Genomic DNA, 1,153,433 nt, shown 5'->3' on the forward strand with positions numbered 1-1,153,433 from the left:
AGAGTTGTGGCAGATTCTCCATCACTGACAATTTTAAAATCAAGATTGGGTGTTTTTTCTAAGATATATGCTTTAGTTCAATCACAGCTATTGGAGCTGACGAAGGAATTAGTTCAGGGAATTCCTATGGCCTATATTATGCAGAAGATCAGACAAGGTGATCACAATGGCCATTACTTGCCTTAATCCCTAATTAATCCCACTGAAGTGATAGAATAAGGTTCATACCACGAGTAAAGGGTATCAGAATCAGGCCCTGATTGAATGAATAAACTCTAGAGGGAGGCTATTTCAATGAGGTGGCAAACAGGTGAACCCACAAAAAAAATGAACAGTTCCTACCTCCCCCAGCTTCTTGCTAAAACAGTGTAGGTGATTAGCACCAAAAGTTGCTGGAAGAGGTGCTTGAAACCAGCTGCTTTCTAGAGGTTTTATGGGGATCAGGTAGGAGGGGCCAGTGCAAGAGAACCATGGAGGTTTTCCAGCAGCAAGGGGGAAGATGGTGTGAGACACTTTTTTGCCAGGAGCAAGTCCTGACCCACTAGAAACCCTGACAAGCCCAAATCTGTGGACTCCCCCCATCAGATACAGAAGTTAATTTGACACACACACACATTTTGTAAATTAACTATTAACACTTCTCTAGTTTTAATAATGCAAGAAAACTCCTTACCAACAAATAAAGCCACTATAGTAGTAGTAATTTAAACAAGTGTTTAATACAAGAAAATGTAGCAATTACTAAGAGCTGGCTTCACTGAATAACAGTCATTACTGACAGATAACTCACATGCGGAGGAGTGTTTTTAGAGAGAGGAAGGTGTTGATATTTCATATAAATAGAAGGGTGGCATTTTTAATGTATTTGAGGAACACATCATGGTCCACAAGACCCTCCAGAGATCAGGAGGGGAAAGAATGGCTTCATTTCATGCAACAGTGCCTCCTTCTGGCCAATGTACAAAATGCTGTTTGTTTGTTTTTTAGTGGAATCCAGAAGGGACATCTTACACAGCCATTCTTATTTAGATGGATGGTGAAATGAATTGAAGGTGACCAGGGTTAAGTCAGAGGTGGGTAAATGTGGATTGTGGGAAAGAACAGAGGGGATCATCAATGAGAATTCAAAAAGGTGGTGGAGGAATGCTGTGGAAATTAGTAGGGTATGTTTTTCCTATACTGAAAGGATTAAGGCTCCTCTGAAAATCCCACTCTAAGAGTTAGGTATCCAACTCCCATTGAATTTGAGTGGGACTCAGGTGCCAAATTCCCATTCTAATTCAATGGGAGTTGGGTTCCTAATTCCCTTAGGCACCTTTGAAAATCCCAGCCTACATGTACTTGCAGCCAGCACTCTCTGTATGCCCAGGAATAGTTTGTAAAGTCCTTTACAAGGAGCATAGGTCAAAGGAATGGGAAGGACTAAAACCAACTCTGATGATTCAGAGGGAGCAGAAAAGCCCCTCCTCCTTGTGCCATCAGCTGTACAGCACCACAGGGTCAGAGAGGAGCTTGTAGTGGATAAGAAAGTAGGGGTAGCACTGGAAGTTGTCAAAGGCCACGTACACCTGGGGCTTGGTCACACTATTGACACAAGAGTCATAGAGTTGCCCACCAGGCCCCTGTTCTGGAGGCCGGCGGTAATGTGCTCTCCCAGCCACAGTCTTGCCCACCAAAACCTTGGCCAGGAACATGTAGCGCATCCCACCTTTCTTTGCACGGGAGTATCGGTTTGAATAATCTGCTCTCAATGAGAAATAAATGCCCTGGCCAAAAATAGGGCTGTGCTGTTCTGGGAGGAACTGGCTGAAGTTTGTCTTGCAAATGGGCTCCACATTTCTGGCTGAGGTTCCAAAGAAGAGGTGCTTCTCCAGGTGTTGTTTCTCAAGCTTTGTTCTTCCCCAAGTCATGATTTTTTTCCGGCTGAATTGGGAGCAAAGAAGAAATAGAAGAAGGTTAGAGTCTCTGCCCTGAGGGGGTGATGCTGAAGGTCCACAGGGAGACCAGGAAGAGTAATCCCTCCCACCCATCCCTCAACTCTTACTTATGCAAAAGATAAGTAGCAGAATCTTGAATTCCAGGGAACTAGGGTTCAGTCTCTTGCTCTCCAGCTGAGAACTCAAAGCACTCAAATAAACATCTACCCACAAAATCCATGCCTTAACACACTAATTACGCCATCATGGATGGAGACATGCAACAATACGCACTCAGATGAGTGCACCATCCAGTAATGCACAACTGTTCACTCATCAAATCAATATGCACAATGTGTATCTACAGCAGGGCACTAGGATTCACCCAGTGCAGAGAGAAGCACACTCTGGTGTAGATGAAGCAACCAATTAATGCACAAGGAAGTGCCTATTAATGAACAAATATGTTTGCTTTCGTGCGCTGTGACCCACAGTTCAAATCAATAGTAGTAAGATTTTTGCTCTCAGTCTCTGAATGTAGCAGGAACCAAGGACTAGAGGACTGATAACAGTATTCCTATTCACACAGAAAGAAAGATGGTCCAGTGCTTAGGGTGCTAGTCTCAGACTGTGGATTTGCTCTGCCACATACTTCCTGTATGATGTTGGAGAAATCATTTAGGCCAAGATCCACAAAGGTAATTAGGCCCCTATCTTCCACTGTAATCAGTGGAAGCTAAGAAACTAAATATCTTTGTGGATCAGGGCCTCAGTTCCTCATCTATAAAATATGAATAATAGCACTTGACTACCTCACAGGGATGTTGTGAGGATAAATACATTAAAAATAGTGATGTGCTCAAATACTGTGGTGATGGGGACCACATAAGTATATAGGAAGCTGGGACACTCGAACACAATAGGTTCTGTGGCGCTAGCGCTGGGATTCACACTCCTATCCTTTGATGGCATTGGCATTTACAGTCCCTGCCTCTGTGTGTAGGAGCCACACCCTATAGCTCCACATTCATATTCCCAACCTCTGAGGATGGTGGGATGCTTAACCCTGGGCACAAGCACTGCAATTCACACTCCAAGGCTGTTGTCTCTAACTACATCCACTTCTCTTTTTACTTGGTATATCTTTGCCAGAGATCTTCGTTCCGGATCCTGTAAATTGCCAGCACCAGGACCTCATCCTCTGGAAGAGATTGGTGGAAGAGAACACAAGTAGAGTGGTATGCAGCTTCTGATGGCATCACCTCCGTTTGCAGGAAAGCCTGATCAACAGTTGGCTGTGGAATCCAAGCAGCAGGGTATGGACCATAGTAACCATCCGTGGGATCTTCCCCAGGGATGTCATGAGTAGGACAGGAGGGTATACTGGCTTTACTTGGGATCATCCTAAGGAGATAACGAGAGGGGAACATTTATTTTCCTACAGGCTGCTGAAATGCCTGTAGGAGCATTGTTGCCAGTAGAGTCACGTACTGCAGGTATGGCATCATACTGAGGAGTGATCGGTAGGAAGGCCGGTGCTGGATGTGGCGAACGTATCCCCGTTCCATGCTATGTTGCACAAACCTCTTCAAATCCACGCTGTACTGCTTGCCCCGGAGCTCGAAGTTGTGCAATTCCTTGTCCTCCTCAAAGGCAGAGAGGAGATCACTGAAGATGGGCTGAGCTCAGAGAGAATAAGAGGTGGGGATATGATGTTAGGATAAACTGGATAAGGGAAAAATCAGGTATGCCTCCACAGTGCTCCCTCAATAGCACTCTAGCATTTCATTGGAGAAATGCCACCCCATAGTTTCTGGGAGTTTGAGGGCAGTAAGTCTGCATACAGATGCTCAGTCTCTCTTCACCCACTTGCTTCTCCTTTAGTCATGGCTCTCTCCTATTATCATCATTCCTTTGCTTTTGCTACATTCCCCAACACTTTCAAATCTGTCTTCATCCATCCCCTTCTTAGGGTATGTCTGCAATACAAGTGCTACAGTGGCACATCTGTGGTGCTGCAGCAACCCCACTGCAGTGTAGACACTTGTTATAGCAAAGAAGGCATTTTCTGTCACTGTAGTAAATCCACCCCCTTGACAGCAGAATTGTTCTGTCAACTATCGGTGTCTACACCTGGGCTCAGGTTGGCTTCACTAAGTGTCTCAGGGGGGTGTATTTTTAACACCTCCTGGGTGATGTAACTAGGTCAACCTACGTTTTAGGCATAGACCAAGACTTACACAACACTCTCTTTGCCCTCACGCTCCAATCTCTGCCCTGTCTCTAACCTTCCCTTTCTTAGCAAACTGCTGAAGAAATCAGCACTCATCTCTCCAACCATCTTTTCAGCCATGCCTACACTACCACTTATGTCGGCAAAACTTATGTTGCTCAGGGGTGTGTAAAAGCATCCCCCTGAGCGACATAAGTTTCGCTGGCATAGTGTGCACAGCGCTATGTTGGCGAAAGAGTTTCTCCCACCAACATAGCTATCCCCCACTCATTGGGGATGATTTAATTATGTCGACGGGAGAGCTCTCTCCTGTTGGCATAGAGCAGCTACACGGGAGATCTTACAGGAGCACAGTTGCAATGGTACAGCTGTGCCGCTGTAAGCTCTCTATGTAGACATGACCTTACTCAAGAACATCTTTGTCTATTTTTTATCTGGGCTTCGCTCTGGCCAGAGCAGAAGAGCAACTCCTCTCTAGGCAGCAAAAAAAACCACCCTCCAAAACACCCTAATTTCTGCTGTCTATGCGTTCATCAGCCATATTGTCAGAGCAACATTTAACACTGTAGAGCTGTATTCTCCTGAACAGTGTTCATAGCTATGCAGACATCTCTGGTTCCCTCCTGTCATGTCCATGGAGCTGTGCTCTTGCTCTCTCACTGACGACAGCTACCCCTTTGTGCAATGGCCCCTCATGCCCGGAATCCCACCAGCCTTAGTTCTCAGCCCACTGCTCTCTCCTATCTGCCGTCGGCTCTTCCAGTCACCCTCTCTACAGCGAGAGGGTTGCTGTATCCCTGACTCTTGCTTTGAAAACAGTGAGGCCATGGTTAGAAATACCCAATATAAATATGATTTAAAAGTAATTGGGGGAGGGAAGATTTAGAGGCTTCTGGAAGCTCTCCTCCACTAGCTAACATAAACCCAGTCCTTGGGTTCTGAGACGGAGCCCCCTTAGGAATTCCTCAGGAAGAGGCCACAGTGAGAAGCTCCTCAGCAGCTCTGGAGAAGGAGGTACCTGTACCAGCCCCTTGCTCCTTGCTCCGAAACAACAGCAGGAGGTAGGGCAGGACAGCATCAAGCACTCCTCACCCTGAATATCCTGCATTAATAAGGTCAGGACCAGCACTAATGTCTCCTCCCCCTGATACTCAGCAAGAAGAGAGGGAGCAGGCAAGCAGTCACTCCCAGAGATTGAGGAGCAGGTAGGGGCTAGCAGGGGCTGGGAACAGCCCTCCTTCACACCATTTATGTGCTAGTCCAGGTGTATGTGGGACACATGGGAGCAGCACCCTTTGTTACAGCTGCTGAAGGGTAAAGGGAAGGAGAAGGAAGTGCAGTAGCTCAATTGGCCGCCTGAGTCTTGGCTTTCCTGCCCATCCTCCCACCCCCCACTGAAGAGGCAGGATCTGCTTGGGCAGCCCTTTGATCTACCAAAGGAGAGATGGGGAACTGAAGGCAATGTCTGCCCAGCCCCTGGCTATGGGGCTTTGTAGGGGTGCATGTAATCTGCGTCTAACAGCAGTCAGTCTGTAGGAGGACAGCTTTGTGTCTCTCTGTTTTGGGTTCTTTTTTGCTATCATTCTGAGTTCTATGAAATAAAGTAGTGTTTGATTGCAACCTTCCAGCAAGAGTATTTATGCTTTTATCTAACTTCTATGTGTATGCCATGAACTCTTGGCCTCTTCAGTCTCACTAGAGTCAACACAACAGCTTTCTCTTCTGCAGCTCCTGGTGGCTGGATGAGCCTTTCTGCAGTTACCCCCCTCACCGATCCTATGTAATTGCATTTATCGCAATGAAGCATTATTTGAGGAGACAGCTTGCATGAAAGACACTAGCCAGTACATCCAGTGATGAGCTGCCAAAATTTTAATAACCGGTTCCCTATAAAAAGTTCTGATTTAAGGGGGGGAGCGGGGGAGGAGCCGGGGCAGGCGGAGACATACTTGTGGGGCCGGAGGCCCCTGCAGGGCCTGGGGCAAATTGCCCCACTTGGCCCCCCAGGAGCCCTAGAGCTTTCAGCCCCCTCCCCCCTTACCTTGCTGGCAGCTCAAAGCAGCAGGATGACTCCGGAGCTCAGCTGAGCTCCCCAGCTGATGCCGGCGGCTGGCCATGCTGCAGCTGGGGGGGAAGCGGGGGAAGGGCTGGGGGAGCCTCAGCCTCCCCAGCTGGGAATCCTGGGAGCAACAGGATGGTCCGGCCCGCAGACCGGAGTTCTTTGCCCACCCCCTGGCCCTTTAACAACCGGTTCTCCATGGAGGTCTAATTTTAGCAACCGGTTCTTGGGAACCTGTGGGAACCTGCTCCAGCTCACCACTGAGTACATCATACCGTGAGGCCTCATTCTCTTTCCCTCACCTCCTCGTATTTTATCCATTTATCACCATTTTTCCAAAACACTGCCCATTGTGTGGGGAAATGGGGGTTCTGCTGTGGATCACAGGTGTTGGAAAGACGCCTCGCTTTGTCATAGGTCTCAGAGGTTATCACTTCCAAGGAAGTCAGGGCAAGTTTCCCAGAAGAATTATTGCTATGAGGAAAAATAAATAAATAAACAGTTACAAGCATGTATACCGCTGGGAGAGTGAGTGATCTCCCTAAGGCAGTACTCCTCCACCATCTCCTATAATTCCCTCCACTGGGAAAGACTGGGACTGGAGAAACTATGCACTCCTCACAGCCAGTGCTACCGGTCTGTTCAGCACCACCAGCTGATAGTGGCTAGCATTGGAGCATAGCTGGGAGCTCACCACTGCCGGAGCTCCTTCACCATTGCCTAGAGTTCCTCCAGTAAGGGAAGACTCAATTTGTGCTAGAACAGCTAGAACATCTGCCCCATTCCCTTCCTTGTCTCCTACTGTACAAGGCTAGGACCTGTGTCGAAGTGATCTCACTGCAGCTAGTTCTCTTGTGCTGTTCTTTACAGCACCTCCTGCTGGGAAATGCTGGGGCTGGAATTTTTCCGTCACTTACTTGTCCAAAAAATGAGCATGACTTTTGTTAACATTGCAGTAAAGATTTTCCAGGTGCCGCTGAGCTGAGTCACTCAAACTCTGCCAGGCTTTGTTGTCACTCCGCCTTAACTGCCAGTGGTAGGGATAGCGAGTGTGGTGGAGTGGGCAGCCAGCTCCTTCAGGACAGTTTCCTAGGAGGAAGTGGTCACAGATTCTGATCCCATCTGCCTGATGGATATGGAACTGGGCCCCATCTTCACTGGCTAGGTGCTCTGGAGACCGCCTCTCATTCTGTAAATCCATTGAGAAGACAGTGTTGTTTGTGTTCTTAGGAACTGGTTTCCCATTAGCTGAAGAAGCTCTGAGATCTCAAGGGAAGTGGAGTTGTAAAGAGCACTTCAGTTCTTTGGAGGAACCCAACTCCTGGAGAAAAATGGGGAAATTTAGTGAGGCAGGAAGCTGCCCTGAATGCAGAGCTTCCTATGTAGGACAACTTTCTTTAGTGCTTCTCAATCCAGGCACATTGGACCATGTCTTCAAAGGTATTTAGATACCATTGAAATCAACGGGACTTAGGCACTTAAATACCTTTGAGGATCTGGGGCAGATCCCCAATAACTGGGCACTTGCCTTTTGCATTTTCTGCCCTCCCCAGCTGTAACCCATACCCCCAGTACTTTCTCCCCAATGGCAAACCTTTCCTACTATGTGAGTCTCATGGAGAACCACTCCTTGCCCTTCCTCACATAGCCATCATCTCCTGCAGAATAAAACCAGCAGCTGGTGCAGTAAAGGGGAGTAAGATACTCCTCTGATTCTCTTGTGCTTGCTCTCTCTAGACTCTCCTGCCACCTAGAGGTTCCTGCTCAGATTTATGTGCAGTGTCTTTGTCTCTAGTTTCTTCTTCTCACTCTGTCCTTTGCTCCAGTGGGAAGTGGATTCCAGACTTTCACAGGAACCCAACTCCTGGAGGCATGAAGCTGCTCTGTGTGCGGATCCCTAGGGCTAGATTCTGGGCTGTGCCTCCAGAGGGGTGTTGTACAGAAAGCATAGTTATAGGGAATGGAATGGCACTCAGCATAAAGTAGAGGAATCCTAGCAGCCGCTGTAATTTACCCCAACAATCCTGGACCCCAGAATCCTCACACCCCTCCCACTTCCAGCACAGCCCCTACATCGAAGCCTGCACTAGGAGAATGCTCCCTGGTCTATCACAGCCCCTATACTCGGCCGTAATGGCATACAGTGATCAGGGTGGGGACCAGAATATGGACCCTAGACCTCAACACCCATACACCTGTTACAGAGCCCCTTCCCCAGGCTTCACGCCCTACAGACAAACACTGCTCTTCTCAAGGGATCATCCTCTCCTGAGCATTACCTCTCGCAGTGGGATCCAAGCTCTACCCTGGCCTGACATCCCCACCCCCACCCCACGTTTCTGAGGGTAAGTGGGAAATTCAGTCCAGGGCAGTGGGGAGTGGGAGGAGAAGTTAGTTTTGTTGGTTTCCAGTCCCTCTCTGAGATTCTTTGATCCTCCTCACTAATTCCTGGGGCCAGCTGGTTTGGGAGAGTTACACGCTGACCAACCCAGGGCTCAGCCCCCTCCTCTCTCTGCCTCTGGAATAAACCAGGCATTAAACCCTCACGGCAGTTGAACTGTCATCCCTGGCATTCCAGGCTCGTCCCCAGGCCAGGGATACTGGTCAATCCAGTTTGCACAGCTGGGTGTAGACCCAGGGGCAGCTCCAGGCCCCAGCACGCCAAGCGCGTGCTTGGGGCGGCATGCCGCGGGGGGCGCTCTGCTGGCGCCGCGAGGGCGGCAGGCGGCTCCGGTGGACCTCCCGCAGACGTGCCTGCGGAGGGTCCGCTGGTCCCGCGGCTCCGGCGACCGGCAGAGCGCCCCCCGTGGCGTGCCGCCGTGCTTGGGGCGGCAAAATGGCTAGAGCCGCCCCTGTGTAGACCACCCCTATGTCTCATGCCACCCCAATCTGCATACAGTGACCGGCAAAGCCCCTATCCACGAGTCAACCTGTTTCCCTCCAACTCACTCAGTCCTTCCACAGTGGCACATCCGCAACTTTGTTATAAGCTCTTTGCAGCAGGGACTGTCTTCCTATGTGCTTTCACAGCACCTCTCACAATACATCCCTAATCCTGATTGGGTCCTTTGGGAATGACAACAATATAACAAGAGAGACAAGATGAGTGAGGTAATATCTTTTCTTGGAACAACTTCTGTTGCTGAAAGAGACAAGCTTTTGAACTTACACAGAGCTTCTTCAGGTCTAAAGAAGCCAGACTTGAAGAAGAGCTCTGTGTAAGACTGAAAGTTTGTCTCTCTCTCCATCAAAAGGTGGTCCTATAAAAGATATGACCTCACCCACTTTGTTTTTCTAATGTCCTGGGACCAACATAGCTACAATCCTGCAGACAGCAATATAACAATGCATGTGACGTGCATCCGACGAAGTGGGTATTCACCCACGAAAGCTCATGCTCCAATACATCTGTTAGTCTATAAGGTACCCCAGGGCTCTTTGGTGCTTTTACAGATCCAGACTGACACGGCTACCCCTCTGATACCTGGAACACCTAGTCCATCCTAATTCTGCCTCATCAGTTATGGGATAGCAGCCCCCAGCTAAAGTCTGCCTCTCTGGAGAAAAGTCAATACAACAAAGAAGAATTTTGCACCCAGTTTGTACCTTGTCGTTCTCTTGTTTCCTTAAGTCCTATTTCATTCTATTGGTTGAATGTTGACTTTATGTTTCACTGGGCTAAACAAAGAGAAGAAAAGACATCTACACGCATTTGAAATGTTCAGGGCCATCCAAAAGGGGAGCTGCTGTAGGAGGAGCAAGATGACAGAGTGTAAGACAGTGGGGCCCAATTCACCAGCCAGGACACTCAATATGGCTCCCAATAGCAGCAGAATTTTCAGTCCGTTTCTTCAGAGGTGGGTTTATTTAATCCAACATAAATTAAAATGACTAGATTATTTCCAGAAACCCACCTGCTCCATTTTAAGTCTCTCTCCTAAATTAATTCCTTTATCCCCAACCCTTCAACCGGGTTAGAGAGTTGAGGCCCCAGATCCTCTCCTCCCTCCCTGGGGTGGATGAAAAGGCTTTTCTGTACCTTCCAGGGTTTCAACAGATTAATATGATAACTCTGCTTTTGCTTAATAGATAATTCTGCTTTTTGTCCAAGCAATACATTTTATAATCTACTGGCCCCACCTGACAGAGTAATATAAGGCATTCTTAAACCAATTTAACAGTATTCACACAAGTTACACTGGTGCACTTTCTGTATGTAGACCAGACCTGAGATGAGAGGGAGTATAGCTCAGTGGTAGAGCATTTGACTGTAGACCAAGAGGTCCCTGGTTCAATTCCAGGTGCTCCCTTAGGAATTGTTTCTTTGTGGGGGATAGCTCAGTGGTTTGAGTATTGGCCTGCTAAACTCAGGGTTGTGAGCTCAATCCTAAAGGGGGCTATTTAGGGAACTGGGGTAGCTGTCTGGGGATAGCTCCTGCTTTGAGCAGATGGTTGGACTAGATGACCTCCTGAGGTCCCTTCCAACCCTGATATTCTAAGAGATGGGAATTAGCTGAACTTTGCTTAAAAGGTTAAACTGGGAGTTGGTTTAGGGGTTCCCATACAATTTTTTTCAGTTCAATGATGACTGAAACCCAGATGCCTGCAGCAGAAGCATCTGGACAAGGGGAGATGGGGATAGGATGGATCGGATGTCCCATGGGCATCAGGTCACAGGGTGGGCAGAGAGGGAAGGGGAGGAAGAAAGGGTGTTACCAGTTTTGGCTGCCTTTCAGTGAAAGCTAGTAAGATTTTAATAATAATAACAAAGATATACATAAATTGGGGAGAAGGGAATTTTCCCCCTTTTATCCTCTGTTATATGTTATATTTAGTCCTTAATTTGTAACGAAAGAGGTGCTAGGACCCAAATAATTTTTTTGCATTCATAATTGATGTAGCAAGCCCAGAGGTGCCAGGGCTATGAACTACTAAGCCTAGAGGTGCCGGGGCTCAGCCCTGGCACAACTTAAGCACTGGTTATATTGGAACAAATCCAAAGACACATAGGTCTTCACAGCTGTAACTTTGCTACTGCACTCCATGGTCACTTGGAATTTCCTGGTGGCTGCAAGGGTAAAACCCACTCTCTTGCTTCGAAAGCAAAAGCTTCTATCACCTGAGTGAAAGGAGGCTCTCCATTAGCTGTTAGCTGTGTAAAACACACAGTCAGGCAGTTTCAGTCCCAAGCAGTAGTGGGGCAGTAGGACACATGCACAGGGATCCTCCTTCCCTGAGCCCCAATCACCTGCTTTCTGCCAAACTGAAAATCATAGTGTGGGTGAATATGATGTATTGAAGGGTGAATGGGTGGTTGGCATGTGTGCAGATAGATGAGAGGTGTGGATGTGTCTGTGGAATGTGGACAGTAGGGCTGCCAGTGTTCCAGGTTTTCCCAGGATCATCCCTTTTCTGAGGTAGCTGTCCTGGGAAATCTGTAAGGATGGTCAGTACACACTGCCAGCTGTCCAACTTTATGGGCTCACAAACATCCTGGACATGCTGGGTTTTCATATCTCAGGGGTGGCAACCCTAGTGGATAGGAATGTGAGTTTGAGATCCTCACCTTGAAAAATGTGGTAGGATCTTGTTCTTGCAATCTGGCCTCTCCTTCAGAAACAGATTCCTGCACAGAGTTCAGTTCTGCTCTGATGCTGCTCAGATTTACCACCTTGTCTCTGAGGAAGACCTCGTCCTCCTGTCTCAGTTGTCAGAGGGACACCTGTTCCCTCTCCCTCAATAACTGGTGGAGTTTGGCAGACTCACAGATGACTTGCTGCAGGCTCATCGCAACTGAGTCCTGGGAGATGGCAAAACAGACTGAAAACACCTGTTTATTTCACACCGTGAAAACAAATAATGCAAAAGTCACAATCTCCTAATAGATTATTTTGCATACACCATACTTTCTCATGCGTGCCTAGGCTTTCTGTTGCTTAGCTGAAGAAACAGACTCAAGGTTTCTTCTGATTTCATAAAATCGTATTCATTACCCATGATAATAATAAAAAAAAAGGTAGCTCAGAATTGCCAACTCCTCTGACTTTATTGAAAGCCTCATGCTTGCCTCTCGCCTGGGGATGCAAGGGTTACAACCATAGAGCACAGCACTCCCCCGTTGCCTACTGAGAAGCAGGAAGTATTTACAGGCAGGGGGACAGGACGGGGGAGGTTGGCGGACTTCAGAAATAAGGGACTTCCTATTCCCAGCAGTCCATTACCCTGGAGCCTGTTGTCTGCTCCTTGGGGCTGGGGGAGCATCTAGTATCCAAAGTGCCTCAATCCCTGCTTCCCATGAGCCCTCCCCGGCCCTTGCCAGAGAGCATAAGGGGATAAAATACACCTCTTTGCTGCCAGTGGGCGAGGTGAGTCAGGGATGGGGGAGCTACCATAATGGGAGAGGGTGGAAATGCAGCTCCAGGGAAGGTGGTGGTGGGGAGAAAACAACAGCTGACAGGCAAGAAATTGGTGCCCGTGGGGCCGGGCTGCGGCAGAAAGGGGCTCGCAAGGCTGGGCGATGATGACTGAGAAAGGAAAGAAAAAGAAACCAACCAGCTCCGAGACAGCGCCTAGGGGTCTGTGCGGCTACAGCCCGGCAGGGTCCCCTTCCGCTGTCACCAAGGCTGGGGCATGTGGGTTGCCCGGGAGCCCCGGGCGGGGGGGTGTTCTTCTTGTAGCCCCACATGCTGTCAGTTAACTGAGAGGGGTCACTGGGGAGGCAGCGGAGAGGGCTAAATGCTGGGTTGTTGCATGTCCCCCTAGCAGGTCTCCTTCCCTGCAGATCTCCGCTAAACTCGATTGTTTCGCATTGGCCTAGGAACGCTGGTGTGAGGATCCCAAAATTCAGCCCCCTCTGCTTTTTCTGTGTCTCTTCCTCCGCTCTCCGTTTCTGCTCTGTGCCCTCAGCAGATCTTGCTCCCGTTTTTTATTGCCTCCGTCTCATCTCTCTACTCTCACCTCCCTCATCTTTGTCTTCACTATTCTGCTTCTCTTCCTTTTCCCTTTCTCACTTCCCTCGCCTTAAAATCTTTATGAGGACAGGCTCAGTGCTTTGTGCAAGTGAAAGGGTGTCGAGGGGGACCGAACACATCCCATGATACCAGCGAGTGGTGAGTTGGGATTTATGAACCGGGGGAACTGTGGGAGTCAGTGTACAGGGTCCATGAAGGGAATTCTTTCCCATTCGTCTCAGAGCAGGAGATAAGAGGTGTCAGGGAAGGCTGCTTCCAGTGTAGCTGCCTAATCACATTGTTTGCAGTCAAGGTGTCTGCTTCATGAGCCTGGATTCTGTGGGACTGATACTTCTCTCATTTACGCCAGTGTAAATCCAGGGCAACTCAGATTAAATCACTGGAATGACACTGGTGTAAATTAGAACAGAATCAGGCTCTTACCCTCTTTCTCTGAGGGGCTGGGCTACTGGAGGAAATATGTGGGGAGTGGAAGAGAGAGAGCGCAGGACAGTCACAGATGCAGATCTGGACTGAGGTGTGGTACCAGAGCTCTGAATCTATAGGAATAGCAAGGGGAGGCATAGGTCAGAAATAAAATGCTTTGGCAGAGCAGTGAAGAGAGGGAGAGCCCAGGACTGGAACAGCAGGGGGTGCTGTATGTCTGGATTCTCATTCTGTTCCAGCAGGTGATGGGAACATGAATGAAAATGAGGAGGAGGATCCTCAGCAGGAAGGTCCCAAGCCAGTGGAAGCCCCTGGGACATTATCAGACTTTTTCATAAGGGAAGCTTTTCCGAGTTCTGACCAGGACAAAGCCTGTGAGAGGCAGGAGATACGTTCTCCGGAGGAGAGACAGGAAAAACCTATTCGTTGTGAAAGAGGCTTCAGGAAACGCAAAGACACCATTGTTCACCAGAAAACTCTCCTGGGCGAGAAGCCTTACATCTGTATTGAATGTGGGCAGAGCTTCAACCGGAGCTCAGACCTCATCCGCCATCAGCGGATCCACACTGGCGAGAAACCCTATGTGTGCACCGAGTGCGGGAAAAGCTTCAGCCGGCGCTCGCACCTTATCCAGCACCAGAGAATCCACACGGGGGAGAGACCCTACCAATGCAAAGACTGTGGGAAGAGCTTCAGCCAGAGCACACATCTCGTGCAGCACCAAAGGAATCACACCGGAGAGAGGCCCTATGTGTGTGCAAAGTGTGGGAGGAACTTCTACCAGAACTCGGGGCTCATCAGACATGCCAACTTCCACACGGGTGAGAAGCCCTACAAATGCCCTGAGTGTGGGAAATGCTTCAGTGACAGCTCCAACCTCATCGCGCACCAGCGGCTGCACACAGGCGAGAAGCCCTACAAATGCACGGACTGTGACAAATGCTTCAGTGAAAGCTCCAAGCTGATCATCCACCGCCGGACCCACACGGGAGAGAAGCCCTACATGTGTCCTGAGTGCGGGAAGAGCTTCAGCCAGAGATCCCACCTTGTCCAGCACCGCAGGACGCACACAGGAGAGAAACCCTACAAGTGCTCTGAGTGTGGGACGAGCTTCAGCGACAACTCCACTCTGATCCGGCACCGCAGGACGCACACTGGGGAGAAGCCCTTCAAATGTGCACAGTGTGGGAAGAGCTTCAGCCGCAACTCGTACTTAGTGTCGCATCAGAGAGTGCACGTATGGTAGGGAGCAGCAGTGGCTCGGTCCCTGGGCAAGTATGGTGCCATGCAGGCACATGAAACATCTGCAGCGATTGGGAGTGTGGGTGACTGAATCAAAGAGGAGGGTGGAACACATTCCTGGGATGACAGGCAATGTTTGGGGTCACAGAGTGGTGGGAGCCAAGGAGCTGTGTGCTGGGACATGGATCAGTCTGGAATCTCAGACCTGGCAGGTGATGAAATGACAGGGTTAATTTTCCTGTTTGTTTTGGTGTTTGTTCCTTTTTAAATTATTTTATTTTGAAGTGAAGGTAAAAATGCCAAGCGGTTATTTGGCTCTGGGTCACATCTGCAGCTTATAAGATTGTGGCACACAACTTGCAGCCTTCTGGTGACACCTCAGTTTTGCAGAATTTAAGTTTTCCTCTCTGTACCTATATTAAGTTTGTAGCCCTTACAGTTGTGAAGAATGACTTCAGAATGTGACCCAACATAGTGCTAATAACTGCCTGCATCTGCAGGCAAATAAGCGGGAAGCCACTCCAAGAGATGCCCTGCTCTTCTGTTTAGGGTGCTAACATTGAAGACTCACCATGAAACATTTAAATTGTAATATATTTGACTGTTTTACTGCTAGTTATTTTAGCAAAAGTATCAAGCTCATGTGTTTATCCAGCGTGGCTGGATATCCTAGAAATTAGGAATAGAGAAGACATATTAGTTCTGTGATGTGCTTATTATTTCTGTAATTGGCTCCATGGCTTCACAATATCTCCAGAAGGGTGGAGTACTGGTGAGAGCCAATGGAGGGTCTGGGGGGCAGGAGAATAAAGAACTCCTGTGTGTGCTAAAGCTACAGAGCAGATCCAGGAGTTTGAGCAGTTGCTAGCCAAGAAAGCTTGTAAAAGGCTCATTCTGTAGCTAGCTCGGCAAAACTTGCCAGTCTCTAAGGGATCAGAACTCTTTGGGAGCCTGAAGCCACTTCTGGACTCTCAACAGATGACAAAATATTATTTTAATGTATTTTGAAATAGTAAACTTTGAGGGGAGCAGGGAACTTGCTTGCAACTCCTGGAGGAGCAGGGACCTTTGTTTCCTGCCGCTCGAGGAAGTGGAGGAACTTTCTGGAGTGGATGCCTTTCTTTGAAGCTGCAGGGGATCTGAGGCTTTTGCTTGCAACTGCAAGTATTTTCCATGGACAACTTCAGACCAATGGGTTTTTGGTTTTGACTTCCCAACAAATGCTCCAGATATCTGACTGAGAGAGTCAGACAGATGCTGGATGGATCCAGAAATTCCAGGTCTCATTTGCTCGACGTACTTTCAAAGGGCATATATGCTTTTCAATTTGCAGACTCAAAGATTAAGCCAAAGTTCAGCTAAAGTTGACTGACTTTTAACGGTCTGCTCTTTTCACATCCAAATTTGATGAAGGAAACATACTGAACCTTGGTAAATGCCTGCTGCATGGCCGATCTGACAGCACTCTAGAATTCAGTGATGGGGACTGCAGTTTGGGGTAGTTCCAGTAAATGGAACTTTTCTGTTATGAATCTAAATAAATCAAAACACTGCAGCCAATTAATGGACTCAAGCCAGCAACTCCTAATGCTCAAGACCAACTCAAAAGAAAACCCTGGCATCAAGAATTTGGTCTCAGAGAAGCAATGGCACTTTCCTCACTAAAAACTCCTTCCCCTGCAGTCCTCCGAGCATATGTTGTCCATGTGCTTTGTACGGTGCTTTGTACATTTAACAGTGCTCTCTAAATTAAAAATAACCGTGTGCATTTATTTCTGATTAAAATCTTTATGTAGACTTATTTAAAATTGTATGCAGATTCGGTGTGGTCTTAGTGCTCGGGGTCCATTGCCAGAGCTGCTAAGGTGGTTCACCACTCTTATGAAGACACTGTAATCGGTGTCTTTGGAATTTCCTTTGTGCCCCATACTGGATTTATTTCCCCTGTTCATTGCCACACAGCTGAAATCATTAGCTTCCCCACATCCTGTCCTTCCCATAGTGATCTAGCTGTCAAAGGGCGATCTGGGCACTGCCATTTCTTTGCTCATGTAGCAGTTACAGTATATGTTCCTCTTCCAGCAGGACTTTAATCTCTACTGGGGGCCCAGAGCCTCACAAGCAGAATGCAGGAGAGAGAGGTATGTGTAAACTTAAGAGGTCACTGAGAGCTGGAAAGCTTGCTCCCAAACTGCTGGATATATGGACTCTTGCAGACAGGAGTGCAGCCTGTCTCTTCCCTAGTAACTTCTTTACAATTTGTCTCCTCTTTCTGGATCATATTTAGCTACTATTGGAAAAACCTTGGTAAATGGTAAATTTTCTCATTTAAACAGAAATTCCATGGAGATTGTTTAAAGTTCTGGCCATACTCCATCCCAGGTATTGGTTCCTATCAGGTGCCCAGGTCCTCCTGTCAGTTTAATGGTGCTTTTTAGAATACTCTAGTTTCCTCTTGTGCTACCGGTGCTTAGAAACCGCAGTGATACCAAGGCACCTTAGAAGTACCTAAAACAGATTGATTAATGGATTAATAATGTCTCTGAAATAAAATCTCTCTTTCCAATACTTTCTGATTTCCCATCTTTCCACCCCACCCCCTCGAGTGAGATCTTGAACTCCCCAGTTTCATGGCCCCAGTAGGGACCAGATTTGGAAATGAATGGGTGTGACCTCTTCTCAGTAAGATGGGTTTTGTCTAGCACAGCTGCCATGTAACCCATATAAAAACCTGGGAGATGATGGGAATTCTTAGGATTTGTCTTCAGTTTCATCTAATCTATCTGTGTGAATCTAAGATAAAAGCCCAGAGCATGAAACAACCTACTCACTCCCTTACAGGAGTGGCCGGGTGGTGTAATCTCATTCTAGAATGATCCACTGTGAGAGGAACGTGGCTACAGCAGAGCTGAGGTCTGGGTAGGAGGGGTTATTCCCACAGTCCTGGCAGCTGGGTGGTTTGTGATCTGTTCTGTAATTCCTCCTTAGAATAGCAAATGTGACAGAGAGTGCTACAGCGAAGGCTGAAATGCAATTTCCATTATAACCCCATCTCTCGTTATAGCTCATAACTTTGGCAAATTCCTGTTGGATTGAAATTTTCTATGCTTGGTCTCGAGCCATCAATGAGATGCGTGCATACAAAAAAACAACCCAACCCACCCCAGTGGAACACACTGGGCCAGATGAATAGCTTCCCCTTTGCACCAACTAGGCTAGCCCAAAGGGGGCCATAAGGCAGCCATAAGCCACACCCAGTGAATGTGCCCAGTGCATGGGGGCTCTGTGCCTCCTCTGCAGGAGTCCTTCTCCCTCCAGGGTAGAGGGCATCCAGGATGTGTCAGGGGCATGTCAGAGGCAGAATGGAGGCGAGATGGAGCAGATCGAAGGTGGAGGGGGATGTAGCCAGGGGAAACTGGCTTTTTCCCTGCTGTCACAAACCCTATAGGGGCTTTTTTTTTAAAAACAAAACACTGAAACAAGAAACTGCACATGCTTCTCCCTCTCGGGAGAGGATGAGGAACAAACACATGACATGTATTAGTCACATTGCTTAATGCACTGCTGGAAGGTGCTCAGATAACACAGTGATGAGTGTGGCATAACAATCTGAATAGAATAGAAGTGCAAATTGGAGCTGCCTTAGCTTACGCTGCGGGGCCTTTTTAAATTGTGTAAATAAAAGTACAGAGGGATTAAGTAATTTGCCTCAAGTCACACAGTCTGGACTCTCAGGATCAGACCTAGTCCGCTAGAGCACAGTGCTAGTGCACCCCCCGGGCCAATGCAGGCAGTCAGTTACAGCAGCCCAAACTGGCCCCGGGGATCAAAAGTGTGTAAAGGGGGTTCACAGTCACCCTGCCCCTACCCCCTTGGATCCTGTGCAAAGCACAGCTCAGCGAGACCGGAGGGGCTGGCTCAATGTGTTCCATGGACCCAGGGCATGTCACTAAATCTCTGTGTTTTAGCCATACCATAGCAATTCTGTGCTTCGCACACCACATAGGGCCCAGTGTCTGAAGCCACAAACGCAGAGCTGGTCAACCTCTCATCAGTCACTTCCTTCATTTTGTGCAGCAGCTTGGAAGCAGTATGTTATTTATAGAAACTGTACATGCACTGTGTAGCGTCTGACTGGGGATGCTGCTGCCGCACTGAGCCGTGCTTCCGGTCCAGGTTTCCTCCCACAAACTTGTCCCATTGGGTGCCCTGAAACATACAGTGTAAGTGGTCTAACCACAGGTACCCTTTTGTGTATCATGTTTAGGAACTACCTTCCCACAAGCCTCCTGTAGTCAATAGTGACAGTTAAACAAATGACAGTTTTGCATTGAGCTAGACAAGCTTCAGGGTACCTCTGTGAATCATTTGTCAGATGGGGAAACTGAGACACAGGGCCACACCCTGGGGCCCAGTACAGCTTTAAGGGCAACTAAAAGGTCAACTGAGGATCCCCCTGCTGTAGAGGAATCTGCAGGTGGCATAGAACCAGTGTAGCTGGTCCTATGTCATCCCTGACATAGGTGGCATGCTGGGAGCATGAGAGCACTATCAGAACATGTTATGCCCCCATTGGCCAATGCAGGCAGTCAGTTATAGCAGCTCAAACTGGCCTCAGGGATCAAGAGCATGTAGAAGGGATTCACAGCCACCTTTGCCCCTACCCCCTTGGGTCCTGTGCAAAGCACGGCTCAGCTGAACCTGAAGTTTGGGGCCACAGTGAAGGTAGGGACTCGTGGATCAGGCATAGGCAGATTACTGTTTTGTACTCCTTGTTGTGCTCTGCTTTGCCATGTAGCCTCTCTCTGCGAAATGGGGGTAATGCTATCTACTTATCTCAAAAGAGGTGTTATGAGGCCTAATTTAATAATGTGCCATTATTCCTCTGGTTGGAAGTCTGGCTGAACTGGAGAGACTACGTGCAGGCAAGGGGCTTCCCCAGGGATTGTAGAGCTGATGTAAGCCTTTCCCCGACAGCTCCTGCATAGAGGGGGATGGGCTGGAAGGCATAGCCTCAGGGAAGAGGATGTGGCCACAGTGCTGCTGCTGCACTCCAGCTATTGGCTGCTGTATTAGTTCCTGAAAGGCTGGTGCAGCACAGCACTGCATAAATTAGAGAAGCCCTGAGGCTGCTCTACCTTACACTGGGAGCCACGCAGACGCCTGGAAGAAATGAGAATAGAAAGAGATACAAAGGTGACTAAAAACAGTTTTATACACATACATACACACACTCACACAGACGTGGCCCCCCTCCCCCATTAGGGTTGCCAATTTTGGTTGAATGTATTCCTGGAGATTTCATCACTTGACATAATCTTTAATTAAAGATTAATCTTTAATTCCTAGAGACTCCAGGCCAATCCTGGAGGGTTGGCAATGCTAACCCCCACCCACTTCTGCATCGAGTGTATCGCGATTGAAATGGAGAATTGAGCCCAAAACATGTACACTATATAAGTGTAGACCAGGGGTCAGCAACCTTTCAGAAGTGGTGTGCCGAGTCTTCATTTATTCACTCTAATTTAAATTTTCGTGTGCCAGTAATACATTTTAACGTTTTTAGAAGGTCTCTTTCTATAAGTCTATAATATATAACTAAACTATTGTTGTATGTAAAGTAAATAAGGTTTTTTAAATGTTTAAGAAGCTTCATTTAAAACTAAATTAAAATGCAGAGCCTCCCGGACCAGTGGCCAGGACCCTGGCAGTGAGAGTGCCACTGAAAATCAGCTTCTGTGCCGCCTTTGGCGCACATGCCATAGGTTGCCTACCCCTGGTGTAGACCATTATTACAGCAAGGCAGTAGCAGAGGTAGGAATAGAATTCATTTTGGGGTTTCCAGCTCTACATCCACTCCTCTGCCAATATTACACTGTAATTGGCATAATGAAATCTTGGTAATGTTTGCTTGGTTTTTAGGGCTTGATTTGTAATGGTGGATACCCAATACTGTATGAAGATGATTTGTGTGCACAAATATCATAAATCCATTATGAGCTATATGAGCAAGGGTCACAAGTGGGGGGAAAAGACTGGGGAAAAGCCCTGAATTCCTTTCCCTTAAGAGAGTAGAGATGCCCCATATCCCTCAATTCTCTAGGGAGTAGAGATGTCCCCAGAAGACATTAGAGAGCCTTGTCTTCCCCAAAGACAACTGCAAGTAGAGGGAACCTGTGGAGGAAGGGGGTTGTTTAGGGATGGAAGATTGCAGGTCTTTGTGAAGGGGATCTCTGTACAGTCAAATAATCAGACAAACTTCTGAACATTCATTTTTTGAGGGCCCAGACTTCTTGAGGGTTTAATAATTAAGAGGATTCTATTAAAGAATAAGCTGAAATCAGCAGGAATGACCACACAACCTTCTGGTCCGGGCCACCCAATATCTGGATAATTGTCCCTAGGAATTATTTTTCTAGATATCATAGTACCTAGGAGCCCTGCTCCTAGAGCAGGACCCCATCGTGCTATGTGCTGTACAAACACAGAACAAAAAGTCAGTCCTCACTGACGCTAGACTAAAGCACTTACAATCTAAGTATAAGACAAGAGACAAATACAGATAGACTGACGGGAGCACATGGAGACAATAGTGGTGGGCATGACAGGCAGTGGTCTCCGCACATCAGCGGCCTAACCATTGTCACAGCCAAGGAGAGTTTTAAGGAGGGTTTTGAAGGAGGCTAATGAGATCATTTTGCAGATGTTTGTGGGGGCAGCATGGGAAAAAGCACTGAGAGGCTTGTTTGACAATTTATCAAGTGGTTGATGGAGGCTGGCATCGTAGGCTGATTGGAGGCGGGAGTCTACCACACTAACCAACATTTTCAAATTAACTTCAGGGAACATCCTGCTCCCTCCCCCCAACTGCTCCCCTCCAGCCCCGCTAATGCCTACTGCCATCCCCTAGCCCCTTCACTACTACCCCCGTTCAATCTCCCCACCCCATGCCTCGTAGTCCATAGAACTCACAGCAAGGAAAGCAGTCTTGCACCCCGCCCCCACACTCCCTCAATGTGGGGCCATAGGCAGCATTCAGGGAGGTGGGGCCACAATTACACCCAAGAAAGCAGAGATGACGTCCATGCTCAGCAGAGCATTTGCAGCAGAACATAACTGTGTTGGCCCTCCTGCAATGAGTCCTGGAAGAGGAGCGGGCATGACCTCATCTGTGATTCCCTCCTCTTGCTGGAGAGAATGGGGGATGAACGTTCCTGCCTGATCCCTAAACCCCACAATTACACTGAGTTCTGGGGTGAGTGGGGCTGTTTTACCCCACCCGAACCTTCATCTACCTCCTCTCTGCTGCAGCCAAGGCCTGGGGGAGAATGGAGCATGACCTCCTCTTTAACACACAGACCAATGTACCCACACATCTGCCTCCACCTTGTGCCACCACCACTGCAGCCCCACACTATCTATCCCACTAACCCACTATCTCCCACATCTAACCCACTGCCCTGCCGTTGGCCATTGAGCCTGGCTGACCCCACCCCTCACACATTTCCATTGGCAGTTACTGAGCAGAGGACACCTATGTTACCCAGACTCTTGTGCATCAGTCTCTCTCACTAACTCAGAGAGAGAGAGGCTGATGCATGTGATTCTGGGTAACACTGTTTTTATGAGGGAGAGAACATTAAATTGGGAGTCGGGAGTTTTTTGGTTGCAAATGGGAATCTCCCTGGCATACCAGGAGCCTTGGTCAGCCTGGAGTCGCCTCCAATAGTATATGAGCATGATAGGTAGTGTGGGGATGGGCCATGAAGGTCCTTGAAAATGAAGACAAGCAGCTTATGTTTGACACAATAGAGAAGAGGGAGCCAATGGAGGGATTCAAAGAGAGGGGTACATCGTCAAAGCGACGGCTGGAAAATGATCTTTGCAACAGCATTCTGCATGGATATTCTGGGGACAGATTTACATAGGTCAAGATCAGAGACAAGGATGTTACAGTAGTATTAATACTAGTAATATGAACTATGTTCTGGAAGGGAGTAGAGAACCAGATCAGTGAAGTTGCTAGAATGTCTATGGAAGAGAGGTGGGGAGCTAATGAAAACCACAAGGGTAATTTTGAGCTGCATTCTGAAATCACTAGGGAAGATGGGAGGTGTTTGGGGAAGGAGGTGATGGGGAGAGGCAGTTCAACACTAAGATTGCAAACATGTTTGGTTTCCAGACAGTTCATGGCTGTTTCTAAAGATCACACAATCAAACCTTGATGCAGCTCCAGTTTTTAAAAGGTAGCACAAGGAAGTGTTCAAGGAGCAGTCATGTGAGACATGACACAGGTGAATGGGAACATGAAGGAAAGAAAATAGCATGTTTCCCTCATGTCTGGAAAGTTAAGGATTGAAAACCACACAGCTTCTAAATCCTCAGTGTCCTAGAGAGGAGTAGGAAGTATGGGTATGGTAAAATGTGCATTTCCTGATCCCAGCTTTCTATCCCTGATACCTATGTAGAAACCTGGCACCAGATCAAGAATGGACAGTGATGGGGCTGGGGTTTCATCCCTTTTGCCAATGGAAAGGCCTGTTCTGGGCTCTGAGGTTGTCTACATTGCAATTAAACACCCACCACTAACACATGTCAGCAGTACCAGGTTTACCATTACACCCAATGGTTCCTTGGCGCAGGGCCCACGCTCAGAAGAGTCCTCTAACGCTGGCCTCCTCCCATCCCGCAGCACTGCAAGAGGCCCTGAGAGAGAGCAAGGAGCAGCACACTGGTTACCAACCTCTCCAGCCCCACTTACTCCCCCACAGACTGGCAGACTGCCAATCACCCCCCTCCCGGGATATACTGTACCAGGGCCCTGCTACATTCTATCACCCACACCAAGCCCAGAGACAGGCAACAACGCTCCAACTCTCATCCTCTGCCTGCAGAGATCCAGCCCAGAAGCCAAGAGCCCAAGAGATCCCAGGAGCTGTAGTTCCTTGGCCAGCTCCCTCCCTAGAGAGTCGGCCCTGGAGCAGCATTCCCTTGGCCACTATCAAGAGGAAAGGGACGGGGAGGGAGTATGGAAGCTGCCAGGGCTAGTGAGACCCGATGCACCAGCTTGCTGTGAATGGGGAGCTGGCTGCTAGAAGAGGGCGGTATTGTGAATGGGGAACATGTATGCATAAGGAGTAGAAGGCTTTGGCCCTGATATCACACTCAGAAGACTTCCCCAGACTGGATTAGGGATGCTGGTGGTCTCAGCTGGCAGCCCCCAAAGAAGGAATTGTGTAGAATGAATGGACAATGTGCCTCTATCTGAAGCCTAGCAATGGAGGAATGTGGACCCCACCAGGAGAAGTTAAAATGACAAGTAAGAGAGGGAAGGCTCTACTAGAGGACCTGGGCAGCTTTAGGAACAGTACCAGGCACACAGGAGGATGTGACTCAATTTCCACTTCTGAGACACAGAAGCAGAAATTGACTTTTCCTTTCCAGATTTATCTAATATTCAGAAAGGGAATCTAGCACCTCCTTTCCAGATTTGAACACCCTCAAAGTTCAGGAGCACTTAAGTTCAATTTGGGCCGCTCTCTGCTATTTCATTTCTCCCAAATCAAATACTGATCCACTGTAATTTGCTGTAGAAAAAGTAGGATAAAATTGAGCAACAAATCCTGGCATCTTCCCAATGCTAACTGGGACCGAAATTGCTATTTTCAGCAACCATTACCATTTTTTTGTTTTGTTTGTTTAAAAAGAAAGTGACAGTAATATTGCATTTGCAAGTTCCCCACAGAAACTAAGAGTGGAACAAAAGAACAGCAAAGGCACCTCAACTTTTCCTCATTATGTGGGACAGTCTTACAAATGGATCCATATATTCTTTATTCACATAAACTGAAAATTGTTCCTCTTTACTGCAGTTCTGTAACCATGCAGGAACTGGTCCTGCATTCTGTGCACATCCAAAATTCCTAATGAATTCAGAAGTGCCTTGCTTTTGTAACCATACCACCTGATATTTTCAAATCTTGTAAGCTAAGCAGGTTTACATTTAGTAATTGTGTGGGAGGCCTCTCAGAAAAAGTTAAGTGCTGCAGGAGGTTCTGATTGTTCACTAGGTAATGTGAGTCCCTCCTGTTTACAATAGTAAACCAGTGCAGCATAGTTTTAGAATGCACTGTACTCCTAGAATCTAGAATTAGTTCCTTTGCTTCTATACACAGCCCATTAAAGACAATGAAAAGACTCCCACTGACTTCAAACAGGCTTTGGGTAGAACTGGTTATGCATGAGGTAACTCCACTGTGTTCATAGGGTCCTGGTCCCACAGCAGAGGAGGGTGGTGTGAGCTTGTTGCAGAACTGCTGCTCAGGAATGGGAATCTCCTGGTGCCCCAGCCTCGGAAATCATCCAGGCTGCACCTTCTTCACTATATGTTGGCTGTTGGGTGCCTAGGAATTGGGGGCCTCTGCTGCAGGTGATGGGCATCTCAGGTACTTAAAGCCTTGGCCTGGAGTAGGGATGCACCTAACTGCAGAATCTACAGCTGCCTAAGTCCAGCACTGAGGATTGAGAGCCCCTAGTGCGGCCATTGCAAGGTTTGAGCATGCTTAGTCTTGGAATTGCCACCCCTCCCGCAGCTAGTAGGTGTACCTGTCTAAGGCTGGCCTCTGGCAATTGCCCCTATGGCTGGAGCCAGAGAAGCTACAAGTGGCTCTGTGATTACTGGGGGCCATTAAAGTAGGAGCAGATAAAGAAACTGGAGTTAACCTCAATGAACAGAGGTCACTGGTAGGAAAGCAGGGAAAGTGGAAGCAGGTCAGGTTTGCAGGGGGAGAATAGGACCAGCTGTCTGGGGAACACGTCCAAGGTAGAAGGGAAACAAGCATGTGGAGAGCTGGTGGTGACTAGGTAGTGGAATAGCACATAGATGGGAGCAGAGGGAAAAAGATGGCTGGTGACTGCAGTTTCCCAGGGTCTAAGTGCTCACTGAGCCAGGGGTGGAGAAATGATGTTTGCAAGTGGCTTGTTCAAACAGCAGGATGGGTGCTGGCGGAGGAATTTGTCAGATTTGATCAGGTATCTGCTGGCTGTGGAACTTTATTGATCTGAGGCCAGCACCACATACAGTGGCTGATGAAATAGGGTGGTACTGGAGACATGGCTATAGAATACCTGAATGAGGAAGGAGATAAATCTGTGGGGAGTTTCGCTGATGATTGTGAAAGTTCTGCTCACTGTGGACACCAGTAAACCCACACGGGTACAGCTCAATGAGAAAAACTGGGGGCTGCAGAAGCTGCAACACACATAGATAAGCAGAGGTGTGTGATCAAAATGAAAAATTTCTCTGAGATTCAGTACGGGGTATACCATGGTGCTGGCACCTCAGGCCCACACTCAGAAGGGGCCCACCAGTATGTTTGGCACCGGGCCCACAAAAAGGTTAATCCAGCCCTGCATGTCAGCTGACAGGGGCTTGGGCTACATGTCGTTAGTTGCAGTGTAGATGTTCTGGTTCAGGCCGGAACCCAGGCTCTGATTCCTGGGGACGGGGGAAGACAGAAATGAGCTGGTCCCAGAGCCAGGCTCGAGCCTGAAGAGCTACACCACAATTAAAGTGCCCCGTAGCCTGAGCCCACAGACATGGGCCAGCCACGAGTATTTGATTGCAGTACTGACAGACCCTAAAGTTTCTGTACCCAGCTCTGACCAACACCATCTCCTCCCAGATTTTGTTAACACACTAATAAAGTGGTTCAGTTATAATCTGTGTGTTCCTGCTTGGAGCACACAGCGCACAAAGGATGAATCCCCATCTCCAGCGATACTCTCCTAATTCTCCCAACAGGATATTTATGGGAAAGGTTTCATTTATTATCAGCCATGCCCAAACAGGGAAGAGATGAATCTGTGAAAAGGGGTGACAGACCCCCACAACAAGCCAGTACTGAGAGCATGCGGAGTCCGTCACTGCTATGCCCGGCTCATGAGACAGCTCGTGGTGTCTGACACCATCAGGTGGTCCAGAGACATCTATATAGAACACATCATGGGACACAGCCAGTACCAGGTCAAGTAACCGAGACCACCAACCAGGGAAATAACCTACTTCCTTCCCTGACGCACCTCACCCACGTACTTATTCGCTACACCAATACTGACTTGGACTCTTAATACATTCCATAGGTGGCATACCCGAGCCCACTTATCTACTGATGCTTTAAAAACTCCCACACCCCAATCTGGGTCTATGCTGGTTGTGTGATATGTATGTAGCTTATGATCCTTGTAACCAATACCTGTAATCCCTCATAACTCATGTATATTTAATTTTAAACATTAACTTTAATAAAAAATTTTACATCTGAAAATAGAAAATCCCAACAATCTTGCTCTTCCTTCCCCATTGGTAGGAGAAATAGCTTGATGAGTTTAGAGTATGTTGTTTGCAGGGCCGGCTCCAGGCACCAGCAAAGGAAGCAGGTGCTTGGGGCGGCATGTCTGGGTCTTTGAAGGCAGGTCTCTCAGTTCCTCTCCGCGCGGGATGAAGGAAGGAGTCACAGCAGTAGCTCTGTTGTGATAGTTGGAGAGGGAGCTGGAGGGTGGGGAAGTTGTATGTGTAGTTCCTGCTCCTTCACTTATTCTCCCCCGCCCCCAAAAAAGCATGTTGTACTTTGTATATTGAGATTGATTCCCTCCCCCAGTTACCCCTAGGGGACCTTGCCCATCCACTCTCCTCTTTTTTGTCTCACTCCCCATTCCTGCACTTCCTACCCCCAGCTGTCCCTCCTCCCCCTCTTATCTTTTGACCCCCAGAGAAAAACACCACATGGGCATTTCACACTCATCTTGTTCTCTTGCTGTGGGATACAGGGTAGCAGTTCCAATGTAGTCCACATCCATAGTGACCAAAAGCCATTACCCAGCTGACCACTTGCTTGGTTGCCCTTATGAGAGGAGTGGGTGGTTTCAAGCCAGATCCAAATGGATGGGTGGCCTCACCATAAACCCACCCAATTACTGCTGGCCCCTTTGTTGGCAGCTTCACTGGAGAAGGCAAGGATAAGTGGGCTATACAGGCCAAACTAACTTCAGTCCTGAAGGTGTTTCCTTCAGGGCAAATGCTGAAGCATATTAGTGGAGAATGGCACAGTAAGTGTGGGAAATGCTCCCCTCCCATGATTTCCCCCCCCCTTTGTCTTCAGATTCCTAGAACAATCAGCAACTGGTTCTGGTCATGCTCCTCTGTACCAGATAAGGACTGGTTACAGAGCTTGCTTATAGACACGCCAGGTGTCTTCATCAAAAGATCCTTTAATGCTCTGCCAATTATCACTCAGGTTAGCTTAGAACAGGAGTCAACAACCTTTCAGAAGTGCTGTGCTGAGTCTTCATTTATTCACTCTAATTTAAGGTTTTACATGCCAGTAACACATTTTAATGTTTTTAGAAGGTCTCTTTGTATAAGTCTATAATATATAACTAAACCATTGTTGTATGTAAATTAAATAAGGTTTTAAAAATGTTTAAGAAGCTTCATTTAAAGTTAAATTAAAATGCAGAGCCCCCCAGACCGGTGCCCAGGACCTGGGCAGTGTGAGTGCCACTGAAAATCAGCTCGCATGCCACCTTCGGCAGGTGTGCCATAGGTTGCCGATCCCTGGCTTAGAATGTTTTGTATACAGTGCCACCTAGTGGTGGAACAGTAGGTTACAGTTTAACATTCCATTAGTTATTAGTCATTTTCACTGCTAGCACTAAATAGGATTTCTTAGTTTACTTTAATACATTGAAATTCATCTGAAAGAGGGGGAATAAATGCTTCTGTCTCTAACTCTCAAGAAAGGTCCAAGTTTTATGGACACATTTTCAAAAGGTATTTCAGCAGGACCAGCCCTAGACTAAATGGCACCCCAGGCAAGGAGCATCTGCAGCATACATGCCCGCACCCCTCATTTGTTAAACTTTTGAATAGCTCATTTTTACTGCATTTGTAGCCCATTTCATGAGTTTGATGTACAATTTTCATGTATGATTTATCCTTGTCAGATAAATTTGCACAGTAGAATTGTTAAATCTGTATTTATTCGTGCCATATATAAACAATTTTAAAAATTTCCTAAGATTAATCCACATACAGAATATTTGAAACATTTTACTTCAAACATTCTATTTTTCCTTTTGTCACTAACAAAAACAGCACCCTGAGCCTGGTGCCTCCCAGTGGTTGCCTGGATCATCTGCTCCTAAATTCAGCCCTGTATTTAGGTACCTAAAGTTGCAGATAGGAATTCAGCACCTAGCTACCTATTGATTTCAGAGGGGGGGGGGGAGAAGGGGAGAGAATGGGAATCAATGGAGTACAATACCTAACTCTTATATAGCAATCTTCATCAGTAAGATGCCAGACCACTTTACAAAGGAAGTCAGTATCATGATCCCCATTTTAACGATGGTGAAACTGAAGCACAGAGCAATTAAAGTGACTTACCCAAGATAATCCAGTGGGCCAGTAGAAGAGCTAGGAATAGAACCCAGGTATTGAGTGTGGTGCTTTATCCACTAGGCAACAGTGCCTCCCTCTCAGTGTCAAGTTAGGTACTGAGACACTTTTGAAAATCCCACTGGTGCCTATCTGTATCTTTAATAATAAGATATCTAGCTCTTAAATAGCTCTCAGTAGAGCTCAAAGTATTTTTGAAAAGGAGGGCAGTGCCATTCCAATTTTACAGATTAGGCACAAAGAGGTGGTGAAGGGAATTGTCTACAGCCACCCAGTGGGTCATACCTTCAGAAGTCTAGCAGCTTGGGAGAAGGGAAACCCTTCTGTCTTGCAGAATCTGGAGAGCAGTGTACTTCTGTTGCGGGCAGACTGTGTGGGAAGTGTCTTGGTTTTGCAAAGAGAAGAGTTGAAACCTTCTGTCTGTTGTAGGCCCTGTGAGAAAGGAAGAAAAGAATCAGGTCCATATGGGTTGATAGCCATGTGGGTTGATAGCCATGCAAAGAGGTTGTGAAAGGCAGCATTCCGATTTGGGAGCACTTTACACAGAATTGAATATATAGGTCTTAGGCCTGGATGCTGCAAGTTACTGCATGCAGATGGACCCTTGTGCTGCTCAGTGGGGTCAGCTCATGTGCAGTAGCTTACAGAATCAGGGCCTGATGTTGCCTTGCCTCCTCACTTTTGTTTGCCTAGCTATAGGTCTGAATCAGCATATTTCCATCTCAGTTTTAACATTGACATTTCACCCTAGAGTCTAGACTTAGCCTGTGGAGACAGAAAATTAGCGTATGATCTGGCCCTTTTGACTGACAAAGAGAAATTGGTAAATATGGTGTCAGTGGACATGTTTGTGAAGACCGTGGATTGAAGGCAAATACAAAGAAAATGAAGTTGCGCTACTAGGGAAGATGGAAGAGCTGTTGACTGAAATTTCAGGAGAGAAGCTGAATCAGAAGAATTAATATGTACTTGGGAAGGACACTTAGTGCCATCGGAAAGATCTGGAGAACTGAAAAGAAGAATCCAACACGTAAGGGTGGCAATGAAAGAGGTGGCAGGAGTACTGTGGGACTAGCAATTAAGTAACATGCTGAAATAAAAAAAAAGTTTGAACTGTGGGTTTGTCCCTGCCTGCTCTATGGTTTGGACTGAAATAAGTTAAAACCACACTTTTATTCTGGAATAGAGCATCCACACATGGAGCTATTCTGGAATAGCTCTAGCAGAATAGTTTAATTCCACAACAGCTATTTTAGTCAATATCCCCATGTAGACAAGCCCCTATTTCAAGAATTTGCATTGAAATAGCAACCAAAAGACTAATCAGGTTCAGGGTCCCATTGTGCCAGTTACTGTACAAACACATAAGACATCTCCTGCCCTGAAGAGCTCCTATCTAAGAATCAATGGTTAGATGATTGCTAGGAGCATGTGTGGCAGTTGCCTAATGGCAAGCTAATTAGAAGTTAAGGGACTGGCTTGAGTATTGGGGAATAGAAGGATTGTAAGAAATTGCGACGCAAATCAGCTCAAAATTTGGCACTTCGTGTTTTAAAGATGACCTGAAAAGGTAGAAAAGAATTGGGTGCTTGTCCTTTTTTGTTTTGATGATGGATAAAGAAAGCCTGAAAAAGTTTAAGAAAGAAAATATCTGCTTATTTTTCTACATTAAAAATTCAAGGGGTTAGATTTTTTTTTAGGGCTGAGAGGGGAGAAGAAAGTGGTGGTGGTACTCTAAACTCTGCTTAGCACAGTCACCAGAGTTAGATGCCTCTAAAGTAGATTGCGTATGCCGCCTGGCTCCCCCTCATTGAGGCTTCACTAGGCCCATGGGCTCTGCTAGGATCTTTGGACTTAGCACCACTTGTAAGTCTCCCAAATACCACTCACAAAATTAGATGTTACTTACAGTAATTTGTGCAAATCTGTGACTGCTTCCCCTTCTCAAATAAGAAATTAGACAAACATCAGTTACTGCTAAGCATCACTAGGCATCTAAAAATCAAGCCCTAATGGTCAATAGGCAGTTATAGCTCTTAACCCTATCGTTCCAGAATCTATGCAGATCCACATAAGTCTTTGCTAGACTAGAGGTATGTCTACACTAGTATTCTTACCCAATGTAGTTAATCTCTTTTATGAAGCCAAGTCTGGACATTCCATAAGTGCTTGTTCCAGGCTACTTTTGTAATCTGGAACAAATGTTCACAAAGCATCCAGTTTACAAATTGTCCGGACTAAAGTGAGGTACCATTTTTCTGCTGAAGTTTTTTTCCTTTGGGGGGGGGGGAGAAGAGGGAGGGGTAAATTCAGCAACACTGAAACTTTGCAAATGTGTGTCCACTTTAGTTTGGCTTTTTAACAGATGCAGTTCAGTAAAGATTCTCAACAAAAGTATTTTTTGTGACTTTTCAAAGTGAAACATTTAAAAAGAAAATTTGAAACACTTATTTCAAACTGAAAATGCAATTTAAAAAAATTAAAATGTTTAAAGAGTCAAAATCAAATAATTTATTTGACCCAGAACTCCTTCCTCCCCCACATCTTCAGAATTCCCAGCCAAAAAACAGCAACCCGTTATGTTGTCCAGATTACCATCTTTGTAAAGGCTAGTTACCTTGGATTAGTTGGCAACCAATAAATTGAAAAAAAAATCTACAGACAAGTCCTAAGAAACAACTCAAGGATTCCATTTGCTTTCAAATGCAAGCAGAAGTTCTGGAGACCAGACAGCATCTGATTATCACATCCAGACCCTAAGAAATTCACACCCTACTTGCCCTAGGACACTCTGACCCAGCCTATACTTGGGAAGATTAATAAGTGTTCTTCTGCTCTGGCATGTCTGTACCATAACAACAACAGTGGGAGATATAATCTGGAATAGGCACCAAGTGATCTAGTCTTGCAGGCTGTCTGCAGCCCCAGCATGGGAGGAGGGGGGTGTCTTATTCCTCAGCTCTAAAGGGGTTTTAAGAATATACTGATCTTTTAAGATCACATTCTCTTGGTCTTCCAGGCCCATATCAGCTACTTTTATCCTTGTATTGCAGTCTCCCTAAGAGCCCAACAACATGGTCCTAAGAAAGTCCAGTCTCACATAGCTATTTCCTGGCACTCTCACCTCATGGCATTTCTGGGTCTGTTCCTTAGGCAGCAGCACCAGCTCCCTGCAGAAGCACTCCCTCAGTATAGTCCCCTCCAACAGCTACCCCTTTCTTCCAAGCTGCAGCCTTTTATCCCAGCTATTGCTCGTCAAATAATTAGCCACAATTGGGGAAGTAGCAGTTCTATCCATTAACCCCTTTATGGCTGTTGCAGCATAGAGTCTATATACCTCATCATAGCTAGGGTTGCCAATTTTGGTTGGATACATTCCTGGAGGTTCCATCACAAGACATAATCTTTTATTTAAAAAATTAAGCTTTAATTCCTGGAGACTCCAGGACAATCCTAGAGGTTTGGCAACTCTACATCACACACAGATAACTGGTTTCTCAAGGTACATGTGAGAGTTCCAGAGCCATGTGTGTTCTAGGATGGTTGTGGCCACAGACAATCAAGCTTTCTTCATTTTAATCCATGGCTCCCTTGTGCTCAGTTAATTTTTTCAAGAATACTGTATTTTGCTAAGAGAGGCTTGAGCAGTGGGCATACAGATTGGTCTGGCTGCCAAATGCAGATATTCATTGGAGCAGTAACAGACTTCAAGCCTGTGCTGATTCACCCCATTGCTTATCTGGGGTGGCTGGAATATGGATCCCAGGATTTATGTCCAATTGTGCTGGGCAGGCAGTGAATTGATTTGGGGAACAGAGTGGATTTGCTATCTGAGAACTTGACTCCCAGGATAAAATAGTAGGATTCAGCTGTCTTTGCTCCTGCAAGGTAGCATTGTCTCGTATAGGTGCTTGCTAGCCTCCCCATAGTCTGCCTAGCCACCTGCAGTTCTCCATGCTTGCTGGCCTATGTGCTTAAGGGCCATGTTTGCTGGATCCTACCTGTCTGCCTTTAGCTCCTTAGTGGGTAGCTATTTGTTTAGTGCCTGTGGTTGCTTGCCTGCCTTCCTTGATATCTCTGCACCTGACAGCTATTTCGTAGGGGCATTTGGACCCAGATCCATAAAGGGGCTTAGGCATTGTGATGCTTACCTTCGCAACACATAACTTTTCAGCACCTTGAAAAGTACGGGAGCAACACTGCAATCCACAAAGCCTGAGTTAGGTGTGTTGACTAATATACGCTGGCTAGCGTACATATATATTGTACTGATAATACCACCTACAATACATATTCCAAACATTTAAGTGTACATATTATTAAGCATTAATATAGCAGCTTGTGATGGGGTATACAAACCCCACACAGGGGCGGAAGGGGTTAAAGGACAGTCCTGGGCCCAGTTAGCCCTGCTGGTCCAACCCTGCAGAGCATGCTCCAACTGGAGACAGGGCTGAAAAGGGAGCAACCTGGCCCAGAAGGCAGGAGAGGAGTAGAGATCTATCTTGCAGGCTTCTGCCAAAGAGGGCTAGAGACACCTCCCTGAAGTACCAGGACCGTATGCTGAGCCTGGTTGGGGCTGATGGCTTGGTTTCTTTTTCCTTATCTGGGACCAGAAGTGGAGGGAGTAGTGGTAGGGAGTGTCCCGGGGAGGGTAACTCAGAGGGTCCCCACCCTTCATGGTCAATGCTACTGACCCTCCTAGGGCTTGGGGTTGGAGGCTGATGGAGTGGGGAGGCCTAGGCTCCCCTACCACTACCCCATGGCTGAGTGGATGCTACCCACTGGGCCACCTAGCCCACTGAGGACCCTACTACACAGCTACATAGCCCAAATTGGCCTGTACCATTATTATATTCCTGACCAGGCCCGGTGCACATATTAGACAGATGAGTGCCTATCTTCCGCCCTTTTTGTGGGTTGCTCTGGGGTTTAGGCCTAGAGTGAGGCAGCAGTGTGCATGCTTAGCGGCAGAAACACGAGCATGCAGGGAACTTTTACTGCAAAAACATATGTGCCTAGCAAATTTAGGCACCTACAGGGACAGGCAGCAGCCGAGTGGGGCGTTTGTGGCTCACAGTGACGCCTAAAAACAGGACTTAAGTGCCTAAGTCCATAAGGGCCTAAGTATCTTTGTGGATCTAGACCTGCGTGCCTAGCTAGACACACTTCTTCCCTGACAAGAGGCTGGCCTGATTACTAAAGTCTGAGCCTGCCTTCCAACCCTCTGAGGTACATGACAGACAGCATATATGGGCATCTGCCTGAGCATAGTCATGAGTTTCTGTATGTCCCTCTGCTTTCTACAGTGCTTGCATGAATGCCTAAGGAGGAAGAATGGCTTTGTGTTTTGTATCTTTGTCAATGTACAGACATGATACGTATCCAGAATTATTCTACTCCCCTCCTACCCCAGTGCCAGACACACGCTCACAATAAGACTGGCTTCATCCTGGAAAGGGAGCACTGGTCTTTTAAGGCTTAGGAAGCCATTCTCCATTCCAATGCGGTGCACTGTTTAGGAACTGGCAGGTGGCATAATAAGTGTGCACCATGAGTCCCTATGTAGGGAAGTTGTGATAGCTTCTAAAAGAGAGGTAACAAATCTCGCCTCATTGAACATCTTCCCATCAGTTTTGAATTACACGTCCAAGCCGACAAAGAACAGGTGTGAGTTTAACCTCACAAGGCCATGTTCTCATTTACTTACTCATGTTGAGTAGTATCTTACTCCACAGATACTCCCTCTGGAGTCAGTAGGACTATTTATGGAGAAAGCTGTAGCCAAATATGGGTAAAGGTGTCAGAATCTGGTCCATGGTCTTCATAAGTACTCAGTGATTTGTTTCCTAAAGAGTGATATCACCTGCTTTTCTTCCTGTGATCAGGAATTATGATTTCCAAACCTGATGTGATCTCCTGTATGGAACAAGGGGAAGAGACTTGTTTTCCAAATCTCCAGGTCTCTGTGGATAGGGTGATCCTGAGAGGTTTCTCTACAGGTGAGGAATGAGCATAAGCAATCTAAAACAATTAGAGTATAAATAAGAAGATGGAATTTCAGAAAAGCCAGCCTGAAACCTTCAGATTCTGTCCTCTCTTGTTCCAATTGGTGTCATATCCTTGTTGCAGATGTCACTGAGGGCTTTCCATCAGTATGAATTGACTTCCTTCCTTGTACTTCTCTTAATATTCGAATGGGATTTATAAGCACAATTTGTCTCCTTCTGACACTCTGATCAAGGATTATAAAGATTTGACTCCTGACTATTAATCTCTCTTATCTTATTCTGATTGGGGGTTGTGATTTTGAAGTTTACCTATTCCACACTTGTATTTGTCCCAAGTACACAGATCATGTGCGTATTTTCTTTTTATTCCAGAAGATGAGGCGTTCCTGATGGAGAGGCTTCTGCTGGATTCTCCTTCTCATAAAGGACCTGAGCCAATGGAAACCCAAGAGACATTGTTGGAAAGATCCAACGATAATATTTCTCAAACTTCTGACTGGGGAAAAGCCTGCAACAGTGAGTGCAAGTCAGAAAGTGAGAGGAAAACCCCTGCATGGAAGAGCCAGGGTAAAACCACTCACCAGGAAATAAGTTTCAAGAACCTCAAAGAAATGAGTCTTTGCCAGAAATCCCCCATAGCAGGGTTCGGCAACCTTTCAGAAGTGGTGTGCCAAGTCTTCATTTATTCACTCTAATTTAAGGTTTCACGTGCCAGAAATACATTTTAACGTTTTTAGAAGGTCTCTTTCTATAAGTCTACAATCTATAACTAAACTATTGTTGTATGTAAAGTAAATAAGGTTTTAAAAATGTTTAAGAAGCTTCATTTAATATTAAATTAAAATGCAGAGCCCCCTGGACCGGTGGCCAGGACCTAGGCAGCGTGAGTGCCACTGAAAATCAGCTCGTGTGCCGCCTTTGGCACACGTGCCATAGGTTGCCTACCCCTGCCCATAGGAAAGAGGCTGGGCACTTGGAGCGAATGTGGGGAAAACATCAGTCAGAGCTCGGAGCTTATTCAACATCAGAGAACCCACATGGGAGAGAGAGCTGTTAAATATACTGAGTGTGGGAAAAGCTTCCAGGAGAGCTCCCCCCTTACATCTCATCAGAGACTCCACAGAGGAGAGACACCCTCCAGAGGTAAGGTGTTTGGGAAAAGCTTCAGTGCCAACACGGACCTCGTTAACCAGAGAACCCATGCAGGAGAGAGATGCTACCAGTGTGCTAAGTGTGGGAAAGGCTTTGGTTGATGTTCTCATTTTATCAAGCACCAGAGAACCCACACAGGGGAGAGACCCTATACATACCCTGAGTATGGGAAGAGCTTCAGCACCAACATGCACCTCATTAACCACCAGCAGATTCACACAGGAGAGAGACCCTACCAGTGTGCTGAGTGCAGGAAAGGCTTCAACTAGTGCTCGCACCTCATTCATCATCAGAGCACCCACTCGGGAGAGAAACCCTACACTTGTAAGGAGTGCAGGAAAAGCTTCATCCAGAGCTCAGACCTCCTGAGACACCAGATAACTCACAAGTGTGAGAGACCCTATAAATGCCCCCAGTGCGGGAAAAGCTTCAGCCAAAGCTCACACCTTGTTAGGTACAGGGGCGGCTCCAGGCCCCAGAACTCCAAGCGCGTGCTTGGGGCAGCAAGCTGCGGGGGGCGCTCTGCCGGGAGGTCCGCCGAAGCCGCAGGACCAGCGGACCCTCTGCAGGCAAGCCGCCGAAGGCAGCCTGCCTGCCATGCTTGGGGAGGCAAAATGCCTAGAGCCGCCCCTGGTTAAGTACCAGAGAATCCACAAGGGGGAAGGCCCCTACAGATGTACACAGCGTGGGGAAAGCCTCCGAAACAAGGCACTTCTGTTATTGTATCAGAGTCTCCACATTGAGTAGAAATCAGGGGGCAGCTGCATTTTTAGGTGCATCAGTCACTCTTCCAATTAACAAAATACATTTTCTGGAGCATTGAGCATTGGAAGGAGAGCAAACATGTTCCTGAGGTTACTGCTCATTTGGGGATTGTGTGTTCTGAAGATTGGCTAGTAAGAACCTGAAGCATGAGGGAGGGTGGAGCTGTCATACTAAAAAACTGGCTGCTTGTACAGGGAGTGGTAAGAAGTAAAGTGAAGAGAAAGCAGAGAACAGACACTGGGTGATCAGTCAAGCTGTGGGGAGTGATTCTGAACAGGAGAATAGCAGGGAGAGGAGTTGTAGGGGGTAATTGACTAGAGACTGGGAGGGGTAAGAGGGATTTTTTTTTCTTCCTTTATGTATTTATATTACTGACAGAGAAGACACAGGAGACAGTCACCTGAAGTCAACCCGTGAAGCATTAAAACCTTTGGGTTTCTTTTTTGTGCAAATTAAGTTACATTGATTCTGGAAGGCAGACTCAGACACTCTGCAAAGTATACAGAGAGAATAGCCTTTTGTAAGCACAGATGTACAAAGACTAATAAAACAACCCAGATGTTATTTAATCACACAGAACACAAATTAAGTCTGCTTATTCCTGCCTGTAGAGGGGCCTAGAAGGTTCTGAAGCTAATAAATGCATTTGAGAGAAGTGTGTCATTTCAATAGTCTATCTGCGGGAGCAAATAGATTCTGAATATTTCACTGGATCACAGTAAAACTCCAGTCTATGCATCCGATGAAGTGGGCTGTAGCCCACGAAAGCTTATGTTCAAATAAATTTGTTAGTCTCTAAGGTGCCACAAGTACTCCTGTTCTTTTTGCGGATACAGACTAACATGGCTGCTACTCTGAAACCAGTAAAACTCCAGCTTGCTTTAACTATGGATTTATCCATTCTCCTGGCAAAGGTTGCTTTAAAATGGGATAAAAGAGGGGATCTATTACAGGACAGCTGAAAGCCTGGGGGGTATGAAATGCAGCAATCTATGGTGTAAAAATATTGTATATTGAATAACACTATCACCTTGCTTTTACATAATGCTTTTCATAAGTAGGTCTCAAAGTGCTTTACAGATGGGAAAACTGAGGCACAGGGAGCTGAAATACATAGAACCATTCACTCCTAAGTGTGTGAATGGGGGAGGGAAGGATTAATAGGCTTTGCTACAGAGAAAGTAAAGGTCCATTTTTCAAAGGTACAGGAGAATTTATGATGCCTAAGTATGACAGGAGATGCAGAAAGGAAGGCTCTCAAACCAATGAGGATGAGAATGTGCAAAGAGAGAGAGGGGGATGGTACTAGAGAAGAATTACCAGGCTCTGCTGTTTTCATAATACAAGAACCCCTTGTTACTGTCCAGCTAATCCGGGGGGAAGGGCAAGCGGGGGTAGCATGGGAGCTTCAGGGCTGGCTGTACAGTGCTTCTAAGCAACACAAGCTAGTGTATCTTCCTCTTCCCTGAATGGCTATGGGAGGCCAGCGGAGGAGAGCAGGAGGAACTACTGCCATCTCTGGGGGGCAGCTCCTGAAGATGAGGGAGAGCCACTTTAAGCAGCAGCAGATGCAGCTGTGTACTGGTTTTTCAAATCTAGGGTCTCAAAGGACAGCTGAAGCAGCAATTTGATTAGATCTTATAAAGAATTACTTCAGAAATACAGTAATGTCAAAATACACATTTTGTGGCCCTACTTGGCATGCAAATTAGGCCCTGCTCCCATTGGAGAACTCTGGCTAGGCCCTGCCCGGGATGGAAGCTGGAGGCATGAAGGTAGGCAAAGCAGTCGGTAGGTTTTCGGTATAGGGTGGTGTTAATGTGTTAATGCCTACCTTCATGCCTCCAGCTTCCATCCCGGGCACACCACAAGATCCATTGTCTACAGCCAAGCACTGAGGTACAACCGTATCTGCTCTAACCCCGCAGACAGAGACCAACACCTAGAAAATCTCCACCAAGCATTCTCAAGACTACTGTACCCACATGAGGAAATAAGGAAACAGATCAACAGAGCCAGATGTGTACCCAGAAGCCTCCTACTGCAAGACAAACACAAGAAAGAAACCAACAGGACTCCACTGGCCATCACATACAGTTCCCAGCTCAAACCCCTCCAACGCATCATCAGGGATCTACAACCCATCCTGGACAATGATCCCACACTTTCACAGGCTTTGGGTGGCAGGCCAGTCCTCGCCCACAGACAACCTGTGCACGTCCACCAATGTAATATATGCCATCATATGCCAGCAATGCCCCTATGCTATGTACATCGGCCAAACTGGACAGTCTCTAAGGAAAATGATAAATGGACACAAATCAGACATTAGGAATGGCAATATACAAAAACCTGTAGGAGAACACTTCAACCTCCCTGGCCACACAATAGCAGATTTTAAGGTGGCCATCCTACAGCAAAAAAACTTTAGGACCAGACTTCAAAGAGAAACTGCTAAACTCCAGTTCATCTGCAAATTTAACACCATCAGCTTAGGACTAAACAAAGACTGTGAATGGCTTGCCAATTACAGTCCTCCCTGATTGATCTAACCTCGTTATCTCTAGCTTGCTTCTTGCTTGCTTATATATACACACCTGCCCCTGGATTTCCACTGACTAACACGGCTACCCCTCTGATACTTGATACCTGCCAGCATCTTCAGACAAAAAAAAAAGGGGGGGGGAGGAGTGGGGGAGGATTGTTAATTTGCATAAATGTTTTTAGGCCCGGCCCAGACTGGTACTTCACTGGGTTGCAGCCATTGTTGTAGCTGTATCAGAGCAAGCACTAGTGCTGACAGGCAAAGTTGCCATTTGCACTGGGGGAGCTAACCTTGAGTTTCAAAGAGGCATAACCTCCCCAGGTGCAAACCATGTCTTTGCCTGTCTCAGCTACAGTAATGACTGGCCACCAATGGCTGAAACTTCACAAATCCCTAGTCTAAGACAAGGCTATAGAGGGGCAGCTGATGGGGCAGGTGCTCTCAATCCATTGAGAGAGGAGCTGCCATGAACTCTCCACAATACTGAGACCCAAACTAAAGAAGAGGAGCTGGAAGCCCCCACTCCATGACCAAGTGCTTTCATTCTAACTATCTCTCCGTGAATTAATCAGCTGCCTGCCCTCTGACACACATGCACACACAAACACACACTCACATGTGAACTTCACACTCTGTCCCCACTCCCCACTTGGAATAACAGTGAAAGAAGGCCCACTTCTCCACCCAGCAAGGCAGTGGCATGGAGCCACTTTCCCCACAAGGGATGGCAACAACCCCATCTCCCCAACCCTTTCAGGAGCAGCATAAACGGCATCAAGGGTTGTCTCTGGCACTCACTCCACAGAGTGGCAAGAGCAGCAGCACAAGGCCCCCTAGTACTTACCAGAAACCCATCCCAGTGGCCGTTTGCTTGGATGGCTAGCCCCAATGTGTTCTTCTCCTGCCACACACAGAGTCCTCTGCTGGGATAACATTGGCAGGGCTCTGAGGGCAAAGAAATCAACATGCCATTGAGATGACTTGGAAAATTCACCCCATTGTTCCCAGTTCTCTGCAGATTCAGGCAGACACCCCCACATCAGTTACACTGGAGTCATGTCTTCAAGTGTCTCTTCACAGCCACAAGCACTAGCAACTTGCATAAAAACGTGAAAAGTGAGATACTGATGTAATCATATCCTTCCCAGGAACTATTCCTCAGTCCAGTCCTGTCCCCCTCACACACACACAAACCACTGCCCAAAAAACTAATCTGCCCCTGCACACATTCACAGAAACACACATCCCCAACTAATCTTGAAACACAGTGAATTACTATGGCTCTCTCCCTGCATACTGAGAACCCACTCCAATGAATTATTTGCCTCAAGAGCCCCTGATATCATTTGGACTCCCTCAATGCACCTCATCAAAGATTGATGCCTCTCTTTTTCCTCTTTTCTTTGCTCTTCAGCTTCAACATCCCTCTCCAAATAACTTGAAAATGCATGGCGCTCGGAGCCCCAGGCATTGGTTGGATTCCCACCTAGTCTGCTGCCAACCATAAGTAGCAGAGACTGCATTATACTGTGTGCTATTTTTACACACACATACATAAACAAAACACCTTAGAACAGTAATGCTTTTCATTCAAGCTAGCTAAAGGAGGCTCTCTTGCAGAAACAAGAACCCCATTAAACAAATACTAATAGAGTTTCAGTTACACAAATTGCACTTCCTGGAGTGACTGCCAAAATCGGGATATTTACTAAGCGCCAGGTGGCTCATCTCTCTCTTACCAAAAATATTTTCAAACATAGGGAAACACCAGAGATGAAATAGCAATCACTTGATTCATTTCAATGATGAATTTTCCCCAAAATAATGTCAAAATGAATATTTCAATCTACTACTTAGTATGCAAATTAGCACTTGTTCCTATTGGAGGACACTGATTATGCCCCCTCCCCTCCCAGGCAGAGATATTGGGTGGGTACCTTGCGAACATGGGTCTGAGCTCCCATAATCAGAATCAGAGACACACTTTCCCAGAAGTACAAGGAATAGAAGGGGATTATGTGTATCTAAAGTCTTCATACCTCTATGCTTCAGATGGCATGAGCTACAGAGGAGGCTCTTTCTTCGTGAACAATGACAGGAATAGGACTGAGGTCACTGGACTGAAGAGGAGCAGTCAGGCTCTCCTGTTTACACTTTGTCAGGAGAACACATGGACATGAAAGGAAACAGAAAACAAACTTCAAAGATGACTAAAGGGAATCCATACATTTTGCGCAATGTATGATTGGCCTGTGAGACTCACTGCCACAAGGTATTATTGAGGCCAAGACTTCAGCAAGATTTTTAAAAGGATGAGGCATTTATATGGACAATTACATTACATTAGATAGAATAAATATGAGTAAGGAGGATAATCCCTGATGCTAGAGGGTAGAGACCAACCCATTAATGCTAGGGGCTAGGAAGAAACTTCCCCCATGCAGGGGTGACACCTCTCACAATTTTATTGGAAGTCTTGTAAATAATTAGTGTTTGTTTTAGGGGCCCAGCTGCTGGAGTTGTCTAACTATATGAGAATCTCAGCTTTCACTGGAAAAAAAAAGTTTCTACCCACTGTGGTTGTCCAGAACAGCTTGAAAAGGTGAGCTGACTGTACCCCAAAGCCTCAAAACCCAGAGGCAAATTAAAAAAACCCACCATAATACATTTTTAAATTATATTTTGTAATAATCTCATGCCTAACTCAATTTTGTAACTTTGGGGGTTAGTGATATAGCACAGGGGCAGGTTATTCCTTATCTGTTCATTACAGGGGTTCTTTGCACTTTCTCTTCACTATCAGGGCTGGGTTGCTGGGCTAGATGATCTGATCTGACCTGGCATGAGAGGGAATTGCTGTTTCTGAGCAAGCTAAGGTGATGGAGAGAAGTGAGAGCGTTTTAGGAAAGAGTTACTTATTTCCCTGAATCTGGGGAGTTAAGGATTAAAACCAGAGAGCAACTGATGCCTCCTTTTCTCAGAGAGGACCAGGAAGTAATGTGAGGGGGAGCGAAATGCACATAGAACATCCTGTGCCAGCCATTCCTTGGAAACTTGGTGTGTCCCTCTGCACTGAGATCGCTCACAGCACCTGGACCCTGAGTGAATGAAACCCCATCTCAGCCCCCGCTCTCTGTGCCCGGGCATACACCATGGATCAAATTAACAACCCCGTCCCTGCTGCCAGCTGAGCCATGAGTCAGGGGGTCTGGGATAACGGGAGAGTGGAGAGAGACGCGGCCTGCAGCAGGGGAGGGGCATGGGACAGAAAACAGCAGAGAGGTCTGGAATTGCTAGCAGCAGGACCTGGTAAGGGCAGGAAGGGGGCTGGCATCTGAGCTGCACCGGGATGGAAATAAGAATCAATCCAGCTAGTTCAGGCACAGCACATGGGTGTGTGCATCCTCAGCACAGATGGTGACAGCTGACCCTCTCTGCCAGGATTTCAGGAAGGGGGTTGGTGAGTAAGAGCTTGACTATAGGAGTAAGTTGTACAGTTCTGACTATAGGGTTGTGGCTAAAGCAGTACAACTCCCCTAGTGCGGATGCACTTGTATTGATAAAAAAGTGTTTATATGGTATTGTTTATTCCTGTTTGGGAAGGGGAATAACTATACCAGTATAAGGCACAATTATACTGGTATAACTGTCCATCCTAGAGGTTGCATCGGTATCACTATATTGGTAAAAACTTACAAACCCTGACTGACTTATACCAATAAAATGTGTACCTGTAGACCAAGCCCAAACATTCCCCAAGAACTAGCTAGTCCTACCAAATGGAAGTTTGGAAAATGCTAGGAAGGTGCTATTTCCTCTGCAGCGATGGTAGAACCAGTAGTGGAAACACCCTGCCCACCGCTCATCTTTGTCTACCACGTTTCCTCCACGGCACTCTCTGTCACAGACTCTGCCCCAAACACCATTCACAAACATTGCCTCCTGTGACGTTGCACTCTATATGAGTTTATAAAAATATGCTAATGAGTATGAATATAATGTAACTGGAATATGCTTCATGCAAAAGGTCTCTTGTAAGGTATCATTACAAAGCTTATAATCTACTGACTGTGGTCATCCTATTTGTATAAATGTACCACTCTTGTATCTGCAACTAGAAATATGAAACATAACTCTGAGGGCCTATTGTAATTATGCAAAGTGTGGGCCATTAATGGTGGTTTGGAATCTTGATGACTCCCATTAACCAGGACAATTGACTGCAGATGGCTCTGTTTTACCTGTAAGTCTCCCTGTGTACCTGTGTGCTGGCAAGTGGGCAATGAAGTCTTACAGTGACATGTGATCATGTCACCTGAACTGGAATCCATCTTTAACCTGGTGCTTTTCCACTGAGAAGTGGGGGGAGAGGGGGAACCCAGAGGGACAAAGGATTCCCGCCTTATGCAAAAGATATGTAAATGGGTGGAACAGAGAAAAGAGGGAGCCATCCTGAGGAATCCCCTAGCTACCACCTGAGCTGGAACAAGGGCTGTATCAGGGGAAAGGATTGTGCCCAGGCTAGGAAGGTGTCCAGTCTGTGAAGAAACTTAGTGAAGCATCTCTAAGGGTGAGGATTTTATCTGTATTCAGTTTGATTAGACATAGACTTGCCTGTTTTATTTTATTTTGCTTGGTAATTCACTCTGTTCTGTCTGTTACTACTTGGAACCACTTAAATCCTACTTTCTGTATTTAATAAAATCACTTTATTTATTAATTAACTCAGAGTATGTGTTAATACTTGGGGGGTAAACAGCTCTGCATATCTCTCTATCAGTGTTATAGAGGGTGAACAATTTATGAGTTTATAACCCTGTATAAGCTTTATACAGAGTAAAACGGATTTATTTGGGTTAAGACCCCATTGAGAGTTGGGCATCTGCGTATTAGAGACAAAAACACTTCTGCTTTCAGTCAAGCCTGCAGCTGTTTAGGGGCAAGTAATTCAGACCCTGGGTCTGTGTTGGAGCAGATGGGCATGTCTGGCTGAGCAAGACAGGGTGCTGGGGTCCCAGGCTGGCAGGGAAAGCAGGGGCAGAAGTAGTCTTGGCACATCGGTTGGCAGTTCCAAGGGGGTTTCTGTGATTCAACCCATCACACCTCCTACCACACCCACCCTTATCTCCTCAACACATCTCAGACCACAGCTACCCTCTTCCAAACAGCACGTATCGCCAAAATCTGCTCCATTGCACCCCCGCGTTTATTCACCACCATCATCAACACCAGACTTCATAAAGGGAGGGTGTGGAATAGCTGTAAGTCTGCAGAGGGTCAACTCTTCCTTAAAAAAACATTGCTTGATGTTGAAGTGCTTAACGCCAAATATTGCCCAGTCTCTACCCTCCCATCTTTTGGGAAGGAGATAGATGGAGAAGCTGGTAGCTATTTATCCAACATTATAGCAGGCTCTAGTCTGGGGGCTGGGCTTCCTATGGTTCTGAGGCCATGCTGATCAGGATCATGCTGTTAATTATAGGACAGGATCAGTTGGTCAATTTGGTCATGCTGCACTTTTTGGTATCTTTTTATATGACTAACCATGGGTAGTTGCTTTGCTGACTAAAGGTCTGATCCAGTGCCTGCTGAAATTAGTTGGGGGCTTTCCTTTGACTTCAGTGGGCTCTGTATCAAGCCATACGAGAAGTTGCTCTCCAGAGGATCAAGTCATACCTAAATGTTAGTAGTCAGTTACTGGGGATGGAAAATTACATCCTCATGGAAAGAGGTGTGGTGTCCTTCTTTGAGCAATCCAGTCTCCCTGGTTGCTATATATGTTAAAAATGTACCAAAATTATATCTCTGTGGAAGAGTATCAGTACTAAGGGGAGGGAAGGATAGCTCAGAGGTTTGAGCATTGGTCTACTAAGCCTAGCATTGTGAGTTCAATCCTCAAGGGAGCCACTTAGGGATCTGGGGCAAAATCAGTACTTGGTCCTGCTAGTGAAGGCAGGGGTTGGACTCAATAACTTTTCAGGGTCCCTTCCAGCTCTATGAGATAAGTATATCTCAAATTATTATATGATACACAGCTTATGATATACATTGTCCTGTGGATCCTGCAGGTTTGGTCTCTCTTCTGGAGAACTTCTTGGATGCTGTCACTAGTTGGATGAACCAGAGCTACCTCATCCTCATTTCTGGGAGAGCGGAAGTCTCAATTCTAAGTAGAGGATCTTTTCTACATGGTGCCTCACTTCTCCTTCTTGTCCCCACTTGCTGAAGGGATTTGTTCAGAAGTAGTGTCAGGTTAAGAATCATTTTGTTGCTTTTGAGCATGCCCTTTCCACAGAAAACTCCCAGTTGGATGTAACGTGACAGTTCATTGGATGTGATGACCATTGCAGCAGTAGCTTCTTGCCTCATGACCATAAGGCTCAGTTAGTGTGCTTGTCTCTTAGCAGGGCTTCCATTTCATTTGCAGCTTGTTCGAACCACAGCAGCATCTGTGCTCACTGCTTTGAGCAACCAGGGCTGCTTTGCATTCTTTACACTTGCTATGTCTAAGATGGTGAATTGACTATAACCTTTTAATGGCAGGTCCTAGCTATATTTGTGACCTCATCCTTGAGTGTCATCCTGCTGCTTATTCATGTTCCACACAATATGGCTTATAGGGATGCTACTATGGCATCTTCATTTGGCAGGCGATCACACTTTTTCTGACAGTATAGAGACATTTCCCCCACAGGAAATCCATCGCACCACACATTTAAAGGTAGCTACTTTTACTCTGGAACTGTTTTTCAGACTGTGTGTTGTTGGCCCCATATTTATTATTTTTTGCTGTCATTTGCCTCCTTTTTTTCTCTTGGATTCCTCGATTACTTCAGTTTGACTTTTTCATTATTATTATATTTCTAAATGTTATGTTCCACAGAGCTCCAGCTGCCTTGGCTGAGGGGGACATATGTGTGTGTGTGTGGGGGGGGAACGGGGACACTTTATATCTAAAATTCTTCTTTTAGTTTAAAATTGATTTGTTTATCACTCTTTCTATCTCCTGTTAGCTGCCCCGGGCTTCCACACCCGGCCCACATCAACCTGCATAAGCACACAGACCTTGTGCAGGTATGTTGCACCAGCTCCGCCCTTATCCCTAGAGCCTGCCTGTGCTGCTGAAAGCTATTCATGCTGCCCCGACACTGCCAGCTCCTTCCCTCTCTGTTCAGAGGTGGAATTATTGCTGGAGCTGTAGGCAGTGACCCGAGAATGGTTGTACTTTCAGGTGGCAGAGACATTCTACATCAAAAACGAGGGAACTCTTTGTGATGAAGAAAAGAGAATTGCCTGGAGGGATATCATGCAGGAGGATTGTGACACCAACCTCTTGCTAGGTAATAGCACCTTTTGTGTCTGTTTAGTGCCTAGTCTGGCTTCTGCTCAGGGTTCTTTCCTGGGTTCCTTATGTTTCCGGGGAAATAATTTATATCCTTCCCAGATCCTGTGTGATAGAGACTGTGTCCTTTCAATGAAATACTAAATTCAGAAACACGTTGGGGGTACTAATCCTAGCAGGCTAAGAGCATTCTATGAAAGGAGAATGCTTGCATTTACATGTACATGCTTGTAGTAATGCAAAATAATTTATTCCCCTTTCTTGGCTCTTGCTTCATTCTCAGAAGGGTCTCTGACTTATCTGCAAGTACAGAAATGATCAAGTGCCAGTAGCTTAATATTTGTGCTGAGTCATCAAGTCCCCGTATGTGTGCATATCTCTGAATCTCCCACTATAAAAGTTTTGCTTTCCCACAAGAGCTCTGTAAACATCCTCCATCTGTTCAGCTAACAGGCACTCCAGCACATAAAGGAGATAGTTTTAAAATAACAGGTAATTGCTCGTAGTAGGTACTCAACAGGTATTTAATAATGTTTGCTATCACTTGTTTTGTTTCCTCATGAGTAGGATTTATGATTTCCAAGCCTGATGTGATCTCCCAGGTGGAACAAGGGGAAGAGTCAGGTGCCCTGACTCTCCAAGTCTCCAAGAAAAGAGAGACCTTTAGAGGCAACTGCACTGGTGAGAGTTTATTTTATGTTCATTATTTATATGCATCTCTAAGGTCTCCCCCATTCATTGTAGAACTGTATATGGTCTCCCTTCCTATAACTTAGATCAAAAGGATATTTTTCCTTGAGAAACACATGCATATACTCAGTGCTCCCACATGGTAGTCAGAACAGTATGAATTAGAACCAGAGGACACTAGCCAGGAGACTGATTGCTGAGGGGAATTCCAACAGTGACAGCTAGACAAAAAGTCCAGTCAAAGAGCCTTAAAAATGCAGGCTTGCATCACACTAGTACAGTAGCTATCTTAGACTTAGATGACATTGATGCATGGAGTTCCAACAAATCCCCAATGGTCTCTCGGGTCTGTCTCATCTCAAGTTAACCAGTATTGTAAAGCACTGTCATCTATCAGTGGTCCCTTTATTCATCTTTTATCTGAGTGCTCGGAAGGGATCTTGTGATCCCCTGTGTGGAAGGGATGCAGAAGATTGAAATCTTGGTTTTCAGTCTTATAAATAATGATAGTTCAATTTATTTTTATTCTAGCAGATGATAGGAGCATCACTGAAGAGGCCACTCCTCAGCAGGAAGATCCTGAAAAGACAGAACCACACTGGTCATTAGTTGGGAGACCAGCAGGGGATATTGCCTGGAATCCTGAGTGTGGAAAAATCTCTGAGAGGCAGGGCAAGTTGGAAAGGAAAGAGGGAAATTCTGTAGGGAAGAACAAAGGTAAATCAGTTCACCATGAAAGAGGTTTTGGGGGACACAGGAGCATCATTGCCCAGGGAGAGAGTCCAAATACATGTATAGGATGTGGGAAAAGCTTCTGTCTGAGATCAAATCTTATTACACACCAGAAACTCCACATGAGAGAAAAACCTTATAAATGTACTGTGTGGGAAAAGCTTCCTTCAGAACTCCAAACTTAGTCAGCACCAGGGAATCTACATGGGAGAGAAACCCTATAAATGTCTGGAATGTGGAAAAGGCTTCACTCTGAGCTCCACACTCATTCGTCACCAGAAAATCCACAGGAGAGGCCCTACAAATGCACTGGATGTGGGAAAAGCTTCAATAAACACTCAACGCTTGCACAGCATCAGAGAATCCACACCGGAGAGAAACCCTTCAGATGTTTAGTACATGGGAAAAGCTTCAGTCGGAGCTCAACGCTCATTCAGCAGGAGAAAATCCACACAGGGAACAAACAGCATAAATGTGCTGAATGCGGGAAGAGATTTAGTCAGAACTCAGATCTGATTGTACATCAGAGAATCCACACGGGCGAGAAACTCTATGCTTGTACTGAGTGTTGGAAAAGTTTTAGCTGCAGGTCAATGCTTATTAAGCATCAGAAGATCCACACAGGACAGAGACCCTGAATGTAAGAAAAGCTTCTCCTGGAGCTCAGACCTTATTCATCACCAGAGGATCCACATGGAGGAGAAACCCTATAAATGCACTAAGTGTGGGAAAAGCTTCAGTCAGAAATCACAACTCATCCAGCTCCAGAAAATGGTGAGTCCTGAGGGTCTGGGCTGACAAAGGGGACATTCTTCTTACCATCCACTTGACATTTAAAGCACACTTAACATTGGAGGAATTTAATTTATGCCACTTTACAATTTAATTATCTCCCTTTTTCCAATTTTTTCCTCCTTCCCTCTTCTTTAAACAAAACAAGCCCACAAACCTCCCTGACTCTCTCCCTCTTCTCTTTTCTTTGCTGCTTCTCACTCTCCTTCACTGCATAAAACAAACCCACAAAGCTTTCAGGGGGACCCTGTGCAGTTATATGCCTTCCTCGTATATCCTGTCTCTTACACTCAGGATGCTTTTCACGCTCCCTAATGCAGCTGCTCTATCCTCTGCTACCCAGCTAGTGACTGACCATTAGGGTTGTCAGCTGAGTAGGGAACGCTTCCTGTTTCAGATACAGATGACATTCGAGGAAGTGGCTGAGTATTTCACCCAGGAAGAGTGGGAACTTTTGGATGAAAAGCAGAGAGAACTCTACAGGGATGTCATGTGGGAGACATTTGAGACTGTGATCTCACTGGGTGAATGATTGTTTTCATTTGCTTAATAAATTTGCCCAAATATTTAACACATCATGACATCAACTGTTTTCTGTCTCATGAATAGGATTTCTGGTTCCCAAACCGGATGTGATCTCCCAGATGGAACGAGATGAGACAGACCCAGGAGACCATTGGGGATTTGTCCCAGATCTCCAGGCCACCAAAAAAAGAGAGGTTCTGAAAGCTACCCAGACAGATGAAGAGTAAGTTGTTGAATCAACTGAGAAACTATCCATGAGTAAAGTATAATGCTGGAATTCCAAGACAGCCATCAGTTAATACAGTAATAATATTTGGTGACCATTATAGTGTTTCACATGTCCAAAGGGCGTTCATTTAGTGAATTGGTGTCAGAGTTACAACTAGGATTTAGGCATTCCTGGATGCTAACTCTGTGCTTAGTCCTTTAGTCCAATGGGTGTTAGGCATCTAAATATCATTAAGGATATGAGCCTTAGGGATTGTCTACATTACCCACTGGATCGACGGGCAGCGATCGATCCAGTGGGGGTCAATTTATCGCATCTAGTCTAGACATGATAAATCTACCGCCTAGTGCTCTCCCATCAATTATGGTACTCCACCAGGGCAAGAGGCACAGGCGGAGTCGACAGGAGAGCATCAGCCGTCGACTTACTGCAGTGAAGACACCGTGGTAAGTAGATCTAAGTACGTTGACTTCAGCTATGTTATTCACGTAGCTGAAGTTGCGTAACTTAAATCAATCCCACCCAACCGCCAGTGTAGACCAGGCCTAGGTCTTCATTACTCTGCTTCAGAATTGGCCCCATCCTTTCTCTAAAGATTTGGTTCCTGATTATCAGTCTCATAAACAGTTTTTAGATTTGGGATAAACCCTTTGCCATTCTTAGTTCTGGGGTTTGAAATTGTTTTCCCCCAAAGAAATCATATATATTTTTATTTCAGCAGATGATGATATCTTCTTGAGTGAAAATAAGGAGGAGAATTCTCTCCTGAGAATACACAAGACAGAGAGACTGAACATGTGTGCAGACCTTATTAAACATCAGAGATCGCAAATGGGAGAGAGGCCATATAGGTGTTCTGAGTGTGAGAAGAGTTTTAGTCGGAAATCAGATCTTACTCGACATCAGCGAATCCACACAGGAGAGAAACCCTATACATGTGCTCAGTGTGGGAAAAGCTTCAGCCAGAATTCATTGCTCACTCGTCACCAGAGAACCCATGGGGGAGTGAAACCCTGTGCCAGACTGAGTGAGCCCACCAATTCCTGTGGAAGATACATTAATAATGCATGAGAGATGGGACAGAAATCAATGAGAGCTGCACTTTATGGGCGTACATGGGCAATATGTGGCACTGACAAAAATAAACAGATTAAAAACTACATCATGTGAGGGAAGTGGGGCGGCAGTGATTAGGAGAGGGAGCATGTGCTAAGGTGATTGATTCTTTGGAGGTCGTTTTGTTGGCAAAATCCTTCCCCAGGAGGAGTGTGTGTTGTGAGAATGGAACACCTGGAATTGTATAAACCAGAAGGTGAGGGAGCTGGATGCTAAGCACAGTGCGCTGAAAGGAGCAGTCATTGTAGAGATCAGGGGATGGATGTGTAGAGCCAGAAGGAGAACAATGTGGGTCGTGGGGGATCAAACATTTAGGGATCATTGGGGTTGTAACAATCTTGGGGTTCATTAAATAAAAAAACAGGGAATGAGAAAGGAATACAATTTCAATAAAACAAACTGGAGAGCTAATGTGGTGAACTGCACACAGCCATACAGTGTACCCAACCCCCTGTATCCAGGGCACATCTCCAAATTCCTATGTTCATAAACCCAATGTGTCACCTACCTAGTAAGGAGAGGTTACCAGCATATCACTCTTGATTGAGTCTCTACCACTCACTTCAAATACACATTCCCCACGCAGATTAGCAAGTCTCTATGGTCTTTCAGGATGTTTAATTTCTCATTCTGGTCTTCTCAGTATCAACCTTTCATTACAGTCTGAGTTGTTCTCTTGTTCGTTGGCAGTTTCTCCTTTGTGCATTGATGATAAAGGATCAGTCAGATGGGAAATGCCGGAGTCCACATCTACTGTCAATGTGTTGGTACTTTCTGTATGTCTACACTACGAAATTAGGTAGAATTTATAGAAGTAGTTTTTTTAGAAATCGTTTTATACAGTCAATTGTGTGTGTCCCCACACAAAATGCTCTAAGTGCATTAAGTCGGTGGACTGCGTCCACAGTACCGAGGCTAGCGTCGACTTCCGGAGCTTTGCACTGTGGGTAGCTATCCCACAGTTCCCACAGTCTCCTCTGCCCATTGGAATTCTGGGTTGAGATCCCAAAGCATGATGGGGCAAAAGCAGTGTCGTGGGTGGTTCTGGGTACATGTCGTCAGGCCCCTCTCTTCCTTCCTTCCTCCGTGAAAGCAATGGCAGACAATTGTTTCACACCTTTTTTCCTGGGTTACCTGAGCAGGCGCCATACCACGGCAAGCATGGAGCCTGCTCAGCTCACCGTCACCGTACGTCTCCTGGGTGCTGACAGACGTGGGACTGCATTGCTACACAGCAGCAGCTCATTGCCTTTTGGCTGCAGATGATGCACTAAGATTGGTAGCCATTGTCGTTGTATTCCTGGGTGCTCTTTTAGCCGACCTCAGTGAGGTCGGTCAGGGGCGCCTGGGCAGACATGGGAGTGACTCAGCCAGGTCATTCCCATCTTCTGCCAAGCACCCAGGAGATGACGATGGCTAGCAGTCATTCTGCACCATCTTCTGATGAGCACCCAGGAGATGACGATAGCTAGCAGTCGTTCTGCGCCATCTGCTGCCAGCCTAAGATGTAAAAGATAGATGGAGTGGATCAAAACAAGAAATTGACCCAATTTGTTTTGTGAAATCAACAGTCTGATAAAACCAGGGTTTTGAGTTCAATCCTTGAGGGGGCCATTCTGTGTGACAGTTGTTTGTGTTTCTCCTTGATGCAAAGCCACCCCTTTTGTTGATTTCCTGTAAACCTTGTCATCAGTCACCCCTCCCTCCATCAGAGCAACGGCAGACAGTTGTTTCACGCAAAACAAGGTGAGGAGGCGATGGCAGCGCGGTGACGAGAGTGATGAGGACATAGACATGGTCATAGACTTCTCACAAAGTACGGGCCGGGCAATGTGCCCCGACAATGTGCACATCATGCTGATGATCTCTGCATGAGCTCTGCATGGTCACCTATGATGATCAGCTCGCCACGCTGGCCAAACAGGAGATGAAATTCAAAAGTTTGTGAGCCCTTTCCTGTCTACCTGGCCAGTGCATCTGAGTTGAGAGCACTGTCCAGAGCGGTCACAATGGAGCACTCTGGGATAGCTTCCGGAGGCCAATATCGTCGAATTGTGTCCACACTACCCCAAATTCAACCTGACAAGGCTGATTTCAGCACTAATCCCCTCGTCGGAGGTGGAGTAAAGAAATTGATTTAAAGAGCCCTTTAAGTAAAAAAAAAGGGCTTTGTCGTGTGGACGGGTCCAGGGTTAAATTGAGGTAATGCTGCTAAATTCGACCTAAAGTCGTAGTGTAGACCAGGCCTGGGATTACTCATAGATCCCTTTGATTATGTCAAAATGTGTCCCCCTGGTCTGTCTGGTCTACATAAGACCTTGGATGCAGCTGTTCTTTAATGGTACCTCTTTGGTCTCAAGTATTAGAGGTGTGATTCCTTGGACACTCTCCATTACCTGGGTTAAGAGATGGGAGATCACGGGCCCTTTGGTCAAAATAATATTTCTTCTTCCACTTCTGATTTTCTTTCATCTTCTGTATGGTTTCATTGTTATGAGATTTCAGTAAATTCTCAGTAATTGGTAAATTATATCTGATCCTTCTTCCCATTAACATCAGAGCTGGAGGAAAGCCATTCTCCAGGGGTGTACTTTGGTAAACCAGTAATCCTTTACACAAATTATCCCCACTGTCAAAAGTCTTTTTCATAAGGTTCTTTACTGTCTGTATAAATCTTTCCACAAATCTATTTGATTGGGAATAATTTGGATTTGATGTTTTGTGATGAATATCCCAATCTATGGCAAATTGCCTAAAATCTGCCCTGGAAAGTTGCAGTCCATTATCGCTAAAGACTTCATCTGGAATTCCATGCTTGGAGAAGATTCCCTTCATGCTAGCTATCACTGACTTAGTATTGTGCAGTGTGCCAATGTCTGGATCCAGAAAATAATAATTTGTAACTCTTAAATAATCCTTTGGTTGCCAGGTAAATAAATCCGTGCCTACCTCCTCATAAATCCTTTGTGGAACTGGATGAGGTCTCAGTGGCTCTGCCTGTTGGCATGGCTTGTATTTCAGCATGAAAAGCAGTTTCCGACCACATGAGTAAAGTCATGATTGATCCGTGGCCCGTACAGCACCTCTCATGCTTGTTGTTTGCACTTCTCAATTCCTAAATGACCCTTGTGGATCTTCTGTAGCATTTCTTTATGGAGGCTCCTTGTAATTGCAACCTTACTGCCCTTGAAAATCACCCCACCTATCACAGTAAGCTCATGTTTGCAGTTCCAATACTCTTTTATACTTGGACAGCAACTGCTTATTTCTTCAGGCTACGCTTTAATTATCACTTCTTTAAGCATTCCCAATGATTCATTTTGCTCCATTTCCTCTCTTATTTGTTGCAGTTTCTTGTTAGCTGTGGGAATTGACTTTACAATCAAATCTACATAGGCTTGCAGCTCTGTCTCTAAAGTGTTCTCTGGTTTCTCCCTTTGTCTCTGCTTTCAGTTGCAAACACAGGAGTTAACTTCAAAATGACTGCAGTTTCCTTCTCATTCAGCACTTCTGACATGATCTTGAAGTTCATTAAATAGCAAACCAGTGAATGAGAAAGAAATAAAACTTTAATAAAATGAACTGGACAACTATTGTGGTGAACTGCTTCACACAGCTCTCCCCACCCCCACTGCCTCCAGAGCACATCTCCAAATTCCTATGTCCATAATACTGTCCATTATGAGGGAGCATCTCTAAAGTATAATATTCTACAAACCTATCTCTACAAGTGTGGTGTTTGTTTTGAAGGGGAAATAGCTGGGTGCTGTGTTGATAATCAGCTTGGGTAGCAGGAGAGTGGAACATAGTGAATTAAAAGGAGGAGACTATTTTAAACAGCTTGATTCCTGTGATTACAGCCTGGAAGGTGTCCATATATCCTGACTATACTCTCTCCTAGGCTTTTGATTGCCATTACATGCTGTGATGCTCTGTACCTCGGGGGAACACCCTACACCCCCATGTTCATCTTTATAAAATGATTGTGTGGTATCCACTGCAAAGTTTGTCATGTTGAGTGTCTTCGGAAGGCTCATGATGCACTGAGCATGGTTGTTATAGTGATGTTATAATAATTGTTACAGTAATATTATAGTGATGTTATAGGTTATAATTTCATGTATATAGTCATGAGGCTGAAAATGTATCCTCGTGCCTTAAGGGAAGCCAGGTAAAAACTCACCAAGAACAGAGAGACAGTTCACACCTCATCAGGGCAGGTATGGGACAAACCCAGCCCAGCCTCACAGGAACAAAGGGTGCTGGCCGAGGCAGCAACAAAAGAATCTGTTAGACTCTCCAGGGAGTCTGCTTGCATCCGAAGAAGTGGGTATTCACCCACGAAAGCTCATGCTGCAAAACTTCTGTTAGTCTATAAGATGCCACAGGGTTCTTTGCTGCTTCTACAGAACCAGACTAACACGGCTACCCCTCTGATACTCTCCAGGGAGTCACCCTCCTTCCTTCGGTCAGTTTGGGACTGCGATGAGGTAATGATCACCTGACTCTGAAGGGCAGAGGGGGTGGGAGAGGCAAAGCCAAGAGGAAGAAAGGAGATGTTAAAAGGGAGAGCCATTTGACTTGCTCTCTCTCTCTCTTCCACCTACATCTACAGACATCGCACTAAGCAACTGAAGCGATGTCCAAAGGGGAGAACCTGGCTGAAAAGCTACCAGCCAGCCTGTGGTGAGAAGCATCTAAGTTTGTAAGGACACTGAAAGTGTTAAGATCAGCTTAGAATGCATTTTGCTTTTATTTCATTTGACCAAATCTGACGTGTTATGCTTTAATTATCTTTATGGTTAATAAATCTGTTTGTTTATTCTACCTGAAGCAGTGCATTTGGTCTGAAGTGTGTCAGATACTCTCCTTGGCCTAACAAGCCTGGTACAGATCAATTTCTTTGTTAAATTGATGAACTCATATAAGCTTGCAGTGTCCAGTGGGCATAGCTGGACACTGCAAGAAGGAGGTTCCTAGATTTGTGTCTGGGACTAGAAATATTGGCTAGTGTCATCCGGTTGCACAATCCAAGGAGCAGCTTACAGGCCGGAGGCTGTGCATGAACAGCCCAGGGCGGGGGTTCTCACAGCAGAGCAGGGTAAGGCTGGCTCCCAGAGTCAAGGATTGGAGTGACCTAGCAGATCACCGGTCCGGATAACACCAGAGGGGAACGTCACAGATGCCCAGATCCTACACCCAATAGTTTGGTATTTTTCATAACACTTTAGTTTGCAGTGTTAAGTTTGCAATGTCTACTCCGATGCAATAAGAACTCTTTCTTCAATATTCTGTGTTGCTTAATCCTTGGTGCTAGGGTCTGATTTCAGATGTTGTGTTTAAAAAGTGCTCTGGAACATCCTCTTAAGGAATCCAAAGGAAAAAGAGTTGCTCTCTGGGTGAATGTCAAATTTCTCTGAGATCTCTTGGGGACAATGAAAGGTTCCATTATTGGAGACGCCTTTCAGGCATAGAATTCCTCTTCATGCCTCTATTAAAATTGACAGTATATCCTCACCTCATGTACTGTGTTTGAATTCTTCATCAGCAAAAAGAGAGCAGCAACAGAAATGTAACGGAGAAGGACAGCAGGACTAATTAGATGCATCAGAGTGGTGATTGGAAGGTAAGGTTTCACAAGTAGATATGAAAAGGACTCAGACTATTAATTTTGGAAGAAGAGTAAGATATATAGTATGAAGGACATACAGGTGCCCTTTTCCCCCACCCCTTTCACATTTGTAAGAAGATGAGGCCGTTTGGATGGGGAAGGATAGCTCAGGGGTTTGAGCATTAGCTTACTAAACCCAGGAGTGTGAGTTCAATCCTTGAGGGGGCCATTTAGGGAACTGAGGTAAAAATCTGTCTGGGGATTGGCCCTGCTTTGAGTAGGGGGTTAGACTAAATGATCTCCTGAGGTCCCTTCTAACCCTGATAGTCTGTGATTACTAGACTCTACTCTCCTGACACCAGCACCTTAGTGTTAAGGAGAGAAACTTCCATATAAGAGCTCTTCATCCAGTTCCTTGTATTATATCAAAAGCTAGAGACACATTCTAGGAGACCCAGACATAAGCCCATGTGTCTCTTTTAAAGTTGGAGCCTCTACTGCTACTGTACTGTAATATACATAATAATGAATATGAGGCTGCAAAGCAGGGAAAATTTTCTGCCCCTATTTCTTGGTTAAAGAATCATAAGAAAAGGATCAGTCCTGAGGCTCCGAGCACTAGGACTATTCAGAAGCCTGAGATGAAGCCCTTTCGTATTCTTCAGAGGTTTTATCTTCCTTAGACAACACAATGAGACTGGGAATGCTATGATAGCACCAGCTGGTTTATCTCAGTCTTATTCCACTTCTCCCCTCCAAAACCCTTGCATCAGGCTAGCAACGAGCGTACATACTCAGGGGGACCGGGCAAGCCTGAACAACATGTGCTGAAGCCCATGCTGCTGCATCTTCACTGCTATTTTTACCCGTGCTAACTAAATTAAACCTTGTGCAGGTATGCCTACATTGCTGCAATCAAATCTCCAATGGCAGTATAGACATATCCATAGAGTCAGCTGGCAAACAAACACTGGGTGACTGCAGAGAAGGGGTCTTAGGCCTGGATCTGAGAGCAGCTGCAGCACATTCACTCCAGTCTTTCAGGTTGATAGATTTGTCCCTTGAGAGGAGAACCCCTGCCCAGCACATGGGCTACAAGGACAGAGACTCATGACCAATAAGACCAGGATGCCTAGGTACAAGATCCCCCAGCAGGCAGGTATCAGTCACCTACACAAAGGGGAGGAGAGATCATTAATCTGGGGCACAGGCTGGAGAGGCAGTTTGGAGGGTGTATCAGCTGAGTTAGAGCTTTCCTGTTGGTTGGGTGTCTGGGGTTTGTTACTTTAGGCTCTCATGGGTCTCCTTTGATGCAATTTACCAGTGGTGGCACCTTTAATGGTCATGTGAATATATCCCTACTCACTAGGTGGGTGGCAAGAGGGCTAGAGTCAATCTGCCTGATGTAATCATTACTGGGGGAATTCCTGTCCCCCAAAGGCTGGAGAAGGGATCAGTGAGGATGCATGTCTGTCATTATATCTGAGGAAAGTCTTGTTAAGTATAAATCTGGTCATTGCTATGGTATCTCTACTGTTATCTCTAGGGTTAAAAATACTGTTTGTAAGAGCGAAAGAAAATCTTGATATTAGCATATATCTTCTACTTTTGGTACAGTTACTGTGGGAAGCATAGTTTGTGTAGTTCAGTGGCTCTCAAACTTTTGTACTGGTGACCCCTTTCACATAGCAAGCCTCTGAGTGCGACCCCTCCCCTTATAAATTAAAAACACTTTTTTATATATTTAACACCATTATAAATGCTGGAGGCAAAGTGGGGTTTGGGATGGAGGTTGACAGCTCGTGACCCCCCATGTAATAACCTCATGACCCCCTGAGGGGTGCTGACCCCCAGTTTGAGAACCCCTGGTGTAGTTAGAGGTCTTTTAATGTTTTTAAAGGGCTTTTTCTGTCAGGATTGGGCCGAGGACTCATGTCCAGATATCTTCATTTGGCTGGTTTGAAAGATGGTTATTGTTGATTTTTCTGTTTCGGCTGTTTAGATGTTTGGTTTAATTTGTATTTGTGAATTATGAAAGGAATGTAATCTGCTCTCTGATTTGCTGTTACTTGGTTACCAAACTTGAATCTGACTAAAGCCTAGGAGTTTTATCTCTAAGGTCTTTCTGATTGTTGTTTGGTGGGGAGTGAGGTGGTAGAGTTAGGAAGAAAAGACAATGTAAGGTCTGTGCTAGTGCAAAAGCCAAAGAAGTAGAGGCAGCATCAGCCTCTGAAGAGATGTCTGGAGACACCCAAATAATGCTGAGTTTTGACTTGTAAGGAGCTAATTAATTCATTGTGGCAGGTGGGCTGTATGTGGCCAGAAAGGCCATTGCTATCTCACTTTTTTTCTTTTCTTTTTAAAGAAAGTTTCTAGAGCTTATGGATCTAAAGAAACCCTTGAAAATGTGACCCTGGTGTAACTGATGCAGACTGCCTGGAACAATAGCTCTGTGAGGGGTGAATTTCCTCAGTTGTCTCAATGGTGTGTGAATTTCTTTGCCCCCTGCCAACACCAGCCCACCTGGAGAAGAGCAGAGCAGGGTAAGTCCTTCTGCCCAGGCAGCCACTGGGATGGATTTGTGGCTTCCTGTGATCTTGCTCCTGTCTTTCTGCAGGATGAGGTCTGAGAGACAGGGCCGGCTCCAGGCACTAGCGAAGGAAGCAGGCGCCTGAGGCGGCGAATAGAAAGGGGTGGCAAACTGTCCGTTGTTGGGGCAGCACGTCCGGGTCGATGGCGGCAGCAGTTTGGTGTCAGCTCAATCGATCTGCTTCAGTTTTTGGCGGCAATTCAGTAGCAGGTCCTTCACCCCTGTCTCCCTCATCAGCGGCACTTCGGCTGCAGCTCAATCAAGTTTTTCTTTTTTTTCCCCTTTTTTTCCTTTTTTTCGCCGCTTGGGGCAGCAAAAAAGCTGGAGCCGGCCGTGCTGAAAGAGGACCCCTGCAACCATTCCTGCTGCTCCTGGAAGGGTGAGATGGGGTCTGTTGCCACTCCTTGGCACAGAAATTTGCCCCATGGCATTGCTGCCTTTCTGGTGGGGAAAAGGGGGATGGTTTCCTTCCAGTTCTGTTCTTTGTGTGAGTACAACCAGAGCACTACAGGGCCCAGGATTGCCTTTATCTGGCCAAGTCTGGGTTTGGGGAGGAGTACGTTAAATCTCTAACACTGTGGATTTGCTCAGTTGCCGCCATTGGTGCTCAGCCGTCAGTGGAGCCGAGACAGGAAAAGACACTATTTGCAATGGGGGAGTTGAGGCATTTTTTTAAAACCTTGAGGTGCAAATAGTACAGTGGTTCTCAAACTTCATTGCACTGCCAACCCCTTCTGATAACAAAAATTACTACATGACCTCAGGGAGGGGGACCAAAGCCTGAGTCCTGCTGCCCTGGGTAGGGGACCAAAGCCAAAGCCTGAGCCCCGCCACCCTGGGCAGAGCCAAAGCCAAAGCCCACGTGGTTCAGCCACGCTGCCCAGGGCTGAAACCAAAGCCTGAGCTCTGCCACCCAGGGCTGCAGCCTTTGGGGTTTGGCCCCAGGCGGTGGGGCTCAGGCTTTGGCCCCATACCCCAGCAAGACTAATGCTTGCCCTGGTGACCCCATTAAAACGGGGTCACGACCCACTTTGGAATCTTGACCCAAAGTTTGAAAACTGCTGAAATAGCAGCTGTGCCTGTTAACACTAGCGTTTGCATTGCTACAGCTACAGCAGTGGCTGCAATCCAGACAATCACCAGCCTAGGCCAGGCCTGAAATCTTTTGTCTAGTTAAAAGCTCCTTTGTCTACCTATTCATGAATGAAAATCCCCAGTTGTAAATGGTTCCCTTCCATTCCTCATACTTTGGTAAAGTTTGTCTCTGATTTTGGAGGTTCATGGTTATGTGTCCAAGGCCCTGCATGAAGCACTTGCATTTGGGAGGAGCTGTGTTTTATTCAAGGTCCTCCTATGGGAGCAAGTGCTAATTTGCATACCACAGGAGACAATTAAATACGCCTTTTGACATTATTTTTGGGGAAATACTTGTTAAGAATGAATCACGTCATTATTTAATTTCCATTATTATCTATCAGTTTGAATTACTGTTGGAGGAAGAGAGAGAGGGAACGATGGAGTTGAGTCACCCTGAACTTAGTAGATATCATCCAAGTTTGGGCAGTCACACCGGGCAGTGTAATTTGTGTTACTATAGCTCTTTGGGGTGGGCTGTTGCTATGTGTGGCTCATGAGATGCCTAATGGTCTCGGACGCTATTCGGTAGTCCAGAGACATTTACACAGAGCACGTCACCGGCCACCGTCAATACCAAGAGTGAGCCGGCGTGACTCCACACACCCGCAAGGGGGAAGAGACCTGTAAACTTCCCCTGTTGGACTTTATCCCCTGAACCAACCAAACTGAGCTCTGCCCTGTGAGGGGCACCCTATCACCATTACCCAGTCCGCTCATTTACTCACGCCCACGACTATCCATAACCTGTTTGTATGAGTGATGTGCCCTCACTGCTTGCTGGTTGTACCTTGAACTCTCCCACCGTATACCCCGCATTGGGGACATGACAGATTGTGTATATGTATATGCTGCCTAACACCAAAATGCTAACATCCCCCCACAACCTGTATGTTACCCCCAATGACACAATAACTGACGCTTCGAACACTTTGTATCGTTTATTTTAAATATTCTCTAATAAAATTTAAATTTGTTTAATAGGGTTTTCTGCTGTTACAGAAGACCTGTATTTGGTTAGTTTGAAAGAAAAGAATTGTTGTTTTGAGAGGGTTTTTGTTTTTTTAGTGCTGTGTATGGTGTTTTTTAAGATGGTCTCCAACTTGAAAGGGCACAAGGGTGTGATGTGATCTATGAGTTAGTACCACCCTTGTGCCCTTTCAAGACTTAATCCAAGTTTTAGAGGTTTTTTAATTCAGGCTTTTGGTTGTGGGGGAAGGAGCAGAGTAAAAAAGAAGGTGGGGAAATACAATAGGGAACAACCTGGAGGAATAGGAGTAGTCTTAATCTCTGGATAGCTGGGGAGAGAGGTCCTTGGAATCTCACCTTTCAGTTTTTTTGATAAGTAAGATTTTAGCATTTGTGATTTTGAAGACAGCTTTGGAGATATGACCCTGGTGTAACTGATGTAATGATACTCTGCAGACTGCCTGAAACAATAGGTATGTGAGGGGTTAAATTCCTCAATTGTCTCAATGGCATGTGAATTTGTTCGCTCTCAAGGCATTGCCAACATGAGCTGGGCCAAGGACTCTGTGTGAGGCAGGAGGAGAGAGGAGCAGGCCAAGTGCTTCTACACCAGCAGTCACTGAGATGGATTTTTGGGAAATACTGTGATGCAGTTCTGCCTTTTGTGAGGTGGGGTCAGAAACGACCCCTGCTGCTACTCCAGCTCAGTATTGCCAACCCCAAATTTTCAAAATCATGAGTCTGGCGGACCAAAAATCATGAGATGGGCTTTAAAATAATGATTATGTAAAAATATTGGATTTTGAGTTCTGATTATTTGCCTTCTGCTGTTTGAGCCTTTAGGGTGCTGCTACTGAAAGGACTGCAGGTGTATAAGTGTGTCTGCTGCCATTCTTTGGTGAGAAAGTGGTTCCATGTCACCATCTCTCTGGGTGGAGGAGAGGACCTCCTTCCAGTATTATTCTAAGTGGGGCCAGAGTGTAAGAGCCAGGGGATGGGGAAGGGCCAAAGTGGGGCCCCAGATTGCCTTAATCGGGTGGTGGGTGTACGGGGAGCAGTGGCAGATTAATTCATTCTGAGATAGAGTCAGGAATGAAAGCACTTGGTGATGGACTGGGGGATTCTAGCTCCTCCTCTCTAGTTTGGGTCCCTATAATGTGTTCATGGCAGTTCCTCTCACTGGACTGAGGTCACTAGCACCATCACCAGCCATTAGAAGGTCTTGTCTAGGCTGGGTATTTGCAAGATTAAGCCTTTTTGAAACCTCAAACTGAGCTCTCCCAATTAAGCGCAGTTAACTCAAGTGATTAATTTAAAACAAATTAACTGAATTTTAAAAAAATTAATCGTGATTAAGCAGTTTTATTTTCACTGTTACACAACAATAGAATACCAATTGAAATGTATTATAAAAAATTTGGATGTTTTTCTACAGTTTCAAATATATTGATTTAAATTACAACACAGAATACAAAGTGCACAGTGCTCACTTTATATTATTATTTTTATTACAAATATTTGTGCTCTAAAAAAGATAATCTCTTTATCGTGAAAGTGCTATTTACAAATGTAGATTTTTTTTGTTACATAACTTCACTGAAAAACAAAACAATGTAAAACTTTTGAGCCTGCAAGTCCACTCAGTCCTACTTCTTATTCAGCCAGTCATTAAGACAAACAAGTTTGTTTACATTTACAGAAGATAATGCTGCCCTCTTCTTATTTACAGTGTCTTCTGAAAATGAGACCAGGCGCTCACATGGCACTTCTGTAGCTGGTGTCGAAAGGTATTTGCTTTCCAGATACACTAAACATCCATATGCCCCTTCATGCTTTGGCCACTATTGAGAGGACATACTGATGGAATCAAAAATAATAATATAAAGTGAGCACTGTACACTTTGTATTCTGTGTTGTAATTGAAATGAAAATATTTGAAAATGTAGAAACATACAAAATATTTAAATAAATGGTATTCTGTTATTGTTTAATAGAGCATTTAAAACTGTGATAAATCATGATAATCAATAATAAAAAGTACAATGAAAAGCTTCTTTGTCTATCTATTTGTGAATGAATGCAGGTATGAAGACCACCGTTGTAAAGGGTACCCTTCTGTTCCTCATTCTTTGTTAAAGTTTGTCTCTGATTTTGGAGGTTCAGGGCCATGTTTCCAAAGCCCCCTACCAAGCACATGTGTTTGGGAGGAACTATGGCTTATTCTGTGTTCTCCCAATGGAAGCAAGTGCTAATTTGCATACCACAGGGGAACATTAAATATGCCTTTTGACATTATTTTTGGGGAAATACTTGTTAAGAATTAATCACATCATTATTTAATGTCCAGTGTTATCCTTTGGTTTGAATTACAGTTGTGGGGGAAAGAGAGGGAAAGCTGGAGTTGAGTCACCCTGATCTTAGTAGATATCATGCAGGTCTGGGTAGTCACATTGGGCAGTATAATTTGTGTTACTATAGCTCTTTTAGTATTTGTTTAACAGGGTTTTCTGCCTTGGTAGAAAACCCTTATTTGGTTAGTTTGAAAGAAAAGAATTCTATTTTGGGGGTGGTATCTTTGTTTTTTAGTGTTATATATGTATTTTTTTTTAAATTGGTCTTTTCTGATGTGAAAGAGGAGTGTAGTGTAATCTGATTTGTAAATTAGTAGTGGTTAATCCAAGTCTTAGAGAATTTTTAGTTCAAGCTTTTGGTTGTGGGGGAAGGAGCAGAGTAAAAAAGGTGGAGAAATACAATAGGGAACAACCTAGAGGAATAGGAGTAATCTCAACCTCTGAAAAGGTGTGTTGGAGGGGAGGGAGGTCCTTGGAATCTCACCTTTCAGTTTTTTTGTAAAGTAAGATTTTAGCATTTGTGATTTTGATTGGGATTCCAGCTCCTCCTCTTTAGTTTGGGTCCCTATAATGTGTTCATGGCATTTCTCACTGGACAGAGGTCACTAGCATCATCACCAGCCATTAGAAGGCCTTCTTTAGGCTGGGTATTTGCTTTTATAAACCTCAACGTGAGCTCTCCCAATTAGGGCTGTAAATTAAGCGCAGTTAACTCAAGCATTAACTTAAATATTAACTCAATTTAAAAAAATTAATCCTGATTAAGCAGAGGTTTTTTTTTTCACTGTTACACAACAATAGAATACCAATTGAAATGTATTATAAACATTTCTGGATGTTTTTCTTATTTTCAAATATATTGATTTTAATTACAACACAAAATACAAAGTGTACAGTGCTCACTTTATATTATTTTTATTACAAATATTTGTACTGCTAAAAAGATAATCTCTTTATCATGAAAGTGCAGTTTACAAATGTCAAATTTTTTTGGTTACATAACTGCACTCAAAACCAAAAGAATGTAAAACTTTTGAGCCTACAAGTCCACTCAATCCTACTTCTTGTTCAGCCAATCGCTAAGACAAGCAAGTTTGTTTACATTTACATGAGATAACGCTGCCCATTTCTTATTTACAATATCACCTGAAAGTGAGAAGAGGCACTCACATGGCACTTGTGTAGATGGCATTGCAAGGTATTTATGTGCCACATGTGCTAAACATTTGTATGTCCCTTCATGCTTTGGCCACCATTCCAGAGGACATACTGATGTAATCAAAAATAATAATATAAAGTGAGCATTGTACACTTTGTATTCTGTGTTATAATTGAAATCAATATATTTGAAAATGTCAAAAATATGCAAAAATATTTAAGTAAATGGTATTTTCTTCTCGTTTAAAAGACCAGTTAAAACTGTGATTAATAGTGCCTATCAACACTAGTGCTTGCACTGTTACAACAATGGCTCTAAAGCAGTGAATGTCTGATTCTGATTATTCGCCAAAGCTACCACCCAGCTGCTTTGCATAAAAGGGGGCACTCCCATGTCCTCCAATGGGAGTAGGTTCTAATTTGCATATCAAATAGGACAATAAAGATGAAAGTTTGCCATTATATCTGAGTAAAGTCTTTTAAGTATAAATCTGGTCATTGCTACTGTTATCTCTAGGGTTGAAAATACTGTTGGTAAGAGAGAAAGAGAAGTCTCCTTGATATTAGCACATATTTTCTAGTTTTGGTGCAGTTACTCTGGGCAGCATCGTTTGTTTAATTACAGCTTCTTTAAAAGTTTTTAAAGGGATTTTTTTGTTGGATTTGTGCTGGGGACTTAGTGTCAGATATCTTCATTTGGCTGGTTTGAAAGATGATTATTGTTGTTTTTTCTGTTTCTGCTGTTTAGATGTTTGGTTTAATTTGTATTGGTGAATTATGAAAGGAATGTAATCTGCTCAGTGATTTGCTGTTTGTTGGTTACCAAAGTTGAGTCTGACTAAAGGCTCGGAGTTTTACCTGTAGGGGAGTGAGGTGGTAAGGTTAAGAAGAAAAGTACAATGTAAGATCTGTGCTAGGGCAAAAGCCAAAGAAATCGAAGCAGTATCAACCTCTGAAGAGGTGTCTGGAGGCACCCCAATAATGCTGAGTTTTGTGTGGAGCAAATTAATTTGTTGTGGCAGGTGGGCTGTATGTGGCCAGAAAGGCCATTGCTATCTCACATTTTTCTTTTCTTTTTGAAGAAAGTTTCTAGAGCGTGTGGACTATTGCTCGGTTGCCACTATTGGTGCTCAGCCTTATAGTTTCTTGGCTCCTCGGAGCTAAGATCAAGTGTAAGTAGTCTCTTGGCTTATCATACACTGAGTGTCTTGATGTTTTTGGTCTTTTGGCCCCAAGATGAAAACCTTGTCTGTGTGTCCTGGACCGTGAAGTACACACATTATCTTTTAAGTTATATTTGTTCAACAGGATATTCTGCTTTTATAGAAGACCCTTATTTGGTTAGTTTGAAAGAAAATAATTGTTGTTTTATGGTGTCTGTTTTAAGTTAGTCTCTGACTCAAAAAATCAGCATGATCTGATTTACTAGTTAGTGATGGTTAATGCAAGTCTCGGAGGTTTTTAGTTTAGGCTTTTGGCTGTGGGGAGGGAGCAGAGCAAAAAAGAAGCTTAAGATGTATAGTAGGGAAGAACCTAGAGGGACAGGAGCAGTCTCAACCTCTGAAAAGGTGTGTTGGACAGGTGGGCTGTATGTGGGGAGAGAGGTCCTTGGAATCTCACCTTTCTGATTTTTTTTTAAAATAAGATTTTAGCACTTGTGATTTTGAAGACAGCTTTGGAGACATGATCCTGGTGTAACTGATGTAATGATAAAACAACAAGGAATCCTTCTGACACCTTAGAGACTAACAAATTTATTTGGGCATAAGCTCACAGGTGGGCTCTATGTGGCCAGAAAATCCATTGCTAGCTCACCTTTTTCTTTTCTTTTCAAGTATGTTTCCAGAGCTCCTGGATCCAAGAAACCCTTGAAAATGTGTCCCTGGTGTAACTGATGCTGATGAGTCTGCAGATTGCCTGGAACAATAGCTCTGTGTGGGGTGAATTTCCTCAATTGTCTCAATGGTGTGTGAATTTCTTTGCCCCGTGCCAACACCAGCCCACTTGGAGAAGAGCAGAGCAGGGTAAGTCCTGCCGCACAGGTGGCCACTGGGATGGATTTGTGGTTAAGTACCGGGGCTCCCTGTGATACTGCTCCTTTCTCTCTGCAGGATGGAGTCTGAGAGGACCCCTGCAACTATTCTTGCTGCTCCTGAAAGAGTGAAGTGGGGTGTGGTGGGGTCTTTTGCTGCTCCTTGGGACAGAAATTTGCCCCATCCCACTGCTTCCTTTCTGGTGCGGAAAAGGGGGGTGGTTTCCTTCCAGTTCTGTTCTTTGTGAGAGTACAGCCCGAGTGTGAAGGCCAAGAAATGGGGCTGGGCTATTACAGGGCCCAGGATTGCCTTTATCTGGCCAAGTCTGTGTCTGGGGAGGAGTACATTAAATCTCTAAAGCTGTGGATTTGCTCAGTTGCCACCATGGATGCTCAGCCTTTAGTGGAGCTGAGACAGGAAAAGACACTATTTGCACTGGGGAAGTTAATGCCTTTTTGAAATCTTGAAGTGCAAATAGCAGCTGTGCCTGTTAACACTAGCAGTTGCACTTCTACAACTACAGCAGTGGCTGTAATCCAGAGAATCACCAGCCTAGGCCAGGCCTGAAGTCTTTTGTCCAATTAAAAGCTCCTTTGTCTATCTACTCATGAATGAATACATGTATGAAGACCACAATTGCAAATGGTTCCCTTCCATTCCTCATACTTTGACAAAATTTGTCTCTGATTTTGGAGGTTCAGTGCCATGTCTCCAAAGCCTCCCACCAAGCACCTGTGCTTGGGAGGAGCTGTGGTTTATTCAGTGTCCTCCAATGGGAGCAAGTGCTAATTTGCATACCACAGGTGACCATTAAATACGCCTTTTGACATTATTTTTTGAGAAATACTTGTTAGGAATGAATCATATCATTATTTAATTTCCACTGTTATCTATCAGTTTGAATTACTGTGGGGAGAAGAGAGAGAGGGAGAGCTGGAGTCCAGTCACCCTGGCCTTAGTGGATATCATGCAGGTTTGGGCAGTCACACTGGGCAGTGTAATTTGTGTAATTATAGTGCCCCCCTCCCCCCCCCCCCCCGGGCTATATAACCCTTATTTGGTTAGTTTGAAAGAAAATAATTGTTGTGCTGAGGTGTATTTGTTTTTTTGTATTGTGGCTCTGTTTTTTTATATTAGTCTCTGTTGGGGAAGTATGTGAGAAGAGAGGTTCTTGGTATCTTGCCATTCATTCTTTTGTAAGGTAAGTTTCTAGTACTTATAGTTGTAAAGAAATCCTGGGATACATGACTCTGGTGTAACTAATGGAATGCTGACTCTGCAGACTGCCTGAAACAATAACTCTGTGAGGGGTTAATTTCCCCAGTAGTCTTAATGGCATATGAATTTCTTTGCTCTCAGGGCATTGCCCACAGCAACCTAGTCAAGGACTCTGTGTGAGGCAGGATGAGAAAAGTGGAGCCAGCCGAGTGCTTCCACACAAGCAGTCACTGGGATGGATTTTTGGTAAGTACTAAGGGTCCTTATTATGCTGCTCCTGCCTTTCTGTGGGGTGGAGTCAGAGACAGCCTCTACAGCTAGAGGCTGAGTAATGGCTGTAATACAGTGAATCACCAGTCTAGACCAAGCCTAAAAACATCCATGCACATTTTTTTTTTTTAAAAAATCTGCCTGAAGATGATCACAGGTTTGAAGACTCAGCTGCACACCATTCCCTACCAGCCCATATAGTTTGGGAAAGTTTGTCTCTGATTCTGATTATTTTCCATGGCTACCATCCAGCTGCTTTGCCTAAAAGGGCATGTGGCTTATTCCATGTCTTCCAATGGGAGCAGGTGCTAATTTGCATAGCCAATAAAATTAGTAAGGATGCATTTTTGCCATTATTGTGGAAATCCTTTTTCAGTGTGACTCCCATCATTGCTATTTCCTCTCTACTGTTATGCCTAGAGTTGAAAATACTGTTAGTGAGTGTGTGTGAGAAAGAAATGAGTCGTAGTAGTAGTATATCTCTTCTAGATTTGGGCATTTACTCTGAGGGTATGCCTACACTACCTGCCGGATCGGCGGATAGTGATCAATCTATCAGGGATCGATTTATCGTGTCTAGTGTAGATGGGATAAAATCGATCCCCGATCGCTCTGCTGTCGACTCCAGAACTCCACTGCGGCGAAAGGCGGAAGCGGAGTCGATGGGGGAGTGGCAGTGGTTGACTCGCTGCCATCCTCACGGCCAGGTAAATCAACCTAAGATACGCCGACTTCAGCTACGCATCTCTTAGGTCGACCCCCGCCCGCCCCCCCCAGTGTAGACCTATCAAGAGAATCATAGTTTGTGTAGCTGTAGCTCTTTGTTGTTGTTGTTGTTGTTCAGTAGTGTTTCTTGTTTTTGACAGAAACTCTTATTAGGCTAGTTGGAAAGAAATTAATTGATTTCTCTGTCTTCTGCTGTGTAAATATGTTTACTTTTATAATTTAGAAATAAAATTTAATATAATGGCTCAGCTATTCTAATTTATTATTTTTTTAACAATCTCAGCTGGATATGCCCATGCTGATGTAACCTAGTCTTACTCCACGTGTTGTCAAATGGAGTAATCCCACATTAAACTCCTTATAACCTTGTTTTGTTTCCTATTGTGGTGTATCCAACCATCTGACCATTTCAACATCGTCATTACCATGGTGGACAGCATACTGATTTCCTTTCTTGCAGCTGGCCAAGTCTCTTTTCCATTGATTAAGATAGGTTGAATTACAGTTTTATATGCTATGCCTTTTAATAATATTGACATCTTTTTGTCATGGAGAAGCGCGGTCAATTCCCACCATTTGTACCAAGCAGCTTTAGTATGATGCCAGGCATCATTCAGGATGGCACCATCATTAGAAACCATTGATCTTAGGCATTTAAATTTTCACTCTTCTGACCTCTCCGACTGTGATATCCTTTATGGTGAGTCCTCCACCCTCAGTTATCTTAGGTTTGTCTTACCAACATCCACTATAAACCCAGCCTGCTTAAAACTATGTTGCCTCTGTTCAGAATTGGTTGGCAGGGCCTCTCAATCGTCTGTTAATAACATAGACATAGCTGAGTCTATATATATGCAAACAGTTCCCTTTGTATATTTTCATTTATCACATCCATGACAAAAAAGGCTCAATACTGATTTCTGATGAGGGCCAATGTGTCCTGGAAATTCTTTATTGTAGCCCCATTTAATTTTGACTACAATATTCACTCTATCATACATATCCTGGAAAGATGGACATATCTTTCCAGCACACCTCTTTGCCACAAACTCCACTAACCTAATTCTCTTGGTACATGATCATGACCTTTTCCAGAGCCACAGAAAACATACCCAGTTGCAGTATCTTTTTTCTCTGAACTAGTGCTGTTGATTAATCTCAGTTAACTCACGTGATTAACTAAAAAAAATTAATTGCTATGAAAAACAATAATCGCCATCATTCACAGTTTTAATTGCACTGTTGAACAATAGAATACCAATTGCAATTTATTAAATATTTTGGATGTTTTTCTACATTTTCAAATATATTGATTTCTGTTACAACACAGAAGTGTACACTGCTCACTTTATATTATTATTTTTATTACAAATATTTGCACTGTAAAAATGATAAACAGTATTTTTCAATTCACCTCATAGAAGTACTGTAGTGCATTCTCTTTGTCATGAAAGTGCAACTTACAAATATTGATGGGTTTTTTGTTACATAACTTCACTCAAAAACAAAACAATGCAAAACTTTAGAGCCTACAAGTCCACTCAGTCCTACTTCTTGTCAGCCAATCGCTAAGACAAACAAGTTTGTTTACATTTATGGGAGATAATGCTGCCCACTTCTTATTTACAATGTCACCAGAAAGTGAGACCAGGCATTTGCATGGGACTTTTGTAGTCAGCATGGCAAAGTATTTGCGTGCCAGATTTGCTAAACATTTGTAGGCCCCTTCATGCTTCAGCCACCATTCCAGAGGACATGCATTAATTAAATTTGTGACTGAACTCCTTGGGGGAGAATTGTATGTCTCCGGCTCTGTTTTACCTGCATTCTGCCATATATTTCATGTTATAATAGTCTCAGATGATGACTCAGCACATGTTCTTCATTTTAAGAACACTTTCACTGCATATGTGACAAAACGCAAAGAAGGTACCTGTGATGTTGCATTCTATATAATTTTATAAAAATATGCTAATGAGTGTGAATATAATGTAACTGGAATATGCTTCATGCAAAAGGTCTCCTGTAAGGTATCATTACAAAGCTTATAATCTACTGAGTGTGGTCATCCTATTTGTATAAATGTATCACTCTTGTATCTAAAACTAGAAATATGAAATATAATTCTGAGGTCCTATTGTTATGCAAAGCGTGGGCCATTAATGGTGGTTTGGAATCTTGATGGATCCCATCAACCAGGACAATTGACTGTGGATGGCTCTGTTTGCTTGCAAGCCTTCCTGTGAGTCAGGCTGGAAGGAATGAGGGCTTGGAGTCTTACAATGACATGTGATCATGTCACCTGAACTGGAATCCATCTTTAACCTGGTGCTTTTCCATTTAGAAGGAGGAGTGGGAACCCAGGGAGGAACAAAGGATTCCCGCCTTGTGCAAAAGCTATATAAGGGAGTGGAACAGAACAAAGGGGGCTGCAATCATGAGAAATCCCCTAGCTACCACCTGAGCTGAAACAAGGGCTGTACCAGGGGAAAGGATTATACCCAGACTAGGAGGGCATCCGGTCTGTGATAGATGCTTATTGAAACATCTGAGGGTGAGATTTTTATCTGTATTCAGCTTTCTTACTGTATTGGTTTAGACTTGCGTGTTTTATTTTGTTTGGTAATTTACTTTGTTCTGTCTGTTATTACTTGGAACCACTTAAATCCTACTTTTTGTATTTAATAAAATCACTTTTAATTTATTAATTAACCCAGACTATGTATTAATACTGGGGGGGGGGGGGCAAACAGCTGTGCATTTCTTTCTATCAGTGTTATAGAGGGTGAACAATTTATGAGTTTACCTTGTATACGCTTTATATGGAGTAAAACGGATATTTGGGTTTGGACCCCATTGGGAACTGGGCATTTGGGTGTTGGAGACAGGAACACTTCTTAATCTGTTTTCAGTTAAGCCTGCAGCTGTTGGGGGACGTGGTTCAGACCTGGGTCTGGGTTTGTAACAGGCTAGTGTTTCTGGCCTAAACCAGCCAAGGCACTGAACCCCCAAGCTGGCAGGAAAAATGGATTAGAAGTAGTCTCAGCACATCAGTTGGCCATTCCCAAGGGGTTTTCTGTGATCCAACCCATCACTGTACCAATGTGAGATTTCTGAAGATAGCTACAGCACTTGACCCAAGGTTTAAGAATCTGAAGTGACTTCCAAAATCTGAGAGGGATGAGGTGTGGAGCATGCTTTCAGAAGTCTTAAATGAGCAGTACTCTAATGCGGAAACTACAGAAACCAAACCACCAAAAAAGAAAATCACACTTCTCCTGGTTACATCTGACTCAGAGGATGAAAATGAACAAGCATCAGTCCGCTCTGCTTTGGATTGTTATCAAGCAGAACCTGTCATCAGCATGGACGCATGTCCTCTGGAATGGTGGTTGAAGCATGAAAGGGCATATGAATCTTTAGCGTATCTGGCATGTAAATATCTTGCAATGCTGGCTACAACAGTGCCATGTGAATGCCTGTTCTCACTTTCAAGTGACATTGTAAATAAGAAGCCAGCAGCATTATCTCCCATAAATGTAAACAAACTTGTTTGTCTGAGCAATTGGCTGAACAAGAAATAGGACTGAGTGGACTTGTAGGCTCTAAAGTTTTACATTGTTTTATTTCTGAATGCAGGGTTTTTTTGTACATAATTCTACATTTGTAAGTTCAACTTTCATGATAAAGAGATTGTGCTACAGTACTTGTATTAGGTGAATTGAAAAATACTATTTCTTTTGTTTTATAGTGCAAATATTTGTAATAAATATTTAAATAAATGGTATTCTATTATTGTTTAACAGTGCAATTAATCACAATTATTTTTTTTAATCACTTGACAGCCCTTCTCTGAACTTCTCCATGAGGATTCTTAGTGCAAACTCATATCCACACTGACCCTTCCAAGTTTCAACCATTATTCGCAGATGCTTTATAATAATCTTCTCCAATACTTTCATAGCACGTGATGTCAGCTTAACTGGGCAATAATTAGCTCACAGTATAATATCTGCTTTATGTTTAAAAATAGGCACCACAAAGCTTTTACACCATTCATCTGGTATTTTCCTTTTCTTAAGGATATCATTGAACAAATTTGCAAGATACTAGATGCCTTCCCTTCCCAGTGACTTCACCGTATCCATTGGTACTTCATCTGGCACAGGTCCTAAGTGCCTCTGCAAACTCTTCCTTGCTTATCAATCTATCATGCCCTGGATTGGCTTCCACATTCTTGATTCTTCCCTTGGGTTGTCCTCATTTATTACTCTTTCAAAATAAAAATTGAGGGTTTGTGTGTTTCAAAAATGATTAGCTGGGGCATTTCTGTGTATCTCTGTGGGGTGGTAGATTAATTTGTTGGCAGGTGGTTTGTATACGAGGAAGGGAGGGCAGGGATGGATTGAGGCCTAGGCACTATTGGCCAATGCCTAGGACAACAGTTGCTCATATTATGTGACTACATCAGTATTTCACCCTTTGGGTTTGCTTTGTTAAAATACATTTCCATCTCTTGTAGTAGTGAAGAAAAGCTTGAAGACATGATCTCAGTGTAACCAATGCAGGAATGTTTGCCTGAGTGTGCTGACAGCCTGAAAAAGCAGCTCTGTGGAGGGTGAATTTCCCCAACTGTCTCAGTGGCATGTTGAGTTCTTTGCCCTCAGAGCCAGGCCAACGCCAACCCTGCCAAGGTGTGTGGCAGGAGGAGAAGAGCGCAGCAGGCCAAGTCCTTCCACGCATGCAGCCACTGCTATGGATTTCTTTTGTCTGCCAAGGGAGCCTCTGCTGCTGCTACTCCTGCCTCTCTGCAGGGTCTATTCCCGCTGCTCCTTAAAGATGGGGAGAGGGGAGGCTGCTACCATTCTTTGCGGGAGAAAGTGGTCCTGTGCCGCTGCTCCTGTCTCTGCAGGTGGGGAAGAGGGCTCCCATGCAATGCTATTCCAAGTGGAGGGGCAGGGAATAAGGTAAGGCCACAATGAGGCCCCTGGTTGTCTTAATCCAGCCATGTGAGTGTTTGTGTTGTGGTGGAGGAGGCAGTACATTAATTCACTGGGAGCTAGAATTAGGAATAACAGCATTTATTGATGGGGGTTACCAGCTTCTCTTCTTTGGGTTGGGTTCCAGTAATACGACAGAGGACCTGCCATGAACTCACCAATGGGTTGAGAACACCTGTGCCATTGGCAATCACTCTACAATCTTGTCTAGACTGGGGATTTGCACACTTGCAGCCATTGGTGTAAACAAGCAATGCCAGTATTTGCACATCTGGACACTGCTGCTTCTTGAAACTCTGGGGTAAGCTCCACTGGTGCAAATAGCAGCTTTGCCTGACAACGTTAAAGCTTGCACTACTACAGCTACACCAACGGCTGAATCAGCAGTCTAGGCTAGGCCTAAAATCAAGTTACTTTTTTTTTGTGCATGTAAATGTTGGCGAGTACAAAGACCCCAGAGGCAAACCTTCCCCCTGCCACTCTTCGTTGTTGGCATCTGAATGTTATCTTGGGGGCTCAGGTACATTTCTCAGAGACCCCTATCCAGGCCATCTGCCTGAGAGGGGCAGGGCCTAGCGAGTGTCCTCCAATGGGAGGAAGGGCTAGTTTGCAAACCAGGTAGGAGTATTAAGTATGCCTTTTGACATTATTTTAGGAGTAATTCCTTGTAAGTACTTGCTGCTTCAACTGTACTTTGAGGCCCTAGATTTGAAAATCCTGTAGATTAGTGGTTCTCAAACTAGGGCCGCCGCTTGTTCAGGGGAAGCCCCTGGCAGGCTGGGCCAGGCTGGTTTGTTTACCTGCCGCGTCCGCAGGTTCGGCTGATTGTGGCTCCCACTGGCCACGGTTCACCGCTCCAGGCCAATGGGGGCTGCAGGAAAGGTGGCCAGCATGTCCCTCGGCCCGCACTGATTCCTGCAGCCCCCATTGGCCTGGAGCGGTGAACCACGGCCAGCGGGAGCCGTGATCAGCTAAACCTGTGGACGCGGCAGGTAAACAAACTGGCCTGGCCTGCCAGGGGCTTTCCCTGAACAAGCGGCAGCCCTAGTTTGAGAACCACTGCTGTAGATAACTGTGAGACATGTTACTCTGAGCTTAGTGAGAACAGGCATTTACATGTCACTCTGAGCTTAGTAATGGTTGTTCGGGGGGTGGGAGGAGGTAAGTAGTCACTCTAAGAAGCATAACTTTTATTAGTCTATTTTTTTAAGTGTTTATTCAATAGGTTTTCTTTTTGTTATAAGGAAGCCATTGGGGGTGGTGGGGGGGAGCGCTGACATAATTACAAGGGTTTTTGTTTTTAATTTTGGGTATTATCAATTTTGGTGTCTTATATTTAAACTCTGAGTTACTTTAAGGTTCGGAACTTTCAAGATGCATTCAGATTAAGATAATTTCCCCTGGTAGAGATAGTTAGTGTCCTAGAATACAGGTAAAGTCTAGGACTGTGAGTACTCTGGGTGTCTGTGTGTTTGTAATGTTGAGGTGGGTCTTTTTCCTCAGACTTTGAATCTCTCTGTAGCTAGAGAGCTGTTTAAAGCACAGGCTGTTCTTTCTGAGATGTTTGGAACTACCTGGTGTGTCTTGGCACCACCATAAACCAACAGTAAATAACAATCAGATCAGCCCAATTTTGGCAGTTTTCTTCTATAGGTGACACTTTTTGCAAATTATGAAATGAGCTAATTTGCATATTTGCCAATTTTTATATATATATATATATAGCCAGAAACTCAAGCTGATAGGCAGAATACCTTATTCAAAGCAGTGGTGCAGTGGGCCATGGAGCTGCACAAAGCTCTGGCTGGGACAAGTGGGTGGGTGTTTGGTGGGAGGGGAAGATGCTGAGTGGGAAGCTGATGTGGGGTGTAGGTAGGTCAGTCCCTGGGACTGTTGGTATTGTTGGCACACAAGGTAGGCAGGGCTAAAGCTCCAGGGAACTTCTGGGAGAGTAGACGGTGCTGGGGCTGCTGGTGGGGAGCAAGTGCATGCGGTGGAGAAAAGGATGCTGGGGTAGGGGGTCTGCTGGATGGGAGGGTAGGTGGGTACTAGGACTCCTGGAGGAGGAGGTGCTGGGACTGCTGAGAGGATAGGGGTCTCTTGCAGTTAGGGGCTGCTGGGGTGAAGGGACTGTTCAGTTACTGTGATTTGTGCTGGAGAAGCCTTCCCCTCCCCACTCCACCCCCCGCCCCCGGTGGTGCTGGTCCTGTTGCTGCTGCAGTCTTCCTCCTATCACCACTACTGCTGCCTCCCAGCTGCAGTGCCCACTCCTGGCTTTGATCCACCAGGGAGAGCTGTTGCACCCCAGCAGTAGCTAGTGGCCACAGGCACAACTGCAGGCAAATGCCTGCTTCCTTCCTGCAGCTGTGCTAACTATGTTGCAAGAAGAGGCCCAATCCCTTGACAGAATCCATCCTGATCAGACTGTCTGTCTGCCAGATGTGCAGAGTGCACTCATCACTAGACTTTACCTTGTCAATCTGAACACCTTTGTTAAATATTGGGGAAGAGTCAATATGGCTTTGGTGAGGCATGACTCTCCTTTACAAATCTATTAGCATTCTCTAAGGATGACAAGAAATATGTAGATAAGGATGATCCAGTTGACATAGTGTGCTTGGATTTTCAGAAAAACTTGACAAGGTCCCATGACTACTTAAGGAAATTAAGTAGTCATGGGATAAAGGAAGGTCCTTTCATGGATCATAACTAAGGCTACGGTTTAGTCACGGGTATTTTTAGTAAAAGTCATGGCCAGGTCATGGGCAGCAAACAAAAATTCATGGCCCGTGACCTGTCCATGATTTTTACTATATATCCCTAACTAAAACTTGGGTGGGGGCTGCGGGTGCTGGGGGAGGGGTGGCCCAGGACCCTCGCTGGTGTTGGGAGAGGGGGCCGGGAGGTGGCGCCTGGCCCGGGACCCCCACTGCTGCTGGGGGAAGGGCAGGCTGTGGAGCACAGCCTGAGACCCCTGCTGGTGCTGGGGGGGGGAGAGTTGTCGGGGCTGGCAGGCTTCCTGCCAATGGGAGCTGTGGGGGGTGGCGCTTGCGCGTGTGGACAGCTCGGAACCCCCTGGTTGCCCCTCCCCTAGGGGCTGCAGGGACATGCCGGTAGCTGCAGGGATCCTGGGACAGCCCCTAAGCCACCACCAACCGGTGACTTCTGTGACCTCCATGACAGACACACAGCCTTAATCATAACTGGTTAAAAGACAGGAAACAAAGGGTAGGGACAAAATGGTCAGCTTTCACAATGGAGAGTGCTACATAGCGATGTCCCCCATGGGTCTGTACTGGGACCGCTACTGTTCAATATATTCATAAATGATCTGGAAAAAGGGGTAAACAGTGTTGTGACAAAATTTGCAGATGATAACTAGCCTGGGTAGTTTTGTAAGTCCAAAGCAGATGCTGAAGAGTTATAAAGGGATCTCACAAAACTGGGTGACTGGGCAACAAAATAGCAGATGAAATTCAATGTTGATAAATGCAAACTAATGCATATTGGAAACCATAATCCCAACCATACATACAAAATGATGGGATTTAAATTAGCTGCTACTACTCAAGAAAGAGATCTTGGTGTCATGGTGGATAGTTCTCTGAAAACATCTGCTCAATATGCGGATTCAAATCCTTCTTCTCCCTGATGTGAAGCAGGGTCTTGAACCCAGGTCTCCATCTCAGTGCCTAACCACAGGGTTATAGAGTCATCCTCTCTGTCTCATTGACCTAGTCATAGGCAGTGCCAGGTTTACAATGGTGCCAGTAGCTCCATGGAGCTGGGCCCATGCTCAGAAGCCCAGTGCACATCTAGCTCCAGTAGGGTGACCAGATGTCCTGGTATTTAGGCATTTGTCCTGCGTCCCAACCGATGTTTGGTCAGGATGCAATTTGTCCCGATATTTTCTTCCTCTCATCTGGTCACCCTAAGCTCCAGGCCTGTGGGGCCCCACCTGTCTGCCCGGAGCTGAGCCGCCTGGGACTGGTGCAGAAGCCTGGCCAGCCTCAGACTGGGGGGAAGGGACAGTGTGGGGGGCTTGTCTGGGCCCTTCCAGGCAAGTGTGTCTTGAGGGAGCCCGGCCGGGGCAGACCTTGGCCTGGCTGATCGCACCACTCCTGAAGGGACAGAGCAATTCCTGGCCCCGGGACCAGCCCTGGTTGCGCTGCCGGCTCAGTCCAGCAGACACAGTCACCTCCCAGCAGGGCTGGTGATTGCAACCGGGAGGCACAGAGTGGGGGAGTGGGTCTCTGGGGAGTCTGGGGGGAGGTGCTGGACTGTAAGGGGGCAGGGAAGATGTGTGTGTTGGGGCAATAGGGAGTGGGGGGTCTGTGGGGGGTGCTGGGAAGTTGTGGTGGGGCTGCGGGCAGGGGAGTGCTGGGCAGGGGGGGAGGTGTGCAGGGCGCTGTGCATTTCTGGGCAAGGTCTGGGGGGGCACTGGGCATAGTGGGTCCTGGGGGCTCTGGCCATAAGGAGTGTGGGGGGGGTGTTGGGCCTGCCCCCCAAGGGGAAGGGGCATGCTGGCATCACAGGGCCACTGTACGTCTGACAACTGCCAGTTTGTAAATAGTGCCCTCGCACTGGGCTGGGCGGAGCAGGGCCGCCCCTGCCATGCCCCTGGCTGGCTCCTCGGTCTGGGGACTGACCTCCCTGTGCCACGCTCCATTGCCTCCATGGGGGCCCACAAATACGTTTGGCGCCAGGCCCACAAAATCCAGCCCTGCCTAACTGTCCCTGTGCAGTGCACAGGGAGCCTGGGCACCTAACTTGGGACTGTGAATTCCACTAGGTGGCAGAACACCTAAAAGTTAGGCACCGCCATGCTGAGCCTTTTTCCTTTGTGGATCTAGTCCCCAACTGTGCCTTTGAAAATCTCCCCCAGTATTAATCAGAGCTAACTGTAGGCTTTGCACCCTGCTATACTGTTACCTCCCCATGCTACCCTTTTCCAAAGGCTGTTAAACACTTGTCATGATCTCTAATTTGCTGATGAACTCGCTGACAAAATGAAAAGTAGAAGTGCCTCATAAACAAACATGTTTCAGTGTCTGGGGTCTCCAGCACTCTGAGGCCAGGGAGGAATTCTAAGGCTTCACCTGTACATGCCACGCTAAGCCAGCATGCCGAGGTCACTGCAACCTCATTATATGTGTCATCGCTTGCAACTGAGTCGGTGCATGCAGCCCTCATAGCTTTCCAGACTCAGCGAGAGAGAGTTGACAAAGAATCAGGAAGGAGCCAATCAGAAAAGGAATTCACTGAGACAGACAACAACTTAATCTAACAAGTAGAATTGCTTCCTCAGCTTCCCCAGAAGGGCTGGCCTAATTCCACACCTATCTACATGCTCTCCTTGCAGTCTGAGTGAGCAAAGGTCTAAAATGTAATAAAGGCCCTTTACCAGATAAAGTCCGGTATTCATTTAAGCAACTCCAAGCAAGCATCTGTGCAGTGGAAGAGAAAATTACATTAAGAGTTATCCTGAGAAAAGCATTTTTAGTTCCCTTTCGCTACACACACAAGCAAAGAGCAACAAATAATTACTCTTCTCTACCTGAAATTCTTCCAGCCTTATCCTGATCGTCCTTATGTTGGTCACGTCCAGAGTGAATCTGTTAAAGACAATGGAATTTCATCAGTGTAAAACTGGTGTTGGTTTGATCATATTTGGGCTCCTTATCTCTATGTTGTTTAGAGCATAGTGTAAAATACAAACTTTGTTTTTTTAATACATCATTGAGTTGCAGGTCAGACAGTTTACTTCAACTTTCATCATCTAATCAGGGAGTTGAAACGCAGTTTCACTAGAGATAAGGTGATCATATTTCCAAAACAACCTCCCCCACACACACTTTGGGGGTGATAGTTGTAGGGTCATGAAAAACTAATATAAAAGATTAAAGTACTTTTTATTTTCTAAACATGTGCTTCTGTCACTCCTGCCAATTGCTGATTCCACAATAACATGTGTGTATCTTTCTTATTAGAGTGGATGATTTTTTTTCATGAAACGTTGAGCAAGTGCTAACATTCACTCTGAGCAGAAGGGCAGCACGGATAGCATTTGCACTCATTTGACTTTTCTCATCACTTCAAACACTGTTCGTCACACTGAGTGCTCCTTGTACTGGACTGACTGCAAACACAAAAGCAAATTGTACTTGGTGTAGCAATATGTGTTGAATAAACATTTATTGTATGAAAAAAACCTAATTGTTTGGGAATGAGATGGAAAAACCCAGATATTTCAAGGGTCACAAAAGTAGTTGCTCAAACTCAGAGACATCGTAAAAGAAACTAGGTCAATTTCACCAGAGATTTATTTAGCATAGTGGCTTCTAATGGATAGTATATCTTTATACATAATGGGCAAAATTAAAAATGGTGTTTAAAAGCTCAATCTCTACACAAAAAGTGATTTGAGTCCCAATAATCTGTAATTGCTCTTTGTTTATAGTTTCATTTTTGCTTCATCTTCTTGTGCTGCTGCTTTTTTTTTTCTTTTTTTCCTTTTATTATATTGTCAGTTGACTCCTGACATTCCCTGATGTAACATTATTATAAAATCTACAGTCTGGTAAAGTTCAGTGTCACTTCTATATGGTGCAACTAAATCCTCAGTTTTATACACATATATATATATGCACACACACACACACACATGAGCATTGATGGAAGTGGCGCTTAATTCTTCCACATCAGTGATATTTTCCATGACAATTGTCTCATGATTTTGCATTTTGGATATTAGTAATTTGACAATAGCACTTATATAGCACTTTTCATCAGTAGTTCTCAAAGCACTATACAAAGGAAGTCAGTATCGTTATCCCCATTTTACAGCGGGAGAAACTGAGGCAAAGGGAAGTGATTTGTACAAAGTCACCCAGGGGCCAAACCAGGAATAGCATCCAAAGTCCCAGTCCAGTGCTATATCCATTAGGCAACACTGACTCCTTTCACAGCAGTAAATCAATGGCAGCTGTGGGCACTCAGTACCTTGTGCAAATTAGACACATAATACTTCAAGTTTGGGAGCCCAACAACTGACACACACAAAATTTGGGCCTGGTCCAAAGCCTGTGGAAATCAGTGGCAAGACTTGGATTGGCTTCAATGAGCTTTGGATTAGGACTTTGCTGAACCCTCCTGAAAACGTGGCTGTAAGTGGCACACCTGTGGCATGGGAAATAAGCCTCTGGACTTTATTTAAAAAAACATAAGCTGATTCCACTAGAACGATGGGCCAAAATGCTAACTTGCCCTTTTACTATGCTTTATATCTTACTTGTGGCTGCCTATCTTCCAGATGGAAATATAGTCACAAAGCACCAGCTCCTGAGACCCTTGCTCAGGCAAACTTCTTTTGAAATGAGATCCTCATTGTCACCAGTTAAGCGCGTACTGAAGGCTGCCATCTTTCACTGGGATAGAATCAGGGTGATCTCACTGAAAGAAGCACCAGCAGGATGGATGTAATGATATGTACCAGTAGCCGCTCTTTTTTCTCTTCTGATCCCAGGACATCAATTGTGAGAGGGACATTATCCAAGAGCTGGAACAAAGGGCAGTTGGGATCCATATTATCTCATTTTCCCCTGCTAACTCTTCACCCTGTGCCATCTCATTATCTCCTCTATTGCTCGGGTTTCCATCCTCCCCCCTTTTTTTTTTCATTGTATTCTCACACTCCACTCCTTTTCTGTCTCAAGTGAAGGAACTTCCTCCAGAATCTCTCGAGGGCTACAGCTAGAATGTGGTGGATAACAGAATTTTTTTTGGTTCACTGGCAATTCTGGAAAAAAAATTGAGTTGGGCAGAAATTTTCGGTGAATCAGAAAGTTGAAAAAATTTCATTTGTGGTAAACAAAACATGCATCTGATTTTTGAGCATACTTTACCTGTAAAAAAAGGAAACTTTGAAACAAAAGGGCATTTTGAATTGAAAAATAAAAACATTTCAATCTGAAGGAGTAAAACCGTTTTGATTGTATTTTTGCCATTTGTTTAAGTTTTGTTTTTTACTGAAACAATTTGACAAAATCAACACTAACTCATTTAAAATTTCAGTGGGGCTGAATCTGCATATTTCACCGAAAAAAGTTTTGGCCAAAATATTTCACCCAGCTCTAGCTGCAACCTGCCTAGCAGAGAGCGATAGCCTCTGCATTTCCTCCACATGTAGCTGATTGCTGTCCACCCTCATCCCACCCCTGTGCACAGGGATATGGGGAAGGGTTCATGAGATGATTCCTCAGGGTATTCAACTGACTCATGTTATGCGTGCATCTGTATATGTGTGCTTGTTGTGGGCTGGGAGTTTCAAATGATCTGAAGGCAGTTAGAGTTCCAAACCCCACTGAATTTCTATGGGGTTAGGGTGCCTAATGCCCTTAGACCTTGTTGAAAATCCCAGTGGTAGTCCTTAGGTTCCCCACAGTCTCCTGCTGCAGAAGTGGAGCCCTGCTGCTTCTTCCTTTTATTTCTGTCATCCGCAATGTTGCCAACTCACACAAGATTTGGTGTTTTCTCTTGAGGTCCAGCTGTTGGGACTTGAGACTTGGCATGAGAATATCTGCTTTTGTTTAAAAATAAAGTCTCTAGCTCTCATGCTTGTAGAGAAATGCTTGAAGACATGACTCAAGTGGGCCCTTAAGGCTCAGAAGCCAGAAAGTACAAATTAACCCCCCTCCCATCTCCACTTCTTATTTAAAAATAAAAAACCCTCATGATTTTTAAGCCATTATTTCTTAGGGCCTGATTGTTGAATGGTTGAGGCTGGCAATACTGGATCCGCTTAGGTTTTTAAGGCGAAATAAAAAAGCAAACCAGTTGTGGTTCAACTTTATATTTCTAGATGATACTGGCCCAAGCACTAGCTTTGCCATGAGAAAAATCCCAGACTCAGACTTTTTAGTTTTTAAAAGTGTGGTGACTTCTTAATGGGTAAATAATCTAAAGTTGTAACCTTCCTTCCTGTCTCTCCTTTCATCCCCTCTTGTCTCCCTGTATTATTCTTTCACTTTTCTTTGTGCTCAGCTTTCTCTCTCTCTCTCTCAACTTGGTCTGTGATTGTGAGTTCTGTATTTCCTTACTAGACTCTGCACTGCAGAGAAGACCAATCAGCCTGTAGCTCTCCTTGCTTCCTGTCTCTCCCAGCTAGAGTAGGTGTGCCCTACTCACCTGAAAAGTTAGACACAAATGAAATACCTTCAGCCTCAGGGAAGACAGAAAAACTTAAACCTGATTCCAATTGCAGGAGCAGCTACCGGAACTGGGCTCAAAGCAAAGCACTGGCCCAAAAATCAAGGATGTGACACCCAGCAGGTAAGAGAACCGGATTCTGTCTCTCTTAGCAGTTCTATGGGAGGGAAAACTTTGCTTTATTGCCACATTCCTGGGGGAAATGGAGCGGGAGAGACATGAGGCCTTGTATAGGAATTCCAGCTGAGCCGTGTCAGAAGATTTAATCAAGAATGTAATGGTATCTGACAGGCAACTTCACCAAAGCAGCCAGGAGAGAGGGAGGAGATCGGCCCACCATTTTAGGATACAGAGTGAAATCTCTAGGGAGTATTCCCTCCTGTGGGATAATAAACAGAGGCCTGGTTCTTACGTGTATTTCCCTCCCTCAAGCATAGTCATCAGGGGGCTGAGTTTAATTCTTAAAGTGGATATCTCCCTGGGGACAATATCCGCAGAGTCTGGATTCAGTCTTCACTGGAAACAGACCCCTCAGGAGAGGGCACCCTGGGAGTTCTGGGTTCACTCATAGGCAGATCTGCGTCCTTAGGGACAGTAACAAAGGGGCCTGGTTCAAATCCCAGTGGGTGGAGCCCTGTGGGCAAAGTAACCAGGGGTTCTGTTCAACCTGCAGTGGTTAGAGTGCCCCTAAGTACAAGAAGCAGAAATCCTGGGTTTAATGCCCAAGGAGTAAATCTCCTTTCTTTCCATCCCCCTCCCGGCTCCATCCTCCTGACAATAACTAGGGCCTGAGATCTAGGTCTAGTCCTGGTTTCAGTTTGCAGCAAAGAGTTTAACAGACCCCCCCCCACACTCTGCCCTCCGAGTCTGGTGTCTGCTAACTGTCGGCCAGAGGCGGCCAGTGACTGGGGGCTCTGGACTGTCTGAACTCTGGACACTTTGTTTTCTTCCTCAGTTTATTTGCTGAGTCTTATGACTTTTATGGCATGAAGGAGTTTGCTGGAAGTCAGGAGAGTGAGTTTCAGGGTACACTTCTCCTCTTGCTCTCCCAACAGTTTGGAAATCCCTGCCTTCAGTGCCTCCTCCAGCAACCTTGATGTGATGAGCAAAGACTGGGGGATCACAACAACCTACCTAAAAGCCTTAACACCCGCATTTCTCACTGCACTGTCGCCTCATCCCCATAACACTCACACTTCTTGTTGTGTTTCTGTCACAGATCCAGAGGTTGTATGGGAGCTGGATCAGATCTGGGAAGGAGGCCTCTGTAGGCCCCATGGAGAATACTGGATTGGGAGTGGGAAGGAGAGATTTGTTGAGATGGACTGGTTGTGAGGAGGAGGCATTTGTGACTGTTCCAGGTGTTATAATGGAGATGTATACAGTCAGGGGAGGAGATGGCTGTATGCCAGTTCCTTAGGATATTGCAGAGCTGGATTGGGTCAGAGAAGAGGTTTCTGTGATGTGTTCCTTAGCCATGTTTTGGAGCTGGAGAGCATCAGAAGAGATGGAGCCGGTGACTTGTTAATTGGATAATCTATTGGAGATGGAGTGGCTTAGGGGAGGATCTCCGATCCCATTCCTGGAGGGTGAATATAAGCTTTACTGGTTCAGGGGAAAAGTATATGTGTGATCCATACTCCATTCAGTGAATCGGAACTGAGTAAGGTCTCAGGGAAGAGACACACGTGACCCAGACCATTAAGTTGAAACTGCATTTCAGGAGAAAAACACTCCTCATCCCTATGGATGGACAAACCTTGCCAGCTCAGATCCAGTCCGTCACGCTGCTAACGTGGGATTGTCCCCTGTAGTTCATGTTAGTAGTTCATACAGCAGTCCAGTCATGTGTTAACTGCCCCAAGCAATGGGGCTTCTGAACTTTCTTTGGGAAGCTATTTCACAGCCTAATCAATCTCACTGACAGAAAGTTATTCCTGATATTCAGGCCTTTCCTAATTTCATCCCACTATTCTGAGTCATAGTCTCTTGCATTGCCCTAATTCCTCTCCTTCTTTGGGGTTCACTCTTTTCAAAGACTTCTAGACTGCTATCTAGGGGTGGGTGCATGTGGCAAAAAGTTTTCTACAAATGTTAATCTGAAAAAAAATAAAATGAACTTTCTCCATTTATGTTCATGCCCCTTTTGTGTTCACTTTGCATGGTTATCCTAGCAAGGCACAGTTTAAGAAGGATTGTAAAATATTTATGGAAAGTGATTTTTGAATTCAGACTTCTGAGCATTCACACTAGACATCTCATCAGGGAACCAAAATTTACCTGGTGACTTACGTATCTAATCAAAATGGCTCAAACTTTGTATGGTGAACAAATCTGAAAAAAAGAGTGGCCTGTTGACAGACAATTTCCAACTAGCAAAATGAAGCAAATAAATTGTTTTGAGTTATTCTCCCAGTTCCATGTTATTATGCCCACCACCTAGTGACTGTTTACCTAAATTAAAAATGCTTAGATAATTTAATAGTCTCTTCCCAGAAGTCAATCCCTCCAGTCGCCCTAGTTGTTTTCATTGTTGTAGCTCTTCTCTGAACTCCCTATTTTCTTTCTGCTAATGAGGTACCCAGAAATGAATTCAGTGATACAGATGTAGTTGTGCCCATGTCTGAGCCATGTAGCGAGGGAGCATTGCCTTCCTACTCCAGGTTGTGAAGCCTCTGCTTATGCAGCCCAAAATTAATAGATTCTGAGGCCAGAATGGACCAATGCAATCATCAAGTGTGACCTCCTGTATACCACAGGCTAAAGAACCTCACCTAATAATTTAGATAGCAAGCTCAAAACTTCTGTTTGAACTTTCTGTCAGAAATACACCCAGTCTCGATTTAAAGACTTAAAGTGATGGAAAATCTGCCACATCCACAGATAAATTGTTCCAAATGGTTAATTACCCTCACTGTTACAAATGTGTGCCTTATTATTTCTTGTCTGAATTTGTTTAGCTTCAGCTTCAGTTTCCAGCCGTTGGATCTTGTCATGCCTTTTCCTGCGAGGTTAAAGAGCCATCTGCTATCAGAATTACACAGGGCATTTTTGCTGGAATATTGCATTGCAAACTCATATCTGTTGTCCGTTGTCCAATACATTGTCCATTACCAGTCCCTAAATTTCATGAAGGCTTATGCTGAAGCCTCAAGTGATGCTGTAATTTATGGGGGCGGGAGGGGAGGGGCAGAATATGTAGTTGGGGCACAAATGTGTATCCAAGTCAGTTTGTCCCTCAGTTTCTGTGCTGGGGATGGGGAGTGGGGTCTTAGCAGGACTTGAAAAATGGGATTCTGGTCCGTGTATTCAGGCTGAGGAGGATATTGTTTAATCCCGCAGGGGTGTATTGAAGCTGGATCATGTGAGGAGGGGTAGTGACCTGGTTATGCTGTATCTGACACTCATCATGCCAAAGTTGCTAGGTAACAATGTTCTGCTCTGTGATGTAGGGCTCTTAACTTGTTTTATGGATTGAGTTGTGTGGGTGCAGGTCTGCGATAACCTGTCTGAACTGGTCTTTTCGGCTCACAGGAGTTTCTGGCTCTCCTGCTCATGTAGTTGAATTAGTCCAGTGGTTTTCAAACTTTTTGTATTGGTGACCCCTTTCACACAGCAAACCTCTGAGTGTGACCCCCCTCCTTATAAAAAATGGGGGGGGGGAATTTAATTTAATTTAATTTAATGAGGGCTTGGCAGCTGTCAGCCCCACGGAGTTGACAGCTTGTGACCCCCACATAATCACCTTGCGACCCCCTTGAAAACCTCCTGAATTACTGTCAATAAAAATATTTCTCCCTCCCCACCTAATTCATCTGTTAAGTTTTAAATATTTGTATCCAAATACAACTATAGGGGAATTACTAGAGGGGAGACAGGAGCTGGATTGGATTGGGGCAGCAGCGCCTGTGACACCAGTGCTGAAGGATGGTTCTGAGCTCAGCCAGGACATGGGAAGAGGGTATGTGACCATAACGCTGGAGGATGTATAGGCTGAATAGGCACAGAGAAGGGCAGGGTCTGTGCCCCCCATTCTGGAAAGTGCATCAGAGCTGCCTAGGGTCAGGGGAGGAAGGTGTTGGCTCTGGAGCTGGACAAGATTTAGAACTGGATCAGGACAGAAAGCAGGTTTCTGTGACTTGGTTCTTAGAGGGTGTTTTGGAGATGGACGAGGCCCGGGTAAGAAGGTGTGTAGGGGTCATCAGTGGAAAGTGTATGGGATATGGATGGAACCGGCGAGGAGACATCTGCAACCTGATCCTCAGAGGGCGTGATGGAGCTGGATTGAGCCAGAGGAGGTGGCTATAAACTAGCTCCCCGATGATGTATTCCAGATAGATTCAGCCAGGGAGAAGTGTTTGGTGACCTGGTCACTAGAGAGTGAATGGAAACCTGACTGCGTCAAGCAGAGGACGCAGACACTGGAGGGTATATTTTGAACTGGATTTGGAGGACAGGTGGAACCATCAGCTACTTAGTTACTGAGAGTGCCTCAGAACTGGATCAGATTAGGAAAGGAGAGTCTGTAACCATGCCTTTGTGGTTGTGTCTAAATTGGACTGGGTCAGCCTCAGCCAGGATGTTTCCAGAGCTGGATCAGGTCAGGAGAGGAAGCCTCTGGAGGCCTCTCAAGGGTTAGGGAATGGCAGCTGAATCATTTCACAGGAAGAAGGGCAGCAGCCCAGTTCTGGAAAGTTTTATCTTGATTGCAATGTAGAGATTAGCAGCCTGCTCACTGAAAGGTGTATGGGCAGGGGTGGCAAGTTATATGGGCCCGTGGTGTCTGGGCTCCAGCAGTATTCAGAGCCCAGGGGCCCGGTTCCACCAATGTTCGGGGCTGGGTCTCTCCCCTGGCCCTGCCTGCTGCCCCCACGTGCCTTCCCTGAGTGTCCCCCGGCCCCCCACTTGCTGCTCCCATGCACCTCCCTCGGGCCTCGAAGAGTCCCTGCCTCAAGCAGGCGGCTGCCCCCTGCAGCTCCCTGCTACCGTTCCCGGCATCAACTGCTGCCGCAGGGTCCTAGCGCCCCCGTCCACTAGTGCCAGGCAGGCTGCCCCTGCCCTTCCACCTTGGACCCTTCCCTTTTCCGGCGGGACCCTCCACCAGCACAGGGCCCCCACGCCACCCGCCCGCAGTCACCACTCCTGCCCATGCTGGGCAAGGGGCAGCCCCACCCCCAGTGGGGGGCAGCAGCAGGGGAGGAGGCGCACACATGATGTCAGCCCCCCCCCGGCGCATACCATAGGGGAGGGTTTCCTGGACCTGAGCGGGGCACTAGGAGCACATGCAGTGACAGTGGTGCGGGGTGAGTGTGCCGCTGAGGGGGAAAGAGGGGCCTCTCCCCCAGAGCTAGCTGCTGCTGGCGGGGAGAGGGCTGGGGGGAGTCCTCCTCTCTGGCCCCAGACCCAGAGCACCCTGCCTGCACCCCAAACTCCTCATCTCCAGCCCTGCCCCATCCCAGAGCCTGCACCCCCTGCACCCCAACCCTCTACCCCAGCCCAGATCCCCCTCCTGCACCCTGAATCCCTCATCCCTGGTCCAACCCCGCAGACCTCACCCCTGCACCCACACCCTCTGCCCCATCCCTGAGCCCCTCCCACACCCCAAGCCCCTCATCCCCAGCCTGAGCCCTCATCCCCCCACATCCTAACCCTCTGCCCTAGCCCTGACCCCTCCCACATCCCAAGCCCCTCATCCCCAGCCCTCATCCTCCTGCACCCTAACCCTCTCCCCCAGCCCTGATTCTCCTCCTGCACCGTGAACTCCTCATCCCTGGCCCCAGTCCACAGCCCTCACTCCCACACACCAACCCTCTGCCTGAGCCCCTCCCACAGCCCAAACCCCTCATCACCAGCCCCACCCCAGAGCCCTCACATTTTTACATTATTTTAAAAAAATCTGTATCGGCTTACAAGGCAGATGTGGTGGGGCGGGACTTGGACCCATCCTGGGCACCACCAAAAATTGTACAAATCTGCCGCCCCTGCGTGTGGGATCTGGTCCAGGTCAAAGAAGGAAGTGTTCTGCCCAGGCCTCCTGAGGGTTCTGTTCAGAGCTGATTCCTGGCAGTGGGGTGATAATTCTATGTCTCAAAAGTGCTGGGATAAGAACAAGATCTTTACAAGATGACCCAGGACACAAGAGCTGAGTCTAGGTTACAGGCAGCTGTACAGCATGTTGGATGTTGCCATTGTTCAGGGCTGCCACAAGGTGGCAGGGTGTCCCTGACTCCAATAGCTACTGTTACATCTTCCATCAATAATCAAATCAAATCTACTCAAATCTGTTTTGTTAATATAAAATTAAAATGTTTAGATATGTATTGTAAAGGGGAGAAAACCTTTAAATAAAAAAGGCAAGTATCAAAATAATTTGAAAAACACATACACACCACTTGGTGTTTTCTTATTTTTTATATATATATTTATATATAAACATTCAAACACACTGTATATATATATAGATATTGCCTTGCATTGTTTGTTTTATTCACTTGTTGCTTTGTGTCTGAAACGATATTGTAAGCTCTTTGGAGCAGGGGCAGTCTCTCACTCTGTGTTTTTATGATGCCTAGCACAATCGAGTTTTGATCCTGTGGGTGCTAGTCGTATATAAATAATTAGTAATAATAACTGCCCCTGTCCACTGCCACCATGTGGCCCCACCTCCCCTGTGCACATTCCATGTCAGACATATCCATGCTTACAGTAAGTATTTCAGTCTTGAGAGCTGTTAGAAAATGGTAGGGAAAAAATGTGGTGGAAGTTTTCAGATCACTAACTTTCCATTTTCCTTAGGAAACCATTTGATGAAGGAGGGAGTGTCAGGATTCAGATACAGGCTAGGAGAGGCCAGGGGGAGGAGGTGAAATGTGTTAGAAACATACATACCAGGGTTTTGGGCTTGGGGGACAGCAATGTGTGGAGGCCGCAGTACAGCACAGAACCAAACTGGGGCTGTACTTCATGATACGATTCAGGGAAAGGAGGCTCTGGGAAAAGGACTGATTCAGAGGACAGGTATTCTACCCTCCTAATGAGCCCTCTTCCTCAAGACACAGGTAATGCAGAGACACCATTTCACCTCTGAAGCCATCCAGTACCAGTGTGATGAGCTGAAGAGACAGCTAGAAATGCCAGGTGCTCTCTGTGGACGTCTGGGGTCAACCTTGCCATTGGGTCCTCTGAAGGCATCGTGACATCCGCCAGCTTAGAAGATCCTCTCTGTGCCTAGAGGATTTCCCTTAGGAAGTTTAGACATTCTCAGCGATCCCCCTCTGATTCACCTTCTCCTCTCCTCTCTGCACAGCAAACAATGTTACTTGTTTCCACTTCTCTAGTCCTCTACATACGCAGGGAATGAGGATAAGAAATCTGGATACACACTGGGGCCATGAAGTTGGCTTATCTAGGAACAAGGCCAGACAAGCCAATTTCATCGGCCTGACGTGTGCAGTACCCAGTCACAAGAGTGGGTCCGGACCCTAAAAGGCAGCCTTAGATTGTGATTATGTGGGAGAATAACGTGGCAGCTGAGTTGTCTTCTGGATGTTTTCAGAGCTAGTGAAAAGTAGCTGCCATCTGTCTATCTCCATGCAAAATAGCATGCACCTCTATGGTGCTGCTCTGTACACAACAAAAATAAGGTCAAGGCGTGAAGATAAGCACCAAAGGTAAACAACAAGCAACAGAGACAAGATTTGTTTGTGGCAGTCAGAGCAAAATGGAAAAAAGTGTCTAGTACAAGGGATGGTGGACATGCATGCAGTACAAGCAGGCATTTGACAGAAGCATGTCTTGCCCAGCACTACTAACAAAGCAATACAAAAGCAAAATATATTCATAAGAATACAATAGGGGAGAAGGTGGGGAAAGAGTTCTCTGTTGTCCCTTGATACATCAATTTAAACAGCAAAGTTCTACAATAGATTGATTGGTGACAGTGGAAATGAACAAAAAGCAAATTCAAAATAGAGGCAGGATCCAACTACAGAACTATTGCAGCAAGTCCATGCAAAAAGACTAGTAACCATTCTGTGCTAAAATCAAAAGCTAAGCTTCTTATGCTGAGAGAAACAACACTGTGGCACAGCATAAATTTTCAGGCCTGCATATTGCAAGGGGAAATGTTACTGAGGTAGTAATAATGGTATCGACCTGATAGAGCAGAGATGGGCAAACTACGGCCTGCGGGCCGGATCTGTCCTGCCTGGCCCTGGAGCTCCCAGCCGGGGAGGCTAGTCCCCAGCCCCTCCCCTGCTGTTCCCCCTCTTCCCCCTGCAGCCACACCGGCAGCGCTCTGGGCGGCGGGGTTGTGCGCTCCTGCCGAGCAGTGCGGCAGTGTGTCTGGCTCTGGCCGGGCAGTGAGGCTCCCAGACATGCTGCTCTGAGTGGCATAGTAAGGGGGCTGGGGGGTTGGGTAAGGGGCAGGGGGTCCCGGGAGACAGTCAGGGGACAGGGAGTAGGGGGTGGTTGGATGGGGTGGAGGTTCTGGGGGGCGGTCAGGAGCCAGGGAGGAGGGTGGGTTTGGATAGGCATGGGAGTCCCGGGGGGGCCTGTCAGGGGGCAGGGGTGTGGATATGAGTCAAGGGATGGGGAATGGGAGGGTTGGATAGGCATGGGGTCCCAGGGGGACTGTCAAGGGGTGGGGGTGTGGATACGGGTCAGGGGACGGGGAACAGGGGGTGTTGGATAGGCGTGGCATCCCGGGGGGCCTGTCAAGGGGCAAGGGTGTGGATAGGGGTCGGAGCAGGGGGGTTGGATAGGGGGTGGGGTTCCGGGGGCAGTTAGGGGTGGGGGGTCCCGGGAGGGGTCGGTTAGGGGACAAGGAGCAGGGGGGGGTCGGATGGGTCCAGGGTTCTGAGGGGGGCAATCAGGGGGTGGGAAGTGGGAGGGGGTGGATAGAGGCAGGGGCCAGGCTGTTTGGGGAGGCACAGCCTTCCTTACCTGGCCCTCCATACAGTTTTGCAACCCCAATGTGGCCCTCAGGCCAAAAAGTTTGTTCACCCCTGTGACAGAGCCTTGATCCCATGGTTGAGTTATACAATAGTCTTCAGACAAGGGTTTAAAAAAATGGGTGCCTAAAGTTAAGTTCCTAAATCCACTCCTAAATGAGTCTGGTGTGATTGAACAATTGCAGCGTTGCCACAGCTTGTGATTTTCTTACAAGTATCACAATATTTGGTGGTGGTCTTAAAGCCACAGCTCCTGCAGCTGAGTGATTATGTGAGAATCTCAGCTTTCATTAAAAATGTCTAGCTCTCATGGTTGCAGAGAAAAGCTTGAATATGGGATCTGAGTGTAATCTAAAAGGTTCAAATCAGAAAGCAAAGAAAAAGAGCCTCCAGTTGATCAATTTTTAAAATTTCACTATTTTAAGATAATCTCATCCTTTTGGGGGGCCTGGGTCATGATTTTTGAACACATGGGGTTGGCAATTCTGCAATTGCATTTGAAAGCCACTTATTTAGGTGCCTCACTATGGACTTAGGAGCCTAACTTCAGGCACTCATTTTTGAAAACCTTGGTTTCACTAGCAATTATTCAAAGAGGTAGGTAACTTGTATACAGAAGAGCTTGCAGAAGAAAATCAATGAGGCATTTAGTAGGCGGGAATGGTATAAGCCTGTACACTATAACACAGTGGTTTTCAACCTTTTTTCATTTGCAGGTCCCTAAAAAATTTGAATGGAGGTGCAAACCCCTTTGGAAATCTTAGACATAGTCTGCAGACCCCCAGGGGTCTGCAGACCACAGGTTGAATGAAAACCACTGCTGTAACACATCCCAGCAATGTTCACCACAGGGAGCCACCAAAATGCAGCTACCATATAAAATCTTATTGACTCTGAGAAATAAAATAGCAGAGGAATGTGAGTGTTTGGTTAAAGAGGAGATTATTGAGGAAGTGAACTCACTGAACAACTGGGTTAACAGTATGATCACTGTGATATAGCCAAATATGCTAAGGAGTTATATGGCCCCAAAAGCCGCAGTGCCCCCAACCCTGGTGCACTTGGCGGCACAGTCTGAGCGCCCGGTGGGCAGCGTGGCTCCAGCACCAGCCACCCCAAGTCCCTGTGGGAGACAGGCCAGCAAGCATCAGCGAGCCTAGGCCAGCCAGGGTAGAGCGCTGGGAACTGCAGGAGGGGGCCTGGCCTGGGGATGGAGCATGGGTGGGGCCACACTAGGCTGTTTGGGGAGAGACAGCCTCCCCCTGCCTATGATAGCCGCCGTCCATGAAAACAGAATAACTGTGTTCTTTTAAAACCGCATGAATGAGGCATCATCTCTGTGGTTATAGCGCTCCGTGATTACGCAAAGACATCTTTCCAACGTGTTGCCATCCATATGGTGTTGCTTGTTTCACAACTTTCCTTTGTTCATTCATTTTGGTTGCCTTTTTTCATTTGTCACTTTGATTACTTAGTGCTGGATTCTGGAGCACCATGAGGAGCTGCATGACCATTCCTTCCTGGGTGTTATCAGTGGAGGATTTTTTGAGGGAATGTTAGAGGAAGGCTTGTCTGGTTGTTAAGCACTGACTGGGACTCAGGAGATCTCAGCTCAAATTCAGACTCTGGCACAGACTTCCTGTGTGGTGTGGGCCAAGTGAAGTGATTTTTCTGCCTCCGTTCCCCAGCTGTAAAATGGGGATAATTTTTCTGCACTTGGTCTGTCTTGTTTAATGAGGCTGTAAGCTTCTCAAGGCAGGGACTGCCTCTGACTACTGTGAGTTCAGCACCTCACACAACTGGGGCCCTGATCTCAATTGTACACTACTGTAATACTGCTACTAATAATGGCAAGTGCAAAATGTGGATGCTATTTCTCTGGAATTGGAGAATCATTCTAAAGGGCTGACAGTATATGGGTAAGTTTCTTTACACTTAAATCAGATGGCTTATGATCATATTCAGCTCTAACATGGTCATGGCATGCTCAGGTTCAGGTGTGAATTTGCTGTTCTTGGTGCTTAATTAGTAGACACTTACTAGCCCCGAGGACTAAGCCTCCTAGTCGGCAGCAGAGGCAAAAGATGCACAGCACCCTGCAGAGAAGTCGAGCGCACTCCCTGCTGGCTGCCAGTGAAATGTCCCTGGGTCTTTAATTCTTTTGGCTCAGCCTTAGGCCCATAGGTGCCTTTAGAACTCTCTGCCCCAACTGCTGAGGGGGGGCTTTGCCCATACACTGTCCTCCCTCTGTCTCCTCCCTGTCTGCTGTGATGTAGGGCCAGATTTAGGGGAAGGAGACCCAGGTGACTGCTGGGGGTATTGAGCTTGGGGGGGCACTGGGCTCAGGGTACTGTTTTTGTTGGTTGCAACAAAAGGAAAAATACAATCTTTGAAGTAAAATGTTTCAGGTATTCCATATGTGAATTCATTTTTCACTAACCACCTAGAATGTTCTGGACCTTTGTAGAATCTCATGGAACCTTGCAGACTTTCTGAGAACTACATTTTCCTTGAACTTCCTAGAAAGCTGTCAGCCAGCCCCCATGGATATATAAGGGGCGGGGCATCTCCAGTCAGTGAGTATAAGAATGAAATGAAGTGAGAGCCCAGCTGCGACATTGTGAACCTTGTTTTATTGTGTAATTGTGAAAGTGTACTTATATTTTAAGACTTGAAGAGTGTAAATAGTGACTAATAAAGGACATATTTAGTGAGACGCCAGAGATATCGATCAAACTCCTATCTACACAACAATGTAAAAGAAATACTGTTACTTCTTTTGCCAAGCTTAACATGCGGTGTTTGATGATTTTCTAAGACTGCGAAAATAGACTTTTGCTCTCCCTAATACTGTCTGTTTTCCCCTGTAGAAAATAAAAGATGCCCCTGAAGAAGCCTTCAGGAGCTCAATATAGGTCGTGAAGAGCTCAGTTGCAATCTAGTTTGCAGCAAGGGGAAAATTCAATGGGAAAATATCTGAAACAGAACAACAAAGTCTGGGCTTTAGGCAGTAGCAATCATCCTAGTGCAGAAGAAATTGTGGAGTGAAGCATAAACGATGGAAGTCCTATTACTAAGGTAAGGAATGGAAATGTGAGGAAAGTGATGAAGAATCATCCAGTTTTCCTGGTGGTGTAAAGGAAAGTGATGTTAAAGAAGAATGTGTCTCACATGAAAATGACTCCATATGAAAAGGAAAGTAATGATAAAGAAGAATCAGCCTCGCATGACAGAAACAGCAGTGAGAAAAATTGCGCACCACAAATCGATACATCAGATTCTGCTTTATGGCCAGCAATCCTAAACTCTGCCGATATTGATTGTCCAATTTTGAATGGGCCAGGCAAAACCAAGGATATGATGTTTCCAGTAAATGAGCAGAAGTGACACTTCTCAAAGTCGCACTGTGAAAGAGTGCTTGAGAATGGTGGAAAAGTGAATCAACATTGGTTAGTTTACTTGAAATCAACTGACAAAGTATTCTGGTTTTGTTGCAAAATATTTGACAAGGATGACGAATCATTGCTTGCACTTTCTGTGCATAATTACTGGCATAATTTAGCTGACGCTCTGAAACAACATGAAAAGTCACCCGGCCATTTTACGGCCTATTCCAAATGGATGGAGGTCGAGTCCAGGCTCAAGCTGAATAAATGCATAGATGCAGAAAACCAGTGCGTTATTAATGTAGAAACCCAGCACTGGTGGAACATGCTCAAGCATCTGATCTCAATTACCCTCTTCTTTGCAAAGAATAATTTGGCTTTCTAGGGCTCGTTGGATAAGTTGTTCACTGAACATAATGGTAATTTCTCAGTTTGGTAGAGCTCCTTGGGAAATACAATGATGTCAGGCATGAGTACCTATGTCAAGTAGTTTGTAAAGAAGCTATGGACCACTCCTGCAGCAAAACAATTCAAAACGAATTGATTGACCTTATGGCAGGGAAGGTGCTTGATAACATACTGATGCAGCTTGGCGAAGCGAAGTACTACACCATAATTAGGGACTGCACTTCTGACATTAGTCACAGTGAAAAGATTCCATTTACAGTAAGATTTGTTGATGATGAGGATGGCTGTATCCAAGTAAAGGAACACTTCATCTGTTTCTGGTCTGTGGATGACTCTACTGGAAAAGGCCTAACAGAACTGTTTATGAATGTTTTGAATGAGATAAAACAAAGCTTCAGGACTGCTGCAGCCAAGGCTATGACAACGGCACTGACATGAAAGGAAGAAACAGTGGTGTGCAGGCAAGGATCCCTGTGCTGAATCCAAGAGCTTTCTTTGTGCCTTATGGCTGCCATTTCCTCAACCTGGTTGTGCCAGATGTAGTGTCATCTTCTTTAGATTCAGTATCTCTTTTTGGAGTACTGCAAAGACTATATACCACCCATTTTCAGCATCAATTATCAGGTGGAAGATCCTCATGGACAGTGTTACAAATCTGACCATGAAGCCGCTAAGTGACACTCTCTGGGAGAGCTGCATTGACAGCGTAAGGCCAGTGAGGTACCAAGTGATTGAGGTTTACGACACCCCGATGGAACTGGCGTAGTCGAGTAAAGGTGAGGCCAGAATCCAACATGAGGCACAAAGCCTGGCAAACCAGATCATTGAAACTTCAAATATCTGGTCTCAACTGCAATTTGGCACGATATCCTGTTCCAAGTAAACATTGTAATCAAGGCATTACAAACTCAGTTGATGAACATCACAACTGTTACTACTGCCTTGGTTTCATTGTGGTCTACAGAGACAACAGATCCGAAGATGCCATCACTGCTACTAAAAAAATGGCAGAAAACTCTGCAGTTGACCCTGTCTTCAAGGAAACTCATATTCATTGGAAGAAAGGATAGTTTGTTAAGAGGGCAAAGATGAGGTGATGAGAAGCTCGGTGCTAGTTGACACTGCTCTAGTATCCATCGAAGGAAGGTTTGGACAAATGAAGCACCGCAAAAAGACCTGGGCGATTGGGGGGTTGTATGACCTTAGTAAGCTGTCAGCAGATAGGAAAACACTCTTGAACAATTGTGTGGACCTTCACCAGACTCTGACATCTGGGGAATGTTCAGACGTCAGTGATAAAGACCTCTATGTTGAATTGGACAACATCCATCACATTTTGCTACATGGGAAGCACTCTCCACTCCAAGTTCTCCAGTTCATTCAGGATGCAGAACTGAAGGACACTTTTCCTAATATGTGGAGAGCTTTGAGGATTCTGCTCACGCTGCCGGTCACAGTCACGAGTGGTGAGTTTTTCAAAGCTCAGGCTCATTAAAACATATCTTCAATTGACTACATCCGACAAGAGACTTACATTGCTTGCTATTCTAGTGCTTGAAAATGATGTTGGCCAGTCTTTGGATCTCTCTGATGCTTTGCTTCAGTTTGTGAGGGCAAAGGCAAGAAAAGCGACCTTTTGAACTAAAGGACTAGGGTTAACATTCTAAGGTTGTCATCTACTGTAACACTGTTTAATACTGTTCCACCCAGTGTTGGTGCACAGTTCAGTTTCTTGATGTTAGTATATTTCAGTTATTCATAAAATTAAAAAGTTTCTATAAGTGTAGGAAGAAACCAATTTATTTGCTTATATATGGCATAAATATTGGCATTCATATAAATTAATAAATGTAAATCTATAGATTTACAGATCCAAGTGTGCAAATTCATTATCTAATATGACAGGGATAAATCATGCATGCAAATCTTGCATCAAAGTTGTGAAATGGGCTATGAATGCAAAAATAATAAGGTATTCAAAAGTTTAATAAATGGCTGGGGGCACTGAAGATGCTCCTTGCCTGGGATACCATTTGGTCTAGGACTGGCCCTGGCCCTGGCTATGAGGGAGGACTGGGAGGAGCTTCGCTCATTATTTCTTCTGCCCCCTGCCTCAGTCACAACTGTGAGTGGGGGACTCCTGACCTCTCCTCTCTTCCCATGGCTCCTACAAAAGATGGGCTGATTTCCTATCAGGAGGTGGGGGCCATCTTCTCCCCTCTCCACTGCTGTAAGAGGGAGACTCTTTTTGTCTCTTCTCTTCCTCCTCTCCCCTTAATGTTGCAAGAGAGAGTCTCTTCTCCATCCCTCCCTGCTCAGTTGCTGTGATAGCTCCTCTCTCTGCTTTTCCCCAATTCCCATCAACTACTGTGTGGAGGGAACCACCCACGGACTCAGCCCCTCTCTCTCTCTCCCCCCACCCCCAATCCCCAGATAGGATAGTGGGTTCTTTCCACTTTCTTCCTTTTTTTTCTGCACCCTCCCCCATGTTTCCCCTGGACAGTTTCCTTCTCTTTCCAAGCTGCTCAAAAACATACCAGCCTCAGTTCTCTGCTGCAGTTGCCTCTAGCATGTTCTGGACTTCTTTACTGAGCTCAGTCTGCCAAGTCTCACTGATTTTTGTGGAGGAATTTGATGAGGGATGACAGCAGCTGTGTGTGGTGGTGGGGTGTGGGGGGAAGGAGGCTGCAGGAGCTGGATGCTCCAGAGGAGCTTATTGAACACATGGAGGAAGTGGTTTTCAGTTTCATTGCTCCTCAAATTGCTCCAAGCCCTGGCAGTGATAATGAGTCAAGGTTGGTAAATCTCACGCTGCTGGTGCCTGTATTCCAGGGGAAGTTTGCAAGCCCCGGCATACACTGTTGTTCACTCCTGGCTGCAGCGCTGTTGAATCCTTTATATCTCCTGCATCTTGTGTTGAAATTTGTTTGGGATGAGATGATGTTGCAAGGCAGGCAAAGGAAACTGTAACTGCCACAGACTACAGTGTGAGTCATGATGACTGTTCAGAGACTTTTACTGCCCCACACCCTGACTTCCAGCCAGCACACTGAAGTAGTGAGCACCAGAGAGTTCAGGCACATAGACCCTGCTTCTCCATTTGGCACAGGCATGGGGTGGAGGAAACGGAGGTGGTTTTAAGCATCCTGCACGAACTCCCATGTTTTTGGCCAAGTCCCTGGCATAAATTACAGCAGCCTCAAAGCTGCTTTAGCTTATGCTCTGACTGCAAGGCCCGCTGCAAGCCCTCTGCTAGCCAAAGACAGCCAGAGTACAGAGCATTTTATCATGCCCTTCCTTCCCCCAGCATGCCCCCTACATTGGCAGCTAAGAAGAGGGGTGGCATAGAGCCATTCCATTAGCTCTGTGCTGTCTCTTGTGAACCCCCTTGCTCAGGGGTGGTCCCTGGGAGTCACTTCTGCCTAATTTATAGGGTCATTACACCACTGGAATGGGGTAAAGAGGCTGTAAGGCAATCAAGAATTGGGGCCTGTGTCTATAAAGGTTGGCAAAGGGTAAGGTGGACTTTTTAATCACTCAGCCAATAAATATCTCAAGGAGCCATTCAGGCTTCAAATTTGTCCACTCGGCACTTCCCTATAACTAGAGTTAACCCACATTGTAGGTTATGTCCTTTTGAGGATTTCTTTGTTTTCATTGGCTCTGGTTCCTTCCTTTGATAATCACAGTGTGTATGTGGTACTCTTCTTGGCAAATGACCGGCAGGGCTGATGAACAGAAGGCACATTCTGTGAATAGCTCAACTCCTTTGCGAGTGGCTGCTTATTCAATCAAAATACCAAGCTTCATATTTTCCAATGGATCAAGAGATAGTAGCACACTTAAAACGTAAATTGATTAGGAGATCATAACTAGTGGTGGTTGAATGATTATAATGTAAAATTAATGCTTCAGCCTTGTTGGCTTATGCCTGCTTTCTAGCTTGCATATGCTTCATAGCCTAAGCAGTCACTGATATCCAGAGAGATGCATGGGAACTGGAGGGATTCATTTGCAGAATTTGCACACTAGTAGGTTTACTTAGGCTCCAGTGTCAAATTGAAATCTAATAATATACAGACCTGATCCTGTGAAGTGCTGGGTGCCTTCTACATGCATTGAAGGCAATGGGAGTTGAGATTGCTGAGCATCTTTGCAGGATTGAACCAGAAGCAAATGGGCCTGACAGGATGTCAGCAAATAGTTTGTGCATGATGGATCTGACTGTTGAGCATTGTTAGCATTGACTGTGATCACAAAATTGTCTGCCACCTGTTGGTTATTCGTATGTGCAGCACAGTAGGCCAGATCAAAATGATTTTGGAAACTGAGTTAGTGAATAGTTTAAATTTGTAGGTAGGGAAGGTGCAAGCAATTTAAAACTGCAAACTAGAGATAAGAGCTATCCAGACAATACTAAAATGGTGAAAGAGAATGTAGTGGTTAGTACAACCCTTCCCCAGCCAGCCTTAGAGAAATGCTTTTCAAAGAAGGAATCCTCCTGTCCAGTGTTGCCAACTCTTTTGATTTTTATCACAAATCTCATAGATTCATAGACTTAAGGTCAGAAGGGACCATTATGGTCATCTAGTCTGACCTCCTGCACAATGCAGGCCACAGAATCTCACCCACCCACTCCTGTAACAAACCCCTGACCTATGTCTGAGTTATTGAAGTCCTCAAATCGTGGTTTAAAGACCTCAAGGTGCAGAGAATCCTCCAGCAAGTGACCCATGTTGCAGAGGAAGGCGAAAAACCTCCAGGGCCTCTGCCAATCTTCCCTGGAGGAAAATTCCTTCCCAACCCCAGTTAAACCTGGTGATCAGTTAAACCCTGAGCATATGGGCAAGACTCACCAGCCAGCACCCAGGAAAGAATTCTCTGTAGTAACTCTCATGCTAGTTGCTGTCTATATTAAAGCCCCAGCTCCCTGAGCCAGGTGATTACATGAGATTGTCACCTTCATTTAAAAAAAAAAAAAGTTTTGATCCCTCATGGCTGAAGAGAAAAGCCTGAAATTTGTGATCTTTAAAGACTCAAAAACAAGAGGGCAAATAAATATAATCCTGTATTAATTTTTTTTTTAAATCTCATGATATTTTTGGGACTGATTCCTGATGTTTTTTTAAACCCTTGGGGTCAGCAATACTGTTACCCAGTGCCTTGCTCAGCTGACCCAATTAGGACAGTTAAGCTGTGAGTACAGAGAACAATCTGTATTCAGCTCTCTTTCGGCTAACCATTACCCGAGACATTGTTGACTGTTGTTTGCCCTTATCTACACCTGCGGCTTAACTGTGCTCAGTACCATTACAGCCAAAGTGATCGTTGACACCTGCACTCAGTAACGGTCAGTAGTTCAGTGCAGACAAGGCCAATCTTTAAAGTGCTTTTACTTTACTGAGGCTTTTTAATGGAATTTGTATCTCACAACCCATGTTTGCTTTAGGTATAACCTATATTTTATATTTACAAAAATAGACCCTTGCTATTCCACACATTGTTAACCTGCAGGATTCTGGTTCTTGCTATGGCCCCTGCCTGCCTTTGTGCCAGTGTATAACTACCATAAAACACTGCTGCCACCAGGAGAGACTTGCCCCAGTGCAGGAACTGACTGGAGACACAATAAGTGATCCTATGTAAATCTCCTTGCAAACACTGACATCATGCTGTGGGTGGAGAGTGGAGCTCAAAGGGGCATGTCAGGAGCACAAAGGGGAGGTGGGGAATTCCCATGACATACATCAGTATGTGGATTTTTGGCTGTTCTGGAGCAGCTTATAGTCAGCTCCCAGAAGAAGGGACTGGTATCAGACCAAGCAGCTCTTGGCTGAGGGCTGCACTGGCACCTGATACAACCCAGGAAGGATGCAAAGGTGACTTTTGTCCCTGCTGCCTCAGAACTCTGTTGTCTTTGCAGTGCTTCCAGGAAGTGCAACACATGGTCACTACCCACTACTCAGCAAAGATTCAACAGCAGATGCTGTTGTGGAGTTTCATAGTATCACAACATAATGATTTTTAAAAAAATGCTGTAGCATAGCATCCAGTAATGGCATCATTTAAACAAAACCGAATTGCTCAGATACAGGAACAAAGTGTAAATGTTGCTTTTTCAAATTAGTGAGTGACCAGATCATTAAAAAGTTCAGTACATCACAATGAGTCTGCTATCCTTTAGTGCAAAATAGTGAGGTGCCACTGTAAGTGGAGTATCTTGGCATCATCTATGCTTGTCTGCTAGGGAAGTCCTCTTCTTTTCAATGAATTTGCAGTAGCAAATAGCTCCGCTTCCCTTTTTCGGGTTTTACTTTCTAGGGGAGCAGATAACATCAGTTCCAAATGTTTTTTGATTCCTTCTTCCCCCACGCTCCCGCCCCCCCCCACACCCCTGTGTGTTTTGGGACAGTGTCAAATTTCCAGTCCACTCTGTGTAGAAAAGTCAGTAATATTAATAGCAGTGTAGCTGGCAGTACATTCTATTTCTGACCCGATGGAATGTTCTGTGTTTTATGCAAATATACCAGAAGGACACAGGTTTCTGGAAGAACTGCTTTGATTTCCAAATGCAAGACTGACATTCACCCAAAGGAAGCCACTCTAGCAGGAGTGGTTGTACACAAACTAGTGAGATAAATGTGAGTGATGACAGCACATTCTGTTACAAATTGGGTCAAGGAGACAGGGTCATGACTAGAGAAATTCCTGTCATCAGTTGCTCCCTTCAAACCAGGGGCAGCTCCAGGCCCCAGCATGCCAAGCGCGTGCTTGGGGCGGCATGCCGTGGGGGGCGCTCTGCCGGTCGCCGGGAGAGCAGCAGGCGGCTCTGGTGGACCTCCTGCAGGCGTGCCTGCGGAGGGTCCTCTGGTCCCACAGCTTCGGTGGAGGCGTGTCTGCAGGAGGTCCACTGGAGCCGCGGGACCGGCGACCAGCAGAGCACCCCCCGCGGCGTGCTGCCGTGGCGAAATGGCTAGAGCCGCCCCTGCTTCAAACCCCACCCAGTTCCGTTCATCAACAAGCTGTGGATACCTACCTCTTCCCTGATGCCATCTTCTGCCACTCTCCTCCCCTCTATGTATATCTAGGGGCTAGCACTGTCCTCTACTGGGCTAATCAAGGAAGCAATGGTAATGAGTTGCTGGCCCCATTGCCAATACAGGGTACGTACTGCATCATGCCATGAGGCAGGGCGGTGGTGCAGTGAGATCAGCAACTTAGTCCAGTTGCTTCTGAAGATTGGGTGGCAGGCCAGCCACACCACCCATTCTCTTGGGACAGCCTCGTAGAGCACAATCAGCCAGCCTGACATGGGGAGAAGCAAGGGGCCATAGGCCACTCCCTAGGAATGGCACCAGGCAAGTGTGTGAGTGTGCACGTGGGAGAGGAAATCAGGGCCTGGGGAGGGAAATGTAGGTTGTAGAGGTAGAAAGGCAGACCCGGAGCCAGCATGGCCCAGCCTTACTCTTTTAGAGTCCTTAGCAAAAGGTACATGTGACTGGCTCAGAGGTTCATTTTCTTACCAAAAGCAGACAAGTTTTTCTTTCCTTTGTGTTTCATTCTAAAAGGTGTGCACAGCTCTTAGTGGGACATTTAAAACTAGCAGATCTGCTGTAGAAGAACCACTGACCCTGGTGAGCTGTGAAGGTTTCCATCTGTCTCTCCCCCACGCTCCTCAGGACTCGAGGATGGTGTTAGGTGTCTGAGAAGCACTGGAAGCAGAGAATGGAATGTGAAGCAGTAAACACAAGACCCCACCCTGAGCTAATGAACTCCTAGAACTGGGCTTGGCTTGGCTTGAGAAGGGGGAGGGACCGGAGAGCAAGCGAAGAGTGAGGTAGGCTCAAAAGCTCCTATGAGGAGGGAGATTTTCATTTCTTAGGTTGCTGCCCCACTGCAAAGGAAGGGCAAATAGACCAGCCATCTCAACCAGCAGTCTGGGTTAGCTCAGCTCTGACACAGAGACATTTTAAGGGTGGAGCAAGGCTTTCCCTGCCAGGTGGTGTGTTTCAACAGCATGGGTGTGTGCGTGTGCAAACTCCACTCTGCCTCAGAGCAGCTGCCAGGTCCTGGGGAACTGGAACAGACAGATAGCACCATGTGTTCCATACACCATGCTAATGTGTGTATGTAGTCGGGGAAAAAGAATCTGGGAGCCTGTTGAATCAAGGTAAAGAGGGCGGAGAAAGTTAGAGCTTTTCTAATTTAAGGAGAGTGAGAATCTTAGGGCTTGCCTACACCTGGAGATATTCCTGATTAACTGCACTTGGGACACTCTTATTCCGGAGTGCCCTGTTCCTGTTTCCTTTAAGGGCTCATCTATACTTGAAACTTGTTGCAGGTTAACTTGGGGATAAATTGCCTTGTATCCACACACAAGTTTTGTTTTTAATCATCTGCCATCTGGCCCTGCATTAGTTAACCCACTTTAGAAGCAAGTTCACTGACACTCGGGATGAATGTTCCCACAATTAAAGTAGGGGTGGAAGCTGTGACAGATATGGTGGTTTCCTGCCATATCCTTGGGAGACCTTATTGATTTAAATGTATGTATAATTGGGAGCCAGGGGTTGTATGTAATTCCATGGGGGAAGGTGACCCACAACTCCTCCAGGAACTAAGATGAGAGAGAAACTGTGAGGGGTGGGGGGGAACAGCAGGCTGTGATTAGGCAAATTCTGTCAGGTTGTACCACCTCCAGGGAAGTGCCAGCATCTGGAGAAGCTCAGGTACTGGTTCAAACTAGATTCTGCAGAGACTGACAGACAAAAAAAGGACTCGGAGAAATATCCTGAGTTTAAAGTGACTCAGGGCCTTCTTTCTGATTAGGTAAAGGGTTGGGACCTCCTGTCCAAAGTGGCCCCAATCCTTCCTGGGAAAGGTCAGGAGGACTTTGGCCAGCTGAGACTACATAAGACTGATTGATGACCTCAGGTAAGCTTTTAGCACATGCATAAGAACATCTATTGTTTTTTATGTTTTCTGTGTAATGCTTTCATCTTAAGAATAAATGTGCTTGCTTATAAAGGGCCGTGTGGTAACGTATAACTGCTGGCAATTATGTTGTTCATAGTCTTCAAGGAGAAAAGAAAGTGAAGACTTCAGAGTATTCTGGCAATCTGAATAACAGCATAAAACTGTGCAGCCTGGAAAAATCCTGATTAGGAAGGAGAGAGATGTGGGTCTCCATCCATGATCTATGCTTCTGTATGGTCCTGTGCTGAGGTCCTGGACTTCCTTGCCCTCTGTGGAGAGGAGTGTGTCCAGGCCCAAGTCAGCAGAATGCCCAGATCTACAAGTGGCTATCAGAACAAATTAAGGAGAAGGCATGCTCCTGGGACCAGGGGCAACAGAATTTTCCTTAAAGCATGGGGGGGAAAATGAGGCCCCACCCCGTAGCAAGCCAGAAGATGGAGTCTCATCAGGGAGCCTGGGCCCTTCCACCTGCCTGGGGTGAGGCGCCTGGGAGCAACCCCTGGCCCATGTCCCCGCTCCCGAAGTTCCCCAGACAGGGCAGGTGGAGGGTCTGCAGCTCCCCACAGCTGCTCACGTGGCTCTTACCACAACCCAGCTCTGGTTTCTGGCCTGGGGCCTTGGGATCTGAAAAGTTGCAGCCGGGCCATGGCAAGAGCCACCTGGGTAGCTGTGGAGAGCCACAGACCCTCCATCTGCCCTGGGCACGGACCTGGGCTGGGGGCTATTCTTGGGCTCCCCGGGCCGCTCTTACCTGGACCAGGCTCCAGCTTCCAGCCTAGCCAGGTGGCAGGGCCTCAGGGGGTAGAAGAGGGGCAGGCCTGTAGTGAAAAGTGGATGGGCCATGGCCCCTTAGCCACCGCTGCCTAAGACTCAGTTAACAAAGGAAAGGAGCTCCTGTAGGGTAATAGAAATGTGAAGAACAATAACAAGACCTTAGGGAGAATTTGCATGGTCTACAACTACTACGAGGAGTAGGACTGCATTTTTGCCAAAGAGGCCACCCCTGAAGCCAGTCATGTTGTTGACATCAACTAAAGAACATCCACCCCCAAGATGCCAAGCAGCAGAGATTGATCCAGACAGCCAGGATCTCTGATCCACTAAACCCACAGGCAGAGAGAGTGGACAAGCCATGCCCCACACCCTGCCGAATCACATGCAGGGAACCAATGTGTCAGTGCTGGGGAGGGGACCTCTTCCCATAAGTATTCTGTGCTATATTACAATCAGGGGCGGCTCTAGGAATTCCGCCACCCGAAGCAGGGCGGCGCGCCGCGGGGCGCGCTGTGGCGGTCGCCAGTCCCGTGGCTCCAGGGGATCTCTTGCAGACGTGCCTGCGGAGGTTCCGCTGGTCCTGCAGCTCCGGTGGAGCATCCGCAGTCATGCCTGCGGGAGGTCCACCCGAGCCGCGGGACCAGCAAACCCTCCGCAGTCATGCCTGCGGGAGGTCCACCCGAGCCGCGGGACCAGCGCACCCTCCGCAGTCATGCCTGCGGGAGGTCCACCAGAGCCGCCTGCCGCCCTGCCGGCAAAATGCTGCCCCAAGCGTGCGCTTGGCGCACTGGGGTCTGGAGCCGGCCCTGATTACAATACAGCTGTGAGGGATTTAAACACCTTTGTTCCAGGTACCATCTGGGTACCACCATGTTTAGCTACTGTCTCACCACACCTCTTTTAGCCAACCCACTTCCCCTTGAGAGTGTAGAAAAGCCCTTACTACCTTCCATTCCTGTATGGGAACACAGATTTTCTTTGACCCTGCTGCTACCCCTGCCCCCGTGAAATGACCTGATTCTGTTATGAGAGACTTCCCTTTCCATATACACTCATGTCCCACTCATGCATCCCAATAATTCCAGCTATAGCCTCGGTACAGACTTCTAACACGATTCTCAATCTCCATGCACATCCCCAGTCCCTCTGATATCTCTCTCTTTACATAGAGAGGGCCCAGCCCTGAATGTTCCTGTGCACCCTTCTTTCTTTGCAATGGCATTGTGAATTCAATTTCCTGACCTTTGATTCAGAAGGGTTTGGCAATATGCAGGGAGGGAAGGGTCATACATTTGCTTATCTGATTTGGGGTCAGGGAGGAAGAAATCCCAGCTCCTTGCTGCTAGAAGGGCTGCTATCCTGATTTTTTTTCACTGGGAGGTGTTATCTGATGGCTCTGGAGACAGGATTGGGTACAGAGGTGAAATAGGTTTTTTACTTGAAGGGATATGGGATGATTGCTGTAGCCAAGAATGGCAGGACTGCTCATTGGCTGTCTGGAGAGTTTGACAGCTGAAAGACAAGCTGGGGAAGGAGGTTGTTACAGTTTTGTTCGGCGATGGACCTGAAAAGACCGAGATGGTTGGGCATTGCAAAGGGGATTGTACTGTGGCTTTGGCATGATGGTATGGTACCCAACACATGATGCATGCAGCGGTTTAAAAGCAGGTCTATCTTCCATTGCTTTCATTAGAGGAGAGGCTGGAATATTAGAAAAAACATTCCAGGGCTAGCAGGAGTATGGGAAACTGCTGCGGCTGGGAAGAAAGATCCATTTCAGGGTGGACAGGGACGGGACAGGTCATGGCCCAGACAAGTAAAGATAGTAGATTAGAATCTTCCTTGTTTTTCACACATGCTCCCCCTACTTCTGTCAGCAGGCTTCTCTGGTGTAAGTGAGGCTGAATTAGACCCATTCCTTTAGACCAGCCTCTCAAGCTGCAGCCCAATACTACACCAGTTTGATTTGTTGCTTTATCACATTACAAACAAAATCTAATTTGTCATCTACCATCACCCCCACCATTACAGTTTCCTGACTCCCTCCCACTCATTGGGTATGTGTTTCACTTCTTTTCCCAGACACATTAGCTTCTGTCCTCAAAGCTCCTTGGGTCAATCCACTCACAGTTTCCAACCTAGCCATTTTATAATATGAAATATGTGTTCTCATTTACAGGATGTCTTACTGATGGAATCTGAAGAAGCCAATGGGGGAGACCCCTTTCCCCCAGCAACCAGCAGCCCTAGTGAGGAAAACCCTGATCCTACACCAGCCAGAAGGGGACATGATGCCACCACTGAGTCTGTAGAGATGAGCACTGAGCTGCCTGGCTCTGCAGAAGGAGCACAGATCTCCATTGCCCAGGATCCTCTGAGGCATCTCTCTGCTGGGGAATCAGCAGAGATGTGTGGCAGATCCTCTAACCCTGTTCTGTCAGGACTGGAACAAGTGGAGAGAGATCTAAGGCACCAGAGAGGACTCTCAGAGTGGGAGAAAGAGCCTGCAGTACAAGAGAGATATTTGGAAAAACAGAGATGGGATCACTCCTCGAACTCTGAACAGGGAAAATTAGCTCATCCTGAAAGCAGTCAGTATTCTTCCTTTCCCAACACAGTCCCACAGGCAACAGCCACTCATGACAAAACCCCACAGGTACAGTCTCCAGTCCTTCAGATTGAATTTCCTCAGGATCAGAAACAGTCCCTGGCATGTCATATTGCTGTCCCCCAGGCACAGCATAAGGAAACCTCAATGACAGACACTATTCCCATCCAGGGGGAACTAGCCACTAAACACTTCATGGTGTGTAAAGACATTTCAGAGGTTCATTGCAAGACTGAGACTTTGCATGATGACACTATTGGAGATCCCCCCTTGCAGGAATTGGATGTAGCAAATGGGACCATCAGAGAGCTCCCGCCAAGTACTGAAGCAGTGGCAGGGACGGACGAGGAGCCATCTCCTGGGATGGATGTAATAGGCAGGATGAATCCCATGCCTTCTGTAGATAATGGTGAAAAAGTGGGAGGCTTACAGGGACGGGGAGAGGATACAGACTCTTCCTCTTCACATCACCCACCCTATCCCTTATCAGATGACAGCCAAGGAAAGTCACAGCTGACAGGAGGAAATGCAGATGGAAAGATGGTCCTGTCATCCCATGAGAGGGGGAACAATGCCTTGGCCACAGACCAGAAAACAGAAGTGGCTGCTTGGCAAAGTCCATCTGGTTCTATAATCCTCCTTCCGGAGGAGGAGAAAGGAGCAGATGATGGAAGAGCAGAAGGCAGCACTGAATGTCCAAGAGTGTGTGTCTTCCACATACTGAATGCTGCAAAAAACACAGAGCAGGAGGAGTGGCAGCATGAGCAGCTAGAATGCGGGGAGGAGCCAGAAGAGGAGGAGCAGTCGGAAGAGAAGCAGCCAGAGCTGGAACAGGAGGAGCCAGAATGGGAGAAGCTAGAGAAGGAAGCGAAACCAGTGCACGAGGAGCAAGTACGGGACAGAGAAGATCAGAAGGAAAAGAGGTGGGATGAGCTGGAACAAGAGCCAGGGAGGGAAGAGTCGGAGCAGGAGGCTCCACCACCAGCACTCAATCCAGCATCACCTTCTCTCTCCAAGCAAAACTGGGACCTCCATGATGAGGGGGAGAGCATTTCCTCGGCTGAGGGAACAGGGCTGGCCTCTCTGCCCCAGGAATCATTCTCCAAAGATCAGCATTCTGGTGAGGATGAACTATTCAGCATAGTGTCGAAGGCCTGCATTGGAGGAGCAAATGAAAGAGCTCAGCCACCTGCTGTGATAAAGTCTGAAAGTCAGAACCCAGTGGGTGGGAGTTCCATGATGCACTCCCCCACTTGCCACATCTCTGAGCACTGGGGAGACATGGGGGTTTCTGACCCTTTCAGCTCCATTTCTTTCAGTGGCCAAGATTGTGAAGAAACCTGTCAGGATAACAGAGCCAGTAATGGTGAGGATGGCCATAGTGATGGAGATGGAAGGACAGTCCAGAGCTTTGATGATAGAGGAGCCATATCTCCATTATGCAGAGAAGTAACCTCATCTGGTGCAGGGAACCCAGACTCCTCTGGGACTCTGGACCCTTCTTCTGGTGCCAGGAACTTGGGATCTTTTGGTCCCGCAGATCCTCATCCTGTTGCAGAAAACCCAGCATTTCCCAGCCATTACGATTTCACTCCAGCCTCACCATCAGAGTTCAACTCGGCAGCATCAGCAGCTGGCCAACCTCAGGAGGATGCTGATGAAAGATCGCAAGCGAGCCCTGTGGGATGTACTGACCTGGACAAAGCACCAGTCTCTGTACAGGACACATCCAGACAGACTTCTTACCTGCAGGAGGCAGCTTCTAGTGAAGGAGCCTCAGTGACCACCAGCACAGAGAGTGTCCAGACTCCTCATGGGCTGCTTACACCTGAGAACGGCCTTAATGAAGACCCTAGTGCCCAGCCTTCCATCTCCAAGGCTTTCAGAAGTCCCCCTTCAAGGCAGAGCCTGCCAACAGCCAAAGATGAAGTAGAATCTACTCCTGCAGCTCCAGCTACAATGCACCTGGAGTCATCCCAAGCACCAAACATGGCTCTCGCTCCCGCAAATTACCTGGAGAAAGTCCAGAGGCACCAAAAGCCCCCGACGAGAAGTTTTGTTTTCCAGGGAAAGGAAATGGAAGCAAACATGGTTCACACAGCACAACAAAACCCTTTACTTGATGAGTCACATTTGAGCTTAGAGGTGGAAGTGCCAGGAACAGGAAGTGCCCTTAATGCTGTACCGCAGCCCCCAGAAGAAGCTGTAGTCCTGGCCCTGGAGCAGCACACACAGCCTACTCCTCCTGAGCCTGACTCCAGCTCGCCCCTGGCTCCTGCACCTGACGCCAACCAGCTCACCTACCCTCTGGCACCTGCGCCCGACTCACCCCTGGCTCCTGTGCCTGATGCCGACCAGCTCACCCACCCTCCAGCGCCTGCGCCCGACTCACCCCTGGCCACCGGGCCTGACGCTGACCAGCTCACCCACCCTCCGGTGCCTGCACTTGGCTCACCTCTGGCCACCGTGCCTGACGCCGAGCAGCTCACCCACCCTCTGGCTCCTGTGCCCAGCTCACCCCTAGCCCCTGCATCTGATGCCGACCAGCTCACCCACCCTCCAGCGCCTGCGCCCGACTCACCCCTGGCCACCGTGCCTGATGCTGACCAGCTCACCCACCCTCCGGCGCCTGCACTCGGCTCACCTCTGGCCACCGTGCCTGACGCCGAGCAGCTCACCCACCCTCCGGCTCCTGCGCCCAGCTCACCTCTGGCCCCTGATGCCACCCAGCTTGCCCACCATCTGGCACTTGCGCTCGGCTCACCTCTGGCCCCCATGCCTGACACCAACCAACTCACCCACCCTCCAGCTGCTGTGCCCAGCTCGCCCCTGGCTCCTGTGTCTGATGCCGACCAGCTCACTCACACTCTGGTTCCTGCACCCAGCTCGCCCCCAGCCCCTGATGCCACCCAGGTCGCCCACCCTCTGGCTCCTGCACCTGATGCCAACCAGCTCAGCCACCCTCTGGCTCCTGTGCCCAGCTTAACCCAGGCTCTTGTGCCTGATGCCGACCAGCTCACCCACCCTCCAGCTCCTGCACCCAGCTCGCCCCCAGTCCCTGTGTATGATACCACCCAGCTCATCCACCCACTGGCTCCTGTGCCCAGCTTGCTCTTGGCACCTGTGCCTATCTTGCTCTTGGCACCTGTGCCTGACGCCGACCAACTCGCCCACTCTCCAGCTCCTGTGCCCGGCTCGCCCCCAGCCCTTGTGCCTGATGCCACCCAGCTTGCCCACTCTTTAGTACCTTTGCCCAGCTTGCCCCTAGCTCCTGCGCCTGATGCCACTCAGCTCACCCACCCTCTGGCTCCTGCACCTGATGCCGACCAGCTCGCCTGCCATCTGGCTCCTGCACCCAGCTCCCCCGTGACTCCTGCACCTGATGCCGACCAGCTCGCCTGCCATCTGGCTGCTGCACCCAGCTCCCCCGTGACTCCTGCACCTGATGCCAATCAGCTTGCCCACCCTCTGGCTCCTGGCTCACTCCTGGTTCTTGTGCCTGATGCCACCCAGCCTCCAGCTTCTGCACCTGGCTCACCCTTGGCTCCTTTGGCTGATGCCACCCAGCTCACCCACCCACCGGCTCCTGTGCCTGGCTCGCCCAGCTCGCCCCTGGCTCTTCTGGCTGATGCCTACCAGCTTCTCCAGTCTCAGTCCCTTGTGCCTGACTCCAACCAGCCTCCAGCCCCTGCACCTGATATTGACCAGCCTCTGCCTCCTGTATCTAACTCCAATCCACCTCTAAACTATGTATCAGATTCTAGTCAGTTACTGGCCACTGCCCCCAATTCCAGCTGCCCTGCCCAGGCTCCAGCCTCTGTGCCTGATGCCGACAGCCTTGCTCATGCTCTGGTCCCTGCCCCTGCTGTGGCAGATGGAGAAGAGAACCCCCTCCTAATGCAGATGACCCACGAGGGAGTGTCTGGTGCCCAGTGGGATCCTGTCACCTCACTTACACTGGATGTGGTGGACACCAGTGACTTAGGGGTCACTTCATTGGCCGAGAGCTCAGATTTTCCCACTTTGGAGAATGAGGCACCCATGGGCCACTCTGGCAGAAGCCCTGAAGCAATGGGTCAGCACCTGGCTACACACTGTGGAAAGTCCGCACCTGATTACACCTCCAGGCCCTCCTTGGGAGGGTGGGGAACATCCACAGACTCTCAGAGTAGAAATTCACCACAGCCACCCCCACTACTAGCTTTCTCCAACCCAATCCACTTCCTGCAGTTCAGCCCTCCATCGCCACCAGCCATCAGAACACTGTACCGACAGGACGCAGTCTTCGAGGAGCCCCAGTGGGACCAGGCACAGGCAGGCCCCACCAGCGTGGATACGAGGAATAGAACAGCCCCTGCAGTGATAATAGAGAAAGCAGAGGGCGCTAGGACATGCAAGCAAAAGATGGAAGGGCAGGGAGAACCACTTCACCTTGTGGCCCAGGTGAAAGAGGAGTTGGCCAGACATGCACCCTTGGAGAAGTCATCAAGTTGGCCAGATAAAAAAGTCATCAGGGTGGACAATTCAGGGAGTCAGGAGAACGTGATCAAACGCCGAGCAAAAAGCAGAGATTGGCACCGGCAGGGCCTGAGGAAGATGTCAGTACTGCCAGACAACTTACAAGGTGAGACCCCTCTCCTCCTAAGATACCAAATCTCAGCATAAAGCAAATGATGGAGGAGTAAGAGAGTGAAAATAGCTATAGCCAGAGAATAGCTAGAAATATTTCCAAAACTATCCACACACAGCTTTGCCAAAGCCCCTCTATCCTGCCCTGCAGGCCCCTTGCTATTCCAGTCCTGGGCTCCCCTCATAGCTCTGCTAATGCCCCTCAGTCCTGCCCTGTGGAAATATATACCCCATTGTCACTAAAATTGAGCTGTATTATTGGGGTTTCCAGAGATAAAAAGCTATTACATCAAGTGAGGCCTGCCTGTTTGCCTGCTTTGGACTGCTATCCCAATCACCACTCTCCAGACTGATTATAATAGCTACCAACAGCACACCCAGCTCCCATTTCACTAAATTAGTCCCTCCTCAACTACTTGCCCAGCATTTCTTCTCACCACCTTCCCCACCTGCTCCTTCAGCCTCCCTTCTCTCCTGCCTTGCCTGCCCACTGAACCCCCATGGGTATGTCTACACAGCATTTTGGAGCAAGCTTCCCAGCGCCGGCCAACAGACTTGGGTTAACAGGGCTCACACTAGGGCTCTAAAAATATCTGTATAGATTGCTCTGAAGTTGTGGCTTGGTCTGGAGCCCGGGTGCTGAAGCTTAGGGAGATAGGGTGGGCTTCAAAGCCCAAGATACCACTTTAAAGCTCTGTCTACACAGCTATTTTTAGAGCACTAGCAGGAGCACAGCTAGCCTATGTCTGCTGAGCTGGGCTTGGAGGCTCACTCCAAAATGCTGTGTAGCCGCACTCTGTCCTTATTCAGAGTTCTAGTCCTTTTCCTCAGCCATGCAGTGGTCCCACTAAATATTCACCTTTTCACAGTAAGCTATTAGCCTTTGAAGGGTAGAGGCCTCTGCTGCCACCCCAAGGCTGTTCCATGTCTGCATCAGATCCAGTGTCCTGTCTTTGGTGGAAGCCAATGATGAATTCTTTAGACAAAGGCATAAATCCCCCACAATGCACCTAGCCAATATTGTACTTTGTGTGTCTGAGCTCTCTATGCCCTTTATCAATACAGATATTGAGCTGGGTGAAATTAGTGACACTTTTGGCATATTTTTGCCTCAATTCCTTTTATGTTTTTCCACACTGCATAAATATTGGCATTTTGGGATACTGGAAGTGTTTTTACATTGAAGCCACTTTGGTTCAAAATATTGCACTTATACATTTTTGGCCCCAAAGTGGAAAAAGTTAGTGATAATAGTGGTCCCCTTCATGGGCTCTGTTCTCATCTCTGTCACCAGCTGGTCTTAATAATCCTTTGCCACATATATAGTTCTTTCCTCAGATTTACTTAGGCCTCTCCCAACACCCTCTATCAAAGGAGGTAAATATTTTCCCCATTCCACAAACGGACCCCTGCTTCAGAGAAAGAAAGAGTGACTTCCCAAAGGGTCACCAGTGACTTAGTGTCAGTATCAGAATCAACAACGAACCCAGTTCTGACATCTAATCCCATGCCTAATTTACTAGACCACAGTGCTCCCAACACAAATATAAAGGGTGATTTTCAGAGGTGTTGAGTACTTACAACTGTGAAGTCAATCGGAGCTTTGGGGTCTGAACATCTCCAAGAATAAGGCTCAGATTTTCAGAAATGACTTTGGGTGCCTCAGGTGGTGGGTGCCCAACTTAAGGCACTTTAAAGGGGCCCCGATTTCTAGAAAATGCTGAGCAAGCCACCCACACCCTGAAAATCAGGCCCCTTTCAGGCATGTCAAATTGGACACCAAAGTCATTGTCGCTTTTGAAAACACAGGCCTCTTCCCATTTGGTGGCTTGGAAAGATGTGTGTATGAAAGACAAGAATTATTGTCTAAATGATGGGTATGAAGTGTTAAGTAAGTGCCAAGTATTGTTCAAGCCACGAAGCTGTAAAGCCTGGAAAAAAAAACCTCAGGGGGGTACTAGTCCCTGTCCCAGGCTACCACCTCTACATAGGGTTTAGGATGTGATATCTGCATTGCATCATGTCCTTACACTTGGCTCCTTGGAATCTCTCTCTCTCTCTCGTGTTTGCTGTCTTATTGGCAGAAAATGGGATAACCTCTCTTGTCCTTTCAGAGGAGGGAGCACACAAGGACCAGCCAACCAGCTTAGACACAGTTATACTTCGGTGAGTCTCCCATTTGCTTCTAATCCCTTTCACCTGAGATACAGAGGCCCAGAACTTTCCAGTGATTCCTTAGTGACCCAAGAAACAGACAACAGAGCAAAATGCTCTCTGAGATAACGACCCCTGCCTAAGCTTCATCCCAGGCTGCCCATGCAATGGGATCCCTTTCCCCAAAGGGCAAGAGGGGAATTCATGTCCCGTTACTTCTGAATATCCATCAGCCTGACAACAGTCCTTTGCAGAAGAAATAAGGAATGCAGACTTTGAACTTGATGGAGAGAGAAGTCCCAGCTGTTCCAGATTAATTACTAAGATCTGGATAAGCTACATCCAGTTCAGCAGTTCTTATTTTCTCCTGTCTCTTTGCTCCCCAAACCTTCTCCTCTCCCCGGACAGGGAGAAGAAATCTGCAGCCACACTGGATAATTTCAAGCGCCGACACTCCAAACTGATCAACTCCTGTAAGTACCTCCCATTTAAGTGCTCTAGAAAACTCCAGCCATTATCCCCCCTGTGGAGAGCTGAAAAAAGAGAGGATCTGCAGCCTCCTGCTACAGTGAAATTAGGTGGGAGTATCAGTGAGAGAGTATAGAGAGGGCCATGTAACCATCAGCATGCAATGTGGTTAGAGATGTGGAGAGCTATGCTGGTGATAGGTGCATTATAAACACTATAGGCTCTGACATGTCCATTTGTCTTAGAGTGATTGTATTGAAACAGTAATGGAGCCCTCTCCACACAGGGAGTTCAGTAGTCACTGCTTTCGAATGAATCTGAATTGCTGGCCTCTCTCCACAGCAGGGTTACTGTATCAGGAATACAGCGACGTGGCTCTGAACAAGGCAATCCAAAGCCAGAAGAGAGCGGATTCTTTGGCAGAGGACTTCGAAGTAAGCTCTCCAAGCTCCCCAAGGTTACGGAGGAAAGTGCTGTCTCAGCAGGACTCGTATCTTCAACGTCTGTCAATCTCGTCCAACGCGTCCCTCTGGCAGGACATCCCCATGATCCGAGGAAGCAGAATGCTGCTGAACATGTCCCGAGATGATCAGAAACTGCAGGAGGTAATGGATGGATGCTGTAGGCAGAGGGATGGGGATTGGCCAGGTGGGACAGCATAGATGAATGTATGATACAGGAATGCAGATGGGTGAAGAGGAAGAGAAATTATCAGCAATGTGTATCCAGGTTAAAGGGAAGCTTGGTACCTGTGATTATGAGCAAATTGAACCCAACATAGTAAGGGAAAGGCATGCAAAGGTAAGGAATGGGGTCATGGAACCCAGCAATACATGTTATGAAAGCAAATTTGGAGGAATTAAGAAGCCTCGTGGAGCAAGGTACAACAGGAAGAAGCATTAGTGACATAAGCCTGGAAGGGACCTCCTGGGTCCAGTCCCCTGCTACTAAAATAGACCAAGTGTGGAAGAAGCTGGAGGACCCTAAAAGACTACATTAATCAAGGCCCAGACTATAATTCCTCTGAAAAAGAATGCAAGGATCAAAAGTTGGCCATTGTGTGCAAAAGAGGCTGTGAGGGAACTGCAGGCAGATTCAGAGAAATGGGGTGGGAAGGACAAGAGGAATCAAGATGAACTGAAGGGGAAGCAGTGGGACAAGAGGATCCAGGGAAGGAGGAGAAAATGAGGACTTGGGGGAAATTTGAGGACCCTGATGTCGGATCTCCTCAGTTCTGCCTTTTATTCCTCCAACTCATGAGAAACGGCAATATGGGGGGGTGCTAAATAAAGAGAAGCCCAGGAAGGATGAATCTCGGGAGAATGAATAGGATACAGGGGTGTTGTGATTATTTCTGTTTTTTTTAAAGGGGGGGGGGCAAAAATGGATACTACAGTTCCCAGTCAAAGTTGATGAATAGCTTCAAATCACACCATAAGCTTCTGAAGAAGTGGGTATTCACCCACGAAAGCTCATGCTGCAAAACGTCTGTTAGTCTATAAGGTGCCACAGGATTCTTTGCTACCATAAGCTTGTCCTTCCATCCCAACAAATGGATAGATGAAGAAAGAATAGACATGGGATTCTCAAACTGGGGGCCGTGACCTCTCATGGGGGGTCATGAGATTATTGCATGGGGGGGTCGCCAGCTGTCAGCCTCCACCACCAACCCCTGCTTCACCTCCAGCATTTATAATAGTGTTAAATATTTTAAGTGTTTTTAATTTATACGGGGGATCACACTCAGAGGCTTGCTGTGTGAAAGGAGTCACCAATATAGAAGTTTGAGAACCACTGGAATAGACTGATGTCCCCATCGATCTCTGCCAACCTGCCTCACCCCAGGCCTCTCACTATCATTAAAGCACCATCTCTTTACACTGCCTGGTTAGAGAGCTTGGCTCTTTTTTCCATTAGGAATCAGCAGCTACACAGCACCTACACTGGAAGCCAGGAAGGTTCCTGGCCTTTGCCCCTTCATTGTCCTTCAGTGCCATCTCGTTTACATCCCTCACAGACATGTCTACTATGCTGATGCTATGTCCCTTTCTCTACAGGCCAAGTTCGAGTTGATCATGTCAGAGGCCTCGTACTTGCGCAGTTTAAATGTGGCAGTGGATCACTTCCAGTGCTCATCAGAACTCCAGACACTCCTCACCAATCAGGAGCGCAAGTGGCTTTTTTCCCGCCTGCAGGAAGTGCGTGATGTCAGTGCCAGGTGAGTCCAGGTCCTTCACTTCAGAGACCACCAGTGTCTGTGAAGTGCAGATACAGCCCAAGGATGGAAAACAAAGATCAGACCAGTCAATAGCCCCCTCACCCCTACTCCACATGTCCATTCAGTCCTGGGACACACATCCCTTCCTCATACCCTGGAATGAACCTCTGTCCTTTGGGTGAGAGAGTGAGTCAGGTAGTCTTGTTCATTCAATGTGGTGCATTTAGAACTGGTGGCACATTTGTACAAACAGAAAATAGCAGGAGAACAAAGAATCTAAAATGCCACCAACAAGACCATAGGCCCCACCAAACCTGGCCTGAACCAAACGAGAATTACCAGGAAGGAGACTTCAGCCCAAATCTAGCACCAAGCAGACATAACCCAGAACCCATCATTCACCTGACCCAGTTTAAGAAAACTAGAGCCACTATCTGGCAGATCCCAACCTGGCTCAGTCCAGCACCATCCATAAGCCTGAACCAGAACCAGTGCCACCACATGCCAGACATTTTGGTTGGTGTACATTCTGTATCTCAGAACCTTTATTTTTCTCCTTTAAGGTTTGACTGATTGCATGTCCTTTTGGTTCTCTACCACTTTTTCCATTTCAACTACAGGGCTGGGTTGTTTCTGTTTTAAACTCTCAGATCCTTGTGACTGTGCCTTAAGCAGCTGTAAACCGGACTTCACAGCAGCTGAAATCCCTTTTGCCTTGATGATGTATTTTGGTGGTATTCAGCTTTCTTTCACACTGGAAACCAAACCACCACCACCAGACCTCTGCTGTCCCCCTAAAGTGGAGAGGAACCTTGTGATTAGTATGTGGGCCTTACACGTAGCACAGCAAGAGAAGGAGTCTGGTGACTGATAGAGACAAAAGGACCTTTTCACTTTGCTTGTACTCTCCAGTCTGTCTGTATCCATCTGCTGTCTCTTGTCTTATAGTCAGAGTTTTAGCTTCTTGAGGTAGGCACCATCTTCTTCTCTGTGTTTGTACAACGTTGAGCACCATGGGGTCCCAGCCTATGACTGTGGTTCCTAGGTGCTATGGTAATGCAAATAATAAATAACAACAGTAACAGCACTTTAGTAACAGTGTTTCTCTCCTTTCATGGCGACATATGGGGCATTACAGTTTCCTCTTCGAGCTGGAGGAGAAGTTTGAGGAGAACATGTTCAACTTCAACGTGTGTGACGTGGCTCTGAGACATGCCCCTGAATTCCGCAAGGTGTATCTACCATACGTGACAAATCAGACCTACCAGGAGCAGATTTTCCAGAAGCTAGTGTAAGAACAATGCTTTGTTCCCGTCTCACCCTCTGCTCTCCTTGATGCACCTCATAAGTGCCATTTATCAGCCAGGATAGAGCTGAGCAACTGCAGGTTGCCCCCTGGTAGTCATGTCCCATCTACAAGCGTGGGTGTATGAGAGCGGTCGAGGCTTCCATCAGTGTTACAGAGACCATCCATTGGGAGGGCAGGGCTGATTCTACCAAGTATCAGAGCCCCTTGTAGGAGAAGGCAGAAACAAATAATTGCAGGTTCATGCCACCCCTTCCTACTGAGGAGGCAGATACGACTGGCTGGAGGATTCAGTTCAGCTTGGCTGTGGAGGGTAGAGTGGAGCAGCTAATGCCCCCAGTGCCACAACACCCCCTGCAGGAGAGAACAAATCAGAGCTGTAGGTCACTTCGATACTGACCCTTTATGGGGAGGGACCCCAACGCAGAATGAGGCTGCCTCAGTAACAACTCTCCCACTGCTATCTCCATACAAGAACCCAGTCCTCCTGGAAGCTGCACACATACTGCCTCCCTTCTTCTCCTAGGGAAGGGCACTACCTAACAGGGCCACCCCTTGTACTCCTTCTCACTGCCACCTAATACTGAGGGAGGCTGCCTTGGTACTGATCCCTCCCTTCTGCCCACCAGCGAAGCCTCAATTCCAAACAGAGAGGGCCTCCAGGATGCTGCCTGTGCTCTGGGGGAAAGGAGGGAGGAGGAGCACATAGGCATTGCCTCTGCCTCTAGGGAAGTGCCCTAACCCATTGAGGGGGAAATTGGAATGTGGCTATTCCCTCTGTAGGGAGAAGTCTCCCTGTTCCAAAGGGCTCTGTCTCACCAGGGAACAGCTTTTCTTGCTCACTGGAAAAGGGAGTGAACAGGGAAGTGGCAAAGTTTGCAGATGATACAAAATTATTCAAGATAGTTAAGTCCAAAGCTGATTGGGAAGAGTTACAAAGGGAGCTCACCAAACTGGGTGACTGGGCAACAAAATGGCAGATGACATTCAGCATTGACAAGTGAAAAGTAATTCACAATGGAACATATTATCCCAACTACACATATATAATATGGGTTCTAAATTTGCTGTTACCACTCAAGATCGATTTTGGACTCACCATGGATAGTTTTCTGAAAACTTCAGCTCAGTGTGCAGCAGCAGTCAAAAAGGCTGACAATGTTAGGAACTATTATGAAAGGAATAGAAAACAAGACAATCTCATAATGTCACTATATATATATATATATATATATCTATGATGCACCCACACCTTCAATACTGAGTTCAGCTCTGGTCACCCCATTTCAAAAAGGATATAGTGGAAGTGAAAAAGGTTCAGAGAAAGGCAACAAAGATTATTAAGGGTATGGAACAGCTTCCATACAAAGAGAGACTAAAAAGATTGGGGCTGATCAGCTTAGAAAAGAGAAGCATAAACAGGATATGATACAAGTCTGTAAAATCATGAATGGTGTGGGAAAAGTGAATAGAGAAATGTAATTTACCCTTTTCCACAATATAACAACTAGGGATCAGCTGATGAAATTAATGGTCAGCAAATTTAATACAAACAAGAGAAAGTACTTTTCCACACCACACACAGCTAACCTCTGGAACTCATTGCTATGGCATGTTGTGAGGGCCAAAAGAATAACTGGGTTTAAAAAAGAATTAGAAAAGTTCATGGAGGATAGATTCATCAAGTGGTATTAGCCAAGATGGTCAGGGATGTAGCTCCATGCCTGGGGCAACCTAAACCTCTGACCGCCAGAAGCCAGGAGGGGAAGACGAGGTGGATCACTCCAGCGGCTATATTCTGTACACACCCCCTACAGCTCTTGTATGGGCCACTGTCAGAGACAGGATACCAGGCCTGTTGGACCACTGGTCTGACCCAGTATGGCTGTTCATCTAAGGAAGGAAGTAGGTCTCTGTGATGCCACCTCAATATTACTTTCTCACTGCTACCCTGCTGAGAGACCCAGTTCCCAAAGGGCCATCCTGCACTCTACCTCTTCCCCAGCAGAAGGGTTCAACTCCATTGAGAGAGACAGGGAACGAGCCTGTTCCAAGGTAATGGGGGCTCTGCTGCTTGGTCATATCAAACTGTGATCCTGCCCCTCCCCTTGTGGAAGGAACCACCACTTTGTTATTCTGTACAACTTCTAGATTTCTCTCTCTCTCTCTCTCTCAGGACTGGGAATGCAAGGTTCCAGCAAGTCCTGGAGAAACTGGAAAGCGCCACCGTGTGCCAGCGCCTCTCCCTCAAATCCTTCCTCATTCTCCCCTTCCAACGCATCACCCGACTCAAACTCCTCCTACAGGTAACAGCGCTGTGGTCGGAGGACCTTGTGGTTCCAGCCAGGGAACCCGCTCTCAGACTTCCAGTCCCCAGCCCATACTATTAACTGCTCCCTCACTGCACACTCAGACACAAGTCACTGCACAGGAATCCTGTCCAAGGCCAGACAGGGAAAGAAAGAGGAGCCGAGGGGAACAGGAGAGAAGTTTGCCTGTTCAGTGGCCTGCATAGCATGGTTGTGATAATCTTTGATAGTTGCTCTGATGCCAATGCTGGCTATGTTATAAATGCTTGCAGGCTCCCCTTCTCGAGTTTAGGAGTTTTTAATGCACAGCCAAAGCTTTAAAAATACCTTGAACTGCACATGGAAGCAAACAGGAGCCAATGTAGTGTGCTCAACGTGCCTTACTGTTGGACAGATAGAAGTATTGAACAAAGAAGAACCACGTTGTTGTACCTAGGCTGTTTTGTGCCACGACTAGTGTTCATTTCACCCCTACAGAAGTTATTGCATATGATATTTGAGTCGTAGTACACTTGCAAAGACAGGAGCTGCATGCAGATTCCTGTTCTCGCTGGTTATCCTGATCCCCTCACGCTCCCCTCCTGTCCTGGCCCTCTGCCCATTTCTCCCTTGCCATTGCTCATCCTGTTGTCTCCCTACACCTGCCTCCCCCATATCCACATGCCCATCTCTTTTGTCCTTGGGGTCCATTCTCTCAGCCTCCGTTCCGAGACACTTTTTGTGGTTGTTCTGCAGAATATATTGAAGAGAACCCCGCCTGAGTCAGATGAAGAAGTGCAGGCCACACAGGCTTATGATGCACTGGAGAAGGTAAGGAGCACCAGCCCCATTCTCCACTAGCAGTGTATTGCCAACCTGCCAGTGCTGCTTTAGGCAGTGAACCAAACAGCTGCAGGGACTCCCACAGCATGGGACTCCCATCAGGAACAGACTGAAATGCTCACATGATCTTGCTGCTCATGTGCTAGTGCCACGTGCTCTTGAAGTGTTAGCAGGGAGCCAAGGGCAAGAGCAGGGGCTGTTGGGCACTAATGATGTCTCACTACTTTCTTTAGTTTTCACTCTAGGCATTCTCTCTCTTGTGCTGATTGGCTGGGTCACTCCCTTTGTCTTTCATTTAGCTCAATGGGTTTAAACAGAAACCTCCATCACAGTTCAGGGCACTTGCACCTATATTTCCCCGTTCTGGTTCCAGCCAGGGCACCCACTCTCAGGCTCCCAGCTCCATAGCCACCAGGTCTCTGAGGTAGAGACCCACAGCTCAGTCCTTCCTGACCATGGTTTTGCCAGGCTGCCTGTAATGAGTTCCCCTGCAAGTCAGGCTGCCTCAGCAGGCCTGCTTTGGTTTCTCTTCAGAGGCTATAAACAGCCTCATTGCCCACAGTTACAAGCTACCCCACAGTCCTTTCTAAACAAGCTCATTTCTTAAGGTGAAAGCATTACAGAGAAAACGTTAAAAACACTAAAGAAACATACCCGCATTGTTAAAAGCTTACCAGAGCTTCACCCCCCTTCTCCCCCCACCAACTCCAGCTGGGGCTGATCAGTCCTTCAAACCCCACTAAGGGGTCTTCCTGTGGTTACAAGTTAATAACTGTTAAATTCATGAGGGAGCTTGTTCTGAACTATAAGTCCCTCCTTTTTGCAGCTTACAGCTTTGATCTTCCTATTCCAAGAATAAGTAATCAGCAGACAATGGGTTTCTCCTAATGGCAGAAGGTTGGGTTCAGAAGTGGGAATTTGCATTCACCTCCTCCCAAGTATTTCTGAGAAAACCCACTCAATTTTGTTTGTCCCAAAGGTTCCTTCTTGTCTGGCATATTGTTTAAAGCTTTGAAGCTTAACACACTTTTCAGGGTTTATGGGGGGGTCACATCTCCCCCCTAGAAAAGTTACATACAATTCTACAATAATACATAAACTTTGCATCTTTAATGCAACAAACTCCAAAGCTACTTCATTCAATAAGGTTTTTCAAGGATATTGCAAGAAACTGCCATATCTGTCCCATCCCCTCCCCCAATATCATGACACTCACATACCACTTGCACAATCATCAATCCGTATGCCGTACCCTGTGTCTATTTAGACTGAAGCTCTCAGGGGCAGGACTGTCAACTACTTTGCGTTGGTACCATGCCTGGCACAATGGGATGCCATTCTTGGTTGGTCACTATGCACTATGGTAATAAACAAGATAAATAGGGCAATAATTTGAGTTCCCTGAAGACTCATGATGCCACTCCCATCGTTGCAGGTATTCTCCACCCCTGCAACCGCTCAGATCATTTTTTGGACATGGTGTGCACGCCCTCCTATGCAATCGACCCCTACTCAAGTCTCATAGGACTGAGTCTCCCCAGCACAGCAGCTATAGAGCATAGGAATTTGGGGCCATTTGGTGTGGGGAAGAATGTCACACACTGAATCCTGCACCTTGCAGCAAAGTGGGTCCTAGACAGTACTTGAGCTAGTCCTGTCCATTGGAGTGTTGCTCCCTTCTTCTGTAAATCCACCTTGCCATGCACTATTAGCAGCTGCTGGGTTTCAAGCACATTAAACAGCTCTGTATTTAAGGCAAAAAAGAATCCCCCTCATGTGGGGATAGGGAACAGATTTAGTGGAGCAGGAGGTGGGTCAGGACCATGCAAAGGTGGGGTCTGTGGTTAAGTATTATCTAATAAACCCCCAGCTTCCTGTATGCTTGAGAGACCCCGTGTAGTAAGTATTGCTCCCAAATGACCAGTGACTTGACCCAATTCCCAGCAGGCAACAGTATTTTGATGCATCTACTGCTCCCCAGAGATCCTGGTATTATTGTAGCACCCAGTAGCCCTTTGTGCCAGGTGCTGTACAAACAGAGGACAAATAGACAGACTGTAAGCTATTTGGGGCTGGAACAAAGTATAAGACAGGAGACAACAGATAGGAGCACAAGGAAACAATAGCATGCTAGGTTGTGATCTTAATGCACCAGCAGCCTAACCATTGTTGAGTTTCTTGTAGGCATCACCAGCAAAGGAGGGACTTGAAGGTGGATAATGAACTAGTTCTGCAAATGTTTACAGAAGTGCCACCCAAGCTTAAAAGGGTTTGTTCGAAAATTTAACAAGTGGGCAATGGAGGTGGACAACCAATCGAAGGCAGGAGTTGACCCTTTGATACTGAATGATAGGTAGTATCATGATGCTAGCTAGGGTGGGGAGAGGCTGTGAAAGGCTTTTAATGTAGAAGACAAGTAGCTTAGGTCTGATGTGAAACAGAAGGGAGAGCCACTACAGCGAGGCAGAGTGACGGGTGTTATGGTCAAAGAAACAGGCTAGGAGAGTGCTCTTTGCAGCAACATTCTTAACAGCTCTGAGCAGGACAAGACTGGATTTGTCAAAACCAGACCTACGGAGGTTGCAGTAATTGAGACATGACGACAGCACTCCTCACTCAGAGCAGAGCTCAATATCAGGGACTAAACCTCCACAGTGAGTAAAAACTGTTTGGCCGAGAAAGCACAGCATCCATCCGCTCTTTGGAAAATAAGGTTCTGGGAGAAAGAACCCTGAGGGTTGTGCCATCTACGCCTACTCTATCCACTCCTAGCGGGCAGCTCCCAACAACCTCTTGCTCCTTCCCCTCTGCAGCTCATAAAGGACTGCAACGAAAACGTCCAGCGCATGAAGAGCACTGAGGAGCTGATCTACCTAAGACAAAAGATTGATTTTGAGTGCAAGGTGAGAACCCACCCGCTCTGATTTCTACTTTAGTCCTACCTACTACCCTGACCCAACGCCACTAACCCATCACTGCACACTCAGTCTGTCGTCTCCCACCCCACCCTCTATTTTCCAATACATGAGGAGCACTGGTGAACTAATATAGAGCACTCAGAAAATAGAGTTGCAGTACAAAGTGAGACACTCCCCCTGGGTTGCTCGGTAACCTGACCCACTCTTGTACATCAGCCCAGCACTTCACTCCTGTACAAGGAGGGGAGCGAGAGCTGATTCTAGTGTCTACTCCCCTGCATTATGCCAGGATGACAAGAGCTGAATCTACCCAATTCATCTACCTCATCCTGGAGTTGGAAGCAGCGGATTCAGGTCACAACTTGCCCACCTACACCAGGGGAGATGAGAGCAATATCAAACCTCATCTTATGCCTTCACAACAAGGGGTTCCAGGTAAACTCCAGCCCTAATGCATCAACTTCCATGGGTATCTGATCATGGCATTCTTCCTGTCTCACAGATATTCCCACTGGTCTCACAGTCAAGGCGGCTGGTGAAGTGTGGTGAGCTGATGGCGTTGCACAACACTCTGAGCACCAAGGGGAAACCTACCACCCGCCCCATCTACCTGCACCTCTTCAATGACTGCCTGCTCCTGTCCCGGCCCAGGGAGTGAGTCTCCCAGACTGCACCTCTCACTGACCTCTATAATCTCGGGTCCAGAAAAGGGTGGGGATGTTGGTGAGGCAGCGTCCCTTCCCCATCAGACTCCAGCCAGCAGATGGCAACCTTTATTGGCTAGACTGCTCAGTTTAGCACTCTCACATCTCATGAACAGCCTGCAAGTTTCATCATGCAGTACCTTCACTTCCAAACTCTTAATTACAGCATTCTTCTGTCGTTCTACATATCTTCCTCCCCTTTGCACCTAGCCCCCTTTATGCTTCACAGCACAACTTAGTTCAGTCTAGTTTTGTTCAAGGCTAATGCATTTCTCCCCCAACCTGTTTTAGCTTAAGGTCTGTATGGATGACCAGAGAACCAGTGGGAATATGAAATGACAAGAACGTGAAACCTGAGTAGTTGAGGGAAAAGGATTCTTTAGTCCAGACTCTCTCTTTAAAGTTGTAAAATATTTAACTAGCATCTGATGAACACTTGTGAGAAAAATGGCCTGTGACAGATTCAAACAATCCTGTCCCTTCCATTGAGGAGTAAGAAAAATACTGTTCCAATTCTCTGGCACTCTAAGAAGACCTCTAGCAAAAGCAGAGATGATGATGAGACTTTATAGGTTTAAGGTGGAACTCCCCCCACCCCCATACCGCTTTTAAACCTTCTTGACCTATCAAAGCAGCAAGAAAGGGCCCAAACCCCAATGTCTTATCCGTGTATGTCACTTTTAAAGCTAACACAGTTTCTCTAATTCCCCTTCTCTTTCCCTTTAGGGGTGGGCGCTTTGTCGTGTTTGATCATGCTGCATTTTCAGATGTACGTGGGGAGAAGTGTGAGATGAAGCTGCATGGGCCAAACAAAAATGTTTTCCGTCTTTTTCTCCTTAAGAACAACCAGGGGAAAAGAGTGGAATTCCTCTTTCGCACAGAGACACAGTAAGAGCCAGAGATTATTCCCACTGAATCCTAACACCACTTATACATACGGTTGCAGCTGCCAAAACTCTGTACCTCTCTCTGCTGCTTAAATGCCCAACACCCCCTGCTGCTTTTGAGACCCAGAGGACACTCTCTTACAATGAAGTTGCAAGCCTCCCACCCCACTTTCCAATTATCCCAAGGTGCTGTCATCTTGATCCCTTAATCCCATCCACTGAGCCATCTTTCTCCACCCTATCCTGTTCCCTACCCGCTTCTCAGTTACTCCATTGAACAACTACCCAGGTAGATATCTCAAGCTCCTATCCCAGACACGGTGTTATCAACTCCCAAAATGTGAGAAATAATTTTTTCAACCCCTTTCTCCTCCCTCTTTCATTTAGGCCCAAATTCTCACTAATCCTTCACTTTTCCCATTTAGCATCCTCTTTCACTTCCCCAAGAGGTGGTGGCAGGCACTTTTTTCTCCAATCCCTCCCTATACAAACACCCGCCCCCCAAATATCCCTGGCTGCTTCACTCTGATCTCTCCAGCATCTGTATTTTGGTATTTTCCAGCAGTGAGAAGCTGCGATGGATCTCCGCTCTGGCGCCACCACGAGGAGAACCAGATCTCTTAGAAAGCCCTGGTGAGACTGCTTAGGCGCTGCCGGGATGGGTGGGAGGACTTGCCTAGGGGGCAGAGTTGTGTCCCAGTGAGGAGGAAGATATAAGGGTAACATGAACGTAGGAGTGAATCTGAAGAGCATTCATCCTCCCCTTTACTTATTTTACAAATGTCAAACTTGACTCTTGTTTTTTTTCCCCTCATCTCCAGACAATGCCCCTGAGTCTCTATTTTCCCCAGCTCCTCCACAGCTTCAGAGACTCATCATAGGTGTCACCCCTAACACAAGCACTCTTCCACCTCCCCACTTTTCAGATGCTGGGCCTCACCCTAAAGGTGTCTCCCTCACCCCTCAGGTGTTGTGCCCGACCCTCATGTTCTTCCTTCCTTAGGGAGAATGCAGTACCCGACACTTGCAATCCCTCTCACTCCTCCAGCTTGCTCACGCTCTCCACTCCTCTTTGTCTCTCAGACTCACCTCAGGTTCAGTGCATACGGACATACAAAGCTCGGGAGAATGACGAGCTGGCTCTGGAGAAAGCAGATATCCTCATGGTCATGCAGAACAGCAACGACGGTGAGTGGAACAAGCGGTGATCTTCTTGGATAAGGGGAGTGAAAACTGAGTCATCCCTTTGATGACAGGGCCATTAGGCTATATAAGGGATGGAGAGGGAAGCTTTCTTCTCAGAAAGCATCTTGCCCCTGCCTATGGGACTGGGAGGAGATTCTCCCTTGCCTGCCTATTATCTGGGGTATCAATTAGACCATTAAACAAATAGACCATGTGGCTTGAAGGTTGCAAGGGGATCTCTTTTTGGCTGGTGTCTTGTTCTAGCTTGTTCAGTTAGGATGGGGGCTTTTTGGGGGTGGGAAAAGGGACATCTCAGTCAGTTTGTCCCATGTTCTCTGTGTCTGCCTCCACCCCTGCAGGCTGGATGGAAGGAGTGAAACTCTCAGATGGAGAGAGAGGCTGGTTTCCCTCAGAGCATGTGGAAGTGATCTCCAGCAAACACGCTCGCCAGATGAACCTGAAGGAGGAACAGCGTGTGAAGAATGCCAAACAGCAGGTCTTCTGCAAGAAATAGGATTCTCCACTTCCTTTTGCACCCTATACAGTCTCTCTGGTTTGGAGAAACCTGACTTAAGAAACCCTCTCTCTACCACATTCTGGAAGAAACAACTCTGCAGAAATAAAAAATGAGCACTTAGTACCGTCAGACAAAGTGCTACTTCTAAAGAAAGCAGGGAATTCAGCCAGGAGTAAATATATTCACTTCTACTTCCTCTGTAGTCATGGTGAGACCAAGGAAGGAAAAGAAGCTGCATATATTGCTTTCTTTTATAGTAGTAGGGAGGGAACATAAGAGAGCAGAGGACTGGGACTCAGGACTCTTGGAAATCTGTGCCTGATTTTGCCACTGACAAGATGTGTGACCTTGGGCAAGTCACTTCAGAACTCTGCCTCAGTTTCTCCATCTGTAAAACGGGGATAACACTTACCTACCTCACGGGATGTTGTGAGGCTAAATTCATTCATATTTGTAAAGCGCTTTGAGTTCCTGAGAAGAAAGGCACTATCGACATGTAAAGCACACTGTAGTTAAGGTCGAGAAGAGCTTTTCATTTCAACCTCTTCTTAGGGTTCTTTAAGTGATTTTAATTTCCACATATTTTCATTTAAGATAATATATTATGGGCCAAATTTTCTGTTGATGTAAGTGGGTACAATTCCATTGACTTCAACGGCGTTCCGCACTTTTATACTAGCTCAGTTTAACCCAGTCTCAGCAAAAGATAAGTTTTAGATAATATGAGAAAAATCCATTAGCTAGGTGAGCATGGGGAAAAGAAATTTTTCCCTCTAAAGTGTTTTTCAGACCTTCTTTTGGAAAAAATTTCAAAAACAATTAGTGATTTTTGGGCGCTCAACCTGAGATACTTTGAAGGAGCCTGATTTTCAGGAAGTTCTGGGCACCTGCCTTTGGAAAACAGTGTCCCTTAATCACTAGTCACTTTTGAAACTCTTGACCAAGGTTATGTTTTACACGTTGGCATACACTCTGTACTTAAATTTAGTTGTTCTTGAATGGCAGGAAAGTGGAACTGCACTGCATAGGCCTAATCTATTATAGCAGATGTGATGCAACATGCAACATTTTGCACAATTATAAAACAAGGAAATCTATAAACTATAGATATTTTTAAACAAAACATGTAACTGCAGTTTGTTATGGTTCTATTTCTGTGCAAAGTCATCAGGTTCTAAATGCCGCTGGAGAACACTGCTTCAAACTGTAAAATATTTTTTCTTCTGTATTAAACAAAGGAGGGTTTTTGCATGTAATTATGCTAAAACAACATCAAGGTTGAGAATTTACACACGGCAAAGTATGAAAGCAACACATGTAACCTTCTTGCTTCTAATGTATTTGAAGAATTATTGACCTTTGTATCTCTGGATCTTTGTAATATCCTTTTGATTTCCCTGGCATAGTTTGTTCCAGACTATTTATGCCAGTCATTTGAACTGGATTTACTTTTTGTTTGTTTGGTTGGTTTTTAAGATTTTTTTTGACCTAATAAACTTATGCACTTCTCCAGTTAGGATATACAAGGATGTACCTCTTCCATTGCAGTTAGCTTATCTTTTCATAGGAACATAAGCTCTGTGCCTGTAATAGTTGCCAACATTTGAACACTCCCCTCCCTCATCCCCTAAAACTAATTTTTCATATATGACTACTCTCCCACAACATTTCAGCTGGATAAAGCTTAGCTTTTTTTCTCTGCATTGACATCTTTCTTCACTTCTACAGCAGCCATGGCATAGAACATTATGTGGTGTAGCTAGAATGAGATGATGCATGTGGTATGGAGGTTACAGGGGCAGTCATTTGTCACCAGTATACCAAGATGACCTGGGAGGATGACCTATTGAGAGAGGACATTTAGTATACACCATACACATACTGAAGGACAAGATGGTTATGAAGTCCTGCTAGCCACAGACTGTACAGTGCCTTCTTAGAGAGAACTAAAACTGATCCTAGGTCCACTTTTAACAGCTGAAATCAGTGCTCAGAAAGGGGGTAAAAGTGAGTCCTAACTTCAAACTGGAGGTAATGACAGACTAACAAAGGTAATCCTCAGCCACCCACCTAAACTTCTATCATAGTCCAAATACAAGATTCCAAACTTCATGCATACATGGTACAAATGAAATCATCTGGGACAAACTCATGAGTTCCTGATTCACCTTTACGGAGTGCATGATGTCATGAGTTCCTGATTCACCTTTACGGAGTGCATGATCTTTGAAGTTACTCAAGAGAATAAGCCTGCATGAAAACTCTCAAGTCAGTGAGGCAGTCTGAGATTCATTCATGCAGCTATTTCAACTTTAACCTTGTCCCAGGAATGCAAAGTTATCAAGTCTGTTTCTGAGGGGGGAAGCTTGTAGGAACATAGGAATTGCCATGTGAGATCAGACCCATGATCCATCTAGTGCAGTATCCTGTCTGACAGTGATTAGTACCAGATACTTCAGAGAAAGATACAAGAAACCCTGCAACAAGAAACTTTGAAACAAATCTGTTCATAGGGACAGTTCATTTGTTACCTCTAGCAGGTAAAGACTGGCATAAACCTCTAAGCATGAGGCTTACCCCTTCTAAAAAAATAAAGTTTAAAAAATTTTCCACGATTGAAATTCTAATATTCTCATGAACTATATAAATTCCAATCCTGGTTATTTGTTTGTTTGGGGGTTTTTCTGGTAGCCTGCTAAACTCAGTCTCAATTCTATTGTAGCATTGAGTTCTGTAGGCTTACTATGCACTGGATTAAAGAGTGTTTCCTTTTATCTATATTAAATTTACTGCCCTTCAAATTGGTTAATATTCCCTTGTTCTTGTATTAGGAGAGACTGGGCACTTGTGTTTATTGTTCAATTTCTACACCAATTGGTTTTGTACATCTAAAATCAGTTGCAGACTATTACAGCTTCTTTCCTAACCATCTCTCAGCACATGCCAAAAAAAAAAAAATCTGTAGAAGTGCTAACACAAGACTTGCTGTATCATTCAGCCCAGTCATAGAAGCAAAGTCAGGGCCTCATCCACAAGCAAATGGATAGCGATCATTTGATTCATCACCAAGTTTGCATTGAACAACATGAACAGAAAGGGCAGGGTCATGGCCAGCCAGTTCCCTATCATACTGAGGAATGATCTCAAACAATACTAGTAAGACATGGGCAAACTGGATCTATGAGAAAGCCTCAGCCCACCCTGCCTTCCCATGTTCATCAATAGGAATCGGAGACACCAATCACCAATGAGCCTACATCACCCTCTCATCATGTAGCTCCTTACCAGTCCCTAGGGTGGGTAAGGATCTAGACTTCCCCAGCAGAGTAAAAGGGTATCACAGACCTTTCGCCACCATGCTGAGGACAAGTTGGCATTTCTATACATTGAAACAGAGGCCACTTTTTCAGGGCTCTCCTTTTATCTCCACCACCTCACTCCATATACAAAGAAACAACCAATCCAATTAAACATCCTAGCCAACACAATAAACCATTCCACCTACTGCCACATACACTAAAAGAGTAGTTACACACAACTGCATACAGTATTCCAGGTGTGGTTGTCTCAGTACTAGAGAAACAGCGCAGGTAGTAGTGGAATTAAAAAAAAAAAAAAAAAAAGGAGGAGTCCGGTGGCACCTTAAAGACTAACCTATTTATTTGGGCATAAGCTTTTGTGGGTAAAAAACCCACTTCTTCAGATGCATGGAGTGAAAATTACAGATGTAAGCATAAATATACTGACACATGAAGAAAAGGGAGTTACTTTACAAGTGGAGAACCAGTGCTGACAGGGCCAACTCAATCAGGGTGGATGTGATCCACTCCTAATAATTGATGAGGAGGTGTCAATACCAAGAGAGGAGAAATTGCTTTTGTAATGAGCCAGCCACTCCCAGTCCCTATTCAAGCCCAAATTAATGGTATTAAATTTGCAAATGAATTGTAGGTCTGCAGTTTCTCTTTGAAGTCTGTTTCTGAAGTTTTTTTGTTGAAGTATGGCTACTTTTAAATCTGTTATAGAATGATAAAATGTCCAGGGAGATTGAAGTGTTCTCCTACTGGCTTTTGTATGTTGCCATTCCTGATGTCTGATTTGCATCCATTTATTCTTTTATGTAGAGACTGTCCGGTTTGGCCAATGTATATGGCAGAGGGGCATTGCTGGCATATATCACATTAGTAGATGTGCAGGTGAATGAGCCCCTGATGGTGTGGCTGATGTGGTTGGGTCCTCTGATGGCATCGCTAGAGTAGAGCTAGGGACAGAGTAGGCAAAGAGGTTTGTTACAGGGATTGGTTCATGGGTTAGTGTTTCCGTGGTGTGGTGTGGTGTGGAGCTGCTGTTGAGTATTTGCTTCAGGTTGGGGGCTGTCTGTAACCGAGGACTGGCCTGCCTCCCAAGGTCTGTAAGAGTGAGAGATCAACGATCTACAACCTGTCCTGGAAAATGATGAGGTGCTGGAGAGGTTTTAGTTGGGGGCTGTACGTGTTGGCCAGTGGTGTTCTGTTATTTTCCTTGTTGGGCTGGTCCTGTAGAAGGTGACTTCTGGGTACCCATCTCACTCTGTCAATCTGCTTCCTCACTTCCCAAGGTGGGTACTGTAGTTTTAAGAATGCTTGATAAAGATCTTGTAGATGTTTGGTCTCTGTCTGAGGAATTGGAGCAAATGCGGTTGTATCTTAGGGCTTGGCTGTAGACAATGGATCGTGTGATGTGGTATGGATGGAAGCTGAAAGCAAGTAGGTAAGTTTAGCGGTCACAAAGTTTCCAGTATAGGGTGGTGTTTATGTGACCATCACTTGTTTGCACTGTAGTGTCCAGGAAGAGAATCTCTTGCATGGACTGGTCCAGGCTGAGGTTGATGGTGGAGTGGAAATTGTTGAAATCCAGGTGGAATTCTTCAAGGGCCTCCATCCTGTGGGTCCATAGGATGATGTCATCAATGTAGTGTAAGTAGAGGAGGGGCACTAGGGGACGAGAGCTGAGGAAGCATTGTTCTAAGTCAGCCATAAAAATGTTGGCATACTGTGGGGCCATGCAGGTATCCATAGCAGTGCTGCTGACTTGAAGTTATAAGTTGTCCCCAAATCTGAAATGGTTGTGGGTGAGGACAAAGTCACAAAATTCAGCCACCAGGTATGCCGTGGCCTCTTCAGGGATACTGTTCCTGACAGCTTGTAGTCCATCCTCATGTGGAATATTGGTGTAAAGAGCTTCTACATCCATGGTGGTCAGGATGGTGTTTTCAGGAAGATCATTGTAGTTTCCCCAGGAAGTCTGTGGTGTCTCGAATATAGCTAGGAGTGCTGGTAGCATACAGACTGAGGAGAGAGTCCAAATAGCCAGTTAATCCTGCTGTAAGAGTGCCAATACCTGAGATGATGGGGCATCCAGGGTTTCCAGATTTATAGATCTTGAGTAGCAGACAGAATACCTCTGGTCGGGGCTCTAGGGGTGTATCTGAGTAGATTTGTTCCTGTGCTATAGCAAGGAGTTTCTTGAGCAGATGGTGTAGTTTCTTTTGGTACTCCTCAGTGGGATCGGAGGATAGTGATCTGTAGAATGTGGTGTTGGAGAGTTGCCTGGCAGCCTCCTGTTCATATTTCGACCTGTTCATGATGACTACAGCACCTCCTTTGTCAGCCCTTTTAATTATAATGTCAGAGTTGTTTCTGAGGCTGTGGATGGTGTTGCGTTCTGCATGGCTAAGGTTATGGGGCAAGCGATGCTGTTTGTTCACAATTTCAGCCTGTGCACATCTGCGGAAGCACTCTATGTAGAAGTCCAGTCTATTACAGTATTTCAACCATCTGGAGGAGTCCACTCAGAATTCTTCTTCTTGTAGTGTTGGTAGGAAGGTTCCTGTGGGTCAGTGAACTGTTCAGTGGTGTGTTGAAAATATTCCTTGAGTAGATGGCAAAAGTAGGCTTCCAGATCACTGCAGAACTGGATCATGTTTGAGAGGGTGGTGGGGCAGAAAGAGAGTCCCTGAGATATGACAGATTTTTCTGCCAGGATAAGTGTGGTTGGATAGACTAACAATATTATTGGGTGAGTTAAGGGTACCACTGTTGTAGCCCCTTGTGGCATGTAGGAGTTTAGATAGTTTACTGTCCTTTTTCCTCTGTAGAAAAGTGGCGTGTGCGTTGTAAATGGCTTGTCTCCTTTTTGTAAAGTTCAGCCACGTGGAAGTTTGTGTGGAACGTTGGTTTTATATGATAGTCTCCAGTTTTAAGAGCTCATTCTTGATCTTCTCCTGTCTGCTGTATAGGATGCTGATCAGGTGGTTCCTCAGTTTCTTTGAGAGTGTGTGGCACAATCTCTCACCATACTCAGTATAGTATGTCGATTGCAATGGATTTTTTTACCTTCAGTCCATCTAGTATGATGTCCATCTGTTTGCACTTGGAGAGGAAGACGATGTCTGTCTGAGGGCTTGGCTACACTTACAAATTTGCAGCGCTGCAGCAGGGTGTGAAAACACACCCTCTGCAGCGCTGCAAATTGTGGCGCTACAAAGCGCCAGTGTAGTCAAAGCCCCAGCGCTGGGAGCCGCGCTCCCAGCGCTGTCCGTTATTCCCCACAGGGAGGTGCAGTACGGACAGTGCTGGGAGAGTTTTCTCCCAGCCCTGGCGCTTTGACTACACTTAGCGCTTGTAATGTACGAAATTACAAATTTCGCTTAGCGAAAATTCGCTTAGCGAAATGTAAGTGTAGCCAAAGCCTGTATCTGTGCGAGTTTTTTGATGAGGTTGATCAATCATTTGCATTGATTCAAAGATAATCAATGCAAATGAGCAAAGGCCTAGGGAGAGTCACTCTATGAGATGAGATGAAAAATTAAGGCCCTTATCCTGCCATCAGCTCTATGGAGACAGGCCTCTACGCCCATGTGGAGCACATTGCAAGACTGGGGCCTAAATTCTGTGTTTTTTCTAAGAGATGACAGTAGGGTTGCCAACCTTCTAATCGGACAAAATCGAACAGCCCTGCCCTGCCCCCGCCCCATTCCCCAAGGACCTGCCCCTTCTCCGAGCCCCCACCCCTGCTCACTCCATCTCCCCTCCCTCTGTCCCTCGCTCTCCCCCACCCTCATTCACTTTCACCGTGCTGGGGCAGAGGATTAGGGTGCGGGGGTGGTAGTGAGGGCTCTGGCTGGGGGTGCGGGCTCTGGGCTGGGGCCAGGGATGAGGGCTCTGGACTGGGGCAGTGGTGCGGGGGAGATGGGCTCTGGGTGGGGCCAAGAAATGAGAAGTTCAGGGTGTAGGAGGGGGCTCTGGACTGGGGCTGGGGCACGGAGGGGGGGTGGGGACTCCGGCTGGGGGTGCAGGATCTGGGGCGGGGCCAGGGATGAGGGTTTGGGGTGCAGGAGTGGGCTCAGGGCTGGGGCAGGGTGTTGGGAGGATGCAGGCTCCAGGAGGGAGTTTGGATGGAGGAGGAGACTCTGGGCTGGGGCAGAGGGTTGGGGTGCAGGGTCCAGGCAGCGCTTGCCCTGGCTCTCAGGAAGCAGCCACCAGATCCCTGCAGCCCCTGGGTGCCCGGGCAACCAGGGTGGCTCTGCCTGCTGCCCTCGTGCCTTCAGACGCTGCCCCTACAGCTCCCATTGGTCATGGTTCCCGGCCAATGGGACCTGTGGAGCTGGCCCTCAGGGCAGGAGCAGTGCATGGAGCCTCCCTAGCTGCCCATGCGTCTAGGGGCTGCAGGGACCTGGCAGCCGCTTCGGGAGCCACACGGAGCTAGGGCAGGCAGGGAGCCTGCCTTAGCCCCGGACCCCCATTGTACCACCAACTGGACTTTTACCGGTGCAGCCGGCAGTGCTGACTGGAGCCACCAGGGTCCCTTTTTGACCAGGCGTTCCAGTCGAAAACCAGACACCTGGCAACCCTAGATGACAGTGAAGATATCATAGTCAAGAGCAAGTATTTGAAGGATATCAACATCATGGAGGAAGAGAAAACATTTAGGGTGATATAAAGAACTGTAACTAGGAGTAATGGAAAGAAAATAAGAAGGGGAAAATGGGAGGAAAAAAGGGAATAGCAAAAAATGCCCTTATGGTAGATCTATTGTGCATGGGACGTGATAAATTCCCCTAAACTTGACTGAATAAAGACACCAGGGAATGTCCAGGGCTCTAGGAGCAATCACACAGCAGGCAAAGAGGAGAAGAAGCAGCTGAAGTAACTGAACTTTTTACACCTTTAGTTTCTCACAGATATCGCACAGAAATATAGGTGACACTGCTTCAGATTGCAGCTATTTCATTTTATGTGGGATGGGCAGCAGCAATGCAGGTCAATTCACTTGAATAGAGAAGTTGCTGACCTCCATAGGAAAAAAGATCAGTTTCTACAGAAGTGTTATAAATAGTCTCTTTAGAATAAAAACCTGAGAAGTTTTAAAGAGATCCTGAAAAGGTCTGAAGCTGCCATCCAAAAATAAAATACCAAAGGTAATGTTCCTTGCTCCAGTAAAAGGAACAAACCACCACCACCTACAGGTCAACAAATAAATACAGCACTACTCACACACAGGAACATTCATAAAAATAGCCACAGAGCAAAGCAAGGAGGATTCTCCTCTACTAGGCCCTGTTCATGCTAACATTCAAAATGGATTTTGTTTGCAATCCTCAGCTGATCCAATTACAAGAGATGCCATTTGAGCTGTGTCCACACTCTAGCCAACTTGTCTCAGCTGTGGTAAAACCATGTTTGAACACTCACGTCTTTAACATGCTGCCTAATTGTGCTCTCAATCCTACATTCATTTAACACAATGGGACTACTCACAACTGAGTACTTGCTGCATCAAGGCATTAAATACTACAGTGATACATGCCATAGAAAATCCAGAGATAGAAAACACATAGGACAATGCACTCTGGGATTGCTGCAGGAGAGGTGGACTGTCCTAACCAGTAATCAAGGCACAGTGGGACTGCTCTTGTCCACACTGCAAAAAATTAAGTGCAGAGCCACTTATAGGAAGACTGGTTATAAGAAAGATGATCCATCTTAGTGGCAAGAGCACTAGAGGCACCATGCTTACTAAACAGATATTGACCATCAGGACCGTCCCTAGACATTGTGGTGCCCTACAAGTCTCCCCCCGTGAGAGGAAGGGCTGGACCCAGGCCTCCACAGGGTGAGGGGACTGCACCCAAGGTCTGTGGGGGGACAGGAAAAGGCTGGGGGGAAAACCGCCTCCCCGTACAAACTGGTGGAGCGGGTTGGGGCTGGGTCGCTCCACTTCCTGCCGCCTGGTGATTGCAGGATTGGCCCGACCCCACACTCATGGGGCAGTGGGAAGTGGAGTGATCCAGCCCACTCCACTCTGCTCCCCTGGTTCCCAGCCTTGGGGGGCAAGGGGTACAACCCCCCAGCACTCACCAGCGGCATGGAGCAGGCTGGGGCCAGACTGCTCCACTTCCTGTTGCCTGGTGAACGCAGGGTGTGCCCAACTCCTGCTGCAGTCCCCCGGAACGTAGCTCAGGGAGGGGATGGGGCAGGGTGGAGCAGGGATGGGAAGAGGCAGGGCAGGGGCAGGGCAAAGCAGGAGCAGGGACTATGGGAAAGGGGCAGAGTGGGCACGGGAGGGGGCGAGGGAAGCTTTCCTGGCAGGCTTAGCTGGCTGGGGGATTGGCTGGCAGCTGGAGTAGCATGCAGCTGTGTAGGGCACCAGGAAATTTGGGGCAATTTGATGCCCCAAATTTCCTGGTGCCCTACACAGCTCCTTGGCTCGTGTATGGGTAAGGACGGCCCTCTTGACCATGTGTGCAGACACCAAGCATGTTTTTTAGAACCAGCCACATTACTGAATGGTTACAATCTTGCTTGTAACAGTTCAAGAGAGAACAGAGAGAGGTCTCAGCTTCTGGTGCCATCTCAGTCAACGCAAACTACTGTGCACCCCTTCCACAGAGCACTAAGACCAGACAGAAGCCAGATATACACACTCAGGACCCAATTCACTGTTGCCCAGCATTTTGTGTAGGCATTTACACAGGTGTGAAGTGGGTTCAAATACCACCAAATCAGAATAGTAGCATTATACACCCACTTTGCACTCATATAAGCAAATACACAAGGTGCAGGGAAACAATGAATTGAACCCCTACCCCGTCCCACTCCTATACTGCATTACCAACAAGCCAATTTACTTATCATACCTTCTTGCTTACTTTTTGCCTTGCAACATATGACTGGCAGGGAAATCCATTTAATTTCTGTTTGTATTGAGTGTCACTTTCAGGCTCAAGAACTGTAATGTTTGGATTTTAAACATTTATGCTTAGGAATGTTTGTTAATAAAAATACAACTATTTTGACTGGCCCTTTAATTTGGGGCCAAATTTTAATATATTATGCCTTTTTAACATCAAAACCAGTGATGCAAACAAACCACCATATTCAAAAAAGAATAGCGTCTAGAGCAGTGGTTCTCAAACTATTGCACTGGTGACCTCTTTCACACAGCAAGCCTCTGAGTGCGACCCCCTTTATAAATTAAAACACTTTTAAAATATATTTAACTCCATTATAAATGCAGGAGGCAAAGCGGGGTTTGGGGTGGAGGCTGACAGCGTGCAACCTCCCATGTAATAACCTTGTGACCCCCTGAGGGGTCCTGACCCCCAGTTTGAGAACCCCTGGTCTAGAGCAACATATCAAACCCTAAAAAGACAGATGCCAAAAGAAACAAAAAGTTCTCAGAAACTGAACACAGAAAAAAAAACCAACATAAGCTAGATGCTATAGACTAATACAGGGAAATTTCACCCTAGCAGATTATCTTGCCCCTGTGATGTTTGTAAAATATAAGCAGGCTTCTACCAAATACAAAATCAGTGCTCAAAATGGAAAGCGAAACTAGGAGGTAGACGACAAACCAGAAAGCCAAGGAGGAACAACTTCATAATCAATGGTCTTTTACAGAAATAAAGTTCAAGAAACACTTCCCAGGCTACCAGAAATAGCCTGAGAGTCCAACTAAAAACGAAGGAAATAAAACTGGAAAATCTTGGGGACAAGACACAGGGCTGTAACCAGGGCAGGGTAAGCGGGGCAACTGCCCAGAGTGCAAGGCCACAGGGGCAGAAAAATGAGGCAACATGGGGGACAGGGCATGTGGGGTCACATGCCCCACAAATTTCTGTCTTCCATTTAGCACAGAGGTTTTCTGGAGCCAGGGCAGTGGTGAGCAAGCTCCTTGGGGAAGCATTTTACGGCAGCTGGACTCAGCAGGCAGGGGCCAGCTCCAGGGGGCATCACCAGCCAGCCCCAGGCTCCTTTGGGGGAGAGGCAAGAGCATGTCAGGAGCACAGCTAAGAGCTGTGCAACCCACCCTGCCTGGGGAGCACCCAGTTGTGCAGAGGCTGCCTGGCTTGAGTAGCAGGGCAGGGAAGGCTGCTGGGAAAGCCAGCCAGGGCCCTGGCTCCCACAGCCCAGAGAACCACGGGCCCAAGTGGCTCCCACCAGCTTCTGATCTGCTAGCTCCTGGTGGGGGCCATGCCCCAAGTTTGAAACCCTTGAAATCTGGGGGAGGAGGGAGCACATGACCCCTCTCCCGGCTGCATCTCCTGTAGTGCTTGCTTGCCCCAGGCACTAAAATGCCTAGTTACAGTTCTGGCAAGACAGGCTCATGGGATGTCAGAGCTTCATGCAGAATCAGCAAAAGGCCAAGAACTCTAAGAAAAAACCTATAGGGAAGCCACACTACTCCAGAACCTGCCCTCGACATAGGAGCCAGACGTACTGTAGTATCTTGGCAAAAGTGAATTGTCAGTCTGATCTCATGTACAGGGCGGGGGGTCTCAGGCTCTCCTCCTCACCCCCTTCCTCTTTTCTGGGACCCAGCAACCAGGGCCAGATTTCCAATTAGGCACAGTAGGCATGTGCCTTGGGGCGCCAGCATTCTAGGGGCACCTTCCCTCTCTAAAACTGCGTGCAGCACCAAGGTCCCCTGTAGGCAGGGGGTGGGGCATAGAGGATGCTGTGCCTAGGGGCATATTCCAGCTCTGCCAGCAACCTGTCTTTCTGGGGCCTCTTCAGGGCCCCAGGGCCCCAGCTCAGTCGCTTTTGCCTTGCCCTGTCTTCGGGGACCAGGAAGGGGATTGGTCACTCTCCCCTGGGGGACCCGGGTTGCTCCAGGGAGGGGGGCTGATCTGTCTCTCCTTGGCCCCTTTGAGGAGCCAGGTGTCTCCTCCTCACTGGCCGGGCGTCTAGCTCCCCCTCGCTGCCCCAGGTGGGTGTGATGAGCCTCCCGGCGCCGGAGCCTCGCTGGGATGCGGGTTTCGCGCCCGCTGCAGCGGCCGGCGGGACATTAACGCGGCGCCCCGCGGCCCCAGCGCACCCCCGCTGGCTGGCGCCGAGAAGCCCGCACAGAGGATGGAGCGGGTGGGGGAGCAGCAGCAGCAGCGGCTCCGGGGCTCGGGTAAGTTTAATGGCTCCGGGGGAGGCGCCCGGCAATGGCCCTAATGAGCGCAGCCCCCGCGGGCACTAACAAGCCCATAACCTGCCCCGCTGCGCGCCATCCCCTCGCTGCACATAACGCCCCCTCCTGCCCTGCCGTGCAGCGCTCGCTGGGGATACTGCCGGGGTGGGGGGCTCGAGCAAGCCGCGGGGCGGGGCAGAGTTACCCCTAGGGGCTGAGCAGGGCTAGGCGGCTGGGAACGGGGGAGGGGACGAGTAATTGCTCATTAGCTTTAGTTCCACCCCTGCAATTGCCACGGGCCCCAATATTCCTGCTGGGTAGCGGCTGTTCCTCACTAGGCAGGGGCCCCTGCAGCTCTGCTGAGCGTCAGCTCCCAGCTCTGGCCTCCTGGGGTCAGCCCCTGGGTGGCAGCGCTTGGGGGGGGCGCTGATGGACCCTGGGACTCACCAGCCAGCATTGGCACTGTCCAACTGTACCTGAAAGGGTTGCTCATAACAGTGAAGTAAAGGACCCGCCCCGGGGGGGGGGAAGAAGTGCTTAAACAGACATTTTGGGGGTGGTTTACAAATTAAGGGCCCAGTTGGGCACTCTGTGAAGTCCACCGGAGCTCTGCCATAGACCTCAATGGGCACATGTCTGGCCCTCACTGGTTACTAAATGCCACTGAACTAAAGCCCAGATCCACAAAGGCATTTAGGCTCCGAACTTCCATTGATTTTAGAACCCTTCATAGTTGTATAGATCTGGGCCTAAATGTCTCAGTGTGCATTGGTATCTTAAGGCTTGTAGAAATGACTGGCTGGTGGACCTGCAGCATCAAAGGCTTGTGACTGTAAGGCATAAAAACACGTTACCCTTTCTCTTGGATTTCTAAGGGGACTGTTTTGCCTCTGTCCATGTGCTCCTGACCCCTTTGCTTTCCTTTTTCCTTTCTCAACCTGGTCGGCTACATCCCTACAGCCCTGATTCTGGCTGTTTGCCAGCCCAGTCTAAGCTGTGCATTCAGGTTATTTGACATCTTATGTTCAAAATAACCTTAGAAAACTCCTATGCCCTTATAGTTGTGGTTACACCAAGGCACAAAACTTTTAGGGAGGTGCGGGGAGCACCTGGCTGAAGGTGAAGCAAAAGAATGCAACACTCCTCCAAGGATCTTTGGTTGACCCCCTATTTGAAGTTCTGTTGCTAGAATAATCCCCTGTCCATCAAAATCTCTTCCAGTTATGGCTCTTCCTCTAGAAGTGGACCAATGCTATGTTCCCTTTGATCTGTCATAACCATTCCCTGTCTCCCTTCCCTGAGAGCAACAGAAATCCATGGGGACTGTTCAGCTCCCTGGGTATCATCAGGGTCCATCTTTCTCCCAGACCCCTATTGTCAATATGGGTCTCTTGTTTAGATCTACCATCCCTGAAGTACAGGGCTCCAGGCCCTTATAATTTTGGGTGAAAGAGCTGGTGATTACCCTTCTCATGATGCTCCTGGAAGTGAGACTCCTGCAGAAGGCAGAGCTTTCTCACTGAAACATCTTGCCTCTTCCCATGAACTTTCCTATCCAGGGACTGCCTTCTTCTAGCATTACTGTGTGTGTTTGCTTTGTAGTATGTGAGGAGGAGGAGGAGGAGCAAGAACAAGGAGAGGAGGCGTCACTGCTGAGCCCTAAGCACTTCATTGAGGATGTGGCGCATGGGCCAGGGAACAGCTTGCTATCTACTTTCCATGCCGTGATTGTAAAAGATGAGTCTGGGAGTATCCTTGAAACAGGAGGTGGTGCTGATCCCTTAAAGGAAGAGGAGGAAGATGGAAACTACTGCATGGTGCAGGTGGGAGGGTCACCCAACCTGCACCCACCAGCCCTAGACTGCCAGCCTGGGAGCATCCTGGAAACAAGAGATGGTGCTGACCCTGTAAAGGATGAAGATGGAGGTGGAAACTACTGCATGGTGCATGTGTCTGAGTCACCCACCCCACACCGACCAGCTCTGGACTGTCAGCTCAACTATGCCACAATGTGTGGGTCATTGCCAGCTTTCTTTGGCAACATGAACTCTGTGCCCCGAGTCCCCGGGGCTGAGTTTACCCAGGAGATCCCAGATCAGTCACAGGAAAGAGCTGAGGGATATTACCCTGAGAGCATAGAAAAGGAGACCAAGAAACAAAAAATCAGTGGCAGCAGTGGAATGTGCTCCCCAAAGACATCCAGTGTTGCTCCCGGGAACTTTTACAGCGTGGCACAGCTCCAGGATGTGAATCTAAATCTTGGCCATGCTACCCGCAGATCAGCCCGATGTGCGGCTGCCAGCACTGCAGGTCGGCAGTCCTACAGGGTGTCATCATTCCAGGAATCTGGAGGCAGTCAGGATGTGGCCAAGGAGAAAAAAGTGCCGCCAGAGAACCCAGAAGAGCAGGGAGCTCTGCTACCTGTCCGAAAGAAAACACGCACCTTCTACAGTGCAGGTAGGAATTGGAAGATACTGAGAGCCACCCTGGCAGATAATGGTATTGGTAGACTAGGGTACAGTGTTACCGAGGGCATATTGAATAGTATATTGGGCTGCAACAAGGAGACACTGGACAGCAGTGGCTGCTAGTGTTTGTATAGTCAGCTCTCCATTGTTAAATGCTCAGGAACATCTCCAGTTGAATTAACCTGGAAGGTTGCTAAGTGTATTGGGTATACAATATCATTAGCAAAATGCACTTTGTTCTGGTGTGGAAGAAGATTTTTGCTTAATGTGGTAATATATTTCTATTTTGAAGATGCCTTTTTATACCATTATTTATTTATTTATTTGTTGAGTATTTTGAAAATCAGGTTTCTCTTCCCCCCTCCCCCACCCCGGTTTCTTTCTTTCACTCTCATGTCACACACACTATCCTGCTCTCTGCTTCATTATTCTCTTCCTCTCTCTCTGTCTTTCAACAATGCCTCCTTTCCAGAGCAGCTAGAGGAATTGGAGAGGATGTTCCAGGAAGACCATTATCCTGACAATGAGAAGAGGCGGGAGATCGCTGCTGCCGTTGGTGTAACACCACAGCGCATCATGGTGAGTCCCTCGTGGTTAATGGGCACTGCATCAGAAGAACAAGAGAAAATGAGAAAGAGAGCCTGGAGGTATGTAGGGAGAGGAGAGGAGTTCATCTGGAAAGGAGAGAGACTGCAGCTGCCAGCAATGTAGGGGGCAGGAAGGTAACTCACAGGGAGGGACAGTGACATGGGCGGCAGGTTATATATTTGTGTGGGGCCCGGGCCCCAGCAATATTCAGGGCTGGGCGCCCTGCTCCAGCAATAGTTGGAGCTGGGTCTCTTCCCGCCCCCCCCCCCCCCCGTCCTGCCTGGATCGGCCCCGGCCACCGCAGGTCTCCCCCCGCCGCCGCGACCCTGCCTGGAGCAGGTCCCAGCCCCCGCCTGCCACCCCCCCTCCGCGTGTTCCCCCCCCTCCGCCGCGTTGTGTTGCGTCCCTGCCTGACAGAACGCAGCGCGCCTCTCCCCTGCCTGCTGCCCGGAGGGCTCCCAGCAGATTTGCTGTCTGCTGCCGCAGGGTCCTAGTGCCTGCCCTCCGCCAGTACTGGCAAGGCAGGCTGCCCTTACCCTGAGCCTCTCCAACCCCAAACCCTCAGCCCCAGCCAGAGCCCTCATTCCCCCTGCACCCTAATCCTCAGCCCCAGCCCTGAGCACCCCCCCAGCATGAACCCCGCATCCCCCTGCACCCTAATCCTCAGCCCCAGCCAGAGCCCTCATCCCCCTGCACCCTAATCCTCAGCCCCAGCCAGAGCCCTCATCCCCCCACACCCTAATCCTCTGCCCCAGCCCTGAGCGCCCCCACATCATGAACCCCTCATCTCCCCGCACCCTAATCCTCTGCCCCAGCCCTGAGCACCCCCACATCATGAACCCCTCATCCACAGCCCTCACCCCACACTCCAAACCTCTGCCCTAGCCCTGAGCCCCCTCCTGCATCATGAACCCCTCATCCACAGCCCTCACCCACAGCCCAACCCTCTTCCCTAGCCCTGAGCCCCCTCCTGCATCATGAACCCCTCATCCCTCACCCACAGCCCAACCCTCTTCCCTAGCCCTGAGCCCTCTCCTGCATCATGTACCCCTCATCCTCAGCCCCACAGTCCTCACCCTGCACTCCCTCCTATCCCCAAACTCCCTCCCCCTTCCCACACACCCCTTCCCAACCACAAACTCCATCCTAAAGCCTGCACCCTTCACCTCCTCCTGCACACCCACCCCCTGCCCCAGCCCAGAGCCTGCACCCAGCACCCTTCCTGCACCCTAATCCCCAGCCCAGGATCTGCACCCCAGACCTCCCCCGCCGAGCCCCCTCCCAGAGCCTTAGGCAGGTGGGGGCGGAGTTGGGGGGGCGGAGTTGGGGGCGGGTTCTGGGCCCCACCAAAATTTTTACAAACTTGCCACCCATGGACAGTGACACAAGAAAATGGCAAGGGAGCCTCTGTTGACTTCTCTCTCTCGCTCTTCCTGACCCTTACTGTGAGGCTGGAGATTGTGAGGGGGAAGGGATGCAGATGACAGTGGGCTCCTTGCTCAGCCTCCTCGTCTTTCTCTTGGGGCTGCTTGAAGAGGAATGGGGGTAAATGGGACCTGGGGGTGATCTTCCTGCTGACATGTCTCCCTTTCCTGAGGGCATTCAGGAGGAGACAGGAGGTTGGGGAGGCTTTTTATAGATTTGTCTCTCTCTTTCTCTCTCTCTCTGTCTCCTGGGATGGGCCATTTGGACACTTGCAGGGGATGAGGTGCAGGGGAGAGGCTTCTTGCTGATTTCTGTTTCTCAGGGTAGACTGTGGGCATGATCTCTGTTGATTTCTGTCTCTGTCCCAAAGGGCTTAAGAAGAAGGGATGCAGATGGTCTCCTCACCGAGTGTTTCTTTCTCTCCATTTATCAGGTTTGGTTTCAGAATCGCAGAGCAAAGTGGCGAAAATTGGAGAAACTCACTGTGAAAGGGAGCAAGAAATGCCCAGCATCAACAACTCTGTCAGTTCCTTCAGGAGCAAGCACTTATGGGTGAGGGACCTACCCCCTCTCTTTTCTCTTTGTTACCAAGCACTTAAGAGTGAGAGTTCCTACCCTTTCCCCTGCCCCATTTCATCTGCATCCCTCCCCCCTCACAATCTCTGGCCTCACATTAAGGGTCAGGAAGAGAGAGGGAGAAGTCAACAGAGGCTCCCTTGCCATGAGACCTTATGGGTAGCTGCAGCTTCTGCATCATGCCAGCTGGTGAGAGACTTGTGCACCCTTTCCCATTTCAAAACCTGACTTGGATTGGTAATGGAGTTTAATGGATAATGCCTTAAGAGTGTGATTTATTAGCCTGTGAGATAGTCTTCAAAGGAAAGTGGTGGAATCTCCATTGCTTACAATGTGCAGGGAGGAGGGGAGGAGATAAAAGAGTGATCTAGTAGATTTTTTCCATCCTCAACTTCTGTGAGCATGTTGGCCAAAGTCCCTTCTGCACCTTATTCTCCTCATAGTTTAAGTGCTTCTGGACCCACAGGGGGATATTTTCCCTCTCTTTCCTCGCCCACTCATGTTTTCCTCACAGAAAATGGGGTTCATTGGCGAAATGGAAGTTGGCATCTTTAGGGGAAAGGGGTTTATGTGTGGGGGCGAAGTGGGAGTATGCAAAGACTTTCCAGGGAGAGGAGGATCCTCCAAAAGAATGGGTGGAAGGAAAGATCTTTCAGAGGCAGAGGCAGGTAGAAGTTAAGGTTTTGCAGAGTGAGGAGGATAATAGGAATTTGGAGTGAGAGTTTCCTGAGGAAAGAAGGGGAACAGTTAGAAGAGTGAGTATTTCCAGGTCAGGGCTTGTCTCACTCTGCCCTCTGTTCCTTCGTTCCCTGCTCATATCTTTTACTTCTTTCTCCAGGCCATCTCTCCTGCCTATGCCTCCACTGCCTGACATCATTCATGACCAGTCTGCTATGCTCAACATGGATACCGCAGTTGGGAACTATCCCAGCATGCTCAGTGGGCATCCTGCACCGCTCGTCTCCTCATCAGGTGAAAGCCATTCATGGTTGTATCTCAGTAAGAATTTGTGTTTCTGTCTGACACGGCGTGGTGGTGTTCTTGCTGCCTCCAGGATTCTGCACACAGCCTAAGGAAAATCACACAGGTCTCCACACCAAGCAGAAACTGTGAAATGGATTTAACACATCCCTGCACGTGCCCTCTCATGGGATTACCCACTATGTTGTGCAGCTTCTCAGCATTGAGAATGTGGTCAAAGACTGAAATCATTAGTAATTCCCTTACCCAGGTCTGACACCTGTAAGGCCAGACCCGATCAGCCTCACTTCCTTTAATCCCAGTTTGCTAGATGTTAGATACTGGCACCATTAATGGTGTTTTCCTGAATGATCGTGTAGGGTTTGTTCTGGTTGCTTATGCTCCTGTGGCAGGTATACACCCTACATATAGGTTTAAACTGTAGCTTTTCAGCTACAGCCCAGCCCACAGTAGAGGAGAGTGTGTGAGGAGGTGAGTCACATTAACAGCAGCTTTTGTATCTGAATGTGAGCCAGGCTCCATGCCACCCTGAGTGCCCAGGGAGCGTAGGCCAGAACAGCCCCTTCTAGCCTATTTTACACATTGCTGTCTTGACCAGAATAGGGACAGAGCCACAGCCTTGCCATTGTTCTACCCCACCCATACCTTCATGTCCCCTGGAAAGTTACTACTACTACTGTTGGCCTCAGACTTCACTGAGGCCTGACATTGTGCAGTCAGTGTGCACTGACAGCCCGAGGACCAGACTTGTGCTTGGTCCAGAGGGGCAGAAATTGGATGAGGGTGAAGGTTCTTATTTAATTTCTGTTGCAGTAACATTGGGAGTCAATAGGGTGTGCTCTTGGACCAGTTTTCTGCCTGAGCTGCAACTAGTCTTTGGAGAATCATAGAAAGCAGAGAGAAGAAATTTGTTAGATTGAATATTTCATGCCTTAGGAGCCTGTAATCTTATGAAGTCAGGATTTTTCCCTAGAGTACATTTCCCAGTATTTACTTCAGATGACGTTTTCACCACTTTTCTAGGGAGAGTAATCCATACTAATAGATCTGATTAGCAAGTGTTTTCCTGATATTTAGCCTAAATTATCCCTTTCATTAATTTCATATGCTTAGTTATAACCCATTGTACCATGCTAAGTGCAGTGACACTTATATTAAGGGAATGACTGAGAGAGCAACAAAAATTGGGTGCTCTGTGGAAATGGTTTTCTAATGAATTTGGAGCATAACTGAACCCAAACAGCTAAAAATGGTAGATTATTAAAGATTAAATAGTATTTATTCAATGCCAAAATAGTTGATGATGCATTAGACCTCAATAAAAATTCATTTATAAGTTTACTCAATTTTCATAAACAGGCACATAAGCTAAGAATAAAGTACTAAAATAAAACACATTACCAATACTATAATATAGTACTTCACTTCTGTCATCTAAATCTGTCTGTGAGAAGTAGTCCAGAAACTAAGACTGCTTATGAATAGATTCTATGAATTTTTTAACCAACATGTCTTTAATTCTATTAGTTGATTCCAACATTTGCACATTTTGTTGCAGCAGTACAAACATTGTCAAGGCATTTGAATAATCCATTGCTTCTCAGAATGATGATGTGACACAGTTGATGAATCCTGCAATTGGTCAAATAAGCTCAAAGACCAAGATGTTGCAAAAATGGCCATTTGTTGGAAGAAAACAAGCAAACATAATATTCAACTATTCCTATAATTGTCTATGGATGAACTACAGGATCCATAGGGGTTTCACAGACACACCGTGCTTTCAGGAGAGGAAACCTCTGCTCTAGTGTCTGAACTGAACCCAGCCATTTCCGCTATCCTTTTTCCATCCAATTGCAGCCAAGTTATCTAGCCTTCTTGAGTGCTTTTCCTCTCAGAATAATGTTCACCTGGACACACTCCCTTTCCCAAGTGTAGATTTCCCTCAGAAAGTGAAATATTCACAAAATAACTTAAAATATACAAGGGCCTACCCAAATTCTTCATATTCTCTGTGGGGAAAAAGGAAGGGGGAATTCCTGCCCAATCAATCATTGGTGTTCCATTCTCAGAGATCCTAAAACCAAAGAACAAATACAGTAGAGTCCCAACTCCCTGCCTGAAACTGAGGGCTCTGGAATTTGCTGTCTACTATCACCATTGCATCTACATTGAGCTGTCATCAAATCAGGCCTTCAGTGACACCTGTGCACGCTCCACTGAAGTCACTGTGCTTACATGTGTAATGATTGGAACTTAGTTAACTGTTTAGTTGCTGGATGTACAAGCTGAAACAGACTCCAGTGTCCCCTCTCTCTAGTTCTGCAGGGCTCACAGGAGCAAAAAGCAGTGAAAACCTATTTTTGTCCACCAAAGACAGCAGATGTTACACCCAGGAAACAAATCTGTTTAGGAAGAAGATGCCATTTTTCACAATGACTCTTTTCAGAAAAGAACCACACTTTGACAATACAACTGTGCAGTGTTTTAAATAAAGCATCACCAGAGCTTACTCTGGTGAATGAGAATAGAAAACAAGTTGAAAGAAATATAAATCATCTGTTTTTTTATATCAGCCTTTTTTACTAAGAAAACAACTTGCCAACAAAATTGGATCAAGTTAAAACTGTGGAGCCACCCCTTGGCGTCATTAGAAGTTTAAAGAAATGGTGGCGGAGATAAATAGAAACTTGAGTAGGATGGAATCCAGAATAATGGAACTGAATGAAAAGATTGAACAAATGAGTGACAGTCAATCAATTACAAGGCAAAAGTGATTTCCAAAGTATAGGCTCTGTGAAAACAACACAGAGAAAGAAAATAAATGTGTTATCTCAGTAAGTGGCAGGCTCCAACAAAAGTAACTACCAACTTGAGCCATTAGAGAATCCAATCTGAAAATATAATATTTGCCTCTCTGATACAGAGGAAGGGTTAGATACATATATAATTGTGTGCCTAATTATTGTGATTATGTGAGCAAAATAGGTACTTGCTTGTGCAAATAATAGATCATTGGTGTGTGTGTAAATGCCTGACTGTGGCAATTCCACAAGAAAATTAGGCATATGAAATTGCAACAGATGGTTTTGCACATGGCCCTAGGCTTCTGGTGGTTGAATATCAGGCCTTTGCTGTGGTGGCCACCAGAGAAAGAGATGAAAAGTTCAAATCTGCATATTTTCTCCACACTGTTTAATTGGTTCCATAACACAAAGACCTCCTTTTCAAGTCTACAATGAGAGAGAACTGTATGATTCTGCAAAATTCTATGTGCATTACCAGGAATGTTCTTGGGGCTCAGTCCTGAAACCCAATGAGACAGCTCAGTGAGGGAATAAAGAACAGCAAGAAAATCAGTGGATATGGTGGGTATTTAAGTTCTGTAGCACCTCAGGGCAACTGAGACCGTGCAAGGAGTTCTGCACTACTCCAAAACAGGGCTATGTTTAAAAGGCACAACTGAGCCCAAAGAATTAATATGTATTCTTGCAGCTGTGTTGTGAAATGAAGAGCTGGAACTAAAGAGAATGTGGTATAAATAACATTATGTTTGGAGCCTTTTCCAAGCTGGCTGTGGGTAACACCCTTTCCTCACAGTGTTCTGGAATCTGTTTCTGATAGCACTGAGAAGCAGCATGTTGACCTGTTCAAGGTTGTCAGTAACGTTTGGAGCAAGAATTTCTGTCCCAGAAAATTCTATGTTTAGTAGCATACATTTTGTGTCAGTGAACGTTCTGCGCCAGCCAGAGTGATATCAACAGGTAGGTTTCCTGTAGCTCAGCCCCAAGAGGCTTGTGCTAGACAGAACTAAGTGCAATAGTGCTTCTGTTTACTGTCTCTATCCTTCTACCGTCTGGCTCTTTTTCACTCCCAACTTCTTCTCCATCCCCTTGCACTCTTTATCCCACACCTCTGCCTTGCCATGCTCACTGCCCTGATTCCCCCAGCTCTGTCACTCACTCTACTTTCTCCATTTGACCTGTGTATGACACAATCTCTTGCTTTTTCCTTCACAGTCTCTTCGGTAACTGGAGTGGTGACGTGTTGTGAGGCAGGTCAGACAAAGGCACTATCCCAGGGCAGCTTCGGTTCCAGCAGGATGGAGTGCTTCCCCACAATTCCCAGCCCTCCACCCATTCGTAGGGCCAGCCTCCCTCTCAATATGACCTTCAACCCAAACAATCATATTGTTCCATTGATGCTGGACACTCCCAACAGTGAATGTAGTCCATCCAGTCAGGAAAGCAGCTCCAGGGAAGTCCTCACTTACAGCTTCCAGAGTCAAGGGTATGGGCAATGAGACATTCTTCATGAAAGAGATGGGGAAAGCAAACTTTAGAGAGGTTGGGGTGGGGGAAACTGAGAGGGACTAGAGAATGCTAGAGGACAGAGCTAGGATTAGGTGTGTTCATGCAAAGGGGGGGATGCTAAGAGGAGAGGAAAGGGAAGGGGGACCCAGATGAGATTATCTGCGTGCATGGTGGGAGGGGGGCCTAAGAATAAGGAAAGGGAGCTCTCTTAAGAGAATGCAGTTGGGATTAAGATGTGTGTGAGAAAGGGGAGCTCCGATGTGCAGAGAGTGGGAATCCTTCAGGGAGGATACAGTGGGGATTGGAGTGTGCATGGAGAGTGGGAAACTTGAGTATAAAGATGCCCCCCATTGCCTCAACTTCACATCTGCTGGCATGTTTTCATCTTCTCTTGCCTTTGCTCTGTGCCTGGGTGTTGGGGAGCCAGAATAGGTGTCAGCTGGGAGTTGGGAGCCAGGGGAGGGTTTAACAATTGTTTTCAGCACATGTTGCTTTAATGGTTCCTCCCCTCCCAACCTGTGAACTGTTTCTCTCCTTGCACTCCACAGTATCAGCTCACCAACCTCATGCAATTACCCTGAACAGCTGGAGCCCACAGCCAACCTAGAGACCCCATATTATCACTACAGTAACCAGCCTGGAACCTACCAGCTGCCCCAATACCCCCTGCAGCACCAGCTCTCCCAATTCCACCACCTTCCAGTCCCCCTTGCCGGCAATGTGCTGCCCAGTGTCCGCCTCACACCTACTACACCCAGCGAATCCAATCCAGCTTTCTTCACCTTGGCTGGCAATAGTGGGGTTGTGACCTACGGAGCGGCAGGTGCCTCACGAGGGTATTTACAGCACCACATAGGGGGACAGATCCTGTTACAGCAGCCTGCTGGGAGCTCAGGTGAGTATCCCCAAATCTATTGGGATCCTATTCACCCCAACTCTCTGGGGTTACTAGCTGGTTTAATGAAGGGCCGAAATGTGCAGCAATTCAACTATAACTATGAAAGGGAAAAGAAGGAAGAAAAACATGTATATAGAAAGTGACACTATAGCTCCCTACCTCCTTACTGCCTGACTCTCTCTTTTTGAAATCACTGAATGATTATTAAGTTTGATCCAAATATTATGAGCTCTTGGGACACACATCTTGGAGTGTACTGTACCTTTAAAAAATACAATGTTGGAAATAGATGGCTAGAGATAGATTGGTGTCTAGATGCCACAGTGGCATAGAGTTAGGGTAGATAAATCAAGGAAAACTGGCTCCTAATCCTATCGGGCCCCTTCTGAAGCCATCTTAAAAGTATGTATATGGTTTGGGGGCACGGGGAATGAGGTGCTTAGAGGTAGAGCTGTCTGGTGGATAGCGCATGGAAAAAGGAGTCAGGACTGTTTTTCCCCCTGGCTTTGATACTGACTTGATTTATGACCCTGGTTAAATTACTTCAGGTAATTGTTCTCTGAAATGTAATTATGTATAAATGGTATCTTTGGGCTCCATGTTTAGTTTGTCCCAATGATTTCCATATCGTGATCAGTTTACAAGTAAAACCAGATGTTTCTTTTTCAGACAGCCAGCCTTGCAAACTCAGCCTGAGATCTGAGAACTAGGTTGGATTCTTACCATCCCACGCATCATCACAAATAATAAAGGTTCTTCAGGCTAAATACTGCCCTTAGTCACATCAGCACAGTCCCGTTGCCTTCAGTGGGTTTGCACAATTGTAAATGATGGGAACCTAAGCCCTGACCGTGAAAATATTTACACCCATGTTTAACTTTAAGCAAGTGAACAGTTCAATTGAATTCACATGCATAAAGTGAAGTATGTGCATAGGTGTTTGCAGAATTAGGACCATTTCTGTTGATGGTGCACAAGAGGGAACAGAAGCCAAACACCAAGTTGGCTCTGCACGGCAAACAGGAGTGCGAACAGTAAAAACCCATTTTTGTCACTTAAGTCACTGAATACACTGGTGGAACAGACCTCTTGGATGAGAGAGTGCCATTTTTACATAGCCACTTCAGATTAGAATCACATTTTAATCATTCTGCCCCTCAGTTTTGCCCTCCTGTAAAGTGTGCACTGCATAAGAACACTTCTTATGCTGCAAACCATGAAGTTAACCTTTCTCTTATTGCAATACATTGGTATTTATTCCTGTAATGTTGTTTTGCATTGAACACACCTTACTGTGGTCCCAGAAATGCTGCATTTTTAGTTTGGGCTCTCTCTCTCTGACAAGGACGGCTTACTCAGTTTTTGCAAGTAAATCCCTTTGAAATCCTCTGATGAAAGGTGCTATCTAGGTAAAGTATATTATCCTGCTTTCCTTGTCTCTGTCTGTCCCTTCCAACTTCTCTGCTTTTTTTTCCAGGAGGTATCGCTGCCTACCAGGCTGTCCCCTGGAATGAATTCTACATGCAGGGACGTCCATTCTCCAATCAGCTTTGCTCTCGAATGCAGTTTTCCAGCACTGCAGCAGGACATTACTCCACAGAGCAGGTTCCCTACGCTCAGAACCCTGGTATAATGCAGCCCACTCCCTGTTTCCTCCAGCTGCCCAAAGGGGCAACATCAGGATCTGTAGTATTTACTGAAAAACAAAGGGCATTGCAAGCACCAGACCAGACTTCATATCAGAACCACCAATTGCAGATCGCACCAGCTGAAAGAGAGGACCCAGAGAGCAGCAGTAGCAGCAGCATCACCAAGGAGGAGGAAAGTGCTGCTGGTAATTGAAAGGCCCCCTGGGCTTTGTGGTGGGGATGAGGAAGGCATTTCTGAGCCTGGCAGATCCCCCTGGATAGACATCTGAGACCAGAGCTGGGGGGTAGTTGGGATGGATTGCCACTGCTGGGTTGCTGTCTCAGAAAGGTCTCTGGAGGCAAGGGGAAATTACACCTTGTGTAGAATCTGTGTTTGTTCCTGTGGCCGGGAATATGGGACAGCTGCTCCTGGGTGATCTCCTAGATGGAAAGTGATGTGAATTTGGTCTCAGGGTATTTAAAGATCAGTCCTGTGTCTCTATTGGCATCCCCTTCTTGGTATTCTCCTGACTGGGATTCTGAAATTAGGAGTGGGGAAGCTTTGTGTCCCACAGACAAGCTTCTCAGATTGGTCTGTTCTCTGAAGATGGTATGTGACTGCACGTGGGTGATAGTCCAGATGGGATTCAGAGGAAGATCAGTCTGAGAGAGTGCAAGGGTGAATCCTCTGTATGACATCTATTCTATTGGGGTGGTCTGGGCAGCCACACTTGGCTGATTACTTCAAAGATACCTACCACGAATAGATCCACGTTTCCTCTGGGGAGAGCTGGTTAAGAGAACAAGTTTGCAAAACTATTATTTTTAAAATTTTACTGTTTAAACATTTTTAAATTAAAAAAAGTGAACTGACTTTATAATTGCTCAAAAATCTAGGGGAAAATATCTTCAAACATTTTCACAGGGGGGTTTTATGTTTTTCATAGGGGTTAGTTTCTAATTTTGAAATGACAAAATTTTGAAATTTTAAAAAGTTTGAAATAGTTCTATCTCTGGGTGACTTCCACAGAGTGTTCTGAGATTGGTCTTTCTTATATATTTCTTCTTTCAGATGACAAAGAAGAGAATCCAAATTGACTCTACATGTTGAAAGAAACAAGGAGGAAAGGATGTTGTTGTTGTTATTATTAAACACTGTACTATGAGAGAGACAGAAGAAAGAAGAATTAATATTATTTGCAATCAAAGTGCTTTTTTGTTTCTTTTGAGTTTTTTGTTCTTGCCACGATTGTTCTCCTGCTGAGGAAAGAAGCAGTGAAGTTTCAATCAATAAAAACTTCTGGTCTGTGCTTTTTGCAAATATCCTGACTTTTGAGTTTTACTAAGAAAGATGATCTTGGTTAGACTAAAGAAGGTAACAAGGACTCAGTGGACAGGAGTAGCTGGAAACCAGGATCCATTGGTTACAGATGGCGCAGAAAGGAGAGTCCTCTGGCTGGAGTAACCAAAGCTTAGAGAACTATACAAAGTGAGGAGAGGGCTCCATTGGGTTCCCAGAATTCAGAAGATACTGAAGATGCTAGAAGATGACTCTAGAGTGGGTAAGATTCTGGGGATACAGATGGGGTAAGGTGAGTTGCAGACTACATAGGAAGGGAGCCCCAGGGAGAAGCTAGTATAAACAGTGCAGATAGAGGAACTCCATGGTTTAACCCAATTTCACAGAGTCAACAGAGCAGGAGGGAGGATGAGGAGCTCAGTGCTATCCTTATGGTGTTTGTTTATATCAACATTTAGAATTTTTAGAAAAGAAACTGGTGCTGTAATCTGATGCCCCTCCATTCATAATTCATTTAGAACTCCTGTGGAGTTAGTTTGATGTGGCTTTGAAAGTCTGTTACTAAACCAAACTAATCAGGGTTAGCAATTAAGGATGGAGGAATTTAAATATGCCCATCTCTGCAGGCACACAATTCCTGAGTGTGACTCAGCAGTTCTTGAGGAAGAATAACTGTGATAAAAGGGGATAGTGGAAGATGATGGGGAAAATCTAAACTGGTTTACATCAATATGCTGTCAGGCTCTGGCTCAGTTTAAACTCTGATAAAACATTCCACAGCCAGGGTCCTATTGCTGTCCTTGCTTTTCCTCTAGAAACTGTGAATCTTGTTCTGGAAATGTCTATCTGCATCATCCCTATGGACTATAGTGGTTTTAGTGAGTTGCAGATTATTATCTTCTGAGATACCTGGCTAGGGTGGGGCAAAGCACTGTGCAAAATCAGACTAGGACTTTGAATTCAGTCCTTAAATGGAAAAGGAGACAGTGGAGGTCATGGAGGTTGAAAACAATGGGTTCAGTTATGCTCAGTAATGAATGGGCAGCTGCATGCTATATGAGTTGTGGTTTCTATTTGAAGTTTTACCTTCAGCTGCAGATGTGTGCCCTAATCTAGCCTGGAGGTGACAACGATGTGTATCACAGTACTAAGGTCCTTGTGAGAAAGGAGTGTGTTACCCTAACAAGCTGAAGATAGCAGAGGAGTGTTCTTTTCCACTGGTACGCTCTGTGTGTCCAGGAGCAACAAGGAGTTTGACCCTGAGGCTTTATATTAGACCGGGGTTTCTCAAACAGGGGCTGCCACTTCTGTAGGGAAAACCGGTGTGTTTACCTGCCCTGTCCGCAGGTCCGGCCGATCGTGGCTCCCACTGGCCGCGGTTCGCTGCTCCGGGCCAATGGGAGTTGCTGGAATAGATACAACAGAACAGCACAGTAAGAAAATCCATAATATGGCAACATCAAAAAATATCTTCATAGATGAATGTTCAGCAGCACATAAACCAGTGTTCTCACCCATGATACATGCATCACTTAGATCAATTATGATTGTCTCTTCAGAATCATGTATAAACTTACAGAGATCACTCCATGGGTACAGCCTGGCACATTGTGAGATTAAGAAGAACACTAATTCACCATTTAGTCTCCAGGAGTGTATGTGACTGGGTCCCCGTGGCACAACCTGGACTGTGGAGCTGCTGAGCCCTCCAAACCCATCAACCTGGGCTGCCTCTCACACTGTGATGCTGATGTTAAGCAACAAACCTCCGATACGCACTGCACTTACACAGACATCCACAGGCAGGGACACACCCAACTGTTACATGCATGATCTTCCAGCCACTCATGAACAATCAATAGAGGGGCTCCAGCCAGTTGCCCCCAGTTTCCCAGCCTTGCACCCCAGAACTGTACCATCTTGCGCTGTTCAGAAGCTTGGCCAGTGTAAGTTCATTACTTTGTTTGCCACTTCTTCATAGGGAAGTAGACATGCACCAGCCTTTGTAATGTAAGCTGATTCCCCAAGCACTTCAACCAAAACACACTCTTTTAGATAAAATACAAAACAGATTTATTAACTACAGAAAGATAGAGTGTAAGTGATTTTAAGTGGTAGGCATAAAGGTCAGAGATAGTTATCTTAAGAAAATTAAAAGTAAACACATTCTACATCTGAAATTTTTAGTCTAAGCAAGAATTGAATCAAACAGCTTTTCTCACCCTGATAGATGTTACAAGCAGGTTACAGTTCCTCAATACACAGGTTGAGACTACCTTCCAGCCTGAGACCAAACTTCCCCAGTTCAAAGCCCTGAGGTGCTTCCAGGTATTGAGAAGGAGGAGGAGGAGGAGAGAGGCCAAGTGATGATATCACTGTATCGCCTTTTATATCTTCTTCCAGCTGCTAGAAAAATCCATATGGTGAGGTGGGGGTCAGGCAGCCCCCATTGGTCAAGCAGTCTCCATTGTGTCTGTGCCTTCTCTGAGATGCCTCTGGGATAGTGGATTGTGTATTGATAGACCATTAACGACCATCTCGCTATTGACGACTACTCCTTTGTTGTAACTGAAAGGCTGGTTGTGGGTGTTCCCAACCTCACAACATATTTCAGTTACACATATAGCAATATTTCATAATGTCACATACAATTCTAGTACATGAAAATCAACAGGATATTAATGTTCAGCAGTTCAAGACTTTTAAAATAATACCTCACAAAGAATACTTTGTACAAAACATATCATAATCTTATCACAGTGATTAATGTAGGGGTTCCAGGGTGCTACTTTGAGGTCACAGGATACATTCATTCTTGCTCTCAGCAGGCTAAAGATGCTGAGCTAGTGAGTTCACAAGGCCTTTATCTTGACATGAGAGGAGTAATCTTGGGTGTTAAGTCAGTAACCGCACAAAGGCCCGGACCTTGAAATCAGCCTGGTAAGCTATCAGTGCTGACCAGTGAGCTTCAGAGAGGCCTGTATCTGGGCATGTAGCCAGTAACCTCACAAAGGCTTGTGCCTTGAGATCTGCACAGCCACCATGCTGAGCACAGGGTAGACTTTCTCTTTACTGTATGCTTTTACAGCACTGTACAGGTGCTTCTATAATAATTTAAGTGCGCAGGTGTTGGAGAGCTGCACCCTTTTTCTGCTCGGTGTAGTGGGAGAGTTTCCCCGCCCCCTTCTTCCAGTCCTGGGCTCAGGGAGCTCAGCTCCCCTAGAACTCCCCCTCTTCCTGCCTCTTCACTGACTGGTGAAATGGAGACCCTGAAGCCGAGGATCTGTGGGAGTAGTAGCCAGGGATGCTGTTGTCTATCTGGGGAGTTAATGTGGTTGCAAGCTTTCCTCCCAGAAAGAGAGAAGAAGAATTATTCAATGAGGAGTCCCCTATCAGCCTCCTCTCTTCTACAGAAAGATCATTCCCCCTTCTGGATCCCATTTCCCTCCTCTGGGGGCAGAGCTTGCTGCTTCCAGCATTCCTTCTCTTCCAGAGTCAAAGGGAGATCCTTCCCCCAGCTCTCCCTGCCCCCGCCAGAATTTGAGGGAAACAGAATGACCTTGTCAGCTCCTCTTGGGGTCACAGGCTCCTTTTAGATACATTTATTCCCTTGTCCCCATTCTCTTTCTTGTACCATGTCCCATCCCAAAAGATGAGGTAATGTCAATGTCACATTGCTGCATGATATCAACACACATGGCGGCATACAACCACCAGAACAGGGGAGATGCCCCACTTATTTTGATTTGCTTTTAACCCCAACAGGAAAAGGAGTGCAGGGGGGAGGAAATAGGGAAGGGAGGTGATTCAGGAGGGACAGAAGAACAGAAGCGGGTATGGGGTTAGACAGGCATGAACAGGTGCATTCTATGACCCCATTTGCACTATAACTAGATTCCTGACTTCGGGAGTATGTTCACCTCAACTGATCACAGCTTATTTTGTGTCTACACAGCAGCTTTTCTGCCACCACAACTGTGCCTGTGCATCTTCACTGAGGCCTGGTCTACACTAGGACTTTAATTCGAATTTAGCAGCGTTAATTCGAACTAACCGCTCAACCATCCACACCAGGAAGCCATTTAATTCGAACTAGAGGGCTCTTTAGTTCGAATTTGGTACTCCACCCCGACAGGTGGAGTAACGCTAAATTCGACATGGCTAGCTCGAATTAGGCTAGGTGTGGATGCAAATCGAACTTAGTAGCTCCGGGAGCTATCCCACAGTGCACCACTCTGTTGACGCTCTGGACAGCAGTCGGAGCTTGGATTCTCTGACCAGCCACACAGGAAATGACCCGGGAAAATTTGAATTCATTTTCCTGTCTGGGCACTTTGAATCTGACGTCCTGGCTGGACATCGGGGCGAGCTCAGCAGCACCTGCAACGATGCAGACCTCTCCAGCAGAGGAGTCCAGCCAATCCAAGAATAGAAAGAGGTCCCCAGCATGGACAGACCGGGAAGTCCTGGATCTGATCGGCGTGTGGGGCGAGGAGTCTGTGCTGTCGGAGCTGCGCTCCAGCAAGCAGAATGCAAAGACCTTCGAGAAGGTCTCCAAAGCAATGATAGAGAAAGGATACAGCCGGGATGCAATGCAGTGCCGCGTGAAAATCAAGGACCGGAGATAAGGCTACCAAAAAGTCAGAGCGGCAAACGGACGCTCCGGAGCCCGGCCCCAGACATGCCGCTTCTACAAGGCAGTGCATGCCATTCTAGGTGGGTCTGCCACCACTGCCCCACCAGTGACCGTGGACTCAGTGGATGGCATAGTGAACCTGGACAGTTCCTCCTCGATGTTCGCCGATGGGGAAGATGAGGAAGGGTCTATGGAGGACGGCGCAGGCGACAGCGAACACAAAACCGCTTTCCCTGACAGCCAGGATCTCTTCATCGCCCTCACAGAGATCCCCTACCAACCCTCCCCGGCCGTTAACCCGGACTCTGAATCAGGGGAAGGATCAGGCGGTAAGTGCTATAAACATGTAAACATTTATTTTTTATAAAACAGGTATAAAAAAATAGAAATGCTATATATAAAATTTTCAATGAAAAACTATATGAAAAGTAGGTCCACACATATAGGGATTGAACAATAATCCTCCAGGGACAATTCAAGAAAGGTCTCATTTAGGTCCTCGAAAAGCCTCCGCAGGAGGTTCCTGGGGAGAGGTGCCTTGTTGGGTGCTCCGTGGAAGCACACTCTTCCGCACCAGGACATCCTTATGTAGATGGGAATCATCGCCTCCACAAGCATGGCCGCATATGGTCCTGGTCTCTGCAGGGCTTCCCTTAGCATCCGCTCTTTGTGACTCTGAGGGACCCGCATCAGGGTGATCTCGTTCATGAAATGCTGCATCTAATTAGGGCAATTAGTGTATTGTTACTGTTGTGAATGGTTGACTTTTACTTTGCATAACAATGACCCTCGCTTAACAGCCACGTGCTGTAGGCCACATAGGAAAAGCATACATTGATCTTTCCCGTGCACTGGCGGGAGTGGCTGGAAAAGGGTCAGAGTATATGATTTCCAGATTGCCTTTAGCGGGAGGGCACAGCTATCCATTAACTGATAAGCAGAATGTACTGTAAGGCTTACCAGGACTGTCTGCTAGACGGATTCAGCTGTCTCTCCCCACTTGTCCGCTCTCCTGTGCAATGCCGCAGCCAATGAGAGCGTATTCCGAAATCTCGAACTTGTCCTGAGATCTCGTGAGACTTGTTGCCCTGTATGGTCTTGTTCAGAGAAACTGACTAGACTGTGTTCACTGTTCGCAAACATGTATCTGTTCAAGGAAATCAGTTACTTTTCCCATCACACAGCTTCGGCTCTTTCCCGGACTGCCCCGGCATCCCCCTCGCAGAGGCTGGCGCAGATTAGGCGGCGAAAGAAAAAGACTAGGGACGAGATGTTTGCGGAACTGATGGCCTGCTCCAGAGCCGAGGCGGCAGAGCAGAGGCAGTGGAGGGAGACCCTATGTCAACAGCATCGCACACACATTGAACGGGAGGATAGCTGGCGGCAGGAAGACCAGCAGGCGACTCAAACGCTGCTTGGCCTAATGAGGGAGCAAACGGACACGCTCCGGCACCTTGTTGATGTTCTGCAGGACCGCAGGCAGGAGGACAGAGCCCCCCTGCAGTGTATCTGCAACCGCCCTCCCCCGCCAAGAAGTCCTGCCCCCCCCCTCACCCAAAAGTACAAGAGGGAGGGGCGGTAGGGGCCGTGAGAACTGTCACTGCACCACTGCATAGCGCTAATGTACCACACACCTCTCACGCTATACATTTGTAGAAGTGCTTCCCTTACAGGCTCACCCAGTCCCAAATCCAAGTTTCATCCCCCCACTGTGTATTAGATTATTAAAAGCTGTTTGCTGTTATTCACTGTTTCGGTCACGTCTTTCGTGTCAGAGGATTTTTTTGTGTGTGGGGGGGGAGGGGATTTATAATTGCACGGTATAGCCTACATTACCAGGGTACAGACTTGGGGGCATGATCAACTGCAGGGCACACACACACTGCAGTCAGTAGGCACCAGGGTCACTCTGTGTGGTGTATGCTGCCCCGGGTCATTCTGTGATGTGTATGCTTGTCCAGGGTCCTAGCGCCTGCCACCCCCTTAATGTTAAGGCACGCTGCCCTTACCATGCACTTCCACCGTAGCACCGAGCCTCTCCGCTGCCCTGAGCCCCAACAAGAGCCCTCATCCACGGACAGATACTCACCCTTCCCCCACACCCCTCACCCTTCCTACGCCCAAACCCGCAGCCCACTGCCGTCATCCAAACCCCTATCCAAAGAAGGCACCACTCGCCCCTTCCTGCAAACCCACCCCTTCCTGCAATCCCTCCCCTTCATGCACAACCACTTGCAACCGTCCCCCACCCCAGAGACTTATGTAGGAGCAGGAGGATGTCATTCCTCTATGGAACAAGCGGTCTGTACATCAGTGCACACCGTGCCCAGCACAGTATGCGTCCATGTTTCAACACCTGAACAGAAATGCAAAGTAAAACAAAGATTTATTAATAATGAGTGTAACAATTAATTTGCTTTAAAACGTGCTTTGGAAGTGGGGGAAACTTGGAGAACGGGGTATGTAACCGCAGATCGAAATCGACACATACAGACACAGGCCCAGGGTCAGTTTCTCTTGAAAGCAAGTGGAGAGTCATAGGTTACCCTGCTCTCCGAGGAAACTTGCTTTCAAAGCCTCCTGGATACACAGCGCTTCCCGCTGGGATATTCTCTCGGCACGGGTGTCTGGCTGAGCGTAAACTGCAGCCAGGCGATTTGCCTCAACCTCCCATCCGGACAAAAAGGTCTCGCCCTTGCTCTCACAGAGATTGTGTAGCACACAGCAAGCAGCAATAACTACGGGGATATTCTTTTCGCTGATGTCCGAGCGAGTCAGTAAGCTCCGCCATCTCCCCTTGAGACGTCCGAAAGCACACTCCACCACCATTCTGCACTTGCTCAGCCGGTAGTTGAAGAGTTCCTTCTCTCTGTCCAAGGCGCCTGTATAGGGCTTCATGAGCCAGGGCATTAGCGGGTAGGCTGGGTCCCCGAGGATCACTGTAGGCATCTGCACATCCCCAACCGTTATTTTGTGGTCCGGGAAGAAAGTACCTGCCTGGAGGCGTTTAAACAGACCAGAGTTCCTGAACACACGCGCGTCATGAACCTTGCCCGCCCACCCAACGAAGATGTTGGTAAAACGTCCCCTATGGTCTACCAGTGCTTGCAGCACCATGGAAAAGTAGCCCTTTCGGTTAATGTACTCGCTGGCCTGGTGGGCCGGTGCCAGGATAGGGATGTGAGTGCCATCTATAGCCCCACCGCAGTTTGGGAATCCCATCGCGGCGAAGCCATCTATGATGTCCTGGACGTTTCCGAGAGTCACTACCTTTGAGAGAAGTTGCTCAACGATTGCGTGGGCTACTTCAATCACAGCAACCCCCATGGTAGATTTGCCCACGCCAAAGTGGTTCGCTACTGACCGGTAGCTGTCTGGCGTTGCAAATTTCCAGAGGGCTATGGCCACTCGCTTCTGCACACTCAGGGCTGCTCGCATCCGGATGTCCTGGCGCTTCAGGGCAGGGGACAGCAAGTCACAGAGTTCAAGGAAAGTGCCCTTACGCATCCTGAAGTTTCGCAGCCACTGTGATTCATCCCAGACCTGCAGCACTATGCGGTCCGACCAGTCCGTGCTTGTTTCCCGGGCCCAGAATCTCCGTTCCACACCATGAACTTGACCCATTGCCACCATGATCTCCACTGCGCGGCGTACCCTGCTTTGTGAGAGGTCTGCGCCACTCTGTGAATTCCTGTCCTCACCGCGCTGCCGGAGCCTCCTCGCCCGATTTCTCAGCAGCTGACTGTGGAAGAGGTGGACGATAAGGTGCGAGGAGTTGACAACGGCCATAAGTGCAGCGATGATCGCAGCGGGCTCCATGCTCGCAGTGCTGTGGCGTCCGCGCTGTAACCGACCAGAGAAGGGCGCGAACAGATTTCCCGCCGGAGCTTTCAGGGAGGGAGGGCGTGATTGACGGTTCAATGACAACAGTTACCCAAAAGCACCCTCGACACATTTTTCCCCCAGGAGGCATTGGGAGCTCTACCCAGCATTCCAATGGGCAGCGGGGACTGCGGGAACTGTGGGATAGCTTCCCACAGTGCACCGCTTCCAAAGTCGACGCCAGCCCCGTTACTGTGGACTCAGAAATTCGAATTAGTGTATTTACTGTGGATACACAAATTCGACTTCATAAGGTCGAATCCACAAATTCGACTTAAGTAGATTCGAAATAGTCTTGTAGTGTAGACAAGGCCTTAGAGTAGCACTCTGCATGTGTATTCTAGCATGCATTCTGAGGATGTCTCCCCTTGTGCCACAACAGCAGCAGCTGCCCACACCAAGGAAGGTGAATATGTGGCAAAGCACTTGACTTTGACAGTTCACGTTGATTAACTGTTTCAGATCTCTTGTTAATAATAATACCTAGCTCTTATATGGTGCTTTGCACAGGTAGATCTGAAAGCACTTTACAATGAAGGACACTAGGCTTTTACAGATGGGGAAACTGAGGCACGGAGCATGGAAGTGACTTGCCCAAGGTCATCCAGCAGCAAAGCTGAGAAGAGAACCCAGATCTCTTAACTCCTAGTCCACCACTCTAGCCACTAGGACACACTGTCTCTCTACAGTATGTGATTTAGGGACTAAGCTTTATATACCCTTCTCTCTGCTTAATTGCTCATTAGCAGGCAGTGCTGTACACCACTGGCTTCTGATCTAAATCCCACTGAAGTCACTGGGAGCCTGCATGGATGGAATAGCATTTGGACCTATAAATTCGTTTTCATTTCAGCCATTGTAGAAAAGAAGAAGCCAAAGTAAGGAACTGTGAGGATACAAAAACCCAGGCCTGGCCAGAGCACACCCCTGTGCAAAGTCCCATGTCTCAAAGTGGAAGTGTTATGGTACCCAGAGCAAATTTCCATAGGGAGCCTGGGATAGCAGCATGAGACATCTCAGTGCTGCAGCCATGTCCAGTGTCCACCTGGCAGATCTGACAGGAAGGATTTTGGCTCTGGAGTGTAGTGAAAGCTGGCATCTAGCAGCAACGGCCACACCTCCTCCCTAGAACTGAGTTGGCACATCAGGAAGCTCTGCCCTCTTGCAGACACAAAGAATTGCTCAGTTTGTGGCACTTGCTCTGTTTGATAACAACAAAGCCAGAGGGCTGAAAATATTTCCTATAACTTCTGGTCTCTGACGAAAGCCAGTGTTTATTTTCACAGCATTCTCACATTTTGAAAGGCACCTTCCTGTTTTGTAACATTCCCCAGCAACAGAAGAGTACAGACCCTTTGAGTCCTCTGAGTAAATGGAAGATACAGTCTTGTGACTGGGCTCTGGAGCAAGGCTATACAATGCATCTGCAGGCATGTTCTCTAGGATGATTCATTTAGTTAATGATTTACAAAGAAAAAGCCCTTTGTACACAGATGGCTGAACAGCAGCCAACTTAGTCATCAAGCAAAAATCTAACTGCCTGCTTTTTCACCAGGCTCCATGCCCTTGTGAGTTCTTAGGAAGTCATTTCATTTGTTTGAAGCATCCTTTGAGTGATTAACAGCAGTTATAACAGAAGCAGGTGAGTCAGGGTAATAGGTAGATTTTTTTCTGCTTGTGTCAATCTGGGGAAAACTTGTCATAAAACCAGGTAGCCACTAATCTCTGCGTGACCAATTTAAAATGTGGTTCTGCTCTGAAAAGTGAACATCACAGAGGCTCCGTGTTTATGGTCTCTTAATCATTTCCATAGCAAATGTGTTTGGTTTACAAGCAAACTACGTCTTTTCTAATTGCCTGTGAATGTTGCTTTGGAGTAACAAGTCAAGCTGGATTCTTTTGTCATTGTGACCAGTAATAAAGGATCTGTAGGCTACATCAGGCTCTCAGTGACACCTGCAAACCCGTCTTACAGAGTTTTACTTATGTGCAACTGTTGGAAACTCAATTCTGTTGATGGTAGACAAGAAAGAATAGGAACCAGCTCCATCTTTCTGAGCTGTAATGTGAACAGGATTTGCTTGGTCAACCTTCATTCAGCCCTCTGTGTGTATGCATTACAAAACAGTCTTTAATTACATGATCAAATACTATTTTTTTTCCAGAGGACCCCTCCCTCATTTAGCTAGTCAGTATTTTTTTAAATCCTTCTCATGCAGTGTGTGGCCCATGCCCTTATTTACTGCACATAATCCAAACCCTGCTCTGAATACACAATCCTTAATTTCTCTGTGGTTGTTTCTATGATGCTCATCATTACAGTACCTGAGTGCTTCACAAACATTAATGAATTTGTCTTCACAACACCCCTGTACGCTTAGGTGGCAGCATTAATATTATCCCCATTTTACAGGTGGGAAAATGAGGCACAGGGAACTTAAAATCAAAAGCGTGCACTAATTTTGGGGGGCCAATTTGAAACACCCCAGGCCTGGTTTTTCCAAGTACTTAGCATTACAAAGCACTTTCTATGTTCAAAGCACAGCTCTCATTGACTTCAATTGCAGCTGTGAGTGCTCAGTACTTCTACAAATCAGTCCCCAGGGTCTCAATTCAGGCACCCAAAAAAGGAGGAACACACTGTGATGGGTTGGGTCACAGAAACTCCCTCAAGACTGTCACTAGATGTGCTGGGATACCACTGAGAACAAGCTCCCCTGCCAGAGAAGGTTTCCCTCCACTCCCGTCTTGCTCAGCTGGACACACCAGTCAGCTATAGCACAGACCAAGAGGTTGGGCCATGCCCCTCTGTAGTTCACAGAACCTTAGGGCATGGCTACACTTGCAGATGTAGAGCGCTGTGAATTAAACCTGCCTTCGGAGAGTGCAGTAGGGAAAGCACTGCAGTCTGTCCACACTCTCAGCTGCAAATGCACTGGCGTGGCCACACTTGAGGCACTTGCAGCGGCATTGGGAGCAGTGCATTATGGCACTGTGGCTTGTGGTAGGGGGGCAGGGGTATGGGGCATTTTGGATCCTGTCCCAACGCCCCGTGATGCATTGGTTCACATGCCAGCATCCCCTGTGCTTCCATCCACATTTGGCACCATCTTTCAACATTTTTTGTACTGCGCACTCTGTCTGAAGGGAAGGGTGAATGATTCACTTAGGCATGGAACTCGGGGGTTCAACACCTGGAGACTGAATTTGAACAGCCAGAGAGCAGGGCTATTAGAGGGGCCCAGCGCAGGGCTGCAAGAATTAGGGATGCCTTGAGGGAGCAATTTGAGGCTGCACGCCACCAGTAATGTCTGGTGCCCTGCACGGGAGTGAAGTGCAGTGGTTCCAACATTAGTAGGAATCTGTGTTTGACTGGCAGTGCCTGTTTCTTTCCTGGGCTAAGGTATCTTTTACTTTATGCAATAATAAATAATGTTTTCAAAGCCAAAAAATCCATTTATTGTAAAGAAAATTCATTTATTGAAAAGAAACACAACTGTTTGGGAAACAGAAAGGGCAAGGGGGTGGGGTGAGGAACAGTACAATCACAGATTTGTGTATGTCCTGTCTGGAGTGCTGTGCAATGAGCGCTGCACTTCAGGATGGCTATACTGCATGGTGATGGGGGTTGAGTGCAGTGGGTAGGGGTCGTAGTTTGCAGGGCTAGTTGGTGAAGCTACAGGTGTTGGAGGCAGCTGGTGGCGGTAAGGACCTGGATGTTGGGGAAAGTGGGCTGGAGGTGAAATGGGGGCACAAGGGAAAGAGTTTTGGGACAAGGGCTGCAGGGTGGGGGCAGGCGCGGTAGTGCTCCGCCTGCATGGCTACGAGCGCCTGGACAGAGTCTTCTTGGCGCTCCATGATGCTTATCAGCTGATCCGTGCTTTGCTGCCAGAGCACTGCGTTTTTGTGCAGGCGCTCCTCATTCTGCTGGCGGATCTTCCTTTCACTCTCCCACCACTCCTGCACTTTTTGATTTTCATTATTTGAATGCTGCATTACTTCATGCAACATGTTTTCCTTGCTTCTACGTGGCCTCTTTCTGATTCTTTGGAGTCTGTCGGGTGGTGATAACACGGACAGCTGAGATCTCAAGGTTGCATCTGTAAAGGCAAAATGCAACACTTAACAGAGGCAGCATTGTTCACACCAGACAGAGCAATGATTCCCCCTTACCTAAGGGTAAGCACAGTCTACACAATAGCATAATTTGCCCATTCCAAAGCAAGTGCACATAACTCACGGGAGCCCCAAAATGGTGAGAAAGCACAGGGTCAAGAGTGACTGATTGTTTCACGTCTGTACTGTCCTCTGGGTTTCTGTGCCATGGGAGAGCCAACAGCAGCAGGGGGCCCCTATACTGAACACTGTCCCCACATTTTCCACAGGCGTTTATTCTGGAAGATATCTCGCTGCTGAGGATGACCTGGGAAGCAAGGGAGGGTCTTCTACTGCAATGTGGCTTCTGCCGTGGCCCATATGCAGCTTGCCTGTGTGCAGCAATGGTCCCCCCGCCCCTCACGGCACAGTGGCGCAGACAAGTTAGTCTTACTGGGACAAGGACCACAGTGGTTCTCCTGAGAAACCTGCGCAAGTGCATTGCCCAGGTTCTGGATGACACCTTTGAAGAAATCACTGAGGCCAATTACCATGATGTGAGAGAGCACATCAATGCCCTATTCCGCATTTAGGCCTGCATGCAGCCCTAATCCTCCTCGCCCCAAGAGCCTGCACCTAATAACTTCCTTCCCAAAATAAAAACCACTTACCAAGAACCTCCTCCGGTGTTTGTCCTTCCCCAAGCACTGGCCACCGTGACTGGCCGTGAACAGCTCCTGGCTGCATGCATCTAGGGATTCTGGGGTGCCTTCCTCTGTCTCAGCACATTTGCTCCCGCTTTGTTCCTCCTTCTCCTCCTGCTGCCTTGTTGAACTGGGCTCTGAGGTGTCCATGGTGGTACTCAGAGTGGAGGTGAAATCGCCCCCAAGTGTCGCATCCAGCTCTTTGTAGAAAGAGCAGGTCACAGGGGCAGCACAGGAGTGGTTGTTTGCTTTGTGGAAGGCATTCTGCAGCTCCTTCATTTTAATCCTGCACTGCAATGCTTCCCGGTTATGGCCCCTTTCCATCATGATATCTGCCTGAAGGTATCGTAATTCCTACGGCTGGAGCACAGCTGGACTGGACAGCTTCCTCCCCCCAAACACTGATGAGGTCTAGCACCTCACCATTGCTCCATACTCTGGATCGCTTGGTGTGTGGAGACATGGGCACCTGGAAAGATTTGCTGAGAGCACTCCACACCTGGCTGAGCAAACATGAAGGGGATTTTCAAAATTCCTAGAGAATTTAAAGGGCGAGTCTGATGGTTGGTCACCTGAGGGCAGGGCAGTAGAGTTCAAAGTGATGACCACAGTGGCTAGAACAGGCATTGTGGAACCAGGGCCAGCTCCAGGCACCAGCGAAGGAAGCAGGTGCTTGGGACAGCCAATGGAAAGGGGCGGCACGTCCAGGTCTTCGGCAGCAATTCAGCGGCGGTCCCTCAGTCCCTCTCGGAGGGAAGGACCATCTGCCGAATTGTCACCGAAGAATGAAGCGGCGCGGTAGAACTGCCACCGAGGTGCTGCCGATAGCAGCTTTACCTTTTTTTTTTTGCTTTGCTGCTTGGGGCAGCAAAAGAGCTGTAGCTGGCCCTGTGTAGGACACTTCTGGAGGCCTATCAGAGCACATTAACAGGACAGGTCATCCACACTGGCACTGCGGTGCTCCAGCGTGGGTGCAGCAAATGTTATTACACTCGCTGAGGTGGAGTACCAGAAGCACCCTAGCCGCTGAGTTAGAGCACTCTATATGCCTTGCCAGTGTGGATGGGGAGTGAGCTAGTGCGCACAAGGCTCCTTTATTGCACATTGACTCGCAAGTGTAGCCAAGCCCTGAGATTCACTTAGCCCAGGGGTTTCTCAGTTAACAGGGACTTTCCCAGCACACATTATTCAGTCTTTCTGGGAGCCTAAACCCCCAAAATGAATCTGTTTTATTCTGTATAAAGTTTATACAGGGTATTATCCACCCTCTATAACACTGATAGAGAGATATGCAGTTTGCTCCCCCAGGTATTAATTACTTACTCTGGGTTAATTAATAAGCAAAAGTGATTTTATTAAGTATAAAAAGTAGGATTTAAGTGGTTCCAAGTAATAACATACAGAACAAAGTAAAAAGAACAGGAGTACTTGTGGCACTTTAGAGACTAACAAATTTATTTCAGCATAAGCTTTTGTGGGCTACAGCTCACTTCTTCGGATGCACAGAATGGAACCACAAGTACTCGTGTTCTTTTTGCGGATACAGACTAACACGGCAGCTACTCTGAAACCTGTCAGAACAAAGTAAGTTACCAAGCAAAATCAAACAAAACATGTAAGTCTAAGCCTAATACAGTAGGAAACTAAATACGGGTAAATCTCACCCTCAGAGATGTTCCACTAAATTTCTTTCACAGACTAGACTCCTTCCTAGTCTGGGCCCAGTCCTTTTCAGACCAATGTTGTGGTTTATGGTCTGGGTCCAGCAATCACTCACATCCCCGTAGTTACAGTCCTTTGTCCCAGTTTCCTTCAGGCATCTCTTTGGGGTAGAGAAGCCATCTCTTGAGCCAGCTAAGGACAAAATGGAGAGGCTTCCAGGGCTTTTATATTCTCTCTCTTGTGGGCGGAAACCCCTTTGTTCTTCTGTGCAAATTCACAGCAACAAGATGGAGTTTGTAGCCACCTGGGCAAGTCACGTGTCCATGAATGATTCAGCTTTTCGCAGGCCACTCCCTTGTTTACATGTTAGTTTGAACATTCCTAGGAAAGCTCAGATGTGGATTGGCATCTCCCAAAGTCTCCATTGTCAGTTAAGTGTTTCTTGATTGGGCACTTACTGAGAATAGTCCTTTTTCAAGAAGCTAACCAAATGCTTCGCTGAGGCTACTTAGAATCAAATACATTGAGATACAAGCACATAGCCAATATTCATAACTTCAAATACAAAAATAATACACACATACAAGCACCATAATCATAACCAGCAAATTACAACCTTTCTATAGATACATTACTTGACCTCATTTGTACAAGATTTGGTCCTATGACCTTGGTTGCAACGATGATCTATATGGTCACAGTTCATGTCAATAATGTCACACACACAATTAGTGACCACCTCTGAAAAGTGTAGTTGAAGTTCCTTGCCCTGCATCACACTGGAACTCTGTGGCAGAGGTGTGGATAGAAACCAGTTCTCTAGGGCAGCATTCAACTGCCTTCTCCATGAGACCCTCCTTTCTCTTCCTGCAGACCTCTGCCTCACACCAAGTGGCAGGATCTGTTGCCATGTCAGGAGGGCGAGGAACCCTGGTGGGTCAGTCGGTACTCCTCTTTGGCTCCATAGGCAGCTCGGGATATTATCTGGCAGCTTCCTCCATGGTGCTGCAATTGTGGGTATGTGCCTAGGGAGGCCATCTCTCTGGTTTTGAGCCAGACAGTCCTCTTTTGGGGTGGTTTGTCCCCTCTTCAGTACTGAGACAAAACTAGTTGTACTTTTATCAGATATTGGGCAGGAGATGCCATTTTTAAGAGCACACCCCTCCGCCTCATTGGGCATGGACCGCAAATGTACCTCAAGCATGTCTGGTCATGCAGCAGGGGCAAGGTCACATAAGAACAGTCATACTGGGTCAGGGATTAATCTAGCCAAGTATCCTGTCTCCTGACAGTGGCCAATGCCAGGTATTTCCAAGGGAATGAACTGATTAGGGCATCTCCATCCTTAGAGGTTTTTAAGGCTCGGCTTGACAAAGCCCTAGCTGGGATAATTTAGTTGGGGATGATTTAGATGATTTAGAGACAGACACCAGCCAATCACCCCCAGCCCTCAGCCTTGCACCCCAGAAATATACTATCTTACACTGCTCAAGATTCCCTTGGACAGTGCTAGCTCCTTAATTAGTTCACCACTTCTTCAAAGGAAAGTAGACATACACCAGCCTTTGTAATCTGAGCTGAGATTCCCCAAGCACTTCAACCAAAAACACACTGTTTTAAATAAAATATAAAACAGATTTATTAACTACAGAAACATAGACTTTAAGTGATTATAAGTAGCAGGCTAGAGCTCAACGTTCAGTACATAAGAAATAAAAATAAATTCTCAGTCTAAGTTCTATAAGCCAAGAAGGATTTGAATCAAGCAGTTTCTCACTCCACTAGATGTTCCAGGCAGTTTACAGTTCTGAATACACAAGCTGGATTCCCTTCCCAGCCTGGGACCAATCTCCCCTGTTCAAAGTTTTTGTCTTCCAGACGATCTTCCACGTGTTGAGATGGGGGCAGAGAGAGGCCAAGTGATGATGTCATTGTCCCTCTTTTATACTTTCTTCCAGCTTCTAGAAAGATCCTTGCTGTGACATGCTGGTTAGGCAGCCCTCACTGTGTACATACCCGCTCTGAGAAGTCTTTGGGAGAGTTGCTTCTTCTTGATGGGCCATCATGGCTTGGTTGGCCAGTGATCGCTGCTCCTTTGTTGCTAGTGAAAGGCCAGCTGTGGGTGTTCCCCCCTTCACAACGTATTTCAGTAACACATATAGCAATACTTCATAACTTCACATACAATGATAGTACATAGAATCCAACAGGATATTAAGGCTGAAGAGATCAAGATTTTAAAATGATACCTCACAAGCATGCATTGTACAAAACATATCATAACCATATGACAGTAGTGAATATGGAGCTTCCAGGGTGCTACTTTGAGGTACAGAGTGCCATACAAAGTCAGTCCTGTGCACTTCCTATGCCCCTTCCTTCTCCGCTCCTAGCCATTCTCCCACTCCAACTCCTGCCTATATTACCCCTACTCCTATCCACCCCCATATCCTAGCTCCTCCCTCTCCCCACTCCACCAGCTCATGCCTTCATCTGATGCCCCACTCTTCCAGCTCCTGTCCCTCCCTTGTCTGATGCTTTCATTTCTGATGCCTGGCATTATAACAGCTAGAAGTAGCAATTACAGGGAAAGTCCTGCTCAGCCTTTGCCGAGTCTGCTCAGTGCACAAAAAATCTTTGGAGCATTTAGGTGCCAAACTTGAACAAGTCTCTACTGAGAATGTACAAAGAGATTTCTCAAAGAAAGGCTTAAAACTTGGCCAGACTTGGGCATTTTTTTCTCAGAAACATCAAGACACCCCATGACACCTCCCTGTCACCAGAGCACTCCCACCCTGGCCATATGTCAAGCCCCTGTGCCAAAGCATGGGGGTGCCAGAGCTTCTCAATGAAACAGCTGTAAGATGTTTTTTTAACATGGGGAAAGCACCATATTTGTCCCAATCTCATTTTTGGAAATGTCTGAAGCATTTTTTCTGAAACTTTCAAAAACAAACCAAGAACAGCCTGAGGCAAACACCCAGCATGGAAAATTTCAGCCCAAACAGTTAAAATGTGGTAAAGTTAAAAGCAACTGAAAATAGTGTCTTATACTGGAAAATGTTGGGAAATCTTATGAATGGTGTCCCTATCTATGCTGTCTTTAATATCGTTACATTTCTCTGCAAAATTAACATGTCCATTGTAAAACAAGTCACTTACCAGGAAAGATTTTTAGACATATCTTTGTACAATAGAAATTCTCCTTTGAGCCAAACAGGGCATTTATCAAAAGCCCTGGGGAGATGACACTCCATGAAAAGAGTAATAAACATTTGATAGAAATGGCTGGTTCTTATCAGTCAAAATCTTGTGGATGAATTTATGTGGTGACAAAGAACAGGAAACCACTGAATAGCATCAAGGCCAAATCATAAGACTACAGGATGGGCGGGACAGCCATACATGAGAGTATGGGAAAGGGAAACCCATGCCTAGGAAGGGCTGGAGAGTGGGACTAATGCCAGTAGCAGGAGCCTTTTTTAATTGTGACATGAAGTGAAGAACAGATCTGAGCTGTCCCTGGAGCAGGGAGAAGCTGAATCTTTGTGGTTGGGTCTGGTGTGTGTAGGTGGCAATCTTGATAGGGAGGAAGAGACCTGGATGTGAACACTAGTGTTGAGATCTTGGAGACCAAGGGAAATGGCACATTATTTTCTGATAGATACATTTCCCCCTCTACTGCCGACCTCTTTCTCACATCAATTTTGTTCTTTTATCACTGGCCATATTTCCCATACAACTGTAAAGTATTTCAGAATAGACCGTGCATCCTTTATGATCCCATTAACTGTGGAAAAGCTACTTAATTGCTTTAGCAAATAGGAGCTAAGGTTGGAATAACTATAACAGATCATAGGAGTTGCAAGGAAGAGAAGACTAGAGACTTGTGGCATATCTACACTGGCAGAGTTACAGCGCCGCTCAGAGAGCGCTGAAGGGAAACCGCTGTTGTGTGTTCACACTGTCAGCTGCCTGCACAATATCATTTTCACACTTGCGGCACTTGCAGCGATATTCAGAGCGGTGCACTCTGAGCAGCTATCGCACAGATCATCTCTTCCTCTTCTGCCGCTAAGAGTTGTGAGAAGGCAGAGGGGGTCACGGGGCATCCTGGGTCCTGTCCCAACGCCCCGTGATGCATTGCTTTACATCCCAGCAATCCCCGTGCTTCTGTCCGTATTTGGTGCCATCTTTCAATGGTTTGTGTACTGCATGCCTTTCGGGCTGCAGGAATGGATCCCAAACTGTTGACCGCCCCGGCCCCGCCCTGACTCCACCCTTTCCCCCTCTCTGCCCTGCCCCCATTCCAACCTCTTCCCCAAAGTTCCTGCTCCAACTCCACCCCCTCCCTCCCCCTATTGGACCTCTTCCCCAAATCCCTGCCCTGGCCCCGCCTCTTCCCTGAGCGCGCCGCGTTCTCCCTCTTCCCCCCTCCCTCCCAACCGTGCAAAACAGCTGTTTCGCAGTGCAAGTGCTGGGAGCTAGGGGGAAAAGGTGGGTACGCTCAGGGGAGGAGGTGAGCGGGGGGGGGGGACAGACAGGGAGCTGTGTCTATGGCCTGGTCATCACTCCTGTCCATACATTTTCCCCAGGCTGTGTTCATTATGGAAGATATCTCACTGCTGATGGTGAGTGGGGATTCAAGGGAGGGTCTTCTCCAAGACTGTGGCTTCCACCCTGGCCCCTATGAGGCTCGCCTGTGTGCAGCAAATGGTCCCCCACACCCTCCGGTGATGGCAGAGTGGAAAATTACCATTAATGGGGCAAGAAACAAAGCAGCTCTGCCAAAGAACCTGCGGCTGCGGATTGCCCAGTATCTCCATGAGAGTTTCCTGGAGATCTCTCAGGCAGATTCCCGTGATGTGAGGGAGTCAATCAACAGTCTGTTCCGCTGTTCAGACTAGGCATGTGGCAGTACACGCATCATACAGACACAAGCCTGCTTTCTGCAACCCTCCTGCTCCCAAAACTCACTTCAGTGATTCCCAAAATCAAATCCACTTACCAGGGGCCTCCTCTCCTGTTTGCGCTTTGCCAACATCTGACTGCTGTGACTGGCTAGCCTCCTCTGGGGTAGAGAAGGGCTCCTGGCTGCATGCATCTCTGACCTCTGAGTCATCCTCTGCCTCTGGGTCCCCCTCTCCCTCCACATCCTCGTCCAAAATTTCCTCCTTCTGCCTAGGTCCACTTTCGACTGGCATGGGAGCTACCGAAGTATCCGCAGTGGAGGTGGGGTCGCCACCGAGTATCATGTCCAGCTCTTTGTACAACTGGCAGCTCGTGGGCGCAGCACCGGAGCAGTGGTTTGCCTCCCACACCTTGTCGTAGGCATTCCACAGCTCCTTCACTTTGACCCTGCACTGCAGTGTGTCCTGGTCATGGCCCTTTTCTGTCATGCATCGTTAAATCTGTCCATAGGTATCATAATTCCTATGGCTGGAGCGCAGCTGGGACTGGACAGCTGCCTCTCCCCAAATGCTAATGAGGTCCAGCAGCTCAGCATTGCTCCAAGTGGGGGATCACCTGGTGTGTGGAGCAGGCATGGCCACCTGGAAAGATGCGCTGAGACCACTGCACACATCACTGAGCAAACAGGAAGAGGACTTTCAAAATTCCAAAGGAATTTACGGGATGGGGGTTTGTCACCTGAGGGCAGGGCAGTAGAGTTCAAACCGATGACCAGACGGGCGAGAACAGGCATTGTGGGACACCTCCTGGAGGCCAATTGCAGTGCTTTAATTGACCAGGGTGTTTACACTGGAATCACAGTGCTGTACCCCCGGTGCAGAAAGCTGTACACCTCTCATCGGGGTGTTTTTTTTAAAAGCACTACAACTGCCCAGTTTCTGCGCACTAAGTGGCTTGGCAGTGTGTACACCTCGGGAGTTCCAGGGCAGAAAGCTGCTTTACTGTGCAGAAACTTGCCAGTGTAGACAGGGCCTTGGTTACAGCCAGTAGCCTCTCTCCTTAAAAAGCAGTTGCATAATAACAGTCATGTCCATGAACTTTCCTGCTCATCAAAGATAAACCACAAAATGAGGAAATAAGGTGGTTGGTGGAACAGGGAGTGCGATGGGGGATGGGGAGTGGATTTTTTTTTCACCAAGGCCATGTATATAGTAGGAGCTCTTTGCTGGCATAGCTACCCTGGTATACTATGCGTTAGTGTGGGTGCAGCTATACTGGGAAAGCTTATTCCACCACATCCCTGAGCAAAACAAGCTGTACTAGTAAAAGGACAGTTTTGCCAGTATATCTGAGTATGCGCTAGGAGCTTCTGACGGCACAGCTATGGCACTCAGCGATCTCACAGCTTCACACCCCTGCCCAACATAGCTAGGCTGGCCAACGGCTGTAGGGTAGACCTGGCCTCCATTTCAATTATTTGCTTCTGTCAGAAATACTCTTTTCCCAAGTTTCAGTTAGTCCATCCCTGTGCTTGGGGCAAGATTCAAGATGGGGGAAAAGGGAAAGTCATTTTAATCTACCTCTGCACTCCCTGTATTCTGGAGAAACTGGTGCTCTGCCCAGTCCCTTGTGTAAATTAGAGGAGCCTTCCAACTGCTCCAACTTATGCTCTGCTTCCCATGTCCCCCAGGAAGCGGAGAACAGCTTTAGTCCAATGCACTTTGGCTAGACCCACTTCCTGCCTCCTCCCTGCCATAAGCTGGGGGCTAGGAGCAGGGTCAGTTTAGAGCTGTTATGCCAGCCCCATGCCAGTCAGGGTGGGCAACTGGGCGGGGGGGGCAAAGTTGTTGTTGAGTGTGAGGGGGTGCACAGTTAAGTGATGGGTGGGGGATGGGCAGAGGTGGGGAAACACACAGTGTTAACTAATTAGAATGGTTTGGTTTGGGGAAAAGCTGGAAGCTCTGGAGCCTGAGGCAGCATTTAATAGAAACTGGTATAATTTGATTTTAATTGGGTCTTCCAGTGACAGCAGAGGCTGGAATCACCTTAGTCTATAAATCTGGAAGCATTGGCAATGCACACACTGGGAGCGGCGGGGGAGTTCAACAATCGAAAGGCAGATCAAAAACCACTGTGTAATTTATTTTTAAGTCTAGCAATTTTACAGCCAGACTCATGACTTTTGGGGTCGGACTCATGAGTTGTGAATTTTTGGGGTTGGCAATCTGGGAATCCTTTCCACCCCTATGAGCTTCCTTTATTCAGTCAGTGTGGTGGAAAGGGGCCCAAGGGGATCTGAGGCTCAGGGCTGAAGTCTTTATTTTAGCAGAGCCATAACATTACATTTTCACCTTCAGCTGCTGGCATGACAAGCAGTGTGCTGGTTTTCACCCTGGCTGTTGCTACAGGGTCAGGGTCCGCTCACCTCACACGGGTGACTAGCCCCACTAAAGTATGCATGTGACCACTGTGAGTGGGATTTGGCTCAGAGTTGTCTTTAGCATCCAAGCCTGGCCATGCCAGGTTGGCTTCTTTTCAACAAACGTTTACTTTTATGCTTCCAAACAAAATTCCCAGCTGCCTATGGAAGGAGTAACCGAGAATTAAAACTGTTGTACATGCCTGAGCTAGATACACTGCTGGGGGGGCGGGAAATTCTTCATGCACCACAAAGAAGGCTGAATCTAGTGGCACATGGGTAATTAAAATAATAGCACACTTTAATCCTGCTAGTTAGATGGTAATTGTGACGTTCCTCTGGTGTTATCTGGAGTGGCGATCTGCTAGGTCACTCCAATCCTCGACTCTGGGAGCCAGCCTTACCCTGCACTGCTGTGAGAACCCCCGCCCTGGGCTGTTCACGCACAGCCTCCGGCATGTAAGCTGCTCCCAGCTATGTGAGTGAGCACTTTTGGCCAGCCGCTGCTTGGATTGTGCAACCGAATGACACTAGTCAATATCTCCGGTCCCAGCCACAACCCTAGGAACCTCCATCTTGCAGTGTCCAGTTATGCCCGCTATGACTGTGACTGTTTTAAATATTCATATGCACGTCTAACTTTTTTGTTTTTAATCCTACTAAGCTACTGGCCTCATTAAAGACTCGTGGCAGTTAGTTCCACAAAAGAAGATACAGAGGGACAACATAGTCCCTGCCTGGGAGAGTTTTCATAAAAAATTAACAACAGAGGGCGGCCCGTAACACACACTCTCCAGTTCCCTGTGAAGTTACGGAGGGTATGTCTACACTATGAAATTAGGTCGATTTTATAGAAGTCGATTTTTAGAAATCGATTTTATACAGTGGATTGTGTATGTCCACACTTAAGCACACTAAGTCGGTGGAGTGCGGCCTCACTACCATGGCTAGCATTGACTTACAGAGCGGTGCATTGTGGGTAGCTATCCCACAGTTCCACTGGAATTCTGGGTTAAGCTCCCAATGCCTGATGGGGCAAAAACATTGTTGCAGGTGGTTTTGGGTACATGTTGTGAGTCGCCTCTCCCGCCGTGAAAGCAACAACAGACAATCATTTTGCTCCAGACACCAGGGCGATTAGAAGAGCACAGCAAGGCACGCTGTGCATCAGAGAGGCTTTGAAAATCAGTTTCATGACTGGCCAGGCTTCGGTGTGACAGTTGTGTGTGTTTCTCCTTGATGCAAACCCGCCTCCTTTATTGATTTTAATTCCCTGTAAGCCAACCACTCTCCCCCGTTTGAAATAAAGTAACTATTGTTTTGAAACCATGCATTCTTTCTTTATTAATTAAAAACAAAATGAGAGAATGGATAAGGTAGCTCAGGTGGAGTTGCGGGGAGGGAAGGACAAGGCCACATTGCTTATTGTAGCCACACTAAAAATCAAACTGTTTGAATGACGGCCTTCTGTTGCTTGGGCCATCCTCTGGAGTGGAGTGGCTGGGTGCCCAGAGCCTCCCCCCTGCACCCGCACGTATTCTTGGGCATCTGGGGGAGGAGGCTATGGAACATGGGGAGGAGGGTAGGCAGTTATACAATGGATGCAGTGGGGGTCTGTGCTCTTGTTAGCTTTCCTGCAGTTCCAACAGACACTTCATCATGTTCATTTGCTCCGCCAACAGATGCTTCATCATGTCCATTTGCTCCCCCATTAGCCTCAGCATTGCATCATTGCCTCTGCTCTTTGCACTCACTTAATTCTTTCCTGGCCTCTACCACTGAATGCCTCCCTGCATTAAGCTGTGCCCTATCATTGCAGGAGGACTGCATGAGCTTGGAAAACATGTCATCGTGAGTGCATTTTTTTTGCCTTCTAATCTGTGATAACCTCAGGGACGGAGATGATAGGGGGCATGTAGAAACATTCTACGCTCTACGATTCTGGAGGGACTGCATGGTCACCAGTGCTGCTGAGTTCGCCACGCTGACCAAACAGGAAATGAAATTCAAAAGTTCCTGGGGCTTTTCCTGTGTATCTGACATCAGAGTTCAAAGTGTTTGTCAGGGTTCCTTCCCCACTCTGAACTCTAGGGTGCAGATGTGGGGACCTGAATGAAAGCCCCCTAAGCTTATTTCTACCATCTTAGGTTAAAACCTGGTATGCTGCCACCACAAAGTGATTTAACAAGAAACAGGGAAAAGATCACTTGGAGTTCCTCTTCCCCCAAAATATCCCCCAAAACCCTTACACCCCCTTTCCTGGGGAGGCTTGAGAATAATATCCTAACCAATTGGTTACCAAGTGATCAAAGACCCAAACTCCTGGGTCTTTGGACAATGGAAAAAATCAATCAGGTTCTTAAAAGAAGGATTTTATTAAAAAGAAAAGGTAAAAATCATCTCTGTAAAATCAGGATGGAAAATAACTGTACAGGGTAATCAGATTCAAAGAGCCCAGAGGAACCCCCTCTAGCCTTAGTTAAGGTGGTAATTTATACCCTCTTAGTCCCCTGCAGGGGCATGTTGGATGAGCAACAATCTTGCCCTAAAATGATATTGCCCCTTTTGTTGAAGTGAACACAAAGAAATGTGATGTTTGATCTCCGATCATTCCTGATCTTCACTGAAGCATGAAGCCTCCGTAGCTCAGGATACATATTGGTGGAATGGAAGGAAGGATGCTCCAGTGCTAGAACAGTAGCCTAGGATGCAGGTGGCCCAGCATCGAGTCCCTGGTTGGTGCAACTTGGACAAGTCTCTCTCTGCCTCAGTCCCTGATCCGTACAATGATGATAACAGCACTACCCGCCCTCGCAGGGGTGTCGAAGGTAAATACATTGAAGCTTGTGAGGTGCTCAGACCCTGTGGCGACGGGGGCCATATAAGTACAGCACATATGACATCTTCATCAGAAATACTTCACAGCCTCATATGGCCTTGAATTTAAATGCAATTTTTATTTAACAAAACAGTCCACTGAGGAGATTAGAGGGGAGATTTGGAACTTCTTGTTGAACACTTGGAAGAAGAGGTGTTCAAAGACAAACTGATGGGCATTTACCAAACTGCACTCATGAAGTCCAAAGGAGGTGGAAGAAACATTGACATGGCGCTTGACTTTTCAACCAGTCACAAGCTTGGATTTTCTTTCTGTGTGTAACAATTTTATAATCTTATAACATCCTCACGCATCCCTGCAATACACATAAATATCTTAATCAAACAGTTCGGCCGCACTTACTGCTGACATACTAGCAAGCGCTGTTTCTGCTATACAACAAAACAACAGGATTGTAGCAACTAGATTTGCTGGAAATTTGTGATAAAGCCAGTGTTAAGAGAAATGCATAAAAGGTCACTACTTAGCCTCAGTTTGAATATCTATTGAACATCGCACAAGCACTTAATACAGTGAAACATTCAGATTCCGTGAATGGCTGCGTTGTGGAGTCATCTTCTACAAGACTAGAATGTAGAAGTCTGTGTCCCACATTGGAAAATCTTACTCATCTATTTTTATCTCGGCTAACGAAGCCTGCAAACATTGCAGATGCTCTAGCATCACTTAAAAGTGACTTTTGCTAGTGCTTGAAGAAGTCCTGAATGCTGCTAGGTTGAAGTAGGTCATTTTCATACAACTGCTGACAAGCAGAAACCAGAGCTGTGGATTAGTATATGATCATAGTAATTATACAGCAGCCCTCAGGCACAAGCCACCTTCTAAACATAGAAACCCAGCAAACTTAGCTCTGGACTGTGCTGAGTTAATGTTCACACTTGTCTGTTTCTTAGTTTTAATAGCAGTTTTTCTGATAAACAGTACCACCCTTATTATTCCCTCCCTGAGGGCCTGGAAACATTTGTGTTACTGCATGGAAGGGAGAAGGCACAGGCATGGGTAACTTCAGGGATTTCTTCACTCTTCTACAGGCCAGCTGACACTATCAGTGTGTGCACTCCTATAAAGCCAGGGCACACTTCCAAAATGGCTGCAGGCTCCCTGCACTCTCCCTGCTGCTCCCTTTCTTAAAGGGACAATGAGCTTTTTGCACTGTCCAATTTTTAAAACCCTTGTGTCACATTTCCAGCTCTTCCCTGGTTACTTACAATACTTGAATGTTTCTATTAGTGTATTCAATTGTTATTTGTGCACATGGCATCACCCCTCACAAGGTGCCTTGAAGGGAACTGCCCACAACAGGATTAAGGGGGAGGAGGGATGCTGTGAAGATGGAGAGAGGCAGACAGAAAACTCCTCCTGGAGGTTCCAAAGGCAAAAGCTACGGAAGCAAGCACCTGGACAGAAGTCCATTGGGCAGCAGGCTAATTTACATTTGAGTGTAGGGGAAGAGATATTCAGTTTGTGTAAGTCAGAGTAGCTCTATGGGAAGTCAATGGAACCCATTTATGCCCATGGAGCTTTACTTCTTGTTTTAATCAACAGGCCATAGCACCACAAAACCGGGATGTCTTAGTATCCTAGTTATATGCCTTTGTACCGATCTTACCAGATCTTGTTGGTGTTTGTGTTGTTCAAATGCCTACTCCTGAAGTGAAGCCCGGGGAGGGGTAGTTTAATACGTTTAGGTCAACACCACTAGAAGAGGAAGAGAAGAATGAACCCAGCTGAAACCAAAGGAAGGTGGTTTAGGTCAGCAGAGCCAGAGCATACTTACAGGTTTTTTCCACTGGCCTAGTTAAAGTCTGGTAGGCCTGTTGTGAAAACTGAAATGGATCCTTCATGTAAACAAGCGTCCAGGTCCTGTTAAATCTCATCTTAAATATGGCACCTCTTACAGCACTGGGCTCCCTGCCTCCATGCTGTGGTACTGGGAGAATACCATGTTTGAAGGAAGGGTGTCACTTCCTGAGTCACCAGTTCCAGCAGCACATTAGGTTTTCCCCTCAGGGAGTTTCCCATTCAAGGAGGGAACTGAGCCTAGCCGTGCTTGCTTTGAAGCCCTTTCTGTCTGTGTAATTTGTAGAGTGAAGCTGGAGGATAAAATGTGCTAGAGAAGTGATGTTATTAGCATCATACTGAATGATGCATGCACAATTTACTTTGCTGGTTTTGAAATAAAGTTAGGAACACTTGAAAAACTGCAGGTTAAGCATGAACAGCACATGACTGTCCTGAAAGTACATGCTGGGGTACAATTATCTGCATAGAATGGAGGCATGGACACATTCAATAGATGCAAATTCAGCTAAGCTTTAAGAGGAGCAGGTGTAGTGCAGGAAATTCAGACTTTACTGAGAAATATATACACCCTCTGGAGTCTACACACATCATGGTGAGCATTACTTAGTATAGCAACAATAAGCACCTTAATGTTTGCTTCTCCACACCTGTGCAGATAACGTAGCGAAGGCATTCTTTATGTTGCAGTAGCATCTAAAGACCCAGGTTGAGATAAGGGCCCCACTGTGCTAGGCACTACACACACACCTAGTGAGAATCTGTTTCAGACCTTACAGTTTAAGTAAGAGACAAATGGTGGGGGGGGGGGAGAAAGGTAAACTGAGGCACGGGGGTGCTGTGACTTGCTCAAGGTCACACTGCAGGCTCAAGCAAAGTAGAAATTAGAGTGCAAGTCTTCTGACTCAATCTAGTGCTCTAGCTAAAACTTCTTTTGTACAGAACCTCTGCCAGCTTTCCCCCCATCCCCCAACCTTAATGCAATGTTCAGAATGTACCTGCAGAAAAGGCTGATAATTCATAATGGCAGGATTCGCTTTTCTCCTTTGCCCAGCCGTAGTATTTCAAATGTCTGTTTCTGTATACTTCAATTACAGTGGCTGCTGGAAGCAGCCACTATAATTAAGACTGAAAAATAGTTTCTATTATAACTTTGTTTTCAGATGGAAACATGAAATTTGGCACACAATAGTCCAAACAATGTTTTGGTAGGTTTGGAGAAAGAACACATAAAATTAAGTCATTGAGAAATTTGAGCATGCTCCGTGAGCATCTGACTGAGAAGTTTAGTGAAGCATTATGACATCAGTGCATGTTCTCTCTGTAAAGCCAGACATTAAGGCTGCTGCTCTGAGGCTACAGCCTGGACAGTTTGAATGAAGCGTCTCACTGACACAGCAGAATCCTTCCCTGCTGCCCTTAAAATGCTAATCATTTTAAAAGGAATTTGTGCAATGTTAAATGTATTTGAGAAATAGTGTGATTAAAAGCTTCACTTTACACATTATGCACAAAAGGTAAAGAGTCAACATTCAGCCTTGACTTGTCATTTCCTAATTTAAATGCTTGGTTTTCCTCACTGTAGATTTGTAAAAAAACAAAGCACTGTATAGATAACGTAGCAGAGTTGACAATAATGGGGAAAGCCAAGTTTTTAGATAAGCATTTTGCTTTTAAGCTCTGATCCTTACTACAGTTGCCAACCCTTCTGGATTGTCCTGGAGCCTCCAGGAATTAAAGATTAATCTTTTTAATTAAAAAGTGTTATGTGATGAAGCCTCCAGGAATATGTCCAACCAAAATTGGCAACCCCATTAAACACAGCCTTCATTTACCTTTTTGCCATTTACAGTAGAACCTTGCTAAACTCATCCCTTCTACCATTTTGGTGTGAGAGTTACAAGTGAACACAGTAGTTGTTACCAATTGAGTTGTGTTCCTTTTGTGATAGATGCCAGCTACTTTTGTTTGTGAATTATTGAATTTTGTTTACCTCAAGTGTTAACTCACTGTTAAGAGGGAAGAGTATGGGCAGAGCTGTTTGCCAAATATAACTCTTCGTGCTTTTAACTCACTGTGTTGAAAGTGAAAATGCTTCATTTTAAAGAGCCACCCCTCGGGTCTAAGAAGTGAAAAAAACACTGGAAAGTCTTTGGGGGAGGGACTGTCTTTTTGTTCTGTTTGTACAGCACCTAGCACATTGGGGTCCTGGCCCATGACGGGGGCTCCTAGGCACTGTAATACAAATAGTAATAGGTTCCACCCAGAGGGTGGCCTTGAGACACTTACATTAAACTGAAAGGTGCTTAGCTTTATGCTACCCATTTAATGTTGATTACTGCAGTGCTGTAATAATGCTAATAGGTCAGATTGCCTCTCACACTGCCAGCTATTCTACCCCCACCATGCTACCCTCATCAAGAAAAGGATGAGGGGAAAAGGGATGAGGTGCAGGTTTCTCCAAGCAGAAACTGGTGCAGGGTCAGTCTCCAAACCTTCTGTGCAGGGTCCTTTCTGTGCGCAGACTGCTGACAACATGGTTTAATGGAGGGCAGGTGCATGTGGGCAAGATTAAGAACCTAATCACTCTGCATTTAAGGTCTTAATCTTTATTAAGTATCAAATTGTCTCCAACATAAATTACATCCTGATTATGATAAGTTTCAAGAAACCAGACAGCCATTTAAGGACAAATTGTTTTATGTACAATATCTTTGACTTTAGTCTAACAAATATAGTACCTTTTACTATTGGATTTTTAAAAAACTTTATAAACAAAAAAGCAGTAAGTAAAACATCGATACCAAATAAAGCATTGAAAAAAAGGTAACAAATATATAATTTTAGAAATGCTTTAAGAATGCTAAAAGTTAATAACAGACATTTGTAGAGTGCAGAGATCTTCTTTGTTAAATCCCTTAGACCATTTCTCTGGTTCTGCGGATAGCGCAGCAGAGGATCATGCTGAAGATCATGCCAAAGATCTGGAAAAGGAGAGCAGACTCATTTAGAATACATTATAGGATTAGCTTTCTGGTGATGCAGCTCTCCCAAAAACATAGGCGTGAGTGCTCTTGCTCTCCCTGGCCTATAGGCCAAGTTACTTCCACTGTGTATGTTCTTTTTCACAGATGATATTTATTCTCTACCACCCCCCACCCCACCCTCAATTATGAAAGCCACCACCATGACCTCTCTTTGATCTTAAGGGCAAGGGAAGGCACAAAAGCACCTCTCTCCTGAGATAACCTGAGGTGCCCTCTGTAAAAAGTTCCCCAGCCCACTCTTGGGAAGAAGTGTGTGGAGGAATATCAGGCTGTGCATTGTCCAGCTATGCTAGGAAGTGCTGATTTTCCACCAGTTTCTTTTGGAGACAGCATGCAGGATTTTAGTGAGTCATTAAAAACAGTTGTTCTTAATACAGCTTAGTCTCATTCTCTGCCTGGCACAAATTTCCAAGTGCCCGAGCACTATATTATTCACGAGAGGAGGCAAGATACTCTAACTTCAAACTGAATTTAAAAAAAAAAAAATTAGTTTCTTAGCCCAGTTTTCATGATGTGACTGGCTGGGTAAACAGCTAGCCAGGAAGAAGGGGAACACGCTAGTATCAATCAGACTTTTCTCTGGGGTGGGGTGGGGTGGGAGAGGAAAAAGATGCAGTTGTATTATAGTCAAAGTGTCAGTCTTCAATTAAACCTCTCAAGTAAAACACAATAAAAGGGGGAAAACACACAATTTTTGCTCTTGGCTCACAAGTCTAGGGTCCCTAACAGAGTATTTAGAGTGAAAACTAAAAAGCACCAAAGCATAGCTGTAAATACCATTTGCTCAGACGGCAGACTACATAATTTAAATCAATACAAAGCACACACTATTGTACTGCAATTGTAGAGGCAGGGTTGTTCTTGGTGACATTTTTGTGTGAAGAAGGATGAGAGGATTAGATCCTCATTGTAAGGTATCAGATCAGTGGAAAAAGCACATCTTAACTTGAGACGGCCATCACAATTTTCCATCAGATTTAATTGACCGAAAGGATCAAGAAACTTACCATTACCACAGCAATACCAATGCCAACTGCTCCAATCACATTCAATTTAGAAGTAAAGACCTCCTCAATGGCTGCAGGGCATGACTGAAAAGAAGGAAAAAAGAAAAGGGTGGAGAGCTTATCTTAAATATTGTTTTACATATATGCAGTTTTGACTTACAAAGTTATGTGGTACTATGAGCAGCACTACACCTTGACCTGATCAGACAGCACATGCTGAACCTGATCCAACCACAACAGAAGCAAATATTTATCTCCTGAAAGTGGCCTGCAAAGAAGGGTGGGAAAGGGGAGGCGGGGTGCCTTTAAAAATGGATGCACAATTTTTTTCCTCCTTGCTTCTATTGTACGCTAAAACTTTCAGGTCTTTTCTACCCTAGAAGAAAAAGGCCTTGTCTAGGGTAGGCTTTTCCCCACACTAGAATTTCCAGCCGCTATTGACAGTGATTTAGCAACAATGGTGGAAGCACTAGTGTGTACACATTACCAGCAACTGCTAACTTTTTAGCTGCTACGTTGCCTAACCCTGCTTGGAGCAGCCCTATACAACATAGTTGTTAATACTCTAGTAGCTGACCTGTGTTAGAACTTGAATTGTTACTACAGTTTTAAAATAAGTGTCTCGTGCACACGACTCATGGTAACTAGAGAATTAGTGAAACTGTGACATCACAAGTTACTGAAAACCAAGCAACTGTGGTCTTATCTGTATTCAGAGTTGCACTAAACTAAATGTTGTTTTAAACTAGTTAAACCAATGCAAAGCCCGATGTGGATCCTATGTAATGAGCTAAAGCACTGTACTATTTCAAAATTTAGGATTCAAAGCTCATTTCCCACAGTGGTTAGTCCTGTTTTAGGCCAGAAGTTTTGCTTAATTAAGGAAGCAGGGTTTCTGTAATGACTTTTAAAACAAACAAACCCACCCACACAGGACTAGGTCATTAGCTTACTCCAAAGGCTCTACTAAGACATCCAATGGACTGCCGTTAGTCTAGCTCAGTGGTTTTCAACCTATTTACCATTGTGGGCCGCATCTAATACTACCCATATGGCCCTGAGAATGTGACATGGGACACAGCTCTGTGCTGATTGAACCGCAAGTGGGCCAGTTTGAGAACCACTGGTTTTGACCTGTTTGGCGCGAGTGACCCTGCCAGGAGTTAAGCTCTCACCAGCATAGCTCTCAGGTTATAGGGAAATCTCACCCTCCAAATTAAACTTCAGATATTTAACACCATTGTAAATTCAGTGTTACAATATGATGCTGTGTCATAGGTCTGACCCTCACTTAGAGGTGTTGGGTTCCAAAATGGGGACCTGCACTGGTTTCCCTCTAAACTAAAAATCCTAGTTTAGATCTGGTAAAAGCTGCCACCACCCAATCAGGTACGTGGATTGGGACACAGTCCTTCCCCAAAATCCTTGGGGATCCCAAGAGCCCCAAATCCATGGAGTTCTTACACCTAGGAGAAATAAACCATTCCCCCCTGCTTCCTCCTCCCTCCCTTTTCCTAGGAGAGATACCGGGATCCACTACAGAGGGATGCTTCCCTCCTCCCCTTTCCCTGAGAATCCACCAAGGAAAGATCAACCAAGTCCAAAGAAAATAATTTATTAAAGAATAAAAAGAAAGTAACTTGTCTCTGTAATCCAAGATGGAACAATACACAGAGTCTAACCTATAAACCTGGAGAGCATTCCCCGTTCCCCTTTCTTTCTCAGTAAAAGCAAAGTAACAGCAAACAGGAATAAAGAATTTCCTTCAGCAAACACACAATTGCAAATGTAGAAATCAAATTATAAGACTAATCTGCCTTTCTAATTAATACTCACTACTGAATAGTAGGAACTACTCCAGGAGAACTTGGAGACATGACTGGCCTCTCTTAGATCCAAAGAGAGCACTCTAACAAAGAACACAGACAAAGGCTTCCCTCCACAGAGATTTGAAATTATCTTGTCTCTGATTGGTCCTCTGGTCAGGTGGTCATCAGGTACTGCATGTTAACCCTTTACAGGTAAAAGAGACCTTAACCCTTAACTATCTGTTTATGACATGCTGAAATCTGGAGACTTAAGACCTTACTAATCTAAACTCCAACTGTTCATAAAAAGCTACCTTAGACAAATCCTCAATATCAGATGGCCAGAAAAATAAAATAAATCCGTCACACATTAAGAACTCTATTAGGAGGACGAAACAGAAATGGATAGGACAGGAAACGACCAAATGAAAATGGAAATGGCTAAGCCATACGTGGAGGTAACACCTAAACATCATAAAAGAGGCGCGTTAGTCTGAAACCCCCAGGACAAGAGTGGGATGAGGTGGGCCATGGATAACATGGAAATGCACAAAAAGAAAGCTACCAAAAATGACAGAGGAAGAAGCTAAGATTGCAGCAGGAGACCAGCAAAGATGGACGTCAGTGGTGAAGGCCCTATGTTCCGCATGGAATACAGAGGCATAAGACAGAGGCCTGAAATTTTAACTCCCATAAAAAAAAATTGGAGGAGGCTGCACTTAGATGCTTTAAAAAATAAAATAAAGAAAATAAAGAAAAATAAACTCTCCCTATTTGAGGTACACCAAAATAACTGTATAAACTACACTATTAGTGGTAGCAGGCATCAGATCACTAGAACATGTGCTAGCACAGTAAGCCGAATGTTTAAAATAAATAAGGTTCAAAATTCTACCATTTATCTGGTTTCTGGTCTCCTCACTCCCTTAACCCCAGCAACCCTTGAACATTCCCCAGTAGCCCTCTGAATTACAACAAGCACCACAGGCTTTTAAGTGGAGATGAGGACACGTGAAGCTGCTAGTCCTTATAGAGCACTCTAAGTTGTGGTTCTGATTAGTATTGCTTCACCTTGTGGGAGATCATATGCTTGTAGTAACCAAAAAAATGGGTGGAATGCAGCAGCACCTAAAGCAGGGGTAGGCAACCTATGGCACGTGTGCCAAAGGCAGCACGCAAGCTGATTTTCAGTGGCACTCACACTGTCCGGGTCCTGGCCACCGGTCCGGGGGGGCTCTGTATTTTAATTTAATTTTAAATGAAGCTTCTTAAACATTTTAAAAACATTATTTACTTTAAGTACAACAATAGTTTAGTTATATATTATAGACTTAGAGAAAGAGACCTTCTAAAAACATTAAAATGTATGGCTGGCACGCGAAACCTTAAATTAGAGTGAATAAATGAAGACTCGGCACACCACTTCTGAAAGGTTGCCGACCCCTGACCTAGAGGATACAAATCAGCAGCACAGTTTTATAGCTGCATCAGCTAAATTGAAGGCGTTGATAGAATTCATGTTAATCATGAAGGAAATGTGGTTGATGTATTATACTGTATCTGTACATCTGAGAGTCTCACGCTGCTTTTACTTGAAAAGTTAATGCATATTAGTGCCCACAAATACATGGATTAAAAGCTGGCAGAAGAAACTTCAACGGCAGTGTACAGAGTAGTTTTGGCTTTTATAAATAAAAGAAGAGAATTTGTTGGAATGATGGGAAGGATAAAAGACTTATTTGTCCAGAAGGAACCTACAGGGATCTGCATTAACCTGCTGTGGCACCTTGACAACAGGATTTCATGGGGTAGCCAGAGCAGAAGAGCACTTGCTCCATATGATGTGCTCACCTAGAGGAAGCGCACCAATTTCCTCCATGGTTAGTGCTGTTTTTTCCCCCCCTCATTAAATTCAGACCTGCAGTTTCATTTTCACATGCTCTGTCCATCCCAGCTGCAGAGCTATGGCTGCAAAGCCATAGCGCAGCATTACTGCAGACCGTTTGAGGAAGGGGCATGGAGCAGGAAGAGGAAAAAGGGTTGTGAAGACATGAACACAAGCATGCAGGCGCTCTGGGTGAAATCATGGCCCACTGAAGTCAGTGGCACAATTCCCGTTGATTTCAATAGATGTGGTGAGGATTTTCTATTAGTCCTTAGGAGGCCATTTCCAGACTGGTAGTAGAGGCCCCCCCAGCTAGATACAAGTGGCTCTGCATCCTGGATATTTTATATTTATATAACTGGGGAGAGGGGAGAAGGAGGGAGTCTTCCTAGGGAAGGGGATTATCTGGCCCATAGTTCATTATTCAGAAGTGTACTTCTCTAGTCTGTTCCCTGTCAAATATAGGTGTAATGGCATGGAACAACTATATGCAATGAGTTCAGTTTTCAGTTACCGTTACTGTAAGTATTTCAAATCCTTCCTTCTTAGGGCAGGTATCTTGTAACAGCAGATCAACAGTTCCCAGCATACCACAACAGTTTAGCTACAAGAGAAAATAGAAAAAGGAAAATCTTTAGGAACCTTGATATTTTAGATTTTTATCTAAAACAAGCAAGACAGGTTACTTCATTCTGGTAAACACAAATATCAAATAGAAGAGTTTCAAAGAGTTTGACTGTGCCATTAATAGTTTTATTTTAAAATAATGGCTGTGTTAGCATTACAGTAAGAGTGAGAATTTGAACAAGTCAGGAAGTAAAGAGTTCTTTTAACTGTAAAAGTGGTTGCATTTGTGTTATGTAGCACATAACAGTTTTGATCACAGTTTATTTTATAAATGACAACATTGCTACAGGAACTTTAGTTTCCAAACTTCTCTTTACATTCTTAAAGATTTCTTTACATCTACCCCACACCTAGAACAGAAGAAGTGTCTGTGACTAAATCCTGTGTACAGTTTGCTACTGATATTATCTAATGAAGTCAGAGGAGTTTGTTCAATAATCTAGCTGGCTTGTGCAGTTCCACATTTGTGCAAAGATGGCATCACACCGTTTACACATGCTGTTTCACAGTGCCACGGGTATGCATCTAATGTATCAGAATTACTACATTCTACCCCAAACTAATAGGCATCTTAAAAGTCAGCAAAAAATGAAGATGTGTGCTGAAAGCTAATCTTGTCATACAAAACTTGGTTTATTTTTTTCCCCAGTTTTAGCAGAGAAACTTCCATTGAGGATCAGTGACAAATGAAGTTTTAGATTAAAGATGTCTGAACATTCTCTTAAATGGGGGATGGCTCAAAACTTAAAAACACCCATGAATTTGGGTCAAGACCATGTATGTGAGACGTCCTAAATTCTGGACCCAAAAGGAAAAAAAGTTTTCAGATGCTCAGGAACTCACAAAAAGTAGGGACTGTTAGAGCAAAGACCTTTTTAAACTTTAATGCTATAGTCTTTGCCACCATGAACACCATTATTAGAGACTTAAAAAAACAAAAACAAAAAAAACCCTCCCACAAACACACACCACCACCATATTGCGTGGGTACTTAATAGTCCCCCCCCCCCAAACTGCCATCTCTCTGTAAATTGCCGAAATTGAAGGCTAGACATCATAATTAAGAGATGATGTTTCACTTCATTCTTAATGTATTATGCCCGGCTTCTTAAAAAACAGACATCTTGTACATTTAAAAGAAATAAGTGTGACCATATACTTACTGCATATTGAAATGCTTTCAGGGTTTCTTTAGCTGCTGGCTGATTCCTCTTATCATAGGTTTCCTTGTAAAATTTCTTTACTTCGTCAATAATCTACAAAAATAGCACAAAGCTATAACGCTGTTTTACCTTGACTTATGTTACTTACAGTAAAACTTTTCCAGGACAAAAAGTGATTAAGCCAGCTATTTTACAATTTAAATGTTTCACCCTAGGAAGAGGTAAACATCCTCCATTTCCAAAGAAGTCAGCATGATAGGCCTCTAAAAATATGCATGAGCCTTAGAACAACAAGGAGATAGCAAAAGGAGGAGTTGAAAAGAGAGGTATAGCAAGATAAAGGTTACAACAGTGAAATATGGTTACGGACACATCATACTAGTTCTTCCAATTTGTGTTTTTGGTTCTGCTCTGATACTTGACAATGAGTAAGGAGATACCAGCTTTATCGTGTCCCTCTAAATCTTGAGGGAATCTGATGGGGATGAAAACTAAGACTTCATCCATCAGATACATGAGAGCAAATCTTTACTTATCTAGCCTTGTTTTAGCAATGGACAAGTTTCCCTGTTGTACAAGAGGAGGAAAAACAAGGGAGGCTACCAATTCAGACATCTCCATAGATTCTTAAAGTTTTTGGGCCCCAATCCTGCCACATGTGTTTGCTTAGCTTTGTGCATTTGAGTAGTCGCACTGAAGTTAACTGGACTACTCACATGCCTAAAGGGTGAGGCAGCAAGCCTTTGAGCCTGGGTCAACAGACTTGGGTTTGCAGGGTTAATGCTAGTGTGCTAAAAATAGCCATGTAGCTGTTGCGGCTTGGGCTGGAACTTGGGCTCTGAAGCCTAGGGAGGAGGGATGAACTTCACAGCCTGAACCACAACTTAAAAGCACTGACTACATAGCTACTTTTAGAGTGGCAGCATGAACTTTGCTAGCCAATGTCTGTTGACCTGGTCTGGGAGACTTGATCCTGTAGGTGTACCCTAAGTGTTTGCAGGAATGGGGCTGAAGTCAATTACTATACAGTGCCTTAATTGTAGTAAAACAGAACCTTGCTAATTTGGTCCAATGCCTGGGAATCTCCTCCAGAGTTTTTCAAAGTTTAAAGAGCATGGATAATGCATTAAGATATACTCTGTATATTATAGTATATTGTAGTACATAATAGGGACTTTCAGTACAAAATCTGTGACTGAGTGCTTGTCCACATAGGGAGATTTACCAGCAGAATACAACAGTATGATTATACTTTTACATTTACACTAGTATAGCTGCCTGTGTGGACACACACTTATTCTGGAATATTATTATATATATATAAAAAAGAGTGTCTGCATAGGGAATTATATTTATCAGTATAATGCTACTGATAAATTTCCACATGTAGACATGCCCATAGTCTTTGCTGAGAAGAGGGGAGAGACTGCATTGTTGTGGAGAAGTGTAAGGATTAAGAAAATTCTCCTGTATCACGAGAGAGTTAAAAAGTTTGACCCATTATACCTCTTGCATCCTTGGGAAAGATTTTGTGTTTACATGCCAGTGAAACAATTATTTATCTTTTGCATTGTCCTATTAATTGTGTGATCTTAACATAGCTGAACATGTTTTCAGTTCTTGAGGAAATTTTCAGTGCCAAGAGCTTCCAATAGTCAAAAACCTACCGTCTCTTTATTTGCAAATCCCCAGATGGCAACAGCAACTTCAATGGCAAAAATTACGAGAAGGAAGGTAAAGAACTAGAAGAGAAGAGAGATTTAAGTCATTAAATCAAGGTGTTTATTGTGAGTACTTTGCAAGGAGTAGTTTTTTTTAATTAGTGGACTTAAAATCCTAAATATCATCTCTAAAGTACAAGTACTATAATCCTATCAAATCATGTGATATTTCAATGGATCTACTGTGAAGCATTTCCTGGATTAAAATAAATAAATTAGATGTCATATGTATGGGGGGAGGGGGCGGAGAGAGAGGAGGAAATACAACTAGACTTTGTTCCTAGAGGTTTTTATTTTGGGATGTGGTATTACTTTAAAGCAGGGGTCTCAAACATGCGGCCCACGCGGCCCGCGGAGCTCTTCCCTGCGGCCCGCGGAGCTCCCCCACCAGGGCCAGCTCTAGAGTGGGGAGCCCAGAGCCTTTTAACTCCCAGCCGCGGCTGGGAATCAGAAGGCTCCGAGCTGCCCGCCGCGGCGGGGAGCCCAGAGCCTTTTAAATCCCAGCCGCGGCCGGGAATCAGAGGGGGCTCCGAGCTGCCCGCCGGGGCAGGGAGCCCAGAGCCTTTTAACTCCCAGCCGCGGCTAGGATTTGCTGGGGCGGGGGCGGCGCTCTGGCGGTTGCGGGTCGGCGGCTCCGGTAGACCTCCCGCAGGCATGCCTGAGGGAGGTCCACCGGGGCCATCTGCCGCCCTCCCCAGGATGCTGCCCCAAGCGGGTGCTTGACCCGCTGGTGCCTAGAGCCCGCCCTGTCCCCCACTTACTGCCTGTCACCGCCAAACTCCCCTCACCCCGCCCCCCTCCCCGAGTTATTTTCTGTGCCTAAGCTCCCCGCGCGCTGCTCCCCAATGTTTGGGGCCGGGTCTCTCCCCTGGCCCCACCTGCTGCCCCACGCGCCTCCCCCCAGTGTCTCCTGGCCCCCACTTGCTGCCCCCTCACCGCCCGGGAGCCTGCCCGGGAGCTCAGGCTGACTCCACTCCTCCGCTATGCCGGCTTCCGGCATCACCTGCTGCCGCAGGGTCCTAGCGCCCCCCTGCACTAGGGCCAGGGCAGGCTGCCCTTCCCCTGCCCTTCTGCCCTAGTCCTGAGACTCTCCAATGCCCCGAGCCTCTCCAATGCCTCAAACCCCTCACCCTCAGCCCCACAGCCCTCACCCCTGCACCCCCTCCTATCCCCAAACTCCGTCCCAAAGCCTGCACCCCCACCCCCTGCCGCAGCCTGGAGCCTGCACTGAGCACAGAGCCTGCACTCCAGACCCCCTCCCCCACCCAAACTCCCTCCCAGAGCCTTAGGCAGTAAATCTAAGTGCGTGTTTTGTCCTTTGAGTGAGGTGCATTACTGAGTGTATACATTTATTAAAACTGTAGATTCTACATTAAAGTGTCAACCAACACTGTCACAATGACATAACCAAAATTAGTACAAAATTTGACAAAACGTCAAAATTAGCACTGACGTTTCACATTACAGTTAAAGAAGTTAATAAAAAAGTTAATAAATTGACTTTTAATAGCATACTATATTTTAATACTATACTATATTACTCTTCTTTTTTTTTCTGCCTACCTCCAGGCGCTTCCTGCCGCCAAGCCGCCAAACAGCTGTTGGTGGCGCTTAGCACTTTCCAGGAGGGAGGGGGGAGGAGCGGGGAGCCGCGCACTTAGGGGAGGAGGTGGAGAAGAGACAGGGCAGGGGCGGGGCCTCATGGAAGGGGTGGATTGGGGGTGGGGCCAGGGGCAGCAAGGGGGCGTGTCAGTGATGCGGCCCTCGGGCCAATGCACTAGTCCTCATGCGGCCCTCGGGGTCATTTGAGTTTGAGACCCCTGCTTTAAAGCCAATTCCAGGATCTTTACTTCAGAAATTAAGTGGAGATGGAGTGGTGGATTTAAGTGGTGATGGAGACAGGTTTTACACCTTTAAGCTGGCTCTGCAATATGAATGGAAAAGTAGTAAGGATTATGGCAGAGGGAGACTTTAGAAGCAACACGTGTGTCATGAATGAAAGAAGCCAGTCATATGTTTTGGTCACTCCTGAACTATGGAAACTGAACTAATGGTGTATTGTCACTGCTTTAATTCTACTGTATTGTGGAGCAGCTACAAGAGGCTGAGGTCTGCCAGAAGTGTGAAAAATCCACACCCCAGAGAGAGGTAGTTAAGCCGATATAGCCCTATTTGTAGACAGTGCTACATTGATAGATGAATTCTTCCACTGATTTAGCTACTGCCTGTCAGGGAGGTGGATTAACTACAGCAATGTGAGAACTCCTCCCATAGCTGTAGAATAAATAAATAATAGGAGATATACCAATCTCCTAGAACTGGAAGGGACCTTGCAAGGTCATTGAGTCCAGCCCCCTGCCTTCACTAGCAGGACCAATTTTTGCCCCAGATACCTAAGTGGCCCCCTCAAGGATTGAGCTCACAACCCTGGGTTTAGCAGGCCAATGCTCAAACCATAGAGCTATCCCTTCCCCCCGCCCCTACACTGAAGTGCTAGAGAGGTGCAGCTGCAGTGCTGCATGTGTACTGCTGTAGTGTAGACATAGCCTAAAGGCTGGTCTACACTTTAAACTTATATTGGCATAGCTATATCCACCATGGGTGTGAAAAAAAAAAAACCCCCACACCCAACCCACAGAAGTATGGTGACAAAACCCTCACGCAGATGCAACTATGTCGATAGAAGAGTGCTTCTGTCACTATAAACAGTGTTGTATGGGGAGGTTGTGTCCATACACATTGGCAGCAAAATTCCTGCTCTCGGTGTACATTGCATCTATGCTAGGCGGCTATGCCAGCACAGGCTCTGTAATGTAGGTATCGCCTACATCCTTCTTCTCTCAGAAGTGTTCTTTCCCAATTTCTGTCACCGCTGCTGCTCTAAGTTGCACTATGGGATGTTTAGTGACCTTAAGTAGTCAGAAGCTTTGTACTGCGTCTCACACAAAGGAAGTCTGTGTGTTTAATTAACTACCAGGGAGAATCAAATTGCTGTTAGCATTTAAAAGCATTAAAGGGGTGGAGGGAAGATTTAAGATATCAAAGCCAATACGTATCACTTGAAAGTCTTCTGGAAATGAATTTCTTCCTTGAACACAGCAAATGATGAGTTGTTCTGTCTCCCAGCTGTAATGGTAGTCTGTGTTGATATGCAGTTAATCATGTGAAGATTTACAGAAGACTCTATGCACAGCTATTTAATTGTGAGACATGGAGAGGCTGATAGGATGTACTTGTTTTGTATATAGGTGAGTAATGCTGTCCTCCCATAATTCACTCAGAAAGAGTGGTGCCTACGACTACTGGTAACTATAGCAGTTCTTCCCTTGGCTCATATGGTCGAGGCCTGTGCTTTTGAAGATGAAAACGAAGGTTCTAGTGCCATGTGTGCAATTTATATAACTGTCTATTGTCTACATCACATGTATTGGTTATACTGTATTAAAATAAAATGCATAATAGTGCCATTATTGGCACGGTCTATCAGTTCTGCATTCACGCATCCCTCATCTTGTCTTTTAACTCTTGAATGTTGCAGCACATATCACTATTTAAGCTTGCGTTATCTGAACAGAATATACTTGATGGGGAATAGAGCAAGATTTGACTTCAAATGCTGGTCATTTACATTTAGTATTATGTTAACAAATCTATATTAAGAGAGAAGTAAAGCTTCAAAACAAGTGAAATAGAGCTAGAATCTGCTGCCCATTATCTTTATCACATATGCCTGACATTCCCACTCTCGCCTTATTAAAATGTTTGAAGGTTCCATTTGCAGAACACATCCCAGCCCAAGATCAAATATTACCGTAAACAAAAACACTTACCAAGCCAAGCATGCACTGTGACTCTTGCACTGCACCACAACATCCCAAGAAACCAACTAACATCATGAGTGCGCCAGCTCCAATTAGAATGTAAACCCCTGAGGATAAAGAGAAAACAAAGCTGGTGAAGTACTCACCAATAAGGGATTGTAAGATTGCAGTTATTTTTTAATAGATTCCTCAGGGCAATAACATGTATAAGTAGTTGCCTTTGCCATGGTTTAAGTTCTTAAGGTCGAAATTTTCAAAGCAGTACAGGGGATTCTTTAGAGTGAAAGCATCTGATCATGCAGCAAAAAAGAGAGGAAACAAATGTTTCTGTTCAAAGAAGCAATAAGATGGGTAACTCCTCTGCCTCCCTTTTCACAAGTCATTAAGCCCAGAGTTTGTTTAGGACACATTACTAATAGGTAGGCTTGGCAAGATCCAATGTAAAAATAGACTGATGTCAGTAATATTGATTTCAGCTGACACACCAAAAATAAATGAAAAATATCCATTGGTAACATCTATGAGTGCAGGCTGCCCTTCCTCCTCCATGCACACACACACACACCTTGTTGCTGCAGAGATTGTGTGTCACTGGCCACACAACAGGGCAGAGAGCCCTTGGCAGCTCCACTATCATAGGAGAGAGAGAGAGAGAGGGGCTGTGGCACTGAAGCTGCAGAGGGCTTCCTGCATGTCTACAGGGCCCATGACACTTGTCCCTGCAGGTACAAGATATGGGGACGGCTGCCGCCCTCATGGGGCAGAGCAGAGACCTCCAGCCAGGTTAGTGAGGGGAAGCCACCCCGCTGCTGAATGGCTCCATCCTGGGCAGGAGTCATTCAGCAGTGGGATAGCCTCCTTCACAGCTACGGGCTTGTCGTCCTCCTTCTGACGGCCCTGGCCTAGGGTCTTGGTTCTGCCAAACCAGGATCCACCTTGCATCTATGTGTCTTGGGCTCCTTGGCCACACAGAATGCCCCCATGCAGCCCTGCCCTAACCACCCCCACAACTGTAAAAGTACAAATAAATTTTTATATTATATATATTTATTAATTGCCAAAATTGCAAAACAAAAAAAATCTAATGCTGCCAAGCCTATTATAGGCAAGGGGAAGAGACTGTCTCATCCCAGAACCGTGTCTCCAAACCCATATAGGGAAAACCTGGAATTATGCCAGAACCAAATCCTTCAAGTTATTCTTTGTAGACACATGGGCTGGGCTGCAATTGTTCTGATTGGAGGCAGATGAGGTTTGCAATTTACCTCTAACCTAGGGTTTACTGGCTCCACAAGAATGTGGGTGGAAGGAAAAAGGAGTCATATGCATCTGGTATAGAGCTTAAGAGCTGTTTTTCCCTTTTTAAATGAATGAGTGCCTTTTGGAATCCTCTAGGCACATGAACATAACAAAAACTATAATTTAGCTAGTTAAACCGTCATTCTCTACAACCACAGCAAATTCAGCCTCCTCTGCCTTTTAAAGAGGGAAAGGGAAAGAAAAAATTTCAGCCACACACACTCAAAAAGAATTAAGTGACTGAGTAAATTGACTATGGTGCTCTGTCCAAGTTGGGAAGTGGCTACTTGAAAGGGATGGAGATCAGTCTGTCCTAGAGTAGGGGACCCTCCAGTAAAGACTCCCTACTTCCAGTCCCTGATACACAGTACAAAACCAGGAAACTGTCAGCATGAGTACCATGGCTGATCAACTACTGCAACTTAACATTAATAATCAATGCGCAATTTAAATTGGAGAGAGAGAGAGAGAAAACAGAGAAAACTTTGGAGCTGTCCTACAAGTTTCCTGGATGTGAACTGGCCTAAAGGTGTCAAAATTTTCTGCAAAACAAAAAAAGTTTCCAGAAACTTTTGAAGTTTGACAAAAGTGAAGTGCTTTGTTTTGATTTTTATAATATAAATTATAAAAAAAGTCAAAATGAACCACTTTGACCTTATTGAAGAAAAAAAATATTAAATGTTTTGCATTGACGATTGCAATTAAATTGATGTGTTCCTGTGAAATTTTGATTTTGTCAAATCAGAATTTTACAGTGGAGCGTTTTTCCATCAGAAAGTCTTCAACTGGCTCTATAGACATCGAAGTAGTAGATTTGCGTCATGGACGCAATGAAACAAGTACCAGACAGCTGTTTAGGTATAGTGCTCATGAAGAAACCAGATCTAATTCTAAAAAGCTGTTGCACGCAAGCCCAAGTGGACTTTAGTATTTTATCTAAAGCAGCTTAAGCCCTCAGAGAGCCTGTTTACATGACTTCCACAGCAGGGCCTTGCTGAGATAGATTTCTAGAATGGGGAAAATATGGAAAGGAGGATTAAAGGTGGAAATCTGACACCATCTTTGAGAGGAATTCAGGAAGCAATCATCGGACTAGCATATCCTTGAAGAGATAATGTAATTCCAGTCACTAGGGCAACTGGAGTCACTTCCACCAATAGATTCATAGATTCCAAGGCCAGAAGGGACCACTGTGATCATCTGGTCTGACCTCCTGTGTAACACAGGCCATAGAACTTCCTCAAAATAATTCCTAGAGATCTTTTTTTTTTATTAAAAGGAAAAACAAACCAAACAAAAAACACCACACCACACCACCACCTAATCTTGATTTCAAAATTGGCAGTGATGGAGAATTCATCATGACTCTTGGTAAATTATTTTAAGGGTTGATTACCCTCACTGTCAAAAATGTACACCTTATTTCTAGTCTGAATTTGTCTAGATTGTACTTCCAGCCTTGGATCGTGTTCTCCCTCTCTGCTACACTGAAGAGCTCATTATTAAATATTTGTTCCCTATGTAGATAGTAATCAAGTCATCTTTTACCCTGAATCATTCTTGTTATTCAAAGAGAAGGTTATGGAACAGCTTCCCTATGAGGGGAGATTAATAAGACTGGGCCATTTCAGCTTGGAAAAAAAAAAAAAGACGACTGGGGGGGGGGATAAAGAACTAGGGGTCACCAAATGAAATTAATAGGCAGCAGGTTTAAAACAAACAAAAGAAAGTATTTCACCACACAAGGCACAGTCAGCCAATGGAACTCTTTACTAGAGGATGTTGTGAAGGCCAAGACCATAACAGGGTTCAAAAAGAACTAGACAAGTTCATGGAGGATAGGTACATCAATGGCTATTAGCCAGGATGGGCAGGGATGGAGTTCCTAGCATCTGTTTGCCTGAAGCTGAGAATGGGCAACAGGGGATTGATCACTTGATAGTTACCTGTTTCTGTTCATTCCATGTTAAGCATCTACCTTTGGCTACTGTCGGAAGACAGGATACTGAGCTAGATGGACTTTGGTCTGACTCAGGGGTCTCAAACATGCGGCCTGCGGAGCTCCCCAGGGCCGCCCAGAGGGGGGGGGGGGCAAAGGGGGCAATTTGCCCCAGGCTCCGCAGGGGCCCCCAAGAGAAAAGCGGAGGCTCCCGCCTCCGCCCCTCTCCTGGAGCCTCGGCGCATAGAGCGCCGAGTCTCCGTCCGAGCGCCTGAGCCCCGCCCCGATCCGAGCCGCGTGGGGAGGGGCGGGGCTGGGAGCTCTGGGCTGAGCGCTGCGCTCGGCGTGGAGCTCACAGCCCTGCCCCCTCACCACGCGGCTCTGAGCGGGACGAAGCTCAGGCCTCGCCGGAGACGCGCTCGGGTAAGGGGGGGGGGGGGAAGCGGGAGCCGCCGGGGCCGGGCCAGGGCGGGAAGCGGGACCCGCCGGGGCCGGGGCCGTGGGGGGGGGGAAGGGAAGCGAGACCCGCCGGGCCGGGGGGTGGGGGGGGTGGGGGAAGGGAAGCGAGACCCGCTGGGGCCGGGCCGGGGGAGGGAAGCGGGACCGGCCGGGGCCGGGGTGGGAAGCGGGACCGGCCGGGGTGGGGAAAAGAGGGACCCGCCACCGCCGAAGCGCAGCCCGGTCTTCGGCGGTGGGGGGCCCCTTCTGTTCCGGGACCCGCCGCCTAAGTGCCCCGCCGCCAAGCCACCAAACAGCTGTTGGTGGCGCTTAGCACTTTCCAGGAGGGAGGGGGGAGGAGCGGGGAGCCGTGCACTTAGGGGAGGAGGTGGAGAAGAGACAGGGCAGGGGCGGGGCCTCATGGAAGGGGTGGATTGGGGGTGGGGCCAGGGGCAGCAAGGGGGCGTGTCAGTGATGCGGCCCTCGGGCCAATGCACTAGTCCTCATGCGGCCCTCAGGGTCATTTGAGTTTGAGACCCCTGGTCTGACTGAATATGGCTGTTCTTATGTTGATAAGCTAAGGAGATCGAGCTCTTTGATTCTATCACTATAAGGCAGAGGTTCTCAAACTGTGGGTCAGGACCCCAAAGTGGGTCGCAACTCTTTTGAAAGGGGTCGCCTGGGTTGGCTTAGACTTGCTAGGGCCCAGGGCTGAAGCCTGAACTATACTGCCCGGGGCCGAAGCCAAAGCCCGAGGGCTTCAGTCCTGGGCAGTGGGGCACAGATTGCAGGCCCCCTGCCTGGGGCTGAAGCCCTTGAGCTTTGGCCTCCCTGCCCAGAGTGGTGAGGTTCAGGCTTTGCCCCCTCCCCCCAGGCAGTGGGGCTCGAGCAGGCTCAGGTTTGGTCCCCGCTCCTGGGGTTGTGAAGTAATTTTTGTTGTCAGAAGGGGGTCGTGGTGCAATGAAGTTTGAGAACCCCTGCTATAAGGATAAGATTAGGTCATGGAGGTCTCGGATTCCATGACTTCCAGAGTCCTCTGTGACATTTTCCACCTCACCTCTGCAGGGGGACCCTGGAGCTCTGAGACCTCACAGGATGATGGGTGGTGGCCCCCTCCCCCACCCTCGGGCTTCAGCCATCCCCCATCAGCCCCCCCCCCCCAATTATTTTTAGTAAAAGTCACAGGCAGGTCATGGGCTTCCATGAATTTTTGTTTATTGTCTGCGACCTGTCTGTGACTTTTACTAAAAATAAATGACAAAATCTTAAATCTTAACTATAAGCCATATTTTCCAATCCTTTAATCATTCTGATGACTCTTCTCTGAACCCTCTGGAAATTTATCAACATCCTCCTTGAATTGTGAGCACCAGAACTGGATACAGTAGCAGAAGCCATACCAGTGCCAAATACAGAGGTAAAATAATCTCACTACTCCTACTCAAGATTCCCCCGTTTATGCATCCCAGAACTGCATTAACTCTTTTGCCCTAGCATCTGACTGGGAACTCCTGTTCAGTTGATTATCCACCATGACTCCCAAATCTTTTTCAGAGTCACTGCTTCACAGGGTAGAGTCTCCCTTCATGTAATTTTGGCCTACATCCTTTGTTCCTAGAAGCACATATTTACATTTAGTGGTATTAAAACCTATATTGTTTGTCCCCAGTTTACCAAGCGATCCAAAAGGTTAACCTTATACCTGAGAGAGAAAATGTCAAAGAGTGGTTCAGAAGGAGCTTTCAGCAGACTGAACTCTAACCAGCTCTAGTTCTAGCCCCCATCCCCTTTGTGAATCCACAGGGAATATAATTTTGAATAGAGGAATTTGGGACGCTGCCTACTGGTAGATGCAAGATGGTACTTCAGCTCCCTTCACACCAGTGTGTAAAGGGTAGGATGCAAACTCTTGGAGGAAATGAATCTGTGAGCTTATGAACAAGTCCCTCAGGTTCTATGGAGGCTGCCTCATTTGAATATGTGCCAAGGCTACCAGACATATTACTGCATCAATGAGGCCCAATGTGCACAAGCATGATCCTTGCTGAGACTTTCTGGTTCTGGAGCATCTTCTGTGCCAAATCATGATGTCCTGGGGTTTGAAAGCCAGGTCTACCAAGATTCATATATACTCCTGTTGCCTCCAAGTTCAGACTTTGGGAGTTTAGTAATAACTTTTATTGCACTGTAATTTTTTTCAAGTCACTGCACAAATAGTAACTCGGTTTAGAATGAAGCTCTAGTGACTCTCACACCCTGCTGGAGATATAGGCCAGTTCTTCGATCCCTTCCAAGGGATTGTCCTTCATCAGCAGTCCTCCACACAGGGAAACACGATCTATCTCATCACATTAGAGGGGTCTCTAGGACTGGTAAGCATAGTGTAAACACAGACACACACATCTCTAATGCCAGCCAAAGAGGCAAAACTGATCTATTAGTGCTCTTCTTCTATGAGATATCTTAGATCTCCATTGCATGCTAAACCAGTGTGTATGTGTAGGCATCTGCGCAGTACAAAGCACATAGCTAGCTGTCTCCCTGATACAGGGGTGTGCTTATTCCAGACTCACCATATTTACCTGAACATCTTAAAATCTCAGACAACAATTGAGTATTGCACTTTGACAAGTCTTTGTGAAGGTTAAAGAAGACAGAGTCCATTATCAGAAAGTTCTTGGTTCAAAGGGAATTTATGATACTCAAATTACTTCACTACTTACCAGTATAGAAGTTTGAATTGTTGGATTCCATCTCAAAGATACTTTTTGTCTGCGTATCAAACCGAAGCCATAGTCCAATTGCAAGGACTGCAGTTCCTAAAAGCTGTATGAGTAAAGAGAAATGTTGTTAAAGAAATAAGTATTATGCTGTTACAAATGTAGATGAGGATGATAATTTTACATATTTTTAGACTAATATTATTATTAAGGAGGAGGACATTGCCTTGTCATTTAATTTCCAGAACTAAGATGTTATTTTCATTTTGGCATATTTACATTCCAAGTTGATCCCTGTATTAGTCTCCAGCTTTGTACATATCCAGCAGAGTATTTCACAAGTTTTATTGCACCATAGTTTACAGTTCAAGCTGAATGTCATTCTTGTGCCACACTGAAGACATGTTATGTATTGGACTGTGACAAAGGTAATAATGCCAATCTCCTAGAACTGGAAGGGACCTCGAAAGGTCATCAAGTCCAGCCCCCTGCCTTCACTAGCAGGACCAATTTTTGCCCCAGATCCCTAAGTGGCCTCCTCAAGGATTGAACTCACAACCCTGGGTTTAGCAGGCCAATGCTCAAACCACTGACAACTTGCTGGGTTATATATTTCCACTTATCCCTGAACCACACACTGCTTTAGAGAGGACCTATTGTAATCAGGTTGAATACTGCATCATACTGATGTTTTCACACTGAAGACAACTTTGGAATATGCTGAAGACAATGCTTTGTAGGCAGTTTTATTTCTTTCTATATGAAGACCCACTAGTAATTTCAGTGAATTAAGGGAATAACCAGATTTATGTCATGTGATGTTCAATGTTTCTGGCACAGTGGTAAAAATAACTCTTCATATGTCTGCTGAGCTCATCAGTCCAAGTCTGCCCAGCATAAAGTACGAGTAAGCAAAGGAGATACGTGGGCACATTGTAAGAGGGGTAGAAAATACAGAAGGCAGTGACAGAAACACTGCTCTATCCTAATCTGAAGTTCTGCATCCAAAATTGGACCAAAAAAGGTGATCTGCAAACAAAGAACCAAGTCTGTGTGCCCAAGGATCCTGCCAGCCTGGCTACGTGCGCACACATGTGGCAAAGGACATTTAATATTCACAGACTAACCTCTGGGACAGTTGCCCTGCTTCCAAAACAAGGGGTTATGGATTAGAGTTACAAGAATTAGGGGTTATCTACGTGAACTCTTAGTTTGTGGCAAGCTGAGATTTAAACCTACCCCACGCTTGCCTGCCAGTAACTAAGTGGCTGTGTGTGGATCCTGTTGCCATGCACTGAAAGTCCCCTAGTGTGTTTTCACCTATGCTGCTTTGAAATGGGAGTAGATCAGTGCACAAGCAGCAGCAGCAAGGTGCACAAGGACACTAACTACATGTGAGGTGAGTGTGGAGTAGATTTACACCCCAGCTTGCCACAAACTAAGAGTTCGTGTAGCCAAGCCCTTAGATTTCGCCTTAATATTCTAGGGCAAAGAGAAGTTTGTAACAGATGACTAGAACTGGTAACAGTTAGGCCTAAGGTTTAGGAAATCCCAGGGAAGGGTTAAGCTAGTTAAGTATGAGCTAGGAGAGAACAGAATGGCATTCACAGACTTCTGCACCCAAGAGAGACTGGAAATTGTTACAAAGGCTCAAATTATTGTCCCCTCTGCAGATAGTGCAGACAACCCGCCACCACTGATCTCCATGGGTGCGCATGTTTCCCTCTATGACATTATATCCTGTTCCCCTGGACCCCAGTGAAACCCTACACTGGACACGTGCACAAAGAGAGGGAGCAAAAGACCCCTTTTCTTCTTGTGTATTAGAGTACAGACATGGGGGGGGGTGGAAAAGAGGTGAACTTTTGTTGGCTATATACATATTTCCCCTCTCCCAATCTCTCTCCCCAAAATGATGGAAGTGTGTGGAGTTCCTTGAAGGAACCCTACATGGGGCGAGAGAGAAAAATCACTAGCAGGGGAAAATTTGGGTTTTTATTTGTAATAGTTTAGAGAGGAGTTGCAATTTAAATAGCCTCACCTCAGTGTAGATCGTCCTTAAGGAGGCTTAAAAAAAAATACCTTAGAAGTTTGGGAGGGGGGCGGGGGAGGTGTCAGAGAGAATGACCTAGCCTCTGAACAGCCAAAGACTGGATTTACCTGATCAGAGAAACCACACATACCTGAAAGACCAGCACCATCTTTAAAAGCAAGAATCTGATGACCAACCTATCAAAGAGAAGCCTAAAGGTTTGGCTAGAGCGCACCATTACATATTAGATTGTTCTCTAGGAACCAGTCGCATCTAGAGACTTCCAACCAAATCAAAGATACATTAAAAAAAAAGTCTTGACACTTCAAAACCAAAGTGCAACCAGACAATCTTCTTCAGGTTGTACCTCAACTGAATAAGAGTAAGGCCTGGTCTACACCTAAAGCGTTTTACTGGTGTAACTATGTCAATCCAGGGTGTGATTTTTTTCCACAGATAATTATGCCAGTAAAAATCCTAGTGTGTTATAAAGCACCTTATACTGTTATAACTTTATAACAGTACAGTTTATTCTGCTTTGCTGATGATTGGCAATAAACTATACTGGTATAACTGTAGCCACATGGGATGGGGGAGGGGAGAGAGTTTGCCACTTCATCTATGCTAGATATAATAAAAGCAGTGGAAAATTTTAAAGTGTAAATAGAGGCGAATAAGACTTGACTAGGCTGAAGTTCAAGAAGTTCATAAGGTTATAAAGGAAAGTATGTGCAGTATATAATGCTATTCTGGGATACCCCAGCATGCACAGGCAGCAAGAGTCATAACGAAAGGACTTTCAGCAAGAGCCTTAATCTCTCAGAGTCAGGAAATTCTCTTCTCACCCTTTTGCCCACCATATCCTAAATGGCCAAAGAAGAAGTGTGGGGTTTCTCAAGGAGTGACTCTCATCCATCAACAAGCATTCAGCACTACTCACTCATCTCTGCATATGCAGGGTTCTCACTAAGGTTCCATTTTCAAGTGGCTTATTTGTTAGAGGTTGTAAGCCTGTTACTGACGCAAGTAATGTGTATTTTAGTTAGTTATAAACTTGTCAGTGGATGGTGTATTGTAGTTACAAAACATGATTGTGAGTGACCTATAGACCAGTTGGACTGTAACAAATTAATAAGCAATTGATGTTGTAATAAATGGTTCTTTGTTAGTGTACCCTTAATATGTTTGATCAGATTACGGTTGTTTACCCACAACTCTCCAGCTCCTCAGTACAGTGACACTTACCCTCTTTGCTTCCTAAGGCTAGATATTGCTATTATTTGGTTTTCAGGCAGCCTCAAGCCTTTTGTGAATAAAATGACTGAAAGCATATTGATTCAACTTGCAATGGCCTCCCAAGTTAATGGAGATGAGCCCTTGCCATAGGGTTGCCAACTTTCTGATTGCAGAAAAGTAAACACCCTTGCCCTGCCCCCAGGCCCCACCCCAGCTCACACCATCTCCTCCACCCTCAATCATTTTCTCTGGGCTGGAGCAGGGGATGAGGGCTCTGACTGTGGATGAGAGCTCTGGGTTGGGATTAGGGATGAGGGGTTGGGAGTGTGGGAGAGGGCTCTGGGCTAGGGAAGGGGGTTGAGGTCTGGAAGGGGATGAGGGCTCTGGCTGGGGGTTTGGGCTCCGGGGTGGGCCAAGGGGTTCAGAGTGCAGGAGGGGGCTCCAGGGTGGGGCAGGGCTCCCAGCAGTGCTTACCTCAGGCAGCTTCCGGGAAGCTGTGACATGCAACTCTGGCTCCTAGGCATGGGGTGGCCAGGGGACTCTGCATGCTGCTCCTGTCTGCAAGCACCACCCCTACAGTCCCCATTGGTCACGGAGCTCCCATGGGAGCTGCAGAGCTGGAGCTCCCCCTGGCTGCCCCTCCACCTAGGAGCCAGAGGGACATGCACGCTACTTCCAGGAGTTGACCACTGCTGCCAGCCAGACTTTTAGCAGCCCAGTCAGCTGTGCTGACCCGAGCCGCCAGGGTCCCTTTTCGATCGGACACCTGGCAACCTTACCAGGACCCTCCAATCTACCCACCACCACCCCAAATTTGGGGGTTTTTATAATTCCAATCCAAGATGAGAAATTTGGGCCTCATCTTTCAAATTAGATCTGAGCAGAAAAGTTTGTCTCCATTTTTAGCTTTCTGCCTGGGAAAGGGAAGCTGGACACTGTTGGTTTTAGGCTATAAAGAGCTGACCTATAGAAAATCCAAGGCCAGTTTTTAAAAAGAGAAGGGAGTTTGGTTTTTTGAACCACATTCTTCTCAGATCAAAAGGGTGCTTTTATGCCTTTTGTCTGGCTACCACAACACAACACTGTAAAACTCCAACTGGAAGGAAAACCAGTGATAATCCAAGCTATTTCATGGAGTGGCATATGTTCTACTTTGGAGTACAATTCTACTCTGAAACAACTATAAAAATGGCATTACAGAGCTCTAAGCGTATTACCTCTCAATGACTACATATTAAAAGAGGCTCAATTTATAAGTAAAATGGATCACGAGTAATAAAAATTATACAGTTAGAACATAGTTGAGGATTCTGTTAATAATGTACCAAGAATCTAGCTCCCTCTCCACAGGTGTTGTAGGACAAAAATAAAAAAAACAGATTCGGGGAGGTATTTTGTTGGGGTCAAAAAGTTAAGCAGATATATCTGAAGAAATGAAGGAGACAGATCTCTTGTTTGTGGCATTTTCTGACCATAATTTCCTGTTCTGAACTTGTGACACAGATTACTAAGACTAAACAATAAGCATATAATTTAAGCTTGTTACTTGGTGCGTATAAACAACACAGTCAGTCAGTTCCACTGTTTCCTCTGTATAGTCAGTCAGTCACTTCCCCTTGTTTGTGTGGGTTTTTGCATACAGCAACAGGACAGAGAGAACAAAAAAATTTCTTAAAGGCAAGAACAATGCAACTGTTAACCCGCCCAAAATTGACAGGTTGAATCCAGAGATAGTATAGAAACCCAAAGTTAACTTTTTAAACATAAGTTAATTGAAGAATTAAAGACATTAAGTTGAAATCCACTCTACCTGCAAAACTTGGACAGATCCTGTTATGAGAACAGGCCTGTCATAGACACTGTCTTAAGTCTAAACAAAAAGAGGAGTTAAACTGATATCCAACTTGATGGCTGACAAAGAGTTCTAATCCCTAAAGAGGGCACTAGGAATGGCAGGAACTTGACTTTTTAGACTTCTCTTCTTTGCCATTTGTATTAAGGCCACTAAGCATCCGACTGCTTCCTCCAAAATCCATCCTTAGTCATTCACTTCTTACAACAGCAGCTTCGTCCTCCAGAACTTGCATCACTCCTCAATCCATCTGACTACAGCTAAATTGTTTTCCTTACATGTTACTCTTACTACATCACCCCTCTTCTTAATCCCTACACTGGCTTCCAGTCATTTTCTGTATCAAATGCAAACTCCCCTTTGTTGCTTTCCAGGCTGTGCCCCTGTAGATGTATTCTTGTCTCCTACTGTGGCCCACAACATGTCCTTTCTTCTCCCAACTGCATGCACCTTGCCACTCTTCTAGTCTCCACTTCCTTTCTGCACCTGTGTCCCCATGCAACCTTTGTCTCTGAAGTTCCTCCTCTGAGCTCACCTCTTCCTGTTAGCTTTCCAATGCTGAGCACCACTGTAAGACCCTGCTCCAAAACTTTGTGTTTTGTTTAAATTATTTACACACATACAAGCTATAGTCCACACAAAGGTTATCATGGTATTTACTGTTTTTACTCTAATCCAATCTGACACTCTGCTTTTTCGCTCCCTTACTGTGCATAGCCATCCCGGATTTTCAGCTTCTTTGGACCAGAGTCCCAGACCTGTCTTATTTTTTCTGTAGAAAACCCATGCACCCCTATAATGTTGCAGAGTGGAGTTACTGGATAACTGGGTTGTGACAGAACAGATTATTCTGGATAATCAATCTTGAGGAAGATAAGGGGAGAGTGGGGGGGAGAATAGCTCTGACTGAGCTGGATATTAGATGAAAGTTATAAAGCCGAGATGGCAAACAACCTATTTTCACCTCTCCTTGAAAACACTTATTGAAACTTTGCTAGTGGGGTCTTATGTTTTTAAGGAAAGTGTTATGTTAATTGAACAAGGAGATATCAGGGTATAAAAAAATTACTTATTCCAAGTTTTATTCATTTATCTTGAACAAGAACAAGTATACTATGTTAGGAGGTCAGGCAATTCAGTGATTAACTCCAAAATTGAGTAGTTTGAGCCTCTTGGATCTCCAGGAGATCTCTTCTGAACTTAAATCCTTCATTGCTCTTGAGAAGGGCATGACCTCCAGAGGTACAGGTTGTGAGGGTCAGATAGATACAAGAAACACACACACACACACAGCGGAGCCTGTGAGCTTTTAGACAGAGACAACTCCTTTTCCAGAAGCTCAAAGACATCCTAAAAGTAAGGTCTCAAGGTTGGCAAATGATGCCTAGATGGGTTAGTTAAGTGCAGTTTCTTCCTTAGAGCTTGCAAGGTATACAGAATGTACTTGTGGGCCTTCTGTATTTGCTGCTACAGAACCAAGCTCCATGATGACCATTACCAACCTCCCCATTACCTCAATTGTATGGAGACTATGGAGCTTGTCTCTCCATCAGCACTGCCCGCATAAAATCTATTACACTATGGTTCAAAGAACTTACCAACTCTGAAGAAACCTGTGTAATTAATTTAAAAGTTTTACAAGTCATAACTCCTGTTTAAAAGCTTGCCATATGCTGACAAAGTGGCTAGGTTACATTTCATGGGAGGGATAAGGGAGCGCTCCACTTAACATTGCATCTGAGTACCTTATCGAAGAAAAAGAAAGAAATCTAAGAATAAATCTCTACCTTTTGAGTGTTATAAGTTATTGTACCCTGTGAAGGCAAGGGCAGAGAAGGGGATTTTACTTCTCAAATTTGCAGGTGACAAAAATAAGTTAGTTCTTCCAATCTCTTCAAAACGACAGAGTTCAACAGTTGTGGAACAGCTTCTGAAAAAATCTGTCCGAGGCTATGTTTATGCTACAGAGCCTACCCCAGCATAATTATGTCAGCACAGTTATAGCCCCTATACAAACAGAAAGGGATTGTCTGTCAAGGTAGGAACACCACCTCCCTGAATGATGTTAGCTGTGTTGACAGAAGCCCTCTTCCACCAACACAGCTGACTCTACACTGGGGAATTTGTCAGCATAGCTAGGTCAATCACAGGTGCTATTATTGCACACCCCTCACTGATGCAGTATACCAGTATTACTTTAAGCATAGACCAAGCCTTGTATGTGCAAATCTCCATCTAGAGGTTGAAAGCTCCATTGTTCCAGAGCAGGGGTAGTCAACAGGTGGCGCAGGGGCTAAATCCAAACTGTCAGATGCTTTCATCTTTTTATTTATGTATCATTATTATTATTTTTGTATTTTCTCTGGAGTCTGGATCTTGGCCAAGAAATTTGGACCTTGACAAAAAAAATAAATTGATTACCCCTGTTCCAGAGGGACATAGCTGTTGCATGGGTCATGGACTTGAAATGAAGCAGCATCTCACTTTACCTTTCTGTGCCTCAGTTTCCTCTCCCACCCTTTGTCTGTGGCATCTATTTAGACTGCAAGCTCTTCAGAGCAGGGACTGTCCCTTACTGTGTGTATGTAAAGGTATTAACATAACATGGCCCCACCCTCTGTTGGAGCTACTGTAATACAAATAATAAACTTGCTGGGATTAATCATGTGCAGGGCTTTTGAAGATAAAGGACTAAAACCTTAAATTAGGCCAATCAACAAGGGATGCAGAGAGCAGACTAGGCTGATGTGTGCCAGAACCCTTGTGATTTAAAATGAATGTCAGAGTACAGTGCCCAAGAGAAGACCCATGAGAACTCCTGGTTACTTTCCAATGCCATATGAAAAGTGTGTATGTCTCTGGATAAGTGGGTTTGGGAGGAATGGATCAAGGGAGAGAGGAACCCTTCCACTTTCATTCAGATGGCATTAGAAAGTGGCCATTTACTATGCGCCTAGGCTCCTTTTTCAAAGTTTATTAAAAGCTCACTGCACTTTGGAGTGCAAATCCCTAGAGCTGCTAAAATTTGAAATGAATGCTATTTAGTGATGTATATTTGATTAAAATCAAGTTTGGGAAATTAATTTGGAGGGAAAGGAAGTGAGACTGTGGCAGTGCTTTGCAGTCTGTAAAAACCAGAGTATTTCAACAGCTGTGAGCATCATAGTGCTGCACGGAACAGAATGAGGAGGAGAAAGCTCAGGGGGAGGGGAAGAGTATCAATAATAATTTTTGGCTACTACTTGACTGGTTTTTCCAGGCATCACTAAATGACTATTCCTCATTTAGGGTTATCCAAAAGCAGGCCCTGCCTTCCCCACCTTAAGAATGTGAGTGTAGAGTAAGTCAGTGTGCTCCCTCCTCCCCACCTTCAAAACAAGAAAACTACCAAAACATTTACCTCAAACTTTCCACTGGTACAGAAACCAGAACAACTTCTACCTCCACATATGAATGCCTATATACTGCCTTGGGCCAAGACCAGATGTGATACTGCAAAGCATGTAGAAAAGTTTTGAGATTATTATGAGCAATTTAGGAACATGTCTGATTTTGAACAGACTAAAACTTCTGGCTTACTATAGACAAGAAAAGAAAATCACCAATAAGAAAATCAGATAAGGGTTTTGAATGGACTGAGGTTGAGCCTTAGTAATGGCATGACTATCCACAGACTTTTCAGGCTTCCAAGATGCATAATGCATATCTGGCAATTAGAAAGGAGTCAGCAACTGTTTATTACGATCATGTTTAATCAATCCTATTTTGCTTTGAAAATTTACGGGTTGGAAAAAAGATGTTTTCTCTCTCATTAAGCAAGTTCCAGTTCAAGAGTGTTATTTGCAAAGTTAATGCAATGCCTACTGTACTGCAACAGCGTTTATTGAAATAAAATGGTATAACATTACTGGGAATTCTTGAACCAAAGCCAAGACTAGTGGCCATTTTACACAAGTTACTATTCAGAAGTCAGTCTACTAATTTTACATTTATTTAAATTGCAAATTAAGTTAAAAAACTGCTAGAAATCTAAATATAGATAATTTCACATCAGATTTCTCAGGGCAATATACTGCAATTGTGTTCCTGACTTTCCACATTTTACATGGAATTCAAGTACATACACTGGAAATTAACGTATCAGTTCAATTGAACACAAGTAGTATTTTTGATTCAGGCTCTACAGCCCATGACTAAGTCAACAGCCTTGACCATTACACAAGGCAGAGAGAAAATATTTTATAAAAATGCTTGGTTCCCCCCCCCCCCCCCACTTATTTGAGTGGCTTACGGCAGGGGTTCTCAACCTTTTTCTTTCTGAGCTGCCCCCTTCGCCGCTCCCCCCCAACATGCTATAAAAACCTCCATGGCCCGCCTGTGCCACAACAGCTGTTTTTCTGCATATCCAGTAGATTAAAAACCAGGGCTGGCGTTAGGGGGTAGCAAGCAGGGCAATTGCCTGTGGCCCCACAACACAGGTGGCCCTCCAAAGCCAAGTTGCTTGGAATTTGGCTTTAGCCCCATGGCTTGGGTTCAGCCCTGCTCTGTGGTTTATTTTGGCGCCCCACCCCTGAAACCTGCTCCCGGCCTCCTAGGGGCTCCCGGACCCCTGGTTGAGAACCACTGGCTTAAGGAAGTCTGTTCTACATTTGCCAGTACTTTAAAGAGCCTGGCTGTTTTTCATACAATCATAGAAATGTAGTACTGGAAGGGACCTTGAGAAGTCATCAAATCCAACCCTCCACACTATGGTTCTACAACAAACAGATGAACTAAGTGCTCTGTCACAAAGTGGATCAGCCACACACTGAAGAAAGGAAGAAGCCTCCAAAGTCCAGTCTTACCATTAACCATAGTTTTATTGGAATCATGGCCTCTGTAAACAAGGGTGAGTGAGAGATACAAAATAGTACTTCCAAACAGGGTTCAAAGATTTAAGTCACTTGATTTCTCCCCCCCAAAAAAAATTTAGGTCAGATTGAGGCTTTGTAAAACTAATTTTAGCACATGTGCTATTGCAACTTTAGATAAAAACGAACATGTATATTATAATGAATTATAAATTTTAAACTGCCACTACTAGTAGGGTATTGTCTTTGAATATTGCAAGACTGCTATAAGCAAAAAAACAAAAATATTGAAAATTAAAGCCCTGATGCTGCAAACACGTAAACTTACTGTAAAAACTGACTGTAAATTTACTCACATGAGTAGTTCCATTATCTTCCACAGGACTAGCCAAGTGCTTAAACTTAAGACATGTTTAAGAGCTTGTCTTCACTCTGGTGCTAAATCGGTGCCACTGAGATTGATGCAATGGATTCGATTTAGTGGGTCAGGTGAAGATGCGATAAGTCTATGGGAGAGCGCTCTCCCGTTGACATAATTAATTCACCTCAATAAGAAGTGGAAGCTATGTCGATGGGAAAGCATCTCCCACTGCCTTAACGTGGTGTAAATTGATGTAAGTTACATTGCTTGGGGGAAGGGGTGTTTTTTTACACCCCTGAGCGATGTCACTTATGTCGACTTAAGCGATAGCGCAGACAAGTGTTTACAGCATCAGGCATTAACATTAAAAACTCTTCGTGGCATAAAATCTTTGCTTCCTCCAAACAACATTACTTCAGTGTTAACAATGAAGTTATTTAGACATTCAGTATGTTAAAGTTACTGTGAACATTTTTTATATACAGGCCAAAAATTTAAAGAGCCCCTAAGGGCATCTGAAAATCTCATCTTAAGTTGTTTCCAACTGACTTCAAACTCCGATGAAGGAGTTTAGCCTAGTCAAAACACGTCCGCTTTTCTGATTTGTGGAAGTGCAATACATCAGAAGGTGGTGATTGTTGCAAATATAGCACTCCCTCTCCCAAGTTATTTTTAGCATTGGTTCCCTCTTTTTTATCTCTCTCTCTCCCTCACTTCCTTTCCTCTAACTTCTTTCCTCTCTTCCCCATTCCAGCCGCTATGCTCCCTGGTTCCCCCATCACACCTAAGACAGTTGGTGGCTCCAACTGGTCTGCTCCCAGGTCCTTCCAACACCAGTGCCTGGGCCATGCTGCTCCCCAGCTCCATTCCAAGTAGCCTGTCACTATGCACAAGTGGAATTGCCCAATCCCAGATACAGAATTTCAAGACAAAAAATTGGCTCTGTAAGCTAAGTATTTTTAAGGGGCCACTCATAAGTGTGGTTAAGGCCACACACCCCACTACAGTGATGAGGAACAGGAATCTATAAGGCCTTATTATCTATATTCTGAGTTGCACCAGTTTAACTAAAGGTAGTTTAAAAAACAATTTACAAGCCTAATGTAAACACCAGAATAATGGCAGTAAGAGGTGTGAGCTTCTCAGGGAATTCCCTCACCTGGAGGGAAAAGAGGAGAGTATGGTTGAACCACCATCCTCTTCATACCTTTAAGATTGGGTGGGGAACCCTTGCAAGTTCAATATTCAAAGAGGGAAAGTGCCAGAATGCAACTACACCCTATAATTAGGTGAATAAGCTTAATTAAGTGGTACAGTCATCCTTGAAGTTTGGGGGCGGGGAGGAGGGGGGAATTAAGAGGTATCTGGTTAACTACCATTTTCAGTAGCTAGCCAAACTGATTCTAGTACAGTCTTTATGAGCTTGATCTCTCCTGTGCAAATTTCCTAGGGATTCATAATCCTCTGCCTGGGTCACAATATGCCTGTACACCTGTGCTTAAAAATCAGTCTTTAAAACAGCTTTAAGGCAAGGGCACCTCAGTCCAATTTTAAGATAAATCATATGAAATTGACTGACATGTAACTCTAGACTCCTCATTGGGTAAACTTATTTACAGTGGCTGAGAATTATCACTCACTTTCCCCAGCATGCACTACCCTCTCCCCCGCCAGTTGTGCCCTGTATGAGTGAACCCTCTTTTAAGAGCTAAGGATTATTAGTTAAGGCTTGTGGAGGCATGGGGTTGCTCCTGATTAACTGTTTCTCATTAACTACATGGGTGGACACTCTTTGGACTTGTCTACAGAGGGAGATCCTGGATTAGCTGTTGCAGAATAAGCTATTCTACAATAGAGCCCAGTATGGACAGTCTTATTCCACAATAAGTGACTATGGGCAATTGAGGGCTTGGCTACACCTGCAAGTTAGAGAGCATTAAAGCAGCCACGGGCGCCCTAGCTCACTACCTGTCCACACCGGCAAGGCACGCATTGCGCTTCAACTCCGCAGCTAGAGCACTCGGAATAACGTTTGATGTGCCTTGTCTATAACGCCCGGGCGCCAGATCTAAGTTACGCAACTTTGGCTATGTGAATAATGTAGCTGAAGTTGACGTACTTAGATTGACTTACTGTGGTGAGTCACTGCTGCTGCTCTCCCGTCAACTCTGCCTGCTCCTCTTGCCGAGCTGGAGTACAGGAGTCAATGGGAGAATGCTCGGGGGTCGATTTATCATGTCTACACTAGACGTGATAGATCAACCCCCGCTGGATCGATCACTGCCCACCGATTCGGCGGGTAGTGAAGACCTACCCTCGGGGAACCTGTTTCAGGGCTTGTCTATGCTCAAAAGTTAATGTCACTTTATTCCCCCACCCATCCACAACAGTAATTGTGGATGGATTAGAATTACTCTTATTCCCAGCCCAAAGTGTGTCCGCACATGGAGTTAATCAGGAGCAACTCTTACAGAAAAAGGAAGTATTAAGAGAAAGACATTTAGTTTAACTATTGATGTTAAAGATCTAATTTGTCTTCAGGACCCTCTGGCTATTGGTCATCAGGGAAAGGTGGATGCCTCCTGCAAGTGGCAGTGGGGCCACTCAGGAACAAGAATTCCTTTCCCAAGTCCTCACTTCAGAAACAGTGCTAGTCAGTACTCAGCTGTACGGTGCACCAAGGTATCTCACTCCTCCATGCCACTCTCCCTAAGTGTCTAGCTAATTCCAACCCCTGCCCTCCCACCACCACACACCTTCCCAGAACCCAGAAGATGGACCAGCTGCAAGTGCAGGGAAGTCTCTAAATTTAAACTTTGTTACTCTAAAAGTCAGCTGAATTAAGGACCTTCAGCCTCTTAAGAGTTTTGAGACAAAAAAGCATCCCTTATTTTATTTGCCTTGAGGGCTAAAACAATCTGTCATTTTATCCTAGGACACGTATATGAAAATATGGATTCTCCTCACCAATTTTTTGTACTGCAGTAGCACCTGGAGACCCTGTTCAGATTTCAGAGCCTCATTGTTCTAGGCACTCTATACACAAAATTTGAGATGGTCTTTGCCTCAGAAGTTGAGTCTTCACTGGGGGGGAGTGGAGGGGGGGGGGGAAAGTGTTTTGTTGCCTCCTGAGAGCTAACCAGTAACTTCACAGTGAAGACTAGGCAGTTTGTAGTTTTTTACATGTGTTAGCAGATCAAGGTAAGCACCAGAGGGTTGCTTAGTGTTTACCTCTACCAGCTAACACATCTGAAAACTACACACTGCCTAGTCTTCTCTGGGAAGTTACCTCATGTTAGCTAACAGGAATACAGGTTTTTCCTAGTGAAGACAAGGCCAAAGAGCTTACAGTCTACATACTTTCCTTTCCTTTCCCCATTCCCAGATTCAATGACACTACCCTAACTCTTTATCTTCTACATTTTACCAGGCTTTGTAGATCTAGAAGCTAATCCTAATGGTCAGTAAAGTGGTTCTATGCTGTACCAGAGAATGGCTAAGAGCTCCCTGGCTAAGGGCATTTCACTGTAAATGCCCTGCCAGTCCTCATGGCTAAGCTAAGGAGCTGTAAGTTGAGCATCTCAGCAGATCTCAACTGCTGTGGCACCACATGGAGAGAGAAGTGCTTTCTACCATTTATAGATTAAAACACACACCTTGAATTGCATGCATGAACAGATTATCCATCTGTGCAAATCACAGAGCATACCAGCCCGCTGCTGAGCTAGCAGGATACTGCACTATGAGCTAGTTGAAGTATAGGAGTAGTTTTACACAGTAACTTACATAAGAACAGCCGTACCGGGTCAGACCAAAGGTCCATCTAGCCCAGTATCTGTCTACCGACAGTGGCCAATGCCAGGTGCCCCAAAGAGAGTGAACCTAACAGGCAATGATCAAGTGATCTCTCTCCTGCCATCCATCTCCATCCTCTGACGAACAGAGGCTAGGGACACCATTCCTTACCTATCCTGGCTAATAGCCATTTATGGACTTCACCACCATGAATTTATCCAGTTCTCTTTTAAACAGTTATAGTCCTAACTTAATGTAGAATCATCCATTCTGGTAATCCAGACTTCTGGTAGATACCATTATGTAAATACTAGAATTTAAATTCATAATTTGTTTTCTAGATAAATATTTGTTCCCAGCTTCCCATCCTCCTAATCCAAGTTAATGTTTAGTGAATATCAGATGTGGAATCACATTCTACAGTTGAGATATGCAGAGACTCTGAATCCAAACACTTTCAATCTCTCGGCAGGAGATTATAAATTTAGGTGTTCCCGAAAGTCAAGTGTTTTGATTTGGCTAGTTATAGAGCTAGAATTTTGTAGTTTGTGCCTGATAAAAATCAGAGAATGTATTCAAGGCCATCTCTACATAAACAGATTACTAGTGAGGTATATTTTACTTGAACACATGCAGTTGTCTTTTCCCTTCTAGTACTGCATTTACTCATGGATTTCTCTTTTCCAGGTTTCACTATTACTGCTAGTCTGCATGTCAAAAAGGCATTTCCTGGATTTTTGAGGGTAGCTTTTTTGGTGGGGGGGGGAAGAGGAAGGAAAGAGAAGAGGTGTGAGGTGTTGGTTGAATCTTGATTATTTTTAAATAGTGGATCTTTTCTTATTTTTTGAGAAAAAACACACGAAGTTGTACCCAAACCTGAGTCCCTTTGAGTCACATGACCTTATTTCCCAGACATTTACAATGAACCTACATCAGTGTCTATTACCTTCCCTTAATTTACTCATGTTTGTTCTAGAGTCCAAAACAGAAGATTTGTATTTAGCAAGTGTAAACAGCCAAAATATAAATGTTATCTGACTGTTTATTTCCTTTCCCTGTGGCTTCTATTTAAAGTTTGAAAGGCCACAGCTTCTAAATGACAACTGCAATCTCCTGAGGTATTGCTTTGCAGTCTAGCCTTGCGCTCTGCAGTGCTCCCTGGCTTTCATTTCTGTTATCTTGCTCTGAAGGGATAAAATAACTTTGGACTTCCTGGGCACACAGCACTCTGAGAAAGCACTATTAAGTACATCCTAGACAGAAGCTGCCAGCTTCAGGTGAAGATTCCATCAGCAAGCAGCATGAGTTTAAACTCCAGGGGAAAAAATGTGTCTTAATTGTGTGTCTGTTACCATGGGAACTTACATACACAACTGGTTCCCCTCCCCCATGTTAAAAAGCAGGCTACCTGGTATGCTTCTATTACATTTCTGTAGAACTATGGGTAGAAATTGAAGTGAAATGCCATTAAAAAAAAAAATGAACTGGGGATATTCAATGGGATGAGATGTTTGGAAAGCAGTAATATTCATATGCAACAAGGCTGACAAAACATAATAGGCTAGAGGCAAGTTTGCCATGTGTAATTGTAGCCCCACCCACCCACCTCCCCAAAGGCCAGCTTTGAGCTGCATACAAAACTCTCTCATCAGAGTTACACATGCAGTGTATTTAACACAGCATACATTTTCAAACTAAAGCAATACTGCTTAGATTAGGATTTTCTTCAGCAGATACTGAAGACATCTCTTTAAAAGTATACAATTAAGAAAGGTTAAAGTCTTGTTTGAGCATTACGAATCACTTTCTGCTTGTAATCAAATCCACTAGCCTATGGAAAATTAGTCTCCCAAGGTAAATAAGGAGGAGTCCGGAGCCACCTTAATGACTAACAGATTTATTTGGGCATAAACTTTCATGGGTAAAAAACCCACTTCTTCAGATGCATTAGAAGTGGGTTTTTTACCCACTAAAGCTTATGTCTAAGTAAGTCTGTTAGTCTTTAAAGTGCCACCAGACTTCTTGTTTTTGTGGATACAGACTAACATGGCTACCCCTCTGATACTTGACACCAAGGTAAATGGAACATCAATAGTCTGCACTATAGGAAGCAATTTTAAAATCCACCGCATAGGGTAGATATCCCCTCCTCCTTTTCTATTAGGGTTCCACCATAGTTTGCTAGCGTTCATTTAATATTCAAGTTCTAAGAAGGTCAATTACTTTCTGGGAGTAGACTTATACAATTATGTGAAGTTAGCAAATGTCTATAGAAGTCACTACCTGGCCTCTTCTCAAAGCCAGGCTTGGGAAAATGTGGCTAAATGGAGCTGCCTGGCAGGTATGGGATGTTAAAACGGGACTTGAAGTCCCGCAGGCCTTGGGTGAGCTGCTGCCTGAGTGTTTTGTTTCTCAACTACACTGAACATGGCAGGCTGCCAGCTGCTGGCTACTCCCAGGGAGCGCTGCCACCCAGCAGCCCCACCCTGGATTACTGGCACGGCGTCTAGGGGAGAGGGTGGGGTTGGGGCGGAGAAAGACCCTTTCTAAAACGTCGGGGAGGCACCCCTTGAAGATCCAATACACTCTCCCACTGGAGCATATCGAACGCGCCCCCCAGCAAGTTAACCGGTTTGGCTCCGTTTACAAAGCAACAGGAACTGGGGGCTGACCGTACTCGCACCCTGTGAGACCGGGGGGGGGGGGGGGCGGAAGCTATTCAAGGGCAGGGGATGCAGAGAGGCAAGAGAATCAGGGTCCCGTCTCTCCCCAACGGGAGGGGAGAGGAGTTGGGAGCGGGAACTAAAGGACGCTGCTCGAGAAGGCGACTCCCCTCCACCGCCACACGGAGACGCCCACGCCCGGGGGGGCAGGGCCAAGGTGCGACGCTCCCAACCAGCCACGTTACGGCGGGTGGGGGGTGGGAGAGGCAGGTTTGCCCGAGCGCCCCCCCGGGCGGGGGGTCGGGTCGGGAGTAGGGAGCGGAGGCTTCCCAGGGTGCAGCCCGGGGACCGCGCCAGCCTCGCCCGGGGGCAGCCTGCAAAGAGCCGCCAGCCGAGCGCTCGCCGCGGGGCCGGGGCCGGACGCCGCCCGCTGGGGCGCCCTGCCCAGACAGCAGCGGCCTCTCAGCCCGGGAAGCTCCGGCACCGCTTGGCTCGCTGGCCCCGGCGAGGAAAAGCCAGAATCCCCCCCCCCCCGGGGAGAGATCGACTCCCCTCTTCCTCTAGGGGGACCCACAGCTGGGGGGGGGGCACTGACTCCCCGCTCTGGGGCAGCACCGGGGGGCTCACGCCAGCGTCCTTCCCTCCCGAGCCGCACCTGGCCGGGTTCCTGCCCAGGGGTGGGGCCGCCCCGGTGGCAGAAGGGGGCACACGGCGGGGGGGGGGCGCTGGGCTCTTACCCAGAAAATGAAGTTGAAGCCGAAGAGCAGGTACTTGATGCACTTGGTGCCTCCTTTCACTGGCATCCTGCTGGCGGGTGCGGGCCGGCTGGGGGCACTGGGCAGCTGCTGCGGGGCTCGGCGGACGGAACGGGACGCGGTGAGGAGACTTTCAAAAGTGCCACTCCTTAAATCCGGGTTTCCGTGGAGCAGTTCCGTGCGCCTCCCCCAGGCTGCCCAGCCCGGCCCCCTTTTCCATTCCTCTGACTGCCCTGCCCCTCGCCACACCCTCTAGCCCTGCCCCTCTGTACCTGCCCTGCCCTCTGGCCAGTCATGGCTCTCCTCCCACTATCCCCGCTTTGCCAGTCTCTCTCTCCTCTACCCTTCCCTGCCCTCTGCACCTGCCTCTCTGCCTAGCCATCTCTGCACAACGCTAGGCCACCTTTGTGTGCTCCCCTTGTGCTCTCAGCCCTGCTTCTCTGCCTGTCCCTGCCTCCTTGCCCACTCTTGTAACCCTCTGCATTGCCTCCAGTCACTTCTCTGCCCCTGAGCTCTTAGCCTCTCATCTCCCTCTGCCCCTTCCCTCTCCAACAGCCTCTTGGCCTGCCATTGCTATGGTGTCCACATTCTACCTCGCCCTAGACCCTGGTCCCACCCCCACCTGACACACACAGATCAAACAGCTAACAAACCCCCCAAACATGTCATTGGTTTTCATGCTCGAGGGGAATAGCATCAGCAGTACTGTAGGAACAACAGCTGATCCAGAAACTGAGGGACAGCATCTAAGTGGGGTGCTGTCCCAGAAACACTGGATCCCTTCTAGGATAGAGGGCACTCTGGGAAACGGTTCAGAGGCAATAGGTACCTTGTACTGGAAAAGGGAATTTAGCTAACAGAGAAGTGTAAAGCCTGAGATTGTCTTTTGTTTATTTTCTGTGTAATTTGCATATGTTAGCTTTCCCTTCTTATTTCATCTTTGACTCTATGATTTTTCTATTAAATAAATATTTTGTTTGTTTTTACCCCAAGCAGGTCTGTGGTGTGTAAACTATATGGAGGGTGTTTGCCCAAGTGAACAGATAATTGGGGCAGGTTTCACTCCTTCATAGGTGATGACCCAGAGGAGAAAAATCTAAGTATCTGGTAGTTATAAACTTGGGGAGATGGATTTGGTGGGACTCAGGCCTGGAAGGGGTTGTTGAAATCATCCTGCAAAGAGTAACTAGGTTGCTGGAAGCCATGCTTGAGACCTTTATGCTTGTGGACTGGTTACTTATGTCAGAGTTCTGAACCACAGCACTATAGCATTAAACATAGCAACAGCAGCAACAACCTCTCAGCAATTGAACAACTAGACACATCTTACTATTCATCCAAGAGGAGAATGATGCACAGAGTGAAAGCAAAGATGAGGTGGCTATGTGACACTGTTTGCTCCAGGGGCGTGTCAAGGGCGAGTTCTCTCCTCACCTCTCCCTCCCCAGAGAAAGCAGACTCTTATCACCTGTTTACACTTTTAAGTTATTTCAGATGAAGTTTTTGTGCTTTAATTAATCAAGGGATAGCTATTCTGAAAATGGTGTTTACACTGGTTTGTATCAGCCATATTTAGTTACACCTCTACCCTGATATAACGCGACCCGATATAACACGAATTCGGATATAACGTGGTAAAACAGCGCTACGGGGGGCGGGGCGGGGCTGCGTGCTCCAGCGGATCAAAGCATGTTCGATATAATGCAGTTTCACCTATAACGCGTCAAGATTTTTTGGCTCCCGAGGACAGCGTTATATTGGGGTAGAGGTGTACTTCACTTTTGAATCATTGCATCCACACAGCATTGTGCTTTTTTGAAACAAGTGCATGACATTCTTGGCAGAAATCCCATGGTGCAATGTTCTGCCACTAGGCTTTGTGCATTCTGGGATTTTTCTTGCACATTGTGGGAGCAGTTCTGGAAGGCACTGGAATTCTGGGTTGGGGGGGAGTCAAACTAAAAAATTCCCATAATTCCTTTCCTGTCATCCCATTATTCATCGGGCTTTGCAAACAAGTATAGATGAACTCTCAGATTAGTAAAACTAGAAGTATTCTTTCTTCTTATCAACACAGGAAAAAGACCTCTCAGACTTTGACACCATGTCAGGCAGAGCAATATACACTGCCTTTACTGCAAAGTTCTAGAAAATTAAAAAATAAAAAATCCATTCCTCTGTAGCATTGCTCCCAGGTTCATCAAGCTTCCTCTAAAAACTATTAGTGCTCATTAGTCAACACAAAATCCCAATAAAGTGTTGTAACGCTCACTGAGAATATAAATACAAAATCACAATGAACTAGATTTTCATAGATCCTGGCACAGGAGGATTACTTTAGCAGACTACTTTAGCCTGATGAAATATGCAGAACATTGACAGATCCTTACCAAATGCAGACTTAGACCTTGTCCATACTAGATGAATTCATGTTTCACTAAATTGATTTAGGGCTTGGCTACACTTACAAGTTGCAGCGCTGGTGGAGGCTTTCCAGCGCTGCAACAACACCCCGTCCACACTTGCAGGGCACAACCAGCGCTGCAACTCCCTGGTTGCAGCGCTGGCTGAAAACCCATCCCGGCAGGGGTATAAGGAGTGCAGCGCTGGTGATCCAGCGCTGCTCAGCAGGTGTGGACACTCACCAGCGCTTTACCTGTCCTCCAGGGAATAAGGAGTTATCCCAGAATTCCTGTTCAGCCACTCTGCACATCAGTTTTGCACTCTACTGCTCTTTGCCTCAGGTGACCCGCCCTTTAAATGCCCCGGAAATTTAAAAATCTCCCCCTTCCTGTTTGCTGCAGCCAGGTGTGGAGTGCAATCAGTTTTAAATCAGTTACAGGTGACCATGCCTCCACGTGGCAAAACAAGCCCCAGCATGGAGCACTGGTGAATTGCAGGACCTCATCAGTGTTTGGGGTGAGCATCTGTTCAGGCAGGCACAGCTGCGCTCCGGCTGTAGGAATTACGATATCTTTGAGCAGATATCAAGGGCCATGCTGGATCGGGGCCATGATCGGGACGCAGTACAATGCAGGGTGAAAGTTAAAGAGCTGCGGAGTGCCTATTACAAAGCCCGAGAGGGGAATCGACGATCCGGAGCTGCTCCCACGACCTGCCGTTTTTACAGGGAGATGGATGAGATACTTGGGGGTGACCCCACTGCCAATCCCAGGATAACGATGGACACTTCTGAGCAGGCTGGGGGACAGGAGGAGGAGGGGGTGGTGGCGGCGGGGGGTGGGAGAGGAAACCGCGAGTGAAGCTCCTGGGATGGGGGAAGAAACCGCAGATTCCCTGGAGGCATGCAGCCAGGAGCTCTTCTCAAGCCAGGAGGAAAGTACCCAATCGCAGCAGCCAGCAGTTGCAGAAGGACAAGCAGAGGAGCGTGTTACCGGTAAGCCGGCTTTTATTTTCTGGGTGAAATGTTTCTGGAGAGGAGGGGGGTTATGGATGCATGCATGCCAGCCTCTAGATGTGGAAATAGCCCGTTGATGTGGTCTATCACGTCGCGGTAATCTGCTTCAGTTATCTCAGCAAAAGCTTCATCCAGAGCGTGGGCAATAAGCCTGCGCAGGTTTATAGGCAGAGCCACTGTGTCCCCTTGTCCCAGTGACGGTGACGCGTCCGCGCCACTCTTCTGCCAGTGGTGGGGGGACCATTTCTGAACACAGGCACGCTGCATAGGGTCCCGGGCGGAATCCACATTGCTCTAAAAGAGCCCCCCGCTGTTCCCTAGTGACTCGCAGTAGGGAAACATCTTCCAGGATTAAGTCCTGTGAAAAAATGTTGGGAGACCTCTTTAGTGAAGAGATAGGGAGATAAGATCACCCCTGCATCTGCATCCTCACTCAACCCCTCTAGCACTCCAGATTACCCGAAAGCAACCAGCTCCCCTCTATCACCCAAGCCCCACTTCTCCCACATATAAGTAAGCACTCCTACTTCCTCACTCACCATTTCGTGGCTTCTGTTGTGTTATGCGTGTGGGGAAAAGAATGCTTAAATGAGAACTCACTCCCTCAGTGTAACAATTCATGTCTGGAGATAGTGGATACAATGCTGCCCGTGTTAAATGTTGTCATTTCTGTTTCTACAGTGACCTTGACTACTGGACTGCCCAGATGTTCAACATCACAGAGGCTTCAAAATTTGAGAAAAAATCCCCGAAAGAGCAAGGAGGACATGCTGAAAACTGTTCTTAATCACTCTGCTCGAGAGAGTAAATAATTGAAGGAGTGGCGAGAGACAGAAAGCAAGTTCCGCCACAGGGAAAGCAGGAACCGGCAGAGAAATGCAGTGGCCAAGAGGAAAACCACGGAGCGGCTGCTAAGCATCCTGGAGCGCCAAGCGGAGTCTATAGAGTCACTCGTTGCCATGCAAGCAGAGCACTACCGTGCTACTCCCCCACCCGCCCCGTCCTTTGTGCCTTGTGCCCCAATGTCAGCTCAAACCACCTTTCCCCAGCATCCAGGTTCTTACCACCACCAGCTGCCTCCAACACCTGTATGTTCCCCAACCAGCCCTGATACCTACCACCACCCTTACCCTCTGCATTCAACCCCCATCACCATGCAGTATATGAACCCTGAAGTGCAGGATTCATTAAACAGCAATCCAGACAGGGCATATGCAAACTTGTGACTGTACAGTTCACCAACCCACACCCCTGCCCTCTTGTGTTCATGAAATGTTGTGTGTCTGTCTGTCTGTCAAGGAAGTTTTTTTTCTTTTCAATAAAACAATTCTTGGCTTTGAAAACAGTCTTTATTATAGCAGATAGTGAAAGATACCTTACCTTAGCCCAGTAAAGAAAGAGGCACTAGAAATCATATTATTATTATGGATAATAGAATAACAGTGTAAGCAGTGCAATTCACTCCCAATGCAAGGCAGCAAACATTACTGTTGGCTTTCAGCCTCAAATTCTTCCCTCAAGGCAATCCCTAATCCTTGTAGCCCTGTGCTGGGCCTCTCTATTAGCCCTGCTCTCTGGCTGTGCATATTCAGCCTCCAGGACTTGAACCTCGGTGGTCCATGCCTCACTGAATGTTTCACCCTTCCCTTCACAAATATTATGGAGGGTACAGCAAGCGCTTATAACCGCGGGGATGCTGCTTTCCCCCAAGTCTAGCTTCCCATACAAACATCTCCAGCGAGCTTTTAAATGCCCAAAAGCACACTCCACAGTCATTCTGCACCGGCTCAGCCTGTAGTTGAACCGCTCCATGCTCCTGTCAAGCTTCCCTGTATAGGGTTTCATGAGCCAAGGCAGTAACGGGTACGCGGGGTCTCCAAGGATCACAGTGGGCATTTCGACATCCCCTACTGTGATCTTCCTGTCTGGGAAAAAGTCCCTGCCTGCATCTTCCTGAACAGGCCACTGTTCCGAAAGATGCGTGCATCATGCACCTTTCCAGGCCAGCCTGTGTAAATGTCAATGAAACGCCCGCGGTGATCCAACAAGGCGCCTGGAGAACCATGGAGAAATACCCCTTACGATTTACGTACTCTGATGCCAGTGGGGGGGGGGGGGGGCCAGAATAGGAATATGCGTCCCATCTATCGCCCCTCCACAGTTAGGGAAACCCATTTGTGTAAAGCCATCCACAATGTCCTGCACGCTCCCCAGAGTCACGGTCTTTCTTAGCAGGATGCGATTAATTGCCTTGCAAACTTGCATCAAAACGATTCCCACGGTCGACTTTCCCACACCAAACTGGTTCCCGACCGACCGGTAGCTGTCTGGATTTGCCAGCTTCCAGATTGCAACAGCCACCCGCTTTTCCACCGTCAGGGCAGCTCTCAATCTTGTGTCCTTGCGCCGCAGAGTGGGGGCGAGCTCAGCACACAGTCCCATGAAAGTGGCTTTTCTCATACGAAAGTTCTGCAGCCACTGCTCGTCATCCCAGACTTCCATGACGATGTGATCCCACCACTCAGTGCTTGTTTCCCGAGCCCAAAAGCGGCGTTCAACGGTGCTGAGCATTTCCGTGAATGCCACGAGCACTGTAGTGTCACACGCGGCAGGCAAATCCATATTGATATCATCGTCGGACTCCTCACTGTCACTTTGGAGCTGAAGGAATAGCTCAACTGCCAAACGTGTTTTGTGCTGGTGACACTCATCAGCAGAGGTCCTCAGCAGATCGGGCTCCATTTGCCACAGAAATCGCGATTCACACAGAGAGTAACAGAAAGACACTCACAATGGCGCCAAACGCTGCCGGAAAGAGTGAATGCTGGGATGTGAAGCGATGCACCACGGGGCGCTGGCAAACAGGAAGCGGAATGACCCGCACACTTCCTTCCCCTTCCCACAATACTCAGCGCCAAAACGGTGCCAAAACGGGACGAGGTGCTCTGTGGGATAGCTGCCCACAATGCACCTCTCAATACAGCGCTGGAAAGTGCTGCAAGTGTGGCCACACTGCAGCGCTGGTAGCTGTCAGTGTGGCCACACTCCAGCGCTGGCCCTACACAGCTGCATGACCAGCGCTGTAACTCCCAGCGCTGCAAATTGTAAGTGTAGCCAAGCCCTTAGTTAAATCAATGCAAACTCCTAATGTAGGTGCAGTTACACCAATTTAACCCTTGCTTACACCTTATCTTAAATCAATAGTTTACTAATACACGCTAAACTGATGTAACTAAAAGCTAAACCAGTTTAAGTGCATCTGTATTAGGGGTTTGCATTAGTTTAACTAGGTTGATTTTAAATAAACTTAGTTGAACTGTTGTACTCTTCTATAATGGATAAGACTAGTTACTACAAACTGTTAATAAAAACAGAGGGGCAGATCCTCATCTGGTGTGAATTTGCCCTTGCCAACAGGGCCAGATTAACTTTTTGTGGGCCCAGCGCCAAACATATTTGTGGGCCCTCATTGGGGAAAAAGGGCATGTGATGGTGGGGGTGGCCCGCAGTGTGAGGGACCGGTTGGGGACAATGAGGTGCAGCGCAGCGGGAGTGGCCCCACTCAGCCCAGCACAAGGGCACTGTTTACAAACTCACAACTGATAGGCGCACACTGGCCCGCTCAGCTCTGCGCTGCTAGCATGCCCCTTTCACACTGTCCCCCGCCTAGTGTCCTGCCTTTATGCCCAGCACCCTCTGCCCAGAGACCCCTGCCGCTGATCTCCCATAACTGCACAGCACCCTGCACACCATACCCCCTGCCCAGCTTCCCGACTCACAGATCCCCTCCTGTCCTGTACCCCATTCACAGCCCCACCATCACAGCTGTACAGTGCCCCATATTCCTGAGGGAATTCTGCATCAAATTCTGAGCATAATATTTTAAAATTCTGCAATTTTTTTTTTTTACAATAAATAAATGTGGAAACTCCACCATGGCAGTGGGGAGCACAGGCCACTGAGGTGGGAGAATACCCTGCAGCCTCCCCCACCCCCTGGGACAGGGACTTGGCAGAGAGGCTGAACCTGACCCTGATGCAGCACAAGGGCCATGACTGCCACAGAAACACCCTGGGGCCCTGTCCCTTTTGTGCTAGGCACACCAGATGTGGGCAGGGAGGCTCAGCCTGGCAGCAGGAGGGACTTAGTGTGGGAGGATCCAGATGGGGGCAAGAGGGTTCTGCGTGGGGCAGTCTGGGTGCAGGCAGCTCAGTGGGAGATCTTGAATTACAGGGAGGTTCCAGGTGCAGTGGGAGTCTGCAGGGGGGACCAAGTGAAAGTAGTTGGAGCTCAGCAGGGTAGGGGGTTGATTTGGATGGGGTTCCAGGTGTAGGTGGTTGGGGCTCAGTGGGGAGGATGTCTGGGGGGGCTCATCTGGGTGATACAGATGTCAGGGTGAGGGTTTGATGGGCCTGCTTAACAGGGGAGCCCCAGCTGCTGCCAAGGGGATCTGCATGCTGGGCCCCCACTTCCCCTATCCCCGTCTCTTCCCCATCCCATGCCCCTTCCCCACCAATCCATCTCCTCCCCATCCCACCTACTTCCTTCTCCACTGCCTCTTTTCCCCAGCCCCCGCTTCTTTCATACCCTTCTCTTCCCCATCCCATGCCCCTTCCCCACCGCTCCATCTCCTCCCCAGGCTTGGAGGGCAGGGGGGAAACTGCTCCCCAGCACGAGCCAGCAGAGCGGGCTGGGAACGGATTGCTCCACTTCCTGCTGTCCAGTGATTGCAGGACGGGCCCGACCCTCACGGGGCGGCGGGAAGTGGAGTGACTCGGCTCCAGCCCGCTCCGCTCTACTCCCCTGGCTCCCAGCCTTGGGATTGGGGGGTAGCGGGGAACCGCACCCCAGCACTCACTGGTGGCATGGAGTGGGCTGGGGCTGGGTCGCTCCACTTCCTGCCACCGGTGAGTGCAGGCCGACCCCGCTGCAGCCCTAAGGGGAAGGGCTGGAATGGGAGTGGGGTGGAGCAGGGGCGGGAAGAGTCAGGGCTGGGGCAGAGAAGGGGTAGGAAGGGGGAGGCAGGGGTGGAGCAGGGGTGAGGGCTTTGGGGAAGAGGCAGGACGGGCAGAGCAGGGGCAGGGGCAGCTTTCCTGGCTGGGTGAGTCGGCCAGGGGATCGGGCTGGCCAGGGGCCCTTCTGATTGTGGGCCCGGTGCCATGATGCCACTGGCGCCATGGTAAACCCGGTACTGCTTGCCAAATTGCCATTGGAGCTAAGCCAATTTACACCAGCTGAGGATCTGGTCTGGGAGTCACAAAACAGAGTGGAAACCCAAAGAGGAGTGATTGAAATGCAAATAAGAACTCTTTAGAATAAATGACCCCAAAATTTAAAGGATGGTAAAATTGAATATTTTTCAGAACTGTCCAGGATAAGACTTAACAATGTGAAAATAATGTGACAGAAGAGCGACTGCAATGGAAAGAGATTTCCTATATCAGTTTTCAAATATGAAGAAAAATAAAAATCAGAGAGATTCTCCCATTAGAAAGCAAGAAAGAAAAATGCATAACATGGGGAGAAATTAAAGAGTTGGCAGAAATGATCACCGTAATATATAGCCAGAAATGGACAATGATAGTAAATGGACACATGGGACAGAACTCCACTACTGCAGGACTTGTGATCTTGGGGGTGGAGCATAGGGCTGTAAATCAGAAGACCTGCCTTTTGTTCTTGACTCTGTGGCTGATTCTTTGTGTGTCTTTGGGCAAGCCACTTAACCCCTCTATGCCTCAATTTTCTCATATAGTCAATGTGGATAATATTGACTTTTTACCTTTCTAAAGTGCCTTGAGAACCATAGATGAAAAACACTATATACCATAGATAAAAAAACACTGTATAAGAGCTAAATATTATTACAGTAAAGCCTAAATGTATTTTATGTTAATTTGGACAAAACTTGTATGTTTTGAAATGCCAATAAATATTTAGACTATGGATCCAACTTGCAGAGACTGCTAATGGCTCACTTTTCCTCAGCCACATGTCCCTTTGTACCTCTTCTCCATATGCTCTCCCACACAGAGACACTCACCACTCATGCATGCTTATCTTCCGGTGTCTGTTTCTCTTAAAAATGCTCATCCCTCTTATGTAAACTGCCCAAAGTAGATGATATCTTGTATAGCTTTGATATATGAGGGAGGGTGTTAATTGCAAGGTATTTGAAGTCCTAGAGGTACCAGTCAGCCTGAAATTCAGGCTGGAGAGGAGAGGCTCTGGAATTTCCCAGAGGCATTGCTTTAGGTTATGTCTACACTTAAACCACTACAGGAGCACAGCTGCAGCACAATAGCTGTGGCACTGTAGCGCTTCATTATGGACACTTACTACAGAAACAGGAGGAATTCACCCATTGCTGCAGTTAATTCACCTCCCTGAGTGCTGGTAGCTACGTAGATGGAAGGGGTTAGGTCTGCTTAATTACATCACTCAGGGGTGTGGACTTTTCACATACCTGAGTGATGTAGCTGGGTCTGCCTAACTTTTTAGTGTAGTTCTGGCCTTAGACTTAGGCCTGGTCTACACTGGGGAATCAATCTAAGGGTAGGTCCATACTTACCGTGCAGGTCGACGCGGTGAGTTCGACTTCTTGGAGTTCAAACTATTGCGTCTAATCAAGACGTGATAGTTCGAACTCCCCACGCGCTCCGGTCGACTCCGGAACTCCACCACCGCGAACGGCGGTGGCGGAGTCGACCTTGGAGCCGCGGAGTTCGACCCCGCCACGTCTGGACAGGTAAGTCAGTCGAACTAAGGTAGTTCGACTTCAGCTACGCTATTCGCGTAGCTGAAGTCGCGTACCTTAGTTCGACCCCCCCACCCCGTAGTGTAGACCAGACCTAAGTTATGCAACTTCATATTAATGTAGCTGAAGTCGACGTACTTAGATCTACTTACCATGGTGTCTCCACTGCGGTAAGTTGATGGCTGAGGCTCTCCTGTTGACTCCGCCTGCATCTCTTGCCCTGGTGGAGTACTGGAGTTGATGGGAGAGCACTCGGCGGTCGATTTATCATGTCTAGAATAGACACGATAAATGGACCCCCGCTGGATCGATCACTGCCCATCGATCCAGCAGGTAATGTAGACAAGCTCTTAGTGACATTGAGCCCAATTCTCGCTACACAGCTCCCACTGAAGTCAGTAGGAGTTTTACCTTTTTGATTCAGGGCAGGATTGGGCCTGTTGGGACAAATTCTGCTTTAAGTTCCACCAGTATAAATCAGGACTAACTCCATTGACTCATTAATTTGGATCAAATGCCTCTGTGAGACATTTCATTGATTTCTGCAGTTCTAGGATGAATAGCAAGATATTGCCAGTGAACAGTGTGACTGTACACTCATTTCCTCCGCGTTCTATTCTCTGATCTGATAAATGGCACCAAATTGCAGTTGGTAGGGGCTCAGTGAAAACAGGAAGGAGCCCTGTCTTGCCTCATGATGTAATTCAAAACTGTCAGAATATGTCTTGGTTAAGGGACAGGCTTCTTTGGGGGTTATAGAAGAAAACGTAATTTAGGAAATACATTCATGGCCAAAATTAAATTTCTCAAGGACTTGAAATAACAATGGCAAATGGACAGATTCCTCAGTCAAGAGACACCTTCTTTCACATTGAGGGTGAGGAGAAGGCCTTCAAGTTTCAGCATGGCCTGTGTTATGGTATATTCATACAATTTTGTTTCTTGTTGATCTTTTTAAACTGAATCTGAACTGGTCTGAATGAATGTTTCAAAGTGAGACATTTATAAGGTCTTACTTGAGGATTATGTGCATTTAAGGGTGATATTGGTGGTAATGTTTCCTGCTCTCTGCATTTTTTTTTGTTTTGTTTTCCTTCCCAGAATCACTGTTATGGTCCTATCATAGTGGCTTCAAGGAGGGTTCCTAGGGAGAAAGAATCCCTTACCATCAGGAACTTCCATGGAGAAATCTTGATATTCAGAAATTTACCAAAATCAACTCCATAACCGTCTACACTTGAAGACTTGCTAATTTTCATAGGCTGATTATTTTGTCCTATGTCATTGTTAAACTAAATAAATCAGATATACTCCCATAGGGGTCAATGTTGCATAAGGACAGCGTTGCTGCCTTGCACAGTGAGGTTTTGGTCACATAAACAGGTTCATTTCCTCCTCAGATTGTGCAACCCAGAAGGCCTTCATCCTGGGAATTATAGTGAAGGAGAAAAGGGGCCTACTTTACACCAGGGAGTATCTATGGGACCTCATAATTTTAGTTAAAAAGTTGTGGGACCTAATATTTTAGTTTATATAAAGTTGTTTGTTATGGAAAATTAGGAGAAAAGTCACTTAGAACCCTTTATTTTAAAATAAACCTTTCTTTTGTCTCTGACTGAGGCCTTGTCTATATTGGGAAATTTACTGGCATAGCTATTGCGGAATAAACTATTTTGCTACAGCTATTGCAGAATAGCTCCCCATGTGGACACTCTATTGTGGAATAAATGGGACTTTATTTCAGAATAATTACCCTGCTCACAAAGAGGAGTAATTATTCTGCATTAAATAATTTATATTCCAGAATAGAGTATCCATATGGGGGAGTCATTTCAGAATAGCTAATTTATCACAGAATAGCTATTCTGAAATAGTTCTGTTTGTCAATTTGCCCTGTGTAGACAAGGCCTGCTTTTTCTCAGTCTCTCTTTTTCTAAGGGCCTCATTTTACATACATACACATGCTTAACTTAAAGCCCATGAGTAACCCTACTGAAATCAATGGAACGAAGCCATACATCTCTCATTCTCTTAATTTCCTTTCTCTGTATCTCCCTTCGTTCCTTCTTGTTCCTTCCCCTCTTCTTTCCATTCATTCTCATACTTCTGTTCTCCTTTTCAATCTGTCCTTAGCTCCTTCTCTTCTCCTTCCCCATCCCACTATTTTCTTCATGGATTGGTAGAGAGGTCAATGGTGGAGAAATCTCAGGAGAGATGAGGGAATATGAAAAGAAGTAGAGATGGACAAAGGAAGGTTGTAGGAGAGGGGAAGAAGAAAGAATAGTGTGTGTAGAAGAGGGGATGGTGAAAGAGGGCATAAATATACTGAATGTTACTCCCTGGAAAACTTGTCTGGTGTGGACAAGTCAACACAGTGTGGCTATTGTTTGGAACAGTGGTTCTCAACCAGGGATTCATGTACCCTTGTGGGTACGCAGAGGTCTTCCAGGGGGCACATCAACTCATTTAGATATTTACCTAGTTTTACAACAGGCGACATAAAAAGCCCTAGTGAAGTCAGTACAAACTAAAATTTCGTACAATGACTTGTTTATACTGCTCTATATACTATACACTGACATAAGTACAATAGTTATATTCCAATTGATTTATTTTAGAATTACATTGTAAAAGATGAGAAAGTACGCAATTTTTCAGTAATAGTATGCTGTGACACTTTTGTATTTTTATGTCTGATTTTTGTAAGCAAGTTTTTAAATGAGGTGAAACTTGGGGTATCCATGACAAATCAGACTCCTGAAAGGGTACAGTAATCTGGAAAGGTTGAGAGCCACCGGTTTGGAAAGTGTGCCCCATAATAAACTAAGTCATTGCCCTGAACGTTCCCCATGAGATAATGGAAAGATATTACCATGACTGGGGCTTTCCACATTTGCGGTTATTACAATTGCAAAAGCTCTTACTCTGTGGTCACACAGACTGTAGTGTCAGAGTCTGAGTCTTCAAATTGTTTTTTTCTACTACATGTTATTTCATAATGGAAAGAGCTTCCTATGAATCACTTCCCCTTTCAGCACCTCTCCACCTGAATCTAAAATCATGCATGATGCAGATCATGAAAAAGGGCTCTGGGGTCCACAGCTTAGGAACCACTTTGGAGCACTCAGATCTATTCCTTGGTGTCGGAGTTGGGCAACTAGGTAAAATGAATGACGTAGAAGCTTTTAAAAATCCTACTGCTCAGACCAGAGGCCAGGATGGGACACCACTTCTGACCGCTTAGGACACAATATAATGAGGTTTTAGTTCCTATAGTGATGTCAGGAGGCTGTTTTTCACTTATTCCCTTGTGTAATCAAGGCATCTGCTGATAACTTAGCGGAAGTTCTGCTTGCTCCTTACAATCAGCTGAGTGAGAGCTGAGTGGAGATGGAACATGCGTGTGGTGGACATGTCTATTAAAGTGCAAATGACGTACATTGAGTCTCCAGGATTACCGCTGAGTGTTGCAAGCTGCACAATGTTTATGAGGGCATTTCTTCAGAGAACAGGCTTTGGAAAATGGCACCACAACATATCAGCTGCTTGGCATTCCTATTGTGAAGGATGCAGCCATGGCTTTAAAGGCAAGGCAATCAGCTGTTGTACCTGAGACACTGTGCCAATTTATTTTGCCACTACTGCTGCTGAAGAGCAGAGTCATGGATAGAATCTACCCATGAATTTAACACTTTGGACTATTCATGGCCATTTTCTATTTGCACAATCTTTTATAGAAATGATAGACCTATCCTTTCTCATGATTTGAGATTGAACTAGTCAATACATTATTTCAGAGCATGTACCTACGTGAGATGAACCAATTTTGGATTACACACACACACACACACACACACATACAGATGAAGTCTGTATCTACCTACTTATGTGAGTACCTCCCAAGCATTTAAAAATAGAAATAATCAAAATGTCTCTTCTTCTTCCTTCCCAGTCTGTAGGAGAAATACCTTGATTAGCTTTCTGAAAAGGGTGCTGGAATCAAGAGGGAGAGTGTAAGTGTGGAGTACAGACACAAGAAGCAGAGGACAGATCCTGGTGACCTGCTGTTGAGAGCAGGAGAAAATGAGTCAGAAGACATATAGCTGAGGCCCTGTCTACACTGGCAAGTTTCTGCGCAGTAAAGCAGCTTTCTGCGCTGTAACTCCCAAGGTGTACACACTGCCAAGCCACTTAGTGCGCAGAAACTGTGCAGTTGTAGCGCTTAAAAAACCCCATCACAACGAGAGGCTACAGCTTTCTGTGCTGGGGGTACAGCACTGTGGTGCCAGTGTAGACACCATGGTCAATTACAGCATTGTGATTGGCCTCCAGGAGGTGTCCCCCAAGGCCTATTCTCACCTCTCTGGTCATCGATTTTAACTCTTCTGCCCTGCCCTCAAGTGACCAACCATCATCCCCACCCCACAAATTCCTTTGGAATTTTGAAAGTCTGCGTTAATGTCTGTGAAATGCCCACGGTGATCCACAAGCGCCTGGAGAACCATTGAGAAATACCCCTTGTGATTAATGTACTCGGTGGCTAGCCGGTCTGGTGCCAGAATTGGAATATGCTGCCATCTATAGCCCCTCCGCAGTTAGGGAAGCCCATTTGTGCAAAGCCATCCACAATGTCACGCATGTTGGCCAGAGTCACGGTCTTTCAGAGAAGGATGCAATTAATGGCCCTGCACACTGCCATCAACACAAGTCCAACAGTTGACTTTCCCACTCCGAACTGTTTAGCGACCGATCGGTAGCAGTCTGGAGTAGCCAGCTTCCACAGTGCAATCACCACATGTCATAACTATAAAGGGAAGGGAACAGCCCTCCTGTGTACAATACTATAAAATCCCTCCTGGCCAGATACACCAAAATCCTTTTACCTGTAAAGGATTAAGAAGCTCAGGTAAGCTGGCTGACACCTGACTCAAAGAACCAATACTTTCAAATCTTGGTGGGGGGAAGGCTTTTGTTTGTGTGCTTTGTTTTGTGGTTGTTAGCTGTTGGGACTAAGAAGGACCAGACATCAATCCAGGCTCTCCAAATCTTTCTGAACCAGTCTCTCATATTTCAAACTTGTAAGTAACAGCCAGGCAAGACGTGTTAGTTTTATCTTTGTTTTCTCAACTTGCAAATGTTCCTTTTTGCTAAGAGGATTTACCTGTTTGCTGTAACTTTGAACCTAAGGCTAGAGGGGGTTCCTCTGGGCTCTATGAATCTGATTACTCTGTAAAGTTATTTTCCATCCTGATTTTACAGAGATGGTTTTTACCTTTCCTTCTTTAATTAAAAGCCTTCTTTTTAAGAACCTGATTGATTTTTCCTTGTTTTAAGATCCAAGGGGGTTGGATCTGCACACACCAGGAATTGGTGGGGGGAAAGGAGGGGGAATGGTTAATTTCTCCTTGTTTTTAGATCCAGGGGTTTGGATCTGTGTTCACCAGGAACTTGGTGGAGAAGTCTCTCAAGGCTACTGGGAGGGAGATAGTCTAGGGGGAAGGTAGACAGAGGTTCCCAAATAACTCTTAAAAGATTTGGGTGGTGTCAGTAAAACCAGGTCTAAGCTGGTAATTAAGCTTAGAGGTTCTCATGCAGGACCCTACATCTGTACTCTAGAGTTCAGAGTGGGGGAAGGAACCTTGACACCAAACCCTTCTCCAATGACAGGGCAGCTCTTATTTTCGTGTCCTTGTGCCGCAGGGCTGGGGCGAGCTCATCACACAGTCCCAAGAATGTGGTTTTCCTCATCCAAAAGTTCTGCACCCACTGCTCATCATCCCAGATATGGATCACAATGTGATCCCACCACTCAGTGCTTGTTTCCCGAGCCCAAAAGCAGTGTTCCACTGTGGTCAGCATCTCTGTGAATGCCACAAGCAATCTTGTGTCGTAGCTACTATGTATGGCAAGATCAATGTCACACTCCTCTTGCCTTTGTAGTTTAAGGAATAACTCCACTGCCGCTTGTGACGTGCTGGTCAGAGTGAGCAGCATACTGGTCAGCAGTTCAGGATCCATTCCTGCAGCTCGAAAGAAGCAGGGCGCGCAGTACACAAACCATTGAAAGATGGCGCCAAATGCGGATAGAAGCACAGGGATTGAAGGATGCGAAGCAATGCATCACGGGGCGTTGGGACAGGACCCAGGATGCCCCGTGACCCCCTCCGCCTTCCCACAACTCTTAGCGGCAGAAGAGGGAAGAGATGCTCTGTGGGATAGCTGCCCAGAGTCAGGTCCGGCTCTAGGTTTTTTGCCGCCCCAAGCAAAAAATTTGCCGCCCCAAGCTCAGGTGGGTCTGGGGCTCGCAGGCGGCACTGGAAGCGGAGGGAGTGATGTCACCTTCTCCCAGTGCCTGCAGGGGCTTTACCTCCTCCCCTGCCTGGCCACGCAGAGAAACCCCGATATCAGGGGTGGCACAACAGCCAGTGTGCAGATGAGGCGGCGCAGCTCCCTCTCCTCCCCAGGTAGTGGCTGGGCCCTGGCAGCTCAGAATCCCGGGGCTGGGGCTTCCCCTTCCCGCTGCAGCCGGGGGGTGTGGCGCCCTCGCCTCATCTAAGTGGCGCAGCTCCAAGAGCGCAACTGCCCCCCCCCCAAAAGGATTGCCGGAATGTCGCCCCTGGAAATGTGCCACCCCAAGCACGTGCTTGCTTTGCTGGTGCCTAGAGCCGGCCCTGCCCAGAGTGCACTGCTTCAAAGAGCGCCGCAAGTGTGAACACGCTATTATTGCGCAGGCAGCTGTCAGTGTGAACACACAACAGTGGTTTTCCTTCTTCCCTCTCTGAGTGGCACTGTAACTGCCAACTCTGCCAGTGTAGACATGCCCCGAGTCATATCAGGGTTGAATTTAACACATAATACCTGAATTTCTGCCAGTGAAGGATTTCACAGTCCTGTAGCTGCTATGGTCAGATCCAGTAGTGCAGCAAGATTTTCACTGTGGCTGTGAATGTATTGCAGTGTGCCCTTCATGTCTATTAACAGAGCCTGATCTTTTGTTTCCAGCATGGACATTTTTGCATAATATTCCTGAAATACCACCGTTTACTAGCTTTCCTTGTTCAGCAGTTGTCGCAGCCTACCTGGGGATTTTTTTTATTTTTTTTTGGTCTGTGAATTACTCTTCTGCTTTCTATAGTAATTAAGCAGTTCATATCACGCAGTGACTCTGTGCTTTTTCTTTTATAACCCACAGGAAATATTGCAACGAGGCGTGCTGACAGTGGTTTTCTACAAATTGGTGCTTCTTCTTCTTGTGAGAGAGGAAGAGATTAAAAACAAAAAAGAAGATTCTCAAAAAATCTTAAACCAGAATATTTATGCTCATTCCAAATTTTGCTGGGTAATGTGATTTGTAAGGAATCAGTGGCTTTGACTTCCCTATCTCTTGTTTTCATTTTGCACATTGAGAACAATGAATGGGCAATACCACCATTCAAACTCTCTCAAGCTGTTTCACCCTGGGAAGCTGATTGTAATCAGGGCCAGTGCAAGGATCTTTTGCGTCCTAGGCAAAACTTCCACCTTGTTCCCCCCTCCCCCGGTTCATTGAGGGGCAAATCCCAACGAGCCTTTATAGACCCAAGGGGCCAGCCATGCCCAGGGGCTGCTCCCCAGACCAGGTTCCCCCCTCCCTGCCCCCTGAACTCCCCCGGAGGGTGCACAGCCCCCCTGCGAGCCCTCCCCACCCCACCCAGGTGGCCCCCGCCCCAAGTCCACTGGGGCTTGGGCCGCTGCAGCAGCTCGGCAGGGAGGAGCTGCCTTCTGGGGGCTCCTGCAACAGATGCATGTGGGCAGAGGCCCCCGTGCGCGCCCCCCAGTTGCCCCCTTGCCATGCTCGGGCTCTGTGGCTCCCAGGAGTGTGAGCCGCCACCGCTGCCACTCTCGGAGCAGCCTCAGGGCCCCGTGTCCCGGCGGCAGCTCACATGCCTGGGAGCTGCAGAGCCCGAGCACGGCGAGGGGGGAGCTGGGGGGCGTACGGGGGCCTCTGCCTGCATGCATCTGCTGCAGCCTGGAGGAGGGTGTTGGGGGGGATAGCAGGGACACCATTTCAGATGGGAGGGGCAACTCTAACCGTGATTCCAAAGGCTACTTGGGCACCTGAAATCTCTTGGGTTTTTTTCAGATAATAACCTAGATACAGTGCTCCTGTCAGATCATTTCTGATTCCTATATAAAGAAAGAAAATTAAATAAGTATTAGACCGATTCAGCTCTAATACTTGTTCCGACATCTTGTGTCAATTCACTTAAGGGACACTGGTTAGGTTTAAAAAAGTAATGTATATTCGTACTTTATTACTAACTCTTGAATACAATTGAAACAATTGTACAAAATCCTAGATTACTTTCTATCACTTTTTTGCAGTTCATCAAGTTTGGAATAGACCATTTAATGTTTGGAAACATCCTACTATGGCAAGGCCCCAGGATTTTATACTGCACCTGGCTGGGGCTCTAGGGGTGTTACCCCACTACAAATAATAGACTAGAAAATGACTTTAAACAGGAGTGAAACTGACACTTTCCAGTCACTTTCATAGTATTGCCAAACCCAAATGTTCAAAAATCAAAAATCAGGCTCACCCAAAATCATGAGATTGGCTTTAAGATAATGAGATTATGTAAAAATAATAGATTTCATGGTTTTTTAAATTTACATTCTGCTTTTTGAGCCTTTAAGGTGCACTGGGGTCACATCTTGAAGCTTTCGCCACAGCCACAAGGGCTAGAAACTTCATTTTTCTTTAAGAATGAAGGCTGAAATCATCACATATCACTTGACTCCAGGAGCTGGGGCTTTAAGGAAAACAATAATTATCATGAGACTCAAAACAAAATCATAAGAGTTGGCAACACTGCATTCACTTCTGTTTAGATGGTAGTTACTTTCCAGAAGGCTCTTAAACACAACGCTACAGTGATTGAGTGGCAGTTTTCACAGGAGAATATTTTAAATCAAACACCAAGAAAATTCCATGTTTTAAAGTTGGGGAAAAAACCCTGAGACTGCTGAGGTATATCAGGGCCATGGCAGGCAGGAACGGAAAATAAACAGGCGCAGGAGCTCTGGGCAGCTCTTCCTCTTGAAATAAAGTTGGAGGGTCCAATCTTCTAGTTCTTAATCAAGTAAAATGTTTATTGCCATCACTGCCTCCACTCATAGATATGAACATCACAGTGAACATGTGATAACATGTGTGGTCAATAACTATACACTTCATACTTAACTATCTGAGCTATCTTATAGAATCATAGAAGATTAGGGTTGGAAGAGACCTCAGGAGGTCATCCAACTCCCTGCTCATAGCAGGACCAACTCCTACTAAATCATTAAATTATCCAGAGTTACACATCTTATATGCATTGGCTCAGGGACTACATTTTCTGGCATATTCTGAACAGCGTTGAGCACATAGATTGTGCCCACTGGATAAAGGAAATCAAGACAATAATGATTGATTTTATTGACTCTGTGGATGCAATTTCTGTTCTTTGTTCTGGAATTGGCCTGGATACAGCGGAAACCCTAAGAATTTGAAGCATAGACATATCTGATACTCATACGACACTTTCTCATTCCTTCCTTTTCTCAAACTCAGAACAAAAAATAACAAAACAAAAAGGTTTTCAGTTAAAATCTAAAAATGTACAGCAGCCATTGCTCTACAATCCAGCCTAGGGCAGAACCTGCCACCCCTTGGGAGTTAAGTGCTCTCCTCTCACTGATTCTTGTTCTCCTTATCCTGCCTGACCTCTGTGCTGCTTTTGATACTGTTAACCATTACATCATTCCCAATCATCTGGGACAAGTTGCTGGAGTCTCAGAAAATTGGCCTTCTTGTTGGTTTTGCACCCATCCATCAGAAGCCTCTTTTTTGCAGCATGCAGCAGACAGAAAGGCTGGTCCAGTGGATAGGGAGCTATCACTAAGAGACCTGGGTTCTACTTTGCCTTCCCCCTGAGGGACTTCCTGTATGACCTCAGGTCAGTGCCTTAGGGACAGAGTTTCAAAGGTTTTTAGGCACCCAAAGATGCAGCTAGGCATCTAGTGTGGTTTACAAAGCACCTAACCTTCTAGGCACTTTTGAAAATCCAACTAGGTGCCTAAATACTTTTAAAAATCTGGCTGTTAATCTCTCTGTGCCTCAGTGCCCCATCTGTACAATGGGGATAACAGCACTGCTCTGCCTCATGGAGGGGCTGTGATGTGAAGCGCTCAGATACTATAGTGATGGGGCCACATAAGTACCAGAGGTAGAGTGAAAACTTCTCTATACCACTGCTATGCCTTCCCTGGGTTTTGTCCTTTTCTTTTCTCTTATGCCCCTCACATCTTCCTCTTTTCTGAATGTAACGTTGGCTCAGAAGTCTTCGCTGTATTTCTTCTGAGTCCCCTGCATTCTCTCTTCAACCCCACCCCTCCCACCCGGCCTTGCAGAGGGATTCCTGTTTTACAGGTTTCAGAGTGGTAGCCATGTTAGTCTGTATCAGCAAAAACAATGAGGAGTCCTTGTGGCACCTTAGAGACTAACACATTTATTTGGGCATAAGCTTTCATGGGCTAGAACCAGGACTGGCTCCAGGTTTTTGCCACCCCAAGCCAAAAAAAAAAAATGGAGGGGGGGGCTGAGTGCCGCCGCTGCAGCAAAACAAACAAAAAATGGAATGCCGCCCCTTGAAAAGTGCCACCCCAAGCACATGCTTGGAATGCTGGTGCTTTGAGCCGGCCCTGGCTAGAACCCACTTCATCAGATGCACGGAGTGGAAAATACAGTAGCAGGTATATATACATAGTACATGAAAAGATGGGAGTTGCCTTACCAAGTCGGGGGTCAATTCAACGAGACAATTCAATTAATAATAGAATACCAAGGGGGGAAAATCACGTTTGTAGTGGTAATGAGGGTCATCCATTTCAAATAGTTGACAAGAAGGTGTGAGTAACAGTAGGGAGAAATTAGTATGGTAAAATTAGGTTTTGTACTGACTTCCAGATCCTTAATTTAATTACCAGCCTTTTCTTATCTCAATCACCCTGCCTCTGTTTGTAAACAAAACGCTCACTTTCTGCCCCAGGAACACAAGGTGGAAGAAGCACCTCTCTGCAGAACTCACATTCCACACTAATGTTGAGCAGTTCAGAGCTCCACCTGAGAGCACACCTCTTGTATGAAACTCAGGGGAGGAAGCCCTCCCCCCCCACCTAATTAGTGCCCTTTCCCCCCTACCTAATTAGCGCCCTTGGTTAATGGGAGAGGAAGCATTAACAGTAGAATGAGCACTACAGAGTCTTTCCATTGACTTCAGTGGACTTAGGATCAGGCCCCAAAAGCAATAGTCTCAGTTCACCACCTGCCTGGGTATGGGTCTAGGGGCCTGATGGCACTGTGGCTACACTGTATCCACAGAGCACAAGAGGATCCCAGCTAAACAGCGTTGAAAGAGCTGGTGCCTCTACACATATAGCTCTATGGCTGTATGAAGGCCCCAGGCGTGGATTCGTACACATGTATAATCAGGTTCTGAACGAGGGCATGTCTTCACTAGCAATGTTAAAGCACTGCCATGACCAAATGCACACTCCACAGTCATTCTGCACTTGTTCTGCCTGTTGTTGAACTGCTCCTGGCTGCTGTCAAGTTGCCCCATGTATGGCTTCATAAGCTACGGCATTAAGGGGTAGGCAGGGTCTCCCAGGATTAGCAATGGGCATTTCGACTTTCCTACAGTGATCTTCTGGTCCGGGAAGAAAGTCTCTGCTTGCAGCTTCTTGAACAGGCCAGTGTTCAGAAATATGCGTGCATCATGCACCTTTCCGGACCAGCCTGCGTTAATGTCTGTGAAACGCCCAGGGTGATCCACAAGCGCCTGGAGAACCATTGAGAAATACCCATTGCGCTTAATGTACTCAGTGGCTAGCTGGTGTGGTGCCAGAATTGGAATGTGTGTGCCATCTATCGCCCCTCTGCAGTTAGGGAAGCCCATTTGTGCAAAGCTATCCACAATGTCATGGACATTGCCCAGAGTCACAGTCTTTTGGAGAAGGATGTGATTAATGGCCCTGCACACTTCCATCAATATGACTACAACAGTTGACTTTCCCACTCCGAACTGTTTAGCGACCGATCGGTAGCAGTCTGGAGTAGTCAGCTTCCACAGTGCAATCACCACGTGCTTCTCCGGTAACAGGGCAGCTCTCATTCTTATATCCTTGCGCTGCAGGGCTGGGACCAGCTCATCACACAGTCCCATGAATGTGGCTTTCCTCATGCGAAAGTTCTGCACCCTCTGCTCGTCATCCCAGATGTGCATCATGATGTGATCCCACCACTCAGTGCTTGTTTCCCGAGCCCAAAAGCGGTGTTCCACTGTGGTCAGCCCCTCCGTGAATGCCACAAGCAATCTTGTGTCGTAGCTACTACGTGTGGCGAGATCAATGTCACACTCCTCTTGCCTTTGTAGTTTAAGGAATAACTCCACTGACACTCATGACGTGTTGGGCAGAGTGAGCAGCATATTGGTCAGCAGTTTGGGATCCATTCCTGCAGCCCGAAAGAAGCAGGGTGTGCAGTACACAAACCATTGCAAGATGGCACCAAATGCAGATGGAAACACAAGGATTGCTGGGATGCAAAGCAATGCATCATGGGGCATTGGGACTGGACTCAAGATGCCCCATCCTCCTTCCCTCAACTCTTAACAGCAAAAGAGAAAGAGATGCAGGCTCGAGCCACCACCCAAGTAACTGCTGAACATACAAAGTTCAAATAATGAAGGTAAGAACCGCTAACTTTTATCATGTACAGTGCTGTATTTTTTCAGGCCTGTGCCACTTATTATTTCATTGCAGTAAATAACCCAACACATTTCAAAGACCACTCCACTAGTTACAGTGCAAGGGGTAAACTGGGTGTACATACCCAGCCCAGTAAGTCCACATCCTAAGGGTACATCTACACAGCAGCTGGGAAGTGTAGTTCCCAGCTTGGATAGATGAACATACATTAGCTCTGCTCAAGCTAGCACCCAAAATGGCTGTGTGGCTGTGGGGTTAGCTACCTGAGTGCAAACCCACCCAACATAGAAAACATATCTGACTTTGTGACATACCCAAGTATAAGCAGGGCCTGAATGAGCTCCGCCCTGAGATCTAGTGATGCACTGGGAGAAAAGACTTCAGAACAGACTGTGTTTGCATAGACAAGCCTACTCTGCCTAGGTGTGCAGCATGGTGGAGCTGCTTTGCCAAAATGATCAGTTTTGGGTTACAAATCACTCTAGTATTCGAATGCAGAGGTAGTGAAATGTTATTCTTACTGTACAAGTAAACGGAAGCAGAACGGTACTTAGCCTGTCCTGATTTAGGGTCACCCTAAACTGAGCCTCACTTGTGAAGCGGAGGCTAGGGATGCCAAATCCCAATAAGGGTGGGTTGGTGAGTGTTCCTTCCTAGTGGTGTGGATTTTGCTGAAAGAGTGTAAGGTGCTATTTTCCCTTTCCCTCTCCAGTGTTTGGAGACAGATCTGGTTAGACTCAATTGTGAGTCATTCTTTTTATTTAGTCGTTACTGGAGCTGAATCCCTGCTAAACAGGGGCTATGCCTTAGACCTGGGTAGGGGCAGTGGTGAAATGAAAGTTAGTGCAGAGGCTGTAGTAGAAGTAAGGTTTCCTGCTACCCAGTGAAATCACTAAGAGCTGAAATCTCTGGAGAGCTGGGTTAAGTGGTGGAACCTCAGACCATGTCAATGCAGAAGTGGTAGTATGTGTCCAACAGCGGCAGTCAGGAGAAGCAGCAGCAGCAAGTGACTAGTAGCAGCAGAGAAAAAAAGAGCAGTAGCAGAGGCAGCGGCAAACAGCCAGTTGCAGATGTGCACGGCAACCACAGAGGCATTGCTTCATGTGCTCCCCCATCTTTCTGGGGCGGGACACTTTCTGTGAACACACTCCTCTTTGCTAATCAAGGGCAGCCAACTGTGAGTGGGGCACAGTGGAGGGAGAGGAGAGTGGTGTGTTAGAGGGCTCTTTGCTCTCGCTGCAAGGTGAGAAACTGAGGCAAGGGATGCTACCTGATGCACTGCAGGGTTGGGTTTTTGCTTGTGGTTGTGGTGTTTTCCCAAACTAATACTGGGTTCCCTTTCCCTTTAAATAAAAGTTCTCTTTGGTATACACAGACTCAGTGCTCACAAGTGGGGAAGTATTGCCTCTTAGAGACATTAAAAGGGGGTGTTCAGTTTTCCCAGATTAGTGGGTGGGAGCTCTGTATTGTTAAGAGGACCCCCAAGATATTGAACCCAGCCCTTGCTGCTGTTGACTCCACCTGGCAGACCTTCACCACACAGGCTTGGGGTGGGGGGTGAGTCAGGTGACAAAATGAGAGGGTGGTGAAAATGGCAGAGCACAATACAGTTATTCATCACCCTGAATGAGCTTCTACAATCAGTATAAAGGGAGGGCAGAATTAGGGGACAGAAAAATCAGTTGCAACTTCAGCTCTAATCTGCCTTGTACAGAATGTGAATTGCAAACCAGATATAGATTCTTCCCTTCCCCAGGCCTATCGGTGCAATTTGTGGACATAAGATTTGAGTGAAAGATATTTTACGATTTAAAATAAAATACTTCCCCCTCTACTTTTAACTTCTGCTTCTTTGTTCATTAAAACCCCAATTCTGCAAAGTGCTGCGCATTCTCATTTCCTGTTAACTTCGATAGGAATGAAAGTCTCTAAGCACCAAAGAACTAAGCAAGCTGTACTAATATGTCCTGTTAGTACAGCTGGAATGTCAGCCCCCCCCACCTCTTGACACGACAGAGAGACCACTAAACCAGAGTTAAACCTTCATTGCATAGAGTCATGTATACTGAAGGTTGCTAATTAATGAGTTATTAATGAGGTACAGTTATCTATCCTATCTCAATGTTTAAAAAATAGAACAAATGATTACACTGTATTTCACACCCAAAAGCAATTACTGTACTGTAAATAGAGAACTATAGAACAAACAGACCTAGGCAGATGCTAGGGGAGGACAGCTGCACTTTTCTTTACAGCACATGGTTGTAGGAAAGCTGTGGATCCAAAAGCTATGAAAGTCTGTATGCAGTTCAGCACACCAGCAAAGTATGGTTTTAAAAGCTCTTTTACATCTACCAATCGCTCTTCAACTAAAGAAAGTGGCCGTGGGACAGCATCACCAATATCCTGCAACTTTTATAGTCATTTACGTTAGTGCAGAGTGAGTGTATCATATCACCAAGTGTTGCATTTTACAGCTACTTGGCATTGGTGTAAATAGCTACTGTGACAGACCCAGACCAGTGGGGTACAGGAGTCTGTTAGAGGACAAATATACTGGTCACGGGATGAGTAGTTTTCTGTTCCCTGATCAGAGCAGGGGCTGCACTAGAGTAATTAGGAACCTGCTAGAACCAATTAAGACAGACAGGCTGATTAGAACACCTGCAGCCAATCAAGGCAGGCTAATCAGGGCACCTGGGTTTAAAAAGGAGCTCACTCCAGTCCAATGAGAGGGAGCCAGAGGAAAGGAAGTGTGCTGGGCTGCTGTTTTCAGACACCAGGAGGAAGATCCTGTGATGAGGATAAAGAAGGTGTTTGGAGAAGGCCATGGGGAAGTAGCCCAGGGAGTTGTAGCTGTCGTGCAGCTGTTACAGGAGGCACTATAGACAGCTGCAATCCACAGGTCCCTGGGCTGGAACCCTGAGTAGAGGGCGGGCCTGAGTTCCTCCCAACTCCTGATCAGACACAGGAGGAGTTGACCCAGACTGTGGGTTCCACCAGAGGGGAAGATCACTGAGGTGAGCAAATCTGCCAATAAGTGCAGGACCCACCAAGGTAGAGGAGGAACTTTGTTACACTACACAAGGAGCAGGGCAATTGTTAATCTGGCAGCAGTAAACCCAGAGCAGTGCCACATAAACAAGAAGCTCCCCTACTATCTGATGGATAGTATCATGATAGCAGCATTGCAACAGCCAGCACCTGTCTTGCCATTCTACTTGCCAGAGGAGGAAGCTTTTTAGCAAGGTCTCTGTCAATAAAATCAGGGAAGCTAGTGGGTAGGTAATACTGCTGGGCTACAGTTTCTAGTCTTCCTTAAGGTAGGTTTTAAAAAAACATTTTTTTCCTTATTTTATTCAGGAAAAGGGTCGTCTTAACTCCCTGACTCTCCTGCTGTGTCATGATACAGGGAGCTGGGGACAAGGTGAGGGCATGGTGAGGTGAGCCACAGGGAGTTAAGAATAGGAGGCAAGCAGCCAGTAGGGTTGGGCTAGCAACCATAGCTTGTACCTTGGTCCTAAATAACTGTTTGAGCTGAGATGTTAGCAAAGAATAATTGTGCAACTGACTTGTTAATCTAGACTTGCTCAGCCTACCTATGCTGAGGTGACTATTTCATGGTACACTTTTTATAAGGGTGGCTGAGGGCCATCAGTATGAACTTGGGAAGGGATAAGGAAATTTGGAGCAGGCATTACTTGTGTGAAAGAACAGTAAGAGACAAACTTAGGGTACATCTACATTTGGAGCTGGGGGTGTGACTTCCAGCTCAAGTAGACATACACTAGCTCTGACCAAGCTAGTGTGCTAAAAATAGTAGTGTAACTATAGTACCATGGAGGGCAGCGGGTGGTGGCATAGTCTAGCTCTCCCCAGTACAAACCTGCTCAAACCTGGTGGTACATATTTGGAGCAGCTGGCCTGTGCTGCTGCTGTGGCTACAATAACATTCTGAACATGCTAGCTTGATCAGAGCTTGAGTGAGTTGGTCTGCTCTAGCTGGAAATCATACCCCCAACTCCAGGTGTAGGCTTAGCCTTGGTCAGTTTAGCTGGGGAATGTGAGATGTAACAGGACAGACACAGCAACTGCTCTCAAGTTCACTCTCTCCCATGACTTGGCACCAGTTGAGTTACATTGAAATGAGAGAGCTGTTTTTGGAGTGCGACACCTTCATTTGAAATCGGATGCAAAAAAGTTATACACTGCCCCAACCTTCTGTCAGGTCATTGTACATCAAGTAACTGTGTGGAGAGAGACAGCCTAACAGAGCCTGCTGGATCATTCCTGCCAGGTCGGTTATAATGGTATAAACTAAAGTGTGTATTGAAACCATTATAGTTATGCAGGATAAGAGTGTCCACATGAAGAGTTATACATGTATAAGTGTGGTTTTTGTTTTTAAGCTTATGTTGCTTTGAAAGGGGTTTAAGCTAACCTGGAATGTGCCACTCTTTTATTCTGGAATAAGAGTTTCCACATCGGCAGTTATAACAGTATAACTATAGCTGTTTAACTATACTGGTATAATTAATAAAACTTTTCCATATAGACAGTCCTAAGTTATATGCACAAAGACAGAGGCTCATCCATTCTCAGATCATAGTTGGGTATACTTTATTAGCCACTGACTTTGCACTGAACAAGAGTAGGTTGTCTGTCAACCAATGCCCTTTGCTTCTGTGATGAAATTCCAGATGAAACTAGCGGGGCTGAATACATGGGTTATACCTACAGCCTACATTTGGGAAAAAAAATCTCTTCCCACCTCATCTAGAACTGAGTGAATAATTGACTTTTTTGGTTTTGTGGCCAAACCAAAAAATTGTGGGGGAGAGGAGGGGAGAGAATTATTTTGTGTTGACCCAAATCGAAAGCCTTTAGTTTTTCTTGCCATAATGAAAAACAACAAACAACATTTTTGGGTTTAATGAAACATTTCATTCAAAACAAAAATGAAGCATTCAATTTATTTTTCAGGTGTTTTACTCCCATCCCTTTAAAAAAAAAATTAGCTAAATGTCAAAATGAATAGTTGAAAAGTTTCATTCAGAAAAGCTGAAACAAAACATTGACTTTCATTTTTTCCCCTCATTTTTTATCTTGATTTTTTGACAAATATAGTATTTGTCGACTGTCACCCAGCTCAAGCCTTTTCTTTCTATGCTCATCCAAGCAGAGTGCAGAATCGAAGCCCCCTGAAACAGGCTCCCTCATGTGTCTTTCATATGCCAAGCCTACAGCAGTGCCAGGTGTTCTTCAGTGGTTGTCTAAGAGGCATTTCCTGTAATATAAAGACCGTATATAGTCTATGCAATTCCTTGTACACTCAGACTGGAGGCTTATATTAGAAAACATACTTCCCACTTCTTTAACTCATGTTAAACTCAAGTCATAAGAGCACAAAGATTGGACTTTCTTCTTCTACTAATGGCCAAAGTCCCTTGGATTTCACTTTGGGATGTCCTCTTCTGAGCTAATACTCATTTTATCAGTTTAAATACTTTGGAGTCCAAATCAGTACCATCCATAACTGTAATACTACAGCCATTTGCCCACAAATTATATCAATAGGTTTTGATCATAGTTTATTATTTAGAAACAATAATATAATTAATACTCATTCCTTTCCATGGTGAAAATTAATTTTCATGGGTCAAGATCTGTGACTTTCTAATGTAAAACCCTTGGCCCAGAGTTTCAGAGGTGATTAGTGATTTAGCATGTCCATCCTGAGACATCTTAAAAGGTCCTGATTTTCAAAAAGCTGGTAGTCAGCACCTTCTGAGAATCAAATCCTTTTTTGGGGTGTCAGGTTGGGTAACCACAATTGAATCATCTTTGAAAACCATGGCCCTTCTCCTCTACCTGTAAAGGATACCTAATTCCAGAAGAGTATCATGGCTTCATTAGTAGGCAATTTATGCATTTTCTGTAGGGAAATGTTCAGATGTAGCCAAGGGAAATATTTGATTAACCCCACCTGTGTGGAAAAACTAGTGGGGATCCTCTCTCCTTAATAAACCTTTCATGAGACACCTCCTGAGAAGCCCACACTGCTCCTGATTCATGTTTCTACTCTCTGAAATGTCTTTGGTAGCTTAGTGAAGCCTCAAAAGCCCAGGACTTCTAAGGCTGTGAGATTTTTCTGTGGAGGCCTTGCCCTGTGTCCCAAACATTTGTTTTGTCTGAAGCCTGCCTGGTGACTGGCGAGTGTAGTAACCTCTTTCCCAGACAGCCAGAACCTGGATAGCTATATCTGGATGGATATAAGATAGGAACAAAGAGCTGGTGATCTGGCAGAATGATATCCCAAGTAGAGGGAAGGAGCACAGTGCTATTTAATTTTGACAGGTATCTAAAAGCACACAAATCTTTTTTCTGTAGGGAGGTCCTCATAGTTTATCTTATGTATCCAGGTCTGTGATGCCTTGTACAGATTTTGGTTGGGTAAAATTTGGTTATATGGTTGCATTTGATTTGTATTAAGTCTGCTATTCATACATCAAAATTATTGAAATTCCATAAAATGTGCTGCATGTATTTGTGTTCAGGCCCACATACAGGCACAGCCATATTTGACTGGTATGCTCTTTAAAATCATGAGAAAACAGCTGTAATTGTTAGCTAATGAAAGGAGTAGGCTTGAATCTTGAGTCTTACATGTATCTGCATGCTTTTTAAAAATCTTATTCCACCATTTTCACACAGGATTGCTGGCATGAGATTGACCAGTGTCTGGGGTGACTCATTGCATAAGCTTGGTTAAGATGCTAGATCAGGCTTGTATAAAGTGAAGTTTTTGTTCAATCTTACACTCAACACTTGAGTTGGAGCCTGATTCTTACATGTTCTGAGAACCTTCGGCCCCAAGGGCCTGATTACCTTGTGGCCCCTTTAACAAATCTCTGGCAGTGCAAGGGGGTCTTAAAGTGTAAATTTATGTCCATGTTAAGGTCCCTTTTGCCAGAGCAATATAAAATGGTCTTTGAGTAAATGAGAATACACTCCCTATTGAAGTCAATCAGCATTGTGTGCACGCAGTATTCTTGTTTTAAAAAAACAGCCTTCTTATTTTGCAGCTTAAATATGGATTTAAGTGATTGACTTTAGTCACTACATTTGCATTTTTTGACTAGGATCTTTATTCCATAATTAAATTAGTGGCTATAGAAACTCATCAAAATGGACTGCTTCTATGCTTTCTTATCAATTTGGTGTATGAGTTTAGTACTCACAAAAGGTATTTAGATGTCCCCTAATTTATCCACAAAACAAATACAGCATGAGCTGTAGAAGGTTCCCCACCAACATGCTTGAACTGAGACCTGGAGGGACCACCTACCTAGCCTTGTTTGCATTACAGAATTGTGCTGTTGTGACTGAACTGATGCATGCTGCCACTGTGCCTACATGAGACACCGTGTTTTGGGTACATACAGTGCACTGCTTCCATGCACTGCCCTGCCTGCAGGTGTAGCAGGACCTGTGGAGTGTTTAAGGCCAGATGGGGCCACCAGAGCATGTAGTCTGACTGGGTTTGTACAATTAGACAGTTGGCAACCCTAACACCTTTGCCCTGCTCCATGCCCCTGCCCCACACCTTCTCTGAGGCTCTACCCCCACTCACTCCAGCCCCCCTTTCTTGGTTGCTCACTCTCCCCTACCCTCACTCCCTTTAACTAGGGTAGGGTAGTGGGTTGGGGTTCAGGAGGGGGTGTGGGCACTGGGCTGGGGCTGCAGGGGTCTAAGTGTGGAGGGGGCTCTGGGCTGGGCCTGGGGTTGAGGGTTGATGAGGGGTGCAGGCTCCAGTTGGGAGGTGCTTACCTTGGGCAGCTCCCAGAAGCGGTGGCATGTCTGGCAGTGGCTCCTAGGCTCAGGGATGCCCAGGTGGCTCTGTGCACTGCCCCTGCCCACAGACACCGCCCCCACAGCTCCCAATGCCTGAAGTTCCCCATTCCCGGCTAATGGGAGCTGCAGAGTAGGCGCTTGGGGCGGAGGCAGCACACAGAGACCACCTGAACCCCCCCTTCGCCTTGGGGTTGCAGGGACATGCTGGCTGCTTCCAGGAGCAGCGCAGAACCAGGACAGGTAGGGAGTCTGCCTTATACCTGCTGCACTGCTGTAATTTTAGTGGCCTAAAATCTCCCTGATTGGCTTCAGTAGCCTCTGGGAGATTCCTGGGCAAACCATGAATGTTGGCAACCTTACCTGAACTCCACTCTGAGACCTCCTCACCAAGCCCAACAACCAGAATTACATCAAAGTATTACAGCCCTCAGGAGCAGAGGCAACATGTGGAAGGGACATGCAAGGTCATGTGTGTTGTCCCCCTCCCCCTGAGATTTGCTGCTTGGCTTGTACTGAGCATGCTCACACAGATTGACTGTGCTCAGTAACACTGCTGAAGCCGGCTGCCGTCACTCTGTCCCCCCTTTTCCCCCACCATCAGTGGGCATGGGTTGTCTATGCTCAGGAGACCAAGGCTATGTTTTTATTATGTACCTTCTAGCAACACAGCTGTGCTGCTACAGCCATGCCACTAAATGGTGTGCAGTGTAGCCGCTCTTTCTCGGTAGAAGAGAGCTCTCCCGCTGACAAACTTCTACCCCCAACGAGCAGCAGTAGCTTTGTCGGCAGGAGAGCTTGCTCACGACATAGCGCTGTTCACACCAACGCTTTTCATTGGTAAAACTTGTCGTTCAGGGGTGTCTTTTTTTTTTTTCCACACCACTGAATGACAAAAGTTTTACCAATGAAAGTCCGGTGTAGACAAAGCCTAAACTATTGTGTGTTGTACCTAGCCCACAATTCCTGGACAGCTCTCTGTAGAAGGTGCATAAGTTCTGTGATAAATGATGTCTACTTACACTTGTTTACATTTTAATTAGTTCCCCAAATACTGTGGCTGGTTCTGTCCTGACCAAGGAGCACACATATATCTCGAGTGGTGGGGCTATGCTTTTCTGCACCCTCCCACGCATGCTGCAGTGCTGTGATAGCAGACTGTCAGCTTTTTTCTTAGTCCACTGCTGGACTGACTCTGAATCTGGAGGTGTGGCATTGCTTATGTCATGCACTGTCACTCTGAAGTAGTTCTGCTTGAGGATATAAGGGACTGGCATTTTATTACTGTTTTTTATTTTTTTCCTGCTTGTTTGTTTTGTGTCCTCCATACTAATGTCCACATTTAAAAATATTGCTACCCCAGCCCCTTACGTGCTTCCCATCTAGGCATCATTATCCCCACTAAACTTTCATTGACCTCCCTCTCTGTCCCAGTAAAATTAGCACTGTGGTCTAGCAAGAGAGCTGCTAGCTGGTTTTCTGGAGACAAGAAGACCTGACTGCTTAGTTGACTCCCTGGCTCCAGCTCCTTCATTACTCCCTGGTTATAACGCCTTCAGAACTGACTACTTTCTTCTCCAGGAAAAGGACTAACATCTCAGGCTTCTGTGCTCCCTACCTTGACCTCCCCTACTGGGCCTGAGTGGCTAGTTCTTTTCCTCGAGGGGCAAAAGCTGCAGAGATTGACAAACCTATGGGGCAGTGACCAGGACAATCCCTGCACAGGACACATGTTCAAAACCCCACACTACCGTGGGACAAACTGGAACAGTTGGCAGGTATGCAACATCCAAGGTGCACCAGGTATCATAGCTCAGGAGAAGAGGAATGCATTCTACAAGTCTGAAAGAGTTGAGAACACAACTATCTTCTCTGGTATGAATGTTCATGGACTCTAAGTGAAAGGGAAGTTACCAATGGCTAATATAAGAAGTGAGGTCAGAATTTCACGTGCTTAGCTCCCACATATGGTACCTGATTTTCATAAAAGCTCAGCTCCCTTGTGGGCACCTAAATAAGTGCTTCATTTTTCAGAAGCACTCAGCATCCAGCAGCTCCTACTGTGATACTTATGGACAGATATTCAAAAGAACCCAGCACCCATGATTTGTGGGTACCCAGACTGAGACATCTTACAGGGCCTGAACACCCACAGTTCCAAGTCAACGAGAGCTGAGGGTACTCAATAGGGTCCCAACCCTGCAAAGATTTACCCTAGTGCTTAATTTTATTGTGACTATGAGTATCCCACTGCTGTCAATGGAAATCTCAGTTCCATAAGGGAAATCCCCCAAAAGTCCTTCATGGAAACAAGACTTGATATTCCTGATATTTCTTAGGTTAAAAAGACCAAAAATGAACAAACAAAAGCAAAAAAAGTCACCAAACCAAACAGACTCTGGGTGTGGGGTTTAGTCCTACCTAGGCTGGGGAGGCAGGCTAGCAGCCTTCCTCCCACACTGCTGTTGATGCAGTTATACTTCTATAAGAACCTTTACATGGATATAAGGCACCTTTTTATATAGGTACAACTGTGCCAGCATGAGGGATTATATCCAATTAACTCTTTACATTTTTTTAAAAATAATCTGACAGTTTCTTGATGTGCACAGTAGGCCTCAGTCTGCACTACTGATTGTGGGACTTAATCTGGGCCCTTGCTGTACAGGACTCTCTAGGCTTGCCTCTGTCTCCCTTCTTTCTGCAGATCTATCAAGTTGTTAATAAAGTAAGAAGTGATATGGTGCCAGTCTTGGGGTTGATGTAAATGGTAGTGAAAGCTACACATGGATAAGATTAATTTACAGGTTGAGTGGGTGGCTGGGTGGGATTATAGTAAGAAAAGTGACATTTATGAAGACCTAAGATTAAATACCCCAACATTTAATTTAACACACAGTTAAATTTTCCTAGTGACCTTCTGGAATGTGAGGAAGAGCTAAATGTAAATCTCTGAAAACAAAATTAAAGTAGTTTCCACTCCACAACACAACCTTAATTCTATCTTATGAGTGAGCCCAAGCTCCAGACTGAACCTGAGTGTTTACACCACAGTTTTACAGCCCTGTGACCCTGAGTCAGCTGACACGGACCAGCCACAGGTGTTTAATTGCAGTGTAGACATGCCCACGGGGACAGCTCTGCCAACCTACTTCAGCTAATCCCTCCACCATTCAATACAGCTACACTTAACACAGTGAAGGCAGCTGGAGTCCACACAGATAGATAAATGCTGGAATTCAAACACAAATAATAGAACTTTCTCATCATCCTGCATCATATCTACTTATTATATAGTCATGTATTTTTAAGGTCCAAAGGGACCATTATATCATTTAGTCTGAACTCCTGTGTAACACAAGCCAGCAACAGATTTTAAACTCATTAATCCTTTATTGGTCCTACTAATTTGTTTTTCTAAAGTATATCTTCCAGAAAGGCATCCAGTCTAGATTTGAAGATTTAATACATACTTTGGGTTAATTAATAAAGTGATTTTATTAAATACAGAAAGTAGGATTTAAGTGGTTCCAAGTAGTGACAGACAGAACAAAGTGAACTATCAAGTAAAATAAAATAGAACATGCAAATCTATGTCTAGGAAACTGAATACAAATAAAACCTTACCAGGTCCAGTAAGCTTCCTTTTACAGACTAGTCTCCTGCTAGTCTGGGTCCAGCAATAACTCTCACCCCCTGTAGTTACTGTCCATCCCCCAAGGATACCTGAAAGAAACTGGAGAGACTATTTCTTTAACCAGCTGAAGACAAAATGGAGAGGTCTCCCAGGGGTTTACATAGACTTTCTTTTGTAGGTGGAGACCCCCTTCTCACTCCTATGCAAAGTCCAGCTCCAAGATGGAGTTTTGGAGTCACATGGGCAATTCACATGTCCATGCATGACTCAGTTTTTACCAGCCAAACCACATTCCTGAGAAGGCTCAGATGTGGATTAGCATCTTTAAATTCATTGTTGGCTTAAGTGGTTTTTGATTAGACACTTAATTTGCACTTTTCTCAAGAAGCTGACCAAATGCTCTACTAGGCTAGTTAAAATCAAGCTAGTACACAGCCAATATTCATAATCCATACAAATAGGATGGATACATTCAGTAGATCATAACCTTTACACAGATATGTTACATGGCATATGTAGCCTAAAACATATTCCAGTTATGTCACATACATTCATAAGCATATTCCATAAAGCCTTATGGGGGGCACTGTCACAAGAGAATCCACCACTTCCCTTGGAAACTGAGCAACTGGGAATGGTTCAAAGGTTACTGCCAGCTCCAGGGGTGCAGTGTTAAGATTACATTGTGAGGGTGGTATGTACCTTAATTTAGTATTCCTGGACTTCAGAGGCTCAAAGTTAGCCACTTTCTGCACTTTGGAAGAGCCCAAGGTATCCCTGGGTAACATTAACACTGAGTTCATTAAGTTTTGGTGCATTTAATCTTTATTTAGTTAGTTATTTCTTGGCACCTCCATTTGCCACAATGCAGCTCTCCCCTTCACTGCTTCTGGCTCTTTGGCAGTGGTTATCCTATCCTTAGAAGGTTATGGCTGCATGTTCATCCATTCAGTTCTCATGCATCATCTTGCCTTCCACTTCTTTGCTTGTCCAGCACCGCTCAGTTCTCTCTCTTTCGCCATGGAAAGGTGGGCTTTGCTGTAGAGGGTATAGGTGTGAGGGACTCTTAAGGGGCAATGCTGAAGCTCTCCAACATCCCCTACTGCAGTGTCCTATCAGAGATAAATGCTGAGGGTGTTATCTTGAGGAGGATCAGAGTGATAAGCCCTAGGTGTATGCATGCTGGGGGGGGGGGGGGAGGAAGTAGAAAAACCTGGTGATTTTGTGAACAGCTGACTTTCTTGGGAATCTCCTGGCCAAATGATCCCAAATTTGGCTCACAACACTACCCTGCACCCCTATGAGACAATAAATTTCAAGGTAGTCTGAGCCAGCATGTTGACTTTTGAGCACTTTGAGTCTTTCAGATTATCTCTTAAAATCACAAGCAACCCTCACCATTAACTATAGCAGAGCTGGTGCTCTACACTAATAAAACAGCCTCCAGTTACTTTTCCTTGTTAAAGCCTTTTTCCTTCTTTCCCCCTCAGTTGTAAGACTTTGTCTAGATTAGGATTTAAAGGTGTGTGGTTGAAAAGTCTAGTGTAGACAAGGCAGTGTATGTTTTAACACACGCTAAAGCAGTCTGACTTGGCCAATTCAGCATATGCAAGAGTGCAATTGCTTTGTACTTTCTAAAGTTTTAGAAGGTGTTGCTCATATTGTGCTAGTGCTGCAGAACCCCAGTAATGGGTGCTGGCTGGTGAGTCTTGCCCACATGCTCAGGGTTTAACTGATCACCATATTTGGGGTCAGGAAGGAATTTTCCTCAAGGGCAGATTGGTAGAGGCCCTGGAAGTTTTTTGCCTTCCTCTGAAGCGTGGGGCACGGGTCACTTACTGGAGGATTCTCTGCACCTTGAAGTCTTTAAACCATGATTTGAGGACTTCAGTAACTCAGACATAGGTTAGGGTTTGTTACAGGAGTGGGTGGGTGAGATTCTGTGGCCTGCATTGTGCAGGAGGTCAGACTAGATGACCATAATGGTCCCTTCTGACCTTAAGTCTATGAGTCTATAATGGCCAGGACTCCATTGTGCTATGTGCTGCACAAACAGAACAAAATGATGGTCACTGCCTGGAAGAGCTTTCAATCTAAATATAAGGCAAGAGACAGCAGGTAGATACAGAGAGATAGGACAAGCACAAAGAGATACTATTGGTAAGCCTGCCAGGCAGTAGTCTCAGCACATGAGCAACTTAGAGAATCTTTCCCTGCAGAATTGCGCTTCTTTGCTCTCCCATAATCTGAGCCATGGTACCAACTTCTCTAGGCCTGTGGGAAGTTGGAACTAGGAAGTAGGAATTGGAGGACTGTGTGAAACCAGGGTCTAAATAGCCAATGGGGTAGCATCAGAAGGAATCATTGTGGTTGGTCTTTCATTATTTTGATGAAACCTGAGAAAAATAAAATCAGGTACGTTTATGGGGACGTGCCCACTGGAGTAAGAATGCCTCCGCTCCTGCTGCAGTCCTGCATGAGAATCTAGCCTCCCAGATGTTCACAGATGACAGAGAGGAACCCTTCCTTGATCATTTGCTTTTGGATAGGACATCTTCTGCTATACTCTCTGCCTCCAAAGGGAGTTCTTCCTGTTCTGTCACAAATTCTAGATTCTTATGGCACATTAACCATTCCGGCCTGATTAGCTCCCAGCTTGGCTAGGTAGGCAGTGACAATACCGTTGTCTAACAGGCACTGTAAGTGCAGGCCCTGGTGGGCTGCCAGGGAGGTGGGGACTGGAATTTTTCCAAAAATCCCATATCAGTTTTTCCAAAACAGAATTACTTGAAACTTTCCATCCTGGAGAAACCATGCATTTCCAACTCTGATCTGCAGAAGGGAAATTCCAGTTCCTTCCCACCTCTAGTTATCAGTAACCTGCTGAGAGCATTTCAGACTGAAAGCAAACTCTAGTTTTCTCATGTGTAAGGGAGACTCCAAAAGTGACTCATGTATACAGTGTTGCTCTCCTAAGACCTTGTCTACGCTGTGGGCTCTACAGTGGCACAAATGCTGCTGTGTGGTGTAGATGCTTCCTACCATGAAAGAAAGCATTTTCCCATCACTATAATTAATTTTTCCTCTGTTAATGGTGGTAGCTAGCTCTAAGTAAGAACTATTCCACCAACCTAGCTGCTTCTACAGTAGTTGTTAGGTTGGCATAGCTATGGTGTTCAGGGGGGTGAATTTGAAGCTATGTTGATCTAACTTTAAAGTTTGTAGACCTGGCCTAAACTGCAGTGTATTGGACAATTATTATAGAAGACTATATAGTCCTTTCCTTTTTTCCCTAAGGGAAGTGATTACCCTATATTAAGATGATGATAATGTGACACTGTTGCCTAATGGATAGATAAATCATCCTCTTTGCAAGTACCTTGTGCAGTAATAACTTAGTAATTCATAGTAACTTATATTAGTTAAAAAGAAGCAAGTCACTTACTCACAGTTCTTAAAATATTTAGTTGGTTTAATGAAAGTATTTAGTAACTTATGGCTATTTAGTTCATTGGTGAAGTGAAGCCTTATACTCAATTTGACTTTTCCCTTTGTCTGTCTACAACAGGGGTCAGCAACCTTTCAGAAGTGCTGTGCCAAGTCTTCATTTATTCAGTCTAATTTAAGGTTTCATGTGCTGGTAATACATTTTAACGTTTTTAGAAGGTCTCTCTCTATAAGTCTATACACTATTGTTGTATGTAAAGTAAACAAGTTTTTTTAAATGTTTAAGAAGCTTCATTTAAAATTAAATTAAAATGCAGATCTTATCAGTTTAGTGCAGTGGTTCTTAACTTGGGGGACCCGCATCCCCTGGGGCAAGGCCGGTGCAAGGATATTTTGCACCCTAGGCGAAACTTCAACCTTGCGCCAGCACCCCCCCCCCAACCCCTTGCACATCGGTTCATTGAGGGGCAAATCCCAACGAGCCTTTATAGACCCCAGGGGCCAGCCATGCCCAGGGGCTGCTCCCCAGACCAGGTTCCCCCTCCCTGCCCCCTGAACTCCCCTGGAGGGTGCACAGCTACCCCACGAGCCCTCCCCCACCACCCCACCCAGGTGGCCCCCACCCCGAGTTCACTCACTGGCTTTGCCAGGCTTGGGCTGCTGCAGCAGCTCGGCAGGGAGGAGCCACCTTCCGGATGCACTGGAGAGCCAGAGCGTCCCGCTTGCGGCAGCAGCGAGCCCCAGGCATGGAGGAGCCGGCGTGGTGCAGGGGGGCAGCAGCTCTGCAAAGCTGGCAGTGCCGCTAGCGGGGAACAGCCGTGACCCCCCCGCCCCTCCTGCCCAGGCTGCGGCCCAGTGCCCCCCCGGGGGGTTCCTGCAGGCTGCAGTGGATGTATGTGGGCGCCAGCCTCCATGCGCCCCCAGCTTTCCCCTTGCCTAGGGTTACCATATTTCAAAAATCAAAAGAGAGGGGAGATCCCTGTCCTAGTTCTGCCCCCATCCACTCCCTCCCACTTCCCACCCTGATTGCCCTGGTCAGAACCCCCAACCTCCCCTGCTCCTTGTCCCCTGACTGCCCCCTCCTGGGATCCCTGCCCCAACTGCCCCCCTAGGACCTCACCCCCCTACCTGTACCCTGACTGCCCCAACCCTTATCCACCCCCCCACCCCCAGACAGACCACCGGGGACTCCCCCCCCATTCAACCACTCCCTGTCCTCTGACAGGACCCCCAGAACTCCCAACCCATCCAACTCTCCCCCTGCTCCCTGACTGTGCCCTGGCACTCCCCTTACCATGCCCATGCCGGTCAGACGCTGCTCCACATGGAGGCAAAACTCCACGTGGAGTGCTGAGGCTGCAGGAGGGGCAGCGGCAGTGGTGGCTCGCACTCCCAGGAGCTGCAGAACCTGAGTGCAGTGAGGGGGGAGCTAGGGGGCGCGCCTGGTGCCGGTCTGGGGTCCTGGCTGCTGGCCCCGATCAGCCTCCTGCCAGCCTGGGGTTGGTTCCATTCACTCAGCGGGCTGAGTGGGGCCAGCGGCTGGGATCCCGACTGGCAGCTGTGTGCCAGGCAAAATTGGCTCACGTGCCAAAGGTGACACACGTGCCATAGGTTGCCAACTCCTGGTCTACAACCAATAACTTTTGAATGCCACATCCGATCAGGGACGCCTTGAATCTGGTTAGCCAACAGTTTCAAGCACTTCTATAATTTGTCTGTCGATTAAGGAACTGGTTGACTGCAACCATTAATACATTCCAGCATAACAATACCTCCCATCTCAACTCTGATGATCCTCCCAATACAGTTTTAAAATGTTGACACTAGAGCTAGCCAAAAATTTTCAGTGAATAGTAAATTAACTGAGAAATATGTTTTTTGGGGGCATCAAAACCACTTGTGAGCTTGCAAGTAGTTTTAGCTGGAAAAAAAGGGAATTTTTTTTCCTGAAAAGGTCAAAAAGGTTCATCCTAACCATCTTGAAATGAAATGTTTGGACTGTTTGTTTCTCAGTGACATTTCATGTTGATATTTATTTAACTGTGTTTTACAAAAATACAAAATGAAAAAAACTAAAATGAAATGAAAATCCCAATTTTTCTTTCCCTCTTTTGTTTGGTTTAGGATCTTTCTTGATTTGAATCAGCTTTTGCTGAACCTGCTCCATCCCCCACAAAAAATCAGTTTGGGGTTGAAATGAACTAATTTTTTGGTGGCTTTTTGGGTAGGCCCCCAAACTAAAAAATCAGTGATTTACTCAGCTTTAGTTGATGCCCTGAATAATTTATCTCCCACACAGAATGAAAAGAAATAAGAATGGTGTGTATGTGTGGGGGAAGCACACAGAGTGCCCTGGCATGGAAGGGAGAATGGGGGACAACACTATGGGAAGAGGGGGATATGAAGGAAACAGTTCCTGGTATGCAGCGGAGAAGGAATGAGGGAAGGGAGCATATTGAACTCTTGCCATGGTGGGAAATAGGGGCACGCAGAGCCCTAATGTGGGAGGAAGAAAGGAGGGTTCTCTCCTGAAGGAGGGGATGGGGAAGTTGCAGGCAGTCCTTGAAATATAAGGGGGTGGGAAGGTGGAACCTGGGGAACTTGTGGTGGAGGGAGGAATAGAGGAATGCAAGGAGCCCCTCCTATGCTCCTTGTTTAAACAGTAATGTATTTGCTGAGCTGTTACAAGGCCAGCAGACCTATATTGGTATAACTATGTCATTCAGGGGTGTGAAAAATCCACACTCCTGAGCAACATAGTTACACTGACTCAGCTCCCCCCAGTGCTATGTTGAATGGAGAGCTTCTCCTGTCACCATAGCTACTGCCTCTCGGGGAGGTGGACTAACTACACCGATTGGGGGAAACTCTCCCATTGGCATAGTAGCATCTTCACTAAAGAGCTACCGTGGCACAGCTGTAGTGCTGTACATGAAGACAGGCCCTATGTAATCTTGAGTTAAATGATTTAAGGTTCTTAGGGCTCATGTAAATTGTTCCTTCCAGCACAGAATTTATATAGTAATTATCACAATAATTTTCAAAGTATAGTCCCACCCATATTTCTACTCCAACTGCGTAGATATGCCAGAATCCACTACAGTGATACACCTCATCTCCTAAGTCTGATCTATGTTCAGCTTTTGTACCCACTGAACTATTTGACTATTAACCCTTTTGAGCCAAGTTCCCAGTCAAAGTTTGGGGCCATGTGGGAATTCCTGTTCGGAGTAGGAATTGGCAGTAGTCAGGAATTCCTTTGATGCAAATATAAGGGGACTGTTTACCCCTTACTAACATTCAGTGGGGGTGTTTTGGTTGGCTAGCTCCCAGCACTAAAAGACTGGGGAGAGGCTAATGCTCCAGGTCAGCCTGATTGACAGAGCAGGCAGGCTAATCAGGGAGTCAGGAGGCCAGCGTGGGTTCCGTTCTTTATGTGAGCTGGAATTGCCTGGGTCAGACAGAGTGGGGCTAAGCTAAGGAGAAAGCACGGGCCCAAGCTGAGCTGGGGAGCAGAGCTGTGCTAGATCCAGAGGGACCAGAAAAGCAGCCACAGAGCCCTTAGTGCCTGTCTCAGCTGACCTGGTGTGCGTGCTACAGGGCTCAAAATAGCAGTGTATATGTTCCTGGCTCTGAGACCCTCCTCCTTAGCTAAATTTCAGAGCCCAGGCTCCGGCCCAAGTGGGAAGATCCACACTGCTTTCTTTAGCCCCATAGTGTGAGCCTGAGTCAGCTGACCCAGAATCTGAGACTTGCTGCTCCGGGTGGGTTGGCTGGTTTGTTTTTGCTGCATAGATGTGCCCTAAATGTCCTGATTTTGAGGCATTTAAATTCTCATATTTGGTGTTACATTAGTTTAGAGTGAGACCATGATTTTCAAAAATGACTAATGAGTTGGTTGCGTCTACTTTTGGGTGCCTTATTTGAGACACCTTAAAGGGGCCTGATTACAGAGGGCAGATGGTCAGCACTTTCTGAAAATTGGGCTCCTTTAAAGTGTCTCAAGTTGGGAACCCAAAATTGCAAGTCACCTTTGAAAATCTTGGCTGCTTTTTTGCATTGAATGATAAGTGATGGATTGGTTTGTATGTGTTTATATTCTATATCTATCTCTTATATTATCCCTGAAACTTTCTTGAGACATAATGATGGCTGAAAGGGATACAAGAGTATTAGCCTAGTAGCTGCGTGTATGAACCTGATGTATTTTCACAAGATGTTACCACTGGCAGTGAGGATACTGAGCCTGTGTTGAAAAAGAAAACAGAAGGAAAAAGGAAGTGTGTGTGTGTTTAACTCCATTACTGGATAGATCTTCATTTGCTTGTGCAAAATACATGACATTTAGAAGCACAAATAGATGTATGACACAAAGCATGTTACCAGTACTTTGAAGATTTCAGAGTTATTTCTGAGCTATGTGAATGGGAACATCATTATTGTGTCAGGCCATTATCAAATAAGCAAGGTGTGGTAAACTATATTTAATTTAATACTAAATATATACTTATTTGGAAATGTGGCATGAATCAAAAATCCAGATCCAAACAGTACTGAACTTTAGGGTTATTCAAAAGCCAAACCTGGATCCAAATATGAAATTTGCAAAGTGCCCCATCCAGATCCAGCCCCCTGAAGATTGGGAATGTGGTTTTGGTGGTGTGTGTTTGTTAAAATACTGTATCCAAATATTATTTGGTTTTTAAATGCTGTACCCAATCTGAACTTTAGGGGAGTTTGAAATCAGAAGTCGACCTTGGAGTCAAATTTCACAAGTTTGGACCCGATGGTCTGAAAAAACCCACCCTTGCATCTGAACATCAGGGTTGCCAACTCATGCTTTTAGCGTGAGTCTTAGAGAATATTTGGTGTTTTTTCTTTAAGTCCTGGTTTCTGGAATCAGGTGATTATCTGAGAATCTCAGCTTTCAGTTTTCTTAAAAGTAAGTTTCTGTCCATCATGGATGTGAAGAAAAGCTTGAGAACGTGAATCCTAAAGGTTGAAACAGCAAAAGGCAAAGAAAAAAACCCCTAAAATTATTCATAAACTCTCATATCTTTAAATTCAATTTCATGATTTCAAGCATAGTTTTGCAATCTGAACCTGTTGCTGTACTTGTTTAAGATATTGCAGAACAAGGAACAAAAAATGCTTGTAAAGAAAGATTTGATGACAGCATAATGGTGTCAATTGTTCTCTGTGACCAGCAAATGTTTCTGGGACTTAATTGTCTTCCACAATGAGTAACATGCTCTGTCTTGTACTAGGATAAATTGGCATTTCAGAACAAGAAACACGTGATTTCTGCTGGGGAGTCTGTTTATTTATAAAGCATGCTGGTGCTCCTGTATCAGTATTAAGGAAATGAGCTGAACAGAAAGGTTGTGTTTGGATGGGATTCTTCTCTATCAAAAGAGAGGTATTTCCATACCTCTATGGAAATAAGGGTGAAATCCACTTGGAGTGAAATCCTGATTCTGCTGTCAATGCCCAAACTCCCAGTGACTTCAGTGGAGCCAGAATTTCACCTTTGGTGCACATTCCTGCTATTGTATCAGAGGGGTAGCCGTGTTAGTCTGGTTCTGTAGAAGCAGCAAAGAATCCTGTGGCACCTTATAGACTAACAGACGTTTTGCAGCATGAGCTTTCGTGGGTGAATACCCACTTCTTCGGATGCAAGCAGTGGAAATTTCCAGGGGCAGGTGTGTATATATAAGCAAGCAAGAAGCAAGCTAGAGATAACGAGGTTAGATCAATCAGGGAGGATGAGGCCCTGTTCCAGCAGCTGAGGTGTGAAAACCAAGGGAGGAGAAACTGGTTCTGTAATTGGCAAGCCATTCACAGTCTTTGTTTAGTCCTAAGCTGATGGTGTTAAATTTGCAGATGAACTGGAGCTCAGCAGTTTCTCTTTGAAGTCTGGTCCTAAAGTCCTGCTATTGGAGATCTCTAAAACACCCATTCATCCCTGTAAGCAGGAGTCTTTACGCTTGGTTGTAAATCCTAGAAGTGCTGTATATCTTTTATAATGCTTGCTCCTGTATGGAAAGCCCATGATCGTAGAAATGGTTCAGTAGTACTCTGACTACAGAAGTCTTCCTAATTCAGGAAAGCATTACATCAATTGGGGCTTAAGCACATGCTTACAATTGGTTTCCTGAATCAAGGCCTACATGATGTATTGTAGTACCTGAAAGAGACTTCAGAGGTGAAATCCTGCCTGGATTGAAGTTGGTGGCAAAACTCCCCTTGACTTCAGTGGGGCTGAGATTTCACCCAAGGTTTCTGGCCCTCTTTGGCAAAACTTAACTTGTCATGACATTAATAAATTATTCTGAATAAAGACATTTTTCACAGAGGAAGAGAGTGAAGAATACGCAGATATGATCTGTGAGGAGTCCTCTTGCTTTATTTCAATAGCAAAGTCACTTAATTGGACTGTGGGGAGATGCTTTACAATCCCAACCAGAGAAATCTGCTGAATGATCCAACCTACTGCTCATGTAACATCATCCCAGAAGGCCTTTTATTAATAATCCCTTATACCTCTCTAGCACCTCCATTTTACTGAAGTGAGGGTTAGGGGAAAATTAGACAGACAAGTAATTCGCACACAGTAAATCTGTGGCGGAGGTGGGAAGAGAACCCAGATATCTTGAGATTTGTGCTCTAACCATAGGCCCATCCTTCCATCACTTACAAAAAGACAAAGAATCCAAAGTATGGCTATTTATCCTAAATTCTTGTGGGCTTATTCATATCCTGAGGCTTTTAAAATTCAATACCTTTTGGCACCAAGAGGTACTTCATTCAACAGCTCCTTTCCCATAATATGCTTTTCATAACCACCCTGCCCTCCACTTGCTCTTCCCCCTTCTCCTTTTTCCTACCACTAAATTATACTGGGCATTTGACTTATACTATTGTTACCTCCCTATTTTTTGGGGATAGAGTTGTGTGGCTTAAAAGTAGCATAAATCTTACAATTCCCACCCCTCAAAATAGATTTGTTTTGGTTCAGTAAGATGAGCTGTGGAACGCACGTTGACAAACGAGCTCACATAATATTTGTATCTGGATGATATTTAGACTCCCACGTATTATCCCAAAGTCTATTGTTTTCTCCTACCCTCAGGCAGGGCACTCTCACATGGGATCCCCTCTCTCTAAGAAGTAGACTGAGCGGCTCATGCTCTCTATTCTGATCTCAATGAGGGAAATGAAGACACACTCTGCTGTGTCATTTCCTTGAACTGGTCCCAAGCTTCCTGTTTACCCAAGATTGTTTTCTGGGGATACCTCCAGTCCAGACCTTGTCCTTCCACCTAGACTCTGGAGTCTTCAGGCATTAGATTTCCCAGGTGTGTCTGCATAGCCTCTAAATCCATTGAATGATGACTATTATTGTAACAGGAGTTACAAGATTTACAGGGTGTTGCTTGTTGAATTTACAGGGTTTTCAGGCTCAGTCAGTGGTCTGTAGGCTCAGTTGTTTAAGAATAATGAAGGGTCTGTACCGGTCAATATGCAGTTCACAGCCTTAAGCTCCTGTTAACTCCATATAAGCATCAGCTGTGGGTCCTGTAAGTGCCACAACAATAAACCTTTACAATTCCCAAAGAGAATCTTCTTGGCCTGCAGAGCTGATAAACTCTTCAGGCCTACTGCAGAGTTTCTAATGTGTGAGGAAAAACTGTTCAGCTCATGGAGCTTAGAAACTACCCAAAGTGTTTTTACTAAGCAATAAGGTCCAGGTTCAGATACAACTCATGAGCAAGGTTACCTTATTCCATGAGGGTTACCTTGACTTCAGTGGAACTACTCGCAGTGAAAGGTACTGTGATGGATATGACAATATCGTACAATATCCTAGACAAACCTCTTGGAATTAAGATAAAATATATTGAATTAAGTTAAATCTTTTTGAATTAGGTTTAATACCTTTGGGGTCAATTGTATTAAAAATGCAATTGTTCACGTGGAATTGCCTCTAGGAGGAAGGGAAAGCTAATATAATTCCTTTGGTTATCAGCCCTTTGAAGCTACCTGCTGTTGTAGGAGCACCAGTGATTTGTATGTTATGTATAACCTGTATGCTCAAAAGATCTGTTACACTTTCTCCCCTGCTTTTGTCTCCTCTCCATCTCTGAATACCTGTGAAGTGGCTTTTCCTCTCCCCCTCCCTTCTGGAATGCTTGTGGAATGAATGGGCTGGTTGAACAGCTGGAAGATCAGAAGAGCTCCCAGGTAGATAAGGAGTCTGGGACTTTAATTAGGCAGCACTCACACACCCAATGCATGGACACTGCATGGACACTGGCTGAGGTGGAGTGTGACCAACCAGACATGGCCAAGTCATCTCTAGTCACAGGCCATGAGGAGCAGGTCCTTAAAAGGGGAAGGGGCCATGTGCTCAGGAATGCACTCACAAACTTGTACCTCCCATGAAGGCCCTTTGCCCGGACCGCCTGGCCAGTGTTTTGCCACGTTGCATTCCATCTTGCCTCGGGAAGACTTACCTTCATCACACAATCCATCGCTGTGCTGTGGGACACTTACCTTGACGGATCCTGACATCTCTAATGCCGTGCCTGTCCTGGGAGCATGAGTATGCGAGTGTGAGTGTGACCCCCACCCCCCACACTCCTCTTTTGAGGTTAGCTATAATATACGTATAATAAACGTTCTTCTTTCTGCCAAACCCTGGTGGGTCATTAGCCCTCCCTAAGCTTACTAGCTGGCACAATTTCGGGTAACACCTGCTGGGGAGGTTTGCGTATAATAGTTCAAACTGGATTCTCCGGGGACCAACAGACTAAGAGGCTATTTGGATAAACAGGCTCTGGGCCTTCTTTCTGAACCAGCAAATGGACATGACCCCTGGTCCTTGGAGGTCCCCAATCCTTAGGAAAGGGTTGGAAGGACTGGGCCTTCTGAGCTTGTGTGCTTGTCCTGGGCAGAAGCTCTGAGGAACTTGAAACCACAAAGAAACTCAGATTGATAAATTAAACAGTTATAAGTCACCAGGACCAGATGGTATTCTCCCAAGAGTTCTGAAGGAACTCACATATGAAATTGCAGAACTACTAACTGTGGTAGGTAACCTATCATTTAAATCAGCTTCAGTACCAGATGATAGAGGATAGCTAATGTGACATCATTTTTTAAAAAAGTCTCTGGAGGTGATCCTAGCAATTACAGGCTGGAAAGCTTAACTTTAGTACCAGGCTAATTTGGCTGAAACTATAGTAAAGTACAGAATTATCAGACACATAGGTGAACATGATTTGTTGTGGAAGAGTCAACATGGTTTTTGTAAAGGGAAATCATGCCTCACCAATCTATTAAAATTCTCTGAGTGAGTCAACAAATGTGGATAAGGGTGAGCCAGTGAATATAGTTTATTTGGACTTTCAGAAAGCCTTTGACAAAGTCCCTCACCACAGGCTCTTAAGCACCATAAGCAATCCTGGGACAAGAGGGAAGGTCCTCTTATTGATCAATAACAGATTAAAAGACACAAAACGAAGGGTAGGAATAAATGGTCAGTTTTCAGAATAGAGGGGGTAAACTGGCTACACTAGAGAGTTTACAGTGGTGCAGTTGCACTGATGCAGCTGCACCTTTGTACATTTTGTAGTGTAGCTGCTCTCCCATCGACGGAATTAATCCACCCACAACCGACGGCAGTAGCTATGTTGGTGGAAGAAGCTCTCCTGCTGACATAACATTGTCCACACTGAAACTTAGGTCCGTGTAACTTATGTCACTCAGGGGTGGTTTATTCACACCCCTGAGCAATATAAGTTTATACTGACATAACTGATAGTGTAGATATAGCCTGGGACTGTTCAGCTTGGAAAACAGCTGACTAAGAGGGGATATGGTCTATAAAAGCATGACTGGTGTGGAGAAAGGGACTATGGAAGTGTTATTTACCCCTTCACATAACACAAGAACCAGTGGTCACCCAATGAAATCGATAGGCAGTAGGTTTAAAACAAACAAAATAAAGTATTTCTTCACAAAGTGTACCATCAACCTGTGGAACTCATTGCCAGGAGGTGTTGGGAAGCCCAAAACTATAACAGGGTTAAAAAAAGAACTAGATAAGTTCATGGAGGATAGGCCCATCAATGGCTATTAGCCAAGATGGTCAGGGATGCAGCCCCATGCTCTGCGTGTTCCTAAGCCTCTGATTGCCAGATGCTGGGCCTGGATGACAGAGATCACTTGATCGCTCAATGATTGCCCTGTTCTGTTCATTCCCTCTGAAGCCCCTGGCACTGGGCACTGGCAGAAGACAGGATACTGGGCTAGATGGAACATTGGTCTGACCCACTGTGGCCATTCTTATGCTCTTAAACCCCTTGGGTGAGGTTTTGAAGGACTGCTTCTGCCAGATCCCATGTTAGATCTGGGGTGATCTCCGGTAAACTTGTTAGCATGTGTGTAAGTTCTCTCATTGTTTTTAGTATATTTTCTCTGTAATGCTTTTCTTGGGTATAAAATAGGCTTGCATAGGAAGTGCTGTGTGTGGTACCTTTTAATGGTAGGTAAATACTTTGTTATTAGTCTCTGAAGAGAATGTAAGCAGGCCTACTTAGGCAGAGTCTCTTGCTGGGATATCACTGTGCAGCCAGGAAATAGCTGGGTCAGAAGGGATAGAGACACAAGCCTCCACTCAAAACAGGGGATGGCCAAGGGAGCTGGACACCTAGACGGAGTGCCCTTGCTGGATCACAGAGGGGAATACAGGTACAGTTGCCCTAAACTATGGCAGAGGCTACTAAAAATGAGTGGGGATATCACAATCTGACCCTAATCTCTTTGCATTAAACTACTTGCTTGTGGAGTTTAATCGCTCTCAACCTACATTTGTTAGCTATTTAGTTTATAGCAGTGCAAACTACCCAGGCTGGCGCTACTGAGCACGTAAAGCCTGCCAGGCCAATCCTGAAGTTTATAAACACCTCAGAGAGCCCAGGGGTTTAAATATTTATAGTGAACTGCTCCAAAAATAAAACTTAACCCTACTCAAATATAGTCCTAGGCTTTAGACCTCGTTGCCCAAATTTTTTGCTAGTGTAATTCCTCTGAAGTCAATAGAGTTATGCCAACAGAAGATCTGGCTCCATGTCGGGAACAAATGCATAGACAGCCTTAGTGCTCCTAAATCAAGTCACTTGTGAGATAGGAGGTTCCAAAATCAATCAAGCAGTTAACCAGAAGTTTAACAAAACTAAACGCAACCACCACCAAACAACACAGCCGCACTTTCTTTTCAAACTTTCATATATTAAAAACAAATGACCAGATTAACGGAAGAAGTGAGGTTTTTTTTACCCATGAAAGCTTATGCCGAAATAAATCTATTAGTCTTTAAGGTGCCACCACATTCCTTGTTGTTTTTGTGGATACAGACTAACACGGCTACCCCCTGATACTTTACAGATTAACTTCAGACTTCCCTGGAACAGTCTCCTCTGGCAACAGACCACACACACACAACATCAGGCAGAAAGGAGACTTTTTTAGAGGATGTCAGAATTGGGTGTTGATTAGACTGTTTTACGTCTTTAAATATGGACTCTCTGCATTGGCTTCAAAATTATTTGCTTTTCTAATTGCTGTTCCTGCACCCACCCTGTCCAGTGCTCACCCCAGGTGTGTGTCTGCCACAACTCTATCATATGCAGACCTTTCACTGAATAGCTTTTTAGGTCAGAAGAGACCGCTATGATCACTTCATCGAACTTCCTACATAATGTGGGCCATATAATTTCAGACTGACTGAAATGACTTTGATAGATACCCATAATAAAAAAAGGGAAAATCCTAGTGTTCTTCCCTGCTTTCTCTTGAACTGGCGCTTCCTATCTTCCAGCCATTCCCTAATGCTACTGCCTTGCTGTGTTTATACTCATCTGCCCATCCACTGAGATGCTGATGCCCATGTTCCAGCCATTCTCATTTGCTCCTGCTGATGCTTCTGTCTCTGTAGATTCTAGGTCTTGTGATCACAGATGTGACTGTTATACGTGGCTGTGACATAGCGACTGTGAAGGGCATAAATCAGTAACTGAAACCAACCTCACACCATTGGGCCCCATCTGAGTGCCTGATCTAATGTTCATTGAAATCAGTGGCTCCTGATTGCATGAATGGGACCTGCAAGGTTTGGGACATTCTGTTTGATGGCCGTTCAAAATAAATCTCAGATCTCCTGGCCTCTCTACCTGCTTTGGTGATACTGTTGCTATCCCCACTCCTTTCCCCATCAGAGTGCACGTTTTACACTGGTTAATTCCTATTATAAATTTACCCAAATATTCCTAAATATCATCTGAAAAACAGCACTAGCCTCCCTGAATATGAATATAATCCGCATCTTACTATTTGGGAATTCGCCAACCCACTCATTAATTACCCTGCAAATCTGCCGGTAAGTAAGCAGCAGGCCAGAGCTTCCCCTTACTTGTACCCATGGCAGCAGATACCGCAACATCTATGGAATGCCACAACATTGTGCATCCTGTTTTGCTCCATGGCTAGAATTTGCCCCTGTGCAGGCTAACGGTATCAGGCCTATGGAGCATAGTCCCACTTAAACCACCCAAGTGGGACTTGTATGTTGCATTGGTCTTGTGTGGGCCCCTCTGCATAGGGGTGAATTTCACCCCATGTAAGGACTTGCGAGCTCAGGACCTAATCATAAACATTTTCAGGCCACAAACAAGAAGTTTTGGGAGCTGGTGCATGGGTAGGGTTTGGTCAAATTTAGAAAAGAGTTAAATAGGGTTTATGATGATTGGCTGCTGCTCCATCCTTCTTTGTGCGGCCACGACTCAGAAATGTTCTCTTTGCAGCATAGTCCTAGTCATGCTGTTAGAAATCAGGCTGCTAGGCAAACCTAATGCCACGGGGAGTGATTAACTGCATCTTAAAATCTGTTCTTTAAAATCCACCAAAACCTCATGTAAAAGTGCAGTCTTGCTCTCTCATGCTAATGGAAGCCTCTCCTCTGTTTTGTTGATCTTTTCACCAGCCTAATGGTGACACTGTGTTGGCTGATCTGTCATTCATGAAACTAAAAGGGATGCTCAATCTAGAATAGCCTTGCTGACTTTAAAACACCATAGATAATTGTGGAGCTGGTGGGGTGAATTGTTAGGTATATTTAGGAGAATCTACTTGGAGGGGAATTTTCAGCGGGGATGCGATAGGTGATCTGTGCTGGAACAAAGCCCCCTCTTTATCCTTTGTGGGTTTGAGATCATATTCCCTATGGCCATCCCGGCCTGGGAAGGGAGTCTGACTCCCCCCAGCAGTGCCCACTCCAGCCTTTTTCTGTCTGAATGGGCACATTAGACTTGTTACTGAATGTACTGAGGCCAGAGAGAGAGTGGCATCCACAAGCCTGGATGAGAACAGCTCCATTTTTGGTTCATTCACCCTCTTGGGATGAGGCCATGGGCTTTCTGCCCCTGCATTGCGAAATCAATTGAGGTTTTTGTGGTTTATTCCATGGAAGTGCACAGGGATTGGTGTTTGTGGGAGCTCACTCCCATGTTTACAAAGTTTGGGAGTGTATGAAACATGAGACATGGCTACAAGAAGCCCAGTCTGATCCAGACCGGCAATTCCCATAAACCTGCCACTGAACACATGATGTTATAGCATGAACAATGGGAACTATTTAAAGATTATTTTAAATGGGAGGAGTGAAAGATGGTCCACACTCTGAGACCAGCACTATAGTTTAATGCAGCCCTTGTCCCCTCCGCATCCTGCCCTTATGAATGCCATGCAACCCCATCCCTTTCCCAATACTACCCCCAGTGACCCCTGCACAGCCCCCTTCCCATCCTGCTGCACTTTCCCCGGGGCTGGCTCTAGACCCCAGCGCGCCAAGCGCGCGCTTGGGGCGGCGTCCCAGCGGGAGGGCGGCGGGTGGCAGGCGGCTCCGGCGGACCTCCCACAGACGTGCCTGCGGAGGGGCCGCTGGTCCCACGGCTCCGGTGGAGCATCCGCAGGCATGCCTGCAGGAGATCCCCCGGAGCCGCGGGACCGGCGACCGCTAGAGCGCCCCCTGCGGCGTGCCGCCCTGCTTGGGGTGGCCGAAATCCTAGAGCCGCCCCTGACTTTCCCTTCTGTGGCCCAGTGGCCATGCCTCCCAAAATGTCATTACTTTGAAGGATGTTGCAATGCCTTTCAAATTTGAATCAGCCAGGCAGGTAACCTAAGCAGCATTCTGGGAGGGGAGTGAGGTCTAGGGAGTTAGAGCAAGGAGGGGCTGGGAGCCAGGATACCTAGGGTCTATCCCTGGCTCTGGGAGAGGAGTGGGGTCCCATGGTTAGAGTAGGGGAACTGTGTGCCAGGACTCCTGGATTCTCTCCTCAACTTTGCTGCTGAATTCTGGTGTGTGCCTTAGTGCAGTGGTTTTCAAATTGGGGGTCGTGACCCAGTACTGGCTCGTGGAATGGAAGGCACTGGATCACTGTGGCTCTGGTCAGCACCGCCGACTGGGCCATTAAAAGTCCCGTCAGCGGTGGTGCCCAGCTAAGGCAGGTTAGTGCCTACCTGTTCTGACACCGCGCTGTGTCCCGGAAGCGGCCAGCAGCAGATCTGGATCCTAGGCGGGGGGCCACAGGGCACTGCGCTTCCACCTAGGAACCAGACCTGCTGCTGGCCGCTTCCGGAGCGCAGTGCGGTCTGTGGTCCCAGGACAAGCAGGAAGCCTGTCTCTGGACCCTGTCTGCACCACTGACCAGGAGCCACAGGAGGTAAACCAGGAGCCCCCTCCTGTACCCCAAACCCCTCATCCACAGCCCCACTCCAGAGCCTGCACCCAGAGCCCTGACCCCTTCCTGCACCACAACATCCTGCTCCAGCCCACAGCCCCTCTCACACCCTGAATCCCTCATTCCTGGCCTCAGTCCTCACCCCCACGCCCCAACCCTCTGCCTCAGCCCTGAGCCCCTCCCACACCCCAAACACCTCATCCCCAGCTCTGTTGGGTTCGGTCATCAAGAATTTTCTTCAACTGGGTCATCAGAAAACAATTTTGAAAACCACTGCCACAGGCATTTCTGTGCCTCAGTTTCTCTAACTGTGCACTGAGCAGCATCCCCTTCTGGGAAACCTCTGCTCCTGCCCACTGAGACCATTTGTACAGCCTATCCTCAGCATCAGCTGTCTCTTGATTTCAGTCCCAGCCTCTCGCTGAACACAGCAAATTGCATAAAGGTCCAAAGGTCTCCACTGAGGCTACTGGACAGGTTGGGAACCAAACCCCAAAACTGTGGGTAAAAGCCAGGCCCTGTTGGGAGTTGTCACGGTCACGCGGGACATAGTAGAGAGGAGAATTCCAGCAGCTCAGCTCCTTCTCCTTCCCTTGGTGAGCCACCTCCTGCGGGCAAGGTTGTGGCTTTATGGCAACCACATTGTAAAATCAAGCAGGACATTTAGTTTCCTCCATAGAAATCTGCAGTGTTTAATAGTCATGGGAAAACTCACAGTCCTGTTTGAAAAGCTTTGACACATTTACCAGGCATGCCTGGAGGTGCCTAACCCTTTTCCCAATAATAATACATATCCTTTGGGCTTTTGTCAAAGCGTTAGGCAAGGTTAATTGGTTACAGTGAATAAGAGTGGAAGTCAGGACTCCTGGATTCTATCCCCAACTCTGAGAGGGCAGGTGGGATCCAGTGGGTTAGAGGAGCAGGGGAGGCTGGGACTCAGGACTCCTGGGTTCTGTTCCTGGCTCTGGGAGGCAGGCCCTCTCAGAGGCCTAGAGAGGCCTAGGCCACTTCCAGCGTTTGAGGACCCTAGCCATAATGAAAATAAAAGAGACATGAAAACAAAATAAGGCCTCAAGAAAAGAGTGAGACATAATTTGAATTTTTTTATTTAACAAATGTCTTCTAGCCTTTTTCTGTGCAAATGCACTAATTATTGAGGAAAAATCTAGCTTTCATGAAATGTCACAGTTGATATTAAGCATGGTGAGCCCATTCAAATGCTCTTATCCCATAGCTGAACAGTGATAGTTCTTTACCTGCTTCAACACGTTGAAGTGTGTTCACCTGAAGCCACTGATGCAGGCAAACTGACAAAAAATACACAATGCAATTGTGATATTAGGAAACACCCCAGAGAGTCCAAGTTCGAGTATTTCTTGAAGCAATTCCTTTGGCTTGCAATCCAATTTAAAGTTTGTGGAATATATTCATTTGAGGAAGATGACCTCGTCACTGAGATCTTTTGAGATTTCTCTGTTGCACTGTTGCTGAAATTGTTCAGCGGCAAAAAATAGATCTTCATTACTCAGTCTGTTGAACTGCCAAAGAAACCCCCAAAAGGTACAAATTAATCACAGTGACTCAAATCAACATGTAAGACCTGATTGAATAGAGTCAATGATGACAAGGAAGACACTGACCTTATAATGCTGCTCAGCATCAGATTCAGTAGGTAAGTTGTGATTGGTGGAGAACTCAGATGAAATGCCAATATTCTGTGCTGCTAATTTGGACTCAGTCAGGATCACATCCCATTGTTCATGAATCTGTTGGATGTCATTGTAAGACTTTCAGTGTTATCTCTCTCAACATCAAGTGTAGCATTGTGTGCTTCAATTACCAGATTAGTTTGGTGGATCATTGTAAGTAGCTTCATCCACAAAGATGACATCAGAATGCATTCAGATTTGGACATGGGCTTCTGAATAGACTGAAGTTCAGTTCGAACATGTGCACTGCTATTGAGAGATTTCAAGCTCATTTAAAGCCTCTCTCACTGAATTCAAATGCTGCGCAACTGGTTGAACACCATCAATCCGTGCAGACCATCTAGTTTTGGACATCCCATGCAGCGAAACAGGAAGAGTGTGTGTTACATTTTGGTCCGATAGGGTTGCGCATAAAAACAAGTTGCAAAACTTATCAAATGCTAACTGTGACAAAGTTCCTCCTCTACCTTGGTGGGTCCTACACTTATTGGCATATTTGCTCGCCTCACAGATTCACTCTGTGGGTCGGGAAACAGCCCAGAGACCTTCCTCTCTAGTAGAAGCCACAGTCCAGGTCAATTCCTCCTGTGTTTGATCAGGAGTTGGGAGGTTTGGGGGGAACCCGGGCCTGCCCTCTCCTCCAGGTTCCAGCCCAGGGCCCTGTGCACTGCAGCTGTCTAGAGTGCCTCCTGGTACAGTTGCACGACAACTACAATGCCTTGGGCTACTTCCCCATGGCCTCCTCCCAACACCTTCTTTGTCCTCACCACCGGACCTTCCTCCTGGTGTCTGATAACACTTGCACGTCTCAGTCCTCCAGCAGTATGCCTACTCCCTCTCAGCTTCTTGCACCCCTCTTGCTGCCAGTTCCTTGCACACACTTCCTCTCCTCTGGCTCCCTGGCTTCCTCTTTTATAGCATCAGAGGGGCCTTAATTAGAGTCAGGTGCTTAACTGCCTCACTTGACTCTTAGCAGGTTAATTGGAGTCAGGTATTCTCATTAGCCTGGAGCAGCCCCTGCTCTGGTCACTCAGGGAACAAAAATACTGGCCACTGGATAAGCAGTTATCTCCCTTCTACTACTCTGCTGTTCACCACTGGCCTGGGTCTATCACATAACAAATTAACAAGTGTCTAAATTTGAGGCCCACTTTGAGCTGGAGGCACAGGCCAAATGGCCTTTCTGCCCTCCGATTGGCCCTGCTGGGAGGGGAGTGGGATCGAGTAGTGAGAGGCACTGATTGTCACATCTCCTAGGCTCTATTTCCAGCTGTACTATTGGCTGGTTGACTTAGAACAGGGATGGGTAAACTATGGCCTGTGGACCACATCCGATCCGTCAGACCATTTAATCCAGCCATTTAATTGCCCTGCTCTGTGTGGCTCCCAGGAAGCAGCTGGCATGACCCCCCTCTAGCTCCTATGTAGTATGGTGGCACTGCCAGGTGGCTCTGCATGCTGCCCCGTCTGCAGGCACTGCCCCCGCAGCTCCCATTGGCTGCAGTTCCTGGCCAATGGGAGCTGTATGGGTTGCACCTGCAGACGGGGCAGCACACAGAGCTGCCTGGCCGTGCCTCAGAGCCAGAGGGGACACATGCTTCCAGGAGCTGCTTGTAGTAAGTGCTGCCTGGAGCCTGCACCCCTGACCCCCCGCCCCTCTGTGCCCCAACCCACTGCCACAGCCGTGATCCCTCTTCCACCCTCCAAACCCCTCGATCCCAGCCTAGAGCCCCCTCTTGTACCCCAAGCCCCTCATCCCCAGTCCCACCCCAGAGCCCACACCCCCAGCCAGAGCTCTCACCCCTCTCAGTACCCAGCAACCTGCCCCATCACTGATCCCCCTCCTACCCTCTGAACCCATTGGTCCCAGTCTGGAGCACCCTCCTGCACCTCAAACCTCTCATCCCTGGCCCCACCCCAGGGCCTGCACCCCTAGCTGGAGCTCTCACCCCCTCTCGCACCCCCTGCCCTCAATTTCATGAGCATTTATGGCCCACCATACAATTTCCATAACACGATGTGGCCCTCAGGCCAAAAAGTTTGCCTACCCCTGATTTAGGACTTCGCTACAAAACTCAGAGAAGCTGGCACACATCCAATGTAAATAAATAAGAGCAGAGATGTGGATATTCTGCAGAACAAGAAAAATAAAAATACCTATGTACCTAATGTCTGTATGCAGATACAAATGAATATGGGGAAATAAGCAAGATGAATTGGAAGTGATACTAACTGAACTAGATGAGATGATTCTCATAAATGGAATGTGACTAGTGGGTGGGAAGAGAGAAGAGGGGGGAGTGTTATAGAGGCCTTATACTGGCCCCCATAGAAGTTCAGTACTTTAAGAAAAAATAAAAAAATAAAGAGAACAGAGAAGAAATAAGATGGGCATCTGCTCTGGAATCCATGCCAGGAGAAGACCAAGAATGAAGGAACCCTAGATCGATTCTATAGATACAGCACCCAATCACTAGGATACCATATTCATGTGGATGTTAACTACATTGATGTCTATTGAGTAGTATAATCAAACATACATTATTATTCTAAATTACACAGACAATTTCTCTAGAGGTTAGGAGAGAAGGCATCTCTTTTCCACATTTAACTTGACATCAGTTGCGGCAAGACTGGGCTTGTATTTGGCTTGCCTCAGTTTTGGTACCCCACTGAAGTTCAGAAACCCAAGTTTTAAAATTGTAGCTGCAGTTTTAATGGGTGGACCATTTTGTCATGGGATTCATAGGCTTCCATATGTCTTGCAGTGGTACCATCACTGAGACTCAATGTGACACCAGCAAACTTGCAAATGGGCAGATCCTCAGCTGATGTAGATTTGTGTAGCTCCATTGACTTCAATGGAGGTATGCCAGTTTACCATAGCTGAAGAATTGTCTCTTTAACTGTGATGCACAGCTTTCTATTTGTTGTTATGACATCCTTGTCCCAGGAATGGGACATCTTCTCTATCATTGGGCTTCAGGGACTCCACTTTGCATGTGGATACGAAGGATAGAGGTACAATAGGATAGGCTAGGTAGCTTTCATAAGCAACATCTAGTTTTGAGCAGGCCATCACACTGAGAGCCCATGACACCAGAGTTCTATGAGGTATGCTGGTTACCTGCTGCCCTGTGGAGTTCAAGATACTGGCTTTAACCTATAAAGACCTAAACTATTTAAGGTCAGCTGACCTGAGACATCCTCCCTCCTTGTGCCCTGCTGCCATAGTTGTGCTCAGTGGAGGCACTCCTCCACTCCGGAACCTGAATTTGTTAACCTTCCAGACATGCCATAAGGCCCATCTCTATGAAAATATCGACAAGACGAGAGACAACACTCAGCTATCCACCCCAAACATGTTGCCAGACTCAGCCATTTCAGACTCACCTGTAGCTATTTTTTATTCAGCAGTGCTTTGTCCAAACCATGGGAACAGCCCTGGGTACTAGGATGGCTCCCCAATATGCCAACTTTTTCATTGGCCACCCTGAGGCAGAATTTCTGGACAAATGCACCACAAATCAATGATATACCTGGGATACATCAATGATATTTTTATCCTCTAGACAGATGACCTTAAACTCCCTTAGATTTGCACCACAACTTCAACAACCTCCTCCCATCCATCAAACTCTCTCTAGAACACTCCCATTCCAGTATCAACTTCCTGGACACCACAATCAGCTTCAGCAATGGAACCCTACAGATAACTACATGCAAGAAACCCACACATCACCATACCTACCTTCGCAGATTCAGTAATCACACCAAACACACCAAGAAATCTGTTATCTACAGCCCAGCACTCAGATACCACCGAATATTCTCCGAGGAAAAAGTCCAGCACATACCTTGACACACTTAAAACTGCCTTCATCAAACAAGGATGCTCCGCCAGAGAAGTAGTTTGTATTGTGGAACAGGCCACCCAAATACTCCAAGAGAACCTGCTTCAATATGGGAACCCCCCACCTCTGACTACACACCCCTAGTTGTCACCTACCATCCCACACTGGAATGCAGGGGTGCTGGAACAGTTTGTATAGTGGGGGTGATGAGCCATTGAACCAAACTGTAAATCATGGGTATGATGGAAACCACTTCAAGCCACGGGATGTGGCAGAACCCCAACACCTCTAGTTTCTGCACCTGTGCTGGAATCCATTTTGGTTATTATCAAACAGCCATAACCCATACTTGATGCGGACAACATCCTGAAAGAAATCTTTCCAAAACTCCCTTTTTTGGCCTTCAAACAACCCCGTTAACTTTACAAGGGCCATCATCGAAAGCAACCTCCCCACAAAAGAGGAGACACCAACTCAAAGCAGCACCAGACCCTACCAGAACAACAGATGCAAAACCTGCAGACATATCTCCACTGCTACAATGATCAATACCCGCCCACAACACACCTTTCAAGATCCATGGGTCCTACATGCCTATCACTACATGTGCTATACTTCATCCAGTGGACTAAATGCCCCAATAACAGCTATGGGGGTGAAACCAGACAATCACTACGCTCTCAAATGAACTCACACAGGAAAATGCTAAAAGACAAAAATGCCATATCACCTGTGGGTGAACACTTTTCACAAAGTGATCACTCTATATCTGACCTATCAGTCCTCATCCTCAAGGGAATCCTGCACAACACTTTCAAAAGATGAGTCTGGGAGCTTAAATTCATAACTTTGCTAGAAACTAAAAATCATGGACTGAACAGAGACACTAGATTTATGGCTTATTACAACAATTTAACACCCTCTCACCCCACCTCCTTGTGACTGTTAATGGACCACTTCTCCTTGAAATATGTATTAACTACTTTTGCTAAACAATCTGCTTCATCTTGTATCTAGCTAAAACAACAAGGAGTACTTGTGGCACCTTGGAAACTAACAAATTTATTTGGGCATAAGCTTTCGTGGGCTAAAACCCACTTCATCAGATGTATGGAGTGGGGAAAAAAAAACAGTAGGCAGGTGTGTGTATATATATACACAGTACATGAAAAGATGGGAGTTGCCTTACCACGTGGGGGGTCAATGCTAATGAGACAGTTCAATTAAAGTGGAAGTGAGCTAGTCTCAACAGTAGACTATCAAGGGAGTAAAAATCATTTTTGTAGTGGTAATGAGGCCAATGTAAACAAGGTGGCCCATTTCAAACAATTGACAAGATGTGAGTAACAGTAGGGGAAATTAGTATGGGGAAATTAGTTTTTGTAGTGATCCATCCACTCCCAATCTTTATTCAGGCCTAATTTGATGGTGTCAAGGTTGTAAATTAATTCCAGTTCTGCAGTTTCTTGTTGGAGTCTGTTTTTGAAGTTTTTTGTTGAAGAATGGCCACTTTAAAGTCTGTTATTGAGTGTCCAGGGAGATTGAAGTGTTCTCCAACTGGTTTTTGAATGTTATAATTCTTGATGTCTGATTTGTCTCCGTATATTCTTGTGTAGAGACTGTCCAATTTGGCCAATGTACATGTTGGTGTCCAACAAAAGATATTACCTCTCCCACCTTGTCACACTGGATTTGTAGCTTATTACAATTAGTAACCAACCAGCCACCCTACCCATCTTTTTTATGGCCTGTGACTGCAGAGGTGTGAACAGGTCACTTCACTTTGAATGCTCTTATAATATGTGTAAGCTACTTATGCTAAACTCTTTTCCACCTTGTATTTTGCTGTGACACTTTGAGTACCATTCCCAGACCTGAAGAAGAGCTCTGTGTTAGCTCAAAAGCTTGTCTCTCTCACCAACAGAAGTTGGTCCAAGAAAAGATATTAACTCGCCCACCTTGTCTTTTCAAGATAGTGTGTCATAAACTCCATATCAGGAGAGACAATGGCGTATCAATGGTCTATATTCCACACTTAAGCATCTGCCATGGAGTTTGGGTTGGAGTGGATAGTGGCATTAGACATTACTTATGGAAACTTTCTGGCTACTTCAAGTGCAACTTATTATAGTTCCCCTCCCTCCCACCCCGAAGTATTAACATACATTTATTCAAGATGAATCTCATTTAAGACTTGTCTATATGGGAAAGTCTGACCAGTTTTGTACCTCTAATTATACAGGTATAACTCTGTACACACTTATTCTGCAAATAAGAATGGCTTTTCAATTTAGCTTATATCCCTTTCCAAATGACATAAGCTAAGCATGGGGGATGGGGGATTAGGGGTGTGTGGGAGGGAGACACTTTTACTCTGGAATAAAGGTGTCCACATAGAGGGGTTGTCCCAATGTTACTACATCACTTTAAATTCACACCTGAGATTATACTAGAAAAAAAATCTTTCCTGTGTAGATAAAGGTCTTAGTTATTCCCTGTCCCTGTTCTAACTTCTCTAGGTCCCGTGTGTGGTGTTTCTGCCCTCAGAGGTGTCCCAATGACCCCCAATTTAGTTTAATCATTAGTGTTCCATTACTCTGCTTTCTCTACCAGTCTTCAGCAAAAAGTTAAATAACATCAGCCCTAATGCCAATTGCTGTGGTAACCCACTGATGCACATCTCCCCAGGGTACATTATCTTTTCCATTACTCTTTTTTTATGAGCCTTAAGCTATTATTCAATTCACATATCAGGGCTTTCTTTCTAACCAGTTCTAATACTTTTTAAAAATAAGATTTAACAGAAAGCTCCATTAAGGGCTAGATCCAAAGTACATGGAAGTCCATGGGAAAGACTTCATGAACTATATAATTGCTTTCTAAAATCCAGCTGTATCACATCTATTTCCAGCATTCTCTTCATTCAAAAAGCTGCAGTTATATCTGATTATTCATTGTCACTTTTATCCCACATCTAATCTGTCTATGGGTGTGTGTGTGTGTGTATATATATATACAGATATATATATATATATAATTAATCTGTGAAGGGTCCTTGCTTGCACTCATGCCTGTAACGTGCCTAGAACAGTGTTGTCAATGACTAATTATTTTAATGTTTCAATATAATTAATGATTAGGGCTATTGCTATGTTTGGCTAATTTGTTTGAAAGCACTGAGAGGACTATGGCCATGTGCAGGAAAGTAATTATTAGTGTCCGACACTCTTTCTCAAAGCTTATCCCATTACCACAGAAATTGGCTATTAAATGGCTTTCTAGGCACTCTACATGTCATCTCAGACTTTTTCCTGTTGTATAAAATGAGTTCCTACCATGCTAACATTTATAAACAAACCTTAGGTCTATGGAAACATCACCACGCTTCGCATTGGAACAGTACACAATAACAGTCAATAAATGTGCTCTTTAATTATCACGTCCTTTCTTATGGGAAAATTGAGTCAGAGGCAAAACAAAGGAAGTTTGTCCTTTATGTGTCAAGCTCAGTTAGCTATTTTCTTTGCTGGTGTCTCTTCTTAATGTATCTAGTGCATCTAACAGGTTTCAACATGTGTAGCACACGTTAGCTAATTCAGTTAAAAGTTAGCACTTGGCATCACAAAATGTTCCATTGGTATTGACTGAAGCTCTGATTCTGAACTGAACTAAGAGAGCCCATGGCAGGGCAGCAGTCTGTGTACAATCAACTGCAGGATCAGGGTGAAATTCCTGGCCACAGTGCCTTTTTTTTGTTTATTTCACAAAGAAAAGAGGCTGCCATGTTTTTTGAGCTTCAAGTGGAAAGGGAAGTAGATTATGTCAAAAGAATTTAAAAATACCACCTCAAAAGCTATGAAAGGAAAACTCCAGACATCTTTCACAGTTTCAGGATCACACAATCCTATATCAGGAACAAAATAATTGGGTTTTTTTAAATTTAAAACAAATTATCTATAACAACTTAAGAGCCAAGAAATGGTCCATTTTTAAGAACCTTAAACCGGGTCTTGAGTGAGTGCCAAACAAAAGGATAAATAAAATAATTATATATTAATTGGTTCCTTGGCTGAAAGGTTTGCATATGCTAAGAAATCATCTGAAAGAAAGCATGTCTTCAGGCGTTGAAAGGAATACACCACCTCAGGAGTGAATAGGAGAAGTTGGTGACAACCCTTCACAGTTCCCGATCTCATTGAAGATTCCAGTGCTGGAGAAGCTGCTTCCGCCCCACGTTTCACTAAGGGGTTGGGAACATCTCTCCAGAATCCCCTAAATCTCCATGCCCAAGAATTGTGGCACGTATGCACACACTTCCATGTAGAGCCACTAATAAAAATGTTGAGAAGAGCTAAGGTAGCAACTGTTTCGTTGAGTCCATCTAACACCCTACAACAATGTTATTGTTCTTCCCTTTAAACAAATCCAAACATGAGAGAGACTGGAAATGAACAATTAAGGAATCCAGCCCACTTGTATATAACCCACTACCACTTACTACTGTGGTGATATGAAAACTCTGTTAAAGTTACAAGCTATCACTTTAAATTTGTAAGGGGTTTTCTGGTCCTGCTTGCAGTCTAGGGAGCTCTTCAAGGAAGTGTGTGATCTAGGCTTGAACCAGCCATTCTGCAAAGAACCAGTCTAAAACAAAGTGAGTTGAATTTTGTCTCTCTGCAGAGACAGCAGTCATTTTGTTCTCGGATTTCAGAGTGGTAGCCGTGTTAGTCTGTTTCAGCAAAAAGAACGAGGAGTCCTTGTGGCACCTTTTGTTAGTCTCTAAGGTGCCACAAGGACTCCTCGTTCTTTTTGCTTGTACACAACACACATACATTCTCTGTGCTCTCTCCTGGAGATTTTACTTTTGTTCTTTCATATTGTTATTTTTCAAAGTTCAAAATAAGTTCCTGATCCTGCAAGCTCTTATGCATATGGTTATCTTTACACACACCTGTTGTTCCACTGGGACTGTGCACATAATTAAGGTTAAGTAAATACGTAAAAGTTTGCATGCTCAGCTCACAGTGTAAGTAATTTGGACTACAGGTGTATGGCTGGTATTTTTTGTTTATGAGGAAAAAAGGATCACTAAATAGCATAACTAGCTCTGTACATTATTTTTCCCAACTTGCTTTAATGCATCATATTGGACTTTCATGGTGGCAGGAAAGTACTAGATGGATCAATGATCTATTATGGTATGGCAAATCTGATATTTCTCTGTGTCAGTACTCTTTCAAGTAGTTATGTTACCTTATTTGCTTGAGCAGTGAGGTTTCACACTCACAGATGCAAAACCCATTTCAAAGACTTATCTGTCATGTAAGTATATAATACAATTTCCTCTCATTGTTTCTTTTTGGCAATTAAGGCAACTGATTTACATGATAGCAGTTTAGCACTATTGTGTTGAGAATCAGACGGATGCAAAGGTCATCTGTTATCTTTCCTTTTAAATGAACAAGAGTTCCTGGCTTATATGAAAACAAAAATTTTCAGTTCCAGTCCATTCCAGTCCAGCCTTCTGAAGGAAACAGGAACCATGGGCTCTTAGGCTAAAGCTGACCATCCAAGAAGCTGATTTTTTTCATATGCAATTGAACTTTTGCACAGAAAAAGGTATATTTATTTCTTATGAAACAGATTATAAAATTGCACAGGGTGGGTCATTAGGCTGATATAACTGATATGTATTTCTTTGTTAAAAGTCTGTCAATGTGTTTAATCTAATTAATTCCTATTGATCCCTTTTTTATTCTCTTCTGTTTCAGTTCTTATACTGTGTCCATCATTGTGGTATCTTACAGTGCCTGTATCTTTATAGGCACCAGCCACATCATACACACTACATTTTTCAACAGATCCATCTTTCCTTTTTCTGCAAATATAGTGAGGCAAGTTCTGCACTCAGTTATACAGGTTGACTATCATTGATTTCAATGGGAGTTAGACCAATGTAACTGAAGTCAGTGGAAGTTGTGCCCGTGTAAACAGAGCAGAATTTGGTCCCATGGTAAGCTCCATTATCAAGGGCTTTTCTTATTTATTTTAAAGAAATTTGGGTATGATCTAGTGGAGTCAATATATTGGATATGACCGTATCTAAGGTAGCGCTGGCTAGAAAATGGAAATCCCTTCCCAAGAAAAAAATGTGGCTTTGAATTATTTTTTCCATACTGAATTGGGAGAAAATGTCAATAGTGCAAATTGTTATTGCAGGAAAGGATTACTAGAAAAATTCCATTGTGATTCTCCCAAAAAAGGATTTTTTTCAGCTTGATGGCTGCCACCCTGGAAGACTCTTGTCAATTTCACTTTCTCACCCAGGCAGAACATCATATTGACAAGAGCCTTCCAGCCAGGCTGCTGGGGGGAGCCACTGTTTAAATGTTCCTGACAGAAAATTGGATTTTTTTTTTAACAGATGTGAAATTTTCCCACAGAAAGCTTAATATTTTGGAAAAGGGCATTTTTTGTTAGAATACTTTTCCAACAGGGAATTTACAGTCAGCTGTAATCTGAGGCCCAAAGGGGGCTTGTTTGAAAATTGAATGCATTCAGCTGTATCCTATAGCTAATGTAACCTATCTATGTAGAATTTCAAACTGCTCTCTCATCTAGCACCTGGTAACCTAATGTCGCAGAGTGTCTTCTTAGCTCTTATAGATGCACTCATATATTTTTATCATCTTTATAGCACTGCTAGTGCTACAAAGTTAGTTTATAGACATAGAGGAGACAAAGGGTAAAACACAAAGCAAATGGCAAAACTCCCATTGACTTTGGTGAAGCTAAGATTTCACCTCAGGTCTCTGCCTTGTGCACGCTTATCTCAGTGGGCAGACATCTGTGTGTGTAATGGAGCACAAATGTACTCAGGGGGCTGTGCACGGGGTTGGAAGTGTTTGCCTGCATGGATCAGTTTGCTGGAGCAGGATCTTTATATATACCATTCTCCCCCTAAGGTAATATAATTTATGGTACAATAAAAGATACTACCTGACCCACCTTGTCTTTCTAATATCCTGGGACCTACACATCTACAACAACACTGCAATTCTCCCCCTAAGGCATTAGGGAAAGATGTAGTTCCTTAGGTAGTGGCTGTAGATCGTAACAGGGCCTAGCTGGGTCTTACAGTCTGGTGGGTTAATTTTACTTTTGCTGGGCTGCCCAATAGTTGGGTAATTGAAACTTTGTATTGAATTTTTTTAATGTTTGTAATAATTTTGTAACAATTGTGCATGAGGTGTATGGAGCCCAAGGCAGGCATCAGGTAAATTAGAATAACACAGACATCCCATATCTCCTATGCAGATAGCCCATGTTACCTGCTGAGAAGAGAAGATGCATTATTTCTCAGAGTACATCCTTTTTGTGTGTGTTTGTTTTAAAGCATGGATTTGTAGGGTGATCTTATTGGATTATCATGAAAGACCATTTCAATTTCTGTTTTACAGCAATAAATAGAACCTCAAACTAATACAAAGAAATTCAGGGAGAAAACGGACGCTTGATGTGAATCAAAACGAGTCTGGAAAACTATCCCCCAGTTCTCAGTGTGTTAAATATTGACAATGAATGTTCTAACATCTTTTATTTTAACAGATGATCTGTTTCACAGTCCTGCTAATGCAGTTAGCTCTGTCCATTGTAACAACAGGTAGGAACGCACGTTGTTTCTAATACCTAAGAAAATGGAATTTTTATTCCTTTTTACAATAATTTCTTTATTCCTTCTATAATCCTACAAACCTTACTCAGACAACAATGCCATCAGCGTCAAAGACATAGAGAGGACTGTTACCTATTGCCTGTATTCTGCACTAAGTGTGGTGTGGACAAAACCCTACCCTCACAAGGCCTCCCATTGAAGTCAATGGACTGAAATGGACAGACCCTTGACTATGTGTGGTGCCACATTAACTTTAATGACAGAACAAGGAGTAGTGGTCTCAAGTTGCAGTGGGGGAGGTTTAGGTTGGATATTAGGAAAAACTTTTTCACTAGGAGGGCGGTGAAGCACTGGAATGGGTTATCTAGGGAGGTGGTGGAATCTCCATCCTTAGAGGTTTTTAGGGTCAGGCTTGACAAAGCCCTGGCTGGGATGATTTAGTTGGGGATTGGTCCTGCTTTCAGCAGGGGGTTGGACTAGATGACCTCCTGAGGTCCCTTCCAACCCTGATATTCTATGACTCTATGCCTCTGTGCAGCCATAGAGGTTTGCCTGCATAGAGCTCATTGCCAGATCAGGGCCTGAAGTAGTACTGAAGGGTTTGGCCCAGTAGAAATAAGGAGAAGCAGCAGTTCCAATTTAGATATCAATTAACTTAATGTGTTAGATATGAGAATCCCACTGTTACCTAATTTCTGTAGAATGTCATGTCAGGATTATGCTCTGCATGAAAAATAGAGTCAACATCTTCAAACCTGGGTAATTTCACTAGGTGTTTAAGTTGTTTAGCACTTCCTTAAAATCAAGCCACTGAAGCCTGCATCCTGTAAGTTACAATGCATAGAGGGACCCTTGAATCCATGCAGAGCCATTTAAATCAGGGTGTGTGTGTGTGTGTGGCTCCCTCCCATGTAGTAACTTGCAGGACAGGGTTGCCAGCTTTCTAAGGCACCTCCCGCGCTCATTCCATCCCCCCTCCCTCCGTTGCTTACTCTCCCTCGCCCTCACTCACTTGTGCATTTTCACTGGGCTGGGGCAGGGGATTGGGGCACAGGGGAGGGCTGAGGGCTCCGTCTGGGAGTGCAGGCTCTGGGGTGGGGCTGGGGATGAGGGGTTTGCGGTGCAGGAAGAGGCTCTGGGCTGGGGCCGAGGGGTTCAGAGTGTGGGAGGGGGCTCCAGGATGTGGCAGAGAGTTGGGGTGTGGGAGAAGGCTCCAGGCTGGGAGGTGGAGCTGAGGGGTTTGGAGTGTGGTATGGGAGGGAGCTCCAGGCTGGGGCAGAGGTTTGGGATATGGGAGGGGGTTTGGGGTGTGGGGTCCGGATGGCACTGACCTCAGGCAGCCCCGGCATTTCCCGGGGATGGAGGACGTCCACGCAGCTCCCAGGAAGTGGCGGCATGTGACTCTGACTTCTTGGCGGAGCACCCCTGTCGCTCCTCTGCCTAGGAACTGGAGAGACATGCCAGCTGCTTCCCAGGAGCTGGGCATGGAGCCAGCCTGCCCTACTGTGGCCAACTGGACTTTTAGTGGCCTGGTCAGCTGTGCTGACCAGAGCCACCCAGGTCCCTTTTTGACCGGGTGTTCTGGTAGAAAACCGGATGCCTGGCAACCCTAGGACAGGGGCTTGATTTAATTGCCTAAATGTGGAGTTAGGTGATTAACTCTAAGCACCAAAGTTAGAGAATTTTGAGCTAGCCTAGTAGGTGCTACCCAGTGAAATGTTTCAGGAAAGCATTTACAAAAGGGGCACGCATACAGCCAAAGTAAATTCCTGTTTAAATTGGAACAGATATTCAAGGCAAAACATTTGCATAACTTGGCCAGCTGTGTGCTCATCTGCACAATTTGGTCCAATTAAGTCACATGGAGTGTAACTGAGGCCAGAGATTGGGCCCAAAATGTTTGTAAATGGGACATTCCTAGCACTTATGTTTTCAGTTAGTCTTTGATTATTTTCATTCTCATCAGGTTCCAGTAAGTACTGGGGAAATAAAAAAGATTTATTACAGCTGCATTTCACTGGTTATTAGTCAAACCCTAGAATTTCATTGAGAAAAATGTCCGTGCACCCTGTTGAATAATATGCTCAGACAATTTCTGTAAAAATATGGGCCAGATGTTCAGCCTAGTGTAAACTGATCTTGGAGCGGGCCTTAAATTCTGCTGGTATAAAATGGCATCGTTCCATTGTTGCTGAAGGAGCTTCACTGATTCACACAAGCTGAATAACGGGCACAATGAATGTTAAGAATGTGTGGAACTCGGCTGAACTTCGCTGACTTACACCAGCTGAGAATTTGTCTCATAGTCATGGAGCTCCCAGGTGGTAAAACAATTGCTTGATTTTACGTATTAAATTGTGCTTTGATATCCAGGATCATCAAGCTTTTTGCTTGCAGATGGACAAACAGTGCAGCCATCTCTTTTCCGCTGCAGCCTTTTTGGAGATGATCACATCAAAACATTTGATGAGTCTTTCTATGACTTTGCTGGGGATTGCAGTTACCTCCTGGCTGGGGACTGTCACAAACGTTCCTTCACGCTCATAGGTGAGTTTGAGTAGAATATCAGAGATCAGCAAATGTGGAACATTTTAGGGCTTCAGTATCCACCTATCTTGGATACTTTCACATGGGGGAAGGACACTTGCAGAGTTCCCAATGCTGCCTTCTGCCAGAGGGGAGGGACAGCTAAACCAATGAGTTTTGATGGCTCTATTGAGGCCAGGCCTATCTGCATAGAGGTCCTGTTCCTCCAAACTGGCTTCTGATGTTCTTTGACACCTGGGTTCTTGCATTGATAAGCTACTGGGGAACCAGGATTTCCTCATTAGCCCTTGTGTAAAGAGGAAAAGTGGGTAATCTTTTAAATGTTGCCAGGGTGGTGGAGATTTTTAAAGCTGACTAGGGGATTTAGCCACATGACTCCCATAAAAACTCATGCAGATTGTGTGCTGAATTCTTTGAAAATCTATCTACTCAGCACAGAAGTCCTTGAGGGTACACAGGTATATTTAAGGTCAGCATTTTCCCCTTCATAGCTAGGGTTTGTCTTCCCTTGAGCTGGAGGTGTAATTTCCAGCTGGAGGAAACATTCCTACGCAGGGGCAAAGGAGATGTGGTGGAAGCACAGGGGAATTCTTGTTCTGTCTTCCCCCACTTTCTCTTTCTGCTCCCGTGCAAAGCTAACCACAATCTGACCAATCAATTACTGATGTTCAACACCAATCTGCATCATCAGTGACCCCAGCCCTTGCCTACAGTCAGGAAATGGAAGCAGAGAGTGGGGAAATTCTAAAATTAAACTATTCCTATGAAAAATCAACAAAGCTCCCACTGGAGTTTCCTTTCAACAGAGCTTTCTAGGCATACAAGATGTGTTTGAAGCAGGGGCGATTCCAGGCACCAGCGCAGCAAGCGCATGCCTAGGGCGGGAAGCCGCAGGGGGCGGTGTGCTGGTCGTCGTGAGGGTGGCAGTCAGGCAGCCTTCGGAGGCATGCCTGCGAGAGGTCTGCCGGTCCCATGGCCTCGGCAGCAATTAGGCAGCGAGTATGCCAATGGCGTGGAACCAGCAGATCACCCACAGAAATGCCGCTGAATCCGCGCGCCCAGTGGACCACTCGCAGACATGTCGCCGAAGGCCGCCTGACTGCCATGCTTTGGGTGGAAAAAAACAGAGCTGCCCCTGGTTTGAAGGCTGTAACTCTCATATGAAGAGAGATTGAAAAGACTTGAGTGGAGCAGCACTTTGCCTCCCAGTTGCACAGGATGGTCCAGTGGCTAGGACGCTAGCTCGGGACTTGGATTCAATAACCTGTTCTGCCACAGACTTCTTGTATGACCAGCCATGGTGCAGACATCCCTTGGGACCAACTGGGAGAGGGTGTAGGGGGTGCATAGGGCTTATAGGGATCCCAGGGGTCTGATGTCTACAGAACAGTGCGCTGAAGGGTGGCATGTGAGGTCTCTACCAAGCTCCAGGTACACACTTGTTTTCTTATTGCAAGAGGGATGACCTGTAAGGAGTTACGTATCTATACTGAAAACTATGCTCTTGAGGTATGTGAGTTAAGCCAGGTCGCCTGAAGGTAATTGACAGGTTCTGTTAAGGCAGGGGGCAGGAGACGCTTATCTCCCTGGCTGACCATTATGATGGGGGGAGGAATAGCTCAGTGGTTTGCGCATTGGCCTGCTAAACCCAGCATTGTGAGTTCAGTCCTTGAGGGGGCCATTTGGGGATTGGTCCTGCTTTGAGCAGGGGGTTGGACTAGATGATCTATTGAGGTCCCTTCCAACCCTAATAATCTATGATTCTATGACTGGAATTGTTACCTTAGAATGGAGGTGAATAAGAGGGGACAAGATGAAAGCATATAAAATAGCAAATGGTCTAGAGAAGGTAAGCGGGAGCTCATGTTCTCCCTGTCTCATAACAAAAGAACAAGGGGAGAGACAATGAACTGAAAAGATGGGAAATTAAAAATGGATGAAGGAAAACACCTTTTCACTCAACATGTAATTAGACTGTGGAACTCACTGCCACCGTATTACGTTGAAGCCAAGAACTCATTAAAATTCAAAGAAGGAATGGATGTTTATGTGGATAAAAAGAATATTAAGAGTTACAATAGTCAAGGCAAACAAAGTTTTGGTAACATTAAATACCTCGTGCTTCAGGGTTTAAACCAAACTAACTATTAGGGATTAGGAGGAGATTTTCATGAGGGCCAGATTATCTCACATCTTCCTATTGTGGGGTTCTTGAAACTCCCTCTGTGGCATCTGGTGCTAGCCACTGTCAGATCCAGGATACTTCAGTAGAAAGACCATGGCACCAATCCTGTGTAGTAATTCCTTTGATCCTATATACCTGTGTAGTTGATCAGTGTCCAGGACTGTTGTGTTGAATTATCAGGGTTGAATTAGATGCATATTGAGTATATGCTGTGGTTACTCATTGCTAAAGCTGGACAAATAATTCATAACAAATAATTTAGTCAGTGAATTTTTTCTCTTCTCTCTGTTGGTGAATTTTCTGAGAACAGATTGTGATTTTATCAAATTTTTAAATTCGTTGAAATTATTACCCAAATAACTTTTAATTCCTGTCACAAAGCTTGTTTGCAAACAGTATGTTGTGTGCATTTGAAATGACACTTGTTTTGATTAGGCACATAAGTCACATGGTAAGGTTCTGTTCAATAATTGCTGAACAACTCTTCAAAATTAGTATCTACTGCTAGTAGTCATGACTAGAAATTCAGAATTTCTTTTGTGCAAATATTCTGTGTTATTCATTTTAAATTAACTTTTCCGATGAATATTCTTGCCTATGTTGTCAAATGCAGAAAGTGACCACAAAAAAGATATGAAAAGAGTTGAAGCAAAATTAGTTAAAAATTCAGTTAGCTGCACATGCAGGTTTCAGACAGCACTTGTCAGTACAACCTCAATCCTGTACAAATTTACTTGTCTTTAACTTTACACACTGAGAGTAGTCTTAGGATATGTCTACATTTCACTGCAATTAAAAACCTGTGAGTGGCCCGTGCGGGGCTGTTTCATTGCAGTGTAGACTTCCGGGCTCCAGGACCCTCCCAACTCACAGGGCCCTAAGGGTATGACTACACTGCAACCCCCCCCCCCGCCCCGCCCAAAACCAACCAAACAACCCCCCCCATTCCCCCCCATGGCAGTGAGTCTTAAAGGCCGTGTCTGTTGACTCAGGCTTGCACTTCATGGATAAAATTAGCAGTGTAGCCTGGCTCTGAAATCTTCCTTGCCCCCTGACCAGATCTCAGAGCCCAGGCTCCAGCCTGAGCCTGAACATCTACACTGCTATTTTTAGCCTTGTAGTGCAAGCCTGAGTCAGTTAACCTGGGCTCTGAGACTCACTACCGCATTTGCTTTTTTTTTTTGCAGTGCAGATGTACCCTTATTCACCTGCTGAGTAATGCTTTGTCTCATCTTCAGGAAGTGTAAATTCTTTGTTTGTATTACTGTAGCACTTAGGATCCCCAATCATGGACCAGAACACCATTGTGCTAGGTGCTGTATAAACCCAGAATAACAAAATGGCCCCTGCCACAATGAGTTTTCAATCTAAGTATAGGAAAAGAGACAAGAGATGGATACAGACCGATGTAGGAAACAGTGAGATAGTGCTGATCAGTATGATAGGCAATGATCACAGAACACCAGCAACCTAGCAGATGTCAAGTTTATTGTGGGCATCATGGCAAAGGAGAATTTTCAGGAGGGATTTGAAGGCGGCTGAGAAGTTAGCTTGGCGGATGTTTCTAGGGAACGCTCCCCAAGCATGAGAGGCAGCATGGGAGAAAGCACAAAGATGTGTGTTTGAGAATTTAACAAGTGGGCGATGGAGCCTGGAATCATGAGTCAAGTGGAGACAAACATCAACAGCTTGACTAGTGAATGAGAGATAAGACGTAGGGTGTAGATTGACCTTTAAGTGTCTAGAAAGTGAAGACATGCAGCTTTATGCTTGATATAAAAGAGATGGGGAAGCCAGTGGAGGGATTCCAGGAGTGGGTTGACTATGGTCAAAGTGACAGCCTAGGACTTTGGTTTTCAACCTTTTTCCATTTGTGGATGCCTAAAAAATTTTGAATGGTGGGGCATGCCCCCGGGTCCACGGACCACAGGTTGCAAACACTGAACTAGGAAAATGATTGTTGTAGCAGCATTCTGAATGGGTATGTGTGGGGCAAGATTACATTTGTCAAGGCCCGAGAACAGGATGTAGAAGTCATCAAGACACAAGATGATGAGAGCTTGGATGAAAGTCTAAGCTATGTGGATGGATAGGAAAGGCTGTATTTTAGAGATGTTATACAGAGAGAATCTGCGTGATTTAGACATAGCCTGAATGTGAGGACCTAGAGAGAGGTCTGAATTGAAGATGGCACAGAGGCTTTGGTGCTGAATGACAGGCAGGCTGGTGATGTTGTTCACAGGGCTTAGGAAATGTGGTAGAGGAGAGGGCTTGGGGGGAAGATTAGGAGCTCTTATTTAGCCATTTTGAGCTTGGGTTTGGGACTGTCTCTTACCCTGTGTTTATATTGTGCCTGGCCCAATGGAACCCTGATCTCAGACAGGGCATCCCAGCACTACTATCCTACAAATAATGAACAATAATAATAATGGTCTTTGCAGATTGGGGCCTACATTTGTATAAATAAAGGCAATTTTCTCTAAGTCTGAGTGCATTTGAAAAGAACAGCAATCAAGCTGAAAAAGCTCAATTTCATGAAAAGAAAGAATAATCTCTTGTGTCTTTTCAGGTGACTACCAGAATGGAAGACGAAATGGCTTCTCTGTATATCTGGGAGAATATTTTAACATTCACTTGGCTTTAGATGGAACTGTGACTCAGGGGGACAAAAGGTAGACAGTGCAACAGTGAATGTCAGCTACAAAGTGTAGTATCCATGTTATTTTGTGCATTACATCCTGAGCAACCTTTATTTTTCTTAACAGGGTTTCCATGCCATTTGCCTCCCATGGGATATTTGTAGAGACCGAGGCAGGTTATTATAAGTTATCCAGTGATGAGCATGGCTTTGTGGTGAAGATTGACCTTGATGTGAATATTCAAATACTGTTTACAGACAAGCACTATAATAAAACCTGTGGCCTTTGTGGTAACTTTAATTACTTTGCCGAAGATGACTTCAGAACGCAGGAAGGTAAGGCTCAAAATATTTACCTTAGATTTTGACATACACTCCAGTGGCATTTTTCTTGAGGGCTGATTCCACAACACCTGAATCTCAGTGATTTAGCCATGAGTTTTCTTCACAAAATTTGGCTACAGTATCGCATTCTGATGTGCCAGTAAGTTATGTGATTAAATCCTTCAATCTTCCTCTTTCCTAAAAATGAATTAGCTTCATCTTTTATCCTTGAGTAAAACAGAGGGTTCTAGGGATGCTGTTTTCACAAACTTTTACTCTAGAAGTGGTAATGATGGAACTAAAGTCTATATCACGGACTTTCATGGAAAAACTAGCAGAAAGGGAGGAAACGCTACTACAGTCAACTCTGTTTCCCACATAGGAGGCAACTGGGGATAGGAATGGGGTTTAAATAACCATTGAAGTGACAGAATGTGTGTCTTGAGGGGACATCTGCATAAAAGAATGGCCCTTCAGTGATCCTTTGGGCCTCTCTAACTTAGGCAGCATGCTTCCCTCAGGAGACATGATGCCTGAGGCTCCTGCTCCAAACCAAGGCCTGGTCTTCTGTCTCATACATGAAGGTTTGTAAGTGTGGAGTGGGAACCCCTGGGATTAATGCTGACAGCATCTCTCTGTAGAGGCCCATTTGTGATACAGAGGTTATGTGGAAGGGCATCTGTGTGTTCAGTGAGCAGGAATGATACTGTTTTGGCTCCTCTCCATCCTGTATATGTTTATGCAAATTAGCCCCTTCTAACTCTACCTGGCTTTTTAACATGAACCAAGAGATCTTTCATATAAGCTGATCCAGAAAGCATCAGAATGAACCCTATTAAAATAAGAAATACCATCTGTCTACTCCTGTCCATCATAGATTTACTTGCTGTCTCTTAGTCAAATGAGAAGTGTGTAAGAATCATCCCAACTCAGATTTCAGTAAGAGAGTGACATAGAGATCAGAATGGTCTCTTTCTATGGCTTGATCCTGCAGTCAAAATTCTTATAGGCTCTGTTATTTCCTGTTAACCTTTTGTCCGTGTTTTGACTGTTGGGCTGGGACCCAATGATTGTAATCTCTAGGAATAATTATGGTTTTGATTTTTGTTGATAACTGAAGCAAGATCACTTGAGTTTATGAACTAAAATAATAATTTAAAAAGAAAACATAGGAAAGGACATTGCATAAGGTGTGAGAAGACTGTCAGGTCCTGAAAAACATTGTACTTTGACTTCAGATAAAATAGCAGCTCTCAGGGTCAGACCCAGAGAAAGAGAGACAGACAACTAATACTAGAACCAATTCTTATAGCGCAGCCAAAGAGCACCCAGAATAGCTGAGAGGTGTGTGCAAAGGTGCCATTTGCAACCCTGCAGTCCTGGCCTGTCCAGTCACTGAGCTGGACCTCACTGTAAATTAGAGCAGTCTCAAGACTGCTCTAATTTCTGTTGGCTGTTGATGACCCTAGGGGCCCATTATAACAGCTGGAGATCAGTAGGGCACTGGAGGGATGCCCTCAGTCATGATCCCTTTCCAACCCCCAAAGACCATGACCCATGTGGCATAGAAGCTGCTGTAGTGGTTTTAGATGACTGGAGTGCCCCTCTATACAGGAAGATCCTTCTGTGACTTGGTGATCCATCTTTAGGACAGCCTTGTACCACTGGAGAATAGGGTCTTAATGCTACAATATTCCCAACTTTGGTTTGCAGAACTGAGCACAAGAGTTTGTAGCATTTGGTACCATTTTACATCTGACCAACTGTTGCTTATGTCACAATTTTAACAAAAGGTTTTTTTTTTCTTTTTATGTTGAAAATTATTCCTCCCCCCCATTTTAGATATGAAAACCATCTGTGCTTTAAAAAATTGGCCGCTTTAGCTCAGAAACAGGGCTGGTTTTGCTTTTACATGACTAACTTATGATAACACGAGTCTTCTAGTATCGAATGCCACCATCTATTCATCCATTGGCCCCTCCTGGGAGGACTCAGTGTGTTTTTATCATTGCATATCAGGCCAGAGATGGCAAATGAGGAAGGAGGAAGGCATGAGTGGAGGAAAAGGGAATTTTAAATTTAGTAAACTGTGTATATTCATGTTTATTTGATCATTTCCCTTGTTTGTCTGTACTGTGACCCCTTCCTTTGGTTCTGTACGGAAGCTTAGAGTCAGGCAAAATAATCATACTGGTTCCTTGTGACCTTCAAATCTATGACTCTCACTCTGGAATGAACTTTAAGGAGTAAGTAGTGTGGCAAACCCATGACTTCCCAGGATGTCACTATGCTGCACGTCATGGCGGCTTGACATTTCATAGAATTATAGACATATAGTACTGGAATGGACCTCGAGAGGTCTTCTAGTCCAGTGGTTCTAAGCCAGGGGCATGCACACCCCTGGGGGTACACAGAGGTCTTCCCTGGGCACATCAACTAATCTAGATATTTGCCTAGTTTTTTTAAGTGAGGTGAAACAAAGACAAGTCAGTCTCCTGAAAGCTGTGCAGTAGCCTGGAAAGGTTGAGAGCCACTGTTCTAGTCCAGTCCCCTGCACTCAAGACCATCTAGGTCTAGACCATCCCTGACAGGTGTTTGTCTAATCTGCTCTTAAAAACCTCCAATGATGGAGATTCCACACTGTCCCTAGGCAATTTGTTCCAGTGCTTAACTACCCTGACAGTTGGGAAGTTTTTTTTCTAATATCTAACCCAAGGGTTGGCAACGTTTGGCACATGGCCTGTCAGGGAAATCTGTTGGTGGGCCGGGACGGTTTGTTTACCTGCAGTGTCTGCAGGTTCGGCCAATTGCAACTCCCACGGGCCACAGTTCGCCGTTCCAGGCCAATGGGGGCTGCGGGAAGTGGTGCGGGCCGAGGGATATGCTGGCCGCTGCTTCCCACAGCCCCCATTGGCCTGGAACGGCGAACCGCGACCAGTGGGAGCTGCGATCAGCCGAACCTGCGGACGCTGCAGGTAAACAAACCGTCCCGGCCCGCCAGCGGATTTCCCTGACAGGCCGCATGCCAAAGGTTGCCGATCACTGGTCTAACCTAAACATCCCTTCCTGCAATTGAAGCCCATTACTTCTTGTCCTCTCCTTGGAGGTTAACAAGAACAATTTTTCTCCCTCCTCCTTGTAACTTGAAAACTGTTATCATGTCCCATCTCAGTCTTCTCTTTTCCAGACTAAACAAACCCATTTTTTTTCAATCTTTCCTGATAGATCATGTTTTGTAGCCCTTTAATCATTTTTGTTGCTCCTCTCTGGACTTTCTCCAATTTGTCTACATCTTTCCTGAAATGTGGTGCTCAGAATGGACACAATATTCCAGTTGAGGCCTTATCAGCATGGAGTAAAGTGAGAGAATTATTTCTTGTGTCTTGCTAACAACACTCCTGCTAACATCCCAGAATGATGTTTGCTTTTTTTGCAACAGTGTTACACTGTTGATTCATATTTAGCTTATGATCCATTATGACCCCCAGATCTCTTTCTGCAGTACTCCTTCCTAGGCAGTCATTTCCATTTTGTATGTGTGTAACTGATTGTCCCTTCCTAAATGGATTACTTTGGGTTTATCCTTATTGAATTTCATCCTATTTACTTCAGGCAATTTCTCCAGTTTGTCCAAATCATTTTGAATTTTAATCCAATCCTCCAGAGCACTTGCAACCCCTCCCAGCTTGGTATCGTCCACAAACTTTATAAGTGCACTGTCTGTGCCATTATCTAAATCATTGATGAAAATATTGAACAGAACTGGACCCAGAACTGATCCCCATGGGACTCCACTCGATATTCTCTTCCAGCTTGACTGTTAACCACCAATAACTACTTTCTGGGAATGGTTTTCCAACTAGTTATGCACCCACCTTATAGGAGGTTCATCTAGGTTGTATTTCCCTAGTTTTGTTTTGTTTTTTTAATGAGAAGATCATGTGAGACAGTATCAAAAGCCTCACTAAAGTCAAGATATACCATGCCTACCACTTCCCCCCATCTCCAAGGCTTGTTACTGTGGCAACATCAGGGATACAATCATGCTCCTCCTGCTCCAAAGTCACAGGCCCTTGCTACTGAAGCTATAGGAGCAACTCCAACAGTTGGTAGCAGTAGATGGTCCATCATGCACAGGTACACAGTTCTGATTCCACTCAGTAAGGAGCAGTGGTGCACTGATACTTACAGTGAGCCAGTTCCTGCTATAGAGATGTTTTCAAGTCCTGTCATGGTTTGTAAATGAAATGTAATATGTTCATCTCATCCTGGCCACTTTCTAAGACCCTGCAGCTTTAACTGACAGGCAGTCTTTGCTCAGGTCATTAGTGTACAGCTGCAACCTTGTTTCCCGGTGCTCAGCTATCTATTGAGGTACTTCCTGGTAGCCAAAGCATCTGTACACCTCACAGTGACTGATGAATTTGTATCCTTATGACAGCATTGTGAGATAGGGAAGCACAGTCCCCATTTTACAGATGGGAGACTGGGGAAACTAAATGATTTACACAAGATCATGCAGAAACTATGGGGTAGAACAGGCAATTTGATCCTGCATCTCCTCAGACCTAGGCTAGAGCTGGAATTATGGGACCATCCTGCAGTGATACTTGGTGATGGATGCTGTAGGTCAGGATGAAGGCGCATTTGCAGTGCTTTGTGAAAAAGCTGACTCTACTTAATTCAAGCCAGGCCTATTAGCCCCTCACTTTCAAGAGCATAACTTTATACACAAATATTTATCTTACATGAACCCCGGTGCCCTTATGGATATGGATTCTTTGGTCAGGACAGCAATAGGAAACAGGCAGCTGGGAATCTCTCCCCAGATAATGAATGCACTCGTAATAAAACAACACATGTGGCCACTTTTTCGCCAAGGGCCTGGTATTCTGAGTCTGCTCCAATACTGAGTCTGCAAATTGGCAGGCAACACTCTGCAACCCTTAAGCTCCTGAGATGTGGGCTATAGCATGCCATTGCTTGGTAAGTGTAAGGTAAAGTAGAAAGATATAGCAACTGTGAATGATATGCTCTGAGTAGTGTTGAGAGGTTATCAATATTGTCTTCCCAGATGTTCAGATGCAGCATAAATGTATTTGAATAATAATGCAACTCTGCATCTGTATAGTGGCTCCTATCAAAGGATTTCAAAGTTCATTCCAAACTTCAGTGAAGCAAGACTCCATAAACAACATTCCTGTGAGGCATCCAGTCATTTTACAGATGAGCCATGGAGAGGTTAAGTGACCGACCCAAGATCACACAGGAAGTCTGTAGCAGATCCAGAAACAGAGCTGAGCTCTCTTACTCCTAGTCCTGTACCTTATTAATACCCTACTGCCTGTTGAGGTACAAGGGAAATGAAAGGGAAACCTGCGGAAATTTTCCAAACTGACGAGTGATCTTGAGTCCCCACCTTCAAACATTCTAAAGGGGCCTAATACGCAGACAGCATTGAGCGCCTGCCCTCTAAAAGTCAGTGTTATTCAACTAGAACTAGAAAAACCTTTCTTGCATACAACATGGCAGTATGTTTTTTTCCATAGCAGAGAGAAACATGAGGGCAGCAATGTCAGAGCAATATATGCACTGACCGATAAGCTGAACATTGATAGCAAGAGTTCTAAGGTCATAAAACATTTCAAAGTTGACTCATGGAGCCAGAGAACAAGTTCCAAGTGGAAGTCGCTAAGGCTCCCAGAATGTTTGGAATGATTCTCAGTGGTGCCAGGAAGCAGGTGTGATCTGACCCTCTCCTTGAGATCTATCTTCTGACATGTCTAATAAGCAGCATTGTCAGTAGCCTTGAAAAAGACTATGGGTCCTATTTTCCAACACAGGGACCATAATAATAGGGCATTCAATTCCCATACTTTTATCAACTCATGAACACACAGGGTGGGAATTTTTATGGCACTTCAGTGTTGGTTTAACTCTGCTCCCATTGAAGTCAATGGGAGTTTTACCATTTTCTTCAATGTGAGGTGAGTTAGACCAACACTGAGTGCTTTAGAAAATCCCACCCCTATCGTACAAAGGGCAGTGGATGAGCGATTTTGATGTGCTATTAACTGAACATTGTTCTCCGAAGTGTCTGCCAAAGGTGATGAGACTGCATTAGAGCAGGGAAGAGTGGTTTGAGAAACCTTTAAGTATTAGAAAATGTGCCAGGAATCGATGAAACTTCAGTACTGATTGAAATCAGATTTTCAGCACCTCATTAAATGTCTGAAAAACTACTCAGCTAAACCAAAATACCTTTTAAAAAAGAACTAAATGATACGCTACCAAAAAGTGAAAGGAACTCTGCACAAAGAAGCAGATATGGTGTTCTACAGCTGTATAGATGGGTTCAGAGTAGGAAACTAGCTATCCCTAAAGGTTCAGTTAATTGTCTTATCTATGTGCTTAAGAAGTTCCATGCTTTCCCTTGGCTTCCTTGTTCCCCCTTAATATTATATTTTATTTTCCCCACCACCAGAGTGCCCCCTCTCCTCTGCTCCCTTTACCTCCAAATACGGTTTAGTAGAATGACAATGAGTTTTATGTGGTTAACATGGTAATCTTAGAATTCAATTCTTATCTCAGCGTGAAGCATTCTGTACATACCAGAGATAACTCTGTCACTCATTTTTTGTACTCCTATAAGGTATGTGAAGTATCTGAGAATCATCTAGCTCATTGATATTGATGTGTAAAGGGGAGGATAGTTTGGTGAGTCCTCTCCAAAATATCCATCTGCAGAAACATGTAAAGGTCCATTATCTATATTCTCCAATGTACCTAAATGGCCACGAAGTACATTGAGGTACAATGACTTTACAAGAGGTAATGACTTCACACACATCTCTGTCAGTGCTAGTCAGTGTTGGGAGGTCTTTTGAAAGTCTCCTTCATTTTTTCAGAAGTTATTTTTGAACACAGAAAATGGGACTGGCTCAATATCAAATATTTTAGAAGATAAAACAGACATAATCATCCACTTGACTGTTGGGAGTTAATGATGAGCCAGGTCAGGACAAGAGAGAGCCTGATGTTAGGGCTCATCTGATAACTGCTTACCTCTCAATACCATTATTGCATGCAGTGTCTTGATTTGAGGAACACCTGAGACAAACAGTCTGAAATAAGCCCCCACGTCAACAAAAGGGAGTGGAAGGAGAGGGGTTGAAGCTTCCTCTTTCCAGTAGCAAGCAGCCACAGGGTCTAAATCCCCACAGACTAGCACAACCACACCAATACAAAGTGGGTGTCAAATTCTACCAAATTAAAACGATGTTTTTACATAGGTGGAATTGACTGCAGATTGTACAACACAGCAGTGAGGTCTAATAAATGCATGAATCCTTCAAAGGGCAATGGCCCAAAGAATTATGGGATGTGAAAGGTTAAAAAAAATGGTTGCAGAAAGGGGGGGAAACTGAGCTGCTGTCAAGAACGCTTCTATCTTGGTTGGAAGGTGGATGGTGACTTAATTATTTTGTTTCACTCTCTAATTTCTATTATTTGTATTAAAAAAAATAAACGCAGAAAAAACACCCCAGTGCACTTAGGCTCCAAGCAGAATTTATCTGACCAGCAAATAACATCTAGAATGTAGTTAAATAATTAATCTCTTCCTGTAGAATTGAGCAATGATGGGAACTGCCTCCCACAGCCATTAGCACTCATCTGCCTTGTCTGTTCTTTGTGTGGGGAGGTGATTGTAGCCGGACTCCATGCTGGATTCAGTCCTGATTGCTCTAGGTAGTTTTCCATAAACAATCTGTTACTTGGAAGGGGAATGCTTTAACTTTGTAGATTGATTAAAACACAATTCATGAGTGTCTCAAATTCACAGAGTCAGTGCTGGTCCTTTGTTAATCAAACCCCTAAACATCTGTCTCCTCCCCTTTTTCATGATTCACAGGGACCCTGGTCGAAAGCAGCTATGATTTTGCTAATTCCTGGGCATTGCACAGTGAAGATAAGCGATGCAAAAGAGTGCCTGCTCCAAGCAACACCTGCAATATTTCATCTGAATTTGCTGATAAGGTTGGTGCCATACCAATAGACTGTGAGCCCAGTCCTGCTCCTATTGAAGCCAGTAATAGCTTTATTCCTGGGAACCTACTTGTTAGAGCATGATCCTGCAAAGTCTGGAGTGTCTTCATCTCCCATTAACTTCCAGGGCAGTTTCAGGTGCTTAGCTTCACACACGATTGGCCCTAATAGGGTGAATCAAGCTTCACAAGTAGTATATGCCCAGTACTACAGCACCAGTCTTTATGCAGGTGGAGCTACACAATCACTCAGGCCTTTGTCTAAGGGCAGGGCTATACTACAAATGCTTAGTTACTCCACCTCCCCAAGATGGGGTAGCTCTTTTTTTTTTTTTTTTAAATTGGAGATATACCAATCTCCTAGAACTGGAAGGGACCTTGAAAGGTCATCTAGTCCAGCCCCCTGCCTTCACTAGCAGGACCAATTTTTGCCCCAGATCCCTAAGTGGCCTCCTCAAGGATTGAACTCACAACCCTGGGTTTAGCAGGCCAATGCTCAAACCACTGAGCTATCCCTCCCCCCTTCTGTTGGTGGGAGAAGCTTCCTGCTGACATAGTGCTATCTATAGTGGGGAGGGAGTTAAGGTCAGTTAAACTATACTGAAGTAAGTGTGTAGTGTAGACCTGGCCTAAGAAGAATAGTTCAGTGGCTAAGGGTTTACTCTGGGGTTTGCGACAGCTAGGTTCAATTCCTTACTCTCCCACAATTTTTTCCTATGTGATCTTGGGCAAGTTATCTAATGTCTCTGGATATGTCTACACAGCAACTAGACACCCACAGCTGCCCTGTGCCAACCAACTGAGGCTCACAGGGCTCGGGCTGTGGGGCTGTTTCATGGAGAATCTAAAATCTAAAGGTTTATTCATAAAGGGAAAAAGGTAGAGATGAGAGTTAGAATTGGTTAAATGGAATCAATTACATACAGTAATGGCAAAGTTCTTAGTTCAGGCTTGCAGCAGAGATGGAGTAAACTGCAGGTTCAAATTGAGTCTCTGGAATACACCCCCGCTGGGATGGGTCAGTCAGTCCTTTGTGCAGAGCTTCAGCTTGTAGCAAAATCCCTCCAGAGGTCAGAAGCAGGATTGAAGACCAGATGGAGATGATGCATCAGCCTACTTACAGCAAAAATATGGAGTCTGGAGTCACATGGCAGTCCCTGCATACTTTGCTGAGTCACAAGGCGTGTCTGCCTTCTCTCCATGGGTCAATTGTGTAGCTGATGGCCCTTTAATGGGCCATCAAGCCAGCTATGCCCAGCTAACATCAGCTTTGTCTGGGACACTTCCCAGAGGCAGAGCATAATACAAAATATAGACAGTATGGAGCCAATACTTATACTTAAACTACAAAATGATACACAGACATACAGACAGCATAATCATAACCAGCAACCCAGAACCTGGTCTTAGACACCTTATATGACCCCCTTTACTTAGGATTTGGTGCCACCACAGGACCTTGGTTGCAACCCATGTTCTATATGGTTCCCATTTATATCAATAACGTCACACATGGCTATGTAGCCTTCCAGGCTCAGGCTGAAGCCCTGGCTCTAGGACGGTGTGAGGGTCCCAGAGTTTGGGCTTCAGCCCAAGCCCAGAAGTCTACACTGCAGTGAAACAGCCCCACAGATCCAGCCCTGCGAGCCCGAGTTGGCTGGCACAGGGCAGCCGCGGGTGCTTGGTTGCTGTGTAGACACACTGTCTGTGGCTTAGTTCCCCATTGTAAAATGGGGATGATAGCACTTTCCTACTTCACAGGGGTGTCATGAGGATAAGTCCATTAAAGATAATGAAGCGCTCAGATACTGTGGTGATGATGGGGGACCATGTATGTATCGACTTAACTTTAGTAAGAATAAGCTTTTACAAAACCAGTAGAAATATTTCTGTGGTTTGTTTAAATACCAACGGGAGCAGTTTCTTTTTAAGAAACACCCCCCTGAACTGCTATCAACTCAGTCATTGCAGCAACCCTGTGCTAGCGCCCTGAAGGTGAAATAGGCTAAAACTAATTACAAATAAACATGCAAATTCCTAGGCTAGCTGGTTTTTTTTTTAAAGCAGTGGGAGATGCAAAAAGTAAATAACATGAACTCTGACTCATAAAGGAAGTGTTTTCAATGAACTGCAGTTCAAGAGCCTCTAATGGCCTGCAGAGCAGCTGTGGGTGGTGCAAGGAAAGTCGACTGGCCAATTGGTGCCGGCTCTCCTCTTTTCCCCAGCTGCTAGACTTCATTAAAAGAAACTAAAACTACACGATGATGCACTTTTTTGGATATTACTATTCTACATTGGCAAGGGCCACAGGGCTGTTATGTCGTTATCAATAGGAGGGAAGGTAGGCTGCATGCTCATGACCATGAGGGGAAGTGTCCATGAGACAATCTCTGTAGTACCATGTGGTCTGCACTATGAAAATGTTTCAGAAGGCCTGATCTGAAGTGTAATTTGTAATGCAGGCAAAGAGGTTTGGTCCTGATCTTGTGATGAGATGCATACAAGTAGGTCTGTGTGGAACCAGTGATGTTCCTGCATGGCCCTCATTGCAGGGTCGGGCCCTGGAACTGACAAAAAATGTATTTTTAATATGATGTGTCCCTTTGATCCAGCAACTCCTGTTCACTGATTTAACTAATACCCAGGGGCACCAAACCTTTGTGACAGTGTGAATTGGCAGCTTTTCAGGGGTGACAAGTCTCTACATAATTTCCATCTCAGCGGGTGTGCATTTGATTGATAGCAAATGCACAGTCCCACAAAAGTTACTTCTGCTCAGCAGGGCCGCCCAGAGGGGGGGCAAGAGGGGCAATTTGCCCCAGGTCCCGGGCCACGCAGGGGCCCCACGAGAGTTTTTCGGGGCCCCTGGAGCAGGGTCCTTCACTCGCTCCGGGGGCTCCAGAAAACTCTCTCATGGGGCCCGGGCCCCTGGAGCTTCTTCTGCTCTGGGTCATTGTGGGCAATTTGGCGGCGGCGGGTCCTTCCACCGCTGGACCCGCCGCCGAAGTGCCGGGTCTTCGGCGGCAATTTGGCAGTGGGGGCCCCCCACCGCCAAAGACCCCAGTCCCCCTGAATCCTCTGGGTGGCCCTGCTGCTCAGATCTTCTTTGGAAGAGGAACAGAAATGTTCTATTGTTTGAGCTTCCTACCACTAAAAATCTGCAGCTGATCAATTCTGTCCTTACTGAATAGTTAGGGGATGAGGGCAGCCGGGGCTGCATTTTATGGCTCTTAGTTGCACTTGGGAGTCTGATACAGGTGCAGTGCAAGTCAGTCCAATCGGTCATCAGAGAACTGTCATCAGTGCAATGCATGTGCTGCTTGGGCATGCCATGATCACGCTGTTAACTGGTTTAGTAGTGACATTTGCTGAAGAATACTTTTAGGGCCATTCTGCTGATTGCAGTGCCAGAGGCAAATGGAGACTGACCTCATAGTACCCCCAGATTTTCATATTATCACAGTACTGTTCTGACCAACATCTGGACACTGAGGGGAAAAAAATCCCCTCAGTAATACAACTTATCCCCAGTTAGTGAACATCCTCTTTTTCTCTTGCCATTACCCACCGTAGCAGTCTCCTCTGAAGGCTGCATAAAAATACTCCTGGGCTGTGGCGAAAGAAGCACTGGGCAAGGCTCAGGAGGGCTGTGTGCAAAGGTGCCACTTATATCCTGCCTATGTGCATCCTTGGTTGCCCAATGCTGAAAAGAGCTTGCCTGAAGGCTGCTCTAAACTGCACCAGGTGCCAAGAGCACTTGGGGAATATCCTGGCACCTGGAGATCACCAATGTGTAAGGAGGCCTCAGTCATGCCTCTTTTTTCCACAGCTGCTGCAACAGGTGCTGCCTTAGTAGCTGCTCTGGTGACTGCACCTTCCCCAAGGATTCCCCAAGGCAGGGGATCCTCAAATTAGTCATCATGGGGGTAGAGTTGTTTTTCTGGAGTGATGCAAAGATGCTGTGACTCAGCCAAGGGTCTTTCCCTTGGGCTCCGTCTATCCTTTATTGCCTCTGCTTTGCAGGTATAAATATGCCCTCTGTTTCCATTAGGCATGCAGTAAACACGTACAAATCCTCACTGCTTTAGGAACAAAGCAGTTATTTAAGAATTCACTTACTGTGCATTCAGTATTACAGATTGTGGTGGTTATGGTGAAATCAAATTTTAACCCGTTTAGTGCTAATCTTGTGTACGCTGGTGTGAATTCAGAGTTAGTCGGCTGACTTTGGCATAGCTCTAGATTGACAGTGAAATAACTGTGATCAGAATTTGGCTGAGTAGTTGGAAGCTCGGGGCTAATCTAGATCAATGCTTTTTAAGTTGGGCCTAAGATGATAGAGGAAATACAGTGTAGAAGTTCTTGCTCTGGAGATATTTGATTGTTCATTACTCAGCCACACGGAGGAGGAGATTACTTATGTTCAGAGGAGCTTCTGGCTATTTACACAGACCCCTAAACCTTTTGAGCCTCTGAATAACGGTATTTCTATTAAACATTCTAAAATTCATCGGAATGTACTAGCAACCCCACCCTTGTAGCCCCAGGCCCCTAGAATCTAGGCTGAGAAAATGTGTTGTTAACTATGGGTGCAAGTGGAACCCTGCCTACCCCATCTCGTATGTCTTCACGGCAATCAGAGGTGTCATTGTGGTATGTGGAGACATACCTGAGCTAACTTTCATCTAGAGCTGGCTGAAATTTTTCAGATTAATTATTTATTCACCAAAAAATGCAGTTTTGATTGACCTGGAACAATTCACGAATTTGACAGAAATGTTCCAAAATACAATAGTTTTGGTCAAAATATTTTTGGGGGGACTGGGAAGGAGGCCTTACAATTATTAACCCAGTGATTAGGGAACTCACCTGGGATGTAGCAGAGCTGGATTCAATTCCCGCCTCTGTCTGACGTGGAGAGGGGATTTGAACAGGGGTCCTCCCTCTTCCCTGAAGAGTGCCCTAACCACTGAACGATGAGATATTCTTGATTGAGTCTCCTCTCTCCTGCTTAAGCTGTTCCACTCTTTATAAATAATTAGACCTTGGAGCAGGGACTTACGCTTGGGTCTCCCACATCCTAGGTGAGTGCCCTGACCACTAGACTCCAGAATAATCCTCACTCTTTCTCTGGTCCAATAACTGTTCATTGTCATTCATAGCGGCAGTTAATAGTAATGGATAATGACAGTGAACATCTTTTTCCTAAGCCTGAGTTTAGGTCTATGGAGAGTTTTTACCTTGGTTTTTGAGTTGATTGAAATCTGCCTTATTTATGGTGCTAAGGCTCTGTGAGACTTGCTGGGTTTGGTTTGCTTGACTGCACCAAAATACAAACCCATTCTAAAGCTGGTTGGAACTGCAGTGTGGATGAGGCCCTGGAACAGTTCTTATAACTGGTTGGGGCCACTGGAGCTTTGTCTATCAAAATCAGTTTGAATTTGTTGGAAAATTCTTCCATTGTAGACAAGGCCACAGCAATCACCCAGCCCTGGCCTTGATTCTAAAGCAGAATGAACACAGTTTACAGAGTGGATTAGAATTTACAGTTGCTTCTATATAAATCACTTTAAATATTGCTGCTTTGCAAGACGACATTTGCTCCGCAGGCCAATGAAATGAACTCCTCTATACTGTGAATTCCTGAGCCCACAGCATTTGACAAACATTGATTTAATTTATTCACTGCCATGAATAAACGTTGTACTATTAATAGAAGTCCAGCAAAAGTGAGGGCTTGCTGAAGAATTCTGATCTTTTCAATCAAGAAACAGATTCCTTTGTTTGCTAGCTTCAGCTTCAGGAATGCAAATCTCCCCCGTCTCTCAGCCCCTTTGGATCTGAGGCAGTCAGCTGGTAGGGGAAGAAAACAATAGCTTTGGTTCATGTCATTACTCTCCCCCATCTAGATCTGGAGTTCTTGTCTTTTCTTCCCCCACAAATTGCTGTTTCAGACCATGTCTCTGCAGAGATGCCTCACAATTTAATTTGTTGAATAAATGCTTTGGAAGATGAACAGCTCTATGGGCCTGATCCAAAGGCAAAACTAGAGCTCTTGCATTGACTTCAATACAACGTCTAGCATTAAGTATGACAAACAGTGGAGCCCTGTAAATTGGTTTGAAAAAAAGGAATTGCTTGGATACAGATTACTCATGGCAAGATGAAAACTCTGACAGGGAAACTGTCTGGGTGCAGGGGTAATAGTGAGAGGAGTTGGGGGAGGACAGCTCCCCCTGCTTTCCCCGATTTCCCCTTTTGCTCTGGCTAGTGAGGTGAACACTTCCCAGGCAGGAGAAGCTGAAGTTGCATTAATTCTGGGGCTCCTAACCTTTCCTGCCAGGGTGTGAAACAGCCACTAATGGGGGAAGAAGAGGTATCCTGACTGTGACACCCCTATATACCTCCTCTCCTCTGAAGGAAGGTCAGTCCTGCCTGCTCTCTGCCTTTCTCCTCCACTGGATAAGGGAACAGAAAGAATTCCTGCTGCCTCCCTCTCCGCTCCAGGGAGACAGTCCCCACCCCACCTCACCTCAGTGCACACACCAGCTCTGTTGATTTTTGCATAAAATCTCTGTCTTGCCATGTCTTTAATGCAGTTCCCTGCATTTGACAATGTTCCATTGAAGGATCCCCCTAAACCCCCACCGTTACCTGTTTTGTGCATCTGTACAGATTCTGCACCCTGGCCACATTCTCTATCCTGCTAGGAAATGGGGATGGGAAGCACCAGCAATATGCTTGCTCTACCCGTGCACATGGTTTTGCTTGGATGGCTATGGCCCTGCCTGGAGACTTGAACTCCCTTCAGATGCATGTATTCCCTGGTTCCCATTCTTTTCCTCTTGCTGCAGCACAAGAGGATGCAACACTGCATCATCTCATAAAACCCAGACCACTGATGATGGCTTCTAAACCTGGTTATCTCCCCAGCCTCTCTTCATCTACTTTAACCACTGTGTTGGGGTGATGATCTCAGTCACCGAGAAAATGAAGTATCATCATGTGGTGACGACCTATCAGCTGACTCTAGGGATGGATAAGTAAATGAGATCACGGGCTGAGGTTAATTCATACACTTATGATTTAATCAATTTCCTAACAATTGTTAAGGTTGAGGAAAACATATTGTTTCCCCTCTGATAGTTTTTAGTGTCCAGAAAAGTTTGTCATGTAAGTAATTGTGCTCAGTCATGCAATAGCTGCATAACAAATGCCTGTATAAAGCAAGACTCCCAGATCTAAGCTATGCTACCACTACAATAGATGCAAGGGACAAGGCTTGCCCCTGTACTGCTTGCAGTTTGCAGTGTGCGTACATTTGGCTAATTGTGTTTAACTATGATCTGTAACCATGTTAATGACTTGGTTCATACAGACTGGGTTTTAGCCTGGTTACAGGAATCAGCAGTATTTCTGTCCCGCCGAAAATTTAATTTTGTGGAAATTTTCTGTCTGTCAAAAATTAATTTAGAGAGAAAATTCCCAACCAGCCCTAATAGACAGACCATCACAGGAGAAAATTGTAATTATTATTGTTCATAGTATGAACAATAAGCTCCACACTGTACTGTACAGAACACAAATAGTTCCTGCCTCCTAGAGCTCACTGTTAAAAAAAACCAGACATGTGGAAGACAGGACATGCTGGGAAATCCAGAGTGGGAGTTAACAAAAGTGAATATTTTATTTGTGGTTAAGAGCTCACTGCTTGTGGGCATTGAGGAAAGAGTGGGACTTTAGGAAGGATTAAATGAAGAGGGAATGATGGGTTGGCAACCTGGGTACGGGAGTCATCCCATGGATGGAAGGTGTAAGGAGGGGTTATTGGGAGAAGGAACTGAATGGGGCACTAAGAATGGCATTGCTGGAAGAGTGGAACGTTGTAGGAGACAAGATATGGGAAAGACTGATCCTTGGACGTGAGGTTGGGAAGTTGTACAAGGGATTAGATTTTGACACTACTACTCTGTGTTTGTGCGGTGCCTAGCACGATGGGGCCCCATTCTTATTTGGTCTTTAGGCACTTCTGTACTAAACATTATGATCATAATAGTTGTCTTATGCCTGGCTCACGAAGGTCCTGCCTGCAATTACACAACCAGGAGGTACACAGTTAGAACAAGGTTGTGCCTCAGCTGGATCATAGAGCTTTTTTTTTTTTTTTTCCTTTAAGGAGCTGTAACTCTAGCATGAAATTCAGCCTTAATGTAAGCCAGTAAGAAGTTATATCTACCTTTACACCCATGCTCAGTTTGGGTCCTTTATCTTAAGAGTTGTGTCACAGTTCCTATCACATAGTTACAACAGTTTAGTTCTATGTTCACAGACAAAACCAAACTGTTTTATAATGGAGTGCCCCAACACAGCTGTATTTGTAATACAGATGGACCAAAGAACAGTGTTTGCAGCAATGCTCTTGCAGGAAGAGATCTCTGCTTTTTAGAGTGGTAAAAGGTTTTTATACATTCTTAAATGTGATCCTCACTTTCAAGATTTTACCTTCCCTTAGAAATAGTACTTGGAGGCTATCTTCCATGGTGTCCTTGTCTATTCTTCGAGTATTATAGCTATAAATAAAGTCCTGGTAACCAGATAATTTTGCAGTTGACTTCAATGGGAACAAGGTAAGATGCATAAGGATGAGTATTCTCTGTCTACAACAAAGAGAGCCAGTGCTGACGTGAATCTTGTTTATCTCAAGACCTTGGAAGGCAAATGGAGAGGTGCATAGCTTATGGGCCTGATTTTCCTCTAATTTACAATGGTATAAATCAAGATTAACTCCCACCAAGTCATGGAGTTACAGTGGGAATTCGGAAGTTTCATCAGTACCTGTTTGGGCGAAAATTTACTCTTCTCACAGACCATCGACCTCTGACATCAATTTTTCAAACACCAAGATAGTGCCCACCTACATTCCGGTCACTGTGGAATAGTGCGCATGAAGGAAATTGCACGAAGCTATTTTTGGTGGCCTGGACTGGACAGCGCTATTGAAGAGAAGGCAAAAGCTTGTATGTCATGTCAGGGTGTGAGGAATGCACCCCAGTGGGCACCCCTACACCCATGGGACTGGCCTGAAAACCCGTGGCAACGTATTCACGTTGACTTTGCTGGCCCCCTTGAAGGAAGCATGTTCTTGGTGGCAATAGATGCCCATTCTAAATGGCCAGAAGTCTCTATAATGCAGTCCACTTCTGCAGAGAGTACTATCCAAAAACTACGAGGACTCTTTAGTCGTTTTGGTCTGCCAGAACAACTTGTGAGCGACAACGGACCGCAGTTCGTTTCTCAGGAGTTTCAAAATTTTATGAAAGCAAATGGGATACATCACATCACGTCAGCACCATATCATCCGTCCACCAACGGATTAGCTGAAAGATTTGTGCAGACAATGAAAAACGCTTTGAAATCAGCAAGGGGACAACACTCCATTCAAAAGCGTCTGGATACCTTTTTACTTGCTTTGATCTGCTGAAACCTTCTGAACCCCGACAAATTGTGCAACATCAGCAGCAATATCAAGTCATCAGACGGGCACCCAGAGCAAAAGACCGAACCTTTAGCCCGGGACAGCCAGTTTTGGCTCGGAATTATACTTCCAGAGCTAAATGGGTTCCGGCCACAGTCATCACTCAAACAGGACCTGTTTCCTACACAGTCCGGACTGCAGGGAATCTTACCTGGCGGCGACATGTAGATCACCCATCTGCAGTTGAGGCGAATAGTCACCTGTTCTGACTGCTCCTCCATTACTGCCGGCGGCTGAGATACCCCTTTGCCCAGCACGAGCTGATACCACCTCCTCACCTGTTCGTGCTGCGGACCCTGAGCCCCTAGTGCTTTCGGGTGCAATAACACCAGTAGTTCGCCGTAATCCACCTAGAGACAGAAGGCCTCCTCATCGGCTGGACCTTTAGCTAGGGCGAACCCACGGTTATGGGGCAAAATAATCCCCAGGGTTTAGCCGGGAATGGAGGCAGTCTACCCTCCTTCTCTAGTCTAGTGTGTGTTTTATTTAGGGGATGTTCTTATTAGGGGGGGAGGAATATGTTGTGTATTTGGTTGTCATGGTTTTGTTGCTATGGCAACTGAGTTAGATTATTATGGGTTAGCTCAACCGGTTTCAACCGGCTGAGGTGCTCTCTGTATATATGTAAATAAAATGGAGGTTTTGGTTAGCTGCCTGCTCTCTGGCCTCAAGTGATTGCTTCCTACACCGGCTGCCCCAAGGATATAACACAGTGGCCCCGTATCTCTCTTACCCTGGTGTCTCACACAAGCTCCTGCAGCGTGTGGGAGAAAGCTTGGCTGAGTCAGTGTGGCAAGTTGTGTATTATTTATACCACACCCAAAGATGTAGAAGGCACCTAACATAACACAGAAAGATAGGTGTCTGCTTCAGAGAGCTTATAATCAGCCAGACGTCTTTAACTTTCTTTATTCGATAAGGAAGCTATGAGAAAACCAAATAAAATGAAAGTCCAGAAACATTAGAACCACCCCAAAGCAAATCCCTTCCAGATGATATATAGAACATATTGTCTTTATCTATGCACAATAGATTTCAAACATAAAGGAAATAGAGTTCTTTGTTTTTATGTTAAAATGTTTTACTCTGCCTTAAAGATTTTTTTTTAGTAATATCTATTTAATGGCATTTGTCTTTGTTATGCAATTCAGAGAGCAACAGAAATGCAGTGCAAAAGAAATCAGAAGAATGTATAAAATTCCACTGATGATTTTGTGCAGTGGGATTAGGGGAGAAGAGAAGTTGTGATAAAAAAGAATCATCCATGCCATGGTGCCACCAATTACATTTAAATGACGCTGCCAACTTGAAATCAGATGAATTAAAAAAACCTAAAAATAAACAAAGTAGCATCAGATCCTACATTTGTTCCTAAATATCCCTGTAATTTTTTGTGGGTTTACAATCACAGTTTCCTATATTTTTATTTTCTCCCCTGTTGCTATGTGAAAGAGCCCATAAAAACATCAGGGGGAACTGATTAACGCCAGAATTTTCAAGGGGCATTGATTTGGGTCTCCAAAGTGAGATGCCTTGGACCTGATTTTTCAGAGGTGCTGAGCACCCAAAACTCCAGGTGAAGTTTTGTGGCTCAGTGTTTCTGAAAATCAGGTCTGTGGCATCTCACACTAATCACCCAGAATCAGCGGCCTCCTTTAAAAATATGTCTGAAACAAATTAATGATAGAGTGGAAAACAGTGAAACTGACTATACATGGAGTGCTGTCAAATGTACAAAATAAACTGATCTTTTTGCAAATTGGCAATGTCCTGTTAAACATTTGCAGAGATTCTTTTCCATTAAGGCTTAAACTCCACAATCTTACAGCAATACCCTGTAGCAACAGATCATAGAAATGTAACTTGGTTAAAATTCTGGGATCCAAACTTTTCCAGTCTCGAGGGTTGTTTAGAATCCAAAGTGGGGTCCAGACCTAAATTTTGCAGCTAGCTGAACTATACCGCGGCAACTGAATGTTTCTGAAACTGGAGAAGGGGATTCAAAATCCAGGTCAGAATGTTATGGCTTGATCCCATCTCCAATCACGAGTAATTTACCACACATTAAATCAGTGGCCTTTTAAATTTCTCATGGAATAATACTATCAACTCCTTACATCTTTACACTGATCTACATTAAAAAAGAAAATAATTTATATTATATTAAACTGAGGTTAGGATAGTGATTAAATAATAGTGAACTGCTGGAGGTGGTCAGTGAAAATGTTATGAAATTTCATTTTGGCAAAATGTGCTGTTTTGGGAAGCTGAAATGTTTTGTGGGGACCATATCAGTTTCCATTAAACTTGTCAGGAAGGTTGAAAAGAAAGTGAAGAGATTTTCTATGGCTGGGTGACTATGGCACTGTTGTGAGAGGACAGGTTTAAGCCCCTACTCTGCCTGACTGAGAATGATTTGGGAGGAAAAACTCTACTCTGAATCAGGCTGAGCAGAGACTGAAACCTGGGTCTTGGACACACCGGTTTTTGTGAAAACCTCTGAAAGATTTTAGTTTTGTTCCAGCCAGGCATGAAAACAAATTCTGAAATCTCACAAGTTACCGCCATTGGGAATTGTTGGTGTCTGTCTGCCAGGATTGAGTGCCTTCAGCTGAGTTTGAGGATTAGCCAAGCCCAACCTCCAGGCAGATTAATGAGCTCAGCTGCATTGTGTAGAACTGCCTGATTGGCTGAAGGGAGCCAGCCGGCCTGCTTTTAAACTCAGCAGCAGCAGTTACTGGTTGCTCAGTGCTTCTGCCTAGCAGCTGTTGATCGATCACTCTTGCTCCTACCCTGCTCCTGGTTCCTGACTCCAGCTCTGATACTTGGCATCTGGCCACTACACTGCCAGTTCTAATTACTGCCCTTTACTGAATGGAATCAGAACAGCTTCAGCATGAATATTAGGCTGAATAATGTCCCTCCTGATAGAGAAAAGCAAGTACTAGTTAGCAGAAAAAGGAATGCTTGTCAATCCCCGGTGCTCGCTACTTGTGCAGCACAGTGTAACCACCTCAGTCCTGCAAGTTTCTCCATGCAGGCACATGTCTCCATTCACAAAGAGCAGCTTGTGCCTGTGTAAAACAGACCCTCTGGTGCAACACCTAACTGATATTCTCCTTTAGCTCCAATAGTAGTGGGAAAGGCCTTTGGAGCTAGAGGAATTATTTTCTTATCCTGCTATCATTCTGGACATCTGAGGGATAATGGTGTGCAGCATAGTTACAAGTGAGTGTTCCTAAGTGGCCAAAGATTAGTTACAAACTCACAGTGATTCAGAAAATGGGGCTTTTTGGAATCATTCGCTCCCACATCTGTATTACTTTTCTGCTGGATGCTGCAAATTCTATGCTTATTAATAATAAGAACATAAGAATGGCCATCCTGGGTCAGACCAAAGGTTCATCTAGCCCAGTTTCTTGTCTTCCGACAGTAGCCAATGCCTGGTGCCCCAGAGGGAATGAACAGAACAGGCAATCATCAAGTGATCCATCCCCTGTCGCCCTTCCCAGCATCTGGCAAACAGAGACTAGGGACACTGTCCCTAAACATCCTGGCTAATAGTCCTTCGTGGAGCTATCTTCCATCAGGAGGGAGGGATAGCTCAGTGGTTTGAGCATTGGCCTGCTAAACCCAGGGTTGTGAGTTCAATCCTTGAGGAGGCCATTTGGTGATTGGCCCTGCTTTGAGCAGGGGGTTGGACTAGATGATCTCTTGAGGTCCCTTCCAACCCTAATAATCTATGATTCCATGAATTTGTCTAGTTCTTTTTGAATTCTGTTATAGTCTTGGCCATCCTCTGGCAAAGAGTTCCACTGGCTGACTGTGCATTGTGTGAAAAAATGCTTCCTTTTGTTTATTTTAAACCTGCTGCCTATTAATTTCATTTGGTGACCCCTAGTTCTTGTGTTTTGAGAAGGAGTAAATAACACTTCCTTGTTTACTTTCTCCACACCAGTCATGATTTTATAGTCCTCTGTCATATCCCACCTCAGTTGTCTCTTTTCCAAGCTGAAAAGTCTCAATTTTATTAATCTCCCCTCATCTGGCAGCCGTTCCATACTCCTAATCATTTTTGTTGCCCTTTTCTGAACCTTTTCCAATTCCAATATATCTTTTTTGAGATGGGGCGATCACATCTGAACTCAGTGTTCAAGATGTGGGAGTACCATGGGTTTATATAGAGGCAATATGATATTTTCTGTCTTATTATCTATCCCTTTCTTAATAATTCCTAACATCCTGTTTGCTTTTTTGGCTGCCGCTGCATACTGTGTGGATGTCTTCAGAGAACTATCCACAATGACTCCAAGATCTCTTTCTTGAGTCGTCGCAGCTAATTTAGACCCCACCATTTTATATGTATAGTTGGGATTATGTTTTCCAGTGTGCATTACTTGCATTTACCAACACTGAATTTCATCTGCCATTTTATTCCCCAGTCTCCCAGTTTTGAGAGATCCTTTTGTAGCTCTTCGCAGTCTGCCTGGGACTTAACTATCTTGAGTAGTTTTGTATCATCTACAAATTTTGCACTTCACTGTTTACCCCTTTTTCCAGATCATTTATGAATATGCTGAATAGGACTGGGCCCAGTACAGACCTCTGAGGGCACCACTATTTACCTCTCTCCATTCTGAAAACTGACCATTTATTCCTACCCTTTGTTTCCTATCTTTTAACCAGTTTATAATTGTTTATATTTTCAAATTTAATTATCAGTAATCAATTGTATTGATACATTGACAAGATTCATCAAAAGAAGGAAAAATCAGCTATAATTTGTCAAACAAAGTCCTTGGAACATCTTGGAAAGTTTAAATTATCTCTCTCCTACCACCAGCAGCTAAACATTTAATAGGTCAGACTCAGATTAACTATTTATTTATTGCTTCCCGGCATATACCTATATTTTACTTATATATAAAAGCAGTTAGCTCACAGCCATTATGTCAAATGTTGGTATGGAAATTCAAGGGTCAGAGTAACTCCCATGACTTCTGTGACACTTACTCATCTTCTAATCCTGCAGTGAAAAAACAGGGTCTAGATAAAAATATTAGAATTGGGCAATATAATATTAGACTTTATTGTTGTCATTGATATAATTTATTTGTGTATGTGTGTGTGTCAAGAGGTTAACATAGGTACATTGACGCACACCGGTCTTTTCTGTTCTCTGCCTGTGCCACATAATAGTTTAGTCTCCTGAGGGATGTAATAATTTGGTATAATTCTGATTGTTGGGTTTAGTGTGGAGGTGGCTGGGTGGTGCTTATTGGCCTGTGATGTACAGCAGGTGAGACTAGATGATCTGGTGGTCCCGTCTGGCTCTAAAATTTATGACACTACAACTCTAATAATTGACCTTGAAGAGTAACAGTGTGTGTGGGGTGGAGGAGTGACATTTCTTTTGCTTTAGATTATATTAAAATTTTCAAAGCCCCACAAACCCCCAGATTGTCTTTCATACCATCCCCCCCCCAAATCATGACCCACTGGTTGAGGAACACTGATCTAAACAGTTTGTAACAATATTTTGATTTTTCCCTCTCACTTGTTCTAATTACACAGGACATCATGGAAAGGTGCCAGCTGCTAAGGACATCTTCAGTATTCTCCAAATGCCACCATCGAGTTGATCCAGAGCTATTCATTGGTCTCTGTGAAGAAGACTTGTGCACCTGTGCTCAGGACATGCACTGTCACTGTCCAACTTTCCTTGAGTATGCCAGGAGCTGCGCTCAGCAAGGAGTGATTGTGGATGGCTGGCCCAACGACAGCTCATGTAGTAAGTTTATATCATTACGATTCCAAAGCTTCCCCGTAAGGCTATTATTGCTTAACCCACAAATCTATACATTGCAGTTGAGAGGGTCTGTCAGAAAAAGCTTTTACTCCTCTCCTGGTTTATCTAGCAAGATTATTTTGTTGCCTCATTCTTTACTAGCTTGAATCTACTCTACGGGAGTGTCTATCCATGATGTGGCTCCATTATCAGTAGAGTGCTGCCAGCCATGAGCTTTAGGATGAGGTGGCTTGATTTCTAACTCTGCCAATAAACTTCCAGATAATATGTGACTCAAGACATGATCACCCTATTTTGACCAGGGAAGTACACATTCATTAGGGACAGGTGACAGGGTGTTCATACCCAATACCCAGCAGGTCAAAGAAGCGTCTAAAAGTCTGTGAGGGCAGAGAGTGGGAGGAAGAGATGAGAACGTGCCCTCTTCCAGAACATCTGTTTGAGCTGCCAGTCAGGAGAGATGGGCTAATAAATGGGGCAATCTTACTTCTTTGGGGTATGAGTCTCTCCATTGCCCTGCACTTTGTGTAGTTTTTAACACTAGTACAAAGTGTGTGTACGATGCTACCATTCTGATCTGGTGGTGTGTTACATCCACATTACACTCTCCTTACACTGACAGAAATAACTACACAAGGTGTGAGGCAGGGAAAATCAAGCCCCTGGTTTGCCAGTGGGGAGGGCCAGAACCATTCTCCATCCTGTTGGGAAGGGTGGTTTCTTTTCATTTGTGGTTTTAGTCAAACCCACAGATCAACAGCATTTGTTTTTCCTTGTTTACTCTTTGGGAGAGGAGATAAGTGTCATAGTTTAGGCCACTGCACCTGTACTCGCCATCTCTGGCCCAGCAAGGACACCCACTCTAGTTTCCTGCTCCCCAGCTGTCACGTCTGTTGGGTGGAGACCTCCATCTCTCTCCTTTCTGACCGAGACTGAACAGCTCCCTGATTATACTATGAATTCACCAGCAGTCAGTCTGCCTAAGCAGGCCTGCTTGCTTGCTCTTCAGAGACTAGTAACAGTGTAGCTGGCCACAGTTATGATTTACCAAGCAGTTCTTTCTATGCAAGCACATTTTATTCTTACGGTAAAAGCACTGCTGAGAAAACATATTAAAACTAATAAAAGAACTACACATGCTAATAAGCTTAGCAGAGATCACCTCAACTCGAACAAGGGCTGAGGCAGGTGATTAGTCCTTCAAAGCCCACCAAGGAGTCTCTTCTTGATCACAAGTTCATAACAGCCTCAGCTCAGAACTAGCACACTCATGAAAAGTTTTAGCGTACCCTTTAGGGGTCTTTGATCTGGAGTTTCCAGGAGCAGGTAATTAGTGGACAATGGCACAGCTTCAAAAGGCACAGCTTCAAAAGGATGGACATCACCCCCTCCCCCATGAGTCATTTGCAGTCTAGTCACACCCAGTATTTCCAAGGAAATCCACTTCACATGTATTGTCCTAAAAGTCCTTTGACATTTCTAATCCTTCCCAGAAATTGCATTAGTCAGTCTCATAGAGAAATTATAAACAGTTCTCAATAACAAATACACAATTGCATTTTTAATACAACGGACCCCGAGGGCATTAAATTTAACCCATGCTTTGTCTACGCTGCACTTTCATTGGTAAAACTTTTGTCGGTCAGGGGTGTGAAAAAAACACACACCTGGCTGACAGAAGTTTTACTGACGAAAAGTGCTGGTGTGAACAGCGCTTTGTCGATGGGAGATGCTCTCCTGACCACAAAGCTACCGCCTCCTGTTGGGTGAAGATTTATTTTGTTGGCGGGAGAGCTCACTCCTTACATGGTGGCATGGCTGTAGTGGCACAGCTGTGCTGCTATAAGGTGCACAGTGTAAACATAACCTCAGTAAATTTTATCTTAATTCCACAATGTCCAGGATATTGAAGGAAATTGTCATATCTGTCACGACAAGCTTAGATATATTTTTCTTCTGCTGGTAAGGACCTTATGCTGCTTCCTAGAGACATGAGGCCTGTGTGGCATATGGTCCCCTGGGAAAGAGACTACTCTGTGCCCTAATCCTAATGTGAGGACATTGCTTTCTTTTGTGTTAGCTTTTACGGAAGCATCTTGCCCAGCAAAGAAACTCTGCTTGCGTGGTGTAGTGTTGTCAGTGCAAATCAGTCCATGTGGTTGTCACCAGAAGGCCCTCTGATACAAGCATTCTGAGTAAATTTGTCTCTGCCATGCTATGTGTGTCCCATGAGTAATGTCATTGGGAAATAGAATTAACTGGAAATTTGATGATAGTTCATAAAAAGAAGCTGAGGATGAACCCATGCATGTTAAGGCTGGGCCAGCTCCAGGATATATTTTGGGATTTCTAGGTTCCACACCTGATTCACTTCTCCCTGACAATACAAGACAGCAGTGTGACAAAGTGAATGAGTTTTACAAATGTGAGGGTCTTTAGGAGGTAAATAATCCATTTCTGTATTGGAAGCAGCTAGATATCCTTGCAGGGCTTTTCTCAGTATTGGATCACACAGATTCCACTCAGAATTATTGTCACGTAATTTGCTTTCTTTCCATGGATGATATGTGATTTGTGAAAAAACTTTTTTTTTTAACCTTAAACATGTCTATAGAACAAAGTGGCAAGGCGGGTGAGGTAATATCTTTACTGGACAAACGTCTGTTGATGAAATATATAAGCTTTCAAGCTTTCACAGAGGTCTTGTTCTTGTATAGAACAGAGTGGCAGATGCAACTGTCAAATTAAGCAACAAAATTAACATCTATTAAATATTTTGTTCCCGAAAATGAAATCATTGATCAGTGAGGATCTGACCTCATCTCTGACCCTGGTCATTTGTTCTATGATAATTAAAGAGATTAACAGTTATTAAGGGATATGTATTTCTAATTTTGTTTAATTGTTTCAGGGCCAAGATGTCCAGTTGGCATGGAGTATAAGGAGTGTGTATCTCCTTGTGTCAAAACCTGCCAGAGTCTGAATATCAATGAAGTTTGTCAAGGACAATGTGCTGATGGCTGCAGCTGCCCTGGTAATTTATTTACTGATTTATTTACACAGAGAAACATTTGGCAATGATGTTACCTATTTTACGAGAAGAAGAAAACCAGTGTCTGTCTTCAAATGTTCCTGAAATCAGCACTTCTCTTTGTGTGTGCCCTAGAATAGGTCAGTTTCTATACTGTCTGTATGCTTGCTCTATGAAAGGACTTCTATTTAAGTTCAACTAAAAAAATAAATGTCTTTGTGAACATCAGCACCAGTTAGTGCAGCAGGAATTCCTTCCAGGCCAGGGGTTGCACCATGTGATGCCTACAACTCTACAAATTTCTTCTGAATTACTTCAGGTTAGAGGATCCAACTCTCAGAAGAAGAAGATGAGACGATTCTACTGAGGGGGATTATTAAAGCAAAAAGGGGAGATATTTTACATTTTGTTCAGGAGGATCCTTAGTGGTTTAAATCTATGGGGCAAATTGTTCATACTGCCTTCTTCATACAAATTATCTCATTGGGGCTATTTGCATGGCTAAGCTGAGCAGAGTTTGGTCTATGTGTTTTTTCTCTCTTCCTCTAATATGTCCATCACTGCCATATGAAGAAAGCTTGATCTTTGGCTGTAGAAACCATGTTCTCCCTCCACTTGCTTCTCTAAGAGGGAATAGCCTTGTAGTTCATGTTTATAGTGCTGACTTCACTGGTGTGTACAAAGATGTATGTTTAACTCTGTCTAGTAATTTACCAGATACCTCATGTAACTAAGTAAGCTTTAACATGCGGAAAGCATGTTTCACAGCAGGGGAGTGGCAACAATGCTAGAGGTGTGTGTGTGTGTGTGTGTGTGCGCGCCATCGACATTTCATTCTAAATTGGTCTTTACAGCCATTTATACCTCACTATTGTTCCTATTATATTGCAGTTTCTTTTATATTCTGTCAGTGCAGGACATGGCCTGGGGAGGTGGCAGAGTGGGGGAACTTGAATGTCTCTATGGGCCAGTTAATTAACAGGCAAAGTCCTATGGCCCATATTATACAGGTCTTCTGGTCTTATGAATCTATGAACTCCTACTGCTCAACCTCCCACTGGACAAACGTTGTGTCTGTAAAGCCCCAGTGTAGTTCATTTTGTAAGGCATTAGCCTTTCAGATCTGCACATCTTCCTTGGTGTCCAATAGCAAGTGTATATGCTTTTTGCTGGTACTCAGGGTGAACACTGCTCAGCACCCTTTGCCTGCAGCAGCAATTCTCCTAAACTTTTCATCTTGTTTGCAAAGTGGCTTGTACAATTCTAAAGACAACTGTGTACGAAACTCAAATGATGATGTGCTGCAGCGGGTTATCAAAGCATTCTGGGACCTGGTCTATACTACAGCATTAGATCGACTCCGTCAACCTAACTCTGCCAGCGGCTACACTAAAATGTCATTCCCACCGATGTAACTCACCCGTTATGCTGACTTAACTCCGCCTCTGCGAGAGGCATAGAGCGTAGGTTGACACAGTTAGGTCGATGCAGTGTCAGTGTAGACACTGTGTTGCTTATGTCCACTGTTACTGGCTTTCAGAAGCCTTCGCACAAAGCCCCACACTGACAGTTAAATCAGTGCAAGCGCTCCTGGTGAGGCCACGCGCCGCCGACACAAGGAGCAGTATGGACATGCAAAAGCGATTTAATTACTGCGGTAGCTGTATGTCAATGTAACATAGGTTGACATAATTCTGTAGTGTAGACATGGCTTTGGATGAGAGGTGTTCAGGCTGCAAGTAGAGAAACAGGAGTTGGATGATTGAAAGAACAGGGCACTGAATATGCTTGATCACATCCGGTTATAAACACTAAGCAGGACAGCCTGGATAGTGCTTGGATGGGTTCCTCCAAAGCAGAGTTTGGATTAGACTATTCCTTTTAGAACAACAGGCACTGCTGACTCTATACCCTGCCCTGCTCTGCATCACAAAATAGCCTATACCTGCATAGCGGTGTTAACAAGACAGCTAACTGAAACTAGAACACTGTAGCAAAACTGCTTCAGAGCTAGAGGTGGCTCTAGGCATTTTGCCGCCCCAAGCACGGCAGGCAGGCTGCCTTCGGTGGCTTGCCTGCGGGAGGTCCCCAGTCCCGCGAATTCGGCAGCAGCCTGCAGGAGGTCCACCGAAGCCGCGGGACCAGCAGACCCTCCGCAGGCAGCCTGCCTGCTGCCCTCGCGGCAACCGGCAGAGCGCCCCCCGCGGCTTGCCGCCCCAAGCACACGCTTGGCGTGCTGGTGCCTAGAGCCGTCCCTGTTCAGAGCTGACTGATTTCACAATCTGGACAGCGTAAGGAATAGCCAAGAGAGTGGAATTAATTAGTTGGGAAGTACTGCTGCTACCCTGCTTCACAGCTGGTTGTTTCAATTACAGTAGAACCTCAGAGTTACGAACACTTCGGGAACAGAGGTTGGTTGTAACTCTGAATAAAATGTTATGGTTGATCTTTCAAACATTTACAACTGAACATTGACTGAATACAGCTTTGAAACTTTACTATGCAGAAGAAAAATGCGGCTTTTAACCATCTTAATTTAAATGAAACAAGCATAGAAACAGTTTCCTTAACATGTCAATTTAAAAAAAAAACTTTCTCCTTATTTTTTAGTAGTTTATGTTTAACACAGTACTGTGCTGTACGGTATTTTTTTTTAAGTCTCTGCTGCCTGATTGTGTATGTCCGGTTCCAAATGAAGTGTGTGGTTAACTGCTCAGATTGTAACTCTGGTGTTTGTAAATCTGAGGTTCTACTGTAGCTGCTCTGGTCACCTCAGTTCAGGAGAAGTGTGACGGGAGAGAGCAGAGGAATGGAGCTGTAAGAGGAGGATGGGAAGGGCACTGTAGAAGATGCTATGGAGGGAGGGAATGGCAAAGGGAAGCAAGGAGGTAACTAAATGAGTGTCAGGGAGAGAAAAGGAAGAAATACTTCAAATATGTGTTCTTATTGTTTCAGTGCAATGTTAGTGATGGAGAATTTTACCTGAGTTTCATAACATGCCACATCCAAGAAGGATCTGACCAAGTGAGCGGGGAATCTGCTTACGATGGAACTTGAGGAGATTTTAACCAGCATTTCTCCTCCCTGCTCCAGTCCAGCCTCTGCTCCAAGAGAAAAAGGAGCCAGTTCAACTTGGCCACCACATAGTAGTTTTAATGTTTAGTTGTTTTTGCCAGGAAAATACAGACTTTCCATTTTCTCCTTGGAGAGCCCTGCTGCTTTTAAATGCATAGATCCCAGTTTAAATTCTCACTAGGATGGACTTCTCGGAAGTAAATATAGGAAAGAGGTGTCTTCTAGTTGTGAGCGTGGGTCTCTGAAAGCCAGGAACCCTTTGCTCCATTCCTGGCTATTCCATTGGCCGATTGTGTCACCTGTGACAAAACATTTAACCTATCTGTGCTTCAGTTTATCCATCTGTAATATGGGCACGGTAGTCCTTAAAGGAGTTACTGGAGACATAATCCGCTCATTCCTGATTTCCTGCGTGAGTGAAGGGGGGAATGATTTGACTCAGCAGCTTGACTTTTGTTCCTCTCACAGGCCTGTTTGTGGCATGCAACTTTCTTCTACTGTTTGCTGGCCGAGACAGCTGCAGCTTCCATCTTGGCCAGCCAGCAAAGCTGCAGCTGCTCAAAGCGTACTGGCTGGACAGCCACTATGTAGGATCTCTGTTTTCCTGCTGGTGGCTCCTCCAGCTCCTATCCCACTCATCTCTCCTCAGCTGTCACTACATGCTCTTACCCATCTATTGACTCCTACCCCCACCCCCCACCACTGAAACCCTTTGATACATGTACTTCTGGTAAGGACTTGTGACACTGGTCCTGGGATCTATCCCCCACTGGTGACCATACATATGGGCCCCTGGCCTGTTACATTTTGATTACAATTCCAGACTAGCCTTGATCATGAACATTCAGGTCTAGGTTTGGGCTTGGATTTCAGTCCTCTTCCACATCTCCCACACTCTAACCTTAAGTATCAGAGGGGTAGCCGTGTTAGTCTGGATCTGTAAAAAGCAACAATGAGTCCTGTGGCACCTTAAAGACTAACAGATGTATTAGAGCATAAGCTTTCTGACAAAGTGAGTATTCACCCACAAAACCTTATGCTCCAATACATGTTAGTCTTTAGGGTGCCACAGGACTCATTGTTACTCTAACCTTAAAGATGGCTGGATGTAGGGTTCTGGCTTGAACCCACCCCCAGTGATTGTGCAGAGTGGCTTAAATGGGATGTCTATGGGGCTTCCAGAAATGCACAATTGAGCACGTTCACAGGCAGAAGCGACATCTGAATGAAACTCCTCAATTCACATGAGGTTCTTTGGACAGTCCCAGCTCTTTTCAATTAGCTCTGTGAGTAACCCTGGATAAGAATGCAAATGAAAACTTGTCAAGAGTGGATCTAATGTGTGTTTTCTCTTTTGCCATTGCCTGAACTATCCAGTGGGGAAGCTACTTGATGGCGGTAGCTGCGTTGACAGCTCTGAGTGCTCCTGCATACATTCTGGCACGCGCTATCCTCCCGGCTCTTCCATCTCCCAGGACTGCAACTCATGGTAAATACAACGATGCGGTGCAATTGCTATGATCCAGGCTGCTCTAGATAAGTACTGCTCTTCAGTTTTGTGCACCCCCCCTTTTCTTTTAATTGGCAAATGCCCCAGTTTAAGATTTGGACGAGCCAACCTCTTCCCAGAAGCAAGCTCTTCACAAAGACTCAATCAACTCCATTTTCACAGCGATATTTGATCTAGTAGAATTGTGTAGGGGTCATAGTCTTTCATGCAGTGGAAAAATATTTGTTTCCTGAATAACATAAAATTGCAGACTCCCAGTCCCAGCTAGTTTTGGACGGTGGAGTTTTGTTTTGACTTACTACATTTATTTAACTTCCTTTAAACTTAGTTCAAAATTTCCTTTGAGAAGGCCAGTTAAGGCAAATTCATGCCCCTTCCCTCTTGCAAAGCCATCATGTTGCCCCTCTCCAGCTTTGTAGCCTAAGATTCAATGGCGCAACCTTCTTCTTTCACCTCTACCCTGAATGCCATCCTGAAGGGGCGGGGGGTTGTTACCCAAGCAGAGGGAAGGGAGTGAGCAATGTATCCTGAACTCTGTGTGTTAGGGGAACATCGGGCAGATGTTTCCAGTCAAACAAAAGAGGGAACCTGATATGTGGCCCATGCAGACCCACAGTGCAATAAAGCAGGAGGCTCTGTATATCACCACAGTCAGCAAGAAGCAGCTCAGCCCCCCACGCCCATGTATCAATGATGCATGAGCAGTGACCATCACATTAGCACCTCAACCTCTCCCAGGTGGGATGGAGCCCCCCAACCCTAGGGCCTTCTGCAGCTCTGGGTTTGACAGCGTCATCCAAATCACCCTGCCCTTGGAAGACTAGTCCAGTTTAATAGACTTCATCCTTAGAAAATGCTTCCTGCTATTCAGCCTAAATATTCCCTTGCTGAATGTTGTACCATTAGCCTAGCTTGTATCACCCTAAGTAATTCACCTCGCTCCAGAGGGTGTACAAGAGATGGACTAACTGATCAAATGAGAGCCAGCCAATCCCAATTCATTCTCTTATAAAAAGTTGTGGGGCTTGCAGGTGTTGTGCCCTATAGGACCAAGCGTGATAGCAACAGCCAGTGGTGTGCATTGACTATGCCTTATACTACTACTGCCTCCAGGAGCTGATACTGAATCCATTCTCCCATCCACAGACCTGGAAAGAAATATTATTTCTCTCTCATCCTCTCACACACAAGAAGGGTTATTCATCGTTAAGACTGTACGTGCCAGGGTTTCAGAGGAAACCCTCTGAGGATTTTTTTAAAACTATTTGGTTTTAGAAGAACACACGTTACAGCTAAAATAAACAGGTGGCTTGGGGAAAAAAAAGGAGAAAGAGTTCTGTACTTTTATAACCATGCTGATTCATAGATTCCAGGCCAGAAGGGACCACTGTGATCATCTCACCTGACCTCCTGTATAACACAAGCCGTAGAACTTCGCCAAAATGATTCCTTTTAGAAAAACAATATTACAGTTCAATACTACAGTGTTTCCCAAGGGGCTAGCTGGAAGGAGTGTGTGTATGGAAGATGCATATGTTAAGCTGTATTGGGGCGTGGGGGAGCATGACTGGTTTGATTTTTCTGAAAGGGGAGCTCAGCTTTCAGCTGTTTTGGGACATGCCGCAGTGGATGTGAAATCACGCACTCTAACTTTTCAACAATATATTTCCTAGCATTTGTCGACGTGGCATCTGGATCTGCAGCAACGAGGAGTGCCCAGGTAAGCTGACCCTTGTGCTTATAGCTCCCCAAAAGTATGTAAGCCTTGCCAAGGTCAGTCCCACGCATGGATGAGCGCATAGACAGGGGAGTTGTCTTTGTCCTTGTTTTGAGTTTTTGCTGCAAGTCAGCACCAAGATTATATTTCAAGAGTCCAGGAGTCCACAAGATACATCAGGATGTGCAGACGAGTTTGTGTGTGGCAATGTAAATACTTGTTTAGGGAAAAAAACAACAACACAAGTTCTCTTTCCATTGCTTTTCTTACCATGTCGTAAAAGAGCTGTATATTCAGAGTAGAAGCTTCCAGGTAAAGGAAAATTACTGTGCTAACTTGAGTATCTACAATTTTCTAAGGGTTTATCTACATATGGACAGGAAAATTAATCTGAATTAACTAACAGTATGAATTTAAAGTGGATTAGTTAAATCACATCAAGCCCCCTGTGTGGGCACTCTTATACAGAATTAAATTGACCTTAATTCAGTTTAGCTTGATTCACTTTGAAAGTCAATCAAGCTGAACTGAATTAAGGCCACTTTATTTCAGAATAATGGTATGTCTACACTGCAATTAGACTCTACATGGGGCTTGGGCTAAGGGGTCTTTAATTGTAATGTAGACATTCAGGCCCCTCCCCCATCACAGAGTTCTACAGCCTGGGCTCCAGCCTGAGTCCAAATATCTACACCACAATTATAGAGCCCCTTTGCCCGAGCCCCACAAGTTCAAGTCTGGTGGCATGGGCCAGCCGTGGGTGTCTAATTGTAGTGTAGATACCCTAAGAGTGTCCACACAAGGGTTTAATGCAGTTTAACTAATCCACTTTGAGAATCAATTTGGATTAATTTTTCTGAATGTCCCCATGTAGACAAGCCCTAACTAATGGCCTGATTTAGCAAACACTCTGATGGGACTACTTACAACAGTAAGCCCTACATGTCATAGAAGTAAACTGGACCATGCATGGTACTCTGTTTAGTAGTGTTTGCAAGCTTGGGTCATAAGTGATGTGTTCTGTTCAAGGAGCTAGAGCCATGGCTGGGGAGAGGCAAGTAGGCCAGCTGTGTTCCATTACACAGGGAGATAGCAGGCCACCAGTCTTTTTTCCTCTCCTTCCTAAACTCACCTAGAACAACCTGCTTGCAATGGATAGCTGACACTTACATCCTGGGTACTCATCCATCCTGGAGGGTGTGGAGGGAGGGAGGAGGAGATGATGGAGTGTCATACCTCTTGCCATAAGACTGCTCCAGCAAAGTCCCCATTCCCCCCTTCACTCCATAAACCCATTCCCCTGAATCTGAAATGTACATTTGCTGCTCTGGGCCCTCCTTCAGTTCCAGCACTGCAGTCAGCAGAGAAAGAGGAAGCCTGCACTGGCCTGATGCAGCCCCCAGCACGAGTATGTGTAGGGGGATAGCCACAGGCAGCTGTGACCTACCTAGTGCTGAGTTGTGAGAGAGGAGGAGAACTAAGAGAAGGGGGACTTGGGGGACGTGGGAGATCAGAAAATGGGGAAAACATGTAGCTCTCTGAGGCAAAGACAGAGGTGAGATCAAGAGAGGATCAAAGTGGGAGAATTATACCTACCTGCAAGTGGACATTGAAAAGCCTCTCATTGGACTCTCAGCTGCCTTGCCCCATCCTTCTTGACAATATCCCCTGCTTCAAATGGAAATAGCAGTTGCTCCAAAATTTCAGAGAAAAGCACAATTTGAGAGGTGTGGAATCACTGAAAATGGAAGGGAGACATATTTTATGAGAAATTCCGTGCAGGCCTGCCACACACAGGCCCAATCCAGCCCTATGTTTGTCTAGTTCATTGGTGAGTTCTTCAAGTGCAGCACAACTGTGCAAAGTAACTGCTTAAAAAAAGGAAAAAAGGCCCACAAGGTTCCATGTTTATTGTGTCTCATGACTCTAAATCAAATGCAATCAATTCACAAGTGAAAAACGCTGCTGCTTTTAAGTGCAAATTCAGCCTGAGGTGTAAACCCCAAACCGTGATCTTGATGGCTCATTCCTTGTCATCAGTAAGAAATACGTGGGCCAAAATCTGTTCGTGATTGCAGCCCCTTTGTCTTTATTGGGATTACTGAGGTGAATCGATACATGTGGAGCAAAGGCCTGCAGTTAGAATATAGTTTACAATTCTGCTGCTGCACAGGAGGTAATAGAATCCAGCTCCCTGTCTTTGAGCTGAATTGGCTCTGCCAGGTGAACAGGAACAGGAATAAAAAATCGCTTGCTTTGGTCCCTTCAGCAAGCAGATCTAACTCATTAGTCAACTAATTAAGGCTGAGGGGTAGATAAGTGTAGTAATGTCTATGTGGTCACTTACTTATGTATGTTCAGACTGCACATATTGTGAAGGTAGCCCTCTTCCTTCACCCTTGATATTGGCTTGTCATTTTAGGCCCAGCGCCTTCAATTTGTTCTGTGCAGGCAGATCCCTGCATGGCCCATACAGAGAAATTCTGGCCCTACTACATCATGTTCGCTGGGGCCCCACCCCCTTCCATTTCACTTTCTTTATGCAGATGTTACAGACGTTTTGGGAGCCTGCCTGTATTTGAGGGCCTGGTACAAATATCCCCCTTCTCCTCTCTCCCCTGTCATCCCTACTCTCATTGACTTCACTGGGGCTCCATGTAGGTGTTGGGGCTTGACTGCATGAAATAACTTGATTAAATTGTAAGCTCTTTGGTGCAGAGAACGTGTCTTTCCTATATGTTTGGGCAGTGCCTAATATAATGAGGTCTCAGGTCTAATTGTGGCCTCTGGGCCCTACCACCACAGAAATAATAAGAACAACCTTCTACATACACACTGGGAGCAGATATGTTAAAAAGTCCTATATTTCAGTAGTTCCTTTTCACAGTAGGAGGGACTGCAAGCCGGAATTCAGTTTTATTCTGTAAGAGCTGTGGTTTTAGCTGTTAAACTGTGAATTATTTCTGGTTTAATGATAATTAAATAAACTAAATATAAGAGGAAATACCACCAGAAGTTCTGCCTCTGTAAGAAACACTTAACTATATCTTAGTCTGATTGTCTTTCAGCTCTTTATCCCTTTTGAGCATAGGTGCTGGGGGTGCTGCCACATCCTCGGCTTGAAGTAGTAGTAACAACTCAACTATATGGTTTCTACCTTTAGCACTTCCACTATAAAAAAATTTCCAGCACTCCTGCCTTTGTGATTCATAAAATCAAAGTATTTTTTTTACCTAAATGCTTGAATAAGTCCCAGGAAACCCAGCAAAGGAACTAACCCATTTTTTCCTGTTCTGTTTTAAATAAGGCTATTGTGATACAGGCATTCAGCTACTGGAGCCATGACAAGACCACATTATAATGTTCTAGAGACACAGAGACAGTGTTGTCAACCTGCCAAGACCCAAGGGCGTAACAAAAATCCGGAGTGAGGCACCACCACAAAAGAACATCAGAGCAGGGGTTGAGGAACAAGAAGTGTTCCATTTTTAACTTGTAAAGCGCTCAGTTCTGCAACGTAGGCCTCATCTACACAGTTCTAAAAACTGATTTAGTTAAATTGCAGCATTTGGACCTCTAGGGGCAGTATGGCCTAGTAGATACAGCACTGGATTGGAATTTGGGAGACCTGGGTTAAAATCCTGGCTCTGCCACTGGCTTGTTGGGGTGACCTTGGGCAAGTCACTTCACCCCCTCGTGCCTCAATTTCCTCATTTATAAAATAGAGGTGATGTTTATCTCCTACATAAAGCACTTTGAGTGCTGTTGGTGAGAAATGCTATATGAGAGCTAGCTATTATTAGCTTATCAGATTAAACCTGGGTAGCTGGCATCTGTAAATTTACAGAAAAAACTAATTTTTTTCACACCCCTGAGCAATAGAGTTAAGCCGACTTAATTTTCTAGTGTAGACAAAGCCTAACAGTGTTCACACAGGCTTTTGCACAGTTTAAGTATGCTGATTAAGTAAACTGGTGCAACTCCATGTGTGAACCTGGCCTGAGTAGCACTTGAGTAACCACAGTGATGTCCCTGGTTCTGCTCTTCTAAGTACATATTACTGGGTAAATTTCACTTCCGTGCAGAGAGCCAGAGCAAGGCTTGTACCCCACTTAAAGTCCTATATAAGAGTCATTTTGAAGGGTTCTCTGTGCAAGGGTGAATTTCACTCTGTGTGAGAAAACTTTGCAGCATGGTCTTCCTAACTTTGGCTGGAGTCCTCATTTCTAATGGCGATAACATCCATCAGTGGAATCAGCCACGCTGCCACCACTAGGCAGCCTTTAGGAGCTGTGAGCCTGGCAGGGCCTGCTCTGTTCCCCCCGCCTCTGTCTGTCTCACAAAAAGCAGGAATTTGTTCAATGATCTGACTGTTTTCCCTTGGTATTTCTCAGGAGAATGCTCTGTCACTGGCCAATCCCATTTCAAAAGTTTTGACAACAAGCATTTCACCTTCAGCGGGATTTGTCAATACTTATTTGCCAAAGACTGTGAGGAGAACTCCTTTTCTGTCATCATAGAGACGGTCCAGGTAACAGCAGTGTGTGTGTGTGTGTGTGTGTGTGTGTGTGTGTGTGTGTGTGTGTGTGTGTGTGTGTGTGTGTGTGTGTGTGTGTGTGTGTGTGTGTGTGTGTGTGTGAGAGAGAGATTGGATGTGTGTGAGTGGATGACTAGAGCTTCCTCTGCACATAAATGGCATTTTTCTATAAAATTAGCTAGAATCTCTCTTCTGAATTAACATATGTTTTGCCTCTTCTTGCTGCCACTCCTTTAACCCCAGGCTGTAAATTCACATTCACAGTTGGACTGCATTGTCTCTCTGGAGCTTTGCCAAGTTAGCATATAAATACAAGAGACAGAGGAGGGTGTGCCTCATACACTGAACTGTTTGGGCTGCTGGCTGGGTAATTGCCCTGAGAAGAAGCTATGGGGCATGTAGTAGCATTATTACCTTAATAGTATCTGGAGTTTTTTCTCACAGGGATGCATTGGCTAATAAGTTGCATTACTCCCTAGTATGTCAGCCCCTCTCAACTTGTTTCCTGCGCCCTCTGCCACAGAGAGAATGGCAAGGACCCCGTTGCAGGAAGGAGAGAGAGCCAGAGAGAAATGGGAAGGGTGCCAGAGCATATTGGGACAGGAAGGACACCAGCAGAGTTTCCTCAGGGTGTTTTGCAGAAAGGGCAGTAAAATGGGTATGGGAGTGAGTGAGAGAACTGAGGGATTGGGAAGGAGGGTGGGGAAGGTAAGGGAGTTTGCAGAGGGAGGAGTGAGGGCATAATATTGAGGGAGAGCAGAGAGGTAGGATAGAGAGAAAGGGCCGCCAGCAGTGGGAGTGCAGAGGTTTTGAAAGGAGAGAGGAAGGCACCCGGGCAGGTTGAGGGAGGCAGGCAGGCAGGTAGCAGAAGTAGCAAGCAGCATGAAGAGCACAGTGGCAGGGCAGAGATGAGGAAACTTTTCCAAGGCAGCAGGGACAGGTTAGGGATGGTTAAGACTTAAGAGGACCCAGAGAGAAGGTGAGCAGAAAGCTCACTTGCTTTAGGGAAATGGGTTTTGCCCATCCCCACCCACAACCCCCTTCAGCGCCAGTGATTATTACGTTTGTGCCTATTACATAACAGATCAGAGATCAGAGCTGTGCGTGTGGAACTGGCATAACTGGTTTCCACTGAAACTGTTCTTTCGAAACTGATGAGGGAAGGCGGGAACCAGTGAGTCACCGTTCCCTGTCTGCAGAATGTTCTACCCACAGCTTCGTAACTAGTGACATCAGCGCCCGAAATGATGAGAGTGAGAGCTGCGCGCCTCTAGTTCCCCATTTGAACAGACTTGTGACGTGTCTCATCATCACACCAGACAGAGCAGTCAAGAGGAGAGGCTCTCTCATCACACAGTGCAGCCTGCGTACCAGGGGGCCTGCTGTCATGGCCTCATAGCTCCTTTTCCAGTGCCCTGAGAACAGACCCTGCCCTAGAGTAGCCTGATCTATAGATTGTGTATTAATTACACTGAGTACTTAAGAATTCCCAGTTACCCCTCTGTGGTTTGACAGCTCCTTGTCCCAAGATCAGGCCCGGTATTATTAAAATTACTGTTCAGTTGGGAACCCTGGTGTGCACAGTTGCAACACTCACACTTTAGGTACCTTTCTGTGTTTGTAACAGTTTTATTAATGCATTCAGCAAAGTCACAGACACTCTAACCCAGCAAGGTAGATAGAAATAATACAGAATGTGCATCTGAACATCCATCTACTCTCACATTCCTTGCAGAACAACATGAAATGTTATCCGTTATCTTCCTCATCACTATCACCTTCCTCATCATCACCGGTGGCCATCATCCTGTAACCTCTCTCTCCTCCTGCACACAGGCTGGGCTACAACTTTTATAACATGTTATGCTGACATCCCTATGCCTCATGTATAGTCGCTAGGGATTTCTCTCTTCTTATTTGTATTTCCTCACCCTACTAATGTTCGGGTGCTCTTCTCCTATAGGTTAGGATAGTAATGATCTCATCTTATTATCATATATGTCAATTTGTTGCTATGGCACTCTTGTGACCAGATATCTGCAGTTGTTCCTATCCTAAAATAGCCAAGAGCTAGTGTTGGCTCATAGTCCTGTGGTTTCCTGGTGTCACTATTTACAAACTTCCCCCTTAAACACTCTATTCCCAGTTCCCCAGAACTTAGGGGTGACCATTGGGCCATTTGTCTGTGCAAACATTCATAGGCCGCATGCCTTATGCTAACTGCTGTAGCCAGTGCTTTACAGGATACAGGCCCGTAGGTTCCTTGCATTACTGCCAAATAAAATAAATACTAAACCAAGCTCCATGGGCAACAGATATGACACTAAAATTACAGCCACAGGAGGGCTTCTGGCCCAGCATGCTGGAGGAGCTGACTCATTGATAAAGTGAAATCCTAACAGTCATAGGAAATGTTGCATCTTTTTAGTGTGCTGATGATCTTGATGCAGTGTGCACCCGCTCGGCCTCGGTCCGAATCCAGGACATGGAGAACAGCATCATCAAAATGAAGCATGGGGGCGTCATCTCTCTGAATGGGCAGGATGTACAGATTCCTTTGACACAAGGTATGTTTGTGGCATGTAACAATTCAGACCACACATTACTGTCACATTACACTGAACCCAGGCTTTACTTCAGGTTTGAGTCCAAGCCCTGCTTCTGTCCACACAGAATCAGTCTACCCCAGTCAGCAAGCACTCATGACCCTATCCTAGGATGCTACTAGGGGTGGGTCAGAGACACTGGGACTCAGGTCCAGGCCCTGTCATTTTTACTGTGGACGCAGGTCAAGAAGGTCTGCATAGCATAGTATGGACATGTCAGCACGGCTGTGAGACCAGCATCCAGCAATTCTAAACCTGGGTTTACAACGCAGTGTAGACACTCAAGCACGGGCTTGGAAACACTGAGTCCACAAGGCTGGAGTCCATAGTCCCAGGTATAGTGTGCAGTATAGACATACCCGAAGGTGTCTCCCTTCTCAACTTTATCAGGCAGGCTTTAGCCTAGCCCAAAGAGTGTTTCCTATTCCCAACTCTGAGTCGCATTTTATATAGTTACCATCACCTTTTATTGAATTTGCATCTTGCCGGGTTCTCTTGGACATGTGCCCAGGTCCCCAGTTGGTGTAAATTGGCCCTGCTCCATTGAAATTGGTGGGGTTATGCTGCTGTTGACTATTTGAGGATCTAACCCATGACATTCAAAACCAATGTAAAGTATCCATTTTATCTACCCCAAAACTTAACATTTTAGAAGAGGACTGCAGTGATTTCACCAATAACTCTGGATGATGCTTACATGTGTTGCTTTTGGGGCCTGTGAGGCCCAGATCATGCTAAGGAGAAGTGCAGACATGCACCAGACCAGGGGATACAATACCTGTGGCGTGTCAAAGTGATGCACAGCAACCAGGGGAGCATGGTTGGTGTGTCCCACTTTGTCATTGTGCAGTCTGCACCTCCCCTGCTGTGTGGTGCTAACTCCATTGGCCTGTATCATGGGAGCAGGTGATATTCTACACTTGGCCTATCTCTGCACCTTGTGGGGAGTCTAGGACCAGTAAGCAGCTGTGCTACACTAGCACTGTCTTTGTGCCCCGGTTGGTACTGGGTTTGTATCTGGGGTAAATCAAATGGTACAAATCCATATGTCTACACTAAGGGTTTGCATCATTTCCATTACATTTGTGCAAAGAAAATAGTGTAGACAAACCTTAAGTGTATCTGCTTAGATCCATCTCATGGGCTGATGGGTGATGAGGACATTGTATCCTCCTTGCTGATGACAGAATGCATCCCTTCTTGTCTGAAACTTGCCCGATGTGTTTTTGAGGTGCCCTCCGTATCCAGCGTATTATGATGTCTTCAGTTCGCCTCACCTATGGGGAAGATTTACAGATTGACTGGGATGGCCGTGGTAAACTTCTGGTGAAGGTAGTTTTTTCTCCTCTCATCCCACCCAAACATACACAAAGACTTTCTTGTCTGATGTGAGAAATTGCTTGTGTTGCATGCTAGAAATTCCATTCTCTCTCTCAGCCTTCAGAGCAATATACTGATCCCTTTGTTTTCTAGAAACAAATATTTGCATCGCAGAAACAGCTTGGTTTTTTTTCTCTCTTTCTTTTCTGTGCACTAACAGTAGCCATTAACCGTGAATAGCTTTGCTTTCATTACAGCAGACCCCTATGGGCCAGATTTTGATTTCATTTACTCTTGTCCATTCCCACTGAAGTCAATAGGATTGCATAGGTGAAAATGAGAGATGAATTTGGCCCATAGGATACAATCATTCATATTGACAGGTTTCAGAGTAGCAGCCGTGTTAGTCTGTATCCGCAAAAAGAACAGAAGTACTTGTGGCACCTTAAAGACTAACAAATTTATTTTAGCATGAGCTTTCGTGAGCTACAGCTCACTTCTTCGGATGCATAGAATGGAACATACAGACAGGAGATATTTATACATACAGAGAACATGAAAAGGTGGAAGTATGCATACCAACAGGAAGAGTCTAATCAATTGAGATGAGCTATCATCAGCAGGAGGAAAAAAAACTTTTTGAAGTGATAATTAAGATGGCCCATAGAAGGTCCTCCTGCTGATGATAGCTCATCTCAATTGATTAGACTTTTCCTGTTGTTATGCATACTTCCACCTTTTCATGTTCTCTGTATGTATAAATATCTCCTGTCTGTATGTTCCATTCTATGCATCTGAAGAAGTGAGCTGTAGCTCACGAAAGCCCATGCTAAAATAAATTTGTTAGTCTTTAAGGTGCCACAAGTACTCCTAATCATTCATATGTTCAAGGAAAAACATAATTTAATTGCACAGGATATACAGCATGCTGCTCCTACTAAGAATAATATTTATGGTCATTCCAGGTCAACGTAAAGAGAGAAGTTTGTATTGTGGAGTATAGGGCAACTGATTGTTAATAAAGCTATTATTATTGTTGCGTCCAACAAAAAATAGGGCTAATCAATAATCCTATAATAAATCCTTTTATATTCCCAGCAAAGATGCTTTTATAGTTTGCACTAGACTGATTGAATTTCTCAAGATTCTGCTTCATAAGCACAATGGTGAAGTGTGATTGATAAAGGTAATAGTGTTGATGTAATATACTTAGACATCTTTAAGATGTTTGACTTGATGCCACATGACATGTGGGTTAAGAAACTAGGATGATACAAATTCAACATGGCACACATTAAATGGATCAAAATGAGCTAACAGATAGGTCTCAACATGTAATTGTAAATAGGGAATCATCAGTGAGGTGCTTGTGTTCAGGGGCAGCTCTACGAATTCTGCCGCCCCAAGCAGGGCAGCGCGCTGCGCCACTCGCGCTGACGGGCGCCGGTCCCACGCCTCCGCGGGACCTCCCGTAGACGTGCCACTGGTCCCGCGCCTACGGTGGAGCTTCCGCAGGCATGCCTGCGGGAGGACCAAACGAGCCGCGGGACCAGCGAACCCGCCGCAGTCATGCCTGCGGGAGGTCCGGTCGTCCCGCGGCTCCGTTGGACCTCCCGCAGGCATGACTGCGGAAGGTCCGCCGGACCCATCTGCCGCCCTCCGGTTAAAATGCCGCCCCACGCGCGCGCTTGGCGTGGTGGGGTTTGGAGCCGGCCCTGCTTGTGTTTCTAGTGGGGTCCTGCGAGGATCTGTTGTTGGCCCTACGCTATTTAACGTTTTTATCAGTGGCCAGGAAGAAAACATGAAATTAGATAAACTTTGCAGATGATACAAATATTGGAGGAGTGGTAAATAAGGAAGAGGGCAGGCTATTCACTGATAAAAAGTGATCTGGATTGCTTGGTAAGATGGGTGCAAGCAAACAATATGCATTTAAATACAGCTAAATGTAAATGTATGCAATTAGGACAAAGAATGTAGGTCATACCTACAGGATTGGAGACTCTATCCTGGAAGCAGTGACTCTGAAAAAAGATTTGGGGTATTGTGGTGAATAATCTGCTGAACATGAGGTCCCACTGTGAGATGCTGAGGCTAAAAAGGGCTAATGGGATCCTTGTATACATAAATGGGAAACTTCAGTAGGAATAGGGAGGTTATGTTATCTCTGTATTTGAAACTGGTGTGACTGCTATTAGAATACCATGTCTGTCCACAGTTCAAGAAGGATGTTGATCAATTGGAGAGGTTCAGTGAAGAGCCACAAGAATGAATCAAGGAAAACACGCCTCATAGTGAGAGACTCTATTTAGCTTATCAAAGAGAAGGTTAAGGGGTGACTTGATTACAGTCTATAAGTACCCAGATGGGGAACAAATATTTAATAATTGACTTACCAGTCTAGCGAACAAACATACAACAAGATGGTAGGAGTTGAAGCTAGACAAATCCAGACTTCAAATAAGATGCATATTTTTCACAATGAGAGTAATTAACCATTGGAACAATTTAGCAAGGGCTGTGGTGGATTCTCCATCACTGGAAATTTTAAAATCAAGATTGGATGTTTTTCTAAAAGATCTGCTCTAGTTCAAACAAGAATTAATTCAGGGCAATTCTATGGTTTGTGTTATACTGGAGGTCAGACTAGATGATCAGAGTGGTCTTTTCTGGCTTTACAATCTATTTATGTATGAAAAGTACACACTTGGACAGTATATTGTGCTTATTCTAAGATAGAGCCCTGTGTGGGACTATTCTTTAATCCCACTCCTTCCCGATCTTGCTATTATGGCAGCGAGTCCTGCAAGACCCATGGGATCCCAGTCCCGCTGCAGGGCTCTACACTAGTGCCCCACGGGGCTCTAATTCTAAGGGCCAGAAATATGGCTGCCTTTCCCTGGAGATTAAGATGGGGAGAGAGCCCGGGAACCCCATCATACCACCCTGTAGGCACATGCAGGAGGCTGTCCTCGTGTGATTGTTACATCCTGAGGACCACTGGTGGAGGCTAGTCAGCCCTGACCACAGCTCTTCAATCCTCTCGGGGACATGATGAGGCAGAACGGGGTGCAGGTGTTTTTGTGGCACCGCTCCCGTGCACACTGGCCTTCGGCTGCCCACTGGAGGTGAGCGAGCTACAAGGGTAGAACAGATGTACTGACTGCAGGTCCTAACCATGCTCCCCTGCACCATCGTTATGGGCCTGATGATTGCACATCCCTTTTCTTGCATTGCTGAGCACTTACTCATGTGAGCAGGTCCATTGTTGTCAACAGGAATAGGTGTGTGAATATGAGCTCATCAGTGTAAGAGCTCCATGACTTAACCCTTTATCTGCTCTTTCATGGCACGAGCATAGTGCATCTATACTCTTGCTCTGGCTATATTCTTTTTCCTTGCCTTCCACTGTACCCAGTATGGTTCTGTGTCTCAGAACCATCATGAAGCTCATATGATAAAACAAGCACAGAGTTGTACCCATCTTTGCTATCATGAATTCTGGATAAATGTTGCATAATAGCATAAAAAGTGGGCTTAATATTCTAGTTCAAGGTAAAGGTTCATGACAGCGTCAGCAATTGAAAAAACACTGTAACAGGAGGGAAAGCTCTGGAAGGGTTTAAGAATATGGATTCAGCAATTTGTGTTTTGGTCTAGTCTAGATATATAATACCAAAATACCTAGGGTTTGTTTTAGGGTTGAGGATAATTCAGTTCAATCCACTGGCACCTCTCAGGATTTCCGGCTTTTCTCTGCATCTGTGGTCTCTTCTGCCAAGTCTCAGACTTTTACATCCTGACCATCTCCTTGCCTAGCTGTTAAAAGGTCTAATTTTCTACTTCAACCCCTTTATCATAACAGCAATAACTGTTGCTAATTACTGTCCTAGCTGTTTCTCCCATTGTCTTTTTTTATTATGTTCTGCTATGAATTCCGTCCCATTTAGGTACCTAAGTCAGCATTATTGTTGCCTTTGGAGCACTAATTTATGGTGTAAATGGACTGACCTATTGCCAAACATTTCTGACAATTGGGGGAAGTGATCCACTCCCACTGACTTGTGCAAACACTTCTGGTAAAAGTTACAGTGTTTGCATTTGCCCGCTGCAGTCGTCCAGAAGAACACTCCTCTGGTGACCTCTGAAAGCTTGTGATTTGACCCCTTCAGGCAAGGCCTGCAGTTTCCAAAACATACATTAAACTTTGGATGAATATGAGTCATTAGAATGACAGTGTCCTTGGTTTCAGAAATGTTAGAAACTAACTTTCCTTGGGGCTTTCTGACTTCATTTTTTCTGTGTACCCCTCACCTGCTGCTGTTGTCAGTGAGAACAGGACTGGCTTCCCTTTGGAGCCCTTCACCAATGATCTTTTATTAGCCAGAGGAATAACTGTGAAAGATATTCCACTTTTCAGCCTGCTTTTTTAATCACTGCTTACCTCTGCCAAGCTGGGGTACAAGGGGCAGTCTATGCATACAGGGAGCTACTGTACCACTGGCCATTGGGCCAGGCCCCAAGCGTTGTTTGTAATATTCATTTAGAGACCACATTTTTATGGATGTTGATGGCCACTGGCAATTCCTATTGACCTGCCCCTCTGTCCTCCCGGCATTTTTTGTGATATTACAATCATTCCCCTATATTTAAAAATCCTTTTCCTCTCCACTGTTGCTGTCATAAAGACCAACACAGACAGGGGAACTAAACTACCCAAGGAAAATCGTGAAAGTGACTAGACATTAAGTGCTGTTAAATGCCCAAAGTAAATACATGTGGGGGTCGGGGGGGGTGGGGTGTGGAACCGGAACTTTTTTCTCTACTTAAGTAAAAATAATTCAATTGGTTAAAAAAATTACTACTTGTACATTTTTACTACTTGTTAAAAAAAAGTATGTAAAAACTGTGTGATTTTTAAGTTGATGGTGCCCCTTTAATGTATATTTGAGGAATTTACATAGTTCATTAAAAACACTGCCATTAAACTGTGGAGTAATATTGAAGAATAACCATTCTACCCTTGTTTCTGTGAGCTCTCCCCAATGTACACTGACAGAATCTGTGGTCTGTGTGGAAACTTCAATGGCAATGAAGGGGATGACTTTCTGACACCTTCTGGCCTCGTGGAAGCCCTTGTGGAAGATTTTGGAAATACCTGGAAGCTCAATGGAGATTGCCAAGACTTGTTAAAACAAGACACCGACCCCTGTAGTCTCAACCCTCGCTTAGGTACTGAAACCTGACCTCCACATAACATATGGTACAGTGTAACAACATGTGATCTTCCATCCCATAGAAGTGCAACTGTTTTGTACTGGGAACAGAATCATGATAGCGTCTGTAAAATAAATAAACACCTTTCGTTCCATGCACTGAATGAGGCAGGGGTCCTGTGGAAAAAATTACTATGTGATCATGTAATTAAAAACTGTATCATATTGTGTACACATAAGGAGGCTGAATTCAGGTTACATGGGAAACCTGACTTCTGGCTTTTCCTAACTTCAAAGAGCTTGATTCTGTAACCTTAATAATGTTCTTTTTAATGTAGTTTTTAAATTTAATTTTCTAATTTAAACAAACTGGAAAAAAAAGCATCATGAAACTCCAGAAATTCCATCATATGGAGCCATATTGATGCCAAACTTGGGTCATTGAGAGGGTTTGGGCCATTAGATTTACAGCACAGACTTGAGCTAATTTGTAGAAGTAGTAGGCTATTATGCTTTATGTGGATCAGTCACAAGAGGGGGATGAAAGACATTTTGCAAGAGGGTTTCACAGCTATTTGCTGACAGAAGGGAAATATAGAGACTTGGGACTCCTGGGTTCAATTCCCGGTTCTGATGAGGAAAGTGCTCCAGTGGTTGTAGACCCTTATACCCCTAGCCTGTCTCTGCTCCTGTTTGCCACAGCTTCTGACTCCTCCCTCTCTGCCCCTATCCACCTATGTCACCCAGGCTCCTCCTTTCCTCCTATACACTCCCTCATCTCCTGATACCTGCTTCCCTTCCCTCCTCTTCTATGCCTATCCTTCCTGCTTCCCCACTGGCTCCTGGCTCTGTTCCACCCCAAGTCCTGACCCTTTCTCCCTCAGGCTCCTGCAACCCTGTTGCCCCCCATCTTTTCCTTCCCACTCCATCTCCCCCCCGCCACATTCCAGTATTGCAGCTGCTGCCTTCTCCTCCTCCATAGTGCCTGGGCTGCAGCAGGGGGAAGGATTGAGAGCACAGGAGAGACAGTTTTTTGGCTGTCAGTTCTGGTGCCCCTGGTGTCCAGAAAGACTAATTGTACGGGAAGTTCTGCTCTCAGCCCCTGCAACTCCAGGATGGTGCATGCTCAGTTGATCTGTGGAGATGGCACATGCACAGCCCAGTCACACACACGAGCAGAGAGGGGATGGCACATGAAAAAATTCAGCCTGAACAGTTTAAGTCTGGCATAGTTATAAGCAGCTGAAAACAGGTCTTATGATAGGAAGTGCCAGGCAAACTTATTTACAGGTGTCACTACCAATTCTGCCTGTGATAGAACAGAAAATGGAGGTTTTCCTATGTTTATTTTGCTAATTAAGGGCTGTTATGATTTAATAGGAAATAATCCAGCACTTACAGTCGCTGCTTTTTTAGTGTAAAATGTCTGAATAATATTTTTCTCATTTTAGCCAAGTATGCTGAAGATTCCTGCTCAGTTCTGATGTCGTCCATATTTGAGCCTTGCCACCATGAAGTTAGCCCTTCTCCATACCTGAAGAACTGCCGCTATGACGTTTGCTCCTGTTCTGATGGCAAGGATTGCTTGTGCGCTGCTGTTTCTACCTATGCCACTGCATGTGCTAGGAAAGGCGTTCTGATCAAGTGGCGGGAACCGGACTTCTGCTGTAAGTGAATGCTGCAAAGTACCTTCTTGCATTGACTCTATGGTGTCCTTTGGCAAGGTCAGTGAGGCAGAGGGAGTTAAGGGATCTGATTTCTGCAAGGTGCTGAGTGTCTCCTCCAGGACATGTGGAACACGCTCAATTGTCTTGGACTCCGTTAAGAGTCGAGGGTGCTTGGTTGTTCACAAAAGGTGCTCAGCATCAGGGAAAAGTGGCTCCCATTGAGCAAACCTCAGCTGATTTGGTGGCTTGGTTCAGATAACTTCCCTACTAACTTTGGCTGCCTATCTGAAAATGTTCTGAATATCTTGGGCGGGCAGTATCCAAAGTCTCTCATGAAGTTTATGGTAACAGGTTCTTTCATTGTATTTTGACACTTCCTATCTGGGACCCAATCCTGGGAGGCACTGACCATCTGAACTCCTGTTGTCTTCCAAGAGGGTTGTGAGTATTAACCACAGTATCAGATCTCTGGCCCTAGTGGAAACCCAGCAGACTGTTTAGTTCAGGTTCCAAGGGAAAGGTACAAGCCAGTTCTTATTATGTCCGCACCATTTTTCCGATACGTGAGTACTATTTTGCTGTCATGTTTTGGCCTCTTTGTCTCCACTGTTAATTCTAATATGACCCTGAGGCTGAGACATCTGTGGCAAGACAATGATGATTTATTATTGTTGAAGTAGTGCACAGAGTCCCTCCAGCAGGCTGTGTCTCGACTGTGCTATGCACTGTACAGATATAAAGGGTGGGATTTTCAGAGGTGTCTAAAGGAGTTAGGCCATATCTACACTTAAAGCGATACAGGGGCAGCAGTGCAGCTGTGCCACTGCTGCGCTTCAGTATAGACACTTACTACAGCGACAGGAGGGATTCGCCCGTCACTGTAGTAAATCCATCTCCCAGAGAGGTGGTAGCTAGATCAATTGGAAGAATTCTTCTGTCGACCTAGTGCTGTGTACACAGGGATTTAGGTTGGTTTAACTATGCTGCTCGGGGGCATGGATTTTTCACACCCCTGCCCTGTGTGAGGTAGCTGGATTGATCTAATTTTCTAAACTACACCAGCTCTTAAATGCCTAACTTCCAGTGAAAGCCAGTGGGATCCGAAGGCTGAATTCTCCTTAGTATTGTTTGAAAACCCCACCCATAATAAATGGCAGCCCCTGTCCCACAGAGTTTACAATCTAAAAGGCCAGGCAAAACAAGTGGCTGAAACACACAAGTAGACCCGGAGGGTGGGGGTAGAGATTGATGATGGGGTGACAAAAATAATAGGATGATTATGCACGGACCAACAGTGTGTGTGTGAAGAATCTGGTAAGAGGCTGGAACAGAAAAAACAATCTCCCTTTTTCTCATCTCATTATTAGGCAGAGTTGGTTGGAAAATTTCCATTGAAATGAAATTTTGATACAAAATAGAAATAACTTTCTCCATAAATGTTTGCAAAAGACTTTTCTTCTTTTTCCCCAAACAGCTCTACTCCTAACAACAGTAGCCAATCAGGGATTTTGGGGAAAATCCCATATGCTTGGCTGCACTTCAACCCAGTTCCATTTTTCCTTCCCAAACAGTAGCTGGGTGGGGCAGCCATTTGAAAAACTGAGTTACTGTAGAAGCTAGAGAGGTGAGAGGTCACTGGCGTTCCAGCTGATACAATCTCGACCAGTAAAGTTCAGTGATTCCAACTGTGGAGGCTGGATAATATTTACTGAAAGAGAAAGAACAAGACTGGATTATGTTAAATGGCTGTATGGTTTCATAATATTGACCTAATTTATGTAAATGTTCAGAGAGTGGAACAGTAATTCAATAAAAATCCTTTTAAAAAAAATGCACCGGTCTGGAGGCTGAAAGCGAGAGCAACGATAATGCACCATCGTTCTTGCTGTAATTGAACAAGTCAATTTTCACAATTAATCTTTAATAGTGTAGCACTGCTTCCTCTTCTCTGTACATTACAGAGCACTTTGTGCCTGCACCAAGCGCAGATTTCTCTGACTGCAGATCCATCAGGCCCCATTAGATAATTCTGATGCTCCAGACATCTCCTGTCACACGAAGGAGAACAATCATTCCTTTAATGGGCTTGAGACTTGAATATGCTGTTTGCATAATTTGTGCTGACGGCCAGATGTATTGAACTGGTGGCTGCTCCCCTATTCTCTGGCTGAGATACAGGTTCACAGGCAAATGACTTGACAGAAGCAGTTTGCTTTATCTGAAGTTCAATAGTGGCAGGTGGACTGTGGCCTCTTTGTGTTACACACTGTACAGATATATAGGGTGGGATTTTCAGAAGTGTCTAAAGGGTTTAGGCCTAATTTAAAGCAATATAGTGGCAGCAGTAGATTACTATACTGCTAATGTAGCATGGCATTTCTGGCTGTTTAAATGCTGCATGATAGGCTGTCGTACAAATCCAACATACAGGTATTGAAAATGCTTGTGGCTTCATTCTAATTCATTTGTCTAAGAGGGAAACCCAGGCCCTATAGCCCTCTGTGGATGCAAGAGACCTGATAAGCAGCAGAGCTAGTTGTGCTGCATGGAGTGTGTAGGAAGATGGAGTCCACAATGGGGGTTTGCCTCCCCTGTGTACCACATCTCCCCTACAAGGAGGAGGTATATCAGCCAATGAGTCACCAAGTGCTCCTTCAGGGTCTCGAGCAGATTTCAGGGACCCATTGACCAACCCACCTCCTGCCCTGTAGATTTACTGCAGTAGTGTCCATGTTGCATGACTTATGTGAGGGGATTTCAGTGTGAAAGAATATGTCTGCACTGCAGAGTTAACCCAGGCTCTTACTCAGGTGTTACCCTTACCCCCGTCCTGGCCACACACACAATCCTCTCACAGGAGTTTGCTGGTGTTTTAAACCTGGGCTGGCTGGCTTGGCTGGGGCTATGGGATAGAGCTAGGGCTGTCCTTAGGATTTATGGGGCCCTATGCAGCACAGGCACCAACTTTTTTCTGCGCCGGTGGGTGCTCGCACCCACGGCCCCACCCTGACTCCACCCCTGCTCCAAAATCCCCGCCCTAACTCCGTCCCGTGTCCCTATTGGACTCCTCCCCAAATCCCCACCCCAGCCCCGCCTCCTCCCCCAAACATGCCATGTTCCCCCTCCTCCCCCTCCCTCCTAGGCTTACCGTGCAAAACAGCTGTTTTGCGGCGCAAACACTGGGAGGGAGGGACGGGGGAGAAGCAGGACATGGAGGCACACTTGGGAGGAGGAGGAGGCGGGGGTGAGCTGGGGTGGGGGGGCGGAGCAGGGAGCTGCCGGTGGGTACAGAGCACCCAACAATTTTTCCCCGTGTGTGCTCCAGCCCTGGAACACCCATGGAGTCGGCGCCCATGCTACACAGTATTATTAAACCGGTGCCCCTATGCCCGACTTGCGCTTAGCAATACAAAATGAATATGGCCCCTGTCATCTGCCTAGTAAGGAGTCTGAAGTGCACTCTGGGTGTGTGGGAACCGGCCCACTCTTACCTGCTGTCCCGTTCATAGGCATGGACTCTGTGTGTGGGTGCTCTGGGGCTGGAACACCCAGGGGGAAAAGTTAGTGGGGGTGCGGAGCACCCATCAGCACCAACCTCCCCCCTGTATCCCCCTCCTCCCACGTCTCTCACGCGTCGGCAGCCCCGTGTTTAACAACTCTTCTCCCTCCCTCCCTCCCAGCACTTCTGGAGCACCGCGAACAGCTCATTCGTGGCATTCCAGCTCTGGGAGGGAGTGGGAGGAGCAGGGAAGAGGCAGGAAAGAGGCAGACAGGGATGGAGCAGGGGCAGGAAGAGGCAGGGTGGGGGTGGGAGCGTGGGGGAAGGGGTGGAGTGGGGGCAGGGCCTGGATTGGAGGCGGGGGGTTGAGAACCTCCACAGCAAGATGAGAAGTTGGCACCTATGATCCCGGTGGTGCCTCAAATTTTTGAGTGCCCTATGCAGCAGCGTATACTGCGTATGCCTAAGGATGGCCCTGGCTAGAGCTCAGGTGCCACTTTCACTCAGGCTGATAATGTGCACACTTTGCTGTGAGGACTCTCGCTAAACCAGCTGAGTGCTGATAGTCCTCCAATGCCCTTCCCACAATTCCCCATGTATGTCTTGAAGGACAGACAAGTTCTCTCACAATTCACCAGGAAAAAAATCATAGAGTGGCTCAATTTAATATATGGTGTCACAAAGAACCATGTGATGTGCCCCCCGAAGTGCTAGTGACACGGATAGCTGAGCACAGCACCAGTGAGGACGACACCCGGGTAGGGCTTGTGGTGTGGCTGATCCTATCCAGTGGTCAGGCTAACGCGGGTGTTCAGGCAGGGCTGCTGATCACCCGAGTTAAGTCTGTGGTGAAGACACACCCTAAAGTCAAAATGACAACAGAGAAGCTCCCAAGACGGGGATGGATTTTGATGTAGAGTCACTAGCTCTTGCAGTTTAGAGCAGGCATTTTTAGAGGTCACATATGCCTATCTGTTTCCTTTCAGTTTCCACACCTTTCAGGGTAACAAGGTTTGTTTGTTTGTTTAATTGCATGAATTACAAAGCATAAAGTCAATTTTTTCCTCCCACCCCCATGACCTTAGTTGCTGCTGTTAAAAAGTTTCTTAGGGGAAGAAGGTTGCATTTGTTGGTGCAGCATAGCGGAATTGGAAAGTGCCCATGTCATTGGACAGTTGGGCAGCCACTGTGGAGGACTGAGGATGCTTTTAAATCTTTAGTAAGGGCATGTGCAACTAAGGCATGTAACAGTACCTCAGCTAACATTACGACAAGCTGTGGCATTGTCAGTCACTAGAAACAAGGAGTGTAACTATGTGCTGGATAATTAGAAATGGGGCAAAACTGGAATCATTTATTTAAACCATCGCAAACTCTGAGTCTCAGATAAATGGGTGTCTAGATTCAAACTCCCTGTGGTTTTAGTTTGCCAAACCAATTCCTTTTCCAATGGTAGCTCTACAGTAAATCACAATCATAACCCTCCTACCTTAGTAATGATGAAGGAGACCTTTGAAAGTGCTCCTCAGCTTTGTCTGTCAAATTGTTCAGTGTGGTGTAGCTGTAGCCGTGCCGGTCGCAGGATATTAAGGACAAGGTGGGTGAGGTAATATCTTTTACTGGACTAACTTCTGTTGGTGAGCGAGACGAGCTCTCAAGCCGCACAGTGCTCTTGTTCAGGTCTGGGAAAGGTACTCTGAGTGTCACAGCTAAATGGAAGGTGGGACAGATGGTTTAGCATAAGTAGTTAGCACATATTCTATGATCTCTCTAAACTGTTCAGTGTGATTTAGGCACTTACCCTATTGCTGGAGTCTCACAGCCCCTACCCTAACATATTCTATACTGTCTGAGGCAGTGGAGTAGTTGCTCCCACATAGATCCTTCATGTGTAAATTGGAAGTGCCATGCTGTTAACGGCAGCCAGAGGCCCATGCAACTGGGATAAAAGAGTGTCTTTTATTTTCATTGCTGAATCAGGCCACGCCTCAGAGTATTTGCTCTCCAATAGGTGCCCATTGCTCTGGTGAACTTTGATGGACCCCATAGGGCTCTATTGTGAGAGGAAGGACGGTGGTTAGAGCACTAGCCTAGGAGTTCGGAGACGTGGGTTCTAGTCCCTGCTCTACTACAAACTTCCTGTGTGACCTTGGACAAGTCACGTAGCCTCTCTGTGCCACATCACCTCATCTATTAAAGACTTTGAAGTGGGTAATGGGAACCATATAGGTACCTAACATAGATAGATTGTGACTTTGGGACTGGTAGCATGGGGTGCAGAGAGACAGTTCCCAGTAGTATCATGTCTGAGGTAGGAGCAATACCATGAGAGCGGAATGAGAGGAGCATAAAACAGTGGCCAACCTTGCACTCTTTAACAGAGTGCAGCATGTGCTCTCCTAGCCCCTGTGCTGGCTTACCTCCATTGGCTGGTGTGGAAGAGGGTGGGGCCATGGCCCAACCATTTGCTATTCCTTTTGGGGTTTCTCTGACAGCCAGGAGGGAGCCCTAGAGTCTTCAAGGCCTTGTGCTTGGGGAATACAAGGGCTGGGATTGTCTGGCCCTTCTGCAGGATAGAACGCTGAGAAGGCTCCTGCACCCCCTCGACCTAAGCTTTAGTTGTGATAGAAGCTTGCAAAGTCTGATCTGCAGCTGCTGTCCTCACTCCACTGAGTGTCCTACAGGGCCGGCTCCAGACCCCAGCGCACCAAGCAGGCGCATGGGGCGGCATTGTCCTGGCAGGGTGGCATTTGGCTCCGACGGACCTTCCGCAGTCATGACTGTGGGAGGTCCCCCGGAGCCCCAGGACGAGCGGACCTGCCGCAGGCATGACTGCGGAGGGTCCCCTCTTCCCGCGGCTCCGCTTGAGCTCCCGCAGGCATGACTGTGGCGGGTGTGCTGGTCCTGCGGCTCGGACGGAGCTCCCGCAGGCATGCCTGCGGATGCTCCACCGGAGCCGCGGGACCACGGGACCGTCCGCAGGCACTTCTGCCCCGGCCGCGGGACCGGGGAAGGGCGGTGCGAGCGGCGCCCTGCTTGGGGCGGCGGAATTTCTAGAGCCGCCCCTGGTGTCCTATATCAACTTTGAATCCTACTGTTTCCATTATAAACTTCTTACAAATCCGAATGCTTCTGAAAATCCTAGTTAACAATACAGCCTTTGAGCAGAAATAGTATGACCCCAAAAGCGGCCTGTTCTCGGTCTTGTGGAAAGGAGAGGACTGACATGGCTACAACTACGCTACATGTACATTTGTTGTCATTGCTGCCACCTTGTGTTGGATACAGGTACAAACCAAGAAACATCTCCAAATCAACACTAATAATTACAGAAGTAGACTAAGATATTAGAAGGCAGAGCCCCAGGGCTGCCCGGAGGTGAGGGCGGGCAATTTTCCCCAGGCCCCGCAGGGGCCCCCACAAGAGTTTTTCGGAAACCCTGGAGTGGGGTCCTTCACTCGCTCTGAGGGGCCCGGAAAACTCTCGCGGGCCCGGGCCCCTGGAGCTTCTTCTGCTCCAGGTCTTCGGCGGCAATTCGGTGGCGGGGGGTCCTTCTGCCCCGGGACCTGCAGCCGAAGTGCCGGGTCTTCGGTGGCAGTTCGGCGTCGGGGGCCCCCTGCCGCCGAAGACCCCAGGCCCGCTGAATCCTCTGGGTGGCCCTGCAGAGCCCCAAAGTTAGGCTCTGAAGGTCATAGTTAGGTCCCTGAAGAAGGGGTCTGACTGTAAAAAGTGCTGACTGCTGGGTGCTCAGCACTTTTTGAAAATCATGCCACTTATATATTGATTTAGGAACCTAACCTTAGGTGCCCATTTTTGGCAATCTTGACACTAAACTACCTTGTTTATGAAAACAAAGTAAAAAGAAGGAAAGGTACAGGTAGAACACTGATTTTGTAAACCCACAACTCCCTTTTAGAGCCAAGTAACAGCAGAAACTGGAGGCAGTTTGTATTACCCTTTTCCCCCATTTGTGGGAATCTTTTTCCAACATTCATTATCGGTTCCGCGTGATGCTGTACCTTGCTCACATTGTACAAGTGGTTCCATTGACTTCAGTGGAACTATCTGCATGAGTTACGCCAGCAGGATAATAGCCCTTGATGTGCCACTGCTGGGTTTCCTGTTCTTTTTGAAATAATCTCCTTGTTAGGATAAAAAGATCTAATAGGAAAAGTGAATCAGAAAAACAACAACAACGCTGTAATCAGATCCAAAAATAGGCAGCTATTCATTTACAACCTGGTCCAAAGTCAGCTGAAGCCAGTGGAAGACTTTCCATTAATTTCAATGGGCTTTGGATCAGCCCTTTATAGTATATCTGTTAATGTGAAAATGTTCCCCACTGAGTACATGAATTGTACAGGACAGTGGGTCTTTCCATTGTGGTTTCATTAATGTGTATTATTTAACAGCAATGACTTGTCCAGAAGGCCAAATTTACCAGCAGTGTGGAACTCCGTGCAACCAGACCTGCCGAACTCTATCCTACCCAGATGTAGGCTGCAATGAGTTCTGCATGGAAGGCTGCTATTGTCCACATGGGCAATACATTGATGAGCATGGAGATTGTGTACCAAAGTCCCAGTGCTCTTGCTATTATGATGGTGAGATCTTCCAACCAGATGATGTCTTTTCAGATCATTACACCATGTGGTAAGTGCAGTACTCATAACTGATTTCAGTTGTTTCTTTACATACCATTTAAAGAAGTTTTTGAAAAGCCTCATTAGATAACTAGGCCAAACCGCTGGTGTAAATTTGCATCGCCATACTGAAGTCAAAGGATCTGTGCTGATTTAAACTAGCTGAGGGTTTGCCCATAACTAATCTAAATCTAGGCATCTTCCCAAGATGTATCAAAAGCATCTGCATCAGGAAGTAGAATATAAAACCAAATGTTTCTGCAAAACATTCTGCCAGTTTGAAATGGAGTTTAGTAACTTGCTTACAATAGCCCTTTAAATGCTTTTAAAAATGTCTTTTTAATGCACACTAATACGTTTTTTTAAATGTTTAAAACCTAATTATCTCTATCAAAAAAGCAACTACTGAGTAGCATTTATAATTATTAAATGGCAACTAGGAATTGAATTGATGAACTGTTCCCAACAAGCCCAATTTCTGGCATAATATCCTCTCATTTTCCCCTTAACCAGAGAGGTCACATTGAGAGCAGTAAGAGGCAACTTCTCCTCCACATTGCAGCAAATAGGGCTGTGTCACCACTCTGTTACTCAGTTTTATGCCAGTGTAGCTCCATTCATTTCAGTTGTGTGACACTGGAGTAATGTAATGATGAATAATAATGTGTGCTTAAAGGCAAGTTTGCCTTGGTAGGTTAAGGCAGTGGCTCTCAACCTTTCCAGACTAGTGTACTGCTTCCAGGAGTCTGAGTTGTCATACGTACACTTCACTTACAAACAACTTGCTTACAAAATCAGACATAAAAATAGAAAAGTGTCACTGCACATTATTACTGAAAAATTATTTACTTTCTTATGTTTACCATATAATTATAAAATAAATCCATTGGAATATAACTACTGTACTTACCTGTCAATGTGTAGTATATAGAGCAGTATAAACAAGTCATTGTCCGTATGAAATGTTAGTTTGTACTGACTTTGCAAGTGCTTTTTATATGTAGCCTGTTGTACAATTAGGCAAATATCTAGATGAGTTGATGTACCCCCCTCTGCATACCCCCAGGGGTATGTGTACCCCTGCTTGAGAACCACTGGGTTAAGGGTATACAGTGGGTATGGAACTACGATTGCCCAGTGTATGTACAAATTGCTAGCTACAGCCTTGCATTTCTTGAGCATTTCTTGTAGACTCTTTAAAAACCATAATGCAAGTGAAAGTTAAATGTCAGTTTGTTAAATATAGCCACTGTTTGTTTTTCTTTCATAGCTATTGTGAAAACGGCTTCATGCACTGCTCTACAAACAGAGCCCCTGGTGCCTTCCTGCCAGATGTTTTCTTTGACCATCAGCCATCTGCCAGAAGTTAGTATGCTTTCAAAAATTTATATTTGTTCTTGTTCTTTTCTGCAGTATTTTGCTACATGGTTTGAGGGGAGGGATGCAACAGTAGTGCTTGGGTGGGTGGGAGTGTGTTTATAAAAACAGTGCCTTCTGTGGGATAGAGTTGGATACATTCCCACCTTCAGAAGAATCTGAGAGTGTTCATTACATTGCAGTGGGATGCTGAGCACCACTCATGATTGATTCCTAAAGCAATTACAACTACCATTGCAGTTTCCCTTTAGCTAACGGGATTAAGGATGATGATCACGTAGGGTTGATTTTAGTCCCCTAGTTGCTATTGGACGATCACATTACAGCAGAGATCCAGCCAGCTTTTTATCCTCTTTGTTTGGCAAGGAAGTTGTAATCTTTTCTTTCAGGTGTAGCTCTTGTCTCTGCTATCCAGACTTTTGTAACCTTACAAGTATACTATCACAATGCACTCCACAAGGGCTATACCTTAGAACCATTTGGAGACCAAAGTTGGTGTAAAACACAACAGCTGGCTCACTGAGTGGAGCATTTCACTAGGAGCACATGACTCCAGGAACTGCACTGGCTGCCCATCGGTCTCCTGAGGGTGTCTGAGCTGTTGGTTATGACCTATATAGCCCTGAATGGCCTGGAACCAGCCTACAAGAGGGACCCCCGCTCTCCCCATGCTATGCTAACAGACCTGTGGTCCACAGGGGCATGTAAGCTCGATCCCCCTTGTTATAAAAGAGGAGGGCCAGCTGGCAAGGTGTTCTCTGTGCAGGCTCTGGGACTCTGGAACTTGTTCTAACACTTGTCAGAAAGAGCCCAAATCGAGTGACTTTCTGGGCAAGCTGCAAAAAAAAACCTGTTTAAGAAGGGATTTGGAGAGGGCCAAAGGTATGCTTCCAGGATCATGAAGGGACAGAGTTAGCTGAATTCCAGTTGAACTGATTACTTCAATGCTGCTGAGCTTTACCAGTATTGTGAATGGTGTGTTAGGGCATGCAGGGCCTTGGATAAGGATCTGTTTAGATATTATTTAAATAGAAATAAATACAAATAAATATATTAAGAGCTGGTTGGAAAATGTTGACTCTCCATCAAAAAATGGAAACCTCAAAAGTCTGGTAACTTCATAACTATGTTGGTCCGAGGGGTGTATGATGGGTTTTCCCCCCACCTCCTCCCGGGATGCCACCTGGAACTTGGGTACCACTGAGTGCACCTGACCCACCAGCCTGGGCTCCCTCTCACATTGTGCCAGTGTGACAAGTTGCTAAACTCTCCAAGCTTGCTCTTTCACCAGCATACACACAGGTAGGGACACACCCAGCTGCAGCTGCACACATGAGATCAGCTCTGCATGGGAAGGCTCAGCTAAGGAACTGCCCAGTTACTCAAGTGCACCTCCTGCCCCTTTTGAAGGGTAAACCTAAAATTATACCGTCTTGCACTGCACAGGGAACTGCACAGCTTAAGCTCATGAAATTCACCCCCTCCCTCAATGTGAAGAGGAATATACGCAGCTTTCTGCCCCGAGTATGATTTCCATGCACTGGTTTTAGTTAAGACAGAAACAAGTTTATTAACTACAAGAGATAGATTTTAAGTGATAGCAAACAGATCAAAGCAGATTACCTTAGTAAATAAACAAAACCACAAACTGAACTTAACACACTAGATAGGTAGGATATGAATTAGGAAATTCTCACCCTGAGTGATAAACAGGCTGGCAGATTCTTTAGGCACAAGCTGCCTAGGCTCTGCAGCTTGGGTTTTCCAGGTTTTCATACACAGGCTAGAAATCCCTCTAGCCTGGGACCATCACTTCCCACAGTTCAGTCCTTGTTCCTCGGGTATTTCCAGGGGTGGTGTTGTAGGGAGAATGAGGAACCTTCATGACGTCATTTCCCCCCTTTTATATCTTCTTCCCAATTGCTGGAAGGCTCTTTGCTGTGACCTGGGTCAAACAGTTCCCATTGTATAGTGCTAGTTCTGAGAGGTTTCTATTGTACACAGTTCCTGGGGTAATCTGTGTGCTTGTGAGCATTTCCTCAATAAGCCATTAACCTTGTTTGGCCTTTTTATTGTTATAAGGCTGCTTGTGGGTGTTTTCAATCTCCCAACATCTTTTGGTATCACATACATAGCTAACCTTCATAACTTCACATATGACGATAGCACATACAATTCAACAAGATATTACTGACTAGCAGATCAAGACTTTTAGAATGATACCTCACAAGGCGTACTTTGTACAAAACATATCCTAATTACATGACAGTGGTGAATATTGGAGTGCCAAGGTGTCACCGGGGATTTTCTTTTACTGATCTAGGCTATGTCTATGCTGAACAGCACTGGTGGCGGCACGTAGGGTGTGGGTAGTTACACGCAGCAGTGAAAGACTCCAGTCAGTGGTAAAACAGTGGGGAAAGGCTCCAGCAACGTGGAGCTGCTAGAGACTTTCCCTATTGCCTTTCCTTGATGGAGCATATACCTGCTGCTGGAGTCTTGCTTTCCGGTGAGGATAGGCTCTGCAGCAGGGAGGCAGCAGGACACTACACTGCTACAAATAACAGTGTATAGATGGGAGAGGCACTGCTTGGGCATGTAGAGAGCTGTGTATGGTGCATACCCCAAGGTTATGGCATGTCTTTACTTATCTAAGCAGAGCCTTATTGTCTACACTGCTGTTTATATCCATGCTAGGAGAGTGTGTATTGCGTGTACTTGGCACGCTGCCATAATGGTGTGCACACTGTTGACATGCCTATAGTTGTATCAGCCTAGTAAGGATGCAATTATACTGAGTGCTTTACACGGATATACTTTATTCCCCTTCCTTAAGGGGCATCACCTATACTGGTGCAAGCACCTTTCTCTCAGTATAATGTGCCCACGTTAAGGGATTGTACTGCTTTAACTATACTGGTGTAGTTAAAGCAGTACAACTTTTGTGTTGTCCCATTGACTTTCACTGGGGTTTTTAGAAGTATCACCCTCTAGCCACACAGGCGTCGGAAACTGGGTTTGGAACCTATGTTCTGCTTTAGCCCTTTCACAAAACCAAGCTTCTGATCACAATGCTGACAGATCCCTAGGAGCAGTGCTATCCTAATGAAATTTTCTTCTTAATTACAATTGTTTACATTTTCTTTCTTCAAGTAAAAAGAAGCTTGACATGCAAGCCACCTATGGACAAGTTTGTTTGTCCTCCAAACAACCCAAGAGCTGAAGGGATAGAGTGTACCAAGACCTGCCAGAACTACGACTCAGAGTGTGCTAGCCATAGCTGCATATCTGGATGCCTCTGTCCCAAAGGAATGGTAAGCAAAATGTGAATTGCTATGTTTAGTAACTGACACAAATAAAAGTGGATCATCTGATGTTCTTGCTTTCATTCTTTCCCATCCACAGCTTTCCTGCTGTTCAAAACCATGCGGTTGGTTGCAGTGTATTCTGCAACAGGTAGCATAATAATTGAGTGCTAACGGCCACATTTTGATGCCCCAGAGCAGGTGTATTGGGAAGAGAATATGCACAGAGAACCCCTTCTCCCTACCTACCATTCTTTCATAGAAAGCAGCCAGAATGACTATGCATGAAGACAATGACTATGATTAAATCTCATGCTTCAGGGCGTCAGGATTTTTTTCTCTAATGCCCAATTACCCTGGTGATTTTTGCCTTTCTTTGAAGCATCCGAGATTGGCCACAGCTGGAGATGGAACACCAGACAGGGTGGACCAGTGCTCTGAGGCAGCAGAGGTGCCTACTTTCTGAGTTCCCCAGGGGTGCTCGACCCCTGCTCCGCCCCTGGTCCCGCCCCACTCCACCCCTTTCTCCAAGGCCCCACCCCTGCCCTGCCTCTTCCTGCCCTGTCCCTCCTCTTCCTGCCCCATTCTGCCTCCTCCCCCGAGCACACCCCACCTTAGCGCCTCTTCCTCCCCCCAGCGCTTCCTGCACACTGCTGAACAGCTGATCCCCGGGAGGCAGGAGACACTGGGGGTGGGTGAGGAGCTGATCGGTAGGGCCTGTTGGTGGGTGCTGAGCACCCACTATTTTTTTTCCATGGGTGCACCAGCCCTGGAGCACCCATGAAGTCGGCAACTATGTGAGGCAGTATAGAAAATCCTCCTTCTTAGGGTACATTTAGACTTGGATCTGGGAGTGTTATTCCCAGCTTAAGGAGACATACCTGAGCTAGCTCTCTTTGTGCTAGCATGCTAAAAATAGAATGTAGCCATGGCAACATGAGCAGCACTATGGTCTTGCCATATTAAGTACACACCCATCCGAGGCCATAGGCACGTACTCGGGGCAGCTAGCTCAGCCCACAGCTCATGCTGCTGTGGCTACATTCTATTTTTAGCACTCTAGGACAATGAGAGCTATGATGAATATGTCTACTTGAGCTGGGATTCACACCCCCAGCTCCAAGTGGAGACATAGCTTTTGATTCCTGGGTAGTGTACATTGCTTATTGTGCTCAAGGTCAAACTTAGCTCCAGTTTTGGGGTCAGGATGGACTTTTCCCCCTGGGTCAGATTGGCAGGGATTTAGAGCTTTTGCCTTTCTATTCAGCATGGGCCATGGATCATTTGCTAGCATCATCTAGGTGTATCTCACTAATCAGTTCCCTGGCATTGCAGGGGCCTCAGGTGTTGGTGGCACCTTGGTCTCTTCTGTTCTCTGCCTGTGTGGCTCTCCTACTACACAACAGTTTAGTCCTGAGGACTGATATGCTTTAGTCTAATTTACATCAGCGGACTCAATATAGGAGTATCTGAGTGAGATTTAATAACCTGTGATATACAGGAGGCCAGACTAGATGATCTAATGGTCCCTTCAGGCCTTAATCCCTATCGAATCCAAGACAATGCTGCAGCCGTCATTCTCAGAGCATGGGGTAGGGATGCTTCACAACCTACTGGGGCTTGTCTAGCCAGGTAAGGAGGTGTGGTTAAGGTCTCACTCACTCACACAGCTGCTAGTGCCCAGAGGCCAATGTGGGTGGGTTGCAGTTGGAACTCAGAGTGTAGCTTTTATAAAGCTGCTCTAGGTGGTGCTTCTGTGCCCGCTCCCCCTAGCAGAACTGAACGGAGAATGAAAACATTTATCTGTGAATAATTTATATGTCATATGACGGAAAAAAATTGTTGAACAAATTCTTTTAGGGAAAAAATGCTGGCAAACTAGGGGTTTTGTTGTGTCTTGATTTAAATTCCCTTAAAACTCAGAGACTGTTGTTGGAATTTCATTTACAGTAGTCCAAGGCCTGTTAATACTGTCTTCTAAACTAGATCCTTTATCTGCCTGTCTACAAACCTAGCATAAACCAAAAGGAAAGGTTTTTTGTTAATTATGGAGCTGCAAGTGCTAATTTTTGTTTACAGCTATTTAAGGTTTGAGCTCAAAGTAGTGCAGATTTCCTTGTGTGGAGATTTGCTTTTAGTTAATAAAGGAAAGCATGTGCACTACTAGAAGTTAAGGTCAAGGTTTTATAAAATGAGTGATTATATTTAGCCTCCTAAATTAGTATGTAGGCACCCAAATAAATGCTAGGATAAGTATCCAGTAGTTCCCAGTCATTTCAATAGGAGTTGCTGGGTGCTGAGCACTTTGGAAAAATGAGGCCAATGATGTAAGTTCCTAAATATGAATTTAGAAGGCCAACTTTAGGCACCCATTTTTTAAAAAATTGGTCACTATTTCCACCATGTTTACTAATGCTAGCTTGTATCAGTAGGGGGGAGGGTCTTGGTTAGGGGAGGTGGCGCTCCCGGTATTTCAGTTTGCGGTCAAAATGTTTTGGTTTATGCTTGAAAACAGAAAATGTTTCCATTTGGGACATTTGAATTTTCAATGAAAAATTGTAATTTTCCTCAGAAAGAGACTTTTGGCAAAAAAAGTTCATTTTGACAAAAACCCAATTTTCCCTTGAAAAACCTTTGCTGTGGAAATTCTTTAAACAGCCCTCGAGAATTCACTTTGTTCACTAGTTTTGAATTCTGTCTAAAACAGTTGTTGACTTCATTTGTAGCAACTATGTAGATTTATAGACCTGTGGTGCTTTTTCTCTTGTATGTGAGTATAGTTCTTTTTTTTTTCTCCAGTATTTCTTCCAATATCTTACTAGAAACTATATGGCTTATTAGACAGTAATTTCCAGGATCACGTTCCCTCTTTATTTATTTTTTTTGAAAGATTGGTACCATATTTGCTGATAATCAGACATTTATAGGGGCAGATTCTGCTCCAAAATAGAAATGCTTTCTGATGACAGCAGCTGAGATTGTGAGTTGCAGCTAGGATGAGGAAAGCTCCTTGTACTTCCAGCTGCAGTCTTTTGTGTCAGCAGTGAGCAATGCTAGCAATGGGCTAGTTCCAACAGCACTCTTTTGTGGCAGATACAAAACTGTGATTGAGAGAGATTACACATCAATACTTTCAAGGACAAATTTCAACTACAAGAATAATTCGTTTTCCTCTTTATTAAAACTGTTACTAGTTTTCAGATTTCAAATGCTGAAAATATTCCACCAATTTTCCTTGCTGGGAAGGGAGCAGGGGGAATCTTCTAGCATAGTATATAGTAATGTTAGTAAGTGAGCCTCCCAAAGATTTGCAGTTTGTTTGGGTCCATGCCAAAGTCTATCAGAATTATCTTGATCTGCTCAATGGATATGAGATTTGGGTTTGCTTCCAGGAGTTGGTGAAGGTCCAGGGTAGAGCTATTCATATAATGAAAAAAGTAGTCATAATTATTCAATGGGGGAAAATGCCAATGTTTGTGACTGAGGGCTTGTCTACACTTGAAATGTGTACACTTCAGTGTAGGCACCACCTACGCCAACAGGAGGGGTTTCCCCCATAGGTGCTGACTCTGTGGGTGCTCCAGCCCTGGAGCACTCACAAAAAAAAATTAGCAGATGCTTAGCACCCACTGGCAGCCAGCTTTCCCCCCTCAGCCCCCCAGCGCCTCCTACCTGCTGGCAGCCCCACTACTTAACTCCTCCTCCTTCTTCCCAGCACCTTCTGTCTGCCGCAGTCAGCTGTTTTGTGGCATGCAGGAGGCTCTGGAGGAAGGGGGAGGAGCGAGGACAGGGCATGCTCAGGGAAGGGTGGAACTGGGCTGGAAGAGGTGGGGAAGAGACAGGGTTGGGGTGAGAAGAGGTAAGTGGGGCTGGGGACTTGGGAGAAGGGGTGCAGTGGGGGTGGTGCCTTGGGCAGAGCAGGAGTAGAAAGAGGCAGGAGGAGATGGAGGCTTGGGGAAAGGGGCAGATGGGTGGTGGGACCTGGGGTGGAGCGAGGGGTTGAGCAACTCCTGGGCCTGGAGGAAGCCAGCGCCTATGGTTTCCCCATTGGCGTAGGTAATACACCTTCCAAAGAGCCAGTAGCTAGGTTGATGGAAGAATTCTTTCATCAGCCTAGCACTGTCTATACTAGCTTCAATACGCCACGTGGGTGTGGATATTTCATACCCTGCCCAACATAGTTCAGCCAACCTAATTTTCTAGTGTAGACTAGGCCTAATATCATTCACAGTGGCTTTATTTAACCAGTGCTACTACACAGGTTCTTATTTTTTCTGAGCTGGTTTGATCCATCCTTCAGACTTGGTCTATACTTGAAAGTTATATTGGATCAGCTATGTTGGTTCAGGGTGTGAAAAAAAAACCCACCCCCCTGAAAGATGTAGTTATTCTGACCTAAATCCTACCATAGATGCAGCTATATCAATGGAAAAGTGCTTCTGTTGATGTAGCTAATGTTGTTTGGGCAGGGGGTGTTGCTGCACCAATGGAAAAATCTCCTATGCTATGGGACTATGCCGACATAGCTATGCTGGTGTAGTCTCCATAGTGCGGACATACCCTAAGACTCTTATCAAAAGAGGTAGCTCTTGGAATTTGATACAAACTGCCCCATTGAAGTCGGAGGCTTTGTAGGATTAGGAACATCCCTTGAAACCTGGTAAAATAGGGATAGCCCCTTTTATCCACTAGATGGCAGTATAGTTCAAGCTACTGGTAGAACTCAGTCTCAGAGCAGTTGCTTGCTATCTTGCACACTTCCATTCTGGCAGGTGAGAAAACCCACAAGACCGTCCATTCTGGAAACTTATCTTCAGACTAAGTTAATATCTGAAGGGATACTTATTTCATTGTAGCCTGTGCCATAAAAAGAGAGTATCAGGGCTCAGGTTTTTTTTTGTTTTCCTCTTGCTGGGAACCTGGGTATAAAAAATGGAAAGGTCTGAGATTCACTGGCACTGGGGAACCCCTGAAATGGATTGGGTGGCATATGCTCACTTGATGCTAATGAACAGTCTCCAGAGCAAGACAAAATATGCACCCAACGATTAAATCAAACGAGCCTTGGGGAAGAATCATTCCTGATTCTGCGTTTGGCAACCTGATTAACCTTGTGCTCACAGCAGCCTTCACCACAGGCGACAAGATTTTAATATCAATCAGGTGTGAAATGCTCCTTTTTAGCCATGTAATTTTATTGGATGCCAGTTTCTCCTCCCCAGAGTGTTCCTAAAGATACAGAGATGGAAATTAAATAATGTAATGATCTTGGTATTTTCCAGATTAGCCATGAGTAGAGCTGAGCAAATGCAACAAAAAAAGTAGTTGTGAATATTTTTCGCAAATGAGACTTGCCAATTCACTTTGCTGGTCTCCAGGACCCTTTCAATTCTCAAACTTTCAGGGGAAGAATTGTTGTTTGCAGGAATGTCTGTGGGAAGCAAAAGTATCTTGAATACTAGTATAAATAAATATTTGCACAAGTATTATCATCCGAAGTGCACTTGTGGACATTTTGAAAAGGTCGTTTTATTATTTGCACAATAGATTAATCAGACAATCAGAATGTTTACAAATAATTCATGAACGGAACTGCAAATCCACTTGCTTTTAAAGCCTAAAGCATCCAGTCAAGAAACACAATGCCATATGGTTTATGTGACCAATGATCCAGCACAAGAACAAATGCTTACTGCAACCCGTGATGATAAACATAATGGTGCCCTTAGCATAGACAAAGACACATTTAAAAACACGTTAACTGGATTAACCACAATCCACAGAGCAATCCATAGGTTCTAATGTGTTAACGCAAATTGCTCGTTGAACAGTTGTGAATAACACATTTGAATAATAAAAAAGGGCAGTATGAACAAGGATTCATCATATAAATTGGAACTGTTTGAAATTTTTTGGTGGAAAAAGTGTCCCATCAGAAAATGTGGTTTCATTTAAGTTGAAATTTTCCAGGTGAAAATGTCAATTTAAATAATTTTTAAATTTTTTTCCAATTGCAAAATTCAAAACAAACAAAAAATAATTTTCAGCTGACAATAAAAAAACCCTCAATGTTTTTTTTTTACTTAAAATATTTTGGTTTTGGGGAACAAGAATTTCAGTTTTATTTATGCTTCCCTCCCACCCCCCATCGTTTCATTTTCTATTTGGGGTTTCTGGATTTTTTGTTTCCCTCCTTCCCTTTCTATTTTTTATGTTCCCCCTTTTTCCCCATTGGAATGGGGAAAACCCCACTTTTCTCATAATTTTATATTTTTTCTACCTAACATTGGAAATCAGTAAGTACGTGTGCAAAATTGTGGAAAAAGCCACAAAATTTCATTTTGTTTCAGCATATGTTAATTTCAAAATGCACTTTCTCAGTGTAAACAAGGCCTCTGAAGGCATTTTTCTCCCTTTCCACTGCAGCACAAGGGCTTATGGAGAGGTGGACAGAGAGAATCTGCAGTTCCATGGGCAGGGGGAAAGTGCAAGACAGAGGAGATCACAGTTAAATACAAATAAAGTGGCTGATAGGACTGAGGAACTTTAACATTTTGAAGACTAAAATGTTCTTTTTAATTTTTAAAAACGCCTTGAGAAATCTTCTACCGAGAACAAGGCCAAATGGTGGGTGTTTCTCTCACATCCCCAAACAGCTGGAACCTTCATCAACTAGTCAGCCACATAAATCCTATGCATGCTCTCCCTGAGCACTGCTAATGAGGATGTGAGATGGTGTGAACAGCAGCTATTCTCCTTACAGTCCTCTGACCTTTCTTGAGGTTACCTCCCCATGCAACCATGCCCACGCTACCTTAAGTTGAGAGACTGTTAGATCTCCTGTGCTAAACAGGAGAAGCAACTATTGGATGCAAGACTTCCATGGGAAATTCAACTATTTACAGACAGATGTGGTGACAAGGCAGTATGTAGCATTTTTCTTTCAGTTCTTACAGACCTGTGACTCAGCATGGTGTTGGGGCACTCGGCTGCCAGCTTCAGGATGGGACATAAAAACTGAGCTTCTGATCATGTGATTTTGGGGCCAGAATTATTAATATTCCTGAATCCCTAATTCTCTGCCTACGGTTTCAACTGGATAAGGAATTTGTCACTTCTTGACTTTAACAGCCTACACAATTATTTCATAGCTGCTGCTTTTCTCCCCAGCGATGGCTGCATGTTAGTGCTGGGCAAAATGACACTTATCTATGTAGTCTGTGCTGTCAGGGGTAGATTGTGACTAGCTCTGTATGAGTGTGTGAAGGGCTGAGGGGCCAAGGAGAAGATGCACCAATCTTCCCTTCATTAATCCCTTCACCATTGACCAGTCCCAGTTTTTGTGCCCAAGGAGGTTACCTTGGTCCTACTCAAGCCTAGTGCTGACAGTGGTGCTAAGTTTCACAGAAGAGCTGGGAAGTGGAGGGGTAAGAGTGGGGCCGCAAACACAGTCCTCCTATGCACCACCAGGAGCTCACTTTGAGACAAGGGAAGGAGAGCAAATGCTGCACCTTTTCAAAGTGTATAACTGGGATCTCTTCTGGCCTATTCTCCCTCTGTGCTACTGGAGGTATGGAGATTGAGTCTGAAGCAATGCCTCTAGGACATCACACTGGGGAAGTGCACCTCTGCCCCCACCTGACCTCCATGGCTTGGACTTACATAGCATAATAGTGCCCCTGAAAGGCCATAGAGCACTTTGGGCTGCGTGTGGATAAAAGGCTCTCTGTAACGTAAAATGCTTTGCATTAATATTCCGGGTTAGTTGTTGTACAAAATGTAAGTGCCAAGAAGTGTGTCAGGTTCAGGCTATATAAAACCTTGCTTATGAGCTACGCGTGTTACTGAGTAGCTGTCTCCGGAACTGCCAGGTATTGTCTATTTAAAAGAACAAAACAAAACTGAAAAATCTTTATTCTGGGGCCAACCTACACTACAAAAGTAACATGTGATTTTGAAAACTGTTTGAGAGTAGGTCACTACCTAGTCTTGAGAACAGCTTTCGGAAAGTGTTTTAATCATATCTGGGGAAAATTGTAGGGAAGATAAACTGAACTGTACCAGTTGAAGCCGCTGTTTTAAAAACCATGCTATTTTTTATTGTTGGGATTCTCAAACTTTTTCATACCCTTAACCACATTATGTGGGATATGTTCCTCCCTATTGCCCACATCTCAGCTTCTTTTTCCCTCTGCTGCACTGACTTTATTACAGGACTCTCAAGTATATTATTGATCATTTCTGTTCCACTGGTGTGGACGATACTATATTAAGTGTATTACTACTGTGGCCATTCCCATCCATTTAGCCTTCCTTATATTCAGGAAAATATTCTGTCTTCCAGTCATTTTTCTCAGGTCCATACTCAGGTGGCTAACCTGAGTAGTCACCTGTGTTGCTCCAGCCACACTGCTAGTGCATGTCTGTCTACCGATGCTGGGGAGCACCTTCTCAACTGTTGTGTAGACATATCCCATGTGATCAGCCAACTCTCTGTGGACTTCTAATGGTCCATGGACCACAGTTTCAGAACCTGTGTTTAGTATTGAATAGATGAGGCCAAATACCAAGTTCTAGGACCTTGTATGGAAGTGCAGAGATATTCTGCTGACTCACCCTGGCAGTCAGACTAGATGGGTCTCACTTCCAATTCAGACTTATGAAGGATGCAAAAGTGATTATTTAATTATTATTTAAATAAATAAATTTAAATAAATTATTATTTATTATTTAAAAGTGAGCAGGTGAGAGAAAAGTAACAGAAATAGCTGAAGGGTCTGGAAGGACTCATTTCTCAAGAAAGAGATTAAAAGTTTGGCCAAATGTGCCTGTATTTGAAGACGAAGAAACTTAGTATTGTATAAAAGTGGAGGGGCTATAAATACAAATAATGGGATGATGTTAAGACAGGAAAAAAGTAGGCTGAATATAATGACACATTCCCCAGTCATAAAATCAATTAGTCTGTGGAATACCCTCTCAAGGGAACTGTTCCTTGGGTCATTAATCTGCAGTTGGCAGAGCACTGTCAAATACTCCCAGCATCTGCAAGGCACCATCCTAATCTGTTTGCTTTATCAGAGCTACAAATGGCCTCAGCCATCTTCTTTGCTTCTAGTCACAGTCGGTTTCACCTGATACTGTTTCTTCTGTGGGTTTCTTTTCAATGTTTGTCCTTTGACTGCTAATCAGCCTTAACTCTACTTCTGGCTTCTTCCTGGTGCAATCACCTTCTAGCTTGTCATGTTTGGGATACCTAGTGCTTGTGAATAGCTCACTGAATGCTTCTCCTCTGCTTGTCATGGTAGCCACATTCTTTTTTTTCTTTATCCTCCTTCACCCCATCCTATGTTTAGTCTTTCTCATCAGTAAGTTCTCTTGTGGTCTATTCAATTTTACTGCCCTGGTTTCTCTCAGCAACTTCAGCCAATGCCCAGTCCCTTCCACCTTTTCCTCCAGAGTGGAGATGAGGTTGCATTTCACGCATCTCTGGCTTTGTTCAGGATAGTCTTGGCTCCTTTGCTATTGTATTTGCATTTTCTCATGTTTGTTTTCCTTTAGTGTGCTGGTAATTTATACTAGCAGATACTAAGGGGCCAAATTGCTGATAAAATGTGTGTGTGTGTTTCTTTTATTTTTAGGTACGACATGAAAACAAATGTCTTGTCCCTGAGAGGTGCCCATGTTTCCACAATGGAAGAGAATATGCTAAAGGAGAGACAGTGAACATAGACTGTAACACTTGGTGAGCCATTTGCATTGTATTTCAAGTCTGCAATAATGATTGACGATTTTTAAAATGTTTTATTCTCCCCCCCTCCCCCTTACTGAGGGAAGTAGGGATAGGAAAGAGGATGCATTAAAATGTTGGACTAATGGCAGTGAAAAGTGCTCAGTGTGCTCTTGACCAGCACTGCATGATCACATCTGGTTAGGTCCAGAGTATGATTATTCGTAGATTCATGGCTAAGGGAGGCAGTATGACCTAAAGGATAGAACTTTGGACTGGGACTCAGGAGACCGAGGTTGGATAAGAACAAAGGAAGATAAGAACAGCAATACTGGGTCAGACCAAAGGTTCATCTAGCCCAGTATCCTGTCTACCGACAGTGGCCAATGCCAGGTGCCCCAGAGGGAATGAACAGAACAGGTAATCATCAAGTGATCCATTCCCTGTTGCCCATTCCCATCTTCTGGCAAACAGACACTAGGGACATCATCCCTGCCCATCCTGACTAATAGTCATTGATGGACCTATCCTCCATGAATTTATCTAGTTCTCTTTTGAACTCTGTTATAGTCTTGGAATGTCCTTTCTTTTGGATTGTTGTTCCTGTCTGCACCAGCTAATGGACAGATGTGTACAATAAGTTAAGGACAGGCCTTATGTACATAAGAACATAAGGTTCTATTCTTTGCTCTGCCACTGGCCAGCTGGGTGACCCTGGACAAGTCACATCACCTCTCTGTTCCTCAGTTTCCCCATATGTAAAATGAGGATAATGATACTTAACCATCATTTGTAAAACACTGTGAGACCTACTGGTGAAAAGTGCTGTATAAGAGATAGGTGTTGTTGTTTATTATTATTACAGATTCATAGGTTTTAAGACTGGAAGGCACCATTATGATCATCTATTCTGACCTCATGTATAATACAGGCCATAGATCCTCACCCATTATTGTGATACTCTGGGGACTTGTAGCGTGTCTCCGCAAGGTTCCTCTATAAGAAGTATTATACATCTATATAATAACTGTTCATGTCATATACATAAAATGCATTTTATGTCCTATACAACTATTGTAGACAGATAACATGCAGTTTTGTACACTAGACCACTAGCACGAAGGAGGTCAGTATCATTATTCCTGGATTACATGTGTCATGTTCCTCTCAAGTGGGTAGTCAACATAGGATTAGGTTCTACGGCTGCCATAAGCTAATCGTGTTGCTCTATTAGCTCGTGGCAGAAGTCTGCGCTCTGGTGTAAGAGGTTCTAAGGGTATGTCTACGATACCCGCTGGATCGGCGGGCAGCAATTGATCCAGTGGGGGTCGATTTATCGCTTCTAGTCTAGACACAATAAATCAATCCCTGAGCGCTCTCCCGTTGACTCCTGTACTCCAGCGCTGTGAGAGGTGCAGACAGAATCAACAGGGGAGCGGCAGCAGTCGACTCCACGCAGTGAAGTAGGTGAGTAGGTCTAAGTACATTGACTTCAGCTACGTTATTCACGTAGCTGAAGTTGCGTGACTTAGATCGATCCCCCACCTCACCCCCCAGTGTAGCCCAGGGCTAAGTTCAATTCCTGTGGCTTGTTTGTGGAGGGGAGAGTTACAGCTGCAGCACCAGAAGTGCTGTGTTTGCCACAGGCACAGTAACTTGCTTCTCCCCTTTTCCCAAGCAGAGTTACCCACTCTGCTTCTCCTCACCGTAAGAGGCTTGATTTTCAAAAGTAGTGAGGTCCCAGCTGTTCCTACTGAGGTTAATGGGAGCTTCTGGATGCTTAGCACTTTTGAAAATCAGGCTGCTTACTTAGGTGCTTTATTATGGAATTTGGAGCCTCACTTTAGGCTCCTATTGTTGAAAATCCTGGCCCTGAGTGAGCAGTGCACACCTGCTGCTGTAGCAGAAATAGGCTGGGTGCAGTTTGTATCAATGTGCTGCTACTGACAATCCCTGGCCCGGTGTGCCTTAGCTTTAACCGCACTTTTTGTGGGCCTGGCGTCAAACATATTTGTGGGCCCCCATGGGGCAAGGTGCAGGGGGGTGGGATGGTCAGTCTCCAGAGTGAAGGGCGGGCTCGGGACAATGAGGCACAGCGCGGCGGGAGCAGCCCTGCTCCGTGCAGCCCAGCAGGAGGGCACTGTTTACAAACCTGCAGCTGCCAGACGCACACTGGCCTGCCCAGCCCTGTGCTACCAGCATTCCCCTTCCCCTTGAGGGCGGATCCGCACCACACTGCCCCCCTGCCCAGTGCCCCACCCTTATGCCCAGCTCCCTCGCATAGAGACCTCCACCTCAGATCTCTATGCCCAGCCCCTACCCCTCCCAGAGACCTCCTCCGCTGGCCTCCCATCACAACTGCACAGCACCCTGCACACCACACCGCTCGCCCATCAACCCCCACCCATAGACCTGCCCACCACCTTCCTCCAGTCCCACCATGACAGCTGCACAGGACCCCATATTCCTGAGGGGAATAAAAAATTCTGCACACAATATTTTAAGATTCTGCAAATTTTATTTGTCAATAAATAAATGTGGAGGCTCCAACATGGCAGTGGGGAGCACAGGCCACTGGTTGCATGGAGGTGGGAGATTACCCTGCAGCCTCTCCCCATCTCACCCCAGGACAGGGACTTGGCAGAGAGGCTTCACCTGACCCTGACACAGTGCAAGGGCCAGGCCTTCCCCAGAAACACCCTGGGGCCCTGCCCCTCTGCACCAGGTGCACCAGGTGTGGGTGGGCAGGATCAGCCCGGTAGCAGGATCCAAGTGCAGAGGGACTTAGTGTGGGGGGATCCAGGTGGGGGTAAGAGAGTTCTCTGTGGGACAGTCTGGGTGCGGATGGCTCAGTGGGAGATCTGGATGCACAGAAACTCATTGGGGGGTTCCAGGTGCAGTGGCAATGGGACTCTGCAGGGGGTCCAGGTGAAGGTGTTTGGGGTCACAAGGGGGGGTCTAGGTGGAGGGGAGTGGGGTTCATTTTGGGGGGTCCAGGTGGTTAGGGCTCAGTGGGGAGTGTGTCTGGGGGGGCTTATTGGAGTGGTACAGATGCAGGGGAGGGGGGCTTGTCAGGGTGAGGGTTCAATGGGCCTGCTTAACAGGGGAGCCCCAGCTGCTGCCAAGGGGATGCTGCATGCTGGGCTCCAGCTTCTCCCCTGCCCCCGCTTTCCCCATCCCATGCCCCTTCCCTACTGCCCCATCTCTTCCCCATCCCACCCCCTTCTTTCCCCTCACCCCTGCTTCCCCCCTACCCCCCTTCTCTTCCCCATCCCATGTCCCTTCCCCACCATTCCATCTCCTCCCCAGGCTTCGGGGGCAGGGAGAAACTGCCCCCCAGCATGAGAGGTGAGCAGAGCAGGCTGGGACCAGGTCACTCCACTTCCTGTTGCCCGATGATTGCAGGGCGGGTCCAACCCTGCACTCACGGGGCAGCGGGAAGTGGAGTGGCCCGGCCCCAGCCTGCTCTGCTCTGTTCCCCTGGCTCCCAGCCATGGGACTTGAAGGGCAGGGGGGAACCGCCCCCCAGCACTCACCGGCAGCGCGGCTCGGAGCTGGCGGAGCAGAGCAGGCTGGGGCTGGGTCGCTCCACTTTCTGCCACCCGGTTTATGCAGGGTGTGCCCGACTCCTGCTGCAGTTCCCCGGGAAGTAACTCAGGGGAAGGGGTGGAGTGGAGACGGGGCTGGGGCAGAGCAGGGGTTGGAAGAGGCGGGGCAGGGATGGAGCGGGAGTGGGGGCAGCTTTCCTGGTCAGCTCAGCCAGCCGGAGGATCCAGTTAGCCGGGGCCCCTTCTGGCTCTGGGCCTCGCGCCATGGTAACCCAGTACTGTCTAACTGTACAATGAGAGCTGCAACTACTGCTAGCCCACTTAGGTGGTGTCAGTAGCATGATCAGTGGTGTCAAGGCTCTAGTCTTTGCCTGTGGTCTGCCATTTAGGCAGGCTGGACGTAGACTTGTACTGGATATGCATGTTCCCATGCAGCTCTACCAGTGCATTTCACTCCTCACCCAGAGGAGTTGTTCCAGCCTTGCTATACCTGCACGCACCCGCCCCCACCAGATCAGCTGACTTGCTTACATTCGGACCTACCGCATCCCCTTGCTATTGCAATCCTGAGGGCTTCTATGCCAAGGCAGTAATAATAGCAATATTTCCTAACTCTTATGTAGCATTTTTCATCTGTAGCACTTTTCATTCAGCCCACAGAACCTTGACCTACTGCATCCTCTGCTATTAGTGGTAGGTCTTGTCTGCACTCAAACGTGCATCAAATAAACTACATCAGATTTAATTCACACCTGCTAACTGGTGTGTGCACATGCTTATTTGGAAACATAAGGGTATTATTTTAATTTTCAATTGATAAAAGCTGAATTGGAAAAGGACATTTTAATTCCAAAATAATCGTGTCCACATACTGACTTGCAACAAAATAACAAATAGTGTGGCTTAAAAGCCAATGTAGTTATTTTGCAGCAAACTTGTGTCTAGACTTCCAGTAGAATTCTCACCAATCTCTCAGGGCTTTTTAATGCTAACTCACCTATAATATCATTTCCTTTTCCTGTTCTGGGCCTCTGTTTAATAAGTAGCTGCTATTTTATAATAATCAGGGATTCTAGTTTTCTGTGATTAAAAAAATCAACAACAAAATTTTCTGATAAAATAACATAAAAATCTGCGTTTTTCCCTGATTAAAATGAAATGCTGAACTTCAGTTTCCCGAGCCACAATATATATAGGTATCAGTTGAACACAAAGTTTTATTGATATATTTACAATTTTTACGCATTTGAAGCCTACCAATGCCATCAATCATTACAATAAAATAAATAGAATAATCCAGTCACAGTGCACTGTTTTTTTACTCTTTTCGATGGCCCTGCTGTTTTAACCTCGTTTTCATTTTTTTTCATTCAGTTTATGTTGAGTGCTTTCCATGTGTTCTACAGTTGTCTGCCTTTGAACGTAATATACAGCCTTGCTGCATACAGAACAGAACAGCATATTACCATCAACATGAAATTTGTCCTTGCTAAACTCAGTGACATGGTCTTTAGGGGTGATTTTTAAAGTTTTTGGCATGTTTTCATAACTTTAATTACTCAAGGCTGGAGGCTGAAGTAAAATTCAAGATGCATTAAAACATGAACCCCTATATGCTGTTGAGTAACCTCTATATGCTGGAAGCAGTTTAATGGAGTATGTTTAGCAATGTAAATTTAAAGTGCATTCAAAAATCAACCAGAAGAGGGGGAAGTTGTATGCATTGAATAAGTGACGCTGGTACTTCGAGTAAAATTAAGTTACTAGTTAATACATGTTTTTATTTTTTTATAAAATGTAAAAAACTAAAGATTCTCTGTAACATAACACAAATTCTGTGTTTTTCCATGGCAAACAGATTTCTAGGATAATAAAGCTAAAAAGCTGTGGTTTAGCCTACAGGCCCCTCTACACTGTAATTCCTACAAGGTTGGGGGAGCCAGATGTGGTGTTCCCTGACCCAATTAATAAACAGTTTCATATTGCAGTGAAAACAAGACCAATGCAGACTAAGATGTTACACTTTCAAAAGCAACTAAACGACCAAGTAGCCTAAGTGTCCCATTTACTTTCAACGAGACTTGGCTTTTAAGTGCCCGAGTCACTTTTCAAAACAGGACTTAGGCTCCTAAGTCATATAGTCTCTTTTGTAAATTTTAGCCAAGATCTTTTATTGCCCAGTTCTGTAGCAGCTTCCATGCTTCGTTCTCAACTACACAAGAGAACATCAGCTCCCCAATAAAGATTTTTCTTGTAGGGGCCCTTAAACAACAGTGATTAAACTCTGTTGTTTCTATAATTGGGACATGGTTTTACATTCCTAACGGATACAAGTTAGATCTGAACCTAGTCTCCAGTAGCCTTTTTTTGTGTTATTTATATGGAAATACTAACTTTCCCATAGTGATTCCTAGGGAGCTAGTTCCTACACTGTAGATCTGGAATGTTATGCTTGAGAATGGGGGGAAAGAGAGGATTTTGATTTTCTTTAAAGAGTACAACCTGCTTTCATGCTTCTGTTCTTAGTAATATGAGATGATTTAGGAGGTCAGCTACACTGACAACTTTATTGAGGCAATAATATCACTATGCATGAGCACAGTATTGTGCATTTATTGTTCTTTTGAAAATCTATCGGCAAAATTCCCAGTGCATGGTGATTTCCATAGTCATTTCACTTATTTTCAGTCATTTTTGAATTTTGCAATCATTTTTACAAGATGCCGCATTACTCCATTCTTGCCATTTTTCTTTTTGCTTCTGATGTGGTATTTGCAAAATTGTAGTGATAAAAATGGTCCTCAAATGCACACCCAAACACACACATGCTTTTCTTCTAAAACGGAGGAAGGTGGGAAATGCATAAAATAGCCAGTTTTCCTACTTTTCATGTTTGTATCTCATTTCAATTATTATTTTTAAGCTAAAATTGGAAGCAAGGTCCAATTTTATGAGAAGTAGAGTTTGAACAATACAGTGGGCTTGTAAAGTTGCATGACAGCTCTCAGCAGACATCAAGTTGAGCATCATTTAGGAATCAATGTGAGAAATTACTATCACTCTGAGAATATCCAAGAATAGATAGTCTGCATTTTGGAAGTCAAATCCTCCTCTCTTTTGTTTTCACTTTTTATACTGCTGTTGGAGGAGTTCTCATTCTCAGTTGTTCTTAGCCAGATGTGGACACCTGCAAACACAATATATGAGTCAGAGGTGTCAGATTTGGCATTTACATTCATCCTGACAAGTGGGAGACCCTAGTTCATGAGCAACAGAATGGCTCTAACCCTAAGCCAGTGGCAGACATTTTATTATGCTATGTGCTGGGAATTCAGTACTGTGCTTGAGCTTGGTGCAAAATTTGAAGTCATCTTTATGAAGCATGAGACAGTAGAACCATGCTTATCTGAGTTTGGCTAAGTCACACACTTCATAATCTGTACAAAAATTGTTGGTCTTGCTCCACCTCTAACCAAACATTTAATAGCAGATATTCTGTTGAGGTTTCATATTACTGAGACGTCATTGTTTTCACCAAATGTACTGTAGAATATTTACTGTACTATGAAGCGTTATCCAAATTAAACTACAAATAGTCTCATGTTAAGGCACTAGGCTGGGACGGGAAGGATCTAGGGTCAGTTCCCAGCTCTGCCACAGATTTACCTACATGAGCTTGGGCAAGTGATTCAGTCTCTTTGTGCTTCACTTTTCCCAGCTATAAAGTAGGGATAAAACTCCCTGTACCCTACCCTTTATCTGTCATGTCTATGGAGACTGTACATTCTTTGAGACAGAGGCTGGCTCTTAAAATATGTAGAGTGCTTATCACAATGGGGCCCTAATCTCAAGCAAGGTCTCTAGGCACTGTTCTGAGACAAATAAATAATCATCATCATTGATGAAATAAATGAAAAAAGGCTGTGATGCATCATCCTTGCTTTTTCATGTTGTATATTCCCTCTCTTGTTAATTATCAACATTCAGTAACTCACTGTGGCCCTGATCCACAGTCCTTTGATGGCCGTGGAAAGACTCCAAATGACCTCCAGGGACTTTGGATCAGGACCTCTGGGTCTCCTAGTTACCAATGTGAATTTGCAACGGCCTGCTGGGTGACCTTGGGTAAGTCACTTTCCCAGGCTCTGCCTCAGTTTCCCCACATAAAATGGGGATAATGGATACTGATCTCCTTTATAAAGTGTTTTGAGACCTTCTGATAAGTGCTATATAAGAACTAAGTATTATTACTGTAGTCAGTACAACAAAAGGGTTTAAGCATTATCTAGAAACCCTTAATAATCTCATAACAATAAACATAACTAGCATGGTGGCATGACTGTTAAAAACATACTCTCCCCCCCCCCAAACATACTCCCCCCCCCAAATCACCCTACATGTTTTATTCTCCTCTTACATACAAAGGTGTAGCTCCACTGAAATCAATGAAGTTACACCTGTGTAAAACTGGTGAGCTAAGAGAATTAGGCACTTCTGCATTATAGATGCACAGGAGCAGGCTCCAGGGCTGTGTACAGCTGGCAATAAGGAGAAAAGACAGAAAAGGAATGAGCAAGAAGGAGAAAAGTAAAAAAAGAATATTTCCTGCCTCCTTTTTTTCTAACGTCTGCATTTTTATATGAGATTAGCAGTGCAGTTCAATTATTACAGTAGCAGTGAGGCATGATGATCCCAATCCACTAACTTGACTAGATTTCTCCTTTTTCTGATCAGCTACTCTCAGTGCACAGTGAAAAGGTGGTTCTGCTCCTACTCTGAGGCATGAAAGAGGTTGGCTGGCCTCTTACTATGTGTGACCTGTGGTAGGCCAGATAGTCTGAAGCCCATCTATCTCCTAGTTTGGTTTGACCGCCTCATTAGAATTGACATGGGGCTGTCTTGCCCAATGGCATCCCTCAGAGTATTGTTCTGCCAGACTATGAGGTAATGTCTCAAATTGCTGGGTCAGATAAAATACCATTAAGAATGAAATGCAGTTAAGAACAGGGAGACTTCTTTGGACAGCAATGGTATTATACTTAAGTAATACAATCTGAACAGAAACCGTTGGCAGGCTGAATTACAGGCCTGGTTTCTTGGTCCGCAAACTTGGTCACTAGAGTAAACAGAGTAAACACATGTCCTCTGGCATCAGTCGGATATTAAATCTACTACTATTTTGGCTTCCTATGAGGAAAAAGGGACACTATCGCAAATACAAGAAGGGCCAGTCACATTATGCGTCATATTTAACATATAATGGTCTTGGGAGGATAATAAAAGTGTTTTTGTAAAAGGATATGCTGAGCAGAGCAGGATATCCACAATCAAACACTAACAGCATTATGAAATATTCCAGCACACTCTGCCCAGCCCTCTTCTTGTAATAAGGAAGTTCAGGAGAGCACCTATTTCTATATGCAATCTGTAACTGAAGGGATAACCTATCCATACTGATGCTCATTGTTTTAAAGGTCATGAGTGAGATTCTTACTCCCACTCTGGCCTATTTACGACAGGTAAAAGGGCCTGAATGGTGGAAAGTGGCACTAAAAGTCCTGTATCCACCTGCGGGAGGACTCCCCGAGGATGGGTATGGAGGCAGATGGCTACAGGCTGTTCTTCAGAGGATTTGCTTGTAAACCACAATATAGGGGCCATGCCTGCAATAGGGCTGCCGTGATTCCAGGCAGTACTATGGCCCATAGGGCAGCCTTGGGAGGCTGTTGTAACTTGGATAGGTCTCCGGGGGTATCTCAGTTACACTGGGGGCCCTCTCCAGCCCTTTCAAGAGTTTGGGATTGGGAAGGTGCAAAGCATAGGAGGTGCGGCATAGGGTTTCCCCCCATATCTATTTATTTTCATAAAGGATCCTGTAGTGGATCCCAAAATTAATTGGTTCACGTACCACCTCCTTAAAAAATTTGTTGTGAAGTGGACTGATGGATCATCAAGCTCATGTGCCACTGGGGTACACTTACCACAGTTTGGGGAATGCGGCGTAGGGGGCACAAGGGTAATAGACTTTCTGTTTGCTCAGTCACTCTCTCCAGTATGGCACTGTTAGAATTATGCAGTAATTTAATCAGGCTGCACTGTGTCTGGGTCTAAAACAGCCATGCAGGGGAGTAAGGCCTACTCTCAACCCCTCGTAGATTTCCTCTCATTGTGGAGTTCAGACACAATAAGAACAAAGGTCAAACATAGCCCACAGAGAGCTAGGTGAGTCAATTGGTAGGCCAGGAGTCTGATCCTGAGTAAATCACATGTGAATTTATGCCTGGAGGAATAACACCACCTTCTTTTCACTTTGCTGGATATCACTAGATTTGGGCAAATAATCTGCAGCAAATAATTTACTTGAAACATTCCAATTTGTTTTCTTGCTCTCAGAATATCCAGGAGCAGATGACGATTTTTGCAAATGTACCTGTTGTTAGAATTTACTAGACAAATGATTTTCCAGAGTGTTTTTGTTCTGATTTTTAAACTCTGGATTGATCTCAAGCAGGTCAATGAGACTATTCGGTACACAGTATTTGAAATCTAAACTGTCGGCTGGTTGAGATCGGTCTCATGAGTTGAAAGGTATTGTTGTCATTCACTGACTGGAAGATTGTAACTCTTCAGGTCAGGGAGAGGCCCTGAGGAACCCACTGGTGCTTTGAATGTCTCAGAGAGTGGCAGTAATTTAGGGCCTGCACCAAAGCGCACTGAAGTCGATGGAAAGTCTCATTAACTCCAGTGGGCTCTGGATTGGGACCATAGGAAGGGAGCAGATAGTAGCATTACAGACTTTGAGAAAATGTAAAACTTTCCCCCTGCTTGGCTATGCAAGCCTTAGCCAAGTCGTCATTCCTAGGTAAATTAGGCTACTGTAAGATTTATTGGCTGGGTGAAGAGTTTAAATGTAATTTTCTGTCAGCACACTCATACAGAATTATTGCGTGCCCAACCTGTATTGGAGTCTGTTGGGTCAAAAGAGCAATGGGAGCAGTGCAAGTTGGCTGCTCAGAAGCAGCCTCATGGTGTTTAGAAGGTTGGTTGGTTGGATTGTTCATTTTGATTTGAAATAAGGGGAGCCCAAAACAGCTGCTCTTGGGGTAGCAGCAGCCTGGAGATCTCCAAGGTTTCCAGGGCAGTTGAAGCAGGGTGAGCTTGAGCCCTGTGTCATGTATTTCTGTACTAGCTATGGACTGGTCACAGAGCTTGCCTATGCACACCAAATATGGGCATCCTAAGAGCCTTTAATGCTTTGCCAGGTATGGCTGAGGTTGGTTTAAATAAGGTATTTTATACACAGCACCACCTAGTGGCTGAGCATATAATACAGTTTAGCATTCTATTACACTGGGGACAGTTTTTTTGTGGGGTGGGGAAAGTGGGGGAAAGCAGGCAGCAGCTTCCCCCTGAGAGCACTGCTGCAAGCAGCCCAAACAGGCAAGGTTGAAGTGACTGATGGAGCCTAGAGGGAGACTGCCCAGCATTGTGGGAGAGACTGTAGGACTACACTGCAATTACAAACCTGCGGCTGTGATGTGAGAGGAAAAGTTAAAGGCAGAGGAGTTAAACAAGAGGAAAAATAACTAACGAGTCTCTGAAGCAATCTAAGGAATTATTAGAAAAAAACATTGTTAGAAAACTGTGAGAAAAGTAAAGCAAGAATGAAAAGGGAAAGAAATAAGCTGTAATAAAAAATAAACTGTAATTAAGGAGAAATAGACTTAAGAAATAAAGAGAAAGTGAGCGGTAGTGAAAGTAAGAAAATGACAAGGACTGTAAAATAAAATATTCAGACATCATTTTAAAGTATACAAGGTGTGAAGTGACAGGAATAGAGAAATTGTCAGAGAGCAAGGGACTGGCAGCCAGAAAGGAACAGAGTGAAAATTGTTCAATCAAGGAGCTGACACGTCACATTAAGGAATACATGTCTTTATCTGAGCTGGGACTTAAAATAGTCAACAAAGACTGCACAAGAGGATTGCTCAAGATGTAATTAAACATCCTAACAACTTTTCCTCCAAACTTTGGTCTTACAGGGGCTGAAAACTGAGAAACTGAAAAGGGAACATATAACAGTGGGTTTTATGTTCTAGTGCATTGTATTTTCTAATACCAAACTCTGTTAGTTCATAATATAAATTGTTACCTATAAAGTGAGTTTAATTGAGATAATAGTAGAGAACAGTAATAGTTTACAGTAGTTTATGGTATAGGCCTAAGTAGTAGTTCCTGCTAAAACAACTATTTCTGATTTACTTCTGATTATTCCCCACTTAACTAATTTCTACTTTACCCCAACTTGTTGAGATAAAACATGATCTGGGCTCTAGATTACCTGTGTTTCTCTTTATTGCTCTGATTCAGAATACTCCTCCATTGGGCTTGTTGCACACGTGAGAGACAGTGTTGCCTAATGATTATATTGTAAGTGTAACTTGTTGTTTTTACACATTTATACCAGTCCTGGGACAGAGATGATCAAGCAGTATGCAGGCAATCCTAACCCGGCATTACTGTCTAGGTCCCAGAAAGCAACTCTGCCTCAAGAATTGACTAATCAGGGACCAAAGCAAAGAGCAAACTCTTCTGTTGCTATTACAGCTCCCTTCCTAAAGGCTACTGCCTTTACACAGAGCCTTGTGTAGCCGAAAAACTAGCATCATCACCACAGCATGTCTACCCAAGACTGAACACTTGCTTGAACGCTAAAAAAAATAATTTGAAAGAAAGACCACCTGATCCCTGCCATAGTGGTTTATATATATGATAGATCTGATCTCTTGATATCAGTTTTGGGTATGAGGGAGAGGTCTGCCTTAAATTTATTGAAATTACATCTCTCTGTGGTTTTTCTACTACATACCTAAAATCAACTTTCTTTGTTGAGGATATTAAAGTTCTGCAGAAGCCTTAGTTTTTGATTCCTTGCTCTGGTTCAAACTCAGATAAGCACAGAAGGTAAGTCCTATTCATAGATGACCAGGCATGAGCCTTTTGTGGTGCACAGGCATAGGCGCTGACTTCCCCTCTTTCCCATGGGTGCTCAGTCCCCTCACTGCCCCAAGCACTGCCCCCACTCCACCTCTTTCATGAGGCCCCGCCTCTTCCCACCCCTTCCTCACCCCCATTCCAACCCCTTCCCCAAAGTCCCCACCCCAACTCTGCCCCTCTCCCAGCCAATATTCCAACTCCTTTCCCAAATCCCCGGCCCCGCCTCTTCCCCTGAGCGCACCACATTCCCGCTCCTCCCCCTCCCTCCTGTAGTGTGCTAATGCTGTCAAACAGCTGTTTGGCGGTGGGTGGCCGGGAAGCGCTAGGAGGTAGGTGAAGGAGCGGGGACGCGGTGCGCTCAGGGGAGAAGGAGGAGGTGGGATGAGGGGTGAGTGGAGCTTGGCTGCTGGTGGGTGCAGAGCATCCACTAACTTTTTCCTGTGGGTGCTCCAGCCCCGGAGCACCCACGGAGTCAGCGACTATGTGCACAGGTCTTAGAGCCCTTGCTTGATACTAGCCCTAAAGAGGGGCAATAATAAAGAAAATGAAACTGAAGTACAGTATCATCCTTCCCCACTTAAAACTAAAGCTAATCTCCCTCCCGCCCGCTATCCATCAGTTTGCCTACAGAAATCTGCCCATGTCCCTAAATTACCATATAATTCATTGTCATTCACTGTTCAGAAAATGACCAGAATTAGTATAAAAGGGGAGTTGAGCGGAGGAGCCAGAAGGGTGACTGCTTTTCTGGAAGATATGCTTTAGCCAAACAAAAGTTATTAGGCTCCGTAGAGTGGTAATGGGGTGAAATTCCATGGCCTGTGATATACTGGAGGGCAGATTAGATGAACTAATGTTCCCTTTGGGTCTTAAAATCTATGAATCTGTGAAGTTTTATTGGCCAAAATTTTCACAAGTGATTAATGCTTTTTGATGCCCAACTTGAAGCACCTCAAAGGGTTCTGATGTTCAGAAATTGCTGAACACCCCACTCTGAAAAATCAGCCCCTTTAAGGTGCCTCAAGTTGGGCATCCAAAATCACTGGTGACTTGTGAAAATTCTGGCCAATATATGCCAGTTATGAATAAGAGCTACTGTGCGCTGATAAATATATAAATCACAATTGAATGCTCTGCTTGCTGCTACTTCTCTTCCAGTTTTCTTTGTCTCAGTGTACTGTTTCTTTGGGTTTTATGCTCTTTGACGCAAGAACGTCATCTTTGCAAATAGTATCTGGCACGCATTTGGCACTATATAAATAATAAACAGTAAGAGCTGTCGGTCTTCTGTTCTCTCTCTTGCAGTGTGTGTCGTGGTCGAAAGTGGGACTGCACAGATAATGTATGTGATGCCACCTGCTCAGTTATTGGTTCAGCCCATTACTTGACATTTGATGGACTGAAATATATGTTTCCAGGTTTCTGTCAATATGTGTTGGTTCAGGTAAGAATTAAGACTATTGTTCATTGTTAGAATGACATGTCAGGTTAAAAAAATACTTAAATTTTTTAAGCCATAAACAAAGAAAAAAAACAACATTTAAATGAGTTACTGTAAAACATCCTTCTTTGCTAGGCTGGATATATAACAGAGGTGCTCAGCAGTGGTGAGATGGCTTGGAAAAAATAGGAGCACTGACAACTTCATACCTACTAGTGAATACCCACTATCTGTTTCTGAGAGGCTTCTTTCTCCGAAAGCCCCTTCTCTGATACCCCACCCCCCTTTGCTGATATCCCACAAAGTGAATTGCAGGGTCTCTACAAGACTGGCATTCTCTCAATTAACTACACTCAATTGCAATGCCTCTAGAATTAAAACTTAATTTGTTCACACTTTCATGTCACCAGCTTGTGTCAAGCTGATCTGAAACAACTTATTTTCTGGGGGTTCTGTGTATGTATGTGTGTATGTAAACACACACATCTAAATCTCTCATTGCTCCCACAAATCAGAGACTTAGATATCTAAGTATCAGAGGGGTAGCTGTGTTAGTCTGGATCTGTAAAAGTGGCAAAGAATTCTGTCGCACCTTATAGATTAACAAACGTATTGGAGCATGAGCTTTCGTGGGTGACAAAGTGGGTATTCACCCATGAAAGCTCATGCTCCAATACATTAGTTAGTCTATAAGGTGCCATAGAACTCTTAGATATCTAAGTGGCCTGAAGATTGCAGCTACACATGCAAATAACTGTGGGTATAAATATGTGACTGCAAAAGCAGAGGACAATATATGAAAATCTGGCCAAATATTGAATAGATCCATTCTTAAAAGATAACAATACTTTGCATTTCCATAGTACCATCCCTCCATGAATCTCAGTGTTTACAAATATTACTGAATTAAGCCATGCACCTCCATGTGAAGTAGGTTGGTGTTTTAATTTTAATTGTACAGATGGAGAAACGAAGAAAAGAAAGATCTTGTCTGAGACCACAAAGCAAAAAGCCACTTCATAACCCAGATGTGGCTTCATTTTATTTCATTATATGAATTGTGAAATCTTGCCTTCAACTTGTGTACATAAAACTGATAAACACTGCACCCATTGTATATCCCTGAGATAGCACAGTTAACATTGCTGCAGAAACCCTTATAGTTAAAGGGTCTTTACAAAGTATCTGTACAAATGTTGCATGCTGGCCAAGTGTGTCTTTGTCTCCCCCTATGGTCAGGACAAAATGTATGAGTAGTGGAGAAACTAGCATGTTGACAAATGTCTGAGCAGCCCCACAGTGCCTGAAAGAGTTCAGCTTTTCAGACTTGCATTTTCCCCAGGTGTTTTTCGGTATGTTTAAAATGTCCCTGTTGTTAATGACCCGTTGCATTTGTTTCCCTTTAATAGGATTATTGTGCGGATAAGTCTGGAACCTTTCGGGTTCTCATTTCAAATGATGGATGTGGATTAACTGGAGAGAAGTGCACTAAAAGGCTTACGATTCTGTTTGACAATGGGGAGATAGAGCTGTTCAATGGAAATGTATGTACTCCTCTGCTTCTCTTCCCTCTTTCTCTACAAAGGGTCTGCCAGTATTTTAGGATGGGCTGTAACATGGGGGGATGAACTTTCTACTGTGCTTTGATATTTGAAGAGCTGTGTAATAAGATGAACATGCCAGTGACACAGCGTGTGGGGAATGTAAATCCTACATCAGATAATTGTGGTGAATTGTTCGGGAGTATATGATACAATTCCACTCGTGGGGCTAACTGTGTTTCTTTGCTTTGCTGTAATGAATCTCTGCAAGTCCTGCCTTGCAGGAGGTAGCACCTATAAAGCAAATTTTAGGTGGAGTTCTGTAACTAGCCATCATGGGCCATATAATTAAAGGTATTTTGCTGTTGCCCTTCAGTCCTTTGCCAGGGCTTTTAAATGGAGTGCTGCTGCTGTTGCTTCTTTTGAGTGTCTTATTGGAAAATACTCTATGTAGCCTGGGCCCTCCTGATGGATTCTTCATTTGCAGGAGCTACATTCCGTTAAACAGAAAACTGTGAATGGCACAGAGAAATGGCAGGGAGATCACTTCATTTTACTTTGTTTGCTTTCTCTTTTTTTTTTTTTGAGTGGTCAGTACCAGACTGTAGCTCCCTTGTCTTTCTACATACTTTAAAGGTATAAATCTATTTCAAGCATAGCTATTGCAAGAAATGTCTGTCCCTTACCTAGTAAAACTGTAGTTTAATTTAGTCATGTGAAGGACCAGGCATGTTGCAGGAGCTGATGCAAATGTCAGCTTCCTTCCCCATGCTAAAACAAATGTCAGATGGAAAATCCAGATGACTGGATTCCTCTTCCTCCCCCTTCCCTACACACTGTCAAAAAATGACCAGGAACCGTTCCCACCTTCCACCCCACTCCATGACAGGATATAACCTTTCCAGAGGGCAGGTTTCAGCTATTTGCCTTGGGCGTTGTAACAGCCAGGAATGTCTCTGTGTTCATACATTACAGATCTCCAGTGAGTTATAGAGTTACAATTACCCAAACTTCTGAGGTACTGTACTTTGTCCTGGAATCCGAAGTAGATCTTTGCAAAAATGTTCAGAGAGAAACATGAAACCACACAAAATTTGTCTTGTTTTGGGTTTAATGCACAAAATCGAACCAGCTTTTCACTTGGTTTAAACCTGCAGACTGTTATGTTCCAGGTTATTGGGAGTGGCTTACATCAAAGCACTGAGTACATAACCCATAACCTTTCTTGATCACATCTGTGTATGGTCCATTCAGACACAAGGATTGCTTGCGGGGGATTGTACACAGGACATTTCAGCTCCCAAAGCGGTCCTGTTACTTACTGCAACTAAAGGAAACCTCCCTTGGGTGTGCACAAGTAACAAGCTGTTATTGGCACTGGGGTCAGCCACATGGGCCAGGATTTGCAAGAGGGCTGAGCAATGACAATCAGCACCAGAATTTTTTTTAAAAAAAAGCTTACCTTCCATTTAGGCACCTAAATATATAGCTAGATTTTTTTCAAAAGAGCTAAGCATCCAGCAGCAACTTGTGTGAACAAAGAGAAGGTTCTGGGTTCTTTTGAAAATCTGCCCCCATAAGTATTTCATCTGCATTGCAGATTACCCACACCACACTGACTAAACTCTCAGTCTCAGCTGGGCAAGAAATGTTTTATTCCTGTCGCATGAAAATTTGTAGATATCAAAATATTTTCCTGTCATGAATCTGGAAATTAAAAATTAAATTAAAAAATAAAATTAAAATTAAAATCACAATGTTGAGGAACCCCAAAATTCAGTTTGGGTCAATTGAAATGTTTCATTTTGATTTTGACAATTTTTTATTCATATATATATATATATATTACTATAATTAGCTTCAATTTAAAACAAATAGAAAACTGGAAGTTTGTATTTAGCAAATGTCAAAATGTTTCCATGCTGCATCAAATGTTTGAAGATGTTGTTTTGAAGGCAGCTTCTAGTTTGAAGTGGTCCAAGAACTATGCAAGGTACCTGGGTGTGACTGTCCCAGGAGGTGTTAAACTGCTGCATGAGGTCATTTATATTCCTCTTCTGAAACAATTAATATCTGCCACTTCTCAGGGTCAGAAGTTTACTACTTCATGGCTTGGGCAAGGAGCCTCCATAAACATAGTAAATCTATGACTGAGGTTAACATTCCAATTCTATTTTGACCAGTTCTGGTCCTTGTCTAAATTTTGAAATACAAACACAGACTGATTTTGTGATTATTTAGAAGAGAAAATACCCAAATGTGAGCAGAAAAAAAAAGAATGTGTAGAGCAGTAAGGGAGATGGGGGATTTCCATTTCCTTAAATGACGGGCGGGAGGAAGATTGGCTGAGCCAGGTCCAAATTGTAGTGGGCTGGCAAAGAGAAAACAGAAGTAGAACAAACAGTAGGCAGATTTTGAATGAAAGGATTCCTTTCGGGAAAATTCTGTCCTCCTTGTACTTCACAAATGGATTGACCCTTCTGGCTGTGCATCCATACAAATATTGCATTAAACCTCAGAGAGCTGGGATAGGGCCAATATTACACAATGTTTGTTATGAGAATTCTATATAATAAAAGTAGTAGCATCTGTATATATGTAGATATCTAATCTATGTAGAGTGCCATCTATTTGTGTGTAAGTAGGGGGTGGTATTAATATGTCTGTAGGGTCAATATAGCTATTGTTGTGCATTGCAAATGGCTTTTGTTGTGTAGCCCATTACCTTGAGCTCTTAATAACGAGTGCCCCCTGTGAGGTAGTGGTGAAAGCTCTCAACTCATCGTGAAATCACTGAGAACTGCAGGTACTCGGGACCTTTCAGGAGGTTCTCAGCATACTGGGTCGGTGGTGAGTTCCTTTCAATTCCCTACACGCCGAGTCCACTCCACCCCAGTAAAATGGACTCTGTATTTTTCCTCAGGCAATGCTGCTAAATAATTTGTAGTCAGGGATTTGATTAGAATAACACCAATTGGCCAGTTCTCTTTTAAAAGAGAGCCAGTTCCAGCAATCTGAGGTGCTCTGTGAAGCCATTAGACTGTCTTCAAGGCTCCAGATTCAATGTGTAATATTATTCTACTCTTAACTCCTAACTGCCTCACATTTCTATGCCACAGCAGCTGGGAGGTTTGGACCTGTAGGACATGGGCAAAAAGTTATGTGTCCAGAAGTAGTGTGTGGGAATGCAAAAGGAATAGTAGATGGAGGATTCCTGTTAAACTGAGTAGGTAGAAATCCACTCCATCAAGGACAGCAGTAGAAGGGGAGAAATCCCAGTTTCTTAAAGGCTTCAGGTTAACACTACCTCAGAGCTCTTGGTGAGCACCAAGCAACATAACTTTGCAGTGCTTGTGCAGAACCATCTAACATTGCATAAGTGTTTCAACTCATTCCTGGTATATGGACTCTGCGGCTGGGTCCCTCTGCACCTGCAGGGTTAGCCATATTGGCTCAGCCACCTTGGAAGAGGGTCTGGAAGCAAAGCAACAATATAAAGAGGATTTAAAACTCAAACCATCTCAAATTTCCAATTTTTACAAAGAAAAACACTGTGCAACTCAATCTTCATGAGCTTACATGTTTGAGAAAGCAGAAAAATGTCTGGGAAAAGCAATCCAGAAAGGGTCATCTGAGTGAATAAAAATCTAACTCAAGGAGAAGCATGCAGAAGAGCATGGGAAATGTCAATAGGAAAAGAAATCACCAACATCAAATGAATAAGAATTTCAGGTACGGTAGCCACCTCCTCAAATGGCCTCTGGCACTGAGAAACGCTGTCCATGACCTTTTCACCTTGACCTCGCTGCAGCATTCTTTTAATTGGCTTCAGCTGGGCTGGATTTCTGTCTTTGAAGGGATCCTTGCACCTTGCCATTTAACCATATTTATTCATTTTTCTTGTCTTCATGTTTCCTATTTTGCTTAGGACCCCATGAGACTGTTTTATGGGATGCCTAAGTAGCCTCCTTGCTGACTTTAAGGATTTCAGTGTCCTTGCTTTCAGCTTTAGGGTCTTTGTGACTAGCTTCCTCTTTCTCTCCCCTCCCCCTTTTTAATTTCTTCTTCTAACCCCCTATTTTAAAGTTGAGTGTCACTGAACTAGTTTGTTTTATATGATGCCTCCCTGGAGGATGTTGAAGGCCCTGCTCAGGAGATCCGTAATGGTTGAAGGGATGGTCTAAAGATGAGTGCTCCTTTCTTATAGCTCATAGTTGAAGTAGATTGAAACAGAATGGGGACCTCTCACTGCACCAGCCAAGGAATTGGAGCCCTGGGGAAGCAGTGCTTACCCAAGCTGGGGAGAGGGTGGGGAGCTCTCCCTTTGCTCTTAGGGTTGCTGTGTACTCCTTCTTCTCTCTAACTCTAAGTTGGGGATCAGCAACCTTTGGCGTGCGGCCCGCCAGTGTAAGCACCCTGGCAGGCCGGGCCAGTTCGTTTACCTGCCACATTTGCAGGTTCAGCTGATCGCAGCTCCCACTGGCCGCAGTTCGCCACTCCAGGCCAATGGGGGCTGCAGGAAGCCACGCACATCCCTTGGCCCGCACTGCTTCCTGCAGCCCCCATTGGCCTGGAGCGATGAATCGCGGCCAGTGGGAGCCACGGTCGGCCGAACCTGCGAACGCGGCTGGTAAATAAATTGGCCAGGTCCACCAGGGGGCTTACCCTGGCAGGCTGCATGCTGAAGGTTGCCGATCCCTGCACTGAGTCCTGTTTGTACCCTTTTGGAGGACTCACCCCCTCTCCCCTAATTCAACATTTTGAATTAACACCTTAGCAGTATTTAAATAAACAGCCATTCCAGACCTTCCTCACGACATGTGGCTAATAATCCTGTTAGGGTTCCCACTAAAAAGGAAATATAGTATGAAAGGAAACATTTTAAATTAATCTCTCACCTCATTAGCAGCGGGAGGCTGTGACATTCTAGCCAAATGCAGCCAGAAAGTGGTCCCAAGCATAGAAAACTGGCAAGAGAGGGCAGGGGGAAGTGTTAGTGATGGAAAAGTTAATTGATAAAAAAAGAATCCAGAGACCCGCTGGTGGTGGGGCTGTCCTTTTATATGGCAGTGGAAGCAAATCTTCCACAGCTCTGAGTCAGAACCTGCCCCTTAATTTCAATGTTTAATATGCAAGGAGTTTCATGCACTTTGTGATAAGTAGACCACATTTATTTTTCTTACAGCTGTTGCAGGCGTCATGAATTTGATGATAGTCGTGGTTTCTAAAAAAGGGAAATGGGTACTGATGTCTGTCCTTTACTTGTTAATTGGCCACTAATTGACTTAGTTGAACTTACCTAGTCATTCTTTTCTTAGCAAATCCATCCCCAATGCTATTTCCAATTAAAAGTGATTCCTTTGTGTATCTATCCCAGTGACAAGTGGGAGCTCCGTAGTGAGGGCTCAGGGGGCACTGCTTCACTCAGAACACTGAGAACTTGTAATCAGAATGAAACCAATGGGTTTCCATCCCAATTCCCTGTGCCATTCAAAGTTGTTTCGTTAAAGGAGTAATTCATCCGCAGGAAGGTTTCTGTGCGAGACATCTGAGCCTGTGCTCAACACTGTGTGCTATTGATGTATACGTTCCAGTACAGTGCTCTGCAGCAGCAGCAATAGGATTTCACTGAACAGTCAACTAACTGCACCGTGGCACTTCTCAAAAGTGCCCTTTGTTAGCAAGTACATGGAGCACGGAGGGAAGTTACAATGACCTGTTTAATATGTGGTCTCAGAGCTGCCCTTGCTAGCACACTGTTTTTTTTTCATGTTTAGGTGGATATCAAGCAGCCTCTTAGAGATGAAACCAATTTTGAAGTCCTGAAGTCCGGGCGCTATTACATTCTCTTACTGGGCAAAGGAATCTCTGTAACCTGGGATCTGGCCATGGGTGTGTCAGTTATTTTGAAAGGACATTTCAGAGTAAGTAACTTTGATTTACTTCTCATTCTCACTAGGAAAGTGCTCCTAATGTTCCCTAATGAATACATCTGGACAGATCCTTCTGGGGGAGCAAGGAAGGAATTCAGTATTTCGTATGTAGGCATGTTAATAGATTCATGTGAAACATTGAGCCCTCTCTCAAAAAAACAAAAGGCCTTTCTACTAATACACTATGGACTAATATTTTTCTGTAGTGGTTCAACACTAAGGGTTCAGTTATGGTTCTTGGTAGGTTGAACCATGCTAGGAATGAAGAGGGAGGAGAAGCACTTAGGCATCATGCCCTCAATAAGGGCAATTGAAAGGGACAGTTTCCTCTGGGAGCTGGAGGGAAGGCATTTCTGAGCAGGCTTTGCTAGTGCTCCCCACACCACAGTGACTTTCAAGGGCAGCAGGAGAAGTGGGCCCATCGCTAAATCCCATGACTCATCCAGACACACTCCCAGTAGAGTCAGTCAGAACCAGCAGTGGTAGCCAATGTCCCCTTCTTGATCCCTGGAGTGCTAGGAGACAGATTGCTCCTGCTCCTCTCTGTGTCAGTACGGTGGGAATGGAGGCTAAAGGCCTTTGCACCTGCCAGGGGAAGGCATTATATAGTCTTGCATTTATAGAGCATGAGAATGAAAAGGTTCATTAACAAAACTCCATGTCAGTCTAAAGGTGGAAGATTTATGTGTTTGTGTTTTGGTTTTTTTTTCCTCCTGCAAGGATCAAGTGTGTGGTCTGTGTGGGAATTTTGATGGAATCCAAAACAATGATTTGACCAGCAGCAATAATAATCTTGAAGTGGATCCAATTGACTTTGGGAATTCCTGGAAAGTCAGTCCAGGTTGTGCTGATGTCAGAAAGGTGACTCTGAATGAACTGTGAAAACTGTTTACTAATGGTTACTACCTCAGTTAGGGGTTGCTGAATGGTTGTGGAGGAAACCAAAGAAATAAACTAACCCCTCTCCCAGAATTCACACCAAACTGGAATCTTTTCTGAGATCTGATAAATGTTCAATTAACTTCTTTAAGTTTTCCAAGACCTCTGTGCTGCTTGGGTTTGGACAAATATTTAAACCGCCAAATCATGTGATAGAGGCTGCATGCCGGCCCAGATGCAGGAGATCCAGCTATAACTGGAAATCACATTTGAGAGCCTGATCTCACAGAATTTCTAGCTACATTTCCAGAAAGGAGAAGTTCAGATAAACATCCAATTTCCCATCATCCTAACCTTTACAGGCTGTCCATTATGAACATTTGCTGGCTCTCGGAGTTTTTCTGTATTTTTCTCACCTTTTCTTGAACTGCATGTTCACCCCTAGATTCCTATGATCATTGCAGAGTGTTTTTTGTAAGATGAGCAGGGATGTAAAGTACAAGATTTACTAGGGTACCACAAGTTAAGAAGATTCCTAGTAAATAAAGTGCATGGGGCATGAGGTTCAGAAATAGAGCTATAACACTAGGGGTTGGAGTCAGGAAAACATAACAATCAAAGGATCATGGTAAAATGAAAACTATGATGGAAAAGGGAGAGAAGGCAGAGTCATGGGCCCAGAATTGGTCGTGGCTGCAATTTGCAGATTCTTTGTAAGTCACGGACCTACTCTTGCTCCCATCGAAGTCAATGGAAGTTTCAACATTGTCTAAAATGGGAGCAGGACTGGACTCACAATAGCTTCCTAAGGTAATAGTTGTCTATGTTAAAAATAAGCATTTCTTTTCTTTGCTTCTCTCAGTCTCCCTAGGAAAGCTATCCCATTTGTATGCATCACTAAATGATGCACCTACATAAGGCAAGCAGCATGTATGACACCATAGAAAGAGCAGGGGCACCATCATAATATGTGGATGGTCTTCCAAGCACACTAAAAGGAGGCCCTCTTTAAAGTCTGCCAACTTCAAACTTCAAAGGGGCTCATGCCAGTTTCCTTAGTGAAAAACAGAATGTGGCCGGCAGCGTAAACAGGTGTTGGTACTGATAGGCAGCAGCTTGACTCACAGCTTTGAGCAGAGACACTTAGCTACAAGAAAGAATAAAGAAGTGAGAAGAAACTGAATTAATTCCCTTATTGGTACGCTCAAATGGGAAGACTGCCTTTGACTGCTAATAGTTGCTGGGCATGGGCATGATCTAGCACCATGTTCTCCTCAGTGCTGAATATCCTTTTTCGGGGAGGGAGCAAGAGAAATTTTCTTGCCAGCTGTGCTGAGACTGGCCAGCCATTCACTGTTCCAGCCTAGTAGGTGAGAGAATCCAGCATGTACTCTGCAAAATATCTCTGCAATAAATATTTTGCAGACCACGTGCTTTCCTTTTGCCATGCTGAGCTTGGGGTGGGGGTGGGGAATGTTGCACTCTCTCCAGTCACAGTGATGTTCTGTGTTTCTGCTGAAGGGAGACATACCAATTCCAATGAAAGCCCCCATTAAGTGGTGTCAGCTGTCAGGCTTACTGGAAAGCTACATCTGGCCATTTTGCAATGTGGATATTTGCTCCAGGTTGAACTAAGGTCACCAAAGTGATTTCTGAAGCTTAAACTACAGTTTAAAAGCCATAAAGGGTAGAGACAGAGAAAACCCTGTAGCAGAGTTGTTTGAATAACTGATTTTGTGGTTTTGCTGACAGTTCCAAAAAATCATGAGGAAAAATAATTTTGGATAGATCCCAAAAATTAAATTTTTCAATTTTTTTTGGTGTATTGAAAAGTTAAAAAAATGGTTTGAAGAAAACATATTGTGTAGATTTTGCATTTTTTTTGTTTTTGCATTAAAAAATATAAAATAGAAGGAAATTTCAAAACAAAAGTTTGTTTCAACCTGAAAAACCGAAACATTTAATTTAGAAATGACAGAATGAAATGGTTAGACCTTGTTGGATTTTTTTTTTAAGTGAACTATTTGGGAAAACCGACATGGACTTGCAAAATATTTTGGTGTTGCCAAATCTACATTTGTCACTGACAATTTTCATCCAGCTCTACCTATGAGGTGATCTAGTCTAGTCTATAGTCTGCCATTGCCATAATATTTCCCTGCAGTGTGGTAGGTTAAAGCTTTATCCAATAAGCAAATAGTTTGTTATGAAAAACATCTAGTGTTAAGAGCTGGCCATATATAAACGATTAAGAGGAAATACTGATGTTCTAGGGTCAGGGCTAACATGACAGTCTCTGCTTGTCTCCTATAACATTGAGCTCCCTCAGGGACAGACTATGACTACTTCATTGTGCAATGGCAACTTAATGAAGCAAATGATGGTGGAAACTTCATGCAGCATATTGACCAGTGAGCTCTTCAAAGAATGCAAAAAACTGGTAAGTCTTTTGTCATTCCCTCCATGTCCTCCATTCCTACATGGGCTGTTCTGAGATGCTTACAGCTGTGCAACCTGCCAATCTGCCACTGCTTGAGAGAGCATCCCAGATGCTACCGTGAGAAAGGTGATGCTGGCAGTGATTTCACAGAGGAACTGGCTGAGATCATTTGCCTCTTCTAGTATCCCCTTGCTGAGAGTAGCCAGTACTGGTTGTTTCAGAGGAAGGTGCAAGGGACACCTCTGGTGGACAGTTACTGAATAACAGGCCCATGAAGGAAATTTCATCTTCACCCTCAGACAGTTAGTGGTTGGCATCTGTCATTTAGTATGTGGATTTATGCCTTAAAACAAACATTCCCCGCCCCCACCCTCAAACAAAAAACTGATTTAATTAAACAGTGGATGTTCTTATTACCATATAAGTGTTTATTTTTTCCTGAAACCTACTGAGCTCTCTGCCTTATTGATATATTGTGGCAATGTGTTAATCGTGCACTATGCAAAAAAGGTTTTCCTTTTATCAGTTATGTATCTATTGCCTTTGTTTCACTGAATGTCTTCTCATTCTTATATTATGTGAAAGAATAAATAGGACCACTCCATTTACTATCTCTACCATTCATTATATTCTTATAAGGTAGTCTCCTTTTATTTAGCTCCTCTCTAAATTAAACAGTTCCAGTCAATTTCAATCTCTCCTTATACTGAAGGCTTTCCTGCATCTTATCATTTATTTTGCCAGTCTCTGAATGCTGTCTGTTTCTATTAGATCTTTTCTGAGGTAGGATGATGAAAACTGCACCCAGTATTCCATGGCATGATCATATTTTCACTAGCATACTGTTTAACAAGTTAATACAATATATTTATTGGAAGCTACATTCAAACTTGCCTCCGCAATGTCCTTTTTAATATCATGAATGGCTAAATCCCTTGGGCCTGATCTAAAAGCCCATTGAAATCAACTTTGAATCAGCCCCCTTTTGTCTTCTCTGTTCAGTGTAATAACTAGAAGGATGAAAAAAAAGGAGATCAAGGAATCAAATCTTTTCTGTCGCTTTCATTATTGTGGTATCTAATCTGATAAACAATAGGAACGGCTAAACTTTGTAGATTGAGCATGAAGGGTCCTCATGCAGGCAAGTGCGAGTCACTTGCCAAACTTGTCTGGGTATATCTCATGTAATCATTTCCCTGCCATGGCAGAGACCTTGGGCACTGGTTAGGGTGGCCATATTTCCCAAAGGGAAAGCAGGACACCACATGGAGCTGGGCCAAGCCACGCACCCGTGCCCAGCCCCACTATTCCCCATGCACAGGGCTGACCTGAGTCGCTGGCCCGAGCCCTGCTGCCCCCCCCCCCACATGCGGGGTGGTATTGCAGCTCACCTGAACCCTGCCTGCCTCCCACATGTTGTTCCCCCCCACGTTCCTCTGTACCCCGCTAAGGGTTCACGCCCCACTTTTTTGGCAAAAGTGGGCATTTGTCCCGTTTGCTCTTGCCAACTGATGATCCAATGCCCACTTTTGCCAAAAAAGTCAGGAGGGCCAGGACACAGCTTAAAAAAAGGACTTTTCCCGGCAAAAAAGTGACGTATGATAACCCTAATATTGGTGCAACTTGGTTCCTTCCTATTCTGTGCCTGAAGCACATATGAGTTTAGTCTCCTGAGGGCTGTAATACTTTGGTCTCTTTTAGGTTGTTTGGTTTAGCATGCAGGTGCTGGGTGGTGCTGGTGGCCTGTGATATACAACAGGTCAGATTGGATGATTTGGTGATCCCTTCTGGCTTTAAACTCTGTTGCTCATATTTTAGAAATTAGAACTTATATTTTTCACTAAAGGGCCTGGCTCTCATTTACACTTAGGGCCCTTTACACTTCTGTGACAGCGTGACTGTAATTCACACCTACTTTAAGGCCTTGTTACACTGCTAGGTTAGGTCTACACTAGGCGGGGAATCGACCTAAGATGTGCAACTTCAGCTATGCGAATCTTAGGTTGATTTACCTGGCTGTGAGGACGGCGGCGAGTCGACCGCTGCCGCTCCCCCGTTGACTCCGCTTCCGCCTCTTGCCGCGGTGGAGTTCCAGAGTCGACGGCAGAGCGATTGGGGATCAATTTTAACGTGTCTACACTAGATGCGATAAATAGATCCCCAATTGATTGATCGCTACCCGCCGATCTGGCGGGTAGTGTAGACATACCCCTAGAGAGCTATGAAAGAGGCATAGTATGAAAAAGAATCAGGTCCAACATGGTTAAATATGCTTTTATATTTCCCATAATTTAAGGGTTCCTAGAAACTGTGGAGTTTGCTCGAAGGGTTGGTTACATTTCATGTCCTTGGGCATGACCATACTCTCATTGACATTAATACAATGGCTTCCAGAGACTCCAGTGGAAGTCAGATGGGGCACCAAATGAACAGGAGAATGATATCATGAGCAAGTCCATCTAGAGGCAGGAGGTGCATGAAATGAGTTTATACTGTGTAACTCTCCTTTTAGGTGAATCCTGAGCTGTATATGGATATCTGCATGTATGATACTTGTGCCTGCGAATCAGTTGGGGATTGTGCTTGCTTCTGTGATGCTATCGCAGCCTATGCCCATATCTGTGCACAAAAAGGTGCAGTTGTTCATTGGAGATCATCAACTCTGTGCCGTAAGTACCGGATAGCTGAGTGAAACACCTAGTAATGGTTTGGCAGGAGTTACTGCAGCAAGAAAAACCAAAGACATGCTAGTTTTTAATTAGCTGATGGCTCAGCTAGAACACATTTTAATTAAATCTAGTCCTGCTCCCACTGATGTCAGTAGGAGTCCTGCTATTAATATTATTGGGGACAGGACTTGGCAAGGGTCCCCAGTCCTGGGCATGCAGGGTGATGGCTCCTCAAGAGTAACTCTTTGTCTGCTACATTTCCATGCACACCTTGAAAAAAGATGGAGCTCACTCCTTTCATTAGGGAGACATGATAGACATGGAAATACAAATCTGAACTAAGAAATGGAAATGTTTGCTGTAAATGTTTGCTAAATTGAAAGTGAAAGTTAATTCCTAGCAATTATTTCTAGCAACAGCCAATAATATTGATCACAGCATAGGTTTGGGTGTATGAAAAGAATTGTGTGAATATGTGGCCAGGCTCTGGTGTGCCTAAAATAAACACTTCTCTGGCAAGTATGGCTATATATGTGACTCCAAGCCTTCTGCCTGGGCTCCAAGAGCCATGGTGAATGCAATCTGAGGTGACTTTTTTAACTGATTCTTTTTATTGCATAGCACAAAGTTGTGAGGATCTGAATAAGCATGAATTGGAGTATCAGTGTGAATGGAGATATAACAGCTGTGGACCTGCCTGTCCTATTACATGCCAACACTTTGAACCTGCGGTGTGCCCTCTGCAATGTGTAGAAGGATGCCATGTGCACTGTCCTGAAGGTAAACCCACTGTCTTCTTTACACAGTTAGTTAGCATTTCCTGCTCAGCTCTTATCGCTTACTGGTATCTTTGTACTTTTTTCCCCTGCTGGAACGTTGCATGAAATGTTTTTTTGGTTTTTTTTTTTTAAGACTGGAAATAAGCAGATTTGTAAGATTAATGGCTGTGAAATTTTCATATGCAAAAGTTAAATCTTAACAATCTTACTGGTATGCTTGCATCACTGTTTCCATCAAGGTAAGAAGACGGTGACCAGATGTTCCAGTTTACTAGGCTCATCCTGGTTTTCTGGAGCTGTCTGGAATGATTATATTGAAACCAGGGGTTTGACCAGTTCTCAGTGGAATCCTAGGGCATCTCACCTGGACTTAACTTCCTGTGTCCCATATTGTTCCTATTATCTGTGCTCCACTGGCCACACAGTCAGAAATCTCCCTCTACACCTTTCAGCTGTTCGGAGTCAGGAATAGGAGTGAAACCCACTCTTGGGTTAGAACTTCTGAGAGGCACATAGTGCATTGAGGCCATGGAGGCACTGGATGGACATTAGGGAATGGAGAGAAACATTGTGGGCAGAGACAGCAGAGCTTTTAAAGGAGGATAGAGCAGGGAATGGGAGAGGAAGATAGGAGGAGAGCAAGGAAGGCAGGGGAAGGGAATAGAAATCAAAGGAGGGAAGGGAGACTAAAGAGGAGGAAGAAAGAGATAAAAAGGAAGGGAGAGGGAAAGTGAGAAAGGGTGCAGAGGACAAAATGAGACAAAATTGAGAAGAATAAGTCAGAAGGGCAGAGAGTTGAGGAGAGGAGGAAACTATGTATTGTAGGACCAACAACCACAAAACCAATCCATCCCCCCACCCACCAAGTCCCCTGTGCGCACACAGAGCAGAGCCATTAATCCAGGGAGCAGTGAGAGCAGAATCCACTAGGTACATCTGTACATAGTATGGTGTTTAGCTCTTAAATATCAGGGCAGGTCCACACTACTGCTTAATTTGATCTAACTTGCATCGCTCAGGCCTGTGAAAAAGACACCCGTATGAGCAACACAAGTTACAGTGACCTAAGCACTGTCCACACTGTTCTATGTCAGCGGGAGATGCTCTCCCACCAATATAGCTTCTGCCTTTCACGGGGGTGGATAATTATGCAGATGGGAGTGCGCTCTCCCATTGGCAAACAGCATCTTCACCAGATGCTCTACAGCAGCGCAGGTGCATCAGTGCAGCTGAGCTGATGTAGTGCTTCTAGTGGAGACCTGCCCTTAGAGTGACAGATGCACTAGTAATTCCTAAGATGAATCGTCATAATGGGGAGAAAATGATAAATCACCCTACAAGGATGCAGTAAAAAATGCCCAAAGGGACCAAGAAAAATCAGTAATGTGGATGTAAAAGGGTAAATGCCATTTTCTTCTGGCATACCTGGTTTTTAGTCTAAAAATATATTCACCCTGTGTGTAGAATGAGCTACTGCATATAATATGCACTGGTGTTAGTATTTTGATAGTATCTCAATAAAAATGCCATGGAAGAAAATAAAGATTTACTTGGTGTCAAACTAACAGCTAGTTTAATAAGAAGAGCATGTTCTGAACCTTTGAGCCCAGTCCAAGTATCATTGATCTTGTCATATTTTTAAAGCCGCTAAATACAACGATCAGCTTAATATCTGCTTTGCAACTTATAAAACCCTTCTGTGCTGTTTTAAAACAGGAAAAATACTTGATGAACTATCCCAGTCATGTATGGATCCAGAAAGCTGTCCTGTATGTATATTAGAAGGTGCCAGGATCCCCCATGGAAAGAGGGTTGTTTTGAACAAAGATGATGAACATTGTCTATTATGGTAAGATACAGATTTTTATTCAACACTAGTGTCTTTTATGGTGGCACAAATGAAGTGCATTCTCATGAATATACTGTGGATATAGTTTTGAATATACTATTATGGGCCTGAATATGATGCCCTTTTTCATGCACAACAGAACCTGAAATTTTCAAACAAGACTAAAGGTATTAGGTACCCACATTCTATTGAAATTCAATGGGAATGAGGTATAAAACTCTATAAGGTTGCTTTGAAAAACATAGCCCTATTCCACAAGTGATTCTGTTGACTCCATTTTTGGAATAAGATACTATTCAACATGAGTAAGGTATCAGAATTTGGCCCTATCTCAATACTTTAAAATCCTCTATAAAGTTAAGGATATGAATATGTGATCTCTGTAGAACTCCACCAAGACTAGTAGGTGCTGGAAGGTTATGCTGTGTAACTGGAAAAGTAACTTCCCCAAGATTTACTGAAGGTATTCTAGGGCCCAATCCTGTAAGTACTCGCAACTAGGCTTAATGAAGTCAATGGGATCATGCATGGTAGGGTAAGCACTATGCAAAACCAGGGCCTTACATTGCTTTGAGGGAGGAACTCACTATTTTTGTGTCCTGTACGGTAGCAAGGTGCATAAAAGTATGAATTTAGCTCTTTAGCATCCATAATTTTGGCATTCTTCAGATACCCAGCCCTTTGATGGATGGATATTTCCATTAGTCAGGCATAGTACTGTAAATATAAGAAAGTTTTCCACCACATAATTTGCCCACATTTAATAGAAGTGGATGCAGATCTGCAAAAACTATGGGCTCAGACTAAAACCTTAGATCCAAACACCCTGAACATTTTGAAAGTTCAGACTGGGTATGAACTTTGAATCTCTGGCCTGTAACTGATAGTAACTAACTCTGTTTATAAGCCCCATGGAGTTGGTTCTGTTATGTTGATTAATTAAGTAATGTATTTTCTTTTTAACAGTATAAATTGCAAGCCCTGAATTCCATCAAAAGGTCAAAAATGCATCTACGTAAACCAGTTCCCTAATTTTCACAATACTTAATAATAATTTATCTTTAATGCTGATACACTAACCACCACTCACATAAGGTTTTAGAACATTATGTAAACTTACCTCACTTGGGAAACATCTTTGCACGTAGCTGTCACCTAATTTAGATGCCTACACCATCTGTACAAACAATAGAAAATATTGTACAAAAATGAATTTTATAGCAAATATCCAAAGGAAATTGGAATCTCATTCACAAAATATTGCATTAGGATTAAAATAATAAATCATATATGTTACAATATGCTAAATGCCAAAGGGAGTTGTGTATTCTTCAATTAAGAAACTAAAAGCAACGTGAAAGAACACAGCCTTAGGAGAGCTTGGATTTGGATGTCACATTTAATGTGCTGTTTTGCTCTGAAAAATGGCATCTTCTTACTTAATAGACTGCTCCCTGGGTTGCTTTCGTTAGTGAGGAAAATAAGTGTTTACTGCCCATCATTCTAGTTAACAGTGCAAAGCTGGCATGGCTCAGAGGGAAGAGGTTGCAATCCCTCCCTTCACATGCATATTCAACAGACTTGTTTACTAAGTTCCAAACAGTCATGCTTGTGCAACCACATTGAAGACAGCAAAATTTCAGAGGAGCCATTGAGGAAAGAATTTGGCCAGCCCAAGGGAGCTGGTGGTGATGTGTGAGAAGGAAAGAATTCAGCTTGTCTCTCAGATCCCGGGTTGGAATTTGAAGCTCTGACTGTTAGGAAAAAGGAAATCTTTTACTTATAAACTGTACACATTTGCTTATTGAAATCATTGGAAGATGACAAAGGTAGAACCACATGATTCAATTTTTAGAGCAAAACCATAATTTAAAAAGTATGGATTAGATTCTGATCTCAGTAACTCCACTGTAAATCCCAAGTAACTCCACTGAAGTTATGTTTTGTCCTTGATCCCACACAGTATATAAAGCTCTCATTGCCTAGAGTTATGAGCTAGAAGAGTGTCGCTCCTCTGTTTTAACAGTGGGGAGAAATGCCAGCAGTGTGTCTGTAGTGCTATCTTACATACTGTGGTGATGGGTGCTCTAGAAATAACTTGAGAGAGATTACAAAAGTATTTGAATCCAAAAAGAGCTTTGTTGCTGGTCCTGTTCTATTCTGAGGTTTGGCATACCTCTAATTTTTGCCAGCCTATTTTGTCAATTTCTATTATGAATGATCTGAGTAGTTTTGGAGCACCCATTCAATTGTGCTCTTCATAGTGGAGATTACTGAGGAATCCTGTTCAGTGTATTCTGTGTGTTATCAAATATCCCCAGTGCATCAGATTCAATAGGTAAAGAATTTTGAAAATACCATAGTTATAGCATTAATAAATGTAAAACCAAACCAAGAACTTCCCAGCTGCCCAGATTCTTCAGAAAACCCTGAATTTTCTCCATCTTTTCTAGTATCTCTTGTATTTCTGGAGGGACAAATGCCATTTCACACATTTTTCCCTACTCTGTGTCTCCTACTGTCCAGTAGACTTGGAAAAATGCATTGAGTGGTACTCCACTAGCCTTTGCTTGGGCACAGGAGTGCTCCTTCCTCAGTCAGGCAGAGCGAAGAGCACAGAACAGATGGATTTAGCAATGTAGAAGCTGTTGAAGACATGCTAAGGGAGCACAAGCAATCTCCTGCAAGGCTGTAGATACAGGAGAGGGGCAGTAGATGGAAACACTTATGGGGTGGGGGGAGAGATAGGTGAAGAGAGAAGTAAGGGAGAAATGGAGGCCCATAAAGAAAGTGGAAAAAAGGATGGGAACATTCAGAGGAGGCGAAAGTGGAGGGAAATATTTGGAAGACAAGAGTAGGAAAGAGAGTAGGAGTAAGGAAGAGAGGGCAGCTCCTACTTTTTGTGAGAGAAGGGAAGAAAAAGGGACTGAGAGAGAGAGAGAAGAAAAGAGCTAGAAGAATTTTAGTACAAGGAAGAGGAGAAAAATAAGGTTAAATAAAAAATACAGGCGCAAAATACACATGGGAAAATCTAAAGTCAAGATAATAAGAAAAAGGCATTGTGTGTGTGAGAGAAATAAGAGTAATAATAAGATCTAAAAACACAGGAAGGGGAGCAAAGGGATCCAGGTGAATTTAATTGATTTCATAATGACAATGGCAAAAGGCCAGTAGAATTGGATGGTTTTCTATGTACAAAACTTCAGTTTAAGATTTTAGGTTTGAACAAACCCATGACACGAGGCACAGTCCAGAGGGCTTCACTCTGGAAACAAAGGTGTGTTCTTAATTCAAGTTAGCTAACTTGAGTGAATTAACTTGAGGTATAATCCTCGTGAAGACAAGGCAGTGTGCAGTTTTCACATGAGTTAGCAGGTCAAGGTAAACCCTTGACTCCCTCAAAGTCTTTAACTCAGCATGCTAACATGTCAAATTACAAACTGCCTTGTCTTCAATAGGATTTTACCTCTAATTAGTTCAATCAAGTTAAATAACTCAAGTTAAGAATAAACCTTTTTTCCTAGTGAAGATACAACCAGAGGGTGCAGACCAAATCTACTGGCCATGTTCACCAGAAGTGGTGCCTACAAATCCCAGTGACTTCTATGTAGCCCCCACTTGGTGTCATGTTTCCATGATATGATGAATGTTCAGCCAAAACAGCTTTTCACATGCTTCCTGCATGCATACATTAGTGTATTTCCATAAGTAATTATTTCATTATTGGGTGTCCCAGGATTGCTGCAGTAATAAGGAGATTTTCCCACTATACACAATTTGCCAGGTAGCACCTTTGGTGGCAGTTTTCTTTCCTCTGAAGCAACAGTCATAGAGTAGTGAGCAAGGTAGGATATGGAACTTGAAAGTCAATTGATCCAATCTGGCATGGCAAATTATATGCTCATGCTGACTTGTTTGTTTACTCATTTCTGTATAAGATATAACTGTATTAAATCAGGGGTGGTATATTGTTATCAAAGTTCATTTTACCACTAATTTTTGTGGTTCTTGCAGTCACTGTGAAGGAAAGAACTTAACATGTAGTGCCTGTGAGCCAGGAGACATTAAACCAACACCAGTTGCTACAGAAGAAACAGATATAGACACAGAGCCACGTGTATACTCCTGCAGCAAAATGATGGACCTGGCCTTTCTGATGGATGGCTCCAACAAACTCTCAGAAAAGGACTTCGAACTGTTAAAAGCTTTCATAATCAGTATGATGGAAAAACTCCACATCTCCCAAAAGAAAATCCGAGTGTCAGTTCTGGAATACCGCACTGGCTCCAACATCTATCTTGGGCTCAAAGATATTAAAACACAATCTCAGATGAGGAAAATTGTCCAAAACATAAAATACACTGGTGGAGAAGTTGCTTCTGCCACTGAAGTGCTTAAATATATTGTATTCCATGTGTTTGGAAAGGCACCAAGGACAAATGCTGCCAGAATTGCTCTGTTGTTGACAGCCAGCAAGTCTCCAGGAAATATTCAGCGCATCCTCACTCTTCTGCAAAAGAAGAAAGTCACAGTAATACCAGTAGGAATTGGACCATCTATTAGTATGGAGCAAATAAAGCTAATTGAAAGGCAGTGGCCAGAAAACAAGGCCTTCATAATGAACAACGTACAAGAGTTAATGGAAAACAGGGATGAAATAATCAATTATCTGTGTGATCTTGTGCCTGAAGTAGATGATGTGTTAACAACTACCACCCAAAAACCTATTACAACCCTGCCCCAGGCAACTAAAGTGAGGGTACCTGATCAGAGTTTAGCTACGACACCATTCCCAGATCAAGATATTTACAAAGTGCTTGATATAGCTTTTGTTGTTGAAGGGTCTGAAAAAGTAGGAGAGGAAAACTTCAATATAATCAAGGAGTTCATTGCAAAAGTTATCAGAAAAATGAACATAGGAGAAGAAACCATTCATATTACTATCATACAGTACTCGTACACGGTCACTATTGAGTACTCCTTCAGTAAAGCACAGTCAAAGCAAGACATTATTGAGGTGGTGAGGAAGATTCAGTACCAAGGAGGGAATGCCACCAACACTGGAAATGCCCTCAACTATGTCTCCGAACACACATTTACCACAGACAATGGAGGCAGGGGACAAGTGCCACACTTAGTGTACATGGTAACTGCAAACCCTGCCACTGATGTCATCTCACGTGTTGCGAGTGGCATAAATGTGATCCCTATAGGTATTACCCCCAACGCGAACATTCAAGAGCTTGAGAAGATCAGTCAACGGCACACCCCAATAATCATAGAGGGTTATAACGAACTTATTCGAGAAGCACCTGACTTAGTGTTGAAAACGTGCTGCTCAAATAAATCCAGAATGGCCCCAGGTAAAGTTGGATATATTTTCTACGTATTTTCTTTCTCTCTTTCTCATCAGGGTTTCTCTGGAATCAGGGATGGATTCTGCTTTGCATGTTGCTGTCCAAGTTGATCTGAGTGGGGGTGGAAGGTGAACTTAGGGTCATAGAAATGTAGGACTGGAAGGACCTTGAGAAGTTATCAAGTCCATCTCCCTGTGCTGAGGCAGGACCAAGTAAACCTTGTCCATCCCTGAGAGATGTTTGTCCAACCTGTTTTTAAAAACCTCCAGTGATGGGGATTCCACAACCTTCCTTGGAAGCCTATTCCAGAGCTTAATTACCCTTACAGTTAGAACATTTTTCCTAATATCTAACCTAAATCTCCCTTGCTGCAGATTAGGCCCATTGCTTCTTTTCCTACCTTCAGTGGACATGGAGAACAAATTACCACTGTCCTCTTTATAATAGCCCTTTACTATTTGAAGACTGTTAATAGGTCCCTCCTCAGTCTTTTGTTTCTAAATGTGTCCAGTTTTTTTAACCTTTCATCATAAGTCAAGTTTTCTGAACCTTTTATTACTTTTGTTGCTCTCCTCTGAACTCTCTCCAATTTGTCCATATTTTTCCTAAAGTGTGGTGTTCAGAATTGGACACAGCACTCCAGCTGAGGCCTCACCAATGCAAAATACAGCAGGACAATTAGCTCCTATCTCTTACATACAGTGCTTCTGTTAATACACTCCAGAATTACATTAGTCTTTTTTGCAACTGCATCACATTGCTCATATTCAATTTGTGATCCACTATAACCCTCAGATCCCTTTCAGCAATACCACTACCTAGCTAGTTGTTCTCCATTTTTAGTTGTGGATTTGATTTTTTTTCCTTCCTAAGTAAAGTGCTGTGTCCTTGTCTTTATTGAATTTCATCTTGTTGAATTCAGACCAATTCTCCAATTTGTCAAGGTCAATTCAGAATTCTAATTCTGTCCTCAAAAGTGCTTTCAACCCCACCTGCTTGGTTTTATCCACAAATTATAGAAGCATACTCTGCACTAGATATGCCCTCCCAATTTGACAGTGAACTGTTGTTCAATATGGTCTTTCAACCAGTTGTGCACTCACCTTGTAGTAAATTCATCTAGATCACATTTCCCTAGGTTGCTTATGAGAATGTCATGTGGGACTGTCAAAAGCCTTACTAAAATCAAGATACATCACATCTAATGCTTCTTCCCTATCCAGTCAACCAGTAATCCTGTCAAAGAAGGAAATTAGGTTGCTTTGGCATGATTTGTTCTTGACAGATGCATGCTGGTTATTTCTTTTAACCCTATGGTACAAATTGATTGTTAATAATTTGTTCCAGTATCTTTCTGGGTATCAAAGCTAGGATGACTGCTCTAAAATTCCCCAGGTCCTCTTTGTTCCCCTTTTAAAGATAGGTATTATGTTTGTCCTTCTGTAGTCCTCTGGGATCTCATCTGTTCTTCAGGAGATCTCAAAGATAAGTGTTAATAGTTCCGAGATTGCTTCAACTAGTTCCTTAAGTACCTTAGGAGGAATGTCATCAGGCTCTGCTGACTTGAATATATCTAACTTATCTAAACATTCTTTAACCTATTCTTTCTTGCATTCCTTCACCCTTGTTGTTAATATTAATTGTGTTGTGAATCTGGTCAACATTAACCTTTTTACTGAAGACTGAAACAAAATAGGCATTAAACCCTTCAGTCTTCTTGATGTCATCAGTTATTATCTCTCCTTTCCCGTTAAGTACAGGATCTACATTTTCCTTCATCCTTCTCTTGCACCAAATATATTTTAAGAACCTCTTCTGGTTACTTTTTAAGTCCCTTGCTAACTGTAATCCATTTTGTGCCTTTGCCTGTCTGATTTTTTCCCTTCATGCTTGTGCTGTTCTTTTGTACACCTCCTTAGTAATTTGTCCATGTTTTGACATTTTATAGGATTCCTTTTTGATTTTCAAGTCACTAAAGAACAGCTGATGGAGTCATATTGTTTTCATCTGCCTGCCCATCAGAGGTTAAAATTACTTCCTCCCTCTGCTTCTAGGTTTGATTATTTCACCGTGAAACTTTTGTGAATCATAGAAATGTAGGGCTGGAAGGGACCTCAAGAGTTCATCTACTTCATCCCACACTGAGGCAGGGTTAAATATACCTAGACCATCCCTCATAGGTAACCTGTTGTTAAAAGCCCCCAGTGATAGAGATTCTACAGTCTTCCTAGGTAACTTGTCCACTACTTAACTATCCTTATAGTTAGAAAGTTTTTTTCTAATATTTAACTTACAATCTCTTGTGCTGCAAACTAAACCAATTTCTACTTCTCCTACCCTTAGTGAACATGGAGAACAATTGATCACTGTCCTCTTTACAACAACCTTTTAAATATTTGAAAACTCTTACCATCTTCCCCCTCAGCCTTTTCTTTTCTAGACAAAACATGCCCAGTTCTTTCAACCCTTCTTCATAGGCAGATTTTCTAAACATCTTATAATTTTTGTTGCTGTCCTCTGGACTGTTTCTAGTTTGTCCACATCTCTTCTGAAAGTGTGGTGCTCAAAAATGGACCTGGCATATCAGCTGAGGCCTCATCCCTGCCAAGTAAACCAAAACCTCAAAGTTTTGTTGGGTTCAGGAATGTTCGTGAGATGTCCTACTTGGAGTCTTGGTGGGCAAAGCTCTCATGTTGAACATAAAGCTCAGTTCTGACATAGAGGAAGTTACTGCTTGTATCAACGGAACACTGCCCCGCTGTTTTCTCAAACTCCAGCTGTCTACTGTCCTTTTTCTTCCATCTTCCTTTCCTTATTCAGCAGACGTTTGGTATGGCTATCTTATATAAGAAGCCTTTTTATATTCTTTTCAGAATTTTGCAGCAGACCAATGGATATCATGTTTCTTCTGGATGGAAGTTCCAATGTTGGAGCATCAGAGTTTGAGAAAATGAAAAGTTTTGTAAAAGCATTTATTGAAAACTATGGCATCAGTAAGTAAACAGCCCTTTAATTCTAACACTTAATTTTCTTTTACTCTTACTTTGTTTGTGTAAGGGCCATGACAGTATTGACCCTGATATTTTACACATACACCCTGATTTAAAAAAAAATGTGTTGAAGCTTAAATTTCCATGTGTGAGTGACCCCCCTGGTTTTCAGTTGGCTCCCATTCTACTGACGGTGTCCAAGGAGGATGAGGAACATCCTGGTGTCAGCTGAAATTCAAGCTGTTTCTTTTGTCAAGATACAAGAAGTGGTGCACTTGGTTCCAGTACTGGTGGGTCAGAATCATAGCCATCCTGGCTGATAACTAGTGGGAATGTCCTGACTACATTCTTGAGGGAGGGGGATAATATCTTGTTTCAAGAGTGCAAGTGTCATGAACCCACAGGTCTCAAACCTGGGTCCACAGGATTCCCAGGCAACTGTTGTTGCCTTATTCTCACCCAAGCGGAGAGACCAGGAAACCTGAAGCTACAACAGGGTGGCATTCCTGGGCCCTGAGTGGAGGAGCAGCAAGACCTCTGATTGGTCAGAGTTTCCTATTTAAATCCAAGAAAGGCACAGGAAGTTGTCTGCGCAACTGGGCTCTACCTGGATGCTATATTGGACCTTGCCTTGCCTGACTCCTGAAGCTGGCTTTCTTTCCATGCTTCTGGTTCCTGCTTTCCTGACCTGTTTCTGGTTCCTGTCTTGTTCCTGATCCTTGTCCATGGTCTCCAACTCTGGCTTGAGCCCTTGGCATGGCTCCTGACTCTGATTCCAGCCACTAGATGTGCTGCTTATGTCCCAGTCCTGACAGCATGATTCCCTCCCATGCTTAGATGCATGGATCTATTGCTTTAAAAGTCTAGTCTTGATGTGAACATCTTGGCTAAATACCACCAGTCTCTTTAATCTACCATGGAATCATGGCACAGGAGAGAATGGGACCCAAACTACAACTCCCATATGGTAATGAACTGTTAGGGAAAAGCAGTTTGAACGGATTCAAACAAAACATTTCAGGTTGTTCCGCAAAACAAATTATTCCTGTGTGGGTCAAAGAGACACAATAAAAAATTTCATTTAAATTTTTCTCAATGGAATTTTTTTTTTTATCAACACTGAGATTCTTTTTCCCTGTGGAAAACTTCAATTTTCTGGAAACTGCATTTTCCTTCAGAAAATTATTCTGACGGAAAATTCCCAACCAGCTCTACTTTAATATAAAGTGTGACTTCAGATTTATTTTTAAATGGTTCAGATGGTCTGTCTTTTATTTATATCATTTGTCTTCTGCTTTCCGCTTCAGGCCTCACCTCGACTCAAGTGTCAGTTCTCCAGTATGCAAGGGCAAACACCCTAGAAATTTCATGGAACATGCCACAAGAGAGTGAAAATCTTCTAAATAGGGTGAGCTCAATTCAGCAAAGAGAGCAAGGTCCCAACAAACTAGGTAAGTGATTGTGTGGATGAGGGAGGGGGGAACAATTTTAAATGTAGGTTGATCCTAAACACTATCTTGGACATTAGCGACTCAAGATGGGTGAGGTAATATCTGTTATTGGACCAACTTCTGACCTGAAGAAGAGCTCTGTGTAAGCTCGAAAGCGTGTGACTCTCACCAGTGGAAGTTGGTCCAATAAAAGATATTACCTCACCCAGCTTCTCTTTCTACTATCCTGGGACTGACACAGCTACAACAACACTGCATACTATCTTGGACAGATGGTTCTGTACTAGTGTGGTGCACTAGGAATATATTCTTTCACAATTCATTCAGGTTATATGTTGATTTATGGGCAAGGAGTTTCAGTTTACTCTAAAACGTGTCTGTTTAAGAGTTGCAAAGGTCATAATGTACCATTTTACACTGGAAAGGAGATGATGACTTTCTTTATTCCTTAGAAGAGTTCTCAGTATTCACGTGTTATGTATCTCTCAGGCAAGTGAAGGAAAATGGTAATTTAGGATTTAGATCATCACCAATTTGTCAGCTTCTATCACTTCCACAAAACTGTACCTAGAAACATGTCTATGTTAGTCCTAATATTCCTGGGTAACCCAAATTCCCCTATGGTCCTGGGAAGACTGTGTAAGCTTTCCAGTTGTAGGTTCAGCAAATGCAAATTATATTACAATATATCAGGTCTTTGACCAAATACTCTGAGAATTTCATTCTTCTGGACTGGAACCACATTCTGTCTGGCAGCCATCAAGCATTAGGGTCCTATAAGAGCAGAAAAGTGTACAGATTTTAGGGTCTTTGGCCTACTTCATCCTGTAAAGAGTTATTGCTATAGAAAAGTGAGAAATAAAAACCTGACCTCCATAGTTCGCAGGAGGATTGGCTATGATTGCTTTCTCAGCCTGGAGAAATAAAAATACCAGATGGCTGATGAGACTTCTACAAGCTCTTTGTGGGAGAAATTGTTACATTCAGATAGATAAGTTCCATGAAGTCTCCTGTGTAATGTATAGTAAGCTACAGAGGCTAGCAGGATAAGCAACGAAAACATGGTCCTGTCCTGGGGAGAGGAGATGGACTGGGAGATGCATTACACAGTTGCCAGTAACTTGTTTATTTCTCATTGGAAGGCACTCAGATACCAGAATGAGGGAGGTGATCTGAGACCCTGAATGGAATAGAAGTCACTCCTCCCAAGCAAGTAAAGTCAGTCACTGTGGTCTTGATCCTGCATCCCAGAACATTTAAAAAGCATCCCTGAGTCAGGCTGGTGGAATAGAAGGCTCGGTGCTCTTGGGAAATGCAGGAGCTTTCAGCTCAGTCTGCCAGTGTTCATGCTTCTGGAAACATTCAGGCTGCCTGAAAGATTTGGATGCCCCAATTTGGGTGTTAAAATCCATTAGGTGGCTTTGAAAATCTCATCCTTTGTTCATCCTGGGCATGCTCCAGGATTTAATTAATCAACCAGCATTGTCACTCCAATACCAGCATTGCTTCTTCTTATTTGCATAGTCTCTCCCATACTCAGAACATGATCCTGTGCAATCATTACACCGCCTGTACCATTGTGAGTAGTCCCTTTACAGTCAGTGGGGATATTCATGTCAGGAACAGCTACAGAATTGGTCCCTATGGTAAAACTCTCTTTGCTTAGGCCCTTGCATAGTTCCACGTAGCTTGTTTGCTGACACTCAGGGTGTGAGCTACATGCATGATAACTCTTTAGTGTTCCTACAATTTACAAACAGCTAGCTGTATCAAAGCTGCAGAGCTGGGGGCATGTCGCAGGTTGGCAGGGCCACACTGGCAGAGGTTTCAGCGTATTTGCAGTAAGGGTTCCAATCCCTCATAGAGTGGATGCGGTTTTATTAAAACGGGGAGCTTTGCCACACGCTGGTATTTACCTTTACAGTAATATTTCCTGTTCTAAGAATATGGGAGAAAATAGGAGTGTGGGGTTCATAAGCAGGATACAGGGACAGAGGTAGGAACTAAAAGTCAGGAGCTGGAAGATGGTAAGAGACAGGCAGGAGCAATGGCAGGAGTCAGGGGTACAGGATAGGAGGAAGGCATGTGTGGGGCTCAATATGGTTCTGTGATGTAATTTTTGTTTCAATTTTTAAGTTTTAAAAAAAGTAGGAAATTGCATCAAAAAAACGTACATTGCAATAATGTTAAGGTTGCAAAATCAAGGACTGAAAAGTAAGGAAATGCCAGAATTAATGCTGCCTGTGCAAACTTTATTCACTGTCCTTGGGCATATTCAGTATGATAATCTTTAATTACATGATCACATACTAGTTTTTGCACAGGACCTCTGCCTCATTCAGTGCACAGGATTGACCTGCTCTGGGGATGAATCAGGGCTGTGTAATAAAGGAGGATGTTGTGTGTAGCAGCTCTGCATCATTTGTTGCAGAAGCTAGAAGATGTGCAATGAATGAGGCAGGGGACTGCAAGAAGAGAAAGGACAGTCTCATGGTGCAGGCAGTGGAACGCTACCCTGGAGAATTGGATTTTATCCCCGGCCTCTACTACGGGGTTTCTACATAATGCTGGGCAAGTCACTTAAAACCACACTTTTCAAAGATGATCACTAATTGTGAGTTCCTCATTTTCTGCGAGCCTGACTACAGACCTTGGGGTCTGCATTTCGGAAGTGTTGGGCACTGTCAGCTGCAATGGGAGCTGTGCTTTGAATGTATAAAGTGCTGTCTAATGCTAAGTACTCTGAAAACTCAGGTCCTAGGCGACTCAGGTCGAGGACCCCAAACTAGTGGATATATTTGACTATAATCTCTCCGTACCTCAGCTCCTATTTGTAGAACTGGGATACTAATGCCTCCTTTCCTCGCAATGGTGTTGTGAAGATAAATTAATATTTGTGAAGCACTCAGGTATTACAAGGATGAGCACCATAGAAATGCCTATGAGGAAATTACCAATTCTGTGTCCAGAGCAGGGTTTGAACTGTGTGTAGTAAATGAGCCCTCAGGCTACACATTTAACAATCAGGAGAAAACAAAAAACTGAATTGCTGGTCACCAAGTGAGCACCATCCATCCTGTGCACTGAATGAGGCAAGGATCCTGTGGGGAAAATAGTACGTGATCATGTAATTAAAGACTGTCATAATGCATACACACAAGGGGGCCAAATTAGGCTGCACAGGCAGCCTTAATTCTGGTATTCCCTATCATTTGTTGCTTGACTTTGCAACCTTAATAAGGTTATTTTAATGGAGTTTTCTTTTGTCTGTAATATTCTTATTTCATAGTTGTCAAGGACACCAACAGTGCTTAATTTGTGCCAGGGTTCATCCCCGACATCTCTAGGCTTGGCAGTTCATAGCCCTGGCACCTCTGAGCTTGCTGCATCAGTGACGAATGTAATAACATTGCTTGAGCCCCAGCACGTCTTTCATTACAGATTAAGCACTGGACACTAACATATTTAATGCACAACATTAAATATGCTCCGTCATAATTAAGGTTGCATACACAGTTTTCCGTATAAGCCCTCTGGTTCCTCAGAAGATACAAGTCCTTTCAAATTCACTTGTTCTAACAGATTCATTGCCTCTTTGGATTCTTAAATATTTAACGGTGACCTGTTCATAGACAGTCTAGTAGGCTCACATTAGGACTCAGAGCTGTCAGCTCAAATTTTTCACTTTTATACCACTTAGGTACACTGGTGGCTGACTTGAATCTAGAACAAGAGATTCTGATCCTTTAACATGTTCTACAATCACATTTTTAACCCATGACTGCCTTGCTCAGCAATTCCTACAATAATAGAGGCTGGGGTCCACAGATGGTTTTATTGGCAACCAGAGTTGTCCAGAATAAGTGTCAGGAGCTCTTCAAACTGTCCCTCAGACCTTGCCTACACTGGAAAGGGTTTGCTGGTGGAGCTATCCCAGCAAACCCTTCTTATGGAGACACAGTTACTTTGTTCGGGGAACTGGTATGAAGCTATCTCAGTAAAAGGACTTTTTTGATGGTATCACTGCTTCTACGTTGGTGCTTTTACTGCGCAGTAAGGGACAGTAAGGGATGTCAGTAAGGGACAAGAATTGTTCAAATTTAGATGAAAGGAAATAAATGATCTCGCCAAGTGGTTGGGCTATTTAATCTAAGAGCTTGTCTAAAACAAACATTGTACATTTTGGACTAAGATCTGTTTTTAAATAGTTTCAGTTGTATGGACAGTTGGACAAAGAGTCATATATAGTTTAGTAGTTAAGGCACTTGCCTTTGACTTTGGAGAGCTGGGGTCAGTTTCCTGCTCCACCAGAGACGTCTTAAGTGTGACCTAGAGCAAATCCCTTACTCTCTCTCGGTGCCTTGGGTTTCCATTTGGATAACAGCACTTATCTTCCAGGGGTGTTGTGAGGAGAAACTTGTTTAAAGTTTTGAGGTGTGCAGATACTATGATAATAGGATCTATCTTACAGCTGGCTGATATTAACTTAGCTTCAATTGGTAGTGGCTTATCTACATGTGAGTTATTTCAAAATAGCTAGGAGATTGGAAGTGGATTAAGCTAAACAAGAGAAGGGCACTCTTAGGTTGTCTCTATGCTACAGTGGCACATCCATGGCTCTGCAGTTGTGCTGCCAGAGTGTAGGTGTTTCCTATGTTGACAGAAGGATTTTTTTTGGTCAATTTAGTTAATCCACCTCTCCCAGAGGTGGTAGCTAGGTCGATGGAAGGATCCTTCCACTGACATAGCTGTGTCTACACCAGGGGTTGGGATGACCTAATTATGCTGGTCAGAGCACAAAAGTTTGCAGTCTTGAGCAGCGTACTTAGATTGATCTAAGTTGTAGGTGTAGACCAGGCCTTGTTCTGCAATAAGTGTGTCCTGGCATGGAGTTATTCTGGAATAGATGTTACATTTTAAATTCACAACCTCTGTTATTCTGGAATAACTTTCCTGTATAGACAAGCCTTAAATTAAGATTTAAACACAGATTTAAGGGGTCAGGAATAACTCCACAGGTAGGCAAACCTGATCAGGCCACTGGCTTCTGATTAAATGTCTGTTGCTTTATCCTTCTTGGGTACTTAGGAACCATTTATTTTGACTTCTTTCCCAGGCAGTTTTCAATAGGCATGAGTAATTAAGACTTCTGAAGAACTTTACCTCCTTGGTTAAAACCATTGTGGAGGTGTTAGTGAAACTATTGAGCCCACTGAAGATCATGTTTCATAAGATTTATGCAGGAACCTCCGCCTAGTTGGATTCCCCTGTCTCTCACAACCCTACAGTACTCCAATGGATTTTACATCTTATCCCTCACTTCAGACAAAATTAAAGAAAAGGATCTTTAAGCAATTTCTGCTTTCCTAGTGTCTCCCCATGACACCATTAATGTATTGGAATGTTTTTTCCCTTGGTTGGCTCCTTCCAGGTTGAATCTCATTTTATTATATCCTGCCCATATTTCTAATGTTTCTAGGTCATGTTGTACACTTTCTCTTCATTCACTGGGAATGTTCCTAACTGCTTCCAATCTCATATCTGTGATTCTAATTAACATGCTGCATTCCCCGCCCTCCACCCCTTCCCAGTTCATGAATGAAAGTATTCAATAAGACAAGCTCTAGCGTGGATTCCTGTGGATTCCCATTCAAAAATTCCCACCCAACTCAGCACATTGCCTTTTATCATTGTTTTATAGTGCTCATTTAATCAGCTTTCAGTTCTTGCAATATGCTTGTATACAAGCCAATATAAACCACTCCTTCAACATAAGAATTTGTCCATCACTGTATCAAATGATTTACTAAAAATTAATCCAGCCATTTTGTCTTCACTCTACAATCTTGTTGAGGGAGTGCTGAGAAAGATGGTAGGCCCTGGAAAAGTTTATGCAGGACCTTTCTTGAGAGTCATGGGTTAGAAAGAAGCAACTAAAATCATAGGCAATAAGCACCGTGATGGTATCCTTTTCTTTCCATGATCTAGGCACCACGTCTATTTGGAGACTAATTTTTAATTATTATATTGTATCTGAATTTCTTGTTCTGTACAACTTCAGAAAATCATATGAAGATTTCCACATGGGTTCTCTGAAAGAAGGAGGTGTAGCATCACTGCAGTAGCCCTGGGAAGTACTGGCCAAGTTTTTCAAAAAAATATGTGCCTAAAGTTAGGAGCCCAGGCCCTTATTTTAAGTTCCTAAACTACAATGTGTCTCTGGCTGATGTAAGTGCCCCATCACAGCAACGCAGTAAAACCATCTCCCTGAATGGCATAAGGCCATGGTTGACTTATTGAGGTTGTTGCAGTGCAAGTAAAGGACACTTCTTGACCTTTGTCGACCCTAACAGTCCTCCAGCAGCTGTTCCACAATGTCCTCTTCACTGCAACAGTGACCCAGAGTGGTCACAATTTTATACTCCTCTCCCCATGGGTCACAGAGACCAGAAGCCAGCCCCACTTTAAACCTCTCCATGTGTTTTTTGAAATGGCTTTTCATGATGGCCCACCTTGGTGAACACACCTAGCAGCTCACCCTTGTTGTATGCAGCTGCCCAACTGACCATTCTGGTCCCACACACTAGATGCATTCCTGCCTGGAGTAAACAGGAAGTGTTAGATCTCCTGGGCCTGTGGGGAGAAGACACTGTGCAAGCACAGCTATGGACCAGCTATAGGAAGGTGGACATCTCTGAGCAGATTGCATGGGAGGATTCAAGCAAAGGGGGTACACCAGGGATCAGCAGCAGAGCTGCATGAAAGCAAAGGAACTTCACCAGGGACTCCACGAGACCAGGGAGGTCAAGAATAGATCTGATGCTGTGTCACAGACCTGATGCTTCTACAAGGAACCGCATGCCATACTTGGCAGAGACCTTGCCAGAGCCCCACAGACCACTGTGGATAGCTCGGAGGAGCCTAAGACATTGACCACAACTGTGAACAGGAAGGAGAAGGAGCGTGTGCAGAGGAGGAGACAAAACAGGGGATCCCAGCAATGCCATGAGCCAGGATTTTTGTGAGACTCTGCCACAGTGTAGCCAGTCCCACAGGCAAGCACAAATGAGCCTGATGAAGGGGAAGGGAACTTGGGTAAGTGTGCGCATCCATTTTTCCTTACAGTGCTCACATTTAAAGATGGCATTTGGCCCATCCCCAAGCTAAGGAGACAGAAATATCAACTTTTTACTGTTTTACTCATACAAGGAGAGACAGAGGTACAACAAACAGGCAGAGTTGGCATCACCTTTAAATTCCTCTGTTGGGTTAGGCATATGGAACAGTTTGTTCATGTACTTAGCCATGTCCCTTTTATCTGCTGAGAGATCTCGATGACACTTTCATGGAGACACTGCAGTACTCTCCCAAAGGTTTCTAGGGATGGCAGCTTTATTTCTTTCTCTGCAGTAGGAAACTTTCCCACACCATTCTGCAATGACTTCAGTAAACAGGCTAGCGGCACACAGGCTCAGGCGATTTCAGGATGCCAGCAGCAGCTGTGTTCTCTGTACCTTTGTAACCCTCAGGAGTGAGATCAGCTAAGATCACCACTGCCTGTGGAAAATAGTGCCAATATTCAGTGCCATTGCCCTATAAATGTACCCATGGAATAAGGGCTGAAATTCAATAGCCTCATGCAAGAGAAAATCTTCCCCCATTTGCCCCTGGTGGGTCATACTCAACATGGCTGGGGCTGGAGAGTGGTGTGGTGCAGAAGTGGTTCAAAGCTGAAGTGTCAATAAAAATTTCTTATTATAAGTGTTTATGAGAATAATGGAAGGAATTTTTGAAACTTGTCTTTCACGTTCCATGGTGACAGTAAATCCAGTGGTATATCTATTGGTTTTTGTCAGCAGCTCCTCCTGCTGCAGTCTTGAGGGATGCTCCCTCCATGCCCACAGAACATCCAGCCCACAGAACACCCAGCCGGACAAAGATGGGGAGATACACCTGAACATGATGAGACTTCTCAGGCAGCTAACCCAAATGCCTGGTTGACCTACAGGTCCAAGAATCCCAGAGTCTACCCTTTGCAGTCACTGGTGAACTTCATTGTTGCTGTTCCCTGCACCCTCCAACATACCACATGGTCTCACAAGCCATATCCTTACCTGTGTCACTCCATGCCAGGGACAGCAAGGAAAACCACAGCTTCACATGCACTGACCCGTGAGAACCAGGGCTGGTGTATGCAGAGCCACAGTGGACTATAATTTGTACACTCAAATGCACATAACTGTTTACATCCTTTCTAATTTTAAATTTTCACCCTGTTAATTTAAGTTTGTTTAACATTGCCTGTGGGTAAAGTTCTTTTTTGGAGAATCAAATTATCTTTATTAGGTCACAACAAAAACTGCAGAATGTATAGTCAAAACAAACAGTCCTTGTAAATACACACCAAGCCCTACAGAACGGATAGCTTCAGGAAAATACCCAGTCATATTTATAAATGTACAGCAAGCACTGCACACTTCTTATCAACATCCAAAGTTCCAGGGCCAGACAACACTCCAGCTCTTTTAAAGCCTCCCTCAACCACCTAGCTCCATGTTGGGCTCTTGTATTAACCCTTGTTCAAAGTCAGCAGCCAGCCACTCTACCACCACCCTAGTGGTAGCTTTTCCCCTTTGTCTCATTATGCAGGACAAAATAGGCAGCTATAAGCATTGGGATATTTTTCTCACGAGATCCAATCTAGAATCCTAGCCAGAATCCCTTCAATCAAAAGCACATTCAGCTCTCATTCTGGACCTTCTGAACCAGTAGTTGAATCTTTCCTGGGTACTGTCGTGGTGGCCAGTGTATGGCTTCACAAACAAGGGGAGCAGTAGGTAGGCTGAGTTCCTTAGAATCGCTCTTGCCATTTCAGTATCACCGATGATAATCTGCTGATTGGGAAAGAACAGTCCTCACTTGCAGCTTTCTGAACAATCCTGTGTTCCTAACAATGGGAGCATCATGCACCTTCCCTGACCAGCCCATACTGATCTCTGTGAAGCACTCCCAGTGATCCACCAATGTTTGCATAACCATAAAAAAGTATCCCTTTCTCTTGATGTATTCTAAGGCAAGATGGGCTGCTGCCTAAATGAATATATGCATGCTGTCATCCCATCTCAGTTCAGGAACTCCACTGCTTCAAATCCATCTACTGTAACCTGCACATTGCTAAAAGTAACAGTCCTGCATAGCTAGAGACAAGTAATGGCCCTACGCACTTGCACGACAATGGTCTCCACTGTGAATTTTCCAATTCCAAAATGATTTCCCTCTGACTGGTAGAAATCTGGCATTGCAAGTTTCCACAATGTGATCGCCACTTGCTTCTCTACTGTCAGTACAGCTCTCGTTCTGATGTCGCTTGCACTGGAGGGCTGGGGTGAGCTCAGCGCACAGATCCAGGGATGTGGCCTTTCACAGCTGAAAGTTCCGCAGCCTCTGGTCATCATCCCAAACTTACAACATGATGTGATCCCACCAGTCAGTGCTCATTTCTCAGGCCCACAGGTAGCGCTTGACTGTCTGCAGCTGCTGCGTGAACACCACCAACAACCATGAATTATTTTGTGCTATGTACCTCAACAAACTGTCCTTGAAGAAATCATCATGTCCCCCATTCTTGTGGTACTTCCTGCAGGTCTGCAAATACAGGAGAATCATTGGGCTCCATGCTTCTGTCAGAGATGGCACGGGGGGGTTGGGTTGTGGGATTTTTTTTTTAAAAAGGCATGGAACCTGTGGGTGGCATTATGGAATGGAGAAAGTTGCATTCTGGGAACTTGACCTCTAGCTCCCTGAGATCCCTCTGCAAGTCATTTCTATCCCACAACACTTTGCAAAATGTTCCCAAAACGCATTGTGCTGGATGGCAGCATGTGGTACAGTGGGCTATTTGCTTGTGGTGCACTACACTTTACATTAACACAAGCACTCCTAGTGAACATGTGCAGTGGTCATGCAAGCAGCCAAGCATGCAGGCCCCGTGGGGATTAGCTTACAGCACTGTTTACACTGGCACTTTACAGCACTGTAACTTGCTGCGCTCAGGGGGGTGTTTTTTTCACACCCCTGAGCGAGAAAGTTGCAGCGCTGTAAAGCGCCAGTGTAGCCAAGCCCCTATTCAGCTTAGGGTTTTCTATAGTGCCCATCACTGAAGTGTCTAAGCATTGATTTACCACGGTACTTTGTGTTTGTTATTTTAGTGTGGACATTTAAAATGTCATTCATGGATCTGAAAATCCAGGGTTGTTGCCCCATTCTAATGCAACTTAAAACAACATTCAGAAATGCTGGGTGCTGGTTCAATGGCTGGTATCAACACCAGGTACTATGCAAAAAATCAGTCTTTGATCTCTGGGCTAGCCCACGTGCTTTGTGATTGGTATTTCTCGCTTACATCTACGTGATACCTGGTTCCCTTTTCTAGATGTGGTCCAGAAATAGGGGTGGCGGGGGGGATATTCACAGAAATTTTGGTAAACTGAAAAGGATTTTCTATTGTGTTATATCTTGTAACAATCTAGTTTTTGTTTTCCATTGAAATAAATCTGTGGAAAACTTGATTTTCTTATATATAAAACAAAGGCAACAGAAACCAAAAAGTCTTTCACAGAACAACCAAGAGGTTGGTGGGTGTTCCCCCCCCCTAGTTTATTGTTTCCATCTGCCTGGAAGATGGCTTGCTTTGAGGATGAGTAAAGGAGTGTTTTATCAGAGACAGGTCAAAATAAATGAATCTTCAGGGTTATTAAGCAGCAAGGATGACTCTGGGGGATGGAAACAGAAATGTTCATGTTAATTCTGTCCTTATATTTTGTTATATTCATTAGTTATAAATAGCTTGCCATGTTTTGTTTCTACCACCCTCCTGGCCTACCTATGGTAGTTATTAAAAAGCAAAAGCATGTATGGCAGAGATTGTGGTTAAGCTGGTGCTTCAGATACACACAGGACTCTGGCTCATACTTGGGAACTGGCCAGTTTTCAAGGGTCGGAAGAATGCCAGCGGAGGTAGCTGTGCCAGGAGGATGGAGGTTTCTGGTCGCTTTAAGGCATGGCCACTTTGGAACTCAAGACTGCAGTAAATCTGACTGGATTTGCCTGCCTCCGCTGGTGGGTCTCAGATCTTCTGGCAGGCCATGTACCAATGTGGAGAGGCAGTGCTTGTTGGGTGCCAAGCCTTGGTGGGGAAGGAATAACACATACCTGGTAACATGGGAGAAGAGGGCCAGTAGCTGAGATAAGGGGGGTAGGGAGGCTGTAAGTTGTCTAGGGAGTAGGGGATCTTGGCGAATCAGGTGGGTGGAAGACATCTTGATTGGGGGAGGGAGAAGACCCTCCTGAAGCAGAGCTAGGAGATGAGAGGTGGGAGAGTTCAGCTTCACATCTTAGAACTCTCCAGGCACATATACGAAGCCTGGTACTTCTTAGGACCAAAGACTTTTCGAAAGCATGATTTCCTACTCTGTAGCTCTGCACAGTCTTCACCTGCTGCTGCCAGGCTAGCAATAACCAATATGCTGAGTGGGCTTCCTAGAGGCTGCCCTTGCTTTCAGTAATTTGAGAAAAGGAGCTCTGTCTCCGCTAATGAAACAATTGTGGGGGGCATGATGCAGGGGCCATTAAATCAAAAGAGTTTAAGCATGAGAGCTGTTCCCGTGTCCTCTTGGTGGATTATATGTGACCAGGCTTCCCATATTTTATGAACGTGTTTGTTATTCAAAATTATTCAGTGAATGCTTATGAAAAAATATTTTCTGCCTTGGGGACTGCTCATAAACTATTCCCCGCAACTGTAGTTTCAAGTATTGATTATTCTTAACCCACTATTCACCTTGTATAAATGTTATATAAGTCACATGGTATCATTTCTGCTCTCTAAACTGGTGACTCCCAAACAGGGTAACCAGCTATCCCGATATTAAGGGCTTTGCCTTATACAGTAACTCCTCACTTAACGTCCTCTCACTTAACTTTGTTTCGAACTTACGTCCCTGCTCCATTACAGAATGTGCTCGTTTAAAGTTATTCAATGCTTCACTATAACATTGTTTGGCTGCCTGCTTTGTCCACAGCTGGCAGCCCCCCATCAGCTGCCCTACCCCCCCCCATTGCCTCCCACCTGCTGGTGGACCCCACGGATCAGCACCTCCCCCTGATCCCCCCGCCTCCTGCCTGCAGCAATCAGCTGGTTTGCAGCATTCAGAAGGCAGGGGAGGGAGGGGAGCCTGCGCGCCGCATCCTCGCTCCTCCCCCCTTCCCCCGCCTCCTGAATCCCGCAAACCAGCTGATTGCCGCGGGCAGGAGGCGGTGGGGCGGGGGAGGAGCGAGGACGCGGCGTGCGGAGTAAAGGGGGAGGAGGTGTGGGGAGAGAAGAGGCAGTTTAAGGGTGGGGGCTTGAGGGAAGGGGTGGAGTGGGCCAGCCTAAGGTTGAGTCCCCCGCCCTTGGTGCTTGCACAGTAGGGGAAACTTCCGTTGCTGCTGCGCAACGTGCTTCTCCTAACCTATGGCACCTTTAGCTTCCTTGCCTGCCTCATTGTCTGCAGTGCCAGTGGGCTGTACCTGTGTGGGGTAAGGTGAGAGCATCCAGCAATGATGATTGTAATATTAAATTGCTTGTTTAAAATTGTTTAAAACTTATACCTGTATTAAATTGCTTGCTTAAAATTGTTTAAAATGTATATGATGCCTTTTGTCTGGCAAAAAAAAAAATTCCCTGGAACCTAACCCTCCCTCCTTCCCCCCGATTTACATTAATTCAGGGAAATTGGATTCACTTAACATCGTTTTGTCTAAAGTCACATTTTTCAGGAACATAACTACAACGTTAAGTGACATGTTACTGTATAAGCAACTAGAAAGTCAAAGCGTCCCAATATTTCACACTTGTTCTCTGGTCACTCTACTCCCAAACCCAAAAGAGCTTTCAAGAAAGCTGCATATGATCATTTCCAAAGTGAATACCCCCTGCAGACATATATCTGAGTACAAGTATTTGCAATACTTTCTCTTTCTGAACAAAACTTTGCTTGAGTGAATGTTCATAGATATTGAATAAGAGAAACAATGAATGTTATCTAAGGGCTTGGCTACACTTACAAATTTGCAGCGCTGCAGCAGGGTGTGAAAACACACCCTCTCCAGTGCTGCAAATTGCGGCGCTGCAAAGCGCCAGTGTGGTCAAAGCCCCAGCGCTGGGAGCTCCCAGCGCTGTCCGTTATTCCCCACAGGGAGGTGGAGTACAGACAGCGCTGGGAGAGCTCTCTCCCAGCGCTGGCGCTTTGACTACACTTAGCGCTTCAAAGCGCTGCCGTGGCAGCGCTTTGAAGTGTAAGTGTAGCCAAAGCCTAAGCCAATTTGTGATTTTCATTTGAGCAGAATTCCATGAATCCTTTTTTGCAGCATTTGTTTGGCTATAGTCCAGATTAGTCTGAAACTTCCAGATTTCAGAGAAATTGTAGATAGCAATCAGGCAAAATATACTTCTTTGCAATTATAGCAAAAGTTAAACAAACCAGGAACACACTAGATCTTTTCTGGGAATTGTGCAGGTGACAAATACAGTACAGTTTACCCTGGTGATTATAGTTTTGGTGTATGTAATTGTCCACTGGATGTCACTGTTTCTCCACAGAAAGGAAAAATAGGTGGGTTATAAAAGACATGTTCCTTTTGGGTACCTCCTCTTTCCTTTCTTCTGCCCAACCAATGGCATGGTAATACTCCCAGACAAGATGATCCTCAAGGCAAAAGACATGGCTTTACACCAGTGGTTAAGCCAGGGGATGGTCAGTAAAACACCCATTATTTCAGACTATGGGAAGCTAGGAAAAACCTCCAATATAGGGAGGTATTAGTAGTATCAGTGGAATTCTAAAGCTGACAGAGGCTTTATAGGATGGTAAAAAGAGAGACATTAAAAATGCTTTGGAAAAGAGCATTTCCCCTATCCATCATCCACTACTGAGGCTTTATTTTTTTACAGCCTTTTTGAAAGTGATTTATTGCTTCTTTCATATATCTTTTAATTTGCTTCTAGGTGAAGCAGTAAATTTTGCAGTTCAGCATGCTATGTCTGAAGCCCATGGAGGAAGACCCAGTGCATCAAAGATAGCAGTGATCATTGTATCAGAGAAATCAGAGGATCCAGTGGACTCTGCTGCATATTCTGCAAGCATCAACAGTAAATTTTATCACTTTTCCACTATTTTTACCGATTTGCTTAATTTAAGTAATAAGCTTGGATGGAGAGTAAAGAAATCCAAACATTGGCATGATGTTATGAGTGCGGTGATTCAATGTGATTGTTTACTATTTGGTAGAGATGGGTCTTAACAAAACCCCCAGATCCAGATGCCCCTAAACTTTCGGGAACTGCAAGTACAGACCTGTTATTTGACAGCTTAGCAAACATAGGCCTCACTCCATTTACAGCCTTTCACTCTCTCAGTACCATTGTGGATTCGACTGGATTACAGTGGCAATATTTAAATGTCATAATTTTAGACCCCTTTACATCGAGACAGTTCTTGTAAGACTCATAAACAGAGTAAGAAACAGTAGCTTAAATTCTGCCATAACTTATACGTCCTCTAAGTGTGTCAATATATACTGTATGGGGCTTTATAACTCGTGTGACCATAGGCACTTCACCTCTCTGTATCTGAGGTTCCTCACCTGTAAAATGGAAATAACAACACCCTCCTTTACAAATTACTTTATAATCTACTGATGTAAAACATGATCTAAATGCTCAGTGTCATTATTTTTAATTAAATGAGTTGAAACAAAGAAAACAGCATGTCCCCAATGATCAAAGCTTTAGTTCTTTAAAAAATTTTCTGAATGTCTCCAGCTTCTTCATGTTGCCCTTGCATGATCTTACAGTGGTTATTGTAACCATAAGTCTCATAATAACTGTTACAGTGATTTAGAACATAGTAATATATGTGCTGAATTGCCTTCAGCCTATTGGGAGGGAATAATATGAATAATACTTGAAACTAACTGTTAGAATTCTACACGAAGGTGCAAATCAAAAGCAAGGAGGCTCCCTTCTTTTCCATTACACTTTTAAAACCTGCTTCCTATTTCACAGGGGTGTCCTTGTTCCCAATTGGCATTGGAGATAGATACGATGAAGAGCAGCTGAGGACGTTAGCTGGGCAATTTTCTACTGACAGGATGATTAAGCTAAGACGATTTGAAGACCTTCGCGACATGGTCACCTTCGATGATGCATTTGTCCATAAACTGTGCATGGGTAAGGTTCATGTAGTTTTTTTAACTTGAGCCAGAAAAATAACCACCAGAAATGATGAAGACAATGTACTTTGTACAATATACAGAAGTATTTCCCTACTCCTTTCATTACCTTAATCTTTAGTTAATTTCAGACAAAAGCCCATCAATTTTCTCATTTCCAGATGTCAGCCAAATGATACCTAGTCAGATGGTGTTTCATTGACATTCTACATGAGTTCTCATTTGCACAGCCAGAGTCACTTAGTATGGTGACTGATTCCGAATGTTTCCAGCATAGTACTAATTACTATTCTACTTCATCAGCTTTCAGAGAGCATTTTTAACTTTAGCCCTATCCCTTTAGGCTGTGGATCTTATCAATACACAGGATGGATCACTACTTGGATGAAAGACCACCAAGGAAAGCCATAGCTGTAGCAGTTGGCATTGACGACTCTCCATGGGACATTGGTTCCCTACTGAAGAAAAATACCCCAAGCATGATATTAGGGGGAAGTTTGTTAGTGGGGGTGCCAGCTTTAGGGTGAGATGTAAAACCAAAGTTCTAATCACTTGGGACCATTGAAGATCCCTCAGAACTTTTTGCATTCTTAGCTGTGATCTAAGGGTCAAATCTGACTTACTCATTCTGCCTAATTAAATCCCCCCATTGTTCCAGATTTGGATTTCATTCGTATCACTTTCTGTCCTTAACTATAGTTGTACATTGCCATAACATACATTTAGATGTTAAAGAACTGCTGTGTTATGCCCCTGGGACTGACAAAGTGAAGCCTTTATATACTGGTCACCTTTGAAAACTTTCCAGTTGCCGTAGACAAAATTACCTGAGTACTTGTACTATTCTCTGTGGGTGAAATCATGGCCCCATTGAAGTCAATGGGAGTTTTGCAATTGACTTCACTGGGGCCAGGATTTCACCCACAGAGTGAAATCTGTATTTTCAGTATAGGAAAACTTCACATTATACTGAGGCAACTTGAGTGACATTGGGAAATCACTAACCCTCCCTCCGACTCTGTTTACCATTCTGTAAAATGGGAATTATGACAGTGACCGCCTGTGAATAGTGCTACAAGATCCATGGATGAAAAAACAATATATAAAGCTAGGTAGTAGTAATATTATTAGACAAAATTGGCATAGTAAGGGCAGCCTATGTATGTGGGTGTATGTGTATATATGTGCATGTGTATACACATACTCTTTGCATTTTTAACCCATTTGATTGCTTAAAAATTGGTTTCATGAGGACAGTCAGGTCTGTGTTGTTGTTCTTCTAGACAGATAATAGTACATTCTAGAGGAAAATAGACTTCAGCAGATGTCCTACTTGGCCTTCAAACAGACCAATCAACAAAGCACCTGGGTTTCCTGAGGGTGTGTGTATGCTACGGGGACTATAGTGGCACAGGTACAGTGCCATAGTTATGCCACTAGAACACCACAGTGTAGACCAGACTACAGCAATGGAAGGAATTTTTCCATCCTTGTAGGAACTCCACTTCTCCAAGCAGCAATATCTAGGCTGATGGAAGCATTTTTAATTGACCTTGCTGCACCTATGCCGGGTGTTAGGTCAGCATAGCTGTGGTGCTCTAGGGTGTGGATTTTTCACACCCCTGAATGCCATAGCTATGTCAACCTAAGTTTTAAGTGAAGACCAGGCCTTAGTTTCATGGAAGAGTAAACAGGCTCTATTAATGACTGTCCCCCTACTAAGGGGAAGAGGTGGCTACCTGGTCTGATATCTCCTGCTATGTTGAGCTCTGCCTCTAGCAAGCTGGCAGGGAGCAGGGAGCACTGATGCAGCTAGCTATGTTTGTATACTAAAGTTACAAAGATCAGAACTTCTGTACCTATGGCTTCTGTGCAGAAATCCAAGTGTGTATAATTGTGGGGCCTATTTACACCACCCTTACTCAACTAGAATAATGCCAAGCTGTGTCAGTAATCCCAAAGATGTCAATGGAAGAAATGGCAGAGTGGGATATTATGTAACTTAAAAAAAGGAGGCAGAATCAGGCCCTTTGTGAATGAGGATTCCAGAAAATAAATTTTTCTGCGCAGGTTTATGCACTGAGGCCTATATATCCATAACGATTTCAGATCATTAAACCTGGGCAATAAACCAAATAAGGACTTTATCCAGGAACAAGACCAGAAAAAACATCACCGTGTAAAAATAGTAAATTCATCTGTGTATATTTTGCCACATTCTCAGGAACTGGTTTTATTTCTGGGCAATATTTTACTACTATTGCCCCAAGTCAGTCACTATATAGGACCATATTATTATTGGTATTTATTTGTATTGTGGTAGCACATAAGTGCCCCAGTCATGGACCAGGCCCCAGTTATGCTAGGTGCTGTATAAACATTTGCCAGCTTTGCCCTTGCTGAATAGTACTTTACCACATGAGAAGTCCCATTGAAATTAATGGGACTATTTGCAGAGTAAAGTACTGCTACCTGTAAATCAGGTGTGTTGGGGGAGGGGACAGGATCTGGCATATAGAGATTTAATCAATCTCCACTGAGATGACATCTGGCATTTTAAAATCTCTCAAGTAGCTGCCATTTTCTTGTTAAACAATGAGCTTTCAAAGACGTATTTCCTCCCCCTGCCCCTATAAAATGTGGGATTTCTTTCCCAAAATTGCTTCCCTTCAAGGCGCAGGATGGGAAACAGGAAGCTGAAATCAGTGACCATTTTCTTATTGCAACTTATATGACCTATAAGGACTGGAAACAGGAGGTTTACGCTATTATATAGCTGGTATCTCCCGCTTCCATTGGGTCAAGGCTTTTGGACTAAAGACTCAAGCTTGGATGCCTAAAGTCAGGTACCTAAGTCTGAACAACTTGGCTCTTGCTTGTATCAGCAGTAGATACTGAGATATTAGACCTTAAAAGTATGTCATTGTTCTGAACAGGAAAGTTATCTTGTATCATTTTTTAGAAGTCTCTTAAAGTAAGTAAGTTACCCCTTCCTGGAGTAATTGTACTAAGAGAGCCTGGCATTACAGGTGGAAGCATACCATAAACAATACTGATCAAAAAGATTTAAAGCTTTCTCAAATATTTGCAAAATACAGTACTGCTCCTGTAAAATATGAGACATATAGATGATATATCCTGGAGTAGTGTAGTATGGTATGAAAGGTTTGCTACTTATGAGGAATGGGGACATCCCAAACATATGCCAGCCAAGCCATTATGCCACAGTACCCCATTAATTCACATAAATTAATTCAGGGAATTCCAGTGGCCTGTTTTATATGGGAGGTCAAACTAGATGATCACAGTGTTCCCTTCTGGCCTGGTGATCTAGGAATCCATGAGTCCTATATTAATATATTCCCCTTATTTCATTACGTGTTTGTGTGTGTTTGTACACATGCATGTAGAGGCTCCAGTTCAATAAGGTACTTTAAGAATATCTGTTTTAGGATTTTATATTGCTGCCCATCACCATAGAATCAGAGCAGAGTATGCCTAAATTTAAGCATGTGAGTATTCTCATTGAAATCAGTGCGACTACTTGCATGCTTAAAGTTAGTTGCATGGTTAAGTATTTTGCTGAATTGGGGCCATGCTCTTTACTTGTCTCTATTTGGTAAATATACCATATATTATCACATGTTAATCACTGAGAGTGTGGTCAAGACTATATGAGGTGGAGAAGCCAGCATGGACCCTACCCAAAGGAGCATACAATCTAAGGCCCTGATTTTGTGTTGAATTCCACATAGGCAGACCTTTATGTCAATTCAGTGCTCATTGCAGGAGTGCAGCCTAACTGGTAACTGCTATACATGCAGATTGTTTGTAAAGTGCTTTGGGATTAAAGATACTATGTCAATTTGAGATATGATGCTACTAGTAACCAGCTTTGTCTATTCTGTGATCTCCTCTTGTAAGAACATAATGTAAGAACAGCTATACTGGGTCAGACCAAAGGTCCATCTAGCCCAGTATCCTGTCTTTTGACAGTGGCCAGTGCCAGGTGCTTCTGAGGGAATGAACAGAACAGATAATCATTAAGTGATCCATCCCCTGTTGCTCATTCCCAGCTTCTGGCAAACATTTTGGGCAGATGCATGCGGTCCTCAGGGACGAATTCACAGGGTATAAAACAAGAAAATCTCTTAGTCTGAGTTACATTTTAAAAGATGGAATCGATATTTTAGTGGATTCAACCTAAGATCCTGGACAGCTGAGACGTAAGCCAAATATATGTCTTTTTCTCTTTCAGAGCCTGCTGGAGAATGTATAGATGAGGATGGGAATAAAAGGAGAGTAAGTGTATTTTTTTGTATCCTCCATCTCCCTTTCAAGTAAAATATTGTGGAGTGTCTGCACTGGAACATGAATGTCTCTGTATGTGCTCTGCCCGCACCCCCCGATATGAATTGTTCTACAGTAATGATTGCTGAGAATGCAAATACTAGTTTACTAAGTAGAACAATGGGAGCGCGCTGCACAATTTTTTTTCTCCCCGATGGCACTCGATCCTGTAGTGTGCTGAGCAGTGTTCAAGGAGGTGCACACAGAGCCAAAGCACTAGCACTCAGGGCTCGTCTTCCCTGACAGAAAAGTGTGGTTTTTAGCCTACTGTGAAAATATACAGGAGACAAGACCATTTAGATTTGTCATGAGTTAAACTAGACAATGGGGGCCAGATGGGGAAATATAGCACTGACTTTGCTGAATTACCTTGTAGTAAACACTACAGGTGCCCTGTCTCCACTGAAATTAGTGCATATTTGTTATTTTGCTGTAAAAGGGACTTTTTAAAGCAGTGACGACAAAGCCTCAGTGCTTGAGTGGAGAGGCTTCTGCTAATCCATGTATCATCTAGTAGGGGCCAAGGCCCAGTCTACACTAGAAAATTAGGTTGGCATAATTGCATTGCTCAGGTGCGTGAAAAATCTGCACCCTTGAGTGACATAATTAAGCTGATCTAAGTCCCTGTGTAGACAGGGACTCAGGGAGGTGGACTGCCTACGCTGATGGGAGAACCCCTCATATCGGCATAGGTAGTGTCTACCCTGAAATGCTACAGTGGTGCAGCTGTGCAACCATAGTGTTTTATGTGTAGACAAGCACTGTAGGCTCCATCCTGGGGTTTATCTTGATCAGTTAATGTTTTAAAACTATAATTGCCTTGTCTATGCTAGTTAATGTATTAAAATATACTTTTCTTCCTAGTGTAGGCATAACCTTAGAAAGACAGGATGTGGCCAGAGCATAAGTTCTTTTGAATATGTCTAGATTCAGAAAAAGGTGTGTTTTAAAATCGATGCTGCCTCTTAGTATTGACTCCCATAAGTCAACATCATAACAAAATTGTTAAACTGCATGTTCATTAGGTGCTAAGTGGGGTTAGCTGGCTCAAGGTAAAAAAAAATCATCATTATTCCTAGTCCAAACAAAACTAAATACAAACCTGTTAATATAAACGATGAGCCAAATTTGCAGCCTCCAATATGTCGGGGTAATTTGCACATGAATTTTTTGTATCCATGTTCGAAATCTCCACATTTATACCTCTCCCTACCTAGCCGCAGATGCATATCATGCAGTTAGAAGCTCAGATACTTAGATTTACACCTATAATTCATTTTGTTAGTGAAAAATTGCAGGCAAAAATTATGGGTTCCACATGCCCTGCAAGCAGAAAGGCTGGTGCCTGGCCTAGCTGAAATTGTACCCTGCATTAGAGTCAGGGCCGGCTCTAGGCACCAGCAAACCAAGCACGTGCTTGGGGCGGCACATTTTCAGGGGTGGCATTCCGGCCATCTTTTTTTTGCTTCGGGCGGCAAAAGCCTAGAGCCGGCCCTGGCAGCAGCAGCGCATCTTGTGCCGGGAGCGCCCTGGGGCCGCTTCAGTTCATGCCACCAGCCACGGGGGAGCAGCGCCCGCACCTTGTAGCTGGGCCAGGCAGGCTCCGAGCAGGGGACACTCTGGCTGGGGGCAGCCCCGTGGGATACACGGAGCTGCCTGCAGGTGCCACAGGGCGGCCGCCCTCTAGCCGGGGCTGGGCGAAGCAGCCCGATACACCCAGGGGCTGCAACAGGGTGGCCAGAAGCAGCAGCAGCAGCGGGGCCATAGAGGGCAGGGCGCTGCTGTGCGGGGCCTGCGTCCCGCTCTCTGGGGCTGCCCTGCCCCGGCTCCTCAGCTCCCTGCTGGGGCGATCCCCCCGGCTCTGCCCTCCTGGGTCTCAGCCAGTCCTGGAGGCGGGAGCCCCGGCTGGAGGGACCCTGGGCTGAGGCGCGGCCCGAGAGCCCCACTGCTTATCCCAACCCTGCCAGCGCCGGACCGGCTGGAGGTGATGGAGGAGTGGGCGGAGTCAGCACTGGTGGTGGGGAGCCCAGCGCTGGGGTGCCAGGGACTGTGGGTAGGGTGGGGTGGGGGGAAGAGAGAGACCAGGGCTGGGGCAGCACGGGGTGCGGGTGGGGGAGGGCACTGGTGGGGGTGGTGTGAGACCCCAGGGCTGGAGTAGAGGGGCAGCCAAAAATGTTTTGTTTGGGGGTGGCAAAAGACCTAGAGCTGGCCCTGATTGGAGTGGTGGCCTTTTTAAGGATCTTCTATTATTCCTATTACCAGCCAGGAATAGTGGCTTTTAGAAGACACTGAGAGCAGAGGTAGTTATAGGAGCCAAACACTGCCTCAGAAATGTGTCCATAGGTGCTTGTCATAGAACATACAGACCCCAAGTTGTTCCAGACACTAAAACATTAACAGGGAGACTAGTTACCTCCTCAGGTGGGGCTGATTGGTGGCCCTGCAACAGCTAGGGAAATGAAAAGGCTGCAGGCCAGAATGGAAGGTCAGCTGTCAGAAAGACTGAGGAACCACTGAGTGCAGAGTTGTTTAGTAGTGGACTAGTGGGAAGCTGCCTGGGTAAATGGACCTCCAGAAGACGAGGATCAGAGTGTGCGTCTTGGAAACAGTCAACTAGGGAGGTGTGGTAAGAAGCAGTCCAAGGAAGCAGTAAGGACTTGGTTCCAATTTCTTCATATAGGGTCCCTGGATTGCAACCCAGAGGAGTGGGTGGGACTGGAAACACCTGTCATTCTCAGCAAAGGGGTTATTAAGGCCTGTGGAGCAAAGAGGCCTGAGACTGTTGACTCTTCACGAGGGTTACTTGCCTCCTGACTCAAGAGATTTTTACACGCTGAGGAGGAACATGCTGGGAGAGGGGGGAGGAGACTTAATATTCTGTCTGGAGTAATAATGAGAAAATAAAGACATGGGGCTAAATGGTGATTGGCCAAACAAAGGGGAAACTGAGTCAGACTTGCCATTAAAAACCTAATAGTGGTGTGGGGCACCAGAGGCTGAAAGCAACCCCCTGGGCAGTGCTAATAAAATACTATCCCTCATAGTTAACTTCTCAATGCCTTCTGGTGTGTTTTGGGCATAGAGTTGTTGTTCAACCACCAGTCTACAGCACCTGCTTCCATCTCTCTTCTTTCATCTTATTGGCTCATGAATAACAAAAGCAGCACCTTCTGCAGCTCCATCTCTAGCACGGGACTGCCCTCTCGCAATGCTCATCCACATCCCTGCAGGATCAAGCCCTTATCAATGCAGATTTAGGATCCCTTCATAAATTCTGATAGGATGGGACCTTATGCCTGATCTACAAGGTGCTAAGTGGGTTGCTGCAGGAGGTGCATTAAAATGTGTTAGTCTCTAAGGTGCCACAAGGACTCCTCGTTGTTTTTGCTGATACAGACGAACACAGCTACCACTCTGAAACCTAAGCCATTATAAGACACCTCTAAACCAATATAACTGTATCCAGAGTAGATATAGCTATAATGGTAAGATATCACTCTCCTAACTGATACAGTTATGTCAGGAGGACTTTTCTAGTGTAGATCAACCCTTGATGATAAAACCCTAATAATAATAATAATAAGCTATCTGTTCATGAGTTCAGTGAAGGTGCCAGGCCTTCTGAGCTGAGGGTCCTCAGTTATAGGATGAGTGTATAAATCTAAATAAATAGATATGGAGCTCCCTCTGAGAGGAAGTTTGCCTGGGTCGTCCTCTGGCATTCTGGGAATCACATCTATTCCAGATGATTTATCCTTGACCATTCTGGAGCCTCTGCTATTGGTATATGTGTTTTGTGTGTGTGCACGCACATGCTTTCTATCCCATTTTCCCCCTCCAACATTTCCACATCAGTTGGGAATTAGCCGCTGTTTGTTGCTTTGAGGGTCACTGGGTTTCCCACTGTGCCAGATTCCTTGGCTGTGTCTGGACAGTTCTTTTAATTGAATTTTTTAATGTGTTGTGCTTTGGTTTTATTGTACAGCTCTTAGATGCTTTGTGATAGGTTTCCTGTAAATGGGTTAAATAAAAATAATTAAAGAAATATGAAAACCAAAAAGCCTTTTTTGCCAGATGTGCACAGCTGTCTACGTACCCTTCCAGTTGCTTTACTTCCAGTGGATTGAGAGAGAGAGAGAGAGAGGAGAGTATAATTAAAAAACATGTCATATCTTACTACCTAAATATTTTTTCCATATTTAAAACTCCTCACATTACTTTTATTTATTTTATAGCTTCCCCTAGGCTCTCAAGCCTGAAAAATCTTAGACAACTTTTAAGAGACATTTGCTATAATGAAATCTTTTCAAAGTCCTAAGACCTACAAAGCATGCCTAGGGAAATGCACTCATATTTAATATGTACTACCAATATTTATTACTGCAAATCTGGCAGTTCTCTTTTAGAACTAATGGTATCCCATAGCTCAGAGCTGTAGAAAAATACTTTTAAAGCATTATTCCTGGTTTGCGCACTAGTGCCAAGAATAGAGCATGAATTATGCTGTGTCTAACCCAGATATTTTGTCACCTTGCTATTCACTCTCATGAAGACTAGAGAAGAGCAGAAACGGAGAAGCCTTAAGGTAGCCTATCTAGATAGTCACCATCCTTTCTTCCCCATGCTCTTTATCCTTATGAATCTGGGGTGCTGTCATCCAGCTCTTAGCACCACTGTCTTTATTCCTAGTAGAACTTCTAGGACTGACATTGAAGGATTGTATGCAGTGTTGTGGTAACCATGTTGGTTCCAAGATATTGGAGAGACAAGGTGGGTGAAATAATATCTATTATTGGAAGTTGGTCCAATAAAAGATATTCTCTCACCCACTGAAGGACAATCAGTTAGGGGTGTTGAGTGTTGGAAGCATGCATTTTGGGGATGATATTTCTGGGAATTTAGGGCTCATTCCTGCAAGATGCTGAATGATTTGGCATTCAGGTCAAGAGAACTACTCATGTGCTTAAATGCTTTGCAGGATTGGAGCTGGAGTGCTCAGTGGAGGATTGAACACAGGTTGTGATTGCACCACTTACTCAGAGGTTAAGAGGGTATTGCCATGGAGCCTTAAAATTCCAACTGTCCTGCAGGAAGAGAGTATCTTTTTTTATTTTACATGAACACAGTGGTTATCTAATAACATTCACCCTGCAGGGTAGCAAATCCCCTTCAGGATGGGTGGAATTTTTAAGGGTTCAGGACTGTAGGTAAAATAAGCCAGCGATTCCAAGCCTTCAGAAAAGGGGCTTTTGTTTTACTAGCTTGACACAACTCTCATTAATTCCTGCTGTGCTATGAGCATCTGTGTTCAGAATACTTTCCAAAATAATTTTACACTCATGAAAACCAAAGGCATTGGTATTTAAAGAAAAGCACTGGGAAATTCTTTATTGACTGTGTTGTCCATGTGTGCTGCAGGGCTGCTCTGCTAACAATAGACAAAAGTACCAGATATTTCATGCTCTTCCAGCAGAGCATCCCCCATTATAGACTATTATCCTTTGCATGGAATTTCAGAATCTATTTCTTGCAATGTTTCTGTATTAACTTTCTCATGCCCGTGAACTCCCTAATACATTGCATTCTATTGTTTAATTATCCAAGGCTATTTTGAACAGCACTGCTGGCAGTGTCACTTTACTTGCTAGTTTTAGGTTATGGAACACAGTCTGGTAGCTGCTATGTGGAGGCCTCCAAGTGTTGTTTGAATTTTCTTTTCTTGCATCAAACCCTATTTTAATATCAGCACGTCTTCTTGTATAGCCCGGTGACAAATGGACATTACTGGATAGTTGTCACTTTGTGACATGCTTACCAGGTGGCCAGACGGTTCTGGAGAGTCACCGAATTAATTGTGTGAAGACGCAAAAACCTACATGTCCCAATAATCTCCCTGCTGTTAAAACTGAGGAAACCTGTGGCTGCCGCTGGACATGTCCATGTGAGTAACTTATTTTACATATACGTGTTTTTTCCGCCAGGACTGACAATGTGTCCAGGAAATGTACTGATGAATGGAACACAGAGCTACAACTCGAGGAAGAATCCAAAGTTGCTTGAACTGAGATGAATTTATACTTGTTCTTTATCAAAATCAAAATTCATAGTCTCAAATGATTTAGGGCTGGATTCTGGCCAGATGGTGTACAAGGACACAGGAGGGGTCTTTGGCCAGCCTTTGTATATGAGCACAAGATGAAGGAGGACTAAGAGTCACATGAAGAGATAACCCCTGCCCTAGGTGCTATGGCTGTGCTTCCCTCACTGCCTTCACACTAGGGCATGCGGTTGGCTGGGTGCAAAGAAAGGAGAGCGCTGGCTTTTTTTAAAGGGTGGTTCAGCAGATATACATTGCCTGGAAGCTCCTGCGAGAAATTCTGGCATCTATCTCCTTCTAACATTCCTGAAGGCTCAAAGGGACCTTTCTTAGTTTATGTCTACTCTGCAATGACAGGTGTGATTGCAGCTCAGGTATGCACATCTGCATTACCTTTAATTTATTTACCATGGCTAAAAATAGCAGTGGAGACACAGTGGCACAGACCCTGGTGTGGCCTAGGAAGCTGAGTATGTATCCAGCATTCTAGGCGGGCTGGTATAGCCCACGTGGAAGACTCTGCATGCTGTGGCTTCACTGCTGCTTTTAGCTATGCTGCCTAGATTAAAACTCTCATGGATATGCCTCTGTGTGCTGCAATAACACCTCCAACGGCAACCATTAGTTGTGATAGCATCTCACAAATGTCAGCAAGTGGGAGCTCACACATCTCTATAGAGATTTTGCATGGTGACATGCAAAATATTGAAAGATATAGCTATAGTTTAAAACAGTTTTGATTTTTCCTCATATTTTCAATATCTTTTCCTTTCATTTTTAGTACTAAATACATTGACTTGAAAAAACAAATCTTAAAATTATAATTAAAATATTTAAAATGATAATTAATATGTTTAATATTTAAGCTTTTTTCATAAGAAGACATACATGTCTTTCAAACATACAGATATTTTCAGATGGATTATAAATAAGATTGTGAGTTTGTTATGGCGATCACGGAAGTCACGGATTCTGTGACTTTCTGTCACCTCTGTGATTTCTGCAGCAGCCGGTGCAGCTAGATTTGGGGCTGCTCAGGCAGCCTCTGGGCCAGTCGTACTGGCTGTTGCTGGGGCAGTCTCGAGCCACTCCCCCCATCCAAACAGCAGCGTGGGGGGGGAGGGGGAGGGGGCTAGGATGCGGGAGGGGGTGAGGGCTCTGGGCCATGCTTACCCAGAAGGAGCAACATGTCCCTCCCTCAGCTCCTAGCTCCGCCTCTGCCCACAGGCACGGCCCTCGCAGCTTCCATTGGCAGTGTTTCCCAGCCAATGGGAGCTGTGGAGCTGGCAGTGCGTGGAGCTAGGAGCTTAGAGAGGGACATGTCGCTGCTTCTGAGAAGCCGGGTAGGGAGCCTGCCAGCCTCGCCAACTCCCCCTCCCCATAGCACCTGCGGTGCCCCCCAGGCCACCACCTGCAGCCCCGCCACTGGCATCTGCGGCACTCCCCAGATTTAATCAAGGGTACAGTACAAGTCATGGACATGTGACGGACCGTGAATTTTTGTTTACTGCCCGTGACCTGTCCATGACTTTTACTAAAAGTACCTGTGACTAAAACGTAGCCTTAATTATAAACAGAGTATTGGGCCCCAAATGCATCTTACATATTACAAATATGGTAAACATATAATTGTATACATATATACATCAAACACACATATCTAGAACACAAGCCATATTAAAATAATATTAATTATGCTTGCAAAATCAAGCACTCTAAAGCTAGGAAATACCAGAATTACATATGCCTGGGCAACCTTAATTCAACCCTATTGTGTGTATGTATTATGATGCAGTCTTCAATTACGTGATCATATATTATTTTTTTCTGCAGGACCTTCCTGGCTCCTCATCTAATCTGTTTCTCTCCCCAGCCCTGGTTTCTAGTCATCTACCAATGTTCGTCAGTCCCAGTCTCTCTCCCTCGGAACTTTGTTCCAGTCTCTTTGTCTAGCTAGTCCCAGTTCTCCTCTTACAAACCCATCTCGTTGTCAAATCTGTCTTTCCTCCTCCTGCCCTCCTATTTGTTCACAGTCCCAGTCTCCTTGCTAGCCAGTTTCCATCTTCCCCCCCAAACTCCCAGACCCAGTTTCCCTCTTCTCCCAGGACCACTTCCAGCTTCTACTCCCAGTCTCTTCCCATTAGGTTCCTTATCCTAATCTACTATCCCCTACCCCCTCCACTCAGGTCTGACTCTTACCATTTCTGAATTTGAATCAACCACCTTCTTCTTCCACATTGCCTGGCCCAGCAGAGGGGTCATTCAAAGGAGAGACAGTTGCCCTGCTCTCAGTTCAGATGCCTGGGCTTGGCACCACCTACAGCAGCCAAGAGCTGCAATTTCAGGGAAAGTCCTGCTCAGTCCCTATCTGGAGCATGCCCAGTATGGATGGAATATTGGGAATTTAGTTGCTAAAAACTAAGTCGTTTCTACTGAGCATGTAGAAATTGATTTTTCAAAGGCTTATAACTTGGCCAGATTTGGGCAGATTTTCACAGGGATGGCAGAAGGCTCATTCTTGAAACAGTGGTCACCCTCTGACAAATTTAAGTCCCTGCTCCAAGGTATAGGGGTGCTAGAGCTTTTTAAAGAATAGGTCACCAGATACAGGCAAAACGTATTTTTCCCTAGCCTCATTCTTGTAAATGGCTGAACCTGTTTGGCAGAAATTTTTATGTACCATAAAATGTATATATATACACGCATACATCAGTTGTTATATAATGATAATAACAACTGGTGTGTGCGGCTCTGAATAGCATATCCTTGAAGGAGACCATGCAGAGCGGGCCACGTATCACAGGGTGACTAGCTGCTTTAATGGGAGATGGGGCCAGCCACACCTGTGTCATAATTAATTAGCATCTTCTGAGCTTGAGGGGACAGGACTAAGATGATAGATTAATAGACACTCAGACATTATAAAAGGGCTGAGAGAGATCAGTCTGGGGTGTGCATCCATAAGCAGTGGATAGGTTCCTGTGGAAGGCCCTGAGCCAGGGTCTGCAGAAGGCTGGGTACTTCAAAGGAACTGGCTTGGGGCCCCAGTGATTTATACGAGAACCAGAAAAACTCTCAAAGATACCCAAGAAAGAGGATGGGAAGCAGCCAATTATTTATGGCATGGCTGGCCCCATCTCCCCTTAGGGCCAATCATCCTGTGATCCATGTCACCACAGAAATAGATGGGGTCAAACTGATATACAGGCACTAATCCTGCAAACAGTTATAGGCATGAGCAGTGGGACTCCTTGCCTGCTTAAAGCTCAGAACGGGCATGTTTGCAGGATTGGGGCCATAGCGTGGGACTGTCTGCTGGAAAAAATTGTAACGTTTTACCAGGGAGAGTCCCAGATTGGTTTCCAATTTCCAAACCTTTCTGAACTGGGGAGGAGGGAGTCTGGAAAAATAAGCTGAATCTGAACAAACTCTAGGACATTTAGTCTATTCTCTGGCTAACCTCAAGCTTCTGGGTTGGGTTCTGAGCCCAGGCAGATGTAGAAAAAAAACCTAATACATAACATTTGCTCTTGATTTTGAGTGTGTGAACAGGAACAATTGATATTGTGTGAGCTGTGCCTTGGCTCAGAGAGAGTGAGAGTACTCCCACTCAAACACGCAGAGATGAGGGACCCAGCAGTGGTGCTAGAGTGGCCAGTTGCTGAAAAGAGAGCCTCTGGGAAATGACCCTCCCCTCCACCCACACACAGTAGGGGGAGAAGAAGCTCTGCTGCTTTTTGACTTCACAGCTTTCCCTGTGATTACAGTAGTTAATGCAGGGCTTGCTCTATGATGAGTTTTGCTAGAATGGCACTGTACCTCTTAGGTGTGTGTGTGTGGGGGGGAGGAGAATTGTTTTCATGTGGAAGGAAGATAGGAAAAAATGATGGCCCTTTGATCAAGCGAAATCACTAAGAGCCAAACCCTCCCGCCCAATTCAAAGGCCATGGAAAAGGCACGGAATGCAGTGGAACTGGTACGGCCTTGCTGCATGGGGGAGGGGGCTATGCACATGGTCTTTCTACCCCTACACAGCATGGAGCACCATTCCACAGCAGTCTACAGAGGAGAGGAGTCCAGGCACGGCAGGGATGGGACAAGAGTAAGAACTCTAGATCCACAACAACGTGGATTCACTGACCAAGCCTCACCAATCCACAATAGGGAAGATGCAGTGGCCATAAAAGCTACTGCAGCCAGTATACTTGAGCTCTGCACAAGAAAAGTAACTGATTGATATGCTTATTTTGATTACAAGTGCCTAGAGCCAAGGCGAGGCACTTTCATGCTTTCTAACTGCTGTACAAATATTTGAATGACAAATGCATACATTAGGCTACATTTATAAAGTGCAGTGTTCCATGCCTTTTTAGACAAAATTCACAGTAGCTCCAAAGATCTGAGTTGACGAGTAACATTTTCAAAAGTGCCCAAGTTACTTAAGAGTGTTTGAATCTCATTTTCAAAAGGGACTTAGGCACTTGGGAACCTAAGTCCCATTGACTTTCAGCTCTAAAGTGCCTAACTCTCTTTTGGACTAAATGTGCATAAGTCATGTAGGCACCTTTGAAAATTTTATCCCCAGTCATTTTTTAATAGTAAAATCCCATGACTCCCCAGTTGTAATGTATAATCTCATCCTGGGATAAAAAATGTCCTCCGAGGAACTGCCATATTCAAAGACAAAGTTCCTGAAGGGACTAATGTGCTATTTGAAACGTTCAGGATTTCTAGCTGGACTCAGAGCTTTTATTGTCAGACATGGAAAACTTTCACACCAAGAATTTGCCTTTTTAATGTTCCCTTCAAACCACATTAAATTATCTAGCCATTTTAAATCCAAGATTTCCTTTCTAATGTAAATATTCCCTAAATGTAAAATTATTGCATAGATTTTAGCTGAATCATTTTATTTGTGTCCAAAAGAAGAAACAATTACTCATGTAATTTTTATTTCAGTAGTGTGATATTTCCTATTTAATGAATAAGTGAACAGCAATACAAACCCATTAGTTTTGGCATTCCAAATATGTCTCCCTAAAGGATCTCTTAAGGGATTACATTTAAAATTTCCATTTGTACCATTAGTCACTTGGCACAGAAAAGCCTATATTTGTCTTAAGGTTATTGCCCTTTAGAATGAGATAATGTTTGTTTAGTTCGGTATAAATTTAACACGCCATGATAGCCCAGAAATTCACTTCATTTCCCAAGATGATATGAGTGTGTAAGTCAGACTGCTAACTTTTCACATTTACCAAAATGCACAAGTCATGTGTTTTTGGCTCAGCTAAACCAGTGCAAGTCTGAGTTAGTTATATACAAGTCAATTGGCCAACGAGGGCCTGATCCTGCACATGCTGAAGTCAATGGCAAAACTCCCATTGACATGAATGTGAGCAGCCCTAAGTCCTAAATGAGTGAAGTACTTGGAGCCAACCAGGGCCACCCAGAGGATTCAGGGGGCCTGGGGCAAAGCAATTTCAGAGGCCCCTTCCATAAAAAAAGTTGTAATACTATAGAATACTATATCCTTGGGGGGCCACTTGTGTCCTCCTCCCACCCCCCGCCCCCCGGCAGCCCTGGAGCCAAGAGCCTTAACGGGTATAACTATTCTGGCCGAGCCCACTAGTAGAGACTCAGCTTGAGCTGCCAGAGGAGTTCTTTTGAATGCACAGCTATCTGACTACATTAGCTAAACCAATAGAAGCATGCTTTTGTCAGCATAGCTGTGTCTACTTACGTGGTGGTGGTAAGGTTTGCTGGTGCAGCTATGTTGGCTGGAGGTGGGAGGGTTGCTGATCTTTTCCCCACACTCCTTGCTGTCATAGCTACACCAACAAAACTTCGTAGTGTAGAGCAGGCTGCAATCTACTGCATTTGTTTGTGATTTAATTTAGTAGTGCTTTTGAAAATTTGTTTGCTTAAAACTGAGATTAGAGGTTTTCTGAGAGTGCAGACAAACATCTAATTGTTTATGGTATTTATAAACCAGCAGCCAAACAAATGATAGTATATGCAGAAACATTTTCTTACAAAACTTTATATTTATTAGGCTTGTAAAGATTTTAGTGGTAATCTCTCTACAACTCTTGTATAGGAATAACATAAAAGAAGGGATATTTAACAATATGAGGGTGCTACATTTCCAAGTGTTCCAATGGCTATATATGGCTTTGGTAATTCATAATCTGACAGCACAATATAGAAAGGTTTCCAGACCAGGAAAATAAAATGGAGTTGTCTCTTTTTTGCTGTGTTAGGAATTATAAAAAAAAACAACCTGAGAGATATTTTAAAAGATTTTTTTTCTGCCCCTTTTTAACCTTAAAATATTAGAAACATCAAGTTTGGTCTTTGCTGTTTCTTGCTGGCGGTCTCCAGGGCCGTCCCTAGCCATTCTGGTGCCCTATGCAGCCCCCTGGCTTCTGGGGAGCGGGGGGCAGGCCCCAGGCCTCCATGAGGCAGAGGGGTTGGGGGGCAGGTGGGAAACTGCCCCCTGGCCCCAGCCCACTCCACTCTGCTCCCCTGGCTCCCAGCCTTGGGGGGTAGGGGGGAACTGCCCCCAAGCACTTGCTGGCGGCATGACTGGAAGCCAGCGGAACGGAGCAGGCTGGGGCTGGGTCACTCTACTTACCACATGGTGAGTGCAGGCCCGACCCCTGCAGCAGCCCTCAGGGGAGTGGGGGCGGGGCTGGGGGGAGAGGGGCAGGGGCTTTGCGGAAGGGGTGGAGTGGGGTCAGGGCTGGGGCAGAGCAGGGTCGGGGGAAGAGGCGGAGCAGGGGCTGGAGCAGCACGCAGCTGCGCAGGGCAGCAGGAAATGTGGTGCACCAAATTTCCTGGTTCTCTATGCAGCTGAGTACTTTGTGTATGGATAGGGATGGCCCTGGAGGTCTCACTGGAGGATGAAGGACCTGGAATGGGAGTTTTCTCAGCCTTTAATTGAAGGGTCAGGAAGTTGAATTATTAACGAAGAGCATTTTCCTCCCAACTGTTTACCTAATGTTGGAGTGAAATAGAGATTAACAAAAACAAATCAAGGATTTTTAAAAGTTTGACGCAAAGCCCTGTCTAATTGCTCAGGTTTCATTTCCTTGGTACTTGTCAGCTCATAATTCTACTAGTTCTCTGGTCATCCAGGAAAAAAAAACAAGTTTAAAACAAAATAACAACACAAAATATCCTTTTCATGTGTTCCTTATAGATCATAAAGGGAGAAAAAGACAGACTCAACTATTTTCTCCTTTGTTGCTCATCTTTAATAGAAATATGTTAATACATCAAACTCAGTAGAAAACAACTTTTATACACAGGATCTGCCACTAACTTACCTGTCTATTTTGTAATAAAGGTTATTCCTGACAGAGACAATTAGAAAAACTTCATTTTATCACAAGATGCTGATAGGTTTTCCTTCTCCTCTAGGATTTGATGAAATATTTAACTTTAGCTTTTCATATAGATTAACTTATATATAGTTAATATAGACGCCGACTTCTTGTTGCGCCAGTGGGTGCTTGACCCTCATCTGCCCCAAACCCTTCCTTGACTCCGCCCCTGCCCTGTCACCATTCCAACCCCTTCCCCAAAGTCCCTTCCCCAACTCCACCCCCCCCTGCTCCTATTCTGACTCCTTCCCCAAATCCCCGTCCCTGCCCTGCCTCTTCTCTCTGAAGAGAGAAGACGTTGCCACGTTCCTGCTCCTCTCCCCTCCCTCCCGAAGCTTGCTACACCACCAAACAGCGCTCAAGGGAGGAGGCAAGATTGGGCGGGGGGGGGGGCAGAAAGGGGAGCTTGGCTGCTGATGGGTGCAGAGCTCCCACTAATTTTTCCCCATGGGTGCTCCAGCCCCGGAGCACCCACGGAGTCAGTGCCTATGCTTCCCACTGACAACAGTGTATTCTGGGTCAGGCTCAAAATGAATTGGAAGAGATATTGACAGTGACAAAGACATGTCTGTAGCCAATGCTGTGATAAACTACCTAAAGGTTTGTTAACTAGGAAAGAGAAAAAAGAGAGTTATTTAAAGGTTGAAGTGACCAAACATATACATACAAATAAGTTACAATCTAAATCCTAAGAGTGACAGAGTTTTAGTGATTCAAAATGTCTTTCTCTGTTTTCAGTTTAGTGTCTCTGGCCCTGTGAGAATTCAAACAGCAAAGAGATGGGCAATTTTCCTGTCTTTCTTTTATTTCCTTCATTCTGCCTTGAAGACCATTGGATGAGCTTCCTTGCATGTAACATTTTGAAGGTTCAATAGGGCCATTCTCCAGTCCCTAGTATTGCAATGTGCCTGGATGGCCCATCTGATTCTGATAGTTCTTCAGGATGGGCAGCACGGGAGGGGGAACACTCTTCCCATAGGAGTTCACGAGTTTAGAGCAAACATTTTCAAAGTTATAAAGCAAAAACTATAAAAATAAAGTTTCCTTATAGCATGGAGTACAGACATTACAAATAAGATTAATGCATGCAGCAACTCACTAACATTCTATGCAGTGTAAACATTAAATACATTTTTATAAGACTAACACTTCTTCTGAGCAACACTAACACATACATGAACTAGTTTGGTCTCCAGCTAATGTCTGCAGCCTTGGCAAGAGCTGGCACCTGGACTGCCAGTGTCAGAGAGATAATGATCTTTTTTCTCTCTTCACCTTTGCAGGCAAGTGCATGGGCAGCTCGACCCGACATATTGTCACCTTTGACGGGCTGGATTTTAAACTGACTGGCAATTGCTCCTACACCTTGTTTCAAGACAAAGAGCATGATATTGAAATGATTCTCCACAATGGGGCTTGCAGTTCAACACCAAAATTAAACTGTATGAATGCCATAGAAGTGAAGCACCATGGCAAATCAGTACAGCTCTCTGGAGACATGACAGTAAGCCATGAGCAATGAAATAGCTGTACGATTCTCTGGTCAAATGACAATATTCCAGATTATGAGAACAGAGTTATGCTCTCCTTTTTCAGTATTTATATTGCAGTGCTGTTTTTTTTCTATTGACAGTGTTTTATTTCTTATGCTGCTAAAATCTTTATCATTTTTTATTCCAGAATAAAGTCCCTGCCCATATGATGCACCAAATTTGCTTCTTTGCACTGCTCTGGCAATGCAAAGAGGATGGAATCTGGCACTCCCTGCCTGGATAGGAATTCTGGGAACAGGCAGGCAGGTGTAGCCAGAACATGTTGCACTCTGGTTCTTTTCAACTGGTGAATGGTCCCATGTGGGTTATTGTCAACTGGTGCATATTAGAACAGCCCTTGAGCTGTTCTAACCTGTGCAAAGGGTGCAACCAGAGAGAATCAGGGAGCCATAACTGGCTTCCTGACCTCTCACGCAACAGCTGCATTGAGTGGATCTCAGCCCTAGCAGATAATCTGCCCCAATGTGTCTAACGTTCACTTTATAGACAAACAGGTAATTTAATAGTCATGGATGTTACTGTTCAAAGCTTTAATACAATTTTAGGAAACTCAGACACACAAGTATTGACTAAAATACAAGGCAGAGCTAACTAGAACTATTCACACCCTTGCATAACAGCATAATATATGAACAGTAGACTATAGAAAGGTTCAGTGTCTGCTCCAAGTCAGATACAATTACAAAGGTTACCTCATACCACAGCTAAAACAATGTCTGCAATGCCATCTATGTTTTGTAGTCCTATATCGCCATCAGGTTCTTTCATTGTTGCCCATAGTTTCTTGTCAATGGATGGGATGATTTTTGTGGCCATACAGAACTTCTTCAGTAAATAGAGGAGAACTATTTGTTCCAAATTCAAGGCTAATTATGATATTTGGATCTGATCCTCTAAGGTGCTGTATGGCCTCAACTCTCACTGGAATTTGAGGGTGCTCAGCATCCAGGAGAAGGCATGGAACACCTTACAGGACTGGACTATTAGCCAGTAAATACATATGTGATCCTGCAAATGGGAAAGTGCGGACTCACAAAACAGGAGCACACACTCCATTTCATGCATTTCTACACTCAGAGCAGAGATCTGCTTGCAGCTTGAACTGGTCTCTATATTATTTGTGTTCTCTTGGCTTTAATCAACTCAGTTGGATCTTCAGTCCCTTATGAAGTTAAAATGTGTTTAGGAATATCTAGACTCTATAAACTTTAATTTATTTTGGTTGGTTGGTAGAACTGACGGAGTATTCTCACCCTAGGGTGACCAGACAGCAAATGTGAAAAATCGGGACAGGGGGTAGGGGGTAATAGGAGCCTATATAAGAAAAAGACTAAAAAATCAGGACTGTCCCTATAAAATAGGGACATCTGGTCACTCTGTCTCACCCTCTTGAAACAGGTTGCTGTTAATGGAGAAATGACTACTGTTCCTTACACTGATGATTACTTTGAAGTCACCATTTATGGAGCAATAATGCATGAGATCAGGTTCTCCCAGCTTGGACATATTTTCACATTCACTCCAAGAAACAATGAATTTATCCTTCATCTTAACCCAAGGAGCTTTTCTTCACAAATATATGGCCTTTGCGGTAAGTTTTAAAATTACCTCTTTCAGCTGCCTTGTTTGAGGCTGTAATTATTATTGAGGTTTCTTGTAACCGGACAGAGCCAAGAAGTATGTGTGGGCCTCCACTCTGCATGCATCTCTGTGTGAGGTAATCCATGTGCCCATATAGAACCTCAGAAAAAACAGCGGGGAGCTGTATAGACTTAGGTATAGATCAGGGGGTCTCAAACTTCATTGCACCATGACTCCCTTCTGACAACAAAAATTACTACATGAAGGACTGACGTCTGAGCCCGCCTGAGCCCTGCTGCCCTGAGTGGGGAGGCCAAAGACGAAGGCCAAGCCCCACCATCCTAGGCAGGGGAGCCAGAGCTGAAGACCAAGTCCCGCCGCACAGGGCTAAAGCCCTGCGGCTTCAGTCCCGGGCTGTGGAGCTCAGGCTTCACCTTCGGTCCTAGGCCCCAGCAAGTGTAATGCCAGCCCTGGTAACCCCATTAAAATGGGGTTGCGACCCACTTTGGGGTCCTGACCTACAGTTTGAGAACTGCTGCTATAGGTATAGGCATAGATACCATACGTAGGCCTGATCCTACAGGCTATTCCACCTAGCTCTCTCTGGGTATCTCTACATAGCAAAAAACTCTCTGTGACTGCTAGTTTCAGGGCCTGGATCAACTCTCAGAGTTCGAGCTGCAGGGCTATAAAGGGTAGTGTACTTGTTCCCAGTCAAGCTGGAGCTCAGGCTCTGAGACACATCACCCTCGCTGAGTTTCAGAGCCCAGGCTCCAGCCTGAACTTGAACATCTAGACTGCTATTTTAACCCTGGGCTCAAGCCCTGTGAGCGCAAGACACTTGACCTGAGCTCTGAGACTTGCTGCCGTGGGTTTTTTGCTGTGTCGACGTGACACATCCCTAGAGATATAGGTGGAATAGCTTGCAGGATTGGGCCTACATAAGGAATTCTATTGTGTGTGTGTGTGTATATATATATATATATATTGTGTTTTTTTATATCGTGTTTTTATATATATATAAAAAACAGTGCTAGATGGGGTTTAAAAAACACCTCATACCAGGATAGTTTATGACAATGGTATTCCTACATCATACCCCTTGCTTATTTGCTCCCATCACAAATGCTTGTATGTTTCTGGAAAAAAATCCTTTGGGCTTGAAATTTTCCATTCTTAATCTCCGCCTAGGGGTGAAATTCTTTGGGAAGTTTAAAGAAAATCCCACCATCTCTTTTTGAGTTATAGAAGACTGAAAAGAATCCTACTTTTTCAAGATTTTAAGATGGCTTTTTTTCTTACCAGTAACTCATGTTACTTTCCATGTTGGAAAAGAGCCATCTAACTTGGTAAATAAATGGTTCTGAGCTAAGGGGCAGGGCTTTTCTTCAGTTTGTGGAGGGAACATTCAATTTTGAAGTAATATGTTATTGGGGCATTACCTCTGCCCTCAAAAATTAACTGTGACATTCTTGAAATTTTCAAAAAAATCCTAAAAATGTGCAGGAAAATAAAGAAATGCAAACTGAAAAGGGTGAAATTGAACACATGCAAGTACAAACAGTTCTCTGGGATGCAACAAAGGCAACTATAAGTCGTTAATCAAATTTAGGAATTGTATCTTCATCTGTGTTTGGAAAGTACCTGCCACATTTAAACTAACAATATATAATAACAATATATAATTAATAATAATTCAGCAATGTCGTCCTTGGGAGGATTGGTTTGAAGGAACAAGCAAATGGATTGTTAGGAACAATAACACCAGCTTCTGCTTGACAAGGTGAAATAGTTAATAGAATTGTAACTTTTAACCCAAACACTAAATGCATTAACACTTTGCACCAGTAGAACCACAGGATCTGGTAGCCACTGATGTTATCGCTGACACTTGACAGCATATAGCTTGATTTTTGGCTTTGTCCCAGTTACATCTTTTCTGACAGTTATCTTGTTCAGACCAGTTCTTTTCCCAGCATAGGACCTTTAAATGCTACCTGCAAAGGGGGATCTTGCCCCCCATTTTTTATGATGTATAAAGAAGACATGAAAAGTGTAGGGTGTGAGTGTGTATGTGTGTGTTTGGATTTTTTCTATTTGCTTTTTCCTTAGCGATGTCAAGTCTGGTCTTCCTTGTTTACAATGGAGGGCCTGGTAGAGATCTCAGCTATATGTTACATTCTGTAATTCTCTCCCCTTAGTTGAAGAAGTTTGCGGTGTCTTGAATCTTTATTCCAGAACTCTTTTTTTCACAAGCGCTTTTTTCAGTGTTTTGAGTTAAATAGGTGTTAACAAAAATCAGCAAAGCACATATAGTTTTAAACAGTCAGACTAAAAACCCCTTCCTCTCTCAGGGTGTGTCTGCACTGCACACTAAATCTGGGCTCTAACTCAGGTTTGTGCCACAGCCACACACAAGTCAGGCTGACTCGGGTTACCAAGCACTCAGGTCCTGGGTCCTAGGACTCTGCTGAGGGGTGGAGGGAAAAGGGGTCAGAACCTGAGTCCCCCTGTGACTTGGGTCCAAGCCCTGTCATTTTGTAGTGTGGTCACAGGTCAAGCCACAGACCCAAGTCAGAGGGTCTGTGTAGTGCAGTACGGATGCATTAGCCTGGCCGTGAGACCTGGGTCCAGCAATTATAAATACAGGTTTAAAATCCAATGTGGACGCTCAAGTTGGAAACACCGAGTCCACAAGTACGGGTGCCACAGACTTGGGCTTAGTGTGCACTGTAGATATACCCTTGATGGCTCAGCTTTCATTCTCTTGGGATGCCATAATCTCACTGGTTCTCAAGGCATCCATAGAATACCAAATAAAACCGGGATTTCTAACCTAATAAACAAGTAAAAAACATCCTAAGATTTTTAGGCCTTTATAGATCATAAAGAAGCAATAAGGAGCAAAACCCATTCTCCCTCCCCTTGCAGCTCAACTTTTGAGCCTGAAGGAGCTCTGTTTACCTTGTCTCTCTTTGCTCAAAATTGTTTGACTGCTGATGGTTTTTAATCCTTCTTTTTTCTCACTTACCTAGGGGTTTGTGACCAAAACAATGACAATGACTTCATGTTAAGAAATGGCTCTGTCACATCTGACAGCAGCACATTTATTCAAGAATGGACTGTGAAAGAACCAGGCAAAATCTGTGAAATCAAGAGAGATGACAGATGCACCGAACATGCCACTACCAAGTGCAACATTCTGCGCTCACCTCAGTTTGCACAATGCCATGGAATAATCTCTCCAGACATTTTCTATTCTGCATGTGAAGAAAACAGCTGCTATGAGGATGAAATTTGTGAGGTTATAGCTTCCTACGCTCACGTTTGCCAAAAAAGTGGGATTTGCGTCGTTTGGAGATCACCAGAGTTTTGTGGTAATGGTTTCATTATGCACTAAAATTCATGCAGAAACTAACACAGCGAATTACTTGGTACCACTATTCCCATTGTCTCCAATTTGTCTGCATAGTGTGAATATCTTAATCCTATGTCATAGGACAGAAGTGCCAGTTTAAATTTCCAGTGTAAGTAATGTTCCATGTTAGATAATTACTTCAACGTGCAGCCTAATTTGAATTTATTCCTCACTATCCATTCAACTGCTATGTATAGAAAAAGGTGCATCAGTAAAATACATGCTCTTGTTAATTGTGCAGAACAGAGGGTAGCAGACAGGGACAGCTGAAAATATGTAGGGCCTAGGAAGACCATGCAGAAGGCGAATATTACTATATGAGAGTGTACAATTATGCAGACCTACCCACCCCCCACGACCTTCCATAGCAAATATTAATCTGCGACCTTGTCTGTACTGGGAATCGTCCCTGATTCCAGTAATTGATGGCAGCTGCAGATGTAGCTGCATCAGTACAGAACCTACGTGAAGATAAGGAAAGTTACAATTTACACCAATGGTACTTACCCCTGCTTCTCATTAGGACACACTCCATTGGTGCAAATCATGGCTTTCCTTGACTATCCTTGGATTCTGCACTGGTGACCATCAATTGCTGGTACCAGGGCAAATTCCCTGTGTAGACCAAGCATATGGCTTTCAGTGTGTGAGAAAACAGGCTATTGCTTGGTAGCCTGTGGCAGAGAAGTTCAGAAACACCCACTATATGCGTCACATTCCCCTCCCAAAGCAGTGCCAGTTATGCTGCAAGTTACTGACCAAGTCAGTAGTAAATTGCTCTGCATGCTCTGTGATCCCCATTGTCCATGTGTTGGAGGGGAAGAGGTCACAGGTGTGCAGCCGTTGATTGTGGGGCAGGGGAGAATATGGCAAGGGTATTAGCAGAGCAGATGGCCAGAGATATGTAGAGAGATGAAAGATGCGTGTCTGGCCTGGGATCAATAGGTTTCTTATATCTTTACTCATCCACCAATTCTCATCTGCTTGCATGACTTTCTACTTATGACCACTATTCAGACCGATAGACCTACCACAGAGGAAGACATCACATGCACTAAACAGTTGCATTGCACATGGGCCCAGCGCTGGGCACTACGTGTGAACCTCAACAAATAAAGCTAAGTGACTATTGGGGCTGCTGATGAGAGAGCCTGTGCCGCATCTGCATATCCTAGCACAGCGAGCCTTGCACCGAAGGCAGGAATATGCAGATGCGGCACTGGCTCTCTCAATCTTTTTGGTTTACGGCCCTCTATTTATGATGGATATGAACATGGGCTACCTTCCCTCCATATATTCCCATAGATGGTCACCATGTCCCAGTCATTCTTGTTCTCTGTGTCTGCCTCCCTCTTTATTATCTTCCCCCATTCTCTTTTCTCTCTCTTTTTTTTCCTCCCCCTTTTCTGTGCATTTTCTGTATGGTTTCCCCCAGTTTTTATATTTTTGCCCTTTATCTTGATTTTTTCCTTCCCATTCTGTAGTCACTCTCCATCCCACAGGTTGAGAACCAACCCCCTAAGGACTTGATGTAACAAAAGTGCGGTCCGTCCAGTATCCACATTGCACGGCACTATAAGAGGAACCACATGGATTGTTTTTCTTCATGTTTAAGGTCCAAATTGAGTGGAACATTGAAGAAAAAAAAGAGGAAGGTGAATTTGGCCTGATCCTTAAGTTAACGTCTTACATCTTTTTCAAAGCAAGTTTTGGAGAACATTATTGATACAGATAAATCTTTTAAGAAACAACACACTCCAAACATTATATGGCATATAAGCCTAGAAAATGGAGAGAGAAGATAGCCTGTCATTGCTTAGATTTAGGACTTCAACCAGACTTTCCAAATCGCAACATTCAAGGTAGAATGCCAAAGAGGCTTCTTAATAACCTCTCTGCATTCCTCAAATTCCCAGCTTATGATGCACTTTAGCAGGACACCCAAAGAATTCCCCAGTTTAACTACAAGTTACATAAAACAGTCATTGGTGTCTTAACAATGGCATCTTCTTCTTCTTTTCTTCTTCTTCTCTCTCTCTCTCTCTTTTAAAGCAGGTGCATGTGTATAGCTGCCAAAAATAAATTGTTGATTACTGGGACATTGTGCAGAATACATTAACGATTCAATAGACAGCATAGCTTAATCATTATATAACATTACAAACCTATAAACAATGGCACTGCAATAGATAAGATTTTTTTTCAGTGAATCCAGGCTATTTATACAGGGCTAAATTAGACACCAGCCCATATTGGGGCAGGGCAGAATGGCAACACTTCAGCAGCACAAGTCTTCCCTGAGCTCCCAGCTGGGCAGGGTGAATATGTCTGCTTGCAACATCCCTTAAGGGGGTGTAGCATGCTCTCCATTCCATGCCAGCCCAGCACCACTGGTCAGTTCAGTAGGGGCATAGCCATACTCCAACGTCCTTCTCCCTCTCCCTGCCCTCTTCGGGATGTGGGGGCACTGGTAGGAAACAGTTCTTGTGTTCATGGGAATGCATGGACTAGAACTGTAGCTGACCCTGGTATGGGAATACAAAGACTCCTTGTACACTCCCCACACTGAGCACAGCTGCACTTAAGCAGCCCACTGTCTAGCCCACAGTAAGCTGTACTAGCTGTATAACTTCAGGGCACAGAACATGTATACCTTTAATGTGCTTACCCATTTTGTTAGGTATTTGCTGAAGAGTGCAGTAGAATTAGTATATGGTTTAATACAAAGATCATGGAGACTTTCATCATGTTTGGGTGGAAGGGAAGCTTAGTTACCTGAAAATCTGATTGCTTATACATCTGTTGACCTAGCCTATGAGCATCCATGTTGCAAATGAGCAATATTACAAGAAGTGTATCTTACACAGCAGCAGGGCTTTTACTTATGAAAAGTTAGTCATCTCTGAATAGGATCTGTCCATAAGCAAAGTTGTGTCTTTTAAAAAACAATTAAAATCTTAGGCTGGCTAGTTATTTCCAGGGATGGGTTTGAACCAGTACTGCAGGTCTGAATGTGTCCATGAGCTCTGTGAATGTTTCAGTCCAGATTGCATATTCTGGATCCATCTTCCATTGGAGCCAGGCCTGGAAAAGGACTGTGACACTGTGGGCTTCAGACGTGTAAACTGGTCCCCTTCCTCAGCTTCACCTCTCGTTCCCTCCACCTGCCCTGGGACCAACATCATCCGTGCTGCCTTTTGGGAAGGGCCCCCTAGTCTTCCATTTCCCCCCTAGAACTCTTCAGGGTTGTAAGCAGGCCCCCTCTGGGTGCTACCAGATCTGACCCACCTCCAGATTTCCACAGGAGGTTTCTAGTGTAAAAGTAGTTCTCATGAAATTTTTTACAGTTTTGGTTGAAATCCAGAGCTATATTGTAATTGGGCTAAAAATCCAAACTTCTTGTTGTGACAGCTCTCTGTCACCCCATTTCTTGTTATCTATCTAGCTGTGTATATGTAAGTGATATCTGAAGGCACCTTCCATGGTGGGTATTAAATACTTGTTTCTAAGTGCAAGCCCATCTACTCTTCTCCAGTTCTCAGAGGTGGAGTGTAATCTGTAATACAGCAATGGAGAAATAAAGAACCACCAAACCCTAAAATAATGGTCCAGTTTGGCAGCCATTGAGGACTGAAAAGGGAAGGAATCAGCACAGCAAGGTTTCTTGCAGTGGTTTCAGTGGATATGGTTGCTGTGAGATATTCACTTTTGGAAACACTGCAAAGATAGTACCATTGTTAGATTGTCTTGCACATATCCTAGTAATTAAATAACTTGCAAGTAGGGATATTTGAAAAAAAATCAAATTAAATTTTCCTGTTGAAAAATGGGGTTTTGTCAGAATTGAAATTTTCCAGAGGAAAAGTGGTTTGGGCAGAATTTTCTGTCAGAAAAATTGAAATGAAATATTTTGCTTTGGGTTGGCATTAATCTGTCCTTCTGAATCACCGCAAAGCCTCTGGGAGTTGAAATTCTGGATTCCGCATGTACCTATTTTCTTTTATTGACCCTACTCTCCATGATCACTCTCTGTGGCTGAGCCACTGTGGTGTGCCATTTGACTCCCACAGAAAGAGACGACAGTGTATCCTGAGAGACTTCCCCATGGGGGTGAATGGGGATATGAGAAGCCTAGAACTACAACTCCCATGAGGCATTGTGGTGGCTCGGGAGAATGCAGAGGCTACTATCAACTAGACCTGAATCCAAATATTTCATTTCAGCTGAAAACTTTTCCACATTTCTGAATCAAAATTTTTCTTAATTTTTTGTTCCATTGAATGTTTTGATATTTCTACATTTCATCCCAATTTAGGATGAAAACAAATGTCAAAATACTGGAGTTTCCTGCAGGATTGAAATCCTCCTTTTTTTTTTATCATCCCTGCTTTCAAGAACAAAAAAGGACAGATTATAAATGCCCTCACTTGGTATCAAGTGTCTTCACTTGGAATCCTTGCAGGGTATATCATGTATATGATAGTAACACAATCGATTTATCTATTATCTATCAATCTCTATTTATACCCTGCTCATTACTGCAGTATCTCAGCATGTAACAGAAAGAATGATCACTGCAACATAAAGATCCACATCTGTTTCTGATTATTTTCCTGCATTCCCCTGAGGAAGTTGGGGATTTCTTGTTGTTGTTCCTTCTCCTGCATCTTCTGCCTTTGTTTCCTTCCTTGCTTTAATTTGGCTGCATCACTATGGTAGATGTTGTTAATTATTATTATTATTTATTATTTGTATTACTGTGATGCCTCAGAGCCCTACTCACAGACCAACACCCAATTGTGCTAGACACTGTACAGGCACAGAACAAAACGATGATCCTGGAGAGTGAACCTATTTATTTTATGACATCAGTGCTAATTGTAATTTTCTGTTGCAATTTAATTCAGCAGCTGCAAGCAGGAGAAGCCGGCAAGCACTTGGGAACTGCAGGGCACACAATAGAGATTCACAGTTCTGTTTGGCAATATTACTGTAACGTTGGGGGGACACCCTTTTTTAATAATAAGTGCTGGTGACAAGTGCTGCATTAATAGCCCTGGATCATTTAATATACATGGAACAGATACAGCACAGGCAGCCACTTCCCTATAAAAGTGACCTATAAAAGGTAACTCAGTCTTTACTTAGAGGGACCATTCCCAAGGGTTTGCTCTTTCTCTGCCCCACCTGTGTCTAATATTTGGTTGTCTTCTTGGGAAGGTACAAATATGTGGCCTGAGCCCCTCACCTTTAAAGGCTGGCCACTCCTCAGCTAGTCCTATACTCCTTTTGACTCGAGAAAGAAGGATGGTCTAGTGGATAGGATTCTGGACTGCTCAGGGCACCATTAAGTTTATTGTAAAGTGGGCAGGTTGTCTTATTCTTGGTCTCCTGGAACCTTACCTTGAACCCCTTTATCTCATCTCTGCACTGCTGTCTGGTTGTTTGATCCCATGTTCTTCCTCTAGCTGTTGAGATATACCATTGTACAGTTCCATATTCTTCTTCGTAGTGTCAGATGGGCTTTCCTCACTTTGGCTCAAAGCTGCACCAAGATGCATGTGGCCAGGTGGCTGCATGCCGACACATGGGCTCCTTTGAGGGCCATTATTCTACTGTTGCAAACACTGGAGATGAGTGAAGCTGGAGACACTGCAAGCAGGGTGGGACCATGGATATTGAGCAGAGGAATATGCATGTAGATCACTCTCAGTCAGAGGTCAGAGCACAGGTAGATGACAAGACAGTACACAGGAATGGGTGCCCAATGGGCTTTATGGGAAGGGACTGGAGAACTGTATCTAATTTGTTGTGAGTGCCTGTGTCTATACGTTTTCACTGCATTAACCTTGTGGTAGCAACACACGTTAAAAGCAACTCAGAGTGCCCTACAACTCAGAGTGTGATGACTGCCTCTGTGTGGCACTGACAGAGATGTCTGAATGCATACTGTGTGCAAGAGAAAAACCAGGGCTGAGCATGAGGTATAAAATGAACTGAAGACAAGGCCTATGATTCAAGAGACCAGGTTTCAGTTCCTGGCTCACCGGTCTCCTGTGAGATCTTGGGAAGTCAGGTAATCTATCCGGTGTCTCAATTCCCCATCTCTAAAATCAGGATAATGCTCCTTTATCATCACAGGGATGTTGTGCGGACAGACTCTATTACTGATTGTGAGGCATTCTGATACAGTAGTGACCAGGGTCCCACAAATACACAAAGAGAAAGAGGGAAGGAAGATAGTCCCACTTCTCCCTTCTTATGGCCATGCTCACAGGGAAGGTCTTTGGAGGAGGGGCAGGAGTTCCCAGTCTGCCTTTGTCTGGCTGTAGTCCACTGGTTTCCATATGGAACGAGAAGTATTTCCAAATTTAGATGTATGGGATTATTTTACTACAGAAATCATCTGAGATCCTTGCATCTCTATTCGGTCTGCCAGGGCAGATGTTTTCCCTTAGATCCTGCTGTCATTTCAGCCCTGTCCACTGAGTTTCATTCAAGGGGGAAAGCCATGTTTTCTTTCCAAATTCCTGGAAGATTTTTTAAGAATCAGACTTGCTCTAGGTAACATTTTGACATGACTAATGTTAAACCCTTCCTTAACAGCTCTCTTTTACCCTTCAGGTTTACAGCAAGCCAAGACCAGTTTAAGGGAGGAATTAAAGCAATTTCATTGATGCTGGAGGAAGTTTAATATGACACCTATTTTTATTCTTGTTTGCCAGATACTTCTGCCCTAGACAGCACAAGCCTTCTTTCTAGTTCATGATTCAGGGTTACTTTGGAGCTTAGTCACTGCGTGAGTAGGATATGGGGCTGCTGGAGATACGGTGCCTGAGTTGTGCATAAAAGCTGGGAGAACACAGGGTGGGGTGGGGTGCTCTACTTATCTGCGCTGTCCCACTTCAAGTAGCTGGCATGGAAAGGGCTGGTCAGAGCACCACCTTCACTGCTCTCCATCCCCTAAGGGTTTTCTAGTGTCAGTCTCATTGACAGACGTCTCAACCAGAAGTGCAAGGACAAAGATTGCACCTGGCTACTGTACAAAGGGTTTGAGGGGGAAGGAGATAGGCTATTTGCTCCCTTTTCCCTATTTTGTGCACTACTAAGCAGTGGTCCCAGTCTAGCCAAAATAAAATCTACTTGGTTGTAACTAAGCGTATCAGACTCACACTTATCACTGCGCTACAGCTGCAAGGATTTGCAGCCCCTCTGCAATGTGATATTTACTGGTCATTGAAATATTGATGAGCTCATGCTATTGGAGAGGCCCATCAGAAAATAAGCAAAACAAGGCGTAATATTTTTGTTTATAGAAGAGAATGTGGACTTACCATAGAACCACAAAACACCCAGATTCACAAATTCATAGAGATGATCCCATCATCTCTGCTCCATCATTGAACTGGCTTTCACTGGATAATAACTAAGGGCCCTGATTGGTAACTAAGGGTGAGGTCATGAGAACCCTACTGATTACAATGGAAGATGAAGAAGCAATGGGTTTAAATTTCAGTAAGGGAGGTTTAGGTTGGACATTAGAAAAAACTTCTTAACTGTCAGGGTGGTTAAGTACTGGAATAAATTGCCTAGGGAGGTTGTGGAATCCTTGTCATTGGAAGTTTTTAAGAGCACGTTAGACAAACACCTGTCAGGGTTGGTCTAGATAATACTTAGTCCTGTTTTGAGCGCATTGACTGGACAAGATGACCTCTCGAGGTCCCTTCCAGTCCTATGATTCTGTCTCTGTTCCAGAGGATCTCTGTGGAAAAAGCAGAACCTAATATAGAATATCATCTTTAACTTTTTACTTGGGAATTTAAAATGTCTTATTTTGCTGGGGTCAGAAACATAGTCCCAGGAGCTCATCTCTCTCATACACACACTATTCCCCAGTAACAATAGTTATTAATAATTGCTAGAGTAATTCAAAGCAAGACTGACCAGCTGCAGCATTTGTCACTGCTTAAATCTGCTGGTAAGACTCTTCAAAATTTGTTACATATTACATAGATTTACAGGAAATGATACTGACTGTTCTTTTCCCTCCTTGGAAGAAGGAAGCTGCCTTTTTAACACAGCCTGTGCAATCTGGGTCTACAATATCAATGAATAGACTGCATGGAATAATTATGACGGCATCAGAGAAACTGGAACTCAAATTAGATTTCACATGGAATGGTGAAGGCTAATCTGGCAGAAGAACTGGTCTCCTAACTACTTGTTTTTGACCTCTGCTGTTCATTTTATTTAGAGAGTTTAAAATGATTATTTCTCTCTTTAGGACATACAATTATTCAGCATTAGAGGGGTGTAGATACTGAAACACCCAGCTGTTGAGGAGTGCTGGATTGAGAGGGTGTATGTGTGTGAGTAGTCATTTGTTTCTAGTGCCACACTCGTAGGTACAGTACCACCAGCAAAAGGTTCCACAGCAGAGCCTGCATTATCTGAAAATCTTGGGGGAGCAGAGAGAACTGAGACTGTAATGGGCTAGAGATGATAGTCATGGGCTCCTAGAATCTCCTGGTTATAATTCCACCACTGAGGTAAAGGGACGTTGGAAGTGATTTTTCTGCTTTTGATGGAGTATTCCCCCTTCCCTTTATGTTACCAACTCAAAAAAATTGATATTGGACTGTTCAGTCTAGCAGACAAAGGTATAACAAGATCCAAGGGCTGGAAGTTGAAACTAGACTAACTCAGACGTGAAATGAGGCATAAATATTTACCAGTGAGAGTAATTAAGCATTGGAACCAAGGGTTGTGGTGAATTCTCCATCACTGGCAACTTTTAAATCAAGATTGGATTTTTTTTTAAAGATATACTGTAGTTCAAAAGCAATTACTTTGAGGAAGTTCTATGGCCAGTGTTATGCAGAAGGTCAGACTAGATGAATTACAGTCATCCCTTCTGGCTTTAGAATCTATTAATCTATTTTCTGTAGACACTTCCAGCAAATGCATTTCATATAAGCTTGTTCACTTCTTTTGTCAAGTGGTGCTGTCTCCTTCCTTGGTTACGATCAAAAACATTTTTTTTAAAATGGGGAGAGGGGAAACCATAGTTTCCTTAAACCCTTGCCCCTCCTGTCTGCATCACATATACCCAAACACTGAATTTATCATATCTTAAGGGGGAAAGTGTTTGTGGGAGCTTCTTGGAAGCACATCTGTGAGTCAAGGATTTGGTTTGCTGAATGAATAGAGAGGAGCTGCCTGAACCCAGCTGGCTTCTCAAATGCCAGCCAAAGAGGAGACGAGAGAAAAGAGAGGTGCTATGGTATATGAAGTTTGCAAGGGACTTCACTACTGCTATTGAATGAACATGGAAGGTGATCAGCTACAATGAGCAGCAGCATAAAACCCTAAGATAGATGCATATAGATTTGTACAGAAAAGTCTTTGTAGGCCTGATCCAAAGCTCGCTGAAGTCAGTGGAAAAGCGTCCATTGACATTAACAACACCCTACTCTCTTATGAAAAGTGCCATAGGATCTTCAATATTGACAAGGGGCCAGAACCTTAATTTTATGTCTCATTTGAAAGTTGGCATCTTCAACAGCATGAACCTCTCAATGTAAGTTTTGGTCATTGGCTCAGAGAGGAGGGAATGTAGTTCTGAAACCCTCTCCATGAATAGGACTGGGATCCAAAGGATGCCAGTTTAGGGTTTGATTCTGAAATTCCAAAAGACGCTATCATTGGCCTTTCTTTAATTTCTAGGGAATATTGCCTCATACCAAATCACCAAAACCACTTCCTACAATGCCTGTCTCTCTCTTGGAGATCTCCTGATTGCACCGTGTAAATACTGCTACCTTAATAAATGTAATGGTGGTCCCAAATTCTACCTTGCCTTACACCCCTGGAAATAAATGGGCCAGATGCTCAGCTGGTTTAAATAAGGTTCTCTCCACTGAAGTCAATTGAGTTATTCCATTTTACACCAGTTGAGAATCTGGCCCAGTGGTTCTGCATGGGTTATAAATCAGGACAGAAGTTAGGCCAACAATTGTTTTACATATATTATAAGGCCAGACGGAGCCATTATAATCATAGAAATGTAGGGCTGGATGGGACCTCAGGAGGTTGTCTAGTCCAGTGCTTCTCAAAGCCAGTCTGCGGCTTGTTCAGGGAAAGCCCCTCGCGGTCCGAGCCGGTTTGTTTACCTGCCACATCCGCAGGTTTGGCCAATCGCAGCTCCCACTGGCCATGGTTCACCGCTCCAGGCCAATGGGGGCTGCAGGAAGGGCGGCCAGCATATCCCTCGGCCCGCGCCTCTTCCCGCAGCCCCCATTGTCCTGGAGCGGCGAACCGCGGCCAGTGGAAGCTGCGATCGGCCAAATCTGTGGACGCGGCAGGTAAACAAACCAGCCTGGGGACTGCCGGGGCTTTCCCTGAACAAGCGGCAGCCCAACTTTGAGAAGCACTGGTCTAGTCCATCCTCTTGTGCTGAGGCAGGACCAAGTAAACCTAGACCATCCCTGACAGGAGTTTGTCCAACCTGTTTTTAAAAACCTCCAATGATGGCAATTCCACAACCTACTAACCTATTACAACATTTAACTATCCTTATAGTTAGAAAGTTTTTCATAATATCTAACCTAAATCTCCTATGCTGCAGATTGAGTCAATTACTTCTTGGCCTGCTCTTGGTGGATGTGGAGAACAGTTGATCCTGTCTTCTTTATAACAGCCCTTAACATATTTGAAGACTGTTATCAGATCCCCACAGTCTTTGTTTCTTGAGACTAAACATACCCAGTTATTTTAACCTTTTCTAAACCCTTTATCAAACCCTGTGTCAAAGACATCCACGTTTTCTGTTTGCTTTACAAATCTATTTTGAAAAATGTTGACCACAATGGAGGCTATAATCAATATATCCTCAAAGGCAATCAGGTTGAAAAAGTGTTGGAGAAAACTATAAGTGAAATCATTGCTTTGAGTTTCGCATCTCTTCTGAAGTGTTCTCGCCTGTCTTCTTACAGCTATGAAATGCCCCAACTCTTTGATATATGATCACTGTCGAACAAGCTGCACAAAGCACTGTGAGAACAGCACCAGCATCAGTGTCTGCAAGGACTATCCCATAGAAGGCTGCTTCTGTCCACCCGGACAGGTGACTTTAAATAGTGATTGTGTTGATGAAGAAGTCTGCACAGAGTGCATCGCTGAAGATGGAACACACCATCAGGTAGCTGTCTAGTTACTGCTTATCTGCAGAGTTGTCAGGGTGTGTGTTTTGCCAAATGAATCTACATCTGATAAGTCTGTCTATTTTTCCCTTCAGACATTTTTTCAGTCTGCTTCCTCATGGCTGGCCGGCTGTCTACCCCATGCAGCTCCCCCAGTGTGAAATTGACTAGGCTCAACATTAAATTCACAGCTGGGGCTGTTGAGGCCAGGAAATGCATGACAAATTTGTGTGGAAGAAGCAGTGGGGAAGATGAGGGGAGCGGGGAATGGCATAAATGGGTATTTACTAAGAGATCTATTTCTCTCCAGCAGGCTTTTACTAGTAAACACAAGTTTAAACATAAAAGTAGACTCCCGGGGTTCCTTATGCTGTGAGTATATCTTACTTCCATGGCAAGGCACTGGGAAGGTTTCCAAGGGCTAGTCTACACTTACAGTCATAAGTGCTGGAACTACGCTGATGGAAGAGCTTCTCCTGTTGGCATCGGCACTCCACCTCTCCAAAAGGCAGGAACTATGTCAATGGGAAAAGCCCTCCCATCAACATAGCACTGGCTACACCAGAGGTTATTAACCACATTGCTCAAAATCCATGCCCTTGAGCAACATAATTCCACCAACGTAAGTTGGTAGCGTGGACCAACCCTGAAACTTTTTCAGCAGTTAGCACAAGAGTGACAAGAGTAGCCTGGTCCAATCGCAGGCTGTAATGTCCCCTTCCACTCAAAAATGGACAGAAAAGGAATGTTTCCTTTAATAAATCCATGGGTTCTGTCCCACTGAAAATCTACTCTCCTCAGGTAAGTGCAGGACGGACCTCTGGCAAGCATAGAAAGGGAGGTATTCCTTGTATAGTCTAAAAACCACACAAACTGGAGACCCATGATAACAGATGGCCCCTACCAGCAGTTCTTTGTCTGACACATGGAGTGCCTGTCCCTGTATGCTCTCTTCAGGTCCTTGCCCACCACTAGCTGCATTGTGAGCCGTTTTGGTACCATTTTCCACGTGGAGTCTGAGCACTGCTCCACCCTGGGAGGGGAGCAGAGTCCATGAAAGAGAAGTGAATGCTTCGCTGTTAACATGCGCAGCAATATGCCATGTGCTCTGAGGTGGATTGTCCTAGGGCCATGCCACATATATAGCAGCTGCTCCCAAGCTCTATCCTTCCCCCTGGCTTACACAGAGACCCATAAAGTTGTTGTTTCCTGTGCATGTATCTGTGTGCATGCCCGGTTCCACTGTGCAGCACTGAGGAAGGGAGAAGTTTTGCTCCTTTTCATGCAGATTCTGGGAGTGGAGCATATAGCTCTATAGATATGGGCAAGACTCAGGAAGGTTCTGAGTCCATGTTCAGTTTTGATAAGCATGTAAACTTTTAGATGCCATATCTGAATCTTCTCTAAAAGTCAATCAGACTTCTTAGATCTGCAACTCTGTCATGGGAATGTAACGAGGACAGGCTTTTCTTCTTGCAGTTCATGTCTGCTTCTGGTTTGAATTCATTTTGAGGTCTGGCTTGGTTCTTATTTTATGGACCATGCTTAGTGTAACAGACACACTCTTTTACAAGTTGGGGTGTGTGTATGTGTGTTAGATGGATTTCCTGTTTTTCAGTCATAACAGTAAATTTGTGTTAATGGATATCCACTGGTAAAAAAATTAGACTAATATTTCAGCAATAATGCATGTTATAGACATTTACAGTTGATTAAAACAAAAGGAAGACCAGATGATCTGTGCATAAAATTTCTGGAAGAGCAATTGCTCTGTTAAAATTAAGAACTGTTTACATTAATTTTCATAATGACAAAATGTAAAACTGTAGAGCAAACTCTCAGCTGTTATGAATGATTCAGTAATGATGAAAGATACACTTGATTTATTAAAAAAAAACCAAAAAAACAGGAGTACTTGTGGCACCTTAGAGACTAACACATTTATTTGAGCATAAGCTTTCATGGGCTAGAACCCACTTCATTGGATGCATAGAATGGAACATAGAAGAAGAGTATATATATACATACAGAGAAGATGCCATATATACTCTTCTTCTATGTTCCATTCTATGCATCCGATGAAGTGGGCTGTAGTGCACGAAAGCTTATGCTCAAATAAATGTGTTAGTCTCTAAGGTGCCACAAGTACTTCTGTTCCTTTTACAGATACAGACTAACACAGCTGCTACTCTGAAACTTGATTTATTAAAATAGGCACTACACAAACTACATTGTCAATATAATATTCATACTGGTTGCCAGTCCACATCAGAAATTCTACTGATGTTAGCATATATTAACAGTTATATATGACCCTCAGGCTGCTTAATGTGGTACAAAAACCCTGCTTGGAACAAGCGTCGCCTGTTTATTAATATGGTTTATGCATTAGTGCCACCTGCTGGTATTGTGTAAGTATTACTGTAAGAATAAGCAGCAAAGAATCCTGTGGCACCTTATAGACTAACAGAAGTTTTGCAGCATGAGCTTTCGTGGGTGAATACCCAAAGAAGTGGGTATTCACCCACGAAAGCTCATGCTGCAAAACTTCTGTTAGTCTATAAGGTGCCACAGGATTCTTTGCTGCTTCTACAGAACCAGACTAACACGGCTACCCCTCTGATACTGTAAGAATAGGTAATCCATTCATTCCAGCAATGACAATTCTTGTAGATTTGATAGTCACATATACAGAATTTATATTAAAGAATTAATTTAATGTCCATAATAGCCACATGAAGTTTTGAAATTATTTAGACAAAAGGGCAAAAGGCAAGCTCAAAATCAATGGCCAGATTTCTCAGAGGCATCTGCAGCTCCTATTAACTGCGTTAAGAGTCACGGGTGCACAGTACCTCTGAAAATGTGGCCATAATTTGTTTTTGATCAATCTGTATTTTAAATAGTGAAGCTGGATTTACCTGACCATTTAACAGACTGGTAAACACCAGTTGCTTAACACAGGTGACCTAATAACAATGGAGCAGAATACATTTTGATTCTGTCTCTGAAGAGAGAAAGCTGCCTTATAAATGGATTCTCTTGCACTGTGTACCATTGCTATCCTAAACCTTTTTGTTTAAACTCTAGACTATGCACAGCTCCCACTGATCTCAAGGACTCTAGTGCTGTCACCACAGTATTTCTGTAAGGGAAGTATAGGGCAGGTGCAGATTAAGGCACAAGCACTATAAGCCCATGCGTAGGGTCGTGGCTCCTCAGTCACATATTGTTGTCAGAATCTGTTTTCATTTACAATAAATGTTTCTAGAAAAACGTGAGTGTAACAGATGCAGTGATATCCGCCTGTGTCTGCAGAGAACCTGAAAGAGTAGCCTTAAAAGGTACAAAATGTCACATGCATCTCATGGGGTGTTAACTCTGAAATCTTCTGCTTTGGGCAGCTCCATCAACACCATCCCAGCAGTGGGCTCTGTGTATGAAGGGCCCTTGTTACTGACACCCCGGCATGGCTCTGCTGCTGCAGTGTCCTCCAGCGACACCACACAGAGAGGGTCATCTGGTCAGTTTATTGGAGGCTGAGGCCTCCCTCTGGGAGAAACCCCAGCCCACCTGAAGGTAGAGTGTAGTAATAAAGGAACAAGGGAGCCTTCTGTCTGTCCAAGGAGGAGTGGTGGAAGGTTTCCCTACCAGATCAGCAAACAGCTCTTATATGAGTGGCCTCTGTCACAATTTTTCCAAGGAAGGGTGGGACCATGGCAAAGGGGTGTGGCCATAGAGCAGAGCAGAGCTACAGGAAGTCCATATGTGAGGTGTGTCTAACAACTCAGATTGCTTTAACCCAGCTCTTGGTTTACAGAGAGGCTCTTAATGATATGTTGAGGAAAAGCCTTTCCATAGCTCTGAGGATGAAAGTATTTGTGAGAGCAGATTTGTGATCATCTTATTGTGTCTTGAAATGTTCAAGTGCTTCAGTGTTTCACTGTTTGCTGGTGTTCAAAAGATACAAGAAATAACACGACATCCTCTTTAGTCCACCTGCAGAGAACTCTGATCATGTTCTATTAAATGGTCGGATAATACAAATGCAGTGCTTCCAAATCCCTGGGATAATGCTGTTTATTGGCAACTTAACTATGCAAACTTTCCTCTACTGAGACAGATTCCCCACAGACTGACCACTCACTAGCCTCACTTCCTTTGTTTTATAGGCTGCTAGCTCTTTCTAGCAGTTTGCTTCAATGTGCTGCTGCTCTTGTTGTAGTCCCACTATTAACCTCCTCTTATTCACTCCTAGTGGAGCATAAGGCGTCAACCATTCTCCTCCATTCATTTCGTTCTTGAGCGAGGCAGCAAATTTTATCCCACTTCATTCCCATGCCTTTCATTTCCTCTTCAATGGTCCTTCACCACGTCCCCAATGTTCTACCTCTCCTCCTCCTTCCTTGTGGTGTCCATAGTAGGGCAAACCTCCTCTTTTAATTCAGTCTAAAAGACCTTTTTGACTCATATAATGCTTATAGTACATACAGCATATCCAGGGCTAGGTGATGGTCAGCAGGGCCGCCCAGAGGATTCCGGGTGCCTGGGTTCTTCGGCGGCGGGGGGCCCCCGCTTCGGCGGTAATTCGGCAGCGGTGGCTCCTTCCGCTCCGGGACCTGCTGCCGAAGTGCCCCGAAGACCTGTGGCGGGGGCTCCCCGCCGCCGAATTACCGCCGAAGCGGAACCCACCACCGAAGTGCAGCTGGGTCTTCGGCGGTAATTTGGCAGCGGGGGCCCCCCGCCGCCAGTCTTCGGGACACTTTGGCAGCAGGTCCCCAGAGCGGAAGGGCCCCCCACCGCCAAATTACCGCTGAAGACCCAGCTGCACTCCGGCGGTGGGTCCCACTTCAGCGGTAATTCAGCGGCTGGGGGTCCTTCTGCTCCGGAGTGGAAGGCCCCCCCGCCGGCGAAGATCGGGAACAAAGAAGCTCCGGGGGCCCGGGCCCCGCAAGAGTTTTCCGGGGGCCCCGGAGCGAGTGAAGGACCCCACTCCAGGGGCCCCGAAAAACTCTCGTGGGGGCCCCTGCGGGGCCGGGGCCTGGGGCAAATTGCCCCGCTTGCCCCCCCCCCCGGGCAGCCCTGGTGGTCAGCCTAGACATCACTATTCTTCTTGCATTAGTAAGGATCACACCACACTTTTATCAAGAAAGTCCCCGAAAGTTTTTTTCTGGACAATATTCTCTCCTCCATGGTACTACACGCTAGGCTCTCATTCAAAGCATGATTTGATTATGCAAACATACTTAAATTATCCATAAAGCATCTCTCCACTACCTGCCTCCTCGCTTGAATGTTAAATGTAAACCTGTCTGTGAACTCAAGGACCAACATATCCACTTTCCAACTTTTCCCTCTTGCCAATGATAGCCAGCACTGAGGGACAATCATGCACATTACTATCAATTTCTCTATGCATTGATTACCTTTAAGGAATATTGCAAAGAAATTACAGTATCTGATTTGGTATTAATTTAGCCTCTGTCCAGAGTCCAATGCAGTGGGAATTCTAATGTGTTATTCTGAAACATTCGCAGCTTAAAATAGGCTTTTGTTTCTTTATTTCTGATATGCTTAAATACTAATAATCTGAAAAGGCTGCTACTTCTAAATACTTCCAACATATCGTTGTTTCTCTTATTACTCCAGTACATCCAGTCTTAGTGTGTATAATACCACCATTGTGCTGTATTATTTACAGTAGTTTGCAGTTGTACTCATGAAGTCTGAACATTATGCATGCATAAAACAATGGTCATTTCTCACCGTATTGATGCATTCTTTGCATCCCTTGCTAAATCTCAGTATAACCTAATTTCTAAATTGTGTAGTTCTCTGGATTCTCGTAGTTATCAGAAGAAGCAAAACAGTCCCATATGTAGTCTTCTGGTTTTCCAGATTAGTTCATTTTCCCTCCAGCAGTTTGCATATCAATGATCAGAAGGTTTCCTTTCTCTCTTACAACCTGTTATTTTTATGCAGCACACAGAAACATGGATTCCTTCCAACGAGCCCTGCAAGATCTGCATGTGTCTTGAGAACAGGATAATAAACTGCACTACCCAACCTTGCCCTACTGCCAAACGTAAACTGTTATTAAATCTCAATATATATATATATATATATTTAAAAATTTCTACTTTGCTTATTTGTATCTAAGTGTGGTTTACAATTGTGTTTCCCCCCCTCACTCTAGCTGCAGTTTGTGGTCCCTGTGAAGTTTCCAGACTACGCCAGGATTCTGATCAGTGTTGTCCAAAGTATGAGTGTGGTAGGTTGCAGATAACGGGGAGAGCTATAGTTTATAATGATGTCAAGGTCTCGATTTTTTTTGTTTACTAGCTACTTTTCAAACTTACAATTGGCATTTTCTGTTCGATCAAGTATTGATTAAGATAGTCTTTTTCAAAGCACTTGAAGGCCATATTCACCTCTTTGTGGGGAAAAACCCACATGAGAACAAAAAACTTCATGAATCTCTACACAGTTTCCTTGTTTTGTGTGTGTGTGTGTCTGTGTGTACATGGAGGGGGGCAGGGGACAATTTGTCTCAGTGACTAGAATGGTTATTTCATTGTTTCAGTAGCTATTGTTTATCTAATCTACACAATCTACACTTGTGAAAAACAATGTTAGAACTTTAATGCACCTAAAACCAAACAGGAATTGTTCCCTAAATCGTTTCTAAAATTGGATTGTATCCTGCTGAACCGTGCACTAATGCTTATTTTCTATTAGCAGAGAAGCAATGAAGTACATGGAAATCTTAAAATGAGGTATCTTTCTTGATGACTAACTGGCTAAGTACCAACTGATACACTGCCTCATTTTTTTTGTTTTAGTATGTGATTTAGTTACCTGTGATATGCCTGCTGTACCTGTTTGTGAAGATGGTCTTCAGCCTGTATTGACAAACGCTGGAGAATGTAAACCAGCTTACAGTTGTGGTAAAGTATCTTTTAAACATTAAACAATATTTGAGCAATGGGGTTGAACAAAGAAACAAATATAAGTGCCTGACTGTCTGGAAAACATCAGTTTGGATCCAATAGGACCCGTAGCAATCTTGCAAACTGGAAACATGCCATTACTTTCTCTTTCTGAGAATGCACTATAAACTATAGAACAGAGCAATGTTAAGAGTTGCAGGGGCTCTGATCAAGAGCTTACTAACATTACAAATACTTTTTACTGTGTAATAAATGAGGGAAGGTGTTTCTGAAGGAATAAAAACATTGGTCCTGAACTTGCAATAGGATCTGCTAGTAGGGACTTCTACACCTGTGTGACTTATTGAAGTCAATTCCTAGTGGATCTCAGTGCTGTATCAGAGGCTTGCTTGTAAGAGAAACTACACTTGTGGTTTCTATTATATCATTCTGTAATGCCCTGTGCTCAGTGTGATACCTAATTATTTGATAGCTTGCAAGCAAGAGGAATGCAAGCTGAAGCGCATTCCTTCCTGCCCTCCACATCGAGAGCTGACTGTTAAGAAGACCCAGTGTTGTGATGAATATGAGTGCACCTGCAGCTGTACCAACTCCACAGTGACCTGCCCAGCTGGGTATTTATCTACGTCTGTCACCAATGACTGTGGCTGCACAACTACTAACTGCATTCCAGACAAGGTGAGTGGAATGAACTGTCCGTCTTACAGAGGAAAATATTCTTCTTGCAAGGAGAGGCTGCTCCAAAGCAGTTAGCCCAGTTTTTCCATGGTAATGCCAAGTCTCCCAAACTAATGCCGGACAAGTACATGAAGACTTTTAGTAATAAGACTGTACGCAAGCAAAGTGAACAATTGCACATCACTATGCATGTTACACTGTAATAATTTCTTGCAACATTAACAAAACTAAACTGTTTACAGTAACTCTGTGGTTTTCAGGATGAAAATGCAGCTAATCATGTAGCAGCTCTGAAGTAATTCTGGCAGCATGAATTTCAGAGATCATTCTGAAGTTTTTACTTTGCTTCTGTAATAGAAAAAGCTCATGGGTTATGTTCTGTACAGATGTTCCATTTCAGAATTTCACTCTTTACAAGCTTTCTTTTTGTTGCTATTCAAATATGCACACAATCTATTTGCCATATTAAACTGAAATACTTGTGACTATGTTAGATCTAAATGCTCATTAGAGCAGCTGCATTTTGACCATGCCTGATGCTTCCGGTCACTGATTTCACTGTAGTTCTTCACATGAGCCAAATTCATCCCTGAATTAATGCCATTGACTCTAATAGAGTTACACCACAATAGAATTTGTCCCTAACTGTTTTTTTATTTGTATAGACTATTATGCTACATTAAGTATCTGGAGATAGTATGGCTTAATGGATAGAGCACTAGTTGAGACACAGGAGACCTGGGTTTTATTCATAGCTTTGCCACAGGCCTACTGGGTGACCTTGGGCACAACACTTCACAGATCTGTGTCTCAGTTTCCCCATCTGTGAAAAGGGGATAATGATACTAGGTTTTATTATTTTATTATCTCTGAATATTGTACCAAACTCTTCTTTCAGTTATACTGAGTCAAACCTTGGCTAACTCTACTGAATTGAGTCAAGCAGTCTCTTGTCCATTGGATTTCAGCAACTCTTTTGTTTTGGTAATAAACTAGCCACAACTTTTCAAGACTTGAGGCATTTCCACTGGGCCCAATACACCCTGTAAGAGTTATGGTAGATCTGGTAAATCCCAGAAGAGACGGGCAGACAGAAAGTCAGCCTTTCAGAGTGAATGGCATGTGCCCTTACATGTATTCATTGATGCATTCACTACACTGACAGGTTTGTGTGCATCACAATGTTGTCTACCCCGTTGGGAAATCCTGGGAAGAAGGCTGTACAGATTGCACCTGCACTGACATGGAAGATGCTGTCACAGGACTTCATATTGCAGAATGTCTTGAGAAAGCGTGCAGTACGATCTGCCCTCAGGTGAGTGACACTTAAAGGAAGGCATCAGAACAAGACTGTGGGGGATAGCATGGCTGCAGAGGATCCGAGCAAGGGGGAAGCCAAAACCAAATTCACACAATAAGTATTTACTCTTCAGGAAGGTCTCAGAGAAGGAGCAGTTATAACAGCAGTTCAGACGGCCCTTATCTCAAGACTGGTTCAGAGTCCCCACACTTAGTCCATAAAGTCTCTGGGCCCAGTTAGGCTCTTTCTCTGGACCAGAGAGAGAGAGACCACTGTCCATAGCAGCCTGCATGGCTTCTAATCCCCTCTCTCCTGCTCAGCTTCCTGTTGCAGTTTAAATAGCCCACCTATTTACCTGCTTATCCCATGCTCCACTCAGCTCTCTTCAACAGCAGCACAGCTAGAAGATGTGGCATGCTGCCACCAGCCACTGTCAGTGCACTTTGACTCCTCTGGGGAGTTCAGACCTGTCTGGATTAGTTAAGACTGCTGTCAGACATATTTATGATCCTTCTTCTCTTCACGGCCTATACTCCACACAGGAAAGGGGAGCATACAGTTTAAACCAGCGGTTCCGCTGTTCCATGGCCTGTTCCTCATTGTCTTTGTGCCCTGTAGGCTGCACAGAGTATGTGAGGTGAAGCTAACCTTGGCTATGTGGAACTGGAAAACACACTTCATAGTGCCCTCTCAAGCCATGGCTCTTCCCACTGGTTGGTCCCCTTCACACCACACAGCAGGACAAATTGGGGCTATTTGTTTTTCCTCAGTCATTCAGTAAAACGAAGTAGTTAGTGCTCTGCAAACCAATGCACACTAAAGTCTAGCAGCAGGAGTGTTCTATAATCTGAAACCTGTTTCTTAATCAACATTTATAACCAATTTTTACTCTGGCTTCAGCTTTCGACTTAAAAAGGCTGAATACTAGTTCCAGTTGGAAGACAAGGAAGCTAGAATGACTTTCTTTTTGCAGTTTACTAGTAGCAGCAGGTGGTAACCGGGTTAGTTAAGAGACAATACAGCTGTGAAATGCCTTAAGATTCAACTTTGGATGAAGTCTTGCCAGGAGAACCCATGAATAGATCATATTGCCCATGGATCTCTGCACATCGGTTACACCAGTGAAGCTCTTTGTGGGTTGAAGGGAAGTACTGATTTGCTTAGTTCTGTTTTTTTAAATGTTGCTAATCAGGTGCATATTACAGTAACTCAGAAGTTATTCAAACAATTGATTGAACAGCATGTTTTCCTAAATTACACACTTGTTGCTGATTAACATGCCCAGTTGGATACATTATATCTGACTCAGCCACTGTTCCTCTGTGGGGACTACATGGAAGTGAATGCCAGAGGAAGGAAAAGCTCTTTGCAGCCTGCTTCCTACTATCCTTCCCTCCCCTTGCAACACAAACCACCTTTGTTAATAACAAGCAAGTTGATTAAAATGCAATGATGGTCAGAAAAGTGGCCAGGTCATCACAGTGATATCTACTCTTGCGCAACGGTTCTCCCACATCAAATCTGCTCAGTTACATTCAAAATATGGTTGTTAGTCATCTACACTACAAATACAGCTTACGATCTGAAAAACCAGCAGCATTCTTTTTACCCTTTGAATCAAAACGAGTCATAATGTGTCTGAAAATTCAAATGTTTGAGCAATGTTCAGTTGGCCACATTGTGCACATGTGCAGTAAAATTGTCCTGTTTATTGGTGGTGTATTTTTGCATTGATTTGTATATCTTAATGCCAACAGCACTGCAGTTGCCTTGTGAGTGAGTTAATATTGCTGTAGGGTCATTGAATTTCCTGACTAGTGTGTTTAAATTCTCATTTAAGCTTATATTAGCATAGGTTTTTGCATGCATTGCATGCTTGGTTATGAAGACTTCAGTTATTCAAAATTCTGTGATCTAAAAAGCAGCCCCATATTCTGAAGTCTATTTATTTAATTACAGCTGGGATTTTAGCCAAAAGGAATTAGGTGCCCAACTCCCATTGAATTTCAATGGGACTTAGGTGCTTAACTCTTTTAGACTCCTTTGAAGATCTCAGCTGACATGCTGATCCAAATGTAGTGTCCACCAGTATGTTCAGAAAGTCAAGGTTGGATGGCATATTAATGTGATAAATCACCTTTATCTTTCACTACCTCAACTGCACTCTGGTCATTTATCCACCTCAAAACTTGAGCAGTTTTCAAATAGATGCCATTTTAAAAATACACTGCCACAAAAATCTTTCTTTCTTTCCTTAAGTCTGGACTTTCCTCCAAAATTACATTGATCCAAGGCTCAGGATGGGCTCCAGTGTCTCAAAAACCATCAAGGGTAGAAGCAAGAGTGTTAAGCCCAGGGCTGCCCAGAGGGGGGGGGCAAAGGGGGCAATTTGCCCCGGGCCCCGGGTTCCGCAGGGGCCCCCAAGAGAAGAGCGGAGGCTCCCGCCTCCGCCCCTCTCCTGGAGCCTCAGCGCATCAAGCGCCGAGTCTCCGGCCGAGCCCCTGAGCCCCGCCCCGATCCGAGCCGCGTGGTGAGGGGGCAGGGCTGGGAGCTCCAACGGGGCCTGAGCCCCGCCCCGCTCAGAGCGGCGTGGGGAGGGGGCGGGGCAGCTGCCTCCGCTCGGCGTGGAGCTCACAGCCCCGCCCCCTCACCACGCGGCTCTGAGCGGGACGGAGCTCAGGCCCCGCCGGAGACGCGCTCGGGTAAGGGGGGGGGAAGCGGGACCCGCCGCCGCCGCAGCGCAGCCCGGTCTTCGGCGGCGGGGGGCCCCTTCTGTTCCGGGACCCGCCGCCGAAGTGCCCCGAAGGCCCGCAGCGGGGACCCCCCCCGCCACCGAATTACCGCCAAAGACCGGGCTGCGCTTCGGCGGCGGGTCCCGCTTCGGCGGTAATTCGGCGGTGGGGGGCTCCCGCCGCGGGTCTTCGGGGCACTTTGGTGGCAGGTCCCGGAACGGAAGGGCCCCCTGCCGCCGAAGACCCCGGCCCCCCGGAATCCTCTGGGCGGCCCTGGTTAAGCCACTGCAGGGGAGCCCCCTCATTCCTGATTGCATAAGGCATTTGTTTCTAGCCTAGTAGGTTCTGAAATATCTGACCTTAAAATATCAAACTGGCTTTTGGCTCATAGCCATAATGTTGTCAATAAACTGTTACTCTAATAAATCATTATTAATGCACAGCCGCAGGTTCTGTGCAAATCAACCCTAAGTATGAGCATGGTAATTGCTAAAAGGTTTAGCATTATTTCAGAGGGGACCGTGGCAGCTTTCTTTGGGAATCTGCCATTTCTTATGCTGTTTTAGTAAATTATCAGATATGGCAGGACCTGTGCTATTGCTGTCAGAACCTTCAAAGTGGAGAACTCTATTTCTTCTAAACTTATTACTGATTTGCATTGCCCCAGCCAAAATAATTTCCCACTTTGAACTGTCCACAAAGCTCTTTTAGATCAGATGCAATCACAGAGGAAGTTGTATTAGTGTTAGGAAGCTTCTTAAACTGGGGATCATTGTTATGATTTCTTGGTAAAGAAGAGCATGTTCTAATACCACTCCCTCTTATCTATATCTCATAGATTAAGGCCAGAAGGAACCATTGTGATCATCTGGTCTATCCTCCTGTATAATACAGGCCATAGGGACTCCCTGAATTAATTTCTGTTTGAACTAGATCATATTTTTTAGTAAAACATCCAATCTTGATTTTTTAAATGTCCAGTGATGGAGAATCCACCACAACCCTCAGTAAGATGTTCCAATGTTTAATTACTCTCACTGGTAAAAATGTATGCCTTATTTCTAGCCTGAATTTATCTAACTTCATCTTCCAGCCCTTGGATCTTGTTATACATTTGTCTGCTAGATTGAAGGAGCCTTCTATTGTCAAAGTTCTATCCCCCATATAAATAGTTATAGACTGTGACTAAAGTTACCCCTGAACCATTTGTTAAGATAAACAATTCAGACCTCCAGTGCATCTCCACCATTGTCCATAAATAATGTTGGCATCATATCTGACAATGAGCTAATTCTCATCTTCCACAGGTTCTGTGTAAATGTACACATGGCCAGCTTCTTAACTCAGGTCAGATACGCCACTGCCTCTATCCCACCTTTTTTGAAATCCTTATTTATTTCTTCATCTCCTTTCTCTGTGGTTTCCCAGCCCCAGGTCTCCAGAATGGGCAGAGTTCAGCTGGCTACCTTCTCAGATGACAAGTGCATCTGCAATGAGACAATTTCTAAGTGTGTTTCTGCACCAGTGGATCCCTACTAGTGGGAGAAATGGTGGAAGCTCTTGTATAGAGGGGGCTCAGGTGCTCTGACAGCTGTGCCATCTAATCCTGCTGAGGATAAGATTGGATGACAAGGTGTAATAACCTCCTTCCCCCTTATATACTGTCTATGCTACAACTTCCACCACTAGAAGAAGGAGGGGAAATCTTACAAATTTCCCTTAGTAGAAACACAACCAGAAAAAAGAGATCCAAGCACATCACCCTCCCATCTCCAAATGATTCTGCTGAGGTCCCATTCAAAGAATCATAGAAATGTGGGACTGGAAGGGAACTTGAGAGGTCATCTAGTCCAGTCCCCTGCACTGAGGCAGGACTAATCTAGACCATCCCTGACGGGGGCTTGTCTAGCCTGTTTTTGGAGACCTCCAGTGATAGAGATTCCACAACTTCCCCAGCTAATTCATTTGTGCTTAACAACCCATACAGTTAAGGATTTTTTCCTAACGTCTAACCCCCTTGCTGCAATATAAGCCCATTTCTTCTTGACCCATCCTCGGTGGTTAAGGAGAACAATTTATCACGCTCCTCTTTATAACAACCTTTTACATACTTGAAGACAGTTATCATGTACCCTTCAGTCTTCTTTTCTCCAGACTACAGAAACCTAGTTTTGTCAATCTTCCCGTGTGGCTCACGTTTTTCTAGATCTTTAATTATTTTTGTTACTCTCTTCTTGACTTTCTCCAATTTGTCCATGTCTTTCCCAAAGTGGTGCCCAGAATTGGACACAGTACTCCAGTTGAGGCCTTATCAGTGCTGAGTTGAGTGAAAGAATTACTTCTTTGAGTGATGGTCCCTAGATGTATTCTATAAGTGGGTGCGCATGCACCTGAATCCAGAAGGTTTTCCTAATAGTGTCCATTGACCCACACATGCGTCGTGTGTCCCCTCATGCTCACAGCCAAGGGTATAATAGTTTGTGTGGGTCGATGCCTCTCCAGTTCCCTCTTATGGCTGCATGACCTGAGTCAGAACCGCTGTTCCTTAGAGCTTTTAGTTCTTCCTAAGAGACTGACTTCTGTCCATTTGTATATAAGTTGTTAATAGTTGTTTAGAGCATAGATAGTAGTTGTAGGATTAGTAGTAGGTTAATAATGATAGTCACCCTCATTTGGGGAATGTTTATACCCCTTGGGGATTATGCCACACATTCTGGAATTTAAAAACTGTCTTCTGCCTGTGCTCATTCTCAGTGAGTGACGAATAGCAGAGATGTCTTTATTGCCTCAATGAGGCTCATATCACAGCTCGTCGCTCCATCTGCAAGTCCTTCTCACCTCAGACCCAGGAAGCTCTGGAGCTCCACCTACATAAATTCCTCACAGAAGAAACAATGAGACCATGTGCTCATTCTGATCTGGGATTGTCAGAATCGCCAGTACAGCAATCTCACTAGCAGTGAGCACTACTTCCTACCTCTTCCCATGTACTGGATCTGACAGTACCAGTGATGAAGGATGAGCCCAGACCTGAGATCAAGAAACACTCTCATGAGCCCAAGAGCAGGTCCCCATATTGGACTGCCACTAAGTGCAGTGTTTCATCCCTGAGCTATGCCAGGTTGGGTGAGATGTCACACGTGGAGACGACTGCACCAGTGCCCAAACTGCCCTGGGTGGAAGGAAAAACTCGGTGCAAATGGGATCCAACAGTACCAACAACCACCCTGGTAGTTTCCTGTTCAGAGTGCTCACTAGTGCATGCACTGCCTGTCTTGCCTCCACCTCCATGCTGCTTGGACAAGCCAGCCACCTGAATCCTCTGGTATTTCCACGGGCATGCCTAGGACTCCCGGCCACTCAGAGCACCTTCTCCTGGCAGCGGAGCTCGTTCTCTCCCATGTTCTATTGCTCTCCAACAACATTGCTGTGGTTACGTACATAAACAAGCAAGGCAGCGCCATATCTCCCAACCTCTGCTCCGCGTCCATCCACGTTTAGAACTGGTGCATCAAACACCATGTAATGCTTCAAGGCATGTGCCTCCCAAGCATCCAAAATGCCCAGCAGACATGCTCAGCAGGACTCTCTTCCTCAACCACAAGCGGGAGTTACACAACATCACACTCCAATACCTATTCCACCAATGGGGCACCCCATGGTGGGACCTCTTCACCATTTGTGAAAACTGAAAGGGGAACCATGGGAAGGATTTGCATGGTGAAGCTCTTCTCTCCTGGACAGGCAACCTCTGTTACACTTTTCCCCCCATTCACTTCCTCCCACATGTGTTACACAAGATCCGGCAGGACTGAGCTACCATAATACTTATAGCCCCGTTCTGGCCATGCCAGTTCTGGTTTATAGACCTTCTTAGACTCCCCACCCACACACTACTCCAGCTCTGGACACTACTGGATCATCTCGTACAAGATCAGGGCTGACTTCGACATTCCAATCTGGGCCCCCTTCATCTCACGGCCTGGTATTTGGATGGGGCTCAGGGGTAGACAGGGCATGCCTAGTGAGAGACATCCTCCTCCAGAGCAGGGCACCCACCAGGGCCTACCTCAGAGCTACATGGAGATGCTTCATCTCATGGGCTCACTGCCATCACCATCCACTGCATTATGTCCATACCTAGCGTCCTCGACTACCTTCTTGATCTCAAAACGTTGGGCCTTGCCCATAGCTCTGTACAAGTCCACCAAGCAGCTCTCAGTGCTTTTCTCCCCCCTGTGCATGGCACTTCCAAGTTTACACATCCTACCACTGTCTGTTTCATGAGGGGTTTATACAATACCTTCCTGCCAGAGCTCAAGCCCACACCCCATGGGACATCAATTTCGTCCTGTCTGCCCTCACAAAGCCACCCTCCGAGCTGCTGGCAATGTGCTCCCTCTCCCACCTCTCCAGGAAGGTGATATTCTTGGTAGCCATTACCTTAGCTAGATGGGTCGGTGAACTGGCGGCCATGATGGCAGACTACCCTTACACCGTCTCCCACAAGGATAAAGTTTGCTTATGACTTCACCCTAAATTCCTCTTAAAGGTAGTGTTGGAGTTCCACCTTAATCAGTGCATTCACCTATCTGTTTTCCACCCCAAACCACATGCCTCCCACACGGACAGGGCCCTGCACTCCCTTGACGTCCACCGTGCCCTGGCATTCTACCTCCACAGAACTCGTTCCTTTTTCACATCACAGAACTATTTGTGGTCATCCCTGACCAATCCAAGGGCCAAGCCCTCTCCTCCCAGTGAATCTCCAAATGGGTCTCTGGCTGCATCCACGAATGCTACACGCAATCCAACATACTCATACAACATATGCAAGCACAAGAGACTACATCGGCCTGCCTCACAGACATCTTCATGGCAAGACATCTGTCATGCAGCAACCTGGTGCTACATCCACACATTCATGACCCACTACGTCATTTAGCAAGTGGCAGCTACAGATGCTGCTATGGGCCAAACCATACTGCAGACTTCACTTCCTATCGCATCCTCACACCCACCTCTGCACTGACCACTGCTCACTAATCACCCATGTCTGGAATGCATACAGGGACCATCACTCGAAGAAGAAGGGGAGGTTATTTACCTGTAACTGGAGGTTCTTGGAGATGTGTGGTCTCTATTTGTATTCCAAAACCCGCCCTCCACACCCTCTGCCACAGACTGGACTACTCAGCGGCAAGAGGGACACTGGAGAGGCTCAATGCACGTGTGGGTCAACATACACTGCTAGGAAAACCCGGACTTAGGTGCATTCCACGCATGCACACCCACGTATGGAATACAAATAGGGACCACACATCTTGAAGAACTGCCAGTTACAGAAATTAACCTCCTCTTCTTGTGTCTTGCTTACAACAATTCTGCTAACACATCCCAGAATGATGTTAGCTGTTTTTGCAACAGTATTACGTTGTTGATTCATATTCAGTTTGTGATCCACTATAACCCCCAGATCCTTCATGGTAAAATCAATTTTGAAACCTACCTTGTTTTCAAAACTCTCTATTTATTTTGTGTGATACGTTTCTACACTTTTAATTAAAATGCACCTATTTCAAGGTGTTTGTACAAATATAAAAAATTAACAATGAAATAAAATCCACCCCAAAAGCTTTCCATTCAGATCAACTCCAACTTGCAAAATATAAATGGATTTGCTTTGAACTGTGTCAGGGCCCTTGTTTCTCTTTTCTCCCCATCTCATTCTTTCTAGCGGCAAGGAGTTTCTGGGAGAGAAAATGGGTCATTGCTGTAATTGCTGAATCTGCCACCAGGTGGAGTAGTGTCTGCACCTTACTGTTCTCCTGGAGGTTTTTCAACATGATTTCTGTATGAGTACATCAAAATAGCTCTCTGGAGCATAATAATAATACAGTGGGTTACAATTTCAAAGGACTATACAAACACTAATTAATGTGAAGGGAACACCTGCTTTCATTCTTGCTTCCTGTCAGCATCCTTAAAATCAGGAACCTGGGTAAATGATATAAACATACTCAGTTTAAGGGTGATGTGATTATGAAAAGCATTTCATACATAACTTTCAGTGATACACATCTTAATCAGACCCATTTGGCTAAGTGTGTGTAAATCGATTATGAAAGATTTTCAGGCCTCTTGAGAATTGTGTTAAATTATAACACAAGAGCATTTGGAGCATTTATGCCGAGGCATGGCAAATGATGATTGTAATGGATGCTGACCATGAAATCTATTACTTTAATCTCCAGTATTTCAAACTGACATTTTTCTTTGAAGTAGCAAAGTTTGTCTTCTCCCATATGTTAAGCATGACTGTAAAAGGCTAACATTATATGCATGAAAGATCAAAGAAAAGATATTTTAAAGGAAGACTGTAGTTTGAATGTTGACTGTGAAACGATCATATTTAGTAACCATGTAAGTGACTCGGAAGATTGTTACGAACGCTTTGTTTTTATTGCATTAGCTCATTGCAGAACAAGGTACAATAAATCTTAATGCTTTGAAGACTTGTAAACTGGGGGCCAGATGCTCAGCTGGTGTAAATCAGTATAGCTCAATCAATAGAGCTGTGCTGATTTACACCAGCTGAGGAGCTGGCCTGAATATTTCAGCATCATCCAAATAAATCCTGTTGGATCTATCTCAGACTCTCTCAGTCTCTGATTATATCCCTTTAATCTGTGTCAGTCTGTAATATATCCATTCCCATGGCATTTAAGTGCTAAATATTCATGTTTTTTTAAGAAAAGTCCCTATTTTGAGGGATGATCTCCACTCTCTTTTCCACCCTATTGTTAGAGAGGGGGAGCAGAAAGAGTCTCTATTCTGTTTGCAAAGACTCAGCATCCTCCTGAGGATGAAGTGTGCAGCAGCTCCCAGACCTCAAGGAAAGTTAGAATTAAAAAGAATATGTGGAAATATGCCAAGTCACAGAATATGTGGATCCCTTTAATAACCTTAAATAGTCAATGAATCAGAGTGTAAAATCCTCTGTCACTTCTGAAGGGCATGGAATTAACTCAAGTTCCTCCTATGTTTATTGCAAACCTAACTCCAATTCAACAGTGTGTGAATATTCTCTATCCTGTGATTTTATCCATATGCTGTCACTTTCCCTTGTTGAGCCCAATTCTGTCTCAGAGCTTGTGCAGGGGGAGAGAGTTGGTGTAACTAAACCCTTGTAAGTTTCCCCACAGCTGCTGCTTATTATTACTCCCAAGTCAGCCATGTGCACCTGCTCAAGTGTGAAGGATGATTTGTGTTCGTTATTCCTTACCTCCCAGGGCAATAGGATTTTTTAGACCCATAGACAGTGATCTTCATGTCAATGTGACAGACGCTTGGAAACTTAGCACAAGCTCATTCTGAATTTTGAATCTCTATTTGAAATGTGAAATCCAAATGTATAAAAGACCAGGGCGGAGGGGGAAATAAAAGCAGAAGATCAGCCATTGAAAACAGGGGAACTAGCAGAATGTTAAGTCAGTGCAGTAAGTAAAAACTTGAACAAAAAGTGTCAAACAATGTTGCATTATTGCATCACAAGTGGTCCCAGAACTATGAAGAGTAGAGATGGTAAAGATTGTCTAGTCTGTTTAATCCAATCTATCCAGAAATGTATGTGGTAATCATCACCATAGTATCTAAGGATCTACTAGAGGTCTGTCTACATTGCATTTTCAAACCCACTGCAGCGAGTCAGAGCCCAGGTCTACAGACGGGCTCACATTATGACACTAAAAATACCTGTGTAGACATTTGAGTTTGGGCTGGAGCCCAGGCTCTGAAGACAGGGAGGGGGCAGTGTTAGATGTACCCTAGATCATTTTGTCCATACACTGCCCAGTGGAGGGTTGTTCCCAGCAATATATGTTCTAGTTCTTTATCCAGTTGATTTTCAGATCCTCAAACAGGCTTCCATCACTTCTTTTAGGAGGTTATTGAGCTAGCTAAAAAGAGCTTATTTTTCCTGACAGTCGTCATATATTTTCCTTTACTAAAAATTTACTTGCACCCATTTGTGTTTTAAAACAAATAAAAGGAACTGTCATTGTACTTGTGAGCTCTTACTTTCATGTTGTAAATAAATTGACTAATTTGTCTTCTGGAGAACAATTCTTTATACTATAGAGGAGACCTGGGTATCATAAATGAGCCAGATCCATAGAGAGTCTGACTCAGTTTCCAGTCCCACAAAGAGCCATGATGTCATTTGCACCTCTAGCTGGGCCACTAGTTGGGGAAAATGTATTTATGAAAATTGTTGAGAATTCTGAAGCACATTTCAAATCTGCTATTTTCACCCCCTTTTCTTTGCAATTTCAGATCCCATAGCCAGGATCCACTTACTCAAGAAACTGAATAAATTCTGGGCAAAAGCAGCTGATTATCTTATTTTTATTTGTCTATTTGAATTTATAACAAAGATAAAAAGCATCTGTCACATGCCGTAGGTGCTTCTGACATATATTTAACAAACTGAAGCAATGCAAAATAACAGATTCAGCAGCATGACTTCACACACAATCAAAATTATGCTACTAAAGACTCAGGCCTGGTCTACACTAAGGGGCGGGGTCGAACTAAGGTACGCGACTTCAGCTACGCGAATAGCGTAGCTGAAGTACCTTAGTTTGGGCTACTCATCCGTCCAGACGCCGCAGGATCGAAGTCCGCGGCTCCAAGGTTGACTCCGCCACCGCCGTTCGCAGTGGTGGAGTTCCGGAGTCGACCGGAGCGCGTGGGGAGTTCGAACTATCGCATCTTGATTAGACGCGATAGTTCGAACTCCGAGAAGTCGAACTCTCCGCGTCGACCCGCGCGGTAAGTATAGACCTACCCTCAGTCTTCTGCTGTGATGTACGTGGGCAAACCTCTGTGCCCGCAGAAAGCCTCATTACCTTCAAAGATCTGTCCACATGAGTCACACTGCAGGGCCAAGGCCTAAAATATTTATATTAAAAGACACAATAAAAGTTATTAAAAAAGGGAACAGAAACCATGCTTAAGTGCCCAGTCATGGAGGTTTAATATTGAAAGGTCAAATGTATAGTCTGTTTGCAAACTGTTTACAGAATCTACAGGCTAAAATATGTTCAGGTAAACTCTTCATGAGACTGTTTTGAATTTCTAAGTTAAATACTAGAGCTAGAGGAAAATTTCCCATTGAAAGATTTTTACCTGATTTTTTTTGGCAAAACAGAAATTCTTATGGAAAAAAAATTATTTTTATTGAACATTTTTTGTGGAAAACCAAAAATGTTTTGGTTTCAAACTGAAAATTTTCAATGGAAACCTGAAAATCTGCATAGAAAAATTATGACCAAACCAGTAACAAAATGTGTTTTAACTGAAATGTTTCATGAGAACAAAATATTTCCCAAACAATTCTGTTAAATACATCTGTTTGTCAGGAAGATCAGTCAGTTTTGCACTCTGTTCTGCCCCATTCATTATTCAAGGTGGCTCATGCTTTCAGGTACAGCGATTGGGCTGTCCATGAAAAGAGGCTGATATTGACGTTGGCAGGGCTAACTGTGGCTGGGACAGGAGTAATGGGGTCAATGCTTCCAACATCCAGGCAGAGCCTTCCTAAAAAGCAGCCATCCACTGTACAGATGTAAAACCAGAGTGAAAGGTGGCACTGAGCTTATTTAATATTTTAGTCCCGTCTCAAATTCAGGTCATCATGTTGCCAGCTCAGTACTGAAAGTAAAACTGCTCTATGCCCTATGGGGATCCATGCTTTTCAAACCCAGAGATGGAGAAATAAAGATCATTGCTTTCTTTCTGTTAGCCAGATGCTCCAGTGTTGTATACTGTGTGGTGGTTGGTTATTTTATGAAGGAAAGTAGTGGCCAAATCACCAGTGAAATGATCAGCCAATACATTTTTCTGCTCCATATGCAATTTTCTGCAAACTGAGGATATTGGCTATAGCAACTCTGAATAACTCTCCGCCTTTGTTTGAGTGTAAACCCAGTCAGATGGCTGAACATATTAAACATTTTTCTGATTCACCCTTAATTTTGAATTCCCTCCTTTTTGTTGACTGTTCTGATTAACAACCATGATGCTGCTAGAATAGTTCTTTCTTACATTTTCTTATTCCGTAATAGTTGTAAATCAGCAAAACCATTAGCCCCCCTCCCCAGTTATATAGATGTTTTGTTGTTGTTGTTTTTTTTAAATGGAGATTCTTAAAGGTTTATTTAACCTGGGATTCACATTGGGTTTCTTCCCAGGACCTAACCTATCCCACAGTTCTTTGCAGCCACTTGAGAACTTCCCTCAGAGCTGATCACTGTGAAAGCAAAAGAGTTGAGGCAGAAGAGGAACTGCTCTGAGATTGGGTGTGGCATGAGGGGGGAGGGAGAAGAGAGATGTGCTGTTGTTTTTCTTCCCTTTTGCTTGCTCTCATTGGGCCATAGTGTCTGAAAGATTTTGCTGCTATTTTTTCCCAATCTGTAGGGTCCAAGCCAGTGGGCACCTCTTCATAACTAACCTGTGCATGAGGTGCCATGGGTTGCAAAGTCCTGGTATAGTGGACTGTGACAGGTCTTTTACAGCACAGACAAAGAATAAATGAAGAGATTGTTATAGAAAATAAGAGGAATAGGCCAGTGGAGTGTATTAATTTGCTCTTCCTCAAAACTAGAGGGTAGTGCAAATTTACCTGGATAAAATAAAATGCTTGTATACAATTAAATGCTGGAACTCACTGCTGCAAGATATTATTGAAAGAAATAGTTTAGGGACCAAAACATGCTCATTTTAATGTTACCTCAGCCTCCCCATCCATCTTTGCTTGTTTGTTTCATCTATATGTTAAATCTTGTCAGAAATCTAGATTGTAAGCACTTTGGGGCTGGAGTTGTATCTTTTTTACTGCATGATTTGTACAGAATCTAGTGCAATGGAGCTCTGATCCTTATTTGGACCCTGCCAGTGTTCATGCGACACAATAATAGTAATAATAATAATTAATTATGGTAATCCTGCAAAGTGCTAGGCACCATTGACTCTCATTGAATTCAGAGAAAAGCTGCTCAGCACTTCACTGGAGATGCTCATATCCTTTCAGGACCAGGCCCTTAGTAAGATTCAAAATGGACTAGACACGTGAATAAGAATAATGTCTGCAGTTACTCTAGTTAGTGGGAAAAAATCAGTGGCTTCAGTAAATGAATCAGCAGCCGATAATCAGAAGTCTCTACCTGTAGTGAATAATATTGCACAATTATGAGGGTTTTTCACATTCTTCTGAAACACATAATATTGGCCACTTACCGTGGACCATTTGTTCTGTTACAGCAATTCCTGTGTCCTTATAGTTTTGTTTAAACTGCACTATACAATAAGAAATTGTACTATGACACAACCTTAATGTTAAGTGTCTCTTGCAAATGTATCATCATCAAACTTCTCATTGTCTTGTGTTGCTTTCTAATATAACTACAACCACTACCTTGTTCTCCTTTGACAGGGATATACGTATGTCAACCAGGAAGGGGAGTGTTGTGGAAAATGTCAGAAGACTATGTGTGAAGAGCAGAACTCATGGTCTCGAGGGGAGGTAGATGTTCGTTTGCATGAGGTAAGGTCAAGAGTTCCATCCTGCTAACAATGTGCTCAGTCCTCCTCGTTTAGGAGATGGGACTAAAATGTTTTTCTCTTCTAGAGGAGAAGGGAAATTGTGTAGGTTGCATATTGTGTAAACAGATCAGCTGGTTGTCATGTCCATGTTTAGTTTATTAGGAGTTTACATCTTCAAATGCATGTTACAAATTTAAAGTAAACCTTAAAATGCTTCTGTGCGTGAGATATTATTATGCTCAACTGAGGCATAGAGTGACTAAGGCTCCTTGTGCACTATGAGCGAGAGGTGTGGTTCCCAACTTCCCGACACATACTCTCACGTGCTGTAGGAGATCCAGCACACGTCTAAATAGCAGTGCAGCTGCAGTAGCACAGGCAGCAGCTGCGGAGCTGTACGTACCCGCAGAGTGAAGTTGGATTTGTGCTCAGCAAGGCTGTGCCATGCCCCTGCTGCTGCTCCCTGTGACTACTATTCATTCTTGGTCTGGCTCTCAAAGAGCTAGAGCGAGTATGTGTACGCAAGCTAAGAACCACATCTCTACCTCGTAGTGTAGACGTAGCCTGGGTGACTTGCCCACAGTCAAACAGCAAGTCAGTAGAAGAGGAAGGAATTTGTATCTTCCAGTACCATGCTAAAACTACCAAAGTCTCTTAATCGTAATGTTTTAGGCTCTGTTAACCTGAGCCAGTCATAATTCACTTGGTTCAGACTCTACTGTCATAGATTTTATGACAAGAAAGGAACATCACGATTATCTAGTCCAACCTCCTACATAACACAGACCATAGAACATGACATATTAATTCCTGCATCAAGCCCATAGCTTCTGTTTTAGCTAGTGTATATCTTTTAGAAAGACTTCTCACATATTAGTGACACTAAAAAAAAGGAACAGGAAGACATTAAACCTTCCTGAATATAGGATAACCTATCAAAATAATTTAGTCAGCAAAATATTTGCATTTCCCTCTTGCCTTAAAAATAGTTTATTTCTTGGATGTGAACCAATAAGCCCTGATTCGGTAAAAAATGTAAGCACGTGTATAAAACTAATTAAAACAGATGAGACTTAAACCCATGCTCAGAGCTGGGCAACATTTTTTAAACAAATCATTTATTCACTGAAAAATGCAGTTTTGGGTTGAGCAAAACTATTTGCAAATTTGCCACATGTTGGCAAAATGCAAAAATGGCGGGCCTAGAGTCACCAGCCATTCATAAAAGAGGAGGAGGTATCCCCTTTATAGAATCGTGGCTAGAGCGCTCAGCTGGGATGCAGGAGGCCACCACTTCAAATCTCTGCTCTGCATGATATGGGTAGGGATTTGAACTTGGATTTCCCCCATTACAGGTGAGGGTCCTGACCGCTTGGTTATGGGATATTCTGGTGTGGGTCTCTCTCAGTTGTCCTGTTCCACTTTGTATAAATAATTAAATATTCATTGGAACAGGGACTGGAGCCCAATTCTTTCCCTTCCCAGATGAGTCCCCTGACTACAGAGCTGAGTGGGGTGCACCTCCATCACCTCTGGTGGTTTTGTGAATGGCATTTCTGAATTTCCTTTGCTTTTAATAAAAAATCAGTTTAAATTTGCCCAAATTAAAATGAAACATTTCATTTTGAGTCAAAATTATTGATTTATTTAGCCAATAAAACTGATTCTGGGGGGAGTGTTAATCCAAAACCCTTAAAAAAAATTTTTTGGTTTGTCCAGCAAGTCGATTATTTGGATAGATCTATCCAGGCTTAACTTTAAACATATGTTCTAGTGCTTTGCTGAATTGGGTCCCTGATGATTCTCTCCCGGACATTCTAATTCAAAATATTTTGGGTTTTGTTTTGCCTTTAAAAATGTAAATAGTCCTTGTTGCTTCTGAAATTTGACACAACACTGAGACAGCACACATGATTCTATGTTCCTGAAGTCATAGAACTTTGTTATAAAACATGCAGCCCCACAGCCTCAACATTCCTGCAGGATGAGCCCTGTTGAATAACAATGATGTGCTGTAAAAACACACACTCCCTTCTTGCAGATCAGGTGGAATTTAATGGCATCAGAGAGTTAAACTGCTAATGTCTGCTGTCCATAAGCGTGGGGCGTGGAATGATGTAAACTGAGGTTTTCTTAGCCTTTGAAAGTCAACCAGTAATACTGAAAAGAAGTGATGTTTTTTTATAGCGCTCAGTCATTTCTGGCTGTAAACACCCACATCCACTGTTCAATGTTTGAAAACTCGAAAGGACCATCTCTCTGTCCTTTGTGTATATAAAAGATTAGAACTTTACTATGGATGGCTCAAGAGATTGGTACCACCATACTGACCACCGTGAACACTTAGTCTAGACGCGATAAAGCAATCCCCGAGCACTCTCCCGTCGACTCCTGTACTTTACCGCCGCGAGAGGTTCAGGGGGAGTCAAGGGGGAGCAGCAGCAGTCGACTCACCACAGTGAAGACACCACAGTAAGTCGATCTAAGTACATCAACTTCAGCTACATTATTGACGTAGCTGAAGTTGCGTAACTTAGATCAATTCCCTCCCGTTGTAGACCAGGCCTTATTCATCTGTAGGTTGCCAGCTCAGTCTATCTGAGGTTAGATGCTACCTAAAGATATTACCATATGAAGTCTGTGCAGTGGACTGTTTGAACTGAGTAGCTGCTGTCAGTGTGCTTCAAGCAGGACATCACATTTGGATATTCATTGGCACACTCAGTGATGCCAGGGACTGAATGGGGATGGAGATAGAGGTGTGAAAATAACAGTTTTTTCAGTGTGCTGGCCATTCCAAAAAACTGAAAAATAAATCTGTTTTGGGTTGAACTGAAAACCAATGAGTTTTTAAAATTTTTTCAATGAATCAAAAAGTTGAAATAAACATTTTGGGTTGAACACAACATTTCAATTCAATGTCAAGGATTTTTTAACATTTAAAAAAAATGCATGGAAATTCAAAAGAAAAGCCCATTTTGAACTGAAAAATCAGAACGTTTCATTCTGAAAATATCAAAACAAAACTGCTTTTTGGCAAACATTGCAGGTCTGGTGACAGCTCTAGATAGAGAGTGAATTCTCTCTCTCGCCATTAAAAAGGGTGGCTCAGAGTTGAAGCACATTTCCAGGGGATAGTAAGAAGAAGCCAGTACTGTGGTTGCCTGTGCTGCACTTGTTGTCTGCTCAGAATAACATTTTATTTTCAGCACCACATTGAGTAGAATTTCTTTGTGACTGTTCCAGAGAGTTCAATAGTAAATGAATAGCTGGAAAAAAATGAAATAAATAATAAAGGGAAAAAAAACAGACCCCATTTACATGTGCAGCAGATATCCACCTTGCTTTGCAGACTAGTGGGATACTGGTTTTCTTTTTCCCTTCATTTACGTATTTCTTCAGCCTAATCATTTTGTTCTGCTCTTAACCCTGCGAGCCTTGGCAAGCCTCTGCCTGCCCGAGTAGCATTAAATTGCCTAATCCTGTGCAGCGGTTGGGGATCAAAACAGTAGGGAAGGAAAATAGTAAGTTAAATATAATAGAATGCTAGACCTTCCGTTTCTCCTGCTTCTTCTCCCCAGTTTAAAACAGATGTGCTAAACTGCTTTCACTGTTCTACATATTGCTGTCTACAACTATTCAGTGCTAATTCTTCATTGCATTTTTGCAAAGAAAATCAGCTTCTTTCCTTAATAATAATAATAATAATAATTAATAAATAATGCAACAGCTCAAAGACTTCACCCCTCATATTTTAACTGACAGCAGACCTATGTACCAACATCATTCTCTGCTTTACAAATCAAGGTTTCAAAGAAACATGCTGTCATCTTCCACTGCATCTACTATTCTTTACTGTCCTATATAAACCATAGAATCCATATACACTGATGTGTGTAGCTGTGTCTCTTTCTAGCCATTAGCACTGAAATAACTCATTGGGTGACAGAAAAAAGTGGACTGACTTTCCCAGTGTCTCATACATTGAAGGTTGATGCTCTTGTTAGTATTAGAAAATGAGAGCCCGATTGTCATTTACACTAAAGCCCCTTGACAACACTCTGGCAGTAAGTTACATGTACACCCACTATAAAGACCCTTTATGCTGCCAGAGTAGTGTGAATGACTTTGAATATTTATCAGCCTTTTTTTCCTAATGAATATTTTTAATTTGGACATATTTTGTTATGAGTTCTACCTTTATCATCTGTCTGCTAGAACCAAGGTGATTTTTCTCAAACGAAAAGCCACAAACTAAAATAGCTCGTGGTCTTTAATCAGTAATTATGATGAATGATTTATTATGTATTTATTTTAATTTGATTTTTTTAAATGTACCACATCATGTGTCTCATAGTGAACGGGGAAACATCATTAAGAAAAAAATCTTGCGAGGGGCTTGGCTCTTCCTCATCTCCCATTAAGAACCACTCCCATTCCTAAAGCTAGACACATGCTTGAGTACCTTGCTGAATCAGAGCCAATGTCACTGGGAGTTAATCTCCTGGCATTCTTAGAGGACTGAGCCCTTCAGATCTTTCCCAAGAAGTCAAAAGACAGAAAGATGTTCCCAAAATGTCTCTATTCAGAAAATACATTCAACGGCTCTCAAAATACAAGGCGCTCACACATTGCTGTGGCACCTATCAGTTGGTGTTTAGTATCAGTCATTTGCTTTTTTTGCTTTTTCTTGGCACAGAAGGGAAGTCAATTTCATCTTCAGTTCCTTTCCCAAGGTTCTGAAATGATTCTTAATTATAGTCAATCTTCCTTCACTGTCGGTGTTTGTGCCACTGTGGATTACAGTCACAGTGGGAAGTCCCAGTTCTATCTGGCACCCTTACGTATTATAGCTGTAATAATATTCAGCATTTGTACAGTGATTTAGCTCTTGAAAGCATAGTATAAACATTAACAATGTTAGATTTCAGTGAGCCTCAGAATCCCATGGTTCATGATTTCACTAGGCAAATGTGGGATTGCACAGGACCAAGACTTTGGCCTGGCCTCTGTCAGCACCTCCTCCCATCATGCAACTATAACCCCTTTTTTCTGGCTTCTGTGGCATCCCTTCCTAGCAGTATGATCTTGAGGGTCCCTCTCTTTCTCACCCAGTGGCAAGTACCACCATCTGTATACAGCAACAAGGATCTGACCCCTTTCTCCATTCACAAATCCTTTCTGTCCAAAATATGTTACCAAAGTCTGCCTCTGTCTCTGTAAGTCTGAATTCCCACAGGGCCCCTCAGAAACAGACAAATCTGCCATAGTTCCTCTGAATCCAGAGCAGCCGCTAAGAGCAATTTTTTAAGTTAAATCTAATAACTGGTCCCCCTACACACAATTTTCATGGAGTAAAATTTCTCCTAAATTTGTCGCTGTCACCCCTAAATTCTGTAATCTATTCAGCAGTCTATTTCATGGCCTCACAGTCCACACCAAGATTTAGGGAGAACTGTGTGGTGACAGATGGCTACCATGGTCCTTGCTGAAAATTCTGGGAGTTAAAGCATAGGGAATAAGTGCTTGGGTCTGTGTCCAACAGCTTAAATCAATCGTCATTTTGGGTTTGTTATGGTGCCCCCTCCTCTATCCACTGCACAAACACGACCAACTCCTCCTAACCCTTTTGCAATCTCCCATGCTTAGGTCGGCACAGAGTGGCGATCCCCCTTCAGCCCTTGCATTATCAACAAGTGTGTCCGAGTGAACGACGAAGTTTTTGTTGAGAAAAGGAATGTGTCATGTTCTCAGATGGATGCACCCACCTGCCATTTAGGATATGAGTTGCGCTGTGACCGAATAACAAATTGCTGTCCCTCCTGCCGGTGCGGTAAGGTTTCACAACTGCTAACGGCATCATCAGAGGATTTGGGTTCTGTGGCTCACTCACTGATTTTGTACATCTCATTAAGAGCCTACAAAAATACATGTTATGTAAACGAATTTAATCTGAAGTTGTCCTGTAATATTGTGAATACAAATTGCAGCACCTTCCAGACAGTAGCAAACAGCCCTGGCTTTAGTTAAAGAAGAAACTCAAATTTGATTAGTTACAGTGACCATGTTATTACTTCCTCTTTGCAAGTCACTCTCCTTGTCTCCTTGTCGTCTGCCTTTGAACTTGGCTTACGGAAATACTGGTGTGAGAAGCTGTGAGGATAGGAGTGGGGGAGAGCAGTGAGAGTGGAGAGAAAAAGGAGAAGAGTCTACCACTGATAGAGCAGCGATCAGGGGATCTTCTGTAAGTGGGAAGCCTGAACTGTAGGGGACTTCATGCTACATATTTGAAAAAAATATGCAGCTAAGGAAGGTTCAGAAGGGGAATTCAGGACAGCACTGCCAAAAGTAGGGCCTCTGGGAGGTATGATGTATGGGTAGGGCCAAATATTGCCATCTTCATGCAGGGACGGCTCCCATTGACATCAGTGGAAATTTTACCAGGTGTGCAGGATCAGGGCTATAATATATACAACCTTATTGCAGTGCCCTAGGTAACACTAATAAGTATATGTTTTCTTTTCCAGAACCTGTGAATGGTTGTGTTCTGAATGGCACCGTTCTCGGGGTAAGATAATATTCTTATGTCAAATGCCTCTAAGATATTTGAATATTTTAATGAGAATTTGTAGAGTATAAATGAACTACTATGTAGATACCATTTACAGACTCCCTTCCTCAAACGGAGACTTGGAAAGTGTGGTCTCATGGTTAGACACTGGACCGGGACTCAAGGGATCTGGGTTGAATTCCTCGCTGTGCCAGAGATGCCCTTTCTGACCTTGGGCACCTCTTTGGATACTGTGATGATGGGGGCCTTGTAAGTACTTTCAGACCACCACAGTCACCGGAAACAGATTGTGAGAAATATGCCAATAGACGATCCTTGCTCATTCCAGAGAAAGGAGAAACTTCCCTTGCCCCACCCAGAGGTTAAAGCAGGTTCAAATAGGAAGGAAAGCACTCAGCACAGCATCTGAGGGGAGGGGAAACTCTCCTTGGCTTTTAGTGCTTCTCACTACTTGACCCCATCTCACCCTCAAGATCCCTAACAAAATTGAGAGAAAATTCCTTCTCGACCTCCTCACATCTAGTGGCTGGTTTAACCCTAGGCATGACAGTGAGAATGATCAGAGTTAAGCATCTGAGCTCATGTATACCCAAAATGAGTCCTAGCAGTTGACATTGTTTTCTGAAATCCATATTCTGGCAGTATATCTAGTAATAGAGAATTCCAAATAGCTGATCACCCTCGAGAGGAACAAGCCCCTCCATATATTTAACCTAAACTTTAATCTCTAAATTCCAGGAGTGTCCATAAATTTCCCTCTTGCTGCTTATTTAAAATATAACTATCCCCAAATCTCTGTGGTACCTACTACGCACTGCAATAAGAACCCTTTTCAGTCTCTTGTTTTTCACATAGTGTATGCATAAACTTGTCATCTGATCAGAACTACAGCCCTGTCATCATAACCTTCCTTCCTTCTGCGTAAGAGATTTCCTTCCCCGCAGAATGAAATCCACAGAGGAACACACAATTTCTGTCAGCACATTGTGGGATGAGTTTTTAAGTTGTAATATGCTTCCTTTTTTTGATTCCTATTTACCTTTTCTAGAAGATATGCATCCCTATTGGGATTTATAGGGTCCAAACCTGGCTACAATATTCCATGCAGACCCTAATCATGACCTTAGGTTATGTAATATAATAATTACATTCTCATGCATTCTAGGATGTCAACTGGCATTCTGTGCTGCAACTAAATAATGCATTTACATCTGCATGTTATTGCTAGCCTGACCCTGAAGTCCCTTGCATGAGTGGCTCATCTTCGTTCTTAACCCAGCAACATACGGATTTGTCTTGCAATTTTTGATCCAAAATGTATTACTGTTCTATATGAGAACGAGCCATTTATTTAATTTACTTAATTAGGCAATGTGTGTGGAGGGCTTAGGTGACACTGGAGTGTTGAAGAGGCTTTGTGCTGGCCTTTTGCAGAGCCGACAGCGTTACCTTGTATGAGTATTCCCACAACACACTCTGAACTCCCCATGTCCTGTCCCAGCATGCAGAAAATAAAAGTTGAGACAGATATTCTGGGGTCACTGTTCTGTGATTGTTCCAAAGTCCTGGTCAGGAATCAAGATGGGGTATCCCCAGGACATTTATACTTCCTGGATTTCAAAACTTTATGCTGGGAATACAACCACTGTTTAAAAATAGGCTTCATGTTTCATTTTGTATCAAGGGAAAACTTCCTCCATTAACTCATTCAGGAATAGGTCCAAGTTTGGAATCTTTCACTACAGATCTGTTAGATTATTGTGGCCCTTTGTTTTTCCTTAATCCCTTTACATTTCTGTTTTGTATCTGGTTACCAATATTATACTCCAGTAGGTCTATTGCACTCACTCCACTGTTTTAAATAATGCTGCAGGCTTTAAATGCAGACTTCCAAGCAGGTGGCTGTATTTACCAAATGGAATTAGCTGTCACACTCATCTGTTTTCCCAGGCTTTTATTGAGTGTCATGTTTGAGGGAGACTAGAGTTGCTTTTAGCTTTATGGGGGGTTATTTTGGTTGCATTAGCTAACAGTGGGTTAGCAGATGCTGATGTTTTATTATAAATTTGTCTAGAGAATATTTGATTGGTGTATTGTACAAATGGAAAAAAATAATCCGTTCCTTATTTTACTCAGTTCCCCCACACCATAAGCTCTGTTCCTTGACAGAAATGTACTGTCAAGGCCCATTAACATGCTGATCTGAGAAGAAATTTATATACACATTACAGATGGTGCTTACGTTGCAAACTTTGGATCCTGATAGAAACTTCCCAAAAGTTTGGGGGCATTAGTGTCTGGGGGAGTTGGTTCTAACTTGCCTTTAATAAGTGTAACCCCAAATTTCTCCCCCCAAAATAACACTGATTTCAACATAAATTTAACTTCTTGCTATTCTACTGAAAAATGTAATTTCTAGCATGTTGGCATTTCAGAACTTTCATGAGCTCCTATGGGGAATCTACAGTTTATTACATTATTCCTTGTATACTGAACTTTCTAGTGGTTTCCTCCATACTAAATATGATGCAAAAACTTAGTGCTACTAAGGCACTATGTATAATACATTACCCATTTACTTCAAGAGGCCTGAGTCAAATATGACTATGGTCATAAATGGCAGAAATTTAAGTATTTTGAAGCAAGTCACCAACACAAAAACATCACGCATTGTTGAATAACTGGTGGAGGTGGGGCAGCGGGGCAGATTTCCGGACATAACAGGAAGTAGAGCAAGAACGATGTTGCACTTCAGGATTGACTGCTTCTGTAGGACTATATATTCTGTTTAGGTTCTTGTACTATGCTCATCACTGTGATATCTGAGCACCTTCCAGAGTAAAGAATAATAAAAAGCCTAGTGTTTTTCATATGACATTTCCTCTCCATTCCTACCCCACAAGGAAAAGTTATGAGTGTGGCTTCATGCCTGGATCCACCAAGTGCTGATATCCTCTCAGATTTATGAGCATGAACATTCACTATAAAAGATTAAAATAAGAGGGGAAAAAAAGGGTCCTGAGCCAAGCCTACAAGCTTGAGTTGGTACTGTGTTATGCATCCATTGGTTTGTACTGAGGGGCATTAGAAGGGGACGTGGTACTGGTACTTTCACCCCCCGCTACAATCTTTAGCCCAGTAGTTAGTTCACTCACCAGGGATGTGGGAAGCCCAGGTTTTAATCCCTCCTCTTGAGCAGGAACTTGAACTCAAGTCTCTCTCCTCCCAGGTGGGTGCCCTACCCACTGGGCTAAAGTTAGAAGATGGGTGTTGCTAGGAATCTAGCCCCAAACTCTTTGTTGCGGCTGAAACAATTTGGTGAATTTGTGTCAACTTCACAAATAGCTTTGGGTGGATGGAAACTGCATTTTTTCAGCTAATAAACTATTCATCTGAAAAATTTCACCCAGTTCTCATCGTAACTTGATGAACTCCTCTTCCTAGCAAGCTTGATGGCAGTTTTAAAAAAAGTGAACTCTTGATGGTTGGCTGCAGATAAATCAGCTAGTTAGGAACAGCCTCCTCCTGTTGTGTCTGTGTGATGATACAAACATTGGGTCTCTGAAGCTGGGGACAGAAAGGTTTTGGTTGCTATCCTCAGTCCAGAACAGCACTGCAAGATTTAATGAGTCGATTTCAAGCTAAGGTGAAATTGCTTATTTTCTTGAGTTTTAACAGATGATCACTCAACACTGCAAACCGATTCTAATGTTTCAGGTAGGGGAACGCCTGATGTTGGACCAATGTACGAATTGTCAATGTAGCCTCCAGAGGGGGCTGCCTATGAACTTCAAACTGACCTGTAGAAACACCACCTGTGAACCCTGTCCCAAGGTGAGTGGGAATGCTATGATCCTGGATTTTCCTGACTGTGAATCTATGCAGTCGTAAGGTCACCTCACCCATTGCATGCACCCCAATCTCAGAGTTCACAAGGTCCACTGTCCCCCTTCCCAGAAGTCTTGCCAAAGAAGGGTACAGTATGGTCCTGTATCTTTCTGCATCTGTGTCAGAGGTCCCATCCCAATTATGTTCTAAAGCCCCAGTTCAGGAAAGCATTTAATTTTTCATTGTGCTAAGGTCCACAAGTCTGTTACAATGGGTACTTCAGCCTGCTTACAGTTTGTGGGCTGAACTAGACTTTCAGTCACTAGCAGCAGGCAATGCCCGTGCCCTGAAGTTCCCTACAGTTTTATCTGCCCCCACAGCAGCTGGTGGTTCAGCCAGACCTCTCTGCTGCAAAGCTTTTCTGAGGAAAATTCCAAACTTTATTTCAAATTCCTGCCTAACAATTCAGCGTACTAATGTGTCTGTCTAATTCCCAGCTGCTTCCCTGGGCTGTATTTGCCTTTTGGGGAAATTGTCCCCTCAGCTCCGCTTCCCCTCTGAGGCTTTTGTGGCAGCTGGTACCCGTACAGGGAGACAGCTAGGCTGAAAAAGTCACAGGCAAAAAGAAAAGTCATATCTCCTGTTTTCACTCCCCTTATTGAGTATTTCACTGGGAAGCTTGGCTGGTTCTATGGGCAGAGTGCAGTTCTCCATTTCAACTTAATCCAGCTTCTTCTCCCCTTCCCTAGGTAGGAAAGAAGCCAGCAGGGTTGGAATAGTCAGCTTTAGGGGCAGGCAGATCCTCCTCCCTCATCTCCATGAGGGGAGTGATGCCAGAGGGACAGTACACCAGATGGAAAATTGCACATGAGTCCTTACAGCCCTCTGCCCGCAGAGCTCGACTGCCTCCTCTCTTTGGGCACAGATGGAGGGGCAAGACACAGCATGGACAATGCCACTGCCAGAGGGTGTAGAACAAGTGGGAAGTAACAGGCTCTTGGCCTATCATTTCTTTCTTTCTAGCCTCCATTTTATAAGTCCAGAAGATTCATCAGTAGTCACCAGACCAGATTCAACCTGGTGTCACTACGGAAGAGAAACATGACTATCTTCCTCAGTGATCAGGGTCTTGACCTTTCTAATTGGGGGGAGATTTCAGTCAGATTCACCTGAGTGACCTCCTCACTTTACAAGCCAGTCACAGGCAGCCAAGTCTGCGCGGGTACGGTCTCAGCCTCCCCTTGGTATGAAAAAAATCTGACTAACCAAAAACAAACAAAAAAGTAGGTACTGTCATCTGACACACTAAGTGCTTCCTCATGCAGACAGGGGTATTGCAATTATGGTAATTCTCCATCTAAAATGCTTGCTGACTTTTTCATGGCTTCTCCCTGAAAAAGATAGTGGGACACAAATCTGTTCCACTTAGATATAGCTCCATGGCTTTTGCCATTGAGATCAGATGTGCAGGCAAATCAGTTCCCAGCTCATGTACTAGGAAACTTTATGGAAAGCTGAGACTATTCACAGAGTCATTAGAAAAGTAGATTTACAATTTTGGTTTCTGCTAGATATTTTAGAACAGAATACAGGTCCCATGGCAAAGTGAAACAGTCCCTGAAGTACAACAAAGGAGAATAGCACTTGGCAAGTGATAGCTAGAACAAGCGCAGGGTGCTGAATCAAGAGTCATAGTGGCCTTCATTTGCCCCAGAGCATTCTGCATAACTCCCAACCTTCCCTACCTGGAGTTAAACCCCTGATTGGTGCCACCTTCTTTCATTTTGGGAGCAAACGGCTACCTACAACTTGTGTCAAAATATGGTGACTCAACATTGTTCAGAGAGGATACTCTATAAAGTTATGCAAGAATCACAGAGACAGCCTTGTCCTATTCCCAATCTTAGGCAGACCATGGAAATGCCAGGACATGAGATATAGTTTCATTTTATTTCAGATTAGAGTGATATAATCCATTCCACACCGAAGGCTGTTCTTTATCCCATTTCTAGACTCAGAGAGTCCATAACTAATAGAGCAGGGTGACACATCAAAATAAGTTCTTAAAGGAGCTCTATCTTCACATTCCCATTTAACTATCACACAGACAATTCTTTCTTTTTGCAGATAAACTGCCACCTTTTCCCCCCAATTCCAGTCATTACCATTTGATTGTACATGTGCTTCCAGGGACTCTTTCCAGGATCATAGTAGCAATAATATTGGTGTTTAGGAAAAAGGAAATTCACTTTTCTCTCTTTCTGGACAATTTTTCTGATCAGGGCTCTGTACAGAGAGAGTGAAACCAACACATAGACTGAGATGGTTTCTGGAGTATCTTGGATTTGTGATTAAGTCAGACATATAATTCCAGGGGAGTCAAATGTAGGCCTGGGCTGAGGATGAGTCCTATTGGGTGCAAGACTAAGCAGCGTAGAACCGAATCCAAAAGTATCTTCATTCATTGTAAATCAACATGGTGGGCTCATGATTAACCTCTTTCTATCTGGAAACAGCAATAAAGTGCTCTGTGGTCTCTTCATGTGTCAGCACTCAAGATGCAGTGTGACAGATGATGTCTTGCAAAGCTGGACAAGGTCTCTGCTATATACTTTCCCACCTCTTCCACTGCCCCCACAGGGCTGATCAAAAGCTAGGAAGGAGAGAACAGCAATAATATTGCCTATGTCTTTCTGTTGGAAGAGACTGTAGTTCTTGGGACTTACTAACCTCGCATTGGACCTTCCGACGTCTCTACCTTACACAAGAGGTCCGCTATTGCAAAAGCCATTCCTCCATTCAGCACCAGACAGGTTCAAGGTGGATACTTGGATAAAGTGATTATCACTCATGGACATTAAAAACAAGTTAACAAATATAACTTATTCTATTGGACAAACACCATCCATAGTTTAACTACTGCATTAAGCAAGTGACATACGGCCTTGAATTCCTCCAGGAGGCCTCTAATGTGGCTTTATGAGAGTGTCCAAGCAAAAGGTAAAATCTCCATCCTATGATGTTCTCAGTATGTTCAAGAAAAGGAAGCTTTGAACAATCCCCAACATTAAATGCATCCTTAGGGCAACTACCCTAATTCTAGCTCCTCAAGGTTATAGTGCACAACCTGAGAACCTCATTCTGGTCCTTACAGCTGTACTCAAATTGAACCCCTGTTGCAGGGGTCATTATACTTAACTATATTTTTAAAGTAGATTTCCTAATATCTATTATCTGCAGTCAGGTGAATTTATATAGTTGGGAACTTGCTTGCATGAGACCAAGTATTTTACTTTTAATTTGGACAAATAGCTCTCACAACTGTCAGCGCATTCATTCCCAAATTTAGTTCAGGAAATGTTCTTCTGTCAAGCAACAACGTCCAATCTGTAGGAGCACTGAAAGACTTACGGAAGAGAACTCACATCATCTGTATTGACATCTGGTTTTTGGCCATATGGCCATCAATATATAAATTCACCCTGATCTACATATTGATCATCCAGTCTTTAGCCAGAGTCATTTTTAGGTAGAATTCTTCTCCATTCTTCAGTGCCCAGGGAAAGATAGAGGATACATAATTTACCTATTTGTGGCTGTCCACGTTTAAAGAATGATCCTGCTTTCTACCCTGGAGGCACACTGCTGTAAAAATCCCATTGTAATGGATCTATAGATCTTAGCACAATGAAGAACAGGAAAATATATCTGTGCTTACCTAACATTTTCATTTTTCCTCATAGTTAATATCTGTAAATTAGGAAAGTAGAATGGAATTTTCCTGGCTGTGGATGTTGTCTCAATAAGAGCCAATTTCAGGGGGTTGGGCATACTCCCATTCCCATACCTATTGTAATGGCTACGTAGGCCTTATTTATCAACAAAAGGAAATTTTCATATATACCCAGATGAACTCTTTTAGTCCCACTGAAGTCAGTAGGTCTCAAGCACATGCTTAGGTGCTTTACCCTGTGTTTCATTCTAATTTCACATTAAAAGCCATTGTCATAAGGAACAAATCACACTTTAGAGTATGTGCTCTCAACAAGGTATCAACCTATGATCAGCCATTGAAATGATGTAAGTAAATGCAGTGCTTTGGGAAGTGCTGCAAACTACAGTGGAGTCTATTCATCATTTTATGTTATTTTGTGAACGATTCTAGATGCATTTTAAACTCACATTTTTGCTAGCAGATAAATTGAAAGGTTAGCAGTTCACCTAAATAATAATAAAGTAAGTAGTGTTTTTTCTGATGGTTTAATGGTTACTGTAAAAACATAAATGTTTCCTTTAAAAAAAAATTGTTAAAACAAACATATGGATAATATACATTTATTGGCTCATCCAGAAAGTGTTTGTTTGTCTTAAAAATGTTCAGCTCATCATAAGCAGCTGTTGGTTAAGTTAGGAGCTGGAGAAGTTGTAGTGGGGACTTTTATTGTCTTCATACGTTAACTCAATTCCTTTCTGGTTTTCTCTACCTCTTTCTTGCCATAACCTGCCTTCCCTACCATCCACTGCTGATTGATCTCTCTCTCTCTCTCTCTCTCTCTCTCTTCTGCTCCTTTCCCTCATCCTTCACTTCCTTCCCCATTCACCACTTCTCTTTGTCCCCCTACTTTATCTGCCAGTTTCTCCATCCTTTGACTCTCTCCCAATCTCTCTCTCTGTTATTCTCACCATTTCCTCTTCCTCTAGTCCACTCCTCCATCTCTTTCTTTTAACTTTTTCTTATCCCACCTTTCTCTGTTCCATTCTTCAGTCTTCCACTCTGGCCTAATCTCTCCTCCTCCCACCTTCCCTTCTTTTATACTGTTCACCAATCTCCTGGCCCTTTTTTTCCTAGTCTAGGTTTCTCATGCATCTTTGCAAGTTGTGTTGGCTTTAGGGAGAAGTCTTGTCTGATGCTGCATGTAAGGTTCATATGGCACATGGCAGCATTTTAGTCGCTTGTGCTTCATGGCCCTGATCCAGCACCATAATTTTGCCACTGATCTCAGTGGACACAGGATCAATCAGGTCTGCACATATTATACAATGTAACATACATGCAGCATCCATATAGTATACCACACAATAACAGCACAAGAGATAATGTCAAGTTTTATAAAAATCATTTAACTAGACCATGCCCATCCAGGACTTTTAGAGATGTTTTGATGAGTGTAATTGTGTTAATTGCATTTCCAAAACTTACATTTGGTTTGTGAGCGAGGGTGGAGGGGTCCAGAGAAGCAGAAAAATGCCACAGCGAATTTACTTGCATTGTAGAGCTACAGGATGGAAGAAATCAGCGGCTCCTGCTGTGGGAAATGTGTGCCAACGTCATGCGGTATCAAGTTGCGAGACGGAAGAATCCTATATCTGAAGGTTTGTTTTAAGCATACTCATTTTTGTTGACTAAGCGTAAATGTCATCCGTGCTTTTAATTGAGGCCACTGGTGCACGTATTCCTTTTCCCCTCTTCAGTTAGACAGTTAGACAGCAGCTGCAAACCCCAGTATTTTCAAAGAAATTAGAGATGTGTGCGGCCAAAGATCCCATATTTTGGATTAAATTCAAACAAATATGAACAAGACAGGAACAAATAAAGGTCAGTACAACATATGAATCCAGCAAAACTGTCCCTGGACTGATGTTTGAATTCAGTTGCCCTGTTGGTTATAGCTTAATACTGACGAAGTGGGTATTCACCCACGAAAGCTCATGCTCCAATACGTCTGTTAGTCTATAAGGTGCCACAGGACTCTTTGCAGTTTAATACCTGTTCATCATTCATTTCATTAAATGACCAGCAGCTATTGGAAATGGACCTGGGGCCCTCCCTTAAACATCAGAGGCTCTTTGCGTGTTAAAAAGCTGGCAGCGTGTCTTAGGAAGTAGCATGTATGTACCTTTTTTCATTAGTTTGTTTAGGACTAATTTTTGAGCTGTTAAGAATCTCCCCATGGTAACTAATGTTAAATATTCATATACATGTTTTCCTCAAAAGACAGAACACAAAGCTACAAACTTAGGGCCAAATCCCCAAGCTTGTTGTTCACATTTTACTCAGATCTTATTCAGCAAAACTCCCCTTGGAGTCAATGGGAATTTTGCCAGAGTGAGGACTCAGGCAAGGACGTCTGTTTTTGGCACTTAATAAGGCTGCAGGGTACGTGCTTTCTCACATGTCTGCAGAGTACCATGCACATTGAGGGCATCATATAAATAAATAATTAAAACTAGATGGTCTTACTGACCCACACATGTATTTAGCAAAGTTTTCCATGTTTTGTAATCCTCCCTGCTGAGGCATATTAGCTGAATGACAACGAAATAATAGCAATAGCCAAACTTTATAGTTTCCTGAAAACTGTGGCCTTCGACGTTGTTTTTGTGCTAGGCTAACAGCTCTTAAATCTTTACAGCCGAATGAGTCAGTTCAAGATGGCTGTGACAGTCATTCTTGTAAAGTAAATGAGAAAAGGGAATTTATCTGGGAAAAACGAATCACTGGCTGCCCTCCATTCAATTCCAGGAGATGCTTGGCTGAAGGGGTAAGTAGTGAAATGGGTCCTGCTTGCATGTTTCTGAATATGTTCTGTCATGTTTATGGGGCTTTATATAAATCCCGTATGAGTATTAGGGATGGGTAATCTAAGCTTCCACCTTACACCTCAGCTAAATTGAACCTGAACCTTTTTTTAGGTTCAGAAAAGGGTTGTTTTTTATTTTATTTTAAATAATAAATGTCACAGGCTCCTGCGTATCCTGGTTTCAGATGGGACTATAATAAGCATGGGAAAAGCTGATCTTCCAATATTTCCAGCCCATCCAAAGCCAGGAAGTGCTGGGGACCAGAGGGCGAACGCTGATCTCATGATGTTCTTAGTCCAGATTTCAGAGCAAAGAGGTGTGGAGAAGCATTTGAGCTTTTGGAGTCTCAGTGGAATTGAACCTCCAAACTTTGTGTTTCAGCCATCACTAAAGTGCATGTGTGCATACGATGTAGGGGCAGATTCTGGCTACTCTTGAGTGTGAAGATGGAAGGAGGATGCAGATAACCTTCCTCTTTGCATAGGGAGCAGACTAAATCCAGGTGCTTGCACTCCCTAGTGCAATAACATGAGGATTGGGAGCACTGCTGGACATGCTAGATGAGTCCCTCCAGATCCAACCCCTTCTGCATTGCTTGATAACTTGAGGCCAGCCTGGGGTTGGGACATGGAATGCAAGCTATGGTCTTTTAAAGGATATAGCACTTGCTGCTACTGCAGGTTTCTGCCTGCCTGTGTCTTCTTATAACATGGCAGTGGGTAGTGAGGTCACAGGCAAGCCCACCCTATATAGTGGATTTCTCTCATACATGCACAAAGTGAACAGCAATTTTGAGACTCATTATTCAGAAAGATAAAAGCCTTTCATGAAAACTGTACTCCTTTTTGCTGTCACTACTGCACATACCATGAGTGTATTATCTCCCTCCAATGGTCTCATTTTCAAACCAAAGGATAATAGTTTGCTTTTGAATTGGAAAGTCCCACTATCCAGCTCTCATTTTTTTAAAATACATTTTCAAAATGCATCTTGGACCTAAATATGTTCCTATTCAGTTACTGACTCACAGGTTCAGGTGACTCTCTGAAGCAGGGTCAGAGATCCAGTGGTAACAGTGGCAGCCATTTTAAAGAAACGTAAATGAAAATATAACTACATGTGCCCCATTTTTAACCCTCAGTAACACAGAAAGTCATCAGAGTTATGGCTCCAAAAGGTAAAAATTGGTTTGTAGAGCTAATGATATTCAGGTGTTATAAGATAATGATGCCCTAAGACCAATATCAGTTGGTTGTGTGGAAAAACTTTAAAGCTGTTTAATATTCCTAAACTTTAATGAAGTCAAATGATAGGAAAATTAGTATTTCTACATACTTCTATTATATGTATAACACAGGAACATAGTTCATAACTTCTTATTATAGAGAAATTGAATATAAGTGTGACTATTTTTAGATGTGTGTGTAAATACTATTTGTGCCTAAACTGCAGCATGTATTCTCTCGTAGGGTAAAATTGCAAAAGTTGACAATACCTGTTGTGAAACATGTAAGTAACTGTGCTACAAACGTCTTTCTTTTACAACCTCTCAAAATGTAGTCTACTACATAAGAAGCCATGTTTTGCATTTATGATATGTGTACAGTAAAAGAGCGCTAATTCAAAAAATTCAAATAAATGTCAACGCTGATTCACATATTTTTGTGACTAAAATCACCAAGTTTGTCTCACTGTGAGCTGTGTGGTCATATTATTCATGATTGTTTAGACTACAGCAGGGCAGGGGCGGCTCTACGTTTTTGGCCGCCCCAAGCAGTCATGCGCGGGAGGCGCCCCGGAGCCGCGGGAGCAGCGGACCTCCCGCGGGCATGACTACGGAGGGTCCGCTGGTCGCGCGGCTCGGCTGGACCTCCCACAGCTGCGGATGGTTCGCAGGTCCGGCGGCTCTGCTTGAGCTGCCGCAGGCATGCCTGCGGGAGGTCCAGCCGAGCCGCGGGACCAGCGAACCGTCCGCAGTCATGCCTGCGGCAGGTCCGGTCGTCCCGGGGCTCCGGTGGACCTCCCGCAGGCATGACTGCGGCAGGTCCGCCGGCCCAGCCTGCCGCCCCCCCGGGAAAGGGCCGCCCCACGCGCGTGCTTGCCGCGCTGGGGTCTGGAGCCGGCCCTGCAGCAGGGTATGCCTAAAAAACATTGGTAAATCCCCAAAATTTCACACATTTTAGTGTGAATAATCAGTCATTCCAAAATTTATTATGAATGTTTATTATTCATCATTCATTATTTTCCTGTTGAAACAATTTCAGTAATTTAGCCAGAGATCAGGAACAGCTCCACACAAACTGGGTGACCAATCAGTCAACCCAATATTGAATATATGAAGCAAATGTTTTGTGAGTACTCAATAGGCTTAAAATTATTTTAGTAAAACAATCTAGTGAAAAGTGAATATGGAAAATAATAAATATGGAAATCATGATCTGTTCATGAATGATTTAATAACCAGAAAGTGAGATAAATTCATAACAAGTGTGTATTTATAATGAACAGTTTGACTGGGTCTCAGAATAAACAGTTTTGGCCAATCCTGCAAACCCTTAATCATGTGATCCTTACATAAATAATGCCATTCATTTCAGCGGGTAGGGTTTGTTTGCATGAATAAGGGTTGCAGAATTGTGCTATTATCCCCAAACTAACCTTTGAATATTTCTATGAACATAAAGGCTTTAAATTTTCAACTTAATTGGTGAATAATTATGAAGTTATTTTAGCTCTTAACAAAAAAAAAACCAGGACTTTTTTTAAGGTCAAAATGTCAGCACCTGGTGTGCCCTCTGTTCTCTCTCTTTTATTTGTTCTGGGCATGTGCTAATAAATAAAAGATTGCAAGCACAGCAGACCATCACTGCACAACCATGGTAATTGCTGTAACAATATACCACTTTGGAGAAGTTAACTCCGAGCACTTGCTTCCATGGCCTGTCTACATATCAGTGAGTTCCGGGTTTAAGAAATAAAAGTCAGGAAGCTATTGAGATAATAGACTATCGCTGAATGCCTCACACAGGTAATTTAGTTATGAGGGCTTTTATCTACCAGGCTTCAAGCAAGGAATTAATATTGAAAATTGTCTATTAACGCTTACACATTTCCACATTATATTTAAAAGACTGAGCGAGACTTGTAAGTGGGAAAGGGTTGTGTGTGTCAATTTTTTATGAATGTATCAAAATGCCAATTAGATCTTAGATCTGAAATCTAACAAACTAGATAAGTGTTATAGCCAATACAGAATGAAATCCAATAGGATAAGACCTTTTTATTGAATCCAGAGAGCTATCTTACTCATTTTAACACTGGGTTCTTTTCAGGACACTTGAACACTTTATTAATTCACCCAGAACCACATTAGTAAACAATCAACAATTCACCACTCAAGTGTAGATACAGCCAAGTCTTGCAAACAATTATCACATAGTTATACCAAGGAACAACGCTAATCACCAAGATTTCTCATTACATTTACTAATGACCATAGAGTCACAGAGTTTAAGGCCAGAAGGGACCACCTGATTATCTAGTCTGAGCCTATATATCAAAGGCCACCGACACACCCTACACCCACACACTAAATCCCACAACTGAAATGAGACCAAAGGATTACAGCCCATAGGACATTAGATTATTATGTGCCACAGGCAGAGAAAAAGAGGGACTCAATTCTTTAGTCCCTAACACATTTATCACACTTCCAAGGATACACTTGTCTTCAAGGCACATTTAAAGCACGTGGTCCCTGCTGTTTGAATGGATTGGACCAAAAGGGACAAGTTTAGAATATGAAAAGCAATTGCTTAAAATTGTTGTTTTAAACCTCTCTTAGGTCAATTTGCTTGGGCTTACAATGGTGAGCTTGCCTTAGTTAAAATCTAAACGAGGGTTACTTTTGGTGTCTCACTAGAGAGTGTAGACGTAATCAAGATAACCTGCAGGTTTTTTATGTTAAAGAACAGAAAGGGAAATACAATCTTTGAAATGAAATCTCATCACTTCATCTTATCCTCTTAACCCTGGGATGTGAGGGAGATTCCTTTCCATGAGACCGGTCCTGGCATTCATCACACTGGGGATTCTGCAGCATGGTGGGTTCAGTCAACTCAGGGTCTCACATGACTGGTGACCTCAGTTTTATATGCCCTGACTTTAGTACTCATTGGAGGGAAGCTCCCTCTTATTTCTATTGGACACATACCAACTGAGTGCTCAGATTTCAGCTCTCAGTTTCTCTGCTGCTGCCATTGGTATCTAATAGATGGTGATGGGGTATAAAAAATGTCTCCAGTCCTTTTCTTATTGGAGGCTTTTTATGTTTGATCCATTTCAAAGCTTGTATTTCAATACTAGCCCATATTATTAATTGGAAATTTCTCCATTTTAAGCAATTTCTTTTAATGATCCAAAGGTACATATTGGTTTAAATCTTTCAGCATTCCTTCTTCGTTGTGCCTTACAATTCCTATTACTTCTAAAGGGCCACAGTTATTTCCAATGGAAACAAGAATAATGCCTTATAATCTTCCAAACTTGATGGACCTATTTCATACATTCTTTGATTGTACATAAGCATTGCATGTTATATAGAATTTGAAATCGAATTAGAGATGTTATGCACATATAGGGAGATGTAGATCTGACTCACAAAGCAAGAAAACATGCAGCTTCAAGTTTGGGGTGAAAGACAAACTGACAGGACAAAACAGATTATCTATCATATTTGATTTACAAGGCAAACATATGTATAGTTTATAGTTGGGGGTGAAAATATGGTTTGGATTTTTGGGGGTAACAGGCAGTTTGCTTTATTGACCTTCAATCTCACAGCAGGTTATTTCTAGTTCGCTTAAATTATATCTTGACCCACTCATCTCTTGACCCACTTGCAAAGTGAAGTGGGTCACTTTTCATAGGAAATTAGGTTCTTAACCTTGCCTGGCAACTTTTTGCAGTTCTTTTTAGCTAGTTTGGGAGGAAGGAAGAAATGTTGTCCATATGCAAATTATGAGAGAGTCTTGCTTAGGCGATTAACAGTGCCATTTTAGTTTCTATTCTTGGGGAGTGGAACTCCCAACTGTAGCTTATCTGTGTGTCCTTAGACAAAGTGTCTCACATGATATGAACCATTTTCTTATTGTCTTAACTTCCTAGGTGGAAACTATTTTGGAATAAACTGAGGTGGATAGCTTTTCTAATTTTTGAGGGCGAGGAGGAAATAAATGTTATTAATCATTCAAGGCATATCTGTTCTCTATATCTCTTACAGACTTTATTTAACTAAGTGGGGAAATATACTGCATACTGTAAGGAAAATACAAAGAAAAAATCCCAGTTCCAAACCATGCTACATATGTTTTACAGATGTCAAAAAATGAATTCACCTCTGTTGGTGTAGGGTTGAAAATTACACCCTCCTGTGCCAGCAAGGGCTACTTTACCCAAGGGAGGGTTCACATCCAGGGAGGGCACGTGGCATTTGTCTCCAGGCTGTCTTTGCCATTAGGTGCTACCAGGTGGGAATGATTTTAAATTCTAACTCTGGTTCCTAAGGAGCATCACCTGTAGAGGGGAAGTGCTGAATCAGCCTTGGCCAGGCCATCTTCCAACCTGTGCCACACACTGTTATGCTGGCACTGACTAGCTCTGGAGCAAAGCTTGTAGGTGTCTTTCTCCACTGCAGTCTTCTTCCTGGCATATTCTTCACTCCCATGGGCCCTCCACTGGGCAGGAGCCAGCATATCTTAAGGCTGAATGAAACCTATTATCTTTGAAATTACATTCTTTCTTACTATGTGAAGCAAAGTAAACCAAACCCAGTAATCAAAGTGAATTGTGAGCAGCATGTTATATTATGAGGTTAACCATCCCCAGGGATCTAGTGCTAGTATTCTTCACTCCCATGTGAGAGACCTGGGTTTGAGCCTCCATCCTGGTCATTTGCTCCCAAGATGGACAAAGTTTGAAAGTGTTTCAGAGACATCATGCCTGTTTCCGCAGGCTGGCATGTACAGAGTCCCCTGTGATAGAGAAGAGATGGGAATTGGTTATAATTAATATAAAGGGGCTTGTTGATTGAAAACACTTTATACAGACTGACCCTGTGGTTTTCCCTGACTCTGTAGCTCCCAGATTCACTAAGGATAGCCAGGTGCTGGCCGGGACAAAGCAGTCATGGAAAGTGCTTTTGTCACTTGGACATGAACCCTCCAGCCAATTAAACATTGGTATTAGAATAATAGCATCATAGAAATATAGGGCTTGAGAAGTCATCAAGTCCAGCCCCCTGTTTAGAGACAGAACCAAGTAAACCTAGACCATCCCTGACAGGTATTTGTCCAACCTGTTCCACAACTTCCCTTAGAAGCCTATTCCAGAGCTTAACTCTCCTTATAGTTGGAAAGTTTTATCTAATATCTAACCTAAATCTCCCTTGCTGCAGATTAAGCCCATTACTTCTTGTCCAACCTTCAGCAGACATGGAGAACCATTGATCATAATCCTCTTTATAACAGCCCTTAACTTACTTGAGGTCACTTTATACAGACTGATATGATTGGAAGGTATTCCCTTGTAGTGGAAGAAAGGATGGTGACTCTCACATGAGATCACATTGCTGGGATAGGTTAAAGTGGAAAAAATAAATAAAAAAGGAAGTGGTCTGAACTTTCTGTTTAGGGTGCAGGAGGTCACCTTTCTCACTCTCTCCAAAGACACTAATGACTGCAACTTAATAAATATCATCCCAGTTGTCAATCATTATACAGTAAGTCCCAATATTTCAATGGAACTAAAATGCTATATTTAAAGAGCATTCTGTATGCAGGATAATAGAAAAATCACAAACAAGCAGCTTGAGATTTTAAAAACCACTTAACATAAGAACATAAGAAAGGCCGTACCGGGTCAGACCAAAGGTCCATCTAGCCCAGTATCTGTCTACCAACAGTGGCCAATGCCAGGTGCCCCAGAGGGAGTGAACCTAACAGGCAATGATCAAGTGATCTCTCTCCTGCCATCCACCTCCATCCTCTGACGAACAGAGGCTAGGGACACCATTCTTACCCATCCTGGCTAATAGCCATTTAGCCACATTACGCTAATGGAAATTAATTGTGTGGTTAAATGTTCTAGTTGGCTTGGAACATCTGAGCCTGTAAATTTACAGTCAAGATCAGAGAGAAGAAAAGCAATCCTTAGCATTTATAGTAAATGCACTGTATAAATACTAACCCTTCAGTCTTCCCAATATATTTACCTTACCTGTCATTTACACACATTCACTCACTCCCTCTCTCACACACCTAATTTCAAAAGGAGCTCTATCTCTGGTGATCAGATCTCCTTCACACTACTCAGGCTACTGGCTTTGAGTCAAATGGTAATCTTCCTCCAGTGCACAATTTTCCTTCTTTATCCCATCCCTTTAATTAAATGTCTGTCATGGCCTAACGATTCATCAAAGCTCACAATATATAATAAAGTAATATGTAGCCTGTTACCTATACCCCAGATAATAGAATAATCGATTTCTCATGGCTATAAAGGTTGATATACAGGTTGCATAACCTTTCCAGGTCATTCAGCCTACTCAATCTAAAAAAGTAACTATTAAAAAATAGATTCTGTTCAGTTAAAGGTGCAAATCAAGGTGTTGACTCTGGTCTATAAGGCCTAATATTTGGCTGGGGCACTCGTTGTCTATGAAGCCATCCTCCCTCTCTGTGGTATGCCAAGGCAATTGAGGTCAGCTCGAGTGCTTGAGTGAATGGTTCCTTGTCTTCAACACAAGGGAGTTGGTAGCTGAATATTTTCAGGGCTGGGTGCCCTTCCACTCTCGTACTTGCTCCCCAGCTGGTCCAATAGACCCTGTTGTTATGGGCCTCAGGAAATAGTGCTGGGTTTATCATTTTTCTTTGCCTTTTGCCTGCAGGAGTGAGATGATAGGAAGCGGTGGTGCTCAAGGATACAGTGGTTTATAGGGAGAGGATGGTCCTTTTCTTTTCACCCCTGAAAGAAGCATAGTTGTGTCTCTGCTATTCATGCTTTTTCCCCTTTCTGATCTTGACACTGTCCATTTCATTAAATTATATATATATGACCTGACCTGCCTGGAGGGGGTGTGGCTTATGAAATCCAAAATAAATATTGTAAACCAAATTGATGTGATTGGATAATACGTCTCTCAGTTGGGAGCAAAGAAACATTGAAGACATGGCGACAGTCTGATGACAGTTATTTTGAAATGGGATGAGTGTCAACTGTTGTGACTGTCTGTTTGATAAAACGTGTCCAAGCAGAGTGCAGACACAAAGTGATTAAAGCATTGAAAGTGAACTGGCGTTTCCAGCCTTGCAGCCAGCAACATTTTTCACGCTTGTGGAGCTTTTTTCAGATCACTTGTGAAGCGCTAGAAAGGCAGAAAAGCAATAAGGCTAGAAATGTTATCTTGGAAAAGAGATGGGAAGCTGTTTCTTTAGCTGCTGGGAGGACGCCTACATCAAAAGGAAGTTGTATTTCTTTGGTCAGTTTGCAGCTGGCCAGCTGATTGCAGTGTTCTGTCTGAATGAATGGTTGTGGAGAGGACAATACAGAAAGTAAAAATAGATTCCAATTGATAAATAATCGACTTGAGTGCTGAATAGTCGGCTGTCTCCCAGTCATGGAAGATTCATTTGCTAGCTAGAGTTAAAGTAAGAGTTCATCTTGACGCACAGCGATGGTGGTGTATTAACACTGCAAATGAAGAACCACTGCTTCCTGTGTGTAGAAAGGCCACTTAGAAGAGCATTAGCTCCTTCGCAAATCATTAGCTAGCATGGGAAAATGAATAAAGTGGTTGGGCCAAATTATCTTATGTATAAAAATGTATATGTATAAAATCTGGATCTGTACAGGGCTGGTGGGAGGGGAAAGGGAGCTGCTATCCAGTAACGACCACAGCCTATGGGCTGCAGTAGCCCTGCTTCATGGGACCAATCAACAGCACTCTGGCTCCTCCCCCAGCCTAACAGCATCCCACTGACAAACACGGTCTGCAGGTCTAGTCCTGTATTGCCTTTTACGTGGATTCTTCATGAGGTGGAGAGGAGGGACAGTCAGCATTTATCCTCTAGTGTCAAGAGCACCAAACGGCAGTTGCTCAGGACAGAATCCTGTCCCCATGAAAGTCAATGGCAAAACTTCCATTGACTGAAGTCAGGCTTTTACCCCCCCAAGTCCAGCAATGGGAATGGAGAATTTAACCCCATTATTTTCATGCTGCAAAATTCAACATATTTCTCAAAGTAAATTTCCATAGGAAATAACCCTGGCAGTCCATTTTGAAAGTTGGTGCTGATAAGAGGAAATTTCAATCCAAAAGTCATTTCTGATGTTCATTTCTTGACACCCCCTGGAATTGCACTTTCTCATGCCAGTGGTGCTAAACATTGCACAGTGTTTATTTCAGCGAAAGAATGTGATCTCTTTCTGCAGTATATTCCCTGACACTTGCACTTGGGAGCCAATCAAGATTGACAACTACTGACTTCAATAGTTGTGAATTAATGGGAAAGGGGTGTATTTTACTGCTTGTAACTTATTATGGGCAGGTCTATACTTAAAACGCTGCAGTGGCACAACTGAACATCTTTTATTTGTTAACAATAGTCCATCAAAAATCCTATTTGGGAAAAAAAATAAGACAGATTTATAATAAATATTATTTAGTGGAACAAGAGCCAGGTGAGGTACTATCCTGGGGTTTTAATATATCACTGGTCATTCAGCAAGGCATTCTTTTACTGTCGTGGTTTTTGATTGGTTTATGCAGGAACTCAGTGGTATTCAATGGAATTTTAAGGCTGCAGTACTGTATATTCACAGTATCCTGTGTTAATTGCCACATGGAAACATATCTACGTCTTTTACTGGGGTCTTGCTAATAATGGCATATGGCCAATGACAATTTTTGTGTGTACTAAGCAGAGAATGGTGCCAGAATGTTTTTTAAAAAACGCCTTCAACCATTGGCAAATTCCCCTTCTTTCTTGACAGGTATAGAAGCAGAATGCAGACAAGTAAATTCCATGCTGACGTATCTGAATATCAATGGCTGTGAGGCTGAAGGTGGAGTGCCTATTTTCCAGTGTGAGGTAAGAAAAATCTATTTTCATTTTGTCAGTACAGAATTGTGGCAAAACATGACACACTTTCAAAGGGAGTGGTTTGCTACACTTGCAGTGCTATTTCCCTCCTCTTGCTAGGTAAAGGTATGACTTTCTCATGTATTCACCCCTCGCTGCTCAAAGCCAAGGTAAATGGCCTTTGCACAGGGATCTCAACAAGGTTTGTTGAAGGGAATTAATTTGCTTCCCTATTCCACCCAAGGATAAGTCACTGGCTTCTCAGTAGCTTCCTTTCCACTCAACAGAATGGAACATTGACTTCTGTCTCTGCACCAGTTATGCAGGAGTTTCAGCTGTGTACATTTGATTCCATTTAGTCTAACTAGATTTCCCACCTCCCCGCTTTGGGGCTGATCAGAAAACCCACTTTAATATCCACATGTCTCTCCAGGAACTAGAAGCAACATGAATGGAGCTTCTGAGTATTGTAAATTGCCTTGCTGGGATCTTCTGCACTTGAATGAATTTCACCCTTAATTTTATGGGGCCCAATTTTCAAATCTGTGACCCTAAGGTTAGGTACATAAATCCCCCTCTAGACTCTTAAGTCAACACATCAATGCCTAAATAAGTATTTAGGTGCCTAACACATAAGCACTCAGGTTTAAAAATTGAGCTCTGTAGGATTTGACGTGACTTCAGTATTTGAGCCCACACATTGTGCTCTTATGTTCCACATATCCCATCAAATTGCGTAATTTGAACAAAAGTGTAATGCCACTGGATTCTCCTCCCCATCACTCTGCTCATGTAATACAGCAGATACAATCTGAAACAGGAGCAGAACATTCCTTCCAGATGTCCCCTTCTATCTTTGATAGATGGCACTGGGAAACAAATGAGAAGCTTGGTTCCCAGGCTGGCTGCAACAGAATAACTTCCCATTCTATTTTTATTATGCCTGAATTTTTACTTTAAACCACACTGCGATTAGGGAGGGTTTTTTCTTTTAGCACCCTTTCATAGGGATAATTTCTTTGACTGCTGTAGTTGCCAAATGGAGCATCTTTCTCCTTTCTGTGACCAGCTGGAAAGGAGTGGAGTTGGGTGCAGTGACTTGGGACTATGTGCCCCAGGGTCTTTAAGACCTCCAGCCGCTGTTCTCAAACCATGAAAGCCTTAAGGGAAGAGGACATGTCAACAGTTCAGAAATGCTGTCCAATACCTGCTTAACTCCAAAATAAGAAAACTGCTGCATTATCATCTCTATCCACTAAGTCAGTGGCTATTTGGATCTTGTGGCTATGAAAGATCCAGGGCAGATTTCAGATTCAGTGTGAAGATTTTAATTCAGAAATCTGGCCATAGTTCATTTTGGGTAAACGTGTGGGCCCAGAAAAAAGGACTTAATCATTGTGATGCTCAGTGTCAAAAAAACCTAACTTTTAGGTGCCAAGAAAAATCACAGGAACAACACTGATCCGCAAAGCCTGAGTTAGGTGCCTCGGCTCCTATACAATACATGTAGAGAGAGAGGCACCTTAGAACATGATCCACAAAGCCTGCAAACTAGGTGGGGAGCTGTCTAAGCTAGCCCATGGGAGACACTAATGACAAGGGTGAATGCTAAGCTCCACCCCTCTCTTGGAGTTTAATGCCTAATCTAGGCTGCAGAGAGGAACCTGTTTCTGTTTACAATTCACAAACCAGGGAAGACAGGCATTCTGCCAACTAAGTCATGTGCAGGTGTGCTCAGAGGCTGGCTACCCGATCAATTTGAATTGGGTAACGCATTTATGAGCTCCACTCCTAAAACCTCTTGTTATCGGTAGAGCAGACTCACTCGCATTTCATCTCAGAAATGCTAGCAAGTGATCCTTACACAACTGTACATTACAACCTATACAATGGTTTAGAATAGTACAAGCTACAATGTAAATTGCTATTGTGCCTGTAGCCTGTATAAATTAGGGAAAATAAAAAGTAACAAGGATAAGCACAAATGGATGGACAAGTACTAGTTAGAAATCAAAGAGGAGTATTCAGTTTGTGGGTTTTTTCATTATGTTTGGCATTATGCAATTAAGTTGTGTAGAAACAGTATTGTACAGATGGAATCAAAGTAGTAATTTTTCCTCTTTATGCAGCACTGGTAAAACTGAATACTGTGTAGAAGTGCTTGGAGAATTTTTTCCCCAGAAAATTGTGATGAAAATGGAAAATAAAAAATAAATTTATAAAAATTTTCATTGGATAATTTTGACTGTCAAAAAAACAAATTTTCATTTTTTGACAAAAAGTCAAAATTCAGCAGCAGAACCAAAATGGTTTGGCCAAAAATTGCTGAAAACCAATCCTTGATTTTTCCACAAAAGCTCTTGGTTTCTGGGTGGAAAAATCAGACACTTTCCTTAAAAATTTTCATTTAGTCAAACAAATTTAAAACAGCTGCAATACTGTGTACAGTTTGAGTTGCTGTAATATAAAACAGATACAGAGAAACTAGAAAAACGTGGAAAAAGGAACTAACGCATTTGGAGAGAATGGTGTGGGGGAAGCAATGGAGGTGATCAGCAGGCAGGGCAACAGGAATTATGGATGCTCTAGAAATATATGAAACAGAAGTTAAGATGCCTTTTTTTTTAAAATACAAACTTTAAAGACTGTTGTAATAACGGTGCCCAAAGCCCCACTACTATTGTTTCCTATTGTTATCTGGGCCTATCAAACTTACCACAATACTGTAAACATTCTAGGATAACGTACGAGCTTGTTTGTGTGTCGGCAGCTGTTGCTCAGGATTACCTTGTGTGTGTAAACATATCAAGGGAGCTGTGAAATAATATTTTGGCATTTGGCTGAAAACATGAAGCATGAGACCAACAACCAACGAAGACCAATCAAATGAACCCATTACAAAGTCCTGGCAAAAACTTCCATTAGCTTCCTTGAGTCTGCTTGGATAAAACTGAGGGCAGAATTTGGATCTTTATCAGAAATCTGTGGAGTAAACTATTATTTGGCAAGATTCAAACTTTATCTGTTTCACTTTCAGGGCAAATGCAGAAGCAAAACCAAGTACTCTATTGAAATGAATAGACTTGAAGATGAGTGCACCTGTTGTTCAGCTACTCAGACAGTTCCGGTGACCGTCTCCCTGCGCTGTGCTAATGGCACAGTGGTGCAGCATGAAGTACCATCTGCAAAGCAGTGCGACTGTTTCTCTCGTAAATGTACATAGTAAACCTTTCCAGAAGCTGCTTCATTTAACCTTTATTTTTAATGGCTAAGGAATTTACCATTCAGATCTCACTTTCTTTCCTTTAGACTGCTTTATTCCAGATGATTCTGACCATTGCACTCATTGTATCAACATACCAAGCAATAAAAGTAAAGCTTATTTAACAGCATTTTTTGACTGTTTTACTTGGGCTACTAGTGTGACCCATACTGTGTCCCTCATTTCAAGGGATGTCACTCATTTAATATCAGAGTTACCTCTGTTCTACATACATTTGGTTTCCCCTCACTTTTATCACTGAATAGTATTTACCTTAAAAGAAAGAAAATGAACATGAAAATATGAACCAAAGGCTACAGAAGGAGTTATTTACACCGAAGGAATGAATCCCATGGTATTTCAAGTTTCCTGACCAAATAATTTGTTTGTTTCCCTCATACTGGGTCTTTGCCACACATTGTGTCCCACTTTTAGGCCTCAGCAGCTTGAGAGGTATGATGGGATACCTCAGAGAGAAAGATGATAATGTTCTCAGCAAACTGAAACATAGCTGACTATGACTCAGTCAGCCAAGTATCACTTTGCAATGTTTCTACAAATGAATGCTACAGCAACTCCTTAGTGCTGGTGGAAGGTGCTGATTGACATCCTTGAAGTTCTCTATTCATTCATAGGCAGTGCAAGCATCCATTACTCCAGAGATAGACTGATTCTAGTGATAGGATCTTCTGCTCCAATTCCAGATAAATTCACATTGATTCTCTAGATCTGTCTTTGCCCCTCACCCCACCCAACCCAACCCCTAATCCATCACTGGTGTCTCCTATCCACAAGATAACCACAAAGCATTACCCCATAGTAGTCCTTGTTTTCTGAATCAAAAAAGCCCCCAACTTCTGTGTGAGCCAACCATCATATACCCTTTTAGTCAAGTCTGCTTGGCTGAATGGCAAAGCTCTCCTTGTCCTGTCCTTTGGTTCACTAATATAAATGCTGGAAGCATATAAATATATATCATGCTAATAATATGTATTATCCACATCACATCTAACTATTCTATATTAGATAGATATGGTGTAGTTAATGCATGCCTATATATATTGTGATACAACATGGCCAGGGAGCAGTGGAGACTGGTCTTACTGGGTGCTGGGAAGTGGGCAGGCAGAAACCCTAGGCTACTTAAGGCGTGGTTCCCTGTAGAGTAGGGAAAGTTACTACATGTTAATTGGAGCACCAGGCAGACAGGGTGGAGCAAGAACTGGAGTTTGGAGGCATGTTGCTGAGAATTGAAAGACCAGAGAATGGGAGACCCTACCCCGCAGAGCAGGGAGACTCCCTCCCCCAGTGTCAAGGACCGAGGGTAACCCTACCCAAGGGCAAAAGAGGGTAAGAGGGGCTGGGGCTCAGAGTGAGGAGCAAACCCAGACCCCTTCCCTCCTCTAACACCTTCCCAGGCCACTAGCGGGGCCCCAAGAACAGAGGCAAGGGGTGGCATCTTAGCCCCCCTTCTCAAGAACAGCATGGGACCCACCATACCAACATCGACCATTTTGTCAGCGTGTGTGTGTAAACTGGCCTACACCATAATCCCGTTCACTTATGCTAAGTATCCCATAACTCCTCACATTTGCAGAAGTAAGCATTTGGCATAAGTGGATAGAGAAGTTGTCAAAAATCAAGATATATTCATTCAATATCTTAGATAGTGAAGTACCTTGCCAGATCAGTACCTGGAATGTTAGTATCCAGAACAAAGATAAGGAAGGAACCAAACAACAAGTTAGGGAAGTGGGACAAATTGATGGGTTGGAGAAGGGTAGCTTGTAAAATCATATAAATAATACCAGCTGAAATGTGTAAATGGGGGAGTACACCTGCTGTGTAAGGTGAATATAACATCGCTGCATAGGAGACTGGTAACATAGAACCTTTTGCCTGTACCATATCAATAAACCTGACAAATTGGTCATTTGGTCTCTTGAGTGTATTTCATAATGAACCAAAGTGTGATCAAGCATTATACAATAAATCAGCACTTCTTTGTAAACAATGCCACCAACCAGCTTTTTCTGCCATCTGTGACACTTGCCCTTGGACCTCGTTCATCTTGCAGAAGTTACCTCCCCAGAATGTCTCCCTGCTTAAACAATCACATCTCTGAGAAGTAGGAAGTGATGCTGCAATCAGAACCAGGGCTGAATTGATGTTTTCCCCACTTCCTTGAACATCTCACCCTCTGCTTCCCTATTCCCTGCCATCTCACACTGCAGCCTATCACCACGTACTCCTTACATTTTACTGTCCCAGTTTTCTGACTCTCTCTCTCTACCTCTGAGATTCATCCTTGCTGGGGATTTCAATGGGTGTGCTGATGTTTCCCATGAAATGATGGGCAATACACTAGCCTAAACTCTAGGGCACATAATCATAATGGTGTGCAGCCACTCGGTCCTGCTAGACGCATGGTTGCTCTTGGATACCCAAATAGCAAGTCATCAAAATCACCTTCTTTCATCTTTGACTAGCAACAAGACATTGCCCTTTCCTCTCAGAAGAAGACCAGGCCCCAGTGATCCATTCATTCAGCACTTCCAAATTGGTTTTATGGCAAATCACTATCTGGGGCTGAAGGCAAAGACCTGTGGAGAAGTTATGCTGCCATGTGTTGGACAAGTTATATCTCCTAAGTGGGGCAGGCCAAAGATTACATGTAACACCAGTGCTTTGCAGTCTGCACTGGCTTCCCATTCATTAATTGGTCCATTTTAGGTTCTTAATGGGCCTAGCTTCCACCATAACATGGCACAGGAGCCATGACTGAACAATGCATGACTGATCACAGAGCCCAGGGTCTAACTGACTGGTCTGTTCAGCTGAGGGTCACAAACTCTAGAACACCAGACCGCCAGAAATTGGGATTAGTCCAAATCTTCTCACATTCAGAGTGAAATCCATGACATCTGATTTCCCAGTGTAACAGGCCGGTGTGGCTCCCCTCCTCCCCAGGGAGGGTTGAGCCCCGCTGGACACCGGAAGGGGCGGGGCTACAGAGCAGTAAGCCTGCCCCTCAGAGGGTCAGGCGGCGACCCGGAAGTACAAAAGCCGGCCATCAGAGCTCAGTGGGAGCCCAGCCACCGTCGGGAGCAGACCTACCAGAGAGGGCTCAGGACTGGGAAGCCGCTGGAGCCTAGGGCAGTTACCCTGACTGGCCGGAGCTTCCCCACACCCGCTACTGGGAGGAGCCGCCGGAGCTTCCCTGTGCCAGCTACGAGGAGGAGCCGCCGGAGACTCCCCCTCTCCCTTGCTGTTACCCCGAGGAACCCCCGGAGCAAGCCTGGCTGGACTTCCCGGAGGAACTGCTGGATCTACCCTCCAGCCCCGGCTGTGAAGAACCCATGCTATGGGACTTCCTGGGAGCTAATGCTACAGACCAGGTAGGCCCAGAGGGGGAAATTGGAAGTGGCCCGGGGGCAGCTGACCCCAGTCAGGCTGCAGATCCCCACTGACCGTCAGCGGTGATAGCTGCTGCTAGGGCCCCGGGCTGGGACGCAGTGGAGTGGGTGGGCCTGCATCCCCCCTGCCACCCCACTCACGGGTGGCAGTCTTCCCCCTCATCCCAGCACTCAGGCCTAGGGGCCTGAGCCCTGACTGTTGTTGCCCTGCCCTGATGCAGGGCCTGGGCCTCTATACTAACTGTTTGTTGCTCAGCCCCTGCACCAGAAGGCCTGAGCCCCTAACTGACTTTGTGCTTTGTTGCTCAGCCTTGTGGAAACAGGGCAGGACCCGAGTATGAACAACAGGCCGGTGTGGCTCCCCTCCTCCCCAGGGAGGGTTGAGCTCCGGCCACCCTACTTTACACCAGGTAGTGGAATGGATGGAGGAGCAACCATCACATGGAACATTAGGAGGCCAGGAATCTGCATGACTGAGAATTTACAGCTGTCAGCATCTGTACAGGTGCCATGCAGCTTCAATTGACAGAGGCCACCCATTTCAGTACAATACGAAGTACTTACTCATTTTATAGCAAATCTTTTTCAGCCAAGCCTCCTCAGCCCATAACTCTGGTTTTGTTGTTCAATTGTGGTGGTATAGCCATCAGCCCATTGCCTGCAGCAAACAATTACCTTTTAAAAAGGTAATGAGAAAATACTACGGTGCCATTAAACTGGGAGGATAATGCATCAGAACACTCACCCTGAAATAAACCCCCATGGTCCTAGCTAGTAAATAGTTCTCAGGGCCAAAACTTCTCACCTGTAAAAAAAAAAAAAAACACAAAACAGTCAAGTCAAAAAACAGACATTTCAGGTGTGAAGAGAAGTGGGTCCAAATGCAAGCTGGATGTCAGTCACAATGTTCTCTACATAGGTTGCATTTGGACTGTGGGATCTAGCAAAGTATCCATGTTAGAAATGGGCTAGCCGTGTGGTTGTGCCACACAAGATGCAATTAAGGTTAATTTTGAACAGTTGAGGAGAGTCTTAGTGGCTGCTTCTTCCCAACCTCTGGAAATCAGTGTCCTGATGGTCCTTTTCCCACTTCTCCCTTCCATGTAATTGGACAAATTTCCTGGCAGTGGGTTTTATCATATAGTCATGGGGAAATGTTCCAGCAGCTCCATGTCTTTCCTGCCCTACATGGTCAAGTAGGGAGTGTCCCAGAGGTACCTCTTCCCCCATCCTACCCTGCAGCCTGGCCACAGCTAGCCTGGCTCAGATGACTCTGGCTCTCAAGGCTGTAAAATTGCAATGTAGATGTTTGGGCTCGGGTGGGGCTCAGGCTATGAAACCCTAACAGGTGGGTAGCACTCACAGTTCAAGCTCGGGCTGGAGCCTGAACTGTATGTCTACACGGCACTGTTCAGCCCTGCAAGCGTAAATCACCTGATCTCAGCTCGAAGTCTCAGTGCTGCATGTTTTCTGTTGCAGTGCAGACATACCCAGAGTGTCCCAGCAACTCATTGCCACCCTCAAAGTAGGGCAACCAGATGTCACACTTTTATATGGACAGTTCTGATATTTGGTTTTTGTTTTCTTAATATGGGCTCCTATTTACCCCCCACCCATCCTGATTTTTCACACGTACTATCTGGTCACCCTACCTCAGATATAAAACATGTCACAGGTAGAAGGCCTGGGTTGGCCTTCGTCCTGTGCATTGATGTGTCTAGGGTTGTCAGGTGTCCAGTTTTCGAGCAGAGCGCCCGGTCAAAAAGGGACCCTGGTGGCTCCAGTCAGCACTACCAACCGGGCCGTTAAAAGTCCAGTTGGTGGTGCTGTGGGTCTAAGGCAGGCTAGTCTCTAGCTGTCCTGGCACTGTGTTGTGCTCCGGAAGCAGCCAGCAGGTCCGGCTCCTAGGTGAGTGGGCCATGGGGCTCAGCATGCTGCCCCCGCCCTGAGCACTGGCTCCACACTCCCATTGGCCTGCGTGGTGCCAGGACAGGCAGGGAACTGCCTTAGTCCCACTGACTGGGAGATGCCTGAGGTAAGTCCATGCCCCAACCCCCCGCCCCAGCCTAGAACCTCCCCACACCCCCTCATCCCCAGCCCCACTCAGAGCCCTCACTGCTCCTGCACCCCCAGCCCAGAGCGCCCTCCTACACCCTGAACTCCTCATCCCTGGCCCCAGCCCAGAGCCCATACCCCTCCTGCACTCCCCCCAACCCCCACTTGCCTCAACCTGCAGCCCCTTCCCCCACACAGCTTCTCCCTGGTTTTACTGAGCATGTGATAGAAGCCTGACAGCCTAAAAGCTTTTTGCTATGAAGGCACTGGAGTTGAGTCTCCAGTGGAAAAGATCCTCAGCTGTACCTGGATCAAGAGCCAAGAAATTGTCTCCCTGTTGCATTAGCCACTGAAGCTGATTATATAAATGCTTTCAACTATCATGTGGAGGAGTTGTTATAGGTTTTATTTTGTTGTTGTTGGGAATGGGATTTATACACAAGGTGCTCTAGCTAGGCAGCTGCCTAGGGCAGCAGGTTTCTGGGCAGCTGCCCCTCTGTCATGCTGGAGGAGTGGCCAGGCCAAATTTGAGTAGTGTTGTGACCCCCAGCACTCCAGGTCGCAATTCAACTGACTCAAAATTTGGCCCAGCTGCCCCTCTGTTGTGAATCCCGGCAGTGCTTGGGATTCAGGAGGAGCTGGTGATGTCATCTGGCTCTCTCTAGTTCAGACTGGTCAGGACATCTGTCAGGCTCAGGGTGAAGAAGGTCATGGGTACCAGGAGACAGTGCAGGCATCAGCCATGATAGTGATGCTCATTCCAACAGCCAATTTTTCTCCCCAAATCTCTTTCTTTAAGGACTCCAAAGGCAGTGATGGGCAGACTAGCCCATCCCCTCATTTTGTCCACCAGCTGGGCCCAGTATCCAACATAGCAATTTTGGTTCATTGATTTTCAGTCTCTCACCGTTCTCATTTATAAGGAATGATTTTAACAGTCCTTGAGTTATAGCAGTAGGCTTATTGTTTGGACTAATTCAGTCTGTCTCCCTCCCTTAAGAATTGCAAATCTTGATTTGATTGTAATTGTAATTTTTGTACACTTTTTAGATGTTAAAGCTAAGAACTTACAGCTTGTTTCATTTATAGCTAAAAAATCTCAAAACTGCTGCTGTTCTATGTTTAAAAAAAAACCCACAAACAGCTCTTATCACTTCTTTGGCTGCACATCCAAAATGGATAAAGATGGAAAAAACTTCTCCCCAGCCCTCTTTTGCCACTTACACAGTTAAAACTGTACATTTACACAAACCATGACAATTGTTTGCATCAGTGGTTAAATTTGCTTATCTGGAGGGAAAAAAGTTAGCTCTGATGTAATTTTTAACCAAATGTGTTGCGTCCTTCTACAAAGCAGAAATAAGATGTTCTTTTGGAACCATTCATGAGACATTTCCAACACCCAAAGGCAGTAAAAATTCACATGCATTTTTAGACTATCAGACCTTCCACACCTGTTTTGCCACCAACATTTGTGAGCCACCATGACCATCATGGCAACTTAGCTGAACCTGCCAACTAATCTGCAACATTAACACCGTGCGGTCTCACATGCATAAAACAACAAAAATCCTTGACATCAAAAACAAAACTGGAGAAAAAAAAATTGTGAAAAAACACAAAAGAACTAAGAAAAATTTCAAAAAAAAAATTGGGCAAAAATAAAACAATCATAAAAAACCCCCATCACAACCAGTTTGGTGTTGCAAGAACCATTGATTCTAGTGGTTTGATATTCAGTTCACAGTTAATGCAGTAGCAGCCATGAATTAAGCTGGCATTTTGTTAACAAGAGGGTTACCCAAGATGTTATTTCAGTAAAAGTCTGCTTTAGCACTTTAACTTCAATAATTTAAAACACTTAATTTGAACAGCTTTTTCTTTTTCTTAAATACTTTAATTAAACATTCAAAATTACCGCCCATTACAGAAACTATAAGCCTAAAAATATAAACTAAAAAGCATTAAGATTTTTTAAAAAAAGTTAATAATTTTAAAACAATTAACTCTGATTTTTTAAAAAGCAAAAACAGTAAGGGTTTGCTTTGCATGCTTCTCTTAAGCAAGCTCAATAAACTTAAGAATTTTGAAAACAAACTTTGGTTTTAAACTAACTTTGAAAACAATTTTGTTTGCCAAGGGCCAAATTCTATATATGTATTTAACCCTTTAGGGTCCACATTGGGCACTAAAAATGTTGTATTAATTTAGATGTAATATATACACTAAAGCTGTTAACGTACCTCAGTAACAGTTCAATATTAACCAGTGTTGAACAAGGTCTGGAGTGTGGTATACAGAGACCTTAGCCTGCTTAATACCATGGCGAACACCACTGGCAGTGGGTATAGTAGGCCACGGGAGGCTAAGCCTTCCCAAACAGCCAGGCCTTGGCCCAGCCCCGAGGCCCCACTCCAGCATCACACTCTTTCCCCGTGGCCCCGCCCATGCTGGTCCTCTTCCTGCCCTCGCTCAGCCTCTCCCCTGAAACCAACGGGGGCTAAGCCGGGCAGGCCAGGGCAGTTGGGGCCAGCCAGGGAGGGTCAGCCAGTGGCCTGGGGCAGCCGGCAGGTCGGGACTCAGGGCAGCTGGGGCGTGGCTTCCAGCAGGGCAGATGGGATGGGGTCAGGGGCTAGCCTCCCCGAATGGTGGGTTTACATGCCGCTCATGGCAAACATACTATAAAATTCATGCCAAAGGTTAGTAATGTATTGACTGAAACACATACAAGGAAGACAATAAAAAAAAGGTCAAGAGCATTGAAACTGATTGTTTATGCAAAACAATCAATCAAAACATATCAAAGTCCCTTTCTGGACACTGTGAACATTGGTTAAAGTCTCTTATTCAGTCAAACAATCTTTCCTGGTGGAGAAGAAAGGGTTAGTTCTGTTGGTCAATTCTGCATCAGGAATGATACAGACAAAAGACTTTAGACAAATAACAGACAGAAGGGATTTTGGGCTGGCAGGTCAGCCACAACAGCTGTTGCTTTGGACTCTGGCTCACTTCCTCGGTCAGGGACATCATCTGTTTGGTCTGGTCAGGTCCTTGTCTTTTACTGGTCCTTCTCAGGCTGGACAGAGGTGGATGGGCCATCTCATCTGACCAGGCTGGATCACAGCAACACAGGTGAAAAGCAGAGAAAGAAAGGACAAGAGGAAGATGATGAGGGGCAGAAAGGAGCACATGAGGGAGGGGATGACAAAGCAGGATCTCACGTGTATCAGGTTGGGGTCCTCGCTCATGCGGCGATGATGGTCAAGTGTCTCCACTGTAGTATTAAGGCCTCGTGTTATGACAACAAATCCTTCTGATGCAATTGCAGTAAAAGTGAATGTTAAAGTTCTCCCCCTCAAAGTCTCTTTTTAAGGGCCTCAAACAGGTGAGGGGGTGGAATAATATATCCTCTCATTATTTTGTCCACCAGTTGGGCTTAATTTCCGACACACCAATATTGGTTCCTTGATTTCCAGTCCTCTGCTCCTCTTGTTTCTCCATCATAATCTTAATACAGAATCTACTGATACCACCCCAGGACTTTGTTTAAATTAATTAGATTTTTCTGTTTTCCTTCTCACATCTTTTCTTAAACAGTTGTGTGCAACAGATTATTGTGACAATTCATGAACTTTTGCTCACTTTTCACCAGTTGAATTTACAATTAGGGTAAATTTGTAGGCCCAGTTATCACAGCAGGTGACAAGATCAAAGCTACTATCTAGGCCTATTGTGTGTGTGAATTGCATGCTCAGGTTTGACTGGGGGAGGGGGGCTGCATCTTGGTATATTTGCTTATCAAATATAGAAGGAAAAAAAAAGGACTATAGTGCAAGGAAATGCTGACAGTAGAGCTGATCAAAAAAGTTTTCAGTCCAAAAATGCTGATTCAACAAAATCTGAATATTTTTCAGGATTGTATCAAATGTGTCCAAATTTTTATGAGACATTATCAAGATGCTTCATTTCAGTGAAGTCAAAACATTTCATTTTGATCACTGCTTTGATTTAGATAGCACGGCCCCAGCACCATCCACCACAGTCCCCAGCCTGGGCCAGGGCAGAGGGCTGGAAGGAAACTACAGGAGTGGGCCTGGCCTGGCGACAGAATGTGGGCAGGGCCACGCCAGGCTGTTTGGGGAGGCACAGCCTTCCACTGCCTACGATACCTGCTGCCCATGCATAAAGGTCAAGAAAATTCTCAAGATTATTCTTGGAAAGCCTCCAGCTCATTATTCTTAGAGGTGGGAGACAAAGAGTGGGTAGCAGACATGACATCCCAACCCTCTGCTCTGGTGGCAACACATAACTCTTACCTCTCTGCATGGCCAAGAGGGCGAGGCTGGTTTAACCAGATGGATACAGGAGAGGGAGCTCTCACCTCACCAGCTCATGGGAAGAGGAGCCTCTTAGGCGGTGGTTCTGAACCTGCAGCCCAATCAGCACACAGCTGCAGCCCAAGTGAGATCTTCAGAGCCATACAGGTAGTATATATATTGTGTGGCTGTGGCCCACATAGCAAGATGCATATGCAGGCCACAATGGTAAATAGGGTGAGAACCACTGCTCTAAGGCAATGCTGTTAACCAAACCAAGAAGGGGTGTGCCCTCCTCTCAGCCGAGGAGAGGGAGCTGCACTCCCCTTATGGCCCTGGTGAGGAGCCAGGCTCTTTGCCCCACTCCTGGGCTCACCTTTAGGTTGAAGGTGAATAGCATATCCCCTCTTTTCTTGTCACTGGCTCAGCCATGAGGAGGAGACATTGTTTCCCCTGCCCTATGTTTGCTGGGTGGTACAAAGAATACTGGCAGACTCTCTTTCGCCCATCTCCATTACTTCTGACAAAGGGGTCTGAAGGTGCTACAGACTGCCTCTGCATGGAAGTCCTGTCAGGGAGGGGAATCAGTCCTGAATTATTGCCAGCACTCCCCACTGCACTAGGCCTTTGATTTGGTGATTTCTTTCCATCCACCCACTTCCCCGCCATGCTCCATGTTGCCATTGTCCCTAGTGACACTGGCTCCTTGTGGTGGTGAAAATGGGTCACCAAAATCATCAGCTGCACTGTCAGAGCAGAAGAATTGATGGTAAGAAGCTGCTGGGATAGCAGCCTTACCACCACCACAGAGCCCCTGCTTGCTGCCCCCTCCCTCAGTGTGACTGGCCTGCATCTGCTTGGTTCATCAAAGTTCTCCCCTAGCCTGACCCTGCTTAGCTTGTGAAATCTGACAAGATCACAGCAGTGAGGTTGTATAGCTGCAGACAAGCTTCTAATCAGATAATTGAATGAGTCAGACAGTGGCTTACACAGAATGGGAAGGATATGCAGGGCATCCACAAGGCAGAGAAGCAGAGGGGACTGTATCATGGTTTTCTGGGACTTATGAAGTGGAGTTTTGTATAGTTAGGAATTTCACCAGGGGCAAGGTGGATTGTATTCAGTTTTATAAACAACCCAACATGTCTAGTACATGTGCAGCTAAACATCATCCTTTTCACCATTCATCATCTCTGTCTCAGTTTGCATGAGTAGCCTGGTCTATCTGGTTGTCCCACAAGACTTTGCTCCAGTCAAAAGAACATGCTGAGCTATAAACACTTGGACTACAGACTGGAGCCAAGATTTTCCAAAGGGGTTAGAGGCTGCTCATTGGAAAGTTACTTGCTTAGTATGTATGTAAGGCCACATTCTCAGCGAGTGGAGATCAGCATAGTTCTACTAAAATCAATGGACCTTAATGTTCCCTCTAATTTTTTCCATCCGTGTGCAGAATGAATTTTGTTATGTGCACCAAGCTAATGCGTGGATGTACGCTACCAGTAGAAACCGAAAACCTAGATAAAATATATATTTCTTAAAAGTTACCATAGGGACAATTACTCCAGGCAGGACAGGTTAGGCATTTCAGAACTCATTACTCAAAGAATTAAATTTAAATGAAAGAGAAATAAAAATTATGAAATGCATAGACCAGCCAAAAAAACAACACTTTGAAAGAATAAAATTACAGAGAATATATGCGCATTGCAGGAAATACCAAGTAGTAACAAAACACCACCACAAGTATGTGTTGGGAGGTGAGTGTGAAAGACTGTGTGAGGACACACCGACTGTGTGTGTGGGGGGGGAGGAGGAAGTGTGTGTAGAGAGACAGACTGTGTATGTGTGTGTGTGAGAGAGACACACACACTGCTATGTGCGGGGGAAGTCTCTGAGCGCCCATGCGCTGTCTCTAAGGTATAGGCACTCACCACCTAGAACACCATTGAGACCTCAGACCCCCTCCTGCTAAGAGTCCTGGGTGAGGCTGTCCCATCTCCCCAGCACCACCCTCCCCTCACCCCCAACTGTGCTCTGCACAACCAGCAGGAGGGTCCCAGGAGCAGCAGGGGCTCCAAGGCAGAGGGCTGCAAAGCAGCCGGGATTGTGTTCACCCAGCTGGATGTGAGTGGCTCTGCGTGGCACTTCAATCACTCCTGGGCAGCTTAAGGGAACACAGAGGGACCTATTTTGATTTACACTATCTGGTCCATATTATGTGACTTTCCTTAACCACTTTTGCTGTCATATTCTGGGCTTAGCTGTCTATGCCAGTAGCTTGAACAAAAGTGGAACTGTGTAGTAAGATAGTTGAGTACTTGCTATTTTCCTTATTGATTTACCTGCAACCCTTGAATGGTTATTGTTTTTACTACATTACTACTACTTGTAATACATTATTCCCTCGATGCCCCAGGTAATTTGGAGGCTCCATTATAGTAGGTGCTGTGCACTCACATAGTGAGAGACAGTCCTTGCACCCAAAAGAGACAATAATTCAACTACACAAGCCACACAAAGGGTGGAGAAGAAGGGAGTATGATTAACCCCATTTTATAGATGGGGAACTGAGGCACAGAGATTAAAAGCCTACTCCTGAGGGCATTCTGTGCCAAAACAATTACAAGTTCTGTGCCAAAAAATAAAAATTCTGCACACAATATTTTAAAATTCTGCAAAATGTGTTTGTCAAATAAATGTGGAGGCTCCAGCATGTCATTGGGGAGCACAGGCCACTGGCTGCAGAGATGGAAGATCACTGTGCAGCTCCCTCCGAGACACAGACTCAGCAGTAAGGCTGCACCCAACCCTGACACAGTGCAAAGACCAGAAACACCTCAGGGCCCTGCCCCTCTGTGGCAGATGCACCAGGTGTGGCAGGCAGGCTCAGCAAGGCAGGATCTGAGTGTGGAAGGGCTTAGTGTGGGGGGAAATCCAGGTGAGAGGGTTCTGTGTGGGGCAATCTGGGTGCAGGCAGCTCAGTGGAGGATCCGGGTGTGGGGGGATCTGGATGCACAGGGGTTTGTTGGGGGGTTCTGGATGCAAAGGTAATGGAACTCTGCATGGGGGTCCAGGTGAAGGTAGTTGGGGCTCTGTGTGTGTGGGGGTGTCCAGATGCTGGGGGAGTGGGGCCAGTGGGGGCGGAGATCCAGATGCAGCCGGTTGGGGCTCGGTGGGGTGGGGATCCAGGTCCAGATGGGTCATCAAAGTGGTCTAGGTGCAGGGGGAATGGGGCTCAGCAGACGGGTCTGAGTATGAGGGGTGAGGCTCAGCAGGAGGGTCTGGATGCAAAGTGTTTGGGCAGATGGGGGAGCAGCTCCCTGTATAGGGATCCCTCCCCCTGCAGCTGAGGGGGGACTTTGCAGAGCTTCCTGCAGCCAGGGAAGAAATCTGGGGGTGGGTCTGACCCAGCTCCGGATGCCGTGCAGGGGAAGAGGAAGTCCCGTCTTCCCCAGCCCAGCCGGGACCAGCAGCTGAGCTCGGCGCAGGGTAGGAGCCACCAGCTGGGTCTTCCCCAGTCCCGCCTCCTGCCCCACAATGTCAAAATTTCTAATTGTGCATATTGTTTGCAAGGCTTGTTATTTATTTTAAGTAACAACATTTTAATGTGCCTCCCAGTCACCTATTCAGACCTTACCCCACAACTTCAGCAGAGACCAGAGGTGGATTGGTGAACTTGCCACATTTGAGAAGATAGATTACAGGAACATTAAATGGATTTGGGGAGGAGTTTTATATAACTTCTTAATAATTAAAAGCACGTAATCTCTCTGTCAACTTTTACAGACTTCTAAGCACCATTCCTCTCCAGCAGGTGAAACACAATCTGGTCTAATGGCATTATTTGTCACTGCTCTGTGTTATCAGCTAACACCATATCCAGGTACCGAGGGAAAGACAAGGACACTTAGATAAGCCTTTTGCAATAAGATGATTTAGTCTATAAAAGATTTCATTTCTCCATCTAACACAGCTGGCTATTTTTTACCATCATATTGCCAACAATATATGTATAAAGAACTTTCCCTATCTAATGGTGATCTTGCCTATCTTAGCTTATTTGTAATGAGCCCATCGCTAGGGTGTTTTGGAGCCAGTAATTTGAAAGCATGCAGGCAGACTCCTGTGCTGACTCAGATCCATAGATGGATCTGGTTCTAGGTTTCCATATATGCCTCATAATTAATGGGCAGATCTTTTCTTTATAGGTCTTAATGTCTAATTGACAAAGGTACAATATTGATAAAAACAAACAATAGTACAAAGAAATACTCTATAACCCCCCACTCAATAAAATATCCAAGTGCAAGGCACTCACTCTAGCAGGTTTACTATTTATTAGGTGGGTTTAAAAAGGTAGATCAAGAGAAAGCCAAAGTTCAAGGCCCTGCTTCGCTTGGAGTACTCCCTGATCTCCCAGGACTAGTAAACTTTACAACCTCAACTCTCCAGTACTCTGCACCTTACATAACTGTTCATACCTGGCCCAAGTCACATAAAATGCTATCTTTCTGATGTGGTAACATTTTACACCTTCCTTGTACAGGTGTTATGTAGCCACTTCCATGAAGAACAACTAAGAATCAGGCCCTTTGTGTGGTTGTGCTTGTAGGATTCGGCCCAACAGGCTTAGCAAACAATTATAGTGGAGTAGTTGTGACAATGAAAAGGATTTTCATGTAATTTAATTGTATTATGTATAATTATTATTAGTAGTATTACCGTAGCACCTAGGAGTTCCAGTCACGGACCAGGATCCCATTGGCCGGGCGTGGGACAAACACAGAACAAAAAAAAGAGGGTCTCTGTCCCCAAATGGCTTACAAAGCAATTTGAAGCATCTCTCCCCTGTTCATGGGATCCAATGATTTTTGGATTTGCTGTAACCTGAAAGTTATGTCCTTTATTTCCTTAACATTCCTGCCCCAGGATATAAATGAAAGACATTCAGTTTTTGAACAGTTTATCAGAATACATTCTGCAGCTGCCACCAAGATTTATATGGTGTTTTGCTACCAATGATTCCCACTGGCAGAACAGCCAGGAAGTATTCATTAAATAGAGATGGTCAAAAAAATTGTTTGACTTTTGTTGACAAAAAAGGTGAAAAAAAGTCTGTTTTTTCTACCAGGTCTCAAAATGAATGGTATTGCTTTGCACTTCTCATCCAAGTATCTCAAAGCACTTTGCAAACACTAATGGACTAAGCATCACAACATGCACGTGAGGAACACTAGGTGTTACTATCCCCCATTAGACAGATTGGTAGGTGGAGGTGTAGAGAAGTTAAATGGGTTGCCCAAGGCCACAAAATAATCTATGCCACACCGAGGAATGAAACTCAGGAGTCCTGACTCCCAATCATTTGCTCTAACCATTAGAAGACAGACCAGATTGTGCTTTCAGTCACACCCCAGCAAATCAGGAGTCACTCTATAAAATCAAGAGAGTTACACCACTGTGAGAGAGAGCAGTATCAGGCCCACCCTGTCTAACATTGACTATAAGTTAGCCAAGATGAACACATCTTAAGACTAAAAACAGTGCCTAAGGAATCATCTTATTTCCTTCAGTCCAGCTGAAGCGTAGCCTGCTATTTCATGATGTAGCAAGTGCTAGATGCTGTGTTAGGACTAGGGCAGCAATCAGACTCAAAACTGGTCAGAAGTCAAACTGAGGTGAACATGCATGCAGCACAAGGGTGTTCTGTGAAGAAGGAACACACACATCCTTACCAGTCATAAGCCAATCCTTTCCCAGTGAAGGAATCATATGGAAATTTCTATGATACTAATACTCAGTGGGTGGATTCTCTCCTGTTCTATCCCTGCTCCTAAACCCATCAGAGGAAGCAAATGACTGTATAATATATTATATTATTGCAAGCTGTGCTAAACTAGCTGGTTATTTAATTCATGCTGTAGAAGCTTTCTAGTCAAACCTCATTTTTGCTCCTACAGCTGTTGTTCTTCTTATTCCCCTTGCAGGGGAAGAAGTGGCAGTAAGAGATTTTAGGCTACAGAGAGAAGATGACCCGTGGGAACAATGACTTTCCCCTGGCTTTTCACAATGAGATAAAATTCCTCTCTCAAGGAAAACCTAAGTCAACACTTACTTGTCTCCGTGGAACATTGCTTCAGCCCCAGGGTTGAAGGCTAAACACACCCATTGCCTGGACTGATTATACAGTTGATTACAAGATAATCCCTTGAATATTTCATGCAGGAATGAGTGTGCAGTGTCCAGGCAGTGCAGTAACATGAGCAGCTGAGATGCAGTCTTCCCTTATAATAAAAAAATAATCCCCTACTTACCTTCCACCAGGTAGCACAACAGAGTCTTGCAGACACAAACTGAACTGTTTGCAGGAGAAAGAAACCAGGAACATCTAATCCTTGCCACAATGTCTTTTTGAGTCAGAGCTGAGTCTGATCTGAAGCTCTGGCTTTGTGTTTGTTTCCCCCCCTTACCATCCAGTGAGTTGTTAGCAATGACTATGCCAGGCTGTTGTTGATCCTTTATGAACCAGGGGGGGAAAATGCTGGAATTTCAGCAAAGAGGTGCCCTGGCCTCTCAGGTGGTGGGTGGTGGTTTCCCTTCCCTCTGTGATGGTGATTACTGAAACAGAAGGTCTGGGTAATTAGCTCCAGTGTGTAGTTTGCTTAAAGCAGGCTCAAGCTGGGATGGAAATAGCTGCTAGTGCTGTTCACAAATTAAGCCAGTACAGAACCAGGAGCAGATTATACACACTATCAACATAGCCACATCTTCTTAGTACTGTTGCAACTTCCAGCCAAAGTCCTCACTTCAATATGGAAGCACAAGCACACGGTAAGTTTACCCTCTGCTTCTTTGTTAATTGTCGGTGAGACAAAGTAATTGAGTGGGAGGAGGGCAAGGACTATCTTGAATGGACTCCAGCTGCTTTCCTTCAGTGTATTTTATTTTTCAGGGGCCAATAACTGTGGCCCATAAAAAAAATGTCTTCTTGGATTCATAAGCAGGGCTTGGTTTTTAATGGTAGTCTCAAAAATAAGTCACTGGACAGTTTGACCTGCATGAGAAAGGATTTTTACTCTCCAGTAAAATACTGGATTTTTACTTTCTTCTTCTGTGGTTCCCTTACTAGAGATATAATTGAGAGGGAGAACAATATCCTTTTCAGAGGAGTATTAAGATGTAATAAACTCATAGTTCCTGTATGTACAAAACAAGTCCACTCAGTGTATAAAATATGCAAAGTTTGAATCTCTAATGTATAAGTTTAGACTTATGCTTATTGTTAATATTGTTTGTTTGTGTAGTTAAAAATTCCACAGTTGTTTGTAGTATAGCTCATTCATTTCAGGGGTTTATATCTTTACTCTGAGCTTTGGGACTCAGCATGCTGTACGAGAGAGAGGTATTATTATTAGGGCTGTCAAGCAATTTAAAAAAATCATGATTAATCGCACTGTTAAGCAATAATAGAATAACATTTATTTAAATATTTTTGGATGCCCTAATTATTATGCCATCCCAACTAGCCCCACCTTCTGCAAAATTATTATTCTTGTAACATGCTTCATATCGCAGTCCATATTGTGAAGTAGTCCTTAAGATTCTGGGCCTGACTCTGATCTTGCTAACATCAGTTTTATACCATCGTTACCCCCATTGTTTTCAATAGAAAAAATATTCGCTATTTACATCAGGGTAAATGAAAATAAGGCTGTTTAGATGGCTGGGGGCGGGGGACGGACAGAGGTCAATACAAGAAAGGTAAATCACACACACTCTTTATATATCTATGTAGATGGCTTGGTGTGAAGTTATCTAATTAAAATATAACCATATAGATCATTGTTGCAACCTCTTTTACATATTTGCAGCAAATCTTGTACAAATGTTGTCAAGGGAGGTGTCTATGAAAAGGTTCTGATTTGCTGGTTATGATTATACTATCTGTATGCATGTATCATTTTGATATTTGAAGTTATGAGTATTGGCTTTATACCTGTATTTCAAATGTTTGCTCCTGGGATACTGCCCACAAGGTAGCTTGCCAGCACATCTTGAAAGGACTATTCAAATTAAGTGGCTCATCAAGAAACACTTGGTTGACAATAGACCATGGGAGATGCCCATCTACGCTGAATGGACTGTCATGTAAATGTGCTGTCTGGAGTGTAAGTAATGGCTTCCTGCAATGACTGACCGAAATTGGGCATGAACATGTGACTTGCCCATGTACCGCCAAACACCATATTGTTGCTGTAATTTTCCACAGTGAGAACAATGGGATGCCCTCCACATGGCAAAAGCTATTAAAGGCCCTGGAAACATCTCCATTTTGTCTTCAGTCCTGTTTCTTACCTCTGGAGTAACTTTGCTACAAACTGAAGCTCTGAACAAAGGACTGAATGACCATCCAAGCTGTGGATGTATTCCAGAGACTTGACTTAAGTCAGCAGTTTATTCCATCACTGCTACAAGCCTGAACCAGGAACTTTGCAATTACTGTATGTATTTGATTCTTTTAACCAAATTTAACTCTCACCTTCTCTTTCTTTCTTTCTTTTTATGAATACGCCTTTAGATTATAGATACTAAAGGATTGGCATTAGCATGATTTTTGGGTAAATTCTAAGTCAGGGATTGGCAATCTTTGGCCAGGCCAGTTTGTTTACCTGTCGCGTCTATGGCCAGCACATCCCTTGGCCTGCACCGTTTCCTGCAGCCCCCATTGGCCTGGAGCGGCGAACCGCGGCCATTGGGAGCCGCGATTGGCTGAACCTGCAGATGCAGCAGGTAAACAAACTGGCCCGGCCTGCTAGGCCCACGGCCCACCAGGGTAAGCTCCCAAAGGTTGCCTATCCCTGTTCTAAGTTATATATTGACCTGGTGTGTGGCTGGTCCTTTGGGATCAGAAGAATCTTTCATTTGATGAGACTGGTTGTAAAAAAAAATACTCATCTCTGAATCCAGTGGTTTTGGTTTTGATATAAGAATTGGAAAGCCTGAGAAAACTCTGTTTCACCACACTAGCTAATAAAATATAAAGAAAGTTTACTTTCGTTGCTGGTTTGGTATATCCTATAGGGTAGTAGCCACCAGTCTTAGGGTGTATCTGCCCTATTTCTCAGCAGTTCGTCCTGAATTTGTCATCCTCAGTTGTGACCCACTGAGGCATGGTTACAGTAATATAGTCAGCAGGATCCACAGAATCAGGTCAATTAAGCTTTGGATCAGAACCCCACACTATTAAAATTTGAATTTTGATATTAAGAGTTTTAAAGGTTAAAGATCAGTGACCATGAGCCAGGTGGCATCAGCAAAAGCAATGAAACTGCAAGCCCCAAGAGACAGCCTGTGTCTTGAACATGAACAAAGACTGCAGAACTTGGAATGCTAGAGAAGCAAGCCTTGGCCCAGCTGGAAAAAGAAGCCCATGCAAGGCATATGGAACAGCTGGCTGCTGAGGAGAGGGTTTGCCAGATGCAGCAAGAAACTGCTAGACTTGAGTTCCAAGTCAAAAAAGCAATGGAAGAACGGCAGAAACTGTATCATCTTGAATGTTCAGTTTATAACACTGTTGGTATGTTGTATGACTCTGAGCAGTTGCCTGTGTTTAACCAGTTTTGCTATGGCCAGGGAGAGGGTGACTCTATCTTGGGGAAGGTGGAAATTGCTGTTTGTCCATGCAAAAAAGCAGTTTGTGTGTAAATGAATTTTCTGAATGTCTGTGTAGTATCTCAGAAGTGAATCTGGAATTAGATAAAACATGGAGGAAAAAGTCATTGGTCAGGAAGATGTTTCTCTAGAACAGATTGAAGTTGATGGTCAAGTTGAAGCCCTAACTGAGGAAGAAAAGGGTAGGTTTTTTTTTTTTTTAATGAGTGATGGATTGTTGGCAAGTAAAGTTTGTGAAAATCAGCCTGAAAAAGGGAGAAGCGATTTGCTTAAAGTAGCTCAGTGTAATGAGAGTCTATTTGTGGAGAATAGCAGTTTATCTGTGGAGAATGGCAACTTGCCTGTTACGGAAGCTGTATCACTTTCCAGGTATGTGTCTGAAATCAGCCCTGGGTGCTGGGACAAAGGAAAGGTTATCTCCAATTATTTGTCTGTTTTGAATAGCAGCAGCACCATGCCTGCTGAGGCAAAGTTTCTCTCCAGTTCTTTTTATGTGGATCAAACAGAAGGTGCTTCTCAGTTAATGCTACTTAAAAGTTTATCAGTTGTCCCAGAGGTGAGTCTAGATTTAAGGGAAACCCAGAAAGAGTCTGTTGTTGCTCAGGAAAATGTTCCTTTAGAGCAATGGTGGGCAACCTGTGGCACGTCAGGGTAATTTGCTGGCGGGCCGTGAGACAGTTTGTTTACATCGACCGTCTGCGGCCTCCCGCAGCTCTCAGTGGCAGTGGTTTGCCGTTCCTGGCCAATGGGAGCTGCAGGAAGCGTCGCAGGCCACAGGTTGCCCACGGCTGCTTTAGAGCAAGCCCTAGGTGAAAAGGGAAGGGCAGAATTTCTGTGAAAGATGAATTGTAGCTTTAAAAGATTCCTGAAGAGAAAAATCTTCATGGTTGTTTCTGCAAGCAGTTTGCTGCAACTGAGGGGTGTGGAAGTGATTTGATTGAGTTAACTCAGGGTGAATCATTGTATAGAGAAACAGTTTGTTTGGGAGACTTGTTTCAGTTCCTAATTGCCTGAGTCTTTCTGAGGTGTACAGATCCACTGACCTTGCTTTGGAAAGATCCAGGGTGGATAGCTTTAAGAAGGTTTCAGATGGAATGAAAATTGTCAGGGAATTTAAACAGCCTGTTTAAATTATAATATATACACACTGATAAAAGTGGCATGTGTTTGGTCAGCCTGTTGGGGAGACTATGTTGGAACATGAATGTCTCCATGCTAATTCTTTGGGTAAGCAGTCTGTGGTGACTCACAGGTACTGAGGAAACTGGGTTACTGGTTTTTCAAAGCAGAACAGCCTTATGACTGAATCCACAAAGATGCAGGGGAGAGCAGGCAAACTCTCACCCTTAGACACTTTGGATTTGTTTGGTATCTCTTTAAAACAGAGTCCAAGTCCAGTCTCCAAGCTGCAGCTGGTGGATTCGCAAACTAGCATGCAGGAGAGTGTCTGTGTAGATGTTCACAGCACAGCGGAACTGCAGTTCGTGAACGCACCTTGCCAGCAAAGGAATTCTTGTAAGCAGGAAGGTTCAGTTTTCAACCTTCTAGAAAAAAGGGGATGGTGGGTGGTGGGAAAGGACCCCAATCCTGCTGATGGGAAGAATGAGTGCCCAGCCTTGAAACTGGTAGCAAATGAGAATTTGAAAGTTAGTGTCTGGGTTGTTACAATCTACCTGGCTAACAAGGGAAGGGGAAGATCTGCCCCATAGCTAGTAGCACTGAGGACACACCTGGCCAGCCAAGAGATTTAGTAAGACAAAAGACATAGTATGACCAAGATACTTACAATTACTGACTTGTAACAAATTTAGTATTACTGTTAAGGTTTAGCCTTCTAATGTATTTGATTTTTATGTCAACCCTGGTAAAAATGTATAATGTGCCTAATCTTTTGGAAAAACCCTTAAACATGTTAAGGGGATACATGAGAACACACTTTATGTTAAAAGGCCTTGTGATACTGAAATTTCACACTTAATGCCTATGAATAGTCTTGAAGATTTTCTCAGCAGAAAAGACATTCCAGACCTAAAGTGCTGTATGGAAAAGGGAAACTGAGGCACGCTACCATATTGTTTTCATGGCTAAATGCCAAGATTCCTACACTACGGAGAACATTAATATCTACATTGACTTGATGTTAATTGGGTTCCAAACATTTGCCAGAGCTTGTATGAATAAATTAGGTATTTTCATTAGCTCTTGGCAAGATCACATGAAACATACAAGAATTATGCTGCAAGAGCAGATCCAATCTGCTATTGGTCTAACCAAGTTTTACCTTGGGTTTATAAAGGGATTCAACAATATTATTAAACATAATTTTGATAAACCATTTCTGTTATACACTAATACTTCTAATATTGGGTTAGACGCTATAATAATACCAAACCAAGAATGGGAAGTTCCCATGATGCATTCAGTAATGTCTAGGACACCACTTCCTGCATTAGATTTGCATTGGGGGTGTGGTGATATCTAATTTAAAATATAACCATATAGATAATTGTTGCAATCACTGTTATATATTTGCAGCAAATCTTGTACAAAAGTTGTCAAGTGAGGTGTCTATGAAAAGGTTATGATTTGCTGGTTACGATGATGCTATCTGTATGCATGTATCATTTCTGTATATGAAGTAATAGTATTGACTTTATATCTGTATTTCAAATGTTTGCTCCTGGGATACTGCCCACAAGGTAGCTTGCCAGCACATCTTGAAAGGACTATTCAAATTAAGTGGCTTATCAAGAAACACTTGGGGTATGTCTACACTACCAGATTAGTTCGATATAAGTTCATTCGAATTTGTAGAATCGACCTTACAAAGTCGAATTTGTGTGTCCACACTAAGGACACTAATTCGACTTTGTGAGTCCACACTAACGGGGCAAGCATCGAAATTGGAAGCAGTGCACTGTGGGAAGCTATCCCACAGTTCCCGCACTCCCCGCTGCCCATTGGAATTCTGGGATTTCCCCTCAATGCATGCTGGGGGAAAACTGTGTTGAGGGTGGTCTTGGGTTCAGCATTCAACCGTCACTCCCGCCGGCGGGAAATCAATTCGCGCACTTTTCCTGTTAGTGACAGCGCGGACGCCACAGCACTCCACTCCACTGCGATCATGGAGCCCGCTGTGATCATCGCTGCACTTATGGCCGTTGTCAACTCCTCGCACCTTATCGTACACCTCTTCAACAGTCAGATGCTGAGAAATCGGGCGAGGAGGCTCCGGCAGCGCGGTGAGGACATGAAGTCTCAGAGTGGCACAGACCTCTCAGAAAGCACGGTACGCCGCACCGTGGAGATCATGGTGGCAATGGGTCATGTTCATGCTATGGGACAGCGATTCTGGGCCCGGGAAACAAGCACGGACTGGTGGGACCGCATAGTGCTGCAGGTCTGGGATGAATCACAGTGGCTGCGAAACTTCAGGATGCGTAAGGGCACTTTCCTTGAACTCTGTGACTTGCTGTCCCCTGCCCTGAAGCGCAAGGACACCCGCATGCGAGCAGCCCTGACTGTGCAGAAGCGAGTGGCCATAGCCCTCTGGAAACTTGCCACGCCAGACAGCTACCGGTCAGTAGCGAACCACTTTGGCGTGGGCAAATCTACCGTGGGGCTTGCTGTGATTGAAGTAGCCCACGCAATCGTTGAGCTCCTGCTCTCGAAGATAGTGGCCCTGGGAAACGTCCAGGTCGTCATAGATGGCTTCGCCGCGATGGGATTCCCAAACTGCGGTGGGGTTATAGATGGGACTCACATCCCTATCCTGGGACCAGCCCACCAGGCCAGCCAGTATATTAACCGAAAGGGCTACTTTTCAATGGTGCTGCAAGCACTGGTGGACCATAGGGGATGCTTTACCAACATCAACGTCGGGTGGCTGGGCAAGGTTCATGACGCGCGTATTTTCAGGAACTCTGGTCTGTTTAGACACCTGCAGGAAGGTAGTTTCTTCCCGGACCACAAAATAACTGTTGGGGATGTGGAGATGTCTATAGTGATCCTCGGGGACCCAGCCTACCCGCTAATGCCCTGGCTCATGAAGCCCTATACAGGCGCCTTGAACAGCGACAAGGAACTCTTCAACTATCGGCTGAGCAAGTGCAGAATGGTGGTGGAGTGTACTTTCGGACGTCTCAAGGGGAGATGGCGAAGCTTACTGACTCGCTCGGATCTCAGCGAAACCAATATCCCCATTGTTATTGCTGCTTGCTGTGTGCTCCACAATCTCTGTGAGAGCAAGGGGGAGACCTTTATGGCGGGATGGGAGGTTGAGGCAAATCGCCTGGCTGCTGATTACGCTCAGCCAGACACCCGTGCAATTAGAAGAGCCCAGCGGGAAGCGCTGTGCATCCGGGAGGCTTTGAAAGATAGGTTCCTCAGGTTGCAGGGTAACCTGTGACTGTTCAGGTTCTTTACAGAGAAGCTGAACCTGCCCCTCTTTCAGTTACTGTTGACTTTCTTTTGCGGTTACATACCCCGTTCACCACGTTTCCCCCCTTCCAACACACGTTTAAAAATAAAGTTAATGGAATATTGTTAATTAACAACGTTTTCTTTACTAATGAATTCGCGTTAAAGGGTTGAAACAGAGACGCAGACTGTGGTGGGTAGAGTGTGCAATGATGTACAGACCACTTCTACACTCGAGGAATGACAGGCTCCTGCTCCTAGAGTGGTCTGCACTGCCGGACTGGTTGTTTCAACTAAGCCTGCCATCCCTCCGTTTCGGGACTCTGTGTGCGGGGGCTCTGTGGCCTTGTGGCGGGGGAGGACTGTGGGCAGGACGTTTACAGGTGGGTGTGAAGGAAGGGGTGAGGGGTGCAGGCTCTGGGCTGGGGGTGGGGGCGTAGGAAGGTGTGAGGGGTGTGTGGGAAGAGGGAGGAGGTGTAGGGGGATGAGGGCTCTGGCTGGGGCTGAGGGTTTGGGGCATTGGAGAGGCTCAGGGCTATGGTGGAAGGGCAGGGTAAGGGCAGCCTGCCTTGCCATTTGTGTATGGCAGGCGCTAGGACCCTGGGGCACCAGACAGCATTTCTGCGGGGAGCCGCTCTACTGTCAGGCAGGTACGCAGCGCGGCGGGGCGGGGGGAGACCCATGGGGGCCAGGGCCCGATCCAGGCAGGGCCGGGGGAGAGACCCAGCTCCAAATATAGCTGGAGCAGGGCACCTGCCGCCTATGCACAGAACATGAAAAACACCTCCCAGACTGACCAGGGTGCCTAGTGACCGCACTATGTGTGTGACTGCTGTAGATCCTGCCCCCGTGTCTGTACCCAGGTAATGGTGAGCGTCCTATGCAATTACCAAACCCCTCCCCCCCTTCAAACAAAGTCTTCTGTAAAGAAACATGACGGAAACAGTAATGAACAGCAAACTATTTTTAATAATCAACTACACAGTGAGGGGATGAAACTGGGATTTGGGCTTGGGTGATCCAGGAAAGGAAGGACTTCTCAAAATTTAGCGAATGAGAGCTTTTTGGTACTTGAGCACTCTGCTGGGGTGGAGTGACAGTTTTCACGGCCCCTGGCGCACCTCCTTCTTGTTATTTTGGGTGAGGGGGGTATGGGACTTTGTGGCAGGGGAGGGCGGTTGCAGATACAGTGCAGGGGGGCTCTGTCCTCCTGCCTGAGGTCCTGCAGAACATCCACAAGGCGCCTGAGCGTGTCCGTTTGCTCCCTCATTAGTCCAAGCAGCGTTTGAGTCACCTGCTGGTCCTCCAGACGCCATCTGTCCTCCCGTTCGCTGTGTGAGCGCTGCTGCTGAGAGAGGGTCTCCCTCCACTGGCTCTGCTGGGCCGCCTCAGCTCGGGAGCAGCCCATAAGTTCAGCGAACATCTCATCCCGTGTCTTTTTCTTGCACCACCTAATCTGCGCCAGCCTCTGTGAGGGGCATGCTGGAGCAGGTCGGGATACAGTTGCAGCTGTGTGATGGGAAAAAGGGATTGACTTCCTTATGAAGATACATTTTTGCAAAGAAGAAACATAGTCTAGTCAGTCTCTCTGAACAAGACCATGCACAGCATTCACTCAGAGAAAGTTCGAATTTTCGGAATTCCCTTTCATTGCCTGGGGGAGTGCACTGCAGATCAGACAAGCGGGGCAGGACAGCAGAATCCGTGGAGCAGCCAGGCATGGTAAGCCAACATTTTTTGGCTGCTTAAAAGTGAATGTATACCACTGTCCTCTTGCTACAGGCAATCCTGAAAGCATAAACTCTGCCCCTGTTGCACCCCCTCGCGTCTGTTCCCTGGGAAAGATCCCTGTATGCTGCCACTCTGCAGCCTCCACCACGTGGCTGTAAAGTGACGCTCATTGTTATGCAAAGGAACAGTGAAGCACTCCCAATACTAATAGTACACAAATTACTGTAATTAAATGCAGGAGTCTCCGAGCGAGATCACCCTGAGGAGGGTCACTGAGGCAGATAGAGAGCGCATGCTGCGTGAAAGCCAGCACAAACCAGGGGCCTATGCTGCCATGCTCATGGAGGCAACGCTCCCGGAGTACCTGATGATAGCCTGGCGCGGAAAAGTGTGCTACCACGGAGCACCCAATAAGGCAGCTCTCCCCAGGAACCTCATGCGGAGGCTTTTCGATTACCTGCAGGAGAGCTTCTCGGAAATCTCCCAAGAGGATTTCTGTTCCATCCCCATATATATTGACCTTCTTTTCAACTAGTAACTATTCCTGCTCCATTAAAAATAAATGTTAACATGTTTAAAGCACTTACAGACTGATCCTTCCCCTGATTCAGGGTCCGGGGTAACGGCTGGGGAGGGTTGGTAGGGGATCTCAGTGAGGGTGATGAAGAGATCCTGGCTGTCTGGAAAATCAGCGTTGTAAGCGCTGTCGACTGCCCCCCACCCCGTCCTCATCTCCTTCCTCATCTTCCCCGTCCGCGAACATCGCCGAGGAACTGCCCGTCGACACTATCCCATCGTCGGAGTCCACGCACACTGGTGGGGCAGTGGTGGCAGACCCACCGAGAATGGCATGCAGTGCCTCGTAGAACCGGCATGTCTGGGGCTGGGCTCCGGAGCGTCCGTTTGCCGCTCTGATTTTTTGGTAGCCTTGTCTCAGCTCCTTGACTTTCACGCGGCACTGCATTGCATCCCGGCTGTATCCTCTGAGTGCCATGGCTTTGGAGACCTTCTCATAGGTTTTTGCATTCCGTTTGTTGGAGCGCAGCTCCGAAAGCACAGACTCATCGCCCCACACAGCAATGAGATCCAAGACTTCCTGGCCAGTTCATGCTGGGGCCCTCTTTCTAGTCTGAGATTCCCTGGACTCCTCTGCTGGAGAGCTCTGCATCGTTGCCAGTGCTGCTGAGCTCGCCACGACGTCCACACAGGAAATGAGATTCAAACTGGCCAGACAGGAAAAGGAATTCAAATTTCCCCAGGGCTTTTCCTGTGTGGCTGGTCAGAGCATCCAAGCTCGGACTGCTGTCCAGAGCGTCAACAGAGTGGTGCACTGTGGGATAGCTCCCGGAGCTACTAAGGTCGATTTGCATCCACACCTAGCCTAATTCGACATAGCCATGTCAAATTTAGCGCTACTCCCCTCGTCGGGGAGGAGTACAGAATTCGAACTAAAGAGCCCTCTAGGTCGAACTAATTAGCTTCCTGGTGTGGATGGGTGCACGGTTAAGTCGAATTAACGCTGCTAAATTCGAATTAAAGTCCTAGTGTGGACCAGGCCTTGTTGGTTGACAGTGGACTATGGGAGATGCCCATCTACAGTGAATGGACTGTCATGTAAATGTGCTGTCTGGAGTGTAAGTAATAGCTTTCTGCAATGATTGAGCGAAATTGGGCATGAACATGTGACTTGCCCATGTACCTCCAAACACCATCTTGTTGCTGTAATTTTCCACAGTGAGAACAATGGTATGCCCTCCGCATAGCAAAAGCTATGAAAGGCCCTGGAAACACCTCCACTTTGTCTTCAGTCCTGCTTCTTACCTCTGAAGGAACTTTGTTACAAACGGAAGCTCTGAACAAAGGACTGAGTGACCATCCAAGCTGTGGATGAACTCCAGAGACTTGACTTAAGCCAGCAGTTTATTCCATCACTGCTACAAGCCTGAACCAAGAACTTTGCATGTACTGTATGTATTTGATTCCTTTAACCAATTTTAACGTTTTCTTTTTCTTTGACTAAGCCTTTAGATTATAGATATTAAAGGATTGGCATCAGCATGATTTTTGGGTAAATTCTAAGTTATATATTGACCTGGGTGTGTGGCTGGTCCTTTGGGATCAGAAGAATATTTCATTTGATGAGACTAGTTGTAAAAAAACACTCATCTCTGAATCCAGTGTTTTTGGTGGTGATATAAGAACTGGAATGACTGAGAAAACTCTTTGTTTTCTTGTTAGCCAGTGTGGTGAAACAAAAGTTTACTTTTGTTACTGGTTTGGTATATCCTATGGGGGATTAGCCACCAGCCTTGGGCTGTATCTGCCCTATTTCTCAGCAGTTTATTCTGAATTTGGCATCCTCAGTAATGACCCACTGAGTCGTAGTTACACTTGGATCACTCCCTTTAAAAGGTCCTCAGATCAATGATCTATTGTGTCAACAAAGATCATGTGCATTCACTGGATGGGAAGCACACTATGTACCTCCCAAATTGTATTGTGACCATGGGCTGCAGGTAATGAAGACTGGGGGAGGCTAAGCCTCCCGGCACCTCTGGGGCTGCAGTGGAGCTCAGAGCTCCTCTGGGCAGCCTGGGCTCAGGGCTCCTCCGGACTGCTCTGGGAGCCAGCAGGCTGGCAGGGGCTTGGGGCTGTGCCAGTGAGCTGGCCAGTGAGAGGTGGAAGGGAGATGTGGGGGCAGAGCCTTGGGAAGAAGAGGAGGGGCAAGGAACTAGCCTCCCCAGATGAGGAATGCATGCACTGCCCATGGTTCTGGCCCTTTTCAGCAGACACAGTGATGCATGGTGTGCAGTGTATCACTGAAACTAGCCTCTGACTTAACTCAGTGTTCTTAATTTTTTCAACTAGTTTCTGTGTAAATGCAGTAGATGCTCATAACCAGGGCTTAAATTCTCACAGAGTATGTACCAGATTCCCTGCAAATGATATAAAAACTCTAGGGGGGGGTTAAAAATATTTACCGGAGATCCACTCTGGACAGCTCTGGCTGAATTGAAGTCCTGCTCATAACCCACTGAAGTAGATTAAGTCTGATGTACAAGACAAATGCCACTCCCCTTTCCCTTACACAAGCAAATTGACAATCTCCCCCATGCACACACCCTATTCTTCTGATTGTCAGGCATACTATATGGCCAGCATTTAAAGTAGGAGGGACAAGTTTGGTTGATGTAGAAAAGTATACAAATATAAGAGAGGATTGGGGCCAAAAAGCACACACACATAACATATAGTTGCAACATGGATATCTGTAGCATAAGCAGGTGTGATTGCAAATCCAACTAACTCACTCCATTCTCATATCTAATTGGAGCATGGCAATGGATAACAGGTTTACCATCTAACATGTCTGAATGGCAGATGCTTCTAATGTGCTCATGCAGTCTGCTCTGGATGCTCAGCTACACCTCATGAGGTGGTGCCTTCAACCAGATTTAGGCCGCCATTCTGAATGTTGCTAGAAAGAGGAATAGATGGAAATCAATGGAAACAAGCTGGTTCGTCTGTGTGCTAAATACAGCACAATTTACAAGGTGTTAATTGACCCCTTTGCTAGTGGTTTCATGTTGGCCAGCCAAACTGCAAGGATCCCATATGGTTGATGTAAGGGTCAATAGTTGTTCAAAATTTAATGCAAAGAATTTGCCTAGTTAAGGACACTGTTGCATGCATGGTCCTTCATCATGCATGCAGTCCTTCCATTTTTACCAGTGTGGGTAGGTTTCTCATGTATTATGCTTCTGCCAAGTATTTTCTAAATTCATTGCACACCTAGGCCTATATACAGATGGTGTAGTATGTATTTGGGACCAAATTATCTTCCCTGCACAGTGCCTGAATAAGTGAGCATTGTTCAGGAGGATTCTAAAGTGGGTGGGTTGAATGCTTCTCACTCAGGCTATGGTGTGTCCATGGAGCTACTGCAGGTGCTGGCTACTCAAGGTTACAGACCAAGCCCAGAAGTCTACATCTCAGCTAAACAGTCCCACAGCCTGAGCCCATGTCAGTTGGTGCGGGCCAACAGCGGGTTTTTAATTGCCGTGTACACAGACCCTCAGTGAATCCTGATTTTTTAGTGTGTTTGTCAGCAGCTCTTTGCAAGTATTTGAAATTGATCTAGTTTCATTAGACACACAGATCACACGCTGTATTTCTGTTCCTGGATAATCTCTGCTCTGAGAATCAGGTTTCTAGTTTGAATTTAGAATTCACTTTCAGACATTGTTCTCAAACAAACACACACACAATTAAAATGTTCTGCTATGATCATTCCTGCCAGTAATCTCTGCCTCTAGAATGTTTGCAGATTGTGAATACTAAGGGCGAGAGGATCTCGGGGCCCATAGGACAGAATGAGGGCAGGAGGCCTTGAATTACATCTCCATAGAGGCACTGCACAACCATAGGCAGATGCAATTTAATGTCAAACTGATTCAAAACAAAACTTTTGGGTTCAGTTGAACACATTGAGGTGTTTTGATTTTAATTGAACCAACCCCAAATTAAATATTTTGTTTAGATTTTTCTGACAGAAAATCATCTTTTTTTTTTCCTGGTCACAATCAAAATTTTCTGGAAGACAATTTTGATTTTTGCAGTAACTGCGTTTTCCATTTTAAAAAAATCATTTTGACTGAAAAATCCCAACCACCTCTACTGCTCACCATTGTGAGCCCAGGGTTCACTGTGTACCCCATAAAGAGTGTGAGCATGGTGAAAGTGAACTTGGTTTATAGTTATTGAAAATGTTCTGCGGTGTTTGACCCAGGCTCAGCTAAAAGAGTCGGGAAAACTCAAGGCCTATAATTGCCTGTGTTATGGTCTTGTGAGATGTCCAAGGCTTACAGTGAGACTATTGGGAGAAATACCATATGCGGCCTCTGGGACTGAAACTTCCAGTTATTAATTATTTTCCTTGAAATTTCCCTCATGGCCTCATGTGCTTCATTAAAGGAAACCAAGTGAGAGTCTTCTTGAGTGCCCGAGGAAAGCTGGTGGGTCAGAACTATGATGTCATTTAAGTTCTGCTGACTTCCATTTGATGCTTTCTTTTACTAGCGAAGATTAGATTAATCAAGATCTTTTCTTTTTCAACCCTTCCATCTCAGGCCTTTTACTAGTTGCCCTTTTACCGTATAGTCACAGGTAGGTAAAGCCAGCCTTTGGAGAGGACATACAAGAGATGCAATGGCAAATTCGGTCTCCATTTCTGTGCCTATAGAGCTACTGCAGGTGCTGGCTACTCACCTTGAGATGCTACTACTCGAACCTTATGTCTACACTGCAATTAAAAACCCTCTCCTGGCCCGTGCCAGCTGACTTGGGTTTGCAGGGCTCGGGCTGCGGGGCTGTTTAATTGCAGTGTACGTGTTTGGGCTTGGGCTGCAGCCTGAGCTCTGGGACCCTCCCACCTTGCAGGGAGCAGGTGTAGATGATTCCACCACCATCCTGTCCCTGCAGCAAGCAGAAGGAGCTGCTTTCAGGACATAGATACAAAAGAAAAAGGGGAGCTACACCCACCACCAGTGATCTCCACAAGGGGAAGATGAAAACCATTATGGGACTCCTGTATTTTCCTAAACAGGAAGGTAAGGAAAAGAAGGACAACTCTTCTCCCAGAGCTTTTCAGTGGGGAAAAGTCACTCCTGAGAACCATTCCATAGCATTCCCTCCTGAACTTGGAAATGCCAGTGCTGCTGTCACCTGTTCTCATTCCTCTATTGAAGGGAGAGTGCTGCAATACATTGATGCTTCCTAGAATAGGGCACAAGAACGTACTGTAGATGCAGTGACTCTCTGGGGTTGTGGGAGAGGCTCCCCTTTGGCTTCTCCAATGTGGCTTCAGGATGGCAGTAGCTCCTTGCATCTTTCCCCCAGGGGGAGGTGTAACCCATGTCCATTCAGTGTGATGCTCTATTGCCCTCTAGTGGTGACTGAGCCACATAGGTTGATGACCCTGCTACTGCCTTGGCTAATGTATCTTGGTCTTATTTCAGGTGGTAGAGACTCATGCTTTAAGAACCAGAAGTCCTAGGTACAACTGCTTCTCCCAATGACTCACCCAGGGGTATTGTATTATGTGTGGTGGCCCATATGGTGATTTGAGCTGAGGGGATCAACTTTCATCTGTGGTCCAACCACTATTAGAGTGGGACAGAACACTCAGTATGGGTTACATAGTCTGGAACCCTCAAAATACTTCACCATTACTCTATTTTTCTGTACTGTCACTGGAGTGTGATTTAATTTGTTTTCCTTATTTGTAACTAAGCACTCTTTTTGTGCAATACACTCATAGCTGTACATCGCTCTGTACCATATACACACATTTATCTAGGGGGAAAGTGTGTTATATTATTGTTGGCTTGTTTGTCTGTGATTAGAAACTATGTCAATATAAGAGATGGGCCACGGTCGTGATGTCCAAATCCCAGATTGTTAAATTTAGGCTAGGGTTAATGGCTTGGTTTAAAGACCCATTCAATTTAGGTTTGGGATTTAACAATGCCAGAACCTCTCATGAGATTTCAGTTCAAAATGTGGAGGTTTGGGGAGATCAGCCATTAGTCTTAGATTTCTGCCGTCTTCATCCTCACTAGATTTTGGCCGCCTCAGACTGGATCTGAAATATCAGCCCTTTCAGGTCAGGATAAAAGATGGAACCAAACCAGGACGAGCAGGATTGGATCCATTGATCTGAACCTAACGTCTCTTGAAATTCAAAATTCAGGTTTTGAGGTTTCTGATTTGGCCCATCTCTGTTGCATGGAAAAGCCAGAGTAAGTGTTGTATTTTCAACGTTGGCTTTTGTATTTCTTTACTTTGGAGTGTTCAGGTATGCAGCCTTTGTATTACATTATGGTAGTTGTCCTAATACTATTTAATACTTTGAATCAACTTCCATCTGAGGATGTGAAAGCATTTCACTAACATTAATTAATTTAATCTCAAGAACCTTCTGAGGTTAGTAACTTCCCCATTTTGCAGATGGGGGAAACTGAGGCACAGAGAAATTACATGTGCTTGCCAAAGCTGGGGCCATGAATTATTTACAGAGTTTGGAGCAGAGCATAGACCTTCTAAAGTCTAGTCCTGTGCTTCAACCAGTAGATTAAAATATTTCGGAACACTCAAACAAGGACAGAAATGTTTTTATCAAATATATTTGGTTTCAGTGCAGCTAAGGTATGCAAATTGAAAAATGTTTGTTTATTCAGCAGGTCGCACACAAATATCTAGCATTTCATTTTGAGTGTGGTCTTTTTTTATGCTCATCTCTATACACTCAAGTTCTATGCACGCTGACAGAAAGTCCCTATGACCCTCACTGACTCAGTCATTTACAGACATGGTTGCACAAAAAGATGTACGGACTTTTGACAATTTTGTCTTTGACCCTCAGATATTCCTTTAACGCCTTCTCATCCTACCCAAAATGGAGAGCAAAGATCAGAATCCATTGGGAGCTCTTCTTCAACCTACAACAACAAATACCTCACAGTTCCTCAGACCCGGCCTTCTGTGCATTTTGGCAGAATCAATGGGGCTTTTGAGCCATCTGGCCGCATGGAGACTCACAACAATTCTGTAAGTAGGATTATTATAATCATTGACTTATTCCTCTAGTGCTCTTGATGAAGGTGGAGGTGGGGTGATGGGGAGAGAGAGGGGGAGCATCAAATGTTCCTTCTATATATTATTTACAATGTGGCTTTACTGTGAAAAGTAACTAGGCAAAAATGCCACTACCTTACTCAACAGATCTGCTTCCTCTGCCTATTCTGAGGAAAAGCTACCGACTTCAGCCACTATATTACATTTTTACTCCTGTTGGTCTGGCAGAGCCAACACAGCTCAGAGAGAGGGAGCTGGATTCTGTTCCCTCTTGTGCACCATCAGCAGAGTTGTTTACTGATGTCCAATCAGTTACACCTGTGCAAACCCATTGAAGGTCATATGCACAGGTGTCACTGAGGGCGGAATCTGAAGACAGTGGAGTTATACAGCTGCAGTCTTGGATGCAGAACCTTTATTACATGGGAGAAGGAAAGAATCCATCTTGACTTGTAGAGCCTAGGATATGTTTGCAGGCCTTGTAGTTAGAACCCTTGCCACCATATCCCCTGATCTATTTACCTTATAAATTGTATGCCATTGTTCAGAAATCATTAAGAAATATGGAACCCAAGACAATATTTTTAGACTCAGGTTTCTAAGTAAAACAGCATGTTGCACCTATGAGACACTGATTTCTACGGTGAAAGAAAGAGAGAATAGGGTGACTAGATAGCAAGTGTGAAAAATTGGGATGGGGTGGGGGGTAATAGGAGTCCATATTAAAAAAAAGCCCCAAATATCGGGACTGTCCCTATAAAATCGGGACAGCTGGTCACCCTAAGAGAGAATGGGCAGAATGAGCGAGGTTGTGGGCAGAATATATAACCATTTAAAGTTCTTTCTGTTCAAATTTTGCAAATTGAATCTTGTTACTAACAGTTTTATCTGCTTATTTATTTTGTTTTCATTTCTAATAAATTCTTTGATTGCAAAAACTCTTACAGGTTCAAGAAAGCGCTGCAAACTAAGGAGCTGATCCTGTTCTCATTGAAATCTGTGGGAATTTTGCCACTGACTTTAGGGCTTGGTCTTAATACACTGCTGTGGCAAAATCTTTATGCCTTGTATGAGCCACAGAAAGAGAGAGAGAGAGGGGTGTCTGCAATCTGCTCAGTCCCATTCTCTGTGTAGGTACAGCAGCAGCATCCCTTTGATGTTGCTATGGTGACCTCTCAGGTGGCAGCTGCTGGGATGAGGCACCTGGGTACCTACAGATGATAAACAGGAAAACACCCTCAGCAACTCATCTGCCCAATCCTTCCTCATTCCCTTTCCTTCTGGCCTCTGTGTGCATCTCTTATTACTACACACACCCATGTATAAAGAGGAAGAGGGGGATAATACTTGAAGATTATCTTCTCTACCGCCAGCTAATGGATTTCCCTGGATTGCTGTCGGTGCCAGCAACCAGGGGATGGTGACATCATTACCTGTGGAGTATATTGCATGAAATTCTCTGGAAGGGAGGCTGGTAATCTGAGGTTTGGCGTTTTCATTGTGGCAGGGATGGATCCAGAGAGTCTGCAGGGACTGCCCGTGAGTACAATGTGAAAAGGATTCAGACCATAGAATAGGAACATGTTATAAAATGCTGTCTCCAAAGTATTTTTAATCTGTGTGTAAATCTAGCTGTAAAGAGTATATGTATAATGTGTAGCATATGTATGGTGTGCAAAGTGGGAAGCCTTGAGGCAGTCTGATCTGTGCATGGGAGGGGTTGTATGTAGAGGGACCAGGAATCTATAAAAGCATATGGAGGTTGATAGCAGTTTTGTGTGAAACCAGGAGGCAAAGCTTAGCTGTGGGAGAGGTGAACATGGGAGATGTCAGGATAAAATTCATATCAATCTGCATAGTTGTCCATATGAATAACTATCAGTGTTGATGCACATTAAAAACGTGTGAAAGTCCTATACAAAAACTTCATTAACTTTGAGTTAAGGTTGCTAGATGGCAGAGCCTACTAAAACCATTATATATATATATGGAATGGTTACCCTGTTTACACTGTCTAACTTTGAGAAGAGAGTGCTAGACTGGGTGAACCACCAACAAACACCATAAAAAGAAAGGAAATACAAAGTTAAACCATTCAATGCCTTATCTACACTACACTCATCAGTTCCTCTTCCCACTCTCAGATACCTCCCTCCACAACCCACGTATCTTGACCCCAATCCCAAACAACCAACATGTAAACTTAAATCTGGCCACATTATTTGTTTATAAGATCATATATTTCCATTAGTGCTGGCACAGCTTTTATAAACTACATTGAACCTAGTTCTGTATTGGAGTGTATGTAAGCCGGACGTGAAGTTAGATTGCAAATGGTGGCAATGAGAGAGGGTTTTCTATATATCTTAGGAAAATGTATGTGAATGGGTGACCTATTTTGTGAGTGACTGTTCTAAATTTGGGATTAGATTTTAATGTAGAAATTACAGAATTGGAATCCACATTGATGTACTTTGGCTGTGGTCAGAGCTGAGGCTACATGGTTGCTGTTTGTTTAGGGTGGAGATCTGTGAGCTCTGGAAAGGAGGTAGCTGAGGCGGAGAAGCGGAACTGATGTAGTAGACAAGGTGTTGAATAGTTTAACTTTGTATTTCCTTTCTTTTTATGCTGTATGTTGGTGGGTCATACAGTCTACCAATCTCATCCCCAAGTTAATTATAATGTTTTGTCAATACTGATATTATTCATCATTTAGAGCAGTCCATGTGAGAGGTGGTATTCTCTCTAACCTCCACTCCACCATCCTCTTGTCTCCCATATCCCGTGCCCAGCCCAGTCCAGTCCTGCTTCTCCTGGCACCATGTCCCAGCTCAGACCTCTGATTCCTGCGCTTCGTCCATGCATAGTACAAATTGCTCCCTGTTCCCCCTGAGCAGTCTTGCTCCACAACATTCCCCTAATCCATAATCTGACCCCTACTTTCCTATTGCATTCATCACTTAAGCACTGATACATATGAGTGTAAGGTGTGAGTACAAAACCCTAAGGTATGGTGTCAGTGTGTTTTCTCAGTATGTGTGAGTGAGAAGGTGGTAAGTATGTAGGTTTCTATTGCCTTTTGGAAACAATGGCAGATTGGAAATTTCTGGTTTTTGTCACCATTCTTGGTTTGCAGACAGAGGAGATGCTCTACATTACTGAATCTGAGCTCTTGTTTCAATATTGCTCCTTTCCCATATCTACAGTTAATCCCCATCATTTACTTAGCTAAGGCTCTCATGTACCTGTACAAGAGTGAGGCCCTGAGCCCTGCTGCTTACTTGGTCTTTGGATTTGTCTCCCTGAGACTTGTCTATTTCTCTTTCAGAAAATTAACAATTACCTGGATGGGACCCAAGTGGGGGCCAGAGGTGGGACATCCCCAGGTGGGAAGCATTTCAGGGACAGCAAGAGGAAAGTGGACTACGTCTTAGCCTATCACTACCGAAAACGTGCCTCTCAGCACCAGCGAGGCATTGGCTCCCTAGGTCACTTGCACAGACCTTCCCCCTTGGCCATTATTTCTAATGGGGAAATGGGGAAAAGCCACTCTGAGCAACAGCAAAACCAGGGCCAGAATGGACCCCAACAGCAACATGGGCAGCCAGAGGCTCAGATGATCGAGATGAGCCCACTGGATGCCCTAGAGGAGGAGAAACGGGAGCAGAGGGAGGAATATGAGCGCAACCTGGTGGAAGCCGGACTGGAGTTAGAAAAAGACATTGAGGTAAGAGGACCGGGAGCATGGCACTGGGCTTCCCATCAGCAAAGGGTTGACTTGGTTCAGTACTGAAAATGAGTATGTGGGGAGAAGAAATGCAGGTTAATAGCTCAGGCCCCTAACAACCTGGATTCTGGTTTTTTTTTTTTTTTTTTCCCACCAAATGTCATTACTGAGCAAAAGCTCAGTGCAGCACAAACCTTTATGATTTAGTGCAGGCAAAGACTTCAAGTTTATAGGAACATAAGCTAATTGTTCATGTTACAGAAACATTATCCTTACTGGAGATGAAAATAAAGGACTGCCCTCTCTTCAAATGCAGATTATAAGCCTGATTGTCCTCTCCTGTAAGGCCTGATTTGAAGCCCAATGAATGGACATCCTTTCATTGGCTTCAAACCAGTGTGATTCCACTGACATTGCTCCTGACTAGGGATATCTCTACACAACAGCTGAGAGGTGTGATTCCCAGCCTGCCTGAGCTAGCATGCTAAAAGTAGCAGCCTGGCCGTGGCAGCATGGGTGGCAATTGGCTAGCTGCCTGAGTGCACTCCTGCCTGACTCCCTAGGTAGGTACTAGGGCAGCAATCCTGAGTCGCTGCCTGTTGTGCCAAGCACGTCTACCTGAGCTGGGACTCACAGCACCCAACTCCTGTGTAGACATACCCTTATGTCTGTAAATGAGGAAAATCAGGCCCTGTGGCGTATTTTGACTTCTAATTAACTCATGGAAATTGCTCTCTGACCCCTCTACTTTCATTGTTTGAAATGTGTCACAGATTCACTAGAGATAAAGTATACGTTGTGTCCGTGTCTAGTCCACATAAAGATAACAGACTACTTCTGTGCAAGCAAATGGAGTTATCTTTTAGCTCTGTGCTTTAGTACTAAAGATCCTTGGTTCACATCCCACTGACCAGCCAAGGAGGGGCTTGTTAAATATCTTTCAGAAGACGCACATGCTCAAAATATGGAAAAGAGGCTGGTTATGCTTTTTCTAGAATCGTGTTGATTGGAGCTGATTTATTTGATCATCGTTGATATTTAAAGTGTTATTGACCAGAAACATGTATTGAAATTTTACTAAACAAATTATTTTGCCATTTAATTGGAGGGGGGGGCTCTGATTTGTGGTACTTAAGCCTTGTTTTCTTTTCAGAGTGGAAAATATTTGGTGTCTAAATACTCTTATTACTTTTTGCATTGCATTGCATTTTTTCTCCTTGAAACTAATTCACCACTAAGTATTATAAGTGATTTCCATTTTTATTTTAATTCAATCCTTTTAAAATCTAATTATCTTCTTAAGGAATTACATAGAATGCAAGGTGATGTTATGCCTCCTGTGGGCTGTGCATTTTTTTTTCCTCTTCTTTTTCTGGATTTGGTGGTATGGAGTCTATTCATATTTGATCAGAAAGATTCTTTTGAGTATAACTTTCTCAAAGCTGCCTTAACTTACATATTAGAGACACAAGGTAGGTGAGGTAATATCTTGTATTGGAACCAACTTCTGTTGGTGAGAGACACAAGCTTTCAAACTTACACAGAGCTCTTCTTCAGGTCTGGGAAACTAACTCAAAGTGTCACTGCTAAATACTAGGTTTAACCGATTGTTTAACATAAGTAGTTAACGTGTTTCAAGGATCGTTCAAGGTGAAGTGGCCTGGTAACGCCCTTCCAGTCATAAGGAGGAAAGGGGCGGGGGGAAGCTGGGTGTGGGGGGGTGTTAGTGGGTTTCAGATTGTTGTAATAAGGCATAAATCCAGTGTCTCTAATCTCTCCATGATTTTTAGTGTCTAGCAAAGTTATGAATTTAAGCTCCCAGGCTGGTCTTTTGAAAGTGTTTTTTTGTTTGTTTGTTTGGTTGGTTGGTTTTTTTGTGTGTGTGTGCAGGTTTCCTTTGAGGATAAGGACTGATCGGTCAGATATAGAGTGATCACAGGTGATACAGTGTTTTTGTTTTTTATCATTTTATTCTGTGAGTGAGTTCATTTGAGAACGTAGTGATTGTCTGGTTTCACCCTGGACACAGTTGCTACTGGAGCTTTTAGTGAATGGGATGAGGTACACCACATGTTCTGATAGTCATGTGGAGGACCAATGAATCTTGAAAGGTGTTGTGGGGGCTATTGATCATTGTAACAGTGGAGATGTGTCTGCGAGTTTTGCATCTGTTTTGACAGGGTCTGGTACCTCTTTGAATTGGTGTGTTCAGGTCTGTGGGGAGCTTGCTTTTGATTATAAGCTTGGAGAGGTTGGGGCTTGTTTGAAGGACAGAAGAGAGGGTCCAGGAAAGATTTATTTTAGGATGGTGTCCTCATGGAGTATGGGTTGTAGTTGTTTAGTGATACCCCATATGGGCATCATTGTGGGTGGTAGGTGACAACTAGAGGTGTGTGGTTGAAGGAGGGGTAGTTCTGTATTGAAGCAAGTTCTCTTGGGGTATTTGGGTGGCCGGTTCCAAACTCCCAACCTCTCCAAGCTCATCATCAGAAACAAGCTCTCCACAGATCAGGACACACCAGCTCATAGTGGCACTAGACCACCAATATCTTAAAAGGGCAAACAGGATGACCCAAATAATTATAGGCCTGTCAATCTGACATTGATCCTTGGCAAGATAAGGAAGTGGCTGATATGAGACTCGATTAATAAAGAATTAAAGGAGAGTAATATGACTAATGCAATCAACATGGATTTATGGGTAATAGATTCTGTCTAATTAACTTGATATCTTTTTTTTTTTTTTGATGAGATTACAAGTTTGGTTGATAAAGGTAACAATGTTGTTTTTTATACTTGGATTTCTGTAAGGTATTTGACTTGGTGCTACGTGACATTTTGATTAAAAATATATATATAAAATTAACATGACACACATTAAGTGGATTAAAAACCTGGCTAACTGACAGGGCTCAAAATGTAATTGTAAACAGAGAATCATCATCAATCGGGTGTGTTTTAATGGGGTCTGTAGCGAGTCGGTGTGGCTTCCCTCCTGCCCAGCAGAGGGCGCTCCCTCCCAGAAGCCCAGCTGGGCTGAGCCACCACTTCCTGTCCCCGCCCCCCGGAAGTCAAGGGGCGGGACAGGAAGTAGAAAAGGAGGACGCCAAAGCTCAGTCAGGAGCCAGCCACCGCCGGGAGCAGATGTGCCGGCGGGGGCTCCAGACTGGGAGCCCTCTAGGACCCGAGGCGGCGATCCGGACTGGCCCCCACTACTCCGCGCCCGGTACAATGAGGAACCCGCGGAACTTCCCCGGGATCGGATCCCGGAGCAGCCGCTAGGACTTCCCCGCGCCCGGTACGAGGAGGAGCCGCCGCCGCCGCTTCCGCCCTGCTGTTATCCGGAGGAACCACCGAAGCCAGCCTGGCCAGACTGCCAGCAGGAGTTGCCGGACTTGCCCCCAAGCCCTGGTCCTGCAGACCCCATGCCGGTGGACTGGCCCGAACCCATGGTGACCGAGGAGCAGGTACCTATAGAGGGGGATATGGAATGTAGCCCGGGGATAGCCGACCCCTGTCAGGCTATAGGCACCGAGGTGCCCATGTCAGTGTGTTTCGGTCAGGACCCCACTGACCAGCGGCAGTGCTAGCCACTACTAGGGCCCCGGGCTGGGACACAGTGGAGTGGGTGGGCCTGTGTCCCCCCTGCCACCCCACTCACGGGTGGCAGTCTCCCCCTCACCCCAGCGCAGACAGAGCCGCCTGCACTAAGCTGAGTTGCTGTCATTGCCCAGCTCCTGACACCAGGACTTGAGTCCTGTAGACTATGGTTTGTTGCCCCGCCCTGACCAGAGGGTCTGGGCTTACTGACTTTGTAGTTGCTCAGCTCCTGAGGCAAGGACCTGAGCCCTAAACTGAACTGCTGTTGCCCAGCCCCTGCTCCAGAGGGCCTGGGCTTATATAAACTGCTGTTGCCCAGCCCCCTGCTCCAGAGGGCCTGGGCTTATATAAACTGCTGTTGCCCAGCCCCCTGCTCCAGAGGGCCTGGGCTTATATAGAACTGCTATTGTGCTGCCCCGCCCTGATTGAGGGCCTGGGCTTAGACTAATGGACTGTGTGCCTGGTGTTCTGCCCCTGCCTGAGGATCTGAACCTGAAGGCGTTGAGACTGATTGCTGTTACCCAGCCCCTGCTCCAGAGGCCTGGGCTTCTATTGAACTGCTGTTGCCCAGCCCCCTGCTCCAGAGGGCCTGGGCCTCTATTGAACTGCTGTGGCCCCGCCCCTGCTCCAGAGGGCCGGGGTTTATATTGAACTGCTGTTGCCCCGCCCTGACCGAGGGCCTGGGCTTGCACTAATTGACTGTGTGCCTTGTGGTCAGCCCCTGCCTGAGGGTCTGCACCTGTGAACCTTCATGAGACTGATCGCTGTGAGAATCTGAGACTGATTGTTGTTCAGCCCCCCTGACTCAGAGGGCCTGACTCCTGAGACGGTGCTAACCTTGACTTCTTGCCGCCCACCAGTTAGAGGGGACAAGGAGCGAGTCGGTGTGGCTCCCCTCCCGCCAGCTGGAGGGTTGAGCCCCGACCACCAGCTTACAGGGTCCCACAGGGATCTGTTCTTGGCCCTAAGCTTTTTAACATTTTTATTAATGATCTGGAAGGAGATATAAAATCATCACTGATAAAGTTTGCAAATGACATAAAAACTGGGAGAGTGGTAAATAATGAAGAGGACAGGTCACTGATATACAGTGATCTGGATTGCTTGGTAAACTGGGTGCAGGCAAACCATATGCATTTTAATATAGCTAAATATAAATGTATACATCTAGCAACAAAGAATGTAGGCCATACTTACATGATGGGGGACTCTATCTTGAGATGCAGTGACTCTGGAAAAAGGTTTGTGGGTTGTGGTCAATGTTCCCTCTAATTTTTTACATCCATGTGTGGAATGAATTTTGTTATGTTCACCAGTATGGAGGTGATGTGTGGCAGGGGTGTGGCCAAGGGGTTCGGAGTGTGGGAGGGGTCTCAGGGCTGGGGCAGAGGGTTGGGGTGCATTGGGTGAGGGCTCTGGGGTGGGGCCAGGGATGAGGGGTTCAGGGTGCGGAATGGGGGCTCAGGGAGGGAGCAGAGGGTTGGGGTGCATTGGGTGCGGGCTCTGGGGTAGGGCCAGGGATGAGGAGTTTGGGATGCAGGCTGCACCAGGCTGTGGCGGGGAGAGAGGACTTCCCCCCCCCCCCCAGCCTTCTCTCGCTGCATCAGCCCGGGGCCGGTGGAGAGGTGCCTCTCTCTGGCTGCGGCAGCTCTGGCCAGGCTGGGCTGGGGATGTAGGAGGGGTGCCCCTCCCTGCCTGCATGGCCCTGGATAGCCTGCTGCACAGCCGTGCAGCTTAGATGGAATTTATGTTGTGGTGGATAATCTGCTGAATATGAGTTCCCAGTGGGTTTTAAAAAAAAAATAGAGTGTGATGCTGTGGCCAAATGGACTATGTGATCCTTGGTTACATAAACAGGGAAAACTTGAGAAGGAGCAGAGAAGTTATTTTACTTCTGTATTTGAGACTGGTGCAACTGCTGCTGGAATACCGTGGCCAGTTCTGGTGTCCACAGTTCAAGAAGGATGTTGATAAATTGGAGAGGATTCAGAGAAGAGCCACGTTAATGAGTAAAAGATTAGAAAACAGACTTCTAGTGATAGACTCAATGAGCGCAAACTATTCAGCCTAACAAAGAGAAGGTTTAAGGGTGACCAGATTACAGTCAATAAGTATCTACACAGAAAACACACATTCCTCGTTTCAATATAATCATCCAGAAAACCACCAAATGAGGGCAGTGCCAATAAACAGGGATCTCTAGCCACTTATTCTCATTATCAGTAAGAGAGGTTTTTTTTTGTTTTTTTTTTTCAGTAAATCGGTGAATCCATAGAATCATAGAAGATTAGGGTTGGAAGAGACCACAGGAGGCCATCTAGTGCAACCCCCTGCTCAAAGCAGGACCAACCCCAACTGAATCATCCCAGCCAGGGCTTTGTCAAGCCCGGCCTTAAAAACCTCTATGGATGGAGATTCCAACTGCTCCCTAGGTAACCCATTCCAGTGCTTCACCACCCTCCTAAGGAAACAGTGTTTCCTAATATCCAACATAGACCTCCCCCACTTCAACTTGAGATCATTGCTTCTTGTTCTGTCATCTGCCACCACTGAGAACAACCTCACTCCATCCTCTTTGGAACCCCCCCCTTCAGGTAGTTGAAAGCTGCTACCAAATCCCCTCTCACTCTTCTCTTCTGCAGACTAAACAAGCCCAGTTCCCTCAGTCTCTCCTCATATAAATCATGTGCCTCAGCCCCCTAATCATTTTTGTTGCCCTCTGCTGGACTCTCTCCAATTTGTTCACATCCTTTCTGTAGTCGGGGCCCAAAACTGGACGCAATACTCCAGATGTGGCCTCACCAGTGCTGAATAAAGGGGAATAATCAGTTCCCTTGATCTGCTGGCAATGCTCCTACTAATGCAGCCCAATATGCCGTTGGCCTCCTTGGCAACAAGGACACACTGCTGACTCATATCCAGCTTCTCATCCACTGTAATCCCCAGGTCCTTTTTTGCAGAACTGACGCTTAGCCAGTTGGTCCCCAGCCTGTAGCAGTGTATGGGATTCTTCCATCCTACGTTCAGGACTTTGCAATTGTCCTTTGGCCAATCCTCCAATTTGTCTAGGTCACTCTGGACCCTATCTCTGTTTATCCCTGTTACTAGCTGCTGCTTGGATAAAGTGTTCCATGTCCTCCCTCACTCCCTCTAATTCCACTCTGCATGTTCCATCTACATTTACATTGTAAACACTTTAGGGCAGAGACTTGTTTTTCTTTTTGTTCAGTAAAGTGCCTAGCATTCACTTGGGCAAAATAAAAATGATGGTGACAATGGCACTTACTTTCCCTGTTGAAGAGTTCCCCTAACTTCTCCCTTTGCTAACTTCGGCCTTTGCTATAGCATGCCTTATCCTTCCACAGATGTGGCCTGCTCATGCTCCATGGCCCACCATGTTTCAGTAATGTCCACCAAGTCTCACTCTTAATAGCCAGCTATTGAGTTTGGCCTCTTCTGTTTTTGATTCTAGACTCTTTGCATTAAAACAGAGCAGTATAACCCCTAATATTATTAAGTCCTTCTTCCCAAATGACTTGGCATTGTCACTGTTTCTGGATAATAGCTGCCAACTGTGGTTAAGAAACTCCACTCATCATTTTTGAAACTTCCTTGGAATGGTGGTCTCGCTTTGGTGGCAGCAAGAGGAGCACAGGCGTGAAGGGGAGAGGGGAGTGATGAGGCGTGGGAAGGGAAAGAGCACTGGGAGGGCATGGGGATGGGTGCTGGGGACGTAGCTAGCCACAGGTGGCTACGGTGTTGAGAGCCCAAGGGAGGCATGGAGGAGTATAAGGAAGAGAGTCTTTCATCCTCATTAAATATTTGAAATGCAGACAATTTTCTTGATATTAACCTCTAAGTGCTAAACACTTTCACTGTAGAGAAAAGGCTCTCCTTCTATCATCTGCCAGCTCCATATCCACTAAGGTATAATTCAACTCTCCCCTGCCAGGTAAGGAATTTCCAGCCAGTTCCCAAAGACCTTGGCGTCTTGCCCCCACTCGTTACCACTCTGCTCCTCCCAAACTTGAATACCCCCATCCTTAGTAGTACCCCCTTGTTTTGTTCTCTGATGGAAATTATGCTGTTGGATGTATCTTGTTTGTTAAACGTATAGTAAAGATTTCAAAAGTCATATAGCCCCAGTGTACAGCATGTCACAATTCTATGTGTTTTCTTATAGTTTGATGTGATGGTGGAGTAGAAGACTGTTTTTATGAATGACTGCTCTGTGTTATGTGTTATGAAGGTAGATGGTTATACAGTGGTGTAGATTTGTGTATTAATAGGTAGAACTAGTAAGCTTATATTTTTCACTATTGTGTGGCAACTAACACAGGCCCAGGTCCTATAAGCACTTGATCACCTGATTAATTTTATGTAGATTAGTAATCTTCCCCTCCCTCCTTCAAAAGTGATGTGCAGTTAAAACCATAGTAAAATCCTGTTTCCAAGCAGTCTGTGCCAGAATCCCAGCTCCAGGTTCTTTGGCATTTCTCTGTGAGCTCCAAAAGAAGATCAGCAGGTTACATGCTTCCTTATGCTTAACTGGCAGGATTACAAGCACTGTCAGTCAAACAAAACCTAATTAACATGTACTGGTGCTGGATAAGCACTGCAGTAAGAAATTCACAAGGTCAGCTTTGTGCAGGGCGCTATCGGCCCAGTAATGTTCCACCCTCAACCCCACAAGGGTCAATAAACCCCATCCCCTTCCTCTGTCAGTTCACTCCAGTATTATGAACTGGTTGGGATGCTTCAGAAATGAATACCCTGTACTTCACCTATCATAGAGCATCAGTAGTTAACTTAAACTAGAATTTCATTGCTGCTTTAATGACCACAAATGCAAGGTGGTACAGTATTCAACCATTTTTACGTATGGCAGAGTTATCATACAAATAGAATGGGAAGGCATTTGAGATTCATCTTGGCACTTTGACAGAATGGATCAACTTACAGTCAGTTGTAAATGAAACAGACATTGCTCAACAGCATTTAGCAAATGTAGGTACCTTTTAAAGGATTACCCTTTTCAAAGATAAGTATAAATAACTTTCCACCTCTGGAGCTGGGAGTGGATGACAGGGGATGGATCACTTGATGATTGCCTGTTCTGTTCATTCCCTCTGAAGCACCTGGTATTGGCCACTGTTGGAAGACAGGATACTGGGCTAGATGGACCATTGGTCTCACCCAATATGGCCATTTTTATGTTCTTATCTGTGCTCTCAAGGTCTACCTGACAGGACCTCCCCATAGCTCCAAAATTCTAGGGCATATATCTAAACCCTTTGGCTAGAATGTGGTATAATCCACCCCCAGCAAGGTGGTACAGAGCCCCATAGTGCCTCTAGACATGAGCTCATGTTTCATTGCTGATAGCCTTGTTGCTACAGCATAGATCAGAGCAGATTGTAGTTTTGGCTGAATTCTTGTAGGTTGATGTTCCAAGGAATTCATTCAGAAAACAGTTTTGTGAATTCAAAGTAAACTATTTACCCATCCTGGGTTTTAAAGAAAATAGACTGTGATACAACCAGATTTTATGAGAGGAAAGTAAATTGTCCTTTTCTGTGACTCTGTGGCACTCCCTATTTGCAAGTCTGCAAGCTCTATGTGAGACATAGACCTGGGGAAGGCCGTGTCTGGCACCTCTTGTCTGCCTTGGAGTGGGAAGGCAACAATAGCCAAAGCAACCTCCCTGCTCATTATTCAGAGCACAGGGCTTCTTTGTCTTCACCCACTCTGTCTCTCTTATTGGGTACCTCTCTGCTGAGAGGCACGACCACATCTCCTTTGAGAACTCATAAAGCTACAACAGGAGCAGTTATTTTCTTGGATTCACAGCTGTCTTCTGTGGTATGTTTGCCAGTAACATCTTCCCAAAAGTACAGAGCCATTTCTCTTTCTTAATTGCAGTTGGTAAATCACATTTAAAAAACACCATATATATATTTCTGAATATTGCCTGCCCTTCAAAGTGCTTGCTGCCTTTGTCTTGGGGCAGTTATTTGATGGCCGAGGGAGAGGCAGTGAGTCCACACAGTACTCTCTGTTGAGGTGTGGTCAACACTGCAAAAAGGTTGGTGAACCTGTGTTCTGTTGGTTCCAGCATATCTGTATATTGTGTATCCGTGATTGGACCTCTTCCCAAGTGGTTGGTCATGCCAGTCCTTCAGAAATTGATTGAAAATTACCAGTTATTTTTCACAGGAAATTTTCCAAAATGTTCATTTGAGGTTTATTAAAAAAATGCTGGGAATTTTTTGTTTTGTTTCATTTTTCCCCAGTTTTTAAAGATTATTTTCATTTTTTTTTAACTTTTCATAAACTGAAAACTTAAAAAAAAAATTTTTTTAACCAAAAATGAAAATTTTGGTCAAAACCATTTTTCATATTTTTTTTTTAAAATATTGCAATGAGAGAATTTCAGCCAGCTCTATTTAAAAGTACACAGATATGATTAGACTAATGTAGAGTAGGGAAGAGCTGGAATAATTACCTATTTCCTTCTATTTTATGAAGATGGTTTATAAAAGTTTCCAAGAAAGGCACTTTAATCTCTTTGGAAATATGAAACCCTCTCCAAGTACCCAGTATTACTGCTATATTTGCCATAAAATGTACACATATTTAAATTACAGGAACATACAAAGTAGAAGGTTACATTTGTTTTTAATAGTAAGGAAACTAACTTTGGTCCTGATTCTGCTGTCCATGCTCATGTTGAGTAATACCTTACCTAAACCAATGGAACTATTTGCAGAGTAAAGTACTACTCAATGAGAGTCAAGGTGAGGGAATCAGGTCATTTGTAGCTTTTGAGATCAGGGACCATATATGTCTTTGTGTTAGAGCAGCACTCAGAACAAAAGGGTATGGTGCTACTTGGGGTCCCTTGCTGTCCCCACAGTATAAATATTTGATTCTTACATTCCAACATCTCTAGTTGCAGAACTATTAATTATCCAAACATGTTCTGCCTATGTATGTCACTTGTATGGGATTGAATATAGGACATGGCTATATTCAAACTAAATTTGTACAAGTGGGGAAGGGCTTTCTCAAATGGATAGGAGTTGATGGGGAAATAGCAATGGGATGACTAACTATTTAAGGGGAAAGTCCATCCTGTGCTCAGAAGGATTTTCAGATGAGTCATAACACAACCACAGTTGATGGGTCACTAGAATCCGAACTCCATTCACAAGCACACTGAAGTCACTGACACCAAGCCAAGGGAGAAATCTTGGCCCTATCTAAGTCAGTGAGAGCTTTGCCATCGAGTTCCACGGGGCCAGGATTTCACCCCGGTAAAGTAACTTTCCACGTTGGACTAGGGTTGCCAAATTTCTAGTTGCACATAAACGAACACCCTAGCCCTGCCCCTTCCCTGAGGCCCCACCCCTTACCCAAGGCCCCACCCCTTGCTCACTATATTCCCCCTCCCTCGGTGGCTCGCTCTCTCCCACTCTCACTCACATTCACTGGGCTGGGGCAGGGAGTTGGGGTGCAGGAGGTGGTGAGAGCTCAAGCTGGGGGTGCGGGCTCTGGGGTGGGGCTGGGGATGAGAGGTTTGGGGTGCAGCAGGGGGCTCTAGGCTGGGGGGTGGGGCTGAGAGATTTGGAGAGTGGGAGGGTTGAGGCAGAGGATTGGGGTGCAGGAGGGGGTACTGGCTCTGTGGTGGGGCTGGGGATGAAGGGTTTGGGATGCAGGAGGGGGCTCTGAGTTTGGGGGGGCTCAGGGCTAGGGCAGAGGGTTGGGGCTTGGGGTTGTGGTGTGGGCTTACCTTGGGTGGCGCAGCATGGGGGCTAAGGCAGGCTGTCTGCCTGTCCTGGCACCATGCTGCATGCACACTGGAAGCAGCCAACAGGTCCGGGTCCTAGACAGAGGTGTGGGGGGGGTGTCCTTCCAGGGTGCAGCGTGGTGCCAGCCAGAATAGGTAGGGACAAGCCTGCCTTAGTGCTGCAGCACCACCAACTGGGCTTTTAACGGCCGGATACCTGGTCACCCTCTTGAGCTCACTGGTTGGGCCATGTGGCTCGGGCATAGTAAAAGAATAAAAAGCCTACAGTACTATAGATAGGATTGGCAGGATTAGATTTTTATTGGTAAATATTGTTAAACACTATTAAAACATTAGTTTAACCATACACACACAAACCAATGAAAGAATATTTCCATTTGTAATAAGCAATATTTACAGATAGGCAAAATAAGAAAAATGCATAAAGAACTTATTAGAGTTTGATTTAAGGATATTTACTGTGAGTATTTTGACATGTGATATTGAAAATTTAACTGTTTTTAAAGCTTCAACTTTTTCGATTTGTGTCTACTGTCCTTAAATAATTATTGTCTGACTCCCCTTATTGCCTGACGTCCCCCATAATTTTGCACAATTGTGAAAATTAATAAATAAAAATTGATATCCATCAAAATTATTTAAAAAAATAAAAATAGAATTCTGTCAAGTCTAACTATAGATTATTATTTTTACTATATTCGTGTCCAAAATATAGGACGATAGAGTCTCTGCCCAAAAAGGGATACAGTCTAAATCAGGGGTCTCAAAGTCCCGGCCTGTGGGCCATCAGTGGCCCGAGAACCTCCCCACTGTGGCCCACAGAAGAGAGACGTAGGCAGACATGTTGCCCGCAATGTCTGTTGCAGGTGCTGCCCCCCACAGCTCCCATTGGCTGGGAGAGAGGGACAGAGAAACCATCACTAGTTGCCAGGCAAAGTCAACCATGGAGGCAGCATCATTAGTTGCCAGGCAGACTCAGCCATTTTTCCCCACAATGCATATAACAGGGTTCAGCAACCTTTCAGAAGTGGTGTGCCAAGTCTTCAGTTACTCACTCTAATTTAAGGTTTCGCGTGCCGGTAATACATTTTAACGTTTTTAGAAGTTCTCTTTCTATAAGTCTATAATATATAACTACACTATTGTTGTATGTAAAGTAAATAAGGTTTTTAAAATGTTTAAGAAACTTCATTTACAATTAAATTAAAATGCAGAACCCCCCCGCCCCCCGACACGGTGGCCAGGACCCGGACAGTGTGAGTGCCGCTGAAAATCATCTCGTGTGCCGCCTTCAGCACCCGTGCCATAGGTTGCCTACCCCTGGCATATAAACAAGTCTAAATACCGAACACAACTATCTGATATACACCTTGCTGCAATCCTGAAGCTTTCAACTGCTCAGTCACTGAGGCCAAACATCAACAAACTGACAGAACTGAAGCATTACTAGATGTCTGGCAAACACTAAAAACTCTCTGGCAGGCAAAGAATTGTATAACATTGTATGACAGTTTTATTATTTCTAAGAAATTCTAAATAAAAAATACAATATAAACGGTTTTTTTTCTGAACACCATCTTCAGTGATATTACTGGCCTGCTGGGAGGATTTGAGGACTGGCACTAGCCGTAAGGTACATTGAGTTTGAGATTCCTGGTCTAAATATTAGAGTCACCTAAAAACTAGGTCACCAGCTTCAAACGTAGCCCAGATTAGCACTGACCGGATGTTACTGTCTGCTGGCTGTTTAGCTTTTGTGAAATGAATTGGTTGTCGCCATCTAATTTTTAGTGGACAAATTGTTTTTTCCTATGCTGTCACTCATATTTGGGAGGAATTTCCCATAACCATCTGCAAAGCCAACTCATTGTCCTTCTTCAGATCCTACGATAAAACTCCTTTGACATAAGGCCTACTAAAAACTTGACAACTGTTAGGCTGCTGGTGTCCTGAGATCACTACCCATCAGGCTGACCAATGTTGTTTCGTTGTTTCTTTGTACTTCCCTGTCCGCCTGTATTCATCTGTTTGTCTCTTTTCTTGTGCTTATACTGTCACATCTTTGGGGCAGAGTATGTCTTTTTTTATTCTGTGTTTGTTCAGCACCAAGCACAGTGAGGACCCATTGTGAGTGCATGTCTGGGTGCTACCTCAATATGAATAATGAATAATTTGATTGTTGTTGTTGTTATTATTAATAACAAATTAGCCAAGTTGAGTGCCTGTGTTTTCAGAGCTGAAAATTTCAATTTTTCAATCCTGTTGATTCTTATTAATGATTGTGGAGTGATTAGAACAGAGTCTGTCTTTCTCTAATATGGTGTGGTAGATAATACAGGGCAAATTTTCTGCTGACATAAGTGGTGAACAGAGCCATTATCAATGTGGATCAAAATTATTTCAAAAGGATTTGGAAACTATTGAGGGATGAGCTAAGAAACTGGCTTCTGCATATTAAAAAATAATTAGCATCTACATAGGTGTTGGGAATAATATTTAACACTTACTTCACATTTTACAGAAGGGAAACTGAGAAACAGAGGTGTAGGGTAAATGACCTGATTTCAGGCAATTGGAGTTGTGGATGAGTATCCAGCACCTCCTAAAACATAGGAAGTCTGTAGTGTAGCTGGACACAGACTCTGTGTTGCTAACTCCCATTCTGTGCACTAATCAAAGATCATCCTGAATAGGCATCTATAATTACTTGCTTCACATTCTGCATCCTCTAGGATTGGTTGGTTGCTATGGGCATTTGTGCCTGACACCGTTCCCCCCAAAAAAACAAACTACCGGACCAAGACTACATTAGCAGAGCTGTCATTAGAAATCACCAGTTCCTTGCTTGCGTGAGTAGTCCGCAAGATCATCCTGCCTCTCTCGCTAGCATTTTCATGTAAAATGTAGTGAACTAACGGAAATGAGGTTAAAGAACAGCCAAAGGAATGATAACATGAAAGATGACAAGCCTGAATAAGGAAAAGGATCTGGGGTGAGAGAGGATGGAAACAAAATGCCATTAGCTCAATGTCTGGCAGCAATTATTTTAAAAGGCTCATGGATGTATAAATAGAACACAATCTGGAAGAGCTTATTATGGCTTTCTAGAGAGAGATATGAGTCCATACCTAGAATGCTGGGAGCAGCCTTGGGCACCATGTTACAGGCTATGAAGGGAAGGGAAAAGTAGTCAAGAAAATGACAAATGACCTCTACGGTTATAACTGTGTAGATAGGTTATTAATTAGATACTATAGTTCACTCATATAGTTCACTTATCTAAAACTCCATGGAGTATATTCCTCTCCAAAGGGGGGGGAAAAAAAAGGACAAGTATTTAGAAGAAAAATCATTAAGCTACACATGCATATGCTAGTAAGAAAAATGGATGGACCCAGAACCTAACTAGAGCTCCTGGCTCCATTTCATCATGAAATATTGTATGGTGCATATGTTAATGCAGTAAATGCATATATTTTAAAACAATGAACAGCCTTGGCTTTAATTTTCTCATCACCACTCCTGAAAGTGAACTGTCATTGCTATATCTAGAAATAAGTATATGCAATAATTTTTGTGGAACATGTGTCTTCCCAGTTTGTTCAATCTTCATACACATATATTTGGGTGGGGGGCGAGATGGAAAAATCATATTCTACTCAGAATTCAAATAATCTGGAGAAATGCAAGGTCTCTTCTGGCTAACCTGAGGCTGGAACCCAGTTTCCTAACATGGCAGACTGCCTTCACTACCTTCCCAGTATGAATATGCAAAATATATGTGCTTGGCTAGACCAGTGGTAAAATGAAGCTATTCCCACCTGCCCACCTTTAGAAAAGGCAGAGATGACCCACTCAACAACTACAACATCCTCTCATGGAGCCCAGCACAGAGAGTTTTGCTCTTGTTTGTTTGTCACACACTTGTAGGAAGGGGAGGGGGAGTAACAAACACCTGCCCAGCTTCTTCGTAAATCAGTCCCTGAAAACAGTTTTTAATTATCAATGGTTTTGTTTGCAGCAGAAATTAATCTGTAAATTAAATCCACAGAGACAGTCAGAAGAGCAGGGCTGACAGCCCCTCTGGGATGGCCAACTCTACAGGTGACACTGTAGTAACTAGAAAGCCTGCAGAGGAGACTAGGAGGATGCAGAGGAAATAATGTTCCAGCAGAAAGTTCAGATCAGGGCAGTATTGTTAATATTCAGTGTTTTATCCCCAAAAAATAAAGTGGGGGGAAAAAAAGGTCTAGATCACAGGTTTTCAACTTGGTGGGATGGGGGGTCATGGTGATTCTGAGCTTCCCATATAGCTAAATGGTAGATGTGTCCTGGGTAGATCGGAGTTGGATCTGGTTATGGCAAAGGTAAGGGGGAGTGGTGGGAGGGGAAGGGGGTCATAGTATACAAAATAACTTGAGAACCACTGAGCTTGGCGATTCCCAGCCCACTGCTGGTGCACAAGGGAGGGGAGATAGTGCAAGTCTCCTTCACACCCTCCACATCTTGTGATCCTGCATCAGGATTGGGCATGAAGGACCTGTGGTCAGGGTGCTTCAGAACTGTGCAAGCTGAGCCCTGCAGAGGCACTAGACTTTGTAAAAGAGTGAGGGTGCAGCCCCTTGTCCCCTTCAGAAAGGTTCTGCATGGCAGGGAAAGCCTGCTGTGTCAGGGGTGGTGTACTGGCTGCACTCCTCGTGCCCCAGTGCTGCTGTAGCTGCCACTGGGGCAGGGAGCTTCTGAAGTTCCCTAGGACAGCCAGGGTCTAGCCTGAAGTGTGTATTCTAGTGATGAGAGATATGACCTAACTACTTTGAGAGTCCTTAAATTGCTATTTTAGTATTAAAGTTCAGGTTAATATTCCCAGACAAAGGAACAATGTAAAGCTGGAGTTAAGGTTCGAAGGTAATATTGGTTACTTAAGGCTAAATACCATCACAAGAATATCGTCATTATCCCCAAAACAAACACAGCAAATCCAAGGAAAAATAATCCAAACTTACTAAGGTATCGAAATGCACGGTGAAGGCACCCAAACAACCTTACCTCTGTCCTGTAGTTATTCGGCAACTGGCAGGAATCAAACTACCAGGAAGAGACATTTAAATGATGTTTTCAGTAGTAATATCTTGGGTTACCATTATTAATGTACAATGTTATTTTGTGTGTGTGTGTGTGTGTGAGTGAGAAGAAATGGGAAATATAATGGACACTAATAGAAAAAACAACAAGGAGTCCTTGTGGTACCTTAGAGACTAACATATTTATTTGGGCATAAACTTTCTTGCACTAAAACCCACTTCATCAGATGAAGAAAGTAGCAGAATGCCACTAGCCATCACCTACAGCCCCCAATTAAAACCTCTGCAGTGCATCATCAAGGATCTACAACCTAGCCTGAAGGATGATCCCTCACTCTCACAGACCTTGGGAGACAGGCCGGTCCTCACTTACAGACAGTCCCCCAACCTGAAGCAAATACTCACCAGCAACTACACACCACACAACAGAAACACTAATCCGGGAACCAATCCCTGCAACAAACCATGTTGCCAACTCTGTCCGTATATCTATTCAAGGGACAGCATCATAGGACCCAACCACATCAGCCACACCATAAGGGGCTCATTCACCTGCACATCTACCAATGTGATATATGCCATCATGTGCCAGCAATGCCCTTCTTCCATGTACCTTGAACAAACCGGACAGTCTTATGCAAAAGAATAAATGGACACAAACCAGACATCAAGAATTGTAACATTAAAAAACCAGTAGGAGAACACTTCAATTTCCCCAGACACTCAATAACAGACCTAAATGTGTCCATTCTTCAACAACAAAAAAAAACGTTCAAAAACAGACTCCAACAAGAAACTGCAGAACTAGAATTAATTTGCAAACTTGATGACACCATCAAATTAGGCCTGAATAAAGACTGAGAGTGTCTGGGTCATTACAAAAAGTAATTTTCCCTCTGTTGATACTCACCCCTTCTTGTCAACTGTTGGGAATGGGCCACATCTACCCTAATTGAATTGGCCTCATTAGCACTGACCCCCACCCTTGGTAAGGCAACTCCCATCGTTTCATATGCTGAATATTTATACCTGCCTACTTTTTTTCACTCCATGCATCTGATGAAGTGGGTTATAGCCCACGAAAGCTTATGCCCAAATAAATTTGTTAGTCTCTAAGGTGCCACAAGGACTCCTCATTGTTTTTGCTGTTACAGACTAACATGGCCACCCCTCTGAAACTAATAGCAAAGTTCTGCCATCTGATCTGCAATGCATATCCTACCTCTGTCTCTCAAGCAAGGTTTTTCTATTCTGTCTACCACTGTTGTTATCCTCTATCTTCTTACAGAAAGAGGACTGGTTCTGATGTAGATATGAATTTGTGCAGAATGAAACATCTGCATTGTGGAATGAATGTAGAATATGCAACAAAGATCCACAGTACTGATCAAAGAAAATAATTGGTCATGGATGCCACTAGAGAACTCTCAGGTGGCTGATTCACTGCTGTCTCTGAAAGCTTCTGCATCTTCAGCAAAGATGCATTATGGGTAACCTGAAGGTTTAAACACTGAAAATTATGAGTGGGTTGCAATTAAAGCTGTGGATTAGAACAAGAGGAAATACCAGAAACCTGGATTGTTACTCCTCTGCTGTGGTTTCACCTATTGTTTCCAGGATCTTACATGTCTCTCGATTAGCTATTATATACCTGGTTATTGTTAGGAGATATTCTCTTATTTGTGTGATTGTTCCCTTCACCTCCTATCCCCATATTAAAAACACTGAAAATTAAAATGCAAGGAAAACTGAAATTTACTTGTAAAAGTAGGGAGATTAGCACTCTTGGTAGAAGCACATGCAGCACGAGTCCCTAAAAGAAGTGCTCCCTGTCTCTCTGCTGTTGTTATTTTATTACTAGAGCACCTAGGGCTATTCTGCACCAGTGGCTCTCAACCTTTCCAGGCTATTGAACCCTTTTCAGGAGTCTGACTTGTTTTGTGTACCCCTCACTTAAAAATTACTTGCTTACAAAATCAGACACAAGAATACAAAAGTGTCACCGCACAATAAAACAGATAAATTGCTGACTTTCTCATTTCTACTGTATATTTATAAAATAAACCAATTAGAATATAAATATTGTATTTACATTTCAGTGTATAGCAGATAGAGCAGTAGAAACAAGTCACTATCTGTATGAAAGTTTAGTGTGTACTGACTTTGCAAATGCTCTTTATGTAGCCTGTTGTGAAACTAGGCAAATAGCTAGATGAGATGACGTATCCCGGAAGACCTCTATCTACTCCCAGGGGTTCACATACCCTCGGTTGAGAACCATTGGTCTACACTACCATGCTACATTGGCATAGCTGCACCAATGCAGTGCATCTGTTAAAGACATGCTTTGGCAATGGGAGAGCACTCGCCCGTTGGCATAATTACTCCACCTCAATGAGAGGCGGAAGCTAGGTTGGCGAGAGAGCATCTCCTGCTGACTTAGCACTGGTGTAGATAGTGCTTAGTTGATGTAACTTGTGTTGCTTGGGGTGGTGGTGGCTTTTTCATACTCCTGAGCATCGTGAGTTACATCAACGTAAGTGGTAGTGTAGCCAAGCCCATAGAGATCTCAGATAGGAATAGTGCCCCATTGTGCTAGGCACCGTACAAGCCATAGTGAAAGGCAGTTCCTGCCCTGAAAAATCTTACAATGTAAATAGACGAGACAAATGAGTGGGAGGAGAAACAGAGGTAAAGTGACTTGTCCAAGTTCACACAGCAGGCTAGTGGCAGAATAAGAAACAGAATCCATTCTCAAATCACTTCCTAATCTGGGAAGGGAGACAGGTCTTTTGGGAGCAGAAATCAGGAACTAATCCAGGGGAAAGGAGAAGCAAAGCAGAAATGCCCAGATCTGCCCTGTCTATCCATTGCATCATGGAAGTGCAGTTGAAAATAAAGCATCAGCCAGCACTGGAAGGATGCCTGCCTTCCTTTCCTGGTCCTATTTTGGCTCCTAATGTAGCTGGCTGTGGAAACAGATCAAAAGATACAGGATGTCACGATTAGATGGCAAACATTAGTCCACATTTCTTTTCTCTGTCCTGCACTTGGCTCACGAAGTAGAAGAAAAGGTAGACAAGACTCATGGAAGCACCTGTAGATATCCTGAACTGCATATCCTCCTTGAGAGGGGAGGGACTAGTGTGTGTATGTGTGTGCGTGTGTGAGAGAACATAACTGAAAATAGCTACATTGAGAGAGAGAAAGAGATGCAAAGTAAAGAAAATGGAAGACAAGAAGAATAAAACACTGAGAGAAAATGGACAGAAAAAAGGTGATACTATGTCAGTTTCATAGAGCGAGGGGACGTCTGTCAGCTAATCAACCTCAAGAACAAGGAGGAAATTCCAGCAAAGAGGAAAAGATTGGGAACCAATGCAGCAGCAAGACCTGTGGCCAAGCTGGACATGGTATTCATGGACTCCAGAGGGAGTCCCATCCCTTCTGAAGAAAAATTGAAAGGAAGCCTTAAGGAAAGGTTGGAGAGCCCTATATCAAAGACCTAAATTAGGTTAGTGTAGCGTGTGTGGCCACTAGAGAAGAGGAAAGAGGGTGGCTCTAGATAGAGGTAAGACAAATATAATAGGCCATGCTAACAGAACATATTTTGCCTTAGTGGTAGCTTTACTTTGGGGTACAATCCTTCTTCCATCAAAGTGAATAAAAGTTTTGGTGTAGATTGCTATAGGAGTGGGGCCAGGCCCTTTCTGTACAGTGGGAGAACAAGCTTATTTTTGTAGCAGGGGTAACCGCTATGGGGAAGAAATTATTCCCCATCAGATGTGTAAATAGAGCTTCTCATCATCTTTTTTTGGTTTGAATGTTTCACAGTATACCATTAATGAAACACTGTTAAGGGTTCAAATCTGACCCACGTTAAAACAGTTAAGCATGGCTGGCAGAAGTGTCTTTTAAAGAAAACAAAATCTATTACTGCATCAGGTAGAGGAAAAATAGCCATTTGACTGTGAGGGGGTTTGTCTTGGATCTTATAAGAACATGTGTTTTTGTGTTCATCCTGCTAGCTCTGCCTCAGTTAATAAACATGCATTATTCCCAGAGGAGAGCTTACATTATTTAATGATGTGGTTGCACAAACAATGTTTTGTCATGCCAAGGTGCTGGGCAAACTGAAATGGTTGCCTTGTAAAAATGGCAGAGGAGAAAAACGGAAGACAAAAATGTGCTTGTCAAATGGAAAAGGCAACACCAACGGAAACTGTTTCTTCACTCTTTACAGAGCTAGGACTTGATTAAAAAAGGATGTTCATAAATTGAAGAGGGTTCAGAAGATCCACAAGAATGATTAATGGACTAGAAAACATGCCTTAGTGTGATAGACTCAAGGAGCTCTATTTAGCTTAAAAAGGGGTGACTTGATTACAGTCTGTAAGTACCTGTGTGGGGAAGAAATACTTAATACTGGGCTCTTCAGTCTATCAGAAAAAGATATAACATGATCTAATGGCTGGGAGTAGAAGCTAGGCCCATTCAGACTGGAAATAAGGTGTACATTGTTAACAGTGAGGGTAATTAAACACTGGAACAATTTACAATGGGCATGGTGGATTCTCCATCACTGACAATTGTTAAATCAAGACTGGACGTTTTCCTAAAAGATCTGCTCTAGGAATTATTTTGGAATAGTTCAGTGGCCCGTGTTATACAGGAGGGCAGAGTAGATGATCATAATTGTTCCTTTTGGCCTTGGAATCTATGAAATCTGAGAGGTGCATGTCACACTCTGGGGTGCAATCCAGACCAGTTGTCACCTCATTGTGAACCCTGAGTGCTTCACAGTGCATTGGTACTGTATCTCTCTGCCTGGGATGCCTAATTAGCCACAAGCATGCACTCTGTGCCTATGTATTGGGCAGCCCTGGTCCAATGCTTTGGATCCTGGAGCCTGCCTGCAATACCACAAACTTCCACTGGTTTCCACTAGCCTTGGTTAACAACTGGTACGGTGACTCTACACTCTCCTCAGCCCTGGATTGTCCCCCAAAACGTGTGTTCTTAAATGTGCAGCCCTGTCCTGGATCAATCAGAGGAATGTTAAGGTTTGTTGCTCCTTTAAAGAGTCAATATTTAACAGTTTGTTACTATAAATGGAGTTACTAAATAGTTCAGTTTAAACACAGCACTGGATTGGGTTGGATTAAAAACAAAACAAGTTTAATTCCAAAGAAAGAAATTTAGAGTGAGTACAAGTATAAGCATTAAAGTCAGAAACGGTGACGAGAAATAAAGAAAAAATGCTTTCTAGTAACTAAAACGTAACAAGTTAAGCTTGATTCAAGGTAAAATCCTCACCACCATGTTTCCATTAAGATGGCTGACGAGTCCTGGGTCAGAATCTATGCCCTAGAGTCAAAGGGTTGGTACCTTTGTCGCCTTATGTGACAGACAGATAACTTGGGGTTTCTTGTCCCCTCTCTTTTACTGTCCAATGAATGTTTGCGATGGATTCTTCTGAAGGATACATCCAGATAAAAGTCTATATTTCTAGCTGTGAGGTAAGCAACACGATGTCTGTCTTGAAGGAAGTTTCCTGCTGCTTCTTCCCCGGCTGGAGTTGTCTGCTAAAATGCAGGTTTTTTAATTCCTGCTGCCTCTGGTGCAATTGAATGAACGTGAGACATGTGGTCATCATCTCCTCCCCTGCCATGATAGTGTGAGGTTGGCCTCCACCCCTTGGTAGCTTAATGGGTCTGTTTGCATCATATAGAAATACATTCTCATTGTCTTTCAAAGTGCTATGAAACTAACTCCCAGGTGGGAAAACCAAATTTCTTTTCCTATGGTGAGATAATTTCTGCTTAGCTGACAAACACATTTTAAGAATTATAATTTGAGTTTGTCCATAACTTTGCATCAGTTGCTTGCACCTACATTATGCAATGATATTAATAACTGATGAGTCATGAGCTTTTTGTTGGCACTGTGCACACCACTTATCAAATGCATTTCATGATGCTAAAGAATTGGGATACATTTGAACTGGTTAAGCCAGCTGCAATTCATTGCCAGATGTCTGGGTGCCCCTTATCCTCTACTCTTGGGTTGTTCTTAATGTCATGGTGCTGATCACCCCCACATCAATGGGAGCGAATATTGTACAGTACCTTGACAGATTGTTAATTATAGACAGTGGAAGAGACATACAAAGGCAATGAGAGCTGGGCACCAGACTGCTGTATGTCTGTTTGAAAATATTTCCCCTCCCTCCTCGCCCCGTACCTACTACTTGGGGGCAAGAGAAAAATCTAGAGGAATAGATAAATGTGGTAAATCAAGGGCCTGAGTTATTGGTGCATCCCAGGCTCCTCCCCACACAGGATCTAAGAGAGAGCTCATGTTGACTATACATCATCTTTGCACCTAAAGTTTATTCTGGAGCTGGCTGGAGGCTGTTTTGGCTGAAGTTCAAGGATAGATCAGCCTTGAGATTGTTCTGACTTGTGTTTAGCTGCCTATGGTCCAAATGTTCTGTTCTGGCAATGAGGAATTGCTGGAGTGCAGCTTTTTCCCAGCCATGCTCCAGGGGCTGTGAAGGTGATGTAGGGCCAATACACTAACTCCATTCTAAGTGGCTGTGAAAGGTGGTGTAGAGACATTTTACAAACTCCATGCTAAGTGGGAACTCCCACTACACTGGGGAAGTTCTTTCATGGCTGGATCCAGTGGCCTCCCAGCCTCTTTCCACAAGCAGAGATCTCATAAAGGAGCCATCAGACAAGGATGAATCAGTCCCTAACTTTTCACATGAAAAGCAATAGAGACTCAGTCCTGAAAACCCTCTGCATACACTGATTTCAGTGGGAGGGGCTTGTAGGATCAAGCTCCCAATGATACAGAGAAAAAGAAGAAATGAAGAACCAAGAAAGACTGCCGAGGGCCTGACACAGCTACCTGTGGAACTGGAGGACAAGACTTGTTAAAAAAAAAATTGGTCCCTAAATTTAGGCTCCTTAATCCATATTTAAACACCTACATATGCAGTCTGATTTCCAAAAGAGCTGAGCACCTGCTTACTTCTATTAATGGGAGCTGCTGGGCACTCAGCTCTTAAGAAAAAGCATAACATTTATTTAGGTGTCTCTGGATGTAGGCGCCTAATGTTCAAACTGCAGTATGTCACATTTGCATTATTTTCAATGTTTAAGACTTTTTGTAGAACAAATAAGTAACAATGTAAGGATTTCACAAACCACTGTCAGCTTACACAGCCACCATCAGGACATGTTTCATGAACATATTGTCATTGAAAGCAGGGACGGCTCCAGGCACCAGCACGCCAAGCGCGTGCCTGGGGCGGCAAGCTGTGGGGAGCGCTCTGCCGGTCGCTGCGATGGCGGCAGGCAGGTTGCCTTTGGCGGCTTGCCTGTGGAGGGTCCGCTGGTCCCGCGGCTTTGGCAGACCTCCCGCAGGCTGCTGCCGAATTCGCGGGACTGGGGACCTCCCGCAGGCAAGCCACCGAAGGCAGCCTGCCTGCTGTGCTTGGGGCTGCAAAATGCCTAGAGCCGCCCTTGATTGAAAGTCTGGGTGATTGCAGGCAGCTGACAACAGAAATTCAGCTGTCTTCAGTCTGTTCCCAAGCCCCACCTCCTCCTCCTCCCTCCCTGCCCCTTCCCCCCCAAACACATTGTAAGCTTTTGGTGAGAGATGTGGGACAAATGTAGGAAGAGTGGGATAGCCCTGTAAAGGTCAGGATAAATTACAACCCTCTGATGTGGACTGGACCTGACATTCTAACAAAGATTCTGGCTGTCATACCAGTGCATGCATGACAAGCATTTCAACTTCCATAGGTTGGGACCTTTGGAGATGATGCCCACAACTTCAGCTGAGAGTCAAAGCAGGATTTGTACAATACACAGGCAGCACATCTACTAGTGCCTGCTTACTTAAAAGGGAACACTGCATTAGATGAGCCAGATAGTAGGTGCGATAAGCATTTTCTCAGCTAAAAGTTGCTCTTCTGTTCATCACCAGGAAAATAGTTTGCTAAATCGCAGAAAAGGATAAATCAGATGAAAAACATATTGTATGTTTGTTTCTATTGCCCCAGACTAGCAATTATTTTTGCATGAATAGAGTACCTTGGGATAAAATTTTCAGTGCAGTGGTGAGGAATCACGCTGCACAATTCCCATTAACGTTAATGGGAGTTGTGTGATTAAATCCCCATGCACGGCACGGAAAGTTTGCCCTTAAGGGGAGAATATTCATCTTGTTACACATGCTTGAGAATTCCCAGCCCATTGTCAATGGTCCCTCATGTACACTAATGCATGCTCACAATGATTGGCCATAAAAGCAATTTATGTAAGAGAATAAGGGCTAGACTCTGATTTTGATTCTCTGGAGCAACTCTGGTAACTTTAGTGGAGTTACTCCAGACTTGAATCAGTGTAACTGAGATTTGAGAGTCTGAACCAAAGTGTTTAGAAAAAGTTCCTCAGCCTGCAGGGTGTTGTGTTTTTTTTTGTTTTGTTTTCTTTTTGGTATTTCTTCAAATACTCTAGATCTATGTTCAAGCTGTCATTCAGGACTTTATAATTACTATGCTGCTTGCTTTCTTCTTCAGTCCTTTAATCTGTGTAATTGCTTTAGTGTTTCATTGAAACAGCTGTGATTGAGTTGTGTATGATTTTGCAACTTTACTGCTGGACTCCTTGTAAAACAATAGAACAAATATTAAGAGAGGCTGTTGGCAACCAGGGGATAACAAAACCCTGACCAATAAAGCAGGGTGGGTTCCCTTCTTATCTGTGGAAGAGAGGCACTAGGGATAGCAGCCTAAAGGCATTCTATAGCCTGAAAGTGCTGAAGCAGATACAATGCCTTTTCAAGGGTCAGTGAAAGATTGTGTTCTTCCTGATTGCACCTACATTTCTTTGGAGGCTCATCATATGCTTACCCGAAGGACAACCCATATGTCAAAAAGAACAGGAGTACTTGTGGCACCTTAGAGACTAACAAATTTATTTGAGCATAAACTTTCATGGGCTACAGCCCTCTTCTTCGGATGCATAGAATGGAACATATATTGAGGAGATATATACACACGTACAGAGAGCATGAAAAGGTGGGAGTTGTCTTACCAACTCTGAGAGGCCAATTAAATAAGAGAAATTTTTTTGAAGTGATAATCAAGATAGCCCAGTACAGACAGTTTGATAAGAAGTGTGAGAATACTTACAAGGGGAGATAGATTCAATGTTTGTAATGGCTCAGCCATTCCCAGTCCCTATTCAAGCCTAAGTTGATTGTATCATTGGTAGAGCTTGACACATTGGAAAGTTTTAGATTTTTCCAATATATATCACAATAGCATTCAACAAAATCTGGTTGAGATTTTTTGGACAATATTTTTTCCTAGAAAAATGCCAATTAAAATTAAAAAACGATACTGTTTATGAAACTGATGGCTGACCCAACTTGAAAAAATTCAGAGAAAATATATCTGAAATTGTTTAAACATTTGTTTTGGCATTTTTAAATGGAAAAAAAAGTTAATTTTCTGATTGAAAAAAAACCTTTTTGTTTAGAAATTTAAGCTAATTAGACTAAAAAAAGGTTTAAAAAGTAAAAGGTCAAAATTGAATTGTTTTGATTGCCCTGAACCAATATATATTTATTTTTTTTGTGACTTCAAGATTTCAATTTTTGTACCAGTTCAAGATGGGAAAACATTTCGAATAATTGTAAATATTTGAGGGATAGGAAAACAATTTCCTGACCAGCTCTATGCTGGTATCCAATGTGTACTAAGATTCTTGATGTGTCAGAGGCCCCTGATAGATCAGTGTTTCAACCTCACCCCTGTCTGTATCCTGTAGAACTATTCATGTCATTGGTCTCTGTGAGATCACTGCTTCATCCTCTGATGATCATTTACAGGTCTATGTGGAATCATAATGTATTATAGGTCTACTCCAGCTGTGGTCGCTGTGCAAGCACCTTGCCTCTCCCTCACCTTTTTATGGCCTGAAGTAATGTTCTGTTGTTGTGGTTAACCTGTTCATCTTTGGTCCAATGTTTGAACATATCTATTTGAATCAAAAAGGAAAGGTTACCCCTTATTAGTGGACTACTAATCACAAGTGGTTTTTTGTTTTTTTTTTAAATTGAGCTCTTGTACAACACATGGGCTTGTCTTCACTATTGGGCTAAGTCAATCTAAATTATGCTACTCCAGCTACATGACTAACATAACTAGAGTCAATGTAGCTTAGGTCGACTTACCCTGGTGTCTTTGCTGTGCTGCGTCAAAGGGAAATGCTCTTCAGTTGAGTTCCCTTACTCTTCTCAGAGAGGCCGGAGAGCCTTCTGCCATCGATTTAGTGGGTCTTCACTAGGCTCACTAGATCAACACCATTCTCCCTGAAGTGAAGTCCAGCCCACATGGAATGGTGTCTGTGCTAGTAATGGTGTCTGTGAGCTGTAGCCCACGAAAGCTTATGCTGAAATAAATTTGTTAGTCTCTAAGGTGCCACAAGTACTCCTATTCTTTTTGCAGATACAGACTAACACGGCTACCACTCTGAAACCTGTGCTCGTAATGATATTTATAGTCCTATTATAATCAGCTATTGTCATTTATGCATGGGTTTCTTAAAAGCATTTAATTGCGGTAGAAATTTCTCATGATTAGTTTTCGCAGTTGGCTGAAAAATGTGAAAGAATTTCTCAAACATTTTGTGGGTTTTCTTTTGTCAAAGATTTACATTTCAGTGATTTTTTGGGGTGGTGGTGGTGAAATTTTTAAAAATTGACCAATTATATAACTGGTTGTAAAATACACTTTGCAAAAATATAGTAAAAAACTGTTTTGGCTGAAATACAACATTTTTTTTTTGGTTCTAAAATCCAATTTCAGACAATTTTAACCAATTTTAGTAGTTTTATCTCAGAGGTGATTATGTTTGTATGTGTGTGTGTTTGAGGAAATTTAAGGAACATTTGGTCTTCAATCTTTTATTATAGGATTGAATTTATAAGTAAATGTTTTTTGGCAAAAAATCTTATTGCAACATATATAAAAAGTTAAATATTATAAAGTATTTTATAAATATTAATATTTAACTATATATTTATTTCAATAAGAATTTTTGCCAAAATATTTACTTATATATCATATATAATTTTAATTATTTAACTTTTAAAAATAACCTTTTGTTTCTTTAAATTTTAAATGCACAGAAATTACATGGCCAGATTTTGGGTCTCCGTTACACATATGTAAAGCTGTAGTAATCCCACTGAAGTCAGTGGAGAGCCTGTAGTTTTTTACAGTGGTGTGAATGAGATCATAATCTGGCCAAAGAATTTCATAGCTGAAGCTGTGACAGTAAATTTAACTGACCTTTGCATGACAAGTTTGGTTGTAATTATATGACCATAACAATCTAGGTCATATGACATACTAATTGACAATTTATATATATAATTATGTAAAGGAAAGGCGTGTTTTTGGTATTGTTCCTCTAGTAAAACTAACTATGCTGGCTAATGTATTCTGTATGTTTAAAGTATGGCTGTACACTGAAATGTGATTGTGTAAAAATAGTGTTGCGGAATCCATGTTGTATCATCTGCCAATGACTTCCCTGTCAAATCTGCTAAACAGAGAAACAAAAAGATGATCTTTTTTAACTGATGGATCTGAGAGTTAAGCTGGGTTTTATTCCAGTTCAGGCCTCAACAATAAAAATCTTACTTTCTAGAGTTAGTTAACTTTGTGGAAGCTGCCTGAACTAGAATGGTAATCCAGCTTCCTTACCCAAAGTTTTATTGGCTGTACAGTACTACGAGGAATAAAAAGTCATAAGAAGAAATAACCACTCTTATATAGACATTTTTCAGAGTAGAGCCACACTGTTTTATAAGCTTAGATTTACATATATACTGTATCAGTTTCTATTACAGAATACGTGGTGGCAGAATACGTGCGTGCTTGGGGCGGCATGCCGCGGGGGGCACTCTGCCTGTCGCCGGGAGGGTGGCAGGCGGCTCCGGTGGACGTCCCGCAGGCATGCCTGCGGAGGAGCCGCTGGTCCCACTGCTCTGGTGGACCTCCTGCAGGCATGCCTGAGGATGCTCCACTGGAGCCACGGGAGCAGCAGACCCTCCGCAGGCACGTCTGCAGGAGGTCCACTGGAGCCGCGGGACCGGCGACCGCCAGAGCGCCCCCCGCAGCATGCTGCCGTGCTTGGGGCGGCGAAATTACTAGAGCCGCCCCTGCGTGGTGGTCACTATTAGAATGTCAGCATTTGTCAACTCCAACCATACAGTGATAGCTGAGAAACTGCAACAATTTCCCTTGCTTAGGAGACCAGATCTTGAGATTATTCAGGTTTCAGAATGGTAGCCGTGTTAGTCTGTATCAGCAAAAACAACGAGGAGTGCTTGTGGCACCTTATCTAAGGTGCTACAAGTACTCCTTGGTTTTTTTTTGTTGTTGTTTTTTTTTGAGATTATTCAGTTATTTCTCAGGCAAACTCCTGTTACAGTCAGTGGGAGCCTGCCAGAGTAACGAACTCAAGTTTCAGCACAAGAGAAGTTTGCCTGAGGAAGGACTTAGTAATGCCTCAAAAAGAACAGGAGTACTTGTGGCACCTTCGAGACTAACAAATTTATTTCAGCATAAACTTTCATGGGCTACAGCCCACTTCTTCGGATGCATAGCTTCAGAGTAGCAGCCGTGTTAGTCTGTATCCGCAAAAAGAACAGGAGTACTTGTGGCACCTTAGAGACTAACAAATTTATTTCAGCATAAGCATCCGAAGAAGTGAGCTGTAGCCCACGAAAGCTTATGCTGAGGCCACAAGTACTTCTGTAATTTTTTTGTAACTACTTTTTGCGGATACAGACTAACAGGGCTGCTACTCTGAAACCTGTCATTAGTAAAGCCTCGTTTACTTTAATGAGCGTTGGATCATGTCCTAATGGGTAGTCTCATTGACTTTAGTGGGAATACATCTGTGTGTGAGTGCTAGGCAACTTGACTAAGGGTTACAGAATTTGACCCTGAATAAGGAGGGACTTCAGGATTTGAGTCAACAGTTCACCACCTCTGAGCAGGAGCCAGCTGTAGCAAAACTTTCTTCTGCTATTAGTTTTTTTTGCTACAGAGGCCTGATTTGCTGCTGAGCCATTATGTGCTTTGTGATGTGGCTTATATAGTTCTGGGCAAAAAAAGTCCCTTCCCTGAACTTTTAAAGTGCACCAGAAAATAAAACTGAATTATTCAATGAGATATTTTGGAAGTAATGCACAGTATTTCCCCCCTGCTCGTGTGTGACAGAAATATGGGAGGAAGAAGACCAAAAAGAACATTGAATGTTGTGTAATTGTTCAAAAATATTAACAGATTTAAAGGCTGTCTAGACCGAGTTACCAAACTGATGTTTTTGTTGAGTGAACTAATGAAAACAAGCAATGAAATGTATGAAAATAGCAAAATTAGTAGTGTTTCTAATGAGGCATTAAATGGATTTTAAGATATGAACAACCATACTGTGTACTATCAATGCAGAGTGCCGTATTTATTATAAAATCTGGTTCTTATTTCCTGTAAATTTCAAGTTGTGTGATAACACCAGGGTTGGAAAGAAAAGTCTTGCATTTTTGCTTTTCTATTTCATTTCCCTTAAGGCATAGAATACTGTGTCATTGTATCAGATTTCTATTCATATTCTACATAGCATGTTCTAAAAATCTTTTTGGACAGGTGAAAGTCGGTTAATGACTGACTGGTCCACCTGATCACATTCTGTATAGAAACGATTAGTTCATCTTTTCATATAAATCTTCATGGTTCAAAGGCAGCCCAAAAGAAAGACTTTATTAAAATATGATTTTGTTGAATGCTATTGTGATATATATTGGAAAAATCTAAAACTTTCCAATGTGTCAAGCTCTACCAATGAATTATTTTAGTAATAACATTTGCTGACAATTTCTTTTGAGAACATAGTTATAGAAACTGAAACTCACTATATCGCATCATTTGAGTTACAGTTGTTTAGCATTTGATTTATTCTTTATCTCACAGATTGCTAACTTTGGGGCAAAACCAGCAACATGCATGCTGATCAATAATCCTTTCTGAGCTTCTGTAATTGTTATAAAGCAAATTAGTGGCTGTTATAGAGCCAAAGTGACTGCAATGGCTTTAATGGAATTACTCCAGCTTTACATCAGCGGAACTGAGATCAGAATCTGGCCTTGGTGATTAAAGAATGTGTGAAGTAAATATTGCTAGTTTGGTAAGTGCGTACATTATCATGTAACATTTCCATGGCGGCCCATTGTGCTAGGTGCTGTACAGACATATAATAAATGACAGCCCCTACCCCATTAAGCTTGCAGTCTAAAAGACAAAGCGAAGTAGAAAACAACAAACGTGTTGGCGTGGAAAGGTAGCCTGAGTTTCAAAAGTGTTAATTTACCAGCAGGTTTTACTGAGGACACTGGGATCTCAGCACGTTTGGAAGTCTGGCAGGCACCTAAAAATGAGTGCTCTCCCCATGCATTGGCTGGTTGCAGTAGCAATCTTTATGCTTTCCTGGAGGCAGGGATTGCTTTCAACAGGTCTCCCTTGGGGACCAAGCTGGACCAAAAGGAATAGGGAGACTACCAGTGTCACGGACTAAAAATGATGCAGCAGGTGCATTCCTTGTATGCAATGGGGAGCTCTAGGAAACATTATGACTCGAGCTGCCCCTAGGGTAGTGTGGTTCTGCTCCCCTTCACCCCAACTCATGGCACTACTTTTATAGTGCAGTCTGGTCCTATGCATTTAGTTTCTCAGTCCAAAATACATATATGAAAATTCAGGACAGGAACAAGATGCATTTTCCTCAATATAGTTGCCTGCTTCAAAACTGTGCTAAATGACTGAAAACAAAAGTTAAGTAAAGGGGAAAAAGGTCAATCAAAATTAAACATTCTGAAATGTTTGAAACTAAGTATTTTGAGTGACTTAAAATGAACAAAAAATAGATTTTTGGTGTTTGTATTTTTGAGGTTTTGGCTTTTTGTCTTAATTGGAGATGGGGAAAAATGTGGAACTCTTGAAAACATTTGCAGGACAGGAAAACAGTTTCCCACCCAGCTCATAGACTCTAAGGTCAGAAGGGGCTTTCTTGGTCAGCTAGTCTGATCTGCACATTGCAGGCCACAAAACCTCACCCACCCACTCCTGTACTAGCCCCCTAACCTCTGGCTGAGTTACTGAAGACCTCAGCTCATGTTTTAAAGACTTCAAGGTACAGAGAATCCACCATTTACAGTAGTTTAGTTTAAACCTGCAGGTGGCCCATGCCCCATGCTGCAGAGGAAAGCGGAAAACCCACAGGATCCCTGTCAATCTGACCTGGGGGAAAATTCCTTCACAACATCATTAGCTCCCTTCCAACTCCTGGCTTCGATCATTAGCTCCACCTTCTCTACTCCCATTAACTGTTGGGTAGAGCAGTTCAGGAGAGAGTAAGTTTTATGATACCACACAGGGGGAGAAGTGATTTCTTGTGGAACCAGGATGGAAAACATTTAGGCATCGGTCAAGAACAACATCTTAAGGTTTACTTTTGTTGTTAAATGTTTGGTCAAGTCCAAACTATTTCACCAGTTATTAAACCTCAAACATAGAAAACTTTTCTTGATGTTCAGCTTAAATCATAGTCTTTCTTTGTAAGTCATTCCCTGCAGATTCTTAATTAATTGTGTTGTCCTTCTCTTGCCAATGCTCCTGCTGGGATCATCATACATAGAACTGAATTCAGTGGTCTAGGTGTCTGATTTATAGCAGCAGAGAATTTGGTCCATAGTCTCTCCAGAACCATGTATACAGGACATTAATTTCACTGCTCCCTGATATGTGTCTAAAGATGGTCCCAGGCCATTTGAACTGCCATCATATAAGACTGCAACTGATGTCCAGTTTGGAGTAGGCTTTACTGCTTTGAGTAGGCTTTACTGCTTTGGGTACAGTTTTATAAAATGCCATTGTCAAAGTGTGTTGGGGCTCCTTGTGATGGTAAATAGTTCCTAACTCCCACCCGTTGCCTCGAGGTGGAGATCCTACCGACTTCCTCTGGGGAATCAGGAATTCACTCCAACCCCAATCAATCAGCAAACAATCAATCAGCAAATAAATAGTCCAAGTGCACCCCTGCCTCTCCCAGCTTTAGCCCCTCAGGGACCAATCAGGGGCCTCCTTCCCTTTGGGCTCTGGCTCAGTTGTGTGTGGTTCAGACTCACAATGGCCACACAGAGAGGTGGCTCCCTGGGCCTGTCCCTCAGCTCAGATTCTTAGTGTGCTGTGCTCCAGGGGTAAGTTGTAGCCAACCAGGCTGTGGACAGACAGGCCTAGTAGTTGAAATGAGAGTTCAGTCCATGGTTGGACGAGTCCAGGGCCAAATTCAGATTCAGTACCACAGGGACAGAAGCCAAATGCCAGAGCTGGAGGGTCAACCAGAGTTGTAAGCCAGAGGTGGAGCTGGGGAGCAAGGGCTGGAGTAGGGTTGCCACCCATCCGGTTTGCTCCCAGACAGTCCAGGTTTCGGCTTGTGTGTCTGGGTGCCATTTAACAAGCTCTGATGTTCAGTTTTTTTGATCTGTGGAAAAGGAAGCAACTCTAAGTGGAAGGAAGGAGGCAGCACAGCAGCAATAGCTGCCTCTGCCTCCAGGACCAGGCTACTCATACTGCTTGTAGCGGCGCATGGCCCTGCACAGTCCAGAAGTGGCGGGCAAGGAGGCCTGGGCTGTGCTTGTGAAGACCCTGCAAGCGATGGTGGTGGGACCTTGGAGGAAGAGGCAGAGGAGGGGGCGGGGCCTCAAGGGAAGAGGTGGGGCAGGGTCTTGGGGGAAGAGGCAGGGCTGGGGCAAAGCCTTCAGGGGTCCAGTACCAGCCACTAGAAAGCTGGCAACCCTAGGCTGGAGCAGGGACAGGAAACTGGAACTAGGGCAAGCACAGCTGCAGGCATGGTACAAATTGAGCAGCTACTGACCAGCTGTGGGGGCCAGACTTATATGCAAGTTTGCTAAACCAGTAGTTAGTGAGGGACTGTGGCTTCTCCATCTGTTCCAGGGCAGTACAGCTGGGCTCATTGGTTGTCTAGCAGCAAAGCTAGTCAGGGAGCAGGCCAGCAACTGGCCCTAGCTGGTCTGGCCCCTGATACAAATCCAGCCTTCCCAGCACTACTGCTGATCTGTGGAATGAGGGTTCCACTAAAGCATCACCCGATCTTTGGTTTAACAACACGTAGTATCTGTCAAGATGAGAAACCTTGGATCTTACCAAAATCCCTATGTACAATGATTGTCATTCATGTTTTTGATCTGAGAATGCATTAATTATGGTTAAAATAATTATTTCATCGTGAAATTGAATGATAATATTTTGTTGTTAATATCCCAGACACAATTTTGAATGATAAAAGTATGCTATTTTAAATGGCCATTTCACTGTTTTACAGTTTGATTTGTTAACCACTGTTTTCATTTTTTTTTTTTTTCCATCTTGTACTCCTGCATGGGTGAGTCCACTGGGATGTTGGTTCAGTCATTATTTCATTAATCCACCTCCTGGTAACATGCCTGTTATCTGGTCTAAAGATTGACTTCCGTCCTATTGCTGCTTCATCTGGAAAATTGTTTTGGGTAGTAAATCTCTCTGAAAATTAGCATGCCTCATTCCCTCAAGAGAAATTACATTTTGCCCTTTTTAATGTCAACTGTTTGGCCCCAAGAATTTTGTTGATTTTTATTACTGATAATCAAGTTTGATATGATGTGTTTTACAGAAACTTGGCTTGCACTGCTAGCTAATTTGGCACTAAGTGCAGCCAGGCCAGCTGATTACGTGTTTTTCCATCGACCCTGCCAAAATACAAGAGGTGGCAGGGTAGACACACTTACTCCTCCCTTCCTTTGCTGGGAAGTGTGATTTGGGTGGGTTCTTTTCTTCTTTTCAGTTCTTCTGATGCTTTTTATTATTGAACATCTTCTTATGTCTATGTGTTTCTGAACATGTCTTGGTTGTGAGAGATTTTAATCTTAGTGTGGCACAGGCAAAGGCTACATCTGAGCAATTGATTCTAAATGAGAATTTAGGTGCCTATATTTAGACACACATTTTTGAAAATCGTATGTTCTTGGCCCTGCTTTGTTAAATAAGCTGCATTTTGAAATTGCAGTGATTAATAGCCATAGATAAGCACCCACAAAAAAGCAAGAAAAATATTATTTTGGCTCAATATTTAATTTCTGGACAACAATAGACTGCAAGTTGGAAGGAAGATTCAATTGAAATAATGGAAGTAAATAGCTCACATCAGTACTTTAGTAGTATAAGATTATACTCACTATATACAACACCTTTTCCATCTGGTGCTTTCACTAAAGTAGGATCATCAGCGGGGGTAAATTGCTACAACTGCCTTGACTTCAGTGGAACTATGCTGATTTGCATTAGCTGCAAACCTTTGTCTTGAAAGATTGTTGTTTTGCTAAATTGTCATTGCTGTATCTTTTTTGTGGGGGATTTAGGGTATAAATCCAGAATAAACATTCAGTTCTCATCAGGTGGTCTTCTGTGAAAGAATCAGGAATCTATTTCCTCAGAAAATCAGTCAGGTCTAATCTAATTCACCTATGCCTAGGTACTTCGATAAATATTATAGAAATACTAAGTCCCATCCCTTCTCTAAGTATGGTAGACTCAGTAGTCCAGTTTTCAGCATTTGTACTTGGGTTTGCTACAGCTCATTTTCATTCTGAAGTGCACTATTATATTTTATCCTCTTGTTTGGTGAAGGATACCAGCTGTTTAGGTTTCCTGTATCATCTTCCTTTGACAGTCACTTTGTGTTCAACGCTGCATTCTCAGTGCAACCTCTTCTCCGACATTTACTTTGTAGGTGTATTGGATGAATTCCGCAGGAATGGTAGCTATGCCATGGAGGAGCACTGGAAAGGGATGTGTAGAGTTAGCTGTTTCATTCAATAGTTACATGACTCTTGGCTGAAACTTTCATTCCAGGCTTTTCTGTTCCTTGTTTACATATGCCATTTTTTAACTGGTGATAATGGGAATGGGATAATAAAATAAATAGGGCATCAAGACTGTCGCGGTGGGCAGAACAGTGGGGAGTGAGAAACAGACATCAGCTTGTGTAAATTGTCGCTCTATTGAAGTCAAGATCTGAGATGCAAACCTCACATGTCTTGTGACATAGTGTTGAGCAATTAAAACAAAACATAATAGCTATCTAAAATGGAGGAAGCCTAGCTCTACCTTAATTGAATGGATTTGTACTCAGCAACTATACATTAGTACTGTATAAGATGCCTTACTGGAGGACAAGATTGATTGTAGTTGACTAGGATTGAGATTATTTTTAAGAAGTTGATGGGTACCAAATATTATTATTATTATTATTAATGAATTATTTGCATTATGGTATCAGCTAGTGTTGGGGCCATTATGGTAGGCACTATACAAACACAGAACAGAGGTAATCCCCAAAGGGGTCTAAATAATCTCAGTAGCCTATGGATTTTGGATATGAATCCACCTATTACTAACACTATGAAAAGGAATGACAAGTGGAAGCTCCTTCACTGGAGGTTTTCAAAAGGAGCCATCCATTTCTCTTGGATGGCTTAGACACAATAAATCCTGCATCTTGACAGGGGATTAGACTAGATGACCTTTGCGGTCCCTTCTAGCCCTGTGGTTTTATGATTTTGTGAAACTTCTTGGGCAACAGGAGAAGGGTTGTGCTGGCACTATGGAGGGAAAACAAAAGAGAGCCTGATGAGCAGAAGGGAACTGCAACACCTCTGTGAGGTAGGGCAGTGCTGTTATCCCCATAGTATAGATGGGAACTGAGACAAAGGAGCTTGCCCAAAGTCACACGGGAAGTCTGTGGCAGAGCAGAGAATTAGTTCTGGGTGTCCTGAGTCCTGGGTTAGCGCCCTATCCACTTGGACATCCTTCATCCCTATCATACCATCACTTCTGGTATCCAATATTTGTGGTAAATTGTTTTTGTATTTTTTTATAAATAGAAGGATTGTTAAAATGTTAATACTGGTACAGATATAGGTTCTCACAATACCTTTGGCATGGTATTTTATCACTTCCAATCCCTGTCTGAATCTGGCAATGCAATGCCCTGCTAAAATGCAGAGGTGATGATTGTATCCAAGCCTTCAGTGTTTAGTTCAGTAATTAAATGCCATATGTGATTAGTTACCACAGCAGTAGTGAAAACTTATATTAATTTACTAGCAGTATTGCAGCACCAGGGGCGGCTCTAGGTTTTTGGCCGCCCCAAGCAGTCATGCCCGGGAGGCGCCCCCGAGCCGCGGGAGCAGCGGACCTCCCGCGGGCATGACTGCAGAGGGTCCACTGGTCGCGCGGCTCGGCTGGACCTCCCGCAGCTGCGGGCGGTTCGCTGGTCCGGCGGCTCCGGTTGAGCTGCCGCAGGCATGCCTGCGGGAGGTCCAGCCGAGCCGCGGGACCAGCGAACCGTCCGCAGTCATGCCTGCGGGAGGTCCACTGGAGCCGCCGGCCGAGCGTCCCCTCCGCAGTCATGCCTGCGGCAGGTCCGCCAGCCCAGCCTGCCGCCCCCCCGGGAAAGGGCCGCCCCAGGCAGGGGCTTGCCCCGCTGGGCTCTGGAGCCGGCCCTGTGCAGCACACTGATCCTCACTTCAGTTTTCCAGTGTTGGATTCAAGTAACTAGAATTTAACTTGAGCAACTGCATTTGCAAACATGACTGATATGCTTGGTGTCTGGGTGAATCATTGTGGATGGCAAGATGATTGTTTTTGCTGAACCATGGAAACTTGTACACTGGCCCCTTTAGCTGTTGCTTTTCCAAAGTAGCTTCTATCACATATATCAGCTAAGACTGGCCAATCATATTGTGTGAAGCCATTCATATTGTGTGAAACTTTGATCTACCACTTACTGTGTGTGTCTGCTATTTACTGATATTTAATACCGTTTTCACAGAAAGACAAAATGTGTAAGGACCCGGTTGTTACACGTTTAATAACTCAAAGTAGCACCTTAGTTCATATCTGCAATATAATGGGCTACTCGCTGTAACTTTGGCTACGTTTACACTATGGGCTAGAGGTGTGATTTCCTAGTTTATGCAGACCCGCTCATGCAAGCACTCATCAAGCTAGTATGCTATGCTAAAAATAGTAGTGTAGCTGCAGTGATATGCATTGAAGTGGCGGCAGCATGGGTCTGCACCATGATCACAAACCCCACGGGTATGTACCTGGGGTGGTGCCACCGCTGCTGCCTACTGTGCTACTGTGGCTACGCTACTGTTTTTAGGATGCCAGCTTGATGAGTGCTAGTGCCAGGATATCTATGTGATCTGGGAATCACACCCCCAGCTCTAATTGTAGACATAGCCTAAAGTTGTGAGATTCTGGTTTAAATTTGAAAATGATATAGCTGGGCTATGTAAGGAGGAAATGTACATGTGTCAGGCCTTATTCTATGTAATGCATTTTGATGCAACAAAGTAGAGTTATTCCAATGAGCACAAGCAAGACTGGCATTGCCCTAAAGCTGATGGATAATATGGAAGATAGATAGTATTTAAGTAGTTCCTATTCAGCTTCCCCCCCACACCCCACCTCCATCATGGTTATTTTGCTTCTAATGGCATACACAGTGCAGATCTGTTTCTTTGAACGAGTATGTTAAAATACCAGTATACCTAGAGAGTTCAGTTCCATTTAAAGTGGACGAGTGATTCCATGTTGATGAAATTATGCGAAGCAACAGTTACTCAAATTCTCCAGCCAGACATGAATTCTGTGGGTGCAGAATTGCCAACAGCAACAGGTTAACACTTCCACAAATGTGCTGGAGAATTTACTAAAGTCGGTAAATTAATTACTTGACACTACTCCCTAAATTGTGACTAATGGATAGGATAGCACAATAATATAATTCAAAGGGGAGTTGTATAAATAAGTGGTTGAGAAAGAAGCACCTTAGGCAGTTCATACTGACTAGAGAATGGAAGCAGTTGGTTCACTTAGTGAAGCAAAACAGATAAGTCAACAATGACCTAACAAAATGGTGGACAACAGGCAAATCATTGAGCTAGTGTGATTCTTAACCCTTTCCATACCATGACCCTATAGAACAACAGAGATGCTTCAGGAGCTTCTTCCCATTTAGACATAAAGAGAGAAAGCATTGTTGCAATCCCCCCTTGACATATTTGCCATCTCTCTGAAGGTCAGAGCTGAAAACTCATGTTCTAGACAAACTCTAATAAAGTACTATATTTATGTAGTACTGTGCTGTAAGCTCACAAATATGTGCTGGTTTGTGGCTGTACAAATATACTAGCTAAAGGTTATTGGAAAATGGTTCCCCCGCTCCCGCCCCATGAAAAATGAAAATGTTTCTGTGGAAAATTTCAGCATTTTGTCAAAAATTAAAAATGCCAAACTCCAAAATCTTTCAATTTTCAGTTAAATGAACACATTTTCAAGGAAAACGGATACCTTCAATGAATTGTAGTTAAAATTAAAAAAATGAACTTTTTAAACCAGCCTTAATAATAGTGGATTTTAAACTGGTATCTAGTGTACATAACCTTCAGTTATCTGTTACTTTATTTTACAAGATAGAGGTGACAGATGGGACAAGACTCTGGAGAAATTTTAAGTACCGGTATATTAAACCTATGAAATACCATTGCATAAATTACAACCAAATAAAATTACAGTATTCATTGCAATCCATCAAAGAGGCTGCAGAGTCCTGCTTTATATCATCAAGAAAAGTCAATAGATTGAAAGAAACATTTGAGAAGTTTTTTTCTTAATGTGTGGATTGAAAAGTAAAACAGAGCCTCCAGATTTTGTTCCACTTGATTTTAATGATGACTTCTCTTAGTGAAGTGGGAAGGTACAATGCAAGTTTGCAAAATACTTTGGCACCTCAAAGTGCCTTTCTAGTTCAGTAAGAGAAGCAGACACCGTCAGTGAAATGTAGTTGACAATAAAAATAATTTGAGTCAACTAACACAGATTTGTTGCTTTGCTGATCATTTTTTGTCAAATGTATATTCCATTACCACAAAATTCTTTGATAGAGTTTCAGAAGTGGACGTTTTTCAATAATTAGTTTTGAATAGTTCAGAACTCATCTATTGAAAAATGTCCACTCTTGAAACCTAATCAAAGAATTTTGTGGTATGGAATATACATTTGACAAAAAAAATCAGCGAAGCAACAAATCTGTTTGTCATCTGCACAACAATATTTAAAGTCATTTGAGTAATAAAATCAGACAGTGCAAGGATATAGACAGAGAAGAATGCAGTGCCAAGAACTCAAATCCCGTGGGACATCAGCTGTAAGTAAAAAGAACTTGCCTAAGAGCTTCTCTATTAAATAGTGTATGAATTGTTGGACAAAAATAATCCTTGCCAGCACAGAGCAGAGGTGGTAAGGTCCAATGAGAGTCAAGTATTTTCAATAGACAATGGTAATTGAGAGTATTAAAAGCAGAAAACAGAGTACCTCATAGTAGCAAATATAAACTTGTACTGAGAAACAAATGTACCGTAAACATCTCAGAAGATTAATCACATCATACTCTACAGTACAGTGGAATGAAGGGTTCCAGTAGTCAGTTCTAAATCCACACTGGAAATCAGGAGAACACATTCTAATTTGTGATAATGTCTGCAGCAGAAGAACCTGCTCAGAATGATTCAGTTAAACCGAACTTCACCAATGTGTATCTAACTCAAAAATAATAATAGCGGCAAAAGGGCGGAGGGAAGAATGACTAAATGGAAAGGCTTGAAAAATAGTGCAGATGTAAGCCTCATTGGAAGAAGCTTAGCTAGGATAGCATTTTATTTTAGCAGTTCACTGGAAGGCTAGGTGATTTGTCCACTGAGAGAGTGCTCATGAGAGATCGATTTCATGGTCTGATACATTCCTCTTCCTATTGTACAAGAGTACTGGTGAGAATGTACTAATTGTACATTTCTTGGGATTCCTCCTCTTAGGTTGGGGAAATGTAGGAAGATGTGGGAAACATGATTCTTATAATCCCAGACCAAATATGCAGCACTCTTTTATGCTGTAATTTTTGTTTACTATCCAACAAGAATCACCTGTTGCTGTTTTCTCCTCTTTATTGAATGTGTATTAAGTCTTTATTAAAATGATCTCAGTTTCCTATTGTGGGGCATTTTCTATATGTTAGCTATGATTCCTTAGCATCTGATATCACTTCATGCAGTGTACTACTTTCCAACATATTTCTGCTCTAATACAAAAAGGTCATATCCTTCATCTGGTCTTTCCTCTTGGTCTATCTGTGACTGGTTTTCTCTCCAATCTATGCAGTCATAGGAGTCTGAGTTGGAAAAGACCTATTAGATCATGCAGTTCTCCTTCTTGCCAATGCAGGATATAGTCCCCCAGATAGAAGACATAGGAGATATTAAACTGATGCCTTGCTTTATTTTAGCCAAAAGGCTAAGAGAAGGCCTCCGGATCATTACTGATTGACATTTAAACTCTCATCTGTTGTTAATTTTTCAACAAATTATTATCCAGAACATCTGCTCATGCCCAGCAAAATTTTACTTCCTACTCTTAAAGCTGACTTCCCCTGTGGACTGGTGAGAAATGTTACTAAAACCAGGCATTCTACAATTCACTCTAGTGTTTTGCATAATGTTGTTCCATTGCAGAAATGTAAACTGAAACCAATGTTTGGATCTTCATGGTTTGCCTCACAGCTGAGGGCCCTGAGAGCAAAATATTGGCATAAAAGAATGGAAAGCCTTTGGGGCTTCCCTTCATGTTTATTTGGAAATACTGTCTAATGTTCAACAGACATTTGATGTGGTCTACAAGAGCGCCTTAACATTCATACACTATACAAAAGATGGAAATACAGTTGCTCTTCAAACTTCTGAAACCAATAGGATGTAATTCAAATTTATTTTAGATACTTTAATTTGTATCAATTGTATCCTAAAGTGACTAGGATATTAAACAATGCAGTACTAAACAATACAGTTACCAAGTTAAAATAAGTGAATGCATCCTGGCCAGGGGGAGAGAATAATTTTGAATTAAAGGCAAGTATAAAGGTGTTCTAAAAGACTTTCAGACTGAGAAGTTACTAGATCACAGACCCTGGTTCTCATGGGAGACTTCAATCACCCTGATATCTGCTGAGAGGGAAATACAGCGGTGCACAGACAATCCAGGAAGTTTTTGGAAAGTGTAGGGGACAATTTCCTGGTACAAGTGCTGGAGGAACCAACTATGGGCAGAGCTCTTCTTGACCTGCTGCACACAAACAGGGAAGAATTAGTACAGGAAACAAAAGTGGATGGGAACCTGGGAGGCAGTGACCATGAGATGGTAGAGTTCAGGATCCTGACACAAGGAAGAAAGGAGAGCAGCAGGATAGGACCCTGGACTTCAGAAAAGCAGACTTTGACTTCCTCAGGGAACTGATGGGCAAGGTCCCCTGGGAGAATAACATGACGGGGAAAGGAGTCCAGGAGAGCTGGCTGTATTTTAAAGAATCCTTATTGAGGTTGCAGGAACAAACCATTCCGATGTGTAGAAAGAATAATAAATATAGCAGGTGACCAGCTTGGCTTAACAGTGAAATCCTTGCTGATCTTAAAACACAAAAAAGAAGCTTACAAGAAGTGGAAGCTTGGACAAATGACCAGGGAGGAGTATAAAAATATTGCTCAGGCATGCAGGAGTGAAATCAGGAAGACCAAAACACACTTGGAGTTGCAGCTAGCAAGGGATATTAAGAGTAACAAGAAGGGTTTCTTCAGGTATGTTAGCAACAAGAAGAAAGTCAAGGAAAGTGTGGGCCCCTTACTGAATGAGGGAGGCATCCTAGTGACAGAGGATGTGGAAAAAGCTAATGTACTCAATGCTTTTTTGCCTCTTGTCTTCACGAACAAGGTCAGCTCCCAGACTACTGCACTGGGCAGGCTAGCATGGGGAGGAGGTGACCAGCCCTCTGTGGAGAAAGAAGTGGTTTGGGACTGTTTAGAAAAGCTGGACGAGCACAAGTCCATGGGCCAGATGCGCTGCATCCGAGGGTGCTAAAGGAGTTGGCGGATGTGATTGCAGAGCCATTGGCCATTATCTTTGAAAACTCATGGTGATCGGGGGAGGTCCCGGATGACTGGAAGAAGGCTAATGTAGTGCCCATCTTTAAAAAAGGGAAGGAGGATCCGTGGAACTACAGGTCAGCCAGCCTCACCTCAGTCCCTGGAAAAATCATGGAGCAGGTTCTCAAGGAATAAAATCTGAAGCACTTAGAGGCAAGGAAAGTGATCAGGAACAGTCAAAATGGATTCACCAAGGGCAAGTCATGCCTGACTAACCTAATTGCCTTCTATGATGAGATAACTGGCTCTGTGGATGAGGGGAAAGCAGTGAACGTGTTATTCCTTGACTTTAGCAAAGCTTTTGATACAGTCACCCACGGTATTCTTGCCAGCAAGTTAAAGAAGTATGGGCTGGATGAATGGACTATAAGGTGGATAAAAGCTGGCTAGATCATTGGGCTCACCGGGTAGTGATCAATGACTCCATGTCTAGTTGACAGCCAATGTGAAGTGGGGTGCGCCAAGGATCAGTCCTCGGGCCAGTTTTGTTCAGTATCTTCATTAATGATCTGGAGGATGGTGTGGACTGCACCCTCAGCAAGTTTTCAGATGACACTAAACTGGGAGGAGTGGTAGATATGCTGGAGGGTAGGGATAGGATACAGAGGGACCTAGACAAATTAGAGGATTGAGCCAAAATAAATCTGATGAGGTTCAACAAGGACAAATGCAGAGTCCTGCACTTAGGATGGAAGAATCCCATGCATTGCTACAGACTAGGGACCGAATGGCTAGGCAACAGTTCTGCAGAAAAGGACCTAGGGGTTACACTGGACAAGAAGCTGTTCCCTTGTTGCCAAGAAGGCTAACGACATTTTGTGCTGTATAAGTAGAGGCATTGCCAGCAGATTGAGGGATGTGATCATTCCCCTCTATTTGAGATTGGTGAGGCCTAATCTGGAGTACTGTGTCCAGTTTTGGGCCCCACACTACAAGAAGGATGTGGATACATTGGAAAGAGTCCAGTGGAGGGGAACAGAAATGATTAAGGAGCACATGACTTATGAGGAGAGGCTGAGGGAACTGGGATTGTTTAGTCTGCAGAAGAGAAGAATGAAGAGGGATTTAATAGCTGCTTTCAGCTACCTGAAAGGGAGTTCCAAAGAGGATGGATCTAGACCAGGGTGGGCAAACTTTTTGGCCTGAGGGCCGAATTGGGTTTCATAAATTGTATGGTGGGTCGGTTGGGGGAGAGGTTTTTGGCCCAGCCCCCACCTCCTATCTGCCCCCAGCCTGCAACTCCTGCCCCATCCAAACCTCCCTGTTCTCTGATGGCCCCTCTGGGACCTCTGCCCCATCCACACACCCTTGCTCCCTGTCTCCTGACCACCCCATCCAACCACTCCTCTCATTCCTGACAGCCCTCCCTGTGACCTCTACCCCATCCAACCACCCCTTCCCCCTGTCCTCTGACTGCCCCCTGCTGACCCATTCAACCCCCTGTTCCTCCTTCGACCACCCTGACCCCTATCCACACCCCCACCGCCTGACAACCACCCCGAACTCCCATGCCTTCTATCCAACCCCCCCTGTGCCCTGCCCCTTTACCATGCTGCCTGGAGCACCAGTGGCTGGTGGCACTACAGCCGCGCCGCCCGGCTGGAGCCGGGCCACGCCGTTGCCACCCCCACGTAGCACAGAGCTCCAGCTCATGCCCCGGTTCTGCAGCTGTGCTGTCCCAGGAGCTCACAGCCCCACTGCCCAGAGTATTGCACCGGCGGCAGGGTGAGCTGAGGTGGTGGGGGAGAGGGGACAGCAGGGGAGGATCTGGGGGCTAACCTCCTGGGCCAGGAGATCGGGGGCCGGGCAGGACGGTCCCACAGGCTGGATGTGGCCCGCAGGCCGTAGTGTGCCCACCTCTGATCTAAACTGTTCTCAGTGGTACCAGATGATAGAACAAGGAGTAATGGTCTCAAGTTGAAGTGGGGGAGGTTTAGGTTGGATATTAGGAAAAACTTTTTCACTAGAAGGGTGGTGAAGCACTGGAATGGGTTACCTAGGGCGGTGGTGGAATTTCCTTCCTTAGAGGTTTTTAAGGTCAGGCTTGACGAAGCCCTGGCTGGGATGATTGGGGATTGTTCCTGCTTTGAGCAGGGGGTTGAACTAGATGACCTCCTGAGGTCCCTGATATTCTATGACTCTATGATTCTATGAAGAAATATTTAATAAAGCTGGCCAAAAATTTTCTGTTGAAATTGTTTTTCAAGGGAAAATTGAGTTTTTGACTCAGTGAACTTTTTTTGTGAAACCTCTCTGCTTTTCACAGACATTTTTGATTTTTCATTGAACCCCCCCCCAAAAAAAAAACAAACTAAAAAGGATTTGTTTTTTGACTGAAAACCTTTTGGTTTTTCAACAAAAAGTAAAAATTTCCACACAAAACCACACACCTTCAAGATCTAGGTGTCTTACACACGCCTATCACAACATGTCATGTAACTCATCCAGTGCACTAAATGCCCCAATAACAATTATGTGCGTAAAACCAGACAATCACTACACTCTCGAATGAACACTCACAGAAAAATGATGAAAGACAAGAACTCCATATCACCCGTGAGCAAAAACTTTCCACAAGACTAATCACTCCATATCTGACCTCTCAGTTCCTGTCCTCAAAGGAAACCTGCACAACACATTCAAAAGACAAACCTGGGAGCTTAAATCTGTAACTTTGCTAGACACTAAAAATTATGGTCTTAATAAAGACACTGGATTTATGGCTTATTACAACAATCTGTAACCCACTAACTCCTCCTCCACCCCAATTTTGTCCTATAACTACAGAGGTTTTAAAGGAACATTTCACCTTAAATGGTCACTTAGACTATGTGTCAGCTACTTATGTTAAAGAAACAATTTGTTCCACCTTGTATTTAACTGTGACACTCTGAGTATCTTTCCTATAACTGAAGAACTCTCTGTAGCTCGAAAGCTGGTTTCTTTCAACAGACGGGGATCCCATAAAAGATATTACCTCATCCACCTTGTCTCACAGGAAGAAAAACTCATTTTCTGACCAGCTCTCATATTTATGTTGAGCCTTCATTGTTATAAGATGTTGTTTATGAGTACAAATGATTCAGATTACAGTTTATCCAATAGGTGACGTCTAATGGGTAAGAGTTTACACCTATTTCCTCTTGCAACTACATCATCTGTAGGAAGGAAGAGGAAGTGGAGAAAGGTTACAACCAACCACCTGCCGCTTGAGTGCTTATCAAATGCTAAGGGTAGTATTTTCAAAATAGTTCAGCACTGGCTGATCTCTGCTCCCATTGGAGGGAGTTTTATCACTGACTTCAGTGAGAGAAGAGTTAATCCAGCAGTTATGTTCTGGTACTATTTTTAAAAGTTAAGACTCTTTCTTAGGGTTCTTCCTAACTTTCACTATAGCTTCATGACTACAGAGCTGTCCTACAGTCATAAATGTTAGTTGAAACTTACTGTAAATACACCACTTGTATGATTACCAATACCATAAGTTAAGAAATGGTGCAGTGCTGTTGTGTAAAGAAAATAAAAGATACTTCTGGTGGGACAGTGCGTTATGCTTTCATTTACACCCCTCCAGTAATGTGATAGCAGCTGTACAGTAATAGTAATTTTATATTGTAATTAGCTGCTTCTGCTTTGTGTGATGTACAAGAGGTTTTTGACACTTTGAAATCTTGCAGCTGTACTTTCCTTACTGAAAGATATAATTTTTGCTTTTTTTCTGTTTCAGAATAAAAGCCATGGATTGAGCTTTGTGCGGATACACGCACCTTGGAATGTGCTTAGTCGAGAAGCAGAATTTCTTAAAATAAAAATGCCCACTAAAAAGGTAAGAACTGTCCCACTTCTAGGAACTAGCTGTATTATGCAGAGAAAAACATTATGGGCTTGATTCTCCTCTTACACCAATATAAATCAGGAGTAACTTCACTGAGGCCAGTGGTGTTTCAAAAGTGTCAAACCAGTGTAAGTAGGAGATCTGGCTTTTTAGTTCATTCTATGAATTATTTTAGTATAATTTAATATTCACAATTGGACTTAAAGGGGGATTTTCCTTTAATTTTGATGGGAAGGGGATACCAAATTCCCTGAGGCGCCTTTGAAAAATCCCATACATAAGTATTACAGGCTCTATTAAGCAGGAACAATCTTCGTTCATTTGTGGTAAATACTTCTATCTCTGTTCAAGCTGTTTTTTCAAGAGGCTTTGTCAGGCCCCAGAACTACTATCGTGCAGTTTGTTTATTAATTATTATAATTATTACTAGGAATTATTTATATTATGTCCATTCTAAAAGGCCTCAATAGGGCCTCATTGTGCTGGGTTCTGTGCAAATACAAAGAAGAGAAAATCTCTGCACTGGAGGGTTGTCAGTCAAAGACAAAAAGGGATTTTCAAACTTGTGTTCTAGTCATGTTGGTTCTAGGACATTAGAGAGACAAGGTGGGTGAGATAATATCTTTTATTGGACCAACTTCTGTTTCTGAGAGAGACAAGCTTTCAAGCTTACACAGAGCTCTTCTTCAGGTCTGGGAAAAGTAATCTGAGTGTCACAGCTAAATACAAGGTAGAACAGATTGGTTAGCTCTTTCATCAAAAGAAGTTGGTTCAGTAAAAGATATTACCTCACCCATCTCGTCTCTCAGATTTTCAAAGGCATTTTGTGCCTAAAGACCTTTGAAAAATCTGTCCAAAAGTCCTAGTCTAGAGAAGGATTTAAAAGTATCCTGTTAGATGAAGATACCTAGCTCAGTCTGGACTTTCTAAACTTTAGTCAAGACAAAGCAATTGTCCTTCAGCACATGCTAAACTGATTGCATTCAAGCCTAGTGATGAGGCTAGACTATGGCTCAACTTGCTAAGATTGAGCTAACAGTGTTAACTGTGTCCACACTGGTAGTGAGTAGAGTTTTCAATTGAGTTAAACTAGCTAGATTGAGATAACTCATGTGAGAAAAGCACCTTTCCTCCCACCAGTCTAGACAGGGCCGAACAAAGGAAGGTTAGGGGGTGGAGACAAGCAAAAACGAGTCTGGAGAAGAATTGGCAAAGCTTTGATAGTTACAGTATTTTTTTTTAAGTGGGTATAGAGGTAGGGAGTAGAAAAAAATAAAAGAAGGGAAAGAGCTTGTCACCTGTCTAGCCATTATCAGCAGGCTGGGATTTGTAGACATCATGGAAGAGATGAGTTTTAAGGAGGGATTTGAAGGAGGATAAGGTAGTAGCTGTTGGGATTTTATCGGGAATTTTCCCCAAGCCTAAGGTCCAATGTGGAAGAAAGCATGGTAGTGTTAAGGCAGAAGCTGGCTGGTGGGTGTTAAGCGCTGGGAATGCTGGCAAAGATTTTGCTGTTGTTGACACCAGTGACTCCAGATTTTGCCCTGGTATAATGAAAACAACGGCATGTTTTGTTCTTTCCTGTCCTGGCATTTACAGAGAAGATTCAGAGCTTTCATTGCAGTTGTTGAGCTGCAGGATGTTGACTTTGGAGACCACATCCCTGAAGTTATGATCCTGCTGTCATTTAAATATAATGTAACTCTCCTGTAATCAGTGGAGCTGCTCCCGATTTAAGTTAGTGATTCTACTCAGCAACTGTTGTTTTGCTCTGATGTTAGCTGAATCACAGAAGCAGGAGCAGTTGTCATAATTGGTAATTTTTCAGTTATTTGTTTTATTTATCTGTTCTTCAAATCTCAGAATATTTCTTCTTTCTCAGTAACTATTGCCATCTGTAGGATCAGAATTAGTGTATGGTCCGTTATTCAGTTAGGGAGTTGCTAAGCTTGGTCAGAGGATAAAAGGAACTGGGAATTGTGAAAGTTTTCTTCTTACCTGCTCTTTTATTTTTGGTGTGCTTTCAATCTCACTCAGAGGTCACTCAAATTGCATAAGCATCTTTGTACAAGTGACACAATGACAGTAAAAGCAGCAAAGAATCTTGTGGCACCTTATAGACTAACAGACGTTTTGCAGCATGAGCTTTCGTGGGTGAATACCCACTTCTTCGGATGCAAATTAAACTATCTGATACTATTTGGCAAAAATTAAGGTTGGCTTCAATTCTATGGGTAAAATCCCTTTAAAATAATAAAAGATTGTGAAGGATAGAAATTCAGTAAAGTTTGGGTTCAGGGATGTTCAGACAACAACATGAAAGTTAAAGTGACTATCTTTGTAATAATATATAGTTTGCTGTTGTGTGTATGCATGTGTGCACACTTACTTCATATTCAGCACCATGGATTTTTATCTTCACACCTATAGAAACTTTGTGTGATATTCAGTGCCAGTTGCTCCTGTTGATCAGCAGGGTGTTGACCCTGAAGAACAATTCCCTGAACTCATGATCATGTTGCCATTTACACTGGCTGGGGATACCCAGATCTCCCATGGATGTTAGTAGAAGTTATGTGCTCAGAATGAACTAGATGTTGGCATTTAACCCCAAGCCTTAAGCAGGGGGCAATGCAGAGCTGCACTTCCCCAGGAGAGAAATAGGGGGAAATTGTGCTTCAAACAGACAGGCATAATATCCCCAGTTCTGCTTGCTGTACATAGGAGTGTGGATTTAGCACCAGCCAGTAGGTTGGTACAGAATCACCAGCCATGTCCTCTTTTCAGCATCCTGCTGTTCTGCTGAAAGGGACAAAAGAATGGACCTTCTATTCCTGCTAGAGACCAGAGACACGTCAATAATACCTAATGCAGGGGTAGGCAACCTATGGCACATGTGCCGAAGGCGGCACGCAAGCTGATTTTCCGCGGCATTCACACTGCCCGGGTCCTGGCCACCAGTCCGGGGGGCTCTGCATTTTAATTTAATTTTAAAGGAAGCTTCTTAAACATTTTTAAAAACCTTATTTACTTTATATGCCACAATAGTTTGGTTATATATTATAGACTTATAGAAAGAGACCTTCTAAATGTATGACTGGCACGCGAAACCTTAAATTAGAGTGAATAAATGAAGACTCGGCACAGCACTTCTGAAAGGTTGCCGACCCCTGACCTAATGCTTAATGTAGTTAACCTTACACCCACTTTACATCACCTGTGCATTACCAGAACAGTGTAAATGTGAATCTGACTCTTGATATTTATTCATAGCCAGAAGTATAATATATTGCTACTAGTACAAAATTATCCATAGACATAATGACAGAGAGAATATCGTATGTTGATATTATAATTCTAAAAGGGAAGTCCTCTTGTTCCGAGTAACAGGATTCAGTGAATCATTTAGATCTATGGGTACATTTTAAAACTAGATGCAAATGTTGTTTACTAGAGCAAATCATGTGGTATAACTAATTTCTATACTTGTCCCTATAGGACCAGATGATCAAAAGGGCAATTGGACAACAGGCATAAATCAAAAACTTATGAGAAGTATTCCCATTTGCACCCACAAAGCATTCTGTGAGTGCAAAAAATGGGCCAAAATTATGCAGGATTAAAACGTGTTCACAGACAGGAATGTTGGTTCTCAGCTTTCCTAAAAAGGTACCCCATACTATTTCAAAACAAAGAGTGTTATGTTTCATGAGCCTCTGTAAATGATATGGAACATGAAAGTTTGTGTGAGAAGGTGTCTACATATTGTTGACAAAATGATTTTACAGCCCCCTCTGTTACCTAGACAGGACATCTCCAGTTAAAGAAAATGCACAGACTAGGAAATTATATTTTTGTGAGAGTGTAATTACAGCTGGTTGGAAAATATTTGTGGGGAAAAGACTTTCAAAAAAACTGAAACCCCAACATATTTGGTTTAGGAACCCCAAACTGAACATTTCTCAACAAAAACAGCTAAATATTTTTGAGGGTTTTGGACAAAAAGTAGTTTTTTATTTTAGGAAATCAGATACTTTCTGTGAAATTTTTCACTAGTCAAAAATTAAATTTTCCATTTAAAAAAAAGTTGACAAATGTTTTGACCAACCCTAATGGTACCATAGCGATCTGGGGGGAAAACAAACAAGCTTTTGAATGTTCAGCCTTAAAACATCTCCCAGTATAAACCACTTATTCCATAACATTTTCTCTTTGAGCAAATCTAACTGTACATATGCCTCTGCATCTGACAAAACATTTGTTTTTAATGGAAAAACAGCTGAATGTGAATAGACCACATTTTGATCTGTAAAGCATTTATAGATGCACACTGTGTAACTGTTTTTTAATAGAGTGGAAAGAATGCAAAAAAAAAAGGTTATATTTAATATATTAGCTCTTTCTCAGCTTAAAGAATTGTGACTATAACTTTTAGGTGCCCATCTTTAGACATTTTAAAAAGGCCTGATTTTCAGATGTCAGGTGATCAGTACTTTTTAAAAATCAGGCTCCTTTAAGAAGCCTCAGGTTCAGCACTCAAAATCATTAGATATTTTTTAATCTTGGGAAGGATTCTCAGCTAACAGTATTGAGTATTCAGCTCAATGCTTTGCATCTGAGGCATAACCAAACTGGATGTAAATAGAACCATACTCAGGGGCCTATGCCTCAGCTGAAAGAGGTCCATTTAATTCACAGTAGCAAGTTTACTACTGTATTCCTCACCATGTTGTCAGCCCAGGTAAATGAATATAACCTGTGGCAGATCCACCTACCAGCACTTGGCAACCAATGTTGACAGACAGAGCTGTGCTGTCTCTTGGGTAGGGCAAATCAGGGCGACTGCTCTGGCCCTGTGCTTTGGGGGCCCCCACAGGCTGGTGAGATTGTCCGACATGGTCAGTCCCAGAAGACATAGGCACAGGAACTAGGTGTGCGGGGGTGAGGCAGCACCCCCAGGCTCCCGGCTGCCATCCCTGCGCCCGGGTCTCGGCTGCTGCTCCACAGCAGCAGGCAGTCAAGTACCAGGCCAGATCTGTCCCGCCGTCCCAGCCGCCAATGCAGAGCAGGGCTCCAAAGCCAGCAGGGGCTGATTTGTCCCGGGCCCCGCACCTGTCTAGGGACAGCCCGGTTGGGAGAGCTAGTTCCACAGCGTTCACAGCATACCATGCCAGTTCAAGCAAAACAAGGCAGCCGCAAAACCCAGCTGTAAACCTTACTCCTCATGGCGTGTCTGCGTGCCCAATATGGGGCTGCAGATACACGCACTTGTAAAAGTACCAGAAGCATGCCAAGCTGCAAATAAGGACAACAATGTGAAATCAATAGGCCCTGCCCAAAATTTCTTGCTGATAGTGAAATTATTGTTCACAATTCATCCAGTTATGTGTTTGACCCAGGTAGATCTTTACTTGCCCACTGGGGGCCTGTGAATGATCAGAATCTTTTCCTGCACAACACAGACACACTCACTGAATAGTGTCCAAAGCTCAATTTCCTCCTGGGACTTAATTTGAATGTTAACTTTAACAACAACAACAAAACATACCCTCACCCTCCTTCCCCACAGCCTAAGCTTCCTCCTGAGCTTGGCTTTTTTCCCTAGGTTTTCTCCCAGCGCAGTCTTTCTGTTCCTACCCGTATTTTCCTCTATTTCAAAGAAATACTCAAATCCTTTTTATAAGCCTGAGGTGGCATTAACTGGACCTGGTCTGCTGAGTCAGCAGAAATAACACCATGTCTCTGTGCAGGTTCTTAGCACCTGACATCAGAGTGAGTCAGCAAAAGCAACTATGCATTCTTAGGAAGGGTCCTAGCACTTGACACCCAGTCGCAGATATGGCAGCCTCAGCTCTAAAGGAGAGTATGTGTGTCATTCTTCTTGCACTAAATTGATACCTGGTAAGTAGTTTACTCTTTTTGTGCAGGAAGAATGGTCTTGATCTGGCAATTAGATCACCAAAATCATGTACTTAGGGTCTAATAATAATAATTTCTTCTGTAATCTGGTAGCACATCAGTTGGAAGTGACAGAGGAGAGAGACCTTGGTGTGTGGGTTGATCACTGCTTGACTATAAACCACCAATGTGATGTGGCTGTGAAAAAGGCAGATGTGATCTAGGATGTATCAGTCGAGGCCTTTCCAGTAGAGCTAGAGAAGTATTAATGCCATTGTACCAGGCACTGATAAAACCACAGTCATTTGGAGTACAGTGTACAGTTCTGGTCACCCATATTCAGGAAAGAGGAATTCAAACTGGAACAGGTGCAGAGAAGAACTATTAGGATGATCAAGGGAATAGGGAGTATATTTTATGAGAGGAGACTGGAAGAACTTGGCTTGTTTAGTCAAGCAAAGTGAAATCTGAGAGGGGATATGATTGCTGTCTATAAATACTAGAGTGACCAGATAGCAAGTGTGAAAAATCAGAATGGGGGTGGGGGGTAATAGGAGCCTATATAAGAAAAAGCTCCAAATATCAGGACTGTCCCTATAAAATCGGGACATCTGGTCACCCTAATAAATACATAAGGAGTGTAAATACCAGGGAGTGTATAAGAATGGGTATAAACTGAGCATTTAACAAATTCAGGCCAGAAATTAGAAGGTTTCTAACCATGAGAAGGATGATGCTCTGGAACAGGTTCCCAATAGGAGTTGTGGAGGCAAACAACACACTTAGTGTTAGGAGAGAGCTGGACAAATGTATGAGTGTGAATGTGTAACCCATGCCTGCTTGGTGTGAGGTTCTGTCCCCCTCTAGTAGCACCCAGCTCAACTAGAGATTAATAAGTCTGCTGAAGCCTTGGTTCAGAGCCAGGTGGCTTTTAGCTCATACAGTACAGGCTCATGCACTAAGCTTCAGTGGTTCTAGATTTGAACCCACCTGCTGATGACCGGGGTTTGTCAGTTTTACAATTGTATGATGGGGTTGCTTATGATGGTAGGGGGCAAGCTTAGCAGCCTTGGGGCTCAATTCTGTTCCCCCAGCTACTTGCAGGGGTCAGAAATGGAGCCCCACTTCCCCCCAATTTATTATTATTATTTATTATTTTATTTTAAAATCTCCTTTTTCTGAAGCGTCAGGTATGGCCATCGCCGGAGATGAGACATTGGGTGGAGTGGGCAAGGGCTCTGAGGTGTCACCGAGCATTCTCTCTCTCAGATGCTGGGCTGGCTGGGTCTTGCTCACAAACTCAGGCTCTAACTGATCACCATTTGTGAGGCTGAGAATGAATTTCCCCCTAGGTCAGATTGGCAGTGACCTTAGGGGTTTTTTTTGTTTTTGTTTTTCCCCCTTGCTCTGCAGTGTGTGGGTGCAGGTCATTTGCCAGGATTGTCTGGATATTTCTCAATCATTTTCCATCGCAAGGCCTCAGGCACTGGTGTACTAGGTTCTTCCCACTCTCTGTGTCACTCAGTAGTCCAGTCTCCTGTGGGCTATAATTACTTTGGGCTAGTGTCGGTTGTTGCATACAGTGTGTGGATGCTGGGTGGTGCTGATGGCCTGTGAGATACAGGAGGTCAGACTAGATGATTTGGTGGTCCATTCTGGCCTTAAACTCTATGACTCATTAGGTAAAGGAAATCGTGTCAAAATTATAAGCTCCTTGTGACAGGGACTCCTTTTTTGTTGTGTGGATTGTTGGAAATACAGTGACATTCTGGCCTATAATTGGGGTCTGTAGGTGCTACCACAATATGAATAAATAATAGCAATCAGCAGATCTGGGCAAATAAATGTGGGTTTTTTTTGGTTAACTGGCAGTTCTGAAAATAAATAAATGGGTGTTCAGGTCAAACTGAATTGGAAAATTGTAACACTTAAGAATCAAAGAGGTCTGTTTTGGTTCAAACAAAACATGTTGTTTGATGCAAAATAGTTTGTTTTCAGGCATTTTTTAAGGGCTATAATAATTAAATGACTGGTAGTGATACCACTGCTGCCTTCCTTATAATCTTATGTGTGACTGTAAAGTGCCACTACGTATGATTATTCATAGTCAGTGGGCCAGAAAGCATGAGTGTGAGAATGACTCTGGAGCCTGGTGGTCAGGGCACTCATTTAGGATGCAGGAGATCTGAGCCCAAGTCCCTGCTCCAGTGACTATTTAATTATTTATACAAAGTGGAACAACTTCAGCTAGAGAGACTGAGAGAGACTCAACCCAGAATGTCCCAGAGCTCTGGGATTGATATACTCTTCTGGGCAGGGCCGGATTGTGACATTCTGTGGCCCTAAACTATCTACAGTGTAAGAGGCCCCATAGCATCAAAAAATGAATTTATTATTTTCACAGAAAGGACGTTGAATATATAAACACGAAAGCTTTTTATTTGCATATATACAAAGGAGAAGTTGTAAAAATAGAATAATAATCTAACTAAAACACATCTTGCAATATGCCTGTTTGCATTATAAAATAGTTTCAAATTAACATATTTTCGTCTGATTTCTTAATTAGTAGATATGAAAACTTTTATCTACAGCAACACAAAAGCAGTTACAGTTACACAGGCCAGCTTACTTAATGGAAGCAGTACTGCCTGCAGTATGTCTGTTTGCACATCACTTTAATTTTTACACTGAAATTTAAAACATTTTCTCTCAAAATTTTTGGAGAGCAAAGTCATTGATGATGTTCTCAAATTATAAGCTATGGAATGCTTAGGGCAGATAGCTTTTCTTGCAGCATTGTTGCCCGCAGTTCATTCTTGATATATTTCAGTTGAGAAAATGACTTTGTTGCCATTAGACTAAAAAAAATAATAAAAAAAAAATTGCCCACCCAAAATGGAAAAAAATTAGTTTTATATTATAAATATTAAGATTTAGATATTTATACAACAAACAGTAATATTTTTATCTATCTATCTATCTATGCCGAAAACCTGTGTTATTTTACCAGGATATTCTGAGAAAGTTAGTGCTAGTCTGTCTATGTTCTAACAGGAAAACAAGAGAAGATATATAATTTTTGTTCACACCATGAATAAGGAAAATTATCCTTCTTTTCATATGAATAAATGAAAAATAATTTGATTAATTTTGTAAGGGAAATACAAAGTTTATCCAGACTATGTATAAATATATATTTACAAATGTTTATTCCAATTTAATTTTTGCTACAAAACAATGAATTGTTGGGATTTTTCTTTTGCCATACTATAAAAATACAATTTATTATGGATATAATACATGATTTATAAGTCTATATAAGAATTTTTACATAACATACTACCTATAATAAAATATTATCTTCCATGCTCCAAATCTGCTGCGCAGAAAATCCCAGTCTTTTTTTCTAGGCAGACATCTCTCTTCGCATTCACTTCTCTACCCTCTGTCTCCCCCAGGACCACTAATTAATCTCGAGTAAACACCTCGGACACACAGAGTGACAACAAGCTATACACGCAAAAGAGAAAAATAATTTACCAGAAAAAAGACTGGTAATCTCTAGACAGGCACTGAGAAAGTGGGGAAAAACTAGCCTATATTCAAGCAAGTATAATGAATATTTAATAGCCTATAAATCATATATGCACATAGTTTGAAATAACTTACTCACCCAGTACTCAGAATATATATATATATATATATATATATATATATATATATATATATATATATATATATATAATATTATCTTCCTTCACTTCTCTCAGAACCCTCTATTTATCCTTTCAGCAGCACTCTCTGATATTTACCGTGAAGGTTCCCAAACTGACGGAGGGCAGCCAACACAATTTATCTTCCTCAAGATCCATTCAACCCAAGTCCATAAATCCATAACATACACAATTGTACGTATGTACAGATCAAAAGAAGAAAGAACACACTAACAGTTAAGGAAATGAAAAACAGGAGCGAAGGCACTATACGACTGAGCGTGCTGGATTGTAAACAAAAGATTGGCTATTACCAGCCAAGGGGGAACGCTATACATAACGTCACTCCTAGGACAAGTCCAATACAAGTAGGATTCCTTCACGACACTGCCGTCTCTGACCTCACATTTTTCCCAATTTTATCAGCAATGAGATTATTTATTTATTTATTTATTTAAATAAGTTATGAAGGCACGGTCAGAATTTCAGCAGTAGCAGCTGGCCAACAAAAGGCTGCCTTAGGAGACTGATAGCAGACTTACTTGTAGAAATACTAATTTTACAAGTGCAATTATCGTTTTTTCTCAGCCCTGGGCTCCCGCCTGTCAATTATGAACAATTAGTGAAGGGTAAGGTAAGGGTATTTGTGTAGCTGTGTATATTTTTGTCATATTTGAACAAAAATGGCTATATTTGGAGAGAATCTTCTTTTTCCCATCTCTCTTTTATTTATCAACTGATTTTGATAAAATTTGAAATGGAGTCAGTGTTTTCTTTTTTAGAGACCCCTCATATTGTGAGGTCCTAAGCTGTATCTTAGTTTATGCGTTAATCCTGCCCTGCTTCTGGGGCGTGAAGGGAACGTCTATTCAAATCACTTCTCCACATTGGGCAGAATGGGAAATTGAACCTCTGTCTCGCACATCCCAGGTGAGTGCCTGTCTACACTAGAAACATAAGTTGCCCTATGTTAGGTCAACTTACAACCACCGCAGTAGTTACTGCGGTAGTTCATATCCACACTACCCTCCTTCTGGCGGTGGTGTGCATCCTCACCAGGAGCACTTCCACTGATTTTAAGAGGAGCAGTGTTAGGGGCGCTGAGAGCCTGGGCTCTCAGTTCCACATGCAGCTTTCCATCGGTAGCCTAGCTGCGGCAGGGAGTGGGGAGCTGGTGGCGGGGAGCTGCAGGGGGACTGTGAGATGTGGGGGCACCCAGGCTCCTGGCGGAGGTGAGCAGGGACCTGAGATCCGGGGGGGCAGCCAAATTGAAGGCGATGGGGAATGAGGAGTTGGGAGCCTCCAGGCAGTATCAGGGCTTCCCGTGGGGAGTGGGGAGCCAGGAACTTGTGGTCAGCAGCCTAGTGGAGAGCAGCGAGCTGGGCAGGCACAGCCCAGATTGGATTGGGGAGCCTGGGCAGCAGCTGGGCTGGGAGCTGGGAGTGGAGATCCGAGGGGCAGCTGGGCTCCGAGCGGGGAGTGGGGTAGGCACAGCTTGGCTGGGAGCAAAGAACCCGGGGGGGCAACCGGGCTCTAGCTGGAGTCCCCTACCCACCCCGGTGACAGCATGACAAGAATGACAGCCAACAGACAATGTAAGACACTGCGTCACCCTAACTACACTGACATAAGCCCTACACCTCTCATGGAGGTGGAGTTATAATGTCAATGGAATAATGCAATTACATGGGCGGGAGCAAGGCTGTAGTATATACACTAACATAATTAGATTGATGTAAGCGGCCGTATGTCAACCTAACTATGAAGTGTAGACCAAGCCTGGGCTAAATGATATAAGGCAGGCACCACCTCCTTCTCTGCCCATTTTTTGAATGGTGCCTAAGTCCTAAAACACATTTTTTGCCCCCAAAAAAATATTTGGTGAATTTGTGTCAAGTCCATGAATAGCTTCCAATTAAACAAAACCACATTTATGATTTCCAGTAGGCTTAGCCTTGGATAGATCCTTATGCCTAATTACAAAAAGTAAGTTACTTAACGGAGTTACTTTAACTCAAAAAAATGTGCAACACAATGAAATGAAATTCAACCCCCCCCACCACCAAAAATGGTACCATGATGCAATCAAGAAGGTAGGCTGCCATCTCCCCCAGGGCATTTTTGCTGGAATATTTGACAAGATTTTACTGTGCTCAAATAGGTGGTCAATTGAAAAGTCAATCAACATTATTAGACTGGTGAATTGACAGGCTTGCCAAGCCTAAAACTGTCAATATCATGTTCAAGTATCAGTCTTTGAAGACCAAGCACTATAAACTACCCTCCTGTGGCCCATGCCTACATGCACACACGATGCAAAGTTATTGCCCTCCTCTCTGTTACAGATACACACAAGCAGTTTCCCCCTCCATGAATACACATATATCACAGTCACTCCATGTCTAAATATGCCCATTCTTTATATAGTGCAGTCCCAAACATCAGTGGCTTGGTTGTGAAAGGGGACAATGAAGATCAATGCCTAAAAGTAGAGGAAACAAATATTCAGTTAGTATGACATTCTGGGGTGCAAAGGAGACCAGTGAGGGTCTACGTCAGCCTCACAATGCTTTGCTGCTGTAGCTCCCATCGGGGCCGCTCACAAACAGCATGCAGGTCGCACCCTGAGTGTCTGTGTGTAGCTGCAGCCTGCCAGCCACACATCAATGACACTCTGGCTTCCACCAACTTTGGTTACCACTTGCAGGGGAGCCCAACACACTCCCAGTCCCAGATTTCCCCTCAAAATGTATGTTCTGCACTGTCCAGCCCTCTCCTGGACAGTCTGCTACATTAAATGGAGTTACCCAAACAATTCACATCATTAGATTAGTTTTACTTAAAGAATCAAACAAGTTTATTTACTTACAAAGAGAGACATTTTAAATGAGCAGAAGTATAAGGCATTAAAGTCAGAAATGATTACAAGAGCAATGCAGATTATATGCTTCCTAGTACTAAAATTTAACCAAGTAGACTTGGTTCAAGTTGGAAACCTTACCATACGTTTCCAGTAATATTCCTCACCAAATTCTCAGGCCAGGATCGGCTCCCAAAATCCAAAGGCTGTTTCTTTTGTCTTCTTGGGTGAAAGACAGAGGCTATGTCTACTCTACAGTTTATGTTGGCATAACTTCTGTTGCTCAGGGGCGTGAATAAACCACCACTCTGAGCAACATAAGTTACACTGACATAAGCACCAGTGCAGACAGTGCTATGTTGTTGGTGGCGGAAGTTCTCCCTTCATAGCTACTGCCGCTTGCTCGCAGGGGCTGGAGTAGTTAAGCCGAAGGGAGAGCTCTCTCTCTCCTGTTGGCTTAGAGTGACTACATTAGGGAGCTTTCAGTGGCACAGCTGCACTGCTGTAAACTCTATAGCAGGGGTGGCCAACCTGTGGCTCTGGAGCCACATGAGGCTCTTCAGAAGTTAATATGTGGCTCCTTGTATAGGCACCAACTCCGGGGCTGGAGCTACAGGTGCCAACTTTCCAGTGTGCCGGGGGGTGCTCACTGCTCAACCCCTGGCTCTGCTAAAGGCCCTGCCCCCATTCCACCCCTCCCCTGAGCCTGCCCTCACTCCTTCCCCTTCCCCCCAGAGCCTCCTGGACGCCAGGAAACAGGTGATTGGGAGGTGCTGGGAAGGAGGGGGAGGCACTGATTGGTGGGGCTGCTGGTGTGTGGGAGGCACTGGGAGCTGCTGACATATTACTGTGGCTCTTTGGCAATGTACATTGGTAAATTCTGGCTCCTTCTCAGGCTCAGGTTGGCCACCCCTGCTCTATAGTGTAGCTGTACCCAAAGAGGTGGATATACAGAGGTACCTTGGGATGATTTTGTCCTTCCCTTTGACAGCACAGTGACCTTTTGAAATGCATTTTCCTGAGGGTTACCCCTACCTAAAGTTCACTCCCACTGCGTGGAGGGAGACAAGAAGTCTGGTGGTGAAATTGGTTGCATGCTGTTATTTGCTAAGATGTTGTTTGTTCCTGCTCTGCTTCCTTGCCAAAGAATGGCCACTTGCTAGGTGATTGCCCATCAACTTTGATGACACCTGATTAGAGGCATCAGCTTGTCCTTTGTCTTTGAGAAACAGGTTTACCCACTCCCCAGACTTGCCTGGTAAACACACCTCATTCATGATTTCAGCTTATGCTCATACTTTTACATATAATGTTGCGACATACATTTCACAATGATATTACTGACCAGAGAGTTGTTAGTTTTCAAATGATACCTCACAAGGCGTGTTTTGCACAAAGATTACTACAGTGGTGTGTGGGGAGTGAATCAGGCACGTAATCAATCACAGTCACTAGTTGAATGAAATGGAATCTGTAAGATAGAGACGATGAACTGCTGTATTCAACTTGGAGTAAAAGGGTGTACTATTGGAAGAATCTGGAACATGTCTAGTAGTTATGTGAATGATGGGTAAATTGGTCAGAAAAGAGGTCTATGTGAGTGTAAATGGTAAAGTAGCATAACTTACACTGCTTGCTTTATCGTAGGTCTGGTCTACACTAGGGAGTTAGGTCGACGACGCGAGATAGCTTACATCAACCTAATTAACTGCTCTGCTATGCCAACTGAATAACTCCACCACCATGAGCAGCACAGAGTCAAGATCGATGTAGTTAGGCCAACACAGTCTCAGTATAGACACTACATTGCTTACACTGACGGTTAGTGGCTTTTAGGAGCCATCCCACAACGCTGACAGTACAATTGATACAAGCGCTCCTGGTGAGGATGTGCCCCACCGACACAAAGAGGAAAATATAGACATGCACAAGCAATGCAATTGCTGCAGCGGCCATTTGCCAACATATGTTTGGTCAACTTAATTTGGCAGTGTAGACATGGCCTTACACTTTCCTGTTAGTTGCTTTTCCTGCTACCCCTTTTATCTTTCTGTCCATTAGTCATATAACTTGGACTTATTTTGCACACATGTTAATGCCAAATTGATGCAAGTTGCATATTTTTTCTATGGTTACACTCATTTAGCCCCCTTTTCTGACTGGTTTACACTTGATGTGTAGATCCCTGCATGGGTACAAATTTATATCCGTGTATGCAGGTATCCACAGATCTAAATCAGTATCCACAGAACCACAGGGATCTCCCAGGAACCACAGAGGCGAAAGGAGCAGAATGCGGGGCCACCGCTCCCAGGAGCCAGCACCCCATGCTGGCAGGTCCTCCGGCGTGGCCCCCAGCCCTGCCCCCATCCCCTCCATGCAGCTGCCTGCGTCTCCTGTCTGGGAGCATGTGTGCTGCTTGCACACAGTAGCGCGACCAGGGACAGCTGCTGGTGAGCCTGGTGCTTGCCTGAGCGGGGCTGGCGGTGGTACAGCCATGTTGGAGGAACGGGGTGCTGGATTCCTGGGAGCGGTGGCCCCACATTCTGCTTCTTTCGCCTCTGCGGTTCCTAGAAGAGCCCTGTGGTTCTGCGTATACCGATTTATGTCCGCGGATATCTACATCCGCTCTATAAATTTGTGTCCGTTTAGGGCTCTATTGTTGTGTAATGTATTCCACTGATTGTCACTGCTGAATTTGTGCTTGTATGTTTATGCTATTCTTCCGGTGAATGGCTGAATAGGAGGTTATTGTCTGACCACTGTCTCACCTCCTGAGGTGCTTGAGAACTACTTCACATAATGACATTTGAAGCTTAGGAACTGGACCAGAACTGTGGCTGATGTAACCTAAAGCACAAGGGACAGCGTCTGATCTCTCTTACATAGCCATATATCTTCAGAGACTCCACAGACTTTAATTCCATTTTTAAATGTTTTAAATGGGACCAGAGTCCAGCTCACTTATGTATTTTTTTTAGATGTACATTTTGAAAGTCATTTGATAACGTACATGGTTTTTACTCCTTTAGATGTATGAAATAAAAGAAGAAGGAGGAATTCTCAAGAAGCTCTATGAAATATGGCACAAAGCTACAAAGCCTCTGCAGCCCAAGGTGCCACAACAAAACAACACAAAGATGAAAAGTTTGTCTTACCCCTTTTCCAGAGAGAAAATATATTTGTGAGTATTTTAAAATGTAAAAGCCATTTAAGCAGACTGTAAAATTCTGTCGGTATCCTTCTTCCATTGTAAAACCTAGTACTTAAGTAAGTATCTGAATCAACATCCAAGCACCTCTTGACACATCAGGTATTTTGGCTCTTGATATGAACTTTGAGGTTTAGGTCCATCTCCACATCTGAGTTGAACTCTGTTCTCAGATATGCAGGTGCAGCTACTATTGAGGTAAATGAAAGTTGGCTGCTTTTAAGCAGAATTTATCCCTTTGGGTCAAATTCAAAAGTGAGTCCAAATAAGTCCAGTAGGAGTATAACTTTGGTAACCTATGCCATCTGCCTCCCCTCACCTTACAGTACCTTTAGTCTCACTATCAACTTCCTTCAACTGACATACATGATTTTCCTCTTAAATTAATGCAAATCAGGAATAAGTCCAGTAAAGTTAATGGAGTTATACTGGTGTAAATGAATGGAGAAGCAGAGCCCCTGGAATTCTCACTCACCCTTACTTATTGTGTAACTTACACACCCTGTCACATCACCTCTGAATTTGGCCTTATGGGTCAGTTTAATGGAAGGTGAGTTGATGTAAGTTACGTGCGGAGAGATGAGAAGAGAGGCATAGCAAGAAAAGCAATTAACAAGAGGATGCAAGATAGGCCAACTCCCTCTTTAACTGGCATCTTTTTTCAGTTCCTTGGTGTGTAAGTTACACTAATGTGTTACACATGCACATTAGTAAGGTGTAAGGTAGTTTCAGTGAATGTGAATCTAACTTATACCGCTTGTTGGTTTTAGTGGGTTTGCACAGGATATAAGTCAATGCAGAATTTCACTCACTGGATATAACTGCTTCCATTGGATAAGATACTTATGACTGTGCAGGTAACAGAAGGGGTTGTATTCAATGAAATAGGTGTGTTTTTAACTTGAATTGAAAGTACCAAATAAATTATGAGTAGGGAATGTAACCATGCAGTCTAGCTTATAAAAAGATATAACTTAAAACAAAGCATTTTTTTTCTTTCTGGTTAGATTAGATTTATGAAAGTAATTAAAATTTGGCCAATAGTATGCAAATAAGGAATTCTTGCCACCTGCCCTTCCACCCACAATAATATGTTTGGGCCTAATATGATGTTTAACCGTTCTTATTACCTCATTAAGAACTGGTTCCCTGCATTTATGTTTGACAAATAAAGTCATATAAATATAATGACCTACCACATCATTTGTTGCCCTTTCTGACAATTTTCATTAAAACTGAATACATGTTAAGTCAGCTAGAGGGAGTGAACTGGCAAAGTTAATTTCATTGATGAGGATTCCTGGGTTTGTTTAGCAGTTATTTATGTAATAATATAATAATTACATAACTGTTACGGATTGATTGTATGGAAGCAAATGTCGTATTGAATTCTTAGTCATCCTGAAAAAGAATAATGAACATCTGCATTAAAGCTAGTTGAAAGCTGATAGCATTTATTGAGTCAAGGAATGTTAGAACACTGGTTATTTTATAAGGAAAAAAACGTAGAATGTCAGTCTATGTAAACAATAAAAACTTTCCTTACCAAAAGGAATTTTACATTTGGATAATGCTTCTGCATTAACTCCTACTCCTCTTTTCAACCTATGTAACCCACAGTCTTCTTAATACACTGAAATCTTTGTAGAGTTCAATAGGATCAAGAAACCTTCTGTCTTAAAAGACCACCTTAGAGTATCCAGAAATACATACAGTTCTGCTTCACCTCTCTCTCCTTTAAGCAGCTGGTTTTTCTCAAGCCTTTGCTTGAATGGTCACTTAATACAGGTTTTGTTGTAATTGTTTCAGATGGATTCTTAACCAACTTGTTGTATAATCCTATTCATTAGTAACATTCATGAAAACATAACTAATCTTGTCTCTCAACATTTTAAGGTACAACATTAAAGACAAAGACACATTTTTCGACAATGCTACCCGCAGTCGAATAGTAAGTAAACACATGTGGCCTCAGTATTGATAGAATCTTCTGTGCTCAATGGTATCTGCTTCAACAATGAATGCACCTGGTTCCCCTTGCTGACTTCATCAGTATTTGCTTATTGTTTCATAGCAACAGAAAAGTGCAATCAGGTGCGACAGATCCAGACAGTTGGTAAACAAATCATCTGTCTCATAATTGCTTGGAAAAGAGTACCGTCTTCATCATATTTTAATGTTGTCATGCTTCCTAAAGTATTTATTTAGATATTGGTAAATATGTCAATTACTGAAAAGAAGAACCAGATTCTGCTCTCACTTAAACTGGTGTAAATCTGGAATAATTCCACTTAATTCCTTGCAGGATTTGGCTACGGGTTTTAGGGCCAGAGCCTAAGAAGGTATAAATCACCATAGTGCCATTAACTTCAGTGGCATTACACTGATTTACAGCAGCTGAGGATCTGACCTATCTATAGTATTTCTAGGCTCTCTAGATTCATAACATAAACAAAATTATTACAATGTGCAGCCAATCAATCATATTCTATACCAGGGGTCAGCAACCAGTGGCTCGCGGCTCGCCAGGGTAAGCACCCTGGCGGGCCGGCCTGGTTTGTTTATCTGCCGCGTCGGCAAGTTCGGCCGATCGCGGCTCCCACTGGCCGCAGTTCGCGGTCCCAGGCCAATGCGGGAGGCAGGAAGCGGCGCTGTTCCTAGTTCTGCCACTCCCCTGGTGGGTGACCTGTGGCAAGTCACTTCCCCTCTCTGTGACTCAGTTTCATGCTCTGTAAAAATGAGGATGATACTGAGCTGCTTTTGTATAGCACTTTAAGACCTACTAATGAAAAGTGCTATATGAGAGCTAGGTATTATTTATTTTATTTTATTATTTATTTGAGCGTCTTGCTAAAAGTAATGTGACTGACTGCTTTTGTGAATAAAGGCAAGTAGAATTTAGCCAAATATCAGTTCTTTTTTCAGGAATCCTTGTGACAACATTTAAAAGCATAGGAAAGACTGGAGGCCAGATTCTCAGCTGATGTAAATGGCACAGATTCAATGAAGGCAGTGGGACTTAACTGATGTAAATTAGCACAGGTCTGTTGAAGGCAATGGAGCTACTCTACTTTATACCATGTGAGAATTTGGACTGATATTTTCAACTTTTTCTTCAAGCAAAGAGATATAATCTATGAGTTGTACCTTCTGGAGAGGTTATTTGGACTGATATTTTCAACTTTTTCTTCAAGCAAAGAGATATAATCTATGAGTTGTACCTTCTGGAGAGGCTTTTAGTAAATATATTACTAAAAGAGAGGATTCAAATATTATTCATAGATGTAACTTTCTTAGGTTTTTCTATAGTGCTTTAGTAAAACGTTCTATTTATTTCAAAATTTAAATTCAATGGTCCTAAACAATATATTTATACATGAATCAAACACAGGATTGATTTAAATATTGCTATAAATTAACTACAGAAGAACACCTTATTTTTATGTGTAGTTCTGTGGCTTGTGCTGGCACTGTAATTAACTTAATCCTAAGAGATAAAATGTTTGTTGCATCACTGTTTTTTCTTTCTGTAGGTACGTGAAATTTTAAAGCGTACATCTTGTACAAAGGCCGAAAACAGTATGGGTAAGAGAATTAACAATCTTATATCTATATTGTTTTGAAGGTGATTGTTTTCAGTACTTTTATTTTAATACAATTTAAAATAATCAAAATATTTGTCTAACAGTATATAAAAATGTACTAATGCATTTTTCACATGAACTAGAGATTGAAACAAAATACATATTCTTAACAATAAAATCAGCCCTGGGGATATAGTACTGTCCCTTTTTCTGAGGAACCACATAATGTTAGAAAGTAAATTGTCATCTTTTGAACAATTACTTTTAAAGACTTTCTAGCAGATTAGAAAGAGACAAGCCTTTACATCAACTATGTTCATTTGTGTTGTGAACATAAATCTAAACGAAAGCTAGGCTCATGTTTGTCTTCGTAAGCATTGTGACATTAATGTATAGATACTATGTAAGGAGTATGCTGAAAATATGTTCCTAAAGTCTGTATCAAGGCAGAGTTGACAAACAGCTTTTCTGCCAGATAAAAGATGATTATTCAGCTATCACATGTAAATCAAGCATTGTAATCCAATACAGTGGAAACCCATTTATGTAGGAAGTTGCGAAGGAGGATTCAAAACGTACAGGGAAGAAGCAGGATTTAGGAAAAACAAGCACTGCAGGGTGGGGGATGGGGTCATGGGAAGGGAAGGTGAGTGTTACTGTCCCTGAGAACAGACAATGAACTTGGGAGTTTAAGCAGAAGGCAAGGAGACACTCCTTTATCCTGCACTTAGGAAGTAAATGGACAGCAGGTTTACACTAAAAGCAGCAGAGTCCTGTGGCACCTTATAGACTAACAGACGTTTTGGGGCATGAGCTTTCGTGGGTGAATACCCACTTCGTCCACTACATGCATCCGACGAAGTGGGTATTCACCCACGAAAGCTCATGCTCCAAAACGTCTGTTAGTCTATAAGATGCCACAGGACTCTTTGCTCCTTTTACAGATCCAGACTAAGGCCTGGTCCACACTAGGACTTTAATTCGAATTTAGCAGCATTAATTCGAATTAACCGTGCACCCGTCCACACCAGGAAGCCATTTAATTCGACCTAGAGGGCTCTTTAGTTCGAATTCGGTACTCCACCCTGACGAGGGGAGTAGCGCTAAATTCGACATGGCTATGTCGAATTAGGCTAGGTGTGGATGCAAATCGAACTTACTAGCTCCGGGAGCTATCCCACAGTGCACCACTGTGTTGACGCTCTGGACAGCAGTCCGAGCTCAGATGTTCTGATCAGCCATACAGGAAAAGCCCTGGGAAAATTTGAATTCCTTTTCCTGTCTGGCCAGTTTGAATCTCATTTCCTGTGTGGACGTCGTGGCGAGCTCAGCAGCACTGGCAGCGATGCAGAGCTCTCCAGCAGAGGAGTCCATGCAATCTCAGAGTAGAAAGAGGGCCCCAGCATGGACTGACCGGGAAGTCTTGGATCTGATCGCTGTGTGGGGCGATGAGTCTGTGCTTTCGGAGCTGCGCTCCAAAAAACAGAATGCAAAGACCTACGAGAAGGTCTCCAAAGCCATGGCACTCAGAGGATACAGCCGGGATGCAACGCAGTGCCGCGTGAAAATCAAGGACCCGAGACAAGGCTACCAAAAAATCAAAGTGGCAAACGGACGCTCCGGAGCCCAGCCCCAGACATGCCGCTTCTACGAGGCACTGCATGCCATTCTCGGTGGGTCTGCCACCACTGCCCCACCAGTGACCGTGGACTCTGAGGATGGGATAGTGTCGAGGGGCAGTTTCTCGGCGATGTTCGCCGATGGGGAAGATGAGGAAGGGTTTGTGGAGGACGAGGCAGGCGACAGCGGTTACAATACTGCTTTCCCCGACAGCCAGGATCTCTTCATCACCCTCACAGAGATCCCCTACCAACCCTCCCCGGCCGTTAACCCAGACTCCGAATCAGGGGAAGGATCAGTCGGTAAGTGCTATAAACATGTAAACATTTATTTCTTAACAAAACAGGAATAAAAACTATATAAAAAGAAGGTCAATGCTTATAGGTATCGAACAAAAATCCTCTTGGGACAGTTCAACGAAGCTCTCTGAGAGGTACTTGAAAAGCCTCCGCAGGAGGTTCCTGGGGAGAGGTGCCTTGTTGGGTGCTCCGTGGAAGCACACTCTTCCGCTCCAGGCCATCAGGAGGTATAATGGGAGCATCGCCTCGACCAGCATGGCAGCATAGGGCCCTGGTCTGTGCAGGGATTCACGCAGCATTCGCTCTCTGTTTGTCCTGGAGACCCGCCTCAGGGTGATCTCGCTCGGCGACTGCTGCATCTAATTAGGGGAATTACTTTAATGTTACTATTGTGAATGCTTGACTTTTCCTTTGCATAACAATGACCGTCGTTTAACAGCCACGTGTTGTAGGCTGCAGAGGAAAAGCATACAGGGATCTTTCCCGGGGACAGCCGCGAGGGGCTGGAACAGGGTCAGACTTTATGCTTTCCAGATTGCCTGCAGCAGGAGGGCCCTGCTATCCATTAACTGTTAAGCAGCCTAAAGTTTCCGGCTTACCAGGCCTGGCTGCTACACGGATTCTGCTGTCCTGCCCCGCTTGTCCGATCTCCAGTGCAAGACCCCAGGCAATGAAAGCGAATGCCGAAAATTCGAACTTGTCCTGAGAGCACATGAGATTAGGTGCCCTGTATGGTCTTGTTCACAGAAACTGAGTAGACTGTGTTCAGTGTTCGCAAACATGTATCTTTGGAAGGAAATCACTTCCTTTTTCCCATCACACAGCTGCGGCTCTTTCCCGAACTGCCCCGGCATCCCCCTCACAGAGGCTGGCGCAGATTAGGCGGCGAAAGAAAAAGACTCGGGATGAGATGTTCTCTGAACTGATGGCCAGCTCCAGAGCCGAGGCGGCCCAGCAGAGCCAGTGGAGGGAGACCCTCTCTCAGCAACAGCGCTCACACAGCGAACGGGAGGACAGGTGGCGGCAGGAAGACCAGCAGGCGACTCAAACGCTGCTTGAACTAATGAGGGAGCAAACAGACATGCTCCGGCGCCTTGTGGATGTTCTGCAGGACCGCAGGCAGGAGCAGAGAGCCCCCCTGAACTGTATCTGCAACCGCCCTCCCCCGCCACAAAGTCCTGTCCCCCCCTCACCCAAAATCACAAGAAGGAGGGGCGCTAGGGGCCGTGAAAACTGTCACTCCACCCCAGCAGAGCGCTCATGTACCAAACAGCTCTCATTCCCTAAAGTATGAGAATTGCTTGCCTTCCTGGCTCACCCGATCCCAAATCCCAGTTTCATCCCCCAACTGTGTAGTTGAGTATTAAAAATAGTTTGCTGTTCATTACTGTTTCCGTCATGTTTCTTTGCAGAAGACTTTGTGTGAAGGGTGGGGGAGGGGTTTGTTAATTGCATAGGACAGCCACCATTAACAGGGTACAGACATGGGGGCAGGATCAACAGCAGGTCACACACAGAGTGCAGTCACTAGGCACCCGGGTCACTGTGCGAGGTGTCTGCTGCCCCAGGTCAGTCTGGGAGGTGTATGTTGCCCCAGGGTCCGAGCGCCTGGCATCCACAAATGGCAAGGCAGGCTGCCCTTACCATGCCCTTCCACCCTAGCCATGAACCTCTCCGATGCCCTGAGCCCCAGCCAGAGCCATCATCCCCCCACACCTATTCACCCTTCCCACACACCCCTCACCCCTTCCTGCAAACCCACCCCTTCCTGCACACCCTCCGGTAACCGTCCTCCCCGCAGAGACCGCTGTAGGAGCAGGAGCCTGTCAGTCCTCGAGTGTAGAAGCGGTCTGTATATCACTGCACACCGTACCCACCACAGTCTGCGTCCCTGTTGTAACCCTTGAACGAGAATTCGTTAGTAAAGAAAACTTTGTTAATTTAAAATGTTCCAATAACTTTATTTTTAAACGTCTGTTGGAAGGGGGGAAACCTGGTGAACGGGGTATGTAACCGCTGAAAAAAGACAATAGTAACTGAAACAGGGGCAGGTTCAGCTTCTCTGTAAAGAGACTGGACAGTCATAGGTTACCCTGCTCTCTGAGGAACCTAGCTTTCAAAGCCTCCCGGATGCACAGCGCTTCCCGCTGGGCTCTTTTAATCGCACGGGTGTCTGGCTGAGCGTAATCAGCAGCCAGGCGATTTGCCTCAACCTCCCATCCCGCCATAAAGGTCTCCCCCTTGCTCTCACAGAGATTGTGGAGCACACAGCAAGCTGCAATAACAATGGGGATATTGGTTTCGCTGAGATCCGAGCGAGTGAGTAAGCTCCTCCATCTCCCCTTGAGACGTCCGAAAGCACACTCCACCACCATTCTGCACTTGCTCAGCCGGTAGTTGAAGAGCTCCTTGTCACTGTCCAGGGCGCCTGTATAGGGCTTCATGAGCCAGGGCATTAGCAGGTAGGCTGGGTCCCCGAGGATCACTGTAGGCATCTCCACATCCCCAACACTTACTTTGTGGTCTGGGAAGAAACTATCTTCCAGCAGGCGTCTAAACAGACCAGAGTTCCTGAACACACGCGCGTCATGAACCTTGCCCGGCCACCCGACGTAGATGTTGGTAAAACGTCCCTTATGGTCCACCAGTGCTTGCAGCACCATTGAAAAGTAGCCCTTTCGGTTAATATACTGGCTGGCCTGGTGGGCCAGTCCCAGGATAGGGATGTGAGTGCCATCTATAGCCCCACCGCAGTTTGGGAATCCCATCGCGGCGAAGCCATCTATGACGACCTGGACGTTTCCCAGGGTCACCACCTTTGAGAGCAGTAGGTCAACGATTGCCTGGGCTACTTGCATCACAGCAACCCCCACGGTAGATTTGCCCACGCCAAAGTGGTTCGCTACTGACCGGTAGCTGTCTGGCGTTGCAAGTTTCCAGAGGGCTATGGCCACTCGTTTCTGCACACTCAGGGCTGCTCGCATCCGGGTGTCCTGGCGCTTCAGGGCAGGGGCCAGCAAGTCACACAGTTCAAGGAAAGTGCCCTTACGCATCCTGAAGTTTCGCAGCCACTGTGATTCATCCCAGACCTGCAGCACTATGCGGTCCCACCAGTCCGTGCTTGTTTCCCGGGCCCAGAATCGCCGTCCCATAGCATGAACGTGACCCATTGCCACCATAATCTCCACGGCGCGGCGTACCGTGCTTTGTGAGAGGTCTGTGCCACTCTCACACTTCACGTCCTCACCGCGCTGCCAGAGCCTCCTCGCCCGATTTCTCAGCAGCTGACTGTGGAAGAGATGTTCGATAAGGTGCGAGGAGTTGACAACGGCCATAAGTGCAGCGATGATCGCAGCGGGCTCCATGCTCGCAGTGCTGTGGCGTCCGCGCTGTCACTGACCAGAAAAGTGCGCGAACAGAGTTCCCGCCGGCGCTTTCAAGGAGAGAGGGCGGGAGTGACGGTTGAATGATGACAGTTACCCAAAACCACCCTCGACACATTTTTCCCCCAGAAGGCATTGGGGGCTCTACCCAGCATTCCAATGGGAAGCGGGACTGCGGGAACTGTGGGATAGCTGCCCAGAATGCACCGCTTCCAGTGTCGACGCTTGCCCCGTTAGTGTGGACTCACAAATTCGAATTCATCAGGTCGAATCCACAAATTCGACCTAAGTTAAATCAAACTACTCCTGTAGTGTAGACGTACCCTAACACGGCTACCCCTCTGATACAGGTTTACACTGTTCCTTTGGGGACAGTAGACCTGATATTTCTGTGAGTGTTCTGTAGATAAGAGGCTGGAACTACAGGGAATACTTCAATGTGGAAAGGGATGCACCTATTGTTAACCTCCAAGGCAAAGTAAGGGCTGGAACAGCTCAGAGGAGTTTGTTTGGGTGGCTCACAGGCTGATGGTGTCAGGGAGCTGACATTCAGTTAAGCACCAGCAAGTCCCCCTCTTGAAGGAGGCAGGTGACTCTGAGTCCTGGGTACCCTCAGAATTGTCACATCTGTCTATAGGAGAAATGAGTGTAGTGCATTGTAAATGTGGCCACATTATACCTCATGCCACTTCTTTGACCTCCATGGAGTTGCACAGTGTGTGGGCAGCACAAAGCTTTGTCCATGGAATGGGTTACTTTAAGCTGAGGTTAGTTACTAAAAGAAATATTTCATACAATATAGATAATAGGGTCTGACTTTCCTCTCATACTGGTTTTACACCAGGGTGACTCTATTAACTTTAATGGCTACCCCATCTTTAGTGAAATTACTCCTTATTTATATAATCCACTGTGGAAGTGGATTAATCTAAACCACCAAAAGGCACTGGTGCAGAACAAGAGTATCCAGATGTAGAGTTAGCACGGAATAGCTATTGCGCTTTGAATTCACACCCTAGCTTAGACAAGCCCTGAAATGTCTATTTATTTTATGGACTGGGTAGTATATTTGGTTAAAAAAGTGTCATTTCTCTCTAGAGTCCTAGGTCCAAATTTTACCTTGGGTCACAAGTGATAATGACTCTGGCTTATTTAGCCCACCTCACAAAATACGTTACACAGTTCATCAGAATTAATAGTCTATGCTCAAGAGAGATCACAGACTGCAATGGCAGGACGGATGCCAGTTGGGATTAGAGCTGAATGAATGATTGATTTTCAAATTGGCTACTGAATGAAAAAAAATTGAGTTGACCCTAAATGGATTTTTTTTGTTTTTTCTTGCCAAAATGAAGCACCCTCCGTCCCCCCAGAAAAGTTCAGGTTAAATGTAACAGTTTGTTTTGAGTTGAACAAAACATTTTGTTCAATCATAAATAATGTTTTTCTGTGGTTTGGTTTGGTTTCTGTTTTGTTTTTTTACTTCAAAAAAATTAGCTAAATTTCAAAAAAAAATGTTTGAAATTAAAAGTAAAAAACATTTCATTTAGAAAATGTCAAAATGAAATAGTTTGACTTTTTAAAAATTTATTGAAATTTTATTTTTCAAGCTGAAACCGTTCACCAAATTCGACCTGAATTTTCAAATAGCTTTGGTTGACACGAAACTGCATTTTTCAGTTAGTAAACTATTTTGTCCAAAAATGTTCACATAGCTCTAATTAGGATTGATTATTCTGATTCTTTTCCTGCTATCAAAGTTTTATCCAGACTGAATCTCATCCTGTAAACCCTCAATCTCAACCAAATAATTAGGAATTGACCACTTTGCCTGGGTTGAATGAGATGAAGACATAAAGTTGGATGTCAACAGCATGCTGAGGACCTTTCAGCCCACATATCCTAAAGGTCGCCATGCTCATGTTTAACAAGAGGAGAGAAAGATGGACATTGCAGTACCCAATATGAGTGTGCTTTCAGCGAGGAGGAGCAGTTGCCCAGTACCACTGTCTGAAAACACTCAGCAAGAAAGGAACAAAGCCATACAAGAGTAGCTCTAATATAGCTTTAATAATACCTCACCCTCAATGGTATCTCAGGCAGCTGATAGATGTAGCAAAATCATAATGCATACCTGATCCTTATCCATTGCTAGAAGGATACCATCTACTAGTGCAGTCAACACAGTCTTTGTTTTATAGAAAGGCTGGTACCCAGATTGACAAGGGTCAAGAAGCAACTACATATTGTGAAAATTGTCATCGCGACTTTTTCAATAATCTTAACTAAGACTGGAAGATGATGAGTTACTGGGCAGTAATTGCAGGTGGTTAGCCTCATGTGATAGTTTCATAGGCAGCATGCATTAAAGAGGTTGTAAAGCTAAGAAGCACCACCATATGTACTGTAAGGAATACATCAAACCATTGAACACTGGAATCACTGCAACTTGCCCCAAAGAGCACCTCCAATAAGTATATTTTTATCTTAAAGAACCTCCTTAGGAAGATAACCTACGTTTCCAGTACAATTTTATTTAACCTTTGGTTGAAGAGGTACTGCACTAGCAACCAGTTTTTTCAGGGCTGTGACATACCTACATACAACCAAAACTAATAAGTAGCTGTGTCACCCTTGCCTTCTAACCTGGGGTGCCCTTTACAATGCTTTGCTGCTAGAGTACTGCTCACAGACAGTCTCCAGCATGCAAGTCATTCCCAGGTATGTCTGTGGGTGTGCTACAACCAGCCAGCCACACCTTGGCTCTTGCCAGCCTTGGTCGTACTTTAAGGTGACCCCCAACACACTCTTAGATTTTACCACAGAAATGTATGTACTGTCCTGCCCATCGCTTTCCTCGACAATTCAAGTTTAATAGTCTGCTTTTTCTTTAATAGAAATAATATACACACAACTTGCCACCTCAAATGGAGTTTCCCAGACACTTCAGTTTAAACACACTGGATTAGACAAAACAATTAAATGTTTATTAACTGCAAAGAGAGATATTTTAAGTGAGTGCAAGTAATGAGATATAAAAGTCAGAAATGATTACAAGAAAATAAAGTTAAACTGCTCCTGGCACCTAACGTAACAAACTATATCAGATTCAAGCAAAGTTTCTCACCATATGCTTTCAGCCGTCTTACGGACCAAACCCTCTATGTCAGGGACCCTTCTCCCAAAATTCAGTGAAGGCTTCCTTTGTCACTTCAGGTGTTGTGAATGTGATGGACAGGGAGAGTGAGTCTTGGAGTGTTTGCCCCTCCTTTTTACAGTTTCAGTTCCTCTTTTGAAAAACATTTCCAGCTGGGTACCAAGAGACAAAAAAGTCTACGGGAAAGGATGTTCCTTCACCTGTTTGAACTTCCTTTGTCTCCCCTTCCCATTTGATGACTGTTTAATGTTGAAATGACGGACCTGTTTGCCAAACTCAGTCTGGAACATGCATTAATAGCTCCATAGAGTAGAATCTTATAACTTCACATACAAGGTTGCTACATATATGTTATCAGGACAGTATTGACCAGCAAATTATGAGTTTTCAAATGATACCTCACAAGACATTCTTTGTACAAAAATTATTACAATAGTATGTAGGTTGTGGACACAGGTACATTCTGTCAGATGGGCTTTTTGTGGTGCTTTAAGACAGATGAAGACTGCATGAAGTGCTCATTCACTGCTCCTTATTTCATGTTGTATTTGAATGGTACGTGGTCCTCGTGGACAGTTTTGACCTTTGCTTTTGTGTTCCATAGCAACGATTACTGATAATACTAGTTTATTAGACTTCAGCTTCCACTCATTTGAACATTGTTTGTAGCTATGAACTTCTCCTAAGAGGCTATCTCCCCTGATTGTTGTATGGAAATTAGGAAATTCAGTAGTTACAATTTCTATATTAATTAAATGATTTCTGGATTTAATGATGGTCTCAAGTGCACCATAGATTAGTGGCTCACTGAGTTGCTTAAGCAGCCTAATTTTGTTCATCTTTTATGATTCCGTCACTTCCCTGCCTCTCCGATATGGCAATAGAAACAGGGACCCTAATAGCTGCAGTTGTTTTCCACAATTGTATGTATATTATACATATTGAGCAACAGCATAATAACACACTGAACACTTAAAACTGGCCCAGTTTGACTGTTCAATTCTACAGTTGTACAAGATCACTTCTGCTGCTATTTAGGCTGGTGCATGCTGTTGTGCAATAAAGAGTTTAAGGAAATGTTTTCTTCTAACTTAATTTTAAATGTGCTATAAGCTATGCGAAGCACCAACTATTCTCCATAGTGGATTTGGTATATTCCAAGTTTGGAGATTTAAAAATCATCCCATTTCCCAGTAATATCAATTGAAATAATGATCAGATTTTGTTTTCTTTGTACAAGGGGGAAAATATATTAGTAATGTTTGATTAATTCCAAAAATGGATTTTGCTGAAACTTTCCAGAATAATTCTCATTTGGCCATGAGAGATTTGATAGCCTGAAAGAATAACTTTTGTAGGTAATTTTTCAGTATAGCAGAAAAATAAGGATCTGAAATAGACTAGCAGTCTTAACCTTAACTGTTGTATCATATAATGATGTCTCTGGTTGGATTGTCCACAGAGACTGAATACCAGGACCTTTGCACAAATTAAAGAATGAGGTCCATTAGCTCAAAGACAGTGGTGGACTCATATACTTCTATGTGTGGTCTAGTCACTAGATGGGACAAACAGCCATGTTAGCATGAGTTACAGCTGAGCTCTCAAGTGCCTCTTTAGAGCTTTAGAGCTTCTTGCCATTTTTTCCCCATCTAATTTCCTACCTGACATCTGTGTGCTCAGTGGGAGTAAACAGATTCTCTACTGGTGCAGCTCTTGTGGACAGCCATGGATCTGGAGAACACAGACCAAACTATTTCCTCCTGTGGGCAGAGTTTTAAATGAAGACAAATAACTTTGCATTGTTATAAAAAAGGAAGTTGTGGAAGCTCCAGCATTTGGTACATTTAAAACTAGATTTGACCAAAGGTTAGTAAGATTGTTCCCTAGTGTACATTTACTACAACATGGAGACGAACTAGGGCCTTGTCTACAATACAGAGTTTTGACGACAAAACAGTGGATGCGTACACACTGCAAAGTGACTTTTGGCACCAAAAATGCCACTTTGGCAACAAAATAAAACTACCCCGACAAGAAACATAAGGCATTGTGTGCAAAATTTTGTTGACAAAGTGCCAGTGTAGACACCATGCGTGATTTTATCGCTTTAATTGGTCTCCAGGAGGTGTCCCACTATTTCCATCCTGACCGCTGTGGTCAGCAGTTTAAACTCCACTACCGTGCAGTCAGGTAAACAACCATCTGCCCCTCCCCCTTAGAAGCCTGGGGAATTTTTGAAATTCCATTTCCTGTTTGCTCAGCCTGGAGAGGTGTCATTACATCTTCCCACGTGACCATGGCAGGTTATCGCAGCAAACGCTCTCCCGCTTGGACCACTGCAGAGCTGCTGGATCTGCTCAGAATATGGGGACAGGAGGCTGTGCAGTCCCAGCTGTGCTTGAGCCATAGGAATTTTGATACCTACAGGCAGATTTCTCAAGGCTTGTGTGAAAAGCGCTATGATCGGGACATGCTGCAGTGGAGAGCGAAGATAAAGGAGCTGAGGCAGGCATATCATAAGGCGAGGGAGGCAAACCATCGCTCCGGTGCTGCATATAAGACTTGCAAGTTCTATAAGGAGCTTGACACCAAGCAGAGCCCCGTGGATACTTTGATGGGCCTGGAGACAGTGGAAAGAGGACCCACCCAGGAGACAAAATCATTGATGAAGAGGTGGAGTTAGATGACGATGTGAAGCTCCAGCGGGGGTCACCCTGTGGGGCAGGCAGCCAGGAACTGTTCTCCACTCTGGAGGTGACTAGCCAGTCTCAGCAGTTGCTCTCCAGCGAGCAAGAAGCAGGAGAAGGAGACTCCTGGTAAGAGGCTATGGTTTGTGTTGTGTGGAAGTGGGTTCAGGGTATAGAAATGTGGGAGGCTGGTTGTGTTTCTGTGTGCTGGACATTTTCCTGTGCAGCTAATCAAAATGGCAGAACAGGGTGTTGATGCATGCCAAGATCTCATGAGAATCCTCCAGAAAGATCTCTAGGAAAGTTTCCTTGGCAGATCTGCTTTGTTCCTTCCCCCATTGTAGGAAACTTTCTCGCGCCATTCGGCAATCACTAGTGCAGGGACCAAAGCGGCACACAGGCTAGCAGCATAGAGAGCAGGGCAGAAGCCACAAGCGTGTAGTAGATGTGCCCTTGTTTCTCTGCTTAGCCTCAGAAGTGAGATGTCTCCTAGAATGACCCCCACCTGTGGAAAAGTGTGGGAGAATTTTAGAATTTTTTCCCTAGTCGGCTGCACCGCAACCCTTCCAGAGTGCTCTTTTCCCCATGTAGTGCCCCTCCCTTCCCCAGCCAACACTCACCATGCTTTGGGTGTTCGTCAAGATGTGTGCTTGCCAAGAGTCAGTGAGAAAGTGATTGTTATGTTACCAGAGGTGTATTATACTGAAATGTTTCAATATTGTGCGTGAATCATGCTTCCGTGCATTGTTCCTTGTGCTTTGGCAGATGTGACCTTGAAGAACACTCCTCCTCCACCCCCACACACACTTGCATTAACACAATCCCAACGGTCAACTTCCCGACTCCAAATTGATTTGCAACCGACCAGCAGCCATCTGGAGTCTCCAGCTTCCACACAGCAATTGCCACACACTTCTCTACTGATAGGGCAGCTCTCATTCTGGGGTCATTGTGCCTTAGTGCTGGGGCGAGCTCCCCACACCGTTCCAGGTAGGTGGCTTTCCCCATTCGAAAGTTCTGTAGCCACTGCTCATCATCCCACACCTGCATGACGATACAATCCCACCATTCAGTGCTTGTTTCCCGAGTCCCAAAGCGATAGTTCACCATCTGCAGCTGTTCCATGAATGCCAAAAGCAATCTAAAGTTGCTCCTATCCATATCACACAGCATGTCAGACAACTGGGAATCTTCTTCAGCTAGGAACTTTGTGATTAACTGCACTGCCATGCGCGGAGTCTTCATGACAGTTACCAGAGCATAGGAGAGCACAGCGGGATCCATCCCTTCTCACAAAGATGCCGAGGTGCACAGCAAACAAAGGCCATTGAAAAATGCAGCGAAAGAAAACCGGAAGCCCATAGAATGTTTGTGACAGAAGCAATGCATCATGGGACATTGAGCCCGGTCCCAAGATGTTTCACGATCCACTCCACCTTCCCACAAGAACTGGCAGCAGAAGGTGTCAAGCTGGACTGTGGGATAGGTATCCACAGTGCACTGCTCAGACTGTCGATGCTAGTACCCCAAGTGTGGACATCCTCTTCTGACAGAGGGCGCAAGTGTGAACATGCAATACCAGTTTTTATTATAGCGCTTTTTGAGTGTCAACATAACTTTTGTCAACAAAACTCTGTAGTGTAGACAAAGCCTAGGTGTCCTAACTGGCCTCCTTCGTCACTGGATTCCATGGAAGGAAGTTTGTTAATCATCTGTGTTTTAATGGGGCTACCCTCCTTTGATTGTTGGATCATTGCAGACGAATGAGATCTCCAAATTGATTTTTGGGATGGAGCTGAATGTTTGGTCCTTTCATGGCACCATTCTTTTTTTCAGCTATAGGTCTGTTTAGTATCTGCCATCGACCTCTACTTCCTTATTTTAAAAGAGACAGAGGTAACTGGCAAGGAAGCAAGCAAGCCAGGGGAAAAAAGCTCTCCTTGGACATAGTAACAAACCAGCTTACTGGGGGAAAAGCATAGCATGGGGATGAGGCCATTTTAAAGTTACCCCCCAGTTGAGCAGAAAGATAATATTTTCCCTGCTAAATTAAGATTGACTTCCAGGGCTCCAATCTAATTTCTGAACTGGGCTCGTATTCAGCTTTAGATTATTCATTTGCTGATTTTCATTAATATATCTCAGTCCCTGCCATAGTTGAATAAAGTGAATATTTTGTAATAATCTATTCTTATCTCTGTTCATTATAAATAGCTATTGACATTTTTTGTTTGTTTCTCTTTAGGTATTACTACATTAATAGCAAACAATGTCTATGATGCAGCATATCCTCTTCATGATGTACGTATACACAATTTAAAATGTAGTTCTCTAGCATCAATGTTAAAAGCTTCACAGCCACTAATAATTGTCTGTGAGAATACAAAATATCTACCAGCATATTGGTTGTATCCTCAGAGTAATAGAAAGTCTTAATATAAAAATATTCAGGCGTAATTGAACAGTAAAAACAAAATTATAGTGCAAAACAGCTGAGCAATAGCATTACACTAAAATACTTTTCCTTTTATTACACTTACCATTTTGATTTGTTTTTGTAGGGTGAATATGAAGGCCAAAATGATGACATGAATGAAAGAGAGGTAAAATACTCTACATCATAAATACATTTTTTTGTGTGCTGGATTTGCATACTTTGAACTAGAGCTGGATGAATACTCCAAGAGCAGTTGCAAATGTTCATTTGAATAAAAACTTCTGCAAATTAGTTTCATTGGTATTTGTGAGCCTTTTAATTAATTTTCCCTACTTTCTTTCATGTAATTGATGGTTTATTCGCAAGAACATTCACACAAAGTTTGGCAGTATTTGGGTGAATTTCGTTTCATGCGGCCATCTTGAAATCCCTTGAATTTCCCTCTTCCTGTTTAAAAAAGTTCTAGTCAGCCAATCAGGAAGCAAACACATTGCTATGTGACATAGATAATGAATGCCACGCCATAAACAGATGATGATTAGATGAATAATCGAACCTATAGTGTTTAACTTTTGTATTGGCCTGCTAAATCCAGGGTTATGAGTTCAGTCCTTGAGGGGGCCATTTAGGGGTCTAGAGAATCAGGGGCGGCTCTAGGCATTTTGCCTGCGGGAGGTCCGCCGAAGCTGTGGGACCAGCGGACCCCCCGCAGGCAAGCCGCTGAAGGCAACCTGCCTGCCGCCCTCGCGGCGACCGGCAAAGCACCTCCAGTGGCTTGCCGCCCCAGGCAAGCGCTTGGCTTGCTGGTGCCTGAAGCCGCCCCTGTAGAGAATAGTCCTGCTTTGAGCAGGGGGTTGGACTAGATGACCTCCTGAGGTCCCTTCCAACCCTGATATTCTATAATTAGAATAACAAGTACATTTATAAAAAAAATTTATTGGTTTGCAGACAATTTGAACAGAAAAAAGGCTCCATCTGTCAAATTACTTATTCCAATTAGTTCACTCAGGTCTACCCTCTACACATGATAAATTGATAACTATAAGAAACTGAATCTACTCATACTATTGTTTTAAATGTAGGTGCTAGCTATTAGAAATGAGCTAAAACATTTAAATACTAGAATCAATTAAGTTCCATTTTATACTTAGTGTGTGCTCATTTCCCCCACCGCTCTTGAATGCCTGTATTGAAGCATCTTTACTAATAAGAAAAAGTAATAGGAAATGGGGAGAGGGGCAGGGAGAGACAAACAAGGTACCTTTAATAATAGAAAGCCTAAAATATGATTTCATTCCTAATATACTGAATGCATATTCTTGGTTACTAATACATAATTTCATAAATATTTTTCACCCTGTGGTTTTTCATACTGCCATATGACTTCTATTGCATGAAGGAAGCATTAAAATACTATTCATTTTCCAAAACCCTTAACAATGTTCCCATAATTTTCAGAAGTTTACTTACCAAGTAATCCACTTCTTGTGGTTATGAATGCATTTGAAACTAAGCTTGAATACAAATTTTCAGTCTGTTATCCCTGGGCTGTCAAGGCTGCGGCACTGAAGAGTTGAAAAATTTGATTTTCCTGAGCAGCTGTGTGTAATGTGAGCCACTAGATGTCTCTGTGTGCTGTATACAGTTGTCCTTGGTAAACAAAGGAGACAAAGGGCTGGTCTACACTGGGGAGGGGAGATCGATCTAAGATATGCAACTTCAGCTATGCTATTCGCGTAGCTGAAGTCGAATTAGTTCGACTTACCTGGCCTTCCTCACGGCGGCAAGTCAACTGCCGCGGCTCCCCCGTCAACTCCACTTACTCCTCCTGCCAAGGTGGAATATGGGCATGGATTCGGGGATTGATTTATCGCATCTAGATGAGATGTGATAAATCGATCCCCGATAGATCGATTACTACCCGCCGATCCGTCGGGTGGTGCAGACGTGGCCAAAGTTGGGAGTCAAACCAACGTAGAAGCCTGGTTGTTTGTCTCTGTAATTTACAGCTATCTTTTATAACCACTTCTTGTTCAAGAACCAGTGATTCTCTCTATCATGACATTGTCTACACTGCACTTACAGTAGCCTTTTCTGGCTAAAAGAATGGAGTATCATTGCTATGAGCTCTAAAGGTAGTTGCAGAGTTTACCCACTGAAGAACTAGACAAAGCTTCCAGCTACAAGAAGAATGCTAAAATAGCAGTTAGGCTATGAGGACAAATTGGATAATGTGGCGAAGGGGAAAAGAGGGTCTAAAAGTATAAACGTCTGGAAAAATAGTCATCCTTTAAGCTGCATTTTGTGCTGCTTTCTTTTTATCCTGCCTATTAGGCCCTGTTATGAAGTGTTAAGTATTAAAAACATAAAAGGTTCTTTCCAGAAATACTGCATTGATTATTCACATATGTCTCTGCTGTGTAGCCATATAATCTGCTGTAGTATTTCTATGTATAACATCATCTGTTTTCTATCTGAATCTAATAGTCTCAGTGTTTAATTTCCTGAAAAGCACTGATCAGATTTAAAAGGAAGGGGGACATTTTGGAGCTATTTTCTGTCCCTTTTTATTTTGTCCCCTTTAAGTTATATGCGTCTTCCATTTGACTGCCTGTAGAATAATCCCAAATAATGGTGAACTGAGCCTGTCTGAGGTATTTTTCCTTATACGGCAAGTCATAGTAATTAAGATTTATGTAGCAGCTCATAAAGTAAAAGGTTAATCCTAATTAACCCTCTTCAGGATCTCTATGGGGAAAAGGCCCTGTGAAACAATGCTTTTGTGACTGCCCGTTGAGAACCAGAAATCTGCATTTGGTGCAACACACACTCTGCCTAAGACTACTCGTAAGAGCAAAGGAATTTCCCTATTTCAGTGAGGTGCCTGCTAAAGGGGAAATATGTGTAAAGAAACTACTGCAAAGCAGCATTGTAGTAGCTTGCCTTAAGGAGAAGGATCAGCGGTCTGATCTTTTTTAAAGCTCCTATCCATTGGTACCAGCACTGTTTTATGCTGAGAAATGTCACCTCTCATTTACAAGGAATCTATCTGGGAATTAAACTGCAGTTCATCCAACATAACATCCATAGGATATTAGAAATGGGTTGAAAGGTATTATGATTTACCTGTGGAAAGTACCACTGTTAAATGGAACTGTGGAAATACAGGTAGAACATGATGTTACAGAGCTCTATGGGGACTCCCATAATTTTTGTACAGTCACACACAAATATTTCAGATCAAACTGAGTTTTGTGACATTTCAATCTTAACAATTTTACCTGCATTGGTGGGGGAAGTCCTGCAATTTCATAGCTTTTAAGACCTTTATGGTAATCTAATCTGAGTTCTTGGCATACTTTGTGGTTGAATTGGATCATACTTTTTTTTACAAAGACATCCATTATTTGTTTACATTTTAAAATCAGTTCTCTGTGGCAGTGTTTAAATACCATTTTGGGTTTGATTTAGAGTTCTTCTGACTATGTCAGTGAATGTGCTTAAAGGCAGGTTAGTTTACAAAATCAACGAACTTTAAATGAATATTGTGGAATGTTCACCAGGAATTGATCTTGAATTGGTAATGCGAGTTTTCCAATTGAAAAATGAATAGGAGATCAGTAGTATAACGTGCTGATCACCTTCAGCTCCCACTGAAGCCAATGAGAGCTGACAGCAGAGCTGGGGAAGTAACCGGTTTATCCAATTCTTTGGCAATGTTGAAAAGTGGGAAAAATCGTTTTTGGGTTGGAGGGAAAACAGAATTTTTTTGAAATATTTGGAAAGTAAAAAATGTTTTGCATTGAATAAAATATTTTGGTTTCATTTTAAGCATTTTGAAATATTTTTATTCTTTTTAAATTTAATGGAATTTCATACCAAAAAGTTGTTTTGAACAGAGAAACAAAATGTTTTGATTATTTTGGAGTTTTTCTGTATGAACAATTTGGCAAAACTGACATAAATTTGCAAAAAGTTTTAGTGTTACCAAATCTGCATTTTTTGCCAAAATAAAGTTTTAGTTCAAGAATTTCACCTCTCTCTCATTGAGATTACCCCTTACCCTTTGGAAGTGCTAAGCACTATGCAGGATTGTGCTTTATAAGAGTAATAGTCACTTATTGCCAGATCCCATACATTGAAATCCATTCCTAAAGTCCTACAAATCTGAGAACAGAAACATATTGAGCCAGATCATCAGCTGAGGTACATTGGGGTAACTCCATTTACTTCAAGGGGAGCATGCCATTACAACTGCTGATGGACTGTACTCATCTGTGCAAGTATTTTCAGGATCAGGGTCTTAATTAATCAGTTCCTCTATTATTTGTTTGAGTCTTTCATAAAGTAACTGGAAAATATGATGATTAGAAAAAAAGCAAGCAGTTAAAGTATCTGAACCTACTTTTAACTCATTTCTTTAAACTGATCAGATTTCAAATTGATGCTGTCCCTTTTAATTCAGCAAGTGTAAAGAATTGCATACTTTCAGTTTATTTTAAAAAACGGTTCTTGTTTTGTGCTCCTAACACCACAAAATGATGGAAGTTACAAACTTAAAACCTGGCATGTTGCTAGTCCTCAAAGAGACTAGTTGACAGATCCAACTGTTGGTAAGTAATTACAACATTATAAAGGTTTAAAGTTATTGGGCTAAATAGAGTGGCAGTTCTTGTAAACTGACATATTTCCATTGTTCAATAATTTACCATTATATTATTAAACATATTCTTAATACACTTGCTATAGATGTGCATGCTGCTTTACAGACAGGCCCAACATTTTTCAGCGCTAAAGAGTTAACAATCTCATCCTAGAACTAGAGCATCAAAGGTATGTTCCTGGAACTATGAGAAGCCTCACAGAAGTCACTGCAGAGGTGCAGGCTTCCAAGCTAGTAGAAGTAGAGCTGGTCAGAATATGAGGTTTTGTCCCCATGTGGAATTTTGACTTTTTAGATGAAAAATCAACCCCCCTCCCCAACTTACCCAGGCAAAACCAGAAAATATTAAGTGGAAATGCCTCTCTGGTACTTCGTGGGAGTTATAGTTCAATTGCCTTATGCCCCCATTTTTCTCTGTGGGCCAGGTCCTCTGGTCGGACTGCATCTCCGGTGCTGCACCACCCTCTTCTCGTTTTGGTGAACTGCTTCAGGGCATCATGGAAATCCCATAGCCACAGTACATACTGGGAAATATCCGGTTGGATAGGCCAGCCTATAGAAGAGAAAGGGAATGTGAGGCATCTGAACTACACCTGTCAGAAGGTACCACGGCAGTCCTGAGAAATCAAAATTTTTCAGATTTTGGCTGAAAACTAAACTTTTTTTAAAAAGGTAGAAATTTTTCATGGAAAGCAGACATGTTGCAAAATATTTCCTTTGGTTGAAAATCTAATTTTCTGTCAAGAAACACACAGTTTTGATGGAAAACTTTCAACAAATCCTAAGTGGAAGCAGCTGTAGGATCAGGATCTATATTAGAGAGCTTTGGGAAAATTAGGGTTATACCAGCAAAAGATTCTGAGCTGTGCTTATTGTTAGATATAGAGCCCTACCTCATTCATTGAGGGAATTCGCTACATTTTTCACTACATGACTAGCTGGGTCGTGCACATGTATGTAGCACAGCCTCATTTCAAGGGAACATAGGAATTACCATACTAATGGCCCACCTAGTCCATAATCCTGCTCCCGGAGAGTGGCCAGGACCAGCTATTTTAGACACTGTTGGAAGAACCCCTTTTTGTGGACAATTATGGAACAATACTTTTAGGGAATATTTCTTACTTAATCCATCAGGGAGTGTTTGGCCTGTGCTCATAACATTAATATTTTTAAAAAGAAATCCTCTGTAATGTAACCGTGGATATTCCCTTTACTCATATAACTGTCTAATCCTTTTTTGAATCCTATTTAACTCTTAGCCTCAATGATCTCTTGCTGCAGTGACTTCCACTTTTTATGCAGTGTGTAAAAAATGTATTTTTTCTTATTAGTTGTTAAATTGTTGCTTTTAAGCTTCCTGGACTGTCCTCTTGTTTCCATATTATGAGAGAGGATAAACAGGATTTATATTCTCCATAAAATACATTATTTTGCATAACTGTATTGCCATATATTTCTGGACCCCTTCTATTTCTGCTATTTAAAAAAAAAAGTGACCACAATTAAACAGTCTTTCAGGTGATATACTTGATAAAAATAATACTGAAAACATGATGCTACCAATATATCACCTGAAAGACTGTTAACTTTTTACTAAGTTGATCATTGACCATTTAGTCTCACCCTACATTTTCTGCCCTATAGCTGGTTTCTTGTCTATGGCAGAACTCTGTCTTTCACACCATAACTTCTTAGGGTATGTCTACACTATGGTTGCTACAGCAGCACAGCTATGGTGCTGTGCCACTGCATCTTCATAGCATAGATACTTTCTACATTGATGGATGGGGGGTTGTCTGTTGATGTAAGTAATCCACTTCTCTGAGACATGATAGCTAGGTTGATGAAAGAATTCTTCTGTTGACCTTGCTGCATGTGCCTCAGGTTTAAGTTGACCTAACTACAGTGTGTAGGGCTCAAAATTTTTCACAGCCCTGAGGTGTTGTAGGTGGGCCAGCCTCGGTTTGAGGTGAAGACCAGGCCTTAGTGTCCTTAATAGCCTCTTGTGAGGAACTTTGACAAAGGGGATTTTGAAAGGCCAAATTAGTTGTGTCATCTGGATATTATCCACAAAGCATATACATCTCTCTCCCTGACTTTCTGTTCCCTTGCGGTCTGATTTTCACCCTTTAGTAGTCTCTGATGAAGCCTGAATTCTCTGTCAGAGAGAGAAGTTGCTACATGTGATCTTTTGAGTGGCAGCCTCAGAGGTAAAGGAGAAGGGCAGGCAGTTGCTTCCACTGCTGTATGTTCCACCTTCCTGCTAGCTCCTTTTTCTGTCTCACCAGTCCCCCATCAGCACATAATTCACTCCACTTTACCCATTTAGAATTTGCTTTGGCAATCACTTCACCTCTGACCTAGAAACTTTGGGCCATACTTATCTCTGGTGTAATCCCACTGACATCAGTTGAATTACATCAGGGAAGAATTTGCCTCATGATACATAAGCAGCATTATCTCTAGAGTCTTTTTCACAGCTTTCCATGAGGCATCAGCGGGATTTCAGATTTTTTTCTAAACTCTTTCATTTATCATTATTGTTAAGTACATCCATTTTGTGTGGGTGGGTGTGGATGTGGATGTGTGTGTGCACACCATAGCCTGGCATTGCATGGCTGGTTCAGCTCTGACACCAATGGCCTACAAATATGCTCATCAAGTGAAATTTAAATGGAGAATCCTCTCTTTTTAGCATAAAGCTGGAACTATATTTTAAATTCCTTTTTGTGGAAATAATATAACAATATGCAGTTAGATATATCATCTACAGCTGCATCTTCATGGTTCTATCCTCTGCAAAAGACATTTCTGGCCATCTTTCTTCATAACATCCAGCTTCTGTTTGTTTCCTTAAATATATGCTTTACTGAAAACACTGAATCTCATGGCCAGGGAAGTCTGAAAATCCAAGCCTCTTGTTATAATTTCATCTTACTCCTACTTCAGTAAACAATAGGCTCCTGTGACTGCTGAAGTAGTTAACCTGCTGTTTTTGAGCCAATGAGAGCAACTTGGTGTCTAGAATCCATTGCATACTATGACACTCCAGACCAGTGTGGAGCTGTGCCACCACCTGCCTTGCAACTTGGGGTACCTTACAATGCTTTGCTGCTGTGGCTCCCAACCTGGGCTCCTCACAAACAGCATTCAGGTCGCACCCTGTATGCCTGTGCATGCCCACAGCCCATATCCAGCAGCTCGGACCCCAGAAGTCTGTTAGCAAACACCAGCTACATTTTGGCTTCCAGCAGCCTTGGTTAACACATGCCAGGTGACCCCAACACATTCCCAGTCCTGGATTTTTCCTCAGAAGAGTGTGTTCTGCACCATCTAGCTCTCCCTTAAACAGGCCAGATACATTACGTCTGTTACCTCTCTAAGGGGCATGAAGATACAACAGCTTTCCACCTTCCACAACACTGTTTTAGTTTTGATTAAAAAATAAAATAAGTTTATTCCACTAAAAAGAGTGAGGGTTTAAGTTAGTACAAGTAATGGAGCATTAAAGTCAAAAATGGTTACAAGAGAAATAAAGATAAAACACTTCCTAGTACTAAATTTAACAGACTTAACTTGGTTCAAGGTGAAATTCTTACCACAGGTTTTCAGTATATTGCTGACCAAGTTCTCGGGCCAGGATCTGCTCCCAAGATCCAATGGCTGTTTCTTTTGTCTTCTTAGGTACAAAGAGAGAGATGGGTGATGAGGGAGATCTTAGTGTGTTTTTGCCCCTCACTTTTGTAGTTGTTACCCTTAGAAAAGCATTTTCTTGAGTATGACTCCTACTTAAAGTTCTTTCTAGCTGAGAACAGGACACATGGAGTCTGATAGGGAAGAGGTATTATGCTTTTGTTTGCTAAGATGCAGATCTGTTTATTCCTGTCCCCCTTCCTTGCCAAAGAATGGCCACTTGATAGGTGATGGCCCATCAGCTTCGATGACACCTGTATAGAAACATCAACTTGTCCTTTGGCTTGGAGAAACAGGTTTACCCACTTCCCAGACTTGTCTGGAAAACACACTTCAGTCATGTTTTCAGCCTATGTCCATAACTTTGCATATAATGTTGCTACATACATTTCACCATGATATTGTTGACCAGCAAGTTATTGGTTTTCAAATGATACCATACCTGGCATATTTTATACAGAGATTATTACAATGGTGTGTAGGGTGCGAATACAGGGATTAATTACATTACACATGCCTCCAAGGAGGACCTCTACAAAACTGATGTTCATGCCTCCTGTGACAACAATATTTTATAGGAATAGTCCCAAATGCTGTATTTATTTTGAGGTTTTAAAATACCATTCAGGGCTTTGCAAGCTCTGGTAATCTTCCCTCTGCCTGTTTCAAAGGAGGGATTTGAATCCACATCTCCTATCTCCCTAGTAGTGCCTTGATAAGCAGGCTATAGAGTCATTCTCACTCTCTTTGGCTCAGTGAATATTTAAGTCTTTATACAAAGAAGAATAGTGTCAACAGGAGAGACAGTGAGCAGAACAATCTATGGCCTGGTGATTAGGAGTATGTGCCTGGTAAGGGATGAGATCTGAGTTCAAGTCTATGATCTCCTGAATCTTTAAGTAATTTAGACAAAGTGGAATAGTGTTCTACAGGGCAGACTGAGAGCATCCTGCCCCCAGAATAGCCTATAGCTTGGTGATTAGGGTGCTCACCAGGGATAGGGGAGATCTGATTCAAACCTGGGTCTCCCATATCCCAGGCAAGTACCCTAATCACTGGGCTAAAGGCTTTAAAAGGAGGAACAGACACACAGAGTTTGGTGGCCTGGAAGAAGTTTTTTTCCCAGATGAAACTAATTGGGTCAAATTTGCAAATAGTTTCAGGTTGACCAAAGCTGCATTTTTTGGCAAATAAACTATTCATCCAAAAATTGTGCCCAGCTCCACTTGTGTAGTAAATGCAGTGTGACATAATGCAATGGGCAACTGTGTGTGTGGGGAGGGAGAGGTAATATTATGTATAACTATTACTCTCCCTCTTCCCTGTACTTTGGCTTAAATCTCTTCTGAGGCACAGGCCAGCAGGGTGTTAAACAGATTTAAATCTTAGAGCTATGGTATACAAGAATCCCGAATGTAACTGTTAATAAGAGTTCTCAGCTTCAAAAAGTGAAGCAATTTCTTAATAAACAAAACAAATATTTAATACACATAAACATTACAAATAGTATTTAGAATGCTTCTGAATGAATGTTTAAACTAAAGCCAGTAAGCCTTTTGGTGTTCTTCTTTATCCAGACTTCCTCACTTTGCTGCTGTTACATGTATTACATAGGTTAAAATATTTAGGCTAGGAAAGATTAGATTTTTGTAACTAAATGTCAGTAAATGTCAATTTCACCAGTCACATGTAAACCAATGAAAAAAATATTTCCTTTGACAATAAACAAAATTGACAGGCACAGTAAGAAAAATGCTGCTTGAGAACCTGCTGGAGTTTGATTTAAGGATCTTTTCTTTGTATATTTTAACCTGTGATATTGACAGTTTGTGTTTAAATAGTTATAAAGCTTCAACTTTTTGAATCTCAATGTCTATTGTATTGTAGCCTGACACCTCTCATAATTTATCCCAACTGTGAAAAATTTAAATAGATAAAAATAAAAAATGCTTAAAATTAGACATCAATATTATCTGTTGAAATTATAAAATAAATATAGCGATCAAACTCTGCTAAGTCAACTCTGCTAAGCCTACAGGTATTGCAGTGAATAATTTCAACAAGACGCACATACTGATACATTCCTCTCTGATCTTCTTGTGAAGACAATTTCTCAGTTTCTAGAGTGTGGCCTCAAAAGGGTCCCCTGGATTCTCCAGGGTCTGAGGAGAATGTGACCTCTTGGTTTCCTGCCAAACCTTTCAAAATCTTCTCAGCAAAATGAGAAAGATTCTCTCAGACAACAGCAATTATAATGCCAAAGGCAATAGGTGACTGTCTCCTCAATTTCCAGCAAGCGCAGGCATCCGCACCCCCCTGATCCAAATTGGTACTGGTATTTAGACACATCTTTTACAGCACACACCTCTTGGTCATGCATCAATCACTTGCTGAGGTCAGAGGGCTGTCTCCAACTACCTCATTTGTAACTTTTCACTCTTTGAGTTCTGATTAGCTCTCAGCTTTCAGATGCTGAGGGTTTGTAACCTGTAAAATTGCTTACTCTCATTGGAAACCTTCTGTGCAGCTTCAGAGACAGCTACTGAGCATATCTAGTAATACCACATCCCTCTTCTAGATGCATCTGTGCTCTTCTAAGTTGGGCTGCCATGCAGAAGGTTCAGTTCAAATCCATGTCTCCTCCCCACTGCTTTTTTTTCATTTGGACTTAAAAAAATCAAATGCTGCAGTGTGAGCATTACAATAACATTCTCCATATAGTTTGGGGTTGTTTTTTTTTTTTAAGAAACAGGTAGGATGGCATTTTCTATAGTGCTCAAGGTGGGCCTTTCTCATAGTAAAGTCAAGCGGGGGTGGGAGGGTGAGTAATACTATTGGTTTCACCGGGAGCAGAATTAGATAAATACTGATTGCTTTTGAAAATCCAATTGATAATAATTAGGGCCCAGTCCTACTCATTTGACTTTAATGGGAGTTGGAGCCAGTCTCTATTTTAAAATTTCTTTTGATTTCTTTGCTCCTGCTTTTAGTTATTTTATGTGAACTTTGCTCAGATGTGTGAACCACTGAATACAGGATTGTTGTCTAGCACATGAGATGCTTCTCTGTAGCCTGAGATCCAGGAATATCAAGTGATAGTGGAATCCTGATGCAAAAATGTTTAGCATAGGAATTGTAGCAGCATAAAACTGATCAGATAGGTACAATAGTCCCAAGTCCACACTAAAAAAAAATTGTTTGTAACTCAACTGCAAATTAATTGTTTTAAGTTAATTTTCTGTGTTTCTTTTAATTTAGTTGCTGTATCGAGAATGGGCAAGATATGGAGCATTTTACAAGTATCAGCCTATTGACCTCATAAGGTAATAGATTTGATGAAAATAATGTGTGGACAGATTCTCAGCTGGTATAAATCTGCGTAGTTCCATTGATTCACACCAGCTAAGGACTCTGGTCCTTTGCTTGCTATTCTCAGTATCTCTTAGTATCCTTTTCTATTAGATCTAGTAATAACATATAACAAGTAGAATGCATCAACCCATCACTATCTCTCTCATTTTGCATTATATCTAATCCTGGACAAACACAGTGCTTCACAAAAGCGTTTGCACAAATTTATTCAAATAAAAGAAATGTATTTGCACATTCATATGAGTGAACTTTTTTTGTAAGAATGTTCACTGAAAGTGAAATTTTGGTGAATAATCAGGAGAATGTGTTTCCATGAAGTTTAACCCAGAAGTGTTTGTCTGGTAGTTGTGAAGTTAACCATTAACATTGGAACAAGTTACCGAAGTGGATTCTCCATCACTGACCATTTTTAATTCAAGATTGGATGTCTTATTCTAAAAGATCTGCTCTAGGAATTATTTGGGGGAAGTTCTGTGCCCTGTGTTAGAAAGGAAGACAGACTAGATGATCAGCATGATCCCTTCTGACCGTAGAATCTATGCAATTACTTTAATTTCCCTCTTCGTTTTTATGTAAAGTTTCAGTCATCCAGTCAGGGAGCAGAAATAATGTCATGTGATTTGAGCTGATCAACATGTTCTGAATCTTAGCATTTCAATGAAATTTTGAATTTAAAAAAAAGTTTTGGAAAAAAATCTTTTAAAAAATTGCCAAATGTTTCTCTTTATTGGACCAGCTTTTCATGACATAAGGGACCAGTCAGACCATCTCAAATGCCAAACTAAGAGAAAGGTTCACCTATGACCTCTAGGCTTGAAGTATGTTCACATAAAATGTTTGTCCAGTAAAAAAATAAATAAGTTAAACCCAGTCTATTTGTGGATAATGTGTGAAAAGAAAAAATGGGCTAGTCATTTGCCAAGTAAATTTTTCACTATGAATAATGTAGTTCAGCTCCAGCTGTGGGTTAGATTGTTCCACCCTTATCAATATGAGGAAGCACTTACTCAGGTAGTCCCTTTGAAGCCAGTGGGTATGCTCACATGAGTAATTGTTCACCAGAGTGAGTAAAGCCCTGTCATTAATTTTATTAATATTAATGATCCCTACCACTGTGTAAAATGCATTTATTACTTTACCCTAATGTTAAAATACTCTATCTCACTTTTCAAAAGTTTACTCATACAACTGATAACATGACCAGAATTACTACTTGTTATGGGAGAGATATTTCGAAGGTACAAATTACAGTTAGGCCCATCGTTCTTATTGAAAGTCAGTGGTAGTTAGGCCTCCAACTTCCATTTGTGCCTTCAAAAATCTCCCTTTCTAACCATTGTTAGCCAAATCTTCGTGTGGGGTTTGCATACATTCTGCTTAATACCAAGCCAGGCTCCAGTATTGTATGGATAAGCTCTCACAGTACAAAACATGATGACAGCTGCCAACATGACCTGAATAAAGGTTGTTCGGGTTTAAAAAGATAAATGGTTGCTGGTCATGGGAATTTTAAAGCTATACCAGAATTAGAGCTAATGTACATTCTTTGCAGTTCTGCAGCTTACACTACATCTTAATTTGGATCTTGGTTTTGTCAGTTCCCAGAGTGCTCTTTCACATCACTGCTGTGATTTCATAGGAATTCTGTGGTTTTAAACTTTGAGAACAAAATAAAGGGTTTGGACATGTGCAATTGGTTCTTTGTTCTCATGGAGAAGATATTCCTAACTTTTATCTTCCATACTTTTCTTGAGTGTTTCACTGTCCACTATGACTAAAATAAATGTGGATTTTATGTTCCAGGTGACGTATAGGTTACAACATGTATACACAGGACTACTTCCTTTTTTCTCTTTTTACTAGACATAATTTTTTCTACAGTCGTACTATGAAGGGATCTGAGTTCAAGTTTCAGGCATGAATGTTTATTCCCAGTGGAAGAAGGAGCCATTGTTAGTGGGGGGTGAAATGATACATGAGTGGGCTTAATAAATTTTGTAGACGCCTAGTTTCTGTCACATCAGGTAGAGAAATAGGGTAGTTTCACGGAGGTTTGATTTATATTCATTGTGACTTTTTTACTTCAACTTGATTGGACTACCAGGTTCAAAACTTGTTTTATGTTTCTGCTAATACCATGTAGTTTAACATGTTTGAATCCCAATTTTTGATTAATGGTGACAATTATATTAATTTTGCTTTATATGCAAAACCTGTTTTGACTGATTTGAACCTGCAATGCATATATATTAACAACTGTACTGAAACATATTGATGGAAAAAAACCTACAAACACAATGTTAATTACATTAATTAAATTCAAGTGTAGCCTAGAACACCAGTTGCAACTATGTATTTTCTTTTCCCTATTTCCTTTCAGTTCCAAGTAATAGGAACACACCAAATCCCAGATGCCTATGCTGGGAGACAGTTAACTCTTCAACTGCTGGATTAATGCTATATGTGATGAACATGAAACACCTCTATCCTCCAGTTAACTCACTTTTAGCCCTTGGAATGCTCCCAGTTTCCAAGTGACGCATACTTGTAGCTGGAACTAATGTTAGGGATTTCATTTTTGCTACACTCATTCTTGGCACAGGCCAGGTCCATTTTTGAGGTCAAATGTCCTGGGAGATAGCTAATTGCATAACCAGTCATTGAACTTGGCTTCTGTTGAACATTTTCATTTTCTTAAAGGAAAAAGAAATAAAAAGTGGGCCATTGAAACATTAACTTACAGGTCCATTCACTTCTATATTACAGTCAGTGAAAGGACTCTGCTCTGGCCTTGTGCACACCCTTGGGGGACAGTGAAAATGCAGTTTATTGTAAATCAATGAACAGAGGGGTTCAGTGAAAGAGAACAGGGTAGATATTACACATTTCTAATCTGCATCAGCTTGGTTTCCGTGAAAGGGCTTTAAGGGAATGCACAATACAGATAGATCTGAAACTGAATTTGTAAAATATGAGCAACACCCAATCTCTGGGTACATGTATACATAAGAAATAACAGACAGTCTAAACACAAATACTAATTGAATTGAACCCTAGCTCTAGGATACAAGCACTTTACAGGCCTCATTTTCTTATTTAGGTATTAGGGCAAAATGTTCAGACTTGGGTGCTTAAATGTAGGCACCAGAATTCATATTTTGTCTTTCATATCTGTTGTCGTCTTCTTTTTTTAATCAAAAAGGAAAATTTGCATTTTTGAGGAGGGAAATAGGGAGTAATCGGCTATTAAGAGCCATTCTAGTCTGTTCGTGGACCTTAGGCTATATCTCCACTTAGAAAACAAGTGTATTTTTAATACATTTTTGCTGGCCTAGGAAAAGTTTTTCCCACTCAAAACAAATCTGGCCAAATTTGCAAATAGTTTCAGGACTGCCGAAATTGCATCTCTTGGTGAATAAACTATTCATCTGAAAAAAATCACCCAGCTGTACTTAGGATTCTTGAGCAGTATAGCTACTTGGAAATTATCTCTTTGCCACAAAGAGCTTTTTCCCCCTCTCAAGCCTCTCTCAGAGATCACTACCCTCCAAAACCCAAGTGTTTAGTTATGCTAACTTCCCAAGTATCACTAGAGGAATTGTGGGTAGGTAGACTATGCAAATGACACTTTCTATGGCAACACTCTCTTCTTTCTCCCTTTCACCACTTTTTTCCCCAATGCAGAGCTCTCCTCCTCTAGAGCTTCTAGCCATAGGGCTAAATTTTGCACTGCTTTGATACCCAGAGGGATTTGCACATGATGTGTAAATCCATGCGGCATTTGGCCTCATGTATTCACCTAGGCACAGGCACTTGGCTCTGGAGTGAGATAAAACAGCAAACTTTTACATACAATCATTTATTTCCAGAGTTCCACCTGTCCTATAGGAAGTGGTTGTATGTTTTTCTTTGCAGAAACTCAGTGTTATTTACTGGAGTTCACCTTGCAGGCCAGATGGAAATTGAAAGCTCTTGGCCTATGTTTCAACAGTGAGATAAAAGCAGACCTCTGCCTGCTGATGGGCATTTTTCTTATGCAGAAGGATGCCCTCAGTACTATCAACAGTTTATACTCTTTGGGTGTGATTTTCAAAAGCAACAAAGCTCAGATCCTCAGAAGGATGTAGGCACCTAACTCCCATTGATTTAAGTGGGAGTTAGGTCCCTAAATATCTTTGTGGCTCTGGGTCTAAGTGACTGAGTAGCACAAGTCCATTGAAAGTCAACAGGACTTGTGTTCCCAAATCACTTAGCTATTTTTGAAAATCCCATGCATAGCCTCTATGACTATGTGCCCCAGGCAATCCTTGGGAATAATGTTGAAGAGGCACTGGAACTGTGCAAGGGAGTAAGGAGGCAGATTTGAGAGGTGCCTATCAGCTCTGGAGGAACTTTAACAACACCAAACAACCCTTACAGCACATTCCAAAATGGCACTGTCAACCCTGGAGAACAACAGACATTTCAGGGGGAATTTTTCTCCAGATGGAGAGAGATGAGTGATGTGGGAAAGATCCTTCAGATTCCCAGCAATTCCCCTGGGCACCCCTGACTGGAAAGTTAAAAGAATTATTTTCTGTGGTAAACCTCATGGACCCATAACGCTTCCTCTTTCTCCATAGCAATTTCATGAAAGTTACTGCAATTGCAGGGCTGCTGCCTACTTGTGCCATCCTCTGTTCTGGCTTGCCCTCCTTTGGAATATGATCAGTGCAGTGTGGGTTCAGCATACATAGACTAAGATGCTAATTCACAACATACTCCCATGTAACACGTCCCAGACTCCCTTATAAGAGTGGGTCTGGATTTGGCCCATAGAGATTGCCCTTGAATCTTTAATAGGAAACTGGTATTGCATTGCTGAGTAAGTACATTTTTGTTGTCATGTCATGCTTTCATCACAGAACTGTGGCAACTGAAGAAACAGCTAGGATTGGGGCAGCTCTGGTAAACAGTATGGCAACTGCCAGCTTTTCAAAAGTCATGAGATTTGCTTAAAACTCATGAGATTAAAAACAAACAAACCAAAACCCCCCAACCAACCAAACAAAAAACCCTGCTAATTTTAGGTTCTTTTCCTTTACCTTCTAGTTTTTGAGCCATTATGGTGCATTCAGATCACATTTTCAAGCTTTTCTCTGAAACTACAAGGACAAGAACGTTACCTTTAAAAAAATAATAAAAGCTGATATTCTCATGTTCTCACAGGACTCTAGTTGCTGGGGCTTTAAAAAAGCACCATATATTATGAGACTGATAAATTATGACATTTGGCAACATTGGATGAAACTTTGAGTAGCCCTATCATGCTAGATGTTAATATTTCCTGTTTCTAAAGCTTTTCTGGGGAACAACAAAGCTCTATGTTAGCCACTAGATGGTATCTTGTTTGGCAATATATGCCTCTTACAACAAATGCTGCTTACAGTGTCCTATGAAAGAAACTGATACATCGAGCTAACTGTGCACTTGCAGCAAGATTTACGATATGAAGAGGATAAATATTGAATTTGAAATGGCTCCTGAAATTCAGGACAAAGTGAAGATTTTCTTAATGTTATGAAAAGAGAAATCAGCACGTGGGTTTTATATGTGGCTCTGGGGGTCCAGCCGATGTGAATGATGGTATAAGACTGGGTGTAAGCGGCATCAGAAAAGAGGCATAAGTGACAAAGTAGCACAGCTTTCACTGATCTCTCACTCCGTGAGTGTGCAAAGCCCATGTACGTTGCACATCAATGATGCAGAAGGGAAAGTGTGCCAGGAAAAGCAACCAACAGGACATGTGAGAGCAAGTAGGTACATGGCATGTTCCCCAGTCCAAAGGAAAGGCTTATTCACTATACAATACTAAAAAGAAGGAAAATTAAGACTCTGTTGTAGGGTACTGTACAGCTGAGTGTAGGAGAAGAAGGAAATTCATCATGATCTAAATTAACTTCTTATACTCCTTATACAGGGCTTCCTTTGCTAGGGAAATAAGAATTACTGCAACCGAAAGGTGAAATAGTTTCTCCCTCCCCAGGCAATCTTCATGGGCTCAGTAGATAAGAATGTTGGTTTTTGATTTGTTTGCAAACAAAGATTTAGCTGTCCCACCTCCAGCAGAGGAAGGGTAGGAAAGGGGGAGCTAGAGAAATTTCTGGATGTTCAGATGTCAGGTGCTACTCTGAGTGTCCATCACTGGCTTCGGACAGCTCTGACATTGCATGGCTGCTACTAATAGGAAAATATCTTGATAGAAATAAAGGATGGATCCTTCATGACTGCATAGCCTGGGAGGTGTGCAGAGCTTCTGTGGGCCAGTAGCCTCACAGACCAATCTGCAAATTGATAATCTAACATGATCAGGGATTTATTTCCTTTAAAAATATCAAAGGGTAAATATCACTATTATTTTGTGTGGCCACTTTATCATCTCTATGTCATTGTACACTACATTCATGTTGTATCTAGTAGCTATTTGTATGATCTTCTTTTACCATTGTAAACTATTCAATTCACAAACAATAATTAACTTTTACTCACAGTGCTTCTATGAAGTAGGGAAAGACTATTATCTTTACAAATGAAAAGGTGCCATCGTTCTACCATCAGTCTATTTCTTTAGTTTCTATAATGGATCATTTATACTTAGTTTATTTTGTAACACTGAAAACTCTGTATTTTTTTTACTCCATTGCAATTTTTCCCGTGTTTCATACATTAATTCATGTGAGGGTCTGTGAACTGGACACTTTCTCCCCATCAATATTTCCTTATTATTAAGTTTTAAATATTAGTTACTTTTGCAGCACAACCAAGGGACTGGGGAGATAAGGCAGCATAAATGCCTTTTAGGATTTAGCTTCTGAGGAAGTTTATTCCACTGCTGGTGGCAATTTAAGCACAGATTGGACTGATCCTTGAATGTCTCCAGTTAAACGACAGGCATCTGATTTCAAAGGAAGAGACAACAAGTATGACAGGTTTCAAACAAATCCTTAACTAAGGAAGCTCCCTTAAGCGGCTCTTCTCCAGGGGTGCTGGAACACTTTGTATAGTGGGGGTGCTGAGAGCCATTGAACCAAACTGTAACCCTGTATATGATGGAATCCACTTCAAGCAAGGGGGTGTGGCAGCACCCCTAGTTCCAGCACCTATGCTCTTCTCTTTCTGCATTTTGATCAATTCTACTTACAAGTAAAAGGGGCCAGATTGGTTGTTGTCCTGTGGGTAGTGGTAGTGAATTCTCTGGTGCAAAAGGGCTGCAAAGCACCTGAACAGCCCCTCCTAGGAATACACCTGGTGCAGGAGGCCTGTATCAGGCACAAAGCTGGCTCTGCTAGATCTGAGCCCTCTTCCCTGCAAAGCCCATGTTTCAGGGTGGGCAAGTGGCAGCCTGTGGGCATGGGCATGAGCACCTAGATGCAAGTTAGAGACAGCCCTCAGGGATTGGGTGTAGTTACAAACCTGCTAGGGTGCCAGATTAATGGAGAGGTACATCAAAGCTGGTGAATTTGGGCTGGGTTTCGAGAGAGTCAGGGCCTGTTTTGGCTAAATACTACACTGCACTCAACCACTTCACACTCTTTGGTATTTGAATCCAGGGACACAACAAGCTACTAAAGAAGGAAATATTTGCACAGCCTCCCTGCCCCTGTGTACTGAGCTGCTGAGTCCACTTGTTTAGGAATAATTTTTGTGCTTTTGCTATGGACAGAGGAACTCTTTTTTGTTCACAGCACTAACTTGCCCTTCTAATATGCTTCTTTCCTGTCTCACGCTGCAGTTTGTTAGTATTTAGCTGAGATCCCAGAGTTGTTTTCATCCTCCTCTTGTCACTTCCATGCAATTCCTTTCTAGTCTCTTGACTGATTGTTCTGAAGGGGGTTACTCTTTGCCCGGAGCCTTTGCAGGCTCCCAGATGGCTTCATTTGGTAGTATGTGTAGGTGGGTGAGTTGACCGGAATGGATTGTTACTGTACTTTGTGGAGTCAGAAGAGCTGGGTTCTGTTCCTGACTCTGCCATGCTGACTTGCTGTACAGTCTGTAGCAAATCACACAGGAGCTTTATCAGGAATCGCTCATTCATGTTGGGCGCAAGCACTTTGAAGTTGACATTTCATCACAGGGGAAAATACTGTTATTTTAACAATGCTGTAATGAAAAGGAGTCTTTCTCACACATGTTGTAACAGCAGAACATGAAAAATAACCTCCATATCCAACAAGCTTAATTCTGCTCTCATTTACACTGCTGTAAATCTGAAATAACTCCAGTGAAATCTATGCAGTTACTCTGAGTTTTCCTTGGTATAACTGCAGGCAGAATTTGTCTCTGGGTGAACTGTTTTCCTTTTCCCAGTAGGCACATATGTGAAAATTTTATCAACACCCTATTAGAATAGACTTATTTTGAAGGATTGCGTGGGGCATGGGACTTGCACTAGGCATCTGCACAAGGGTGATTTTCATTCAGTAGGCAGTTGTATGACTGGGAAGGCTAACATTGCAAATATGAATGTGTGAGAGAGACAGAGAGAAAGATGTGAAACAACAAATGGGCTAGATTGGGACATAGCAATGAAAAAATTGAATAGTCTTCCCAGCTAGGTGACTCAGTGGCTACAGTGTCTTTTCTTTGTCTTTTTAACTTTGCTTCTAAAACACTAGGAAATTCTTTTCCAAACATGTCACACATCACTCTACTTTATTCGCATTCCACGTAGCCCACACTTGGTTGTGCACGGTTATGAGGCATTTTTTCTTCTTCTTCAAATCTGATCTATTTATAAGTTGCATAACTTGGCAACAAAGCATTATGGCCAACATGCATCTTTTGTATTTAATTACCAGTTATTCTATGTCTTGTTGCCAAACCAACATAATAGACAAAAGTGTATCACAGATGTCTGGTTCAAATATATGGGGACTGAATAAACATTTTGAATGCAGCCTTCACAATACTTTTTGTAGTAAATTTGCCATGACAGTCGATACACTTTCTGCAGTTTCTTCTCTTGTTTTGTTTACTTAGGGCTTGGTCCTCAGAGGTGCTGAGAATCTGCACCTTCTATTCAGCTTCTGTGGGAACTGTTGATACTTTGTTCCTCTCAGGACCAGGTGTTCAAGGCTCACTTCTTCATTAGAGTCATTACCGTTGGACAGGAAGTCAGTGGTTTGTCAGTGGCCATTCCACAAGCATTTGAAACAGCTTCCTAAGTGCAAGCCACAATGTTTCAGCTCAAGCCAGCACAGCGTGGAGTGTGTTAACTACTTCTTTCATCAAGAACAGCGTGAGTTCCTTAGCCAAGTCAGCTACTGCTGGCGGCTGATGGGAGCAGATGTACTAGCTGCATTTATGTATGTGAGAGAGACACTTCTCTTTGAATGGCGACTGCTTTGATGGCTATAAAGAACACCCCACTTCAGAAGATGGGCTTACCTCTCAGTACCCTTTTATATGTTACGCATGAATCATGATCTGCTTCTTTCAACCTCTCCCTGCACCCCCAACCAATCTGTGCCCGTGTACGGCAAATGGGGGGATTTGGCCCTTAGCTGTTTCTGGATATATATGAACCAGGTGTAAATTATGCCAAGATAGAGATGTGATATAACAAAACCCAGTCTGTTTCTCCTCTTGCTCTGCAACAGAGTAAATCAAGAGCACTCCCATTACAGTCAATGGAGTAACACTGTTTTTACAGCTGTGTAAGTGAGAGAAGAGTCCAGGCCATTGGTATTTACATGAGGTCACCTGTAAACATCCCTCAACACACACATCCTACCACCACCATCCAGCACACACATTTCTAGCCAGTACTTATTCTTAAAATCAGGTACTGTGGTTTTCTTTATAATCTGCAATGTTAGTTTAGTAAGTATAGTTACAAATGCTTAGCTTTAGAAAGAACTTAGTATACTAAGTTAACTAAAAAAAAAAAGCTTTGATGTATTTTTGTATGAAATCAGACATTTACAAGTATAATCAATGCCTTGTGTTAGTGTGTGGTAGTGGTAGTGCTTAGGAATCCTTGTCATAAACCATGACCCCATTGTGCTAGATGCTGTACAAAAAGCAAAATAGTCACTGCCCCAAAAAATGTACAATGTAAGCATAAGACAGGAGACAACAGATTGATATAGGTGGGAGCACAAGGAAACAATGAGATAATATTGGTCAGCATGACAGGCAGTCATCTCAGCATAGTACCGGCCTAAACATTGTCAGGTTTTATCATAGGCATCTTGGTAAAGGAGGCATTTGAAGGAGGAGGCAGCTCTGTGGATGTTTATGGAGAGTTCCCCACAAGCATGAGGAGCAACATGGGAGGAAGCACAAAGGTGCTTGTTTGCAAATGTATCAAGTAGGCGATGGAGACTGGCATCATGGCCCAATCAGAGACAGGATTAGACCAGAGATCCACCCAGTTAAATATCTCTCCTCAAGGACTGGCTGGGTCTTAAATGGTTCAGAGGTGGGGGAAGGGGGGTTGTTTTTTTTCTCATTCCCTTTCTTTTATACCCTGAACCATGAATTGTGATAACACTGCTTGACTGGATGGTCCTGGGAATATGTGAGTTGCTCAATTGAACTACATTATGCTTAAAATCCAGACTGTGACTGAGAGTTCTGAGGACATGAAAGTATCCTTCCCCTATTTGTACCCTCTTCCCTCCTGTGGTGGTTACAGTAGCAGTCCTTGTGCTCACCTGAGGCCAGGGTAGGAGGCAGGGTCACAACCCTATCTTCCTCAACCCTGCCAGGGAGAGCTGGTTGGCTGCCGATGGGAGTGTGCCAGTGAGCTCTGAGAGGCCTCTGTTATTTCCTCTGTTAGGGCCCAGTCCTGTGAGGATCTTGGGGTGTGATCTGACTGACACCCACTGAAGGCAACGAGTCAGCTTGAGTGCAGTGGGTGTTGGATCAGGCCCTTGATGCCACCTGCCAAATATTATGCACCCTCAGCTCTTTTTATTTTCAGTGGGTGTTCGGGGCACTCAGTCTGTAATAGAAGGAATGAATGTATCTCCAGCATTTCTTATGTTGACTAAATAATCTCCCATCTTGCCTGTAAAATCATCACACTGCAAAGCACAATCATCAGTCTACCTTGGACTATTTCAACCTCTGCTCTGATGAGCTTAGATTGAGGTGACTAGCACAGGACAAGTACTCATATAGGGCATAGCCGTTTTCATTTTTTTGTTTGTTTCTTTTTGAAAACATTGTAAGTCACAGAGCATTGTGCAGCTCCCTGCTTCTTGGAAGTTGCCTTCCTTCCAGCTGCCAGAACATTGTTGAGCTCTTTTCACTTTCTCTTGGCACAGATGTGAGTAAGCCACCCTTTTCTTTATGAATTTCAGATTTCATTTATCATTGGAAAGTTTTAATAACCCCATAGAAAGAAAGCCTCACAAGCCATGAACCCACTGACTTTGCAAATCTTGTGTCTGATGAACTTGGTGCGTTTGGTCAGATGATCTCTCCTCTGACACTGCCTGGGCTCAGATACCTTCTTTGCCACTTTATGGGCCGTGTTCAAGCCAACAGCCATAACATAGAAGGCTGCCCGCTCTGCTCTTTTAAAGGTTAGATTGTGGCCCATCCTGCATGTCTGCACAGGGCAGAATGGGATGGAAGGTGCCCCCTTAGAATGCTGTGCCAGCTGCCCATATCACCCACGCATGTAGGGGGGGAAGGGGCAAGGAGTGCATGGAGCACTGAGTCTACCCCCCACCCCAGCATGCTTGCGAGAGCATCTGCACAGGTGCCCTAGGGGAAGTATGCTGCACCAGGTATATCGCCAACACAGGGTACATTCCCTCCAAGAGCAGGGGGAAACCAGAAGCCTTATAGCGATTCCTTGCTTCCTAATCTGCCCTTGGGGCAGTGCAGCTACATATTGACCCATATATGAAGTTTGTGGCAAATCCATGACTGGACCCATTATTTAGTCATATTTTTTCTCTTTATATAAAATACTTTTCTTAGTCACAATTTTAATAAAACTATACAGAAATAACAGCAGGTATACGCAATACACTCCAAAACAAAATCCTTGCCAAATGCATGATTCATGTACAAAGTCTACTGCAAATGAATAGCCCTATCAATTACAGTAATATTTCTCACTTAAATAGCTTATTTATTTATTTGTATTCCAGTGACCACTGTTGTGCTAGGAGCTGTACAAACACAGAACAAAAAGATGGCCTTGGCCCAAAGAGCTTACAATCTAAGTTGCAGTGTGAACGTTTGTAGATTTTATAGGGGGATAAATGTAATATGCTAACCAGTAAACTCATATAAGCTGTTTAGAGGCTGGATCCTACAAACAATCATGCATGTAAGTAATCCTTATTTATGCAGCTTGTCCTACTGAAGTGAAAGGGATTAACTAGCATAATTAAGTTCCTTTCATTTGAGTATGTTTGTAATGGTTCAGGGTGAGTTGTACCTTTGAGCTTTCACTCAGTCTCTCCATGGGTCTCTGTCAAGTGACTAGCCCTGTGCTGCTCTTCTCTCAGACTGGAATCCTGCAATTCTCCTCATTCTTAGACTTGGTCTCCAGGTTAACTCACCACTATTTACCATCCATGTTTCCTCAACAGTTCCTCCAACTGCATTTGCTCACTGCTTTTGCCTTCCCTTCTGGAGTTCTGATCAATATGAAAATACTGTTTCTTCAAAACAAAATATTGTTTATTCATTCATAGGAACATGACAATCAGAGAGGAAAGGATTAAAACAACAAAGAACTTCATGCACAGTATTCTTACCTAAATCTTAGCATTTCTCTCAAGACTTAGGCTATGTCTACATGAGCACTTTTGTTGGTCATACGCCCCCAACCAACCTAAGTTTCACCCTCAGAAGCGCTGGTGTGGCCAGCTACCGCTGCTCATGGGGGTAGTTTAATTATGCTGAAGAGAGAATTCTCTCCTATTGTCATAGAGTGGCTACACAGGAAACCTTACAGCGGCGCAGCTGCAGTGGTACAACTGTGCTGCTGTAAGGTATCCAGTGTAGACATAACCTTTGGCTACACTTGCATTTCAAAGCGCTGCCGCGGCAGCGCTGCCGCGGCAGCGCTTTGAAGCGCTAAGTGTAATCAAAGCACCAGCGCTGGGAGAAAACTCTCCCAGCGCTGTCCGTACTCCACTTCCCTGTGGGGAATAACGGACAGCGCTGGGAGCGCGGCTCCCAGCGCTGGGGCTTTGACTACACTGGCGCTTTGTAGCGCCGCAATTTGCAGCGCTGCAGAGGGTGTGTTTTCACACCCTGCTGCAGCGCTGCAAATTTGTAAGTGTAGCCAAGCCCTTAGATAGGCTTGACTTACCCCTGGATCCTTCCCACTTCTGGGGACTGGGTTATAGGTTGCTTCTCTGCAGATCCTCCCTCTCCCTCTCTGTGCATCAGTGCTGCTCTTTTAACAGTTTCCAAGGCCCATAGCCTCAAAGGTATTTAAATGCCTAATTCCCAATGGGAATTGACACCCATATTGTCATTTAAGTATCAGTGACTGGGTCCATCTACAGCCATTGACTTTGGTTCCTGCAACTGACTTAACCCTTAGTTTTCCTTTAGGAAGCAACTAAAGGACTACCAAACCCACAGAAGTGCAGGTAACATTCATAAAATCAATTCAGATACCTCCCATGCTCTTGACAAAGGGTGTGCAGGATCATATTGAAAATCACAAATGATGGGTTGTAGTGAGATACAGTATTTGGAATCTGTAAGAGTAAAAAAAAAAGTGTGGTTTTTTTTAGTTAAATAATCCAAAACACAATTTATAAATTAATAAATATCTGCTCTCTCATATCTCAGATGTTATAGTATCTACCAATACTGAGAACAGTAACTAGCTGTGGTACTTCATATATCACTGTAGTCATACACTTTGTTTTGGATCAATAGCATCAAAATGCTTTTCCTGTCTATTAATAATTGGCCCTAGTATTTAGATATTGAGTCCAATCATGAACACCACCACCAAAAAATGGCAAATGAAATTTAATGTAGATAAATGTAAAGTAATGCACATTGGAAAAAATAACTCCAACTATACATACAATATGATGGGGGCTAATTTAGCTACAACAAGTCAGGAAAAAGATCTTGGAGTCATCGTGGATAGTTCTCTGAAGATGTCCACGCAATGTGCAGAGGCGGTCAAAAAAGCAAACAGGATGTTAGGAATCATTAAAAAGGGGATAGAGAATAAGACTGAGAATATATTATTGCCCTTATATAAATTGATGGTACTCCCACATCTCGAATACTGCATACAGATGTGGTCTCCTCATCTCAAAAAAGATATACTGGCACTAGAAAAGGTTCAGAAAAGGGCAACTAAAATGATTAGGGGTTTGGAACGGGTCCCATATGAGGAGAGATTAAAGAGGCTAGAAATCTTCAGCTTGGAAAAGAGGAGACTAAGGGGGGATATGAGAGCGATATATAAAGTCATGAGTGATGTGGAGAAAGTGGATAAGGAAAAGTTATTTACTTATTCCCATAATACAAGAACTAGGGGTCACCAAATGAAATTAATAGGCAGCAGGTTTAAAATAAATACAAGGAAGTTCTTCTTCACGCAGCGCACAGTCAACTTGTGGAACTCCTTACCTGAGGAGGTTGTGAAGGCTAGGACTATAACAGCGTTTAAAAGAGAACTGGATAAATTCATGGTGGTTAAGTCCATTAATGGCTATTAGCCAGGATGGGTAAGGAATGGTGTCCCTAGCCTCTGTTTGTCAGAGGATGGAGATGGATGGCAGGAGAGTGATCACTTGATCATTGCCTGTTAGGTCCACTCCCTCTGGGGCACCTGGCATTGGCCACTGTCGGTAGACAGGATACTGGGCTAGATGGACCTTTGGTCTGACCCGGTACGGCCGTTCTTATGTAAAACCATCCCACTCCCCCTTAAATTACCTCACATAGATATTTGTTTTAACTAATTCTATATTTCACTTAAGTGTACTTTTCTTTCATTTCAGGTCATTAGTTTTTGTTTTCCATTCCTAATTTCCTTAAGTATTTCCTCGTGCTTTGACGTCATTATCACTCAAACATATTTTCAGTTATCATATTCCCTTCTGATGTATTTTTTCTAGGCTATTGATGTTATATATGTGTTACCTTAATGTGTCTTTATTGGTCGTATTCTACAACCCTTTTATGATTGCAGTGACCCTTCCTAAAGGCTCGATCCTACTGTCAATAAGCTCAAGTGGAGTTTTGCCATTAACGTCAATGGGAGCAGAATAAGCTACTAAATTATCAGTGCTCAGTGTGCTGAAAAGTCCAAGGCCCTGCATTTGATATTGTTTAGAGCACTATAAATCAGGAACAATTTAAACAAAATCAGTGGAATTACATCAGGGTAAAACTCATCGAATGTAAATGAGGTCAGAATCAAGCCGAAAGCATGCCTGTGCTAAGGCTTTATAGAGAGCATTTGTTGCCTCTCTTTTGTTAGATGTGATATCCTTATGCTACCTCTTTAATGTTACATTTGCTTTTTTGTACCACTACTCTTAGAACTTGCATTTAATTAATGTAATGTGCAATATCTTTCCCAGAACCCTCTTTTGCACTACTCTTTTCTATCCAACAGTCTCTTATTTTGTTTTTCTGGCTTGTGAGATATTTCTTGGCATACTGTTTTTTAAAATCTTAATTAAATCTCATCATATTGTCTCTCTCCCTACTCCTCCCTGATTTCTCAGAGTTCCCTGGAGTTTTTGAAACTCTCAGTATTCTACTATATTTATAATCACTTCTAACAGTGCTTTGGAATGATCAGTAAATTTTATCAGAGCTGGGTATACATCCTGTTGTGTTTGATTCATGAGGAAATCGGGCTGAATACTAATAAATATTTATCACTACCTACAATTAACTGTTCCCTACCATACTGTATACTTTTGCATACTCACTGTAAAGGCAGGTTAGTGCGTCAGAGATATTTTATTCCACCTGAAGGCCAGTGATGGGTGTGCCCCAAAGTCCTGCTTTCATGTTAAAAATTGTTAGTCTGAAAATACACTCTCTGATGTCAGCCTATTCACATAGGGACTAATCCTATGGCCCTTACTCATTCAAGATACTGGGACTGCTGAGGTAAGTAAAGACTATTAGTGTGGGTAAGCACTGCAGAAGTGGGCCTGTTGCTAGGACCCTGAATGAAATCCTGGCATGTCAAAATTCCCATTGACTTCAATAGGGCCAGGATTTCATCACACATCTCTTATAATTTCTTATATCAGTTGCAGGGATTTTTGAAACACATCCGTAAATGATGCTGAAGATGACACCCTTAAAATATATTTCTTTCTTTTCTTTTTCAGGAAGTATTTTGGAGAAAAAATAGGACTGTATTTTGCATGGTTGGGTTTATATACAGAATTCCTTATTCCATCTTCAGTAGTTGGGATTATAGTGTTTCTTTATGGATGTATAACCATGGAAAGTGACATTCCTAGGTAAGCTTGTCCGTGAACAGTATTTTGTTACTCAATACTTATAACATTATGTTATTGGACTTAATCCTCAGTAACTGCAATTACTTTTAATATGTTTGAGGAACATTTGTATAGTACTGTATTAACAAACAAATCTGTATAATACAGCTGCATTTATTTCACTAGGATTCTACACATATGAAATAATCTTATTCAAACCAAATAAATTCCTTTGTGTGTTTACAAGAATGCAATAAACTTACTGAGCATATTTATTTCAATAGCTTCACCATTGAATAGCCAAATAAACACGGTCATATTCCAGTCTAATTCATTCTAATGTCACACTTACGCAATATGTGTGCATTTGCATATGTGTACTATTTGAATGCAATGCAATAGAATGTGTTTATTTGGATCTTCAAAGATGCAGTCATTGAAATAAGGATGCTCAGTAAGTTTATTGCATTCTCCTAAAACATGTGAGTAAATTTATTGATCTGAACAAGATTATTTCATTGTTCTTACTTGTATGTAGGATCACAATGAAATAACTGCAGCTGTGTTAGTACAGATTTCCAGATATAACAAGTGTATATCTAGAGTTCTGCAACTTGGTATATTGAAAACAATGATGCCTTTGGAATAAGTGGTGCAGTTCAAATACAATATAAAATCTGTTTACATAAATGGTTTGAAAATTTAAAATTAGAGCTGGTCAAAATGTTTTAAACAAAAAGATTTTCTATTAATAATGTATTTAACCCCCCACAAAAAAAATTGCAAAAATGTTTTGATATTGTCAAAAAAAATCAGTTTTCCATTAAATATTGTGGGTTTTTTTGCAGATATTGAAAAAAAAATAAGACTTTCTCAAAAACATTATCTATCATTTTTTTCATACACTGAAGGTTTTCAATAAGTGAAAAAAATAACATTTCCAATAAAAAAGAATAGTGGAAAAAACTGAGAAATTTCAAATAAATAAAAATGGATCCATTTCAAACCTTCTGAAGCAAAAAAACCCCAACTTCTTAATTAGAAAATGTTTCGTAAAGCTACTTTTTCATTTTTTGACTAGCCCTATCTAAACATATAGCAAAGTTGATGAATTTAAAAATTAGTATAATGACAGTTTGATCAGATTGAGTGTGTTTATAAACATAAGCAAAGTCCTGCTTCCCTTATTTCCAAGATTAGATTGTAGTGCAAAGCTCATTGAAGTAAATGGAAGGGAAGCATTTCCATTGTCTTCAAAGTTCTTCATTTCACTTTCTTAATCCTCTGTAAGTCAATTTATTTGCATGGGTAGTTTGATCAAAATTTAGCTCAGTGCCTTTTCTACATTTGGAGTCTGCAGTATTCCCTAATTCCTGGTTCCCCAAACTATTGTTTGTTTGTTTGTTTCTGTTGATGTGGCTATGAATAAAGGAAGGTTTTAGTCAATACAGATGCAAATGCTCACTTCTCAGTGAAAAAAATGTAAAAGTAGGAACCTTTTGGTAATTTGCTATTTATCAGTTGCTAATAAATAAAGAAGCATTGAAATGGTTAGATAGTTAGCAAAAGAAATTGACACTTTTTAAGCATGACCATTGTAAGTCACAATGCTGGATTCTAATATTACCTCTGTGTCTGCAGATTTCTCAAGGTATTCCCTACATATACTGAGTTAACCGTATCCTTGGTTTCTACACATAAAATGAAAACCAAAATTTTTGGAAGGAATAAAACTCTTCATGCTTCCGGGCATAAGGCAACCTCTAAATAATGAGCATTAGGATGAAACTTTCTCTACAGGCAGGTTGTTCCATAACTACCACTGCTGGGTTTTTGCAGCTTTCTCGGAACCATTAAGTGGCCACTATCAGAGATAGGATACTGGATTTGATGGACCTTGGGTCTGATCCCAGTATGGTAATTTCTATATTAGCTAAGGTAAATTGGCAAGTTTTAAAACATGATTACTGTGCAGAAAAACATCAAGACAATTATCAATGATTGGTAAATGATGATTGATAACATTTCTGATTTAGATTTTTTAACCTGATTTAAATGAACTTTTAATTGAGATCAGCTGTGCCCGTCTCAAGCAAATCTTATGCTAACATCAAAACTGCAGAGAGATTTAAGGGAAAGATAGATCTGCCCCACTCTCTGCTGCCTTTTCAAATACAAAACAAGAGAGTGTTATTTTAACTATGTCATGGCTGGAAATAGCTGTACATAGTTAAAATGAATTAATTTCCAGAAGGATGGTCTTGACTGGTGTAAATCTCTTGACTTCAATGGAGGTATGCCAATTTACATCAGCAGAGAATCTGCCCCAACATATCCTGCAAAATGTTTTGCACACAGCAACCAGGTGATCGGTTCCATCTGTGAAATGGATTAACTAACATGCATGGGTACATTTAATAGCTTTATAGGGTGTTATGCAGATTTGTGGAGCACACTTCCTCTTATTTGCACATAGCCAAATATTCCGCATAATTCTGCCCAAGATTCATGCACAGATTAACGTGGCATTTAGCACATGTTCTTGTTTGAGATGTTAATACATGTTAGAGATATGTGCCAGAATTCGTCCCATGGAGTTTACCTTACTGCAAATTTAATCCTTTTTTTCTCATGCATTCAAAAGCTGATATGTATTTCCTGTGTCTGAAATTGGACATCGACTCAGGATGTCAGTGTTCGCTTTGATTTCTTTTAATTATATTTAATATACATTTTTAGTGAGTCATTCTTCTCCAATAAAATCTAGCGATCAGATTGGTTTAATATTTTGCATTGGTTTTCCTTCAGCACAGTACCTGCATGTGCTTAAGTCTCCAAGCACATGCACTGTGTTACAGCATGCAGTCGCTGTGAATGGCTGAATGCACTACAGTACAAAACACAGATGCACCCTCTTTTCATTAGAAATACATTGTGACATCTTTGCATTTGTTATTTATAGTATAGAGATGTGTGACCAAGAGAAAGCGTTCACCATGTGCCCTCTTTGTGACAAGTCTTGTGACTACTGGAACCTCAGCACTGCATGTGCTACAGCACGTGCTAGCCACTTGTTTGACAACCCTGCAACAGTCTTCTTCTCCATTTTCATGGCTCTCTGGGGTGAGTATGGTTTTGAATGTTAGCAATGTTATTAGATCTTTGGACTCATAACAGAAAGGAAAGCTGTGATGGTACAGTAGTCAAGCACTAATATTTTATTATGTGTAGGGCATTAAGGGATTAAATGTACTGCATATGCCTTATGGAGCTAGCAAGCCCCTAAAGGCTAGTAGGTGCTGGCTTTTGCTGAGGACTGGATTCCCTCCTCCTCCTGGCCACCCACTGGGATTGCGGTGAGAGGAATCCAAGCTTCTGTGCTCTGAATTCCCAGTGGTGTTTTAAGCTCTAGGAGCCTGAACAGAGTCCAGTCACTACCCCAATCTTGGAGGCCCTAGACATACTCTCAGCATGCAGATGTCCTATCTGGCAACCCTTTCTGAATGTCGGAACTTGCTGTCCAGCGACCTAACCCCTCTGGATACAGTGCTGACCCTTCAGACTCCCCAGCATTTAAACACGCCCCTCTCATAGAATTCCACCCCAAAGGTGTGAAGCTTCTGGTTTACAGTTTAACTCTCTCAGGGGTCCTTTGCTCCTTGCCTTCCTGCCCCTGCAGCAGCCTCTCTCATCTTAGTCTGGTGCAAAATGGCTCTTTCCTCCAGTTCTCCCCCGGCCACCACCTGTGAGTCCCTTTATAGACTCCTGCTGGGGCCACCTGCTTCTTTTGTTCTGCCTTTTGGTAATTTTCCATTGCTCTCAACCCCCTTTCCCTTCAGACAAGGGTAGGAAGTGTCTTCTCCAAGATAGAACAAACCTATTGTCCTAAGGTGTCTTACTTTGAAAAGATGATCATTGAGTGCTGCTCATTTACTGGTGTCTGTCCCGGCAGAGACCTAACACAACCCTGCTAATTCAGGTCGAATCCACATCCCTATAGGCTTTCCATGACACAGTATGCATGATACAGTTTCATAAAACTATCTAAAATTCAGAAGTGCTAGAGACAGATCCCCCATTTTGTCACACTGACCAAGGACTGGAGCTAGCTGTGTTACCAAGGATTCCCTCTGACTGTGGCATCCTCTATGATCACCAGGGTGGGGGCTGGGTGTATATAAAAATGGGTAGAGAGCGCCATGGGCTGTGTGTGTTTTGTATATAATATATGTATATAAATACATACAGCCCAGGAGTCCCTCTGCCCATGCCCCTAGCCTGCCTAATACTGCTCCCAGTCTGCTCTGTCTTCACATCTTTCCTCTGTGGGGACTGCATGGAGAGCACCTTGTGCAGGTTCCACAAGGCTTGGGAAACAGTACTGGGCAGGCTGTCAAGTGTCTCCTTCCACATGGAATGGGATTCCTTTAAGCACAGAGCGCATTCCACGTGGGACAGTCTTCTCCATGACTCTGTCAAAACTTTATAGGACTCATCCATGATTTCCCCCCCAAATATCATGTAACAATCACAGTTCACACACTAGATTTGTCCATAACAACAAAAATTCTCTGCCTATCCAAAGATCTCAAAGCGCATCATAGACACTAATGAATATTTTACACCTCTTCCTTACTTGCGTTGCTGTTGGCCTCTCCCAGGTCCTGGCAACTGCATGCATTGTATTTTGCTTACCTTGCTGCAAAGTCACTCACTACTGATCTTATTTATTGTGAAAGCTACAGAGGTGGTGGCCTTTTAAAACAGTCTCTGGAGGGCACCGCTGTAAACTGAACTGTGAAATGCATCAGGAAAGCCTTAGACTGAGTGTAGAACTTTGGCCAAGCAGCCATATTAACCCGATATTGCCAACTCCAAGTGATCAAAGATTATGAGTGAGGCCCCATAAATTATGAGATTGGCTTTAAAATGATTAAATTAAAAAAAATTGAGCCTTTAGGGAGCATTTTCAAGCTTTACTCAGCTAGAAGCTTACTTAAAAATGAGAGTCTCATGTGAACACACAACTTGAGGAGTTCAGGCTTTGAAAAACACACCAAGTATCATGAGGCTCACAGTAAAATTGTGAGAGTTGATAACATTGTTAACCTGGTCCAGTTTGTGGCTCAATAATAGCTCTAGAAATTAGAGCTGTGTTGAGTGTTATGAAAACTGAAGTGTCATGGGTTTATCTGCTGTTATGGACTATATAATGCACAGGCTTGTAAATTTACTACCTGTATCTATCAGAGTTTCACCATGAATATCTAGGTTGCAATGTGTCCAAACCACAAAGGAATGAATGCTCTCAGTCTCAACACTGGCAACCTGACAGAATAGATACGCACAATCAGTGCTTGAATATGGCAGATGATGCCAATAGGTTGGGCGGAAGAGTTAGATGAGAAAAATGAAATAAAATAAGCTCAGCACTCTGGGGTTGTATGCCCATTCCAGTGCACTTTCATCAGTTACATCAAGCATGGTTCCAAGAGGTGACACTTTCTATGGATATGAACATAAGGACCACCCCCTCTCTGACATGCCAGAGTACAATATATTCCAGACTAATGAGTAGCTATGTCAACCCTGCCTAGTAACCTGGAGTGTCCTTTACAATGCCTTGTTGCTGTAGCCTCGACTGCTCCAGCTACACCTTGGCTCTTACCAGCCTTGGTTATGCTGCCATGTGACCCCAATACATCCCCAGTTCCAGATTTCCCTCTAGAAATGTATGTCTAGGGACCTACCAAATTCACGGCCATAAAAAACTCACCATGGACCATGAAATCTGGTCTCCCCCGTGAAATGTGGTCTTTTTTTGTACTTTTACCCTATACTATACAGATTTCATGGAGGAGACCAGTGTTTCTCAAATTGGGGGTCCTGACAGAAAGGGGAGTTGCAGAGGGGTCAGAAGTTTATTTTAGAGGGGTTGCGGTATTTCCACCCTTACTTCTGCACTGCCTTCAGAGCTGGGTGGCTGGAGAGTGGGGGCTGCTGACTGAGGGCCCCGCTCTGCAGGCAGCAGTGCAGAAGTAAGGGTGGCAATACCATATCATGCCATCCTTACTCTGCGCTGGTGCTGGCGGTAGCTCTGCCTTCAGAGCTGGGATCCCAGCCAGCAGCCGCCACTCTCCAGCTGCCCAGCTCTGAAGGCAGTGCCGTCGCCAGCAGCAATGCAGAAGTAAGGGTAGCAGTACCGCAACCCCCCAACAATAAACTTGTGACACCCCCCCCCCAACTCCTTTTTGAGTCAGGACCCCTACAATTACAATACTATGAAATTTCAGATGTACATAGCTGAAATCATGAAATTAAAGATTTTTTAAATGCTATGGCTGGGAAATTCACCAAAATGGACCATGAATTTGGTAGGACCCTATGTATGTCCTGTACTGCCCAGCCCTCTTCTGGATAGTGCAAATATATTGAGTCCATTATTCCTTTAAGGGACTAATACACAGACAACTTGTTTTCCTAAATGGAGTTACGCAGACATTTCAGCTTGAACACACTGGATTAGGTAATACAATAAACCCAAGTTTACTTACTACAGAAAGCTAGATTGTGAATGAGTATAAATAATGAGGCATAAAAGTCAGAAATGGCTACAAGAAAAATGAAGATAAACTGTTTACTGGTATCCACTTTAAAAGCTACCTTAGGGCTTGGCTACACTTGCAGATGTGCAGCGCTGGGAGTTACAGCTGTGTTCGTACAGCTGTGTAGGAAAAGCACTGGTGTGTGGCCACACTCACAGCTACCAGCACTGCAGTGTGGCCACATTTGCAGCATTTGCAGCGCTGTTGGGAGTGGTGCATTGTGGGCAGCTATCCCACAGAGCACCTCGTCCCATTTTGGCGCCGTGGATTGTGGGAAGGGGATGGAAGGGTGCGGGTCATTCCGCTTCCTGTCCCAATGCCCCGTGGTGCATCGCTTCACATCCCAGCAGTCACAGTTTTTCCGTCCACATTTGTTGCCATTGTGAGTCTCTGTGCAGTGCGATTTCTGTGGGAAATGGAGCCCGAGCTGCTGAGGATTTTGCTGATGAATGTCGCCAGCACATCACGTTTGGCAGTTGAGCTATTCCTTCAGCTCCAAAGTGACAGTGAGGAGTCCGATGATGATATCGAGTCGCCTGACGCATGTGACACTAAATTGCTTGTGGCATTCACAGAAATGCTCAGCACCGTGGAACGCCGCTTTTGGGCTCGGGAAACAAGCACTGAGTGGTGGAATCACATAGTCATGGAAGTCTGGGATGACAAGCAGTGGCTGCAGAACTTTCGGATGAGAAAAGCCACTTTCATGGGACTGTGTGCTGAGCTCGCCCCTACCCTGCGGCGCAAGGACACAAGATTGAGAGCTGCCCTGATGGTGGAGAAGCGGGTGGCTATTGCAATCTGGAAGCTGGCAACTCCAGACAGCTGCTGGTCGGTCGGGAACCAGTTTGGAGTGGGAAAGTCGACCATTGGAATAGTTTTGATGCAAGTTTGCAGGGCCATTAATCGCATCCTGCTAAGAAGAACCGTGACTCTGGGGAACGTGCAGGACATTGTGGATGGCTTTGCACAAATGGGTTTCCCTAACTGTGGAGGAGCAACAGATGGGACGCATATTCTTATTCTGGCACCCCCCACCTAGCATCCGAGTACGTTAATCGGAAGGGGTATTTCTCTATGGTTCTCCAGGCGCTTGTGGATCACCGTGGGCGTTTCATTGACATTAACACAGGCTGGCCTGGAAAGATGCATGATGCACGCATCTTTCGGAACAGTGGCCTGTTCAGGAAGATGCAGGCAGGGACTTTTTTCCCCAGACAGGAAGATCACAGTAGGGGATGTCGAAATGCCCATTGTGATCCTTGGAGACCCCGCGTACCCATTACTGCCTTGGCTCATGAAACCCTATACAGGGAAGCTTGACAGGAGCAAGGACCGGTTCAACTACAGGCTGAGCCGGTGCCAAATGACTGTGGAGTGTGCTTTTGGCTGTTTAAAAGGGCGCGGGAGATCTCTGTATGGGAAGCTAGACTTGGGGGAAAGCAGCATCCCTGCGGTTATATCCTCGTGCTGTACCCTCCATAATATTTGTGAAGGGAAGGGTGAAACATTCAGTCAGGCATGGACCACCGAGGTTCAAGTCCTGGAGGCTGAATTTGCACAGCCAGAGAGCAGGGCTACTAGAGAGGCCCAGAACAGGGCTACAAGGATTAGGGATGCCTTGAGGGAGGAATTTGAGGCTGAAAGCCAACAGTAATGTTTGTTGCCTTGCACGGGAGAGAAGTGCAGTGGTTACAATGTTAGTAGGATTCTGTTTTTCCTAAAATGATTTGCAGTGCCTGTTTCTTTACTGGGCTACGGTATCTTTCACTTTCTGCAATAATAAAGACTGTTTTCAAAGCCAAGAATTCTTTTATTTAAAAGAAAATAACTTCCTTGACAGACACACAACATTTTGGGAACCTAATAGGGCGGGGGGGTGGGTTGGTGAACTGTACAGTCACAAGTTTGCATATGTCCTGTCTGCAGTGCTGTGCAATGGCTGCTGCACTTCAGGGTGCATATACTGCATGGTGATGGGGGTTGAGTGCAGAGGGTAAGGGTCGTAGTTCTCAGGGCGGGTTGGTGAACGTACAGGTGTTGGAGACAGCTGGTGGAGGTAAGAACCTGGATGTTGGGGAAGAGGGTTTGGAGCTGACATTGGGGCACAAGGGAAAGAGCTTTGGGCTGGGGGGTGGGGGCGCGGCACGGTATTGCTCTGCCTGCATGGCTATGAGTGACTGGATAGAGTCCGCTTGGCGCACCAGGATGCTTATCAGCTGCTTTGTGCTTTTCCTCCTGGCCGCTGCATTTCTCTGGCGGATCCTACTTTCCCTTTCCCTCCAGTCATGCAGGTTTTTACTCTCTCTGGCAGACTGATCCATAACTGCTTTCAGCATGTCTTCCTTGGTTTTTCGCAGCTTCTTCCTGAGGTTTTGTAGTCTCTGTGCAGTCGAGGAGATGGGCAGTCCAGCAGTCAAGGTCGCTTTTTGAAAGGCAAAAATGGCAACACTTAACAGGGGTAGCATTGTTCATAATCTCATCCAGACAGTAATTCCCACACACTGAAGGAGTTTACAGTCTTCACTTTAGCATACTTTTCCCATACCAAACAGAGCACACATAACCCAACAGGAGCCACGAAATGGTGAGTAAGGGGGACTGATTGATTCAGGGCTGTGCAGGGGTTTCTGTGCATTGGGGACAGCAAACAGCTACAGGGGGCATCTGCACTGAACAGTCTCCCAACATTTTCCACAGGAGTTAATCCTGGAAGATATCTCGCTGCTGCGGGTCACCAGGGAAGAGCGGGAAGGTCTTCTACAGCAATGCGGATTCCGCCCTGGCCCTTATGCAGCTTGCCTGTGTGCAGCAATGGTCCCCCCCCACCCCTCACGGAACAGTGGCGCGGACACGTTAGCCTGACTGGGAAAAGGACCACAGTTGCTCTCCCTATAAACTTGCGCAGGCGTATTGCCCACGCTCTGGCTGAAACTTTTGAGGAGATTACCGAGGGTGATTACCGCGATGTGATAGACCACATCAATGGGCTATTCCACATCTAGGCATGCATGCATGCAGCCTTAACCCCTGCCCCCCTCCTCTCCCGAAACATTTCCATTCTGAAAATAAAAGCCGCTTACCGGTAACCCGCTCCTCTGCTTGTCCTTCACCAAGTACCAGCTGCTGCGACTGGCTACCTTCCTCCTGACTTGAGAAGAGCTCCTGGCTGCATGCCTCCTGGGACTCCGGAGTGTGTCCCCCCACCCCAGTACCCTCACTCTTGGTTTCCTCCCCCCCTCCTCCTCTCCCCCACCCCGCTCAGAAATGTCCATCGTGGTCGTCAGATTGGCAGTGCGGTCACCCCCAAGTACCGCATCCAGCTCCTTGTAAAAATGGCAGGTTGTGGGGGCAGTGCCGGAGTGGCGGTTTCCCTAACAGGCTTTGCAGTAGGCACTCCGCAGCTCCTTTACTTTAACCCTGCACTGCAGCGCGTCCCGGTCATGGCCCCTTTCCAGCATGGCCTTTGATACCTGGCCAAAGGTATCATAATTCCTACGGCTGGACCGCCGCTGGGACTGCACAGCTTCCTCCCCCCAAACACTGATGAGGTCCAGCAACTCGCCATTGCTCCATGCTGGGGCTCGTTTGGTGTGTGGAGGCATGGTCACCTGGAAAGATTCACTGATTGCTCAGCCAGGTGTGGAGTGCAAACAGGAAGGGGATTTTTAAAATTCCTGGGGCATTTAAAAGGCGGGTCACCTGAGGCCAGGGCAGTAGAGTGCGAACTGATGAGCAGAGTGGCTGAACAGGTATTCTGAGATATCTCCTAATACCCTGGAGGCCAATAACAGCGCTGGTGTGTGGCCACACTTGACGAGCAGCGCTGCAGCACCAGCGCTGCACTTGTTATACCCCAAGCAGACCAGGTGTACAGCCAGCGCTGCAGCCAGGGAGTTGCAGCGCTGGATGTGCCTTGCAGGTGTGGACAGTTACTAAGTTGCAGCGCTGGAAAGCCTGCACCAGCGCTGCAACTCTCCAGTGTAGCCAAGCCCTTAGTTGCAAAGCAAACTTTTTCACCATATGCTCCAGTAGATTACTGGCCAAACTCTCTCAGGTGAGAACCCTCCCCCCAGAGTCCAGTGGCTGCTTCCTTTGTCTCTTCAGGTGCAGTGAATGTGATGGGCAGGGGGAGAGAGAAGGGTGCCTTGGGGTGTTTGTTCCTTATATAGACTTAGGGCTTGGCTACACTTACAAGTTGCAGCGCTGGGAGTTACAGCGCTGGTCATGCAGCTGTGTAGGGCCAGCGCTGGAGTGTGGCCACACTGACAGCTACCAGCGCTGCAGTGTGGCCACACTTGCAGCACTTTCCAGCGCTGTATTGAGAGGTGCATTGTGGGCAGCTATCCCACAGAGCACCTCGTCCCATTTTGGCGCTGAGTATTGTGGGAAGGGGAAGGAAGTGTGCGGGTCATTCCGCTTCCTGTGTGCTTCACATCCCAGCATTCACTCTTTCCGGCAACGTTTGGCGCCATTGTGAGTGTCTTTCTGTTTTACTCTCTGTGTGAATCGCGATTTCTGTGGCAAATGGAGCCCGAGCTGCTGAGGACTGTGCTGATGAGTGTCGCCAGCACAACACGTTTGGCAGTCGAGCTATTCCTTCAGCTCCAAAGTGACAGTGAGGAGTCTGACGATGATATCGATATCGATTCTCCTGCCGCGTGTGACACCAAAGTGCTTGTGGCATTCACGGAAATGCTCAGCACCGTTGAAGGCCGCTTTTGGGCTCGGGAAACAAGCACTGACTGGTGGGATCACATCGTCATGGAAGTCTGGGATGACGAGCAGTGGCTGCAGAACTTTCGTATGAGAAAAGCCACTTTCATGGGACTGTGTGCTGAGCTCGCCCCCACTCTGCGGCGCAAGGACACAAGATTGAGAGCTGCCCTGACGGTGGAAAAGCGGGTGGCTGTTGCAATCTGGAAGCTGGCAACTCCAGACAGCTACCGGTCGGTCGGGAACCAGTTTGGAGTGGGAAAGTCGACCGTTGGAATCGTTTTGATGCAAGTTTGCAAGGCAATTAATCGCATCCTGCTAAGAAAGACCGTGACTCTGGGGAGCGTGCAGGACATTGTGGATGGCTTTGCACAAATGGGTTTCCCTAACTGTGGAGGGGCGATAGGTGGGATGCATATTCCTATTCTGGCCCCCCCCCCACCTGGCATCAGAGTACGTTAATCGTAAGGGGTATTTCTCTATGGTTCTCCAGGCGCTTGTGGATCACCGCGGGCGTTTCATTGACATTTACACAGGCTGGCCTGGAAAGGTGCATGATGCACGCATCTTTTGGAACAGTGGCCTGTTCAGGAAGATGCAGGCAGGGTCTTTTTTCCCAGACAGGAAGATCACAGTAGGGGACGTCGAAATGCCCATTGTGATCCTTGGAGACCCCGCGTACCCGTTACTGCCTTGGCTCATGAAACCCTATACAGGGAAGCTTGACAGGAGCAAGGACCGGTTCAACTACAGGCTGAGCCGGTGCAGAATGACTGTGGAGTGTGCTTTTGGCCATTTAAAAGCTCGCTGGAGATGTCTGTATGGGAAGCTAGACTTGGGGGAAAGCAGCATCCCCGCGGTTATATGCGCTTGCTGTACCCTCCATAATATTTGTGAAGGGAAGGGTGAAACATTCAGTCAGGCATGGACCACCGAGGTTCAAGTCCTGGAGGCTGAATATGCACAGCCAGAGAGCAGGGCTAATAGAGAGGCCCAGCACAGGGCTACAAGGATTAGGGATGCCTTGAGGGAAGAATTTGAGGCTGAAAGCCAACAGTAATGTTTGCTGCCTTGCATGGGAGTGAATTGCACTGTTTACACTGTTATTCTATTATCCCTAATAATAATATGATTTGCAGTGCCTCTTTCTTTACTGGGCTAAGGTATCTTTAACTATCTGCTATAATAAAGACTGTTTTCAAAGCCAAGAATTCTTTTATTGAAAAGAAAAAAACTTCCTTGACAGACAGACAGACACACAACATTTCATGAAAACAAGAGGGCAGGGGTGTGGGTTGGTGAACTGTACAGTCACAAGTTTGCATATGTCCTGTCTGGAGTGCTGTTTAACGAATCCTGCACTTCAGGGTGCATATACTGCATGGTGATGGGGGTTGAGTGCAGATGGTAAGGGTGGTGGTAGGTATCAGGGCTGGTTGGTGAACGTACAGGTGTTGGAGGCAGCTGGTGGTGGTAAGAACCTGAATGCTGGGGAAAGGCGGTTTGAGCTGACATTGGGGCACAAGGCAAAAAGCTTTGGGACAGGGGGGGCTGTGGGGCAGCACGGGACTGCTCTGCCTGCATGGCTACGATAGCCTGGAGAGAGTCCGCTTGGCGCGACAGGATGTCTAGCAGCCGGTTTGTGCTTTTCCTCTTTGCCACAGCGTTTCTACGCCAATGTCTCTGGCGGATCATGCTTTCCTTCTCTCTCCACTCCTTCAATTCTTTACTCTCTCGAGCAGAGTGATGAAGAACAGTTTTCAGCATGTCCTCTTTGCTCTTTCGGGGATTTTTTCTCAAATTTTGAAGCCTCTGTGCTGTGGAACATCTGCTCAGTCCAGTAGTCAAGGTCACTGTAGAAACCCAGAAATGACAACATTTAACAGGGGCAGCTTTGTATCCACTATCTCCAGACATGAATTGTTACACTGAGGGAGTTCTCACTTTAGCATTCTTTTACCACACGCATAACACAACAGAAGCCACGAAATGGTGAGTGAGGGGTGCTTATAGAGGGAGAAGTGGGGCTTGAGTGATAGAGGGGAGCTGGTTGCTTCGGGTAATCTGGAGTGCTAGAGGGTTGAGTGAAGATGCAGCTGCAGGGGTGATCTTCACTATCTCCCTATCTCTTCACTAAAGAGTCTCCCAACATTTTTCACAGGAGTTAATCCTGGAAGATGTCTCCCTGCTGCGAGTCACTAGGGAACAGTGGGAGGCTCTTTTAGAGCAATGTGGATTCCGCCCGGGACCCTATGCGGCTTGCCTGTGTTCAGAAATGGTCCCCCCACCACTCGCAGCACAGTGGCGCGGACGCGTCAGCGTGACTGGGACAAGGAACACAGTGGCTCTGCCTATAAACCTGCGCAGGCATATTGCCCACGCTCTGGATGAAACTTTTGCTGAGATAACTGAAGCAGATTACCGCGACGTGATAGACCACATCAACGGGCTATTCCACATGTAGTCTGGCATGCATGCAGCCATAACCCCCCCTTCCTCTCCAGAAACATTTCCACCCAGAAAATAAAAGCCGCTTACCGGTAACCCGCTCCTCTGCTTGTCCTTCTGCAACTGCTGGCTGCTGCGATTGGGTACTTTCCTCCTGGCTTGAGAAGAGCTCCTGGCTGCATGCCCACTCTGGGGTGTCTTCCCCCATCCCAGGAGCTTCACTCGCGGTTTCCTCCCCCCCCCCGCCGCCGCCTCCGCCTCCTCCTGTCCCCCAGCCTGCTCAGAAGTGTCCATCGTTGTCCTGGGATTGGCAGTGGGGTCACCCCCAAGTATCGCGTCCATCTCCCTGTAAAAACGGCAGGTCGTGGGGGCAGCTCCGGATCGGCGATTGCCCTCGCGGGCTTTGTAATAGGCACTCCGCAGCTCTTTAACTTTCACCCTGCATTGTAGTGCGTCCCGATCATGGCCCCTATCCAGCCTGGACCTTGATACCTGCTCAAAGATATCGTAATTCCTACGGCTGGAGCGCAGCTGTGCCTGCACAGATTCCTCCCCCCAAACACTGATGAGGTCCATCAGCTCGCCATTGCTCCATGCTGGGGCTCGTTTGCCGTGTGGAGGCATGGTCACCTGGAAAGATTAACTGATTGCACTCCACACACACCTGGCTGCAGCAAACAGGAAGGAGATTTTTAAAATTCCCGGGGCATTTAAAGGGCGGGTCACCTGAGGCAAGAGCAGTAGAGTGCAAACTGATGAGCAGAGTGGCTGAACAGGAATTCTGGGATAACTCCTTATTCCCTGGAGGACAATTAAAGCGCTGGTGAGTGTCCACACCTGCTGAGCAGCGCTGGATCACCAGCGCTGCACCCCTTATACCCCTGCCGGGATGGGTTTTCAGCCAGCGCTGCAACCAGGGAGTTGCAGCGCTGGTTGTGCCCTGCAAGTGTGGACGGGGTGTAATTGCAGCGCTGGAAAGCCTCCACCAGCGCTGCAACTTGTAAGTGTAGCCAAGCCCACAGATCCCCTTTTGAAAAACATTTCCAGCTGAGAAACAGGCGACAAAGAGTCTATGTGGAAGGTTGTTCCCAGCTGATTTTTTCACCTGTTTGAACTTCCTTTGTCTTCCTTTCCTGCTTGATGACTCTGTTTACTGCTTAAATGCAAATTAAGCCAAGCACAGGTTCCTTTGTTTAAGACAAACCAGTTTCCCAACTTCTGTTTGGTCATGGCTGTGAGGTTTGGAATATGCATTAATAGCACCTTACATATGAACCTTATAACTTCACATTATATACCACACACATTTTACCAGGACTATACTGACCAGCAAATTATCAGTTTCCAAATAATACCTTTGTATAAAGATTATTACAATAGTACATAGTGTGAATATAGGGGTCTATTCTGTCACACCCTCCAAATTTATCATTAAAATTCCACTGTGTGGTAATTGTTGGCTTTTAATTCTGGCCATTTTGTGTAATGATAATGTATGAATGATGTACTGTCTCAGGCCATGGCTACACTTGCAAATTTGCAGTGCTGCAACAGGGTGTGAAAATACACCCTCTCCAGCGCTGCAAATTGCGGCGCTGCAAAGCGCCAGTGTGGTCAAAGCCCCAGCACTTGGGAGCGCGGCTCCCAGCGCTGTACGTTATTCCCCACAGGGAGGTGGAGTACGGACAGCGCTGGGAGAGCTCTCTCCCAGCGCTGGCACTTTGACTACACTTAGCAGCTTCAAAGCGCTGCCGCGGCAGTGCTTTGAAGTGCAAGTGTAGCCATAGCCTCAGATAGATACAAGGTAGAATAATCATGGAGCAGGTCCTCAAGGAATCCATTTTGAAGCACTTGGAGGAGGGGAAGGTGATCAGGAACAGTCAGTATGGATTCACCAAGAGCAAGTCATGCCCGACCAACCTGATTGCCTTCTATGATGACATAACTGGCTCTGTGGATATGGGAAAAGTGGTGGATATGATATATCTTGACTTTAGCAAAGCTTTTGATACTGTCTCCCACAGTATTCTTGCCAGCAAGTTAAAGTAGTATGGATTGGAGAGTGGACTATAAGGTGGATAGAAAACTGGCTATATTGTTGGGCTCAATGGGTAGTGATCAATGGCTCAATATCTAGTTGGCAGGTGGTATCAAGCAGAGTGTCCCTGGGGGTTGGTACTAGGGCCTGTTTTGTTCAACATCTTCATTAATGATCTGGATGGATTTCACCTTTAGCAAGTTTGCAGATGACACTAAGCTCAGGGGAGGGGAAGTAAATACGCTGGAGGGTAGGGATTGGGTCCAGAGTGACCTAGATAAATTGGAGGATTGGGCCAAAAAAAATCTGATGAGGTTCAACAAGGACAAGTGCAGAGTCCTATACTTAGGACCAGAAGAATCCCATGCACTGCTACAGGCTGGAGACTGACTGGCTAAGCAGCAGTTCTGCAGAAAAGGATCTGGAGATTACAGTGGATGAAAAGCTGGATATGAGTCAACAGTGTGCCCTTGTTGCCAAGAAGGCTAACGGCATATTGTACTGCATTATTAGGAGCGTTGCCAGCAGATCGAGGGAACTGATTATTCCTCTCTATTTGGCACTGGTGAGGACACATCTGGAGTATTGCATCAAGTTTTGGGACCCCCACTACAGAAAGGATGTGGACAAATTGGAGAGAGTCCAGCGGAGGGCAACAAAAATGATTAGGGGGCTGGGGCACATGACTTAGGCGAGGCTGAGGGAACTGGTCTTAAGTCTGCAGAAGAGAAGAGTGAGGGGGGATTTGATAGCCTTCAACTACCTGAAGGGGGGTTCCAGAGAGGATGGAGCTAGGCTGTTCTCAGTGGTGGCAGATGACAGAAGTAGTAGTAATGGTCTCAAGTTGCAGGGGGGAGGTCTAGATTGGATATTAGGAAAAACTATTTCACTAGGAGGGTGGTGAAGCACTGGAATGGGTTACCGAGGGAGGTGGTGGAATCTCCATCCTTAAGATTTTTAAGGACAGGCTTGACAAAGCCGTGGCTGGGATGATTTAATTGGGGTTGGTCCTCCTTTGAGCAGGGGGTTGGACTAGATGACCTCCTGTGGTCTCTTCCAACTCTAATCTTCTATGATTCTATAATTCTAAGTGTGTTCCTAAGAGAATCTTGCTTGAAAAAGGAAATCCTTACATCTATGCAAATGATCATTTCTAGTGCAGTTGTATTCATAGCAATTTTCCCTCAGCATCAACAAGATGGTTTGTGAAGTATACTGTTGACATATGCTGTGTCTGCTTTTCAGAAATGAGATGAAATGACTGAAGTTTGTAGTGAAATAGAAAAGAACAAACAGTTCTTTATGTACTGGTTTTAAAAGACACTTAAGGATACTAAAATATTTTCTAAGCCATATCCTGTCGTTAAAAAAAAAACGTTTCCCACAGACTGGAAAATTCTTTGTGCTGGGACTATGATAACTGAGCTTGTCAGTGCAAGAAAATACTCCCATCATGTATCAGCATCTGCAGGCAAAACCAAGTACCCTATGTTAACCCTGCCCTGCTTGCATATTGAGCATTACATTACACCATGTCATTGCTGCCCTGCCAGTTGCAGAGCACATTCCTTCTATCTAGCATTCAATTTGCTGACTGACAGTTCTACTGTTGTTTGCATACCTGAAACCAGCTTCTCTTACGGTGTCTTGAATAAACATTGTTTGAATCACTTTTTGTAAGATGTAGTGATGGGGAAACTGTCAGGCATTATTACTCACTACTAATATGCTTAAAAAGGGAACAATATGGTATTTATGCTCTGCTGAGTAGGCTTCATTTCATGGTGAGGGCTGTGCAGAAGAATCATCCTTTTATCCTTTCAGCCTTCTCCCTTCTTGGGAAAGGTGGAGAGATTTGTTACGGTTAATATCATGAAAGAAAATACACTCCTGTTATTTAAGGGGCACCTCATTAAATATCTTCATGAATCCAATGACTCCATTTACCATTTCCCCCATTCATTGAGAATTTGCACCAAAAGAGAGAATCATGCCTGGCTAATTGTGCTTATAGCTGTTGATGTTCTGAGATGTCAAGCTTCCTCTCGCAGTTAAAGAATTTCAGAGGAAGAAGGAGAGTTGAACATAACTGAACAAGTTTTCAGCTAGTTTAAAATAGTGTGGCTTCAGCAATTTACATTATGCTAATTTATACCATTGGTATATCTAGCCCAACCAATTAAAGTAGGTAAATGCTACCATTTTCATCCCCTTGATCTAAACAGAGAACGAAGGCACAAATCCACCTACAAAATCATTGTGGTTTTTTTGTATAGTTATTCCAGAAAGTCCTTTAAACCTCCAGAATATGTTAAACATGTTTTTTATTTGCACTGTGTTCTCCATAAGGGATGAGTAAAAATAACAATTATTTGAATATCTGGGCTTAACTTATGTGTACAGTCAGTCACATCTTTAAAATGTTCTGTTGTCTGCCAGTTCTTCCAGAGCAGCCCGCAGTGACTTTTAGATTCCCATAATGTGAGAGGACTTATGCAGAGAATATGATATGCACTGTCCCCTACAGGTCAGATTTTTCAAAAGAGCAGAACATCCACAATCAGGACCAGATTTTCAAAACAGCTCAGTACTTTGGATACCAGACTATTTTGAAAATCTAGCCACTCATTACAGTGCCTAAATGGGAGCTGAGATATTTTGAAAAATCTGGCATTAACTGTGGCTGTTGCACATTTGAAAAGTTTGCTTTGAGTTTTTGAAAATCTGGCTCCAGAGCAAGCTTTTTACTCTGGTTTTATGACAGTTTCATCTGTCAGATATGTACTTTTTATATTTGTTTGACTAGAGTGCAACTCCCTGTATCAGAATTTGTTAACAGACAGAATAATTCTGGCATCAGGCTGAATTATCTCTTCAGCAGTGGAGTTCATTGAAGGGAAACAGCTGTGAAGAAAAGATTTCTTCCTTCCTCCCCATATTTCACAGCATATGTCAGAGAGAACATTTTGAGTTAGAAACTCCCGTGTTTGGCTTGGTAGCAATGAGATCTTGAGCCATCTCTGAAGTTCTGTTGTCTACATAAACACTGAAGTCACCCATCATTAAAAGCCTGGGTGAACCCAGTGTAAGGTCAGATTAAAATTCAGTCATCTCATCTATGTAGTCTGAAGTTATGTGCTTCATAAGAGGCACCAGAATGCTTCCCAATTTTACCTTCCTCTGGCACTCACACCAAAGGTGACCACCGTCAAAGGAATCTGGGTCTAATTACCCATTGTGTTGCACCTTGTACAATTATCTACATCTGTGCAAGGTGAATGCATAGTGACAGAGGTGACATGTAACCTTGGCACAATTGAAAGGTTCTGTGGGGGCACCTGACCGCCCCAAGTGTTGCCTCTTCCTGCACCCCCTGAAACTTGATATGTGTGTAGTGTGACAAAGTCCCTCCTTTACCCTGGTGGGTCCTGCGCTTATTGGCAGATTTGCTCGCTTCACAGATTCACCCTGTGGCTCAGGAAACAGCCCAGAGACCTTCCCCTCTGGTAGAAGCCACAGTCCAGGTCAGTTCCTACTGTGTCTGATCAGGAGTTGGGAGGTTTGGGGGAAACCCAGGCCCGCCCTCTACTCTGGGTTCCAGCCCAGGGTCCTGTGGACTGCAGCTGTCTATAGTGCCTCCTGGTACAGTTGCGTGCCAGCTACAACTCCCTGGGCTACTTCCCCATGGCCTCCTCCAATACTGTCTTTGTCCTCACCACTGGATCTTCCTCTTGATGTCTGATAACACTTGTACTTCTCAGTCCTTCAGCAGTGTGCCTACTCACTCTCAGCTTCTTGCACGCCTCTTGCTCTCAGTTCCTCGCACGCACTTCCTCTCCTCTGGCTCCCTTTGGCCTGACTGGAGTGAGCCCTCTTATAACATCAGAGGGGCCTTTAATTAGAGTCAGGTGCTTAACAGCCTCACCTGACTCTTAGCAGGTTAATTGGAGTCAGGTGTTCTCATTAGCCTGGAGCAGCCCCTGCTCTGGTCACTCAGGGAACAGAAAACTGCTTATCCAGTGGCCAGTATATCTCCCTTCGACTACTCTGCTGTTCATCACTGGCCTGGGTCTATCACAGTAGACAACATACACTATCAACTACCTCCTCTTCCTCCTGCTTTCAGCCCTGTGGCTGCCAAGCCCCTCAGAACTTTCAGGCATCCCTCCCTGCCTGAACTATCCTCAGTCAGCTTAGCAGGTGTTCAAAACAAAACCAACAAAAGGCCCAACACAGCTGGGATGCACAGTCCCCCATGTGCCATCAGGGTGAGATAGTGTTTGGGCTGGATTGTCTCAGATAACAAGAAGTTGGAGAATCATCAGTCACTTTTTCTTGGATGGGGAAATATGACACCTCCAAATCACCTCCTTGATAGGCACATTGGAGGCCACAGCAGGATCCACACCTCATTTCCCACTCTCCCCATCCCCCAATCTGCTCCCCGCACTCACCCCCTGGTGCTCCTGGGCTGGATGGGGCTCCACTTGAGCTGCCTGGTGCTGAACACCATGTTGCAGTTCCTCTTCCCGATCTCAGCAATACCCCACTGGCTCACCTCAGTGGGAACTCTGCAAAGCAGGCAGCGAGAAGCACTGGGACTCCAGCTGCAGGGAAGGAGAAGCAGCCCTGTGTAGCGGGGCTGGGAACTCAGCCTGCAGCCAGCTGCCCTGCTGCTTCCTCCCTTCCCACGCTACACAGCCACACAGTGAGAGCCATGTGGGGCCACTGCCTCCTCACTGATGGACATCCTGGTGATGTGATAGGTGGCCCAAGAAATCGGGGTGGGGGGGCACCTGACCCTACGTGACACCCCCCACACGTTGCCTCTGCAGAGTGGGGGTAAAGTACTACTCTGATTTAATATTTTTTGCACTTTGCACAGATGGACATGACTACACAATACACAGTCCAATAGAGAATGAGGCCTTCAGTTTTTGGACTGGGGTACCTACTGCTTCTGAACTTAGATGTAAATAAGTCAAAAGCAACAAGAAACCAGGATGTCAAGAGGAAGCAACAATTATGGGAAGAAGGCAGAAGAGTCTAAACATGAGAAGAGTGGAAGCAGTGCAGCATATACCACCTAGTGTCAAGGAAAAGGGAAAGAAAGGCAGGAGATAGAATTTGTGTTCTACCACTTTTGGGAAATCACTCTGGGTATGGCAACACTGCAATGATACACCTGTGACTGACCTGTGTCAACTGACTTGGGCTTGCAGGGCTTGGGCTGTGGAGCTGTAAAAGTGTGGTGGAGATGTTTGGGCTTGGGCTGGAGCTTGAGCTCTGGGAGCTCACAAAGAGGGAAGGACCCAGATTCTGAGCTCCAGCCTGAGCCTGAATGATTATACTGCAGTTAAACAGCGCCACAGCCCAAGCCCCATGAGTCCAAGTCAGCTGCCATGGGCCAGACATGGGTGGTTTCATTGCAGTGTAGACATACCCTCTGAGTATAACACTTCACATGGCTGGGTTAAATGGATCAGAAATGCTCAACTATACCACTGTTAGGCATGCCAGAATAAAAGGCATCCTCGCTATTGTGATGGGGCAAGGCCAGATGGCTACAGTAAAGTAGTAAGGAACAGGTATGTTAGCCCCAGGCTAACCAAATCCTTAGTACCATGGTAACCAAATGGCAGTTGCTGCAGGTTAATCAAGACACCTGGGACCAATTAAGATCCTTCTAGAAGGCAGTGGAGATAGCTACATTGATTGGGACACCTGAAGCCAATCAAGGTCTGGCTGGAACTAGTTAAAAGCCTCCCTGGGAGCAAGAGGAGCTGAGATGGTGTGCTGCTGGAGGACTACCAGTATTATTAGACACCAGGAGGAAGGTCCTGTGGTGAGGATAAAGAAGGTGTTTGGAGGTGGCCATGGGGAAGTAGTCGTAGCTGTTATAGGAGGCACTATAGACAGCTGCAATCCACAGGGCCCTGGGCTGGAACCCAGAGTAGAGGGTGGGCCTGGGTTCCCCCCCTCCCCACCAAACCTTCCAACTCCTGATCTGACACAGGAGGAGTTGACCTAGACTCTGGGTTCCACCAGAGGGGAAGATCACTGAGGTGAGCAAATCTGCCAACCACGGTAGAGGAGGAGATTTGTCACACTAGCCATATGGTATGTTCCATGATGATTGCTGAAGTTTTCAGTTTACCTGTAGGTACTTAGAGTTGTTTTCAGTAGTAGCCTATTTCTAACTTTGTCCTCTATTTCCGATTGACTGGGAATAGTTACAAATCTTTTATCTGGCATATGGATGAAGTTGTGGTTGAGTATTCAGATTTGGATTTTGAGTCCATAAACTGTGGAATGGCACAAGGTACATTGAGAGAGATGGTCTTGTAGGAAAAGCAGATCTGTATTCAGTTCCTGGTTCTGACATAGAATTCCTTAGTGCCTTTGTGCAAGCTCCTTAAACTCTGTTTCCAATCAGTAAAATCGGGCTAATACTTTTTCTCCCAGCTGTAGTCTGTCATCACTGTTTAGATTGGGCTAATTTCAGTTGTTGGGCTTCGGGTGCTGGGTGGTGTTGGTGGCCTGTGATATACAGGAGGTCAGACTAGATGATCTGGTGAGCCCTTCTTGCCTTAAACTCTACAAAATTCTAAGCTCTTTTGTGTAGGAACTATCTCTTGCTCTATGTTTGTGCAGCACCTACCACATTGGGTCCCTCACAGAAGTTGGGCCTGTAGATAATACTGAAATGCAAAGAGTACATTAATAATAAATACATTGAGTTTATAGTTTAAAATCTAACTGTTTTGTTTGTTTTTTGTTGTTGAAGCTACCATGTTTCTTGAACAATGGAAGCGTTTACAGATGAGACTAGGTTACTTCTGGGATCTCACTGGCTTAGAGGAGGAAGAAGTAAGTTTCCTTTCTACATATTTACCATTGCAATCCTGAAAATGTACGGTAGTAATTAGATAGGTGGTTTCTTAATATGTACGTAATGCATGGAGGCACAATTCAAGTTCCCCCCACCCCTGAAAAAAAAAGATTGTAAATTATCTTATTTTGAGTATCAAGACATCTTTAAAGAAATCACTGCATGTTAATTACTGTGCTCAGGTTCATTTTCAATAATTAAGGCAGAAGAAGATTATATTGTAAGATTAACAGCAGTTCATTCTTAATTTAAAATGTCCATATTCATTTATAAGGGGTCTAATGGTAGAATGATCCCTCCTTTTAGTATATTTCATTCAGTTGCTGCTTTATTGTGGCTAACACACATGCTGAGTGTAGAGGACTGTAACATATCAGAGTAGCATACCTAATCTCTGCATCTTGGTCTGGACTGCCTGATTGAAACCAGGGATGGAAAATCCTGAGCTAAAAGTGCTGAGCTCTTGGACTGGTGACACTTGCTGCTGAGGCAATAGGGCATGTATCCACCACAGCCCTGAATTTGTTTTCTACTACAAATACTGTATGTGAAGAATAGAGCTGGTTGGAAATCCGTCCCACCCTTAGAAAATGTTTATGCAAACGAAAAAAATATTCATTTTTTGTCAAAATTTTGAATGAACCATTTTGACTTTGTTATTATACACTGGAGGTGAAAACTGATTTCCCCCCCTCCCCGCCAAAAAACCTGCCCAAACTACATGACTGGTCAGTATCTTCCATAATGCATTGCAGTCTCCCCTCTGGTTGAACTAGCATGGTGCATGATATGATGATTGTACCTGATAGGAAATGTGGTCCAACTGCAGAGCCCAGCCCATAAAGGAAAATGGGGGCAGGTGGTATCCAAACTACAACTCCCATGAGGCACTGTAGCAGATGTAGGGGACACAGATTAATGTTGAACAGACATTTTTGGGTTTTGGTTTTCTGACGAAAAAATGAAATTCTTCAAAGACTGTAGATGCTGTCAACAAAAATGTTTGGTCACAAAGCCAATTTTGACACTATTTTTTTTTTTTTGATCAGCTCTAATGTAGCATTGTCTTCTGTAGCTGCAGTGCTCATTCTGATGAAATGTTCTTTGATTCTTTCCTTGGTTTAAAGAATCCTTTTGGCAATCCCTGCTTCCTTTTTGTTGGGGTATGCTGTGGCCTTCACTTAGGGTTTAGCAGGCCTAGTAGGCAGCCACAACTCAATACTCCCGAAAGTCCTGGGATGGCCTTGCCAGATAATCTGAGGGCCTGGCTGCTGAGTTATAGTCTGTCACTCCTCAGCAATCCCTGGGTTCTTCTGGGCAGACCAAGTGAAGGGAAAGGGGACCAGGCCCTCCCTCTTCACCAGGTCACAAACCAGTATCCAAGGGGGAAGAAGTGAGGAGTGTCTCAGTCACCTGTAGCTGATCCCCCCAGACCAACCTCCCCATGACCACTTCCTACCACACATGTTGTCTCCTCCCTTTGGGGCATGATCATGGAACTCTGCTTCCCTCCCAGCACAGAGAGCTGCTCAGTCTCAATGATTCAATAATCATGAGAGCCTTCCCACTTTCCTTCTCAGTGTCTATTTCCCCCTTGTCGGGGAGAAAGGGACAGAAAAAGGGGTCAGGCCCCCTACCCTGCAGATTCCTTTGTCTCAAAAGCTACTAACTAGCTTCCTTCCTGCAGACAACCTCTTCATTTGCCCCCTGCTCGATTGGCAGAGTCCCCTTTTAAGCAGGCCCTCCATTTTGGAGCATGTTCTGCAGCTGCTGAGGGGTGGGGCCTTCTTGCTGCTTTCTCATAGAGACAAATTGTCCCTTGCTGCAGTACAATATCTCTAGTGGAGGTGGAGTCTGCTTTTGTTACTATTCATATATTAGTATCCATAACAATGTACGTTGAGACTTCAACACGCCACATCAGCCTTTGTCCTTGCAGTTTTTTAGTTTATTTCTTTGTGTGCATGTGTGCATTCCTTTTCCAGAATGTCTCAGATACAACCCATCAGGCTTCAAGCAGTGCCCTGAGTTGACCGGAAAGTCACAGATGATCACAATTACTATTTGCAATGAACCACGCTGTTTCTGAATGCAAATTCTGCTTGCAGATGTTGCCTCAAGTCATCATGGCTTATGGAGAGCGCATCATGCTTTAGTTAGCATCTTAACAGCCTGTAATTTGGATTGACTCGCACTGGTAGGCCTTGAGGATGAAGTCCTGGAAAGTGGCAGAACTGAGTCAAGTTTCTTGCTAATACTTGGGACTGTACACTGGAATTTTCTGTTCCAGTGAATAAGCCCCATGGCAGGGTTCCAACACAATCAAAATGCCTTTTCAAGCTCCCTAGACACCAGAGTCAGAGGGCCACCTTGAAGTTTCAAAATCCTCTGAATCCTGGTATAAATTCCCTCCAGCTCTCAGTTCCAGCATGGTGGTCAAAGTGACACTTTCCTACAAGCACAGGTCAAAGCTGCACTTGGAGAGGAGCAAACCTCACCATTGTGTAACCATCTCACTACTGTGTATACCTGAGAATGTTCTCAACACCTGTTGCACCTTCCTGAGGCTTCCACTCACTCAACTCTCCTGTTTCCATTCTTCTTAGGTCAAAGCAGTGCTTAATTTGTGCCAGGGCTTGCCAGGCCTGAGCCCTGGCACCTCTGGGCTTGGCAGTTCATAGCTCCAGCACCTCTGTGCTTGCTGCATCAGTTAAGAATGTAAAAAAATTCCTTTGAGTCCTGGCACTTAATTGCTTGAACTCTGGCACCTCTTTCATTACAAATTAAGCACTGGGTCAAAGCCCAGGACATAGGCACAGCATGATCATCTGTATGGTATGGTCTAGTGAATGCCTTTCCCCACATGGATTTTTCATGGACCACACGCTTTGACTAGTTAAGGAAGCCTCTCAATTCCAAACCTAATGGGAGATCCCAGCAATATGAGAATTGATGTGCAGGAACTCTGGCTCCAGCCATTAGCATTGTTGTCACAGTTGTCACTGCTAGTTGCATTGAGATATTCAGCATTATTGGTGCTTTGATCCTCGAAGGAGGCACTTCTGGGTTTTTAATTCTCCAGATGGATTCACAACCCAAACCAGCATGAAAACAAAGGATGCAGGAGATTTACCTGACAATGCTAATAAGAAGGGATCATAATTTGAGGAGTTCCTTAAGGTCACATGCATGTTTCCTGGACCTTTCCCAGACTGAAGATTACAGAACTACTGACTCTTCTCCAGAGGATCTCATTTTCCACTTCTTGGTGAAAAGGAGGTTCAGACCATCCTTTCACACCTTGCCAAGAATACCAGGGCAGACTTTACAGCTGCTCTTACAAATCTGCTACCATTACCCATCCACATGATTCTGGCTCAGTGGGTGAGAGAGGTGTGTCACACCTTTGTTCTATTTCAGCTACCTCTAAAATGGCAGAGCACAAATATCTCACATTAAAAGACACAACTGGAGCTTTCTTTCATCCTCCTGTTAGATGAGAGATTGAACCTGCTATTTCTAATGCCAAAACTTTAAAAGCCTCACACTTTACTGTTTGATTACTGTGGACCAAATTCAGCCTTTGTGTAATTTGATTGAAATCAATGCAATTACTCCAGAGCGGAATTTAACCCTGTGGCTCTAAAACATGAGATCCAACTGGTAAGAAGGTTTAACAGTCTTTAGTGCTAGTCAGCCACAGTAAGAATGACACATCCTACAAGGAAAAAAATTCCAGAAAATGACTGCAAGGTAGCTGATTCTCTTCTTCATAAATGAAATACTTAGTCTAATCTCCAAAATCCTAACAGAAGTAAGTAAAGTGTACTAGCATGTAGCAGCAAGAGCAACTACTTTATGTTTAAACACTCACAGGCACACATGGCTGTCAACTGCTAGACTTGGGCATGAGGTGCCTCATAAGCCTAAGGACCTGCTGAATGGCAGGCAGAATAGATGGAACGCAGTGTCAGAGAACTGGAGACCACATTGATCAAAATTACAGAGCAATCAAACACATGTAGTTCCCTGGCATTTGTCATTCAGCCTTCACCCACTCCAATTAAATAGTTAATATACGTGAAGCACTTTGAAGATGCTGTGCAAGTTCTAAGTATTTTCAGATAAAAGGCTAAGGGAAGACATTGACTAAAATCCAACCTATGTGAGCTGCTTGTTTTGGGATTTAAAAATACAGTTACATGATTTTTATTTTTGCTTTATCTGCAAGAGATAGTTGCACTCTGCAGGGATTGTCAGTGAACTAAGCCATGAATTGTGGCCGGTGGCTGGGTTCGGTGGAAACAAAAGACTCAATTAAAAGAGTTTCCATGAAGAGATTGCTTTTTGAAGGTTATTCTGTTTCTGAATTTGGGTGGTTCTGGGAGCCAGACTCCTTCAGGAGAAGGGGAAGAAGAACCAGCAAAGCCTTTGATACAGTCTCCCATAGTATTCTTGCCAGCAAGTTAAAGAAGTATGGGCTGGATGAATGGACGGTAAGGTGGATAGAAAACTGGCTAGATGGTCGGGCTCAACGGGTAGTGATCAATGGTTCCATGTCTAGTTGGCTGCTGGTATCAAGTGGAGTGCCCCAAGGGTCGGTGCTGGGGCCAGTTTTGTTCAATATCTTCATTAACAATCTGGAGGATGGTGTGGACTGCACCCTTAGCAAGTTTGCAGATGACACTAAACTGGGAGGAGTGGTTGATATGCTGGAGGGTAGGGATAGGATACAGAGGGACCTAGACAAATTAGAGGATTGGGCCAAAAGAAATATGATGAGGTTCAACAAGGACAAGTGCAGAGCATGCACTGCTACAGACTAGGGACCGAATGGCTGGGCAGCAGTTCTGCAGAAAAGGACCTAGGGGTTACAGTGGACGAAAAGCTGAATATGAGTCAACAGTGTGCCCTTGTTGCCAAGAAGGCTAACAGCATTTTGGGCTGTATAATTAGGAGCATTTCCTGCAGATCGAGGGATGTGATCATTCCCCTCTATTCAACACTGGTGAGGCCTCATTTGGAGTACTGTGTCCAGTTTTGGGCCCCACACTACAAGAAGGATGTGGATAAATTGGAGAGAGTCCAGCGGAGGGCAACAAAAAATGATTAGGGGGCTGGAGCACATGACTTATGAGGAGAGGCTGAGGGAACTGAGATTGTTTAGCCTGCAGAAGAGAAGAATGAGGGGGGATTTGATAGCTGCTTTCAACTATCTGAAAGGGGGTTCCAAAGAGGATGGATCTAGACTGTTCTCAGTGGTAGAAGATGACAGAACAAGGAGTAATCGTCTCAAGTTGCAGAGGGGGAGGTTTAGGTTGGACATTAGGAAAAACTTTTTCACTAGTAGGGTGGTAAAGAACTGGAATGGGTTACCTAGGGAGGTGGTGGAATCTCCTTCCTTAGAGGTTTTTTAGGTCAGGCTTGACAAAGCCCTGGCTGGGATGATTTAGTTGGGTTTGGTCCTGCTTTAATCAGGGGGTTGGACTAGATGACCTCCTGAGGTCCCTTCCAACCCTGAGATTCTATGATTCTAAGAAGCCTCTGTTTGTAATTCCAAGCCTTTGTAACCTCAAATTTGTTGGTGCTGTGTTTCCCCCTTCTCCCCTCTGCCCCCCGGCTGATCCCAAGCCTTGACCATCTTGACTTGTTGCACATCATACCTGAGGTTGTGGGATACCAAACCCTGTGGGATGGAGCCTTTCAGACACAAAATGGTGATGGAAAAGGAGGGCTGGCTCTAACTTTTTTGCAGCCCCAAGCAAAAAAAAAAAAAAGCCCCGCCCCACCGAAACACACCCTGCACTGCCGAAACACCTCCCCCCCCGAGTGCCATGCCGCCAAAACACCCCCCCCCCCGAGCGCGGGCCAGGCCGCAAAAACACACACCCCCAGCACCGCACCATGCCGCCAAAACAAAAACAACCCCCCCCCCCCCGAGTGCCGCCCGGCCGAAACAACAACAAAAAACCCTGAGTGCCCCCCTGTCACCCCAAGTTTGGCTGCCCCTTACAAGGTGCCGCGCCAAGCATGTGCTTGGTCGGCTGGTGCCTGGAGCCGGCCCTGTGGAAAAGATGCAAAAGTAAGGCCTGGTCTACACTACGCGTTTAAACCGAATTTAGCAGCGTTAAACCGATTTGACACAGCACCCGTCCACACAATGAGGCACTTTATATCGTTATAAAGGGCTCTTTAAACCGATTTCTGTACTCCTCCCCGACGAGAGGAGTAGCGCTGAAATCGGTATTGCCATGTCGGATTAGAGTTAGTGTGGCTGCAAATCGACAGTATTGGCCTCCGGGCGGTATCCCACAGTGCACCACTGTGACCGCTCTGGAAAGCAATCTGAACTCGGATGCACTGGCCAGATAGACAGGAAAAGCCCCGCGAACTTTTGAATTTCATTTCCTGTTTGACTCTGTCAGCAGCATCCAGTACACATACAGTGACAGTGACAAAAGGCAAAACAGGCTCCATGGTTGCCATGCTATGGCATCTGCCAGGGCAATCCAGGTGAAAAAGGGCACAAAATGATTGTCTGCTGTTCCTTTCACGGAGGAAGGATTGAGTGACGACATTTACCCAGAATCACCCACGACACTGTTTTTGCCCCATCATGCATTGGGATCTCAACCCAGAATTCCAATGGGAGACTGCGGGAACTATGGGATAGCTACAGGATAGCTACCCACAGTGCAACGCTCCGGAAATCGATGCTAGCCTCTGTACATGGACGCACACCGCCAAATTAATGTGCTTAGTGTGGCCGCGTGCACTCGACTTTATACAATCTGTTTTTAAAAAACCGGTTTCTGTAAAATCGGAATAATCCCGTAGTGTAGACATACCCTAAGTCATAAAGCCTAACCACTGTGGACTCCGCAACAATTCACGCAGCAAGTAATGAAGCAGTCAGAGGAAGGGTAAGCAACTCTGGTCCAAAACTTTTCCCATTCAGCAAAATCCCCGAAGCGTCACTGCTGGACACTCTCTGATGTCAACTACCCTAACCAAGCTGGCCCTGGTGGCTTTGCTTTTGTCTTTTGAGAAAGTTGTTTAAGCTGTCCAGCATCAGATTTGCTGGGCCACCATCTGAGGCAGGAGAAGACTAGAGCAGAAGCAGGAGCAAGGGCAGGCTGTCAGGAATGCTCCCATCTAGGTAGTGATGTTGAACTGAATGGAGAAGCTGCTTCCCTTAGGAGCCTATATGCCTGACTTGGGTCACCTGAGTGGGTCATGCCCTGTGAATTAGCTACACCCTGGTTGAATGGTGTGGCACCTATCACAAGACCAGCAGGTAATTGCCTCTTATGACTCATCACACCTTCTGGCTCAGGGATGACTCATCAGGCTTAAGTAGGCTCAGGTTTCGAGGTAACTCAGGTTTAGGCAGGCTCAGTCTCAGAAGTATCACACCCAGTAATCTCAACTTCAGTGTGCTTTCCACATGGCTCAATATCTAACTGATAACGCATGAACTGGAACTATCCTGTGTTAATATTTGTGACCAGCTAAAACACCATCCTTGTCCACTTGGTCATCAGAATTGTTGAACTCAGACTGGACAGGAAATCATCCAAACCCTGCAGGACTGATCAGTGACTGTATAATTTATATTGGCATTCAAACAAGGCAGAAAGGTATTCTGGCCTAATGGCAGCTGAAATGATAATTCTGTAAAACACATTGTAGAAACCAGAGCTTCTGATTGTATAGGTAGATTTAACACCCCTGCACTAATGGATGTCCCACATTTCCCCATGCAGTGTATGGATGCCAACTAAACTCACTGGTAGAGGGTTATGGGATACTTGAGAAGTCTGTTGCCTCTGTGGGAACCAAGAATGATGGACAGTTACAGAAGACTGTGTAGTGACTTTAGGTACCAAAGGCTTGTGTTTCAAGGCAGACAATTCCATGGAGAACTCCAAAGCTTTCTCAGGTGGAGTCTGTCCTACAGTTGTTGTAAATTCAGCTGAAAACACCTCCATCTGTAGGCCATTTTTCAAGGTTCGGATTCAGGGGGTTTCTGAATATCCACACTGATTCATTGTTCTCCAGAACTAGAACCTGTGGACTTATGGACTTACATGAATTTGATTTGCTCATGAGGCCTGTCCTAACAAACCGAAGTTGAACTCAATTTTTTTTTCCTTTTTCCTTTTTTTTTTTTTTTTTTTTTTTGAAGCCTCCTCACATTCATGGATATCCAGAAATAGCGCAAATTAAAAAAAAAAAGTCACCAAAAGTGTTTTGAAGGAACAGTAATTGATTAGCAAATGCACATTGAGCTTGAAACAATGCTGATATTCAGTATGTTGAAAGTGAAGCAAATTTTTTTGCATAGTTCTAGAGACTATGCTCAGCTGCCCTGAATTAGTGAGGAGGTGGCTGATGTTTAGTGGATAACCCAATACTCTCATTTTATATTACCGGATGATATTGTGTCAGCTCATCAAAGAACTATACACTGGAGGATGGGAGGAGATCATTTGACTTCTGCTAGACTCTCAGATAGTCTAGAAGGAATTAATTTGTCTGGAACACTCAATGTGCTCTTCAGGCTACAATGCCAGTATGATAAAGGGAGACAGAAAGTACAGCTTTGTGTATTGGGCCAGCTATACCTCCACAGACCACAGACTCCTTCCTGCTTCTCCTGTGCTGTATGTCTGATATCTACCAGAAAGATGTACAACTCTGTGGGAGAGGATTACTTTTCTAATTGTTAGACTGAGAGCCAGAACAGAACACCTCTTCTCCTGGCTCTGCTACAGATTGAGCAAGCCACTTAACTTCCCTGAATCTCAGTTTCTTTTGCTGTAAAGTGGAGATAATGTCATAAACCTCACAGGCTTAACTCGTTACTTGCAAAGCACTATGAAATCACTAAGTAGGAGTTATGTAGAACTGTAAGTGGGAAAAATTTTGCAGTCTGTAATGCAACAAATCTTTTCACTTGTCATAAAGACAAAATGCTACATGTGTCTCAATCTAGGTTACAGACATCTTCTCTTACAGCTCTCTTGTCTGCTGTTGGCATTTTTCCATGAACATGCAGAAGATGGCACCATTTCTGGTGAGCCTTTACACATCAGTTTTATAAAGGAGCTTGTTGCATGTCAACTCTCCCATTAAAACAGATGATGTATTATACAAATGTGGTCCATAATTATGCAGATGATGCTTTTAAAGAATTAGAGAGGATAAGGGACTAGGGAAAACCAAGGCCTAGATCAGGTCAAGCCTGAGATAGCAGCAGAGGAGGATGCAGGATCAGGGGGTAAACTGAGATGGAAAGGTTGGGGATCATGGTGTTTTAAGAAGGAGCCAGGGAAAAGAAGTCTAAACAAGTTAGTTCCAGTGGATCTGGGATATGTGTTATTGTCCTGAGATCTCACCCCCACTTTGAGCTTGTGGGTTCAAAGATGGGGACCCGCAGGTATTCTGCCACCACCCTAACCCTTAGGGTAGGGTTCCTTCTCGCTGCCACCACTCGATTATTTTGGTGAATCGAGACACCCCTTTGTTCCCCCCTGTCTCCCTTCAAAGACACTCCCTGGGAACACAGATCCACTCACAGAGGAGGAACCTTCCCCCTCCCTTCTCTTCCCTCTCTCCAGCCTGCTCCGGAGAGAGAGATACCTTGATTCAAACTCCTTGAATCTCTACACACAGGGAAGTAGCCCACTTCCCCCCTCCCTCTCCTCCTTCCAGAGACTTTCCTGGGGAAGCACAGATCAATCACAGAGGGAGGAAGATTCCTTTCCTTCCCTCTCCCTTCCCTGCTTTCTCTGCTTGGAGACAACCCTTGTCTCCACAGAGTGGCGCCTAGCTTCCTTCCCCTGAATCCACAGGTAAGGAACTTAACCAAGTCCTGAACATAAAAGAGTTTATTAAAAGAATAAAAAAAAGAAGAGAAAAAATACACAATCTCTATGAATCCAAGATGGACATTCATAGGGTCTAATCTTATTAATCCCTTGAGAAATTTCTCCCTTTTCCTCAGTACAAGCAATACAGGCAAAATTACGAATAATCAATACAAACACACAGAATTGCAGACATAGGATTCTTATATGAAATTACCCAGTACTTCTAATACTCACTAGCTTGAATAGAAGAAATTAGTTCAGAAAGATGAGCAGACTTGATTAAGCGTCTGTGCTGGTGTAGTTTCAGACGGCTAAGAACACAGAACAAAAAACACAGAGACCCAAGTTCCCGCTCTCTGGGATTTTCAAATTCTCTTCCCTGATTGGTCCTTTGGTCAGGTGTTTCACCAGGTCTGGGCTAACCCTTTACAGGTAGAACTTAACCCTTAACTAACTACTTATGACAGTTATGAAACTGGAGGCAGGCAGGAAAACAACCATCAAAGCCTTGACAGTTGAGAGATACAGTATGAGGGTTACACTGAAGTGTATATTTTTGTTCTGCCTCACTGAGCCTTTAATTTTCTGTGAAATTATGTTTCTTTAGACACACTGTGCCAGATTAATCTATGGTGCAATGTCTCTGACTTCACTAGAGTTATATCAGAGATAAATGTAGTCACTTTAAAAAAAAAAAAAAAAAGAATCTTGGCAATAAAAGTCTGAGAAGTCTCTGCAAGGCCTGGATGTTGAGCTGCAGCTGGCAACTGTACAAATTTACAGAAGATTTGTACTGTTTGTACACCCAAAGTCCACAAACATAATAGGTAGTATTGGGCACTGGATGAAAATTATTGATAATTGGCTTGAAAAAATATAACCTTGAAAAAGGAAGTAAAAACCTTGAAAATAATAAATAAATACAGCAAAGGTCATATTTTAAAGGTATTTAGATGCCTAGCTCCCACTGAAATTTAAGTGTTTCAATTCTTTTCAATATCTGACCCTAAACTCGCATGTAACTCTGAAAGGTGTCCTTAATAGCCAAGTTACTACAGGCCTGTCAAACAGTTTTCAACTCTGTTGTGTAATAATAATGCAAGTAAGAGGACAGTGCTAAAGCAGGACAATCCAAAGCTAGGGAAACATTTCTCTTAAACCCCACAATCTGGTACTATAGAAATTCACTTAACATGGAAGAAAAACAAAGAATGCTTTAGCCTAACAAATCAGTAAGTTATTTTTCGTCTTCCAATATACCTTTGTCACTGTCTATTTAACAGAGGCTGTCTTTAATGCAACAAAAGTTTACTTGTTTCCCAAATGAAGGTAGATTTCGCCATGCCAGAGAAGAAGTAAAACAAATACATGTTGGTCAGTAGCTCCTGTATTTTCAAAGTGACTTGTGGGGAGGCAGCTGAAGACCTCTTTTTAAGGACACTGGGAATTAAGGCTACAATCTTTCACAAATCTTTGAAAATGTCAACCTACGGATATGAGTTTCCAAGACACAATATCGGCTGCTTCTTTTTGTGGTTTTGGGGACGAGACAGACCTTACTATGCAAACAGTCCCAGTTAAGGTTACTTTTTACGTGAGGGCTGGAAACATCCTTTTTAAAAATGGAAACTTAGAATCAGGAGCAGAATTCTGCAGAATGGGGTGAATTCACAGCAAATGCCACAGAAACTGAATTGCCTAAATATGGATCCCTGATTTTAGTTCAAACAATGTTTTTGCCATGTCTAAGTCAGGCTGATTCCTCAGAGGAGTGAACCATTTTGACTATCTTTTTGTTGAATTGTGATTAGAAGTTTTTTAAAAGTTAAGATCCTACCCTATCCTTTATGTCAAATAAAGTTCCCTGCCTTTCCTTGGCACTGCTTCTGTGAACTTTCTATCCCACCACCTAGGAGTTTCTCCTCGTCTTGCCCTTCAATAGCTTGTTTAGGATGTTGGATTTTCCTTCAGAGAAGTCTTCAGCTTTTCCCCTCAAAATGGACTGTGGTTAGAGAGTCCACACCTAGGACAGGTCAGAATTGGTTGATGAACGACAAGCAGGCTTGACGGGTGCTTGATGCCTGGGAAATAAGTGATCTGCTCACAGATTTCTTTTTCCTTTCCTCTTTGAGTTAAGCTTCCATGCAAAAACAATCTTTTCTGGTCTGGTTTTTACAATTTGCTACATTTGATGTTTTCAGGTAACACCCAACAGTGCAAATTGTAGGTAGCGACAGACAGAATTCTTTTTTCTTTTTCTTTTTTTTTTTTTTTTGCTCAAGTGTCGAGATTTTGCTACTAGAAGAGCAAGTATATAACAAACTTATCCTCTTTTGGTATGAAACCATGCACAAGGCAAACAAGGGGCACCAAAGTAAAAGTCACTCATCTTCTGCAGTGTCACTGGGGACCAGTGGCCATTAAGGAGAGATGGGAGGCCACAATTCCATACACTGGCTGCGATCTGTCTCTTACAGCGTCACTGCTGCTAAGGTTTCTCTCTCCCAGTACCTGTTTTGAATTATTTTTCCCGAAGGGATTAGCTTACATTTTTCCCATGCTGAATTTCACTTTATTTTCTGCCCATGTTTCTAACTTCCCTAGGTCCCTTTTATTATTTTCTATCTTCCTTGGTGCTCACAACTTCTCCCAATTTATCATCTGTGAAACATCTGCACATGTAATTATCTTGCTGTTAACCCCTTCTTGCAGCTCATTAATAAAGTTATTTAATGCATCTGAATCCAACCTTGATTCCTGCTGTACACCATCTAGACAAGTTGCTCCAACTGGATGCTTCGCCCTTTAACATTACGTTTAATCATGTTATGTTTAAATTAAGGAGGTCATGATTTTATTAGGGCAGTTGGGAAAGAAAATCTGAAAAACACTTTTTCATGCAGGCCTTAGGCAAAACAATCTTGTACTAGCTGTTGTTTCTTTTATAAACTGAATTTAAAGGCACACTTTAAACACATTTTCACTTGTAGGCTAGAAAAACCAAGTAATGTGATATCTCATTTATTTGTCAGGAAAGATATATGGTTGAACATTTTTTCCATGTCAAATTAGTTTCTGGAGCTGCTGGCCTGCAGAAGTGTCAGAGGCTGCTAGTGCCATAGGTGTTGGAACGAGGGGTGCTGGGGGTGCTGCTGCAGTCTCCGGCTTGAAGTGGATTCCATCAAATACAGGGTTTACAGTTTGGTTCAATGACTATCAGCGCCTCCACTGTGCAAATTGTTCCAGCGCCCTTGGCTGGTGCAGAGTAATTCCTAACTCCACACTAGCTCTCTCCCTGCTACAACCATCCAACCTGCTCCACTTTCCTTTTCCTTATTTCTTTTCCATCACGGGCAGCTCTTGGCTTGTCCATGGGGTGACTTGCCTACAGTCCTCAGATGGATTTGTTCTCCTCTAGTTATTCTTGACTATTTGAGGTGCTGCTACTCCAGATGAGCATTTAAGTGCAAGTGGAGATCAAATGGGCTCCATGCATACATTTGTTTCAGAGGCACTTAAATAATCTCTGCCTCACCAAAAGCTCCATGAGTTTTTGTTCTCTTATCTTCTGGGATTTGAAGAGAGTGGCTCATGTCCCCTCTCTTCTACTGGTAATATAAATAAACTTGTACAACAGAAGCCACCCCATTGAGGTGAATGAGAGGAGTTCACAGCTCCCATAGTTATTGTTTCAGGCTCTGTCTTGCCATAAATTCAGCACATCATTTCTGTTCATGTTTGGAAAATTTTCTTCAACTGTAGGGACTAGAACTTTTAAAAAATATAAAATGTGGTACAGTATATGATTACCGAAGTTGTGCAGTGGGTGGAAGTGCCACCCTTTGAGCCCCACCCAGATCTTCCATTTGGCCACATTCCAAAAGTCCGACACACTGAAACTGGCCAGAGCATATGGGGTAAGAACGTTTTTTTTTTTCCTAAGGGGACAGATTCTGCTGCCTCTACTCATGATGCGTCTGATTGTCCTTTATAGTCAGACACAAAAGGGTCTTAAAGTTGGCCTAATTTGCATTTATACCCACTTTAAGACCCCTTTATACTGCCAGAGTGGTGTATATTTCTCGACGATTTCTCCCACTGAGACGTATAGGAGTATTCCTGAATGTAACATACTTCTCCACAAGAGTAAGGATATTGGATTCTGGTGCTCTGCAGATCATAGTTAGTGATGTTATTTAAGTCAATGGCTAGGGTGGCCATACTTCCCAAAGGGAATACTGTCACTGAGTGGGGCTAGCCCAAGCCCACCCCAGTCCAAGCCCCCCCAAGACTCCCTGCCCCAGGGAGCCAGCCCGAGCTCCTCTCCCCACACAACACTGGGGCTGGCATCACTGCTCACTCAGGCCCTGTCTCCCCCCTGCACAGGGCTGGCATTGCTGCTTGCTGCCCCCGCCCCATTCCTACACACACACACTTTTTTTTTTTTTTTTTAAAGAAAAGTGGGAAAAACTGATCAAGTTGTCAAGAGCAAATGGGACAAATGCCTGTTTTTGCCAAAAAAGTCAGGATGGCCTTTTTAAGGGTTAAAAAATGGACTGTCTCAGCCAAAACAGGATATAGGGTCACCCTATCAATGGCAGCCAATTTTTACTGCACTAGTTTTGCACATAAAATGAAACCAACATTTATGTTCTCTTAATGTTGGTTCTGGGTGGGTGGAACCACTTTATTCATGTAGTTTCACATGGTGCTTTTCTTCTTTTTGTACAACAACAATGTAGTGATTTATACATGACTTTCTCATGTACACATGGCATTACATGAGTAAAGTAAGGTCACCATAAATTCATGCCAATAAATTTTATTCCACACCACACCCCAATAGAATATGTGATGATGTAGTGTAGGATAAGGTTTTATTCATGTGAGTTTGGGATGACCTCACCTTATTCACAGGTAACCGTGTGTGTGTGTGTGTGTGTGTATTCTGTATTTATCTTCAAGCTAGATGAATAATTTGTAGCAGTACATTTGACAAATTTCACTACTTTTGCTTTTTGTGAATTGTCCATTAATAGGTCATTGTAATAGGGTGTTTGGGGGGGTAGGTGGAGCCTGTGTCCTAGTCTTCAAAGTGCCTCATTTCCAGTCTCCTTCCCCAAAAAGGGGGATGTAGAGATGCCTACCTCTGCCCCTAGGCAGGAAGCGTCATTGTCTCGGTCCACCTCAGGGCCTAACTCTCAAGTGAGGTGTAGGAGGGGGACCTAGTCCACCCTCTCCACTGGTTCCTAGCTCAGGGCCCTGTGAGAAGCAACATCAGCTGAGTCTGCCACACAGAGGATCCAAGTCTGCTTCCCTGGCCACTTCCTGCCTATACTCTCTTTCAGCTTATGACTACTGCTTTTGATATATATTCATCTGATAAGCCAGGGTACTTTAAGATCATGCATTCCAACTGCACAGACCTTGGAAGGAGAGAAAAATATAATGTAATGAATATTAGAAACTTCTAAAAAAAAGCATAATTAGCCTTTCTTCATATGATGTCCCATGTCAAAAGTGCAATGTTTTCTGATCTGCCAGGACTAGAAACAAATGCCTTATCACAATGGGAATAGGGATTCCTAGCTCCCCAGAGGTACAAAACCTCCTTTTCACAACCTATTGCTAACAAGATAGGTGCTACAATATTTGTAATAGACTATTTAAAGTAGCATTCACTAAGATTGCCCTACTCATTGGGGGAATTACTGTTCAATACTTTAGCCTGTCTGTATCAGTGGTAACTTTAATTATAGTAGAAATAATTTGAAACAAAATATTCCATACTATAGTTCTCAGGACTCCTATAGATGATTCATTTCAAAACCCAAGATTCCAGCTACTAACCTGTGACTATCAACAAGTGCTGGATTTGAATTAATGACCAAGAGGTAAAAGGCTTTATAGCCTATTACCAATTGCCCAAGTAGTTCAGTCCACTGCAGTGACAGTACTTATGAACAGCATGTTTCATTTTTACCTCATGAGATGCCCTCATCAAAATCGTCTAATTCAGTGGTTCTCAGCCAGGCATCCAGGGGCCCCTGGGGAGCCGTGAGCTGGTTTCAGGGGGGGCGCCTAGCATGGCTGGTATTAGACTCGTTAGGGCCCAGGGCAGAAAGCTGAAGTCCCATCATGCAGGACTGCAGCCTGGGGCCCTGAGTTCCAGCACCTGGGGCTGAAGCTGATGCCTTTGCAACTTAGTTTCACGGTGCCCCTTGTGGCGTGGGCCCCCAGGCAATTGCCCTGCTTCCTACCCCTTAATACCAGCCTTATCTTTTATATGGAGAAAAACAATTGTTGTGGTACGGGTGAGCCATGGAGTTTTTATAGAATATTGAGGGGGCCTCAGAAAGAAAGAGGTTGAGAACCCCAGTTCTAATTTAAGGCCAAGTTTTTAAAAAACAGCCTCTCAACTTGCACTCCTAAAAAACTATGGGTGCAGTGTTGTGGGAGCAGACAATGGCATGTAGGCATCCAATTGCTTGAATGGTAAACTAGAAGTAAAAATGCAATAATTTGAAGTTGCAAATATATATAGGTACTAAAGGGGCTGCCTAGTTGAGACCCCTTTAAAAATGTCCTATAATATGTAGATAAGCCCTTTATTTTGTTCTGACTTTCACTTTAGAGTAGTATTTGCTTTGGAATGAGTTTGGTAGGGTAGTTCCTTCCTGTTCCCACAGTGGCTTCTATTTTCTCCCCTTCCATTTATGCTGTTAGTGATTTGTAACATGAGGTTGTTATTCAAGTTGGTTTTTTGTTTCTTCTGCAAATCAAATGTAATTGCAGTAGGACTCTGGACTAGAAAGACTATAGGCCTTATTCTCATGGTACCTTTATATGATACTGGCAAAGTAAAATGCCCTTAAAGGTGACTGGAATTCCACTGACAAATAAGACAGCAAAAATGAGAATCTTGCCCCAAACTTTTATTTCCATATCAGCATTCCAAGATATAAAGGTGTTCGAGGCCCATCCTTCATTTGCAATAATGAAACTTCTCACAGTGCAGACAGCTGGGTTTTTCTTCCTGTTGTTCCAAGTTTCCATCTTTTTTTGGGCGGCAGCTGGGTCTTCAAAGTTCCCATTTGTGGAACTCCCTCCCCACAGGCGTCTGTCACACTCTCTGTCTGCTTGTATTCAAGCCTTTGGTGTAAGGCCTTTCAGTTCATGCCCAGCATTTCATTGACCATTTTAACTTTCCCTCCTTATTGCTTCTTTTTATGGAATTATATGTTTGTCTTTCTCATTTTTAGATTATGGTGTCACCGGTCTGTTGTTCTGGGACTGTTTTAATTTATTTATTTCTGTTCAGTATCCCAGATGTGTTTATGATGGGTGCTTTATACACTTTTTAAATAAATCTCTTTCCAAAGGAAGGAGAAATTAAAGAAGAGTTCTATTCCGTCTATACTTCCTTCTCTCTAATAGGGCAATTATATGTGTGCCTTTGATTTGTATAAAGGTTATTTCTAATTCTCATCTGTAGCATATAGTGAATAGCTTTTTATTGTATATTTGGGGCAAACCTTGGAGCCCTTTCTCAGGGAAAACTCCCACTGACGTCAATGAGAGTTTCGCCCAAGTAAGGACTGCAGGATTTGGCTCTTTGTTTTCAGGATGGGAATTCTCATTTTCCACTCTGAGCATTCATTTGGCCTCACAGTACCTTGGCTCACATGGTTTTCAATAAGTGTCTGGCAGCTGTATTGGCCCACCTCCAGCATCATGGGATTCATATTTATCCCTACATGGACATTTGGCCTTCCTCAAGTCATCACAACTATTTCTAGCTTATTGTCCTACCTCTAAAAGTCTTCCCACTTTCAGACATGAATCACGCTAGTTTTACAATGGAGTAACTCCGCTGACTTCAGTGGAGTTATTCCTGCTTTACACCAGTGTAAATGTGATCAGAATCAGGGTCAAATCTCTAAATGCATGGTATGCATTATTCGATGTAAAGGGCACATTTACACATTTATTCCAGAAGGTCTTAAGGTCCAAGGATAAGGCAGCTTTGAAAGACTGTATAAAGAAATATTAGGTTTCCAGTCCAGGTGTGGATGCGTGGAATGCAGATGCAGAAACACTGAAAAGTTTGAACTGCAAATGGTTTAATAGCAAAATAGATGTAACATTTATTAACAAAATACTGTACAAAAGAAAAATTATTGTTGGGGTTCAAACCTGTCTTAACTTTATATATACACACACATACACGCTCATGCTCAATATCATCAGTCATTAGGATAAAGAGTGGCTTATTTTCCGGGGATCATCCAGACCAGTTAGGGGCCATGTCATTGCCTGCCTTGTAACCTTGGGGTGCCATAATGCTATGCTGCTATGGCTCAGATTCCTGACACCCATAGTCTGCCCACAAACACAAAGTCTCACCCTGGCTTCCACCAGCCTTGTTACTCCTTGCAATTGCAGGGTGACTCTAACAGCCCTTCCAGTCCTGAGTCTCCCCAAATCCATCCTGCCCGAGTTCTTAACACCCAGACACTCAGACTTTTCCCTTCTGGTTTGTCAGCCCCCTAAATACCAGTTCACTTTGGCACACGCACGCCGCACAGTTTGCACAACAGAGACCTGCTTGGGGTAAAAATAGACAAAAGGTTTATTTAATAGAAAAGCCACAGATTCAAAGATGAAATTGTAGGGGAGAGCAAAAATATACAAGTTAACAGTAAATAAATCATAAAGATGCAACCTTAGCCTTTACAGTTCTGTATTAGATAAAATCCCTTTTCTAATACAAGTTACCTATCACCTTTGAACAGTTTCCCAGTATACACCTAACTCTGATGGTGATGGGTGGAGATCCAGCATTCCATGGACAATTTACTGCCTAGAGACTTTCCCTCATTTTCTGGATGCCTTTCACTTCAAACCCCTTCTATTTAAAAAGGGTTTGCAGGTTCTTTTCTTCAGTCACTATTGATATTCAAAGTATAGAAATCTCCAGTTGTCTCGGTGTCTTTCCATTAACTTAAATGGCCTATCATTGACTTTTCCTGGGTTGTGCTGTGGATTGTTACTTGAGTCCGGTTTTGTGTAAACACCTGGCCTGGGAGGTACTTCTCCCTGTCTGATCACTCACTGTCCTGTTGTGAGGTGGAGCTGAGATTTTTAAGCACAGTTCTCTATATGCACAAATACATAAATTCATAACCACAGCTTGTATACATCTCCCATAATAATTAAGAACGTTACACACTGTCATAAAAGACCTTACTCAACATACTTTTATAGCACAGTAACATTGTATACAATCTGTTAATACAACTTCTTATTCTTTGGAGTTCAAAACCTTTTCTCCCTTTGGGGTGTCTGGACCCTCACTGTTACCAGGGGCAAGTAGGATTTTGTGAGCAGGCTGGTAACTTCTTGTAATAATTTTACAAGGCTTAATGGCATTGCTAGGGGCACTGTAACCCCTAAAATGGGGGTTAGACTGGATAGAACATGCGAATTGTCAGAGGGGATGCTGTTGTGGAGAATGGACACTGCACTTTTTAGCAGTAAATATTGTTTTATTTTTGTTTTGTTTTTTAAAGTGCTGCGTACCTTCCCTTTAGCATTGAGGAAGGTGTTTAGCCTGATGTTGCCCTGTGCAAGAGTAATGCCTCTAGCACCCACCACTCAGACCCTACACTTTTGCATCCACTGCACTGTGTTGCTGGTGGAAAAAGAATGTACTTAGTGCTAAAGTATAAGCTAGTATATTTAAAAAGGGTCTAAAGGATCCAACCAGCTCTAAACTTCTTTGATCTGCACCCCACAAAATAGTTGACATTTTTTCCTATGAATCAAATCCCACAATCCCTTGCCGGCCACAAAAGATCATAGAATGATTTTTGAGGCCATTTTGTGGGTCAGGAGCCAAATATGATTGAGCGTTACTGGTCTAGATTATGCTCTTTTCAAAGTTTGCTTATATACTATAGTGTGAATTACTCAACGTATACAGAATGTTGTTTCTTTTACAGTACACAGCTTTATGGAGAATATTTTTTAATATGTTCTTTCTTCCTTTTCACTATCAAAAATGCACCAAGGAACATGTCAAGGTTTGAAGGTTTGACTAACTTTTCCATTTAGATAAACCTATGAGTGTTTGATCTCAGTTCATTGTGGCTGTGTACGAATCATGTTTCATGGTTGAACAACTGATGAGGAACTATGTCTCGATGTATTTGTGGTGCTTTTATATTCTGCAAATGATCAGCTTTTAAAACCTTTTCCCACTGCCATGATTTTGTTTTGACTTGTTTCAGGAACATCCCAGACCAGAATATGAAACCAAAGTGCGACAGAAAAAACTCAGAAATGAAACTAATAAAAAGGATAATATAGATGAGGTAAGACAAATGGATTTACTTCCGCTTTTATTTGCATTTGGATTGTATTTTGTGAACATTTTTGTATCAGTCTTGGTTTGGCTCTGCTTATCAGTTTGCAGAATGGTCTCTTCTGTGCTATTTGCCTCTGATACAGTCTCAGATGGTACCTCTCTGATGGCTTAGTTCTGTGCATCGCTGCAGCACTACTGAATGTTTTTAGGGCCATCATTGTGCTACCCTGTGTGAGGCATCCTGCCTAGGAGGGTGGAGAATGTGTAGTGCAGGGTCTACAGAGGAGGGTGGTGACTGATCTACAGAGGAGGGTGATAGAATCAATGATCTGAAATTTGAAACTGTTCCAGAAAGTGAAGTGTCCTGCAGTGGGGCACTCCCACAGCATATGTCTGAATATACCACTCTGCCCTTTCAGCGTTTGTCTGCTGAACCCATTCCTCACCATACAAGGAAGGCTCACTTTGATACTTTGTATTACAGCTAGTGTAAAAAAAGGGGGGAGAAAGGAGGGCAGTATTTTCTTTTTTTCTCTTTTTTGAAATTTAGAATAAAAATCAGAAATTTCATCCCAAAAAATCATTTTCCCTATTTTTTAAAAATTGAAATAAAAATAACCAACCAGCTCTACTTTCTGCATATTCCAAACTGGATTATTGTGATGAAATCATTTTTGGCGATACTTGAATACCACTCAGAAACTTCCAATAGTGCTCAATCCTGCAAAACACCCGTTAAATTACAATGGTCCCGGTTCAGGCGTCTAGGGCAGTATTCAGAGGCCCATTTCTTTAGCAGTCTGACTTGGAGCATATTACACACCCAAACTGGGTTCCCACTTTTTTCCAGGTACAATCCAAGATATTGCCTATGATCTACAAAATCTTGTGTGTCATCTTCGCTGCAACTGTTAGCTCAAGTTAGTACACTTGAGAGCAACCATACTTCAAAACAACACTGAGTTACATAGATTGATTGGATTAGCAGCACAGAGTGATTGGATTAGCTGTGGATGAGTTGTTGTAACTGGAGTTGTTGCATTCCCACCGCATGACTAGCTGGAGGTTCAGCATCACTTGAGTTTCAATCCAGCCTCCTGATACCCTAGCTAGCTTGAGCTTAAAGAACCAGTTAACTTGAGCTTGACATTTTTGTGTGTGGATGGGATTCAGATTAGGGATAACACTCAAATTATAACGGGAGCTAACTGAGCGGTGAAGACACACTCTGAGGGTATGTCTACTCTGCAGTTGGGAGTGTGTTTGCCAGCATGGGTAGCCAGACATACATTAGCTCTGCTCGCTATAGCGTGCTAAAAGTAGCAGTGTAGCTGGGATAGAATGGGCAGCGGCTCACGCTAGCCACCTGAGTACAAACCCTCCCAGTCCTCCTGGGTATGTACTGGGGCAGTCAGCCTGAGCCACCACCCCCAGCTACATAGCTACTTTTAAAGTGCTAGCTCAAGCAGAGCTAGCACCTGTCTGCCTATCTGCACTAGAAAGCATGTTCCCAACAGCAGTGTACATGTACCCTTAATGACTGCTTCTTTTCCCATATATTACCTAGTCAATCGAGATCAGTTTGGACTCTCAAACTGACAAAACTGTCACTTGTGTGCCCGGGGCCGGGGATAAGGAATTCCCAGTGGAGGGCTTTGACTATGGAATCTGCTAACCCATTGATCTGACACAGCCAGAGTTTGTTGACCTGGAGGAAATGCTCAAACACTCAGCTGTTTACCCAGGTTGTTTATATTTGGTTGGTTTGTTGGCTGGGTATTTTTGAGGTGATGGTTTGGGAAATTTTGGTTTGCCTGGGTAGTGTGACAAAGTTCCTCCTCTGCCTTGGTGGGTCCTGCGCTTATAGGCAGATTTGCTCGCCTCAGAGATTCACGGCAGCCCTCAGTTTGGCCACTTTTGCTAGTGGCTCAAACCTGCAGTCCACTCAGCTAACTGGCCAGCATGGGGGAAACAGAGAACAATCCCCACAGTCTCTGTGTCCCACCTAGTGGGTCAGGGACAGGCCAGATCCCTTTCCAATTTAGACCTTCCCTTCTGGTGTTTCTCACAGACCAGGTCAACTCCTTCTGTGTCCGATCAGGAGTTGGGAGGATGGGGGGAACCCAGGCCCGCCCTCTACACCGGGTTCCAGCCCAGGGCCCTGTGGATAGCAGCTGTCTACAATGTTCCCTGTAGGACAATCCTCACTGCAGGGTCTTCCTTCTGAAGCCTGATCACGCTTGAACTCTTCACTCCTCCAGCAGCGCCTTCTCACTCCCTGCTCCTTGCTCACACCCCTACTAACTGATGGAAGGTCCTTTTTAAACCAGGTGTCCTGATTAGCCTGCCTGCCATAATTGATTCTAGAAAGTTCTTAACTGGCTCCAGGTGTCTTGATTAGCTTGCCTGTCTTAATTGGTTCTAGCAGGTTCTTGATTGCTCTAGGGCAGCCCCTGCTCTGGTCACTCAGGGAACAGAAAATTGTTCATCCAGTGACCAGTATATTTGCCTTCTACCAGACTCCTGTACCCCACTGGTCTGGGTCTGTCACAGTAGCTATTCCGTTTGTGTTCGGTAACATTGGCTGGTTGACATACTGTGTCACTGGTCTTACTGTAAATGCATCTAGAGAGTTGCAATAGCAGCATCCTATACATGGAAAAAAATAAATAAATGTGTAACTTTTACCATTATGAGGTGTGGTTAGTTTTCTCTGACTGTTTCAGACCTGGAAGCAAGTGCTCATTCCCATTCCCCTCTTGTAAAAGTCTGATTGAGGTCTATTTCCCAGGCATTCATAACCCCTGACGACTCCCTGCATTAGACTTGGCTACATGTTGCTTATATTGCGTATGCCACATGTTACAACAAAGTCAAAGTATTCGGAAACATGTCCGATCTTGAGATTAAAGGAGCCTCTTTACCCTGTTTATATGCTGAAAAGAAACAGTTCATGAACTGGAGAACTCCAGAATTCAGGCCTGGCCAAATCAATTTGATGTTGCAGCACATGAAGGAACTTAACTACCCCCTTTCTCCTGTAGATCATCCTTGAGTTTGTGTAGTGTAGCCAATGAGTCATCCATCCAGTCACATAAAATTAACTGCCACCTGGTGGGCTTGATCCAACAACCATTGAAGTCAGTGGAAAGATTCTCAATGACTTTAATGTGTGTTGGATCTGGCCCAATGTGAACAGGGAGTTTTGCCAGACAGGAGCTCAGACACAGAATATGGGGAGCTTTTCCATTAGGCACTGAGCAGTTTTCTGGGCATCCCTAGTGAGGGATTAAACACTATAACAGGTGAATAAAGGAACTGGTGTGCACCTCTCGTTTAAAGTAAGTGAAAATTGGGAATAAGAGAATGAGTGATACTGCACAAATTACATTTTTGCTCTCACTTCTCAGAGAGGAAAGATGATACTGGTTTTCATCATCCAGCTGGGTGCCTTTACCTCCTAAGCCCAATCAAGTCAACTTGTTGCTTGGCCATGGTTTCATTTGGACAAACAAAGCCAAGTGTGCCCTTTTCTTTAGTGACAGTCACATTCTGCTAGGGACATAAGTGCCTCTTTAGCTTGGTGCTTTGCCCATTCAGTAAGGGTTCCACCCTGCAAGGTGCTAATTGCCTCCGGAAAGGTGCTGAGCGCCTTCATTTCCCATGGACTATACGAGCATTTGTGCCACTATCACACTGTCTAGAGTGGCTCACGACTGAGAGTGCCAGCCTGAGGGCAGACTGTCAAAAAGCAGGGCAGACACCCCAAACTGGTTGTGTGTACTATAATTAGATTTCACCAACCTAGTAACAAGTGTGAACTCCCAAAGTATTACAATAGTCTTATAATGAAGTCACAGACAGTCTGTTTGGATGCTCCAGGCTCTCTTGCCACCCAGGCAAGCTGGACTATGTGATAAATGGTCACTTACACCAAAAATCAGAACATATTCAGGTTGCTTCCAGTTGCAAGAGACCAGTCACTTACCCCAGATCAATTTGTACCTTGGATCTCACACCAAAGACAATGCTGTAATAAACTAACTAAAGATTTATTCACTAGGAAAAATAAATGAGTTTATTTGCAGGTTAAAGCTAACAAGCATGTATACACAAATGAGTTTCAGTCTGTGATTCAAAAGGTAACAACTAAGTAGTTACCTAAGCTAAGTCTGTAGTAATTGATCAATTCAAAGTGTCTTTCAGGGCTAACCCATACCAAGCAGCATGGGGGATCTCTTTGCTTATGTTTAGGAATCTTTGCCCCTCAGAGTCCAGATAGCAAGGAAGAGCTTCAGTTTCTCCTTGTCAGGGATATTTATCACCTCCACTCCAGATACCAAAATTGATGGGATGAGTTCATCCATAGGCCTCCCATTCCTGAAAAGAGTTAGGAATTCAGTTAATAGGATCTCTCTTCTCTGATGCTGCACAATACCTTATTTGCTTTCAATGGGCCATGTTGAGTGCATTACCTTAATTAATGCTTCTTTTCCCATTTGGCGAGTTACACAATTACAGAGGTTTGCACAGCCGACACTCAGTATAACTTTATACCATGAGCTATAGAGGTTAAAAGTGCGATCAATACAGCAGCGTCCTACAAGCATTTTATAAAGTCTAAACGCTAAACACATCTACTATCTGTTTTGATAATGCTAGCACACAGGTAAGCATTTGTAAGTGTTTAGTGAGGCTGGGGCCTTGGCATAAGCTGGCACCTGGTCTGCCAGCGTCAGAGCTACCTTGAGTGATCAGCCCCTAAATGTGTAAACCTCCACATGTCCAGGCATAGGTAGATGTCCTGTCTCCTCTCCTGTCAGTGCATGGCATCTGTTTACACTTGCTGGGTGCAGACATTTACAGAATCCAACCAAAGCAAATCCTAGTAATTTTCTAGGTTTCATAAAGTGATAACAAGGAAGACCAGCTGCAGACTGGTGCTGTAGATGTGGTAGGCAGAGAGAAAGAGAAGGGTGCTTTTGGGGTGTCTCCTCATCCTTTTCATAGTCCTCTCTCCATTTTGAGAAGCATTTCCAGCTGGGAGTAGGGTGACAGGCAGTCTGTATGGAGGGAAACTCCATGCTGTTTTTTTGCTACGATGTATATTTTTTGCCCACGCTCCCTTTCCTGCCAAAGAATTTCCATTTAGCAGGTAATGACCCATTAGCCTTGTTTACAACTGGCTAAGGCATCAGGTTGTTTCTGAGGACCTGGTTTGGCCACTCCTCAGACTGGGAACATGTGTTAGTAACACCATACAATGGTAGCTTATAACTCTTTGTACAGTGTTGCCACACACATGTTACCAGGACACTAATGGCCAACAAATTATTAGTTTTCAAATGATACCTCACAAGGTATATTTTGTACAAAGATTATTATAATAGTGTGCAAGGGGTGAATACAGGGGTACAGTCTGTCACAATGTAATAGAGTTTGCCACTCAGACAGATATGATACTGGTTTGCACAGACAGAGTCACCCTTTCAGTTTATGCCCTGTTGCCATTGCTTAGCAAATATTCACAAGAATTCTGCCTCTCTGATGGATGCTGTTATGAACTGTCCTTCCCCCTAGAGCAATTCATTTCAGTTTGAGAGAGACCAGGTGAATTTTAACCATTTACTGAAAACTACAATAGAATCTAAATATGTGATCCTAGGTTACAGTACAGCAAGTAAAGTTAACAATCTCACTCCCTGCTGGGTGGTCCCGCGAGGCATACTGGTTGTGGCCAGATGAACCTTCCTTTCTGTTCAGAGTCTGTCAGCTCTCCACCACACAGAGCAGCTTTTAACACACTCTAATATAGCTACGCATGCACCTTTTGTTGGTCATCTGTCACATACACAGCATGTCCAGAAATGCCCCACCGCAGCTTTCCCTGCTGCTGAGCCCAGACATGCATTACAACATTAAACAAAACACATGCTAAAACAGCGATGAAATAAACATTAATAACAAGAAGGGCAAAGGGGCCTCAGCCCAGGGACACAGGAACGTTTAAGGGTGCAGCCTGTATGGGGGCTCTGCAGTCCCCTAACAGTGCTTTTAGTTCCAGAATCCAATAAAAACAGATCAGAATCATTACTAAAATGATGACCTTAGGGGGTAAAATGTTCAAAAGTGCCTATGTCCCATTCTTAAAAATGACTGCAGCACTTAGGAGTTTAACCCACATTGTCTTCCATCAAGACTTAAGCTCCCAAATGTCCGAATCTCTTTTGAAAATAGGACAGAGGTTCCTATACAGTTATTCAAAGGGCAGGACCTTTCACTTGTGTTTGTTTGCAGGGCTCTTTAATAAATGCGCTCATCCTGCAGCTTTAACCACATTACCTGCTACCTACCTGCAAATCCATCTCCCCGTGGACTATTCTGAAAGTTCCAAGCCTCTGAGCCGTTTTCAGAACGCCAACATTTTATTTAATCACCTTGCCACAATGATTATTTCCTCTTTCCCTCAAAAATGGCTTCCTCCTCCCGGCCCACCAGGCTACTGTGGTTTGTGGTGCAGATTGTACATTTCAGGGCTGGAAAAACCACTATAGACCAATGGAAAGAGGAAATCCCCAGTTCTTTCATGGGACATTCAGTGCATGCATTTAGCTATGGAAAGTCCTGAGAAATTGGACTTTAAAATGATGAATTTTTAAATACAGAATACCTATTTTACACATTCTCGACGTTTTTAAAATGCATATTCTCTCTCCCTCAGGTGCCTGTAACATGGTACCCATTGTGAAGTCACTAGCTCAACAGCTTTAGCATGATGGTTGATGTCAAGGTACAGGTTTCCCAGAAGTCTTTAACTCAGTACCACTAGCTTGATGGGCAAGAAGCCAGGGCACAGGACGTTGTCAGATTGCCAATGCAGCACTTCTAGTTTTCAGGACTTGTGTCAAGGTAGAGGCCTCCATGAGATTATTGAATGAGCATCTGTAGCTTTCTGGTTTTGTATGAATATCCAGGATTCTGTGGGGTCTCTGTCTCGGCACATCTAGAATGATACGAGGCCCAGGTCTCTGTGAAGTCATTAGCTCACCATTGTTAGTGGGCTGGTCTGATGTCAAGACATACCTCTGTGATATCACTGGTCAGCAACTCTAGATTGCTGTTCTTAGAATAAGTGACAGATCTCTGGCATCAGTGTTCAGCATCTCTAGCTTGTTTATCTGATGTGAAGCCACAGGTCTCTCTGAAGACTTTGGCTCAGCATCTGAGACTTACTGGGATAGAGTTTATTTACTCCACTGGTTTAGAACTTATTTAAAAGCACAGGTCTCTATAAGGTAGTGGCTTATTTCCAGTATGATAATTCCTCTGTTCCGGTGATGCTTTTACTGTAAATTTATTGTAAAGTCCTGAGTTTTTACATGAAAATTTCTATATGCGATGCAATTCCTGCTTGCCTTACTCCCACAAGTAGGCCCACCAACATTCCTGGGGCTACTTGTATGACTAACGTGAGCAAGATTTAGTCATAAGATTGCATTGTATTGCAGAAGAAAATCAGCACGGGTTACCACCCTCTTGAAGCATAACTTGGAAAAGCCTGGTAACCGAGCATCTTTCCCGTATGGAGCTTTCAGTGATTTCTCTGCATATCACAAGTTGTGACTCAGTGCTATGTAACTTGGGCGAATAAAGGTACATTTTCTAAGTTTTTTGCTATATGTTAGCTGGGAAGGGGAGCAATAAATTCATGAGTGTAAATTCTGTGCGGACAGGAGTAGACAGGTGCTGTTGGATCCTGAACTAAGATTAGACACTGTGGACCAAATTCAGTCCCTGTATAAATAAGAGTGACTCCACTGATTTCAATAGGATTCCATCTGCTTAAACCAGGCTTGAACATAGTTCTTGAAGCAGTCTGATGTTGAAGTCATTAACTCTAATGGGAGTTGCAGGTACTCAATGTTGTTAGGATCAGACCTTTAATTAGTAAACATCTGAGTCACTATACCCTAACACCAAATTCTAAATCAGCCTTATTAAAGTGAGTGATGTAAATTAAAGTATTGCAGATGTAATGTATTACTTGCCCAATGGGGATTATATTATAGAAAATCGCTTTCATGCAAACAGTTGTTACAGTATTTAATCTACTGTGATAAACAAAGAACAACATTTAAGTCTACAATATACTGCACGGTTCAGGCTGATTTATTATATGTAATAAATATTTTATCAGGTGTATTGAAACTGGGGAAGAAATTGTGAGCGTAGGTAGCCCTTTATAAAAGATTGGTGTGAAATTTACTATTACAATAATACCCTAAGGTCTTATTGTTTCCAAAGAAAACTCATTTAAAGTTAAAGAAGTTAAAACATTTACACTAAATGCCTCAGGTTAAGCAGCAAACAAACAGTTAGTCATTAGAAATAATTACATGCACTTAAAAAGATAATGATAAATTCTAAGGGACTGATTTTGGAAACTTTGTGAGCAGTCCCATTGTAGTCAATGGAAATATTTGTGTCAGTAAGGACTTGTTATGTAAGTAAAGGTTTACAGTGTCAATCTCGATGTAGTTCTAAGTTAGGCAACCAAAAAGGATTCCTTTTGGTTAGATTGAGAAAACAGAAGAAGTGTATAAGTGTGAGTCCATGCCTGCATATATGTCTGCTAATATAGTAATGTGGGGAGAGCAGGTGTAATCGGTACAGCAAAACAGTTTATCATTGCTTTGCTATTCTCCATATAGTACCTTTGAAGTTCTTGTTTAGGAACTTTCAGCATCAGTGGTTGTGGTTAGAAGTTTTTAAGCAATAAAACATTCTCAGATTATCATCTCTGTGGAATATTAGAGATTGTTGAAAGATGCTTCCCATGGATCAATGATAAGCTTATATCTTTATTCATGCAGTGTTAAGATTATGAATTTAAATGCACAAAAGTCAGGAAATGAAAAAAATTAGGCTCTGTTCTGTAAACACACAGAGGGACTGGCTCCAACTCCCATTGGAGTCAGTAAAAAGCATCCCATTTATTTCAGGGGAAGAAGGATTAGCTCCTGACTCGTTTTCACATTCTTTTCAATAAGTGTTCAGTTGATCTGGCAAATAAGAAAGTATATGATTGTGCATCATATCTTGTCTATTTGGCAGGAAACCAAATAGCTGATCCCACATATGTTTCAAGGAAAACTTTCTTTATAGCAAAAGAGGTCTTGTCTCTTGGTTTGTGTACTTAGAGAAAGGCCTGGGAATAATAAAATTTGGCATTCCCTCTTGTTTTTAACTCACCATATCAAATATGAAAGTGGCATGATGAATTATTGAAATAAATAAAATTGTTAATTCCACTGTTAATTTAAGGGAAGTGATATTGTAAATAAAGGTTTCCCATATATAGTCACAATATAACATATGTTAGAGTGTCATGGAAAATAGTATGTCATCAGTGCCTTTCAGGCATTATAAAAGGGGCAGCACAAAAGACCTTAACCTGTTTTACTTCAGCCCTGACATAGGGAAAACACCCATCAAAGCTTGTGTTAGCAATGAGAAAAAACTGAGCCTGCAGGCTTGGCTCCATTATGTTTTATTAGGAAGGTCTCATTAAGATTAATTAAATAAAAGAATGACTTTAAATCCTCTTACCACCTAACTACAACTGGGATAATTGGTTATAAATATTTGTTTGGATAATTGGTGCTGAAAAAGATTTCTCAGACACACTCATAGTTGCCTTGCCATTAATTGTAGGAAAAATAATTTGCTAGGGTTGAGTGGCCCTAACTAGTGACCTTGCTTAGAAAATTCAGTAATATCCCAATATTTCTTTCATTGCCTAAGGTCTTCTAAGTTTTTTTTGTGTCATCTCATCATTGTTAACTTCCTTTTACCAGCATTTGAGTTAGAGTCTTACGTTGAATCTGTCCTTTCTCTCCTCTTCTTTTCTGCTAGTCTCTTGCACCATTAGCAAAGCGCAGTTTTAAAACGACAAATATTGAAGGAGTAAACATGAATGAAAATATGAGAATGTATATGCTGATGACAATTCTTAACCCTTAGGAACCCTTCCTCCTCATTCCCATTGCTGCAGTTGTTAATTGATTCATTAATTGGATCAAAACACCTATAAAGAACAGCCATGATTCTGTTTGTTTTTGCATCAATTTTACACCAGAGTAAACAGAATCAGATCTTACATCTCCAAAAGACCTTGAACATTTTCTCTTTCAAATGTGTAGCGAGTTTTCCTGCTTGGATATAATATATAGTCAAAATCCTCTCATATTACTTTTATGAACTTTGACTATATCACAAAGTAACTATCTAACCGCATAAGACAGTGTAGATGAATATATATATATATATATTGGCCCTTCTGTGTCTGAAAAATCTTAGCAACAATACTCACTGAATAAATTAAACTTATTTTACATTTCGCTAACCTGATTCACCACTGCTTTATGCCAGTGTTATGCTAATATAGCTCCACTGAAATCAAAGGCATTAGAATGATCCTGTTTGTCCTTTCTCAATTCCATTAATTTAAGAGAGCAACTCTTCTGTTCCTTAGCTTCCACTGGAACCCTTGTGTTCCACTGTTAAAGAAACTGCAGCTTCTCTTTACTAAGGAAAGCAGAATTGATTATATATATCATGACCATAAAGGACCTTTTGGGGTTCAGGAAAGTCTGTACCATTCAGTCACAGCCCTCTAGTCAGCTCAGCATAATAAAATATTACAGCTATCAAAAAGGCATTTGACTTGGTTGAGTGGATTACTCTACCTCTGGAGGCTGGAAAATCTGGATTTGGGCCAAGTTTTAGGAAATAAGTATCTAATCTTTATGAACATCCTTCTGCCAAAATAAAAATGACTGTTTCTGTCAGAGATAGCTTCAAACTTAAGGGAGTAGGCAGGATTATTGTTTACTGTTCTTATTATTTGTGCTAGTTATTAGGATGCCAGTTCAGGAAAGCATTCCTTTTCAGGATAGCACTTAAACATGGGCTCAACTTTAATCACATAACTGGGATTTAGGCACAAGATTAAAGTTAAAGACGTGCTTAATTGTTGTCCTGAATAGGGATGAACTTAAGCACATAGAATTATAGAATTGTAGGACTGAAAAGGACCTCAAGAAACCTTCTACTCCAGTCCACTGTGTTAAAGGCAGGACTAAGTATTATCTAGACCACTCCTGACAGGTGTTTTTCTAACCTGCTCTTAAAAACCTCCAATGACAGAGATTCCATGACCTCCCTATGCAATTTATCCCAGTGCTTAACTACCCTGACAGTTAGGAAGTTTTTCCTAATGTCCAACCTAAACTGCCCTTGCTGCAATTTAAGCCCATTGCTACTTGTCCTATCCTCAGAGGTTAAAGAGAACAACTTTTCTCCCTCCTCCACAACCTTTTATGTACTTGAAAAATTTTATCATGTCCCCCCTCAGTCTTCTCTTCTCCAGACTAAACAAACCCATTTTTTTTCAATCTTCCCTCATAGGTCATGTTTTCTAGACCTTTAATCATTTTTGTTGCTATTCCCTGGACTCTCCAACTACATTCCCTCTAAGATGCGTGCCTGGGCAGCTGCATAGGAAGGAACATAGGGTCGTGCACCTAATTAGTGGAGCTGTGCAGGTGTGGCTCCACTAATAGGTGCCTCCTGGACCCTGGAAAGGATGTGGAAGGTGAGGTGGTGGGGGAAATAGGGAGTAGGTAGGGAAAATAGGGGGTAGGTGGAGGTTGGTGGGGTCAGGTGGGGGTGAGGACTAAGTTTGGGACATCCTTCCCAGCCCTAGCTGGGCTGCGTCTGGCAGCCAGGGAGAGATGCAACCCTCTTCCAGCCCCAGTGGCTACTTCTCCACAGCCCCAGCTGTGCTGAGGTGGCAGGGAGAGAGGAGAGTCATCCCCAGTTTTTCACCCGAAACCCCCCATTCCCTGGCCCTACCCCAGAGCCAGGGGCGGCTCTAGGATTCGGGGCGCCCCAAGCAGGGCGGCGCGCCGCGGGGGGCGCTCTGGCGGTCGCGGATCCCGCAGCTCCAGTGCACCTCCCGCAGACGTGCCTGTGGAGGGTCCGCTGGCCCCACGGCTCCGGTGGACCTCCCGCAGGCATGCCTACGGATGCTCCACCGGAGCCGCGGGACCAGTGGCCCCTCCGCAGGTACGTCTGCGGGAGGTCTACTGGAGCCGCGGGACCAGCGGACCTTCCGCAGGCATGCCTGCGGGAGGTCCGCCAGAGCCGCCTGCCGCCCTCCCACTGGGACGCCGCCCCAAGCGCGCGCTTGGCGCGCTGGGGTCTGGAGCCGGCCCTGCCCACAGCCAACACCCCCGCACCCCAACCCTCTGACCCAGCCTGAGCCCCTCATCCCCAGACCCATCCCAAAGCTTGCACCCACAGTCAGAGCTCTCACCCCCGACACCTCAACCCTCTGCCCCAGCCCTGAGCCTCCACCCACACTTTGAACCCCTCGGCCCAATCCCCACCAAATGAATTTTGTTATGTGCACCAATATGGAGGTGATGTGTCACACATCACCTCCACATTGGTGAACATAACAAAATTAATTTCACACATGGGTGGGAAAAATTAGAGGGGACACTGATCTCCAATTCATCCACATCTTTCCCGAAATGTGGCGCCCAGAACTGGACACAATACTCCAGTTGAGGCCTAATCAGCGTGGAATAGAATAGAATAATTACTTCAATCCTGCTAATACATCCCAGAATGATATTTGCTGTTTTTTGTAGCAGTGTTACACTGTTGACTAGTGTTCCCTCTAATTTTCCCCCATCACCATCAGACAAATTGCCTCCATATTGGTGCACATAACAAAATTAATGGGGTGGGGCTGACGTGTTCGGTGTGTGGGAGAGGCTCAGGGTGGGGCAAAGGGCTAGGATGTGGGGGGATAAGGGCTCTGGCTGGGAGTGAGGGCTCTGGGGATGAGAGGTTTGGGGTGTGGGAGGGGGCTCAGGGATGGGGCAGAGGGTTGAGGTGCGGGGAGGGGGCGTGCAGGGCTGGGGATGCAGGCTCAGGGATGGAGTTTGGGGTGCAGGCAGGCTGACCCGGGGCTGGGGCGAGAGGACTCCCCCCAGCCCTCTCCCTGCTGGCAGCAGCAAACTCTGGGGGAGGAGCCCTTCTCTCCCCGCTTGCAGCAGCGAGCTCCGGGGCTGGTGGAGAGGCCTGCGGCAGCCCTGCACGCCTCAACTTGCTCCCCTCCCTTGTTCCCGCCCACCTCCTACCTCTCTCCTCTCCAGACTCCTGCTGCGCCCCTTTATAGCCTGCTGCGTGGCCGCCCAGCCTAGAAGGAACTTAGCTGTTGACTCATATTTAGCTTGTGATCCATTATGATCCTCAGATCCCTTTCCGCAGTACTCCTTCCTAGGCAGTCATTTCCCATTTTGTATGTGTGCAACTCATTTTTCTTATCCAAGTGGAGTACTTTGCATTTGCTTTATTGAATTTCATCCTATTTACTTCAGACCATTTCTGCAGTGTGTCCAGATCATTTTAAATTTTAATCCTATCCTCCAAAGCACTTGCAACTCCTCCGAGCTTGGTCCGCAAACTGTATAAGTGTACTTTCTATGCCATTTTCTAAATCATTGCCATTATCTAAATCATCTAATCACCACGAAGATATTGAACAGAATTGGACCCAGAATGGATCCCTGAGGGACCTCACTTGTTATGCCCTTCCAGCTTGACTGTGAACTACTGATAACTACTCCATGGGAACAGCTTTCCAACCAGTTATGCACCCATCTTATAGTAGCTCCATCTAGGTTGTATTTCCCTAGTTTGTTTATGAGAAGGTCATGCCAGACACTATCAAAAGCCTTATAAAAGCCGTACTCCATTATTTTTCTGGGTACTGAAGTTAAGCTGACCAGGTTCTCCTTATTCTGCTTTTTGTAACTTGGCACTGTGTTTGTCCTTTTCCATACTGGAATCTCTCCTGTCTTTCATGACTTTTCAAAGATAGTCACTAATAGCTCAGTCAGCTCCTTGAATATTCTAGGATGTTTTTCATCAGCCCCTGGTGACTTGAAGACATCTAACTTGTTTAAGTAATTCTTAACTTGTTCTTTCCTTATTTTAGCCTCTTATCCTACATCATTTTCACTGGCATTCATTGTTAGATGTCCAGTTGCTACTAAACTATTTGTTGAAAACTGAAACAAAACAGATATTCAGCACTTCTGCCATTTCCACATTTTCTATTATTGTTTTCCTCCCTCATTGAGTAATGGGCCTACCCTGTCCTTGGTCTTCCTCTTGCTTCTAATGTTTTTGTATTTTCTTCTTAAGTATTTTCCTGAATTGAGGCCTAAGCATCATACTGACAACAGAAAGACAAGTGCATATATCTTTGGTATTTAACTGAATGGAAAGACCCACTCATAGAGGCTTTATTCTTCACTCTTGAAAGTCAGTGGAAGTTTCGCCAGTAAGTAATAAAATATTAAGCCTAAATCTGCAGTTTATGCAGATGACTTACTATTATATTGTACGCAAGCCAGAGACTATAATAACAGATTAGAGAATTATAGTGAAGTCATAAACTAGAAAATAAATCTCCAGAAACCTGTGGAGCTTCCAGTTTAATAGAGAGACTCGCATATAAGATAAGCTAAATATTATTTTCCTTTTGCATTATGCTGGTGGCAAATGCTTGTATCTTGGAGTGTATATTCCACCTTCTATTGGGCATATTTATAGGGTAAATGTCATACTATTAATCTCCAAGGTCAAAACAGAAGCCCAGATTTGGGATAAAATTTACCTAAATTGCTGTAGAGATTGCATTCAGTTAAACTGTTTGCCAAGGATTTTTTATCTGATACATATTACAATCCTGCCTGCATTTTTAAAGAAATAAACTGCATTTATGTTAAAATACTTTGGGCATTTAATCCCCCTAGATTGAAATTCCACACATACTAAATTTAAAGATCTAGAATAGTGATTTTGAGCACCTCGACTTTCATCGTACCATGCTTGCTTATTGAAAGTACTTGCCTATTGGTCCACAAATACTCCTAGCCAATTTTAGAGGGGGATGGAGGTCATGCTGTTTGAGATCTGTTGTATTAATCTGGATGGAATATATGGGCCAAAGATGTTAACATAACCAAGTCACTGTCTAATATTAAACACAAGATTCAGGGTTTGGTATACAGAGATCTCAGCCTGCCTAGGACCATGACAAACATACGATCAACATATTTTTAACCTTTTATTAAAGATCCAATAAAGAAGGAAAAACAGTTAAAGAATTTGAAAGGCAAACTATTTCGTAAGGCTTTCATTTTAACAATATCCCTTGTTCCCGTTCCCTTTAGCTATAGTTTTTAGAAGGAAAACCCACTTGTTTGAAAGTCTCTTAAATGGTATTCAGTACCGGAATAACTGTCCTTTTTGGGGAAAAAAGAAAAGAGTTAGTTGAGATGGGCTGGAGCTGTGATTGTTGCTATTGTTAAAGTCCGATCCCATTTCATTCCAGGAGGTGTTTGGGATTCAGCTAGAGCCAGTAGAGGTGGCGATGTGTTCTGGGCCCTCTCTCTGGCCTGATCAGATCAGGATATCTCTCCTGATAAGCTTGACGAAGGCCTGGGGTCCTATGAGATGATGGGAGTGGCAGCGATGATAGTGAAACTTGCTCCAGTAGCCATTTTTTCTCCCAAACTCTCTCTCTTTAAGGACTCCAAAAGGGTGTGGTAGACAGACCTGCTCATTCTCTCATTATTTTGTCCACCAATTAGGCCTACTTTCTAACACACCGATTTTCGTTCACTGATTTCTGTTTCCATGCTTTTCTTGATTACTAAGCATGAGCTTAACACAGTCCTTGAGTTATATAAGTAGGCCTTTTGGGTTGGACTAATTTCAGTCTTTCTGTGTCCCTTTTGTACCTTTTCCCCTCACCATTTGTTGTTATAGGTTACATCTTATGTGACATCTTACAAGTTTACCCTCACTTTTTACAGTTGAATGCACAATTAGGGTAAATGTGTAGGCCCAGTTATCACAACATACCTCCTTAACTCCAAGGCTATCAAGGTACTTCACACATCAGAGAAACCTACTCTGTCAACTGGTTATTCAAGAAGGGCCTAATTCTGCGTTGTTAAGTTCAATGGGAACTTTGTCATTGATTTTAATGGGCACAGAATCAGACATCTAATTATCAACATGAAAGATCAGATTCACTGGTTCATTAATGTGTATTGTTAAAATAGTGCAAACTTAAAGCTGGCTTTAGTGGTTGCATGGGGATTCTCCTGGACTGGGGGAATTCTTGAGTTGCATATGACTGCCTTGAAAGCCCTTATGTCAGATCCCTTCCAGGCAGGGGTTAAAGTAACGTAAAGGACTTACCAATACACCGGAGTCTTGAGTGGGGGCGTGGCCTCAACCAGAAGAGACAGGGCCTTTCAAGATTTAAAGGCCTTTAAATCACCCCGGAGCTACCAGCTGCAGAGGTAGCTGGGAGCCCCGGGGCTCAGGGGTGAATTAAAGGGCCCGGGACTCCAGCTGCCGTGGAGCTCCGGTGGCGCTTTAAAGGGCCCATGGATCCCCACAGCCGCTAGAGCACCGGGCCCTTTAAATTCCCGCCCAAGCCCAGCTGCCGGAGCTTCAGCGGTGATTTAAAGGGCCCGGGGCTCCAAACAGCAGCTGGAGCCCTGGGCCCTTTAAATCACTGCCCTGGAAGCTGGTCCAGTCCGGCACGGCATACTGGCTCTTGCCGGTACACCGTACTGGATCGGACCAGCTTACTTTCACCTCTGCTTCCAGGGCCCCACTCTAGGAAGCATGGCTGGTTTTAGGTATAGGAATTGGGTAGTATCCCTATAAATAATTTGGGTGCCCTCTGGTGGGCCTCTCTGTCTTCTTTTGCAGAAGCCACCAGAACCTAACACAGTAGCAGGGTATATATGGAGGTAGGTCTTGTATGTTTGTACAGAGTTAAGCAATATGGCTATTTGAAAACCAAGTGTGTTCGTGTAGTTTTCTAATATTAATGTTGTGTAGAAAGCATAGACACAACTACTGAGAAAAAAGGCCAGGGAGCTGCTATGTCCATCTGATCCTTGGCTATTTTAACAGGAAGCCAGGGTAAGTGAGAGCAGCCTAATGCTTAATGTCACCTTCTCCTATCTTGTTCTCTAGTCTTGCAACTAAAAACCAAGGAAATTCCCAAACAAAAAACTTTAAGATACAGTTAAACATGTCACTAGTTATCAATCAAATTAATAGAAGGCTATTACAATGTTGTAGTTATAAAATAATAGTTTAAAAGTCAGGAAATTCATAGTTACAGTTCCCCAGCCAATGATTACTTTCACCCTTTCCATCTATCATATTAACAAACCACTGTTTCTCACCTACAAGTCCAATAGCAGCCACAAACCCACAAGGACCATACTGTATATAAAGACAGAATTTGAGACATCCCAGTTACCTGAGTATTGGAGTTAGATGTTTTGGGTTTGGTTTGTACTGAAAATAAGATCTGTTGTCATGGACACAGATCTATAAACTCAACCCCACATATGGGCAACCTAGCCAAAAAGAGATGTTCTTTTCAGGGAATGAATGTGTTCTTAAATAGCTGCTGTCTAAAATTCCCACCCAGAAGAGGTTTCACTCATTAGCAATGGAATCAATATGAGATATTTTATTGGGGTAGTCCGATTGGGTTGAAAATGGCATGATGCTATGGATAGTAGCCATCCTCTCTCCCAACCTATAGAGCCCAATTGTCATGTTGTACCTGCACAGGGACATTCATCAGATTAGGGAAAGTGGTTACAATATAGTGGGGCAAGCATTCCTCCAGATTCAACACACTTTAGGCCAGTTTTTCCTGACCTGTGCACTCTTCACTTAAAGGAGTCAATTGCATGGGATTATATCAGACTTGAATTAAGGACAATCTTGAAACATTTGGTACTTGTCACCTATCTTTAAATTAGCTTTTTAGAGATGAATCCATTATAATATTGACAACATATAAAGCTCTTGCCTTCCTATTTTTTCCTTTATTTCAGAAATATGAAGTTTGCATCAGTGAGGTAATGCAATTACAGAGGCAATGAAAGGGAAATGGCTTTTTCATTTTTGTATAATTCCTGACTGGGAAACACTTGGTGGTATTGCTGATGCCCTTAAATCATAAGGACTAGTTGAGACAAACAGATCAAGCAGGGGTTCATAATGAGCATTGGCAACTTATCCAGTCTTATTTGGGACATGGCGACAGGGTCATCGACTTAATGAAGCTAAAGAACATATTTTTAGATTGGACAGTACCTAACTTGCAGAATTTCTCAATATAGATAAAAGTATTTCAGTACACCTGCTGGAAGGTGTATGAGCATAGAAACCTATATTGTGATCTGTGCCATAGTCCAATAGGCTGGAGAGTGTTCTCTAGTGATGATAGATCCTTCTGTCCCCACCTTCCCACCCCTCCCCATATCACCTTTCCTGCTGGTATTTCTCCTGCAACCCTTTTGTGGCTTATGTCCCACTTGACCTGATTCCTACCCTGGTCAACCCCTTACTCCTATATTTCCCCCTCTACCCAGCTCCTGCCCTCCTCAATCCCCAGCTCCTGCCACTGCCCGTCCCCCTCCACCCTTTCTCCTGATCCTGTTATTTCCCTCTCCTAGTCTCCTATTCTCCCATCAGTCCCTGAGTTCCTGCCCTTGTCACCCCATCTATTCCTCATCCCGTGTCATTTGAGTCAGGTAGTTTCCTTCTTCACCTCCGCATTGCCTGGGAGCCATCAGGAGAATCATTGAGAGCTGAGGAGAGAGTATCCATGCTCCCATTGCTGATGTCTGATGCCACAGTGGGCCCTGGCAGCTGAGATGAGCATTTGCTCAGTTTTATTCAGCCTCTGTTGCCCTGGGATGGAGCATGCTTAGTTACTGTAGCACATGTACAGTCTGGTTGGCATGTAGGAGCTGTGATGGAATGGAGCATACTGAATGCATGAAGGCACTTCAGAGAGATTACAAACTTCAACATATTTCTACTGAGCATATGCAGTGGAGATATTTCAGAGGATTATAACTCAGCCAGATTTGCACAGATTTTCACAGGGAAAGCAAAACACAAATCCCTGACACTGAGGACACCCCCTCCCAAGCTTCAAGTCCTTTTTCCAAAGCCTAGAAGCACTAGAGATGTTCAGAACAGTTGGAACAATTTTTTTTAACATGCGCAAAAGATGTATATTTCCTTAATCTCCTTCCCTGAAATGGCTGAAACATGTTAGCTGGTACTTCTCACCCCCTGACAAAAAAAAAAAAATCAGCCCGAGGCATGGAAAATTTCAGCCTGAACAGTTTGTTTGGGAAAGAAATTAGTAACTGAAAACAGGATCTCATAATGGAAAGTGTTGGGCAACCTGAACTATGTGCTTTGTTAACTGCGTCATCTATAATGAAGTCACTCTGGATTTTACATTGTAACATATCAGAAGCTGACCCCAACTGTTTTATACTGTTTGGGTCACACTTTTAGTTTCACAGTGTATCAAGCCCAACATTTTCAAATTTGGGTATCGAGATCTATATTTTGGTATTTAAATAAAATTGACCTGATTTATCAGAAATGCTGAGTACCCACAAATCCCATTGATTTAATTAGGAATAGAACATTTAGCATCCAAGCGTGATCATTTCCAGCTAATACAAATCTAGAAGAACTCTAGTCATTGGACATCCTCCTTTTTGCTTCTACAGCCGAATTGGATGGACTGTACAAGTTGATGTGCAACCTATTAGGCTAGATTCTTTGCTGTTTCCAATTTATGCTAAGTGTAGCAGAGCATGGGAGCTTTCAGGAAGCTACATATCTTAAGTACATATATGTACTTAAGTATATTCCTGTAGCATCTTAGTGCCTCACAATCTTTAATATGTGCTAGGAGAGTAGTATTTTCATTTTACTGATGGGGAACGGAGAGACTAAGTGACGTGCCCACAGCCACACAAAGATGTCTGTTGTGGAGTACAGAATTGTCCTCTCCACAACTTCCTTTCTGTCACAGTCAACATCACCACCATAGCCTGGGAGTCATCTTTGACTCCTTTTATGTGCCCTACACATGTTCTGTCATTTCTTCCCCAACAACTTCTCTAAGATCTGCTTTTTCTCTGTTTCTCTCATCTGGGCATTTTCTCCCTTCTTGATTGCTATAAACTTTTTGTCCCCCTAACATCCGGTGTCCCATTCCAGTCATAAAACCCTGCTGCCACCAGGATCATCTTCATGCCTGCCATGCATGTCTCTTTCACTGCATCACATTCAAGCTTTGTGTTACTGTCTTCAAATTCCTGCATAATTGTGCCTCACCCTACTTATCTGGTCTCATCCCATTCCTCTACCCCCACCCACCCACCTGCTACTCTGGACCAATTATACCAGCCTAATTTACATGGCAGTTGGCTTCTTACACAAATGTCCCTAGGCCTTCTTCCCTGTTTATTGGCTGCTCTCCCCGAGCTCATATGAAAGGTCCATACTTCTCAGCATTGAAGCCTCTCCTGAAGCTCCACCTCTGCTGGTCTGATCAGAATGGTGAAAAGGTGGCATAGAGACACCATTGCTTCCTCCTCAGCTATGGTGATTATGAGCTTGTGGAACACTTGCTATCTATGATCAGCTTCAAGAAAAGTTTACAACTTCTTGTTAAAATATATGGATCGGGTCTGGGTTAATCACAAAGGAGAGTTAAAGCTGCTTTCAACAGGTAGCTGTGTATGCCCCCAGAGCAGGGGAAACTCTGGGTGGCATATAACTGGTTTTACATATAACCCGCTTCTCATCCTCTGTATAGTGGATATTCCAGGTGAAGATATGTCAGATAACAGAGAAAGCAGAATCAGAGCATGCTGCTCTCCATTGATCTTAGGGAAGTGTTCCTAGGGGAGCACTGCAGCTGGTGCGTATAATTTATTTTAGAGGTGGTTTGATCCCTGATCACTCCCAGGATCGTGGAAGATGAAAAGATAGTTTAGAGTCACTCCACCCTCAGCTGTGCTGATTATGAGCACAGAACAGCTGAGGATCTAAGCTTATATATGTATTAATTAATAATTGTTTGTTATTGGTCCAAATTCACCCCTGGGACAACTCCATTGAAGTCAACGATCTTATACCACTTCAGGGTACATTCTCTTTAAGTCCCAGCATGATATGTTGTATAAATTTCAGGCTTCAATGGTTTCCAAACACATTTTCTATATTAACCTATTGCAGCACAAAGATGTGTTGCTGTTTGTTGTTTATCTTGGTTCATGTGTCTGATAGCTGGTTGGTCACCAAGGAGATTTTAGCATGGCTTTGGGGGAAATGGATTTGTTGCATCATATAAATCTTCTCACACAATTATTAATATGGAAAAAGATGCATTTATTTACAACACATGATTCTACATAATAACTATTGAGTATAGTGTGAAGGGTTGGCTCACAGAAACCCCCTTGGGAACTGGCAACTGATGTGCCAAGACTACTACTTCTTCCCCTGCTTTCCTTGCCAGCCTGAGAATCCAGCACCCTGTCTTGTTGAGCCAGACACTCCTGTCTGCTCCAACACAGACCCAGGGTCTGAACCACGTGCCCCAAAACTGCAGACTTAACTGAAAGCAACTTACAGAAGTGTTCCTGTCTTTAACACTCAGATGCCCAACTCCCAATGGGGTCTAAACCCCAAATAAATCCATTTTACCCTGTTTAACGCTTATACAGGGTAAGCTCACAAATTGTTCACCCTCTATAACACTGATAGAGAAATATGCACAGCTGTTTGTCCCCCCAGGTATTAATACATACTCTGGATTAATTAATAAGTAAAAAGTAATTTTATTAAATACAGAAAGTAGGATTTAAGTGGTTCCAAGTAGTAATAGACAGAACAAAGTGAATTACCAAGTAAAATAAAATAAAACACACAAATCTAAGCCTAATACGGTAATAAAACTGAATACAGATAAAATCTCACCCTCAGATGTTTCAATAAGTTTCTTTCACAGACTGGACACCTTTCTAGTCTGAGCACAATCCTTTCCCCTGGTACAGCCCTTGTTCCAGCTTAGGTGGTAGCTAGGGAATTTCTCAGGATGGCTCCCTCTTTTCTCTGTTCCACCCACATATATATTTTTTGCATAAGACAGGAATGCTTTGTCTCTCTGGAGTCCCCCCTCTCCCCTTCTCAATGGAAAAGCACCAGGTTAAAGGTGGATTCCAGTTCAGGTGACATGATCACATGTCACTGTAGGACTTCATTACCCACTTGCCAGCACACAGGTATACAGGAAGACTCACAAGTAAAACAGCCATCTACAGACAATTGTCCTGGTTAATGAGAGCCATCAAGATTCCAAACCACCATTAATGGCCCACACTTTGCATAATTACAATAGGCCCTCAGAGTTATATTTTATATTTCTAGTTTCAGATACAAGAGTGGTACATTTATACAAATAGGATGACCACACTCAATAGATTATCAGCTTTGTAATGATACCTTACAAGAGACCTTTTGCATGAAGCATATTCCAGTTACATTATATTCATACTCATCAGCATACTTTCATAAACTTATATAGAGTGCAACGTCACACATAGTTATATTTTTTTCTGAATGAGAACAGTGGAACAATTTGTGAGCCATCACTTCTGATATCAGGCAGAGACTTTGTCCTTCTTGTAGAATTGATATTGAACAGCAAGGCTATCAAAATTTATGTGATCTTCTTTATTATTATTTGAAAATATTTAAAGGGCAAGTAGTCTAAATGCCAGATATGTGGAAGGAAAGGTGTTAATTTTCAAATACTGCAGCTACTTATGATACATGAAAAGAAATTCTCCTTCTCCAGTGTATAAATGTTTGACTATAGACAAATGATTAATTTTAGTTTCTCTTCACTGGATCCATAGTAATCTTATGGGTATGTACATAGCAAACTGTGTTGTGTCTTTGGGAGGAACCCCACAGGGTGGTGAGTCAAATGCCCAGGCATGCATAAGCTAAACTGTAAAACGGTGTAAATCTTCCAGATACACCCTATTTGAAATGCTTTGTTATTCTGAAGGTATGGGTGATTCAGAATAAACATGCCATATTTATAACGGCCCAAATCCTGGTCCATTCTCATCACAATCTGCACCACATTGGCTGCAGTTGCATACATCCAAGTGGATTTTGAGTGTTGGAGGTGAGGCTTTCTTATCCACCTGCTGTTTGCCACCCCGACAACTATCAGTGTCGGAACTGTCACGAATTTATTGTGAGTCTCATAATATTTTGTGGTGGTCTGAAAGCCCTAATTCTTGGAGACGTGATTATGTGAGACTATCAGGACTTCTTTAAAAAATATATATTATGTTTCTAGGCCTCATGGCTTCTTAGCCTTTTTGTTAAGAGCAAGCCTAGATTCTAGCCCTCATGGTAGCAGAGAAAAGTTTGAAAAGATGAACTTAAGATACCCTAAAGGCCAATAAAATGAACTCATTAAAAATAATAATAATAAACCATGATTTTTAAGCCAAACTCATGATGTTTTGAGGCCTGGCTCATTAATTTTGAATGCATCAATTTGACAATACTGAGCTATGTATTTAGGGAGCTGAGGAATGACCTTATGGCATGCAGGGCTTACCGATTGTACCCAGGGTGAGACTGGGGGATTTTCTCCAGCTGATTGAGGTTTGGGGAGCCTGCATGGGCTGTATAGCCCAAAACCAACTCTCCTTTTCATTTCAGACTTTTAGTGGACGGGGATCCAATCCTGCTGCCCTTTCAAAGGTAGAGGCAGCCAGTGGAAAATATGGCATATCAGGATATCTAGCAGGATTTATACCTAACATTAGAACTGTTTGATAATGGTTTATTTTTTTCTATGGAAAACATAGACTTTTCAGAAAAAAAAATTGAACATTTTTGGCTCCAGAATGAAACATGGTGATTTGGAACTATTACATGGTGCCATTGGGAGTTGTAGTTCAGGTGTTTCATGCCCCTATTCTCCTTCATGAGCTGACCTCTCTGATTGGACTACATCTCCCATGATACACCACAGCCGGCTCCACCATGTTGCTGAGCTACCACAGTGCATCAAGGGAGATGTATTCCAGCCAGGTAGTGGGTAGCTGTGATAGACAGCTGCTTCCTCAAATCAGGGAAGGGGAGGAGCTGCCCTCTGCAATTAAAGAGGAGGGAGAGCTGTATCCTCTCCCCACTCCCTCGCATTAATCCATCGTTCTGCCCTTTCCCACTATGGTGAGGTTGATAGGTAAATATTAATATTCCATTATTTCAATATGAGCTGTTTTTCCAGGCATTTTGCCCCATAAAAGTTCAGCTATGTCTGCTCAATGTGCATGTCTTATTCCCCCTTTTATACATCAATACAAAATCACTTATTTTCCCAGCACTCCCAACACACATCTACCTTATTAATCTCTCCAGTTTACATATCACACTTATGAAGCAATGGAAAATGTGACATATTTACCCTACCAGCATTAATTCCTGCAGGAGTCCCTTCCCTCAGTACCTTCAAATACTGTACCTTTGTAGGTAAGGAGGGATCAGGAGTTTGCCTGTTAAAGATTATGTGCTGCCATGGGAGCAGAGAGAGCCAGGAAATCTCATATAAGACTTGAGTATCTGTGCAAATGCTCTGCAACCTAAGGGTCTTGAAATATGTTTAGGATTGGAAAGCCACATCCATGCCCTGTCCTTTGGCTGCCAAACTGCTCTCATCAGTGGAAATGATGTAGCAAGAACCCTGCTGTTTCAAGACTTTAGAGTTTTCCTCTTAATTATGATTGCTCTTGGCGTTTTACATGGGGGATGGGGGGCAATGATCTGGCCATTTTGTTTTCTGAGATATGTTGTGTTGCTCAGGGTGGAACTGCTTTGCTATTTTCACAACTGTAATTGCCTGGTGGGTTTCCTCTTAATGGAAATAAAACCTATTTTTTCAAATAACGCTATTGTTACATCCATGGGAATGTCATATAAACTGCCAAGGTGGCCACTACTGCCATGCTATTTCTCTGTATCAAATAGAAAATCTGGAGGAATTTCAGAGGAAAATCAGAGAGAGAATCCGGAGCTACCAAAACTGTCCCAGGCGCAAAACTGAATGTCTTTTTGCAAACAGGTGGCATGAGAGAGAATGCAAACTAATGGCTATTTTTTGGCTAAATTCCAGCATAGCTAGGATTGAAATGTTGATCTAATGGACATGTAAGCTGCATTTAAAAAATACATTTGGATTTTTAAAATAACAATTGTATTAAGTGGGTCCAAATACTCTGAGTGGGCTTAAAGCAGGGAGACGGAATGTTACCAAAGAAGACACTGAACTAAAGCAATTAAAGGCAGAAAAGTAGAGGGTCTGAGGGGAGAATTAAAATTATCAAATCATTGGGAGGAAAAACTAATAGTCACAGAACATTTAAAGAACTCCATTAGTATCAATTTAGGAAGCCAACAGAAGGCTAGCAACAATATAGCTGGAATTGTGAAAAGTCGCAGTTGTATAAATAGTATTAAGAATGAATAAAACAGCTGTAAACTGTACATATTTTTGTGCCTCTAGAGAGCACTGTTGCATTCCCCCACCCCATCTGTGGTCATCAGCCAACTTCTCACAAGGAAGAGCAGCAAAATGTTGGCAAGTTTGATTTTTACACCAGGAACAATGCATCATTGACAGGTTTTTCTACAATGCCATTAAGCTTTGTTATAGCTGCAGAACCAGATATTTATTGTCCTAACTAATGGTGCCAAGGTCTTGTCCAGGGGTTGGCAACCTTTCAGAAGTGGTGTGCCGAGTCTTCATTTATTCACTCTAATTTAAGGTTTCGCGTGCCAGTAATACATTTTAACGTTTTTAGAAGGTCTCTCTCTATAAATCTACAATATACAACTAAACTATTGTTGTATGTAAAGTAAATAAGGTTTTTAAAATGTTTAAGAAGATTCATTTAAAATTAAATTAAAATGCAGAGCCCCCTGGACCGGTGGCCAGGACCTAGGCAGTGTGAGTGCCACTGAAAATCAGCTCGCGTGCCGCCTTTGGCACGCGTGCCATAGGTTGCCTATTCCTGGTCTAGTCTACTCCAAGATTTGTTTTATGTTCCATGACTTTGATATTTTAAAGGGTACAAGTTTGTCCAGTTTTTTAGAACATCACCTTTTGTGTACTTACTGAATAAGAAATATGACCTTGTCTGTGTGGGTTGTTCGGGTATCTTTCTTCATGAACATACTTCTGAATGCACCTACGTGTCCTTTTTGGAGTTAAGGTTAAGTAGCCATTTGGTCTGTGACTGACATGCAGATCTTATAAACTCCACAGTAGTTAGTGGACCATTTTCATAAGCTCCATGGCAAGAACTCCTTCAAAGTTTATGATGTCTGCATGGATTTTTATTTTTAAAATGAGAAACCTTATTGATATTTTAAAGAAATGATACAAAATTATACATATGAATAACGTAAATTATAAATGGGCAACAAGCAAAGAAAAACAATAAGAAAGTCCTGCACCTCCACCCTAGTAAACGCATGTACCTTCCATTTGCACATCTATCATTTCCTTTAGATAAAAGATCGATTCTTCTGATATCATATGAAATTATTGATTTTTTTGGTCATTAATTATAGGAAGAGCTGGTATTGCTGGCTATAGTTCAGGTTGCCCTACACTTTCTAATATAAGATCCTGTTTCCAGTTGCTCATAACTTCCAGACTTTAACTGCTAGGTCTGAAATTTTCCATGCTGGGTGTCTGCCTTAATTCTGGCATTTCCTAACATTTTTAGTGCTTGACTTTGCTGCTTTGACATTGTTAATGTTTAATGGATCTAATCCTCTAAAGAAGATGCTTATATGAAACAATATTTGCAATGTTAACACCCAAGCCCAGATTCTAGTTCCCACCACAATGCTTATACGCCACTCCAGCAGCATAAAGGTGTTGCAATAGACCAAGAGAGAATTCCTCTGCCACAGGAGCAGAATAGAGCTAATGCAAGCAGCCCTATGCTTCCTGTCCTTATACTCCCTGATGAAGGGCATATGCTGGGGGTAAGGCTGAGTGAGGATGTACTTGTAGTGTGCCTTGTTATGGCAGCTGTGGGTAGGCTGTTAGGGTTTTTCTACATTATGCTGGGGGCCAATGGCCACATCTCTTCCTGGGCTGTGCCTTCTGTGCAGTGTCTGAATTGACACAGCAAATAATTTTCACCTTCAAAGGATCATGCTTTTCACCCAGCAAATAGCAAAAGCAATCTATTTTAAAATGCATTCTAGTCTCATGAATAGGGTGACCAGGTGTCCTGATTTTATTGGGACAGTCCCAGTGATGAGCTGCTAAAATCTTAGCAACCGGTTCCCTATAAAAAGTTCTGATTTAAGGGATGTGCCACAGTATGGATTTTTTGTACCAATAGGGTTACCATACGTCCATATTTTCCCAGGAGGAATTTTTAAAATTTACCACCCAGACAGTGATTAAGAACCTAAAAGCCTGACATCTCTAGGAAAATACAGATGTATGTTAACCCTACCTAAAGTTCTTTTTTAAAAAGATGGGCCTGAACTAGAAATGAGCTCCATTTCACATGTGTGGGTCCCCGCCACTCCCTTGGGTTGTGCTAGGGTGACCAGATGTCCCAATTTTATAGGGACAGTCTCAATTTTTGGGTCTTTTTCTTATATAGGCTCCTATTACCCCTCACCCCTGTCCCGATTTTTCACACTTGCTGTCTGGTCACCCTAGGGTGTGCACATGTGTGGGTCCCAGCTGCTCCCTGCCCCCCCTCATTGAAGCAGGTGTGCAGGGTTAGTGCCCTGAGAACTGCAGGGCACCAGTGGACATGGGGCTGGCTGCAGACAGGGGCATGGGGCAGGGCTAGCTGGAGGCAGGGAGTGTGACACGGGCTGGCTGCAACAGGAGCTTGCTGTGGGCAGGTGGTGCAGACGGGGGCTGGCTGTGGGCAGGTGGTGCAGACAGGCTGTGGCGGGGAAAGGGGCTGTGGCAGGGGTCACGGGGGTGGCAGGGGCTGTGGGCAGGGGCCGGCTGCGGACAGGGGCTGTGGGCAGGGGGCGGAGGGGTGGCAGGGGCTGGCTGCAGGCAGGGACTGTGGCAGAGGGTAAGGGGGGTGGCGGGGGCAGGAGCTGTGGCAGGACGGATGGCAGGGGCTGGCTCTGGGCGGGGGCTGGCTCTGGGCAGGGGAGGGCAGGGAGGGGCTGGCTGTGGGCAGGACCGATGGCGGGGGGGTGGCAAGGGCTGGCAGGAGGGGTGGCAGGGGCTGTGGCAGGGGGCAGGGGATGTGGCAGGATGGATGGCAGGGGCTGGCTCTGGCTAGGGGGCGGTGGCAGGGGCAGGGGGGGCAGAGGCTGCGGGCGGGGGGAGGGTGGCAGGGGGCGGCTGTGGGCAGGGGGGGCAGAGGCTGTGGGCAGGGGAGGGTGGCAGGGGGCAGCTGTGGGGGGGTGCGAGGGGGTGCAGACACTCACACAGGGAGAGCGGCTGGGAGCAGGAGGTAGCTGCAGGCAGGGGCTGCGGGTGGGGGGGGCGGGAGGTGGCTGTGGGCAGGGGGGTGGCAGGGCAGGAGGTGCGGCAGGGGCTGGCTGCGGGCAGGGAGGGGGGCAGGGGGTGCAGACGGGCTGGCTGCGGGCAGGGGAGGGTGGCAGGGCAGGGGGTGCAGGCAGGGCAGGGGGTGCAAACGGGCTGGCTGCGGGCAGGGGCGGGTGGCAGGGCAGGGGGTGCAGACGGGCTGGCTGCGGGCAGGGGGTACAATGGGGGGTGGCAGGGCAGGGGGTGCAGACGGGGCTGGGGGCAGGGGGTGCAATGGGGGTGGCAGGGCAGGGGGTGCAGACAGGGGGCTGGGGGCAGGGTGACAGGGGTGGCTGCGGCGGGGGGGTGCGGGCAGGGGGAGCGGGGGAGGGGTGCAGATACTCACACGGGGGGGGGGCTGGGAGCAGCAGGAGGCAGCCGGCGACTCACCAGGCAGCAGCAGGAGCCCCAGGGCCAGGAGGCAGCTCACATGCCTCCCGCCGTGCAGCACGGCCCCCCCGGCGGCCGGGAGGAGGAATTACACCCTTCCCAGCCAGAGCCCATCAAAGCTTCCCTCGCAGGGAAGCCAGTTAACAAGCGGTTCTAAAACTGCTTCTAAATTTAACAACCGGTTCGTGCGAACCGGAGCGAACTGGCTCCAGCTCACCCCTGGACAGTCCCGATTTTTGGGTCGTCTTCTTATATAGGCTCCTATTACCCCCCCCCACCCCGTCCTGATTTTTCACACTTGCTGTCTGGTCACCCTTCTCATGAAGCAATGAAAAATAAAGCAGCAGATAAAGCTCCAACACAGCAGGCAGACTATAGTTCCAACTATTTCCATTACATTATTAATGTTTGACCAAAATGTTCTGTTAGTAATATGCTGCCAAAAATTAGGTGACAAATTACTTCCTTGACTCCCACACTGCTAGGACAAATCATTGTCCACTAGGCCACACTTGAACACAAGTGTGCAGGAGATCAAAAACTTCGCTGTCTGATTTGAAATGGTGAGAGCTGAATTTTAGACTCATCTTAGCACAGTTTAATATAATCTTTAATATTTGAACCCTTTTTTATCATCAGATCAAACATTTAGTGCTCATCTCCACCTCTCTTTGATAAGCTGCAGTGCACAGGTAGGATGAAATAGTCAAAGCAATATCGCCATATGTTTTCAAACTTATGTTTATCGTTGGAAATTTGAAGTAACAATTTCAGTGGAATATTGGTGTTTTCTATTAATTTAGGGATAAATTGTGTAATTACAGTCTCCTTTGTGTAAGAAGCGATGCACAGTTGTGCCATCATAGAAGAACTGGAAGGGAATTATGTCTCAGAGAAGTAAAACTCCCGGTGGCACAAAGCTGTTGTGTCTTGTCACCCAGTGTAGAGTGGGCCCTAAGAAAAGGGGGCATAGCTGCCATATTTCAACACCTCAACTATTCCCAGCTGTTGGGAGTGGCTCTTGGGGCTGTGAGCAACCATGTGCAATTTTAAGTACCTCAGAACATTGGCAAGACAAGCCACAATCTCCCAAAAGATACTTCATGGCAAGAGGATTTGGGAAGGAGATGTATGAATTTAGATGGAATGTACGGGCTAAAGGTATTAACAAAACCCAGTCACCGTCCAACATTAAACAATGTTAAACAAGGTCCGGGGTTTGGTATATAGAGACCTCAGCCTGCATTGTATCATGGCAAAAATGCCATTAAACATCATTTTAACCTTTTATTTAAGATCCAGAAAAGAAGGAAACACAGTTAAAGCATTTGAAATGCAAGGTATTAAGTAAGGCTTTCATTTTAATAACACCCCTTGTTCCCTTTCCCTGGGAAGAGTTTTTAGAAGGAAAAACTCCTGGTTTGACAGTCTCATAGATGGTAACAAAGATGTAATACTGTCCTTTCTGAGAAAAAGAGAAGTTAGTTGAGATGGCCTGGAGCTGCTGCTGTTGCCAAAGCCTGATCCTGTTTCACCCTAAGTGGAGTTTGGGATTCAGCTACAGCTGGTTGAGGTGGTGATGTCATCTTCATCCCTCTCTCTGGCCTGGTCTGGTCAGGACATTCCTCAGAAACCGGATAATGAAGGCCTGGGGTTCTAGAAGATGGTGGGGGTGGCAGCCATGGTAGTGAAGCTTGATCCAGTAGCTATTTTTTCTCCCAAAGTCTCTTTAAGGACCCAAAAAGGGAATATGGGCAGAAGAGCCCATCCCTTCAGGCCTACTTTCCTAGACACCAATGTTGGTGCATTGATTTCTGGTTCCAGACATTTCTTGTTTACCAGGCATGATCTTAACACAGTCCCTGAGTTATATCAGAAGGCCTTTTTGTTTGGACTAATTCAGCCTTTCTGTCTCCCTTTCATATCTGTCCCCATCAGCATTTGTTGTTATAGGTTATTGTGACATCTTATGAACTTTCATGTACTTTTTACAGTTGAGCTCACAATTAAGGTACATTTGTAGGCCAAGTTATCGCAACAGAAGAGACCTACCCAGTTGCTTCCCTGAAGTAATGGAATGGGATGTGTGTGGGTCAGCCAGTCTCTCCCTGAAGAGGGAGGAGAAATTGGAGACTTTGGGAATGATACTGACAGGTTACTGTACCTTCCCCAGGAATATGGCTGTAGGTGAGGGAGAGGGAATTTCAGACAGGGGAAATATCACCCATGCAGGTCAATCTTGAACAAAGAACCCTGGCAATTCTTTGCATAAAACATAGGGAGTTTCACGTTTGTACCAGGAAGTTTCTTCTTGTTTCAAGTTTTGTTCCTCAAGCTTTGCAGAGAAAGAGTCACAAGTCTGCTGCACAGTATTCATTCAGACTATATTTAAAACAGCCCTTAAAAATGGCCCAACACAATCATTTAACAGTATGTATCCAAATTCACTGACTATTATGCACTATTCAGACTGAAGAATAATTGTAATCCACAGAGGATGCCAAAGCATGTCATGAAAGACCCAGCCAAGTGTCTTGGCCACAGCACTGCACTGAGGAGAAACCTGGGTTCACCAGCACACACAGATTTCTTCCCAGTGTTGGTGGATTTCAGTCATGCTGTGGAAGCGAGTGGTATGGGACATTAGGGAGGATAAAACTTGCTTTCTATTTACCATTTACGGTTAGTCAGACTCTGAGTTACTATCAGAGAAGGCTGTTGCTTACCTCTCTGCAAGTCTGAGGAGTAACACCACATACTGGTAACTGTCAGGAAAATAGAAGATAAATTGAATTCAGCTCATTTTAATTTGATCTATGGTTAGATTTGCCAAAGGGCTTAACAGCCAACAGCTCCCACTGAGAACACTCGAGCTGCTGGGAGCTGAGCTCTTTTGAAAATAGCATCTTTCAGACAAAGCACCTCTAAAGCTTTCAGAGAGAGGAACTGAAGCAGTAAATTTGCATCCTTGAGGACCAGTTCTTGACTGTTAGTATTTGGAGCAGGCTCATTGGTTAACATACTTTGGCCTCTACCATGTCTCTACCAGCCATTACTGCATATTATGGGGTGTGGATGTGTACCCCATCATTGACAGTTCCCAGAGGCACTGGATGGAGATGGACAGAATGATTCTGAGGGTGGTGGGGAACTGCATGTAGGGGTGGCAACTCTTCCACCCTGCAATAGGAGTGCAATGTATAGCCCCCATGAAGGCAACCACACTGTGTCCATCAATGCCCTGGTTAGGGTTTTGTTGTGCTGGTGACACCAAAACCAATCAGGGAGCACAAGGTCTGGGATTCTGACTGCTCCCTGTGTAGAAGTATAAGTGTGGGAAGGCTCTGTGCCTTGTGCACTCATGAGAGAGAAGAGAAAATATTTTCCTGAAACATACTCATATTAGGGAGCTCGGTGGGGATTCTTATTCTTTGGGCTGCAAAGGAAGAAAGCAGTAAGCACTGCATGTTCACATCTTCTCCTGAGATTTCAAGACTCTCTGGCTCACATTTTAAAAAAAAAAGTAAGTTGTACTTTGGGGCACCTCCATTTTTGGGTGTCCAACATATCACGTATAATTTGGCGCAGACAAAATTAGCAACAATTTTTTTGAATTTGGCCTGTGATGTTTGTTCACCTAGCTGCAGAATGAGTGCAGCTCTCAGCTGTTGCTGCTGCTAAGTATGGAATTATCCAAGAAAATAAAAAGTCAATTGACTACAAAGTCTGTTCTGGCTTCTATACACCATTCTGATGGCACACAGAGATATAAAAGAATAGCAAAGGGCTGAGAGAGAATTCTTCCAAGGTGGGAGCAGATCATGGCTGGTATAAATGGCCCTTTGCTACTCCCTCTTGTAGGCTCTGTAGTGAGGAGTGTGCCAGAGGCAGGGCTGCAGGATTGTCAGGGTGCGGACATATCCAGTGCTGGTTAAATTTTGTAATTTCCATCTCATGGGAAATTCCAAGATTTTGAAATTCAGTTTCATATTGAATTGGGACAAAAAAGTCAATCTTTGAATTTTTCATGAAATGAAATATGCCAAAAACTTTTCATTTTGACCTTATCAAAACTGTTTGTTTCAATTAGATTGTAATAAAACATTGTGAACGTTTCAATTAAATAAATTTTTCTTAGGAAATGTTTCCATTTAGTTGAAAAATTAGAGGGAAACTCTTCCATCATAAAATTTTTGGCTAGTTCCAGGCATAGCATTCAGCAGTGCAGCTGATGGAAGGCTGCCATAAATTAGAGCAGTCAGTGTTGGGGCCATTTTGGGCCTCTGTTGCAGCACAGAGTCTGGGCTGTGAAAAAGGTGGGCTTAAAGCCATCTTTGCCGCCTAGTCCTCCCTGGGCTGTGCTTCTCAATTTAAAAATCACAACAAAGTGGCTACTACAAGACTGGGTAACTCAGCTGAGCTGCATTCAGATACGGGCTCCTTTGACATAAATGATTAAATGTAAAACATAGTTATTTGTGCTTATTTGTCTGATTGCTATTGAAAACAAAATTTATGTTGTTTCTGTTTCAGTGTTTCTTTTTAAGTGGGTAGCTTAAGTTACCTCTAGGTGTCTTAATCATCCTTTCCAACTACAGTACTTTACATCGCCTTTGCTCTGTTTGTGCTCAGAGCCAAGTACTAAAATGCCTTCTAATTAATCACTATTAATGAGTAGTGTCTCAAGGAGCCATTTGAAGTTATGCATCACCACAATAACTACAAAGGGAAAGTGCCTCCAGGAAAGCAAAGCCAGAAACGTTTTACATTTTATAATTTGTTTGCCTCTAAACATAAACTGAAGTGTTGGTTAGAAGGAACCTAGCTAGCCCTGTTCCTGGATGGCTGAGTTACAGAGGCGCTCCACATTGAAATGGAATGTTCCGGCCTTTTGCAGAGGTTTCCTGCTGCTAGGAACATTTTGGCTTTTCAGTGAATGAGTAAGGAGAGACAAATGAGACCCATCAAAAGTTCTAGGAAAGAACAGCAAGAAAAAAAATGTGGCATTTCTTTTAGCAAGGGTGTTATGCAGAGAAAATAGTATGGGGGCCACCCAGCAACCTGATTCTTCACAATGGCTTGGCCAGACATCTTCCTACCACCTCCTGTGTCCTTCTTCCCTTGGACTGTCAGCTGTACAGATAAACTAAACATGAGGTACAGTATTTTAGAATTACATTAAAAATTGTCCATGCATTCCTACCCTTCCTGGTGTTCTTCAGAAGTATTTTGAGACCCAAGCAGTGGGAAGATCAGGAAGTTGGGATACTTGGTGGCTCCGTTAGGGGGATCCCTTTCTTACAAAATGACATGTCCTATCTTTCCATTCTATATCTCCTGCTTTTGGGTTCAGAACAATCTTCCTCTGATTTCTGCTCAATTGGATATGGACAGAAGGCTGCACCAAGAACCAAACGAAAATCAGAAAGGCCCAAATTTTAGTTCAATCTTAGTCTTTCGGAACTTTGCCATTCTGTATTTGGTGGAATTCTTTACATTTGGTTCTTAATAAATATATAAGCTGAGAATTTTGATAGTGTAGCACAGTGAGAGATTTTCTCAGGAAGGAGCTGTTTGCCCCCGGGATTTATGTGATCCGTAGGATGAGGCCAGGCCGCAGCAAAGGGTGAAATTCACCCACATGCAGAAGACCATCCCACAGCTCAAGCACCACTTAAGTCGTAATGGTGCTTACATGGGCTTCAGTTAGTGCATCGGCCTCTCACAGGCACTGGCCTTTGAACAGAGATATATGCCACCCAAAGTTTGCAGACTACCAAGTTACATTCAGAGGAAGAGAACAGATGTTTAATTCAGGATCAAAGTAATGATGCCACTCCCGGCAGAAGCCAATGGCTTACTCCAGAGACACAACAGAATTACCTGATGTGGTTTGGGGAGAGTCAAAACTAGAGGTGAGGAAGTAGATAGCAACTCTAATTATTTAGCCACAGAATATAGAGCAGCTAGTCAACAATGTTAATAAGCATCCAAGAATATTCAAATTGTCAGCAAAGAAATGTTTCTTTTCCTTACTTTTGCTGCCTCTCTGACTGCTGGCATTCTTGGTGACTTGAGAAGCTGCTGGGCACAGCCAGCACCTGTGTTTTTGTAAAATATTGTTTTAAAACCACCATGTCTTCAACTATAAGTGCATGTCTAGGACTTACAGTTTGTGGCGCTAAGGCTTGCAGCAAATCCTTTAAAGCAAGAATATTCTACCATCCACCATTTTTTCACTCAAAATGTTGGATTTGTGTGACTGACTGTTAGGGAGATATAATAAAATATTAAAGGATGAATAAATAAAATACTTCATGTGTAGTAATGGGATACCCCTCCCTGATTAGCTGGCTGTATATGTCTCTGCATGTATTTGAATTACAACAATAAATATTAACTATCCCAAACTACCCTTTCAGCCTAGCTACCTACTTGGCTGATTTTTTTTGTAGGTGTCCTGGAAAGGACTCTGAAGATCAGCGGGGCCGTCAGTAGATAGGGATAGGTTCAGTAACAACAGGAAGGAATGAAGAAGTATCAGACAGTCTCACAAGGGAGCTATTTTGGAAGTATTGAGGAGACCGCTACAGTGAGCAGAGGGTAAGTGATTGGAATCTAAGGACTGATCTTCCACTGTGTTGTACCTTGTGTTTTCATTTACATCTGTGCCAAGAGGGTGCATGCTGCTACCATTCTGATTTGATAGTGTTGTTATGCTTACTTTGCACTCATTTTACACAGGTGTAAAGCAGTGGAAAATCAGGTACTGTAAGGCCTTGTCTACACTACAAGACTATTTCGAATCAACTTAGTTCGAATTTGTGGATTCGACCTTATGAAGTCGAATTTGTGTATCCATACTAAATACACTAATTCGAATTTCTGAGTCCACATTCACGGGGCCAGCATCGACTTTGGTAGCGGTGCACTGTGGGAAGCTATCCCACAGTTCCCGCAGTCCCCGCTGCCCATTGGAATGCTGGGTAGAGCCCCCAATGCCTGCTGGGGGGAGAAATGTGTCGAGGGTGGTTTTGGGTAAGTGTCGTCATTGAACCGTCAATCACAACCTCCCTCCCTCCCTCCTTGAAAGCGCCTGCGGGCAATCTGTTCGTGCACTTTTCTGGTCAGTGACAGAGCGGACGCCACAGCACTGCAAGCATGGAGCCCGCTGCGATCATCGCCGTTTTCTCCTCCTCGCACTTTATCGTGCACCTCTTCCACAGTCAGCTGATGAGAAATTGGGCTACTTTTCAATGGTGCTGCAAGCACTGGGGGACCATAGGGGACGTTTTGCAAACATCAACGTCGGGTGGCCGGGCAAGGTTCATGATGCGTGTGTTTTCAGGAACTGTGGGCTGCTCAGACGCCTGCAGGAAGGTAGTTTCTTCCCGGACCACGAAATAACTGTTGTGAATAAGCAGATTCCTAAAGTCATCCTCGGGGACCCAGCCTGCCCGCTAATGCACTTGCTCATGAAGCCCTATACAGGCGCCTGGGACAGCGACAAGGAACTCTTCAAATACCAGCGAGCAGCGTGACCTGTGACTGTTCATTTTCTTTACAGAGAAGCTGAACCTGCCCCTGTTTCTTTACCCACTGAGTGTTGACTCTCCTCTTCGGTTACATACCCCGTTCACCCCGTTTCCCCCACTTCCAACACACGTGTAAAAATAAAATACATGTCCCATTGTTACTGAAGAAAGGTTTCTTTATTCATGACTTTGCGTTAAAGGGTTGAAACTGGGAGGCAGACTGTGCTGGGTAGGGTGTGCGGTGATGTAAAGACCGCCTGTAAACTCAACGAATGACAGGCTCCTGCTCCTAGAGCGGTCTGCAGTGCCGGAATGCTTCTTTCAACGGAGCCTGCCATCCCTCTTTTTCGAATTTTGTGTGCGGGGGGATATGTGACCTTGTGGCGGAGGAGTACGGATACAGATTCCTCTGCTGCGTGACTCAGCGGTCCAGGACAAGGACCGCTGTATAAGATCTGTAACCGCCCTCCCCCGCTACAAAGTCACATCCCCCCCACCCACACAGAACCTGGAAACCACCTCCCATACCGACCATGGTGCCTACTGACTGCACTGTGTGTATGACCCGCTGCTGATCCTGCCCCCGTGTCTGTACCCTGGGAAAGGTGACTGTCCTATGCAATTAACAACCCCCTTCCCCACGCCCCCCATTCAAACACAGTCTTCTTTGAAAAAACATGACGGAAACAGTAATTAACAGCAAAGTATTTTTATTACTTAAGTAGACACTTAGGGGATGGAACTGGGATTGGGACTTGTGTGAGTCCGGAAGGGAACGACTTCTGCAAATGTAGGGTATGAGAGCTTTTGGGTACTTGAGCACTCTGCTGGGGTGCAGTGACAGTTTACAAGGCCTCTGGCGCCCCTCCTTCTGTTTATTTTGGGTGAGGGGGGTATGGGACTTTGTGGCGGGGGAGGGCGGTTGCAGATACACTGCAGGGGGGCTCTGTCCTCCTGCGGTCCTGCAGAACATCCACAAGGCGCCTGAGAGTGTCCGTTTGCTCCCTCACTAGTCCAAACATTGTTTGAGTCGCCTGCTTGTCTTCCTCACGCCACCTCTCCTCCCGTTCGCTGTGTGAGCGCTGGTACAGAGAGACGGTCTCCCTCCACTGGCTCTGCTGGTCCGCCTCGGCTAGGTAGCAGCCCATACGTGCATCGAACATCTTGTCCCTTGTCTTTTTCTTTCTCCGCCTAATCTTTGCCAGCCTCTGCGAAGGGGATGCTGTGGCAGGTCTGGAGACAGTGGAAGCTGTGAGATGGGAAACAGGGAGTGAATTCCTTGCAAAGATACATTTTTGCGAACAATTAACTGAGTCTAGGCTGTCTCTGTGAATTCTGGGTTGAGACCCCTGTGCCTGCTGGGGCACAAATAATTTTCGCGGTGGATTCTGGGTAAATGTCGCCAGTCATTCCTTCCTCCGGGAAAGCAACGGCAGACAATCATTTCAAGCCCGTTTTCCCAGAATTGCCCTGGCATACGCCATAGCGTGGCAACCATGGACACTGTTTTGCCTTTTGTGTATGTCACCGTATGTGTACTAGATGCCGCTGACAGAGGCGGTCCAGCAGCGCTACACAGCAGCATGCTTTTGCTTTTGCATGACAGCAGAGATGGTTACCAGCCGTATTGTACCATCTACCATACCATAAATTGGTAATAAGATGGTAATAAGATGGGCATGGTTACCTGTCCTTTTGCACTGCACCATTTGGTGCTGTCATAAGTGCCCCTGGCCGAGCAGCCAGGGGCGCAAAAGCAAAAATTGGGAATGACTCCCTGAGTCAATCCCTCCTTTTTGGTATCTAAAAATAGAATCAGTCCTGCCTAGATTATGGGCAAGTGTACTAGAGAACCACTGTATCATAGAACCAGATAGCACAGCTGCTCTGTGTCCGATCCTGCATAAATTTGGAGCTGTATGCTATTCACAGGGGGTGCTCCTGCAACAACACCACCTGTTCATTCCGGCCTTCCCACAGCCTTCCTGGGCTACCATACCATTGTCCCACCACTTGTGTGATGAAGTAATAAAGAATGCAGGAATAAGACACAGTGACTTGTTTGTGAGAAATGAGTGGAAGGAAGCCTCCAGCTGCAATGATAGTCCAGGCAGGACATTAAGGAGTGTGGATGAAGGAGCCCATCATCCCTCTGCTAGTCCAGGGGCAATTCAATCTTTTCTTTACACAGGAAGGGTGGGGGCTGATGGAGCTCAGCCCCCTGTTGCAATGATGAGGACGGTTACCAGCCATACTGCACCATCTACCATGAAAAATTAGGGCCAGGCGCCCTTGATCGACCTGACAGATGCTAGTACGCATGGTTACCAGTCCTTTTGCACTGCCCCATGTGCCAATAGGCTGATGATGAGGACGGATACCAGCCATATTGCACCATCAGCCACCCATAGCGCGGGGGGAGCAAGGATGTTCGTGTTGAGTGCTGCACCATCGCGTCTATCTGCAGCATTCAGTAAAGATAGGGTGACATGTAAAAGAGTCAAGAGAGGATTGTTTTCCCTTTCACTTCTGGTGGTGGGTGGGGTGTGTGCGCAAATTGCCGAACTATGCCCTGACCCACCGCAGACACTGTGTTTGATCCTAGAAGCATTTGGAGCTCATCCAAGAATGCAAATACTTTTCGGAGACAGCAGGAACTGTGGGATACCTTGCGTCCTCATTCCCCCCTCCCTCCATGAGCATCCATTATATTCTTTGGCTTTCCGTTACGCTCGTCACGCAGCTACGTGCTGAGTCTGTGCTATGCCGTCTGTCCGTGGATTTATTAAAAATACTTTGGACCAGGCGCACCATAACAGTAATTCCACTACTTAGATGCATGAGTCTCCTAGCGAGATCACCGTGAGGACGGGCACTGAAGGAGATAGAGAGCACATGCTGCGTGAAATCTATCACGAACCACGGACCGATGCAGCCGTGCTCGGGGAGGCAATGCTCCCTGAATACCGCATGAAAGCCTCGCGCGGAAAAGGGTGCTATCACGGAGCACCCAATAAGGCAGCTCTCCCCAGGAATCTCCTGCTGATGCTTATCGATTAACAGAAGGAGAGCTTCGTGGAGATCTCCCAGGAGGATTTCTGTTCTATCACCATATATAGAGAGACCTCCTTCTCACACACTTCAGATTCCTGTTATATTAAGAATAAAAGTTAACATGGTTAAAGCACTTACCGACTGCTCCTTCCCCTGATTCAGGATCCGGGTTCATGGCCGGGGAGGGTTGGTAGGGGATCTCCGTGACGGTGATGAATAGATCCTGGCTGTCGGGGAAACCAGCGTTGTAAGCGCTCTCGCCTGCCTCGTCCTCCACAAACACTTCCTCATCTTCCCCGTCCATGAACATCGTCGAGGAACTGTCCGTCGACACTGTACCATTATCAGAGTCCATGGTCACTGGTGGGGCAGTGGTGGCAGGCTCCGTAGCGTCCATTTGCCGCTTTGATTTTTTGGTAGCCTTGTCTGGGGTCCTTGGTTTTCACGCGGCGATGCGTTGCATGACGGCTGTATCCTCTGTCTGGATCATGGCTTTGGAGACCTTCTCGTAGGTCTTTGCATTCCGTTTGTTGGAGCGCAGCTCCGAAAGCACAGACTCCTCGCCCCACACACTGATCAGATCCAAGAGTTCCCGGTCAGTCTATGCCGGGTCCCTCTTTCTATTCAGAGATTACATGAACTCCTCTGCTGGAGAGCTCTGCATTGCTGCCGGTGCTGCTGAGCTCGCCCCGATATCCAACCACAAAATGAGATTCTAACTGTCCAGAAAGGAAAAGGAATTCAAATTTTCCCGGGTCGTTTCCTGTGTGGCTGGTCAGAGCATCGAAGCTCGGACTGCTGTCCAGAGCGTCAACAGAGTGGTGCACTGTGGGATAGCTCCCGGAGCTACTAAGTTCGATTTGCATCCACACCTAGCCTAATTCGAGCTAGCCATGTCGAATTTAGCGTTACTCCACCTGTCGGGGTGGAGTACCAAATTCGAACTAAAGAGCCCTCTAGTTCGAATTAAATGGCTTCCTGGTGTGGACGGTTGAGCGGTTAGTTCGAATTAACGCTGCTAAATTCGATTTAAAGTCCTAGTGTAGACCAGGCCTAAGAAGAGAAATGACTTACCAGGATGTTGAAGGGATTGTGGAGACATTAGAGTGTGGCTTAGGACAGGATAATCTAATTGAGCGCAAGTACTTCTGGAGAAATATCAGAGAGATGCTCAAAGGAAAGTTGACTTCACTGGAAGTGGGGAGGAATGAGGAAATATCAGGTAAGCCTTAGCCAGGAGCAAAGTTCAGTAGGAAGGGATTATATACAAACAGTCTCAGATTTTTCTGGATGCCGAAGTACAATGTTACGAAGAGTGTTTAGTGTGGCCATGCAAATAAGGTTTTGTCAGGAAATATTGTTCCTGTGCTAATGTGCTGAGCCCTGTTACGGTCACGTCAACTAGATTGGTTTATCAGAAACTGAGTCATCTGACATGCTTTCAAAATGTATTCCAACCAGGCCCTTAGGGTGAGGGATGGGTTCAGTGTATGAGCAGAGGGATCATGACAGGATTAAGGAGTCTCTTCTTGTAAGGGATGGGCTCAGAGGAAGCAGGGAGGGTGCACTTTGGGACTTTTTTGTGGAGAGAACAGAGTTGTAGAGAGAGTTTGAAAGTGTGATATGCCAATAATATTCAGCTCATGATGAAACAATGAGAGAACCTTGAATCTGAAACAACAGTGTAATTCTGCTCAAACCTGTTTCAGGAGAGTAGATGAAAGCTTCAAACAACCATAATATCGAGTGCGGAACAGTTATGAAATACTACGTGTATTTTTTTACCTCTCAGAGGGCTGGACTTCATGACTTCTCAAGGTCTCTTCCAACCCTACAGTTCTATGAATCTATGAAAACTAGAAAACTATTATTTTCATATAGAAAAGTTGATGTCAGGCAGAAATATCCCATTTACCACTTGAGGGAAGTGTACTGTTCCAGCAAATGCTATTGGAAATGAACTTAGGCCTGCTCTTGGGGACTGAAACATCACAAGATTGCCACCGTTACCACATTGTGGCTAATTGCACTGTTGCAAATTGAGAGAAAGTTCTCAAGACCAATTAGTATTATCTTTTCATTATTTAAACGGCAATAGCCTCTAGATTTAATTGCACCATTTTCATTTCTTATGTCACTACTTCATACTGACAGGCAGTGAGACATCCAGTAAGTTTTATGGGGTGAGGAAGCAAATGTTTTATAGTGAAAGTAAAAAGCTCTTATGGAATGGAGAGATATCCCTTAAATGGGTTGTATATCATCAAGATTTTACTAAATTAGATCAAGGGCCTGATTCTGCCATCCCTCTGCATCCAGAACTCCCACTGAAGTCAATGGGAGCTCCACAAATAGAACAGGCGCTCCACAATTGAAGGTTTTCGCAGGATTGGGCCTTAGCTTCAAGGGGTATGGAGATCTTATAAAGTTTCTTACTAAAATATGGAGGTAGGTGACATTTGCTTTTTAATGGGACTCATAGGTAAATGACTATAAACATTTTAGATTCATTTAGGAAGGTATAGGGAAACCTGTTATTCTTGCACTGAAATACCTCACTGTAATTGAATTTCTTTGGGTGATGTAATCACATATTTTAAAAAATCTCCATCTTTATTAATTTCCAAGGTTGAATATAATCTTAGCAAACGAGCACACAAAAGCTGCTGCTTCTGTTATGTATTATCTGATTATTTACACATGTTTATAAAGTGTTTATGTGGCATTACCACTGATGTATATTAATACATTCCTGCAGACTACCAACAACATTGCTTAGTGTGCTGCTCATTCACTATGACTCACTTCTGCACAGAGGGCCTGAGTCAAAGCCCACTGAAGTCAGTGGGTTTCTATACATTCCAATGGGCTTTGGATCAGGCCCTTACTTAAAATTGGTGATGCTGACTGTAAAACTGATTTTCATCCTGAGCATACAGCAGCTGCACTAAAAGCAGCTTTTATATATACATAAACATAAACAGTTGCGCAGTTAGGTCCTGATACTGAAAATGCCTATGGACTTGCTTAATTTTTTCTACAATGAGTAGCCCCACTGATTTCAATGGGACTATACACAACAGTAAAGTAAACATGCGTGTAAGCATTTGCAAGATCAGGGCCTAAGGTTGCTATGAGTTAGATGAAGAACTGAGAGAGCCTAAACATACCTGATTGAGCCAATTTAGTTTTAAAGAATAAAACCAGCAAAATCAATAGGCATATGATTTGGAATTTATTGATTTCAGATTTTCTTTTAAAAAATGAATTATGCTTTGTTCCTGATGCCCTTTCTGTGTAGTGCTCTTCTTGCAGGTAAGGATTTTTGTGTAGTAGTGGGATGTTTATAGCAGGGAAAGGAATAGCACATCTAACAGGTGTATTATATCTCTGACTTTTAAAATTTTTATGAGAAAAGGAGAATTGGTAATGAAGTTCCCTGGAATTGGAGATAATAATTGCTTTATTATGGGGTGGGAGCTGGGGGATAAAATCAGTGGACTAGGTTCTGTTCCTGGCTCTGCTGCATGACCTTGGGCAAGTCATTCACTGTTTTGCGCCTCAGTTTTCACAGCTGTAAAATGGGGAAAGCACTTTGAGAGCGATGGAAGAAAAGTGCTACGTAAGTGCTATCATTATTTATTATCTCAGGGATGGTGGTCTGCTGAACAGCTCACTACAGTGCTATATTCAATGTAGACAGTATGTGTGATCTCTAATAAAAAAAAGCCAGGTAATTCCTACTGTCAGAATGAGGCTTGTTTGCCATATGTATTCTGAAAGTTCTTTTGAATGATTCCACAACTAGAAAGGTTAGGTTGGTTCAGTGTGTGTAGTGTTGACATGCTGTCACTGAGGCTTTGTCTACACTGGCAAGTGAAAGACAAAACTTTTGTAGTTCAGAGGTATTAAAAAAAAAACCCACTACCTCCCCAAATTTTGTCGAGGACAAGCGCTGGTGTGAACAGCACTTTGTTGGCAGGAACATTCTCCTGCTGTCAATGCTAACGCCGCTCGCTGAGGGTGGAAGCTTTTGTTGGCAAGAGACCTCTCTTCTGCCGACAAACAGAGGCTACACTTCGCGCCTTTTAGCTGCATGGCTGTAGCAACACAGCTGTGTCACTGAAAGCTCCATTGTGTAGACATAGCCTAACTGGACAAACTGAATGAGGAGCCAGAACCTTAAAACAGTCTAGGCTTTCACTATATTCTCAAATTGAATAATAAACATCTTCATTTTAATAATTTCACCAACAGTAGGTATGAAAAGAGCAACAAAAACAAAGTGCCAAAAATGAGCAATGAAAAAGTAAACTATGGACCTCCTGCTAACCTTGCAAATACTTACACAGATGAGGTGGTCTCATAGAAATCAGTGGGGCTGCACACATAAGTAAAGTTACTTATGTCCGTAAATATGTACAGGTTTGAGGCCTTAGAATGTCTGAAATTCTTATTAATGCACATGTGCTCTTTTGTGGATTTCTAGATCTTGGACAATTGCCTAATGCATTTTCCTTTTGATCTGAGTACAAAAAAAGCCATTTCTCAATGATCTGCCAATAAACTAGCTCCATACATTTTTATGCTGCAGCAACCTAGTATGTTGTCTGAAAGTGTTGACAGCATGTCTCAACTTAGTAGACCATTATTTGCAAATATTGGGCTAAATATTTTAGTCTTTACTCAGACAAAACTCCCATTGAAGTCTACAGGACTACAGACTAGTAGGGCTAAATCAAGGCTACAGGATTTGTCTTGATATCTAATAAATATAATCGCATAAATGAAAAAAAAAACACAACAAACAATCCCCACATCAAGCTCCTTGCACACTTGCAGAGCTTCTTTGAAATCAGGGGAAGCCTGTGTGGCTTCAACTGCAGGATTGGTGTGAACATGGCTTTGGGGGTGGCTCATAGAATATTTTTTTACGCTGGATGATTTGTAGACCAGAAAAGCTTATCTGGAAATGGTAATTTTCTTTGTGGCTTGGAAATTATTAGGAAAACCTAAATGGTTGTAAAGCTGTTGACAATGTTTAGACCACAATAACGTGGTTATTGTTGAAAAGACACCACTTGCTCATATTTACTACGCGGCGCAATCTGAGATACCACATTTGTTTTCTGTTCAAAGTATGGGGTTAAAAAAGTCTGTTAACCAACCACACTCCTGTGCTTCAGTGGGCCAGCCCCACCTCCCAAGCCCTCCTTCCATACCGCAACTCAAGAAACCCCTATGGGGCTGTCATCTGTGCCATGCAGTGTGTGTGAATCATCTGTGTTGGCACCCATGATCTAGGAAACGCCACATAGCAAAGCCATGCGATCCATTATCTTTAACTGTGGGCCAATCTCTCTCCCTCTCCTTCCTCATCCCTCATTTGTTTTCTCCTTTCTCAGTAAGGCTCTTTGACACTTTACTTCCTCCTATGCCTCTTTCTCTGTCATTTCCCTATTTGCTCTATCCTTTCTCTCTCCCCACTTTCAATTTTTTTCTATTACCTAAGAAATTAGATCTTAAAGCCCCAATCTTGCATACACTAACACACATGCCCAACGTTGTCCATGGGAAGAGTTAAGTATTTGTGTATTTGCAGGATCAGAGGCTAAATTAGCTCCTAATTACATTTTTATAACTGATCATTCATTGGAAAGAAACCTAGCTGCTTCCCTAGTGCTGCTGGAAAAAAAGTAAAGGGTTAAACACATTGTTTAGAAAAAACATGAGAAACTTGAATCATAGGTGGAATAGATCACTTAAGACCACTTATGTGTGTTATGGGACATGTTTTATATAGAAATTAATGTTTTTCCCCTTTGAAAGGGTGTATAAAAGATGGCATCAAACTTTTTAAAAGTAACAGCAACTACATTTTTCTTATTATTTTTCACATTAGAAATATCAGGTTCTTATTTCCCTCTCTTTGCTGGAGACAATATGCAAGATCTGTGGAGGAAATGCACAGAGATGCATGAGTGTGTAACTTGAGTGGCAGTTCTCCCTAACCCTCAGCTTGAGAAGGGAGGGTTTCTTGATTGAGCCTTATGCAAACTAAGACTTAGCATTCCCTCTCTGCTCAGTTGGGGGCAGGAAGAAGTGCACCTCATTTACACCATTACATGGTGTCACTATGAGATCATCCAAATTTTGCCAGGTCCTGCAGAGAGGGCAGTGAGGATCTGATATCATGGGGTCTGCAGTCCCCAAGGGGGCTTCAGGAGAGACCATGCCCCTGGAAAGGTATCTCATCTCTTTTTCATGGGCTGCACTGACTTCTAATTTGTTTGAGGTGCAATTAAAGTTCCTTTTAACCAAGCCTCTGTTGGGGGCGGGGGGAGAGGAAGTAGTGGTGTTCTCCCAAGCACCACTCATTTGAGGCAGAAACCAAAAGGAGAGAAACAAACTCTCCCCTCAGACTCCACTGAGCCAAGCTTCTCCTCAGTGGGACTTGGTAGCCTGGGCTGTGCTGGGTTTGGCTCATTCTTGGTGGGCATGGGTTGTAGTGGGGCTCTGAATCACTGATTCTGCTGTGCTTCCAACGGTGCTGTTGCTGCTACAGCACCCTCCATCATGAGTCAGGTAAACACACAGACAGAGCTGTTAGTGCTGGGATGCCTAGCAACCAATACTGACTGGCGAAAATAAATATGTACCTTTGCTCCCCTCATGGATGTTGTGGGTGGTGGCAAGGGGACCCTGAAGATGGTGACAGTAAGCAGTCCCCCTGGGCTTATAGCCAGGATTTTAAACTCAGTAGTAGTTAGTATGTGGCTGTGGTTGGCTAGTGGTTGATAACTGTAGGGTAAAGTATGTCCATGGGGAGTTCTAAACACCAGGAACTGGATTCTCAGCTAGCTAGGATGCTAATGAAAGTGATGGAGTTTGACATGTTTCTGCTTCTGAGCATGAAAGCAGTCTGGATGCAGCGTTCTGGATCTCTTGTGGTTGAGAGCATAGGGATGTAAGAAGGCCACACTGGTGGGAATTGCAATACTCACAATGACAAGTGAGGAAGGCATGAATAAGGATTTCAGCAGAAGCAAGGACAAGGTAAGGCTGGATTATGGCAAATGTTAACAACAGAATAACAAACAAGGGAGTGATAGGACAAGAAAGTAAGTCTGAGGTCATAGAATCATAGAATATCAGGATTGGAAGGACCTCAGGAGGTCAGCTAGTCCAACCCCCTGATCAAAGCAGGACCAATCCCCAACTAAATCATCCCAGTCAGGGCTTTGTCGAGCCTGACCTTAAAAACCTCTAAGGATGGAGATTCCACCATCTCCCTAGGTAACCCATTCCAGCGCTTCACCACCCTCCTAGTGAAAAGGTTTTTCCTAATATCCAACCTAAACCTCCCCCACTGCAACTTGAGACCATTACTCCTTGTTCTGTCATCAGGTACCACTGAGAACAGTCTAGATCCATCCTCTTTGGAACCCCCTTTCAGGTAGTTGAAAGCAGCTATCAAATCCCCCCTCATTCTTCTTTTCTGCAGACTAAACAATCCAAGTTCCCTCAGCATCTCCTCATAAGTCAGGTGCTCCAGCCCTCTAATCATTGTTGTTGCCCTCTGCTGGACTCTTTCCAATTTTTCCACATCCTTCTTATAGTCTGGGGCCCAAAACTGGACACAGTACTCCAGATGAGGCCTCACCAATGTCGAATAGAGGGGAATGATCACGTCCCTCGATCTGCTTGCAATGCCCCTACCTATACAGCCCAAAATGCCATTAGCCTTCTTGGCAACAAGGGCACACTGTTGACTCATATCCAGCTTCTCGTCCATTGTAACCCCTAGGTCCTTTTCTGAATAACTGCTGCCTAACTATTTGGTCCTTAGTCTGTAGCAGTGCATGAGATTCTTCTGTCCTAAGTGCAGGACTCTGCACTTGTTCTTGTTGAACCTCATCATATTTCTTTTGGCCCAATCCTCTAATTTGTCTAGGTCCCTCTGTATCCTATCCCTACCCTCCAGCATATCTACCACTCCTCCCAGTTTAGTGTCATCTGCAAACTTGCTGAGGGTGCAGTCCACACCATCCTCCAGAGAAGTGTTTCCCAAACTTGTGACACTGCTTGTTTAGAGAGAGCCCCTGGAGGGCCGGGCCGGTTTGTTTACCTGACGCGTCTGCAGGTCCAGACGATCGTGGCTCCCACTGGCTGCGGTTCACTGCTCCACACCAATGGGAGCTTCTGGAAGCAGCAGCCAGTACATCCCTTGGCCCGCGCCACTTCCAGCAGCTCCCATTGGCCTGCAGCGGTGAACCGCGGCCAGTGGGAGCCACGATTGGCTGGCCCTGCAGATGCGTCAGGTAAACAAACTGGCCCAGCCTGGCAGGGGCTTTCCCTACACAAGCAGTGACCCAAGTTTGGGAAACACTGCTCCTGATCATTAATGAAGATATTGAACAAAACCGGCCCCAGGAATGACCCTTGGGGCACCCCGCTTGATACCGGCTGCCAACTAGACGTGGAGCTATTGATCACTTCCCGTTGAGCCCGATGATCTAGCCAGCTTTCTATCCACCTTATAGTTCATTCATCCATTCCATACTTTAACTTGCTGGCAAGAATATTGTGGGAGACCGTATCAAAAGCTTTGCTAAAGTCAAGGAATAACATGTCCACTGCTTTCCCTTTATCCACAGAGCCAGTTATCTCGTCATAGAAGGCAATTAGGTTAATCAGGCATGACTTGCTCTTGGTGAATCCATGCTGACTGTTCCTGATCGCTTTCCTCTCCTCTAAGTGCTTCAGAATTGATTCCTTGAGGGCCTGGTCCATGATTTTTCCAGGGTCTGAGGTGAGGCTGGCTGGCTTGTAGTTCCACGGATCCTCCTCCTTCCCTTTTTCAAATATGGGCACTACATTAGCCTTTTTCCAGTCATCCGGGACCTCCCCCGATCACCATGAGTTTTCAAAGATAATGGCCAATGGCTCTGCAACTCCTTTAGCACCCTCGGATGCAGTGCATCCGGCCCATGGACTTGTGCTCATCCAGCTTTTCTAAATAATCCTGAACCACTTCTTTCTCCACAGAGGGCTGGTCACCTCCTCCCCATGCTGTCCTGCCCAGTGCAGTATTTTGGGAGCTGACCCTGTTCACAAAGACAGAGGCAAAAAAAGCATTGAGTACATTAGCTTTTTCCACATCCTCTGTCACTAGGTTGCCTCCCTCATTCATTAAGGGCCCACACTTTCCTTGACTTTCTTCTTGTTGTTAACATACCTGTAGAAACCCTTCTTGTTACTCGTAACATCCGTTGCTAGCTGCAACTCCAAGTATGATTTGGCCTTCCTGATTTCATGAGCTAATTCAGTTTAAACTAAATGGAAGGATAAACAAAAATTGATCTGTGACTAGGGTTTTTTATTTCAAAAGGGCTAACTTAAAAAAATTAAGGAAATTAGTTAGGGAAGTGGATTGGACTGAAGAACTTGAAGTAATGCCAGGCCTCCTCCATCTTTAGATCCTCAAGTCAAAGTTGCAGAAACTATCAGAAGCCTGCATCACAAGAAAGGGGAAAAAATGCATAGGCAGGACTTATAGACCAAGCTGGATGAGCAAGCATCTCAGAGAGGTGATTAAGAAAAAGCAGAAAGACTACAAGAAGTGGAAGATGGGAGTGATCAGCAAGGAAAGCTACCTTATTGAGGCCAGAAAATGTAGGGATAAAGTGAGAGAGGCCATAAGCCATGTAGAGCTGGATCTTGCAAAAGGAATTTAAACCAATAGTAAAAGGTTCTATAGCCATATAAATAAAAAGAACACTGAGGATGGAGTGTAGGTTAAGGATAATCTAGGCATTGCCCAATATCTAAACAAATACTTTGCCTCAGTCTTTAATGAATCTAATGAGGACCTTAGGGATAATGGTAGGATGACAAATGGGAATGAGGATAAGGAGATAGATATTACCACATACGAGGTAGAAGCCAAACTCGAACAGCTTAATGGGACTAAATCTGGGGGCCCAGATAAGCTTCATCCAAGAATATTAAAGGAACTGGCACATGAAATTGCAAACCCATTAGCAAGAATTTTTAGTGAATCTGTAAACTCTGAGGTTGTACCGTATGACTGGAGAATTGCTGACATAGTTCCTATCTTTAAGAAAGGGGGGAAAAATGTGATCCAGGCAACTACAGGCCTGTTAGTTTGACATCTGTAGTATGCAAAGTTTTGGAAAATGTTTTGAAGGAGAAAGTAGTTAAGGACATTGAGGTCAATAGTAATTGGGACAAAATACAACATGGTTTTACAAAAGGTAGATTGTGCCAAACCAACCTGATCTCCTTCTTTGAGAAGGTAACAGATTTTTTAGACAAAGGAAATGCAGTGGATCTAATTTCCTTCAATTTCAGTAAGGCATTTGATACGGTTCCACATGGGGAATTATTAGCTAATTGGAAAAGATGGTGATCAGTATGAAAATTGAAAGGTGGATAAGGAACTGGTTAAAGGGGAGACTACAACGGGTCGTAATGAAAGGTGAACTGTCAGGCTAGAAGGAGGTTACTAGTGGAGTTCCTCAGGGATTGGTTTTGGGACCAATCTTATTTAATCTTTTTATTACTGACCTTGGCATTAAAAGTGGGAATGTGCTAATAAAGTTTGCGGATGACATGAAACTGGGAGGTATTGCCAATACAGAGAAGGACCGGGATATCATACAGGAAGATCTGGATGACCTTGCAAACTGGAGTAATAGTAATAGGATGAAATTTAATGGTGAAAAGTGCATGGTCATGCATTTAGGGACTAATAACAAGAATTATTGTTATAAACTGGGGACACATCAATTGGAAGTAACAGAGGAGAAGGACCTCGGAGTATTGGTTGATCACAGGATGACTATGAGCCACCAATGTGATATGGCCATGAAAAAAGCTAATGTGGTCTTGGGATGCATCAGATGAGGTATTTCCAGTAGAGATAAGGAGGTGTTAGTACTGTTATACAAGGCACTGGTGAGACCTCATCTGGAATACTGTGTGCAGTTCTGGTTTCCCATGTTTAAGAAGGATGAATTCAAACTGGAACAGGTACAGGGAAGGGCTACTAGGATGATCCGAGGAATGAAAGCCTGTCTTATGAAAGGAGACTCAAAGAGCTTGGCTTGTTTAGCCGAACCAAAAGAAGGCTGAGGGGAGATATGATTGCTCTCTATAAATATATCAAAGGAATAAATACCAGGGAGGGAGAGGAATTATTTAAGCTCAGTAACAATGTGGACACAAGAACAAATGGATATAAACTGACCATCAGGAAGTTTAGACTTGAAATTAGAGGAAGGTTTCTAACCATCAGAGGAGTGACATTCTGGAACAGCCTTCCAAGGGGAGTAGTGGGGGCAAAAGACATACCTGGCTTCAAGACTAAGCTTCATAAGTTTATGGAGGGGATGATATTATGGGATAGCCTAATTTTGGCAATTAATTGATTTTTGACTATTAGCGGTAAATATGCTCAATGGCTTGTGATGGGATGTTAGATGGGGTGGGATATGATTTACTACAGAGAATTCTTTCCTGAGTGTCTGGCTGGTGAGTCTTGCCTACATGCTCAGGGTTTAGCTGATTGCCATATTTGGGATCGGGAAGGAATTTTCCTCCAGGGCAGATTGGCAGAGGCCCTGGGGGTTTTTTTGCCTTCCTCTGCAGTGTGGGGCAGAGGTCACTTGCTGGAAGATTCTCTGCATCTTGAATTCTTTAAACCAGGGGTCGGCAACCATTCAGAAGTGGTTTGCCAAGTCTTCATTTATTCACTCTAATTTAAGGTTTCGCGTGCCAGTAATACATTTTAATGGTTTTAGAAGGTCTTTTTCTATGTCTATAATATATAACTATTGTTGTGTGTAAAGTAAATAAGGTTTTTAAAATGTTTAAGAAGATTCATTTAAAATTAAATTAAAATGCAGAGCCTCCCAGACCGGTGGCCAGGACCAGGGCAGTGTGAGTGCCAGTGAAAATCAGCTCACATGCTGCCTTTGGCACGTGTGCCATAGGTTGCCTACCCCTGCTTTAACCCATGATTTGAGGACTTCAATGGCTCAGACACAGGTTTGATACAGGAGTGGGTGGGTGAGATTCTGTGGCCTGTGTTGTGCAGGAGGTCAGACTAGATGACCATAATGGTCCCTTCTGACCTTAAAATCTATGATTCTATGATTTCACTCCTGCATGCCTGAGCAATATTTTTATACTCCTCCTTGGTCATTTGTCCAATCTTCCACTTCTTGTAAGCTTCTTTTTTGTGTTTAAGATCAGCAAGGATTTCACTGTTAAGCCAAGCTGGTTGCCTGCCATATTCTTTCTACACATTGGGATGGTTTGTTCCTGCAACCTCTATAAAGATTCTTTAAAATAGAGCCAGCTCTCCTGGACTCCTTTCCCTCTCAAGTTATTTTCCCAGGGGATCCTGCCCATCAGTTCCCTGAGGGAGTCAAAGTCTGCCTTTCTGAAGTCTAGGGTCCATATTCTACTGCTCTCCTTTCTTCCTTGTGTCAGGATCCTGAACTCAACTCGACTCAGGTGTGACTTAAAGATTTCCATCCTTAGAAGCAACCTATATTTCTCTCATGCAATACTAATGTCACTACACTATGCTGAGTATAAATGGCTCAGCAGCCAGAGAAATAAAGAACAAAATGGGAGTAATTTTATGTTGGGGCTAATTTTCCAGCTACTTTCTATACTAAAGTGAAGCTTTGCCTAAGTGATAAACTATAGGGCTGCTTTTGTCCCCAATGAAATCCGTGGGTGTTTTGCGATTGACTTCAGTGTGAGCACTGAGTTGGAAACTAAGGATCTAGTTCTGCCACCCTTAAATGGAGTCATCCCTTACATTATAACTAAACCTATTGATTTCAAATTAAGGCACAAGTCATCATGAATAAGAGAGGCAGAAGTTGGACCTAAAAAAGCAAAATCTCTCTGATGCAAAGAGACACATGAAAGAAAAATTTCCTTGTGCCAAATACTAACTTGTATCAGGTCACATAGTCACACGAGGCTCCCTCACACACACTGTATCTTTTACCAGAGAAATGGCTGCCATTAATCAAACAGACATGTATTTTTCATGAATAATTGAATGGGAGATAGAAAGTTCAGTGATTTGTACAACCTCCTTACATAAGGCTTGTGGGGGTAGTGCTCTTTGCCTATTTGCAGTACCTTCTGCAAATAGTGAGACCAAAACATTCCTTTTTTGTAGCGCTCCTATTGGTCTGCTAGTCTGTAATAACCAGATTTCCTTGTTCATATGGAAATATGTACCAGATGAGTAACTGAACAGAACTACCTACTAGGTTCCCTGCCTTGTTTTCTACCAAGAGAAGATGCAATCAGACTCACTTAGTATACTTAAATATAACATCCATAATTGGAAAAACTGAGTAGAAAAACATTCTGCAGATCCATTGTTGGAATGTTTTCGTACTCTTGGGACTTCTTGGGGCCATGGATGGGGTGTGCATAAATTAGAAGGTGGGGGGAGAAATGCAGCCAGAACTGCAAAAGTAGGTCCAGGAGGAGCCGGAAAAAGGGCTTCAACCTGATGCACTCAAGGTAGGCATGCGCCAGGGTGCAGGAGGGTGGTGGAAGGCAGGTATGTTAGCCCTAGAATGATAAGGGTCCTTTCCCCTACAAGCTGAGAAGGGTCACCTCAGGTCAGTTAGGGACACCTGAGTCAATTAAGGGATTCCTGAGACCTTTTAAAACCCCTCCCCTGGTGAGGGGTGGGGAGGAGAGACAATCTGCTTCAAGGCTAGTGGCAGCAGGGAGGTTGGCTTCTCCAGGGCGAGAGGCTGTTCTCCTCCCAAGAGGGGAAACAATCAAAACTGAGTGCTTGTTTAGGGGAAGGACTCACACCCCGGGCCAACAAGACAATATCCTCCCAAAGAGGGGGCAGAGAAAGGTATCCCCTTTTTGTTTTTGTGTTTGTAAATTTCTTCTTGTTTGGTGGAGGTGCCCTCTTTAGACCTGCCCCAAGGCCTACCTTGAAAATACTGACAAACATAGAGGGGGAAGACAATGGCCCTGCCATTGGCAGAGGGGGGAGGTGCTAAGACTGGCAAGATGGATGAGTGCCTTGCCATAGTATCAATCAGCTTGTGTCCAGTTTGGTATTCTTTAAGGAACAGATGTGCTAAATAGTTGTATCTGCCTTACAACAGCTTTCTGAGAGTGACAGTATCCCAGTGGAGTAACTCTTCTGTAAGGAGACTTTGCTCGTCCCTCATGTGCATAGATCACTCCGTTTTAGATATGTATATGCAATTCTGAGGGCAGAAGATTGCATGCAAACTTTTATTTGTTTTTAAAGTATATTTTCCAGTTAAATATGGTATTTAATTGTGTGCATTGCATGTGCTTCGTTCTGGTGTTACAGTGCGGTAAGTAAATATATCTGAGCATGTGTACTCAATCTGCTCATAGGACTGTAGTAATTTGTCTGTCTGTCTGGTCTAACTATGGCTCAGCCCATCACCGTGACAACAAAGCACTATGACTCAATGATAGATAACTGTCCTGTCAGGTCACAGTGTTTAGATGCCACAGTGATGGGTTAAAGTATAGTTAATCATACATATAATGATTAAGTTTGGGTTATCACATCACACACAATATAATAAAAATGAAGCCATTAACCATGATGGCCTTTTATTTTTAACTGAAGACATTATGTCTTTTAAAACATGGCCTTCAGTAAAGAAATACTGTATGGAACCATATTGTTGTAGTTCTGGTGTATGTAAAGGGTTCATATTATTGACTCCTTAATACTGCACAGGGATTTTTGTGGTGTCACCATATTGGATGAAAAGTAGGTATATAGGCCACCCCCAGCACCATGGACCTCCCACCTGAGTGATTTAGGCTACCCTCCAACATGGCACTGGTGTTTTCAAGACTGATCTTAAAGAAGGGTATATGTCCCCTATTTTGGAGGAAATATTATCATTTGATCTAAATTATATAAAGTAGTGGGATCTCAATCATTTCATAGTGTGGGGTACCTCTTAACAGTGTGATTGTCTCATGGGTCCATCTCTTCTCCCATTTGCAGCTGATGCCCTTCCCCCCCATGTGTATAACATTCCCGTGGCAAATACTGCAATTATTTACATGGAAAAATAAGATTAGGAAAGTATTTAATATATTTGAAGTTTATGTTAATACAACTTGGCAGCTGGAATCAAGGATGGGAGCCAGAACCATGTGACCTTTGGGCTCTCTGTAGACCACAAATGGCCTACAAAACACAGTTTGGGAACCACAGACCTAAAGATTGCTCTGATACTATAGTGACGGATGCTTTAATGTATGTAATAACCAGGGGCGGCTCTAGATATTTCGCCGCCCCAGCACAGTATCATGCCGCGGGGGGCGCTCTGCCGGTCGCCGGTCCCACGGCTCCGGTGGACCTCCCGCAGGCGTGCCTGCAGAGGGTCCGCTGGTCCCGCGGCTTTGGCGGAGCCGCCCTCCCGGCGACCGGCAGAGCGCCCTCTGCGGCATGCTGCCCCAAGCACGCGCTTGGCATGCTGGGGCTTGGAGCCGCCCCTGATAATAACAATAATTATATCTGTCCCCAGAGGGTTGTCCTGACTAAGTGGATTTCCTGATTAAGCACATCTCAGATTCTGGAGTGTATTGTATATTAGTAAATTAGGCACTGATTCTACCACCCCTCTAAGAACTGCACGTTCAGGATTGTTGAAAGTAGGGGAGGCAAATGCTAGCTATTCATCACCAGCATGCTGTCCCCTCCACTCATCGTTGTGTTATAGGCTTCACAAATCTGTCATTATTATGCGGCTCTGCCCCATTATCATAGGGACACTGGCATTGCCCCCCTCTTCCCCTATCACTGTTTTGAAGGTGGGGGTCACTCTTTCTTCCTCTTCATGTACAACCAACATGTGCCAGCAACAAGTTTTGCCTGTATTAAATGCCATATGTGAAAATCTATACATGTACATATGCCCAAAAGAGCAACAGTCTATTTCCCCCACACACACAGAATAAGGTGGCTTTTAGAAATAGCAAAATGACAAATTGTGTTCTAGTTTTAGTCATATTATTTGGAATGTCATTGTTATTTTAAAATATTTAAGCAAAGTCACAGACAAACTTTTCCACCATGTGCTTGCTTATAGGTCACTGCTAATGAAAGCATTTAGCTGAAGCAAGTTATTGCTTTTGATAAGTTGAAATGATTGCAATCTGCTCCAAGTCCGGATAAGTATACAAACGAAATGAATGTTATTAAACTGTCCTCTTTGGCATGCAAATGTATCACAAAATGCCCAAAGATTTTCTTTTCTCGTCTTTTTGTTGTAACATTTTAAAGAGAAAATGTAAAACAATTTTTAAAAGTTAGACTTAAAATAATAGGCACTTCCAGTAACAATGATGATGAGGTTTTGATAGCACCCTGTGGCAAAATGGAATGAAAACAAAGAAGACAAAACACTGCATGGCCCAGATATTCCCCTTCAGGAGAAGAACTCTAAAGAATAATTTGAGTTTCTGGTGTGCTTTTGACGATGATTAAAAAAGCTAGAGTGAACATGCTCAGAACAAATTGTTCTATATTTAGGGGCATAGTGTTGTCCTCAGGTCCACTGAAAAGAGGCATAATCCTTTCCCCATCATTCATAACCCATGAGAGGCCCATATTGGTCAGTGTACTTAATCAAAGATGAGAGGAATCTGGGGTCCTACGGACTGCAGGCTAACTTCTGCTGCTCTAGCATAGGTATGCTGGCAGGAGGAAAGAGAATGGAGGGAGAGTCTTGTGCAGCTCCCAAGGCTCTGGTGCGTAAGGCATCCATAATATTGCTGTCTGGATTCCTGGAATACAGGGGATCTCGATCTGAACTTCCTTAAAATTTGAGGGTGTTTAGATCCACATCTTTAGTTTAGGCTCATCTCCAGTAGGGACTGACTGAATATACCAGCCTCAAAAAATGTAGGAAGGAAGAAGCCCTCCCATAGATGCACCTGAAACACAAAAAGGACAGGTCACAGTATATAAATTGCAGGAGCTGCTCTGATAATGTACAAAGATATCTGCTCTCTTCCCATGACTTCAATATTGAATTCAGAGTGTACATCTACATTGTCTTGAACCTGCAGAGCAGGGTGGTGGGACATCCTAGTGCTGAGCCACTACTAGATCTGATACAAATGGTGCATTGTTAACATCTTACAATGTGAAGTGAGCTAAGGGCAAAGGCGTTACAGCTGGTGAGCCAGCAATAACAGTGTGCTGAATGCATGTCCTGAGGCATTCCATTGATAACTGTGAGGGATACTCCATCCCTAGAGTCTTCAGATACGTCAGTGTTGCCAACTCTTATGGTTTTATTTAAAATCTCATGATAATTGGTATCATGACTTTTGGATGTCTGAGGTTGGCAATATTGCATGTCTTTGTTAATTGCTGGTCCTCCTGGCTGCTCTTGCTCACAGTATCTTCTAAACCCAGCCTTAAGCCCACTTGAGTAGCATGTACCCGAGCTGGCAGAGGAGTAACTGGAACTCCAAAAACATGGCCACCTGTAATATCACTGCATTCACTGGATTTCACTTATGCACTTATACCCTGGGCCCACCTCATGTAAGGCCTGCCTTTAACCCATCATGCCCACTTCCCCACTGCTCATGTTGCTGAGCTCTTTGCACATTTCTTTGCCTGTTGCAGATCTCTCTCTACACAGGTGCTGAGACAAAGCTGAAGGATCACTCTTGTACTTTAGCTCTCCACACTTCCTGCTGCAGCACTCAGCAGCCTGCAGGAACTTGATGCAGTGGATAAAGGTGTAACAATTAGGTAGATTGATGGCCAACTATCTGGTTATTGAGAGAGGAAAATAAGAACTATTCCCTCTTCTCTATTAATATTTTGCTGACTTCATACTTTTTCCTGTGTCAAGCATTAACTAGAGGGTACATTTCTTTATTAATGCAAGAGTTATCAAACTATAAAGCACAGACTAAATTTTTTGCCCCAGACAGGGTATGATATCATAGTTCACAGTGCTTTTTCCAGAAGGCCAAAAAATGTATTAATTATAGTAAGGTGCATGTGATCTTCAACAGAGGTTCTTCGGTGGGTTAATTGTTACTTTAGTCTATGTATTATGCTAACTATAAAAATGTAGAAAAATTAAATAGAAGCTTTCAAATGAATAGTATTAGACTATGGCTATCTATATAAAAGCCAGATTGTGCATAGTTGTTCTGCCAGGGTTGGATGGCACACCACCCATTGAAGTCATTGGCAAACTACCATTCACTTTAATAGTGCTGGATCAGGCTCAAGGTGTGCAAGAGAGTGAAAGTAGCAACTGGGAAAATTGCTGTCCTTTGAATGCAGGGGCATCTCCTCCTGGAATGCAAGACATTCCAAAGGAGATTCATAGATTCTGGGGCCAGCAGGGATCTTTGTGATCATCTAGTCTGACCTTCTGTATAACACAGGCCATAGAACTTCCTCAAAATAATTCCTAGATTATATCTTCTATAAAAGCATCTAATCTTGATTTAAAAATTGTCAGTGATGGAGAATTCACCATGACCCTACATAAGTTGTACATCTTATTCTCAGTCTCAACTTCATACCCTTGTGTCATACCATTCTCTGCTAGATTGGAGAACCATTATTAAATTTTGTTCCCCACATAGGTACTCAAAGACTCTAATCAAGTCACCCCTTAAGCTTCTGTTCGTTAAGCTAAATAAATAGACTCAATGAGTTTAATTACTAGAAGACATATTTTCTAATTCTTTAATCGTCCTCTTGGCTCTTCTCTGAATCCTCTCCAATTTATCAACATTCTTCTTGAATTGTGGACACCAGACTGGACACAGTATTCCACCAGCACTCGCACCAATGCCAAATACAGAAGTAAAATAATTTATTTGCTCCTACTTAATATCGCCCTGTTTATGCATCCAAGGATTACATTAGCCCTTTTTGCCATAGTGTCACATTGGGATCTCATGATTATCCTCCACGACCCCTAAATCTTTTTCAGAGTCTATGCTTTCCAGGGTAGAGTCCCCCTTTGTTCCTAGATATACACATTTACATTTAGCCATATTAAAACACATATTGTTTGCTTGCATCAGTTTACCAAGGCATCTACATCACTTTTGTATGTCCTCTGCAAACTTTATCAGTGATGATTTTATGTTTTCTTCCAGGTCATTAATAAAAATGTTTAAGTAGCATAAGGCCAAGAACTGATCCCTGTGGGATCCCACTAGAAACACTCCTATTAGATGATGATGATTCCCTGTTTCAAGTTACATTTTGAGATCTATCAGTTAACCAGCTTTTAATCCATTTAATGTGTGTCATGTTAATTTTATATCTTTCTAGTTTTTTAATCAAAATGTTGTGTGGTACCAAGTCAAAAGCCTTACAGAAGTCTAATATACATCAACACTATTACCTTTATCAACCAAATTTGTAATCACATAAAAAAAAGATATCAAGTTAGTTTGACAGGATCAATTTTCCATAAACCCATGTTGCTTGGCATTAATTATATTACCCTCTTTTAATTCTTTATTAAACAAGTCATGTATCAGCCACTCCAGCATCAAGACCCCATCTCTTTTTGGACCAGCCCCTGGAGCCGGAGCTGGGCATCATGAAGTAACATGCTGTGCCCCTGAAAGTAAAGCATTCCCCCACACCTCTCTCCTCCTTGGCTGTGCCAACATCTCACAATACAACTCTCAGGTATCTGTGGACTGCTCGTTGCCATGGTATCTAACGTTATCCAGGCAGGCTATTGAATGTTCACGATTATCTGGGTCAAATTAAAACTTACAAAAAAGAGCTGAATTTTTAACTAACGTGATATAAAAGACAAGCACCCTGTCTAAACAGTTGAAGCCACAGATTTCCCAATTTCCTCAAAACCAAGTCATGAATTGGCACCCAGTTATAATGAATGATTGACTCTGTATTCCCGAGCATGAGGAAGAAATGCAGTGGTAATAGATTCTTTAGCATGGCCCTTTAACTGGAATTTTAACTGCACAAAAATCATGAAACTCCAAGTTAAGGATTACTAGTATTATGATACACTCTTTTACTCTGCAATTATGCACCTTTGGAAAATATGTATTTAAAAATAATTGAATACAGTAGAAATAGAACTTTTTTTTCTATATTGCTCCTCCCTTTATAATGTAGGAAGCTGAATTTGTCCTAGCCTTCTTTCCTGCTGGATTTTTGTGAAAGCTATATTTACTATCCAACACTCCTGCCATTTTTGTGGCAAGTTCTTGGACAGCTCTAATCCTTCTTTCCTCTCACCCTTTGTCTTGTCTGTCTAGCTTATATGCAGGGCAGGGAGAAGCCAGGAATCAGCCACATTTCCTGTCACAGTCCTCTGTTGTCCTGTCACATTTCTGCCCAGAAATCCAGTTGCAAGTTAGAGTCATAGAGTTTGAGGTCAGAAGATCATCTATTCTGACTTCTTGTATACCACAGTACCACACGCCAGCAACCAAAGTATTCAAGCCCAATGGAGACTAAACTATGTGCCACAGACAGAGAATAGGAGTGACAGAGGTGCACCAATGCCTGAGACCTCTGCAGTAGCAGGAATTGATTACGTTAGATATATCCAGATGATTCTGGGGAGCTTTAATGCAGTATTATTTCTCCTAGTCAGCTGTACACCTTGAATAAATATGGCTGGCAACGGGGCATTGGAAAGAGGTGCTGGTTGGAACAAGACCTCTGTTTTCTGAGACTGATGATGAGGCCAAAGAGCTGGGATGCTTCAGAAAAACAAACCAAGGGACTAAACCAAAGGTAGCACTTCCTTCTAGAGTACAATCCTTCCCAGAACTGCCAGGCATGCAGGGGAAAGCATGCCTGGTGCAGTGCCCAGTAGGAAGATGCAGCATGGTTCCACTTGAGGTTCAGATAGCCTTGCTAGATGTTGTGGAAGAGGGGCCAAGCTACAGTTCTGATTCTTCCCTTTGATATAGCTACTGTCCTAGCCACTGCAAGGAGGGTGCAATGTTTGGAGAGCACAGAGACTGCAATTGCACCTAGCTTCTGTGCAAGGGGCATGAATTGGGGGAAACATCTTGTGCCTTCTACTCCAACAAGCACCTGCTCATTGTCCAGGCAGACTCTGGCCTTTCACACTTGTATAGTAATCTGAAAATGTAAAGGACTATATAAGTGTGGAGTGTTGTTATTGGGGTGTAAACAAGAAACTGAACAAATCTCACTCAGATATCCTGCTCCCAGCTGCCTGGGAATTTTCCAGCTAAATGTATTTTTGTGAGAAAATGAGGATTCATCCAAACTGAAACCCTTAGTGGGAAAGGGTCACTTTTGACAAATCTCTCAATTCACATTTTTGTGTAAATGTTGAAATGACCTACTGTGACATTTTCTGAACAAAAAATTTCACTTTTCAGTTTGAAATAACTTTTCATTTTGAATGTTTTTGTTAACTTAAAGTAAAAATAATAAAATAAAAGGTTGAAATTGAAATGAAATATTTTAAATGATCAGAACAAACATTTAAATTGACACAATAAATTGGATTATTGGTTCATGAACATTTTTGAGGTTTTGACTTTTCACCTCAATTAGGGATGGGGGAAAAGTTCAAAAACTCCTGCAGACTGAGAAAACAGTTTCCCACCCAGCTGTACTATGGATACTGTGGTGAAATGCACATTAGAAGTGCCCATGATATTCATCCTTATCCTTTAGTACCATCTCACAACAAGCTCTTGGTTCCCTTATTTAACTATGGATATAGTCAAGGGGGCCCCAATGGCCCATCTGCTCCATTGCCCTGCTCCTGGTGTTCCCACCCAACTTTACAGGGGATACAAGGTGGTTGTTTTCCTACCACTGTTGTTGTTGTTATTAAGTAGTATTGTGTCTATGGCAAGAGTGCCAAAAATTCCCAATTAGGAATCAGGGCATTATACTACGCACTGTACAAACAAATAGTACAAATACAGTCCTTGTTTCAGAGAGATCACAATCTGAGATTTAGACAAAACACAACTGGTGAATAAACAGGCAAATGGGTGGAGGGAATGAGTGAGAACAAGCTGATAGTAAAGACAAGTATTTGCTTAAAATCATTGTAAGAGTGGTCTCAGTAGTCTCCAGTTGTCATCAGCCCAACCAATGACAGTAATGGCAAAGTTAGGTTTTAAGGAGGGATTGCAGGTTTTGATGGGGACTTGTTCCCAAGCGTAATGGAGCAGCATGGGAGAAAATATGAAGTGTTTGTAGGAAAAGTGGGCAAGCAGGCAATCAAGGGCAGCATCATAGGCAAAGGGAAGGCAGAGGTTCACGTGAAAATGAGAAGTTAGATTTGATCAGGAGGGAGGAGTTATACAGCAGAGGGCAAGAAGCTTGTATTTGATATAATGGAGAACGGAGAGCAGGGAGGGATCCCAAGAAAAGAGTAAGGTGGTCAGACCACCAGTTGGCTGTGTTAGAGGCCTTCCCTATGGGGATGGCTGCCCGCAATTCACAAAAATCTTCAGTTAGGAGCAGTGTGGAGGATATGCCTGCCACCTCTACCCTTCTCCAATGAGAGCAGCAGGAGTGGAGAAATGTTTCCTCTGGTAGTTCAGAGACAGGTACGTCATAGTCCTTAAAGTAATAGAAACGATGGGGGTGCAGGAGTATGGCGGAGTTTCCTTCTGTGGTTGCTAGGGAACATCCTACCCACTCAGCCCCCAACAGTCGTCATAGATTCAGGGGTCAGCAACCCTAAATGGCTTGTTTGGAGTAAAGAGCAGCCAGATGGAATCCCTGGAGGACCTGAGGATGGGATCAAAAGAGAAAAGAACAGGAATGGGAAGTGATCATCGAATTCTTCTGAAGAGTATCTAAATTAAGTATTTTAAGTCCCACGTTTTGAGGGGATGGCAAGAAGATGAAACCTGAAACATTTTAGTGAGAGGGTCTATGGAGGAGGGAAGTAAGTTTTCTGAACTCTATCCTCCATGTGAACCTGCAGGGCTTGGATCCCTTCCAGCCTTTCCAAAGCCAGATCTCAGGGTTTAGTTGGTCAACCACACACAAGCCATGCCCTGCAGGGTTAGCACAGTTCTAGTTTTCGCCTACTTTAAAATACAAAACGAATAGTTCATTTTCTTGAGCAAACAAGCAAACTGTTTTCTCTTTGGCTGTTTCTCCCACTGTTTGATGAAGATCATCTGTGGTGAGTGAAATATTAGAAATAAATCACAACAGAAGAAAAGACATCTTTTCTTAATAGCACTGCACATTTAGTTAAATTACTTAAAAGGTTCCAGATGCCTAATCTGTTGCTAATTTGTTCATCCTTAGTTGGATGCAAATGAAATTTTATTGGTACTAAAGGAATGACTCCATGTTTGCATTCACATAAATACTCATTTGTTGAGATTTGTTTTAATAAAATGTAGGATGGTTTCAGAAGACACCAATTAAAGGTTTGCAAGCCATTTTTTTAACTGAATAGATCTGTTAATAACATAATTGAAATTTTAGGTGGCTCAAACCTTCCTGCTGCATTTGTTGGGGCATATACTTGAATATTTATATGCATGGCATGTCTTGTTTGCAGTTTGGCTCTTATTATTCTGTTGTGCGCTGGCTTCCAAGACAGCAGGGTCTTCACTGTGATGTTATCTGGCATAATTCCTGCATCTCTTTTGTGCATTCCTCCTCCTGAGTATGTATTGTATACTGAATATATGCTGGCATTGTAACACCATCTTGCCATTCCCTGCCCATCTCATCTCACTGACACCAAGTATGTTCAGATGATTTTTTTTCCATTTCTCATGTAACCTGTGTCAGCTATCCCATATGATACAAAGTATGTACATTCCATGTGCCTGCTTTTGTTACAGATTTGGTCTTCAGGATTTGATGTCTTCACATCTCAGCTTCCTTTCAGTGTTCACTGAGATCTGTAATACCTGTGTTTCAAGCTGAATCGACACTTATGGTCAATGACTAGGGCATGAGCAGTCTTGCCTAGTGGGTAGAGCAGGGGTCAGTAGCCAAGAATCAGAGTCCAGGGTCAGAGCTGGAGTCAGAGGCCAGATGTCTGAGCCAATGATTACAGTGAGAGTCGGGAGCCAGGAGTGAGAGCCCTGTGTCAGAACAAGAGTCAGAGGCAAAAGGTCAGAGCTGATGCCAGGAATTGGAGCTGAGGGTCAGAACAGGGTTACCTGGTGTGAGGCGAGGCAAGGGCAGGGCTGGGTCCAACAAGCAGGCACAGGACCTATTGCAGCCATTGGCAAATGATTTAAGCAACCATTAAACTGCTACTGCTGGGCTTAAGAGACAGTCTGCTGATTCTTTCAACCAATCAGACAGTGTAGCCAATTAGGCAGCCTATAACAGGCCAGCTGCACTCATCAGGTTGCCCTGGGGACTGGCTCTGCTGCAGGCCCTAATTCCTGACACCTACCAACCTCAAGTTTTGGTTTAACTGAACTGTTTCTGTTGCAGTAAGGTTTTACTTGAATGGGTCACAAACCCAGCTGCAGAATCCTCCCTCTTTTTCTGGGTTTTGGGCTGGCACTGTTGCTAATAGTGACAGAGTGGTCCCAGTGAAAAGGATACATTCTACAAGTAGGTGCAGGAAGTATTGGATGATGTGCCTAACCATGACATCAAGCTGATGATAGGTGACTTCAGTGCACAAATTAGCAACAATTCTACTGACTGGTAAAGAGTCATGGGCACAGCAGCAGAAGGCATCCGAACTCTTGAATCTCTGTGGCACAAACACCGTAAAGACAGGAGGCAGTCTCTTCCAGTGCAAGAGGATTCACATGCTCACATGGAGATCACTAGACAATGTGACCATCAACCAAACAGATCATCTGTCTATATCTAAAAGATGGGCATTTTTGTTGAGGGATGTCATAGGAGCAGATGTTGGCTCAGTGGCCACATTACATCTTAAACTCAGAAAGTTCATGAAGATGGACAAAAAGAGTGTTATAGCAAAAGTAAAGTTCAAGGACAAAGACACACAGATCAGATTGCACTCAGCAACCATTCCAGTGTTCTACAGGACCAGGTTGATGAATGTCTGGAAGAAGATGGTAGTAGGCCACTGCAGAAGGCAGAAGAAAGATGCATGGATTACATCTGGAAAATGGGCAGCAATTGGTAAGCAGAAAGCTCTGAAGGGAAAAAGTGGAACAGTGTAAGACACAGCAGAACTATTAGAGGCGGATGCAAGATACAGAGAAAAAGTCAAAGAAATAAAAAAAAATGCAGGCAAGATAGAAATGTCTGGGTTCAGGAGAAGGCTGTAGACACAAAAGAATCAGCACAGGGGGGAGGCTTCAGACAGCTTTACAGAATAGGGAAAGATCTCAGGAAGATCCAGACCATCACAGCTAATGCTCATCAAGAATTTTTACAGACAGATCATATTATGAACAGATATTCCCTCTTTGACAGATCACTGAAAAAGCTACTGCTTGGCAAACCCCCCATCTTAAGTAATTTTATTGGTTTTAAGTAGTGTTCACAGGGAGACCTGTGGAATGTTGCTAGAAGCTATGGGATACTAGACAAGCTGATGAACATAAGTATTTGATATGATGGAAGTAGATGCATAGTAAGATCAGATACAGACCTAGGTGAGTGGTTCACTTTTGTGACTGGAATTAGATAAGTGAGTGTGTTATCACCAATCATCTTTGCATTAGCAAAAGGGTTAGTGATGAGGCGAGCAACAGGCACTATGGACACCGTAAAATGGGTAGTAGAGACAACTTACACAACCTTGACTTTGCCGACAACATTGCTTTACTAAGGATGAAGTGGAATGGAATGATTGCCCATATATCAGAAGTAGAACAGGAAGCATCAAAAATTGGATTGATAGTAAATGCAGAGAAAACCAAGATTATTAAGGTAGGAAACTGGACAACAGCTGCAAAGTTTACAGAGATGGAAATGAAATGGAACAGGTAAAAGAATTCTGCTCTCTGGGGAGTCTGATAATATTTGAAGGTGGCTGCCATACAGATATTCATATGAGATTAGGAAAAGTAAAGACCACTTTTGGACATCTAGTCAAGCAGAGGTCTCCACACCAAACTACAGGTCAGATGATACCATGTGATTGTATTGAACATTCTACTATATGGAGCAGAGAGTTGGCTGATGAGAGTGGTTAACAAAAAGAGATGGGAGGCTGCCCATCACAGATGAATGAGGAAGATACTAAACATTTCATGGAAAACAAAATAACAAATGTGAGAGTAAGGAAGCTGACAGAGTGGGACATGTTAGAAAATATAAAAAAAGAAGGCTCATGTGGTGGGGATATGTACACCACATGGCAGATGGGAGACATGCTAAGCAAGTATTGAATTGGGCACCCAAGGGAGGAAAGGAAGTGAGGGAGGCCAAGGAAGAATTGGCAGACAATAGTGCCAGACGATATTACATGTGCTGGGCATCACCTGGGAAGAAGTACCACAACTAGCAGGCAACCCCAGGGCCGGATTAACATTTTGTGGTCCTGGTGCCAAACATATTTGTGGGCACCCATGGAGGCAATGGAGCATGGCACAGGGAGGCCAGTCCCCAGACCGAGGGACCGGCCAGGGGCATGGCAGGGGCAGCCCCGCTCTGCCCAGCCCAGTGCGAGGGCACTATTTACAAACCGGCAGTTGCCAGACGCACTGTGGCCCTGTGATGCCAGCATGCCCCTTCCCCTCGGGGGGCAGGCCCAACACCCCTCTGACTCACTATGACCAGAGCCTCCCAGGACCCATTATGCCCAGTGCCCCCCCAGACCTTCCCCAGAAATGCACAGCGCCCTGCACAACACCACCTCTACCCAGCACTCCCCTGGCCGCAGCCCCACAACTTCCCAGCACCCCTCACAGACCCCCCCACTCCCTATTGCCCCAACACACACATCTTCCCCACCCCCTCACAGCCCCCTCCCCAGACTCCCAAGAGACCCACTCCCCCATGCCATGCCTCCTGGCTGCACTCACCGGCTCTGCAGGGAGGTGACTGTGTCTGCTGGACCTAGCCGGCAGTGCAGCCAGGGCTGGTCCCGGAGCTGGGAATTGCTCTGTCCCTTTATGAGTGGTCCAATCAGCCAGGCCAAGGCCTGCCCCAGCCGGGCTCCCTCAAGAAGCACTTGCCTGGAAGGACCCAGCCAAGCCTCCCACACTGTCCCTCCCTCCTAGCCTGAGGCTGGCCAGGCTTCTTCACCAGTCCCAAGCGGTTCAGCTCCAGGGAGACAGTCAGGGCCTCACAGGCCTGGAGCCAGAGGTTCACTGGGGTCCTGCCAGGGGGATAGAGGGGCCCTTGGCCAGCCAGCAGGCATGCCAAGAGGAGCAAGTGGTGGGCAGGGGGAGGAGCGGGGTCTCGTGGTGCAGTGTAAGCAGAGCAGGCCGGGGCCCCTACTGAGCATGGCGCCATTGTAAACCTGGCACTGGCAACCATAATCAATGGAGGAAGTAAGGTCTAAGGTCAGGATCTCTATGCCAAATCATATCAGCCAAGTGGTGCTGAGGTTATTTAAGCAATAGGGAATACAGTAAAAATACTTTGCCCTTATACAGCACCTTCATCCAAGTATCTCAAAGCACTTTGCAATTGCTGATGAATTTTACCTACCAACTCCGTTGCGAGGTAGGTAAAGTAATATTATTTCCATTTTATAGATAAGGAAAGTGAGAGGGCAAGTAACTCAGCAACTAGGCTACACAGAGTCAGTGAGAAAGGCAGCTCCATAGCCCATATCTCCTCAGAACCACAAATGGCTTTAAATAGAAGGGGGAAAACTCACCAGTTCTGGTGGTTGTTGTGGCCCGGTGTGCCTAGGGCAGCCCTCACTGGAAATGCCAAGGTCAGGGCAGGCTGCAAAAGGGAGAGCAGATACTCCCAAGACTGATGGGTAACACTGATGTTAAACTCCCCAGGCAGTCACAAACTGTGCTTCTGATCCCCACACTGGTTATCAAGAAGCAAAAAGGAAATCACCCCCTTTATTGTATTCCAGTTCTCTGGCTCCCAATCAGCATCTAGGTCCAATACAGTGAGAAGTTATTTTAAAACTCTGCTCACATATCCAAATTTCTTCTGACCCCAAAAGGGTCAACCACATTACCAGGTCAGTATAGATTTGGATCTTACCCAAAATACCATGCTGCCAGCCAATCCTTTAGCATCTAAAACTAAAGGTTTATTATAAAGAAAAAAGAAAGGACAAGAAGAGAGTTGTTAAATGGTAAAGCAGTTACATACGTACAAAGATTCAAAGTCCTTGTATCAGGTTCTTGGCACTATTGTTGAGGTTGCTGGCTTGAAATCCCTCTGGGACACATCCACAACTTGGATGGGTCATTCAGTCCTTTCTTCAGAGTTTTGTTTGTTTGTTTGACACTGGTTTCCATGAACTTAGCCCACCTTGGGGCATGGTGTTACACTATCAGCAGCGGGACTGAACCTGAGACCTCTGGATCTGAGCACATGAGCCTCTATTGCCTGAGCTTAAAGATCCAGCTCCATTAGCTGAAGCTGTAGCATACTTATCAACCTCAGCCACTACTAGAGGGCACAGAGTGCCACTCTGAGAGGGTTTGGGTAACATTAGCAAATGTACTTGCTAGAGTGATGTGAAAGCACAGTCTTTGCAAGGTTACTGGACTAGTATCTGTAGTTTCCTGGGCTTCTTTCCAAGGGAACGGCACTCTGAATTCACTGGTTCTACATCTCTAGCTTGGGGTCTGATGCCAATGCACAGGCCTTTATGAGGTTATTGGACCTTTGACTTTTTCCTTATGTACTCCCCTGAATTGTGGTTCAATTAAGAGGAATGCTCAACAAGTGGGGGAAGAAAACAACCTTTATTTTTTATTTAATTAATTGAATTTAATTTCAAGCTTTTGAAGTTTGTACGTCATTGGTATATACAACATACAAAATAGGCTAGAATGGTTATTTCCTACTGCCAAATTCCCATATTAAATGATTCCTGGGTGCTGCACGCTGGGAGCAGAAGTGGCAAATATTGTAAACATTTTAATCCTGGAACTAGTTCCTTCTCTTCTTCCTCTGATTGGTATGGCTTAATACTTCTCAGCCCAAGGGTTTTGCCTCCGTCTTCCCATCAGTTCAAAATTCCCAAGCCATGCAAACAGCAAGAAAAAATGTTTGATTACACACAAATGTGTTGGTAACTGAGTTTGCATCTAAGCTGAGACAGCTGTTTTTGTTCTCTTTTATGCTGCAAATAGTAGGTCTGCTAAGACCAGTGTTTCTTCGAACTGGTCCTGGGGGTGTTGAGTATGGGTTGTAATATGATCTGTGCCTCTTAGTCAAGATTTGGCTAGACAAGATACATGAAATAAATGACACTGTTTGGCAAGCCACAGTATGGCAACTGATTTCTGAGCAGCCACCCTTACAATTTTGAACAGATGTCAGTCTCTATTCTTTGAAGAGAATGAGGGAAATTTACCAGAATGCAGTAGTTTGGATTTTTATCAAGACCTAATAATAATACTGAAACCCTTTAAAATTAATTTAAATTAGAAAAAGACCTAGTTAGATTCATAGATTTTTAAAGCCAGAATGGACATTTATGATCCAGTCTGAGCACTTAAATAACAGTCCATAGAATTTCACCAAGTGATTCCTGCATCAAGCCCATAGCATCTGGTTGAGCTAGAGCATATCTTTTAGAAAGACACCCAGTCTTGATTTAAAGACTGCAAATGGTGGAAAATTCCCCATATTTCTAGGTAAGTTGTTCCATTGGTCAGTTAGCAAACTGGTCCTTTTTCCCTCTCTCTGGGTCTTCACTAGTCTGTTCAGCTGTTCCAGTAAGCACTGTATGTTTTGCAAAAGGCAAATGGACCACTAGCCTACCAGCAAAGGCTTACATTAGTGGAATAGAATTTTACAGTGTGAGGTTTCTACAAATGCTCGCTCTCTTTCTCTCTGTCTCTCCATGGCAAGTTTTCATTGAATCAGAGGTTTTTCAAGACCAAATGTTCTTTTCTCACCTGCAAAACAACCCACTACATTGCAATGAAAATGCAGACTCTTAATTTCATCAAAAAAAATGTATACCAAATTCTGAGCTCAGTTACATTGTAGGGTTGCATGGATGTAACTGAGGGAATTTAACTTAAAAGCTAGATTTGCTCCTGGTATGAATGGGTGCAACTTTGACATGTAAAAGGAATTTAGACTACTGTTCATACACTTTTAGGGCCTGTCTATGCTGCAAACAAATCATATTAGTGGACTCTGTTATAATATGATTGCCTCCCAACATGGTTATAATACAGCTCTAATTTAAAGTGAAGTGAAGCTCACTTACATCAGCAGTTTGGCTGTAATCATTGGTTCTCAACTTCTTCCACATTGGGATCCCCATTCCTTCTAGCCAGGATGCCCTCCTTGCCAATTTAGCATATGGAAAGGGCATAGTGATAGTGACCTCTCTACATCTATAAGGAGGCATAGCCCCCAGGTTGGGAACTTCTGACTTTCATAATTGATTGAGAGGCTGACAGAAAGAAGCTTCCAAAATACCAGTATTGTAACACAGAGCTTTCAAGTGGAATCATTGTACTCTAGGACTTTGTCTACACTAAAGTTACAGATGTGCTGGGAGACCTTTGCAATATGGTTCCAGTCTGTAATTTAGAACCTGTGGCATAAGTCTGTTTTGTACTGCAGATAAGACGGTAACCATATGCCTGAACAATGCAGAAATATTGGACTGTCCAAGGTTTTAGCTTGGTTCCAGAGAATAATTAAGGTCCCATCCACACTACAAATGGTGAATTGCATTGTACCCGGGTTCAGGGGGAACCAGGTAGTAATTGAAGCTCTGGGACAGTTTTAATGTGCACTGTAGGAGAATAAAGTACAGTAGTCTAATGCCTCCTAACTTTCTACTTTTGAGCTGTATATCATCACTTGAGTGCTAGAATGATCTGACATTAAGAGCTGGTCAAAATCCTTAATTTAACTTTTTTGGGATAACAAAAAAAACCCTTTGTTTTAAAAATGATTTTTTTCCTGCAAAAATGTTTGTCTGTTGAAATTTTCCAGTTTTCCAACAACAACAACAACAACAACAAAGGTAAAAACCCCCACATTTAATATATATATATATATATATTTCATTTCAAGAAAACAAAATACTTCCCTGTAAAATTTTAGGAATTCATTTATTTAAAAAATGTTCAGAGAAAAATACTTCCCATTTTCCTGACCAGCTCTACTTGCAAGTAGCTTTAACTGCTGAAAAATGTGATTTTTTTTGTCTTGTAAATTTCACTTGTTTTTGGAAATATAATGAGAGTTATGGCTTGCAAGAAAGAAAACTTGAGTCAATCCCTCCTTTTTGGGTATCTAAAAATAGAATCAGTCCTGCCTAGATTATGGGCAAGTGTACTAGAGAACCACTGTATCATACAACCAGAGACCACAGCTGCTCTCTGTCCAATCCTGCATAAATTTTGAGCTGAACGCTATTCACAGGGTGTGCTCCTGAAACAACCCCAGCTGTTCATTCCGTTTTTCCCCCAGCCTTCCTGGGTTCCAATACCATTGTCCCCCCACTTGTGTGATGAAGTAATATAGAATGCATGAACAAGACACAGGTAGTCGTTTGTGAGAAATGAGTGGAAGGAAGCCTCCAGCTGCAATGATAGTCCAGAGATGACATTAAGGGGTGTGGAGGAGGGAGCCACTCATCCCTCTGCTAGTCCAGGGGCAATTGAATCTTTTCTTTACAATGAAGGGTGGGGGCTGATGGAGCTCAGCCCCCTGTTGCAATGATGAGGACGGTTACCAGCCATACTGCACCATCTACCATGAAAAATTAGCAACAGGCGGCCTTGACCGACCGGTCCCAAGCAAGTTGGTACGGTTGTCATGGTTACCAGCCCTTTTGCACTGCCCCATGTGCCAATAGGCTGATGGTACAAAAAGATGGAAATGCATCCTCATCATCAGCCATCCATAGCGTGGGGGGAGCAAGGATGTTGGTGTTGAGTGCTGCACCATCGCGTCTATCTGCAGCATTCAGTACAGATACGGTGACATGTAAAAGAGTCAACAGAGGATTGTTTTCCCTTTAACTTCTGGGGGTCGGGGGGGTGCGTAAATTGCCGAGCTATGCCCCGACCCACCGCGGACACTGTGTTTGACCCTAGAAGCATTTGGAGATCAGCCAAGAATGCAAATGCTTTTCGGAGACAGCAGGAACTGTGGGATACCTTGCGTCCTCGTTCCCCCCTCCCTCCATGAGCGTCCATTTGATTCTTTGGCTTTCCGTTACGCTCGTCACGCAGCTGCGTGCTGAGTCTGTGCTATGCCGTCTGTCCGTTTATTTATTAAAAATACTTTGGACCAGGCGTAACGTAACATTTCTTCCCCTACTTAGATGCAGGAGTCTCCGAGCGAGATCACCGTGAGGACGGGCACTGAAGGAGATAGAGAGCGCATGCTGCGTGAAATCTAGCACGAACCACGGACCTATGCAGCCGTGCTCTGGGAGGCAGTGCTCCCTGAATACCGCATGAAAGCCTCGCGCGGAAAAGTGTGCTACCACGGAGCACCCAATAAGGCAGCTCTCCCCAGGAACCTCCTGCTGATGCTTATCGATTAACGGCAGGAGAGCTTCGTGGCATTCTCCCAGGAGGATTTCTGTTCTATCACCATATATACAGAGACCTCCTTTTCACACACTTCAGATTCCTGTTATATTAAGAATAAAAGTTAACATGGTTAAAGCATTTACCGACTGCTCCTACCCCTGATTCAGGATCCGGGTTCCTGGCCGGGGAGGGTTGGTAGGGGATCTCCGTGACGGTGATGAATAGATCCTGGCTGTCGGGGAAACCAGCGTTGTAAGCGCTATCGCCTGCCTCGTCCTCCACAAACCCTTCCTCATCTTCCCCGTCCGTGAACATCGTCGAGGAACTGTCCGTCGACACTGTCCCATCATCAGAGTCCATGGTCACTGGTGGGGCAGTGGTGGCAGGCTCCGTAGCGTCCGTTGGCCGCTTTGATTTTTTGGTAGGCTTGTCTGGGGTCCTTGATTTTCACGCGGCGCTGCGTTGCATGACGGCTGTATCCTCTGTCTGGATCATGGCTTTGGAGACCTTCTCGTAGGTCTTTGCATTCCGTTCGTTGGAGCGCAGCTCCGAAAGCACAGACTCCTCGCCCCACACACCGATCAGATCCAAGAGTTCCCGGTCAGTCTATGCCGGGTCCCTCTTTCTATTCAGAGATTACATGAACTCCTCTGCTGGAGAGCTCTGCATTGCTGCCGGTGCTGCGGAGCTCGCCCCGATGTGCAACCAGAACGTCAGATTCAAACCGCCCAGACAGGAAAATGAATTCAAATTTTCGCGGGTCATTTCCTGTGTGGCTGGGCAGAGAATCCAAGCTCGGGCTGCTGTCCAGAGCGTCAACAGAGTGGTGCACTGTGGGATAGCTCCCGGAGCTACTAAGTTCGATTTGCATCCACACCTAGCCTAATTCGAACTAGCCATGTCGAATTTAGCGTTACTCCACCTGCCGGGGTGGAGTACCAAATTCGAACTAAAGAGCCCTCTAGTTCGAATTAAATGGCTTCCTGGTGTGGACGGTTGAGCGGTTAGTTCGAATTAACGCTGCTAAATTCGAATTAAAGTCCTAGTGTAGACCAGGCCTTAGACTATCCAAACGTAGATGAGCTTTGAAAGGGATAGGCATTAGAGGACAATAACCTGGCAATTGAAATCCCTACACTCAGCTAAGGTAAGCCCTTAAAATAACTTTAAAAAAAACCTGAACTCCCCACCTTGTTTCAGTTCTGTTTCAACGCTCTGCTGCTATCTTACTATCCACAAGATATATTTTCAGGTTACTTGCAAAGGCTAGACATTTCCTCCCAGTGTAATGTTTCTATATGGATCTCAGTAATGCACAGATTTAGCTGCACAGCTGGTGTTTTGAACAACTAGTGCTTGTTAGTTAGTAGTAAAATATGTTGGCCTCTGTGAGAAAAGATAAGTTTATTCACTATGGGTCATTTATGCAGCATTTATGTAGTGAAAGAGGATACAAAAGGCATATAGTTTCATGTAAAATTTGTATATGCTTAAGTGGGGTATAAGGAAGACCGGTTATCTTTGGGTTAGGCTTTCTTACAAGTGTGTCATTGTGAAACTCATTAGAAAAGCCCTCTTTTGTGATAGTTATTATTGAAAACACTTTAAATGCTAAATAGCATGAAAGAAAGAGAGTCAACCAAACGATCCACGCCTATTGATGTATTTTTTTCATGCTGTTTTTCTGATGTAAAAGTAATTGCTGATAGGTCATTATTTTCAATAAGGCGTTTATAGTGTGGCAATCAGACCATTAGAATGTGGTTAATCAATCAGAAAGTAAGTTTTCTGTGAGTAGGAGGATTATTGATGTTGAAATGATCATGCATATATGGCAATAGTCCTCCTAGCCATATATAAATGAACATATCCACACCTAGGACTGCTGAAAGGCAATATTTGACAACAATGCTCTGGATGAACTACTTACATAACAGGTCATGGGGAGAAGGCAGGTGTGTGTGCAAAGGTAGCATAAAGCTCCATTGAATGCTCTCAATGCTGTGGCTGCCCTGCTGAGGGCCAGTTCCCTGTGTCAATGTACACAGAAGGCTAAGAGGCCCAAGAGGCTAAAACTCCACCCAAGGATTGGTGCAGTGTAGGGGAGCGTAGCTGCATCCATTCCCTTGACACCAGCCACACCCCTACTCTACCAGAGGAAAGGGGTGTGTGGTAGGAGCTTTTATGCCAGGTCTGTGCCACTGGATGATCCCCCTGCACTGGAGTGATCCTCCCATATATCGGCAAAGACGGTTTATAGTGAGAATGTGACAGCAGTGCAGTGCAAAGCGGCTGCACCATACCAGATCTGACCCAAATATTTCAGGAAGAAGTGTGGAGATGCTGTGTGGTTGACTCTTCACAGGGAAATCTTTCCCAGAGATACCTCTAACTTTCCCTTTGGCTGAAATACACCTATGGCATGGAGGGCTAGCATAAGTCATTCCATACTGCACTAAGCCACTGACCACTATAAATAGCTAGGGCACCATAAGGGGACTAGACATGGAGTGGCTGTGCAGAGGATCTCTGCTCCCCCACACACTATGGAAGAGGCTCTGAGTCCATCTTGAATCAGCCATGAGGTACAAGCAGGTGGTGCTGATGGCCATGGGTGTCAGGCAAGGGGCCAAGAGATCTGAATTTATATAGAGCCTGTGGCTCCAGCAAACTGTGCAACTGTCCAAGGGGTGGTGCTACAGCCGGCAGCCTGACCTCTGGTTGGTGGGTGTAAATTTCCCCTTTCCAGCCATCCCCTTCTCCACACTTCATCCTGCCAAAGCTTAATTACTGGGACATTATTCTGCAAATTTCCACCATAAGTCGTTCTTGGCCATTTTCTTTGCCAATGCCAGGGATTTAAAAAATCCCAACCTTGGTGAGGTGATTGTCTCTTCTGAATGCTCCTCCCATTGGAGAAGAGACATTGCTCTGGAACCAACCCATCCACTCCAGAGGTGGATGCCTGTTCTCTGAACCCAACCCCCAAATGCACAGTTGTACGGATGCCAGAGCTCTGAAGCTGATGCCTCATCAGCCTGTTGAGGCTGCCAACCTTCTGAACCCAACTCCCTCCTCAGGTTTGGAATGCCAGTATGTTGAACCTACCCCCATATGCAGAGTTTGTGCTTCCCCTTTGAACCCAGTCATCCTTCCTACTACTTGGTGAGGATCCTACAAATCTGAACCATCTTCCCTTTTGTCACCTTGTAGCACTCAAAGCTCATCTTCAGTTCATAGATAGCTAAGTTTCGCTACATCTTTTTCATTTTTGATGCTTTCTACCTCCTATTTGATATCTGTTTCTAATTGTTTCCCCCAGTTGTAGTAGCCTGCATTTGTCCTATTTGAATCTCATTTTATTTCATGCTCACATTTTCAATCTCTCTGTATCCCTATGTTTGATTCTGTGCTCCCAAGTTTCACAACATCTCTTAATTCAGTATCATCTGCAAATTCAATTGACATGCTTTTTTCTTCCCCCACATTCAGATCATTAATGAAAATGTTAAATACAGGCCATACCTAACACTGATCCTTGCTGTAACCTACTAGATACCATCATTTTACAACTTGATCTCTTGATTGCTATCAGAACACGGGGTGATACACTGGTGAAGGGATAAATTTTTGTAACAGACTTCTGTCTGCGCTGTTTACATAACTCTGCCTAGGACTTGCCTTCAGATTTTGGGGAGAGTCAAGTGGTATATTTTGTTGCAACTCCACCAAACTGAACTGTCTCACTTTATACTATATGGGAGCGATGGGGTCTTAAATTCAGGTCGCCATCAATGTTCTCCAGTGCAGCTCACTTGTGCTGGGGTCCATGCACAATTGACAGCATTGGAAAAAAAATGTTTTCAAAAGTAAATTCTCCAAATAAGCTGGGATGTCTGTCAGCAACTAGTTCCCTAGAGGGTTTTGTGTGCATTCTGTATAATTGTAGCATATATGTAGCCCTCTACAAATATTAACTAATCCACATAAGACCCCTCAAGGGTAGGTGTTGTTTTCCCTGTTTGAAAATTAGGAGGCAGTTGGGATTAGAATCCAGGCATGCCTTGCTCCCAGGAAGGGTTGCCAGGCAGGGCCGCCCAGAGGATTCAGGGGGCCTGGGGCAAAGCAATTTCGGGGGCCCCTTCCATAAAAAAATTTGCAATACTATACAATACTATATTCTCGTGGGGGCCCCTGCGGGGCCCGGGGCAAATTGCCCCACTTGCTCTCCCTCCACGGGCGGCCCTGGGAAAAATAAACCTTCCGCATCTTGGCACAAACCCAGTTTTGAGAAAACTTCTTTACAAGGTATCACTGGTTCTCAGCATCAGCTAGTGCTAAAAGGCACTAAAGCTCATTAAAAGGGTTGGACAAATATTTTCCGTCAAAACTTTTTCTGGATCGAAAACTAGGGGTTTTTAAAAAGCAGAAAAAAAAATCACGGACAATATCTGCTTTCCTTCAAAATTTGTTGTGGTTTTTTTAATTGAAAAGCTGAAATTAGTCTGCCAAAACCTGAATATGGTTTGGGGTTTCAGAAGTGTGTGGCCAAATATTCGCTGCTTGCTGTGTTTGATTGTTTAAAGAAACAATAAAAAAAATTCTGCTTAAAAAAAATCCAAAACTTTTGAACCACCTCAGCTTATGACCAAACGCCTGAGCCCATCCAGTCAGAGATTTTTCAGATTTCTGATACTCTGCTGGCTTCCTTGACTCATATCTGTCTACATAACTTTGGGTTCATTTAGGTTAGACCATAAGAACAGCCAAACTGGGTCAAACCAAAGGTCCATCCAGCCCAGTATCCTGTCTACCAATAATGGCCAATGCCAAGTGCCCCAGAGGGATTAACCTAACAGGTAATGATCAAGTGATGTCTCTCCTGCCATCCATCTCCACCCTCTGACAAACAGAGGCTAGGGACACCATTCCTTACCCATCCTGGCTAATAGCCATTAATGGACTTAACCTCCATGCATTTATCTATTTCCTAGAGACTAGCTCCCTGGGATCCCTCACAAACTGGAGACGGTTACTGTGGGTTTGTCTTTAGTATAGCTTATGCTCAGTTCGTGGAGTATGTGCATTTGAGCTTGTTCCAGTATCTGAGATTAGCCTATATTGTGAAAACTGAAATGCTCAAAATAGCACATGCATGTGAATGGACACAGGGTGCTAAAATTAAATTAAGCCAGGGGTTCTCAAACTGGGGGTTGGGACCTCTCAGTGGGTCACGAGGTTATTACTGGGGGGTTGCAAGCTGTCAGCCTCCACCTCAAACCCTGCTTTGCCTCCAGCATTTATAATAGTGTTAAATATATAAAAAAGTGTTTTTAATTTATAAGGGGGGTGGGGTCACACTCAGAGGTTTGCTATGTGAAAGGGGTCACCAGTACAAAAGTTTGAGAACCACTGAATTAACCCCTCTGAAGCCTCAGGGAATGCAGGGGAGGGGCGGAGGTCTCCCTTGGTAGGGTTGGGAAGGATATTGCTCTTCTCATGTGATCCCTCCCCCAGTGGCTAATTTTAAATGAAGCTACTCTTCCCTGATATGAATCTCCCTATGGCACTGAAATTAAATATAGACTATAATTTGGCATTTGAGAAGTGAAAGCGATGGTAGCCCTAATGGAAAAGCTAACAGCTTGGCTCTTCTGCAAGCCTCAAACTGCCGAATGAGCTTTAGGGTAGGGAAGGCTGTGCCCCTCAAACAGCCTGGCCCTGCCCTCTATCCGACCCCCACCCACTTCCTGCCCCCTGACTGCCCGCCCCCCCTCAGAATCCCCAACCCATCCTGCTCCTTGTCTCCTCACCGTTCCCCAGAGACCCTCCCCCCAACCACCACCCCGGGACCCCACCCCTGTCCCCTGATTGCCCCAAACCCTATCCACCCCCTTGCTGAGTCCTGACAGATCCCCCGGAACACCCACAGTCCAACTACCCCATTCCCTGTCCCCTGACCGCCCCCTGCCGCCAACCTCTGCCCCCTCCTTGTCCCCTGACTGTCCCTGGGTCTTCCTGCCCCTTAGCCAACCCCCTCGGCCCCCTTACTACACGGCTCTGAGCAGGGAGGGGTTCAGGAGCCCTGCTGGAGCCACGCTGCACCACTGTCCAGGGACGCTGCTGGATGCGCTGAGGCTCCGGGAGAGGGGCAGAGGTGGATGCGGGGTCGGGCCGGGGAGGGAGCCTCAGCCATTCTCATGGGGGCCCCTACAGAGCCCGGGGCCTGGGGCAAATTGCCCCACTTGCCCCCCCTCTGGGCAGCCCTGTTGTCAGGTGTCTGGTTTTTGACTGGAACACCCAGTCAAAAAGGGACCCTGGTGGTTCCAGTCAGCACTGCTGACCAGGCCATTAAAAGTCCAGTCGGCGATGCAGCAGGGCTAAGACAGGCTCCCTGCCTGCCCTAGCTCCATGCAGCTCCCGGAAGTGGCTGACATGTCCCTGTGGTCCCTAGCAGGGCCGGCTTTAGCAAGTGCGGGGCCTGATTTGAACAGTTTCAATGGGGTCCCAGCAGGGATGACTGAAAAAAAAAAAAAGAACACACATAAAAAACAGGTGGGGCTTGTATTCACCGGGAGGGGCTCCTAGTCTTCGGAGGCGGATCCTTCACTTGCTCCAGGTCTTTGACGGCACTGAAGCACCTGCCGCTGAAGTGCTGCCGAAGAAGTGCCACCGGGTGAGTAAATCCCACTGGGCGCGGGGCCCTCTTAGGCGCGGGGCCCGATTCGGGGGAATTGGTGGAATTGGCCTAAAGCCGGCCCTGGTCCCTAGGCACAGGGGTGATCAGAGAAGCTCCGTGCACTGCACCCACCACCTAGTGCTGCCTCTTCAGCCCCCATTGGCCTGGAACCGCAGCCAATGGGGGCTGCGGGGTGGTGCCCATAGGTGTGGGCAATGCGAAGAGTCCCCTGGACCCTCTGCCTAGGAGCCAGACATGCTGGGCCACTTCCACGAGCCATGCGGTGCTAGGGCAGGCAGCTAGTCTGCCTTAACCCCGCTGTGCTGCTGACAGGAAGCCACCCAAGGTAAGCACCACCCGGCTGGAGCCCACACCCTGAACCCTCTCCTGCACCCCAAACCTCTGCCCCAGGACAGAACCCCTTCCCACACCCTAACTCCCTCCCAGAGCCCGTACCCCCTGCCCCAGCCCGAAGCTCCCTACCAGAGCCTACACCCCACACCTTCTCCCACATGCCAGCCTCTGCCCCAGCCCTGAGCCCCCTCCCACACCCAAACTCCCTCCCTGAGCCTGCACTCTGCACCCCCCCACACATCCCAACCCCCTGCCCCAGCCCTGCACCCCCTCCAGCACCCAAACTCCATCCTGGAGCCTGCACTCCACACCTCCTCCCACACCTCAACCTCCTGCCCCAGCCCAGTGCCCCCTCCTGCACCCCAAACCCCTCATTCCTAGCCCCACTGCAGAGCCCGCACTCCCAGCCAGAGCCCTCACCCCCTCCCGCACCCCAATCTCCTGCTCCAGCCCAGTGAAAGTGAGTGAGGGTAGGAGAGAGCCAGTGACAGAGGAGGGATGGAGTGAGTGGGGGCAAGGCCTCAGGGGAAAGGGCAGGGGCGGGACCTTGGGAAAGGGGCGGGGCAAGGCTGTTCAGTTTTGTGCGATTAGAGAGTTGGCAACCCTACTTCCAGGCCAGGATTTAGTCCAGTAGACTAGACAGCCTCTCAGACAATTGAAGTGTACCTCATGAGCAGAAGCCATGCTAGCTTAGCTGCAAACAGCTGTCCGGGAGCAAGCTTGTGGTTCTCTAATGTAGCATAGTTGGGACTACCTTTCCTCCCTCCATTTTCTCCCACCACCCTCCATTGCCATGAATTGATCTGGGATTCTCCCCCTAAAATCAAGTGACCATTCACCATAGTTTCATGGATCTCAAACTACAGCCCTGGACAATTTGAGTGCCCTGATTAACCGATAAGCTTTAGAATAAATCATTGACAACTTTCCAACACCAGAAACTAGTTTTTCAAGGTTAACTCTGCAAGGAAAAAGGCTAGAAATTTACCTTTTTAGAAATATAAAAGTTTATATTAGCTCTGACATTTCTAAGTCCTTAAACCAGAGGCAGACACCAGCCACAGAGTTCTCAGGGCTACAAACAGCTTGAATGGCACTGTAATCTGTCCTGCATTGACTCTTCCATCCTATTCTGTGTTCTCTCAGTCTAATGTAGTTTCTCCCTCTCACCCACTCCAGTTTTGTGCTTTGTTTCTTGTCTTTGTTGCTCCTCTGCTTTTGTTTCCCAACTGCCCCTCTCTATTTCATTTCATGTGCTTAGCACTAAGGTGGTATATATTACTATCAAACAAGTAGGTCATACTCAAGTAGGATGCTAGTAAATTCCACTTTCCATTGCTAAAGAACAAACAAATTGAATGGCACAACACAACAAGAACATATGGAAGAATTGTGAGCAAAATCAGCCTTTTGCCCGATTTTTCACTTGCACCTTTGTGTGGTCATTGACGCTTGTGTAAACTAAATATAAAACAGTACCAGATCAGAATGGTATTTCCTAAATCTGTTCCTAAATGTAAACCTCTAAAAGCTAAAGATGGAATTCTGGTTCAATTGCAGTCCAAAATGGAGTTTTGCCATGGACTTCAATGGGGCCAAGATTTATCCTAGATCCTTCAGCCTGCTCTAATATATCTCAAGATAACAGCCTAGCAGTGGGCCAGCCAAAGTTCAGGGAAATGCAAAGGGTGTGCCTTTTGCCCCACCCCTTAACCACAGCCGAGGACTAAACGTAACTTGACCAGACCAGGGAACCTGACCCACTCTACCGTGCTTGGTATAAAATCTTTAATTCTGTATTCCTTCCACATTGAGATCCTATCTGAGAATAATGCATGCAATTTAGACAGGTAACAGGCTATTAGATGTTGCTAAGAGACTTCAGCATAGGGACTGTAATTTGAAAATTACAAATTGAAATGTAAATTTGCCAACTGGCTTAGTTCCATTGGGCCAAAGTTGCTTATATTAAAGTGTATAATAGTGGCTGAACGGGTGATTTTACAGATAGATTTTGGGTAAACTATTATATGTCTGGGATGAAGACAATTAAAGGATTTGACAGTTAATGTAGCTAGGGTTGATGTCCTTGAGAGAAGCTCTGCAGGTAGTTGGGCATCTGAATGTGTATCTGACAACTTACTGAAGGGCACAGGTAGGAAAAATAACCCTATGCGTAAAGTAATTTCATAGACAAACTGTTTCAAAACACACTGTCAGTATTAGGATAGTGATAATGATATACATTAATTAAAGCACAGTTTTGCTCTGAAAAGTTACTATCTAAATGGCTTTAGATTTATTGTCTCAATAATTTTCCCATCAGATGTTCTCGGTTTGTAAGTGATAGTATGGGACCAAATTCACTAGTATGCTCCAGTTGCTTTGTGCTGCCCCAGGGATTCAAAGCAGTTGTCAGCCCCATTGTGCCAAATTTATGGTGGCTTTGTGTTGCCAGAACAGTACAAAGCAGACAAAGCATATCTGGCACATGCTTTTTTTTCTGTCTGCCAATGCCAAATCTTACAAACTCAACCTGGAATCTGAAAATCAATCTGTTCTCTGCCTACATCATGCACCATATAAGGTGTGATTGAGCAGGTACTTAAGCACATGCCTAACTTTAAGCACATGAGTAGTCCTATTAATGTAAATGTATTGTAAATGAGACTGATTCCCATGTGCATGGTAGTATCCATTACTACAAGATTCTGCATATATTTATATAAGGCGGATTAAAGAACTTTGTATGTTATTTCATTGTATTATTTGATAATGACCATGTGTCAAATTGAAGAGAATTGACCATGTAATAAAATATTAAGGGTCAGATTCTCAGTTACATTAAGGTCCTTGTGAGAGGGTAGTCTGTCTCCTTAAGAGTAGTGGGACTTAGGGGTTAGCCCATCCAATCATGAGGTGTGGCCCGTTAAGATTTTGAGAGATTTTAGGAACACAAGGACCTAGGAAATAAGAGATTGGGAGAGAGGAATTGGTTCCGGTAATTACTAGTGTTTAGGGGAAAACCTGTTACTGATTCTTCCAGGGCTTGGAACTAGAAACCTGGGAGATCAGGTGGGACAAGGCTCCCCTCTCTCCCAGCCAATTGGGATGAGCTCTGGGAAAGAGACCAGTATATATGCTGCCTCTTCCCTCAAGCAAGAGAGATGCCACTTGGAGAAGACATGCCTGCTGAACCCACTTAGCCTGCGGGTGAAGTAACTAATTTAGGGGAAGGGCCAATTGGAGGAGAAGCTGACTGAGACCCTACAACTGACCTGAATTAAAACCCAGCTCTCAGAAGGAGAGCTGTGGACTCTTGATTTAAGGAGAAAGTTAATAACAGCCTGAATTACCCAACTCCAGGAGGGATGGGGGGTTTCTTCTCTTAAGGAGAGAGAAAGTGACTGTGTGAATCATAGAGTCATAGAATATCAGGGTTGGAAGGGATCTCAGGAGGTCATCTAGTCCAACCTCCTGCTCAAAGCAGGACTAACCCCAACTAAATCATCCCAGCCAGGGCTTTGTCAAGCCAGGCCTTTAAAACCTTCAAGGATGGGGATTCTACCACCTCCCTAGGTAACCCATTCCACTGCTTCACCACCCTCCTAGTGAAATAGTTTTTCCTAATATTCAATCTAAACCTCCCCCACTGCAACTTGAGACCATTTGTTCTGTCATCTGATACCACTGAGAACAGCCTAGATCCATCCTCTTTGGAACCCCCTTTCAGGAGTTGAAAGCAGTTATTAAATCTGCCCTCATACTCCCAGTTCTCTGAGCCTCTCCTGATAAATCATGTGCTCCACCCGCCCTAATCATTTTTGTTGCCCTCTGCTGGACTCTTTTGAATTTTTCCACATCCTTCTTGTAGTGTGGGGCCCAAAACTGGACACAATACTCCAGATGAGGCCTCACCAATGCGAAATAGAGGGGAATGATCACATCCCTCGATCTGCTGGCAATACTCCTACTTATACAGCCCAAAATGCTGTTAGCCTTCTTGGCAACAAGGGTACACTGTTGACTCATATCCAGCTTCTCGTCCAATGTAACCCCTAGGTCCTTTTCTGAAAAACTGATGCCTACCCGCTTGGTCCTTAGACCGTAGCAGTGCATGGGATTCGTCCGTCCTAAGTGCAGGACTCTACACTTGTTCTTCTTGAACCGCATCAGATTTCTTTTGGCCCAATCCTCTAATTTGTCTAGGTCCCTCTGTATCCTATCCCTACCCTCCAGCGTATCTCCCACTCCTCCCAGTTTAGTGTCATCTGAAAACTTGCTGAGGGTGCAATGCATGCCATCCTCCAGATCATTAATGAAGATATTGAACAAAACTGGCCCCAGGAACGACCCTTGGGGCACTCCGCTTGATATCAGCTGCTAACTAGACATGGCACAATTGATCACTACCAATTGAGCCTGATGATCTAGCCAGCTTTCTATCCACCTTATAGTCCATTCATCCAGCCCATACTTCTTTAACTTTTCAGCAAGAATGACTGTATCAAAAGCTATGCTAAAGTCAAAGAATAACAGGTCCACTGCTTTCCCCTCATCTACAGAGCCAGTTATCTCATCATAGAAGGCAATTAGGTTAGGCAGGCATGACTTGCCCTTGGTGAATCCATGCTGACTATTCCTGATCACTTTCCTCTCCTCTAAGTGCTTCAAAATTGATTCCTTGAGGACCTGCTCCATGATTTTTCCAGGGACTGAGGTGAAGCTGGCTGGCCTTGTAGGGCCACGGATCCTCCTCCTTCCCTTTTTCAAATATGGACACTACATTAGCCTTTTTCCAGTCATCCGGGACCTCCCCAGATCACCATGAGTTTTTAAAGATAATGGCCAATGGCTCTGCAATCACATCTGCCAACTCCTTTAGCACCCTTGGATGCAATGCATCTGGCCCATGGACTTGTGCTCATCCAGCTTTTCTAAATAGTCCTGAACCACTTCTTTCTCCACAGAGGGCTGGTCACTTCCTCCCCATACTGTGCTGCCCAGTGCAGTAGTCTGGGAGCTGACCTTGTTCGTGAAGATAGAGGCAAAAAAAGCATTGAGTACATTAGCTTTTTCCACATCCTCTGTCACTAGGTTGCCTCCCCAATTCAGTAAGAGGGCCACACTTTCCCTGACTACCTTCTTGTTGCTAACATACCTGTAGAATCCCTTCTTGTTACTCTTAACATCCCTTGCTAGTTTCAACTCCAATTGTGATTTGGCCTTCCTGATTTCACTCCTGCATGCCTGAGCAATATTTTTATACTCCTTCCTGGTCATTTGTCCAAGCTTCCACTTCTTGTAAGCTTCTTTTTTGTGTTTAAGATCAGCAAGGACTTCACTGTTAAGCCAAGGCTGGTCGCTTGCCATATTTACTATTCTTTCTGCACATTGGGATGGTTTGTTCCTGAAACCTCAATAAGGATTCTTTAAAATAGAGCCAGCTCTCCTGGACGCCTTTCCCTCTCATGTTATTCTCCCAGGGGATCCTGCCCATCAGTTCCCTGAGGCAGTCAAAGTCTGCTTTTCTGAAGTCCAGGGTCCGTATTCTGCTGCTCTCCTTTCTTCCTTATGTCAGGATCCTGAACTCGACCATTTCATGGTCACTGCCTCCCAGGTTCCCATCCACCTTTGCTTCCCCTACCAATTCTTCCCTGTTTTTGAGCAGCAGATTAAGAAGAGCTCTGCCCCTAGTTGGTTCCTCCAGCACTTGCATCAGCAAATTGCACTTGCACCAGGAAGTACAGCCCAGTTCCAGGAGGAAAGCTAGGGCCTCCTGAATGTGGAAAAAAAGACATCTATATAGACCCAAAGTGGGCATGAAATCAGAGATGAAAAAGGTTGTTTTCACTCTGTAAAAGATATAATAATCTAGATTCCATGAAGGGGCATTTGTCTGAAATAATCTGGTCTGAGTAATTGACTGAAAGATCCTGAGTGGGCAATGTACCTATAGGGCCATGAAGGGGTGTGCCCAGTTGCAGTGCCTAGTCTCAATCTTTGACATCATTCAGGCTGTGCAAACTTTTGGTAAAGTAAGTGTAAGTGTGACTGATGCTTTGCATCACCTTCACACTGCCAGAGCAGTAGAAATGGGCCATCCATACACAAAGAGAACAAATTTACGGTTATCTCTTTTTACAGCTTTAAAGTTCCTTTATTGTTTAGTGTGTGGGATTTTCATCTAGTTTTCTGAGATAGTAGAATGCTACTGGGATAGTAGTGACGACAATGTGTCGTTCTTATGCAGAGCTTTTCATCTCAAAGCACTTTACAAAGGAGGTAAGTATCATTACCTCCATTTTAGGTGTTTTTCTTTTCATGAATTGATTGTTTTTATGCTGTGCTATATGTTGAGCATGAATCGTCACTGTGGTGTCTACAAAACATATATAAAAGCTTTTAATATATATTCAGTTATGTCTTAAAGGGCCTGATGTTAATAGAGGCTGAGCAACCTTGACTTGCATTGACTTAAATGGGAGGTTCTCAGCACCAGATTGACAGCGGTATTCAGGAACCTAAAGATGCAGATTGGTGTCTAGTGGGTTTAACACAATGTCCAGGAGGGTTAGGCCCCTTATCTGCTTAGATGTCTTGGAAAATCCCACTAGGTGCCTAAATACCTTTGCAAACCTGGCCCTTAGCCCATCTCAGGATCAGGCTCTTCATGATTTATTAATCACCTCCAAAGGACATTGATAAACCTAATGCATATTTATGACTGCAGATGTAACCCTATTGTTTCCTTAAATAGTGGGTTTCTGGTAATGTTCTGAACTGCTTCTGGTCTATATAAATAATGCATACAAGCCATACGTTAAACTATTGTCACAATAAAAACAAAGCTGCAAGTTTGCACCCAATCCATATGCAAATATCAAGAAGCTGATTTTATGTCATCTTTTGAAGACCAGACGCTTTACTCTTGTGCTATTTATGCAATAATGTTTGCTAATTGCCCCACACACATGATGGTAAAAGTGCATACATAAGTCAAAGCTAAAGCAAGAGTTAAATATGACAGAATTAAGAAAATTTGTAATTTCCAGAACAATTAAATTGAGTTGAATTAACTAAATATCTCTTTTTAAAAGGTGAAGTACAAGAACAGGAGTGGTGAAACCTTTTGATATTAAAACTGAGAGTAGAGTTGTTTGCAATACTTGCCTAAAACTTCTTAAAACAAAGGTAGAGCGATTCAATGTAGAGCGATTGAATGACTGTGGGGCATAATAATGGGATTCTGAGGCCTTGTGCATCCTGGGAATTTTCATGCTTGGTAGCCAGCCACCAATATAACTGCTCTGGTAAAAACCCCTAGAGTATAGGCAAAACCAACAATAGCCACAGTTTTCCATGGTGCAGCTTACTCCAGTTTCAAGCACCTGTGGAAAGTAGCAATGCTCAACACCTTATTAAATGGGGTGGATGTGACTATGTTGCTTAGTGAGGAACCCATGAAGTGTGCTCTGGATAGAATATCAGGGAGTATGTCTACACTGCAATAAAAAATGCATGGGATGACCGTGGCTGGCCTGGGTCAGCTGATTTGGACTCATAAGGCTTGGGCTGCAGGGCTAAAAATTGCAGTTTAGACACTCAGGGTTGGGCTGGAGCCTGGGCTCTGAAACTCCATGAAGGGGCAGGGTCTTGGAGCCCAGGCTCTGGCCCAAGCCTGAATGTCTACACTGCAATTTTTAGCACCATAGCCTGAGCATCTTGAGCCAAGTCAATTAACCTGGGTGCTGACACTCTGTGCCACGGGTTTTTTTTTATTGCAGTATAGACATACCTGGGCTTGCTCCACATAGGTGTGCTATGCATCTCCTTTGTTGCTGCAATACTAGCAAGCAGCACTGGTATTCATCAAGGTATACTACCCTGCATGCATGTGGTGGGCATCCTCCACCTAACAAAATAGGAGAGGATTCAAAGAGCCACTAGTATGGTTAGAGTGAAGAACATGCCTTAGAGCAGTGGTGCTCAAACTTTTGTACTGGTGACTCCTTTTACACAGCAAGCCTCTGAGTGCAACCACCCCTTATAAATTAAAAACACATTTTTTATATTTAACACTATTATAAATACTGGAGGCAAAGCGGGGTTTGGGGTGGAGGCTAACAGCTCATGACCCCTCCCCCCATGTAATAATCTCGTGACCCCCCCCCCCCCCGAGGGGTCCTGACTCCCAGTTTGAGAACCTCTGTCTTATACTGATAGACTCAAGCAGCTCAATCTATTTTGCTTATCAAAGAGAAGGTTAAGAGGTGATTTGACTAATCTATAAGTACCTCAATGGGGAACAGAAATTTGATAACAGAGGGCTCTTCAATCTAGCACAGCAGTTCTCAACCTGGGATCCACGGACCCCTGGGGGTCCGTGAGGGTACTCCAGGCAGTCTGTGAGTCATGTCTGACTCCAGGGGGTCCACAAGTCATGTCTGGGGTGGCCATCCCCGCTGATTAACTCCTCCTCCTCCCTCCCAGTGCCCCCTGCATGCCATAAAAGAGCTGTTCAGTGGCATGCAGGAGGCACTGGGGCGAGGGGGAGGAGCAGGGATGGGGTGCACTCAAGGGAGGGGGCAGAAAGAGGCAGGGAAGAGGAGAGGCAGGGGTGGAGCGGGGTCAGGAAGAGGTGGGGTGAGACTTTGGGAAAAGGGGTGGAGTGGGGGTGGGGCCTGGGGCTGAGTGGGGGTTGAACACCCCTGGGGAAAATTAGAAGCTGGTTTTGGTGAAAAAATTTAAATCAATCAAAATGGGGGGCCTTGGGTTGCTAAAGTTTGAGAACTCCTGATCTAGTAGACTGAGCCAGTGGCTGGAAGTTGAAGCTAGAAAAATTCAATCTAGAAATAAGGTGTGACATTTTAACAGTATGGTAATTTACCACTGGAACATCTAACCAAGGGCTGTGGTGGATTCTCCGCTATTGGAGATTTTAAAATCAATATTTGGTGTTTTTTCTAAAAGATATTCTCTAGTGCAACCGGAAGTATTAGACTTGAAACAGGAATTAATTCAGGGAAGTCCTGTGGCATGCATTATGCAGAAGATCAGACTAGATCAGGGTTCGGCAGCCTTCAGCACACGTCCCATCAGGGTAATCTGCTGGTGGGCGTCGAGACAGCTTGTTTATGTTGACCATCTGCAGGCATGGCCCCCTGCACTCCCAGTGACCACAGTTTCCCATTTCCAGACAATGGGAGCTGCGGGATGTGACGCGGGCCACAGGGACATGCTGGCCACCACTTCCTGCAGCTCCTATTGATCGGGAGCGGCGAACTGCGGCCACTGGGAGCTGCGGGGTGGCTGTGCCTGTGGATGGTCAACGTAAGCAAAATGTCTCGCAGACCACCAACGGATTACTCTGGTGGGCCACATGCTGAAGGTTGCCAACCCCTGGAATAGATGATCACAATGGTCCCTTCTGGCCTTAAAAATCTACTGTGATATTAGTGCTGAGGGCTATATCACAGGAGGTCCATGTCTACAGTCACTTCTCATAGCTTATTGTTTTATGACTATTTGTAATAATAATGACCTTATAATTTGTAAGGTGTCTATTCTAGTAGCACCTTAGAACTGCTTTTAACTGATGTTTCTGAAAACAAGAGTTTCTTTACCCCTGCTGTGGACAACAGACCAGAGAGCACTGGAGAGACTTATCCATAGGCAATGTAGAGGTTAACTACTGTGACCAATGGGTTCACAATGAAGTTTGAGTATGGGAGAATTGGGTTAGTTCAAACTTAGACCATTTCAAAATTTCAGCATAAGTAAAATGGTTTTGACAGAAAAGTTTGTAACCCATTGCAAACCACCTTAGGAGGGCTTCCTGCAGTTACATTTGGGCCTGTTTAGAGAGAGCAAAAACTTTAATAAGAAGGTTTGCAATTCCACAGCCCCCATCCAAATTTGCTGGTTTAGTTTCTGTGTGTAAACCTGAAACCAAGCAATGGTCAGGCTAGAAGTGATACTTTTGGCCTCAAAGCCCTGTTACACTTGCTCAGTTGTGTGGCTTTTTCTTGGAAATGGCCTTAGTGGAAAAGCTAACTCATGTTTTGTTGGAGGACAGAATTTGAACTCCTAGGGCCAAATTCATACCAGCACAGGGTCACCGCGGCAGCAGCTTGTGTCTCCCTTATTCAGGGAGTGGGGGCTAAAGCAGTCCTCAAGGGGGCCCTAAATTGTGCTCCTGCTGCAATGACCACTGCAGGGTCCCAGAACTGCTGGAATGTAGGTCTGCCTGGGCCATGCCTCCTCCCGCCTCCAAACTGCTCCCACTGTGTCCCTTTCCTAGCACACCACCTCCACCACCAGCTATTTCCTGGGGAGTGAGTTATGCCTTTTTCCAATTGGCTGGCACCCAGGGGACACAGGGAGTATAATACTTTGTGTCTTTTGGACACGGGAGGAGGACACAATTTGTAACCAGAACTGTTATTTTCAGATGCTCCTTTTGAAACCAAACATTATTTCTGCAGAATTTAAGCTATCTTTCCACTCTGGCAAGTGATAATATAAAAATGGCACTTTCATACTCAACAACTCTGCCCTGTGGATACATTCAGAGTAAAACATTGACTTGGCAACAGAAGTACGATTTTGTTGCTTTCTGCTTGTGTCAGGTTGGCGGGAGCAAGGGGAGCCAAGGAAGAGGGAGCTGGACTCTGTTCTTCCCTATGAAGCATTTCGGTCAAGTATCAATGTGAAAGTCCACTGAAGTTAATTGGATTCCATAAGTGCATCTGCATGAAGAATCTGAACTGTGGGTTCTTAGTTATAAGTGAAGATGCACAAGGGAGAAAGTGTGCAAGCTGAACTGGCATGGCTGGCAGTTAGCGCTTTGTAGAGGTGTTCTCTTGTGGATAAATAGAAATAAATAATGAAATATTTGTGAGCTGAACAATATCGGAAACACAGGCAGCGTAGAGTGCATCACTGGCCATGGAGGTGTAATAAGGTTGGCACTCACCTTGCACAAGTGCCCCCTTCTGGTTGGGCATGTCTGTGTTCTTTAGTTCTTTAGTTCTGGTGACCCCTTTGGGGGTTCTCAGGTGGGTTTGTCAGTGACATAGCGCTCCTGATGAGTCACATTGTCTACCTGAGCACAGAACCCTTCCAGGGTATACAGTCCACCGGGGCCTATCTCAGTACCCCTCTGGTGATGTCTCTTTCTAGCCCTCCCTGGGCTGTGGTCTTTAAGTAGTCTGGCCCTGGTATGGGGCTGTATCCCCAGGACTTCCTTCCTGGAGACACTATCTTCTTGCAGCCCTTCTCAGGGTCAGTCTCTACTCAGTCCTAGCAATACGCCAGGAGCTCCCTCAGTGCTTCCCCAATCCCTGCTAGCAAACTATCCATGGCCTTGCTGCTCTTCCAGGCAGCCAAGTCTGCAGTCCTTTTTTCTCCAGCTTCAAGCAGCAACTGACTACTACTCTCCTCTGCAGCTCCTTTTATATGGCCTTCCTGGGCCCTGATTGGCTGCTTCCCCTGCAGTCACTCTAGCCTGCTTGGAGGTCCTCTCCACTGCTCCTTTACTGTGATGGGAATGGAAGAACCCTGAGGTCTCCAGCAGGGAGCCTTTGGGCCTAGTCCACCCCATCACAGTAGGATACAGGCATCTGTACAGTACATGCCATAACATGGTAGAAATCTCTAAATTCCATACTTTTAGAATGAAATGCATTTATCATCTATCGAAGGCTACTATATCAAAGAAAAGGTACTTACGGTTGTCACACTTCATGGCAAATTCACCTGTATTACCCCTCTGTCCCTCGAGGGCATCCACTCTAGTCTTCCAGCATCTCAGCCATCACCTCTTTTGGGTGGAGAGCCATGTCTTTTTTCCAGGCAGCACAGTTCCCTGCCTACACTGTGTTATTCCCCCCAAGCCAAGATACCTAACCAGGCCAGCGTCTGTGCTTTGCTTACACTTTAAAGGAATTATAACATACCGCACAGCTCTTAATAAGCAAGCACACTTATTCTTAAGGTGAAAGCATTACAGAGAAAACATATTCAAAACAATAAAAGAACCTACCCTCATGATAATAAGCTTACCAGAGGTCACCCCAACTCCTTTTTTGGAGTTCTGGTCGGTGTCAGTCCTTCCAACCCTTCCCAGGAAGGATTGCCTCACCCCCTTGGACAGAAGGCCCTGAGTCACATTAACCTCAGGCTATTTATCCAAAAGTCCTTTCTTAATCTGTTGGTCTCCAGAGAATCCAGTTTAAACCAGTGTATGTGAGCGTTTGCAGGTTCAAACCTGAGTGAATTTGCCTAATCACCTCCTCCCCCACTCGTTCTTGGTTTCTGGAGGGCTGTGTTCACCCTCCCCCCGGAATTAAATACAATGATACATACACTTAATACAGTAAGAAATTTCAAAAATATTGGAGGAAATCACCATGTCTATCACACTGGTACTTTACAGTACAGTCTTTTAATGGCTAGATGGCACTATTGCCAGAGAATAAAACCAGGTGTATTATAAAATAGCAACTGAACTCACACATTTTGCTCAAAGAAGATAACAACAACTTGCAAGTGCTGTAAGAAGTATTAACATTCTACTTTCTATCACAATATATTGATAAAATTTGTGGTACCGATTTTCTTTAATGGAATGTGCCATGTAAGTTGACTCCTTTTGTCTAATAATTCAGTAGTATCTTTACAAAACACATTCTTGATTCTCATAGGTGCAAATATGAGCCCAAAGCTCCCCTTCATTGCATGCTGTAGAGAGGAGCAAAATCATGGTAAATCCATGCAAAGTAGAGGGGAGGAGGCACACAGAGGAGAAAGATGACTAGATGGCATCCTGACCCCACAATGTATTGTACGTGAGGAATTGGGGCAATGCAGACAAGAGTGTGACATGTTGGGGAATAGACCACGGCAGTTATGCTGGCCACAGGCTTATCAACTGCTGCTGCCTAGAGAAGCAGTAACTTCCCCAGGTGCTGAATGATCCCCATTGCCAGGGGTCATATGAAGAGGCATCCAGTGGCATAATGGCAATTGTGCAAGTCATGGAGTTGGTGCTGGAGAGCTGAAAGAGGCACAGAGTCTGTACCATTACTCAGATGGCCAAGATTTCTGGGTATTACTAGCTAACCCTGCAGATTCTTGACCTTTCTGCACTCTACAAGCCACATGTCCAGCAACCAGGAGTCCCAACTCACACAGAGGATCATGAAGTGGATTTTAAGAGTAAGAGACAATACTGATTTCTTTTTAGTGTAGGAAGGGGATGAAATCCTAGAATATTGGAATCTAGAGAAAGATTGGTGTCAGCTGAAATTAGCTTTAAATGGTTTAAGCAATGGCACTTTCACCACTTCCCTTGAAAGTCTGTTTTGCAGCCTAAAAGATCTCACAGTCAAGACATTTTTCTTGATTTTTCAGGTTAAGTTTTCCTTTTTCTAATTTCATCCCATTAATCCTATTCCCTTGTACTATCTTAAATAGATTATCTCTTTTATTGGTGTTTACACCCTTCAAATGTTCATAGGGCTTATCATATCCTTCTCCCTTAGACATCATTTAGACAAGGCATCCATATCTGACTATTTTAATCTTTCCTCATAAATCAGTCCCTCTGGCTCCCTAATCATATTTCTTGCATTTCTCTGAACTCCTTCCAGTTTGGCAATATCTTATTGCTAGCATGGTGCGCAGAACTGAACACAGTGTTCCAGGTGTAGTCAGATGAGGGATATGTAGAGAGGGACTATTTTCTCCCTGTTCAGTGAGGTGATATCTCTGGGGTGCAGCTGAGATTTGTAGAATTGGCCAAGGTTTTTAGAATTGGTTATACTTCTAAATCCATATTTCAACACTTAAATAAGTGGCCTGGATTTTGAAAAGTACTGAGCACCCAACAATTCTCATTGAAGTCACTGTGAGCTGCTGGGATGTATTGCGCTAGTAAAGAGGTCATTTAAATAAATGTCAAAATAAGGGCTTACAAGTCCAAAATTTCAAATGTGACTGTTGACTTTGGGTGCCTCCACTTTTTGGATACTCACCTTGAGACACACTTGATTTTTAATGGTTCTCAACATGTTTTGATATTTGGGACCCTTAAAAAGGTGTCAGGTTAGGAACCCAAAAATTGAGTCAACCAAAATCACTAGCCACTTTTGAAAACCAGATGCTTTAGATATATTCAATTTTCCTATATATTCCTTTCCTGCTCTTTATCAATAGCTATTTTTAAAGGGCTTCCTCGGTTTCTCAGTGTCACCATCTCTTGAGATTTTATTGTCTTGTTTTTCTTGACTCCTGAACAAGTGATTTATGTGAGACTCTCATCTTTCATTGTAAAATAAAATCAAATTTCTTGACCTCATGGTTGTGTCAAAAAAAGCTTGAAAATGTGAACTAAACAGCAAATAAAAAGAACCCCAACTTTATTATATTTTTGAAATCTCATGATTTTTAAGCCAATCTTATGATTTGGGGGTTGGGGAATACCACTCCCGATTTATTAATGTTTGGGCTGGGTCATACTGCATTCTAATTGTCCAAAAGTCTTTTTGTTTGACAGATTTAAAAAAGAAGTTGTGTCTCAGCCATTTTTGAATGTTCATTCACTGCCTCCTATATGAGTTAGTTTTCTCTCTTTTTCTTGATATTGTTATAAAAGCTTTCCTTATTTCCCTTAACTGTTTTGGCTAGTATTAACTCATTCTACTGTTTTGCTTCCTTACTATTTTTCCCCTAGTGAAGTAGTTTGACGTGGTGTCTTTCATGCCTTTTCAAAGTGTAGTAGCGAAGAACTTTTTATGTCGTGTATAACTGCTGAGGGGTAAATGCCAAAACAAAATGAAATGCATCTGTGCTTTCCCAGAAACACTTTTTAAAGTTGCCTTCTGGCTAAAAGGTGGACTCAGATATTTATGTTCTCTATACTTTGGCCTGCTTCTCCTTGGGTTTACTAGGGTCCTGCCCTCTCAGCACACTCTTGCAGGAGACACCCTTAATTTGACTGCTTAAGAAGTGAAGGGTGTGTGTGTGTGTGTGTGTGTGTGTGTACACAAAAGCACTGGTGGGACATTTCTAACCAAAGTGGGCACAGGATGATGCCTCTTCCAATTCCTGCACCTGAGCAGGCACCACCAGAAAAGTGATGCTTACACCTGTTGTAGAAATACAGCAAATTCCACGCTTACCTTACCATCTCAGGAAGCACTTTTGCCTTTGAAGGGCATAATACCTCCAAGTAATTTCTTGTCAGGACAGTATTCTTCTCAGGATCATAGAGCCTTAAAAAAAAAGGGGGGGGGGGCTTATTTGAGTCCTTTGAATCAGATTCTGATCTCATTTACCTTCATATAAATCTCCACATAAGCTCTTGACTTTGCTGGAGTTACGCTTGATTTATACCAGCATAAAAAAAGGACAGAATCTGGCCCCATTGTGTAGCACAGATGTTAAGACTAATGAGAACAGCAGCTGATTTTGAATTCATGGTTAATTCAATTGCATATTTTTGCTTTAGCTTAACCATTGTGATCTTTTTTTTTAATAACCATTTTTTGAGGGGTGGAAATTACATGTTTCATGTAAATCAATTTTAAAAATTCTTTTCATATGAAAACATTTTATTTTTCATTTTAAGAGCAGGGAATTGGGTTTATTTGAAGGCAATAATGCACCATTATTTTTCACTGATAGGTATCAGGTGGAGGGAGCTACCTTTTGCACCCAGTCAAAAAGTCATCTGAGCCCACTATAAATAGGGCTTGCCTTCATTATTTCTCTGATCTTTGAACCAGATGTCATGAGTGAGTCTGGGATGTCTGGAATACTGCAAGGGGTGAAATTCTGACCCCAATGAAGTCCATGGCAAAATTCCATTGACTTCAATGGAGCCAGAATTTCACCTAAAAATGTTTAATCTTCCAACTGAGAATAATGGGTCAAATCCCCAGCTGGTATAAATCAGCAAAGCTCAGTTGAAGTCAATGGAGCAAAGAGATTTACCCCAGCTGAGGTTCTGGAACAATATGAAGAGCATCTAGCAACACAGGATGTAAACAAATGTGTCAGAAATAGAAAGTAGAAAATGCTTCTGAATACTTTACAGTGTGATTGTGAATAGTCAGATGGTTATTTTAACCCTGAGAAGATTCAGTTGTATAACAGCCACGTTGGATGAAGGAAACCTTACAGGAGACATCTGAAGTAACTGGTGATAAACACTCTTTCTTATTATGGTTTTCACCTAAAACATCACTCTTCTGCGCCCTTACAAGAAACAAGGTTGTGGGGTTTGTTTTTGTTTTGTTATTGAAAGTACTTACTTCTAAAATTCTTTAGGGTTAACTTTAAAGCTTTCTGTTAAGACTTTGAAATTCAGGAGAAGCTGGTTGAAATTTTTCACATTTCAGATTTTGAAATTCAAGTGGGATATGCAACAAAATTTTAGAGAAATCCTTCCTTCCCCTCCTCCCATTTTTCTACCAATTTTAGAGATGGTTGAAAATTTTTGAATTTCAGAATTATATTGAAATTTTCAAACTCAAAAATATAAATGGGGAGAAGGGGAAATCAATAATATTTTTAATTGAGCTTTTTCCTTTTCTTTTTTCCCAGTTCTAAAATTCATCAGTTCTCTAATGCTTGTCTTGACCTTTGTGTTTTGCAACAGGATGAAAAGGAGAAGTTAACCTGGAGAGACCGTATGCCTGGCTATCTAGTGAACGTTGCATCCATTTTATTTATGGTAATTTTATTTGTGTTTTCTTTCACATTCCTCTTGGCTGTAAAGATCTGTGAACAACATCCTCCTTAAAGCTGAATTAATGCTCTCAAAAATGGAAATGACCTTTCCCGTTTTATACCTTAGGAACATTCCTACAGACAACAAAATACATTAGTGTTGATCTGTGAGGCTTGATAAAATAGAATGAGGAAAGTGTGGCCAATAGACCTGCCAATACTTAGTCAATGACACCATAGGTTGAAAACCATGGATGGTCTCTCTAACTACATATAAACAATGAAAACACATAGCCTGTCCTTCAGCTGGTGTAAATCAGCAATGGAAATATGTCAGTTTACACCAGCTGTGCATCTGACAACAGAATTTATTCAAGGAAATTAATTTAAAATACTAATACGGGTATAACATTTTAATTGACTTGAATGGTGCAAATATTACAGAAACTCCTGCAGAATTATTCATTCAGAATTTTAATTGGGTATGCTTCTGCCACATTCACAACAATTTTATGTTCACTTTCACATTGTGGGTATATGTATATCATATATTTTACATGGCTAAGAGCTTCCTAGGCTACAGCATGCCATCACTTTTAGACAGAACTGACTGATTTCAGAGGGGACTTCTGCTTAAAAATTGACACAATATGTTCCATTCTGCACAAATAACTAAAAAGTATCTGTGTTTTAACCTGTCAAGCTCTTGACTTTATATTCGAGTTGGGATCATGTACAGTAACTCCTCACTTGACGTTGTAGTTACGTTCCTGAAAAATGAGACTTTAAGTGAAACGATGTTAAGCGAATCCAATTTCCCCATAAGAATGAATGTAAATGGGTGGGGTTAGGTTCCAGGGAATTTTTTTTCTGCCATACAGTACAGTACTATAATTGAGAGGTGCCCTCGCCTTACCCCACGCAGGCACAGCCACTGGCAGTGGAGACAATGAGGCAGGCAAGGAGGCTGAAGGTGCCGTGGGCTAGGAGAATCACGTTGCGCAGCAGCAGCTTTACCCTACTCTGCAGGCACCAGGGGCGGGGGGCTCAATCCTCAGCCCACCTACATCTTCCCTTCCCCCAAGCCCCCACCCTTAATCTGCCTCTTCTCCCCCCTCCCTCCCCTGCCTCCTGCCCACGGCAATCAGTTGGCTTGCAGCGTTCAGGAGGGAGGGGGGAGGAGCGAGGACCTGGTGCACAGGCTCCCCCCTCCCTCCCCTGCCTCCTGCCCGCAGCAATCAGCTGGTTTGCGGCGTTCAGGAGGGAGGGGGAGCTTGCGTGCCCAGTCCTCACTTCTGCCCCCTTCCTCTTGAACGCCGTAGCTGATTGCCGTGGGCAGGAGGTGGGGGGAGCTGGGGGGAGCTGATAGTGGGGCTGCCAGCTGTGGACAAAGCAGGCAGCCAAACGAGGTTATAGCGAAGCATTGCATAACTTTAAATGGAGCATGTTCTGTAATTGAGCAGGGATGTAAGATCGAAACAACATTAAGCGAGAGGACGTTAAGTGGGGAGTAATTGTAATTGTCAACATATGCTGTTTTAACCAACCCAACTAGAGAAATTTCAGCTCAAAGAGAAGAAAAATGGAGGGAAAATTTAAAAAAAAAATAGAACTGTCTGATCTTCTCAAATGTAACTACAACATTACTACTAGCAATGCTGTAATATTTCTCAGTGTGGCTACAGAAAAAGGCCCTGGTTTAGCAGAGCATCCTTTTTAGGGTGGGTGCTTAAACATGCATTTAATTTTAACCCTGTGTTACAATCCCATTTAAGCATGTTCTTAAAGTTAAGATTGTGATTGTTTTCTTTAATCGGGGCCTAAATGTTGTCTCCCACACTTTGTTTAATATCCTAGACAGATTTATAAATGTAAAATGTAAAGCACCAGATCCTAAGCTGTTGCAAACCAGCAAAGCTTCACTGATTTCAGTGGAGCTGGTCCAGAGAGTTTTTCTAGAATATTGTGAATATCATTAGGCAATGAATATATACAGGGCAGCTAGTTGAAGAAGAATTGAGAGCCAGATCCCATCTGCCATGTGCAGATTACAATCTGGGCTTTACTGAATGCAGTCCTTTTCCTACTAGATGAGTTAAACAGTGATTGGGGCCCTGGGGTGAATTCTGCAGTCAGTTTCTGCAGTTGTTCTGGTGCATATGAAATTGCACTCATGTAACTAATTTTGGCTGGTCTACCTCCTTTATCACTATCCACACAAAAACAAAACAGTTTTTTTTTAAGTATGATCACTATTTAGATACAGTGGGCTAGAGTCTCAGGCATGCAAGTGCAACATGCATACACATAAGCCGCATTTTCCAGTACTGCAGAAGTGATTGTGGAATTTCTGCCACCACCTTTTCCAGGCCTACACTATCTGGCAGGCACACACCCATAGGAATTTTTCCTAAAAATGTCTACATTGTTGTAGAATGATGATGTCAGATGCTTTCCCTAACCTCCCCCAACTTACCCTCACACTGCATATTTCATATTTCCCTGATATTTCTTAAGGCTGCTGACAATTTCCTCTTGGTAGAAACTTGCTCTTTATTTTCTATTCTGTGTGCTTCTTAAATATAAAGCCCTTTCAAGCAGAAGCATTGTACCACTTTTTTGTCTATCGAGCTCCTGCTCTCTCTTCCTTTACTTATCCAAGTATATTATTTGGGGGCTTTTTTTAAATGTAGGTTTTACAAAATCAATTTTTACTTTCATGCCCAATTAGACTCTGCACAAGTCTTATTTTACATCAGTAGTGATTATAATCATTATGAGATACATTTCTAAGTGCTTTAAAGTCTGGATACACAACCACTGTTCTGTATGAAGACCTCTTGCTGTGCAGTCAAAGGGCAGTTTGTATGCTTACTGGGAACAGGATATGACCCAGGCTTAAGTTATTGAAAATTTCCTTCTGAAGTGGTGTTCTACAGAGTACACATCATAGCAAAGATTTCTGCATTAACCATGAAAATCTTTGCAGTTGCCTCATGGGAGCAGGATGGGGCTGGACATCAGCATCACCATGACCTTCTTTATAGTCCCTGATTCATTTCTGCTGCTGTTCTCACCATCAGCAACCCTCTCCACTTTCCTACAGTAGATTTGACTCATACAGGAGAAGAAAATCAACTAGTGTCACAGCACAGGGGTTCAGCCTGTTCTTCCTTTAAGGCCAGATCCTCATACGCTTACTCATACTGAATAGTCCCTTACTCTGGGAATTGTCCCATTGAAGTCTGCGAAGCTATTTGTGGAGTAAAGTGCTAATCAGCTTGAGTAAAGGTACCAGAATCTGGCCCATAACTGCCACTCAAGCCCCTCCATCTCCCATCCCATCAGTGTCCTCTGTCTCCTTCAGCCACCCTCCTGTTTTCCCCACACATTCTTCTCCCCCCTCAGCCTCCCTCATGCCCCCCACATCTCCCTGCACCCCCTAAATCTGCCTCCTGCTCTCCTCATCGTCCTCACCCTCCTTTCACAGTGTCTCTGCTACTCCCCACAGTCCCTGTACCCTATCCAGCCCCTTGAACCATAGAATGGCAGACATCTTGCCAGTGCACAGGGCTTCAGTGTCACAGAAAGAAGTGGCAGTCCACTTTTTTCAGGGCAGTCTCATTTCCACGTGAAAATAGAGAAAGAGCAGCCATCTTGCTGGCTTCGGCCCCATTGGCAGTAATGGGAGATGGTAGCCATTTTAAACAAGAGAAAATTCATGAGCTGGCACCTCTCATCATGTTTCCATGTGAAAGGTATAAAATCATACCAGAATCACTAGAGTACCCCACCTTCAGCACCCACTGTACTCTACACAGGGTCCCTAGAAAGCACTAGATCAGATTTAAGGTGTCTGGATTAATCTTAAAGGCATTCCATGGAAATAGCTGTAGCTACTTCAGAGAGCTCTTCTCTCTTCGCTATAAGACCTTCTCTGTCAACTGTGTCCCATGGATGCTATGAAGCTATGTCATCCTTAAGGGTGAAGCTTGTGACAGCAGGAGACAGGGATGTCTCAGCAACTGGAAACTCATTGGCTTAGTGTTCCGTTCAATACACTAAAATATTGAGGAAAAAGAGAGGAGAAGAAAATAGAGAGAAAAATGAGAGAGTAAAGGAGTAGTAGGAGAAGAGCGAGTGAAGAAGGAAATAATTTACTACAGGTTTAAAAAAAAATCCCCAACTGCCTCTGGAGAAAGTAAACAGAAAAATTAGACCACTGACCAACTGTGATTGGGATTTTTGGCTATTATTACTTCGGAGGTGCTCTCATATTTGTGGTGACTGGTATCACAATGGGCACCTACATGGACAGGTTAGGTAGAAGCAGTCCCACCAATAGCAATTCTGGGCCTCAGGGTAGAACAGTCAATGGGTCCCCACGCATGCACAAGCCATGGCCGCGTGGATGTGGCTGGTGCCCTGCGAGCTGCCGGCTGCGCTGCTGGGCATGCTTTTCCAGCACGGCCAGGGCTTCCACATGCCCCCCCGGTAGGGTTGCCAAATGTCTAATTGCACAAATCCAAAGACCCTTGCCCCGCCCTGCCCCTGCCCTGAGGCCATATCCCTATCCTGCCCCTTCTCCAAGGCCCCGCCCCCTGCTCATTCCATCCTCCTCCCTCTGTTTCTCACTCTCCCTCATCCTCACTCACTTTCAGCAGTGGGTGTGGGGTGCAGGCTCTGGGAGGGAGTTTTGGTGTGGGAGGGGGTGCATGGTGCAGGGTCTGGGAGGCAGTTTGGGTGCATGGGAGTGAGGGGTCAGGCTCTGGGAGGGAGTTTGGGTGTAGGGAGGTGAGGGGTGTGAGCTCTGGGAGGGAGTTTGGGTGTGGGGGTGGTAAGAAGTCAGATTCTGGGAGGGGATGCGGGGTGCAGGCTTTGGGAGGAAGTTTGGGTGTGGGCTCTAGGCTGGGGCATGGTGTTGGGGTGAAGGACGGGGTCAGGGGGTCGGCACTTACCTCAGGCGGCTCCTGAAAGCAACTGGCACACCCCTCTGGCAGCAGCTCCTTGGTGGAGAGGGCAAGAGGGTCTCTGTGCACTGCTGCCCACAGGCACCGTCCCCGCAGCTCCCATTGGCTGTAGTTCCCAGTCAATGGGAACTGCAGAGTCAGTGCTTGAGGCCCCCTGTCCTCCCTGGGACCATAGGGCCGTCCCGGCTGCTTCCAGGAGTGGCATGGAATGAGGGCAGGCATGCAGCCTGTCTTATCTCTGCTGCACTGGCAGCAGCCGGGGACCTCTGGGCCCTTTTAAACTGTCTGGGCCCCTGGGCAATTGCCCCCTTTGCCCCACCCCGTCAGCAGGCCTGGGTAGAAGTTCTGCTATTCATGCTCCTGCACCACCACCCATGAATTTAACTGTAGTTCCTTGAAAATTGTGGTTCTTCCTGCGCGCAGGGGGAGGAGGGTGATGTGTGGGATTCATTCTTTTCCTGCTGATCCTGACCCCCTTTTAAAAAAAAAAAAGATTTTGTCCTTTATTAATTATGAAAAGATTTGATTAAAAATAGTCAGCAGACTGAAGTGCTAAACTTCATTAGGCCTGTACTGTGAATCTAGGCCCCAGGCCAGCCAAATTATAATTATAACAATCTAATCCTTTGCACTTTTATAATCTCTTTCATCAGACGATCTCAAGATGCCTTACCAACAATAATGAATTTACTTTGGAATTTTTGCTAAAGGCAAAAACAAAATAGAAACACCCACCCTCTCTCAACTTCCTGCTGTGATTCCCTGTTTAGCCAGAGATTGTGTTTCTGTGTGAAATTTTATCTTTAAAAATTATTTATTTCATTTTGCTATTTGAAACTGCAATAACACAGTCCTGCGAAATACAAATTCTTCTGTTGGGAAGTTGACCTTAAGTGGCATGGGTAATTCGTCTGATTTCATGGGCAAAGGTCAACTGCTCAGAAACCACAGAACACCCTTTGACTTCTGGGACAAAGATTTACAATGAACTCTGAATGACTCTGCCTTAGTCAGTATCAAAAGATTTGTGCATATTCAGATAAAGCAAAATGTTTCCATCTATGGCAAAAGTTTGTAGAACACAAAAAGTTTTACACCATTAGGTTCCAATCCTCCTCTGGGTAGCACATGGGTGGGTTGTTGCTGCAAGCAGAGTCCCATTGACATTGATGCAGTTCTGTGTAGGCACAGCAATCCAACATACATTACACATTGCATGATCAGAGCCCTGGTTTCCTGTCTCTGACCATAGCCAGTAGCAGATGTTTTAGATGAATGCTTACAAACCCTGCAGTAGGCAGATGTGGGGAAATCTGCCCCACATGAGTGTCATCCTTTTCTCTATTAGTTAGAGACTGGCTTAAGCCCTGAAATACAAGGATGAATATCCCTTCCCAATTTTTCTTGTCATTAAATATAACTCTGGGTATTCTTGATATCCATATAAATATCCAATCTCAGTTTCACTGTTGTGAAGTTCTTGGCCTCAGTCAAGGCTGTAACTAGGGTGGCGTGAAAGGGGCAGCCACTCAGGGCGCAGAACAGGGTGGCACAAAAGTGGGCGGCACAGGATTGGGCCCAGCAGCATAAGTGCCCTCCCACCCCATAGGATTGGGCCCAGCAGAGTCAGCTGGAGCCCAGGGTGCTCAGTGTCCTCCCCCCCCACAGGATCATAGGTCCAGCGACCCCAGCCAGAGAAGGCTTTCCCTGGCACTAGGACTGCAGCAGCAGGTGGGCAGGGATCTGAGTGCCGGCTGGTAGGAAGGGCAGAAGGAGGATGGGCTGCATGGCTGGTTCCATCCAGCCGCTGGAGATAGGAGACTAGCTGCACTAAGAACCTGGAGGGTGCTGCATGGGGTGGGAGTGCAGAGAGCTAGGGCCATGAAGGAGTGCAGGGGTTAGGGCAGAAGGGGGCACAGGAGGGGAGTGTAGGGGTGAAGGGAGAAGGACGTGCAGGTGGAGAGTACAGGATAAAGGGAGAAGGGGGTGCAAGAGGAGAGTGCAAGGTTGGGGAGAAAGGGTACATGATCATCAGCATAGGCACTAAGAAGATAAGGAGTACACAAGTGGGGCCGTATGATGGAGCATACATAAACTGTGCTAGGTGCTGTACGGATCTGTGCCCTGAGGAACTATGAGGGCGATTAGCTCAGGATGGAGCTGTTGCCTTCCCCAGACCCATTGTCTGGCCATGCGCTACTGACTCTGCTCATGCTCCCTAACCTGTGGGCAGGGCTGAGCCCTGGCAGAGCAGTATCGCCAGCCTGGGGGCTGGGGGAGAGAGGGCATCTGGAGTTAAAGCCCTCATTAAAGTTGCTAATCACCAGTTGTACCCACTAGAGCAGGGGTTGCAAACATGTGGCCCATGGGCCGCATGCGGCCCACGAGGTTATTTTCTGTAGCCCGTGAGCTCCTCGCAGCCCCCCCCCCCACCCGCCCTTCCCCAGCATTTACCTAGAGTGGCTCCAGCCTGACGCCCGGGGGCAGGGCATGCTGCCTGCCTGTCTGCCCTGCCCTGCCCTGCCCTGCCCCTGCGCCGCTCCGGGAAGCGGATGGAACCTGCGGGAGGAGAGGCGCAGGGGGGTGTATTGATGTTACTTCAGGCACCGCCCCCAGCAGCTCCCATTGGCCGTGGTTCCCCGTTTCGGGGAAGGGGTTGGAATGGGGGCAGGGAAGGAGTAAGAAGAGGCCGGGCAGGGGCAGGGCCTCATGGAAGGGGTGGAGCTGGGGCAGGGCTGAGGGCGGCAGGGGGAGTTGTCAGTAATGTGGCCCTCGGGCCAATGTACTAGTCCTCATGCGGCCCTCGTGGTCATTTGAGTTTGAGACCCCTGCACTAGAGGGTGCTTGGACTTTAAACAGACTCATCCTTGGCCAGGGTTTCTCTGTTGACGAGCCAGCATGCTGAGTTGCACAGCCATGGCCCTTGGGAGGCCTGGCTGAACATCGCAATGACATACACCCACAGGGCACTGCTCAGGCCACTCACAGGGTCGGTGCCATCCTGGGGCCTTTGCTGCATATAGGGCTGACCTCTGTCCTTCAGCTGCTGACAAACCTTTGACCCTAACGCAACTGCATGGCGTGGCAAGGAGGAAAGGCCTGCTAGAGTCCCCCTTGGAGGCAAGCACCCCCTGGCACTCATGTGCACTCAGCTCCATGGAACTGGGGAGTCCCAGGCTGGAATTCCAGCTGAGGCACCTGGAGACAAAAAAATTTCACAACTGCAACGATGGCCCCTGTCACTCACATATGGATTTCAAATTACAGTGGCCAGCTTTTATTTGACCCTCTTCTGTAACAACCTTTTCACTGTAGTGAACAGCTCAATGGGCGGGTGAAGGGGTAAATCAGGGAGGTACTGCTCTGTTGTGACAGTTCCACAGCCTGTTGGAACCGCCAGGTGCCACTGTGCTTCACACAATAGCCTTAGAGAGCTTCACAGCTCCGGCTGGGGCAGAACCCCTGTCGCACAGGGCCCTGATGCCTGAGCTAATGAAGAGTCTCTGTTATCTGTTAGCAGTGTGGGGCCCATGACAGCCAGGGGAACCACGAGAGTTACATGGTGCACATACACACCAGCCTGTTCATTACACACTTGCCTAGATAGACAAAGCTTGCCTCAGAACCAGCTGTTCAGATCTTATATTTGACATCAGCGTAAGAAATCTCCAAGCGCTTCCACCCTGTACCTTCCACCGTCTTTGCTCAGGCTTTTCTGAGATGGAATCTTGGGACCTGTCATTCCCAAATCCAGAATTCTCCACCGAGAGCAACAGGTCCCCCAGTGACTGCAGCACCCTCTCCTCATATAGGTCACACCCCGCTCACCGCCTGAGGACCTCATATTTATTCTGGCCATGGGGATTGAAATGGACTCCTCCTATTCCCAAAGTATAGGTTCCTCACCACCACCAACTGAGCTGAAAGAGGATCTTAATGATTTAATGGCAGTACATAGCCATTTGGGATTGGGAATATTCTGCTATAATATCTCCTGATTGTTCTAACTTTACATATAAATTTAAAATATGGCTTTAATTGGAGTTTATATATATTTTTCTTTCTTTATATAGGAATTAGACACAGTGCTCCTGTCAGCTAATTTCTAAGTTATTATCTGCAAAAAAACCTAGAGTTTTCAGGTGCTTAGTAGTCCTTGGAATCACAGTTAAAGTTGTCCCTGCCCCAATCTGAAATAGTGCCTGTGCCCAGCTGTGGGGATGGGGAGAAGGCCAAAGGGAGGTGCTGACCTATAGCTGGTGACCCGGGCCTGTGCCAGCCACCCATCCACTGTGACAAGGAATGACACTGCCCCCCATCTCCAGTGGGTACCCCCCGCAGCAGGTACCTCTTCCAGTCCCCCCACCCCACTGTACCCAGGGGCGGCTCTAGGAATTTGGCCGCCCCAAGCACGCCGGTCCCGCGGCTCCGGGGGACCTCTTGCAGACGTGCCTGCGGAGGGTCCGCTGTAGCCAGTGTTCTTTCAGTGTTCTTTCAGCATCCGCAGTCATGCCTGCGGGAGGTCCACCGGAGCTGCGGGACCAGCGGACCCTCCGCAGTCATGCCTGCAGAGGGTCCGCTGGTCCAGCGGCTCCGGTGGACCTCCCGCAGACATGACTGCGGAAGGGCCGCTGGAGCCGCCTGCCGCCCTCCTGGCAAAATGCCGCCCCAAGCGCGCGCTTGGTGCGCTGGGGTCTGGAGCTGGCCCTGACTGTACCTCCCCTCCAGCTCCCCATCTCCATGGCAGTGGCCTCTATTTGGGAACTTGAATTGTGGTAACCCTAGCAGTCGCTCCATTCTCACGCCGTCAGTTTCTGGAGCTGGCGGGACTGAGTCTGCCCTGCCAACAGCAGCTGCCCACCCCTAAGGCCTGGGCTGGGCACCAGGCTCGTGTGGCCAAGCTCAGAGCTCAGGCAGTGCAACCATAAACCCGGCAGCCACGGGGGTGGGGCAGGGCAGCTTAGGGGAGCAAGAGGTTCTGCTCTGTATGCAGGGAGTGTGACCCAGCTGCAATGACAGGTGCCCAGGCAATGAGCGGGGTATGACCAGGCTGCTGAGACACAGGTGCCCACGGGAGATGAATAATGCAGAGAGCACCTCGTGGAGCATCTCATGCCAGCCAGGCTCCACGGGCAAGGGCCAATTCCTGGGGGCGCCACTGGCCGGAGCTGGGCTCCTTTGAGGGAGAGGCAAGAGCATGTCAGAAGCAAGCTTAGAGCCATGCCGCCTGCCCTGCCTGAGGAGTGCCCAGCTGTGCAGAGGCATCTGGCTTGGGGCGCACGGCAGGGAGGGCTGCTGGATAGCCAGCCAGTGCCCTCACTCCCACAGCATGAAGAGCCAGGTGCTCGAGCAGGCCAGGTGGCTTCTGCCAGCTTCTGATCTTCTGGCTCTTGCCAGGAGGTGATGATTTTCAAACTGTGGGGATGCGTCCCCCTAGCACCCCACAGTTTGAAACCCTCTATGTTAAATGGAAGGCAGAAATCTGGGGGGCTTGTGACCCCGCATGCCACCCCACTCATCACCTCCAGGGAGCGCAAATATCCTTGCTCACCCCGGGTGCTAAAATGCTTAGTTAGGACTCTGGACTCAGTGACTTCTTACAGCAATGGGTTCCAGAGTTTAATCACCTGCAGTGTGGAAAAAGTATTTCCTTTTATAGGATTTGAATTTCCCATCACTTAGTTTCATTGTACGTCCTCACCAATTTGGGCAACAATTTTGAGATATAATTAAACATTTATTTTTAAACTCTAGTCAGATATGTGCACTGATGTCTCCATACATTTCTTTGCAGATTACACTGACATTTTCAGCAGTTTTTGGTGTGACCGTGTACCGAATTATTACAGCAGCCGCCTTGTCCATCAGCAAAAATGAGTCAACCAGGTCGAACGTCCGTGTGACCGTGACTGCAACTGCTGTCATCCTTAACCTGGTTGTGATCCTTATATTAGATGAGATTTATGGAGCTGTTGCCAAATGGCTGACAGAAATGGGTAAAGCTATCCTAGCCCTCATTACAACTTTGTATGTATTTCTAACGGAGTATGCAGGAAAGTTCTAAAAGGAGGATTTCCCGTAAAACAGTTCCACAAAAGAGGAAACATTCAGGCCCAGAGGGTAAAGATGTGACTAAGGGACCCCAACTCCAATTTTCAAAAATGACATAGGGCCAGATTTTAAAGCATATTTAGGTGTCTAAATACTTTTCAAAATCTGACCTTAGACACAGAGGAGCCTACGTCTCATTGAAAATCAGTTGGACTTTGGTCTTGTCTGCATTAGAAAGAACACTGGTAGAGCTATACTGGCAAGCCCTCCTAGTGGAGAGTTCCTTTACTGGTACAGTTTATACCAGTTCCCCGAACAAAATAAACCATACTGGCAAAATGACTCTGTGCCTCGGTTTCCTCACTTATAAAATTTGAATAATGGGTCAGATCCTCAAGTGGTGAATGTCAATGTAGCCCCATTAAAGTCAAGGATTTCAGGAGAAACTCTCTGCCCCTACTGCGCCCCTGGGGCCGGAGGAGCTCTATGCTCCTGCCGCCACCACAGGGCTTGAGGTGTCAGCTGCCGACCCCGGTGGCAGGGCTCTTTAACAATAACGAACCCCTGGCTATAACAAATAAATGGTTTGGATCCCCAGGGGTTCATTGTAGAGAGGGTGTACTATACTATTATAAATAGCATCATTATTTACACTTCTGATAGCATACTAGCATAACAGAGGTCCAGTCATAAATAGTTGAGATACAGTAGAATGATTTCTACTGTTAGGGATAGCCCAATTGTTTCCATTTGACTCCAATGAAGATTTAAAATAAAAAGAGACCAGTAATACATTTAATACAATGCCACCCTATTATATTTTCTCTCCCCTTTTGCAGAGAGTCTCTTGGCAAAACGTAGCCCCGGTGCAAATGGGCACAATTCCATTAAGTTCAGTGGAGATGGTACCCACTGATGCCAGTTGTGCATTTGGCTTTCAGAGCTGTATGGGAAACAAAGATGAAAAATACAGTCAGTTTTTTAGCTTTCATATAAAATATCCCTCTGTTATTCCCCACAACCTTCAAGTCACCTTTAGAGCCAGCCCTGCTGCCCTTACTCCAAGAACACTCCTGTTGAAGTAACTGAGTGTTTTGCCTGAGAGGGGACCCACTATGGACTCTAGACTTTGGCCCTTTTTGAATAATTTCTAGCACCACAAATTACATCATGGTTCATTCAGATGGCTGTCTGCACTAGTAGGCTCAGATGCCAACTGTAATTAAAAATGTTAAAAAAAATTACAATTCATTCATGCTGATAAATGCTTCTTACCTTGTGAACTTTCATATTGCTGAGCTGAGCAAAATGGATGCAATTTTCTTTTCACACTGCAATTCATAGACGTGTCTGGCATCATGCTGCATTTTTCCACATTAAGGGGCAAATTTGCCTGCCCTGGTGTAGAAGCAGTGGAGGGTGCAAGGACATCCTTTCCATCCCTAAGTTCATTTGGGCTGCAGTTCAGCAAGGGACTTACGAACGTGAGTAACGTTGAGCACCTGAGTAATACCATGGAAATCAATTAGATTAGTTTCATGCTTAGTTATGCATGTGCTTAAATATCTGGCTGAATCAGTGCTTAGGGCAGGAGGCAGCAATAACATCGCCCACAGGCACTGTGAAGGGCTAGAAGGCGAATCACTAGGTCTACATGCAGTGCTTGTGGCCTCAGCAGGGGAATATCTGTGCAATGCAAAGGAAGGACATTGACTCCCCCGCAGTACCGGCAGGAGTGCAGATTTCACCTCTTTCAAAGAATCATGTTTCCTGATGCTGAGCAAGTCACCCTATCGCCAGCACCCAGGTGGCATTGGGCCTAATTCAGATCTTATATGTGTTGGTGTAAACTGGTGTATCTCCCCTCAAGTCATGGGAAAACAAATGAAGTGTAAAACAGTGGTAAAGTGAGAGCAGAATCACTCCTGTTCATGCGTTACAGGGGCATATTCCCTCCCTCAGTGTACTTCCTCAGCCCAGCCTCCATGTAGCACTACCTGCAAGGAGCATAATTCAGCTCTGGGGTTTTGGTGGTATGTATTGAGGACACAGTTGGATATTTTAAGTTGTATAAACCATATTTTTAAACGCCCTCCTTTTCTTGTATTCATTCATCCATTCTATTCCTGTTCTGGCTGTATGCATTCTTGTCTTGAAAGAAAGAGGGAAGGGCGATAGGGGATAGACCACTTGATGATTACCTGTTCTGTTCATTCCCTCTGGGTCACCTGGCATTGGCCACTGTAGGAAGACAGGATACTGGGCTAGATGGACCTTTGGTCTGACCCAGTATGGCCATTCTTATGTGTGTCAGGGGGTGCACATTGCCTTCCTGGGACAGAGCTCATCTCTGTGGGAGTCCTCTGTGAGGCAGGGGTTCTACTCCTACATGGAGCTTCCTATCCCCTCCAAAGGTTGAATTGTTGCCATAGGGTTATTCCTTCCACTGGTCCCCATGCAAATCTGCTCAGCACATAGGCTTATATTTGGGCTGTGCAGTGCTAGCTGGATTGGCCCCAAATGAATAATTTTTAATGAAGTATTTCCATAAAGTGAGCTGATTTGTGTGAGTGAATAATCTAAGGGCCAGAACGTGAAGAGCTCCTCTTGCTGGGTGCTAAGCGCTTACAAAAATCTGGCCACAAGTGTCACAATGCTTGGCGCTTTTAATAATCTGGTTCTTATTTAGGTATTTTAATGGGAGCTGAGCTCTTTTTAAAAAAACCTGACCCAAATCAGTACACTGCATGATTTCAGTAATGCTTTCAGAGGCTTCTTGAAATTGATGCACTGAATCACCCTTATTATTTCACATTTTGAATCCACTACAGTGACAACCAGCATGAAATAATAACAACAATCTGTTCAGTGCCTGGTGGCTATCCTCAGAAGTCCTGTGCATGGCTGATAAAAGAAGCCAGAGAGTATATTGAAAAAAAAAATCTTTGTTTTTATGTTAATGTAGATTAATTGTAATACTCTGCAGTTTACACTTGAAGGGCTTGATCCTGCAAGGTGCTGAAGTCAACTGAAATGAATAAACAATTGTGTGATGTATTTTCAGAAGTTTTACAGAAGACATATCTAAAGGTGTGGAGGGTGTATGGAGAGGGGAAGAACCTTATGGAAAGGATGGCCTTGTGGTTAAAATTTTGGAGTGGGGAATGGGGGTTAGGACATTTAAATTCACTTCCTGTCTCCCCCCACCCCCCAGGAACTTACTTCAGCATGTGCTTTAAACATTTAAGCAGTCCCATTGAAGTCAGTGGAACTACTCACATACTTAAAGTTAAGCAGGTACTTAAATATTTTGCTGAATGAGGCCCTTAAATGTTTGTGCCTCAGTTTCTCCATCCATGAAATGGGAATAGCAATACTCTATTTCAAAGGGTGTTGTGAGAATAAATTCATTAAGACCTGATTCACATTTAGACAAGGGTCAGGAGGTGTAAAAGGGGCCTTACTGTAAATGAGAATCAGGCCCCAATTTATTTATCCTTCTAACATCATTAATATTAACAAGGTAGCCACATGTTATAGTGATGGGGGTCATAGGAGTAGAGAGAGATTGTGGCAGATCCTCAACTGTGTAAACCAGCAGAGTTACCCCCTGAGCATCTGGTTCATTTAACAGTGCAGGTAGGTGCCTCGATATGTGTCACTGCCAAATACACTTTAAATGAAATAATAGCCAGAAATTTGCAGGAGTAAGAAGAAAAAAAGTATGCTGTATATTTTCCTAGTGTCACTCAGCGCAGAATAAAAGATACGATAAAACCACATTAACCCTAATAATACGGTTTTTGCTTTCGCTTGAGACTACTGAAAGACAATTACATATTTATCTGTTGCATTTGTGGTGTTTTATGTTATACTGCAGTTATTTATTTATTTATTTTGCAGAGGTACCAAAAACAGAGAAGACCTTTGAAGAGAGGTTAATTTTGAAGGCTTTCCTATTGAAGTTTGTGAACTCTTATGCACCAATTTTTTATGTTGCCTTTTTTAAAGGAAGGTAGGATGAATTTACATCATTGATTTATTATTAATGGCCCCATGTTGCAGGCTACTGATGGCACTAAGGCCATTAAAAGGTCTGGAATGGCCATCTTAGTACCCAATATGGCAGACTACCCAGGAGGGAGTGGGTCAGGTTGGCCTGGAGAGATTGCTGTGGGGTGAGAGGTCCTTAGGTGGACTCATGGTCAGTTTTGCTCCTCTATAGTTGTGGTTTCCTATACATGCAAGATCCACTGCCTACCAGAACCTGATGGTCCATAATGTAGCAGATGGAGATCTTAGAGTGATTGTTTGTAAACAATGTTTTAAGTATGTACGTATTTCTGAATTCTAGTTAGATTCATGTCATTGTTGTGCTCCTTTTATGTTTTAGAAGCTGTTCATCTATACGTTAAGCTCTTTGGGGCAGGGACCATCTTTTTGTTCTGTGTTTTATACTTTGCCTAGCACAGTGGGGCTCTGGTCCATGACTAGGGCTTCTAGTCACTATAGCAATACATATAATAAATAATAATATATTCTGAACTAATGCCTGTGGATGCCATCAATTAAAAAAATCACACTTTTGTCTGCAAATATTTTACTTACAGTTTTGAAAGTATTATCTAAGGCAGTTCTAAAAGACATGGGAGAAAAATATTTTTTAAACATTGTATTTGACAGCCCTTTGTGAGTAGTCACTTTCAGTGTATATATTCAGAATAGCCCAGGTACTGAAACCCCTTACACATGTAAGTTACTTTGCTCATTAGGACTACTCAAATGCATGAAGTTATTCATGTGTAATAGTTTGCAGGATCAGAGCCTCGGTCAATTTTCCCATATGTTTGTGTGGGTTTTAACCAGGCGAGGAAAAAAAAACATTTTTATAAATAGGAAAAGGTGATTTCAAAACGGCAGAAATTCTCAGGGAGACTCAGGGACAGGCACAATATTTGAAACTCAGTTTAGTTAATTTATCTGAAATTGACAATTTAAAAAAAAATGTTAAAATAGTTAATTTGAAATGTATTTTAAAATTGGCTACTGTGTATAAGCAGTAATTTTGTTGAGGATAATTTTTAATGCATTCTTTTTTCATCATTTCATATATTTTTATTACTTTCAGGTTTGTTGGCCGACCTGGTAGTTATGTATATATGTTTGATGGTTACCGAATGGAAGAGGCAAGTACAGATGGAATTCAAACAGAAAACATAGATAAAAAAGAGACATGGATGAGAGTGCCTTTCTAAGGAGTCCAGCTAACAACTGAAAAAAACCTACCACATTTACTTTACCAGAATTCTATGCCTTCCAAGAAAAGAAAAGAAAACTCAAAACAAAATTCAGTCCCAATAATCTGTCCGTTTTAGATACTTATATGGCCCCCATCATCATAGTATCTGAGTGCCTCACAGTATTGTGATCTATTTATTTTCACAGCAACTCTGTAAGGTAGTAGAGCGCTATCATCTCCATTTTACACATGGGGAATTGAGACACAGAGAGATGAAGTCCTAGGCGCTGACTTTTAGGGTACGTCTACACTACCCACTGGATCGGCGGGTAGCGATCGATCTATCGGGGATCGATTTATCACATGTAGTGTAGACACAATAAATCCATCCCCGATCACTCTCCCGTCAACTGCTGAACTCCAGCAGTGTGAGAGGCAGACGCAAAGTCAATGGGGGAGCAGCGGCCGTCGATCCAGCGCTGCGAGGAAGTGAAGTAAGTAATTTTAATTCGATCTAAGATACGTCGACTTCAGCTACGCTATTCTCATAGCTGAAGTTGCATATCTTAGATCGATGCCTCCCCAAAGTGTAGACCAGGTCTAGTTTTCCCTTGGGGTGCTCCACCTCCACTCTGCCCTGAGGCCCCACTCCTGCTCTGCCCCTCCCCTGAGGACACATCCTTACTCCACCTCTTCCTGCCCCCACTCCAATCTCTCTCCCACCTGCCATTCGCTGATCTTTGCCCTTCCCCAAGCACCTCCCCCATCCGCCTAAGGAACTGATTGACAGTACCACTGAACACTGTGGCTGGTGGGTGCTGAGCACCCACTTTTTTTTCCATGGGTGGGTGAGTTGCCCATGGTCACACATGAAATCTGTGGAGGAGCAGTGGCTTGAACCCAATGACTAGATTTGTGCCCTAACCATTAGACCATCCTTCCCCTCAAAAAGTCTGGAAAAAAATAGTTATGGGATCTCGCCACTTTGTCCTTCTAGCCCCGATCAACCCTGCAAACACTTTATGCTTCGCTTTAAGCAGGTATTGGAAGTCCCTTTAAGTCAATCAAATTAATCCAGTGCTTAAAGTAAAGCACACATACAAGTTTACAAGATCAGGGCCTTTGTTTGTTTGTATCTTTCCAATATGGGGAAAAAAGCAATCAAATGAATACTGTTGATTATTCAATTAAATGTATAGTAAATATTTTAAAGGAATATACAGTAGTCCCAGAGTTCAATATGCTTTTTCAGAGTTCCATACATGTTTTCAGAGTGATTTCATTGGTGAAGCACAAATATATGGTTATGAATAGAATTGGAATGATTGATGGATTTGGTGCTCTGAAATGTTTTGATTCTATGGTGGTGTGGGTTCATATAAATATATGTAGTCTTTGCAAGCTTGTACTTTTAAAATATTATAAGCTCTTTGGTAGTCTTTGTCTTTTTTCCCCACCTGTGGTTGTAAAGCACCTACCATAATGTAGTCCTGGTCCCTGACTGGGGCTCCTAGGTGCTACTGTAATACAAATAAATTATAATAATAATAAATATTGTGTAGCAACTAAAGCATGTGTGTTTTTGTAGTGAGGAACATTATAGTATATATTAATGAATCAGTCTAATAGAAATGGATCCTTTGAATAGGAAACAATATTTTACAGTTTCTTAATCATTAGATATTTTGATCTTTCCATATATTTATGAAAGTTTTAGGGGGGGAAGTTAAGGTTGGATTGTTATTGTAAATTGGTGAATACGAAAGATTATATGGCAGAGGAAACTATCTGGATCCTTCAGCTGTTAATTTCCAAGTCTTTTAATGTTTAGGAGAGTGGTTCCAAAACTTGGTTTGCGGTTTGTTCAGGGTAAGCCCCTGGCGGGCCTCAAGATACTTTGTTTACCTGAGCGTCCGTAGGTACAGCCACTCGCAGCTCCCAGTGGCTGCAGTTTGCCGTTCCCGGCCAATGGGAGCTGCAGGAAGCAGTAGCCCAGCCCACACTGTTTCTCATAGCTCCCATTGGCCGGGAACAGCAAACTGCGGCCACTGGGAGCTGCGAGTGGCCGTACCTGCGAATGCTCAGGTAAACAAAATGTCTCACGGCCCACTAGGGGCTTACCCTGAACAAGCTGCGAACCAAGTTTGGGAACCACTGGTTTAGGATCTTTAAAGGTATATAATTTTTGTTTACTATATCTTTTGGATTCTAATTAGACTCTACTGAAAAACTTTTTGAAAATTTTGGCTCAGAACTTAAAAGTCCTTTTCTAGCTCCCTGCCACCACCCCCCCCAGAAAAAAATCCTGGTAAAATTCTACCCCAGGATGAGACCTGACATGAAATTTAAGAGGTATTGGTTTCCTTGGAATTGGCAAAGTTACATGGGGGAATTGAAAATCAGGCTCATAATGCAAAGTTAATTTCAATATTAGTTGTAAAGCAGCAATCACTGCTTCCTCGTGCCTTTGTCATAATTCACTAATAGTTTGTGCTTTTCCTTAAATTACAGTGTGCTCCAGGAGGCTGTTTGATGGAACTCTGTATTCAGCTGAGCATCATTATGCTTGGAAAGCAACTTATTCAGAATAATCTGTTTGAAATTGGAATCCCGTATGTATTTCAACCTTTTCCGTTACCATGCACTTTGTTCCTACAAGATTGTAAATTAAAGGCTTGATCCTTCTTCCACTGAATGGGAGTTTTGCCATTGACTTTAATGAGCCCTAATTGAATATACTTAAGATGATGATAAATCACACTTCTGGTTGTGGTGAAATGATCTGGCTGTATTTTACCTTAAATAATTGGCTATATCTGCAGTAAATGGATTAAAGAAAATGTCTGAATATATTGAAGAATTGATATAAATTAACTTTAGAAACCTAACGAAAGTAGGAAAGATATGATAGATCTCTTGGGAAGTTTTAGAGAAGCTTTCAGAGTAGCTGCATTGAATACAAATGGATATGAAATGGGGGTGAGGGAAGCAATGGCTGATATAAGATCTTAAAATGGGTTATTTGATCTATACTATTTCGTGGATTTACACATGAAACCTACATGTTTTTAATGTGCCTTTCACTGTATGATTTTGTAACTAGACTATGGAGAAGATAGTGACATGCTATTTAGCAGCTGTCTTACTATAGTGAGCTTATACATGGAGGCGAGTTTTGCATCACGTTTTGAATGTGGCAAGAACTCTGGCTTAGTGTATCTGCAGTGGCAGGTGGGTCTGCAGCCAACAGTCATCACTGAGAATGTCTTACTGCTGAGTCTTTTGAATTTTACCCTTGTTTCTCTCAACTTCATCGTCCCGGTTGGTGACAGCATTCTCTGAGGTGTGTGGGGACATTGGTTGTCTTGGATGTGTAGGTACTGTAGGGCTTACTACAGTGTCTGATCCTGCTCCACTGAACTCAGTGTGAGTTTTTCCGTTGATGTGGATGGGTTCTGGATGAGACCCTTACTGAGGGTTCTGAAGAAGAAGAGGACTAGAATCTTGATGGGAGATGCTCAATGGGGTGTCATTGAAATAGATTTGAAAATTGGGCCCTTTTCCCTGGAAATAATTTTTTACTGTTGAAGTGGAAGAAAAAAATATGGACATGTATTATGCATGGCTTTATCCTTCTGAAGTTAAGGTTTACTGAGGAGGCCTGTTTTCTGCCTAAGACTCATAACTTGAGGAAAAAGGTGGTAAATTGCTCCAGAAGACTTTTACATGTTGGAGGCTTAAAGCTTTCTCAGTGTGAATCTGATGTGATTTTTTTTATTTCCCTCTTCCAAAAGCTTACTGCTACGGGTTTGTTTAAGGGCGGGCGGTTATGAAGTTATAAATACTGCATTTATTATCTTTGATTCATGGAAGTGGAGACTGATCCAGTCAAAATACAGGGCTACTGTCAGAATATTTCTCAATCCTCTGAATGCACTGCTCAGCGCAAGAATGTGACAGCTTCATTCCACTTGTTTCTTCTCCCTCGCCAACAATCTGCAGTGACCTCAGTTTAAAACTGAAATATGTATTAAATAAAAACAAGCTTGCTTTACTTCTCCTCTTCCCAGAGGAATACCACTGCTATCTTGTTATACTGATGCTGACAAGCCTTTTCTGTCTGTTCATAAATTATATGAAGCCACACCCTTTCCCATTCTCACCCAGATTAACTGGAACCTCTCTGCCCCTCCAGCCCAACTCAACTGGCTCCCTTCTGTACCCTATTACCTCTGCTCCACTCATGGATTTCTTCATTAGAACTGTCTGGGAAATGGATTTTCTGTCCTGCAAAAATATCAAGATTTCAAAAAAATGAATTAGTCCCAAATTGGAACTAATGTGTTTTATTTTTTTTTAAATCCTCAAAACCAATATAATGTTGTGAAAAATGTTGGTTTTGTTGAAACAGCTTTTTCCAACCAAAGACTGTTTTGATGAATATTTTCGGACCCGCTCCACTCTTCATGGGTGCTCTCTTACCTCCCACCCATCTTTCTTGTTAGATCATCCCTTCTCCACCAGAAGGTCTTTCTTTTGTTTCCCCTAACTCCCTCCTCCCTCCGTACTGTCCACTGCCCTCATTTCTCTTCTCCTCCTGCACTAGGAATGTTCCGTAGGGACCAATCCTACAGAGGCAGCGAGAGGGAATAAATGGTCTAATAGGTCTTTCCATCTCTCACTCCAGGGACTTCTGTCCCCTGCTCTGTGCCTGTCTTGAGGAGAAAGAGATCCCAAGAAAACAGTGCTAATTCTCTCACCGGCTCTCAGCACTCCGCTCAGGGTTAGTGATTGTGCTGCCACTGAGTTCACCCTGGTATTGAATGTAGCAGAAATAACTTTTCTATAGGTATTATGAACCAGACTTCTATAATGGGAACATAATTATCTATTAAATTCTGTGGAATGATTCATAACACCTATAGAAAGGGTTTAATTCCCTATTGAATTATGTAGGTTCTCAGAGATATTTCTATATAACTCTATTGGTTTCATTGCTATTAAAGCCCATAGGGGTTTTCCAAAAGGGCAGTGTAGGCTTCTGTTTCCCTGCAAAAGGCTGTGAAGCATCAGTCTCATTTGCTGCCTCTTTCATTCAAAGAAAGAGGAATAATTGAAGGGCCTGTACAGCTGAGCAGGTTATGGGCTGGATACACATGACACCCACCCAGAGCCTTCTCCTTCAACATGAATATTGCCATGGTCAGAAATGCCTGGTTGACATCTTATCCACAGTTAGTGCCAGTTGCAGAATTCAGACGTTAGGTTTCATGTGTCAGCTCTGCTTTGTGCAGAGTCATTAGAACAAACTCTAACCTGTTCCTAATGCTTCTCTGGAGGAACTGCTCCTTGGCTATGATAGATGTGACTTTCTGGTATTCTCTGCCTTCCTGTGATTTGTTTTTCCATTTCTGCATCCAAGAATATCAAAAGGGCTAGAGCTATGTCATGGCTTTGGAATTATGGGATGCTCAGCATTCTTGAATTGCAGCAAAGTGCTTTGTGTGGCTGGAATTCACAAGTTTAACAGATGCAAATATGCCACAATTCACTTAGAGATGTGTCATCCCATAATTCTCTTCTCATGCCACAGAAATTGCTGAAGGGTTTGAGAACCCCGAATTCTATTGAAACTCCTTTTCACCAATTTTATATTCTCCACCTTCACTGCAAAATTCCATGTGGCTATTTTATTACTCTCTATCCCTGACCTTGTGATAAATGCTTATGGTGAAATCCTGGTCCCACTGACTTCAGTGGGAGTTCTGAGTGCACAAGGGGGGCTGGATTGGACTGTAAATTTGTGACAATCTCAGAGATTACAAGTCCTTCCCACACCCCCCCCCCCAAAATTCCCTCCATTTGAGGGAGTGAACAGATCACAGGAAGCTGACTGTAGCAAATGCAGGACCCTCAGGCCTCCTTCCCCAAAGTAGCAAACACAGTTACACACAAGGGCACAGAAACTTTTAGTCCCCACACTCTGCCACCAAATGCAAAGTGCTTGAAATACTTGATCCGATAGCCTCTCTGTCCATCACTCTAGATGAGGAACAGCAGCAGCAGTTGGGAGGAGGCTTCACAGCCTCCTGACATGAGTAATCCCTCGTCTCTGACACTTGGACTCTGGATTTTTACCCTCTTCTTTCCTGTGTTGCGGTTAATTTTTGGTCTCCATTTTTGGCTGTCTCCACTCACCTTTTTCTACAATTTGCCAGCAGACGCTTCACTACTAGCTCCACTGGTGGTAGCAGTGGTAGACAGGGCACTAGTGTTTTACCACTTTAATGTTGCTGAGCCCATGTCTAAAATGGCACAGCAGTGAAAACACCGGCAGCTGTTCTGCAATAGCTCTCCCACTGATGAAGCTGCACTGGTGGTTGTGCAACTGAAGACAAAGACTAGTGAAGGCAAGGCCTTTATCCTGCCCCTCTCCTAACTGTGCATCATTTCAGCTGCCCATTGTTTCTCTCCTCTTCCCTTTACTCACTTCCCTGTCTTAATCCAAAATTTCTTTTCTCTTCCCCACTCTAACAGTCACTGAGTGTCCTCTCCATAAAAATACCCCTAAAGCTATTTTTGTTATCTAAATAAAACAATCATATAATCACATATGTTTAAAAAAGAGACCTGCTACAAACGTGCTGTGTGCCTGCTACCACCCTCTTCACTTACCATATGCTGTTATCTCTTTACCCCCCTTTTATATTCAGAGCTTGTGAGCTCTTTAGAGCCAGGACTGTTCTGAGTGCCCTTAACTTCCATTTAAGGTGCTCGTTTCCTTGAATCATTGCTTCTGACTTCTGATAGTAGGAAACAGATAATACTGGCTAGAACCAAGCCTAGTGGGAAAGGATCTGTGCATTCTCTCCTGTTCTCCTCTGCCCCAGCTGTTCAGATCTGACCAGCACTGGACAACTGCAATGCTACAGCTATCGCCTCTAAATCTAGTCTTTCTCCCTAAACAGATCTGACTCTGATCACCTGCTCATCTCCTTTCATGGGAGCATGGAGCTTCCCTGATAGTGCCTCTTAGGCACAAAGCATCTCAAAGTCCTTCTTGGCCAGTCCATAATCTGGCTCACGGTACACAAGAAGATAAAATAGACCAGATGAACTTTCCTTGCTTCTCCATTGTTTTCAGCTTGATTTTAAAATATTGATCTTTTGGATCATTATAGAAAACGTTTCTCAAAAGCATACCAAAAGAGTTTATCCAGTTTTAACAGTGCAATCATCTGTGCAGCTATGGAGTTCTGCAAAACTCATTTTTACTCCTCTGCTGTGGTACAACTGGAGAATAACCCTGACAGTGTCTATTCAGTGCAAATCCCTGTCTTTTGTTCCTTTAATTTCCTGACACATTTCTGGTTCATCTGAAATTTCACATGCTTGGGTACGACACAAAAGTGCATTTTTGTGAAAAGCTGGAGTAGAATCCATTTGGCTTTTTTTCAGTTGATCATTTCAAAATAAATTATAAATAAAAACACTCTTTGGGGCTTAAGTTAAAAATTGTTCAAGCTTCCAAGCTTCATGCTTGGCATGAGGATAGTTTATAGTGAGAAATAGTCACAAAGGTAAATTTAAAAAAAAAAGAAAGGTAATTAAAATAATTCTAAATGACTGAGTACTGGGTTTAGTGCATTCACAGCAAACATTTTAAAAAATCAACTATTGTTTTACTTACAGAGTTCCCAGTGGAGCTACAGAAATGCATTAAACTCCAAGGCACAACTCTCTAGTGCTGCAGCTAGAGGATTAGATCACACATATATACACTCCACATGTAAACACACCCAAACTTCATGTCAACAGCCTCACACCACCATTGGAATAACAATAAGAGTGCTGCTCCTCATATAGAACTTTTCATCTGTAGATGTCAAAGCATTTTTACAAAGGAGGGGTCAGAATCATTATCCCCATTTCACATATGGGGAAACCGAGGCACATAGCAGTGATGTTCACTTGAAAACACAAAATCATGTGCACCATGGGGCAAGCACAGTTTATGTCAATCAGCAGTTGAATCCTATGCAAACACTCATTAATCAGCATACATACTCCAGATCCATACACACATCCCTCTCATTAGAGCACACCTACATTCTTATCCTAATCTACTGTATGATCTCCAATAACATACTGTGCATGGAACCTATGGTTACTCCCTCCCCTCTTGACTTTACACAGACAGACACCCCTATCCCCCAGTATATTCAATGGGCATGATCCTGGGCTTGATCCTTGTGTAAGTCAGGAATATCTCTATTCAAGTGGATGGTGTTCCACAGGTATTAAAGTGGCATGATATCAGAACTGGGCCAATCACTTCCTTATCTATCAGCACAATCGCACACAGTAATCAAGTGCTCTTCAATCTTATCTGCATACAGAAATAAGACGGGCATTTAAAGCACGTCATTTACTATAGCAAAAGTAGTTACAGAATAGTAGTAGTTTGTTTGTTTTTTTTTGTTAAAGTTCACTGTCTAATGAGAACCTTTATAGCATCAGGAAATTTACCAACGATGTGCTGGAAGGACCTTCTGGGAGTTGTTTGTTTAAATTTCTCCATTGAATTGAAGGGAAGGTTCAAATCATTCTGCTGCCCCTCCTTCCCCACCCGTGCATAGTGCTGAATCACACTTGCCATAGATGACATCCCTTGAATGTCATAAAAATACTTCTGAAGAGCAAATGTAGTGCCTTTAGCATGGACCAGTTTGCACCAAACTAGAAAGCAATGTTCCTTGCTGGGTGTCCTAATTCCTTCTTATAAGGTCTTAAAAATCCCACCCCATTCAAATTACATAAACTGAACACTCTGGTTTTTATTATCATTATACCCAATGGGCCATATCCTCAGCTGCATCTGGCACAGGGCGGCTTTTATGAGATCTTTACAGGTCTCTAATCCTGGGGCTGGTTCTGTCTCTGACACAACATAGAGCAGCCTTAGGAGTCCAACCATGTCCCCAACATGCCCTGCGCTGGGCTGACGCGAAACCACACAGGAATTCCCCTTACACTTGGGTAATCCCCATATTGCTTGCAGCTTCATGCCACTATGGTGGCGCAAAACTGCCAGAGTGTGGGCCAAGAACCTGATCTGTTTTTCAGGAGCAACGAACAGATCGGTTTGCCAGGTAGCATTGCCCCCTCCTTTGGATAGGGGTCTCAGACAACAGGGTGTTTTTTAAAACTGGAAAACAAATAAATAGATCTACCCCCCCCCCACACACACACACACACATGATTCTCTCTGCAACACCCACATCTGGCTCAAGGGGTTTATCACAGGCTGGGGAGGAGGGGGATTGTGAGGGCCCCTGGTTATACCATTGGCAACACTTCACTGGAATTAATCTGGCTTTTTACTCATGCTGTACATATGTGAACTGTTATCAAATAATGTACACATTCGTGAAAGACAAACTAAGAAAATGTGAGAAATCTTGCATTTGATGCTAGCACTAGTGTATTTAGTGTCCTTAGTTTTGGAGAAAATGTGTTCCAGCATCTTTGCCCCCTACCCAGAGATCCTTCCTGGTTCTGGCTCTGCTAGCCTGCCTGTCTTCCCTTCTCTGCTGCCTTCTCTCCTGTGTTAATGTGCCAATTTGTTTTAGTCCTCCCCCGCCTATTTGAATCCACTAATTAGGCCTCTGTTAGGTCCACCCTGGGGGAATTAATTGATGTTTAAGTGACCAGAGTGCTGGCTCAGCTGTTGGTTCCCAGTATTGAGTCACAGGGAGTCAGAAAGTTCTGGGGCTAATCAAGAATTGGAAGAGTTTATTTTCCAGAATCTCAAAAGAATAGTAGGTCTTGCAAAACTTCCACCACTGAGATAGCAAAGATCTTTCAAGATCAGCTATTCTGCTTTACGTGGCTGAAATCTCACAAGAGCAGTGCCAGCCCAATTTTTTTCACTATTTCTAGCTGCAAAGATGCATCTGAGGGCAGATTTGGGGCATCTAAAACTATTAGGAGGAAACTTTAAATTACGACTGTGCACAGTTGTACCCAAGGTGTGTGTGTACAAACACACACACAAAGAGTTCTCTTTGACATACTTCTTCCAGAGTTTATGTAAGTCTCTATCCTTTGGCCATCTCATTGGCTCGTGTGTGTTCCAGGAAACTCTCCACAAAAAGGCAACTTGAAAAAAATGAATCTGGTTTTCTTAAACACACGATAAACCTTTCCCAGATTAATCTGTATAATTCCACAGATTCTAGTAATTTAAAAATAAATAACAGATTTATATCCAGTTCCAGGATATATCTTTCACTCTTCTCATCTATTCACTTGTGTTCAAAACACTTGTTACTGCTTTTAACATCAATTATACTTTCTGCTTATAGCTTGTTATTGGCTGGTGCTCTCCCTTTCATCATACACATGCCTGAAAAAGGATTTGTGTGTGCATCAAGGGGATAATACACCACCAAGGGCCAAATTCTGTTTGTCTTAGTCATACTCTGTGCTGCAACTGGCTCCCTTCAGCTGCTTCTCTCCATGACCTCTGAGCACAGCTCAGATATAATGGGGAATTAAGGCCATCCAGAACATTCAAGATTGAAGTCATTTTATAAATTGGAGACATTATTAGGTTTATTTACATATTTATATTCCCAACCATTTTAATTGGTATGTTCCTCATTGTTTTTATTATTTATAACACATTGTTTGAGCTGTAGAATTTCTGCTTGCTGTCCACAAGCAATGTTCAGGCCATTTGACATCTAATATATTGAGATATACCTATCTCATAGAGCTGAAAGGGACCCTGAAAGGCCATTGAGTTTAGCCCCCTGCCTTCACTAGCAGGACCAAGTACTGATTTTTGCCCCGGATCCCTCAGTGGCCCCCTCAAGGATTGAACTCACAATGCTGGGTTTAGTAGGCCAATGCTCAAGCCACTGAGCTATCCCTTCCCCGTGGCTTATTTGTTACAGGGAATATCTCACTTTGGGAAAATGACACCAGTGCTCTGGGATCTTCACTGGCTGGCTGTTGGTTACCAGCCTGATTTTACTATGTTAGTATTGACCTTGGTGCCTCATGCAGCTTGGGACCTACCTGCCTGAGGCACCGTCTCCCTCCCCATACTGCAGTTGCAGTAAGCGGAGGTGCTTTCACTGGAGCGCCTTTTGACTTGAAAGAGAGGCAGTGTCTGGCAAAAGGGGGACCCTAGGCTTTGGAATTTATTTCACTCCTGCCCCCTCTTTGCTCAAAAATAGCCCCAATCCTTTGACTTTCAGGATACGTCAGAAAGCCCATCTCTGTTCCCAAGCTTGTAGAATATGGGCGGGGAAGAGCCAGCGCTGGAATAAGTGCCGTGAAGGGGGAAGATTTGTGGCTGGAGCATTTTTTTTTCTTTTTTAACAGAGAGAGAGACACTATGTTTGTTTGTGCATTTTAATGTTTGGCAAATGTGCCTGGAGCCTTGGATAGATGCTTTATTGTCTGTCTAAATCTAAATAAATATTAGAGAATAACGGGCCTGACTCTGCTCTGTTCCACTGGTTTTAGGGTAGTGTCAATGCAGTTACACAGAAACATAGGCATTGGCACACTGAATCAGACAGTCCCACGGTTTGTCTAGTGTAGTACCCTGTCTCTGACTGGCCACCACCAGATGCTTCAGAGGGAGATGCACGAAACTCTGCAGTAGACCAACATGGGATACAGGGGCGGCTCCAGGCACCAGCGCAGCAAGCGCGTGCCTGGGGCTGCAAGCCATGGTGGGCAGCATGCCGGTCGTCGTGAGGGCGGCAGTCAGGCAGCATTCAGCGGCATGCCTGCGGGAGGTAATTCGGCGGTAATCTGCGGCAGGACCGGCAGATCGCCCGCAGAAATGTCGCCTGACTGCTGTGCTTGGGGCAGCAAAAAACATAGAGCCGCCCCTGATGGGATAGTCTAACAGAGCAGAGTCTGGCTGAATTTCTGTAGAAAAAAGAAAGAGTTGATTTAATTAGACCTTTCATTTCCCAGGAAGTTAAAAATGCTGTTCAGGAAGCTCAAGGATGAAAGGACTGAGGAAAAGGAAAGTGACTCCAACCACTTAAAGCACCCTCAGCAATGGGATCTCGACTACATGTTGGAACCTTTCACTGGACTGACTCCAGAATACATGGAAATGAGTAAGATCTCTGAGTTCATGAGGGTCTGTTATCTTAAAATCTTGTTTTCCCCCCTTCTCTTTTCAGTGGATTTTAACAGCAACCATTGACACATGTTAGTCTGAGAAAAGATACATGTTTTAAGTGCTGTCTTGGCTTCATGAAAGTTATCTGCAAATGAAGTGGGTGCCGAGGTGCACCATACCAGCAGCAGAATAACACTGGGGCGGTGCAGTGTTAATAATTACTAGACTTCTAAAAATATGATTATTTGTATTACAGTCATTCCTGGAGACCCCAAATGAGATTAGAGTCCCATTGCACTCAGCACAGGACACATACATAGTAAGAGAGAATCTCTGCCCCGAAGGGCTTATCTTATACATAAACAAGACAGACAAAGGGTGGGAGGAAGGAAGAATTATTATCCCCATTTTACAGACAAGGAACTGAGGGATTGAGTGACTTGTCCAAGGTCATGCAGGACATCTGCAGCAGAGCCTGGAATTGATCCCAGGTTGCCATGGTTCCAGGCTAGTGCTTTAAAGAAGATTATCCTGCCAGTCAAGTAGTGTGTGCACCCTTTCTCCTCTGACAGCCACAGTGCAGAAGAGGTGGCCATGTATCCCACACACACTGGAGAGACTGGTGCCATTGCTTGTGCTTATGTTCCTATGGTACTTACACTCAGGGATATGGATCCTGGGTATGATTTTTCTCTCACACCAGTGTAAAGTGGGCATAAGTCCACTGAAGTCAGTGGAGTTCCACTGCTGCGAGAGGAGAATCAGACCCTATATGCCTAACATTTTTATACAATCCATAAATATGGGCACAGTCTAATTTCCATTGACTGCTGAGTTAATGTTTCCATATGGCTAAACAACTCTGTGATCCAGAGTGTTAGTTCAGTCAGGCCAGTACTGCTACTGTGACTTCAGCTGCAGATATTACACTAATACCACCGGTCTTCATATATTTGAAGGTCAAGAACCAAGCCCATAACAGCCTCCGTCGCACAACAGAAAAGAAGTCTGTAAATAATAAATACTTAGAAGCATTGAGCAACTTCTATGGAAACAGAATTCATGGTTTGGTGAAAGGTTTTAAACAAAGTTTTGTGCTGTTCCATTGTTTTCAGTCAAGTTACACAGCCATAATATAGAACAGAATCTGGTCCATGTGGCAGATGGACAGGGCAGTTTGCACAACAGAACAAATGGTTCTGTTGTCAAAAGATGTGCTATGCCAGTCATGAACTGGTGTTTGAAGATCTGGATTTCGGCTTTGTGCAAATTGGTGCTGGAGTAATACCAGCAACCCAGGAGTTTTCTGTCTGCCAGAGTTTTACAGGAAATGTTCCACCATCAGGAAGCTTATGTCATAAGAATATAAGAACATACTGGGGCAGACCAAAGGTCCATCTAGCCCAGTATTCTGTCTTCTGACCGTGGCCAATGCCAGATATCCCAGAGGGAATGAACAGAACAGGCAATTATCAAGTGATCCATCCCCTGTTGCTCATTCTCAGCTTCTGGCAAACAGAGGCTAGGGACACCATCTCTGCCCATCCTGGCTAATAACCATTGATGGACCTATCCTCCATGAATTTATCTAGTTCTTTTTTAACCCTGTTATAGTCTTAGCCTTCACAATATCCTCTGACAAAGAGTTCCACAGGTTGACAGCGCGTTGTGTGAAGAAATATTTCCTTTTGTTTGTTTTAAACCTGCTGTGTATTACTTTCATTTAGTGACCCCTAGTTCTTATGTTATGAGGAGTAAATAACACTTCCTTATTTACTTTCTCCAGACCAGTCATGATTTTATAGATCCCAATCATATCCCCCCTTAGTCATCTCTTTTCCAAGCTGAAAAGTCCCAGTTTTACTAATCTCTCCTCATACGGCAGCCGTTCCATACCCCTAATATTTTTGTTGCCCTTTTCTGAACCTTTTCCAATTCCAGTATATCTTTTTTGAGATGGGGTAACCACATCTGCATGCAGCAGTCAAGATGTGGGCATACCATTAATTTATATAGAGGCAATATGATATTTTCTGTCTTATTATCTATCCCTTTCTTAATGATTCCCAACATTCTGTTAACTTTTTTGACTGCCACTGCACATTGAATGAATGTTTTCAGAGAACTATCCACAATGACTCCAAGATCTCTTTCTTGAGTGGTAACAGCTAATTTACACCCCATCATTTTATATATATAGTTAGGATTATGTTTTCCAATGTGCATTACTTTGCATTTATCAACATTGAATTTCATCTGCCATTTTGTTGCCCAGTTACCTAGTTTTGAGAGATCCTTTTGTAGCTCTTCGCAGTTTCCCTGGGACTTAACTAGCTTGAGTAGTTTTGTATCATCTGCAAATTTTGTCACCTCATTGTTTACCCCTTTTTCCAGATCATGTATGAATATGTTGAATAGGACCGATCCCAGTACAGACCCCTAGGGAACCCCACTATTTACGTCTCTCCATTCTGAAAACTGACCATTTATTCCTATCCTTTGTTCCTATCTTTTAACCAGTTACCAGTCCATGAGAGCACCTTCCCTCTTATCCCATGACAGCTTACTTTGCTTAAGAGCCTTTGGTGAGGGACCTTGTCAAAGGCTTTCTCAAAATCTAAGTACACTATAAAAGCAGCAAAGAATCCTGTGGCACCTTATAGACTAACAGACGTTTTGCAGCATGAGCTTTCGTGGGTGAATACCCACTTCTTCGGATGCAAGTAGTGGCAATTTCCAGGGGCAGGTATATATATGCAAGCAAGAAGCAAGCTAGAGATAACGAAGTTAGTTCAATCAGGGAGGATGAGGCCCTGTTCTAGCAGTTGAGGTGTGAAAACCAAGGGAGGAGAAACTGGTTTTGAATTTGGCGCAGGATGCACATTAGCATCTGATATGGAATTCCAAAGGAAAGCTTATAAAGGGCTCCTTTCCCATTCTAAGTGTGCATGTAGAATAAGCTCTGAGGAGCATCAATATGAGTCAGCAGAACCCAAGAGGGCAGAGGTGCAAATAATCACCAAATGACTCAATGATGCAGTTCTGGGATACAATCCAACCGCATCAATCGGCAGGGACAGCAGACTACAAAGAAGCAGTATGCGGGGATTCCAGGGAATAAGTTAGAGGCCAGAGTGTTCACACTAGATACAAAACAAAATTGCTGCCTACCCCAAAGCACTACTGCAGCATCAAAAGAGGATCCCAGAGGGACCAAGCACAGCACAAGCTTCAGGGTAGGAAATCATTCAGAAAAGAACCACAACTCATCACACGTAGGGCAAATTATCTGAAATCAGACATCTGTTATATATTGTATGTCACACTTCTGTCTTAAACTACAGACAATCCACTGTAACAAAAGCACCTGAATATATGCATTTTACGATACAACGTGTGTCAGACAAGGCAGACATATTTTATGTAAATATTTTAATTGATGTTTATAATGGCAAGTGCATTATATCATTCTCTATAGCAGGGGTGGGCAAACTAGGCCCGCGGGCCACATCCAGCCTGCAGGACCATCCTGCCCGGCCCCCGAGCTCCTGGCCCGGGAGACTAGCCCCGACCCCTCCCTTGCTGTTCCCACTCCCCCCGCAGCCTCAGTTCGCTTGCTCCGCTGCTGGCGCAAGGCTCTGGGCGGCGGGGCTGTGAGCTCCTGGGGAAGCGCAGCTGCAGAGTGCTCTGAGCTGCGTGGTGGCAGCAGCGGCCACAGGTGCTCCAAGCAGCATGGTAAGGGGGCAGAGAGCAGGGGGGTTGGATAGAGACAGGGGAGTTTGGGGTGGTGGTCAGGGGGCGGGGGTGTGGATACGGGTCAGGGCAGTTGGGGGGGGGGAAACAGAGGTTTGAATGGGGGCAGGGGTCCCGGGGGGGGCAGTCACGGAGGATGGGGAGTTGGATGGGGCAACAGGGGGCAGTCAGGGGCAGGGGTTCTGGGGGAAGTCAGGGGACAGGGAGAAAGGGTGGTTGGATGGGGCAGGTGTCCCTGAGGGGCCATCAGGAATGAGAGGGGGGTTAGATGGGGCGGTGGGGGTCTGGGGGCAGTCAGGGGACAAGGAGCGGAGGGGTATGGATGGGGCAGGGGCCCAGAGGGGCCATCAGGGAACAGGGGGGGTTGGATGGGGCAGGAGTCCCGGGGGGGCAGATAGGAGGTGGGGGCCAGGCCATGACCCTCTCCCCTAACTGGCCTTCCATACAATTTACAAAACCCGATGCAGCCCTCAGGCCAAAAAGTTTGCCCGCCCCTGCTCTATAGCTAAGTTTGTGGCCAGATCCTTTGATCCTTCAGTGGTGCAAAATGGCCTTAAAGTTGCCTTCCCCAACTATCCTCCCCTTCGCCAGCTATTTCAAGAACTGTTCTTGCTCACCTGGGGATCTGGCTGTATGTTGCAATCTTCATTATTTTAACCCCACCACCACCATTTTCACATGTGGGACTGAAATGTTCCATGCTTTGCTTCAGCTCGGAGGTGAATTTTGTTTTGAAAGTTTGAGCAAACTCTTGTCAGCAATATTTGACTTATACAAGAGTGAAAAAATATAGACTTTTCCCCTTGTAAATATTTTCAGATGCTTTTATGCTCAGGCATAACTCAAAGATGTCTGCACTTAACCAGGAAATGTTGGATGTTTAGTTAGTCCACTCCCAGGCCCTTTGTTTTTATTCATCAACAAATAGAATACAAAAAAAAACACTTTAAATATTTGTTCGTGCACATGTAGTAGATGTTGCTCATGTTGGGAGCTACAATGCATTGCCAGTTGTAGCACTAAATGTCAAGTTGCAGCTTTAAGCCTCTGAGAAGAAACCAGACTTCCTGTCAAGATTTTGTGGGAGTGCACCCTGGTGTGGGAGCTCCACCACTCTACTGCAGGGTGCAGCACATGTTCCATCATGTCATTCAGGCAAAGCTCGCTGTTAGAGCTGGGATGAGGCCATGATTCTGCCGTCACCTGTGAACCTCTCTCCTTCTTTACGCTAATGCAGTTCCTGTGCTCCCCACCCCAATTGTAGCCAGTCTGGCCCTAGAACAGAGCTAGGGGTTGGTGAAGAAGGCTCATTGCACCCTCTTCTCCCTGTTGCTGATCCACACAGGGCCAACTATGGCTCTTTTGCCCTGGTCGTGCATGTCCCAGGTGGAGATGGACCGCTGGAGCATCATTTTTTTCATTGAGATTCCATGTGGGTGGAAGGGTCTGCCTGCATGGAAAAACTTGCAGGCTCAGGACCAAAGTTATCAATTCATAAACAGAGTCATCATCAGGCTTTCAGCATGCACTTAAAATGGGTAGCTTCTGTTTAAATAATAATGTAGAATGCCTCATTGTGCAATCATTCACGGATAATTGGATGGATACCATGTTTCAAGAGACAATAATCTGTATCCCAGGTGGATAAAGTACTATTCCAAATATTTGTTTCCAGCAAGAGAACTGGATTATGTGGTGAGGAGAATGCCTCATTGTCTCTGTTATTATGCCAGTTCCACAGCAAGTTATGCCCTGTCTGTGGGATTCAAGACAAATGTGAAACAAATGAAACCTAAGCTGCTCCTCCCCTGGCCTGCCTGTTGCTCTGAGTCCATATCACTAAATTCAGCTGTCAGATTCACTGCTGAGTGACTCAGACCACCCACATGGACAGGAAGCACTTTGAGCAGCTCAGCACTGAACCTGTCAGTTGAGATTGTTCTGAAGGGCATCAAGCAGCAATGGAGAGGCCAGGAGCAACTAGATGTAGCATATTTACATTTTTTCCTAAATTGGACTTGAGAACATGGCTTCAGGAGGGAGAGGGTGTGGAAATCCAAGGTTGAGGGGGTGGGGTTATCCTCTTTAATTGTTTAAAATGACAGTGTACTTGGGCTATAAAATGAGATGGGGTATCTGGGAAAACAAAGGGGATGCCTGATTGTTGTTACAGAGCCAGATCCTTAAGTCCTTCCCCAGTGTTAATTCTGTCCTTACTCAGGCAAACTACTGTTGGAGTCAATTGCTGTTTGCTTGAATGATGCATAAATAAAAGCTGAATAAAGCTCTCCAGTTTTGGCTCTGTGGGTATGGCTGGTATTCAGAACCCATCCAAATATTGTGGGAGTGCACCCTGGCCCTCAGTCCTCAAAAAAGGACTGAGGGCCAGATGTGTGGAAATATTTTAGGTACTTATTGTCCCTATTATCAGAGTGTCTACAGCTGTGAGATAGGGAAATGCTGTTTATTCACAATTTAACTGATGGAGAGTGGAGGAACAAGAAAAACAAGTGATTTACCCAAAGTCACACAGGAAGTCGGTGACAGAGCAGAGATTTGAACCCAGGTCTCCCAAAGTCTAGGCTAGGGCCCTAGCCATGGGACCCTCCCATCCTCTTATGCCCTTTAGTGTTTCCTTTGCAGATTTCCATCAGGAGGGGATGAAAGCGAGCTGAGCAGTCTGCCTGCCTGCTACCCCCATACACAGATCCTGTACATCTCCTGTATGCCCAGCACAATCCCTGTCAGAGACACAATCTCTGACAGGGGGGTTGCAGAGGGCTGAGGGGGTGCTTTTCAGAATGATGAAGGGGTGGGCAGGAGTTTTTTTGGATTTTTTGACATGGCTGGCTGAATTCCTGTTTGAAATGGTGCTGGTATTTTATTGCATTACTAATTATGTGTTACGGTGCCTAGAGCCTTGGCTAGCTGTCTCCTTTGTTATTTAAATCTAAATAAACTAATAAATAAAGTATGGCGGCAGTATGCATCTGCACAACTTCTAGGTCCCCTGCAGCTTTGCCCTGGCTCCTTGGACTCCGTCCTGGGCATTCTGGCTTAATCCAGCAAGCTCTGAAGTCTGTGAGTCGTGCCACTGAAATCAGTGGGACTATTTGCATGCTTAAGTGTTGGGCTCAGCTGGGCTACAGTGTTATTTACAGGGGCGGCTCTAGGTATTTTGCCGCCCCAAGCACTGCAGGCAGGCTGCCCTCGGCGGCACGCCTGCGGGAGGTCCGCCAAAGCCGCGGGACCAGCAGACCCTCCGCAGGCATGCCACCGAAGGCAACCTGCTTGCCGCCCTCGCGGCGACCAGCAGAGCACCCCCCGTGGCTTGCCGCCCCAAGCACATGCTTGGCGTGCTGGTGCCTGGAACCGCCCCTGGTTATTTAGCACCATTCAAGATTGAGTCATAGACTCATAGATTTCAGATCAGAAGGGACCATTATGATCATCTAGTCTGACCTCCTGCACAACGCAGGCCACAGAATCTCACCCACCCACTCCTGTAACAAACCCCTAACCTATGTCTGAGTTACTGAAGTCTTCAAATTGTGGTTTAAAGACCTCAAGGTGCAGAGTATCCTCCAGCAAGTGACCCGTGCCCCATGCTGCAGGGGAAGGTGAAAAACCTCCAGGGTCTCTGCCAATCTGCCCTGGAGGAAAATTCCTTTCCAACCCCAAATATGGCGATCAGCTAAACCCTGAGCATGTGAGCAAGACTCACCGGCCAGCACCCAGGAAAGAATTCTCTGTAGTAACTCAGATCCCACCCCATCTAACATCCCATCACAGACCATATTTACCTGCTAATAATCAAAGATGAATTAATTGCCAAAATTAGGCTATCCCATTATACCATCCCCTCCATAAACTTACCAAGCTTAGTCTTGAAGCCAGATACGTCTTTTGCCCCCACACTCCCCTTGGAAGGCAGTTCCAGAACTTCACAACATAACAATATGGTTTCCTTGGCCCCGTTTCCATGGATTCCCCACTCAGTACCTACTTCTGCCCTGATACACTTGTTAGGGTATTCACCAGCACTAATATAACCTTTGACGGTAGGCACTTTCCTCATCAATTTGTACTGGGTGTCAGGGAAGGGTGACAGACATTGCGCCTTATCGCCTTCCCCTGGAAATCAAAGGGGAGTCTTGCCACTGGTTTTAATAGAAGCAGGAGTGAACCCTTCATCTAGACTTTTGGAAAGCTTTCCACTAACTGCTATGTAAATCCTTGACTCTAAAGCAGGGATGGGCAAACTTTTTGGCCCGAGGGCCACATCAGGGTTCTGAAACTGTATGGAGGGCCGGGTAGGAAAGGCTGTGCCTCCCCAAACAGCCTGGCCCCCACCCCCTATCCACCCCCTCTCACTTCCCACCCCTTGACTGCCCCCCCTCAGAACCGCCAACCCCCCCTGTTCCCCGTCCCCTGACCACCACCCCCAGAACCTCTGCCCCATCCAACCGCCCCCAGCTCCGTGTCCCCTGGGACACTCTGCCCCTTAGCCACGCCGCTGCGCAGTCTAGAGCACCGGGGCAGACAGACAGCTCTCGCAGCCATGCTCCCAGCAGGAACTCACAGCACTGCCCGCCAGAGTGCTGGCGGCATGACGAGCTAAGGCTGCAGAGGAGGGAGGACAACAGGGAGGGGCTGGGAGCTAGCCTCCCCAGCTAGAAGCTCAAGGGCTGGGCAGGAGGGTCCTGCAGGCTGGATGTGGCCCATGGGCCTCAGTTTGCCCACTTCTGCTCTAAGCGTACGTCTACACTGCAGTCGGGAGGTATGACTGGAGACTATGTAGACATTCATATATAAAGCCCAGGCTGGTGCCGCTTTACTGCTATTGTTACTCAAGTTAGCTTTGATCTAGTTATCTAGCTAGCTCGGGTACTGGAGCAGTGAAGCCATAGCAGCACAAGCTTCAGCATGGGCTAAGCTAGCCCTGCAAGTACTGTAATTACCCAAGCTTCTGGGAGGACTTGTACCACCTGCACTGAAGCCCATGCCGTCACAGCTTCACCGTTACCAGAACCTGTGCTAGCTACAGTAAAGCTAGCTCAGGTATATCTACTCAGCCTGTAATCCTGCTCTATGACTGCAGTGTACACATACCCTAACTTTGTCAGGAGGTGGAATCCAGGAGATCAGTGTTCCCGCTACTGGCTGCCCCAGAATTTGGCCCAACGTCTTCATCCTGTATGGCAAGTGGTGACTCTCAATCAGTCCAGTGCAAAGTGATCTCCAGATTATTTCTCAATAAAACTTCTGTTCAGAAACCACAACAAAAGATCTTGTAGATGAAAATCAGTGATGACGTTATCTCAGATTTCCCACCTCCATCCCAGTTGCCTATTTCACTGCTACCTACATTTTAAATTCCATCTTCAGGGCCAGAGCATGTCCTAAAGATGTGTGTATGCACAGAACCTTCAGTGCACAAATCTTTCCCCACCCATAGAGAGAGGCAGAGTTAGCTGTGTCCTTTGTAATCATGCAGAGGGCTGTACACACCTCCAGGGATCTGTGAACAGGAAAGGGTGTGGAATGGGAAGGGCGATGGGGGCTGTGCATTCTGAAGGTTTGGAAGAATTTCCCCTCAAGCAGGAAAATCCATCAAAAAGAATATGTCTGAGGCACCAAGAAAAGACACATCACTAAAGAGAGGCCCACATTTTTCTATAATTTCTATATTGAGGCTGGATTTTAAAGTGTCATCCTGGCATGTTATGTGTAGGCATGTTGTATAAATTATTGCCACAGAGAAGTGAACTGTACGTTCCCCCAAATTTCCCTGCCAAGCTTGTGGTTGTATATTTCAAGGCTACCATTTCTCTAAGAGTACTTGGAATGTCACTCAGAATGGGACTGATTTGGCCACCCTTGTTCACTTTTAGTAACACTTCATGAGAAATCCCTCTAAAATCCAGTGGATTACCTGAGGCTTGTGAATAAGGGTGGCAGAATCATGAACAGTTAGCTTCCTTTGAGGCTACTCAATGAGGTCTACTCAAAGTGCGTGTGTGTGTGTGTGACTGATCTAGTTACAGTGAATGGTTTTATTTTGGGCCTGATTCTGTGTCCCTGACGTAGGTGGAGTAGCTAGTACTCATGCATTTCCTCACATTGAATTGGATGGGGCTAGTTGTGTTTGTGCTACTAAACGTGCCTAAGGAAGCAGAACTGAACTCTCAGTGAATTTAGCCTCTTTTTACGTCCTCAAATAAAAGCGCACAGACTTCAAGCTTTAGTAATCTACTTGTTATTCATCAGTACTTCCCCGATAGTTTAAACAAACACATTTCAGTGCCTGGATCATGCACAAACTATTTGTTTTGACTGTATCATGGAATGTTTTGCTTTTCGTGACAAGTGACTGATCGTCTAAGGCCATGTCTACACCACCCCAGAGTTCGGATTACGGGGCGGGGGGGGGGGAGCAGGGGATGTGGTATGAATAACAGTGTGCAGCAAAGTGTTCTGGGGTAACTCCCCCCTCACAGAACTACATTAATGTGATCTAGGAACCTTTACATTTGTATCCACAGGGGGGAGTTACAGCACAGCGCTTTGCTGCGCACTGCTATTCACACCCCCGTAGTTGTACCTGCAGGGCAGTGTAGACAAAACCTAAGTCACATGGCAGTGTTTCTGCTACTTGTTTGGATCATTGAAACTTTAATTTAAAAATAAAAGGAAGGAAATACAGAGATTTCAACATGACCACACAAACATTTCTGGCGTGGATCTTTGTATGAAGGCATGTTTACATAATCATCCAGAAGATGTTTGTGTACCTTGAATGTTCTTTTATGAACTAAAACATCATTCATGCAGATGTTCCTAGGGAATGAATTAAAATAGTTGCAAGTAATATCATGGCAAGTATTTGTGGTTTATACTCAGACAAATCACTGCAAATACTTTTTTACTGATTCCACCCAGCTCTAGCCCTGCTAACTTCACTTCAGAACACATAAGGCACATTTTGGTGCTATATATTTTTCTAAGCATTTCAAAGGTTTTTGAGATACTTCTCTAACATCTGTTTTTATTTCCTTACTTCCTTTTCCTGATTCAAACATAAAATATTCAGGAAACTATAATTTAGAGGGTAAGATATTCTTGTATGTAGCTCCCATCATGCTATGTTAGGATGATATAACCTTTATCCCTAAAGCAAACCATTGACAATGGCAAACCAAGGCCACAATTATCATGGAGATAATGCTTTATTGTGCAAATGTATTGTCACTGGGAGAGGAGATGGGGGGACCATAATGAGGCTTGAAATAGGTACACAAAAAATAAGCTGGGTACAAAAGAGATCCTGGGGAAAGCTGTTTTATCAGTTGGCTGTGGGCTGTGACAATAGTGCCGAAGGAAATTATGCTATGCTAGGATTAGTTTTCTTTTCCATTTTTTTCTGTCCTCCAAAAGTGCAAAGGATATCTGCTGTAATGGACTGTGAGCTTGTACAGGGACCTTCTATTCTGCTTACAAAGAAGCCACAATACATATCACTGCTGTCTACTCAAATCCTATTTGTAGCACTATTTATATAACAATTCACTAGTTTAATTTTGTTGTGGCTATCTCCATTGCAGCTGTGCAATATGCCTTTCAGCCAGTCTCTCCTTATGACACCCTGTGCTACCTTCTTTGGGAAATAAGAGCTCAACTTTATATTAAAATAATGTTCTGTGTGTGACAGACCCAGACAAGTGGGGTACAGGAGTCTGGTAGAGGGCAAATATACTGGTCACTGGATGAGTAGTTTTCTGTTCCCTGAGTGACCAGAGCAGGGGCTGCACTAGAGTAACCAGGAACCTGCTAGAACCAATTAAGGCAGACAGGCTGATTAGAACACCTGCAGCCAATCAAGGCAGGCTAATCAGGGCACCTGTGTTTAAAAAGGAGCTCACCCCAGTCAGGTGAGGGGGAGCCAGAGGAGAGGAAGTGCGTGTGAGGTGCTGGGAGCAAGAGGTGCAAGGAACTGAGAGGGTGGGGGTGTGCTGCTGGAGGACTGAGGAGTACAAGCATTATCAGACACCAGGAGGAAGGTCCTGTGGTGAGAATAAAGAAGTTGTTTGGAGGAGGCCATGGGGAAGTAGCCCAGGGAGTTGTAGCTGTCATGCAGCTGTTACAGGAGGCACTATAGACAGCTGCAATCCACAGGGCCCTGGGCTGGAACCCGGAGTAGAGGGCAGGCCCGGGTTCCCCCCAAACCTCCCAACTCCTGATCAGAGACAGGAGGAGTTGACCCGGACTGTGGGTTCCACCAGAGGGGAAGATCTCTGAGGTGAGCAAATCTGCCAATAAGTGCAGGACCCACCAAGGTAGAGGAGGAACTTTGTCACATGTGTTACATTTTACAAAGAGAGGCCCACTCTTGCGTGGTGACGATGCTATCCAGTCCTGACATCTTCATTGGGAGACAATGGTGCTTAGGGCTTCTTGGCATCTGGTCAGCACCTACAGCATAAGGAGGTCATCATTCCTCAGGTGCTGGCTCAGCACCTCTCAAAATGGGCCTGATCCTATAAGCTGACTGTCCTCTGCTGCTTTTGAAGGCAATGGCAATTAAGGACACTCAGCACCTTGCAACATTGGGCCCAATGTGCACTGTTCACGGTCTTAAATATCTTTGACACATTGGGGGACTTTGGAAAAATACATTCATTCCTCTAAATTCCACTTTGCAGGGAGAGGATATGAAAATTGGTGTCTAAGTTGTCTGCAGAATAAAGCTTCTTACTTACGTCCGGATCATCCCTGCCCCCATGGGAAGGGCATAAACAATTCAGGAAATGCCAAGAGTTTAAACTCTTGAGGTATTGTTTGCTTGTATTGTGGTAGTGCCTAGGCAGAGCTGTCCCTTGGGTAGGGCGAATCAGAGCGACCGCTCCAGGCCCCGCTCTTTGGGGGGCCCCGTGGGCTGGTGCGGTTGGACCTGGAAGAGACAAATCCATCATTTCCACCCGGGGCCCCACACCTCCCTAGGGACAGTCCTGTGCCCAGGGCTCCAATCATAGACCAAGCTCTCACTGTTCTAGGTGCTGTACAAGAGGCAACATTCTCTCCAGGTAAAAGAGTATTCCTGGAAGAAATCAGGATTGTGGCCCTTCAATGCCACAGATATTCTTGGATCTGTAGAAATCTTAGGTCTTCTGTGCTTAGGGCAGGATCAGGCCCTCCATGTTAGGCTGCTGTTCCTTCCTGAAGCAGGAATGCAAAACGTTATGATGCAATGAACAGCATTGGTTTCTACTGGGAATTGCACCAGAATGCCCCAAGGTATGGAGGGGGATGATGCCACAGAGAGTGGCCATACCATAGTTTCACACCAGAGCCCAAACACCTACAGCAGGTAGTTTGCCCAGACAGTCTTCCAAAGGGTATTGGGAATAGGGGATGTTGCCTCTCTATTCATATGCATTACTTCTCCTCTACAAACAAACAGTGGGAGAGATAACATGGCCTCATTCAAGATAATTGTATTTAAAAGGAAAATAGCATGCATGCTACTTTCCCTTTATTAAACGAATATTTACTCTGGCCCACGTATGCAAATTGGAGACCAGGAGCAATATTAGAACCATTATAAAAACACAGTGACAAGCCCTTCTTTCTTTCATAGCCTCACCTTGTTTGTTGTACTGTTTAACAACAGGACAGAAATGTTTGAAATGGAATTTTATATTTCCTGTAACACACAAACCTCTGCAGCTGATTTCCTGCAGACATATATTTAATATGCCAGTACAAAGCTTCTCTCAGAAAATATGTCTTTCTCTCCTAGTTATCCAGTTTGGCTTTGTCACGCTCTTCGTTGCCTCCTTCCCTTTGGCTCCGGTGTTTGCCCTTCTCAACAACATCATAGAAGTTCGGCTGGATGCAAAAAAGTTTGTTTCTGAGTTAAGAAGGCCAGACACAGTGAGAGAAAAAGATATCGGTACGTAATGAAGAATCATTGCAATGATGGTAACACCTGGAATTCACCACCAAAGGAGGAAATTAAGATTAATCCTGTAACAAAGCTTTGTTATTAACTCTCTTACAGGAATTTGGTATAACATTCTGAGTGGTATTGGAAAGTTTTCAGTTATCATTAATGTAAGTATTTGATTATGACTTTATGAGCTTATTTTTTCCCTTAAGCTTAATTTAAATTTTGAGCAATGCCTACTTTCTTCAATTGCCATAAAATACAATGAAAAACAAAGTTACCCTCCTTGGGTTTAAAACATCATGTAATGTTACATAGAATCGGAATTACAGGAGACGTGCATTTATTCATCTCTGTTTCTGAATTATTATGTTTTGTGGGACATAAAGATTAATTTATATAGGAATCACACATTAATGGGCCAGATCCTGCAATTATTAGTCAGGCAAAATTCCAAGCACACCAATAGAGGACTAAGTCTCATTTATGAAAAATGCTGTATGAGAACTAGGTATTATAATGCTTAGACACATTTACGTCATTCTCTGGCAGTGTAAATATAGGTTTGGATTAAGTCAGTGTGAATGTAATTTACTTGAGCAGTGTAAAGGAGCCTAGGGCCTTATCTCAAAGAAAAAGGTTTGCCAGTTATGCAGCTATTATTATACATGTATAGTTAACCAATATGACCTCTTAAGTAGACACTATGATTCCAATATAAGAGTGGCATTTTTTGGTGTATCTTAAACCCCTTCTCAAGAAACATATATTAGACTGAAAAAGGTCACCCATACCAGAAAAAGACTGTCTGCTTGGGGGCCCGGGTGTTATGCTGATTATAACTATATTGGTTTAATTCACACCTTAGGTTATACTGTAAACCTTTCCCATGTAGACAAGGTTTTAGTATGCATGAGAATCAGGCCCCTGGGGTTTAATCATAATAATACCCAGTACTTTTTTCCCATAGATCTCAAAGTATGTTAGAAAGGAAAATGAATATAATCACAGATGAGGAAACTGATGTGCAAAGAAATGATGCGATTTGCCCAAGTGGCAGAGCCAGGAATAGACTGCAGATCTCTCACTCCCGGTGTTAAGCCATATCAACAGAACCATGCTGCCTCCCTCAGTTTTACCTGAGTGCACATTGCAGGATCAGGCCCTATAGTTATTTACATTTTCAGACATACTCTTGTTGCTTCTATTCTCCAAGTGCTTTAATTAAAGGGATAGCTCAGTGGTTTGAGCATTAGCTCAACCGAGGGTTGTAAGCTCAGTCCTTGAGGGGGGCCATTTGGGGATTGGTCCTGCTTTGAGCAGGGGATTGGACTAGATCTCCTGAGGTCCCTAGTAACCTATGATTCTGTCTCTGAAAACACCAGCTATGCTGCCCCTCTGTTGTCAACAGCTGCAAAGTGAAAATGTGTATACCTGAGTTTAAAAAATATTTAGGTCCAGATTCTATCATCTTTACTCAAGTATCATTTTTTTTCAGTGGGACTACTCACAGAATAGGGTGGCAGAATATGGCACTCAGTTAACTATTATTTGGATATTCTAGATGCTTCTGGGGCAAATTCTGATCTCACATATGTTTGACACCACAGTAAACTCCATTGACTTTGTGAAGCTACTCCAGATTTAGAATGGAGCAAGGGAACCGAGAATTAGTCCTGTATGGGCCACACCTCAGCTGGTATAAATTGGCATAGCACCAATGAAATCAGTGGAGCTACACCAATTTATACCAGCTGAGGATCTGGTTGTTATATATGCTGTGGTCCTGCTCCTGCACTCTTTGTAGTCAGTGGTAATCTCCCATTGATATCAATGGGGGCAGGATTAAGACCATTATATATGAGGCAATTGTTGTAATTACTCTTTGCTCTTAAAAATGTCCCACCTGCCTAGCTATATACTTTCCCTGGAGACACAGGCAACAAGTAACTGTTGATAGTTTGGAGGTGGGGGGGGCAGTGGTGGAAGGGAGGAGGGTACAACTTTGAATCCACTGCCTGCCAAAAAAAAAAAAAAAGTTTAAACCTTGGCAGAAATCTGGCAGGGCACGTAAACCCATGTGCCCCCCACAATCCCATGAGTTTCCTCTGCCTGGAGAGAGAGACAGCAGGCTAGTGTAGTTTAAAAACACTTATTCTTTGCTGTGTCTGGCAAGTCCTCTCTCATTTGTGAGGTTGCAAAATTGACCATCATTATTCTATGTTTATTTGAACATGAAAACTATAACCTGAATTCGATTAATCCAAAACACATAATCTGTGGATTCACTGGGTTATTTTTTGTCTCCCAGGCTTTTGTAATCTCTGTCACATCTGATTTCATTCCACGCCTTGTATATCAATATGCATACAGTCAAAATGGAACCATGCATGGATTCATCAATCACACCCTCTCATACTTCAATGTTAGTCATCTCAAACCTGGAACACAGCCAGACAACTCACAGTTTGAACAGGAAGTTATATTCTGCAGGTAAAGTAGCTCTAAGGACACTTTGTGGAGGTAAAGTCAGTTGTTTCGGTCACACATTAGATGCAAAATCCAATGGTGCCTCCATGCATAGAATGAACAGCTTCATCTAAGACTTCTGCTGAACATAAAAACCTAGAGCTCAATTCTTTTCCTACTGACATCAAGGACAAAACTCTCATCAATAAGAATGGAAGCAGGATCACACCTTAAAAACACACTCCCTCTAATTAGAACAATATTTCCTCCCTTACAGGGACCCACTTTCCCCACGCTTTCCCCTGCTTGAAAACCCATGCCTTCTCCATGGTCACACGCTTTAATACCATGTTTTCTGACAAGGAACACTAGGGGGAATTCCCTTCAGAACCTATCAACAGTATTTAGTCTGTTGCCCCTTAAGCCGAGCAGAAAGCCAAAGTTTGGAGGCTTGTGAGGCAGGGATGTACCGTAATCTTGTTTATTCACAGAAATGAATGCAAAAGCCTGTTTCCCTGAGCAGCGATAGGAACATGCAGCCCACAGGCAGTTTTCTTGCTCAGCAATTCCCAAGTGAGCCTCTCCAGCCACCACTGTGCCTGAGGAGAGGCTGCCTCTGTGCTTCTGCTCTGGGGCCACACACAACTTCTTGCCCTGGCTTACTTAATGCAGTTCACACAGCCCAGAACCAATACCTGGCATCTGCATGTGGAATCTTTTAGGAAACCCCTGAGCCCACCACCTGGCTTGCCTTTTCAGGGGACTCTGGGTGTTGGCTCCACCCTTTGTCTGCAGTTGTTTTTTACTACACACAGGTGCTTAATTGCTCCTTCTGTTGCACACAAAGAATGCTTTAGCACACCCGTTGGCTTTACTGAAGTACGTAGTTGTCTTTGGAAGAACACCCCTGGTGGCAGTCATTAACATCAACCCCAGTTATCGGGCTAGCTACATTTCTGTCTCCTTTCTGGTCTGTCCAAGAGCACCCAGTTTAGGTCTTGGGCCTCTTGCCCTTACCTGTATAAAAGGGAATTACTCAGTTCTTCCACTCTCGAACCAGGATCTTGCTTCAGTACCAATTGGTATTGCCGTGCAAGTCTGACAGGGTTTAGGGAACCCTATTTCCTCCCTTCAGGAACCTGTGACTGGTGATGGGGACCAACAGCCTTGTTAGAACAAGGTACTTTTATTTGGAAGCTGGAACAAAGCATTACAGAAAAAGGGATGTAAAAACACAAACAGCTTACACTCAGGTCTATTTTACCTCAAGTCCCACCATCTTAGGTGTGAATTAGGCAGGCCTAGCTTCTCCAGACATGTCAGTGGGTTGCTGCTTGAGTGTCTTTTCAATCTGGTTCCCCCTTGCATCCCTAAGGGCTTGGCTACACTTACAAATTTGCAGCGCTGCAGCAGGGTGTGAAAACACACCCTCTCCAGCGCTGCAAATTGCGGCGCTGCAAAGCGCCAGCGTGGTCAAAGCCCCAGCGCTGGGAGCGCGGCTCCCAGCGCTGTCCGTTATTCCCCACAGGGAGGTGAAGTACGGACAGCGCTGGGAGAGCTCTCTCCCAGCGCTGGTGCTTTGACTACACTTAGCGCTTCAAAGCGCTGCCGCGGCAGCGCTTTGAAGTGCTAAGTGTAGCCACAGCCTAAGAGAATGTCCTTTTATATCCCATGAGAGTTCTTAGCTCCTCCTCACACCCCAGACTTCTTCATTGCTGGAGGGTTTTGTCCCCTCCTGGTCAAACCAGTTCCATAGGCTCAGAGGGGAACTGAGCCAGAGTCAGCAGAGCTAGTAGTTCTGGCAATGTCCTTTAGCATTCCCTTTAATAGAAGCCGATAAGGGACCACCTTGAGACCCCTCTGCCTGACTCATCCCAGACAAGCCTCTAGTGAGAAGCACTTAAAGCAAACCATTCACACTGAAAACAGCATTCCAGTAATCAGACCAGTCTGCAGTACTAAGAGATTATTACAGGGCCCTCTACATTTGCCACAGCCCCTAAGTCACTATGGCTGAAGGTGTTGCCTGTTTATTATTTCCAGCCATAGCTGAAATGGGGACTTAGATACCAAAACTAGACATCAGATCCAGAGGGATGATTCTGTTTTCCTTTGGACCAGTTTTATAACACAGTATCTCCATAGATTTCAGAGAAGTTACTTCTGATGAACATTGGCATTAAGGGAGATCTGAATCTAGCCCCAGGTCTCCACTATGGTGCTGCCAAAGCCTGTGGGAATGGCACTATACTGGCTATTTTAAATAAGTAAATCTAATTATATTTAAAATACGAATGCTGAGCTAGTCTATGTCAATGAACTTTGTCAGCATTATACTTTAATCATTTTATATTCATAAATCCCTAGATTATCTTGAACACGGAGATGCTGGCATGTAATACTGTGAGTCAGCATAGAAATCATGCTGTATTTCCTGGTTAGAAACCCTCCTATTCCCGACACTGGTTAACTAATTTTGTCTTAGATAAATATCTCATTATTAGCTGCAGTGATCCCTATATTTCCCTATACATACTATAGGCAGTTTCTTGCAATATTGTAAATACACCTATTATTATAGTTATCTAAAGCAACTGGACATTTTGTAGGGTGGCCACCGAACTATATAAGTATTCCTGTCTTTTAAATAAACTATAAAAGTGTCTCTTGTTATGACAGAAAAGGTTAATAACTAGCTAGCTGTAGAGTCAATGGGGAATGTCCCACATGGGTAAAGTAGTTGTTTTCAAGAAGAGAAATCCAAGTTGTCATTGTTTGGTGTGGAAAGTGTACAGTTATCCAATGTTGCCATCCTGATCTATGTGAATAATCTTTACTCGTGCAAGTGATCCCATTGATTTCATGGAGTAAGGATTACTCAAGTGAGTAAGGGCCACACGGTCAGGCTCCAAGATATGAGCGGTAGGTAGGGTGGGCGGGTAAGCCAGAACAGTGCAAATGTCCTGCGATGAGGGCTGCAACACCCAACTAGCAGACTAAGAGAGAGCATTGAGTCATTGTGAGAGTGAACAGCACTTGTAACAAGCAGGCCACTGAAACCCAGAGGAAGGACATGGGGCACAGGTCACTTGCAGGTTTAAACTAAAGTGGTGGATTCTCTGTATCTTGGAGTCTTTAAACCATGATTTGAGGATGTCAGTAACTCATCCAGAGGTTAGGGGTCTATTGCAGGAATGGGTGGGTGAGGTTCTGTGGCCTGCAATGTGCAGGAGGTCAGACTGGATGACCATGATGGTACCTTCTGGCCTTAAAATCTGTGAGACAGTAGAAAGAGCAAAAACCCTCTGGTGGCTAGTAGGGATATTGTGGGAAGCACTCGTGTGGCACGTCCAATAAGCACTGCTGGTGTTGGGGGACTCTGCTCACTGTTATCTTCTACTCACCTATTCCTCTGTGGCAGGCAAGATATGCTCTGGGCCTCCTTTTGCCAAATTGCTCTTCTCCTTGTGCCCTGCTCTCCTCCATTTCTCTATGTTGCTAGCAATTAGCTCTCTAGCACAATACAGAGCTATTACATGATTTTAGATTGTCCTCCAAAGTGTCTGTGGCCTGGTCTACACTAGGACTTTAATTCGAATTTAGCAGCATTAATTCGAATTAACCGTGCACCCGTCCACACCAGAAAGCCATTTAGTTCGACCAAGAGGGCTCTTTAGTTCGAATTCGGTACTCCACCCCGACGAGGGGAGTAGCGCTAAATTCGACATGGCTATGTCGAATTAGGCTAGGTGTGGATGCAAATCGAACTTACTAGCTCCGGGAGCTATCCCACAGTGCACCACTCTGTTGACGCTCTGGACAGCAGTCCAAGCTTGGATTCTCTGACCAGCCACACAGGAAACGACCCGGGAAAATTTGAATTCCTTTTCCTGTCTGGCAACTTTGAATCTCATGTCCTGGTTGGACATCGGGGCGAGCTCAGCAGCACCTGCAACGATGCAGAGCTCTCCAACAGAGGAGTCCATGCAATCCCAGAATAGAAAGAGGTCCCCAGCATGGACAGACCGTGAAGTCCTGGATCTGATCGCTGTGTGGGGCGATGAGTCTGTGCTTTCGGAGCTGCGCTCCAACAAACGGAATGCAAAGACCTACGAGAAGGTCTCCAAAGCCATGAGAGACAGAGGATACAGCCGGGATACAACGCAGTGCCGCGTGAAAATCAAGGACCTGAGACAAGGCTACCAAAAAGTCAGAGCGGCAAACGGACGCTCCGGAGCACAGCCCCAGACCTGCCGCTTCTACGAGGCACTGCATGCCATTCTAGGTGGGTCTGCCACCACTGCCCCACCAGTGACCGTGGACTCTGAGTATGGGATAGTGTCGAGGGGCAGTTCCTCGGCGATGTTCGCCGATGGGGAAGATGAGGAAGGGTTTGTGGAGGACGACGCAGGCGACAGCACTTACAATACTGCTTTCCCCAACAGCCAGGATCTCTTCATCACCCTCACAGAGATCCCCTACCAACCCTCCCCGGCCGTTAACCTGGACTCAGAATCAGGGGAAGGATCAGTCGGTAAGTGCTATAAACATGGAAACATTTATTTTTTAAAAAACAGGAATAAAAAATATGTAAAAACTATATAAAACCTTTTGCTTAAAAAACTATATAAAGAGAAGGTCCACACAGATAGGGATGGAACAGAAATCCTCCTGGGACAGTTCCACGAAGCTCTCGGAGAGCAGCTCGAAAAGTCTCCGCAGGAGGTTCCTGGGGAGAGGTGCCTTATTTGGTGCTCCGTGGAAGCACACTCTTCCGCGCCAGGCCATCCTAATGTACAGCGGAATCATTGCCTCCACCAGCATTGCAGCGTACGGTCCTGGTCTGTGCAGGGATTCGAGCAGCATCCTCTCTCTCTCTCTCCGAGTGACCCGCCTCAGGGTAATCTCGTTCGGCGACTGCTGCATCTAATTAGGGCAATTAGTGTACTGTTACTATTGTGAATGCTTGACTTTTACTTTGCATAGCAATGACCTTCGCTTAACAGCCACGTGTTGGAGGCCACAGAGGAAAAGCATACAGTGATCTTTCCCGTGCACAGCCGCGAGGGGCTGGAACAGGGTCAGACTTTATGCTTTACAGATTGCCTTCAGCGGGAGGGCACAGCTATCCATTAACTGTTAAGCAGCCTATAGTGCAGTGCTTACCAGGCCTGGCTGCTACACGGATTCAGCTGTACCGCCCCGCTTGTCCAATCTCCTGTGCAAGACCGCAGCCAATGAAAGCGTATTCCGAAATCTCGAACTTGTCCTGAGAGCTCGTGAGACTAGGTGCCCTGTATGGTCTTGTTCACAGAAACTGACTAGACTGTGTTCAGTGTTCGCAAACATGTATCTTTTCAAGGAAATCACTTCCTTTTTCCCATCACACAGCTGCGGCTCTTTCACGAACTGCCCCGGCATCCCCCTCACAGAGGCTGGCGCAGATTAGGCGGCGAAAGAAAAAGACTAGGGACGACATGTTCTCGGAACTGATGGCTTGCTCCAGAGCCGAGGCGGCCGAGCAGAGACAGTGGAGGGAGACCCTATGTCAGCACCAGCGCTCACACAGCGAACGGGAGGACAGGTGGCGGCAGGAAGACCAGCAGGCGACTCAAACGCTGCTTGGGCTAATGAGGGAGCAAACGGACACGCTCCGGCGCCTTGTAGATGTTCTGCAGGACCGCAGGCAGGAGCAGAGAGCCCCCCTGAACTGTATCTGCAACTGCCTTCCCCCGCCACAAAGTCCTGTCCCCCCCTCACCAAAAATCACAAGAAGGAGGGGCACTAGGGGCCGTGAAAACTGTCACTCCACCCCAGCAGAGCGCTCATGTACCAAACAGCTCTCATTCCCTAAAGTGTGAGAAGTGCTTCCCTTCCTGGATCACCCAGTCCCAAATCCAAGTTTCATCCCCCCACTGTGTAGTTGAGTATTAAAAGTAGTTTGTTGTTATTCACTGTTTCCGTCACGTTTTCCTTGTCAGAAGACTTTGTGTGAAGGGGGGGAGGGGTTTTTTAATTGCATAGGACAGCCTCCATTACCAGGGTACAGACTTGGGGGCAGGATCAACAGCAGGACACACACAGACTGCAGTCACTAGGCACTAGGGTCATTCTGGGAGGTGAATGCTGCCCCGGGTCAGTCTGTGAGGTGTATGCTGCCCCAGGGTCCTAGCACCTGACATCCACAAATGGCAAGGCAGGCTGCCCTTACCATGCCCTTCCCCCCAGCCACGAGCCTCTCCGATGCCCTGAGCCCCAGCAAGAGCCCTCATCCACGGACACATACTCACCCTTCCCACACACCCCTCACCCCTTCCTACGCCCCAACCCCCAGTCCAGAGCCTGCATCCAAACTCCGTCCCAAAGACGGCACCCCTCACCCCTTCCTGCAAACCCACCCCTTCCTGCACACCCACCTGCAATCGTCCTCCCCCCAGAGACCGCTGTAGGAGCAGGAGCCTGTCATTCCTCTAGTGTAGAAGCGGTCTGGACATCAGTGCACACCGTACCCACCACAGTCCGCGTCCATGTTTCAACCCTTGAACAGGAATTCATAATTAAAGAAAACTTTATTAATAATCAGTGTTCCATTAAAGTTATTTTAAAACGTGTGTTGGAAGGGGGGAAACCTGGAGAACGGGGTATGTAACCGCAGATCGAAGTCAACAGTCACTGAAACAGGCTCAGGTTCAGCTTCTCTGTAAATCAACTGGAGAGTCATAGGTTACCCTGCTCTCCGAGGAACCTATCTTTCAAAGCCTCCCGGATGCACAGCGCTTCCCGCTGGGATCTTCTATCGGCACGGCTGTCTGGCTGAGCGTAATCAGCAGCCAGGCAATTGGCCTCAACCTCCCATCCAGCCATAAAGGTCTCCCCCTTGCTCTCACAGAGATTGTGGAGCACACAGCAAGCAGCAATAACAACGGGGGTATTTTTTTCGCTGAGGTCCGAGCGAGTCAGTAAGCTCCGCCATCTCCCCTTGAGACGTCCGAAAGCACACTCCACCACCATTCTGCACTTGCTCAGCCGGTAGTTGAAGAGTTCCTTCTCACTGTCCAAGGCGCCTGTATAGGGCTTCATGAGCCAGGGCATTAGCGGGTAGGCTGGGTCCCCGAGGATCACTGTAGGCATCTGCACATCCCCAACCGTTATTTTGTGGTCCGGGAAGAAACTACCTGCCTGGAGGCGTTTAAACAGACCAGAGTTCCTGAACACACGCGCGTCATGAACCTTGCCCGGCCACCCGACGTAGATGTTGGTAAAACGTCCGCTATGGTCCACCAGTGCTTGCAGCACCATAGAAAAGTAGCCCTTTCGGTTAATGTACTCGCTGGCCTGGTGGGCCGGTCCCAGGATAGGGATGTGAGTGCCATCTATAGCCCCACCGCAGTTTGGGAATCCCATCGCGCCGAAGCCATCTATGACGACCTGGACGTTTCCCAGGGTCACTACCTTTGAGAACAGTTGCTCAACGATTGCGTGGGCTACTTGAATCACAGCAAGCCCTACGGTAGATTTGCCCACGCCAAAGTGGTTCGCTACTGACCGGTAGCTGTCTGGCGTTGCAAGTTTCCAGAGGGCTATGGCCACTCGCTTCTGCACAGTCAGGGCTGCTCGCATCCGGGTGTCCTGGCGCTTCAGGGCAGGGGACAGCAAGTCACAGAGTTCAAGGAAAGTGCCCTTACGCATCCTGAAGTTCCGCAGCCACTGTGATTCATCCCAGACCTGCAGCACTATGCGGTCCCACCAGTCCGTGCTTGTTTCCCGGGCCCAGAATCGCCGTTCCACACCATGAACTTGACCCATTGCCACCATGATCTCCACTGCGCGGCGTACCCTGCTTTGTGAGAGGTCTGCGCCACTCTGTGACTTCCTGTCCTCACCGCGCTGCCGGAGCCTCCTCGCCCGATTTCTCAGCAGCTGACTGTGGAAGAGGTGGACGATAAGGTGCGAGGAGTTGACAACGGCCATAAGTGCAGCGATGATCGCAGCGGGCTCCATGCTCGCAGTGCTGTGGCGTCCGAGCTGTAACCGACCAGAGAAGGGCGTGAACAGATTTCCCGCCGGCGCTTTCAAGGAGAGAGGGCGGGAGTGACAGTTCAATGATGACAGTTACCCAAAACCACCCTCGACACATTTTTCCCCCCAGCATGCATTGGGGGGAAATCCCAGGATTCCAATGGGCAGCGGGGAGTGCGGGAACTGTGGGATAGCTTCCCACAGTGCACCGCTTCCAAAGTCGACACTGGCCCCGTTACTGTGGACTCACACAGTCGAACTAGTGTATTTAGTGTGGATACACAACTTCGACTTCATAAGGTCGATTCCACAAATTCGAATTAAGTTGATTCGAAATAGTCTTGTAGTCTAGACGTACCCTGTGAAGCATTCCTTCTCCCCTCCTCCATCCCCCTGATTTTCCTTGTCCAAGGTGGCTATACATTATTATTTTAGGTAGTCTCTCATCAGTCATTCTTATGACATGCCCATCTTACTTCAGTTGTGTCTCTGGTGTCCTGGCGTTGGTTCCAGTTACTTGGACTTGCTCACAGCTTCCTTGTCTGGTGTATGACTGTTAATTTACCTGGAAGATTGTGCACTGGCAGCAATGACGAAACGCACTACTTGGGTTTACATGGCCTTGATAGGGCTGCAAAACAAGTAGCAGAGCAAAACCATAGTGTATGTAATTCTGGTTCATTGTCTGAAGCTGTATGTCAGGTACATTCCAATTCTTCCCTCTGAGCAGAAAGTGTCTCCTGTACTGAAAATAAGGGCTGGTCTACACTGGGGGGCGGGGGGGGTATCGATCTAAGATACGCAACTTCAGCTATGTGAATAGCGTAGCTGAAGTCGAAGTACCTTAGATCGAATTACCTACTGTCCTCACAGCGTGGGATCGACGTCCGCGGCGCCCCATGTCGACTCCGCTACCGCCGTTCACATTGGTGGAGTTCTGGAGTCGACAGGAGCACGTTTGGGGATCGATATATCGCGTCTCATCTAGATGCGATATATCGATCCCCAAGAAATCGATTGCTACCCGCCGATACGGCCGGTAGTGAAGACATACCCTACGAAACCTAAGTTAAAAGTCTGACTCTGTACCAGACTAATCTGATGCTGGTTCAGTGAGAAACAAATGAGAACATTTTTCTACCTTTAATTATCAGGAAAATACTATGGGAAGATATTGGCAAGTTTGCTGGCCATTTCTGAATATCACCCGCCTTAGTGAAATTTTATCAAAGTCACAGCTTTGGCTAGAACACTAACTGTGATAAAACATAGGATATCTAACTCCAAACCCAGGAGACATGCTACAAACAGTGTCCCTTTTATTTAAAAAAATATCTGTGTTTCTTTTTCTGGCAAATACGTTGGGAACAAGCTGACCTCTCTTATTCTTAGATTTCTGTGACCTCTGGAGATAAATCTAGTTACAATAAGATTGAATTTTGCTCCTTACGGGCATTACCAGAGATTAAGGTATCTTAAAAATAACCATAACAAGTTAGAAAATTCTCCCACTGAACATCCAGTATAGATTCTCTGAATATTTTGAGCAGCATTTTATGCAATGCTGTGAACTCTTTGGCACGACTTCCAAATAAACACTGCTGCAACGCTAATCTGTTGCATATCATTAGTTGTAATGATTTTTCAGAGCAAAAGGACATTTGTGTAGCTATTGCAAAAGTCAAATTAAAAGCAAATTGTGTTAAGGTATATGCCATTTTTATTGCCCTAGTCCTTTTAACCTTTATAATCTCATGCAATAATGGAATACATGAAATATGCTGGTCACATACGCACATTCAGAAGAGAAAGAAGGCAGATACAAATCTTTAAAGGGAGTTTCCCTTAGCATAAACCTGCTTCCTTTTGCACTGGCCCTGTGAAGCACTTTTTTTTTTTTTTTTGGAATGAGCTGTTTCCCTAGTGACCTGGTATCCATCTGGACTCACAGATCTGTATGATTTCAATTTTTTCCAATTATTCCCATATTCACCTGCTTTATGATCCACAGCTTCAAAACACTGATGAGAGCCATCTCTATCTCACAACTGTTCACTCATTTCTTCCTTATTTTTTTTATCAAAGACCTATTTAAAATAAAAATAGAATAGGACATCCAGTTTTGAAATGACTGCCTAGGAAGGAGTACTAAGGAAAGGAATCTGGGGTCATAGTGGATCACAAGCTAAATATGAGTCAACAGTATAAAACTATTGCAAAAAAAGCAAACATCATACTGGGATGTATTAGCAGGAGTGTAGTAAGCAAAACACAAGAAGTAATTCTTCCACTCTACTCTGCGTTAATTAGGTCTCAACTGGAGTATTGTGTCCAGTTCTGGGTGCCACATTTCAGGCACCCAGATGTGGACAAACTGGAGAAAGTCCAGAGAAGAGCAACAAAACTAATGAAAGGGCTAGAAAACATGATCTATGAGGCAAGATTGAAAAAATTGGGTTTGTTTAGTCTGGAGAAGAGAAGTCCAAGAGGGGACACGATAACAGTTTTCAAGTACATAAAAGGTTGTTACAAGGAGGAGGGAAGTAAATTGTTGCTGTTAACCTGTGAGGATAAGACAAGAAGCAGGGGGCTTATATTGCAGCAATGACAGTTTAGGTTGGACATTAGGAAAAGCTTCCTAACTGTCAAGGTAATTAAGCACTGGAATAATTGCCTAGGGAGGTTGTGGAATCTCTATCATTGGAGATTTTTAAGAGCGAATACCTGTCGGGGTGGTCTAGCAGGTGGACCTGTCGAGGGCCATTCCAATCCTATGACTCTATGATTACATTTAAGCCCACTACATTTTAGCCCACTGATATATTTGTACAAGGCCTTTTATTTTCCTTAACCGCTTTGTCTAACATTGATTCAGCTTCCTTTTTTACTCTAACATCATTCTCTTCCAGCCTTAACTGACCCTTTCTATCTGTGTTTACTTTCCTCCAGGCTTCCCTGTTTCCAATACACATTCCTTTTTGCCTTCAGATCTTTGAGGCAGTCTATTGTAAAGCCACATTGGCCACTTCTTGTTCCTTTATTTTACTTTTGCCTTGGACTGTCTTGTCATTGCCAAACTGGGGTCACTGAACCACCAGAGGTCTGCAATGCCCATCTTGATCATCTGTAGAATTAAATATTTTGAGAATAAAGTGGAGGGATAGTTAATGTGTTGAGATGGGTCCCTGAGAGAGACACTCTTAGGAATGCTCTGCAGAATGTAAAGGCCAGAGATCGACCTAAAATACGCAACTTCAGCAACGAGAATAATGTGGCTGAAGTCGACGTATCTTAGGTTGACTTATCTCGTGTCCTCACGGTGTAGGGTTGACTTCCGCCACTCCACCGTTGACTCTGCTTCTGCCTCTTGCCGCGGTGGAGTACAGGAGTCAACAGCAGAGTGATCGGGGATTGATTTATTGTGTCTACATGATAGACTTCAGTATTAGGGTACATCTACACTACCTGCCAGATCAGTGGGTAGTGATGCATCTATTGGGGATCGATTTATCGTGTCTAGTGTAGATGCAATAAATTGATCCCCGATCGTTCTGCTGTTGACTCCTGTACTCCACTGCGGCAAGAGGCGGAAGCGGAGTTGACGGGGGAGTGGTGGCAGTCGACCCCACGGCATGAGGACATGAGGTAAGTCAACCTAAGATACGTTGACTTCAGCCACCCTAGTCTCGTAGCTGAAGTTGCATATCTTAGGTTGATTCCCTCCCCTCCACCCCCGTGTAGACCAGGCCTCAGGTGTTTATATCCTTCAGCAGTTTGTGGATAGTTATAATGTCCAACCTTAGTTGTTACATCCCATAACTGAGCAATATATACTCAGTGCGTTAATATTTTCTGGTAAGTTAGTCTCTACAGGCCCCTGATCAGTTTTGCTTTTCTCTAAATTGTGTTCAATTTGTCAATAGTCTTTTTTCATCCTGAGGTCCCCAGTGCAGTATTCCAGGTGCGGGTTTTAATCTGAGCTGTTTACAGAAGAACTATTACCTCCCAGCTCCATCATGCCCTTGCTTATGCAGCTGCAAATCACACTGTCCTTTTCTGCTGCCATGTCACGTTGCAAATGTGTGCTAACTTGCTGTTCTCTGTCAGCCTTAGGCTCTTCCCACTGTATCTGCTTTCAAAGGGTGTCCCTTCAAGATCTGTATCTCATCTTCTCTTTAACTGTTTTGTTTTATTTATGCTACTTTGCATTTTTCCAAAATTATTTTTATTTCCTGCCTTAATATCTTACCACTCTTTGTCTGATATCTGTCCTTTTTTTATGTTCGCAAAACATTCCAGTTTAGTAGCATCTGCAGGTTTTTTTAACATCTTGTTTACTTCCTCTTCCAAAATATTAATGATAGTGGAAAATAAAACAGGTTCGAACTCCAATCTTTGCACAAGCCACTAATTGCCTTCTTTGATCTCAATACACTGCAGTATATCTTTATTCATTATATAAGAACACAAGAACGGCCGTACTGGGTCAAACCAAAGGTCCATCTAGCCCAGTATCTGTCTACCGACAGTGGCCAATGCCAGGTGCCCCAGAGGGAGTGAAACCTAACAGGCAATGATCAAGTGATCTCTCTCCTGCCATCCATCTCCATCCTCTGACGAACAGAGGCTAGGGACACCATTCTTAGGGTACGTCTACACTACAGGATTATTCCGATTTTCAGAAACCGTTTTTGTAAAACAGATTGTATAAAGTCGAGTGCACGCAGCCACACAGCGCATGTTAATTCGGCGGTGTGCGTCCATGGTCCAAGGCTAGCGTCAATTTCCGGAGCGTTGCACTGTGGGTAGCTATCCTGTAGCTATCCCATAGTTCCTGCAGTCTCCCCCACCCCTTGGAATTCTGGGTTGAGGTACCAGTGCCTGATGGGGCAAAAATCATTGTCGCGGGTGGTTCTGGGTACAGCCTCACCCCTCCCTCCGTGAAAGCAGCAGACAACCGTTTCGCGCCTTTTTTCCTGGGTGAACTGTGCAGACGCCATAGCACAGCAAGCATGGACCCTGCTCAGCTCAATACCACAATCGTGGACATTTTAAACACCTTGCGCATTCTCATGCAGTCTATGCTGAACCAGGACCTGCAAAGCCAAGCGAGGAGGCGGCGGCTACGGCAGCGCGGCGATGACAGTGATGAGGACATGGACACAGAATTCTCTCAAACTGTGGGCCCCTGTGCTTTGGAGATCCTGATGGTAATGGGGCAGGTTCTAGCCATTGAACGCCGATTTTGGGCCCGGGAAACAAGCACAGACTGGTGGGACTGCATAGTTTTGCAGGTGTGGGACGATTTGCAGTGGCTGCGAAACGTTCGCATGCGTAAGGGCACTTTCATGGAACTTTGTCACTTGCTTTCTCCTGCCCTGAAACGCCATAATACCAAGATGAGAACAGCCCTCACAGTGGAGAAGCGAGTGGCAATAGCCCTCTGGAAGCTTGCAACGCCAGACAGCTACCGGTCATTCGGGAATCAATTTGGAGTTGGAAAATCTACTGTGGGGGCTGCTGTGATGCAAGTAGCCAAAGCAATCATTAAGCTGCTGCTACGAAAGGTTGTGACTCTGGGAAACATGCAGGCCATAGTGGATGGCTTTGCTGCAATGGGATTCCCTAACTGTGGGGTGGCGGTAGATGGAACCCATATCCCTATCTTGGCACCGGAGCACCAGGGCACCCAGTACGTAAACCGCAAGGGGTACTTTTCAATGGTGCTGCAAGCACTGGTGGATCACAAGGGACGTTTCACCAACATCCACGTGGGATGGCCGGGAAGGGTTCATGACGCTCGTGTCTTCAGAAGCACTACTCTGTTTAAACAGCTGCAGCAAGGGAATTACTTCCCAGACCAGAAAATAACAGTTGGGGATGTTGAAATGCCTGTCGTTATCCTGGGGGACCCAGCCTACCCCTTGATGCCATGGCTCATGAAGCCATACACAGGCAGCCTGGACAGTAGTCAGGAGCTGTTCAACTACAGGCTGAGCAAGTGCAGAATGGTGGTAGAATGTGCATTTGACCATTTAAAGGCGCGCTGGCGCACATTACTGACTCGCTCAGACCTCAGCCAAACCAATGTCCCCTTTGTTATTGCTGCTTGCTGTGTTCTCCACAATCTCTGTGAGAGTAAGGGGGAGACCTTTATGGCGGGGTGGGAGGCTGAGGCAAATCACCTGGCCGCTGATTACGCGCAGCCAGACACCAGGGAGATTAGAAGAGCACACCAGGAAGCGGTGCGCATCAGAGAAGCTTTGAAAACGAGCTTCATCACTGGCCAGGGTAGGGTGTGACTGCTGTGTTTGTTTCCCCTTGATGAACCCCCACCCCCCTTGATTGACTCATTCCCTGTAAGCAACCCACCCTCCCCCTTCGATTACAGCTTGCTTAAGGAAATAAAGTCACTATTGTTTAAAAACCATGTATTCTTTATTAATTCATTATAAAAAGAGGGAGAGAACTGAGAAGGTAGCCCGGGTGTGGTTTGGGAGGAGGATAGGAGGGAAGGAAAATGCCATTAAAAAAAAATTCACAGTAATGACAGCCTTTTGGTTGGGCTGTCCACGGTGGTGGAGTGGGTGTGTGCACGGAGCCTCCCCCACGCGTTCTTACACATCTGGTTGAGGAGGATGTGGAACATGGTGATGGGTGAGGGTGGTTATACAGGGGCTGCAGCGGCACTCTGTGATCCTGCTGCCGTTCCTGAAGCTCCACCAGACACCGGAGCATGTCAGTTTGATCACGCAGCAGCCCCAGAGTTGCATCCCGCCACCGCTGATCTTCCTGCCTACACCTCTGATCTTCCTGCCGCCACCTCTCATCTCGAGCATCCCTCCTGTCCTCACGTTCACTGGAATCTTTCCTGTAATTTGATACCACCTCCTTCCACTCATTCAGATGAGCTCTTTCCTTGCGGGTTACTTCCATGATATCCGAGAACATTTCATCTCGCGTCTTCTTTTTCCTCCACCTTATCTGAGCTAGCCTTTGGGATGGAGTAGGGAGGCTTGAAAAATTTGCAGCTGCATGAGGGAGGGAAAAAAGGGAGAGAAGTATTTAAAAAGATACATTTTACAGAACAATGGTTATACTCTTTCACAGTGAACAACACTATTCGCCTTACATAGCACATGTGATTTCACTACAAGGTCGCATTTTGCATCTTAATATTGAGTGCCTGCGGCTCTGGTGTTACAGATCTCACAGACGCAGGTCCAGGCATCAGAATTCAGCTTGCATGCGGCCATGGTAAGCCACTGTCTTTCGGCTTCTGCAGGCTTCATATATACAATGGTTTACCCCTCCCCCCACCGCGTGGCTGGTATCATGGAAGCTCACTGCTAATCACCCTCCTTTCCCCCCCCCCCACCGCGTGGCTGGTAGCTGGGAAGATCCCTAGCCAAACGCGAAAAAGCTCATCGCTATTTCACTCCTCCCCTCCCCCCGCTTGGCTACGTGCAAGGAAGGATTTTTTTTAAGCAGCAGGCCACGAGCCCAGTAGGAAAATGGGCATCTCTGTCCCCTTAATTAAATTCCTGATTTTCAACCAGGTTACCCTGAACGATATCACTCTGCTGAGGATAACACAGCGAGATAAAGAACGGATGTTTCTGGAATGCCAGCAATCACCGGGACCATACGCAGCTATGCTTTGTCATGCAATGATACCCGATTACTTGCTACATGCATGGCGTGGTAAAGTGTCCTACCATGGTGGACGGAACAAGGCTGCCTTGCCCAGAAACCTTATGCAAAGGCTTTTGGAGTACCTCCAGGAGCGCTTCATCGAGATGTCCCTGGAGGATTTCCGCTCAATCCCCAGACATGTTAACAAACTTTTCTAAGTAACTTTACTGGCCGCGAATGCATCCCAAGTCCTCAGGGCAAATCAATCATTAAAAAACGCTTGCTTTTAAACCATGTTTTATATTTACTAAGGTACACTCACCAGAGGTCCCTTCCATGGCTTCATTGTCTGGGATATGGCTTGGGAGGGCTGGGAGGGTAATTCCATCTGGGTCAGAAAAAGCTCCTGGCTGTTGGGGCTAACGGAGTGCTGTGTGCTCTCTGCAAGCTCGTCCTCCTCTTCTTCATCGTCATCTTCCCCGTCCGCAGAATCCTCAGCCATGGCTGCAATTACCATCCCCACCTTGGAATCCACGGACAGGTGTGGGGTAGTTCTGGCGCAGCCCCCTAAAATTGCACACAGCTCAGCATAGAAGCGGCATGTTTTTGGCCCTGCACCGGACCTTCCGTTTGCTTCTTTGGTTTTCTGGTAGGCTTGTCTGAGCTCCTTAACTTTCACTCTGCACTGCACTGAGTCCCTGGTGTGGCCTTTTTCCATCATAGCCTTGGAAATTTTTTCAAATAGTTTTTCATTTCGTCTTTTGGAACACAGTTCTGTTAGCACGGAATCCTCTCCCCATACAGAGATCAGATCCAGTACCTCCCGTGCAGTCCATGCTGGAGCTCTTTTTCGATTCTCAGGAGACTGCATCATTACCTGTGCTGATGAGCTCTCCATGCTGGGCAAGCAGGAAATGAAATTCAAAATTTCGCGGGGCTTTTCCTGTCTACCTGGCCAGTGCATCCGAGTTCTGATTGCTGTCCAGAGCAGTCACAATGGTGCACTGTGGGATACCACCCAGAGGCCAATACCATCGATTTGTGGCCACACTAACCCTAATCCGATATGCTAATACCGATTTCAGCGCTACTCCTCTCGTCGGGGAGGAGTACAGAAACCGGTTTAAAGAGCCTTTTATATCGATATAAAGGGCTTCTTAGTGTGGACGGGTGTGGCGTTAAATCGGTTTAATGCTGCTAAAATCGGTTTAAATGCGTAGTGTAGACCAGGCCTTACCCATCCTGGCTAATAGCCATTTATGGACTTAGCCACCATGAATTTATCCAGTCCCCTTTTAAACATTGTTATAGTCCTAGCCTTCACAACCTCCTCAGGTAAGGAGTTCCACAAGTTGACTGTGCGCTGCGTGAAGAAGATCTTCCTTTTATTTGTTTTAAACCTGCTGCTTATTAATTTCATTTGGTGACCCCTAGTTCTTGTATTATGGGAACAAGTAAATAACTTTTCCTTATTCACTTTCTCCACATCACTCATGATTTTATATGCCTCTATCATATCCCCCCTTAGTCTTCTCTTTTCCAAGCTGAAGAGTCCTAGCCTCTTTAATCTTTCCTCATATGGGACCCTCTCCAAACCCCTAATCATTTTAGTTGCCCTTTTCTGAACCTTTTCTAGTGCTAGAATATCTTTTTTGAGGTGAGGAGACCACATCTGTACACAGTATTCGAGATGTGGGCATACCATAGATTTATATAAGGGCAATACTATATTCTCAGTCTTATTCTCTATCCCCTTTTTAATAATTCCTAACATTCTGTTTGCTTTTTTGACCGCCTCTGCACATTGCGTGGACATCTTCAGAAAACTATCCACGATGACTCCAAGATCTTTTTCCTGACTCATTGTAGCTAAATTAGCCCCCATCATATTGTATGTATAGTTGGGGTTATTTTTTCCAATGTGCATTACTTTACATTTATCCACATTACATTTCATTTGCCATTTTGTTGCCCAATCACTTACATATGTTTGCAGCATGTAAGACCCTCTGCACTGAGGTGAGTTTAAGTTTAAGTTTAAGACTAGAACAGGTCTATATTTTATTTTCCAAAAGGAAATCCAACCACACTAAAAGATTTTCACCATTAGGGCCACATTCCAATCTTGGTTACAGCTGTATAAAACCAGAGTAACCCTGTTGGATTCGATAGAGGTATTCCAGAACTCCAATGGTGACTGAGATCAGATCCTGGCATTGTAACTAATAGTGTGGAATGAAGTACATAATGCTCAGGGGATTCAATTCTCTAGAGTTAGCTGCTGCAAAGTTGTTTTATCAAAGCAATTAGTGTAATCTGTAGGTGGCAATTGCTGGAAAGTGTGCGCTAACCAAGTTATCTTCACTGGCAGGTACAAGGATTACAGAGAACCACCTTGGTCCCCAAATCAGTATGAATTTTCTAAGCAGTACTGGTCAGTTTTATCTGCTCGCTTGGCTTTTGTTATTCTATTTCAGGTAAGTCTTTTGAGTTTACCATATTACAATTTCACTCACAGAAGCACCTGTGATAAGCTAATGTATGTGTATGGTGCATGCAATTCATTTTGCCTGTACACTACAGGCACTGGCACCGCCAGTACCGCTACACATGCGCATCCATATCATTTGAGATTCAGGATTCTAACCTGCGCACAGCGCTAGTGTCCACCTCACAAAAACCTCCTTCTTAGCAGAGAAACTGAGGGTGGAATGAGAACAGGAGTACTTGTGGCACCTTAGAAACTAACATTTATTTGAGCATAAATAAATAAATAAATGTGTTAGTCTCTAAGGTGCCAGAAGTACTCCTGTTCTTTTTACGGATACAGACTAACACGGCTGCTACTCTGAAACCTGACAGTGAAATGAGCATGGAGATTTGTTGGCCCTAGAGGTGGTCTTTTCAGGTCACAAATGAAGCACAATGGAGGGACAATGTGCGGTGGATGCTTGCATTGCTACTGTCCATACAATACTTGCTCTTGGGGTAGAGAGCTTTGGTTTCTACCAGCTAAGCTGTTGGGTGCTCAGTACCTTTGAACATGTGCGTGGAATAAGCCTGCAGGGCCATTTGAGCCCCAGTTCAGCAAAACACTTAAGCATGTGCTTAAGTGTATCCTTATATTTAGGACAGCACTTAAATATGCATTTAACTCATCCATTATGTTCAGTAGGAGTTAAGCACGTGCATAAGTGATTTCTTGAACTGGGACATTTTCCTGAATCAGAGCCTTATTTAGGTGCCTAATTTCAGACAGCGCTTAAACATGACATGTTTGAATGGTAAAGTGCCACTGGGTTGATGGGGCATTTCTAACTATTCCGTAGCTGAGGTTTGATTCTATTACAGCCTGTTTGAGTATTACAGACCCTTCCAGCCTAGCTAGCATTGTATGCTCTATTGCTCTTTATTTCGCAGAACCTGGTCATGTTCCTCAGCGCGCTGGTTGACTGGATGATTCCTGACATTCCCAAAGACATCAGCGAACAAATCAAAAAGGAGAAGAGTATGCTTGTTGATTTCTTCCTGAAGGAAGAGCATGAGAAGCTGAAACTGATCGAAAGCTTTATCACGCGTGACAAGCACGGAAACAAAGGCGAGACAAAGGGCCGAAGGAACCGAGCGGCAAGCTTCTGCCAGTTTAGCCGGAGTCAGCGAGGCAGCTTTACATCCTTTAGCTCACAGCACACAGAAGTATGACTCCTTAGGGGGAGGAAATGTACCATGGAACATGTGCGATACCTGTATACTTACTGTGTGATGTGATCCTGAAACTGGAGTGAGGGAGGGAGGGACCGATAGGCAGGGACAGTGGAGGAGGAAGTCTGTCACTTCTCAAGAAACTTCAGGTGTAAGTTTCTCTCTAACATTTTATACGCTATCTGGGCTGCAGCACTTTCAGCGTTATTCAATGCAAATTAAAGAGCCGGGTTATGGCTGTGGCTGGCCCTTGCACAGAAGCATGGGAAATGGGGAGGGCAGAGTACAGCGCCTAGCACAATAGAACTCTGGTCCATGGCAAGATCTCCTCGGGCTACTATAATATCAGTAATAAGGAGCCCTCCCCACTCTTGCATTCTCGGTGCCAAGACCAGCCACAATCCCAGTCCCTGCACTCTCCTGAGTGCAAGGATTGCTACCTGCTAACATGCCCGTAGGGCAATATGTACTCCAAAGAATCATGGGCAATAGACCCTACCACACACGTTTCAGCAGAGCTGGCCAGCCACAGAGGGGGCTGAACATTGCATCCTCTCAAAAGATGTAGCAATAAACACATTCCCTCTGCACACCCAGAGGCTCTAGGAATCATTGTGCCTTCGTGATGCACAATGCCTCTTGGTGATCTTACTGCAGTGGGGCTCACCACAGCACTCCCGATGCAGAGCTATGGTTAAAGGCACAAAATAGCAGGAAGAGAAAAAAAATTAAGATTACTGAGCATTTTGGCCTGCAGTTGTTGGCTTAGCAGGAGCCGGAATAATAAGCAGAGACAGATCACAACATAAGCATCTGAAAGAAGTAAAGATGATAGAACTAGCTAAGCACATCGCTGTTTGTTGTTCTGAGCAAAATACTCTGGGCCTAATTCACCTCTCACTTAAACTGGGACTTCAACTCCAACTGGTGTCGATCAGAAGTAACTCTGCTGATATCAACACTGGTGTAAAACTGGTATAAGTGAAAGTAGAGTGAAGCCTTGTAACTCGTGACAATATCTTCATGTACGTTGCTCTGGAAATAACAAAAAGTTGCTGTTGTGTATTTACTGTAAATCAAGATATTGTTATGCATAACTGTATTCTACTGAGAGAGGAAAAACAGATTCACTAATTAGGTTTTTATCTAAATGCACCTAATGAATAATTTTATTCTGTTATGGATTAAAAATAAAACTTTCTTAAAAAATGTATTGCTTTTAATAGACCCTCTGAATCCATCTCAACTCAAAAGCACATGTAGAGGAATCTCTCCTAACATATACTGCTGCACAGAATGCTTTGGAAACAAAGAAAGTTGATGTTCTTTTAGATGGGGCAACTTAGAAATCTGACTAGAGTTTTTGTTTAAATCTCCAAGATAATTTCATATATAGTCCTGGAGCCTTTGAATTTCACCTGTCCATGAGGAAGGAAAAATTGCTTTTTAAAAAATGACTCACTGTAACATGACATTCACTCAGCCCGATAGGTATGTATTTTAAGGTTGCAGGAATGTGCAATATTATAGCATCTGACCTCATCCTTGATGTTTGTGAGATAACTAAAAAAATGATACTTGAAAATCTCCTCACACAATGTCATGAATATAAACTACTGGCTATGTCTATCTGATGTTTCCAGTTTACTGAGATAAGCAGGCAAACTACAGGAAAAGATCATTTTGATTTAAAATAATCTACCCCCATCAACATAGTGTCTGAGCCCCTTACAATCTTATTTATGTCATTTATGACATTTATTGTCATAACTTCCCTATGAGGGAAGTGCTGTTATCCTGATTTTACAGGTGAGCACCGAGGCACAAAGAGACTTTCCCAGTGTCTCACAGGAAATCTGTAACAGTTGGGACTTGAAGCTTGGTCGCCTCACTCTTAAGCTATCAGCAGAATTGCTAGACCATCCTTCTTCATTAATTAATATTGCATTATTTCACTTTCCAAAAATCTAGGATTCCAAGAAGGCCTACCAAGGCTTCACATTTGACAACAATATAAATGTACACTGTTTACTGTATTTGTACTATGTGGTGTTTTGATAGTAGATTTGTGGGTTTGGAGTATTACACCTGGGATTTACATCTGTGGCTGATTGAAATGCAATTAATTTTTATCACATTGTTAGGCCTACATTAGGAAGAAACTGGATTTACCATACAGTGTGAATACTGGCCAGTTGAATACGTTGGGCCTAACGTTGCTCATTTAGATATTTGGTAGTGTGTATGCAGAAATGGGTTTAGAAGGGGATTTATAGGTCATGTGACACCAGAGCCGCCAGTCAATAGCTGGATTAAACCCATTCATCTGACCAATATCTCTATTATTTTATAAATATTCATCAGAGGCTTAAGCTGCCAGACTGTGCTCCATGTTGCCTGAAGAAACTGTAAAGAAGGGAATCTCACTGTTTTACAGTAAATAAACCTGCTCTCCAGAATGTACCATAAATTCAAAATCTCCCCTGAAAAGGACACTGTTACAGTTTTGCAGTAATTAAAGTTGAACAGTTAAGGTTAGGTAATGGCTTTAAGTACAATCCCTCTTTTCAAATGCTTATAATTTATGGAGGGAGAAGGTGGGGGATGTTTAAGGGCTGAAATGTTCCATGCTTGTTCTCAGTGATTAAGTAATTTTTTTTAACTGAAAGTTTGAGCAAAATCTCATCATCTATTCCTGAACTATTGAAGTGTGAGAACATAGGACAACATTTTCTAAAAGTGACTAATGATTTTGGATGTCTCCATTTTTAGGTGCCCAAAGTGGTTACCACTTTATTGGAATCTAGTGTTCATAGTTGGGGTGTGCTTTCTGAAATTGGGCCACCTTAAGGTGACTGAAGTTGGGTGCCTGAAATTACCAGTCATTTTTCAAAGTGGTGGCCAGGGCATGCCCTTTTTGGCCACTCAAAAATAGGTGAATCAATTCCTTCACAATGCTACAAATATTTAGCCATGGTTGTTACGTAGAATTTGAAAAAGACTTGAGCAACTGAAAGAGGTGGTCTGGGTTAAAAGAGAGAATGCATTTCAACCTTTCCTATAAAAAGAGCTATATATGCACACAGACATACATTTACCCTCTCAAAGTTCTCCTGAGGCTTATATACCTCACCCAGACAAGACTGGGAAAGAATTAAGGTAGCAATCGCAGCTATAAGGCAGACATTCTGTTTGGAGCTATCATGATATTGCAACCAGGGGTGACAGCTCATCTGTCTTTATCTGTGATATAGTTTCTATTGTATCTTGAACCTGAAAGTTTCATTCATCAGGAATCCTGCAGGTTTGGTACTTAACTTTGGTGCAGTCCCTAAGGATTAGACACATGATTGCATTCCCATGGTAACCTCTGGCTTTTCCTGAGACTGCCTAGGAAAGTTTCCCATCCACTCCTGTAATTGTAGATCACTGGTTTGTTCTTTATTTATTCCCAGTTTCTAACTTATCTCTTTCCCACAAAGCAAGACTTTATCTAATTCCTTTTTATCAGCATGATACGTGTAAGTCTACCCATAAAGTGCCTCCTTACCATAACTCATGTCTCTGAAGTACAGAATGACTCTGTTTCAAGAGTGCACATGGAAAGCTGCCTCTGGGGAAGAAAAGACAGGAATGCGAGTAGAACCAGAAAGAGGTAATAAAACCTGTATACTATTGTCACTTCCTGCTATTGCAATGAAAATGATCCAAATCTCTGTAGAAAAAAAGAAATCAAGCAGAGACTTCTGAAGAAAGCTTAATGTTTTTCAAAAAAATTAAATCTTCAAACAATGGGAACAAATAGTTAAGTGTTCATGCAGGGCGATGTTCATAAGATTCTGCGTAGATCCAGCTGGTCAATGCAAATCTAAATTAAATGTGACAAACCCTTTGTTAACACACTGTTACTATCACACAGTTGAGGACCACAAATGCAGAAATAAACTTTCCATCAGCAGCAATACCTTGGTTGTGTTTCACAGCCTGTATATTTTATGCTATAAATTTAGCTATAAGTATAGTAATATGTGAATCTACACCTTTAACCAAAAAGCAAGAACAAAAAGGAGGACACACACAGGGGTATGTTGTGTCCTCTGTTTGGCCCTAAAGCAGACATAGCTGGCCACAGAGGATACCCCCCTGTATGGGAGAATCCTCAAGCAGCATAGCAGTTCCCTTGTCACTAATTCTCTCTGTGGTCCGTGAAAGCATATAGCCAGGTGAAGGGGGACATGTCCAGGGCTTCCCTGCTGTCTGGCATCCCAAGTTACTATGATTTTTCTTTGGGGCCACTGACAGCAGTGTAATTTGGAACAGCCATCAGGAATTAACCAGGAAACTAAACCAGTCCAGGATTGGAGGAGAAGCTGCCTCTGCTTTTGCACCCTGCTCCTGAGTTGCGCTGTGAACTCCTCAGTAACTTAGTTGCAGAATCCTCAGGATCTGAGTGGGTAGATTCCCTACCACCACCCACAGTGCTGGTCCCCAACCTCGCATAAGGGCTACCAAGAGGGAAATGATGCTGCAGAAATAGCACTTATCTCTGCCACACCTCCTGGGTAAAGTTCCATCAGACTTTCAGCCTGTCCGCCAGCAGAGAAGCAGGTGACAATTTGGGGTGGTTTCTTTAGCCCGTCCAGTGTTTCCAGTATGTGCAATATGTTGCTGTCTAGATATATCTTTGTGCACTCTGACCTTGCATGACATCTAAAGTCAGTGAAATATAGTAAAAGACTATAAGAGAACTGCGTGGAAGTATGTTTGTTAAATTATTGCTTGGAAAAGTCCAACTCAACATGCCCACTGTTAGCAATAAACTCCTCTGAGTACAATAATGTAACATCTGTCACTGTTATGTAGTCTCACCCTTTAATTAGGCACAGATGGTCTCTGTATTCCCAGAGTGGTCTTCCCCTTTTTCTTTTGTGTGTAAAATACAAACCAGTTTTGTTTGTGCTCTGTCTTTGTAGGTAGATTACTGAACTATACAATGCTTAATCCTTCCATTTATCTATTGCCACAACATTGTGGGAAGCCTGCAGAGGATACAGTATTGAGGCAGGTGAGACTGTGAAAGCTGGTACGACTGCCACATCTCTAGCGTAAAGTTCAGTCAGTTGCATTGAGGTGCATGTATCAGTGCAATTCATGCTTGGTAATGGGTCCTGGTAGATGCATCAGTTAAACTATCCCTCACTGGCTTGGCCTTCAGGCTTGCTCAGAGATTATCTGCTCTCAACCGTATCTTTGTGCTTTAGATTCTTTTTCTCCACACTCTGATATCTAGCATTTTTGGAGAAAGGCCCTCCTTTAGATATTTGCTGACCGTATTTCTAAGCTATCTCTAGCCTTCTGCATTACTGTATTTCTCTGTCTTATCAGCTCCTCCCAATTTAGTATTAACTGTATATTTAATTAACAGGCTGTTTTATGACCTCTTCCATATCATCAATGGAGATGTTAAATACAATCAGACACAATGCCAGTCCCAGTGGCAGACCCATTAAACAATGTCATTCAGTATATTGGACAGAAAAGGTGGGTGAGGTAATTGCTTTTATTAGACCATCTTCTGTTTGGTGAGCGAGAGAAGCTTTTAAGCCACACAGAGCTCTTCTTCAGGTCTGGGAAAGGAACACCCAGCATCACAGCAAAATGCAAGGTTGGACAGATTGTTTAGCATAAGTAATTAGCACATATTGTAAGGGACCATTCAAGGTAGAGCAGCCTGTCAACTCCTCTGCAATCAAAGGACAAAAAGAGGGAATTAGTGGGTTACAGATTTTTGTAATAAACCATAAATCCAGTGTGTCTGATCTGTCCATAATTTTTGGTGTCTAGCAGAGTAATGAATTTAAGCTCCCAGGCTCAGCTTTCAAAAGTGTTTTGCAGGTTTCCTTTGAGGATGAGGACTGATAGGTCATACATAGAGTGATCACTTTGTGAAAAGTGTTCACCCACAGGTGATAGGGTGTTTTTGTCTTTTATCATTTTCCTGTGTGAGTTCATTCGAGAGCCTAGTGGTTGTCTGGTTTCATCCACATAGTTGCTATTGGGTGCACTGGATGAGGTACACCACGTGTTGTGATAGGCATGTGGAGGACCCAGGGATCTTGAAAGGTGTTGTGGGGGCTGTTGATCATTGTAGCAGTGGAGATATGTCTGCAGGTTTTGCATCTGTTGTTCTGGCAGAGTCTGGTGTTGCTTTGAGTTGGCGTGTCCTGTGGAGAGCTTGCTTCTGATGATGATGCTTGGAGAGAGGTTGGGGCTTTTTTGAAGGCCAGAAGTGGGAGTTCATGAAAAAATTATTTCAGGATAGGGTCCCCATTGACTATGAGTTGTAGCTGTTTGATTATTCCAGTCAGGGCCAGCTTTAGGGCGATTCACCCAATTCCCCTGAATCAAGCCCTGCGCCCCTAAGAACCTTCCGCTGACATGCTGCCAAAGGCACCGGAAGCCAATAGAGCTGCCGCTGAAGTCCCGCCGCTGTCTTCGGCGGCAGCTCTTTCCAATTGGGCCCCGCAGTGCCTAAAGCCGGCCCTGATTCCAGTGTCTGACTGCAGGGGAAATAACAGCCACTTTACCTTGAATGATCCCTTACAATATGTGCTAACTACTTATTCTAAACAATCTGTCCCAACTTGCATTTTGTTATGATGCTGGAAGTTCCTTTTCCAGACCTGAAGAAGAGCTCTCTGTGTGGCTTGAAAGCTTGTGTCTTTCACCAACAGAAGTTGGTCCAATAAAAGATATTACCTCACCCACTTTGTCTCGCTCATGTCCTTGAACTGATCCAGCTACAACTACACTGCATACAACAAGTCAGTACACTGTGATTAGTAACGGTCAGCATGGGATTTGTGAACAAATCATGTCAAACCAATCTAATAGCTTTCTTTGACAGGTTAACAAGACTTGTAGATAAGGAGAAGTGGTAGATGTGGCATATCTTGCCTTTAGCAAATCTTTTGATACTATTTGGCATGACCGTCTCATAAACAAACTAGAGAAATACAACCTAGATGGAGCTACTATAAGGAGGATGCATAACTGGTTGGAAAACTATTTCCAGGGAGAATTTATCAATGATTCAGTCAGGCTGGAAGGGCATGTCAAGTGGGGTCCTGCAGGGATCAGTTCTGGGTCTGCTTCTGTTCAATATCTTCATCAATGATTTAGATATAATGGCATAGAGAGTACCCTTATGAAGCTTGCAGATGATGTCAAGCTGGGAGCAGTTACAAGTGCTTTGGAGGGTAGGATTAAAATTTGAAATGATCTGGACAAACTGGAGAAGTGGTCTGAAGTAAACAGGATGAAATTCATGCAGACAAATGAAACGTACCCCACTTAGGAAGGAACAGTCCTAAGGAAGCACACATACAAAATGGGAAATGACTGCCTTGGAAGGAGTACTGTGGAAAGGGATCTGGGGATCATAGTGGACCACAAGCTAAATATAAGTCAACAGTGTGGCCGCAATTTGATGGTATTGGCCTCCGGGAGCTATCCCACAGTGCACCATTGTGACCGCTCTGGAAAGCCATCTGAACTCAGATGCACAGGCCAGGTAGACAGGAAAAGCCCCGCGAACTTTTGAATTTCATTTCCTGTTTGCCCAGCGTGGAGCACTGATCAGCACGAGTGGCCATACAGTCCCAAATCCAAAAAGAGCTCCAGCATGGACCATACAGGAGATACTGGATCTGATTGCTGTATGGGGAGACAAATCTGTTATATCAGAGCTCCATTACAGAAGACGAAATGCCAAAGCATTTGAAAAAATCTCCAGGCTATGATAGAGGCCACAGCAGGGACTCAACACAGTGCTGTGTGACAAGCATAACGGAAAGCCAAAGAATCAAATGGACGCTCATGGAGGGAGGGACGGGGGACTGAGGACTCGAGCTATCCCACAGTTCCTACAGTCTCCGAAAAGTATTTGCATTCTTGGCTGAGCTCCCAATGCCTGAAGGGTCAAAAATATTGTCACCAGTGGTTCAGGGTATATGTCGTCAATTTACCCCCCTTCCCCCGCCTCAAAGAAAAGGGGAAAAAATCATTTCTCGCCTCTTTTCAATGTCACCGTATGTCTACTGGATGCTGCTGGTAGACGGAGTGCTGCAGTGCTAAACAGCAGCATCCCTTCTCCTCCTCTCCCCGGTGGCAGACGGTACGGTACAAGCTGACTGATAGCCATCCTCATCATCATCCCGTGAGTGCTCCTGGCTGGCCTCGGTGAGGTCGGCCGGGGGTGCCTGGGCAAAAATGGGAATGACTCCTGGTCATTCCCTTCTTTAAGCTTTGTCTCCTGGAGATTCAGTCCTGGCAGATGGAGCAATAGGGCTGGTAACCGTTCTCATCATAGCGGCTGGAGGCTGAGCTCCTCTCCCCCCCGCCCTGCCTTTCATGTCTAATGGAGATTCTGGACTATCATAGCAGTGGGAGGCTGTGCTCCTCTCCCCTCCATCCTTTAATGAGTAATGGAGATGTCCTGCCTGGAATATCATAGCAGCTGGAGGCTGCCTCCCCCTCATTTTATCTCACTAAAAAGTCAGTGTTTCTTATTCCTGCATTCTTTATTACTTCATCACACAAATGGGGGGATAACTGCCACGGTAGCCCAGGAGGGGTGTGGGAGGAGGGAAGCAATGTGTGGGGTTGTTGCAGGGGCACCCCCTAAAATGGCATGCAGCTCATCATTTCTGCGGGATGTCTGGGGCTCTGATCCGGAGCGGCCGTGGTCTCTGGTTCTCTAGTAGACTTGCCCCATATTCTAGGCAGGACTGACTCTATTTTTAGACAAAACATAAAGAAGGGAATGACCTGGAGAATCATTCTCATTTTTGTCTATGCGCCCCCGGCCGACCTCAGCGAAGCCAGCCAGGAGCACGCATGACAGCAGCAGACAGTGCAATAGGGCTGGTAACCATCTCTGCTACTTTGCAAAGGCAAATGAATGCTGCTGTGTAGCACTGCAGTACCGCATCTGTCAGCAGCATCCAGTACACATATGGTGGCAGTGAAAAAAGGCAAAACAGGCTCCATGGTTGTCATGCTATGGCGTCTGCCAGGGCAATCCAGGGGAAAAGGGCGCGAAATGATTGTCTGCCGTTGCTTTTACGGAGGAAGGATTGAGTGACAACATTTACCCAGAATCACCCGCGACACTGTTTTTGCCCCATCATGCATTGGGATCTCAACCCAGAATTCCAATGGGTGGGGGAGACTGCGGGAACTATGGGATAGCTACCCACAGTGCAACGCTCCGGAAATCGACGCTAGCCTCGGTACATGGACACACACCACCAAATTAATGTGCTTAGTGTGGCCGCGTGCACTCGACTTTATACAATCTGTTTTTTAAAAAACGGTTTCTGTAAAATCGGAATAATCCCATAGTGTAGACATACCCTTAGAGTGCAAAATCCTCAGCACTACTTCCAAACAAGCTTAAATACAGATTCCAGTAGTGGCTGTTTCATGTAGTGAAGCTAGGTAATAACATAAGAACCAGGCCTGTAAAACTAAACTGGTTATTTTTAAAGAGAATTATTTACAGAGATGTTGCCCCTGCAGCCAGCATCCAAGCCATATGCACACAGACTTACTTCTGGTGCTTCCTCCAGACTTTTCCCTCTGGCAACCTGTGTTCCTTCTTTCAAGTTCCATTCAGGTCATGAGTGTCTAAAGGTGTTTCATACTTCCTGATGTTAAACAGTTGCCAGGTGATGACCTATTAAGTTGTGGAGGCCACAGATTTTCTGTTATGTAAGAAATTGCAAGATGGTGGAGTGAATAGTGTTGAAGTTCAGGTCATGAGTCATTTAAAGAAATCTTGTCTGGGATTCTTCTCTTTGTTCTTTGAAATTTTATTGTATTTTTACACTGATTTTTTTAAGTAACATACAGCAACAAAATATCACAGAGTGACAAACATCGTCACCTCAGAGAGACAGAATAAACAATGTCTAATGTAGCAATAATGAGTAAACATTCAAATAAGCAACCAGGATGAAAAGTCCATGTTGTATTTCTATAAGTACAGACTTCTAAAAAAAACATTGGTATGCAACTGAATTCAAGCAGGTTGGCAATATTGATTTAGTGGTCTTAACTATGCTGAGAGGTTATCTCCACAGATCACAGAGTAACAGACAAATAAGGAGAACAAAAGGACCAAACACGTCTACAGAAATGTGACTGACATTTTAGAAGTTCATTTGAAATAAACTCATCCATAACCATGTTCTCTATTCAACTCTACTGCTGCAAGTCTGTTGACAAATGTGGAGTGACACCAGGGTTGGATTTGAGCCTGTGGGTGCCTTCATGCATTCAGGTTGGGCAAGATTTTTAAAAGTGATTAATGATATTGGTAGCTTCATTTTTTAGGTACTCAACTTGAGACATTTCATGCTCAGCACTTTCTGAAAATCAGGCCCCTTTAAGGTGGCTTGATTGGGGCACACAAAATACTTCTGAAAATCTTGACCACTGAAGTAAATTTCTTTATGGAATTAGAAGTCACTTTTTTTCTTATTATTTTAATAAGCAGCTCTTTTACATTGTCGTATTCACCAATTCTTCCCCCCTCCCACCTTCCAGCCTGAGGCTGAGGGAGATTTGCTTTTGTCAGCCATCAGTTCAGAAGAACTAGACCAACACCATGTTTGAACCACAAGAGGTAACTGCTGTCAGGAAAGACAGCAGTCCAAGTATGAGGTTTTGTGTACTGTTCCTTTAAAACTGTGGCAGGAAGCCACAACAGGAAACGGACTGGGGAAGTTTCTAAGCAGAAATTTTTGAGTGAAGCAATGACAGCGGGAACATGACAATTTAGGGATAATGTATTTATTCTAGGAAAGCTCCTTCCTTAGTGTTAGTAGAAAGATACTTTCTGTGATTTCTAACTCCTGTCATGTCACCAGAGGTGGCTCTAGGCATTTTGCTGCCCCAAGCACGGCAGGAAGGCTCCCTTCGGCGGTTTGCCTGCGGAGGGTCCGCTGGTCCCGCAGCTTCGTTGGCACGCCTGCGGGAGGTCCACCGAAGCCGTGGGACCAGCAGACCCTCCGCAGGCAAGCCGCCGAAGGCAGCCTGCCTGCCGCCCTCGCAGCAACTGGCAGAGCGCCCCCCGTGGCTTGCCGCCCCAAGCACGCACTTGGCATGCTGGTGCCCCGAGCCGCCCCTGTATGTCACAATCTACAACCCTATTTTTATGGAGCTCAATCACTATAGTGTCTAAGCACTGGTAGTATGAAAGTTTTGCTAGCTGAAGAAATCATTTCTAAGTTTTACTATATAATGTATCTTGGACCAGATTCTCAGCTGTGTAAATTGGTATAGCTCCATTGACTCCAATGGCCCAGGAGCCATCAGGTGCTAGTTTAATGTTAGCTAGGCCTAGGAAGGGGTATCTGTATTGCACAAAGCTGCTTTGGGACTTCAAATGTAGTAAAGCTAATAACTTAGTTTGTGCCCAAGAGGAGCCACAGGAAAAAGTCACAGCCTTATCTGGATATGGCACACACTGCAAGGCCAGGCTTTCCAAGGCCTCTTCACTGGCATGATACAGTGCTGATCAACTTTAAGCACAGAACTCAGCTGATGTCCAAAAAGCATCTAGGTACTTACTATAGAAACATAATATCAAAGTAAAACTAACCGACATAACTTCTGCAAATACTTCAGATTTAAACTTTAAAAACCTCCAAATAGTTTCCACCTAGATCCCCAGCACCCAAAAAGCTAGAAACTCTACCCTATGAGTTATTTTCTCTGTGATGAACTAATTCCCTAGTGTGAGTTATCCCTCCTATAAGAGCCTTTCCCAGCATGCTCGTCTGGTAGCTGGTCCTCTAAATCAGGAAGAGACAAGCAACTGCTGCCATAAAGTAACCATCTTGCCTCTGATTGCTGTAAGTTATACTTTCCTCCGTTACATCTGGTAAGCATTTTTAGTTCTTCATGTTTTTTTTTCTATTCCAGAGATGGTACATGTGCCTGATTAGAATCTGAATTTGGGGCCTATAGGCAAATTCTCCATCTGTGTTCGAGACCATAACAATTCATATTAATTATAACTCTTAGCATTTCTAGCAATTTACTATCTCAAAGTGCTGTACAAACATCTACTAATTAACCCTTATAACAGCCTTCTGCTAATGCCAGGAGAGTAAATGAGTAATTTTATTCTAATATTTCTACTCTTTACAGAAATAACAGGGTACCCTAGTAACGCTTCAGAAACTTGGCAAGTCAGTTATAATTTGAAGCTAGAAATAAGTTTAGATCCAGAAGTGAGTTCTTCTTGTCATATGCCTTGGTTAAGATCCAAAAGGGAGTTTTAGTTTACCCCATACATGCTGCATATAAAACTAAAATGAAATTAATTCTCAAGACCAGATGAAGAGGTTTCTTTCATCAATAAATAAACAAAATAAAATCATCCATTTTGCATTTATTAGAATGGGGGTTTTTTTCGACCTAGAGAGATAAAGTAGGGGAGGTAATATCTTTCACTGGACCTGCTGCTGTTGGTGAAAGAGGCAAGTTTTGAGTGCCACAGAGCACTTCTCCAGGTTCCAATAGGTGGAGCTAGAGAGCAGGTGGAGCAAAAATTCCATATTACCGTGTGTTTTGAAATGAGGCCCATACATTGTGGGACAAGACAACAAACACACAATGTCCAACACAATACTCCCAAACTGCCAGAAGAGAAAGTGCTCCAAAAATGTGACTCTGGTTCAACCAGAAATACTTTTCACATAACTGATCTAGACAGGAGTTTTTCCAAGAAACTGGCTCAGAAGATGAAGAAAACTAAACAGGAATTTCTCAAAAAGAATAGACTAATTATAACTGGCTTATTATTTTCTTAGCTTTAGTGGGGTTTAGGATCGCTTAATTCTTTAAAAGAAACTAATGCTGTGCAGAAGTATTAAATGAGACAAGCTGTACATATTCCACATGAGCTGTAGCCTCTTTCATTTTTTATTGCCTTTTTCTTCTTTTCTTCTTTGTTGATTAGGAACCTAATTATCTTATTCACAAAGCTAACAATGCCAGCACCACAGGAGAGATGTCACATTAAGGACAACAATCCTTCCTTCCTCTAGGCCTTCCATTACTTCTGTGACGCACTACTTTGGCCTTCCAGGTGAGAGGAGAGGTGCATCCTGGGACATGGAATCCAACCTGAGAGCTTGTCCCGCAGAGCAGAATGGTAGCATAAGGCAACCAAACTAAAACTCCCATGAGGCAATGCAGCACCATTGTGAATGGAAATATTTTGGTTTTCATTTTGCTTTTTATGAAATATTAAAATGTTCATATACTTAAAATGAGGAAAACCCAATTGTCCATCAAAAAGTGGTTTGGGTAAAAAATTTTCAAACAGCCTTAATTAGTACAGCAAGGCTCAGGTACACAGCCAGCAACTTCACTGAATCCTGTGTTTTGTCATCTGGCCAGGAAACTAGTGATTCTGAGCTGAGGTTAAATTAAGAGGGAGCATATGGATGCACAGCTCCCCATCTCTGTTAAAGTACATGGGGCATCTCTTCCTCTTCTTCTCCTGGGCTTGGAGGATTTGAGGTCTCCCTCCTTCTGACTCAATCACTATCTCCCACAATAAGGACTCATTGATAGGGCTGGTCAAAAAATGGTAAAGCTTTTCCATAATTATTTTGAGCAATATTTTGATTTTTCACAAAACAACTCAAAATGAAGATGTTTGTTTAAATTCAAATTGAAAATTTGCATTTCATTTTGGTTTTAATTTTCTGTCATCCTGCCCCAACCCCTCTTTTTCATCTCTCCCCTCACCCCCACTGGCGAAGGGGGAGGCAGGGAGGTTTGTGAAAACACCAAAAGGAAAAAAATTATCTTTGAAACAAAAAGAAAAACTTTGACTTGATTCATTTCATCAAACCATTTTAGCTTTAAATAAACATTTTTTTCTCAGAGAAGTGCTTATTTCCTTCACAAAGCCATTCTTCATTGAAAACATTTTTGATGAACAATTGTTGACCAGCTATCTTCCTTAAGCACGAGGATCTGAAGTGGGAGCAGCAAGTGGCACTGCTGGATAACTGGTCAATGTATGGTAATCTAAGCCTTCATCCCAACAGGTGGAGCAGCACTAGCACCTAATGGGAGAAGAAAAATCCCCCGGTTGTGTATATGTGTGGGGGCGGGGGAAGGGTCTCCTAGCTGCTTTCTTTCTTCCACAGGAAAATCTGTCCCCTTGCTGGTTCCCTCTCCCCTCCAGGAGAGCAGAGAGGGAAGATGGGAGCCATGGATTCCCACTAATACAAGAGAATACTCGAGTGACACATGTCAGCATAGTCGGCAATACACTATCCTTCCCCCAGTAAAGGGGATGTGCCAGGGTACTGGGCAGTGCACATAACAGTGTCAGATTCTCAGCTGGCAGATGCTCGCTGCAGCCAAAGTAACAGAAGGCAGCCCTTGGCCTGCTCTAAGTTATGTCAGAGGCTATTTGGGAAAGCAGGAAGACAGCTCATTCCACCTGCCTTGCAAGCAAAGAATATAAGATAAAGTCATCCAGTCAGGAAACAGAAACAATGCCCTGTGGCTTACACAAATCTAACCAACACACCACTTGTGAATTCAGAATATTGACAAAGAACTTGTCTGCAAATCATCTACAAACCAAGAATTTTACACTGAAATAATTTGCAAAGAATTTCAATGAAACGTGAATATGAGAAAACTGTGATGCCTCACAGACAATTTGTGATCAGGGAAAGGGGTGTAACTTGTTGAATAAATTTATTCATTATGAATTACTCATCCAGGTCTAATTAAGAGATACCTTAGGGACAGTGAAGCAGAAGAGAGACTCTAAAGTGAAACATAAGAAGACAAAAGCTATATTTGAGAAAAATCAAGTCCTAAATAAATAGTATGGGCCAATACTTTTCCTGGGGTGAGCCAGGAAAAATATTTTCCCAGAGTTTGGCCCATGGATTTATTATTCAGCAGATGAACCCAATCTGCTTGTTCTTTTGAATGAGTTATACGATTAGTCAATGAAGGGGACCATAGCTGATGTTAACAGTGTTTGAATTCATGTGAGCAGCAATACCTATGAAATTCTAAACGTTGGGGGCCTGAACACCTGTTGGTTACACCCATTTTGTTCTGGCATAACTTCATTGATTCCAAGAGAGTTACTCCTGATTTGCACTGGTTTCAGAGGGGAATCAGGCCTCTTTGATTCCAAACAGGAAGTTTAGCCACTTCAGCTTTTCTGACAAGACTGTATTCACCAAGGGATTCTTTCCTGCATTCTAAATAGCGATGTAATTATCCCTTCTAAACTGATCCTGAGGAAATATGTTAGTTATACTCTTGCTCTCCATGCCATCTAAGCAGCCTAGCAGATTCTACGTCCTCATTATGTTGCTAACAAAGTTTGCCTAAAGCCTAATGGGGTTCATTCCAGCAGCTAGTAAGTGGCTTAAAACATGTATATGCTGAAGGCAACTCTTGTTTTTGCATCATATTATAGTGGATTAAAATACCAGAAACCCCTTTTTGATTAACACCTGCTGTCCTTTGGGCTCAAGTCTCCTCTCCTTTACAATAGTGAAAATCAGGAGTACATCATTGGTATAAAAACAGTACAGGAGAGAGGAGAATCTGGCTCAATAAGTCTGTTAGGAAAATTCATGTTCTGCTGATTGTACCACAACTGATTCACACGATATTCCTGATCCCGCTCTTGGTTTCACCAGTGTATATCCAGGATAATTTGAATGAAATCAGGAGTTACTCCAGATTTGCACAAAAGTGAGTCAGAATCAGGCCTCTATATGAAATAAAAGATCTCAGTGAGCAAAATCTCTGCATATCAAATAATGAAATATGTCAAACGCAGAATAGACCATATTCCAATGTTGTGCTTTGGAAAATCCACCATGAATGACTACTATTAAAATAAGAAACTTACATACATTTTGGATACTGTTCATCTGTTTTTAACAAATAAGGGCAAATCTTTACTGTCACTGAACTTCTTAAAGTGCTTTCCAGCAGGTATGTTTGAGAGAGAGAGAGAAAGAGTAAGTAAGCCCAGACAAAAAAGTTATGCTATGCTGGAGTGAATGTTGAGCGTATGTATCAGTAACATAATAAGCATCACAGAAATGTGGTAATTATCCCAAAATCAAACATAACAAACCCAAGAAATTCTGTTAAGATTAATGTTAAAGAAATCCAAATATGCAATGAAAATCCACTGTTAAAAAACCCACAGAATGTTAGTGATGTTGTCACGCTGAATGGTTCACAACCGTGAGTGCCTGCCTCAGGGCAGACCGTCAGAAAACAGGGCAGACACCCCAAAGCAGGGGTGTGTTCTATAGTTAGATTTCACCAAGCCAGTGACAAATGTGAACTCCTGGCTCACTATACCAGTCTTACCAGGGAGTCACATACAATCCCCTCAGACTCTTTAGTCTGTCTTACCACTCAGACAAACTGTACTTTGTAATAAAAGGTCACGTAAACCAAAAATCACACCACATCAGGTTGCTCCCCATCCCAAGAGACCAGTCACTTACCCCAGATTAATTGGTATTCTAAATTTTATCTCAAAGACAACGCTGATAGTCAATTCTAATTCTAAACTAACTAAAGGCTTATTAGCTAAGCAAAGGAAGTGAGAGTTATTGAGAGGTTAAAACAGGTAAATATATGTACAGGTGAGTCACAGTCTATAATTCCAAATGCTAGCAGAGCTGTAGCAATCTGCCATTTTCCCCAAAGTCTCTGAGAGTCTCTGTCTTCTTGCTCAGTTACTGTGTCCTGTTAGAATCCAAACAGTCCAGAGAGGAAGGATTTTTCCATTAATCAATTCTTATAGCTTCTTGTAACAGTAAACAAACTGCCAGGGTCACTACCCATGTGGGCTCTTCCTTTGGTGACAGAAAGTGAGGAATGCATGTAGAGTAGTTGACCTCCAATCATCACACATAATGATCACTTGCTTTGAAATTAACACTTTTCTGTTAAAGTTTTTCATTTGGATTCTACAAGGCTTCTTTCCCCTTTGATGGGTTAGTTTGTTACAGGGTTATACACATGTAAATGTTTGCTATTACATTATAACAGGCTATAGATCAGTGAAAACAATGCATCAGACTAGATGATCATAATGGTCCCTTCTGACCTTAAAGTCTATGAGTCTATGTAACATCCCATTAGTTTTCATGAAGTTTAAACACCAAATACACTTTTATATATTTAACAATTACTTTGATCTACACGACTACATCAGTGAATTGACCCAGGGTTTTGGTATGAGTTGGCACTTAGTCTGCCAGCATCACAAATGCCATAAAGGGGGGGAAATTATGAAAAACCTGTAGCAAGGGGGCATGGCCTCTGTCCCAGATGGATAGAGGAGCAGTCGTGGCCAACCCCTGGTGGGCAGAGCCAAGACACCCACGCCCACCCCATCAGAAGCAGAGGGGCAGGACAGAACCAGAAATATAAAAGGCGGCCCTCCAGCTCAGTTGGAGAAGAGCCGCCGAAAGAGAAGGCTGTCTCCCACCCACTGCTGGAGCTCAGACTTGATGGTGGCCAACACAGTGCCAGAGACCGGGAAAGACTGCTGGAGCTGCTGGTTGCTGGAGATGCTGAGGAGCTGTTGTGGAGGCCATTAGCTGTTTACCCAGATGAGACAAACGATGAGCCCTGGAACCCAGGTATCCCCCCAAATGGGAGTGTAGAAAGTGTCTCAGGAAGCCAAATATAGTTTGGCTGCATTGCTGACTGACAGGTGGCCAGTGTGTTGCGTTTGGATTCTCTGCTGACCCAGTGGCAAACTATTCCGCTACTGTTAGGGCCCTGGGCTGGGACCCAGTGGAGTCGGGTGGGCCCGAGTCCCTCTATTGCCTGTCACCCCACCCGGGGATTGCAGTCTCGCCACTCTAGGCCAAGAAGCCTGCATTTGTCAGCTGTCCACCAGAGCCAGGAGCACCAACTGTTTGCTGCCCTGCCCTGCCTGAGGGCCTGGGCTTATCGACTTTGCTGCTCTGTCCTGGCCAGACCAGAGGCCAGAGCCACCTAACTGTTTGTTTGTGGCCCTGCCCTGCCTGAGGGTCAGGGCTCCAAGGTTACTCACTGCTCTACCCCACCGAGTGGTGGAGGCCCCAGTACAAATTCCCTCTGAACTGTGCCCCTCCAGAGGCATCATAGTGAGGGGGTGTGGCCAGCTGTCCCAGATGGATGGAGGGACAGCCATGACTGCCCTACAAACCTAATACACCTTTAAAAAGCAATTTATTGTAAGCTAAACATTAAAATTCCTTAATCACACAGTTATTACCCAGACTAATTAATCAATGCATATACTGATAAATTCTCTGACATTCATTCTGTCCCCAGAGTCAGTGCTAGAACAGTCCATTAGATTGTAATTTCCTCCAGGAGTTCAGATACCACACTGATGGGGACTGCTTAAGAATCTTGATATACAGACAGAGTCAGGGACCACATCATGCAACAGCCACACCAATGGTAATACATAAATAATAATATGGAAGAAAATGGTCCTCATTATATAATACTGACTTGAAGAAAGCATGAGTCCATTGCTTATGAAAGGGAAATTTTCTTTTTCTAGCTGGGAAAAGTAACTAAACAAGACCAAAATAAATCCATTCTAAATAATCTATAGGGACAGATACTGGCTACCCCTCCTTTCAGATGTCCATTGCAAGTAGGGGGAAGACTCCACAGTAGGATGTCTTTCATATCCCCTTTGCGCATCTCCTCAGAGGGCAGCCTGGTGGTTCCACACCCAGAGCAAAAGCATGGGAGAGTGTTAGCACCACCAGCAGAGATAGACACACCACAGAGATGGCAGGGGCTGTAGCACCATCAGGACAGCATCACCAACAGACTCCAGCTGGTTCTGGGGGAAGCACAAGCTACGCTTCCATGAAGGAGGTGCAGGAGGTGCTCTTCAGTCCGCTCGCCCCAGTAGTCTTGGAACCCATGTGCCTGCTTTATGCCTCAAAAAGTAGAAACCTTTTGGAACTGTATGTGATGCGGTTTCCCTCTACTCTCTTGAGCACTCACATACACATTGCAGCTATTGCGCTGAAGTTCCATTGCTAACACAGTTAATAGTTTTTAACTGCTCACAATATGCACAATATAGGTCAGATCTGTACCCTGGTGTAAATCGACATACTTCTAGTGACTTAAATGGAGCTACACTTCAATGGATTTACACCAACTGAGGCTCTAGCCCTCCATCACAGATCCTTGGGTTAGATTTAACCTCCCTACCTTTTTCCCATCTCCACCTCTCCTCCCCAGAAAAAATCCTGGAGAGAATTGTGAACGGTCATTTGTTTCTTGCCTCATGTGGAAGGGTCTCTGAACATGTGATGTTACATACGTCATGTGTTGTAACTCTTAGGCACAGATGCATCATTTATGGAGAGATTGATAGAGCTTAACCTTCTTTCCTCTAGCGTGATTGCTTGGAGTCTTACTCAGATGCTGACATAACATCTTACAGATATTGGACCAGATCTTCAACTGGCATAAGTTAGCATTGCTCCACTGATTTCACTGGTGTTACACTGATATAAACCAGCTCAGAATCTGGCTCGTTTGATGGTTGTGTTTTTTTTTGGGGGGGGGGTGTTAAATCACATACCATAATTATTCCATATTTTGGTATTTTTGAGCTTTTCATACTCCTCTAAGTTCACTATTTCTCCCCTCTTCTGAATGTTCATTGATAATGGGACTATTTTAAGCTGTTGTACTCTTACTATCAAGTCTTTTCTGTGTCTGCAAAACACTTTGCAAGCATTATTTACATAGCATGGTCCATAATTGAGGTTGTATCCAAGAAGATTTTAGTTTTTGCTGGTAGAGTGGTGGGTATTCCACTCTGAAAAGTCCTTCTCTGCTTTGCAAGAGCTCTTTATTTTGGCCAGGTCTCCTATTCTGAGAAAGCTAAATCCCTAGATGAGAATAGAATCAGCTCCATCATGTGTTACTACTGACATTCAGCAGTGGTTATCCTAACTTTCATCTCTTCATCTTTAAAATACTGCCATCTGTTGTCTCCAGACAGTTCAGGCTTCTATTTGTGCAAAACTTTGTTCCAGCCCATATGGAAAAAATATCTATTTTCAATTATCATCACATTTTCTTAAAATATACTACAGTGAAGAGAAAAAAAAATAGGCATCACTTACTCCTAAATGTTTATGATGAGGATGATAATGTATCACAAACTATATTTTCAAGGTTTTGACCATGTGGTCATACTATATGGCTCAGATATCGTAAAAGCTGGCCAATTTTGTAATAATGTACGTATGTTTTAACATTCAAATGCAGCTATTGATATATAGATTTCATTGGTACTAGCAGTGCAGTAGGTAATATTGAGATAGTCATTCCATTGGAAACCCCTCTAGCCAACCCATTTCTCAAAATTGTTCATTTGGGGATGAAATTTCTTCAGTCTCGTCTCAAGCTCAAAGTCACTTTTGGGGGAAAGTTTGTATAAAATTAAATCTCCTGTTTTTGGGTTGTGTGCGTATGAAATAAACCACGTCATCTGTGTTTTAACATTTCTTCTCTGTGCATGCATAACTCCAAACACTCTTGGTTTTAGATGTTCCCACTTGGCATGGACAAAATCCTCAAGGAAGAATGTGGTCTTTTCATTAATTTGGCTATGTAATAAACTTATGAACATTTCATATCTCTTTACCTGCAGAGGCCCAAATGAGGGACACAATGTATAATAGAGACCCAAAATGGGAGGGACAACAAATTACTCACATAAAAGTATTAAAAGACAGTGGGATTAATTCCTTTATTGTAAATGGCTCTGTTTCCTTAATCTTTATTTCTGATGTAAATATTTTTTAATGTTATAAATGAAGGGACACCAAACTTGTGTGGAATGGAGGTAACTTTGAGCGACATCCCTGAAAATGAGCGATCTGTGATGTCCCTCAGTTATTCAGAACTTTTCTTTGACTCTGTCTTCTTTAGGGAAGTATGCATATGGTGGCATCCACCCACCAAACTATTGCTCAAACCCACCTGGATTTTTCCCCACTCTGATTATTATTTTGCAGCCTCTCTCTCCTTTTAAGGTGCCAGCATCTCCTGAATAAACCCAAGTTATGGGCTGTGCACAGAGATTCAAGAGGGAAGCAAGGACAAAAACAGATGCAAGGTGGATATACTGCTCACCATTGACCTGCAGTGGTAAAGAACAGAAAAATGGAGAATCAATGCTTGAAGCCTCAAGCAAAACACTCAGTTAAAGTCTATGTCTAGGCTCCCACTCATAAAAGATGGAAAGGCCTATGGATTCCAAGCCTGCAAAATGCTTCATGCCAATGGGAACGGAGGTTGCTCGGTCATTGTGGCCCCTTCTGGCCTTGGAATCTATGAGTCTCTCAGAATCAGGCACCTATGTAGAAAACTGAAGGGAAAATATTATAAAGGCTCCACATGGAGCAATATAGCATGGGCTGCATTGTCATTGTAACTCTAGTGAATGCTGTGACAGATATAACAATGTCTTGCAATATCTTTGGGAGATCTTACTGCATTAGGTTTATGTATCATTGTGGTCCAGGGATTGTATGTAATTCCAAGGGGAAGGTGATCACAGCTCCTCCGGGAGCTAAGAACAGTTGTGGGGTGATTAGGCAAATTCACTCAGGTTGTAACATCTCCAGAGAGGCAGCAGCATCTGGAAAGGCTGCATATCTTGCTTCAAACTGGATTCTTCAGAGACTGACAGACAAGAAAAGGACTTTCAGATAAATTGACTCAGTTTAAACTAACTTGGGATCTTTTTTCTGATCCAGCAAAGGGACAGGACCAACAGGGGTTCTAATCCTTCCTGGGAAGGTTTGAAAAGACTTTGACCTATAGAGGTCCATAAAACTGAATGGTGACCTCTGGTGAGCTTTTAGCATGTGTATAGGAACTTCTCTAGTTTTAATCTGTTTTCTCTGTAATGCTTTCACTTTAAGAATAAATATGCTTGCTTTTAAGAGCTGTGTGGTAACGTATAATTGCTGGCAATTAAATTGTTCATAGCCTTCAAAGAAAAAGCAAAGTGCAGATGCAGGCCTATCTTGGCAGTCTGGCTTACTGGGAATATCACAGTGTAGGCAGGGACTTGTGCAACCTGGAAAAACTCTGGCCAGGAGGGAGCCAGCCGTGGGTCTCCACCCATGAGAGATGATGTTTGAGGAGCTGGGAGCCTAGAGTGGACCATGAGGGGGCAGTACAAATGCAGTTGCCTTGAATTGTGACAGATAGTAGGTGATTAAACAGTGAAAAATTGCATTATCTAGTGGCTATGGAACTGACCTAGGACTTGGAAGACCTTGGTTCTATTCCAGGCTTTACCACTGACTTTGGGCAAGTTGTTTTCCTCTGTGTTTCCCCTCAAGCCCTTAGACTGTTTTGCCTATTTAGATTTTAAGCTCTTTGGAGAAAAGATTGTCTTTTACGACATGTATGTACAACATGTGCCACAATGGGGACTCTAGGTACTTCTGTAATACAAATAAATAACTTTTGAAAATCAGTATCTATTTGCTCAATTTAAAGCCAGATTCTGATCTCATTCAGTAAGGCAAATCCTGAATAATGTTACTGAAGTCACTAGAGCTGCTCCAGACTTAGACTAGTGTATATGGGATCACAATATGGCTATTAATTAAATTTGCAGATACTAGTATGTGTTTTATTTAATTAATGAATATAATAATAAGACATCTCCAGCACGGATCTCTTTGCGGCAGCTCTGTAGACACCTCTACTCAGCTTGATTCATTGCCAGTTACATCCATTGCCAATCATTTGCAGTATTGCATCCACTTTTCAGAATGCTTACTGTATATCCAACTTTGAATTAGTTTTATAAATGAGATTTTATGAGTGCTGCATTAGGATAGGGTGTCCACCCCACACTTGTCCTGAAGGGGTTAATGGAGGCCAGATGGGCCAATTTTCCTATTTGGAATTAAACCTGAGAAAGAAGCCTTAATTAGAAGAAGCTCACCTGTGCAGGAACAAGCAGGGCTTCTATAATACCAGGGAACTGATAGCAGGAAAGGGGCTATAGGGAGGTAGTCTGCAGTCACTCTCTGGGAGAAGGTAGCTACGTTTGGGGGCTTTTGAGAGAAGTAGCTCATGGTTGTTACCTTGGAGGAGGAGAGAGGCTGGGAAACCCCAGAGAGTGAGGGAGTGCTGGGGTAGCAGCAAGGCTGGGGGACTGAGAAGATGGTGACTGTGTGTTGCAGGGTCCCAGGGCTGGAGCCGGGAGTAGAGGGCACGCCTGAGTTACCCTACCTGCCAAAGGGGGAATTGACACTGGTAGGGCAGTGAACTGGGAGACTGCCTGGGTCAGCCTACATTTGAAGGTCTGTACCCTGGAAGGGGGAGAGCACTGAATGACCTGGGCAGAAGCAGGGTTGGATTAACTCAGGAGCTTTTGGGGCTGTAGCCCAGGGCCTTGAGCTAAGGGGGGCCCCGGCGCAGCAGGGCTCAGGCAGGCTGCGTGCATGGAAGTGGCCAGCTGCTGGCACATCTCTGTGGCCCTTGGTGAGAGGAGGCACTCCATGTGCTGCCCCCCTCCTCAGCGTTGTCTTCGCAGCTCCCACTGGCTGGTTTCCAGCCAATAGGGGCTGCGGGGGTGGTGCTTGTGGGCGAGGGCAGCGCACAGAGACACATTGTCCTCCTCCACCGAGGGGTGTGCGAGACATGACAGCAACCAGAGGCTTCCAGAAGCGGTGTGGGGCTGTGGCAGGAAGGCAGGCAGCCTGCCTGAGCTCTGCTGCGCCACCGGCCGGGAGCAGCCTGTGGTAAGCGCCTCCCGGACGGAGCCTGCACCTCACACCCCCTCCTGCACCCCAACCCCCTGCCCCAGATCAGAATCCCCTCCTGCACCAAACTCCCTCCCAGAGCCTGCACCCCTCACCCTCTCCTGCACCCCAACACTGCCCCAGCCTGAAGCCCCCTCCTGCACCCAAACTCCCTCCCAGAAAGAAACTCATATAACAGCTGTTCCAAGGTAAGAAACAGGCTATTTTGAATTAACGTAACAATATTCTACATGTTTTAAGACTGAAATGTAACCACAGAGCGGCTTTATGTTAATTAAAAGGCAAGTTTAATATAACGTTAATAGCCTCGATGCCATAATTGTCATAATTTTGTTTTAAATTGGGAAAGAGTCTTGTATACAGGGGCCCCAGAAAATCTAATAGCCCCGGGCCCACAGGAGAGTTAAACTGGCCCTGGGCTGAGGGCTGAGTCATGCAGAAGATGCTGTGGTTCCTGGAGTGAAAGGGGCTGCAGACCAGAAAGAGAGACAAAGTGCAACTGTGGGAAGGGGCATCCACCTTGTGGAGCTCATCCCCAGAGTTGCTGGAAGGAGGCATCAGACTAGCGGTGAGAGGAGCAACCTTGTCACATACACCACATGTCTTACTAAATCCTGGATGCATCCCACCAAAGGCGTCTCCCTTTGTCAATGAATTTTATTGAAAAGAATGATCAGATTTGTCTAGCATGCAGGGGGTTCATTAAAACTAAATTGGTCTTGGATCCTCCAACATTTTTAACCCTTCCCTGCTCCACCCAGCCTACCAGCTCTTTTTATCTCTGATGGCCTTAGCCCCCTCTGTTCCTACCTTTCAAAACTATTTATTCCTCAAGTCCTCATCACTTACCTTCCTAGGTACAGCTGCACTGCAGTCAGAGGTGTGTATACTGCTTTGGTACTACCAGTAATGAAGCTACACTAGCATAGGTGGTGGCATGTGCTGGTCACCAGAGCACAACCCCCCTGTGGGATCCTGAGTACACCCTTGGGCTGCTAGCCCGTGCTGCCCCCCATGCTGCTGCAGCTTCACTGCTATTGTTACTTGAGATAGCTCAATGAAAGCTAGCTTGGGATGACTCCCATGCTGCAATCACACCCCCTGGGTGCCTGGGAGGGGGTCCCTTCCCACTGTAAGGCAACATGGCTCTTGTATCCATTATTATTTCTATCATGGCAGTCCCAATATTAGACTAGGGCCCCTCGTGGTAGGCACTGCACAAACACATAACCAAAAGATAGTCCCTGTCCAGAGGAACTTACAACTTTAAGTATCCACCAAGAAATAACAGATGGATACAACAGACCGGGGAGCCGAGAGAAACAATGAGAGCAAATGAGTCAGCATGAAAACAGTGGTCACAGAACGCAGCGGCCTAACCATTGTAGTGCTTTGTAGGCATCACCGCAAAGGAGAGTTTTAAGGGGGCATTTGAAGGAGAACAATGAGTGGCTCTGCAGATGTTTCTGGGCAGCTCCTTCCATGCTTGAAAGGTAGCTTGGGAGAAAATGTAAAGGTGCTTGTTAGAAAATGTAACAGATGGGTGATGGAGGCAAAGTGGGGTTGACATCTTAATAACAGATGAGAAATGATAAAGAGGGTGGGGAATAGACTGTAAAGGGGTTTAAACTCAAAAGTTTGTATTTGATGCAGTAGAGAAAGGGGAACAGTGGGATGATGCAAAGGTGTGGGGTTGGGGGATGAAATCAAAGCAGTGAGCCAGGAAAATTATGTCCCTAAGGTGCCAGAAAACACAGGACTGTCCCAGTTGTCATTTGCCTGGATTTGCAATGTTCTGATTTCTGGAAGGTGAGATGTTATCTCAGGGAGGCAGAGGAATAGGGTACTCCAAACCCTTCACTCCAGAGAGTACGCGCTCAGTCCTGTCTGAAGGCTTTCCATCATCTCCCTTGCAATGGGAGCTGCAATTCCCATGCTGCAAGTGACAAATCCTAGGACTCCCTTTTCAAATTCAGGACTTAGATTGTCACTGCTGGCATGATTTGTTTTTCATAAGCCTGCGGTCATAGTAGCATTGCACTAGAGAGGCGGGATGATCCTAGTGTGGAGGGCACTACACTCGTAATCAAGAGATGTGGGTTCTATTTCTGGCTTGTTCACTGAGCCACTGGGTGTCTTGGGCAAGTCGCCTGACTTCGCTACAGCTGTGTTTTCCCCATGCACCCGTATCTATTTAGACTGTAAGCTCTTCGAGGCAGGGACTGTCTTACTGTGCGTGTGTGGTGAATAGCACAATTAGGTCTCTAGGCACTCATAATAATAAGGAATGGGGTGAAATTAAGTCAAAGTAAATGTAGGCTAATTACTGTTTTTGCTGTTAAGATATTTTCTTATGCTGTGTCCAAATTTTCCAACCTATCAGTTGAGTCATTACAAGAGAATCACACACAACACGACATTGTTAGAGGGAAAACTGTTGATTTGGTTGAGAGGCATGGAAAGTGTAATTTTTGAGCATTCAAGCTTAAACTAATTTCTGCTCGCACTTGCATTTGTAAAACTCGATTGCATAAATGTTTTCGGCAGGAGAATACACAGGCAGCCAAAGGAAAATGTGAGTGAATATTTGCTAAACTTTGTTTGGAGTATATCCCCAGCTCTAGTTATAACTGAGCTATAAACTCTAGTTGTAACCATATTTTAGTGCAGGTGGCTATCAAGATGAATTGTGTGGTTCCTTAACATGGTAAAGAGCATGTTTTCCCTTTCCACACAGATGAGAAAGAAACATTGACATAACATAGCTGGCTATACCCATATTTGACATTTTTCTCTTGAACATGGTTAGTTTTATACTGCAGTATAATGTTGATGGTGGTTACCAGGGAGTGGGGGTGGGGTGGGGTGGGAGTAGCATAGGACCACTTTTTGCCAGCCCTCTTTCTCCTGATCTGTGAGAATTCTCCCCTGGCCCCTTGTGGGTATTGTACTGTCCCCATACGCTGCTGGGTTAGGGGACAAAAATCAGGCCCTGAACTCCTGAAGTAGCTCAATTTCACTCCATGCTATTTGTACAACCCTAACTTTGGTTATTCTTCTTCAAAGTTGGAGATTTTAATTGGTGTTCAGTCCTTTAGGTATGAAGCACCAGATAGAACAACTCAAATTATTCCCTCTCAGAAGCTCTTATGTCCTCAAGAACCACAAGGGCTGCTCTTTAGTGACAATGTTCTACAGCTTTATATTCCAGTCTCCTCAAAAGCACTAGGACATGACTGGTGTTCACAGACGGGGGAGCTCTGTGTACACCTCTTGGATCGGGCCAAGGAAGAGAAGAGCTCCAGCTCTCACTGAAATCATGTAAAGAGGCTCAATGGTCTTCGGATCGAGCCCCGCAATGGGGTAGGTCTAGCATCAGGTGATGCTCTTGATTAGGCAAGTGTAGTCTTCAGCTAGCTGAGCATGCCTGGAGGCCAGGAAACACAGCAAGCTCTAGGACATCTTCAGTTCTTTAGGGATTTAGTGTGTTTACTATTTGCCTTCCTTTCATTGGTCTCACACATGGCTGCTGAAAATGCTGTATTGCCCCTGGTGCTGTTCCCATCACATGTATAAATTATGTATTTTCTTTGTCTTTTCTCACTTCTCATCCCTTTGTTATCTTTATGCCCTTTCACAATGATTTCATGTGACTGTGACTGCTGTCATGAGCATGTTATGCCCCAATCCATCCTTTGTGATGGTTGCGTTGTTTGTATTCCATTGGTACACTGCAAATTAAAAAAAATCTCATCAAGGACTGCTTTCTTTGGCGTTCTTGATTAGTTGTGATGAAGGAAGCCCTTGTGGGCAAGGCATCAGCATAGGAGTTAGGAATTCTGGTTTCTATTCCTGGTTCTGTCACTGGATCTAGTTGGTGACCTTGGGCAAGTCAATGAATATCAGTGCCTCAGTTTCCCCACCTCTAAAATGGGAATAATAATACTTCCCTACCTCACAAGTATAAGGAGATGCCAAAAAAATTAATATTGTTATGAGCTGTGTGAAACCTTATCAGTTGAGTTAAAAACCCATTGAGATTGATAGGTATGAATTTGCCCTTCAATTAATATAACTGTAAAAGCCTGTCTCTACATAAGACAAAAGGAATGTGTTAACCCACCCAGGAGCTTTTGGCTGACTAGTGTGCTGTGTGTGAAGGCAGATGAGATCAAAGACTTAAATACATGAACAGAGAAGGCAGACATGGAACAACAAGAAAGCCAATCAGTGTCCTATGAGACAGTGTGATCCTGGAAAACGTCAGCCAGAGATTTTAAGGTATGTTAACTAAAGAAGCTTGAGGCTGTGAAAAACATCTCCTTTCAGTCTTGGTTCATCCTGCATTCAGAAAAGGACTTTTGTACATAAACAAGATTGCATCAAAGAACACTTCAAACTCTATCAATTTCTACTTCCAACTGGAAAATTCCCAGGGCCCCAAAGCTTGCCTAGCCACACGGATCAAAATAGGGCAACAATATTTATAAAATGCTTTGTGAATCTTGGATAGAAGGTTCAGTAGAAAGTGCAAAGTAATATTAAAGCTGTTTAAATGTGTTGCTTCTCAGCATTTGCTGCTGCAGTAGGGATTGAAATGTCCACTGGAGTGCATTGCCTCTGAGACGGATACTGGAGCTCGAACAAATTATTTTAAACAGTCTTGGGGTATGTCTGCACTTGACGTTTCAGTAGTATCTTAACAACCGGGAACAGGGCTCCGTGGGACTGGGTCCAGCACAAACACAGATGAAGAGGAGATCTCTGCCCTGGATAGACTAAATATATATATCTAATACATGCCTAACAGGGTTCACATTCCTGATACCATTGATTGCATTCAGTATGCCAATCCATGGCACTATTGAACTACCCTGGAAGCTTACCACTGCATTTAATGTTAGTGTGGAGAAGCAGGTAATCTTGTGCAGGTATCTGAATGAATATATAGGGGTTGGGAACAAAAGCCAAAGGGAGCATACTGCATGTTCAGGAAAAATTGTCAGGTTAAAGATTTTCAAGTGTGAATTTTGCTTGGAAGAAGCACCCCTGCCTCACATAAAAGGCAACAAGGAAACTGAAAATTACTCTGTTGTAAGAGGCTGACAGGGCCTGGCCGAGGTATGGGTTTGCCTACATTTTCTCTAACTTTTTTTCCTCCCTTGGCAGCTGGATGAGTGCAACAATCACGTCCAAAGTATTTAGGCACCTAAAGTTGCAGATGGGTGCCTAGTGGGATCTTCAGAAGTGCCTAAATGCCTACATCCAATTGATTCCAAAGATTTAGGCACTTAGATGCCTAGTGGGATTTGCAATCTTTAGCTGTCTCAATACTTTAAAAAATCTACTTCTTACCCAATGCAGTTGGTCAGAAAAATGGCACCTGATTACTGTACATTACGGGCAAAACTAGGCTTTTAATGTGATTGTACAATCCCCATTAGATCTGCAATGTCAACGCAACAATGGGAGGCAGCTGTGGGACAGGAAGAAGGCCTTGAGATTAAGGGACAGAGCTGAGAGCCAGGAAATCTGACTTTGGTGTCTGACTTTGGGCAAGTCACAGAATCACAATGTGTCAATTTGCCACCTGTAAAATGAGAATAATACTTGGCTAACTCGTAGGGATATTGCAAGGATAATTCACTAAATGTGAGGATCTGATTGTTATTGTACCACCATATCAAGAGCCCCAGTCCTGGACCAGGACCCCACTGGGTGCTGTACAAAGAGAAGAAAAAGACAATCTCTGCCCCAAAGAGTTTACCGACACCATAATGAAGGCTGCCAGAGAAGTACTGATCCCGACAGATTCTGGTTTGTGTGACCTTAATACCATTTTAACTAGAGCTGGTGAAAATATTTCAAATTCTGATAGCATTTGAAATGTCAATATTTAAAACTGAGTGCAGGGAAATTCAGCTAAATTATTCTCTATTTTTGATCAACTCGAGCGCCTCAAAACATTTCAAATTCTAAAATGGAAATAATTTCACTTTTCAAAGCTTAGTCTGTAGAACAAAACCAGGTTTTTTTTTCTTATAGTTAATTCCACATTCCTTCCTTTCTTTGCTTTTCAGCCAACTCTCTTGTTAACTACATTTACCTGTGAAATCTTCATTACTGCTGATAGTGAGAGACAAGCCAGAAAGGAAACAGCTTCACTTTCAGTTCCCAGGGCTAGCAGTTAGGATGCACATCTCTTTAGTGTAAGCTGTGCACATGTGATCTAGAGATCAGTGACAGGCCATAAACACGCAATCCCATGATGCCATTGTCTTGGAGACATGTTTCAGAGGAGACGATTGCATTTTATGGACCTTCTTTCTCCACTGATATGTCAAGTCACGATAAAATGATCAGGATTGGGACATTGGGCTATGAGTCTGCTTCTACGATGCCATCCACAAGGAGCCAGAGTCCCACTGCTTTGGACCAGTCCCCAGATCAGCTGATATACCGACAAACAAACCCTGCTTGACCAAGCTGCACATGTGTCTTTGTGGAATAACCATGTGGTCGTATTGCTGTTACCCTGCCCTGTCATTCCTTTCCCCATCATGTTGTCCCTCCTCCCCATCATTTTGATCTGTTTGTAATTAGTCTGTAAGCCATTCAGGACCGGGACCATGTCATCTTCTCTGTAACATGTGGTGCCTGGCACGCTACTGGGTGCTGTTCCAGTAATAATAGTCAGATGAAGGACAATGCCCTCCCTCATGTCATCACTCTTGATGATTTCTGTGATTGCTACTTTCTGAGCTGGAGTGCATTTAATCAGGTAATAGATACAAACCAGATGGTATTCTATATCCTGAATGAACTGGAGTGGAAGTTTTTTATACTCAGTTGCATTCCATGTAGGGGTCTCGCAAGCTGTTGTAGAGTGATTGAAGTGGGTGTAAAACCCCCTCCTGGCCTCCATTATGGAGAGATCATACGGAATTTGACTGGGATGAAACCACAATGGTTCCTTACATTTGTAACTTTTTATTAAAGAAAAACAGAATTTGGCAGAGAGGCAACAGGGTTTGGTGGATAAGTGAGGAGACCTGGGCTTTATTCCTGGCTTGGTCATTGACCTGCTACAAAGAGCCAGCTGGGAATTTTCAATGAAATGTTTTAAATTGGAAAACGCTGATTTATCCAAACAAAATCTTTGTGTGGAAACATATCATCTCTGACAAAAATGTTGTTGGGAAGGGCTCTCAGATCCAGGATGGAGTTTTTGGTTAAAACGAGAGAGACAGACAGACAGACACCTACTTCACCCATTCCCCTATAGCCCAGTGGTTGTAGGATGCTCAGGTTCAAGTTCCTGCTCTGCGTGCTTTGGAGAAGGGGCCTGAACCAGGGTCCCCCAGCAGGGGCGGCTCTAGCCATTTTGCCACCCCAAGCACAGCGGCACGCCGCGGGGGGCGCTCTGCCAGTTGCCGGTCCTGCGGCTCCGGTGGACCTCCCGCAGACGTGCCTGCGGAGTGTCCGCTGGTCCCGTGGCTCCACCGAAGCCACGGGACCAGCGGACCCTCCGCAGGGACGCCTGTGGGAGGTCCACCAGAGCCGCCTGCCACCCTCCCGGCGACCGGCAAAGCGCCCCCCGCGGCATGCCACCCCAAGCACGTGCTTGGAGTGCTGGGGCCTGGAGCCGCCCCTGTCCCCCAGATCAGTGCCACAAGCACTGGGCTAATGTTTCATTTTCATTTCTGATGCGGAACAAACCTCAGCACTGGAATTCTTGTTTTCCAGCCAGGGCTATTGCAGCCTGACCTTGAGCAGTTCACTTCTCTCTCTCACACACACTCTGTCTGTCTTGACTTTAAGCTCTTTAAAGCAGGGACTGTCTTACCATGTGTCTGTACAGTACCTAGCCTAGTAGGGCCCTAATCTTGGTTGGGACCTCAGGACACTGCTGCAATACAATTAAAAAATAAGAGTTGTTGACAATACAAATTATTTCTAATGTAAGGATGAAGGAGAGGATGACAAATACAAAGTAGAAGGGAGAGCAGAGTTTAGACGGGTAGGTTATAAGTTACAGCAGGTATACATATTAGATTGGTAAAAGTTATACCAGTATCAAAGGCTCTTTCAAAATACCATTCCATCCCATCTTTCCACAAACAGTTCAGTTGTTAATCTAAGACAGGCAGTAAGTTGTTCCATTTCCCTTAATTGTTTTATTTTGGTCAACCACATTTCTATAGATGGTATTTGTTTTTGCAGCCATAGTGATGAAATGAGTACATTGGCTGCAGTCACAACATTCCAAGCTGGTATCGTTTTAATTTTAGTCAATCAGGACATTGCTCTGACACCATAATAATAATTACTGGATTTGTGGGGGTATAACTCTTGCAACAGTTTTCTAATAGGGGCTGTACAGAAATAACTCTAACCCTCTAGAATGAGGTTATTTTAGTAGCTTTTTTAAAAATCATCCAATAGAATTCTAACGCTGGAGTATTATTTTTTAATTACATTTTATAAATTAGCCAGAAAAACTTGTTAAAGGCTAGATTTCTATTCCGTGTTGTAGGACTTTTCCATAAGAGCTGTGTCACTGGAGGGTCTGATGGGTGATGTCTATGTCAAAATAGAGGGTCTAAGGCCCTGATCCTGCAATTGACTATGCATGAGTGAAGTCAATGAGACTGTGCGTGGGGGCACCTAAATCCACTCAGTTGTAGGACTGGGGTCCTTAGAGAGGCACTAGTAGCATGGACCCAGATTCCCCAAATGTATTTAGGCACCTATCAGCCATTGAAATTAATGGACGTTACGAGCTTAAATATCTTTGGGGATCTGTCTTTTAAAAAAGATTTGGAGGTATCAGTGAGTAATTGCAAAGCAGCCAGAAAACATCTGTATTTTTTAGAACAGGCATCTAAGACTAGTTGCCTGCCTTTCCAGACACAGCCCCTAATCCCATTTATGACCCCATGACTGACAGGCATCTGCATTCCAGACAAAGTACCGAAGAGTTCTCAATTACAGGAAGTATGTTGAAAGTTGCAGCAGGTTATTTGCTCATTAGGCTTCCCCTACAATGACTGTGGGAGAGCACGGTATGTTGGTAAACTCCCCCGCGGATGATCATTCATCTGTCATAATGGGATCAGCCATTCATTCATGAAGAAAAGCTAACTCCTCATGGGAATCCTAAGGTTGGAGTTCAACTTGACTTCTTAGAAAGATAAAAGAGGGAGAGCTAATTCTTAACGGATGTCATGTGTGTGTCCATGGACCTGTTTGTGCTTGTATCCTTCTAAAACCTTTACTATGTTGTGGCTCTTTCAGTGAATGGCGATTTTTTAGCATCACTAAGTCACCTGAAAAGTAGCAGAAATATATAGGTTTTTTGTGAAGTTACTTCTCTGAAAAAGAGGAAAACAAGTGGGAGGAGAGTCAGTTGATTTCAATCCCCATTCTCAATAGCTGCATAATAATAATCAGCTCACATAGAGCCCTTTTCATGAGGGAATCTCAAAGCACTTTACAAAGGAGGTCAGTATCATTATCCCCATTTTACAGATAGGGAAACTGAGGCCAAAGACCTGCCCAGGGTTACCCAACAGATTGGTAGTACGGAGAGGATTGGAACCCAGGTTTCTTGAGTCCCAATGCAGTGCTTTATACAGTAGGATACATGGCCTTTTATTTTTTAAGGTGCAAAGAAGGCCATACAAATGGTGAACTGGAATGTTTTCAGCAATTATTTATGCCTCGATCCTGCAGCCACTGACATTAAGGGAAATGTTTTTGCATCTGACTTTAATGGGAGCAGAATTGTACTATTTATCTGTGTTGTTTCCCTAGTGATTATTAAAGGCTATATTGTGCCCTGGTCTTGTGTGTCTGGACAGAGGAGTATGGGTAGAAGGTCTACTGTGTGGCTGCAGAGGACCTACCCAGATATTGGCCCAAGTGGAAGAGTGGGGGGCTGTGTATCTAATAATCCTCCTTCTTGTAAGAGTAAGGGAGGCCCTCATGGGCTGGCTGGATGCAAAGAGAGGTGTATACTACATTTTGTATAGGGCTGATGCAGTGTGCCCTCCTCTCCTCCTCCAGAGTGAGAGAGCTAAGGAGGAATTCTGCCTCTGAGGAGCATCTACAAGGCATGATTCCTTCCCAGTTCTCCTCTGATGCCTCTACTCTGCCACACACCTACAGATGAGCCTAAAGGCTCTATGTAGCTCTAACAGGTATTTGGTTAGAATTTGATTTTTTTTTTCCAAAGAGGATTCACCAGAATTTCTTAAAGGGAAATAAATGATAGCAGATCACACTCAGACCGGGATGAAACCACATTGACTTCACTGGATTTATTCCTGTTTATACCAGGGTTGAATTTGGACCAAACTGAGGAACAATATTTTGTTGCCTTTGGTATTGGTGAGAGATAAACCAATAAAATCCCAGCATGATACCATGAAATGGATAGTCTGGGAATAGGTTGTTTTCGGGTGCTTATTCTGTCACAACTACAGCCTGCTGAGAATAATGCTACAGTTTGTATTTGGCTGAACAATATTAAGAGCTGCTGCATAGTCATTCAGGATCTTCAGCTACTTTTCTACTGGAAACTGAGGCAAACAGAAACAACAACTCTGTAGCCAGAGCATAGTTAGCAGAAGTGCACAATGCTTAAAGTTGACTGGTCCCTCTGTAGCTGCACGAAGATAAAAATACTGCTTTGAGATCTCCCATGCAATTCTGAGAGGAGGCACCGTCTAGAACCCTCTTAAGGCATGTTTACCCTGCAGTAAAAGACCTGTGGCAGTGATTCTCCAAGCCCCACTCAACTGACCTGTGCTAGTGCAATGGGGCTAAAAATAGCAGTGTAGACATTTGGGCTCAGGCTACAGCCTGCCACTCTGAGACCTGGTGAGGAGAGAGGATCTTAGGCCCTAGGCTCCAATTTGAGTCCAAATGTGTATGCCTCTATTTTTAGCCACATAGAGCAAGCCTGAGGCAGTTGACCTGGACTCTGAGACTAACTGCTGTGGCTTTTTAAAATTCCGGGTTAGACATACCCGAAGGGTCCAGTTCTGCCACTCTTACTCCCCATGAGTAGTAACTTACTTCTCAAATGGCTCCCCTGGGGCTTCTTGTGCGGTAAGGTGTTGCTCACTGTGAATAAAGATGGCAGAATGAGGCCCATTGATAGCAAACTAAGGGCAACTTTGTGATACTTTCTTTCTTGTATCGAGTAGTACTGTACATCACAAGCAGGGCCGGCTCTAGACCCCAGCGCGCCAAGCACACGCTTGGGGCAGCGTCCCGCGGGAGGGCGGCAGGCGGCTCCGGCGGACCTCCCACAGGCATGCCTGCGGAGGGTCCACTGGTCCCGCGGCTTCAGTGGAGCATCTGCAGGCGTGCCTGCGGGAGGTCCACCGGAGCCGCGGGACCAACGGACCCTCCGCAGGCACGTCTGCAGGAGGTCCACCGGAGCAGCGGGACCGGAGACCGCCAGAGCGCCCCCTGCGGCGTGCCGCCCTGCTTGGGGCGGCGGAAATCCTAGAGCCGCCCCTGATCACAAGTAATCCTGTTAACTCCAGAAGTAGTCCTACTGAAGTTAAGGTACCTCTCCATGTGAGAGAGGACATCCCAGTTGTGTTTTAAATAGATTCTGTTATGTGTTGAAGGGTCTTTCCTGGCAAACCCTTATTCACATGGGACCTCATCTGAAACCAATGGATGGTACTCTTCAGCATCAGTAGCAGAATCAGGTCCAATAGTAGTCCCTAAGTGAATAATCTCTTTGAGCCAGAGTCTGCCACTTTAATGTTGAATAAGTGCTATAAACCCCACTAACTTCAATGAGGAGTGAAGATACTTCTGTGAAGAAGCAGGATCTGGCCCTAAAGCAGAGTGTTCCCCAGTTTGCACCATTTGACATGTTGATAATATGCCCCTAATTTTGTGTAGTTAATGAACTCCTTTAAGCAACAATTGAAACAATGACAAAAACTCTCCTAGGCCTTGACTCCAGAAAGTATCACTGTTCAGGAAAACACGTAAGCATGTGCTTAAAGTTAAACCCATGCAAGCTGTGCCCACTGAAATGGGCACTTAAGAGCTTTCATGAATATTGATTGAGTCAAGCATGTGTTGCAGTGCTTTTCTGATTCAGAGCCCTAATATGGGAGCTGCTAGTTGAGATAAACCTGCTCATGCGCAGGTGGAGGTAAACATCACTGTTCCCAAAACAAAAAACAACACATAGGATTAGTCCCAGTGCCTAGAGAGATTAACTATTTACAGAGAAGCAAGAAGGTGGGCCCATTGCTCCCACATAGGGGGAGAGCAGTCCACTGCCAATCCCATGGGGAGTAAGAGGGTGACCCTTTCCACTCACAGAGGAGGTCTGCACACTATCCCACAGCAGTGAACTGCAGAGAGAGTAAATGTAAATAACAGCAAACTTTTTTTTCTGGCACCCAATCCTCTAAAAGACTCTGGGCACCTTGACAAAAAATTAACTTGAACAATCTTTTCAGACTGGGCAGCATGTCCTCAAATAAACCCTAAAACCAGCACGTGGCTGAGCAAAAGATGAAACCCTGCAAATCCCAACATCTCTCCCCCACACACAATGGACAACATACACACACACAAATCAGGAAGGAAACAAAAACATATTAAGCTTTGCCCTTAAGGAGGTTACCACAGCTGGGCTCTGGCATCTGTACAAGAGGATTGAATCTGAGAGTCGTAGTCCTTCAGAGTGGGAGCTAATATTTCACATGCAAGTTCAGCGGGGGAGAGGGAGCAGGAGAGAGGTTAACCTTAAATAAACTCCATTATTATCTTAATCATACGTTATCATGTCAACTCACTAAAAACATGATGAGGCCAGTTAGACTCGGAGTCAAGAAACCTGGGCTCTATGCCTGGCTCTGACCTGCTATATATTTGTGGATAAGTCACTTCACCTCTCTGTGACATTTTTTTCCTCCCTGTACCCTTAGCTTTTCTTGGTTGTATAGGTTGTGGCTCCTACTACATGTCTGTACAGTGCCCAGTATACTGGGACTAGATCATAGTTGGGAACTCCAGATGTTATTGTACTACACATAAAAATAAACATTGATTAATATTTTAGCCAATAACAATAACAGTGCCAAAGTCTGGTTTGCTATGCTTTGTGGAGTGCTATTATTCAGTAATCTTGGACAACTACCAGGTGCTCTTGAAAATGTTAGTGAATTAAGAACATTTAAGTAATTTTAGTTCAAACGATTCTGAGAATTTGTACCAAGACGTGCATTGTTCATTCACTATTCGTTGCTCTGTATTTTCAAATCATCCAGTCAGAAAACAGGAATAATGCCATATGACTTTGCTGACCAATCAGACACAGTGAATAGTAAATAGCACAAATGAACAGTCCAGGAAGAACAGGGTGATAATTATTAATCCAAATTCACCAAATAGTTACAGATAAGGAACACATTAAAAGAAAATCAGGATGGGTTAGAGAATTCTTTGTTAGCCTTACAAGGATATATCCACACAGACTTGAGCTAGTGGGTCTTGTGCTAGCGCTTTCAAAATAGCGGTGTAGACAGCATGTCAAACTTGCGGCTCAGGCTGGAGCTCGGGCTCGGAAGCCTATTTGCATTTGACATTAAAACTAAAATTCTGCCACCCTTCCTCACATCAGATGATCCTTACCTTGCAAGTAGTGCCAGTGAATGCAGTAAGGCTCATCATCCTTCCTCACATCAGATGATCCTTACCTTGCAAGTAGTGCCAGTGAATGCAGTAAGGCTCATCACTCTAAGGGTGGCAGAATCTGGTCCCAAACCTTTAGGGAGATTAAATAACTTCTTGCCTCTCAAAATGAACACTACGCTATTTCAAGTAACTTTATGCAGGCAGTGGAAAAAAGCATAATCTGTAACTAATACTGTTTACTAAATAATCTAAATAGGGCTACTCTCCATTTCCAAATATGGATTGTTTATCAAAGGCCCTGCAGAGGTTCCCCTATCATGTCTGAACTTCAGCGACTACACAAGAAGAAGTCTTATTCGATTACGTTCAGCTTTCTTTACTTGAGGCTTGATCCAAACCCTACTGAAGTCTTTACATTGACTTCAATGGGCTTTGGATCAGGCCCAAAGATGCAAGATGTGTATATCCTGTCACTTCCTTTAGGTCCTTGTAATGACCTCTAACAACGGGTGTATAGGATGATAAGTAGATGTCCACTGAAAGCTTTGACAGAACACTTTTTCCTTGAAAGTAGAGTGCATAGAGATATTTATGACCTCTGTTATTTTTGGAATGGCTTGGCAGTACGGTGCACACTAAGAAATAGCTGAAAACCATTTCTTAATGCTGAATAAATAAATCTGACCACAATGATGTTACAGGGGAGTCATTTCCATTAAACTGTAACATATACCAAAGCAGTATTATGGCTTAGAAATGAAGGCATTCAAAAAACAATACGTACGCTTTTTTTACATCATGATTGCTGTACGGATCCACAGTGGGTGAAAGGGAACCAACCCGAAGTGATGGTAGTAGGGATGTGCAAAGTGAGAACAAATCTGCTGTTCTGATAAGCATGTGAACGTGTGGCTTCCTTCGGAGGGAGGAGGGGGTCCTGAGTGTTTGTGCCAGCACCCTGTTCTATTTGAGATGACTGAGATAACGTCATCCCTTGCTGCAACAATACAGACCACTGAACTCTGGTTTCAGGAGGTGGAAAACAAAAATCCTAGGGTTAAATCCAGGCTCCAGTGAAGCTAGTACCAATGACTTGGGCTCCTAGGTCTTATGATTATACAAGTAATTTTTAATAATATAATAAAATACCTACTGACTTCAATGAGATCAGGATTTCACCCCCTATGCATAAACACACCAAGAATAGGTTTTTTTTTTAAATTGCTTTCACATTTAATACTTATCAAATGGATAAAAGAATAACAATTAATAAAAATCAACATACAATAACATCTGAAAAGAATGAGAATAAATTCTATAGCCTTTGCTTCAGGACAAGCACTTGATTGGACTATTTCATGAAGGCTGTGATATACCTGACAATAAGGAAAGTTATATTTGTTGTCTGTTGTGAAGTCAGTTGTTCTGTTCTTTATGTAACTAAAAGATGCCTCCTAGTTTTTGAAAAACATTTATTTTTTTTAAATGAACTCAGCAAGTTCCTCTCTATTGACACGTACAAAAACCTTTTTTTAAAAAATAGAATAGATCCATTGCAACCAAAGAACTAGGGCCTTGACTTATGTATATACTTATCTTTTAATACTGTGACTAGCCCCATTGACCTACTTGCAGCATGTAGTGTTAAGTACATGCATAAGTCTTTGCAGGACCAGGGCCTTCGTTCTTTGGTTGAGATGGATCTATTCCATTTTTTTACATAAGGTAAAGTTAAGCACATGCTTAAGTACTTGGCTAGACTGAGGCTGTAGGAGTCTCATTGACTTCAATGAGCTTTGGCTCATGCCCTTAGTTCTTTCTAACAATGCTTTCAGTGTTAAGGAGCCCTTGATTCTGGAAGATACGGACATGCCAAAAATAAGAGCCTTGGATAATTTTAAAAGCAGGACCTTTTGGCAGCCAGAAAAAGGCTCTGAAAGTTGGCAACAGAGAGGTGAGATGGGCTGGTTGGAAAACAAGAATTCCATATGGGTGGGGAAGGGATGTTCCACGTCAGAACAAAAATGAAGATTTCTCAAAAAAAATGTATGAGTGAAATCCACGCTGGTGGTTAGGCTGCTGGGCTGAGAAGTAGGAGATCCAGGTTCAGGTCCCTGCTTTGAATCACAGTCAATCTCTCAGTGGGCCAATAAATATTTAATTATTTATACAAAGCAGGTGGGAGCCTGCTGATTAGCACACTTGCCTGGGATGTAGGAAACCCAGAGTCAAGTCTCTGCTCCAAATCAGGCAGACCAAGGCCTTGAACCTGGGTTTTCCCTCACACTAAATGTTCTAACCACTGCACAAGTGTGAGGTGTCGCTCTTGCTCTCTCTAATCACACACTCCATGCGTGATGGGAGAAACCTTCCTGACAAAAGTCTTGTGGAAACTGAAACATTTCCCAGATTTCAATGAATCGGCCTTTTCCAATGAAAAATTCCTGACCAGCTTTAAAAACTCTAGCACTGAGCTGCCAAAGGAAATCCAGGCACAAACTGGATTTGGATTTGACATAATTACTCCTGCCACTGCTACTTGGCAAACCTGGAATGAAACAGGAAACTAGATGCCAGTCTGTATTTGCTCTCATAAGCCAGTGCGTCCCTGGGGACCTCTATTTTCTACCAAGCCCTGGCCCTGTAAGGAATGGATTTAAAATGTGAATATCTGGGAACTCTAATTTTTGCCCTTGAAGAGAGGTTATTTCCTTTGGAATGTAGGAGATTACGTTATTTCTTACCCCTTTCCTTCCTTCCTCCTCCCATCAGGCACAAGCTATGGGGAGGATTTGAGATAATGCCCTGCGAAGAAGTCTCCAGCCCTCCTCCCAATAAACCTTCCCTGAGATGCAGTCAGTGGAAAAATTCTGCATAGCGGACCTAGACTCTGAATCCACATATGCAGGGATTTAAGGTCTGCCATACAAATCTAAGGGCAGGATTTTGCCCTTGGCCACTCTGGGAGCTTAATCCATGACCTTCTGCCATGCAGCAGGCAGCCTGCAGTTTCTTTTCCACAGAGCTTTCAGTTATTAGGTTTGTTAGAACAAGTGTCTAAGTCGGAGTAGACATTGCTTATCTAACTGATTGCATTCGGAATGGCTTCATGCTTCACACTACTTTATAGATGCTTTTCAGAGAATTTAAGCAAAAGACAGCTACCAGAGGATAAGCTGTTTCTGAAGACATTTGGCTCTTGCAGCTAATTTATTTGCCAAAGAAAACAATGTGTTCCAGTTCTGTGAGAACCACTGGCAACATTTCTCCTGCTGCTGCTGCTGCATGCTCTACTCTCTGGAGCAAGTACCTATTGTTTTTGCTAGATAAGAAATCACTTTGTGAAAGCCCCCTCACTTTTACTTGTATTGCAAATACAGCAGTTTGCTGCTGCCATCAGATTGTGTGTTATCTTTGACCATTAGGTCTTTGTGGCATCATGTTTACCTGTGGAAACAAAGTTAGAATAATAAAAAACATCAGACAATCATGCAGTTAATAAACCTTCTGATTTAATATGGAACACTGCTTGACTTGTCAATGACCATAGCAATGACAGAAAATTACAGGCCAGAGACTGATATATGCATATTGCATATTTTATATTGAATTTGAGAGTGCTTGATGCAGCAGGGGAATAGAGTTCCTCAAACTCTTCTCCAGAACCCTGGCACAGTCCACAGAGGTAGTTAAGGCACTGGTTCAACAAACTACTTAGGCACATTCTTAACTTCCACCACATTCCTGAGTCCAGCTGCATTCAGCAAAGCACTTATTCAGCTTTTAAGCAGTTAAATCCATCCCTTCACAGGAAAGCATGGATTAAATTGTTTTGCTGAATCAGGGCCTATCGGCGCCATGCAAGAATCTTACTCTATCTTCTCAACTAGGAATACATGGCCACAGTTACATTTTTTGTGAAGGTGATGAGGACAAAAGTTTTAAAACTTCCCCTAGCTAATAATTCTTTAGTGACCCAATTTTTGTCTTTATGTCTTTATAACATTTTCCAAAGTGCCTTAGTCCTATTTATCTGCTACCTCACCCACAGACATTAAAAATAAGTACAGATAAGTTTCCATCTCTGGATGGTGAAATTTCTCACCCCATATTAATGCTTCAGAAGGCTCTTTTGTGCTGTCAGGGCATAACAAAGAAGTCCCTGATGCCGATTGCCCTCAAATTCCTATTATTAAAAAGTCTTGGAAGGATAAACCTGACCCCATTAATTGAATCCAGAATACTTTGTCTTATCGCATTTGTGTTATTTGTATGACGTATTGTTAAGAGCGCGTCATTATGGGCAAAATTCAGCACTCCATTACCACATGCACAACCCCATTTAAACGGATGGCATTTTGTGGCTGTAACTGAAAGCAGAATTTAGCCCACTGGACCATTCTGATTTTGCGTCAGTGTGACTTCACGGACTGCATTGTTGCTACTCCAGACTGACACTGCTGCAAGTGAGAGCGGAATCAGGCTCACAATAGTCATAACAAATTCCAATTTTAGGTTACATCTGGCAACAGTTCATGCCATGTTAATAACATGTCATCAATCATAGTAATGGCATATTGCAAAAATGCAAAGACCCAACCTGCGACACAAAATGCAAAGTGGAATCGCCTGGGGAGTACTGAGCACAGAAGGATCAGAGTCTGAGCGCACCTGCACTGCCATAAATGTGAAATAATTCCTTTGAAGTCAGTGGAGTTACTCTGGATTGTACTGGTGTAACTAAGATTAGAACCTGTCCCTTGCTACTTCTAGACATTTCAAATAATGGTGAAGGATCACCTTGTTTCCTGAAAGATATTGTAGCAAATGAACCTTGCAGAGCAATCCCTCTGGTACTAAAAATCTGAAAAGAAAGACACAGACTCTTTTGCCTGGATGTAATCCGGGGTTTATGTGTTTTCTCCCATTCCAGGTTATTGACTGTATAGTGTTTTATTTTGGGGGAAGATTTGATTGAATTTTTCACACAGTAAAATATCTTCAGCGGACAACATGCTTCCATAATACCCAATTTTGCTGGCTTGAAAAAAGAAGGGGATTATTCCCAGTGGGCTAGGAGAAGGCTAAGAGTACAGAATAAACTGAATGGGTAGAGAGAAAACAGCGGTATTAAAGAAGGAACAAAGATCTCATCAACACCTTTGTCTTTTAACCACACAAAGAAAAATCTATAGAAAACTAAGGCCCTGATCCTGTAAACATTTAGATACACACATAATTTTACATAGATTGATTAAAGGTCTAGAGAACATGACCTATGAAGGAAGGCGAAAGAATTGGGTTTGTTTAGTTTGGAAAAGAGAAGACTGAGAGGGGACATGATAGTAGTTTTCAGGTATCTAAAAGGGTGTCATAAGGAGGTGGGAGAAAACTTGTTCATCTTAGCCTCTAAGGATAGGACAAGAAGCAATGGGCTTAATCTGCAGCAAGGGAGGTTTAGGTTGGACATTAGGAAAAAGTTCCTAACTATCAGGGTGGTTAAACATTGGAATAAATTGCCTAGAGAGGTTGTGGAATCTCCATCTCTGGAGATATTTAAGAGTAGGTTAGATAAATGTCTATCTGGGATGGTCTAGACAGTATTTGGTCCTGCCATGAGGGCAGGGGACTAAACTTGATGACCTCTCGAGGTCCCTTCCAGTCCTAGAGTCTATGAATCTATAGGTGAATAGTCCCGCTGAAGTCAATGGATTACTACTTACATGAAAAGAACCGTATATGTGTTTAAGTGTTGGCAGCACTGGGGACTATTGTCTATTTGGCTTTCTGCAGAAGTGCCACTTCGAGAGCAGAACCTAGATGAGTATTTTCAAAAGAAAAATGTCAATTAGGTGCTTAACTCTCACTGAATATCAATGGGAGTTAGGCACCTCACTGCCATTTGTGCTTTTTATAATCTTCTCCCACCCCAATAATATAATAAAAGTAATACTTAACACTGGTCCTGCTTTTCATCCACAGAACTCAACGCCCTTAACAAAGGATGTACATATCATTGTCCTCATCATAAAGATGGGGAAACTGAGGCACAAAGAGTCTCTGTCTTACTCAAGGTCACATAGTAAGTCAATGGCAGGATTAGGAAGAAAGCAGAGGTCCCCTGATTCCTATGCCCTATCCATTGATAGATACAGATCACCCAGCATGGAAATTGACATAGTATAATAAGGTGTGTTTCTATGACCAATTTATGCAGGAAAAACAATGGCTAGATGTAAAACAGCAATTGCAGTGGCTTTACTTTGATCAGTCCTGTACTCCTTTGATTATACCAGGAGCAAGTCACCAAGAGACACCTGTTGTTAAAGAAACTGAAACATTAGAATGAAGTTTTAAATATTTACAAATATATTAACAAATGGGAAATTGCTCTCACAAATGTTCATTACAGCCGTTTGAGGTTTTAAGTGGGCTGTTTTAATTATGATTTTTTGTGTGTGTTTTTGAATATTTGTATTGTATTTGTAGTATACAGTGACCCCAGCATCTCAGCATAAAGAGAAGTTACCATGATCATTGTAGATTCACATTGTGATATTGCAGTACTAAGCATGATGCCATAGTATCATCTTCCTTGGTCACTTCCAAGACTGTCCTAAGGCCCCAATCCTGCAGAAACTTATGCTCATGCTTAATTTTATACACATGAATAGTTGAGACCATTTACATGCTTAAAGTTAAGCACCAATGTTTTCAGGATCAGGGCCTAAATCGTCCTTGTGGGGATTTACCCTCTTATAAACACTGTTTTTCCAGCATGCCTTTGTAAGGCTGGCCCTTTAAATTTGGCAGAGCCAAAGAGCTCCAGTCCTAGAGAGGCCATTTTGCAACTGGTGACTGCTTGCTGCATTCTCTGTCTTCCAACTGGTAAGTACCTATTTTGGTTTTCCCCAGCTTTCCCTATCTTATTTCTAATTTTTGCACATGTGACTTAGGAAAGTTCATCCAACAGTAGAGTCTGACTTTTCCTTTGTGTCTGATCAGGGTAAAAATGCTATCACATATCATTTCCTAGGATTAAAATATGTCCATAGCCTTGCAAAATTGTCTCTGCTCTTTAGCCAGTAATGAAAAGTGGGGTCTGTTCCAGTCTGTAGCGCTTTGCCAAATCATACTGCTTAAAAAATCTTCCTTGGCCTCCATCTCCTGCAATAGCTTGCAGTATTTTTGTTTTCTCTTTCTGAAGACAGCCCCTTGCTTTATTTCTGTCATTGATGTGTACTTAAAACAGGTGCAAGACAAGCCCCTTGCATAAGTTAACTGAATCTCTTTCTGACAGTATTCCTGGATTAAATAAAGCAGTGGTAACAGCTGAAGGTGCTCAAAGATTGGGATTTCTTTCTAAAAGATGTGCTACAGCTCAAACTGAAGTTATGGTCTTGATGCAGGAATTACTGGGTGAGGGTCTATGGGCTGTATTATGCAGGAGGTCAGACTAGATGATCACAGTGGTTCCTGCTAGCCTTAAAATCTGTTAAGTTGGGTTGGGGAGAACAGGATGTAAATACACTCAAATGAGTGGGGTCCCAAAGTGTACCATTATGCCAATAAACAGATGCTTGTTAGTTGAAGTAAAATCTTAAATAAATGAACAAACAAAAAAAGCAGAGAACACTGAAACTGAAAGTTTAATTTCCATCATACAAATTCCAAAGTTTATAAATTAAATGGTAAGTGTATTATAATGAGAATCTGGTGACTGCTAAGCTCTACAAGATGGCAGTCCCACTTAGGCCCACCAGATAGCAAGTGTTATAAATTGGGACACTTTTTTTCTGTGAGGGAAGGTATAGTTGTGTATATAAGACAAAGGCCCTCAAGTGCACTTTCAAATCAAGAACATGCAGAACAAGTATTGTATAATCTATGTGAATCACAGCATGTTTCATGTGCCCAGGCCCTGCATTGGGTGGATCGTTATGTTCACAGCCTTCATAAGCTGTAGGGCCAAATTCTGCTTTCACTTCCATTAGTTCAAGTGACTGGAGTTGCATGAATGTAATTTAGGGTAGAACTTGGATGTAGCTGCATTGTGTGGTTGCCAATGGGTGCAGAATTTAATGGAGGGGTTGTCTGTTGCTTTAACTCCAGCTCGTCTTGATTACTGAGGCTGCTTTCTTCCTCTTCCCTGGATTCTTCAGCCTTTCACAATCAGTGTTGTGGGAAGCTTTTTCATGGGCTCAGAGTCTCAGATCTTGCCTTTATGGGCAATACAAAGCTTCATCTGTTACAGAAGAGATGTCTTTGCTTCCAGTTCCAGCAAAGTGTGTTTCAGTGTGCTGAGTTCCTCCTGTTTGGCTTGAGTTATGGGATCAAGGGCAATATGCTGGGAGATCCTTTTGAAATGTCTGCAATATTTCGTCTTTCTGTGAAGACTGTTGCATTTCTATGTGGAGTAGAGTGGTTTCACCATCTCAGTAGAACGTGGTTAGCTTTCTCCACAGAAAGCAGGTCCTATGGCCTGTGGGAACCAATTTTCGATAAAGTGGACAGTATCTTTCTATTCAGCCACCTTTCACTGGCAGCTGAGGGAGACAACCCCCCTTTCCCCGCCCCATTCTCCAGCTGTTAGTTTATGGCTTACGGGTTGATGCATTATTATATTTTTAACGTACAAAATGTCTTTTCCATTAAAGTTTCTCCATTTGATCTATGTGTGTGGCCCTCGGCTTGTTGGCCTCAACTATTCCTTAAGGTTGGTCCATCTGCTTGCTAGCTTATCCAGTTTGCTGCCCAGCCAAGAAATGGTTGATTGTGTCGTGGCCAGCTTATCATCTTTCTTTCAAAGCGCCTCACTGTATTCGCAGACAGGCGTGATTCTGTCAGGGGAGAGAAAAAAGTGAAGCAACCTCCATGGCTTCCAGTCCAAGGTCTGAATTAATCACACTCTGGTCCCTTTATTTGACGTCTTTCCTCATGACTACCATTTCCTTCATACGCTGTCTGTTTGCCTGCCATGTTGCCTTTTCCAGTTTCTGGTCAGGGAACTTTGCTTTCCCTGTACATGGCTTTGCTGAAAATGACTGGGAGCTCCTCTTCACTGAGACTGTCCAGCCTGAGTGTTAGCTCTGTCTTGACTGCTCCTGACTATTTTGTTTGACCTAACTGGAATTTCTAGGTAGAATATAGTAGGGCCAAACCCTCCTGCTCATATAGGGACCATGGAAGGTTGTGAATGCAGCAGAACTGGTGAGACTCTGCTGAGTTGAGTGTCATGGGAACACAGTGTGGGGAATCCAAACAGAAAGCATTGCAACCCTTGTCACTGTGGTATTGTGCTTCCCTCTACCCTAGTGTATATGGGTCAAAGTAGGGTGTATGCAGATCCACTGGCCAAACCTTCCTAGGTAAGTTGGGCCTAGCAGCTGCTGAGACTGCTGCAGTCCAAAAGCTACGATAGTAGCTGTGGAGAGTCTATAAAGCCTAGGAAGGGAGCATAATTTTCCCCATTTTACAGATGGGGACAGTGCAGCACAGAGCGGTGAAGTGACTTGTCCAGGTCACCTAGTGGGTTCCAGTCCAGTGCTCTGTTCACTAGGCCACATTGCAGCAAAGCAAGCCTGTTACTGATAACTCATGATTTTATCATGTGTCTGGCAATTTTGGGGCTTTTCTTAAAACCCTGAATGTTGGAATTATCTTCTTGTATGAGAATCTCAGCTCTTTTTTTTTTTAAGTAAATTTCTAGCCCCCTCATGGCTGCAGAGGAACGCTTGAAAATGTGACCATTTTCCAACATTAGAAGGGAAATAAAAAGAGCACCACATTTGTTGTTATCTTTTAATCTCATGATTTTTGGGGTCTGACTCATGATTTTTGAAGGCACGGCATTGGCAGTACTGCAAATCTATTGTAATAAATACAGCCTCTTTTGTCTGCTGATGTTGTTACTAGGGCTCTGCAAATAACTGAATATTCAGTGGAGGGGGAAGGTCTGAAAAATTGGGGAGGGAAGAATTAGATTTGGACCAACCCACAACAAAAATATTTTTAAATTAATGGTGAACAGAAATGTCCCAAAACATTCATTTTGTGTTTCCCGAGACATTTTGGTCATCCCAAAATCAAACGTTTGATTTAGATTGTGAGCTTTTAAAAACATTTTTGAATGTTTTTCTTCTAATCAAAATTGAGAGAAATTCCAAAACGAAGTGTCGTTCCAAACCAAAAAGTTGGAAGGTTCTGGAAATGTTGAAACAAACTGTTTCAACATTTCTGATTTTTTCCCCCCAATGAAACAAATTTTATGAAATCGAATCAAATTAATGAATTGTTTCAGTTGACCCAAATCTGCATTCTTCACTTAAAAAAAGGGGAGGAGGGGTCATGAAAAACTGCCCAGTTCTCATAGTTTGTTTTACGTGACCAAAGTTATATAAAGGATTGTGAAGTGAGCAGAGTGATGCTTGACCCAGCTCACAGTCCTGACAAAGTTCTAAGTGGCATTGCTAGACAAGATAGAGTATATTGCAGTGTTGTCTTCCCTCTGACCTACTGAATAAATGGGACTCTTGTTATGTAAAGTGAAAGATGGAAAAAGATAGAGAAAATGTCCTTTGATACAAGAGCCTGGAAATGGTATAATGAAACCCGTCTGCTTCCAGGAGGCTCAGGTTTCATTCCAGTGGTGGAATTGTTGGTGGAGGTTTAGAGTCAGAGCACAATTGAAAGAAGTATCTTCAGTGGGAACTTGGAATATTGTTTCTCCCTCTGTCATTTTCTTTTCTTTCTATTAACAATACTTGTCAATCAGTGCCATACAGGTAATGATTCTATTGTTTACATTGGCTAGCTCCCCCTCCCCCCCGTTTCTATGGGGTAGTAGTGATCTCTGGCCAGGTTTCCAAAAGAGCATAGCTCCCGTTTAAGCATAAGTTGCTTGTTTATGGGAAGTAGGCAGCTTCTGGTGGCTTCAGAGGTAGCTTGCTTCTGTGCTAGGAGGCACTTAAAGTTAGCATATTAATATAGACCCTTCTATGTCCCTTTTGGTTAGCACGAATAAAGCCCTTATCTCTGTTGTAACCACATGTACCTTGCTGTGTCCTGGCCCGTGCCTTGCACCTCAACATGAACATGGGTGGATGGGTGTGAGGAGGGGAAAAATAAATAGGAATGTGGAGGAGACAAAATATTATAAAAATGGTATAATCACATCGTAGTGTATCAGCATGTGGGTGTAATGACAGTTACAAGTGTTAGGCCTCTTCTTCTGACACTGGTTGGGCTCCATTATAAAGGCTATTTCATCCATCCTGACAGGTAAGATGACAGTAAGTAGCATTTAAAGTAAAAAATATGGCAGAAGCAAAACTGGAGGATGAGAACAGGAAATAGCACAAACTCTACTATCACAAGTGCAAAGCCATTAGAATTTGGCACACTGGGCATGTGAGACAAGGCAAGGCAAGTGTTTCTCCCCAGCATCTTGCTTATGATATTTGGAAGGGGCCTCTATTGTGAATTCTCCATTCTGTAGGGAGAAGAACTCCTATGCAATATCTGTAGGTGACCCCAAAATCCCATGTAAATAAGAGACAAAATCTCTGCTTTACTGCTTGTAGGAATCAGTAGCTGAGCTCCAATGGCAGAAGCAACAACTGCCAGGTCTCTGGTTGATTAGGAGCAAAGTATTATGGGTATGAGGCACATCTGCCCCCCCCCCCAAAAAAAGAAAAAAAATGTCAGCATAGCCCATGTGCACTGGACTGGCTGCAGGCAAAAAAGAGACAGGCACACATTAGATTTAATATAGACAGTAGCACACCACAGAGTGTCTCGTCTCTGAGGCATTCTGTTCAGTGACTTAAGGAATCCTGGGATTGCTTTAGATCAGGGGTAGGCAATCTGTGGCACGCAAGCTGATTTTCAGTGGCACACAGGCTGCCCGGGTCCTGCCCACCGGTCCGGGGGGCTCTGCATTTTAATTTAGTTTTAAATGAAGCTTCTTAAATATTTTAAAAACCTTATTTACTTTACATACAACAATAGTTTAGTTATATATTATAGACTTTTATAGAAAGAGACCTTCTAAAAATGTTAAAATGTATTACTGGCATGCGAAACTGTAAATTAGAGTGAATAAATGAAGACTCAGCACAGCACTTCTGAAAGGTTGCCAACCTCTGCTTTAGATCACCCTTTCTTAGGGCACCTCCTATACACAATGTCCCATGGAGTCAATGCTGTACAGACAGATTCCCATGTTGTGCAGGCTTTTGACCTGAGCACACCCCTTACCACATGGAGGGAAAATCAGAGAGGAGGCAGCTTTTATGCAGGAACCTCTTTTGGAGACTAGAGGTGGGGAGCCAGCTCAAATGCTAGCTAAGGATTCCCTATGCTGGGGGAATGTTCAGTCTTCCATCTATGTCCGCTTTAAATCTCCTTTTTGTTCCCAGAGGAACTCAAAGGGGATGTAGGAGCGCTGAGCAGCTGGCTGTAGCTACTTGCATGGAATTTGAAGAGGGGAGCACAGTTTGCTGGAGGGGAAAGTTTGGAAGAAGCACCAGGAAGTCAGTCTGCATGCACATGGCTAGAACGCTAAACTGTGGTTGTAGTCTGTAAACAGTAACTTTCATAAAGAGCCATATTCGTTTCATAAGAATGGAGCAGTGTCTTGTTGCTGCCTAACATGCAACATATGAAATATTGACCCTATATTTCTTCCACCTTGCCTGCTGGAACTTCTGGGGAATGCCGCTACTACACCACCCATGAGGTGGGAAAGAATGTACTCCCCTCTGTGCCTGGCTCCTTGTTCCCCTACCTTGCCTGTGCACCTGCGTAGGTGCTGCCATAATCTGGCCTAAAATATAATGGGCAGAGAATTGGGAATATATTGCAAACAACCAGGGGTTAAAGTCATGAAAAGGGGTAGGAGGAACTGTGCTTCCCTCTCCCAGGCTTGGGGGAACAGTTCTTCTCACGGCTCCTCCTCCTTGGCTGGTGCAGCAAGAGCTCCCCTTTCTGTTTCAACCTGCTTTAATCACAGCATGCAAGAGCAGGTGCTCATGATTCTTGTAAGATATAACTCTGCAAAGGTTAAATAATGTCAGAGATAACATTTTCCAAAGCACCTGAGTGACTTAAGTACCTAATCCTATTTTCAAAAATGACTTAGGGTTAGATCCACTGGCCTACAGTCCATCATAGGACCTAACCACATCAGCCACACCATCTGGGGCTTGTTCATCTGCACATCTACCAATGTGATATATGCCATCATGTGCCAGCAATACCCCTCTGCCATGTACATTGGCCAAACCAGACAGTCTCTACGCAAAAGAATAAATGGACACAAATCAGACGTCAAGAATTATAACATTCAAAAACCAGTCGGAGAACACTTCAATCTCCCTGGTCACTCAATAACAGACCTAAAAGTGGCAATTCTTCAACAAAAAACTTCAAAAACAGACTCCAACGTGAAACTGCAGAACTGGAATTAATTTGCAAATTTGACACCATCAAATTAGGCCTGAATAAAGACTGGGAGTGGCTGGGTCACTACAAAAAATAATTTTCCCTCTCTTGATACTCACACTTTCTTGCCAACTGCTGGGAATGGGCCACATCCACCCTGATAGAATTGGCTTCATTACCACTGACCCCCCCCACTCAGCAAGACAACTCCGATCTTTTCATGTGCTGTATATTTATACCTGCCTACTGTATTTTCCACTCCATGCATCTGATGAAGTGAGTTCTAGCCCATGAAAGCTTATGTCCAAATAAATTTGTTAGTCTCTAAGGTGCCACAAGGACTCCTCATTGTTTTTGCCCCTTAGCTGTCTAAGGTGTGAGTTAGGTGTGCTCTGAGCCCACCTACTGAAACCCTTAGGCACTTAGCCTAAGTCCCATTGATTTCTAATTCACTTTTGAAAATAGGACTCTGGTCAGGTCTACTTCAGCCAGTAGGGCTATCAGGGGTGTGAAGAGGTGTGCCCTCGACTAACATAGCTGTAGTGTATGACGCAGTTATTCTGGCAAATGTGCTGTTATCAGTGTAGCTTATTTCACTCATGAGGGGTGATTATACTATACTGGTACCAAGAATAGCTTGCTAGTATAGATGAGTCCACTTTGCCATTCTAGTACACCAGTCCTTCTCTGTTGGTAAAGTGCTCCTTGTGCCAACATAACCTTATTTTGCTTGGGTCAGGGCTAGAACAATCTATACTGGCAAAAGCAGGGTTTTGTTGACGTAAGCTGCACCAACACTGGGAGTGCTTTACTAAAATAGTATCATGCTATAGTATACTATACTGGGAGTTCTCCTAAGGTAGCCCTGACTTCAGGTGCCTAAGTCTCATAGGCACTTTTGAAAATGTTACCCCATGTCTAATGCTATTCTCTGCAGCACCCACAAAGCACCTTCCTCCCCGTTTCAACACATTCCCAGTTACCTCTTATTCTTATTTCTTCCTCCATTTCCAGTCCAGCTGACATTGTGCATAGATGAGTCTGTTTGAATGACTTTTCCAAGTAAGATTTTGTGAAGTGCTGTCTAACGCTGACTGCACTCCAGATGTTACTTTCTCTGTTAATTTTGTACTTTGATTTGAAAAAAAGATGATTGTTTTTGTCTGGCTTATTCTTTTCTTTATGCTATAAATCTAGGGTGTGTATTGACCATGATTCAATTATCATCTAAGGGCATGATCCAGGGCCCACTGGAAATTTAATGGAGTTCTGTCATTGACTTTCATGGGTTTTGGAGCAAGTCTTAATTGTTTACAGATTATTTGTTCCATTATTTTCTCTAGAAACCAAAATCAGACTTACTGGTTGGGAGCTACATTTGCTTTCCCCACGCCTCCCTCTTTTAAGTGCATCATTATCATTTCCAGTAACAAAATCACTAAGGAACCCAATTCTGTGGCCCTGATCTAGCAAAGCACTTATGCATGTGCTTAACTTTAAACACATGTGTAATCCTACCAAGTTCAATAGAAGTACTCACATACTTAAAGTTGAGCATGTGCTCAAGTGTTTTGCTGGATCAGGGCCTATACTTGTTATCAAGAAAGCAAGGAAGTTTGAATGAGTTAAATTCACTTAAATGTAACCTGTATCATAGGACTAGCTCTCAGCTAAATGCTGACTGTGTGTTTCTGAAGAAGAGATCTGTAAACCACTCCCACTGCCAGATGCACAGAGTGGGAATACAGGTTTACGTGAAGAATTTATTAGGAGTGGTGTTGCCCTGATCACATGCAAAGATCCACTGAACATCTACTGTCAGGGAGGTTCTCATGCATAAGAACTTCAGTTAAGCAATTATTCTTTACTTTCATAGCAAGAGAACTGGTTTTACAAGGTAATAAGCAGGGAGGGGAGATGTGGAAGTAGAGAAAGAACTGACAGGGATTTGAAGGGGATGTCAATACATGACAGCCTCTGTGAGCAAGAGTCAGGCTAACTATAACCCTAATAACGCTAGATTTGTAGAAGCAAGGAGTGTGAGAGGTGAGTGGGAAAGAACTGTGTGAGAAGTTGTTGCGACCTTGTGTAGATAAATATGGAATGTAAACTAAAGTCTAAATAAGTGAGGGAAATAAGATATCAAGATGACCTATGTATTAACAAAATGCTGCTGTTGCTTATTATTGTATGTAACAAAAGGTATAAATGCTTGCTGTAATTGTTTACCTGTAAAGAGACCTGCTTAGGAGGGGGAAACCCTGTGTCCTAGTGCACTCTCTCCCTCTATGCAATTGCTTTAGAAATAAAGTATCTGACTTTGCTGCACCCAACCAGAAAGTGAGAACTGTGTTTTTCTCTGACACATGTAAGGACAGATTTTTGCCTTGACTTGCAAATCAATCCATGCTAAGAGGGGTAACTTAGGATTAATATAAGCCCTTTACTTTGGGACATGAAACTTAGAATGAATTTCTGAACTGTTTGTGATTATTCATGAGAGAAATAACAGAATTTCAGCATTTGTTGTAGTCATGTCGGTCCCAGGTATGAGAGAGACAAGGTGGGTTAAGTATTATTTTTCACTCAACAACAGGAGTTGGTCCAATAAAACAAGCTTGAAGAAGAGCTTTGTGTAAGCACAAAAGCTTGTCTTTCTCCAACCAGAAGTTGGTCCAATAAAAGATATTCCTCACCCACCTTGTCTCTCTAATAGAATGTCAGTGTAGTCTTAAATTACTACTGTTATGATGCTAATTACACTAAGGGCTTGTCTACACAGGAAATTTAAGATTAATTGGATGAAGGTGTGAAGTGAAAGCCTTTTAAGTCCCTGAGTGAATGCTTTCATTGAGAAGTAATTTGGCCACAGTTTGCTGAGGATTATGCTACAGCGAACTACAGCCACTTCTGAATGAGAACATCCACACAGGTTAATGTATTTTAACTTCCCAGTTTTAGTTAATACATCTTAACTTTCCTGAGTGTCTCCATCTAGACAATGCCTTAGCTACACATTTTAAGGCCCAGTTTCTAGGGACTCGATTTTTAAAAGTACTCAGCACTGAGCAGCTCCCATTATGGGAACTGCTAGATGCTGAGCTCTTTTGAAAACCTCATCTGAAGTTCTTACTCAGCCAAAACTAGTCCCAATGAAGTTAATTCCAGGTCAATGGGAGTTTTGACTGAGCAAGGAACTGAGCCTTTAATTACCATGCAAGATGGCACCATTTAAGAATATTGAGCTACCCATGTGCAATCCTGCAGCTTTAAAATACCACCTGCCTTTTTACTGAATTCCAGTGAGTTCCTCTAAAACTGCCATTCCCTTCCTGCAGGAGGGATGAAGTTTAAGGCTGCTACAGGCAGGACTGTAAGTGCCCTGTAATCTATGTCAAACTATGATGTAATATAATTTAAAAGGCCCTATTTCTCAAATAACTATATAGGCAGCAGCAGCTATTTGGAGAGAAAGAGTCCTGCTCACAGAAAATGGGAGCCTGATCAAACACAGTTTTAGCCAGTAGCTTTTAAATCTTGTGGGCATGATTCTGATCTCGTACACTGGTGTAAATTCAAACTAACTCGATTGAAGTGTGAAGCCTGTGAAAGATCAGAATAAAACTACATATTTCTTATTTTTCTTTTAATTTTTTTCTAAAATAATAAACATTTCCTACATGTCTGTAGCTCAAATCAGCTCACCCACTAGGTCCCACACGTACAACAGGTACAACTGACGTGTTAACATGAGAAGGTTGAGCAACATCTGCTTTTGCCATCAGTTTACTTTAACTCCCTCCTTTCTGATTCACACCTTCGTTTCCTGTTGCATAGCTCAAATCATTACAATATGGACTTCATAACCATTTAACAAAATGAGGGGCGACTATGCCATCAGGGCCACCCAGACGGGGGGGGGAGGAGGGCAAGTGGGGCAATTTGCCCCGGGCCCTGAAGGAGCCCCCCACGAGAATATAGTATTCTATAGTATTGCAACTTTTTCTTATGCTTTGCCCCAGGCCCCCTGAATCCTCTGGGCGGCCCTGTATGCCATGGATCATGTGGACCCTTTTCCTCACAGAATCCATTGGTGGAGGATAGTGGGCAGGAAAATCCTGTGAGGTTCCCCTTGTTGAGCTTTCCCAGTTATTCTGTGAGAGGTTTGCCTCTGGCTGTATTAGCTTCTCAGCATATCCCTTGTTGGTTGCTCGGAGGGTGATGTGTGTAGTGCACTTGTCCTATCCTAGCCCAATCTTTCACCACAGGATGATTCCAGTCTTTGCAGAGAGCTTCCATAGCATCTGGAGAGAGAGAGAGGATCATGCCATGGAGGTTGGTGAGCCCCCCCACATCCTTCACATGTGCAGGGGGATATTTATGTAGGAAGTTCCCTTCCCCTCCACCCGCATGGATCCCCTAGCATGTTCCAGGCCATAGAAACTCATTGCATCTTTTTGCAATACATTTCAGGTGTTGTAAGAAGGAACATGGAGGGAGGGAAAAAAGATCAGTGAATAAATCTACTGAAAGAAAATGTATTATTATTTTCTGTCTCACTGATGTCCTATAACGTCCTATTATCCCTCTGAAGAGTTCTGAACACATTAATGTGGAAACACCCCCATTTCCCATTGACTTCAATAGGAACTGCATGTGCTTAGCATCTCTCAGAGGTCCAGGTCATCCCCTCCTGTGGAAAAACTCATGGGAGGGAACTTTGGAGGAGAATATCTCCACAAAGACGCCCTCTTAGAGATCCATCCCATGGGTTTTCCCACCCCGCCCCTGCATGAAGAAAGCCCCAGTGGCTGACACCAGACCAGGTGGATCTCTGAGAATCCACAGGAAGCCATAGGCATAGAGGTTTTTTGCCTCTAAGTCAGGTACAGTGATCCCCCCCCAGTGGATTACGCAGAAAGATAATGCCACTCCAGTCTGTATTGGGGTGTTTTTTTTGTATAATTTCCAAGGGGTTAGGGGGTGACATCCATCCCCACCCCCTTCCTTGCCTACTTCTTCTTCCACCCAGCTAATTGCCACCTCCTCTCTGGGGACAGACTCTGGATTGCATAGAGAAGCCTCTGTAGTGTTCTGGGGTGGACAATGCAATGGGGGTGTCTGAGCTCTCCTTCCACACAGAAAGGAGGAAATTCTCTCATGGGAGTTTCTTTCAGTGCACCAAGGACAAGGATCTAGGGGGCTCAATCTGGCCCCATATACAGGAGTTATGCACGTGCATCCAGGACAGTGTAGACTAGACCAAACTTCCATCTTTTCAATTTAACAGGGCTTGCATTTAGTAGATTTGAGCTATACAAAGATAGAAAAGCATGATTCACCTGAACTCTGGGCTGTTTCTCATATTAATCTGAATTAAGATATTCGGTAATAACTTGACAAAAGCTGCCACTCAATATTTTAAACCACATTTAATCTCTGAACCTGGGAAGCAGATTCTGTCACTTTTCACACATCTGGGTTTAACTAACTACTATACAGAGGTGGGACATTGTAACTTTTACATTTCCACGCTAGTTTAGAACCATACTTCTGCTACATTTTTCATAGAGATTACACACCGCAAACATCTACAAGCAGTAAGTTGAGGTGCTTACTATACAAAATACCGTGTGTAAAACAAAAACCAAATTTGTATTAAAATATAGATCTTAGACCCTTCTCAGACACTGAGAACATAAATAATAATCAATAGAAGTTATTTACACTGCTAGACACAGTACTTTACTGCATATTTCTATTTACATTTTCTTCTTTTGTAAATTGCTGCTAGATATATGCACACTGGTCAAATCAGACAGTTCAAAATATATTTAAATATTTTCATAGATCCCTTGAATTAGATAGAATAATGGACAGGTTTGACAGAACTGATGTCAAAAGCTTGGTTTGTTTCAGGTGATGGATAATGCTTCCAACTTAGGCTCACCAGTATGCATTCAATTTGGTTTAGTACCTTGTGGGCCAAATTCTGCCCTCACCCCTTTTGAATCCCAGTGCTGACAACTGGGCTGCATGAGGGTTGTAACCAAGGCAAAATTATTATTAATTCCTAATCAGCATATTGCAATTATGTCAATTAATATCTATAATAGAGTGGTCAATTTTCATTTTGAATTCTTCAGGGTGTCAGATAATCCAAAGGTATTTAATGAACCCTTCAAATACAGGGAATAGTATACTACATTGAGGTAATCAACAGGAATTTTCTGAATGACCCTCTTACTACCCTTCTCAAAACAGACCCAACCTCTTCCCTCCTACTTACACCTCCTGTAATATGCCTCCCTCCCAGCTCAGACTCCCACTTCTAGTAGCAAGTCCTTCCTCATCTCCACTCTAGTAGAAGGAAACTCAGATCTACCATGTTTCCAAGCTACCTCAGCCCTCCAAATAATACCAGCAGTTTCCCTCAGAGGAGCTTAATATGGTTTGCAAACAGTGGAGAAAGCCTCACAACTCCCCAGGTGAGGTAGGTAAGTATCATTATTATTCCCTATTTTACAGATTGGGAAGCTGAGGCACTGAGATTGAGGTACAAACTTTCAGATGTGCATGCGCTCTCTCTCTCCCTCTTCACCTTCATTTGGAGAGGTGGAATTCAGGCCCTAGCTATAACAGTGTGGACATGCACAATTTGAGGACACTTTTAAAAATATTGAGTGAAATGACTTGTCGAAGGTGTCACAGTGAATCTGTGGCAGAGCCAGCAACAGCTCCCGGGTCTTGTCTCCTGTCCCCACTTCTGTGCCTTCTCCGTAAAACCATCTTTCCTCTGATTTAAATACCCTGAACTGCCTCTGCTGCTGGTACCTTCCCCTTTGTCTTGACAAGAGCTACTGCTAGGCAGTCTGCTCAGTTCCTGGGAATTGCCCACACTGTCCCTCAGCTAAAAGTCTGACTCTGCATCTCAGCCTTTGGACAGAGTACTCTGGGAGAAATCCCTGTCTGAGGAACACACAGTGCAAGACAAGGGTGTCGGTGTGGAACTAATGATGGTCTAGGGATCATTTTTGTCCTCTTTTGATCCTGAGGCCACTGTACACAGAGCCAATTCCTAGGTGTAAGTAAGAACAGCCTGAGCATGCTCTGACTTATTCAGACTGCTATAATAGGTTCACAGGGCCAAAATGGCAGCCAGTGTTCTGTTCAGCCTGGGGTGTCCCACTCCGAGCCTTTCATCCAGCCACGACCTCTATTATGACAGCAGCAGGTAGCTGGGAGCGTAGGAGCTTGTGTGCTAGCTTGACGCCACTGGAGGATTCTCCTTGCACCGAGGTGTGTGATGCTCTCATGGTGGCCAGAATCTGGCAGTGATGTGGCTCAAAATGGCTGTGCCTATTGGAGGATCTGGCCCTCATGGTAATTTGGGAAGCTTCATGTAAAGTGTTACCTTTCTAAACAACAGCTTATCAGTGATACCAAAGCAGCTAAACATTACAAAAAATAGTATTTTAACTTGCTAATTTGACAATATCCAGAGAACCTCTGTGGCAAGAAAAGAAAATTTATTGAAATCATTTAATAGAGAATGTCATTGCAGAACTAGGTAACAACCTGGTTCAAACAACTCCTCGTGCCTACAGCAGTAGCAAATTGCAGACTCTCCTAAGAAAGGTTTTGTTAGCCATGGCACTGGTTGACTTTTTTTTACATTACATCTGTGCTTGCTTCATCATTCTGCCATCCGCTGTAACAAAATACAGGCAAAGCATTTTGGAAAACAACCCCTCCATCCTTACAACCGGCTCTGACCCAGCACACTTCTCACAAGCTGCAGGGCCCGTTCTCCCCCCACCACATGCATGATGAATTACATAGGCGTCCTGAGTGTGGGGAACACAGAATCCCATTGATTTTTGCCACAATGTTTCTATTAACCAAAATGGATGGTTATATGTTTCAGTTTGTTGTAAAAATGTATTTGCTGAAAGGTCAAAAAAGCAAGGTCATTCTCATTAAATGCTTAATTTTGGAACTCCAAATCAAACTTGTTCCCTGTTAGGTATTGTCTGCGGATACACAACATATATTTGAGTGAGAAACTCGGGTTGCTAACGCATTGAAATAACAGAACATTAAGAGTGGTTTTGAGCACACACACTGAACAGCCCAGTCCATGTTTCTTCCTGGTGTAGCAGCACAAATCTCTAGGTAGCAGTAAACTGGCTACACAGACTTCATTCCTGAACACATGGTCAAAGGTGATAAAATAAATGCAGATGGTTTCCCAAAACCTCAGTGGAGCATTTTTTACAATTACCAAATGGACTGTAAAAGAACAAGAAAAAATTAGAGAAAACACAGTTTGACACAGATTGGCTGATGCACTGGGTTTGCCTATCATTTTTGCAACAAAGTCATGTATTTATAATGTAAAATATTGGGGAAACAATATTGACAGTGATCTCAGCTGCCTAATGGGAGTGAGTTTAAAAAGACCCAAATTTACCACATACTATTGGGCTACTTATTTCATTTAAACAATTGATACAAAGAAGTTGGCTAGAGAACTTTGGACCTCCTTGAGCCACCACTGAAGTCAATAGCAAATAGAACTCTCCCTGACTACAGTGACTGCGCAGGATCAGACCCTAGGCATTTAGCAGGGGCTTTGTATGCTTATGTGCTGTGAAATATACACAGGAAATCTTACACACAGGATTTATAAAAACATGTAACTGACGCATACAATTACACTGCAGCACTGTTGAAATCTGTAGCTTTTCTTTACTCAGGGCCTGATCCGGTTTCCTTTGAAATCAGTGGCAATTGTTCCATTGACTTTAGTAGGAGTTGGATCAGAGCCTAAGGGTAACACTTCTTTTCATTGTTATACTAAGGTGGGAATGAGGCAGTCAATCTAATAACCTTATGCACCATGTTTCTTTGTCATGTAATACATTTCAGATGATCAGCACTATACCACATTTTCTCTGCAACTTGCTTCTTCCACTTGCAAAATACTCCATACGTTGATAAAGTTAGTCCTGGTGCCAGTTCTAATTACATGATTTACATTGGAAAACAGTAAACGATTTTTTCCAGGGCTAAGTGTCCTGATTTCTAAAGAGCTTTGGGACAGATTCTGATGTTAATTACATTGGTGTAAATCTGACTTCAGTATAATTACTGTGTCTCCATTGATTTCAGTGGAATTACTGTGGATTTACACTAGTGTAACTGAAAGCAGAATCTACCCCTACTAAAGCAAATGGAAATGAGGATGAGTCTTTTCAAGTAAGTAGCAGTGTGTAACAAGCTCAGTTAATTTCACCACTTCATTTAGCACATAGATATAGACATACACTGGACACTGAATGCCAAGACCCCTGAAGGTAAGGCTGCCTGCTTGTCTCTGAATAGCCTAGATACCAGAGCTGGCTGAAATTTTTCCATCAAAACTTTTATTTTTATTAAATGAAAAATTGGGGATTTGATTAAATGCAAATTTTCATTGAAAGCATCTACTTTCCTCAACATTTTTCCCTTTTTCAGTGGGAAACAGATTTTTGGGGGGGGGGGGGGGCAGAAAACTGAAAAACAATTGGTTTGGGTTTTTTCAATGAAAAGTCGAAATTTTGCACTGAAAATTTAAGTAAAAAATGAATGTTTAATTTTTTTCAGTGAAATGCTCCAAAGGGTGGTCGGGGAGGGATTGTAGCCACCTCTATTAGATACTGAGGGCTTGTCTAGATGAACAGTTGTATACCCCAGCTTGCTGCGTGCTGTCTCCCTCGCAGTAGCTTGTTGTGCACCAACCATTGATATGGACCCTACTACTGTGCACTAAAAGTTCTATAGCGCTCTTTGATGGCCCTCACTGAAGGTGAATTTAGGGTTTAATCCTGCAAAGTGCTGGATGCCTCCTGTGAGGTACTGAGCAACCTGACTTGGGGACCTGAGAGTTTTTTGCACCTTATAAGATCGGGGTCTAGTGGGAGCCCCACCTAGTCAGGCTCTGTATACAATCATCCTCACACAGTCCTGCCTGTGTGTTCCAATCCTGGCTTACAGCTATCCCAGTCCTTGGCCTCGTGAGCAATCTGGACCAGCTCTGCAGTGTTTTTATGATGTGTTACACTGTCCATAGGGGATTAGAGAGACCACCCATTTCATTTCCTCTTGTGACTTATTGAGGATTTGAACCTGGTTCTCCAGTGGTGAAAAAGATGTAGGTACAAAGCCATCAGGCCACCTACTGTTTTGGTGCTATAGGTCTTTTTTTAAATTTATGAATGTTAAATGCAAAGGCGAACCTGCTCATTTAACATTTTGAATGTGGTGCATTGCAATTGTGATAACTATTAAATTGAGGGCAGTTTTTGACTCCCTGGTTGTGTTATTCTTAAGATTCTACCAGATATAGATAATATAGGGAGCTTAAACTTGCTCATTAAACCATTGATGTCAGTGACTAAATTTCCATATGCTTTAATGGAAGCAAGGTCGGGTCCATGGTATAATGTGATTTACACTGTCTTCCATAGAGCTGCTCCATTTTACAATGGCTAAAGTTTTGCTCAGTGCATATATATGTTGCTTCTACATAATAATGCAAAGAATAGAACATGTTTTGTGCACAGAATTTAGAAATGTCGATGTGAGGTATGTAGCAGTACATTAATTTTTTTATAAGTGTTAACTCGCCTGTATGACACTGCAGTTTCACTTTAACTATTGCCTACTTGAGAACCTGATTCTTAATCACATGCCACACAGAAAACAGTAATTCTTCAATGATCCTCCATAAAATACCAGGTTTGTTGAGCATTTCTACAGATGTTTTTCTCCATGAAAAATCAGCAATTGATGCTGACCAGCACTGCAGCTTTGAATGAAAGTGCAGCTTTGACATCCACTCCAAGACTGTATTCTTCTTTGCTAGAACTCTAAACCCAGGCTTCTTTTAATATTAAGACACCAATGGTTTTGTTTCCAATTTAAAAACCCCAGGCAGAAAGAAACAATGTAATGATGCAGCAGAGTTAATAGATTACTGGAGAGGAAGAACCTGATCACAATAAATAGTATACTCTAAAGAAATCATCTTTTATATATTATATTAATGATCCACTTAGATTGCTTCTTGGCATTGGTAAGGTTCTGTTACAAATATTTTAGACTTTTTCCTATTACTTCTAAAAGGAATTGGCAGCATTAAAAACCAGTTACAAAACAAATGTGCTTCAAAAACCTAAAGTAAAATTGCTGGGTTATTAGCAGCAGTTCTGGAACGCTAACAGAGGAAAAACAACAGTAATTCTAGTGGCAAAACTGGCATGACATACAGAAAACGTATTTTACAGCTAGTCAATGGCTGGAATGTTAATGTTAGCTGTAGGCCATGTTGTTTTCCTTTCAGTGGTGAGGAATTAACACTTTTAATTAAATATGAAAATATATGTGGTTTGCAGTGTTGTTGTAGCTGTGTTGGTCCCAGGATATTAGAGAGACAAGGTGGGTGAGGTAATACCTTTTATTGGAGCAACTTCTGTTGGTGAGAGAGAGAGAGACGCTTTTGACGTACACAGAGCTCTTCTTCAGGTCTGGGCCTGAAGAAGAACTCTGTGTAGCTCGAAAGCTTGTCTTTTTTCACCGGCAGAAGTTGCTCCAATAAAACCTATTGCCTCGCCCACTTTGTCTTGTGAAAATATATAGCAGGGAATAGAAATGGGTACACAACTCTTGACATTTATCTGATTTTTAACAAGTTTACTAAATGACAGTCACTGACTTGACAATACTGAATGAAAAATACTGATGTTACACAGATTTTACAGTAAGATTATGGTATGCTGCTGATAAGCAGAGTCACAAACATATTCTAATAAAACTGCAGCTGCCCACAGCTGAGGCACATGCCTTTTTACTCCTATTTATTGAGAGAGAAAGCTTATATACTGTAGGTTTGCTGAAGTTTAATAAATAAGGTCAACTTATAATATATAAAACCATATAAACATTTATATGCTACATGCATATCATATAATTTAAAGTAATAATTTATATAGCAAAGAAATGCAGACTTATGTTCTTCCTATTTTTCTCGACAACGCACACACGCAGGATGTGTCTATTCTTATCCATCGCCAGCCTACGAGTTTATTGTTTTCCGAAGTCAGTGCCCTTACATACGTTTGGGATGTTTTGCACTGGGAGTTCCAGTGTTTATCATCAATGCCACGGCAGCCATTTTTTACCGGTTTGGCTGCTTTACACCTTGTTTCATAAAAATATTGTTTGACGGGAGAGTTGCCTGTTTTAATTTCTCCTAGCACAGTTACCTGGTGTCCTCTAATGTCGATAGCGGATGATTTGTCCGTGACCCATAAACTTTCACTGTCACATACAGAATATTCCCCTCGATGGCTCTTATGTTCTGCATACCTTTTCCTCCTGGAGGTTCTGTTCACCACTACAGAATTTCCAATATAATCTTCCATAAGATACAAAGGTGGAGGTTCCAATGGGGTATTGTCACTCAAGAGGACCCGGGGAGAATTGTAGCGTTTCTGTTGCCTTAATAGTTCTGCATCCATTGAGATAACTGGTTGGAAGTCTGATTTCACATTTTCAACTCCATCCACATCCTGCTGAGCCTCTGTTTTCTGCATTGTGTTTTGATAGTTTTCCTTAATATCTACCATCTGCTTGGAGAGCTTGTTTTTCAAAATGTCTGCCTGAATGAGTTTAATAATGAGAGAATTTATTGAATCTTCTGGCAAACTCCTTTGATCCATGTTGGTAGATTGGATGCCACGAAGATAAGCAAGAAATATCACATAAAACAAGATGGACATCACCTTGTTCACCTGTAAGATCTGAAAAGAAACACAGAGTTAACTTAGAGCCAGTGAAATAAGAATTACCGGTACTGGATGCAGTAGGATAGTCCTGATTTTTTTTAGCATGTCTTACAGATGTTAGACTATGTAGACCAGGCTAGACCATGTGTTTGTTACAAGCTATTCCAAATATTTAATTACATTTTATGAAATAATATGGGTGACCCTTTATTATTAGTTCCATCTACATTTCATTCACTTTTCAGGCAGGATGATTTTTTTATTATTATTTTTATAGGGAGAGTAAGATTAGTATGACAATATGGCATGTCTATACTGCCCCACAGGTAGGACCGTGAGAGCAGTGCACACCAAAGTGCCTGCCATGCTATAACTCTCCAATGTGGACACGGCTGTTGTGAACTAAAAGGGTCATAGTTTACACTAATGTTGTAGTCTTCTTCAAACAAGACTTCATCAATATGAAGTAAGAACCTCACAGTTCATACCAGGAGAGTTACAGTTTGTGCCATGCTTTCCAGGTGGAGGTGACATTTCTTTGTAGAGAAAGGAACTTAAGACTTGTCTACACCAGTGGTTCTCAACCTGTCGTCCATGGACCTCATCTAAGGGGTCTGCAAAAGACAAACTGAATGGAACTCAACTATATATACACAGACAATAGATTTCCTAAGGGGTCCACATCTCCATTCAAAATTTCCAAAGGGGTTCACACCTATATTTGAAAATTTTTAGGGGTCTGCAAATGGAAAAAAAGATTGAGAATCACTGGTCTACACTGCCCCACAGTTCAGACTATGGGGCATGTGAATAGCCGTGCACACCAAAGTGTTGCGCTGTACTTTATTTTTGGAAAGCAATCATTTGTCCTGTACAAGGCTAGTATGAAATATACATGGATCCACAGGGCATTTGAACTATGTGTTCTTTGTAGTTTATTTTACATTCTGCACAAAGTGGGCTAAAATTGACTTCAATAGGAGTAGTGAGGGGCTCACCCCCTCTGAAAATTGTGATGTTTGTTAGGGGGCCTGCATACAAATTAAGGAACAAGAGTTTAAAAATGAGGACCCTAAAGTTTAGCTCCTCTACCCATGTTTCAGCAACTGCGTAATTCTATGGGGTTCTTATACCACCCTTATCACCAAAGTATCTGAGTGTCCTCCAGTAGTACCTTAAGAGATGTGACTCTCATCTGTCATATCTGTTTCAGTTTTCCCCTCGTCCCCTTTGCAGGGGGAGAATTGTGTGTGCAGTGTCATGCTTTTTGTTAGGGATTTGTTCTGGGTTGACTTTCTGTGTGTGTTTAACTGAATACTCTGCTACATGTTTAAAATTTCAAAAGTGCTGAGCATTCTAACACTGTCATAAATGCTAAGTTCCCATTGCTTTAAATCTTGGCCTTGGTGCGTAACTTTAGGCATCCAACTTTGAACATTTTAGCCTAAGATGACTGCAACTCCAGTTGTACTGAAAATTGATATTCTAATAATATTCGGTGCTTATAAAAATAATTCAAAACAATCAACAAGAATGACAGTATTTTATAGTAATTGCCCAGAACATTGCAGTGTTTGAGACCAGTATTTATAAGATAACTATTTTTAATAGCTATAGTTACATTAGAGAGCACTTTTTTTTCAAGAATCATGCATGCACCTCCCAATGCATACCACATATTGTTCTTGACAAGATAGGTGAGGTCATATATTTTATTGGGCCAACTTGACAGAGCTCTTCTTCAGGTCTGGTGAATGTAACCAGAGTGTCTAAGCTAAATACAAGTTATATAGTGTCCGTGTCTCACTATTTGAGCTGAGCTGTAAATGAAGTGGTTGTTTTAATCTGAATTACACTTACTGCTGTACAAATAAGTGTCATTGGTCAGCTTTGAAACAGGGTTAAACTGGGGAAAACACACAGCAAGAACTTCAAAAGCAGTCTCAGAACAGTTATAATGAAACTCGTCTAGAATTCATTTAGCAATACTGAATTTCCTACTTGTACTTTGGAACTGCAGCAAAATCAGAGTTGCCCTCTAAGAATATGTGAGCTGTCCTTTTATGGACAAGAAATGTGTGTTCTCCATTCTTATCTGTGTTACAGTATGAGCTCCCCTAAACCTAAACTCTGTGTTGCTTGCAGCAAAGCTATGCTATGGGTGTGTCCATATATAAAATAAAAACCAGTCACCAAATTCTTATTGCTCTTTGAATAAAAATGACCTTCAGTGTAGATGGATCTCAGAGTACAAATGATACACTGTATAAAAAAACCTATGCATGCAGCACATGGTCTTGCTGAGTAAATCATTTGAACAGCCAACATTTTATAAGACATTGCCCAGCAGGTTTAACACAGCACTCAGAGGGACTACCGCTGTGCCACCAGTAGAAAGGTCAGCATAATGGTCACCGAAGCTAACACTATATGCTCAATTCAAATGCTCCAAATATGACCTATGCCGATATATAGTTGCATGTAATAACTTGGCTATCGGGTTTCAAAAGCAAAGTGGCCACTAACAAAACATACATCTTGGAAGTAGTTGATAATGTGGGAAAAGTGAAGGTGGATGTTCTGCATTAGCTGGACAGGGACTTGCAGCATGTGGAAAGTAAAGGATCAGGACCTCATGAGTAGCTTTTGCAGAAAATCCTACTCATGACTTGTAGTTGTAAGGCTAGACATCAGATCCAGCCCTCGGAGGATACTTGAGGCAGTATCACAGGCAAGATACTTTTGGGTACATCTACACTTGCAGTGTTGTATAGCGTACAATCGCCACCTGCCCAGCTAGCATGAGAGTAAATGGCCGTGTAGATGGTGAGGCATGGGTTAGACAGGTAGAATAGACTAGAGTTTCCAGCTACCTGAACCACCACAATATATACCCAAACTGCTCTCTACATGCTCAAGCAATGCCTCCCACATCTACACTGCTATCTTTAGTGTGGCTTCCTCACTGCCAGAGCTCTTCCCCGCTGCCAGAGCTTTTCCCCGCTGTAGCTATCCTGCAGTGACAAATGTGGATGAGGCCCAGCTTTCATTGCAGCATGTAGCTGCATGCATAGTGCCAATGTAATGCCCACAAACCCTGGTCATCGGTGGGCGGGATTGAACCTGGGACCTCAGGAGCTAAATGCATGAGCTAAAAGCCAACTGGCTCTTAGCTAAGGCTGTAGAGCAGACTCATTTTCTCTCTCTCTCTTTAAGCAGTCTCGGTGCTACTAGATGGGACAGAACACCACACATAGGAGGTGTGTGTTCTATACCAATATTCTACACACTGCCGTAAGTGTAGATATAGCCTTAGAGCACTCAGAAGCTAGAGCTGGTTGATAATGTCTGCTCGCCTCTTTGTGGTCTTAGCCCTAGACAGCATATTAAACTTGTTTTCTCACAGTTACATGGTTCTCCTATTTGTTTCCACGTGTAACTCAAGATTTTTTTTATTTCCAACTATAAAATCCTTAATGGTTTGGGCCAGGGCTACATGAGACCAATTTTTCTTCATGAGCTGTCACATTAGCTGAAATCAGCTGTGACACTTGGGTTAGTTTACTTAACCCATTAAGCTATATCAGTTTAATGGTGATTTAAATGGACTTTAATGCATCTGTTAGGGGTTTGCACCAGTATAACAAGATAGATTTTTAAATCTATGTTGTTTCACTGGTGCAGGATTTCTAATATAAGCCAGGCCAGTTATCACTGAGTCTCAAGAGATCTGAAGGTTTAAGAACTGCTTATCAGCAGCTATTGAAAAAAAAAAGATATTGTGATTCTAAAACTGGCAGTCAGATGTGGTTGGAAAACATATTGCTATATGAAACTTTAAGTACTACCTGCCAAGGTGAAAGGGTAGAGTCTCTTCTGGTTGGTCCTGTGGAGTAGTTGTAGCAGATTTACCATGGTGTTCTTGAAACAACCTTGGCTCACCACAGAGTTTAAAAATATATTAAGAGGAGTGGGGGAGGGGTGGATCCTTTATTAAAAAGTTGAAGGGATGATTAGGTGTAATGAGTTACTTAGGCTATCTATGAAAGAAGATGGCACAACATGGTAGCTGAGAACATTAGGAAAACCGGTAAATTAATATTTTCCTTTTGGTATACAGCAGAACATGAATTCTCACCAAAGACAGTCAGACCTGTTGCAGATTGTTGACTAATTCACAAAATTCAGCACACACAATAGAAAGGCAATGACAGTGCATCACAGAATGGACTTTGTTCTCTGATTTTGTAAACTGTCATTCAGTTTTTATCTATTTTAGAGTTTTATACTGCTGCCAGTACCACAGTATCCAAGGACCTTCCATGTCAAATCAATAGCAAAATCCTTAGAGGACTTCATGGAGTCTCTATCACTTCTCCTTTTCCAGGGTTTTGGTTTTTTTTAAAAATTATATTAATTTATTTTGATCATTCTGTGATAATACTTCACAGACTAAGAGCAAATGTTCTATAGTGTGCTTAGTAAAAATTATGAAATCTTAGTGAGATCTCATTTCAGTGTCGGCTACTAAATCTTTACTGAGAGGAACTTAAATAGAAATAAGATTTTCACAAGTGACTCATGATTTCAGGTGCCCAATTTGACAACTGATTTTCCTCAGGGTCCTCAGCACTTTCTAAAAATCAAGCTTCTTTAAGAACAATTTGTTTTCCAAAATTATCAGCTGATGAACAATTCTATGGCTTAAAGCTCAAGTAGGCTTCTCCCTCAGAAGGCAGTTTGTTTACTTCTCAAAACCATATGTAGCAACACGTCTTTTTTTTTATTAGCAATGGAGTATTCTGCTATTTCCCTCATTCTAATTCCTTCTTTCCATGAAAACACACACGGTTTTCTTTTCTCACAATCACTAGAGGACAAGGATAATAGCTTGTAGTCTGGACATTGTAATAGTCTGGACACTCAAATCAGAAATGTGACATGAACAGCAGAATAATCACAACTGAAATAACGTGCAATATTTATTAAATAATAATAACTGATGCTTCTATAGAAACTCCATTTGAGAACCTCAGAGAGTTACCTAAGTAGGTATTGTTCTCATTTTGCAGATGCAGAAATTAACACACACAGATGAAGTATAAAATTTTCAAAAGTGCGCAAGTCTCATTTTCAAGAGAGACTTGGGCACTTAGGAGCCTAAATACCATTGACTTTTCAATGAGACTTAGGTTCCTAAGTGCCTAAATCACTTTTAAAAATGGACTGGGGCTTCTTAGTCACTTAGGGCAAAATTGTCAAAAGTGCCTAAGTGAGTTGCCCAGGGTAGCATGCGAGTCAACAGCATGGTAGGGAGGAGCAGGAGAGGGAAAATGTGAAGATCTCCTGAACCAGTAATCTGCTTTCACGATGAGTCTGGGGGTCTGCTCTGATTTGTTGATTATATCTTGTCAAATGGTCACTCAAGCCTTTTCTAAAGCTTCACTGAATGGTAAAATGTTTCCACGTGGTGACAGTTTTGTGTTAAAAATTGGAATAAACTGATTTCAGAATACCGGGTAGTTAAAAATGACATGTATAAGTTTATTACTCTCCATTAATTTCAGACACAGCAGACCATAAGGGCATGCACAGCCATATTTGAAATTAATCTTTAGCAAGAACATCTTCTAATAGATAGAAACGTGACCACCTCAGAAATACCTGACCATTGCCAACAGAGAATTTAACACCAATTCTTCAAATGCTTAGCTCATCAAAAAGGGAAATGACTGCCTAGGAAGGAGTACTGCGGAAAGGAATCTGGGGGTCACAGTGGATCACAAGCTTAATATGAGACAAGAGTGTAACGCTGTTGCAAAAAAAGCAAACATAATTCTGGGATGTATTAGCAGGAGTGTTGTAAGCAAGACACGAGAAGTAATTCTTCCACTCTACTCCACACTGATTAGGACTCAACTGGAATATTGTTCTGGGTGCCACATTTCAGGAAAGATGCGGACAAATTGGAGAAAGTCCAGAGAAGAGCAACAAAAATGATTAAAAGGTCTAGAAAACATTACCTATGAGGGAAGGTTGAAAAAATTGGGTTTGTTTAGTCTGGGAAAGAGAAGAGTGAGAGGAGACATGACAACCATGCTAGCTATATCCCCAGGTTTATAATCAAATTCAGAAATCAGAACGCTTCCATCACCCACCAGGTTTTTTCCAATTGTGACTTATTTTGATCTGTCATTTTCATGGCTTGATACTTAAGCCCTGTCTGTCTAGGCCTGTAAGATTGCTATAGCCTGGTTCTCCACTGACTGACTTTGTTGTGTTGATGGTGTTAAGTGTAAGGACTGTGAGTCAGGACTCCGCTGTTCTATTTAGCTGTGTTAGTGATTTGTTGGGTGACCTTGGGCAAATCATGATCTCCATTCCTTAGATTCCGCACCTGCAAAATGAGGAATGGGTTGAAGCTTAGGTATTGTTTGTAAATTGCTTTGAAATCCTTGGACAAAAGGTGATCTAAATACAAAGTATTATAACTAATAATATTTTTCATTATGACATGCTGATTACAAAAAAAGTAGGAAAAATTCATTTTGAAAGGACTCCTTTTGCTTCCTTCCCTCCTGGCCTCCCTTTTCGTTTCATCCCTCAAAGGAAGAATTGATGATGCTATGCCTGGAGAGTGAAATTTGGTTTGAGAAATACTCACAATGGCCATTTGGGGTTAACCTAGAAAGAGGACATGCATGTCGGGGGAGGAATGATACAGTCCCCTGTAATGTAAGTGGGCTCCAGGGGTCGGCAACCGGTGGCTCGCGGCTCGCCAGGGTAAGCACCCTGGCGGGCCGGCCCGGTTTGTTTATCTGCCGCGTCGGCAAGTTCGGCCGATCGCGGCTCCCACTGGCCGCGGTTCGCGGTCCCAGGCCAATGCGGGAGGCAGGAAGCCGCGGCCAGAACATCCCTCGGCTCGCGCCGCTTCCTGCCTCCCGCATTGGCCTGGGACCGCGAACCGCGGCCAGTGGGAGCCGCGATTGGCCGAACTTGCCGACGCGGCAGATAAACAAACCGGGCCGGCCCGCCAGGGTGCTTACCCTGGCAAGCCGCAAGCCACCGGTTGCCGACCCCTGGTGGGCTCCCTGAAGAAGAATACGTAGAGATATGTCTCTGTTCAGTATGTTGCGGTATCTTTCTCCCCATTCTTTAATGGCATTTATGGCATTGTTAACTCATTTATTTACATGAGTATGCAGAGTGGAAATGTTTGTGCAATCTTCTATCTAGGTATATATGTCTCTCATCCCATTAATATCTTTCTTTTACACACACACTTATAGGTTCAGCCACACAACATTCCCATGAGGAAGCAAAATGCTATTATCTGCCTTTTACAAAGGGTGGAACTGAGGCATAAAGAAATTAAATGACTTGCCCAAGGTCACACAGGAAGTCTGGGGTGGAGCTGGAAGCTGAAGCCAGATTTCCCAAATCCTAGTATACAGCCTTAACCTCAAAGACTACCTTGGAAGCTCTCCGACAGTTTGGGAGCTAAGTGGTCAAGTGATTAGCATGCTACATGTGCAGACAGCCTGTCATCTACTGAGGAAGCAGAAATGATACCACGTCACTTAAGTTACCGGTCAAATAGTTAATTAAGCCCAGCAAATACTTAAAGCAGTAGTTGCAGCAAATAGTTTTTAAGTGTCCAGAAGCTGAAATATTTCCAGGTATATAATTCACTGCATAATTCTGAGCACCATCCACCCTCGTAAAAATCTAAGGGCCATATCCTGAGGTGGTGTAAATCAGAATATCTCTATTGCATGCATGGAACCTATGCTAATTTTACATCAGGGGTCGGCAGCCTTTCAGAAGTGGTGTGCTGAGTCTTCATTTATTCATTCTAATTTAAGGATTTGCGTGCCAGTAATACATTTTAACGTTTTTATAAGGTCTCTTTCTATAAGTCTATAATCTGTAACTAAACTAGTGTTGTATGTAAAGTAAATAAGGTTTTTAAAATGTTTAAGAAGCTTCATTTAAAATTAAATTAAAATGCAGAGGCCCCCGGACCAGTGGCCAGGACCTGGGCAGTGTGAGTGCCACTGAAAATCAGATTGCGTGCTGCAGGTTGCCTACCCCCTGTTTTACATCAACAGAGAACCTAGCCTGCACATCCTCCAACCCCCAGGTCATTTTCAAATGGAAAAATGGTCAAATGCTTCAAATTGTTCACTTCAGATAGTTCATGCAGCTCTAGTATTAGGCCTAGTTTGATGTAATCTTTTCATTAATGATCTTTAATGGCAGAAGGGCTAAACAGAAAATGTGTTACATTGGCAGCTGAATTGGGAGGGTATGCAAACACCAATGAGCAGAGACATACAATCTCTGCTGGGGACCTGAAGAGGTTAGAAAAATTGGCAGAAAATAACAAAATGAGAGTCAAACTAGAAATTGCAAGCTAGTACATCAGGAGAATAATAATCCTAAACAAAGCTATGCAGTGGGAGAGAGAAACTTAAAAAGCAGCAATGCATAACCAGACCTAGAAGTGATATAAAGCCTTGGTGAGGCACAATATTTAATAAATCTAAATAAATACTGGACAGAAACATAGATGTGAACACACAATGGGAAATAATGGCAAAGAAATCCAATGTTTGTTTGAGCTGTTTATGCAGAAGCATCCCACTACAGAGCAGAGAAGGGATGATCTTTCTATAGCAGTAGTTTTCAACCTTTTTTCATTTGCAGCCCCCTAAAAAATTTCAAATGGAGGTGTGGACCCCTTTGGAAATCTTAGACAGTCTGTGGACTCCGCAGACCACAGGTCAAAAAACACTGCTCTATAGCACTGGAAGGCATATAGAATATTGCATGCAATTCTAAGGGCAGAAGGATGTTGCCATAGCAGAGGAAGATGATGGAAGACCAACAAAAATGAATTTAGGGCTTGAGTGACTGGCTTTGGAGGAAAGGTCAAAGAAGTAAAACTGTATAACTTGGCTATGTGGTGACAAAGAGGGCACAAGGCCACGATAACCCAATAGAAAGCACCATTGAGAGAGAGCATTTTTTTTTTGAGTGGTGGAAAAGGGTGTAATCAGGAGAAATGGGATTAAACTAAGAAAAGGGAAGTTAAGGCTGATTATCAAGAATAAAAAGATTTTGAGTTGTACAAGATGTTCAGAACAAGACCAAAGCCACACAAAAGAGGCATAGTTTCATGTTTCATTAGTCTTGAAACTCCATCTAAGTTTGTTGAACAGTTTTGTAAAGGTTCACAAACTTTCCAAGTAAACCTGAATCTAGTCTGGTTCAACTAATGGTTTTGCATCAAATCAGCCAATAGTTGCAGTTCCTCTTGGTTTCAACTGAGATTTGCTTTGAAGGCTTAATCGCCCCATAATTAAGGTTGAGACCAGTCTTCCATCTGAAGTTTACTTCTGCCCATGCCCCATTATTTTGCTGAACGCAAACCAATCCTCTTGAAATTTCACAGACACAATCTTTATTTCAGAGTAGAATTCCTCAGGAAAGTTCAAGGCCCAAATTTCAAGGAATTGGGAAAGTCATTTGGGTGAAATGGTTTGGTTTTATTTGTTTTTAAATGCTGTTCTCCCTTAGATCATTTTCCTCATTATTTTTGATTTGCCAAAATGAGAAATGACATTAGTCAGAGACTAAATTTGTTTTAATTTGTTGTTTCATTTGATACTGGTGACTTTGACTAGTTGTAAGGGCAGTGGAAGAAGGGGAAATGCAGTTGCGGGCACATGGCCATCAGGGTCCTGCCCCTCTGCTACCATATTGATGATGATTAGAATCTTAGAGTGGATCAAAAGTTTCTGCACAAAAATGTTTCCACTGGAACATGTAGCTTCATCAGCACTGCAAGTTTCTCTTGCGAGATATTGCTTATTTTTATGTTGCTTTTAGATTTTTCCAGTCAGAGAATTCAAAATGAACATTTTTGTTTCAAATTGACATTTCAGAATGCAACGACTTTTTTGTTTGGATTTGACTTAAAATGTAGATTTTGTTTTGATTTTTGGAAATGGAAAAGAAAAGGGTTTTTTTATGATCTGTATTTTGTTTTTTGGGTATTACCCCCCCTTTGAGCTTCTTCACTTTCACCACTGAAAAACAGTGTGGGGGGGGAACAGTAAAAATAAATCGTGTGCATGTGAGATAAACCGTTTTCACACTTTGTTGTTTTGCAATTGGTATAATTTGATTTAATTTCAAAATTATTATTTTTTGTATTATCGCAGTGCTAAGTAGCCCCAGTCATGAAGCAGGACCCCATTGTGCTAGGTGCTGTATAGACAGAATGATGGTTCCTGCCACCGAAAGCTTAGCAACTAAGTATAAGACAAGAGAGAACAGTTGGATACAGACAGACTGGGAGAGCACAAGGAAAACAACAATAAATGTTGTTTAGAATTGAAATGAAACCAAAATTTGAGGAAAAAAAATCAGGGTTTTCAGTAGGAATTTTTAATGTGGATTTTTCCCACAAAATTTTCTGCAAAGAAAAAAAATGGATTTTCTGACCAGCTCTAATATGATTTCTAAAGAACATAATAGTTTATTTTACATGTGACTCCCCAAATTAGGGGGTGCTCTTATTCGAATGCTTTATTCTTCATCTTATTGGGCTCAAATGGGTCTTTCAGGTACAGCCTGGTGGCGGGGAGCTGTACTGCCACTGGAGAATTTCTCCTTGCACTTAGAGAAAGCAGTCTCATGCTATGTCCTATTAGGCTAGTGGTCCTCAAACTGTGGGGTGTGCCCCCCTATGGAGGCATAGGGGAATGTTTTGGGGGACATGCTGGGGCCCAGGGACAGTCCCCATGGGGGGAGGGGAGGGAGCACCACCCAGCCCTGCTCCGCCCCCAGTTCTGTTGTGACTCTGGTTCCCAGCTGCGGCTCTGCTCCTGGCCCCCGCCCTGCCCCCAGCTTTGGCCCCTGGCCGCAGCTCCTTTCGCAGCCCCAGACCTGCCTCCAGCTGCGGCCCCAGCCTTGGCCCCCTTGCCCTGTCCCTGTGCTCCCCCCCGCCCACTCCCTGGGAGCCATGGCCCCATTCCTGGGGTGAGGCATGGTTAGGGGTGACGGGGGAAGCATGACTGAAAAGTTTGGGGACCACTACATTAGGCAATGTACTGATACCTCCCTCTGCTGCACCAGAACTGCTTCATTGACTGATGCACAGTAAGGACAATGGGTTTGCCCCTCTCTCTCCTTCATCCCTCTGGGGTGATGTTCACCCGTGGGGGAGCACTAAGGCAGCTGTCTTTGTGCTTCACTGAGCACCGGGATTGCAACCGTGACGGGTCATTGCACAAAAGACATGGTGGGGGAGCTACATTTAATTTAAATCAAAACTGCACCTGTGTTTGCTTTCCAAGGTCCCACAGCTCCTGGCTTCTTTAGAGCCATACAGCCCAAAGAACTATGCACTTGGCTACTTCGTGAATCAAAAAGAGAGAACTCTCTTCTGTTTTCCCTGAAGGTACACATGCCTCCAAACAGAAAAGGCTTGTTTGACACACAGCTCCAATCTATATACAGATACAAAAACTACTAAGGCCAGAGCTCTCACTACAGGACTTGGGGCCTGATCCAAACACCGTAACAGTCACTGGTAAATCGCCCATTGAATTCAGTGAGCTTTGGAAAAGGCTCTTACACAGCAAGGACAAAGGGGACTGTGATTACAAAGAATCATAGTTAGATGCTGATTCTGCTGTGCACTTAAGCACGTGCCTAAAGTTGAATCAAGGCTATAAGGAGAAACATAAATAATGCCAGCCAGCATACTGCTGTAAAAAATTAATTTCTTCTGCCAAAACAATAATTGCACAAATGTAGTAGCTTTTCTGAAATCAAGAAATCTTGACAGGCTTAAATAACTACTTCTACAGCACTTATTAAAAAAAATCAGAGCCTTGTAAACTTACTGCTGTATGGGCACATCTGATCAAGCAAGTAAAAATGCTTTTCTAGGTGTAAGACTGGAGATTTCTGTTATTGGAAAGAACAGGCAAAGCCTTGCTGGTATAGCTATACCAGCAAATGTTCCTAGTAGGGAGACAGCTTATACCAGCAAAAGCCCTAGTGTAGACACAGTTATGCTACTGGCATAGCTTATACCAGTTCCCCAAATAAAATAAGCTATACTAGCAAAAGGACCTTTTAGCCACTATAACTGTCTCCACTATGGCTTTTGCTGGTATAGATACGTCATAAAAAAAAAATCACACCCTTAGCCCACATTACCAGCAAAAGTGTAACTATCAGTCATATGTGTAGTGTTGCCATGAGTGTTAAGGCTGTTCAAATTACTTTGGCTACTCTCCATGTTTTGTTGTTTTAAAGCGGAACGTTACCTTTGAATTCACAAAGTAGTATACTGGTGTACTTTTGCGTAAAAATTCTAGTATAAAATTCTGTTAAGTGTTCTGTTAAGTTCAAAGGGACTACTCATGTGCTTTCAGGTAAGCACATGCTTAAGTGCTTTTCTGGATTGGGTTCAGAGTGCTCAGCATCATGGAGAAACAAACCTGTGCACATAAAATCAAAGCATGATCTTTGCGTCCTTATTATACAAATGAAATTGTTTCACCTTTGCCAGTTATTGGACGAAGCCAAACCCTAAACCAAAAACCACCTTGCTTTTGCACATCTCACACTAACATCAAAATCATCATACTTTTACTTATATCTTAAGACAGATGCCATCTTGATGCCAATTCACATTTCCTTCTTCCTCATGGCTAAAAGTCTGTGAAGGACTAATTTCAGAATGTGGAATATCTTGTATGTCTGGCAGCATGCATCATATACTGATAGCTAGATGATTAGAAGAAAATGATAGGCTTTGAACACTATTGGCAGTGGGTCCAGGTGGTAGCCAAATTAGATACATTGCAGCTGGTTTAAATTAGGAATTTACCTCCCCTTATACAATCAGGTAACTGGCAACCCTTTTTAGCTATTGTGTAACAAAGCAATGCTCCTTATGCAGCTCACTATAATTATACAGCTGAGTGCGTGGATATGAAGGAGGAACCAGGGAACTGGAACTACAGAAAGGACTTTAGAGTAGCTCATTGCTCAGCTCTCTTCAGCCCATCATGTACATGCTTTATACATTTCATAGAGGAATCCCACTGACAGCTGATCACCACCAGGGTTACTGCATTCGCTAGATGATTATATGGGCATTTGCACAGGGGTTCATTTTCGTATGAACCATCAGGTGTCCACCACTGCTAGAGCCAGGATTGGACACACAAAATCCGAGAAGGACACTAGTGTCAGATTGGAGATCACTGCAGGATCAGGTCCATAGGCTGATGCGTTACGGAAAACATTACATTCCAATATTTGACAAAGCTCTTTCATGCTATAATGACAACGCATGTGTAAAATGTACTGTTTTGTTTGTTTGACCTCTTGTGCATGGAACTCAGTGAGCTGTATTTCCCAATTATATTCTGGAATGTTATCCAGATGGATATCATGGTTGGATTTTTCCATCGGGTTATGGCCCCTCTCTGCTACTTCAGGTGCACAAAAGGGGCCATGATCTAGTTGCAAATGTCCAGCAACAAATTCTAATGGTGTAGGTAAACTCCCTGTTGGTGCATCTGTGCCATCGCTGGGTCCTATGACTCTGCCTTCTCCTCTGTAGCTTAGGGGCACATCAGAGCAGAAGAGGGCATGTTAGGTGAAGAAAGAAAGGTGCATGATGGAACTCTGTTACGGTATATCCAGAAGCAGTGGTAAATAGTATCAACTCTCAAATCGTAGGTACTTATGTGACCCCCCTCATCATCACGCTATTTGAGCACCTCCCAGTCTTCAATGTATTTATTCTCACAACACCCCTGTGAGAGATAATATTCCTGTTTTACAGCTGGGGAATTGAGGCACAGAGAGACTACGGTCTGATCTCGACTATGCATGAAAGTCGATCTAAGCTACGCAATTTGAGTTACGTTAATAGCTTAGATCTACTTATCACGGGGTCTACACTATGCGATGTCAATGGGAGATACTCTCCCATCAACTCCCCTTACTCTTCTTGATCCCATGAAGTATAGGAGTCAATGGGAGAGCGATCAGCGGTTGATTTAACATGTCTTCACTAGACCCGTTAAATCAACTGCCGATGCATCAATCACCACAGTGTCGATCCTCCGGTAAGTGTAGACAAGCCCTATGTGACTTGCCCAAAGTTACACTTGAAGTCTGTGGCAGAACAGGGATGAGAACCCAGGTCACCCTAGTTCTAAGGGATGCCCTAACCACTGGCCCATCCTTCCTCTCCCTGGCTCCTAGGTACTGCCCTCCCCTCCAGTTTCATGCTGTACCAAGCAAACCCTATAAAGTTAACAGGTCAAATCAGAAAGGCTTCTACCTCTCTCTAACTTATTACTTGCAACTTTCTTCAGTATTTATCTGGGTCCCTAAAAGATGAAGTGTTGGGGGAAAGAGATGAAAAAGGGTCTAGAAAATACATTGCAAGACATCTGTGGGTAAATCATATTTGATGATCTCAGATGTCTTCTGAAAATGAGAATGACTTGGCAACAGCCTGTAATAGTAGAGGATCAATGTAATTCAGATGTAATGCACTTAATTTGCTTTCCCCAGGCATTAGAAATACAAAATCAGGAGATGTTGTATTAATTTTTCCAGGTAGAGTGAGCCAAATATTAGACTTTAATGTGCTCAGTAGAAATCCCTGATTAAAATAATCGAAGTGCTGTTGTCCTGCAGGAAGTGGGAATGAAGCATGCTCATTTTGGACTACAGCATAACCCTACAGTGTGGCCTGAGTAAAGGGCCACACACAGTTGCATCACCCCAGGAGAAGCCCAGAAAATAAATTGATTCAGATTCGCTATTCCTCCCCTGCTCCCCTTCTGCTCTGGTGGAAGAGTAAGTAGACATACCCAAGCTAGCTTTCATCTAGTTAGAGCCAAGTTAGATCGAGTGACAATAGCAGTGAAGCCACAGCAGCATAGATAGCGGCTGCTTGAGTGGCCTGAGTGGGTGGGGCTAGACCTAGGATGACCAGATAGCAAGTGTGAAAAATCAGGATGAGGGAGGGGTAATAGGCACCTATACAAGACAAATAAGCCCCAAATAGCTGCACTGTCCCTATAAATCAGGACATCAGGTCACTCTAGCTAGACCATGCAGTGAACTGTGCCCCTGGAGCTTTACGGCTATTGTTATCTAAGCTAGTTTAGGTATGTCTACGTATGCTGCAATCACAACACCTGCATGCAGTGTAGACATATCCGTAGTGAGGCTATTGGGTGAGCAGCCCCAATCTCCCCACTGCAGCCAAAATCAGAATGTGAGCAGGCTGAGCTAGGGAGTAACAGGAGGGGATGGAGAGGTTTATTCTCTCTCTTCTTCCACTGAATAAAGGGCTGTGACAATTTAGCTCTCTGAAGACATTTGTGGTGGAGTTGAACCCAGCAAATATAATCCATGTAGATGGAGAATGAAGGGACCTGTTAAAATACCACATTACCAGTGCTAGAAAACTGGGACAGTATTCACTGAAATCTCAAAGACCAGCATCTTCCTAACCTAAGCGTAATCCGCTCCTAGAAAATATGGAAGGGAGCCCAGTGTAAAAACAGGGCAAAGCAATCACATCCTTAGGAACTTTGGGGGGGAGTACAAATGGGGAAACCCTTTAGAGAAGGTGAGAGGTCACTTAATATCCTGGGATAATTGGATGCAAGGGGGATAAGAAGTTTTCAGACTTATTTGACTACAGGAAGCTTAAGCAGTTTACTGAGCTGCAAGCAAGAGTATAGGGCTTCCGTTGAGGTGAAGGCAGCGTTTTGCAGTGGCTATCACTGAGGGAAAGAATATACACATTTGGAAAAGAGCTCACATGCCCTCTTGGAAAACTGTTAAAAAGCTAAGGTTCAAAAGCACATCACACCTCAAGAATTTAATGTGTCCTCCTATACCATGAGTGAGTTCACCCTCTTCCCCCCCCCCATAGTTACAGTATATATGGGGACAGGGTTTGTGGTTTGAATGTAGATTCGACTAAGACTTAGGTGAGTGAAGAGAAGAGAATAACATGACAACCCAACACTGATGTAATTAAAAAGTATTCTCTAACCTCCACCAGACTGCAGTGCATAGGCAGACGTTTGGTTTACATGGAACATATTTGCGCTGGATATACTTAAACAAGATAAGGAATTTTAGAGGCATATATTGGGACTACTGAAAAAAGAAGAAAATGGGACACAGCCTTTACTCCCATTTGATGGGGCACCAACACCTCTGGGTGGCCCACTGGTAGTTGGGATTGAACCTGTGACTTTTGGATCTTAATGCATGGGTAGCTGCTACCTGACCTAAAACACCCAACTCTCTTAGCCAAGGCTGTAGCAGGCTCATCAATCTTTAGGTGAGCAAGCCACCACCAAAGGGGGACAGAGTGCCATGTCAAGTGGGCATGGGTTACATACACCACTTGAAATCAAAGATCTTGGGTCAAATTCTGATTTCATTCACACACAAACCAAGTGACTTGCTTATAATTGAAATTATAATGTGGCCTAATGTCTGAGCTGGTCAGATTTCTATTAGATTACTGTTAGTGCTGGTGAGATGTTTTGAGGGAGCCCACAAGGGAATGGGTCAGGCATTAATGTTTATGATCACCATGACTAAAAATAACTTGAAAGAATTTAAGAAACACTGATGGATTCTGCTCTCAATTACATTGGTGCAGACTCTGCATAACTCTAATGACTTCAGTGGTGTTACTCCTGATTTACCCTGGTGCAACTGGGAACAGAATGTGGTTCAGTGTAGAACATAACTGGTATCTTGGACCTGAGAAGATGGAATGAGTGAAATGTGTGGAAGTTTATGAGCAATGTGGTCATGAAACCATAGTGTCCTTTTCCCTTATTTGATGTGTCCTACACATGGGCCTGAACTAAGATCTCCGATCCTAATACTTCTTCCCTTTCCCTCAAACGCTGATAAATTTTGGATCAGAACCCTGGAGCCACCACTAATGTTAACCCAAATGGTATTCAGTTACATAACAGGAGGAAAGAACTTAATTAATGAACAAATGGACTCATTTCTGTTATATTTATGAATACACTCCAGTAAAGGGGAGAAGAAAGAGTACTGTAATCTTGGACTCCAATTCAGACAACTCATGGATCTATGAAATTTGTTAACAAGCTGTGTTCCTCTCAAATTGGGCTTGTCAGCCATCAGCAGATTCATCAGGCACCTGATTAGACCTCTTATGCTACCCCTTGATGCAGTGGATTGACAGTTGCCTATGAAATGAGAGCTCCATAACCAAAACATCTGTACCTGATCTTCAAAATAGATTCCTCACCTATTAAAAGAGCATATAGGTGTGCTGTATGCAAAGTCTTAAAAACAGAAGAGAACCTCTAGCTCAAGGTTTTTTGTTTTGTTCCCCCTCCTTCCTAGCAATTGATCCAGGAACTGATCCTAAGATTGAGATTAGGTTTTGGAATGGTTTTCAGGGTTTGGGCTAGAGCAGTGGTTCTCAACCAGGGTACACCTACCCTTGGGGGTATGCCGGGGTCTTCCGGGGGTACATCATCTCGTCTAGATTTGCCTAGTTTTACAACAGGTGACACAAAAAGCACTAGCAAAGTCAGTACAAACTAAAATTTCATACAGACAATGGACTTGTTTATACTAGACTCTGAAATGTAAGTACAATATTTATATTCCAATTGATTTTACAATTATATGGCAAAAATGAGAAAGTAAGAAAATTTTCAATACAGTATGCTGTGACACTTCTGTATTTTTATGTCTGTGAGCAACTGAAACTAGAGGATACACAAAACTCCTTCAGACAGGGGTACAGTAGTGTGGAAAGGCTGAGAGCCACTGGGCTAGAGAATAAATTGGGATTAGATTGAGGTTTTGGATTAGGTGTTCCAAAATCACTCAAACTATTTTTATGAAATTTCATCTCCAAAAACAGTGGCTTATCCTGATATCTTGCATGGTCTCCCCCCTGCAGGAAAATAAAATAAAATGTTGGATGTAAAACACTCCTGAAGTTAGAAGGGGTTTGGATTACAGGTTGTGGTTTTGGGCCATTTTTGCTTCTCATTTTACTGTTTACTTTAGCTTTAATAGTCTCTTTACATATTCACATAGCAATGTATCATTGGACAGGGAGTAATCCAACAATAAAACACAGCCATCTATACCCTTCAGTATAGCAGAATACTGATCCTGAGTCAAACTAGGCAAATAACTGATTTTTTAATTTGCTGGCTGTTCCAAAAAAATTTTTTGGGAAAAAAAATTGTGTCAACACAAAACAATTTTTAAAAATGTTTTGGTGAACCAGAAAGTTGAAAAAAAAATCATGTTGGGTTGAACAAAGTGTTTCATTTGACCTGAAATAAAACATTTAGTTTTATTGGAGTTATTTTTACCTTTTTAAACTTTGTTTTATGAAATTGAAGTAAATTTCAAAACAACATGTTGTCTGGAATCAAAATGTGTCCTTTAGAAAATGTTGAAACTAAATATTTTGGTTTTTGCTGATTTTGTTTTTTGTTTTTTATTGAAAAGGTTCAGTGAATTTGACACAAATTTCCATTTTTCTCTGAAAAAAGGTGTTAGCCAAATTTTTTTGCCATGCTTTAGTCCTGTGGTTCTTATGCATATAAGCTTCCACTGAAGTCAATGAGAGTATTACTTGAGTAATAGACTCATACGTAGCAGAATACCATCAGCAGCATTGTTATAAATTGTCCCATGCTCTGTCCTGAAGACAAATCTGCCATTATCTTGCAGTGCATGGACCAAGCCCTGAGGGCTTCTTTATTTAGGGTGATGTTTTCACGAGTGTGGAAGAGAACTAGGCCCCCACCTCCTACTGAAAATCTTTTCTCTCCTAAAACTTCCAGTACAATCAACTGGGGAGAATGAAATGAGTACGGACTCCAGAATTTAGGCCTAGATGTTAGAATTTTTCAACAACAACGTTTAAAATTCTTAAAATGTTATTAGTTGTTCATTGTACTGCAGAAGAGCAAAAATACTGTCATGAAACAACAAAAAGCCAAAGTGCAACCTCCCCCTGCCAAAAGAACCCCCCACCCCAGGGAGGGACAAAACAAAACAAAAATCCATGATTAGCACAAAATTTCCCTCAACCCCCCTCCCTGCACACCACCCAGCAAAAATCTTTAGCTACTCTTTAGCAAAAATCTGACTAATATCCCTTTGAAGCTTGAAATTTCCTTATGTAGTTCCTTGTCCTTTTCTCTCTTGAAAACATTAGTCCTCCTTGCTTCAGTTACTCTTCTGGGTAACATATTCCATATGTTGAATACCCTTGGCATGAAATAGTTTAGACTAAACTCTCTTTTTATCCCCATGTCCTAATTTTAAGGTCTTACCGCTGTGAAGGACTAATCTGGATCAGTTTGATCAGACTCTCCCATTTTGTAAGCGGCATTTAACTTACCACACATTCTCCTCTTTTCCATCCCAACCGAGTCTTTCTTTATAAAAGCTGCTATTATAAACTCCTTTAAGTTCTACAGCTAATTGAACTGCTCTCTGACTTAGCTCATTATGATACTATTTGCTTTCATTCAAGTGCATTTTTAGAGTAATGCAACACAGAAGCCTATTGTTGTTTTTCCCCCTCAACTGCTTCACTTTGGGGTAAATGCCAAAGGGGGGCGCTTGTTCACTTAATAGTGGCTTCTAATGCATTTTTTCTCTCCTTTGTATACAACATGACTTTTCTCTGGAGCAGTTATTCCTTTTCATTCTCTACGCTGCAATAAATTGCACTGAACATCTGTAAATCAACGGCATAACTGTTATTGCTCCTTGTTGTGCTCACATGTGAGATACAAGTTATTCACTAGAAAACTGCCCAGGCTGTTAAGAGAAATACAACTGTCTAATGCTTTATTCTGACCATGGACCCCTGCTGTTCTCTGGGCCTCACACTTCTCTCAGTTATACTGGTGCAAACAGTGAGGAAACTCCAGTGAGATCAATGGAATTAAATTGGCATAAACCCAGTGTGAGTGAAAGAAACATTAAACCCTCCGTGTGCACCTCCTGTTCAGTGCTGAACTACCAGTGCAGTATTTACTGCCAGAATTCTTTTCTGTTATTGAGCTGGTTTAATTATGGCTTAATTTTACCAATGCCTAGTTTGCGCTGGTAAATCTACAGGTGAAAGATAAACCATTACAATCAGTTTTAAACTGATTAACATGAAAAGGTTGCATTGTTTTACCCATCTAAAGAACGTATCTAGTCCCCATCACTGTAGTATCTGAGTGCGTCAATCTGTAATGTATTTACCCTTGCAACACCCCTGTGAGGTAGGGAAGTGCTATTAGCCCTCTTGTACAGATGAGAAGCTGAGGCACAGAAGGACTAAGTGACTTGCCCAAGGCCCCATGGGAAGTCTGTGGCAGACCAGGAATTGAAATAAACAGATTTAAGTTAAATTTGTGGGATTTCTGAGTGTAGACTAGCCTCAAGCATCTCAGCTAAAGTTCAGAATATCTGTACTTAATCTGTACAGTAAAAACACTGAAAAGATGGGCCATGTGAAGGCAAGGTGTTTAGGGACCAGAGATGGGGCAGGATCCTTCCGTCTTATGCTCCATTGCCATTACTGTAGCCTCAGAGATTTAGTACTCCAGAGTTGCACCATCCCTCCAAAGATCCAGATAGGTACAATTTGCAAGCCTCAAACTAGCCTTCATATGTCCCACCAACCATCCCACACACTGCTGCGGAAGAAGCCCCTATCTGCCAAGCACCACAGTGTAAATAGCTTCTTAAGGTTGGAATAGCAGCCACAGAATGGCCCCACTGCATGGATGGGTGAGAGAGATTCCTTCCAGCTCCTCTCCAAAGGAACTCCTAAGTAACACAAGCACTACAGCTGGAGATGTGCATGGAGGACATGGATCTTTAATTAACTAATTTACAGGGAGGGAAGGACAGTTGTACTCAGTCTGCCTACTGAAGTAAGTGTGTGTGTGTGTGTAGATATATCTCTCTCTATAAACACACACAATTCTGAATTTTTGTCTGCCACCAAAATGTTATGGTAATAATGCAGGGAATGTCTGGGTACTGGGGCAGTGTAATCAAGGGCATATAGAAGGAGCTAGACTGGTAGCGGTATGAGTATGTGTGCTCTATTTTTAGTTGTACCTGTCAGGGTGGAGCAGACATCTTGTTATCCCCAGGAACCTGCCCTCAAATACTCTATCGGTGGTGTCTGGGAATAGTGAACACCTTAGGGTCCTGAGTCTGGGCTGGAGATCTGGCTCATATAGCAAAGGGATCAAGCGGCAAAATCCTGGATTGTGAACGCTAAAGTCCAAGTATTGGGATTCAGGGTTTTGGTGTAGCCATTTCACTGCAGTTCAAACTATGTAATAACTAGCGTAAAAACCTATAGTGAGTCTTGCACAAATGTCTTCTGCCTCAGTCTTACTCCAATTTGTTTATCTATACAGTTCTTCTAATTCAAAGGCCCGGGTTTGAGGGGAACAGAAGGGTCAGAGTTGACAACTCTGCTCCTTAGGCACAATGAAACTTTTCTCCTTGAAAGGGAAAGCTTTTCTATGTAGGAGACAGCTGTCTCAGGGGTTGGTCTAACACAAGAGCATGGCACACATCTTTGACCTGCCATCTCTAATATAAGCACATAGCAATGTGTACAATGAAAACAAAACAAGCAAAAATAACCACCCACTAAAACAAAACATTCCACCGTACACACCATTCTCCCTCTGGGGAGAGGAAGAACAAAGTGTGTGTGACAAATGTTAGTCATACCACTTATCGTACAACTGGAAGGCACTCAGATACTATGGCAATGAAGGTTGTAGAGGAATCCATAGGCTAGAATACAATTGTATATAGAGAGGAAAGAACAATAAATGGCAAACTCAGCAGTCATCAATGGAGGACTCCTGGTTAAAATGAAATCTTGGGCTTGCGAAAGACTGAAGAAACTAGGGTTGCCAATTTTCTAAATCACACAAAATTGAACACCCTTGCCCTGCCCCCTGCTCTGAGGCCCTGCCCCTTCTCTGAGGCCTCACCCCCCACTCCTTCTCTCACTGTCCCCCACTCTCACCAGGCTGGGGCAAGGGGTTGGGGTGTGGGAAGGGGTGAAGGCTAAGGGCTGAGTGTGTGGGCTCTGGGATGCAACCAGGGATGATGGGGTTTGGGGTGTAGGAGGGGGCTCCTGGCTGGGGCAGGGGTTTTGGGGGCAGGAGAGGGTGCAGGCTCCGGCTGGGGGTGTGGGGCCAGGGATGAGGGGTTTGGAGTGCAGAAAGGGGTTCTGGCTTTGGGAAGGGGTTTGGGTGCAGGAGGGGGCTCAAAGCTGGGGCAGGGGGTTGGGGTGTGGGCTCTGGCCAGGTGGCTCTTACCTCGACAGCTCCTGGAAGCGGCCAGCATGTCTGGCTCCTAGGCGGAGGGGCCGCGGGTTCTGTGTGCTGCCTACAGGCATTGCCCCCACAGTTCCCATTGGCCGGGAACCATGGCCAATGGGACCTCCAGAGCTGGTGCTTGGAGTGCCAGAAGTGTGTGGAGCCCCCTGGCTGCCCCTGTACCTGGGAGCCAGACATACCAGCTGTTTCCAGGAGCCATGAGGAGCCAGGGCAGGCAGGGAGCCTGCCTTAGCCCCACTGAGCCACCAACCGGACTTTTAGCAGCCTGGTCAGTGCTGCTGACCGGAGCTGCCAGGGTCTCTTTTCAACCAGGTGTTCCAGTCGAAACCTAAACGCCTGGCAACCCTAGAAGAAACTTCAAATCACTGAACATGTGGTGTTAAGAAGAGGAGAGGGGTTTTGAAATATTTAAATGACAAAAGGGAGAAGTGGGAGAGCTCCAAAGACTTGAGTTAGTCAACTCCAAGAGTTGAAAAATCTTGAGTTGGGCCCCCAAAAATCAAGAGATTTTTAAAAACCATGAGATTTTAAGCCAAACAAATTTTCGTTTTTTTAAAAAAAATTTTTTTATTTGCCTTCTGGTTTCTGAGCCTTTAGGCTGCACTTGACTCAAGATTTGACAGATTTTTCTTTGCAGCCAGGCCACCTACCAAAAATTAAATAAATAAATAAATAGTAAAAGCAGAGTCTCCTGTAATCACAAGACTCCAGGAGCTGCAGTCTTAAGAAAATCATCAAATATTAAGACACCAAAAAAATTTGAGAGTTGGCAACCCTAAAAAAAAAGTGGCAAATATTTTAAGACTGAAATAGTACAGTGAATCATTGTGGGAAGCCTAAGAAATGGAGAAACGTGGAAGTTGGAGAATAACATAAAACGAAAGGAAGGATCAGCTAGTTTTGGTGATAGTCTGAAATATAAGAGTAAGGATTTTACCATAACTTCAGTGGGTCTAGGATTTGATTTTCAGGACCAGATTCTTAGCTGGTATAAATTGGTGCAGCTCTGTTGACTGCAATGGAATTACTCTGGTTCGTATAATCTCAGGACCTCGCCCTTAACATACAGGAAAACTAGAGAAATGAACTTGGGTCAGAAGGTTTACATCCAAATAGAATATCAAGGTTTAAAAGGGATCAGGCACTCAGCTGGTGTAAATCAGCATAACTCCATATACTTCAGTGATCCTATCCCAATTTACAGCAACTGAGAATCTGGCTCATTATGCTTATACACTTAGACATTTCACAGCGGCTAGGTGTATATCTACTTGTATTTAACAAAATAAAATAATAATAAATGCTCCAGTGCACTATAAGTTGAAATATATTAAGGACAGAGCACTATGTATTAGCATGTGTGAAGCATTCCTATTTTATGTCTTGGTGCCACTTGCACTTGATTTTAACCGGTGTTTGCCAGGTCAAAGATTTGCATCTTCATTTCCTTATGAGAGCTTTTTAACAGCGAGAGTAATTAATCCTTGGGACAATTTACCAAGGGTCATGATGGATTCTTCATTACTGACAATTGTTAAATCAAGATTGGCTGTTTTTCTAGAAGATCTGCCCTAGGAATAATTTTGGGAAGTTCAATGGTATGTGTTATACAGGAGGTCAGACTAGATGATCACAATGGTCCCTTCTGGCCTTGGAATCTATGGATCTTTGAAACTCCCTCTCCCGCTTCCAATTCTTGTTAAGGTTCTTGAATATTGATCACATTTATTTGGATCTATATATAAAGTAGGATGCTAGTGGGCACTGCTGCATGAACAGCTCATTATTGTATTTACTGCCACTGAAAGGTTTATTACTTACCTAGGCCCTACTAAAACATCCTTGTACTATCGATCCACCTTCCCTCATGTTCTTAGGCCATGTGTTAAATCTTGTCTTATACTCTGTACGGTGCTCTGGCAAAATAGAGCAGTGATCTTGATTAAGGCCACGAGATGCAAATATGGTACAAATAATCATAACTGTATACCCAATAGAGCTGATTGTATACACATACAAAACCTGGCTTTACAAAGCATTTGTGAACCAGTCCTATTATTTGCAATAGTTTATGTGGTCTTTGAAAATATTTGAGAAATTTCACAAATGGATGAATTGGGAAGCATCTTCGATTGGCATTTAATCTTAAAAGCTCAAGGTTCAGAATCTGGCACACAGATGGATAGCGAGTTAAAAATATTCATTCTATGTGGAACACACACAATTGTGATCGAATACATGTATTCAATTTCAAAACTTTGTGAATGCTAAGGGCTTCAAACATGGTTGGATCAATCTGATACACGACTAGTCACAAAATAACTCACAGGATTTTCCACTGTGTTCTAGCAGAGAGGAAGGATAGCCCAGTGGTTAGGACACAAGTTTGACACTTGGGAAACCTAGGTTCAGTTCTCTGCTCAGTCACAGACTCTCTGTGATGTTGGGCAAGTTACTTAATTTATCTGTGCAATGGGGATAATAGCACTTTGCTACCTTACAGGGGTGTTGTGAGGAAAAATACAAAGATTGTGAAGTACTTAGAAACTACAGTAACAGGTGCCATACAAGTACCTAAGACAGAGAGAGCCAGCTCTAAGACCTAAGATTCTGTACTTGTCTTTGCACATGCACAATAAATATTTTGTATTGGTGATATGAACTAGTCAGCTTCAAGACCCATGTCATTGTGGTTGCCATCTTGTGTTCTAGAATCTAAGCTCTTACGGCTGTGAAGAAAACCTTCAGCTTGTGATCCATATGTAAACCAATACCAGTCTGAACTGCACCAATGAAAGCCACTTCCTTAGACATGCTGCACCAGTGTGAAAAATGGTTGGTATTTGTGCAGCTCATTTCAAATCAGGGTAAGCCACGCCTCTGCAAGTCTCTGTTTTCATTGGTGCAGCATACGTATGGTAAGGGGTTTGCATCAATGCAGCTATATTGGTGTAGCTATAGCAGGTGCTAAAATCCCAGTGTAGACAAGCTACAGATAGCTTGAAACAATTACTCTGAGTAGTATTATTACCATTTAAATGCCACCATAAGTAACTATTTCGCTGCTAACATTGTGGACCACATAATAGCTTGTCTACACACAGTGGTGGCACTGATTTAGCTAAAGCAGGTTAGAAATGGATTTAGCTAATTGGTGCAAACCCCTTTGCACATGTTTGGGCATGTTTATTTCTGCCATTACTTTAAATCAATAAGGAATCAACTTACGCTAAATTGAAATATGTCCCTGTTAATCCTAGCTAAGTCTCCACATACACACTTGCATGAACAACTGAATCTATTAAGTCACTCTTTTTGTTATTTAGGGGAAATTTTATATGTAATCCAGCCCTTAATAGGGAGATGGCTTCACAAATCATTGCTCATTACATCTTGGCATGGCAACCACAGTGATTGCTGATATGGAAAACTCAGGAAAGCATTTAATGAAATGTAGCAGCTGGAAACAAAGAAAGAGAACTAACACCAGGGCTGGAATTTTTGAAGCTGCCTAACACTACCCAATTCTCCGAGTGCCACAATCCCCTAAGTGGCTTTGAAAGTTTCAACCCATGTGACCAGACATCGCTCTACATACTACTGCCAAGTATTCCATGGACCATAGTCTGAGATATCCTCTTCTAAGGAAGTCTCTATAGCATGGTTTGACATCTATAAATAGTCCTGACATCTAAACCAGACAACAAGGTGGTCGGAGAGCTCTTCCATTATGTTCTAAATGTGGCGTCTTAGGGATGTCCTGCTCTTTCCATCACCACATAGTTTGCCAGAGGTGGAATTTGCTTTTGTAATTTAGCATTGTGAAAAAAGCATAAACTGGTAGGATATTCTCAAACTAGCCAAAGCATAGCACCACTTGGGAATGTTAGTATGTGGAGTTTTGGAAGACTACTGTCTGCCCCAGAGTTTATTTAAAAAAAACAAACAAAAAAAAAAAACCACACCACACACCACCATTTTATAGGCCAGAGTGTAGAGGTTGCTCGAATATACTGCAGTAAGATTCTCTTTCCTTAAACATCAGATTTGCATCCCAAATTCCAAGAAAGAAATGGCAAAGGGCTGCTCTCCTGGCTTACTTACCTAGATAGAGTTAAAATTTGCTAGCAGGGAGAAAAAAAAAATCTTCCTGGAAAATGGACGCAGTGCAGTGAGTTAACTCCTTTCTTACTAGGTAAGTTGCGATAGTGTTGCTGGCCCCAGAACCACATTCTTCTCATTACTCTCTGCCCTGCATTGACACAGGAAACCACAGATAACTAGCATTAATGATGCTGCACGTCTTTTAGTCCCTTTCATGACTGTGAGGATACACTGGGCCTGTTCCGTGAAGGCCAAACTCATGGGCCATACGACATACACAGCATATGCAGAAAGATTTGCAACTCATGAGTTTCCATGTACTCTATGTTCATTTGTCTTTAGGTATTCTTAGGTCTCTGTGTAAGTATTACATGTTTTTTGATATAGCACCTTTAGGGCCTGATCCAACACCCAAGGAAGTCAATGGGAGTCTTTCCATTGGCTTTGGTGGCAGTTGATTCAGGCCCCTGGAGCTGAGAGAAACACTTAAGGGAATATTAAAAAATAAATTATTTAATGGGTCAAGATGAAAATACAGGATCTCTCTGGTATTCCATAATCCTCCATGTACTCAGTGATATTGTGTGTCATATATTGGAGACTAGAGTCTGTTATCCCCTAAATCCCATTATCCCCAGTTATGCCAAACACTGGGGACCATTATCTCTTTACATCATTTCTGTAAGCACTGTGACCAAAAGCTGTTAGTTCTGGGAATCAGAAAATGTTAAATGGTGAGGTCATTCACTGCTGCCCCTCCCTTCCAGGGCATGATGCTTCCAGACATGACAACATTCAAGACAGAAAGGAACACCGGTTCACAGATAGGTTAAATATCCAGCATGAAGGCCTGTAGACACTCTTATGCTTATTCACCGAACCCTTGAGGCTCAACTCCGGGTGCTGTTACTTTCAAATAGGCTGTTCCTACCTCAATGCTACTTTGAAAGGTTCCTGTGTCAAAGAGAACATATCTGTAAACTGTCAGCTATTTAAATTACTGTTGTTTTCCTTCCCTTTCATCCCATTTGTGCAGTTCTCCACTTTTCCCCCCGAGCCTCAACATCACCACACTCTTTTTTTCCCAGGGTGTTCTAATTAGAACTACAGGTTCCTAGTCATACTGTCTCCAGGAGTACATATTACCTCCATTGGAATCTGACTGGGGACACTGTTTGCTGATGTCCTAGCTTTGCAACCATTCATAACAGTGCACAGCTGGGACCTCAGGAAACAAAAATCCCTATATCGATTATGTTAGAAGAGGTTATAAGTAGGGTGAGTTGAGAAATAGCAAGTTCTTTGGAACGGAAATTTTTTGGGAAAAAAATTCGTAACTTCCAAATTTCCATTTTTGATGGGAAAAAAAAATGATCTTCCCCCAAGTTTGTTTCCCGTTTTTTGCTCCTCTTTGCCTCCTTCCCTCCCCCCTTGATTCTTTTTTCCATTTTGACATGAGAAAAAGGAAGAAAAATGGAGAGAAGTGGGGAAGGAAAATAAAAACCAATTTGTTTGGTATTTTTCCATTGAAAAACTGGACAAAATTTGAAAGAAACAAAATTTTAAAAGGGGGAGGGGGTGCAGCTATTTTTCACCAAATGTGTTTTGAAAATAAAAAAAAAATCTTTTGACCAGACCTATTATTAAGGGACAATGATAGAAGAAGAACTGGAAGTGAGAGGCAGGTGGGGAAGGGGAAGGGAGGCACTGGAGCCAGAGGAGAAAATGGTAGGTTTTAAGATAACCCCCTCCCACACACATACACACACAAAAGCTTATGCTCAAATAAATCTGTTAGTCTCTAAGGTGCCACAAGTACTCCTCATTCTTTTAACATCAAAGTGTCAGGTTGCCCTGTCAACAGCAGCTGGTGGCCTGACACCTTCTTTATTCACTTTCTATTCCAGAATTGAAACTGGGAACTACTCCTGATTTCACATTTATGGACAGGTTATGATCAGCTGTTGTGTAAATGTGCACAGTTGGGAGTGAGACGCACCTTTCCTTGTAGTCCCGCCCTGCAGGGCCTGTCTCAGTTATTGCAGGGCCTAGATCTGCTGTTGGCATTGCCCCCCTCCCGTGAAAGGGGGGAGGAGGAAGATGAATCCTGACCTCCGACCCCACTGCACTGGCTATTTCAGCTGGCTGTGAAAAGGAGCACACTCAGAAGGATGTAACAATTGCCACACTCCTACTGCATGCCAGGGAGCCCTGAGGGGCACTCTGTGAGCAAAGAGGCTGGCTTTGGCAGTCAAATGAAAGACTGGACTGAAAAATGAGAAGAGCAGCAGCCGCCTCTGCCAGTGTGAGAATTCTCATGGACCGTTTAAAGTGGGGAGAGGTGAGCAGAACAAGGGTCATTGGCTTGCAACTCCTCAGGGTCTATGGATATGCTAGCAATGATTGTATTCAAAATAAACATGATTAACAGAAGAGTGGTGACCAAACTGGCTGTGAGTATTCTAAGGTTGCCGAGGGACACCTGATAGTCTCTCTCCATGGTCCTTCAGTGGCAGCTTCAGCTGGTGGTACCTCTGGGCTCCTCGATGCAGACCCTTTCTCAAAGCTGGCCGCTGGGACCAGGCTAATATCAAGCTCTTAAGCAGCATGTCCTGTCTTTCCTACAGAACCATTTCCAGGAAGTGCAAGCACGTGTAACTTCCTTTCATTTTTTAGGGTGGAGAGAAAATAGGAATTTCCAGCCCACAGATAATTCTAACATTTCTCCATCCCAAATTGGGATGAAAAGTTGAAATATTAATTTGTCACAGAACAAAAAGTTCTGAAATGTTGTGGTTAGGAAATAGCAGAATGCTTCATTTCAGTGTGTTAAGCCAAATTGAAATGCCTCTTTTTGAATCAGTGGACCATTAAACTGTATTTCCCTCCCTCCATCTCCCATGATGTGTTAGTCACATGACTCCCATGATGCACCATGCAGGTCAGTTAGAGGGGGATCACATCTTGCATCACTGGAGATGTAGTCTGACCCCATAGCCTGTCCTATAGGGAACAGTGGGGGCCCAAGAATGAGAACAAGAAGCACAACCCCCGAAAGACAACACAGCATCATGGAGTTAAACATTAAACTGATTTGAAACAGTGTTTCAATTTGGTTCAACAAACCAAAATATTAATATTTTTATCAGTACATTGAAAATCCTGTGGAAAATTTCCATTTTGTGGAAACTGCATTTTCCATTGAAAAACCATTTTAGTGAAAAATTCTTGACCAGCTCTACTTATTTTTTAAGATGTGAAGATGTGTGGACACCCACTTTGGGACCAAATTCTCAGCTGATATAAAAGTGACTAAAATGACTTCATTGACTTCAGTAGGGCTACACTTATACACACCAATCCTTTGTGTTTTAAATTGTTTATTTTAATTTAATATAATCAGCATCCATACTGACTGATCAAAGTACTGCACAGAAAGAGAAAAAAGAACCATCACCCCCTGTAAAGCCTTAAATCTACAAGAATCAAACCCAAAGTAAGAACAGAGGAAAGGTAGAATTAATTGAAGATAAAAGTATCAAAACAGTCCAATGAAAACAGACACAGCAAAAAGAGAAGCAACATTCCATAAATGCATCGTGCTAGTCACCCACACATAATAATTTAGACTTGAACAATAAAGGGCATTTAGCCAAATAGATGCAGTCAGAACAATCAGTAACATTTTCATTATAAACAAACTAAAGATTATTTTCTTGTCAAGAACACTGGATTTCAATAACAATCATCTGAACTGTACTGACTCTCCAACTCTTCGTTTTTCTTGGACCAGGGCAGCTAAGTAATTTAGCATCATTGCAACCCTTTAAAAAATTATCAGCTATCAAGAAAAGCTTGGCCAGAAATAATACAGTGGTATCAATTTCTAGTAGCAAATTCAGTTTTCCATAAGAATATATTTTCTTTTTGTGCTGCCCATGCTATCTAGAATACCATTTTTCCAGTCCCTTTGAAGACACAGTACCATAGTGTTTCCAAATTTAACACATAACTTGGTGTTTGTATCATACTGATATAAAAAGTTAAACGTATGCGATGGAATGGATTTGGCTGCTTGATCTTATGGAGATTTAGAAGAGATGTAAATGTAAGTGATATTTTCTGGAGCCTTTTATGATCTGCACATTGATAAATACATTTTTGTTCTGGAGTGGATTATAGCAATGTAGACAAAATGCTACAGAGATCCTTTCCTTGCACACTCCCTCTTGGATCTAACACAGGTTGCACCTTTTAAAAATGATTTTCCACTGTCTCCAATTTACAGCACAGCAGTGCACAGTCTGTGAAGATTACAACCTTAAGGGTCTCACAACTTTCTTGGTGAGAAACCTTCAGTTTTCTCATCATTCTGGGGCTTTACAATCGATAGTCTGCCAGCAGAGTGTAAAATCCTTCAGTTTTATCATCTTTTTTGTGGTGTATTGCCTTCAATTGAGTCACGTTTTCTTCCACTTCACAAACCCAGCGATTGTGGACATCAGTTTCTCCTCATGAGTCTTAACAGCTGTAAGAATTTATATGTAATGAAGTGACTCCAGACTCAACTGAATGAAATTGCTGGTGTTGATGATGATATAGTGGAAGCAATTAAAAAGTCAGCATTTGCCAACCATAATCACAGATGTCTCCTTCTAAATGGGGGAGAAACAGTGCTAATTTCACATACCCTGTGATAACACTTTAGCAAATACTATCGGCTTTTTTTTTTTTTTAAAGGGGGCAGCAACATTTAGCTATGACCCTAGAACGTACAGTGACTGTTGCAACTAGGGTGACAAGATGTCCTGATTTTATAGGGATTGTCCTGATATTTGGGGCTGTTTCTTATATAGGCTCCTATTACCCCTCCACCTCCTGTCCTGATTTTTCACACTTGCTATCTGGTCACCCTAGTTGCAACATAAATACTGTACACACAACATAATCAGGAGAAACCATATTTTGACATTTATGTTGAACTCATATGGGTTTTAAACAGAGGTGAAAGTAAGCCGGTACGGTACGGCGTGCCGGCAAGAGCCAGTACGCTATGCCAGACCGGATGGGCTTTCCCCAGGCTGGTGATTTAAAGGGCCTAGGGCTCCAGCCACTGTGGGGAGCCTCAGGCCCTTTAAAGTGCTGCCCGAGCCCCGCTGCTGGAGATCTGGGTAGTGGCAGCAGGGCTCTGGCGGTGATTTAAAGGGCCCAGAGCTCCGTTGTGGTAGCGGCCAGCACCCCAGGCCCTTTAAATCGCCCCTGAGCCCCAGGGCCTCTGCAGCTGGTAGCTCCGGGGGTGATTTAAAGACCCTGGGGCTCCCAGCTGCAGCTGGAGCCCTGGGGCCTTTAAATACCCAGGCCCTTTAAATCAAGATTTAAAGGTCCTGGGTATATAAAGGCCCCACCTCTTCCAGTTGAGGCCCCACCCCCTGCTCAGGACTCCAGGGTACCAGTAAGTCCTTTAAGTTACTTTCACTCCAGGTTTTAAAGGATGATAAATGTGAAGAGGAAAGGTAGTATTTTCAGGTGCCCTTCAGATTATTCATCATATAGGTATCCGAGGCAAAAAAATGCTTCTGACTTATCTTTAAGAGTCTCCTGGGAGGTCCATTTTTACAGCTGTACCATCTACTATACGCATACAATAAGCAGAGCCCCAACACAAATGCCTTTATGCAAAGAGCCACCTTTAAATCACAGTCCAGAAGTAGAGTTCATATTTGTCTAGTCTATGTCTTGCTCAGTTCCAATAGAGTAAGTTCAATAGGCTCAGAGCTGAAATGCAGCATAGCCATTAATCAACTCCCCTGTAAAATGAAGTTCCAGGAGTTTTTAAATATATAGTACAGACATGAGCTGTGGGATTTTTCCTGTAAACACTCCATCCCAGAAATACTTCATACCTCACCAAGTGCCTTAACTTCACCAGCCGGCATAGCATGTACAGCCTCATAACTTCCATCAATCTCACTTCCACTGTGGTGTCGTCCTTAGTTTCTCTAGTTATCTAGTTCAGGTCAAGAGACATACAGCAGTAGCACCCCATCCCTCCCTAGAAGCATCAAGTTTCTAGGAGGAAATCTGCAGTAGGGGCAGAAAATACTATCAGCCAAAGCTTTCAAGGGTCTTACACCTGAGGCTCCTGGCAGTAGTTCAGCATTGGCCAGAGTCCTGGTAACCCCTCCCCATAATACCAAATTCCTTCCATGGGGACCCACGAAAGCTAGCTACCTGGAATAGCAACAGCAATGTTCAGGCTGGTACAAATGGGTATGAAAAAGCAGTAAGGACTCAGTTTCTCAGAAAAGTTCCTGAGAACAGAAGCAACCAAGTTACCCTAGCTCCATGCTTTAGCCATTAAAACCATTCTGGGTCTTTACACTCAATAGTCTGCTTAAGTATAAAATCCTCAGTCTTGGTTGAGAACTAGAATTCAATTTTCTTTTGTACTCTGGTATGGAAAGTCCACAGACTTAAAACTTGAAAGGCCCAGAGGAGTTGGACTCTTGGCTGAATTTCCAGTGCCTGCTGCTCTGGAACAAAAAATTGGCAAGTGGGTGGGTGTACACACGTGTACACACACACACACACACACACACACACACACACACACGGGATTAGGGGAAAGTGGGCTCTGACTGTGCTCCTGGAGGCAGGACAGCTAGGCCAACCCCAGGCTAGATTAAAAAGACTGTGTAATACACTTCAAGACATGGGCCTATTGGTTGAACTCCGAGTATTATGAAGGCAAGTGAGGATCTGGAAATTCCTCCAACAGGCAGATCTGCTCAGACTGATCCATGTAGCAGGCAGGGAATGACTCCCAGGGCTCAACTGCTGTTCACTAGAAATATTCACATGAGCAAGATGACCAGGACTGGATCCTTCATAGTTAAAGACCCACAGACCTACCCAAGAAATCTGTCTCCAGCAGTTGCATCTAGCTTGAAGGGCCTGATCCAAACCCCACTGAAGTCAATGCAAGTCTTTCCATTGACTTCAGTAGACTTTGGATCAGATTTTCATAGTTTAAATTGGAAACTATGTATACAGCATTTGATTATTGTTTTAGAACTGCCTCTGTGCTAAGCTTTCCATTTGCATCAGTGAAAAAAACCCTCTGATTTTACATTTGCTTCTCCAGTTACAGTCCAATCCTGCTGGGTGCTGAGTGGCCTCACCTGTGATTGAAATCAATGGGCCCGATGCTGCAAAGTGCTGCACATGTTAAATACCCACTGACTCCCTTGGGAGCTGAGGCAGCTTGCAGGACTGTGGGGCCTTTGTAATGCGGTGCTCAGGGAAGTCATTTACTTTTAAATATACTGAAATAATTTATTTTGTCCTCTCTTGGACAAGCCTCTATTGTGGTGATAAAATCATGTGTTGGTCTCACTGATTCCAGACTTAAAAGGAGCGTCCTGCAGGTTGCAGTGACTTGATTTTTTGTTTGACTTCTTTTTTTGGAATGAGAGCGTGTCTCAGTAATCCATAACCCACTTATGAGATTAGTTCTGCTTAACTAAATGGGAGCAATGTTTAATTTTCATTTTTTAGTGGTGATGCAGCCCGCACTGCTGCACATCCAACTTTCAAGACTCTCAGCATTAGCCTTCGGACTCCGTTTTAAACCTGTAAATCAAGCTCTAAGCACAGTGTGTTTTTTCTGTCTTTTGAATATTCACTTCTTGTTTATTCTTATCAATATCCAGTATGTCTATTTTGCATCATTCAAATAATATTTTGTTTATCTGACTTTGGACATGAGAGTAGATTTATGCAAGTCCCCAGGAAAAGGTCAAAGTGTATCTTTGGCTACTGATGAATACGTGAGAGAAGCTGGTACAAAACCCATAACTGTAATGACTGTTCACATGGCCTGGAGGAATAAGCACAATAGGTATATTTTATCCCTGTGCGGAAGGCCAGCATAAGGCTTCTGAAGTGCTATTGTGAGGCTTCAGAGGTAACTATACTTCCAGCTTGTTCTCTGCTCAAGGGTACATTTTGCCTGGGTTTGGCAGTTGAGCACTAATCATGGTTCCACTACTGACATGGGACCTGGTCCTGCTGCCTTTGAAATCAATGACAACAATTCCATTGACTTCAGCAGGATCCATCCCTTGCTGTGTGTGGCTGTAGCAGGGTGAACCTCTGCTCCTGCCCTGCGGGGTTTAAAAAGTGGCCTGGCAGGGCTTGAGAGCTGTGGCTCTAAAAGCTGGGCTGATGGGGAAGTGGTTGCAGCTGGGCCACACCCCAATCAGGCCACAGCTGGCCCTATAAAAGGCCAGGGAAGCCAGAAGCTCAGACAGTCTCTCTCTGCCTGAAGAGAGAGAAGGGCCTGGCTGCAGGGAGCTTAAGACTGGATACCTGAGTGAAGCAGGGCTGGGGAAAGGCTGAGGAGCTGGGGAGCTCCAGCCTAGAAAGCCCCAGGCTACGGCCTAGCAGAGGGCTAACAACAGGTTCTGGGGGTTGCAGAGGGCAGCCCAGAGGTAGGCCAAGGCAGCAGGTCCAAACCCCTTTGCCTGTGATGAGTAGGCTGATACTGCAGTCTGCCCCAGGACGTGGGGCTAGACAATGACTGGCAGTAGCCAATACTGAGGCAAGGCAGGGATAGAGGGTGGGGGTTCCCCAAGGAGGGGAGACCCAGAGAGAAAGGGGTTACTGCCAGGGGCAGCACCCCATGTGAAAGGGCACCGGGTCCAGGGAGGGACACGGGGGCCTGAAGACAGGCGGATCACCGGCCTGCAGAGGGCGCTCCAGCGCTAGAACAGAGCTAATTCCCAGAGTCACCAGCAGGAGGCGCCGCGGGGGTGAGTCTGACCCGTCTACAGTGGCCTTTGGGCAAATCATTTTAACTCTGCGTCTCAGTTGTCCCCACCTGTAAAATGTGGATATTAAACACTTCTCTACCCAATGGGCTGTGAAGATTAATTAGTGAATCATTGTTCGGTGATAGGGACAAAAACTAATGTTATATAAGAGTGAAGTATTATTATCCCGTCCATAGCAGAGAACAAACTGTACCACATGCCTGAACCAATACATGAATTTAGTGTTATCTTTAGTCTCATTAGTGCCCAAGCATACTTTCTAAAGAAATTCTAAAGACCAGCCCAGCCAGCTCTCAATATCCTTGGACCAAATTCTGCCAATGGTGTAGTATGGGCACAGGTTAGGGCAGAATTTATCCCTGTGTTTCTAACAGTCTCTTTGATCAAGATAGCAATGAGAGTGGGCTGAGGCTTTGGCTACACTTACACTTCAAAGCGCTGCCGCGGCAGCGCTTTGAAGTGCTAAGTGTAGTCAAAGCACCAGCGCTGGGAGAAAGCTCTCCCAGCGCTGTCCGTACTCCACCTCCCTGTGGGGAATAACGGACAGCGCTGGCGCTTTGCAGCGCCGCAATTTGCAGTGCTGGAGAGGGTGTGTTTTCACACCCTGCTGCAGCGCTGCAAATTTGTAAGTGTAGCCAAGCCCTGAGAGAACGTGATGGTCAGCGTCAAGGTTGTCGAGCTCAACACAGGAAACAATAGGAAAGATGACAGACTTCGCCGGGCACTGGTCAGATATTACTGACGGTGTACTGAAGGGAAGCCCAGACACGCTGCAACAAGGAGGATATATATCAAACCTGTATACAACTGATTACTCCAGTCTTATAGTTATGACATTAATGTATCCACAGGTAGGCAGAACACTTTACATGGGTGAAGATAATCCCTACCATGTGAATCTTACAATTTAGGCTTTATGTAAATAAGGAGATTCTTAATCTGAAACCATTAGAGCAAGTTTGTGAGGCCCCTACTCACACTGTAATCCCATTGACTTCATCTTTGTCCTTTTGAAGACAATGGGGTTACTCAGGTGATTGAGGAAGGAATTTCTTATGTGACTATGGGTTTGCGGGATCAGGCCAGTAGGTAACACAACCTGAAACAATGTCTCAAAACATGCACCCACAAGTTACATGTAATTGTCTCTCTCTAAATTCAATGGCTGTGCAAACAACCCAGTAGATTATGGATAGAAAATTGAATATTCATAATAGGCATTGCCATAAACCAGGCAGGTGGAACCAAAGCAAACATTCTGCAGTGTGTGAAAGGATAGTAAATAAAGCCTGATGTTGCAGTGACAGACCACAATTCTCTCAGAGCAATGAATGTAAGGAGGCTGTGAGCATGACTGTGAAATAGATACAGAGGTAAATGACTAAAATGAATTAAACCTCAATAGGTTTAGGTGACTGGATGACTTACACCATTAGAAATGAAATGGAGAGCTAGAGGTTGCTTCTAGCCCCCGCCCTGGCTCATATATGCCACTCCAATGTCATATATGGACAATAATGGAGTAACAGTGGCACAGGGGAAAACTCCTTTAGTGCAGGAGCAGTATGGGGCTGATATAAGTATCCATACATGCTCCTTTGCAGGCCCAGTGTCATGGGCAGGGCTGGGATGGCTCGGATGAGGTGTACTTAGAGTGCTCAATGACAATGGGATTCTGGGCTCCAGTGCAGTTTGTAGGCAGCCATGAGAAGCTGCCACATGTTGGAGCTTCAGTTACTGCAGGGTGGCTCAAAGGTGATTTAAAATCATCATTGCCCCACCTCTCTCTGTGCTGTGCTTCCTGGAGAATCTGCCCCATGGACCTTCACCTACAGCTTAGGAATTCAAATTCAGCCCAGTTTGATAGTTATGGAAAGAAGTTACCATTACGGCACTGTTTGGGGAGTTGGTGATCCGAGTGCATTTCCTGGAAGAATAGTTACAAACATCATATCCACTCCTGTACTAATCATGCCGCTCATAGGCAATCTCTAGGAAAAAAAGTCATGAAGGAGCTTTGGAGAAGCAGTAGACACTGAATTCTGCTTTTAACTCCTAGAATTTGTCCCTGCTATTCAGAGCTTGATGCATATTGATGGAGGACAGGATATGGGAAACCTAAACTGCTGTTCCCATGTAGGGCATGAACAAAAATCCAGGTTTCTCAGTCAAGCACTAAATAAACTTAGCCTTAAATATGTTTGTCTTATTTAAATCATCCAGATTTGGAAAAGAACAAAATATAAAATGTTTCAAAGTCTCCACAAAATAATTGCATGTACTGTCTATTATTCCATTAAATGTTTTCTGTTTGTTTAGCACCTTGTATTGATAGGGATCTCAAAGTACTTTGCAACAAGTATACAAAAAGCACCATGTAAATGCAGCCATCTTTGCATTGGAGAACAGCAACCAACACATACACTGCATGGAAAGAGGAGGAGGAAAGGAGGAGTTCTGTTGGAGGAGTAGGTCTTTGTATTTTGTGTATTGTATTGTGTAGTTTGTATGTGTGGAGGCTGCTAGCGGCAGTGTGCTGGGAGAGAAGCTGAGCCCTGTTTAGGGGGTGGGGCTTGTCTGCCTAGGGGTCCTATAAAAGTAGCCAGCCAGCCAGTCACATAGACAGCTGCAGCGGCACAGCAGCCAGCAAACAGAGCTGTAAACAGGGGAGTTTCACTGGGAGTTTGTGGGGGAGACTAAGGCCTACACTGGTCTACACTGTGTGTGTGGGGTCGAACTAAGGTACGCAAGTTCAGCTACGCTATTCACGTAGCTGAACTCGAACTACCTTAGTTCAAACTACTCACCCGTCCAGACGCCGCGGGATCGAAGTCCGCGGCTCCCCCGTCGACTCTGCCACCGCTGAGGAAAGCTACCTTATTGAGGTCAGAACATGTAGGAATGAAGTGAGAAAGGCCAAAAGCCATGTAGAGTTGGACCTTGCAAAGGGAATTAAAACCAATAGTAAAAGGTTCTATAGCCATATAAATAAGAAGAAAACAAAGAAAGAAGAAGTGGGACCGCTAAACACTGAGGATGGAATGGAGGTTAAGGATAACCTAGGCATGGCCCAATATCTAAATAAATACTTTGCCTCAGTCTTTAATAAGGCTAATGAGGAGCTTAGGGATAATAGAAGGATGACAAATGGGAATGAGGATATGTAGGTAGATATTACCACATCCGAGGTAGAAGCCAAACTCGAACAGCTTAATGGGACAAAATCAGAGGGCCCAGATAATCTTCATCCAAGAATATTAAAGGAACTGGCACATGAAATTGCAAGCCCATTAGCAAGAATTTTTAATGAATCAGTAAACTCAGGGGTTGTACCGTATGACTGGAGAATTGCTAACATAGTTCCTATTTTTAAGAAAGGGAAAAAAAGCGATCCGAGTAACTATAGGCCTGTTAGTTTGACATCTGTAGTATGTAAGGTCTTGGAAAAATTTTTGAAGGAGAATATAATTAAGGACATTGAGGTCAATGGTAATTGGGATAAATTACAACATGGTTTTACAAAAGGTAGATCTGCCAAACCAACCTGATCTCCTTCTTTGAGAAGGTAACAGATTTTTTAGACAAAGGAAATGCAGTGGATCTAATTTACCTCGATTTCAGTAAGGCATTTGACACGGTTCCACATGGGGAATTAGTTAAATTGGAAAAGATGGGGATCAATATGCAAATTGAAAGGTGGATAAGGAACTGGTTAAAGGGGAGACTACAACGGGTCATACTGAAGAGTGAACTGTCAGGCTGGAAGGAGGTTACTAGTGGAGTTCCTCAGGGATCAGTTTTGGGACCAATCTTATTTAGCCTTTTTATTACTGACCTTGGCACAAAAAGCAGGAATGTGCTAATAAAGTTTGTGGATGACACAAAGCTGGGAGGTATCGCTAACACAGAGAAGGACCGGGATATCATACAGGAAGACCTGGATGACCTTGTAAACTGGAGTAATAGGATGAAATTTTATAGTGAAAAGTGCAAGGTCATGCATTTAGGTAATAATAATAAGACCTTTAGTTATAAATTGGGGGCACATCAGTTGGAAGTAACAGAGGAGGAGAAGGACCTCGGAGTATTGGTTGATCACAGAATGACTATGAGCCGCCAATGTGATATGGCCATTAAAAAAAGCTAATGCAGTTTTAGGATGCATCAGGTGAGGTATTTCCAGCAAAGATAAGGAGGTGTTAGTACCGTTATATAAGGCACTGGAGAGACCTCATCTGGAATACTGTGTGCAGTTCTGGTCTCCCATGTTTAAGAAGGATGAATTCAAACTGGAACAGGTTCAGAGACGGGCTACTAGGATGATCCGAGGAATGGAAAACCGGTCTTATGAAAGGAGACTCAAAGAGCTTGGCTTGTTTAGCCTAAGCTAAAGAAGGTTGAGAGGGGATTTGATTGCTCTTTATAAATATATCAATCAGGGAGGGAGAGGAATTATTTAAGCTTAGTACCAATGTGGATACAAGAAGAAATGGGTATAAACTGGACACTAGGAAGTTTAGAAACCTTCGTCTGATTTCAAGTCTAACCATTGGAGGAGTGAAGTTCTGCAACAGCCTTCCAAGGGGAGTAGTGGGGGCAAAAGACATATCTGGCTTTAAGACTAAGCTTGATAAGTTTATGGAAGGGATGGTATGATGGGATAGCCTAATTTTGGCAATTAATTTGGCAATTGATCTTTGATTATCAGCAGGTAAGTATGCCCAGTGGTCGGTGATGGGATGGGATCTGAGTTACTGCAGAGAATTCTTTCCTGGGTGCCGGCAGGTGAGTCTTGCCCACATGTTCAGGGTTTAACTGATCGCCATATTTGGGGTCGGGAAGGAATTTTCCTCCAGGGCAGATTGGCAGAGGCCTTGGAGGTTTTTCGCCTTCCTCTGCAGCGTGGGGCATGAGTCGCTTGCTGGAGGATTCTCTGCAGCTTGAGGCCTTCAAACCACAATTTGAAGACTTCAGTAACTCAGACATAGGTTAGGGGTTTGTTATAGAAGTGGATGGGTAGGATTCTGTGGCCTGCGTTGTGCAGGAGGTCAGACTAGATTATCATAATGGTCCCTTCTGACCTTAGAGTCTGAATCTGAGTAAATTCTGGCCAAGAAAACCTCATTCGCCCTTTTAAAAAGCCCTATACGATCTTTAATGTCCACACACAGTAGACAGGAACTCAATTACACTAACTGTAATAAGAAGTTGAGACATCATTCAAGAATAATACCAAATAAAAATAGCCTAGAAGGAAGGGCAAAATTTGCATGAGCATATACTAAATATTAAACAGTAACAATTATGTCTCAGGTAGCAAATTTAAGGCTAAAGTGTTTCATCATTACACAGAACTATTTATCCTCTCATAAAAGTCTGGCACATAGCAGGTGTTGGAAATGGAAATGCAATTTCCCAGCTAGGCAAGCATCCAATATTTATGAGCCAAGCCTATGAAAACAACTGAAACTAAGCCCATTGCCGATAGGGACAGAATAATTTAAAGGCAAATGAAATATCTTCACCACTGTAAGAAGAGCAGCTTGTAATATCTGATAATATTCCTAAAAATGCCTGAATTTATTGTACACGAATGGAGATATCATGCAGGATAGTAACACAAAACCATGAACATCTTCATGGCTACAGTGCTATACAACAACTACTTAGACAGTTAACAGCCTCAAATGATACAAGAAAGAAAAAAAATACGAGCGCTTAGCTCAAACAGTTCAGAAAAACTGTGGGTACTACTGAATGCATACAACTGAATGTATTTTGCATGTACTCCACTGACAGCACAGCTTGTTGAGAGGGAAGACAATCTGCTAAACTTCAACAGTGCCCGTAAATGCTTTGTGTACTTCCTATCTATGGAGGCAGTGTTTGGACATGGATTACATTTAGATTAAGTTCAAATTTATATTTGAATTTGACAGTGCTGCAACCTTTCTGCAAGAGTTCCACCATCCTGGGTTAATCTCTCTTATGAGAAGCACTTTTGTATCTGAGCCAGAACCAAAACGTTTGGGTTAGAATTGGCCTCTTGAGCCTCCCCACCCCCTGCTGAAATTTGAAGAGGTTTGGATTCAGTCTTGTTTTTAGACCCAGACAGAGGGATCTGTGCCTGTCAACACTCCTAACTCAGCAGGCAACTCCAAATTTGTTTAAGGATTTCCTGTTTCCCACTGATTAGGCTCCTCTCTCCCTTTGGTAGGCCACCTACATCAAAGACCATGGAAAACAAGCTACTTTTCATGGGCATTTGCACAATTTTGATGCTGCTGGTGTTATGCACAGCACTGATCTAATGGCATCAGGGACATCACAGCGCATTCTGATGAAGCGAACCGAGCAAATAATTCATTAAAAGGAATGTAATAAATGAGTTTCATTTCTTTGTTCCTTCTAGGTTAAAGTGGCCCCTGTGCAGAGGGCCAGCAAAAGGCCTCGGCACTATTTAAGCACTCAAAATAACGGAGATTAAGGTGGACTTAAATGGTATCTAGGCTGAATGCTGGTCCTCTGCACATGGCTGAATTTCAGCCTTTGTGAATTGTCCATGAGTACATTTTGATTTTTCTCAAATGTATGTGTTATTCCAAGAGCACGTCTACATGGCACACTCCTTATGGTCCCATGTATAGTACATATGTGGAATTTATCCATGCGAGGTGGGCAAAGAGCAGTATAGATGACAACGCATGGCTTAAGCAAGTAAAGACACTCCTGAACCCTTAGGGTATGTGTCCTACATGGCTCTCTTCAGACTTAAGCCAAGAAACCTCTTCAAATAAAACTTTGGGGTGGAGCTTGTTCCTGGATGCTTCATTGTTACTGCTTGGTTTTCAAAGTTCAAGCTGTATCGGTTGATTTTAAATTGAGCACATTGGCCACGTGCGATATATCTGTCCCCTGATTTGATGAAGTGTAACCTTAAAAAAAAGACAGTGTTCCATTGAAAATATTCACTTCTACAAATTCAAAGTTAGTTTTCAGTGCATATACTTCAATATTCCTTTTAAATTAACTAGGCTGCAAGGCATGCCAGTAGATGTGCTTGCAAGGATACTCATGGAAAGGAGTCATGAAGGGGCATTTATTACAACCAAAACAATTTTGGTGGAAAACTGTATGCCGTAGTTGTTCAGCTCTAATGAAGAAACAGATTTAACAAGACATGGCAGAATATCTAAAAGATAAGTTATCTTTTCAAAATTATTCTGGTGCAACATCAATTGTGTTGCCATGACATTTGAAAAGTCTCTGAATACTGTGGAGGTATCAGAATTGGAAAATGCACACAAGAGGTACAGATCTTCAGAAAAAGGAAAATAGTATGACTTTGGAAATCCCCACACAAGGGGTGAAATCTTGGCCCCATTGATATCAATGGGATTTTTCCATTGACTTGAATGGAGTCAGGATTTCATCCAGCTAGTTCAATCCTTAGTATATTAACTGAAAAAATATAAAGGGGGAAGATAATCTGTAAATACCCAAAAGGTAACAGAAGTCTGAACAAAAGAATATAGAAAAAGAAGCCATTCTAGATAAACCAGATTGGGTTCTCTTGGGACAGAATTATACATTAAAGAACAAAGGGAATATATTAAATATAAACTCTCTGTATTTTAGCAAAGTATTTGACATAGTGTCTCATGAAATCTTCCTTGAAAGAGGAATTCAAATTGGTTTGGACATGAACATCATCATATGGATACAAAATTGGCTGATGGACCATAAACAAAGAGCAGTGATACATTTCCAGACCAAAAAAACCTCTTGAAAACTTGGTGAAGTGAGAGTTCAGACTAGAAAATATATGGCCCCTTCAAATAAAGTTAAGACTGTAATTTTAAAAGCACAAACACAAACCAACGGTCTAATCCAGCTCCTGTTAAAGTCAATAGACAGATCCCAGAGTTTCTTTCAAGTATCATCAATCCTAACGCTGCCAAGTATCACCATCCACCTTTTTACCTGTAAGTTGGAGACCCTCACCTATTTTTATAGGACACTTCAATCTTCCCTGTTAGGTAGACAAAGTCAGACAACATGGCCTTTAGGCATCTGATACACACCTACCCTTCCAGCTAGTGCCACCTCCTTTTGGATGCCTAGACCTGCCCATAAAGCTACACTCCATTTGCAATATATTTTACTTCCTTTGTTCATGTGACAGATGTTTTCAGTTCTTCCCCTCCCCCCCCCACCTCCTTTCTTCCACCTCCTGACAGTGGGCCAAGCTAGTCTGTCTACCCTCCCTTCCTCAATGCTGAGGGGATAGGAATCTCAAAGCCCCTACCTTTCTGACTGCACTAAAGGGCACACATTTCTTGCTCCTTGCTGCTCTGGAAGGCTAGTGTCTTCCATGTAACTCACTGGTGTACGACAGTTTGTCACTCTCTGCTGCTTCACAGACCTTATGAGTTGTTACAGCCCCACCTACAGCGCCTTGGCTCTTTAGCTAAAGCTGTATAATCTCATACTTCTAGGTCTGAAAGACCCTGACTCAATCCCTGTTGTGTCAGCCAGGAGGGGAGTTATTGTGCTACCACAGGGAGAGGGAAGGTAAGAACACATGATCCCATCTCCCGCTAGTAGATTCAGAACCACTTAGGGATTGGTGTTCTCCCAGCTACAGCAACAAGGAAGTCAGCCATTGTAGCATATATGGATCCCCCTCTTCCAGTGGCAAGACCCAGAGGGAAGCCAGGTTTCCCCAGGATGCCCTGTTGAGTTCCCGGGGGTTGCACAGGTGTTAAATGAAAACACTGTTTGATCCTGGGTCCGCAGCTTTTACATTTGTGGTCTATGCCATGGTGAAGTGTCTCATTCTATACCAGAAACTGTAACACATAGTGAGAAATGGAAACTGGAGAGCAAATCGAACACATGTGCGTAACAGAAATATTAAAGACAATCCAACCCAGAACCATTTTAACTATAATTGGGCAAATAGATGTTACAAGAGTGAAAACCCACCACTTTTCCAGAATTTCTCAACTCCCCCAAAACCCAACCATCACCACCGCTTCTGTCTGATTGACCTCCAACTGCTCTAAACAAATAAATACAATAAAAACTTCTCCATGAACATGGACCACACAAAAGAAATTGTATGTGGAAAGGAGCTTTTTCCAGAAAATGTATGCCTTTGTTTACACTGGAAAGTTTTATCAGTAATACCACTATAGTTTTACCAGTCTATTCCCCACCCTCACCTTATTCTGATAATACCTTTTTTCAATATAGTTTGCCACTCCCCAAGTGTCATAAGATAACTGAAAAAGGCTCTCTTATACCAGAATAAGGGTGTTTGCATGGGGATTAGACTGGTATAATTACATTGATTTAAATTCAGACATTAGGTTATACTTAAACACAAAAACAAAACAAAAAACACACCTTTCCCATCTAGACAAGGTCTGTGTGAATGGGTTGGTGGGGAGGGGGGGACATGTCAAAATAGGACTTGAAAGAAATCTGTCACACTCTTAATTGTGGATTTGTTATTCTGATTCTGTAGCAACTAAACTGAACAACTTTATGGTGTGGATGGACTTCTCTAGAAAGGAATGCTGGAGGGATCGGTGATGTTTAAAACTTCATTAATAATGTGGAAAAGGAAGTAAACTGTATGTTTAATTCAGTTCACAAATGGTACTAAATTCATATGTTCCATGCAGCTAGAATGGGTAGGTAAATGTTTCTGCTTCTGAGATCAGGCACCAGCTGCAGGTGTGAGCTTTAAAAATTCTATTTGCCTTACATGGCTGAATGCTATTGAAGAATACTGAGGATTATATTTATATATATATTTATATATATAAAGAGAGAGATAGATAGATGACTTGCTCCTGGACCATACTTCTGACAGCTGTTTTGTTGTGTGTGTAGGATGAGGGTTGTAATCTAACTTTTAAAATGTGCTTTTTCACTTTTAGAAAATTTCATTTTGATTAATAGTTAAGTATTTCGGGGGGAGGGAGGGTGCGCAAGAGGTTGGGGCATGGCATGCTCTCTTTCATCCCCATCCCAGAAGGTGCTTGCTTAAGAATCTTTTCTTCCTCCCCATTGTTGGATGGTGTCACAGGGTAGCTTGTCTCCTTGAATAGGTCAGACCCAGCTCCCCTGCGTCAGAGCAGATGGGCCCAATTGGGCCAATGAAAGAGGGCAGGGCTAACCCTGGGGCTGTAAAGATCTGTCAGAAGGCAGGTAGAGCAGGAATAATTGGGGAGGCTGTGCTTGGGGATGGGAACCACAGAGGAGTTGAGCTAACCCTGGTGATGACTCCCTGGGACAAGCGAGAGGTAGCCCTAGGGCCTCTGTTCTCTTTCTGGAACACAACTGGCTGAGAGCAATGCTGGCTGAAGGAAAACTGGCTGCAAGAAGGGAGCTTACTGGAACTGGGAAACTACAGGAAGCAGGATTACCAGAGACCCTATGGAGGGGAGGCTGTGAAACCCTAGGACTAAGGGTGAGCTGAGGAACTGTTTTTTGTCTGAAATATGCTTATTCTTGGACAAATAACCCTGTTTAAAGGAGATTGAGCATGGCAGTGAGTGCTTGTTAAACTGGGGAGAAGCCCTGCCACGTCACATACGCTGGAGAATACGGGCACTTGGATTCATCTCTGATACAAGGGGAGAGTGAGATGGATCTCTGGTACCAGTGAAGAAGGGGAAAACAGATGCAGGATGCCACAGAATGGCCTTTGACCATGTGGGGGTGTTCAGGTGGTAGCCACTTTATTATAGATGGCAATAATAAAGTAGCAACACATGTGGTATAAATGAACTAAATAAAGTTGGAAACATGGGCAGGAGATTCATCTTGTTAAATAACCAGAGGGTACTGTTCCTTACGTTCTGTAATGATGGATAACTAAGGGGTTCTCTCCCCCTTCTTATTGTCCAGTAAACCTTTGAAATGTATTCTTTGCAAAGTAAACCCAGACAAAGTTCTTCTTCTCTGCTGGAGTGTAGACACCATGCTGTCTCTCTCTCATCCTTTGGTCTATTTGCTTTTTCAATTGGCTTGATCACTTTACCTTAGATGTAAATGTACTTTCATTGTCTTTGGCCTCACCTTGCTCAATTTTCATTGGAGACACAGGCTAAACAACATTGTCTGGCTTGGGTAGACTTGTGTATCCACTGCCTCCAAAACCTATTTTAAGAACATATTTCCAGCACACACAAATAACTCTTTATACACAACCTATACATATACCACACAATGATATTCATGACAAGATTGTCGCCAGTTTTAAATACACCTTAAAAGAAACTGTTTGGATAGATATTCTGACAACGGTGTTTTCAGTGTGTCCTTTGCCAGCTGGCATCAAGGAACAGTTAGGGTCACACCTGAATAATAAATAATAAGAACATAAGAATGGCCATACTGAGTCAGACCAAAGGTCCATCCAGCCCAGTATCCTGTCTGCCAACAGTGGCCAGTGCCAGGTGCCACAGAGTGAGTGAACCTAACAGGTAATGATCAAGAGATCTCTCTCCTGACATCCATCTCCACCCTTTGACAAACAGAGGCTAGGGACACGATTCCTTACCCATCCTGGCTAATAGCCATTAAATGGACTTAAATTCATGGAGGTTATCTAGTTCTCTTTTAAATGCTGTTATAGTCCTAGCCTTCACAACCTCCTCAGGCAACGAGTTCAACAGGTTGACTATGCACTGTGTGAAGAACTTCCTTTTGTTTTAAACCTGCTGCCCATTAATTTAATTTGGTGGCCCCTAGTTCTTATTATTATTAATAATACAAAAAGCTGAGACAGTTACTGTGTTGTAACTGGGATTCCTAACACAGTCATAAATGTAGTATACAAAGTACCAAAGAAAGAAAGCTTTTTGTAATGGAAACAGTAAGTCTGAATGATTTGTTTACTTTCCCTGTGTAACCTAAGAAAGTTACTATGCAATATATAATTGTCAAAGCCTGCAGTGCAATAGAATATTTAGAGTGGATTTTTTTTAAAGCACTCAGCATTAACATACCTCTGCTCCACTTGAAATCAATGGACATTTTACCACTGACTTCAGTGGGAGCAGAGTTAAGACAATGCAGAACACATTTGACAATTCCACCCTTAACACAGCATTTCTACGTTACAGAATTTCCTTGTATTCTAACCTTTTTAAAAGGCATATTAAAATATCTAAGGAATTTATTTTTGAAAAGGCTCTTTGAGCTTTGAAGGGACTTTTTGCCAGTCTCATTCCTGAGGAAGACTAAAATGAAATGTGATAGTATCCATAGTTATTGGTCTTAATTCGGGAGGTAAAATGGCTGGTTTCATATTCTAGAATTTGCCAAAGAAAATCCAGATGGTGACCCATTGGATGAAAGTAACAGTCCGTCACACAGATGGACACACTTGCAAAAGCAGTAAATGGATTTAAAAAAAAACAAAAAACAAAAAAAACCCACACACACACCCTGGTCAGAGTAAATTAGATAGGAATGTGCAGTATGATTTGGTGGCATATAATTGTACAAAGGTCTTAGCAGAATTTTCAGTTGAAATTTGGCAATTTCAGATTTGGATACACATTCATGAATTCAGAGTTTAATACATTTATCTAGTTGCATGACTTTTGTTAGTGTGTGCTTTAAAGGCACAGGGCATGATTCTGATCTCACTGTGGTATGACTGAGGAGTAACTCCATTGTAGTCAGCAGGGTAACAACAGTAAGTGATATCAGAATCAAACCTTCTGAAGTTAGTTATTGCCTAAGTTTTTGGCAGCTGTATATTCAGATAAGGGGCTGGGGACAGTGGGAGGGAGATAAATGGCTGGAAAGGGGAACTCTTGCCTTTTAGGCTTTGGTGTGTTCACTCCTGAAATGCTGCTTTCAATTCTAGAAGCCTGCCTGCATTACCAAAAAGTAGTAGCTAATCTGGACAGAATGCAAAGAGCAACAGATAAATAGAGAATAAAACAACAATCTACACAGCTGGTTTATACAAAATATTTGAATGATTTAAGCTATGAATGGCCCTTGCATGGTGTGGAGAGAGGCTACAAAGAACTTTCCCCTCCCCTTACATATCCTGCTCAAGGACCAAGTACAGTTTCAGTCCCTCCACTTTGAGGAGCATAGAGACCTCCTGCCTCAATAGGGAAAGGAGGAGAGAAGGCTGTTGTATCCTAAATGAAGTGCAACCTATGCACTGCTTGTAAATGCAGGGGATGGCAGTGAGGGATATTGCCTCCTCATGAAGCCATGCAGTTTCACACAGCCTTCTACTCAAGAATGTGCCTTGAAAGCACAGTCTTACTTTGTCTAGTCTATTCTTGGGCCTGGTCTACATCTAAAAATTAGATTGGTCTAGCTATGTTGCAGAGGACTGGGTGGTGTGGGGTGGAGGGAACTCATGCCCTGTACAAGATAGTTAAGTCAGCCTAACCCTTGATGTAGACACAGCCAGGTCAATAGAAACATTCTTCTGTTGACCTTGCTACTGGGGAAGTAAATTAATTACACTGATTGAAAAAACCCTTTCAGTGATGTGGGTAGTGTCTACACTAAAGTGGCACAACTGCAGCATTGTAGATGTGCTGCTGTAGTGTAGCCATACCCTTGGCAAGATCTACTAGATCTGACTATGGAACACATTCCAAGAGAAAATTGGGCAAATCCAGAGTCTTGATAATCTTTAGGAGACACAGCAAAGCCTTCCTCTTGAGAAAGACCTCTCTGCTATAAGGGTGATACTCCTAATACTGACACCCCTTTCTACCCCAAAACCCTCTACCATCCTCCCAGCCCCTTAAAAAGAGTAAAAATAATATCTACACAATCAGTCCCCAAAACCCTACCCAAGCAGAGGGGTTTTGCCCCCATGAGAGATGTGCAGAGTGTCCATTAAGTCTACTAAGGGCTTTGCTATTGTTACTGATTTTGACAAGGAAGGTATTAATGCACCAAGTGATAGGTAGCCATATATAACCCTAAATTAGTTAAGTGGACAAGAAAGTCTGTGGAATAGTTTCAGTGGAGTGATGGATGTCCAATTTCCCCTTCCTTGTCACTGGATCCTCTCCACTACTCCCCTCCCCCTGGGATCCCTGTGTTCTGGGGCTGGGATGGGAGCTGCAGAGCCTGACTGCTCATGAGATGCAGGTAGGAGGTGGCCCCAGCTGAGCAGAGGCTGGCATGGGTTGTTGACCTGACACCTGTCTCCCATCCCTAGTAACTGGACTTTTAGTATGCAGTCAGTACATCTAACCAGACACAGTATAGGTCCCCTTTTGACCAGACTTTCAGGTAAAAAACTAGACGACACCTGGCAAACCTACTTGATGCCCTGCATTATCAGAGGCAGACAGAACACATTTCCCAAATGCACAATACACACATACCACATCACCTTTCCACTTCCTCCACACTTCTTCCTCTGAGCACCACAATAGCTTGACGTCCTTTGATTAGGCAAAGGCCTGGCTTCTTTGAAATGCTGCTGCAGATGACAAAGAATCCTGGGATATGTTTGGGAGCTAAAGACCCCCACTGGGCATGACTGAAGAAAAACAGGAACTCTACTTTTTATAAATGGATTTCTAAAATATTATAATTATATTCGAGGGAATAAAATAGATATACCGACAATGTGGGTGGAATTTTCAAAAGCAGTCCGCATTAGCCTAACTGTTCCCACTGATGACAATAGTAAAACTTCCACTGACTTCAGTGGGAGCAGAGTTAGGCCAATTCCAAGTGCTTTTGAAAATCCCATCCCATATTTGTTGGAGCTGAAGAACACCAGGTTCCCAAATTTGATAGATGACTTCTTAGTAGCATTCTCAGATTGGTGCCAAAGAGCTTTTATATTTTGCTGCTTTTTATTTTATATAAGTTTATGATGAAGTCACTGGATGATCTCTATAGACATAAATCCTAGCTACTCTGAAGCCCTCACATATCTAGCTACATTAAGAAGTTTTACTTTTCATATGCTCAAATGAAATATTTTACTTAATTCTTTGAGAATGAGTTTTCTTACCTATACGAGAACTTTAAGTATTGACCAATAAATACAATTAATCAAAAGAAAATCCTGAACAACAAGTAGCTTTTTTGAGTGACCTGAAATCTAGTTCTTGTAATTCATTATTCCATTTTTAGTCTTCTGGAGCTTAAAGATGAAAATTATTATTTTCCAGGAGTATCCTTCATTCCTATTCTTTCAGATAGTCCTCTAAGTAGAGTGATCACCAAGGTTATGGTTGTTCTCTTATCTAATCTCTAGTACAGTGGCTGAAGTGTTGCTTGCCAGCATCTTTATAATAAACTGTTAAGTTTACACAGGATATTTTCCCTTTTTGAAATAGAATATATAAATTACTCCCAATTACTCCTTATAGTTGAAGGAATAAGTTAGCTAGTTTCCCCGTAAGTGTCACAGCAGCCGTGGGGGTTCAGGAAAGCCTTGAATGCATATAGTGTAGTGGTTTCTCGAACGTGCTCAGGAAGGAAAATGTGATGCATAGGTGACAGCATGGAAAAGGCACAGGAGAAGCTAACAAATTTACGAGAGAAGCTGACAAATAGCAAGATGAGGCTTGCATGATTGGCAGGGTTATTCAGAGCTTTGAAAGTAATAAGAAGCTTGACCTTGATGCAGTGCAGAAATTCAAAGCAGAACAACATTTTGGTCAGAGCAACAAATGAAGACATTTTTAGTGGCAGTGCTCATGTGAACTAGATAGCCAAAGAGGGTGCCAGGAAGCCCAGAGAAGAGGAGGTTATATTTTATTACTTTCACATTTTCCCCAATCATACACAGCCACTTGCCCCAGACACTTTCCGTTCAGACACAGGCCTCCTATCTATTCTCCAAAACATACCTGGATTGAAAACTGGATGAAGGGTAGTAAACCAAGAGCAATGATAAACAGGGATTATCAAGGTAGGGGAGGTGTCTGGTGGGGTACCACATGGATCAGGGTTAGACCTGTTGTTGTTCAACAGTATTTTTAAATGATCTGGAAGAAGTGGAACAAACAGCATGTAGTTCAATGTATAGACCATACTAAACTGAGATGTGTTGCAAACACCATGAAAGACAGGGAAATAATAAAATGGGACCTAGAAAGGTTAGAAAAAAATGGGTAGAAAGTAAAAGATTCAGAGTGGAAATATCAAAGCGAATACATCTGGGGAAAACTAATGTGAAGCACAAAGATTAAGTGTGAGGGAGAAAGCTGGAAAGCAGTAATGCTGAAAGAGACCTAGGCATGACATGAGACAATAAATTAGATGTGAATTTCCAGTATGATATGGGAGTATTAAAAAAAAATCAAATGTGATTAACAGCGACATGCAGAAGCAACATGTCATGGAACAAAGAGCTGAAAGAAGTCCACCATCTCTGGCACAACTGGAATACTGCCTTCGTTTTTGGCCACCTCAGTGCCAGAAAGACGGGGATAAATTGGAGGGACTTCATAGAAGAGCAACAAGAATGATTAAAAATTGGAAGGAATGTTTTATAAGGAAAAATTCAATATGTACTATATAGTGTAGCCAAACAATAACTAAGTGTGGACAGCTAAGGGAGATAACTGGCCACAAGTATTTGAAAACTGTAAACACCAATGAGGGAGAGGTGGCGTTTAGGGTTAACAAAGGTTTAACTAGGACGACAAGCAAATGTAAGCTTAATTAGGAAATTCCATACCTTGAGATTTAAGTTGTGGAATTGAATCCAAATGGAGGCGATGGAAACAGTAATTTAAAACGTGACTGTACGAGAGTGCTTGAGAATACAATGCTACATTGTCGACAGGAGATCCAGCAGATAAACTTAATAGGTCTCTTCTATAATCACATGTACAAGCTCCTAATAAATATACCCTGCACAAACATATAGATGTCTTGCATACACCATGAGATCATATATACTTCTCTGCATAAGCACACATCCACCCCTTCACAACCATACTCTTGGCAGGTTCAGTGCCACCACGTAGGATGAGGTTTCTGTTGTTTCAAAGGTGTCACTGGGCACTGCTGCCTGCATCTTGATGCTCCAATATCCTCCATTTAGCTCTCTTGTATGCAATGTATTTTACAGGCTGAAACAAAACAACCCTGCATGCATTTAGATTCTTCCAAAATGTGTCCAAAGCATTTCTTCTGCCCTTCTCCTTTAGATGCATCTTTCTTGGCTCAGCTGGCTATAAAGCATTACTTTATTATTTATTTCCATGAGGCCAGTTGAGACATACAAGCCATGCCATCATTTTTACCTTTGTTACTGCAGCTTTGATGCCAATGTTATTAAAGACTTCAGTGCCTGGTGGTCCTGAAAATTTATCCTAAGGATAGTACTTTGGAAGCATTGATTTAATATAGCCAATAGATTTGAGCCATTGTTATGAGGTCCATATATCATAGCTGCAAAAGCAGGAAGATAAAATCTGATCTTGGTTTGGAGCTGAATCCTCATGCATTCCAAATCCTGCCTCTCAACAGATCAAAAGGAACTGCTAGTCTTGTGAATTTGGTCATTCACCTCATGAGTGATGGTCACTATCTTAGTGTTTGTTTATACATGGAGTTATTCCAGAATAGCTCTTGTTTAAATGCACACCCTATGTTAATCCAAATTTACTTTCAAGCATAGACAAGCCCTTCAGGGTAAGTCTATGCTAGATTTTTTGCTTCTCTTCTAACCTGATTAACTGATTAGCTCAAGTTAATTGGCAACTACCCGTTTTGGAAATGCTAATCTAGACACCCCACAAACATGTGTGGTTTACCCTAAGGCTCTGCCTAGGAACAAATATTTGTGGATTGTCCAAATTTAACATGCTAACATGAGTAACAAGTGCAAAATCTGCAGTCTAGACAAATCCACAGTAGAGGAACTTATTGTTCAAAGGGTGTGAATGACCAGCTGATGGCTGGGACATTTATTGCTGTCTTGCTTAAGGTGATGGTTAGACCAAAACACTTAGCTGATGCACAGAAACTGTTTACGGTGCTTTGAAGATTGCCTTGTTCTGGAAACACATGAGATGAACTGCCATCTCTTTCCATAACCCTGAGATGGAATTGATTGATTGTATCTGCACTCCAGATGACATCACCTTACTATTTGCAAGTATATACACCCACATCAACACTTCCACCATACACAACTCCCAATCCCTCACTATAGAACAGATTGGGAAACACAGGTGAGTGTGCTTGGGAAACAGTACAAGGACAACTCCCCTTGGGGCATCATGTGCCCCAGAAGAACAAAAAGGGATACGGAGGCGGCAGAACCTCAGCACCACCCCCTACTGCAGTGGCCCACACAGCAGGTAGCTGCATCAATGGAAGTAGGCTGTAGTATTTGAATGGATGGTGACACTTTTATAATCTCTCCCCAGGCACAATCTTTCCTGGGGCCTCTCCCTGGGAAGTACAGTGCCACACTAGAGGCAGTATACACAAGGCTGTCTCTCTCTCTCTAGGTTTATACGTTCCTTCCCACACGCAACTAATTCTCAACACCCCAGCTACCCCATATATACATCCTACTATTCACTCTTCACACACTTCCCCCCCCCACCACCATTTCCCTTCCCTCCCTCCCCCCCCCCCAATTCCACATCCTGCACTGACAGACCCACAACCATAGGTGGATAGACACCTCCTACACAAAACCTATACACCACAGTCCTTGTTATCCACACACCTACTGCCACAAACTATTACTCCCCTTACCTCTCCTCTAACCTTCACAGAAAGGGAAGTACATTACCCCTACTCTACATGGACACAGATGTCCCCACAGAAAATATATTCCACCCTTTGCAAATATAGATTAATAGCTTTGTCACGATTGTGTATGCAATTTGCCAAAGTTAATACGTATCCCCATGCTCTCACCCCTAAACTCCCACCCCTTCCTGTGTGCCCCTGAAACTCCAGCACCAATTGCACCCCTGGAACCAACGTGTTTCCCTTCTCTTCTGGCAGGCTTATGGATTTGTTTGCTGCTGTTTGTTTTTTTTAATTATGGAATATAGAGCAGGAGCTTTGGTATAAATAAGGGTATTATTGTGGGATTGTTTGGACTAAGTTGTGGGCTCAGCACACTTGTAGTCATTCTTATTTCATCTGGCAATGAGTTCCATAGTCTTGGCACAGTTCCTATTGAGTGTCTGTCTCCTGTGGTCATGAGTCTCCCTCTGTTGGTCAAGTGCTTTATTGTTCCAGTGGGATGTAACAATCATGGGAGTTTGTGATCACACAGGGGGAAATGGTCTATTAGGTAGCTAGAACCAGTTCCATGCATGGATTTGGAAAATTAGGAAAAGGATCCTGAGTTGGACTCCGCCTTCAATGGAGAATCAGTGCAGACAGTATTTAATCAGGATGATGTTTTCCTGGCATGCTTTGTTGCTGACCAAATGGGCTTGCTGAGCCCTGAAGTTGCTAGGGCTTTTGCAGGACATGGGGATTCCTGGTTATTGTGGGCCAGATTTTCAGCTGGTGTAAGTCAGCAAAACTACATTGGCTTCAATGCTAGCTGAGGTCCTGGCCCACATAACACCACAGCGTGAATATTGCAGTTATGTTTGAGCCTATCACAGTAGCCACATCTTTGCCTGACCGTACCAGACTCCATCTTCTGATGGAATGCTGCTGATGGAATGCTGCAGATGGAAATGGGCAGCATTTTTCACTGTGGTTATCTGAGTATCCAAGTGTAGCACAGTGCCTAAGAGGACCCCGAGGCTGCAGATCAACTTAACAATCTGAGAACACATGCCTCAAATGGATAGGATTGTTATGGAGAAAAAGACTTCCTCAGTGTTTCCCTCTTGCCTTCAGCATTGCCTCAGTCTTCAACTTCAGCCAGATGCTCTTCATTCAGGTACACTGAGATGGTGCTCTTCACCTTTGCAATTCACCTCTCCTCCCCCCAACATTTCTCTGCCCTACATACAGTCTATCACACTCATTCAGTTTAGCCATCTCTCCCTACTCACTCCACAAAAACATCTTCTAACCCCATACAAACACTTATCCTGCTCCTCACGCCCCATTATTCTAACACAACCAGACCCTACATTCAGACATGTTGCAACCCTATCACACATCTCTCCCAATAGCCTCCCCAATACACACACAAACAGCATTGCTCACACACACCTTTATAACATTTGCGTAGACACAAGCCCCTCAATAACAGGCTCTTACACACAGCTCATCTACTCCTGCATGTTCCCAAACTCACTACCCTCTCCCTGCCCCAGTACACACTTCCCTCTAAAGCTCTCTGCCGATAATCTAAACACCTCCCATGCAATCCCCATATACCCACACATCCCTAACCCAACCCACAAACAGTAACCACATCTACCAATCCCCCCCACATCACCTGTGTCCACCTGCAACAAGAATTCATCTACCCTTCCCATACCCTCTCCCCTACACCAAACCAACACACCCAGAAACTACTGACGCTGCCACACAGGCATATGTAACCTCCCACACCGTTACACAACATCTTCTACACCTACATCCATACTGCCCTGCAGTTAGCCCTGACCCCCCCCGCCCCCACACTTTCCTATTCCTCACCACACACACTCCATCCACCCCAAAGCTCTCCCTGTGTGCCTGCTCCCACATACCTCCACACTATCCATGAACCCTCACACATCCTGACCCTCTTCTCTCCCCACCACAACTTTTATTTATCCTTCCTTGAATAGCCCTTTCCTTCACTTATAAACATCCATAATGCCCCTCCCCACTCTCATGCCATAACCTGTCACCATCCCTCCATACTTCCCAGAGAGACAACCCTATTCCTGAATCCCTCACACAAATACACGGGCCTTCTCATCACTCACTCCTTAACTATTTCCAACATCCCCTTTCCTCCTCCCCTGAATGTAATCTATGCCCCTACCAAACACCCCTTGCCTTCCCATAATACCACACACTCTACTCCCACTCCTGACTCCCCTCAGACTTATCCCTTAACTACCCCTCCACACAGCCAGCCCTCCTACTTCCTCTGCTTCCCGCACCTTACAGCCCCCACCTCCATAGTGCTAATACATTATAGCCCGTTTCCCTGCTAGTGTACCATTCCCTTTCATCCCTTTACCTGGCCCCGCCTTTCTCCCATTATACCCACACCTTATACCTCAATCCCCCCATCAGACAATCACACTCCCCTTACCCAGCCCTGAATTCACACTAACCTCCAACACATACAACTCTATAGCCATTCCTTTTGTCACACTTTGCCCCATGTGCCTTACGTTCCCCCATACCACACTCCCCTCCTCCACATATGCTTCCTACCTCCCCACAAACATGCATCTTTTTCCTCTTCTGCCCAAGTCCCTTATGCACCCCACACATTACCTCACTCCTTACACCCCCATGATTATATACCCCTGCACTTTGCTCTCCCTCCTCCTACAGTGTTTCTCACTTCCATACCCCATCTCTCCTCTAAAACTACACCTTGTGTTTGTGCCCCTCACCTGCCCTTCACATGAACCCCAGGCATTCCCCCCATCTACACCCCCTTTACAGCCCCCCCATCCTCCCACCTACATCCACATGCCTCAAACCCCACCACATCTTTACCCTCCCTTCACACTTCATCCCACCCACATAATCCCCATTAGCTCATCCCCCCTTCCAATCCCCACTCCCACCTTTTACTCCAACCCTGCCTCACAACCACACACTAACTTCTTCTGGCTCCACCAGCCTTCTGACCTCCCTCACCCATGACCCCTGGCCACCTGCCCTGCAGACTCTGGGCTCTTCCCTCCCCATACACCTTTGCACTTCCCTTGATCTTCCCCCACAATCCCCACCCTGCATACCCTTTCCTTTCCAGCCCCCCAGTCCCTGAAGCTCTCTCTGCCTCCGCAGGGCCCCTACCTTCCATACCCAGACTCCTCCCCCTCAACAGAATCCTACAGGCCTCATTTTAGACCCCACACAGGCATTCCTTAGCTGCCTGTCCTCCCCAAACACACAGCCTTGTGCCCTTTTCCCCTCCACCCATACATCTCATACCTCCACTACAGCACCTGCCGCCACCCCCACCAACCCCAAAAACTTCACACACACCCAACCCTGTCCCCAGTCCACACCCTTTCTCCTCTATTCCCCCCCCCACATGTTTATTTTCCCTTAAGGTCTCCCAAACGCACCCGTGATTTCCCACCCACCCAGCTGTGTTCCCTCTTGCACCCCTCACCTGTCATGTGCACCAAATACATAAACCTTCCCTCTCCTCTGGCATAATCCTTTCACCCCCGGTCTTTCTCCTTTACACACACCCCACTTAATCCCCCCAGCAAAAAAAAAAAAAACAACTCACATCCCTAACCTCAGTAGCCTACCACGCCACGCACCCATTCCCTAGCCCCACTGATACAGCCCCACTTCCCTAGACACTCCTCCCCACATTCACACCTATCTTCCCCCCTCGCCCCCTTTCTCTCGCACACCCAGCGCTCCTGATACGGACACGTGTGTATCCGAGACCAGCCTTCCCACTACAGGCAGCTGGAATCGCTCCTCACTCGCTCGCCTCTCGGCTGCTTTTGTCCATTGTGCCACAAGCGTGGGGACCGGGGTTGTTTGCCGTCGGCTGTTGCTGACACCTTTGGCAGGAGTTGCAGTCTGTCACCCTTCACTTTCTGATACACAGAGCAGGTACGGCTGAGCCTGGGAGGGCTGGCTTTTGTCAGGGCACTTGTCGGTAGGCACAGCGTTAGGGCAAACTTCACACGCTATTTGCGCGCTTCACGCGAGCCTAGCAGCAAAGGGGACTTTCTCGGAGAGCTGATAGGAACAGAGCGGAGCATATCTCGCACATCCCTGTCTATTGAAGAGGTCCTCGTCTCTACATCACTGGTTTGCAATATGGGAATTAGACAATGCCCTCTTAGTAGCCTAATGCAACCTCAATTATTCCTCTCTCTAGATACAGCATATTTCTAGAGCAAGAGAGAAGGCAAATGTTTGTCTCTTCCCTCCTCCCCCACAAAAAACCCCCCCAAACCAACCAAAAAAAAACAACAACCCACAACCCAACCCTCGCCAGTAACTGACTTTCTAAGCTTCGATTCAGCTGTTTGGTTGAGAAGCTGCTTTTATTTCCCTCTCTGTGCGTGTGTGGCTGCCTGCTACATTCCTAGAAGGCACTTTCCAAAGACGAGAAATCGCACGGCGTCGGACTAGGTTTCCTGCCTTGCCAACGCCAAGTGAATGTATCAGTTCACCTAGACACAGATGTGCAGATAATCCTTTGATCTCCAGGCCCTTCCAGAGAATTTAGTGGTTGGGTTTGAAGGGAATGTGGGGGTAGTTTTAAAAGGTCATGCACAGGCGCTCCGTGTCTGGCAGAAGAAAAAGCGCCAGCGAAGTTAGTTACCTGAGCGAGGCGAGGTCTGTGAACTGGGCATTCTGACTTTGCTTGCCTCGGGGCAAGTGTGCTGAAGCTGATCCTTGCATTCCCCGCTCAGGCTTTGCAACCCTTTTGTTGTATCTGAAGGGGCTGGTTCCCCTCTTAAAATAAAGCCACGAGTCTTCCTTGCTTTTGCCTCTTAAATCGGATTCCTTTAGCACCCGTGACCCCCCGGCTGCTTCCCTGCCGCGGACCTGAACCGCCGGCTGTGGAGGAGAGCAGCGAGCGAGGAGTCTCCAGACTAAAGAAAGGTCTGGGGGGCGAACGCACTGAGACAGGCTCTAGAGGGTGGGGCAGATCTTTCAACAAGACCCCCACTCGATTCAGATTTTAAAGACCCCCCCTCCCCTTCACGACCCTATTAGAAAATGTCATATTTCCCTTACCGTGGTAGGAGTAACCATGGCATCCGTGTGAATGTTTCCAGAAAAGTCGACATGAAGAGAGAGGTTGATGTAAATATGTTCATTCAAAGTCCCAAAGTTGGTTTGCTTGGGCTGTGCAGAGTTGCTCTATGGGAGAGGAGCCTTAAACTCTGAGTCCCGTGAACATAATCTGCTCGATTATAACAAACCAGCTCAGCCAGATGGCTCTGTGCTCTGCGGATTAACCCCTTTATTGCCACACTCTGCCTTCCCTACCTACCCTTTCCAATAACGCTGCCTGGCTGGGAAAGTCAGCAAATGGAGCCCTTTTTTTTATTTGCAAACGAACAATCCCCCATAAAGGTATTTTCCCGGTGTGTGTTTTAAAGAAGCACAATTTAAAAGACCCGTTGATCATTTTATCCCCCTCCTAACAGGATCTCCTCCTATTAAGAACAGTGTCAGCACCAGGGAACGCTTTACAGAATTCCTTTGTTAAATCATAAACATCTCTTTTTAAATACGATTCTCAGAAGAGAAGTATTTTATAGCTCAAATGGCTATGCATTAGCACTGTAATGATCCACCCTCTCTCCAGCGCGCACACACCCTGGTCAAACTGTTTACACGTGTTGCTATTCTTACCCACGTTCAGAAGTCATTAAAGGGCACATAAAACAGGTGAAAAAGAAAAGCAGAAGGAAGTACTTTCTGATAAGCCTTTCTCCCCCTCTCTCTCCCTCTTATTTAACTGCAAATTTTAAACCTGCTGGGTTGGTTAGTCGGTTAGCATTTTTGTCAGCCGAGTGCCCCCCCCCAAATTGGAAGCAATATTCGTTTGTAGGAAGAGAACCCAGGGGTGGATTCCTGACCAGATATTCCTCACGTTTTGATTTGTAGATCAGTCCATTAAGAAAAGGACCGGGCGGTGCCAAAAACATGGAAAGTTCATCAGCCGTCAGCAGTGACTGGTTTCCAAACTTTTTTATTTAGAGTGATCGCTCACAGCGATCGTTGATAATTTTAGCTGCGCGCCTCTAATAGTCTCTCTCTAAATTTAAATGCTTATGTCATCTTTCTTTTCTGTTTGATTCAAGTATAATTTGAGCAAGTCATAACCCAACTCAAGGGGGCACACAAAACCGTTTGTTTGGCGCTCGTACTCTTCTGGGGAAGACATTTCTTTCAAGAATCTCAGTTCTACGAGATTATGTGTTTTATAGTATTTCCTTATTCAAGCAAACAAATTTCCTCCTTGTTTTGTATAGTGTGATTTCACCCCTCATGCCCTCAGAGCATCTTTCTAGTCCCCTTTCAACCTTTAAATCTAGCTGGAGGCTTGTCACGTTTTAGGGATCTATTTTCAGCTGTAAATTGAAAAATTTTGTTTTTTAAATACTACTATCATCATCAGTAAAATAACACCATTGGGGACCTCTGTACTATACACAGTGTACCTGTCTTATATCATCATCACTGCCTGAGCTGATTGTCACATCTGAATGCCCAGGCTCAGAGGGAAAAAGTGCAATCTTCCACCGATGCCTCCTAAGAATATTCTTCTAAAATTTGCTGCTCTCACAATCCACACGTAGCTTAAAGGCTGAGCAACTCTAACGCGTTTTCTTCTTCACACTTTGCCTGTCTGCAGAACTTCCATCGAGACTTTTTTTAGAGCCTTTGTAACAAAAAGTGGAGTCAGATGTAAATTCTCTTCCCCCTCATACACACAGTGCAGTCAGACCGGGGTGCCTTTTTAATCTCCTGAAGAGCCAACAATAGAAATCTTTCCTGTGGCAGGCCAGTACTATGCTCCAGCAGCAGCAGTCAACGGGTTAAGTTTCTGAAGACAACCCAGAGCCGGGAACTTCGCTATTGCAGCCAGTCCAGCAAAAAGAAGGGAAACAAGTAGGCTACAAGTAAATGATTTCTGCATAGAGGGGCTGGCTACCTCTGATGGGAGGTAAACCAACCAGAACCATGCATTGTGCACAACTTGAGGGGTTTTGCTCTGTACTTGTGTCTGCATGCCAACAACACGCCTTGTAATTTGAGATGTGACACCTTAATCTTGCCAAATATGTGTGCTCTGTAAAAAGCATTGTAGACGGGGTATTTATTTTCACAGCTAGAGGAAGTGAAGATATGTTCATTACTTTCAGTTTCCCAAACTTTCCCTTAAAGGGTTCAAAACTACTCCGGACATATTTTTCTATCCACTTTTACATGTGTTTATGTTCATTTATTCTACATTTTCACCATAATCCTTAGAATGACAAGTGGGTCCTCTATAACTTTCAATATTATGTAAAACTATTGCTAATAGAGTCAAAGAGTAGAATGGTTACCTATGAAAATGATTGATTTGTTTTAAGGGTAACAGTTATTTCAGAAGTACTGACATGATAATACTTCATTAAACTGATACTCAGTTCAGTCCTTAAAATATAAATGAGATTACTTTGAAGACTTACAAATATTACTATGTACATGCCATGGAAAGTAATTGTGATATTTATTTTGTGGTTTTAAATTGTGCTGATCGCTAAAGCATTGATATGTTCATTTTAGGCCTGGGTGAGCCTTCAAACACTTACACACATATACAGAAACTATTTTTAAACATGTATCTCTAGTTATTTAATTTTGGTATTACACAGTAAAACAGTATATTTATTATGGCATTTATATACATATGAGATGCACTTTAGTAAATAAAAGGGTAGCTAAAGTCAATATTTCATTGGGTTTACCTATATCTTGGGTGATTAGAAAAGGAGGGAATTAGGGTTTGCCCACTAACTGTTAGCTTTTGCAATAGCGCCACTTTGTGGTTGAAATACTGAATAGAAATGGAAAGGTGTGGAAAGATCTGTGTTCATATGTATGCTACATGTATTTCAGCAAGTTTGTGCTGTTTCCATGGTGGCATTGATACACACTGACAAAAACAACAAGCTGCAATGGAAATGTTACAATACATTTAATGAGCCGTTTTATTAAAGGGTAGTTTTGATTCAAAAGTAAATAAGAGAAAACAAAGAAATGGTATCGCCCTATTTTTCCATATTGCCTTAACTTATTTTTTTCCTTTTACTAATCAACTTGTTTAAGAAAAAACTTAAGTTCAGGAGATTTTTTTTTCTTTCAAACATCAAAATCACTTTGAAAACTCTGAAGTAAACAAAAAGACATCCAGTAAAGATTTTTCTGTGGCGTGAAAATGAGACTGGTTTTTTTACAACTAGGAAAAGTGGTGGTGCGGAATCGGGTTAGATTGTTTAAAAGAAATGCTAGGATTTACTTTAAACTGTTGTAAGCTCACTAATGTGTTTGGAGTTGTGTCCACTCACACCAGGGCTGAATATGTACACATATGGTGTGTCTACACTGTGATTTTCAGCACCGCTCCCTCCACCCCATTAGCATTATCTGCAATAATGCTACCTGTGGCCTTCCAATAATGTTACAATAGAAAATAAGGAAGGAAGCTATCCAATTAAAATGGCAGGAAGAATTTAGACAGGCAAAAGTACCTACATAAATTGGAATTTGTACATATTTAATGACCCAAGGTAGTCTAGAAGACTCAGAGTCAGATACTATATACATCTTACCTGAAAGACGCTATTTCTAGTAGCACAAAATTGTCGCCATGATTTTAATGCAGAATTCCTCACTGAAATCCAACAGAGAAGTTTGCTAAAATATCTATGGCTTGATTTTGAGCCACCATACCGTGGGGCCGGATCAGCACTGACTTCATGCTCCCTACTGAAGACCTACCTATGGTAGTTCTGCTTACTGAAACACTAACACCACTTCCTCTAGTAAGTAGTTGGTCCTTGGTGGTTTCACGTACAATGGCTGACCAGGCCTAACCATGCTTACATTGTAAAATGTAATGGGATCCCAATATTTGTGTCAGGAAAGCTTAAAAGAGAATGAAATGCAAACATTACCTCAATGTAATTTTAAGTTTAAGAACCTAAACACACAAAATCAGGCAATTCCAGAGCAAAGATTCCCGAAGCTTTGCTAATTTGGCTACTTTGCCTGAACTATCCATGTTTTTTTTTTTAAAGGCATTAACAATCATCAACATGATTGGTGCACTTGTGTAATGTGAGAAATTTAATGTTGCTCCCCAGATTCAGGGAAGTCTGTGTTATCATTTCCTGACTTCAGTGTGTTTACATTTTCAGCTTTAATGTTGAATTAAAGTGGTGGTTGGGTTTGTAATATCCTTAAAGAGAGAGAGAGAGAGAGAAGAGGCAGAGGGGGAGAAAAAATAAAAATACTAAGTAAAATAATTTCACCCCAAACTGAGGCATTTAAATAGTCTTTGCATGCAGCAGACAAGTTGGGGTAAAAGTGGAACTGCAGTAAGGCAATGGAATTTTTCATAATCAATTCACTTTTTTTGCATTAAATTATGTATGTTAGGGTAGACCGAATCTTGATCCCGAATACAGTCAATGCCACGTGTTTAATACAAGGAGTCAATCATTTGAAGTCAGTGGGACAACTCCCAGTACTGAATGACGTAGCCTGTAGTAAATGCTTGTGGGATCCAGTCCTGTACTTTTAATTGCATATTTACACATTTTGCTTAACTGACTCTGCTGGCAGACTACTTGCTTTAGTGTTTGAATTCTGCAAACTTTCATATGAAATCCCATCTGCTGAGGAAGGGGCAGCATGCACAGTGCAGATCGAATTTCAGAATGGAAAGATCTGCTACAGCTACTGCATGTGCACAGACATATAATATTATGGGCCAAATTCTACTCCCAGTGAAATCAGTGATCCCATGATTTGACCCTACAATTTAAAAAATTGAAACTTAGCAAGTGTGCTAGACCTAGCCATACATATCAATCCTACAAGCCTGCCACATGCAAAACTTACTGATTTCAATAGGAGTTCCCAGGGCAGAGGGCTTGCAGGAACGTTGCCCAGATTTGAAGTTTTAGCATTCATTAATTTTTCAAGATATGCTAGAAAAGGTCCTGATTCAGCAGATATTGAAGCATGTGCCCGGCTTTAAACACATGAAGTCAATAGGACTAATCAAGTGCTTAAAGTTAAACATGTGCCTAAGTACCTTGCTCAACTGCAGTCAAAAAAAAAAAAAAGGAACCACTTAAATTGACAAGTATCAGGGGGTAGCCATGTTAGTCTGTATCCACAGAAACAGTGAGTCTGGTGGCACCTTAAAGACTAACAGATTTATTTGGGCATAGGCTTTTGTGGGTAAGAAATGGGTTTTTTACCCATGAAAGCTTATGCCCAAATAAATGTTAAGCCTGGTCTACACTGGGGGAGGTGGGGGGAATTGATCTAAGTTATGCAACTTCAGCTACGTGAATAACGTAGCTGAAGTTGATCGCCGTCCGCCGATCCGGCCGGTAGTGAAGACATACCGTTAGTCTTTATGGTGCCACTGGACTCCTTGTTGTTTCAATTGACGAGGTATTTTTGTTTCCCCACTTATTTCACTAAAAACTAACTGAACCATTTTTTCCTCAGAATCCACCTCTGACCATCCTCCCAAATTTATTTGGATAGAGACCAAGCATATGAAGTTTCAGCTCAAAGGTAAACTTGTCAAAGAAAATTAGAAGCAATAAGAAAGAGGAATTTAGAATGGCAGTGCCCTCCTCAATCTAAACGATAGTATTTTCTACCAGGGTTGCTAGAAAGTGATTGAAATTACAAACTGCTTGATTCTGATTTTTAAGTGAAAAAGGAGAATTACTGGAAAAAGCCAGTGTATTATTATTACTTACTATTGAATAACGACTGTGCTTGGTGCTGTACAAGATGTAGTTCTTGCCCACTTGAAGTTTATAATCTAACTGTAACCTTGAACAACGTATCTCTTTGCTCATGCTGATTACTGTTCTGTTAGTTGGTTGTGGCAGATCTCTGCTAAATATGGTCACTGTTTCACCCACACTTATGACCATGTGAAGGCTTCTACTCACATGTTTTGTTGTCTGTCATGTGCCTCATTCCAGTCATGCAATCTAGCCATTTCTTTATCAAGCATAACAAGGACCAAAATAGTAACTGAGGTTAGTATCCTGTGAGGAAGGAGAGGGAGAAACTCTGTGATGTGTGGAGTGCTACAGAGTGTTTATTACAACAAGATAGGGATGGTCATACATTGCTCACAAGTGGCAAAGTCCAATGCATGACTCATACAAGTTTTCCAAAACAAATAACAATTGAAAACTTTATGGGGCCCCTCACGTTGTTACATCATAGGGTTATCGTGCACATGTCAAGCTTTGTCTGACATTTACCCATCTTAGAGTTCCCCTACTCTTTTTTTTTCTTCCACCTCAGGTGGTTATTTTGAAAACAGTGCCATGGGTTTGGAAATCTAGAAGTGTATTGTAAGGGCAGGATTCAGTCCTGCAGCCCTTACTTATGTGACTTTCCATTGACATCAGTGGAAATAGTCATATGACTATGAGACAAAGGAGTGCATCTTTAATGATGTGAAATACAGGGGTTGAGGACGCTTTACCTGACAACACTTGTGGTATAAGGCATATGTTACTTGAGGACCCCTCATAGGAATGCCCTGCCAGATTTAGCAGCTAAAACTGAAAGATCTTGTGGCATGCAGAGCAGACTCCAGCTTTTCTGCTGCCCCAAGAGGCAAAACAAAAAACAAACAAACAAAAAAAGACGAGTGGCAGCACTTTGGCGGCAGCTCAATCAAGCTGCTTCTTCGGCGGCGGGTCCTCCCTCCCTTCCTCTTCGGCGGCAGCTCAAAGAGGAAGAGCAGGAATGAGGGACCCACCGCCAAATTTCCACCAAAGACCTGGACAACCCGCCTTGATACCGGACGGCATGCCATCCCTTTGAATTGGCTGCCCCAAGCACCTGCTTGCTACACTGGTGCCTGGAGCCAGCCCTGGTAGCACATGGTCTTTTCAGTCCTCCCCCATGCACTGACTTTTATGCTGTGATGTGTCATCTAAGGTAGGCTCTGCTTGGAAAAACCATGCAATGTGCCTTTCCCTGCACAGAGAGGAATTGCCACATGTCACAGCTCAAGTTTTCAGGATAATTTTCTTGCTCCTTCCAATGTGTCTTCCTAGGGATGGTGTTCTGACGCAGCTAAATAAAATGAAGAACATCAAAAGAATGTTGATGAAATTATCCTTGCACTAATTTTTCAAATGTAGTGGCTCTGCCCCTCTTCCCACTTATACCTGCTTTACATGAAAGTAACTCCATTAACTTCAGTGGCGTTACTCCTGATTTACAACAGTGTAAGTGGGAAGAACTTAAGTCTCACTATTACAGATTAAAAAATGTGGCTGTATGTGATGCATGTATGGGGGCGGGGAGGGGAAAAGAAGGGATGGTGGCACAAATTCCACCAAGGGGAGGAACAAATCCATGTGAATGCTGGGTTTTGCATGGGAGCCTGGGTCTACACTACAGGCTTATGTTGGTATAACATCATTCCGGGGTTTGGAAAATCTACACCCCCCTGAGTGACGCATTATACCCGTGTTATGTTGCTGGGAGGGCTTCTCTCATCGACATAGCTACTGCCTCTCAGGATGGTGGAGTGCCTATGTGGATAGGAGAAGGTCTCCCGTTGGCGTAGGTAGCGTCCTCACTGAGCGCTATAGTGACGCAGCTGCATTCGTGGAAAGGGGGTTGTGAATATAGAAGATATTGTGCTCCAAGTATGACAGTTTCAGGCAAGAGTGTGCGTGGAATCGGTGCCTATGGCTGAAATCTCCCAAATGTTACTCAGTTTATGGCTCACTTTCATCTTCCAGAACAGATTAACTGGATATGCCTACATGACCTACAGTAACTCTTTCTAAAAGGCTGCAGTGTCCCATGGCAGCAACTGTTCAGTGCACAGGCTGATGTTAATGTCTCAGATTCATAGAGAATTTCACCTTTTGGTGCTATGCATGTGTGGGGTCATGTATACCAATTATGCACAATATGTGGTCAGAATCAAGACCTCAACACATCACCCACCCTAATAAGGGCCAGATTGTCCCCAGTTCTTGGGTGGGAGAACAGAATACTCTCAGTGGGTCAGAGGTGGGACATTAGAAGCTTTCAAGAAGGACCAGGACAATAAGTCCCTGAATTTAGAAGAACACAGAGATTGCTTCCCCTGTGCACATTGGTGGTGCAAATCATCCCAAAGGGAAGAGGGAAGAGGTGGGGCCATGATCCTGTTCCTCCACCCATTCTGGCCAGGTGCCCAATCCCTTCTGCTTCAGGGTGGTGCAGTTCCACACCACTTTCTACTTAGGCCAGTGACTAAAAGCCACAATTGGGCTTTAAATTATCATCCTTTGTGCTCAGAAATGTGTGTCCAGAACCCAGATGCGACATGGAAGCATGATAGTTTGCAGCTGTATTATCAAGTTAGTGTTAAGCATCTGTTGATGGGAATTTCCATATAACTTCAGGATTTCAATAAATGTTTTCATTTATATCATAATACAGTAGAGCTGGTTGAAAAATCCTTTTTTCCATTTTTGTTAAAATTTCCAATAAAAATGGGTTTGTTTTTTGTTTATGGAAAAACAAACTGAAAATTGAAAAATGTTTTTGAAAACTTGTTTGCATTTTGGCTTAAGAAATCTGTTTTGAAAACACCTTGTGGTAAAAAGAATTTCAGATTCTGGTAAAAATGCTCATTTTCCCCACAAAATGGAAAATGTAATCAAATGAAGTTTGCCATCAAAAATTCAGTTTTGATGACAAGCCATTTATGTCAAAATTACTTTGATGAAAATATACAACTTGGTGTATAGTCCACTTACTTTGCCACAATCTTTCTTTGCCCATGGTGATGACAGCAAGTGAATTGTGAAGAATATGAGCTACATTCTGCTCTTGGTCAATCGAGACTTATGATACACCCACTGCTTTGTACCATGTCTATTCATTCACACTAGTGCAAAGAGGCTGTAAAACACTACCACATCAGAACTGCAGCATTGTACATCCACTGCCTTCTGTTGAAAATGACTAAACATGGAGAAAGATAATGGAGAATAGGCCTTGGGTATTTTGCCATTGAAGTCAATAGCAGCAGACTGGGCTCTACTGAACTAAAGTATGGTTTCTAGTGTAAATGAGAGCTGTGTATGGTACTGGCACTTTACATCTTCTATATGCAGTAATCAAGAGGAGAACACCATAAGAGCCCTGGACGAACCATAGATTATTCCAAGGATGGGTCTTCCCTTAATACATTTTCAAATCAAGGCTGGATGTTTTTTTTAAAGGACATGGTGTAGGAATTATTTTGGGGAAGTTCTATGGCCTGTGTTATACAGGAGGTCAGACCAGATGATCACAATGTAGGGTTGCCCATTTTGGTTGGATGTATTCCTGGACGTTTCATCATATGACATAATCTTTAATTAAAGATTAACCTTTAATTCCTGGAGACTTCAGGACAATCCCGGAGGGTTGGCAACCCTATAATGATATTCCTTTCTGGCCTTGGAATCTATGAATTGCAGAAGTCGAGGGCAGCCTTATCAGAGGAGATCCAGAGATCAGTTGCTTTCGTTTGAAAGTATGGTGAAGTGTTCCAGCTTTGTTTTCCTGATGCAAAGAGCCAAACTGATGAGTTTTCCACAGCTCCCTTGAGCCTGCTGATGTCATATACCAGGCAGGCAAGACTAACATTGAGTATTAGGGGCTGGCATAACAGTAGCAATGGGAGGGCTTCTCTTCAGTCCCTGAGGAGGTAAACATTGTAATCCCACACTGGAGGGAGCGGCAGTTCTGCTGAGAAATGCCACTGCTCTTGGTTTGCGTTGTCAAAGAAAAGATTTGAAAAGTAAATAAGCCTTTCCCTTCCATTAGCTATAGCTATGAAAACCCCTCATGAGTGTGTCAATTGTTAGTGCAGACTGATGCTTTAACTCCCATTTGTTCCTTGCAAGATCAGCAATATATTCTCTTTATCAGATTAACAGGCACTTCAGAAACTCTCTCTGCTTTCCAAGGTTGGCTTCTAAGGGCCTGATTCTCACTTACACTAAAGCCACTTTACACCACTCTGCCAGTGTAAAAGGCCTTTAAAATGAATGTAAATATCCTTTGTGCCCACTTTCAAGCCCCTCTTCACTGGCAGAGTGGTGTAAAGTGGCTTTAGGGAGGAGGCTCTCAAACTGGAGAGCATGAGATGGCAGAGTGGAGAGCGGCAGCTGCTGGTTAAGCACCCAACTCCGAAGACAGCACCGCTGCCAGCAGCAGTGCAGAAGTAAGAGTGGCATGGTATGGCATTGCCCCCTTTACTTCTGCACTGCTGCTGGTGGTGGCATTGCCTTCAGAGTTGGGTGGCTGGAGAGCTACATACTAGATACTTAAACGGCTCTGTTTGAATCAATGCCTTATTGGGTTTTTTTAATATTAGGTGAGTTGCATGTTGATTTTTATTATTTTTTATTGGTATATGTACTTGTGTGAAGTGAGGGAGGGGCATAAACTTCTAGACACAAAGAAAGGAGGCATGATCAAATAAGTTTGAGAATCACTGCTTTAGGGTGACTGAGAATCAGGTTGAAAGTAGAGCGGGTTAGGAATCTTCCACTGAAATGTGGGTGGTTGGGGTTTTCTGCCAGAAAATTCTGATTTTTGTTGAATTTTTTTCAGTTTTCCATTGGGAAAATCAAAATGAAGTATTTTTGTTTTGAGCTTAATTGACCCTGAATTGAAATACTTTGGTTTGTCAACCCAAATAAAAACAAAACAAGGAGGCTGGTTTGTTATTAATCTGTGTCTGTCTCAGTTGTATCATTGCCTCAAGGAAGTTGTAATTCAGATGTCTCAGGCCACCATTCTCCTCTCTAGGCTCCCTGGATGGACTACATCTCCTAGGATGCACTGGCATCTCCATCCCAGTTAAACCACAGTGGTACATTGTGGAAATCACGTGATCAAGGTGCAGCCTGGAAGATGTAATCTAAATGGGGATCCCAGCCCACAAAGGAGAATGGGAGCGTGAGGCACCTAAACTCCCATGAAGCACAGTGGAAGCTCAGATAGGCACAGATTAATGTTTGTATTAAATTGAAGTGAAGTATTTTGATTTTATTCAACAAACCTAAACTAAATATTTTGACTGAGGAATAGCAAAGCATTTCACTGTTATGGAAAATGTCAAATGACATTTCCAAATCAATTTAATATTCCATTTAATGAAAAATTTTGATATTGACTTTTTTTTTCCTGATTCAAATTTCAAACTATTAAAATTTCCTGTGGGACAGAAATTCTGTTTGTTTGTTTTTTCAACCGGCTCTCCCACATGGTCCTTAAAGCATTGAAAATGCTCCTTTCTAAACTCCTCCTTTCTGATTACATGCATGACAGCTGGTACTAGCATTTTGTGACATCTACAAAAATCTTACAAAGCAAATGGAATTACTAGCAGATTTGTAGAGAGAACATAAATTTTTGAAATTAGATATACCACTAGTTTCTGATACACTTGTTCAGATATAGTCAGTTTAATTTACCATTTATTCTTTCACTTTAGTTTCTCTCCCTATGTTTGTCTCTTTATCCAGTTAGTGTAGTATTCAATTAAAATAAATGCAAATTGCATATATGTAGTTTGTTATTATACTCACAAGATATGTTAAAATATTTGTACTTTTTAGTCTAATTACAAATGTTAATATAATCTCCCTGCACATTTATACTACACTCAAGACCTCATACTTATAAGAATTAGGCACTTTCAAAATCCTACTAGGTGCCTAGCTGCATCTTTAAGTGCCTAAATATCTTTCCCAATTCCTACAGGAAGACTGGGACAGAGCAAGGAATTGAACCTGAGTCTCCAAAATCCCAGATTAGGATTCAAACCACTGGGTTATCCATCCCCTCCTGTTGAAAAGTGGTGGAATTAAGTACGCTTTTGAACCCCAGAACGCAGTCTGGGCCGTTGTAGTGCAAGCTTCCCACATCTGCCAGTGTGTTTCAAGCTTGGCTCATCCTTATCTTTTAAGGTGGTAGAATTCAACTGAGTAAGGAGATGGGAGGAGTTGATGAAAGACAGGAAGAAGGGGGAGAGGAGAAGGATAATAGAGAGTAGATGGTGAGGGAGAGGATGGCAGTGGAGGTGTCGTCAACCACACGAAAGCTCTGAAAACTTTCTCCTCATTTCTATGTAGCATGCCAAAATTTCGCTAAATAACAGAGACAGATTTAATCTGGCTGCTGTGCAAATGACAATGAGTGAATGCATGTACTGCGTTGAATCTGGCAGGAGTCCTGTTCATTGACTGCTGCTTGAATACATTTACCATTTTCATTTACAGGTTTGATTCAGAAAGCAAATTTCCCTGTTGTTGTTGGCACGTGAGAAGGAAATTGAAGCAGATCAGTGGCTTATGTAACTACTGCTCAGACTTTTCAACCCCATATCAGTTTCTCTTAAACAAATCCTGGCCTAATCCTCAGAGCTGAAGATGCTGATCATCTCGCTTTCTGGCCTGATGTTGGTGTAAATCAGGAGTATCTCCATTGTAGTCCCTGGATTTGTGCTGGTGAAAGAGCAGGGCAAGGGAGATCACAATCAAGCCCTTAATTCTAATGAAAGGGTTTAGCACCATACAGGATCATGTCCCATACTAGTAAAAACTGAACAAAGAATTAAATGACTAGTATGTAAACCCAAACATCTTTCTGGAGCAAAACCAGCATTAATTTCTACTGGTGTAAATCCAGCAGAATTCCACTGAAGTTAGTGGTGTTATTCTGGACTTTTACCAGTGTAAGTGAGAGCAGATTTTGGCCCTTTGGGCCAGATTGTGGCATTTATACCAAAGCCCTGGCCTGGGGCTGTGCAGAATGCACAGCCCGAGCAGGAAACTCTCTGGGATTGCTCCTTGTGCATGAGGGGTGACGTGCAATCTGGTGCAATTATTTGGATGGAGCAGATTGCCACCCAGAGCCCTCAGCCCCTCCTGCACCCCAACTCCTGACCTAGTCCTAAGCCCCCTCCCACAGCCAAGCTCCCTTCTGGAGCCTGTACCCCAAACCTCTGCCTTAGCCCAGAGTCACGTCCCACACGCCGAATGCCTCGGTCCATCCCCAACCCTGAAACCTACTCCTGCACCGTGAGCCCCTCATTTCTGGCCCCACCCCAGAGCCTGCACCCCCAGTGGGAGCCCTCACCCCCTCCTGCACTCCAACCCTTAGCCCCAGCCCAGTGAAAATGAGCGAGTGAAGGTGGGGGAGTGTAAGCGACAGAGGGAGGGGGAATGGAGTGAGTGCGGGGCAGGGCCTCAGAGAAGGGGCGAGGCAGGGGGCAGGATAAGGGTGTTTGGTTTTGTGTGATTAGAAAGTTGGCAACCCTAATGCACAAAGCAGCTGGCATTACTGCTTGCTCCTCCCCCCACCCCTCCATCGCTGCTCTTCTGTGTACCCCTTGGGGCTGTGAGCTGGGAATGAGGAACAATATCAGGGCTCCCTGCATCCAGGTTGCTTTCCCTATCTGGGCTGCGTAAGTGCAGGGCAGGAGAGCAGCAGGAACATTGAGGGCGGGAGCAGTATCTATGCATCACCGCTTGCCTCCCATGTTCCTCTGCCGGGAGGAATCAGGGAGAAATCTGGGCACCCCTCCACCCAGTGCTCCCCTGCCAGTCGGGAGCAGTTTCTGATTATACACCAGCAGCAAACACCTCTTTGCTGTCACATGGTGCCCCCTTGACCATGGCGCCCCTGGGCAGTTGCCTGGGTGGCCCACCCCTAAGGCCGGCCATGGGCCCCCGTGTGCATCAGTGAATAATGTATTTGAATTTAGTCAGTTTTTCTGATCACAAATTATTAATTTGTATCTTATGCTTTTTTCACATTTATTGTTTAATCAAAATTATGCAGCGAGTATGTTCTGTGGATGACCTCTGGATTGTTCATGAGCAGTTCCTTCTCCATCTTCAGGTCTCAAAAGCTGAACTGTGTTGTTTTGCTTAGCTGAGCCTGGATTCATAGGTCTGGGTCATTGTTTCTGCTCCTCAGCTGAATGAGCGGAACTCTTAGAATCAGATTATGGTGCCAATACTTGTATTTGTGGGTTCAAAATTCACTTTCTGTGAATATTCTCACCCATTAGCTTAACATTTGCTGTCCCTGTGAACAGTAAACTCACTGGTTAGAATTTTGTGGAAAGTGAATTATTTTATTTTTTTTGTACTTGAGCACTTGTTCTTGAGAATCTTGTTGAAGTATTTTCCTTTATATTTTCTCACCATAGCCTGGTGCCATTTGCTTCGCTTTTTGTGACACTCAAAGTGTATGCATACACTGCGTCTGGGAGCATGCTTCCCCGTGTGGGTAGACAAAGGCTCTACCTCTGCTAAAAATAGCAGTAGCTGGGAGTAGCACACCCTGTGACTTGAGCTAGCTAGCTACCTGTATACATACTCAGAGGGTCTGTACGGCTTTGTACTTAGGTGCCTAGCCCAAGCTGCTGTCCATGCTACCCCAGCTATACTGCTATTTTTCAGGGTGCTAGCGCTAATACAGCTAGTGTGTGTCTGTCTACCCTCATTGGGAAGCATGCTCCCAGATGTAGAGTAGATCTACCCAAAGTTTAAATGAATACAGTTATGTCCATTCTTTCCAGACCTGGCTTAAAGAAAGAACGCCAATTAAATGCTCTGAGCCAGATCCTCACTCAGTCTAATATGCTGATTTACAACACCTGAGGATCTGGCCCTTTAATATATTTGTTTCTTCTTAAAGAAAAAAAAGCCAATTACAGAAGCCTCCAAAGCATGGATTTAAAAAACACAGTGAAGAGGCAATGAGCAGCTGTGGTTTCACTAGAGAAAATGAGTGCATTTACAAAGTAAATTTTTAAAGAAAAAGATAGTGGTGCATTAGAAAAACCATGATTGTCTTGATTACAGAGCTTCAAATTCAGCTGCTTGAACACCCCATCGATGTAGATTTTTAAAAACTCTGTCAAGAGAGGCAGCAGAAGGGCTGAATTATGTATGTATATTATATATATATATATATAGTCTGTGTATATGTAAGTGTGTTTAAATACAATCTAAACCAATATATATAAGTAATATGATCTAAAGTCAGATTGTGCTGGAGCTGTACATGCATATCCCAGTGCAGGATTTGGTCCTCCATACACTGTAAAAATATTTCAGAATAGGAAAAAACCCACCAAAGCCATATCAGCCCTATAAAAATACTGTACTTATAAACACAGAAAATCCAGCCACCTTCCCGATCTCAGAAGCCCCATGTGTGTTTTTACAAACCCTCCTGATTGTGTCTTGTTTAATTTTATGGATTCAATGATGCTTCCCTTTCTAAAATGTGCTTATATAGCTATGACAACTTTATTACTGAACTTTTTTCTTCCCTAATGCTGTTCTTTTTTTCTTAAGTATGTCAGTAATAGGTGACAATAATCCCTTGGTCAGTTCTGAAACAGTGTCCAAGCATGGAGATATGCAGCATCATGCTAATGAGTGTCTCATTTTTCAGATTGTATAAAATGTAAAACTGAGGTGTTGGTAGTTTATAGAATAATAAAACCATGTTACCTTTCACAAGAATAGAAGGATTGGTCACAGCATTCTGGATAAATTCTATTTGCCTAACAGTTTTTTTTTGCCTATCTCATATTCTTCTGAATTAAGATCTTTGTAACTCTCTGTCCTGAAATATTGAGTATTGTCACTCTTTTAAAGCTACCACGTTCAGCCCAGAGTTGGCTGTATTTCATTGTTGGATGAAGTGTTCCCAGTGTATATGTTGCAGGGCTTGATCCTATTAGGTGTTCTGGTTTGAATCAAAAGTTTATTAGATCATTATAGTTGCTCTGCCACACCACTTTAGTTAAGGTTGCAACATGACTTCAGTTTAAAGGTCGACCTTTCGAAGTCCTCTAAAATCGACATGTTTGATGGATTTCTTTGAAATCTGAGTGCCGCAGGAGGGTGTAGGGTAGGATTAGTGACCCAAATTTGGAGTCATTTGAACCATATAACCCCCCCGCAAGCCATTTTAAAAAAAAGTTTGTTTGCTTTTGTTTTCTTTTGCCCAGAGCTAGAGATCAACTTATCAATGTGATGTGGATCAAAATGATCTCAAGTGGTCATTTTTTACCCAAGGTAGCAGGTAAACTCAATGTCAAGTTTTACCCAAGGTAGTGCATGGCACCCACTAAATCTTTGGGGGACTCAAATTGAGAACAGTTTTTAAGAAAACACTGCACAGGTGCCAAACAGAAAAGCAGCCAGAGGGGTTCCATTCAGGCTATTTTTTATATGCTATAAAACTTGACTCTTGTAAGTGCTCTAGCATCCAAACAGTTAACGAAATTGCTTTGAAATTTGGTGTGCCAGATAGGGGCCTTAGCGTTAGTGATCCAAATTTGGGGCCATTTGACCAAGTGGTTCATCAGTTACTTACAAGTACTACCCAAAACCGGTTTCCTTCTGCTGCCTTCATGCCGTAGGCAGGGCCGGCTCCAGGCACCAGCCGAGGAAGCACGTGCCTGGGGCGGCACATGCTAAGGGGCAGCATTCCATCCATTCTTGGGGCAGCACTGTCTGGCTTTTTTTTTTTTTTTTCTTCAGCAGTTCGGGCAGCTTTTTTTTTTTTTTCCCTGCTTGGGGCGGCGAAAATGGTGGGGGTGTCATGCCTATGGCCAGGGCCAGCTCCAACTCTGCTAGTGCACCTGAACCCTGCAACCAACCGTCATGCACCGCCCTGCCCAACCCAGCCAGTGCACCCAACCACCCTGCACTCCCAAACTTTGTGTGTGTATGTGGGTGGGGAATTAGACATGTGCCTCCTGAGAGTCAAGAGGTATTTAGGAGGTGGTAGGGGGAATAGGGAAATGGATGCTATGGGGCAGAAGCTAAATGGGGACAAGTGGTTGGGGAGGTGAGAAAGTTTTGGTGCTTAGGTGAGACAGGGTTGGGGTTAGGGCAGCGGTCCCCAAAATTTTTACCTTGCACCCCCCTCCCCCATTTCCATGTTGGCAGCATACCAGGAAACTACAAACCTCCTCTGCCTTTGCATCTCAACCTCTCCTTTGGTCCAGGATTTTGCCAGGGCTGCATCATTTATAGCCCTGACAACTGAAAGAGCTGGTGAACCCTTGGGTCTGTCAGCACCACACCCCGATGTTCCTCTTCTACAGTTCCTCGGTACTGCTGCAGTTGGCATTGCAAACGTTTCTGTGGCAGCTTTCATCACCCTCAAAGTTGGTACCATCAGACCCTACGGTACCGCTCCTGACTTCTGGGTTGACGCTGCTTCTGGCACTGGCATGCTCAGTACCAATGGTATCGCTTCCATCGGTGGTGCCCCTTCCTGCCTCATTCTGGATGATGGAGGAGTCAGACTGGTAACTTGCTTCCTCTGGCCTCACTCCACCTTTATCCCCAGGATCCCTATGCTCCTCAGCATCTGAGTTAAGGTGGTCATCCTCCTACTCTCCATCATCTGACCAGCATCAAGGGCCATCAATGCACCATTACATGTACTGGGATTGGTGCTCATCTTGTGGTCAGGATGGAGGCCCTTGGCCCAGTGCCTACTGGCCACCAGTACCTTATCCATGGCAGGGAATCATTGGGATGCTTCTCAGTTACGGAGGTCTCACTCTTCATCTCGCTCAAAGGTCAGATTGCCAGCCACATCTTTGGCGGGGTCTGTTGATCTGTCACAGGCCCAGGCACTGGCGATCTTTCTCCTGGGTCTGGGTTGATCAGCCCTGGAACAGAATTTGGCTTTAGGTCAGTTAAGGGCATCATCTTCATCTCTGGACAATTCCATGCTGCCTGGTTCATCCCTCCCTTCAATACTGGAAGATTTTAAGGTGTATCAAGACTTTTTGTGACGTGTAGCTGCTTCCCTTAGTATCCAAACGGAGTTCTTGCAAGAGAACACCCACATAGTTAGTGGATATCCTGCAGCTGTTTGCCCCTGGAAGAGTCACCCTCCCTATCAATGGAGGGCAAAGGCCCTCTGGACCATGCTGCCTCATGTAGCTAAGCACATGGAAAAGAGCTATTTCATTCCCATGCAGGGATTTGAAAGGTTTTACTCCCATCTGGCCCCAAATTCCCTAGCTGTAACTGCGGTGAATGATGAAGCCCAGCAGGGCAGGTTTAAGTTCACCCGCAAGGATAGGGATTCTAAAGGATTAAACCTCATGGGCAGGAAGATTTACACCGCCTCTTCCTACCAATATGAATTGCTAACCAGCAAGCCATGCTGTCCAAGTACAATTTCTGTTAAATGGACAGCTATGTCAAAGTTTGCAGACCAGTTGCCCAAGACCTCGTAAGATGAATTTCGGACATTTGTCACTGAGGGATGCTTGGTGGCTAAGATGTCCTTGCAGTCTAGACTGCATACTTCAGTGGCCAAACTCTGTTCTTGGACAAGGCTGATGAGATGCTGCACTCCTTCAGGGACACCAGGGCTACCCTGTGGTCCTTGGGAGTGTACATACTGGCAGTGCAGAGGTACCATTGTGGTGGTCAGCAGCAACATCAGCAACCGTATCATTCACAGTACATATTTGGCCAGTCTTTCCCTCCTCCAGGGCAGCGGGACTACTTCAAAAGTGGCATAGATTCCACCGGAGAAAACAGTTGGACTCAGGGTTTGGCCAGTCTACACACACCCTCCCCTGGTGCCTCTCAAGTGCTCATTTTGACTCCTTGGTCCAAAGCACTGTTTCAGTTATTGCACCTCATTCCCCCCTTAGAGGACAGGCTGGCCTGCTTTCACAGTGCTTGAGGCTTGGTCACCACTGACAGCTGGGTCCTAAGCATCATCATATCAGGTTATGCCATCCAGTTCTACTCTCCTCCTCCTCCCCACTCTCTCTCCCCATCCCTTTTCAGGGACCCCTCTCATGAGATACAGTTCTGCTCTCTACTGGCTTTGGGAGGTGTGGGGGAGATTCCACTGGAACTTGGAGGTCATGGCTTCTACTCCCAATACTTTCTGGTACCCAAATCCAAGTGAGGGCTAAGACCTTTGTGGCCTCAACAAATCCTTGACCTTTGTGGCCTCAACAAATATATGAGGTACATGAGGTTCCAAATGGACACTCTATCGACTATTCTCCCTGCATTGTCCCAGAATGACTGACTGGTTTGCTGCTTTGAACCTTCAAGATGCCGACTTTCATGTGGCAATTTTGCCAAGCCACAGAAATCCATTCGATTTGTTGTGGTGGAGTGCTACTTTCAGTACACAGGGCTGCCATTCAGAATTTCTTCTGCCCCTTGGGTTTTTACCAAATGCATCATCGTTGTTACAATGTATCTCAGGAGGAAAGGAATTCACATATTCCCATATCTGGATGACTGGTTACTGAGGCACAGATCCAGAGAGAAAGTTTCTTGCTCATGTCGGCACCACACTTTCCTTGCTCAACCATCTGGGTCTCAACCTAAACAGCAGGAAGTTGACCTTGGCTCCCATTCAGAAAATCTTGTTCACTGTCAAATTCCACTATTTTCAAGATGATTCTGCTGGATGACCATTTTCAGACAATTCACCACCTTTGCCTCAATCTTAGCCTTCCACAACTGAGGCTCTTGGGACACATGTCCACTTGCACACATGTGGTTCAGTTTTCAGGGTTGCACCATCATCCCCTTCAAATGTGGCTCAGGATGGTTTACTGTCTCACTCTTCACCCTCTAGACAGACTGGTTTGTTTTCCTCCACTGGTCCTGGGCTCCTTGCAGTGGTTGGTGCGTCCAGAGAATGTTTGCCAAGGGATTCCTTTTGTCTGACCCTTGCCAACCAGGTCAATTGTTACTGATGCCTTTCTGATGTGTTGTGGGGTGCACCTGGGGGCAATGAAAGTACAGGGGCAGTGGTCAGTGCAGAAGGCCTCACTCTATATCAACATGCTGGAGCTTCGGGCCATCTAGAAAGCTTTTGGGACCATATCTGTGAACCACTGAGTCTCTTACTTACTGACAGCACCACTGAGATGTACTATGTGCACGCACAAGGGAAGCAGGTTCCAGGTTGTGCTGCTTACAGGTGATCAGACTGTGGCAGTTCTATATCGAGGACAATGTTAATCTGATAGCCGCTCTCTTGCCCAAGGTTCAGAATAATCTCGTGGACCATCTCAGCAGGCATTTCTTCCCTTAGTCACGAATGGTCCCTGAAGATAGTGTCCTCCAGGTCATCTTCACAGCTTGGGGCATCCTGATGATTAACCTGTTTGCTACAAGGGACAACAGGAAGTGTCATCTCTGTTCCCCTCTCAAGGGGGCCCTCAGTTCCAGCGCCCTGTCCAACACTTTCCACCTCAGCTGGGAGTCAATCCCAATCATCCTCAGGTCATCCTCAAGGTCAAGGCAGTTTGGGCCAAGCTCATGCTTATTGCCCCAGTTTGGCCGAGACAGCGCTGGTTCTCTGACTTTCTTACATGGTCTGTTCATCCTCCTATATCTCTTCCTCCACATCCCAACTTACTTACTCAGAACCAAGGCCACATATTGCATTCTGTGCTCAGCTCCCTGCATCTTCTGGCCTGGCTGCTGCGTGGCTGAATGAAGATGAAGAGCGGTCTTAAGTGACTGTCCAAGCCCTCCTAAACAGGAGAAAACCCTCCATCAAGATGGCCTATTCAGTACAATGGAAGCAATTTTCAGTGTAATCATTACCCTGTGGAATCCAGCTAATGCTGGCCTCTATCCAGAACATTTTGGAGTAACCACTGTACCTTCAGTCATTGAGGTTTGAGTTTAGTCCATTGAAAGTACATTTGGCAACGATATTGGCATTTCATCCCCCTCAGGCAGGGAAGATCAGTCTTCTCAAATGCCATGGTAGTAAGATTCTTAAAAGGGCTCTTTAATCTACATCCTCCAGTTCAAGAGCAGGTTCCTCTATGGGACCTTAATCCTAGTGACCTTAATGGGACTTCTGTTCAAGCCCCGGTCATCTCGTCCTTCCACTTTTGTGTCAGAAAACTATGTTCCTAGTAGCAAGAACATCCTCAAGGGAAGTGTGCAAGTTGTAGGCTCTCATGGCGGAGCCTCCTTATATACCTGATTTGTGGGTGTAACAATAACTTAGGGCCAAAACTTACAAACACTTATATATCTGAGTAACTTTATTCATGATTAAATCCTACTGAACTAGTTTTGTCATACTCAGCCAAAGCCTCCATTGTTTTAATTGGAACTGCTCAAACAAGTAAAGTTACTTGCATATATAAGTATTTGCAGAGCCGGGCCCTTGGGCATCTATGTGATCTAAATTGCACCACGAATACTTTTGGGTGAAAAGTTACATCTACAATTTGCATGCTCAAAAATGGAAGCCAGCTTTTGAAAAACTGGTATTAAAATTCCCTAGATATGCACCATTGCCCTTTTGCTGTTTGATAAAGTAGAACATGAGAATTTCACATTTTATACAAGATGTTTTTATTCCACAGCATTTTTTTTTGTGAGGCTGAGAAATGGGAGACAAGAATGAAGGGTAAAGCTGAGATGTCATTGCCTCAGAAGGAGCTAAGTGCCAATGTAAGGATGATATGTGCAATGTGAGGCATTCTTTTCAATGAAGAAACTTTGGCACGCATTTCTGAAAGACTCAAACTAACATTGTGACTTGGAAATATCACAGTCCATTGCACTTCAAGAGGGTGCTTAAATTGACACACTGGCTCCCTTCCAGGAATACTACCACATATTAGTATGAGAGAAAGGCTTTCCTTTCTAAGAAGTCATTGTAAGTTAGTAATTCAAGACAAAGTCAAAACTGGATACTAAGTTAAACAGTACAATGTTCCATTCCTTTGACTCAGTTCTTCATGTTACAGGCAAATAGAGGGGAAGGTTCCTATCCTGTCCTCAAAGTCCCATCTTCACTGGCCATGCTGGCATGACCCAGAGGAGGTTTTCATTTGCAAGTTATCTCAGACTGAGCTTCTTATGTCACTTTGATGCCCTGGATCCACTCCATCTGGGCCAACCATGGTCAAAAGTGGCATTTGGTGAGCTGAAGGTATGTTTTCCTACGTCTGCTGCTCCAGGGAATCTCTTAACCCCTTCCATTAGTCTCTGCCTTCACATGAGGTGATATCAGGGAACCAGGGGCACTAAGTCCATAGACTCATACTTCAGTAACTTATGCTGCGTTGTCCCCTGTTGGTCCGGGGCAAGGGAAATGTACCATGGAGACTGGCCAGCCCCTGGCCCAGTCATCTCCCTGACTTAAGAACCCCTGCCTAGAGTCTAGTGGAGAAGGCAGAGCATGTGGTAGAAGAAACATTTTCCCTCATGGCAGTCTCCAGCCAGGATCTGTGGGTGACTGCCCATCCCTCCCACCCTATCCCCCAAGTAGCAGGGAAGAAGACCTCACGAATTAAGACAAATCCTTTAGGGTGTCTTGGGGCTATAAGTAGAGGTGAATTAAGAGAAGGAAAGTTTAGGCTAAATGTTAGGGAAAGCTTCTTACAGTGAGTGAGATCTATTAGACTCTGGGATAGTCTCAGGGGAAATGGTGAAAACTCCATTACTTAGAACATTTTAAAATTAAACTGAGCTTAGCAATAATAAATGCTTTATGCTGTAAGGAATGATCTTGCACAGGAAGGGAGCTCTTAAGGGTTCCAGCACATGTTCAGAGAATCACAGAATCAGTGAAATTACTTGCAAACCATTTTTGAGGAGGGTATTCCTTACTTGCATGAATAATCTCATGGACATCAACATGAATACTCACATGATTAGGGTTTGCAGGACTGGGCACATAATATCTAGTTCTGTGCTCTCTGAGTAGGTGCATGGTACCTGATCTCTTAGGAAAAACTGCACAAGGAAAGGCTATCTAATAAGATGGTTGGAAGTGAGTTGCCATCTGCCCTATGCTTTCTAGATTTCAAACTGTATTCTGGCATTCTTCCCTAGAGAGCATAGAGCACAGTGGGACTTGATAAATGTAGGGAAACCTTCAGAGGAGCACTTGATGTATCAAAGGATGGGCAAACCTCAACAGGTTCAGAGTAGGGTTTCAAACAAAACATTTTTCCTAATGGAGAATGGGGTTTGGTCAACATTGAAATTTTCTTCCAGAAAATATTGATTTGGGGCGGAATTTTCCCTTGGGAACATTGAACAAAATATTTTTGTTTTGAGTCAAACTGAAACAAAATGTTACACTTCAGGTTGACAAGCTGAATTGAACTGGGTTGGGTTGACCTTTATCTCATTGTTCACCTGAGCTACCATATGTCTCATGTGACTGGTAGTTTCGCATCCCTAACAACCCCATTCTCCCATGTGGGCCTTGTTTACTGGTTGAACTACATCTACAGTGTTGCATTGTGTCCTCTTCCTGTGACTGAGCTGCAGTGGTACATCATGGGCTTATGTCAGTACATACATTTTATCCCAATTTGGACAAAAATAAATGTCAAAGGGTTGGAAATTCAAAGGTTTATTTTTAGACCTGGTTTGGGGTTCAGTTTGAAGAAGCTCTTGGGAGCTCAGCTGCTTGTCAAAACAAAACCAACTTTTTAGGGCCAAAGCACATTATAAGGGACCAAAAAAAAAGCGGGGGGGGGGGGGAGAGAATCTAAGACATTTAGAAATCCCAGATGTATGAGAATAAACAGAGGAGCTGTACACTACTGACTCTCATGTGTATCCTTGCCTGAGATCTGGGTTTCCCCAATTATCTTAGTGAACTCCTAGCATATTAGACTTCATTTAATTAAATACATCTAATGTTACTACCTTCTGCTTCTCTACTATTGGAAAACTATAGAAAGACAGCAGTACCTGGAAAATTAAATGCCATAGTTCACCTGCTGATACATAATTCCATAGTTCAGGTGAACATGTCTCACATCTGGGTTCCAGCAAGGGCAATGCTTCCACGGAGTTATTATGGGAGGGGCCACAGTAATATTTCAGTATAAGCCATCAGTGTCTCAGAAATATTACCACAGTGACTTTCTCAACATTCAAAACAGGTTTATGTAGTTGACATTGATTCACATATTAGCATTTTAACAGACACGCATGTCTCTGTCCCACTGCAAGAATTACATTTCCTCAGCTGGGTAAATGGCATGGGAACTCTTCCTTTAACTTTTGGTACAAAACTTTTTGAGGAGATGGTAACCACAAGGAGAAAGAAAATGGAGGGGGCTTCTGTATGCAATAAGTCATCAGAACCAATAAAAACTTGGAAAAATCCAATGCAAAACATATTGGAAAATTAAACAATGATCATGTAATTGAACACATGGAAGATTTTAAACAGGTGTTAGAATATCAACAATACTGTAACTTAGATTCTTGAGCTCCTAGAACACGTAATAAAAGCTAACCTCTAAAATTATTTAGACTGCTCAAACCTACCTGAACAAATATCTATAGCCAGCTGAATGGTGTCCTTTATTCCTTGGAGCAAGAAACAGCTGGAGTCTGCTCGACAAATACATAGAATCATGGAAAGGTAGGGATGGACTGGACCCTGAGAGGGCATCTAATCCATACACCTTATATTGAGGCAGCGTTATGTATATCTAGGCCAGGTCTTCACTACTGACCTATATTAGGGTGACCCAATAGCAAATGTGAAAAATTGGGATGGGGGTGGAGGGTAATAGGTGCCTATATAAGAAAAAGCCCCAAATATTGGGACTGTCCCTATAAAATGAAGACATCTGGTCACCCTAACCTATAGTGGTATAACTGCATTGTTAGGGATGTGAAAAATCCACATAGTAACACTATGTTGATGGGAGAGTTTCTCCCGTCGACACAGCTACTGCCTCGTGGGGAGATGAATTAACTATGCTTCTGGGAGAAGCTTCTTCATTTAAGCGCTGCAGTGACAGAGCTGCATCCAAGCAGTGTTTTAAGTGTAGACCTACCCCTAGATCGTCCCTCATGGGTTTGTCTAACCAGTTCTTAAAAGCCTCCAGTGACAGGGATTTCACAACCTCCCCAGGTAACCTGTTCCAGCTCTTAACTATCCTTATAGTTAGAACGTTTTTCCTGATATCCACCCTAAATCTCCCTTGCTGCAATCTAAAATGATTATTTCTTGTCCTACCCTCAGTGCACTCAGAACTATTAATCACAGTCCTCTTTATAACAGCCCTGAACAGGCCTCAAATATGTTATCAGGTCCCTCCGCAGGTTTCTCTTTTCTAGATTAAACATGCCTAGTATTTTCAACCTTTCCTCATAGGTCATGTTTTCCAAACCTCTTATCATTTTTGTTACTTTCCTCTGGGCTCATTCTAATTTGGTCACATCTTAAAGTGTGGTGCTCAAAACTGAATACAATACTCCAGCTGAGGCCTCACTAGGGCCAAACACAGTGGAACAACTACCTCCTATGTCTTACATATCACACACCTGTTAATACATTCCAGAGTGATATTAGCCTTTTTAGCAACTGCGTCACATTGTTGACTCATTCACTTTGTGATCCATTATAATCCCAGATACTTTTCAACATTAGTACTGACTAGCCAGTTATTCTTCATTTGTGTAATTGTATATTTGATGTTTACTTCCTAAGTGTAGTACTTTGTATTTGTCTTTATTGAATTTCAACTTACTGATATCAGATAAATTCTCCAATTTATCAGATAATTTTGAATTCTAATTCTCCCCTCCAAAGTGCTTGGTGTCATCTGAAAATTTTATAAGCATACTCTCAACTCCATTATCCATGTCATTACTGAAAATATTAAATAATAACAGACCCATGACAAATCCTGGCGGGACTCCACTTGATGTTGTTGGGACTCCCCTATGTTCAATTAGCAATTTTAGTCATGTCAATCAGGCGTACAGATACAGTCTTCCAACCACAAATGGTTGGAACACCCATGTTGTAAGTTGTACACTCACCCTTTAGTTATTTCATTCACACCATATTTCCCTAATGTGCTTATGAGACTGTCATGTGAGACTGTGTCAAAGCCTTAATAAAGTCCTGATATATCGCTTCTACTGCTTTCCCCCATCCACTAGGCTGGTTGTCCTGTCAAACTATCTTCCATTATAAGACTCATAGGGCTTGTTTATGTTTTCAGTCAATTCAGTGTTATTCTGATCTAGCTTTGTCGACTTCAATGGAGTTGCTCTGGATTTGCACTGCTGTAGCTGGGATCAGAATCTGACTCGTAGAGTCCGTTGTGTTGGGAAGGACTGCTAGCTGGTTACTTGTTCCAAGCCCCTGGCATATCTCTAACCCATCTCTAGCAGAGACATATCTCATGGGATAATAGTATTAATGATAGAACAAAGTCAATAACTACAAAGCACCACTACCAAGACACTTGGGGCATTATATAGCACAATAAAAATAAACTTAAATATAGTTTAAATGACTTTATAATACACTCCTAAAATATCAAACAAAGGAGAACCAAAAGAAGGAGGGATGAAGACTAGCCTAGCTGCAGGATCCCAGAGTCCTGGCAACTTCCTAAGTAATAGGACTGGTGTCTTCGGTCAGCTGGTTGATATTTTGCAGACATGTTTAGTTATCACAGGCAGAATCAATTAGAGAAATCTGTGTTCCACACTGATCCATGCACCTTGGAATCCACACATCCCTTAGACTTGCACACCATATTGATAGTTCCTAAATGCTTCAGTTTGTCCATCACACATCTACAATCTGCTTCTCCTGCACTGTGCGGCAAACACTTGCTGCATAATTTAGCGTATGCTTTGTATGTCACATTCTTCTCCCGCACACATACCCAGAACAGCCTCAACCAGCTTCCTTGTCTAAGACACGTTAACCCTGATGAAGGTCTCTTCTTTTGATCTCTTTTTTTAATACTGCTTAGTTTGCTAATTGTCCCAGGGGATAATCAGTCTTCTTCCCTAGGTGTTCAATTAGCCTGAATATCAGGAGCACGTATTTCCCATCCCCCACTACCTCCAATGTCATCTTTCAGGAAGCAATATATTGTACCCTCCATTTAAATCTCTGGCTTCCAGCCCATTTTGAAACCTAAATCTCCGTTAGTGATACAGATACAAATGATTAAACAAATCTTAAAATGGGGGAGGGGAGGAAGAATGTAATAAATGCTCTGTAAACACTGCAGAGCTGTAATGAATCATTCTGCCAACCCTCCTACGCAATAGAGGAAGTGGTTTGTGGAACAGGCCCTCTACGGAATGGTCATATTCTGCCTTTTGATGCCATTCCCATTGGCTTGAATGGGTGCTGAATATGTGCAACTGAGGCATTTTTGGCTCACATTATTGCTGAACACTCTGAGGACACATTGTGTGTGCGCTTTGATGTTCCATTAACCTTATCAACTAGCCAGCAACAGCCAGAATTCTTTTAGTGTTGGAAAGATCCACTTAGAGAGAGAGAGAGAGCAGTGCACAGAAAGCTTATATTCCTTATTAGCCTCTCCCTCCAAAGTGCTATTTAAAGGAATGGCCTTATATTCTACAAAAGAGCGTAAAATCATTTCCATGTCATCACTACTCTGCATATATATATATATATATATATATATATATATATATATATATATATATATATATATATATAAAGGGAGCAGAATATGTGTGGAAGACTTGATTGCTAAGGATGCAGTTTTATCACTCAACATGCCTTTCTTCCTATGAGCAAAATGAACCTTAGCAAAAACATCTGGTTATACTGCAACAATAGTCACCCTTTGGCACTGCATGTTGTCAGCTGATTGAAGAGAGAGACAATGATTTTATGTACAAGAAGGCTCTTCTCCTGTCCAAGCTGCTACAACGATGTACAGCCCTAATTCATTTAGATGTAGACACTGCAGGCTACTCCAGTAATAAAGTATAGGTAAGGTTAGAAAAACATGATGGTTCTGCAATTTCATTCTATGCATAGCATGTACAAGGCAAGTCTACTATTGTCCTATGCAGTGCAATAAAATTAGCTGATGCTATGAGTGACCTCTTGCTCAGGTCATCCAGAAACGTGGGCCTCTGCTCTGCCTCAACAAGAGAGTTTCGCTGCTGCTAAGCTCCCCAACACACCATCTTGTCTGCCTTTCCAGCAAACTCTTCAGGAGTGGCATCTGCAAGTCCAAATCTTGCCTTGCAGATAGCAGTCAGTGAACACCAGTTCCCCAGAGATGTCTTTCTGCAGTGTCCAGTCCCTTCTTCGGATACTCACAGCAGTTATCAAGTATGCAGCCTCCAAACAGTCAAAACACACACCCGCCTGTTAGGTTGCCTACCTCTGAGCTAAACTATGGCACGCGTGCTGAAGGCGGCACGCGAGATGATTTTCAGTGGCACTCACACTGCCCGGGTCCTGGCCACCGGTCTGGGGGCTCTGCATTTTAATTTAATTTTAAATAAAGCTTCTTAAACATTTTAAAAACATTATTTACTTTACATACAACAATAGTTTAGTTATATATTATAGACTTATAGAAAAAGACCTTCTAAAACGTTAAAATGTATTAGTGGCACACGACATCTTAAATCAGAGTGAATAAATGAAGACTCGGCACACCACTTCTGAAAGGTTGCCGACCCCTGGTTTAGCTGAAGACCTGCACTTCAGTTTAATACCCAGCATTGAGATGGTTTACAATAAAACAAGGATATTTTTTTTTACAAAAAACAGATTTAAATGATTTCAAGTAAGAGTGAAAGAGATAGGAAAGGTTACAAACAAAACACGCTTTCTAGTGACTAAAACATAACTTCAACACGTTATCATTTTGTCTAAGCAGATTTCTCACCTAGAGTCAGCTTTCAGAGACTTCAATCTCCTTGGTTGAAAGATCCACCATTCTCAGATTTCAAGAGCTCTGCCCTCTATTTTTGTCCTTCTAGTGATGGATAGCAAAATAGCTTTTTGCTTCTGTTTCTATCTCCCTGTTACAAGAGGCAGGAAGGCTTCCTGCCAGTGTAGCCTCCAGCCGCCATCATGATTGTTAGGTGGCCATCTCCTCCAGTTGCTTGCCTGATGGCTTTGTTTACCTTACATATAAATGTACTTTTCATTGTCTTTGGTCTCACCTTCCTTAATTTAAAGTGGAGACAGGCAAAACAACATTCCTTTGTCTAGGGTGGTCTGGGCTAAGGCACTCCCTGCCAAATACATTTTACTAATATATTTCCAGCACACATCTATAATTATTTATACATCTCATGGAAGATAGGTCCATCAATGGCTATTATCCAGGCTGGGCAGGGCTGCAAAACCATGCTCTGAAATGTCCCTAGCCTCTGTTTGCCAGAAGCTGGGAATGGGCGACAGAGGATAGATCGCTTGGTGATAACCTGTTCTGTTCATTCCCTCTGAAGCACCTGGCATTGGCCACTGTCGGAAGACAGGATACTGGGCTAGATGAACCTTTGGTCTGACCCAGTATGGCTGTTCTTATGTTCTTATCACCCATACATATATCACACAATATTAATGACCAGTGTCACCAGTTTGCATATGGTATCTTACATGACAACTTTTAGATACAGATGTTGACAACAGTAAGTTGTAGCAATGAGTGTGTAAGTCTTGATGTGAGTTATGGCCCTGTATTAATTAGCATTGTGTGCTCCCAGGGTCACTCTATCCAAGCTGCTAGCAATCTGAAGCAGGAACCTAAGTCATCCAAATATTTTGTGGTGGTTCTTTTGGTGAGTGACCAGGATGAACAGCTTTCAAATGAGTAATTTTGTATAATGTTGCTTTAATCCTTTGGACTGAAATAGCCAAAATAAAAGCCTTAGAATATTATCCAAGGCCAGATGATTGTAGTTTACAGAGGTCAGCTACTTTTGTGCCCCAGTTGGTGCTGGAGTTTGTCCTTTGGTGGTTCGCCAGAGGCATATAATTCAACCAGCAATGAGTATCATCTTTCAGAATACAAGTTACCTTTCAATCGTGGAGTGCATAGTATTCAACAGTTCCAAAATTATCACACAAGCACAAGCCTTGATGCACAGCTACACCATGAGTTTGGATCTTCCAGTTTAATTGAAATACTGCACCTTCATGAATTCTGCATCAATTATGATGAGCTGAGGCAGTTCATCACTAATGCTGCAAAAACTGAAGTAGAAAGACCCCAGGGAGGTGTGTTCATTCCAAATGGAATTACACCACTTAATGCTGGTGGAAGTATCATTCATGAAGGAGATGATAATATAGACATAAATGAGGAGACCATTGATAGAATACATTCCATTCAGGGCTTGTCTACAGTACTGCTTCAGTCGATGTAAGCTACGTCGCTAAGGAGTGTGAAAAAAACCCACCCGCCTGAGCGACATAACTTACGTTGACTTAAAGTGGTGTCCACATCATACTACGTCAGCAGGAGCGTCTACCTCTCATTGAGATGGAGTAATTACATTGGCAGGAGAGCGCTCTCCCATCAACGTAATGCGTCTTCACCAGACATGCTACATTGGCGCAGCTGCATTGATGCAGCGGCACCGATTTCGCACGGTAGTGAAGACAAGCCCTCAGTGGCTAGAATGGTATTTCAAGAACAGTATGCAGATAGTCCAGCATCACAAGAAATATCATTGATGTGTGAGAAAGAAAAGTCACTCAGTCTCTCTGGGCGATCCGAGTCTCTTATGCAATGTGCAGGATTTGACAAACCTAGGCTGTGTCCAGAACTGATTTGTCAGGAAAAAGTACTTGAGAAAGTAAACACCTGTTGTCTACAAATGAACACTGTCTGAGATCTCTCCAGGTGTCTCTTAAGACTGCTACCTTGTGATGTCCCACAATACCAAATGATGTTGATATTGTTCACATTCAGGTGATTCGATTTTGGACTGGTTTCAACAAAGAAGAGCACCTACACAACAGTTGCATATACACTTATTGTGGATGCCAGATCAGCTGATGTGGCCACAGTCTATACTACAATGCTGAAGGATCAGCAGCTCTAGGACAGCAGCATGCTGTTCAGATCATGGATCAGCAGCTGTGTGCTGTTACTCATCAAGTGAACTTGGTATCAGTGTGATTCACCTGAGTGGTTTTCACACCCTATGCTGTTTGCATGTATTGGGAAATTTTGGGAGATGCAGGTTTGCTAGACCTTCTTAGACTCAGACTTTAAGGTCAGAAGGGACCATCGTGATCACTTAGTTTGACTCCCTGCACATTGCAGGCCATGGCGATCAGTTAGACCCTGAGCATGTGGATAAGACCCAGCAGCCAGACACCTGGGAAATAATTCTCTGTAGTAACTCAGAGCCCTCCCTATCTAGTGTCCCTTCTTGTTGATTCTGATATGTTTGCAGTTTCTACTGCAGATAAGATGCTTGCTGGTAAAGAATTCAACCATGCTCTACGTGGCTTGACTCTAACATTTGAGCCACAGAGTGCATTGAAACTTTATTCATTTGTTAAATGGGGTGAGCAGGGAGGAGGTACTCATGCAGTTCCAGCATTTGTCTGGCACATGTTGGCTGACACTCAAAAAGTTTTTGAGTCTGAAGACATTTGAGTCTTTCCAGCATATAACTAAAGAGCTTGATCATGCTGTAACTCAGCATATGCTACCACTGCTGGAGGAATTTCAGACATGGGGTTATACCCTCCTCCTACATTCAAATTCAGGGATTATTTTCTTGGGGTTATGCAATTATTGCTTTTAAAAATCCATGCAAAGTGAAAGGGTGATTGGAAACCACATATGCATGCACAGCATACCTGCTTCCATACTATTTTACTGCAAACAGGCCCAGCTATTCCAAGTGCATAGCAATCTACATTCTTGAAATGTTAAATCTTCCTGAAGACATACACAGTGCCTCTGCATCTGGGGGATCTGCTGTGCGTCAGACTTCTGGTTATTTCAATGGAATTTGGGGTGACGTGGTGTAATGCGGTGCACTTGCCCCACACTGATTCTGCAGGGGTTAACTCCATCCTATGGGCCGAGGAGGCCATGCCCCTTTGGCCTTGCTCATCATGGTCCCGCTGGATACCAGGTATAAAAGGGAGCAGCTCGGCGTAGTTGGGGCTGACCGCCAAGGAGGCAGGACGCACATTCCAGGCCTACTTGTGGAAGCTGTGGCAGTCAAAAGCCAGGAACAGCACCAAAGGGTAGAGTAGGAGTCAGGAACCAGGAGGCAGAGCCAAGGATCAGAAACCAGGAGTCAGACCCAAAGGTCAGAGCTGGAGTCAAGAGCAAGTCAAGAGGTAGGTCCATCAGTACAAGTGGCAGGGGAGTCCACCTTGTTACACAGACACTTTCTGGAACTCTTCCTGGGCACTTGGACCATATGTCAACATTATGGCAAAGCCATTTTACCCTGAGTTGCATCCAGAAGTGCTTATCAACATACTTACTGGACTGCAAGTAACATCAACATACAAGAGTCTCTACTGAAAATAGCAGATGTTGAAGAACAAATGGAGACATTTGTGAGAGGAGCACTTGATTCTGATAGGACATGTAGCTTCAACAGCACAGTCAAGAAATCTGGCATTAAAACATTTGCTGACATGGCCAAGAAGACCAAATTTAAGTCTGGCAAGGGAGGAACAATCACAGCAGCTATCAGTTCAGAAATTTGTTTTCTGCAGAGCCCTGTCCTTAGCAAGATTCAGAGATGTTTGGTGACTGTTCTTAGTCACCCAATAGGACCTGTGTTCATGTCACTCTTTCATGATGATGGAACAATGAGAAAACAGACAAAGCTGAATTAGGGCAGCAGATAGAATCTTAAGATGAAAGAATGCATGAGCTAAGAGCATGCAACAAAGAAACCACAGTGTACATGAAAGATATCATGACTGTCATACTAACGATGGCTGGAAACAAATTCCACACATTCAATGAATTGGCTGCTGAGTATTTGAGGCAGATCCTAAAAGGATTTGACAAAGCTAATTCTGTAATCTAAATCTTTGACAGCTATGACAACATTAACTATGTGAAAATTGCAGAAAGACAGCACCAGACAGGATCTATGGTTGGATGCAAGAAATACCAGGTGATTTTTGCATGCCCTGTTCCTCCATGGGATAAAGTTTTTAAACAGGGTATCCAACAAGCAGTCATTTGTAAAATTCCCTGTGAATAAGTGGTTCAAAATGCACCTGAGTGTAGGAGCACACACAAAACAAACACTCCTTCTTGCTGGAGGCTTTTCCAATGGTGAAGTAGCAAAGTCCATCACCAGTAGATGTGGTGAGGAAGCCCAAAACTTCAACAGTACTCAAGAGGAAGTGGACACAGGGATACTTCTGTATGCTGTATGTGTCAATATGGCCTTTGGATATCTTGTTGTCTAAGGAACCACAGGTCCTTGCTGTTCACAACTTTCCAAAAATGGAACATATAGATAACATGTGGATTAAAAAAGACACCAGCACAACTGACAAGTGTTACTCATACCCATGCATACAATCTGTGATGCACTCACTGCTGATTTCTGCAACATACTTCCTGCTGTACACGCATTAGCAGGTTGTGACTCTACATCATTCCTATCTGGCATAGGGGAAAAAAATCTGTGTTTAATGTTGTCAAAATAAAGGGAATTTACCACTTCAGAAATCTTGCCAAATTGGGAGAGAGAGATGGACAAGTCACAATTTCTGCAGCAAGGAAGTTAGTAGCAGTGCTGTATAACCAGAGCAAGAAAATAAAAGGAGACCGACACAGACCTAACTTGCTTGAGCCTCAGTATAGCCATCAGAAAGGACGTCACTGGCCAAACTTGCATCATGCGAGCATAGTTTTGAAAAGCATATCAAAAGAGCATCTTGACAAAAAATATTTGGATGTCTTCACACATAGACAAACCAGATATTGGATCTCCATTTTCCACCTGGATGGGAAAAATATGGATTGTGAACTACTTCCTGTATTCTGAAAGGGCCCAATGACATCTGAGCTTCTACAAGACCCTTTTTTACCTATATCAATAGGGGATGCTGCTCAGTCAACTGAGTCTGCAGTCAGAACAATCTTCCTTGCACAGATCTGTGTAAATGCTAAGGCAAGGAAGCCTGTAGTAACCCACAAACTCTCAACAGAGATTGTAATGATGAGCAAGATGATAATGATAATGTTGACTGGAAATGCCACCAGCGCTATTACATTTCAATGAATCCTGTACAAATGTATGACTAGATTTTGTTTTACCCTTTAGATTGTTGTAGTGATGCTTTGAGATCACAAAGAAATCCAATTTTATGTCTTGAAATAATGAATAATCAGTAAACTATCATAAGTTAATGCAAATATTTCAAACTGGCCATTTTAACATGTTGATAGTCACTGTTTATCCCATTTATATGATAATGGCACCACTTGACAGTGCCACATCATACCTCATCTTAAAGTATACATAATAAACCTGTCAAATAATGTATGATGTGCATGTGTGTAGAGAAGATACATTAAGTCTACCAAATTGGTGGTGTCTGCTGTTCACATATGTGCACATTATTATATAAACCCTGTGGAGATAAACACCACTGGAAGTATCACCTTGGAAAGCCAGACTGACAGCTTCCCTTGTTGCCCCTAATTGGTCCAAATGCCTTATTTAAGCCCAGGAAGAGCTCCAGGAAGTGTCCGTGTAACAAGGTGGACTCCCCTGCCACTTGTAGTAATGGACCTACCTCTTGACTTGCTCTTGACTCCAGCTCTGACCTTTGGGTCTGACTCCTGGTTTCTGATCCTTGATTCTGGATCCTGACTCCTACTCTAACCTCTGGTGCTGTTTCTGGCTTTTGACCGCCACAGCTTCCACAACTAGGCCTTACCACCCAAGCCCTGGCCATGACACTTTCTGCCAACCAGGTGAAGCATGTCACATTCCATCCTCACTTCTTCCTACTCTTGGAACACCCCTGTCCACCCTGAGCCAGTCCCAATGTGTCCCCTGCACTGGGGAGGCCAGGAGTGGCTGAGATGAAGGTGGCTATGCTTCCTCTCCACCAGCCTGTGATTCACTTACACATTCTGGGCAGCTTTAAGATCATTTTATTCCATTTTGATGGCACACGGTGATCTTACCAGGACTGAGGATCTGGCCCTTTATTTTTAAAGAAGACTTGACCTCACCTCCACTTTTTCAGGTGCAATTTTGGGCCTTAATTTTTGCTTCCACATAAAAGCAAGCATATATAAAAAAATTAAAATTAATCAAGCACTCTAAAATGTCAGCCATGTTTTGGAAAACAGAGTGACTGCTTTGTTTTGTACTTCACATCTCATATTTATTTGTTTCTTTAAATAGATTTTTAGGGGATTTTATCCAGGTGTTAAAATTTACAATATAATTGTTCCAGACATTTCTGTCTAACCAATTTGTTATAATGAGTTGCCATGGCAATGAGTGTTCCTCTGCTAAATGCCTTGGGTATATCCCGTAAAATGGTGGACTTAATCTGGAGTATCACTGTTAACAGTAAATTTATCTATTGAGGAAGCAATTTCCGGTATCACAACTTTATCTTGCAATAAAAATATATTCACTGTCCATCTACATTGTGATGACTTAAGCTGTGCTAATAAAAATTTTATGATGATAGATACATGATCAGAAAGGGAAATTTATCCAATACCACATTTGATATATGGTTGACGGAAGCTTGGTAAAATAAAATTAAATCAATACAGGAATGTTTTACTTCTGGATGAATAAAAAGCATAGTCTCTAAAACTCTGGTTAATCAATTTCTGGGCATCATTTAAGTCCGGCTCTGATGTACTTTTGCTTATGGAACTAGATGGCAGAGGCTGAAGCATGTATTCTGCCTGTGGGACAAAGAGTGTAATTTAAATAATTTCTGACAAATAGTGCCAGTTTATGTACTCACATATGTATGCATATAGACATCTATCTGCATGCATATGTGTGTAGGTGTGTATACACATTTACTTGTGTATGTACAATGCTGATTGTTAGGGCTCTTTGAATTTGGAGAAATACCGTTTGGGAAAATGTGTGCATAATTTTTTATCAGTTCATTTTTTCAGTGAAGCATAAGAATCCCAAAACCAGAGCTGGTCAAAAACTCCCCAAATTTTGAACTTTTAACATTTTCCCATCAAATATTACTGTTAACTTTGGATGTTGTAACAGTTTGTTTCACTGTTACTTTTAGTACAAGTTCAGTGTCAACAAATGGATGTTAACTGCATTATGTCGGGGACATCATTGTTTGTTAATAGGGCTTGTTAGTTAGGGGGAAAAGAGATGTTTGAATGCTTTATTCCCTAGCAATTCACAATGCCATTTCATAAACTTTTGGAATGGGCCTCTGTCCAGCAAAGCACTCAAGCATATGCATAACTTGAAGCACCCAAATAATCCCATTGAAGTCAATGGAATCACTCACATGCTTAACATTAGAAGCATACTTTGATATTTGCTGGATAAGAGCCTTAAGGAATATTTTTGAGAGGAATTAAAGAAGTGTTATCTTTATCTTTGGTTACCTTTAGGTATGGGCTGCCTTCATGTTCTGCAGTCTGCCTTTTTAATGACAGATCAGGGGTAGTCAACACATTTTACTTTTAGATCTAACCACTGTTTTTTTGTGTGAAACAGACACCACTTTCTAATCAGGCAGCTTTGGTGTTCTTAGAAGGAGGGGAAAAAATGAACGCAACTTACTGATGGCTGGCAGAATGACATTATCATTTCATTGCATGATGAGTGTTTGTGGGGCAGGGAGCCAGCAGTAGCAATAAAATGATCAGGAAAATCTCTTGGTGAAAAAGTCTGTGCTCACAAAGCAGATGTTGGCGGTAGCACGGTCGTTCACCTGACTAACCTCTCTTTTGCTGTGATGAAGTATAACCCCACAACAGTGGTAGTGGCCCTCTCCATGCCTTTTCATGCTGATAATGCAGGCCTTTACTGTATGGCCCAGGATTACAGGTGTGTAAGGTGAAAGGCATTAGTCATAAAGTAAACTCCGAGCATATCCCTGTGCTTGGAAGAGTTTCCCTGTTCCACTCTTTTGCTAGTGTTTGTCACCCAGCGCTGGGCATTCATACCAATAAGAAAAATACAGACGGTACTGACCTAGCAGTAAAAAATACAGGAGCTGTGACAATGCCACTGGTTAGCTTAATTTAATTCTTTGCTTTCCTGAAAATAGATGTAAATACTCAAATGGATTTTGTGAAAGTGAGAATCAAAGTCCACTCCCCTTCCATCTCTTGCATATTATGATTGAGACACAAGGTGGGTGAGGTAATATCTTTTATTGGACCAACTTCAGTTAGTGAAAGAGACATGGTTTTGAGCTACACAGAGCTCTTCTTCAGGTCTGAGAAAGGTACTCAGTGTCCCAGCTAAATACAAGGTGGAACAGATTGTTTAGCATAAGTAATTAACACACATTTTAAGGGATCATTCAGGATGAAATGGACTGTTAACACCGCTGCAGTCACAGAACAAAAAAGAGAGGTTAGTTTGTTACAGATGGTTGTAATAAGCACTAAATCCAGTGTCTTTATTAAGACCATGAATTTCCGTATCTAGCAAAGATATAAATGTAAACTCTCAGGCTTGTCTTTTGAAAGTGTTATGCAGGTTTCCTTTGAGGATAAGGAGTGAGAGGTCAGATATGGAGTGACTGTTTTGTGAAAAGTGTACTGCCATATTGAACATTTCCTTCAAAGATTTTCATATGTTGCATGACAACATTTTCAAAAGGTTCTACTGAATCTGGGTGCCCTCTCTTTAACACCTTGAGACTGAATTTATCAGGTGTATCCTTTACATGATCTGGTGAAAAGATTTTCTTTTCTTTTCTTTGTTTTTTTAGAAAAACAACTCCGTCCCTTCCCCAGCATTCAATATTTTTCAGTTTTTGACAACCAAAAACAAATGAAAATTGCTTTTGATTGTCAACTATAAATACATAAAGTTTAGTTTTCAAGATGCTTTTAATGAAAATTCTAAATTTTTGATGTAAATTAAATATTTTTTGGCTTCTTTCCAAGTGTTTTATGAAAAATAAAATGCATCTCCCAACCAGCTCTAGCCACTCCTCTCTTGGGAGTTAGTGGAAGCTGGAGGTGTTGTGAAAGTCAGCATTAAACATGTCTAAAGCTGGCCACACACAACTGGAAGAAACTAAAACGGGAAGCCACTTTTTGCTGCATATTTACAGACTCTGTGGTGGTAGCCTCTTTGTAGTGGTATGAAATACTCTCATGCATGCACTGGGAATAAAGAAGAACTACAAACCACAAGCAAGTAGAGCTGGTTGAGAATTTTTTCATTAAACATTTTTTTCCAGCAGAAAATGACAATTCACCATTTTCACTAATTCAAAGTGAGAGCAAAGAGGGAGCAAAACGGAAGCAAATTAGGTATTGACTTGCACCCACTTTGCACTGGTGTAAATGGCTACATAAGGTGAAGGGCAATGGAAAATTAAGCCCTCCGTTGTGGAGGAAGCACTGCTGAATAGCTTTTCAGAGAACCAACATTTGCTTGAACTGGCCCTGCCGTGTGGCCAGCTCTGCTGCTTGCACAGAGAAACACTGTGTTTAAAGAAGCTGCACAATGCAAGTTTCCAAAAGCTCTAAGAACCAAGTACTAGACAGCTGTGTATAACTTCCCTCACAGAATCACTCTCTTTGTGGAGTTAGGCAGGCGGCAGAGAACAGTGGGCTGAAGGGAAGGGATGGTTTCTTGTTTATTATGTTTGCCTGTGGCTACAAATTCCTCCATTAATTCATTACTGTTTGTAAAATGGTTTGACTTCCTCAGATGAAAGGCATGATATAAATACTGGGTATTAGATTATTATTTATTGTTATTATTCTGTATTATTTTGCAGGCTTGGGGCCTATTATAGGCCTCAAAGTTTGGTACTTCAATCTACATACTTTGAACAACAACACAAAATCAAATCTCTACAAAAAAACATCACTCTCCCCTACAATACTCAGATGATTTATATTTAAAAAAAAAAAGTAGCAACAGGCACAGAAGAGACATGGTTCCTCAGGCAAAAAGCAATAAACCCACCAAACCCACAGGCAAACCCACACTATGTTCGTAGGAGGCAGCTATTTGTAAATTGGCATAGCTCCATTGATTTTACTAGGAGTGGTAAGCACTATACTTAGCAATTACCATTTAAAAGACCAGGCTCTACCGGCTAGATTTACAGGCGTTTAGGCACGGTGAGGTACAGCTTTGCCACTCCCAACTTTTAGGCACCTACAAAAAACAAACAAACCAAAAAACCCTGGAATTCACAAAGCCTGAGCTAAGCGCTCATGCTGCCTATACAATGCATAGAGGGAGATAGTCACTTCAGAATGGAATTCACAAAAGCCAGGACTCAAGACCACCCCCTGCCTAAATAAGTCAATAGGAGATGCCAAAGTGAGGGGTGTGTCCTAAGCCCCATGCCTCTTGGGGAGTTCACGTCCAGGCTTCAGGGAAGCAGCTCCCTCTATTTGGGATTATCATCTGCAAATCTTCTCTTGGCATTAGGTAACTACAACAATTTTGGGGTGGAAGGAGGAGGACCTCCCTCATAATTTTTAGTGCAGTGGCTTGGGTACTCACATAGTCCTGCCTTGAGTGCAGGGGACTGGACTAGATGACCTATTGAGGTCCCCTCCAGTCCTACACTTCTATGATTCTAAGGGGTAGATGCCTGTTTCTAGTCTGCTCTCTACTTGAGGGTGAGGAGGGATTTGAACAGGGATCTGCCACCTCTCACATGAGTGCTATGGCTACGGGATAGTCTGATTGGAGATGGCATGTATGCTGGGTTCTTCAATCTCTGCTATTGACGATGTTCCACTGGATTAAATAATTAGAGTAATTGGTCCAGAGAGAGTGAGAAAACTTGAGAATGACTCTGAGAGTCATGAGTAAGAGTTCTCTCCCATGAGTAAGAGTTCTCATCCTGGATGTGGGAGATCCAGTCTCTATGCTTCAATGTCTTTTTGCTTAGTTAGCCAAAGTGGAGCTATTTCAACAGGGGAGATTGAGGGACTCCCCCCACATACCAGAATAGGCCATAGCTTGTTGGTTAGCCCACCCTCCTAAGATATGTCAGCTCCCTGTTCAAATCCCTTCTCCCCCTCAGGTGGAAGGGACTAAACATTATGAGGGAGGTTATCCTCCCCACCCATTGGTGCAAGGCCCAATCCAGGAAAAAAGCCTCTGAACACACCTTACCAGATCGGGCCTCACAGGCCTGTTAGGTGGGGTACACCTATTTCCCCTGGTTCATGCATCATACTGAGACTTAGGCATCCAGATGCACTCAGGACAGGCACGGAGGAAACTTTTAGTGCAAAAACAGGTCCCAAGCAAGTTTTAGGTGCTTACAGGGTTTGGTGCAGCTTTATGAATCCCAGTGGAGCCCGATTCCAGGATTTAGACACCTAAAGTGGCATTTAGGCACCTCAATTCCTTTATGACCATAGCCCTAAGTTTGTATAATGCTGGTTTTTATCAACTGTTCCACCAGTGTTTGCTGGCTATCACAATTATAGACGTAAAATATAATCCGTCAGTAACAAGACATGTACAAATAAAGTTAAAGGTACATGTTTAAAAAGGATGGGCCAGATCCTCAGCTGATGTAACTCGGCATAGCTCTGTTGAAGCCAATGAGGCTATGTTGGTTGATACTAGCTGAGGTTATGGTTGAGTGACTATTAAAACTTTTTTAAAATTACTTAAGTAGTCAAGAGTAAAATGATCAAATGAACAAAGTGAAAAGTAATTATGCATATCACTATTATTACATCAAACTACATGTGCATCAATGACTTCTCTGGCAAACAGAATTGTTGTCACACAAGATATGTCTTTATTTAGCGGTCATAGGATGTTTTCCTACTGAGGCATAATGTGTTTGAGATTGATACATACCATGCCTTATTTGTCATAAAGTCACTGAATCATACTTTGCTGCCATAGTCAGATTCAATTACTTAGTCACTGGAGCAATTGATTCATAACTAGAACTAGTTGGTTTGATCCACAGATTGGGTTCATTTTTGTTTTAAATCAAAATTATGTAGTTTTTCTTATAATGGACAAAGTTCAGGAGACGCCTGAAGCAAAACCAAGCCATATTTGAATTATGAATGAGCCAAAAAAATCCACAACATACCTACATTGTTTTTGTAGAATTTACCAACAAGATACATTTCCATTGCCCAATTACTCAGAAACACCCTTGACCAAAATTAAACTTTCCCCAAACCATCCTCTGGCCTGACATTAAGTGAGAAATTTCCTGTTCAAAAGAAGAAAAGAGAGAGAAAAAATGGATTGAGTTGCATGTGTCAAAACTAGCGTTTAGAATGGAATTGTGGTTGTAAATATGGAGCCATGACTGGGGGGCAATAATACACACAATAATCAAATATCCGTATCACACAAAAATGAGACACACAAGTTCCTAGTTCCAAACAAGTGAATTAAGGGCTGTCACATTAGGAGTAGTCTCTTTGAAGCCTGAGAGTTTTTCACAAATAAGTTTGAACGCCAGCACTCATGTAAATCGATTGGATTCTTTCCTTTTTTACTTAAATGGGCTCTGGAGTAGACTTTAGGTCCCAGTCCAAAGAACTGCACCACAAAAATTCCACCAAAGATACAGTACTTTGCCTGGGGCTGAGAGCCTTGCTTATGTGGTACTCTATGGAACCGCCTGCTAGTTGTAGTGCAAATATTCTGCAGCCTCATCAACGGGGAATATTGCAGCCTGACCTGTCTGAAGGATCTGTAAAGAAATGCCTTTTCTGATCACTCTTAGGAACATTTCTTCCTAGGCAGGTTTTCTAGATAAACTCTAACAGTTAGTTTTAGTCCCAGAAGGCAAATAATGGGGAGTGAAGCACAAAACCCTGCAGTTAGTTTTGGCAGTAATACCTCTGCTTTTCTAAAAACGCAGATTTCCTTCAAAGCTTCTCTTTGGTTTGTCAGTGCTGCTCCTCCATTTCTCTGAATAATAACTCAAGCCCAGCAGTCTGTTTTATAAACCTGGGGAAAACGGTCACCTACCTCTAGCAAGTGACCAGTGGGCCGTACAAACATTTAGGGCCAAAATCAGAGGCGAATCAAAGGCAGTATAAATTGATGTACTGCCTCCTGATTAACATGTGTTAATACCAATGTAGACATCCTTGGACTTCAACATGTGTTATCTATACCCCTTGTCCATTCTCTCTTAATTGAGTCTATTGGTATCTGAATCTGAGAGGCTTTTTGTTTTGTGTCTGAACAGCACGTAGCACTGTGAGATCCTCGTCCACAGTTTGGGCTCCTTGATGTTATGATAATACAAATAATTACTCATTAATTATTTATTTATTAATAAATAACCATACTAATAAGGTGTAAAGGATTCTAAGCAGTGGATATTTAGGTCACATGTTGAAGGGCCAGAAGAGAGAAGAGTAATAGGAAAAGCAACTGAAAGGAAGGTGCAAGAATCTGTACATCTGGGGTGGTCCATTATCTTTTGTCAAGATCCAAATTTCTTGGTCAAAGTATAGTCAAGGTCCAGATTCCAGAGAAAATAATTAAAAAACACCCCAATAATGATACTAAATAAATAAAAGGATTTCAGAGTCCGTTCAAAAGCATCTGGAGGTCCAGATTTGGCCTGTGGTCCACCTATTGACTACCCCTGCTGTACATTAAAGCAGTCCTCCCATCCTACACATTCTACCAGCTTCCTCAATCTCCTTAGCATCTATGGTTGAGATTTTTGAAAGCACTCAGCATTGGCCTAATTCTGCTCCCACTGGTAAAATAAGAAGACTTGAGGTCAGGAGTGTCCAGGATAAGCTTAAGGACAACTGGTTCCTGAATGCACACTCTTCTGCAAATAAACATGAGAATGCACATGCTGTCTCTATAGAGCTTGGATCCTGCACCCACTGAAGTCAGAGGAAGTTTTGCCATTGACTTGTCAGTGCATGATTGTCACCTAGAAGCATAAACTCTCAGTCGTAGAGAAATGTTGTGCTGCACATGCGCCATATGCAACTCTTAAACATTCAGAATTGTATTACCGTAGTTTCCAAGCAATTTCTTTCCAAGTTAGTGAAGTTTGATCACCTCAGTGAGGACTAGTGATATGTTCATGTTTCAAATTTCAGCCATTTTTGAGTTACTGAAGTAAAAAAAACAAACCCTATGGAAAGACTATATATATTTTTGGCAGCAGGAAAAATTTATTTTTCACATACACACAAAAGTGGTTGAAGGAATTCAGCTCAGCCTTCAGATGGAAGTTTAGCAAGGAAAGTTTTATCCTAAAATATATTTTTCAGAAAGGTACAAGTCTGTGAAAACAGGGCTTGTAAATGAAACAATCTTCCAACCTCAGCTATTCAAACTTAATAATAAATATTTATTAAAAGGAGCAGAGTTTCACATCATTTATAGGGATCTTAATCTCAATATATGACTTTTTTATAACTATTTACACTAACAGTATGATGCTCACATATGAAGTCTGCAATCTCCTGAGGTCAGTTTAGATTCTTGGAAGCTGATGGCATCCAGCTGGATTCTGGAATTCATTGAGATCATCCCCTTTCCTTCTATATATTCTGAGCTGCATCAGTCTTTGCTCTGTCATTGCCCTTGATGCTTCCCTGTTTACAGACAACAGCACTTGCTTTCTTTTGCACACTTCTTAATACAGGTTTTAATGCTTCCAGAACACTTACAAGCAATGCCAAAGTGCTAGCTTTGGCCAGATTAAAATAACAGTTACTCAGGACTTTCTTTAGGTCTGATTCAATTACTATCTCATGGATTCCTCTGTCCTTCTGTATTTTTATTTTTTTTTATAAAATGTCTATTGTTTTATATATTGTCTATATTATTGGGCCAGTCCTGCAACCTTTATTCATGCAAATTGTCCTTATGCACATGATCAGATGAGTAAGGATTGTGAGACTGAGTCCTATATTTGTACAGCATCAGGTATATCTTCTATCTCTCAACATTTAACTGCCTACAACTTTAATCTACCCGGTAGTCTTTGTGAACCTAGAATCTCTTAGTGCCAACAGGCAAGGAGCACAGAGGGGAGTGCATAGGGGTTACAGGGATTTCTTGAGTCTGGCATGTACATTCTAGTTCACCAAAGAGTATCATGTAAGGTTTGAAACAAAAGCCGGTGTCACACTGATCATCAATGTCATTGTGAAATGCACGTACGAACGTTATGCAAGGAGTATTGTTCATACATTCAAAGTTATGTTAACGTCTGTGTCTAAGGACTGGTCACCAGCAAAGGTGAAAAGCAGGTTTTTGGTCAAACAAGAAATGTTTATCTATCTGGCTGTTTACATATAAATTGAGTATTGTCTGGTTCAGAATGGAGTTCCTCTCACCAGTCTAAACCAGACGTTAATAACAGATTGTAAAAACTTCTAAAAGAGAAAAGTAACAAGAAGAAGCAAACAGCAGTGGGCTGAACCCTATCTTGAGGTGCACATCAAAGGTTTGCTCTTGTATATTTGGGGGACAAAGAAGACACCCTGTCATCCTTATCTAGGAAGTAAATGGAAAGTGAGTTTACTCCATGGAAGAGGGGTCTAAGCCAGGGTTGGTTTAAAACATTGGAGAGAACTTCGGGTGAGATATGCTTCTTTAGACAAGAGGATAACTTGTTAGTTAAGTTGAGTCTCTAGAAAGCATTCAGTTTTGTTTTATATGCAACCATTTGTTTCCAATACTCTTACTCACTAGCACTTGAATCTCTCTGCCTTGAGAATAAACCTATTCTTGTTTTTGCTCTAAACATATCTAAGTACTGTGGTGTTAAGCAAAGTGGTGATCCTGAATTGAATCTAGCAAGCTGGTGTGTGTACTGTTCTTTTGGGAACACTGGGCCTGAGTATTCAGTGGATAAGGGGCTGGAGACTATAGGGAATGGTCGGAGGGCTTGTGGTTGGTGTGTGCCTATTGCTAACCTGTGCAAAGAGACAGGTCTGTGGAGGCTGTGCAGCAGTGTGTGTGTTGCCAGAGGTGGGTGGTTTCAGGGAGCTGATCTATGGCAGGCACAAAAAAGACTCCCTCATGCTAAGGGCAGATGGTGATGAGGTACCTCAACAACCTGGGTACCCCAAAGGAATTCAACAGCCCTATTAAATCAGTATGAATAATGGGTTGTTTATGTGAGAAAGGGTTGCAGGACTGTGTCTTAAAAAATACTTTGATACAAAAAGGAAAACAAAACAGTTAAATAAAAACAGCAAGTCTGACTTGCTCCTCTTATGTATGCTGGTGTAAACCAGGAGTAACTCCACTGAAGGAAAGAGGCCTGATTCTCCTCACACTTACTTTGGAGTAAACCAATAGTACTTCAGTTGCAAAAATGTGCTAGATCCTTAACTGGTATAAATAAGTGTCTATCCATTTACTTCAATAGAACTAGCCTGATTTGTACCAATTGATGATCTAGTCCAATAGATCTACACAAGTGCAAAAACCAATGGAGATACTTACACTTCTTGTACTCCAGTGTAAGAAGAGAATCAGGTCCATTGTAATTGAGAATAAGTAAAAAAAATAGAACAAAACTGTTCAATTCATCACATTCACTGTGCCACATAGTTTTTAAGACATCAGTTTATGTGATTAGAAGGTAATCTCACTGGCTACAGAAACATTAACACAGAACAAATAAACAGTTACTTGTATGAACAATTAAATAACAGTCATTTAACATACTTTTTATTTCAAATTTTGCATAAAAATCCAAGTTAGGCATACTTAATAAACTCCACTGTAGATTTAAAAAAAAAAGTGTAGTAATTAAACCAAACAGCTCCCTTTTAAATTTTAGGAGTATTCAGTATAATGAATCTCTTCAGAAATGGAAATATTTTTTCATGCCACCAGCTATCATGCTGTTTCGATTAATGTTAAATTTTACCACACCTTATTTTTCTCCAATGTAAAAATGCACATAAGTTACAAGTTGTTACTACGGTTGTATCAGTACGTACACAGAAGTCAATGGGAGTTTTGCTTCTCAGAACAGTGCCAAGTGTGTGTTGTATTGAACGAACACACACAAGACCTGATTCTGTCTTCACTTGCACTGATGTAAAATAGGAGTAATTCCAATAAAGTCAGAATGTCTGATGTGGCCTGTTCAAGTAGATCAATCTGTAACTGACTGTGAACAATCAATTGAGATAACCCACTACCTTTGGACCAGCCAATTCCAATAAAGTCATAATGTCTGATGTGGCCTGTTCAAGTTGGAGGAGTTACAAAGGTGTAAAATTGGTGTAAGTAGGGGGAGAATCTAAATCTGTAGATTTTTAATTAAGCCAATGATTCCCCCCTTCTTACATATTAATTGTTGATTATTATTTATATAATGGCAATGCACATTATTGGCCTGACCCAAAGCCTATTGAAGTCTCCATCTTGTACGTGACATCAGTTCAGACTCCCTTGGATATACACCCAGAGGCCAGAGAAGAGGAATGTAGCAAGGGCAGCAACTAGCTGGAGGCTCTAAGAATGTGTAAGTGAAAGCAGGTCAACACCTACTTTAATTTAAAGATACTTCCAGCCCTTTGGTGTGCACACAAACTTAAATACCCCTACACATTATTCAGTCAATGACTGGAGCTAAGGGAATTTATTTGAATGTAAAAGAGTCTTGTGAAGCTGGCTGAATAATATTCCTCAAAGCACAATTTCAACAATTTTATATCTTGTTTTAGATGTGGGGGGGAATTTTATGTTGTTGTTTTGTTTTTTAATGGAAAATAGCTTTTTGCCAAAACTGAACATTTTGCAGTTTTTCATTTACTTTGAAAATTTTTGAAATTTGGTTGAAAAACTGAAAAACAATCCCGTCTACTTCTTTTCTCCCAATTGCTGAAAACAGCAATAACAAAATTAGTTTGGGTTTTTTTGATGAAAATCCCAAAATTTTAGTCATAAATGGAATTTTCACTTTTTTTGTGGCGGGGGGAGAAAAATAATTTCTCAAACAACTTAACTTGTGTGCTGTGCAATCATGAACTATTCATAGCCATTCCCATTTTCATCAGCATTTTAGTACATAATTTTGATGAAATATTTTTCAGTAACTAGTCACCAAATAATTCAGCTGAATAATTTTCAGATAACAGGTTGTTTTGTCCACTGTTCATACTCTGTTCACATTAGGTTTGATTATGCAACATTGAAAGCTGTTGGGTGCAGAGTGCCATTGAAATATCTTGCCCTATATGACCAAACTTTGACTTTACCTTTATAAGAATATAATTGCAGATTAATCCACCAGCAGCTTCATTCAATCTAGCATTAGAATTTTCTCCATTATAAGGAAGTAGTTAAAGTCAAGTCTGAAATGATTTCAATTTTACTTGATCATGTATTTTATCTGTGACCTTGTCTACATTGTAGCAGTGTGCAGGGTAAAAAAGGCAGGCTGCATCCACAGACTCTGTGGTGTGTATGTAGCAGTGAAAGGTTCTGGCAGGGGATAGGCAGTGGGGAAAGGTTCTGACTGCTCCTGGCTGCTGGACCCTTTCCCTGCTGCCTACCCCCTGCCAGGCTTTTCCTTGCAGCTGGAGTCTGTCAATGCAGCAGGAAAAGGCTTCAGTAGCAGGGACACTAAACTGCTAAAAACCTCAGTGTGGATGTGGGAGACATTTCTTGGATGCATAGATCACTATGTAGGGTATATACCTTCCAGTTCAGGCATGTAGGGCAATCTCAAAAAAGATATATTGGAACTGAAGAAGGTACAGAGAAGGACAACAAAAATGATTAGGGGTATGGAACAGCTTCCTTGTTCCTCTCCCCAGGTAAAAAATGCAGAGTGGAACAGACTCTATTCCATCTGATTTCCTTGGGATTTATATGTGCATATGGGGGGAGGGTAAATTTCAGTTAGATGGAGAGAGGTTGACTGGCAATTAAGAACTGAAAAACTGATTAGGAAAAGAAAACCCATGAGTATATTGTTCCAAAGTGGGCAAAATGTGACCTCATCAGAGGCCTGTATGGAAGCAGACAGGCTGCCAGAATTGCTGGATCCTTCAGGAGGAGCTATATCGGTGGGTAGTGTTGCATGGTAGATGGGTGGTCTGTTGGAGGACCATAAGTAGAGCAGGTCAAAAATGTTACCCTCAGTGGCCCCTCCCTGCAGCTCCCAGTTGTTTGCCACTGCCTCTCCCCATGGCTGCAGCTTCCAGATTGCCAGCTCTAGCAGCTGCCATTCTGGGAGGGGACCTGGCAGCACCATGTGACTGAGTGGAGCCAGAAAAACGTGGCAGAAATCTGAAGGGCACATGACTCCACGTGCCCCCTCAAGCATTGCCTCTGGATTCTGCCCAGCGGGGAATGGGATCTTGTGGCTTCAGCAGGGGATCTTCTGCCTGCCAGGGCTTGGGGCTTCAGCAGATGGAGGGAGGGATAGCTCAGTGGTTTGAGCATTGGCCTGCTAAACCCAGGGTTGTGAGTTCAATCCTTGAGGGGGCCACTTCAGGATCTGGGGCAAAAATTGGTCCTGCTACTGAAGGCAGGAGGCTGGACTCAATGACCTTTCAAGGTCCCTTCCAGTTCTAGGAGATTGGTATATCTCCAATTATTATTTATTTATTATAAGCCCTGGCAGGTGCACCCCAGCTCTTGAACTTCTGAAGATTGTTGTATGTGGCTCAGAGGGTCAGTAAGTTTGGCCACCCCTGATATTTATCTTCCAGAAAGGCATCTAGTCTAGATTTGAAGAGATCAAGAGAGGGAGAATCCATCATTTCCCATGTTAGTTTGTTCAAATGGATAATCTCCCTCACTGTTAAAAAAATTATATCTTATTTCTAATTTGAAATTTCTAATTAGTCACTTCTGGTTTCTGAAACATTAAAGGAGAGACTGAAGAATTTCCAGACAAAATCAGAAGTTCTTGGAATTTCTTGAGAGAACTTTTTGTGAAATCCCAGCCCAGTATTGCTGACTCATGTGATCCAAGCTGATTTTTTCAAAAGTGGTTTTGGTACCTCAATTTTGGGAACTCAACTTGAAACACCTAGAACCAGATCCTGCCCACAGTATTGCTCTGGTGGCTCAAAGAGGTTGTAAACCTAACTGCGCATCTGAGAATTTCCCAAACATGGAGGAATCACAGAGCTCATCTTCAGATCTGGGAACTGAAGAAGAGCTCTTGATAAGCTCAAAAGCCTCTCTCTTTCTCTCCAACAGAAGTTGGTCCCATAAAAGGTATTACCTCACCTACCTTGTCTCTCAAATTGTCCCAGAAATTCTTATTGCATGTGTGGGAGACTAGAGGGAGCATGGATAAAGGCATTACTTAGAGTTAGTAAGAATGTTTTAAATTTCAGCTATTTTTTTTAATTTAAAAGGGAGATGTTTGTATTGTTTTGAAATGAAAATATCAGTTTTAGAGCCAGCTATAGAACTGGTCTAAATATTTCAAATTGTGAATTTTTGAAATTTCAGAAAAAGGGGGGAAGTTTTATAAAAAAAAGTATTGCAAAATTTCTCCCCTCTGCTTTTTTTTGACCAGCTTTGCTGTTACTCTAGCTCCTGTCCTCTCTTAAGACATGCTAATATGCTTTTAATTCCTCATGTTTGGTGTGTTGAACTTAGTATTGAGTTGAATAAGGTCAGACAAGTAATATTCCTTGTCAGTTTTACCTGTTAGTTAATTTACAATTTCTCTTGACCTGTGCTCTGAACACAGCTCCTTCTACATTCCATAATCAGCCTCCCTTCTCCTATGTTCTTCTTCATAGTATAGTCCTCAGTCCCCAACGTTGCACAGTGTAGACTCTGGAAGAACAGCAGTAAGCTATTCACATGACTGTTGAATGTGGTGGTTGAAGTTGGTGAAGTAAAATGAAAGGAGTGGGTGCTTCATGAGGATGGGAGAGTGAAAACATGGTGCCCAGCACAAGTTCTGAGGCACTGAGCAGCAGGTTGTGAGACTATTGATTTTATCAGACTCCCTCGGACATGGGTCTGTGTCAACAGCTAGTCCTTCTGGCCACCCACACTCCCAGATTAGTCTAAGTGCAGCTCTGGAGTAGCCATTACTCCTGGCTGGCAGCACAAGTGACTACAAATAATAAATGTGGCCTCTATAGATGTCATTTTTATTCACCTACCACAAGGCCACACCCTCTCCACCCCCATTACACCCAACATCCCCCACACCAACTTACCATAACTCACTCCAGTGCTATCACAGAGATTTACTCACATTGCTACACACATTTCTCTGCACTATGTTGAAGCCTCTTTGCACAGGTGGTTAATGCTAAGGCTTTGGCTCTCTGCACTTCCTTCAGCAGCCTGCAGGATCAAGTCTGTAATGAGATACATGGTTACAAGTGGCACAAGTTTCCATCTCTAGGCCGGTGAGTTTACCTGCTAGTGATATTACTATTTGTATAAATAACTTTGGGGCTAGGACTATCTTCATTTTGTTCCCTGTACTAAGCCAAGTACTTTGTCAGCATCTATTAAATAATAACAGTTAATAATAAGTGTCAATGGAAATCCCTTTTTGCAGACTTCTCTTCTACTCCAGTTAAGTGTAATGAATCCCCACTTAATGCAGTTGTGGCTTGTATTAAAGTGGAAATTTACTACAGCAAAACAGGCAGAAGTCAGTTTGCAGACAGCACTGCTAATGACTCCTAGCACATGGGTGCTAAGGCATTTTATGAAAAAGTTATTGAAATAATAATTAATCATTAAGAGAAGCAGAACACATGAAATGCTTCAGCAACAGTCTCTTATTCAAATCCACAAGCCAGATTCAGAATTTTTCCTGAAGTTTCTATCTGCCAACCTCATGGTTTCTTGTTTCCTTTTAACAGGCCCTATTCCTGAAAGAGGCAGTAGTATATTACAGCAATAGTGTCTTAAAGCTAAAGAATTCTTCCCTGAGAAATGGAAGACACTTACTCAAATTTATGAGCAAATTTAAAAAGTAAATGTTGCGTGCCACTGTGGAACACTAAATATAATTAGACATCTGGAGAGAAAAAAATAATGTAATAATATACGTCTTTAAGTGCTTAAAGATTTCAATATGTTACATTTTTTCATAGTAAAAAAAATTATATGGTAAAGGGCGTAGGAAATGGTTTCTACAATGCTTGTAACCTTCTGTATGTTGTAAGCTTTGCTTTTGTGGAACTTATAAAATCTAAAGGTGCACATCTTGTAAATGAGCTATCATTATTTGTACTATAATAGCACCTACAGGCCTCAACCAATATTAGGTACTGTACAAACACAAAGTAAGAGACAGTTCTGGCCCCAGAGAGCTTATACTCTAAATAAACAAGGAAGAAAAAGGTGTAGAACTAGAGCTGGTAGAAAAAAAAGTGAAGGTTCAGTTTTACATCTGAAAATGCAGTTTTGTTGAAATCAAAATGCTTCATAGGAGCGTGTTGATTTTATGAAATTTTTGACATGAGAAAGTGAAAATAAATCCATTTGACTTTTTGTTTCAGTACTGTTAAAATGTTTTGTTTTGACTTTATCATTTCATTTCAACTCTTCTATTCCTTTTTTGATGTTTACAAATTAAATATTTTTACCTTCCGAAACGTAACATTTTTGACATTATCAGAATAAAATATTTTTATGTTTCTGAATCAAATTTTGTCTGAATGTCTGTGCTTTAAATGAAATCAAAATGTCCAGATTTCCAATTAGGAACAAAACCAAATTTGAAAATGTTAGAATGTCCTGCAGAGAGGAAATTCCACCTTCTGACTAGCTCTAAATATAACATAGAAGCAGGAGACTGGAAACTGAGACACACAGAGATCAAGTGACTTGCTGAAGGTAACAGAAGATCCAGGAAGTCTGTGGGAGAGCCAACAGTTAAACACATGTTTCTTGAATCCCAGGCCTGTGGCTTACCCACAACACTATTCTCCCAAATGTTGCAATAATCACCTTGGTAGCCTTTAGCTTTCTTTCTTCAAAACAGGGAAATTGTAATATAAAAATGAGTGAATGTAATTGGAAGTTATTTTGTTTAACACTGATAGGGAATTAAAAAGTTCTGGTAGTAATGTTAACTGAGGCACTTTTCCCATATGTACCATTTTGCACTCCTGCTTTAAACATTTAATTGTTAGATCTGCTTGGGAATTTTTTTTTTTGGTCAGGAAAAATTTCAACAAAAACAAAACTTTAAAATTGGGGGGAAATCAATTTTCAGTCACCAGACACTGAAAAATATTCAGGTGGTTTTTTTTGGTTTTTTTTTTGGTTTTGGATAAAAATATTTTTTCACACAAATTTTCATATCACTAAAAAGCCATTTTCTAACAAAACAGAGGATAACCGACCAAAATGTGTCAATGGAAAATTTTTGACCTGCACTAGTAACTGTATCTTTGTGGGCCTGATCCTGGAGTTGGCAGTAGCCACTGGGCATTATCTGTATGCACCCTACACTGTGTTACGTGTAGCTGTACTGAATGTATCTTAACTCCTCATTCCCTTCTCAGCACTGAGTGCTTGGGGCATGCTGCGAGCACGCCTATTCTCAGTTCCTAACCCAGAGGGGCAGTTCTTCCCCAGATGCCAGCATACACATGGCAGGGGAGAATGTGGGGCTCATAGGCCCAACCTGTCCCTAATTCCCCTCAATCCCTCTGCCACCCATCGCTATTTCCCTCCTCCAACTCCTTTCTTCCTATTCCTCTTAATCCCCACCCTTCCCCACTGGCCTGAGCCCTCCAACTGTCCCTGCTTCCCTACCACCTCTCCACATTTATTCCCGTGCCCCTAATCCTCCTCTACTCCCCTTACCACAACCCCAAACCTTCTCATCCCCCATTCCTCTTCCCCGTAATGCCCCTGCACTCTCCATATTCCCATCACTGATCCCCTACACACCCAGCACTGCTTTGACCCCTGTATTCCCTAGCTCTACACCAAAAGATGTATAAGATTCTAAAAATGAGGTGTGCATAATGTGTTAAGGGACCTGTGTATCAGGAACCACTTGACTCGGTTCAGTTGTTTAGGAAATATTGTTACATTATCCTGTTATTCATCTTCCCTTTAGTAAAGTTAATCACGACTAATTGACTAATCAGTGCTGGTGCTGTACTATGGTGGAAAAGTAGCAATACGCCCAGCAATCATTCTCACCTAGCTGTATACAGTTGTGTAATTTATTATCCTTCAGAAAATAATGAGACTCTCTTCTACATTAGCCGTGCAAGTTAGAAGGGCACATTTCCCAAAAGTAAAACAAAACAAACAAAAATTCCTTTGCAGAGGCAGATAGTAGCAACTAGCCTACAGATCATTCTCAGATTTCTGCAAAGGACAGAGATCAGATTTACTGTGCATGGGTCTAGCTCAGGTTCAATATCTGCAGATGTCCCCCTGAGCCATCATAGAAGCATAGAATATCAGGGCTGGAAGGGACCTTAGAAGGTCATCTAGTCCAACCCCCTGCTCAAAGCAGGACCAATCCCCAACTAAATCATCCCAGAAAGGGCTTCATCAAACCTAACCTTAAAAACCTCTAAGGAAGGAGATTCCACCACCTCCCTCGGTAACCCATTCCAGTGCTTCGCCACCCTCCTAGTGAAAAAGTTTTTTCCTAATATCCAACCTAAACCTCCCCCACTGCAACTTGAGACCATTACTTCTTGTTCTGTCATCTGCTACCACTGAGAACAGTCTAGATCCATCCTCTTTGGAACTCACTTTCAGGTAGTTGAGAGCAGCTATCAAATCCCCCCTCATTCTTCTCTTCTGCAGACTAAACAATCTCAGTTCCCTCAGCCTCTCGTCATAAATCAGGTGCCCCAGCCCCCTAATCATTTTTGTTGCTCTTTGCTGGACTCTTTCCACTTTTTCCACATCTTTCTTGGAGTGTGGGGCCCAAAACTGGACACAGTACTCCAGATGAGGCCTCACCAATGCCAAATAGAGGGGAATGATCACATCCCTCGATCTACTGGCAATGCCCCTACTTATACAGCCCAAAATGCCGTTAGCCTTCTTGGCAACAAGGGCACACTGTTGATTCATATCCAGCTTCTCATCCACTGTAACCCCTAGGTCCTTTTCTGCAGAACTGCTGCCTAGCCACTCGGTCCCTAGTCTGTACCAGTGCATGGGATTCTTCTGTCCTAAGTCCAAGAGGCTGCACTTGTCCTTGTTGAACCTCATCAGGTTTCTATTGGCCCAATCCTCTAATTTGTCTAGGTCCCTCTTTATGCTATCCCTACCCTCCAGTTTATCTACATGACTCCTCTCAGTTTAGTGTCATCTGAAAACTTGCTGAGGGTGCAGTCCACACCATCCTACAGATCATTAATAAAGATATTGAACAAAACTGGCCCCAGGCCTGACCCTTGGGGCACTCCGCTTGAAACTGACTGCCAACTAGACATGGAGCCATTGATCACTACCCATTGAACCCAACGATCTAGCCATCTTTCTATCCACCTTAAAGTCCATTCATCCAGCCCATACTTCTTTAACTTGCTGGCAAAAATACTGTGGGAGACTGTACCAAAAGCTTTGCTAAAGTCAAAGAATAACATGTCCACTGCTTTCCCCTCATCCACAGAGCCAGTTGTCTCATCATAGAAGGCAATTAGGTTACTCAAGCATGACTTGCCTTTGGTGAATCCATGCTGATTGTTCCTGATCACTTTCCTCTCCTCTAAGTGCATCAGAATTGATTCCTTGAGGGCCTGCTCCGTGATATTTCCAGGGACTCAAGTGACGCTGACTGGCCGGTAGTTCCCCAGATCCTCCTCCTTCCCTTTTTCAAAGATGGGCACTACATTAACCTTTTTCCAGTCATCCGGGACCTCCCCCAATCACCATGAGTTTTCAAAGATAATGGCCAATGGCTCTGCATTCACATCCGCTAACTCCTTTAGCACCCTCGGATGCAGCGCATCCGGCCCCATGGACTTGTGCTCGGCCAGCTTTTCTAAATAGTCCTGAACCACTTCTTTCTCCACAGAGGGCTGGTCACTCCTCCCCATGCTGTCCTGCCCAGTGCAGTAGTATGGGAGCTGACCTTGTTAAGACAGAGGCAAAAAAAGCATTGAACACATTAGCTTTTTCCACATCCTCTGTCATTAGGTTGACTCCCTCATTCAGTAAGGGGCCCACACTTTCCTTGACTTTCTTCTTGTTACTGTAACATCCCATTGCTGTGACAAAGGACAGGGCCGGCTCCAGACCCCAGCGCGCCAAGCGCGCGCTTGGGGTGGCATTTTGCCGGCAGGGCGGCAGGCGGCTCCGGCGGACCTGCCGCAGGCATGACTGCGGAGGGTCCGCTGGTCCCGCGGCTCCGGTGGACCATCCGCAGGCGTGCCGGAGCCGCAGGCTCTGCTTGGGGCGGTGGAATTCCTAGAGCCGCCCCTGCAAAGGACTAGCTGGAAACTAGCCTAGGCTTGCTGCACATGTGCATTTCAGTCTCTTTGGTGTGTGAGTGTTTTAGGACTATTCTAGAGAGACAAACTCTCCCATTAATCATGTTTTCAATATTACCCACTGCCTCTGTGGGGAAGCATCATGCACAAGTTGAGGTAAATGTCAAGTGAGATCAGATGAGGGGTGATCAGAGCCCTGGTGTGAGTCTTGGGTGTGTATAAATTGTTTTAGAAAACTGTTGATTTTGTAAAATGTTGGGGTGGGAGAGGAAGGCTAAATCTCAGGAATATTTTGTTCAAATGACCCCAAGATTGGATTGAAAACTTTACCTTGCACCTCCATGATGTGCAGCAAATTTCAACACGATTTGAGTAAGCATGCCAATTTTAGAGCCGTTAGGAGAGCTGTTTTGAAAGAGAAAGAACTTCTCAACCTTAACTGTAGCTGAGCTGGCACTCCTCTGTAATACAGGATCTGTAATGTGGTCAACGTAACAGGTAACTTGAGGGATGCGGTGGGGAATTGGCTGCTGGATTTCTTGTTGGAGTGTGGAGAGAATGGGATCATTAGATATAGGGATCATTGGTGTTTGTCATGAGTGTAAAGAGTGAAGGAAAGTTATGCAAAAGAGTATTTGGACGGGATTCTCCTCTTACTTAAACAGCAGTGTAAGTTAGGGTTGCTCTACTGAAGTCATTGGAGTGACATCAATATAAAACTGGTGCAACTGAGAAGAGAATAAGGTCTAAACTAGAAACAGATAATAACATTTTATATTAGATCAACTTTCAAAGCAAAGCATTTTGGACACTTAACAAGTATACAGGGATTACTTTGCCCACTGTAAACCCAAATTAACTGTCTGGTTAAACTCAGTTTATGGCTGCTTTGCATTTCTGGAGCAATGTAAAACAGCTGGAAGGTAATGGTGAATTTGGCCCACTATACTTATTTGGCTTTAACAGACCTAAATTGGAATAATGAACAGTTGTATTCTGATCTCAGCTATGCCAGTTTTACACCAATCTAACTCCATTGACTTAAACGACGTTACTCCTGACTTACACCCATATAGAAAAGATCAGAGTAACACGTGAAATCATATGGCTTAAAACTTTAGGGTCTGATTCTCCTCTGCATTACACCAATTTCTCAAAATTGTAACTCCACTGAAGTCAATGGGGCCAGCTGCATTGGGTGAAGGCATTCAGACAGGATGGAGCAGCAGACCTGTAATTTGGTACTGACTGTGCTAAGATCATTTTTATTGTATTAGTAAAGAGGCTCTTTGGGACCAGTGATCTCTCACCTCTACAGAAATAACTTGTTACAGATGGAAAGATGACTCTGTAGCTGGTGATCAGGGTCCAGTTAAGTTACAGTAATTATTTGAAGGACGTTTGCGTGGGTAAATTGGGGTGGAGGATATAAAACAGATTTTAAGAAAGAGGGACTGGAATCTTTAGGGGGCCATGAAATAAATGTAAAAAAAGATTTTTATATATATATATATATTTAATGGAGAAGTGATGAATATCAAGAAATAAAAATTATTTTCCTTGTGGAGGAGAAATTGTGACACAGCTGTACAAATATGAGGTCAGTCCTAAATTCATCCAGATTGTATTAAATCAAAGATGTCAGAATATAAATTAATGAGTGCCAAAGGGTCACCAAAAAAAAGGAACACAATTTATATGTGACTAGATGGCGCTTGCTAAGGCACAGAGAAGTGAATTTCTATGAGAACATAGACAGTAAAAGACCCAAATAAAAATAATCAACTATGATTTAATCTGAATAAAGGATGTAAGGAAGGGGTTGATTTAGTTAGGGAAGAAGATTTGCTGCAAATAAACTGATTACAGGCAAAGGTTAAAAACAATAAGCAATAGGGGGAGGGTCAGGGCGAGAGAGTAAAAATATGATTAATTTAGTCTTAAGCAATATTTTGTATGTTTAAAAATTTTAAAGGTATGGAAAGAAAGTTTTTTCCATCCTTTCTCCTACTCCTTTGCTGTGTGTTGTCTAATAAGGCCCTGATCCTGCAAACATATGCTACTGGGAAAACTGTTTACTACTATGTATAGACCCATTTGAGTCACCAGTGAAACTATTTATAGTCATAAACACTATATTGGTGGTAAATTCAAGATTGAGCCCTTGGGCTATGATACTACAAAGATTTATTCTGGTGTTTAAAACTTTACAGGTATGAATAGCTCCTTGATTTCTTTGTGATTACCTGCATGTATAAAGTGAAGCACATGTATAAATCTTGGCAGAATTATGTTCTTAAACTGTAATCTGTTCCAGGTAGGGATCTGTTTGCAGCTAGGGGCCCAATCTTGTTCCACATCATTCATTGATTTCAGTGGGAACAGAAGCAGGATGTGTCTATAGGGTTCTTAGTTCACTTTTGAGTTTTGAATATATATATATATATATATGAGGGAATAAAGGATTTTAATGTATAATAATGATACATTGTGCTTAAGAGAATATTCAAAGCCACATACAAAGTAACGGGTTAAGCATTTTTGATGATTTTGCAGCTGTGAAATTACTTCCCAAAGTGCATGACTGAGATCTCGTCACTGCAAACATAAATAAGTAAGTAAACCTTTATTCCACTAATGCAAAGTAAAGGGGAAGTGTAGCTACATATTTATGACAATACCTACCTTTGATATAGATTTTTTCCCCATCAGTAGATCTTAAAGCACTTTAAAAAGGAGGGCACTATTATTATTCCCATTTTACAGATGAGGAAACTGAGGCTTGGAGAGGGACCGTGTCTTCCCCAAGGTCATTCAGTGGGGCAGGTTCACAGCCAGGTCTCCAGGACTCAGTTTAATGCTCTAATCACTAGACAATACCACCTGGAAATCCCCAGTTTGTTTACATAGGGCCAGATGCTGCTTTGCCTTTATGCAGGTGTGCAATGAGTAGGAGGGCCATAAGAAGACCTCTTCCCTTCCTTGCACAGGCCACATAAGTGTCCAGCAGAACTGCAACTCCTGCACTTTCGGAAGTTCAGGGACTGCTCTACCCCTGTTCCGTTAGGTGCACATGCACCCAAAAAAGAGTGGGGAAGTGTGAGGAGTAGACAGGGTCACTGCTCTGCTCCCCTATGCCCCTGTCAGCAAAGCTCAGCCGCCATGTAGGAGGCAGCCTCTGTGCATGCAGGAGCTCAGGGCTGACTGCTTCATCTGAGGCAATGAGTTGTCTCTGGCTATAAGCTGGGCACAGTTGAGCCCATAGTAAATGCTACAGGCTTTGCATACAGACAATCCAAGTTTGTAATTTCCTTCCCAACTCCTCCTACCCTTCTACTCTGGCTGCTGCACTATGCAGGAATGTGGATTCCATGTAGGCCAGTTCTTGTTCCTTTGAAGTCAAAGGGGTCAGGCTTATTGACTGCAATTTTATAAATAAAGGCATGATTCAAATCCCATTGAAATCCATGGAAACACTCCCGGCACCAGGACCTAACTGAACTGGAAGCCATGAAACAGTTCCCAATTCAGCTTTGTGAGTAAAGTTGAACTTAAAACCATCTCAGCTGCTTTTTAATCGTTGTTGAGCATTTACATCTGGTCTGCAGTAGGAAAGAGAGAAACTTCCTTTTGAATTTCAGCCTCTGGAAGAACTTTAATGGCTATACTTCAAAGAAAAATCACTGATTCTATCCTCTGTCCGGTTACCAAGGTTCAGTAGTGATTGTGAGGGTGGTTCGGAGGACAAAATTTGATCCTGCATAAGGTAGGAAACTTTCCCATTCATCTAAAGGGAGAGGGAGGGATTAACTTTAACCCTAATTTTTGCCATTAAAAAGCAATCATTCTTTACCGTTGTACTTCAGGGGCATCGTTTGCTATGGGGCAAGGGGACCAGTTGCCCCAAGACCTTTGCTACCCCATGACTTTTCATAGGTCTATGTGCTCCATTATGTCTTCTACTCCTCCCACTCCCAACTTGTCAGGATATAATATAATTGCACATAGCGTTGTATATGCTGACACACAGAGATTTTTTTCCAATTTTTTCTAAAACGAACTTCCAGTCAACATTCCAGAATCATTCTTCAGTGAATGTGATCAAGTCATGCACTTGTACATACCTGTCACACCCGGACATTCCCTAGCTATAGGGTTGAAAGCTTTAACTGATGATTATTTTAATAGTATGGAAAATGGAGAGAACTGCGGCTATCTTTAACAATTAAGGGTGAAGTCATATTTATGGCATGGGGTGCTAAAATCTCCAGACTGCTGTTCTAGTTGGTAGGGGCTAGTGAGGTTTTTATAAACATTAGTACAGAAGTAGTGAAAGCCGCTTCATTGAATATGCTAAAAATATTTTTGAATGACTCCCCTCTGACAATATCTGGCATGGAGTAGGGCCAAGTGGAATAAAAAATAAAAGTAATCTCCCTTCTAACCTACCTACACAGATATCCCACCCCCCGAGATTCCACAGATTTCTATTAATCCTAGCTCTTAGCAATGCCCTCAGCCATGTAGCCCGCATCCTTCCTATTTCTAGTCAGTAATGTGCGAATTAAGTTGATGCATTTCCTCTCTGCCAGACTTTGTCACATGCACCCAAACTGTCCTCAATGGTGTTTGAGTTGTTCGCATTACTTTTGAATTCTATCAACCACCACAGAAGTCCTTCTTCCATTTGATTTGGAGATGACGTCCAAATGTAAATCTCCATTACTCAAATTGTTCATCTGACTTAATACTTATGCATTGCCTAACAAATGTACAGAGTTGGGTATTATAGGAAAACTGCACATGGAGCCAGACAAAACACTTCCGGTAGGATCAGAACACAGAAGCATGAAACATTGTCCCAACCTTTAATATGTTTTTTATGTGTTTAGAGACAGTTCATTATCATTTGAAAATCCTGTTTCCACTATTGCGAAGACTGACTTGTGCAACATCAGGAACAGTGCCAGATTTAATTGTTTTCTAACAAGACCAGATGTGGACATTCTGATTACTGACATCTTTTTTTTGTCATTTTATCATCCTGCCTAACATGTTGGTAGGTCTAAATGAGGCAGTTTAATTCATAGGCTACTGATAATTCAAAATACTGGATGCTTACTGGTGGCTAGTACTAAATTATTCTGATTTTAGAGACACTGTCAGATTAAAAATCATATGGTCTTGCAAAGGATGGTCTTTAATTAAAGCACCTAAGATATGAAAGCTCCATTCTATCCTGTATAGGTTCTTATAATACCCTCATCGCCATAGTATCTGAGCACCTTCCAATGGTAAATTAAGTGACACAAATAACGTCTATCACATGAGGTGTTTTCCATGGGAAGATAATTATGTAGGCAGTGATGTGTTTTGTTTTGTTAGGTTTTTATTTTGGGGAATTGTTTTTAATGTACATGCTTTATATGTGTGTTAGAGAAGGCAAATCACAGAAATATGCCTTGCACTGGGAATGAAAGGTGGTTTGGTTTGTGATGGTCTATAGAAGTTTAATCCACAGTCTTGGACTGGCCCACAAGAAAGCACTGTTTTCAGCATAGACCTAATTTATCCTTATGGTAAAAAATTCCATTGGGCATGAGGAGCAGAGTTGTTAAGGGCAGTCTTCATTGTGGGTGCTTAGGTGATCTTTTAGGTATCCTGGACCCAAGTGATTAAGTTACTTGCATTTTATTCCTGGCATTGCTGCAGACTTTCTGTATGACAGTGGGAAAGTCCTTTAACTTTCTGTGTCTGTTTCTTCATCTGTAAAATTGAGATAATTATATTTACCTATGATCCTTTGGTGTTGTGAGGCTTAATTCATTAACATGGGGAAAGTGCTTTGAGATCCTTTGACAGAAAAGTCTATGGACAATCAGTCTGTTGTATATTTTAAAATTGAAGGACATTAAAACTGAAGGACTTTTAAAATTCTACTTTACTTTTAATAATTTCTGCTGTTTGAAAGCCCTTTGTATTTCTTTTAGCTTGGACAATGAAAATAATGAGTCACATTTCCTTTCTTGTAGAACTAGTAAAAAAAATATGAACAAATGTTCATGATATGTTTTGTGAAAGATCCATTTTTAAATGATAATATTAGTTGGTGGGAATTTTCTGACCAGTTCCATCTTCCCTCTTTATTTCGCTTTCTGGTTCAGATCTATGAGCACAATGCAGTAATAATTGGGTGTAACTTTGAGAGAAATACTTTTGGTTGTTGTTTGTTTTAATTTGTTGTCACTGAAATTTCCCTTCATTTCTTGGAAAATTTTCTCCTTGATTTCCATTTTTACAAAACGTAAATTCTTGACCAAATTTTACCTGATAATGCCCCTTTGAAATGTCTTTATTGGTAATTATTGGAATCTTTTATTTATTTAAATCTTATACTCCAATACATCCCAGAAAGTCATGTGTTGCATCGTCTGTGCTCAGCTAACTTGTATGTCTTCTTAAATACTGAAGATTTAAGTAGAAGAGAGGTACGGACCACTATTACTCCATAACTCTGAAACTCATTTCATTTTAGAGATTTTACTTGGTCCTGAATGTTTATCTCTATGGCATCATTGTACATTATAGAAGAGAATAAGCTTCATTATAACAAATCTGAAGGTAAGTCCTATTTAGCCTGCTAGACATGGACTGAACTCTAGTAATATTTCCTGTATCTCTACTCCTAGATGAACTAACATAGCCAGTAGTAAGGACACAGAGGACCAAATTCTACCATGACTTATCCTTTGTGCCATTTCTTTGACTTCAGTGTTTTCCAAGTTCTGTACAGCATGTACAATTAGTGCCAATCTTGTCCAAGTTCTCCATAAATCCTGGACTACACTAAGCGATCAAAGCATTGACTTCTGAATATACTAGAGTCACCTCTTAAAAATACCTAGCAGGTGAGTGAGAGCCAAACAAATGGCTCATCAAGCATTTGTTATAGGGTCTCATCTTCAGTCCAGCACAGGAACAATCAAATTGAAGGCTGTAGGAGTGAGGAAAACACCAGTCATTACTTGTGGTCCTACCCTCAACAGTGATCATTGTGTGTATTCTGCATCCAAAGTGTCTGGTCAGTGATTGGGAAATTTGGAAGAGGGGATTTTCATATGTCAGTAGTAGCATATCCAGTGACTACAGCTTGATGAAAACCAATTGATTGTGGACATTTTGGTGATGTCTAAATAAAATGAACACTTTGCCAGTGTTTGCAGCCCTTCTCTGAACATTCAGTTGAATGAAGTTTTGTTTGAACAGAAGTTAGTGGAAATCAAATCTTATAGCAGAGATTAGTTGAATCACAAAACAAAATCTCGGACATGACTAAATCAAATCTCATTGCTGGTGGGAGTGAAAGTGGTTTTTAAAGATTAGATCATGCAATCAGACAATGGAAACAATACCATGTGACTTGGTACACATTTATCAAAAAAATGGTGCATAGTGCACAAATGAGTACAAATCAGTCTCTTTGTGGACAAATGGACTGGTCAATTTTTTCTCTGAAAACAGTTTTTGACGGTGTGATGTTGTCAGACCTCATGCCAAGGCCCCTGGGCCTCACTGAACACTGAGAAATGTATCACTAGAAACAAGTCTGGCTTGCGGGTGTATTAATATTGCCCCAATGGATATTAGAATTATAACAATGTATTTAGTGTTTAGACTTTTTGAAATGCTTGTAGGGTGCTGCATGTATTAATTTTATTTATAATATCCCATGTTATAAGGTTATATTTAAGTATTTCTGTTGTAACTGTGAAAGTGTTTGCTAAAACCATAAAACCCCACAGTCAGGAGAGAAGCATTACCAAGTGTGACATGCTAGTTTACCACAAGATATGTCATCTTCTCCCCAGCTAAACATCAATGGACAAAATACTTTGCTGATTACTTCCCCCACACCCATGAAAAGGCTAAAAGCATAAACCCTAATCCCATCACATTTTGAATGCTGGGGGAAGGGCATACAAATCTTTGTCAAGGAGGAATTATCACTATGCTGCTTGGAATTTGGAGAGTGCAATATTTCTAAGCATAAGCAAGGGATCCCCAAGCTTCTTGGCTTGGGTTAGCCCTAGAGGATATATAGAACATGTATGTTATAGCAGTCACTGTTACCTTTTGCAGCCTATTTGTGTTTGTATGTTTACCTGATTTAGCCTTGTAAATAACTCTTTTATTTCCTTTTTTTAGTCAATGACCCTTTAGCTAGTTTGCTATAGGATTGGCTACAAATATTGTCTTTGGTTTGAGATCTGAGGTACAATTGATCTAAGAGACTGGTCCTTTGGGACTTGGAGTAACCTGAATATTATGATTTTTGGTGTTGAGGGTGTAAGGCTGTTACAGTGCTTGATGAGTTCACACTTGTTACTTGGTTGGTGAAATCTAAGTATAGAACTCACAATCAGTTTGGGGTTCATGCCCTGTTTCTTGACAGTCTGCCCTGAGTTTGGCACTCATGGTTGTGTGCCACCACCAAGGGAAAACAGAAGTGTTCACATAAAGTGTGTATTTTCCTTGAAAAAGTATGATTTTTTTGGTCAGAAAACTGATAAACCCCAAACTGAAGCATTTTTGTCTGGAAAATGAAAAATGTTTCAGTTTTCAGACAAAACTTTTTCAGTTTTCAACAGTTTCTGGCCAAAACTCATTTTTTAAATGAAAAATTAATACTTTTTAATGAAAAATGTTATGAAAACATTTATTTTAAAATTTGAATTTAATTTACATTTTCCACAGGAAAAAAAAATTCATATTCTGACCAGCTCTAGTGGACAATTTGCAAAGAGAAGAACCCAGCTGAAATCATTAACTGTTTTTTTTGCAAATTGTTCACCTAGCTAAAATCACTGATTTCAATGCATTATTTTAACAGAAACCTCCCCCCCACCACCACATATGACAAGCATGAGCAACCTTTTATAGTTAAAGGCCTTATTAGCCCTATGTTCCATGTTTGTGTTGAAGTTCTAAACCTTATAAAATGTTCCATTGCCAATGAGCAATCGGTCATCTTTACAATAGCTTTCTTAATCTTCTTTTGAAATAAACAGGCAATAGTGAATCATCAAAGGCCAATGTTGCTATATTTGTCTTTAGGGAAAAAATCCATTTTTGAGTTACACCAGAACAGATGAAACAAAAACAATTGGATTATTTGTATTCCTCTGACTCAAAGTGGCTAAAACAAGATGATTTCAATTGTATATATATACAATTTTTTTCTCAGACTTAGATCTCATGTGACAAGTTTTTGGGGATTGAAGGGATTTCCCACCCACCCCTTAAAGTTTCATGCCCTAAAACTGATGATGATTGTGGTAGTATTAAATGTGTTTGTGTTTCAGTGTAAGTAATAGTACAGAAATATGTATCTATAGCAACAATATACTGCTTTTGTACAACAAGTAGGGCTATCAAGCAATTTAAAAAATTAACTGTGATTAAAAAAATTAACCGTGATTAATTGCACTGTTAAACAATAATAGAATACCATTCATTTAAATATTTGGGGATGTTTTCTACCTTTTCAAATATATTGATTTCAGTTTCAACACAGAATACAAAATGTACAGTGCTCACTTTTTTTTTATTTTTATTACAAATATTTGCACTGTAAAAAAAACCAAAAGAAATAGTATTTTCAATTGACCTAATATAAGTACTGTAGTGCAGTATCTTTATCATGAAAATTGAACTTACAAGTGTCGAATTATGTAGAAAAAAAATAACTGCATTCAAAAATAAAACAATGTAAAAATGTAGAGCCTACAAGTTCACTCAGTCCTATTTCAGCCAATCGCTCAGACAAACAAGTTTGGTTACATTTGCAGGAGATAATGCTGCCTGCTTCTTGTTTACAATGTCACCTGAAAGTGAGAACAGGTGTTCACATGGCACTATTGTAACCGGCATCGCAAGATATTTACGTGCCAGATGCACTAAAGATTCATATGTCCCTTCATGCTTCAGCCAACATTCCAGAGGACATGTATCCGTGCTGATGACAGGTTCTTCTCGATAACGATCCAAAGCAGAGCGGACCGATGCATGTTTCTTTTCATCATCTGAGTCAGATAACACCAGCAGAAGTATGATTTTCTTTTTTGGTGGTTCGGGTTCTGTAGTTTCCGCATCTGAGTGTTGCTCTTTTAAGACTTCTGAAAGCATGCTCCATACCTCATCCCTCTCAGATTTTGGAAGGCATTTCAGGTTCTTAAACCTTGGCTTGAGTGCTGAAGCTATTTTTAGAAAATCACATTGGTACCTTCTTTGCATTTTGTCAAATCTGCAGTGACAGTGTTTGTAAATCAAACAACATGTGCTGGGTCATCATCTGAGACTGCTATAATAGGAAATATATGGCAGAATGCAGGTAAAATGGAGCAGGGGACATACAATTCCCCCCAAGGAGTTCAGTCACAAATTTAATTAAAGCACTATTTTTTTTTAACAAACATCGTCAGCATGGAAGCATGTCCTTTGGAATGGTAGCTCAAGCATGAAGGGTCATGAATGTTTAATGCATCTGGCATGTAAATACCTTGCAATGCCGGCTACAAAAGTGCCAGGCGAATGCCTGTTCTCACTTCCAGGTGACGTAAATAAGAAGTAGGCAGCATTATCTCCCGTAAATGTAAACAAATTTGTTTTTCTTAGCGATTGGCTGAACAAGAAGTAGGACTGAGTGGGACTTATAGGCTCTTAAATCATGTAACAAAAAATGAATCCTCATATGTAAATTACACTTTCACGATAGAGATTGCACTACAATACTAGTAATGAGGTGAATTGAAAAATACGATTTCTTTTGTTTATCATTTTTACTGTGCAAATATTTGTAATAAAAATAATATAAAGTGAGCATTGTACAATTTTTATTCTGTGTTGTAATAGAAATCAATATATTTGAAAATGTAGAAAAAATCCAAAAATATTTAATAATTTTCAATTGGTATTCTATTGTTTAACAGTGAGATTAATCACAATTATTTTTTTTTAATCACAGTTAATTTTTTGAGTTAATCACATAAGTTAATTGCAATTAATCGACAGCCCTAACAACAACTGATTTTAAAATTTCAGAGATTGCAGGGAGATAAAAGACATAGGCCCAGATACTCAAAGATAATTAGGCGCCGAACTGCCTGTGGGTATCTGGACCTTAGAGTTCTCTGTGGGAAGGTAACAGAAGAAACTTGGGTTGAGGAGACAGACATTTCAGGGAGTCGTAGGGCCAAATCCTGGCACATTCTAAGGCCCTTTTGTACTGTTCTGACAGAGCAAAGGCACCTTAAAAGCTGCCTTAAATGGCTAGCTGATGATTTCCCCCCATCTCTACACTATACCCACTAATCCCAGTGTAGAGGACATGGTGATGAAATGACAGGGGTATGTCTATTGTATGACTCTTCTGTAACATAACAACTGTAAGGACATGTTTTCCCCTCCTTTCCTGCTCCCCTTGGCCTCCATTGTGCAGAAAGGAGCTCTGATGTAGCTGAAGATCAAAGCTGTAAGGCAGAGAGAAGGGACATCAGCAAATTGCACAAAGCAGAATCCTGTACCAATATGACTATGATAAAACAAATGGGAGGATTCGCATCAGTGAGTGTGAACATCTACAGAAGTACTAGTGAAGAAACTAGGAACAGCTTAGAAGAAAAGATACTAAGTTAAGGCAGTTTCAACACTAAAGCTGGTTTTAAGGACCAGGAGTAGGGTAAAAATCTCTGCATGAGATGTAACTTCACCTTCTGTTTTATCATCTGCATTGTCTTCCACTCTCTCTAACCTGTGAGTGTCCCACTGACTTGGTGGGACTCTACTTCCTTTCTTTAGACTGGCATTTTATTGTGAACATTCAATTTGTATTCAGCTTCATCTCATTGTAGATATGGGAATGAGTAATGGAACAAAGAATGACTGTATATTTCACACTATAAAAATCAGGGTGGTGAGTAATGTGACACAAAGTTATTTTGCAAACCCATTATAAACACTATAATCAGTTTTATGGGATTTTTTTTTGCATCCACATGTAATATGGCTCTGTAAATTTGTACCTAATTAGATACTTAAAAATGGAATTATGTTAGCAGTGCGTGTGATTGGAGTAGTGAGACATGAGCATATCTTCCGAGAGACAAGGAAGGGAATCATTATAAATATATGAAACTATTGAACTGTGTTAACCATAAAAACATTGGCCAGTTTGCAGATGGATGTCACATGGAAAATGGATGGTGTGAAGTAGTTGGGGAGGGCTTATGTCCATGTGAAGGAAGCCCAGGGCAGGGCAGGGTTTTGGAACAAAACAGCCCACCTGTCACCACTGGTGCTGCTGTAAGGAAGAGCAGCCAGGTAAGAACCTCATTTAGAAGTTCCGCTATGAGGTACTAAGGAAGAAGAAGCATGATGAATTGGGAGAAGCTGAGCCAAAGGGTGGGAGTGTGACCGAAATGACAGAATCCTGCAATATCTTACATAAAGCTTATTGAATTATGTTGAACATTATTGAATTAAGTTTAAGTATTTTAGGAGTTCATTGTATTAAGAATGCAAATATGTCTTATGGGGCAGGGTGACCACAGCCCTCCCGGAACTAAAAACAATGGGGGTTAGGCAAATTCCCTCTGGTTGTAACACCCCCAGGGAGCTACCACCATTTGGGGAGAGGCTCAAATATATTGGTTCAAACTGGATTCTCCAGGGACCAACAGACAAAGAACAGACTTTTAGTTAAAAAGCCTGAATTAAAACTGATTCAGGACCTTCTTTCTGATCCAGCAAATAGACAGGACTTCTGGTTCAAGAGTGGGGCCCAATCCTTTGGGAAGAGTTGGAAGGACTGGGATCCTGAGGCCTTTAAGACTGGAATGCTTTTTTGAGCTGAAATGGCGATGAACTTGTGACCACAGGGAAAAACCCTGTGTGGAGTTTGAATGACTATCACCAACCAGCACCTTGCTGGAGTTGGGATGATGCCTGGTAAGCTTATTAGCATATGTGTAACTTCTTTTATTGTTGTAAATATGTTTTCTCTGTAATGCCTGTACTTTAAGAATAAATGTGCTTGCTTACACAGAACTCGTGTGGTAACTTATGTGTGGTATTTACACTGTGTACCATCTCTAAGTAGAGAAGTTTTCTTATGTTCTTATGTTATTAAGTGAAGCAGGCCAGCTTAGGCAGACTGTCTTTTGGTGGGAAACTTAGAGTGTAGGCAGGGAACTGTTCAGCCTGGAAATACTTCAGTCAGAATAGAGGGAAATGAGGATCTCCACTGAAGAGAGGCAACAGCTGAGGAGCCTGGAACCTAGAATGGCGGAGGTGGGAAGAGTGGCGCTAGCAGCTAGCTGAGATCAGGTCACAACCTCAATGTGGTGTTAAGTGTCCCAATTCACTTGTCTGTTAAATGTTAATGGTATTGCCTACATTTGTCTGTAACCTGCTGAATGCTATTTACATTGCATTTGTATCCTGTTTGATGTGTTCTAGTGTAACTAAATTAGCCTGTTGTTGCAATGTGCTTATTCATGTCCGTATCCTGTGCTTAATTAAGCCCACATGGTGAAGATGCCTGTCAGTTTGATAGCCTCTTTCAACCATAAAAGGAAAGGCTTGGGAGTGATTCTTACCTCTGATCCATCTGAACACCAACAGAGAGGTTCTAGATGACAGTCAGAGGTCCCCAAAAAGTCAGTTTTGGGAAGCTCTGAAAGAATTCATGAAGTGACTCTATGAAATTGACAGATTGCTACACCTCTGCTTTTATTTTGAAAATACAAACTCTAATTCACCTGTAAAGTATTTTATCCACTTTAACCTTGCTATAACTCTTACTATTTTTTTCCTAATTAATAAACATTTAGTTTTGGTTTACTAAAGGATTAGCTACAGCATTGTCACTTGATGATTACCTGTTCTGTTCATTCCTTCTGAAGCATCTGGCATTGGCCACTGTTGGAAGACAGGATACTGAGCTAGATGGACCTTTGGTGTGACCCAGTATGGCTGTTCTTATGTTCTTATGGCTTTGGTGAGATCTGGAGTATATCTTGACCCGGGGTAAGTGTCTAGCCATCTGGAGCTGGAAGTAACCTAAATGTGTGGTGAATTTTCATTTTAATAATGTTTCATCATAAAATCCAGTCTGTCTGGGTGGTAAAATAGGGGCTGGAGATTCTAAAGGGGACTGTCGGTGGCTCCATGGTAAAACTAATGTAGTGACCCGGGAGTACAGTTTGTTACTGGCTTGGTGAAATCTAATGATAGAATATAGCACCAGTCTGACCTGAGTTTGGCACTCTTAGCTGTGAGCTACTCCAGGTACACCACCCGAGAGGGGCGACGGTTGAGGAGCCAGGCACCTAGAACGGGGGAGGGGAATACAGCCGGGAGCCTAGAGGAAAAATACAGGTGCAGTTGCCCTGAACTGTGACAGGAGGATTGATGGATGTTGGGAGCAGGGAGAATGTGAAGCTGATGGATTTTTTGGGACAGTGTATGGATGGAATGAATGGGTTTTTGTGGGGGAAGGGAGGAAGAATGTTCGATTAATGGATTTTTTTAATTTTATATTTTTGTGGTGGTGGATGAAGTGCGAGGACTGATGGATTTGGCTGCAGGGAGGAACATATTTCACCAAGAGATGGTTGCATTTATCACTAACTGAGGCAGAAAATGTGGGACAGGGCGGGGGGGGGTCCATTGTTAAATTTTTGGAAGCTAAAACCTGCTGTTGAAATGGCACATGGGCTTTTGAGGGTCAGGAAGAGGGAGAAGAGGTCTGTATAGTCAAGGTAACCTTGAAAAGGGAGAGGTAGAAAACATTAATAATCAATAAATATAAAATAGAAAAAAAGATGTTTCTACTCCTTTATTTCCCCGCTATTTTCTCTCAACCTTTTACTAGGAACTACTTTTTTGGAGTGGAAACAGACATCGCAAACCTTCCCCCCTCCCCACCGAGGTTTTTGTTGTTGTTTTTTTAAGCAAAGATAGAGGAATTTTAAATTAACACACTTTATTCTAACGGTGATAAACCACTCCAGTGTGCAGATTAGTCAGGCTATTGGTGCTTTCTTAGATAAATGAATGCACATCTTTTTTTCCTTGTCCTCAGAATGCACCTGTGGCATGTGTTAATTGCATTTTTATGAGAGATGATTTTTAAAAACAAATAATTTTCCAAATGTTTTCTCAAAAAATGTCCTCCTTTATTTTTGAAATTTGAAGAATTTCAACCAGCTCTGTACTTCATTGAGAAAGAAGGGGGGAAATCACAATTTTATCAAAATTTTCCTAAGTTTTGCCATTGGAATTTCAAAATTTGAAAATCCTTTGACTAGTTGTAATTTTAATACATTTCTTATGGTGGCTTTTTGCTGTGTTATCAATGAGACTTAAATCATGGAATCATTAAAAGCCTCCACTTTATTGCAAGGTAAGTCGTAATAGTGAATGTGGCAGCTCCCAGGAGTCCTAGTAATGGAGCACAAACCCATCATGCTGGCACAGGACAAACACAGGACAGAAAGACAGTCCATGTCCCAGCAAGCTCGCAATTTAAAAATAAGACAAGAGACAACAGGTGGATAAAGACAAACAGACAGGGAAGTACACGGGAACAGTGAAACAGTATTGGTCATCATGATAGGTAGTTGTATCAGTACACCAGCGACCTAACCATTGTCACATTTTTTTCAGGCACTTTTTTAAAAAAGTAGAGGGAAAATAAAATGGAATACTGATAGGTTTCCAAAGTTGAACAAGGTGCAAAATGTTCAATGATATGTAAAGAGGGAGTATTCCCTCCTTGATTATTTCTACTCGTGACACAAAGAAATCATAAATAGGGAAGGAGCTGTCTATTAAAAGTACCATGAAACCTGGAAGGCAGCCCTATTTGGAAAGTTTGCCCATTACGACTCCAAATCTAAAAACTAGTGCCTGTCAACAATTTTCCATCAAAACTCTTTCTCCGTGGAAAATTGGGTTTTTGATGTAAGACATTTTTGTAACAGAGAGTTTCTATTTTCCTTGTCAATTCTTTTTTTTAAGACAAAAAAACAAAACCAAAAAATCTTGGATGAAAACCAAAGGTTTTTTGGTATCATGATGTGAAAAAAATCATTTTGGGGATGAATTTTTTTTAGGGTTTTTTTTTTTCTGCTGAAATATTGTTGGCTGTTTTCAGTTGAAAATGTAGAGGTTTGGGGGATTTTTTGGGGGTAAAAGTCCAAATTTTCCATTGGGAAAACAGATAAAAATAGAAAAAAAATAATTTTTGTCTACATTTTCTGTGGAGGGAAAAACACCCACTTCCGAACCAGCTTTACCTGAAGCCCTTCAGTTCATTAATTTTCATAGTGACTGCCAACATATTCCTTGAACTGTGATAAATAATGAGTAACCTGTTTTTTTATAAGTCAAAAGCCGAGTGTTGCCAGAAGCAGGTAATCAGTTCAGGGTAGAAGGTATTTCATTATCCCCACCCACTTTGAGCAATGAGTACATTAATTATAGCACTGGCTGTAGCGATGCTACAATTAAGCTTGCAAGGTGACTTACTATAAACTCCTCTTTTCACTCACTCATCATGTCTTTATGAAAAATTCTCCTTTTATACTAAATCTTTCCATGTTTGTTTTCAACCTAGAGGTGAATGTTTTATTTGAAATCCTCAAGACTTTTTTTTTTTTTAATCTGAGAAAAAGGACTCAAGGTCCTGTCCAGTATTCAAGGTCTAGACGAGTGTCCTCCCTCTGGCAGTGGCCATTACCAGATTCTTCAGACGAAGGTGTAAGAACGCCGCTGGGGAATAATCTGCCCTTCACACTAGGTCTCTAACAGTGAGAGATTGGTTTAAACCTTAAAGGATGAGACTGAAGCATGCTGTCTGCTTTGGTGAAGGAGCCCAGAGGGCCTGGGGAAATTAATTGTAGAGAATAACCTTGCATTGGTAGCCAGTTAAACTGACTGACCTAACAGGCCTTTTCTATCTCTAATCTGAATGGTTCTATGATGTATCATTAACCAAAAGCTATTCACTTTGGAAACCATGATGAACCAAAGTGTTGGCTTGTGTCAACCAGTCATAATGCTGCTATTGTCTTGGAGTTTTGGTTAACTTTGAAAATAAATTGTGTCGCCACGCTATGAAAAAAGTAAATTAAAGCATTGTAAACATTCCCCAGCTGGATATTAACTCCCTACAGAAACTGCAAAATTACATCTAAATTGTGATTTATTTTTATAAATTAATGGCAGGCCTATCATGCCAGCTCCATAAGACACTGGGAATTTCTGTTATTGCCAATTACTGTGGAAACCATTTAAATAACTAAATATTTGGATAAGTATCTGGAACAAACTCCTTCAACCTTTCAAAATTGATGCAAAATACCATTATACAATGTAGTTCCAATCACTACATCTATCCACTGCTAAATCTATGCTCCTTGTTTTGCTGGATATTGTACTATAGATCTGAAAACAGAGTAAGTGGAAGGTTGTGGTTTTTCTATTTAACTAAAGCAGCTATGTAAAAACAGTTGTTTCCATCTGTATGTGACTGTTTATATCAAGGGTATGTGGGAGGAAATAAAATCTCTTTGGTTTTTGGCAACGCTGAAATATGAGGATGTGTCAACACGTCACTGTGAACCAAGTCACCAAGGTATATGTGGGAAGATCTGATTGAAGTCAAGCTGGTGTTGAGGTCAGCGGAGTTATATCTTTGTTCACTATTCATGAGTTTGTCCATAAGTGTCTATGCCAATTGTAATCTTAATTTCTGTGTCAAATCTTGCTTCTTTTGGGGGGAACAATAACATTGGAATACTAACCAAGTGTCTTATCAGTCTGCACTTAATTCAGTCCCTGCTCTTTCCCTACAGAGTGGCTAGATCAAACCAGAAAATGCACAGTTGGCATATGAAACTGGTATGTTTTGAGACTCAACAATTTAAGCTATATGCCGACTGAGAGTCACTGAAGTGTTAATCTCATGATTACGGAGTGTGAAAGCTCTAACGGCAAATCTTGCTTTACATGTGTTTAAATAAAATGAGAGACATGTTGTCTGGTTTCCCAGCAAATGAGATGCTAACTCCAACAGGTAACAACACGATAGCAGTCTCGGTTATGAACACACTTTCTCAGTAGCACTTATTATTTTTATTAGACTGAATAGCATTACTTTTATTTCACCCTGCACATAAAGTTTATTTACAACACCTTGTATATTCTCTTATATAGATTTTGTAATTGACACCATAATCATAGGGTTCACACCTGAAATGCTACTTATCACATTCTGTGTTCAGGTGTCTTATTTTTAGTAACAATAAAAAAAAAAGGCTTCTTGTTCAGGACATGTTGACTAGAGAGCTCTCCACACCTCACATAGCAAACACAATGCAGTGCTAGCCCCTGAAAGGAGCCCCTAGGAGCAACCACAACAATAATGTAGTAGAGCACACCTGGTCCCAAGTGTGGTAGAATCCACTCATTTCTTGGTTCTTCTGGGGCTCACCTTAGGATCAATGGGCCCTGGGTTCTTTGTGTGACTTCTCTCCTTCCTTCTGAGGGCAGCTGTCTCTCCTCCTGCTGCTGAAAGACAGGTCCTTGCAGTCATCTTTCCCCCGAAACAGAGCCTGTCCGGATTCAGTGTACATGTCAGGGTTGTCCCAGTCAGATGCAAGCTCTCCTGAGCTTGCAGTTGGTTGCCCTAACATGTCAGTCAGTATTCAGGATTTGTAACTCCTTTTCCCTGACACTGGGCCCGCTGGCAGTAGAGGTCTTGGGCTCCCAGGTAGGAAGATCTTTGGGACCCATCTCCTTTCAAGAGCCTCTGGATTGACTTCCTATTCAGTGCTGATAGGCAAATATTTTACTTTGTGAGTTTTCTGTGAGCTCTGGGATGGCGACTGTAAGAGCTGCTTCTCAGAGGTCCTCAAAATGACAGGTGGTGAAGGGAGCTACAATAACAATAATAATAAATAAATATATTAGGTGAATTCTCAGACCTACATTCTGGATCAAATCCTCAGCTTGTGTAAATCGGTGTAATCCATTGATTTCAATAAAGCTGATCCAGTGCTCACTGAAATCACTGGGAATCCTTCCATTGACTTCAAAGGCCATTGGATCAGACCCCAACAAATGGTTAATTTGAGAGTCTGATTAGCCCAGTATTGTAGTGCTCATTCCAAACTTGTCACGTCCTCCCAGCCCTGTCCTCCCTGCTCAGAGCTCATCAAGTGTCTGCATTCCTTATGATTCTTCTTCGAGTCTTTGTCCATGTGGTTTTCATGCACTTCATGCAGGTGAGAGTGGAGTCTTTTGACCAGCAGTGTCTGTTGGGATTCACCAGCACCTTGCAGGTCCTCACATCACCTACCCAAGGGCATATAGGAAAGGGCAGCCTCACACACCTCTTCTCTCCCTCTTACCATCCATGGCAGCAAGATGGAACCTGGTGAAGTCCACTCCATAGTGCCTTTCATTGAATCCAATTGCAAATATGTGTACATTTTAGTCTAGTTAGTTTATCAGAGGGACGATCTTCTGCCTTGTTGGCAGCTCTCTATTTATTTTCTTTAAAAAAATGCCTTTCATTTCTTCAGACTACTACTCGGTGTCAAGGTACCCTCCACGTAATGGCCAAACCTAGCCTCTTTGACTTCAAGCCATGCCTATCATGTGATGGACTCATTCCACTAATTGATAGACACAGTTGGTGAGTCTCCTTCAAGATCCACATTCCTGACTGTCTCTCCATATGCCAGCCCTTTTCCACCAAACTCTCTGGTCTAGAGATAACCGTGTTTCATAGTTAAGATATTTCCAGACCCCTCTTACTATTTATACTGGACAAAACACCCCGTTTGTTTGGAGGAAAGGATTTGGAAGGTTGGGCTGTCTCTTCCCAGATATTATATGAGTGGATCACTCAGTGCATTATAGTATATTACCAATTAGCAGATAAGTCCCTTAGCTCAGACATCAGGGTCCACTCACTTAAAGGCCAGGCAATCTCTTCTGCATGCCCACTCCTGCATTACATTCAGCTCATACCTTTATCAAATATCGCAACCTGGATTTGGCTACTAGATCAGATGCCAAAATCAGGAGAACAATTCTGCAATCCTTATTTAGCTAGCTGTAGCTAGACCTCCTCAGACCCTTGTACTGTTAGTTTGGGAGTGGCTAACTAGCCACCAGAAGTGAGATCCACATGGACAAATTTACCATATAATAACGATGGTTTTTCCATGGGTTTTGTCCATATGAATCCCATGGTCCAATTCCATCCCCATTCCTTCAGAGTCCATCTCTGCTGGGATTATGAATGAGTGAGGAAACTGAGAGGTGATCCGGGCTGCTCTGCCCTATGTTATCTCAGGTGGGGGCATGAGGACATGCATGGCACAGGCATGGCCCCAATGTACATGCTGGTGAAAAGATTCTTATCTTGTGTACACGATGTGTATGCATACTGGGAGTGGGATCCATGTGAACTAAACACCTCAAAGAACCACAGATACTATAAGGTAAGTAACTATTCCATTTTCCTTCTTTCTCCATGTCCTCCTGTGCTCAATTCTATGGCTTAGACCTATATTCTGAGTCAATACTGTCTCAATGCAGGAGTTTCCTCTACTTTTTCCTTCCTCATCTGAGCACTATATATATCAGTACCATATCTCCTCTCAACATTCCTGTCTTCAGACTTAGCATGACAACTCTTTTATCCATTCTTTATAAACAGGAGTTCAGAATAAAAATACAGTCTCCATAGGAGGTCTAAAGGAAAACTAATCTTGTCACCCTCCCACATCACAAGTTCTTTTCATCTTCCAATTTCATGCCTCCCGAGATCTCTGTGTTGCTGAGCTCTTGTGCGGTACCATGTAAGGCATATTTACTTGCTCTAATTTTCTTTTTTGTATTATCCTTTTTAGTTTGGATGTTTGTTTTAATTTTTTTCTCTCGTTTTCAGGAGGAGATAATTTATTTTCTTTCTACCCAATTAGAATACCCGCTATATGAAAATTTGTACGAGGAGTAGGACCTTTACTTACGTAATAGGCTTCTAATCATAGCTACCCTATAAATTAATAAAATAAAAATATTTGAAGCTATATTTTCAGAATGGATGAATAAGGTTTTGCTAGTACTAGTATGTTTAATTGCCCGATGGACATTTTTCTGCATTTTATGTTTTAATTTCTTCTGACTCATATAGCTTCTTTTTAGCTATTACATGTTCCAGTCAAGGATGGTGATGAGTTTCTGTGGCTGCCTTTTTATACAGCTTAATGACAGGAGATATAAAAAACACGAAAAAGGTTTCATAATCAGACATGTCCCTTGGTCATTTGATGCATAGGCAATGGAGAGCAAGATAGCAAAACCAAATGAATTTCAGTAACTCGTGTTAAATACAAAACATAGTTTATTTAAATGGAAACAAGAACCATTCAAATCCTTTTAGCTAAATATGAGACAGGATTAATTAAGAGCAAGATCAATGAGAGAATTCTCCTTTACTTACATGTGTGACTCCACTTCTGCCCTCCTCCAATCCCCAGAGTTCTTGGCCACCCGTGTAAGAGGCAGCAGCCTGTAACTTACTCTAGCAGTAACAGCCCCCTTGGGATTATTTCACCAGCTAGGACTAGAGCACAGTGCACTCCACTCAAGCCCCTCACTGCCCAACATAAATCCCGCAAGCACCATATTCTAGATGGTACTAGGGAGTGGGTCTTGGTGGGGGGCTGGGAGAGGAGGTGGGTATGCTGACTTTACAGTACCTGTGGATTCCCTTACACAAGAGGAATCCTAGCTACTCCGTTAGGTCAGCTTTAAGGCCCCTTAGTGCCATAACAAAGGCAAGATGCTTACTTGAGAGCCTAAAAATCATTTAATAAAAGAGATCCCATAGCAACCCCTCCAAGCCACACTGCACTCCCCCTTCCTCAACTGGTGTGGAGGAAAGATGTGTCTGTTAACAAATCCAGACCAAGGGGGAAAGCATATTCCACAGCTGAGGAGCCTTAATGGACAGTGCTCTTGCCAGCAGCTCTCTCTCTCTTATATGCAGAGATCTCCCACTCAGGTACTTCCACTGATTCCAGCTGTGATACAAGGAGGGTGGTGAGCTTTCAGAGAGCCTGGTTTCAATTCAGTAAGGGTTTAAAGGGGCAAAGTTAACACCTTAAAGTGCAGTTCTGCTCCAAAAAGTGATTATAAATATGCTTCATTGTGTAGTTCTCTGTTTATTATCTTCCAAACTGTAGTTTGTAACCTACCACTTAAATCAGCCTCTGTAGCAGATGACTGGAGGATAACTAATGTGATGCCATTTTTTAAAAAATGCTCCAGAGGCGATCCTAGCAATTACTGGCCTAACTTCAGAACCAGGTATATTAGTTGAAACCATGGTAAGGAACAGAATTATCAGACACAGAGATGAAAATAATTTGTTGGGGAAGAGTCAACCTGGCTTTTGTAAAGGGAAATCATTCATCACAAATGTATTAGAATTCTTTGAGGGGATCAACAAAAATGTGAACAAGGATGATCCAGTGGATATAGTGTACTTGGACTTTCAGGAAGCCTTTGACAAGGTCCCTCACTAAAGGCTCTTAAGCAAATTAAGCTATCATAGGATGAAAGGGAAGGTCTGTCATGGATCAGTAACTGATTAAAAGGCAAGAAACAAATGGTAGGAATAAATGATCGGTTTTCAGAATGGAGTAAATATCAGGGTCTCCCAGAGATCTGATCTCCCAGAGACCAGTTCTGGGACTGGTGCTGTTCAACATTTTCATAACTGATCTAGAAAAGGGAGTGAACAGTGTGGTGGCAAAGTTTGCAGATGATACAAAACTACTCAAGATAGTTAAGACCAAAGCAGACTGTGAAGAGTTACAGGGATCTTATCAAACTGGATGACAACATGCAGATGAAATTCAGTATTGATAAATACAAAGTAATGCACATTGGAAAACATAATCCTAAATATACATACAAAATAACGGGGTCTAAATTAGCTGTTACCACTCAAGAAAGAGATCTTCGAGTCATTGCAGATAGTTCTCTGTAAACATATGCTTGATGTGCAGTGGCAGTCGAAAATGGTAACAGAATATAGTATTAGGAAGTGTTAGGAAAGGGCTAGATAATAAGACAGAAAATAGCATAATGCCACTATATAAATCTATGCCCACACATGGAATACATTGTGCAGTTTTGATTCCCCCATCTCAGGAAAGATACATTAGAAATGGAAAAGGTACAGAGAAGGCAAAATCAACGATTAAGGATAAGGAAAAGCTTCCACATGAGGTGAGAGGAAAAAAACTGGGACTATTCAACTTGGAAAAGAGATGACTAAAGGGGAATGTGATAGAGGTCTTTAAAATCATGAATGCTGTGGAGAAAGTGAATAAGGAAGTGTTATGTACCCCTTCACATAACACAAGAACTAGGGGTCAGCCAATGAAATTGATAGGCAGCAGGGTTAAAACAAGAGGAAGTATTTCTTCACACAATGCATAGGCAACCTGTGGAACTTGTTTCCAGGGGATGCTGTGAAGGCCAAAACTATAACTGGATTTTAAAAAATAAATTCAAGCAGGATAGGTCCATCAGTGGCTATTAGCCAAGATGGTCAGGGATTCAACCCCATGCTCTGGGTGTCTCTAGGCCTCTGAGCACCAGGCAGGGGATGGATCCCTTGATTATTGCCCTGTTCTCGTCATTCCCTTTGAAGTATCTGGCATTATTCCACTGTCTGAAGACAAGATACTGGGCTAGATGGACCATTGTTCTGACCCATTATGGACAGTCTTATGTTCAATCCTTTTAAAATCAAATCTGCTATATTTATAACAAAACATGAGGGTTTTTTAACTGTCAGCAATGAGAGTGAAAGCCTAGTCCTGCTGAAATCAATGGCAGCTTTGCCGTTGACTTCACTGGAGCCAGACTTTCACTTTTACCATCAAGTTGGATTCTTTCCATTCTGACTGCGGTATAATCACTAGTAATAACAGACAGGTTATTTGTGTCAGCATATTATGCTTTCAGTGGCATTTGGTGATCTCATTTGTGTTGGGGAGCCTGAATAGCGAGTGTAAGTCAGGGTTTCTCAAACAGGGGTCGCTGCTTGTGTAGGGAAAGCCCTTGGCGGGCTGGGCCTGTGTGTTTACCTGCCCCGGCTGCAGGTCCGGCCAATTGCAGCTCCCACTGGCCGCAGATCGCTGCTCCGGGCCAATGGGAGCTGCTGGAAGTGGTGGCCAGTAAGTCTCTCAGCCCGCACCACTTCCAGCAGCTCCCATTGGCTTGGAGCAGCAGTCCGCGGCCATTGGGAGCCACGATCAGCCAGACCTGCAGATGGGGCAGGTAAACACACCGGCCTGGCTGCCAGGGGCTTTCCTTACACAAGCGGTGACCCCTGTTTGAGAAACCCTGGTGTAAGTGATATGCCTAACAACACATAGCAGCTCAGTGGCAGAGTCAGGCGCAGAACCCAGGTTTTCTGAGTACTAGTCCAGTCTCCTATTGGCTGGACTATGCAGTATATGAGTGCACACAGATTGTAACTACAGGAGATGCACTTACTAAAACACAGTACTGATTTCTGAAATGTGGCCCCACAGAATGCAATCAGAAGCTGGAGTGTGCCTGTAGGAGCTCTTTGGAAACTAAAGGGTTTTTCCAGCACTCCTCTCCCAATAGCATACTTCGGTTTTCAATGGATGCTGATATTTGGTTTCGTCTTGTGGTTTACTATTGTTCTTTTAAATCAACTAAAAAAATACATTTTTGTATTAGGGGGTGAACGTGACCACTAACATTTTGTGAAGGAGCTTATTACATTCACCACATTTAAATCAGAAACAACTTTGATTGGAACTAGTAGAAAGAAAAGACTAGGAAGACAGCCATTGCTGTCTGGTTAAAGTTTCAGGGAGGTTGCTGTGGGGTGCTTCTGAAGCAGAGTGTATTGAGTCTCCTTACTCCTCGCCTCTCTCTTCTGTCGGTCATGGTGTTTGACAGTAAGGAACCCAGAGAGGACAATGGAAAGACTCCCTTTGGTGGGACGTTTCCTGGTCAGTGGCAGTCTGGGATCCGTCTTTCTTTGAATTTGTGTTGCTGCAGCTGGTCAGGGGCTAGAATAGAGAGTGGGATTCTGATCTCACATTGGCAGCCGATTTTAGTGATTTGAAAAAAACAATAGGGTTTCTTCAGGAACCATCAAGTTATATAATAGCTGCCTAAGTAACAACATGATCCGATTTTGTTAACATCACCCTTCCTCCCCTCCTTTAGTTTGCCATATTCATTGTGACATCTTATCTCAAATGAGATTAAAAACTCTTTGGGCAGGGATTGTGTCCTACTTTATGTTCATGCAGCGCTTTGTTCAAAGGGCCTTGATCCTGACTTGGTCCCTGAGGCTGTACTGCAATAATAATTATGGTGTTTTTATTGTCACGAAGAACATTGTTGTGTATGTTTTTAACCATAACTGTATACAGATGGTTTTACTTTACAAGAGTACACATGAACATTTTCTTCAGTTTCAGTTGGGCTAGTCTGCGCACTGTTGTTGTACTGGTATAATTATTTCAGTATGGGGTTATGATTTTTTACCCAAATAGTTAAATCAATATAATACCCAGTGTGGATGCATTTATACCAGTATAAAGATATTTTGTATTGCATTCATTAAATCTGTGGGAATAAACTATACCACTATAAGCGTGTTCATACAGATATAACTGAAGGGTTGTACCCCACATGAGAGGTTGTACTCTTTTAACTATTCCAGTTTCAAACCAATATAGTTACAGTAGTACAAAAAGTATGTTCAGATGAGCTCTTAGAGATGGGCTCATGTTGCAGAATTCACATCCAGATCTGTATCAAGGGGCATTTAGATCCAGAGTTTTGTTTTAGCCTTTTATGAAAATGGGGTTCATTTGCAAAATTTGGATCGGGGGATGGATTCTGAACCTATTCAAATGCTTAGTGCTATTTGGATTTGAGGTGTTGGTTCTGGCCTGTTTCTAGTTTTCATGTGTGTAGTTTTACACCCTTGGCTCACTTTCAATTAAAGTTTCAAGTTCAAATGAACATAAGTCTCAAAAGCAAAAAGATATTTAAAAGTACAAAGCTTCATGTAGCTTCACAGCAAACTCCTGCAAAACTATCATTGTCACGGTAGAACCATGAACATCCACCCACATTTGTTCAACTCTTAACAGAATTTAGGGAAACACTAAATTTGCCCACAGCAAACAGGGTCTGAATTTCAAGTTTGCAACATAAAGCCCAGATCAGGTGAATTTTATGACTATTTAGCAGAACTCTAAAAGGTGCAGTAACTGTAAAGACTCAGATCTGTCTGCAGGGTAAAACTAGTCAAGTAGCCTGCTGGATGGTGATTTAATTGATTAATTGGTAGGACTGAGGATGTGAGCAGTAGTTGAAGGCTTTCGGTACCAGGGTCAAAGTCAAAGCAATGACAAATCCATCCAGTTCTCCATGGCAAGGTTCCAGAAAGCAAACACAATGGTGAGGAAAAATGCTGTGATCTTTATGTGACACTAATATGGTAGTAAAATGAGTCTTTGTATAAGGAAGAAATGTTGAAAATACCATATTTGGAACCCTGCAGCTCATTTGGAAAAAAAATCTTAAGATTTCACTAAAAGAAAATCAATCCTCATCTTACATTTATATAGTGCCTTTTATCCCCAAGGATTCCGAAGAGCCTTACAAACAGAATAAGTCTTTATACAAAAAACATTGGATAAACTGTGAAGCCAACCATTTTTGACAAGTGTAGCTTTTTCATGACTTATATGCAAACAGATATTTTTATGAATGTCTTTTTTTTGCTCCTAATTGTTTGGTGAACATTGTGAGTCTATCTGCACATATTTCAGTCCCTGGCTTCTCTACAAACAATTCAGTGAGACCATGTTTTTGAGTGTTTGCTGCTTATTTTTTGTGGTGTGTGATAGGTTTGCTAAGTCATGTGGTATTGTTTCTGCTTCCAGACTTGATGACTAAAACTTTTACAAACAGGAGAAGGGAAATTAAATAAATTTCAAGGAGGAGATGTGTGTGAACATTCACCTGACATATATTTGCACAACTATTTTTAAGATTTTTTTTTCTTTCCACAAACATTCTTTTGAGAACATAAATCACTCATACTAATGTTCATGGAAAATTAATGAAAAGGGCCCTGCAGTATTTGCCCAGCTGTAAATACAAACTATATATTGGACTCACTGGTGACAACCCAAATGCATCTGCCCCTGAGCAGCTGTTTTAACAGTACATAAAATGACTACTTCAACAGTTTAGGAGAATAAACAAAGAAAACCCCCTACTGCAGGGATAATGTGGGAAGGCAGACTGTAATTAACTAAATTGAAGACCCCTAGTGTTATAAAAATGGCCATGAGATATTTAATGACCACAAGTGGTGAGAAAACCTGATGTTGTTGTTTTTGGTCTAACTAGCAGCACAGAGCTCCTTAGCACTGTGAATAGAATGACTTTGAGAAGAGCATCATGTACTGAGTTGCCACCATCCTCTCCTGGGTATTCCTTTTATGTTGCTGCTTAGCTTGTGACAGCTAATGGAATCACAGCCCATGGTGATACGGCTGCAGGAGTGTGGGCTTGAGCATGAGTCAAATCTTGGTGAGGAGGAAGAATTGCTTTAGAGATAGGTCTGCCCTCTCTGTCACTGGAATCTTTCTTCCCAGTACAGTGGTGCTATAGTAGTTTGTAATTTCATGTCTCCCTCTAATATGCCCATCTTTCTGTGACTAACTGGTACCACCTAGCTGACATAAATATTGCTCGGTAGTAGAAACAAAAGTAACTAAGTATGGCTGGTGAGCATAGGTATAGACTCTAGAGTCTGAGGGACTGAAATGTTTGTTCCCTGAAATGCCCATTAGCTGCTAGAAATCCGTCTCCTAATGTTTTTACATCTCTCTTGTGACATTTCACCTACACCTCTTGATCTGATCCAGCCCCAAAATGTGCTAGTTTCATAAGGGCAGTTGTATTGATTTCAAAAGCTGGGAAAGCTTCCAACACTGAATGACAAATATCTGCAGTATAAACTTCAATAATTTTCCAGGGTTTTGCATTGTGGAAGCCTTTGAAATGAAGCAATAAATTCCTCCAAATGTTTCTGTGCTGCAGTATAATTGCTCTGTATATGTAATGGCAAATCATCCAAGACCACAAAAAGTGCTGATCTAGCTTGGTTGGGAGCTCAGTTGCTTAGATTTTCTGTAGATCCTCAGCACTGTCTGTATAGCTCACTTGCTGCACCTTTATATGCCCTCCTGCCTGGAGCTGAAAGAGCTTTGTACATTGGTTGTTGGATATCAAGTGGAGTTACATAAACTATGTCAGTGGAGTTATATCGGGGATTAATTTGGCCTATTGTTTTAAAATGGTGCTGCCATAGGAATTGTGACCATTTGGGAAATACGTCTGGGTCCAATTTTAAATTCCATTTGGGTTAATGAACACTGTACTTGCAACAATCGCTATGAATTAGATTATTCATTTGGTAGCAGGAAACTGGAACCTAGCAAAGTACTGTGTCTGGAAAGGTGTGACGGGGCATCAAGAGTCATCAACATTGACTTGACTCTGGTGGGATGGAGTGGGGGCTACCGGCAGAATCATTAACTGTTAAAGACCCTGTGCCCAGCAGTCCACAGGGTGGGGGTGGAAGTGGACAATGAAAAATCCCAGTGAAAGAAGAGAGGTGCAGGAAAAGGCATCAAACTGTCTTAAAAATGACATGCACTCTAGCAAGGGAAGCCAGATCATCTGCAGAATGAGCAGACTCAGCAGGAGGAGAGGATGGCCTGGAGAGGCTTTGTCCCCCAAAGAACATTGACAAAACCTGGGAACTCTCAGGAGTGGAGAGGGGCCTGAAAGAGGGAATTATGCCTGGGAGTTGGTTGTTCACCATAGAATTATAGCTCTCTGTGTGCAGTCCAGGAGAAAGAGAGAGAGTGTGTGTAAGAAATGCCTTTGCTAGACTGTGTGTTCCTTACTTTATCTGTCGTGGTTTCTGCAGGTTATAAACAGGAAACCAGAACTTACCTAGTCAGGTGGAGTTGGAAAGAATTGGTCTAAGCACTGGAGGCTATGGCACTGGTTGCAGGATCTGAAGGTCTATCCTGCAAGATCCCGCTACCAAGAAAGGTGTCAGAAAGGGGTCTGCACCAGGGAGTGTGCCTCAGAGACTCAGCGCTCGGAACAGTGATCAGTCGCTACCGAGATCCAGGGAGTTCAGCAGCCCAGTGGATGCAAAGTTTGAATCCCGTCAGGAAAGACCCAGAGAGTGGGACTGGACCAGGTTATGACAGAAATAGCCTTCAGCTTCCTGTTTTGGGTTAGCATTTTGGGTATGTCATGTTGTCTTTGTGACAGATATTGCAACCCCAGGCCCATCGGGGACCATCATATTAAATGTCAGAATGGTTTCAGTGTGATTGTGTTCTATCCCAGGGTGGAGGGCTGCCTCAGCTCCTCCACGAACTAAAAACAGTGTGGGGGAATGATTACCCTAGGGATTGTAAACAACTCCAGAGAAGCACCACGGCTTGGGGTGGCTGCATATACTGGTTCAAAGCGGGTTTTCCAGAGACTCAAACAAAGAAAGGTTTTTGGGTATAAAAAGCTGAGCTTGAACTGACTCGGGCCTTCTTTCTGATCCAGCAACAGACAGGACCTTCTGAGCAAAGGGAGCACCGATTCCTGCAGAAGGATTGGAAGGGATGGAGGGCCTCATACGGAAGATGGGCGATTCCTGGTATGTTTATTAGTAAGCGCATAGCAACTTTTATTGTTTTTATATGTTTTCCTTGTGATGTTTTTTTCCCCCCCTTAAAACAGATGTCGCTTTCTGAGAAAGAGCTGTGTGCGAATTTGTAATGGCTGGCACTACACTGTTCATAGCCCTTGGAGAGAAAGCAAAGTACAGTCATGGGCTGTTAGGCAGACCGGCTTGCTGGGGATATCACAGTGTAAGGTGGGGACTGTGAGTCTTTAAAAACACCCCTTGGAAGGAAGTGGGACAAGGGTGCCTACCAGAGACAGCAGGAGTCTCGAGACCTGACAGGGCACTCCTGGAGGGGACCATGGAGGGGGAGTACAGGCAGTCCTTCAGTACCGCCAAAGACCTGGAGCTAGTGAAGGACCCGCTGCCAAAGTGCCACCGAAGACTGGGTAGGGAACCGGTTATTAAGCGCCGCCCAGTGAGTACAAGCCCAAGACCCCCCACCCTAACTACCCCCAAAACCCCACCCTCTACCTAACTCGCCCCGCTCCCTATCCCCTGACTGCCCTGACCCCATCCACCACCACCCCGACAGACCCCCAGAGCTCCCATGCTTACCAACCCCCCTGTTCCCCATCCCCTGACCACCACCCCAGAACCTCCACCCCCTCCAACTGCCCCCTGCCCCTTATCCAACCCCGGCCCAGAACCCTTACCATGCTGCTCAGGGCAGCGTGTATGGATGCCGCATGGCCCGCTGGAGCACACAGCCCCACCCCATTACCCTGCTGCTCAAAGCGGCAGGAGCTGCAGAGCTGCTCAGGAGCGATCCAGAGTGCTGGGGCCAGCGGCGCGGCACACTGAGGCTCTGCGAGAGGGGAGAAGGCGGGGGAGGGGACAGGGGAGCCTCTCCAGCTGGGAGCTCAGACGGGCCGGACAGGACGGTCCCACAGGCCGGATGTGGCCCACAGGCCGGAGTTTGCCCACCCCTTTAACAACCGGTTCTAAACTGGCTTCTAAATTTAACTACCGGTTCGTGTGAACCGGTGTGAACCGGCTCCAGCTCCAGCTCACCACTGAATACAGGTGTAGTTCCCCTGAAACTGAGTCTGTTATGATGAGTAACTCTTTCAAGTAGAATGCCATAGAAATGAGCAAATCAAATAGTATTTGTCCTGACTAGACAGACAGGATTGGGGGGCACTGAATGTTCTCCCGGAGGTATGGGGACAGTTACTGACACTCAGCTAGCTCTGCCTGCTTTAGCTAGGCTCGGGAGATCTGCTGCATGCCATACTTCCTGCAAAAAGACTGGGTGGTGGTGAAGATGCTGGTAGGCATCCTCCCTTCTCTCAGTGATTTTTAGGCTATTCCACAATCCCCACCAGTTGTAACTTATGTCACCACACTGCATACTGAATACCAGAGCTCCTACCTCAAGTTTTTGCTCCTGGCAGCCAGCATCTTTTGTCCCCCGCACATCCTTTACACGTGCACAGTAAGGGCGAATCTCATCGTAAAATCTTCCCTCTACCTATATAGTCCTCAGCTCCCAGATACCACACCACCAGTGGGAGCAACTGCAGCACCTGCCAAGTCTCTGTGTCAGTCACTCTTGGTTGCCAAGGTAGGGAAGAGCACCGTAGGCCATCTCCAGCATTCTAATCCTGGCTCTGCCACTAATGCCCTGTGTGACCTTCTGCTGCAGCCTTTCCATGGAGAAGCCTTCCCACATAGGGATTTTGTGAGGTTTCATATGTTGTTGTTTGTATACAGCCCAGAGGCCCTCCTTCAATGCAGGGAGTTGCAATTCATTGCCGTCGCTGACAGCAGGGATGAATCCAGCCTCTAGCACTGAAATCTGTAAAATGCAAATTATTTTATTTTATGTCCAACTGCAAAATCTCCTTGCACTCCCTTCCTCTGATCTGATCTAACTTAACTTACCAGGGTGCTTATCAGCCTGATATCTAAGCTGCTATGGTGATGAATGATGAAAAAAGGAAAGGATAATTTTCATCTCTGGGCTGAATTAGTCATTCAGTTTGGGTTTTTTCATAGGAGCCTATAGGAGTTAGGCACTCAATAATCATTATAAATCATGGGGGCCTAATGCCCTTAGGCTTCTTTCAAAATTCCAGCCTGAGTAGATGAAAGGGTTTTTGTGGATGGAGTCCATCTGGTTTTCTACCAAAGAAAGAGACTTAGGAAGGTCTTAAAGAAAAGAGAATAATCATTAATGGAAACAACTCCACCTGGGAAAAATATCAAGGGGAGTAGCACAAGAACTGTTACTGGGATCCATGTTATTTCATATTTATGCACAAGAAACAGTAAATCCAACCATGCTGAAATTTGCCTTTTATATCAAAAGCTTTGTCTAGACCAGAAATTAAAATTGTGTTGTTAGAATGTGTTAGCTAGCACTTAGAACTAAAACATTCTAAAACTCTAGAATGAGGCAGTATAGACTTTGAACGCATGCTAATTAGTTGAGTTGACGCCTAAAGCAGAACCAGCCTAGATCAGTGGACTTTATGCAATACAATAAAATTCAATTCTGAAATAAACAATACAAAAACAAAATGGGAGGACCATTATATGGCAAGCAGAGAGGGTGAGGGATACTCAAGGATGGTAATGGACTATAAATGACATATGAGCTGACAGTGTGAGAAAAGATCACATATGAAGATAGGAAGGCAATGTTACCCCTTTGCCTGTGCTCTGTCCTCATAGTTCTGGGAACAGCTAAGATATCTGTAGGAAACAGAAAGGGCAACAAAAGTGACACAAGGTTTGGAGGATGCATTTAAGGAGAGAGTTGAAGAAGTTACATTTATATTGGTCCAGGTGTCTCTAATGAAGAAAGTTACAGTTCACAGTTTCTGAAAATAGTCAGAAAGCCAATTTCACTTGAAATTATAGGAGGAAGTAATCAAGGCTTGACTTTAGTAAAGTGGCCATAACAATCAGAGTAAATGGGCACTGGAATTGACTCCCAAGGGATGCAGCACCATCTCTGCAGCAATTCAAAACCAGGTATGCTAAAATTTTAGGATGATTAGGGGATGAGACATTGAATTGTCTTGCAAAAATGGAAGGTGTCACACTGCCTGATCCAAATGTTTTTTTTTTCTGACCTCTCTCTGAATGGCCTTTTTGGGTGGTGATCCTATGATACATGACTGTGTGAAAGGAGATATGAATCAGATGTATGTCCACATCTTTGCAAAAAACAATTCAGTGGGCATCGGTACCATTATGGTTAACAGATGACATGAAAGATTTGAGTACAATAGAACACGGCTATAAATTCCATGTAGGTTTTGCTAGAGGTAATTAAATAGTGTGCTGTGGAATTAAAATTCATAGAATCATCAAAGTTGGAGATAGAAAAGACCTATTAGGTCATCTTCTCCATCCCCTTCCTTCTGCCAAGTGCTTTGTCCGGCACTTTGTGGCCGATCTGAAATACTCTCCCGTTCCCAAGTGCTTTCAAGGGGCCTATATCTGATTTATGTGGAGTGGGATATTATACTTTCATCTCTAGCAATGGACAATTTGCCTCATTCAGACAGTTGTGTAATCAATTTCATTTACCAATTACAGCTGTTCGTTAACACGCAGACACCAGGGCACTCGGGAAAGCAGAAAGTTAATGAGATTGAGGATGGGATCATGGGGGTCTCTTGACTACCTTGTTTTCCCCTGACAGTCTAGTAAATCTTTACCTGGCAGGTTGACCCTGAAATAGGAAGCAGATTTAGGGGATTTATTTGATTCTTATAGTTTCAGGTAGGTTAAAACAGTCTTCATTTTTACTGATAGGATGTCCCACACAGAGAATGTATCCTGCACTGGCTTGGGGGATGGCGTGGACCCTGTTACAGTAAAACCTATTGCAAGGAGCTGAGCACTTGTGGGGAGGTGCTCAGCACCTCAAGCCCATGGGCATTAAGGGTGCTCAGCACCGTGCAAGTTCAGGCACTAGTGTTCAGTATATCCTCTGCTAAGGAAGGTGATTTCCTCCAGATGGACACAGAAGAGGACTGAACGGGAGGAGGATGTTGGCCCCTCACACCTGCCAGAAAATGCTTTTATTGTTTCCAGCAAGACTTCCACCCTACGTGGGTTATATCACACCCCTGTGCTGGGCTCCAAGTCTTGCATAGCCTGTCCTAGGCCCTGGTGTGCCTTCTCAATGGTTTTCAGAAAGCCTATACCTACTGTAGGTTCTCTCCATTCCCACCCCTTGCATGGCAAGGCACAGACCTTTGAATGACTTGTCCTGAAACCCAAAACAATTTTGACAGTTAATACTGATTTTTATTTTAAACATTTTCCCCAAATTTGTATCAGTTTTATTAAATTTTCACAGTATCACAGCGGTGCTCCAGGGGGCATGACAGCAGGACTGCCAGGGTAGGAAGAGGGCACTGACACTGAATCCCTGCAGGCACAAGGTGCAGGGGCAGAGCAGAGACCCTTGACCAAGACCATGAGGAGGAAAACAAGCCCTCAGCCACCAGGGAAACCACCCCGCTGTTGAACAGCTCCTGCCTGGGGATAGTCCCCTAGCTCCCAGCTGGTGATTGAGTGGGGCTATGACATGGGGTGTGAGAGGGTTTCCTGAACTGACAGCAGGTCTGGTGAGACCATAACCCTGATCCAAGGGAGGCTGCTCTTGTCAATTGTTACTGATTTTTTTTCCATTGATTTAAGTGTGTCAGGTGATATTGATGTTGACCCATGGCTAACAATTTACATTTAATTCTGCCAAGTTTACTTATATTCCCTGTCTGAAACGTCAGAGTGGGAAAGTACCATTTCTAAACACACTTATCACTGGGCTCCAATAACAAACACATCCAATGGATCCACACTACCTATTCATATTTCTTTTCTTGTTCCAAGTTCTCACTGGGATGAGAAATGGTAATCTCTCTCCAAAGACTAAGCTAAATAAATCCACATTTCAAATACTGCCTATCGCTAGATGCAATTCATTGTGTAAATAAAAAACTATGAGTAATGGCTCCAAAGAAGTTGGTCCAACATGTCGATTCTTATAATACTGAGCTTTTATTTGTCTTTGTTTTACTTTTTTTTTAAACGAGGCCAACAAAAGCAAAGGAAATTAAACCAAAGTAATGGTTTGATAAAGTTAAACATTTCAGTTCAATAATACAGCATTTTTGTCTCATTAATACACTTGTGCCTAGGTCTAGACCATCCCATAACCCAATACTTAAGCAGAGCTTCCACTTTAAATCTGAGTCCACTTGCTTGTGTAGGTTGAAGGGTGTCTTTTAGTAAGTGAGGCAATGAAGAATCATTCTCTATCGTAACAGTGGAAGACTCCACTCTACATAATAATAGTGACCGGGCTGGAAAACTTCTATTAAATTGAAATGTCAATGAAAAACAGGGAAATGCTCCAAAAATCTTCACCTGAAAGTATATTTCTTCTTCTGCTTATCTCTCATAATAATTAGAGATGTGCAAACCCATTCAGTTAAAGTAACAGTCATTCCCAAAACTCAAGTGGGTCTCAGTCCTTCATCTCAAATTCCATCTGAGCCTCAACTATTACCCAAAACTTCCATCAGACTCTTGGACTTTCACCCCAAACTCAAATTCACCACCCCAAGGATAACTTCTATCAGATCCCTGAATCTCCGTGCTGCTGTTAGCTGCAGTGGGTTGAGATCTGGTGGAGCAATAAAGGCCTATGGCTAAGGCTCTACCTCCTAGAGCCAAATGATGAGATAAGAATCTGTTTTCATTTGTTTTAAAAAAAGGTTGTAGCCTTCTTAAACGAAAATGGAATCTTGAAACTGTGACCCAAGTATAACTGCTGTTTCGTTGACTCTGCAGACAGCCTGAGCCAATAGCTCCATGAGGTGTGAACTGCGCCTAATTCTGAAACCTGCTGACATCCCAAAGAGAGGCAATGCCATGGTGTGGGTGTGGTGTGATGGGGGCAATATGTGTATTACGCTTAGGGTTGTAGGCTGACTTAATTTAGCCACCGACCCAAGAAGCGAAATATCAACATAGATTTTAAGCACCTCAAAATTTGGAGTTCAGTTAGGCAGTTTTGGTTTGTATGATTCTAAAGACCAAGGGTAATTTACAAATTTAAAATCCATATGTGAATTCAGATATCAAACACCCCCAGAATTTGGAGAGAATGTGTGTGTGGAGGTTTCTGATCCAGGATATTCATTTGAGCCCAATGCTTTTTTGAAGTAGCATAGACTGGACAGCATGCTGGAGGACGTGCTATAGGGAACAGTCCTGCCTGGGGTGGAAAAAAATGACACATATCACTACATCTTTTCCACCTCTCTCTAGCATTCTAGTTTTCTTTCATGCACCACACATTTGCTAAGCTAGTGAGAGCATATCAGCTGAACCCTCCTTTGTACCAGCCTATGCATACAGAGAAAAAGTTGGGTTTAAAACTGTATGTAACTATACATTCAGGATATACAGAAAAAACACTTCATTTATGCCCTAGAGAAATGCAAAAGTTCTTTCCTTTAGTCACACCATAGACTGAAAATCACTGGTCTACCTGCTGCAACTGACATTAGCAAACTATCCATGTCATTCAACAAGCTGTGAGTATGACCCTTCATCAGGGATATTGTTTAATAACGATCACCTGCACATCCATCACCTGATGCCCATCAATGGGTGCTTTCTGCCATCCATCAGAAGGCAGAGAGCATGGAGTCTTGGAAACCATCCATCTCTCTGTTGGTTTTGGATCTTCTGTCCATTTTAAATAACATTCTTTTGTTGTATTCCTTTTCCAACATGAAAGAGGATTATTTGGCACACACACATGTTTATTTAATGCCTGAAGTCTAGCCAGGCTCAGCTTAGTGGCTGGCTTGGATATTTTGGGAGGTTTGTCTGGATATTGTGGGGTTTTCAATTTAACTACTTGAATGTACTTTTCCCTTTCTTTACATTTCAGGGAATGAGGCCCAATTTTTCAAATATGGTGTCTAAAGTTAGGTACCTAAACTAAAGTGAACTCTTGGAGGTGGTGAGCTCCCATTGAGATGGATTGAGACTTTAAGTGAGAAAAGGCTCATCTATCAGTTGCACCTCCCTAGGAGTGACCTCAAGAAGAATTGTGACTCTGAGACAAACCTCTGAGTGATGATTTCTCCCTTGCTTTCTGTTAGCTCTGGGAGGTAGTAATGCTCTACTGGGTCACGGCAGCAGCAGACAATGACACTCCCATGCAGGATGAGGGAAGGGGATAGGCTCAACCCATTCTCCATCCCTTCCTGCCCACTCTCCTGCCACCTGTTCCTGGGAGGGTGGGTGCCCGCAGTTTGCCACTCTAGGCCAATGGGGATGGTGGGAAGTGGCGCGGGCTGAGGGATGTGCTGGCTGCCGCTTCCCGCCACCCACATTGGCCTGGAACAGCCAGTGGAAGCTGTGATTGGCTGAACCTGCGGACGCGGCAAGTAAACAAACCAGCCTGGCCCACCAGGGGGCTTACTCTGGCAGGCCGCGTGCCAAAGGTTGCCGATCCCTGGTCTAGCTCCAAGTAGCCCATGCAGAGGTGTGAGCGGAGTTCTTATTCCCTTGTGTGAGTGTATCATTGTGACAAAGTGGGTTTTTCCTCCTTATTATGTTGTACGTGAACCTATGTGAGTCTTACTGTTTTGCATGAATATTGTGTGTGTGTCTCTGTTTCCCTGTGTATTGCATCAGTGCCTAGGTGGTGGGAATAAGGGTGTGTGACTTTTGCTGAGACCCTCGGAAACAGGTGAGGCAGCTCCAGCTGCCCTCACATAAGCAATGGATGGTGCCGTTCATAACCTGAGACCCAGGAGGGGGATGCAACTAGGTGACACTTTGCCCCGGGAAGCAAGACAAAGACCAGGAGGAGGGGCAATGGGAATGTCAGAGGTCGGATTGCTGGAAGCTGGACAGTCTGCTGTGGGGGACTTGGAGAGGGGGGAGTCCAGGGCATCTGGCCCGGGGTCCTGTCCAGATGGATCCACCAAGGGGAAGTGTACGGTGTGAACATGGGTGCTGAATGCTCCGAGATCAGTCCCAGAGAGGCCATAGCCAAAGATGCTCTTTGTCCTGGACAGCGTGCCCTGAGGGGAGTCACGCCACCCCAGAGTCCTGGCTGACTTCATACAGAGCAGTTCCAGAGCATCAACCTGTGATTCCATCACAATCATCCAAGTCACAATGCAGCCTGTGAAGATCACTGGACGTTGTGGGTGCTCAGCGCCACTGGAAACCAGACTGGTGAGGTGCCTAATTTTACATCCCCAAGTTTGAAAATGTTGGCCATGTATATTTAACAGCGCAAAAATAATCCAAAATACTATACATGTACTGCTGACAGAGTGGGAATGAACGTACCTGAAAAGGAGCAGAGCTTTTCTTAGGAAAGGTTGTTATTAAATGGAGGTATACTCCTCCTTCATACAATGCACAGCTATACTGACACAAAGGTTGGATCTGAATACAAACCTTCCTAGATGATATTTCAGATCCCCACAATTCCCTCTTAGTGACTCCCCTTTGCGGAGAATAATGTCTCTAGGAAAGGGCTCCCTTAGGAAATCACAACATATTTTAAATTTTCCCTTTAGCGATGCATGTTCCATATCACATACTGTGTCAGTACTTCCTATCTCCGTACTTGTTTGACCTATTCAAATGCTACTTGATATTAATTATATCTGAAATAGAGCTGGCCCTACATTAGACCACAAGGGAAGTAAGGCAATTAAGCTTGGCAGGGTGCATGGCAGGAAGGGGAGACACAGCATCAGGAAGAGAAACTGAACTTTGTATGTTGTTGTTGGAATAAAGCTATGATGACATGGTTTTGAGATTCTACAGACCCATTTCGATAGCATTGGCAGGTCTGATGACACGAGGTGGTTAGGAATTAGTTTACTATCAGTTTCCGTCTCTATCAGAAATGATACCAAGATAGTTTAGATGGGAAAAATGGTAATATTTATTCACATTGTTTAGTGTTATAGTTTATTCAAATATTGGAACTGTGGAAAGGTTGTTGAGCACGTGAGCTTTCTTCTATTTGAAAAAAGAAACAAAGCCTGCCCCACTTTGCCATCCACGGGATCTTTATTGATGCCAGTAGACCTATTACAAACCAGGAAAAAATCAAGACAGTAACAACCAAAAATTAGAAGAGAATAGATGTTTACTAGTTCCAGAACAAGTGAAATCTAAATATGAAAATAAATAGCCATTTACAGTTTCTGCTTCAGATTTAGTGTTGCTTTGGATTCAGGATCAAATGTTGTCCCTAGTTCCATTCATGAATTGGTGGGGTTCCACAATATGTATGTAAGAACAGAATATGTTCCCCAGTCTGTACAGGTATTATTTTCCTGGGATGATGTTTGTGATCTGCTTGTTTACAAGCTGCCAAATATTTAAACAGGCTCATCCTATACCGTGTGCTATCTGAGCCCTTGTCTTGACTAGAAAAAGTTGAGTTTAGGTCAGGCTTAGTTAATGTGAACATGAGTCTAAGTTACAACTTGACTTGCTATAATCGTGCTAAGACATTACCCATCATCTATCTGAATCAGGGAAAGTGGTTGAGTTTAGGTCTGGCTAGGCTAGCTTGAGTTAGCTAGGCCCAGTTCAAACTCAGTTACTTTTTCTAGCTAAAAGAAGACTTGCCAGTCAGCTAGGAAATGGATAGGTTATTAACATTCTAAAAGAATATGCCACAAAAAGGTGCAGAGATGATTTGAAAGGCAGCAAGTTGTAGTGATAAATTTATGGCCACTGTCAATGGTTTTTATGCCCAGGGACTCTATAAAGGCCCTGGTCCTGCAAACATTTATGTGCATGCTTAACTTGACATTGATGTCAGTGGGATTACTCACAGCAGTAAAGTCATCCATGTGTGCAAGGCCATCTCTACTTTACCACTGATGTCGTCAAAACTTATGTTGCTTAGGGGTGTTGAAAAAACACCCCCCTGTATGACATACATTATGCTGGCATAAGTGGGAGTGTGCACAGCGCTATGTTGGCAGGAAAGCACTCTCCCATTGGCACAGAGCAACAACACGAGAGACCTTACAGCGACACAAGCGCATTGGTACAGCTGTGCTGCTGTAAATGCGCTAGTGCAGACCTGGCCTAAGTGTGTGCAGGAGCTGTGTGTAAGAGAGGAAAGATGATCCAGCAATTAGGACACTAGCCTTGGAATCTGGAGACCTAGATTTAATTTCCTGCTCTACCACTTACGTCCTCTGTGATCTTGGGTAAGTAATCACTCTGCCTCAGTTCCCCAGCTGTAAAATGGCAATAATTGAACTTTCCTGCCTCACAGGGGTGTTGTGAGGAGAAATTCAATCAATGACTGAGAGGTGCTTAGACAGTGCGGTAATGGGGGCCATACAAGTAGCTAAGTTAGACATAGTCAATAGAGATGAGTGAATAATTCTCATCAAACAATGTATTCAACAAATTTGGCCTCCTCTTCTGTTTGCAAATTGTCTGCCACTAGCGGTTTATTTGAATTTGTCATGGTTATTCATCTTGAATCAATGGGTGTGGAGCTATGTGCATCAATCTCTGGACATCATTATGATGATATATCCTTGAGTGTGTTCCTGTAGTAAACCAGTCTTGCAGAGTTAGATTTAATTGATGAGGATAAGAGAGAAAAGATAATCCAAGCATGATGTATACTTGGCTCTCTGAAGTGCTAAAACGTCTGACTCCACTTCCTATTGCCCTTTCCTTAAGGAATTAAATTTGTTTTGATCAGCAGAACTGTTCTCAAAATTCCTTCTGGAATTCTGCCGTACTGACCAGCAGGTATTTCGAGCAGGAACAGACATTTTACCTCTCCCTGCATTCCTGTTTTTCCAAAACATGCAGTTGCTCAAGAAACGCTGAGTTCATGTCACAATGAATGTAAAAACTGCAGCACTGTTATTAAGTGCTATTTCCTCCAAAGTGTCTTGAATTCCTTCACTGGGAAGTAAACAGACATTTCTCATGATGACTACCATATTTTTTTAAACACTTTTATGAGGTTACGGATATCTTCCAGCATTCTAACTCGGCAGGACTTGTAATCCAAAATCTCTAAGGGTCCAGGCTTGCAAAGCATTGAATGGCCACAACTGCTATTGATTTCTGCAGGAGTGGAGGGCCCTCTGCATCTTGCAGGAAGCATTCATTCCAATCTGTAGGATCAAGCCCTCTGTTGTTTTAAAGTTGGGTAATTACTAACCCCCTTTTACAGTCTGATGGGAAAGGAGAGTGGCTTAGTTCAGTGGTGTTTTACTTTCTGGAAAGATTTGGATTAAACCAGTCAGAGGTGTTCAGGAATACATTCAGGTTACTTGTGGCAGAATTAGCAATATGTTTGTGTAACTTTTCAGTGACATGTTTCCTTCTAGCAAGTTTGCTACATGAAGATCTGTCTTCTGTACAATGTCAGGAAGCCATTGTCTTTTCACTTCAAGAATGCTTGACTCAGTTTTCCATATTTTAATGGTAAGACAAGTCTAAATGGGATTTGAGAGGACCCATTGTAAGAGCACAGTAAAAGCGTGCAATGCTTACACACACACACACACACACACACATATCTCAGATTTTCCTTTAAATCTTCTCACATACAAGCAATAAAAGAGCAAAAGGGATTTCCTGGAAGAAGAAGAATTGCTGACATTTTAAAAAAATTATATGTGCATAGCGAGAAGGGGAATTCATTCAGATGGCCCCACCACCAGTACACAGTTTGCTGAGCTAATACATTATTTAAAAAAAATAAATCAGCAATACTTCTTCCAGGAAAGTGGCCTCATTTTTCAGATACCACAGCAATGGGCATGATATAATTACTTGGCTGGCTGGATAAGCACTCTGACTGAAGTCACTTGAAGCTAGATCCACAAAACGATGTAGGCACCTATTGGCCACTTCAGGCATCCAAGTCCAAATTCAGTCCCTTAGCTCTCCTCCTCAGCTACCACATAACCCTGTAGGTGCCTAATTCTCCACCAGTAGTCTATGTGACTAAAAATCTGCCAGTGGGCATGTGTGTAGCCACTTAAGTCTTGACATCTGGTGCCTATCTCACACCTTAACTCTGATGAGATCCTCAAAGTAGGTTCTTCCTCTCCTCCAAGCTTGTTTGCAGGGCCTGATTTAGTAGGCATTCCTAGAAGCTGCCTAAGTGACTTGCGGGGGAGGAATAGCTCAGTGGTTTGAGCATTGGCCTGCTAAACCCAGGGTTGTGAGTGCAATCCATGAGGGGGCCATTTAGGGATCTGGGGCAAATATCTGTCTGGGGCTTGGGCCTGCTTTGAGGATGGGGTTGGACTAGATGACCTTCTGAGGTCCCTTCCAACCCTGATATTCTATGATCAGGCCCTATGCAAAGCACAACTGGAGGAGGAGGTGATAGTGGTAATGGTACCCATTAGCCTTTGGTAATAATTCATTGGACAAAAGAAAGCATGAGAATGGCTCTATAGCTCAGTGGTTAAGGCACCCAGCTAGGGTGGGGAGACTCAAATCCTGGTCCCCTGAATGTTTAATTATGTATACAAAATGGAATGGTTTGAACAGGTGAGATTGAGAGAGGCAAACCCCAAAATATCCCATAGCTAAGCGGTTAGGGCACTCTCCCAAACAATGGAAGATATGGATTCAAATCCTTCCTCCACATCAACGAGATTGGAGTTGAACCTGGGTCTCTTACATGCTAGGTGAATGCTTTAGCCCCATGATAAAGAGCATTTGGGGGCAGCACCTCCTTTACCTCATTTTTTTGTGGGAAAGGTCTTAGGCACATAGCTCCAGTAGTAGGTTCCCAGCTATGCATCCAAAATGAGGAGACCAGTGCCTCCCTCTCACCCACTTAGGTGCCTAAACTCCTTGGAGTGGTGGGACATATGCTGCACCCTTCTCCTCACAATTGCCTATTAACTAGCTTAGGTGTTTCCTTGCTCAGTGTGCTGCTCTTGTGAATCCCATTCTTAGGTGCCTAAGTCTCCCCTTGCATTGCATATGGCACCTAACTCAGGGCTGTGGATTCGATTAGGCAGGATGGTACCCAAAAGTTAGATGCTGCAACACTGACCTTTATTCCTCTTTGTGAATCTAGCTGTTGGAGATGAAGGTGCAATCTTAAGCATCTACCAGAACTGGCCCCTTTATAACAACATAGTTCTTCAGCCTCTTCTAAAGGGTAGTGTGCCCCATTGCTCACTATTAGGTGATCACGGAGTGAAATAGGGAGGTAGAAGACAGCTGAGTTCCATCTTCAATGCTGCAGATTTGGATGTTTATTTTATTTTATTTTATTTTATTTTTAAATTGACTTGTGAGTGGCTGTGAACAAAGCACTAACTGGTGATCTGAATGTATCCCGTGCTAGAGCTAGCGATTTTAGAGCCGTTTGAGCATCTGTTTAACCAGTATTGTTTGAAAGCTCTGTGTGGTAGGACCTCGAAGACCCAGCAGTTGGGGATGTGTGTATGTTGTAAAGGATGGGGGCAGAGTCAGGATAGGTATCACAGCTGCAGCTCAGTAACCTCACTGAAGAGCAAATAGGAAATCAACAAGCAAGTTAATTCCTGTGTAAATTCAAAGTGGAAGTAATAATAGGGAGACCAGACTGACAGGTTCCAGCAAGTTGTGAGAGCATCACTAGAAGTAAGAAGCATCCACTGCTATAGAGCACAATGTTAGGATTTTGCTAGAATAATTTTAGTTTATGTGAGAATGTCACCTCTGGGATTAATTCACATTTGGTGTCATGAGGGAAAGTGAGATGCAGTAGCATAGACAGAATAAAGGGGATCAAGGTTACATAAGGAAGAATCTGGAGTTGCAGAGGGGGGAAAAAAAGAGTGAATACCTAAGCCAATGGAAAAAAAGACAGTTGTGAAGTAGGTGGCAATCAAAATCAGCCTGGAGGAAGGGGGAATGCTCATACATTGACTCTACTTGCAATCTTCAGTGTTGTAAGGTGTGGATTATAAGTTTATTGGAGAGTGGATCATTTGCTTTTGCCTCAAGTCAATGGATAATGTTATTTTTGTTATGTGCTATTCTATTTATAATTAAGCACAGTGTTTGTTTATAGATAAGGGAGATGGTCGGAAAGAAATGTGGTGGGGGGACTATAATAAGGTCAGGGTTGCATAAGGGAACCCTGGATTTTTCACACTCCTGAGTTATACCAACTTTAAGCCCCATGTAGACAGCGTTATGTTAACGGGAGAGCTTCTCCCACCTGCCTCTCGTGGAGGTGGAGTAACTAAACCAATGGGAGAGCTCCCTCCCATTGGCTCTTAGAGCATCTTCATCAAAGTGCTACAGCGTTTCTAGTGTAGACTTGTCCAAAGGCAATTTTATACTGGTCTAGCAGTGTTGTAAAAATATAACCTTTTTACAAGTCTGGTAGTGTAAAGGAGACTTAAAGTAACCTTAATGTAAAAGAGAACTATGCCCAAAAAGTGCTGTTGGGACAGACACTTTTTGGAAAAGAACTTGGAAGCTACCACCAAGGATGGTGGATCAACACAAAGAGAAACATGTTTCTCTCTCCAAGGGATTGTGTGTTTCATATAGTTTCCTTTTGGTTGCAGGAGGCTTTGGTGTTTTATGTAGTTGTGCTGTGCTTCATATTTCCACTCTGAGCACACATAGTCTTCCCCGAGGTACAAATTGCTTCTTGAAATCCATCCTTCAAGGTGGTTGAGGTTTAATAGAGTCTAGATGTGTCTGAAGCCTTGATTGCGGAGGCTTCCAGGCTCCAGACCAGTTTACAAGAACTGTGTGACAAACTACAGTCCTGGTGAAATTGGAAAAATAATTTGGGTTTGTGACACAGTGAAATAATTTCTTGTTTCTGTTTTAAGAATTCTATGTAAAATTGAGACACATCTCATAGGACGCTAGAAAACGACCCCTTACTAGGAAAAGCTGCTTTTGTTGGGGAAAAATGGCAAACTTCTGCTTGTGGCAAATGCATGGAAATGTACACTTTTACCCTGGGGCTGGAATTTCACCCTTTTCATGGAGAACAGTTGTGTGCATGCGTGGGAATAGTAAAGTTATGGACTGGATCAAATTTGATAATACATATGTAAAGATGTGTTTCTGAATACAAATGCTCACAAAACAAAATTTGGTCATTTGGGGCTCAGTCATGCAAGGTGCTGAGACCTCTGTCTGGGATCCAGAAAACTACTTACGCATATGCGTAACAGTAAGCACATACTTAGTAGGACTGATTGGAAAACAAGAAATCCATTTTGCAAAAAACTTCAGGGTTTTGACACTAGTTTTCATTTGGACTCAGGCACTTCCCATGTTCAAATCCTTGCTCCACATCCACAAAAACCCCAGCCAAATAATATATGCACACACCACAACCAAAATCAGTCTAAGACACACAGCCAGCATGGAAAAGTTTTAAACTACATGGTTAAAGTTTGTCAAAGTCATAAGCAACTGAAAACAGGGACCTATAATCCCACTGAGCAATCTTAACAACAGACAAGTCTACCAGCCTATAATACTCCATGTGACAAGCTATCTTGTGCCTCTAATATGTAGCACAAGATACACTGTAGTGAGAGGTTTCAGAGTAGCAGCCGTGTTAGTCTGTATCCGCAAAAAGAACAGGAGTATTTGTGACACCTTAAAGACTAACAAATTTATTTTAGCATGAGCTTTCGTGAGCTGCAGCTCACTTCTTCGGATGCATAGAATGGAACACACAGACAGGAGAAATTTATACATACAGAGAACATGAAAAGGTGGAAGTATGCATACCAACAGGAAGAGTCTAATCAATTGAGATGAGCTATCGTCAGCAGGAGGAAAAAAACTTTTTGAAGTGATAATTAAGATGGCCCATAGAAGGTGTGAGGAGAACTTAACATAGGGAAATAGATTCAATTAGTGTAATGACCCAACCATTCCCAGTCTCTGTTTAGGCCACAGTTAATTGTGTCTAGTTTGCATCAGGGCCGCCCAGAGGATTCCGGGGGCCCGGGGTCTTCAGCGGCGGGGGGCCCTTCCGTTCCGGGACCCACCGCCGAAGTGCCCCGAAGACCCGCGGCATGAGCCCCCCGCCGCCGAATTACTGCCGAAGCGGGACCCGCCGCCGAAGTGCAGCCCGGTCTTCGGCGGGAATTCGGCGGCGGGGGGGGGGTGTCTTCGGGGCACTTCGGCGGCGGGTCCTGGAACGGAAGGGCCCCCCCACCGCCGAATTACCACCGAAGACCGGGCTGCACGTCGGCGCGGCTCCTGCTTCGGCGGTAATTCGCCACTGGGGGGTCCTTCCGCTCCGGGGTGGAAGGACCCCTCGGCGAAGACCGGGAGCGAAGAAGCTCCTGCGCCCTCTTGCCCCGCCCCCTCTGGGTGGCCCTGACCCTATCCACCCCCCCAGAACACCCACAATCCAACCCCCCCACATTCCCTGCCCCCTGACCGCTCCCCCAACCTCTGCCCCCTCCCTGTGCCCTGACTGTCCCCAGGACTCCCTGCCCCTTAGCCAACCCCGCTGGCCCCAGCCTCTTACCCCCGGCTCCCTCCTCACCCGGAGCCTCAGCGCCTCGCCCGACAGCTGCAGCGTGCCTCCGGCGGGGCCTGAGCTCCGTCCCGCTCAGGGCCGCGTGGGGAGGGGGCCGGGGCTGGGAGCTCCACGCCGAGTGGAGGCAGCTGAGCTCAGCCCGGAGCTCCCAGCCCCGGCCCCCTGACCACGCGGCTCTGAGCGGGGCGGGCGGGGCTCAGGGGCCCCGGCGGAGACACGCTGCGGCGCTGTCTGAGGACAGCGCTTGATGTGCTAGGGCTCCAGGAGAGGGGCTCTCTTGGGGGCCCCTGCGGAGCCTAGGGCCTGGGGCAAATTGCCCTCTTTGCCCCCCCCTCTGGGCGGCCCTGGTTTGCATATTAATTCAAGTTCAGCAGTTTCTCTTTGGAGTCTTTTTTTGAAGTTTTTTTGTTGCAAAATTGCCACCTTCAAGTCTGTCACTGAGTGGTTAGAGAGGTTGAAGTGTTCTCCCACTGGTTTTTGAATGTTATGATTCCTGATGTCAGATTTGTGTCCATTTATTCTTTTGCGTAGAGACTGTCCGGTTTGGCCAATGTACATGGCAGAGGGGCATTGCTGGCACACGATGGCATATATCACGTTGGTAGATGTGCAGGTGTACGAGCCCCTGATGGCGTGTCTGATGTGATTAGGTCCTATGATGGTGTCACTTGAATGGATATGTGTACAGAGCTGAAGCAAATACTCACCAGCAACCGCACACGACACAACATAAACACTAACCCAGGAACCTATCCTTGCAACAAAGCCCGATGCCAGCTCTGTCCACATATCCATTCAAAAGAATAAATGGACACAAATCTGACATCAGGAATCATAACATTCAAAAACCAGTGGGAGAACACTTCATCCTCTCTAACCACTCAGTGACAGACTTGAAGGTGGCAATTTTGCAACAAAAAAACTTCAAAAACAGACTCCAAAGAGAAACTGCTGAACTTGAATTAATATGCAAACTAGACACAATTAACTGTGGCCTAAACAGAGACTGGGAATGGCTGGGTCATTACACTAATTGAATCTATTTCCCTATGTTAAGTTCTCCTCACACCTTCTATGGGCCATCTTAATTATCACTTCAAAAAGTTTTTTTCCTCCTGCTGACGATAGCTCATCTCAATAGATTAGACTCTTCCTGTTGGTATGCATACTTCCACCTTTTCATGTTCTCTGTATGTATAAATATCCCCTGTCTGTGTGTTCCATTCTATGCATCCGAAGAAGTGAGCTGCAGCTCACGAAAGCTCATGCTAAAATAAATTTGTTAGTCTTTAAGGTGCCACAAATACTCCTGTTCTTTTTACTGTAGTGAGATTTTTTTTAAAAATCTGCTTATCATAGAATATCAGGGTTGGAAGGGACAGAGGGAGGAAATGTTTAAATTGCAGGGGGAAACAACTATGAACTCAAGAGTTTTGAAAACTCAAAAATAATTGGAAGTTCAAAACCTTTGAATTCCCCTTTGTTTATCCATCCCTTGAAAACAGTATTTCACATTTGATTAATGATAAAGATGTATTTGCCCCTCCTTGCATAATACATTTCCATACAAAACTCTTCCAGTGCATTTTGCTGTTCACTTTTAAGTGTTTCAAATGATGATATTTGGATTATTTCCTTGGTAGATTATTCTACAGACTATTTTTTAACATAAAGTATAATTTAAAAAATTAGTCTGTTTATTTCTGTCCTTTATTTTTCATTATCTGTCTTTTTAATTAAGTGATTGTCATTTTCAGGCGCCCTTCTCATATCTATCTTCTCTTTTATGTGTGTGTGCTGTTACAACACTCCTTTCTGTGTTCTGTCACTGCTTCTCATACCTTTCTTTTTTTTCAAGTTCAGTTGTTGTCTTTAATGAGTGTTTTTTGGTTTGGTTTGGTTTGGGCTGGGTTTTTTTACATGACAATTTTGATTGGTTAGTATAGTCCAATGGTGCAATTTTTCCCAACACTTTTTTTTTTAATTTAAATTTTTGATTTGGAAATGAAAATATGATCATGTTTGAAAGTAACTTACTTTGAATATGGAAAAAATATGATGAATTCAGCAGAAATTTCTGAAAAATGAAAAGTCGATGAGTTTTAAAAAAACTAATAAATAATTTCAATTTTTTAGGGATTTTTCAACCAATTCAAGCATTTGCAAACGTGGGTAATTACAATTAAAGTTATTCAATCCAGCTTTGGGAAGTACCATGAAAATACTGTTATTGTCTTGAGATCTGATGCAGTCCTTACCATGTCTGCAGGCACAATCTGGAACTGATTTCATCTGACGATTCACTATGGTTCAGTGATGTGGGGTGCATAGAGGAAGGCACATCTGTTTTGGCATGTTTATGGATGAATTTCTAAATAATACAAAAAATTGTTCTTTACACTTCTGTAGCTTCCTTCCATCTAAGGATCTGAACACTTTGCAAATTCTAGTTAGATGAACCTTACAGCACCTCTGTGAGGTCAATGCATTATTATCCCTATTTACAGATGACTGAAACTGTGACACAGAGATTAAGACCCCAGTTCATCCTTAAACACATGTGTAAACCTTTTTTCAGGTGCCCCTGGTGGGTGGCTCAACACACTGTGAAATCAGCTAATTGCTGCTGCTGCCACCGCTCCACACTGTGAAGTCACTGTGAAGTCACTTCTGTGCCGCTACTGGCCCAGTTAGTCCTCAATCAGCTCCGCCTCTGTTGTTGCAAATCTGTCTGGTTCAATCTGGACTAGTCCTGCAGATTCCTCCAACCAAGGCAGAATCTCCAAGTGTGAAACCCAGAGCAAAGCAGGACCTTGAGACAGAATCCCTGTTCCCTAGGACAGAGCTCCTCATCTCTGGGACACAGCTTTCCCCTCTTGTTCTCTGCTGAGCATGAATTTGTGTCTGCAGACTGCTGCTTTGGAGCAGAGCCCATTAGAAAGATATGAATATGATCCTTCATTAAAAGATAGAGAACATGTTATAAACAGAGTTCAAGAAAGTGTACTCACAAAAGGGCATAGAAATTATGCAGTGATTGGGTCACCCTGAATTTATTCACAGTGGACTTCAGTTTGGTAACAAAGTTCAACCGGGGCGGGGAGAGGGGAAGCTCTGTGAGGTGGGTTAGCCAAAGGGAGCAGGAATTTTGTCCAAGGTGGCTGTTTTGTCACAGGTTCCCTACCTGAAGATTTTTGTGGAGAAAATCTGCCAGTTGGCAGAAGTGGTAGCAGCACAGAGCTGATCTTGCAGTGAGGTCTAACTGAACCAGCAGTGGTGCTGAGCTGACAACAGAAGCAGAGACAGTACTGGACCAGGGGACTGCACATTGGAATGGGACATGGTGAAAAGATTCTCTCAGCAGTGGAGAAGCCCTGGGGACAAGAGTCATCCCTTGATTACCCCTAAGTATAATTGGATCATTGAGTGGGGTTTTTAGGAGGGTGTGGCATTCTGGACCTTCATAAGTCAGACAGTTTTATACCAATAGAACAATAAGACACCATTATACCAATAGAAACTGTGAAGCTTATCAGATGCACTTATTTTGCTTGTTCATTTTCTTGTATCATAGAATCATAGACTTTAAGGTCAGAAGGGACCATTATGATCATCTAGTCTGACCTCTGCACAATGCAGGCCACAGAATCTCACCCACCCACTCCTGTATCAAACCTGTGTCTGAGCCATTGAAGTCCTCAAATCATGGTTTAAAGACTTGAAGGTGCAGAGAACCTTCCAGCAAGTGACCCGTGCCCCACGCTGCAGAGGAAGGCGAAAAAACCCCAGGGCATCTGCCAATCTGCCCTGGAGGAAAATTCCTTCCCAACCCCAAATATGGCGATCAGTTAAATCCTGAGCATGTGGGCAAGACTCACCAGCCAGCACCCAGGAAAGAATTCTCTGTAGTAACTCAGATCCCACCCCATCTAACATCCCATCACAAGCCATTGGGCATATTTACTGCTAGTAGTCAAAGACAAATTAATTGCCAAAATTAGGCTATCCCATTATACCATCCCCTCTATAAATTTATCAAGCTTAGTCTTGAAGCCAGATATGTCTTTTGCCCCCACTACTCCCCTTGGAAGGCTGTTCCAGAACTTCACTCCTCTGATGGTTAGAAACCTTTGTCTAATTTCAAGTCTAAACTTCCTGATAGCCAGTTTAAATCCATTTGTTCTTGTGTCCACATTGGTACTGAGCTTAAATAATTCCTCTCCCTCCCTGGTATTTATTCCTCTGATATATTTATAGAGAGCAATCATATCTTCCCCTCAGCCTTCTTTTGGTTAGGCTAAACAAGCCAAGCTTTTTCAGTCTCCTTTCATAACACAGGTTTTCTATTCCTCGGATCATCCTAGTAGCCTGTCTCTGAACCTGTTCCAGTTTGAATTTATCCTTAAACATGGGAGACCAGAACTGCACACAGTATTCCAGATAAGGTCTCACCAGTGCCTTGTATAACAGTACTAACACTTCCTTATCTCTATTGGAAATACCTCACCTGATGCATCCCAAGACCGCATTAGCTTTTTTCACAGCCATATCACATTGGCGGCTCATAGTCATCCTGTGATCAGCCAATACTCTGAGGTCCTTCTCCTCCTCTGTTACTTCCAACTGATGCTTCCCCAGCTTATAACAAAAATTCTTGTTATTAATCCCTAAAGGCATGACCTTGCACATTTCACTATTAAATTTCATCCTATTACTATTACTCCAGTTTACAAGGTCATCCAGATCTTCCTGTATGATATCCCAGCCCTTCTCTGTATTGGCAATACCTCCCAGCTTTGTGTCATCCACAAACTTTATTAGCACATTCCCACTTTTTGTGCCAAGGTCAGTAATAAAAAGATTGGTCCCAAAACCGATCCCTGAGGAACTCCACTAGTAAACTCCCTCCAGCCTGACAATTCACCTTTCAGTCCTACCTGTTGTAGTCTCCCCTTTAACCAGTTCCTTATCCACCTTTCAATTTTCATATTGATCCCTATCTTTTCCAATTTAGCTAATAATTCCCCATGTGGAACTGTATTAAATACCTCACTGAAATTGAGGTAAATTAGATTCACTGCATTTCCTTTGTCTAAAAAATCTGTTACCTTCTCAAAGAAGGAGATCAGGTTGGTTTGGCACAATCTACCTTTTGTAAAACCATGTTGTATTTTGTCCCAATTACCATTGACCTCAATGTCCTTGACTAATTTTTCCTTCAATTTTTTTTCCAATTTTTTTTCCAGATGTCAAACCTGACAGGCCTGCAGTTGCCCGGATCACTTTTTTCCCCTTTCTTAAAGATAGGAACTATGTTAGCAATTCTCCAGGCATCTGGTACAACCCCTGAGTTTACAGATTCATTAAAAATTCTTCCTAATGGGCTTGCAATTTCATGTGCCAGTTCCTTTAATATTCTTGGATGAAGATTATCTGGGCCCCCAGATATTGTCCCATTAAATTGTTCGAGTTTGGCTTCTACCTCGGATGTGGTAATATCTACCTCCTTATCCTCATTCCTATTTGTCATTCTACAATTATCCCTAAGCTCCTCATTAGCCTCATTAAAGACTGAGGCAAAATATTTGTTTAGATATTGGGCCATGCCTAGATTATCCTTAACTTCCACTCCATCCTCAGTGTTCAGCAGTCCCACTTCTTCTTTCTTTGTTTTCTTCTTATTTATATGGCTATAGAACCTTTTACTATTGGTTTAAATTCCCTTTGCAAGGTCCAACTCTACATGGCTTTTGGCCTTTCTAACTCTATCCCTACATGTTCTGAGCTCAATAAGGTAGCTTTCCTTGCTGATCACTCCCATCTTCCATTCCTTGTAGGCTTCCTGCTTTTTTTTTAATCACCTCTCTGAGATGCTTGCTCATCCAGCTTGGTCTACAACTCCTGCCTATGAATTTTTTCCCCTTTCTTGGGATGCAGGCTTCTGGTAGTTTTTGCAACTTTGACTTGAAGTAATTCCAGGCTTCCTCCACCTTTAGATCCCCAAGTTCTTAAGTCCAATCCACTTCCCTAACTAATGTCCTTAATTCTTTAAAGTTAGCCCTTTTGAAATCAAAAACCCTAATCACAGATCTATTTTTGTTTATCCTTCCATCTAGTTTGAACTAAATTAGCTCATGATCGCTCGAACCAAGGTTGTCCCCTACAACCATTTCTTCTATGAGGTCCTCACTACTCACCAAAACCAAATCTAAAATGACATCTCCTCTTGTTGGTTCAGCAACTACATCAGCTATCGCATCTAGGAAAATCTGAGCCCTATTATTATTACTATCACTTGTCCTCCAGTCTATATCTGGGAAGTTAAAGTCTCCCATGATCACACAATTCTCATTAGTATTTACTTCATTAAAAACATTAAAAAGGTCTCTATCCATATCCAAATCAGATCCCGGCGGTCTATAGCACACCCCAAGTGCTATCTTAGGGGAGGCTCTAGTAGCTTTCTTACCCAATGTGATTTTTGCCCAGACAGACTCTGTCTTATCCATTCTATCTCTTCTTATTTCTTTACAGCCTACCTCATCATTGATATACAATGCTACTCCACCACCATAGCCTTTATTTTGTCTTTCCTAAACAGCACATACCCTTCAATAGCTGTACTCCCAGTCATGACTACTATTCCACCATGTTTCTGTTATCCCTATAATATCCGGTTTCACTTCCTGCACCAGTAACTCTAGTTCCTCCGTTTTGTTACCTAGGCTCTTTGCATTGATGTACAAACATCTTAATTCTTGCTGTTTGGGTTCACTCACATTCTTTACACGATTAGGCCCAGACATTCTATCACCAGTATCACCTATTAGAATTGTATCTACAGTTCCCTTCCTCTGTATGTCCATTCTCTTACCCATGACAGTATCCTTTCTTGCTTTGTTTTCTTCCCTCTCGATGTTAAAATCCAGCGTGGAGGTTACCTGGACATCTCCCAACCATCTCCCGGCAATTCCTAGTTTAAAGCTCTCTTAATCAGTTGTGCCAGCCTCCATCCTAGAAGTCTATTTCCCTCCCTACTCAGGTGAAGTCCAGCCTGAGAGAACAGTCCTCTGTCCATGAATGCTTCCCAGTGGCCATACATCCCAAAGCTCTCCTTATAGCACCACTGCCTGAGCCATCTGTTGATTGCCATAATCTTGTCACACCTTTGTTGCCCTTCTCTAGGAACAGGCAGAATCCCACTGAAGATCACCTGAGCTTCGATTTCCTTAAGTGTCTTCCCCAGCCTGGCATAGTCTCTCTTGATACGTTCCAGGGCGAATCTAGCCATATCATTTGTTCCCACATGAAGGACTATCAGTGGATTCTTTCCCACTCCCGTTAGGATCCTCTTCAGCCTCAGGTCCACATCCCGTATCTTATCACCCGGCAGACAGCACACCCTTCTGTTCTCTGGATCAGTTCTGGTTACAGGCCTGTCTATTCTCAGTAAGGAGTCCCCAATCACGTAGACCTGCCTTTTCCTGGTGATGGTGCAATTCTGCGGTCTATCCCGTTCCCTTTGGCTGCAAGTCCTCTCGATTCCTATTCACCCTTGCAGTCCTCTGCAACCCATCCCGTATCCTCCTGGGGCTCATGTTTGGTGTCATCTCCATTGACTCGTCTCTTCTCTTTATAGGGCTAGCTGCTCTCCTCTTCTTCCTTGCCCTTGCACCTTCAGCAACCACCTGCTCTGCTCCTTCTTCATTTTCCAACTCCGCAAACCTGTTCCTGAGCTCTATTGCTCGTTCACTAGCCCATCTTTTCCTCTGTCTGGTTTGCTTAGTCACATGCTTCCACTGTCCACTTTCCTCACCCAGCAGTCCTCCTCAGAGTTCTTTGGTCCTGCTTCCATCTGCAAGTCTGAGCTTTTCCCTTCAGCCTCATCATGTCTTTACTCCATCATCCACTCAAACCCCCTTCTAAACTCAACAAGAGTTTCCACCTGCATCTCTAATCCTCGGATCTTTTCTTCCATCAGCTCTATCAGGTGGCACTTCATGCAGACAAAACTCTTTTCAGTTACCTCCTCCAGGATCATGTACATGCTGCAGCTTCCACATCCAGTCATCTTCATTGTGTCTTCCACTGCTTGGGTCACTACAACTGCTGACTCTGTATCTGTCATAGGCTTCCCACCTAAATCCTGTAAATCTGAGAAACACAAACCAACCCAAAACACCACCCCCACAGCAAAACAAACCCCCAACAAGCACCAAGACGCTGCTAGAACACCGCACACTCCCTTCAGTAGCCTGTGTGTTCCTCTGCCTGCCTCTCTTAGTCTTCCCCCAATCTCCCCCTGTAAACTCCCACTCAAACTCCCCTGTTTACAGCTCTGTTTGCTGGCTCCTGTGCCACTGCAGCTGTCTATGCCGCTGCCTGACTGGCTGGCTACCTTTATAGGACCCCTAGTCAGAGTATATGTATAAGTATACACAGGGTTTTATTTCTTTTGATTGTTTTTCTCTTTTCCCCAGATCAAGAGATACTTATGGTCAGTGATGAGCTGCCAAAATCTTAACAACGGGTTCCCTATAAAAAGTTCTGATTTAACAATGGGTTCCCTATAAAAAGTTCTGATTTAACAAGGGGTTCCCTATAAAAAGTTCTGATTTAAGGGATGTTCGTCCACAGTATGTATTTTTGTACCTTTTCTCCATAAGAAATGGCAATGCATTGAATCATTGGAAGTCATACTTAATAAAAAAACATTTGTATAAAAGTTTATTACAATAGAAACAAAGTATTGCTTTATTACATGCATTTAAAATACATCTTTATATATTTTTTCTTTTCAAATGTATGAGTAAGCAAACAATAATAAAGAATTAAATGCCTTTTCTTGTATTTTAAAATATTACATGTGAACTACTTAAGTTATTAAAAAAGTAATATATTTATGTTGAAGCATACAATGCAACAACAAACAACATTTTAAAGAATATTTAAGTACATTTATTACAAATTAGGTAGTAATTTCCAGATGGCTTCTTGATCTTCTCCATAATCTTTGGTGTTGGATACACGAACTCTGGTATCTAATGCAGATCGATGACTTCTCATCCATGATTTAACATATGGTATTGGGTTCCAGGAACTTAGTGGTTTTCCCAACAAATTGATGGTCATAAAGTTTGAGATATGTTTAATTGTTAAATTTGCCCTTATATCACTACAAATAATATTCATCAACGAAAAAGCTCTTTCTGCTTCTGCAGAACTAATTGCAATTGTGTTCATAATTTGCTTTGCTTTCCTTATTGTTTCCGGATCAGGAAGATTTTTTGATTGAATGTTATTGTCTACATAGTCACGAAAATCATTTAAATCGACTACAAATTTTATGAATTTACTTAATTCATGCACTTTTTCTTCTCCTGATTTCCAAGGTAATCTGACTTCTTCAATATTCCATGAAGTGGGATCCATAACATTGAATAATTCAACTATTTTAGGTGTATTACGAGAATGACCTAAATTGTCTTCTTTATATTTAATGTGCTTTTCGTTTAATAATCTTGCCTTCGTTTTTTCAATAATGCACTCTATTACTTTGTCTCGTGGCAGTGATCTAAACTTTACATTATCTTCAAACTCTATGCATTTAAAAGCATCACTTTCTATCATTTCATTAATTTTATTTTCGTGTATACCAAAACTATCTTTTAATTGTATGAAAAAACCAATAGTTCGTTTGATTAGTTTATCTGCCTTTGTTAAACTCAATTGTCTCGCTTGCAGTGCATTTGATAATAATGCAAATTCATCCAAAATGTCAATCATTAATGCCAAGTCTTTTAAAAATTCTTTGTTTTTTAATCTTTTTGCCATGCCAGAAAATTTCTGATTTTTGGAAAAGTAAGTATAAAGAGCTGGATACGCTCTCCAGACCGCTTTGACAGCTCTAAGGCTACAAGAAGCCCATCGTGGACCAAAAACACGGCCTATTTTGATTATTGCAATATACAGTTCTTCAGAAACTTGTTTAAGTTCAAACTGACTTTTATTTGACTGATGAAAAATTGCATAAATCTTGTCCAAAAAAATCTTGAAATGGCTTATTTCATTGATATCATTTATAGCATCATCTAAAGCCAGTTGTAGCCGATGATTCAAACAATGCCAAATTATAACGTTTGGAAAATCTTCAATTAGTCTTGTAGCAACTCCTGATTTATGTCCAAGCATGGTGCTTGCGCCATCAGAACAAAATCTGATTAAGTTTTTCTTTAAATATTCTGTGTCAAATCCTGTATCAGCTAATGTATGTCTCAAAGCATTATAAATATTTTCTGCTTTTGTTGATTCTAATTCCACCAAATCGAGAAAAATTGTTGGTGAAGAATCTTGTAGTTCACATTTTAGAAGAATTACAAGCACAGTTTTACTTGAAATTGTAGAAGCTTCATCAATAATAATACAAATCTTTGAATAGTTTTCAATGATTTTACTAAAAATTTGTTTTTTTATTAATTCAGCAATATGTTCTACGATTCTGATGGCCGAAAATCGAGAATGTAGGCAGTTCCCTAAATCAGTTTCATTCTTAATTTGTAGCTCTACTTCATCCTCCATATCTGACATTGGTCGGTTTCTTTTTACTAAGCTGTAAACGATGTTGAAAATTTTGCTGGTTATTGCAATATCTTGTTCAGTAAGTTTATCAATCACTGTAGTGAGAGGTTCTTTTTTAGATTCATTTAAAATATTTATAACTCTCAAATGACAGCTTGATTCGAAATGTACCTTCATTTTTTTTCTTAATGATGCTTGCTGAACGTTTTTATCAGTTCCAGATGCTTTAATAGTACACTTTTGCCATTCTGAAGAAACGTGTAAAGATTTTCCTCCAAGGACCCCCAAATGTGATGCCTTTGCACAGTGGGAACAGCCAAGTTTTTTGCCTTCAATTATTAAGCCATTATATTTATTTAAAAAATATTGTGCCTGCTCGGAAGTCCAACAATCGGGTAGTACATTTTCACAATCTTGTAAATCCTCTTCCATTGGGGACACCTTTTCAGATGATTCAACTGTTAAGATATTTTCATCACCAAAATTGTCATCGGCGTTTTCAGTAATTAAATCATTATTTTCACTGCTTGAACTACTGACTAATGATTTTGTCATTTTACTGGAAAACCAATCACTAATGCTTTTCTGGCGTTTCATTATGAAGGGTAAATAATATTGAATAGAAAACTTTAATCTTCGAATAACAGTCCAGTTAGTATTACACACTGAAATATCACACGCAATTTACTAGAAACAAACAGACCAACTATGACTGGTCGTGTAGAAACAGTTGCACAAGTGCACGAACAAGGCAAGTGAGGCTACAATTAATTAACACCAGAAACAAGACGTTGTCTCTCTCTCTCTCAACAAGACGAACTTTGGGAGCGATGACATTTGACTCACATGTGTACATCAACTTAACGAATGAGGCAAGTGCGACCCTGTTAATAAAATAATAAACTAGACTGGGGTGAGCAAACATTGGCAGGGCCGGCTTTAGGCCGATTCCACCGATTCCCCTGAATCGGGCCCTGTGCCCAGTGAGAATCCCTTCCCTGGCTAGAGGTGCCTTTTTAATTTTTACTTACCCAGCGGCGCTCCGGGTCTTCGGCGGGTTCTTTGGGGTCTGCTTGGGGCTCTGAGAACTGCAACAGGCAGCTTGTTTGCAGAAAGTGACCTAGACAGAATGTGTATGCAGATACTTGGACGGCTGCAGCAACTGTCTGCAAACTCCACAGCTAGTTGCTGCCAGCCAGCCCCAGACGGCTGCCAGGCACAGCACTGCCAAGTGCTACCCAGGCACAGGATGCTCCATTTGGCTTACCCGGGGTAGGATGACCAGACGGCAAATGTGAAAAATCGGGACAGTGGGTGGGTGGGGGGGGGGTGTTAATAGGAGCCTATATAAGAAAATAAACCCAAAAATCTAGACATCTGGTCACCCTAACCCAGGACCACGGACCCTGCCCCGCAAGTCACCGCTCGCCTTACCAAATGCTACTGCAGGAGAGATCTGAACCCACCCAGAGGCAGAACTGGGGGATGATTCTCCCCTGGAGGATAAAAGGAGCCCCCCCACACACACCCTGTCCTGGGTCCATCCTTCCCTCATCACACAGGCTCCTCCAGGAGCTGCATTGGGAGGTTTATAAATTACAGCTCAGCAAACAAGCTGCTGGCTGCCAGGAGCCCTAGGCAGCCAACCCAAGGTACGCCAGCTACACAACCACTGCACAACAACCCCCATCTACACCACACTCAAGAAACAATCCATGGTGCTGCAAGAACCCTATGCAGTCCCCGCAGAGCATACAGCACCTCACCCCCAGCAACACAACACACTGTACACAGCCCTCCTCCTCCCATACACACCATAAGTGACCTGAACTGCACAACCCCAAGTATTATACATCCCTCCTCAGTGCACAACCCCCAGCCCTCACCCACTACTGTGCAGACCTTCTCCCAGCCGCACAACTCCCCTGCTACCCAGCCGCCCTACAACACACAGCTCTGTCTGGCACACACACTATACAAAGGTGGTCCCCACTACAGCACTCCCCTAACTAAAAAATGCACAATGCTCTGAGCCGGGGGTTGGATGGGGGAAGGTGGAGTCAAGGGGGGGGACATCCTCATGGGGCAGGGGGCCCCTATAGGGCCTGGGGCAAATTGCCCCACTCACTCTCCCCACCCCAGGTGGGCCCCGAAGCTCGCAGCCCCCCCTTACTTTGGTGGCCGCTCAAAGCTGCAGGACAAGCTGGAGCTCCACTGAGCTTCCCAGCTGCCAGCGGCTTGCCACTGCGGCTCTTCGGGGGAAAGGGGGCGGGGGGGCATCCTTGTGGGGCAGAGGGCCCCTGCAGAGCCTGGGGCAAATTGTCCTACTTGTCCCCCCGGGCGACCCTGGAGCTCGCAGCCCCCACTTTGCCAGCCGCTCAAAGCAGCAAGACAAGCTGCAGCTCCGCTGAGCTGCCCAGCTGCCTGCGGCTGGGCTCTGCGGGGGAGGGGGACGGGGCGGGGGGGCATCCTCGTGGGACGGGGGGGGCTGCAGGGCCCGGGGCAAATTGCCCCACTTGCCCCCTGGGCGACCCTGGAGCTCGCAGCCTCCACTTTGCCAGCTGCTCAAAGCAGCAAGACAAGCTGCAGCTCCGCTGAGCTGCCCAGCTGCCTGCGGCTGGGCTCTGCGGGGGAGGGGGAGGGGGCGGGGGGGGCATCCTCGTGGGGCGGGGGGGACCTGCAGGGCCCGGGGCAAATTGCCCCACTTGACTTGCCCCTGGCGACCCTGAAGCACCTAGGGTGACCAGACGTCCCTCCCGGAGGGACTCTCCCCCCGCGCCCTGACTCCGTCCCCTCCTTCCCCTACAGGGGCGAGGAGCCGGCCAGGGTCCCTCCCAAGTCCCAAGCCGATAAACTTTACATGGCCGGCTCACGCGGCCCCGAGCCGCTCTCCCCCTCCGCTGCCGGGGTCCGGAGCCCCGCGCCTCTCCCACTCGGCTGCGCTCCAGGTGCGGCTCCTTCCCTGCTAATTTCCCCGGCCCCTGCGAAATGGCTTTTTGGCTCCCCCCCCCCATCCCGATGTTTCATTTCTATGATCTGTGGTCATCACCCTAGAAGCACCCAGTCCCCTCTTACCTTTGGGCGGCCACTCAAATGATCATCAGGATGAAGCTGGAGCTGGCGGCGGGCTGACCACCATGCGGCTCTGCGGGGGGTAGAGGGCAGTGAATCCTGGGAGCTGCTCAGGTGGGAGACAGAGACAGGGCGGTCCTGCTGGCCACATCCGGCCAGCAGACCAGAGTTGTTCTCACCTGCCTGGCTCTTTAGCATCTGGTTCTCTGTCCCGCCTCTAATTTTAGCAAACGGTTCGCTGTCCGGCGTCTAATTTTAGCAAACGGTTCGCGCGAACCGTTGCGAACCGTCTGCAGCTCACCCCTGCTTATGGTGCCGTGTTCCCAAAGTGCTTGTGAGTGGGGAGAAAAGACCTGCAAAGGTGACCAGGGAGGGTTTATTTTAGCTCCTCAAAGCTGGAAATAGGGGTATAGGTCTGAGTGGGTGCTGTTTGAGCCATAGTTTTATTTATTTTAAAAAAGGAGCCTTATCTGGATTGAACCCAGCCTTTGTTTTAGCCATACACACCTGGCTAAAGGGTTTTGAGAGCTACAGGTTTCTCAGCATCTCTGAAAACCAGGCCACATTTATTTTTGAGACCTAAATATGAGTTAGCTTCCTATCCTTGGCTAGAATGAAGAAGCAAGGAAAGATGTCTGAAAAGGATATTAACTATACTTTTCCAACCCTGGCAAAAGGTTTGGTTCACGTTCATGTAAAGATTTAGGTGAAAGTACAGGAGACCGATTTCTCATTGTATTTGAACCATGTTTGCCCATCCCTAGCAGATGTTAAAGCACAAATTCCTTTCCTCTCCTCAAATTTCTCTCATTAATATTGTTTGTTTAAACAAAGAAACTTTCATCCTGTAGTGGCTGCCTTGATGAGGCTTAAGCCAGTTTTGAACATGGAGTAATTTTCATGTTCAGTAATCTGTTATGATAACTTGAGCAGCACACACCCTATTCATATTTTGAATGCATCATGTCAAGTTACTATCCAAGCATGTTAAGTATTTCCACTCAATCTGCTCAGAAGCAGCCCCATTCCCTCATCAGTAAAATCTCAACATTTTTAAAGTGGGTTTCTACACTTAACAGTGACTGTGAAAATGGCATTGTGCTGTTCTGTTGTGCTCTTGGTGATTTCAATATCATATGTGCTTAGGTTAAATTAAAATAATTTTATTTTCCTAACTGGCCCAGCAAACTCAACCTTGGCTCTGAGCGTCAAGCTGGGGTCTTTTTCTTTGTACACATCACAACCAGTAATAAAGGTTTTTTTGAGGCCCAAACCTCCTACCAATAATACCTATTCAAACACAATCATTCATACATTCATGCATTCCAAGGTCAGAAGAGACCATTGTGATCATCTAGTCTGACCTCCTGTATAACATAAGCCATAGAACTTCCCCAAAATAAGCCTTAGAGCAGATCTTTAAGAAATACATCCGATTTCGATATAAAAAATTGGCAATGATGGAGAATCCATCGCAACCCTTGGTAGCTTGTTCCAGTGGCTAATTAATTTCACCAGTGTAAATTGACATCCGATTTCCAATCTGAATTTGTTTAGCTTCAACCTCAAGCCACGGGATGATGTTACACCTTTCTCTACTAGACTGAAGTCCTCCTTATTAAATATTTGTTCCCCATGAAGATATTTGCAGAAGGTAATCAAGACACACCTTAACCTTCTCTTTGGTAAAATAGATTGAGTGAATCAGTATAAGGCAGGTTTTCTAATCCTTTCAACATTGTCATTGCTTTTCTCTGACCCGCTCCAATTTATCAACATCCTGCTTGAATTAAGGGCACCACAACTGGACACAATATGCCACCAACCGTCGCACCAGTGCCAAATAGAGAGGTAAAATTATTTCTCTACTCCTACTTGAGATTCCCCTGTTTAAACATCACATTAACTCTTTCGGCCACAGTGTCACACTGGGAGCTCATGTTCAGCTGATTATCCATCACATACCCCAAACCTTTATCAGAATCACTGCTTTCCAGGATAGAATCTTCTGGCATGTAAGTATGGCCTACAGTCTTTGTTCTTAGATGTATACATTTACATTTAGCCATCTTAAAATGCATATTGGTTGCTTGCGCTCAGTTTATCAACCAATCCAGACTGAATCAGAATCAGTGGGTATAATGATTTTGTTCTCTTTCTGGTCATTAATAAAAACATTAAATAGCAAAGGGAGAACAACCAGCCCCTGCAGGACCTCACTAGAAACATACCTGCTCAATGATGATAACATGTGGCATGTTAATTTTATATTATTCTATTTGTTTAATCAAAATGTGTGGTACAAAGTCAAACACCTTATAGAAAACTATTTATATTACGTCAACACTATTATCTTTATCAACCAGACTTGCAATGTGATTTTAAAAAAATCAAGTTAGTTTGACAGGATCTGTTTTTCATAACTTTATTAATTGTGTCCTGTGACAGTCATCCCATTATCTTGCCTAGGATCGCCAGGTTATCTTGTTTACCCTTTTTAAAAATTTTCACAACATTAGCTGTCTTCTAGTGTTCTGGATCTTCCCCAATGCTCCAAGATTTATTGAAAAATCAACATTAACAGTTCAGTGAGCTCCTCAGCCAACTCTTTAAAACTCTTGCATGCAAGTTATCTGGACCTGCTGATTTAAAAATGCCAATACAGTGGTGCTGTAGTGGTGTAACTGAAACTTGAGAGATAATTCTGTTGAGGATTATGGGTAGAGTTGCCAAAAAATTTCCACTGAAACTTCTTTTGGACTGAAAGTTGTGTTATAGACCAAAGGAATATTTTCACTGAAAGATCTGTTTTCCATGAAAATATTTGGTTTTCTTTTTATTAGAACACTATTAACTGATTATTTTTTCCCAGTTTTTAACTGAAAATGTTTTGGTATGCAATTGCCAAAAGTAAGAAAATGTTAGTTTTCATTTTTTTGATGAGAAGACATTTTCTGCAGGAAAAAAACCCAATTTTTTGACCAGCTTCTCTTATGGGAAGGAATTGAATTTGCCCCTTTTCTCTGACCCTGTTCAAGAAAGGGTCTTAAGGACATGTGCATAACTTTCAGTGCTATCCTGAATATGGATGGATTTAAAGTACATGTTTAAGTACTGCACTTTCTTCAGTCAGGACTTCTGATATGTTTTTTCTCTGCAGGCCTAATAGGAATAAAAAGCAGTAAACATTCACTTTATCAGTAAAATGAGAAAATATGATTCTGATTAATACACATAAGGAACTGATCTCTTGAGTAAGAAGGTGCCGTTTTTACATAATCATTCAGAGTAGAACCACATTTTATAGTCTTCTAAATCTACTGTATCAGACTAATTCATCTCTGCTGTTTACCAGGGATGAATTTGACCCATTGTAATATTTTTCCAACAAATTACCAAGGTGCATCAATTTTTTTGTTTCTAGAAAAGCTGTGCAAACTAGTAAATTGCCTTTTTTAAAAAAATCGTGACAGATGATTCATCAATGAAACAAGGAAGAAAATAGTTAAGTGAAGTCTGTAGTCTATTAAAAGCCAGGCAGAGCAATGGATATATGTAAACAATGAACAGATCTCCTATTGTTGTTTGTGCCTTCTGGTTACAAAGAAAATGTCATGGCATTACTATATTTACTTGCAACTGACACTTGTTAGACTGACAAATTAAGACTATATCTACACTACGAGCTAGGGGTGTGAGTCCCCTGCTCATGTACACATAGTAGCTAGTGCAAGTATAAGTAACAGTGTGGCTGTGGTAGCATGGGTAGTGGCAGTGGAGGCACTGCTAAGCCATGTCAAGTACAAACCTGCTTGGAACCAATGAGTGCACTCAGCACAACTCAGCCATGCCACCACTGTTGCAAACCATGCTACTGTGGCTGTACTCCTATTTATACACATGCTAGCTCAATGAGCGCTAACATGAGCAGGGGAATCACACCCCTAGCTTGTAGTGTAGACAGGCCTAATTTACAACAGCATGAAAGCTAATGGGTTGGTGAGGATTTTGACTGATACAAAGGATACCACAATATGCACAAAAGCTTTAACCATGTGTCTAAGTCCATTTCTGTTTAAGGATGATGATGCATCTCAAACTGATGTCCACATAGGAGGATTCAGCAAACACATATATAAACATATATGTGAGGTCAGACCAAAGCAAGAGTTGCAAACACCGTTACATGGGTACAGACAAGAGTATTTATGGCCATTGCAGGCTGTTGTATCCTTGCTTTGTGCTGTTTGTTTTTTCACATAAGGTGTTAATATACCTTGCTTCAAAGTGGTTAATGGTGACATGACAAATCCCCTGTCACCTTGCTCTGTCATGTGCTGTTGCTTCCCAGTTGCTGAGATCAACCTGAACTGCTTTCAAGTTTGTCTTCAGTGCGTCTTTACATTGTTTTTACTGGCCACCATGAGCATGGATGTCTTGCTTTAGGTGACCATCAAATATAGCCTAGGGTATTCGTCTACCTTTCCAGAGTTGCTTCTGGAAGGACAGTTGCATGCCCCTATAGGTTGTAATTGGCTGCAGACTTATCTCAAATTGCCCTATATTCACCATGTCCTGTACCATCTTTGCGCATCTGTGGCATTTTAAAGGGGCAGCAGCGTCACCTGCTTCTCCACCATGCACTGTTGGTACTGCCATCAGATTATCCGTGATAGCTTATTTGGCAGGTTTCCTTGCTTATAACGCAGCTACCCTCCATATCTGGAGAGTGTTATACTATCTGCAACCCACGTACATGCTCAGTGACAGACGATGCTGCCCTGGGAAGGTGATTCAGAACCCAGATTCCTATTCAGGACAACACTTAAAGACATGCCTAAGTCTTGTTGACTTCATGAGATTTAAGCTTATGCTTAAATTAAGCAAGTGCTGTTCTGATTTGGGGTGCTTTCCTGATGTGAGACTAAGGAACCCCTAATCCTCTAAGCTTCTCCAATCAGCTGCCACTGAAGTCAATGGAAATTGTGATGCTCAGAGCATTGCAGGAATGGGCTCTTAGCCCTCTCCCTTCCTTAAAGCTGGGAATCAACTTAAGCACTTTTCTGAGCATATTCTACTAGCAGTTCATCCGGACTAAAATACCATGAGGCAGATGAAGCCAAATTCCTCATTGGTATAACTCCTTTACTTCAGTGGAATTGCGCCAGGGATGAATTTGACCCAGGAATTGCAGAAATGCCAACACACAATAATTAAGATGGCTTAGCAAGTGATCAGAACAGACCAACCTGCTCTGTGGACCTGATTGTTTTTTTCCTCTCTTATACTGGCTTAAATCAGGAGCATCTCCACTTAGGTCTAGGAAGTTACACCAATAGTGTAAAATCAGCAAAAGAGGAGAATTAGGCAAACTATTTTTAAATGCATGAAAATGTCACGAAGTTTTAACTGTTACAGCTCTAAATGAGCACGCTTTATTTTAACATAACTACTCAGTGTTTGGGCACATCTTTAATCATTTGCCCTGACAAACTGTATATTACCTGGTTCTTATTAGGTATAAGAGGCCAAGAGAAAACCCATTTAGCAGGGTTTTGGTTTTAGTATTTCAGAAAAAAAATGTAATGCAATTATATTTATATTATGTCCTGAATATAGGCATTTTCTATTCACAGTCTCTGAGCCAAAGTCTGATTTCAGTATCAGTGCTGTTGATCCAGATTCTAGTCTCCACTACAGTGGTGTAAATTTGGAGTATTACAGTGTTACTCCAAATTTACACCACTATAGCTGAGCACAGACTCTGGTCCTAAGTGGGTCAAGACATCTTCCAACTCCATGAAATAGAACAAAACTGGGCATACTGAAATGGTATTCACCTTCTCAGCTGTCTCAATTCAGCAAAGCACGTAAGCCTTTGTTTAACTGAAGTCATCTGAATTTAAATGTGTTTTAGGTTCAGCATGTGCTTAAGCACTTTGCTACTTAATCAGGACCTACGTGAATAAAACAAGGCATGATGTGGATGCCAAGTTCTGGTAGCAAGTAGGCTGTTATAAAGGCATGTCTGGCAAAAAAGAGAAGACATCAATCATTGGCAGACTTTTACGAAGGGGATTGGTCACAGTTAATGTACGCTTTTAAACTGCAGCTTTGTGATAGTAATTGCGCGGGCAGCAGTCATTATTGTGTTGGCGATAATGGAAGAGTTTGTTAAGATGCAGCTTATGGGCAACTTTCTATTAGAAGCCTTCAGTCATAATGAATTCTTTCAGCATTTATCATAATAGCGCTAATTAGGATACATTTTGTGGGCATTAATGTGGCTCTCACAAGTATTTTCCAGATATTTGGCTGTAATTTAGCATTAGTCAGGCATGAGTTAATGGACACCAAAGGCTTTTTTTCACTAAAAACCCTCCTTGTTTGGTATATTCCATTGCTACTATATCTTTTAATATTCATTTTCATGACACTAATTATGGAGTATTGATTTAGATATGGTACATTACCATAGGGATTCCATTTTAATTCAACATTAGTGTACCATTAAAATGTAAAATACAGAGGTTAGCATTTTAAGTGGAAAGTCTCTCTAAAACATTTTCAGCTGTAAAATTTCTCTTCACTCAAGGAATCACTACAGACTTCGTTCAGGGTATTCCTAAGAGATATGAGACCAATTGTCTCAGTGCCTCAATGTCTTTCATGTTATGTCTTATGTTTTCAGAGCAAAAGACGGGAGTACAAAGACAGCCGTTTGCAATGATAAAGGACTGGCCCTTTTCCTGCTAAAGTCAATAGAAGCTTTGGTATTAAATTTCAGTGAGGGCAGAACTGACTCCAAAGACTGTGCTATTTGGGTGAATACGATAATTATATTCCAAATGTAGGGAGAAGGGTAGGATTTCACAAAAACTAGAAAGTGTTCTGTGGTGGCACTGTTTCCGTGCTCCCCAGCCACAACGTGGTTGCCCCAAGTGTAGAGTCTCATGGACTTCTTGCACCTTCTAATGCCCCCCACTTGTGCATCTGCACTTCGCCTGTCCCATGGCCCTGGTTTTGTGATGTGTAGCATGTGACCAGACTGCATTGGTCTAAGGAATTCTGACTCTGACTCTGCAAAGTAGTTGTTGATATTAATGGGAATTCAACATACATAATTTTCAGGATTGGGCCTTTTTTGGTCTGGATAGCTTATTATTTGTTTGTCAAAGCCCATTGAAATCAATGGAAATACACCCTATTGACTTCAACTGGCTTTGGATCAGGCACTATATTACCTGACAGTCTACTTAAATATAAATTATAATTTGCCAAAGTTTATGTTCCCCTTCTATTGCTTGGGCTGGATCTCCATTTTCTAAAAAGAAAAGTACAACAGTATAATTTAATTGCTATCTTTAGAAGATGAGGAAGACATTTATTCACAAAGCGAGGCAGTCTTTTGTTGAATGATGAATTCAGAGGGTGGATTGGGGGCAGCAATAGTCATTTACAATGAGCATCATCCATCCAACAGTTACATTATGCAATGATCTTCCTTCGCTATATTCCACATTCAGGGCATATATCCATTAAGAGGTTACCTAGACTAAGTCTCATAAAACCCCCATGTTATTTAATTAAATGGAAATTTTATATTAGAAAATTGTAAAACAATGATACTCTCAAAGCTTCACTCACGAATAAAAACCTTAAGTGAAAAATTTCAAATGTGATTGCCTAAAGATATGTGGGAGCCTATATGCTTAGGCACTTAGGCACCAATTAACATTAAGCACATGCATAGGTTCTTTGCTGAATCAAGGCCTTAAATAAAAGAGGCCTGATTTTCAGAGGGAATGAGTGTCCATAGCTCTCACTGAAGTCAAGAGGACATGCAGATGCTCAGCACTTCTAAAAATTAGGCCACTTTTTCTTATGTGCCAAAACCTAAATTTAGACACTTAACATTAGGCACCCAAATGTTAACATTTTGGCCCTGTCCAATTTGGCTGAGTTAACATTTATGGTGCAAGTTTTCTTCTGATCTTCCTAATTCGTGTGTATAGTAATAATAAATATAACTTAGCAGAACATGAAGAATCCACTGTCAATCACTGGCACAAGCTCAAACACCTACTTCTATTCCTTATTTTCCTTTATAGTTTTTCCTTTAAAAAAAGTAAGAAAAAAAGACATTAAATACAAAACGTCTGTTATTGCAAACAGGCACCAAAATATTGTTTTTTAGCATCCATCACAGATTCCCCATTAACCATCAAGCCTCTGTGCTCTCTCCCACCAATCATATTACACAAAAGTATGAAGCCTGATTTAATCTGACTTACAGTGGTGCTAATCAGGGGTAATGCTACTGCAGTCAGTGGAGACATGCTGGTGAAAGAACAGAATCAAGCCCATAGAGATTGTTACAGATTGGCCCAAGACCCCTCTGAATTGTCATTAGTCTGATGCAAAAATAGATCAGATGGCCAGTTCCCCTGTGCTTCTAAATCAACAGAGTCCAGGTAGAGTCTAGTTCCTATTCCTAGCTCTGGATCTCTCCCAGACTCAGATCTCTTGTCTGAAGCCTTCCTTGGGACATGGGGTTCCACGATCTAGCCCCTCTAGATGCTGAAACCAGCGCCTCAGACTTCCTGAGGCTCCCCAAGTTCCTTATATTCCATCAGACTCCCTCCTAGGCTATGGTCATCTGGGCATAGGCGATGACTCCATGGGCTAGAGCACCCAAGGAAAAAAATAGTGAGTGCTCAGCAGCACCATGGATCAGCGCCTTCCCCTCCCCCCGCCAATCAGCCCCTCCCCTCCCAGTGTCTCCCGCCCACTGCGGATCAGCTGTTCAGTGGTGTGCGGGAGGAACTGCGGGGGGTAAGGGGAGAAGGGAGAGGAGCGGGCAGGAAGAGATGGGGCTTCAGGGAAGGGGTGAAGTGGAGGTCGAGCACCCCCCTGGATCTGAGTAAGTTAGTGCCTATCCTGTGGGGGGCAATGTGGCAGGAAAGCAAGAAACACAGGCTTAGTCAAGGAATTTCTTAACCATAGTCACTTACTAAAAGCACTAGAGAGTTACAGAGCTTTCAAAAATAACAAAAGACATGAGACGCACCCTCCACTAGTCTGATTTCACCCCTTCTGTGCGTCAGAGGTCTGTTAGTCCCTCCTGCACCCTTATTCTTGCAAGCTCGTCAGTGCTGTGGTACTGGGCAACCCACTGCTCAGAGCAGCACCCTTTCTTAAGGCAGACTTTGTCTCCCTTTGCTCTGCTGGAAAGCTCCATTCTCCTCCCCTAGGCATGCACCACTGCAGAAAACCCATAGTTCAGTGGCGGTAGAACACTTATGTAGTTACACATCCTTCAGCAGCAATATTAATGTAACTGTAATTATAGTCCAAAAACTGCTGTGGCCATACATGGACTGATCAGGCATTTAATAAGCTAGACGATTAGGTTACTCACTAGAGTCACGCATTTTTGAACAGGTTACAGGCAGCACGTCCAAACAACTACACTGCAAACCCATAAACTCCTATAACTGAAGCCTTGTCTAGTACACCCATTAAATTAGCTTCTGGAACACTGAAAGAGAGGAAAGCGAGAGGGGAGAGGGAATGTGTTGGAAAATAGAAGAGAGGCAAGAACAAACACATTATGAGCTGTTTGACCAAGAGAACTCTTAATAAACTAAAGCTGAGAACAGATTGAAAATGGAAATATAGATCTGTATCCTACTAGCTCTACTAAAGCTTGTGAGGCCAGATCTTGAATATTTTAGTTCCAGATCTCCAGGGGTGGTGTGGTCCACCTGAGACCTGCAGCTATAGAAGGTGATGTGAATCCTGAGAGAAGGAAGAACCTCTGCATCTGTCAAACATCACCCCCTCACTAGAGGCAGAGTTGTACTCTACCTCCCTATTCCCATCCCTCCACTGATTGTTATATGGAATAGTTTGGGATTTAGATCAGGGAGGGGTGTAGGCATCTCCCTGGTGACCCAGCGGGTTTGTGGGTCAGGGCAGATAGTGTGGTTGAGCAGTAGCTAGGAGACTGACTGAACCTGCCCATATGAGAATGGTCTTCCTAACCACAGACAATTAGATTCACAAAGGTACTTAGGCTCCTAACTTCCATTTAAATCAATAGGAGTTGGGTACATAAATACGTTAGGGATCTGGGCCTTAGTAATTATAAGCTGGTAACACTGTTTTATGTTATGGGCTGTTCTTTCAGATATTGCCTTCAATTTTTCAGGTACAAATAATGGTGATCATGACCTAGAGAATTTATATTTCTAACGACAGAATTTATGAGCAAAACCGGGTCCAATAATTAGAGTGATAATTCCTGTCATTTGCACCACAGTTAATTGTAAGTGTAATTTTTGGTGATCACAAGAATGGACACCTAGGTTGAGGCTCTTTTCAGCATCAGACTCGTAGCGGGCACATGCATGTAATTTCATTGTGTCATGTGCTAAGAATGTATGGTTACATAAGCGTACTATGAAGTCAAGAAGCATTCTTTAGATGCTTATTACCGCAAGAATGTTGGTGAAAGCTTGGCATTTTATGCTTACATGATGAGCAGCTAAATCTTTCTATTCCTGTGGCATTAAATTTCAGCATTACACTGTGCATGTTATTCAGGCTTTAGCATTCCTATTTGGAGGCTAACTTTCAGATAAGAAATTTACTTTAGAAAACAAAACATCTTAAGCAGCATATTTTTAGGTGTTATGGTTCAACCATAATAGATCAACTGAGTCCAGTAAGCCTCAATACAAAAACAGTGCTGAATAAGTGTCTGACATACACTGATTTCTACAAAAGCGCTGGGATTTCTTTTCACTAGATCTGAATGAGTACAAAGCCTTATATTCTACTAAGAATTGAAATCCCAGCAGGTAAACTTGGCTGTAAGATTCAGCCTTTATTTCACCACCTCAGCAGACGAGTGCATGGGGCTGGCTTCCTTGAGGACGACTATTGTGTAAGTGGTTTAACAACAAAGATTTGTACAACATTTGTTTCTGATGAAGTTCCAACTGAACCATGTCTGTTGCTTTATTACGTTTTCCAAACATCTCAATCACGGTATGGCTGCGGAAGCAGTTCCACATGGCATCTGAGAACAGATCAGCACATACTGTTCTGCTCGACAACATCTGGAAGCTCAGTGTTACATTACAGTAGAGGAAATAGTTAAAATGTATTTATTGTTGGCCTGTTGGCATAACAATAGCATGCTGAATGGGACTGGACTTGCCTCTGTAGGACATGACCAGTAGAAGCTGTGGGTGTTCAGTACTGCCAGCTCTGACGGCACCTACACATGTGGCCTTTGTGACTGGAGATGTACTGTACTGCTGAGTGACTCTAGTCAAAGGATGGCAAAGGACCAAAAGGGGCAGAAAATACTGATGAAATAGCATTGCACGTTGTTATCGTCCCACTAGCCGAGGGCATATAATTCCGTCAACAAATGCGTAACACACCATTAGTGCTTTCATCAACCTCATTGCTTGTGTGACAGACACTAGAAATAAGGTAGGTAGATAGATTGTTAGAGATCATGGAGTGTGTGAGCAAATTGATTTTTGTTTCCGGGCTGCTAAATTACATGAGGTGATGGAGTGGGCCAGGAGAAAGGCCCAGGTGACATGTTCATTGTTTCCCCACTAGTTCTGTGGAGCACACGATAGAAAAGTGCTGTAATATAACCTGCCCTTCCACCCCACCTGTGAGGTCCCCATTCTGTAGTAGGATCCTCCTGTAGTAGGGGCATCCTATGTGTAGCTGTGACCAGGACAGTGCATTTCCACTGGAGCTGAGTGGCCAATGGGTGAGGCCAGTGTCCCCAGCGCCCTCCATCTACACTCAGTAAAAAAAACCCAAAAAAAACAAAAAAAACCACACAACTGGCAGTCACCCTGTTCATTTGCATGTGTGTTATATCCTCATCCATCAACCCTTCATCTGTTTGTCTCTGTGGCTCCACTCCTGAGATGAGCTCTATGAGGGTGGATCCCTGCAGCCCCTCAGATCATGGTAGGATTAGAGTCTTTGACTTGGCACTGTCTAGTGTGGGATTAGTTCAGTTAGTCACAGGGAATCACTGAGGCCAAGAGGAGAGCAGGACTCATAAAGGGATTAGACATTTATATAAAGAACAACAACATCTAGATTTTTATTAGTGAGGAGTGACCATAAACCAGGGAGTGTCTCTTTCTCTGTTTGTTCAGCATCCCACACAACAGAACTACAATCCTGACAGCCCATTGAACACGGCTACGATCAATGTTTATAAGGAGGTAAGGGTTTGTCCCCCTGCCCACAAATGTTACTCCATCAACCTGAAAAGCTCCACTGCTCCAGACATCAAATAACTTCCTGTACACACACCCCGTGTCTGTCTGCAAGAGTCTTGTGTGAGACTGCTGCAAATGATGCCTGTTTATGGTATAAAATGAATATAGTTCTTGCTAGATCAGAGATGCTGAGATCAGAAGCTATTTCACACAGGTCACCTAAAAGCCGCTGGATAGAGGGTAATGGCCAACCAACTGCACCAAATTAGGATCATTGACAAGCAGCTGAATTGTTCGGTTCCCTAAAGGTCCCTGAATCATTCAGATCCCCCAAACCAGGATGTTTTCTTTCTCTATTTTCCTTTTTGTTATTCAAAAGCAGCATTAGTGTAAATAAATAGCAGGCCCAAAGTGTGAAATTTAACTCTGAATCAGAAGAAAAATGAAAATGTTTTCCTGGTTTATGGCCTATGATTTGCCTCCATATGTGGGAAGGAATTGGTCAGGATATGAAATCTACAGCTTTGGCACTAACACTGGGGGCTAGGTCCAAATCACGCCTATGTACTTTTATGGAAGCCTGTTTTATCCCTGTATTTTATCGGCTCTCTCCTTCCTGAATTGGCTGAGCCTTACTAGGACTCTACTGAAGCTGGGAGGTCCAGGCAAGAGTCTCTCTCCAATGACCATCAATGGTGTGCCTCATTGGGCAACAGGTGTTGTTCTTGTTCAGTGACATGAGGCTCACGCTGCCTTATACCAGGCCACTAGAGGATGTAGATAGCCTGAAAACTTTGGTTTAAAGAGAACCCATAAAGTAATCTGAGTTATAATTTAGAGTAAAATAATCCCTCTTAAAACGTAAATGGCTTGCTCCCACACTGAGGCCAGGCTTGCCCCAGAAAGACTTTTTATAGCCAGCTTTTAAACTCCTGAAAACGGGTTTCCTATGGAAACACTGACACAGCCACAAGTAGGGCAGTGCAAATGAGGCTGTAATAATGCTGTTGGGTCCCATAAAGGAGAAAGCGCAGGGTGGGGGAATGCATTCAGCTGGCACTCGTGTTTTTGGTGTGACATTCAGCAAGCATCTCACACCCCATATGCTTTTTCAGCAGTTCACACTCAATGCTAAAAGAATAGCATTGGTTCCCAGGGATCTCTAAAACATTCTGTGCACATTGTCTCTGTGGCTGTGTTCTGTTGTATCCAGGCAAAGTGCTCCACAGAGCTCAGACCTGACACCACACACAAGCACAATCTGCTGCCTTCTCTTACCCCAAGCAGAAAACAATGGAGAGCAAATTGCACTTTCTTGCGATGGCATCAAATAAAAATGCTACAACATAAACTGCGCCCTAGGAAATCTGCTCTTTCCACCGGCAGATCAACAAAATCCCTCGGAAGGAGCATGATGAGATTGTACAATTCAGAAAAAGAATGGGACTACAAAACCACCCCAGTGTCCAAAATATCCTTGATTCCCATCATTACAAATCAGGCATTTACTATACAGCTACAGCATACCAGCAAGCCTTTTGTTCACTCAGTGTGAGTAGCACATGTTGACAGACAGAGAAGCACTATATAGTGTTAATATTCACCTTGTGCTGGAAGAGGAAAAAACTCACCTGATGTTTATGCAAGTATATAGGCTATATAACCACTACCACAGTGTTTAGGAGTGGTATTCATGCTATTTGGTCTGGGATTAGTGCTGTTAGTGGCACTGAGACCAAAGAGCTTAACAGGACTCATACAGAGATTGAATATTTAGACAGAGAACAACATCTAGTTACATTAGTAAGAAATGAAAAAAAAAAACCACACCCAAGAGTTACAGAAAGGAATATTAAGCCGCATACTTTAGGGTCTACACTAATCTCCAGGTGTGGGAGTTAAGGAATCTCTTTGGACAGGTTATTCCATAATTGCTCCTTTAAGGGTTTCTTGCAACTTCTTCTGAAGCATCTGGTGCTGGCCTCGGTCAGAGATAGGATACAGGACCAGCTGGACTGTTGGTCTGATATGATGTGGCAACTCATATGCTTTCCAAATGTCTATATCACCATACTATCCAGGAAAGGCTCTCTTACCTACTGGATTTGCTGTGCTGCCAGCTCTCGTGTTTTTATCATGAGTTTAGTGATATTTAGTGTTTTACTAAAGGCCCCAGCTTCCTGAAGTAATGTGATAACATGAGAACCTGAGCATGTGTTTGTTTCCTTGTTTGTTTATTTTTAAAGGTTGGTTACTAGCCATATTTTTGAGGAAAAGCTTGAAAATGTGTCTTCTAAAAGCCCCGAAGCAAAGAAGGCAAACAAACCCAACATTTATTATTTTTAATATCTCATGATTTTGAAGCCAATCTAATGCATTTTGAGGTTCCCAGCTCATGTTTGAACAGTTGGGCCTGATAATATTGTGACATGCTTTTTCTGAAAGGATGTTGGGAAAGAGGATAGAAGTAAATTGCCTTTACCTCTTGTTTTCATCACATATAAGAGAGATACAGTACCAACTTATCATGCTCTTCCTATACCCTTACCAGAATACATTCTTTTGACAGGACTTTCTCATTATATTCTCAGTTGAAAATCAGGTTTTATGCTGCAGCCATAACATCTAGTGTTGTAACCACCTAAAATGGAAACAAATTGATATTCCCATTTATCTATTAGACATTTATATGATTCTCATCAAGTGGGTGAAAATTTCCTTTCAGCTGAGCCCTTCCCCCACCTCCATCCACCACCTACTTTTAAATTAATTCAGAGGAAAACACGGATATTGCATTTTTTAAATGATGTGATTATGGCTAAGCACATTAGCTGGATGCTTCTGCTAAAAGATCGCCATGAAAGAGTTAATAATGTTGATGTTTAAGGGCACAATTTTCTAATAGCAAAATTTAAGATTTCACTCAGGAAAAAGAATCCTAGTCCTCTATTCAAATCTTTATCTTTGTCGATTTGAAACCGTTTCAGTACTGGTTGACTTAAGCCTGGTCTACTCTAAAATGTTAGGTTGACTCAATTATGTCTCCTTCTGCCAACCTAGCTACCACCTTTTGGGGAGGTTATCACTGTGCCTCAGTGGGTCACAGCTGAGAATGCCAGATTCAGCACAAATGGCTGAGAAATAGAGCAGACTCCCCCTAAACTGGTGGTTATTCTGTCATTAGACTATAGCAAGTCAGTAACAAAAGTAAACTGCTGTTTCACCACACTGGCTAACAAGAAGTCAAAATTGCAGTCTCCCAGCCTTTGCCTCACCAACCAGACACTGGGCTCTATGATGAGTGGTTACTGAAAAGCAATTTAGTCAAATATAGGGTCCTTCCACTCAGCCACTTAGGCACGTCCATATATAACTCAGATTTTACCCAACAATCATCTGTTGCCAATCCTTTAGTAACAAAAAAATCTAAAGATTTATTAATAAAAGAAAGAAGAGTTAAAAATGGTTAATAGATCATATACATATAATAATTGGAAAGTCCTTATATCAGGTTTGTTATAGACTGCTGGTTTGTCAAGTCTCTCTGGTAACTTCCAAAAGATTGGAAGGTTCTCAGTCTATAGTTCAAGATGCTCCTTTTAGTTGTAAATCCACAGTCCAGCAAATCAGGGCAGGGAAGAAGCACAAATGGAGATATATCAAGGGTTTTTTACACTCTTTTCCATGTGTCTGGAAATTTACTGGCTCAAGCAAAAATCAAAACCTCTGTCTGTAGAAAGTTATTGGCCTAAGGTGGAGTCCAGGATCACATGTGCATATCACATGTCCTTACATGTTTTGATGACTCACAGAGAGTAGCTATTGGCCCCTTGGAGCCTGAAACACCCACAGGAAGAGCTATCTTTTTTAATAAACAAATTAATTTACATTACAAAGTTTACGGTGGGATGAGTTTCTTCTAGAGTTAAGTGTCCTTAATGGGTCATCAAGTTTGAATAGTCCATTCACAATGGGCTGGCTAGACCGGATGTAAACTAGCTTGTGTGTATTACTCCAGGGAAAAACACATTTAAGATACAGATATATAGCCAATATTCATAAAACTTTAGATACAGTGATGATACATGGATTTAAACTGGATAATCTTATTTAGCAAATCAAAACTTGTCCATAGACACCTTACATGATACATTTTGTACAAGATTTGTTGCAATTGTATAACAGTGGTGATTTCATATTTCAATCCTACAGCATCTCAGTGGTGGATTACCTACACCGTTAGGAGAACCCCTCCCATTGGTAAAGACAGTGTCTATACTGAAGTACCGAAGCTGCGCTGCTGTAGTATTTCAAGTGTAGACAAGCCCTGAGGCTGCAGGCAGGCAGTCTGAAACTATAGCTGTGAGAAGTGTGAACTGCCCTTCTGCTCTTGATGAGGTGTGGGAGAGCAGAGGCATTAGTCATCAAACAAAACTGAAGGTTTTCAAAGTCACTCTGTTGCCAACTCTGATGTATGCATGCGAAACCTGGACAGTGTACAGACACCATGTTATGAAGCTGAATCACTTTCACATGGGCTGTCTGAGGAAACTGATGAGGATAAGATGGTAAGACAAGGATCTAGATACTGAGGTTTTCATAAGGGGTAGGAATTCCAAGCATCCATACTCTGCTGATGAAATCACAGATGAGATGGGCAGACCATGTCACCAGAATGTCAGATGAGCGACTGCCAAAGAAGATCTTTATGATGAGCTAAAGGAGGGAACATGCTCTCAGGGAGGCCAGAAAAAAACATTTCAAGGACTCCCTCAAGTTATCTTTGAGGCATTTCAACATTGACCCAGAGTTGTGGGAAGATCTCGCGCATGATTGTTCTACCTGACAGTTTCATCCATACTGAGCTACACAGTCTACGAACAGAGGAGAACTGCTGAGGCAGAGCAGAAGCATCAGCAGCTTAAATCTCGCAACAGCAGCATGTCTGATGTTAATCAAGTAATCCATAGCAACATCACTTGTTCAGTGTGCCACAGGCTGTTCAAAGCTCAAAGTTAGCCTGATCAGACACACATGCGTTCACAGAAACTAAACCAATCAGTGATGTCATGGTCATCTTCAAACTTGAAGGACCACCACTAACTCCTCTGAAATTTAATTATGACAATTCAGTGGCCCAGTTTTCCATTTTTGGACAAATAGGATTAGTCTATACTACAAAATTAGTTCAGCTTAACTACATCGCTTAGGGCCTTCCCCAGCTGCTCCCCCTACATCAGGACAACATAGAGATGCTTAGATTGGTTCTGTGATGCTCTTGCACCAGAAGAATTCTCTGTCTGCTGTAGCTCCTGCATGGCCTTTCTACACTGCCAGAGAGTCATATAGGAGCCGGAGTGGGTGCCAGAATCTCCCCATAGGTGTCTAAAATGCATATTTAATACTCAAATATGGAGCTAGGTGCCAAACTTTGGACATCGTGTTTTAAAACCAGGCCCTTAAATATCATTTTCTTCACCATTTCATCCCAGTTTAATTTTAGCAGAAACACACATCTATTGTGCGCCTCCGTTATTTCTGGGTTCAGTAGCAGATGTGGGGAGGGGCAGTTGTTCCCACCTTCTGTTGAAAAATAAAGCTGTGCAATGAGAGCTGGAGCTCTGCAGTGCCGTCCTTTCCCTCCCTGATGTTGGCAAGAAGAATAGCAGAGGAGAGTCTCAAGCTATTCTTGGCTTCATACACCTCCTGTTCAGAGGCTAGATTCTACCTTCTGACTTTGTTGCAAACTCCATTTGACAGCAGTGGGAGTCCCACTGTGAAGGGAAGGAGTATATGGTCTTTAACTTTATAGCCTCAGCTGACAGGCCCTAATTAAAAAACATTATCCGGTCCTCACAGCAGACTGATTGTGACACCCCTGCTGTACAGGGTATTGTATTCCTATATTTTGATTGTATGTAACAGTATTTGTTCAGAGATCTGCTTTGGTGCCACTTGGGATATTAAAAAAGCCAATCATGTGCCTTCAGGCTGAGCAGTTACAAACGGCACCAGGGTTGTAAAGCTACAGAGCACAGACATAGGTGTCTGTATGTGCCTAAAATCTCTTGGAATCCCCATAGTAATATTAGGTGTTATTTTTCTACTGCTACACTTCTTTGTCAAAACAATGAACACAATGGCTTTTATAGTCATTCTGCCTCATTTAGAGGCCCTTCAGTGGCTCAAGGAGGCCAGCTAGATGGTAATCTATTTGAGGGAATTTCTAGGTCTAAGATTATAGTCTGAAAGAGTAATTGAGAAGTTACAAGAAAAGCTGAAAGAGTTTAAGAATCACAGGACAAATATCAAATTAATCACAAGCTAAACAAGATGAATATTAGAAGAAAAATAATTCCTTCATGCTTTGTTTCTGTCATTGGTGATGAAAATCCAGCTTTGGAGCTCGGAAAGGTATATTTTGCTGAAATGTACAAAGTAAACACATTAACTCTTTTACTCTTGGAAGGTTAACATCAGGCACTGATCATTTATTTACTATCCTAACTAATATAGTTAGTACTGAAGTTAATAAATTAGGGGAATGTTTTCAACACAGAAAAACTTTCCTTGTAGAAAAACATCTATGCAGAAATGAACTTTGGATTTAAAATCTTCTGTAGAATACCTCTAGCCCAGTGGTTCTCAAACTTGGTTCATGGCTTGTTCAGGGTAAGCCCTTGGCGGGCCTCAAGATGCTTTGTTTACCTGAGCGTCCTCAGGTACGGCCACTCGCATCTCCCAGTGGCTATGGTTCACTGTTCCCGCCCAATAGGAGCTCCGGGAAGCGGCGTGGGCCGGGCCACTGCTTCCCGCAGCTCCCATTGGCCGGGAACGGTGAACCGCGGCCACTGGGAGCTGCGAGTGGCCGTACTTGTGGATGCTCAGGTAAACAAAGCATTACCCTGAACAAGCCGCGAACCAAGTTTGGGAACCACTGCTCTAGCCTAGGGTGACCAGACATCCCGATTTTATTGGGACTGTCCTGATATTTACTTGTTTGTCCCATGTCCCGACCGATGTTCGGCCGGGATGCGAATTGTCCCAATATTTTGCCCTCTGGTGCTCACGCCCCTCCCGTCCCAACTCCACCCCGGCCCTGCTCCAACTCCGCCCCTCCTCCCATTGGATTCCTCCCCAAATCCCACCCTGACTCTGCCCCCAGCCCCTCACTGCCCTATTGGATTCCTCCCCAAGTCCCCGTCCTGGCCCCGCCTCTTCCCCAAGCACGCTGCATTCCTCCTCCTCACCCCTCCCTCCCAGGCTTGCGCTAATCAGCTGTATGGCAGCGCAAGCGCTGGAGGGAGGGGGGAGAAGCAGGACGCGGCAGCCAGCTCAGGGGAGGTGGAGGCAGGGAGAAGGTGAGCTAGTGTGGGGGGGGGCAGGGTATGGAGCTGCCGGTGGGTACTCAGCCCCCACCAATTTTTCCTATGCTCCGGCGGCTTTTTTTTTTTTTTTTGCTTTTGTTTTTTCCTCCACCACTGGCTCTTGTTTTTGTTGTTGTTGTTGTTGCTCCGCCGCCCCCCTCGCCCACGTCCCGATATTTCACATCTCTCATCTGGTCACCCTACTCTAACCTAATGCTGCTAACACTGGGGGTATGAAATTGGTGCTACAATCTAAGGATGAGATATTCAAAGCTTTCTAAAAGATAGGGAATCTCAGTTCCTATTAATGGGAATGGCACATCTAAATCCCTTAGGTAGCTGTGACAATTGCATTAACATTACATAACTTAGATTTTTTCTGCTTTTTTCAGGTTTTTTTTAGCCATAGAAAATTGAAAGAGAAATGGAAATAGAAAAATGTAGGTTACCGTAACATTAAGTTTATAAACTTAAATGATCAAAAGTCAGAAAGTGTGAAAATGAAGCATGAATATATAACCTTAACTCTGCCCCAGGCTGCTTATGCTTTATGATGCAACCTTTAAATGAGTGTTTAAACTTGTAACTGTTAGATTACATTACTATACATTTTATATTGTAACACACAAGCACACTGTCTGCAGATACAATGGGTGGTACTGTCAAAAACCTTCAATGCTGACCTAACTCTGCTAAGACTGGAGTCAATGTAAGTGTTATCTTTGACTTCACTCAGAGCAGAGTTAGGCCAACACTGAGCACTTCTGTAAAGCCAATCCACTCTGTCTATGCCTGCTGTATGCATTCATTAGTTTCTTTTGCAAAACCATGAAGCTGCAGGGGTCTTGTTTCCTGTTATGCTAGTATATGAATGTGACAAGGTAGGTGAAGTAATATGGTTTGTTAGATACACATCTGTTCCTGGGAGGGACAAGCTTTCAAGCTTCACAGAGCTCTTCTTCAGGATTGGAGAAAGTGTAACCAGAGTGTCTAAGCTAAATACAAGATGGGACAGATTGTTAAGTATAAGGAGGTCACACATGCTGTAGGGGGCCACTTAAAATGAGGTGGCCAATTAAGGGTTAGTAGTCAGAGCAATTTGTAACACACCCTGCTACCTGCTAACCCTTACTTGCTCACTTCATTTGACATGGTCTCCTCCAGCATGTGCGAACCCCTTACACATAATTTGTCCCTGTTTGTATTTAGCTCAGACACTCTGTATACTGTCCCCAGCCCTGAAGAAGAGCTCCATGAAATTCAAGAGCGTGTCTCTGTCACCAACAGAAGTTGGTCCAATAAAGATATTACCTCACCCACCTTGTCACTCTCATATCCAGGGACCAACACAGCTACAGCCACACTCCAAACAAGTATGGGAAATGCAAATATACAATACTTACATATGTATGTAACTACAAATACACAGGACAACATTTGATATTTATTTCACTCCTAAGAGAGTTGCCCTATATTTTTTAGAGTGACGATTGATTGTGGGTGCCTATGTTTTTGGGTGCCCCACTTGAGACACATGAAAGAAGCTTGATTCTCAGAAGTTGGGGTGTAATGGGGTGTGCTTCCCTCGCTGGCCTTGCAAGAGCTGAATTAGGCCAGGTGGGCCCAATCAGCTAATTAGGCTGCAAAGGGTGAGCTTTAGGCTGAAGGCAGCTAATAAGAGGTAAGCTTACCTGTAAGGGACAGGTGGGGCGTCTACAAAAGCCAGGAAATTGGAAGCAGAAGGCACCACAGGGAAGGAGTCTGCAGTCACTCCCTGGGAGAAGGGAGGTATGTTTTGGAGGCTGAAGAGATGAGTTGCCTAAAGTGTGTTCACTAAGCTGTTTTCTACAACACTTGTTAGCTTGATGCTTTGTTTACCTTATATGTAAATGTACTTTCATTGTCTTCTGCCTGTAATCAAGCCAGCCAGACAGGTAAATTCATATTCCTTTGTCTAAGGCAGACTTGATTTATGCATTGCCTGCAAACCACATTTTGAGAACATATTTCCAGCACACACACATCCATAATTCTTTATACACAACCTGTACCTATGTCATGCAATGATATTGCTGACAAGTGCTTCACTAGTTTACATATAATACCTTACAAGACACCTTTTGGATATATATTATGACAACAGTGTAGTGGGTATGTGAGGCCTGATATGAGTTACAGGATAGTGGACCCTCTGCCAGTAGGCACTGAGGGGCTCTTAAGGTCACACTGGAGTCCCAAATTGGCTATTCAGCCACTAGTTGCTTTTGAAAATTTATGCCACTCGGATTACTTACATTCATTACAAATAAATTTTGGATGTTCAGATATTTTCCAAATTGCATTCAATTTGTATTGGATGTTCAGATATTTTCCAGAGACTGACTTGATACAGATAACATAATTTGTCATAGAGTTACTCGGTGGGGCAGCTTTTCACCTCTCAGCCTCCACCTGTGCATAATTATCCATATGCAAAAAATGTGTGTTCACGAAATTTACATTTGCACTGTACAGTTGCAAACCTCTATGCTTGTACTAACTCCAGTGGGCATGTTAACATATGCACGGCAAGCATTAGCATATGCACAGGTGTTTGAACTTGCAAAGTGGAGGCATATGTTTATGCATGCACAATGTTTTGTACTCACAAGTGGAAGCTAATAACTTGGCTGAAAATCTAAATCAGAAAGTTGAAAAAACAAAAATCAAGGTTATTAGGTGATATTTCTGACACTATGTATTTCAGAGAAAAGTGCTGTCTCCCCACTCTTCGCATATGTGGGATGGAGTAGACCTCAGTCCCCTCCACCAGGGCACGAGAAACAAGAATCTCCTCCTCATTTCCATTTTGGAATGAAAGCCACAAGAACATTTCAACTGTCTTCTCTTCATGGCAAACAATGCCCGAGTTCCACACTTGTAAAGAAATTGGAATAGTGGAGGTGAAATATACTGCATGGACTAGAGATGATAGTGATATAAGTGTATAAACACACTGTAAAATGGCCTAATGCTGCAATGATCCAGAAGTGTGTCTTGCAGGATTATGGACATGAAGATATGTTTAACAGGGAGCAAAAAAAGCCACTGGATCGAATTTTGCTCTCAGTTCCACACATGCAACCCTTTTAACTTTACCAGGGCTGAGCACGAGTAAATGAGAGAAGCATTAGGCTCACTGTGTTTTTGGACTACAAATGATGTGTAACTAGGCACCCAAAACAACACTAGCATTCATAATGCCTATTTTGGCTTTTTTTTTTTTGGATGCTGAGGAGAGGAAAGAATTGTGCTATAGCACAATCTCATAATAAGCAACATCATCATGTCATAATTATTGAAAGTGGCAATGCATTTGGAAAACATTAAGGCATTTGCAAGTTGCTGCCCAGAATTGTTTTTCATGAGAATGCACTAAATTTACAAATATGGTGATTTCTAGAAAACAGTTAAATTAGGTTGATGAGTTTGCTTGAACCAGTGGCTCGGAGCAGCACGCAACAGTGTTTTCTTTTAACCTTGGAATAAATTCTACCCTCATTTCCATCTGTTCAATCTCTTTGAATTCACCCCTTGAACTTTAGCACCTCTTTTCTGCTCCCATGAACTGGACCATTAAGTGACGCTGCTCTTGCATGGGAGCTACATATCAGTCAATGGCTCACACTCAGGAAGGGTCTCTAGCTGGCCATAGGTGCATCTGATTTTTTTTAAAACCAACAAGCCTGATGAATACCATCCATTCTCTGAACCTACACTGATGTTTGAGCTACAGAGCTGTGCTGCATGAGGAACGAAGGTATGTCCTCATCATGTCAGCTAGTGTCATAATGAACACCCGATAAAAGACTAGTGAGGACAAGTCAGTTCAAGTCATAGTAGACCCTAGTCTCTCCCATAATCTTTAGTTTGACCTAACAGTTGTGAAAGCTACAAACAGCCTTGTCTTCACTAAGATTTTACCTCACGTTAGTTACCACGTGTTAGCTAATTTGAGTTAAGACCACACCTTTTTTTCCTAGTGTGGAAGCACTCGCTCATTGTATTTAAATTGCAGTATTCACATCACGTATTGAACTGATTCCCACTCGGTTTGATCAAAGACTATGGGCCTGATTCACATTAACAATAGGCCCCTTTACCCCACTCTGGCAATGTAAAGTGGGCTTTCAGTAGGTATAAAGTACATTTGTACCCACTTTCAGGGTTGTTTACACTGCCAGAGTGGTGTAAAGGGGCCTTTGTGTAAATGTGAAGCAGGCCAATAGTGTTTTTGGTAAAAGACACAAGCATGCGTCTCTACATTCTGTATTGTCAGAGTAATCCCTGTCAACCTTTATTTTTAATCTCCACAACTGAATTTTTTTAAATGGATTATACATGTTTTGCTATTGTAACTATAATCTTCTTAGGTTTGGGCATTTAGTGCCTCCCCTTGAAATACACTAAAAGCTTTATCCAGAGCATCCTTCTATGGTTTGGATGTGTCCAGGTGTTTCAAAGGAAAGAAGCAAACATCAAAACGCAGCTCACTTGATATGTGTAACAATGCAAAAAACAACCCCCCCCCAAACCTTAGGACACGAGGGATTTTTTTGATAAATGTCAATTGTGCAGATGAAAAAATGGGATAAAGGGTGATTCGGACAGTATAGAAATTAAAAAGGTAAACAAGGCTGCTGGCTACTCCAATAAACTCAGGCTGGGCCTGATCCAAAGCTCACTGAAGTAAGTGGGAAAACTCCCATTGCCTTTAGTGGGATTTAGGCAAAGCAGGCCAAAACTATCTCCAAGGTTTCTTCTTCCTCATCTTCCTATCCCAGCTTGCATGCTCTCTCTCTTGTTCTTTTAACTCCTTATTCATCCAAATCCTGAATGAAGTTTCAAAATAGGGTCAAATTCTGCTATTAGGGTCAATTTTAGGTTCCACTGAAAGTCCACAGGAGTGTGGACTTTAGCGTCAGTGGGACAAACACCACCTGACTTTCTCATAATATGCTTGATCATGCTCTACATGCTGAGTTCATGCCCTGAAATAGCTAGTTTTCTTTAAGCTACTATAGCCGTGTGGCAGTCTCAACAGTATCCTGTGGCAGTGAGTTACACAGTTTAATTATACACCATGTTAAAAAAAAACCCTGTTTTAACCATTTTAATTTCATTTTAGCTTTATTTAAATTTGATTTATTTTTGTTTAGTCTCTCACTTCTGTTTAATTCAGTGGTCTCATTTTTCCCATATGAAACCTATCCAGGGGATATCCTAAGTGGCCAGGCTGTAAACTGGAGGCAGCAGAGCCAATCTACATTCCTTACTTTGGTGCCTCAGTGGATGGTGTCTCTGTCTCTCACACAGGAGTCATATGATCAAAGAACTTACCAGCCCCTCCTGCCCAGGCTCTCAACCCTATCTGTGAGCTAAGCCATAGGGAGTCCTTGCACAACAGAGCTTTGTGGTGGGCAGCTGATGCAACACCCTCTACAGACAGTCATAGTATTGCCAACCCCAAGTGTTCAAAAATCATGCATCGGGCTCACCAAAAATCATGAGATTGGCTTTAAAGATTTGGTGTTCTGTTTATTTGCCTTCTGCTTTTTGAGCCTTTAGGGTGCAGTTAGGGTCAATTTTGAAGCTTTCTCCACAGCCACGAGGGCTAGAAACTTACTTTTTCTTAAAGAATGAAGGCTGAAATCACCACATATCCACTTGAATCCAGGAGCTGGGGCTTTAAGGAAAACAATAATTATCAATGAGACTCATGACAAAATCACAAGAGTTGGCAACACTGAATCTCCCGTCCCACAAAGAGATTTCACTCCACTGAATCAGCTCCCTACACACCCTTATGAAAGAAGAGTTCAGTCCTTTACTCCCACTCTGATCCAAATGCCCTTTGACTATTAAATAACCATGTTTCTGTCTCACTCAGGCCCTGATGTCTCAGGGAGCCCGGTCTGCAGCTAGGCCATCTGCACTTCCACTGACTGGTGACAAAAGCCCCTAAAAATCAACATGCCCATGTTATCCGATAGCCATGAAATGTATTCCAGATTAGCACAGCAAATACTGCTAAGGCTTCTTGATGTATTTGCAATAAAACACGGAACTGTGGCAAATCTGGAATTTAACTTTGGTATTTTTACATTAACACTCAGGTGCCATCTAAAGGCATTGGCTCCCTTGCATTGAGGTGCAGATAAGTGTCTGGAATCTGGGGTAGTGGGTAGACAGACATTGCTTGTGCAGGGCTTGGCTTCTATTAGCTCAGACATCCAGCTGAGATTGCTGCTTTGGGCATAGGAAAGACCAGCTATTCACTGGTATTAGAGATGTAATACCTCAGCATGCCTGGGTCAAGCAGCTTACAGGGAATGTCAGCATGCCCGTAGCTCCTTAAAAGGTCAAGAATAGTGTCTCCTTATTACTAAACACAGACCATGTCTCCTCCTTTTATAAAAAAATCCCCCTTTACATGTATTAGCTCCTGATTAAAGAAAAATAATAGTTTTAACTTTACTGCCCCCTGCTGGCCCCAAAGGCAAGCGCAGGAAGATGACCACTTAAAACCTTCAGCAACAGAAACAGATGATGGCTTAGATTATAAACTCTTTGGAGCAAGGTCATCTTGGTGTTCTATGTGTGTACCTTGTATTGCACAATAGGGCCCTGTTCTATGATGGAGGATGGGCCCAATCACTACTGCAATGCAAATACTAAATAACAATAACACCTCATTCCCAACCGCTGCAGTTAGGGTTATACCTGGGAGGGAACTGCCTAGATGAGCGGGAGTAACTTTTCTCTCAGGAAAGGGGCTTAGGCCTCTTTTCTCTTTAGCTGGCAAGGGGAAATACATTTTCTGCCTGACAATTATACTCCTAGGGCTGAATCCAGGGGTTCTTACCAGTGCTTAATTTTTAATTTAATTTAAGAGGTGCCGGGGCTCAACCAATTTTTTTTTTACTTTCATAACTGACATAACAAGCCCAGAATTGCTGGGGCTATGAACTGCCGAGGTTAGAGGTGCCAGGCTCATCTCTGGTAAGTGCCCGCACAAATTAAGCACTGGTCCTTACCCCTAATATCCTGTGACCTCTAAAGGAAGAGCTACTATTTACTATTTATAACGTAGTATTAGCGAGGCATGATAGTCACGGACCTGGACCCCTCTGAGCTAGGCACTGCACAAACACAGAACAAAAAGATGGTGCTATCCCAAAGTGCTTACAATCTAAGTGGAGGTGGGATGAGGTATTTCCCCCCCCCCCATGTAAATAATAGAGCTGGGTCACTTCAGCTACCTCTCCTCACTCGGCCTGGTGCTTAAACAGGGAGCCTCTGTTCAGATGGCTGGAAGAATCCCTCTGTCCCTAGAATGTGAAAGGATAATCAAGGGGATACAGCTTGCATTTCACTTTACACAAGTTCTCCATCGTTCACGCTCTGTAAGCAAATGGACTAGGCTGTCTGCCCGGTTTGCTTTCCACTGAACAGTTCTGGAGAAATTGCTTTTTCAATGATAAGTGTTTGTTATTGTTAAGGGTTTTTCCGCAGATCTGGGAAATCTTTGTCTCTAGATCTAATCCACAGAGCATCTGAGCACTTTCTCAAGCTGGGATCTTCAATGGAGGCGAAGGGAATTAGGCTTCTAACTCCCAGTGAAAATCAATGGGCACCTCACACCCTTTGGTGCCTTTGAAAATCCTAGCCTCAGTCTTACACCCCCTTGAAAAAGCAAACTACAGCCACACACATTGCAATGTCACTAGATACAAATCATAGAGACGCTACTCCCTCTAGTGGCATGAATATTAGTCATTACTTTTTGCAGCCTGATCTGCCACTTATATTGTTTTGCTTCAGATGAAGGCATTACAGGCTAAAGGGGCTCTTGGGAGGTGGAACTGAACTTGAGTTAACCCCTTGTTTGCAGGCAAGTCACATTTCATTCTTCTTTTTGCCTTTACTTTTCTGCGTTGCCATGCTCTCAGCTACCTGTACACAATTACATTTAACCGTATGGCATAATGCATCCAAATAGGCAACCCCTTTCATGCTTCATTTTCATTGGAATGTATTCTGCAGCAGTGAAATAGACAGTTTGGCTGAAGCAAAGGTTCCTCAATTCAGATATTATTGAAAATAATAGTGTTAATGTTTGTACTGAGAATAGGAGACAGTTGTTACTTGATATTCAAGATCAGTTTTCTTCTAGCTTCAAACAATTAAAAAAAACCCTTTTTTTTTTGTCTAACAAGAGTTTCCTCATTGAAGAATAAGACAGGCCTGTGTGTGTTTAGTGTAAGACTGTGAATATATAGCCAGGCTGCAAAAAGACGCATGAGCTTGCTTTGGAAAGTCTGATATTTGGGGTTTACCAAGTTATTTGCCTACAGGAAGGATCACATACCTGTGGCATGTGCTTTCTTGAATTCATCATAACACACAGTTTTCTGCCTCAAGGAAGAAAAGAAAAAGTCAATAGTAACTGACAGTAATAATAAGAGGTCTTGAATGGATTCTGCACAGTGATGTCGGGGTGAGTATTGCTTTCTGAGTTCAGCTAGCACTAGATCAGTGTTCTCATCAGTAGACTGAAAAACCACACATGCTTTATGGTATGATTTACAATACCGATACAAACGATTAACTAGCAAGTGGCATTCTCTCTCTCCTTCTGTCAGATGTTCGGATCTAGGCTTGCCTTATTTAAAGAAAAGTTCAGAGAAGCAGGTGTTGGGGTGTTTTTTTTTAAATGTCAGTGCTTCTATTTAATTTAACCGCTTAGCAATAAAATGTTTTCTTCATCACCTTTTAATTAATTCGGGGTTTCTGGCTAATCCCTTCCTTCTTCCATTTCAGAGCTCTCATTCGGAAAGAGATTTATCTAAGGGTTATTGCCAGCTTTGTTTTGTCTTCTGCTTAAAACTCAATAATAATAAATAAAATGTGTAGCCTGGGGAGCATGCAATTATTTCATCCTATAAACTCCAAATTGTATGGCCCTGCCAGAGACCAAATTCATTCAGTCAGCTCTCCCACCACAGTTCTGTGCATTAGTTATTTAACAATCACCACAGGTAACTTTTACATATTATTAAAAGCAACTGATATTTTACAGGTTATTCCTTTTTTTACTTGTATCAGAGCAATGTTAGGCTGGGTGTGTAGTTTTCCCTCGCTATAATCCAGTTCCCTCGCCAAGAACCAGATTAACTAACAGATGTGTGTGATGAAATAAATGCACAGTTTTAAAAGATCAGGAAAGGTTTAATGAACTCGATAGGAGCATGTGGCTGTGGAATCTCTGTTCTCTACTGGATTGAATGTCAGACCTTCTCATTTGTATGTCAGTTCCCAGTGGTTTTGGTAGCCATGAGCCCATGCCAAACTCGGGATGTAGGTGTTGTATCATAGTCAAGAGTTCCTTTGAATAAGCGTTCAGCCCAAGCCAGGCCCTTTGAATATCTTGTGGGATAAAATTAGTCAGCACTGGCTGTGTTTAGGCTGTCTGGGAACAAGAGAACTGGTGGAGAGCTCCACTTTTCTGTCTGCCTCTAGCAGACTGACTAAAGAATCCCTTTTATTCATTTCTACTGTGTTTCCTATTTTCTCTACCAGGGAGAGAGACTGTACAATCATAAATATTAGTTTGCAGCTCTAGTTTATTATGGGCCAGGTTTTAGCACCATGAATTCTGTGAAGGTTTGGGACCTCATTTCAATTTCAACAGATTTTTATAATCCCATAGAATGTAATAGGGATTAATAGTGTTCTATAGCAATGTAATATATTTCTATATAAATTACTCTACAAACTCATAGAATATAACAAAGTCCTTTCTATGGTATTTTTTAACCATCTATAGCAGAGGTCTAATTCCCTATTGAGTGCTACAGGATGGTGCAAAATATTCATACAAATGTTGACATTTCTGATTATATTCTGTAGGACTCTCCCGTAAAGGGAAACTCCAACTTCAGGAGCATTCAGTGCCAGGTTTTTGGTCCTGCACATTACAGAAATAAAGCAAGGGGTTCAGCTCTAAAGTTTTGCACTGACCCCATTTCTAGTTCTTGATACTGACTACAGTGTATTCCACAGTTGTTTGGAAAATGGAATGGAACTTTCACCAAAACAAAAACAAAAATAAAATCACAAAAAAGTCTCATTTCTTTAAATTTTGGAACTTTTGAACCACCTCAAGAGTCTGTCACAAACCAGGATCATCATCCAAAACATCAACTCATTTTTCCATCAAAATTTAAAATTTCAGTGAAAAATGTCATCTAAACAGTGATTTAAACAAAAACATCCAGATCTAGACAGTTCTACATCTGGTGTCCATGACTTCTGCTATATGTCGCATCAGACTGTTACAATGCTCACATTGTATTTATGGTAGAGAGGAAACCCATAACATTGACACCTCTGAGCTCTCTCTCCCAAGGAGAGATATTCCTCATCTGAGGCCTACATTTTAGGACCTACGCAATAAGCCTTCTGTTACCTGAGTTTTACTAGTGGAGATTAAATTTACTTATGCTAATGAATCAAACTGCATATCATTTGTTATCTTATGCTAATGCTTCTTGTTTGCATTCTGAGAGGGAGGGGGCAGACAGAAAAGAATGGAGGAGCTTCAAAGATATTGAGGAATGAGAAGGAAAATTAGTAGGTGTCGGGAGGGCAAGAAGCAGGTTTGGAAGTGCTGGGAAAGGCAGACAAGTTTGGAGGGGAAGGGAGGTTGATAGATAATGGTGGCGGGAAAGAAAAGGTGTTAGGAAATGGGCAGTGACAGGGTGAGGGGTGCAGTGGGAAGAAAAAAGAAGCAAGGAGGGGTGAACTGAACGGTGAGGATGGCAGGGTGGAGTGAGACATTGGGGGTGAAGGGCATGAGCCTTTTCATTAGGAACTCCCTGATAAATTGGCTTTCAAACTATTTCAGTCATAAGCCAAAAACAACCAAACAAACCAACCAACAAACAAAAAATAAAAAAAAACCCTGAGCAAACTCACTGAAAATCTTCTCCAGGCCTAAATCTCCAACCTGCTTTGTAACTGGTAGAATAAAGAGCAAAATAGGCCCCAGAGTCTAAATACCAATTGAAAATCTACCTCGCCTCAGCAATGTGCATGGGTCTTTCCAAATTCCATGTGCTAGTTTTCCCTCAGCAGCAGAAAAACAGAAAAGGCAGGAGAATACTATCCTACTTTCACTGAAGGCAATGGGAGTAATATCATGCCCGGAGGGTGACGTGGTAATGAAAAGCTTTCAGGAGGACATACTACAAATAAAGGGAATTAAAAATCATACAGTCATCATTACTAGCAGCCTTTAAAACTTGTATTGTGCAAAACGGTCAGTGTGTTAGAAATGATCTAGTGCTAATACCTGCTCACCCACTGAAATACATTCTTTCACCAGACAAGCTACTTTGTGGTGTTTCTGCATTAGATAAATTCAGGAGGAACTCAACTCAGGAGCAGGCTTGTTCTGGAGGATATGAGCCACATTATCTGCTGGCTTGGGGTAGATGCCTGCAATCTCTGAGAAGCAGAATGAGCAAATAGTGCTCCCAGGTTCATGATGGGGGGCAGGGGGCATGTCTGGTTTACAGCAGGTCTGATTAGTTGACCTGAAATGAGTCACAGCAGCCATTTTCTTAGACCTACTCCTGAGCACTTGAGGAGAATCTGATATAGACTGAAATTAATCCCCTGCTCACTGGTGCCTGCCACATACCACTTATAAATGGAGCTGTCTGTGCTACCTTCTCCATGTTAAAGCACCTGTCACTGAATGCAGCTGAAGGAACTGTCCTCTCATTTGTTTACTTACCCCTTTCTCTGCCAGGTATTTTCCTGAATAATGACTAATGAGACACCTCAAATTACTGCAAGGAGCAGCCTGACCTGGCTTAAGGAGCTACCTGAGAGCATGCTGATGGAACATCAGTATGTCCTGGCCCAGTCTGCCTTCTACATCCTCAGAAGAAGCTCACCAGGCCTCAGTTGCTCCATAAAGCCTGGCCTAAGCAGCTTCTTGTGTCCTGAGAGAAAGGTAGCTGGGCTTCAGGGGTTCCCAATGGTCTAGGCTAAGCTGCTTTCCTGTCACATGAGGAAGTATTTAGATATGAGTAAAATGTTGCCTGTGCCATCTGATGCTATAGAAAGAGCTATAAACAACAGGGATCCTACAGGTCAAATAACTAGATGAGAAGTAGATGTCCAAAGGCAGGTGATGTTCTGTGGGAGTCTCATAAGAAAGACAATGGGCCCCGGTTGTGGAGACCCCCCACCGACCTCACTTTCTGGAGTGGTAATTGTTGGCAGTATCTGATGTGCTGGAGAATTGCCTCACTAATCTAGGCCATCTTCTCTAGTCCAGATTGAGGATGCTATCATCTATGTGTTTTTCCCCCTCACTGTCTTAGTGGGAATAGAAGCTAGATTTACAGAATTGTGATGGTCCTGAACACTCCTCTTCCCTTTTTTGTAAATCTGTGCTACATTTGTTTTTCTCCAAATCTTCCTGGGCATCCATCAGGGCTTTTCAGAAATAACGGTTAGCAAGAATAGTATGTTTTTGGGACATTTTTCTGTCAGCGTTCACTTCATCCCCCTCCTCATTTATTGATGGACTTGCTTTATGTCCTGAACTTCTCCTTCCTGGGAAAAATTACTAAAAGCCATAATTACTCTCTGTAGACCCTTTCACAAAGAAGTGTTGTGATACTTAATATGAATGAAAATTCTGCACGGCTTTGATGAGATAGTTACCTTATAGTCACCTGGGATCCTCAGTGGTAATTAGGCATATTTTCAGGTCTTCCTCTGCATCTTATATAGTAACAAATGCACTGCTAACACTCAACAAATAATAAATATGATAACAATATTCTCTAATAGACTGAACTAACTCTTCCATCCACACTGTGCTTGGCCTTGTATGGGTGTATAAAAGGAGAGGGCAAATGCAAACCCCCCAGCAACAGGGGCTGGGCACTATGTGGTTCTTGTGCTCCTTTGAGCACAAGACTGCACAAGGCAAGAAGTGCTGGTGCTGGCCTCCCCTCTACATTGTCCAATGGGGCACAGCGGAGACTGACCACTGCACCTTCATCATCAAGCACACCACAGCAGCTGTCCACCATGGAGCTCCAGGAGACGTTGTGCCAGTTTCAGGCACAATGCCACCAGATGTCTTTCTGGGGTAGTGGCCCTGCTCATCACCAAGAGCACGAGGCTGCTCCTTAAAGGCGGTTGCTACAAAGCTCTGTATGTTTGTGTTTTAGGTGTGAGGCAATGGCCCACGTTGCTCCCTTTGTACAAATGAGCAAGTGTCGTGTGAATGTTCATAGGAAATTATTCTCCTACTTTGGGAGAGCTGTTGAATAGGACAAATCTCAAAGGTCTGTGTTTGTTTCTAATCAACAAGGTTTGCAGTGTAACAAGAAACATAAAATGACCCTGCTGCCAACGGGCATGACTCATTATACACAGAAGAGCACACTTAGTGTTTTCAGAAGAGCTATTGAAAACAAATAGAACAATGTTAACCTTGCTGGACTGTGTTAACATTTGACAATGTAGCAACAGTTACAAATTATTTTTAAAATTATTCCATAGAAACCTTCCGTAACAAATTGGATCACAGTAAGCCTGGGGAATTTCTCTGCTAAAACTTCTAGAGAAACCTGTCAGAAGAAAGGAAAATGTCCTGTCTGCAAGTATCTGATATGTTCCTCAGGCCCCTCCCTCATCCATATCCATGTGCCACAGCTATCTCACCTCTGTCAATGCCCCATCAGCAGTGGTAGCAAGACTCCAAAATATAGATCACATAGGAAGCAGAAGTCCATTCCCCTTGCTGTAAGCAAGGAAAATCTGCTTATTGGGGAGCCAGGCTCATTTTTAGTTAGCCTGGGCATGGAGATCCACATCCAGGAGAAATGGAAGCACTGTAGGGTAAACTGTGTTTATCAGCTGCCATCAAGGCAGGTACTAGAGATGGGTAAACCTGGGGCAGTTCAAGGTATTCAGAGCTCCTCGGTTGGCTTTTTCACTTCACTAAACCAGATCAGGTTCATTAACTTAGTTTCTTGTCATTCAGACCAATTCCACACTCCTCCTCACCTCCTGAGGTTCATTCTGTTTTTAAAAAAATAAAACAATCAAACTTTTTTTTTCTGAGTAAGGAACAGAAGCTATCTCAGCCTCAAAGCTTCCCTGGAACACATCTATCTGTCTATCACTTCATTGCAAAAAGCTTTTTTTCCATTGGAAACATTTTATCTCATTGTTTGGAAAGCAAAAATTGTGGTTGTTTACTTTAGAAAGGTGACAAACAATAGGATAAAAGAATATAAAATAATGAAGGGCATATAGAAGGCAGATCAGGAGCCTCTGTTCTCCCTGTGACATAGCACAAGATCAAGGGGCCGTTCAATGAACTTAGAAGGTAGGAAATACCAAACTGATAAAAGGAAATACTTTTTCACAAAATGCTCTCTCCCATCAGCATAGAGCAGGGGTAGGCAACCTATGGCACGGGTGCTGAAGGTGGCACACAAGCTGATTTTCAGTGGCACTCACACTGCCTAGGTCCTGGCCTCCGGTCCGGGTGGCTCTGCATTTTAATTTACTTTTAAATGAAGTTTCTTCAACATTTTAAAAACCTTATTTACTTTACATACAACAATAGTTTAGTTATATATTTTAGACTTATAGAGAGGCCTTCTAAAAAGGTTAAAATGTATTACTGGCATGCAAAACCTTAACTTAGAGTGAATAAATGAAGACTCGGCACACCACTTCTGAAAGGTTGCCGACCCCTGGCATAGAGCATCTTCATTACAGCCATATTGGTGCAGCTGTGCCAATGCAACTTTTTAAGTGTAGACTTGCCCTAAATCTCATGGGTCAGAGTATAAACCAATCTGTGACTATGAGGGTGTGGCTACACTGCAAAGAAAAACCCATAGCACCTAGTCGCAGAGTCAAGGTCAATTAATTTGGGCTCACAAGGTTCGGGCTGCATAGCTAAAAATGGCAGTGTCGCAGTTCCTGTTTGGGCTGGAGGCTGAGCTCTGAGACTCTCCCACTCACCTGGTTTCAGAGCCTGGGCTCCAGCCCAAGCGGGAACATCTACACTGCTCCTTTTAGCTCCCCAGCCTGAGCCCTGTGAGCCCGAGTCAGTTGACCTGGGGCTGTGAGACTCAGGACCACAGGTTTCTCTTTGCAGTGTAGACACACGCTTAGAGATCATGAGGAGACATAATGTGAGATAATCTGTCCCCCACAACTGCCTGCTGCAGGGTTCTTACAACTTCCTCTGAAGTGCTTGGTACTGGCTACTGTCAGAGACAGGACACTGCGCTGAATGGACCTTAGGTCTGATCCAATGTGGCAATTCATATGGTTCTCCCAAACCAATGACCTTGCAATTTAATGTGACAATTTAGCACTTTTGCACCTAGAATCATAGAATATCAGGGTTGGAAGGGTCCTCATGACGTCATCTAGTCCCACCCCCTGCTCAAAGCAGGACCAAACCCCAACTAAAACTAAAAGAGAAGCATGAAGGAAGCTGCTCGACAGAATCACAGAGCTACAGCTACATCTGACCAAAAACAATTTTGATCAATTTAAAAAGAAAACAAAAACAAATATAAACAACTACAAATGTACCTGGAAAAAAACCACCACCACCACATATGGTTCAGCACCAAATGGGCACAAAAATCTTCATTTGTACAACACACAGATGGGTAAATGTATAGACGTGCCTATGGGCACACAAATGCAATTTTACCTCTTGCACCCTCTTTGAAAATTCAGTCTTTTGTGTATCACCATGCTCCTTTCAAATACCTGGTAGTTGCTGTATCATTATCTGTTTTTTTCCTCCCTATTTAACCAGCAAATGTATACTAACAAATTCAGGAAAAAAACGTGCATTCTCTGCGCCAGATCCTGAGCTAGGATAAATCAACTCCGTAGTATAAATAGCTCCATTGATACCAGCTCAAGATCTTCCAGAATCTTCAGTATTGTCCTTTCCTATTCATTCCTCTCCAGGCAGCTGGTTACACTTCCTATGTGATAAGTTACAGGACTCGTTCCTCAACTGATACAAATTAGTGGTATTCCATTGACTGCAACAAAGCTATGCCAGTGTACACCAGCTGAGTATCTGGCCCTTTAACATGTGAAAAATCTGCCAGTGTTTGTATTCTTTTCTATATAGATTGTTACCCTGCACTCATCAGTGTCTGAGCACCTTCCAGTAGTGTATCACCACTCTGAGCCTCCATTTTCCCTTCTGTAAAGTGAGGATAATGGTACTGTCCTCCTTTGTAAAGCACTTTAAGTTGAATAATGAAAAGTGCTGTAGAAGAGCTAGGTATTATTATTATTATTATTATATTATTTATTAATTAAGCAGCACAACAAACATCTGTCACATATTTGTGCTCCCTTCTTCTCCCCAGGGGGATAAGCGTGAGCATTGGAGTATCTTTGTCTTGCTTTGATTTCTCCCCCTCCCCCCCTGCTTTGGTGTTCATGGTGTAGACAAAAGTCTTTTGGAATACAGCATCGCAAAGTCACAGGACCCCGCCTAAATGTTGGGGCCTGCGAAGATTGTAGCCACCAACCCCACCCCCAGTCTCATCTTTCTCTGCAGGTATTTGAAAGGGTTGAGAGGATCGGGGGAAGGTAATTATAAAGGGGAGGAATTGCTCAGAGGGAATTACCTTAAGATGTTGCCCTGGTATTTTCAAATTATATCAAGGGCACCTAGAGCCTATGAATGGGTGCCCCCTTTAGAATTTCTATACATTGAAATAAATAACCAGTTTGGAATGGTTGGGTCCTGCCCACAGAGCTGGGAGTTGAGAAGATGGTAGTCCTCCGTCTTCCAGTGGTGGCGCTCTAGGAATGAGCACCATAGATTTGCTACAGCCTACAAGATGGCAGCTCTCCAGGCCCTGAAAGCTTAACTCTTTCTTTAAAAATCCTGGGGAAATCTAAGGAGAAGTCCCATTGTAGGGTTTGCAGTGGAGGGAGGTGGGGCACAGAAAAGGAATCAAAACAGCTCTTTTAAAGGAATCACTCCATTAAATCATTGCCATCAGTACGACTGCCAAGCTCCACTCCCGTCTAGTAACTTAATTAGAATGATTCACTAAGTCAAAAGCTCTAAAGTTGCCAATAATCATTTCATTTCATGGACTTTTCTAATCCAATATGAAATATCAATTTAAGGCTCAATTACGGCTCTTGTGAGAACGAGGCATGCTGGGGAGGGGGAGGAGGCACCCTGCCTGAGCAGTAGTGCATAGAATTGTTAGATTTTTTAAAAGGCACAATACCTGCAGAGGTCTGGGCAGTATAGGAGAAGGGCACAGCTGGCTCCATCTGCACAACAGGTGTAGCCAATGCTCCCCTAGCACCTCTATCATGGAACCTAAGGTGCTTGTTTCACCAAGTCAGTCAACCCCGCACCCCACTTGTCGCCAGTGCTGGAAGCAGATAATGCCTAGCCTATGCATGGGTGCACTGAGAGTTTCTGGAGGGATCCAAGAAACCTTTTTCCTTCTAGTGCACCTGCACAGGAGGAGGCAACACTTAGCTTTTAGTGCAGAGCACAAAGAAAGAGCAATTAACTCACCTCTTATGTAAATATTCTGATGTGTATAGCAGAAATATGGTCCTCTTTTGCCTCCATACTTCCATGTAAGATTCCTCCTCTGGGGAGTATCCAACAAGCCCCTGTTGATTTTGCATCTTTTGAAAGGGTTGGCTTTGTCCCCACTTTTTCTCCCCACATCCCAGGCCCCATTTCACCTTCAGCATCGCCAATTCCCTAATTTTGGGAGCCAGGCAACCACCAGGAGACATATTGTGCTGCCACTAAAACCTCCTTGTGTCAGACTTCAGAGAACTCCAGCCACAGTTCTGAAGGCATCGGCCAGATTAATCGCTGTTGGCTGTTCAACCTCTGCCTCATGGGAATAGGAATAGCTGACAAGATTATGCTGTTTACCCTGTACTGGTATGGGGAAATCTAGGAGGAATCTAGCAGTGGTCTGGATGGCATCAGGCTTCACATTCTGGTCTCAATTGCATGTGAAAGCACTGCAATCTGTTTTTAATCCCTTTTAACACATCTCTATACACAGATAGTGTCTTAGACATCCACTGTCTGTTGAAACTCTCTGTTCAAGCTCTTTTTCTACCCACCACACATAAAAGAAATTAAAATCATTGGGATCCTAATAGAGAAAAGAATCTGAATTTAAGCGTTTGAAAGTTCTTGCGGCTTTTGAGTAACGCACTGTTTGGAACTTTGATAAAGTAACTTACTTTACAAGATGGAAAAATACTTTCAGGTGCTCATATTTATTCTAAAAATGGTTTGTGCTTAAACTTTGTTTTTAGTGATAATATATTACTTGCTGAGTTGGTGATTGTTTTAAGGATTTTGATGTCAAGAGTTAGCAAATTATTCTGGAAAGGGTAAATGAGAAAAACAGAGAGAGAGAGAGAGAGAGAGAGAGAGAACCTGGTAGTTACTGGAGAGGAGGAATTTGCACAGGATTATTTATTATTTACAATTCTAAGGTGTCCTGCTAATGTTTAGGCACAGTAAGACTAAATAAATAGCAGCAACAGTGTGCCAGGAAATTTACAGACGGGCAGGAAGACAAGGGGGAAAATATTTCAAAAGTGCATAAATCCTATTGTCAAAAGTTCCCTAGGCACTAGGAAACAAAGCTGTTCCAAAATGTCTTTTGAAAATGGGTGTTAGGCATTTTTGAAAATTTTTCCCAAGGTCTCTGCCCTTAAGAACTTGCAATCTAGCCAGGCAATGTGCAGATGATAAATATAGGAAGGAAGGGATGCAATCAAAAAATAAAAGTGACTTAGAGCTAGTAAAAACAAAACAAAACAGACCTGGGGAGAAAACTGTGAACATTGGTTCACAATTTGTTCCCCATTTTGTTTGGAAAAAACTTTGGAAAAACTGTTCAGCTCTACAGCTCTGCAAATGGTTGAAATATGCCAGGAAAATCATGAAAATGTAATCAAAAATTCTTTTCCTTTCCCCCTTTTTAAAAAATTAGAAATGGGAAGTCTCATTGAATATCAAATTCCAAAAATGTTCCTAGGGAGCAAACAGTGAAGCTTAGGATAGGTTTGTTAGTTGGACAATTTTTGTTTAGATTTTTAGAAAAGCTGTTGGCTTCTTCACCGTATACTCTTGTTGGTACTTTTCATGGAGGACTAGCATGGACTATTGAAAGAAGAGCTCCTAGAATTCAAAGATTCCTGCATTCTAAAGCCAAGGAGACCACTGTGATCATGTAGTCTGAGCTCCTGTGTAGCACAAGCCACAGAACTTCCCTGAAATAATTCCTATTTGAACTGGAGCACATGTTTTAGGACAAGGGTGCTCAACCTTTTTCTTTCTGAGCCCCTCCTTCCCCTCCAACATGTTATAAAAACTCCATGGGCCCATCATTGCCACAACAACATTTTTTCTGCATATAAAAGCCAAGGCAAGTATTAGGGGGTAGCATGCAGGGCAATTCCCAGGGCCCCACGTCACAGGGGGCCCCCACAACGTTTTGGCTTCAGCCCCAAGTGGCAGGGCTCGGGGACCCAGGTTTTAGCCCCGCATGTGTGGGCTGACACTAAAGTCTAACACTGGCCCTGCGTGGTGGACCCCATGAAACCTGCTTGCGGTCCCCCGGTGGGCCCTGGACCCTTGATTGAGAACCACTGTTTTAAGAAAAACACTCTATATCTTGATTTAAAAATTGCCAGTATTCCAATGCCTACTTTCTCTCCCTGTTAAAGTGTGATTTTTACACTTTATCTCCAGTCTCAGTTTGCCTAGTTTCAGCTTCCAATCAGTGGATCTTGAACAGCCCCTGTAGACATATAGAAGGAAGCAGAGACCTCTGTGGTAAGGGACCCCCTGTCGCTTTGGTTCCTGGCTCCTTATTTGGAACATTGGGGTAGACTTGGCAAGTGGATAAAAAAAGAAGGGAAATGTATTTGGCTCTGGCTGTATAAAGTGATTTATTAACTTAGGCTGCAGACAGGATATTTTAAATTCTTGGTTTCAAGATCTTTGCAAAAAGGTTTCACAATGGCACCTGATGTAAATACATTTTCAGTGGGAGGTTGTAGGGAGAAATAACAGACTTAAATTGAGTAGGAGGGAAGTTTTGTTGAGCTCATCTTATGGCCCAGCCAGTTTGGACCTGGTGTATTTACACTGTGAGAGCTGAGTCAAGCTGTTTGAATGCATTTTCATCCTGTTATCCTCTGTAATGCATTTTCAGGCTAGAGATACTAGAATGTTTCTAGTCCGAGAAGTGAAGGAGAGACAGGCTAGGAGAGGATGGATGAAGGAAGCATGAATGAGAGCACCAATGGGTTGTCCTTTGAGTGGCTTTGCTATATCATATCAATCATCTGTCTGGTTATATAACAGTTCGTGGCTCCGAGGTATCTCTAGAGCTCTAGTGTTTAGTGCAGATTGATGTAAAAGGCTATAAATAGTCTAGAAGAAAAGAACCCACCTTAGAATACGTGCTAAATAAAAAAGCCAGACAGCTTAGTGATTAGGAAATGGGTTTGGAGGTTATGAGGGGGGAGGGGAATCAACCCACTACACAGCTGCAAGAAAAAAACGGTAAACAAGACACTAGGCTATATTCACAGAGGCACTGAATACAAAACGAAAGAGGTGATACTGTTACTTGTATAAGGTAACACTTGTTAGACCCCATCTGTAATATAGCATGCTGGGCTGGTCGCCATCCCACAAGAAAGATATTGCTGCCTTAAAGAAGGTGATCCTGTTACCGTATAAGGTCCTTCTTAGACCTCCATCTGGACACTATATAATACTCAGGAAACTGATTGGTGTCAACATTTACACTTGGTTATTGATGGATAAAAGATTTTTCCCAATCCCATTTAAAGTGCCTTTGTCTATAATTTTTAATTCTGCACAAATAGTCCCTGAATTATTTGGGATCTCAAAGGGTTCTTTTTATTTATTAAAGCACCCATGGGCAATTTTTGTTACAGGTGAGTTTGAAATCAAGTTTACATTCTAACCTACAGCAATCAATGTTTAAGAACTTTCTCCAACAAATTGCTTGTGGCCTGAAATGTTGTATGTTTGGTCTCAGTCGAATGATTTTTCTTTTTCTTGGAAAGTTTATAGAAAGTTCTTTTGAGCCTGTTTTGAATTCTGCAAGTATGAAAAAAAATGAAATTTACCCATGTTATGTAATTCAAAAGCAGCTGAATTGAGAAACTTCAAACTTGACCCATTTTATAGATCTCATTGAGACTTAAGCATCAAGCCAAGTTTTTGAAAAATTGGTTTACTGATTCTTAATTTCAAAAGTTATTAAAGTTGGCATTTTTAAACATCCACATTAGACATTTTCTACCCATATTTAAGTGAATCTTAAAAGTTGTCTCCTCCATTGTCAAACCTGGAGAACCATGTAAGGTGCAAATGGAAGATCAAGTATTCACCTATCCAGCCAAATAGGGTATGGGACATCTTGTTGATAAATCAGGCCAATCTGATGAGCTCAACAGGACAAATAGCTTCATATCAAAGAACTTATGTCAGCTAAGCACAGGACACCTGCATGAGAGATGCCAAGTCCAGTGAATAAGTCCCTCAGCAGATACTACGACTGGGCTGGGGAGTCCCCATCCCAGAACCAGGACTGAGGAATTGAAAAGCTTTGCTGGAATAGTTGGAAGAGTATTTAGGCCCAGATCCTCAAAGGTATTTAGGTGCATACCTCCCATTTCAATACCTTTGAAAATTTGGACCTTAGGCCTGGTCTACGCTAGGGGAGGTGTCGATGTAAGATACGCAACTTCAGCTACGGGAATACCGTAGCTGAAGTCGATGTATCTTATTCCGACTTACATCCCATCCTCATGGCGCGGGATCGATGGCCACGGCTCCCCCGTCAACTCTGCTACCGCCACTCGCTCTGGTGGAGTTCCGGAGTCGACAGGGAGTGCGTTCGGGGATTGATGAGACACGATATATCAATCCCCGATAAATCTATCGCTACCCACCAATACGGCAGGTAGTCTGGACATACCCTTTGTTTCTCCAAACCAATGTCTTCTATTTCCTCTTTTTCTTTTCAGTGCCACAATAGTAACCTTAAATGATGGCATTTCCTGACTTTCTCATGCCATCGTGTTTTTCTTTTAATTATTATACTTCCTGTCCTTAATATTTTAACTAGTTGATGAGAAGTTGGTTAAAAAAATTTGTCAATATGGTGGGGAAGAGGAGGTAATCAAAAAAAAATCAATATTTGGACAAAAGTCAACATTTGGAAAACTTTGGACCATCTATATATAAGGCTACAATTTAGTCATGGAGGTCGCGGAAGTAATGGAATCCGTGACTTCCAGCAACCTCTGTGATTTCAGCCTGTGGCAGTCCGGAGCTTCATGGTCCCCCACCACCTCCAGGGGCTGGGAGCTGCGGAGCATCCCTGCCACATCTGGGAGGGATCCTGGAGCTGCAGGCAGCAGGGGTTCCCCAGAGCCCACAGCTATCGGCGGCGAGGGACCCTGGAGCTCCCAAACCCCACCTGCGGTGGGGGCTCCTGGAGCTCCTAGCGACCTGCAGCTGCCCCACTATAGGTGGTGGGAAGACCTGCAGATCCCCATTTTGTCACAAATATTTTTAGTAAAAGTCAGGGACAGGTCACGGCTTCTGTGAATTTTTCTTTATTGCCCATGACCTGTCCGTGAGTTTTACTAATAATATCGGTGACAAAATCTTAGCCTTATCTATATAGCTTGTCAAGAATTTTTTTTTTGGGGGGGGGAGGGGTATTCTACATGAAAATTGAATTTTTGACCCAAAAAAAAAGTCTCTGAAAATTTGAAATGCTGAACGTTTTGACCAGCTCTAATTTTAATTTTAGCTTTGTAGCAGCAGCAGGTCATTTGCCAAAGTATTTTTGTTTGTTTGTCTTTTATTTTTCCATGTATTTACAAGTTGTTTATTTCACCATTTAGGAAGTTAGTGTTATTCTCCCTGAAAAACAAGAGATTTCTGGGCTTTCAGAATTAGGGAGGGAACAGACAAAGTTGATAATGATCAATTATTCACACTGCTGAGGGAATTCAGAATGTGAAGCAATGGAATGGAGAAATTAGTATTACATAGAGGGCTCTGAAAGAATTATTTTAGACACAGATTAAAAACCATGTTAAATATTTCCACTGGCAACAAAATCTTTACCTGAGTTCTATGAACAGTGGAAAAAAGTGGGCCTAATTCTGATCTCACATTTACCAACTCTTCACCAGTGTCACTTCACTGACTTGAAATACCCTGATGTAAATTAGTGGAGAATCAGGCTGAGTGGATGAGGTTATGATGAAAAACAAGTGGTGGTGATCTTAGGATAAGCTAAACCTGTTACTGTAAGTGGTCTTTTCCTGTTTCTTTAACAAACAAACAAAACGGATGTCACATCTTCCAGAAATCCATCTTATCTTTGTGTTTTCAAAGCAAACAACCATGCAATAAAATGAATAGAATAAATAGCCTGAACGGAATACTGCCCACTGGGATTTCCACTCCTGCTCATTCAGGTAGCACTTCATTCTGAAGAAAGCAGACCTTTCAGTCCAGCATTACTCCTCACATTGTGGCTGGCTGATGGTGGTGTGGATGCTAGGCCTCATGCCAGGTTGAGGCACTAGGCACAGGCCTCTCACACCTAATGATTAACTTGCCTCTGTACATACAGTTTTCCAAACACACACACGTGCTCCCTGGACTAGGACTCTGGACTGAAGTGAAGCCATCTTCTTAACCAGTAAAGCCAAAAAAATTCAAAAGTGGATCCTGGGACCAGTTTTTGGGTGCCTAACTTGATCAGTTCTAAAGCTGGGCACTTTAGAACTGTGGCACCTGAAACTAGTGGCCACATCTAGAAATTTTGGCCTAAATGTTTCATAGGCTGTTATTCCCTTTTAATCTAACCCGCAGGCTCTTGGCCATGCTGTATTTAATCCTGTACTCAAACATACATGTGATGCTTCTCTTCCTCCGCTCCCACAATGTTTAACTGAGGAAGGACTAAGGTTTGGCAGCCTGGCAAGCAACAGACAGACTGACTGACCAGCATTCTCAAAAAGATGACCAGGATGACTCACTAGGTTATCAGGGCCAAATCCTAGTCTTTGAAGTCCAATATTCCATTTATGTTTCTAGGAGACAATTCTCATCCTCTCCCTAAACACTGAGGTGTAAATCCCTACAGCCAAAGGCAAACAGAAGGGGATGAGTTTTCCCCTCTCCCATCCCTTTGCTGGGGACTTCAGTCTCAGAAAACAAGGAAATCACCAAAGACACCTGTTCTTGGCCTTACAGAAGCACTGTTTACACAAAAGTGAATTTCTTCCCTCTTCAGTGTATTTCTTTGCCCACCTTAATGGGAAAAACAAATCATACTAACATGACTGGTTATTCCTTTCAGCTAAGGGGTAGGTTGTTCTTTTGCTGCCTTCAAGCATTCTGGAGGTGGAGATTGAGAAGAGCCCATGCTTCAGATGGACTCCCCAAGAAGAATTCTTCCTGGGGCTTCCAATTAGAACATGCTTCCTCAGGAGCTACACTGCCCTTGGAGATGGTGCAGCATGCTCCCCTCTCCGTACCAGCCAGCACAGCCGATTGGGGGCAATAGTGGGGTGAGGAGAAAGATACAATTCCACAACCATTTCTCACATTACTTCCCCTAACCATCTTTGATGGAATTAACACCTAAGAGGGTATTATGAGGGGAGAGAATGACCTGTACTCCCAGTCATCCTGGAGCTGGTCCCTATTGCAGGGCAAATGGCCCAAAATATAGCATGGCAAGATGTAGTCACTGCTGCTAGGCTCCAGGAATAGTTCCTAAAGGTGCTCCCTGGGGCAGTCATATTCCAGTAAGTAGCTGGCCGGGTTTTTTTTTTCTTTTTTTTTTTTTGAGTCATAAGCCTTTGGCAGGAGGAATGGGAGGAAGGCCGAAGGTTGGGAGCTGTACTTCAGATTCTCTTTGTCATGTCTGAAGGGTTATGATGTTCATTACAGCAGTGACAGTTTTGTTAGTATTTTTTTCTCTTATTTCCTCACAAATTACACATCCAGCTCAATTACAGATGGCTAGAAGGGGGCTGTATTGAGACACAAGGAAGTTCGCTTGAATATAGTTTTATAGTACACAGGGGCAGCTCTAGCCATTTTGCCGCCCCAAGCATGGCGGCACGCCGCGGGGGGCTCTGCCGGTCGCTGGTCCTGTGGCTCCGGTTGTCTTCCTGCAGGCGTGCCTGCGGATGCTCCACTGAAGCCGCAGGACCAGCGGACCCTCCGCAGGCACGCCTGCGGGAGGTCCACCGGAGCCGCCTGCCGCCCTCCCGGCAACCGGCAGAGCGCCCCCTGCGACATGCTGCCCCAAGCACGCACTTGGCGTGCTGGGGCCTGGAGCCGCCCCTGATAGTACATAATTCATTTAGATGCAGTTTGTTAATTGTTTTTGCAGGAGGCACTTTATATTTGGCTCTGATGTACTTTTTTCCTTAACAGAAACCACCTATGCTCAGGGGGCTGCATTCAACCCTGATACAACTCCTCTAATGTCAAAGAAGTTGCATCAAGGATTAATTTGGCCCAGCAGTCAGTGTTTTGTTTTTAGCATGTACGGTCCTCGTCTGATTTGTCTGTTTTACCTGAGGCTTGCTCTAAAGCAACTTCAGGTTTCCCTAAATAAGGAAAAGATGTCATGAGCAGTACACAGAAGGTAACACAAGCTGGGAGTTAGAGAGGAAGGGAGAACTGTCTGTGTCCAGCAGTCTCACTAGAAAATCCTCTTTCTATTTATTATGACCAAATCTTGTACTTTTTTAACCATGAGGAACCCAATAGTTTGGGGCACGGGGAAGCTAGGGTTGGTAGGAGGTGTTTGTCTTTTCCCCACAGGAAAAATACTGTAAGACCTGGGTGTTCCTAGGGGCAATCTCTGTGAGATGTAGCAATGTCATGCTGGCACCCAACGTAGATCTTTGAAAGTACTGGAAGTAGATCAGGGAAGGTTTGGAGGATCTGAGTGGGAACGTCTGTGTGAGGTGGGAATAGATCAAGGGAGGTTTCAAGGAGCTGAGGAGCTTTTGTTTACATGAGGTGGGAGTTGATCATGGAAGGCTTGGGGGAGCAGAGGGGCCATGTCTACATAAGGCAGGTGGGAGGGAGGCTGTCAGAGCCAAGCAGTGATCAGTCATACCGAGGAAGAGCTCTATAAGCAAGACGAGTGTATGGGATGCGGACAATGGTCATAATGAGACCAGTGTAGAGGAATGTCTGCTTGTGTCAGGGAACAGGAAGGAAGCCAGATTAAACTTTGAATGAGCATTATTGAAATAATGCAGTGTTTCTTCCTCATTAGCCACTAACTACCAAGTGGAGTTTTTAGCTGACATTTCTCAGGTGTTTTTCTTTTTTCTGTTTTTGCCCTGTGTCTCAGTGACATCTCATCACCCTGCCTCCTGCAAAAGGCTAAATACCCTGGTGTGATGAGTTGACAATATCCTGAACAAACTTTATGGGAATAAGATTCATTTTACTGAATTAAGTTAAACCTTACCGAATTAGGGTTACCACCTTTGGAGTTCACTATATTACACATGCAAAGGTTTATGTATTATTGTGAGATTGGTTTAGCAGGAAGACAAGATTAACGTCATCTCTGAAAGGTATGAGGAAGTTCAAAGGTCTTTTTGAAATCATGTGTGTAAGGTGGATGTCCTTAAGAAATACCTTGAGGTGAGGAGAATGCAAACATACTCCTCCCATCTTCCCCAAAGCCAACCTTTTGAATATAGGCCCGCAGGAGAGAGACACCCTTTCTATACTAACTATGTGCTTCTGGAAACTCCAGCTCAAAGACCCCATAACTGCATAAAAAGAGAACTGAACATCTGAGTATTCCTGTTCTGAGATGAAGCTCTCATGAACTTGTAAGCACACTACCAGGATGGGGGTATTAAAAGATTGCACTTGCCAGGGCCCATGTGAGAACTAGGATGAACACTGGTAAGCTTATTAGCAAACATGTAGGTTCTTTATTATTTCTAATATGTTTTCTCTGTAATGCTTTGTACCTTAAGAACAAAGCAGGCTCCTTAGAAAGAACCATGCGGTAGCTTATGTCTATAGCATCTACCCTACTATGAGTCTCTGAAGAGAAAGCAAGCAGATGTCTTAGGGCAACCTGTCTTGTGCTGACAATCACAAGTGAAGGCAGGGAACTGTGCAGCCTGGGACTATCTGGTCAGAAGGGAGAGAGATGGGGGTCTCCTCCCAAGAGAGGCAATAGCTGGGGAGCTGGAAGACTGAGATTGAGTGCTGGACCATGGAGAGGAAATACAGGTGCAACTGCCCTGAACTGTGATACCGGCCATATACATCAGCCAACCTCCTCCTGAAGCACAGCCCACCTGAGAGAGACAGCAGTAACTCTGAAAGTGCCAGCTGCTTTGGAGGCACCAGCTGGAGCCTCAAAGATGCCAACTGATACTCCAGGTTTCCCAACCTCCCCCTCCCTTGGGGGGGGCAGAAGTACTTCCCACTTCTGAGGAGGGCACAGGTGCTCCTTGTCCCCTTCCCCACAAAGACTGCCAGATTTTAGCAGGAGTTGGGTCAAGTGTCACACATCCCTTCTCTCCAGAGCTGGCAGACTTTTTTTTTTTACAGGGGGTGTGGCTAGGCACAGGAGAGGAAGGATGTGCCAGTAGTTAGGGCACTAGCTTGGGACATCACAGACTTCACATGGGACCTTGGGAAAGTCACTTATAAGGCCCAAGATTATTCTCATTCAATGGGAGTTAGGCATCTAAATACCTTTGAGGAGCTGAGCCTTAGTTTCTCTGTGCTTCAATTACCCTGTGTAAAATGTAGATAATAGCACTGTCCTGCCCCAAGGGTTGTTGTGAGGAGAAATACATTGAAGGGTCTGATGTGCTCAGATATCACAGTGATGGAGGGTACGTAAGTATGTCAGATGGATAGGTGCTTCTCCCCATTCTATTCACATACTTTACCTCCTTATCCAGGGCTAGTTGCTGGGGGGGTGGGGGAGGGGGCGGGCGGGGAGAGCAGTGGCTCCTCCATCCCTTCCCGGCGGCTTTGTCAGCTGCATTCCTATTCAATCCCGCTCCAAAATTATTGTTGGTGGGCACAGAGTGGGGAGCAGTTGCTACCCGTCCCTCTCCCCCCCCAGTCCCAAGTCTTGCAGAGTTTTTGAGCAGGTCACACATATTCCTCCATCAGCCCCTGGAAATAGCAGATGGTGGGGGGAAGCACATGCTGCTCCTTGGCTGTATCCTCCAGAGTTGATAAAATATGGGGAAACATAGTAGAGAGTTCCTCTTCCTTCCACACCCCAGGAGCTGTACGTCTTATGATTCAATAGCCAAAGTCACCTTCACTCTTCAGGCCTTCTCTGCTGCAGCCGCCTGATGCTGCTACTGGCCCTATCCCTGATGCTGACATAATAAGCAACTCCCAGCAAGATCCAGTGCCTTCTCCCTAGAAAATGGGAAGGGGTCTGTTGTGGTAGCCATGTGACAAATTGCGCAGCCATGTGATAAATCAGTCTTTTGTCACATAGTTCTGCAATTTATCATGCACCTTTGACCACCTCACCTGCCCTCTGCTCACTAATCCATCTCCCTCAGGGCTGCTTTCAGCATTCCAAACCTCTGAGCAATTTCACACAGCTGCCATTTAAAAATATATATATTACATGCCACAAAAAATGTTTTCGCTTCCTCCTCCAAATGTGAAATTTCGCTCCCTGAAAGTCATGGATGGATATTCAGCCATGTGCCAATGATGGTTGGGCTTAAGTTTTGCCCTTATAGGACTAGACACAAGGACATTTTTTACTAACAGAATCAGGAGAACCCCAGTACACCACTTCCTTGTAGTCTTCAATACCTCTGAGGTATTAGATTTTAGGATTGTGACATTTTGGGGTCACTATCAATGGTTTTTTGGCTTCTTCTGATCCCTGTACAGTTGACCCCAAACTGTATCTAAGAAAACTGGCTTTACAGGAGCAGAGTTATAATTAGGAGGAACTGTAAAAAAAATAATTAAAAACCCTACCACATTTCTAAAATACTTTTTCTGTTAAATATACAGGTAGACAGAATATACAGGATATACAAATGTACAGGGTGGTGAAATGAGGTATAAAGTTTTTATTGGCAGTTTTTTGTAATAGCCTGATTAACTCACTTGTGGCTATCCCAAACTCATGCTAATAAAGCCCTCCGTGTATAGATATGTAACAATTATTAGCCTTGAAGCAGAAAATAAACCTTACCCCCCTCCTTACCCTCCCTTTTGTGGCATAAAGGTAACAGATCTGAGTGCATTTGCTCCCACCTTTGTTAAGATTTTGCATCAACAATTCAATTGGGCTGTTGTAGTTTTCAGTAATGGATGACGACAACAGAGGTGAAGGTTAGAAATGAAACACATATATGGGCCCTTACTCATGTCACTGTTCAGTACTCATGTTAACAGTCACAATGGAAGCAACAGAAATGCTCACATAAACAGTGATCTGGAATATTGGCTCCAAACTGTTGTATCTTTTTATCTTCATCACATTGGCCTTTATACTATAATCCTTATGCAGGTAAAACTGCCTTTTGCTTCAATGGGATGTTGTCTGAATAAGGAGTTCTCATCAGTCATCTGATCTGCTGTACCACAAGGGTTTGGCTTGCGGGAAGAAAAGGGGACTAGAAATGGTATTTGAATAGAAGACGGAAAAGCACCCAAAAAACTGAGAAAGGCCAGGGTGCAAGCCAACTAAAAGGCCAATAGCAGGTAAAGGATTAAATAAGCCTTGAAAGTTACCTCGGTCAAAGCAATTATAAACCAGCAGGACAGATCACATCAGCAGCGATATCTGCCATCTCATCTCAAAGTGCAGACGGGTCCATGCTCAAGGAGCATTTAGATTATTTGGTATTGCAAAAAAGAAAAGAATGTACTGAAGCTACTCCCAGGCACCACTTCGTTTCCATAGACTGCAGTGAGCAGCGCTGTGTCAGACACATGGCCAGTTGCAGTCTGCTTTCTTTGTGCAGCTCAGGCTGATGCCCCAGCCTGAGGGTAGTCCTTAGAAGAGGGCAGTGGAACTGAAGTAGCTGACTCCTAAGCCTCCTGCTTTGTAGTCCTAGTGCAAGGGTGCATCTGAGGAGGGGCAGCAAGGAGTGACTCCAGCAATCCCCAACCAGCACACCGTCCCCCGGGGACTACAGCCAGCTAGCACCAGCTAGACAACCCCCTGCTGTTCTAATCAGTATCAGGGGTAAGGTCAGAACTGGCTCCATGACAACTTTCCCTCTCACTGGCAGCAGCAAAGAACCTGGCCCACAGTCTTCGCCCATTAATCTTGTGCAGTACTGCCCTTAGTAGCATAATGCTGTTCAAAGAGTCATTTAAGGACGGATAGGTGGCAAATGTACATTTACAACACTACACTGCAGAAGATATTAATTATGCAAGTGACAGAGCATTTGCCATAATTTCCAGTGAAGTTCTTGCATAGTTTCAGCAGGATAGCAGACAACGTTTCACAGTAACTATGTAAATAATTTATCTCACCACGTTAGATGGTGACTGTCCAGGTGGTTCCTTTCTGCTGCCTACGGGGCTGGTGCAGGGTGGGGCTGGTTTGCATTTTCAGTCTTCACAAGATATGAGAGGGGCTGTCAGAGAAGATAGCTACCCAGAAAGGATTTTAGCTACAAGGAACAGAGCCACTTAATGGATATGTAGGTTTCACTGAGTTATTCAAACTTTAATGATATAGGTAGCAAAGTCTGACTCGTTGGATGGGGGGCGGGGTAGGAGTGTGCATAGATAATGAGGGACTCCTATATTGCCTTCTATCTAAAAAGTGGTTAACAAATATTAATTAAATCTCACAGCTCTCCCCTAAAGTATATAGGAATCACAACATCTGGAGATGAACCCGGCAGCTGTTTGAAAGCACACACAACAGCACTCTACTGGGTTTATACTCATGTACACAAATGAATGTATGCGTATATATATGGGGGGTGGAGAGGGGTGATCCTCTTCTGTACTGCCTTGTTTGCTAGAGGAGTGCAGTAAGTGAGATACAGCTTAAATTCCGGTTATAAACAGACTTCTGATTTGGAAAAATAGTGTATTGCTGCACTTGTGACCTTCAGCCAGTTTTACCTTCTTCCCCCACAAAGTAATCCAAAACATTCATCACTGTTTTTTCAGTCAATGACCTGGGCAGAGTCTGATCCAGGCAAAACTGCTCACTTCTTTAGTATCTGGGGAGCCTTTTAACACATTGCAAAGCTTTCATATTTGTTCTTCCCTATCTATTGTGTGTGTAAATATACAGCCGAGATAGCTGCACTTGAAACATATCAATCAATAAGCAAAATAACTAAGAAGTACTATGCAGTATAATTGCATGTGGAATTAAAGCACAGTGACATGATTTTACATGAGGATAGGAATCTGTCAAATTGCTGCTATACTGAGTTTACACTGTCAATTAGATTTTAAGTAAAGCTGTCATAAATAAAGAAAATATATTAATTAAAAATGAATAAAGCAATAGTAATAGTAATTGTATTACTAATTGTACCTATTACAATAGCACATAGATGTGCTAACTGAGATCAGGACCACATCGTGCTAAGCACTGGACATAAACATAGTAAGAGAATCTCTGCCTGAAAGAGCTTATGATCTAAATAGTCAAGACAGACAAAAGTAGTATTGTTATCCCCAGTTTAAAGAAAGGGAAACTGAGGAACAGAGAGCTTAAGTGAGTTGGAAACTAAACCCCAATATTCTAAGTCTCCGTGTAGTGTCTTAACTACATTACAACAATAAACTCTAATAGTTGTACTTTTTAAAACAAGGCAAACATTTTAATACCAACGTATATTTCTGTAAAACACTCCATGAGATGATCACATAAAAGACGGAGATGGCCAATAATTCAGCATAACATTGTGTGGCCGACTGACCATTTGGCTGAGCATTTGCCAAGTTGATTCTCTTATCTAAACTAAAAACCAGCCAGAATGTAAATCACTGCTAACACTGTGTTTGCATTTTCGCAAAACTTTATAAAGTAATTGCATCATGTACCAGGCAAGGGTCAAGTCTGCTATAATTAAAATTTCAAAACAATGTTATGTGTCCCTGTTTCCACACAAATTAGCTAGCTATTCAGCTTCAATTTTCCATGTGCTTTCTCCAGCTGATGAATTATTTAGAAAAGATTCAGCAAAATCCTTCAGCAATTTTGAAATAATGGGCAAATGAATAAAATATAGATAGATTGATGAGGCTGGTGTTTGGCGCATAGGAGTAGGAAAAGAAACTACTGCATATGTGAAATATGATTGAGTTATCATGATGATAGCAATTGGATATCCACACTTTTTTTAAACTATTATTAACTATGCAGCTTTAGCACTGAATTAATTTAAAGATAATATGCAGCCAGTTTGCATTTGAGATATGGACAATTCCTACCGAGCTGGTACAATTTAAAGTAGAGATTGGTGGTGAAGGTATCTTCTACATAGTTTGTAAAACGTACAGGAGAATTTACACAAACACCCTGACCCCAAAGTTCTTGTACAATTTGTCAGGATTATACAAAGGTATATTGAAGGTTTGAAGTTAAAAGTTCAGGAACTCAGCAATCCATACACTTAGATATCCTTCTGGGTGTTGTAAATAGAAATGAGCATGAACCAAAATGCTGGATGTGAACACTCCCAAAGATTTTGAGGGGAGGGGTTTTGGAAGCAAAATGTGGAGCCATATCCAAATTAATTGGCTGGCTACTGTATCCATATTCAGCTGGAGCAACACCCCAGATTTAAACACCTTTGAACTCTGTGGTATTCAAAATCTGGATCTGAATTTTAGAGCTTGGGACAAATCCATTTTTAAACTTCCTATCATGAGTCCATATGGGAAATGTTATTACTTAAAAGCCTCAACACTTTAAGGGGAAATTACCTGGCCCCATTACATTTGATTTTAAAAGTTTAATCAACTGAAATTTTCCAGAAGGGAACACACACTTCTTCCAGAATTCTATCTGTATCTAACTCACTCACTGCCTCTGGCACATGCTAGCTACTTACTAAGGGCTAATTTGTAAGGCAATGTCCATGGCTGGGGGTCATTGACAAGACAGAACACTCCAGCGGGAACTCCAGAGAAATGATAGCTCCCTGGGATGTGGGCTTAAACAATACATGTTAAGAAGGTGCAGTCCCCTCTGCAATTGGCCACAGGGAAGGCAGCAACATGGCCCTGCTCCTCCTGACCCCTACCTTTACTAGCCTCTACCGCCCATACACGTAGGGTGACCAGATGTCCCGATTTTATAGGGACAGTCCCGATTTTTGGGTCTTTTTCTTATATAGGCTCCTATTACCCCCCACCCCGTCCCGATTTTTCACCCTTGCTGTTTGGTCACCCTACATACACATCCTAGCCTGACACAGACCTTGTGCTCCGGTGAGCACAAAGAATGTGATGGAGGATGGCCCTTCTGCAGGTGCACAAAGAAAGGAGGCTCCTTTCACTCTCTCCCTGTTTCAAACCTGTCCAATCCAGCCCTGAATATTATTCCCATTGGTAATCTCAGTTTCATTGCTCATCTCAATTTCATTGCTAATGCAATATTTTTTACCATATGAAATGAATAAAAAAATTGCTTTGGACTTCTGATGAAATCTAGGTTGTAAACTTGGTGAAACAGTTCTTGATTTATGTTTTCAAAAAATGTCCAGGAGACATGAAGGTTATTGTAGATAAATTAGATTTACAGCCTACTCAGCCACTTATTTTGGGATACCTCTGTAGACGTTCCGCTTCTCCACTTTGACTAATGACACCTTGAACTTATGAAAGGAGCTCTTTCTGGTCCTATTGAAAGGACTCAAGTCTAATACTGTAATATGAAAGTACATTATGGGGAAGAGGTAAATCACAATAACTTGTTTTGATCGCAACCTGGACATATATATGGGCATAAAACCTCAAGGTTTTAGCCCTACTACAAAAGTTTCTTTTATTGATTGTCATCCAATTGTCAAAGGTATTATGCATCTGGTATTACCAAAATACTTTGAGAATTAAAAACTACACTGATGATCATCAAGCCAACAGAAATTGGCCAAATAGTTATCTTTTCAATACTGAATTAAATTCCCATTTTATACGGACATCTCCATCATGGATCCATTTATCAAAAATAAATGTCTAATGAAGCATCTGAAATTAATTTAATGCCATACATTTCATAGCCATTGGCTAATATCCAGAATGCTAAAATGACAACCCAGTGTTATAAAGGTAAAAATGTATTCTTTATAGGTACTGGCTAATATCCAAAATGGTTACAGTAAGTGGTAGAATAAAACATTAGTAACAGGGTTCTTGCTCAATCTGTCAGTTCAGCATGCAACTGTATGTTTGCTCCAAAAACCTCATAATTGTAAAACACCTGGCTGCAAGAACCCAAGGTACCAACCATACATGATGCTGAGAACTCAACTCCCAGTGAAGTAAACAGGAGTAAAGGGTACCTAGCATCCTGCAAGAGGCACTGAGGACATTATAGGATTGTCAGCAAAGGACCAGTGCAACACAGATTTGATTCATATTACCAGAACGCAACTCTGAGTTGAAGGTATGCTTTACTTGGCAATTGGCTGCTGATTTTGATTAACGTTTTCAAATTAGTCACACTATACATGTGTCTAGATTTGCTTAAAAAAAAAAAGGCAATGAAATGGATGGCGACGGGATCTAGATTCACTGGGCCTGATACTCAGCAGATGTAAATTGGTATCGTTCCATCCATTAATGTCAGTAGAGATGCATCACTTACACCAGCACAGATGTATGCCTGCTGTCTTTGAGGCTTTTAATTTAATGTGCTGAGGTGAGTTTCTGTGCTGCACCTCTAAGAGCAGGGGTGTGCTAAGGTGACTTTAAACCACCTTTTCACCTTCCTGATCTTAGGCTGCTCTTAGGAATGGAGAAGCCCCCGGCATAACCTAGACACTCCCAGGGTCTGTCTAAGCTACAGCAGCCTCCTGGGGCAGCCCTATGGGCTGCAGTGCTGCCCCAAATGTCCGCAGTTCTCTATATTGCCCCTCTCCCCAGAGGCCTTGGAATGCTGCCTTCAACAGTGCTGGTGAAATCATCCTCCAGCCCAGGAGTTCTCAAATTGGGGGTCAGGACCCCTCAGAGGGTCGTGAGGTTATTACGTGGGGGAATAACAAGCTGTTAACCTCCAACCCAAATCGTGCTTTGCCTCCTGCATTTATAATGGTGTTAAATATATAAAAAAGTATTTTTAATTAATATGGGGGGGGGAGTCACACTCAGGCTTGCTATGTGAAAGGGGTCACCAGTAAAAAAGTTTGAGAGCCACTGCTCCAGCGAGAGCTGGGGTTTTTAGAGCTTATTTGTGTCATGCTGGTCGTCTTACCCAGATCTGTACACGCTTCTTAGAGAGGTCCTTCCAAACTACAGCTGAGTGAATAATTGAAACTGATGATTATATTAATTTTACATATTTTTTTCTGGTCATGAATTGTCTGTGCCAAGTTTATGATTTTCTTACATTTCTTTGTTCTATGAAAAGTGGATGCACCAAACACTTAACAGAACTGGCCAGAAAACAGAATTTCTATCCCATGGAAAATTTTGAGGTTTCAGAAAAAATTCTGTCTCAGTCTGGGATAAAAAGTAAAAACCTCAGGAGAATCAAAACAAATTTTTTTTTGACTTGCCAGCTGTCAGCCTGACAAGCTCTTGTCAATTTCACTGTCGCTCCTCAGGCAGAAAGTGAAATTGACAAGAGCTTTCCAGGTGGACAGGCAAGGGAGCTGTCATTTTGATTTTTCCCAATGGAAAGTGAAACATTTTCAGCAAAATTGAAATTTTCCTGCAGAAAAATCTCAGTTTTTCAAAAAGGGCATTTTCCATCAGAAAAATCCTAACCGACTCCACTTTATAACTTTGTATGAAAAGTTCTTGTCTTCAGATGATTTATGAACAGTTCACTGAGAGTATTTAATATCCAAAATCCAAGCTCTGTGGGCTAATTTGGAAGAGGTAGATTGGTCAAAAGGGAATATTTTTGTTTCCAGATTGGATGAGTATAAACATTAGTTATTATTCTAATATGAATATTTGTTCTTTTTGTCAAAATCTGTTTTCTGTGAATTATCTCTAATATTTGCTCTTTCCAGAAATACTTCTGCCAGTAAAGTTGTGTCCTAGAATTTTCAAAGAAAATGAATCCCAAACAGGAGTGAACCCAACTGAAATGATTTCCAGCCCTGCAAACTTAACTTGAATGATAAGAGTCAAGCTACATTGATTGAGATTTATTCATCATAACCTGTAATAATCCATTGTGTCAAATGCTGCCTGCATTGACCCCTGTGCAGTCTTGTTACCTTCAATGAAGGAGTAATGAATGGAATTTGGTAAAGACTTTGGTTGATGATGACCGAGAAGAACAAGAATAGAGCTCACCCTCCCATTGCTGTGGTGGCTCTGCAGTGCTAAGGCAAGTTAAAAGTTATTTTTGTCACCAAAGGAAGCAGATCTGCCTGTGAATACACCCAGGGAGCAGATGTATTAAGTTATTCCCTTCTCAAAGTAGACGCACACTCTAGTTATTGTTTACTGACACTACTTGGTTACAGGATATTGATGAAATGGAGATGTCCAATGAAAGCTCTAACAGATTTTCAGTTATTTGACTGGGACGTATGCCCAGTTTCCCTATCATGACAGAAAAACAACAGATTAAATTACCATGGGGCCAAGTTGCAAAACTCAGAGCTGGATCATGACTGTGAACACCCCTCGAATGTTCAGTACCAGGGTTTTGGTTGAGGTCCGCTCTAGTTTAAAGAATGGGGTTTTAATTTTCCTTAATTGAGTGAAATAAAGTCGTTCAGAAGTGAAAAAAAAAAGTCAGAGCATTAAAAAAAAAACAGAAAAAGATCAAAGTAACAGGGATAGTTTGCTTATGTTATGAGAAATATGAAAAAGGACCCATTGTGAGAGAAGTGGAGAAGGGGACTCCCATGTTTCTCTGGAATGGTGTTAGGAAGATACTTCATCAAAAACATTCAGTATCCTGGGGCAAGAGATGTTTTTGATACATCTGCAATGACAGCAGTTTGTTAGAAACACAGATTATAGGGAACTGTTCCAGCATGTAGAAGATTTTGAGGCTTTAACGCTATAAAAATGATGGCAGTGGTCTGGCAGAGCAGGAAGTCTAAGAGACTCTGAGTTAAATATGGAAAATGTTTAGGACGTGGGCTATGCAGAAAGCTCACA

General features: G+C 43.9%; 9 protein-coding genes, 2 long non-coding RNA genes, 2 other non-coding genes and 1 pseudogene across 22 annotated transcripts; 7 read left to right on the plus strand and 7 right to left on the minus strand.

Annotated features, from left to right (window-relative positions):
- Window positions 1-692: 692 nt before the first annotated feature.
- LOC123354406 (protein mono-ADP-ribosyltransferase TIPARP-like) lies at window positions 693-41,870 on the minus strand. 5 transcript variants are annotated; one of them, XM_044996482.1, is made up of 8 exons: window positions 41,818-41,870; window positions 40,623-40,723; window positions 29,591-29,737; window positions 7,126-7,529; window positions 6,511-6,682; window positions 3,408-3,595; window positions 3,051-3,320; window positions 693-1,923 (listed from the first exon to the last, which is right to left on the minus strand). In XM_044996482.1, exons 4-8 carry the CDS (start codon window positions 7,407-7,409, stop codon window positions 1,479-1,481), a joined length of 1,359 nt encoding a protein of 452 aa, XP_044852417.1. In that variant the 5' UTR covers window positions 7,410-7,529; window positions 29,591-29,737; window positions 40,623-40,723; window positions 41,818-41,870; the 3' UTR covers window positions 693-1,478. The 5 variants fall into 5 exon arrangements, 4 of the variants coding, with proteins under 4 accessions (XP_044852417.1, XP_044852399.1, XP_044852425.1 ...); XM_044996464.1 differs by lacking the exons at window positions 40,623-40,723; window positions 41,818-41,870 and adding an exon at window positions 32,430-32,585; XM_044996490.1 differs by lacking the exons at window positions 29,591-29,737; window positions 40,623-40,723; window positions 41,818-41,870 and adding an exon at window positions 9,158-9,246.
- TRNAY-GUA lies at window positions 10,447-10,518 on the plus strand. The gene has a single exon. It is a non-coding gene; the product is annotated as a tRNA-Tyr (tRNA).
- Window positions 12,672-17,369, plus strand: LOC123354433 (zinc finger protein 239-like). The gene has a single exon (XM_044996519.1). It carries the CDS (start codon window positions 13,859-13,861, stop codon window positions 14,849-14,851), a length of 993 nt encoding a protein of 330 aa, XP_044852454.1. The 5' UTR covers window positions 12,672-13,858; the 3' UTR covers window positions 14,852-17,369.
- A 22,105-nt stretch (window positions 41,871-63,975) lies between the features above and the next one.
- On the plus strand, window positions 63,976-64,036 carry LOC123362327. Its single transcript, XR_006576426.1, has one exon. It is a non-coding gene; the product is annotated as a U7 small nuclear RNA (small nuclear RNA).
- A 2,836-nt stretch (window positions 64,037-66,872) lies between these two features.
- LOC123354394 (rho guanine nucleotide exchange factor 5-like) lies at window positions 66,873-130,188 on the plus strand. 3 transcript variants are annotated; one of them, XM_044996441.1, is made up of 16 exons: window positions 66,873-67,041; window positions 68,410-68,514; window positions 108,146-113,198; window positions 115,318-115,369; window positions 115,766-115,830; window positions 116,168-116,430; window positions 117,883-118,043; window positions 119,182-119,334; window positions 121,526-121,655; window positions 122,394-122,468; window positions 125,294-125,383; window positions 125,901-126,052; window positions 126,829-126,990; window positions 127,552-127,622; window positions 128,073-128,177; window positions 128,534-130,188. In XM_044996441.1, exons 2-16 carry the CDS (start codon window positions 68,455-68,457, stop codon window positions 128,686-128,688), a joined length of 6,747 nt encoding a protein of 2,248 aa, XP_044852376.1. In that variant the 5' UTR covers window positions 66,873-67,041; window positions 68,410-68,454; the 3' UTR covers window positions 128,689-130,188. The 3 variants fall into 3 exon arrangements, with proteins under 3 accessions (XP_044852376.1, XP_044852366.1, XP_044852385.1); XM_044996431.1 differs by lacking the exon at window positions 66,873-67,041 and adding an exon at window positions 68,107-68,251; XM_044996450.1 differs by lacking the exons at window positions 66,873-67,041; window positions 68,410-68,514 and adding exons at window positions 104,467-104,557; window positions 105,046-105,150.
- A 3,208-nt stretch (window positions 130,189-133,396) lies between these two features.
- Window positions 133,397-155,267, plus strand: NOBOX (NOBOX oogenesis homeobox). The gene is made up of 10 exons (XM_044983097.1): window positions 133,397-133,436; window positions 140,944-141,132; window positions 142,735-143,589; window positions 144,073-144,179; window positions 146,047-146,165; window positions 147,028-147,161; window positions 151,190-151,460; window positions 152,032-152,378; window positions 153,859-154,215; window positions 155,082-155,267. Exons 1-10 carry the CDS (start codon window positions 133,397-133,399, stop codon window positions 155,105-155,107), a joined length of 2,445 nt encoding a protein of 814 aa, XP_044839032.1. The 3' UTR covers window positions 155,108-155,267.
- Window positions 155,268-184,910: 29,643 nt separating this feature from the next.
- On the minus strand, window positions 184,911-221,518 carry CD9 (CD9 molecule). The gene is made up of 8 exons (XM_045000580.1): window positions 221,319-221,518; window positions 203,796-203,898; window positions 197,406-197,503; window positions 193,522-193,596; window positions 191,855-191,947; window positions 190,579-190,668; window positions 186,372-186,455; window positions 184,911-185,301 (listed from the first exon to the last, which is right to left on the minus strand). The coding sequence occupies exons 1-8, from the start codon at window positions 221,382-221,384 to the stop codon at window positions 185,236-185,238; spliced, it is 675 nt and encodes a 224-aa protein (XP_044856515.1). The 5' UTR covers window positions 221,385-221,518; the 3' UTR covers window positions 184,911-185,235.
- A 63,683-nt stretch (window positions 221,519-285,201) lies between these two features.
- Window positions 285,202-510,099, plus strand: VWF (von Willebrand factor). The gene is made up of 52 exons (XM_044996564.1): window positions 285,202-285,224; window positions 287,214-287,268; window positions 289,678-289,827; window positions 294,582-294,684; window positions 294,778-294,986; window positions 302,887-303,011; window positions 318,129-318,345; window positions 321,275-321,397; window positions 325,847-325,958; window positions 327,653-327,699; window positions 332,091-332,227; window positions 334,662-334,800; window positions 336,071-336,171; window positions 341,196-341,391; window positions 342,827-343,042; window positions 350,954-351,194; window positions 352,455-352,549; window positions 355,715-355,875; window positions 365,508-365,611; window positions 379,447-379,585; window positions 380,992-381,126; window positions 386,901-387,047; window positions 387,777-387,917; window positions 390,256-390,375; window positions 392,888-393,044; window positions 393,666-393,824; window positions 395,540-395,672; window positions 399,687-401,035; window positions 403,903-404,022; window positions 405,327-405,470; window positions 419,515-419,658; window positions 420,574-420,738; window positions 424,999-425,042; window positions 430,854-431,031; window positions 439,859-440,079; window positions 441,527-441,719; window positions 444,745-445,086; window positions 456,122-456,327; window positions 462,311-462,413; window positions 462,525-462,599; window positions 463,171-463,275; window positions 463,751-463,956; window positions 465,122-465,271; window positions 479,483-479,593; window positions 485,242-485,425; window positions 486,120-486,160; window positions 489,881-489,997; window positions 495,266-495,364; window positions 496,405-496,533; window positions 498,043-498,082; window positions 506,624-506,721; window positions 509,750-510,099. Exons 2-52 carry the CDS (start codon window positions 287,214-287,216, stop codon window positions 509,933-509,935), a joined length of 8,412 nt encoding a protein of 2,803 aa, XP_044852499.1. The 5' UTR covers window positions 285,202-285,224; the 3' UTR covers window positions 509,936-510,099.
- Window positions 500,293-526,625, minus strand: LOC123354473. The gene is made up of 4 exons (XR_006574762.1): window positions 526,079-526,625; window positions 514,136-514,195; window positions 513,955-514,048; window positions 500,293-502,605 (listed from the first exon to the last, which is right to left on the minus strand). It is a non-coding gene; the product is annotated as an uncharacterized LOC123354473 (long non-coding RNA).
- ANO2 (anoctamin 2) lies at window positions 526,335-858,627 on the plus strand. Its single transcript, XM_044996576.1, has 25 exons — window positions 526,335-526,595; window positions 543,010-543,194; window positions 546,550-546,948; window positions 593,408-593,506; window positions 609,022-609,173; window positions 611,097-611,151; window positions 612,734-612,785; window positions 626,179-626,234; window positions 626,495-626,536; window positions 637,988-638,052; window positions 654,445-654,579; window positions 657,521-657,681; window positions 677,153-677,235; window positions 697,425-697,508; window positions 793,507-793,581; window positions 804,342-804,543; window positions 808,502-808,613; window positions 809,727-809,784; window positions 812,349-812,449; window positions 821,838-821,986; window positions 835,544-835,696; window positions 835,805-835,857; window positions 838,002-838,183; window positions 856,185-856,290; window positions 857,234-858,627. The coding sequence occupies exons 1-25, from the start codon at window positions 526,577-526,579 to the stop codon at window positions 857,513-857,515; spliced, it is 3,060 nt and encodes a 1,019-aa protein (XP_044852511.1). The 5' UTR covers window positions 526,335-526,576; the 3' UTR covers window positions 857,516-858,627.
- Window positions 649,281-649,691, minus strand: LOC123378099 (annotated as a pseudogene).
- LOC123354477 lies at window positions 805,424-829,676 on the minus strand. Its single transcript, XR_006574766.1, has 4 exons — window positions 829,621-829,676; window positions 814,068-814,124; window positions 805,874-806,100; window positions 805,424-805,541 (listed from the first exon to the last, which is right to left on the minus strand). It is a non-coding gene; the product is annotated as an uncharacterized LOC123354477 (long non-coding RNA).
- Window positions 858,628-920,226: 61,599 nt separating the features above from the next.
- NTF3 (neurotrophin 3) lies at window positions 920,227-981,178 on the minus strand. 4 transcript variants are annotated; one of them, XM_045001757.1, is made up of 2 exons: window positions 980,686-981,172; window positions 920,227-921,413 (listed from the first exon to the last, which is right to left on the minus strand). In XM_045001757.1, exons 1-2 carry the CDS (start codon window positions 980,701-980,703, stop codon window positions 920,619-920,621), a joined length of 813 nt encoding a protein of 270 aa, XP_044857692.1. In that variant the 5' UTR covers window positions 980,704-981,172; the 3' UTR covers window positions 920,227-920,618. The 4 variants fall into 4 exon arrangements, 3 of the variants coding, with proteins under 3 accessions (XP_044857692.1, XP_044857693.1, XP_044857691.1); XM_045001758.1 differs by lacking the exon at window positions 980,686-981,172 and adding an exon at window positions 980,267-980,300; XM_045001756.1 differs by lacking the exon at window positions 980,686-981,172 and adding an exon at window positions 921,887-921,906.
- A 110,387-nt stretch (window positions 981,179-1,091,565) lies between these two features.
- Window positions 1,091,566-1,093,779, minus strand: LOC123345998 (E3 SUMO-protein ligase KIAA1586-like). Its single transcript, XM_044983206.1, has one exon. The coding sequence runs from the start codon at window positions 1,093,777-1,093,779 to the stop codon at window positions 1,091,566-1,091,568; it is 2,214 nt and encodes a 737-aa protein (XP_044839141.1).
- Window positions 1,093,780-1,153,433: the final 59,654 nt, after the last annotated feature.

Source organism: Mauremys mutica, chromosome 1 (genome assembly GCF_020497125.1).
Source record: "Mauremys mutica isolate MM-2020 ecotype Southern chromosome 1, ASM2049712v1, whole genome shotgun sequence".
Lineage (NCBI taxonomy): Eukaryota > Metazoa > Chordata > Testudines > Geoemydidae > Mauremys > Mauremys mutica.

Bases quoted from the DNA above. Each gene is read 5' to 3' on its own strand.
- LOC123354406 (XM_044996482.1), bottom strand. From the start codon at position 7,409: ATGGATTTACAGAATGAGAGGCGGTCTCCAGAGCACCTAGCCAGTGAA. The intron at 3,596-6,510 runs GTGAGGGAAAGA...CTCTGAGCTCAG, and splicing joins AATGGATAAAATACGAGGAG to CCCATCTTCAGTGATCTCCT. The intron at 1,924-3,050 runs GTAAAAAGAGAA...CTCCCAATTCAG, and splicing joins CTCTGGCAAAGATATACCAA to CCGGAAAAAAATCATGACTT.
- LOC123354433 (XM_044996519.1), top strand. From the start codon at position 13,859: ATGAATGAAAATGAGGAGGAGGATCCTCAGCAGGAAGGTCCCAAGCCA.
- LOC123354394 (XM_044996441.1), top strand. From the start codon at position 68,455: ATGAGAAAAGTGGAGCCAGCCGAGTGCTTCCACACAAGCAGTCACTGG. The intron at 68,515-108,145 runs GTAAGTACTAAG...TCTCATTTACAG, and splicing joins GTCACTGGGATGGATTTTTG to GATGTCTTACTGATGGAATC. The intron at 113,199-115,317 runs GTGAGACCCCTC...TTGTCCTTTCAG, and splicing joins ACTGCCAGACAACTTACAAG to AGGAGGGAGCACACAAGGAC.
- NOBOX (XM_044983097.1), top strand. From the start codon at position 133,397: ATGGATCGTGTGATGTGGTATGGATGGAAGCTGAAAGCAA. The intron at 141,133-142,734 runs GTAAGTTTAATG...TTTGCTTTGTAG, and splicing joins GCAGCGGCTCCGGGGCTCGG to TATGTGAGGAGGAGGAGGAG. The intron at 152,379-153,858 runs GTGAGTATCCCC...TTTTTTTTCCAG, and splicing joins GCAGCCTGCTGGGAGCTCAG to GAGGTATCGCTGCCTACCAG.
- CD9 (XM_045000580.1), bottom strand. From the start codon at position 221,384: ATGCCAGTGAAAGGAGGCACCAAGTGCATCAAGTACCTGCTCTTCGGC. The intron at 193,597-197,405 runs GTAAGTGTTTTT...CTTCTCTTCTAG, and splicing joins CACAGTGCATGCTTGGCTTG to TTCTTTACCTTCCTTCTCGT. The intron at 185,302-186,371 runs GTAAGTTTCTTG...CTCCTTTTCCAG, and splicing joins TTGGTATTGCTGTGGTAATG to ATCTTTGGCATGATCTTCAG.
- VWF (XM_044996564.1), top strand. From the start codon at position 287,214: ATGATCTGTTTCACAGTCCTGCTAATGCAGTTAGCTCTGTCCATTGTA. The intron at 381,127-386,900 runs GTATGTACTCCT...TTTCATGTTTAG, and splicing joins TAGAGCTGTTCAATGGAAAT to GTGGATATCAAGCAGCCTCT. The intron at 419,659-420,573 runs GTAAATTTTATC...CCTATTTCACAG, and splicing joins ATATTCTGCAAGCATCAACA to GGGTGTCCTTGTTCCCAATT.
- ANO2 (XM_044996576.1), top strand. The intron at 626,235-626,494 runs GTACGTATACAC...TTGTTTTTGTAG, and splicing joins CAGCATATCCTCTTCATGAT to GGTGAATATGAAGGCCAAAA. The intron at 626,537-637,987 runs GTAAAATACTCT...CTTTTAATTTAG, and splicing joins ATGACATGAATGAAAGAGAG to TTGCTGTATCGAGAATGGGC.
- LOC123345998 (XM_044983206.1), bottom strand. From the start codon at position 1,093,779: ATGAAACGCCAGAAAAGCATTAGTGATTGGTTTTCCAGTAAAATGACA.